Source organism: Lissotriton helveticus, chromosome 7 (genome assembly GCF_964261635.1).
Source record: "Lissotriton helveticus chromosome 7, aLisHel1.1, whole genome shotgun sequence".
Lineage (NCBI taxonomy): Eukaryota > Metazoa > Chordata > Amphibia > Caudata > Salamandridae > Lissotriton > Lissotriton helveticus.
Window position 1 is genome coordinate 1703126447 of NC_136068.1, and position 1153433 is coordinate 1704279879.

Sequence of the window (1153433 nt, forward strand, 5' to 3'; positions counted from 1 at the left end):
TTGGTATTCTTCAACATCGGCCAATCAATCAAACTGGTATTCTCCAACATAAACCAATCAATCAAACACGGTTTGTAAATGCGGCTATTCCAGTTCTTGGTGGAAAAGTAGGAGAAGGCTCTTCCTCAGTTCTTGTCTTGTGGAAGTGGGGGACGGTGGGTGGAGTTGAGGTGTCTGGTGGGGATATTGAATAAGAGATGGTGGTTCAGGTATGCTGGTCCTGTGTCACGGAGAGTGTTGCAGACATGTGTGAGGAGCTTGAAGGTTATCCATTTATTGGCTGGGAGCTAGTGGAGTTCTCAGAGGTGAACAGAGATGTTGCTGGGGTGAGAGATGTCGAGAACCAGTCTAGCTGCGGTATTTTGAACATTCTGAAGTTTTCTGAGGAGTTTCTGGGTGACACCAGCATAGAGTGCTTTGTCGTAGTCTAGTCTCCTGCTGAAGAGTGCATGGGTGACTTATTTTGGATTGAGTGGGGATCCATCTGAATGTCTTTTGAAGGAGGCAGACAATTTGGAATCATGATGAGGTGACAGAGTTGATGTGACGGTTAATTGCAAGTGTGGAGTCCAATATAGTGCTGAGGTTTCGTGCGTAGTCTGTGGGGGTGAAGAATGAAGAGCCACCTGGAATCATTCCATGCTCAAAGTCTAAGGATGAGGAATTCATTTTTGTCTGAATTCAGTTTAAAGCAGCTGCTCTTTATTCAGGTAGCGACAACCTTCATTCCTCTGTGGAAATTGTTTCTGGCAGTGGTTGGTTCGTTGAGGAGGGAGAGGATCTGTTGACTATAGTCAACATTGGAGATGATGCTGAGTCTGCAGTTCCTGATGATGGTCACAAGAGGGGCCATGCAGATGTTGAAGAGAGTGGAGCTCAGGGAGGAGCATATGCCAAAGGCAGAATTGAAAGTAGTCAAATCAACAATGTCCACAGATTGTCACAGCCATAATACTGTTTCTGATTCCTCAAAGACAAAAACATTGGCTCTATCTACAACAACTTGCATTTTGATATGCATGGGAGCTACAGAAGTGATAGAGTTCACTTCACAGATGAAAGTAACAAGGTGTTCTCAGCAGCTTGAACCTCTCGTCCTGCCTTATGTTAAGAGCCACCCTAATACCCCAAAATGTTGTCCATTTTCTTTCAAGAATTTATTTTAAAAAAGCATTACAAATGTGTGAAAATGATGCAAATACACAAAACAAAAGCAGACATTCAATAGAAACCAGCACATTCAATATGTATAACTATATAAGAGGTTGTTTACAGCGCACTGGGTACATCAGACTCTAAATTAATCTATAAGTACATGTATGAGTTTTTGAGTGTGCCAGTGAGTGGGTCGAAGAGTGTTTGTGGGGTTCTGTCAATAGGTACATAAGTTTAATAGTAGGTTTCTCAGACAGTCTGTGAGTGAGTTCATACATGTCTGGTTGGACAAGTGGCTGGGTAAATGAGTATCCGAGTGGGTCAGTGAGTGGTGCATAACTGTGGCTGAGTAAGTCTGTGAAGGTTCATGAGTTTCCGAGTGGGTCTCTGAGTGAGTGCATGAGTGTCTGGTTGGTTATGTGAGTGGGTGCATCTGTATCTGAGTAGGTCTGTGAGATTGTGAATGGTTGAGTGGGTCTCTATCGGGGTGTATGAGTGTCTGAATGGGTCAATAAGTGAGTGCTTGAGTGTCTGAGGGAATCTCTGAGTGGGTACATGAGTGTCTGAGTGAGCCTGTGTGTGGATCTTTAAGTGTCTCAGTGGGTCTGGGAGTGGGAGCATGAACTTTGGTGTTGATCTCTAAGTGAGTGTATGATTGTCTAAATGGGTCTGCGAGTGAGTGCATGAGTTTCTGAGAGTGTTTTTGAGTGAGTACATGAGTGTCCGAGTGGGTCTGAGAGTAGGTGCAGGCATGTATGAAAGAGTCTGTGAGTGAGTGCATGACTCTGAGTGGGTATGTGAGTGTGTAAATGAGTCGGGAACCTCTGCTTCCTGTCTTATTTGAAGCTGTCATTTATAAACAATTTAAAGTATCTCCTCTGAACCTCCCTAAATCTCCAAAATGGTATCCATTTTCTTTAAAAAAAATATTATTTTTTCAAAAAAGTTTTAACATGTGTTAATAAGTGGTAAATACTCAAAACAATAGCAGACATTCAATAGACATAGGCACATTCAAAATTCAAAACTATATTAGCGATTCTGGGCATAACACTAGGGGCATGACTGTTTGAGTGGATCTGTGAGCGGATACATAAGGGTTTGAGCGGGTCTGGGAGTGGATGCATGAGTAAATGTAAATGTAAATGTAAGGGACACTTCTATAGCGCACCTATCACTCCAAGGAGTATCTTGGCGCTCAGACAACCAGATGACACAGTTGAGGGAAAGAGATCAACTTAATGGAAACGCTTTACACTTTACACCAATGCTATGCAGGCCGTATCTGTAAGAGAGAACACCCAAGTTTTTAAAGCTTTCCTAAACTGAGTTTCATAGGACAGTGACCTAAGGTAAAGTGGAAGCTTATTCCAAGCACTATCACCCAGGATGAAAAGAGATTTTACTCCTTTGGTAGCCAGTCTGAATCTGGGGATTATTAGCAAGTTCTGGTTAGCAGACCTCAGGCAACGGGTAGGATGGTACAGTTTAAAGCCATTACACAAGTATTTAGGCCCTTGCTGTTGGAAGGCTCTAAATGTGATCAGCAAGATCTTAAATAGGATCCTTTTGCCAATTGGTAACCAATGCAGTGCCTTAAGCGCAGCTGATGCAGATGACTTACGGGGCCAACGTAGCACCAGCCGGGCAGCCGCATGTTGGACCATCTGTAGCTTATGGAGTACGGACTTATTGACTCCAGCATATAGGCTGTTACAGTAATCCAGCCTTGAGGTTATTAAGGCAACTGCGACTGACTTTCTTGCTGACAGAGGAAGAAGATCAAAAAACTTCCTCAGAGATTTAATTATGTGGAAACACATACCAGCTACGGCCACCGCTTGCTGTTTAAAGCACAGTTGGTCATCAAATTTAATGCCCAGGTTTCGAGCGGAAAAGATGGTATCGGGGGGGGGGGGCTTCAGCATCGTCCGGCCACCAGTTTTTCGGGGAAAACAGATTTTGATTTCCGAAAGGCAAGATCTCCGTCTTGCCGGAATTGCATTTTAGATGATTCTCAGTCATCCATTTGAATGTGGCTGTTAAGCAATTTTTCAGGTTTTCCTCCGCCCCAGACAGTTCCCCATCCAGTACCAGAATGAGCTGAGTGTCATCTGCATATGATATTGTACTGATATGAAATGATGCAATTAGCTCAATCAGGGGTACCATATATAGATTGAAAAGAACAGGGCTTAACCTCGAGCCCTGGGGGACCCCGGAGCTGATGACCTTAGCTTCCGACTGAAATTTGCCCAGTACTGTAATTTGGCGTCTGTTGTTTAAAAAGTTCCTAAGCCAACCCAAGACCGTCCCTCCTATTCCTGCGGCAGCCAACCGGTCCACTAAGATGTTGTGTGAGACCGTTACGAAGGCTGCCGACAGATCTAATAAAATCAAGACAGCCTTCTTTCCCTGGTCTATGGCTATTCGAAGGGTCTCTGCTGTGAACAGCAGGGCAGACTCGGTAGAATGTTTCGACCGAAACCCAGACTGGTTGGGATGTAAGATATTATTTTCCTCCAGAAAGCTCCTAAGTAGGCTGTTAACGAACTTTTCCACCAGTTTGAACACCAAAGGGAGCAGGGATATAGGTCGCATGTTAGAGAGGGTCGTTGGGTCAGCTAGGGCCTTTTTATGAAGGGGCTTAACTGCTGCAAGCTTCCATTCATTGGGAATTGTTGCTGTGGCTAGCGATGAATTTATGATGCTGTTAATGGTAGAATTAACAACCTCCACCGATGCCTGCAAAATCAAAGGGGGGCATGGGTCAAAAGGAGATCCAGATTTACTAGCCAGAATGGCTTTAAAGGACTCCTCAAGGGAGACAGGTGCAAAAGACTCGAGGCAAGGAATCCTCATTACTGTCTCAACTCCTTCAACCAGTTCTAGGTTGCCTGGAGTGTTTGAGTGGGTCTGTGAATGGGTGCATAAGTGCCTGATTGGGTTTTTGAGAGGGTACATGAATGTCTGAATATGTATGTAAATGGGTCTGAGTAGGTACATATATGGGTGCATGAGTGTCTGAGTGGGTCTGAGTAAGTACATGAGTGTCTGAGTGTGTCTGTGAGTGGGTGCATATACCTTTGAATGGGAGTGTAAGTGGGTGCATGAGTTTTTGAGAGAGTCTGTGAATGTGTACATGTACATTTGGGCGAGTCTCTGAGTGGTCAATGAGTATCAGAGTGGGTCTATAAATCAATGCATGAGTCTCTTTGTCACCCTGTGATTTGGCATTTAAATGTCTGAGGGCCCGATTCACAGAATTAACTTAAGATAAAATCCTAAACTTACTACCATTTTGGTATTCACAGAAGACACGTACTCATTTTGGTATTCACAGAAGGCACTTACTCATTTCGGTATTCACAGAAGTTAGAAGTCCTAACTTTAGGACTCCTAAATGCCTTCTGTGAATACCAAAAGTCTTAAAATTAGGATTTTTCTCAGTTTAGGAGTAGTAAAGTTAAGACTCCTAACTTTAGGACTCCTAAACTGAGGAAAATCCTAACCTTAAGACTTTCGGTATTCACAGAAGGCATTTAGGAGTCCTAAAGTTAGGACTCCTAACTTTAGGACTCGTGAACTGAGAAAAATCCTAACTTTAAGACTTTCTGTTTCTGTTTGAAATCTTTATTTCGACCAATAAGATCATAAAAGATATACACACATCACAATCACATAAAATTTGAACAATGCATTATACCAATAATTATAAAAATTGGTCTCTACAATATAAGTCATAATGATCTCAATGAGAGCTAAAACCAATTAGCAGCTACAATTTGTTAAAACGGAGTTAAAAATCCACGTCCAGCTTAAGGAAGCGTGAACGTGCGTGCCACATTGCCATTAGATACTTCGCCATTGCAAACACTATCTGTCGGGAAGGATCAGTCTTCAAGATTCTATACGCAGGTAAAAAATTTCTAAAACCCATCTTTTTAAGGAGGGGAATAAGCCAGTATTTCCTGATTTTTTGGTAGGGTTCGCAAAAAAATACCACATGTGAGTCATTTTCTTGGGGATGCGCGCATGCCCGGCAGCGCTCAGTGGTCGGGGGCGAAGACCATGAACTTGTAAATGACCTTAGAGGTAAAGTACCATACTGCCACTGCAGAAAGAGCTTCCTGGATAGCGCGGGAGTCATGCTATCCAAAACACATTCGAAAGAATAGTAGTCTTTGTTTTGGATGAATACGTTTGTCAGAGAGCACACCCGCGTCTCATTCACGGCAACATTAAGCTTTAGATCGTAATAAGCTTTTGATAGTTCTTTCCGTGAGATCCTGGTACTTGCATTTTCCGGATCAGTCCAGAGTTCTGATAAGCCAAGGGTCTCAAGTGACCTTTTTATATAGGTTAGCCATGGGATAGCACTTGCATTTGGTACATTTAGGAACTCCTGGAGGTCAGTCCTGTATTTGGTGAGTTCGTTACTGCTCCAGAGTCGTCGCCAGAAGGTTAGTGGCTTGAGTCCCAATTCATCTGCAATTGGCCTGATGTCCAGATCGAGTCTCAAAGGAAGCAGCGGCGTACTTGAGGGGAGAGCTACCATCTGCCTAATGAACTTGTTTTCTGTATACATCAGTTTTTGAGCAGTGGTGTGACCCCACAATTCGCCCCCGTATGTAACTGCCCCCCGGGCCTGTGATTTGTAAATTTGAATAACTGGACCCAGTATGTAGAGTTCTTCACTATCCTTGAGATACCACCCACTAGCTGCATAAGTTTCATGTTGGCTTTAATCTTGTGTGTTTCCCAGGTCATTTTCTCGTTTAGAGTTACCCCCAGGTACTCAAACGTGGACACCCTCTCTAAGCGGACTGAGCCAAGCTTAGGGGTAGAGCGTGTTGAGGGGGTGGGGTTTAAGATCATATATTTTGTTTTTAAGGCATTGATCTCGAGTCCCCTTTCCGTGCAGAATTCCAGAAAACCATCCAGTACCTTTTGGATTGCCATGGGGAATTTCGACAGCAGCAGGGTGTCGTCCGCAAACATAATAGCGGGCACCCTGCTGCCATCCAATTTAGGGTTACAAAAGGGGGTGGTGATGGACGGAGCAACTGAATCAATCAAACACTCACACCCAGTCAAAAGATCTGCCACCCCAGTTCAGACATGGCTATATGCAAATCAGTCTGACCCTGTGCCTCATGGGAACAGTCCAGCCCGAACTGCCAAGCCATGCCTTCCCTGGACCGGAAACAAGCTACCGAGGACCGGTTTCTGGCATTCAGCCGTCTTCAGCCCGGCTTGCTTGAATCCAGTGGCAAAGTGAGCAAGGGACTCATGTCTGAGCATACCCTGCCACACTTATGGCGGCCAAAAGCGGTACAAAAGGGGGTGGTGATGGACGGAGCATCTGAATTAATCAAACACTCACACCCAGTCAAAAGATCTGGGTTTGATCCATCACCGTTCTTCAGCCCACTCTGCCACCCCAGTTCAGACATGGCTATATGCAAATCAGTCTGACCCTGTGCCTCATGGGAACATTCCAGCCCGAACTGCCAAGCCATGCCTTCCCTGGACTGGAAACAAGCTACCGAGGACCGGTTTCTGGCATTCCAGCCGTCTTCAGCCCGGCTTGCTTGAATCCAGTGGCAAAGTGAGCAAGGGACTCCCGTCTGAGCATACCCTGCCACACTTATGGCGGCCAAAAGCGGTACAAAAGGGGGTGGTGATGGACGGAGCATCTGAATGAATCAAACACTCACACCCAGTCAAAAGATCTGGGTTTGATCCATCACCGTTCTTTAGCCCACTCTGCCACCCCAGTTCAGACATGGCTATATGCAAATCAGTCTGACCCTGTGCCTCATGGGAACAGTCCAGCCCGAAGTACCAAGCAATGCCTTCCCCGGACCGGAAACAAGCTACCGAGGACCGGTTTCTGGCATCCAATTTAGGGGCATCAATGTCACTAATCCTGGACAGGTGGGTGATTACCCCGTTCACAAAGAGGCAGAACAGGGTCGGTGCGAGCACACCTCTGTCAACAGGTAATCTGTCTGTAAGGTCCCCATTCCTGCCACACCTGACACGTGCAAAGTTATTCTGATGTAATTTAACTAGGATGGATAGGATACCTGCTGGGACACCCATATCTGCCAAGACGCTCCACAACTTTGATCTTGGCACCAAATTGAAGGTGGCTCGCAAGTCCACAAACACCATGTACAAGCTGCCGCCCTCGATTACTGCAGTCTTCCAGTAGATGAGGTTCAGACGAAATATCTGGTCGGTTGTAGATATCCCCCTTCTAAAACCGGCCTGGTATGGGGTCAGAATGTCGCATTCCTCCATCCAGCTCTGGAGCCGATCTAATATAAGCCTCCCAAAAAGCTTCTGGGACACGTCTATGAGGCTGATGGGCCTGTAATTGGCTGGGAGCAAAGGCGAGCCCCTCTTGAATATAGGGACAACCTCTGCTCCCAACCAAGTGCAAGGCACATCCATGCCCCTCAGAACTGCATTGAATAATACCAATAGGTATGGGGCCCATACATCAGGCTCCTGTTTAAACAGGTCACCTGGAAGGCCATCCAACCCCGGCGCTTTGCCCAGTGGTAGGCCCGCAATCGCTGATCTCACCTCCTTTTCTGTGAAGGGGTCCCCCTCTAATTGATTTATGACAGATGGGGATGAATAACATTTGGCCCCATTTTCCTGTGTGTAGAGGGACTGGAAGTGTTCCTGCCATACGCTTGGTGCGATATTGGGTTCTATTGCAGGTACTAGGTCTTCAGACCCCGTGTTAACAATGTGCCAGAACTTTCGGGAATCCCTGACGGCTAGGGAGGTAGAAAGTTCCTCCCATTTATTCTGATCCCACTCCATCTTAGCACTGTTGACCATTTTCTTGTATGCCCGTCTTCTAGTCTGTATCTCTAGTCTACTTTTGCCTTCTTTAATAGAAGAGAGAAGATCCCCCTTTGCCTTGTGACATGTGGCATTGTACCATGTCAAGCGATGGTAGGCTGCACCTCTGCTATGCACCTTGGAAAAGAGATCTATCGCCAAGGTCCTAACAAGTTCCTCATGTACCAGCCCCAGTAGTTTGTGAGTTTCCCGTGAACCTGGTTCCACACTGAGGAGACTGACTTTTTCTAGTATTGGGATTATTCTCGTGTAAAGGCTGGATAGTTTTTCCCTGCTAGTAGCCAGTTTTTCCCACCTTACTCTCTTTCTATTGTTCTCAAGGAGGAGACGTGGGTTTGGATTCACCACCACCATAGCATGGTCCCTACCCTCCTTGCCAGGGACGGCGTAGTCCAATTCTAGGGCATTATGGTCACTGTCAGTTCTGGCTAGCACCCTAAAATCAATAATGTGCTGCCACGAGGACAGTTGGACTAAGACGTAGTCTATTCTTGACTCCCTGCCCACTCTATTGAGAGTATATTTGCTGGGGTTGTCAGATTTAGTGCGGCCGTTTCACGCCCTGAGTCCATGTTTGAGGGTTAGGGCGGTAATCTGTAGGGCAAGTGGGGTCCATGCTCTAGGGGGGGAGCTGTCGTTGGAGGAACTAACCATCTAGCATCCTCTTCTAGTGAGGACCCATCCAGGAGGCCAGCAAGAGGCTCAAAGTGTGAATTAAAATCCCCCCCACCACGATTGGGATCCCCGTGGGTAATTCATTAAGGAAAGCTGAGAGTTCCTCAATGGTAGTCGATTCTCGTGCTATGTTTACAGGTCTAGAGTAAACATTTATCAAGACGAGTCTACAGGAATTTGTCTAGTCAAGCTGCACAGCTAATATGTCTTGCGTGATCAGCGGGAGCCGTGTGGCCCTGCATCCCAAGTGAGTTGCCACCCATACTGCAAGGCCACCAGAAGGACGTCCCCTACCCCCCCATAACGCAGGGATATAAAATGTTGCATAACCAAGGGGAGAATACTCTTCCCTCGCCCAGGTTTCTTGGAAGAGACATATGTCTTTGGAATCAATGAAGGATATCCAGTCCAATTGGTCCCATTTATTTCCCAGGCCTGCCACATTCCATGAAATAATTTTCAGGTAGGGCGGCCTGGGATTTACGGGTGATGTTGGAGAGGGGGCATGGTCATTTATGATACCCATGGGCGTTGTTGCTGAGGTCAGTAGTCCTTGTGCTTCTCCTGGTTCCCTATTACTATTGGGATGCCTAATAATAGTTTTGTTTGCATCCCTGCTATGATTTATTTCTTCATTCTGCCTGGACTCTGTCATTGCTTCATTTATAAAACTACAGGGTATGGTGATTCCCTCGAGACCCTCTCTATGGCAATGGTGGTACTCCTTGCCATGGTGCCTTGCCTGTCAATCCACCATTTCTAGTTTGCTATATCTATTGAATGTGGGAAAATAAGTCAGGTGGTGGACTCTAGGACGGTATTCTCCTCTGTTTCTTCCACCCCAGCCACCTCCCCTACCATGATAAGTTTCCCAACCCTCCTCCTCCAAGGTTGGTGTGAAAATTGCTTGTTTTTGGATTTTGGGGTAGTTAAAATTTGCTCTCTCACTAAGATCCCACCCGCCCCCCTCTCTGAAATGCTACCCCATCTCTCCGCATCCCTTTCGTAGTTCGATGGGGGATAAAAGAAGGAAAGGGGAAATGACTTGATGTTGCTCCCTTGATCGTCCGAGTACCATCCGCAAATATAGGAGGCGGTCTTGGGGTCTCTAAAATTAATCAGGACACAATCTCCATGGATGGTTTTCTTTGAACTACCTACCCATGGAACCCTTCTAACCATCAGGACATCACTAGTTATACCTTGCGGTAAAGGTCAGTACATTGATAACCAACTAATCACCTTGTTCTTCAAGGAAGCTGTTGATTCCTTGGAGGTGGTTTTCAACTGAGGAACCCCTACTAAAATCACTGTACAGGGGCTCGCCTCAGGAGGTAAGTACACGGCTCTAAACTTCTTGGTATTCCCAGGTGCCTCAACTATTGATGGTATTGATTTGTGTGATTTGTGTGACTCAGTTGGAGCTTGGGTATTATCCTTAGTATGGTTAGGGTTAGTCTGGGGGGGATTCGGTAGTTGTTGATTAGTGGGTGGATTGGGATTGTCCTTCTTTGCCTTTGGTTGGTTGGTCGTGCTTGGGGGGGGGGTTGATTTGGCCTTTTGCACCAGAGGGACTGCCCTATTATCCTTTATTGAGTTTGTTGGGGATCCCTTTTACTCTTTGGCTCTGTGCCCCCTCTGCCACCCCCACTGTCTATCTTTAGACTGTCGGCTACCTGGACAGTCGATTTTTCTATAGATACTAGCCTAGCTTCCATCTTTATTAACCGTGCTTCTAGAGGGCTTAGTAGGGATCTCATGAGAGCACCTATGTCTGCTAGCGTGATGTCCTCACTAGAGGTATCAAGGAGGTGCGTATTGTTGTGTTCTGTTCCCTCTACAAGCAATACCTCAGAAGATATTATCTCGGTTGCGTTAGTTGGTTTGTTTTTTGTATTGAATGAGCCAGGTCTATTGGCCTCGGGGATAGGGTTTAGCTTGGTAGTTTTTGTCTTCCTTTTCCTTTTGTTTTGGACATCTGTTTTCCTTTTGGGAATAGCTCCTTCCCTTGCCCCCTGCAAAGGGTTATTAGATATACCTTTGTCAATGATTACATCTGGAACGAGGGCTACAGTGGTAGGTGGGATGGAATGTGGTTGACTAGGCGGCAGATTTAACATGCTCATATCAATATATTCGCTCAGGTCCTTTGCAATAGTAAATGAGGTAGAATTTAATGTATCTGGATTCATAGGAGAATTGACAACGCCCAATGTCTCATTATTAGGCTCAATATTTTCAATGTTTGGTGTATGATCAGCTCTATTGGCAGGGGACTTGGCATGTGCCAGAGGGCCCATGGAAGATCTCCTTGCCCAGTCTAGTTCTTGTGAAATTTGCCTCTCTAGGACCGTGATTTCATCGATCAATTGTGAGCCGGCTTTAGCAAAATAGTTTTCCAGCGTACCTTTACCAGCACCCGCTGCAGCAAAGCTGCTTTTACTCTGTGTTTCTCTTGTAGTCATCTTGGTGCGGAGTTTGGTCCAATCTTTGTAAGAAGGTGTGCTAGATACACAGTAGAGCCAAAGCAAGGGGGGTGGCCCGGTCCCGGGCTCTCCCATCCTCTAATGGCCTCAAACGGCCCGCCCTTTGCCCGGGCTTCGCTCCGTGCTCCGTCCCGCGTCGTGGATGGAGCTGGCTAGTTTTATTCCTCCAAGGCAGGTGGGCGTAGCCGCTGCGGGAAGAGGCTGCAGGTGTGTCCTGTCCCTGCCTCGCAGTCCCGCAGCGGTGCAAACAGGAACAGCGGCACGCCCGTGGAGCGGGGTCCGCGCCTGCCTAAATCCGGTGATTAGCCTCCAGCAGTGATCAGGAATCAGCTCGGTGAACAAGGAGCAGTGAGTGGCACCCGCGAACCGGGTGCCCTGAAAAGTTATAGGCAGCCAGGCAGGAGGGCGTAGCCGCTGCGGGAAGAGGCTGCATGTGTGTCCTGTCCCTGCCTCGCAGTCCCGCATCGGTGAAAACAGGAACAGTGGCACGCCCGTGGAGCGGGGTCCGCGCCTGCCTAAATCCGGTGATTAGCCTCCAGCAGTGATCAGGAATCAGCCCGGTGAACAAGGAGCAGTGAGTGGCACCCGCGAAGCGGGTGCCGCGAAAAGTTATAGGCAGCCAGGCAGGAGGGCGTAGCCGCTGCGGGAAGAGGCTGCAGGTGTGTCCTGTCCCTGCCTCGCAGTCACGCAGCGGTGCAAACAGGAACAGCGGCACGCCCGTGGAGCGGGGTCCGCGCCTGCCTAAATCCGGTGATTAGCCTCCAGCAGTGATCAGGAATCAGGAATCAGCCCGGTGAACAAGGAGCAGTGAGTAAACTTTGAGTACCCAATGCATTTCGGCACACTAAGTTACCTTCATCAGGGGTTCCTTAATATGCAAAAACTTCTGGTGCTTTGTGGCAACTCTATGCTTGTAGGCTGTAACCTGTGAGCAATTTAGAAATTAAACCGCGGCTTGCAGGTTGGTGACCTCATTTCCCTCAAGTCCCGTTTCCCTCAAGTCCCGTTTCTAACAGCTACAGCGGAATTCTGCGAGCGTCCTCTGTAACGCCGCCGGTCACTCGCTGAACATTGCACCATTCGATGTTGGTACTCAAAGTTTGTGGTTTCTTTTGCAACAGAAGAATATAAGATGATGAAATGTAATATACATACAATGATGCACTTATTCAATGTGTAATTATAAGTTTATCATGATAAATTGTGAAATGTCATGATATATATGAATTAAATTTTGTTAAATGATATAAATCAATCATTGTTGTTGCGTGCTGTAGTCCTACCCGCCATAGCTTGGGGTCAGGTAACATTGCTCCAAAGATACTGGCACGTCAAAAACTGTTTTTCTATGGAGACATAGTCCTAACTACAACTACCTACTGCCGACTGCCAGTAGGTAATAGATATCTGCTCAGTGCATTCATTCATGCACCCAGAAATATAGCCAGAACACCAAGGTCAAGTCATAAAACAAAAGGTTGGCCTAAACAAATATGCAGAGAGTTCCAAGAGACTTCAGCTGCAAAAGAACTAGAACAATAAGCAGCTTCCTGCCAGTCTTTGCTGAATTGATCCCTGACTAGGTCTACTCCGCCACACCCAGATGGCAGTGAGGAGTGGCAGTAGTCATGACAGTATTGGATCAGGGATCATATTTGACCCTACTGAAATACTCCAAATACTGTATGTGTTCAAACCTTCATGACAGGATGTTTTCACACCTGGCACCATCTCTGATGACTAGAACTTAAATGCAGTAAAAACAATGTTATCGGATTATGAACATTGTTCGGTGTTTAAAAGTGAAAATATGTAGAGGGTCTCTTCTAATTATGATGAAATATATTGTTTTAACCAATAGGCACTTCTTTACTTAAGAAAAGTGAGTACTCATCGGGCAGAATTTAAATTCACACAATGGGAGCATTGCTCTACACTGCCTCTGGGTATTCCAAACACATACATGCAAAAGTTTTATACATTTCGAGCCAAAATCCTATTGACCCACTGTCCTATTATTATGAACTATTCCCTTCCCAAGCCCCCTTTATTGTTACTGAAGAAGACACTGCACATGCCGTGTCATGGACACGAGATGATATTTGTCTGTACACACGTCACCTTTTCGTGGCAAAGACATAACATTACCCACGACATGCACAAGGTTCAGGCCCAACATAGCGTCCAAGCTAACAAGCCAAGGCGGGTAAGCCTCACGCGCTGACCCCTGACCTAAAACTGCACTTCCCCGCTAGCAATACTTGGGGGTTCCACACGTATCCAACCTGTGGCATAGCCAGACCTCAACCGCAAAGGCCGCAGACCAACTTTGCCAAAAATATGCGTCTGCTACTATACCACAGTGAGCTATACTGATATACACCACTTTCACACTGAATTGACATAGCAAGCATAAAGCTAACGATATGTTTATTGCTGATACTCCGGATGTTAAATACTTCATGCAGCTTTTGAATCTCTGTAGGAACTTGGACAATGGCTACAATGATGTCGATGCTAAATTGGAACTGCAATGTTTTTATTTTTTTTATTTAACAACAAAAAAAGCAAAACCATAGACCTGTTGCTTACCGTGCTATGTATAAGAAGATGTGTATATGCTTCCCTGAGCTCCGCCGCTGGACCCCCGGGTTACCGGCTGAATGGCTGTGTCATCTAGATAATTTCTCACTTGTTTACCTTTTTCCGCGGCCAGCCCTTGTGGGCTGTCAAGGCTGTATACAATATGATGACGAATATGTGTACAATAAAGGTCTTTAAAAACCAAGCTAAGAAAACTATGCTAACTAACAAAACATTGGTATATTCAGCATCCTTTATTTCTTAGCTGTTGACACAGGGGTTTAGCTTCTGGAAAGACAATATCGATTTATTACCAATTTGCAAAATTAGGCTTTGTTTAGAGCTTGTTTGATACTGTGTCAGATGATGTTTCTCAACAAAGCAAGCCTGGCCAAGTTGAACGATTTGATTACACAAAGAAATTCTCATATTTGTATGTGTAGATAATTAGATGCAGTTTTTATATTACATAGAGAATGTGCTAAATAAGATGCATAATAATGATACATATATTTTTCTTTGCATTACAGTTACGGGGTTGGATAGTGTGGTCAATAGACAGCAATGACTGTCAAGGGCGTTTTATGAACAACAAGGATGGTTTTTCTATCAACAGACCTGATCCGCGTGATGCGCAGACACAACACTCTTGTGTGGTAACAACTTACACTGTGGGAAGGTTATGCCTAGATTGGTTACAACATTCCACACTGAATGAAGTGAAAACACATTTACCTCTCTTTTCTGATGACATGGATTTTCAGGATTTTTTGTTATGTCCTAGGAAGCCACTTTACACACATTTCTTTTATGCAATGTAGAATGAAGTCTCAAAGGTTTCATAGCAAGAGATTGCTGAAATGGAGCTGGTGGTGGTGCTATCTGTGCCACATCCCTTGGAACTGGTTGAATAGCAATGTCAGATTCCTCTGTCTCACCTTCCACCATGACTACCTTGTCATCGTCATCCTCCTCTTTATCCCCTTACATAAGTCTAAGTCTTTCTGGAAGTTTTCTTTTGCCGTGCTTCTTCTGTTGTCTGCTGGTCACTGTATGGATCCACTGCATGTCCCTATCATCATCATCAGAAGTGGTGCTTGGAGTAGATGGTGCTGTAGTACCCTTCCTTTTTCTTGCTGTAGATGTGGGAGCCAATGATTATAAAAGAGGAGGTTCAACTTCTTTTTTTTAGTTTTTTTTAACATATTTTATATAGCGCGAACTCGACCCAAAGGTATTGGAGCGCTTTACATGAGCACTGTATTTACATTACACATTCAGGCACGGGGAGATTAAGTGATTTGCCCAGAATCACAGGATATGGACGCGACCTTGAGGCTCGAACACTGGTTTCCGGCACCAGCGTTGGTGGTCCTGTTCTCCTCCAATATCAGACTAATCCATTGCTGGCTGCGGCTGCTTTCCACTCTGCTGTGTTTCCTGAAAAGATTGTGTACAATGTTGTGAAAGGGACAAATCCAATTCAACATCTCTACTCGTCGACATGATTGCACTGGCTGCCTCACTGACAGACATGGTCCTCGGCTTAGGGTGGGGTGATGGTGCTGTTGATGGAGGGTGCGGCAGGCACAACTTTCCTGAAAAAGGTTGCAGTCGGCACACCAGTGTTGGAAATCTGCTTCTTCTGCTCCCCACTAGCCACTTCCTTGACAGCATCTTTCATGGGGCCTTCTTGAACCTGTCAGTTGGCAGTGGCACTTAGCTTCACAACAAGCTGAAGAGATGACCGTGTTGCAGTCAGTCACACATCATGTCTTGCAGAGGCCTTCTGCCTGGTAAAACTGAGGATCATGTCTACTCTTGTGAACCTAAGAGCAAACAAGAAAGAAAAACATCAGTGAAATATGACTTTGTTGCAGTTCAAGTACTAAAGCAAACAAACAATATCATTTAGTGTGGTTACTTAAGTTTGTATAAATAATTACATATAGTATACAATGTTCATACCTAAAGTGGAAAACGACACAAACATAAACTTTCATGGTGACTAGACACTCAGGAAGGATTAGAAAGAGCAACAACAACAAAAGAGTACAGCTGCAACAGTTTGATTTATGTGCAATGCCGGACGTAGGATGTTTCACGAGGTGCAGCTAATAAATGCATTGACAAATGAAGAATCCTTACACAATGATTGCTGCTGGGCACCTATAGCAGACATGGGGTTGATTCACAAATGACCGATGCTATGAAAACGTAAACAAAATCTTTATAAAAGTATCAATATAAAAAATACAACTATTACAACTAAAATGTAAAAAAAGTTGAATTAACAACATTATCAATAAGTGACATTACCCTCAAGTATATCATTCACTTTTATTTATTAAACTGCTATCTCATCAATGCAAGCATATGGCAAAGGCCACCCTGGCTTTACATGCAAAATGGCTTCCAGCCATTGCCACATAGTGATCAACAGCAACAACAATACAGAGCAAAAAGGTAAGGGAAATAAAGAGAAGACAATAAGGTCTTCGGTAATAGCACACCAGCTACCTATAGAAAATGGCCACCGACCAACCACATGGTGAACCAGCAAGAAAGGAGGCATGGCCACAACATAATAATAGAAGAGCAGCACAGTGAAAGCCTATGGCAAAAGCACACTGGAAAATGGCCAACAGCCACATGGCCAAACAGTAAGCAAGGAGGCATGCGGAACAAAGAGAAGATATGCAGGCCTATTAGGAAAGCAGTAGCTAACTGGCTGGCTACAAAAAAATGACCAGCCACATGGTCAAACTTCAACAACCAGCGAAAAGGCATTGCCACAAACAAAGAAGACTTACAGGCCTATGGGGAAAGTAATTGTGTGCGTTATAAGTCTATTATAACATAACATAACAAAAACAAAAATTAACAGGGCTAAAAATGTTTGCAACATCACACATCTTCCAAAAGCTATTGCTTGCATTTTGTATTTTAATCCTATTCCATCAATGGCCTCAATGATGTTTTAAATCATCAGACACCACAGAAACAGTTGTTTCATGCACCCATGAATAGTACAGGGCCTACTGGCTGGAAGGCTCATTTGCAAACTAGGCCACATAGGATCATATGTAGATAGGTGTTTTGCGATCGCAAACACTGCAATTTGCAGAATCCATGGTGTATGCAATCGCAAAAGTGAGTGTTCCGATGTAGGCAAGTATGTGGCCTTGCAAAAATGCGAATCACAGACTTAGAGATTAGCAATTTTGCATGGCATGGAATCTGCGAATAAAATTGCGAATTCGCAACGTGCGTTTCAGTATTTGTGAAAATCTCAAATATTCTTCAAGTAAAATGCGCATTCGCAACTTGAGATGTAGCAAAAATTCGCGATTAGCGATTTCACGAAATTCGCTAATTTGCTCTTCTCAAATACCACCAAACTCTGAACAGGTGGTAACCAGGTGCAACATATTTAAACAGGCCCACAATGCCACTGGGGCTTCTCACAATGGCTGGCCTGTATGTGAAAGCCAGGAGGCTGCATATCCGAGAGGCTGAACAGGGAAGGAGACACCAGGAGAAGATCTACAGAGCACGCATCACCCTTTTCCAGCGGACCAAGGAGGACATCCATGTGCACTACAGGCTGTACCCAGACAGTATCCTGGAGTTGATAGAGGAGCTGACACCCATACTTGAGCACCCCACATACAGGGCACTCACCATTCCCACCCACATACAGGTTTTGTGCTCACTACACCGCCTAGCATCAGGGAGTTTTCAGGGGTAATAGCCACAGCAGGAGGGGTCTCCCAGAGTGCACTAACGCGTTTTTTCCATGCTTTCCTTGATGCTATGATTCAGAGGATGCATCACCACATACAATTCCCAAACACACAGCAGGCACTTGACCAGACCAAACAAGATTTGTACCAAATTGTAGAATTTCCCCATGTGATTGGGTACGTAGACGGAACCCATGTCGCACTGTCACCCCCATTACACAATGAGTATGTGTTTAGAAACAGAAAATCCTATCATATCTTAAACATCCAGGTAGGCTGAAATGCTAAACATGTAATCACAGATATTGTAGCAAAATTCCCAGGAAGCACACATGATTCCTTCATTTTCCGACACTGAGGTTTACATCGCAGACTCACCAATGGTGAGTTTGGAGGGGGATACCTGCTAGGTAATTGCATGGCACAAACACACACAAGTAGGAAAGGTATGAACTGGCAGGACAGTACTTAACATCAACCTACTTTTGCCCTGCCAGTGGCACTGCAAATGCTATGCGTGACTACATCCTCACACCCTACCTCAATCCAGCCACAGCAGCAGAGTGGAGGTACAACAGTGTCCAGAGAGCCACAAGATGCACCATTGAGTGGACCTATGTAATCCTTGAATGCCATTTCCGGTGCCTCCATAAGAGTGGAGGTACCCCACAGTATTGCCCTGAGACGTGTTGCAAAATTGTGGTGGCCTGCGCAATGCTACACAACATCGCTACCAAAAAGGGCACCCCAGTGGATCTGACAGATGCAGACACATCAGATGAGGAGGATCCAGCTCCCCAATGCAGAAGTGCAGGTGGAGCTGGGGCAGCTGCCGGGCACCTGAGATGTGATGACATCACACAGAACTACTTCTAGGTGAGAAATGAGGAAACAATGCCAAATGATGATGCTCAATAAATATTTTCATTCCCGTAACAGCAGGATTAATATTGTCACACAGAGTGACTGAAATGTTGTTTATTGCACAAGTTGAGGTCACAGTGCTGTCATTGTTAAGAGTCACTTAGTCCATATGGCATGTGTTGCCTCACACATTGCCATGAGTGTATGCTGCTCCTTCATCTCCTGTGTGCACGCCCTGTTGCCCCTCGTACGGGCAGTGCACTGGCCTCACTGGTGTTTTCCCCTGCTCTGCCCTGTCGGCCACTCCGGTGTCTTTCTGCATGAAGTGGAGGAGTTATGCTGCTCCTGCTTGATTGTTCATCAGTGTCCAAGCTGCCCAGTGTACCTATGCCACCAGTGGCTACAGCACGCATTTGGTCAACCGCATGTGTGAGCTGCACCAGGCACCTACCAACATTCTGGCAGCACTGTGCCATTTTGTGCTGCATGCTCACAGATCTCCTAGCTAGCAGGGATACGGCAGTGGACTGGCGGTTCACAGCCATAGTGTAGAGGTCCATCCGGGTGTGTAGGCTTTGTTTTTCCCTGCGCCTGGCCAGCCTCTCTCTCCTGATCTCCCTACAAAGTGCTTCCAATGCTCCAGTCGTGGTATTCACACTGAGCCGCAAGACATATGATGGTTGTGTGTGGCAAGTTTGTGCTGTATTGATCGGATGCCTTTACCTTGCAGGCGCTGTGCTCGTAACATGCTGCCCTCCAGGCATGCAAACACTGTGCCTGTTTCGGATCAGTCATTGTTGGTGGTGGCCGGTGCCCTGCGTCTTGCACCACTGCCATGTGGTGTTTGTACACTGGACTGTGGTGTGTTCTGCCTTGGTACTTGGCTTGGACCTGTCTGTGACTCCTCATCTACATCTGTGGTCTCTGCCTCCGTCAGTGGCAGTGGTGAGTCAATGTTGCACCATTTGGGTGGCGCTGGTTGTGTGTGTCTTGCAGCACCCTGCTCCTCCTGCCCTGCCACATCCCCTTTTTTTGGTGTCTCCACCCCTTCAGCTACTGTTTCCAGTGTTGTTGGTGGTGCTGTAAAATTAAATGCACACATTAGTTGTGTGTCATGTTAAATTTTTTGTTCTGCATTAAAGTTTGTTAAACAACTAATCACATGACTACTACTTGTCTGTTTTGCACATTGCAAGTATGACTTTACACTATGTACCCTTTCTATGTGTCACAGGACCAAGTATCAGTGCATGAGACTACATTTCGCATAATGCAATTCTGGGTGAGCTTGTAAACATGTACTGGAGTTGTACTCAGACATGGGTGTTTGGGGCTGTGAGTGGGATGGGTATGTGTTGGGGATATTGGCATGCATCTTACCTTGTCTGGTGTCTGTATTTTTGGAGCTGTCCAGATCAGCCACGCCAGTCACAGTCTCAGGCATAAGTGTGGCCTTCACCAACTCCTCCAGGGGCGTCGGCTCTGGTGCTGTTGAGGTCCCACCTCTAGTCGCTTTTGCCTCAGCTAATCTGGTGGCCACCCTCTCCTTGGACCTTTGCCTAATGTCATACCACCGCTTGCGTAAATCATCAATTGAGCGGTGGGTCACGCCAATCACATTAACTTTCTCCTGGATGTCATACCAGATTCTCCGCTTCCTTGCCTCTGGAACACGGAGCAAGCTCTTTCCAAAAAGGAGGTCATGTTGCCTCACTACCTCCTCTGTTAGCACCTCAAGCTCCCTCTCAGAAAACTTTTTGTTTTCTTTTTCTGCTGTGTTCTTCTGGCTGCTTCACAGCCCCAGAGACTCCATTTCACCTTCTTGCAAATGCAGAGTAAAAAGCACACTCCCTCCTCACAGTCTCTCAGGCGGCAACTGACTCAGACACAGGTGCTGGCAATCAGGTGCAGCATGGGCAGGCCCACTTCCTGGTTGTGATGTCATCATTCTGCACCTGAATTGCTATTTTCCGTTCATGCGATTCCTTATTAGCGATTTTGCTATTAAGGAATTGCTATTTGAGTAATTGCTATTTAATTCTGTGAATTTTTGGTAATCACTATTTTTTGGCGATTTTACACCTACATCGCGTTTTGCGATTCCAAAAATGCGATTCGCGGAACATCGCATTTTCCGAGTCGCAAAAAGTATTTTACCTCGTATGCCCTATAGTGAATTAATTAAATCAATCAACATGGAAAAGAACAAAGAAAATGAACTGAACAGTGCAACATTTTACCTTTACAAAAGAAGATAAGTTTAATGCACAAATAAACAAGGCCCCTCTAAAAATGTACGCCCAACCAAAATAAAATTTAAAAAATCAAATAAAAGTGCAAATAAATCCAGGTGCATGCTCCCAGTCAAACAAACAACATCCTTTTACACCAGTTTTTCAACTTACTTGTGATAGCTCAAAAGCAAAGTCCTTAAATCCAATGGTATATATGCAGCAGACAAAGAGAGTGAGCCTTCCAGCTCCAAATCCCAATGAAAAGTGACCAGGAGAGGGACAAAGCACTGGGAGAAGCCTGCTGGACAGGAACAAGAAGTTGGAGTCTCTGGGGCACTTCCTTCTGGTGAAAACACTTTCAATGGTCAGTTTGAGAAGAAAATCTATTCCAAATGCCTCTCTGCTGCATTCACAAGCAGGAAAGCTGCACAAATGCTTCGCTTGCAATCGGCTATAAGAATGCTTGATTGGTGTGGTTTCGCTGGAACTATCTAGCGGTGTGAGAAGTCTTGCGCGTTCTCACAAGCAGCCTGAGAGTCTTGGCGCTCACGGTTGAGCACTAAAATAAAACGTAAGCGTGTGAATGGAACAAAACTCCAGAATGCTGTGTTCCTGCGGGGAGTGCCAGAATTCCCCAAACTCTGCTAGCAGATCAGAGTTTCCCGCAGGGCTTAATTTGTACTGGAAGGGTACCCTTCCAGTTCAAAATACTATGCTTAGATATACATTAATCCAACTTGCTGCATGAATGCTAAGTCAAAAAGAAAGGAGAAATTACAAGATTTCTACTTTAACGCCTCCTTTTGGTGCTCAAACCTGTCTACTATTGTTTGTAGATGGGATTTTGCATCAAAAGGCATTGGTGGTTGCAAGGGAGCGCCCATGCATCACCCATGTAATGCCGCCTTGGTGCTCAGTAACACAAAGCAGTGCTACGTGATGCTTTGCGTAACTTTTTCGTTTACTTTCCAGCACAAAAAACATTTTTCTCTGGAAAGTAAATTAAGAAAAAAATGCATTTCGTTCTAGTTAGCATCACTTTTGTGACGCTAACTCAGGGCTACATGTTTGTATATCTACCCCATAATGTGCAAAATAATGATTGATTGGCATGAGGTCCGAGTTATTACCAATGGTTGATTTTAATACCAGAATTCCAGCCAAGAATTCCATCCACCAAGAATTCTATCCATCTCTTGTGGTTTTGTGCTACAAGTGAGCAGAACTGTGCAGATAAGGTGCATTTCTGCTCTCCCCCTTTGATGCAATGCAATCAACAACTCCCCTTGCTGTGTTGCATCAGACATTTGTAAATCTGGGCTTCAATGTGTTAGGGGTTGTCTAATTCCTGGCTTTTTGCAATGAGATAGCTGTGCATAGGAGATAGTACTCGAGAGTTTTTAATAGGCTGGATCACTAAACCATCACAGCAACTATATCTCATTTATTACACTGGTAATCATATTCATATGCATAATTTTATGAAAATAAAAAAATATATTGTGTTTTTGTTTTCCCTGTATGTTTATTAGTATCCTTCTACTATATATTATTGCTTAATTATTGTTAGTTAAACACCTATAAAGTTGTTTTATAAACAGATGCAACTAATTGATGTGACCAGATTGAGTTGCATTTCTAAATATAAGTTATTCCATTACTGTTTAATTGTTAATGGTGTATCACTGTGTTTATAGCCCAGGTTCTGCAGTGTAATTTGTGCAATCCCTCATTTTCCTCTTCTAGCTATAGAGTTTTAGCATTACATGTTTGTGTAACCACGTATATATATTTTTTGATATATTTTTCAATCCTGAATTGTGGTGTTTAAAATAAGATGTATTGGGTGAATAAATATTCTAAATATGTATTGTAGGATGTGGGATATGTAACCACATAGAAAGAGTGTGTAAAATGGTATTAGATATTGTTTATGGATCATAAAAATACATTGTATTGGCTCTGAAATTAAGATAGTGCTTTGAAGCAACTTTTTTCAAGTTTAAAATACATGCTTACAGACTCCCCACCCTCAAAAAAATAGCTGCATGTTTACTATTTGCTCCTTTGTGTCGACGGAGCCCTCTGTGAAAATTGCAATGCATTTCTTGGAATCGCAGCGACAGTGATTCCTTTAAAATGTAAGCGATATCCAGCAGGGGCAGCAGGTTTCTCTACATTTGGCAGACAGGGTACCCTCAAAATGACGGGTGCAAAGTATTCCACCATGATGATGGTAATTACTCAGCCCTCCTAATTTTAAATTGCCCCCTAATTAAGATGAACTCTTTGACCGTGTATACCCACTTGATGTATCCAAGCTGCACTCCAGTGTGGTCAGCCTGAAATTGAGCCTAGGTCCGGGTCAAAGGCTAACACAGACTGCATATTCACACTTTACTTTTACTCCTAAATCATCAGGAATTCATATCTTAGGTTCCCCTTATTATTTTTGTTTTGGTGTCAATCTGTTTATTAAATAAAGTTAAGTTGAGCCTGTCTGCTCTGGGCTGTCGCTATCAGGGGATGGAAGCTGGTTTAAATGAATGAAACCTGTGTCTTGACCTAACAAGTTAGTGACCTTACTACTTGCTGTTTTCTCATTTGTGGCAGGGGTATGATCCAGAACTTGTTTTTAGTCGTACCACTCAGCTCTAAAATTTGAAGTACAAAATGTCTAAACTAAATAGCACATTAACAGTAAATATTGTTTTTTGAGTTTTAACTGCCATATGGTTTTGAGTGGGTCCCTTTTTGACTTTAAGGTTTTCACCTTAAGTTTCAAGGGCATAGAGGTGAATCTGGCTACCCTTGCTAGTCTCACTGTGGTGGAGAAAAAGGCTAATTGCCAGTCAAGGAAGCTGAAAATGGGCCTAAATGAAAGGGAGACAGTTTACAAGAAAGGCCTGGAATGAGGCTCATCAAGCACAGATCACCTCTGAGGATACAACTAAAAAAGCTTCAGTTCAAGGAGAAGGGTTGTGTCCTTTTGCAGCATGACCTCATTGGAGAAAGAAGCTCACAAGCTGGAGTGGGTGGCAGTAGGGCTGAGAGAGAGCTGTAGCTAGTCACCCTATACTTAAAGGACAAACAATCAGTTTGTGGCCTGGAGAAGAAAAAGTTGGCTTCTGAGGCGACAAAAGCCAGAGAGCGGCCTATTAAGTCCCATGAAGATGATAACGGAGATGGTGAGGTGTCTATGGGGGGGTAGAGAACGGACCTGTCATTTGCCAAAGGATGTTGTGCCTAGCTATGTGGTGGGGAATGACATTGACACGTGTTTCACCTCCTTTGAGAGAGTGTTAAGAATGTGCAGAGTGGACACATAGCAATGAGGAGCATTGTTTTTGGGTTGGTCCCTACCCTGGGATGGATGCAGTCCTGATTCTAGAGGAAGAGGAGCGGAATCATACACACATGAGGGATAGCCAGTGCAATAGTTTGGCCTCACACCTGAGGAATATCGAGGAACATCTGAGACATATATCAATTTGTAATCTTGTGGTTCTCTTATGTAACTTAGTGGCATGTTCTTTGCTGACTTGCAGTGATGCTCTTCACGCATGCTTGTTTTCCACGATAATCCTCGCGTCATTCAAACCGGTAGTTCTAACTCACTAATATCTGAACTAAACCAAAAGGGCTAGCCCAAATGACCCTACTATACCTGGGCAAAGAAAACTAGATCAAAGGCACAATGGTATAGCATGGGGATTAATTATGCAGCCACAAGTCATCACAGTTAAATCACAAATTGATCACTGGTTAAACATATTTCCGTTACCAAATACATGTTTTATTACTAGCACAAGTTTAAGCTCAATAACTGGTACTCTTGGTATTGACAAATTCACATGTATGTACAATGACTCATACATGGCAACACATTTTTAACAAGTACCTGAACACAATCATTTATCTCGATTGTATGTTTATGAACAGGCAATTTAACATCTGAACATTAGACTAATGTCTTACATTTGCTTTGGATTTATGTGGCGGTCTTCAAAAAAATCAATCTACGGTCCACATATACGAGTTAGTCTTTTAGGGGGTTGACATTCGTTACGAAAAATTAGTTCCCACACTTTTAGTATGTGCCCAGACAAAATTCTAAGAAAATTTCACATTTCAAGAACTTCTCCAATAAAGGTGTTAAGGCATGAGGAGTTTCGGCTCTATAACATTTAGGCACGGTCAGGACAATGGTAAGCTAGAAGTACCTGTAAAGAAATGTACAGTCTGCAATTCAATATATGGTGCACTTTGTATAAAGATGCACCCCAACAGATACAACAATGTGAGAGTGACAAACAGCAATGTGCAAATATTTAGTCCAAATAAACTCATCTTGCCCTTATGTTGGGTCACTTACAAGGACAAATTGGCAATAAAGAACCACTTCCTAACAGTGGAATAACATGTGAGAGAAAAAGCATGTCACAGACTCCCATGTAGCTTACATTGGATACGTGTGGGAAATTTCGGCCATTAGTCACTAAACTGAATTATTAATACCATGTGACACATGGTACTACTCACAACTAACCCTGGGCGTGGTTCGCGAAGTAGCGCTATGCAAAGATACGCAAAGTGCACTTCGCACTACACGAGCTATGCGTAGCACTACCCGAACTGTTCGCGATGATTGCACAGTGCCGGATGCTTGTCCGCACTGTGCAATCATTGAAAACGGCATCTTGACAGTGTGAGATGTCTTTTACTGCCGGTCGAGTAGCTCAAGCTGCAGCTGTCTCAATGCGGACTGGTAGTTTGTCATCGCTAGCGGTCGCGAGCATACGTGACCACTCGCAAGGAGAAACCAGACCTCCCAGCTTTGAGAAGCTCGCCGGGAGGTTTATTTTCCACGATCGCGATCAGCAGCTTGATGTCGTGAAAGAGGAAAAAGTCTCGCCGGGATAACATTTTGCTTGCTCACGGTCGCCAACTTTACATTGAGGACCGCGAGCAAGCAAAAAATGACCACTGTACTACGATATGCTACGCGTGTTTGCACTGTGCTACGTGCAATTCGCATAGTGCGAAGTAGCGCAAACTTTGCAAACTACGCGAGCGTAGTGTAGTGCTTTTCCCAGGGTTACTCACAACTCCTCGCAAAAGTGCACTGTGTGTTGCAAAGGAATCTCAGGCGGGTGGGTCCATAAGTCACCCAGGGTCCTTGGAAGAACTGAGACAAATGGGCCCGCTGTAAAGTCCTTTGTAAAGAAGGCATCTCAGTGTGAGAGCGAATGTTACGCCCAAGAGGTACGAGACTCTGGTAAGGTGCCTAAAAGTAAGGACAAAGGAAACACTATAACAGGCTTATCTGTGCAACTATAATAAAAGTGAGTCCTAAGCACTTCCCAATATGGGACAAATGCCAAAACCTTGCCTGGGCACATATATGTCATCCCTATGAACTTACTTGAAAGTACTTTAGAAGAATCAGAACGAGAAAGTGAGTTTTCTTTTTAGTTGACATCCACTGCAAACTCTGTCATGTCAAGTATGGCTGGAACCTGAGACTCTCCCGTCTCCTATGTCGGCCATATTGTAAAAGACTACTTTATTCTATTAGGTGCATATCTAAAAACATTTTAGAACTTAGCAGAAGAACTGAATAATGAAAAAATAGGGTAAACTATTGCTCCTTATCAGCCACCGCAATATTGAACAAAAGTAAAACAGGCAAATAAATTTGTGCAAAACGGGTGGCCATTTTCAAGTGGACAGGCATCTAGACACGTATAGCAAACAAAGTGGACAAAGAAGTTAATCCCAAGCAAATCAAAACTAAAGGAGCATGACATTTCAATACATAGTATTCATCAGTATATTATCAGGTGTCACTGTCTATATGTTGACACTGCTTGATCCCAACTTCTCTGCTTCTATACATATATATGAAAACGTTCACATCAGTCATAGCCTTAAAATACTGCAATATTTACACAAGAGAATGACTGACACAAAATTCTTCCCAAATTAATACCCATAGTAATTTTGGCAATGCAATTCTCTCCATATAGAGGTAGAAATTGGTGAAACATAACATAATCACATCATGTACAGTATCAACATGGCAGCTTGGCATGACATCCATTGCAGAATACGTATGGCATATTTAAGCAAAATGGAGTGAGCACCATGAACTTCATAGAACTGTGTCTAAAAAAAGTCTACATCACATCTAGATCATTTAGGCCTCCTCTGGCAGTACTACATCTCCTAATCAGTATTGCTTCTGTCCTATTTATCATGGTCTCAGGGACAGGTACTTCACTGTTTTTTTGAACTACAAAGTGAACCATCCAGCTAGTGTTCTTTTTTTTATTGAATTAAATCTTTGTTGTGTTCAACAAGAGGTTCTCCTGCCAAAGAACACCTAATTCTAGATCTCTTTTGCTGTGCTCTAGCTTTCACTGTTTCAGTAGTTTGCCCTATGTATGTGTAATCACAAGGACATTGTATGCAGTACACAACATTTTTTGTGTTGCAATTAGAATTTTTCAATTGTTGATGTGTTTTCCTATTGATTACAATAGATTTAGAGTTGTTTGTAAACTGGCAAGCAGTGGAGTTATGACACGCATAGTGGCCAGTGACTGGTGGCATGGCTACCATTTCATGCAAATCGCTTTTTCTTTCTGTGGGTTGTGCAACTTTCACTAAATGATTATGCAGATTGTTAACTTTCCTAATGGAAAACAGAGGTTTGGGAATCTCTAAGGGGCTAAAGATTTTCTAATCTCTCTAAATTATATTTTTAACTTTATATGCTTACGGATTACATGTGAGAACACGTGAAAGGATCAGGCTATTCTCATGCTTTGGTGGTAAGAAGTGCTTCTCTTGGAGTAAACCATTAACTTTTGGATGCAGCTTCTATGAGTTTTTTGGGATACCCTCTATTAACGAGCTGGTCAATCAAGGTGTTGGCATTATAAAAATAGTCATCTCTCTGTGTGCACTTGCTCCGGATATGGAGACATTTTGTGTAAGGCAAATTTTCTCTCAACTTATGCAGAAGGCCTCTTGAAAAATGTAGGAATCGAGGAATATCATGTGGTATAGGTCTTGTATCTAAAATATCCTGTATGGCATGAGGCACCTCATATTGAGGGATGTTCGTATAAAGTGCCTGAATATCTAAGGTCACTAACATCTGCTTGGTTTCATCAAAGTGTAAGCCTTCTGTTTTGCTGATCACATCCATTTAATATTTGTTTATAGGCTTGTGTGTTTGCCATAAAAGGTTTGAGAAAAATGTCTACTTGACTACATAAATGAATTAACAGAAATAATTACTCTAGAAAAAGAAATAACAGGCAACCTCAATATCCGAGTGTTATACCTGTCAGCCCTAAGGTGGTCTTACCCTGTTTTTTTGCCCTTCTCGCCTCGTTTTTGCCACCATCGTTTTGTTAGACCTTGGTCTCTGGGCGCCTTACCACTGCCAAACAGTGCTGAAGAGCAGGTGCTCTCTCCGAAAAACATGGCTGCCACAGGCCCCTGCTATGCAGAGTGGCCATTGTACGCACACGCACCAGTAGTTAGGAGCAGGCTGGGACATCCTGATACTGTATCTCTGCTGTCTCGCCTTTTTGTCCCATAGACCAACATGTGGAAGCTCCTGGAACCTTCCAGCCCAGAGAGGAGTTTTGCTTTGCCGCCTTTGCCTCATTCACCTGACCTAGCGGTATAAGAGGAAAGAAGGGAAACCTGACTAGTCAGTTAGGGCACCACTGGACCTGGGTGAACCTCTGCTGGAGAATAGGCGGTTGGGCCTAGGTAGGAACCTACACTACTGAGACTGACTGAGCTTAGGCCCTGCTGTTCCCAAGACAGCTGAGGGACTCCACCTACCTGCTGACCTTGCCCAGTGAGGGGGAAACCCAGGGGACCAACTCCAGTGTGCTGCAGGGAACCATCCTGCCTTTTATGCCTGCCAACTCAATCCCCCCTTCTTTCCCCAAGAACCTGCAACTAAGACCTGCCGTCTATTCTTACCCCAAGATAAGCGCTGTGCCAACCAAGCGCTATGTTGAAGGAGTTGACTGCCTGCTGTGAGCACTGCTGATGGGGATCACAAGGTAATAAGCGCTGTGCCAACTAAGTGCTATCTTGATAGAACTGTGCCCCCCCCTGCGCGCTGTGACTTCCAAGTGCTTTACTGAAGGAACTGTGCCCCTTAAGCGCTAGACTGTAATAACCTGCTGCTGTCCTGCTACGCGCTGTGCCCTTAAAGGGCTAATTGCCTAGATCACCGCCGCAGCCCAGGACTTGAAGGAACTGCTGCTGTACCCCCCTGCATGTTATGACTCTTAAGCACTGTGTGCATCATCGCACTGCAGGCCCCTAATCCCCACCGCAGCCCTAGTGCCACATAAGAAGAACCACCTCTTGCCTCGCTGCGGCCCCAGAAGCCTGGGGAGGGCCGCCACGGTAGCAGGGACGGCTGAGCTGGGCCGGAGAAGGCAGCAAGGGCGGTGTCAGATGACTGAGGCGCCGGGTGCGTCATCTGCCGCGCCCCCTGGAAGCTGCTCTGCCATTGGACGAGGCGGCTACGCCCCGAAGGACGCGCTCCGATTGGCTGTGAGGCTGTGAAGCTCGAGGCCGGTCCAGGCATCAGTACGGGGGCTCCGAGAAGAGCGGGAGCCCCCCTGCCTCCCCCGGCCCGGTAGAGAGTGTGTGAAGACCCGGGGTTGAGGCACGGAGCAGCGAGGGACTGACCGAGGCCTAGAGCACCAGGTAACACCCCTGGGGGAGGGTAGAAAGGCTGGTGGGAGAGCAGGGCTGCAGAGGAGCCACAACAAATCAGAGTGGCAGCCCCGTGACCGCCCCTCCCCTCAGGAAACTGCAACCAGGCCCTGAAGGCCCCATCTAGCCCTCTTTTGGTCCTGTCAGGCCCTGGGGGCTAAAGTAAGTGTGGAACTGCCCAGGGTAATGCTGGACTGGGCATAGGACTGCCCTGGTTGATGACGTTCTGTACCCTGAAGTATCCCTTGTTCTATGTTCTGTTTAGAGTGCCTATACATAGGAAATGTTGTGCCTGATTCTTATATGATACGCAGGCCTAGGAAAGGTTTAGATGCTTTCTTCATGCTCCCAAAGTATTTCCCCACTGCGGGAGTACAGTGGGGAGGTTATCTGTATTACTGTTGCAGAAGAGATGTTGCCATTGATGGTCCTGAATAATGAAAGCGTTAATTTTGATGGGATTGATGTTTGAGGGATGATTACTCTATCTGCCTAGTATATAAGAAGGGTTACTTGCCTGAAGTAAAGAAAGTAGATAAAGAGACTTGGTTTAAACGACAACCTGGTGTGGTGTCATTCTACTGCGTGCGAGTTACTGTCTCAGTTCGAGTGTGTGCTGCACCACTGCTTTACACATTGCCTTTGGGTGCCTTCCTGCCTCGCACCAAGCTACCGTGTCAGAATTGGTGACCCCAGTTCTAACATTGGTGTTCAGCGGCAGGATAAGGACTTGTGGTTGTGCAGCACCCTCCATTGATTCAGTGTGCACCGCAATTGGACACCTATTGTAACGCAAGCCTAACAATTTTCCCTTCACTGCCTGATTGATTGTACAGGCTCCTGTGTTAAACCTGTTGCCTACTTCCTAGTGTTTTTTCCCTTAAGTTGTCTGGGGACCCACCTGTCAGGATGGAGTTCGAGCTGGCCAACCTAGAGATGTATACAGTGGGGCAGCTGAAGGAGTTCTGTCAGGGGATGGGGGTGTCCGTCAAGCGAGGCGCCAAGAGAGAGGAGCTTCAGAAAGCCTTGAGGGCATGGGTAATGGCCCACCCGGAGGGGAGAGTGGATGAGGGACAGGGGGAGCTGGGCGCTCAATGGGAGCTGGGCACTCCAGGAGAGCTAGACCTACTGCAAGTAGACATTAGTGACAATGTGTTTACAGGAAGACATTCCAGGGCAGGCAGTACTGTGTCAGGGAGTCGTGCATCGCCGGAAGAGTACGAGGACAGGAGGGAGGGGAGGCAATTGAGGCTAGAGCTTGCTAAAATGGAGAAGGAGAGAGAAAAAAAGAGGCTAGCCATGGAAGAGAAGACGCTTGCGCATTATCTACCTAAGGAGGTGGTGGCCAGTTTAAGTGTAAGGGGATGGCATAGATAAGTGGTTGGCGGCATATGAGGTGTCCTTGGTAGCCCATGGGGTGCCCAAGAGTTACTGGGGGGGTGGCCTGTATCGGTATATACCTCAGGTGGTAAGGGACACACTCTTGACTTTAGAAAAAGGAGATCAAACAAATTACCCTGTCATGAAGGAGGCTCTACTTAGAAAGTTTGGCCTCACTCCAGAGAAGTATCGCCAGCGATACTGCAACAGCCATAAGCTTCCCACACAGAACTGGGTGGATTTTTTTGATTTTGCTCACAAGGCATTAGAGGGTTGGGTGCATGGCAGCGAACTGAGTGACTATAAAGGGCGGTACAATCTGTCTTTAAGGGAGCACCTTCTTGATAAGTGTTTTCCAGAGCTGCGCCAACACCTGGTGGACCACAAGCTGACCGACCCTAAGGAGCTTGCAGAGGAGGCGGATACCTGGATTAACACTCGGGTGTCCCACAAGGGACCCGGGGGAGACACCCTGAAAGGTGGACAGGGTTTTCCTCAGAAGAGCGAGAGGGAGATAAAAAGGAATTCTTTAAAGGCCCCCAATATAGACCACCTGGGAAAGGGGTAGGTTCCCCACCCCAATCTGGATTCCAGAAACTTACCCTGACAAGAGTCAGTAGCCCAGAAATGTCTGGTGCTACGAGAGCGGGGAGGTTGGACACTACAAGGGGGATCCCCAGTGTGGCAAAAGGACCCCAGCCCCCTCAGGAGGTAAGAGCCCCAGGGTGGCTAGTGTAGTGCTGGGGGAGGAGTTGTCCCTAGATGAGGGGGGGTAAGTGGACAGGCTTGACCCTGGTTTCACTGGGGGATAGAGAGATAGTCCCAGAGACGCAGTTACCCTCGAATACTGCCAAGTACCGGCAGATGTACGGGTTAACGTGCACGAAGTGGAGGCTCTGAGGGACACGGGTGCCTGCATGACGATGATATTGAGACAGCTCGTGTCCCGGAGCAAGTGATCCCTGACATATTCCACCCAGTTGTGTTGGCTGACAACAGTGTGGGTCACTACCCTGTGGCCCAGGTTCCATTTGAGTGGGGAGGGGTCTCGGGTCAGTTATGAGTCGCTCTAAGCCCTGCCATGGCAGTTGAGTGTCTTCTCAGAACGATCTGGAGTATATCGCTTGGAACGAGGTGGAGTTCCAAGCCCACACCGAAATGCTGGGATTACCAGGATGGACTTGCGTGGTCACGTGGTCCATGACTGCCCGGCAAGGAACTCAACCCGGGTTGGACCCTGGAACAATGAGCGATCAGAGCTTGCTCTCCTTATGGTGATGGATGGAAGCGAAGAGGACGAGAGCAAGCCCCTCCTGGATCTTCTGGTGGCCCAAGAGAAGGATGGATCGGTGGAGGGAGTGGTCCTCTCTCCATTCTTGACCCCTGAGCAACAGAGGGACTGCCGCCAGGTATTGGAGCAGTGCTACTCGTTTTTCTCCCTCACTCCTGGCATCACGCATCTGTGTACCCATGACGTGGACACAGGGGACAACCCACCCGTGAGAACCAAGTCTTACCGGCTGTTCGACAAGATCAATACCAGCATCCAGAGTGAGGTGGCAAGATGGTGGAGCTGGGGGTGATTGAGCCCTCCAGCAGCCCTAGGGCTAGGCGGTGGTGTTGATGTCAAAAGCAGCCCCACCGGGCACCACACCAGAACTTCGGTTGAGTGTGCTCTACTGTGGCTTGAACTCCGTGACCAAGACGGATGCTAACCCAATCCCTCGGGCGGATGAGCTTATCGACTGACTGGGAGCTGCTCGGTATCTGAGTACCATCAACCTGACGTCAGGATATTGGCAGATTGCCATGGCGGACGGAGCAAAGGAGAAGACTGCATTCTCCACCCATGAGGGCCACTTTCAAATCCGTGTGATGCCTTTCAGGCTAAAGGATGCTCCGGCCAATTTCCAGCGGTTGGTCAACCAGGTGCTGTCTGGCCTAGAGGCCCTCTCAGCTGCCTACCTGGATGACATAGCTGTCTTCAGCAGCAGCTGGGAGGACCATATGGAGCATCTCCAGGAGGTGCTACAGGTTCTACAGCGGGCAGGCCTAACCACAAGGCTAACAAGTGCCAGATTGGACAGGGAGTCCCCCAAAACCCAAACTGAGGTACAGGCTTTCCTCGGCCTCACAGGTTACTGCCGCTTGTTTGTCGAGGGCTATGGAACCATCGTAGCCCCCCTGACTGAATTGACCTCCAAAAAGCAACCACGTAAAGTCCTCTGGACAGCTGCCTGTCAAGAAGCGTTTGACTCCCTTAAGCATGAAATGTGCACCACTCCGGTTCTTAAGACTCCAGACTTCGACAAGGAATTCATTGTGCAGCCAGACGCCTCCGAGCATGGCATTGGAGCTGTGCTCTCCCAACTCAATGAGGAAGGCCAAGACCAGCCAGTGGCCTTCATCTCTAGAAGGCTACTCCCCAGGGAACAGCTGTGGGGTACGATAGAACGAGAAGCCTTTGCCGTGGTCTGGGCCCTGAAGAAGCTGAGGCCATAACTATTTGGCTCTCACTTCCTTATTCAGACTGACCATCGACCCCTTTGCTGGCTCATGCAGATGAGAGGCAAAACCCCCAAATTGTTAAGGTGGTCAATTCCCTCCAGGGTATAGACTTTAGGGTGGAACATCGACCCGGAGTAGACCACGCCAACTCTGACGGTCTCTTTTAGTTTTTCCACCTTAGTGATGAGAACTCCCTAGAGGTTGGGTAGCTCTCCCCACTTTCGGCTGGGGGGATGCATGTTAGACCTGTCAGCCCTAGGGTGGTCTTATCCCATTTGTTTTGCCCTTCTCGCCTCATTTTTGCCACCATCTTTTGGTTGGACCTAGGTCTCTGGGCGCCTTACCACTGCCAAAAAGTGCTGAGGTGCAGGTGCTCTCTCCAAATAACAAGGCTGCCACAGGCCCCTGCTACTGAGGAATGGCCATTGTACACACATGCACCAGTAGTTAGGAGCAGGCTGGGACATCCTGATACTGTATCTCTGCCGTCCCGCCTTTTTATCCCATAAACGAACACGTGGAAGCTCCTGGAACCTTTCAGCCCAGGGAGGAGTTATTATTTGCCGCCTTTACAGGAGGGTCACCTGACCTAGGGGTATAAGAGGAAAGGAGCGAAACCTGATGAGTCAGTTGGGGCACCACTGGACCTGGGGGAACCTCTGCCTGAGTATAATCTGTTGGGCCTAGGGGGAACCTACACTACTCGGACTGACTGAGCTTTGGCCCTGCTGTTCCCAAGATAGCTGAGGGACTCCACCTGCCTGCTGACCTTGCCCAGTGTAGGGGAAACTCAGGGGACCAACGCCAGTGTGCTGCAGGGAACTATCCTGCCTTTTATGCCTGCCAACTCAACCCCCCCTTCTTCTCCCAAGAACCTGCAACTAAGACCTGTCGTCTATTTTTCCCCCAAAGATAAGTGCTGTGCCAACTAAGCGCTATGTTAAAGGAGTTGAATGCCTGCTGAGAGCACTGCTGTTGGGGATCATGAGGTAATAACTGCTGTGCCAACCAAGCGCTATCTTGATAGAACTGTGCCCCCCCTGCGCACTGTGACTTCCAAGTGCTTTACTGGAGGAACTGTGCCCCTTAAGCGCCAGACTGTATGTGATCCCCAGTTGCAGAAAGTGCCAGGACAAGGATGGAGTTATGCTTATTTTTTTATTATAGTAAAGCTATAATTCAAAATTATGTGGAGTTCCAAAAGAAAAGTACAAAAGAAAAAAAGGGCTTTATGAGGACAGTTCAGTACGTACAGTCCAGTCTGTACACCTCAGGAAAGGCTGTGTTAGAGCTTCTTCCACCAGGAATGAAGGGTTGGTTATCTCACTTCTTTCCCTATTTGGTAAGACAACCAGGTTGAGAAGGTCTTGTACAGCGCTGTTATCATCAGGAACAACAAAAACAATGGCCTGGTCAGTAACGGGGTTCTGCAGTAGGGACTCTACCACCATCACCGACACCCCAAACACAAGTGGCCAGAATGAGAAAAGGAAGTTTGGTGCTCAGGGTGAAAAAAAGGGGGGGTGATATAGAGTGAAGGGGTTGTAGCCGAGTGCTATTTACACTCCTGACCTCCACCAACCCATCGTTTAGAAACTAAAAAAAGGTACTTGCCTAAGGCTACGACCCTCCTGGGCTATGGCTGTTGGAGCCTAGCCGTCCTCCTCCTCTTCCTCGGGTCGGCCTGACTCTTGTGCGTTGCCACTAGGCGGTACTCCTGTGGGGCTCTCGCTCGCCTCGGCGTCTTCTTGCTGGTCCGTTCTCCTGCTGGGCTCACTGAGTCTGTGGTCCTCTTGGTCCGCGTTGAACACCACCCTGGGTCCTGTGTCTGTCTCTTGTTTCCTAGCCTGCTGGATCACCACGGCTTCTTCTGAAAAGACTAGACCTCCTGTGTCCTTTTCCAGCGGTCTAGTCACTGGCGCCATCTTGGAAGTCCCCCTCGCGTACAGCGCGGGACTACATTGCTCTCCTTCCAGGCATGGACGTTCGGGCAATGTGTTTGATGGATAACGGGAGAGAAAATCCACCTTCCCTAGGGCTCGTCCGGGGGCATGAATGGTCTGAAAAGAAAAAGGTTGTAAGGAGAGGAACCACCGGGGTATCTTAGGGTTGGTGTCCTTGTGAGTGGCAAGCCAGGTAAGAGGGGCGTGGTCGGTAACCAAAAAGGAAGGACGTCCTAACAGATAATATTGCAGGGCTCCCATGGCCCACTTGATCGCCATGCATTCTTTTTCCATTGTGGAATAATGGGTCTCTCGTTGGAGTAGTTTACGACTGAGCTATAGTAGGGGTCGTAACTCGCCCTTTTGATCGGGTTGGGAGAGGATCGCCCCTAGTCCGCAATCAGAAGTGTCCTTTTGTAGGACAAAGGGTCTTTCGAAATTGGGACACATTAAAACCGGAGCTTGATATAACAAGGTTTGTTTTTAATGTCTGAAAGCTGCTTTCTTGGCGATCTGTCCATTCTACTCTGTTATTGGGGTATCTATGTGCTCGGAGGTCACTTAGGGGACAAGCTAAGGATGCAAAGTTTGGAATAAAACATTGGTAATAACCAACTAGTCTGAGGAAAACTCGTATGTCTTTTTTAGTGGTTGACCGAGGTATATTCTGTATCGCTTCTAGCTTACTGCGTTGGGGCTGTATGGTTCCATTTTGGATGGAATACCCTAAATATTCTATGTGATTAGTTCCTAGGGTGGTCTTCTTGGGATTGAGGTTTAAACCCACTTGTTGAAGGGATGAGAAGATGCACCTAAGATGGTCTATGTGTGTCTCCCAGTCAGGGCTGTACACTACAATGTCATCCAAGTAAGCTACCGCATATTTGTGATGGGCTCGTAGAATGATGTCCATTAACCTCTGAAAGGTTGCGGGTGCTCCGTGCAGTCCAATGGGTATGACCTTAAAGTGGTATAGCCCGGAGGGAGTGGAGATAGCTGTTTTCTCTCTGGCATCGGGATGGAGGGGAATCTGCCAATAGCCCTTTGCCAGATCTATTGTGGAATTCACACGGGCTCCTCCAAGTCTTTTCACAAGCTCATCAACTCTTGGCATGGGATAACTGTCAAACTTGGAATGTGCATTGAGTTGGCGGAAGTCGATGCAAAACCTTAGATTACCGTCCGGCTTGGGCACCAATACTACTGGGGAACACTCGTTGCTTTGGGAGGGTTCTATAATATCTGCCTGTAACATTGAGTCTATTTCTTGCTCCACAGCCTGTCGTCTGGCGGCTGGTATGAAGTAAGGCCTTAACTTTATAACTGTCCCTGCTTTGGTTCTTATGTTATGGTGGACCAGAGTTGTTCTCCCCGGAGTGCTGGAGCACACGCCTGGAAAACTATCCAACACGTTAAACAATTGTGTCTTTTCTTATGTAGTGAGCATTTCCCCTACATTGGGCTGTTCTACCAACAAGGAAGTTGAGGGATAATCAGGTATCTCTAGGGTCCTTGTACAAGTGATGTGGTTTACTGACGCCACAGTGTTTCTGACCTGAGGGGGTGGGTCCTCCCACTTCTTTAGCAAGTTGATATGGTATACCTGCTCTCTGGCTCTGGTTCTGGGTATAGCCACTCTATACGTGACAGGGATAACCTGACTGGTGATGGTATAGTGTGACCTTGCCACATTGCTAATGATTTCTTTTCTGAGGTCGGCATCAATATAAGTACTTTATCTCTGACCTTCAGTTTGCGGACTTGTGCTTTCCTGTCATAAACTGTTTTTTGTTGGCGTTGGGCTTTTTCAAGATTTTGGTGTACCTCCTCCCAGAGGGATGTTAGGGTTTTCTTTAGAGCTGTGGAATATGTCAACATAGGTCGTCCTTCCTCTTCTTCCTCAGTCCATTGTTCCACTGTCATGTCTAGGAGGATACAGGGTTTACGGCCAAAGACAAGCTCGAAGGGACTGAACCTGGTTGATGACTGTTCATGGGAGATTTCGATCGCAGTCCTTCCCTGAATCCGTGATGCACTTTCTGAGAATGGTCTTTATGGTTCGATTATATCGTTCTACCAAACCGTCCGTCTGGGGATGGTAGACAGCGGTACGGAGTTGGTGAATACCCAGTAAGGTACAGGCTTCTCTCATCAATCTAGACATAAAGGGGGTTACCTTGTCGGTTAGGATTTCTAAGGGTAATCCTACCCTTGAAAAAATAAGGAATCATTGCTTGGGCAACTACCGCGGTGCTCATGCTTGTTAATGGTATCGCTTCGGGGTATCGGGTGGCATAATCAACCAATACGAGAATATATCTGTGTCTACGGGATGAGGGCAAAACAGGGCCAACCAAGTCCATGCCTACCCGTGTAAAGGGTACATCGATTATAAGTATGGGTCTTAACGGGGCTTTTTTATCCGTAGACGGATTAACTAGCTGACACCTGGGACAGAATGCACAAAAACTAGCGACTTCCCTATAAACACCAGGCCAGTAGAACTTCTCTAATAAATACTGCAGTGAGTGTTCTTGTCCGTAGTGACCACCCCCAACCTGACTATGTGCTATGTGCAGAGCTTGTTCTCTGAAAGGAAGGGGAACTAGTAGTTGTTCCTTACGTGAATTGGAAGCCCCACAGACCTGATAAAGAAACCCCTTTTTAACAAGAGGGTAGGGTCCTACCTGGTTAGGTTCCTCTTTGTGGGCTTGACTCCAGGCCTGAGTTAGAGTGCTGTCGTCTCGTTGAGCCGTCCTGAAACTACGGGCCGGCCAGTCGCTTTCTTCTGGGAAGGAAAGGAGACAGGTAACAGGGGAACACAAAGAATTTGCATAAGCCGCTCACTCCCTCCTTTTTTCTGATCTGGACTTGGGGACCTTGGTTTTGCTTTGCGGTAATTCTGAGGTGGCAAAGGGGGCTTCTTGTAGCCACTCTGTCTCAGGGGGTTTTCTAGACACTTTGGCCAGGTACTCGTCAAAGTGGGGCAGGTCTATTCCTAATATGATCTTCTCGGGAAGAGTTGGGACTATGCCGACCTGTCGTATCTTGGGGTCTCCGTCGATGTCCATGAGGACATTGGCTACAGGGTACAATCGTACGTCCCCATGAACACAAGACACTTGTATTTGGGCTTCGCTTTTATTATGACTCATAGGAACTAGCTATTGTGATATTATTGTATGGTGACACCCGCTATCTGAAAGAGCATCAACAGACCGACCGTTTAGACCAATGGTTTTTCTATAACAGTGTTCATTCCTCCTGTAGCTAGCACCCTTCCCCGGGTCCAACCGACCGCCATGGGCTCTGTCGTTTCACTTTTAACTGGGCAATTTTTAGCTATGTGTCCCCAATCCAGACACCTAAAACACTGAGTTCTAATGTAGGGGGTAGGGGATGTGTCGGCGCTCACATCAGGCCTTTCCCTACACTGGCACTTCTACTCTCAGTCTGTTTCTAGGATGTTTTGGGGGATAGGGATGAAGGGGTTTTCACATGTTGGGTTTTAAAGTCCGGGGATCGATGATAGGCACAGGCCAGGTCAACCGCCATTTGTACGGTAAAGTGTGGATGTTGTCTCAACCAAGATCTGGTGTTGGCAGGAAGGGCCTCTAGGTTTTGTTCTCAATATACTTTTTCCGAGACCGACTCCATGGTGGAGTGGCTGGGCTGTAACCACCTTTCTCCCACGTCTCTAACCCGGCAATAAATTGCTCTCGGGTTGTCACCTGCCACCCACTTTTCTTTGCGGAACTTCGACCTGTAATATTCCGTGTAATAGCCCAGCCTTTCAAGGATTGCTTTCTTTATTTCGGGGTAGGGTGTGAGGCCAGAGGGGTCGGTGGCCTGATAGGCAGCTTGTAGTTCCCCAGATAAAAGTGGGGCTATGTATTGACCCCATCGCTCGGGAGGCCAGCTTGCAGTTGTAGCCACCCTCTCGAAATTCATGAAAAAGTAATTGAGATCCTCCCCTTCTTGGTATTTCTGGAGGACGGAACTAGGTATATTATGATGGACCCTGGCTGTGGATATGGCATTAGTGAGCCTTAGGAGGGCTGTGTCCTGGACTTGTTGGTTAGATACTAATAGCGCAGCTTGCGCTTTCAAGGTTGAGTGAAAAGCTTCTCTCTCCTTTTGGGCTTCTTGGGCTTGGCGTCCCATAACCAAATGCAGGTGTCTCTGTCCCTTGGCTAACTGGGTGTTCATATATTCCATGGTGACGGGTTGGGTCATTTTACTCAATGACGCAATCCCACTTCTGACACCACTGTGATCCCCAGCTGCAGACAAGGATAGAGTTATGCTTATTTTTTTATTATAGTAATGCTATCATTCAAAATTATGTGGAGTTCTGAAAGAAAATTACAAAAGAGAAAAGGGCTTTTTGAGGACAGTTCAGTCCGTACAGTCCAGTCTGTACACCACAGGGTAGGCTGTGTTAGAGCTTCTTCCACCAGGAATGAAGGGTTGGTTATCTCTCTTGTCTCCCAATTTGGCAGGACATCCAGGTTGAGGAGGTCTCGTACAGCGCTGTTATCCTCAGGAACATCAAAAACAATGGCCTGATCAGTAACAGGGTCCTGCACTAGGTACTCTACTACCACCACCGACACCCCAAAAACCAGTGGCCAGAACAAGGAAGTTTGGTGCTCAGGCTGAAAAAAAAGGGAGGGGGGTGATGTAGAGTGAAGGGGTTGTAGCCGGGTGCTATTTACACTCCTGACCTCCACCAACCCATCTTGAGGAAACTAAAAAAGGTACTTGCCTAAGGCCACAACCGTGGCTGTTGGAGCCTTGCCACCCTCCTCGCCTTCCTCGGGTCGGCCTGACTCTTGAGCGTTGCCACTAGACGGTTCTCCTGTGGGGCTCTCGCTTGCCTAGGCATCTTCTTACTGGTTCGGTCTCCTGCTGGGCTCACCGAGTGTGGTCCTCTCGGTCCGCGTTGAACGCCTCCCTGGGTCCTGTGCCCATCTCTTGGTTCCCAGCTGCTGGATCACCACGGCTTCCTCCAGAAAGACTAGACCGCCTGTGTCCTTTTCCGGTGGCTAGTCGCGGGCGCCATCTTGGAAGTCTCGCTCGCAAAGGGCGCGGGACTCAACTGTAATAAACTGCTGCTCTCCGGCTAAGCACTGTGTCCTTAAAGTGCTAATTGCCTAGATCACCGCCGCAGCCCAGGACTTGAAGGAACTGCTGCTGAACCCCCCTGCATGTTATGACTCTTAAGCGCTCTTGCCCTCTGTGCCCCCCCTGCTCCCTGCTTCCCCCCGCTGCTCCCCACGGCCCGGCCCCTTTTTCCTTCTGTGCCCTGTGCCCTCGCCCATTGGCCGCCCCGCTCCCACCTCCCTGCTGCTCCTCCCTCCCACTTGGCCTCCTATGGAGGGCGCCAGCAGTGAGTTTGACCTGACCTCTAGTCACTCCCCATGCTGCACGGCCCCTCTTGGTTGCCCGTGACTGCCCCACTGCTGCTGCTGCCAAGGGTTCACCGCTGGTGTGCCCTGGGACCTGCTCGTTGGTTCTGTATCGTTTTTCTTCCCCATACCTGACTGTTTATTTTGTATTGTATTCCTCTGTTTGCCGTTCTTCCCCATACCTGACTGTTTATTTTGCATTTTTGTTCCTCTGTTTGCCGTTCCTTGCGCCCTTGCCCTCTGTGCCCCCCGCTCCCTGCTTCACGCTGCTGCGCCCTGCGGCCCCACCCCCTTTTTCCTTCTTTGCCCTGTGCCTTCGCCCATTGGCCGCCCCGCTCCCGCCTCCCAGCTGCTCCTCCCTCCCACTTCGCCTCTTATGGAGGGCGCCGCGCGGAAGCGCAGCGGGCGCGCGCAGTGGGCTCGCCGCTGGCGTGCCAAAGGCAAGCCTGTCTGCGTCTGTCCGCGCCTGGACCGCGCCCAGTGCCAGAACACCTGGACCCCGCACCCCCCGCAACACCAGACTGCACTACGACTCCAGCACCCTCCATGCACTCAACACCGGACGAGACCACCCCTGCTACAGGGCCACCCCGAAGCGCACACAAGAACTCTTCACCTGCCGGAACTGCAGCATCCGGCCCGCCAAACCATCAACCAGAGAACCCAACCACCTCCGCTGCATCCTCCTCAACACCCACTCCCCTCACAAGCACGCCATCGAACTCTGGGACCTCCTGGACTCCACCCCACCCGACGTCCTAACGGAGACCTGGCTGGCACCAGACATCACCATAGCCATCCCACAGGGCTACAAGATCTCCCCCAGAGACCGCGCCAATGGAGTTGGAGGGGGAATCGCAATCATTCACAAGGACACCCTCAGAGTTTCGACCAACACCGACGACACCCTCACCACCGCCGAGCACATGCACTTCCAGATCCACACCAACCCCAACACCACCCTCCAAGGAACACTCGTCTACAGACCACCCGGACCACGACCACAATTCTGCGACACCATCGCCGACCTCGTCAGCACCCACGCCCTCGCTTCCATGGACTACACCCTCCTCGGGGACCTGAACTTCCACCTCGAGAACAACAACGCCCTGATCGACAACCTCGCAAACCTCGGACTCAAACAGCTCGTGATGACACACACTCACGCCGCTGGACACACGCTGGACCCCATCTTCTCCACAAGCCCCCACGTCTCCTTCAACCACACCACCGAACCCCACTGGACCGACCACAGATGCGTCCACTTCACCTTCAGGAAACCCACCACACACCACCGCACCCAACAGCTACCACATCACTGCTGGGGCAAGATCACCAAGGACCAACTGACTACCACCCTCGCCCTGAAACCACCCGCCGACCCCACCGACCCAGACTCCACCGCGACCAACCTCAATCAATGGATCAACGACTACGCCAACACCCTCGCCCCTCTCAAGACCTCCACAACCAACCACACCAACAAGAAAGCCGCCTGGTTCACCGAAGACCTCCGGATCTCCAAGCGCACCTGTCGGAAGCTGGAGAAGAAATGGCTCCACGACCGGACACCAGACAGCCACACAGCCCACAAAAGCGCCACCTGCAGACACCACCAACTCATCAGGACTGCCAAGAGGACCGCCTTCAAGAACCGCTTAGACAACAACGCCCACAACTCCAAAGAGCTGTTCAGCATCGTGAAAGAACTCTCCAACCCCAGCTCCAACACCAAAGACATCGCACCATCGCAAGACTTGTGCGACTCCCTGGCCACCTTCTTTCACCACAAGATCGCCGACATCCACTACAGCTTCAACTCCGACACCCCCACACCCACCACCGAGACCACCACCCCTGCGATCACCAACCGCACCAGCCACCTGACCGCCTGGTCCCACGTCAGCGACGAAGACACCACCAAAACCATGAACTCCATCCACTCCGGATCCCCATCCGACCCCTGCCCTCACCACATCTTCAACAAAGCCAGCACAGAGAGGAGGAGCTTCGCGAGCATCCGAGATGGCCGTGTGAGCACAGAGCTCCCAAGACCCTCGCCGCCCTTCGCACATATCCTGAAAGATATCCTGAATCTGAATACGGGCTGTTGGAGATGAACTTTGGCTGACACTACTACTCTTTCGAAAATTTAATTTGGACTTCGGGAACCGCAGCCACGTTGATCTGAACTTTTGAGGCCCACCCCATGGCGAAGCCGGGGGCTCAAAAAGCCAGGACGCCGTGAAGTAGTTGAATAATAACGGCCCGAGGGGTTTCCCCCTGACAGCCTCTATTCAACTTTCAGTTTTGTTTCTTGGGTCCGGGCTCTATCAGATCGCAAGACGGCTCCGGTCTACCCGAGGTCCGGCTTGGCTCTGCCTATCCGCCGTGTGCCAACGTCTGCAAGTGCTTCGTATTGAGCCAAGTCGGCATTTATACCACTTTAGCCCACTTTTGAAGACTCTGTGGCCTGATCGCAAACTGCCATTTTCACTAGGTCTCGCGGGCCCCTTCGGGGCACTTTTTCCAATATGGCCACCAGACCCAACAACGAGAAGCGGAAAACTAAGACGCCTCTCCGAGGGGGGACCGACCCAAACTAACATTATGGATCGCTACACTCAGCCTAAGGGATCCCCGGGTGGTACCAGCCGTACTCCTGAAGACCCCAAGGAAGACCCAGCTGCGCCTTCCGAATTGACCCTCCAGGATATCATGGGCACCATTGCCTGCATGAAGGCTTCCATCGGCCAGCAGTACGAGGCCCTTGCTCTCAAGATTGACACAGTGGCCGTCGATGTCACCCTGATCAGAGCTGACTTGGCAAAAACCAACGAAAAGGTCAAGTCGTTGGATGTAAAGACCTCCAGCTTTACAACCGATGTCTCAGACATACAGATTGAAATCGGTAATCTGCGCTCTTCCAACGACCTCATGGCCCACCGGCTGGAGGATTTTGAAAATAGGGCCCGGCGTACCAATATACGCATTATTGGTGTCCCTGAAACCCCCGAAAATTCTGCAACAGATCTCCTGGTGGAAGACCTTGTTTTAAACCATCTCGCCCCTACCGGACTTAGCAAATTCTTTGCAGTAGAGCGTGCCCACCGAGTTCCGGGTGGGAAACCAAAGCCGGGTGCTCCTCCGAGGCCTATCATCGCCAGGCTCTTTCACTTTAGGGACAGAGACGCTATCCTGCAGGCCTCACGGGTGGGCGGCCCTGTAAAGTTCGAAAATACATCAGTGAGCTATTACCCGGACTTTACCCAGCTTGTCCAAAGGCAGAGGATGGGGTTTCAGGGAGTGAAGCGAAGACTGCGAGATGTGGGCCTGAAATATGCCATGCTGTTTCCAACAAGGCTTCATGTCAAATATGAGGACCGAACATTTTTCTTCGACCGTCCTGAAAGTGTTAGTGACTGGCTGGATTCTTTACCTAAACGGAACGATCGAACTAAGCACCCTGGTGGTGCCGAGGGTGGTGTGACCAAGAGTGGCACTGTGGTACCCGATGTCCGAACACTTCAATTATCTCATAGCTGAGTTCGATGATTCTCACACTACTGTGTTTCATGGATGTTGGCCCGAGGGTGGCGGGGGAAATGAGACTCTTTCCTCCTCCGGGTTTCTTTGTGTAGACTAGTTTAATGTCAGGGCGACAGGCACACTGCAAGTTGGGGTGGCTTTTGAGTCGTACGCAGGGGTGCAGGGTGGGGGGTGTTGTAACGGGTTCAAGTTGGGGGGCGGTGGGGGGGTGTTTGTGTATTTGTTATTGATGGAGCGGGTTAATGAACAATATTTTGTTCAGGCTTGTGAAGTCAGACTTCCATAATGTTTAATAAAAACTAATATGTTTGCTGCATGTTATTAAATCAACCTAGAATACACTGTGCAACATGAACATATGGGACTAACATTATGCTTATTTGTGCAGAATGCAAAAGAAATAATACAATAATTATTGTCTATTGTCTTTGTCATATACTAACTGCTGCTGTCAAAAATAATAGCATGTGCTTTAGATGTGCTTTTGCCTTGTCTTTCCATTAACAAATGCAGTTCCAGATCGGATTGGTATATCAAAGGTAATATATGCTGCTTAAATGTGCTTTTGCAAGGTAACATAGTTAATGGGTTAACATTTAGCAAAGGGGGTGGGTAACAGAACAAATGCCAATTCTTTAATTAATTGATGTTTTGTGTTTGTTTAAATAATAGTTTTCCAAATGAAGCTTAGAGTTGGCTGCAGAAAAATAATGCATTTTAAAAAGTGACGCAAGAAAAAGTGGCGCAGAAAATTGACGCTTTCTGAAAAGAGGCCTGCTGATGTAAAGCCACAAGAGAAAACTTATTTTGAAAAAGCTGAGAAGCCTATAAACTCTTATTGTGAAAAGTTTTGAAAAGAACTGCCAAAAGGCGACCCTGTGGAGAGGCTTGCTATTGTGCCACGGGAAGCTCAGAATGGACAGGCTCAAGGTTGGGAGGAAGAGCCGCGGCATTTTTGTGCATTACATGAATATCTTTGCTACAAAATGTAGCAGCCTAAGGAAGTGTCGCCAGGACTCTGTGCATGAACAATGGGTTAGTGAAAAAGCCCGGACCTGAGATGGAAGATGTCACAATTTACTGTGGCATGAGGTGGTTCAGCCAATGGGGAGCCAGAATTCAGCTGTTGGAATGTGAAAATAGTTAGTTTAGCCTTAGTTTTAGGGTATAAGAATTGGCTCAAGGAGCAGACTATTTTTCTACGCTTCTTGATTCCAGAGGGACGTGTTCTGCTGATGGATGAGTGCACGTAAGGAAGGGAGACTTTAAAAAGACTTTGTTTTCAGGCGATGAGGGTAGAGGCAGGGAATTAGTTAGGGTTTGGAAATGCTTATTTTCACTTATTTCTGTTAATGAATAATATTTCTTGAATTAAGCTCTCTTTATAAATGCTGAATATGTTTGAATAAACTTACTAAATGACAAGCTGGTCTTGTTTATTGTGGATAGTTTAAACAACATATATAGATCTAATTGCCTCATGATTCAGTCGCTCTGTTGTTGATATGGGCCTGGTATTGTATGGTAAGTTTGGTGGTAGTAGGTAGAGTCATTTATGCAGAATTTTGGTAGGAGCGCTAGAACAGTTTTTGGTAGCATTCGTACGGTTTATATGTTGTTTTTGACATACATGCTACATACATGATACATATATGTTGGTATATTCATAGTATCAATGTTTAACATATGTTGAGTTTTTTATTTTGTCATACTGTTATATGTAGTTGTAAGGGTTTTTCCAGCAGTGTGAAAAATTCCTGTTTTGCCATGGCAAGAGTAGTGTGACGCTGTTGTCAGGACGCTGTTATCAGGTTACACAGTTCATTTGTTCTGCTTCAAAAGGTGATATCGCCGCATATCATCGTGTTGTGGACGTACAACACAAGTTTAGGGTTTTTAGGTGTGTTAGGTTAAATGCGTAGTGAGGATTGTCTATGAAATCGTAGCTTTTGAGTATAGGGACTAGGTGCCTGCTTTAAAACTCACTGTGAAAAGAGTAATAGATTTATCCAAGCTTGTGTGAAGGGTAAGCGTTGTTTTCTCTTCTAAGGTTAGAGTCCTAAGGAAGAAAAATAAGCGTTGTTTTCTTACTGGCAAAAGAGTTTTTTTTTCTAAGGTTAGAGTCCTAGGGAAGAAAATAAGTATGCATGAGTAGGGATTTTCTTCAGTATATATGTATGTGTAAATGTGTTAAGAAAATATCCTGGGGAAGTAGCGTCGTCTATTCCAAATGAATGTAATTCTGCATGTCTGAAAATACTGTCCTTTTTAGGGAAGCAGGCAAGTGGTTTGTTTTGTGTAGTCACTAATTGTCCCAAAAGTAATTGTGAAGCATTTTGAAGCTTTCGGGTAAAGTCTGCGCTATTTAAATTGTATAATAAGTGTTCTGCGTTATTTAGATCGTATGAAAAGCATTACAATCGTCTTTTGTGAAGGAGGGGGGCTGTTTTGAGGAGTGAGCGCGAGAAGGAGAGAGCTTGAAGCCGCAGCGGCTGTGTATGTCATAGCCACCGCGCTCTGATTGGCTGAGGCGTCCGAAGCATCACAGCAAAGCCGTGCTGTGATTCGCTGAAAGCGTTTCAGTGTTTTAGAGTGGTCGTGCAGTGATTGGCTGATGCACGTTACCACTGCCTGCCGAATTGTTTACATTTACAAGTGTCCCCGCTTTGGTTTTCTTTCTTGCTGCAGCCGCGCAATTTACACGTTTCTAATTGACTTTTTTCCGTTGTAAGTGTGATTATTTGAGAGTGAACACGAGAGCAGTCCCAAGCTTCTGTCTGCGTGAGAAGATTATTTCGAGCTTCAGCACGAGTCAGGTTTCCATTATCTTGGTAGGAGGCTCATGGGAGTAAACATTCTGAATCTTCGGTGCGAGCTATTTATCTCGAACTTCACTGCGTGGCAGAATAGCATTCTTACTGTATTTTGCCAAGGGGATGACGTCTATTTCATTGTGAGACTGCAAGCGTGTAACATCTTCATTATCTCTGTGGGAGGCTAATGTCAGTCAACCATTACATCAATGATAAATTAAGAGCGTAATTGAATTCAAGGCTAGTTCAAAGCCGATGGACAAAGGGGGAGGACGGAGGATCCTGTGAGTCTTCCCCACAGCTGATATTTTGTGTGTGTGCAAATAAGCATTTTTAAACAACCATTCAATTGCAGGTGTTTCCACTCCTGCCAGTCTAAGTATTTTCATCGCTGCTTTTCGCAAAGCACATTTTCCTGCCTCAATTAAAACGTGAATGCAGGTAAATTAAAAGATATAATAATTTAAGCAGGAAGTTCTGTTTATAGTGCAAAGTATAACATCACATGACTTTGTTGAATAATTAATAATATGTATTGATTAGCAGATACTATAAGGCCAATAAAGTGAACATATTTTTTTTATTGTGATTAAGTTTAATAAAGGTAAATATTTTAAAACATGGATAACTATTATCTAAAGAAAGAGAAAATGTTTTCCTGGTATCAGAAAATGAAAAATGTATTTGATGAAAGGTTGTTGCTACATTTGAGAACAAATTAATGAATAAACAGGCGAATAATAAAGTAACCAATAAGCATAAAGAAGATACTGTTAAGAAAGATGCAGCTTTAAAAGACATATATTTTGTAAGAACACCACCTCCCTCAAAAGAAATAATTTTTTAATGAAAATTTGATTCCCAAATCAGCGAATCAAATTAATAAACCTGTCAGAGTAGAATTTATTGATCAGTGTAGAGATGATGTTGTAAATACAGACCAGGACAGAAATTCAAGCAGACCCCTAGAACAGATTAATGTAACCCCAAGAGTTTCAGTTCAGTATGATGAGATGCCTGGTACTTCTGGAATTAATATTCCTGATTATGTAAATTCTACAAATGATTTAATTGAACAGTTAATCAGAAACATGGAAGCATTGACGGTTCCTGGGACAATTGAACCTGTACTCTCTGTGCTTAAAAAAGATGAAACTAGTTCCACAGCTTTAATGGTCCCATTAAATTCTCAGTCAGTAATGACTCCAACTCAGCAAAAGAGAGTAGTAACTCCAGTTACTAGAGTTACCACAGCTAGTGAAGATTCTGATGTTGACCTGATAGACCTGATTGCCCATGTAAAAGATTTAATTTGGACTTTGAGAAAATGGGGTAATCTGAATAAATGGAAAACAAAATGGACGATGAAAAAGGAGAAGGAAAAAGCAAATTTAGCTTTCGTAAGAGAGTGTAAAAATCCACAGATGCAGAATGAGATGAATCAGCAGCAACAGCTACTGAATCAACAGCTACAAATTCAGCGACAGGTGGAGATTCAGCAGAATCAGATACCTCCGCCGCTCCCTCTCTCAAGTGACAGCAGTCCTGTAAATCTGTTAGAAAAGACTTGTTGTGTAAATTGAACTGTACAATCTATAATTCACCAGATGAAATTGAATTTCAAACTCAAGAAGAGGATGGCCTTTACAAGTTGACAATGTCAATGATTGAAGCAGAAGAAAGTAAATTATTTCCTGCTTTTGACAAAAACAATTTGCCTAAAGAATTAAAAGAGACAGTCAATGTTAAAATTTGGGATTTGACAGGAAGTGAAATGGGTTTGATGAAAAATGTTGATCCAGTGAAAATCACAGTGAAACAAGGAGTAGATTTTCCAAACATTCCTCAGTACAAAATGAAGGAAGAAACAATTGAGGGTGTCATTCCTGTAATTGACAAATTCATTCAGCAAGGTGTTATGAAAGAGATTGAGAGCAGCCCATGTATTTTCACCAATTATGGGTATTAGAAAGCCAGATGAAACGTACAGAATAGTACAGGACCTGAGAAAGTTTAACGAGATAGTTATCCCTTGTTGTCCTATTGTGCCAAACCCAGCAGTGATCCTTTGTCAGATACCACATGATGTTGAGTGGTATTCGGTAATAAATCTATGTAATGCCTTCTTTACTGTCCCAATGCACCCAGAGAGTCAACCAATTTTTGCTTTCAGGTTCCAAGCGCGGGGACACACTGTACCTAGTGTAACCAGGCGCTATATAAAAGGCGTTTATTATTATTATTATTATTAAGAGAGAATTTAAGCATGGTGTTGCCTTCCTCAAGAGTTCACTCAAAGTCCTTCTATTTCTAATGAATTGCTGAAAAAGACCTTAGAAGATTTAGAATTACTTGGTAAATCAAAATTGGTCCAGTGTATAGATAATTTGCTTGTAGCAACTGTGTAACAGATACCATAACACTTTTGAATCATTTGGCAGAAGAGGGTCACAAAGTGTCACCTACAAAATTGCAGTTTTGTAAAAAAGAGGTTAAATACCTTGGACATAGAATTGCAAAAGGAACCAGACAGGTAACTATTGAGAGAATTAAAATGACACAAAAACAGGTAAGAATGTTCCTGGGCATGGTTGGTTATTGTTGTCAATGGATTAGTGGTATCTCAGTAATTGCAAAGCCATTGCAGAGATTGACAAAAGCAGATGTAAAAAACCCAATTGTCCTGACAGAAATTGAGCTTGAAGCCTTTGAGCAATTAAAAAAGAATTTGTGTGAAGCTCCTGTTCTGGGTATTCCAGACTTCGACAAAGAATTTGAGCTTTACTGCAGTGAAAGGGAGGATTGTGCATTATCGGTTCTAATTCAGAAACATGATAAGTTAAAAAAGCCAATAGCTTACCTTTCAGCTGTTCTTGATCCTGTTGCAAAAGCTTTGCCAGGTTGCTTAAAAGCAGTGGCTGCAACAAGTGTAAGCCTTGAGCTGAGTGAAGGAATTATAATGGGGTTTCCTGTAAAAGTATATATGTACCTCATTCAGTTGAAATCCTTCTTCCCAGAAGCAATACACAATACTTGACAAGTGATAGGATGACCAAATATGAAAATACATCTCTGGGATCAGATAATGTCTCGATAGCAAGGTGTGTGAACATAAATCCTTCCACATTATTGCTTGATGGAACTGTTACTGAAGTCAAAAATGAAGCTGACATTGACCATGAGTGTCAGGATGTATTAGATTTTTGCACAACGCCCAGACAAGACATTAGGGATGTTCTTTTACCAGAATCAGACTATGTGCTATTTGTGAATGGTGAGAGGGTTGAAATCAATCGGGAAAAATTTAATGAACATGTTTCAAGCATTCTCATACTAATCTTTTTAATTCAGACATGGCAAGAATTAAACCAATTACAAGATAAGGCATATGGTGAGGAGAAAATTGAATGGCTGAGACAAGGCTGTAAACAAAGAGAAGGTGATAAGATTTGGGTTTACAAAGATGACAGATTGGTCATGCCAAACAGCATCATTTCAGATATGGCTCGAATGTATCATGGGGAGGGTCATGTAGATCAAGATGACATAATGAAAATGTTCCGAAAGACATGGTACAATCCGAAGTTCAGGTTAGATGCGGAGTCACTTTGTCAAAGATGTCTAACATGCCAGAAAGACAATCCAGGTGAAAAGACAGTTGAGAGTTTGGGAACCATAGGCCGGGAGGGTGGTCCATTTACAAGTATTCAAATAGATTTTATTGAAATGCCCCAACATAACAAATTGAGATATGTCCTAGTTATCATTTGTTTATTTTCAAAATGGGTAGAAGCTTTTCCAACAAGAAAGAATGACACAACTACTGTGGCAAAGTTGCTTTTGCGTGAATTCATTCCATGTTATGGCTTTCCAGTGACTGTAGAAACAAACAATTGAATACAAATTGAAAATGAATTAATGCAGATGGTTTGTGAAGCATTTGGTATCAAACAAAAACTGCATTGTGCATTCAGACCGAAAGCATCAGGAGTTGTTGATCAAGTAAATAACACTATCAAGAATAGACTCACAAAAATGTGTGAAACAACAGGTATGAAGTGGGCAGAAGCCTTACCACTTGTGTTGAGTACTCTAAGAAACATACCCGACAAGACAGGTCTGAGCCCTCAAGAAAAATTGATGGGAAGGATCATGAGGCAAGATTTTGTTCCAGCAAACAAGTTACTAAGTATAAATGACAGTGTTATTTTAAACTTCTGCAAAAACTTATCTGATGTGGAAACTACTGTATTCAATCAAGTGGGAACTGAAGTGATCACAAAGGATAGAGAACAAGGACATGATCTAATCCCAGGTGATTGGGTCAAAACAATAGTGTACAGAAGAGGAAACGGTCTACTACCCAGGTGGCAAAAAGCAAGACAAGTGATATTTGTCACAACAAATGCAGTGATGTGTAAGGGTTTGAAGAGGTGGATTGACGCAAGCCATACCATTCGTGTACCTCCACCTGGAAATCCTGACGAAGAAGGTGATACTACCACTGATTCAGATTCTGAAGAAGAGCCTGAGAGAAATCCAGATTCTGAAGATCGACAGGAAAGTCGACATCTGGAGAGTTCTGATGAAGATCAAGCATCAAATGAAAAGGATTTAGACATTGTTGTTGTTGATTCAGAAAATGATGAAGATGTTCTAGAAAAAAGAACTGAAAAAGAAACTGTGTCAGAAGAGATTCAAGATCAGGAGAGTATTGAAAAGCAGATTGGAAGCTCTGAATGCAGGAACAGAAATTCTGAAACTGGGAAGCTAGAAGTAATTACAGAAGAAGAAGACGAATTACCAAGTACCAGCTACAGAGATGTTGTTCCTAACGGAGTGAAGCTGCTGAGTAAAGAAATTCCTAGATATAGTATTGAAGTCTCTGAAACTGACTCGGATGAGAGCGATGAAGAGTCTGAAATAAGGAAATTCAGAAAAAGGGCTTGGAAAGCTGCAAGCAATAAAATTGAACCTAAGAAGAAACTCTTTAAAAAAAAAGGAGATATCTGGCCAAAAGAAGATCTGAAATTCAAGTTAGTGAAAAGATCAAAAGAAGAAAATAGTGACAATGATTAAGATTCGCTTTCTTTAGTTGAGGTTTATTTTTGGCATAAGGCTGAAGAAATTGTGTTAGGTGACACAGGGTTGAAGAAATTGTGTTAGCTGGAGAAACACATTCAAGTGACGCAAGGTCGAAGAAAAGCTGTTAGAGGGTTACTAAAAAAAAAAACAAACAATTAAAAGGGGAGATTTTAGTTTAATTAATTACTTACAAATACATTATTTACAATTTTACAATTTTAAATTTTTGTTTCGATTTTTCAATTTTTCATGTTTCTAAAAATGCCTAGTTCTGACACTTCAAGGTGTTCCATTCTAAGAAGATGTTGCAAAATGTCTTCTATTTGTGTGATTCTAAGGTGGATATAGTAATGTTGCTATTCACATAGATGATTCTGTTAGTGGTAAATTCTGTATTAGAAGAGATAACACACTGTATGAATATTTATTTTGTTGGTGCAAGTCAAAATGTAGATACCTATAAATTCATTGGGGGTTTGGGACTCAAAGGTGGAAAGGATCCAACTTAGCTGAATAAAGAAAGGGAAAAGGAAATAGAATTAGAAGAATTTTATAGGACTCAATATGAGAGTTGCAGAAATATAGATGTAATTAGAGTTTAAATACTAATCTTGAGTAAGCCTGAAACATGTTCAATAGATAAAATTTGTGACATTTTTTAGGAGGTGTTTGCTGATTTTTAAAATCACCAGATGAGGGAGTTGATGGAGCGGGTTAATGAACAATATTTTGTTCAGGCTTGTGAAGTCAGACATCCATAATGTTTAAGAAAAACTAATATGTTTGCTGCATGTTATTAAATCAACCTAGAATAAACTGTGCAACATGAACATATGGCATAGGAGATGATGGCCCACATCGCTAGGCGCAGCCCCGGAACCCACAGACCACGCACGCAACCAGGGGGTCATCCTCGACTCCACCCTTTCCATGACCAGGCAAGTCAACGCCGTCTCCGCGTCCGGCTTCAACACCCTCCGAATGCTCTGCAGGATCTTCAAATGGATCCCCCCGACATGAGAAAAACCGTCACCCAGGCCCTCATCACCAGCAGACTCGACTATGGGAACGCCCTCTACTCAGGAACAACAGCCAAGCTCCTAAGACGACTACAACAAATCCACAACGCCTCGGGACGACTGATCCTCGATGTTCCCCGATGCAGCCACATTACACCCCACCTGAGAGGCTTGCACTGGCTCCCCGTCAACAAGAGGATCACCTTCAAGCTGCTCATCCACGCACACAAAGCCCCACACAACACCGCACCAGCATACCTCAACAACCGACTCAGCTTCCACACCCCCACCCGAATCCTCCACTCAGCCAACCTCGCCCACACCACACTTCCTCGCATCCGGAAAGCCACAGCCGGCGGCAGATCCTTCTCCTACCGCTCAACCAAGACCGGAACACTCTCCCCACCAGCCTACGGCAGACCCAGGACCTGCTGGCCTTCAGAAGACTTCTTAAGAACTGACTCTTCGATCAGTAGCAGCCCCCCCAGCACCTTGAGACCCTCACGGGTATGTAGCGCGCTTTAGAAATGCTTTGATTGATTGATTGATTGATTGATTGATTGAAGTGCTATGTGCATCATTGCGCTGCAGGCCCCTAATCGTACCTGTGGACTAGCGCTGTGCTTGTGGGAGCGCTAATTGCTGAGGATCATTGCTGCGGCCCGGGCGCCGGGAAATCTGAGGCGCTGCTTGTGCCTGGAGCTCGGGTGTGCCTTTGGTTGGGGCGCTGCTACTAAACGCTCCTTGGGCCCGAAAATCACCACAGCGGCCCCGGCGCCACGTAAGAAGAACCACCTCTTGCCCCGAAGTCTTTGCCGTGGCCCCAGAAGCCTGGGGAGGGCTGCCACGGTAGTGAGGGAGGCCGCCCTGGGCCAGAGAAGGTCGGCGTCACATGGCTGGGGCGCCGGCTGCGTCATTGGCCGTGCCCTCTGGAAGCCATGCTGCCATTGGACGTGCTCCGATTGGCTGTGAGGCTGGGAAGCTAGAGGCCGCTCTAGGTGCGGGGCTCCGAGAAGAGCGGGAGCCCACCTGCCTCTCCCGGCCTGGCCGAGAGTGTGTGAAGAGCTGGGGTAGAGGCACTGAGCAGCGTGGTCCTGACAGAGGCTAGAGCACCAGGTAACAGGCTGGTGGGAGAGTGGGCTGCCATGAAGCCACATCGAGTCCTACTGCTAGACTGAGCATAGAACTGCCTGGTTGATGACGTTCTGTACTCTGAAGTAACCCTTGTTCTATGTTCTGTTTAGAGTGCCCATACATAGGAAATGTTGTGCCTGGTGCTTATATGATACTCAGGCCTAGGAAATGTTTTGATTCTTTCTTCATGTTCCTAACGTGTTTCCCCACTGCGGAAGTACAGTGGGGAGGTTATCTGATTTACTGTTGCAGAAGAGATGTTGCCCATGATGTCCCTGAATACTGAAAGCAATACTTTTGATGGGATTGATGTTTGAGGGAGGATTACTCTATATGCCTAGTATATAAGAAGTGATACTTGCCCGAACTAAGGAAAGTAGATAAAGAGACTTGGTTTAAACGACAACCTGGTCTGGTGTTGATGGAGCAAGGTTTCACATATTCCAAAACTTGCTCGTATTCAGCCCTCTCTAAATAACTTATAAAATATTAATCAACATGTTTTGTTTACTAATACTTACATTTCATGACATTTCTAGGATCTAGGGGAGGGTTTCAATGTGCTTTTACTAACAGTAACTCTAATGCATTAAAATGACTGCCGAAAACGCTGGAAACCTTCTGCGCATGCGTCTGTCACATCTACGTGGCATGACGTACCTCTCTGCTTGGTGGGAAAACTTTGCTTGTCCGCACTAATGCCAGAAATGGCTGCTTTAAATTTCACATGCTAGTGCTTATGCTGCAGCTTGTACTAAACTTGCTCATTCTGCTTAATCATTAATGCTCGAGTTAAAATAAAGTAATGGGGATAGAGTAAAGATACGTGGTATACAGTGCATTCATTTATTTCTGTATTCTAAAATGTTTCTTTTTGATTTTGCTACTAGCTCGTACTTTGGGCCTGATCACTGACACATCTTCCATCTTGGATGATTCTGCACATGCGTACTCTGACTCTGAATTTGCTGAAGCAGTGCATTGAACCCATGCCAACCCACTTCTTACCTACGATGTGCCTGGGAACCTGCTCATCTGACCTCTAGAAAGGAAGCTACCAAATACAGTGTATTCAAAATGTGTACCAATATTGGTGGATGGAATAAAATCATGGAAAATAAATTTGTGGGTGGCATTATTCAATCAGTATAATTTGAATTGAAATTACATCATCTTAGTATGGTGTGATGACCTCTCCTTGTCTTTCCAACCAATCACTGAAGGGGAACACATAGATTTGTAACATTTAGGGGTGGCCCTTGTAATGGTATAACTAATAACTAAGGTAGGCTCAGATAGAGAAATTGTCAGACTTGTTTGAATAGCTGACCTGTCACTGACCCAACGTACTCAATAGGCGAACAAGAGGTGCTGGTGGAGTACTCTGTCAGAAGAATCGATTACCCAATTGGGGTACTAATTGGCTTTTCCCAAAGAGAGGGGTGTGACGCTGGCGTTGCACTTAGCTGAGGTCATCTGTCTTGATCTGCGCCTGTCTTTTCCCGTGGGCACCTGATTAGTCGGGAGCCTGGTCCTGGTCCTGGTCCAGAATTTGCCCCAGCCCGTGGCCAGGATTGGTCATTGCACCATTATAGATAAATATATTCTAGGTAGTATGTCCTTGTGCTGCTTCCCTATCTCACCCTTCCCAGGTACCAATGTTTAAAGGAGTTACTGTGATTTCTTACAAACTTTATGTCCTGCTGGTTATATTTTTTCTTGTAAAATTTATTGTCATGAGATTGTGGCCCTTTTCATTTGACTCAGAAAATCTCTCATAGATAAAGGTTCTAAAACTTTCCCCGAGTCTGTGGTTATTATAAGTAAGGTAAATGTGTTTAAATATTACCTGTTTATGCTAACTCTATGATCCAAAGGACTTATAGTAAAGTGACAAGGATTGGTAAGTCATGGTTTACAGGTAGAAGTCCTGAATCGGACCTCTGGACAAACTGATAGAGTGAATAAATTAGTAAATTATTTAGGCAGGATTACTAGTTCAAAGTCTGAATGCTGTATGGACCCAAGGTGAGTATGGTAAAACTGAGCTAGTTGGTCTCTGCGCACTCTATCAGTATACTTTTCTTGGTAGCAGTAGTATGGTTAGGGATTAGTTAACAATAGGTAGTTAGTGTGTATCGACTATTGAATATTGATTGTTTATTAAATTTTTATGTACTAGCCAATATTCGCTCGTATTGTTAAATGTTGTCTGGAATATCCCGGTATAAAGGAAGAGGGTGGTAAATAGAAGCCACACTGCAGTGAGGTTACTTGCCTTGAGGAATTGGTGCATAAAGTTAGGTTAAACTTGAAGCACTTGTTAGGGTTTATTTTTTCCATAAGTATAATTGTGAGAGTAATTGGTAGCAAAGAATTTCGCTGATGAAACTTTGGTTTTATATCACCTAGAAAGGGTAAATCTGAAGGAGTAGCAGGTTCTTTTTGTTTAAGTGAAGAGTAAACAGAAGGTTGTTTTACTCGCAGTGTGTGAAGAGTAGACGGAATTAGGTTTACTCGTTGTGAGCTAAATTATCTTTCCTTTGAGTTTAGTCCATCAGGCACAGTAGCGAATGTTTCATGCTGGTAATTAATGAAATGTGTAATTGAAATTTGAAAAGAAATTGTATTATAGTATTACCTTGCAAAAGAGGGAGTCAGTCGCGGGTGCTGCACTGACGTCATAGAGAGCCGTGCTGGGATTGGTAGAAACAGCAGCTGTGTAGTCGTGAGAAAATTTTAAAGGAAGGGTGAGTGCAGAGAGTGAGATTTCACGTCACAGAAAAGCCGCTCAATCATAGGTTAATGCTGTTTGTAGGTCTAAACCACATTGGTCAAAAAAAATTAAGAAATGCGCTGGTATTGGTGAATTATTTCTGCAAAATAAACAAACTGAGTTAAATTAAATGTATTGACATTTCGCGCAAAATTAAATAGCGGTATTTGTGGAATTTAGACCCAGCAGTTATAGGAAACCGTCCTGATGGAAAATATTTAGGATTTGCAAGAGAACAACAAATTAGAGGGAGACCTTATATCATGTACGGAGAAAAGAGAAAGATGCCGCTTTTAAAAAGAATAAAGAATTATTTAAAAAAAGACAAAGTTATTAAAACTAGAGAAGGGATTATTATTCCACCACCAAATACGCCTGCATCATACACATGTCTGTGGTTAGAGAACTGGATAGAGTACACTAAGGAAGACAGTATTTTGGTATTTCGAGAATATGGTACCTTTAATGGTAACATTTTGAATAACTTGAGAAATCGTATGAATAAATTAGATCCCAGATCAAGATTAACGCAATATGAAGCTCAGGAAGAATGGGAGACAGAGGCATTAGAGTGTGACAGGTCCAGAGTGACAGCATCAGGAAGTACAGATATAGTATAAACGAAAAATGTAATGACTATTTATTAGATGACTTGTTAATGAAAAATCTGCCACCTTATCGAAAAGAAACTCAGAGAGTTACTCCTAGTGCTCTGTTTTTACACCCACCTTTAGTTCCGCAAGTTACACGAAACCCCATTAGAAAAGGTACTTCAAGAGAGAGATAAGGAAGCATAGTGAATTAATACAGAAAATCTCCCAATTAAATACAAGTCCTGAAGCCCTAAACAATACCGGTAATAAGAGGTCCCGTAGTTCCTTTGTATGGAGATAAGCAAGTTAATCCTAAAACTCCCGTTCTGACTACACCCATAAGTCAGCCACGAAAAGAAACCCTAATAGTTGATGATCATGCAAGGGAATGTGAGTCGGTAATTTCCTTAATGGATTTACCTATAAGAGAACCAGTAAGTGACTCAAACAGAAAAATTACGCCCCCATGTTCAAAAGAGGTACAGATTGAAACATCCTCAGGAACGAGTCATGCAACTATAGTGAGTCCGTAAGAACTTTATTTATTTATTTATTTATTTATTAAGTTTATAAAGCGCAACAGCTACCCGTGAGGGTTTCCTGGCGCTGAAAGACAAATGCAGCAAAACACAACCCAGAAAAGTTATTGGTCAAAAAGCCAGGTTTTCACGGCTCTGCGAAAGCGAATGTGGCAGTTCTCCATCCTGATATCCAAGGGAAGTGAGTTCCAAAGTCTGGGTCCCAAGTTTGCGAAGGAACCACCGCCCATTCTCGAGAGTCTAAACTTAGGTACACAGAATAGATTTTGAGATGAGGAACGGAGTGAAGGGGCAGGGGTGTAGGGTGTGACAAGGGCCTGAAGATACAAGGGAGTTACTCCAGTCTTGATCTTGTGCATAAAGCTCAAAGCCTTGAACTTTACACAATTATCAAAACGGAGCCAGTGGAGCTCCCTAAGGCATTCAGTAATATGGTCTTGTTTCCGGCAACCACAGAGAATCCGTGCAGCAGCGTTTTGGACCAATTGGAGACGGCGTGTGACCGCCTTGGTGGACCCCAGATAGAGCACGTTGCCGTAGTCCAGCCTAGAGGTCACCAAAGCACTCACCACGAATCTCTGGGTGTTAGAAGGTAGTATCCAAAAGATTTTTCTCAGCCACCGCAAAATGGTGAAGCAGGTGGCTGATACTTTGTTGGCCTGATCTTTCATAGATAAACCCCTATCAATAATCACCCCAAGATTTCGCACTCGTTCTGACGGGGTAGGTAAGGAACCCATGGCAGATGGCCAGTGCCTCGAGCTCCAAAGGTCAGGTTTGTTTCCGAGAACCAGGACCTCGGTCTTTCCGCCATTTAATTTGAGCAGGTTACGATTCATCCAGCAGGATATTTCGCTGAGACCTGTTTGCAGAGGGGAAGAGGAGAATCAGCTTGGGTTAAAGAAAATATAATTTGGGAGTCGTCTGCATAAGTGAATAAGTTCAATCCAGAGCGTTGCGCAATGTGGGCCAAGGGAGTAACATAAAGATTAAAAAGAAGGGGACTAAGGATTGAACCCTGGGGCACACCGTGCGGGGTAAGTATTAGAAGTAGACGTATGAGAAAAGATTTGGAAGGTATGGTCCGTCAGGAAGGATGTAAGCCAGTCCAGGGCTTTTTCGCCGATGCCAATGGAAGCCAGGGGCCTCATTCATGAGGCTGTCCTTCACTTTTACGCCGCCGGTGCGTCACTTTTTGTGACGCACCAGTGGTGTAAAAAATGCGCCTTGTTGTGCCATATTTATAAAGTGACGCATCTAGGTAGATGCGTCACTTTGTAAACCCCTGCGCCACATTATACCTGCGGCAGGTATAATGTATGCAAGGGGGGCGTATTGACGCAAGGAAGGGTCGTAGATGTGACGCAGTGAAATCTATGAGATTTCACTGCGTCACTTTTAGGACGCTGTTGCGTCAAAATCTTGCGCCTGCTTCACAGCAGGCGTAAGACTGACGCAAACCCTTTCACATGGGGCTTGCCCCATGTGAAAGGATGCATTGCTGGAGTTGCGTCACTTTTGTGACACACTCCAGCAATGCGTCACTTTTGCGTTTACAGATACGTCAGAAATACTGAAGTATCTGTAACTCCTTGCGACATGATGCGTCATACATTAAATATCACGCATCAGGAATGTCGCAAGGAGTGCGCACTGAGAAGTGACGCATCGCTGCTTTCACGCAGCGATGCGTCATTTCTCATAAATGAGGCCCCCGGTAACTGAGAAGGATACTGTGCGATACAGTATCAAAGGCTGCACTGAGGTCGAGTAGTATCAGTGCAGCCGTTTCACCTCGATCCAATAGAAGGCGAAGATTTTCTGTAACGCCGAGGAGGGTGGTTTTTGTAGAGAAACCCGGATGGAAACCGGACTGGGAAGGATGTGGAAGAGAGTTTGTTGCCACAAATTGTGACAAATGCAAATGGATATGCCTTTCTAGGATTTTGGAGAATGCCGGTGTTAGAAGCGGCTGTCTCTAGTTGGCAGAGGTATACACTTCTGACAAATAGGGACACACCTTTTCTAGTCAGGGCAAGGGGAACACACACTTAGATAACCCCTGCTCACCCCCTTGGTAGCTTGGCAAAGCAGACAGGCTTATCTCAGAGGCAGTGCGTTAAGCATTTATGACCACATACAGTAATAAAGTGAATACACTACAAATGGACACGACACAGTAGTATTATAAAAATAAGGATTTTTATATAAGGCTTAGCACAAGACCAAATAACGACAAAAATATACCACAGTCTTAATAAATACTCTTGGAAAGAAAAATAATAGTTCAAGGGTAGTTTCTTCTTAGCACAAAGTCTTTAGTATCAAAAGCAACTCTTCTTCTTTAAATCAAAGTTCTTGGCAACAATGTAACCCACACGGGAGTCACACGACGTCGAGGCAAAGTTAATCCAAAGGTCCGGCGTCGACCGCGAGGAGCGCTACGTCGAGCCCGGAGTCGCACAGACCCCAACAACACAGTACCTTGGAAAAGTGAAGCACTCGATGATCAGCGGCGTCGAGATGTCCGGCGTCGCGTCTTCGGCGTCGATCGGGCCTCGGAGTCGGGGCGATCTGCAGCGGCGTCGACCAAAATCAGGCAGGAGCAGCGCTCACGAGGTGAAGCAGGATACAGCGTCGTCGATGATGTCGATGTTGCAAGAGTGAGCAGCGCTCACGGCGTCGAGAGGGCTCGATGTTGATGCGATCAGCAGCGGCGTCGACACAGGGTCACTTGGAGCTGGAGCCGAACTCACTACTCACTGGCGTTGCTACTGGCGTCGATCGGGCCCGGCGGCCGGCATCGAAGGTGCGGGACACTGGAGCCGTTACTCACGATGTCGAGCTGGATTCGGCGACGTCCGTCGGCGTCGAGATTGCTGGATTCTTCAGAGGGGCTGGATTTCAGGTTCCAGCAACAAGCACTTTCAGCAAACAAATGAAGTCCTTTGACCCTGTGACTTCAACAGGAGGCTGGCACTTCTTCCAGCCCTTGGAGATTTTCCTAGCAAGCTTGAGAGTACACACTCAGTTCCTCTCTCCTGGTTCCTTGGCAAAAATAAAGAAGCAACTGCAGGATTCCCCCAACAAACAGCACTCTGGCAGAAGGGGTAGGCAGTCCTTGGATCAGCAGGCTTCTTGTCCTTGGTTCAGGTTTCCTTGTCAGAAGTGATCTAAATTCTTGGTTCAGGGGTCCTTCTCTTATACCCCTTTTTGGCTTTGATCCCTTTGTCCATGCAGGGGAATTTCCCCCCATCCTGGGTTTGTTGTGGGTGTTGCCAGGCCTAGGCACCTGGCCTATTCACTGTGCAGGGCAGAGTCTTCAGCCGCCCAGCAGGAGCGGAGCCAGCATTGTCACTGGCAGGGGCAGGGCCATCAGCTGCCCGGCAGGAGGTGGGGCCAGGAAAGTCCCTGGCAGGCACAGAGTCATCAGTCGCCTGGCAGGGGGGCGGAGCCAGCATTGTATCAGACAGGGCAAGCTATCAGGAGCTACTCTTCCCCTACTCTCAATGCAAATGCCCCACTTATCCCACACTGACTCATTCAGACCTCTGGAGCCACCCAGCTCCTGTCACACGCACACCAGAACCAGCAGAGACCGGTAGACAGTTAGACAAGAAAATAGCTACTTTCTAAAAGTGCTATTTCCAAACACAGAGTCCAAAAACCATCCACACAAATGGATGCGTTATTAAACCCTGAGTTCAGGGATACCAAACTCGACATTGCACCATGCTCCCCGGGCCCGCTAGGATTATAGCATTAATAATCCTGGCAGCCCATTCTAACTGATGGAGAGCAGGTTACCTTACAATAGTGAAAAACGAATATGGCTGTAATTCACTATCAGGACATGCCAACCTTGTCAGGCTTGTCCTACCTTATGCTTACAATGCACCCTGCCCTTGGGCCTACCATAGGGGTGACTAACATGAAGTTAAGGGAAGGTTTAGGGACTGGCAAGTAGGTGTACTTGCGCAGTCCTCGTGACAGTCAGACTGCACGTGGTCTAGCAATGGTAGACCTTCAGACATACTTTTACTAGGCCGCTCTTGTGGGTGGCACAACATGTGCTGCAAGCCCACTAGCAGCATTTGTATTTACAAGCCCTGGCACTCCTGGTGCACTATACTAGGGACTGACAGTAAACCAAATAAGCCAATCATGGAATTCAATCAATACAGCAATTTCACATAGGGAGCACTTGCACTGTGGCACTGATCAGCAGTGGCACAGTGCCCAAAGCATATACCAGCAAAAACATCGTAAACAGAGGAGGCAAACAGAAAAAATGGAGGAGAGACTCATGCCAATGATGTCAGGTCTAACACGTGTCCCCTCCAGCCGAAATGTGGGGAGAACTACCCTTACCCTAGGGAGTCCTCATCACTAAGGCGGAAAAATCTGGACAGACCATCAGCATTGGCGTGATCTGTGCCAGGGCGGTGTTCCACCGTGAAGTCCATCCCCTGTAGGGAAATGGACCACCTCAACAGCTTTGGATTCTCACCCCTCATCTGCATCAACCATCTGAGGGGCCTGTGGTCTGTCTGAACCCGGAAGTGAGTCCCAAACAGGTAGGGTCTTAGCTTCTTCAGCGCCCAGACCACAGCAAATGCTTCTCTTTCTATCGCACTCCACCTCTGTTCCCTGGGAAGTAACCTCCTGCTGATGAAGGCTACAGGTAAGTCTCGGCCCTCTTCATTCACCTGAGCTAGAACAGCCCCCACGCCATGCTCTGAAGCGTCCGTCTGGACAACAAATTCTTTAGAAAAGTCGGGTGCCTGGAGTATGGGTGCTGTGCACATTGCAGTTTTCAGGGTGTCAAAGGCCGTCTGACAGGTGTCAGTCCAGATCACAAGTCGTGGCTGCTTCCTGGAAGTCAGCGAAGTCAAGGGGTGCACATTGTTACCATAATCCTTGACGAACCTCCTGTAATAACCCGTGAGACCCAAGAAGGCTCTCACCTGAGTCTGGGTTTTGGGCGGTGCCCATGCCAGGATGGTATCAATCTTGGGTTGCAGGGGGGCCACCTTGCCGCTCCCTACTTGGTGCCCCAAGTACACCACTGAACCCTGCCCAATCTGGCACTTACTGGCTTTGATTGTGAGGCCTGCTCTGCGCAGGGCCAACAACACTTCCTGGAGGTGGCGCAAGTGTTCCTCCCAGCTGGCGCTGAACACTGCGATGTCGTCCAGGTAGGCGGCACTGAAATCCTCCAGTCCAGCCAAGACCTGGTTGACCAACCTCTGGAAGGTGGCAGGGGCATTTTTCATCCCAAAGTGCATAACCCGGAACTGGTAGTGCCCATCTGGTGTGGAGAATGCTGACCTCTCTTTTGCCCCATCAGTCAAGGCGATCTGCCAGTACCCAGACGTTAGATCAAACGTACTAAGGTACCGGGCAGCCCCTAACTGATCTATGATCTCATCAGCTCTGGGGATGGGGTGCGCGTCAGTCTTGGTGACTGAATTGAGTCCTCGGTAATCCACACAGAACCGAAGTTCTGGTGAAGCACCAGGCGCTGCAGCCTTTGGGACCAAGACCACGGGGCTGGCCCAAGGACTGCTAGAGGACTCAACCACCCCTAGGGCAAAGATTTTGGAGACCTCCTCCTTGATGTATGCTCTGACCTTGTCAGTCACTCTGTAAGCCTTGTGCTTCACAGGAGTGCTGTCCCCGGTGTCCACATCATGGACACACCACTGAGTAACACCGGGAATCAAGGAAAACAGATCAGGGAATTGTCCCAACAATTGGCGACAATCCTGCTGCTGTTCAGGGGTCAGTGTGTCAGAGAGGACAACACCATCCACTGACCCATCTTGCTCTTTTGCATACAGGAGGTCAGGAAGAGGCTCACTCTCCTCCTCCCTTCCAGCATCTGTAGCTAGGAGCATGCCCACTTCGGACCTTTCTAAGTGGGGCTTCAAACGGTTGACATGCAGGACCCGCAAGGGGTTCCTGGGAGACTTTAAGTCCACCATGTAGGTGACATCGCTCTTTTTCTCCACAACCTTAAATGGTCCAGTCCATCTGTCCTTGAGCGCACAAGGTTCCACAGGGGACATGACCCAAACTTTCTGTCCAGGCTGAAGCTCCACCAGAGTGGCCTTCTGGTCATACCACCGCTTCATCTCTTCCTGGCTGGCCTCCAGATTTGCCTGAGCAAGCTCTCTGAAGCGCCTAGTCTGGTTCCTAAAGGCCAGCATGTAACTGTATACATCCTGGGGAGGTTTCCTGGGAGATTGCTCCCAGCCTTCTTTGACCAGACTCAAAGGTCCTCTTACCGGGTGTCCATACAAAAGCTCAAAGGGGCTGAACCCTAGAGACTTCTGTGGCACCTCACGGTAAGCAAACAACAGGCATGGCAAGAGGACGTCCCATTTACGCCTCATTGGTTCTTCAAGACCCATAATCATGCCTTTAAGGGTATGGTTGAATCTTTCAACCAACCCATTACCTTGAGGGTGGTTAGGAGTGGTGAACTTGTAGGTTACCCCACACTCCTTCCACAGAGACTTCATATAGTTGGAAATGAAGTTGGTGCCCCGGTCTGACACCACCTCTCTGGGGAACCCCATTCGGGAGAAAACACCCATCAGTGCCCGTCCCACCACGGGGACCGTCACTGTTCTGAGAGGGATGGCTTCCGGGTACCGTGTGGCATGGTCCACCAAGACCAGGATGAACCTGTTGCCCAGGGCTGTCTTGGTGTCCAGTGGCCCAACAATGTCAATCCCCACCCGGTCAAAGGGGGTACTGACCACGGGAAAAGGTTGGAGGGGAGCCTTCTGCTTCCGCCCGCTTTTCCCACTTGCCTGGCAAGTTTGACAGGTCTTGCAATGGATATCTGTATCCCTTCTCATCTGAGGCCAATAAAAATGGGTGACCAGCCTGTCATAGGTCTTGTCCTGCCCCAGATGTCCAGCTAACGGAACGTCATGAGCCAAACCCAGTAGGAAGGCTCTGAAGCGCTGGGGTACCACCAGCACACGGGCTGACCCAGGCTCAGCAGCCTTAGGCTCGCTATACAGGAGATCGTTCTCCCAGTAAACAAAATGTGACCCTGACTGATCACCTGAGGTTTGGGCTGAGGCCTGCTGCCTCATACCCACAAGAGAAGGGCACACTTTTTGTTCTGCACAAAATTCTTCCCTGGAGGGACCACCATCCTGCTGCCAGTGGGTCAGCTCAGGCAGGTCTCCCAGTTCAGCAACTTGTTCACCGGTAGATTCCAGGGCATACCCCTCAAGGTCTGCCTCCTCCTGGACCACGGGAACTATGGAGGATGGTTTCCCGCGCCTCCTGCCTCTTCTCTTCACAGCTGGGTCCTGGGCCATACTTTCAGGCTCCAGAACCCCATCAACACCCTTACTTGCTGTCATCGATCGAGTGGTTGCACACACCCACTCTGGCACACCCAACATTTTCAAATGTGTCTCCCTCTCCACCTTAGCCCAAGGGGAGTCTTCTAAATCATTGCCCAGGAGACAATCAACAGGCATGGCGGGCCTCACAGCAACCTGAAGAGTACCTGAAATTCCCCCCCATTCAAAGGGAACCTGAGCTACCTCACAAGCTCTCTGGGAGTTGTCAGCAGCTATCACAGGGTAGAATGCGTGGGGAACAACCTGCTCTCTGGACACCAAGTGACACTTGACAGCTGTCACACTCGCTCCGGTGTCTCTGAGAGCTTCCACTCTATGGCCATTAATGGTCACCCACTGCCTATATTTCTTAGTGTTACTAGGCAGAGGGGGTGGAGTGACCATTTCCATGTCTCCTAAAGAGACCAGGGACATCTCTGCGGGACCCTCCCCACCATGGGCAACCATCTCCTCCCCTCCCAGGGCTACACTCGCCAACTGACGGCGGTGCAGTAGAGTTCTTCAAGGGACACTGAGGATCATAAAAACGGTGTCCCACCTGCTTACAAGCGAAGCAGGTCATTGGGCCCCTACGAACAGGTTTACCTGTCGGGGCCTCTGATTTCTTATCTGGGGGAGGCTGGGAACCCTTCCCTTGGTTCCCTTGGGGATTACTTTGGGGCCCTTTCTGGAACTCCCTCCGTTTGCCCTTGTCCCCCCCACTCTTCTGCTGGGGACCCTGCCCACCTTTGGCTGAGTCTCCCACTGGACCCTTGTGGACCCTGGTACTGACCCAGCGGTCCGCCTCCTCAGCAAGTTTTCTAGGGTTAGATATCTTGCTATCAATAAGGTGCTGGCGCAGCTCTGGAAAACAGTTATTAGACAAGTGCTCCCAAGCAAACAAATCATAAAGAGCATCATAACTTTCCACTTTGCTGCCCTTTACCCAACCATCCATGGCTCTGCAAAAAAATGACACATATTCAACCCACGTGGTACCAGGCAACTTCTTACATTCTCTAAAGGCCTGTCTGTACTTTTCTGGGGTTAGGCCATACCTTAACATTAAAGCATCTTTCATATGAGTATAAGACATCCTATCCTCAACAGGCATGTCTAACAGGGTATCTCTTCCCTCATTCACAAAGCGACCCCACAACCCCGCTCCCCAATCCTTCTCAGGGACCCGGTGGGCCAACAATGCTAACTCATATGCTTTAAACCATTGACCAATATCTTCATTCTTCTGAAAATCTTTGATCACATCTTTGGGAAAATAAAACCTACTTTCTGCAGGCACAGATGGGATGCTGCCACCAGAGGGATTCAATTCTAACTCTTTAGCTTTGAGCTCCAACTCCCTTAACCTGGTATCACGCTCCAAAGCTAACTTCTCTCTTTCAAACTCCAACCTTTTGATCTCCAGATCAGCTTCTCTCCTGCCTCTTGCATTCTCTATCTCCAACTGCCCATCTATCTTAAGTTTTGCCATTTCCATGTTGTATGCTCGCTCCTTCGCCCTTTCTTCTCTTTCTTCAGGAGAAAGACCTTTGGAGGAAACACTGCTGCCTGGCGGAGATGTAGGCCCATTCACTGGCACTTCCTCCTCCCTTTCCGCAAGTGGTACCACCACCACATTAGCGGGATCTCTGGCTTCTAACCAGGCCTGCAATGCTTTGAGATATTCTGGTTTGTTTTTGTAGCCTGTGGTAGGAACTTTAAATTGCTTGCAAAAGGAGTTCAGATCCTGTAACTTGTAATCCTTTATCTTGCTCCTATCAAACTCCTCCACAACAACAACAGGGGCAGTGACTCCGGCATCACTCATGGTCAAAACTGGCAGTTTTCAAAAATCAAGCTTCAGGAAATTGGAGAACAAAAATAGGATATCTAACCAAAACAGATTGTGGCTGCGCTATGGTCTGCTTTCACTATGTAGCGCACACTAATCACTGCACATGGGTCACAAATGCAAAGTTCAAATCCTCACCGCTGACCCACCAATGTTAGAAGCGGCTGTCTCTAGTTGGCAGAGGTATACACTTCTGACAAATAGGGACACACCTTTTCTAGTCAGGGCAAGGGGATCACACACTTAGATAACCCCTGCTCACCCCCTTGGTAGCTTGGCAAAGAAGACAGGCTTATCTCAGAGGCAGTGCGTTAAGCATTTATGACCACATACAGTAATAAAGTGAATACACTACAAATGGACACGACACAGTAGTATTATAAAAATAAGGATTTTTATATAAGGCTTAGCACAAGACCAAATAACGACAAAAATATACCACAGTCTTAATAAATACTCTTGGAAGGAAAAATAATAGTTCAAGCGTAGTTTCTTCTTAGCACAAAGTCTTTAGTATCAAAAGCAACTCTTCTTCTTTAAATCAAGGTTCTTGGCAACAATGTAACCCACACGGGAGTCACACGACGTCGAGGCAAAGTTAATCCAAAGGTTCGGCGTCGACCGCGAGGAGCGCTACGTCGAGCCCGGAGTCGCACAGACCCCAACAACACAGTACCTTGGAAAAGTGAAGCACTCGATGATCAGCGGCGTCGAGATGTCCGGCGTCGCGTCTTCGGCGTCGATCGGGCCTCGGAGTCGGGGCGATCTGCAACGGCGTCGACCGAAGTCAGGCAGGAGCAGCGCTCACGAGGTGAAGCAGGATACAGCGTCGTCGATGATGTCGATGTTGCAAGAGTGAGCAGCGCTCACGGCGTCGAGAGGGCTCGATGTTGATGCGATCAGCAGCGGCGTCGACACAGGGTCACTTGGAGCTGGAGCCGAACTCACTACTCACTGGCGTTGCTACTGGCGTCGATCGGGCCCGGCGGCCGGCGTCGAAGGTGCGGAACACTGGAGCCATTACTCACGATGTCGAGCTGGATTCGGCGACGTCCGTCGGCGTCGAGATTGCTGGATTCTTCAGAGGGGCTGGATTTCAGGTTCCAGCAACAAGCACTTTCAGCAAACAAATGAAGTCCTTTGACCCTGTGACTTCAACAGGAGGCTGGCACTTCTTCCAGCCCTTGGAGATTTTCTTAGCAAGCTTCAGAGTACACACTCAGTTCCTCTCTCCTGGTTCGTTGGCAAAAATAAAGAAGCAACTGCAGGATTCCCCCAACAAACAGCACTCTGGCAGAAGGGGTAGGCAGTCCTTGGATCAGCAGGCTTCTTGTCCTTGGTTCAGGTTTCCTTGTCAGAAGTGATCTAAATTCTTGGTTCAGGGGTCCTTCTCTTATACCCCTTTTTGGCTTTGATCCCTTTGTCCATGCAGGGGAATTTCCCCCCATCCTGGGTTTGTTGTGGGTGTTGCCAGGCCTAGGCACCTGGCCTATTCACTGTGCAGGGCAGAGTCTTCAGCCGCCCAGCAGGAGCGGAGCCAGCATTGTCACTGGCAGGGGCAGGGCCACCAGCTGCCCGGCAGGAGGTGGGGCCAGGAAAGTCCCTGGCAGGCACAGAGTCATCAGTCGCATGGCAGGGGGGCGGAGCCAGCATTGTATCAGGCAGGGCAGGCTATCAGGAGCTACTCTTCCCCTACTCTCAATGCAAATGCCCCACTCATCCCACACTGACTCATTCAGACCTCTGGAGCCACCCAGCTCCTGTCACATGCACACCAGAACCAGCAGAGACCGGTAGACAGTTAGACAAGAAAATAGCTACTTTCTAAAAGTGCTATTTCCAAACACAGAGTCCAAAAACCATCCACACAAATGGATGCGTTATTAAACCCTGAGTTCAGGGATACCAAACTCGACATTGCACCATGCTCCCCGGGCCCGCTAGGATTATAGCATTAATAATCCTGGCAGCCCATTCTAACTGATGGAGAGCAGGTTACCTTACAATAGTGAAAAACGAATATGGCTGTAATTCACTATCAGGACATGCCAACCTTGTCAGGCTTGTCCTACCTTATGCTTACAATGCACCCTGCCCTTGGGCCTACCATAGGGGTGACTAACATGAAGTTAAGGGAAGGTTTAGGGACTGGCAAGTAGGTGTACTTGCGCAGTCCTCGTGACAGTCAGACTGCACGTGGTCTAGCAATGGTAGACCTTCAGACATACTTTAACTAGGCCGCTCTTGTGGGTGGCACAACATGTGCTGCAAGCCCACTAGAAGCATTTGTATTTACAAGCCCTGGCACTCCTGGTGCACTATACTAGGGACTGACAGTAAACCAAATAAGCCAAACATGGAATTCAATCAATACAGCAATTTCACATAGGGAGCACTTGCACTGTGGCACTGATCAGCAGTGGCACAGTGCCCAAAGCATATACCAGCAAAAACATCATAAACAGAGGAGGCAAACAGAAAAAATGGAGGAGAGACTCATGCCAATGATGTCAGGTCTAACAGCCGGTAGTAACGAAATGGGGCGGAAATTAGAGGCAACATTTGGGTCCGCAGTAGGTTTTTTCAATAGCAGGGTGACCATTGCGTGCTTCCAGCAACTAGGGACAATAGCCGAGCTAAGTGAATGGTTAAGCAGAGTGCAGATCGTGGAGAGTTGGGGGAAATCCAAGAAGCGTAATATCGAAACGGGCAGAGGGTCAATCGGAGAACCTGACCTTGCTCAGGATCTCCAGGAGGGTTGAAGGGCAGAGATCCGGCCAGGACAGAAGTAAAGCCGAGGGCAGTGCCGAGGAGTCAGCGCCCTTCCCCGTAATAAGGGGTGAGTTCGTCAAGGCATTGCTGTCGCCTCAGGCAGAAATGTCCTGATAAATATTCTCGATTTTAGAGATAAAATACTGGGCGAGTTCGACGCATTAGGTGCTAGATAGAGGGGGAAGTGCAGCAGTGGTCTGTGAACCAGCAAGGTCTCTAACCACGCTAAACAATACTTTAGATTTATTGATAGCTTCGGTGATTATTCTATTTACATGAATAGCCCTTGTATGGGCACACGCCTTGTGGTAGTGCTTCAGCTCCGTTTTGTAGATAAGACCGGCTGAGATGGAATAATCCCTTCTCCAAGCACGTTCCAATTTTTTACATCGGGATTTGTGAATGCGAAGTGTCTCATTATACCAAGGGGCAGGTGACTTGTGAATAGTAATTTTCTTATGGACAGAAGGGAGGCAAATGTTAATGGCTTCAAGGAGCCAAGAACTTGCGGAGCTGGCCACAGCTTCCATGTCACCCAGACCTAATAGATTAGTTGGCACAAGGTCGGCCAAGGCTTTGTTAAAAGCGACAGTGTCAAGCTTTTTCCAGTCTCTCTTCCTAATATTCTCAGAAGGTTTGTGGTTAAGTAGTACTTCTTTACTCACAACAGTAAATGTATGAGATGGTGGTCAGACCAAAAAACCGGCAGCGCCGGAAGGCAATCTACTCGAGGAATGTTGGAAAAGATAGGGTCTAAAAGATGCCTACCCTTATGGGTGGGGCCCTTATTATGTAAGATGAGATTCATAGAAGCGAGGTCAGCAATAAGATTGCCGGCCACGCTATCCTTAGGGTCCTCTAAATGAACATTCAAATCGCCGACAACCAGAAAGTTACTGGACGATGTAAGAACTGATGCTATGTATTCTGAGAGTTGAACCTGCCAGGAATTCACAGGGCCCGGGGGACGATACACTAGTAATCCCGTGAGAGTGGTTTTAGGGTTGAGGGCAAGCTTAAAATGCACTGCCTCGCAGCTGCCTAAAGTGACCAGGTCAGATTGACATTGGTACTTGTTCGTAAATATAATTGCCACACCACCCCCTACTTTCTTAGGACGGTCACTCCTAACAATAGCATACTCAACAGGCAGAGCGTCGGCAATATCTGGGCCGGAACTATCATGAAGCCATGTTTCGTGATGAAGAGCGGGTCCGGAGCTTCATCAATTAAAAGGTCGAAAATCTCGTGTTTGTGCTCGGGCAGTGACCGACAATTCATACTAAGAAACGTATGGCTCGGGAGAGAAGGAATAGCAGTCCGTAGTGCTAGGCTGTTGCATAGCTGCGGGACATCAAAAAAAAAGAACAATGAGGGCAGCATTGTGGGAACTGTTCAAGCATATCAAAAGTAGCAGCTGTGTGATCTCTCATGGGTCTCAAAGCTAGCAGTTGTTTGGCACCATAAATAAATAATGGCCGCGAAGTTTGGCTAGGGGATATGGCCCCTGGGCCCGTGTGGGCGCGGACAGGCACAGATGGGCACGCCTTTGGCGCACCTTCGACACGCCATCGGCGCGCCCGCTGCGCGGACGGGAAATGACACATATTTATACAGGAAGAGGGACAGATGGACTCGAAACAGAGAGAAGCCTAAATCGCAACCGAAGGTATTGGACATATTTAAATTAAGGGTGTAATTAGAGGAAATGCTGCGGGAAATGTGGGATTGGACAGACTGAATTCATTTGATGAAGATTAATTATTATTTTCATGCAGAAGTATTACTCCCAATACGAAAATATATCTTGAAAAACTAAGAATTTGGCTTTGGAAATCGGAATTGACATTGGCAAATCAAAGTTATTGCAGAAACCATATAGAGCTGAATTTACTGACAAAGATTAGGAAAACATAAATGTGTCAGGTCGTAAATTGCAGATAAAAGAATTGTTGTCAATGTTGCAAAAATGGGGAGCTCTAGACAAATGGAAAGTTAGATGGACAAAGAAAAAGGAAGAGTCACAGGAAAAACAAATGACTTCTGAATACTTACTAAAAGAAGCAGAAAAAGTTGAAAGGTTGTGTCCGATGAGAGAAGTGCCAGGAGGAAGTTATGTACATGTCCCATGGTCCCGACAGGATATTTAATCATTTACTAATGATTTCCCAAAGCTGAGAGAAAAAGAAAAACCTGTAGAATGGTACTGACAAGTTGAAAGGTTTGTGAAGGTGTCGAAAGTATTGTTAAAAGATTTAGATAGTTTATTTGACATTGTTGTTCCAGCTGATTTGTGGTCTGAGTGCAAAATCACTGTAGATTGGCCTAGTGAGGAATACCCTAGAGACCAAAAGACAGGAGCTCCTTCTGCGGAGGTAATGAAGAAATATAATCAGGTGATAACTTATTTAAAAGGGAAAATCCCCCCCAAAGTAACTGATTGGACTCAAATTGACAGAAATACCCAAAATAAAGATGAATCTGTGCATGCATATTATGAACACCTCTTGCAGGTATTTAAACAGTATAGTGGTTTAGAAAACATTGATAATAAGGACATGACACATTTTGTGGATCATTATAGAGAGTTCTTTTTGAAGGAGATGTAGATTCTTGTGGTTCATTGGACGTGGAGGATTCGAAGGAGGAGTCTCCACGAACTCCAATGAATGTCCGAACTGGACTAGCTGGAGGACCCAGCGATCTGTTGTAATCTGCTGCCAATTGTGGAGGAAAAATGAGATTTTTCCTCCAACTGCGTAAGGTGGAGAAGAAATGGAGGCCTGCGGTATAAAGAGGTCATTGCCTTCTGGCTGTGTCTTTCTTCCCTCCGCGTCCATGAAAGGAAGATTTGTTGTATGATGACTGATTTTGATGCTGCTGTCTTTGTTGGTACTGGGGTTTGTACTGCTGGTTTGAGTTGTACGATGTTTTGTACCCCTGATAGCCACCTCGTAAAGGTTGTCCTCTTCCTCTGGAGCCCCGAAAGGAAGTATTTCTGAACTGAAGAATACCTAGGGCTTTCGCGGTCTCAGTATCTCTTTTGATACCCTGCAGCATGTGGTCTATGTCTTTTCCAAACAGTAGCTGGCCATCGAACGGCATGTCCAATATCTTGGCCCGCACTTCCAGTCGGAAAGATGTGGCCTTTAACCATCATTGGCGTCTTAGGACCGCCACCCCTGCCAATTCCTGAATCCTGTGGAGGCGATATCCATTACCACGTTGATCATTTCAGAGGCTGAACGTTCGCCCTCAAGAAGGATCTTTCTTGCTTCCTCTTTTTGGTCTTCTGGGATAGTACTCAAATATGGGTCAATATCCTCCCACATTTGGCGGTTGTAGCGCCCTAACAGGGCTAAGGAGTTAGCTGCTCGTACAGTGAAGGCCGACATGGATGAAAATCTTTTGCCAATGTTATCTAGTTTACGACCCTCTTTATCTGGTGGCGCAGTCAACGTTGCCGATGGATTACTAGATTTATGTTGCACCGCTTTGGTAATAACCGAGTCTGGTTTTGTGTGTCCTGTAAGGCATGCAGGAGCTGTGTCAGGAGCCTTATACTTTTTGTCGAGCCTGGGTATGACTGGAGGCAGAGATGAAGGATTCTTCATTATTTTCACTCCCTGATCCCAAATATACTCAATAATGGGAATGGATCTCACCGCTCTTTGAAATGGCTCTTTAAAGTCATACAAGAAACAATCTTGAGGTTGCGTGGTCATTTGGATTTTAAATCTTGTAGCAGCCCTTTCTAGAATGTTGTGAAACCCTCCGATGTCTTCCGGAGGGGACTCTGCTTGTGCTTGGTCAGGGGAAGCCGGAGCTGGAATAACGTATTCATTCCATTCGTCTTCCTGCAGTTCTCCTTCCTCCTGCTGTTTGTCCTTGCCCTGTGCTCCACCTTCCTTCTCTTCATCAGAAGACTGTAAAGGTGGCAAATAAGCAGTGTCCGGTGGAATGACCAGCGGAGCTAGCCTGGGGCGAGGAGGTGGGGTAGGTATCACAAACGGCGGTTGCTGTCCTGCAGGAGGAGGTGGATTGGTAGGAAAACCGCTGCTTATAATCCGCAATGAGAAATTGCAAATCCGACACTATGGATACTGTGAGACACACCATAGGTTGTGAAGGTGGAGGTGGAGTAGAGTGATACTCCTCCTGGAAATCCATGCCTTCCTGATCCAGGTCTTCACACTCTGAACTTTCATGGATTTTAATATTAAGTTCTGATGGGTTGGTAGCAGTCTAAAACAGTTTGGACACCGGATTTCAGGAGGGAAGTGGTAAGAAAAATACAGTAACACCACAGTTTCTTTTGCAGGATACATTTTTTGAATTTGAAGATTTATGGTGCCTGAGAGGAGGGGAAGAGGATTGTGTACTTGGCGCATCCTTGCCGGTAGATCCGTCAGGTCCATACATTGAAGGAAAAGTGGAGGGAAATGATGTTACCTTTCTGTTGGACACTGGTGCTACCCGTTCTACTGTGAGAACAGCAGACATCCCAAACCTACCCCTCTCGGGAGAAGTGATCCAAGTAGGGGCGTTTCTAATAAACAAATTAGGGCCCCTGTCACAGAACCTATGGAAGTTTGTATTGGCAACTTCCGAGAAATGCACATATTTGTAGTGTGCGAATCTAGCCCTGTAAACTTGCTATGAAGAGATTTACTGTGCAAAATGAACTGCACAATCTTTTTTACATTAAATGGTGTTGAAATTCAGACTTCAAAACAGTAGAGGAAGTGTAGAGGTAATGATAGAATCACCCTCCTCGTAGAATTGCATAAACAAAAGGATTCTATCAATGTGAGTTGTGGCTATTTATATTGATTTTTATTATTTTTCGCGTATAGTGTGAAACTAGGCTCTCTCTTAACTCTGGAAAGATGAGAGCACTGCGTGCTTTTTAAAATACCCCTCACACACTAAAAAGTCCTTTAGTGTCATGCTTCATCATGGGGGTCTTCCTGTCCCTCTATCGGGGCGGGGCGTGCTACGACCAACGAACTACGCGGGAGCACTGATATAAGTGACTGAAGGCTATGTGTAGGTGCGGGTGGTGTCAGTGAAGTGTAGGGACCTAATAAGTGAGTGCAAGATAAGTTAAAAAATTAAAAATTCCCTGGCTAGTAGAAAAAATACATTTTATTCGCTTCTCTAGCTGGGAACGTTAAGAAGGGGGTTTTGAGGTAGAGCAATTAGCTAACTACCAGGTCGACATGTTTCGTAAGCAGTCCCCTACTGCTTACTCATCAGGGCCTTCAAGTGGTCCCTACTACACGTTGCTCGGTCTAAGGGTAGTAAGCCTAGAGTCCTATAAACAGGTAGCAAAAATCGGCTACTTGTTTGTGCTTCTGGGCATGAGCTGGCCTGTATGAAGCGTGGTGAGGTCCACCAAATAATTGTCAAAAATGACCTGTTGTGGTCTCTGTAAAGGAAGATAGGAAAAAAGAGAGAGAAAAGGAAACAAAACATGAATATGTACGTATCCGGTTGCTTTCATGTGGCACAAACACATCAATGATACTTTAATGATGGTGACCACTCGTTGGTGAAGCGTGTCTGATGCGCTTCATAGATAGACAAACGGGTTAATTATAACTCCTTCGGATGGTTCATAGGCCACACGTGTATTATACGGCCCTATTAGTATAAGGGCAGAATTTTCTCATTCAACACACACCAATAACTCAATGCATCTAACAAACACCTGGGTAGGGGAGAGGAAACCCAATACATACATTTAAAAACAAATAATGGTTTTTTGAAAGTTTTTTTAAAAAGAGAGAGAAGGGGAAAAAAGGAACACTATCAAAGTTGGTAAATCATAGTAGCGTTGTTATACATACTAGTTTGACCAATGTTCAATGCCCCATGAGCTTGCAGTCGGAGGGTATTTACTGCGGTAATCTGTAAAACAAAACCGCAGCCTCTCGTCAATTACGAGTCTGGTCCGTAGTCTTTTAAACCCCGTGTACCAAGTTATTAGAGACTCGTGCCCAGAGTCTACTACTTACGTTGACCGCATAAGTGCAATGCCTTATTCCTACCCTCGTGCTGCTCCGAGGATGACTGGTGTGCGGCGTTTGACATCTTAAATACCCATTCATTTAGCATTGTCATCACAGTTTGTTCGTGCCGGCAAACACTAGTGTGTAAACAAAAATGGCCGCCGCTCGTGGGACAACTGCTAGGCAACCCGTGATCGTGGGCGGAAGTCTTTTTACCATTACTTTAATAATCGTAAATGAACTGTATTGAGAAAGGTTCGAACCTAATGTTAATTTAGTTAAGGTTCATATGTTACATGACGGGTAATGCTGGATTCATATTTAGATGGATGTTACAAGGTTAAAAAAGTCGTTTACGAAGCCGTGCACTGCAGTCGTGGTTGGGGTAATATTCACAGTATCTATATTCAAGGGGACAGATTGGCATATACAGTTACAGTTGAAGCGCATCAGACACGCTTCACCAACGAGTGGTCACCAGAAATAGCACGTTTGGATGAACAAGGCATTCTAGAATAAATAATGAGCAGTCCTTGTAACTCGATTATAATTGGCATAAAGAAACCAAACGGGAAGTACAGAGTGGTCCAAGACCTCCGTAAAATTAATAAGATCGTCGTCTCATGTTGCCCAGTATTACCAAATCCAGCTGTGATTCTGTATCAAATACCATGGGGAGCTGGATGGTTCACTGTAATTGATTCATGCCATGCTTTGTTTTCCATCCCGCTGCATCCAGATAGCAAGTTTTTATTCTCGTTCAAATTTGACGACCATGTTTACGTTTGGAATCGTGCCCCTCAGGGATACACAGAAAGTCCATCCATTCATTAATCAGATTCTGAAAAAGTGTCTTGAATCACTGGTGCTGCCCGGAAAATCTGTCCTGGTGCAGTAAATTAATGACCTATTGTTGGCATCGAGAACAAGAAATGACTGTGTGATCGATTCCATTGCATTACTGAACCATTTAGCAAAAAGTGGACATAAGGTATCTCCAGAGAAATTGCAATACTGTACCACCTCAGTAAAGTATCTGGGACATCAGATAGAATGAGGGGTCAGGAGAGTGACATCTGAACAAATCAAAATAATTCAGAACATGAAATTACCCCAAACTCAGAAAGAAATCATAATGTTTCTCGGAGTTGTAGGTTGCTACAGGCAGTGGATTGTGGGATTTGCAGTACTTGCAAAACCACTGATTCAAACGACAAAGAAACGAGCAAGAGACCCAGTCGAGTGGAATGATGAAAGCATGACAGCATTCCTGAAACTGCGTAACTGCCTGTGGGAAGCTAAAGCAGTAGGGATGCCAGATTATTCAAAAGAGTTTGCACTATTTTGTGACACGAGAGACAATTGTGCACTTTCATTCCTAACCCAGACCCATGGGTTAATGCAACAACCTGTGGCATATTGTTCTGCAATGTTGGACCCAGTAGCATCTGCACTGCCAGGTTGTCTGGGACATCCTTTAACAGTGTATGTTCCACATCCAGTCATGATTCTGTTAACCAGAACACGCACTCAGCACCTAACACCTAGTTGGATGACTAAGTATGAAAGAATTATCCTTGGCTAAGAGAATGTGACAATAGTGAGATACACTATTTTAAAGCCAGCAACCTTGTTGCCCAACTCTCACTTTGAGGAAATTAGAGAGGAAGTCGAACATGATTGTATTGACTTAACTGAGTTCAGTACTAAACGCCGATATACAGGAATAGCTTTTAAAAGAACCAGAGCATGAATTATTTATAGACGACTCATGTATGCGCCATGAGGAAGGAGGACTAAGTGTTGCTTTTGCTGTGTGTACCTTATCAAACATATTCGAAGCATCCTATTTACCAGGAGTCAAGTCTGCACAAGTAGCCAAATTGATTGCTTTAATAAAAGCATGCAAAATTTGCAAGACCTGTGCAGGACCAGACAGGATTAATCAAAAGGATTCAGGACGAAGAAAGATTTCCAGGCCCAACAAAGTCATATCCTGAATTAGGTCAGATTAGGATAGAAGGATCAGTACAGGCAAAATAGTCAACTGCAATAAGCCCTGAGGTGGGTGAGTTAAAGAGGAAACCTGAAGTTGACAAAAATCAAGTTGTGCCACAACTTAAAGAAAACAAAAGAACACTTGAAGAATCAGAAAGCACAGTGCCAGTCAAAAGACTAAGAAAAGGTGATGAATGGCCTGGTTTTTAAAAGACTGAAATATCGCCTATTGACAATAGATGAAGAACCTGAACAGGTGAACGAAGTGACAAGTCAATCTGAATCATCCACCAGCAATCAAAGAAGGAGGAGTCCACGCCTGAAAAAGCTGAATAATAAATTCAAAGTCCCTATATGGACATATATCATCCTTGAAGAATTCGTAAATCTAGACATCAGTGATGACAGTAATGAAGAATTGATTGCTGATCAAGATATTGAAGCAGTCAGACCAACTTGAGGTAAAACACAGGAATATTCTGTGAAAATTCGCAAAGAGGGGTTAAGCCTCCTTATTCAATATGGCTGATAAAAGAGTTACTGGAAACCCGAAAATAAGTTGTATGAAGACATGCTGTAGGATATGCATATGTAGTGTATTGATAGTACTTATAGTATGGCTAGGACTGACAATAGCAATAATGTACTTGATGGCTGCTAAGCAAAACAACACTAGTATACATGGAAATATAGTGTACCACAGACAAGATAGAGTAGATGTAGAAGCACCAGATGAGATAGAATTACATCACATTAGAAATAGAAACGAAACTGAAATTAAGGTATTTGTTAGTATATTAGTACGTTATGTAGAGACTATGCAAATTAGTGATTGTTATGTCTGTATGAAACTACCTACTTCTGTAGCTGAAGGTGTTACATACCATAATTTACCATTTGACCTATGGAATTTCCTGTAGTATATTAACTAGTTTATTTTATAAAACTGGAAGGTTGCAGTATGATTATTCTAACATAGATGTTATTTTTTCTGAAATTACTATACGTAGAAAAATGAATCCTGTCCTTAGTGCTAAAGATGTGCAATTCTTTGGTGAATTTTTCCTAACAATGAAAGAGATAGATATAGCTAATGCACATAAAGAGAATCTAACATGTAGTTTACACGAAGAAGTAAAGGTATTTTTAAACTTAGTAGAGAAAAGGAGACAGGATTTCCATAGAAAAACCACTGAAACGAAACCCCAGATACCCAAATGGGCTGAAAGGGAAGAATTTATGGAAACTGGCAAACCTCATGCTGCTATGTATTTGGACTTGGAAAAGATGGGGAAAATCTGTCACCATAGAAATAAAACTGAGTATAACAATGTATTTAGGTTCCAGTGAATGTGAACACAAGTTCCTCATAATTGGGGGTTGGGGACTAAAAGGGGGAACTGATCCGGTATTTCCTGGAGTTTATTATATCTGTGGGAATAAAGCTTACTTTAAGCTGCCTGACCATTGGTATGGGAGTTGCTATTTCGGAATAGTATTCCCAATAGTATACCATGTATAAAGAATTACTGGAAGCAATAAACACAAGAATGAACTTACACGTTATAAGAGAGCTAGTTTTGCAGAAATTGTAGGTGATATATTTAGTGCATTGATACCTTCAGTGGGAGTGGTTCTGAATACTCAAAGAATTTGCAAATTGTCTACAGTGGTGGATCTCTTATCGACTGACACTGCTGGAGGATTCTTATTGATCAATACCGAATTGGTTGCGATCAGATCAATGGTTTTACAAAATCGACTTCCTCTTGATATATTATTAGCAAACGAGGGCGGAGTCTGTAGAATTCTAAAAGCACAACATTGTTGCACTTACATACCAGATAAAAGTGTTGACATTGGAAGGTATGTAAGGAACATAACTCATTTGAAAGAAGAACTGAAACCACTGGAAGTTGATAGTGCATGGTTAAGACTTACTGATGGTCTCTCTTCTATTGGTACTTGGATTTCTAATGTAGATAGAAGTATTGTAGGTAAAGTACTGATGCCAATAATGGGAATATCACTAATAATATTAGTGATAATGATTTGGTGTGAATGCTGCAGACATAAAAAAAGGTACACTATTAATGAGTAAACAAAGAAAGGCAAACTTGATGAAATTCAAATGGAAGAGTGAAAGGGAGACATATATAAAAGAATGAAAGTTTATCAGAATCATGGTAAAAAGAAAACTCCCAAAGTAATTGAAGAGATTGAACTGGGAGAATGTTAAAGTTGGCATCTGGTTCCATAATTTGTGATGATATAAAATATCATCAAAGAGTAGATAGATGGAGCAAGGTTTCACATATTCCGAAACGTGCTTGTATTCAGCCCTCTCTAAATAACTTATAAAATATTAATCAACATGTTTTGTTTACTAATATTTACATTTCACGACATTTCTCGTATCTAGGGGAAGCTTTTCAATGTGCTTTTACTAACAGTAACTCTGATGCATTAAAATGGCCACCGAAAATGCAGGAAACCTTCTGCGCATGCGTCTATCACATCTACGTGGCATGACGTACCTCTCTGCTTGGTGGGAAAACTTTGCTTCTGCACACTAATGCCAGAAATGGCAGCTATAAATTTCACATGCTAATGCTCATGCTGCAGCTTGTACTAAACTAGCTTGTTCTGCTTATTCATTAATGCTTAAGTTAAAATAAAGTAATGGGGATAGAGTAGAGATAAATGGTATACAGTCCATTCATTTATTTCTGTATTTTAAAATGTTTCTATTTGATTTTGCTACTAGCTCGTACTTTGGGCCTGATCACGACACATCTTTCATCTTAGATGATTCTGCACATGCGTACTTTGACTCTGAATTTGCTGAAGCACTGGCATTGAACCCCTGTGTAGTAATCTCAGGAAACTGGATTAAATATAAGATTTGAGCTTTATTCAAGTAGTACTACACAGCTCATCATCTGCAGGTCACATCTGTCCACAGTCCGTTGATTCTCAGCCTTGAATCATAACATTCCACCATGTACTAGAAGCAATGACATCACAAATACAGTGGCAGGTGTGTGACAGCTGTAGATAAGTATCTGAATAAAGATAGAATATAACATACCTCCCTTTCTTCAAAAAGCAATAATATGAAACTGGAGAAAAACATAACATGAAAAGATAAACATAGTAAGAATGTAATATGAAAAAACATCATGGAACAAATTACATATGAGGAACAAAGTATAAAATTACAATAACATTTTCTTTCTTCAAATCACAAAACAAGAACGAGCTTTCTAGGATACAATACTTTTACTCACAAAATCTTTTGGGAGTAATTGAAACTCTAGTGCTCTTTCTCCTTTGGGGAAAACGTGGAAGTGAAGAATCCATGTTAATACCCTGTCCACTTGTACTCTGATCACAAGATAAAGAACACTGTTTTGTTTTAGCTATTTTAGAAAGATTCCACCAGCAACCACCCTCTACCTGCACAGCGTTGTTACCAATTCTAGTGACCTTAATGTGTTCACTAAATTTACTCTTTCCCTTTTTTGTATGTATAGAACTTCTTACTCTAACAAAATCACCAACACATAACGAAACCATCTTAACACCCTTTTTCTTGTCAAACCATTTTTCTCCTTCTCTTCTGTGACTTCTGAATTCACTTTAACAGTCTCTAAAATAAATTCAATGTTAACCAAAGGCTCAACCCACTTGCACATCCATCCAGGTCGAAAACTGGTATTCGCTTTCATTCCCCTCAAGACTTCAAAAGGTGAGACTTTAGTGGGAGAATGAGGTGTAGTTCTATAGAACCACAACATGCTTTCAAGAGATGCAAGAACATCACGCCTGCCTTTACTTGCCCACTTGACTCAATCACCTATGACTCTGTTCATTCTCTCCACTAGACCATTGGTCTGTGGATAATAAAGTGAGCTTTTAAGATGTTTCACACCACTAGATTTGATAAAAGTTTGAAATTCCTCGCTCAAGAACTGAATACCATTGTCTGAAACAAAAAATTGCCGAAATCCTTCCCTCAAAAACACCTCCTTGAGAAACTTGATAACACTAGAAGAACTAGCTTCCCTGACGACCTTAACCTCTGGCCACTTGGATGTATAATCCATCAACACCAGCACAAACTTCATTCCCAGAGGTAAAACTTTATAGGGACCCATGATATCAACTACTACCTTGACCCATGGTCTAGATGGACACTAAGGGGGTCATTAGGATGGTGGATTTCCCGCATCCTCCTGGCCGGCGGAAGCCACCGCCGTCCCGGAGGATGCGGGAAAACCGCCGCGGATGCTGGCAAGACCCACCGCCAAATTAGGATGGCTGGTGGGTCTTAGGATCTGTCCACCGCTTTTCCACCGCGGTCGCATTCCGACCGCGGCGGAAAAGCATTAACATGGCTGGCGGTGTCTATCAGACACCGCCAGCCATATTAGGATGGAGTAAAAAGTATGCTTTTCCACGGCGGCTTTTCCGCCGTGGAAAAGCATTTGGACCTTCACTTTGGGGGCCCGTTGCGGGCCCCCTGGGTGAAGGGGTGTTGGGGGGTGCACATGGAGGGTACCTATGGTACCCCCCTGCATTTGCGTGAACAAAGCGGCAGGCACCGCGCGGTGCCTGCCGCTTTGTGCACGCAAATGCCGTGCATGCATTTTTAACATTGCGGCGGGTGCAGCTTGAAGCTGTACCCGCCGCAATGTTAAACATAGAGGATGTGACCGCCACCTTGGCGGTCAAATCCTAATCTGTATGGAGGGACCGCCGCTGTCCCTGCGGATGGTCCCTCCTACTCTATGGTGGCCGACGGACTCTGGTCCGTCCGCCATCATAATCGGCCCCTCAATGGGAGATAAAGGCGGAACCAAAACTTTAAGTGTTTTCTCTGAAGAACTACACACAGGACAATGTTCTACCATAATCTTGATCTCATTGTCCATACTGGGCCACCAAAAATCTTGATGCACACATCGTGTGGTTATTGAAATACCTAAATGTCCGTCACGGGGCTCCTTGACAATGGTAGGCCTAATAGAGTGAGGTGGAATAAACTTTTCACATCTCATAATTAAGCCATCCTCAATTGAAATTACTGATTCCACTTTCCAATTTGGTTGTAACTCAGGGGGCAAAGATCTCTCTTTGGGCCAACCATTTTTGACTAACTAATAAACTTCCTTTAAAACTCTATCTTTCCCAAGAGATGTTCTCCAATATTCCTCAGAGCCAACTGCTAAGACAGGAATATCTATGGATGCCACAAAGCAATCTTCCTCATCCTCATCACTAAGATCTTGAAAACTTGTTCCTTCACTCAGATCACTACTTTGAGGATTACGTGATAAAAAAATCAGCCCTGATATTCTTTCCACCAGCAATGTGAGATACTTCGAATTGATACTGGAGCAGCTTACTGACCATCCTGGTAATTCTAGGTGTACAACATTTACTTGGACCAGAAGACAAAATTGAGACCAGGGGCTTATGACCCGTCAGTAAATTAAAATGCCATCCCCAAATATATGGACGATACTAATCAATGGCCCAGAGACAGGCTAACAATTATTTGTCGATTATAGAATATTGAGTTTCAGCACTTCTAAGAACCCTCGATGCAAATGCAACTGTGTATTCCTTCTCGCCAGTCCTTTGTGTAAGGATAGCTCCTAACCCAACTTTGCTAGCATCGACAGTGATAAAACAAGGCAACTCTGGATCAAATGCTGTAAGTGCCTCACTTTTCTTAAGGGCATCTTTAACTTCCAAAAATGCACAATCACATTCCATTGACCAAGAGAATTTGGTAGCAATCTTAAGTAAATTGCTAATGGGTCTAACCATAGATGCCTAGTTTGGTACAAACCTTGAATAGTATTCCAACAACCCCAAAAGTGATTTAACTCCGGTCTTGTCTTTAGGTACAGGTGCATTTAAAATTGCATCAATCAAGCCCTGCCTTGGCTTGATGCCTTCTTGAGATAACTGGTGTCCAAGATACTCTATCTAATTACATGCAAACTTGCACTTTTCAGTCTTAAGTACCACTCCATTTTTCTTGAATAATTCAAAAACATTCCTGATAATGCTTTCATGTGTAACCTCATCTTTAGCATAGATCAGCATGTCATCCTGAAAAACAAGGACACCTTCAACATTCTTCAACAAATTCTGCATAACCCTCTGAAGTACCGACGCCGCAGAGGCTAACCCGATCGGCATCCTCTTTTAGCGGAAGGTTCCACGCGGAGATACAAAAGCCGTCAAGGAACATGAGTCCGGATGAAGTTCTATCTGGTGGTATACGCTAGCCAAGTCTAACTTTGTGAATATTTTTGCCCCCTTAATACTCGTAAACAAATCTGTGATTTTTGGTAAGGGATGTGAATCAATCCAGATTTCTTTATTTAAAGATCTTAGATCCACACACACTCTTAGTTTGCCATCACGTTTCCTTGCAACGACCAAGGAGGACAACCATAGAGACGAGTCAGTAGGTTTTATGATTCCCTTCTCACATAAAGACGAAAGTTCTTTGTTGAGGTCCTCCCTAACACTAAAGGGGACACTACTAAGTTTGTGTTTGACAGGGGTTGTACCTTCTTTGATAATGATTTAATGTTTAAAACCAGTATTCTTTCCCAAGCTATTACTGAAAACAGACGGAAACTCGTTAATTCATTTGGTACTTTCTTCACAATTGACAAGCAAAACTTGTTCTTTGGTGCCAGGTTTTAATTGCTTGCCAAATAAGCCCTGATGGAACCACCCTAGTATATTAAGTCCGTTGACAGCTACATAGATTTTACTTCTGATTTTCCTTCCCTTGAAAACTAGGTAGTCTTCATTGAACCCTAATAACTGAATTTTCCGTCCCTCATATGAGACTGGTGAACTGTCAGGAGGAAACAAATCTCTCTCTCCCCATGTCTCATGGAAGAGTTTTTGCGTTATCATGGTAATTCTGGCCCCTGAATCTACTAATAAATTAAGTTTATTTTCCCCAACCAGTATCTCAACAATAGGATCAACACAAGATGAGGGGTCACCAGTAAGTGGTATTGAAGACATGTTTGGGTCCAATTGATCTTGCACAACAGAAATGATATCATCTGCTTCTGAATCATCGTCGGATTCTAATACACATGCTACAGTTTTCTTTTGGAATTTTCTCTTTAGACAAACAGTGGTAAAGTATCCAACCTTTTTACAAAAGTTACATGTAGCATTCAGCACTGGAACTTTTGACCCCTTATCATGACTGGAACTACCACAACGTAAGCAAACATTGCTGCGTACAGAATTATCATTCGTAAGCCTAGTACAATAACTGTTACTATTTTTCATGTGTTTGTTCTTTGACTTCTTTGGTGGACCAAAAAATTAACACATTCCAACGGTTTATCTTCAAGTTCTTTAAGAGAGATGTGCGATGTCTCAATGCTCTTGGCTACCTTAATGGTCTCATCAAGTAAAGGGTTGTCCATGGAAAGTAGCTTCTGCCTGATTTGTTTATCTTTGCAATGCCCAACAAATTGATCACGAATTAGCTGCTCAGTAAAATGTTCAAATAAACAGACAGAGGCCAATTTCCTAAGAACTGATATATACGCATCAACATCCTCCTTTTCTGATTGTTTTCTCTTAAATAATTTGTGCCTAAGTACAATTAGATTAGGCTGTTTATCGAAACGGATTTTAACTTTGATATTCATCCATTTCTTCATCAGCACTAGGAGGATCTGGTAAATGTTTGAAGATTGATCTCCCTTCGAATCCTAAGGAGTGTAGTAAAAGGCATTTTTTCCTTTCCGGTCGATACTTCAAAGCACCCATGGCACCAAGATAGGTCTCGAAGGCATTGAACCATACATCCCATATCACAGGGGGATCTCCTGGAGTATCTAGAAACGCAGGAGGAACATTAATAGATTGTAGACCAGACACAGTGATGATTGATGATAAAGAGAACCAAAAAAAAATAAGAAAATAAGCATGTTACAAATTGATGAAAAGTAGTAAGTCGCAAAAATAATGAAGTGTACGAATCACAGAAACAGAGCAATCACAACTCTGAAAATAAGGTGAGTAAATAGCCGTTGAGTATGTAAAAGTCAATTGTAAATACATAAATGTAAATATTTAAAATGCAGTTAATTCCTATTTAATGAGGTTTTGACAAACAGAAAATGAAAAGCAGCTCCTTTGTTGTAAAAAAATATTACTTCAATAAGGTTTCCAGATGGCTATTATGACATCTTGAAGAAATCCAAGTGAGTAGAATGATGCATTCTCTGCAAAATTAGCATTATGATGCTGTAGAATGTTGCACTTGAACAGAACAAAACTTGACCACTGTGACGTAGTCTGACCACTGTGACATCGAGATAATAAGAAGAAGCGTGGTTTGCAAAAGCAGTCTTGAAAAATGTAGCAGAGGCTGGATGGCAACGTTACAAACGTGGTTTGTAAAGATACAGCACCGAAAACGTTGAGAATAGCAATAAAAAAATACGTGGTTGGCAACGTTGATAATGACATAGTGGTTGGCGAGACTAAGGAGCATGCGTGCTAATGACGTTGTGGTTGGCAAGAATGAGGAGCTTGCGCGAGAAACAAAGATTCAAAACTCGCGATATCTCTCAACTGTTTCCCTCGATAGAAGCAAAGTGCACAAATTACAAAGTACGCGACTGAAGCGCGTGAAACCACACAGTTAGTCAAGTAAGTATATTAAAATTCTATTAAAATAATACGTGTTCCGTTCCAACCATAAACACTTGTATCCGATAAGTTGTAAGAAAAAAATACATTGGCAAAACTGGATCTGGGGACCTCAACAGCCGCAGTGTTACGATGCGATTTAAAAACACAAACGCTGATTTAGAGGGCCAAAATCGCGGAAGTCCGCCATAAATCAAATACATGCTCTTAACTTACATTGGCTTTGAAGATGTTAACTCCATAAGTTCCGACTGTAAGAGAAGTAATTTGACATGAAGAAATATTAGATTGTAAAATAGAAAAAAAACGATACTGACTTATCTCAGGATTGTTGCGCTGTCCCAAAATGTTCTTTGATGAAATTGTAATCCAAGACTGTAGTCCAAGGGGATGTATGACGTTACAATGCATAATTTTACAACGCATACCTAAACAACAAAATTTTTACAACGCAAACACTATTACAACACATGTATTTACAACGCATGTTTTTACAACGCAGGTACCTTTACAACGCATACCATTACAACGTAAGTATTGGTAAGTATATATTCATTTTTTAATTGTAAATTAATTGAAATTAATATAATTTAATGTAATGTAATTTAATGTAATTTAATTTCATTTAATTAATTTAATTTAAATTTCATTTTACTTTATTTTTACCCTGTACCCCTGTACCCCAAAACCCCAAAACTGACCCTGAACCCTAAAAATACCCTTTTACCCAAAAACCCCAAACTGACCCTGAACCCTAAAAATGCCCCTTTACCCAAAAACCCAAAACTGACCCTGAACCCTAAAAATAACCCTTTACCCAAAAACCCAAAACTGACCCTGAACGCTAAAAATAACCCTTTACCCAAAAACTCAAAACTGACCCTGAACCCTAAAAATACCCCTTTACCCAAAAACCCAAAACTGACCCTGAACCCTAAAAATACCCCTTTACCCAAAAATCTAAAACTGACCCTGAACCCTAAAAATACCCCTTTACCCAAAAACCCCAAACTGACCCTGAACCCTAAAAATACCCCTTTACCCTTTACCCAAAAACCTAAAACTGACCCCGAACCCTAAAAATACCCCTTTACCCAAAAACCCAAAACTGACCCTGAACCCTAAAAATACCCCTTTAAAAAACCCAAACATATAACATTTTAAATATAATTTTATACTTACCAATATTTACGTTGTAATGGTATGCGTTGTAAGGTACCTACGTTGTAAAAACATGCGTTGTAAATACATGCGTTGTAATAGTTTTTGCGTTGTAAAAGTTTCGTTGTAATGGTAGTGCGTTGTAAAAGTTGCGTTATAAAGGTTGTATACCTCTTGATTTGATGAATTAAGACATTTTCTCCAAAGTGTTGAAAAACGTGATGCTTTGTTGCGTGAGTTCAGCTGCATTGGTCCTCGTCGCCAAATGTTGCAGTAATCTCAGGAAACTGGATTAAGTATAAGATTTGAGCTTTATTCAAGTAGTACTACAAAGCTCATCATCTGCTGATCACATCTGTCCACAGTCCGTTGATTCTCAGCATTGAATCATAACATTCCACCATGGACTAGAAGCAATGACATCACAAATACAGTGTCAGGTGTGTGACAGCTGTAGATAAGTATCTGAATACAAATAGAATATAACAACCTGCCAACGCATTTCTTACCCACGGTGTGCCGCAGTACCTGCTCATCTGACTTCTAGAAAGGAAGCTACCAAATACAATATATTCAAAATGTGTACCAATATTGTTGGGCGGAATAAAATCATGGGAAAATAAAATTGTAAGTGGGGATTCAATCAATATAATTTGAATTGAAATTACATCATCTTAGTATGGCGAGATGACCTCTCCTTGTCTTTCCAACAAATCACTGAAGGGGACACATAGATTTGCAACATTAGGGGTGGTACATTGCCCTCAAAATGGTATAACTAAGGTAGGCTCAGTTAGAGAAATTGTCCGACTTGTCCGAATAGCTGACCTGTCACTGACCCAACGCACTCAATAAGCGATAAAGAGCAGAGGTGCTGGCGGAGCACTCTGTCAGAAGAATCGATTACCCAATCAGTGTACTAATTGGCTTTACCTAGAGAGAGGGGTGTGAAGCTGGCGTTGCACTTAAATTAGGTCACCTGTTCTGATCTGCCCCTGTCTTTTCCTGTGGGCACCTGATTAGTCGGGAGCCTGGTCCTGGTCCGAAATTTGCCCCAGCCTGTGGCCTGGATTGGTCAATAAATATAATCTTTGTGGAATGTCCTTGTGCTATTTCCCTTGCTCACCCTTCCCAGGTACCAATGTTTAAAGGAGTTACTGTGATTTCGTACAAACTTTATGTCCTGCTGGGTATATTTTTGCTTGTAAAATTTATGGTCATGAGATAGAGGCCCTTTTCATTTGACTCAGAAAATCTCCCATTGATAAAGGTTTTAAAACTTTCCCAGAGTCTGTGGTTATTATAAGTAAAGTACATGTGTTTAAATATTACCTGTTTATGCTAACTCTCTGATCCACAACACTTATATTAAAGTGACACGGATTGGTAAGTCATGCTTTACAGGTATAAGTCCTAAATTGGACTTCTGGACAAACTGATAGAGTGAATAAATTAGTAAATTGGTTAGGCAGGATTATTAGTTCAAAGTGTGAATGTTGTATGGGCCAAAGGTGAGTATGGTAAAACTGAGCTAGTTGGTCTCTGCGCGCTCTATGAGTGTCATTCTATTGCGTGCAAGTTACTGTCTCAGTGCAAGTGGGTGCTGCACAACTGCTTTACACATTGCCTTCGGGTGCCTTCCTGCCTCGCGCCAAGCTACCGTGTCGGAATTGGTGACCCCAGTTCTAACACCGAGACACTAAACAGCTCTTTGAATGAGTGAAAAAACAATAACTGAGTTTTAAACACATACACTTAATCATAAAACTACAAAAGTCTTGTGTGATATTAAGAATTTTAGACTTGGGAACGTTTACCCATTTTTTGAAGCAAGACCATTACAAGAATAATAACTCCAGTAATCTTACATCAGTGCTGATCATGGAAAAGATTCATCACTTTCTCAGACACATCTGCTGAGTGAAGCCAAGAAATACAGACACCTTTTAATCCTAACTTCCGATGCTTAGGGGCACAAACCTTTGTAGGCAGAGACAGCTGCAGGGGTAGTGGCTGTTGCTGGGGTGACCACCCCAAGATCAAGGGGAATTCAAGACCAGGAGGAGAGCGTGTAGACGCTAACTCACCCAGTATCAACACTGACTGAACCTATCCCAATATATAACCTCCCATCCTAAATAATCACAGATATTGAGAAACAAGTACCTAACCAAGTTTAATCATTTGTACCAGTGAGCTTACAAGATCCTGTTGAAACTAAAACTGAAGCACTAAAATTCTTACGCAAAATAAGGCTGATGGCATTTTTTTCTGAAGAGACTAGCAATGGGCAAACTAATAGGAGTGGGCTGAAGAATAAGTGTTCATTCTGCCCTGAGAGCATCAATATTCCCACAGAGGTTCTTGTCTTTGAGGAAACAGTTATTAGCGCGTTAGATCATCTCAACATGTACAGCACATTTTTTACACAAAATTGTTGTAAGGGCAATATGGAAGCATTGCACAATCAACTAAAACGAGGAAATAGTCATCAACCCAGCAGACAAAGGGGGTGGGATAGTTGTATGTGGTGGCGCATTTTATGATCAAGAGGTAATGGAGCAACTTAAGAACTCTACTCACCACCGTGTCATACACGAAGATAACTCTAAAATTATATCTCACCTCCCAAGAGCTAAAAGAAGGGTGGATCGTTAAAAAAGTATTTCTTAACAGATAAGTTGGTAGGACTTTACTTATATATGTCATACTGTAGATACACAAGAAACAAATACCCCCCTCCCCCGGGAAACCTATCATATCTGCATGTGGCTCAATACCAGAACAATTGACCCAGTATGTACACATTTTTCACAGACATTTTGTGGCAAACACTTAAGCCTCCATAAAAGATTCAATGGATGTGATCAAAACAAGTGACAGGCTTAACTTGATGAAACTAAGCAGATGTTAGTGACCTTTGACATTGAGGCACTTTATACAAATATCCCAATAGCTCTGTAAGAGCAGGCTTATGACACAAACCTTCTGGAACTCCAAACATTCACCACACTCCCTGCATTGTACCTGTAAAACTGAACGATACACAACATAGAAGTGGAGAAGTGTGGCTCACTGGTTAGAGCGGCAGACTCTGAAGCAGAGATCAGGCCCGGGACCAGGGTTTAAGTCCCGACGCAGCAGGGTCTTGGGCTCAATGTCCGCGGACTCGATAATTCTCGCATCAGCGCCTACTCTAATCATGGGTCCCATGCTGCAACTCTGGGCAATAGCTTGCTTAATCTCCACAACGGCCCCTACAACACTGGGATGCCTGGCTTCACCTTGGGGGTGCCCAGGAGAGGCATCTCACAGGGAGAGCCAGGAAGGGTTCCACAGCGTTATACAGCGCCGGGACGCCCCATTGGGGCAGCTGTGCGCTTTACAAAATACACTACATTTACATAACACACATAGGGGCATATGTACAAGCCCCTATCACCCCAGGAATGTCACTTTTTGTGATGGTACTGTACCGATGGGGGCTTTGCCTTATTTAAAAAGCAGCATTAAGCCACATAACATGGCTTAACACTACCTTGTAAATAAGGCCCCCTTTACCGCTATTCTTAGTGTGAAAGGGGAGGGCAATGGGTGTTGTGGTGGGTGTTTCACAGCATTTCTTCTGTTATTCTTCCCATTGTGACTACTTTAGACACCTGGAAAATTAACATCTGGCTGTCAATTTGGAATTGTTGACCTTCTTACAACAAGAAACTCAATACAAATCCTTTGCCAGTGCCATATGATCTGAAGTTTGTGTTTTCATCCACTCTACCTGTTTTAATACTTTACACAGCAGCTTCACGCATGAATTTTATTTGCGCTTAAATATATTTTACTCCTGACTACTAAACAACAACGTAAGCAAAGATTTCATTTTATGGTTGTGGGAATAAAATAGGATCTCAGGGTCTAACTGCTTACTTTCTTTTCTTCATATTTTGGTTACTCTTTAGTTATGTTCCAGACTACATATAATATATTCAAAGAATCACATCAGATCTATGATGATTTTATAGATAGCTAATTAAAGATATTGGACAGTTGGATGAAGGGCATTACAGTGGAGACTTGTGATGGGCTATGCAATTTGATTACAAAAGAACCAATTTTGAATAATTGTCACTTAGAGTTACGTCAGCATCCAGTGTATTTGAAATTGCACCTAGACAGCTTGGTAAGGCAGCTGGTGGATGGGTCCAAACTAAGGATTCAATAAAGTCACAAGAGAAAGATGGAAGATGGAAGATGGAACTAGGATAAAAATAAGTTCTTCCAATGTCCCCAAAAGTCTATCAACAAGGCGGAATCACACATCTTTTCTAAATCGTGATGGGGTGTGTACAAGAGGATGCCTCTAAGGTTGTGATATACCTGGACTTCAACAAGCCCATGCACAGCAAGGGAGACTGTTCCAAGAAGTGTTGCAGAGGCACTTTATATAAACATCCCTCAAGTTGAGGCACTTCATGTCATTCAGGATACTTGAGATACAGACCCTAACCACATGCTATCCCAACTAGGCCTGGGTGGAGTTTGCGAAGTTACTGAAAAACTCAGCAAGATTGCGGGATGTTAAGCAACTTGGTAAATTGACCCAACATGCAGTCGTTGCTCATTAAATATTTCACAGTCAATAAGAGCTATTTACACCACCTTTTGCCAGTAGATGGTGCAATTCAGCTAAAAAAGAATCAGAAATACATTATTCTTAAAAGCGATAGTCTGCATATATTCCCAATCAAAATTACATGAATAAAGTCATCATGTCATTGTTTACTAACCTGATTGCACTTTTTACATAGTTGCATCTGTATTTGCCTCAAAGTCATTTGATATGAAAACAAACAGGGAAGGGACTCGCAGGGAGTTGGAGGGCCTGCTTGTTAAACCGCCACAGCTTCCTTAGCCAAAGAACGGATGTCATGCCAATGGCGTGCCAACAATGAGCTGCCAATCAGGCAAGGCTGGCATTCATGTTGACTTGCTAAATCATGTAAAGAGGCATGCTTTACTAAATGAAGTGGCGAGGGCCTGTAAACACGGCACAGAGTAATATTATCCCAATAGCTCTGTAAGAGCAGGCTTATGAAACAAACCTTCTGGAACTACAAACATTCACCACACTCCCTGCATTGCACCTGTTAAACTGAACGATACACAACATAACACACATGGGGCATATGTACAAGACCCTATCACCACAGGAATGTCACTTTTTGTGATGGTACTGTACCGATGGGGGCTTTGCCTTATTTAAAAAGCAGCTTTAAGCCACGTAACATGGCTTAACCCTACCTTGTAAATAAGGCCCCCTTTACCTCTATTCTTAGTGTGAAAGGGGAGGGCAATGGGTGTTGTGGTGGGCGTTTCACAGCATTTCTTCTGTTATTCTTCCCATTGTGACTACTTTAGACACCTGGAAAATTAACATCTGGCTGTCAATTTGGAATTGTTGACCTTCTTACAACAAGAAACTCAATACCGATCCTTTGCCAGTGCCATATGATCTGAAGTTTGTGTTTTCACCCACTCTACCTGTTTTAATACTTTACACAGCAGCTTCAGGCATGAATTTTAATTTGCTTAAATATATTTTACTCCTGACTACTCAACAACAACGTAAGCAAATATTTCATGTTATGGTTGTGGGAATAAAATAGGATCTCAGGGTCTAACTGCTTACTTTCTTTTTTTTATATTTTGGTTACTCTTTAGGTATGTTCCAGACTAAATAGAATATATTCAAAGAATCACAGCAGATCTATGATGATTTATAGATAGCTAATTAAAGATATTGGACAGTTGGATGAAGGGCATTACAGTGGAGACTTGTGATGGGCTATGCAATTTGATTACGAAGGAACCAATTTTGAATAATTGTCACTTAGAGTTACGTCAGCATCCAGTGTATTTGAAATTGCACCTGGACAGCTTGGTAAGGCAGCTGATGGATGGGTCCAAACTAAGGATTCTATAAAGTCACAAGGGAAAGATGGAAGATGGAAGATGGAACTAGGATAAAAAGAAGTTCTTACAATGTCCCCAAAAGTCTATCCACAAGGCGGAATCACACATCTTTTCTAAATCTTGATGGGGTGTGTACAAGAGGATGCCACTAAGGTTGTGATATACCTGGACTTCAACAAGCACATGCACAGCAGGGGAGACTAGACTGGTCCAGGAAGTGCTGCAGAGGTGGGATTGGCAGTGTATAAATTAGGTTGGAATTTGCCCAAGTGGAACCCAGGAGATGGACTGAAGCCACTTTAGTTTCCTTGGATAGAGGGCTTGTTGAAAGCATGACTGCAATGCCAGCATGGTGGAGAAAATAGTCAAGTATCAAAGGAACAGAGGCTGAGGGATACAGGAACCAGCTTGACCACAGTGGTGGACATGCAGGTGTCCTAAGAGGAGATCATCCCAGATGTTATCTATAGTCAACACTGACAATGGGGTGAGGTTGCACCCTCTGGCAATAGCCAACTTTTAGTGGGGCGAGGGGTTTCATGGCCCTAAAAAGGAACTGTGAGGCCTTTCATTCCACAGGAATGTCTATTGGATAAAGATTGGTGAACCTCTGCGTGGGCAAAATTGGAAGGGAGGACCCATGTTGAAATGTTGGATCTGGTTTAGTGAGTGTGAGTGGTTGCTTGGGCCCAAACAGCCCACCAGGGAATCCAAGGGAGCCTGGAGTCTTGAACGAAGGTCCAGGTTTCCATAGTCAAGTAAAAAGGCAAGGGGTATCAGAGAGGCTGACCCCCAAGGTGCAGATCTTGAGCCTAAATTGGAAGAAGGCTCTATCCTAGTACTGGTAAAATTACCAGCGTTACATGTCGCAGGAAGACAATCCTAGAAGGAGTATTCGCAAGTGCAGTGACAAACTCTTGAAGGACATTTGCACCAGGCTGATTTCAAGAAAAGATGATTCCTGTAAACCCACCAGATCTATTAGAAAAAGGGTGTCCTTTACAGTAAAGCTAATAACTCAGAACCTGGGCAGCAAGGAGATTGATAAATAATTGAAAATCTACAGAGCAGCAGCAAAATCGAGTCGAGAAGCAGCACTTTCTGGTGTGCCATGTAGTGCCTTGTGCACTGATTTTGTCAGCATGGAAGGAGTTCTTGGTGCCAAAAATCAGCACGAGGTACCTAATTCTGCCAATTTGGAGAACTGTGGACTCTCATGGATTTTTTTGTAACTTCACAGAATTCCATGGCTGAATTCCATGAGTTACCCTTCCCCCTAGTTATGATCTATTATGATGACATCTTGATTTTGTATCCATCCTCAGACCAGCATATTTACGATGTTTGACAAGTCTTGTCTCATCTGAGAGCAACAATTTTGACATATAAACTTGTAAAAGTACATTTTAGAATCTACCTCTGGCTTTTCTGTGGAACCATGTAAAATGAATGCAGTCACAGATTGACCACTGTCATCTTTATTTGAGGAAGTACAGTGTTTTCTTGGCTTCACAAATTCCTATCAGAAATGTATTCAGGAGTGTTCTGCCTACACTCTTTCCATCACCATTATTTATTGAAAAAAATGTGTCATAATCTGAGGTCGATGTGTAGGTCAATCACACATTTGAAGCTTTTACAAATTATTTTGTTTCTGCTCCTATTTTGCAATATCCTAATTCCATGCTTCCTTTTTGTAGTTGAGACAGCTACATTACATGAAGCTCCAAGAGCAGCTTTGCCTCAACAGCAGGACGATAGTATTACACTCCTGTGAAAATAACCTTTTCTGTTCTTGAGAAAGAGTGCTGACCTTGAAAGAAGGTTGTACCTAATGGAGGTATCTGTTTTGGGAGCTAGACGTTAATGTGAAATCAGTACCAATCATAGAAACCTACAAGTATTGCAGAAATTGCAATGTCAAAACCGTCACCAAGCAATAATGAAAAGATTTTTTCACTGTTTTACTTTTGAATAATTTTTATTTCTGGTAGTACAAACAGCCTAATAGACACCTTATCTAGTCGATATCCAGAGTCCGATGATTCAAGCATCAAGCCCTTTTCTAAGTTGGGTTAGGAAGAGTGCCAAAACATTGATGTTTTGGCACTCACAGAAACCTGGTTGGGGGATACTTCCATCCCAGATATTGTGGCAGCCCTGCCTAGGGACTTTGATGAGGTTTGGCACAATAGGCCAGTGGACTCGAGGGGAGGGGGAGTAGCGGTCTTGTTTAAAAAGAGCCTTATGGTTACGAAAATACTTGTGGAAAACTGTGACAGTGCAGACGTTTTGCGAATAAAAATGTCCTTGAAATCTTCCTGTATTATACTGATGGTAGTGTATCGCCCCCCTAGATCCACCCTTGACTTTAATGATGGTTTTTAGGAGCTGATGACTGACCTATGTTCCAGATATAAACACCTCTTAGTAGTGGGGGATTTTAACTATAACTGGGATAAGATGCCAAGAGAGCCTGCGGAATCTCTATTTGAGTCGAATATGAGCTCTATGGACATGCTGCAACTGGTGAATAGCCCTACCCACAATAAAGGCCATATTTTAGACCTAATTTGGTCTTCACAACCGTGGGCACAGATAACTGAAGTTAGCCCATGTGCCTGGTCGGATCACTCCCTGTTAAGATGTTGGGTCCCTAGTGATTGCCCACTCTTGCGGCCTCCACCTTTGTGGAGGAAGGTTGGTCTGTGGAAAAACGTTGTGGCAGACTCCTTAGTAACTCGGCTCCATTCTATTCCTGTCCCTGTGTGGTGTGATGATAACCTGGACCATAAAGTGCGGCCCTACTCTCCCGGCTACAACAGGCCATTGATTCACTGGCACCTGAACAGACAGAAAGGGTTAGAGACAAAGGGAAAGTGGCTCCATGGTTTTATGAGACACTAAGGGAAAAAAGCAACTCCCCCGCCAAGCCGAGAGGAGATAGAGACTTAATTATGACCCAACAGAATTAAAAACCTATAAAGCCCTCCTTGCTACGTATAAATTAGCTATCCTAGGGAAGAAGGCGGCATTTCACGAAGCAAGGATTATGTCGGCTGGAAACAAACAAAAATATATTTTTGCCATTCTAAAGGAACTGGGCCAAAAAGGGGAAAAAATCCCCACAATTGCTCTCCCGACCTGCGATAATTTCCAGTTGTTTTTTTCTTCAAAAGGTGTGTGATATTATTTCAGAAATTACCCTTAACCCCATTGACTCCAGCACTCTGGAGCAGACTAGTCCTCTGTGCCCCAGCAGCCAGCTGGCTAGTTTCCCAAAGTTTGACTCTGCCACTCTGGCTGCAATAGCAAAACAGATTAAATCAGGCTCTCGAATTGACCCTTGTCCCCCGGGGCTTTTCCAAATGGCTCTGCTGGGTCTGGAAAGGCAGGCCCTGACACTACTAAATGAGTCTTTAGACCAGGGATTCTTACCAACCAACCTGAAGAAAGCTAGGGTCGGCCCCCTACTGAAAAAAACGGGGGCAGACACAGCAGCTTTAAAAAACTATAGGCCCATTTCTCAGCTCCCCTTTCTAGCTAAAATATTGGAACAACACGTCTTGAAATCACTTGAAAAATATTTAGACGATCACCATCTGCTCCCTTCTAGACAGGCGGGCTTCAGGACACACCATAGCACAGAATTGGTGATGGTGTCTGTCTTGGATGAGCTCAGAATTAGGGCCGATAAAATAAAACACCCGAGTGCTCTGATTTTATTAGATCTGTCAGCTGCATTCGACACGGTCAGCTTTAACACTCTGCTGAACCGTTTGTCGAACCTGGGCATAAAGGGACAAGCACTTCAATGGTTAAGATCTTTCCTGACTGATCGCACTCTGAGAGTTCAAATGGGGGAGCTGTTGTCGGCCTTGGGCTTCCTGTCCTGTGGAGTCCCCCAGGGTTCTGCATTGTCCCCACTTCTCTCTTTAATATCTATTTGCAGACCTTGGTGGAGGCTCTCACATGCAGAGATTGCCAGGTATTCAACTATGCTGATGACACCCAACTCCTGGTCCGACTTGACAACTCCAGTCAGGCTCAAGAATCAGTGAAAAATGTACTCAGGGTCACTGTTAACTGGATGGCAGCCAATCCTTTGAAGGTCAACCCGGATAAAACTGTGGTGCTTATTATTCCAGCTCAAAACAGCCCTTGGTGTGATGTTTTTTGGCCTCCGGAATTAGGATTGGCGCCAACTCCAGTGCTAGTAGTAAAAAGCCTGAGCCTTAAAATTGACTCGGATTTGTCTATGACCTGCCAGGTTTCTTCAGTTGTAGGTATCTGCATGGGCTTACTTAGGCAATTACAGACACTTGTCCCTCTCCTCCCTACTTCTGTACTACAATCACTTGTTTCCGCCACCGTCATCTCCCGGCTGGATTACGGGAATGCCCTTTATTTGGGCATCCCACAGAAGCTTCTAAGGAGACTGCAAGTGGTACAAAACATTGTGGCTAGGCAAATTTTTAGTCTCCCTAGGAGAACGCGAGCCACTCCTCTACTATACAAATTGCACTGGCTGCCCATAGAACAGCACCAACAAGGCCATTTATGGGGATGCGCCAATATACATAAAGGATAGAGTGCAAAGGTATGTTCCCGGCCGGGCTTTGCGCTCATCTGAGGCCTGCAGACTAGCCTCGTTCAGGTACAAACTTAAGACTAAAGAGGGCAGAGCATTCTCGGTTCTCCTTCCACAGATCTGGAATGATCTACTGGAGAACATGCACAAGGAATCGTCCCTGCTCCCCTTCTAAAGACCCACCTGTTTAGAGAGACATTGACATCTCTTTAAGCTCCGCCAATGCAGCTATGCTAGTGACCTGCTCTTTCTCTGAAGCGCTTAGAGACCAGTGGTGATTTGCGCTATATAAAAATAAAATAACATAACATAACATAACATTTCACATATCTACACAGATACTATCCAACCATTCACATACCTATGGAGATACTTTCACACCCTCTTACGTAAATATACATATACCCTTATGAACATTCATACACCTGTAGTTAGATAGTTACACTCTTTCAGATACTCATATATAGCTTTTCTCTCCTATTGACATAGTTATAGAGACTGGGACACCCATTTACATACTGATAGAGTGACTTTCTCCTACCCATTAGAAATACTATAATACCCATTCACATACAGATAGAATGACTTAGACATCCTTTCCCATACCTCTATAGAGACTCATATCGTCTCACATACTGACACTTATACCCATTGAGATATGCATACTGAGATTTACACACCCTAGGACATACTCTCATATATTCATATACTGACTCATATGCATTTACATATGTATCTGTACACTCCCACTCAGATATCCATTCTTTGACTGTCAGACCCTGTCACTTATCTATACAGACACTGCCACAACTGTTCATATAACTACAGACTAGATACTCACACTCTGTATTCATACATACAGCATTATAAATATTCATATAGCTATACATAGACTCAGACATCCTTTTATATAGTCATACAGATTTCCTTGATTTTGATTCATGTACTTATACAGAGAGTAATACCTATTGACATAGTCATAGAGAGACTTTTATTTCTGTAATTTTTTTATTAAAGATTATATTTACATGGAGCATACATATACATGGGAAAAAGAAAACGAAAGAAAAAAAAACGCCCAGGGGTTCTTCTTGGTCACAGTCTTTCTTGGCGTTAGTCCGTTCGGTCGCATTTCCTCCTCATTGTTGGTCCGTTTGTTCCCCCATCCCTCCTCGTTCCGATGGTTGTCGCTGTTACATCCTTCCCCCGACCGTGCGTCTCCATTGTCGTCCAAGCCACGCCTATTTTATTTTATTTTCAAGAGATTTGTATAGCGCTGGCTAGACCCGGAGGTATCAGAGCGCTTTACATGTGCATCAGATCATAGTTACAGGTTACATCATAACTAAGGTTACATAGTTCTTAGAGCATGGCCACATAGTTGCTGGTAAGGTCGAGATAAAAAATAAGCACAAATACGTAAGGGAAAAAGAAGGCAAGGTGAGAGATTCAGGGGAGGGGGTGTTGGAGCAAGGGAAGTAGACAGATAATAAAGGCGGGAAAGAGGAGGGGAAGGGTGACGGGTACACAAACCGGTAGACGAGTCAAGGCAAACGTCCAAAGTCCAGTAAGCTGTGATCCCAGGGGAAGTGGTATCACTTCCCTATCTCTTTTGCGAGAGGCTCCCTTTGCGCAGTGGACTCTCTCAGAGAGGTCTCTGAGACTCCAAGGCCTACATACTGGATCCTTCCCCAGAAAGGGGAGAGGGAGTGCTTTGGCAAGGGGTGCCATACCATACCTCAAGTGTGAGTGGCTCCCTTGGTGCAGTGGACTCACTCAGCGGGTTCGCTGAGACTCCAGAGTATAAATATTGGATCTTTCCCCAACAAGGGGAGAAGGAGTGCTTAGTCAAAGGGCACAAAGGACAGGGGGTAGGCAGAGTAGCAGGCAAGGGGAGAGAATTTGGGGGAGAGGGGATAGGAGCTAGGGACGAGACAATGAGGAGAGACGAAAAGAAGTCTGTCTAAAGACCGACTGGGTAGGTGACGACCAAGGAGGGAATCCACAGCCCATCTCCCCTACAGCTAAACTAAGTAGCTCCATCGGGCGTCAGACAAAATAGTTCAGTCTGACTGAACAGTGACTCTGACATCCTGCCACATATCTATAGACAGACGGTCACACTCTGTCAGGCATCTATACATAGACTGTCACAGCCTTTCACATACCCACAAAGGTACACAGAAAGTGACAAAACCTTTCACACACCCATAGATAAACTGTCACAGTCTGCTACATACCCTTGTAGATAGTGTGATAATCATCCCTAAATATATATATTCACTGAAAAACCATAGGTTTCAGGGACATTACAAAACCATAGAAATGACCCCGTTATAGTTAGTTCAGCTAGCTATAACTAACCACTCCGCAATGCACTGCTGATGACGTCACTTATTACATCATTCATGACTCGGTCTGGGACATCACTGAGGTTTTTTAAAAGCTAATTTCTAACTATAACGTGCCTGAAACCTATGTTTTTTTAATGAATTTTAATGTTTTTTGAAATGCTAATTTGTAACTATGCCTACACAGTTAGGAAATGTGAAGAAAGAGGAAGAAAAGTGCAGGAAGGAGCAAAAGATGTGCTGAAAGAACCAACAGAGGAGCAGAAAGTCCTCCTGTGCCCCCAACTTTTTAGTGACAGGTACTGGTGGTAACTGACTCTGACTGACCAGGACCGGAGCCAGTGCTATGCTGAAAGACACTTAGAATACAGTGAAAACACCTACATACACTAGGGAACACTATGTGTTGGGGTACCCCTGTAATTAGCATAGCCTCCTCTGTATTTGCCATGAGCCAGTGCCTGGGTTATTACATGAGTACATGGGTAGTGACTGGATGATTAGAGTGCTGCAAAGACAGTGCATGGTGATTTTATAACTGCTGGGTTTTGGCGGAACGATTGCATAAGTACATGATGCTGGATGGCTGATTTGAGGAGTGCATGGGTCGTGACAGAGGGATTTCTGGAGTGCATGGGTACAACCTGTGTAATTGGAGGAGTGAGTTAGTACTTTGTAGGTGGTTAGAGGTCTGCATGGGTAGTGCACAGGGGATTGTAGCAGTGCATGTGTTAGTGCCTGGGTCACTCCATGAGTACATGGGTAGATTAAAGTTCTGCAAGGAGAGTGCATGGCGAATGTATATGTGCCTGGGTTTTGGGGCAGTGATTGGATTTGTACATGGTGTTCGCTGGATGATTGGAGGAGTGCATGGGTAGTGACAGGGCAATGGCTGGACTGCATTGGTACTGCTAAGGGTATTGTAGCAGTGCGTGAGTTAGAGCATGGGTCTTGCATGAGTGCATGGATAGAGTGCTGCAAGGAGAGTGCATGGTGAATCTATAAGTGCTTAGTTTTTGGTGGAGTGATTGCATAAGTACACACATGTCACATCAGGCCCCTGCCCCTTCCTTCACACTGTGCAAATGCCCCCCCTGGTGGGTTTTAATTAGGGGGATTAATTCCCCTTGAATCCTAAGGGTCTCCGGGCGCCAACAAGCCGAGAGGTGGTCCAAGGCCACACCCCTTTTTACACCTCTCTGCAACGCAACTCTGTTGCGCTTACTGGAGGTATCTGGTGGGCTAGTTGGCCCCCAGGGACCCTCAGGATTCAAGGGAACTTAATTCCCCAACTTAAAACGCGCCACAGGGCACGTTTGCACACTTGTCACATCAGGCCACGCCCGCTCCCTTCACCACTGTGCAAACGCACCCCCTGGTGCATTGTAAATTGGGGGATTAAGTCCCCCTCAGAACTAGCCCACCAGTACCTCCAGTAAGTACCAGAGAGCTGCATTGCAGAGTGGTGTAAAAAGGGGGCATGGCCTCTAAACAAATCTCTGCAACGCAGATCTCTGGCCCGTACTGGAGGTATCTGGTGGGCTAGTTGACCCCCAGGGACCCTCAGGATTCAAGGGGACTTCTTCCCCAAACTTAAAACGGACCACGGGGTGCGTTTGCACAGTGTTGCAGGGAGGGGTTGGGGCCTGAACTGACAAGTGTGCAAATGCACCCTGTGGCGCATCATTGTTGGTCTTTTAGACAAAAAGTTATCTACAACCTCCAAACGATGGTCATGGTTAATGCAGGTATATATACTTGTTATATTCAAGACCATCAATTTATATTCAACTTTCCACTGCCATCTAGGATCAGAATCTAAACCTATGAGTACCCTGAAAGAAATTACTGTGTTTTTCCCATGCGGGAAGTCTAATGTGTCCATGTGGACTGAGACACATTGGAAGCATCATTCACCCTGTCATAGTACCCATTTTAGAGCACAGAGGGGCAATTACGAAAAACAATGCTTCATATCCCGTAGCAAGGCACTTTTTGGAAAAACATTGCAGTGATAGGGACCTCTTACGCTACTTTGGAATTGACTATGTGCCACCAAATATAAGAGGGGGTGATAGAGTGATGAGACTAAGAAGGATATAGGTACATAATAGATTTACAGACTAAAATCCCGAATGGGATGAATAGTGGTGAGGAGCTGATGGTGCACCTAGGGGATCGAAGATAATTCAAAATGAGTATGAACCACTGATGAAATATGAACTGTATGAGTTTTCTCCCACTTTCTGAATCATGTTTTTAAATATGTTCCTGTGTCTTGAGAGCTTTTTAACTATTATTGACAACTATTACTTTTGCTGATACAAAGCTTTATAAATTTGACATTTTGCAGATTGTTTCCAAAGCCAGTATATGGCGTGATATTTTTTTATGATTGCGAGATAGGAGTAACTTGTATGCTGTCATTGTGATGTATAAAGGCTCAGTTGCAGTGCAATATCGGAAATGTTGATGTAATCACTTGATTTAAACAGCTTAAATGAAGAGAAAAACCAGAAAACTCGATGTTATCATATGTGTCTGTTAGCAATATGGTGAAGGTATATGTACCAAGATGGCGCTGACTGTGGCGAATAGAATTAACATCATAGGTAGCCTGTTTTTGTTGATTACATCGTAACATGTCATGTGACCATTGTTGCTCTTTTAAGATTGCACTGCTTTTTGAAGTGCTGGTCAACATCAGAGTAAGGCCTATTTCGGAACTCATCATGTTTGCTCCCAATAAATATTGACGGAGATTGATAAAGAACCCCGATGAGTGCTTCTTTCTTGGATGGGATTTTCAGGAAAACTGAGCGGTTATTCATATATATATATATATAATCATCGAAACGTTCAACATAATTCCAAATGAGTACAATTAATTTTCGTGAACCCCTCGCCAACAGAGCAACATGGTTAATTAGTGCAATGTGCAACTGGTCGACTAGAATAGCATTGGCCATGAATTTGAAAATGAGGATGAATTGCCCATTCAGGGCTAAATTGTAAATACGGTGTATATATTGTGTAAATATCTGACTAATCAATCCGTAAATTTGCTTAATGTTTATCGAGTATTGACCAGTTTGAACATTGTTTTGGAATGCAGTTTTATCATTATGATTTTGAGTATTTTCACCATTCAAAGATGGCGCTCATGAATTGGAGAGAACTGTCCATTGTTTGTTTCAATGGAACCGCCTTGCCGTCGCCAGCTGACACTGACGAAGGCAAGTGCTGAAACGCGTCTGTTTGGATCATTTTTTGCGCAATAAACTTATAACTGAGTTTAGTCTGCTGCGAGTGCTGTTTCTTTGGCCCTAGGGGCTGCGGAGCTCTGAATTTATTAAACGGCACGCCGCCGTTTGTCACGGCACCCACTCGGCTGAGTGCGATCTCCAGAAGGCGAGGTTGGAGCAGTGAAAACGAGAAAGGGAGAACGCACCGCCAGGAGAAGTCGGCATTGCCCGAACCAGTCTCGAGGAGCACGGACTGCAGCAGCGGTTAATCCGTGCGACGAAGACGGAATGAGCGAGGTAGGAGATACCCGACTTTCTCTTAAATCTTACTGGCACGAGTGAAGCAGAAAGCGCAAGCGAGTGGAGACAACATATCACCGTAATCAAATGTTCAGCGACACAGCGCGCCGGGAGGCGGCAAGTGGCATTTTTGGAGGGCGACCGGGGCCACAGGCACGGGGCCCTACACAGGCTATTGACACAGCCCAAGCAACACTTAAAGGCAAATACCACCTACTTGAAAGACTATACGAGAGAGAAACTAGAAAGTGGTGGGAGGCCACATCGCTGCAACATTATGTGGAGGTAAAGCGAGTCCCACGCGGTCTCCGTATCTACACGATTCCAGCTTATGAGAATCCAGACCCTGAACTATTAAGTCAATGGGCGGAATACACGGCACACTCCTCCGAAGGCATGTTGCTACTGTTGATTAAGTTTGCCTGGAAAGATAGAGAGAGGGCCTTACAGGATATCGACACACTGGAAAAGGAGATCGTGGAGCTGACCGATCAGGAGCAACTGGACAAAGAGAAAGAGTCTATGAAAAAGAGACTTACTGGCTACGAAAAAAAGATACAATTGAGAAAACAACAGAAGTTCGAACGCGATGCTCACGATTATGAACAAGGAAGGGTACTAACCTTTGCACGCAAATACGACGCGCCGCAACGGGATCTGAGAGCAAGGCGACAAAAACCACAGGAGCCCAGAGATACCTCAGAATCCGAAGCCACAAGTGCGGAACAGTCGCAAGAAGAGGCGACAAATACTGGCCAAATAACTGGGCCAAGATGCGAGCCACCTTCTTTTCGCGAGGAATGCGATCTAATCCGCCAGAACTGGCTGAGGGATGGAAAAAAGCGCCCCCCGGATCAATCTACAGCCACAGGCGGAGACGCATCACGAGGCGCGGGGGGAGGAAACAGAGGGAGAGGCATCAGAAAGGTGAATACCAGGAAGGCCAACACCAAGAGGAACTAAGGGAGAACTTGAATGTGATCAATCTCACACAACGCACCCTGACAGCGAGCGAAGAAAGCGTCCTAAAGTTAGGGCTTACATTCTGTCCAACGGGGCGCTATGAATATGCACAGACCCGCATTGATCTGTTCCTATTTACTCGAAAATTAAAACTCTGGAAGTATTTCAAACAAAAAGCATTGAGGGAGGACACTTCAACTCCATTGATGGTGAACGGTACAGCCCGACCAGATCCGACTGAGATGAGTATCAGTGATCTTGAAGGTATGGCAGTATTGGAAGACTTATTAGAAGAAAGTGGTTCCCAGAGTGTTCCACATATGGATGCAATCGAGAGGGGCTCCTCTATAGGCATAACTCAAATAGGTGAACGAAGCACGTTCAAACCTACCTCACGTTTTCTCCCACAAACACCAACTGATGCGGTGGATATTTTTTCGGAAGCAGTCAGTCAAGACTTACAAATTTTGTCTAAATCTGAAGAAGAACAAAAGGGGAATATTAAGTGGAATCTCTCGTTCCAGCAGAGAGAAGCCATTTCTAACCTTGAACGAGACGATTCAATAGTAATAAAGCCTTCGGATAAGGGCAGAAACGTCGTTATCCAGAGCCGTGAAAACTATTGTAAGGAAGTCCTACGTCAACTCCAAGACCGAAATAACTATGTGCCAGCAACCGAAAAAGAATACCTGGAAAGCATCCAGAACTATCATTCCCTTGTTGAGAACTGGTATGGGAAAGGAATACTCGGAAGGGAAGAGTACCTCTTCTTGCAGAATAAGCAGCCAAGACTACCCAGTTTTTATCACCTCCCAAAGATACACAAGAACGCCACGCAACCACCAGGGAGACCGATTGTGTCATCCATTGGAAGATTGACAGAGAACATGTCGAAATTCATCGATTCTTTTTTGGCTCCATGGGTAGCTCAGTTGAGCTCATACACAAAGGACACTAAGGACTTCCTTAGACAGATACAGGATGTGGAGTGGGAGGATGATTCGGTGATGATAACAATGGATATTTCTAGTCTCTATACGAGCATCAGTCACCATGATGGAATTGCAGCTGTTAGAACTTTTCTGAACCTACGACCCGCCCGCTATTTGGAACATAGCAGAATGATTTTAGACTTTATGTCTTTCTGCCTAAATAACAACATTTTTGTCTTTCAGAATCAACGGTGTAGACAAATTAGGGGGACTGCGATGGGCACCTGCTTCGCCCCCAGCTATGCGAATTTATTCGTGGGCTGGTGGGAGAAGCAGGTGGCCTGGGCAGACGACAAAACTCACTGGGTCGACAGGGTAATATGCTGGAGAAGGTATATTGATGACCTTTTCCTTATTTGGAGAGGGTCAGAATCGTCAGCATTGGAATATATCAGGGTCCTTAACCAGAATAAATTAAACCTGCAATTTACGTACCACATGAGTAAGACTGAGGTTAGCTTTTTAGATTTAAGAGTCTTTGTGGACTCTGGCACTATTCAAACTGCTCTCTTTAGAAAAGAGACAGCAGGAAATTCGGTCCTCCATGGACGGAGCAGCCATCCAGCCTCCCTAGTCAAAAGTATCCCCTACGGGGAATTGTTGAGGATCAAGCGCAACAGTTCCCTGGAGAAAGACTTCACGGAAGCCGCATGCAGAAGCACAAAACGCTTCAAAGCACGCGGCTATTCGGGAACTACACTCCAACAAGCTGAAGAAAAGGTGAAAGCCATTGATATGAAAACCCTGCTATCTGAGAAAAGTACTGTAACTACAAAAGGTGGAAATGGCATCATCAGGATGATTACGAACTATTCGGTGGCAGCGAATAGAGTTCGAGCGATCATGTCTAAAAACTGGGGAATCCTTAAATCTGATCCTGTAATAGGAAGAGATTTACAAAAATACCCCAAGATAACCTTCAGAAAAATCAGATCGTTGAAAGACAGGCTGGTTTCAAGTCACCTCTCAAGAGAGAAACCCAGAGGAGATCTCCGTGCCATGCATGGGTCATACCCATGTGGGAAATGCAAGGCATGTAGTAACAGCCAGAGGGTACTAGACTATCATGTGCCACAAAAAAACTCTAAAATTAAGATCAGCAAGTTTATTACCTGTTCAACCACATATGTGGTTTACTGCCTAATGTGCCCCTGCGGGCTCCGGTACGTGGGGAGCACCATTAAAGCAGTTAAGTTACGGGTCCTGGAGCATCAACGGGCCATTGCCAACAAGGATGAGAGCTATCCGATGGCCCGGCATTTTGCATCTCATCATAAGAGTGACAGGACATTGCTGAGTTTCTTCGGCCTAGATTGTGTCCCGTTAGACATAAGGGGTGGGGACCTGAAACTGAAGCTTAGGAGATTGGAGTCCAGATATATTGTAGATCTCCAAACGAAGTCACCTGGAGGTCTCAATTCAGGGGAGGAACTCCTATCACACCTTTAAGTAATAGCAATTGAACAGTATATGGGCTTCACAGTGTCAGTGCCTGAGAATTTATTGTTTTGTTTGTATGATTAGTTGAGTAACTTCTGTTGGTGTCTGGGCGTTTACCTTAAGATGAACTGAGGATATGACTTTTTATTTATTCAATATTGTGGTGCACACGTTATGGAAATATAACAATCGAAAAATATTGTATGGGCCATTCAGGCCGTAATCATCGAAACGTTCAACATAATTCCAAATGAGTACAATTAATTTTCGTGAACCCCTCGCCAACAGAGCAACATGGTTAATTAGTGCAATGTGCAACTGGTCGACTAGAATAGCATTGGCCATGAATTTGAAAAAGAGGATGAATTGCCCATTCAGGGCTAAATTGTAAATACGGTGTATATATTGTGTAAATATCTGACTAATCAATCCGTAAATTTGCTTAATGTTTATCGAGTATTGACCAGCTTGAACATTGTTTTGGAATGCAGTTTTATCATTATGATTTTGAGTATTTTCACCATTCAAAGATGGCGCTCATGAATTGAGAGAACTGTCCATTGTTTGTTTCAATGGAAATGCCTTATTTTACTTCCGCCTTGCCGTCGCCAGCTGACACTGACGAAGGCAAGTGCTGAAACGCGTCTGTTTGGATCATTTTTTGCGCAATAAACTTATAACTGAGTTTAGTCTGCTGCGAGTGCTGTTTCTTTGGCCCTAGGGGCTGCGGAGCTCTGAATATATATATATATATATATATATATATATATATATATATATATATATATATATTACCTACTGGCGGTCGCCAGTAGGTATATATAGTTAGGATTTTTTCTCTATGGGATTTTTGAAAATTCTATGTCTAATAACTTTGGCGTTTGTGGACGGAATTGGCTGAAATTTTCAGGAAAATTGAACATTTTGTTTCTGAGCAGCCTCTGAAAATTTGGGGGGGGTTCGTCAAGGGGGGGCCGAGAAAAAAGGGGGGTCCCAAAACATGTTTTTAACATTGAGTTTTCCATAGGGCGGTTGGCCTCACTTTTAGCCCGAACGGCTGAATGGATTTGCACGAAACTTGGCAAAATTGTAGGGACTGGTAGCCCGATGTGCCTTTGCTAGGTCTCAATATATGTGCTCCAGTGGTTTTGAGAAATTAACGTTCAAAAAAAGATATATATCTGTAACAGCGGACCAGGCAGCGCTCCGGTTCGCTGACTTTACGCGTTACGGAGCTTTGTGAAGCGAAGCTGATTGGTTCTCCGGCGTCTGTAAACATTCCAAACAGTCCGTAGCGGCCGCCATCTTGTCTCTCGGTAGGATCGAGAGACAAGAGGAGGCCAAAGCGAAGGGGCAAATGACCATAAGGGGGCATAGTAGATCCTCCCTGACCCTCTAGGTTTGATGTGGAGGTTTTAAAAGGGCCCCGCGGGGCAAAAAAAAATAAAATAATAATAATCGAACGGCTGAATGGATTTGCACGAAACTTGGCAAAATTGTAGGGACTGGTAGCCCGATGTGCCTTTGCTAGGTCTCAATATATGTGCTCCAGTGTATTTTGAGAAATTAACGTTCAAAAAAAGATATATATCTGTAACAGCGCTCCGCTTCGCGGAGATAAAATTATCTCTGTATTACCTAGCTGTTGCTAACACCAGTTAGCGACCGCTAGTAGGAGATAGCGACCATCTTGGGCCCCACTTTGCATGTCAGTGATATTTATCACTAATGACATGCAAAGTGGGCATGCCAAGATATTAGCGACTTGAAACAGTCGCTAACATCGCTATCTCCTATTACCAACTTTTGGAGATATTCGCGCTAAGCGCGAATATCTCCAAAAGCTACCACCTGCCCTGAGCAGTTCTTAGCCATGTTATCCAATGGGAGGTGGATAACATGGCTAAGAGCATTAGCTCGGTAATGCATGAATATCGCTGAGTTTTCAGCGATATTAATGCATTGCGGTCGTTTTTTATGGCATTTGCGATAAACCTTGATAATAGCAAGGTTTATCTGCGATAATTTCTGACGATGCTTAGCGGTAAAAAATTCATTGCTAAGCATCGTTAGGGATAAATATCGCTTAACTTTGGTATTATGCCCCAACGCCTGTTAACGTTCGATTCGAAGGAAATCAGGAAGTATTGAAAAACATTGTCTGCGCCATCTTGCCTTTTTTCAAATGCCACACTTTTGTCGTGCACGGCAGTCGTTTTAGATGCCTTGACCAGACCCACTCTCTGCACGCTGTCGATCCTTAGCATGGCTCCCCACCCTCGCAAGCATCTCCCCCAGGCACTGGTCACCCTCGTTCTCTGTCTTATGCATGGGCAATAAACCTCCTCCCATCTGCGCTGCTCTTCCCTGAGAATCACACCCTGTGCCCGCCCGACACCTCCCTTTCGCCCTATTCACTACCGCACCCTCTGACACTCCTTTTTCTCTGTGTCCGATTGTCCAGGCCGGTCCTAGGCTATCAGCTAGCCCTGCAGATGTAGTTTATGGCCCCAGCTGTAAAGAATCACCCCTCTTCAAAGGAGTTATAGTAGATCAAGGCCCACACTCGATGAGATCCGTCACAGCACACGCGTTCCTACTATCTGAAAACCATCCTGTATTGTGATTGGGGAGGGGACCGAGCCTGAAGCGGAAGATTCCAGGGATGACTCTTTGTACATCAAAGTTTTTACAATTATGTGTCACATTAAAAATATATAGCACTCCAACAAAGTAGTAAGATTATAAAACTTTAATAACTTATAAATATATACAACAAAACAAAAACAGTAAAAACATATAAACATTTTTAGGGAAAAACAACGAAGTAGCGGTCGGCTGTGCGAATAGTCCCAACGCAGCACAACGTCCAGATTTCTGGACGGCACCCAGGTGATGTTGCCTGGGTGCCGCACTGATTTCGGCATCCGGCGTGGGGCGTCGCGGGGGGTGGGTCATCAGTAGCAAACTGTTGTGCGAATAGTTCCAAGGCAGCAGAACGATGGCACCAAGGTGATGTCCAGTAAGTTGCCGCACTGGTTTTGGTATCCTACAATGCTGCTCCGAATAACGGCGTGGGGCGCCCCGGGGGGGGGGAGGCGGCGTGAACGGGCCTCTCCAGGTGGAGTCTCGTCTGTTGTAGTGGGGCGCCCCTTTACCGTTTCAGTTGCCATTCCGTCCGCTTTTGGTCCACTGTGTCAAAAGCCGCAATTCAGCTGAGTTGCGCCCACTCTTGCGGTGCAGCGATAGGCGGCTGCCACAGGACTCTCAAAATGGCAGCAGGCTCTTTTCTTTTTGGCCTGGTCCACTGAAATGGCCCTGGGACACCTTGGAAATCGGACGCTTGTCTGCTAGGTCTTGGACCCCATTCTCGAAAGCGTCCCCTCCGCCTTGAGGATTCAACAAAAGTTTTGGGGGCCCCCGACTCCTGCAGGCTTCTGGTGGGGAGCGGCTGCCATGATTGCTCGCGGAATAACCACGACGGAGCCACGAGATGGTGGTGCTTTCATGCTGACGCCAGCTTCAGTCTGAAACATCCAGAAACAAGGTGGGGCTTTCATCGTTTGGGAAAAAAAAAAGTTTTCATCCAATGAAAAGTGTTATTTTTAGGTCATATGATCAAGCCTTCCATCATTAGGAAACCAAAAGTAAAATGAACCAATGAAAAGTTTTATAAACAAGTCACATGACCTGTTATGCGGCATGGGGTATAAAATGCAGAGAAAATACGTTGGCACGTGAGGCGGCGTCAGTAGCGGACCGATGTGCGAATAGGCCGAAGGCAACACAACGCGCCAAGATCCGGATGGCACCGAGGTGGTGTCCAGCAAGTTGCAGCACTGGTGTGGCCATCCTACAATGCTGAAAGTCGGCGTGGGGCGCCCAGTTGGCCTGTGAGTTCGCGTCAGTAGTGGACCGATGTGCGAATAGGCCGAAGGCAGCACAACGCGCCAAGATCCGGATGGCACCGAGGTGGTGTCTAGTAAGTTGCCGCACTGGTGTGGCCATCCTACAATGTTGAAAGTCGGCGTGGGGCGCCCCGTTGGCCTGTGAGATGGCGTCAGTAGCGGACCGATGTGCGAATGGGGCCAAAGGCAGCGCAACAATATTTTCGGAATAGAAGACACCACAAGGCGCTGAGATGCCAACATCCGGATGGCACCGAGGTGGTGTCTAGCAAGTTGTGGCACTGGTGTGGCCATCCTACAATGGTTAAAGTCGGCGTGGGGTGCCCTGTTGGCCTGTGAGATGGTGTCAGTAGCGGACCGATGTGCGAATGGGGCCAAAGGCAGCGCAACAATATTTTCTGACTAGAAGACACCACAAGGCGCTGAGATGCCAAGATCCGGATGGCACCGAGGTGATGTCTAGCAAGTTGCTGTACTGGTGTGGCCATCCTACAATGCTGAAACTCGGCGTGGGGCGCCCCATTAGCCTGTGAGATGGCGTCAGTAGCAGACCGATGTGCGAATGGGGCCAAAGGCAGCGCAACAATATTTTCTGAATAGAAGACACCACAAGGCGCTGAGATGCCAAGATCCGGATGGCACCGAGGTGGTGTCTAGTAAGGTGCACTGGTGTGGCCATCCTACAATGCTGAAAGTCGGCGTGGGGCGCCCCGTTGGCCTGTGAGATGGCGGCAGTAGCGGACCGATGTGCGAATGGGGCCAAAGGCAGCGCAACAATATTTTTGGAATAGAAGACACCACAAGGCGCTGAGATTGGGTTAGCACCGAGGTGGTGTCTAGCAAGCTATGCAGCTGAGTTGCGTGCGCACTTGCGGCGAATAGGTCAAAGGCAGAACAACAATGTTTTCTGAATAGAAGACACCACAAGGCGCTGAGATTCGGTTACCACCGAGGTGGTGTCTAGCAAGTTTCTGCACTGGTGTGGCCATCCTACAATACTGCTCCGAATAACGGCGTGGGGTGCCCGAAGGGGGGGGGGGAGGCGGCGTGAACGGGCCTTCCTAGGTGGAGGCTCGTCTGCTGTAGTGGGGCGCCCCTTTACCGTTTCAGTTGCCATTCAGCTGAGTTTTGGCCGCTCTTGATGCTACAGCGACAGGCGGCTGCAACAGGACTCTCAAAATGGCGGCCTGTTTTTTGGATTTGGGCCTGGTCCACTAAAATGGCCCTGGGACACCTTAGAACTCGGACGCTCGATTTTTTTTTCCTTTCCTCTACATGCAAAAAAAGGTAAATGCCCGGTACGTTATACGCTTCATCTGCCACGATGTACTCTCCAGAGGAACCGAAAAAAAATATAGTTATGGTAACTATACCATGCATCGTCATATGGAGAGGTGGCACCAATTAATTATAGTGCTGCATAAAAGAGAGATTTGGAGGAGAACCCCCGACCTGCCAGTACATTCATCAAAGAAGTGGCACTGACAGCATCAGAGGCAAGGGAAACGGTCCCAAATATTTAGAAGAACTTTGGAAAGATTAAAATGACATGTTTAGATTGTGGCAAATTAATTTCATGTGGACAGATGAGTGTTACTCTATAAATACAGCATATGAACATCATCATAGTCGATGGTTGGTAGAGACATTTTGACTATATCCTGGACCTGCCCGTCCTCGCCCAAAATGGCGCCGGAATAAATGGGACTCGTAACTCCTTGTTGTGTACTGGTTGCAGAACCTTGAAATCACGAGATACGTATGCAGTTTTGAAGCACATGGCGGGCGGGGACGAGAATTGATTGATTATTTCGACATCCCTATTGATATTAAGTTCTGATGTGTTATTGATTACTGTACTATTGAAAGTTCGAATTAACGTCACGCATGGTACTTGCCCGCAAATGTATATCTAGATAATTTTATTGTAACTGGCCCTGTCGTATTTTAATTATAAAATGTACGTCCACCGATTCCGCAACTGTTAGACACCTTAGTTCTTGCAACCTAATGGCCCGCCCGTTACGTTCCTCTACAGTGTAAATGTCTACTCATCATATACGATTACAGTTTGCTCCGTGGCCGGCCCACGTGGTTATAGGCTCGTATTTGTATAATGAAATTTTCACAATAAAGGTTTTTAAAAGAAAACATGGTAGTAGTATATACATTGGTAAAGTTTTTAATAATAGTCACTGTTTTAGAATCATTAAAAGGCAAGTGAAATAAAGCAGACCAATTACATGAAGGGTAAAAGGTATAATACGCAGGAACGCAGTAAAGATAAATGGTCAAGGGCTGTTGTGTTTTCTACTCCTGCAACATAAAGTGATCGATAAGAATCTCATATTCAGGCGTATCGGCGACTAAGACAGCAGGTCGACCCTCTTTTGCTCAACGGCTCCGTCATGGGACGAAGAAACGCCCTTTTTCTCGAAAAAAGAATATATTTTACTTGCAGGACAGTTGTAAATTTTCCGGGAAAGTACATTAGCCTGGAACATTATAACATATATTTAAGAAAAAATAATGTTCGGAAGTAATAAAAGGCGTAATTTTTAGGTCATATGACCAAGCCTTTCATCATTAGAATAAGAAAAGTAAAATGAACCAATGAAAAGTTTTATTAACAAGTCACATGACCTGTTATGCTTACGTTACGCGCTGTGCGTCGCGCCCCGGAAGACTTCCGGATGCGCTAACGCGGCGCGTCATATGACGCATTACGCGACAACGCAGGTCCAGAATATAGTCAAAATGTCTCCACCAACCAGCGGTCGGAACACAACCCCTTTCAGCAGGCTAAATAGTTCTGTTAAATGACAACAGAAGGGACAGGCAACAAGAACCATCAGTCAAAGAGGGGAGGGCTAGTTCTTCTCTACCGGGTTACATTGGGGCGCTACCGGAACTGATCGAATTGGTAGTCTACAGTGTTTCTGGATGTTTCAGACTGAAGCTGGCGTTAGCATGAGAGCACCACCATTTCGTAGCTCCGTCGTGGTCATTCCGCGAGCAATCATGGCAGCCGCTCTTTATCGTTATTTTGGGCGGGGTGGGTGGCGGAGCCGAGCTGTATTGCAGCCATCATGGTGTGGAGTTCAGTTCATCTCACTAGTTTCGTATTTGTCATGAGGGGTTGTTCTTAATGTTTCTATTTTAGCGAGGTCAAAAAGAGATCCCATTAGTGGCCTACTGATTTTGCTCGATTCCTTTTGTTTTTTTACACGATTTTTCGTTATCTGCAAAGACTAAACAGAGTATTGCGACTCTGTGTTTGTTTGTAAATAGAGAATGAACCAAAGAGAACCAATTCTAAAACAGTAAATGCTTGGATAACAATCAATCAAATGGAGAGAGAAGCAGGCACGACGTATTACAACGGGGGCAAAGGCCTGCGTTAACTACCTTTCACTATCTGCAAAGAGAGAGTACTCCTAATAGAAATGAGGGGGGGGCAGCATTCAAAGCAGATCAGTGTGCATAAACACGAAAATGTTTTTACTTACCACGTACTTGACATTCAACAGCTTATGATATTTGCTATTAAAAAACCATTGAAATTCACTGAAAAAACCATAGGTTATAGACCATATATAGTTAGGAATTAGCATTTACAAAACCTTGAAAATTCACTGAAAAAACCATAGGTTATAGACCATATATAGTTAGGAATTAGCATTTACAAAACCTTGAAAATTCACTGAAAAAAACATAGGTTATAGACCATATATCGTTAGGAATTAGCATTTAAAAAACCTTATTTTACCCACACAAAACCATTGAAATTCCATATATAGTTAGTTGCACTAACTATATATCGCGCACCCGCAATCCACTGCTGATGATGTCACATATTACATCATTCATGACATGGTCAGTGACATCACTGATGACATCACTGATGACATCTCAAATGACATCACTGATGACATCACTGATGACATCTCATTTGACATCAATGACCACATCACTGATGATATCATTCATGTGACAATACAATGCATCTCCTCACATTTTAATATAACCTCTGTTTCACCCAGTGTTAAATACAGAGTATAATTTTTGAAACCATTGACACACCAATACTAGTTACTACATACGCACTCACTGATTCCTACGTCTACACACACCTTCACTCATTCACCCATACAATCATTCATACATACAATCACTCATCTTTACAACACTATCATATGCACTCATACACCTATACAGACACTCACAGTCTGCCACTCATCCATGGAGTTACTCACACACCTAGTCAGTCCTGTAAAGAATCAATGGCACTTCCATTTTCTTGTCTATACAGTTAAACATAGAGCACCTTACATTTTCAAACATATACTAACACATACTTACCTTCTTATACAATCATTGATACAAGTACACATTGATCTGCACAGAGTCATACACCTCCCAGCCAGCCACACACACACTCAGTCTCTCATACAAATACTTGGGCAATCAATCAATAACCCATATAGTTACTCATATAGCTACTGATCAACACATGCAGCAGTTTATAGAACAACAGACATAATGATGCACAAATTAAGACAGTTTAGTCACTAACCCATGCACTCAGTGAGACACATTTAATCACTCAGTCATACAGTCAGTCATGCACCTACCAAATCCTTCGTCCAGACACTTACACATCCACTCATTCTTCAATATGTAAGACATATTTAAACTTTACAGAAACAAAAAATCACTGGATGTTGTTATCAGTTATGTCATCAGTTATGTCAGCGCTCTGTAAAAGCGAAGCTGATTGGCTCTCCGGTGTCTGTCAACATTCTAAACAGTCCGGAGCGGCCACCATCTTGTCTCTCGGTAGGATCCAGAGACAAGAGGAGGCCAAAACAAAGGGGGAAATGACCATAAGGGGGTATAGTAGATCCTCCCTGACCTCCTAGGTTTGATGTGGAGGCTTTAAAAGGGCCCCGCGGGGCAAAAAAAACAAAAAAAACGTTTTTTTTGCGTGGGGAGCGCCCGGTACGCTTTTGTGCAATGGGCGGTGGTAATCTAAATGATGAGGGGGGGCAGCGTTCAAAGCACATCAGCGTGCATAAACACAAAAATGTTTTTATCTACCACGTACTTGACTTATCTTTCTGAGATGCAGTCCCTTGTGTTTCGGCAATGGTAGTCTGTTCATTACATAGATTGCCCGTAGGCGGTAGTACAGACCGCGCGTAGGAAAGGGTCAAAAGCCAGGGGTATAGGAGTATGTAACAAGCGAGCCATTTAATTGAAAAAAGTAAACGTGACAAACGGTTGCAGGATCAGTGAAGGTTGATTTTATAATTGAAAGTATATAGGGTTGTCCGTATTCCTAGTCAGTACCCTTCCCTGCCCGCAATGTGCATAAAGACCGCATACATCCCCCATAACGTCAAGGCTAAGTAACTAGAACGTCATAAGGAGTTGCAATTCGCTCCCATACTGGCGCCATTTTGGTCGAGGTCAGGCAGGACCAGAGTATAGTTCAATGTGTCCAATAAGTAGCGGCAGGACCAGAATCCCTTTCGGCAGTTCTGGCTTCGTCATTACGAGCACTAAAAAACAAGACATTCTGGGCAATACCACCCTTGACGCAGCCCTTTATGCTACAAGATGGTGTCTTCCATTCAGAAATATTGTTGGCAGCATTTAGAAAGGAAAGAAACGGCCGTTCTCCTAGTGAGTCTCACATTGTTACATTTATGAAGAAAAAGCCTGAAGAATGTACAAACTGAAAACCAGTTTTTGTCTGCATAGCTTCAGCAGCAACACTTGAGTTAGCTTTGTGTGAAGCCGCCATCTTGATGCAATCAATACCGTCCCCCTGCACACATTCAGGGACCAGGCCGCATTGCGAGGGCACCGCAGGACGTGTCTTCAGGTCAAACGGATTGTGGGACAAGGTCCAGAAGACAAGAGTCACCACAAGGCTAAAAGTCCCGCCGGACCCCGGGAGCCGGCCGCCTATGTCGGGGGCGATCTCAGGCCACACCAGGGCAACAAGACTTGGAGAGGGTGCAGGAGCCAAGCGACCCTTCTCAGTCCGCGCCACCACACTGCCCCTCGTGGGCCTCCATCTAGCGGCTCATGGAGGCACCGCAGGCAGCGGTTCTTCAGATCAGTGGCTCTCACCGGCAAGGCTCCCCTCCGTTAGCAGCGATCGTTGGGGCTGTGGTTGCGGCCGGAGGCCCCGCCTAGTCAACGCCCTGGCTTCTCCATGTCGTAGGTCGCAAGAGTGGGCGCAACTCTGCTGGCTGAGCGAGGAATACCGTCCCCCTACACACATTCAGGGGCCAGGCCACATTGCCAGGGCACCGCAGGACGTGTCTTCAGGTCAAACGGATTGTGGGACAAGGTGCAGAATAGAAGAGCCACCAAAAGGCAAAAAGTTCCGCCTGACCCCGGAAGTTACATTTATGAAGAATGTTGAAGAGTAGTATGTTGAAAATCTAAAGCCATCGTTCTATAAACTCTCAACCAGCCTTGGATGGAAAAATCCTGAAGAATGTACAAACTGAAAACCAGTTTTTGTCTGTATAGCATCAGCAGCAACACTTGAGTCAGCTTTGTGTGAAGCTGCCATCTTGATCCAATCAATACCGTCCCCCTGCACACATTCAGGGACCAGGACGTGTCTTCAGGTCAAACGGATTGTGGGACAAGGTGCAGAATAGAAGAGCCACCAAAAGGCAAAAAGTTCCGCCGGACCCCGGGACCCAACATCCAGGACTTATGCCATTTGTGCAAGGCAGTGACATCGAAGCATCTCAGGGACCAAGCAACATACCATATCCAGAGTCCTTCCTACAGCCTCTGTCTTCCTTCTTACCTAGTTATGGTTTTTTCACTCCCACTCCAGGCTTTTAGTCTGTGGATGGAAAACCACGAACCTACACTCACCTATGAAAATCTTACTATTGATGCTTGACTGAGGCCAAGGAGAACAGAGTGCATGTCTGTGTAAGGTGATGTACCTCTGGGGAGATGATGTTACGTTTAAACGTAGCCCCTGAGTGCTTAGTTCGCTTCTGTTCTCTGTCACTGTTTTTGATTTTGAGCCACAAATACAAAGGCTTGTTGTTGCTTGTGAATCCCCAAGTGTATATTTGCTCATACTGATCCATAACGCCCCGGCCTCTCCATGTCGTAGGCCGCAAGAGTGGGCGAAACTCAGCTAGCCGAGCGAGACTTGGGGAGGGCGCAGGAGCCAAGCGCCCCATCCCAGTCCGCGCTACCACACCGTCCCTCGGGGGCCTCCGTTAAGCTGTTCAGGGAGGCACCGCAGGCAGCGGTTCTTCTGATCAGTGGCTCTCACCGGCAAGGCTCCCCTCCGTCAGCAGCGATCGTTGGCGCTGTGGTTGCGGCCGGAGGACCCGCCTAGTCAACGCCCCGGCCTCTCCATGTCGTAGGTCGCAAGAGTGGGCGAAACTCAGCTGGCCGAGCGAGACTTGGGGAGGGCGCAGGAGCCAAGCGACCCTTCTCAGTCCGCGCCACCACACCGCCCTGCGTGGGCCTCCGTCTAGCGGCTCATGGAGGCACCGCAGGCAGCGGTTCTTCAGATCAGTGGCTCTCACCGGCAAGGCTTCCTCCGTCAGCAGTCATCGTTGGCGCTGTGGTTGCGGCCGGAGGTCCCGCCTAGTCAATGCCTCGGCCTCTCCATGTCGTAGGCCGCAAGAGTGGTCGGAACTCAGCTGGCCGAGCGAGACTTGGGGACGGGGCAGGAGCCAAGCGCCCCCTCCCAGTCCGCGCCACCACACCGCCCCTCGGGGGCCTCCGTCAAGCGGTTCTGTGAGGCACCGCAGGCAGCGGTTCTTCAGATCACAACAGAGTCTCATGCTCGATCGATTGAGCTGGCCGAATCAGGCAACATGAAGGTGGGGAGGGGGGGCACCTCTTGCTCAACCACCACCTGAGGAGGTGTGGTTTAGTTCTAAACCAATGAAAAGTGTTACTTTTAGGTCACATGACCTAGCCTTACATCATTAGGAAACCAAAAGTGAAATGAACCAATGAAAAGTTTTATTAACAAGTCACATGACCTGTTATGCTTACGTTACGCGCTTCGCGCCGCGCCCCGGATCGCTTCCGGGAAGCTGCGCTTCGCGCCTCGCTTCGCGCACCGGATGCGCTAACGCGGCGCGTCATATGACGCATTACGCGACAACGCGATACTACAGTGTTTCTGGATGTTTCAGACTGAAGCTGGCGTCAGCATGAGAGCACCCCGTGGCTAAGTCGTGGCCATTCCCCGAGCAATCATGGCAGTCGCTCCCCACCGGAAGTCTGCGGGAGTCGGGGGCCCCGGTGACTCTTGTAGAATCTTCAAGGCTGAGGGGACGCTTTTGGGAATGGGGCCCATGCCATAGCAGTCAAGCGTCCGAGTTCCAGGGTTGCCCAGAGCCATCCTTGCAGGCCAGGCCCAAGTCTGTGGAGCCGACCGCCATTTCGTGAGCTCCGTGGCAGCCGCCTGTCGCTGTACCGCAAGAGTGGGTGCAATTCAGCCGGATGGCGGGTGAGACGATGTAATAGCAAGAGGAGGCGCAAATCAGCTGGCCGAGCGAGGCCCTGTGCCGCAAGAGCGGGCGCAATTCAGCTGGCCGAGTGAAACGCTGGGGTGCAGCTGAGAAACCTCCACCTGGGGAGGTGGGGGAGGCTCGTTCGCGCCGCCTCTCCCTTCCAGTGCACCCCACGCCGTCTCCTGGCGCAGGTATATGTGATGGTCGGACCAGGGCACCGCAGGACGTGTCTTCAGGTCAAACGGATTGTGGGACAAGGTCCAGAATGGAAGAGTCACCAAAAGGCTAAAAGTTCCGCCGGACCCCGGGAGCCGGCCGCCTATGTCGAGTGAAGCGCTGGGGTGCAGCTGAGAAACCTCCACCTGGGAGGTGGGGGAGGCTCATTCGCGCCGCCTCTCCCTTCCAGTGCACCCCACGCCATCTCCTGGCGCAGGTATATGTGATGGTCGGACCAGGGCACCGCAGGACGTGTCTTCAGGTCAAACGGATTGTGGGGCAAGGTCCAGAATGGAAGAGTCACCAAAAGGCAAAAAGTTCCGCCTGACCCCGGGAGCCGGCCGCTTATGTCGGGGGCGATCTCAGGCCACACCAGGGCAACAAGACTTGGGGAGGGGGCAGGAGCCAATTGTCCCCTTCGAGTCCGCGCCACCACACTGCCCCTCGGGGGCCTCCGTCAAGCGGCTCAGGGAGGCACCGCAGGCAGCGGTTCTTCAGATCAGTGGTCTCACCGGCAAGGCTCCCCTCCGTCACCCGCGAACGTTGGCGCTGTGGTTGCGGCCGGAAAACCGCCTAGTCAACGCCCCGGCCTCTCCATCTCGTAGGCCGCAGAGTAGTTGGGGAGAAATACCGGGAGAGGCGGCATGCATTTGGACCGATGTTGCAGCAGGCTGCCATGTAAATAGTTATTTAATAAAACATTTTACCCTGTTACTTTGCTGGTGTGTTGTATATATGTATAATATTTGCATAGGGTTTGTCGTTATTTTGGGCGGGGTGGGCGGCGGAGCCGAGCTGTCTTGCAGCCATCATGGCGTTGAGCTCGGTTCCTCTCACTAGTTTCATATTTCTCATGAGGGGTTGTTCCTAATGTTTCTATTTTAGCGAGGTCAAAAAGAGATCCCATCAGTGGTCTACTGATTTTGCTTGATTCCTTTTGTTTTTTCTAACGATTCTTCACTATCTGCAAAGACTAAACAGAGTATTGCGACTCTGTGCTTGTTTATAAATAGAGAATGAACCAAAGAGAACCAATTCCAAAACAGGAAATGCTTGGATAACAATCAATCAAATGGAGAGGGAAGCAGGCACGACGGATTACAACGGGGGCAAAGGCCTGCGTTACCTACCCTTCACTATCTGCAAAGAGAGAATACTCCTAAAAGAAAAGAGGGGGGGGGCAGCGTTCAAAGCACATCAGCGTGCATAAACACGAAAATGTTTTTACCTACCACGTACTTGACATTTTAAAGATTTTGATATTTGCTATTAAAAAACCATTGAAATTCACTGAAAAAATCATAGGTTATAGACTATATATAGTTAGGAATTAGCATTTAAAAAACCTTATTTTACTCACACAAAACCATTGAAATTCCATATATAGTTAGTTGCACTAACTATATATCACGCATCCGCAATCCACTGCTGATGATGTCACATATTACATCATTCATGACATGGTCAGTGACATCACTGATGACATCACTGATGACATCTCAAATGACATCACTGATGACATCACTGATGACAACATCCAGTGACTGTATGTTTCTGTAAAGTTAAAATATGTTTTACATATTGAAGAATGAGTAGATGTATAAGTGTCTGAATGAAGGTTTTAGTAGGTGCGTGGTTGACTGTATGAGTGAGTGATTAAATGCGTCTTACTGAATGCATAGGTTAGTGACTAAACTGTGTGAAAGTTTGCATCAGTATGTCTGTTGTTGTGCAAGCTGCTGCATGTGTTGATCAGTAGCTATATGAGTGGCTATATGGGTTATTGATTGGTTGCCCAAGTATTTGTATGGGAGACTGAGTGTGTGTGTGGCTGGTTGGGAGGTGTGTGACTCTGTGCAGATCAATGTGTACTTGTATCAGTGATTGTATAAGAGAGTAATTATGTGTTAGTATATGTTTGAAAATGTAAGGTGCTCTATGTTTAACTGTATAGATTAGAAAATGGAGGTGTGATTGATTCTTTGCATGACTGACTAGGTGTGTGGGTAACTCCATGGATGAGCAACAGAGTGTAAATGTCTGTATAGGTGTATGAGTGCATATGATAGTGTTGTAAAGATGAGTGATTGTATGTATGAATGATTGTATGGGTGAATGAGTGAATGTGTGTGTAGACGTAGGAATCAGTGAGTGCGTATGTAGTAACTAGTATTGGTGTGTCAATGGTTTCAAAAATTATACTCTGTATTTAACACTGGTTGTAACAGAGGTTATATTAAAATGTGAGGAGATGCATTGTATTGTCACATGAATGATATCATCAGTGATGTGGTCATTGATGTCAAATGAGATGTCATCAGGGATGTCATCAGTGATGTCATTTGAGATGTCATCAGTGATGTCACTGACCATGTCATGAATGATGTAATATGTGACATCATCAGCAGTGGATTGCGGATGCGCGATATATAGTTAGTGCAACTAACTATATATGGAATTTCAATGATTTTGTGTGAGTAAAATAAGGTTTTTTAAATGCTAATTCCTAACTATATATAGTCTATAACCTATGGTTTTTTCAGTGAATATATATATATATATATATATATTCATTGAAAAAGCCATAGGTTTCACACATGTTATAGTTAGCTGGACATTTCACTCATACAAAACCTTTGAAATTCCCCCGTTATAGTTAGTTTAGCTAACTATAACTCCCGCACCCGCAATGCACGGCTGATGACGTCACATATGACATCACTGATGAGATCATCTGGTGAATGTGTGTCTTTCTGAAAAATAAATATTTGTATATTTTTTATATATGTATATCTAGCAGTCGATGGAAGAATAAATGGGTAAATAAGTGTCTAAATGGATGTTTTTTTTGTAAAATTGATTGTATAACTGACTTATTAAGTGTATCTTAGAGAATACATGTATTAACGAATAATGTTTAAATATTTAAATATCTGTATGTATGTATGTATGTATAGATATTCTTATATAGCGCATTTGCTGTCACCCAAATGGGCATCCTGGCGCTTAGACAATCATGACATACAAGGTATTACCAGCATCCAAAAAATCTATTGCAACATCCTGGGGAATAAGTGGGTCTTCAAGTTTTTCTTAAAAGAAGGGAGATCTGCCATACCCCTCAGGTCCAAAGGAAGAGAGTTCCACAGTTTCTCTGCGGTGAACCTGAAAGCCCGACCTCCCATCCGGGAGCGTCTGATCTTAGGTACTGATACCAGATAGGCTGAGCTGACCGAAGTGGCCTGCCCAGGGTATACCAGGAGAAGAGATTCTGCAGTGGGAGTGGGCCTTGACCATGAAGAGCCCTAAATACCAAACACAGGGCCTTAAAGTCGATTCGCTGCGAGATTGGCAGCCAATGCAGGTCCCTGAGAGCCTCGACAGAGGAGTCCAAACGGCGGCGCGACAGTGCCAGTTTTGCGGCAAAATTCTGCACACGCTGCAGTTTCCCCAGTAAGGTGGCAGGCGCCCCCAGAAGCAGTGCGTTGCAATAGTCGAGACGACTTAAAATAATGCTCCGCACTACCTCTGGCCTGTGAAGGGAGCAAGGGTAGGATCTTACGCAGCGAGCAGAGCAGTGCCATACAGGTGGCTACCGTTTTGTTCACCGCTACGTCTAGTTGCAGATTGGAACTGAACATCACACCCAGATTCCGTACTGATTTAACAGAGGAATCAGTCCCTTGGAAATCAGGGGGCCAGAAATCCAATGGGAGAGGCCTAGGGGTACGGTCCATTGAGCAATGTAGCACCTCAGTTTTCATGCTGTTAACTTGCAAGGAGTTGTTACCTAGCCATGCTGCCGTGGTGCTCATGCATTGATGGAAAACCTCCTGGGATACCGCCTTATTGCCTTCAAACGAGAAGACAAGCTGGGTGTCATCTGCGTAGTTGGTGACTGTTATGCCAAAAGATGTTATCAACCAGATCAGGGGACGGAGGTAGAGATTAAATAAGATGGGACTGATGGAAGACCCCTGTGGTACACCCTGCCCCACCTTCCTGATGTTAGATTTGAAAGGTGGCAGGGATACCACCTGGTACCTATGATCAAGATATGATACCAGCCACTGTAGGGCCAACCCAGAAACTCCAACCTCCGCCAACCTCCTGATCAAGATTGCATGGCTAACCGTGTCGAACGCGGCCGACATGTCAAGCAGCACTAAAAAGGCCGCTTGACCCTGGTCGGCCCGCGTCCGAAGGTCATCAAGAACAGTCACCAAAGCCGACTCCGTCCCGTGTGCTGGCCTGAAGCCAAACTGGACCATATCCAAGCACTCGGTGGACTCGAGAAAGTTGGAGAGATGCCTTGTGGCCAGTTTCTCCAGGATTTTAACTGGAAAAGGCAACAGGGAGATCGGCCTGTAGTTTGCTGGGCACGTAGGGTCCAGATTTTCTTTTTTCAGCAGTGGGGAAACCACTGCCAATTTCCAGCAGTCCGGCACTCGTGCGGAACCCAAGGACTGGCAGCAGATCGAAAAAAGTGGGGGGAACAACTCGGCACGAAACATCTTCCAAAACTTCGGTGGAAGCGGATCAGATGGAGATCCGGAAGACAACCCGTCCACCAGAGCACAGAATTCCTCAAAAGATGGTAGTGGAAAATTGTTCAGCCCTGTAGATGTGGCGCTCACCTTGCTGATCTCGCTCAAAGAGGAACTGTCCGCCATCTTATCAGTGGACGGAGCAAGATTATTTAAGATAGAAGCAATTTTGTCCTCAAAGGCGTGTGCCAGCGAGTCGCAAAGATCCTGAGAGGCCGGTATGACGTTTTTAGTACAGGCTGGGTGGGATAAATCCTTCATGATTCTAAAAAGAGCCTGTGATTTGTTCGCCGCCGCCTTCAACGAATCCTTTAAAAACCGACACTTAGCCCGCTTGATCTGAACTTTATAGTTTGCCAGTGTCTGCCTGAAGGGGACACGTAGCGGTTCTAAGTACTGTCTCCTCCATGCTCTCTCAGCCTGTTTACACTGCAACTTAAGCTGCCGGAGTTCTTCAGTATACCAAGGCATCACAAGATGAGTCCTAGCTCTGATGGTACGCATTGGAGCCAAGGAGTCAAGGGAAGATAGAATTCGCTGACGAAAAATCTCATAGCTCACGTCCACATTAGTTCCCAAAGTGAAGCCGTCCGGCAGCAATGTGGGCAATGTAGAGCTTGCGAGAATTCTGGACCATTGTCTACCCCTCCTAGTGCCACCCGTCCTGCCCTTCTTCGTAGCGGCGGCTATACATGAAAGAGAGAAGAGGACCAGAGCGTGGTCCGTCCAGCACTGAGGCAGAACGGTTTTCAGGGTCACTAAGCGTGCATCAGCAAAGAGCAAGTCCAGGATGTGACCCTTGGAGTGGGTCTGGGTGAGTACAAGCTGTTGCAACTCAATATTACAACAGGCTTGAATCAGCTCTACAAAGGCGGAGTTCGTTGGTCCTTCAGGCCAGAGGTTAAAATCCCCTAGCACCATCAGCTTCATGTGGGAGTGGGAGAGATCATAAATTAAGTCAATGAGCTCTGAGACCGTCGATAGCGAGCTAGCCGGGGGTCTATCACATAGCAGCCCAGTATATAATACTCCTCCATGGTCTCTAATAGAGAAACCCAGCAATTCACATCCAGAGATGACCTTGATTTGGAGCTGAGAGAGATCCAGCGTCTCCCTGAATATGAGGCCAATTCCACCTCCTCTGGCTCCCACCCGTGGATTGTGAATACATTTAAAACCGGGCGGACAGGCTATTCCCAAATCCACCGAGCTGGTCGAGGTAGTCCACGTCTCGGTCATAAAGAGTACATCAAGACCGTGACAGTCTATCAGCAACGCAATTTCCTCTCAATGCTTGATAAGAGACCTCACGTTCAACAGGCCACAGGCCAGAACATCAGAGTGCCTGTCAGTGGGATTCTGCTCGCAAAGTGAAAGAGTGCCGGGATTCACACGCAGTAGTTCGTCGCGGGAGTAAGAGAGTGCAACTCGTTGAAGTGGGACAGAGGTTCCGGTGCCCGGCGCGTCCTGTGCGCGAACGGGCGCAAACTGCTGATGACGTCACTTATTACATCATTCATGACTCGGTCTGGGACATCACTGAGGTTTTTTAAAAGCTAATTTCTAACTATAACGTGCTTGAAACCTATGTTTTTTCAATGAATTTCAATGTTTTTTGAAATGCTAATTTCCAACTATAACATGCCTGAAACCTATGTTTTTTTCAGTGAATTTCAATGGTTTTTTAAATGCTAATTTGTAACTATGCCTACACAGTTAGGAAATGTGAAGAAAGAGGAAGAAAAGTGCAGGAAGGAGCAAAAGATGTGCTGAACGAACCAACAGAGGAGCAGAAAGTCCTCCTGTGCCCCCAACTTTTTAGTGACAGGTACTGGTGGTAACTGACTCTGACTGACCAGGACCGGAGCCAGTGCTATGCTGAAAGACACTTAGAATACAGTGAAAACACCTACATACACTAGGGAACACTATGTGTTGGGGTACCCCTGTAATTAGCATAGCCTCCTCTGTATTTGCCATGAGCCAGTGCCTGGGTTATTACATGAGTACATGGGTAGTGACTGGATGATTAGAGTGCTGCAAGGACAGTGCATGGTGATTTTATAACTGCTGGGTTTTGGCGGAATGATTGCATAAGTACATGATGCTGGATGGCTGATTTGAGGAGTGCATGGGTCGTGACAGAGGGATTTCTGGAGTGCATGGGTACAACCTGTGTAATTGGAGGAGTGAGTTAGTACTTTGTAGGTGTTTAGAGGTCTGCATGGGTAGTGCACAGGGGATTGTAGCAGTGCATGTGTTAGTGCCTGGGTCACTCCATGAGTACATGGGTAGATTAAAGTTCTGCAAGGAGAGTGCATGGTGAATGTATATGTGCCTGGGTTTTGGGGCAGTGATTGGATTTGTACATGGTGTTCGCTGGGTGATTGGAGGAGTGCATGGGTAGTGACAGGGCAATGGCTGGACTGCATTGGTACTGCTAAGGGTATTGTAGCAGTGCGTGAGTTATAGCATGGGTCTTGCATGAGAGCATGGATAGTGACGGGATGATTAGAGTGCTGCAAGGAGAGTGCATGGTGAATCTATAAGTGCTTAGTTTTTGGTGGAGTGATTGCATAAGTACACACATGTCACATCAGGCCCCTGCCCCTTCCTTCACACTGTGCAAATGCCCCCCCTGGTGGGTTTTAATTTGGGGGATTAATTCCCCTTGAATCCTAAGGGTCTCCAGGCGCCAACAAGCCGAGAGGTGGTCCAAGGCCACACCCCTTTTTACACCTCTCTGCAACGCAACTCTGTTGCGCTTACTGGAGGTTTCTGGTGGGCTAGTTGGCCCCCAGGGACCCTCAGGATTCAAGGGGACTTAATTCCCCAACTTAAAACGCGCCACAGGGCACGTTTGCACACTTGTCACATCAGGCCACGCCCGCTCCCTTCACCACTGTGCAAACGCACCCCCTGGTGCATTGTAAATTGGGGGATTAAGTCCCCCTCAGAACTAGCCCACCAGCTACCTCCAGTAAGTACCAGAGAGCTGCATTGCAGAGTGGTGTAAAAAGGGGGCATGGCCTCTAAACAACTCTCTGCAACGCAGATCCCTGGCCCGTACTGGAGGTATCTGGTGGGCTAGTTGACCCCCAGGGACCCTCAGGATTCAAGGGGGCTTCATCCCCAAACTTAAAATGGGCCACGGGGTGCGTTTGCACAATGTTGCAGGGAGGGGTTGGGGCCTTAACTGACAAGTGTGCAAATGCACCCTGTGGCGCATCATTGTTGGTCTTTTAGACAAAAAGTTATCTACAACCTCCAACCGATGGTCATGGTTAATGCAGGTATAGATACTTGTTATATTCAAGACCATCAATTTATATTCAACTTTCCACTGCCATCTAGGATCAGAATCTAAACCTATGAGTACCCTGAAAGAAATTACTGTGTTTTTCCCATGCGGGAAGTCTAATGTGTCCATGTGGACTGAGATACATTGGAAGCATCATTCACCCTGTCATAGTACCCATTTTAGAGCACAGAGGGGCAATTACGAAAAACAATGCTTCATATCCCGTAGCAAGGCACTTTTTGGAAAAACATTGCAGTGATAGGGACCTCTTACGCTACTTTGGAATTGACTATGTGCCACCAAATATAAGAGGTGGTGATAGAGTGATGAGACTAAGAAGGATATAGGTACATAATAGATTTACAGACTAAAATCCCGAATGGGATGAATAGTGGTGAGGAGCTGATGGTGCACCTAGGGGATCGAAGATAATTCAAAATGAGTATGAACCACTGATGAAATATGAACTGTATCAGTTTTCTCCCACTTTCTGAATCATGTTTTTAAATATGTTCCTGTGTCTTGAGAGCTTTTTAACTAATATTGACAACTATTACTTTTGCTGATACAAAGCTTTATAAATTTGACATTTCGCAGATTGTTTCCAAAGCCAGTATATGGCGTGATATTTTTTTATGATTGCGAGATAGGAGTAACTTGTATGCTGTCATTGTGATGTATAAAGGCTCAGTTGCAGTGCAATATCGGAAATGTTGATGTAATCACTTGATTTAAACAGCTTAAATGAAGAGAAAAACCAGAAAACTCAATGTTATCATATGTGTCTGTTAGCAATATGTTGAAGGTATATGTACCAAGATGGCGCTGACTGTGGCGAATAGAATTAACATCATAGGTAGCCTGTTTTTGTTGATTACATCGTAACATGTCATGTGACCATTGTTGCTCTTTAAAGATTGCACTGCTTTTTGAAGTGCTGGTCAAACATCAGAGTAAGGCCTATTTCGGAACTCATCATGTTTGCTCCCAATAAACATTGATGGAGATTGATAAAGAACCCCCATGAGTGCTTCTTACTTGGATGGGATTATCAGGAAAACTGAGCGGTTATTCATATATATATATATTCACTGAAAAAACCATAGGTTATAGACCATATATAGTTAGGAATTAGCATTTACAAAACCTTGAAAATTCACTGAAAAAACCATAGGTTATAGACCATATATAGTTAGGAATTAGCATTTAAAAAACCTTATTTTACTCACACAAAACCATTGAAATTCCATATATAGTTAGTTGCACTAACTATATATCGCGCACCCGCAATCCACTGCTGATGATGTCACATATTACATCATTCATGACATGGTCAGTGACATCACTGATGACATCACTGATGACATCTCAAATGACATCACGGATGACATCACTGATGACATCATCCAGTGACTGTGTGTTTCTGTAAAGTTAAAATATGTCTTACATATTGAAGAATGAGTGGAAGTATAAGTGTCTGGACGAAGGATTTAGTAGGTGCATGACTGAATGTATGAGTGAGTGATTAAATGTGTCTCACTGAGTGCATGGGTTAGTGACTAAACTGTCTTAATTTGTGCATCATTATGTCTGTTGTTCTGTAAACTGCTGCATGTGTTGATCAGTAGCTATATCAGTAACTATATGGGTTATTGATTGATTGCCCAAGTATTTGCATGGGAGACTGAGTGTGTGTGTGGCTGGCTGGGAGGTGTGTGACTCTGTGCAGATCAATGTGTACTTGTATCAATGATTGTATAAGAGACTAAGTATGTGTTAGTATATGGTTGAAAACGTAAGGTGCTCTATGTTTAACTGTATAGATTAGAAAATGGAAGTGTGATTGATTCTTTACAGGACTGACTAGGTGTGTGAGTAACTCCATGGATGAGTGGCAGAGTGTGAGTGTCTGTATAGGTGTATGAGTGCATATGATAGTGTTGTAAAGATGATTGATTGTATGTATGAATGATTGTACGGGTGAATGAGTGAATGTGTGTGTAGACGTAGGAATCAGTGAGTGCGTATGTAGTAACTAGTATTGGTGTGTCAATGGTTTCAAAAATTATACTCTGTATTTAACACTGAGTGTAACAGAGGTTATATTAAAATGTGAGGAGATGCATTGTATTGTCACATGAATGATATCATCAGTGATGTGGTCATTGATGTAAAATGAGATGTCATCAGTGATGTCATCCGTGATGTCATTTGAGATGTCATCAGTGATGTCATCAGTGATGTCACTGACCATGTCATGAATGATGTAATATGTGACATCATCAGCAGTGGATTGCGGGTGCGCGATATATAGTTAGTGCAACTAACTATATATGGAATTTCAATGGTTTTGTGTGAGTAAAATAAGGTTTTTTAAATGCTAATTCCTAACTATATATGGTCTATAACCTATGGTTTTTTCAGTGAATTTTCAAGGTTTTGTAAATGCTAATTCCTAACTATATATGGTCTATAACCTATGGTTTTTTCAGTGAATTTCAATGGTTTTTTTAATAGCAAATATCATAAGCTGTCGAATGTCAAGTACGTGGTAAGTGAAAACATTTTCGTGTTTATGCACACTGATCTGCTTTGAATGGTGCCCCCCCCCCTCATTTCTATTAGGAGTACTCTCTCTTTGCACATAGTGAAGGGTAGTTAACGCAGGCCTTTGCCCCCGTTGTAATACGTCGTGCCTGCTTCTCTCTCCATTTGATTGATTGTTATCCAAGTATTTACTGTTTTAGAATTGGTTCTCTTTGGTTCATTCTCTATTTACAAACAAACACAGAGTCGCAATACTCTGTTTAGTCTTCGCAGATAACGAAAAATCGTGTAAAAAAAAAAGAAAAGGAATCGAGCAAAATCAGTAGGCCACTAATGGGATCTCTTTTTGACCTCGCTAAAATAGAAACATTAGGAACAACCCCTCATGACAAATACAAAACTAGTGAGATGAACTGAACTCCACACAATGATGGCTGCAAAACAGCTTGGCTCCGCCACCCACCCCGCCCAAAATAACGATAAAGAGCGGCTGCCATGATTGGTTGCGGAATGGCCACGACGGAGCTACGAAATGGTGCTGCTCTCATGCTAACCCCAGCTTCAGTCTGAATATCCAGAAACACTGTAGACTACCAATTCGATCAGTTCCGGTAGCGCCCCAATGTAACCCGGTAGAGAAGAACTAGCCCTCCCCTCTTTGACTGATGGTTCTTGTTGCCTGTCCCTTCTGTTGTCATTTAACAGAACTATTTAGCCTGCTGAAAGGGGTTGTGTTCCAACCGCTGGTTGGTGGAGACATTTTGACTATATTCCGGACCTGCGTTGTCGCGTAATGCGTCATATGACGCGCCGCGTTAGCGCATCCGGAAGTCATCCGGGGCGCGCAGCGCGTAACGTAAGCATAACAAGTCATGTGACTTGTTAATAAAACTTTTCATTGGTTCATTTTACTTTTCTTATTCTAATGATGAAAGGCTTGGTCATATGACCTAAAAATTACGCTTTTTATTACTTCCGAACATTATTTTTTCTTAAATATATGTTATAATGTTCCAGGCTAATGTACTTTCCCGGAAAATTTACAACTGTCCTGCAAATAAAATATATTCTTTTTTCGAGAAAAAGAGCGTTTCTTCGTCCCATGACGGAGCCGTTGAGCAAAAGAGGGTCGACCTGCTGTCTTAGTCGCCGATACGCCTGAATATGAGATTCTTATCGATCACTTTATGTTGCAGGAGTAGAAAACACAACAGCCCTTGACCATTTATCTTTACTGCGTTCCTTCGAATAATACCATTTACCCTTCATGTAATTGGTCTGCTTTATTTCACTTGCCTTTTACTGATTCTAAAACAGTGACTATTATTAAAAACTTTACCAATGTATATACTACTACCATGTTTTCTTTTAAAAACCTTTATTGTGAAATTTTCATTATACAAATACGAGCCTATAACCACGTGGGCCGGCCACGGAGCAAACTGTAATCGTATATGATGAGTAGACATTTACACTGTAGAGGAACGTAACGGGCGGGCCATTAGGTTGCAAGAACTAAGGTGTCTAACAGTTACGGAATCGGTGGACGTACATTTTATAATTAAAATACGACAGGGCCAGTTACAATAAAATTATCTAGATATACATTTGCGGGCAAGTACCATGGGTGACGTTAATTCGAACTTTCAATAGTACAGTAATCAATAACACATCAGAACTTAATATCAATAGGGATGTCGAAATATTCAATCAATTCTCGTCCCCGCCCGCCATGTGCTTCAAAACTGCATACGTATCTCGTGATTTCAAGGTTCTGCAACCAGTACACAACAAGGAGTTACGAGTCCCATTTATTCCGGCGCCATTTTGGGCGAGAACGGGCAGGTCCAGGATATAGTCAAAATGTCTCTACCAACCATCGACTATGATGATGTTCATATGCTGTATTTATTAGAGTAACACTCATCTGTCCACATGAAATTAATTTGCCACAATCTAAACATGTCATTTTAATCTTTCCAAAGTTCTTCTAAATATTTGGGACCGTTTCCCTTGCCTCTGATGCTGTCAGTGCCACTTCTTTGATAAATGTACTAGCAGGTCAGGGGTTCTCCTCCAAATCTCTCTTTTATGCAGCACTATAATTAATTGGTGCCACCTCTCCATATGACGATGCATGGTATAGTTACCATAACTATATTTTTTTTTGGTTCCACTGGAGAGTTCATCGTGGCAGATGAAGCGTGTAACGTACCGGGCATTTACCTTTTTTTGCATGTACAGGAAAGGAAAAAAAAAATCGAGCGTCCGAGTTCTAAGGTGTCCCAGGGCCATTTTAGTGGACCAGGCCCAAATCCAAAGAACAGGCCGCCATTTTGAGAGTCCTGTTGCAGCCGCCTGTCGCTGTAGCATCAAGAGCAGCCGAAACTCAGCTGAATGGCAACTGAAACGGTAAAGGGGCGCCCCACTACAGCAGACGAGCCTCCACCTAGGAAGGCCCGTTCACGCCGCCTCCCCCCCCCCCCTTCGGGCACCCCACGCCGTTATTCGGAGCAGTATTGTAGGATGGCCTCACCAGTGCGGCAACTTGCTAGACATCACCTCGGTGGTAACGGAATCTCAACGCCTTGTGGTGTCTTCTATTCAGAAAACATTGTTATGCTGCCTTCGACCTATTCGCCGCAAGTGCGCACACAACTCAACTGCATAGCTTGCTAGACACCACCTCGGTGCCATCCGGATCTTGGAATCTCAGCGCCTTTTGGTGTCTTCTCTTCAGAAAATATTGTTGCGCTGCCTTTGGCCCCATTCGCACATCGGTCCGCTACTGACGCCATCTCACAGGCTAATGAGGCGCCCCACGCTGACTTTCAGCATTGTAGGATGGCCACACCAGTGCACCTTACTAGACACCACCTCGGTGCCATCCGGATCTTGGAATCTCAGCGCCTTTTGGTGTCTTCTCTTCAGAAAATATTGTTGCGCTGCCTTTGGCCCCATTCGCACATCGGTCCGCTACTGACGCCATCTCACAGGCTAATGGGGCGCCCCACGCCGACTTTCAGCATTGTAGGATGACCACACCAGTACAGCAACTTGCTAGACATCACCTCGGTGCCATCCGGATCTCGGCGCCCCACTGCAGATGAAGTGCCTCTCAACTATGAAACCACCACGGTGACATCCGGATCTTGGCGCGTTGTGCTGCCTTCGGCCTATTCGCACATCGGTCCGCTACTGACGCCATCTCACAGGCTAATGGGGCGCCCCACGCCGACTTTCAGCATTGTAGGATGACCACACCAGTACAGCAACTTGCTAGACATCACCTCGGTGCCATCCGGATCTTGGCATCTCAACGCCTAGTGGTATCTTCCATAAAGAAAATATTGTTGCGCTGCCTTTGACCCCATTCGCACATCGGTCCGCAACTTAGACATCACCTCGGTGCCATCCGGATCTTGGCACCTCAGCGCCTTGTGGTGTCAGTCAGAAAATATTGTTGCGCTGCATTTGGCCCCATTCGCACATCAGTCCGCTACTGACATCATCTCACAGGCCAACAGGGCGCCCCACGCCGACTTTTACCATTGTAGGATGGCCACACCAGTGCCACAACTTGCTAGACACCACCTCGGTGCCATCCGGATCTTGGCATCTCAGCGCCTTGTGGTGTCTTCTATTCCGAAAATATTGTTGCGCTGCCTTTGGCCCCATTCGCACATCGGTCCGCTACTGCCGCCATCTCACAGGCCAACGGGGCGCCCCACGCCGACTTTCAACATTGTAGGATGGCCACACCAGTGCGGCAACTTACTAGACACCACCTCGGTGCCATCCGGATCTTGGCGCGTTGTGCTGCCTTCGGCCTATTCGCACATCGGTTCGCTACTGACGCAAACTCACAGGCCAACGGGGCGCCCCACGCCGACTTTCAGCATTGTAGGATGGCCACACCAGTGCTGCAACTTGCTGGACACCACCTCGGTGCCATCCGGATCTTGGCGCGTTGTATTGCCTTCGGCCTATTCGCACATCGGTCCGCTACTGACGCCGCCTCACGTGCCAACGTATTTTCTCCGCATTTTATACCCTATGCCGCATAACAGGTCATGTGACTTGTTTATAAAACTTTTCATTGGTTCATTTTACTTTTGGTTTCCTAATGATGGAAGGCTTGATAACATGACCTAAAAACAACACTTTTCATTGGATGAAAACTTTTTTTTTTTCCCAAACGATGAAAGCCCCACCTTGTTTCTGGATGTTTCAGACTGAAGCTGGCTTCAGCATGAGAGCACCACCATCTCGTAGCTCCGTCGTGGTCATTCCGCGAGCAATCATGGCAACCGCTCCCCACCAGAAGCCTACAGGAGTCGGGGGCCCCCAAAACTTTTGATAAATCCTCAAGGCGGAGGGGACGCTTTCGAGAATGGGGTCCAAGACCTAGCAGACAAGCGTCCGATTTCCAAGGTGTCCCAGGGCCATTTCAGTGGACCAGGCCCAAAAAGGAAAGAGCCTGCCGCCATTTTGAGAGTCCTGTGACAGCCGCCTATCACTGCACCGCAAGAGTGGGCGCAACTCAGCTGAATTGCGGCTTTTGACACAGTGGACCAAAAACGGACGGAATGGCAACTGAAACGGTAAAGGGGCGCCCCACTACAACAGATGACACTCCACCTGGAGAGGCCCGTTCACGCCGCCTCCCCCGGGGCGCCCCACGCCGTTATTCGGAGCAGCATTGTAGGATACCAAAACCAGTGCGCCAACTTACTGGACATCACCTTGGTGCCATCGTTCTGCTGCCTTGGAACTATTCGCACAACAGTTTGCTACTGATGACCCACCCCCCGCGACGCCCCACGCCAGAAATCTGGACGTTGTGCTGCGTTGGGACTATTCGCACAGCCGACCGCTACTTCGTTGTTTTTCCCTAAAAATGTTTATATGTTATTACTGTTTTTGTTTTCTTGTATATATTTATAAGTTATTAAAGTTTTATAATCTTACTACTTTGTTGGAGTGCTATATATTTTTAATGTGACACATAATTGTAAAAACTTTGATGTACAAAGAGTCATCCCTGGAATCTTCCGCTTCAGGCTCGGTCCCCTCCCCAATCACAATACAGGATGGTTTTCAGATAATAGGAACGCGTCTGCTGTGACGGATCTCATCGAGTGTGGGCCTTGATCTACTATAACTCCTTTGAAGAGGGGTGATTCTTTACAGCTGGGGCCATAAACTACATCTGCAGGGCTAGCTGATACCCTAGGACCGGCCTGGACAATCGGACACAGAGGAAAAGGAGTGTCAGAGGGTGCGGTAGTGAATAGGGCGAAAGGGAGGTGTCGGGCGGGCAGAGGGTGTGATTCTCAGGGAAGAGCAGCGCAGATGGGTGGTGGTTTATTACCCATGCATAAGACAGAGAGCGGGGGTGACCACTGCCTGGGGGAGATGCTTGCGAGGGTGGGGAGTCATGCTAAGGATCGACAGCGTGCACAGAGTGGGTCTGGTCAAGGCATCTAAAATGACTGCAGTGCACGACAAAAGTGTGGCATTTGAAAAAAGGCAAGATGGCGCAGACAATGTTTTTCAACACTTCCTGATTTCCTTCGAATCGAACGTTAACAGACGTTGGGGCATATTACCAAAGTTAAGCGATATTTATCCCTAACGATGCTTACCAACGATTTTTTTACCGCTAAGCATCGTCAGAAATTATCGCAGATAAACCTTGCTATTATCAAGGTTTATCGCAAATACGATAAAAAACGACCGCAATGCATTAATATCGCTGAAAACTCAGCGATATTCATGCATTACCGAGCTAATGCTCTTAGCCATGTTATCCACCTCCCATTGGATAACATGCATTAGAACTGCTCAGGGCAGGTGCTAGCTTTTGGAGATATTCGCGCTTATCGCGAATATTTCCAGAAGTTGATAATAGGAGATAGCGATGTTAGCGACTGTTTCCAGTCGCTAACATCTTGGCATGCCCACTTTGCATGTCATTAGTGATAAATATCACTCACATGCTAAGTGGGGCCCAAGATGGTCGCTATCTCCTACTAGCCGTCGCTAACTGGTGTTAGCAACAGCTAGGTAATACAGATATAATTTTATCTCCGCGAAGCGGAGCGCTGTTAGAGATATATATCTTTTTTTGAACGTTAATTTCTCAAAATCCACTGGAGCACATATATTGAGACCTAGCAAAGGCACATCGGACTACCAGTCCCTACAATTTTGCCAAGTTTCGTGCAAATCCATTCAGCCGTTCGATTATTATTATTTTATTTTTTTTTGCCTCGCGGGGCCCTTTTAAAACCTCCACATCAAACCTAAGAGGTCAAGGAGGATCTACTATGCCCCCTTATGGTCATTTGCCCCTTCGCTTTGGCCTCCTCTTGTCTCTCGATCCTACCGAGAGACAAGATGGCGGCCGCTACGGACTGTTTGGAATGTTTACAAACGCCGGAGAACCAATCAGCTTCGCAAACCTCCGTTACGCGAAGCGGAGCGCTGTTACAGATATATATCTTTTTTTGAACGTTAATTTCTCAAAATCCACTGGAGCACATATATTGAGACCTAGCAAAGGCACATCAGGCTACCAGTCCCTAATATTTTACCAAGTTTCGTGCAAATCCATTCAGCCGTTCGATTATTATTATTTTTTTTTTTTGCCCCGCGGGGCCCTTTTAAAACCTCCACATCAAACCTAGGGGATCAGCGAGGATCTACTATGCCCCCTTATGGTCATTTGCCCCTTCGCTTTGGCCTCCTCTTGTCTCTCGATCCTACCGAGAGACAAGATGGCGGCTGCTACGGACTGTTTGGAATGTTTACAGACGCCGGAGAACCAATCAGCTTCGCTTCACAAAGCTCCGTTGCGCGAAAAGTACGCGAACTGGAGCGCTGCCCGGTCCGCTGTTACAGATATATATCTTTTTTTGAACGTTAATTTCTCAAAATCCACTGAAGCACATATATTGAGACCTACAAAAGGCACATCGGGCTACCAGTCCCTACAATTTTGCCAAGTTTCGTGCAAATCCATTCAGCCGTTCGGGCTAAAAGTGAGGCCAACCGCCCTATGGAAAACTCAATGTCAAAAACATGTTTTGGGACCCCCCTTTTTTCTCGGCCCCCCCTTGACAAACCCCCCCCAAATTTTCAAGGGCTGCTCAGAAACAAAATGTGGCATTTTCCTGAAAATTTCAGCCAATTCCGTCCACAAACGCCAAAGTTATTAGACATAGAATTTTCAAAAATCCCATAGAGAAAAAATCCTAACTATATATACCTACTGGCGACCGCCAGTAGGTAATATATATTCATTGAAAAAGCCATAGGTTTCACACATGTTATAGTTAGCTGGACATTTCACTCATACAAAACCTTTGAAATTCCCCCGTTATAGTTAGTTTAGCTAACTATAACTCCCGCACCCGCAATGCACGGCTGATGACGTCACATATGACATCACTGATGAGATCATCTGGTGCATGTGTGTCTTTCTGAAAAATAAATATTTGTATATTTTTTATATATGTATATCTAGCAGTCGATGGAAGAATAAATGGGTAAATAAGTGTCTAAATGGATGGTTTTGTTGTAAAATTGATTGTATAACTGACTTATTAAGTGTATCTTAGAGAATACATGTATTAACGAATAATGTTTAAATATTTAAATATCTGTATGTATGTATGTATGTATAGATATTCTTATATAGCGCATTTGCTGTCAGCCAAACGGGCATCCTGGCGCTTAGACAATCATGACATACAAGGTATTACCAGCATCCAAAAAATCTATTGCAACATCCTGGGGAATAAGTGGGTCTTCAAGTTTTTCTTAAAAGAAGGGAGATCTGCCATACCCCTCAGGTCCAAAGGAAGAGAGTTCCACAGTTTCGCTGCGGTGAACCTGAAAGCCCGACCTCCCATCCGGGAGCGTCTGATCTTAGGTATTGATACCAGATAGGCTGAGGCTGACCGAAGTGGCCTGCTCGGGGTATACCAGGAGAAGAGATTCTGCAGTGGGAGTGGGCCTTGACCCTGAAGAGCCCTAAATACCAAACACAGGGCCTTAAAGTCGATTCGCCGCGAGATTGGCAGCCAATGCAGGTCCCTGAGAGCCTCGACAGAGGAGTCCAAACGGCGGCACGACAGTGCCAGTTTTGCGGCAAAATTCTGCACACGCTGCAGTTTCCCCAGTAAGGTGGCAGGCGCCCCCAGAAGCAGTGCGTTGCAATAGTCGAGACGACTTAAAATAATGCTCCGCACTACCTCTGGCCTGTGAAGGGAGCAAGGGTAGGATCTTACGCAGCGAGCAGAGCAGTGCCATACAGGTGGCTACCGTTTTGTTCACCGCTATGTCTAGTTGCAGATTGGAACTGAACATCACACCCAGATTCCGTACTGATTTAACAGAGGAATCAGTCCCTTGGAAATCAGGGGGCCAGAAATCCTATGGGAGAGGCCTAGGGGTACGGTCCATTGAGCAATGTAGCACCTCAGTTTTCATGCTGTTAACTTGCAAGGAGTTGTTACCTAGCCATGCTGCCGTGGTGCTCATGCATTGATGGAAAACCTCCTGGGATACCGCCTTATTGCCTTCAAACGAGAAGACAAGCTGGGTGTCATCTGCGTAGTTGGTGACTGTTATGCCAAAAGATGTTATCAACGAGATCAGGGGACGGAGGTAGAGATTAAATAAGATGGGACTGATGGAAGACCCCTGTGGTACACCCTGCCCCACCTTCCTGATGTTAGATTTGAAAGGTGGCAGGGATACCACCTGGTACCTATGATCAAGATATGATACCAGCCACTGTAGGGCCAACTCAGAAACTCCAACCTCCGCCAACCTCCTGATCAAGATTGCATGGCTAACCGTGTCGAACGCGGCCGACATGTCAAGCAGCACTAAAAAGGCCGCTTGACCCTGGTCGGCCCGCGTCCGAAGGTCATCAAGAACAGTCACCAAAGCCGACTCCTTCCCGTGTGCTGGCCTGAAGCCAAACTGGACCATATCCAAGCACTCGGTGGAGTCGAGAAAGTTGTAGAGATGCCTTGTGGCCAGTTTCTCCAGGATTTTAACTGGAAAAGGCAACAGGGAGATCGGCCTGTAGTTTGCTGGGCACGTAGGGTCCAGATTTTCTTTTTTCAGCAGTGGGGAAACCACTGCCAATTTCCAGCAGTCCGGCACTCGTGCGGAACCCAAGGACTGGCAGCAGATCGAAAAAAGTGGGGGGAACAACTCGGCACGAAACATCTTCCAAAACTTCGGTGGAAGCGGATCAGATGGAGATCCGGAAGACAACCCGTCCGCCAGAGCACAGAATTCCTCAAAAGATGGTAGTGGAAAATTGTTCAGCCCTGTAGATGTGGCGCTCACCTTGCTGATCTCGCTCAAAGAGGAACTGTCCGCCATCTTATCAATGGACGGAGCAAGATTATTTAAGATAGAAGCAATTTTGTCCTCAAAGGCTTGTGCCAGGGAGTCGCAAAGATCCTGAGAGGCCGGTATGACGTTTTTAGTACAGGCTGGGTGGGCTAAATCCTTCACGATTCTAAAAAGAGCCTGTGATTTGTTCGCCGCCGCCTTCAACGAATCCTCTAAAAACCGACACTTAGCCCGCTTGATCTGAACTTTATAGTTTGCCAGTGTCTGCCTGAAGAGGACACGTTGCGGTTCTAAGTACTGTCTCCTCCATGCTCTCTCAGCCTGTTTACACTGAAACTTAAGCTGCCGGAGTTCTTCAGTATACCAAGGCATCACAAGATGAGTCCTAGCTCTGATGGTACGCATTGGAGCCAAGGAGTCAAGGGAAGATAGAATTCGTTGACGAAAAATCTCATAGCTCACGTCCACATTAGTTCCCAAAGTGAAGCCGTCCGGCAGCAATGTGAGCAATGTAGAGCTTGCGAGAATTCTGGACCATTGTCTACCCCTCCTAGTGCCACCCGTCCTGCCCTTCTTCGTAGCGGCGGCTATACATGAAAGAGAGAAGAGGACCAGAGCGTGGTCCGTCCAGCACTGAGGCAGAACGGTTTTCAGGGTCACTAAGCGTGCATCAGCAAAGAGCAAGTCCAGGATGTGACCCTTGGAGTGGGTCTGGGTGAGTACAAGCTGTTGCAACTCAATATTACAACAGGCTTGAATCAGCTCTACAAAGGCGGAGTTCGTTGGTCCTTCAGGCCAGAGGTTAAAATCCCCTAGCACCATCAGCTTCATGTGGGAGTGGGAGAGATCATAAATTAAGTCAATGAGCTCTGAGACCGTCGATAGCGAGCTAGCCGGGGGTCTATAACTTAGCAACCCAGTATATAATACTCCTCCATGGTCTCTAATAGAGAAACCCAGCAATTCACATCCAGAGATGACCTTGATTTGGAGCTGAGAGAGATCCAGCGTCTCCCTGAATATGAGGCCAATTCCACCTCCTCTGGCTCCCACCCGTGGATTGTGAATACATTTAAAACCGGGCGGACAGGCTATTCCCAATTCCACCGAGCTGGTCGAGGTAGTCCACGTCTCAGTCATAAAGAGTACATCAAGACCGTGACAGTCTATCAGCAACGCAATTTCCTCGCAATGCTTGATAAGAGTCCTCACGTTCAACAGGCCACAGGCCAGAACATCAGAGTGCCTGTCAGTGGGATTCTGCTCGCCAAGTGAAAGAGTGCCGGGATTCACACGCAGTAGTTCGTCGCGGGAGTAAGAGAGTGCTACTCGGTGAAGTGGGACAGAGGTTCCGGTGCCCGGCGCGTCCTGTGCGCGAACGGGCGCAAACGGGCTTACCTCTGGCGCACCTCCGGCGCTCCGCTGGCGCACCCGCTGCGCGCCGACGCTGCGCGCTATGGGAACAGCCATTTTTATGGCCGAAAACGCGGGAGCCCTGCAAAGCTAACAACTGGCCCCCCAACCAAGATGGCGCCTGCTGTTCGGCGCTCCCTGGTTCCCTCACCTAAGATGGCGGTATCACTCACCGTAACGCGATGTCCCGAGAGCGAAATGCCCTGAAGCGCTCTAATCCCACAAAGAGCGGGTGAGGACACAATTTAAATGCAGGTGAGACCTATGTTTCTAATGTAATCCCCCAATGTGAGGCCGAGGAGAGTATAGCACCTAGCACCATAGTCTTCAGCGCGAGCGCGCAAAGGAGCAGGTCATTTTAAAATAGTGAAAATAGTTAAAAGCAAATAGGCAGTGCAACAGCAGGTTCCTTCAGCGCACGATGGTCATGTAATCTGACCTGTCGGCAAGGAAGTTCCGCTTTTTAATCCCTTCCAGACGCGGGAGCCCTGCAAAGCTAATAAACTAGCCCCCCAACCAAGATGGTGCCTGCTGTTCGGCGCTCCCTGGTACCCTCACCTAAGATGGCGGTATCACTCACCGTAGTGCGATGTCCCGAGAGCGAAATGCCCTGAAGCGCTCTAATCCCACAAAGAGCGGGTGAGGACACAATTTAAATGCAGGTGAGACCTATGTTTCTAATGTAATCCCCCAATGTGAGGCCGAGGAGAGTATAGCGCCTAGCACCACAGTCTTCAGCGCGAGCGTGCAAAGGAGCAGGTAATTTTAAAATAGTGAAAATAGTTAAAAGCAAATAGGCAGTGCAACATCAGGTTCCTTCAGCGCACGATGGTCATGTAATCAGTGTCTCATTTTGTGTATGAGTGGCTGCATGAGTTGGTGAGTAGCTACATGAGTGTGTTTATGGGTTATTACTTTGTTGTTTGAGTATCAGTATGAGTGTCTATATAGTTCGGCGTATAGATGCATGAATGACTGACTCACTGTTTGCATGTGTTTTGAAGACAGCATGTGTGCAGGACTGTATGGGTGGATGAGTGTGTGTATGGATGTGTTAGTGAGTGAATGACTGTCCCAATAGTAGCTTTATGAGTAACTACATAGGTTTTAAACTAGTATATGTGAGTATTGATGTATATAAGTGACTATATGTGAGAGTGAGAGATTGGAAGAGTTCCTGTATAAATAAGTATGTGTTTCTATAAGTGATTCTTTAAGAGAGTAAGTATGTGTACGTTTCTGTAGAAGTGAGTGTAGTGGTGTGTGTTTACCTGTATATGCAAGTAAATGGATGTTTGATAGTTTATTTGCATGTGTGAGTATGTGTGTGAGAAACTCTATGGATGAGTATCAGTGTGTAACAGGATGTATAGGTGTATGAGTACATATAATGAGTGAGTACATGTATGAGTGACTGTATAGAACTGTTGGTGAATGAGTGGATGTGTATGTAGATGTTGGAATTACCTAATAGGTTGTTGTAACTGGTATTGGTATCTCCATTTTTATTTTTTTAATGTTGGTTTCTATTTTTGAATGTGTGCATCAAAGGTAATATTAGGGTGAGAGAAGGTCTGCCACTCTTTCACAAGGATGATGACATCAGTGATGTCATCAGTGATGTCATTTGAGATGTCATGAGTGATGTCATAATTGATGTAATATGCGATGTCATCAGCAGTGCATTGCGGGCGTGCAAGTTATAGTTAGCTGAACTAACAATAACGGGGGAATTTCAAAGGTTTTGTATGAGTGAAATGTCCAGTTAACTATAACATGTGTGAAACCTATGCTTTCTTCAGTGAAGTTGCAAGGATTTTTAAATGCTAATTCCTAACTATAACGTGTGTGAAACCTATGGTTTTTTCAGTGAATTTCAAAGGTTTTGTAAATGATAATTATTAAATGTATTAATTATTATATTTCTTTCTTTTTGTACTAATTTCTTACATTTTTCATTACAAATATTTATCTTTATTTTATTTTCAAATTTATATTTCACATTCTTAATGTAAAATAATAACAAAACTAAATTAAAAAATATTTTTTTATTGATTACATTTTTAAATAGTATATTAAAATTAAATTCTATATATTTCCTTTTTTATTGTTTTTTTTTGTAATCGTACTGTACGCGTACCGTGATCGCACCATACTTTGTACAGCAAATCATAATCGTAACGTCAAAGTGCATTCGTAACGTATGCGCGTCCCAGCGCATACGTTACGAATGCGCTTTGACGTTACGTTTCGCATCAACGCTTTCGTGTGACGTCATGCACGGCGCCCCATGCGCCTACGGCGCGAAAGTTTCTAATTGTTTAAAAACATATATTTATGTATTTAATGTACATACTAAGGGAAGACATTATATGGGATAATCATGAAAATAAGTTTTTTAACTTTTAATAAGCGTATATTACTTTTGAAAGCAATTACGAAATTCGCAACGGTACGTCGTACGTACTCGCAGCGTAAACGCACCGTAAATGCACCGTATGCAAAGCCATGTGACCATAAAAGGAAAGTTTTGATCAGTTCATAATACTTCCTATTTCAACTTTTGAACAACCTTCCCATTTTGATCATTCTACTTGGACTTTCTCAGGAGAAGCATCTATTCTGTGGAGCTGTAGTCCTTTAGAACCAAACTATCCAATGGCTGCTCTTTTTGAGACTTCATCAGAACATTCCTCTGAGGAAGAATTTGTTGCTGAGCAACCTCAGAAAAGGAGAAAAGAAGCTTTCATTTAGAAGTTTTTTACATATCCTGAGGGACAGAACAAAAATCAATTCACCGAAAGTAACTTGCAAGATCTGTGAGGTTACTCTTTCCAGGGTCGATCCCACTAAAAAGAACTCTTTTGGTACAGCCAGCATGGTTCGCCATGTCAAAAATTTGCATCCAAATAACTATGCAAGGATGGCAACACAAAGATTGCAGGAGAATCCTCAACCTGCAGTTCCTAGTACCTCAACTGCACCACCACCTCCTCCGAGCAGTCCGCATCCTAATATTTTGCCACAGTTTGCGGATCTGAAATTTCATTGTAAATATTGCAACGAATTACTTTGTTACGGTGAGCAGTCTATTGATCTCATTGTGAAGAGGAAAGAAGAGCACCGTTGTCCAAAACATAAATTTTTTAAAAACTTTTTTGTTCCTGTTCCACAGTTTTTTTGTTTCCAGTTAATTTATTTTGTTTTTTTAAAATAAAAACTTGTTGAAAAAATAAAAAAAAATAGAAAACTAAAAAGAAAAAAAAACAGTTCTTTAAAGAACTACCTTCACTGGTCAAAGAAAGAACTATATTTCTATGTTTCTAGCGCCTTGAGACCCTCCGGGTGAGTAGTGCGCTATATAAATGCTGTGATTGATTGATTGATTGATTATGTTAGTGTGTTGAAGTTCGTCAAAATGAATGTGTAGTTCATAAATGAATGAATGAATACATTAGTAGTATTTGGTGAATGTGAAAGTGCCAAGTGAGAGTGAAAGTGAGAGTGACTGGCTGAATGTATAGCAGCTTCACTTTTAGAACAGTATATACATAAGCACATACTGCTGAATGAATCACTACAACACTGAAACAGTAGTGTGAGAGTGTTTGGTGAAAGTCAAAGGATACAGACTGGGGAATAGAAGCTATAAAAGACAAGTTTACCGGTGCATAAAAAAATACATATGCAGTCTATAAGGGTTTGAAGCAGTCTATATCCTAAGGCCCACTTTGCACCATGAGTACTTGGGTAGTAGCTGAATTATTACAATTCTGGAAGCAGAGTGTCTCAAAGCATTATCATTATATAATAATAAATGTATTCTTGTGACATTTCATAATTTAATACAGCTTCTAAAATAATTTCATCTGGTATTTCATTTTCCTGGTTATCAATTTCAAAAGTCATCTGATGAATCTCAATCTCATCTAATGCTTCCACAAAAGCAACATCCAAGGTTTCATCAAGAAAATCACAGCTGATACCTCCAGCATTCATTTCTTCCACTTCATTAACGTTGCTTGTAAAAGATATGTTCATCTCTTCTACGACAGTGTTAGTATTTTCAAAATCGTGTTCCATATTGTTTTCTTGATTTTCCATTGTACATTTGTTATGCTGAGGTCCTTCTACAAAAACATAAACACTTTATGTTATCACTTTTCCTAATACAGAACACAAAACTATCTTTATCAACTAATTTGTCCTTTAAAAAATATAATATAAATACCATTCTCAACTACTTTATATCATTATATAATTATAATTATTTATATGAACGTTCAGTTTTAAAATTTCTTAAATGATCAAACCAGTCACTCCTTATCACTATCGGAAAAACCCCAGGCTATTATTATAAAATGCAGTACTAAAAAAAGTACAATATGTATATTCACCTTACCTGGTAAAAACTAGTACATGTGTTGTAGTAAAATGCAAACAATACTGGAACACTCAGTATATTTATATTTTAAGTTTTTCAAATGTATATAAACGATACAAACCATCTTTGAACACTTTATGTACTCCATCCATGTTATGGTATTTCACCTCTGTAGAAGCACACTCCATTGGCCACAGTTGTTTATACTTACCTCAAGCATAATAAATAATGATAATATTATATATTATAAAATTAGCATCTGTGGAAGACAAAAATAAAATACAGTTACAATATATCCTTTACAACACCAAATAATTTGTAAAACATTTCATTTGCCTTTTTTGCTGTTCTCAGAATATATTGAATTTCACTAGAAATACTGAGTTCAATAGTACTCATCACATAACAGTGGGCAAAAAATAGACAATCAATAAGATTATCTTAAAAAAACAATCAACATTCTCAATAACAATAGAAAAAATTGAAATAAAACATATGTTAAATATTTTCTTCAAACACCAATTTCTTACGTAACTATCAGATATCTCAAAGAATCTTAAAATAACAAAACACTATCATTAATTTTCAAACACTGTAAAGAAAGTTACTTTTAAATATATGCTGAGAAAATAGACAACAAATAGTCCTTAATAGTTTTATACACTTTTCCTCATGGCCAAATAGTATATCTCAAATTTTTAGTAAAGAACTTCCTCAATAGTAATCCTCAGCATCCGTCTCCCACCTTTCTGATTCAAAACCTCCGACATCATTTGCAAAGTCCCCCAGGGATCATCCCTCAACTTGACGCTATTCAACATCTACATGGCACCCTTACACAAGTGGCCCAGCATCACAACCTCAACATTATCTGCTAAGGCAAAGACACCCATCTCATCTTCTCCCTCACCAAGGAGCCACACACCACTGAAAGATGTAACCAAATGCGTAAGGATCAGCTCTCTAAATCTCAACTCGAACAAACACCTACAACGAGTCCAATGAATCCAAAACACCTCCTCCCGACTGATCACCAATGTCCCCGGCCACAGGCACATCCCCCACCACCTGGGAGACCTACACTGGCTGCACGTCAACAAGAGGATCACCTTCAAGCTGCTCACCCTCACTTACAAAATACTCTACAACACCAGTCCAACCAACCTTAACAGCAGTAATCCTGAAAGGCCAAATTTTGTTCTTAAAAGTTTGGCTTTAAAAATATTAGGAAAGAATTTGGTATCTCTTTAGGCAAACGTGGTTTAAAAACCAATTCACTATCATTACAATGTATCCAACCTTTCAGACATTTTAAATACACAGTGTAATGTCCAGATGTTGTAGAAGGTCCATCACGAAAAATAATTGCAACAGCTACAAAAGTTCTTCCTGATATTGATAATTGATCAGCTACAACATTTTTTATTAAAGTTTCCAATTTCCTTCCATCAGCTCTACAACGTTGCAGCATTAAAATTACATACTGTCCATATCTTTGTATAAATAATGTTGATGACATTTCTGAATTACATTGTCTACACTCCATGTTTTGACTTGCTCCTCTAATTAGATTGTTAAAAGACACTGATTCACAGTCAGGTAAAGTCAAATATATTAACCTTTCACTGTTAATGTTACTGCTACATGTTAACAAACAATTTTCACAGTTATATTCCCATTTATTAGAAAGGCCAAAACGATTTTCAATATCTATACCTTCATCTTCCAACACAACAAGCATATACATTAGAAATTCCTGACAATCTCGCTGAATATTCTGCATAAATTGAGTAGAACCAGAACATATGTCCAAAACATTTCGAATATCAGAAACACTTTCTATTTTACTTTTATCACTACTACATTTCTCATAAACAACAACAAACGGAATTTTTCTTTCCGATTTTCAACAAATTGTTGTTGCAAACTTTCAAGAAAAAAAACAACATGAACAACTACATTAGCATAGCAGTTGACACCAGAACTATTTTCAAACTGATAACCAACATTCTCTTCAACACTGTCATTTTTCTTTTTGCCTCCAATCACAATTTCATCTTGTTTTTTTCTTTCTCTACAGCTTCACTACAGATATTCTCAAATCTTCTTTTTCTACCTATCACACGCTTTTCAAATATTGGATATTGACATAGATTGGAGGCATATTCTCTTCTTAACCTATTATACTTTTTCACACAACTTGAATCTGCACTAATCTTTGTCTCATCAAAATCAATCAAGTACAATCCAGTTCTCACTCAAGCCAAGCAATATATGCCATACCCTCTTTAAACACAGTACTTCCAATATTCACTAAAGCACTATTTACACTTAAACCTTGAGATTTATGAATGTTCACCGCATAGGCCAAAGAAATTAGAAACTGTTTTCTGCGAACATACAAATATTTTACAGGCAAAAACCGAGCTGAACAACGACTAAATTGTTGTACTTCTTCAATTTCATCGAATTTGATTTTCAAAAATTCTATACCATCTCTTTTTACGTAATTAAAAAAATCAACTATTTTACCCATTGCTCCATTTACTAAACCTTTTTCCACATGCAAATTACGTCGTAAAATTAACCTACAGTTTACACATGCATATAAATTATTTTCTAAACCAGCAGTTTTACTTATCGATTTCTCTAAAGAATCCAATTTCCTCTTCAACTTTTCAGTCAAAATAATAGTGATTCCTTCATGTTCTATTTTATCAATAGCTTCCAATTTTATAATTTCTTCATTTTCCAACTTTAAAATTTCTTTATTGAATATAGAACATTCATGCAGTGTTGGCATTAAGCAGATTACAGATTTGTTTTCTGCAATTCTCAAGTATATTTTCTCTGGGACAATATTTTCATTTGGAAACAAATTAGAAAGTAATCTTCTCTGTAAAGCTTCTTTGCCATATGCAGTCACTTTTCCAATTCTTATTTCTTGAAGAATAGTTTGATATCAACATCATTTGCCTGCTGCATATGTGTAATAAGTTACTTATACTCAAAATATGACCAAATGTTTACATTTCCAATGCTCCCCTTAGACTTTCTGGTATCTTCATGTGCCAGTGTTTTAAACACTGGTTGTCTTTTTACAGGAGTAAGTTGTAGTAGATGTCCAAAAACTATGACGTGTTTTCCTCCAAATAATACGTCATACTCTGATTTAAGAATGTGCTGCATTCTTAAATGCACAAAGGCAAGCATTAAGTTTGATACCATGCTTACCTCATCAATAATGAGAAGTTTCATGTTCCTCAAGACTCTTGAAACTTCACAACAAGCTTCTCCAGATGGCTTGTGGTATTCTACTTTGTTTTTTCATGCTCTACTGGTAGCATTATTAAACAATGTTAAGTAATTCCTTTAATATTGTGGACTGATAATCCAGTTGGAGCAGTGACAACACAGGACAAATGCGGCTCAGTTGTTTTCTGTAAAAAAGTTGTGATTACTTTAATTAAAAAACTTTTGCCTGTTCCGGCTTGTCCACTCATGTACATTTGGATAGGTTCAAATGATGAGCAAGAGCACTCTTTCTTCTCCTGAAGTAATCCATGGTGAATCTGTTCTCTCACTTGCTCATATATATGTTTCTGCTCAACATTTAGTTGTTCTTCCAAGTTTCCTAAGTTTGTTACATCTCCTTTAGCTTGATACATTGCTGTTTCCACCTCTTCCACAGCAGTTGCTGCTTAATTTTGAACAATTGGTTCTCCTAGTGGGTCCTGACTCAATGGAGCAGAAGTTTGACTGAGAACTGTCTCTAGCAATCTCAGCTGCAATTGTAGCTTCTTGCTCAATTTTGTCATTCAACATTTTCACATAATTAGCAAAACTAGGACATTCTATAGTATCTTTACTTGCATTGAAGGAATCTTCATAGTTCTCAAAATCTCCAAGTAATTCCAATTCTGAACACCACGGCTTGAAAAGTTGCAAAAGAGCTAAGTAGTAAAATTCCCTTTTGTCAGGAGTTTCATAACTCAGTTTACGGTGATTAATCAAATGTCCTTTTCTTTGTTTCACCAAACATCCTTCAGAACCAACCACGGCATATATACCATTATTGATGTTTTCTGTAATATGCCGTTTAAAAATATAGTTTTGAAGTAGTTCATAGAGACACATCTTCTCAAGATGATGACTTCTATTTGGATAATATGTATCCAACATATTTGTTTTCACAATATCTGTACTTTCTGGCTCTTTTTCAGCTAAATATTCAATTTCTTGTACAGATTTAAGTACTCAATGTTGTGTTGCAGCAAGACCTAGACTCACCCAAATGATTCTTCTAAATTTGGAGTAAAGACTTGCAGATGATAAGCGATCTGACCATTCATATGCTCCAATTTCGCAATGAGATAACATCTTCAAACTGTAACTATATAATTTCTTACTTAGACTCTTCTCGTGGAAAATCTCTTCCCACATCTCCTTCAATTCTGTCTTTTCTGATTTTGTTATGTAGGATGTTACATATCGAGCAACAGCAATGGAATTGTCTGCAACATATTGAATATCCATGTTAGCATTCCACATGGACAAAATAACTGGGTTGTAGTCATTTATGTATTTTGACTCTTCATTTCTTTTTAAGTTGTAGGTATTTTTGGGAGACTTTCTTGTGATAGTATGTCGCAAAGATGACATAAAACAGTTCACTCTTCCTTTCGATATTACAGGACGCGGAAATCCTAAAACGACATTTGGTGTTGAACTTTTCCTTCGATTTGTACTTTCGGCAACAATATTTCCCATAACGATGGCTTTGGAATTGTAAGACTTGTTGTCTTAAGTCCTTATCTTGTGTACTTTTGGGTATTTCACATGTAGCATATTCTTCAATAAAAGACAACACAGTATCATCTGAGTCTGTTCTAAATTTGGGAGCATCTTTGATCCATATTAGCATATTTATGTGAGGAGCTCCTCTCGCTTGATACTCCTTTCTCCAAAAGAAATCCAGAACCTCTGAAGAGGAGGATTTTTTTTATTGTTGATAAAAGACATCATAGCTTTGAATCTATGATTGAAATACCTGCATACATTAACTGGATCCAAAGAGCACAATTCTCCAGGTGTCTTGTATTCAATATTTAGTATATTTGGATTTGCCTCTCAAAGAAATTGAAGTAAATCATCCCAAGCGTACTCAGAACAGCTTAGAGTAAGGAACCATGTAGGAGTTCCTAAGTTCCTTAGCATGCATTTCAGTTCTCCATGACGACAGTACCAGTACTCATTAGTACCACGCTGACATGCCATGAGATTAATCAGCTGAGATTCCAAAACATTATCTTTCTGCAGCACTTTATCCATAAATTCCTTTGCCGAAACATTTTGCAGATGCACACCTGTTTTCAATATATGGTTTACTGCATAAGAAAGTCCAGACAAATCACTCTCAAACAAAAGATGAAACAAATATGGAATACATTGTCGAAATCTTGGATCTTCTGCATCCAATCCTGATGTCCAGTATTCAGATGCAGGAATCTGCACAGGTTGGTCATCATATCGTCCTCCTTTTCCTGTGGGAAACAACTGAGGGAAACAACGAGCTTCCAAGCTTTTTTCCCATATACTAATGGGACTTCCCTTTGCTTCATTCATTTGGAATAACTCTATAGTATTCCCCATCACTTCGTCAGAATGAAGTGGATTAACACTGTAATGTTCATAGATTTCTTCAGTTCTGGACACATCCACTTTTTCAATTTGTCCAGATGGCCACTCACTATCTCCTTCTACAGTTATTTCTTCTTCTCTCACATACACGTTTTTATAATATTGATTATTTTTTACCAGATACAACGTTGCCTTTTTCACTTACCTAACATCCACTAATTCTTGCCAGATGTATTTACTCTTTGTAGGAACGCCATTAACAAGAATAACTAGAGGTTCATCTTCTACATTTTCTACACCAATTGTTTCAATATTTTTCTTTAAATCTAGAGGCAAATATACAACTCTTCCCTTTAATCTTCTCTGTAAATCTGAAGGAGGCAATTTCCCTGTCTTAGGCTCCATATGAACAATAGCCTGAAATGGATGCACACATTGAATAAGAATAGACTCATAGGTATTTAAATCCATCAGTTCGGAAGGAATACTTACCAACTCAAGATTAATATGTACAGCTCTAGCAGGCTCAGAACTTGAACTATGTTTCCATTCACCCAAAAAAACCTCTGAAAAATTACTTCTGTTAATTACTCTTCTCCACTTTCTTTTGGCCTTCATTAAATGGATTGGCTTATGTAAATGTAAATGTAGTTGAGCTTATATAGCGCACAGCTACCCGCAGTGGGTTTCCCGGCGCTTGCTTAGGGAACCCTTCCTGGTATTCCCCTGTGAGATAGCAGGGTATCCAGAAGGTGAAAGTCAGGCATCCCGCCGCGAGGGGCCTCTGTGGAGATTAAGCAAGCTATTGCCCAGAGTCGCAGAGTGTGAACCCGTGAGTCGAGGAGGCACCGGGGCGAGAATTATCGAGTCCGTGGAATTTTTTTAGCCCAAGACCCCGCCGAGGCGGGGAATTGAACCCTGGTCCAGGACCGATCTCAGCTTCCGGGTCTGCTGCCTCTAACCCCTGAGCCACACTTCTCCAGTGATCGAATTTTATTGATTACTGAAACAAATACATTTTTTTTCAATTCGAAAGCCTTCTCGGCTAGATTTCCTATAGTTTTCTTTGTCTTATAAAATGCTGTTTTTTAAAAAACATTCTTCACTTTCTCAATTAAATTCATCACAATTCTATTATAATTTTTTTTTTCCTAATTTCCTTAAATAGGTTTTTCCTCCTTTTACTATACACTGTTTTTGCAAAAGTTGATTTTCCATGATTATTCTCTTTATTCTTCTTTTTCTTTTTCGTTGCAGATATACTAATAACATTTTTCACTTTATCCACACTACTCTTACTCTTTAATATTTTCCTCAGAAAAGACTTCGTTCTCTTACCAGGACTTTTTTTCTTATTGTTAACACAGTGTTCTTCATGTAAATCATGTGGATGACTTCTCTTTAAATAATCACCTTCCTTTCCTCGTTTCCTCTTTTGAGCTTTCGTAGGCATGATGAATTTTTTCAGTGTTGATAAATAGAATCTATTATAAAAAATATATATACCATTACAAAAATAAATATATGAAATATACTACTATATTACTTACTAGCAGCCCGTCCCGATGTTGTCCGGGGCTGAAATAGAATGTGTGCAAAGGGTTGTAATAGTGAAGCAAAATTTATTGTAAGATCTCACGGTATACCACATTTTTAGTTTCAGTTCAATAGGGACGGAGAATAAATTGGTTTTCGACATTGCCAGACCTAGAGAGTGCGAGATATAAATGTCTGTGTAGTAAGTTGCTTATAGAATCCCTAAGAGCGTTCTGTCCCACGTTGTGTGGCTGTTTTAAATGTGTGTACGCTGAGACTGCAGTGTGTCACAGCGTGCTTGCAAGGCATGCGCGTGTGTGAACAATTATTTTGTGAAAGCTTTGTAATGTTCGCCGGTACGTTGATTGGCCTCAATTCCCGCTTGAGGGCTGTGGCAATTTGGTTAGTGGCAAATGCTAAGGCTGCCTGTTGTAAATCTGTGTACGCTGAGACTGCAATGCGTGACAGCGTGCTTGCGAGGCCTGCCCGTGCAATAAGCGAAGCTTGTGCTCCCCGCTGTTAGTGTGAGTGACTTGAGCCCCCGCCTGAGCACCGGAGCAGTATGCAAAGCTTTGTGATCCCCGCTGTTAGGCTGAGTGGCTTGAGCCCCCGCGTGAGCACCGTAGCAATGCTGCGGCCCGTGAAGCCTTGCCCATTGGTGTTTGGCCTCACCCCTCTTACAACGTCCACGAGGCGCGCCCCGTGAATGCGGTGCCATTCAGGTTTTGCCACCCCCCTCTGACAACGGCCAGGCCCCCAACGGAGTAATGTGAAGGTTTTTGTTTACAATGCTGTTTTCGCTTTTACCAGTAATGACGGGGAATGGCGCACCCCGTGCCCCGTGAAAGCTGCGCCTATTGGTGTTTGCTGTTTGTCCACACCCCTCTCACAACACCCAGGCCCACAAGGGAGTCCTGTGAAGGTTTGTTTGCCGCGCTCATCACTGACAGCACAACACCCATGCCCACAAGGGACTACTTTACCCCTAAGGTTCTTTTACCTTTGTAATGTATATGGTGGCCACTTGTATAGCCTATGTCCATCTGCTGCAACTGTCCTTTCCAATGCTGTATTGGGTGTTGTGATTGGTGCTGTACTTCTTGAGCTTACCTGTCTCAAAGGTTTGGTCTCTCTCTTTATAATAGCAGTATAGATAAGAAGAGAAGGAGGATTATAAGGACAAAGGTGGGACTGTGAAAATAGAAGGACTTACAACAAAAGAAGAAGGAGTATGAGACAAAGGAAAATATGAGGAGAAAGGGGAGTATAAGCAGAAACGACAATATAAAGAGAAAAAGGGAGTATGAACAGACTGGAAAGTATGAAGAGGTAAGAGGGAGCATGACGAGAAAGGTGGAAGTATTAGGAGAGAAGGAAGAGTATGACAAGAAAGAAAGAGACTGTGAGCAGAGAGGTGGCAGTATCAAAAGAGAGAGAAGTACTATAAAGAGAAAAGAAGCAATATGAAGAGTGAAAAGTGTATGAAGAAAGAGGCAGGAGTATGACAAGAGAAACAAATATTAAGAGAGACGTCAGTATGAAAAGACGGAAAGTATGAGGAAAGTGCTGCAGAGTGTTTTCAGGAAGTCAAGGAGGAGTAAGACGCGAGAGCAAGCACTATGAACAGAAAGAAGAAGTATAAACAGAGAGAACAGAACATGAAAATATAAAAGGAATATAAAGAGAAACAGGAAAATATGAACACAGAGAGAAGAAGTATAGGACAAAAGGGAATGTAACAAAAAGGCGGTAGTATGAGGAGACATGGAGAAGTAAGAGAAGTGAGAAAAAAATATGAAAACAGGAGGGAGTATAAGGACAGGGGGGACAATGAGGAGAGGAATGCGACAATAATAAAAGAGGGCAATATCAGTAGAGAGTGGAGAGTATAAGAAAAGTGAAAAAGTGTGAGCAGAGAGAGGGGAGTATGAGAAGAAAAAGAAAAGTATGAGAAAAGAATAGGGAGAAATGTGCAAAGAAGAGCGAAAATAAAAGGAATGAGAGAATATAAAAGAAGAGTATATATGAAGAAAGAGGAAAGAATATAAAGAGAGAGAGAGAAAAATGTGGAGAAAAGACAAATATAACAGAAGACTTAGGGCCAGATGTAGGTAAATATCATTTACCGATTCTAAAATACCGAATTTTACCGATTCTGTATTTAAGAATCGGTAAATGATATGTACCTAATGATTCAGTAAATTTTACCGAATCAGTAAAATTCAGTAAATGCCGATTCGGTATTCACGATTCGGTATTCCCCATTCATTCCTCTGGGCCTGGAGGCCCAGAGGAATGAATGATAATTACCAATTCGGTAAATACCGAATCGGTAATAGGGGGTAGACTTACAAGGGTGGCAGGGTGTCACATTGACACCCTGTTGCACCCCTATAGCGTGCATGGGTGCACATGTGGCACACATAGATGCCCTAAGGGCATGTATGTCTGCCACATGGCACAGTTAAAAAAAGCACAAAATTGCTTTTTTAAAGTTTTCGATATTTACCACCAACTTGTAGTTGGTGGTAAATAACGAATCCTCACAAGTGAAAAGCACTCACTTGAGGGCTTCCTACATTAAGGATTCAGTAATTTACCGAATCGGTATTTAAGAATTCGGTAATTTACTGATTCCTTAAATTACTGATTCGGTAAATTACCGAATCCTTAAATTACGCCTCTACAATGCCTAATACCGGTCGGTAACGGCCGAAATTGGGTAATTTCGGCCGTTACCGACCGGTATTAGGCTTCCTACATCTGGCCCTATGTGTATAAGGAGAGAGGGAGTACTATGAGGAGACAGTAAGAACTATGAGGACAGGGGTGAATATAAAGACAAGAAAGAATATAAAGAGTAGGGGAAGTATGCAAAAAGAGGAGCATGTATGAAGAGAAAATAAAAGTATAAGAAGAGAGGATAAGAAAAAGGATGTAGTATGATGAGAGAGGAAGGAGTAAGAGGAGAGAGGAGGGAGTATTACAAGAGAGTGTAGAAAATATGGAAAAAGGGGCGATTCCTTAATGTAGTGTGATATTAGACAAAAAAATATGAGACCATGCATTTTACTATTTACTACTGAAAAACGTTTAAGTCACTATACACATTCCATATATATAATTACTACATTTCAGTGAACAACCCTGACTCATTTTGCAAATACATTTGCAATTTACTACATTATTTCTGTCAACATTTCATCAAAACAACTAACACAATAAAACAATAAAACAACAAACATGCACAAGGGACTTGCAAATCTGACTAGAGTGTATACAGAGGTAGAGAAAGGAAAAAGAGGACAGAACAGGGAGTATCAACAGAAAAAGAAGTATAAAGAGAGAGGGAAGGAAATGAGGAGACAGAAGGAATATGAGCAGAGACAGTGAAATATAAACACAAAGAAGGGCAGTATGAAGACAGAGGAGAATATAACAAAAAGAGGTTAGTACCATGAGAACGGAAGGAGTAAGAGGAGAGAAGGGGGAGTATGACAAGAGAGGGTAGAAAATATGGAAAAAGGGGCAAATATAAATCCTTAATGTACACAGACCCACAGTGTGATATTAAACAAACAAATATAACACCATGCATTATACCAAAACACATTTACTACTGTAAAACGATTCAATAGGGGCAAATATAATTCCTTAATGTACACAGATGCACAGTGTAATAATACAGTGTGATATTACATATGCAATGTACAACATTACTTTTGCCAACATACCCTCAAAAAAGGTGACACAATAGAATAACAAAGACGCACAAGGGGCTTGTAAATCTGCCCCAGAATGTATGAAGGGAGAGAGGGAAGAGTAAGAGGAGAGAACAGGGAGTATGAAGAGAAAGATGAAGTATGAAGAGAGAGGGGAGAAAATGATCAGATAGAAGGCATATGAGGAGAGACAGAGGAATACAACAACAAGAAGTCAAAAAGGGCTTATAAATCTGCCAAAAGTGTATACAGCAGTGAATGTATACTGACTGCAAAATTGTAGATTTAGAACACAAACCTAATTCTAAACAACCAACACTATTAACTACTCAACAACTAAAAAAGTGACTGCACACATTCTACATTTTTTAGTACTGCACTTTATTGCACAAAGGTGACTCAATAAACAAATTACCTTAACAAATGATTTTATCATAATAGTAATCCAAATGCAGAGAATACATTACTCTTACTAAAAACAAAATGTACCATATATATTCCCTTACAATTTATCAACTCACCTTTGAAATTGATTTCTAGATTAAGACGAATGCCATTCACACAATAGATATTCTTATACAGAATCTCTCTAGTTCGTTGTTTGCAGCAGAACCAAGAAATGGTACATTTTCCCTCTCAATTTACAGTTCTATACCTGTAAATAACAAATCAAAATCCTTCACACATTAATTAAAAACCAAACACAAATTTCTATTGGTTCAACATTTCAAACATTTTCAACTGACATAACTTTCCACCCTACCCCTAACACATCATGCAAAAGTCAACTGTCAACAAAGGTCAAAAGTAAAGCACTCTATAAAGCACTGCTCCTCAACAAATTTACACTATGCATAAGCATTTACTTATAAGTACCAATAAAGACAAAAGTTCTCATTAGAACCAAGCAACATATAAACACATACATTTGATACATATCTGTAAAATATATAGTTTTTAATTGATTTTTCTTGCTTACGTACGGTTATGGAACGACTCAGAGAATTCGCACTGTACGTTGTCCGTATGTGCATGGTACGCGTATGGTAAATCTACCGTAAAAAAAAAGCCTCTAAAAATAGCCTCTATTACTAATTTTTTATGAACCCTGCGAACCCCATCCCCAGGGGCTCAAATATGGCATTGGGCACCATAGGGGGGAGCCCCAAAGCCCCCACGATCCCAGACAGCTCCGTGTGTCTTTCAGGAGCCGGAATTGCTTTTGGTCAGAGAGAGCAGCTTACATGCTGCTCTCTCTCATGAAAAGCAATCTGCTTTCATACTTAAAAGACAGAGTGGCCCTAGGGGGTCAGGAAGTCCTATAGCAAATAGCAAACTTTTTCTATCAATCTACACACTCAATCTACACACAAATACAAATAGATAACAAATCACATGTATTCCCACATTAAATCAAAATGAAACACACTTTTATATTGCTTGAACTTTTTAACCTTTTCCAACTGACAAAACGTTTAACCCTACCCCCATTCTTCCTTCTGCCTGTTACCATAGAAACACTTCAGGGAACACCTAACTGAGAACACAGGTGAAAAGTTCATCAAACAATGTTGCAAATCAAAACAGCAAGTGTGCTTGAGTTGTCAATATAGCAGTTTATCTAAAGTAACATTCTTTTCTATCACTTTTTCTTAACCAATACATTTCAGGCTTTTAAAAAACAGATAATTGCACCTTAGTTTTCTGTGTAAAAGTTTTTCAAACATCCAATCATTTGCTTTTTGCCAAAAGTACATTTTATCCACCATTTTAGAAAAATCTTATTTTTCAAACTGCCATTTCACTTACAGAGACCATCTGAGTGCATCTAAAGCTCTCTTCAAGATGCTTAAGGCATGGATTGTGGGATGCAGCTATATTTTCTGGAGCCAAAGGTACGCAGAACAGAAAAGACATCACAAAGACCTAGGTTTACCAAACGTAAACATTAAATGGATTGGACAGAGAGGGTTAAAGTGGCACCAATTGATGCCATTGGTGAAATCCATTTTGCATCTCCAACACCCTGACCTCATAATTGTGCAGTGTGGTGGCAATGACCTAGGCTCTTTGACAGGGGTAGGTCTGGAAATGCTTATGAAGGACACCTTTCGACAATTGATGACACTTTTCCCCAAAACTCTCTTTGTCTATTCTAATATATGCCAAAGGCAGAAATGGAAGTGGTCCAACCACCATTGTCCACAGATTGAGAAAGCTGGGAAACATGTGAATAAATCTGTTTCTGCCTTTCTCCGAGACTATAGAATGGGGTCCATCTACCACATTAATCTGCGTTACAATATGCATGACATCTATAGGAGAGACGGTGTACATTTTACAGATGAGGACAACAGAGTCGTCCTCTTGAACTTTAAACTCAGTATTGGTACTTACTTGTAGGTACTAAAATCTCCCGATAAACACAAGGGCTCTTTTTAGAGCCACCCAACATCTAAACACATACACTTCATAAATATCAGAAAAATGTTTTTCTTTTTCTTGCTTAGATACGCTTATGGGACGACTTCCAGACTTTGCACTGTACGTCATCCATACGTGCCCCGAATAAGAACACACTTTAATGCCAGACCCCATTTAATGAGTATCCAGGTTCTCAACCTCAACACGTCACAAATCATCTCTCATCACTTTATCTTCTTTTTTAGTGTATTGTATGAGATAGAGTGCGTGACCCTATGCACAGAGCAGTCGAAGGCTCTGGAGACTGCCACGCCTCAGGGTCAGCTCCTACAGTGTCCCGGAGCGGCGCGGCCCCTCTCCCAACATTTGAAAGCCCCGGGGGAGATGGTAATTTAATCGAGACTGAATACGTTCGTACAGGCCACTCTTAAGCTACCAGGAAACACACAACAACAGTATAAGGTCCATATTTCTATTGTACTAATTTCTTAGTTGCAGGTCTAGTTGTCGAATCAGCACCCACACTCCCTCATGGCGGATACACACCCACACCACACCCATCCAGCGAATTCGTCACTACACACGTGATCCTATGTATAAAAAAGACGGAGCGCAGGTGTAATACGCCATTTTTAGAGATGTTCCCAAAGTATTAAACAAGGGGCCCACTACTACATGCGTGGCCTCTTTGGTCACTGAGTTAGTAGTGCCGGAAGCACTGAGCCGGTGAAGAACCTGCGATGATGATGATGGGAACACAAGTATGTCGTTAGCCATACAGATATCAAGACTCGGCACCATATATGAGACTTCTTTGTTGGAGATCGGGAATACATCATGCATCTGGTGTCTTTTCCACAAAAAGGTGAGCATTGACGATTGAGTACGCATCGGAGGGAGTCAGGGTTGTAGCAGACTAGACACAAAGATGTGACTTAGTATTTTAGACGAACACACTCCTATATAGTGTATTCATTTACATGTATACATTTTTTTCCAATAGCAGGAACATTTTTATAATTGCTGAAATGTCTGGAATATTACCAATACAAATAGTTTGTAGAAATGTGAGAAGGAACATGCATAAAAGCGCGATGTTATCTAACTCCAAATTATTATGGTAACAATTACCCATCATAACATCATTCTTTTATTATCTTTTAGATGTAGAGTTTCAGGACGCATTATGTCCGGCACATGGTGAAAAACACCGGTCACAAAAAGGTGAGTTGCGAGTATTGTTTTCAGTCACCAGGGGCGGCTCAGGGCTCATGGCGGCCCTGGGCAGGGAGAGTAGGTAGGGGGCCCCAGAATAGGAGGTCCGGGCGGGGCAGAGCACGGAGCCAGTGAAGAGGGGAGGTGGGGGGTCAGGGTATTTGGAAGTGGAACTGAGCCGGAGTCACTCTCTTATTTATTCTCTCGTTTCATAACAAAATTATACAGGTTCTGTTTTACAATTTGACGAACCACACCTCAAAAAGAAACCTACAATGCTCTACATTTGTGTATTCTGCGATGATGCGTGGCCACTGTAACAACGACTGAGAAGTCTGCTTTGACACGTGCTACACCCTCTTTGAATGAAGGCAACGGCACAAGGTGAGCAAAGAAGCTTGTTTCCAAAACAACGACAAGTTATCTGTGAAAAGAGAGAATATGTAGCATGAAACAGCCGCGCAATACCCATGAGGCTAACATGGCTTCAGCCATCGTCTGTCTCTCTTCCACGTTTTAATGTCCTTTTATCTCTCTCTTTCTTCATGTCTCTCACATCGTTTTTTTTACAGTTATGGACTCTGCTGTCTCCACTGTGCCGTATAGAACCCTACCTGAGTTTAAGTGGTGAACTCTCTTAGCTACAGTGAAGCCTGCTTCAAGACGTAGAGCACCCTCTTTTAATCATGTCCATGGTACTAGGTGAGCAAAGAAACTTGTTTCCGAAACAACAACAAATTATCTGAGAAAGGAGAGATTCGATAGTGTGCAGCAGCTTGACTGTGTAGAAATGTATAATTACCTAGCAGTCACAACAGATCGGTTACCACAGTCAGAGGAACAGATCTACAAGCTGATTTTGCCACTTTTGTGTCACTTTTAACATGAGAAAAGTGGCGCAAAGAGCTTGTAAATCTGCGTCTAAATTTTCAAGAAAAACTCTCAAATCCAGACTCTGCGAGTCAATGAGGTGCAACAGTCTAGGTACGCAATATTAAGAACTCACATTAAAATTCACTTTTGACAGGAGTTTCGCAACTCAGTTTACGGTGATTAATAAATATCCTTTTCTGTGCTTCACCAAACATCCTTCAGAAGCAATCACGGCATATCGAGCAACAGCAATGGAATTGTCCGCAACGTATTGAATATACTATGACAAATACAACCAGAGTTCAATTGCAGTTGTGAACTCTGATGGCCGCAGTGTTTATACAAGGTAAGCACATCGGCCTAAATATACAATGCCTCCAATTAAATGCATTAGAAATAAATCGGCGTATTTACAATCCCGCTGTAACACTTTTGTGTCAGTAATGCAGTCGGCATTAAAGTTATAGGAAATGCTGTCTGCTTTCACATGTAAAAGCAAAGAAGTCTTCAAGTTTTGAATTCCACTGGCCGCAGTGTTTATACAACGGTAAGCACAGAGGCCTAAATCTACAATGCCTTCATTACAATGCATTAGAAATAAGTCGCCATATTTACAATCCCATTGTGTAACTTTTGTGTCAGTGACGCAGTAGGCACTTCCATATAGACACCACTTGACTTGTAATGCTTCAGCTCATTTACTCACATCTACTCACATCTACATAATTTTAAACTCTAATTTTCTTTTTTGTTTTGCAGATTACCAATCGTACGTCTTTTGGAGTCCATATCACAATTTGTTTATAATATTTTTTTTTAAGGCATTTTGCTCGTTGTTTATAATATTGTTATTATTAAGTTACGTTTACAGTTATTGTTGTTTTAATAAAAATTAATAAAAAATACTACATACTTCTTTTTTTTGGGGGTGATGGTCCACAATAATAATAATATTTATAATGTTGAAAGTAAGATGTTCAAGACTAGGATTGAAAAGTACTGACTGTACAATAAGTTATGTTTTCTCTGGATAGACTACAAGCCAAGGAAGCGATAGACATAAGGCAAGAACTGCAGGCCTAACAACTAGAACTAAAAAACAATGTCCCTACCCATAAACACGGCCACTTACTGGATCCCGTTTTCTGCAGTTGGAACGGAGTGAGGGTGAATCCGCCCTTACCTGTACCCTGGTCAGATCATTTTTTAATCCCATTTAAAATCCACCGTCCAGATACAGAAACCCACAGAGGGAATAAAAACAATTACCCACGACGCAAATGGAAGCACTTCTCACAAGACACCTTCAATCAACTATTAGAACAAGGCGGTCCACCGGGAGGCGCTGACTGTGAAAGCGCAAATAGAAAACTGGAGAGTCGTATTCTAAATGCCCTAGACGCGTCAGCCCCGATATGCTTATCAAAGATAGGAAGCAGAAGCAAAAAGACTGCCCCTTGGTTTACTCCCGAGCTGCAGGCTGCTAAATCAGAATGCAAAAAACTAGAGCGGAAATGGCGAACAGACTTTTGCCCTCAAACTAAAACTATATACAAGGAAGCACAGAGAAAATATCAAACTCAATTACGTAGAACTAAGGCCATGCACTATAAAAACCGCATCGAGGAGGCAGAAAATTCCTCGAGAGAGCTGTTTAAAATTTTTAAAGAGATCTCAGTGGTAGTAAATACCAACACACCAGTAAATGACTCAGTAGAAGAATGCAATAGAATAGCCAACTACTTTGCAGGAAAGGTTAAAGATATTTATGCGACCTTCTCGGGCAACACGTTATGTGGACGAGACTTTAAGGAAAAAGCTGGGGCAAGTGAGGTGGAGAACTGTCTAAGGGTTTTTTCGGTGCCCCCTCCAGAGATACTAAGCAACATCTGTCAGGGTATTAAATCCAGCTCCCCTCGGGACCCTGCACCACCGCGGGTGTTGGGGGAGAGCCTCACGGTGCTGGAACCTTATATCAGGCATGTGCTTCAGGTCTCATTTGCCTCCGGAACACTCCTGGATGACTGGAAAAAAGCGGTTGTTCTTCCCATTAAAAAGAAACCTAATATTAGTCTTGAAGTACTCGAAAACTTAAGACCGATCTCCCTACTACCGTATCTGGTCAAAGTGGCAGAGAAAGTGGCCAATATTCAACTAATGGCACACTTAGAGAAGAACAACCTTTTACACTCTTCTCAATCAGGCTTCCGAGCGGGCTTCTCTACGGAGACGGCCCTTTTGAGAGCGACAGAGACCCTGCGTCAAGGGGCAGATTCCGGACACACCATGGCACTGATAATGCTGGACCTCAGTGCGGCGTTTGACACTGTAGCTCATTCAATCTTGCTACAGTGTCTAAACAAAGCAGGTGTTACTGAGTCCGCGCTAAGTTGGCTGAAAGCATTTCTCACTGACCGTAGCTTCAAGGTCCAACGGGGCTCTTTTAAATCAGCAGCTATAGCGTTAGAACAAGGGTGCTTCAGGGCTTAGCCCTGAGCCCAAGTTTGTTTAATCTGTATATGGCCCCCTTGGCAGAAGTGGTGCAAGCGTATGGAGTGGAGTTAGTCTCCTACGCTGACGACACCCAACTGCTGATCTCCTTGTCCCAAGCTCCTTCTACAGCGGCATCTAACTTCAAGGCCTGCATGCAGGCCTTGGCAGGATGGATGAACTCTCACTGTCTAAAGCTTAACGGCTCCAAGACGGAGGTAATGATGATTGGAGGGAGTAACTCGAGCTGGACGGCGGACTGGTGGCCACCATGCCTGGGCCCCACGCCCATTCCCTGTAAGGAGGCAAAGAATCTGGGAATATGGGTTGATCCCAAACTATCGTATGAGGGCCATGTGCACCGACTAGTGGGAAAGTGTTTTGGGATACTAAAAACTCTCAACCACACCTTAGATTTACTCCCGCTAGAGGCCAGATGCACCATGATACAAGCACTGGTAACTTCCCGTATGGATTACGGAAATGTCCTGCTCTTAGGCACCACAGAAAAAAGCATGGGGCGTTTGCAAGTCCTTCAAAATACAGCCGCCCGCCTGGTGCTGAGACTCCTTAAAAGAGCAGCCTCTAAACCTGCTCTTGCGGCGCTACACTGGCTGCCGGTCAGAAAGAGGGTGTTGTATAAGGCGCTCCTAATATGCCACAGGATTCTATGGCACAAAGCACCATCCTATCTGCAAGACCTGGTACACATTTATGAGCCAAACAGAGCGCTACGCTCAGCAGGAGCGGGCTTACTGAAGATTCCACGCGTAAAAAGAGCAAAATTAGGAGGTCGCTCCTTCAGACTGGTAGCTGCTACCAACTGGAACAGACTCCCGATTAGCCTCAGACTGGAAGGATCTGAAGTCAAATTCAGAAAACTCTTAAAAACCCACCTGTACAATCCTTCATACATAGCTGGGCCGAGGAGTCTACCATTGACGGCGTAAGCTTTCTATCTCCACAGCGCGGGGACACGCCGAGATGGCGTCACCAGGCGCTCTATAAACATCTTTATTTTTTATTTTTTTATATTATTTACAATATAGAAAAGAAATCAAAGTAAAACGAAACAATGTGTACCACATTTACAAACCGCTTGCGACATTTTCCCGTGCAAACCTACTCCCCGACAAAATTAAGTGTGTGGGCCTCAAAAACGCCCTTCAAACCACGGAAACAATCACCCCACAAAGATTTCTATATAATATGAGAGGGTCTGCGTGGTGCTCCGCCCAGTGCCCTGGAGTCCACGACACCCAGACGCGGTTGCTGCACTGTCCATTGGGGGGAAACAGCCATTACAACGCGATCATAAGCATGCGTGATCGTTACCACAAAGCCATTAGCACGCATATGGCTTTACCACACATGCTTTTACAACTAGTAAACATTTACCATGCATGATAAAGGCATAATCATAATACTGGCTTTGTGGTGACGGACACGCGTTGTAATAGCTGTAGCTTACATGCTTCAAATTAGTTTTTAGGTATGCGTGTGACCAAGTCTGATAACATCGGAGGCCAAGGACAAACACCGTGGTGTCTGTGGCAGGAAATCTCATCGATCACAGAGAAGCTAGGCGGAGGTTAAAATGAAAGTAACAGGTTTAATTAAAATAGCGGAGGAAAACTACTAAAATGGCGGTGGACAGAATATGTAATCAACGTTTGGCGCCTTGGCAATACGTGTCATATAAATATAGATAGAATATGATTATTAATATATTACAAAAGTATAGCAGTGGATGACACACACGGCCCGGGAAAAGAAAGCAGCAAATGTAATACCTGAAATGAGGAGAGCTTTACTTGGCTAACTTGAAGAAAAAGAAAGAAACGTGGGTTTGGAAACGAGGCTGCGCATGCGTAGAGTACAACTGGTGCACAAAAACACTGAAAGTTTTACATACTTTCAAAGAAATATAGGCACCCCGAGACACTGCAGGATCCGGCCCTGGAAGGTGGGTAGCCCTAGGGCCATCAAGGGCTCCAGGAGGGGGGCAGTGTGACCCCCTCCCAACATTAAAAATCCCCGGAGGGTGCAGGTCCCCGGGGCTGGAAAGGTAATTTTACATATTACTGCCCCTGGAAGGTGGTGGTACCCGAGACGTGTACAGGGGAGAGGGGGGAGGAGCTTAAAACATTCTTTAAAAAAAAAAATATTTTAAAAAAGGCCCGAGGGGGTGCCGGTCCCCGGGGCTGCGGGGGGGGCGTGAGCCCCCTGCATAATTCAAAATAAAACCCCAGGGGTGGCTTTCCCCGGGTCTCGGGAGGCCTTTCAAGCCCCCCATTATGGGAAAAAATGCCCTCGGGATTTGGCACCCCAGGGGGCTTATTAAGAATATAAAGGACTTCTAGTTTTTTTTGTCCTTTTCCACCGTGTACGCGTATGATACACGTACCCCGCGATTTCTTATTTTAACAAAAAGTATATATTTGGGCCTAAAGATCCATGTGGGACCCCCTGAGCAGGCCTAGAGGGTCAGGATATTTCTACCCTGCCCCCTTTCCTTATTTTTCAACTTTGTTTTTCTGTTTTCTTGTGACTTGGTTCTACCGAGGCACAAGATGGCTGCCAACACTTCCTGGCTTGCAGTGTTGACAGACAATTGACATCCAATCAACATGCAGCTCGTGCTTGTAATTGTACGAATTTCCAAACACGTACAGTACTTCGTCTGTAGCCCTGGCTAAAGGTCCTTATGGAAAATTGCATGGGAAAAACACGTTTTGGGACCCACTTTTTTCTCGGCCCCCACTTGACAAATCACCCCCAAACTTTCAGGGAAGGAGCAGAGCAGAGCAGGCCATTTTCTTGGAAAATTTCGTCCACCAGCTCCAAAGTTATTCCAAATAGAATGTTGTGGATTTCCTATGGAAAGTAGGTCCTAACTATAACTACCACCTGTAAACTGGCAGAAAGGAAGTGGAGGAAATTTTACATGGAAGCGGATAAAATAGGCCTGAAAGTCGCCATGAGTAAATATAAAATTGAGATCTCCAAAGCAAGAGCAGAATACTATGTTAGCGCTATTCTGACTACACCTAAAAGTGGCAGAAGCATATTCAAAATAATGAATGGCATATCTAAATCATACTGACTTAAAAACAAGATCATCCGCCACACAAGTCTGGCTGTATTATTTGAGGACAAAATTAGTAAATTCATTGATGGGCTGGAAACGACATTTTGAGAATCTAAAAGAGGATGGCTTTAACATGTTAGCCTTGAGTGTGTGTCCTCAGGATCCCCTCTGGATCCATTACCGCACAGAGTGTGGGAAGAATTGAAGGAGCAAATATTCCCACAACTCTGAAAGATATCCTGCCAATCCTTGAATAGCGGAGTAGTACCATCACTCTGGAAACGGCTATAGTTACACCGCTTTTGAAGAAACTTACCTTGGACCCCATGTCCCCATATACCTACAGGCCTATATCCCTTTTACTTATCCAGTGAAAATAATAGAACGATTTGTCAGCAAAACACTCTCTCTCCAAACCAATCACAGGTTGGAAGATGAGCAGTTTGGCTTCCAACCGGGGTCATGGAACCAAAACTGCCCTACTAGCAGTCATGGTTGAACTTAGAATGCAGGTAGACAAAGGACAATCAATCAAACTGATCCAACTGGACATGTCTGCCGCATTCGACACAGGCAACCACAGAACATTTGTGAATACGCTTACCGCAATTGGAGTGGGAGGTATGGTAGCAAAGTGGTTCCAGTCCTACTTGTCTGATAGACAACAGGCTGTGGCCCAACCCCCCCTTCCAATCCAAACTTGGAAACATTAATTACGGTGTCTCTTAGGGATCAGCAATTTGTCCTATGTTGTCCATTATCTATATGAGCAAACTGACTGTAATCATCAAATCATATAAAGTCAATATAGTGAATGCACTGATGAGACACAACTTATTCTGTCACTGGAAGGGAATCAATCAATGTCACTCAACAGCTTCCACAAATGTATGCTAAGGCCTGCAGAATGGCTTAAAGACATTTCCCTGTGGTTTAATGATAGCAAAACGGAGATCCTATGTTGCATGTCAACAAAAATTCCTTTCTCCCTTTTGTCTAATTTATGGCCCATCCACACAGATAAGCCGTCAATACCCTCAGAAACAGTCAGTAATCTGGGTTTAGTTTTTGATGACAAACTCAGCCTAAAAGCCCAAGTGAACAAAGTGGCGGGAACTTGTGTTTTTCACATCAGAGTACTACGAAAGATTCTCCTATTGCGACCTGTTTCGATCAGATTCCTAGTAGTGACAAGTGTCACCCTGAGCCGATTAGATTACTGTAATGCTCTGCTATTAGTACCTCAAACCTCCTGATTACGAGACTGCAGAGAGTCCAAATAATAGCTACAATGCGGGCCTCAAAGAGACCATGTGGGTCATCGGCATCCATGCCCCTAAGTTCAAATTGCTCTGTATCATGTTTAAGGCACTACACGGTCTTGGGCCTATCCCTTTACAAAATAAATTTGAATGGTGTTCCCCGACTAACAGCCTACGATCTTCATCAGCCAACCTGGTAAGCAGGTCCAGGTTTAAAACAACTAGATTTGGAGGAAGAGCTTTCAGAACCAAAGCAGCCCAACTCTGGAATTTGCTCCTGTCAACCCTAAGACAGACAGAAGATCTACTAGAGTTCAGAAAGAGATTGAAAACATTCCTCTTTCCAAAGAAGTAAAGCAGATCACTTGATGATACTCAGCAATTGATACTTGTCTAGGAATATGTGTCAGTAGTCACAATCACATAATACAGCGCCAGGATATCAGTAGGGTGACAATGCGCTTTATACGTAGATGTAACATAACATAACTGTGAGTAGAAAAGTAGGGGGTAAGGTGCCAGGACTTTCAAATCCTGAGAAGATTCCCTTAGCCCTTTGCAAGCTTTACAGAGTGTCCTGCATGCCTTGGAGGGAATTAAATCCCCTGTTTCTTATCTATGAACTCAAGCTAACTCTCATCCTAAATGTGGCTCTGGTTGCCTTCACTTACCCCTGATAGTACTTCATATACTGCAATTTGTGTAGGAGTCCCTCCACCGCTGATAGAAGCAATTGAGAGCTGTCAAAGTCTCATTAATAAAGCAGTTGAATTTTGCATGAGGAACGCTAATCCCCCTTTTCCAATCTTTGGTAAAATACTCATGGTTTATGGTCATAAATCAGTGCGACTGCATTGTTTCAAATTTGAGAGATCCTGAATTTATATGGTGCATCGTATAAGGCGTGGTAGAGATAATAAGTCCATTGTCGACATTTGCTAAGTTAGAATGAGCTTCTCTGCGTTGAGGCTGCTTTTGCGCACAACACTGCAAGCATATATTTCGCAAGACTCTGTATGTGCACCATTCACATTAGAACTGTCTACTTTTCCTGTCCTCTGCTGTGCTCTGAGCTTTAGCCTGCACACAATGTACAAAGTCAATCAACAATACCCTTTGTTATTCTGTTCAGGTCAGCCCCTTGCACCTAGACATAACATACTGCCCACATCTGCACTACTGGAAATCATGCGCTTTAATATTGCAAGTACAACATGTTATGAGACACTTGGAGAGACACTTTTCCAGAGAGAAGAGCTGTGCTTGTCCTGGGATGTGAACATTTTATCTATGTTTTGAGGTATGGGGTCGCCTGATAAAGCCCAGAGGTCTTCTTTTTTATAATATACTATTACTTTGCATGGGGAGGGTGGTTAGGTCTTTTAGGGCCAGATGTAGGTAGCCAAATACCGGTCAGTAACGAACGAAATTCGGTAATTTCGGCCGTTACCGACCGGTATTTGGAAAATGAGATGTAGGAGTCAAAATACTACCGAAATGGTAAATAAGAGTCGGTAGTCTACCGAATCGGTGAATAAGAAATGGTAAAATATGACTATTGAGATGTTGGAAACCTAAAAAATACAGAATGTCATGAAAATCGGTATTTAAGAGTCAGTAAATACCATGGATTGAAAGCAGGTGGTAACCAGGTGCAGGCTATAAAATAAGGACCCAAAATGCAACACTGCTACTAGAATGGCGGCTTTCTATGTCATAGCAAGGTGGCTACGGCTACAGGCAGCAGGAGAGAGGGTATGGAGAAGGGAATAGCAAGTCTACAGGCAGAGGATAACACTCTTCCAACTGAATGAGCCACAGATACTGCAAAGGTACAGGCTACACCCCCAAACCATCCTGGACTTGATCAGGGACCTTCACCCACTCCTGGATCACCCAACACCAAGGGCGTACGCCATCCCACCCCATGTACAGGTGCTGTGTAGCCTACACCTGCTTGCCTCTGGGAGTTACGAGAGTGTGATTTCTGCGGAAGGTGGTGTGTCCCAGAGCTGCCTGTCCCATTTTTTCAGGAAGTTCCTTGAGGCCATGATGCAGAGAATGCTTCATTATATTAGGTTTCCTGACACACCTGTGGAACTTGCGAAAACCAAAGCAGATTTCCATCAACTGTCACACTTCCCTCACGTCATAGGCTGTATAGATGGCACCCACATCCCACTCTGCCCACCTGCAACCACAGAACACATTTACAGGAACCGGAAGTCAACGCACTCAATGAATGTGCAGGTGATATGCAAAGCTGGCAACATTATAACAGACATTGTGGCCAAATTCCCAGGGAGTACCCACGACTCGTACATCTTCCAGAACAGTGGGATATACACACGCCTTGTTGCTGGTGATTTTGGGGATGGATACCTACTAGGTAAATGACTGTGACACACCCTGATAGTCAATGCACATGAATCAATCATGAGTATGTAACTAATAGCACTCTCTTTTCCACGTAGAAGATAGTGCTTATGCTCTGTGCTCCTTTGTTCTCGCCCCCTACATGAATCCATCTACCAGGAGTGAGAGGCGTTACAATGTGGCACACAGAGCAACACACAGCGTTGTAGAACGCACATTTAGACTACTAAAAAGCCGGTTCCGTTGCCTCCATAAGAGTGGAGGTGCACAGCAGTACCCTCCAATTATCTGCTGCAAAATAATAGCGACCTGTGCCATGCTGCACAATCTTGCCACCAAGGAAGGCACAGAGGTGGGATTCACACATCATGAGGATATTGATGATGGAACAGAACAGGCTGTGCACTATGCAGCAGGAGCAGCACCAGCAACAGATGGGAGACTGAGATGGGCAGAGATCACACGCAGCTATTTCTAAGTAAGTAAGGACACACAGACAGGCTTAGTATTTGAAGTACGTAGTTTAATAGTCACTACGGCACTTTACTCATACCATACCATGGTACTACAATGTCTGTATTCCACACTGGGTGGTCACAGTTTACCTCACCGTGACCTGTCCTGTGGGTTGAGGGCAACATTAATGTTTGCGCCCACGCACTACAGTGCGGGATGCATGAGGCTGGGTGTCAACGGTTGCAGTGGTGCCTGGGTCTGTAGATTGGAGCCTGCTTCTCCTTTGAATGTCAGTAACAGGAGTGCTAGAGCCACTCCTGCTGGTGGAGTCTTCTGTGTCCCCAACACCTGTGTCTCCAGCAATGGCCGCCTGGTGTGTGAGCAAAAGCTCCATGGCAGAGGTGACTATACCCATCCCCTTTGAAAAATCCGTGCAGCAGTGCACAATTTCATCCTGCATGGCGACAGAGCACCGGTATTGGAGGGAGGTTGCTGTAGCAAGGCAGTTTATGGCTTTGGTCTGTTGCCGCATACACTGAGGATCCCTGCCCCTCTGGGAGTGGTCACTATCTAGTTTTTGGCAGAGAGCACTCATGCACTGTGTCATGCCCCTCATACCCTTTGCCATGGACTGCATGCACTCTGTCATCGAGCCAATCCCCAGGTCTATGTTGGACATCCTGCTATTTAAAGTGCGCACCTGTCTATGAAATGCTAAAATGCCCTTTGCTTGCAGGCACTGGACTTTGACCACGGTGGTCTCAAGCCCACAGAATACCCCCTCTCCATCATGGCCTTCGCCTCTCTCCCATTCCCTTCGACCTCGGACACCGGCACGCACAGCTCCAGATGAAGTTTGCTGCCCAGCGTTGTCAGCCAGAGATGGATTTGTTGGTGTTAGACCCTCAACATCTTCCTCATTTGATGTCTCCAGAATCCTGAGAGTGGGCACATCATGATTCCTTGGCCTTCCCAGCACAAGTGACTCTGCGGTTGGTGTGGGGGAAAGTGCAGGTGGTTCCAAATGTTGTGACCCAAACAGCAAAGGTGACAGAGGCTGTGGTGTGGTGGGTCGCTCCGGTGTAGTGGCTGCCTGCGCTGTGGGTGTGTTTTGCAGAAAAGTGCTTTCACCTGCTCTTTCTGGTGTTTTCTGATTCCTCTCCGTTGCCAGTGCCCTCTCCTGCATTTCCTGCGCTGTACTGCGCGATGACTCTCCTGTGGACAGATATGGACATTGGATCAGTGGTGTTGTTCACCTGTGTGTCATTATTAAATCACATTCCAATCACACAATTGCCTAGTCCTCAACAGCTTATGGATGTAGTGTGTGGCATGCCTTGCTGATTTCTATGTTGACTGCATTGATGTATTATGCTATGACTACGTCTCCCTTGATGCATTGCTGGAAATAGCTAAAACCAGTTCTGGAGTTTGATGCAGACACCCACATTGAGGAAGGGGGTCAGGGAAAAGGGTGGGGATTCATGTCCATGCATCTTACCTTGTTTTTTAGCAGCTCTAGCTGAGCTGTCAGCATCCCCAATCCCATGGATACTATCTGGCTCCAGGATGGATTTCACCAGCTGCTCCAGGTCTGTCAGTCTTGGTGCTCTGTTCCTCCCTCTACCTGTGGCTCCAGCTTCTTTCCTCTGTGCTGCAATTTTTTTTGTAATGATCCGCAGATCATACCACCTTTTTTTCAGGTCATCAATGTCCCTGTGTATGACCCCAATGGCATTGACCTTAGACTGAATCTCCAGCCAGGTGTTCCTTTTGACTGACTCAGCAACATGCAGAGACTGCTTGCCAAAGAGCTGGGAGTGGTGCTTGACGACCTCCTCAAACAACACCTGCAGTTCTGCTGGGTTGAATTTCATTTTCCTCTTGCGTTCAGCTCCATCCTTCTGGCCATACTGGGACTCCATTCTACAGCTCAGCTATGCTCATGGCAGCCTGCTCCTCTGTGTTTCCTCCAGCTCTCCAAACTGTTCAGTTGCTCTGCACCTGCATGGGTGTGGCCACTTCCAGGTACTAGGGAGGGGTAGTTGCATCTGATTTGTTGGTTCCTCTGTTGCTTTGTTGTGGGGTGTGGTGGGTGTTCCTGATTGGTTGAGAGGCTCCATTGTTTTTTTTGGATTTTCCGATTCTGTATTTTCCGAATCGGTGGTGTCATCAGTGATGTCATTTGAGATATCATCAGTGACGTCATCAGTGATGTCACTCACCATGTCATGAATGATGTAATATGTGACATCATCAGCAGTGGATTGTGGGTGCGCGAGTTATAGTTAGTACAACTAACTATAACGGGGCAATTTCAATGGTTTTTGTAAGAGTGAAATGTCCAACTAACTATAACACCCCTAAAATCTATGTTTATTTCAGTGAATTTCTAAGGTTTTTTAAATGCTAATTCCTAGCTATAACATGTCTGAAACCTATGGTTTTTTCAGTGAATTTCAAAGGTTTCTTAAAGGCTAATTCCTAACTATACCATGCCGGAAATCTATGTTTTTTTCAGGGAATTTCAAAGGTTTTTTAAATGATAATTTTTAAGTGTGATAGTAGTTATACCTAGTTTTTGTATTGATTTTCTACAGTTTATTTTAACTGTTTAGTTATAAATATATTATTCAATCAATAACATTATATATTTTCAAAAATTGCAAAAAAATGTTTAAAAAACAATTCAAACTGAAATATTGATTACTTTTTTTGTTTTCATTTTTTATTTGAATATATTTATATTATTTTCTGTTTTTTTAAATGTTCCCAATTTTTTTTCAGAGTCGCGCACTCAAAGCTTACTTATCACGGTGGGTGCGTGGATTCTAGACGCCATTTTAGAAAAGTCGTGAAGGATCCGCGTACGGTGTGCGACAGCTGCGTGTTTTTCAGTTGCGTCATATACATTTCTTATTACGTGATTTCAACGATTGGTATGCGCCCAGTCCGTGACTCCTGCTCCTGTGCATTCACGACACATGCCCATTACGGTACGAGATGCTTGCGCGGTGGCAGGTCCCACGTGACATCATATACATGCTGGGGCGCGCTGGGTGCGTGGCTCCTGCAAAAAAATGTATGTTCCAAAATGATATCTATGTGTGTTTAATATACATATTAGGGCAAGAGATTATCTACGGTATTCATAGAAGTAATATATTTGTACTTATAATAAACTTATATTATTTTAAAATATATTTTCCCTAAGTCAGGTGCGTACATCGTGAGCGCAGAGAATCTTGTCAGCAGAGCTGCTGTAGAGCCAGAGAAACCAGGTCAGCAGAGCCGTTGTAGAGCCAGAGAACAAGGTCAGCAGATCTGCTCTAGATCCTATGAAGCAGGTCAGCAGAGCTGCTCTAGAACCAGAAACCCAGGTCAGCAGAGCTGCTGTAGAGCCAGAGAAACCAGATCAGCGGAGCTGCTTCAGAGGGAGAGAACCAGGTCAGCAGAACTGCTTTAAAGCCAGACAACCAGGTCAGCAGAGCTGCTCTAGAGCCAGAGAACCATGTCAGCAGAGCTGCTATAAAGCCTTAGAACCAGGTCAGCAGATCTGCTCTAGAGGCAGAGAACCAGGTCAGCAAAGCTGCTTTAGAGCAATAGAACCATGTCAGCAGAGTTGCTTTAGAGCCAGAGAACCAGGTCAGCAGACCTGCTCTTGAGGCAGAGAACCAGGTCATCAGAGCTGCTTTAGAGAGAGAGAACCAGTTGAGCAGGGCTGCTTTAGAGCCAGTGAACTAGGTCAGCAGAGCTGCTCTAGAGCCAGAGAACCAGGTCAGCAGAGCTGCTTTAGAGCAATAGAACCAGGTCAGCAGAGTTGCTTTAGAGCCAGAAAACCAGGGCAGCCGACCTGCTCTTGAGGCAGAGAACCAGGTTAGCAGAGCTGCGTTAGAGAGAGAGAACCAGGTGAGCAGGGCTGCTTTAGAGCCAGAGAACCAGGTCAGCAGAGCAGCTCTGTGGGCAGAGAAACCAGGTTGGCAGAGCTGCTTTAGAGGGAGAGAGCCAGGTCAGCAGAGCTGCTTTAGAGCCAGAGAACCAGGTCAGCAGAGCTGCTCTAGAGCCAGAGAACCAGGTCAGCAGAGCTGGTTTAGAGCCATAGAACCAGGTCAGCAGAGCTGCTCTAGTGGCAGAGAACCAGGTCAGGAGAGCTGATTTAGAGGGAGAGAGCCTGGTCAGCACAGCTGCTTTAGAGCCAGAGAACCAGGTTAGAAGACCTGCTCTAGAGCCAGAGAACCAGGTCAGCAGAGCTGCTTTAGAGTCATACAACCAGGTCGGCAGATTCAGTCTCTTACCAGCAAAAAGGGCACTCATTTAATACACTGGGTTTTGTCCTCTCAACGAAGGAGCAAAGTTTTTGTGACGAGGAGTTTCTCGAAAGCTTACCGTCTGGATGACAAGGACGCTCCTCTCTGGTCTCGACTCTGAATTCGCCAATAAATGCGCCTGATAGAACCGGGTCCTGGCGGATTTTAGTTCAGCTAACTTGGTCACATGATGCGGACGGAATAAACAATCTCCGCATGGATTGCTGGGAAATGTAGTTTTCAATGAACCAACTTTATTGTAATGTTCCAAAATCCAGTTAAGAAATGCGTCTTTTGATGACTAGATACCCACGATACTCAAAAGGAACAATTCGCGAGAGTCCTATCATGCAATGTTATAACGACGGAAGTCCGCATGAGTTACTGACAAATATGAATACCATGTGCCGCATTTCGAGTCTGGTTCCTTGTGTAATCACGTCATATTTTTTGTTTTTATTTCTCTGTGTCTATATCTAAGGTCCAGTTAAAAAAGAATAATGCCTTGATGTTCGAACGTCGCACAGTTGAATGTAAAATCTTTTAAATCATAAAATTGCGCTTGCCAGATAGCGGATTGTCAAGCTATCTAGGGGACTGAAGCAGCCTATGAAGTCTTGAGGACAGATATTACTCAGGGTGTCCTTTGATATTGACGTAGTTGTTCATGGGGAATACTTTGTAGTTTTTTATGATTCTCATAATTTGTATAACTCAGAAATTTCATTTAATCCTGCTACTGCCGTATCAAATTTGACTATTAAAAGGCCTTCCCTTTTGAACAATTTTTGCTCTCTATCTCCTCCACGTATATCCATCTCTACATTGGAAATGACCGTCCATTTCATATCATTTTCCGTGTGTAATTTTCTAGTCAAATGATTAACGAGGGTTGCTGTCTCCACTTTTCTTCGGATTCGTGACTTGTGTTGGGTTATTCTTTGGCGTATCTCCTGACTTGTTTTCCCTATGTAGAGCATTCCACACAGGCAGGTGTTTCCGTAAACTACAAACTTAGTTTTGCAATTAGAAAAGGTGTCATATTTCCAATGCGTTCCTTTGTGGCTGAAAAGGGCGCCTTCGACAGTGCTTTCACAGCACGTGCAGGTTCCACATTTGTGGTGGCCTAAGACAGGGGCAAATCCCATGATTTGTCTTAGAGTAGCCTTAGGTTCTCTTTTCACCGCTGCCTTTACTATGTAATTGGATATACTGTTTTCCTTTTTAAAAGCGAAAAGCGGCATTGATTTAAAGCTTACATCCAGGGGTTTGATGAGATGCCAGCTTTGAGCTATGGTCTTTTTCAAAATATTAGAATCGGGGCAGAAAGTGGTAACACAAACTTGTCTACACAAAGTTTTCTTCTTTTTTCTTTCTAGCAAAGTATCCCTCGGGGTCCACCAGGCGCGTTTCAAAGCCCCTTTGACCAGTTTTTTAGGGTAACCTCATTCTTTCAATTAATGTGCTAGGTTGATGGCATGTGCGAAGTATTCTTCTTTGTGTGTACAGTTACGGCGTATTCTTAGAAACTGCCCATAAGGCAAATTCTCGCGTAAACTCCTCGGGTGATTACTGGTGAAAAGCAGTGATTTATTTCTATGTGTAGGCTTTTGTATAGTGTTGTTACTAAACCTTCATTTTCACTATAAACCTCCACATCCAGAAAAGGAATCCTACGGGAATATTGGGATATACTAAATTGTATATCAGGTATCCGTAAATTAAGCCAATTGAAGAAAGATTGTAGTAGTTCCATGCCTCCGGCAGAACTGCTTTAGAGCCAAGGGACCAGGTCAGCAGAGCTGCTCTGGCGCCAAAGAAGCCGGTCAGCAAAACTGCTTTAGAGCCATAGAACCGGGTCGGCAGAGTTGTTTTAGAGCCAGTGAACCAGGTTAGCATAGCTGTTGTAGAGCCAGAGAACCAGGTCAGCAGAGCTGCTCTAGAGCCAGAGAACCAGGTCAGGAGAGCTGCTGTAGAGCCAGAGACACCAGGTAAGCAGAGCTGCTTTAGAAGTAGAGAACCAGGTCAGCAGAGCTGCTTTAGAACCAGAGAACAGGCCATCAGAGCTGCTTTAGATTCAGAGAACCAGGTCAGCAGAGCTGCTCTAGAGCCAGAGAACCAGGTCAGGAGAGCTGCTGTAGAGCCAGAGAAACCAGGTCAGGAGAGCTGCTTTAGAGGGAGAGTACCAGGTCAGCATAGCTGCTTTGGAGCCAGAGAACCAGTTCAGCAGAGCTGCTTTAGATTCAGAGAACCAGGTCAGCAGAGCTGCTCTAGAGCCAGAGAACCAAGTCAGCAGAGCTGCTTTGGAGCCATAGAAATGGGTCAGCAGAGCTGTTTTAGAGCCAGAGAACCAGGTTAGCAGAGCTGTTTTAGAGCCATAGAATCAGGTCAGCAGAGCTGCTCTAGAGCCTAAGAACAAGGCCAGCAGACCTGCTCTAGAGCCAGAGAACCAGGTCAGCAGAGCTGCTGTAGAGACAGAGAAACCAGGCCAGCATAGCTGGTTTAGAGAGAGAGAACGAGGTCAGCAGAGATGCTTTAGAGGGAGAGAACCAGGTCAGCAGAGCTGCTTTAGAGCCAAGGGACCAAGTCAGCAGAGCTGCTCTAGAACCAAAGAAGCAGGTCAGCAAAACTGCTTTAGAGCCATAGAACCGGGTCACCAGAGCTGTTTTAGAGCCAACGAACCAGGTTAGCAAAGCTGTTGTAGAGCCAGAGAACCAGGTCAGCAGAGCTGCTCTAGTGCCTGAGAACTAGGTCAGCAGAGCTGCTCTAGAGCCAGAGAACCAAGTCAGCAGAGCTGCTGTAGAGCCAGAGAAACCCGGTCAGCAGAACTGCTTTAGAGGGAGAGAACCAGGTCAGCAGAGCTGCTTTAGATTCAGAGAACCAGGTCAGCAGAGCTGCTCTAGAGCCAGAGAACCAAGTCAGCAGAGCTGCTTTAGAGCCATAGAACCAGACCAGCAGAGCTGCTGTAGAGCCAGAGAAACCCGGTCAGCAGAGCTGCTTTAGAGCGTGAGAACCAGGTCAGCAGAGCTGCTTTAGAGGGAGAGAACCAGGTCAGCAGAGCTGCTTTGGAGTCAGGGGACCAGGTCAGCAGAGCTGCTCTAGAACCAAAGAAGCAGGTCAGCAAAACTGCTTTAGAGCCATAGAACCGGGTCAGCAGAGCTGTTTTAGAGCCAGATAGCCAGGTTAGCAGATCTGTTGTAGAGCCAGAGAACCAGGTCAGCATAGCTGCTGTAGAGCCAGAGAAACCAGGTCAGGAGAGCTGCTGTAGAGCCGGAGAAACCAGGTCACCAGAGCTGCTTTAGAGGTAGAGAACCAGGTCAGCAGAGCTGCTTTAGAACCAGAGAACCAGGTCATCAGAGCTGCTTTAGATTCATAGAACCAGGTCAGCAGAGCTGCTCTAGAGCCAGAGAACCAAGTCAGCAGGGCTGCTTTGGAGCCATGGAACCAAACTAGCAGCACTGCTTTAGAGCCAGAGAACCAGGTCTCTGAGCTGCTCTAGAGCATAAGAACCAGGTCAGCAGAGCTGCTCAAGAGCCAGAGAACCAGGTCAGTAGAGTTGCTGTAGAGCCAGATAAACCAGGTCAGTAGAGCTGTCTTAACGGGAGAGAACCAGGTCAGCAGAGCTGCTCTAGAGGGAAAGAACCAGGTCAGCAGAGCTGCTCTAGAGCCAGAGGACCATGTCAGCAGAACTGATTTAGAAGCATAGAACCGGGTCAGCAAAGCTGCTTTAGAGCCAGAGAACCAGGTCAGCAGAGCTGTTGTAGAGGCAGAGAACTGCCCAAGAACTAGGCCAGCAGAGCTGCTCTAGAGCCAGAGAACCAGGTCAGCAGACCTACTATAGAGCCAGAGAAACCAGGTCAGCGGAGCTGCTTTAGAGGGAGAGAACCAGGTCAGCAGAGCTGCTTTAGAGCCAGAGAACCAGGTCAGCGTACCTGCTTTAGAGCCAGAGAACCAGGTCAGCAGAGCTGCTCTAGTTGACACTGACTGACACTGACTGATTGACACTGACTGTCACTGATTGACTGACACTGACTGACACTGATTGACTGACACTGACTGACTGACACAGACTGACACTGATTGATTGACACTGACTGACTGATTGACACTGATTGACTGACACTGACTGACCAATACTGACTGACACTGATTGACTGACACTGACTGACACTGATTGACTGACACTGACTGACTGACACTGACTGACTGACACTGACTGACAACTCTCTACTACTCACTCTCTACTACTCTTTACTCTTCTCTCTGTACTACTCACTCTCTACTACTCACTCGCTCCTACTCTCTACTACTCACTTTCTACTACTCACTCTCTGCTACCCTCTACTACTCTCTACTAATACTCTCTACTACTCACTCTCTACTATCCTCTACTACTCACTCTCTACTACTCTCTACTACTCATTCTACTACTCACGCTCTACTACTCTGACTCTCTACTACTCCACTACTCTCTACTACTGACTCTTTACTTCTCACTCTCTACTACTCTCTATCTACTACTCACTCTCTACTACTCACTCTCTTCTACTCTCTACTCCTCACTCTCTACTACTCTACTACTCACTCTCTACTACTCTCTACTACTCACTCGCTACTACTCAGTTTCCACTACTCTCTACTACTTGATTTCTACTACTCTCTACTACTCACTCTCTACTACACTCTCTCTACTACTCACTTTCTACTACTCACTCTACTACTCACTATCTACTACTCACTCGCTACTACTTTTTACTAATCACTCTCTACTCACTCTCTACTACTCTCTACTATTCTTTCTCTGCTACTCACTCTCTACTACTTGGTCTCTACTACTCTCTACTACTCACTCTCTACTACTTACTCTCTGGTACCCTCTACTACTCACTCTCTAGTACTCTCTACTACTCACTCTTTACTACTCTCTACTACTCTCTACTACTCACTCTCTACTACTCACACTCTACTACACACTTTCTACTACTCTCTAATACTCACTTTGTACTACTCACTCTCTACTACTCACTCTACTACTCTCTCCCACTCACTCTCTGTTACTCTCTCTACCACTCTCTACTACTCTCTACTACTAACTCTCTATGCTCTATTACTCACTCTCAACTCGACCTCTCTATCTCTCACTACCTCTCTCTCTACTACTCTCTTCCTCTCTACCTCTCTACCTCTACATCTCTACAACTACCTCTCTACCTCTACACCTCTACCTCTATATCTCTACCTCTCTCTACATGCACACATATGCACAAAATATATATGCATATATATGCATACGCAATTATGTATATGTATGTGTATAAATATATACATACATATATAAAATGCATATCTATATAAATACAAATATAAATGCATGCATATATATATCCATATACATATATGCATACATATGCATTTTATGTACAAGACAGTTTGAAAGACACTAATACAAGCAAAGCTAAAAAGCCACCTAATTACAAACAGAATTGCTTTCACTTAAACAAGGGCAAGACCTTGTTGCATTTTCAATGCTTGTTTACTTTGGTCCCATCAAGAAGGCATTCAGATGTATCACACATTTGTCATAAATTCTGAATGTTAGCACTCTAGCTGCTCATTAGATCACTGTAGTATAGCAACTGCTCACCAGGGAAGTCTGCTGCTGGTATTCAAAGTGCATGTTTCAGTCTGCATGTCAGAATTTTTCAATAGAAATAGAAGAGGATTTGAGAAGTCAAAATGTGGCCTAATTTTTCTTACTGCAGCACTATTCATAATTTCTATGGCAAATTGAACCCCCTCATTTTGTTCCTTTGCAAAATAAATGTTTTAAGTGTTACCACTTTATTCCAATCAAGATGGCCACAGGTGTGGCATACGTTTGTCATACGTAAGACTGTTAGCGCTCTAGTTGTTCTTTAGAACACTCTGGGACATTCTGTCATTGGGCTATACTTGGGATACATCTGGGTGATATGTGTACTACATTTGGGCTCTTTTGTCTCTGGTGGCAATATTTGTTATGAAGTTTCCTAATTTCCTCATTTACTACAGTCTCCTCAGTAGGAAGTACTTTCAATTGTTTACATTGATTCCATCAAGAAGGCATTCAGATGTGTCATACTTTTGCCATCAATTCAGAATTTTAGCACTCTAGTTCCTTACTAGATCACTGTAGTAAAGCTACTGCTCACCAGGGAAGTCTGCTGCTGGTATTGAAAGTGCATGTTTCTGTCTGCATGTCAGAATTTTTTTAATGAAATAGAAGAGGATTTGATAAGTCACTCAAAATATGCCCTAATTTTCTTTCAGTAGCACTTATCATACTTTCCATTGCAAAATGAACCCCCTCATTTTGCTCCCTTTAAAAGCGCCTACTGCTCTGTTCGTACTGTTCATGTAAACAGACAAGTTCTGCGGTGGTGCTCGTCCGTGACCGGGCAGGTCACATTAAATGGAAAGAAAGATTTGCGCCTAGGTGGACTCGCACTCGCTAAGAGGTATCCGCTCATCAATGCAGGCAGTTTTGCAAAACACCCAGCCCTTCACTTCTCCTGCCGCTCGACGCGTTTCAGGCTTGGACGCCCTTCCTCATGAGCAGGCTGCGTTCCAATGAAGGCAAACGAGGCACTACCAGTAAATCCCCTCTTTTATTTCCTTCATACGGCATCTCATAGCCACACAAAGCATTATGGCACTGGTAGTGTGAAGTACAACCCACGTGGGTCGCCGCCCCCACTGAAACAAACACAATTTTTTCAAAGGGAAATTCAAGTGTCCTTTCTCACCACCTGCATAATATTAAAAGCACCTCCTGCTCCGTTCGTACTGTTCATGTAAACAGCACCAGCCACGCTACAAGTTCTACGGTGGTGTTCGTCCGTGACCGGGCAGGCCACATTAAATTGAAAGAAAGAGTTGCCCCTAGGTGGACTCGCACTCGCAAAGAGGTATTCGCTCATCAATGCAGGCAGTTTCGCAAAACACCCAGCCCTTCACTTCTCCTACTGCTCTACATGTTTAGGGCTTGGACGCCCTTCCTCATGAGCAGGCTGTGTTCCAATGAAGGCAAACGAGGCACTGTCAGTATATCCCCTCTTTTATTTCCATCATACGGCATCTCATAGCCACACAAAGCATTATGGGACTGGTAGTGTGAAGTATATAAATAGAGAGAGAGAGTGAGTGTTACAACAGTTGGAGTAGGTATATGTAAGATATTAATGTTGTTTATTTGTTTTGTTGAATACATTTTTTGTTGTTGTTTATATTTTGGTCTCATTGTCACTTGTTTTCGTCAATTATTCTCACTCCTTTTAGTGTTTACAGTATTTTATGATTGTATATTGTATAATTTAATAATTTTACCTTTCCAGGCACACCCTGATATATACAATCAAACACCGGGTTAGACAGTACTGTATACACTAACACACCCCACTACTCAAAATACCATGAACACACACTCATGCATTCATTCACATATTTATCCACGCATATTCATAAACAAATTAATTTGTTTAGTAATACATTTACACACTCATTCATACACACCCTGACACACTCTATTATTGACTGATTCAAACATTACAGGCCGATTGCCCCCGCCAGGCTGGCGGTAGCCACCGCCAGCCATGCGGGGGCAATCTGCCCGACATCCACACTCGTTTTCCCCCCTGCCATATTAGTATGGCGGGGGGACCTTTCCGTACGCTGATTTTCCGCCCCGGTCGCCTTGCGGCCAGGGCGGAAAAGGAATAATATGGTGGCGGTGTCTATCAGACACCGCCAGCCATATTATGTTGGGCATTTTCCAAGGCATGTGGAGACTCCCTGCGGAACGGGCCCCTGGGAGTCCGGGGGGTGGGGGGTGCACATAGGAGGTACCTATGTTACCCCCGCATTTCAAGGTGCAACATGGCAGGCATCGCGCGATGCCTGTCATGTTGTGCTTTGAAATGAACAACGTGCATTTTTACCATTGCGGCGGCCGGCGCTTTCTGCACTGCCCGCCTCAATGGTAAAAATACAGGTTGCAAAAGCAAAAACAACAGTTGATGGACAGAATGCAGAACAATGTCATACATTCACCCCAGTACAGATATCTGTGCCTAAATCCATCGTTTTTTTGCACTCCACACCTCCCCAGTTCAGACATGGCCATATGCAAATCAGCCTTGATCCTGTGCCTCATGGGAACAGTCCAGCCGAACTGCCAAGACATGTATTACCTGGACCGGAATCAAGCATCCTAGGACCGGTTTCTGGCTCTCAGCCGTCTTCAGCCAGGATAGCTTGACTCCAGTGGTGAGTAGAGCATGGGACACACCTCTGAGCATACCCATCCCACTCGGGGTGACAAATGCAAAAACAACAGTTGATGGACAGAATGCAAAACAATGTCATACATTCACCCCAGTACAGAGATCTGGGTCTAAATCCATCTGTGTTTTGTACTCCACACCACCCCAGTTCAGACATGGCCATATGCAAATCAGCCTTGACCCTGTGCCTCATGGGAACAGTCCAGCCCGAACTGCCAAGACATATCTTTCCCTGACCGGAATCAAGCAGCTTAGGAGCGGTTTCTGGCTATCAGCCGTCTTCAGCCAGGATAGCTTGACTCCAGTGGTGTGGAGAGCATGGGACTCACGTCTGAGCATACCCATCCCACTCGGGGTGACAAATGCAAAAACAATAGTTGATGGACAGAATGCAGAACAATGTCATACATTCACCCCAGTACAGAGATCTGGGCCTAAGTCCATCGTTTTTTTTGCACTCCACACCATCCCAGTTCAGACATGGCCATATGCAAATCAGCCTTGACCCTGTGCCTCATGGGAACAGTCCACCCCGAACTGCCAAGACATGTCTTTCCTGGACCGGAATCAAGCATCCTAGGACCGGTTTGTCATATAGATATTGCTTACCTATATACTGTGTTAAGTTGGCATGAGCTTATTAAAATGTTTAAACACCATTTTTCATTTTGCTGCTTCTGCACACAACACATAATTGTTGATTTAGCTTTCAGCCCAGAAGAGCGTTGTGATTTACTGAGAATAATATGTTATTGCTCTGATATCAAATTTGCTTAGAGAACAATGTCTGTACAGTGAGTGCTGAAGCCTCCAAGGATAACTGAACAAAGTGTTGTTGTGAGGTCTGATCTTTGCACCTTCATAGACATAACATAGATGCAGCTGCTGCCAAAATCTGGCTTCATGAGCGTTTTATATATTGCTTGGTTTAGAGCACAGAAAACACTTGATGGTGCTTCGCATGCAGAGAGCTGGCGGAAGATGATGTGATCCTCTGCCACTGAAATCTTGAGGTATGGGGTCGCCCTGCTAAAACCCAAAAGAGACCTTCTTAGATATAATATAATATCCCAGATAGGGAGGGTGAGAATTAGGTGTTGTTAACTCCTATTCATTTCAGCATTTTAGCATGTTGTCACCATTTGCATTCTGTGGACTAGTACCTATGCTGCTAACTTTGCTTCTTATAATATGTTTGCTTGTATTATCTAAGATACTGCGTTTGAGAACACTGCATTAGTAAATAAATATTTCAAATGCGCATGTGTCCTCTTTTACTCCTCGTTCTGGTTTGTAATGATTGTATAACGAAAGAGTGTTCATGTGTTCCACGTGACCTGAGGTATTCTAAGTTCATGTTCTGGTTTGTCTAAGCATTGGGAATCTGTAAGGACCAATGAGACACTGTAGCTAGCTCGGTAAGGGGATTCTGGGTACTAAGATGAGTTTTGGGACACGCTAATTCGCTGAGGTTCCAGGTCTCTATGCACAGTTCTGTGGGAGAACAGGATCCTTGCTACATGGCGCCCATACGTTGGTGGTCTTATATCATAACACTCGAGTAGTATATCATTCAATCCTTAACCCCTTCGCTGTCGTTTCCGGAAAACGGTGGGGTCGGAAAAACCTACCTATTTACGTGATAGGTCTTTTCAAGTTTGAATCTTTCTAAAACGGTTTCCTTGAATTACTACCCAGTTGTGCTACAAAGTTTCCTTTGGTTTTCTACGTTCCTGTGCGGTCATGGCCAATCCCGTGGGTATTCCGCAGCATAGTCGCATTGCGGTGCGCGATCATTTGCGGGCTTACAATGTACCCTTGAAGGGCTTGGCTGTGATAGTGGTGGTGAGTGCGGATGCAGCTTACCCGTACGAACTGTTTTATTCGTGGGTGACGTTTCCGGCGGTGGACGCTAATTCTGGTGTGTTCCACACATACACTCCCGCTGTTGTACTTCTTGAATACACTCCGTACAGAGCACAGGAAGTACCTATTGATGTTTGGCAGCATCGAGTTTGGTTTGATGGCGCCCTACCCCATTCTTTGACCGCTCCGAGGTTAGGTCCTTTGTCCATTCCAGGCGCGAATTGGCCTGTTTTGGCTGGGTTTACTCCTCATCCTCCACACAGCAATTGTAACGTAGCTGAACTTTGTAGACTACATGTAGTCTCTATTGCCGTGATTAGAGCCTTAGTGCACTACATTGGCCGTAATCTTCCGGGTGGGCCCCGGGGGGTGCGGCGCTTCCGGCCGGACAGGGTGGTTTGAAACTCAGTCCTGTAATGGTCAATGCTGTAATGGGCAAGCATCCCCAGGATAAGGATGATTTTCCTTTCTGGCTTGCCGAGAAATTTGACAAGCTGGAAGCTGTATTTCCTAATACGACTCCTGGTGAAAAGCACAGGATTCTGACACTTAGTTTGCCAAAAGATTTGGCCTCTGAATTCGTTGACTGTGAGACCTGGGGTAAGACGTTTGCGGCGGTCTATGCGCGGAGTTACGGCACCCCGTCGATGGCTGTTCTGCCTACGGTCCTTAAACGTGTTCAAGATGAACACGGACCGGAGTCTGCGGTTGAGTTGGGTATGCGCCTGTGTGGCACCTTTGAAGTGGTTTGCGATCTAATCCCTGCTAATGTCAAGGGGGATGCAGTGAACTTTCAGTTAGCTAATGCTTTGGCTGCAATTCCCGAGGCCGAGAAACCTCGACAGTTAGCGAGGATTATTGTGGCGGCTTATAAAACCGTGGGCCGCAATAGTAAGGGACTCAAGACTTTTTCTGTCAAAGAGAAAAAGCAACCCCAAGGGCAGGCTTCGGAAACAGAAGCTCAGCCCAAGTCCAAGAAACAGAATTGGCCTAAGAAACAAAAACAGGGAAAGCAACAACAACAAACACAGGTTTCTCGCCCTGCGTCACCGTTGCCTGCGCAAACCGAACGTGTATATGACTTGCGCGATCGCGCGACGATTAAAACTCCTGATCGATTTCAGGCTTCTGATCAATGCTCTCCTCGTTCCTTTAAAGACTCATCGGCCTCGACGACCGGTGGTGGAGGGGGCGGCAGGGGTCGGGGTGGTCAGCAAGGACGTGACCAGGCCCGCCCGACGACGGTGCAGGAAAGCAGGACGGCTCGACGCCGAAGAGACCGCAGTTTGCCAAGAAGAAAGTCGCGGCTTTAACAGCGCATAGATATGCCACAGATTGTGAGAACGCGGCTTCGTGATCTGACATGGGCTCTGACCTTGCTGGACAGCGCGGCGGAGATTACCATTGTGCGAGAAGCACTGCGTCCACAACTGAAGGTGACAGCGACTGACCGTTATGTTGTAATTGAAATAGCTGACACTAGGTTTGCTCCCCCTGATAGACTTTATGAAATTGTCCTGTTAATCGAGGGTGACATACAGCGTACCATAGTAGGGGTATTTTGGGAAAATCTTTCGTCTACATATGACATTTTGCTTTCGGAGGCTGACTGGCCCCCACCTTTTGTTCTGGCAGCTCCACGAGGGGAGGAGGTGATCCTCCCCAGTTTCGCGCACACAGTCTCGAAGGAGCATGCGCTGAATTTTGCAGAAGAGTGGGCTAAGGCTCTAGCGCTGGCTCTGTACCGTACACATTGTGGTTGGGATAAACTTTCCCCAAACCACGAGATACCTTTGCGGTCTCAGCCACAGCCTCAACCTCAATATCCCATTCGGCGTGAAGCCAAGGCTTCCGTCGCGGCGATCCTTGAACAATTGGAATATCAAGGAGTGATTGAAACGTGTGTGTCACCAATGAATAACCCTCTTTTTACTGTAAACAAGCCAGACGGTTCATATCGTTTGATGTTAGATTACCGGCATTTGAACTCGCATTGCCGTACCTGTGCAGTACAGAATACTCATGGCTCTGCCTTAGTGGATAGTCTTGTGCGTAAGCGTTTTAAGACCACGCTAGACATATCCAATGGTTTTTATGCCCATCGATTGAATGGTCTAAGTTCCCAATGGACCTCCTTTACTTGCGGCGGTGTCCAAAAACAATTTCGGCGTTTACCTATGGGCTATAAGAATAGTCCTGGGGTTTTTACTGCCCGCATAGTCTCTCTTCTGGAGAGAGTCGACCCAGATGCTTGCTCGCATGTGGATGATATTAATCTCACAGACGACGAACTTTGGGAGCATCTGTGTCGTGTTGACCGATTAATTTGTAGCTTTGCAGACATGGGTCACAAATTTAATTTTGTAAAATCGCACATTGCAGAATACACAGTGTTGTTCCCGGGCTACGAGCTCAACAATAAAGGTAGAGGTTTAGTTCCTCACTTCTTGGACAAATGCGCAAAACTGCGCGCTCCGACAACATTGAGAAAATTACAGTCTTTGCTGGGTTTTTTGAATTTCGGAAGGACATACATTCCGGAATATGCCCAGCGTATCAAGCCTTTGTATGCTTTGATACAACCACATTTTTCCAAATCATGCTGGCTGCCAGAGCACTCTGCTATTTTGCAATCTTTGCAGGCAGATCTGCTCGCTTCTAAATACTTACTGACTTGTGATAACCACACCAACCTGGTGATAAGAATCATCCCTGGGACGGTGGGTTTCACGTACCTTACTTTTAATGAAGGAGACACAGTGCCTATTGCTTACAAGTCACACTTGTACACTTCGGCTGAAATGCGTTTTTCCACTGTGAAGAAAGTTTTGACTGCTGTGCAGATGGCGATTCTGAAAGAACGCGCCCTGTCACAGGGGAAACGCATGTTGGTTGTAACACCTTGTCCTGCTTTGGAAGCAGTTACGAAAGCCAGTGTACCAAATTCAAAGCTTTGCACCCTCGGTGGATTCAATGGGCGGCTTCGGATGTCACATTTGTGTTTGACGCATCCCTACGGTTACAGGAGTATTTACAGTATGAATTCGTTCATCCAGCTCCGTTAGCTATGCGACCTTTAGAGGATTTCCAATGCATCATTTACACTGATGGTTCGGCGCAGGTTGCGCATGGCTCTAGACACGCCTAGGTTTCCGCATGCGCCATTGTGGTCGGTGCCATGGTGAACGATGAGTTCAAGTCCAAAGTCGTGCACACGCAGACTCTCGGGGACTGCACCGCACAATTAGCGGAGCTTCGTGCTCTGATGCTTGCGTTGGAGTACGCAGATCCTAGTGTGACGACTCTTATTGTGAGTGATTCCTATTACTGTGTCCAGTCTTACAATGAGAACTTGTTCTTTTGGATTCAGAATAACTTTTGTGATTCCTAGGGTAGCACAATAAAACATAAAATGATCTGGGTGCGAGTGGCTGAGCTTAAAGAGCAGTTGCCACTTGTTTTTGTGATTCATACTCTCGGCCATCAGCATGTCGGAGTCCATGCTGTAGGTAACTCGCTTGCTGATGAAGCAGCGAATTCAGCGGTATCTACATGTTTAGTTGCAGCAGTTACACGGTCCAAAAGTAAGATTGATGATGAGATCTTGGCGGCGCTTGCTGCCACTGAGAAGGGAGGTAAATATCCTGCGGGGTTCCCTTTGAAGTACACATACCACTTAAGTCCCGATAAGGTTCCTTATGTGAAAATTCCTGAAGTTGGGGACCGGTTGATTCCCAACTCGGACCGCAGAGCTACGTTGATTACAGCGGCGCATGAAGGTGTGGCGTCTGCGCATGCAGGCATCTCGGCCACTGTAACTCAATTACAACAACGTTTCTGGTGGCGGGGACTGTACAAACAGACGCACGATTATGTCCTTCAATGTGACATTTGCCAGCAGATTAAACCTTCGACTGCTGCGCGTCCGCCACAGACACAGTTGTACATATCTAATAAACCACTAGGTTGTGTTTATTTAGATCTCTGCGGACCTTTTTCTTCTGATACTGCGTATAAGTACATCTTAGTAGCAGTTGATTCATGCACACGCTTTGTGTGGGTCTGGCCCCATCGCAGCGCTGATTCACGGACTGTCATAAGAGATTTGCGTGTCTTTGTAGGGATTTTTGCCTGTGGCACCTTCCATTCGGATCAGGGTCCTGCTTTCGCCTCTAAGGGGTATAAGGATGCTATGATGTCGTTGGGGATCCAAGTCAAGTTTTTGTCTCCCTACACACCTGAGGGTAATAGTGTAGTGGAACAAATGAACCGTGATTTAAAACAATCTTTGACAGCACGAGTTATAGGCACTGGCAGAAACTGGCTGGCCCACCTCAATAGCGTGCAGCGTGCTCTTAATAATCTCCCTAGAAGGTCTCTGGGTGGGCGTACCCCATACGAAATGCTCTTTGGTATCAAGATGTACGTCCCGGACCATGACGGTCTAGACTGCGTGGCTAGCGCCACAGCCTTTGACGTAGATGAACATTGCAATGTTTTACAGGATCTACAAAAGACCAGAGACAGTCTTGCAAAGGAACATTTGCCCTCCACCTCGGATGATGTGTTGCAGATCCCGGTAGTTGGCTGGCTAACCCAAGTTGGAGAACTGGTTCGAGAGAAGATCGATAACAAGAAAGAGTTTGGTCCTTCCTATCGAGCTCCGGTTCCCGTGCTTGGAGTGAAGGGCACAAGAACAGTAATTTTACCACCACTTCCAGGTCGTAAGGAAAACAGGTTTATCTCAATTGACAATGTCAAGATACACAGAGTGGCCGATTATTCTTAGTATGACACGGGTGGTCTCCTGTCCTTCGATTGTGAAAAATTCTGTTTTGGGCACTACTTCTAATGTTGAGCCAGAGGTGGCCCTCGAGATGCCTGCAGTTTCCAGTCATTTATTAAGTACTTTGCCTGGTACACATGTTGACGAAATTGATTATACTTACCCAACTGACTTATCTATGCCTGATATGCAAACACGTTTGGCCACGGAATCCAGGTTTTCATTTGACACTATTTCTCAACACTCGAAAAAGCCCTCACGTGTTGCAGTTTATGCCAGTTTGTTTAGAAAACATTTTTTGATCCCCCCCTGGACATATATTTGGCTGGTACTTTTTTCAATTTACCTTTTTATGTCAATTGGTTTTGTGTTTTATTTTTTTCGAATTGTCGATGGACACTATGTCGAGGAGAGAACATGCATTCGACATCTTAATGGGACTTTGGCCCCCCTTTCCTCGTCGCATTCAGCACACAGACTGAGGAGAGACTTGACTTTTGTTAACATCACTGCTTGGCCTGTTCTTGATGGGATTGTGTGGGATGCAGTTAAATTTCAAATCCATGGCCCCACTGAGGTGGTTAATGTCCCTAATGTGCTCCGAGTTAATATGGGTGATGTGGTTAAACAAAACATACGTTCTGATGTTTGGGATATTCAGGCCGTAGAAGCATTATTTTCAGATTTAAAATATTATGCTGCTTTTGATGCTGAGGATTTGTAATTAGATTCTGCTAATTATGGAGAATTGTTTTGTTTCCAACATTTTGGCAACCATTATCTGCATAAAACAAGTTCCAGGAGGAGTAAATTATACCCAGTGGGAGCATTGCCCAGCTCCTATACAAGGCAGTTCGAGTACTTTTTTGAAGAAGTACACTTATTTTGCTGACTTTAATCTGTCCAATCCCGAGTCTTTTTATTTTAAAATGACACTGAAGTCCATGTCCAAGGTTAGACTATATTCGAAGTCCTTTCTAGACAAGCTGGCAATAGAAGGCTACGAGCTATGGAACGAAACTATTGACCTTAAATCAGTTTGGGGTTCTAAAAGTTGGCAGGTACAAGGCACTGAGGCTTTGCACCGCGCATGTCTCATCCCAAATCATATGTTGTTTTTGAATTCTAGAATTTCACAAACAACATGCTTTGGATTGGCTACTTCTAAAAAATTAAACACACCTACCGTCCCTGATCTAGATGAATATTCTGGATGGAATAATATTACACAGTTTTCCATTAGGGAATTGAAAGCGCTTTTGCAAAATTCTTCCTTTAACATATCCAGATTGGATCCAAAAGGTTGGCTGATGTGGCACAAAACGTCTGATTCATGCCAGCGTCGTTTTCTGGGTTTAGCTGATGGATTTACACAGGTCCGACCTGATCCCCGTTTTGATTCTGACCATTCTGTCACCACTTATTCAGTAGGAAAATTATGTCAGAATTGGCTGAAACATTCTACCTTGGCTGCGGTGAAGTTGCATCTATCAAAGTTAACCGAGGATGTAGATTTAAACAATTTCATAAAAGGCCCGGCTAGTGCTAGATCTAAAAGATGGGTATATGTGATTTACAATGAAATCTGGAAAACATCACAAATTGAGGCTCCTACACGCCTTAGAGCTATTGATCAGGCTAATTTAGAAAAAGTGCTAGCAGTGGTAGATAATAGTATTAACTTGCTTTCTTCCCGCATTTACACGTTAAATAATATTGTGTCTTCTGTTGTGGATATTGTGCAAGATGAAGTGTCTGTGTTATACCATGGTCAAAATCAATTGCGATCTATTATGCAATTTGCGTGGACCCTGCAGACGCTTAAGGCTTGGAAGGTTCCTTGGAGTCACATGAACGTGTCTTCTCTCTTTGCACCTTTTAATTTGACTGACAAGCAGCGCTTGCTATCGATGCGAGATGCATCTTTTTCCGTGTTACACATTGAAAAATTGGAGTCCTTACCGTTCTCTGTGGCAGAGGCCACTACAGCAACGTGGCTTATCCACGGATTAATCACTTTACCTTTTGCCCTGTATAAATTTACAAATTGCATGCGCTATATTGCGATAGGCAGATATGAACTGCTAGGTACGTCATTCTCAATGAGGCGTGGTCACTTCTGTTCACTTACAGATGTATGAGAGACGGGAATGAAGTTTATCTGAATGGGGAGGAGTGCACGGAAACACCGGATCACTCATTAGTATGTAGACACATACAATTACACGGTTCTTGTAACCAGGACCGGCCCAATTTAGCCTGTGTTTTGAAAGGTACTCCGGTTCCCGCAATCATACCCACTTTCACATTACTGGCAAACTGCAGTTATTTACTTTTGAAGAACGAGGACTGTTGTGGGTTAATTAGAGGTATCGCTTATGTGGTTATAGTATCGGAACGTGTTGTGTGTTGCAAAAACGTTCTGTACCCTCCTACACATGGGAATTCAGATGTTTCCATCTGGCCGCGAATCCCAACCTTGAAAGCGGAGTTCAATGGTATGAGTAGAATAAGAGCCCTTTTGTCTCAAAAAGAAGTGGCCCTGAGTTCAGCTTATGAAACATTCGTCCTTCACGCCGCTAACACCCGCACAGAGGTGCAGGCGCTATTGAATACTGACTTACCATTACATTTCAGCGAGCTGGTTCATTCAATCTTTAATGCCTCTTCCACGTTTGGCCTCGCACACTTTTTAAAAATAGTTAGCCGTGTTCTCGTGACTTCTTTCGAGAAGATATTTGGAGTCATTCCTGCTTTCTTTCATTCTATATTTTCAAGCCTTTTTGGAGGTTTTCCTGTTTTGCTGGCGCTGGATGCAGGCGTTCTGGTGCTATTTTGTTTTATTCAAAATGGATGCCCATCCTCTGTTAGACGCAGCACAGCCCCATCTGGCACTGTTTCGCAACAGAATGCTTGCATACTATGGCACGCTGCCGCTTGCGACCTTTTTTACATGTGTCCAGCCTGTATTTCATTGCCTGAGCTGCGATTTCGACTGGGCCCTTGATTTGTGTCTCTGCAAGACGGTGTCTCCTGACGTCGATTTTAATCATCTGATGAGTCCGGTAGTTACTCACTAGTTGGTTTGTTCTGGCGAAAGGATTATGGCCTTGGCAGCGATACATGGACTAATGGGTCATTGGAACATACTCACGGCAGCGCAGGACTTACTGGCACAAAGCTATATTGAAAACCGTGCCGAGTTGATGGAGGAGCATGTATGTTCTTTCCCACTATTGAATTGGATGGCTGATCTGTTTTCGGATGATGACAGTGACTTCATGCTTGAGGCTGTTGCTGCATATTTTGCATATTCGGTCATGTCCTAATGACTTTCTTAGCTTCTGATGAAGACACAGTTCTTGGTTAAAAAAAAATGTGGGTCACATTATATATACATTTTACATGAACCAGACTTATTGACTTGAGTAAAAATGAATAAGCAAGTTGAATTTTTAAATTGGCTTATAGAGAATTGTTTTCTCCCATTTTTTGAAATTTGATCAGGCTCATCACTCTTGAACTCTGCTTTCATATTGTGCCCCAAGCCTTATCTTATCTTATCTTATCTTATCTTATCTTATTTTATCTGTGCTCAGATCATGGGGGGATGTCATATAGATATTGCTTACCTATATACCGTGTTAAGTTGGCATGAGCTTATTAAAATGTTTAAACGCCATTTTTCCTTTTGCTGCTTCTGCACACGACACATAATTGTTGATTTAGCTTTCAGCCCAGAAGAGTGTTGTGATTTACTGAGAATAATATGTTATTGCTCTGATATCAACTTTGCTTAGAGAACTATGTCTGTACAGTGAGTGCTGAAGCCTCCAAGGATAACTGAACACAGTGTTGTTGTGAGGTCTGATCTTCGCACCTTCATAGACATAACATAGAAGCAGCTGCTGCCAAAATTTGGCTTCACGCGCGTTTTATATATTGCTTGGTTTAGAGCACAGAAAACACTTGATGGTGCTTCGCATGCAGAGAGCTGCCGGAAGATGATGTGATCCTCTGCCACTGAAATCTTGAGGTATGGGGTCGCCCTGCTAAAACCCAAAAGAGACCTTCTTAGATATAATATAATATCCCAGATAGGGAGGGTGAGAATTAGGTGTTGTTAACTCCTATTCATTTCAGCATTTTAGCATGTTGTCACCATTTGCATTCTATGGACTAGTAACTATGCTGCTAACTTTGCTTCTTATAATATGTTTGCTTGTATTATCTAAGATACTGTGTTTGAGAACACTGCATTAGTAAATAAATATTTCAAATGCGCACGTGTCCTCTTTTACTCCTCGTTCTGGTTTGTAATGATTGTATAACGAAAGAGTGTTCATGTGTTCCACGTGACCTGAGGTATTCTAAGTTCATGTTCTGGTTTGTCTAAGCATTGGGAATCTGTAAGGACCAATGAGACACTGTAGCTAGCTCGGTAAGGGGATTCTGGGTACTAAGGTGAGTTTTGGGACACCCTAATTCGCTGAGGTTCCAGGTCTCTATGCACAGTTCTGTGGGAGAACAGGATCCTTGCTACAGGTTTCTGGCTATCAGCCATCTTCAGCCAGGATAGCTTGACTTCAGTGGTTTGGAGAGCATGGGACTCACGTCTGAGCATACCCATCCCACTCGGGGTGATAAATGCAAAAAGAACAGTCGATGGACAGAATGCAGAACAATGTCATACATTCACCCCAGTACAGAGATCTGGGCCTAAATCCATCGTTTTTTTACACTCCACACCACCCCAGTTCAGACATGGCCATATGCAAATCAGCCTTGACCCTGTGCCTCATGGGAACAGTTCAGCCCGGACTGCCAAGACATGTCTTTCCTGGACCGGAATCAAGCATCCTAGGACCGGTTTCTGGCTTTCAGCCGTCTTCAGCCAGGATAGCTTGACTCCAGTGGTGTGGAGAGCATGGGACTCACGTCTGAGCATACCCATGCCAAAAATACAGGTTGCGCGGGCGGTCCCGTTTTGTACTGGGATAGCGGGCGGACTAAGTCTGCCCACCATCCTAATGGACCCCTAAGATTCTGATTATGACTTTTGGTGGATCAGTGGTGTAGTGAAGTCATCCGCTCTTGCAAAGGTTGCTAACCCCCGACTCACCAGATTATGACCAACTATGTGGTCTGACTGGGTGGTTGTCGCTCCCAGGGCAATGCCTCGTTCACAGGTTTTTGTGCCTTTGAAAGAGGCACTGCAATGGGAATGAGAAAAGGGTTACTGCATGGCATGGACTCGAAAACCCATGCCCTGCATGAATCTGGGCGCATGCACACGGGGGGCACATGTTGTGCCCCCCTTATGCATCTCCATGCTGGGAAGCACATAGGGACCTTGTAGGGCCCTATCCCACAACACACTAATCAACAGGCACCACCAGATCAGAATCCAAGGATCACCCCTCAAGTGAATCGTCATACCTCACAGAAAATCATCTTCCCAACCTACTCCTCATTACCTAAGAACATCACCTGTTTGTACCACAAATCTCATCCCTCAATCTAAACCTCTTCAACACATACATGGCCACCCCTGCCAACATTCCAACTTTAGCAAAAGCCACTGACTCAACATCATCTCCTCTGTCAACAACACCAAACTCATCCTCTTTCACTAACAATCCAAGAACCATCAAAGACAAGTTCCAAAGATGCATAAAAGATATTGCCGATTCGAGGAACAACAACTGACTCGAACTCTACACCGACAAGACAGAAAACTTCTCCATGAAAAATGCAAGGACACCCACTGGAACAATGTATGGTGGCCCCTAGAGCTGGGCCCAAGCCTGATACCCACCAAACACGCCTGCAACCTAGGCATTATCCTCAGCAGTCAGCTATCCATGAAGAAGCAAGTCAGCCCCCTCTGCACGGCCTGCTTCCTTATGCTCCGTATGTTTGAGAAGGTTTTCCGATCAACACCAGGTAAATTGTTACACAGGCTCTCATCACTAGCAGACTCAACTACCGTAAATCCCTCTACATAGAAATGAAAGCCCAACTCATGAAAAAGCACCAGAAAAGGCATGGTTCATCCTCGAACTCCCAAGAAAGACACACATAACCTTCAGCTCAGGAAACTCCACTGGCTACCAGTCATGAAGAGATGCCAGTACAAGCTACTCACCCATGCATGCAAGGCACTATACAATGAAGGACCTGCGTACCTCAACCAATGCATGACCTTTCAGCAGCCCACCAGAAAACTAAGTTTGGATTTCTCATCCTAGCTGCCACCTGTTGCATCTTCTGGACAAAAATCAGATATCACTCCTAAATGGTGGCCAAGACCTGGAACAACCTCCTCCTACATCTCCTTGAAGGGTCATGTAGGACCAGTGATAAGTCCCTATTTGGGTGTAAAGGGAAAAGGTCTTCCCTGGACCAGATCTGCGACTGGGGGTGAGTGGTTGAAAATGTTCAGCACTCCGTCCATCGTCTTGTTGTTTTTGCTATGTTTGTCCTAAGCGGCCAAGGTTATGCCAAGAAGTGGGCCACTTGCTCGCTGTGCCACAGGATTCAAGACAGCCTGGCTGATGAGCGGCAATACCCCAAAACCTATCCCAAGAGGCTTGTTTCTGGTCCAGGATGACCTCGCCTGGCTGTTTGGTATGGAGTTTTCCCATGAGAAACAGGGTCAAGACTGATTTGCATATGGCTGGTTGCAAACTTTTGTGGCATAGTGAACACAAAAATTATATATTAAACCCAGATCTGTGACTGGGGTGAGTGGTTGAAAAGTGTCATCACTCTGTCCATCCTCTTGTTGTGTTTACTATGTTTGCCCTAAGTGGCCAAGGGTATGCCAAGACATAGGTCCCTTGCTCGCTGTGCCACTCGATTCAAGCTACGTGATGAGTGGTAATACCCCAAAACCGGTCCCAGGGTGCTTGTTTCGGTCCAGGGAGGTCCTTGCCTGGCGATTCAGGCTGGACTGTTCCCATGAGGAACAGGCTCGACTGATTTGCATATGGCTGGGTCCAAACTGATGTGGCATAGTGTGCAAAAGAATGATGGATTAAACCCAGATCAGTGGCTGGGGGTAAGTCTTTGAAAAGTTTCTTCACTCCATCCATCATTTTGCTGTGTTTGCTAACATTGGTTGTATTCTACAGATAGCTGCATCGACATATGGATGTAACAATGAAAACATTTGTATCACGCATGTTTGGGCCCAGCACCTAAATGCCAAGGCAGTGTGATAGTGTACTCATGAAATGTTCAGTACCTGCAAGGTTGGTACTTCCAAGAAAGTAGCCCAAGTGTCACAAATACAAATGTGTGTCAAAAGTTGATCTGGCAAAGGGAAGGCAACTTTAGGAAGGGATTGTGTACATGTAAGAAGTCCTACTTGGCACATAATACCCACTTCTCGTACGTATGTCTGTTTACGAAGCTATCAAAAGAAAACTACTTATATATTAGCATATGTAAAGGAAAATTTAAAATTGTATATAATGATCGCCTTTTAATTTCATTAAAATCAGGTACAAAAAAATTTGTAGATGTCCACAGGTGATGTTCTCAGAAGCAAACCTCGGAGCAGGTTGATGTAGCAAGTATGTTCCCATCCAAACCCCACAGCAGTTGCTGAGGGAGTAAATACAGCTACCTGCTATTCCATTGAAACAGAGCTTGGATCTAAACCACTTGGTGCAGAGGCAACCCATGGGAGGTCATAGAACGCAGCCAGGAGCTAAGGTATTTGCAGGGGAGAGTTGTACAGATGTACCTTCAGCGGGTCCTCCAGCAAGTATATGTCTGAAGGTTCACCCCAAGCACAGGTCCAAGGCACACTCGTAAGTGCACAAGAGGCAGCCAAACACAGGCTGTACGCAATGGAGCCAGACAGAAGCTAATGCTCATACTATTCTGGAAGCAAAGGTATGCCACAGAAATGCACCATGCATTCACTGCTCAACAGGACATGAGACAGTGCTAAATCCATTTGATCTCGACCTAGGACATTCATTGCAGAGCAAAAATATTAAAAGCAGTATCCCTCCAACTAGGATCAGGTTCAGCTGAATACCTCTAAAAATGCTTTGAGGACAGAGTGGCTGAAGGATGGAAATTCTGAACACCGTCTGGAAGGCGTTAACCAACCCAGAGCCTATGCTCTTGAAAAACCTTGCAATTCCAGTCATACTAGCTATTTTAGAAATATGATGAGCCAGCTCCCCAAAGTGCTGTGCAAAGTTAGTATGGAGAAGCACCTGTATCTCTGAAGAGGAATGCGCCACCTGAAGATCAAACATCTCCTTGTCCAAAGTTAAGGCAGCATTTCTTTAAAACAATAAGGCTTTCAGTTTGCTCAGGGCATCAAAGAGCATGGTGGTAATATTAATGGAAGGCCACAGTGTATTCTCCCTAACTACACTGACAGGTGGAAACAGGATGTGTGCAACATGTTACAAACGAAGATACAGTCACCACAGCGGCAACTCCAGGCTTCATTCCACAGCAGCTCTGATTGTTCAATATCAGGTAACTCCCATTCAAGAGCAGCAGGAAAGTCAGATGAATCGCAGCCTCCAGAGGCCTTTAAAAAATGCAAGAAAGATTTGTCACTGAAATGTCCTCACCTAGAAAAATGTTGGTGTCCTTGTTCCTACACCAGAATGTGAAAGGAAGTTCCCATTGTTCATGCATGTACCCTTCATCCAACACTTCATATCTGCCTACTTGATGGTGTCCTAGGCAGTGCTGAAAGTGAAAGGTCAAGATTGGCAGAGTAATGTACCCATGGATTATCTAATCTGAGGATGCTATTCCTGCAAATATAAAAGGTATTTTATCTAACCACTCAATGTGTAACATCTTTCCGTTCAATTGCTATCTATTGTTCCGAGAGAGGATAGGGTGAAAACAGCTTTGTCATGTTAATGTGCTGCCAGGGCACTTAGCCAGAATGTAACATTTGCAGTGTCCAGCCCAACATTAGAACTGCCTTAAGTTGGGACTGCCAATTCAGTAACACAGACAAGTCTTGCTGAAGCACATCTATTGTGGATGAGTCAATATTACCTAAAGAGTAAATTCTAGATGACATGGTAGGAATACCAATGTCTACTACTGCCAGAGCCTGTTCTAAATTGGCCCTGTCAATCTCATGCATCCTTTCAGCAGCTTCTTGTTTAGATATTTTCCATATCTCGTTATAGACAGCACATAGGAAATGTTTTGGACGTGGTTTCCGAGGACCAACTAGAAAATCTCATAACGTCATGACATCAGATAAAAGGGACAGGTGCTGTTATATATGGGACAGTGTTGAAGTTTTAAGCCAATCAAGGCACAACTTCTCAACACTGTACGTAATTACCATCCCTGAATGTTCACTCTGCACAGATAGCATGCGGCCAGGCCCATTATCTTTAAATTCCTTGATGTTACCCAGGCATTTATCTTGACATTTTTTAGTGAATAGTGACCACAATAATGATCCCATCCAGTTGGTATCCAATGAGTTATGTCTACTCTTACTAAGTCTGGGCTGTGAACTCCGCTCCGCTCGTGTAGGTTGCTAACATTTCCGCACATCGTGCTTAAAGACTTTTTTCCTCCCTTTCGTTCGTAAACGTCATCTTGGCGAGCACGAGTGATAAAAATCCACCTCCTGACCAGGTTTTTCCTCATTTGCGATCGTCAACATCAAGTTGCCAAGCGCGAGTGTGAGAAAACAACCTTCCGGTAAGATTTCTTAACGAAGGCGGTCAGAATGCTAATCTCATTGAGAAACTGCCGCTTGTACTGAAAAAGCTGTTGTTCGATAAAAAATCTACTCGAGTGACAGAAACGAAGCAGCGCTGGCTTGCTCTGAACAGGGTGCTGTTTCTAAAGATAGCATAGTACAGACAAGCACCTGCAACTGAAAATTGTCGCGAACAGCATTTATCCAATGCACTCTGCTTCTTGTGGAGCCCCACGTAGTGGGCGGAGTGCTTATTGCACTTCATGGTGTTCCCCGTAGCAGAACTCTGTGAACTCCTCCCATGCTTAACTCTTAAGCAGCATAGTGTCTATAGTGTATTCATCATATGGTGTTGTTTGCTGCCAGTTGTCAAATCATGTAAGAGTGGGAACCCATGGTGTGTTGAACTCTTTCATCTTTGCTAGGACAAGAAAGGTAGTCTGTTGCACTGTTTTGTTCAGGAAAATCCTCTGTTGGGATATTAGGCAGGCCCTAACCAAAGCCTCAGTTCCCTTGACCTGTCAATCTTTAGTCCTTCAGATAGATTTAACATCTACCTTATTCCTCCGAAAGTCGAAACCTTGTACAGAGAGCTGGGAAAGAAATGAAGCAGAGTATATCAGCGAACACATTTTTCTCTGCAGGCGATGGTGCAATCCAATAAAAAAATATGGCTGGATCAGCTAAGTCATAACCAAAAAATTATCAAACTTCTGTGCAAACCTTTTTAACTACCCTTTGGTGGTGTAGGGCTATGCTCCAGTTGAGTCAAGTTAAAAACCCCACAATGTGTATGTGCCTTGTATAGAAAATGATTACCGTAATGTTGATAACAGACCATCTCATCAGAATTAGCTGCACCATTATATAACTCATTAGAATAAAACACAGTTGAATGTTCTAGATCTGCTAACATTTCATGTACAGTGTTAATGTCTCAATTGTCAAAAATAGTGCTAGGGTTGATAATGTCAGTTAAGGACATTTTAACAAATATGGCATTTGTAACAATTCAGTGGGACCATACGCATCTTGCCATACAATACCATACACATCCGGTACAGCTGAAATGTTCACCAAGGACAGGTATCTTTGTTTATGGTGTGATGATGTACGTGGTTTTATGACCAAGCTAACCATGTTTACTAGAGGGTGTTCAGGGACAGTCAGGAGAAGGAAGAGTACAGTCACAAAACCAAATCGGAGAATTAGGAAAAGCAATACAATTGTAATCCACAGGTGTACCCATGGAGGAAGAAAGCATGTTCTTTCCATTTAGCAATAGAAAACAAGCACTTCAGGTCAAATGGGTGGGGTGGTGGGGCTGAATGCAACTCTGAAACATTAGAAGAGAAGTTATCAAAGTCGATGTAGTATCCAGATGTTGTCAAGTTTATCTTTGGCAGCTCATCAGGTTGTGTTGAACTTGATGTTGATCCTATCTGTGCTACATAAACGTACACCTTGTTTTTTCCAGATTCTGAATTGAAATCTGAGTTTCTGTACTTCTAGATTGCCCAGTTGTGGTTGTTTTTTAAACAGGTATGAGACATATTTAATTGTTTTTCATTGTTGTCTCATGTTGAAGAGATCAGGCTTCTTTGCAATTAAGGCTTCTATCCGAACCTCCTGCATGGCAGAGAAAGGAGATTGGTAGCTACTTAGGAGTTCACACAGCCCACATTTGAGAACTGACCACATATTTTGGTTTGATCAGATCAATCGAGACAAACCTCTCTGCGTTCAGCAAGGGGTGGATGAAGTACAGTTTGTATACCTTCAGCAGCCAGGACATGCACAGGTGTTCTGTAAGATTAACCAAACCTTTTTTTTATCCACCACCTTTCCCCAGCCTGATCTCTGGGATCCAGCTGGTTCTTGCCGGAATGACCTTCACTTGTCCAGTGGCGGTGCGTTTTACTTGGACATTGCTCTGTTCGTTACAGACAATCTGGACAAATTAAGTTGTAGTGTTAGAACCTCGCGCCAAGAAGGTGGTCAAATTTCTGCTGCCTAGCAAAATATTTTGGCAGAAAGATTCATTAGAGATATCTAATGTTGTTTTGTATTTCTCCAGTACGATTTTTTTCATTAGTGCAGAATTATGTGCATTTTGCACTGAAAACGTTTGAGTAGTTTTGCTCAAATGTCTATAATCTAATACTTGACGTTATGATTGATTCAGTTTCATAACTGCAAACAACAGATTATTCATTGATGAGGTGCAACTTTAAATCACACTTGTTGTTCTAGGATTTCCATAACTTGTTTTGCTTCCGTTTTTATTGGGTATTGTCTTTGAGGTTGTGGGTTGTCCTCAATGGTATATCATGATAAAATGAACAATCAGCCCATCACACATGGTTGTGGTATAATGCAGGAGCTAGCACTAAAGCCCACTCCCTGGTGTATGTATGTTTAACTGGTCCTTTAACAAGGTCGGAGAAAACCAGTAAAATTACAGTTTCTCCTATTGGGCAATCCATTATGAATTCAGGTGGCCAGTCTTTCTTGGTCATGATGGAGCAGATTTCATCTGAAGTCAGGCATTTTTTATTTATGTGATTCAGACAGACTGCATTTAAAACGGACACGCACATTTTAGTGCAGGTTAAAAACATAGCGTATGACAAATATGAAAGTGAGGCCTAGTCAGTCTGAAATGCTTGTGCTAAATTAACATGTGTTTTGGCAGTGTAGAGAAAAGTGGCCTTTTTGGCTTTGAAGATTAATATAATGTGTTTCTCTCTTCCCAGCTCATCCTTGTAATCTAGATTCACTATTTCTGTCTTAAGAGACTTTAGCTTGTGCATATTTGAAAAGAAATATATATATATATATATATATTCACTGAAAAAACCATAGGTTATACACCATATATAGTTAGGAATTAGCATTTAAAAAACCTTATTTTACTCACACAAAACCATTGAAATTCCATATATAGTTAGTTGCACTAACTATATATCGCGCACCCGCAATCCACTGCTGATCATGTCACATATTACATCATTCATGACATGGTCAGTGACATCACTGATGACATCACTGATGACATCTCAAATGACATCACTGATGAGATCACTGATGACATCTCATTTGACATCAATGACCACATCACTGATGATATCATTCATGTGACAATACAATGCATCTCCTCACGTTTTAATATAACCTCTGTTTCACCCAGTGTTAAATACAGAGTATAATTTTTGAAACCATTGACACACCAATACTAGTTACTACATACGTACTCACTGATTCCTACGTCTACACACACATTCACTCATTCACCCATACATTCATTCATACATACAATCACTCATCTTTACAACACTATCATATGCACTCATACACCTATACAGACACTTACACTCTGCCACTCATCCATGGAGTTACTCACACACCTAGTCAGTCCTGTAAAGAATCAATCACACTTCCATTTTCTTGTCTATACAGTTAAACATAGAGCACCTTACATTTTCAAACATATACTAACACATACTTACTTTCTTATACAATCATTGATACAAGTACACATTGATCTGCACAGAGTCACACACCTCCCAGCCAGCCACACACACACTCAGTCTCCTATACAAATACTTGGACAATCAATCAATAACCCATATAGTTAATCATATAGCTACTGATCAACACATGCAGCAGTTTACAGAACAACAGACATAATGATGCACAAATTAAGACAGTTTAGTCACTAACCCATGCACTCAGTGAGACACATTTAATCACTCACTCATACATTCAGTCATGCACCTACTAAATCCTTCGTCCAGACACTTATACATCTACTCATTCTTCAATATGTAAAACATATTTAAACTTTACAGAAACACACAGTCACTGGATGATGTCATCAGTGATGTCATCAGTGATGTCACTGACCATGTCATGAATGATGTAATATGTGACATGATCAGCAGTGGATTGCGGGTGCGCGATATATAGTTAGTGCAACTAACTATATATGGAATTTCAATGGTTTTGTGTGAGTAAAATAAGGTTTTTTAAATGCTAACTCCTAACTATATATGGTGTATAACCTATGGTTTTTTCAGTGAATTTTCAAGGTTTTGTAAATGCTAATTCCTAACTATATATGGTCTATAACCTATGGTTTTTTCAGTGAATTTCAATGGTTTTTTAATAGCAAATATCATAAGCTGTCGAATGTCAAGTACGTGGTAAGTAAAAACATTTTCGTGTTTATGCACACTGATCTGCTTTGAATGATGCCCCCCACCCCTCATTTCTATTAGGAGTACTCTCTCTTTGCAGATAGTGAAGGGTAGTTAACGCAGCCCTTTGCCCCCTTTGTAATCCGTCGTGCCTGCTTCTCTCTCCATTTGATTGATTGTTCTCTTTGGTTCATTCTCTATTTACAAACAAGCACAGAGTCGCAATACTCTGTTTAGTCTTTGCAGATAGCGAAAAATCGTGTAAAAAAACAAAAGGAATCGAGCAAAATCAGTAGGCCACTAATGGGATCTCTTTTTGACCTCGCTAAAATAGAAACATTAGGAACAACCTGTTGAAAATAGCAATGCGTATGTACATAAGCGGCGTTCATTTGTGTTCACAGTGCCCCTTGTTGATTGTTTCAATCGAGCATTGAATTGTTCGAAGTTAATTCTCTTAAGGATCTTCTCTACCTGCAAACGAGGAAGAATAGGAATATTCTCTCTCCCTTTGCAGATAGTGAAGGGTAGGTAACGCAAGCCTTTAACACGTCGTACCTATTTCATTCCTCATTGATTGATTGATTGTCCGAACATTGACTGTTTGGGAATTAGTTCTTTTTAGAGGTATTCCCTGTTTGCAAATAAACGTAGGAAAATCTTTGCAAGTAGTGAAAGGGTACGTAATGCGGACCTTTCTCCCCCGTTGTAATCTGTCATGCCTATCTACTCCCCACTGATTGATGCACCTTTTTCACCCGGACCATTTACTAGAGATACGTCATCTGGCCCGACCAGAGAGCACCCCTAGTGAAAAGGACATATGCAATAATAACGAAGTGATCACTGTATCCTGTTAACAGAAACTTTACCATGAAACAACCTGGAAAGAAAAAAATAGTAAAACGAAAATCAGTAGGCCACTGATGAACATGAACTTTTATTAAACAACGAACAAAGAAACGATAACATAACGTAATGATAAAACCTATTAATGTCCTAGAAACAAGAAAACGTTAAAATATGCCAGTGGTGAGAGACCAGAAAAACAGTAAGAGAAACCAAATCACCCCTCGCTGTCCCACCGCCTGCCACGCCAAAAAAATCGATAGACTAGGGAAAATGCAAGTCAGTAGAACATCCGCCCCCACTCTGGAAACTTCCAAGGTGGGGCAGGGTTCCGGCTACGCCCAGCCGGGAGCAGCCCATATAAGGCAGGTCCTGCTGCCACGCCTCGGCCAGGAGATCCTAACGTAGGGTGTAGCCGGAGGAGAGGCCGAGGCCAGCGGGACCCGGCTAGGGGATTGCCTTTACAACGCTGAACAGTTGCAGGGGGGGGGAATGTCTCCTCGACCCTCCCGTCTCTCTTCCAGTCCGGCCGCGGTGGCCCTTGAGAGTTGCAGGTAGTCCCGCCAAATGCTCTTCCGGTCCGGCCACCAACGGTCGGGGGGCCGAGGCCGACGGGATCCGGCTGCAGCCGATAAACCAAGAAACCCCTTCATGGGGCCAGAGCCAGGGGCGTCCGGCCGACATCCACCGGAAGCCCGGCCCGAAGACGGACGGGACACTTCTTTCTTTTATAATGGCTGCGACAACACTGGGGGGGGATGTCTTGCACATGCCTCCGACCCCCCCCTCCCCTCGTCCTCATCGCCTGGTCCGGCCATAACAAATCTCAAGCGAGACGCCGTGGGGTGCACTGGGAGGGAGAGACGGTGCGAACAGGCCTCTCCTGCCTCCCCAGGTGGAGGCTTCCCAGCTGCACCCTCAGCGCTCCAGGCGCCCGGAAAAGGGTTCTTCCACTGTGGCCATGCTGCAACGTCTCGCCCGGCAGGGTGGAGCCCGTCCGCTCATGTGACCCCGCGATCGCCGGTAGCTGCCGAACTCTCAAAATGGCGGTCGACCTGGCAAGAGCGGGCCCAGCATAAAGAAATGGCCCTGTCACTGGTTGACTCCACCACCGTAGTCCTCCACGACCTTGAAGATTCTAGAGGAGCCGCGGGAGTCTCCGACCCCCGATGGGGAATGACTGCCATGATCGCCCGTGGAGTGACGAAACTGTATCCGCGGGACGTCGGCGCTCCCATGCTGGCGCCAGCCTCACTTTGAATTACTAGAATCCTGCAGACCTCACTTCCGGTGAAAGCACAGTGTGACCCGGTAGGAAAAATTATTGCACCCCCTCCCCTTTTTGACTGATAGTTCAAACCACCGATCCTTTCCTTTGCCCTTTTAACGGAACTTTGGACTGCCTCCCCCTCTTTTACATTTTCTAGAGAAAACAAAACATTAACCACTACATTAGCATAGCAGTTGACACCAGAACTGTTTTCAAATTGAAAACCAACAACATCTTCAACAGAATCCTTTTTGTTTCTGCTGTGACCCTGCTACAGCACAGGCATTGTCCCCAGCAGTAATTCTGCAATGCCGGTAAGAATAGCTGTGGTGCCTACTGGACTCACTCACCCCCGCGGCGCCCCACGCCGTTTTTTGCTAGGCGGCAACTTACTAGACATCACTTTCGTGCCATCTAGATTTCAGCGCGTTCTGCTGCCTTGGAACTATTCGCACAACAGACCGCTACTGACAAGAATATTTCATTATTGGTGCTGTCAATTTCAATAAATCTATTGGATAATTCAAAAGAAATTGCCACGGTCTCTTCGTTGTTTAAATGTTTTTACTGTTTTTGTTTTCTTGTATATATTTATATGTTATTAAAGTTTTATATTCCTACTACTTTGTTGGAGTGCTATATATTTTTAATGTGACACATAATTGTAAAAACTTTGATGTACAAAGAGTCATTCCTGGAATCTTCCGCTTCAGGCTCGGTCCCCTCCCCAATCACAATACAGGATGGTTTTCAGATAGTAGGAACACGTGTGGTGTGACGGATCTCATCGGGTGTGGGCCTTGATCTACTATAACTCCTTTGAAGAGGGGTGATTCTTTACAGCTGGGGCCATAAACTACATCTGCAGGGCTAGCTGATAGCCTGGACAATCGGACACAGAGAAAGAGGAGTGTCAGAGGGTGCGGTAGTGAATAGGGCGAAAGGGAGGTGTCGGGCGGGCACAGAGTGTGATTTTCAGGGAAGAGCAGCGCAGATGGGGGGAGGTTTATTGCCCATGCATAAGACAGAGAGCGGTGGTGACCAGTGCCTAGGGAAGATGCTTGCGTGGGTGAGGAGCCATGCTACGAATCGACAGCGTGCAGAGAGTGGGTCTGGTCAAGACATCTAAAATGGCTGCCGTGCACGACAAAAGTGTGGCATTTCAAAAAAGGCAAGATGGCGCAGACAATGTTTTTCAACACTTCCTCATTTCCTTCTAATCGAACGTTAACAGACGTTGGGGCATATTACCAAAGTTAAGCGATATTTATCGCTAACGATGCTTACCAACCAATTTTTTACCACTAAGCATCGTCAGAAATTATCGAAGATAAACCTTGCTATTATCAAGTTTTATCGCAAATGCGATAATAAACGCCCGCAATGCATGAATATCGCTAAAAACTCAGCGATATTCATGCATTACCGAGCTAATGCTCTTAGCCATGTTATCCACCTCCCATTGGATAACATGGCTAAGAACTGCTCAGGGCAGGTTTTACTTTTTGGAGATATTCGCGCTTAGCGCGAATATCTCCAAAAGTTGGTAATAGGAGATAGATATCTTGCATGTTGTAATGCAAGTTATTGTGGTATATGGAACTCATACCATAATCTCTCAGGAAAGCAGAAACTGATCCTTTTGGGACCGCCTAAAAAGGCCTAGGGGGTGAGGAGTACTCTACTTTGCCCCCTTTTCACGTTCCGAACTATTTTATTTTACTCTCTTCTGTAATTACACAAAATAGCAGCGATAAGATGCATCGGAGACACACAGTGAGAGAAAGGAGGCCGGAGATGAAGAAGAGATGTCAAATACACATTGGAGATAATATAGTGGCAGAAGGGAAGTAAATATGAGTAAACTTACCATGTAACATAAAAATGTTGCACTCTATACTATAAGTCTCATTTTATACTACAATCACTTCGCTACAACCTCATAAATTAAAAATAAAAATGAATAATGTCTCAAACAATTTTTGATTTCTAAATATAAATTTATTCTTCAGAATTTTCTAAATTTGAAAGAACTAGTAACATGTCCTCATCAGCAATGTCCTCATTAAAAGTCTCCAATGATGATTCTTGTAACTCTATGGTCTCCAAACACTCGATAAATTCGCCATCAAGAGATTGATCAAAAAAATCATTCAAGTCATCTCCTCCTTGTGACAATATTTCATTATTGGTGCTGTCAATTTCAATCAATGTAGTGGAATCATTCAAGTCATCTCCTCCTTGTGACAATATTTCATTATTGGTGCTGTCCATTTCAATCAATCTAATGGAATCATACAAGTCATCTCCTCCTTGTGACAATATTTCATTATTGGTGCTCTCAATTTCAATCAATGTAGTGGAATCATTCAAGTCATCTCCTTGTGACAATATTTCATTCTTGGTGCTGTCCATTTCAATCAATCTAATGGAATCATACAAGTCATGTCCTCCTTGTGACAATATTTCATTATTGGTGCTCTCAATTTCAATCAATGTAGTGGACAATTCAAAAGAAATTGCCACGGTCTCTTCATTGTGAGCCATTTTATTTTGAAATTGCTTGCTGTAAATTGCAGAAAAAAATAATCACTTTCATTTATCGTTTTTAGTAATACATAATATAAAACTAACTTTATCAAGTATTTAGTATAACAGAAGGACTGCAAATAAATAACAGAAAACATTTTTCAAATTATCTTCAAGTGTACAACATAGTTCCCCTTACAAATTAACAACTCACCTTTTTAAAAGTAGCAGAAGTGTTAGTACTGTGTAAATCAAACACCAGAAATTCACCACCAAAAATTCCTCACAAATGTACCTCAGACAGTAGTATCACAAAATGGCTGTGGTTTCCTCTCATTTGACATATATACATAACCAATTAACTTTCATCACACACAAATACAAAACCAAAGTAACATTTTAATTGGTTCTAAATTTCAACACTTTCAAATGTGTTTTCCCCATGCAATTTTCCATAGGACATTTACATACGTCTACAGCCTGAATGGCTGAACGGAATTACACCAAACTTGGCAAAATGGTACATCAAACCTAAGAGGTCAGGAAGGATCTACTATGCCCCCTTATGGTCATTTCCCCCTTCGCTTTGGCCTCCTCTTGTCTCTCAATCCTACCGAGAGACAAGATGGCGGCCGCTACGGACTGTTTGGAATGTTGACAGACGCCGGAGAACCAATCAGCTTCGCAAAGCTCCGTAACGCGAAAAGTACGCGAAGCGGAGCGCTGTTACAGATATATATCTTTTTTTGAACGTTAATTTCTCAAAATCCACTGGAGCACATATATTGAGACCTAGCAAAGGCACATCGGGCTACCAGTCCCTAATATTTTGCCAAGTTTCGTGCAAATCCATTCAGCCGTTCGATTATTATTATTTTGTTTTTTTTTTGCCCCGCGGGGCCCTTTTAAAACCTCCACATCAAACGTAGGGGGTCAGCGAGGATCTACTATTCCCCCTTATGGTCATTTGCCCCTTCGCTTTGGCCTCCTCTTGTCTCTCGATCCTACCGAGAGACAAGATGGCGGCCGCTACGGACTGTTTGGAATGTTGACAGACGCCGGAGAACCAATCAGCTTCGCTTCACAAAGCTCCGTTGCGCGAAAAGTACGCGTCCTGGAGCGCTGCCCGGTCCGCTGTTACAGATATATATCTTTTTTTAAACGTTAATTTCTCAAAATCCACTGTAGCACATATATTGAGACCTACAAAAGGCACATCGGGCTACCAGTCCCTACAATTTTGCCAAGTTTCGTGCAAATCCATTCACCCGTTCGGGCTAAAAGTGAGGCCAACCGCCCTATGGAAAACTCAATGTTAAAAACATGTTTTGGGACCCCCCTTTTTTCTCAGCCCCCCCTTGACGAACCCCCCCCAAATTTTCAAGGACTGCTCAGAAACAAAATGTTCCATTTTCCAGAAAATTTCAGCCAATTCCGTCCACAAACGCCAAAGTTATTAGACATAGAATTTTCAAAAAACCCATAGAGAAAAAATCCTAACTATATATACCTACTGGCGACCGCCAGTAGGTTATATATATATATATATATATATATATATATATATATATATATGTATATATATATATATATATATATATATATATATATATATAACCTACTGGCGGTCGCCAGTAGGTAGTTATAGTTAGGATTTTTTTTAATGCAAAATCTCAACATTCTATTGTGAATAACTTTGGCGTCGGTTGACGAACCTGCCTGAAAATGTCCTCAAATTTGCCTCGTCGAGCTCCGGTCCTTCCCTGAAAGTTTGGGGGGGATTCGTGAAGTGGGGGCCGAGATAAAAGGGGGGTTCCAAAACGTGTTTTCCCCATGTTAATTTCCTTAGGGCGGTCGAACTCACTTTTAGCCCGAACGGCTGAATGGATTTCCACCAAATCTGGCAAAATTGTAGGGACTGGTACCCCAATGTGCCTTTGCTATGTCTCAAGATATATGCTCCATTGGTTTTTACGAAAATTAACTTTGAAAAAATGTATATTGGGCTACATTGGGCTGTATATATGTTAGAGCCCAAATGTAGCCCAATGTAGCCCAATGTAGCCCAAAGATGGCCACCAGAGACTTAAAATATACTGTGCAACTTTTTTATGTTACATAGTAATTTTGCTCATAGTTACTTCCTATCTCCCACTATATTATCTCCAATGTGTATTTAACATCTCTTTATCATCTCCTGCCTCCATGTTGTTTATGCTTTCCTTACAGACTATGGTATGAATTCCATATACCACAATAACTTCTGTAACAACATGCAAGATATCTACAAAGGAGACGGGTTTTAGTAGTGAAAATGAATGCTTGTAAATAGGATCTGTGCTCGGTTCATAAAATATTATTTAAAAAACGATTTTAGGGCAAATTAATGGCTTTCAGTAGTGAAAATGAATGCTTGTACATAGGACCTGTGTTCTGTTCCTAAAATGATAATTGAAAAACGATTTTAGTGCAAATCAATGGGTTTCAGTAGTGAAAATTGACAGATTCTTTAACAGTCACATGACCCGACGCGCTTACGCTACGCGCCCCGGGGCGCGCCCGCAGTCGCGCTCCGGGGCGTGCCTGGGGGTGCGTAGCGTAAGTGCGCCAGGACGTTGCGCGATCGTATGCGCTCGCGTGCTTCCGGGTGCGCTTACGCTGTGCGTCATATGACGCATCACGCGTCTACGCGACACGTCACGATGTTGTTTTCGTTCTTGGGAATATCGCTAGCGGGACGCTCACCGGTACGCGCCCCAGAGCGCCCGGGGTCAAAAAAATTTAACATATTTATACAATATAAAATTCGTTTTAAAATTTTTTACTTTCATACCTATAAAGATTTGCTATTAAAAAACCATTGAAATTCACTGAAAAAACATAGGTTTCACACCAGTTATAGTTAGGAATTTGCATTAAAAAAACCTATTAAATTCACTGAAAAAACCATAGGCTTCACACCAGTTATAGTTAGCAGGAAGTTTTACTCGCATAAAACCATTGAAATTCCCACGTTATAGTTAGTTGGACTCACTATAACTTGCGCGTGCAATGCACTGCTGATGACGTCACATATTACATCACTCATGACATGGTCAGTGACATCACCCATGACATCACTGATGACACCATCCTTGTGACAGAGTGACAGACCTCCTTTCACTGTAATGTAACCCTTGAAAAATAGAAACTACAATTTTCAAAACAATGTAGATACCCATACCAGTTACAACAACCAAATCAATAATTCCAGCATCTATATACACATCCACTCATTCACCAACAGTTCTATATAGTCACTCATACATATACTCACTCATGATATTTAGTGATACACCTATACATCCTGTTACACACCGACAGTCACCCAAAAGTTACTCACAAACATACTCACACATACAAATAAACTATTGAACATCTATTTATTTGCATATACAGCTACACACACACTACCACTTTACTTCTAAGGAAACTTACACATACTTACTCTCTTAAACAATCACTTATAGAAACATATACTAATTTAAACAGGAACTCTTACAATCCCTCACTTATATACATCAATATTCACATATACTAGATTAAAACATATATAGTTATTGATAAAGACACTAGTGAGACAGTCATTCACTCACTAACATATACACACTCATCCACCCATACAGTCCTGCACATATACTGTCTTCAAAACACATACAAACACAGAATCAGTCACTCATTCATCTATGTGCTAAGTAATACCCCCACCAAACCATATAGACACTCATACTGATATTAAAAAAACATCTAATAACCCATATACATACACATGTAGCTACTCACCAACCCATGCAGCCACTTATACACAAAGTGAAACACTAATACATATATTTAAATATTTAAATATTACTCACTATTATTTATTTTTCAGAAAGACACACATTCACTGGATGGTGTCATCAGTGATGTCATGAGTGATGTCACTGACCATGTCATGAGTGATGTAATATGTGACGTCATCAGCAGTGCATTGCACGCGCAAGTTATAGTGAGTCCAACTAACTATAACGTGGGAATTTCAATGGTTTTATGTGAGTAAAACTTCCAGCTAACTATAACTGGTGTGAAACCTGTGATTTTTTCAGTGAATATATATATATAGATATATATATATATAGATATATATATATATATATCTATTACCTACTGGCGGTCGCCAGTAGGTATATATAGTTAGGATTTTTTCTCTATGGGATTTTTGAAAATTCTATGTCTAATAACTTTGGCGTTTGTGGACGGAATTGGCTGAAATTTTCAGGAAAATGGAACATTTTGTTTCTGAGCAGCCCCTGAAAATTTGGGGGGTTTCGTCAAGGGGGGGCCGAGAAAAAAGGGGGGTCCCAAAACATGTTTTTAACATTGAGTTTTCCATAGGGCGGTTGGCCTCACTTTTAGCCCGAACGGCTGAATGGATTTGCACGAAACTTGGCAAAATTGTAGGGACTGGTAGCCCGATGTGCCTTTTGTAGGTCTCAATATATGTGCTCCAGTGGATTTTGAGAAATTAACGTTCAAAAAAAGATATATATCTGTAACAGCGGACCGGGCAGCGCTCCGGTTCGCGGACTTTTCGCGTTACGGAGCTTTGTGAAGCGAAGCTGATTGGTTCTCCGGCGTCTGTAAACATTCCAAACAGTCCGTAGCGGCCGCCATCTTGTCTCTCGGTAGGATCGAGAGACAAGAGGAGGCCAAAGCGAAGGGGCAAATGACCATAAGGGGGCATAGTAGATCCTCCCTGACCCCCTAGGTTTGATGTGGAGGTTTTAAAAGGGCCCCGCGGGGCAAAAAAAAATAAAAATAATAATAATCGAACGGCTGAATGGATTTGCACGAAACTTGGGGAAATTGTAGGTACTGGTAGCCCGATGTGCCTTTGCTAGGCCTCAATATATGTGCTCCAGTGGATTTTGAGAAATTAACGTTCAAAAAAAGATATATATCTGTAACAGCGCTCCGCTTCGCGTACTTTTTGCGTTACGGAGCTTTGCGAAGCTGATTGGTTCTTCGGCGTCTGTAAACATTGCAAACAGTCCGTAGCGGCCGCCATCTTGTCTCTCGGTAGGATCGAGAGAGAAGAGGAGGCCAAAGCGAAGGGGCAAATGACCATAAGGGGGCATAGTAGGTCCTCCCTGACCCCCTAGGTTTGATGTGGAGGCTTTAAAAGGGCCTCGCAGGGCAAAAAAAATATATATTTTTTTTTAGTTCTTTTGCGTGGGGAGCGCCCGGTTCGCGAACCGGGAAGCGTTCTGGGGAGCGTACTTTCTTGAAAAGTAGTGAAAAAAGTTAGAGTAAAATAATAATTGTGAGTGATCAGATGTAGGGTAGCTCTGAGAAGAGCTTTTGGGTTTATGGTACATTTAGGTACTTATAAGTAGGTACCAATGCACAGTCTTAAATTCAGAATGAAAATTCTGTTGCCCTCATCTGAGAAGTGAACTCCATCTCCTCTGTAGATATCTTGCATGTAGTAACGCAAGTTATTGTTGTACAAGGAGCCCATTCCATGGTCTCTCATGTAAGCTGAAACAGATTTGTTTACATGCTTCCTCGACTTCTCAATTTGTGGACAAAATTGGTTTGACCACCTCCATTTCTGTCTTTGGCATATATTTGAATATACCAAGGCAGTCTGAGGAAAAAGTGCCATCAATTGCTCAAAGGTGTCCTTTAAAAGCATTTCCAGACCTACCCCAGTCAAAGTGCCCAAGTCATTACCTCCACAGTGCACAATTAACAGGTCAGGTTTTGGCAAATGCATAAAGGTTTTCACCAATGGTATCAATTGGTGACATTTTAATCCTCTGTGGCCAAACCACTTAATTTCCACATCTTGTAAATTGAGGTTAGGTAAATTCCTGTTTTCAGCGTACCTCTGAGCCCAATAGATGTAACTATGTCCAACAATCCAGACAGAAAACATGGCGGGAGAAGGTTCTGCTGCAGTCAGATGAAGTGTGGCAATGAAATGGCAGTTGAAAAAATAAGAGTTTAAAATGAAAAAAACTGTGGAGTTTCTGTGTTAATGAAGCAGTAACAGTGATTGGTGGATTTTGATTGCTGAAAACAGAAAGTTAGGGTGCATGGATGAGTTCGTTGAAAGATGTATTTTGAGTGGCGAAGAAAAAATCATTAAATGGAAGAATGCACTGGATATGCAGGTGCACTGAGAGTTCAAAGTTCAATTGCAACATTGTTGTGTGAACTTGCAAACACCAGAGGTCTTGCAAGAGGTGGTTGCTATGCAAGGGCAGGGGGGGAAGGGTTTTGATTTGAAAAAAAGTGAGGGAAGAGTTTTGATTGGGTGACATGAGAGATATGTGTGAAGAATTACAGCATTTCTGTGCTTTTGATAGCTGCAGACTCTGGAGTGCATACCTTTTGCTCTGCTGAAGACAAATTGGTGTGTTTCTGAGACTGTTTTGAAACTCAAAGTATTTGCTAAGGTGAGAAAAGATTTCTTTAATTTAGATAGAAAATAGTGTGCTTTAAGGAGAAAATTATGAAGAAAGTTGTGTTTTTCAAATGTTGCTTTGTCTCAAGTGTTTTACAATAGATTTTGTTTCTTTGAGAAATTGTAATTGGAGAAAATGTGAAGTATTAGTACTGACAGGGTTTTTATCTGCATAGGAGCTGTGGAGTGTTTTCAAATTATGACTTGTAAATCGTTTTTGAGGAAAAGGAATGGTTTTAATATTTATGACAAGGACATAATGGTGTATGCTTCTTTATAAGGCAATTGAGTGTCTCTGATGTTATTTTTCCCATTTTAATGTAAGACGTTTCCCTGTGGAGCAAATTGCTTGTAAATATGCTCCCACCTGTGCATGGCAAATTTAGATTTTGAATGTTTGCGTTACATAGGCATGTTAAAGGTGACCGAAACATGCTGCAAAGGCAATCAAAAAACGCTTTCATGTGTCCTAAGGACATTTTAAGTCATTTCCCCATGTGGAGTGTTTTTAAATTATGACTTGAAAATCGTTTTTGGGGAAAATGAATGCTTTTAAAATTTATGACAAGGACATAATGGTGTATGCTTCTTTATAAGGCATTTCAGTGTCTCTGATGTTATTTTTGCAATATTAAATTAAAAGTCCTTTCTCCGTGGAGCAAATTCCTTGTAAATATGCTCCCACCTGTGCATGGTAAATTTAGATTTTGACTGTTTGAGTTACTTAGCCATGTTAAAAGTGACCCCAAAAAGTTGCAAAGGCTTTAAAAAACATTTTCATGTGTCTTGAGGACATTTTAAGTCATTTCCCCGTGGGCAGTGTTTTCAAATTATGAGTTGAAAATCGTTTTTGAGGTAAAGGAATGTTTTCAAAATTTATGTGCGCCATATGCCCCCAAATTTCTTTTTCAGGGGTGCAGCAGGGTGTTCTTGAGACACCCCTGCACCCTCGGAAAAATTCGTAATTTGCGATGAGCTAATTGCTAATCGCAAATTGCACGTTCATTCCTATGGGCCTCCTGCTCCATGGAAATGAATGGGTAATTTGTAATTAGCAAATAGCTCATCGCAAACTAGGAATGGTAAAGAATCGCTATTTATTCCTTAAAGTTCGCTATTTAGGAAATGTAAAAAACTTTGATGATACATATGGCGGTTCATCTCTAACAAGATAAGAAGCTTAGGGATAGATTTATGATGACTGGCGTATCATCAGGGATGTGCCAGTCATCCAATCGCGGGCCGTGGAGGGAGTTACGGTGGGGCAGGGAGGCGGGGAGGGGGAGGGGCAGGGTGGAGGGACCTAAAAACTGGCATATGGATAATTGCAGGTAAGTACACAATTTAATTATTCAAACGAAATTCGTAGCGCGCACAGCATCCCATTTTGCGATGCAGTGCGCGCTACGAAATTCGTTTGAATAATTAAATTGTGTACTTACCTGCAATTATCCATATGCCAGTTTTTAGGTCCCTCCACCCTGCCCCTCCCCCTTCCCGCCTCCCTGCCCCACCATAACTTCCTCCACAGCCCGCGGCTGCAGTCATCCTGTGCCGCTGTTCCGCCACCCATGGTGTGCTGCATTTACAATGCGGCGCATCATGGGGCAAAAACAGCATAGATGCGTGACGCATCTGTGCCGTAAAGGTGGCGCATTGCTGGAGTTGTATCGCAAGTGTGATGAAGCTCCAGCAAGGCTCAGGGGTGCCCCTGTCGCAGGGTTTCTGTTCTCACACAGAACTGTGCACAGAGGATTGGAACCTCGGCGAATTAGGGTGCCCCAAAACTCACCTTAGTACCCAAAAACCCCTTAGCAAGCTAGCTACAGTGTCACATTGGATATAACAAACTCTCAATGTTTAGACAATCCAGAATATGAACTTACAGTACCTCAGGATACGTGGAACTCATGAACACTCGGTCGTTATATATTCATTACAAACCAGAACATGGAGTTAAGAAGAACACATGTGTATTTGAAATGTTTATTTACTAATGCCGTCTTCTCAGGCGTAGTATCTTAGATAATACAAGTACACATCTTCGTCGCCATTGTAATAATGTGAGAACGTACGTCTTTAAATGCTTTTTAGTTATCTTTATTCCGGAGCGCCGGGGCTAAGCTGTTGCTCAACGGTCGGCGCCAAGCAAACAATATGGCCGCCTTTCGCTTTCTGTTTCTCCAAATCCTGTTCCTGTGCAGGAACACTAGAACGCTACCACAATTATCAGTAGCAAAATTACCAGCATAGTTACTAGTACATAAAAAGCGAATGGTGACAGTATGTTAACATGCTGTAAATGAATAAGAGTTAGCAACACTTATATCTCACCCTGCCTAATACACATATTATATTATTTGCTAAGAAGGTCTCTTTGGGTTAGTTTAGGGCGTGCCTATACTTTAGTGTCCTAGATTTGAAGGAATCACATCAGCATACACCAGCTCTCTCTTCATGTGAACCGCATCAAGTGTTGTGTATGTGTGTGTTCGGCAAAGCAATATAAAACCCGCCTCATGCCCAGAATTGGCAGAAGCTGCACTTATGTTATGACTATGAAGTCGTGGAGATCAGACCTCATAACAATTCTGTATCGTGTTGTTCTTGAAACTTCAGCACTCGCTGTACAGATATAGTTTAAGAAGCAAAGCAGATAGTAGAGCAATAACATATTATTCTCATGTAAACCATGATGAACTACTAGGTTGAAAGCTAAAGCAACAACTAAGTGTCATGTGCAGAAGTTGCAAAAAAGGAAAAATGGCGTTTAAACCGGTAATGAGCACATGCTAACTTAACACGGTGTAAAGATATCCAGGATCTACATGACACCCCTCCATGATCCGGAAACGAACAAAATAAGGTAATAGAAGTGCCATCTCATGAGAGCAGATTGCAACTTTATATGTGCACGGTCCGCAAGGTAAAACATTAAAAACTAGCAAAATTTAATGCTAAGAAAAAATAAAACAGTCAACTAGTTTATCGAGGCTTAAGCCAATAGGCAAGCTAAATAATAAAAACTTGACAAATAAGTCAATGAATTGTCAATGAAATGCTAGTACTCAGCATATCAAACATGAAAAAGGTCTATGACATAATTGTGTATGCAAAATAAGCTGCAACAGCCTCCAATAGGAAGTCACCGTCTTCATCCGAAAAGAGTTCAGCCATCCAATTTAAAAGCGGAAAAGAACATACGTGCTCTCCCAGCACCGGATCCTCTATCACCATCAGAGGACAGCTCGGTGGGTTTTCAAGAAAGCTCTGTTTCAAGAAAGACTGTGTTGCCGCCAGTAAATTCCAGGGACCAATTAGTCCATGCATCAATGCCACAGCCATAATCCTTTCGCCAGGACAAACCAACTCGTGAGCAATGATAGGACTCATCAGCTGATTAAAGTCGACGTCAGGAGAAACCGGTCCGCAGAGACACAAATTAATGGCCCAATCGAAATCACAGGTCAGGCAGTGAAATACAGGCTGGACACAGGTGAAGTAGGAGAATCGAAAAGATAATCCATATGCCGTGCTTAATATCGCCAACGGCATTGTGCCATAATATTCAAGCATGCGATTGCGGAACAGCGTTAGCAGCTGCAGGGCGGGACCTTGCACAGGAGGGACATCCATATTTAAAAATGTAAAAAAGCACAAGAGCGTCCGGTGCTAATGCAAGTAAAACTGGGAATCCACCAAACAAAGTGGAAAAAATAGAATGAAAGAAAGCAGGGATGACTCCAAAGATTTTCTCAAATGAAGTCACGAGACCACTGCTAACAACTTTAAAAAAATGCGCCAGGGCCTTTGTGGAGGACACGTTAAAGATAGTCCGAACCATCTCGCTGAAATGCAAAGGCGAATCAGTATTTAAAAGGGTCTGCACCTCTGTACGGGTGTTCGCTATGTGAAGCACGAAAGTTTCACGGGCCGAACTCAAGGCCACCTCTGTCTGAGACAAAAGAGCCCTTATTCTTGCCATGCCGTTGAAATCTGCTCCCAAGGTTGGTATTTGTGGCCAGATTGAAAACTCCCTATGTTCATGTGTGGGAGGAAATAGAACATTTCTGCAGCAAATAACCCGTTCACTTACTGTTACGATAAAAGGAATACTTTTAATTAACCCAGAACAATCTTCATTATTGAGCATCAAATAACTACCATTTTCCAACAACTTGAACGTGGGGATGATAGCAGGAACTGGCGTGCCTTGCAACACGCAAGCCATATTTGGTCGGTCTTTGTTGCATGAACCGTGTAACTGTATGTGCGTACACATTAGTGAATGATCTGGCGTCTCAGTGCATTCCTCTCCATTCAGATAAACTTCTTGATCATCTTTGAAACATCTGTATGTGTATGGAAGCGACCAGACCTCATGAAGAAAACCACTACCTAAAGGTTCATAACGACCTATTGGTATATATTTCATACAATTTGAAAACTTATATAAAGCAAAAGGCAGCGTTATTAAACCGTGGATAAGGCACGTTGCCAAAGCAGCCAACCTTTTGGATTTATACTGGAAATGTTAAAGGAAGAATTACGGAGTAGGGCCTGTAAATCACTAATGGACAACCGAGTAAAATGACTCGTTTTTAGTAATACATAATATAAAACTAACTTTATCAAGTATTTAGTATAACAGAAGGACTGCAAATAAATAACAGAAAACATTTTTCAAATTATCTTCAAGTGTACAACATAGTTCCCCTTACAAATTAACAACTCACCTTTTTAAAAGTAGCAGAAGTGTTAGTACTGTGTAAATCAAACACCAGAAATTCACCACCAAAAATTCCTCACAAATGTACCTCAGACAGTAGTATCACAAAATGGCTGTGGTTTCCTCTCATTTGACATATATACATAACCAATTAACTTTCATCACACACAAATACAAAACCAAAGTAACATTTTAATTGGTTCTAAATTTCAACACTTTCAAATGTGTTTTCCCCATGCAATTTTCCATAGGACATTTACATACGTCTACAGCCTGAATGGCTGAACGGAATTACACCAAACTTGGCAAAATGGTACATCAAACCTAAGAGGTCAGGAAGGATCTACTATGCCCCCTTATGGTCATTTCCCCCTTCGCTTTGGCCTCCTCTTGTCTCTCAATCCTACCGAGAGACAAGATGGCGGCCGCTACGGACTGTTTGGAATGTTGACAGACGCCGGAGAACCAATCAGCTTCGCAAAGCTCCGTAACGCGAAAAGTACGCGAAGCGGAGCGCTGTTACAGATATATATCTTTTTTTGAACGTTAATTTCTCAAAATCCACTGGAGCACATATATTGAGACCTAGCAAAGGCACATCGGGCTACCAGTCCCTAATATTTTGCCAAGTTTCGTGCAAATCCATTCAGCCGTTCGATTATTATTATTTTGTTTTTTTTTTGCCCCGCGGGGACCTTTTAAAACCTCCACATCAAACGTAGGGGGTCAGCGAGGATCTACTATTCCCCCTTATGGTCATTTGCCCCTTCGCTTTGGCCTCCTCTTGTCTCTCGATCCTACCGAGAGACAAGATGGCGGCCGCTACGGACTGTTTGGAATGTTGACAGACGCCGGAGAACCAATCAGCTTCGCTTCACAAAGCTCCGTTGCGCGAAAAGTACGCGTCCTGGAGCGCTGCCCGGTCCGCTGTTACAGATATATATCTTTTTTTAAACGTTAATTTCTCAAAATCCACTGTAGCACATATATTGAGACCTACAAAAGGCACATCGGGCTACCAGTCCCTACAATTTTGCCAAGTTTCGTGCAAATCCATTCACCCGTTCGGGCTAAAAGTGAGGCCAACCGCCCTATGGAAAACTCAATGTTAAAAACACGTTTTGGGACCCCCCTTTTTTCTCAGCCCCCCCTTGACGAACCCCCCCCAAATTTTCAAGGACTGCTCAGAAACAAAATGTTCCATTTTCCTGAAAATTTCAGCCAATTCCGTCCACAAACGCCAAAGTTATTAGACATAGAATTTTCAAAAAACCCATAGAGAAAAAATCCTAACTATATATACCTACTGGCGACCGCCAGTAGGTTATATATATATATATATATATATATATATATATATATATATATATATATATATATATATATATATATATATATATATATATATATATAACCTACTGGCGGTCGCCAGTAGGTAGTTATAGTTAGGATTTTTTTTAATGCAAAATCTCAACATTCTATTGTGAATAACTTTGGCGTCGGTTGACGAACCTGCCTGAAAATGTCCTCAAATTTGCCTCGTCGAGCTCCGGTCCTTCCCTGAAAGTTTGGGGGGGATTCGTGAAGTGGGGGCCGAGATAAAAGGGGGGTTCCAAAACGTGTTTTCCCCATGTTAATTTCCTTAGGGCGGTCGAACTCACTTTTAGCCCGAACGGCTGAATGGATTTCCACCAAATCTGGCAAAATTGTAGGGACTGGTACCCCAATGTGCCTTTGCTATGTCTCAAGATATATGCTCCATTGGTTTTTACGAAAATTAACTTTGAAAAAATGTATATTGGGCTACATTGGGCTGTATATATGTTAGAGCCCAAATGTAGCCCAATGTAGCCCAATGTAGCCCAAAGATGGCCACCAGAGACTTAAAATATACTGTGCAACTTTTTTATGTTACATAGTAATTTTGCTCATAGTTACTTCCTATCTCCCACTATATTATCTCCAATGTGTATTTAACATCTCTTTATCATCTCCTGCCTCCATGTTGTTTATGCTTTCCTTACAGACTATGGTATGAATTCCATATACCACAATAACTTCTGTAACAACATGCAAGATATCTACAAAGGAGACGGGTTTTAGTAGTGAAAATGAATGCTTGTAAATAGGATCTGTGCTCGGTTCATAAAATATTATTTAAAAAACGATTTTAGGGCAAATTAATGGCTTTCAGTAGTGAAAATGAATGCTTGTACATAGGACCTGTGTTCTGTTCCTAAAATGATAATTGAAAAACGATTTTAGTGCAAATCAATGGGTTTCAGTAGTGAAAATTGACAGATTCTTTAACAGTCACATGACCCGACGCGCTTACGCTACGCGCCCCGGGGCGCGCCCGCAGTCACGCTCCGGGGCGTGCCTGGGGGTGCGTAGCGTAAGTGCGCCAGGACGTTGCGCGATCGTATGCGCTCGCGTGCTTCCGGGTGCGCTTACGCTGTGCGTCATATGACGCATCACGCGTCTACGCGACACGTCACGATGTTGTTTTCGTTCGTGGGAATATCGCTAGCGGGACGCTCACCGGTACGCGCCCCAGAGCGCCCGGGGTCAAAAAAATGTAACATATTTATACAATATAAAATTCGTTTTAAAATTTTTTACTTTCATACCTATAAAGATTTGCTATTAAAAAACCATTGAAATTCACTGAAAAAACATAGGTTTCACACCAGTTATAGTTAGGAATTTGCATTAAAAAAACCTATTAAATTCACTGAAAAAACCATAGGCTTCACACCAGTTATAGTTAGCAGGAAGTTTTACTCGCATAAAACCATTGAAATTCCCACGTTATAGTTAGTTGGACTCACTATAACTTGCGCGTGCAATGCACTGCTGATGACGTCACATATTACATCACTCATGACATGGTCAGTGACATCACCCATGACATCACTGATGACTCCATCCAGTGAATGTGTGTCTTTCTGAAAAATAAATAATAGTGAGTAATATTTAAATAAAAATTCTTTAATCACCAAACCCCCCTAACCCCCTTACAGACGCGTTTCGCCTTCACAGGCTTCGTCAGTGTAACACTACTGTGTGGTAAGAATCACCATTTTAAAGACCTGGGTTATCCACCTACTTCATCAACATAGATAAAGGACATCTTTTTGTAAAAGCATTGTGGTCGCCATTTTGTAGTGTGCAAATAGTATTACTTTGCTTGCTCTATCATGGTGATTAGTATAAAAAAAGTGCATAGTGCTCAATTTAAAAACAAGTAACATTATTTCAATGAATCAATACTTTTTTTACATTCATTCAGTTCATGCAGTAACTAGGATTGGGATACATTTTGGGTGTTTTTTTTAATAAAAAATAAAAAACCAATTTTCCCCCCAAGTCATCCTTTTTGTATTATTTCGCCCTGAATGGGCGTTCAGTTAAACAGTGCAGAATCAACAGTGCAAACCCAAAATTACAAGGCATTGGATGTCAAAAATGGAAGGAAGTACAGCTGTTCTTCAGTTCTAATTCTATGATTATGGTTTCCTTCCCCTTACTGACTCCATCATGCTCACAAGTGAACCCAAAGTTCTTCATTGTTGTTCAAACCCCAGGGAGCTATCGTTTTTAAATTAATGATGTGTTTTGATTCTAAGATGCGTAGGGCTTTTTCCCTATCACCTCCCCGTTCTGATTTGGGGACCTGATCCATGCAATAGTAGCTTAATTTCTCCCACTTGCTCTGATGGTGTGAGGCAAAGTGGCGCGCTACCGGGTACGCTTTGTCCTTATTGGTAATAGCCCGCATATGTTCGAGGACCCTGAGTTTAGCGGGTTTGATGGTACTACCAATATATCGTAGTTTGCACGGACAGGTTAGACAGTACACCGTATACTCCGAGTTGCAGTTCAGCAACTGTTTTATTTTCAAATTGGGTTTGTTCTCGCCTGTGCGATTTGGGTATTCAGATGTTTTTTCACTAAATTTGCATGCCTTGCATTTTAAACAAGGGAAGAACCCCACCACTTTTGAAATCTGGACAGGTTTAATCACTGGTTTAAAGTGGCTGTGGACCAGATGATCCGCCAAAGACGGACATCTTTTGTATGTGATTAACGGTCTTGGCGGCAGATTCCCCTTGAGGATTCTGTCAGAGGTTAGTAAATGCCAGTGTTTACGAAAAATATTCGTTATTTCGCCTGATTTTGTATTGAATTCCGTAATCATACGGATCTCGTCAGGTGCCTCAGTTTTTAATTTAGGAACTAGGAGATCCCTCCTGTTAGCTGTAGAGGCTTTCACACTGGCCTGGGACAGGATATTCCTATTGTATCCCCTCTCCTCAAATCTGTTTTTCGCCTCAGCAGCAGCAAGAGCATAGTCTTGAGTAAGAGAACAATTTCTCTTAAGGCGTAAGAATTCGCCATATGGTACATTTTTTATTAAGCTTTTTGGATGGTATGACTTAGCATGCAAGACTGCATTCCCTGCAGTGGGCTTTCTGTACAATCTGGTGTTTAAGATGTTATTATGTACAAATACCTCCAGATCTAAATAGTTAATACAGTTGGTGCTGATGGTGCTAGTAAACTTTAAATTAAGCGTATTAGTATTTAGGTGGGAAATGTACTCTTCTGCTGATTGGCGATCTCCCTGCCAGATTATAAAGAGGTCGTCGATATACCTCGTCCACATAAGTATCTTATCCGTCCACTGCCGATTTGAGTCGTTCCAGGCTTCGTGCTTCTCCCACCAACCTACGAAGAGATTCGCATAGCTGGGGGAGAAGCACGAACCCATGGAAGTACCTCTTTTTTGATTATACAGTGTCCCGTCAAACAGAAAGATGTTGTTATACAGGCAAAACCTGATCATGGACAATATCATTGCACTGTGGGTGCCAAAATGCTCCTGTTTGGTGTCCAGAAACCATTTAACAGCACACAGACCCTGTTCGTGATTAATACAGGTATAAAGATTAACCACATCCAGTGTGATCAACAACATTCCTGATTCCCAAGTGACATTGTCCATGATATTTAAAAAGTCTTGAGTGTCCTTCAAATAAGATGGAAGGCTTCTTACAAAAGGTGACAGATAGGAGTCCACAAATCTGGAAGTATTTTCTAGCAGGCTTCCTATGGAGGACACTATTGGACGCCCAGGAGGTCTTTTGGCATGTTTGTGCACCTTTGGTAGGTGGTAGAACGTTGGTACTATAGGTGCATCACATTTCAAAAAGAGGTATTCGTCCATTGATAGCATTCCCTCTTTTTGCCAGTCATCTAGCATCTTATGAAACGTTATAATGCTCTTGTTGTATTCCATTCTCGATATCGGAATGTAACATTCTTTGTCCTTTAATTGTCTGTGCGCTTCCGTTAGATAATGCTCTCGGTCAAATATCACGATGTTACCACCTTTATCGGATGGTTTAATTTCAATTGAAGTGTCCTCTTTTAGAGATCTAATAGCTTGCCATTCTTTTTTCGTTATATTTGATCTTTCATGGTTTACCTTATTTTTTGTTCCAGAAGCCATTTTATCAAGATCCTCTAGTACAGCTTTGTTGAAGAGATCAATTGCATCAAAGTTAGTGATGGGTAATTTTTTTGATTTATTTTTCAGGTGACTAGGGTCACGTTTTTGTACAATGCCATAGATAGATATATATATATATAGATATATATATATATATCTATTACCTACTGGCGGTCGCCAGTAGGTATATATAGTTAGGATTTTTTCTCTATGGGATTTTTGAAAATTCTATGTCTAATAACTTTGGCGTTTGTGGACGGAATTGGCTGAAATTTTCAGGAAAATGGAACATTTTGTTTCTGAGCAGCCCCTGAAAATTTGGGGGGGTTCGTCAAGGGGGGGCCGAGAAAAAAGGGGGGTCCCAAAACATGTTTTTAACATTGAGTTTTCCATAGGGCGGTTGGCCTCACTTTTAGCCCGAACGGCTGAATGGATTTGCACGAAACTTGGCAAAATTGTAGGGACTGGTAGCCCGATGTGCCTTTTGTAGGTCTCAATATATGTGCTCCAGTGGATTTTGAGAAATTAACGTTCAAAAAAAGATATATATCTGTAACAGCGGACCGGGCAGCGCTCCGGTTCGCGGACTTTTCGCGTTACGGAGCTTTGTGAAGCGAAGCTGATTGGTTCTCCGGCGTCTGTAAACATTCCAAACAGTCCGTAGCGGCCGCCATCTTGTCTCTCGGTAGGATCGAGAGACAAGAGGAGGCCAAAGCGAAGGGGCAAATGACCATAAGGGGGCATAGTAGATCCTCCCTGACCCCCTAGGTTTGATGTGGAGGTTTTAAAAGGGCCCCGCGGGGCAAAAAAAAATAAAATTAATAATAATCGAACGGCTGAATGGATTTGCACGAAACTTGGGGAAATTGTAGGTACTGGTAGCCCGATGTGCCTTTGCTAGGTCTCAATATATGTGCTCCAGTGGATTTTGAGAAATTAACGTTCAAAAAAAGATATATATCTGTAACAGCGCTCCGCTTTGCGTACTTTTTGCGTTACGGAGCTTTGCGAAGCTGATTGGTTCTTCGGCGTCTGTAAACATTGCAAACAGTCCGTAGCGGCCGCCATCTTGTCTCTCGGTAGGATCGAGAGAGAAGAGGAGGCCAAAGCGAAGGGGCAAATGACCATAAGGGGGCATAGTAGGTCCTCCCTGACCCCCTAGGTTTGATGTGGAGGCTTTAAAAGGGCCTCGCAGGGCAAAAAAAAAAAATATATTTTTTTAGTTCTTTTGCGTGGGGAGCGCCCGGTTCGCGAACCGGGAAGCGTTCTGGGGAGCGTACTTTCTTGAAAAGTAGTGAAAAAAGTTAGAGTAAAATAATAATTGTGAGTGATCAGATGTAGGGTAGCTCTGAGAAGAGCTTTTGGGTTTATGGTACATTTAGGTACTTATAAGTAGGTACCAATGCACAGTCTTAAATTCAGAATGAAAATTCTGTTGCCCTCATCTGAGAAGTGAACTCCATCTCCTCTGTAGATATCTTGCATGTAGTAACGCAAGTTATTGTTGTACAAGGAGCCCATTCCATGGTCTCTCATGTAAGCTGAAACAGATTTGTTTACATGCTTCCTCGACTTCTCAATTTGTGGACAAAATTGGTTCGACCACCTCCATTTCTGTCTTTGGCATATATTTGAATATACCAAGGCATATACCAAGGCAGTCTGAGGAAAAAGTGCCATCAATTGCTCAAAGGTGTCCTTTAAAAGCATTTCCAGACGTACCCCAGTCAAAGTGCCCAAGTCATTACCTCCACAGTGCACAATTAACAGGTCAGGTTTTGGCAAATGCATAAAGGTTTTCACCAATGGTATCAATTGGTGACATTTTAATCCTCTGTGGCCAAACCACTTAATTTCCACATCTTGTAAATTGAGGTTAGGTAAATTCCTGTTTTCAGCGTACCTCTGAGCCCAATAGATGTAACTATGTCCAACAATCCAGACAGAAAACATGGCGGGAGAAGGTTCTGCTGCAGTCAGATGAAGTGTGGCAATGAAATGGCAGTTGAAAAAATAAGAGTTTAAAATGAAAAAAACTGTGGAGTTTCTGTGTTAATGAAGCAGTAACAGTGATTGGTGGATTTTGATTGCTGAAAACAGAAAGTTAGGGTGCATGGATGAGTTCGTTGAAAGATGTATTTTGAGTGGCGAAGAAAAAATCATTAAATGGAAGAATGCACTGGATATGCAGGTGCACTGAGAGTTCAAAGTTCAATTGCAACATTGTTGTGTGAACTTGCAAACACCAGAGGTCTTGCAAGAGGTGGTTGCTATGCAAGGGCAGGGGGGGAAGGGTTTTGATTTGAAAAAAAGTGAGGGAAGAGTTTTGATTGGGTGACATGAGAGATATGTGTGAAGAATTACAGCATTTCTGTGCTTTTGATAGCTGCAGACTCTGGAGTGCATACCTTTTGCTCTGCTGAAGACAAATTGGTGTGTTTCTGAGACTGTTTTGAAACTCAAAGTATTTGCTAAGGTGAGAAAAGATTTCTTTAATTTAGATAGAAAATAGTGTGCTTTAAGGAGAAAATTATGAAGAAAGTTGTGTTTTTCAAATGTTGCTTTGTCTCAAGTGTTTTACAATAGATTTTGTTTCTTTGAGAAATTGTAATTGGAGAAAATGTGAAGTATTAGTACTGACAGGGTTTTTATCTGCATAGGAGCTGTGGAGTGTTTTCAAATTATGACTTGTAAATCGTTTTTGAGGAAAAGGAATGGTTTTAATATTTATGACAAGGACATAATGGTGTATGCTTCTTTATAAGGCAATTGAGTGTCTCTGATGTTATTTTTCCCATTTTAATGTAAGACGTTTCCCTGTGGAGCAAATTGCTTGTAAATATGCTCCCACCTGTGCATGGCAAATTTAGATTTTGAATGTTTGCGTTACATAGGCATGTTAAAGGTGACCGAAACATGCTGCAAAGGCAATCAAAAAACGCTTTCATGTGTCCTAAGGACATTTTAAGTCATTTCCCCATGTGGAGTGTTTTTAAATTATGACTTGAAAATCGTTTTTGGGGAAAATGAATGCTTTTAAAATTTATGACAAGGACATAATGGTGTATGCTTCTTTATAAGGCATTTCAGTGTCTCTGATGTTATTTTTGCAATATTAAATTAAAAGTCCTTTCTCCGTGGAGCAAATTCCTTGTAAATATGCTCCCACCTGTGCATGGTAAATTTAGATTTTGACTGTTTGAGTTACTTAGCCATGTTAAAAGTGACCCCAAAAAGTTGCAAAGGCTTTAAAAAACATTTTCATGTGTCTTGAGGACATTTTAAGTCATTTCCCCGTGGGCAGTGTTTTCAAATTATGAGTTGAAAATCGTTTTTGAGGTAAAGGAATGTTTTCAAAATTTATGTGCGCCATATGCCCCCAAATTTCTTTTTCAGGGGTGCAGCAGGGTGTTCTTGAGACACCCCTGCACCCTCGGAAAAATTCGTAATTTGCGATGAGCTAATTGCTAATCGCAAATTGCACGTTCATTCCTATGGGCCTCCTGCTCCATGGAAATGAATGGGTAATTTGTAATTAGCAAATAGCTCATCGCAAACTAGGAATGGTAAAGAATCGCTATTTATTCCTTAAAGTTCGCTATTTAGGAAATGTAAAAAACTTTGATGATACATATGGCGGTTCATCTCTAACAAGATAAGAAGCTTAGGGATAGATTTATGATGACTGGCGTATCATCAGGGATGTGCCAGTCATCCAATCGCGGGCCGTGGAGGGAGTTACGGTGGGGCAGGGAGGCGGGGAGGGGGAGGGGCAGGGTGGAGGGACCTAAAAACTGGCATATGGATAATTGCAGGTAAGTACACAATTTAATTATTCAAACGAAATTCGTAGCGCGCACAGCATCCCATTTTGCGATGCAGTGCGCGCTACGAAATTCGTTTGAATAATTAAATTGTGTACTTACCTGCAATTATCCATATGCCAGTTTTTAGGTCCCTCCACCCTGCCCCTCCCCCTTCCCGCCTCCCTGCCCCACCATAACTTCCTCCACAGCCCGCGGCTGCAGTCATCCTGTGCCGCTGTTCCGCCACCCATGGTGTGCTGCATTTACAATGCGGCGCATCATGGGGCAAAAACAGCATAGATGCGTGACGCATCTGTGCCGTAAAGGTGGCGCATTGCTGGAGTTGTATCGCAAGTGTGATGAAGCTCCAGCAAGGCTCAGGGGTGCCCCTGTCGCAGGGTTTCTGTTCTCACACAGAACTGTGCACAGAGGATTGGAACCTCGGCGAATTAGGGTGCCCCAAAACTCACCTTAGTACCCAAAAACCCCTTAGCAAGCTAGCTACAGTGTCACATTGGATATAACAAACTCTCAATGTTTAGACAATCCAGAATATGAACTTACAGTACCTCAGGATACGTGGAACTCATGAACACTCGGTCGTTATATATTCATTACAAACCAGAACATGGAGTTAAGAAGAACACATGTGTATTTGAAATGTTTATTTACTAATGCCGTCTTCTCAGGCGTAGTATCTTAGATAATACAAGTACACATCTTCGTCGCCATTGTAATAATGTGAGAACGTACGTCTTTAAATGCTTTTTAGTTATCTTTATTCCGGAGCGCCGGGGCTAAGCTGTTGCTCAACGGTCGGCGCCAAGCAAACAATATGGCCGCCTTTCGCTTTCTGTTTCTCCAAATCCTGTTCCTGTGCAGGAACACTAGAACGCTACCACAATTATCAGTAGCAAAATTACCAGCATAGTTACTAGTACATAAAAAGCGAATGGTGACAGTATGTTAACATGCTGTAAATGAATAAGAGTTAGCAACACTTATATCTCACCCTGCCTAATACACATATTATATTATTTGCTAAGAAGGTCTCTTTGGGTTAGTTTAGGGCGTGCCTATACTTTAGTGTCCTAGATTTGAAGGAATCACATCAGCATACACCAGCTCTCTCTTCATGTGAACCGCATCAAGTGTTGTGTATGTGTGTGTTCGGCAAAGCAATATAAAACCCGCCTCATGCCCAGAATTGGCAGAAGCTGCACTTATGTTATGACTATGAAGTCGTGGAGATCAGACCTCATAACAATTCTGTATCGTGTTGTTCTTGAAACTTCAGCACTCGCTGTACAGATATAGTTTAAGAAGCAAAGCAGATAGTAGAGCAATAACATATTATTCTCATGTAAACCATGATGAACTACTAGGTTGAAAGCTAAAGCAACAACTAAGTGTCATGTGCAGAAGTTGCAAAAAAGGAAAAATGGCGTTTAAACCGGTAATGAGCACATGCTAACTTAACACGGTGTAAAGATATCCAGGATCTACATGACACCCCTCCATGATCCGGAAACGAACAAAATAAGGTAATAGAAGTGCCATCTCATGAGAGCAGATTGCAACTTTATATGTGCACGGTCCGCAAGGTAAAACATTAAAAACTAGCAAAATTTAATGCTAAGAAAAAATAAAACAGTCAACTAGTTTATCGAGGCTTAAGCCAATAGGCAAGCTAAATAATAAAAACTTGACAAATAAGTCAATGAATTGTCAATGAAATGCTAGTACTCAGCATATCAAACATGAAAAAGGTCTATGACATAATTGTGTATGCAAAATAAGCTGCAACAGCCTCCAATAGGAAGTCACCGTCTTCATCCGAAAAGAGTTCAGCCATCCAATTTAAAAGCGGAAAAGAACATACGTGCTCTCCCAGCACCGGATCCTCTATCACCATCAGAGGACAGCTCGGTGGGTTTTCAAGAAAGCTCTGTTTCAAGAAAGACTGTGTTGCCGCCAGTAAATTCCAGGGACCAATTAGTCCATGCATCAATGCCACAGCCATAATCCTTTCGCCAGGACAAACCAACTCGTGAGCAATGATAGGACTCATCAGCTGATTAAAGTCGACGTCAGGAGAAACCGGTCCGCAGAGACACAAATTAATGGCCCAATCGAAATCACAGGTCAGGCAGTGAAATACAGGCTGGACACAGGTGAAGTAGGAGAATCGAAAAGATAATCCATATGCCGTGCTTAATATCGCCAACGGCATTGTGCCATAATATTCAAGCATGCGATTGCGGAACAGCGTTAGCAGCTGCAGGGCGGGACCTTGCACAGGAGGGACATCCATATTTAAAAATGTAAAAAAGCACAAGAGCGTCCGGTGCTAATGCAAGTAAAACTGGGAATCCACCAAACAAAGTGGAAAAAATAGAATGAAAGAAAGCAGGGATGACTCCAAAGATTTTCTCAAATGAAGTCACGAGACCACTGCTAACAACTTTAAAAAAATGCGCCAGGGCCTTTGTGGAGGACACGTTAAAGATAGTCCGAACCATCTCGCTGAAATGCAAAGGCGAATCAGTATTTAAAAGGGTCTGCACCTCTGTACGGGTGTTCGCTATGTGAAGCACGAAAGTTTCACGGGCCGAACTCAAGGCCACCTCTGTCTGAGACAAAAGAGCCCTTATTCTTGCCATGCCGTTGAAATCTGCTCCCAAGGTTGGTATTTGTGGCCAGATTGAAAACTCCCTATGTTCATGTGTGGGAGGAAATAGAACATTTCTGCAGCAAATAACCCGTTCACTTACTGTTACGATAAAAGGAATACTTTTAATTAACCCAGAACAATCTTCATTATTGAGCATCAAATAACTACCATTTTCCAACAACTTGAACGTGGGGATGATAGCAGGAACTGGCGTGCCTTGCAACACGCAAGCCATATTTGGTCGGTCTTTGTTGCATGAACCGTGTAACTGTATGTGCGTACACATTAGTGAATGATCTGGCGTCTCAGTGCATTCCTCTCCATTCAGATAAACTTCTTGATCATCTTTGAAACATCTGTATGTGTATGGAAGCGACCAGACCTCATGAAGAAAACCACTACCTAAAGGTTCATAACGACCTATTGGTATATATTTCATACAATTTGAAAACTTATATAAAGCAAAAGGCAGCGTTATTAAACCGTGGATAAGGCACGTTGCCAAAGCAGCCAACCTTTTGGATTTATACTGGAAATGTTAAAGGAAGAATTACGGAGTAGGGCCTGTAAATCACTAATGGACAACCGAGTAAAATGACTCGTTTTTAGTAATACATAATATAAAACTAACTTTATCAAGTATTTAGTATAACAGAAGGACTGCAAATAAATAACAGAAAACATTTTTCAAATTATCTTCAAGTGTACAACATAGTTCCCCTTACAAATTAACAACTCACCTTTTTAAAAGTAGCAGAAGTGTTAGTACTGTGTAAATCAAACACCAGAAATTCACCACCAAAAATTCCTCACAAATGTACCTCAGACAGTAGTATCACAAAATGGCTGTGGTTTCCTCTCATTTGACATATATACATAACCAATTAACTTTCATCACACACAAATACAAAACCAAAGTAACATTTTAATTGGTTCTAAATTTCAACACTTTCAAATGTGTTTTCCCCATGCAATTTTCCATAGGACATTTACATACGTCTACAGCCTGAATGGCTGAACGGAATTACACCAAACTTGGCAAAATGGTACATCAAACCTAAGAGGTCAGGAAGGATCTACTATGCCCCCTTATGGTCATTTCCCCCTTCGCTTTGGCCTCCTCTTGTCTCTCAATCCTACCGAGAGACAAGATGGCGGCCGCTACGGACTGTTTGGAATGTTGACAGACGCCGGAGAACCAATCAGCTTCGCAAAGCTCCGTAACGCGAAAAGTACGCGAAGCGGAGCGCTGTTACAGATATATATCTTTTTTTGAACGTTAATTTCTCAAAATCCACTGGAGCACATATATTGAGACCTAGCAAAGGCACATCGGGCTACCAGTCCCTAATATTTTGCCAAGTTTCGTGCAAATCCATTCAGCCGTTCGATTATTATTATTTTGTTTTTTTTTTGCCCCGCGGGGACCTTTTAAAACCTCCACATCAAACGTAGGGGGTCACCGAGGATCTACTATTCCCCCTTATGGTCATTTGCCCCTTCGCTTTGGCCTCCTCTTGTCTCTCGATCCTACCGAGAGACAAGATGGCGGCCGCTACGGACTGTTTGGAATGTTGACAGACGCCGGAGAACCAATCAGCTTCGCTTCACAAAGCTCCGTTGCGCGAAAAGTACGCGTCCTGGAGCGCTGCCCGGTCCGCTGTTACAGATATATATCTTTTTTTAAACGTTAATTTCTCAAAATCCACTGTAGCACATATATTGAGACCTACAAAAGGCACATCGGGCTACCAGTCCCTACAATTTTGCCAAGTTTCGTGCAAATCCATTCACCCGTTCGGGCTAAAAGTGAGGCCAACCGCCCTATGGAAAACTCAATGTTAAAAACACGTTTTGGGACCCCCCTTTTTTCTCAGCCCCCCCTTGACGAACCCCCCCCAAATTTTCAAGGACTGCTCAGAAACAAAATGTTCCATTTTCCTGAAAATTTCAGCCAATTCCGTCCACAAACGCCAAAGTTATTAGACATAGAATTTTCAAAAAACCCATAGAGAAAAAATCCTAACTATATATACCTACTGGCGACCGCCAGTAGGTTATATATATATATATATATATATATATATATATATATATATATATATATATATATATATATATATATATATATATATATATATATAACCTACTGGCGGTCGCCAGTAGGTAGTTATAGTTAGGATTTTTTTTAATGCAAAATCTCAACATTCTATTGTGAATAACTTTGGCGTCGGTTGACGAACCTGCCTGAAAATGTCCTCAAATTTGCCTCGTCGAGCTCCGGTCCTTCCCTGAAAGTTTGGGGGGGATTCGTGAAGTGGGGGCCGAGATAAAAGGGGGGTTCCAAAACGTGTTTTCCCCATGTTAATTTCCTTAGGGCGGTCGAACTCACTTTTAGCCCGAACGGCTGAATGGATTTCCACCAAATCTGGCAAAATTGTAGGGACTGGTACCCCAATGTGCCTTTGCTATGTCTCAAGATATATGCTCCATTGGTTTTTACGAAAATTAACTTTGAAAAAATGTATATTGGGCTACATTGGGCTGTATATATGTTAGAGCCCAAATGTAGCCCAATGTAGCCCAATGTAGCCCAAAGATGGCCACCAGAGACTTAAAATATACTGTGCAACTTTTTTATGTTACATAGTAATTTTGCTCATAGTTACTTCCTATCTCCCACTATATTATCTCCAATGTGTATTTAACATCTCTTTATCATCTCCTGCCTCCATGTTGTTTATGCTTTCCTTACAGACTATGGTATGAATTCCATATACCACAATAACTTCTGTAACAACATGCAAGATATCTACAAAGGAGACGGGTTTTAGTAGTGAAAATGAATGCTTGTAAATAGGATCTGTGCTCGGTTCATAAAATATTATTTAAAAAACGATTTTAGGGCAAATTAATGGCTTTCAGTAGTGAAAATGAATGCTTGTACATAGGACCTGTGTTCTGTTCCTAAAATGATAATTGAAAAACGATTTTAGTGCAAATCAATGGGTTTCAGTAGTGAAAATTGACAGATTCTTTAACAGTCACATGACCCGACGCGCTTACGCTACGCGCCCCGGGGCGCGCCCGCAGTCACGCTCCGGGGCGTGCCTGGGGGTGCGTAGCGTAAGTGCGCCAGGACGTTGCGCGATCGTATGCGCTCGCGTGCTTCCGGGTGCGCTTACGCTGTGCGTCATATGACGCATCACGCGTCTACGCGACACGTCACGATGTTGTTTTCGTTCGTGGGAATATCGCTAGCGGGACGCTCACCGGTACGCGCCCCAGAGCGCCCGGGGTCAAAAAAATGTAACATATTTATACAATATAAAATTCGTTTTAAAATTTTTTACTTTCATACCTATAAAGATTTGCTATTAAAAAACCATTGAAATTCACTGAAAAAACATAGGTTTCACACCAGTTATAGTTAGGAATTTGCATTAAAAAAACCTATTAAATTCACTGAAAAAACCATAGGCTTCACACCAGTTATAGTTAGCAGGAAGTTTTACTCGCATAAAACCATTGAAATTCCCACGTTATAGTTAGTTGGACTCACTATAACTTGCGCGTGCAATGCACTGCTGATGACGTCACATATTACATCACTCATGACATGGTCAGTGACATCACCCATGACATCACTGATGACTCCATCCAGTGAATGTGTGTCTTTCTGAAAAATAAATAATAGTGAGTAATATTTAAATAAAAATTCTTTAATCACCAAACCCCCCTAACCCCCTTACAGACGCGTTTCGCCTTCACAGGCTTCGTCAGTGTAACACTACTGTGTGGTAAGAATCACCATTTTAAAGACCTGGGTTATCCACCTACTTCATCAACATAGATAAAGGACATCTTTTTGTAAAAGCATTGTGGTCGCCATTTTGTAGTGTGCAAATAGTATTACTTTGCTTGCTCTATCATGGTGATTAGTATAAAAAAAGTGCATAGTGCTCAATTTAAAAACAAGTAACATTATTTCAATGAATCAATACTTTTTTTACATTCATTCAGTTCATGCAGTAACTAGGATTGGGATACATTTTGGGTGTTTTTTTTAATAAAAAATAAAAAACCAATTTTCCCCCCAAGTCATCCTTTTTGTATTATTTCGCCCTGAATGGGCGTTCAGTTAAACAGTGCAGAATCAACAGTGCAAACCCAAAATTACAAGGCATTGGATGTCAAAAATGGAAGGAAGTACAGCTGTTCTTCAGTTCTAATTCTATGATTATGGTTTCCTTCCCCTTACTGACTCCATCATGCTCACAAGTGAACCCAAAGTTCTTCATTGTTGTTCAAACCCCAGGGAGCTATCGTTTTTAAATTAATGATGTGTTTTGATTCTAAGATGCGTAGGGCTTTTTCCCTATCACCTCCCCGTTCTGATTTGGGGACCTGATCCATGCAATAGTAGCTTAATTTCTCCCACTTGCTCTGATGGTGTGAGGCAAAGTGGCGCGCTACCGGGTACGCTTTGTCCTTATTGGTAATAGCCCGCATATGTTCGAGGACCCTGAGTTTAGCGGGTTTGATGGTACTACCAATATATCGTAGTTTGCACGGACAGGTTAGACAGTACACCGTATACTCCGAGTTGCAGTTCAGCAACTGTTTTATTTTCAAATTGGGTTTGTTCTCGCCTGTGCGATTTGGGTATTCAGATGTTTTTTCACTAAATTTGCATGCCTTGCATTTTAAACAAGGGAAGAACCCCACCACTTTTGAAATCTGGACAGGTTTAATCACTGGTTTAAAGTGGCTGTGGACCAGATGATCCGCCAAAGACGGACATCTTTTGTATGTGATTAACGGTCTTGGCGGCAGATTCCCCTTGAGGATTCTGTCAGAGGTTAGTAAATGCCAGTGTTTACGAAAAATATTCGTTATTTCGCCTGATTTTGTATTGAATTCCGTAATCATACGGATCTCGTCAGGTGCCTCAGTTTTTAATTTAGGAACTAGGAGATCCCTCCTGTTAGCTGTAGAGGCTTTCACACTGGCCTGGGACAGGATATTCCTATTGTATCCCCTCTCCTCAAATCTGTTTTTCGCCTCAGCAGCAGCAAGAGCATAGTCTTGAGTAAGAGAACAATTTCTCTTAAGGCGTAAGAATTCGCCATATGGTACATTTTTTATTAAGCTTTTTGGATGGTATGACTTAGCATGCAAGACTGCATTCCCTGCAGTGGGCTTTCTGTACAATCTGGTGTTTAAGATGTTATTATGTACAAATACCTCCAGATCTAAATAGTTAATACAGTTGGTGCTGATGGTGCTAGTAAACTTTAAATTAAGCGTATTAGTATTTAGGTGGGAAATGTACTCTTCTGCTGATTGGCGATCTCCCTGCCAGATTATAAAGAGGTCGTCGATATACCTCGTCCACATAAGTATCTTATCCGTCCACTGCCGATTTGAGTCGTTCCAGGCTTCGTGCTTCTCCCACCAACCTACGAAGAGATTCGCATAGCTGGGGGAGAAGCACGAACCCATGGAAGTACCTCTTTTTTGATTATACAGTGTCCCGTCAAACAGAAAGATGTTGTTATACAGGCAAAACCTGATCATGGACAATATCATTGCACTGTGGGTGCCAAAATGCTCCTGTTTGGTGTCCAGAAACCATTTAACAGCACACAGACCCTGTTCGTGATTAATACAGGTATAAAGATTAACCACATCCAGTGTGATCAACAACATTCCTGATTCCCAAGTGACATTGTCCATGATATTTAAAAAGTCTTGAGTGTCCTTCAAATAAGATGGAAGGCTTCTTACAAAAGGTGACAGATAGGAGTCCACAAATCTGGAAGTATTTTCTAGCAGGCTTCCTATGGAGGACACTATTGGACGCCCAGGAGGTCTTTTGGCATGTTTGTGCACCTTTGGTAGGTGGTAGAACGTTGGTACTATAGGTGCATCACATTTCAAAAAGAGGTATTCGTCCATTGATAGCATTCCCTCTTTTTGCCAGTCATCTAGCATCTTATGAAACGTTATAATGCTCTTGTTGTATTCCATTCTCGATATCGGAATGTAACATTCTTTGTCCTTTAATTGTCTGTGCGCTTCCGTTAGATAATGCTCTCGGTCAAATATCACGATGTTACCACCTTTATCGGATGGTTTAATTTCAATTGAAGTGTCCTCTTTTAGAGATCTAATAGCTTGCCATTCTTTTTTCGTTATATTTGATCTTTCATGGTTTACCTTATTTTTTGTTCCAGAAGCCATTTTATCAAGATCCTCTAGTACAGCTTTGTTGAAGAGATCAATTGCATCAAAGTTAGTGATGGGTAATTTTTTTGATTTATTTTTCAGGTGACTAGGGTCACGTTTTTGTACAATGCCATAGATAGATATATATATATATAGATATATATATATATATCTATTACCTACTGGCGGTCGCCAGTAGGTATATATAGTTAGGATTTTTTCTCTATGGGATTTTTGAAAATTCTATGTCTAATAACTTTGGCGTTTGTGGACGGAATTGGCTGAAATTTTCAGGAAAATGGAACATTTTGTTTCTGAGCAGCCCCTGAAAATTTGGGGGGGTTCGTCAAGGGGGGGCCGAGAAAAAAGGGGGGTCCCAAAACATGTTTTTAACATTGAGTTTTCCATAGGGCGGTTGGCCTCACTTTTAGCCCGAACGGCTGAATGGATTTGCACGAAACTTGGCAAAATTGTAGGGACTGGTAGCCCGATGTGCCTTTTGTAGGTCTCAATATATGTGCTCCAGTGGATTTTGAGAAATTAACGTTCAAAAAAAGATATATATCTGTAACAGCGGACCGGGCAGCGCTCCGGTTCGCGGACTTTTCGCGTTACGGAGCTTTGTGAAGCGAAGCTGATTGGTTCTCCGGCGTCTGTAAACATTCCAAACAGTCCGTAGCGGCCGCCATCTTGTCTCTCGGTAGGATCGAGAGACAAGAGGAGGCCAAAGCGAAGGGGCAAATGACCATAAGGGGGCATAGTAGATCCTCCCTGACCCCCTAGGTTTGATGTGGAGGTTTTAAAAGGGCCCCGCGGGGCAAAAAAAAATAAAATTAATAATAATCGAACGGCTGAATGGATTTGCACGAAACTTGGGGAAATTGTAGGTACTGGTAGCCCGATGTGCCTTTGCTAGGTCTCAATATATGTGCTCCAGTGGATTTTGAGAAATTAACGTTCAAAAAAAGATATATATCTGTAACAGCGCTCCGCTTTGCGTACTTTTTGCGTTACGGAGCTTTGCGAAGCTGATTGGTTCTTCGGCGTCTGTAAACATTGCAAACAGTCCGTAGCGGCCGCCATCTTGTCTCTCGGTAGGATCGAGAGAGAAGAGGAGGCCAAAGCGAAGGGGCAAATGACCATAAGGGGGCATAGTAGGTCCTCCCTGACCCCCTAGGTTTGATGTGGAGGCTTTAAAAGGGCCTCGCAGGGCAAAAAAAAAAAATATATTTTTTTAGTTCTTTTGCGTGGGGAGCGCCCGGTTCGCGAACCGGGAAGCGTTCTGGGGAGCGTACTTTCTTGAAAAGTAGTGAAAAAAGTTAGAGTAAAATAATAATTGTGAGTGATCAGATGTAGGGTAGCTCTGAGAAGAGCTTTTGGGTTTATGATACATTTAGGTACTTATAAGTAGGTACCAATGCACAGTCTTAAATTCAGAATGAAAATTCTGTTGCCCTCATCTGAGAAGTGAACTCCATCTCCTCTGTAGATATCTTGCATGTAGTAACGCAAGTTATTGTTGTACAAGGAGCCCATTCCATGGTCTCTCATGTAAGCTGAAACAGATTTGTTTACATGCTTCCTCGACTTCTCAATTTGTGGACAAAATTGGTTCGACCACCTCCATTTCTGTCTTTGGCATATATTTGAATATACCAAGGCATATACCAAGGCAGTCTGAGGAAAAAGTGCCATCAATTGCTCAAAGGTGTCCTTTAAAAGCATTTCCAGACGTACCCCAGTCAAAGTGCCCAAGTCATTACCTCCACAGTGCACAATTAACAGGTCAGGTTTTGGCAAATGCATAAAGGTTTTCACCAATGGTATCAATTGGTGACATTTTAATCCTCTGTGGCCAAACCACTTAATTTCCACATCTTGTAAATTGAGGTTAGGTAAATTCCTGTTTTCAGCGTACCTCTGAGCCCAATAGATGTAACTATGTCCAACAATCCAGACAGAAAACATGGCGGGAGAAGGTTCTGCTGCAGTCAGATGAAGTTTGCCAATGAAATGGCAGTTGAAAAAATAAGAGTTTAAAATGAAAAAAACTGTGGAGTTTCTGTGTTAATGAAGCAGTAACAGTGATTGGTGGATTTTGATTGCTGAAAACAGAAAGTTAGGGTGCATGGATGAGTTCGTTGAAAGATGTATTTTGAGTGGCGAAGAAAAAATCATTAAATGGAAGAATGCACTGGATATGCAGGTGCACTGAGAGTTCAAAGTTCAATTGCAACATTGTTGTGTGAACTTGCAAACACCAGAGGTCTTGCAAGAGGTGGTTGCTATGCAAGGGCAGGGGGGGAAGGGTTTTGATTTGAAAAAAGTGAGTGAAGAGTTTTGATTGGGTGACATGAGAGATATGTGTGAAGAATTACAGCATTTCTGTGCTTTTGATAGCTGCAGACTCTGGAGTGCATACCTTTTGCTCTGCTGAAGACAAATTGGTGTGTTTCTGAGACTGTTTTGAAACTCAAAGTATTTGCTAAGGTGAGAAAAGATTTCTTTAATTTAGATAGAAAATAGTGTGCTTTAAGGAGAAAATTATGAAGAAAGTTGTGTTTTTCAAATGTTGCTTTGTCTCAAGTGTTTTACAATAGATTTTGTTTCTTTGAGAAATTGTAATTGGAGAAAATGTGAAGTATTAGTACTGACAGGGTTTTTATCTGCATAGGAGCTGTGGAGTGTTTTCAAATTATGACTTGTAAATCGTTTTTGAGGAAAAGGAATGGTTTTAATATTTATGACAAGGACATAATGGTGTATGCTTCTTTATAAGGCAATTGAGTGTCTCTGATGTTATTTTTCCCATTTTAATGTAAGACGTTTCCCTGTGGAGCAAATTGCTTGTAAATATGCTCCCACCTGTGCATGGCAAATTTAGATTTTGAATGTTTGCGTTACATAGGCATGTTAAAGGTGACCGAAACATGCTGCAAAGGCAATCAAAAAACGCTTTCATGTGTCCTAAGGACATTTTAAGTCATTTCCCCATGTGGAGTGTTTTTAAATTATGACTTGAAAATCGTTTTTGGGGAAAATGAATGCTTTTAAAATTTATGACAAGGACATAATGGTGTATGCTTCTTTATAAGGCATTTCAGTGTCTCTGATGTTATTTTTGCAATATTAAATTAAAAGTCCTTTCTCCGTGGAGCAAATTCCTTGTAAATATGCTCCCACCTGTGCATGGTAAATTTAGATTTTGACTGTTTGAGTTACTTAGCCATGTTAAAAGTGACCCCAAAAAGTTGCAAAGGCTTTAAAAAACATTTTCATGTGTCTTGAGGACATTTTAAGTCATTTCCCCGTGGGCAGTGTTTTCAAATTATGAGTTGAAAATCGTTTTTGAGGTAAAGGAATGTTTTCAAAATTTATGTGCGCCATATGCCCCCAAATTTCTTTTTCAGGGGTGCAGCAGGGTGTTCTTGAGACACCCCTGCACCCTCGGAAAAATTTGTAATTTGCGATGAGCTAATTGCTAATCGCAAATTGCACGTTCATTCCTATGGGCCTCCTGCTCCATGGAAATGAATGGGTAATTTGTAATTAGCAAATAGCTCATCGCAAACTAGGAATGGTAAAGAATCGCTATTTATTCCTTAAAGTTCGCTATTTAGGAAATGTAAAAAACTTTGATGATACATATGGCGGTTCATCTCTAACAAGATAAGAAGCTTAGGGATAGATTTATGATGACTGGCGTATCATCAGGGATGTGCCAGTCATCCAATCGCGGGCCGTGGAGGGAGTTACGGTGGGGCAGGGAGGCGGGGAGGGGGAGGGGCAGGGTGGAGGGACCTAAAAACTGGCATATGGATAGTTGCAGGTAAGTACACAATTTAATTATTCAAACGAAATTCGTAGCGCGCACAGCATCCCATTTTGCGATGCAGTGCGCGCTACGAAATTCGTTTGAATAATTAAATTGTGTACTTACCTGCAATTATCCATATGCCAGTTTTTAGGTCCCTCCACCCTGCCCCTCCCCCTTCCCGCCTCCCTGCCCCACCGTAACTTCCTCCACAGCCCGCGGCTGCAGTCATCCTGTGCCGCTGTTCCGCCACCCATGGTGTGCTGCATTTACAATGCGGCGCATCATGGGGCAAAAACAGCATAGATGCGTGACGCATCTGTGCCGTAAAGGTGGCGCATTGCTGGAGTTGTATCGCAAGTGTGATGAAGCTCCAGCAAGGCTCAGGGGTGCCCCTGTCGCAGGGTTTCTGTTCTCACACAGAACTGTGCACAGAGGATTGGAACCTCGGCGAATTAGGGTGCCCCAAAACTCACCTTAGTACCCAAAAACCCCTTAGCAAGCTAGCTACAGTGTCACATTGGATATAACAAACTCTCAATGTTTAGACAATCCAGAATATGAACTTACAGTACCTCAGGATACGTGGAACTCATGAACACTCGGTCGTTATATATTCATTACAAACCAGAACATGGAGTTAAGAAGAACACATGTGTATTTGAAATGTTTATTTACTAATGCCGTCTTCTCAGGCGTAGTATCTTAGATAATACAAGTACACATCTTCGTCGCCATTGTAATAATGTGAGAACGTACGTCTTTAAATGCTTTTTAGTTATCTTTATTCCGGAGCGCCGGGGCTAAGCTGTTGCTCAACGGTCGGCGCCAAGCAAACAATATGGCCGCCTTTCGCTTTCTGTTTCTCCAAATCCTGTTCCTGTGCAGGAACACTAGAACGCTACCACAATTATCAGTAGCAAAATTACCAGCATAGTTACTAGTACATAAAAAGCGAATGGTGACAGTATGTTAACATGCTGTAAATGAATAAGAGTTAGCAACACTTATATCTCACCCTGCCTAATACACATATTATATTATTTGCTAAGAAGGTCTCTTTGGGTTAGTTTAGGGCGTGCCTATACTTTAGTGTCCTAGATTTGAAGGAATCACATCAGCATACACCAGCTCTCTCTTCATGTGAACCGCATCAAGTGTTGTGTATGTGTGTGTTCGGCAAAGCAATATAAAACCCGCCTCATGCCCAGAATTGGCAGAAGCTGCACTTATGTTATGACTATGAAGTCGTGGAGATCAGACCTCATAACAATTCTGTATCGTGTTGTTCTTGAAACTTCAGCACTCGCTGTACAGATATAGTTTAAGAAGCAAAGCAGATAGTAGAGCAATAACATATTATTCTCATGTAAACCATGATGAACTACTAGGTTGAAAGCTAAAGCAACAACTAAGTGTCATGTGCAGAAGTTGCAAAAAAGGAAAAATGGCGTTTAAACCGGTAATGAGCACATGCTAACTTAACACGGTGTAAAGATATCCAGGATCTACATGACACCCCTCCATGATCCGGAAACGAACAAAATAAGGTAATAGAAGTGCCATCTCATGAGAGCAGATTGCAACTTTATATGTGCACGGTCCGCAAGGTAAAACATTAAAAACTAGCAAAATTTAATGCTAAAAACAGTCAACTAGTTTATCGAGGCTTAAGCCAATAGGCAAGCTAAATAATAAAAACTTGACAAATAAGTCAATGAATTGTCAATGAAATGCTAGTACTCAGCATATCAAACATGAAAAAGGTCTATGACATAATTGTGTATGCAAAATAAGCTGCAACAGCCTCCAATAGGAAGTCACCGTCTTCATCCGAAAAGAGTTCAGCCATCCAATTTAAAAGCGGAAAAGAACATACGTGCTCTCCCAGCACCGGATCCTCTATCACCATCAGAGGACAGCTCGGTGGGTTTTCAAGAAAGCTCTGTTTCAAGAAAGACTGTGTTGCCGCCAGTAAATTCCAGGGACCAATTAGTCCATGCATCAATGCCACAGCCATAATCCTTTCGCCAGGACAAACCAACTCGTGAGCAATGATAGGACTCATCAGCTGATTAAAGTCGACGTCAGGAGAAACCGGTCCGCAGAGACACAAATTAATGGCCCAATCGAAATCACAGGTCAGGCAGTGAAATACAGGCTGGACACAGGTGAAGTAGGAGAATCGAAAAGATAATCCATATGCCGTGCTTAATATCGCCAACGGCATTGTGCCATAATATTCAAGCATGCGATTGCGGAACAGCGTTAGCAGCTGCAGGGCGGGACCTTGCACAGGAGGGACATCCATATTTAAAAATGTAAAAAAGCACAAGAGCGTCCGGTGCTAATGCAAGTAAAACTGGGAATCCACCAAACAAAGTGGAAAAAATAGAATGAAAGAAAGCAGGGATGACTCCAAAGATTTTCTCAAATGAAGTCACGAGACCACTGCTAACAACTTTAAAAAAATGCGCCAGGGCCTTTGTGGAGGACACGTTAAAGATAGTCCGAACCATCTCGCTGAAATGCAAAGGCGAATCAGTATTTAAAAGGGTCTGCACCTCTGTACGGGTGTTCGCTATGTGAAGCACGAAAGTTTCACGGGCCGAACTCAAGGCCACCTCTGTCTGAGACAAAAGAGCCCTTATTCTTGCCATGCCGTTGAAATCTGCTCCCAAGGTTGGTATTTGTGGCCAGATTGAAAACTCCCTATGTTCATGTGTGGGAGGAAATAGAACATTTCTGCAGCAAATAACCCGTTCACTTACTGTTACGATAAAAGGAATACTTTTAATTAACCCAGAACAATCTTCATTATTGAGCATCAAATAACTACCATTTTCCAACAACTTGAACGTGGGGATGATAGCAGGAACTGGCGTGCCTTGCAACACGCAAGCCATATTTGGTCGGTCTTTGTTGCATGAACCGTGTAACTGTATGTGCGTACACATTAGTGAATGATCTGGCGTCTCAGTGCATTCCTCTCCATTCAGATAAACTTCTTGATCATCTTTGAAACATCTGTATGTGTATGGAAGCGACCAGACCTCATGAAGAAAACCACTACCTAAAGGTTCATAACGACCTATTGGTATATATTTCATACAATTTGAAAACTTATATAAAGCAAAAGGCAGCGTTATTAAACCGTGGATAAGGCACGTTGCCAAAGCAGCCAACCTTTTGGATTTATACTGGAAATGTTAAAGGAAGAATTACGGAGTAGGGCCTGTAAATCACTAATGGACAACCGAGTAAAATGACTCCAACCATCATATTCCTCTAACTCCGGGATAGTAGGGGTGTTTAATTTTTTAGAAGTAGCCAATCCAAAGCATTTGGTCTGGGAAATTGTTTCATTCACAAACAACATATGATTTGGGATGAGACATGCACGGTGCAAAGCCTCAGTGCCTTGTACCTGCCAGGTTCGTGAACCCCAAACTGATGTAGATCCTGGATATCTTTACACTGTGTTAAGTTAGCATGGGCTCATTACCGGTTTAAATGCCATTTTTCCTTTTTTGCAACTTCTGCACACGACACTTAGTTGTTGCTTTAGCTTTCAGTCTACCTGCGTCAAGATCTATACCTGCTTCAAGCAGGCGCAGGGTTTTGACGCAGCTTTGTCCTATCTGATTGTAAATGCGGCAAACCATGGGTGGCAGAGCAGCGGTGCACGTTAACTGGTGCATCCCTGGGGATGTGCTAGTTAACATAAATCTGCCCCTTTTATTATTAATTATGTGCAGGGGACACAGAGTCAGTGAGGTTTATCCAAGGTTAAGAAGAGATGAGTCCTGTTCACTGAAAAATTGGACATAGGCTTCACCTCCTCACAGCCGCGGGCCGTGGAGGGAGTTACGGTGGGGCAGGGAGGCAGGGAGGGGGAGGGGCAGGGTGGAGGGACCTAAAAACTGGCATATGGATAATTGCAGGTAAGTACACAATTTAATTATTCAAACGAAATTCGTAGCGCGCACAGCATCGCATTTTGCGATGCAGTGCGCGCTACGAAATTCGTTTGAATAATTAAATTGTGTACTTATCTGCAATTATCCATATGCCAGTTTTTAGGTCCCTCCACCCTGCCCCTCCCCCTTCCCGCCTCCCTGCCCCACCGTAACTTCCTCCACAGCCCGCGGCTGCCTCCTCAGCATCGCTGGACATGGTTAAATAATAGCTGCAAAATGTTACTCTTGTTAAACAATTTTACTATTATAATCTATGAGATTTGTCTCTTACTCTGCAACATCTCATTGTTGTTATCTTTCTTTAAAGATAAAGACAACATCAACATGAGCGACAATCAGCAATTAATTGATTTCGACCTCATCATTGAACTCGTAATTGAAACATCAGTGGATGTTGATCCTTTGGATGATTTAAATCCTGAGGATGAAGAAGAACGTGATGAGGATGCAGATTTGTCAGAATTGTATGACATAGGATGGGAAGCTGACGTGCTTGAGCCTATGGAACTATAAACATTTATTTTATAAATTTATAATAAATAAAAAGTAAAAATGTAAACCGTTTAATTTAAAGATAAAGACACCTTCAAAAACAGGTTATGTGTAGTGTCTTCAATAAAATATTAAAATATGCTCATAAAATTAGATCAGATTCACATATAAAACAGCACAGGTAAAATGAATATAAATTCCATTTCTTTTCTGCTATTTCTGTATTCTAAATTTGCCATGAACAAAAAAATCTTCTATGTAAAAATGTTAAGTAATGTGTTAAGTTTTTGATGACTGTTATTGATTTACTGTTGGGTAATAGTGGTTAATAACATTTTTTATTATATTTTACCACAGATTCAACTGCAGATAATTTCAAGATTTCAGCATGCCAACCAAAGAAAGAGTGAGAAAGGCTGCAAAACGTCAAAGACAGCAGGTGAATGAAAAAAAGCAGCAGTCCTCTAACAAAAAGATTTGTCAAGTCACCAAGAAAGCACCGGGTAAGAGTACAAAAACATTCATAAGAAATATCTGTGGTAAAAAAAATATTACTACAGAAAATGTTTCAGTCCAGAAAAGGAGAAGCAATTCAAACGGAAAGGAAAGGCCAATGAAAAATGTTACTGCTAGAGTAAGAGATAACTCTATGCATGAAAGTAGAAAGAAACAACAGTTTAGGGACATTCGTAAACGAATGTTCCGCAACAGGATAATTGGCAATTTGTTAAAAAATATTAAGAAAGGTCAACAGAAAGTGGTTTTTTATAAGAGAAAAAAAATAGTTGAGAAAGTTATTGATCAGGCATTTGAAATTAAACGTAAGTTATTTATTTTGACAATCAATAGAATTAGGAAGCTAAACAAGGCAATTTATGATTTCAAAAGAAATAGTAGATGGAAGAGAATAGTTAATCGTAGTAATTTTTGTGAAGTTTTTTCTGGAGAATGGATGCATAGTTCAAGCTCTGAGGCATTTTTTAATGAGGAGAGTTATTTCCAGGATAATGATTTGGTGCATGCAGTTGACACCAGTGGTCGAGCTTATGAAGTGAAAGATGGTTGTCCAGTTGAAAAAGAAAAACTTGTGACAACAGAGATAGAAGAGTTGTTAGGTAATGAGGTTTTAGGGAGACGTCCTAAGGGTCCTGTGTACACCTGGAAGTGTAGTAGTATTTGCAGTGTACGACAGGATTCCATCAATTTGCTTTGTGATTTTATACGGTCATTTAATAAGAAAAGTTTGAAGCAGAAAATGAAGTTGTTGCAAGAATTAGATCCTTGCAGAGTGAGAGAAGTGATAGGTTTGCATGGTCATTCACTGGCTTGTCTTTCCAGGAGAGTATGCCAGAGTGTTTTTCATCATTTCAGGATGCTAGCAGTGCATCATAATAAAGTGAGGAAATTAGTTAGAATGTTGTATTATGCTAAGAGTCCAGCAATTATGCTTAAACAATTATGCGCTGCTCTTTTGCATGGTTCTGAAATAGATGTGAAGAATATATGTGAAGAAATTGAGTTTTGTTACTTTGGAAGTAAAGAGGAGAATGTTGAAATTGACCAAGAAGAAGAGAGTAATGTGGAAGATAGTGTACAGGTTTCCAGTACAGATAATTTCCAGAGGGAAATTGCGACGTTTGAGGTGAAATCAAGTGAGAGGCCAAATTTCACTTGTGTGTGTTGTCGACGCACTTATTATAAGAATCAGACTAAGTTAGTGGATTTATATGCAAAAAGTGAAAGGGAAAATAATAGTGAATGGAAGGATTTTACAACATACTTGATGGTAGAAAATTGTTTTGATTTGGGATTGGATCAACGTGTGTGTACTTATTGTTGTAACAAATTAAATCAAAACCAGATGCCTGCTAGAGCAGTTCATAATAATCTGGAATTGGTTGAGATTCCTTCTGAATTGAAGGATTTAAATACTTATGAATCTATTTTGATTCAAAGTATCCATCCCTTTCAGGCTATTGTAAGAATGTAGCCAAAGACAGGGAAATTGCCCCCATCAGATTTACAGAGAGGATTAAAGGGAAGAGTTGTTTATTTGCCTCTAGATTTCAAGAAAAACATTAACACAATTGGAGTAGAAAAAGTGGAAGAGGAACCTCTGGTTATCTTAGTTAATGGGGTTCCGACAAAGAATAAGAAAATATGGCAAGATTTAGTAGATGTTAGGAAAGTCAAAAGGGCAACATTGTATTTGAAAAAAAATAATAAATACTATAAAAATGTATATGTTGCAGAAGAGGAAGTAAGTGAGGAAGAGGATAGCGATTTGTGTGCTGGTCAAATTGAGAAAGTAGAACCCTGTACTAGTGAAGAAATATATGAACATTATAGTGTTCATCCTTTGCATTCCAAGGAAGTCATGGGGAATGCTATTGAGTTGTTTCAAATGAAACAAGCCAAAGGGAGTCCCATTAGTGTTTGGGAGGAAAGTTTGGAATCTCGGTGTTTCCCACAGCTTTTTCCAACAGGTCAGGGAGGAAGATATGATGAGCGACCTCATCAAATTCCTGCTTCTGAATACCGGACTTTGCGATTGTATGCAGGAGATGCTAGGTTTCGACAATGCATTCCTTATTTGTTTCATCTCCTGTTTGAAAGCGATCTGTCTGGACTGTCATATGCAGTGAACCACATCTTGAAAAGTGGTATACACATGCAAAACATCTCGGCAAGTGACTTTATGGATAAAGTCAATGTTCAAGACAGTATTTTGGATTCTCACCTGATTAATCTCATGGCGTGTCAGCGTGGTACTAATGAGTACTGGTACCGTCGTCATGGTGATTTAAAATGTATGCTGAGGAACTTAGGAACTCCCACATGGTTCCTCTCTCTGAGCTGTGCTGAGTATGGCTGGGAAGACTTACTTGAATTTCTACGAGAGGCAAATGCTAACGTAGAAAACATCGAATTCAAGACACCCGGAGAACTGTGCTCTTTGGATCCAGTCAATGTATGTAGGTACTTCAATCATAGATTTGAAGGTATGATGTCTTTCATCATGAATAAGAAGAATCCACCTCTTGGAGAGGTGTTGGATTTCTTCTGGAGAAAGGAGTACCAAGCAAGAGGTGCTCCTCATATACATATGTTGCTGTGGATCAAGGATGCACCTAAATTTGGAACGGATCCAGAAGACTCAGTGATGAGTTTCATAGAACAGTATTCTACGTGTGCTGTTCCAAACGCAAAGGAGAAAAAAGCCTAAGAGAAAAAGTTCTACGTTTCCAAAGCCATCGATGTGGAAAGTACTGTCGTCGTAAATTCCGAAACAAAGACAAGTTCTACACCAAATGTCGTTTCGGCTTTCCACGACCGGTGATTTCTAAAGGAAGAGTGAACAGTTTGATGTCTTCGCTGCGACATAATGTGATGAAGAAATCACCTAAAAACACATACAATTTGAAGAGGAACGAAGAGTCTAAGTACATCAACGACGACAACCCGGTGATTTTGTCCATGTGGAATGCTAACATGGATATACAGTTTGTGGCTGATAACTGTATGGCTGTGGCTCGGTATGTGACATCTTACATCACCAAAAAAGAGAAGACAGAATTGAAGGATATGTGGGAGGACATTTCCCATGAAAAGAGCCTCAGCAAGAAGTTGTACAGTTTCAGTCTGAAGATGTTGTCGCATCGAGAAATCGGAGCTTACGAATGTTCTGACCGGTTGTCTTCAGCAAGTCTCTATGCCAAGTCCAGGAGTATCGTTTGGGCGAGTCTTGGTCTTGCTGCAACGCGTAATCGAGTTCTCAAACCTGTGCGGGAAATTGAGTATTTGGCGGAAAAGGAGCCAAACAGTACTGACATTTTGAAGAGCAACATGTTGGATACATATTATCCAAATCGAAGCAGTCACCTCGAGAATGTTTGTCTGTATGAGGTTCTGCAAAATTACATATTCAAGAGGAACATCAAAGAAGATACTGAGAAAGGAGTGTATGCTGTAATAGGAAGTGAGGGATGTCTGGTGAAGCAAAGAAAATGCCACTTGATAAACCATCGAAAATTGAGTGGCGAATCTCCTGAAAAAAAGGAGTTTTTCTATTTAGCACTTTTGCTACTTTTTAAGCCTTGGCGTGCAGAAGAGGAACTGCTTGGAGATTTCCTCTGTTATGAAGACTCTTTCAATGCTGCCAAGGAGACCATAGAATGTCCTGCTTTTCCCAAATATGTAGAAATGTTGAATGTGGAAATTGAGCAGGAAGCAACGATTGCAGTGGAGATTGCCAGAGACAGTTCTCAGGACAGTCAGAGTTCTGCTTCATTGAGTCAGGATCCACTAGGAGGACCTGTTATCGAAAATGAAGCTGCCACTGCTATGAATGAAGTGGAAAGAGCAATGGCACATGCTCAGGAGGATGCGTTTAACTTAGAAGAGTTGGAAAGACAACTCAACGTTGAGCAGAGGAAAATATATGACGAAGTTACCATGCAAATTGATCATGGATTAAGTCATGACAAGAAAGAGTGCTCATGTACGTCGTTGAAGCCTGTTCGACTGTACGTGAGTGGAGAAGCGGGAACTGGAAAAAGTTTCCTTATTAAAGCAATTTCATGTTATTTGCAGGAAAGGACAGAGTCATCGCTGTCTTGTGTTGTCACCGCTCCAACTGGACTGGCAGCACATAACATTAAAGGGATTACTTTACATCGTTTACTGATGCTGCCAGTGGAGCATGACAACAAATTACAATATCACAAGCTATCGGGAGATGCTTGTTTTGAAGTTTCAAGAGTCTTGAGGAAAATGAAACTTCTTATCATTGACGAAGTAAGCATGGTTTCCAATGTCATGCTTGCCTTTGTGCATTTGAGAATGCAAGAAGTTCTCAAAACAGAGTATGATGTGTTATTTGGTGGCAAACACATCATTGTTTTCGGAGATCTTCTGCAGCTGACACCAGTGAAAGGGCAACCTGTGTTCAAAATGCTCACGCATGAAGATACCAGGAAGTGCCTAGGGAGCATTGGCAACGTCAATATATGGTTAAACTTCAATTATGCTGAACTGCATGAAAATATGCGTCAGGCGAAGGATGAAGTTTACAAGACTATTCTACAAGATGTTAGAATTGGAAAAGTGACCGAGCATGGGAAAGAAGCTTTACATGCACGATTACTGACAAATTTATATCCAGACCAAGATGTTGTGCCTGAGAATATTTTTCAGAAAATTACTGAGAAGAAATCTGGAATATGTTTGATGCCAACTCTTGCAGAATGTGCCAAATTCAACAACAAAATGTTGCATTTAGAAAAGCAAGAGATTGTGAAACTGGAAGCTATTGACAGAGTAGAGCATATGGGATCAACAATTATTTTGTCTGAGAATCTGAAAACAAAATTGGATTCATTAGAGAAGAGTATATCTAAAACTGCAGGTTTTGAAAAGACTCTGAATGTGTGCTTGAACTGCCGTATAATTTTAAGAAGGAATTTACATGTTGAAAGAGGTCTGGTAAATGGATCAATGGGTAATGTTGTTGATTTTATGAAATACAGAAATAGATATGGAATTGAATTTTTAAAAATTAAATTTGATGGCATTGAGGAAGTACAGCTAATTGGTCGTTGTTCTGCTAGATTTTTGCTTGTAAAAGACTTATATGTTCGTCGTAAGCAGTTTCCTGTTTGCTTGGCATATGCGGTGACAATCCATAAATCGCAAGGTTTAAGTGTAGACAGTGCATTGGTGAATATTGGCAGTTCTGTGTTCAAGGAGGGTATGGCATATGTGGCATTGTCACGAATTAGAACTTTATCGGGATTGTACTTGATTGAGTGTGATGTCACAAACATTTGTGCCGATCTAGATTGTGTTAAGGAATACAATAGGTTAAGAAGAGAGTATGCGCCACATTTGGCTCAGTATCCTTTGTTTGAGAAACGTGTGGTAGGCCGGAAACAAAGAAATGTGACCAATATTGCGGAGGTTGTAGCAAAAAGACGAAAAGTCGATGAACCTGAAATTATAAGCAGAAACAAAAAGGATTCTGTTGAAGATGTTGTTGGTTTTCAATTTGAAAACAGTTCTGGTGTCAACTGCTATGCTAATGTAGTGGTTAATGTTTTGTTTTCTCTAGAAAATGTAAAAGAAGAGATTGTGGTCAATTCTGATCAAAGATTTTGCAGTTTGTTAAATTCTGTGTTAGAGAAATGTAGCACTGATAGAACAAACATAGAAAGTGTGTCTGAAATTCGAAATCTGTTAGACAGATGTTCAGGCCAAACACAATTCTCTCAAAATAGTCAGCAAGATTGTCAGGAGTTTTTAATGTATATGCTTGATGTATTGCATGATGAAGGTGTAGATGTAGATCACCTGTTTGGGCTTTCTTATCAATGGCAGCATGACTGCGGGAACTGTAGGGTATCAAGTACTACTAGTGTAGACTCAGAAAGATTTATATATTTAACTTTGCCAGACAGTAAATCAGTCTCTTTTAATAAGCTAGTAAAAGGAGCTGATCACAACATGGAGTGTTGCCAATGTAAATCTGAAATGATGTCCACATTATTTATACGAACATATGGCCAGTATGTCATTTTAATGTTCCAACGATGTAGGCCTGATGGAACAAAATTGACAACTTTAATTAAAAATTTTGTGGCTTCACAGTTGTCAATATCAGGAAGGACTTTTGTAACTGTAGCAATTATATATCATGACGGTCCTTCAATAACATCAGGATATTACACAGCTTATTTAAAGTCTAGAAATGGCTGGTCATTCTGCAATGATTCTGTTTTAATTTTCAAAAAAAAATTGCCGTATGACCTTAAAAACTCTTACCTGGTGTTTTTAAAACCAAAATTTTAGGGAAAGAATCTCGGGATGTGCTCTGAGGAATTTCAAGAAGTTCTAATGGCTCCTACACGATTTGGCCTTGAGGATAAGTGTAGTACAGAGACATAACTTCTTACCATAACACTGGACGTCATGGAGAAATACGTGCACTTTGAATGAGTTCAGAAAAACTGTTTCTTTTTATAAGCTAATTGAAGCAGCCAATCAAAACATGGAGTAGAGGGAATGTTAGTCTGCAATGCTGTCTACTGTTTTACATTGCTTTGTGATTAAAAGTGATGTAGAGAATTAAATAATTGTAGTAGTCATAAAGGTAGTGTAAGTCTGCTTCATAGTAAGCAGTATCAGTGTCATAGGAAATGTAGAACATGATTGAGCAAGAAGGGGAAGATATTACTAGTCCAGGATTGTGAAAATGATCTTGAACATTTTAATTGTGAAAGTTGCGGAAATACAACATGACGGGATTGGCTTACAAGAATTCTAAGAGTTATAAATGGCTCAGACACGATTTGGCCTTGTGGAAACGTGTGGTAGAGAGCGAGAAGTCATTTATTGTATGTAACATGTTTTTGAAAACAATGGAGGTTTTCTTTCAGAAAGTGGCGGGTTGAAAGTAATAACAGCACAACAGAGTGTAAGCTGTTCATAGGACATCCTTCGCCGTCATGGAAAGTAAGTTAACTTTAAGGAGTTCTGAATTCTGATTTGTTTTGTTGTATGGGTTTTTTAAACACAATCATTTTGATTGTGTTTTTTTTCCCCGCTGTTATATGATGAATACCTTCAAGTCACTGTTTTCAGTGAAATTTGATACATTCTGAGAACAGCAAAAATAAACCATTTAATATGTATAATTAATTCTGTTCTGTTTGCATTTATGATGTACATGTAGAACTGTGTAGGAGGCATGGAGAAGGTGAGGCTTCTGTAATTGTCAAAGTTGTTGCATACAGTGCTCATATTCTACGTACTCTTTCATATGATAGACTACATTTCCACAATGAGATACCTAAGCACAGGAAACACAGGTGATATGATTGTGGAATGAGGAAAAAAAATTGCACGTTTTTCAATTATATTACCTGTGTTTCTTAACATTACACATCACATTGTGTAGATGAGGTTTAGGCCTGTTCCTGGAGACAGAGGAGGTCTAACATTTGTCCAAGAGTGCAGTCGACATGACACACTTGGTTGGTAGGCCTGCACATGTATTTTCTTCTCTGTATTCTTCAATAAGTGTAAATTTGATCTGCAACCCTGAGTAGGCCTCACCTTAAACAAACCTCTGGATAGGCCACTCCTTATTGTCATCCTGAATCAATTATTTAACATGTTAGGGACAGATTTATGATAGGTGTATGCCTCTTTTGCGCCACTGTGCGTCACTTTTGTGACGCAGTCGCGGTTGAAAAGATTTGGTATGAGGCGACAAAATTATAAAATGATGAATCTAGGCAGATGTGTCATGCTGTAAAAAAACAATGCCACATGAAACCGATGCAGCAGTCATGCAAAAGATGCACAATGTTGCAAGATAGGACTCACTTCATCTGCATCAAGATACTATTAGTTTAAAATGTATATTTTTAGGACCGTGTAGGGGCATGGAGAAGCAGAGGCTTCTGTAAGTGTCAAAGTTCTTGAAAAACTATTTGTCCTTCAATCTTTTCCCTTGTTTTTTCTAATTTATTAAAAACATGTTTTAATATTTTTCAAATGTTTGTTCTCTCTTTCACAGATTTTTTAGTATAAAAAGAACAAATGAGTAACTTAACGACAATTATAAGGTAAATGTTTTGTACTCTTTTTGTTATATTTCTATCACATTTAACTTCTATTAGTTCCACTGCTTTATTTCTTTAAGAATCACTTTCCTGCCTTTGCTACTTCGCTCATTCCTTTGTCTATTACTTAATTACTCTACTCCTTCACTAATTTTCTTAGTCCCTCTCTTCTCATACTTCTTCACTCTTGGTCACTCACTCTGTCTCTATTACTTTCACTGTTTCTGACTGATCTAAAATTTTTTTTTTAAAAAGAACAGTAAGTATAAGGGAAGGAAACAGACAGTTATGTTAAAAGAAAGACAGCTATAGGGAGTAAACTAGGGATACTGTTACCCGCAATCCTCTGCTGATGATGTCACTGACCATGTCATGAATGATGTAATATGTGACATCATCAGCAGTGGATTACGGGTAATAGTATCTCTAGTTTACTCCCCTATAGCTGTCTTTCTTTTAACATAACTGTCTGTTTCCTTCCCTTACACTTACTGTTCTTTTTTTTTTTTTAAATAGTTTTGGTTCGCTCCCGGTTCGCGTACCGGCGAGCGAACTGGGAAGCGAACTAAGAGAAATAGAGGTTGGCAGAGTTCCAAATATTCTACCAATTTTTTAATAACGGGGAGGTAGTTCTGAAAAGAACTTTTTTTTTAATTGTTTTTGTTGTTTTATATTTTTTTTATTTTTTTCTGAACATTTTTTTACTTTTTTTGAATTTTTCTGAACGGTTTTATATTTTTTTTGGTTTTTTTGGGGGGGGGGGAACGAAAACGATTCATTGTAAAGGGCTCAACAGGAGCAACAAAAAAAAAGAATTTATTGTTTGCGGCGTTTCGGACAAATTGGAAGATGATTGTCAATAGCTCTGTTGATCAGAGTGATGCTACTTTCTCTGTAGCAAATGAATCCATTGCAAAGTACGCAGACTTGTTTTACTTCCCCAAATCTCAGTTGTATATTTGGCACCATCTCCCTGCCCTCTGGTCCCGTCACTTCGGGTACAACAGATCTTCTGGCCATAATAGGGGGATTATCTAGTTCGTTACGAAACTGTGCAGCACTGTAGTTGTTAGGATGCCACCTAGTCATATGGCGATGCATTGTGTAGTTTCCGTAACTGTATTTCTTCTCGGTCCCTCTGGACAGTCTATCTTGACATATAAGGCAAGTTACGTATCTTGCATTTACTTTTTTCTCGCCTTTGGGAAATTAAAAAAATTGCCAAATGAAATTTTCTTTCCGGTGAGACCTCCTGGGCTCCTCAGGCAAAAACTGCCTCTCTTCCTGCTCTTCCTCCTCTTCCTCTTCTTCCTCTTCTTGCTGAATTATAACTTCAGCAGGTGGTCCTCTCTTCCTTGGATGTGGTGGAGGTGGTGGGGAAGCACCAGCTGAAGCTACTAAAGAAGCCATTGCTCACTGGTAACAAAGGGTCTTTCTCTCACAAAGATGAAAGTCAGAGTGAGGAAAGAAGGAGGGGTTTTCATCATTTGGGAAAAACAATAGTTCTCAACCAATGAAAAGTGTTAATTTTACATTACATGACCTAGTGTTACATCATTAGGAAACCAAAAGTGAAATGAGCCAATGAAAAGTGTTATTACCAAGTCACATGACCTGCTGTGTTTACGTTACGCGCTTTGCGCCGCCTCCCGGTTTGCTTCCGGGAACCTGCGCTTCGCGCCTCGCTTCGCGTACCACTTCGCTAACGTAGCACGTCATATGACGTATCACGCGACAACGTGAAACGTCATGCGGACGCGAGGCGTCACGATGTTTTCTAACGCAGCAGTTGCGTTAAAGGAACGTTTACCGGTTTGCGGACTATTTCGCGGCATCAAGGCCAGCTAACGGGAAGCTTCCCGATTCGCGAAGCGGGAGGGAAGAACAAAAAAATATTTAAATTTTTTTTTATTAATAAACATATAAAATATATTTTTGGATTTAAAGAAGAATAAATTTTACAGCTACAGATATTAGCTTTTAAAAAACCAATGAAATTCACTGAAAAAACCATAGGTTATAGACCATATATAGTTAGGAATTAGCATTTACAAAACCTTGAAAATTCACTGAAAAAACCATAGGTTATAGACCATATATAGTTAGGAATTAGCATTTAAAAAACCTTATTTTACTCACACAAAACCATTGAAATTCCATATATAGTTAGTTGCACTAACTATATATCGCGCACCCGCAATCCACTGCTGATGATGTCACATATTACATCATTCATGACATGGTCAGTGACATCACTGATGACATCACTGATGACATCTCAAATGACATCACTGATGACATCACTGATGACATCTCATTTGACATCATTCTTGTGCTAATACGATAAACCTCTTCAGACTCTAATAAAACCTTAGATACACTCAGTGTATACAGACACTCACACACTGTCACTCATCCATGGAGTTACTCACACACCTAGTCAGTCATGCAAAGAATCAATCACACCTCCATTTCCTCAACTATACAGTTATACACACCTTACTTATTCAAACATATACTAACACATATGTACTCTCTTATACAATCCCTGATACAAGTTCACAATGATCCATACAGCCACTCACACATTCAGTGGCTCTCATGCACAGTTATTTATATATGCCAACTCTCACATGTACTGTGTTTTACATATGTACTTACTATGACATGTAGCATTGACATATCCATTCACTCATCAATACACTCATGCACACAGTCAACCGCCCATGTAGCTGTTTCCACATGCACTCTTGAACTCATACACCTAGTGAATCAACTGCTCACACATCTATGCACAGAGTCACACACCTCCCAGCCACCCCCACACAAACTCAATCTCCCATACAAATACTTGGGCAACCAATCAATAACATATATAGCCTCTCGTATAGCTAATGATCCACACATGCAGCAGTTTACATCACAACAGACATACTGAAGCAAACATTCAGACAGTTTAGTCACTAACCCATGCATTTAGTACGACACATTTATTCACTCACTCATACAGTCAGTCACGCACCTACTAAATCCTTCATCCAGACACTTATACATCCACTCATTCTTCAATATATCTAACATATTTAAACTTTACAGAAACACACAGTCACTGGATGATGTCATCAGTGATGTCATCAGTGATGTCATCAGTGATGTCATTTGAGATGTCATCAGTGATGTCATCAGTGATGTCACTGACCATGTCATGAATGATGTAATATGTGACATCATCAGCAGTGGATTGCGGGTGCGCGATATATAGTTAGTGCAACTAACTATATATGGAATTTCAATGGTTTTGTGTGAGTAAAATAAGGTTTTTTAAATGCTAATTCCTAACTATATATGGTCTATAACCTATGGTTTTTTCAGTGAATTTTCAAGGTTTTGTAAATGCTAATTCCTAACTATATATGGTCTATAACCTATGTTTTTTTCAGTGAATATATATATATATAGATATATTCACTCCACCACACATCAAAGATTTTTGATGAAAACGGGACACCCAGAGCTGCAGTGTACAAAAATTTATTCAGCAGATGAGGAAAGTACCGCGACGTGTTTCGCCATTACGGCTTGGTCACGCTCGTCTCATGGCGTTCATCACCGTTATTTAAACTCCACCCTAGTGCAAATAAACAGTATACCCTATGGGGAACTATTACGAGCAAGACGCAATTGCAGTGGTAATGTTGCATATCAGGAGGAAGAGAATATCATGTGTGAAAGATTCCGAAGCAGGGGTTACAAGCAAAAAGTAATCAACGCTGCAAAAGACCGAGTAGCTCTGAAAAAAAGAGAAGAACTACTAAATCCTCAGATCAATATGGAGGAAACAGAGAAAGTGAGATTTATCACCACATATTCGGAACAAGCTCACAGTGTGCGTAAGACCCTTCAAAAACATTGGCATGTCCTACAAACGGATGCACATTTGAAAAAATATCTTTCAGACAATCCACAAATAACTTTTAGAAAAGGAAAATCATTAAGAGACGAACTCAGTCACAATTATGTGACCTCCAAAATGGAGTCCAAAAAAAGTGATGTGGGCTTCAGGTGCTGTAGAAAATGCAAAGCCTGCAAATTTAGCAAAGATTGCAAAACACTGTGTGTGCCAAATAGCAAAAGAATATTTACAATCCGCAAACACCTGACTTGTAACACCACCTACAGCATATACATCTTGATATGTCCATGCAACAAATGGTATGTGGGCAGTACCAAACATACGGCAAAGAAAAGGGTACTTGAACATCTTCGAGCCATACATAACAACAACAAACTTTACCCTGTTGCCAGACATTTTTCGGAAATGCATATGCAAAATGAACAATTGGTGCAACTGGTTGTCATAGACAGTGTAGATTTGGGACCAAGGGGTGGCAATCAAGAACTGTCCCTTAGAAAACTTGAGTCTAAATATATTGTGGATTTTGAATGTTTAATTCCAAAAGGTTTAAATGTGACTGAAGAACTGGCAATCCAGTTATATGAGTAATTATTGTTGCAAACTGATATCCGCGGTTTCCTTGTTTTTAATGTAATTCATTTTATTTTCAGAAATTCACACATCACGTGGTGGCGGCACTATATGGATTGTGATTCAATTGAACTGCATTTATTTGGAACCAATGGAACAACGTATTCAGAGCTGAATATTTGAATATTGACTTTGGCTGTGAGACTTTAAAGTACTGTAAATTTATATGTTGAAACTCGTTTGCCCACATGGGCTCTACGGTCTTACAGCATTTCTGCTCGTGTGCCCACTAGGGCGGTATGACTGGGCTACTGATTTAGGCCGGCATAGATGAAATACATGGTTTCCATGGCTACATACCAACATAAGCTTGCAGACGTATGGCTGACATGCTATGTAAATAAATTATGACGTCGCGGTAGGCGGACCATTTATGATACAGTCCGTGATTGGATAATATATTCAGGATCCAGGTTTAATACGGCTTGGGTTCATTGTACATACAAACGGAATAATGTACAATATAGAAGGGTACAAAATGGTACATTGTAAACGATACAATATATACCTGCAATGTTTTGGTCACCTATTGTAAATAATAGAATAGCATGTCAATGTAGGATTTAATTCTTATTTAAGAACTGAACACGGGTCCATACTGTATAATGCAAGTGAAAACATTAACCATTACATGAACACAATGGTATGTTGCATGTTACAAGATGGCCGCCACCATTTCACGAGATGTTAATTATTTGCACTAGGGTGGTGTTTAAATAACGGTGATGAACGCCATGAGACGAGCGTGACCAAGCCGTAATGGCGAAACGCGTCGCGGTACTTTCCTCATCTGCTGAATACATTTTTGTACACTGCAGCTCTGGGTGTCCCGTTTTCATCAAAAATCTTTGATGTGTGGTGGAGTGAATTGATACAGCCAGCTGGTGGCTGCAACGGGACCGCCCACGCCAGCTTTTCTCCGAACCAGCGGTGGTGGGGAGAATATATATATATATATATATATATATATATATATATATATATATATATATATATATATATATATATATATATATACACCAGTTTATAACACCTATTTTGTGTGAATAAACAAATGCACCAAACACTACACATGGAGCTATATGTATTTTTTTTGCATGAAAAGCTATCTAAAATATTAAAGCATAGGTATGAATTAACTGTGTGCGCTGTATTAACTGTGTGCACTGTATTAATTGTATACGCTTTTAAAATGTACACTAATGCATAATCATGTTATGTTATATATTGCACATTTTTGCATGTTGTACATAACCAATCATAAAAGCTGCTTTAAACTAATAGCTTGGCTAGGTAAACATTTACAAGAGGCCTTAGTATGAGGGAGGGAGACATAATGGCTGATTTACATGAAATTAATATTCTCTTTTGTGTTTGCCTACAATTAAATGGCTGCCTGTGAATCCATCAAGGCTGTGACTTGCATTAAAGATAGAGAGCATGGGCAGACTGTGCCAGCTTTCCTCAAGACATGAAGGAGTCAAGGCCACTGTGAACTGTACATTCTTGTGATTGTGCCAATGTACCAGTTAGCTAAAGTATCCGTCCAGCATGGGCTGTGACAGGAAGGGAGGAAAATATAGAAACATTTTTCCTAGTAAATGTTGCTAAATATATAAAATATATTCATCATTTGTGCTTCTTTTGTTAAAACTGGTATGCTCTAGAATTTTCAATGAGGCAGGATAGTGAGACCTCATGCCATCATTGGCTGACCAATCAGGTACAAGTTTTTCAGAAGATGCAACATTTTTGTGTAGTCTGACAAGAATTAGAGTATAAATAATGACCTTTTTGGAGGCGTGGTTGGCTTCTAGCTCATTTTGGCTTTGGCCTAGGCTCAGCTTCATTCATATGGGTTAGGTACGAGAGTGAAGCTGATTAGGATAGAATTAGATGCTAAGATTGTAAGTTTATGCTTTGACTAATTAATTAGGTCTGAAAAGATTCATTTGTCTTATGAATTTATTTCTCTTGATCGGAGATATTTGCAAACTATTTAATTATTGATTAGCCTTGCAAGACAATTTTTTCTTAGAAACTCTTTAAGAGTTTTGACTGATATTTTACGCCACATTTTCTTTTCTACATGTGAAGCTTATATGCAGACTGTAATATGTTTTGTATTAATACTATTTTTCCTGTTTTCCAAATTCTCTAACCTGATTGATATTTTACTAATGAATTAAGGGTCAGAGAAAAATTAACTATTGACTAGAAAATAAAACCCTTTAAAATACTCAACAACTCTCTTTATTTGCTTAAATAATTTATTTATTTATTTATTTATAGGTTTGTACCGCGCTAGGAATCGACTCCCGAAGGAGTATCTCTGCGCCTGTGACCTAAGGAGCGTTTTCTGCGAGTCCAGAGGAAATGTTTTATACTTGAAACAAAAAGGTCTTAAGTTGTTTCCTGAAACTCAGATGTTCTGTACATTTCCTAAGTGCCAGAGGTAATCCATTCCACAAAGTCTGGCCGGCTACGCATAGAGCCCTGCCACCCTGCCTTACTTTTTTAACAGCTGGCACTGTTAGAAGCAGCTGGTTGCTGGATCTGAAAGATCGCACCGGAATGTACGGTACAAATTTGTCTGTCCAATGTGTTGGCCCTAATTCATTTAAGCTCTTGTGGATATGGCAACAGATTTTAAATATCACCCTTTTCCGAATGGGGAGCCAGTGTAATTTAGCCAGGAGAGGTTTAGATGGAGGGGTATTTAGAACCAGCCTTGCTGCTGTGTTCTGCACAACCTGGAGTTTAGCTTTCACTCCCTCGTTGGCTGACAGGAGGAGCCAATTACAATAGTCTAAACGACTAAGGATCAGGGCCTGCACCAACGTTTTTCTGGTGACATCCGGTAGTAAGGGAAAAACTTTACGTAGAAGGCCGATCACATGAAAACAAGTGCCCACCACTGAATTGGCATGTTGCTTCAAGGAGAGATCTCGATCTAGGCGCACCCCCAAGTTTTTCACGACCAGTTTGGGTTCAGGTACTGGCCCAAGATCCTGGGGCCACCAATCTGGGGTCCATAAGATCTTAGCTTCTCCAAGCAGCAGGACCTCAGTCTTCCCCACATTGCATTGAAGGCAGTTTGATGACATCCATTTGGCTACTGCCTTCATGCCTTTGGAGAAAGAGACCTTCATTTCGTTCGTGAGATGCTTGAAAGGATATAGTAGCTGGGTATCATCCGCGTAAGATACGGGGATGAAACCAAACTCTCGCAGGATGCTTGCCAGGGGGGCCACGTAGATGTTAAAAAGAGTCGGGCTCAAACATGAGTCCTGTGGCACTCCCTTGACAATCTCCATTTCAGCTGAACGAAACGTACCCATGCTAACCGTCTGGGTCCGGTTGGATAGAAAGCTTTTCAGCCATGCTAAAGCCGTGTTCTTCAGCCCAATGTCAGCAGATCATTCGAGTAAGATACTGTGAGAGACACTATCGAACGCTGCTGACAGATCTAACAGCACCAGAACAACGGAAAAGCCTCTATCTTGATATCTATGGAGATCATCTGTTACTGATAGTAACGCGGTCTCCGTGCCATGTTTAGGCCTGAAGCCAAACTGGGAATGATCCAAGCAGTTGGTCTGCTCCAGAAAATTAGATAAGTGCATATTTACATGTTTTTCAACTAATTTTCCCATAAAAGGGAGTGGAGATATCGGTCTTGGATTAGACTGATCTGTCCATGGGATGGTAGAATTTTTCCTGATCGGTCTGATCGATGTTCTCTTCCATTCTCTAGGCACCTGACCATTTGTCAGTGAAAGATTCACAATTCTCTGGATGCCTGGGCTCAGTATATCCCCAACAATTGGCATTATTCTTGCTGGAATAATGTCCAATGGGCTTCCACTTTTAATTTGATTGATGTAGCCATCTACCTCATCTAAAGATATTGGAGGGAATGTGCTAAGAAAACTTGAGGGAGAGTTAGTTGGAATATGTGGCATTTCCACTCCTCCTGTGGCGGATAAATTAGCATTAGTAATGTTATTATAGATCCTGTCGATCTTGGTGGTAAAAAACTGTGCTACTTCGTCACATAATTGCTGTGACGTCAGCTCAGGACTCTCCCAGGCTGTTGGCTTAACAAAGGACTGTAGGACTTGGTACAGCACTCTAGGGGCATTTCCTGCAGATGATAGGAGGGACGCAATGTGAGTCTTGCGTGCCGATCGAATGGCCTTATGGTAAATGGAAAGCGCCGACCAGTAAAGGTTCCTGTCATCTTCTTTGTGAGATGTTCTCCATACCTTTTCCAATTTCCTTGCTGCCCGTTTTAAAGAATGTAAATGCTCCGAAAACCACACTTCCTGCTTCTGAGCTGGGCGAGTTTTGAAGGTTTTCATTGGGGCAATTTTATCCACTGCTGTCTGTATAGGTTGGTCAAATTTGGCTAGGGCATTGTCCACTCCATCCGTGGAGCATACAGCTGGCTCAATGAACCCTTGCTGGAAGTTATCCAAGTTAATCTTGTGCCATGGTCTCCGTGTGATGGGTAGTGTCATTATTGGTTTTTGGGGTTTCTCTGGCCTAGAGGTATGAAACTCCATTATGTAGTGATCTGTCCAACTCACTTGTATGGGGGGAGAACAGTTAATAGCATGTGGTGTAGTCGAAAAGATAAGGTCCAGGGTATGCCCTGCCAAATGCGTTGGTCCGCTATTAATCTGTGTAAGACCCAATAGCGCCAAGTCAGACAGCAGGGATTGTGCCTCTACACATTCTGTAATTTCACTGTGGACATTAAAATCACCAAGGAGTAAAAAATTACTTCCGGGGTTAACATGGCTGGCCAGCACTTCCAGCAGTGTGGTGGAGAAGTTGGCACATGAGCCCGGAGGGCGATAGACTAGTGCCCCTTTCCGACTCATAGTACGTGAAGTTTCAATCTTAAAAATTAATATTTCCAGCTCAGGAGTGCTCCGTTCCTCTAGAATGGATAGTCGTATCTCATTTTTATACACAATAGCGATGCCTCCACCCGCTTTAACTGGACGATCTAGTCTGACTATATGATAGTCCTGTGGGATCCCTAAGGTGATGGCTGGGACCGTGTGGGGCTTTAGCCATGTTTCGGTGAGAAAACATAGGTCTGGTTGTGTAGATGAGATAAGCTCCCAAACTTCTGCATGGTGTTTGGGCAATGATCTAATATTACACAATATATTCCTGTAACCTAGTCTTGGTTCAGGCTCTGTCTTCCCTACAATAGAAAGACCATGTCCGTGATCTTTGTCCTCGACATTAGCCTGAAATTGGCAAGTGCGACAGGAAAACGGGCCTACTGGGGGATATCCCACCTCCCCTGAACATCCCAACTGTGCGGGCGTCCACATGCTAAATAATTCTCGTGATGAGTAGCTTACCCGAAGGGTGGTGGGCGTATCATGAATACCGCTTATAAGGGGCATGGCCCCTGGTCCCGCCCAGTCGCGGACGGGCGCAGACGGGCTACTCTTTGGCTCCTCTTAGGCGCCTTCTTAGGCACACCCCTGCGCGCGACCGCTGCGCGCTCGATGGGGATGGAGGGCTTTATAGCCCTTACTGTTGTGTGAACTAGAGCGCTAACCGCTCGTGAGGCGGAAGTGTCTCTGGCTCTGCCAGTCCGCCCTCCGCTCAACGGTGTTAATCACCGAGTCGGACCGAGCCGTGCAGGCGAGTGATCGAGCACAGAGCGTCCCTGAGGGTCAGTGTAAACAAAGGTATTAAATCACCCTAAAACGCATTAAACCTACAATTTTACTATTATTATAAGATATCCGTTTTATGAAATTTTAAATGTCGCTTTACAGTAAGTAAAAATATTTCCTCGAGATTTTACTGAATCAAACGCTGGCTAGCATCAAAGCGAATCGGGGGGAGACTCTGCCACCGTCCACCCCTTACCGCCCTTACCTAATAAATAATAACTGCATTTTTGACTTTTAATGATCAAGTCAAGTCATGTCAAGGAAGCTTTATTCGACAATTGTCATAAAAGCAGAATACATAAATGTTATCGTAAAAGAAAATTAAAAATAATTTTTTGGGCACACATAATAAATAGATTTATAATATTATACAGTATAAAATTACATATTTTTTAAAAAGAAATTGCAGTGACAATAATTTCACGATATATATGATTCCTAATATGTTACAAAGCCATAATTAAAAAACAATTCTTTCCAAATCAACCACTAATCATTTTACTCCTAAGAGTCCAGGACCACCCTAGATACTTTGCCACTGAAATATAAAGCAGAGGATTGGTACCTGTACAGATGATTCTGACTGCTACTATTCCACTCCTGGTGCCTAATAGCTTGCACATTGGTCGCAGCCATGCCCTACGCGGGGCTAAGTATGCTGGGCACCCAAATTGCATGTGAGTAACTGATTCCGTAGTAGCTGGACAAAAGGGACAAGTTTCCTATCCGCCATTAGACCATCTTGATGTAAATGCTCTAATTGGCAAACTTCCAATTCTAAGCTGAAAATAGAGCTTTCTATCAAGTGGCTTGGTAATGTCGTCCCAGTATTCTTCTAGGGCGGTCACATCTTTAAAATCAATAAAGATCCCTGTGATCGAAAGTGGGGCACTTACCCTAAAAGTTTAAATGCTACCATCTCCCAGTATTTGTTCTTGAGTACCTTTTTGGATGGAAACCTAGCACTAAGAGGAACCTCCCATAGCCCATACATTCCTAATTCTCCAAGAATCCCCCTAATACCAGATAACCATTTAATTTTATGAAAGGAGTCACACTTGATAATATCCATAAGGCCTGTGGCAAATATTCTTAATTCAGGAGTTGTCAACAAGCGCCTCCAGTATAATACCAGACGCAAATTAGCAATAGATTTAATTGGCCTCATTCCTAAATCATACAAAACTGGACACATGGGAGTACTCTGGGGTAAGTTAATAAGATTGCAAAGGAACTTGTTCTCAGATACAGTCATTTTTGTTAGATTCTCAAATCCCCAAATCTCTACACCATAGAGGGCTTAACTAACTACTGTTCATGATCATTTAAAGTCTCCTGAAGGTAATACCTTCGGTCAAGGGCCCAACACCTTTTCAGCGGTAAATTAGAGGTAGCATGAGGGTTTTGCATTGAGAAATTACCAGATGACATTACCGCTGCATCAGTTTCTGGTAGCAGAGGATAGTCATTATTGATTAGTTTGGTGATTAAGCAAATAAAGAGAGTTGTTGAGTATTTTAAAGGGTTTTATTTTCTAGTCAATAGTTAATTTTTCTTTGACCCTTTATTCTTTAGTAAAATATCAATCAGGTTACAGAATTTGGAAAACAGGAAAAATAGCATTAATACAAAACATATTTCACCATCAACTATTCAACTAATGGATCATTGACCTTAAGAGGGAAGTAAAATAATTGCCCAAGTTAGATAAATGTCCAAGTCCTGTTTCCTGAATCCAATGCTCAGAAACTGAAGACTGGCAAAGCAGTACTGGAAGGTTATGCAATAAGGTGATTGCTGGAGTGGTGTGAGTATCAATAGGGTTGTGAAATGTTGTTAATGTGCTAGGATGTATTTTTTGAAGTGTTGAAAATAGTAAGGATTTTGACTGTTGGTGAAATTTTGCTCATTTTGAGTTGATAGTTTTATTGATTATATTGGTAATTTCATAGGACATAATTTTTTGATTATTGATTACATGTTTTAACTCTTCATGTTAAGTAAGTTAGTGTCTCGTTCTATGTTGTCTGGACATGCAGGTATACACACCTGTGGAATCTCGGGAAGGAATAGCGGGTGGTAAATGGAAGCCACACTGCTCTGATTTTACTCGTCTCTTGGAATAACACTAAGAAGCTAGGTAGGGCTGATAGTGTTAAATTAGGGACTATTTTCTGCATAAAAGTGTGAGTGGTTGATAGCAAAGAGTTCGCTGGTGAAACTTTGGTGTGATATCACCTAGAAAGGGTTACACTGAAGGAGTAGCAGGTTCTTCTGAGCTTGATTGACAGCAAAAGTGTTCGCTGGTGAAACTTTGGTCTTACATAACCTAGAAAGGGTAAAACTGAAGGAGTTCTTCTGAGCTTGAGTGAAAGGTAAGTGGAAGGGATTTACCTGTAGTGTTTGAAGAGTAAACGGAAGCTCTTACTTTGTGAAGAGTAAGCGGAATGTGTTACTCGCAGTGAAAATAAATCTATCCTTTATTTAGCACAACAGACAGAGTAGAGAATGTTTTTATGTTGTTACTAACAGAATTATTGATTAAGAATACTCAGAAAAATATTGCAGTAATATTTTGAGGAGGGTCAGATGTAGGAGTAAAACTGACTGAAACTGAGACTGACAGCATCGGAGAAAAGAAATTGTATTGAACTATTGCAAAAATATAAATGTTTGAAGGTTTAAAGAAACTGTTGGAGAGTGAAATGAAAAAAAAAATCATTCTTTATTGGTGATGCTCCTGAAGGAACACCTGGCCAGTTTATGTCTACCAATTTGGGACACAATACATGTATGTGAGTTCACCAATGGTGCAAGATTACTGAAAAAGAGGGTGCTTTGAGGTTTCCAAAAGGTGGTATTTTTGAATGGCATATTACTGACAAATTAAGGGAAGTGTTATGTGAAATAAAGACACCATCTAAAGCTGCACATTTTGAGGCCTTAACCCTATGGGAAAAGACAGCAAGAGAGAAAGCAAGTGAGGATAAAAAGGTAAAGCACCAGATGCAGGAGAAGGGAATTAATGATGATAAAGAGCTTCAAGTAAATAATGATTCAGGTGATGAAATAATGGATGCATTGTTAAGTGAGTGTCCACCACTTTATGTGGTTCCCATTAAAAATACTGAAAATAGTGTACCTGTAAGTACTACAGTGGCTACTGCTTCTGTTGTACAGAGAGAAAAACAGATTGAGAGAAATGTGCAGACATTTTATATTGACCCATTACTTGTTGATTCAGTACTGACAGTGATACCTCCAGGTGTTACTGCTTCAAATGTGCCTGATTCAGTCAAAGAATTGCAAACTGCAGATGCACAGATAATGCCTTGAAAAATTATGACTGTCCCAATTAATATGGTCCCTACTCAAAAGGTTCAAAGAGCTGCAGAAGGAGTGATTATGACAGGGTTTATTTCAGAAACTCAGAATTCAAAGACTATTGAACAGAAATTACCCCAAGCACTGAAAGGGGAGGGAGAAATGGTCTTTACAACATCTGCAACCCAGAATAAAATGAATGTAAACGAAACTGGGACTTTTCAACCCTGCTTTGAGGAAGCAGCAGTGATAAAAAATATAGAGAACATGAGAGAACATATTAACACAGGCCCTGAAAAAGAGAAACAGCTTAGTGTTACAAATTCAGCATTTCAACATGAAGAAATTAACAGTCTCTGCTATTTAAATTATGAAAATGTGAACCAGTGTCAGGAAAAAGAATTAATTTCCCTGAGTATGGAAACAGCTGCATATGCATTAACTATGTATAATGGACTGACGAATGTGGCTCAAAATTATGAAATTGATGTTTCAGGAAGAATTCTATTTCTGAAAAGTTTAAGGGTACATATGGATGATGAAGCAAATGGGAAAATGTGTTCTTCAAGAATACAATTGCACATTGCAGAAATAATAAAATATATTTTCAAATGCAATGGGTTTGAGAAATTAGGAGACAAATGGGCAAGAAAACATGAGAAGAAAAAGAAACCACAAGACCTAGCAAGGAAACTGGATAATTAAAAGAAGCCTCCAGATCTAGTTGGGAAAAATAATAAGTAGAATGAGGGAGAAGCTTCTGCTTACTCATTGAGAGAAAAGGTGGGAGAAATGTATGTGCATATGCCACAGAATAAAATTGAATTTGCAGCATTTCTGAATATAATCCCACAATTGAGAGACAAACTTATGCTGTGGTACCCACAAGTTGATGGATTTGATGAAATTTTAAAAGAGCTGTGTATTAATTTGGAAATGTTACATTGCCATGCAAACTGAATTGTAGTTTGAATCTAAAGTTGTTGTTCAAAGCCCAGGTGAGGAGACAGTGAAAAGGGTTTGCATGATTGCACCATTATTTTCTGATGTTATGCAGAAAAATATAGAAGTGATTACTTTCCTGAAGGGCAGAGTGCCAGCAAAGGATGTTGATTGGGTACAAATTAAAAAAACACAGGATGGAAGGAAAGCTGTTTTGGTATGTGCAGATTTAGGTATGGATGTTGTACTGCTGGAAAATGCGTTTTTTTGCCATCTTTATAACAGATTTGAGCATTGGACGAAGAAAAATAACTTTAAAAATAATGCACAAAAACATGGAGAAATGCAGATGCAAAATATGCCAGCTAAGCAAATGCAAATGTCAGTTCAGAAACAGGTACCTATGGCAGGAATTTCTCAAGCACAGATGGTCCCACACAATATGGAAAATGCTAACATTTATTTAAATAAGTTGTCCAGAGCAAATGGGAATTATTTCCAGAGACAAAATCAGAACCCAGTTCAACAGGTTACTGTGTTTGCAAATGAGAGTTGTAACCCTCACAATTCAGAATTTACCAAATCCATTGTGAAGGCAGTGGAAAATCCAGATTTAGTTGCAGGAGTTTTAAACAAAGAAATTACAAACCCAGTTTAAGAAAATTTGCACCAAAAGTAGGCCAATTTGAAGAAAGTTGCTAAACTGTTGTCTGTGACTCAGGCCTAGTAGGAAAACAATTATTTTGCAAATTAAACAGCACATATTACTGTACACCAGATAATGTTAATTTTCAGATTCCTGATGAGGATGTCCATTTTAAAATGGCCCAACAAGAGACAGCTGTAGCATTATTTTCAGAAAAGACAGTTGACAAATTACCTTCTGCTTTGGAAAAAATAATAAACACAGAAATAAGAGAGTTCACAGAGAAGGATGCCACATTAATAACATGTGCAGAACATGTCCTATTAAAATTAGAAACAGATGACATGTATTCAGGAACACCATCAGTTGCAGGAATTTGAACAATAAAAGGATTTTTGATGGAATTGAATAGAAGTTTGTGCAACTTTCTGATCACAGGTTCACAGAAAATAAATGAAAAGAACAGAATAGTGCAGGAGATTAAAAGCATAATTTTTCCATGTTGTCCCGTGGTACCGAATCCAGCCAATATATTTTTTCACATTCCATTTGCTGAAGAATGGCTTACTTTTATTGATTTTTGCAAAGTTCATGTCACAGTACCATTGGATGAGAATAGTCAGGAGTACAGTAAAAAAAAGATGAATACCTAGGACACATAATTGGAAAGGGAGGTAGAAAAGTGTCGCCAGAGAGGGTGGAAATAATTCACAAGAAAAATCCACCTCAAATTCTGAAAGAAGTCACGTAATTTTCGGGAATGGTTAGCTGCTGTGCAGAGTGGTTACTAAACCTTTCCCTAGTGGCTAAGCCTTTGCTGAGGCTGACACACAAGTATGTGTCTGATCCGCTTCCATTGGACAACAACTGCACAAAAGCATTCCTAGAGTTGAAAGAGAAAGAATGTCGCGCCCCAGCACTAGGAATGAAAGTTTATTTGAAAGAAAATACACCAATTTGCAATGAGAGGGAGAGCTGTGCTCTCTCTTTGCCTATTCAAAAAGATGAATGTTTTCAAGGGTCTTTGATGTATTTCTCAATGACCTTTGACTCTAACTTCACAGAAATGTCAGCAAATTAATTGGTTTGTGATGAAAATGAATATGAGTGTCTAAGTATCATGAAAATATGCATAAAGCCAAATTCAGACATTAAGGATGAACGTCTGAGTCAGTCCAACAATGTCCATTTTGTAGATGGCCCATACTTGAAAGGTAACAATGACACATTAAAAACAATGAGCACAGCATGTGTCATTGTTAAAAGGTAACAATGACACATGCTGTGCTCCTTATGCATTATGTTGTCAAAGCTTCATGGATTTTAGTAGTTACCTCAGCCCAAAATTCGAAATTGATCACCCTTACCATAAACTGCAGTATATCTGCTCAATTGGGAGCGACTGTTGTCATGGGAGAGAGAAATGCTAATTCAGTTAAAAGAGGCTCAAGAAAATGTTTCAGAAGCAGAACAACAGGGTTGTATCCAAACTGTTTTTGAGAAAAGTTACAACTGCAAAGTGTCATTGCAAAAACTGATGACCAGGTATAGATTGCCAGTTTCTCTGAAATCATAATGGGGTCTCAAAGATAATGAGTGCAGAACAACAGATTGGACAAGAAATGGAGTGTGACTATCTGCCTGAAGTGTCAAGCATAATAAAGCAAAACAATGGCAGCACAGAGTTACCTTTTGCAAAAGACTGTGTTTCAGCATCACCAAAGTGGCTTGAAAATACATATGCAAATGCAGTTGTGGAAAACACTGATGAGAACAATGGCCATTGCTGAGTAGGTCTGGTTGATGTACAGTGTGCAGTTTCTCACCAGTATGCAGCTGCTACACAAGATCTGCATGATGGATGGTGCAAGGGATTTGATCTGAGAGATGCTGTGGTAGAACATCTGAATCTGATGAAAGTGAAAATAAGAGTGAAAGGTCTAGGTTGAAAAAAGTTCAAAAGATTGATGGTGCTCGGTCAGAGTTTCTCAGCACCTAAGTAGTCTAATTTGCATGGTTAAAGTACAGAATGTCACACTGTATGAGCCATTCTGATGGCAAGCTGATGACAAAGGGCAAGGAAATGCAGAAACTGTCCTGTAGAATTTTCCTTTTATTATTTTAGTTACTTTGTTTAGAGAAGACTAACTTTTCCAAGAAGCTACTTACAGAACTCTGCACTAAAACATTTGAGCTTGGCTATATATGATCTGACTACAGAGGACTTGTGTTTGCCTTAGAAATAGAAGTACAATTGTTATATGCTTAGCTTTTGCAATAAAAATGTCACCTGTGAAATTAGATAGGTGTGATGATGTATAAATCATTTTATTATGACTGACAGAATTATTTTTAGAGCGCTCTTATGCCGAGGCGTCTTGGCGCTGTGAGACAGAAGCAGGTAGAGAGGAAGGTTTAAGGCATCGTAAAGAGCCAGGTCTTCAGTGCCCTTCTAAAACTAGCTCTGTTGTTTTCCGAGCGCAGTGTGATAGGCCTGCTGTTCCATAGCTTAGGGGCTAGGAAGGAAAAGGATCTTCCTCCCCACCGGGCTCTCTTTATTCTTGGTGATTGGAGTAGATGTTGGCTGCAGGATCTTAAGGCGCGTGAGGGCACATAGCGGGGGAGGAGGTTGGTAAGCTCCTCAGATGTGTTCCCATACAGTGATTTATGGACCAGACACAGGGCCTTAAATTGGATCCTGCGCCTTACAGAGAGCCAGTGCAATTCCCGTATGGCTTTGGAGGTGGGTTCTCTTTTTGGGAGGTTAAGTAACACTCTTGCCGCAGTGTTTTGAATGGACTGGAGCCTTGCAAGCCATTTTGCACCTGCCCCCAGGTAAAGAGCTTTGCAATAATCTACTCTAGACATAACTAAAGCTCCCACCACAGTTTTCCTAAGGAGGAGCGGAATGTAGGGTAGGATTTTCCGGAGTACCTTCATTAAGTAAAAGCATGCCGAGGTGACCTGACTGATGTGTGCTGAGCAGGTGAGATCTTTATCTATTATAAAACCTAGATTTCTGACCTGATTTGTTGGAACCGGGCAGCTGCCTGCTTCTGGAGGCCACCATTGGTGACTCCATATGGAAGGTTTTTGGATAAATTCGATCACTTCAGTCTTTTCAGTGTTAAGCTTTAAGAAGTGATCGTTCATCCAGTTCTTTACGTCCGACAGACAACTTCTGAAATTGGCAGCCGTGGCCTCTACCGACTGAAGTAATGACACCACTAATTGAGTATCGTCGGCGTAAGACACTAAACGCAAGCCATGGGATTTTATTAGTGAAGCCAGGGGAGTGACGTATAGATTGAATAAGGTCGGTGATAGAGCCGAACCCTGCGGGACGCCACATGGAAGATGGAATTATGCTGACTGGAGGCCTCCCCAGTGGATCAGATGTACACGAGACTCTAGGAAGGACTCAAAAAGCGCTAAGGCGGTGTCCCTAATGCCCAGCGCCCTGAGTCTATTAATTAGGACACCATGGTTAATGGTGTCAAATGCCGCTGTTAGATCAAGTAAGATCAAAGCGGCTCTACCCCCATCGTCCATGGTCCTGCGAATGTCCTCTGTGGCCATGATCAGAGCGGATTCAGTAGAGTGGCAAGCCCTAAAGCCATGTTGAGTTACATCTAGGAGGTGATTGTTTTCTAGGTGTTTGGTTAACTCCTGATTCATTGCTCTCTCCAGCATTTTGGCCGGAAGGGGGAGACAGGATATTGGCCGATAGTTCTTGGATTCTGTTGGATCCAATGTCTCCTTTTTAAGAATAGGCCTGATACATGCTTTTTTCCAGCTTCCGGGGAAACAGCCGGAACTTAGGACGGTGTTCAGAAGCGGGGTAAGAACAGGACTGATGGTTTCTGGGACCTGATGCAGTATAAAGGGGGGACAGGGGTCCAATGGTGATCCCGAATTGGTCTGCAAAAGCAGAGTGGCCACCTGAGAGTCACTTAATGGTGCAAATTGCGTAAAGTTGGAAATATAAGGTACCAAATCAGTTGAATGTGGGTTAACCACTCTAGTTTGTGAAGAGTGGAGACCATCATAGACTGCCTGAATCTTTTGCTGGAAAAAGTGTGCTATATTTTCCACAAAATCCTGGTCGGGTACGAAGACAGTGTCCTTGGGAGTTTTGGCAAGGTGTGTGACTGTCTTAAACAGTTCTTTAGAGGAATTTGATGATTCTAGGATTTTTTTAGAACAAAAGGCCGTCTTCGCTTGAACTATCGCTATCTTGTATTCCTGTAGTACAGCTGTGTACTCTTTCCTGGTATGTGGACTGTAGTCAGCACGCCATACTCTTTCCTGGCGCCGGCATTTCAATTTGATTAATTTCACCTCTGGGGTGTACCATTGTGAGGTGGCCGAGCGTTTCCTAGGCTTCTTAGTCTCCTCCGGGACTAGCTCATTCACCGCATGGCTAATCGATAGGTTAAAAATGTCAGCTCCTTTATTACTATCACAATTCTCAACTGAAGGAAGATCTCTTAGTAAAGTGTTGGAAAGTTGGGTGGCTATGAGCTTTTTCCATGGGCGGATTTTTATAGGAAGAGAGAAGTCTCTCCGCCTGATGTTTGCAAGGGTTATTTTAAGATTGAAATGAATACCTGCGTGATTGGACCATGGAACTGGGGTAACTGAGGTAACCTTTAAGTGTTTGCTGTTGGTAAAAACCGTGTCGAGCATGTGGCCTGCTATATGAGTGGGCCCCACGACCACTTGGCTCAGCCCAAAACTAGAGAAATTTTCTATTAAAGTGGATGTTTCCACCGAATTGTTCTCATCAAGGTGGAAGTTGAAATCGCCAAGTACCGTGAATGTGGATTGGTCTAGGGTAGATTCCAGATACGTTAATAGGGCACTCATAAAGGGACCTCTAGGCCCTGGGGGTCTGTATAAAAGAAGACCGGTGAATATTGTTTGGTTCTTTAGATTGACAGTAAAAGAAAAGGACTCCGCCTCCAGTCCCTCTTGCGGGAGAATGCTAACTTTAAAATACGAGCGATGAATAATAGCTATTCCCCTGCCCGTGGAACCCGATCTATCCGCATGTACCACAGAATATTCCGCAGGTACAGCGGAGTTCCAGTCAGGCCCAGACCCTTCAGAGGCCCAGGTTTCCGTTAGGAAAGCTAAATCTGCCTTACTATTAGTTACTAGTGCTTCTATTTCGTGTTTATGTTTGGGCATTGATCTTACATTTATTAGGATGTTTTTCAAAGTCCTCTTGTCACCGTCGGGCCTGTTATTGATACCTTGAATCTGACTATGGGGCCTGTTAGCCATTGAGTTCAGACTATACAAGCTACCGGGGTTACATGATGAGTTTTGTTGTAGCTCGAAACCGCATGTGGATCACTTGCGGTGTTCCAACTTGCCATTATCATGCAGTAATAACTCATGGGGGCAAGTGCCAGGCCTTAGGGAGGAAAGTGTCTCGGAAGAATATGAGTTTACCGGGAAACGAGCAGGGATTTGGGCATTGAGCGCTGGTCCGGCACGGACGGGTGCAGATGGGCTAAATAGGCTCGTAGGGCTCGTATTGAGCAACCCAGTTATCCCTCCGCTTCAAACGGGACTTCCCGCGGCGGAACAGGGATTTGGGTGTCAGGTAGGAAAATGTACAATTCTTTAGTCAATTGTGCGAGAAATACGTTCGGGTTACAGCCAGCTAAGTGACATAACAATTCCTATTAATAATGCCAGCATGTCCAAGTTAAAAGTAGTACAAAGTAAAACGTTGCAATCACGATTTTACATAAAAAAGATTCACAATCTTTAGAAAAGCGCTGGCCGCTCTGCTTACTTCCGTCTTAGTGATTTGAATCATCAGAAGGGTGGATTGATGGAGCAGATTTAATCTGGAGTCAGGCATTGTTTGTTTCTTTGCTTCAGACAGACTGCATTTAAAATTGACACACACATTTTGGTGCAAGTTAAAAACATAGCACATGAAATATTTGTGAAGCCTAGTCAGTCTGAAATGCTTGTGCTGAATTAACATGTGTTCTTGCAGTGTAGAGAAAAGTGGCTTTTTTAGCTTTGAAGATTAATAGAATTAATAGATCAAGTTATAGAGCTTTCAGTCAATCGATATTGCTAGTATGCAAGGCTGCTTAAATCCGACATGCACCAGAGGAGAATAGGGGGCACATGGGGTTGGGAAAAGGAAAGGAGGTCTAGGTCTATGTCTGTAACTCCAGCAAAACGGATAGCTAGGTATGGGGTTAGTGGGGATAGTGAGCTTAAGGCCTTAATCAGAAGAATCTGAGTAGGACTCTACCCTCCCCCTCCCTGTTTGAGGTAAGACCTGTGAATTTCCTGTATCTATCTATGATAAGTAAGGGTCACTGTGTAGATATAGGCGCATGATAAGTTAGCCACTGCCCATTACCACAGTATACATCACATGCTCAGACCTGTGTCTGAGCGCCCCAGTGAGGTGAAAGGGAGTGTTAGGGTGGGGAGGGTGGGTGGGAAGGGTGGTGGGTGTGGGGGTGGGGGTAGGGATCGAGGTGGGGAGGAGGGTTCAATAAAGGTGGTAAAAAAGATTAAAAAGTTTCACTATACCAGGTATAAAGTTTTGGTCAGAGGGATACTTGGAAATTGTATAAGGTGTCTGAAAAGGAGAGAAAATATGTTAGAGTTTAAATTACAAACACGCAATGGGGAGATTTAGTATCTGCTCTGTTAATGTCGGGGGTCTGAATGACTGGGGTAAAAGACAGAGGGTGGGTCAATACATTAGATCCAGCCAAATTGATGTACTCTGTCTACAAGAGACCCATCTACCATGGGCCAAGAAACATCTGTTAAATATAAGAGGTTACTAGCTCTTGGCTAGCTCCTCTCAAACCTCCAATATTAGAGGAGTTGCTATACTGGCTAAACTGAGTTTGGGGTGGAGTAGACAACACCTGGCAGATGTTCATGGTCGCTGGGCAGTGGTTGAAATGGAGCTGGGATTTACATTATATACCATATATGGATCAAACCACAATGATCCTGAAATTTTTGATGGTCTCGAGATTGAATTGTTGAAGTGGCCCTCCCCTCTTGTAGTCTGTGGGGTTTTTAATATCTCTGCGGATTTTGCAGAATCAGGGATAAATATCGCATATCATGGATGGAAGCCCAGGGTATTTCGCGCTATAACCGCATTAATTAAAACTCATGGGCTGCTGGATGTCTGGGGCGAGAAGGAGCCTAATAACCCTGGATATACATATTTTACCTGTCCTGCTAAAAAGTGTTCTAAACTAGATTATTTCCTTGCATCTGTTTTGGAGGCAAATAGGGGAGAAATTAAGAAGGTACCAAAAGTAATCTCTGACCATAACCCACTGATACTGCAATACCATATTGACACCCTGATTAGACCATCATCAAGGTGGACTTTTGAAAGAAAGTTACTAGCTGACAGTAAATTTGTCGACCACCTAAAGAATTGGGCCCAAAACATCTTCGATATCAATCGCTATAGTACATCTAGTAACATGGTATGGGACTCATTTAAAGCGGCCTTAAGAGGGGAGGTTATTCGTTTTTCTGCCAGGCTTAGGAGGGAAATCAAGCTCCATAATGAGAATCTCCTGGCTCAATTAGCAGATGCAGAAGAACTATTGGTCAGAGCTATAGTCAGGGGGCGGGAGATCACAGAAACGCAACAGAAAGTTATGGTTATTAAAGCAGAGATAAATCAGTTGATAGCCCAAAGAGCGGCCAATCAATATCAAACAGATAGGGGCTCATTGTACGAAACTGGGGAGCAGGCGGATACATTATTGGCTCTCAGAATTAAACAAAATATCATTAAAAACATTTGTGAGGGAACCCAGAATTACTCTGAGCCAGAAGAGATCCGAGAAATCAGGTACTGTATGAAGAAGAGACCAGGTCGGATTTCTCTAATACCAGCTGGGATGATTTGGGGCCGAAACGGACCTCACAGGATAGACTTGGGTTAGAGGAAGAGATATTAAGGGAGGAAGTAATCGAGGCTATAAGGGACCTAGCATTAGGAAAAGCCGTAGGACCAGGCGGCATTCCGTTGGAAGTCTATAAATATCTACAAGATATTATAGTTCCCTTACTAATAGATCTATTTAATGGGATAGTTTATACTATGAATATCCCTAATTCATGGAAGGAAACAGACATTGTGGTATTCCATAAAAAAGGTAAACCTAAGAATGAACCCAGAGCCTATCGACCAATGTCCCTCATAAATTCTGATACGAAGATCTACGCCAAAGTTCTGGCTAATAGATTGTGGAGGGTCATCGCCTGTCTGGAGTCCCCTTGGCAGCATGGGTTTATCCCGGATTGGGGAACAACGGCCCATGTGAGATGGGAATAATTCTATTTGATATCCATGCTGCCGAGGGGGATTGGATGGCGATGATCCTCTGGCGGTTTTTATGGGGGATATTTGTACGAAGGGGTTTTGGTCCTAAAATAATCAGTGCAGTCAAAGCGATATATCGCAAACCCAGGGCCCGGATCCAGATGATGGGGGAAGTTCGGAAGAGATTTTAATAACTCGTGGGACCCGACAGGGGTGCCCCTGCTCCCCAATACTTTTTGCCCTCTATATAGACCCCATGATTCATAGAGTTTTATGATGTGAGGCAATTAATCCAGGAGTATGCAGGGGAGAAGAGACAAAAATGTTGGCATATGCCGATGATTTGGCTGTAATAACTCCTAATCCAGAAACGGCAATAATAGCTTCTACGGACATGGCTAGGGACTTTGGCAATTACTCCGGCTACCGCCTTAATGAAAATAAGACGCAAATAGTATGCACTAGTAATGTGGTAAGAAAGGATCGTAGGTGGGTCGACTCAGCAATCTAACTTGGGATCAGGATAACCCCGGCAGTCAATTCAATAATTGAAGAGAATTATGCTCCATGGGTTGCCTCCATTATTCAGGAGTTAAAAAGAATAGATACTATTCATCTTTCTTGAATTGGGCGAGCAAATGTATTGAAGATGACTATGCTACCAAAAATTCTCTACCTTTTTCGCTCATTTCCGCTTCTGGTTGGTGAGGGGTGGATAAAAAGTATAGTAGCAGTATTCTCAAATTTTCTATGGTCCTATGGCAAAATTAGAAGGTCCCTAACATACTTATCACTTCCGCAAGAGAGGGGTGGCTTGGCAGCCCCTAATATCAGATTTTACCAATGGGCATGCCTAATGAGCCAGATGGTTATATTATTTGATACCTCTCCTAACCACACTCAGCCCTTAGATCCCCCGCTCTATTTTCGAACTACTAGAGGGTGGGGATGCTCAAAGGCTGCTGTTACGTCGAACAGAAAGAGGGTATTATAATAGAACTAAATATAAAATTATGGATGGTATTTGGAAAATTTGGAAGGCTATCCAGAAGGCATTAATAATTCCTAAAAAAAACTATTATACACCATTATGGGACTCTAAAGTTTTTCCTCAATTTAGCAGAGATAGGATGGGGGCTGTATGGGAACAACAAGGAATCGAAACAATGGGGGACATCTTTAGTAAGAGCACAGGGAAACTACTCATTTTAACTGATATTCAAGCTAAATTTGGTATTTCTTCTAGCCATGCGTTTAAGTACCTCCAGATTCACCAAATAATCTATGGGACCTCTGAAAAACAATTCACCCTGGTTCACGCCAGAGTTGAAGCAAACAAAATACTCCACTTGGTAGGCAGAACGGAAATGGCGACGCACAAAAAGTGCTCAAGACAGGGAATTATATAAAACTGCACATAGGCAGTATATGAAGGACATTGCAGAGGCAAAAAAGTCTACCTAGGCAACAGGATTACTCTTGCAACCAACTCACAAAGATAACTCTTTAACATTGTTAAGGAATTCACTACTCTTTCAGGAACGCAGCAGGCGCCCCCCGATACCAAGGACTGGGTGGAATCTGTAGCCTCCTACTTTCATGAGAAAGTTAATGACATTCATAAACGGTTCCCTCAGTCAACGACAAAAGGTGAAACCACCACCCCTTACGTTAATAGGCAAAACGTCCTTAATAATCACTCTGCCACGCTAAAACAGTTTTCACCCTTGTCAGAAAAAGAGGTGAACCAAATCTTGTTGAAAATGAAATCTGGAGCACCGGGAGATCCTGCCTCTCCGTAAGTTATATCTAAAATCTCCCCTGTTCTGATCCCCATCCTAACTAACAGTTTTAATCAATCGCTACAGCACTGTGCTGTCCCCGATCACTGGAAGGAAGCAGTAATCAGGCCTATCTTAAAGAAACCCACGGCTGACCCGGATCAACTTGTAAACTACAGACCCATTTCCCTTTTACCACTCTTTGGGAAAGTCATGGAGGCTCTAATTAATAAACAGCTCATCGCCCACCTGGAGTCCAACAAACTCCTCGACCCATCTCAATCCGGCTTCAGGGCGTTCCAAGGCACTGAAACGGCCCTGCTGGAGATCGTGGACAATATAAGACTGACTATGGACTAAAAAAAGTCCGCTATACTGATCCTGCTTGACCTGTCTGCGGCCTTCGACACCATCTCGCATTGTGTTCTGCTAGTGCGTCTTGCCGAGGTTGGTGTCGAAGGCGCCGCACTCCAATGGCTGTCAAGCTACCTTGGCAACAGACAATCCAGGGTCCAATTAGGCTCCCGCCGTTCCATTTTCTACGAAAATGACAAAGGTGTCCCTCAGGGATCCATTTTGAGCCCGACCCTCTTTTTTTTTTTTTTTTAATTATTTTTATTGTTGCAGCAAATTAACATACGTAGCAGTTCAAGCATTAAGAGATGTGGCGTCAACATTCCGCCATGATCTATTAGAATCGCAACATTTTCTTTTTTTTGTAATATTGAACCAAAAACAACATTCAGGTGCACAGCTTGGTCTCATAGAGGCATGTTAAGTATACTTCAGCTTACTAGTTGTGTCAGGCCAACGGGCCAGACTTTACCATCCACAGGTAATCTCACCATCTTCTACGCCAGAAGGGCGAGGGAGGACCGAAGCAACCCGTACCCATGCCATCCCGCCCCACCCGCAGTCCCATTTTACTCTACATCCTCCTCTCCCTCTGAGCTATCTACGTCATCTTCTTCTGGTAGTGGTTCACAAGGCTCCCCTCTGTATACGTTCCATGGCAGCCATATTTTGTTCCATTTGCGTGGATTGGCCCTCTGCTGATATACCGCCCGCTCCACCATCATGAGCATATCCATATTCCTGCACCACTGTGTCAAAGTCGGTGTTTCTGATGCCCCCCACCTTTGCGCTATATCTCGCTTCGCTAACATCATCCCTATGACCACCCATTTCCGCCCATGCGGTGTCAGGTTGGTCGGGCCCCACACATTTAACACACAAATTCTAGGGTCAGGAGTGAACGGGAGCTGTAGCGTCTGGGCGATCGTGCGTGCCACTCGCCTCCAGTAGTCTGCAATGTTCGGACAGGACCAAAGGGTGTGGAACAGCGTCCCCTCCTCCCCACAGTTTCGCAAACAATACGGGTGATCTGCCCTTTGGAATTTGTGTAGGGTGGTGCGTGTGTAGTATACTCGGTGCAGTATTTTGAACTGCACCAAACGGAATCTTGCTGAAATTCCCGCTTCTTTAGGCGATGCCAGTGCGGCATTCCATTCTGACTCATCCAGCTCACCAACATCCCCTTCCCATTTCCCTTTCAATATCTGTAATGGGTCAGGCAAGTTATTCACTAATTTGCGATACGTTAAGGATGTAGCGCTAGCTTCCATGTAATCAGTGAGTAGTCGGTCCTCTAGGGGGGCCGATTCCAGGACCTGAGTACCCGGTGTCAGTGCACCCAGTAAAGCATGTCTAATCTGTATGTATCGATATGTCTCAGTGGTGTTCAGCTCATACTGTTCTCTCAGAGTGTCAAACGGAATCACCCCATCTCTTGTCCACAGATCACCCACCGTGGAAATCCCTATAGTGTCCAAGTGGTCAAAGCCTTTGCTACGTCTCAGGTTTCCCAGCGACCTAGAATCTCACAAGGGTGTGAGCCGTGTAATCACCCCCCCCCACTTCAGACGGGATTGAGCTCTATGCCACAACGTTACAGTGTGCTTAGTCGGGCCGATCGGTTTTGCCGTTAGTCCTTTGTTATAAAGCGGGGCCAGAAGTGTATTAGTGCCAAGCTGCCGTCTATCCGCTAAGTACGCCGGGTCCTCCTGCGGTGCATGCAACCACTGGTTAATCACCTTTAGGTGGGCCGCCCAATAGTACAATTCCAGGTTTGGGAGTGCAATCCCCCCACTGTACCAATCCCTAATCAGTTTCACATGTGCTACCCTCGCCGGACCACTTCCCCACAACAGTCCTGACAGTTGCCCTGTTATCTGTTTGAAAAAGGAAGGCGGTACCAGCGCCGGTGTATTTTCCAAAACATAAAGGAACCGGGGCAGCGTCATCATTTTGAAAAGCGCCGCTCTGCCCAATAACGTCAGCGGGAGCGTCTTCCAGTGGCGCACGTCCGCTTTCAATCTGTCGAGCAGCGGTCTCAGATTCATATCCTGAAAGGTCACATGATCTCGCGTGATCTGAATCCCTAAGTATCTAAAGGAAACGGCTTCTACCATCAAGGGGCAATCTACCTCCAGACGTGGCGGGGTCCCATGCAGCATATAGAGCACCGATTTCATCCAGTTAATCTTGTAACCCGAGGCAACACCCTGCCGCTCACACAATGCCAGTAATATTGGAATCCCCTCTGCCGGGTTCGTTAGGTATATTAGCATATCATCAGCATATAAGGACACTCTGGCTTCCCAGCCATTACCCCAGTTAATGCCCCGCAGCAGTGGCGTGGTCCTAATGATAGTTGCCAATGGCTCCAATACCAGTGCAAACAGTAGCGGTGAGAGCGGGCAGCCTTGTCTCGTGCCCCTTGCTAATGAGATGACTCTCGAGATGTGTCCGTTCGCAGTCACCCGCGCCACAGGAGACTCATACAGTAGGTTGATCCACCCTATGAATTTCGGGCCGAAGCCCATATGGTGTAGGACTGCAAAGAGGTATCGCCACTCTACCAAGTCGAACGCCATTGTGGCGTCCAGTGAGAGGATCGCTGCATCGGTTGTTAACAACGGAGCTCTAGCCATAACACCATGCAGGCGCCTGAGATTCAGCGCCGTACTTCTGTGCGGCATGAATCCCGATTGGTCCGGATGAATGAGGTGACTAAGGTGAGGCAACAGCCTATTGGCTAATAATTTCGCCAGAATTTTGCTTTCGGCATTGAGGAGGGAAATCGGCCGATAGGAGCCGCAGTCTTCAGGGGGCTTGCCAGGTTTCGGGATCGCCACAATGGTGGCCATGCATTGATCAGGAGGCAGGCGTCCTCGTTCTAAGCTGTCTACGTACATATTGAGTAGCGGCGTTGCGAGCGTTTCCGACATGGTTTTGTACCATTCAATCGGGATTCCGTTGGGGCCCATGGCTTTTCCTGGATGTAGTGCTGCGATAGCCGATTGTACCTCCTCAGCTGTCAAATCTGATTCTAGGTCTTCAACCTTGTCCTGCGACAGGGTGCGGGTGGGCACTCCCACGAGCGCCACCTCCGCCATTTCCTGGGTAACCTCTATGTCTGAGGTATACACCGCCTGGAAGTGATCAGCCAGGAGTTCGACTATCCGGGCGGGCGGGTGTGCATTGCCCCCGCAGAGTCTTTCAGTTGTAAGATAGTCCTCTGTCCCTCTCGTTTTTTCTGTAGCCAGGCTAGGAGCTTACTTGCTTTATCCCCTACATCGTATACCCTATTCGCAGAGGCAGTTATGTTTTCGACCACTCTACGGCGTAGAAGATCAGTATGACGTTGCTGACACAGCCGTAGTGCGTGGAGCATGTCTCCGGTCGGGTCAGCCATATGAACTTCATTAGCCTTGGCGAGTCTGTCCTCTAGGTCTAGTAGTTCCATTTCCTGGGAGCGCTTATAACTCGTTATAGTGGAGATGGCTTGGCCTCGGAGGACCGTTTTATAAGCTTCCCATAGGACCGATGGGGATGAGACCGAGCCATCGTTCTCTGTGAGGTAACACCTTGTCGCTGATTTAAGAGCTTTGGTCACCTGTGGGACCCTAAGGTAGCCCGGGAATATCGGGTATATGCGCTCTCGGGACCGTTCCGGGTTGGAGAGGGTCAGCGTCAACGGGGAATGGTCCGAGACACCCCTCGGTTTGATTTGTACATCATCGACAGTGAGCAGCCCGTGCCCCGGTGCAAGGAAATAATCGATCCGTGACAGACTGTCGTGGACCGCTGAGTGGTAAGTGTAGTGATGGTCAGTCGGGTGTAGGCGCCTCCAAAGGTCTATCAGGCCCTGCGCTTCTAGGAAGTCATTTAGCCGGGAGGGCCCTGGAGCCTGTGTTCGTACCGGGAACCTATCTAGTGTATTGTGTGCCACTGCATTAAAGTCCCCCCCTACAATAAGGTCTCCTTCCGGGAGTTCTAACAGAAATTTTCCCAATTCTGGGAGAACTATCGCGTGCAGCGCCGGCGGAATGTACACCGAAACTATATTCAGCTGTCTCCCTTCCCATTGCCCGAGTGCTGCTGCGAAGCGCCCCTGTGTGTCTACCTTCGTGGATTGGAGTATAAATCTGGAGGAGTGGTGCATTAGTATTCCTGTCCCACGGGACCCCCTCGTGAATTCCGAATGGGCGATCATACGGTAGCCTTTCCTGTCTAAGGCGTGTGTGGCTGTGCCTGTGAGGTGTGTCTCCTGCAGCAGGACCAGGGCCGGGTTGAACCTCTTTATACTGTGTAGCACCAGACCTCGTTTGACCTTGTCCCCCAGACCTCTCACGTTCCAGGACATCATTTGCAGAGGTGTCATTCGCCCTGTCCCGAGGTCCCCCCTCCCCGTGTCATTCCGTGTATTGTGTGTCATTGCTTCTGTGGTTGAGAAAATCTATGTACCATAGAAAGTTCGATCTAATATCTCGACATGAGCCCGCTACATTTAGTGTGTGTGCCTTGTGGTTCCAATCTACACCTGTAAAACAACTCAAAACAATCAAACACCCCCCCTTCCCAACTCCCCCCCTCCCTGCCCCCCTGCTAGACGGACCCAGAACTGCCCGCCCCCCCAACTTAGCAGAGTGCCTGATCCAAACCCCAAACACAGTACTTGCTCGTCGGGGTGAGGGACTCTCCGGAGTCGGCGGCCTCCCTCCATGTCCACGGAGGACCTCCGCCCGGTGTCCTTGACGGCCCGCCCGGCCAATGTTACACTTGTTCTAGTCTAGTAAGCCCGGGAATTCATTGTTCGTCGTTGTTCTCAGTTTCGTGGGCCTCGCTCAGTGGGGAGTGTGGATCCACGTCTCCTCCGGACACGTGGGAGCTTGATCGGGATCCATTAGTACGGTATTTGTTCGGTGGTGTGGAGCGGCGAGGCAATCCTGTTTGTCTCCACCCTTCCAGCCAGTCGTGTGCAGCCTCCGGAGTGTCGAAGAACCACGTTTTGCTGTCAGCCACTACTCTCAACTTGGCTGGGAAGAGCATGGCATAGGGAAGTTCTCTCGCCCTTAGTTCCTTCTTGACTTCAAAGAATGTTCTCCTCCTACGTGCGACCTCTGCCGTGTAGTCCGTAAAGAACGCGACGGTGGAATTTTGAATCTTGACTGGGGGTGAATTCCTTGCCGCTTGCAAGATTGCATCTCTGTCTCTAAAATTGAAGAGGCGCGCTACGATCGGCCGCGGTGCTACTCCTTGCTTCAGACGCCCCCCCGGGACTCGATGTGCTCTTTCCACCGAGAAAAAGGCGGATAGCCCCCTGGGTTTGAGTTCTTGTTCGATCAGTTTTTCCACATAGAGGTCCATCGCTCTCGTGTCCTCCGACTCCGGAACCCCTATAATGCGGATGTTGTTCCGCCTCGAGCGTCCCTCCTGCTCGTCCAGCTTTGCTCGTAGGTCTTTGTTTTCGTTTGAGATTCGTTCAACATTAATCTGGAGCTCCGAGACATCCTCCACCAAAGATTTGGTCACCACTTCCATCGAGGAAACTTTTTCCGACATCTTCAAACGGGACTTCCCGCGGCGGAACAGGGATTTGGGTGTCAGGTAGGAAAACGTACAATTCTTTAGTCAATTGTGCGAGAAATACGTTCGGGTTACAGCCAGCTAAGTGACATAACAATTCCTATTAATAATGCCAGCATGTGCAAGTTAAAAGTAGTACAAAGTAAAATGTTGCAATCACGATTTTACATAAAAAAGATTCACAATTTTTAGAAAAGCGCTGGCCGCTCTGCTTACTTCCGTCTTAGTCCCGAGCCGTCAGCCTAGTGCTGTCTAAATAGGCTCGTAGGGCTCGTAGGGCGGAAGTCGCGACTGCTAGAGCGCGTCCCACCAGTCACGCCACACCTAAGATGGCGGCTATGTGACCAGATAGAGTATTGAGCAACCCAGTTATCCCTCCGCTTCAAACGGGACTTCCCGCGGCGGAACAGGGATTTGGGTGTCAGGTAGGAAAATGTACAATTCTTTAGTCAATTGTGCGAGAAATGCGTTCGGGTTACAGCCAGCTAAGTGACATAACAATTCCTATTAATAATGCCAGCATGTCCAAGTTAAAAGTAGTACAAAGTAAAACGTTGCAATCACGATTTTACATAAAAAAGATTCACAATCTTTAGAAAAGCGCTGGCCGCTCTGCTTACTTCCGTCTTAGTGATTTGAATCATCAGAAGGGTGGATTGATGGAGCAGATTTAATCTGGAGTCAGGCATTGTTTGTTTCTTTGCTTCAGACAGACTGCATTTAAAATTGACACACACATTTTGGTGCAAGTTAAAAACATAGCACATGAAAAATTTGTGAAGCCTAGTCAGTCTGAAATGCTTGTGCTGAATTAACATGTGTTTTTGCAGTGTAGAGAAAAGTGGCTTTTTTAGCTTTGAAGATTAATAGAATTAATAGATCAAGTTATAGAGCTTTCAGTCAATCGATATTGCTAGTATGCAAGGCTGCTTAAATCCGACATGCACCAGAGGAGAATAGGGGGCACATGGGGTTGGGAAAAGGAAAGGAGGTCTAGGTCTATGTCTGTAACTCCAGCAAAACGGATAGCTAGGTATGGGGTTAGTGGGGATAGTGAGCTTAAGGCCTTAATCAGAAGAATCTGAGTAGGACTCTACCCTCCCCCTCCCTGTTTGAGGTAAGACCTGTGAATTTCCTGTATCTATCTATGATAAGTAAGGGTCACTGTGTAGATATAGGCGCATGATAAGTTAGCCACTGCCAATTACCACAGTATACATCACATGCTCAGACCTGTGTCTGAGCCCCCCAGTGAGGTGAAAGGGAGTGTTAGGGTGGGGAGGGTGGGTGGGAAGGGTGGTGGGTGTGGGGGTGGGGGTAGGGATCGAGGTGGGGAGGAGGGTTCAATAAAGGTGGTAAAAAAGATTAAAAAGTTTCACTATACCAGGTATAAAGTTTTGGTCAGAGGGATACTTGGAAATTGTATAAGGTGTCTGAAAAGGAGAGAAAATATGTTAGAGTTTAAATTACAAACACGCAATGGGGAGATTTAGTATCTGCTCTGTTAATGTCGGGGGTCTGAATGACTGGGGTAAAAGACAGAGGGTGGGTCAATACATTAGATCCAGCCAAATTGATGTACTCTGTCTACAAGAGACCCATCTACCATGGGCCAAGAAACATCTGTTAAATATAAGAGGTTACTAGCTCTTGGCTAGCTCCTCTCAAACCTCCAATATTAGAGGAGTTGCTATACTGGCTAAACTGAGTTTGGGGTAGAGTAGACAACACCTGGCAGATGTTCATGGTCGCTGGGCAGTGGTTGAAATGGAGCTGGGATTTACATGATGTACCATATATGGATCAAACCACAATGATCCTGAAATTTTTGATGGTCTCGAGATTGAATTGTTGAAGTGGCCCTCCCCTCTTGTAGTCTGTGGGGTTTTTAATATCTCTGCGGATTTTGCAGAATCAGGGATAAATATCGCATATCATGGATGGAAGCCCAGGGTATTTCGCGCTATAACCGCATTAATTAAAACTCATGGGCTGCTGGATGTCTGGGGCGAGAAGGAGCCTAATAACCCTGGATATACATATTTTACCTGTCCTGCTAAAAAGTGTTCTAAACTAGATTATTTCCTTGCATCTGTTTTGGAGGCAAATAGGGGAGAAATTAAGAAGGTACCAAAAGTAATCTCTGACCATAACCCACTGATACTGCAATACCATATTGACACCCTGATTAGACCATCATCAAGGTGGACTTTTGAAAGAAAGTTACTAGCTGACAGTAAATTTGTCGACCACCTAAAGAATTGGGCCCAAAACATCTTCGATATCAATCGCTATAGTACATCTAGTAACATGGTATGGGACTCATTTAAAGCGGCCTTAAGAGGGGAGGTTATTCGTTTTTCTGCCAGGCTTAGGAGGGAAATCAAGCTCCATAATGAGAATCTCCTGGCTCAATTAGCAGATGCAGAAGAACTATTGGTCAGAGCTATAGTCAGGTGGCGGGAGATCACAGAAACGCAACAGAAAGTTATGGTTATTAAAGCAGAGATAAATCAGTTGATAGCCCAAAGAGCGGCCAATCAATATCAAACAGATAGGGGCTCATTGTACGAAACTGGGGAGCAGGCGGATACATTATTGGCTCTCAGAATTAAACAAAATATCATTAAAAACATTTGTGAGGGAACCCAGAATTACTCTGAGCCAGAAGAGATCCGAGAAATCAGGTACTGTATGAAGAAGAGACCAGGTCGGATTTCTCTAATACCAGCTGGGATGATTTGGGGCCGAAACGGACCTCACAGGATAGACTTGGGTTAGAGGAAGAGATATTAAGGGAGGAAGTAATCGAGGCTATAAGGGACCTAGCATTAGGAAAAGCCGTAGGACCAGGCGGCATTCCGTTGGAAGTCTATAAATATCTACAAGATATTATAGTTCCCTTACTAATAGATCTATTTAATGGGATAGTTTATACTATGAATATCCCTAATTCATGGAAGGAAACAGACATTGTGGTATTCCATAAAAAAGGTAAACCTAAGAATGAACCCAGAGCCTATCGACCAATGTCCCTCATAAATTCTGATACGAAGATCTACGCCAAAGTTCTGGCTAATAGATTGTGGAGGGTCATCGCCTGTCTGGAGTCCCCTTGGCAGCATGGGTTTATCCCGGATTGGGGAACAACGGCCCATGTGAGATGGGAATCATTCTATTTGATATCCATGCTGCCGAGGGGGATTGGATGGCGATGATCCTCTGGCGGTTTTTATGGGGGATATTTGTACGAAGGGGTTTTGGTCCTAAAATAATCAGTGCAGTCAAAGCGATATATCGCAAACCCAGGGCCCGGATCCAGATGATGGGGGAAGTTCGGAAGAGATTTTAATAACTCGTGGGACCCGACAGGGGTGCCCCTGCTCCCCAATACTTTTTGCCCTCTATATAGACCCCATGATTCATAGAGTTTTATGATGTGAGGCAATTAATCCAGGAGTATGCAGGGGAGAAGAGACAAAAATGTTGGCATATGCCGATGATTTGGCTGTAATAACTCCTAATCCAGAAACGGCAATAATAGCTTCTACGGACATGGCTAGGGACTTTGGCAATTACTCCGGCTACCGCCTTAATGAAAATAAGACGCAAATAGTATGCACTAGTAATGTGGTAAGAAAGGATCGTAGGTGGGTCGACTCAGCAATCTAACTTGGGATCAGGATAACCCCGGCAGTCAATTCAATAATTGAAGAGAATTATGCTCCATGGGTTGCCTCCATTACGCAGGAGTTAAAAAGAATAGATACTATTCATCTTTCTTGAATTGGGCGAGCAAATGTATTGAAGATGACTATGCTACCAAAAATTCTCTACCTTTTTCGCTCATTTCCGCTTCTGGTTGGTGAGGGGTGGATAAAAAGTATAGTAGCAGTATTCTCAAATTTTCTATGGTCCTATGGCAAAATTAGAAGGTCCCTAACATACTTATCACTTCCGCAAGAGAGGGGTGGCTTGGCAGCCCCTAATATCAGATTTTACCAATGGGCATGCCTAATGAGCCAGATGGTTATATTATTTGATACCTCTCCTAACCACACTCAGCCCTTAGATCCCCCGCTCTATTTTCGAACTACTAGAGGGTGGGGATGCTCAAAGGCTGCTGTTACGTTGAACAGAAAGAGGGTATTATAATAGAACTAAATATAAAATTATGGATGGTATTTGGAAAATTTGGAAGGCTATCCAGAAGGCATTAATAATTCCTAAAAAAAACTATTATACACCATTATGGGACTCTAAAGTTTTTCCTCAATTTAGCAGAGATAGGATGGGGGCTGTATGGGAACAACAAGGAATCGAAACAATGGGGGACATCTTTAGTAAGAGCACAGGGAAACTACTCATTTTAACTGATATTCAAGCTAAATTTGGTATTTCTTCTAGCCATGCGTTTAAGTACCTCCAGATTCACCAAATAATCTATGGGACCTCCGAAAAACAATTCACCCTGGTTCACGCCAGAGTTGAAGCAAACAAAATACTCCACTTGGTAGGCAGAACGGAAATGGCGACGCACAAAAAGTGCTCAAGACAGGGAATTATATAAAACTGCACATAGGCAGTATATGAAGGACATTGCAGAGGCAAAAAAGTCTACCTAGGCAACAGGATTACTCTTGCAACCAACTCACAAAGATAACTCTTTAACATTGTTAACCGCATGCGTGCGGGCGGAATTCCGCTCGCACGCTGAGATTTTGTAAAGCGCATGTTACATGACGAGCTGGGCTCGTCATGAGCGTGCGAGGAGGCTACCTCATGACGAGCCCAGCTCGTCATGAGCGTGGAAGGGGTTAAGGAATTCACTACTCTTTCAGGAACGCAGCAGGCGCCCCCCGATACCAAGGACTGGGTGGAATCTGTAGCCTCCTACTTTCATGAGAAAGTTAATGACATTCATAAACGGTTCCCTCAGTCAATGACAAAAGGTGAAACCACCACCCCTTACGTTAATAGGCAAAACATCCTTAATAATCACTCTGCCACGCTAAAACAGTTTTCACCCTTGTCAGAAAAAGAGGTGAACCAAATCTTGTTGAAAATGAAATCTGGAGCACCGGGAGATCCTGCCTCTCCGTAAGTTATATCTAAAATCTCCCCTGTTCTGATCCCCATCCTAACTAACAGTTTTAATCAATCGCTACAGCACTGTGCTGTCCCCGATCACTGGAAGGAAGCAGTAATCAGGCCTATCTTAAAGAAACCCACGGCTGACCCGGATCAACTTGTAAACTACAGACCCATTTCCCTTTTACCACTCTTTGGGAAAGTCATGGAGGCTCTAATTAATAAACAGCTCATCGCCCACCTGGAGTCCAACAAACTCCTCGACCCATCTCAATCCGGCTTCAGGGCGTTCCAAGGCACTGAAACGGCCCTGCTGGAGATCGTGGACAATATAAGACTGACTTTGGACAAAAAAAGTCAGCTATACTGATCCTGCTTGACCTGTCTGCGGCCTTCGACACCATCTCGCATTGTGTTCTGCTAGTGCGTCTTGCCGAGGTTGGTGTCGAAGGCGCCGCACTCCAATGGCTGTCAAGCTACCTTGGCAACAGACAATCCAGGGTCCAATTAGGCTCCCGCCGTTCCATTTTCTACGAAAATGACAAAGGTGTCCCTCAGGGATCCATTTTGAGCCCGACCCTCTTTTTTTTAAAATTATTTTTATTGTTGCAGCAAATTAACATACGTAGCAGTTCAAGCATTAAGAGATGCGGCGTCAACATTCCGCCATGATCTATTAGAATCGCAACATTTTCTTTTTTTTGTAATATTGAACCAAAAACAACATTCAGGTGCACAGCTTGGTCTCATAGAGGCATGTTAAGTATACTTCAGCTTACTAGTTGTGTCAGGCCAACGGGCCAGACTTTACCATCCACAGGTAATCTCACCATCTTCTACGCCAGAAGGGCGAGGGAGGACCGAAGCAACCCGTACCCATGCCATCCCGCCCCACCCGCAGTCCCATTTTACTCTACATCCTCCTCTCCCTCTGAACTATCTACGTCATCTTCTTCTGGTAGTGGTTCACAAGGCTCCCCTCTGTATACGTTCCATGGCAGCCATATTTTGTTCCATTTGCGTGGATTGGCCCTCTGCTGATATACCGCCCGCTCCACCATCATGAGCATATCCATATTCCTGCACCACTGTGTCAAAGTCTGTGTTTCTGATGCCCCCCACCTTTGCGCTATATCTCGCTTCGCTAACATCATCCCTATGACCACCCATTTCCGCCCATGCGGTGTCAGGTCGGTCGGGCCCCACACATTTAACACACAAATTCTAGGGTCAGGAGTGAACGGGAGCTGTAGCGTCTGGGCGATCGTGCGTGCCACTCGCCTCCAGTAGTCTGCAATGTTCGGACAGGACCAAAGGGTGTGGAACAGCGTCCCCTCCTCCCCACAATTTCGCAAACAATACGGGTGATCTGCCCTTTGGAATTTGTGTAGGGTGGTGCGTGTGTAGTATACTCGGTGCAGTATTTTGAACTGCACCAAACGGAATCTTGCTGAAATTCCCGCTTCTTTAAGCGATGCCAGTGCGGCATTCCATTCTGCCTCATCCAGCTCACCAACATCCCCTTCCCATTTCCCTTTCAATATCTGTAATGGGTCAGGCAAGTTATTCACTAATTTGCGATACGTTAAGGATGTAGCGCTAGCTTCCATGTAATCAGTGAGTAGTCGGTCCTCTAGGGGGGCCGATTCCGGGACCTGAGTACCCGGTGTCAGTGCACCCAGTAAAGCATGTCTAATCTGTATGTATCGATATGTCTCAGTGGTGTTCAGCTCATACTGTTCTCTCAGAGTGTCAAACGGAATCACCCCATCTCTTGTCCACAGATCACCCACCGTGGAAATCCCTATAGTGTCCCAGTGGTCAAAGCCTTTGCTACGTCTCAGGTTTCCCAGCGACCTAGAATCTCACAAGGGTGTGAGCCGTGTAATCACCCCCCCCCACTTCAGACGGGATTGAGCTCTATGCCACAACGTTACAGTGTGCTTAGTCGGGCCGATCAGTTTTGCCGTTAGTCCTTTGTTATAAAGCGGGGCCAGAAGTGTATTAGTGCCAAGCTGCCGTCTATCCGCTAAGTACGCCGGGTCCTCCTGCGGTGCATGCAACCACTGGTTAATCACCTTGAGGTGGGCCGCCCAATAGTACAATTCCAGGTTTGGGAGTGCAATCCCCCCACTGTACCAATCCCTAATCAGTTTCACATGTGCTACCCTCGCCGGACCACTTCCCCACAACAGTCCTGACAGTTGCCCTGTTATCTGTTTGAAAAAGGAAGGCGGTACCAGCGCCGGTGTATTTTCCAAAACATAAAGGAACCGGGGCAGCGCCATCATTTTGAAAAGCGCCGCTCTGCCCAATAACGTCAGCGGGAGCGTCTTCCAGTGGCGCACGTCCGCTTTCAATCTGTCGAGCAGCGGTCTCAGATTCATATCCTGAAAGGTCACATGATCTCGCGTGATCTGAATCCCTAAGTATCTAAAGGAAACGGCTTCTACCATCAAGGGGCAATCTACCTCCAGACGTGGCGGGGTCCCATGCAGCATATAGAGCACCGATTTCATCCAGTTAATCTTGTAACCCGAGGCAACACCCTGCCGCTCACACAATGCCAGTAATATTGGAATCCCCTCTGCCGGGTTCGTTAGGTATATTAGCATATCATCAGCATATAAGGACACTCTGGCTTCCCAGCCATCACCCCAGTTAATGCCCCGCAGCAGTGGCGTGGTCCTAATGATAGTTGCCAATGGCTCCAATACCAGTGCAAACAGTAGCGGTGAGAGCGGGCAGCCTTGTCTCGTGCCCCTTGCTAATGAGATGACTCTCGAGATGTGTCCGTTCGCAGTCACCCGCGCCACAGGAGACTCATACAGTAGCTTGATCCACCCTATGAATTTCGGGCCGAAGCCCATATGGTGTAGGACTGCAAAGAGGTATCGCCACTCTACCAAGTCGAACGCCATTGTGGCGTCCAGTGAGAGGATCGCTGCATCGGTTGTTAACAACGGAGCTCTCGCCATAACACCATGCAGGCGCCTGAGATTCAGCGCCGTACTTCTGTGCGGCATGAATCCCGATTGGTCCGGATGAATGAGGTGACTAAGGTGAGGCAACAGCCTATTGGCTAATAATTTCGCCAGAATTTTGCTTTCGGCATTGAGGAGGGAAATCGGCCGATAGGAGCCGCAGTCTTCAGGGGGCTTGCCAGGTTTCGGGATCGCCACAATGGTGGCCATGCATTGATCAGGAGGCAGGCGTCCTCGTTCTGAGCTGTCTACGTACATATTGAGTAGCGGCGTTGCGAGCGTTTCCGACATGGTTTTGTACCATTCAATCGGGATTCCGTTGGGGCCCATGGCTTTTCCTGGATGTAGTGCTGCGATAGCCGATTGTACCTCCTCAGCTGTCAAATCTGATTCTAGGTCTTCAACCTTGTCCTGCGACAGGGTGCGGGTGGGCACTCCCACGAGCGCCACCTCCGCCCTTTCCTGGGTAACCTCTATGTCTGAGGTATACACCGCCTGGAAGTGATCAGCCAGGAGTTCGACTATCCGGGCGGGCGGGTGTGCATTGCCCCCGCAGAGTCTTTCAGTTGTTAGATAGTCCTCTGTCCCTCTCGTTTTTTCTCTAGCCAGGCTAGGAGCTTACTTGCTTTATCCCCTACATCGTATACCCTATTCGCAGAGGCAGTTATGTTTTCGACCACTCTACGGCGTAGAAGATCAGTATGACGTTGCTGACACAGCCGTAGTGCGTGGAGCGTGTCTCCGGTCGGGTCAGCCATATGAACTTCATTAGCTTTGGCGAGTCTGTCCTCTAGGTCTAGTAGTTCCATTTTCTGGGAGCGCTTATAACTCGTTATAGTGGAGATGGCTTGGCCTCGGAGGACCGTTTTATAAGCTTCCCATAGGACCGATGGGGATGAGACCGAGCCATCGTTCTCTGTGAGGTAACACCTTGTCGCTGATTTAAGAGCTTTGGTCACCTGTGGGACCCTAAGGTAGCCCGGGAATATCGGGTATATGCGCTCTCGGGACCGTTCCGGGTTGGAGAGGGTCAGCGTCAACGGGGAATGGTCTGAGACACCCCTCGGTTTGATTTGTACATCATCGACAGTGAGCAGCCCGTGCCCCGGTGCAAGGAAATAATCGATCCGTGACAGACTGTCGTGGACCGCTGAATGGTAAGTGTAGTGATGGTCAGTCGGGTGTAGGCGCCTCCAAAGGTCTATCAGGCCCTGCGCTTCTAGGAAGTCATTTAGCCGGGAGGGCCCTGGAGCCTGTTTTCGTACCGGGAACCTATCTAGTGTATTGTGTGCCACTGCATTAAAGTCCCCCCCTACAATAAGGTCTCCTTCCGGGAGTTCTAACAGAAATTTTCCCAATTCTGGGAGAACTATCGCGTGCAGCGCCGGCGGAATGTACACCGAAACTATATTCAGCTGTCTCCCTTCCCATTGCCCGAGTGCTGCTGCGAAGCGCCCCTGTGTGTCTACCTTCGTGGATTGGAGTATAAATCTGGAGGAGTGGTGCATTAGTATTCCTGTCCCACGGGACCCCCTCGTGAATTCCGAATGGGCGATCATACGGTAGCCTTTCCTGTCTAAGGCGTGTGTGGCTGTGCCTGTGAGGTGTGTCTCCTGCAGCAGGACCAGGGCCGGGTTGAACCTCTTTATACTGTGTAGCACCAGACCTCGTTTGACCTTGTCCCCCAGACCTCTCACGTTCCAGGACATCATTTGCAGAGGTGTCATTCGCCCTGTCCCGAGGTCCCCCCTCCCCGTGTCATTCCGTGTATTGTGTGTCATTGCTTCTGTGGTTGAGAAAATCTATGTACCATAGAAAGTTCGATCTAATATCTCGACATGAGCCCGCTACATTTAGTGTGTGTGCCTTGTGGTTCCAATCTACACCTGTAAAACAACTCAAAACAATCAAACACCCCCCTTCCCAACTCCCCCCTCCCTGCCCCCCTGCTAGACCGACCTAGAACTGCCCGCCCCCCCAACTTAGCAGAGTGCCTGATCCAAACCCCAAACACAGTACTTGCTCGTCGGGGTGAGGGACTCTCCGGAGTCGGCGGCCTCCCTCCATGTCCACGGAGGACCTCCGCCCGGTGTCCTTGACGGCCCGCCCGGCCAATGTTACACTTGTTCTAGTCTAGTAAGCCCGGGAATTCATTGTTCGTCGTTGTTCTCAGTTTCGTGGGCCTCGCTCAGTGGGGAGTGTGGATCCACGTCTCCTCCGGACACGTGGGAGCTTGATCGGGATCCATTAGTACGGTATTTGTTCGGTGGTGTGGAGCGGCGAGGCAATCCTGTTTGTCTCCACCCTTCCAGCCAGTCGTGTGCAGCCTCCGGAGTGTCGAAGAACCACGTTTTGCTGTCAGCCACTACTCTCAACTTGGCTGGGAAGAGCATGGCATAGGGAAGTTCTCTCGCCCTTAGTTCCTTCTTGACTTCAAAGAATGTTCTCCTCCTACGTGCGACCTCTGCCGTGTAGTCCGTAAAGAACGCGACGGTGGAATTTTGAATCTTGACTGGGGGTGAATTCCTTGCCGCTTGCAAGATTGCATCTCTGTCTCTAAAATTGAAGAGGCGCGCTACGATCGGCCGCGGTGCTACTCCTTGCTTCGGACGCCCCCCCGGGACTCGATGTGCTCTTTCCACCGAGAAAAAGGCGGATAGCCCCCTGGGTTTGAGTTCTTGTTCGATCAGTTTTTCCACATAGAGGTCCATCGCTCTCGTGTCCTCCGACTCCCGAACCCCTATAATGCGGATGTTGTTCCGCCTCGAGCGTCCCTCCTGCTCGTCCAGCTTTGCTCGTAGGTCTTTGTTTTCGTTTGAGATTCGTTCAACATTAATCTGGAGCTCCGAGACATCCTCCACCAAAGATTTGGTCACCACTTCCATCGAGGAAACTTTTTTCGACATCTTGTGGAAGTCGGCTCTTATCAGTATTATTTCTGTCGAGATCGATCCCACCGTAGCCTGTACTTGCGTCAGGGCTCGCATGACGTCTTCAAGGGTCGCTTTTTTTCCTCCCGCTGGGTCGGTCGTCTTGCTTGCCTGCGCTTTAGCGTCTGGTGGGGAAGTGGACGTTTTGTCATATGCGTACCTCTCGAGTCGTGCCTGCGCATTTCCACCCTTCGGTCCCTTGCCCGCCATGGCAGTTGTGGTTGCACTACAGTGATCGCAGTGAGCAGGGTTTTCTGGGGGCTAAGACCCTCCTGAAGGAGCCCCGTTAGAGGCCTGCCGCCGCTTCAGCAGTCTCTGGAGGCGGTTGGGCTGAAGGAGCTATGGTCGGCGTCTTCGTCCCTTGGTCCGCCGATGAGACCAGCGGGTTAGTCCGAGTCGCCGCGTGGTCCGTAGGGCCCGTAGACCCTCCTCACCGAAGGAGTGGAGATATCCGGTGGTCAGGGCGGCGCGTGAGTCTGATGTCCCGGGGGGGCCCGAACTGGCCCTCTCGTGGCCTCCGTATGTGTGGTGCAGACCCTGATGTCACCAGGACCCAGCCGGGTATGATTCAGCTGCACCCAGGGGAGCGCCTACCGACCTGTAGAGCATAGGGGATACCTCGGTGCCCACTGCGGAACAGGATCCTCCCTTGTAGCGTCGGGGGTCGAGCTGCGTCGCACCCCAGCAGTCGAATTGAGGACCTCGAGCACCGAGGATGTGGTGTGGGTGCCCAGGCTGATCGGAGCCGAAACGCAGGTTGCGCGGCTTTCCTCACGGTGTGGTCGCGCTCCGGTGCGTTAATGGCCGCCCTCGTATCTCTCCCTGAGGAGCTGGCGCCCCCCGCGCCAGGCCTTTCGCAGGCCGAGCGACGGCTGTTGCAGTTCTCGGCGTGGCAGACTCTGTACCTCCGCAAGGTCGGGCCCCGGTTCCTCCGGTGATCAGGAGTCAAGATGGCGGCCCCGGGCCCGACACGGGTCCGGCCGCCTCCGCGTAGAGGCCCGGAGTGTTCCCCGCACCCACCGGGCAGCAGTCGGTGTCGGCCGGTCTCTCACCCGCAGGTCACAGAGGCGCCGGTGGTCGAGCTGGGTCGCGAGCCCCTCTCATCACCGGCGCTTCGTTGCTAGCGCCCGCTTCCGGTTCCTCCACGCCCAGTCCGGAGCACTTCCTGTCGGCTCTGTCACGCCAGGCGGGTCCCTGGCTCCTGTCTCCCTCTAAGGCCAGAGCGGGCGATACGGGTAACTTCACTTCCCGCAGTCGGATTTTCGATCTGGTTGCCGTCGGGCGCGCCGCCCGGCCCCGGGCTTCAGTCCCAGCCCGCAGGGTGAAATTCTGTTGCGGATTACTGGTCAGATTGGTCTGGAGGCCGCTTCAACCGCGGAGCTCGCCCTCTAAGCTGCCACCATCTTAGGCTGCTAGCCAGGTAGTGAGCCCGACCCTCTTTAACATTTATGTTTCCCCCTTGGCGAAGATCATCAGAGAATATGGGTTTGGAACTGTATCCTATGCTGACGATACCCAAATCCTCGTCACTATCAACCAAAACCCTGATGATATAAAATGTAGGTTCAAAAACTGTATGATCAGTATACAAGAATGGATGACCAGAAATTACCTTATGATGAACGCTGGAAAGACTGAGGTCATGCTTTTCGGTAAAGCTAACCAAATTTGGTCATCAGACTGGTGGCCAGTCTTCCTCAGTCCCTGCCCAGCCCCCAAGCCCTTTGTCAGGAATCTTGGAGTAATATTAGACGATAAGTTGACCATGTCCGAACATATCAGGAAACCAGTGGGATATAGCTATGGCCAGATGCGAAGTCTGAGGAAGATCTTTAAATGGATCCCACTCTCAGCACGCTTGCCCCTGCTACAGGGACTCATTGTTAACAGGATGGACTATGGAAATGCTCTTTTTTCAGCCATCAACCTAACACTACTGAATCCACTACAGGTCCTCCAAAACACTGCTGCCAGGCTAGTACTAGATCTACCCCCTCGGACCCCTTCAGCAGCCTGTCTCAGGACTCTGCACTGGCTCCCCATACAAATAAGTTTAAAGTTCAAACTCTGCTGCCTAGTCCATAAGGCTGTAAATGGTTATGGACCTGTCTATCTCGAACATAAGCTCAAGGCCCACGTCCCAAGCAGGACGCTACGCTCTTTCAGCAAAGCCCTTCTCTCCGTACCCAGAGTTCGAACAGTTAGAAACGGAGATAGAGCCTTCAGTAAAACTGCCCCAAAAGCATGGAATTCCCTCCCCATTCAGTTGAGGTTAGAGCCCGATCACATGAAATTCCGAAAACAACTAAAAACCTGGCTCTTCTAGCCAGCTGAGCCTCCCTGCTTCCTGGACCAGTTGGTCATACGGATCCTCTCTGCCTGCCAGCGCTCTGAGACCTTCGGGTGATTTATGCGCGATACAAATGAAATAAAATGGAAAAAAATGGAAATGGATGAGACCATGTATCCATCTAGGCGGGAGAATTTAAATAATTGAGTATCTGCTGGGAGGCATAACTCGGACTAACATAATTTATAAGCCCTAACAGACTCAATAATAGACAATATGGATAAAGTTGAATCATCATAGTGGGAGAGGTGTGGCGCCGCGGCCAGGGAGACTGACGCTGGAATCTGGGGATCAGGGTTCGATCCCCGGCGGCAGGTTAGCCCAGCACCATGCGACTCTGGGCAATAGCTTGCTTAATCTTCCCGACGGCCCCCAGCGCCTAGAGACCCTAACGGGTGATTGTGCGCTAAACAAATGTGGATTATTATTATCATGGATGACGAAATTAGGGGACCCTAATTTTGACTTAGATAAGGCTCTCCAGCTAGCGAATAAAGTGTTTCGTTCTACCAACTTAAGGGCACAACAATATAAAGTCCTCTTTAATTTGTATTTTACCCAGGCAAAGCTCTTTAAATGGGGTAAAAAGGAGGACGATAAATGTCCAAGATGCCAAGAGGGACCCGCCGACCTAATTCATATGTTCTCTCAATGTAAAAAAATGAGGGGAATCTGTGCAGAGATCGAGAAGTTTCTGGGGCTGCTAGATATTCATGGTAATCTATCCCCTACACTTATGATATCTGGTCTTGGTAATAATCTTGATCTAGAATGGGACAAGGAGGCCTTCTTATTTATATGTGTAGCAGTCTTTCGGATCCTGGTGGCAGCAGGATGGAAGTATAATACTGCACCTACTTTTCAAATGTGGCTAGCTAGGTTGCTAGGCATTCACCAGATTGAAGCTGCTCTCTATAAAAGAAGGGGAAGAAAGATGAAGGAGTGGGGCTTTTGCGTCTGGGCTCCCCCCGCTTTGTGGAGACAAATCCGTTGAAAGGTTATTAATGTGTTTGTGTATATATATGATTTTTTCCTCCAAGACCTATCTTATCTTTTATCCTCATACTAAGTGATTATGAATTGTATTTTTTTTTTTTATTCCTCGATTTCTAATCAATTTACTCTGATACTCCTTGGTTGAAATGTTCTTTTTTCTTTTATGAACTAGTCGAGTTAATGTATTGTACCAGGTAAAATGAAAATAAAAATGTAATAAAAAAAAAAAAGAAGATTAATAGAATGTGTTTCCCTCTTCCCAGCTCATCCTTGTAATATAAACTCACTATTTCTGTCTTAAGAGACTTTGGCTTGTTGCATATTTGAAAAAAATATATCTATATATACATCAGTTTATAACACCTCTTTTTCTAATGTGTGTGAATTAACAAATGGACCAAACACTACACATGGGGCTAAATGTTTTTTTTGCATGAAAAGCTATCTAAAATATTAAAGCATGTGTATGGATTAACTGTGTGCGCTGTATTAATTGTGTGCGCTGTATTATCTTTGTGCGGTTTTAAAATGTACACTAATGCATAATAATGTTATGTTATACAGTGCACCAATCATAAAAGCTGCTTTAAACTAATAGCTTGGCTAGGTAAACATTTATAAGGGTTATTAATATGAGGGAGGGAAACATACTGGCTGAGTTACATGAAATTAATATTCTCTTTTGTGTTTGTTTTTTGTTTTGGCGCTACAAGTACATGGCTGCCTGTGAATCCAGCAAGGCTGTGACTTGCATTAAAAGAAGAGTGCATGCGCAGACTGTGTCAGCTTTCCTCAAGACATGAAGGAGTCAAGGCCACTGTGAACTGAACATTCTTGTGATTGTGCCAATGTACCACTTAGCTAAAGTATCCTTCCAGCCTGTGCTGTGACAGGAAGGGAGGAAAAGATAGGAACATTTTTCCTAGTAAATGTTGCTAAACATATAAAATGTATTCATCATTTGTGCTTCTTTTGTTAAATCTGGTATGCTCTAGAATTTTCAATGAGCCAGGATAGTGAGACCTCATGCCTTCATTGGGTGACCAATCAGGTACAAGTTTTTCAGAAGATGCAACATTTTTGTGTAGTCTGCCAAGAATTAGAGTATAAATATTGACCTTTTTGGAGGCGTGGTTGGTTTCTAGCTCATTTTGGCTTTGGCTTAGGCTCAGCTTCATTCATATGGGTAAGGTATGAGAAACGTCGTGGGAGAAGATCGATGAGGCTAAAGATTGCGTCCATGGAAAGGGGAGGGTTTCCCTTGCTGATGTTTTTTAGAGAGTCCTGGCACGTCACATATTAGGCACGGCAGGCCACATTCCTCTGTGGTCTATGAAGGGCGGGCTGTCTCACTCAGTATTAGATGCTAAAATAAAGTTTATGCTTTGACTAATTAATTAGGTCTAAAAAGATTATTTGTCATGCATTTATTTCTCTTTATGGGAGATTTTTACAAACTATTTAATTATTTATTAGCCTCGCAAGACTATTTTTTCTTAGAATCTCTTTAAGAGTTTTAAGTGCTATTTTGTGCCAGATTTTCTTTTCTACATGTGATGCTTATATGCAGACTGTATTATGTTTTCCAAATTCTGTAACCTGACTGATATTTTACTAATGAATAAATGGTCAGAGAAAAATTAACTTTTGACTAGAAAAAAAACCCCTTTAAAATACTCAACAACTCTCTTTATTTGCTTAAATATTAATTGCATTTTTGACTGTTCATGATCATTTCTAGCCTCCTGAAGGTAATACATGGTGTCAAGGGCCCACCACCTTTTCAGCAGTAAATTAGAGGTAGCATGAGGGTTTTGAATTGAGAAATTACCAGAAGAAATTATCGGTGCATCAGTCAGCAAGATGTTATAACGCTGAGTGAGTTCCTCCGTAAGGAGGATATTAATAAAGCTAGGAATGTCACCCTCCAAACATTGTTGGACTTTGTACAACTGATGCGGCACGTTCATTTACCCTGGTATCAGATGCTTCCACCATGATAAACTCACTCTGTGCACACCCACCAGACAATCCATCGGGTTCTGGCACACAATTATGACTTCTGCCACGCTTTCAAGAATTGTCAATGACCTTTCCCAGTTCAGACGAAAAGTCCTCAAAATACAGGGCATGCCCTTTAGACTGGCTACCTCCTTTTTTTCAAATTAAGGTTTTGATATTGTAGGTTTATCTTCTTGTTTAATCATGTATTCAGATGAGCATTGTGAGACCTTCCTTTGTTTTGAGTGCTTTTCTGATCTTTGCTCTGCTCGCCTTCCTCTCTTCGAACGTCTATCGGATGTACCATGAAAGGAACATGAGGAATGTGTATCAGTATCCTGACCTATGAGGTGGTTTTACATTATCATGGTTGGGTAAATGTAATGTTTTTTTGGTAGATTGCTGAGAAGGAGACCCACCCTGTGACTTTGTTTTTCCCTTGTTTTTCTTGTTGTCCCACTTCTTCTTTGTGGAAGTGTCAGGTGCTTGATTTTCACCATTTCTCTTTACCTGTGGTTTTCCTGGTCTCGTTCCTAAATTATCTCTACCCAGTGAAGCATAGGTTTCTTAAAAGCTTTTAGGCAATTCGCGTTCCTGTTGTGCAGGAGCCAAATCCCTTAGGGGTTAGCATATAGCTAACAAGTCTCCTTCTTCTTTAATGTTACTCAACATTATCGTGAATACTGCGGCAAAATTGGACTTCAGTTTCATACTTAAGTACAGGTCAGGTACCTCACTGTGCTCATTCTGTACCTGTTTTAAAACTTCAGGTAAAACTTCCAGAGAAGGGATACCATACATTCTGGTATATACTGCTAAGGCTGTAGCCCAAGTAGGACCATCTTCAACTGGGAAAGCCATCCCCAATGGCAAGCACATTGTTAGTATCCTATGCTTTTGCTGTGGGCCCATATGGGGAAATACTGCTTCAAGCTGTTTTTTGTGTGACCCAAAATGGAATTAATTCCCTTTTGGTGTTTTTTATCCCCATTACTACATTCAATACTTGTGGACTAATGTCTGGTGTAGCTAACTGTAGTTGTACAGTTTCAACAGTCCACAAAAGAACAAGTATTAATGTTTGTATTACAAATTAAGTAGATCTTCTGATTATTTATACTGGATTATTGTATAATAACCGCAGTTGGCCTGTGGTCAGATGTTCAACACTGGGATGCAGTGTGTAACTGGCTAGGACTGACTATTTCACCCCTTCATTACTGAATGGGCTCAGTCTTACATCTTCTATACTACAGGGAAGGGTGCCTTTAAACTAATGTGTATGTTCTTGGTAAGTTAAAAAAAATTCTATTTCCTTCATTTTCGGTATATGTGTCAGGCGTTCACCTTCAACATATTCGGGAAATAGCTGTGTAGCATCATCTACCACAGGGAATTTAACCCAAGAGTAAAATACCTCTGTCCTAAATGCTTTGTGTGTCTCTACCACAAAAGCAACCCCTCACTCTTAGAGATGAGGTCATGTTGCAGTAGTTTTCAAGTGACTGCATGTCCGCAGTTCTTAAAATATTTTGTGCCATGGTATTTAAGAAATGGATTGCAATATTTGTCTAACACAGTGTGAACAATATCCTCTTAAGGTTGAATTTACCAACAGCCAATAAATAGTGTATACCTACTCAGCCGAGGGGAGCTTTCCTTGCCACCACGTATGTATCCAGTTTAAAAGGTGTATAAGGATCTCTGAGGAAGTATGATTGAGCTACTCAGTTGATCCATACATTGGCAGGACCGTGTTGCGTAGTTTACACTAATCCATAGGAACTACATGTTTGCAGATGACATAAACTTAGGATGGTGTGGGCTGATTAAATGCCACCAGTATCCCACCTACCTGGATAGCCAGCAAACGGTTCTAGCAACCACTGAACATGATAACCCTGTTCCCTCGGGAACCATGGTGATGTACTTAGAACTTTTCGCTCAGTTACTCGTGCTCTCTTTTGCTCAAAGAAATTGGGTTAAGAGTGTAATCAGGCTACACAGCCACCACGCAGAGGAATCGATTGTAGGCTGTTTCCTGATCACCAGAGCATCTGTGTTGTCAGCATTTAATTACAGCCAACTGGTATCCATCCATGCTGCAAGGTATACCAGACAGGATTTGAATTTCGCTGTGGCACTGCCAGCATCATGTGCCAAAGTGATGATCAGCTGACTGTCACCAGCATATGACATTATCCTCATTCCATGGTGTTCAATTACCTGTGCGAGGGCACGTAAATACAGGTTAAGCAGGCTGGGACTCAAAGTAGATTCCTGGGGCACTCTCTGCTAAAAAAATGTAAATGTAAATGTAAATTGATACTTGTATAGCGCACTACTCACCCGCAAGGGTCTCAAGGCGCTTGTACGAATACCGCTGTGGAACCCATCCTGGCTTTCCCTGTGAGGTGTCCACTCCTGGGCACCCCCAAGGTGGAGGCCAGGCATCCTTAGCGTTGTGGGGGCCATTGTGGAGATTAAGCAAGCTATTGCCCAGAGTTGCAGATTGGAATAGGCACCGAGGTGAGAATTATCAGGTCGGTCGAATTTTTTAGCTCAAGACCCGCCGAGGCAGGGAGTTGAACCCTGGTCCCAGGCTAGACCTCCGCATCAGGGTCTGCCACTCTAACCATTGAGCCACACTTCTCCACATAAAGGGACAATATCTGAGGTGTAAGGCTTCTGGAACACCTGTAAAGAGGGCTTGTGTAAGAGATCAGCAAGCCTATCAAAAGCTCCTCCCCTTATGCTCTGTGACCACAGCCATTCTAGCAGCAAACGGTGTAAAACTGTGTCAAACACTGCACTTGGGTCTAGCATGACAAGTGCAGCAGTTTTTCCTTCATCATCCAATCTTCATGGCATCTCAGGAGCTAGAAGGAGGTCGTATTCTGTGCTATACTGTGGCCTGAAACCTGATTGTGTCTCATGGAGGAGTCTGTTCTCGTAAATGAACTTAATTTGTTGAGAATTTACATGCTTTTCAGCAGTTTTCGCAAACAAAGGAAGCTGAGAAATAGATCAAAAAGTTTCCAGTTTCAAAGCGTCCAGAGAAGGTTTCTTGAGAAGGGGAACAACCATAGCATGCTTCCACTTCACTAGTTTAGACTGTGGGGATAACATCACGCTGCAGCAGGAAGCTGAGTTACCTCTTTTGGGATCTGTTTTAATAATAATTTCACCGTGAAACAGTTAGTTCTGTTTTTTTTTTAAATCGAATTTGCTCACTTCATAATAGTTGCCAAGCCACATACTTGTTATGTTATGTTATGTTATTTAAATTTTTAATGCACACAGCTGCTCCAGCGAAGGAGCGTCCTGGCGCAGAGAAAGGCGGACATAACACAACACTAAAACCAGCAAAAAAGCAGGAATACTTAAAAGATAGAATTAAAACAAATAGGTTTTCAGAGCCCTACGAAAAGATAAAAGGTCATCCAAGAGACGGATTTCCAAGGGGAGTGCATTCCAAAGAATCGCAGCTTTCACCCGAAAGGAGCGCCCACCCATCCGGCAGAGCCTGAAGCGGGGGACGACCACAAGGGATTGACCAAGAGATCTGAGTGAACGGGTGGGAACGTAGGGAGAGATAAGTTTATTGAGAATCTCTGGAGCCGACTCTCGAAGGATTTTAAAAACCAAGCTAAGGGCCTTGAAATGAATTCTCTTTTTGATCGGTAGCCAATGCAAGGACTGCAGAGTGTTAGAAGTAGGACAAGTCCGTGGCAAACCGACCACCGCCCTAGCTGCTGCGTTCTGTACCCGTTGTAGACGAAGGATCTCAGCTTGGTTCGCTCCTAAAAGGAGTGAGCTAGCGTAGTCCAACCGGGAGATGATCATTGCTTGGATGACCAGCTGTCTTGTTGGAGCATCAAAAAATTTAAGCAGAGGTCTTAACCCGCGTAATACCCCAAAGCAGCAAGCCGCCACTCTCTTGGTATGGGTCACAAAGCTCAAAGTGTGGTCGAGCCATACTCCCAAATTCCTGAGCTCCAAGACTGGTGCCGGGGCCGGCCCCAGCTCAGGTGGCCACCATCTGTCCCCCCAATGGTCCGCATCCCTTCCACTTGCACCATAAAATAATTATTTACTCACCTGCTGCTCGAGCGGGGCAAAACAACATTCTTTGTGGGCAGTAGCGCCATCTTGGGTGAGGGAGACACTGTCCTGTCTTCCTTAGCGCCATTTTGTGAGTCGCTCTAGGTGCTGGGCAGGGCTGTCTGGCTGTTTGACTGCATAAATACGGGGAAATGCTAGCGCGCAGCCTTAGACTGTGGGGATAGCATCACGCTGCAGCAGGAAGCTGAGTTACCTCGTTTGGGATCTGTTTTTAGTAATAATTTCACTGTGAAACAGTTATTCTGGTTTTTTTTAAATCGAATTTGCTCACTTCATAATATTTAGCAAGCCACATACTTGCACCATAAAAGAATTATTTACTCACCCGCTGCTCGAGCGGGGAAAAACAACATTATTTGTGGGCAGTAGCGCCATCTTGGGTGAGGGAGACACTGTCCTACCTTCCTTAGCGCCATTTTGTGAGTCGCTCTAGGTGCTGGGCAGGGCTCTCTGGTTGTTTGAATGTATAAATATGGGGAAATGCTAGCGCGCAGCCTTAGACTGTGGGGATACCATCACGCTGCAGCAGGAAGCTGAGTTACCTCGTTTGGGATCTGTTTTTAATAATAATTTCACCGTGAAACAGTTAGTTCTGTTTTTTTAAAAATCGAATTTGCTCAGTTCATAATATTTGCCACGCCACATACTTGCACCACAAAATAATTATTTACTCACCCGCTGCTCGAGCGGGGCAAAACAACATTCTTTGTGGGCAGCAGCGCCATCTTGGGTGAGGGAGACACTGTCCTGCCTTCCTTAGCGCCATTTTGTGAGTCGCTCTAGGTTCTGGGCAGGGCTCTCTGACTGTTTGACTGCATAAATACGGGGAAATGGTAGCGCGCAGCGTACGTGCGAAGCGGGCATGCCGATGGCGCACTGGAGGCGCGCCAGAGGCAAGCCCGTCTGCGCCCGTCCGCGCCCAGGACGCGCTTAGCGCCAACCATGCTGTCCGTTTGGATGCAGTTCAGGGACGCCTGGTCTATGATAGGGATCAACTTCTTAATTTGGGTAAGTCACATAGCAAGGCAATATACCATGCAGGTTATGAGCTATCGGAGGGAAAGTTTCTAATTTGCGGACTGATCAATAAGTGACTTAGCTGACCGGACCGGCAGGCACGCACAACTTTGGACTCGAATCACTGAGGGCTTGAATTTACAGCGAGAGATTGATTCCCGCCCTGCCGCTTGGAACGTCCCGCGGCTTGTCTCCTTTCAAACGCGCACATTCAAGTGCAGCCTTCCACAACAAAAAATATACAAAAAAGAGCACGAAAAAGAGAATGGGAGTCTGAATCGAATAACATAGATCGCCTAGGGCGCCCCGGATCCCGGCATCCCTGACACTGCATTCAGAACAACTGAGTGGTTCTTTCTACTTCTCTCCACGCAGCCACTGTGTAGGCTGAGAAGGTACATCTTTACCCAGTCCTCGTCCTGAGGAGAACCTAGACTTAATAAGGTTCGAAACGCGTTGACCCCCAGCCTGTGTCAAGAACAAAGGGTGCAGCTAGGGATATACTTATACCACTTACGTGGGCCCTATCTGCAATTTCTTACAAATCATTACTCACAGGTGTTGTGTGACAGGCAGGCTATTCCATCTCAGTTCCGCCTTGCTCACAGGTTTTGTTACCAAAGGACTGGTTTATTCCTTTCATGAATTGCTAAGAATGTGTTCAAATTGCAATTAATGTGTTATTGAATTTAGTGTACAGACTACAGTTGGTGTCACTATAAGATTTTGATTATATGTTTTCCTTAAGTGTATGTTTCCTTTATTGTCATATAGTTGTATATACTTGTATATATTCTTCCACGTTTTTGCACTAACTGTTATGATGGAGTGTCTATTTGATGTCATGTGTTTTTTATGTAATAATACAAAATTATTCTGAAAATGTACTAAATTTGTTGGGTAATATTTAATCCCTTGGCTACACGGCATGCTTTGGCTGTGTGGTTCCAAATTCTATCATTAATAATCCTGATCAGCCAATTTGTTTTTAACAGAGACATGGATCACCACCGAATCAATGGTGGAAATAGGGCTAGCTTGCCCTAATGGATATAAAATTATTCATAAACCAAGAACTACAGGCAGAGGGGGAGGCGTGGGAATAATTTTTAAGGAGGAACTAAACCTTACGTCCATATCGGTAGAGATAGTAGAGAGGATAGAAACTATGGGCTTTACGCTGCAGACACCTGGGGGTAACCTATTGTCAGGATTGCTATGCTACAGACCCCCTGGCAGCAATACGCCATATCATAACCTCCTAGCTATCATTACCAACCTAACCTTGACACACACTAGGATGATTATACTGGGAGATTTCAATCTTAGAGAGGAGGGGAATCCTAGTAACCATCTGAGAGACCTAAATCACACATGTGCTAACCTGAATCTTGTACAGCTAGTGGAACGGGCCACGCATCAAGGGGGCCACATTCTAAACTTAATGTTTGCTAATCAGGACTCCTCCAAGATATGGAGCAAAAGCTCTTTTTAAAATCATCAAAGACCTGTCTGCTCCGACATGTCTAAATAATAAGGTAGCAGCATCACAACAATTATGTGATGATATTTCTCATTATTTTCAGGATAAAATTATAAAAATTGTTAACACTCTTCATCCTAATAATGAAGGCCTTGATGACTTAGAACTACCGGGGGAAGAAGATCCTCTTCAGCAAGCAGCCCTGGATGATTTCCCGGCTCTTACTGCTGATGTTTTTAACAGTTTGGCGCACAGTGTCACATCGGGATCTCCCCTTGATCCCCTCCCCCCGAAAGTCTGGAAGACTTTTGGCAAAGAAACCCTCCCGTGGCTGAGGCAGATTTGTAATCAATCACTGTTGGAAGGAACTGTCCCGGACTGCTGGAAACAGGCGGTGGTGACCCAGCTGATTAAGAAACCTACCCTCGATCCATCAGTCCTGGCCAGTTTCAGACCAATTTCTCTTTTGCCCTATCCGGGCAAACTCCTGGAGAAGGCGGTCATTGGGACACTGTCGTGTTTTCTGGAAGAAAATCTATTGCTTGACAAAGACCAATTTGGGTTTCGACCAGGCCATGGGATTGAGACGGCACTTGTCACCATGATGGATAACCTGCGATGGCGTACCGACAACGGGAATGTCACAGTTTTAGTGCTTCTCGATATGTCGGCAGCATTCGACACGGTAAACCACTGTATCCTAGTGGAGAGACTTAGGAGGCTGGGGCTGAAGGGGCGAGCACTGCAATGGATCCAGTCTTACTTGACGGGGAGACAGCAGGTTGTGTCCTTAGCACCATTTTCCTCTAGTAAATCGCCGGTAATATATGGAGTGCCGCAGGGCTCTGCGATCAGCCCCATTTTGTTTAATATATATCTGCAGCCCTTGCTTCTTATTATTAAATCTTTTGGAGTTAGCCTAGTTAACTATGCTGATGATACTCAGTTGGTGTTCTCCTTAGAAGGTGAACACGCAATCTCCCTGGATACCTTCCAGCAGTGCATGCAATGCACGGCTGGCTGGCTCAGGAGAAATTCCCTTCAGTTTAATAGCGGAAAGACCGAGGTGCTGTATTGCTCCTCCGCAAGGATACCTAAACCTTTACCTTGTGAACTCAAACTCACTCCTGAGGAGGGACCTATAGCGCCGGTCAAGAAGGTACGCAACCTGGGGGTTTGGATCGATGATAACCTCCAGATGGAGTCTCATGCAAATAAGACTGCTAATGTATGCTTTTCCTTGATACGGCTGCTGCGAAAAATACTACCGCTACTACCAATGGACTCTCGCCCGGAGGTGGTAAGAAGCACAGTATTAAGCAGGCTGGATTATTGTAACTCTCTCTACTCGGGAGCCCCACGTTACATCATCCAGGGCTTGCAGAGAGTACAGTCTGCAGTGGCGAAATTGGCACTCAATAGGTCGCGCAGTTCATCTTCCACCTTGGCTCTTAGAGAACTACATTGGCTGCCTATTAGGGAAAGGATACATTTTAAGTCCTTATATCTGATTTTCAGAGCAATACACAAACTGGGACCTATTCCCATGCAGGAAAAATTTAGGTGGTATCAACCCAAGCGGAATCTTATCTCCTCGAGTGCCGGCCTTTTGTCGGTCTCCAGGTTTAAACGGGCCAGGGCTGTAGGGAGGGCATTCAATGTGGTGGGCTCCCACCTCTGGAATGAACTCCCTCTGAACCTAAGACAACAGACACCCTGACTGAATTCCGTAAGAGCCTGAAAACTTGGCTCTTTCCAAAATCTTAGCCTTCCGTCTTCAATATACTCGGCCTGACCTCTTTTCCATCAAGGTTTCCTTTTCAGTCAAAAGCGACAGGATACCCGTAGGGTGACAGTCAGCGCTATAAAAGTACTAAATTCATTCATTCATTCAAGTTGACCTGCTTCGAAGGATAGATTAAGCATATTACATAATGTAGGGGGCAAATGAAGTGAACCCATACTCAAGAATAGCCAGGGACGCAGAGTCTAATGGGGAACCAGATTTAGTTTTGGCAGCTGAGAGGCAAATTGTTTCCTTTTTCCACAGCAATATTCTCTTAAGTAAAAGAGCCTACCCGTAAGGAAAGGAGAGTCATTCTCGAGGAAAAGTGTCTATGACCCTTAGCACTCTCAAGAAAGGAGGTATAAAGTGACGATGTTTTATCAGGGAAAAAAATTTGCAATCTGATAGTAGTATCTCTAACCGCGGACACTGCGTCCAAAGATGTGAGAGATTTAACAATTCTAAAAAATCTTGTGGGGGAAGTTATTGGCCTCATTTAGTTTCTGTGTAACAAATTGGGTCCAAGCTAGCCTAACCCGCTCATGATATTCCTTCAGTTCTTGTTAGTAGATGCGTTTGCCTAAGGTGCAGTACCTCTTGCTTCATTTTCATTCTAAACCCTTACATGATTTTTTTTATCTGTAGAAGGTCCTGCGTGAACCATGCGGCAACAGGTCTGGAGCTAGAAATGTGCATTTTCCATGGCGCTAAACAATCTAAAGCCTCCACGATCCAGGCTGGGGATGGTTTCGGCAAAGGATACGTATCAAGAATCTGAAAAGGGATGAGAGACTGGTCAGACCAGGCAATAGGAACCAGGGGAACTACTTTGACTAGGAATGAATTGAAACAAATTGGGTCAAGAATATGCCCCTGGTATGAGTGGATTTCTGTATTAGCTGTAGAAATTGAAGCATCTTTAAGTCCTCCATCAGGCTTGTGGCTATATGAGATGTCAGATCATCAAAGTGAAGATTAACATCCACTAAGATCAGAAAGTTAGAATGCTGCAAAGCATATGCAGGGATGATATCTAGTAAAGCTGTTGTGAAAGAAGTAGAAGACCTAGGGGCCAGTAGATCAGGAAACCATTAAAGGAGCAGCGGGCCATTAGTGAGATTGAAAAGAAGGCAGCTTCAGATCTACATATCTGTGCTTCCAAGAGACTGCAGCTCAGATGTTGTTTATATATCACCCAACACTGATTCGTTTTTATATCACCGGCAGACCGCCTTCCCTCCTCTTTGGTCTGTCCAGTCTTAACAATGCATAGCTTATAGGAATAGCCTCTGAAATGACAGGAGGAGACTGGGCTTGTAGCCACGTTTCCACCAGGAAAACTGCAATGGTCAGCAACTTCAAGTTTATATTAGGGAAGGGAACAACTGTTGAACAAGAAACATAGGGCAATCTCCGGGTTGCTACAGAATCCCTCCCACCTATCTGAAAGCTTAGGGGGACAGCACAAAGGAACAGCCCTGAAGCATGCAGTCCGACATATGCCCACATTTACCGAATGGTGGCAGGTAGCTTTAATCCCAGTGTCCAAAGATCGTAAGGTGGCCGATGCATACTGCACGACATCGGAACCAAAACCGGCCTTCGGCGCACCGGTCCGCTGCTATATAGCCAGCAAGACTACAGCATTAGAAACTTAAGATGGAGGCCCCACTCTTACTAGAAGTATCATGGTTCAAACGCAGTGTAAACTGACAAGCGTGCCAACAAGCAGGCACTAGTTACCCTAAGTCTTGTTCCCCCCTGGTAATGCAGCCTCAAATTAAGCGATTAAGTAGAACGTTATGCACGTATTACAAATTCAAATTGAAACACATCTAAAAATCATCACCTCAGGTTACGAGATTTCGTAATAAGACCCATGAACACACTTGTCCTGAAGCAGTAGGATGTAATATAAAACCCATTTGTATCACACACAAGGACCTTGAACCCAATGCCAAGTCAGTGTGATATTGTTCTCATGAAGTGTTCCATGTCAGCAAGGTGGGTGTTTCCAAGAAACTAGTCTAAGTGTCCCAAATAAAAATGTGTGTCAATGGATGTGGCAAAGAGAAGGCATCTTTAGGAAAGGATTGTGGACATTTCAGAATGGTACTAGTTCCTACCGGGCCTAACTCAGGCACATGACATTTCAGCAGAGTTTTGAATTCGCAACAAGTTTGTGCTGTGCAAACACCATCTTTTCCTCCCGCTATCAAGTGTGATCTTTGACTCATGTTTGGGGGTTCGTCAGCAAGGCAGTGTCTATCAATTCCTTACTACATGTTACTTGGCCACAAGTATGCAACACAAATCATTCTCTCTTAAATGGCTTGTACCCACTTCAACAGCCTATTACAACTTTAAGCTTCATCTGCCGAGTCTTAACAACAACAATTGAAGAAACAAGTGCTTGTGGATGAACTCAAAGTACTTTTGTTTAGTACTCTTGGTAATTTAAGGTTGAGAACCTGTGATAGCAGGTTAAAGTTCAGTTACCCATTCCTGTACATTGTACAGGAATGGGTAACTGAACTTTAACCTGCTATCATAGTGGTGTTTTATTGTCAGAGCTCAATTATTATTTTGTAAAACCTGGAACCTTTTCATTAGCTTATATGTTTACACAGTTGATATTAAAGAGACAAAAAGAGGGATCCTGACTGCAGCTCTTTCCTGTAGCCCTTGTTGCGTTTTGATTGCCAGTCACTATTGAGGTGATATTTTTTTTCATCATTGTCATAGCAAGTGGATTATTTTATTCTATATCTTCAAAACCTTCAGAGAAGATCAGAATTAGCTTCCTGGTGAACCTTCCTTTATGCTTGGATATTTGTGTTTGCCACTTAATGAATTGTTATGTAATCTTGCAGGAAATGCTTAATAAGGAGCCCCCTAGCTAATCCCCGAAAAAACAGAGACAACTGAGAGTGAAAATGTGTGCCCTAAAAAAGGTGATGTTGGAATACTATATTAAGTATAGAGAAATACACTTTTGCCTAAAGGGAAATATGAATCCTTTGCATACCTTATTTATATTGTTGTAACTGGTCTGCCATGTAATTGCATTTAATAGCAATAAAGCTGAATCTTTAGGTCTGAGTATAGTTCATGGGAAAGAGAGGGAGAGAGAAAGAGAGAGCGAAAGAGAGAGAGAGAGAGAGAGAGAGAGAGAGAGAGCGAAAGAGAGAGAGAGAACAAGACCAATGAAGGGCTGCAACAAGACCAGTTGAATTTGTGTAGGACAGGAACAATTAATTTGTTAAATCAAGACCTAAAGATGGCTACACCAAGACATGTAGATGGCAGTAACAAGATTTACTGACTGTTGTAATAAGACATGGGACCACTGGAATAAGACATATGGAGGACGGAGTAATACCAATTCAAACGTGGTCAGTCTATCACTGCTGATTGCCAATTCCTCCTTCGCCTTCAATTACCTCACTGTTTCTAATCTTTAATTTTTTTATCTAAAAGCCTCAAGCATCTATATTCAATCACCTTTCTCATAACGCTCCTTTCCAGCCTACGAACGACACTAAAAACTAGCGTTCACAAACGTCACCCCTCTGAAATGCTTTGCATACATGTCTTTGATTTGATCGAACATGTCCACGTTCGGCAAGTTTTCATTCTCCTTGACTTCTCTGCCCCATTTTACTCAGGAAAGTATATCACCACCACCCTGATCCTTGCCTCCCTGGATGTAAGCCAATAGATCGGAGCCAGGGAGCAAAAGGAGCCAATACTTCTTTTGAAGAGACTGCAAGTAATAGCAATACCTGTAACTGGCATTTACCACAACATCATAACTTTTGCTCAATTAAATGAATGCAAATGCCTTGCATACTCTCTCCATTAAGAACAGGACAACTCTGTAAATGGCCTAGGATCCCTGGATTATTATTATTACTTATTGATCAACCAATAGCATGATCATAACATCGTACAATCTCAAATACACACATGATCACACAATACATAAAACATGTCTTAAAATGATGATTTAAAACCTTGCTTAAGTCAACTGTCGATTAGACTTAAAATGACAATTTTACAATTCTTAAAAATAGGGATACATATATTAAAAAACATATATTAAAACCAGTCTAGACCCATCACTTATTGCAACAAAGCTTTCGATCTGTGCCACCATGCATATAGCAGGTATCTAGTTATGGCAAAGACAAGCCACTTTGTGGTGTCTGACCAAAATATGTGTAGTGCTTGAGATGGAAAGCAGTCGACAGGCTGTGATAATCCATGTTTTCCTTATGCTTCCATACACAGGACACAAGGAAATGAAATGCTCTATTGTTACATGCGCTGTCTGACAGGATGGGCACACAGGAGAAATTGAAGCATTTGCCCAGCTGTTTTTCCATGCATTTAGTGGAAGAGTCCCTAGCCTGAACTGAATGTAAAGTGCTCGTGCCTGGGGTGGTTCAATTGCTGCATCTGAGGAATCTGAGCTACATGTTTTATTCTTCTGCCCTGGATACCAGGTTGCAAGGCGGTGCTGGCTCACACAACTTTGCCGGAACTTAGGGTTTGTGCAATGCAGGGAGGCTTGTAAGAGTTTTAAAGTATGATACCTCCATGCCGATTGTTTTTTCTGTTTCCCGATTCTTAAATGCAATGTGGCGGCGGAGGTGGGCCTTTTTAGAAAAGGAAAAACAAGCAAAACTCAGAGTGCAATACCAACACAAGTGACCAGTCCATTTCTCACTCACTGCCTTAAAGGGATACGGTTATTTTTAATGTTTTTGTATTGAATGTAGATAGATTTTGTAGTTTTAAAATTATTTATTGAACTATTCCTGTTATCCCGTATGCTTGAGTTTAATTATATCAAATGAACTGTTCTGCTATTAGAATTTTTGCTTATGCATGGCACTCATGTCCTTTACTATGGCTACATATCTCTGTACTGTTTTGATGAAATTAATATGTTTTACCTTCTGGCAACTAATTGTATTCAGAATGTATCCTTTTGTGTGCTTGCCTTGTTCTATATCATTCTGTCAGTTCTTTTATATTTGTATTCTTTTAAAGGTCCTACCGACCGAAATAAAGCTGTTTGAACTGAACTGGCTCAATTTCATCCATATACATGTAAAAGTTAAGACAGCTTTTTACATTTAAAAATTGCAGGGTTAAAGTGCCACGTGCTACAGTATCATTACAGGAGAAGTTTATAAAATCCCAATATCTCTTCTTTAACCAAGGGGGCATTCTTTTTGTAATAGAGCAAGGGGCCCCCCACATCATATGCAAACCCAGATGATACAACTAGTTCCTGATCCTATTAAACTACAGCAGTTCACCTTTCAGACTTTGGAGAGTTAATAATTCCACCACTGCCTCTTTTACAGGGATCTCCATATTGTTGTTCCACATTCTAACCCAAAACATCAATGCTTTGAGGACAGCAAAGTGAGATGTATTTGATCCCTAAATGAAGCGTAATGGCAAAATTGGTGTGTTGATTGGGACGTTGAGTGTTTCCCTTAAACATGTATTTTCCAATACCTCTAACTGTTTCATGTTCTCCAAGCCCCACAATTCAGCTCCTTTGGCCCTGTGTATTTCTAATGTGGTAGAGATTGGGCGAAAGGTTGAGCATCTTAACCTCCTTGCTATTGCGCAGTACACTTGTTGTTCCACCTAACTTTAGAGTAATTATCATGGTGTAGACCAATAGCTGGAGTAAGTCACTTGGGAGATCTTGTTACCAGAGTGTAGCCCACAGCTGTTGCAATCAATGGAGCCAAAGGCTGTTTTAAGGTCACCGAATACAACACATAAGTGAGCCTTATCTTATCTTATCTTAAGTGACATTCATAAAGCGCACTGACACCATAAGTTTCCTGGCGCTAGAGTACAGAGTGCATGGAATGTAAAGAGGCAGGCTAACCGGTTTGGGTGAAAAGACGAGTTTTAAGAAGTTTCCTAAAATTAAATGGAGAACAGCTAGACTTAAAAGACAGGGGAAGAGAATTCCATAGTCTGGGGGCCAGGTGGGCAAATCTGCGGCCACCAAACTTATTTGTTTTGATTTTGGGGGCGACCAGCAGGTGGAGGTGAGCCGACCGGAGATTGCGTGCTAGTCGGTGCTGCGCGATCAGTGTTTTGAGGAAAGCAGGGCTGGTGCAGTGAAGAGACTTGAAGGCTGACCTTTTTTCAACTGGCAGCCAATGCAATTTGCGCAGCAGGGGTTTTGCAGACTGCCACTTAGGTGTTTTGTGGATGAGTCTAGCGGCCTGGTTCTGCACGGTTTGAAGACGGCGGAGCAGAGTTTGTGGGAGTCCATGATATAAAGAGTTCAAAAAGTCGAGGCGGGATAGTACCAGGGAGATAACAACCTGGACCAGAGCCGCATGCGGTAGTAGATGGGCTACATTTCGAATTTTACGAAGCTGGAACATGCATGCGGAAATCACAGCCCCTACTTGAGCCTTAAGAGAGAGCTCAGCGTCAATGACCACCCCTAGACTCTTCACCGATCTGACAGGGGCGGGAGGGGGACCCAACTCGTTGGGCCAGAACTGGGGACCCCAGTGTACTAGACTGTTCCCCGGGAGAAGAAGCTCCGTTTTTCCGGGATTTCATTTCACTTGATTGTTGTTCATCCACTGCTGGATGAGGATCATGACTGTATGGAAGCTGTTGGCGGCATCAGGAGAATCAAGGGGGAATATGATCTGCAAATCACCAGCGTAATTAAACACTGTGATGTCCCACCTCCTGAGCGAGTGAATCAGTGGCCGGAGGTATAGGTTGAACAGGAGGGGAGAGAGGGATGAGCCATGAGGGACTCCACAAGTCGTGGGAGTCTTGGCCGCCATATAAGGGCCCAGACGCATGGCTTGTGTTCTGCCGACGAGGAAAGACTCAATCCACTCGAGGGCAGGGCCCTGGATGCCGGCCTGTCCGACACGGTGGAGAAGGATGTCATGGTCCACCGTGTTGAACGCAGCCGACAGATCCAGAAGCACGAGGGCCAGGGGAGTCCCTTCATCAACATTCCTCCTCAGGGCGTCCAATATTGCCAAGATGACGGCCTTGGTGGAGTGGGCCGGCCTGAAGCCGGCCTGATTAGGCTCAAGATAGCAGGAGCTCAATCAATCAATCAATCAAGCATTTATATAGCGCACTACTCACCCAGAGGGTCTCAAGGCGCTCGGGGAGGGGGAGCCGCTACTGCTCAAACAGCCAGGTCTTGAGCTGCTTCCTGAAGGCGAGGTGGTCCTGGGTCAGGCGGAGGTGGGTCGGGAGGGAGTTCCATGTCTTGGCGGCGAGGTAGGAGAAGGACCGTCCCCCTGTGGTGGATCTTCGGATGCGGGGGACGGCGGCGAGGGCGTGGCCGGTCGATCGAAGCTGGCGTTTGGGAGCGTAGAAGATGAGGCGGCTGTTGAGGTATCCTGGTCCTTGGTTGTGTAGGGCTTTGTGAGCGTGGGTGAGGAGACGGAAGGTGATTCTCTTGTTGACCGGGAGCCAGTGCAGGTCTCTCAGGTGTTCGGAGATGTGGCTGCGACGGGGGATGTCCAGGATGAGTCGTGCTGAGGCGTTCTGGATCCGTTGAAGTCTTTTCTGGAGTTTGGCGGTGGTTCCTGCGTAGAGGGAGTTGCCGTAGTCCAGACGGCTGGTGACGAGGGCCTGGGTGACCGTCTTCCTGGTCTCGGTGGGGATCCACCGGAAGATCTTACGTAGCATGCGCAGGATGTTGAAGCACGACGAGGAGACGGCGTTGACTTGTCTGGTCATGGAGAGGGAGGAGTCCAGGATGAAGCCTAGGTTGCGTGCGTGGTCTGTTGGTTTGGTTGCGCTGCCTAGGGCGGGGGGCCACCAGGAGTCGTCCCAGGCGGAGGGTGAGGATCCCAGGATGAGGACTTCTGTCTTGTCTGAGTTCAGTTTCAGGTGACTGTTCTTCATCCATTCGGCTACCTCTTTCATCCCTTCGTGAAGGTTGGCTCTGGCAGTGGCGGGGTCGTTGGTGAGGGAGAGGATCAGCTGGGTGTCGTCGGCGTAGGAGATGATGTTGAGGTTGTGCTGGCGTGCGATGTCTGCGAGGGGGCTCATGTAGACGTTGAAGAGGGTTGGACTGAGCGAGGAGCCTTGCAGAACGCCACAGATGACTTCGGTAGCTTCAGATCTGAACGGGGGAGGCGAACTCTCTGTGTCCTTCCAGCTCTCGACAAAGTTTGAGAGGCACCTTTCCAGATCTTTACTTCCAAATAAGCAGCAAGAATCTAAACACTTGGTTTAGGGTGCTCGTAGATGACCTAAAGCCTGCCTGCAGGTGGGAAATAGTGTCATTCTCCTGCATCCAACTTTGAAGACGTAGGAGAATTACTTTACAGAAAACATTTTGGGAAAGGTCTATAAGACTTATCGGTCTGTAGTTTGGGGGATCCCCTTTCTCTCCTTTTATAAAAACTGGAATTATTTCAGCTCTTTTCCAGGTTGGAGGGATATTCCTGCCACGTTGAATAGCTTAAAAAATAATCTTCCCAAACATGTGGCTGTTTATAGTAATCCTCTTCACTGACCTGCTTAGTTGAGCCCTCAGAAAGCAGATGCCAGAATAATTGACTATCTTTCTGCCTTGAGGCCTTGGCCAATATACACCAGTTATCAGCCTCCCAACTCTTGTTTGCTCTTGCCTGGGCCCTCTTGTACGTCATTCTTCTGTTCCTAACGTCCTCTTGCACTCCCTGCTTTACTGTCACCATTATATTAGCCTTTTCAAGTCTACAGTCCTCATTATACCATGGGGTAGTGTTTCATTTAAAACTAACTGATTTACTAAAATGATGTTTAATGCTATTGGACAATTTATGATAGCCAGCTAAAATAAAATTCTCTTCCTTTTCATCTAAATCACTAAAGACCATAAGAGTATGAACCACCTCTTCATATATTTTTGTGAGTATTTTCCTGTCTGCTATTATCCTGGGCCATTTAAATCTTCTGTTATATTTTGTGGTTACAATTGGAGCTGTATTTTGAGGAGTTTGATTGTCAAAGATTGGGAGGACAGTTAACTCCAGAAAGACGGCCTTGTGGTCACTATCATCATGGTTTTGGATGGTCATATCCTTAACATATAGCCACATGTCATGGTCCACCAGGATGTCGTCTAGCCTGCTTTTAGTACTCCCCCTCCTAAAAGTAAACTTGGCTGTCTCATCAGATGGTGTCTACCCATTGCAGGCTCGCACCCCGTGAACTACGGTTAGACGCAATACCTGCAGCCCAGCTTTAGAATGTCTTTTAATGGAAGAAGTCTGTAGCTTGTTAAAGTTTGCTCCTCTTCCTGTACTAGCTCTTGCACATAATCTACCGGCTCATAAATCGTGTTGAAATCACCAGCAAGAATATTATGAGGCCCTCCAATACAAATCTCTAGATAGTTACCTAGTGCTGGTATGGTTTCAGAGTGCTTACAGTGGCTGCTAAACCTGTTGTAGATTTTAAACAATCTAATTTTGACATTTCTTTTTGGCTATATCAGATAAATGAAACACACGAAAGATACCGAAGGTCTGTCGTTAATCCAAAACTCAATGCAGTGCCTGATAAGTGTTCTACAGAGGTAACTGGAACCAGAAAATTCTTATACTACAGGAGACACACAGAAGAAGAAGTGAATACAGAAATATAGTTCAAAGTAAGAACTCAGTCCAGAAAGAGATTATGAACCCATAGAAAAGTACCCATCAGCCCACTCAATAGTGGAACTTCGTCATCTGGGATTTTTCGTTTGAGAAATTGGTGTCCAACATGCCCTTCCTCAGATGATATAATCGGTAGCAATCTTTTTTGTATTATTTTTTCAAACCCATTCAATAGGAGCTTGACATCTTGCGGGGATAAGGTTGAGGTAGGAAATGGCTCATGGGGGACATTTGAATTTATAGGTGATGCTACAGTAGAACTATTACTATCCCCAGTAGGAGCCTGTCTAGCTTTTCTCTTTGATCTGGTGTTGGCTACTAGTGGAGGCTCTGGATGCTTTTGCTCCCTCTTCCTTTTAGCTGGAGGACAGGGTACTGGAGATGCTTGAAGTCTACAGTGAGACCGCTCAGGGCTAGCTAGATCCTGTACAGATTGGTTGAGAGCATTACACTCTTGGTCCATACCCTTTGTCTGAATACTTATGGCGCTTCCTGGTTGATACATATAGCGGGAACACCCTCTATGGATAGAGGGCTTTGGACTACCAGTATTTCTTTATCTATAGCTTTTGCAGCTAGCTTTAGGACGCAGTCAAGGCTTAAATTCTGTAGGGGCTAAGGTGTATTCTCCCTTTCCCCCATCCGTTTAACTTTTGCAATAGTCCAGGATAACTCGATTCAAAATAGAACAGAGAAAAAGAAGGAACAAGAATGCAAAAGTCTGACGTGCTTACTTCATGAAGCCCCCTCCCCTCCAAGTCTCACTAGTTCAGGCGATCCAATTTCGGGAAATGATGTGCAGAAAAATGAGATCAGAAAGCAGAGGCAAGAGAATAGGCCCAGCCTTTTCCGGGCTTTGACAGGCACACCCGCACATGTCCGGCGCTGCAGGAGCTCTGCAGAGGTTTTAAAGCGCCTCAAGGCGCACAAATGCAGGCGTCACTGGCAACGTGCCATGAAGGAGCCTGGGACCTGGAGTCCTGTCCCGCTCCCAGCGTGGTGACCAGAGTGACACTGCGGGAACCCAGCAGAGGTTGTTTGAAGTTGGTTCACTCCTGCATTGCTCTTATTTGTTGGCTTCTCATTGGTTGGCACTCCTGAGACGTCACTTCTTTTTTTTGCTCAGGAGCACCGGCGAACTACAGTTTAGCTATGCTATAAGTGTACATCTGTCTACTTTGTATCCAGTTTTGAAAACCTCTCATAATTTGCATGAAGTTATCTCCATTTAATGAGCTTATCAATGTATGTGCCTGACACAAATTGAATTTGAAATCATTAAACAAGAAATGCTTCCTTTTGACACAGTGACCCCCTAACAAAGGGTCAATAGACCCAAAATGCATTGTTTTTTTTTATTGAAAAGATCAGGAAAAACTATGTTTGATTCTGAATGTCATGAATGTGAAACTACAACATTGTCATGATATAAACGAGATTTCAAGTTAGAAAGAACACGCAGTTTTTTTCCTTTGATTTACAGTTTACCTGTTTTTGAAAGAAACGCTTCTGTTCTATGTTTGTATAGTCAAGATTCAGGTTGAATCTATTTACAATTCAAATTGTGCACAATGCAGCCCTAGGGCACTGACATGCACATAGCATCTACAACATTCATTCTGGCATTTTTTGTCAAGCCAATACACCACATAATTCCACACCACACCACATAATGTAACTCAACAGCACAATTACACACTTATAGCTTCCCAATTGCTGTCAATCCTGAAGAAGTCATTAAAGAAATTGGGCAAAAACCCTTTCAATTTTGGTACCCACTCATTCCGCATTGGTGCGGCTTCAGAAGCGGCCAGGTGGGGATTTTCAATCATTGATGTTAAGAAACTGTGGGGTTGGTCTTCAAACTGTTGTTTACGTTATATTAGAGGGTTAGATTCCGAAGTTAAAGACCAAGCATATTAATTGTTGTTTCTTTTCAGGTTCGGTGACGGGTTTATCATTGTCACAACACCAAGTTTGAATAATTGGACATTCATTCGTTAAGTGGGCTGAAAACCAAGCAGAGAAGAGACATTTCGGGAAAAATGTGGGTTTTAGTTCTCAAGAGGTGTCTGTGTCATGGTCAGAGAAAAGTGGCATGAAGTGGGATCAGCTAATGCCTGTGATGAGTGACCCCCGGATTGCAATATGGACGCCAGCATCTTGGTGGAACGAAAGTATCGTGGAGCATTAACACATACAATTTCAAGACCGATCCGGGCCAATACATTCTTTTGTCTTATGTAACAATTACGGTTGGGAGATTTTTCCTGCTCACTCACCCATACTGGCGTCCCCATCTATAGTTTCTTTTGAATAGCTCGCAATTTTGAGTCTTGGGAGGTGATTGCCTCAATGTGAACTAGCATACTATACCGGGTTGGAATCATCATCGGCTTGGGGATGTCAATAACTTGGAATTCAGTCATAGAGCCCTGAAGAGAACACTGTTTCTCTGAGGAAACACATGCCGGCTGACTCTGTGTCCTTTTGTGTGATGAACAAATAAAGAAATCAAAGAACTTCTATGATGGATTGGTTCCATTTGCTTTTACAATGCATCAACCGGATGTATTACAATCTATTTGAGTGCCCAGGACTTTTGCTAGATGTACTTGTGTTTGGATTTTCCTACACTGATTAATGGCTTGTAGGGTCTCCCCTTTCCAGTCAGCACCAGAACATATTATTGTCATCCACACACTATTACGTGAATATTCAAAGAGCGCCATTACTTCCTGTCCACAAAAACCCTGTCCTCATTGCCTTTGATGAGTGAGCTGTCTTTAAAGAATAAACTTGGTCATATTGATCCACCTAGGGGAGATTAACTTAGTGCAGTTACAAGGTCCGGGGTTATTTATAGAAATAAAAACAGATTCAGAACTTTTAGTAAAGAACTAGTCCAAAGCCCAACTATTCTTAACGACATTAATGGCACACAGAATACGGAGGGGGCAGAGAGATTTACTGCCGTGGAAAGAGCGAGAAGAAAAGTGAACAGAGTTGTACATCATTTTTGTGATATTAACAGAATATATTGGTTAACTTACGGCCAACCCCCAAAGAAGACTACCAATATTTTAGGCATGATGCTGTGCATTTGTCCTTTATTGGCAATTAAATTTATATCTTGCACATAAAACAGATGATTCTAAAATTCTGAAACTAAAAACATTGTGTTGAGAACATGCTGTTGGCACGACAGCATTGTTGTTATATTCAATAGATACATAAAGGTTTTCAGTATCTAATAGTTTTTGATTCCTTTTTCCATCTATCTCCCCTCCCCCCTTTTCACTATCATTGATTATTTAACATATTAATTTTATTTACGCAAGTCCATTGCCGGCTTATTCCATTTTGCTAGGAGATGTGGTAGAATCTTTGTACATATAAAATATATTATATCATCTGTTTCCCGGCAGTGTGTGTATATGTGTATATATAGCACTTGGCTAATGACCTGTTTGGCGACAGTGGTGGTATTTTAATTAGCTGATGACAAACGTCCAGACAAATAAAGCAATATCCTTATCAAGGGGGGAAACAGCAAAAACTCCTGGGTCAGGGTTTTTCCTGGTGGCAGAGTTGGAGGAGATCAAGGCAGGTGGAAGGGTTAGGGACATTAGGAATAGCTTCGGACAGAGGGAAGCAAGGGAGCGAGGTTGGAGGCATGAGGTAGGCAGGATATGTAGATGGGGGTTGGGGAGGAGGATTAGGCCGAACAATGTTGGGTAAGTTTGTTGTTGGGGGTGATAGATTGGAATATGTATTAGTGAGGCCTGATTTGTATATTAATAAGTATTGATTTGCTTACCAGTCCAATAAAGTGGCCTTTACCCCACTTTGGCCTGAGGACGTGCCAATTGCCTGATGAATCTTTTTGAAAGCTTCAAAGCAGCATCGTTTCTTTGGTCCACTTGCTGTAATTCTATGGCAGGACGGAGGCTCAGATTATGCTTCTCTATTTCTTTACTACTCCAAAGAGCAGTCAATTAGAACACAGTAAAATAGACAAAACACATAAACATACTACATGTCCCATGAGGCTTTGAACCACGCCTACAACAACAACCAATGAACAGAGTCCGAATTATACAAATTAACAAGGCACCTACTTGACTACCTCTTACTTTGCTGTTCTGCAGTCAAGATAAGTGCTTTGTTAATTTGCCTTCATTAATTGCAGTGTTATTTTTAATGAGTTTTGAATCTAATGTGATGGAGTATGTTTAATATATATCACACTACTTTTTAATTTGATTGAATATAGTTATTTTAGCTAAATATGTACCAATTTGGTGTTTGGGGACCTCACGCTGTGTGGCTCACGTTCTTCTCACGTTACCTCACGCAGTGTGTGTTGCGCTGTCTGATTGTCTGTAAGCCCATTTTAACTTTCAGTCTGAGTTGTTTTTGTGATTTATTGCCCTCGTTTTCTGTCTGCTTGCCGGGCATCTTATTCCCACGCTCTGCGAGCTGAGAATGGTACCGGCGCGAGGCGGGCAAATTCAAAGGGGCTCTGCAGGTTACCCCCACGCGCTGGCTAAGCCTTCCCCGGGCTGAATAATTGTGGGTGGCAGCAGTGAGTTAGAGCCGGTATCCGGCCTGGTACATGATTACTTTGAATAGCGCTTGATATATTTGCATATTTGAGCTCTTCTTAAGAGGCTGCTTTCCAATTTGATAATTTGTAGAAGCCCTGCCTTAGGCTGGTAGGGTTCTTACCCTTCATTACCCTTCATTAGTCCTATCTAGAGAGGCTTTTTTACGTACTCTTTGCTCTCACTGCTCCAGCAATATGGCTCCCAACAGACACCCTTTCTCTGAGAGAGTTAGGGTTGGAAAATAATTCGATTTTCTCCCTGGAGAGTGTAGAACGGCATATTCTGATATTCACTGCATGATGTCAGACTCTGAGGTCCCTGAGGAGTAAATGGCTGCCTATAGTCCCGATGAGGACGATTACTATGATGATTTATTTATTTATTAAGCGATTTGTATTGCGCATACTCAACCCGAAGGTGTCAAGGCGCCTATCCAAAAAAGATCAGCAAATTACAACAGCACTGCTACACGTAGGCACGCACAAAGAGATGAGTCTTTAGGGCAGATCTAAAGGCTTGAAGAGTGGGGAGAGACCTTACCTCAAGAGGGAGAGCATTCCACCATTTAGGGGCCAGATTGGAAAAGGCCTTGCCACCCCATCTGGTCTTCCGGACACGAGGAACGGAGAGGAGGAGTCTACTAGAGGAACGAAGGTTCCTACCGGGATTATAGCGGGACAGGATGCATCCAATCCCAGTGGGGCTGGTTTTAGCTAAGGCCTTATAAACCATGCACATGGACTTGAAGAGGATGCGGTCCGCAACGGGGAGCCAGTGCAGCTGCTTCCGAGCAGCGGTGGCAGAGGCACGTTGGGGTAGATCGAGAACAAATCTGGCCGCTGCGTTCTGAACCACCTGCAAGCGCTGCAGCTGGCACTTGTTAAGTCCAGCATACAGCGCATTGCAATAGTCCAGACGCGAGCCCAGCAGGGCAACAGCCAGTTGCTTTCTTGCCTGTAAGGACAGGTAGTGCCTGATTTTCCTAAGGATGTGGATGATCCCCCAGCAGGTCGATACAGTCCTGTTGACCTGTTGGCACATGCTAAGGATAGGATCTATCATGACCCCCAGGTTTTTAGCTGAGGATGTAGGATCCGGGCAGGCACCCAAAGAGTCCGGCCACCATTCGGCGGACCAAATGTCCTCCCTCCCTCCAAACACCATCACCTCAGTCTTCTCCCCGTTCAGTTTCAATGAATTATGAATCATCCATTGGCCGACTGCCTCCATACAAGATCTAAAGTTGGCGGCAGTCGACGTAACTGATTGGGAGAGAGAGACGAGGATCTGGGTGTCGTCCGCATAGGAGACTACCTCCATCCCATAAGATCTAATAAGTCTGGCAAGGGGGGTCACATAGATATTGAAAAGGGTAGGACTAAGCGCTGACCCTTGAGGGACCCCACAATGCACAGACAAGGATGGAGATAGGAACTGACCCAGCATCACCCTTTGCTCTCTATGATCGAGAAAAGAGGAAAGGAGTCCCAGGGCCGCCCCCCGCACTCCGATATCCCTCAGTCGAGATGTTAAGACTGAGGGAGAAAGGGTATCGAAAGCAGCCGTGAGATCAAGGAGGATCAGGAGGGAGGTCTGTCCCCCGTCAACCCGCGTGCGGATGTTATCAAGCACTATGGTGAGGGCAGACTCGGTGCTGTGTTCCCTCCTGAATCCATGCTGGGAAAGATCCAGGCATCCGGGGTTCTCCACAAATGAAGCAAGATGTTTATTTAGGTGGGCTTCTAACATCTTTGCGGGAGCCGGGAGCAGAGAAATGGGGCGAAAGTTTTTTAAAACCCCAGGGTCAAGAGATGACTTCTTGAGCAGAGGTTTTACCACAGCATTTTTCCACTGCTGGGGAAAAACGCCCTCCTCCATCGCCCTGTTCATGATGTCAACCAGAGGGGGAAGGAGGGATTCTCTGCACTGCTTTAGGATCTTTAGCGGACATACATCTAGCGGAGATCCAGATTTGGTTTTGGCAAGGAGGATCTCAAGATCTTGGTAGGAGAGAGGGGGAAAAAATTCAAGACTCATGGGCCGAGGAGAGACGGCGCCGTTAGAATCCAAAATGGCGGGCACCGAGGGCATAGTGGTGGAGGATTTTAGGGATTCCAAAGCACTATGAATGTCCAGTATTTTGGACTGAAAGAAAGAGGCAATTTCGTTGCAGAGCCCCTGGGAGGCAACCACGGGGTCTGGGGTCTGGAGAGAAGTGAGGGAATCAACGATTCTGAAGAGCTCTTTGGGAGACGAAAGTGAGGAAGTGAGGGCCGTGAAGTAGTCCTGTTTGGTCTTGATCACTTCCAGTTTGTATTTTTTGAGCAAGATCTTATGTGCTTCTCTGTCCTTGAGATTCCAGCTAGAGTGCCATAAGCGCTCTTGTCTCCTTACTTGTTGTCTAAAAAGCCTTAATTGTTCGGAGAACCAGGGAGCTGAGGGTCTTTTCCTGGCTGTATAGCAGGACCTAGCAGGAGCCAGAAGATCCAAGGCCTCCGAAATGGTCTTTTCATATTGTGAGACCGCTGATGAAACGTCATGTTCCTGAGCAGTAGACAGTCTAGGTATCCACGGATGGAAAGAATCTTCCTTAATGTTTTTAAGGTTCCTACGTACTTCCACCGTCCCTGGAGACCTTCCAACTATATTCTGGGTCGGATAAGTCAGACCAAAGGAAACGGCCAGATGATCCGACCAAGAAAGATGGAGGGAGTTGGTAACTGTCAGCCTTTGATCATTAGAGAAAATACCATCGAGCGTATGTCCGGCTCGATGAGTAGGTCCTTTCACCAATTGGGTGAGTCCACATGCCGACATAGCTTCCAGAAGGGAGATGGTGTCATTTGCCTCCAGCAACTCTAGGTGAAAATTAAAATCACCTAGAATCGTGAGATCTTGGCGACCAAAATAAGGTTCCAAGATCTGAAGCAATTTCAGCCTAAAATCCGCTCTAGGGCCAGGGGGCCGATAGAGCAGAATCCCATTGAACACAGGATTAGAGTGATCGGACAGTGAGAAGTTTAGTGCTTGGAGCGCATCCTTGGGGTCAACGAGAGGTGTAATGTGACAGTGAAACCTGTCCTTATACAGGATAGCCAGGCCACCACCAACTCGGCCTATTCTGTCCTGTCGTGCTAGGCAATAGCCCTCTGGGATTGCTTCCACAAGATCAGGGCCAGAGGAATCTTTAGCCCAAGTCTCAGTAACGAAAACCCATGAGGGGTTCCTTTCTGAGACAAACTCTTTAAAAACAATATTGTTTTTAACGAGAGAGCGAGCGTTAATAAGAAAGCCGTGGTCGCTCGACATATTGGGCCCCACCGAAGAACAGAGCTCCCAGGGGGAAGGGGGGGAGAGAGGATTAAAGCTGATGACCAGTTGAAATAGGGCTCTAGCTAGTCCTCGTGACTGCTAGAGCGCGGGAGTGTCCAGCGTCTCCCTACCCCACCCAAGATGGCGCTCACCAAATGTGGAGCGCGAGGGACCGGCCCGCCAAAGAGGCAGTGAGGAGACAGAATAATTGCAGGTAATGCGGCCGGGGATTTAAAAACAGGGGAGAATGGTGAAGAAAGCAATTAAATAAAATAGCACAAAACGGGGCAGTTAAAAAGTGTCTGAGACGAGCCTAGCTGTCGCAATGCTAGTAGGAGCAAGGAGAGCCTACCTCCTGTTCTATTTATGCACAGATCCCGGCGTCGGTCTCTAGCCAGTCCTCGTGACTGCTAGAGCGCGGGAGTGTCCAGCGTCTCCCTACCCCACCCAAGATGGCGCTCACCAAATGTGGAGCGCGAGGGACCGGCCCGCCAAAGAGGCAGTGAGGAGACAGATTAATTGCAGGAATGCGGCCGGGGATTTAAAAACAGGGGAGAACGGTGAAGAAAGCAATTAAATAAAATAGCACAAAACGGGTCAGTTAAAAAGTGTCTGAGACGAGCCAAGCTGTCGCAATGCTAGTAGGCACTCCCCAGTGGCATGACCACGTTGAAGTTCTTTTATCGGTAGCTGCCTATTTTATCCAGCCGGCTTGGGCTCCATCCACCCGCAAATTATATTCTGCATCATGGAAACGATGGGTGGGTTTGTAACTTCAATGACAGGTGGATCCCGAACAATCAGATTTAAAAGATATTCTTAATTTCTTGTCAGAATGTGCAGGTCAGGGTTTGTCCCATTGGACAGTGAATAAGGTCAGATCTGCGCTCTCAGCAGGGCATGATTATATTGATGGGAAACCTGTGTGTGATCACCCTTTAGTGTACAAACCTTTGAAAGGTATTAGAGTGTCTCGGCCACCAAAACCCAGATACACTTCTTTATGGGATGTTTCTAAGGTTTTGAGCTTATTGGAAGCATGGCCGGACAATAAATATTTGCCATTGACGCAGTTATCAGCTAAGCTTACTTTGTTATTGTCCCTCATTTGATGTCGCAGAGTGTCAGATGTTCATGCTCTTGATCTGGCTGGCAGGATTTTTTCTCTCCAGGGTGTTTCATTTGTCATTTCCAGGAGGACGAAAACTATGTCACATTCAGTTGAGTATCCTGCTTTTCCTCACAACGAAAAGTTATGTGTTTTGAGATGTTTAAAGATGTATGAGAAACGTACTTTGAGTCACAGGGACGATCAATTAGGGCCCTTCCTTTTAGCTATTCAGAAACCCTTCAAACCTGTTTCGTCGGCTACAGTGGTACGATGGGTTAGATGGGTTATGGTAGAAGCTGGTATCGATGTTGTTGTGTTTGGTGCTCATTCTGCCAGAGGAGCTATGGTGTCTAAAGCTTTTATTATGGGTTCTCGTCTAGAACACATTCTAAAAGCTGCGGATTGGTCCTCCGATTCTGTATTTAAAGTGTTAAATTATAATCCGATACCTCATGTTTCCTCTGTTGTTGTTGGTCAGCTTTGAACCAGCATAATCTGAGCCTCCGGTCCTGCCATATAATACAAGATTTTCCAGAATTTGTGACAAGAATTTTTGATTCTATTAAGGATAAGGAAGCGAGGATTATCCCACCTGTTGGGACAGGTAAGAGTTTCACTGTCAAGTGAATTATTATGCATAAATTGTATGTTTTTCCCTCCCTGTTATTATAGGGTGTTTTGTGCTTTAGTGCTCAAACTTTTTTCAGATTTTCAGGTGTGGATTCGAAACAGATTTAATTCTGTTTTGGGCAGGAGTAGGAGGTCTTCGCCTTGGATGCCGACTTCTTGTTGACGCCTTCCTGAGGATGCTCTCGGTTGAGAGACTGGACTGTTATTTATGTATTTAACATTGGACTTTTTCATATGTATTTTGCAAAGAAAGAGGCAGTCAATTGGTGCCTTGTTAATTTGTATACTTTAGACTCTGTTCATTGGTTGTTGATGGAGGCGTGGTTCAAAGCCTCAAGGGACATGTAGTATGTTTATGTGTTTTTTTCTATTTTGATATGTTCTAATTGGCAGCTGTTTGGAGTAGTAAAGAAATAGAGAAGCATAATCCTCAACTCTGTGTCCTTAACAGGATCAAATATTCTTGTTGCGAATGCTGGAAAATGTTATATTCCTCACCCTAACCAAGCAGGCATCTCTCACATGTCAAAATGTATGTTCTGCACAGATAGCTGCATCAAATAAGAAATGTTGATAACACATTTTATTATGGGATTAGTTTGCTATACTATATACCCTGCGGAGAGCACAGATAAAAGATTTGACATTCTTGCCTTGCATCTTGCCACACATGTACCTGATGGAAGTAACCGGCATATTACCATAGAGCCCTGGTGAACTAATGTGACAATACAGAACTCTTTTCCGTTCTTTACACCGCAAATGGCAGCTTTTCTATGGAAAAAACGGTTTTGTGTCAAATTTGTATTATGAATAGCACTGTGGTTTACAGTGAAAAGACGGTGGGAGAGGGGTGCTGCTCTATCATTGTGATTGACAACGGTAAGAACCAATGTAATGTAACTAGTGTCTGCGCTATATAATACTGAAAAACAAGTTACCTTGAAGTTATATCAAAAGCAGTGACGGGCAGAGTTAAGGTTTTTTTCCCTCCACCCGAGGGTAAAAATGGACAGCCCGATAAGGGCTCGACCGCTGAAACCACTGTGATTGTGAGGCAAACTGTTTGCATTCCCAGTGCAAGCATCCTGGTGAACGCAACACCTTCAAGCGTGAGTCTACTTCCTGTCCCAGCTAAGGGTCTGCTGTTTTTAATTGCTATACTAGCGTCACTAAATCCGTGGCCAGAAAAAAGTGACAAACTTCCAAAAGTTTACAAGGTCCTAAACCTCAATGGAATAGTGGGGTTCCAGTTCTTCAAAGGTAACTTGAAACTCTTTGTATGCTTGGGCTTAAAACTTTTGCTTTAATATTCATTTTTATTCAGCCGTGGCTTACGCCCGGCGGATATAACCGCGCCTCCGTGATTCTCCGGAGCGGACGGGGCCGAGGACGGGTCTGCACATCCAAGGAGCTTTTAGTTTACTTATCATGAACCATGAGCTCGCCGTGAGTCAAGTACAGCTGCTCTTTGCCCTCCTGAAGGTCCGTCGACGTTTCTGTGGAGCTGGAAAGCACTGATGCGGCAGCCTGGGAGCCGCGCCCGCCATCTTGCCTCATATGCGGAGGTAATCGCGAATTCCAGCGTGACCCTCTACAAGGTGTTTTCGCCGTTATTGTGGCTTGGGTGAGGTGCGTAACACTTCGCTTTCACCTCAGCTTTGTTTTCCTCACGCATTTTCACTTTCCAACGGCTGATTCCAGTCGCGGATTTTTGCGCGACTTCTGTCATGGTGTTGAGGCTGCAACCACGATAATTTTGGACACTGTGGCTCCTCCCCTCTGCTTTTTCCTCATCCTTGCTTCACACCTTTCGGCCCACATTGCCTTAAAACAGTCGCTTCCAGCTACAGATTTCTGTGCGACATTCAGCATGATGCTTGCCCTGCAAAAATGATACTCTTAAGTGTTTTACATATTATGGGATTCTGCCATTTCCTCACAGCCGCCGACAGAGCCTTCTCCTATGTGGTATCTACTTCGACTCACCTGCTGTACTCTGCCTCAGCACTACTCCGGGCTGTTTAATCAATTCTCTTTTTTTTTTTTTTTGGAACTTCGTTTTCATGTGGCTTGACTCTAACATATGGGCATTATTGTTCTTCTGTGACTGTTACTGGCTCAGGCAATGACTTCTCTCTTCATGGAGTTCACTGACACAACATCTTTCGTCATGATACGTCTATAGGTTACTGCTTTTTACCCTTGTCACCTAGGTCTCTTTCAACGACATTATAGAATTAATCCTCAGCTGTTTTTTTCTTTCTCTTCTCAGCCTGAAGTGACTTTCTTCCATTTGTTAAATTCATTATAATCTGTGCAGATTATTATGTCATTTGGTGGTGAATTCACCAACTTCCTACACCTTACAGATGTTGCTTTTTTTCCTATGACATGTTGATGGTTTCTATTGTGGAAATGACAATCTGTTTTTCACGTTTTTTATTCTCCACATTGTTTTGTTAAATATTACAGTTATATAACCTCTTTATGGGTAAACAGCTAAATGCTTTATCTAAAGCTAAACCCCCATTGAGTAAGTTTATGCTCCAGACCAGCTCACGTTACCAGTGCTTAGCAATGTAGGACTCTGCCAGTACCTCATCTAAATCTTCAATAATATCTACAACCTCAGCACTGGCTGCTTCTGCTAAGACTACCAAATCGCCCTCCAAAAGACTGAAAAAAGACCCTCCGTCGCCTACGAAACTAAATTCTTCAGTTACTATGGACTTGCTGTTGGAAGAGATTCGAGCTTTGAGACCGTTTATTGAAGAGACCAACTCAGCAATTCAAACTCTCACTGATAAAAGGTCTAATATGGAAGAACGCGTCGTTACTTTGGAGCGGTCTGTAGATAATCTTTCTTCTTCTGCAACCAAAATTGAGTCTTTGTCTTCCCAGGTGTTATTGCTTCACAGGCAAGTGGAACATTTGGAAAATAGAAGCAGAAGGAATAACCTGCGCATTTACAGTCTGCCCGAGCAAACAGAAGGTTCAGATCCTATCACCTTCTTTATATTATTTCTTCCGCAACTTCTCAAGCTTCCGGAGGATATCAGTCTTAACATTCAGAGGGCTCATCGTCTCGGTTCCAGATCATCCGCATCTTCATCGTCTTCTAATAGAAGGCCAAGAGGAGTGATAATATACTTCCTGGAATATACTGACTTGATGCGAGTCCTCTCTGCGGCTAGAGCACTCAACAGAATAACTTGGTCTGGTAACTCTTTGTTTTTCACGCAGGATTATGCCAAGTCAACAGCAGACCGTCGCAAGGAATTCTGGTCATTACGACCCCAGTTGCGTTCGATAGGAGCACGCTATGGGTTGTTTCATCCTTGCCTTTTTAAGGTCATCATAAATAACAAAACCAACACTTATGAAGATCCTTTGCAGCTTAAGAGTTTCCTTTACTCATTTCAGTCCTAACCTATGGAAACGGCTTCAACATCACACTCCAAATGACTGTCCTTGTTTTTATTCAGGGCTTATAAGTTTTTGTTTCCTTAAAGTTTGCATGATGGTTATAAATTGTATACGATGTACTGAGTTTCACATTACTCAGTAATTCTTCTTCAGTCCGTTGTTTACTGTTTAGTGTACATTCCCATCTGTTGTATATTTTCATATTCATAAAGTGTACTTATTTTATTTATTTATGTATTTACTTTTCTCTTCACATATTACCTCAACGTTCCTCATCCTTGCTCTCATGTTCTTGTTACCTGCTGGTTGGTTGCGTGCCTTTTCCTCTGTCCCTCCTCCTGAGTCCTGAGAGCGTCATCATTCGTTGTGGCCTTCCATCCTCCCACCCCTCGTATGTCTTGGATTTGTTGTAAATCTTTTGTTTTTTCATCCTATCTCTCTTTCCACTTCTTGCTCTTTTTTTCTTTGCTACCCCTTTCTTCCCCTTGGTTTCTCTTCTTGGTTATCTTAAACTTCTTTATCATCTTCTCCTCTTTTTCTATTCTGTCTTATGTAATTTTCACACATTACTCCCTTTTTCTTTCTCTCTTCTCTTCTTTAACAGCCTTATCTCTTTTCATATTTTATTGGTTCACAGTTCAAAATGGTTCTTATTGTTCAAAATGTGGTATATCTATGCATGCATCAATGTTCTACAGTTTTCTTATATGCCTTTAAGAGTTGTTTCTTGGAATGTCAGAGGTTTACATTCACCCATTAAACGGCAAAGAGTTTTAGCGCACTTATCTAAACTAGGTGCAGACATTGCATGTGTACAGGTGTCTCATCTAACATCTGAGGAATCTGTTAAGTTACGGAGGAGCTGGCTGCAAGAAGTGTTTTTCTCTCCAGGGGATGGCAAGCGGAATGGTATCCTTATTCTTTTTCGTAAGTCCCTTCCCATTAAGATACTCTCCCATTCCTCAGACCCTAATGGAAGATGAGTAATTGTCAAATTTTTGGCAGATATCGTCCCTCTTTCCCTACTGAATGTATATGCGCCTACAACGGGTGATCCCTCTTTTTGGTCCTCTTTGACTACTCTTATCACACAACATTATGATGATAATTTTATTTTAGCAGGTGGCTGTAATGAAGTTTTTGACCCTTTCCTTGACCGTCAGTCCTCATCTTCATTTATTCCCCATAGGTCTCATAAACATTTCACACAAACTATGAAACAACACAAACTGATTGATGCTTGGCGACTTCCAAATCCTACGGTGAGAGAATACTCTTTTTACGCTCCATTACACCAAACCCAATCCAGATTAGTCTATATTTTTATTCCTCACAATGTTGTTCAGTCACTTGTGAATGCGGACATAGGCTACATTCTAATATTCGACCATGCACCAATCTCTATGCAACTTGACGTCCTGAGTCCACCCAAACCTAATCGTAAATGGCGTTTCAATAACTCTTTGCTTTTGGATACCGTCTTCATATCCTCATTCACTTCTTTTTTCCATGAGTTTTTCTTTTTTAATCATACAGATCGAGGCCTTTGACTGTTGTGTGGCGGCCTTCTCTTCCACCCCTAACGATCTTTCTCTACTGATGAGGGAAGTTATCCCGAAACCCGAGACATGTCTCGGGCGATATCCTAAAACCCGGGACATGTATCGGGTCTAGAGATTCATCAGTCCAACAAGTACCGACTTGCACCCACCTGGGTGATCCACTAAAGAACTACAAGTACCAGAGTCCCGAGGGGCGATCCAGAGGAGGGGCTAGCGGTGTGCGCTCCATTGATGACTAAACACAATATGGCTCCCTTGAGCTTTGGGCCGACGGGCTCTTGGACGACGCACCTGCGTGCCGGTTCTGGCATCGAGGCCTTTGACTGTTGTGTGGCGGCCTTCTCTTCCACCCCTAACGATCTTTCTCTACTGATGAGGGAAGTTATCCCGAAACCCGAGACATGTCTCGGGCGATATCCTAAAACCCGGGACATGTATCGGGTCTAGAGATTCATCAGTCCAACAAGTACCGACTTGCACCCACCTGGGTGATCCACTAAAGAACTACAAGTACCAGAGTCCCGAGGGGCGATCTGGAGGAGGGGCTAGCGGTGTGCGCTCCATTGATGACTAAACACAATATGGCTCCCTTGAGCTTTGGGCCGACGGGCTCTTGGACGACGCACCTGCGTGCCGGTTCTGGCATCGAGGCCTTTGACTGTTGTGTGGCGGCCTTCTCTTCCACCCCTAACGATCTTTCTCTACTGATGAGGGAAGTTATCCCGAAACCCGAGACATGTCTCGGGCGATATCCTAAAACCCGGGACATGTATCGGGTCTAGAGATTCATCAGTCCAACAAGTACCGACTTGCACCCACCTGGGTGATCCACTAAAGAACTACAAGTACCAGAGTCCTGAGGGGCGATCCGGAGGAGGGGCTAGCGGTGTGCGCTCCATTGATGACTAAACACAATATGGCTCCCTTGAGCTTTGGGCCGACGGGCTCTTGGACGACGCACCTGCGTGCCGGTTCTGGCATCGAGGCCTTTGACTGTTGTGTGGCAGCCTTCTCTTCCACCCCTAACGATCTTTCTCTACTGATGAGGGAAGTTATCCCGAAACCCGAGACATGTCTCGGGCGATATCCTAAAACCCGGGACATGTATCGGGTCTAGAGATTCATCAGTCCAACAAGTACCGACTTGCACCCACCTGGGTGATCCACTAAAGAACTACAAGTACCAGAGTCCTGAGGGGCGATCCGGAGGAGGGGCTAGCGGTGTGCGCTCCATTGATGACTAAACACAATATGGCTCCCTTGAGCTTTGGGCCGACGGGCTCTTGGACGACGCACCTGCGTGCCGGTTCTGGCATCGAGGCCTTTGACTGTTGTGTGGCGGCCTTCTCTTCCACCCCTAAGGATCTTTCTCTACTGATGAGGGACGTTATCCCGAAACCCGAGACATGTCTCGGGCAATATCCTAAAACCCGGGACATGTATCGGGTCTAGAGATTCATCAGTCCAACAAGTACCGACTTGCACCCACCTGGGTGATCCACTAAAGAACTACAAGTACCAGAGTCCCGAGGGGCGATCCGGAGGAGGGGCTAGCGGTGTGCGCTCCATTGATGACTAAACAGAATATGGCTCCCTTGAGTTTGGGCCGACGGGCTCTTGGACGACGCACCTGCGTGCCGGTTCTGGCATCGAGGCCTTTGACTGTTGAGTGGCGGCCTTCTCTTCCACCCCTAACGATCTTTCTCTACTGATGAGGGAAGTTATCCCGAAACCCGAGACATGTCTCGGGTGATATCCTAAAACCCGGGACATGTATCGGGTCTAGAGATTCATCAGTCCAACAAGTACCGACTTGCACCCACCTGGGTGATCCACTAAAGAGCTACAAGTACCAGAGTCCCGAGGGGCGATCCGGAGGAGGGGCTAGCGGTGTGCGCTCCATTGATGACTAATCATACAGATACTATATCCTTTCCTGTAATCTGGGATGCATTTAAAGCCTCAGCTAGGGATTTCATTATCAGATATGTTTCTAATAAAAGACGAAAGGCACGACAAAATACCCACGCTCTTTTAACTAACATTAAGGCATTGGAACACTCCTTTTATTCTTCCAAATCCAAGGAATGTTTGTCAGATCTACTCAAAAACAGCAAATAAGCATCGCTGAACATTATCCAGGGATTCTTTACAACCTAGCCTTTTATATATATATGGTGCTTTGAAAAACACATAAATAAAAGGCATTATCATTTACAATGCCAATAGCTTAAAATTTCCCAATTGTGAGAACTATTGCATTGCAAATGCTAGTTTTAACTAGCCAAAATATAGGAACTGAAGATGTGGCTAAAGCAAACAGTCATGGCCATCTCTGAAGTGGATGAAGGAGAAATATACCACCATAGAGGCACGTCATGAACTGGAAGAGGTTCTCTCAGTGTTCGGTGTCTTCTTTCAGTTTTGTCTTGCCATGAATGCTGGTCCTCTTTCTCTTTCTTATGAGTATTTGCATCATCCTTGTTCTTCTTTAGTCTGTGTTTTTTTGAGTCTGTCCTTCGCAGGAGGTTGCAAAGTCAGACTACACAAAGGCAATGATGATGATGTACGTCTCTGGGCTGAGGCTCACAAAGAAGAGGAACAGAGAAGGGACGCCTCCATGATTTCACCATATTGCCCTGCAACGCTGATTGAGTGGGGTGGCTCTCCCTGCTGTATATGGCTTTCATTGGTGACAGATCTCAACAGTGAATAATACCACAACTTTGATGAGATGATCTGGGAATCCCCAGACAGTGAATGCCTCAAAGGTGAATGTTGTGATGAAATGTGCCTTAAAAAGATGTCATTATCACAAACCGCAATTTACTCATAGTTGGGGATTTTGCTGCTAGCGCTGATAGAAACTTCCAAATTAAACCAACCAACTGGTTAAAATGGCTTCTAAGTGCCTAGTACTTTATAACCTTAAATGTCCGAACGGCCCATAATCAAGTTTTTTTTTCCAACCAGTCTTCTTGCTTGTCGGAGTAGTTTCCTGGCTTGGGCAAGATATTTTACACCTCGACAAGACAGAATGATTGATGAGCCCTCCATCCATCTGATCACAGCTTGTCTGCATGTGCGAATATGTAGCTCATTAAAAATCGGTTTTAAAGAAGATTTCCTTAGTTCCTTCACAGCTGGACACACACACAACAGATATAATAATGTTCCGTTTGAATAACCACATAGTCGACAGTTCTCTAATTGATAGTTACGTTTTCAAGATGGCATTAAGTCCTTCTAGTCATGGATTCCCAGCCGATAGTAAATGAAGCTCTTTTTTATCTGGGAGCTGAAATGGGCTGCTAGGTATGCTTGGGGTTTTGTATGAGTATAGGAATTTATTATTGTCCATGCATGGCTTCCTTTGGACACAATGTTTTTGTCTTCCAAGATTGATTTCTTCTTGGCAGACAGATTACTGACTTTATTAAATGTAGACTTCTCTGCCATGCTCTCCCATACTACTTGGGTTTCAAGCTCCAACAGTGATTTCCTCAAATATGCTCCCCAAGATGTAGGTACTTCTTGCACCATTTGTGCTTTTATCTCATCCCATATTCCATATGGGAGGAAGCAAGAACTGTGTTGGACCAGGGTGGAAAGGTTGCCATCATTCTATTAGATCTGAGTGCTGCGTTCGACACAGTCAACCATGTCACGCTTTTACAACGCTTGGCGGACATGGGTGTGTCGGACGCAGCCCTAGAATGGCTGACATTCTTCCTGGCTGACCGTTTCTTTCAGGTCTTCGAGGGCGAGGTGGCATCCCCTAAACACCCTCTCAGATGTGGGGTTCCTCAGGGCTCCTCCCTGAGCCCCACTCTGTTTAACGCCTACATGGAACCCCTAGACAGGATAGTCCATCCCTTCGGTGTGCGTATCGTCACCTACGCAGACGATACCCAACTGGTGGTCTCCTTAGACCACCAGGAGGGATCGTCTAGCACCCTAGGTTCCTGTCTGGAGGCTGTTTCCAGATGGATGCAATCCTCTTGCCTAAAACTTAACGGGGAGAAGACAGATGTCATCCTGTTAGGTAATCCCTCCCCCTCGGGCTTTGCATCCTCCTGGCCCCCATGTTTAGGCCCGCCCCCTATTCCCAAATCCCAAATAAAAAGCTTAGGGATCTGGCTTGACACCGACCGGAACTTCTCGGTCCAAGCTACGAAGACCGCGGCTACCTGTTTTGGGTTGATGAGGATGCTAAGGAGGGTACTCCCTCTGCTCCCATTTCAGGCAAGGAGGATCCTGGTCCAGGCTCTAATACTATCCCGCCTGGACTATGGGAATGTCCTCTACATGGGAGCCCCTGCGTACACCATTCAGAGGCTCCAAGTCACACAAAACAGTGCGGCCCGCCTACTTTACAACCTTCCCCGATGGCAGTCAGCAAGGAATGCTTTAAGGGAACTTCACTGGCTTCCTATAGCTGCAAGAATACAATTTAAGGCCATGTGTATATTACACAAGGCCTTCCATCGCACTGGCCCCACAATTCTTCAGTCCCTGGTTACTCCCTATGTTCCATCTCGTTCCCTTCATTCCTGTTCCCTCCAGTTGGCTACTCCCATCAGAGTCAGGAAAGCACGCTGGGGTGGCCGCTCCTTTTCACATACTGCGGCAAAACTTTGGAACATTCTCCCTCTACCCCTTCGGGAAACTGTAAACCATCTCTCCTTCAGGAAAACCCTGAAAACACACTTGTATGCTACACTCTGCTGACCTGCCTTGAGCCCTCGCTAACTAAGTTCCTGTCATAAGCGCTACGAGACCTCCGGGTAGTTAGCGCTATACAAGTGCTGTTTCATTCATTCATTCATCTACTTATCCAAACTTTTTGGATCTGCAAACGGAATTGTTTGGTTTTTTTAGGAAGATTAGGCTTCATGCTTTCTTTGAGCACAAACCGGCTCAACCTAGAACAGCTGCCACTCCTTTCAGACCACCATCCACCTTCTCTCCATCCTCTAACATGATTCCTAAAGAAATACCTACATTTGAAAAAGTGATCCTCAAGGAAACCCTTCAATTGGCCAAATCCCATTTATTCATCCCATATAATATTTCCTTGGATGAAAAATTTGCAATTACAACCCTCCGAGATAACAACCATCTAGTTATAAAGCCAGCCGACAAGGGCGGTGGGATTGTCCTACAGGGAGCCAACGACTATAAAACTGAAATCTTACGACAGCTCTCTAACACAGATCATTATTGTAGGTTGCCAACTAATCCTACTAAAGAACTACAGAAACTGATTAGACAAACCACACAGGAGGGCTTTGAAATGGGGTTCTTAAGTAAACACGAACTCAACTTCCTTAATGTGACAAACCCTAGAACTCCTGTAATCTACATACTACCGAAAATTCATAAGAGGCTTGATTCTCCACCTGGACGACCGATAGTTTCTGGGTGTGGTTCTATACTGGAACCACTCGGTCATTACGTCAATTTCTTTCTCAAAGACTTTGTGCCTGAAACATGCTGTTTTGTCCAAGACAGTATGTTTATGATTAATTTAAATGAAAATCACCCCTTTGACCCTTCTAAAGAGACTCTATGTACATTGGACGTAGAGTCTCTTTATACCAACATTCCCCAGCGAGAATCGCTTTTTGTCATGAAAACCATACTGAACAACAGACCACGTCCCCATACAGTACCAACTCTGTTCATTTTCCAACTGCTTGAAATTTGCTTAACACAAAACCTTTTTACATTTGATTCCCAATATTATGAACAAGTGAGGGGTACCTCAATGGGAGCCATTTTTGCTCCAACCCAGGCAATCCTCTATATGGATTGGCTCGAGTGCAACACCATACTTCTCCCCAGCAATCCCTTCCACCAAGGCATCTCAAAGTGGAAACGCTATATAGATGATATTTTCCTCATCTTGGAAGGCCCTCTTGAAAGTTTAGATCCCTTCATCCATTGGCTTAACAACAACTGTAGTGGCCTGAACTTCACCCTCTCATATAGCAAAATCAGTATACCTTTTCTTGACCTATGCATTCAACATAAAGATGGTCTTCTATACACCTCTCTCTTTCGCAAACCGAAAAATACTTTGCTTAGCTACCAACGCTGTCACCCCAGGGCTCTTAGAGATAGCCTACCCTACTCTCAATTCCTCAGACTGAGAAGGAATTGCTTCCAAAAAATTGACTACTTTACAGAAGCAAATACCTTATCTGAGAAATTACAACATAGGGGCTACCCTCGCCGATTGGTTAAAAATGCAATGAAAAGGGCATGGTACTGCCCTCGAGAAACACTGTCTGTTAGAACCTAAACCCAAGAAATCTACAGAAAAACTGGCATGTGTTACCACGTTCTCCTCGATCTCTAACAAAGTGCGCAAGTCAATCAAAAAGAATTGGCACATCCTTAACTCAGGGTCATTGGACTTAGAAACACCTCTATTTGCATTCAAGAAAAATAAGAGCTTAAGGGATCAACTTGTTAGGGCTGCGTTACCAGCAACAACAACCATAAATACAACTCTGAATGACCACTGGTCCCTTCCTCCTGTTAAGGGACACCACAAATGTGGTTCTTGTATTGTATGTGTATCATGTATTGAGGGTAAGGAATTTGTCTTCGAGAATGTAAAAAATGAGCACAAAACCTTCACGAATTGTAATAGCTGTAATGTGATCTATGCTATTTTCTGCCCCTGCAATAAGATCTACGTGGGGCAGACTACACAGAAAATAAAACTCCGGATTTCTCAGAATCGCAGCAGGATTCGCTGCAAAACAGCAAATTCACCCCTTGTCGAACATTTTACTGAGAAAGGACACAATGAGGATGATGTGCGCTGGACAGTGATTAATCAGGTCATCCTCCCTCCGAGAGGGGGTGACCTTGCAAGACTGCTTAACAAGGAGGAGCTTAAATGGATCCTGAGAACGGACAGCTTAAATACTGGACTGAACCTTCAAGAAGACTGGACTACTTTGGTCTAATCGGTGCCTCCATTACATAGTGGTTTTCACTATGTTTCTAGTGATCCTGGACTGTACTTTATTACCCTGATACCATATGAATGTCTCTCCTTGGTGTCTTACCGTGTATATAATTGTCACCCATTCTTATTGTGTTAGTCACATCACTAATCACCTCACGGGCACCACAATTGTAACCCTGTCATCACGCTCCACCCGATTCTATATCACCCCCTCCACTCCAATATGGCCGCTCTTACTTCGCGCGCTCCCAGCGCTCCCTCTTCTCTTTCCATTGAGCCTCCGCATTCTGACCAATAAGAGCGCGTCTCGCTCAGGCAGTAGCACAACGCTGATCGCATTGCCGAGCGGGCCGTACTACCGACTGATCCGGTGAGTCCTTTTCCTGTAAGCTGACCCCCTCAGACTCCCAGTTACCTCTCTCCCGTCCCCACCGTCTTCAAACACCCTGTCCTTCCAACCCACAGGTACCCCGAGCACGAGCATATGACCTGAACCCCCGACTCTGCTTGTCCGATCCTGTATCTGGTAAGATCCTCTGCAACCCCTTTCACACACGGGTCTGCCGTTTTCTTCAGTTCCTTCTCCAATTTTCCCTGTTACTGCCCCTAGGTGACTGCTTCCACCGAGCAGATCTCAAGCCTTCAATTCACTTGGTGAGATCTTCACTACACCGCGCCGTTTTTTTTATTTTTTGTATCTTTCATTCAATTTCAACCAACTGTTCGTCACTGCGCCTTCAATTTTAACCACTGCGCCTTGATTTTAATAACTAAATGTTCACTGTACGCGAATGCTCCATTCCAATAGCCCGCCGATTTCACTTGGCATGCTCACTGCAGACCTGACTGAGCGGCTGCCGCAACTTATCCAACCTGAAGGGCAGCCATTGTAACTAGCATAGTACCAGCCACGTTAACTCCACACCCACGTGGAGTGGACTCTTCCAGGTCACCCAATCACGACAGGAGGTTCCTACCCACAGGAACTACCTATTATCAGGGTATTCAATCACAATTGCCACATCTCTGCCTCATCACAGTCCTTGGCCAAATGAGTATATCCCCATACTCACTTTGTTCAGCTACTTTCTAGTGGCACTGCAGAGCACAACTTGTCACCTTGTGATCTAAGAAAACCTACCAAGTTTATAAATGCCTTGAACTTTCCCCCTTTTTTCTCTTTTTTTCCTTTTTAGGTTTTAAGAGGCTTGTAATTATTAGGCACATATCTTATGTCCTGATGATGATCCCTTTGATTTAAAAGTGGGATCGAAACGCCGTTGACCAATTGTGTGCCTTATACTATGTGTATATTGTGTACCTTGTTGATGTAATGGCACATTTCAAAGTATCTGTTCATATCAAAATTTGAAGAACAACTCAGCTTTTTTGCCTAAAAGCCTTTTTCTTTTCACTTTGAATTTCCTGTTCACTTTGAATGTACTAAAGTGTTTGTGTTTAAATGAGGTACAGGCTTGTGCCCCACAACGTGAGACTGTCAAAGGATATTCTCTCTTTATTTTGTTGCTTTATTTAAATATATTTTGACCACTGTCCTGCTGGACAAGTCATTCTAATACAGAGTCCATTGTGTCTGTATTCATTACTAAAGCTTTACTGTGTGTTGCATGGGACCATTGTTGTTTTCATAATAATTTATCTCATCCCAGCATAGGTTATTCAGTGTGCCCGGCTCTGATGATCGAATTTTATGGCAGAGATTCGCAAAAGAATTCATGCTCCGGAACCTCTGATTTTGAAGACCAAATTCCAGCTGTACCCGTGCTGGGGAATGTTAAAGACGGCTTAGTATAGCTTGGTCTGGAGCTTGTTCAATAACTCTGCCTCTTGGCCATGCCATGTGTCTAAACCATAAGACAGAGTAGGTAACATTTGTGCTGCTATCACTTTTAGGAGGTGAGTATAAGCCGGACAGCTACATTTTTTATTCAGCAGTTGAAGAGCAAAAATCTAGGATTGGGCTTTAGCACTTAGATCCTGTTTGTGGTCCTTGTATGTGGTACTGGCCCCAGTTTTATACCTAGATATTTATAGGAGGCTTGTTCTTCCACTTGATCTCCCTTGACATACCATTTAAACTTATTATTGTTGGGGTCGACTAGGTGCACCACCTTTTTTTTCTTTTTATTCAACTCTAGATTTTCCTGGTCCAGATAAAGTACTAAGCTGTTCATTGCTCTTTGCAGCCCAATCGGACTCTGACTTAGCACTGCGATGTCGCCGCATATTGTAAAAACAGTATAGACTCTTTGGGCAACATTGGTGGATGGCTCTTTGCTGATTACATATGCTCGTTATGTCTGCTAAGAACAAATTGAACAAGCTCGTGCCAGGACGCAGTCTTGTTTTAAGCCGCGCTGAGTGTTTATTCTTGCGGATACTCTACTTCCGTCGACTTGTTTCACTCTGGTCCAAGTTTCCGTGTAGAGGGCAATCATGCGTCCAATAAATTGATCGGTAGCCCCCAGGTTTTTAATTTATTCCAAAGTCAAGTTCTAGTATCTCTATCGTACGCGGCTTTCAGGTCGACTAAACATGCAAATTATTTTGGCTTCCTTTTTCGTGCTTTCTCGCTCAAAAGAGCCAGAGTTATCAAATTTGAAGTTGTTCCCATTCCTGACCTGAAACCTGTTTGAAACTTTGGGATTATATTCTTCTCATTCATCCATTCTTGAAGGTGAATATGTAGACATGATGCGTATAATTTGTCTTCTACGTCAATCAGAGATATCAGTCGATAATTTTCTGGCTCGCTATGAATGCTATGAATGCCATTTTTAAATATTGGGTGGATTATATTCCCTCTTCAGCAACTTGGAACGATATTCTGACTGTAAATATAGTTTAAAAGGGGTGTGAAATAGTTTGCCCAAAACTCAGGTGCCCCCTCCGTCCTTAATTTTTTTATTATTCCTTTCAATTGTTTTGTATTGGTGTTGACGAGATTTTATAATATGCTACTACTCTACGCTACTACTCTAGCATTTGTTGAGAATGGCCTTCCTGTGGTTGGGGACTAAGATGTTCTCCTCCTGGTTCTTTTAAGACCGTGGCTGCATTAAAATGGTTCTAGTCCAATTTATTGTACATCTTTGAATACATTTAATCCACGTATCTTCTCCTATTCTGTTGTTTTGGTGGAGTCTTGAGCTCTTTGTCAGATTATTAATTATTTCCCAGAATTCCCTGCTTGTTGGCAGTTTGCTTGCCCATAGTAGTTTATTCCAAATGGATTCTTTATACTCTCTTTTTAACCACCCCTTAAATTTTTCTTGTATTGTTTCTGCATTTCCTGTAGTTTGCCGTTATCAGATTTTTTTCCAGTTTTTGCACGGAGGTGCACCTGTCTGGCAATGCTCCTTTTAAGATCTTGCAGTTGGTTGTTAAACCATGGCTCCTTCCTGGCATCTTTCTTCATTTGGCGTCCTGGAATTGCTGGAAATTTATGAATGAGAAACTGCCCCAAAAGGTCCCAATTATTTAACGCTATTTCTTTGTGTGTTGCTAGCGTCGTCACGCAATCTTCGATTGTTTCCATTATTATGTTTGTGTCTTGTCCTCGCCACTTCAGTTTCTTCAGATTATATTTCTCTGGAAATTGTGCCAGAGCCTTTAATATTTGTGTTTGAGCTAAAGTGATGTTAATTTTCATTATCTGTGGAAAATTATCGCTTTCTGGCCGTGGGCAAATTTGGAAGCAATTTATCCTAGGAAAGAGATTGTTACTGACAAAGGTAAATTCAATAATTGATTGACTCTTTCCACTCAGAAACGTGGTGGCTGCTGGTCTATCTCCAGTTGCATTACCGTTCAAGGTGATTAAACCTAGAGCTTCCAGATCTTGGGTTGTTGATGTAATTCCTGGGGTATCCCTCCTCTTACTTCTGAATGGTTTACAGTTTATGAAATTACTAATAAAATCTCCCGAAATTATCAGATTACTGTGCTTGTGGGTTTTTTGAAACACCTTGATCAAGTTTACCAGTGTCAGAAATATCACCTTCTGTAGCTTTCTGTCCGGATGAATGTATACATTAACTATTATTAATTGCCTGTTTAACCTATTGGTATGGTGTTTACCAGTCAATTTTAACACTTGCAGCCAGTTTTCTCCCACATCTAGTTCTTCTGTGGACCAGTCATATTTTACTGTTACAAAATATGATAAACCTCACCTTGGATGCCCGAACTTCGAGAATTGTTCTGCTAAAATGTAATGTCCTGTGTAACTAGTAATTGGTACCGGTTTCATATTCCATGTCTCTTGGAGCAGTATTAAATCTTGATTTTGTATAAACAACAGGGTTTCATGATCCTGACCCATTGCTCCAAAATCCATGGACGCTCCAAGAGCAAATCTTTATCAATTCTGGATGTTCTTCTACTGAACCTTGGTTGGGCCTTACTGTATTCTTTACTGCATTTCCCTTGTTCCTGTCTTGGTTCTCTTTCATTATATTTTCGGGGTCGCTTCTTGGGTTTTCGCTAGGTACGGTGTTTACTTAGAACCGTTGGAACCCAGGACCAATCTTGACTGGTGCTTAACTGCTGGTCAAGGCATGATGTTTCCTTTTTCTGTGTTGAATTATTTTCCATCGTTTTCTAGGAATTTCTAGCGCTGCGTAGACAAGATTTTTGACCTTTCCCAGGTGACTGCCCTGTTTTTAATGATGCCAAATTTTTTAAGGGGGGTAAGGATAATTCGATTGCTTATAAAGTCTTAGAGTTATTCCCCAGGCTTCAAATTGTTCCTTTGTTGCATAGATCCTATTTAAGAGATCCTTGGAATTCCAGATTGTCAAAGTCTCTTCTATATCCATGGGGGAGGCCGTTGGTCGACATTCTACCACTAATAGAAGGCGTGATGTTCTCCCCTTTAATTTTGGTATCTCAAATAAATAACAATAACAGATACCCTCGGTCCAAAGTGTCTTCTCTTCCTTTTGTGCAACATTCTGGTGCAAATATCAATTTTAAGGGAGTCTCTGTTTTGTTAGTTAGGGACTGTGTACTAACCTCTTTAACCTGCTGTTGAGTGATTTGTGACTTATTTGGGATTCTTGGCCTACATGTTCTTCTCGGGCCCTTTCTTGTGGTGATGCCCTGAGGATTGCTTCCATTGTTCGTGTTTCCCGATTCCCAGATTTTTTCTGTGTTGTTGTCCATGGCGTCTCTGTTGTTTGTTCGGATGTATGACGGTACAACGCGTGCTTTTACGACTCGTACCGTTACCACGCAGGTTTTACAACGCAAGTCGTTATAACGACTTGCGTTGGGGGGCGCTGGATAGTGAATAGTTTAATTTACTATTCCAACTCCAGTCCCCGTGGATAGTTGGGAAGGAGTTGGATAGTAAATTTAACTATTCCCTATCCTACAGAGCCCTCCAGCGCAAGTCGTTGTAACGTATTGCGTTGTAAAACCTGCATGGTAATGGTACCGCGTTGTAAAAGTTTCGTGGTAAAGGATATTTCCCCTTTGTTCTATTGATGGAAACATACAGGCACAGCCTTTATTATTTAGGGTGATTATTAGTGGAATTAAATTGTTTTGTAACTTATTATTTATTTGGGTCTCTTTTGGTTGATCTGACAAAGCAAACTTGCAGGAGCGACCCTCCATATTTCTAGTGACTGTAATCGGGGTTTGTCTAATATAATCCTTGTTTTTTGTTTTGTTAGGAGATTTTGTCGCTGATCTTTTTTCAACTCTTTCCACCAAGTTTTTAACGCTTATATCTTGTACCAATTTTTCTTGGCTTTGGTCTCTGCTGCTTTGGGGTGTTAGTTCCATATGGGCCCGTGAATTTACTACTACTTCTTCTACGTTGTTGCTCGATTGTTTTTGCTCTAGATTCTCCTTCTTAGAGCCTATCTTTTGAGCCCCTTTGAGGACTTTTTGTTTTTTGGTTTAGTTGGTGTATTCCTGATTTGCTTTCTCTTAAACGCTTGAAGCATTTATAATCGGCAGAGGATATGTTTTGATTAGTTTGTTTGGGTCCACTGCCATGTTTAATAATATTGTCAAGATTTGATTGGTAAAAATGGGGTGGATTTTCCCTGACCCTGTGATGGTGCAAATGATTTGCTTTGATCTGGCTTTCCTTGCACGTTTTCTTAGTCTTTTGGTCAGTTTCCCGGTCTGGGAGAGGTGAGTGGAAGATGATTTTTCCTCTATAAGGTTCACCCCTACGCCTTGTTTTTACTCTTCCTCTCCTTCCCCTTTAGTATTACCCTTGGTTGCTGTAATCTCTATTGATGTCTTCAGGGACTATACTTTGGCTTCATTTTCAGCTATCGTTTGAGGTCCTTCCCTTGATTCAGCTTTATGTGTTAGCTGCACTGCCCCTAATATATCTGTGAGTGTGAGTATTTCTGGTAGCTTGGCCAGTTTATCGATGATTGTACCACAGCCACATGTGGCCTTCAGTTTGAATTCTGAGCGTCCCCTGCCATTGAGTAACCTCATAATTGTGTCCAATTTAACATTTATACCAGATATATATTCTGCAATTAAGCTAATGAGGTCTTTCTACACCTCCCATTTTTATCAGACTGGAAATTTAGAGCCCTTGTTGCTTAGTCCAGTGCGCTTAGTAAGGATTTGCTCCATGGGGCGGTTGGTATCTCCTGGGTTGGTTTTCCTGGTGACACCGACTGTGACTCAATCCTATTTACTGATAAAATTGTTATAGGAGATGACGGGCATATGGATTTGGTTTCTATTTCGAAGCTTCCTTCTTTTGTCGTTTCCCCTGTTCTGGTATTTCTAGGAGTCTGGTTTAGGGGAGTAGAGGCTACCCTCCCTTCTCGACCTGATTTCCATTCCTTTGAAGAGGTATTTAATGGGAGTTTCCCTTCCTTAGATGGGAAGGTTGTATCTGGTTTTATTGTATTAATTTCAAAATTTTTAAGGAGATTGGCATCGGAGGAAAAAGAGAAGGAGCAACTCCAAACTTCGACCATGTTGGCTACCTGGCTTCTAGGTTTTTATGGCAGATCTTCAGTTGCAGTATTCTTATTATTTGTTTGTGGGGTTGCTACTGTATTGTAGTTATTTCTCGGGGGGATTCGTTCATATGGACTTGTGCTATTGCAGTTAACTACCTGCTTGCTGCAATTATCCCCGGTGGGCTTGGTTCTCTAGTAGAACTTTGCTTTGAGCTGCCTTGGGGGAAATAAAACTCATGTTAATGCAGATGGACATGTCCTGTTGTTCTGACCCCCCTGGGGTATAATGGCCTTGTATTTCAGATTTGTTTGGCATTATCGGACTGATCAGACCTGGTATCTCTTTTGCTGGAGCATAGATTGCGTCCATTGGGTCCTTTAGGAAGAAGAATTTCTGTATTACATTTTTATTGCAAAAATTGAAAAGTGTAGGTTCTGGTGTTGGTGGTGCAACTAGCTTTTCACTCGACTCCGGTATCTTCCTTTTTTTACTTGAAGGAGGTGTTTGAGCCATTAAGGCGGTATTTTTATTTTTATTTTTCCTTGTTGCCACCTGGCGGATTTTTCCTGATCTCATCTTCCCCGGTATATATTTATTTGGTATTTGTTATCTCTTCTTTAAATATTTTTTTTGGGGTAGTATATTTGAGGGTCTTTATATCCTCAACTTCAATTTGCGTTGCTGTACTGTTGCCGTTTCTGACCGACCTTTCTGTTGTTCTCTGGAGCCCAGCTCGGACTTTAAACTAGAGCTGGTGTTTTAAGATAATCCTCTTTTACTTTTCTCGTGGCTACAGCGTCTCTTGTGCAACTAGAATACCTGGAGTTGCCTTGAAGCAGATAAAAAAGCTAAAGAAGCTGAGCTAGGTAACTAAGCTCAAAGTTTTCCAGTGCCGCTGAAGATCGGCCACAGATGTTAAGGAGAGCTGGTAATGAAGAAATTTGAGTGGGGAAGAGGAATGAAGGAATGAACACGTGACTGGCGAACAGCAAGCTGTGAACTGGGCTGGCTGGCAGCTGGACTGGAGAAGGGCCTAGCGGGTGGGGACTGGAGGGCGAGAAGCACCAACAAGTAGGAAAACTGAAAAGAACTGAGAGCAGGGCTTTCTGACAAATGGCTAGCTGCTCCCAACTTAGTTGGGCCGCTTCTGTGGACTCGCTGGGCTCTCACTCAGAAGCCACCAATAGTGGCTGCCACGCTCTCTTGTTTGCTATGACTACTTCTCCCTTGCTTGTTCTTAACCGGTCTCTCTGCTTCTTCTCCACAGCAGGAGGCCCAAGCAGCAATGCGGCCCCATCCTCGCTCACACTGGCCGCTTGCCAGGATGAAGGGTGCAGGTTGCACTAAAGCTGGGGGAGGCCGCGGAGCCGCAGGCCGAAATGAAGGTAAAGTCCGCAAAGATGTAATATATAGCAGCAAGGGGAAAGGCAGCTTCCTCCTCCTCGCTTTGCAGAAGGCGATAAAGGGTGCAGTCTGCACTCAAGCCGCGGGGACCGCGGGAGCCGTGAAGCCTCAGGCCTAGATGCAAGGTGCCGAGATGAAGGGTGCAGTCTGCACTGACACTGCGGGGGCTGTGGAGCTGCGGGCCGCAGGCCGAGATAAAAGGTGCAGCACGCAAAGATGTAATAAAAAGTTGCGGGGGAAAGGCAGCGTCCTTCTCCTTGCTCTGCAGCTGGCGAATGGTTTGGCAGTCTGGCGGAAAACCTGGAGAAGACAGCCTCTGATGAATAGATGGGTGGATGGGCCCTGAGGCGGATGTGAGAAGAGGAAAAACACGTCTTCCAATTGGAGCTTGTGTACCGCCTAAATTGCATTGTCTTACATTGCATTGTCTTACCATAATGTGTCTGCCCCCTCTGTACCTGAGCCACCAGTAAAGCATCTCAAGACAGAATGAGAGACAAAAAGATAGTGCTGAAGCTGAAGAGGGATGGGGATGGGTTTTTGTTCGTCCTTCTATGATTTATTTTCCTACCTCAATAGTAACATCTCTAGACAAGAACAGTTGTTGAACCAATGAGAAGGCTAAGGACTGTTCAGCTCATAAGAAAAACAAATAGAAAGGTATCTACCTAAGCAAAAATTAAATCACTGTGAAGGCAAAAAGCTCCACTAGAACTATAGATCTTTTTAGAAACTAGAGGAAACAAGTTGCCTCGTGGTTCTGAGGTTCTTGAATTTCGACTCCATTTTACATTCAACTCCATTTTGTGTTGCCTTTACACAGGCTGCATGATTCACGAAGTGTCTCTGCCCTTTTGGACTGCAACGTGTTGAAAACCCCCTCTGTCCTTGTCTTGAAACACATCTCAGACACCAGCCGGCCTATACGAATCCTTGTCTGGACCACCTAATCCCTGTATCAACTATCTGTTAGCCTTTAGCATTCTTCTCGTGCTGTATCTTATCTTTTGGCCTTCGCTATTCTCTTCCTGTGTTTTCCTATTCCACAACCTTTCCTTTGAAGCATACAGACATGTCCCGCCATTACTGATTGACCTATAGGTGGTGTAATTGATTGACTTATCGGGTTGGGCAAAAGCACGACTCAAGGGGGATGTTCTGGTTACATGATGCCTTGTTTTGAATGTTTTCCTATTCGCTAATATTTGGCAGATCTTGTATGCCCATATTAGGTATTTTGCATGCTTGCAAAAGCTAGGACTGCCCCTTACTTTTATGCTGAGTTTGTAACCCTAAGCATATATAAGGCCTCTGTTTTCTGTACTCCTCAGACTGCCTCATTCAGTTGCTAAGGCTTCTGTGTGACGTTGTCTCACTTATTTAAATGTAATAAAGATGTCTTTTCATATTTAAGCTTCTGTGCCAACTTCTTTGTTATCAAGTTTTTGTGAGACCGCTGAGAATGAAGATTTCATTTTTTCAAATGGCGCCCAACGTTGGGCTTCATCAGAGAAGTGACTTTCTGAGGGAGTTATCTTGTCAGGAGACTGAAATCTACTGAGGAGGACAGGACGGGACTCTACTACTCTGTGCACGGAGATTCTGGGGATTCTTTGTCTCTGCATCCCAGCATATTTCTGATCTTCCTGATTTTGATCCTCCACGTGATGTGACTCCTGACTGAGAACCTTTTTGGCGTGAGTATTAAAAAAAAAAAAAAAAAGACCGTTAGGTCATTTAGAACTTGGCAGTTAGAATTTGGACAACCTTTTGATTGGTAAGAGTAAGGTAGTTTTAGTAACCCTTACTGTAGCTTTGGAATTTGTGTTGGCCAACTTTGGATATGTATTTGATATGCAAATTGCAATTTGTGTAGGTAGGTAATGAGGAGATTTTTCACTGTCTGATTTTGTTGAACGGTGCACGTACGAAGAGTACCTTAAGCACTACTTTGAATATAATATTTGCATAATTCTGCAAATATTTTTGGCATGCCTGTTTTCAAGCTCACATCGAAGAATGCGTTGCCTTTTTGAGAGGTACCATAGTGTGATGTGAAGTAAATTAGCCGGCTCCCCTAGAGGGAATAAAAAAATATTTCTTCCTTGGTGATTTTGTATCCCCAGGAAATTATATGACATAATACAAAACAAGGATCCTTTGTTCTGCGCAATTTAATGAATGAAGATATGCAGAGCGATTTTTGGTGTTCTGCCAGCCAAAGCTAGTTAATTGAGTGTGTTTTGGCTTCTTGGATATACAGCAGTCTGTTTTTGCAGTCTTTTGGAACATTATTGAGAAGCGTTTCTTGTAAATATGACTTACAACTAGTATTTACAAATGGTTTGGTTTAAGTACAGTCTGTGGGCTGTCCTTTGTTTTAGTCCTAAGTGTTGATATGTGGGTTAAATGTGTGTTTAAATGTCTATGTGGTTTTCCCATTAGTGCAACTTCTGGAAGTACATAGCGATGGCGCTATTTATGAAATGCATTGCTAAAGCGCGCCGTATTGTGTGTCCTGAGTGTTTGTCCCCTTTCTGTTTATGTCTAAAATGAGCTCAAATGTGTGTTTGTGTTTTTTTTATGTTTTCAGTCTATTAAGCAAAATATCTAAATGCTTAAAAAAATAAACTTAAAATTCACATTCAATAGGAATAAAAAGGCCCTCAAAAACGAATGGTGTGTTTTGTAGAAACACAAACTTATAGCAGTTTTTACTTACATACATTGTATTAGATATTAACAAGCAAACACTTCAGCTGAAGTACATTTTTGCTGAACTCAAACGCATATTATAGAACACGCATTGATATGTCTTCGTTTGAAAAAGACTGCCACCGTGCTCATGTTACAAACTCTGCGAGACAAGCTAAATAAACAGGAGTATTTACTCAGCCAGGACTTTGCCCTTAGCTAAACACAGGTGAATCTTTGCATTTCAGAATAGTGTTTTAAAAAGGTTACAAACTAAGGTTCATTATTTTGTATTACAGAAAGACATATCAATTAAGGGTTTCCTCTCTTTAAGCATTTTTGTAAGCATATTCTTGGTTCTGTTGCTAAATAAAAATTGTCCTTTTTAGAAAGAAATACATGTGGCGCAAAATGTTGTCATGTTTCAAGTTAGGCTTCTGTGCTTAGGCTTATAAATGAATGCGTCTAAAATGATAGGCAAGGGATGCAGCTTGCTTTTATATGTGGTATTATCAAACATGATTGGGTTTATTAAAAATAATTATTAATTATGAAAAATAATTATTAAAAATAAGTGCTTCTAAATTCATTTTTTACTATTCATAAATCTTAATGCTCAGACTGTGACCTCCTAGCATTATAATTTATTTTAAGTTGTGTTGCACTGCATAATAAGGACATTAGCATATGGAATTTCACTTAGCGCAGGCGTAAAAAACTCATTTTTCTAAGGATTTACATGAGATATGTCTAATGTCCAATCTTTGTAATCTGTCAAGAACATTCTGAGGATGATTAATATGTAACATAATTATAGGATATTTATTTTTAAGTGCCCCAAGACTATTCAAACAGCATTCTTGCCTTATAAAATAGCTTTAAAGTGCCTTAGGCTTCAGTAAATGCATACATTTAGGTATAATACAAATTTGCAGGTTGTTCCCATTTGGGGTTGCTTTTAATGGCTCAGTGAGCCAATGTGCCTGGTGAGAACATAATAACATAACATACCAGCTTTACAACAAATGTTTGCTACTACCCTATGCAATGGTACTCATTTCAGCAACCTTAAATGGATGAACGTCTCAGTAGGTCCAGCTACAGTTAAAACCTTCAACCCTGATAATGCGAATTATTCACAGTAAATGTTTTAGTAATCTAAGAATGAATAAATTGTAGCCCCTAACAGGAGTAATATATATATCATGTGTTTTTAAATAGGGTTGATTATTGCAGGTTAGAAAGTGTTGGGAAGGCTTTTTGTCTTTGTCAGCCTCAGAGTGAGGAAGAGGGAGGGCGCTGCGGAGCCCGCAAGGCAGATTTTGACCTTAAGGTCAGTAAGGTGGGAGTTAGGAGTGAGTGTAAACCGATGGAGAAATCATTGCTTGGAAAAGCAGGGCCTCAAAGGTGGTTTGCGCATGGACACGCAGAATGTCTGTGAAAGAGTTTTATTTTTGGAAAGTCAAAATTAAGGTGGTTTAGCATGTTTTCAAAAGATGGTTGGTTACAGTTGATATGTTGTGTGTTGTGTGCAGTGTCAGCAGTATGTTGAAAAAAAATGTGTTTTTTTATTATGAAAAGAAATGTTTGTGCGTTTTACATACTTTTGCATTTTATCCTTTTATGAATTGTTCCTGCTGGTCCTGTGTGTCAGAAGCGACACAGTAAGTTGTATTTGACAGCCAAATCTCCACTAACTGGTGATCTGCTGTCAAAAGGAGGGTGAGGATTTTAAACCTGACAAATTAAGCAGGCCTGAATATTGGGTTTTGGGCTGCAGGTTCACAGTGCATAAAGTACATGACATTGTGTTGTGCGTCACCGCTCATTTATATATGCTATTGTTTTGTCTATGCTTTTTGTGCTCGATATATAGCAAGTATATCTGATGGCTTGACATGTGCGTTTTATTTTTTTTTTAATGTTTTTGTTTTATGTTGCTACTTTTGATACTAATACAAGTTTACCTGTGTTGTGAAGGGATATACATGACGATGCATATCGCTGCACAACAGTTGGGTAGATTTGCTCTGAAACTAAATTTCACAGATATGATATTTTCATGCTGTGAACAAGACAGACAACACTTCATCAGTGTATGTCAAATTTGGCTATAATGGTATTTGAAGAAAAATAAAAGAGATATACAGGATCAAAGTGTTTCACCTGCTGTTAGTCACGTTACTGCCCCCTTCCCTTAAGGAACAGGCAGCCCTAGATTTATGTATCCTGTTTGGACATAAGGATACATTATAGATCTGTGACTCTTGTACATGGTGACCTAATTTCTATATTACATTAGTCAGTTTTGTTCTGCTTCCTAAGTAATGTAGGGCTTTGTACCATAAAGGAAACAAGGTTTCATTTTTCCCTGAAGAAGGAACTGGAACATTAGCTGAGGTTACCGTATATGGTTTAGCGGCCAGTGGTAGAGCTAACATTTGTGAACTATTTTTGATTTTTGTGTATCACCCATACTCTTGGTATTATGTCACATGCTTGACTATCACCCAAGTAATTTCTTGTTCTTCCTATAGATTTTTCTTTTTCTCCCCTGACCGATGTCGCATCGTGCCTAGTTATTGGGGATTTTAGCTGTGTCCTAGTTCCATTTCCCTTTTCCCTTTTCCATATTCCTTTCACCAGTCAGCCCTTTTATTATTATTGGTGTATTGTTCAGGTTCACACTTCCAGACTGCAGTAATGTACCAGAGACCCCCATATTATGTATAATTCCCTTTTGTATAACCAGACTGGTGTTTAACAATTTTGTTTAGGCCTACTTCGCTGTTTTCCAGTCTGACTGTCAGGGTAGTGATGGACTGGTTAACTGACTCAATACTATAGTAAGACAAGTTTTCCACCTCAATAGGAGATACCTTACATTCTTTTTGGAGGGCAAGATGGCCGCTGACAGCCCGTAAGGAGAAGTCGCACTCCCTTCTCTCCCACGAGGATACTGGCGTTTTTTTTTACAACGCGCAACTGTGGCACACTGAGGCTTAAAGACATGCTTGTCTAAGGAGATGGAGACAGAGACAGAGTAACGAAATTATTGAATAAAGTAGAATGAAGATCTGAGAGCCGAGATATCATCGTGACACGAGAAGTATGCTCTGGAGCTTTGAACCGTATCTACTCTTCCAAAACGCTGTGGGCTCTACATCAGTTATTGCTTGGGTCTCCGCTACAGCTACAGCTAAAAAAAGACTGAGTCACATCTCACAGTTCCTCGGATTAATTGCTAACAGGGGCAGAGTCTGCTGGTGCAATCTGAGCGGGTCGAGGAGTGTGATGGCCCCGATGGCCCCGAAAGCTCAGAAGGTCACGAAACAAATTAAAAATCAGAGAGAAGAAATGGAGAAAGCGGCATTAAGTGATATAGGGGCTCCGGCGGCTAATTTGCGGACGAAAATACACTCCCGGAGCCTGGTGGAGAGAACAGCCTTGAAGGACGTTCTGCGGGATACTGAGGCTGCTAAAGTTACGAGCTGCATCGCTAAGACGCAAGAAAGGGAAAAGAAAGATAAACAAAAGGAAAAAGGGGCGACCGCCAGGAAAACCCACATGAATGCAAGAATGGTGACCAGACAGCTTTGATGCAGCCTACCTTGCTGGAGGCGTTTTCACCTGTGAACGCAGCGAAGGCTACCGCGAATGTGAGCTCTCTCCCCCCGTCTGCCGCCCCCTTGACACCGGAACCAGCTGATCAACGAGGTGATGCTGTACGGACTTCGGAAACACAGGGGAATGAATCGGGCAGGGAGCAGCGGAGTGAGCAGGCTCTCATGGAGAACACAGAGGAAACGCCGAAGAACAACAAGGAAAGTTTGGCGGCTGCTGCCGAGGCAAGTACTGAGGCAAGCAATGCGCGGTCACCAAAGGGAAATCAACAGGTTGATTTATTTGACATTATTGAACCCCCCCACCTCAAGCTTTCACTTCAGGCAATGCAAGGGCAGCCTAGCTGTAGCGGAACACAGCATCCAGAAAGAGGGGACGTGGGGAACGTGGGGAACATGGAGAAGGCTGTATCAAGTAAGCCAGTAACTGATGTGGGGGTTGGGGGTGCAGAAATGCCAACCCAGGAAAATATTGGGGACCCAGTTAATACCCTGCATTTAGAGGAGCAAGCTGTAGGGGGAGAGGAGGTGGATTTGATTAAGGATTTTCAGATCAATGGGACTTTGCCAGACTTTAGCACACAAATCGGATATATTGCTTTGCCTCCTGGGTCACCCAGCGATGACTGCTTCTACTCCTTGAACGAGGGCGAGGGGGAAGAGGAGGGGTCCGACACGGGTTCTGAGACAAATTCAGGAACAGGCTTAATATCTACAGATGACGAAAGTGAACTGGCTTCTTCCAGATGGGACTCGGATACTTCAGAGTTTGAAGGGGACACAGTTCAAAAACCCTCCCCCCACCGTAAGTCAAAGGTTCTAGTACGTAGGAGTAGATCAAAAGTGGCCATAAGTCCCCCGCAGGCGGAAGTGGTAAAGAGGTTAGACTGGGATTACTCTGCTACCTCTCAGCTATACCAGGAAGGGAGGGGGTCTATACCACCCCAAGAGCGCTCACACGGTGAAGATCAAGCTCAAAGTCAGGCCTCGGGGTTTGACTTGCTTTTTTCTACCTTAAAACAGATGCAGGGGGAGGCCAGATCGGAGAGTCGAAGAGCAAGGCAGGAGAGCAAGAAGATACAGGAATCCCTGCGGTAGATGAATAAGCTGTATTCGGACTTGTTGGGCAGGGTCACAGAGGTGGAAGAAAGAACTGGGAATCTGGAGGAGGAGGTTGGCAAATGGCAAGAGTTTAAGCAGGATCAGGAGAAGACCACATCAGATGTACTATGGAAACTCGAGGATTTCGAGAACAGACAACGAAGGAACAATATAAGACTCCTTGGCGTGGCAGAGGGGAAGGAAGGGCAGGATGTAAGGGCCTTTGTAATTGAATTACTGAGAGGGGCATTACCCGACATAACAGGGTGGAATTGGGAAGTTGAAGTTCAGCGGGCACACAGATTTCCGTTTGCTCAGACCAAGGGTAATACCTCAGGCAAACCAAGAGCAATATTGATTTATGTAGGTAATTATCTTTTGAGAGAGGAAATTATGGCAAAAGCAAAACCACAGGCCAAATGTCACTATAAGGGTGTAGAATTCTTTGCAAGACCCGATTTCTGCCATACCACAGTGGAAAGGAGATGGCGGATGAGGGAGTTGATAGCTCCATTTCGTAATCTAGGGTGTGAGGCATACCTAATGTTCCCCAGCCGACTTAAAATTATCAGGAATGGGCAGTTTAAGATATTTTATTCCGAGATCAAGGCTCGAGAATATCTTGCATGGTTAAAAGAAAATGGAGTACGGCCAGACACGATGGCTTTAGTGGCTCAAGGTACTCGAAAGTCTCGGCACTAGATGTAAGATAGGGTTAGATGTTGATCTAAGTAAAGTTGATAAGGAAACATGGTGTGCCAGTAATATCATGTGGGAGAGAGAGGGGGGGCGAGTAATCTGGGGGCACAGCTGTCACGCATAGGTCTCATGGACCTACTTGCCTGTAGGGGGGGAGGGCACCTCAGGGAGGGCTTTCAGGGGAGGGGGAGGGGATTAGGGGTGGGCACAGGGCACAGCACGTGGACACAATACACAAAATCAAAAAGAAAAAAGGGAGAATTGGATGTTTGCACTAAGCAGCCTCAGAATGAATCTTCTATGAATGAAACTTGCAGCTGTAAGTGGTTAGGGCAGCCACCGGACGTTTTTTAATGGGTACCCGGATATTATCTTGGAATGTATGCAGGCTAAATGACAGGCAGAAAAAACAAAAAGTCTCCATCTTATTAAAAAAAATGAGGGTGGATTTTCTACTGTTACAGGAAACGCACATTATGACAACTGAAATATATTTGCTAGAGCAGCTAGGGTTTTCAGTCTTAGCCTTTTCAAAGCAGGGCTCGAGAAATAGGGGGGGTGGCCATACTATCAAGACGTAGGGATATCCAGATAAGGAAAAAAATGGAAGATATATGGGGGAGGTGGGCTTTGGTAGAATGTTTGGTTGGGGGAGAATGGATAACTTTTGGATCAGTGTATGGATCTACGGGGGATGACCCAGAGATTTTTGAGTTACTTGATGTTGAGCTGGCTACTTGGGCCCCTCGAATAGTGCTTGCAGGGGATTTTAATATTGATGGGGCGGGGGGGTTGGGATTGGGGTCAGGAGCTCATTCTTTTTATCAAGGGAGGAAAAGGAGGGTCTTTCGAGCACTGGATAATCTAGTCAGGAATAATGCCCTAATAGATGTTTGGGATAGATTTAAGCCAGGAGAAAAGGGATATACATATTTCTCTGCACCCCATAGGGTGAGTGTAACACTAGATTACTTTTTGGTTACTAACGCGTCCCTGCCTGCAGCTCAAATAGAGAGACTACCACGCTTGCTATCGGATCACAATTCCCTAGTCTTAACCTTGGATATATCACCCACCAATGGCGAGAGGAGAGTATGGACTTTCGAGAGAGGACTTATGGAGGATGAGAAATATATACAATACATGACCCAGTGGATTGAGGGATTCTTGGAGATTAATAGGGGTACCGCAGCAGTAGGGATTGTATGGGACAGCTTTAAGGCAGGGATACGGGGGGGAAACTTTGAGTTATAGCGCAAACAGACGGAAGACAGATCATCAGAGAAATTTGGCATTAAAAAGGGAGATGATTCTGGCTGAGGGTGAGCTAAGTGATGCCGCAGCGGCAGGTAGATCAGTGGAGTCGGCACTTATTAGATTAGCTAAGCTAAGAATGGAAATAGAAGAGGACTTAGCAATTAGAGCAGCTAAAATCTATACAGCAAATAGAGAAAAGTGTCATGAGGTTAGCGAAACGGTGGGCCGTACCCTAGCGGTTCGGGCAAGACAAAAGGCCGCGGCAGGAGAGGTAAGGGAGATCAAGGATAGGGCAGGGAATTTAATCACAGATGTACAAGGGGTTAGGGAAGTGTTTAGACAATTCTATATAGAGGTATATGATGAACAGCAAGCGAAGGACCCTGGGGAAATGACAGTCTACTTGAATAATATACCTGTGGTGGGTATGGAAGAGCAAGAACGGCAGAGGCTGGATACTCCCCTAGACTCAGAGGAGATAAAAGCGGCAATGATGAGTCTCCCATCTGGGAAGGCAGCGGGTCTGGACCAGATACCACTGGAGTTTTACAAGGTTTTTTGGAGAGTTTTGAGCGAAGATTTGATAAATGTAGTACGAAAAGCATAGCTGGGGGAGGCTGTGCCAAGTTCCTTGGCCGGGGCGGAAATTGTCATTATCTTAAAGAAGGGGAAGCCATCTAATGAACCGGGCTCCTATAGGCCCATAACCCTCATGAATGCTGACACAAAGATTTATTCAAAGGCTTTTGCAATAAGATTTGCAAGTGTTATAGGAGCATTAGTTAGCGGTAATCAGCATGGCTTCATTCCAGGGCGTGGAACTACTCACCACAGCCGAAAGCTTATTACGTTATTTGACACCATGGAAGTAACAGGGGACCTGATGGCGGCAATGTTTTTAGACGACGAGAAAGCGTTCGATCGGGTCTCCTGGGATTATCTATGGTGTGTTTGAATTAGGGCAGGGTTTGGCGAGGGTTTTGTTAATGCAATAAGAGCACTATATAGGGACCCGGTTGCATCCGTTAGGGTAAATGCAGGTTTGACTTCACCAGTCCAGGTTAAAAGGGGAACAAGGCAGGGGTGCCCATGCTCCCCTTTGCTTCTTGCAATGTATTTGGATCCATTTATTCGAAGGATGGCAATGAATGTAAGCATACCTCCGTTAAGAACATATAGAGGGGAGTGCAAGATACTTGCATATGCCGATGATGTGGCGGTTTTAACATCAAACCCCACGGAGGCTATCGTACAGGTTGAATTGGAGGCAAAAAGATTTGGCAAGGTGTCAGGATACTCCTTAAATACCTCCAAAACGCAAATAATTAAGAATAAGAATATGGTGTGTCAGGATCATTGGGTGGTCCGGGAAGGTACGTACCTAGGGATTATAGTTACATCAGAGTTAGATAAGATAGTAGAAGTGAACATCACCCCTATTATAAACAAAGTAAGAAGAGATCTGAATTGGCTCTATAATCTGCACTTATCATTACTTGGGCGAACAAATATAATAAAGATGTTGGTTTTACCAAAGTTTTTGTATATATTTCGGGCAATCCAATTGTTATTTAAAAATATCTGGTTTAAGAATATAGAGGGTATGATTAATAGATTTATATGGTCGAAAGGGAAAACTAGGAGGGCAATGCGATATATGGCACTACCAAGAGAACTAGGGGGCTGGGCAGTACCAGATCTGAAACTTTATTATTGGGCAGCTGGTCTGCAGTATATGGTTGGTCTGATGGGAGGGGCGGAGGCAGAAGGGGAGGATGATCTAGGAACTGTAGCAATGTATGCCCTGCTGATGGAAGGAGAGGCGAAAAATGTGATGTTGAGACAATTTGACTCAAGCTACTTTACAAGGACGCGTTTCAAGACGAGAATGGCTGTGTATAGTGTCTGAAGGCTTTTAGCAAGAAATATGGCTTAGGCAGATATAATAGATATACCAGAATGATTGATAAGGGGAGACAAGCCAGCACTTACCTGCAAGACGCCTGTAAGACGCCGCCACCGCCAAGAGTCATTCCAAGGCAGTCAGGAAGCCCTGAAAGCACGCCGCCACCGCCAAGAGTCAACTAACAGCAGACTCCACGCGCCGCCGCTCCGGGACTACAATTCCCGGCAGCCTACGCGGCGGCGCGCGTTCTGACAACGCGAGGGCGCCGGGAGGCGCACTTAAGCGGCGCAGACACCGGCAGAGCGGGGGAGACAAGCCAGCACTTACCTGCAAGACGCCTGTAAGACGCCGCCACCGCCAAGAGTCATTCCAAGGCAGTCAGGAAGCCCTGAAAGCACGCCGCCACCGCCAAGAGTCAACTAACAGCAGACTCCACGCGCCGCCGCTCCGGGACTACAATTCCCGGCAGCCTACGCGGCGGCGCGCGTTCTGACAACGCGAGGGCGCCAGGAGGCGCACTTAAGCGGCGCAGACACCGGCGGAGCGGGGGAGACAAGCCAGCACTTACCTGCAAGACGCCTGTAAGACGCCGCCACCGCCAAGAGTCATTCCAAGGCAGTCAGGAAGCCCTGAAAGCACGCCGCCACCGCCAAGAGTCAACTAACAGCAGACTCCACGCGCCGCCGCTCCGGGACTACAATTCCCGGCAGCCTACGCGGCGGCGCGCGTTCTGACAACGCGAGGGCGCCAGGAGGCGCACTTAAGCGGCGCAGATACCTGCTCCGCGGGACGCGAGCGGGACGCCCGGGGCTAAGCCCGGGCAAAGGGCGGGCCCTCTACGGCCCTCATCGGCAAGAAGAGGCAAGGCAGGGCCAGAAACTCTACAGGACTCATACGCAAGTAAGCTACATTGTCGCAAACATTACAAATATTAAGTATTTTATTATTCAAAAGTAGGCTGTGAGTACATTGAAAATTATGCCTGCTAAAGTGAAGGAAGCCCCACAGAACACCCTTGATAATTATCTTGTCCAGACAGTTAGGAAAATAAACACGCAAAGGAGAGACTCTCTTGGGTTAAGTCAATCCCCAGACCTTCGCTGTTTGTCCCCGACTGCTTCTACTATGATTGATGACACTATTCTGCAGGAAACTAGTCAGGAGAATGTAACTGGCGGCCCCATTCTCCTAGATTTAAGTAGTGCACCTGATAATGCAGTCCCGGCTATTGAGACCTCCAATATACAGGTCGAGGGTGGTTCTGACATTGACTCTGATCAAGAGAGACATGTACGAGTTGCACCTGAGGAGATGACACCAAAAGGGCGTGCAACAAGGCCAAGACGTTTATGCACCAAGAATCCCCTAAGTTGAGTGGCCCACGCATAGGGGCAAGAAAGAAAAGGGTTACTACCCCAAAGATAAAACAAGCAAACGTCGTGGAGGACAATCAGAGTCATACCTCCGAGGATGCCTTCTTTGAAAGGATTGCTGACTTTCTTGAACAAAAAATTAATGCCATTGTTAAACCCTTAATATCTAAATTAGATAAATTGCATGCAGAGGTTAAGAGGTTGGGTGGTCTAAACACTCAGGTCGTAGATGGGGTAGAAAATATCACCAAGATAGTCACAAACTTGCCCAATAATATAGGGGGAGATGTGATTAGTGAAGTCTTCTGTGATAATGAAGGGACTCAGTTACCTGTTGAAAATTTATTGCCCAGCCATTAATACCTCTGACTACCATCACTGAGGGCCCTCTTCTAGTTAACATCCCAACAGATGATCTCCCTTCTGCCAGACCACCCCCAGCAACTACCCACACTACGGCCCCCCTCCAATTTCTAGTCGAGGCCACTCCAGTGGTCCTGGTGCTAGCAAATGTACCCCCCTTGGAAGGGGGAACAGTGGAAAGCCCTACCTCCCTTACAAGCAAGGCTCTGCACTGGCTAACCAGTAACATGCGGTTAGCCCCAGGGGGCAAACATCAACGGCAAATGTTATTACGTCCGCGACCAGGGTCCCCTGGCTGGGAAACCGGCCGAAAAAGTTTAAAGGGGACTGTGTGGCAGTGACCCTTTCGAATCAAGATGTTCTCCCTAACATACTGGCCAATGTATTCCCCCCCCAACGCAGACAAGGCACTGTTGTTCCTCTAACCCTGAAGTTTTTCTATGGGGAGCAACAAAATGTCACTTATCCAAGGACTCCTGCGCTGGGGTGGGATAGATCCTGGGATTTTAACCCCAGACGGGGGCAGGATATAAGGCATAACTCAGTGGCTCATTATCCCCTTTTACCACAGCAAAACTCTTTTGTTGAACCTCTCCAGTTATTTAACCGCTATGCCCCATTGTCCTTCATGGATCAGAATGATTGACTCGCCCCTACAGAAGATACCAGTAATGAGGGTTCTTTACCTGCCCCTGCACTCCTAGACCAAAAAATCACAGGTAGCAGGGTTTGTAGTATCTTGAGCTGGAATGTCGCTGGTATTAGTTCTAAAATTAGTAATAAGAACTGGTTGAAAATTGTTAGATCAAACGACATTCTTGTATTCCAGGAGACTTGGGAGACGTCCGACGGATTTGCTCTAGACGGCTTTTCCCATTTCTCTGTACCTGCTGTATCTAGCACATCCGGAAGGGCAAAGGGAGGCTTGGCTATATATATTTCCTTAGATGTTCAAGGGAAGCCAAGACAGATTAAAACTAACTCAACAAATATATTAGCGGTTGAATTAACAACATTTAACTCATAGCCTATTTTATTAGTTAATTTTTATAATTCCCCTGTCAGTCAAATGTTCAACGAGCATTTGGTAACTCTAGAGGATTTCTTGTCTACCCACAGCGAGAATAGTGCTCACGGCTTTGATGTGATTCTCATGGGGGATTACAATATCCACCCATGCAACATGGATTGCCGCGAGGAATATGAGGATTTTCCCCCCTTCCCCTGTATTCCGCACTTTGAACACTCATCGCGTGGAGAGGCTTTGGAATCACTCTTAGCAACTTTTAACCTTTATGAATTTTCCAGTAGCAATAGAGGCTTGAGGTTACCAACATTTGTGGGTAACAACTCTGGCACAATAGTAGATTATATTTTTTTGTCGCCTAGTATTTTGCCTGAGGTTTCATCCTATAAGGTAGAAACCTCAGTTTTCAGTGATCACAACCCAGTAATTTTAGAGATTTTATCCCAGGGAGTTCTGGGAAAGAGAGAGGCTGCAGTTTTATGTGCAACTAACCTAGTCCTGGGAGATCAGAATCGTAGGCTGAAGTGGGACCAAGTCACCCCAATTACCTTTATACAGGACACTTTGTCCAAAGTTGAGGGTGAGGTTGCAATCTGCCTGGATAATAATAACCTGCCTATTACCCTGATAGAAGCATTTAACACCATCTGCAGCCAGGTTAATCTAGATCTGACTGTAAGGAAAAAGACCCGGATATGTAGGGGCAAAAAATGGTTTGATTCAGATTGTTCAAAGGCCCACTCAACCCTCCTGAAGGCTTTAAAAATTGTGCCAAGAGATAAAGCACAGATAGCGTCGCTAAGGAAAAATTATAATGACGCTATCAGGAAGAGAAAAACAGAGATTAAAAAGGAGGCCTGGAACGACTTGTTGTCGCCCGACATACAGAGAGACAGTTTAAAATTCTGGGCAATAATAAATCATCCTTTTTTTGTGGATATTGACAAGCAGAGAGCAGATTGCATCATACCGGACGAACAGTGGGTCACACACTTCAGTAAAATTTATAGTTGTCCTGATAACATCCCAGGATGTGGATCACAATCCACACAAGCAGCACCTCTTATTTCCCCTTTTAGCATAGAAGAGGTAAAAAAAGCGATCAGCGACACACATTCTAAAAAGGCTCCGGGCCCCGATGGGGTTCCCGCAGACTTTTTTAAGAGTGCTCCTGAACTAAGTGCCAAAATTCTTACTAACATCTTTAATGCCACAAGAGACTTTGTTTTCCCTATTAGCTGGTCAAAGTCTACCATTATACCGATTTTTAAAAAGGGTCAAAGAACAGATCCAGCCTGTTATAGGCCAATTTCCCTATTATCGATTCTAGTATTAAGATTTTGGGAAGAGTTCTTTTAGGAAGACTGACCCAGTTTTTAGAAGGGAAAGGCATCCTTTCGAATGCACAATATGGCTTCAGAGCCAAAAGAGGAACCTTAGATCAGTGTTTAAATCTAGAACTGATCATAAGCAAGTATGTAACTGCCAAGGGGGGCTCTCTGTACATGGCCTTTATGGACCTCTCCTCAGCTTTTGACTTGGTCAACAGGGCTAAGCTGTGGGAGGTCCTTTTGGCCATGGGCATTGATGCCCCCCTGGTGGGGTACCTGGCAGAGTTACACAGAGACCTCAAGACGTCGGTCAGAGTGACCAGGGAAGGAAGATGCACCTGCCACTTTGAATCAGGGAGAGGGGTTAGGCAAGGATGTATCCTTGCACCCCTTCTCTTTACACTCTATATAAATGGTCTGGAGGCAGTCTTGGCAGTGTCCCATATTGACATTCCGCGCGCAGGAGAGACAAAGATACCTGTCCTCCTGTACGCGGATGACGCTGTCCTCTTAGCACGCTCTGGAGTGGCATTGAATAAACTCCTCTCAGCCTTTGGGGATTTCATGTCCTCGCTGGACATGAAAACTAACGTAGAAAAATCCCACATAATGATAGCAGGAGCCGCAGGCAGGAAAAGAAAAACTAAAACTTTCCTTTGTGCTGGGAAGGAAGTTAGAAGAGTCCCATCTTTCCCCTACCTAGGCGTGATCTTTGATGAAAAAGGCAAGTGGGGCCCCCAGCTTTTGGCTAAAAGCAACGCAGTAGCAAGAGCGGCTGCTGGGCTGCTTGGGTTCGCTAAAAAGCTTGGTGCTCGCCCCATGGAAAGCATTATAAAGGTCTATAAATCCCAATGTTTGTCGGTCGCTCAATACGGCTCTGTTATCTGGGGGCATACTAATCACGAGCATGACAAAATCCAGAAAGTAGAAAACAAATTCTTGAGAACCCTGCTTTCTGTCCCCCAGTCGACCTCTACATATATAATACATACAGAGCTTGGTCTGGGCTATATTACCGACATTCTGAAGGCAGCCCCAGTTATTGGATGGTTGAAAGTGTGGCTCAATCAGGAGCTTACTCTAAACCACCACATTTTTAAAGATTGTTTAGCCTTGGACAAAGCACATAACATTCCATGGTTAAAATACGTTAAGACGCAGTTTACTCTAGTTGGCCGATCTGAACTTTTTTCCTCCCCACATTTGATAAATTCGGAAGACGTAAAGATAGTCAAAAATCTTTTGACTGACTGTTATGTCTTGGAGAGGGAAGCCACAGAGTTGAACAAACCTACGGTTAGGAAACATTGCATGATAAAATCTGTCCTAGGTATGGAACCATATCTTTTTTCGGTACATAAACCATACCACCGTTTCCTCCTAACAAGATTTCGTCTTGATTTAATTCCTTTTATTCTGGGCAATTTTAAAAAATGGACTAGACCTGAAAATGCTGACCCATGTGATTGCGATCAATTTTCTATTCAAGACACGACCCATTTTATCCTGTTCTGCGGTCACTACAAAGAGAGTAGGAAAAAATTCTTGCTGCCTATATTGTGCAATATGGGTTTTACACAGGTAAAACCAGCTATGCTGTTTCTGCAACTTTTATCTAATCTAAAAGTGGCATTTCATGTTGCTAGTTTTTTGGTTGCCGGTGCACGTATAAATAAGCATCGTTTTAGTATTGGGCACTTTGTCCCTGATTAATGTTTACCCTCTATATTTTATCGATTTTACATTTTTAAAGATTATTGTATAATTTATTCTGTAATTTATTCTGTATAATGTGTTTTTAGGGTTTTTTAAACAAACTTTTGATTTATATTGTTATGTGTCATGATGAAATGTTCCCGTGTATTGCTCGTTCTTTTATGATTTTAAATAATCGAATAAAGAAATTTGACTGACTGAGATATAATAGATATACCAGAATGATTGATAATCCAGCATTCCCTCGAGATATTTTTTCAGATGCAATATTTAAAGAATGGGCTAGAAAAGGAATTACAAAGATTGGGGATGTTATGGGGACACAGGGTTTTCTATAGTTCTCTGAGATCCAGCTAAAGTATGGGGTGGATACAAGGCAGTTTTTTAAGTATCTGCAAGTAAGAAGTTTTTCGGGCCAATAAAATAGGGGGCCTATGGGGTTTGCAAAAAATGCTGTAATGGAGGTGGCACAGAGTGGAATAAGCTGTACTATTAAGCGCTTTTATTATGAGTTAATTGAAACTAAGCAGGATGATTTGGAGAAATGGGCGGATTGCTGGTCATGCAAGCTGGAGGTAGAAAGGGGATGTTTTAAGGCCTCATTAGAAATGGGCATGAATGTTTTGTGCTCTGCAGCCCTTCAGGTGCAGCATTACAAAACATTGTATCGGCTATACTACACTCCAGCGAAGATAGCGCAATGGGGGGAGTATCGGGGATTAACTGCCCTAGATGTGGAAGCTTGCAGGCGGATATTATTCATATGTTTTCAACATGTCCACATCTCTGTACGATCTTGAAAGGGATTGAGACATTTTTGCAGAGGGAACTAGCCATACCACTTAACTTAACGCCTTCAATAATTATGTTGGGCGTGAATCCAGACGGTACCCTGAGTGAAGATGGGTACTTTGTCTTTGTGGCTATGGCAGTACTAAGATTGTGTATAGCTACGGCGTGGCTCGACCCAGCGCCACCGATGTATCAGCAGTGGTTAGCCAGGATACTTAGAATATATAGTCTGGAAAAAGCAATTTACGCTAGAAAGGGAAGGAGGGGGAGGAGGCTTGGATTAAAAATTTGGGAACCAATAACAAGGTGGAAGGATGAGAATGATGATAATGATGATAATGTTATTTAGTTTTCTATCCTTTTTCTCCCTTTTATCTTTTTTTTATTCTTTTTTTTTAGGAGAAGGTAGCAGTGTTTGTACTATAATAATTGAAGCAGAATATATATCAAAATCTGCCATGTGTTGTTTAATTTGTTTTTTTTCCCTGGCTGTCAATGTCACTGTATTTGTTCTTTTTTTTCATGGTGTTGTATGAATAAGTAATTTCTTCTTTGCTATTGATGTGCCCTTTACCCTGAAAAAATTGGGGGAAAAATCTCAATTAAAAAAAAAAAGGAGATACCTTACATTTATTTTTTGAACATGACAAATTTTCAATGACTATTTTAATTTGGATTTTTACCCTTTTGTTCCTGCTTCTTTAATTTTCGGTGGGATCAGATGTGTTCTAAATCATGGAAATACCAGGACTCTCTAGTTCCTGTCTTTTGTTTCCACATTTTGATCATTAGCCTTTGTATTGCATAGTGCACTTGATGCACAGTTATTAAAAGGGAGGTATCTACATGTCCCTGATAATCTGTATTATGCGATTTCGCTTTTGAGATGATCGAGGTAAGGAATTTAGGAACACCTATATGTAATCATTGAGAGACCAAATGTGTTTACCCCATTAGACGATGTCACCATGTGTGAGGACATCCATTCAGATAGAATTCCCATGTCGCTATCTACCCTTAGATGGTAGAGGATATGCTCTCACATGGAAAACCAATTGAAGAGGCCAGAGGCACTGTTTTGCCTACTGCTTTTGTCTTTGTATTGCCTTTGAGAATGACAGTGTATTCTAGACCAGAATTGTCCCATGGCGTATGGCCACTCCTTTGAAGATTGCAGGCCACCTGCTTGCAGTCCCCTTGTTATACAATGAACTGTTTTTGTACTTAATTGAAGGAAACTAACAACTGTGTCACATTTCCTACGTCACTAGTCCCAGCACCAAGAAAGTAGCAAGGCTGGACAGCGATGGCCAGCGCGCCATCAATGGTATCTCTAAAGCATCGAACTTGCTCCATCAGACGGCATTGGACATCACAGAACCAGAATTTCAGTGCAAAAGAGCAAAATAGAAGGATTCCTTTTGTTTTGAGGCTTCAGTTTTCCACCTGTCATGTGCTGGTAACCTCTGACGGTGTGCAGTCCCTTGAGCCCCTTGGCCTGAGTTTTGGCCACACCTTTGCTCCAACGGAAGTGCAGTGCACCGGAGGATCCAAGATTGGCAAAAGGCACTACATTATGGTGCCCATGAAAGAGCAGCCTGAGCGTCCTCTGACACTGAATAATGAGTGTTGGAGCTTGAGAATGTAGACCTGGGTCTGCACAAGATGATCTGTGCCCATGATCAATGAAAAGCACACTATCTGCAGTGTCTGCCACAGAGGAGAGACACTGGTGCACTGCATTGAGACATTGAGACTTTCGAATGAGCTGTGAATGTTTGCCAGGAGGGCACTCAAACGGATACTGAGAAGCACTATTTTCATGGAAGGCCTGAATCAAGAGGACCAATGAGAAAACAATGGGAGCAGATTTGATGGACAATAGAAGCCTGCCAGAGAGGCTTGAATGGACTCTGGGCATAGTTGTGGTTGCAAGTGGTTTCCATGCGATTGCATAAAATGGGTGTTAGGAGACTGATTCTTATTGTTTTGCTGGCATTGTTTTAAAGTAGTATTCTGTTTAGTAAAAGCAGAATAAAGTCCATTCTCTGTGGAAAAGTATCCCTTTTCATCTGAGAGCATTGATAAGGATCGCCACTGTTTCACCTGAATATATAATAAGTTTCTGAAATACATACGAGCCCTAAAAAGGTTACTAGATAATTTTAGGATTTGCTTTTGCTTAGGGTTGTGAAAAATGATAATTTTGTTTGTAATAGTGGTCATTACTTTCTCCTGTTGTCTATATGTTAATTAAGACCCAGGGCCCTGTTCTCTTTGTATTCCTGCTCATACCCTTAATGAAATGTTTAGAATGGAAAATGCTTGCCTAGCAATGAATTAGGATTTGCCTGTGTAATGGCAAAAGGAGGGTCTGAGGTTCTTTAATTTCGACTTCATTTTACATTCAACTCCCTTTTGTGTTGCCTTTACACAGGCTGCATGATTCACGAAGTGTCTCTGCCCTTTTAGACTGCAACGTGTTGAAAACCCCATCTGTCCTTGTCTTGAAACCCATCTCAGACACCAGCCGGCCTAAACTAATCCTTGTCTGTACCACCTAATCCCTGTATCAACTATCTGTTAGCCTTTAGCATTCTTCTCGTGCTGTAACTTATCTTTTGGCCTTCGCTATTCTCTCCCTGTGTTTTCCTATTCCACAACCTTTCCTTTGAAGCATACAGACATGTCCTGCCATTACTGATTGACCTATAGGTGGTGTAATTGATTGACTTATCGGGTTGGGCAAAAGCACGACTCAAGGGGGATGTTCTGGTTACATGATGCCTTGTTTTGAATGTTTTCCTATTCGCTAATATTTGGCAGATCTTTTATGCCCATATTAGGTATTTTGCATGCTTGCAAAAGCTAGGACTGCCCCTTACTTTTATGCGGAGTTTGTAACCCTAAGCATATATATGGCCTCTGTTTTCTGTACTCCTCAGACTGCCTCATTCAGTTGCTACGGCTTCTGTGTGACGTAGTCTCACTTGTTTAAGTTTAATAAAGATGTCTTTTCATATTTCAGCTTCTGTGCCAACTTCTTTGTTATCAAGTATTAGTTAGACCCCTGAGAATGAAGATTTAATTTCTTCAGCATAGCTGACATTCATCTGGAATTCTGAAAACTTCAGTGCATAGTACAGTGTACGTTGAAGTATGCGATTTGTATTTAAAATAGTGGAGAACAGTGGTGTTTTTAGCCAAATGTACTTTGCATCCATCTTCGCTATTGAATGCACTATTTTAAATAAATAATTATGAAAGATTAGAAAATGTTAACATCAGCAGTTAGCATTTTTTCAAATGAGTAAGTATTCTACGGACCTTGGATGTGCATTGAGATAGTCTACTGTCAATGGATTCTGAGAGACTATCTTTGACAGGGAACTAGAAGTGCAGGTAAGCAATCCTTCTGACTGGTGGTAACTGTCCAAGCAAAACCTTACACTTAGGATACATATGCGTGTACAACAGGCACACATGCCATGCAAGTGCCCTCACAAGAACTGTGCGACTCGCTAGCCATCATGTTCCATGGCAAGATCGCTGACATCCACAACAGCTTCAACACCACAACCACCCCAACTACACCAGACTCCACCTCCCCCGCAAACACCACCAGCACCAACCGACTGACCTCCTGGTCCAACGTCAACGACGACGAGACACGCAAGGTCATGAACTCCATCCACTCAGGATCTCCGTCAGACCCGTGCCTACACCACATATTCAACAAAGCGGACGCAGTTATCCCCCCCTAACTATAGAAGGTCATCAACATCTCCTTCGATACAGCGACATTCCCGGAAAGCTGGAAGCACGCCAAAATCAACGCCCTCCTCAAGAAGCCCAAGGCGGACCCCAATGACCTCAAGAATTTCCGGCCGGTCTCCCTGCTCCCGTTCCCGGCGAAGGTCATCGAGAAAATCATCAACATACAATTGACCCACCACCTCGATGACAACAACATCTTGGACCCGTCCCAGTACGGATTCAGACGAAACCACAGCACAGAGTCACCACTCATCGCCACCACAGACGACATCAGGTGCCAACTAGACAAGGGCGAAACATCAGCCCTCATCCTCCTGGACCTGTCAGCCACCTTCGATACGGTCTGCCATCGTACCCTAAAGACACGCCTCCAAGAAGCCGGAATCCAAGAGAAGGCCCTCGACTGGACCACTTCCTTCCTCTCCGGCAGAACCCAGAGCGTCCGCCTCTCACCCTTCCAATCCAAAGCCACTTACATCATCGGCGGCATCGCCCAGGGCTCATCCCTCAGCCCGACGCTGTTCAACGTCTACATGGACCCCCTCGCACAAGTGGTCGGCCATCATGACCTCAACATCATCTCCTACGCCGACGACACCCAGCTCATCCTCTCCCTCACCAAGGACCCACACACCCCCAAAACCAACCTCCCTGAGGGATTGAAGGCTGTCGCCGACTGGATGAGGAGCAGCTGTCTGAAGCTGAATTTGGACAAGACGGAGGTCCTCATCCTCGGACCCACCCCCTCTGCCTGGGACGACTCCTGGTGGCTGACCACACTGGGAACAGCACCAACACCCACCAACCAGGCACGCAACCTAGGAGTCATCCTCAACTCCTCCCTCTCCATGTCTAAACAGGTCAGCGCCGTCTCCTCCTCCTGCTACAACACCCTCCACATGCTACACAGGATCTACAAGTGGATCCCGACCGAAACAAGAAGAATGGTCACACATGCCCTTGTCATCAGCAGACTGGACTACGGCAACACACTCTATGCAGGAATCCCAGCCAAACACCTACGACGACTACAATGCATCCAAAACGCCTCCACCCGATTGATCCTCAACGTCCCCCGCCGCAGCCACATCACCCCCCACATGAGAGACCAACACTGGCTCCCCGTCAACAAGAGGATCACCTTCAAGCTCCTCACCCACGCACACAAATCACTCCACAATGCCGGACCAGCCTATCTGAACAGCAGACTCAGCTTCTACACCCCTACCCGCCAGCTCCGCTCCACCAGCCTTGCCCTCGCCGCAGTCCCCCGCATCCAATGAATGACCTCCGGTGGCAGATCCTTCTCCTACCTCACCGCCAAGACCTGGAACACCCTCCCTGCCCACCTACGGCAGACCCAAGACCTACTCGCCTTCAGAAGACTCCTCAAGACCTGGCTCTTCGAGCAGTAGCGGCACCCCCTCCCCTCAGTGCCCGGAGACCCTCACGGGTAAGTAGCGCGTTTTACAAGTACTCTGATTGATTGAGTTCTCAATTATTTAGCACACTGCAAAACACCCCACATATCTTGTGCCAATGTTATTTGTGCTGGGGTGTTCTAGTAACCATTAATAATGCATTGGCCTAAGTGGTCCTCAATATTAAACATGGGGATTTATTTGGTTCAGTAAACGTTTATAAAAAATTAACAAACGGAAACTTGCATATGAGAATATATTTTCTCTGCTTTCATTTAATCTCTGGAAAATATTCTACTAGGGTAGTGTGTCTGACACGATTCACCAAAAAGTATAGAACATAGCTTAGAAACCAAGTAAAAAATACTGCAACATGTATTTACACAATCCTGTGCCAAAAGAGTTTATTTGAAGTGGACATTCAGGGAAAATAATACATACATACATTGCCCTTCAAATTAGAAGAATACAGACAGTTTATTCCCATTTAGAGGATGTCTTCAAAAGATTGTGCTGCTTGCTTAACTGGAAGGAACGTACTTCTTGCTCCAGATGTATAACCTTTCACCAAAAAGAGGTGTTGAGCGAAGAAATCGGTGAGTTAGACATAAGAACTAAAGAAGCTACTGCACCCAAACCATCATAACTGGACCAAGTTAATGTAAAATCCTTCAGAAGCCAAAAAGTCAATTCTAGGAGCTGAAAAGAAAAAGAGTGAAAAGAAAAGATAAGTGTTATTCTTTTCCACACAACTATGCTACCATCCATTTCCCTACCACTCTATGACATTTACATGCATTGTTTGTCATATGAACGAACATATGTAGAAGTAACTCTCTGTCACATATTGATCGAAAATTGGTAATAGTACCACTATATATATATATATATATATATATATATATATATATATATATATATATATATATATATTGCTTCATGCAGCAGGCGCTTTGGCTGGCAAAAAATGAAAGGCACACACGGAGTAGATTATAAAGCTTAGAGATGGTTTATTCGGTGCATAAGTCTTCTCCCCCCTGTCGACAGACGTGTTTTGCCTCGCAGCTTTTTCAATGTCGACTACCAATGTGTAACACAACCATTTTAAACCCACCATATGTTGTCATAGCCATGAAAACAAAAGATGGACATTTCACCAGCCTCCATGATGTAAGTTTTACGGTGGCCATCTTATAGTGGGTTAATGTAATACAAACAACATATTGAATTCGTTTTTAAAGTGCAAGTGCTAAAAACAAAACTAAAATTTAAACCAAAATTAAGAAATTAAAAGCAATTTCATTAACAGGCATGTTTTTATATTCCAAAAATTCATTACTTGCAATACATGTTGCCTGTTATAATTTTTAACCACAATAGTGACAGAGCAAAACCTGGACAGTATCCACATAATTCGTAAATAAAGATAGATTTCTCTGTCACAGAACCTGTTGCGGTAGCAAAATTGTGCCCTGGATGGGCTTGCTATTTCATCTATGTCTAGAGGAACTTACTGCTAATAGAGAGTCTCCTTTTGATTTTTTCATATAAAGCAGCAGTTTGTTTCATAAAGGATTTGGGGGAATAGAAAGGATCTATGTATTTTTATGTATATTTATACTACGTCCTTATTTTTACAATGCAGCTGTGTCTATCTTCTTAATATAGCCTAACCACTCCTTACTCGAGGTGAGTCCAAAGTTCTTCATCATTATTGGGTCCAGCCGGACTCATACTTTGGAGCTCTATAATGTAACGAGACTCTTTAGCTCTGAGTTTTTTCAACCTGTCTCCACCCCTTTTATGCTTATCTACCCCGTCGATACAATAATACTGTAACAGATCCCTGTTACTTTGATGGTACAGTTCAAAATGTCTTGCGACGGGGTAGGTTGGGTCCTTGGTTGAAATGGCCCGCATGTGTTCTAATATTCGTTTTTTAGTGGGGTTCTTTGTGCTGCCAATATATCTTTTTTTACATGGACAGATGAGACGGAGTTACAATTATAAAACTTTTCAATTGTTCTTACTGGCCTAGGGTCCCCCGGCCTACCTTCGAAAGTGGTGATTTTTTTACTAAATTTACAGGCTTTGCATTTCCGACAAGGAAAGACGCCATGTATCCCCAGTTTATTATGTGTTGTATTGGGTTTAGTAAAGTGGCTGTGTATTAAATGGTCTCCGATTGAAGGACATCTTTTATACGTGATAGGAGGGCGTTGTGGAATATGGTCTTTCAGTATATTGCCAGTTTGGAGGATGTGCCAATCCTTTTTGAAAATTTGAAGTATTTGGGCAGATTTGTTATTGTACATAGTAATCATTCGTACAATATTCTCCTCAGTGTTAGTTGTTTTATTTTTGGAGGACAGTAATGTTTTCCTCTCAATATTCTGCACCTTTAATTCAGCAGTTTTTAAATGTCCTTCCCTATATCCTCTGTCTTTAAAGCGTGTCATTGCATCGTTTTTAGCACTTGTATAGCTTTCCTCAGTGGTACAGTTGTGCTTTAAGCGCAAAGGTTCCCCATAGGGTATGCTTTTTATCAGGCCGGTTGGATGATGACTGCCTGCGTGCAAAACTGCATTGCCCGCAGTCGGTTTTCTGAAAAGACGGATTAGTAAGACATTGTTTTCAATGTAGACCTGTAGGTCCAGATAATTGACCGTACTATTGCTGATATTCCCTGTAAAAATCAGGTTTAAGTCGTTAATATTTAAAGATGCGATATACTCCTCCGCCGAGGGTCGATCGCCTCTCCATATAATAAACAGGTCGTCAATATATCGCGACCAAAGCACGATCCTATCCAACCAATGGTCATTGGTCTCCCTCCAGGCTACGTGCTTCTCCCACCAGCCGACGAAAAGGTTCGCGTAGCTGGGGGCGAAGCACGTACCCATCGCTGTACCCCGATTTTGTAGATACAGTTGTCCACCAAATATAAAGATGTTGTTATGGAGACAATATGAGACCATATCTAACAGCATTTCATTGTGTTGTGTACATTTTGGATGTTTCTGGCCTAAAAAACATCTTATTGCTGTTACACCATTTGATTGACTAATACAGGTGTATAAGCTTGTGATGTCCAAGGTTATAAGCAATACATTCTCTTCCCATCTAATCCCTTCTATATGTCTGAGAAAATCCTGTGTGTCCTGTATATACGACATCAGGTTTCTCACAAAAGGAGATAGGAATGAGTCCACATAAATCGCCGTGTTCTCCAAGAGGCTGTTGATTGAAGCCACAATAGGTCTTCCCGGTGGATTTTTGTAGTGTTTATCAATTTTTGGCAAGTGGTAGAATGTTGGTAAAGTAGGTTCTTCGCAAAGCAGAAAAAGGTACTCGTCATTATTTAGCATACCTTCCTCTTTCCATTGTCCCATTAATTGATGGTAATTGGTTATACTTTCCACATATATGTTTCGGTGGATTTGGGTGTAACATTCAACATCTCCCAGTTGCCGCATTTCTTCTCTTTGGTAATGTTCTTTATTAAAAATCACCATGTTTCCACCTTTGTCTGATGGTTTGATCTCTATGGTTTTGTCGTTTTTTAGTGGTTTGCAGAGCTTCCCAATACTTCCGTGGGATGTTGCAATGTTCAATTCCTTTATTTGTGTGTTTGGCCAGATTTTTTAAGTCAGCGATAACAGCTTCATTAAAAACGTCTATAGCATCAACAGATGTAAGATGTAAAAAAAAAAAAAATATATATATATATATATATATATATATATATATATATATATAATATATATATATATATATATATATATATATATATATATATATATATATATATATATCAAAGAAGAAACAAACAATACTCACGGAAGAGAGGAGAAAATACATGTTTAATGTCACAACGAAACAGCTTTCTCAATGTTTAGCTGGGGTGCACCATTAAATTAATTATAAAGCATATCTGATTGGTTCAGTGTCAAATGATATTACAAGTCAAAATAAAATGAAAAAGAGACAATTCATGCATAAAACTGCTCATTGTGGCCTCCATCTTATAGTAGGGAAACCTGATGCATCTATGATATACTTTACAACACAAATAGAATTGTATTCAATATTCAGTGTTAACGCACGATGTTAAATGTCAAAGTTGCATCAAATTTACACATTTTATTCAATGTCTTTATATACGTAAGGCATTGATTAAAACATATTGATAAGCTAATTCCCTATTTCCCAATTACTCCAAAAAAGCATGCATTTATGCCACAAAATGGGAACGTTAAGTCTCCTGTCTCTCAATGATTGTAGAATACATAATTGTAAAAGTACTATTCACATTCTCTCCATTTTAAAGTGTTATCTGCATGAGCATCTTACCCATAGATCCACAATTGAGCCCATAATTAGCGGTTCAAGGGGAATGAGGGACACTCGTATAAGTGTATCATGGCCACATCACACATGCACTGTATGCACCATTAATAAATTATACCCAGGACTGTGCTATTCCTCGCATAATTTTTCATGAGCGTTTCCAGAGACGTATGCATCCAGTCACTGATATACTCAGAGGTTAATGCACCCACTCATAATCCTACTCAGAGACTTATAACCCCTTTCACAGAACTGCTCAGACACCCACGCTCTCAGTCATTGACCACTAAGACACTCATGCACACACTCACAGATCTATAAGTGGGTGGAACAGCCTATGAATATTAAGACTGCATCAGGTGTTAGATTGAAACCTAGACAGTTGGTCCAGTATATATAAGAACCTGCTGCTAATAGATTAGAACTGGGAAAGTACATAGAATGCGGATCCAGTCTACATAGCCTTGACATCAGGGACATGAATTTGTGATCTCTTGTTTACATTTATGAAGCTATAAACGGATATTATAGATCAGCCATTGGCTGCAGGTTTCTGCAATTTGCATCACGGACTATTTTAGGAGTGTGATCAGAAGTTAATTTCAAGGACTGCTTCTTTTTCCCGTGCCTTTAGAATCCTCTCTTGTCACTGCAACATCTGCACTAATATTTCATTGCACCTCCTAGTGAATTTAATAAACGTTATTTTGCCTATTTAAAAAATACTTATACATGTAATAAAAAGACATGAGACGCTGTTGAGGCCACCAGTCTTATATATTGTGATTTTGTGAATATTTAATACTTAGAACTTTTTGACAAAAAATGATGTCCTCAGATGAACTCTCCCAGACAGTTTTTAAATGATTCCTCCGTGTGATAACGTTTTTGTATTACAAACACCACCACATCAATTAAGGTGCAATCTTGGACACTTTACTCGTAAACAAATATCCATTGCTTTTTTTTGTAAAGTGTGGCAACTGTAGTTGGACAAAGGCATCATATTAATCTGCTGCTACAAGAATAAAAACGGAAAGAACACGGAAAATAAATATTTCACCTTCAAACAAATGATTATAAAATGCTGCTTCAAAAACAGAAAGTACACTGGAAATAAACACCATTCCACAGTCATAAAAATGAACCAGAGACTTTTTCCTGTCCCCCCCAGGCCCCACCCACATTGCTCAACCAAGGAAACAGATCAGAATCTGTGTGTGTGTCTTTGCGTGCAAGATAGTTTCAATGTATGTCTGCAGCTGAAAAGCCAAGGCATGGGGGATGAGGAGGGGGCCTACCTAATTATTCCTGGAAGCTTCGAGTTGCCTTGGAAATGAGCCGGGAAGGAGATCCTAATGCAGAGAGAGTAGTGAGCCACGAAGATGAGTTTGAAAAAAGAACACGAGGTGAAAGCAGCCAGGGTCAAGAAAGGCAACTGGATCCAGTGAAAGGCAGCAGTGACGGCGCAGAACTCCGTGGAAATACAGCCTGCATTACGAAGGTGCTGGTCCATCTTTATTGACAAAGTTTGCGGGCATTTCCTGATGTGCATGCTGCAGTCTCTCTGATTGGAGGACAGGCATTGATGACGTAGCCACATTTTGATTGGTTTATTTTGCCCTGTCCTGCAATCAGAGAGGCTCCAGAGATGCTATTATTTCGAATCCAAAACGAAACGTAAATGTTTTGGATTCGAGGCAGCAGTGAGGCAGGTGAATGTGTGACCCCCTTCCAATGACTCCACGCCCCCCCTGAGTGTCGCGCCCCATAGATTGAAGACCTATGCCCTAAAGTCAGGAGACCAACCCACAAACATACTTAGCACCAATCTAAGCATCCAGTTAGGATTGGAGGGTAGTTCAATGGCTTATAATAATAATGATAATAATATTAACAATACTGAAACTTGTAAAGCGCAAACAGCTACCTCAATCAGAGGTGTCCTGGCACTACGCGCATAGATGTCCAAGCACTACTCCCAAGCCTGGTCAGGCCTGAAGAGCCATGTCTTCAACGCTTTTCTGAAGAAGGTCTCTGAATCATCTAGGCAGAGGTTACCAGGCAGGGCGCTCCACCGTTTGCCCGTCCTCACTGAGTATGCCCTACCACCCAGCCGGGCTTTTGCAAAGAGGGGGATGCATAGCAGATTTTGTGAGTTTGACCGCTGAGACCGATTTTGCTTATAGCCACATAGCCTAAGTTTGAGGTATCCGGGGCACTTTTCCTTTAGGGCCCGGTAGGCCATGGCCTTGAATTCAATTCTTTTGGCTAATTGGGAGCCAGTGAAGTTCAAGTAAATGCGGAGAGACATGGTGCCGAAAAGGTGTGTGTCTGATCAGTCTTGCAGCCATATTCTGCACCATCTGGAGGCTTTAAATAGAATATTTAGGAAGGCCAAGATGTAGACCATTTGCGTAGTCCAGTCTCAATGTCACTGTGGCATGGACTACGGATGTGCGGCAGTCTTCTGGCAGGAAATATAAAAACTTCCAAAGGTTTCTCAAATTGCAAAAACAAGTAGCAGAGACCTGCTGAATTGGAGCTGAAAAGGAACGATCTAGGCTTTGATTCAAATGGCTGTAGGGCGACTCCCTGAGTGCAACCTCTCAGATATGATTTGAGCCATGCCAGCACCTTCCCTCCAATGCCCAAGTCCCTTAATCTCTGAACCAACATGGCATGATCAAGTGTATCAAATGCCGCAGACAGATCCAGGAGCACCAGCAACGCTGATGCCCCTGAATCGAGCGACCCTCTCACCGCCAGGAGAGCAGTCTCGGTGCTGAAACCCGCCCGGAATCTAGATTGTGTGTCATGCAGAGAGCCCTGGCTCTCAAAAAAGTTAGTCAGTTGGTGCTGGACTAACTTCTCTAACATTTTTCCCGGCGTGGGCAGCAATGAAATTGGCCTGAAATTATTGAGATCTCTGGGGTCCCCATTCGTTTTTTTTCTCAGAGGGAAAAATGCCGGATTCAAGGGAAGTGTTCCAGATATGAGATAGCACATAAATAAGAGAATGAGACAACACTTTCAAAAGTTTAGGCGGACATGGATCCTCTGGGGAACCTGATCTGCATTTTTGAATTTCTGCCAATGCATATTGCTGCGAAATTGGCATGTAGTTTGTAAGCGAGGGATCTGCCGCAGCTCCCGACAGCCTATCTAATTTCTATGTTGCCACTGGCGTTGCGAAGTAATCGTAAACCTTCAAAATTTTATTATCATAGAAACTTTTCACACAAAGCAGGGGAAGCTTGTAATTTGGTCTCTAATGCAATAGGTTTAAAAAAGGTTTAAACCACCTTAAAAACCTCTCTACTAGAGGGAACTGCCTTGTGAATACTAGTGACTATATAATTCCTCCTGCATACTTTTATCAGCTTATGTAGTTCTTTCAGTGCATTTTTATAAATTACATTTGCCAGTTCACAGTAGCTCACTCTCCACTGGTGTTCCAGGCGTTTGCACCTGCTTTTAACTTCTCTAAGCGAGTCAGAGAACAAAGGTGCAGAGGGGGAATGTATAAGAGACTTCGCAACTCTAGCTAGAGCAATGGACTCCACAGTCGCGGAGATCAATGGTTTTACAGCTAGGGCATCTGCATTGGGTCTGAAGGTAGAGGTGGATCATTTTCCTGTAGAATCGGACTTAGAGATGCTGCGGGCAAGTTTTTCCAATTTTGTTTTATAATGGAGCGCTTACCCTGAGTTCTGCCAGATTAATGAAAAAAGGAATCAAACAGTGATCCGACCAAACCAGTGGACAGGGAGTCTCCATATCTATAGAAGCGATATTAGAAAAAACAAAATCTAGGGTATGGCCTGCTTTGTGCCTAGGGGATGATACAAGCTGCATAAGGTTAGCCCCTGCCAAGGAAGAGACCAGCTGAGCTGCTTGTCATTCACGTGCAGATTAAAATCGCCATGGGCCATAAAATTAGCATATACTAGCGATTTTTGAACAATAAAATTACAGAGATCCTGGCATACTTTGCTGCACAATCAGGCGGTCTATAAAAAGATTTTGTCTATCTAGATAAACTAAGAATCCCTCTTACGTACTGAAAATACTAAAACATAGCTAGCAGGAATCATTTTCCGGTGCCTCACTAGATCACGACTAGTGGAGTATGGTGATCATACCCCTATGGTAAATTTGCAGGGACTCTGAAAACCATTAATGACAGAGTATGTGTAATTGTTTCCAAGTTAACTATCAATGAAGTTCTTCCAAAACCATGTAAGAGAGAAGACAACTAAAGTGCACCAGCACAATGTGTCGTCAACTTTCACTAATAACGAAAGAGGAAAAGGATAATTTCTGAACTCACACCAATAGAAGGAGGAAAACCCCACAGCCTGCCTAATACCCAGATGAGTGTTATGGTCCCTCAAGTAGTTGATCCATCCCATGGTCATGAAAACCATGAACTAAATACTGCAAACATTTTCCAATTGTGCAGAAGAAACACAGAAAACGGAAGAGCATAGAAGGCTCCAAAGGGAATCACACATCGAATGACCATATTGCAACAACAATTATTTTTAATGCTGTGCACATGTACACTCTGTCTACGAGTAACTCCACACTTACTTATTATTGAGGAACTACTGAGTCAAAAGAGAGTCACTAATAGGGAAACACAGCACCCTCATCGGGATCTTTTGTATGTCACCTATAATTACCCTAAACCAAAAATTAGCATCCTGCATGCACTGCAAAGCTCCCTCTTACATAACACCTGGTACATACGTATGCCCTCAGTGGCTCCCGAGCATCAGCATGGTCATGTTACATTTGTTTACTGATCCCACATGTGGTAAGTGCAGATAGGCTTTACATGTCCAAAGCGGTAGCCCCCAAAAAAGCCCAGTGCCTCATTCACCTTTACTGATGGGTTTGAGGTTCTAGCTTGTTGGGCTGGATAAGGGTCAAGATCCAGCCCAACAAGCTAGAACCTCAAAGGGTAGTTGTAAACTTAGCCCAACAGGACACCAACCTAGCAGTGTCATACCTCTTCGCTGAACCTAACAATATTCAAATTGAGCTGGACAGGATGCATAGAAAGGGCACTATAAGGGAGGATACTGTTTGGCCTCACAACTTCCCAGAGAATAGATTCTTGGCGATAGCAAAACCCCCAACTCAATGCACAAACACATCCTCTCCTGCATCCATCTGTGGACCAAGGGTGACCCTTAGTGTATCTGAGGTGGTCTTCTTAACGGATCACTGACTAAATATCGAGGGACAAAATATAGACTACCCAAAATATAGATTCCAAAATATGGACAGACAAAATATCGAATTCCTATCTACAAACAGGTAAGTACCAAAATATCGAACCCAAAATATAATTTCAAAATATATACTTTGTAAAAATATCGAATTTCTTAAAAATAATGTAAAATTAAAAAAATATTAAAAATAAATAGCAAAAATATACTTAAAAATACTTAAATTACCTTAAAAGTATTAAATAATTAATTTAACTTATAAAAAAAAAACATACAATCATATATGTTAAAACATATATATATATATATTAACATAATATTAATAAAAAATACACAATATTATTACCGTAGGATAGCGGGAGTGTAAAAATTACTATTCCCACTCCTGGAAGTGCAACAGTAAGGAAAGCGTTGGATAGCGTAGGGGTAAAAATTACTATTCCCACTCCATGAGAGTGCAACAGTAGGGAAAGCGTTGGATAGCGCAGGGGTAAAAATTACTATTCCCACTCCAGAGAGTGCAACAGTAGGGAAAGCGTTGGATAGCGTAGGGATAAAAATTTCTATTCCCACTCCAAAGAGTGCAACAGTAGGGAAAGCGTTGGATAGCGTAGGGGTAAAATTTACAATTCCCACTCCAGAGAGTGCAACAGTAGGGAAAGCGTTGGATAGCGTAGGTGTAAAAATTACTATTCGCACTCCAGAGAGTGCAACAGTAGGGAAAGCGTTGGATAGCGTAGGGGTAACAATTACTATTCCCACTCCAGTGAGTGCAACAGTAAGGAATGCGTTGGATAGCGTAGGGGTAAAATTACTATTCCCACTCCAGAGAGTGCAACAGTAGGGAAGGGGTTGGATAGCGGAAGGGTAAAAATTACTATTTCCACTCCAGAGAGTGCAACAGTAGGAAAAGCGTTGGATAGCGTAGGGGTAAAAATTACTATTCCCACTCCAGAGAGTGCAACATTAGGGAAAGCGTTGGATAGCGTAGGGGTAAAAATTACTATTCCCACTCTAGAGAGTGCAACAGTAGGGAAGGAGTTGGATAGCGTAGGGGTAAAAATTACTATTCCCACTCCAGAGAGTGCAACAGTAGGGAAAGCGTTGGATAGCGTAGGGGTAAAAATTACTATTCCCACTCCAGTGAGTGCAACAGTAGGGAAAGCTTTGGATAGCATAGGGGTAAATTTTACTATTCCCACTCTACTGAAAATAAATGAATATCATTCACATAATTATCAATTAATCAATTAATAAAAATTAATTACCAATTAAGAATTAATTAAATACCAATTAAAAATGAATTAACAATTTATTCAAAATAAATAACAACAAATAAATTAACATATTTAATTAATTATAATTAAATTACTTCCCACCCTATTCCCCTATAAACCCACAACCCGCTACAGAATCTTTTTTTATTTTATTCACATAATTATCAATTAATCAATTAATAAAAATGTATTATCAATTAAGAATTAATTAATTACCAATTAAAAATTAATTAACAATGTATACAAAATAAATACCAATAAATAAATGTACATATTTAATTAATTATAATTAAATTACTTCCCACCCTATTCCCCTATAAACCCACAACCCGCTACAGAAAATAAACTAATATTATTCACATAATTATCAATTAAAAAAAATAATTATCAATTAAGAATTAATTAATTACCAATTAAAAATTAATTAACAATGTATTCAAAATAAATACCAATAAAGTAATTAACATATTTAATTAATTATAGTTAAATTACTTCCCAGCCTATTCCCCTATAAACCCACAACCCGCTACAGAATTAAATTACGCAAAAATTAAATAACATAATTACTTCCAATAAATTACAAAAAATATACACTTTTCACACATACTAACATACAAAACACTTAAAAAACTCGATATTGTTAAAAATTCGATATTTTTAATAACCTATATTATGTACTTCGATATTTTGACTTTCTATATTTATAAAATCGATATTACATTACTTACCTTAAAAATGATAATTTTTGAAGTCTATATTCTGTCCATTCGATATTTTGTCCATTCTATATTTTGGAATCGATATTTGTGTTAGTCTATATTTTGGAATCAATATTTTGACCATATACCCTTCTGAACAACAAACGGTCTCCCAACAATGGGGCACATATGCAATGAGGCACCTCCACTCTTATGGATTTCTACTAGGGGTATAAGTACAGGACCCCTGACAACAGAAAATTAGATCATCCTGAAATCAAAAAGGAACCTCTGCCAAGGAGAAAGCTGAAACTGAAGAAGGAAGACTGTCCTGATGTTGCTCAGATGGACTGACCTGTTGTTGCTTTGCTGCCAGGGAAAGGGGAAGGACTTTGCTTTGTGCTGTGTCCCCTTGCTTGAAGGAATCTCCAAGGGCCTGAGAGAGGGCTGGCTCCCTGTTAGGAAGTCCAAGGAACAAAAGGACTTCACCCCCAGCTTCCCTGAACTTCACTGAGAGAGTTCTGTCCTTTCTGGAGTGCGTGGCCCATGTGTGGTGCCTCTAGAAGTGGTACCTGTGTTGGGAAGCTGGAAACCAAGCTTTTAAAGACTCTCTGCAAGTTTTGTCGCATCGCTCACTTGCAGAGCGCATCCCCGACAGTGCGAGGAAATTCCCACCACTACGAAGGTCGAGATCGTCGCAGCGCATGTTGCCGCTGCCAGAGCCGTCGCATCCTTCATTAGCGGGATGCACCAGACCGGTGCGGAAGGATTACCATCGATGCGCGTGTCGTCGCAGAGCCTTTCGTCGCTGGGTGAGATCGCCGCACCGCTTGCTTGCGGACCGCATAACGTTGTTGCGAGTGTCCTCGCAGAAGCCATCACATCGAGGAGCTGCGAAAGAGAGATCTCCACTGGTCCGCGCATCGTCGCCCCTGAGATCGTCGCAACTCCAAAGATCATCTTATCGTGCCTTTGCGAGAGAAAAATTCCTACGGAACCTACGCACCGGAATCCATACAAGTCTGCCTTCCTCCCCATACAGACCGGATTAGTCGCAACACGCCAGCTGCTGCAGCAGGGTTGTTGCATCCCCTCCCCAGGGTTTCAGAAGCAACGCATCACTTGTTTTCCACCGCACCCGCCTCTGCTTTGGAACTTTGTCGCATTTAAAAGGTATAGTTGGCTAAACGTGACGCAACTGTGAACTTTTCACGCAACTGTTGATTATTTTATCGCAACCTTAAGAACTCTTTTGCAACCATATTCTTGAACTGTGTATGTTGGATTTTTGTCGTTTTGGTCTTGTGTCGTGTAGATTAAATACTTTAATTTTTATAAACTGTTGTGGAGTCAGTTTGTGGTGTTTTCACTGTGTTACTGTGAGTGTTGGTACAAATACTTTACACATTACCTTTGATAAGCCTGACTGCTTGTGCCAAGCTACCAAGGGGGTGAGCAGACGTTATCTAAAGAGTGTTGCCTCCTTACCCTGACTGGAAGCAAGGGTCCCTATTTGGACAGTGGTACCTACCTCTGCCAACTAGAGACCCCCATTTCTAACAGATCTTCACATCCAAAACTGTTGATACATCTCTAACTTTTTATCTAAGGGTAAAGACCTTCATGTCCAAGCAAAGTCCCTCTTTAAACTGTAAGGGGCATATTAACAACGGCCAGCGCTAATCATCGCTGGCCGTGCTTAGCGATAATTACATTATCGCAGGCTATCTCTGGTATTTATCGCCCTGGTAGCGCGTAATTAACAACGCGTTACTCCAGGGCGATAAAAATTCCAGAGATAGTGAGGTTATTTCCCTTTTACAGGGAACATCGCTGGTTTTTCAGCGATGTTACCAGCAAAAGGGCGATAACCTTGCTGATACGACCCACTGGGTCGTATCAGCATAATCCACCCCTATGTTAGGGATGGCTAAGTCAGGATTTTAGCAGACATTAGATTTTGGCGAAAACTACAGTTTTCGCCGAAATCTAATGTGTGCTAAAATCACGTGGGCTGCCTTGTAAATATCAGCGATATTTGCAAGGTAGTCCATCTGGGGTACGCCCAGTGACGCCCACTTTGCATCTCATTAGAGATGTAAAGGGAGGCATTGGGAAAAAGGGTGCTAACATGCGATTATGCATGTTTGCACCCTCTTGTAAATAGGGCACTGGTTTTATCTCCGCTTTTTTGGCTTTGTAAGCCAAAAAAGCGGAGTTAAAGACCTTGGAAATATGCCCCTTATTTCTGGAACACTACAGAATACATTTCGAGCAAACCAACAAAAGCACAATCCTTGAGTAAGCATCTCAATTTGCGTCAAGCTTGGTGTAATTCCATTCAGCTGTTTTTTCTGTATCAGTGAGTAATTGTTCCTATAAGCGTTTTCAGAACTCTCCTTTGCAAAACCTTACCCTAAAGAAACAAAGTGGTTTTTGTGTATAGGTTTTGAGTCATTTCATCAAACAGCACTAAAGTAATTAAGAAAACAAAAATATCTTTCCTTTTCAAACTCAGTCCAAACAGTAACCACACTGACACTGCCACCTCAAGTGTAATGTGAGTTTTATAGTCCAAGAAAAAAAATTGAGAATTGTGGGGAAGACTTATGAACATTTCACACAGTGCAGCAGAGCAAGCCACCTCAAAGCACCACATTGCATGACAGGAAAAGTGCAGGAATGCCTTGTATTAAAGTCAGTACAGCACATTTGTGCCCTTGCTCATGCACTGGCGAACAATGGGCTGCCTAGCGCTAATGCAGGCAACCTTGCACTGTGGTGAAAGGGTGCCTGCACTGCATGCAGGATTTTCTTTTGTGCAGGAAGGTGACCTTCCTGTATGAAACAACCATGAGAAGTATATTCCTCTTTCTATGTGTGGCGCAGAATGCAGCACACATAGAAAGAGGAAGAAATGAGGAGAAATAGAGATAATTTACCTTATTACTCCTCCCCTGGAAGGTGTAAGATTTATTTGCATTCTCAGGATTACAAGTTCTTGGAAATATGGGAATGCATCGAAAACCATGAGAGTCTCATGGGAATACCCACAACACGGACATGGAACACCTGCCCAGGGATTTGCGCTGCGTTGTGATACTCCGGATTTATGAATCCACTCAGAGCCACGCAAAGTGGCTTCTGCATGGCTTCATAAATCTGATTTACAGGTTTGCGTCACGCATGTACCACATTGTGTGGTGCAAACGCAATGCAAGTTTCTCATAAATATGCCCCGAGTAGGCTAACTTACTCATCGAAAGTAGGAAGCTTATCTCTGTACCCCTTTCGTGAGCCTTTAATTTAATGTGGATCCATTGGATCTCAAGTTGGAGTTTGATCAGCCCATGTGAAAAATGATATCCCATGCTCCCTTTTCATGATAAGGATTAGAGAGGTTTACTTTGTGGGTCTTTGTCTTGCCCCTTGGAGCTCACATGCACACACACTCATGCACAAACTGCTACATTTACATATATACACTAAACTACACACATATAACATCTCATCTCAACCTCACTATTTTACAGACAGGCAAGTGCTTCATTCTTCAAAATTCTAAGCCAAATTTTAAGAAAATACATTTATATAATAAATTCATGACTTTAATGACACAAATTGCTTTAGGGTGGGACTTACCATGGTGTTAGCTCTTCCGCCATCCAGGAAATCATTGCATCTGTAACTGCACTGGCTATATTTCCATTTGCAAGCTTCAAATCATCAACTTTGTCTCCATTGAAGTTTCCACAGGCTCCACACAAGCTGTTAGCCATATCTGGAGTGACTGACACTGTGACTGACCCACTCATGCTGAACTGAATTGTGATCTTAGATGCAAATTTAAGCACCACAGCAATATCGTTAATATCAATCGACAAGAGTTCTGATATTTGTGCTGGGAAGCTGACCTTACGTCCATTTAGCTGAAATCATGAAAGGATTCTGTTAGCTTGCAGCAGATAAACCTCGATGAAGCATGTAAAGCTTAGTGCATTTAAGAATGGAAGTGTCTGCTTGTGTTTGCACTTCTTGAACAACATAAAGGAAAATCTAGTAATAGATAAGTAACAGTTAGTGGACGATGACATTTTACATTTCTAGGGGAGGAGGCTTTAGTCCATAAGTGATCACTAAAGTTATGCTTTTACTTCACTCAGTTGTGAAGAAGCCTACTAGCCCACATGCAGACTTTACGGTTCTTCAAAGATGAGCTATGTAGAACTTCATATAGTGCCTGAGGGAGTTATGAGGTCATAAGCTTCGATGTAGACACACACATTTGTACAGATTCAGAGACTATATCAAGCCAATTGGAAGCAATATCTTTGGAAAGACTCTCCAAAGTTCAAGTATATATTACCCAATTAGCTTTATCACAAATAGGATTTGGTTCTTATATTTCTCCAAAGGAAGTTTAATTTACTCCAATTCACTGCACAAAAAATCCAGGAGCCAACATGTCTTTCACAAAAATTGTGCTTTATCAGGGCTGTAAATTTCACAGAGAAAACATTGATAAATCTTTACCTAAGGTTGAGTCATGAGTGAATAAAAGTTTTTAGAACATCCGTTATTATACAAGATTAACAACTACAATACAGTGCATTGACACATTGAATATTAAATATTTGGTATAAAGCTAATTCATTCTTGAAACCATATTTCTTTGGTCAACAACAGCGCACTAACATTAAACGCATATGTACAACTTATCAATCAATCAATCAATCAATCAATCAGCGATTTGTGAAGCACACTACTCACCTGTGAGGGTCTCAAGGCGCTGACGAGGGATATCAGGCAGCTCTGCATTATACGAAAAGCCAGGACTTGAGGCTCTTCCTGAATGCTTGCAATGTGGGGGTTCATCTGATGTTGAGGGAGAGTTTGTTCCAGGTCTTGGCCTTGATGTAGGAGAAGGCACTTCCACCCATTCTGGCTCCCCAGAGGCATATGATTTCAGCCAGGGTGAGGTCGGCAGAGCGGAGGTTACAGACATTATTGCAAATTCATTGTATGAGAGGCGTGTAGTGTATTGATGGTAATTACCTCTTCCTGTTGTTTTCAGTGCATTGCGTCTTCGCAAAATCCGAGGCCATGGTCCTGTGCACATCTACCTAGTAGACTCAGAGGGTCTCCATTTAATGCTGTGCCCCACAGTTGCTGACCGGAATGAGTAGAGCAAGTCTCTCTTTACTTATTTTGTCCTAACCCCTCTTCTCCCAAGGGCTGCTCTTTGTTTAGGGAGAAGCGATTCCTTGAATGGGTCAAGCCCTTCAAAGAAAGCAGGTCCAGCATCAGTTCCATAATTGCCTCTACAGTTGGAATCAGGTGAGTGCATGAGAGAAGGCCAAGCCCCACTAGGTCCCATTGCGCTAACGATATGGACAACAAGTTGCACAACCAGGACATGGCGCAGGCCCTGTCTGAGGACGCCAGAGTGTTTCTGAGCTAGTAAGGGACCCACAGTAACATCTTGATGGTTGAGAGAGCCCCTTGGGTGGGTCCTAATAGAAAAGCACTTCAGGGAGATTGTGTTGCAGTGACTTTCGAGGACCCTCGCACTGTTGAGCACATATGCATGGGGAAACCTGGAACCAATGGTACTGCGATCGTGGCTAAATCGCTGTCCTATTTTTATATGCCCGGGGAGCAGTTGGACAATGGCTGGAGCTGGCTGAGGGATAATAACTATACCCGGGGAGGGAGGAGGCATGAGGTGCGTAGGGACTTGAACAGGTTCATCCCAGGTGGTGGGGTAGTAGAAGGATGGAATTTGTCACAGCGCAGAGGTGGTTGGCCTACGCATGGAGGTAGTCTGCGTAGCGAGGAATGGTATGGCCCCCAGTTCACCCAACCTCCCATTCCCTGTTACAATAGGTAGAGTGCACTGGAGGCTGTTGATTGACTTACGGAACCCCCGGGAATATCTTGCCCTCTTATAGCCTTAACCGAAACTGCAGAAAACCAAACTAGTAACTTACAGAGCTTAAACCTAGACTGTGGCAACCCAATGCCCACCTTTTTGGTAACCAGGGATGATAACCACAAAGTACAGGGCAACGATTGTTCCTTATGTGAGAGAAGAATAGAGGTAGATTGTATTACACCTCAGGATACAGGTAATGCTGGGATCGAGGAGCTCATAGTTCCCGCCAGTCCCAACACTCCAATCTCCACAGTTGGTCATGGGATTGAACCGGTCACATTACTCATCAATGGTAAAAGTAGAGACTTGAGCGTTGTTTCTTGGAATGTCGCAGGTCTCGGGAATAAAACAACCCTCCCCGATTGGAACGAACTGATATGACCTGTGTAGCTTCCAAGAGACATGGTGCTTGGAACCAGTATATAAGCCCGGCTATTCCACTTTCCATGTCCCTGCAACTCCCTCTAGAAGGGGTCGCCCATCTGGAGGTCTGCTTGTCTGGGTTAAAATCTCATTAAACTGTAAGATCTCCTACTCCCCTAACATCTCCCATGACATGATGAGGTTAACAATTCGGATTCCCCAAGCCACAGAGACTCTGGAAGTCTTTAACATCTATGCTAGAGGTATACCGGGGGGGGGTAAATCTCCAACCATAGCTCTACTTGCAGACTTACTCTGTAACTGTTCCCTGGGTACACTGCCGTTAATAGCTGGTGACTTCAACTGCACATTTGAGCCGTTGGCTGTCGACAGCGTGGCAGGTCTACTGGAGGAAGATGCGAGATGGGGAATCCCGCAATTGACGACCGCGCCGATTAAAAAGTGGACATCTATCACTATCCAAATAAATGCCTTGGTGTTGGAACATGCTTTGGTAGCAGTGAACGGACGCACTCCGTCTGACTTCTCCGGAGCGTGTACCTACAATAGAGTTAGTTGCCCCAGTAGAATTGACTACATTCTGGTAGATAGGAGACTGTGGAAACATGTGTTGGATATGGTGGTTATCCCTTCTATCCAAAGTGACCACAACCCCCTATCTCTTAGCCTGTGCAATCTGATAAATGTGGGGAACCCCCCGTCCAGCAATAGACTAACAATGGCGACAAGAGAAATAGTACCTTCGAACTGCAAAAGGTTCATTAAATGGCACAAATTTGCCATCAATGAGCAAAAGATCAATGCCCTGGGGGAAATCGTTAAAGATCAGACGGAGATGCTTTCTACACTCTGTGCCGATGATCCCGGCTCCGCCCAGGTCAATATGGTCTATGAGGAGACAATAGATAGGATGGCGGCCCTCTTCCATGACGGACGTGGGACAAGCCGGCTGCAACGTAGGAAGCCTGCCGCCAGGTGGTATACCCACGATTGCAGGGAAGCTAAGTCTAATTTGATCTGTGCTATCAAAACCCGAGATCCAACTGAGGTTCGCCTAGCCCGTGCCGTGTACAGGCACGCACTTATAGTGGCAAAGAGGGCTTGGGATGATTCCCACTGGGAAGAGTTAAAATTGGCTAGCCAGAATAGGAATGGGGAACGATTCTCAGGTCTAGTGAGAAATAATAATGATGATGGAACAGACCAACCACCTAACCACATCACGGATGGGGAATGGTTCGACCACTTCAGGAAACTGTATGCTGGGGTAGGGGCCCCCGAGAATACCGAAGCGACAGCTGAATGCACACTACCCCACCATGGTATACCCCCATTCATGGATCGAATAGGGCAGAGGGAGGTAGAATTTGCATCAGTAAAATCGTCCAAGGCAAGGCACCGGGCCAGGATGGCATCCCTGCCGATCTGTTCCGTGCCAGCCCCAAGCAATGGTCCAAATTCTTCTCCTTTTTGATCAATGCCCTTCTCCTAGGGTCTCGCGTCCCAAACTCATGGAAGGGAGCAGAAGTGATCCCTATATATAAGAAGGGGCCAAGGGGTGACCCTGCCAACTATTGTCCGATCAGCCTGATCGACGCTGGTCAGAAGGTGGTTGGCAGAGTCCTCCTCGAAAGGATCCTCTCCTGGGCAGAGGAGAACAACATTATCTCCCCCTTCCAGGCGGGGTTTAGGGCCTGTACAAGTACTGTAGACCAGGCTTTCAGGCTGTTACTACTGCATTGGAAGATAATCTCGATTAGCAAGGGTGGTCTGTACCTGGCCTTCATTGATCTGAAGACTGCGTTCGATCTGGTCCCCCGAGGGCGGCTGTGGGCGGTCCTTCACGAGATGGGGTTCTCTCTGCCCATCCTGCACCTGCTGGCCCGAATGCACGATGGAACTTACGCACGCATTCGGTGGGGCACGAAGGAGCAGTTAACAGAAAAAGTTCCGGTGAACAGAGGCGTCCGGCAAGGATGTGTTCTGGCGCCGACCCTCTTTTCCCTATTTGTTAATGGGGTGGTTTCTTTTCTAACTGACATTGATGCTGACGCCCCTAGTCTGGCTGGTGTGAAGGTCGCCGCCATGCTCTTTGCCGACGACACGTTTCCAAAACGCCCATGGGGCTTCAAAAACTGCTGGACCGGTTTTGTGTCTTCTGTAACTTAAGGGGCTTGGTTATCAATACTTCCAAAACAAAGCTCCTTTATTTCAATCCCAGTAGAAAAGCTAATCGTACGCTTACTCCCAATGAAGAGCCGCTAGAGCGGGTCAAAACGTTAGATTATCTTGGGATTAGGATATCCGACCAACTCAAGTGGAAACCCCACATTGAAAAAATGGCCCTAAACCACAAACGGGTCGTGGGCGCCATAAGGAGGGAGCATAGATCCTCAGTTTCAAGACCTATAGCCCCTGCCTTAGAGATCTATTCAGCAAAAGCAGTAGGCAGTGCACTGTACGGGGCAGAGCTCTGGGGCTTTAGTAATGTTGATCTGCTAGTAATGGCTGAAAACCAATTCTATAAGGAGCTGTTGTCCATCCCCAGGAGTTCCCCTAGCAAGCCCATTCAATACGATCTTGGACGCAGATCTATCAAAGATTTTATAATTCTGCGTCCGCTTCTTTATTGGGCTCGCCTGTGGCGTACACCAGAGCTAGAGAGCTACGCAGACGGCCTCAAAGAAATCATGAGCTTGCAGGGGTCACATAAAATAGCCTGGCTTTCTAAAATAAAGGAACTTCTGTTGGCCATTGGCCTTTGGGTGGCATGGGAGTCCAGTGCTTCATTGTCCAAACTAGAAGTCAAGCGGGCTTATTGGCGGTGGGTCGACGCCCAGGAATCTAGAACGGATAACTTGGGCAGACTCACCGATGAGTTTCAACTGCACAAACTGTACCCTCACTTGAACCCTACATGGACTTTATTAGAAAACCCAAAGATAGGGCATTATATGTACAGTTTAGAAAAGGAACCCTACCAGTCCGTGAACGCACCTCTAAATGGAAACCCCCCCCACCAGACGCATGCCACCTGTCCGCACTGCAGCACCGAACTGGAAACTATCCCACATGTTTTCTTTGTCTGCAGTGCCTATAATAAGCCTAGATCCAAATGGCTAAAACCTGTCTGTCGCCTTCTTGAGACCAGAGGCTATGCCCCAGCCTTAAGAATTTTACAATCTGACCCTAACACAGTACTGGCGTGCGGGGTAGCCAAATTCCTTAGTTGGGCGTGGGTGATCAGATGTAAAGCTATGTGACGAATCCTCTTCTAGGCAATTCTTGGTTCCTTATTTCTTTTAAACTCAAAGCTGTAAATTGTTTAATACTGTTTTAAACTGTCTTTTTAACTATTTATTAAGTGTTTTTTAATAATATGAATTGTATATTAATTTTCATGTGCTTTTAAGATATTATTATATCGAAATAAAGCTTTGTACCTAGTAAGGGACTTGGAAGATGGTCAGCAGGAGCTTGAGTCCATGCAACAGGAAATTGTGTTGCTAAAGGATTAACTGGTTTGATGCTGCCCTCATCACCAACTGTGGTTCTTTGAGGGATGGGCTCTGGGGGGTTCCCAATAGTGAATGTCCTGTCTTGCAGCCCTCACACTTTGGTGATTTGAGAATTCAAGCAAATGCTCCTGCTAATGGAAATGCTAATCCTGCTCATGTCACGGTGACTACTCCAGTACCAGTGTCTTTGGCCCCACCTCAATGGTTTGTATCATTATTATTATTATTTTTATTATTATTACTATAAATATTTTGTAAAGAGCATGGAGGCCTAATTAAAGATTTCCCAGCACTCAGCTCAATACAGTAGTGGGTTGATTTAGGAACAATCTCAGAAATAAAAAGCCATTCGGAAGGATCAGAGGATGAGAACAGCCAAGGTTTTAACAATTTGACAAACAGGGAGAGTGAACAACATTCTCTCAGTGTCAGGGGTGGCTCATGTTTTGGTCCCAGAAAAGGGAAAACTCTGCCTCCTTAATGAGATTTCCTAATTTAAGGAATTACAGCCAGACTAAGATGGCTAGAGCACAACAAATGGCCAGGTTTGCAGTGAGAAACCAAAGATCTAAGGTAATCAAGACCAGTGTATGCCATTTAGCACAACACCTTCAAATGCACCTGCCCTTCCGTGGGAATCTACATTAAGTTCCTGACCATATTGGCAGTTGAGGTAACCTAAGGAGGGTGAAGCAAGAGGCATGCAGCTACATTTTGTACAATTTGGAGGTATATAATATTCCCATTGTTTAGCCTAGAAATAACCAGGGCTAGGACTATGGTTCTCTGGGCAGACATATGAAGGCATTGAAGGTTCTTTCAGAGCTGTTTCAAGATCCTAAAGCATGTAGCTGCCACCTTATTAATCTGTTGGCTCACGATAAGTTTGGGGGCGGCATAGGTGTAGGCCACATCTGAGTTACCCAGGGATTGGAGAGATTGCCCACTAACTAACTAAGACCTCCAGCTTGTCTCTGTTCAGTTTGAGTTAGCACAGGGAGTTTGTCATTACGAACTCTACAGCACCATAATGGCTACACTTAAAACTGAGAAGTTTAGTATCAAACTTATCAGGACATTAAACCCATACTGATGCTAGTGTGGGATTTAATGAAAAGTGCACACAGAGGGCATCTTAGAGATGCCTCCTGAAAACTAACCTACTACTAGTGTCCAGGCTGAGTGGCTGCTTTCAGCTGCCACCACCAGACATGTTTCTGGACCGCTGGGCCGAGAGCCTGCTGCTCTCTGGGGTCTGAAACAATGCACATCCTGGGACGAGGTGCCAAGCCTCCTCCCCCAGGATTAGCGGGGTTCATGAAGGGGAAGCTTGAAAGGCTTACCGCCTTTTTGAGCTTCCCCAGGCCACTTGCTGCTCTCAGCAACTGGTCCACATTGGTTCTGATCCCCACGGTGGGCCGGAGAACAGGCGGGAAAAACAAGTGAGGAAGACAGGTGTGCCCACCTCTGCCAACTCCATCCCTCAGTTGGGGGCGGCGAGGTGAAGCACAACTCTCAGTCCACGCCATCTTGAAGATGGGGGGACTCAGCCAACCAGGGACAGGCACAGGACCCCCTCCCACTGGAGGGTGCCACAATAGAGGGTGTACCCACCCTAGGGAAGGGACTCATCGTTCCCTGCCTTTTACCTACCTGCACCCCTGTACCTTGCTTCCTCAGACAAGACAAAACTACAAGAAGAAGAAGAAGGACAGAACAGCCATGCAGCAGCTAACAAGAGGATGACGCCCACTAACTTGGCCCCAGCCCTACCGGCCTGTCTCCCCCTCGAACCTGCTCCTGCAAAATACTGGTATGTCCTGCAGCCAGCAACCTCAAAAACCCTGGAAGGACCTGCCTGCTTTCAACTACAAAGACTTTGTTTCCTGTGAACACTGGACTTGCCCCACTCTGCACCCGCCGACCACGGCCCGAACTTGAGTGGGCAAACATCACAAGCAGGTCACCCTGGTGATCCTGACCCAAGATCCGGTGACCCCTGACCTACTTCAAGCCTCCATCTGAAGCCTGCAGCTGAGATCCAGAAGGTCCCCCCAACCGCGACCGAGAGCTGGTTAGAAGATCCAACCACAAAAGTCATCCCTGAACCTGACACCCCACAGCCTTGTGTGCCCAAACCAATGGTGCCTAACCAACTCCTATCTTCTTAACTTACCTCTCGAAGTGGTGGTCACACCCAGAAGACATTCGTCCCCAAGCCTGTAGTGCCTTTGCAAACCGGAGGTCCCCCATTGAAACTAACAGGGTGCCCTGTGTTGAAACAGCACTCTCCACCCAGTTGCCCTAGTGCCATTGAGAATGTAATGAGAGTGCATCCTTAACACTGGGGGAACCCTTGTTCTAACCCCAGAAGCTCAACTATAAAGACCGATTACCTACCTGATAACCGTGAACTTCATTTCTCTTCGTAAGAACCTATTGACTGGTTTTGTCAAGTGTGGAGCTGATTTGTATGGAAACCTAAAAAATAACGATTGTGCAAAACTGACTTTACCTACCTTTTCTCTAGGAAATGTCCCAGTGTGAAATCTAGGCAGATTACACTGAGTAGAAAAAGTAATTTAAAAAGTAATCTCAAAAGTAACGTAAAAGTAACTTACCTGTCATTTTTACTAACCATGGGCGAATTTTGCTTATTCGCGATTCGCAAATTTTCGTATTCACGAATTCGAAATCCGCAAAATTCGCGAACTTTCGCGAATTTGCGGATTTTTTTGGTGTTTGCAAGGGTTTCTGCCAATTCGCGAGGGTTTTTTACCAGTTCGCAAACGCGAACTTACTTGTTGGGTCACAACGGTCGCGACCATGTTGTTTCTACTTCTGGTACATCACAGCACCCTCCGTTTCACCACTGCCACCCTCTGGTTCACCCATGCCACCCTCTGGTACATCACTGCCACCCTCGGGTTCATCACTGTAGATTATGGGGGGAAAAGCACACCTGCCCTGCCTCAACTGACATGAATTAATTTGGGGCTGATTATTGTGTCACTGAATTTGAGCTGGCACCTGCTTCCTTAGCTGTAAGTGCTTCCTGATTAATGATGAGCTTGAACTTTTGCACCTGCTAAGTGCTTTCTGTTTTGCAAATTTCGTTCGCACACCTGCCCTGCCTCAACTGACATGAATGAATTAGGGGCTGATTATTGTGTCACTGAATTTGAACTTCCAGTCTGGCACCTGCTTCCTTATCTGTAATTGCTTTCCGTTGCAGTGTAATTTTTTTTAACAGGACCTTTGTGGCATACTTGTAGCTATTCTCTGAGCCTGCTGTGAGGGTCAGAGAAGGGTCATAGAATAGTTGCAAGTAGGCAACTGAACTCTGGAGGGGCCCCTCAGGAAGCACTACAGGGAATGGTTACTGATGATGAGCTTGAACTTTTGCACCTGCTGAGTGCTTTCAGTTTTGCAAAAATCGTTTTTCTGCAATTTCGCGGGATTCGCGGGGCGCGAATTTGCGCGAGATCGAATTCGGAAGCCTAAAATTAGTGTGAATATGCGATTTGTTTTTTTGCGGGGTGTTAGTTCGCGTGGTTTTTTGTGTTTTCGCGAGCCGCTTGTAGCGCAACGACGCAAAGTTACCCTAGCGGTCGTACATGGGCGCGGCCATCTTGTTTGCGTGACGTATTTCCGTTTCCGGGCGCTATGTGTAATCTTGCGAAGTGTGCGGCTCGCTAGTACAAGTTCGCGTGTGATCGCGGGGGAAATCTCGCGCAAACTTACCCACACGGTCGTGAACGGGCGCGGCCATCTTGTTTTTCATTCATTGCTATGGTTCTGGGCATGCTTTCTGTATCCTCTCTCAATCTCTGCCATCCTTTGCTTGTTTGAAGTTTTTTTTGATCTATTTTACTTATTATCTATCTCTCTATTTTTCTAGCTCTATATTTTTGTGTTTTCTGCTACTTTTGGTTAATTTTAAACTAATTTTTTTAACTCTTTTCTTTTTTTCTTCCCTATTCTATTTCTTATTTATTATTTACCTTCCTTTCTGCCCAGACCATGGCAAAGGGAGCCAGGAAGCAGCCTGAGAAGGGGAAGGGTGCCGCAACCCGTGCCCGGCTCCCGTGCGGGCGTTTGAGGGGGGAGCTAGTGATGCCACGGGAGATCTTTAGCGCGGAGGAGGTGGCCGCACTAGTGTACTATGTACAGCGCCGCCTCCCCAGGACCATCACGGCAGGCAGCAAGATCACAAGCGGCTACGGGCTCCGGGACCACCGGAAGCGGTGGGAGAAGGTGTGCCGGGCCATGTATGAACACTCTCGGGTCCGGCGTACCTACAACCAGGCCACCCACCGTTGGATGGATCTCCTGGACCGGGAACGCGACCTGCTCGACCTGCTCGGCGTCGAGATCCCCGGGCTTGGTGAGTAGTAGTAGCTATTTCATCACTACTCTGTTTTTCTCCTGCTCTGTGTGTTATTATATTGCAAATGTTCGTTTTTTACCAAGAGCAATAATGCTGCCGATTACATTGTAGGTAAATTATATTTCAAAATCTCCTGTGCATTTCAGGTGCACTGCTCTCCTTCTCAGTAGCGTTGCTACTATGCTTATTTGTTTTCGATTTTGTTTTCATTTCATTTGCCTGAGAATTTATGTATGAGTGTAGTTTACAGAACTGCACAATGCTAGACACTAAGGGGCAGATTTGCAATTACCGGCGCATCCCTGTAAAGTAGCAGGGATGCGCCAGTAATTGTGCGCCACGCCACCACCATCCATGGTGCGCCGTATTTACAATGCGGCGCACCATGGGCCCAAAACGTCACCGAAGCGTTACGCATCTGTGCCGTAAAGGCGGCGCATTGCTGGAGTTGCGTCGCAACGATGGCGCAGCTCCAGCAATGCTCTGGGGTGCCCTATCTCCCCAATGCTGCGTCAAGCCGTAAGTCTGCTTCAAGCAGGCGCAGGGTTTGAGTGACGCATCATTGTCCTAAAAGTGACTGATTGAAATCTTGTAGATTTCCCTCAGCCACTTTTAGGATGCGTTCCTGCGCAGGAACGCCCTCCCTTGCGCCTGAACGCCCCCTGATGGTGCAGGGCTTTACAACGTGATGCATCTCCCATATGCGTCACATTGTTAATATACGCTGCACCATGGCGCCTTTTTTGTTCTGCCGCTGCGTCACAAAAGTCACACAACAACAGAGCAAAAGGGGCTTGTAAATCTGCCCCTACAGACTCAAGTCCAGTCCTTCCTTTGTACACCTGGCAATAAGAAGAAATAGTGGTGGTGGATTGATAGTTTGAGTATTTTAATGACTGGTTAATGTAGTAGGAAACTTTTTAGTGTTGTCACTGATCTGCAAAAATATTTTGCTATTGTTCTTATGAAATGTTTGATTTGGTTGACAACAATCATCCATGTTTTCGGGTCTTTCTTTCTTTCATGTTGTACATCAGCTCCCAAATTAACAAGAAGGGGAGAGCCAGTTTACAGGTGGATTCATACCCCCTGGTCAGTATTTTTTAAAACAAAAGGAACCCACTTAAGGGAGGGTTTCCCTAGCATTGGTTGGGAACACCCTGTGTTGTAAAATACCCTCACACACCAAAAGGACCCTTGGTGTCATGCTTCATCATTGGGGTCTTTGCACCCCTCTACGGGATGCGGCGTGCTATGACCTACGACTACGCGGGAGCACTTAATCAAGACTATGCGTGGTGTATGTGAAGGTATGATATGTGAGTGGTGAGGTTATAAACCGCGAGTGAAGTTTAAAAAGGGTCTGGCTCGTGGGGAAAAAAAGAATTTTAATCTGCCCCCGAGCTGGCTCCATTAAAAATGTGCAGTAACCGGAGGTTTTAAGTGCAGGGCTATGTGCACTACCTTCCTTGTGTGTGTGTCGACATGTTTCGAAACTGAGCTTCTTCTTCAGGACAGGGTACACAAATCCCCACCTTGTTCACGTATTTCTACTTAAAACATGAAGAATATTTACAAAAGTGAAATATAAGTGCAGGACATGTTATGTACCTACAGGTTGATATAAAGTCTCTAAATTCGACCTGTAAAGGACAACATTTTTTTTCTGGTGGTCCATTCCTTTTGAACAAAAAACCGTAGGCGCAGTGACCTGTGGAGAAACAGAATGTGTGGGCTCCGATCACTAGACAGTAAAAGTCAAACTACTTGTGAATTCGTGCCTGGCGTGAAAAAAGGGACAAGTACAAGACACACATAACACTTAACATAAAACACACTCTCTAAGAAACGAGTTCTTTATCCAGTTTCATCTATGGTGGTGATAATGCTCTGGATTTTAATTGCAAAGAGAGTAAATGGGGAGAAAGCAAAGGAAATGAGAATGGCATACTGTAATGATTCACTTCCAATGCTTCATGAGCCTGTGGAAGGTAGGGGATTACGTGCTGATTCGCTACCTGAAAGAAGAAATACATTCAGACAGTTGATGCTTTTCTGGTACTTACATTCAGGTATCGTCGTTTTACCTTGATCCCATTACATACTCACGAAGGTCTAGGAGACACTGCTGCCTGACTGCCCCATACGCGGCTCCGCTGAGAGTGCGCGGGTTGATGTTCTTGTGCCGTTTTTATACTAGCGTTAATTGGTTAATTGGGGTCTGTTAACAAACCGTACATTAAAGAAGTAAAACCTATACAATGGCTGTAGGGATGAATTTATAAGCAGAGATCAAAGAAATGCAGAGTCACACTCATAGAACTTCACAGCAATAACATTACTTAAAAGATAATTAGAAAAGAACGGATACTGTATCTGTATGTTGTTGTAGTTGTCCTGTTGAATTTGGGAAGTTGCATGCATCCAACCATTCCTCTTATTAGCGGGACTCCTCCATTCCATCTGACGCTCCGTCCATCAGTGTTGGTGACCAGAAGACACCCTGTCCACTGCCTGCTTGGCGGATGCTGAATTGCGGCTCGCAAATGTGAAGCCTGACTTCATCCTTTTTTTCCCATTGCACAGGCTGAAACCCGGCCTGTAATTATTGATGGAAAAACAGGATGTGATATTAGAACACCACTGACAAATAAATATAAGGTATGTATGCTGTGGAGTGCAAAAAGTCACACTTTGAGTTTCCTAATAGACAGTACAATATTTTTGAAAGTGCGTACTCTGTCTGAGTCTCCTTTTGAAGGATAAATAAGTATGGGCGAATTAATTTAGCGGATCTTTCCCCTCAAGCTAGGTGTACTGTAAACTGTGTTTTAGAACAAAATTAGACCTTCCCAGCAGTGCTCCCAGACCCTTACTAAACCCAGTCGCAAAAATGTACAAGACCCCCAATCAGATCTCAAAAAACGAGGCCTAGTAGAAAATGGTGACAAAACGTACTTTGAAAGTAAAGTAGGCCCAAATCCCCCCTTACACACCATGGATTGTATTCAAACCACTTGCAAGCAAGCAAAAGTATCCAAACCCAGCATTGCTCCAAGACTCGCAAACCCCCCCACAAACACCAGGAACCCCCACAAACAGCCCCCCAAAAACCATAGAGGGAGCGAAATCTCAGAAAATGCAAAAACTTTTTTCCCAGGGATTGTCTCCAAAACACTTTCTTTCGGGTGTTAGACCTTCCCAGCAATGGCCCCAGAACTGTCAACCCTGGCGAAAACAAGTTTAACACCCCCAACAAGCCAAAAGGCAAAACCCGGGAAAAGCCACACTTAGAAAACTTTGGGCCTACCTGGAATGCAGTCCAAATGCGCTCTGCAGCTAGGCCCCAACTCCCCTTTTCCACCATGGATTCAACATTAGAATGTGCCAGCAGTGCTCCCAGACCCCAAAACCCACCCCCAACAACCTAAAAGCCCCCCAAACAGCACCCCAAAGACAGGCAAGTGATCAAAAGCGCAAAAACTTTTTCTGCCCTGATTTTCTCCAAACCACTTATAGCCAGTATTACACCTTCCAAGCAAGGCCCCCAGACCCGTGAACCCGGGCAAAAACAAGTTTCACCCCCCCAAAAAGCCGAAAAGCAAAACCGGGAAAAGCCACACTTAGGAAACTTTGGGCCTACCTAGAATGCAGTACAAATGAGCTCTGCAGCTAGGCCCTAACTCCCCTTTTCCACCATGGATTTCCTGAAAAACAAATGCAATCAACATTAGACTGTGCCAGCAGTGCTCCCAGATCCCAAAACCCACTCTCAAAAACCTGGAAGCCCCCCAAACAGCACCGCAAAGACAGGCAAGTGAGCAAAAACGCAAAAACTTTTTCACCATGGATTTGGTCCAAAACACTTGATTCCGATATTAGACCTTCCGCGCTATGCCCCCAGACCCCTGCAGCCACCCGCAAAAAAGCAGAACACCCCCAAACAGGCAAAAAGCAAAAATGGGCCTACCTTCAATTCTGTCCAAATGCGTTGTGCAGCTAGGCCCTAACTCCCCTTTTCCACCATGGATTTCCTGAAAAACAAATGCATTCAACATTAGACTGTGCCAGCAGTGCTCCCAGACCCCAAAACCCACCCACAAAAACCTGGAAGCCCCCCAAACAGCACCCCAAAGACAGGCAAGTGAGCAAAAACGCAAACACTTTTTCACCATGGATTTGGTCCAAAACACTTGATTCCGATATTAGACCTTCTAAGCTATGCCCCCAGACCCCTGCAGCCACCTGCAAAAAAGCAGAACACCCCCAAACAGGCAAAAAGCAAAAATGGGCCTATCTTCAATTCTGTCCAAATGCGCTGTGCAGCTAGGCCCTAACTCCCCTTTTCCACCATGGATTTCCTGAAAAACAAATGCAATCAACATTAGACTGTGGTAGCAGTGCTCTCAGACCCCAAAACCCACCCCCAACAACCTAAAAGCCCCCCAAACAGCACCCCAAAGACAGGCAAGTGATCAAAAGCGCAAAAACTTTTTCTGCTCAGATTTTCTCCAAACCACTTTTATCCGGTACTTTTAAAGCATGGTGGATGGCGGAACCTTGAAACCAATGCACCTGATACAAAAATTTGCCACTTTTGTGAAAGAATTCCCCTTATCTAAACCCTTAGGTGGGGATCATGTGCACACCGATACGACACCCGCCAACACAATGCCAGTTCAGAAAAGAACTACAACATGAGTTAATTAGAAGCACAGGTGCACCATAGAATGAACAGGTTTTCAATAATCACTTAGCAAATATAAATGTCCAGAAAGTCCGTTTTGTTTAGATGATTTATTTTTCAATAAAGTGAAAATAGGACAGCCGACGCGTTTCGTCCCTGCCGGGACTTCTTCAGGGCTGTGTTTACAAAAGACAAAAAATATAAACATACAATTAAAAGATGGTACATTGCAACACCCAGCTGAGTATACAATGGTCCCATGCATTAAAAAAAGTGAATCTACACTAAAAAGTGAATCTACACTTATAAGACAAATACCTTAACATTGCTACATTCCTGGAGTTTAACCAGTAATCGATACCCCAAGTTAACATTATATAAAAAGAAGACATATATTTTTTGAAAATCCATTGGGAACTCTTAGTTGAAGGGTGAAAATATACAGTTACAATGTATGATATATCATAATATACATTTTGTTCACGGATGTGGCCTAAACATCTCTTCACATGTGAGGAGAAAGTACAAAGTCTGGTAATCTGAGTACCTCTGGGCACCTAAAGAAAATGGGGCCCAAGGTCGAAAACGTGCACCTTTATCCGGTATTAGACCTTCACAGCAATGCCCTAGACCCGTCAACTCACCCGCAAAGAAGTAGAACACCCCCACAAGTGCAGAGTCTTTCTTCATTGGGCGTAATCCAGCCATCTGCTTTGAGTGAAATAGGAGTCTGGAGGAGGAGGATAGAGGAGCATGTTTTTGTGAACTTGTGAACCTGAGGAATGCAGACGGCGGCACCTTCAAATCAATAAGCAAATAAGTGAAGACAGTTCTGCTGATGGGCTTGTTTTTGTGATTAGGTGATTAAAGTTTTTTTTATATAGATTTTGCAAAACAAAGAAAGACAGACACACAGGAATAAAAGTGAATAAGGACGAAAAAGAAAGTTAGTGATTCATTGACTCATTTTCAGGGCTCGGTGTCAGGGAAGAAGAGCTCATCCTCAAACTCTGCGAATTCAGACGGGAGTAGGTCAGTTAACAGAGAAGAACTTCCCTCATCTAAGTTGGTGTCCTCCTTGTCTTCTTCCTGCGTGCATTCTCGTATTTTGTAATCTGGTGGTATGAAGTGCTGATTCATCTTGATCATTGTTAACCTCTCCACATTTTTGGGAGAGAGGCGGGTCCTTTTGGAAGTTACAATGCCACCAGCAGCACTGAAAACACATTCAGAAGACACACTTGCGAGTGGGCAAGACAAGTAATTTATAGCCAGGTTGGTGATCTCTGGCCACACATCTCTTTTCCCATGCCAATACGCCAATGGGTCATGATGAACATAGACCTCTGTTGAGTCATTCAGATAGGCCTGCACCATCGACTCAAGGTTCTCCAGGGTTCCTCCACTTTGCTTACTTTTTTCTGGGACCTTTTGAGAAGCAAACCCAAGCTGAGTTAGCCAATCCTCTTCTTCACACAATATTACTGTTGTGTCTGGTGCAGATGATATGGTTCCTGTCACTTCTGTCACAGCCACAGATGCAGAAATGGATTTTTTTTACTCCGGATGGCCTGCTGATGCTGATGTACTGCCTTTTCCCTCAATTTCCTGCTATTCTCTTTCAAACCGAGTGGCTGACACAGCTAGCCAATGTTTGTACTTTGTAACATCTGCGTCATCAAAAGGAAAGAATACTCTGCCTGCCACTGCCTTTTTGTACCGTGGATCCAGAATAGTAGCAGAAATGTAATGCTGTTCTGTGTGGACCTTTTGAAGACGTTCATCGCGAAGTTGGCGCTGTAATATCTTCTCCGCCAACTCAAATGCTTCTTGCTTTCCATCTTTTTGAAACGTAGAAGACACCGCCTTCAGTTGGTGCTCTAGCATGCGCAACAATGGGATAGCTTTTCCCAAATTACAGTCCTCCCTGCTGACTGCACGTGTGAAGACCTCAAAAGGACGAAGCATGTCTGTCAGGCTTTTAACTAGCTCCCATTGCTCCACCTGTATCCTCAGGTCTATCATAGGTGTACCCAGTTTAAAGAAATACTGATCGACTACCGCATACTGCTCATACAGACGCTCAAGCATGTAGAAGGTTGAGTTCCAACGTGTTACCACCTCCTGGATGAGTGCTTTCACTGGCACTTTACGTTCATGTTGCAGGCACCTCAGCTGCTTCCGGGCCTTAAAAGAATGGTTGAAATGTGTGCACATTCTTCGGCAGGTGGTCAGTAACTCGTAGACTGGACTTTCTTCACTCAAGAATTTTTTAACAACCAGGTTTATACAGTGCGCCAAACACGGCACTCTGAAATAGTTACCCTTATCCATGGCCTTAACTACATTGGCGCCATTATCCGTGGAAACATAACCAATCATGCGTTTTCTTGGGGACAGCCATTGAAAGATGTGGTAAATAAATAAATTACCGGTACTATTTTTCTATGCATTTAAAGGGAAAAGGATAGCTCAATAAATAAGAGGCAGAGTCCGTGGTATCTGAGTCATACGGGCTTTAATCAGGATGGCTCGAGCCAATGGACCATCGGGTTCCATCACCTGCTAAGGTTCAGGAAGGGACAGACACAGGAAAAGAGGGGACAGGCTGCTATTTCATTAACATCATACAATATATATAGTAAAACAGTACAATTGCATTGAATACAGTAGGCGTAACAAGTGACAAACGAAAGATAAGAACATATGAGCGTAAAAAGAAGGCGTGCACAGGGCGTGCACGGAAACATGTGATGTAAACGTCACAGAAGTGTCATAAGTGGGTGGATACATGGAGGGGGCTACATGGGCAGCTGGAACCTTTAACCTACTGGTGCGCGCAAACGGGCCATGACGTGTAACTGGGGAGAGCTGGGGGCTCTGACTTCTAGCACTAGAAGAGGAGACTAAAGTCTGGGATGTCAGAACGACCTGTACCTATAGCATATCTGATATCTTGTGTTTGGAGAACATGTTGCTTGATTCTAAAAGTCATCAGGGCAAAGGCTACTTGTCACTAAGGCTAGTGCATGCATATATCTCTTCATGTATTGCGTGTGCTATGGATCTTCTATGGATACTAATTCAGTAATTCTCTTGCATGGAGACAGGAAGACTAGACCATAGATGAAGATGTTTATGCGGTTCGTTAGCTAGGAATGTGAAACCGGGGAGCTGAACTGATAACTGTAAGCATAACATATTGTTGGCAGACAGGCAGGCAGAGCCAGGCCGGGCACCGCGCTGCTTGGCAGGATGTAAGTGAAGGGTCAGGGATGCGGGCGGGGCTGCATCTCTCCTCGGAGTGGTTCAGGAGACTTGAGGCATGAATCTGGTGTCCGGGCCCTGTGAGGCCTAGAAACGGGTGCAACTCGATGATTTAACGTGCACAATGTAAAGACGTTGGCAACATAGGCCTAAAAGCCTAATTCACGTTGCCTTCACGGAGGACTGGATAACTGACATACTAACGTTGGACACAACTGTAATTGCGTCTTGATTCGGTCATAGGGGGAAATATGCATATCGATCATGCACATATAACATATGATGGAGAACACGTAGGGACACATGACAGGGCAAAATTCGATTTTCCTCATTCCCTCCTTGTTCCCTACGTTCCCTTCAGGAAACATCAATATTCATAAGACCATCTATCTGTTCATACAGCATCATTTGCTCGTCTCTTATTTTTTGGGAATGGGACTTTGGACTTGGAATACAAGAGGTAGCGCACAAGCCGCAAATCGCAGGGCCACATTGTAAACAGAGACAACAACTGAATACGATCATTACTACTATTCCCAGGAATGACAGTACTTTCCATCCCCAGGCAGATATTATACTCCAGAGCCAACCGGACCATGTCCAGGTGCCTGGATTCTGGTGTAGCTGATGGGCTATTTTATGAAGTCTAGTTATTGCTGAATATACAGACGGTGCGTTATTAGGAATGAAAACGCAACAACTAGATCCGATGACTCTACAAGCTCCGCCCCTATCGGCCAGTATGACGTCAAGAACAAGGCGGTTCTGAAGAACAACAAATCTCATAGCAGACTGCTCTTCTGTCAAGTTACCTAGAGCGGAAGTAGTCTCATTCACTACGGCTTCAAGGGTTCTGGTTAACCTACGTATTAATTTACTATTCTGGATAGGTCCTATGAAGAAAAAGAAACCTTTATTGAAATCTGTATACTGTTCTAATGCAGTTTCAGTTTGATCGACAATTGGGGACTCGATCTCCCTTCTATGTCTGACGTGTACTAGATGTGTATTTCTATGATAATCGGATGGGGCTAGAAAAACTGGTGGCAGTAGGAAGGCAATGTAACATGTTCCATCCCAATCTAGGGGCAGACGTACATATGCGGTCTGACCACATATAAAATATGAATGACGTGAGGCTTTGAAAGTAGATTTCCCACTGTCACTATACTCGACCATAGTATGACAATCACTGTGTCCTAGATGTACCGAACCATTCTTTCTGACACATAATTCGCCTTTCACTGGTAGAACTGTAATAGCAGGCAAGTCTGGATTGGTCTCGGACTGAACATTCAAAACCATGAGGTTAGAGGAAAAATTACCTAGATCATATACTTCATTTTCTAGATCTAACCCTGTCCTATGGGAAAGACCTTCCTTGTCTGGGAAACATGTTCTATTCAGAAGGGACTTATCGTTTAAGGATAATGTTAACGTAAACCATGCTCCACACGAACCATTGTGTGAAAACGGATAGGGAAAGAGTGGCAGAACTCCCTTCGGTGTCTGGAAAGGGGGGAGTCGACCACACACCCAACAATTAGTGGCATTGCTGGTCTGGTGTGAATAGTGTAACATACGAATAAAAGTATTGTTGCGCATTGCAAGTCGATAAGATAACTCGTGAGGGGGTAGTTCACTAAATGTGTGCTCTACTGTATCATTAGAAGAAAAATGTACATGCGGACCAAGAGGAGGAAAAAATACATGTAAAACGTAACTTATACATGTGATCGTAAGACTCAGAAATAACATAAGCAATAATGTAACAACACATCTGCTTCGCAGACTTTTACAGTATCTCATTTTCTTGGAATTTCGTCTATCTCTCTCACTATGTGGGTCTATCTCATACATGTCAGGAACCTGTCTAACCGCTTCACCCGAGAGGGACTTAAACAATTAAACGCTGTCTGACTTACTAGACCTTAACTTGAGTTTATACTCCTGCTGCAGAGTTTTCTCTAACAGGGGGAGTTTAGAGTCAGTATCGGGGCAGTCCTTGAAAAAAGTCTTTGGACACAGTCCATGGAAACGCTTGATGTGACTGGAATGGAGCCAGCCTTTTCTTCCTTCTAGCTTTACGGCAGTCCTTGTGGTCATCAGAACGAGTTTCGGCTCCTTCCAGCGGGGCTCCAGAGGGCTTGAACGATCGAAATTCCGGACCAAAACAAGATCTCCAGGAACGACCTCATGCGGTTTCACCTGGGTGTTGTCTGGAAAGGCAGCCGCGACCTGTGAACGACAAGAGAGTAGTGCAGACATCAAGGAAGCTAGGTAATCTGTCAGCATATTACTGTCAACATCGGTGATTTTACGTGGCATAGGTGTACCCCACATGTTTGGGGGATGACCAAACACTACTTCAAACGGTGACAGACCAGAACGGGAGTGAGCGACCATTCTCATGTAGAATAGGGCAACCGGCAGGGCTACCATCCAATCTACACCTTTCTCTGTACAGACCTTCGCAATTCGTATTTTCAGAGTTTGATTGTGTCTCTCGACGAGGCCAGCTGCCTCGGGATGTCGTACACAATGGAACTTCCACTGGTACCCTAACAGAAGTGATACTTGTTTCATGAGTTCAGACGAGAATGGCTGTCCGTTATCTGAATACACGACTCTGGGCAAACCATAACGTGGGAAAAACTCACGAACCAACTGCCTGGCAGTGGTCGCGGCAGTGTAATCTGGGACTGGATATGCTTCTGTCCATCTGGACAAAGCGCATACAACTACGAGGACATACTTGAATCCTCGACATCGATCCATCTGGATATAATCCATCTGGAGGACTTCAAAAGGGTGGTCAGGAGGATGGAATCCACCTTGTTCCACCGGAACACCTTTACCTGGATTAAACTGACAACAGATCATGCAGGTACGCACTTTCTGCTTCGCTGCTGCTCGTAAATGCTTGTTAAACCAGAGGTTCTGAATGCTGTCTAACATAGCTTTTTCTCCTAAATGTGCTGGACTATGTGCTGTATTAATAATGACTTGAAATGTGGAAAAGTAAATTCTGCCATGTTCTGTGTCCCTACGCGTCCTCCATCATATGTTATGTGTGCATGATTAATATGCATATGTATTCCCCATGTTCGATTAAAGACGCAATTATAGTTGTGTCCACCTCTAGTATGCCAGTTTCCAGTTCTCGTGAATACTACGAATATCAGGCCTATGTAAAGTTACGTTGCCACGTTTCCCAGTGTGCACGTTATTTCATTGTAAAGTCCCCGTTTCTAGGCCTCAAAAGGGCCTGGACACCAGATTTCAGCTTCTGTCTCCTGAGCCCTCGCTGAGGAGCGATACGGCCCCCACCTGTGTTCCTGACCCTTCACTTACTTCCTGCCTCACAGTGCCCGGTTCAGCCTGGCTCTGTCTCTGAGTCTGCCAAGAGTATGTTATGATTCCAGTTATCAGTTCAGCCCTCCTTCTCTGCATTCCTAAACTACTGAACTGCATCAATAGTTTCCGTCATTGTCTAGCCTTTACGTCTCCATGTAAGAGAAATACTGTATTAAATGGTCCTTTAATATTCTTCATCACGCACTACATGTAGAATAATGCATGCTCCAGTCTTAGAGTCTGTTAGCCTTTACCCTGATAACTTTTGGATTCTATCAACATGTTCTCTAAACATCAGATATTAGATACTGTTTAGGTACATGTCGCCCTGACTCTCCAGACTTCAGTCTCTGCTCCTAGCACAGAGTTCATAGCCCCCAGCTTCTCCTAGTAACACGTCATTGCCAGTTTGCGCGCACCACCAGGTTAGAGGTCCCGGCTCCTTAGGTAGCCCCCTCCATGTCTCCACCCCATTCATGACATATTCTGTTACGTTTACATCACATGTCTATGTATACGCCTCTGTTACACCTACTTTCACCCTTATCTTTCGCGACTGCTATTAACCACACCCACTGCTCCGCCCATTATATTCACTGTAATGCAACTGTTTTAGTATATATGTTCGTGTACTGTTATTAAATGTTACGCCAGTCCCTTCCCCAGGCAGCTGCCATCCTATTCCTGTGCAGGTTGTCCTGTTCCTGTCCTTTATGCTGTATTAAACCTGCAAACTCCTACTACCTCGAATCTTGACTCTTATTTATTGAGCTATCTGTTATAACTATGCCTAGACAAAAATAGATCCGGTATTATTTATTTATATACCACAGAACCATAGAGTCGGGGAGAAACCATGTGGCTTTTCCCTTCGTCAACCATCCCTGATCTGTCTGGACCCCTCCTTGTTCAGACCATTTCTTGATTTCGTCTGGGGTAGCATGTGTCTGTATGTCTAGTACATCTTGTGTCGGATCCTAACTGTCATACAAGTCGTCTGAACTGGAACATCTGTCTTTGTCGTGTTAACTGGAATGTTTGGAGTCTGAGCTGTAAGCTTGGCTGTTCGATCTGCTAGATCGTTACCGTGGGAAATGGCGTCAGTGGCTTTCGTATGTGCTTTGCACTTCATAATGGCAATAGCTGTCGGTAAATGTATGGCTTCTAACAGAGCTTGAATGAGGGGGCCATGCTGAATCTTGGCTCCATGAGAGGTCAGGAAACCTCTTTCTTGCCAGAGGACTCCAAAGTCGTGAACGACTCCGAATGCATAACGTGAATCTGTATATATGTTTACTTTCAGGTTCTTGGCTCGTATGCAGGCTTGGGTCAGAGCAATGAGCTCTGCTGCTTGAGCAGACAGGGTGTCAATACGATGTGTCTCTATAACTTCAGTTTCAGTAGTCACTGCATACGCGGCTACTAACTCTCCTGTACTTGTTCTCATACATGAACCATCCACATAAAGTGTCAGGTCTGGGTCAGGTAATGCAATATCCGTCAAGTCTTGTCTTGGCTTTGTCATGGTGTTAATAACTTCCACACAGTCATGTGTGGCAGGATTTGATGTAATCGAGGGTAACAGTGTAGCAGGATTTAAAATGTTGCAGCGTCTGATTTCTATGTGTGGCTGAAACAGTGTCAGTTCATATCCTGTCAATCGTGCAATTGTCAAGTGCTGAGTCTGTGTTCGGTTTAAAAGAACTTCCACGGAGTGTGGAACCTGTACTGTCAGGGAGTGTCCTAACACTATGGAATCACTTTGTCTGATAGCTAGAGCTGTGGCGGCAACTGACTTGAGGCACGCAGGCAAAGCCTGGGCTACTGGATCTAATGTGCTAGAAAAATAAGCACAAGGCTTGTGTTGACCTGCTTGATCTTGTGTGAGAACAGATAATGCTGTACCATCACGTTCAGTGACAAAAAGCGTAAAAGGTTTACTGTAGTTTGGTGTCGCTAATACAGGTGCATTACATAAAGCTTTCTTTAACTCATTGAAAACAAGTGTATGTTCCTGGGTCCAAGGGAGGACAGTCGATGTCGCTGCCTCCTGTGTTGTCAATTGTATCAGTGGCTTGGCTAGATATGCGTACTGAGGGATCCATTGTCTGCAGTAAGAAGTGAGGCCTATAAAAGCTCGTACCTCCTTTTGTGTCTTGGGCTGTGGAAGACGTGCAATTAACTGGATACGGTCAGGTGTCAACTGTCTACCCCTCTTGGACAGCAAGTGTCCAAGGTATACCACTTGCTGGACACAGAATTGCAGTTTCGAAGGGGACACCTTGTGCCCCATTTCTGCCAGAAAATACAAGACGGTCAGTGACGCACGTTCGCAGTCACGTTCTGTACGGGCTGTGACCAATAGATCATCAACATACTGGAGCAGGGCAGTGTCAGTTGGCATGTGAATACTATCTAGTTGTCTTTTAAGTGCTTGACTGTAAATACTAGGACTTTCTGTGAAACCTTGAGGTGCACGTGTGAATTTATAGCTTCTTCCATTTAAACAGAAACCGAAAAGGAACTGGCTGTCTGGATGAATGGGGACACTAAAGAAAGCGTTCTTGAGATCGATAACAGTAAAGAACGTAGCTTCGGAATCAATGGCAGTCAATAGGGAAGAGATATCTGGAACCACTGGGTACTGGGGTATGATACATCTGTTTAGCTCTCGAAGGTCAATCACTAGTCGATAAACTGGAGGTGCATTTGGGTCAGTACGTTTAAGAATCGGAATGATAGGAGAATTGCATACGTTGGAGTCAGTTTCTACAACTACTCCTTGAGCAATGAGCTCGTCAATGATTTTCGATAAGGCTGCTACAGCCTCGGAGGGTAACTTGTATTGTCGAATTCGTGGCAACACAACTCCTTGTTTCAGAGTGACACGATATGGTGTAATATGCATACAACCTACATCAGTTGGACCTTGCGCCCATAAATGCTGTGGTACATTCAATAATCTTGGATCAAAATCTCGTAACACATACTGTCCTTTAAAATCACGTAAAAACAATCTCACTCCTTCCGGAGAACAGCAAATAACTGCACCTAACTCTTTCAATGTTTTAATACCCAGTAAGTTTTCAGGACATGATTTCGTAAGTAACAAGTCTGTAGTTCGGGACAATGGACCAACTTCTAGGGAAACTGGTTTCGATATTTCGTTAACAATAGGCTTTCCTGAAAATCCCAGGGAAACATTTCTTGAGCCTGAGAGGGGAGCCCCTGGAACCTCGTCATGACTGATGGTAGTCCTACTTGCCCCTGTATCAATCAGAAACTTTCTGTCTTTCCCTAATACTTGACTGTGTACATAGGGACCTTCTTGATCTACAGGAACCTCGATGAGAGGCAAGCCAACCTCCCTCTCTAGGCTGTTTCATGAATACTGCTGATATTCTGGGTAATCTGACTGTGCGTACTGGTACATCTGTTGTGTAACGTGTTGTGTGGCAGCTATAGGCTGCGGTACTGTAACTGTCTGTTGTGCGTTCTGCGGTGGTTGTGAATTCTGCTGAACATGTTCCTGTCTAGGAGGACGCGGTCTCTCTTTCGTCTTACCTGTAGCTATGTTGTGTTTCAGAACTGTACATTCGTTTATATAATGACCTGGCTGTTTACAGTAATTGCATGTCCCTTTAACGGGAGCTGCAGAATGACTGGTCTGATTCGTACCCCTCTTCTGACTATCTGTTGGAACAGACTGTGCCACTAGTACTTTCATTTTCATAGCTTTCATACGTCTCCTTTCGTGTTCTTGCTCTTCTCTGATTCGATTCTGGTGATACTGTAACATCTGTAGCATTTGAGACGGGGTATTAGCTTGCCATGTACTCTCGACCTTTAATACTCGATTTTTAACTTGTGGTAAAGAATTTTCAACTAGTTTGGTAACAAAGAGATGTGGATACGACTCACTATTTGTTTTCAAACCGCTATTTATAATAAAACATTTCTCAAATCTAGAATAAAAATCACTAGTGTCTTCGTCTTGTTTCTGTTTACAGGCTGAGATGGCATCCCAGTCTTCCTTTTTCGTGGCTAGTAATCTTGGCAAGACTTGAATTAACAGTTCGGGCAACTCTTTGGCTTTATTCCCGAGACCAGTACCTGGAACTCGTGTGTTATCTTCGTTCTCTAACGCTGTCCAGTCAATCTTTTTCTCTCCCACCTCCCATTCTTTCTCTTTGAGTTTTTCATATATGCCCGCAGGCAGCAGGACCTTTAACATTTTGATGATATCAGGATACGTGTATTCTCCCATACGGAGCATGTCTTTTAATTCACGGTGGAACCCTGCTGGATCTTTATCATGACAGGGCACTAACTTTTTCATTTCTAGTAGTTCTATTTTCGTTATAGGGGTGTAAACAAATACTCGTTCGAGTGTACCATCCGTTACCTTTACAGGATGGACTTCTCGCAAGGGATTCTGTCTGTCTATGTAAAATGTCTTTCTTACTGGGGGTGGTACAGGAACAAAATGTGGAGTCAGGAACGTTCTGTATTTGTGACGTTGTTCTAAAATGACATTAATCAAATCAGTACCTAGACCTTTCCATCGGTTTAGGAGTAACTCGTCCAGTACATTATGTAAGGGACCTGGATCAGAATGCTGACTCTCGTACAATGTAATGAGGTGCTGGATCATATACATACCCACCAGTCGTTGTTGGTCTGGAGATAGTTTCAGAAACGATTTGGCCACTACTTCGTCTGAAAACGTACTAGAATTACTAGTCCATTGAACTGCTGATCGAGCTAGTTCTTGTTCATGCATGGTACTAAGCTCACTGTAACCTATTCGTAGTTTCAATACTTTATCGGTAGCCTGGAATAATTGTTCAAGAGAACACTGTTCTGGTACTGGAGGAGGAAAAACTTTCTTGTAGTCTAGGCGTGTGTGTCTATCGGAAGGTCTCGTCCTACCTACATACGCTATTCTGTCTGGGTTCTCGTTGTCTACATCTTCGTCTGAAGAGTCATTCTCTTTCTCGGCTACTCTACTTGCTTTCTCCCTCTCGTGTATGCTTATAATTTCTTTACGAATCTTTCTGTACATAGTTTCTATACTATTTTGTGTCTTGTGTTTTCCGTCTGCTATATTGTCGCTCCATCTTGTCAGGACCTTCATCTCGTCTTTGTCTTTACCAGGCTGGTCTTGTTCTCTTATTAAACAATTTATTAAAAACTGCAAAATCATGCCTTGAATCTCGACTTTCCTATGTACCATAGCTTCGTGAATACTTTCTGGTTTCTCCCCTGTTCGGATGAAATGATATATTCTGTCTAAATGTTCCTTCATATCTGGCATGGTAATCAAAAAGTTCGCAACTCGTCGTAAACGTACGGAGTATAATATCATGTGATCTTCGCCTGGCACTAGATCATATCTACAATCAGTAAGGTACTTCTTGAGAGCTTCGTATGTAGCCACCTTTGGCGTGCGCTGTAATGCTGCGTCTCTCAGCGTCATTCGTTTTACTTGAGGCGGGGTGATAGGAATACCTCCCCCTGCTCCTCCTGAACTGGAATCGGCAACTAATACTGAATGTGCAGCTACTGTTAATGTAACTGGAAAAGTAGGAGTACGTAATGTGGGTTGGTCCTGGGGTACTGGCGGATTAAAAGGATTCCCGGGACCAACAGCTGGAGGCACAGTAATTACATTATTAACAGGGTGCTGAGGTTGAACAGGCGGAATAGGATTCGAATTTGCATATTCTGGGACAGTGTCGTCTAAATAGGAAGAAAGGAAGATTTCAGCTGCGGTCGGTTTATGACGTAGCTTCGTCGGAACTAATGGTGGCGGTAAATTACAGGGTGCTTCCGGGGTCGCCTTAGGCAGGCCCTCGGCGAGAAGGGGATACATACCTTTAATAAGGGCATTTCTTTGTCTATTTAACTGTTCTGCTCTAACGCGTTCACCTTCTTCTAGTAATTCCCTTTCTTGGGCTTTTTCTGATGCTTCCCTACTTAATTCTGCTTTTCTGAATTCTTTTTCTGTTCTTTTATGCGATTCTTTACGCCACAATTCTATGGCATCTTTCGGGGATTGTCTGGCTTTCTTTTTCCATAATGCTTCCTCTACTCTCATGATGCACTCAGCATCCCAAGTTCCTGAAACAGGCCATCTATATTTCTCTTCGAGATCCTTGGTGTAGTCCACCCATAAATCTAGATACAGTATGGCATCTAAGCCATGCTTATGATACATAAAATGTCCAGGACTGTCCCTAGGAGGGACAGGAACTGATTCTTCGAGTAATGCTTTTCTAGTTCCTATCTGACGTAGCTTTGAAAACAGAGGCATATTTGAACATACTTGAACTTGAACACAATACACAATGAACACAGTAATAAATAGCAAACAAATCACTCATACCACGACATCAAAAACACATTGATAACAATTCGAACAGAATACATTGAAAACACAATACTTCGAAAACAGAATACTGGAACTTCTCGAGAAACTATACCAGAGAACAGACTTACTAGAATTACTGGATGCACTGCTAAAACAGTACAGAACATACCGGTCTCATAAAGAGACACGTCATACCGTATCCACCTAGGTGGACACGTCGGACCGGATCTGTGTACCCAAACCCGTCGGACCGGGCACAAATTAATGAACCCGTCTAGATACGTTCCCAGCAACGGTACTCACCGGGAAGCAAAACTGAAGGCCTCGGACTGGACTGGACTGTACTGCTACGACGTCTGGTTACTGCTACGCACTACGCATGCGCCTCGGGCTTCGGAAACAGGTGGGCCTCCGGATACCTCGGACCTTGCTCTCTCGGCTTGGGCTCTGGTCGGGACGATCCGCCTTCCTCACCGCCTCGTCTGGATGCCGGACCGCAGTCTCCGTCTCCTCCGTGGGCCTGAGGGAGACTTGAAGCAGAAATATCTGCACGTGCACAGTAGAGGTCCGTCACGGCTGTAGAAGGGTCAGGGGGCCTGCGTTACATCGCCGGCGCGTGGGGAAGGGGCTCGTCCCTATTCGGGCGCCATTATGTGGTAAATAAATAAATTACCGGTACTATTTTTCTATGCATTTAAAGGGAAAAGGATAGCTCAATAAATAAGAGGCAGAGTCCGTGGTATCTGAGTCATACGGGCTTTAATCAGGATGGCTCGAGCCAATGGACCATCGGGTTCCATCACCTGCTAAGGTTCAGGAAGGGACAGACACAGGAAAAGAGGGGACAGGCTGCTATTTCATTAACATCATACAATATATATAGTAAAACAGTACAATTGCATTGAATACAGTAGGCGTAACAAGTGACAAACGAAAGATAAGAACATATGAGCGTAAAAAGAAGGCGTGCACAGGGCGTGCACGGAAACATGTGATGTAAACATCACAGAAGTGTCATAAGTGGGTGGATACATGGAGGGGGCTACATGGGCAGCTGGAACCTTTAACCTACTGGTGCGCGCAAACGGGCCATGACGTGTAACTGGGGAGAGCTGGGGGCTCTGACTTCTAGCACTAGAAGAGGAGACTAAAGTCTGGGATGTCAGAACGACCTGTACCTATAGCATATCTGATATCTTGTGTTTGGAGAACATGTTGCTTGATTCTAAAAGTCATCAGGGCAAAGGCTACTTGTCACTAAGGCTAGTGCATGCATATATCTCTTCATGTATTGCGTGTGCTATGGATCTTCTATGGATACTAATTCAGTAATTCTCTTGCATGGAGACAGGAAGACTAGACTATAGATGAAGATGTTTATGCGGTTCGTTAGCTAGGAATGTGAAACCGGGGAGCTGAACTGATAACTGTAAGCATAACATATTGTTGGCAGACAGGCAGGCAGAGCCAGGCCGGGCACCGCGCTGCTTGGCAGGATGTAAGTGAAGGGTCAGGGATGCGGGCGGGGCTGCATCTCTCCTCGGAGTGGTTCAGGAGACTTGAGGCATGAATCTGGTGTCCGGGCCCTGTGAGGCCTAGAAACGGGTGCAACTCGATGATTTAACGTGCACAATGTAAAGACGTTGGCAACATAGGCCTAAAAGCCTAATTAACGTTGCCTTCACGGAGGACTGGATAACTGACATACTAACGTTGGACACAACTGTAATTGCGTCTTGATTCGGTCATAGGGGGAAATATGCATATCGATCATGCACATATAACATATGATGGGGAACACGTAGGGACACATGACAGGGCAAAATTCGATTTTCCTCAAAGACCTTTGTGTTAAACTCATGCAAAATGTTTTCTCCTGTATGATTTTTCTCCATGGCAAACATGGCTAGTGTTGCATGTTTCCGAGCAGCTTTATACACTTTGTCTGTGTCAACACCTGCATTTAGCTTTGCTTGAACCCCTGAAAAAGAGACCCAGTGTGCAATGATGCACATGTAATCAAGGGCTTGGCAATTGGTTCACATGTCTGTTGTCAGATGTATAGTGTGAACAGCACTCTTCTGCAAAGCTGCCCCAATCCCCTCCAGCACATCTTCATGTAGTGCTGGAACCGCAACTCTGGCAAAATAGAACCTGCTAGGAACCTTCCATTTAGGGCAGAGCGTTGCCACCATTTCAAGAAAACCCACCCCTTCCACAAAAGAAAAAGGGAGAAGGTCCAGCGCTAGCATTTTAGCCAGCTTAGTGTTATACAGACGCGCCATTGGGTGGTTGCGTTGAAATGGCGCATCTGAAAACAACATGCTTCTAATGGTGGGCTGGACCATTTTATGGGATGATGATGACTTCTTCGACCCAGTTACGCTCAGTGATGATGAACTTTTTCGCATTGGTGTCTCACTCTCTTCCACACTCTTAGTGTGGCTCATATATCTTGCAGGGGGTGTGCTGCTGACAGGGGTACTGGGTGTAACTGAAGAAATGTTTGACGCTTCTTCCTCCTCGTCATCATCAGATGAAACATCAACGGATACAATTTGCTGACTTGCAATTCGGGCTGCCTTGATATCCCTTAGGTGCGCATGCCATTTGACAGTGTGCTGTCTCTCAAGATGACCTCTCTGGCCTCCGGTACCATAGTTGGTACCAAGCTTACCACGACTAACTCGAACCTTACAAATGGTACAAATGGCTATGTTTTCCCTTGTTGGGCTAACACTAAAGAAGTCCCAAACTACAGACTTCAAATGTCTGTGGGGGGTGGAGGAGGCAATACTGGGAATGCTAATGCCAGAAGAAGTGGAGGTTGTGTGTTGCCGAAATTTACTATGTTGTGCACTTACAGCACCACTAATTGAGGAAATGGAGGTCGAGGTGGATGGAGGTCCCTTCTGGCGAGAAAATATGGAAGCTGTAGGTGGTGGTGTACTAGTTAACTGCATTGGTGGTGGTCCCATTGACACGTCGCCAACATCACGCTCAGCAGCATTTCGGGATAGGGTAAAAATGTCTGTTTGCTGCATGCCCGCTGAGGCTGGAGTGACGTCTATGATGACTGCGTCGTCGTCGTGAGAGTCTTCATCAGCAGAAGTATACGCCACTTCTTGTTCAGCGTCATCATCACATTCCATAACTATGAGACTTTCGGGGACCTTCCTTTTACGCTTAGCTACCTTTGTCAGATCATGGTGTGCCTCACTCTCAGACGGTACTGGTGGTTCCCAATTTTCATCCATATCATCAGAAGGAAGGGGGCTTGAAGAAGATGTAGACACCATCCTTGATCTTTTCCTTGCTGGGGATCTGGAAGACAATGAATCATCAGGAGGAGTGGCTTCCTCAGATGATACCTCGGCTTGAATTTCGATTTCCTGATGTGCCCCTACTTCGGGAGGAACAACTATTGTGGGCACTTGTGACGCTCCATGCACCTCTGCTTGCGCCTCTCCTTGCGCCGCCTCTCCTTCCACATGTACTTGGGCTTGTACTTGCACATGTGGTTTTTGTTGCGGCTGTGGTTGTTGAACACTCGTCAGATGAGTTACAACAGCCTGTGTTGATTGAGGGATGCTGCTACTTTCTTGCGATGAGCCAACATCACTGGTCGATGGTGATTGAACAACTATACTGGCTGCCTCTGCAGCACTCAAGGGCTTGGACCTAAGTTGGCGTGGTGGTGGTGGCACTGAGCCCAATGGAGTGGAGGTGCTGCTCCCAGCTTGGTCCCCAGCAGACCCCACTGCTGCTGCAGGCGTACTTTTTTTTTCCCCAAAAAATGTGGCGGTCGGCACACCAGTCTCCTTGGTAAGTATCGCCACTTGCTTCTTCTGCTCCTTACTGGCAACTTTCTCTTTCTTGCTAGAGGAGCTATGGGCAACTTTGTTTTGGGGCCATCTTCTTCAGATGTCAGAACAGCAGGCCGCAGTTGCACAAGTTGCAGAGTTGTCTGTGGCCACACGTGACGTTGTGCTGCACACACCGCAGCAGGACTTGTTCCTGGCACTGATGAGGAACGATGAGGCTGATGATTCATCTTTCTGCACCTAAAAGCAAACGAAGCCAGAGGAACATCAGTTAAATAAATGTTGCATATGTAGCGCTTCAATTAATAGTTTGCAAGTAAGCATTTTTAGTATACCCACCCCCCAAAATGGAAAGACCAATAAAATGCACCACTGACAGAGTACCCCTGGGCATAATGAATGAAAGCATGGCAGACTGGGTGCAGGCCTATGGCACAAAGCACACTGCCTGGCTTCAAAATGGTCCCTTGACCCCCACCACATGGCCAGGCCCTGCCTGTACCAGTCCTCAAAATGGCCCCCACCCACATGGCCATGCCCCATCAACACCCCAAAAAATCAAAAAAACACAAAAAAATCACCACAATCCAATGCCATCCATGCCCTCCATGATGTTTACATTAAAGAGACCCCACAGAAAGACTCAGTCCATGCACCACTGAGTACCCCTGGGCAAAAGGCCCCAACAACAGCCAAAAAATCGAAAAACACACAAAAATCACCACAATCCAATGCCATCCATGCCCTCAATCATGTTGAAATTCAAGACACCCCACAGAAAGACTCGGTCCATGCACCACTGAGTACCCCCGGGCATAATGGATGAAAGCATGGCAGACTGGGTGCAGGCCTATGGCACAGCAAAGCACACTGCCTGGCTTCAAAATGGCCCTAGACCCCCACCCACATGGCCAGGTCCTGCCTGGACCAGGTCTCAAAATGGCCCCCACCCACATGGACAGGCCCCAACACCACCCCCAAAAATCGAAAAACACATAAAAATCACCACAACCCAATGCCATCCATGCCCTCAATGATGTTTACATTCAAGACACCCCACAGAAAGACTAGGCCCATGCACCACTGAGTACCCCTGGGCATAATGGATGAAAGCATGGCAGACTGGGTGCAGGCCTATGGCACAACAAAGCACACTGCCTGGCTTCAAAATGGCCCCTAGACCCCCACCACATGGCCAGACCCTGCCTGTACCAGTCCTCAAAATGACCCCCACCCACATGGCCATGCCCCATCAACACCCCAAAAAATCGAAAAACACCCCACAATCACCACAATCCAATGCCATCCATGCCCTCCATGATGATTACATTAAAGAGACCCCACAGAAAGACTCAGGCCATGCACCACTGAGTACCCCTGGGCAAAAGGCCCCAACAACAGCCAAAAAATCGAAAAAACACACAAAAATCACCACAATCCAATGCCATCCATGCCCTCCAATATGTTTACATTAAAGAGACTCGACAGAAAGACTCAGTCCATGCACCATTGATTACTACTGGGCAAAAGGCCCCAACAACAGCCAAAAAATCGAAAAACACACAAAAATCGCCACAATCCACTGCCATCCATGCCCTCCATGATGTTTACATTAAAGAGACCCCACAGAAAGACTCAGTCCATGCACCACTGAGTACCCCTGGGCAAAAGGCCCCAACAACAGCCAAAAAATCAAAAAACACACAAAAATCACCACAATCGAATGCCATCCATGCCCTCAATCATGTTGAAATTCAACAAAACAGTTGTATCATGCACACATAACTAACCCTGGTCCTACTGGATACTGTGGCTACCCACATTATATTTTATTTAATGTTCTGAAAAAGTTCCAAAATTGTAGTTGCAGCAACTGTAATGCCCCAAACAAACTTACTTGTGAAATTTCTAATCCAAAAGTGATCCAAAGAAAGTCAAAAAGGCCTCAAATCCAAATATCCAGCAACATCCACAAAAAGTAATACTTCCAGGTCAAGATCCAAATCAAAGTGACCAGGACATGAACAAAGCACTGGGAGGAGCTTGCTGGACAGTAACAGGAAGTTGGAGACTGTGGGGCACTTCCTTCCTCCCACTCCCCCCAAAATGGACTCCTTGCAAAAAAAAGTGCAGGCAAATGTCAACCTGAGGAGTTATTCTGATAAAAATCATCATTTTCAGAAGGTTTATGCTGCCTGCTGGTGGATTTCTTGTGCTGAATTGCAAATTGTGCAATTTCGCAAACGCAAGATTGTTGCTGCCCGCCGCATCTACGTGTTCGCAATTGTTTACTCCCGCGATGCGTGATCATGGGCCTTTATGTCGTACTCGCGTTGACAAACTCTCGTTGTGCAAGGTGGCAAGCCGCGATGACGTAATCGCGGTCGACAAACTCCCGCGGGGTCCTGGAGCAAGATCCAAAATGGCGCAGCACACGCAAACATAGAGAAAAACAACTCTTCAAACGCTGAATGATGGTAAGTGACCGCCGCGCTCCGCAATATTGTATTTGTCAAGCGCGACCAAGCAAAAAATCCGCTGCGTGCGAATTTGCGAATTATCGGCAAATTCCCAAGAATTCGCGGATCGCGAATTTGCAGAAAATCCGCAAATTCCGCGAGCGGAACGGATTTTACGCTCATACTTAATTTTTACTGCACAATCAACACAAAATATATGTACAGCATTCCACAGTATTGCATTACCAGTAATTCAAACTGTAACCATTTCAATGTGCATTTGCAACTGCATTCCAAATTGTATATTTTCTGCAACGTATTTATCAACTTACCTGTGCTAGGCTTCCTTGGTTCTAGGCAATAAAATAACTATAGGAATATTTTTATACAAAAACATTTGGCTTGGAGAGTATGAATTCATTTGCTGACTGAGTGTGTAGAACAAATGCTTAATACTGTCCTCTGATACTGCCTTACTGCTCGACCACACTATCACAAATAGTGAGGTGCTATCTAACGTTACCTCTGCCTACCTTGGGGTTCCACTGCACTCTGTGCACACTATACCTCACTTTGGCATAGTATATACAGAGCCAGCTTCCTACATATAGTCTTTGGAGGAGAGTTGTATGGTTTACAGTGTCAAGTGTTGCACTGAGATTTAACAAAATCAGTGTAGTGGCTCCACCATTATGCAACTGATACCTCAGGAACAAGTAACACTGAGAAGAGATGATTAGGTGTTATGATCAGCTTGAAACTTAGATTGAGAGGGGTGGGGCAGGCTGCTGAGTTCTGTGTACCCCGTGAGTTGATGTTTTACATGTTTCTCCAACACTTTTGTGAAAACAGGAAGCAGAGATATGGGTCTATAGTTGGACCAAGTAAGTGGGTCCAGATTTGATTTTTCAACACAGCATAGATCAAGGCCATTTTCCACGCTTTAGGGACAATGCCCTCCAACAGAGATGAGTTCAGGGCTTTGGTCAACTGCATCAAAACAGGATGGAAGAGCCTGCCAAGCACCTTCAGTAGGCAAGGATCCAATGTCAATCCTAATTTAATGGACTCCATGGTACAGATCCTCAGGCTGAAACCTATGCATCAGACTGTTCCTAATAAAGAGTGTACTTGTATAGTCAGAATGATCTGCCATTAAAATTGGCAATTTCCTTGGGCTACATTGTGAGATGGAGATGACTGGTGGAATACTGGTAGGGTCAAAGAGGTTTTGACTAAATTAAAAAGAGTTTAAGGGCAATTTTGGGTTGCCTCAATTAGTTTCATATAAAATTAAACTTTAGCCTCGTTGCAGGTTTTTTGGTAGTGCCTTAAGGTGTTTTAAACGTTTTTCTTGTCCTCCTTACTATGGGACGTGCACCATACTCTAATTACTTTGCTTTTTCTATTACTATACAAATACTCATTGCACCATGGAGTGGGTGGTTTTGGGGGATAGTCATACGTTTCATGCCTTCTGGAGTCAGTGCTAGTCACATTTCCTTTATAAACTAGCAGCCTCTCCCTCTGATTCTGCCAGAATTGCCTTTATCATATCATATCTTGGGGGGACAGCTGCCAGCTGGGCTATTCCACTTATCGAAACACACCATCCAGTTTTCCATGATTTTGAAAGGTTTAGAGAAATTATGTTTCATCCCTTTGCTAAGCACACCTTTGTCCAGTCCAGTGATAAAGAGTTGTTAAACCTAAGTCAGGGAAAGAAGGATCTCCTTACTTATATTTCTGCCTTTAGTAAATGTATTAAGGGTATCCATTGACCTGAGGAAAAAAAAAGTCCCTCTTTTATAGAGGGCTGAGGGATGACTTAAATAATTCCCTGGCGCACATTGTAGATTTACCCTCAGATTGTTCTGAGTTCATTGATTTATTTGTCAGACTTGACCATTGGTTAAATGAATGAAAATAAAACCGTTCTTAGGGAAACGCAGGCTGCTGATTGTGCAGTCAGAGTGGAAAGAGACTGAGAAGCAAATTTAAAAGACCCCATTGCAACAACAACATCAATTTCCATGATGTTGTGGTGTCAAGAGGGGCTTCCCTTTTTTTACAAGGCAGAGTTAAGCCACTTAATGTGTCTTAACACTGCCTTGTAAATAAGACACCCTTTCACGCTATACTTAGCATGAAAGAGGAGGGCAATGGGTGTTTCTTTGGGCATTCCACCGCCACACCCATTGATTCTGATGCTGCTACATATTTACAAGGGCTGAGTAAATATTGGGCCGCGCAAAATTAAGATTAGGGAAAACATGATCCTACCCTGGATTAACGAGGAAGGGGGGTGAAGCTTTTGGGTGTGGGCAGAAAAATAAAAAAGCCATCATGAGGATATTTGAAATTCAAAAAATAAATGTTACAAGTATTTCAGATTTTGTTAGCCTAATATGGAAGTATAAGATAACAATAGTAAAATGGAATCAATAAAATGTTTAGCATGGAATGTGGCTGGTCTGAATAATAAGAATAAGATCAGAGGAACTCAGGATGTATAATCCACAGATAGTACTACTCTCAGAAACACACATTTCATACAAAGATAGAGGATTACTAAAACAATTAGGGTATGATATCGTCATTAGCTCGATCAAAATGTCTCAATCAGAGGGGTCGCTATCCTAAAACATAAACAATTTAAGGGAGAAACAATTAAAGTGCATGCAGATAAAGGAGGAAGATGGGCTATAGCTCAGTTAGCGGTAGGGGAGTTTAAATATGTTTTTTGTGTCATATATGGCCCGAATATTGATGATTCATCTGTCATAGATCGGGTAAATATAGAGCTGTTAAATTGGGAAGGAGAACATGTGGTAATGGGCAATTTCAACTGTATTATGAATTATGAGATTGATACCACTAGACGATGGGCTATTTCAAGAATGTGCAAGACTAGAGCAGCCATTATAGAACTGGGACCATTACATGGTTTAAAAGAAGTTTGGTGAGTACTGCATCCAAATATAGCAGGCTATACTTTTTACTCAGCTGCACATAATTTATGTTCCCGTATAGATATGGCTTGGGCCACTGAAAGGATTACAGAAACCGGCACAATAGATATCCGCCCAAGGGTCACTTCTGACCATAATCCTCTACTCATGACATTTAAAACACCAAATAAAAACAGAACATTAAGGTCTTTCTCATTCCCCCGCTATTTATTTTCAGGCAAGGAGTATATAACTCAGATGAAGAAATACATTAAAGAGTTTCTCTAGATAAACATAGATACTGCATCATCGATAATAGTGTGGGATACACTCAAAGCTAGTCTTAGTAGATTTTCACAGCAATACATCTTGAAACAGAATGGGGAATTTAAAAAGGAAAGAGAAAAGACAATTTGAAATATTCTCAGGGTAGAGAATCAGCAACCAGAAGCACTACTCACCGGCTCATTAAGAGCAGAAGAATTCGGGTATAAGTTAATTGATTTGAAATCCGCACTGAAACAGAGACTTAGGGATAAAAGTATAGCTAAATAAAAAAAATACAAACTATCTCAATATGAGGGTGGAGAAAAATAGGGAAGATCTTAGCATTTAGGGTCGTAGACGATAAAGCTAAGACTTTCATAAAAGCAATCCGAGGGCCTGATAATGTGGTTTATGAAAATTCAAAACAGATATTGGAGCAATTTGCTTACTACTACTCGAAATTATACACTCCAGAGTAATCGAACGGATTTGGCTGATATAGATAGCTATTTACAATCTAGTTTAGTTAAAAGAATGGGAGATGAAGCATCTGACTCATTATTGGCAGATGTAACATTAACAGAGATTAAGGTGGCTATAGACACCCTGCCTACAGGTAAAGCTTCAGGAGAAGATTCAATACCTCTCGAATTGTACAGAATCTGTAAGGGTGAACTTATTCCACTTTTCAATCAAGTAAATATCTCTATAGGGGCAGGAGGTAGTGCCCCAGCCTCATGGAATATTACACAGATTGTTTTTTTCAAGAAAAAACAAACCAGTGATAGAATGTGGCTCATATAGGCCAATATCGCTTATAAATACCGACGCTAACATGTTTGCTAAAATACTGGCGAGCAGGCTTGCTTTCAATATGCCTGATTTAGTGTCTCCTCAACAACATGGCTTTATTCAGGGCAGAGACACTACCGCTCACGTAAATATGGCCATAACAGCATTTGATGTTGCAAGGACAAAATCCACCCCACTCGGTATGATCCTACTTGATGCTGAGAAAGCTTTTGACCGAGTGGGGTGGGATTTTCTCTGGGCTACATTGTCTGCTTTTGGTATTAAGGGAAGGTTTATGGAATGATTTAGAGCTTTATTTGATCACCCTACTGCAAAAATTCTAAATGCTGGCTTGCAATCTGCTTTTTTTCCAATCTTACGCATCACCCGTCAAGGGTGTCCTTTATCACCTTTACTGTTTGCTCTATCAATAGAGCTATTCATTCTTGCTCTGCAAAATCAGCCCCGAATAAGCCTGTTTATAAGTCGAGCGTATAATCTCAAAGTCACAGCATATGCAGATGACATCGCTGTATATTCTGTTGACGCAGCTGAAGCTCTGAAAGGGATAGATGATGAGGCTGATAAGTTTGGCACAATTTCTGGCTATAAATTAAATACGAACAAAACCCAAGTCATAATAAATTATAAACCTACAACTCCACTACAGGGAATCTGCAGTGTTGTTACTTATCTGGAAGTCAGAGTCTCAGCTAAAACACAGAATATTGTAACATTAAATTACGAGACATTATCGAAAGAAACTGCTAAATCACTCAAGAATTGGCACAAAGTACCAATGGGCATTATCGGACGAATAAATATAATAAAAATGAAAATCCTCCCTAATTTTTTTTATTAAAAATAGACCCATTCCTTTACGAGTGAATAATCTTTTCTTTAAACGATTGGATGGAGTCTGTAGTAGTTTTATATGGGGGCACAAGAAAGCGAGATGAGCTATTGATCTCATAAAACTTCCATTTAATCAAGGGGGGCTCAATTTTCCTGATTTCAAATTTTACTTTTGGGCAGCTTTTTTGTATCGTCTTCATAGCTTAATGAATCCTGCGGGGAATACTTTCTTTTTTCATAAATTTATGTTAGGAGAAGAGCATAATATGTTTCTTTGTAGAACAAATGACCCGAATTACTACAAGCGAGTCAAAAAAAAGACTGATTATTTGGCGGGCAATTATGGCTAAATGTAACACATCTTTTTATCATACTAAACTCCCTTTATGGAATAATCCTGGGTTTCCAGAAATATTTCATGGGGGGGCTGTAAGACGATGGGCTAACAGTGGGATTAAATGCTTAGGAGATTTGTACGGTCATAATGGCTTCATCACATTTGAAAACTTGAAGGTGTTATATAATATATCAGAAAATATGCAATTCCAGTATTATCAAATCCGAGATTATTTCATACGTACTTGGAAATTGTTTAACGTGCTGGATTCTGATATATGGGATTTTTTTTATGGGGCTAACTGCAGATTTTTTATTAGCACAGGGTACAAAAACTTCAACACCTATAAAGTAGATGACTGTGCTAGACTTTCAGACCAGTGGAGCCAAAGTATGGGGATACCAATTTCGGCTGATACTATCTCACAGGCTCTAGACAGTATTAGAAGGTCCATACATTCATCTAATCTGCAGCTTCAACAGTATAAAACGATATGCTTATTATACTAAACACCTGAAAGAATATCCAAATGGGCATCTAACAACTAAGCTTGCGATCGAACAAAATGCCCTAAGTGCGATCTAGTAGCAGCAGATTTAAAACATATGTTTCTCTTATGTCCTAAGCTATCAGCATTCTGGCAAAAGGTGGGTCAAATAATGTCCCAGAAATTAGGGAGTGTAATAAAGCTATCAGTAATTGATGTAATGATGAGTGGACAGAATATAAGATCCAACCAATCGGACTTAATCACTATCTTAATAGTCTGTACTAGACTTACTGTAGCTCAGGTTTGGATTTCATGTGACTCACCATTAGTTTTAGATTGGTAGGGACTAGTAAAAGAAATATATGATATGGAATATGCTCTAACTAAAGGGAGAAGTATTCGCTCAGTTGGAAAATGTAATAAAACTTGGGGGTCATTGTTTCAAGACTAAAGATACATTGCGGTATGATTTTGTATAAAATGTATTATGCCTAGTTACTTCCGTTATCATTTAATTCATTTTTCTGTTGTTTACAAAAGAAAATAATTATTCAATTTTTTCCCCTTGTAATGTATACTCATGTTGCCAAATAAAAAATATATTAAAAAAAAGGAAATTATTTTAATTTCTCCTAGTTTTTGCTGTTTTCATGTGTGCTGAGTTGTGCAGCGCACATGGAAACAGCAAATTACCAATGATTGTTTATGTGAAGGAACGTGTCCCTTCCTCCACACGATCATTAAAAAACAGCGTTTTGCATTTTCCACGTGTGCTGCATTAAGCAGCACACATAGAATTTACAAAACGCCATTTAACACATGAACACTCACTCCCCTCAACGCAGGCACCCTTGCACCATAGTTCAAGGGTGCCTGCGTTGACGCTAGGTAGCTAAATGGAGCCCCAGTGCAGGGGATACGCAGGGGGTAAAGCAGAGCTCCTCTATATTCTTGTAAATATGGTGCAGCCCTGCGTTTCTGAAGTGAATGAGCATGCTGTTAGCCTTCTAGGCGTTCTTTGTAAATATGCCCCTAAGTCTAAGAGTTAGGACAGTTCAGAACCTATGCAGAATGGGGGCTTATAAAAATAATAATGTAGAAATAAATGTAACCTGTGTTGTATTGTGGTAAAGCAGGACATTTTGCACAAGAATGCTCTACCAGACCCATTGGAACTAGGAAGACTAGTGCCTTGATATCAGACTTGGTACAGGAAAACGAGAGAGCCCAGCTGACAAAGGGGTCAATCATTTGGATGAACGATTCCCCATTACCTGGCTTGAACTTCACCTAAGGTTTGACAACACCTAACAATTTCAGTCACCTCTATCATTTCATCCCAACAGAAGCAAGTCATGCCCATGCTCGTAGATTCCAGAGCTACCGGAAATTTCTTTGGCTTAGGCTTGGCCAGTTCTTTACACTTTCCAAGTGTTAGGAAAAAGGTACAAGAGCATGATAGAGCAGTGGATGGCTCAGAGCTCTCCTTTGGGATGTTCATTTAACAAACTATTAGTGTTTGAGAATGGGTATACAAAGACTTTCATCTTTGTTCTTATTGATATACCTACCTTTGGCGCTATTTTATTGATCCCTTGGCTTCAGTTGCATAACCCTTTTATTGATTGGTCCCTCCACCTAGTCACCTTGGGGTCCCATTACTGTAAAACCAATTGCTATAGATAAGCACATCCCTTGACTTGTGCAGTCTTAGAACCAGGGTCCTTGAAACAGCTTCCTTCAGGAACTTTGAGTGTCGTATCGACTTGATTCTGGCACTGCGCTACTCTGCAGTCGCTGTTTTGCTCTTTCGAAGCCTAAAGAAACACCTAGGTGACATGCTTTAGACAACATTCCACTTCTCCAACATCATAGGTGCGCATCTTTGTTTCGAAGAGGGATGGCAATTTACAGGTGTGCGTCAACAATTGGGCCTAAAACAAGGTAACCGTTAAGAATAGGTATCCATTGCACTGATCCCAGGCATGGTGGATCAGGTGCTGAACTCCACTGTGTACACTAATATGCATTTGCTTGGTGCTTACCACCTCGTCTGAGTCAAAAAAGGTGACAAGTGTAAGACCATCTAAGTTCAGGCTTTTTGAATGAACAGTCATGCCTTTTGGGTTGTATAATGCTCCAAAGGCTTTCCAGTACTTCAACTGAGGTTCTGCGAGATTTGCTGGATGTTTCTGTGGTCTTATACATTGATGACATCATGCTCTATTCACAAAACATGACTAAAATCGAAAATATGTCAGGAAAGTCTTGCAATGATTTTAAGAACATGCTCTTTTTTGCCAAGTTCAACATTCCATACAGAGTCTATTGAGTTTTTGGCATATGTCTTGTCTCCAGAAGGGGTTACCATATCTTAAGACAGCTGGGTAAACAGCTGGGTTAGAGAGGTTTAAAATATGCCTGTGTGGCTGGCTAGCGCAAGATGGTCCACCAAAAAGACATGCACACTTTAAACTGAAATTGCCCTGTTCGATCTGCTCTTGCCAGTCAGCAGCAGCCCTGTTCCCATCCTGACAATCTGTTTGGGACGGGGTAAAAAAAGTGGTAATGAATTAACTTCATTACCATTTTATTTTTCTCTCCTGGGGCATTTCAATGATGCGACGCTCCTCCACTCTAGCAGAGGAGCCACCCCTAACTATGGGCAACAGCAGTATATGCTTCTTCATATTCAAAGAACAGGTACAGAGCAGACCACAGAGAGTAAAGGAAGCTTCTAAGCAAAGTAGAACAGATAATGAATAGAAATAGCAGCTTTCTTACATACAAATGTGCTGCAGGATAGGCAGTGGAATCAAATAAACTTCCACACACAAGCACACGCCCACACACACAGGCAGTATAGCCATCAGCCATTCAGGCATTACATAAATTGAAGAGATGCAGCCTTGGCAGTGGCAGTGCAGGCGCTTCTCCCTCGCCCCCCACTCTAAGGTAAAACATTATCATCAGCGGCAAATAGAGAGTATCTCTGATTGCCGCTGATGAGAGAAACAGTGGAAGCAGAAAAAAACAAGCATTTGCAGTGCAATCGGTCTCGCCTTTGGGACCTACATGTATTTAGCTATGCAGCACATCAGCCTGGGTGCTGAAACATCTACTGTTCTTTAACATGGAGGGAAAGTAAGCAGCAAACTGCATGACAAACCAGGTATGGGAACACATGGAGCGAAATATTGCCTTTCAGTGGGAAATGGTATAGTCCAAAGCTCTGTTTTTAATATAAAAGGAGTGCCTTCGGTGGTCATATCACTTAAAATACAAGATTTGAAAAAAATATAATTGTCTACCGGTGCTCATGGAAGACAATTTCTATAGACTAGAATCTAGAGGAGGGTAAAGTGATTCTTGTATTTTACTGAAATCGGTTGGTCGTTTTCTATCAAGAAAGTTATATAGACGCAGTTGCCAGAAAAAAAAAAATCTTCCAGCAGAGAGTAATTCTGGTATTTTACTAACTTCTGCTGGTCGTTTTCTGTCACGTCAGTTAAATAGAGGCAGTTGACAGGAACAAAAGTCCCTAAGGAGAAGCAGACAAGTCATAGGGCTGATCTCCAGAGCCCACAAAGTACAATAAAGTATATACAAGAGGTCTTGAATACTTGGCCTAAAACCAGAAACTAATGGCGGGAATAGGTAAGTGAGCAACTAACCAGTCTTCAAGATCAGCTTGTCACTAAGAGTAAAGTGTTGTAAATTTAAAGTCATAACATTGAATCACTAAGAAAATAACAAAGATCTCAATGTATTTGTACGCACTGGAAGAGGCAATCAACACAACACATTATGTCTTTCCATCAACAGGAGGAGATTCCCAAAAGTCAAAGGAGTACAGTAGTTCTGGTGTGTAGGGAAACAAACATGTCTAAATTCCAGAATACAGAAAAAAAGTAGGCAGAGGAAAAAGATGAATGGGCATGATCCCAAGCAGCATCTGTGAAACAAGAACATGCGTATCTTCCAAGTCTACAACTTTAAACAAGCTCTTGTGTGTTTTCAGGATGGCTGTCCGACCCCATTCCTTCCCACATCACCTTTTATCAAACTGAGTTACTGCCCCCCCCCCCCCCCCCCCCCACAGTCCACGAGTTCTGCAGCTCACTCTTCCACGCTGCAGGAGCTCTTGGTTCTTGTCATGAAGTGAAATGAGAGAGGGCATCAACAATAAGACATGAACCAATCACAGAGAAGAGTGGTCTAGTCTCACTAATAATACTGGAAGTGAGCCACACCGGGGCAATTTCCAGTCAGGAAATGGAGTTCAGAGATTTCTGTTGTAATCCAAAAATGATGACCAATTTGGAGTGGAACTGATTATGTGGTGAGACAGTTGCGAAGAAGAACAACGGAGTGAATATTGGGGGCAGAAGTGTGGTGTGGACTGTTGGTACTCCAATGAGGACTTTGCCTGTCCAGTTTTCTGCTCTGTCCCTGTGTGTATGGGAGGTGACCACTTATGCAGGAGGTAGATCATCTAATCACTCTCCCATCACACAAATAGAATCAGTGTCTAAGATCAGCACCAGAAACAAGCACATCTCCCTAACTTTTATTGACCAAGAAAGAGCCACAATTTGATGTTCTGGCATCACCACCAGGAGCACTTAGTAAGACAAACAAGTGATGGTTAGAGTACATGAAGTAATCCTAGCCACTGGTAATTACTTAAGCAGAATTTAAGTTCATGTCTTCCCTACTATGCCGCTCCAGGAAAGATTCTCATATGCAAATCACCGTTTGTGTGCTCCAGTAGGAATATGCCAGTCTGATATGCATTAGTAGGACCCCTCCAGCTAGAATACAAGCAACATTTCAAACACTGGGTTGTTTGTTTAATGTTCAAGCAAGCAACAGCCGCAATCCCTGGCAGGGTGAAACAGAAAAGTTACTAAATTAACCTGTGTTCAACCCTCTGATAGCTTGGCACAAAGCAGTCAGGCTTAACTTGTAGGCAATTCGTAAAGTGTTTATGCAGCACACAACCAGTATTAATGTAAAAATACAAAACAAGAAAAATTCCACACCAACTGAAAAAAGTAGAGTACATTTTTTTGTTTGGAGTTTTTTTTTCTGTAGCACAAACTTTACCCTAGGTATCGGGTATCAGAGCGCTCTACATGAGGACCAGTTGCGTTACATAAGGACACGTTCAATTTTGCTTTTGTCAGGCACAGGGAGATTATGTGATTTGCCCAAAATCACAGGATGTTGAGTGTCCTTGCCAACACTCAAACCTGGTTCCCCCAATTTGAGGTTGACTGCCCTAGCCGTTAGACTACATCCCCTTTTATGGAACTATTCTGTTTATTGAGCCTAGTGATTGTAGTCCCCAACTATTCACCTACAACCAGTGGCCAGCAGCAAAATAAAATATGATCCAATGAAAACGACTGATTGCCTACAACCCTTGGTCTAGCAGAGTTATTCAGGCAAGAATAACATAAAAACTGTATTAAAATAAACATTCCATAACCATCCCCCAACCAACCCCGCTTCCTCCGTACTAAGTATTTCTAGGTTATGTCATGGGATGCAAAGCCAATTAAAAAATGAATGGGATATCCATGCAGTCATAAGCAGCCAATAATCAATATTAGGAAACTTATGAGGAGCCAGATGAAGTAATCGCAGGTAGGAGGGGCATGTCAGTTCCATAAATTCAGAGGATAAAATGTGGATGAAGAGGGCCCATCTGTCTGCATAGTGAGTAGATTTGGGGTCTAGTGCTAAGGACAGTTTCTCCATCCCCAAGATAAACCATAGTTTGTGTATCCAAGAAGTATGGTCAGGTATTTTATGTGTTCCCCAAAGGGACAGTATCACTTGGTGAGCAGCGCCATTTGTCTACCCTGGTTGGAACATAGGGAATAAGTCTGAGGGTTCAGGATTCCTAAGATAGGGTATCACAGAAACCTAGAGATAGAGGTATGAAAAGCGGAGATGATATCAGAAAGGATTTGGTCCCAGCATCTGGTAAGTTGCCATAGAGATGCAAGTGAGTCCTTGGATTTCCGCATCCTTGCCACCATTACACAGAGTGCCCCAAATTCCATTTGTGGGTTCGTACTGGTGTCAGATACCGATAGGAGACAATCTTAAAAGCAGTTTTAGTACTGGCCATATTGTGTTCTGTGTGGCGAGCTCTATAAAAAATGTCTTCTCATTCTTTAGTGGTAAGAGCCGGGCCAAGTTCTGTCTCCCAGCGACTCTGACCCTTAGTTTTTACGGGGGCAGTTTCTCTGGCAAACAAGGTGTGTAGGTCAGATATAAGATGTTTTCTACATGTTGTAAGCAGTAACCATTTCTCAAATGGGGTCTGAGAACACCCTACTCCCGTCCTGAATCCCTGGGTGGTCACCCAGTGCCAAAGCTCTAAATAATGAATATGCTCCGTTGCCGTTAGTCAATAGTCAGCTTGTGACTGGTCACAGGGAATTAGCCCATTCCAGTAAAAAAGAGATCCTATTCTTTTGTAGCCTGCTTCCTGCCTCCATCTAAACATCTCCGGTGCCAGCCTTCGAGGGTAATCATGGTTTGCTAAGATCGGCGTCATCAGAGATGGGAACGTTGTAAGGCCAGATCATACCGCCATTGTATTGTTGAGCTGATTATTTGTGAGGAACATAAGCCGTAGGCTCTATGCTTACATGGTAACCAGACCTCTTTCCAGATGCTGGAGCCCACAACAGCTTGGTACATAAAGGACCAATGGTTGTACAAAAGTGAAGGGTTCCATTCCACCAAAAAATTAAGTTGCATCGCTTGAAAATAGCAGAGCACTGTAGGTGAGAGCAATGCCTACATCCTTTTTTTGACAATATAGTATGTTTTGAAAGAGGCAAGGTCTTTTGCTATCCCATAAACATGTATTTATCTGTAGTTGCTATGAACACAAGGCCTTTGGAGGGGGGGTCAGTGAGAGCGCCTGGAACACATAGAAAATATGAAGGAGTATAGACATTTTTGATGCTGATATGTGTCCAGTTCAAGACAGACAGCACCATCTCCATGCGTCCAGCCCCCCACATGTTTGAAAAATGACAGCACAATAGTTATAGGTCAGAGTCGTGGAGAGAAACTTGGCAAGTTTGATTCCGAGATAGTAAATGGAGTCCTTTGCCCATTCAAAGAGGAATTGAGCATGCAGAAATGATGGAGAAGTTCAAAATCTGCAATTTCTGTATATTTAGTTTAAAACCCGAGAGTGTGCTGGATAGTTGCAGTTGGGAGACAGGCGCATGGAGTGAGGATATGAGGTTGGTTATAGACAAGATGACCTCATCTGCATAAATGCTAATGAGATGTTGGTCTCCCCCAAATGCCACACTAGCGAAGTCGGGGTTATCCTGAAACTGCTGTGCCAAGAGATGTATATTTAAGGTGAAGAGAAGAGGAAACAGAGGGCACCCCTGTCATGTGCTCCGAGATATTGGAAAGGTGGGGGAAGAAAGATCATTGACCCTCAATGATGCCCTCGGTTCTCTGTTGATGTAGCTGATCCAGCTGCAAAATTTGTTTCCAAAGCCAAACCTGAGTAAGGTCGCGAACAGTGCTCATCTTTGAAACCTGTAGATTTTGACCAGAATGTGGAGAAGGTGCTTGGTATTATCAGCACTTTGGCATGCTGGAATAAATCCGGACTGGTCCGGCTCTATCCAATATGGCATAAGTGGGTTCAGGCAGTGCGCTAAGATACAAGTGATCAATTTAACATAAATATTAAACAAACAAATGGTTCTATAGGTCCCGCATAGAGTGGGGTCCTAACCAGGGTTTGTTATATTTATTTATTTATATATTTTAGAGTTTTATTGAGCAGGATCGTGACCTGTTAGGGTATCAGAGTGCTTTACAAGGCTATCAAATTATTTACAAAGAGTAGGAATAGGCGATCATGAGTTTACTTGAGGGAGATAGACAAACATTAGCAGGAGCAGGGGCAGACTGCACAGCACTATCTGCTGTCCCTTAAAGTGAGATGCAAAATGAATAGCAGCAACAATGATAGAAAAATCGCATAAGTTGCATCTATGAAATCAGGACCGGCTTACATGGGTAGAGAGTAAGAAAAGAGCAATAGCATATTGTTAGGCCACTGAGCTGTATATGCACTGAAAGTGTTTATGGAAGGAATTTGCCCATTAGGAAAGTCTAAGCTTCCTTTTTGAATCTTGACAGAGAAGTATTTCTTCTGATGTTAGGCGGCAGCAAGTTCCAGATTCTTGGTGTGGCCTCAGAGAAAGCTCTGTTCTATGTTTTCTTCTTCCGAACGTGTGGTGAATTTCAGCACATAATCCCTGGCAGTCTGGGAGTGCATGCCTCCTCTGGTAGCCACAATTTTCTGAGCAAGATACGCTTGAAAATTAGAGCGTAACGCTTTGTGTGTGATACACGCCAATTTGAGTTGGATTCTAGCTTCGTGAGAAAACCAGTTCAGCACCTTCAGGTGCAGTGAGATATGGTCGAATTTGTTTGAGCCTGTTAAAAGTCTTGCAGCTGCTAGGGGAGCCATTGAGATGCTGGGTAGGCCGGAGAGTGTTGAGCATCCGTATTTGTTCCTAGTGATAACTAATGCCAGTACCGCGGGCAGGGAGGGTGACAGTCAGGGGATGTCCCTTGGGATGTCCCTTGGCATGTCAACGCAGTCTACAGTTACATCAGAAGAGTGACAAGCTGCAAAACCCCCACACAAACAGCAGGCATGCAGGATATGAGCAGAGGAGCGCTACCAAGTTTGGGGTTGCTCAGTGCATGGTCTCCAATAAAGAGCTCTTACTCACCATACGTTTTGTGGCAGCGATGACGCAGAGGGGCCCGCATCCATAATCAGGGAGTAGACAACGGGACCCAGTTAAAGACCACAGCTCCCTGTTAAAAACATTGACAGCACAGTAGGGGCTGCCGAAGCATCACAACCACAAAATCCCTGCTGGATCCACCAGTCAGGTGCTCTGAGAATTAGGAGTGGATGTCAGGTGTGTGGCAGGCCCAAGAGAGTAGGACAGCAGCTGAGGCCATGCAGGGGCCAGGCAGACCACTGCCAAGAATACAGGAGGGATCGACAAGCTAGACCTTTCGCTGGATGAGCACAGGAGGTCTATGTTGAGTTGGAGGTGAGCCCCATCTAGCACCCGGGAGGTGAGAACCTTTAACGTCTAAGGTGCTCAGAGAAATGGGGGGCCCCCAGAATGTCAGCAGACCCCTGGTAAGTTCCTTTAATTGCCACTGTTCATGGGGAGAGGCCTGCTAAGGGCGCGCAGTCCTCTTTTCACTTCACTTTGATAACTTTATTTCGGTCAAAGACCATAAACGTGAAATAAAATATATGTACAAGCAGGATAATAAAACATAAATACTTCAGAATTAAAAAGTTATTGACCGTTGGTTATCAAAGGAATAGTAAAGCATAAAAGCAGTAGTCCATTATTCCTTATGGATAAATGCAGTTCTTCTCCGCCACATGCCGAATAAAAACCGGGAAACGCCAAAAACAATGAGAGGGGCAGTGTCATAAGTTAGGACTCTACAAGCATGTACACAATGTCTAAAACCCAAGTTTTTGCATAATGGGATAATCCAGCACTTCCGAATTTCACTGTTTGCTGGGCAAAAAAAGAGGATATGTATAATGTCTTCCCTGGCATGATTACAGGCAGGGCAATTAGCCTTCATCGTTTTTGCCCATCTGGATGTGAATGCCCCAACCGGTAAGGAGCCGTGCCTCAATTGAATATATAGTTTTCTTGCCAGTGGAGGCTGCACCAGGTCCAGAAACGCCTCCATCCAGTATTCAACTTTTGCTATGAGGAACTCAGTGGACAATCTGCCCAGGGAAGTAGAACAGTGTAGCAGTTTGATGTTATGGGATTTTACAGCTGCCACCAGTACAGTCCTCTGCATCCTCATACAGCTGTCCTCCGGTGTATCCCAAAGTTGGGGAAGACCAATTTTGTAAAGGAGAGTCTTAACGTGTACCAACCAAGGTATATTCTTGTTCTTTAGCTGCCCCCAAATAGTATTGAATTCTGCTCTAGACGGTTCAAGCTCCGGCACAGACCAGAGCCTTCTCCAATAGAGCAGAGGTCGAGCTGCCACCAGATCAGTAATAGGTTCCAGACCCAGGTCCAAGCGTAATGGTAGCAGGGGCGTGCTTTGTGGAAGACCAAACAGATGTCGCATGAAAGAGTGCTTGACTTTCATTAGATTACATGCATTGGTGTGTCCCCAGAGTTCAGCAGCATATAAGGCTGCAGACCTGACCTGTGTTTTGTATATCTCTAGGGCAGAGGTAGCCGGTTTAAAGGTTAAGGCACTATGGAATCTGCCTACGCCACCCATAATCTGTGCAAGTCTCAAGGAGGATTTAGAGACTTGTTGGTCCCATGTAAAATGTTCAGTCAAAGTCACCCCCAGATATATAAAGGTCTTAACTCGCTCAAGTGGGGTTCCATTCAATGTGGGGTTTGGGCGGGTGTGCCTCGGGGGGTTGAAGATCATAAACTTGGTTATCTCCAAGTTGATCTCCAGACCCCGCGAGGCGCAGAAGGAAACAAACCCGTCCAAAACCCGCTGGATGCCCGATGATGTCCGCGACAACAACAAAGTGGAGCATCATTATCCCTGACACAATTGAGTCTATCTATCAGGCCATTGACATATAAGCTAAAGAGAGTAGGGGCCAGTACGCAACCCTCTCACTATTGCGAGACAGGATCCAGGTCCAGGGCCCAAGACCTCCGGCAGTCTACACTCGTGCAGGGGGTCTGGGGCCATGGGAAGCTCAGGAGCTTGGCTAGAGCTATAGTTTTGACAGGGGGAAATCCCTGCACCCGGGGCCCCCAGCAGTCGACACTCGTGCGGGAGGTCCCGGGCCGTGCTAGTGCAGGAAATCGAAATCCCGGAGCCCAAGGCCCCCGGCAGTCGGCTCTCATGCAGGGGGTCTGGGGCAACCGGAATCTCGGAAGCCTGGTTAAAGCCAAGATTTTGACAGGGAGAAGACCCAGTGCCCCGGGCCCCCAGCAATCGACACTCATGCGGGAGGTCCCGGGCCGTGCGGGCACGTGGAACCAAACTCCCAGACCCCGGGGCCCCCGGCAGTCGGTTCTCGTGCCGGAGGTCCCGTGGCGCACAGGCCCGAGGCTCCGAAACCAGTTCTGCCAGCCCCTCCTGGGGCTGACACCCAATTTCCTCCAACTCAGGGCTTGTATAGAGTGACTTAAAGTGTGCCTCCTACACTATAGGGGCAATATTCGAGACCCCAGTGTCTCTCTCACCTGTCACTGAAGAAGTAGCAATTAGCCAAAAGGTCTTAGAATCTTTTAGGAGTAGTGCCTGTCTCAACTCTTCCCACCTAGATTCCTCCCACTCACTCTTTGCTCTAATGAGCACCTTCTTATACAGCAGTCTAGTTGTTCTAATTTTAAGGATATCCTTAGATTTAATTGCCTTGAGTAGGTCTTTCTTTGAGTTTTTACATGCGTGGTTGTGCCAGGGATGTGTTTTATTCCGGCGCAACTTAGTCCCACTAACCGGATAGAATACATCCCCTAGACTCTCAACTAACTTTCTGTGGGTCCCTATAGTCTGCCCATGGGAGGTGGAATGTCCCATATCGCTTATCAGTGGAACAGCTATCTGGTAGATTTTTGCGAGACGAGTAGGAGAGTCTAGGCAAGAAGGCCATTTGACTCTTCTCCTATTGTTAGATATAATATGTGATGGGACTATCGGAGTGGAATTAGAGTCAGGGTTAGTTAGTCCAAATGCACCCGGTTTAAGCGTTAGGACCAGCGCATTGTGGTCACTATCGTGCCTTACGACAACCCCGAAGTCTTTAAACTTGCCCCAATGTTTGGCTTCCAGCATGAGATAGTCAATGGTGGAAGTTCGATTTGTCCTATTATATGTGGGCAGGCCGGAACATTCGTTATTGCCCCTTCCATTGCATGCCCGCAGAGACATTGCAAGGGTCAAGGCCTTGATTTGTAGTACTAACGGGGTCCAGGCCTTAACCGGGGCAATTCTTGGGGCTGGCATTTGCCATAGCAAATCGACTTCATCCTCCTCGCACAACTTGGATCCACCCAATGGTTCGAACTGACAATTCAGATCGCCACCAAGAATGATCGGAGCTGCGGGGTCAAGTGTCTGAAGGAAATGGTCGAGTGCTTGAATAGTACTCGATTCTTTCCCGTTCACGGTAGGCCTAGAGTAGATATTAATAATAGCCAATGTAGATCTACTAACAGATGTTAGCAAAACACATTGGATATCTGGCGAGTTTGTGTCCACCTGTACAGCCTGCATGCCCAAGTGTAAGCCTACCCATATGGCAAGGCCACCCGAAGGGCGGCCTTTACAACCTGAGACTGCAGGGATGTCATAGGTAGCAAAACCCGGGACTGTCACTCGCCTCGAGGGACAAGGTTTCTTGCATCAAGCAAATGTCATGAGTGGTCATAAAGGAGGACCAGTCTGGTACGAGTAGCTTGCTCTTTAGGCCTGCTTAATTCCACGAGAGTATTTTTATTCTACCTTCCATAGCCTTAACTTTATCCTTCTCCCCCCCATGTTCTCTTAGTAATACCTGGTCCAGGCTCTGTTCAACCCTTGTCTCCTCCCTCTTTGAGGCATAAGGGCAGAGGATCTCATAACTATCAGAGGATAGTGACTTTTCCTATGTTGTGACACCTTCCTCTGGGTTACCCTCATTATGTTCTCGTGGGGGTGTACATGACTGAGTGAGTCAGTCCACCTCCTCGAGGACGCTAAACCTATTCCAATGGGGTTGTATCGGGTAGAATGGGGTGTGTGGAAGAAAACCCTCCCCAAATGGCTGCCAGTGGTGAATCCCGTTCGGGTGGGAGAGGGGATTTCTGGTATACTGTGGACTCCTATTGTGAGACGATTTGTGGATTGGGATAGGGTAGAAATAGGACAAGTGCAAAGGGAATGTTTGGGACTCTCTGTGGGAAGGAGTTCTACAGATGTGATCAACAGCAGAGGAGTCCCTAAAATTAATTGTTACAACATCCCCTACCACTGTTTTAGGGCCCCTTCCAATCCAGTCTACTCTTCTCACTGCCAATATGTGACCTGAAATGTTAGGAGGTAAGGGTCTATTTAGAGTCAGCCACTGTATGCACTTATTATGTAGGTCTACCTCCTGTTCTCTCTTCCCCTCACTAAGGGGTGGAACACCCACTAGGGCCAGTACAAATGGTTGTGCTTCTGGAGGCAGATTTATTGTCGGCAATCGTTTAAAGGTTGCCTTTGGTGGGGGAGGTCTTGATATTGATATTGATATTGAGATGTATTTATAAAGCGCTCGTTCGCCCGGGGGCTTCATGGCGCTATAGACAGGGACACAACGCATCAGTCACAGGAAGCAAAAAGGAACTCATCAAAACGCTTGAGAAAAGAGCCATGTTTTGAGGGAGTGTCTGAAACTAAGGATGTTTCCGCACATTTTAAGGTGAAGAGGAAGGGAATTCCAGAAGGCAGCTGCAAGGTGGTCAAAGCAGCTGCCTCCAAGACGCTTCCTTTTATAAGTAGGGACAGTCAGAAGATGTTTGTGCATGGAGCGAAGATTCCTAGGGGGGTCATATTTTTTAAACAGATCTCTGATGAATAGGGGGCCTGATTGTTGTAGGGACTTAAATAAAATACAACCAGTCTTAAAAGCCACCCGTTGTTCAACAGGCAGCCAATGTAGTTGTTTTAGGCCCAGTCTGACAGACTGCCTCTTAGGTAGATTCAGAATGAGTCTGGCTGCCTGATTCTGAATCAGCTGGAGGCGCTTTAACTCGCCGATCGGGAGCCCAAGATAGAGACTGTTGGAGAAATCCAATCTGGACAGAACCAAGGAGATAACAATCTGTGTGAGCGCCTCCAAAGAGAAGAAACGAGCAATTTTCTTAATTTTCTGCAGCTGAAATAGACTGGAGGACACCACTGCGCTGACCTGCCTTTTCAGAGACAGATCTTCGCTAAGGAAGATTCCTAGGCTCTTAACTGAGGACGATTTAGATGGGGGGGCTCCCATGCTGGACGGCCAAAAGCCAGGGTTCCAGCTGAGTACACTCTGCCCAGGCAAGACCAACTCAGTCTTGCCTGGGTTGAGCTTCAGGTGATTGCAGCTCATCCAACTCAGGATGTGAGACATGGTGTTTTGAAACACTACCACTGAGTCCTCGGTGTTTAAGGGAAAGATGAGCTGCAAATCATCTGCGTAATTGAAGATGGTAACTCTGGTATCCCTGAGGGAGTACAGCAGGGGGCGTAGGTAAAGATTAAAAAGCAAAGGTGACAGGGAGGAGCCCTGAGGGACTCCACAGGTGGTAGGGATAGTGGGGGCCGTGAAGGGGCCCAGTCTCACGGATTGGGTGCGGCCAGTAATAAATGAGCGAATCCAGCTCAGCGCAGGACCCCTAAGGCCGGCCTGTTCGACACGGTTGACCAAGATGGTATAGTCAACCGTGTCGAATGCCGCTGATAGATCTAATAATACCAGCGCCTGATGGATCCCCTTGTCTGCATTCCGCCTCAAAGTATTCTGAACTGAGACGATGACTGCTTCAGTGGAATGAAGAGGACGGAAGCCAGCCTGGTTAGGCGCAAGGAACTGTGATTCTTCCAAGAATTGGGATGAAGGTACTACTTTTTTTGGTGCCGTATTTTTACCCTCCTTGGGATGTTGACTAGATTTAACAGTTTGGCCTGCTGCGGGAGATCTGGTAAGACCTGGTTGTTTGGCTACAGGTGTAGGAGGGGGTACGAGGTTTAAGGATTTAGCGGCAGTACTTGCCGGTCCTGGTTTTCTATTTGATACTACTGGAACAGTGGATTTAGCTACCTCAAGACAGGGTACCTTTGTAGAGTCACCGACTGGAGCAGGGGTTAACGAGTTACCTTGGGAGTTATGTGGCTTAGTTGTCCCCAAAGTCTTATTGTTTACCATGGAAGATAATCTATCAAGTTTTGAAACCAGAGGTTTAATGTGGGAAGCAATTATTTGCTCTAAACTGTTCTGGAGATCCGTCACCATATTGGTGACCCAGCAGGGTATCCCTGTAGTTGGGTGCCGGGGATGGTCAAATGGGGTTACCAAGTTATGATTGGGCTGTTTCTTTGTACCTAGATTTTTAGGAAGACTATCCTTTTTTGTCTTAGAGCCCACCCTACCAGGTTTTGATTTTGCCACAGGGGGAGGGGAAGTCAAGATACAGGGTTGATCGTCATTGTTAATAGAGGTCTCAACTAAAGCCAATGATAAATCATCAGCTACTGAGGTGTCAGCCGGAATCTGTGCACAGGGCAGCTCGGCAAAGGTGGATGTTAAATAAGAGTCCAGGATCGTGGGATCAATGGCAATAGCCGAGCAATCTTCGCCATGGTCTTTAGAGCTTATTGTGGGTGGGAAGGATAATCTTCTTTCGGTATTTTCAATTGCATTGGCAACCACCCCTATGGTCTGATGTAGCATTTTATCAATTGCCGTCAGTGTTGGGAGGGACTGCGGCATTGTGGCCTGAAGTCTAGTATTTGGACGTGAAGCAGATGGTTTAGTTTTCTTGCCCTGGATACTCGTATTTGCTGTGGGTTGCCTCGTTAGTTAACAGCAAGGTATGGGGAAAGGTATAAAAGACACGATAAGTCCAGCACAGGAATAGATTATCGCTCGCACTCTTAAGGGGGGCAGCTAGCACAATGGCCCGCAAACGAAAGGGAAACGCGGAAAACAGTACCTTGTGGAAGAGTGCCGGATACTTTCAGGATTAAGTACCACTGAAAAGGGGGGTGGCCCGTCCCATTCCCAGTCTTCCACGGACGGCCTGGACCGACCGCCCTTGTCCCGGGCTTCTCCCGGCTGACCCGCGCGCGACCTCGCGAGGTGAGGGACCAGGCGTGGTTAAATGCGCCTCCTGGCGTGCGATGATTGTCTTCCTGGCACAAAGGATCCTGGGTGATGGAGTCCCCAGCGGTGCCGGCGGAGCCAAGCCCGGCCGGACACCAGCAGCAAGTCTCAGGTAGGACTCGGGGGCGGGGGGGCGGAGCAAAGCCCGGCCGCGACGGCAGCTGCAGCGGGAGAGTCACCAGCTCGCCTCAACCCCCAGCTCGCCTCGAGCCTCGAGCCCCAGCCACAATCCACGTAGCACCCAACAACGTCAGCGTCTCCCACGGGGCTCAGCACCAGGCGTGGTTAAATGCACCTCCTGGCGCGCAATGATTGTCTTCCTGGCGCAAAGGATCCTGGGTGATGGAGTCCCCCTGCGGTGCCGGCGGAGCCAAGCCCGGCCGGACACCAGCAGCAAGTCTCAGGTAGGACTCGGGGGAGGGGGGGCGGAGCAAAGCCCGGCCGCGACGGCTACTGCAGCGGGAGAGTCACCAGCTCGCCTCAACCCCCAGCTCGCCTCGAGCCTCGAGCCCCAGCCACAATCCTCTTTTGAGGGCCTCTGTCTAGATGTTGGGGAGTCCCCTGATGTCAACAGGTCCACAAATGCAGTGCAGCTGCCATGCAGGAACCCCACTTGTGCAGGAACATGGAAAAGACTGAGATAGGCCACCATACCTCAGTACTGCCTGACCTCGCAACATAGCTGCCCAGTGTGTCAAGTGAGAAGCAGAAAAATGCCGGCTTCATCCCATCAAGTCCACACTTCCCTCTCCTCTAGCCTTCGGGTCCCACCGCTACATCACATAAGGGGAGAAGTGAGGGGTAAAACTCTGTTGGGTGACATTGTCTGCTCAGCCAGGGAGCTGTGTACTGGCATCCAGGGCTGCTCCATCCACAGCAGCCCAAGGGCAAAGCACATCCCCTCCAGCTAAGCCAGGGCACAATAGCAAACAGCTCCGGCTCATCCCTTCTGCTGCAATGGTGGCCAACAACACAGTCCAGCCAGGGGCAGTGTCATGGGGTCAGCATCCAGCAGATGCCATGTAAGGCCCGAGGGGCAAACACCAAGTCACTGTATATCAGCCCACTCGGGTGGTTACCACTTTGCTATCAGGTGCTGCCATGCTCCTGTTTGGCCACTTTCTCACCTCTGCTTCACATGGCCAGGGAGGTCCGTCTCTGGTTTCGAGATGGACTCTAGTGATCCTCATTCCTGGAGATCGAAGGTACAAAGCAGAGATGGCAGGAAGGGTCCTGTGTAAGGCTACTGAAGTGGCGGGGAAGGAGTGCCTGGCAAACACGTCTCACTGTTCCGCCATTTCAGCCAAGCCCGATAGAGTACATTTTAATTAATTATTCAACACAAAATTTACAAAAATCAAATCAGTAGAACAAGAGTTATCAATTTTTAAAGTTGAAGGCAAAAACTACTGCCTAAAACATCAAAGCGTCAACCACAAACATTTAGTTGTGCAACACATGATCAAAATTAAAGAAATGGCTGACTGTTATGGATAGTCAGTTGGATACAAAAATGGGATTTGACCCAATTTGCTACCTACCTTCAGTCTTAGAATACATTTCAGAGAAAATTGTTCTGAGAAGGGATGGTTTAGTAGGTCAAGGCTGCAGATGGTGTCCGGGGCAGAGGGTAGCCGCTAGTCTAAGTAACGGTGAAGAGTCCTACATTCGGACTACAGCCAACAAGAGTTCCAGGAGGCCAGTTATTCCTTTGGCAATGGACCGCTGAACAGAATTTTCTGCAATGGAGAAGAACATAGCAGGAGCTGCCGTGAGGTCAGGTCCACCGGGGATGCACCTTGGATGGCTATATGAGCAGATTGGTCCCAGTCTTCTCTTGGTTCTTAGAGTAGTTTTTTACCAAAAATAAAGTCCCATGTTTTTGATTTTGGTTATCTGGGCAACTTTTCCACCACCGCCAAGGGTCTAAGGCAGGAGGTGCACCACTTGGAGGTGTGTACTCACTCAGGCTGCCTTCAGGCACTTGTTCAAAATGGTGGTAGCCTTTTATGTTCCTGAGTTTCTAATCAGGAGGTCAGCCAACTATCCCTTGCAGCCACTCTGGTAGTCCTGGGTTCAAGTGAGAAAATAGGGCTCAAGCAGTAGAGCAGGCCTCATAGGGTTCAAGACAGGCCCCAGGTAGTGAAGCAGTCCTTCCATGAGCAGTAAAGCAGTCTTGTAGAGTACACAGTAAGCCACAGCAGCAGGGAGTCCTCTGAGAGTCCTTCCACTGGTTCAGAAAGTGAACTGAAGAGTAGTTCTGAGGGTCCCATGTTTATAGCTGGAGTCCTTTGTTTGAAGGCAGAGCACAACCTATTCAGTTACCTGTGGGGCTTTGCCCTGCTGCGTCCCCTCCATCCTGCCAGTTGATGGCCTATCCAGGCACACCTATGTCTCCTATTGTACGGCTGTCTGGAAGGGATAAACAAAGTCCAACTGCCTACTAAACCCAGACATGTAACCCAGGAACAGGCAGCAGTAACCAGATAGGGCAGGAAAATGGCAACTTTCTAAAAGTGACAATTTCTAAATTGTAACCTAAAATCCAACTTTACCATTAAAGACCATTTTTTATTACAATTTTCAGACACTAAACACAAAATACAGACCTGATCCCAATCAAAAGTTAGCACCTATTACAATTAATAAGGCAAGCTGATGTATTGTTATCCTATGAGAGAGGTAGGTCTCAAAGTAGTGAAAAACTAAGTAAGGAGTTCTTCACTACCAGGACACGTAAAACTTAAAAGTACACGTCCAATCTTTTAATGAAAATGTACCCTGCCCTTTGGGCTACCTTAGGAATGACTTATATGCTATACAAAAGGAGGTTATGTTCCCAATTTGACATGGCAGTTCAAATTGCATTCAGGCTGCAATAGCAGTCCTGGGACACGTTTTAAGGGTCTACTTAAGTGGGTGGCACAATAAATGCTACAGGCACACGAGTAGCATTTAATATACAGGCCCTGGGTATAAGGTTTTCCACTGTACAAGAGACCTGTAAGTATATTAAATCAGGTGTAATACAATTTTACCATGTTTAAGGTAGAGATCACAGGCACATTAGCAATGGTTAGCAGAGGAAAGGTGCATAGACTCCAGGAGCCAACAAAAACGAATTTCAGCTAAAAGTGGAGAGCAAAGTTAAAAGGTTTGGGAGGAGATCCATCTAAGGCTGACAGGTCTAACACAACTCCAGACTGATTTTTGGACTAGTCACACAAACAGAATCAGTGTCCAGGAATGGCACCATAGTCAAATGCAGCTCAGTACTGACTAGTGCACAGGGCAGTGTCAAGATATGATCACTCCATCTTCATTGCAAGACATCCGCTATGATAAAAGTACTGCCCGAGTGTCTCTTAATGCAGAGTGTATCTCAAATTCCTTAGGGTGCCACACCTTATATGACGCTGCGCACTGGAATTATGCTGCAGTCTCAAATTTCACCACCACGTGTCCGCAGTTACAGCCACTTGGAGGGCCACTGTGTGGTGTGGTGCATCAAAGTGGTGTCTTTATGGCAAACTCCAAAACCTTGCTACTCATCCTTGCAAACTGTTGCAAACAGCCAACGTGCTGTCGCTCACAGTGTGAAACATTGTAATATGGCTTTTTCTATATATTTTTAACAGTGGCAGAAAGTAAGGTGACTCCAGGGTGGTCATCTCCTGCCAATCTCTCTGCAGGGTAACTGTGGGTAGATCCAGAATATGAATGACAGTCCCAAGAGGCAATGGCGAAAGGGAGCTAAGCTAAACCCCCTCTATAAGCTATTGCTGTCGGAAAGCAAAATCTGATGGGTGGTTTCCCTATTAAACCATAGACAGCATTTCATCTGCTGAGAACCTCTGGATGTTGCACAATCTAGCCTGTGAGTACGGTTGATGCGGATTCTGGCTAAATAGATATCTGTGGGCCCTTTCAATATCATTATCAGTATCAACAACTGACCATTCAGATGACGAATTTGAAGGGGAACACCTAGCACACCTCTGAGTTTTTTGCACCCATCCTTTCTCTAATGCCCAGGGGTCTTTGCATTGTCAATGATCCAAGTCTTCCATTTTATAGTCATTGTCCCCTATTTTGTCTGTGATCGGTTATTCACAGCTGCGTTTTTTTGTGGAAACTCCTCACTGACAGCCACAAAAACCTTCTACTTCTCTATTTCTTCTTGTATGTATCATATATGGTGATCTTATTCAACTAGGGTGCCCTGCATCTGCGTGCTGCCATTTGACATCAGCTCAAATGTAGCTTTTTTTTGCTTCCTATGGAGCAATAACAAGTCATAAAGAGCCTCCACAGGGTAAGCTGTCACCCTCACCCTGTTGACAAATCCTGCTGGAGCCTAGTGACAGTCCCTGTGGCAAAGCCCCACGCTCGTTGAACCACAGACTGACATTTCGATTCCTGCTCTTAGGACGAGATCAACTTGCTACCCCTTTTTCCACAAGTGGTCACTCTTTGGTCGGCATCTTTGTTACTAGACGGTATGTGTGACATTAGACGAGAGAGGGTGTTTGTGACAATTCTCTTGTCTGACCACTTCTATTTGAACTGAATTAAGAGAGCAGATATATGATACACTGCAAACTTCCAAGCACACTGAACATCTCAAAAACCAGCTCTGGTTGTTTGCAGTAACACAATTAAGACTTCACTGTATGCCTGCGTTTTATCTTACTTTTATATACCTTCACTGATAAAAAGATCATTTTCAACTCTGATGTTAATGGATAAACCATGGATAGGGACAGCTTATTCATCGTTAGTCATGGGTGACCAGGGATAGCTGTGTTACTGACAAGCACCTGCCTGGAAAAGCACAGTAGTCTTTGTTCAAGGATTCAGAACTTGAAGGTATCAGTGGCCATTTTGGATGGTTAGCCAAAGTCACACTTCTCCATGACAAATTTGGAGAAGAATGAGAAGAGAAAAGGGTGAGTTGAGAGGAGACATTAATCTTTGGGAAAGTAGAAAAAGTACAGGAGGTGGCTGGATAAAAAGAAAGAAGATAGGAGCATTGGAGAGAATAATCATGGGCAGTGTGTGAAGTGGGAGAAGTCATAAAACTTGAGATCAGAGCAGAAGGAAGCAAAGATAAGGGAAAGGGGATCCAAGTAGATCCGTAGAGTTTCCTAATGTCAGCAGTGACAGTGGCGGTAGCTGGAGCAACAAGGGGGAACAAAAGAGCTTCACCATATCATTTGCAACAAGTCTAACACAAGGGAAGGTGTTGTGGAAGTGACGTCATATGAGAAGAAAGCAGAAGATGCTAGATAAATGCTAGGTAGGGTCCAAACAAGTATTAGGTAAGTTGTCCGTCCATGAAAGCTGATAGGTAGGACATGTACTTACCCAAGCCCTCTTGCTCGCAGACATCATTACGATTTTATCCTGGAAAATGATATGGACACGTGCTGCCAAGTTTGCAGCCCCTGCACTGCAGATCTGGAAATCCACCACTACTCGGAACCAGACTGTGGATGCGTCATCGCAGAGTGAGGTCACCTCATAAGCCCCGTTGAGTGACATCAGAATTGCTGACATGCCATCGAAGGAGCTGAACTGGACCCCTGGGTCCATGGTGCATGTCCCTTCGTTGGGGAAGCATCCTCGCACCCCTCGTCTGACCGTGCACAGCTCATTCGTTCCACAAGAGAGCTCCTCACAGAGTACCCCTCCGAATGCTCTGCATGTGCATTTCTGGCTGCAGTCATTTGAGACAATTACTTTGTTCACCTGGAAGAGACAACAGTACAATGTCAGAACACACTCGTTTGGGCTCCATTGTCCCACTTCCTTATATTGAGATTAATGTAATGCACTGCACATCTATGTAAAATAAGAGAGGCTTGTATTGGCCCCCCTCCAGCAATTGGCTTGCCTCTGCATCATCCCCTCTAAAGACAACCTACCCATTTCAGATCAGCCCCGTTGGCATTCCATTTCAATTGCCTTGATCGCCATCAAGAAAACAGCTATAAAATCCCACAAAGTAGAAAGCACCTTGCCCAGTCAAAACTTCAACAAAACGCCACATGTTCTGCGGATTACTTTAGGATGTGATCTGCTTGCATTTTCACATGGCTAGAAAATGTATTTGGAGCATTTTAACAAGACTGGTGGATTACCTGAGGGCTCTTCGTTTGATAAACTCGCACTTGTACTCGCATGTCAGCCTTTAAAAGCCTCAGAGAACTTAACAAGGTAAACATTTCATCATTCCATCAACATTTATTTTATTTTTATTTTTTTTTAAAGTATTTATTGAGCGCGCTGCCACCGGTTGGTTTCCTGGCGCTAAAGTAGACAGAGAACAAATCCTGAAGGCGGGAAGGGAAGGCGATCACAACTTGTGGTGCAAACACAGCCATATTTACAAGAGTAGTGGCAGAGTGAGGTGTTAGCCTTCCTGGCTTAACGTCTCACTCCACCAGTTCAGAAATGCAGGGTTGCCATGGCCGGACTGGAAACCGAAACCGAAACCGAAACCGGCCTTGGCAAACTGCTCGGCCGGGCCCCCCTGGGGAGTGGGAGGTGCAGCCTAGCGGTTTTCTAGGGCCTGTTTCGGCCACTTTTGTTACAGGGGCCGATTTCTTCCGACCCCTGGTAACAAAAACGGCCCCCATGAGCTCGAAACCAATCCTCACCCTGGCGGCCCACGGGGAAACGCCAGGTGCCCGCTACGGCCAGTCCGGCCCTGACGGCTGCACCCTATTTACAATAACATGGTGCAGCCCTGTGTTTCTCCCTGCGCTGACGCTTTACTTAGCAGTCTGGCGCCAATGCAGCCACCCTTGCACCATAGTGGAAGGATGCCTGCATGCAAGGGAACAGATTTTATGTGCCAAAAGGCCCCCCTTCCTGCACATAAACAATCTTTAAATGCAGTTTTGTAACTTCGTTGGGTGCGGCTTAATGCAAAACAGCATTTAAAAAAAAAAATTGTTTATGTGCATGAAGGGGGACCTTCCTGTACATAAACAATCATTGGCCTTTTGCTGTTTTCATGTTTGCTGCACCACACAGTACACATGAAAACAGCAAAAGCGATGAGAAATGAAACACTGGGAGTCTGAACAGAAGATATATTGGACCTTCAGCTTTGAGGGAAACAAGGGTTCTCTGCCCATATGCTGACACTGGGTTTCTGGAATGAAGAACACATAGAATCTTACAGTGCTAAAAGAAACAGGGCATTGTCAGCTCATACGGTGACACTGGGGCTCTGAACTAAAGATACACAGGACCTTACAGCACGGAGGGAAATAGGGAGTTGTCAGCTCATACGCTGACACTGAGGTGGCAAACAGAAGATACACAGGACCTTACATCGCTGAGGGACACAGGGGGTTGTCAGCTTATATGCTGACTCCAAGAGGTGGTGATGGACGGAGCATCTGAACCAATCAAACACTCACACCCAGTCAACAGATCTGGGTTTAATCCATCACCATTCTTTAGCCCACTCTGCCACCCCAGTTCAGACATGACCATATGCAAATCCGTCTGACCCTGTGCCTCATGGGAACAGTCCAGCCCGGTCCAGGGAAGGCATGGCTTGGCAGTTCGGGCTGGACTGTTCCCATTAGGCACAGAGTCAGACTGATTTGCATATGGCCATGTCTGAACTGGGGTGGCAGAGTGGGCTAAAGAACGGTGATGGATTAAACCCAGATCGGTTGACTGGGTGTGAGTGTTTGATTGGTTCAGATGCTCCGTCCATCCCCACCCTCTTTTGTACCACACATATGCAGGCACTGATAGGGCCAAGGGTGCTGAGAGACAGAGGAGGCCATTGGCTCTGAAGCGAACACAGAGTTGATAGAAAGGAAAACATTTAGAACTCTACAGTGCTAAGGCAAAGTGGAGGCAGTAGGCCCTTATGCAGATATTGGGTTTCTGGAATGGAAAACCTTCGTAATCTTGCTGTTTTGAGGAAAAGGGGAGGCTTTCCAACCTTATGCAGACACTGGAGTTCAGGAACAGAAAACATTTAGAATCTTACATACCTGAAGGAAAGGATGACTCGCCCGCCCATGTATAGACACCAGGGTTCTGAGTCAGAATCTATATAAGACAACTACAGTGCTGAGGGAAAGGAGAGGCTGGTGGCCTTTATGCAGACACTAAGGTTCTTGATTCGAAGACTTATAGAACCTTATAATTCTGATAGAAAAGGGAGGACGATACCCTACATGCTGACACTAGGGGGCAGATGTATCAGAATTGCATTTTGCGAGTCCTTAAATTTTACTGATTCGCCATTAAGGACTCTCAAAATGCAATGTATGTAGGTTTCGCAATTAAAATAGCGATTCATATGCATTCTTTATTTGGGACTCACAAATTGCGAATTACTAATAAGGAATGGCTTCCCATTCATTTCTATGGGCCAAGAGGCCCAAAGAAATGAATGCGAATTGCATGCGTAATTTGGGAGTACTCAACAGACACTCGCAAATTACGCATTCATTTTTCAAGGGTGCCAAAAGGACACCCTGTTGCACCACTGAAATATGCATGTGTGCACATGTGGCGCACATATATGCCCTGAGGACATGTATATGTGCCACATTGCACTTAGAAAACGTGTATTTTTCTAGGAAATTGCAAATTACCACCAACTTGAAGTTGGTAATTTGTGATTCCTTAAGGCCAGATCCCAAATTGTGGGTGCTTTAAAAAATTCATTTAAGGAATCACAATTTGCGATTCCTTAAATACATTCTAAAAATAGGGAATTGGAAATTTGGCGATTCCGTATTTTGCGATGGCCTTTTGCGATGATACATCCCAAAAGGCTTTTTCCCATTCGCAAATAGGCCGATTATGCGAATCGCCCGTTTGCTAATGGGAAAAGCCTTGCTACATCTGGCCCTAGGTTTCTGGGGGTAGAAGGCATGGAACCTTACAGTTTGGAAAGAAAGTTGAGGGTGCCAGGCAATATGCAGGCACTTAGGGTCTGCAAGCAAGGCATAGAGAACCCTGCTGTGCTGAGCATAAGCGTATGCTGACAGCCCTATTGCAAAAACTGGGGTTCTGCATTGAAAGACATATAGAAACTCACAGTGCTACAGCACAGAGCAGGGCATCAGTTCATAGGAGGGTATATTGGACCTCAGAGCAATGATGGCAAGAGGACATCAGGGTTCTGTAGTGGAAGATGAATAGATACATACATCTTTAATTCGGCACAATAGTTTATGTTTAAAGATTCACTTTTTGAATGCCGGAGGTGCTGAATATAAGGGCCATGTAGTCTTGATTCCACCACACGCCTCTTTTATCCACCATTAGACACTCCCTGTCCCTTTATATCAGTGATTCAAGTTCTTTTTTTATCCCCTATTTCTTTCTTTATTTGTTACTATTTTTCTGTCTTTCTTTCCCTCCTGCATCCCCTTTTGTGTTTTTTTCCTCTCTTTCTCAGCCAATGTCTGATAAATAAAAATAAGTGCATGTTCCCTAAAATTAGTGCCCGTTGTTTCCACTTGCAACCACTGGTTCAAAGGTTCAAGTATTGAGGGTGATAGTCACCCAATCTTACTCTACTAAAAAGATAAGCACGATCCCAGCACACTGGCACTGTCACAGAGAAGCTTAGACAGTATTTGCTGCAATGGCCTCAGGCTTAAAACCTTCTCCTACAACCTCATGAGTGAAGGTGTTCTCCTAGGACAGAGAGCAGTGCAACATAGTTAGGAAATGTCTAACGCAAATGTATGCATGTAGGAAAGTGGATTATTAGTAGTTGGGATATTCAGTTTCAGCTAGTTATAAGATCATAATCACTAACAGGTCCAGTCAAGTGTCAATAAATGTATCCTTGCTCAACCCTTGTTAGCTTGGCAAACAAGCAGTCTGGATTAAGTAAGAATATAGGTATGTGTAAAGCATTTAGGAGCACCAAAACAATAAATAAATAAAGGATACAAAACAATAAAAATCCAACACCAATTACCAACACCATAGAACATTTTTATCTTTAAAATTATACCCAAATGTCAAAAATCCAACGAAGGGACATGGAGATATGTCTTTTTAAAGATTAAATCAAAAACTGTGCATTTTAGTTTCCAAAAGTTTAAAGCCCCACTGGCAGCAATCCGTTCATGCTGAAGTGGAACAAAGTAAACGTTTTAGGCCCATCACGATGGAGCCTGGGTCCGATAGGCTAAGTGCCAGGTCTCGGTCTAAAGTTCACCTTCAGACTAAGTGCCTATTGTAGATCTTGGATGATGGGTTACTCCGTCCCAACGTTGACGGATATCCCATCCACCAAAATGTAAATCCTATAGGATATAATGGGATTTATATTTCAGCGGATGGGCTCTCCATCACTGTTGTGCCAAGATCTAAATCAGAACTTTAACCTTTTTCTTGGAGTTTTTTTCTCATCAATGGGCTCTTTGGCGGGTCATCAGGCTTCTTGGATGCAAAAATCAATTCGGTTCGGTGGCCTGCTGCTGCACGATGCATTGGTGAGCCTCTTGAATTATTTGCGCTTCATGTCGAAGGCAATGAGCTCCAGAGCTTTCAGCAGGTCAAACAGTGTGGTCAGGCTAATTCGTGAATCGATGCCCGCAGATTGACTCTCGACGTTGAGCCAGTCTCCTCCTGGAGATTTTCTGCAAAACTTTGCACAAAGTTTCTTTCTTTGAGAATATTGTAGTTTCTTGGTGGGGAAAATAAGTGTCCAGTAGCTCAGTTCAAGAGTTTTGAAACTCTGGAATACCTGTTGGGGCCAGGGCTCAATTTCGCACAATGCACAGGCCAGGACAAATCCAGTTGCAATTGGTCTGCTCGGGTGATCTTCTCTTTGTGCTTGCAGTTGACTTCTTCCAGCTGTGTTGTACATGTTGCTGATCAAGGAGTCCACACCTTTTCCTTTGGCTCAGGCACAGTCCATTCTTTTTGGAGCCTTAAGAGAGCAGCAATCCCAGTCCTTTTGAGCGCAAGCCTCCTGTGACTAAGGGTCCAGCAAGGCAGTCCTTTTTCTTCTTTTGCTCTAGGCGGAGTTCTGAAGAGCTTGGGCAGCTCTCCCATATTTATCCTCAAATTTGGGCTGCCAAAAGGGGGGTACCCTAACCAATAGGTTTAAAGTTACCTACCTCGGCTATGAACACTTCCTAAAAACTGTGGCATATTTTTTGACCCAGAATGCACTGTTGTCACAAAAATCAAAATGTAGAAATGTGTGTTATGTAATCCAACTCAAAGGTGTGGCTAACAACTCCTAGGTTCTCCTGACTTTGAAGGCCAGCTTATCTCCTGTCTCCTTCCCCTCCCTGGCTTCTTCAGGAAGCAAACCTCCTTCTAAATATGGCTGTATTGTTTCAGTCTCAGACCTCTTCACACCTACTGGAGGGGCAGCTTGGCTCAGTCTGTCGAAGGCTGACCAATCAGAAGAGGCTGCTAAAGGGAGGCTTTCAGTAACCTCAGAATAGTACATTTGACTTCTGTCTGTAATTGTTATAATAAATCCAACCTTGGAAAGGAATTGGATTTATTATACCCATTATTTTGAAACTTTGAATGATATTGCCAGATGGTACCCAAGCAAAGATAAACATTATTAAATGTAATAAGCCTTCTAATGCTAGTCTATTGAACTAGCATCACCACAATATGGAAAAACAACATTGAATGTTGTCCATACCAGGACATTTAAAATATATTTTATAGTGTCCCTGGTTTTCATAACAATGCACCCTATCCTTGGCACACCTATGGCAGACAATAGGAGTGACATATATGGTGTAAAGTAGTTTTGTAGGTACTTTTAATTCCAAAATCAGATTTGGGCATATTTGTATTTCACAACCAGCCTGCAAGGCAAACCTGGTTCTAAAATGACACCTGGCACCACAGCAGTTCACACCTAAGTGCATTAAATACATTGCGGTGTCTAAACTTACATGCCCTATTATATATCATGGACTTACAGGTAGGTTGTCTTGGCCAATTAGAATTATACCACTTACCATATACCTTTAGGGGACAAGGCACTGGCCCTGGGCCTGGTTAACCGAGCCCAGGGCACTTTCAGAGTCAGTAATCTCCAGCATTAGTTGCAAAAAATTGGGATTGACCAGGGCAACAAGGGCAACTTTCCTACTTGCCCCTCAAGCTCAAAGGTGATGGACAACTAGCCTACACCCTGGCAATCCTCTTCATCTAAGAGGAAAAACCTTAAAAGGCCATCTGCATTGGCATGGGGGGTCCCAGGTCTGTGATCCACTGTGAGGTCCATAGTCTGTAGGGAAATGGACCACCTTTACACTTTTGGGGTCTCCCACCCTCGTCTGAATTAGCCATCCAAGCGGCCTGAGGTCAGTTTGAACATGAGAGCACCAAATAGATATGGCCTCAGCTTCTTCAGGGAACAGACAACAGCAAAGGCTTCCCTCCCAATGGTACTTCATCTTTGCTCTCTGCTGCCTGCCAATTGGTTGATCTTGACCCTCTTCATTTACATGTGCCAGTACTACACAAATCCCTTGCTCTGAAGCATCTCTCTGAACAATAAACTCTGCATTGTAGTCAGGGAGCAATAGGACTTGAGCTGAATACATAGCCTCCTTCAGAGTTTTAATGGCTTCTGACACTCTTGAGTCAAAATTACCTTTTTGGGTTGCTTCTTTTAGGTAAGTAGTATCAGGAGAGACACAAATAGTCCCATAGTTCCTCATAAACCTCATGTAGTACCCAGTCAGGCCAAGAAAGGCCTTGAACTGTGTCTGGGTGTTAGGACCATTCTAATCCAGGATGGTGTAGATCTTGGGCTGGAGAGGTTGTACATTGCCTCCATCTACAAGGTGGCCTGAGTACACTACTGAACCTTTCTCTGTCTGCTTGCCTTGATAGTCTGACCTGCCTGCTACAGGGCCTGAAGCACTTCCCTCAGATGGACCAGGTGGTGTTCTTAGGTGGAACTGACTACAGGTATATCATACAGATAAGCTGAACTGAACGTTTCTGACCCCAAAGGGCATCACCTTTAACTAAAAGTTGCCCTCTCTGGTGGAAAATGCTGACCTCTCCTGTGCACGTGGGCTTAGAGCAATCTGCCAGTAACCTGAGGTAAACTCAAATGTATGCAGGTACTTTGTGGCCCCCTACCTTTCAATGAATTAATCAGCTCTCGGTTAAGGGAGGAGTGCTGGTCTTGGTGACTCCGGTCACCTCTGTATTCCAAACAAAGCCTCAATTCTTTCTTTCCCCCTTGAGGATTAGGCTTTGGCACCTATTCCACCGAACTGGCTAATGGAATGTCAGAGAGCTCAATTACCTGTAACTCTAGTACATTGGCTACTTCAGCCTTCGTGCTGCTTTTTACCTGGTTAGACAACCTGTACTGTCTGCATAGGTAGCCTGGAGAAATATACCAGGTAGGATCTGCTCTAAGGAAACCAGTTTGTCCAATACCATTGCCACACTGGCTCCTGTATCCCTCAGAGCCTCAAGCTCAGTCCGGTTGATCTTACACCTTTGCATGTACTTTTCCATGCTTGGAGGTAAGGGTTCCATGGTTGCAGCTTAAACCCCCCATGTATGCTAAGGTCACCTTTGAATACACTTTCCCCATCTCTGGGCATACCTCCACCCCACGCCTACACTAGCAATCACCTTGTACTGACCACCAGTGGGGGGCTTCTGTGGCAAAACTGTATTTCCCCTTTTGTGTCCTTACTGCAAACAATCATAACACAACTTCACACTTGTAGGGTCACACTTTCTTCCCTGATACCCTAAGTGGATTCGTTCAGGGAATTTCTACCTTGGGCTGTTTTTTTGGTGACCTTTTGAAGATTCCTTTTGGTTTTTATCTTTCATTACTGGGGGGTTGCCCTTGAGAGGGGACATAGCCTCCTTTCTTCCGATCACATTCCTGGTTGTTCTTGGTCATCCTGCTGTGAACCTACTATCTCAGTTCCATGGGACTAAACAGTTTAGAGTCAACTCAATACTGGTCCAACCTCTCTGAAAGGCAGTTAGCCAATATGTGTCCCTTTAGGAGCAAACTGTACAGCCCTCATAGTTATCTACCTTATTTACAGCCCTCCAGTGCCTTGACAGATAGATCTAAAAAGTCAATCCAGAACGCCTCAGCACGACTGATCCTAGACGTCCCCCGACGCAGCCACATCACACCCCACCTGAGAGGCCTGCACTGGCTCCCCGTCAACAAGAGGATCACCTTCAAACTCCTAATCCACGCACACAAAGCCCTACACAACGCTGGACCAGCTTACCTCAATGACTGACTCAGCTTCTACACCCCCACCCGCAGCCTCCGCTCTGCCAACTTCACCCTCGCCACAGTTCCACGCATCTGAAAATCCACAGCCGGCGGCAGATCCTTCTCCTACCTTGCCGCCAAGACATGGAACACTCTCCCCACCGACATACGGCAGACCCAGGACCTACTGGCTTTCAGAAGACTCCTCAAGACCTGGCTCTTCGATCAGTAGCGCCCCCCTCCCCTCAGCGCCTTGAGACCCTCACGGGTATGTAGAGCGCTTTACAAATGTAATGATTGATTGGGTACTGACTTTCTGGGTGTCCCTAAACTTCATTTTGTACTGCTCAGGGGTGAGACCAGATCTTCTGATCAAGCTCTGCTTCATATGGGGATATTATTCAGCTTCTTCTCGCTCTTGGGACAAGAGCCATTCTCTCACTGCTCCTGGAATCAGTTTCCACAGGGGAGAACTTCAGTACTGAGAGCTCACCCGCCTCATCTTAAGGGCCGTCCAAAAATCTGTAAGCTATTTGTCTATGTCGTTACCCTGCTAGTAATTAGAGACAATCCCCATGGGTAGTATTGGGTCACACCCATTACCCCTGGAGACTTCTGTTTCCTGCCACAATCTTCTTCTCTACAACCCCTTGGGATTTTCAGCTTCTCACGTGCCATTTGTTCTTGGGTAGGAACACCTTTTCTGCGTCTAGGGCTATATAAGCCAGCTGTGCCGCAAGGTCTCTTTCTCTGAGGCACAAATCTGGCTCACCTCCAGAGGATTCTATTCCCCCACTAGCTCTCAACATGGCGCTGATCACTTTGAGTGCAAAAAGGTGTTCTGCTTCCTCATCACTAAAGTCTATAGAGTCTTCCTCCCCCTGTCTTTCTAACTCTGGAGCTTCCTCTATGTTAGAGTGTTGATCCTTTAGCTGGGCTTCTTTCCAGGCCATTAGGGCCTTTATCAGCACTGTATTCCTGACATTAGAGGCCAATGGAAATCCAGTAGAGTAGCCCTACACAGGTCACTAAGCTCTGCTACTTGGAGAGTCAGTAGGCTAGCTAGATCAACCTCCATGATATCCCTTGAAATTAAAAACAAAAATTTTGCAAAAATGTAGGTTAGAGTCATTTAGAATTTTTATAGAAAATGAGTCCTTTATTAGTCTAATTTGAGGGTTTTAGGATGTGGCCGATGGGGTGCAGGCGGGGGCAGGAGACATGACCTTCTTTGAGGTGGGTCCTGCTTTACAGGAATTGAGGGTGTGGTCATGGAGTGCACCATTTTGACCCCCCATTTCTCCCAAGACCCCATCCTCCTGAGCACAGGTGATGCCTTGGACCCTCTGCTTGAGACAACTGCCTCATCTGGGCCACAGTGTGGCCTGGGGCTGGTTGACACGCCGCAGTCCAGCTACATGTGCCAAAGGAGGTGAGACTTCTGCACTGACCTAGTTACCTCCGACAAGACAGGAGTGAGAGGTGCTGGCAAGGAGGTGGCAGGCCCCCGGGGTGATCATGACACAAACGGCTTGAGAGTCAGACCTCGGAGGCTGCCGCTAGTTTCTTATTGTGAGGGGAACTTTTTCCCTTAGTCCCCCCTCCTGAGCACAGGTGCTGCTGTGGACTCCTCCTGTAGTGAGGTTATGGGATTAACTGCAGATATTGTTAAGTTAGCATTAGTTCGTATATGCTTGGCAGCCATTTTGCCAATTTTGCACGCATTGCCACATGACTTTATTCTCGTGAATAGTCTGCTGGTGCCTTTTCACATGAGAACTGTCTGCCTTTCACACATTCAGTTGTACACTGCGCTCCTCGTCTGCACAGCGTGTTCAAGGTTGAAAAACAATGTATGCTGATGATTCACTTTGGTCAGTCCCACGTCCATAGACACAACATAGAATACAGCTGCACTACTGAATGTCGAGTGCTTTTAATATGGCATTTCATGCATGAAAAGGCACTTGGAGAGATTCATTCCAACAAAGGAAATCTGTGCTTGTCCTGGAATGTAATTCCCTGCATTTAAACTTGGAGGTATCGGGTCCCCCTGACAAAGCCTAGAGGTCTTCTATAATTATAATAAACTCGCTCATAGCACGGGGAGGGTGGTAACACTTTGTAGTCCTGTTTCCACTATCATTATAATATGATTTCCCCTTTTGTGCTTTATGGAATTGTGACCATGCTGATTATATTGATTTTTTTAAAAATCTTTATTTGTCTGTTCCAAAACAAAAAAATAATACAACTTGACATTCAGCACATAAATGACAAATATTACGTTGCAAATTGTCACATGTAAAAACGTAATAGAGCCAAATCACATTGATACTAAAATATGGGAAAAGGAATCATACGACTATGCAGTGTATAATCCTAGAAATCAAGGCGTTGCTACAGTCATCAAGAGTGAGATCCCTACAAGCGACATTTTAGAAACAACATCCACTATGACAAACCTGCCATCCTTGTCTGCGATACACTGCGTTAGAGCAAAGGGGACACGTTTATGAATACATATTGCAACCCCTCTGGAATATGTGCTGTAGCAGGAGAAGTATCGATGAGTTCCCCAGCTTCTGGCAACCTGTGCGGTATTTGCAGGGGACAGATGCGTTTCTTGGAAAAAAACTATATCAATCCTGTGTCTGGAAATATAATTGAGGACCTGTTTACATTTCTTAGATGTTATTCAGCCCACGAACATTCCAGGACATTATCGATAGCTCAGAAGGTCCGAGTTGCAATCCTAACTTGGCCATGAGGTAATGCTAGCATAAAATGAATTAAACAGTGAATAGCTTGTTTCCCATTCTAAGAATTGACAAATATGGCAACATGTGAGAATAAGTCTATACCTCTCCAAACCCCCCCACCACCCCACTCCCATCCTCTTATGAACCTTCAAGAGGAAAACCCCGTACCCTATCACAAGAAGACCAAACGTTGCACATGTTGTACTATCATTGCACACGCTATAGAGTCCTGCAAAAACAAAGAAGGTAATGGCATGTGCCATGGGGTGCGGCAACGCCACGACACTCGGGGGAACCAACCAATTAAATATGAATGAACCTTTGGTGAATACTATCTAATAGGACACAAATCAGTCGACACTGAAATCATGTGAGTACATCAACCTGGGCCATCGCCCGAAAATAGTTCAACGCTGTGCTGGGAGTCACTCCGTCCTGGAGAAGGCGCTCTGGAATCGTTGTTGGATTGGGAACCCTGCTTTTTATAGGTCCGACAAAACTCCTGTGCTTCCAAATATGCGGACTCAGCCGGCTACCTCGACCTTAAGGCGCGCCGGGTACAGCATCCCGTATTTGAGGCCAAGATTCCTCAGGGTGGCCTTAACTCCTGTAAACTTTCGTCGCGCTTCTTGTACCATGAAGGTGAAATCCGGATAGAAGGAGAGAGCGTTACCTTGCCATTTTATCTCACCTTTATCACGGGCAGCTCGAAGAGCTGAATCTCGGTCTCTAAAGTTCATGATCCTGGCGATTATGTGATGCGGTGGGAGACCCGGCCGGGGCCGAGGACCCAGTGAGCGGTGGGCACGCTCAACCACGAACCCCTGGGTGAATGTTTCCCTTCCGAACAAGATAATGAGCAGAGTCTCGACAAACTCGTCCATTCTGCCAGTCTGGGTCGTCTCCGTAATTCCCAAAATACAAACATTATTGCGTCGTCCGCGCGCCTCAAGGTCCTCGTTTTTAATGGCCACACCCTTTAGGATTTTCTCGACATGTTCGAGACGCTTTAATGACTTATTGGCTGCATCTTCCACATCGGCGACCCGAGATTCCACGACGTCGAGACGATGGTCGTGGGCTTGGACTTTGGACCCCATGTCCGCCAGTTTCTGCTCCAAGGTGTCAAATCTACTATCTAGCGCTTTGAAGCCTGCCCGCACTTCGCCCATCGTGGCCGTTACCAGAGAGGTGGAGTCTGCTTAAGCGGGGGGGCCTCCGCGCCGGACGAGGATCCAGGGGGGGCATCGGTAGCAAGCAGGGGGGTCTTGTCGAAGCTCAGCTTCCTCTGGTTCAGGTCTCTTTTCCCCATGGCGGCTCATGTATCGATGGGAATGGTAAGATGGACCAGAGAGCACACTCTTTCAGGCGCTGGTCAGGCAGAGAACAATGCAGGCAGAGCGATGGCGGGCAAAAGTGAGTAGGGATCCCTTCCACTGGTCTACTGACCAGCCCTATGACAGCTTGGAGGGTTCAAGCAGGGCATCTCAGTATAGGGCTCAGGGGAGCAACAAGCCCCACACCTGTTGTGGAACACGGTCAGTCCACACACGTGGCAGGGTATGGCACCGAGGAATGTGAGAGTCAATAGTGGGCCCCTGACACAACTGGGAAGCGGGGAGCCCAGCGCCTCTCAACTGCCTCAGGCAGTGGGTCCAGACTCCTGCCCCTAGAAGGGATGCCCGCTTATCTTGTGGCGGAAATTGTGGTTTGGGCCGTGTAATTAGGCCCGCAGTGCTGCTTCGAGCATCACAATCAGCGCCAGCGTGGAGGCTCAGAGGGATGGCGGGGCCACCTGGGCCGGTGCGGCGCACACCCCAAAGGCACCCGGTCCAGCCCGCTAGTCCTCCCGCCGTGCCCGGGACACCCGCGCCAACACCCCAAGCCCAACTGGGTAGTCCACAAATCGAGCCCCCGGCTCCGGCCTACTTACCCGGCCCGCAGACCAAGGCGCCCACCAGAGCCGGGAGTCTAAAGCCGCCCCCCCTATTCAGGCCCGGGGAGCAGGCGAGCGGGCCCCCAGCGCCCGAGAGAACCCAAGGTCAGCCAGAGAATCCCCGGCGTAGCACTCACCTTCCGGCCGTGTGCAGGCAGGGAGAGCGCTAGGGGGGTGGCGCTCGATCTCCTCCGCCGATGTCGACTCTCCGGACGCCTCTGGGCCTGGCACAAACGTCGGATGACAGCGAATCGCTGCAGCTGTAGGATGGGGTGAATTTGCGGGGATTAGGTTAAAGTATCACCACAGGATGGACAGGATTGGTCTCCCGAGCGCCGGAGCTTTAATCGGAGGCGGCCATCTTAGTCTCCTCCGTGGCCACGCCCCATGCTGATTATATTGTTATTATGCATTTTGCTGCTAGTATTGGCTTGTGTACTGCATTATAGAGCACGTTAGTTAAAATAAACATTGTAAACTATACCGTGTCTCTGTTTACTCATGTTGTGGACAAGTATGAGTGTTTGAACGAAAGAGTGTTTTTCTTCCCGCGATTTCTGAGAGGGTTGCAGTGATATGTTCTAGGATGTCTAATCATTGGTAGCTTTGCTGTAGTACAGAGAACAAATGAGACACTATAGCTAGTCGGAGTGGGGTTCTGGGCACTGAGGTGGGTTTTCTGGTACACCACTAAACACTGAGGTCCTGGTTTCCTGTGCATAGTTCTGTGTATGCGCAGAATCCCTGAAACACTCCACTGGGGGCCACTATTTCTGGTTGGCCCGTGGTGCAGCCTGGGCTCATGCGCTGAGGGAGATGAAACTCGACCCCTGTATCAGCCCCTTTGCCTCCCACAAGACACAGGCAGCATATAGTGGTAAAGATGTTGCAGGCCCCGGGGTGAACTGTGATCCAAATAAATCGGGCAGTGATTCTCAGAGGCCATCTCTATTGACTGATGGTGTGGTGAGTTTTGGTTTTTCCCTCATCCTCCTTCTGTGCCTAATTCTTGGTGTCTTAGTATAGCCCTTCCAGTGTGTTGGCATATGACCCCATTGGGAGATCATGCTGGTAGAGGGTATTCCAGTGGTAGAGGTGGCCAGGCCAGTGCTTGGTGTAGTTTGCAGCAATGTGCCCCACCCCCGCTCTGCTCCTGGACCTCTTGGCTTTTCTCTTGGGCCTTCCTAGAAAGTCTGATATTGTCGCATATGAAGAATTCCTTGGGTTGTGACTGCTTGTGCTGCGTCCTATGCTAGGTCACTGCGGGGGTAAGGCGGGTCAGTTGTGGTGATGCATTCTGCAGTGGCAGGGCTGCTGTGGCCACTGCTGCCCTCATCATCATGGCAAAAGACAAGGCCTCCTCAGCACCAAACAAAGCTCTCTAGGCAAAGACATCCAACTCTGGGCCCTCCTCTGTCTCTGTGGCATGCAGACAGAATGTCAGAATCCAGACAATGCTGCACCCCTGTCAGCTATTACTCAGTCGCTAGTTAAGCTAGAGGCTAAATTGTAGCAGTGGGCACCAATGTTAACTTGCTCTGCCAATCAATCAATCAATCAATCAGGGGTTTATGAAGCGCACTACTCACCCATGAGGGTCTCAAGACGCTTAGGGAATCTTAGGAAAGATGATCTTAGGAAAGATGTCAAGTGCATTGTGGAAGCCAAAATGAGGGTCTCTGGTGTGGAAGACTCAGCTAATACCTTATAACAGAGGGTGACAAAACTTACTGCTGTGACCAGTGAGCTGACGGCGAGAGTAGAGGATGAGGAGGGCTGGGCTCATTGTAAAAACATGAGGGTTGTGGGCTTCCCTGCTTCCCTGTGGAGTGTGAGGGACCAATGGTATGTTCAATTATGCCCTCGGAGGCCCTGTCTTCCCGCTTCATCATCGAGCTGGCTTAAAGAGCGTTAGAGTGGCACTCTCTTTCCCCGGCTTGTCCCCAGCCTGTTATTGCAAAGCTCTTAAATGATATGACAGGGACATTATCCTCAAACATGCCCTGCTCCAAGATAAAATTACGGACCATTCTTAAACCATCAGGATCTTCCCAGAATACACCGGGATAGTGCAGCAGATTATCCTTCCTAACAGCAAAACAATGCCTCTGTGAGCTCTATATTCAGCACATGGCAGTTCTAAAACATGCTAGAATGGTGAGTGCAGATTTTTCACTACTTAAGGAGACCCACCTCCTTGGTAGCAAGGTCCCAGTTTGGCACAAGTAATTTTTTTTACTCTGGGTTCACTAGGGGATCCAGGGCTGAAAGCATTCTGATAAAAAATAATGTTTCATTCCAGCATTTTAAAAAGTGGGTGGACCAGCAGGGTGGATAATATAGGCGTACCAGGAGTGCAATATAGAAAATCTCTCACATTTCATAGAATATACACCCTCCCCCCTCATCCAGTCTTTTGTAGACCTGATAACAAGATTATGGGGCGAACTTCCCAGTTGGGTCATAATATTGGGGGGTAAATAAAATGACATCATGGACTACTCACTAAACCAGTGGTGCCCGCATGGGCCGCCCACGGAGAATGGGAAAACCCACCTGGCTACTTTGGCAACTGCTTTGGGTCTGGTTGATGTCTGGAGGACGTATCATTGTTCCAGAGGGGTTATACATTGTTCTTCACCTGGAGGATTTTCTTTTACCACATTGACACCATGTCCTGGGACAGGAAAGTTCCGAACACTTCTCAGTGGCCATTTAACTCCCGTTAAGCTGTCGATGCCCGGCTTTCTGCTGGCACCTTTTACATTAAAATTTACAAACACCAGAATATTGATTTCACATAGAGCCCTCCTTTGAGGAATATTTTGCACATAACGTTGGCTCAGTGACATACCATGCAACTCCATAGGAGGTTTTGAAGCCTACACTGCAGGGGGTTATTCTAGAGGGGAGCAGCAGCATGAGGCACAGGACTCGGTGGTTCTTGAATCCCGAATGATGGATCTGGATGCATAGAGTGGCCCGGATGATGGGCAGATCATGTGTACACAATTGGGTCTTCTACCACAACAATATCAGCAGACTTTGCTGGGAGAAGCCAAACAGTCCTGGCAGGGGCCAAGAACCGGATATATCAAAAGGAAGATAAGTTGAGTAAAATGCTACATAGAGTATGCCAAGGTACTTATTGTTCATCCTCTATCCCTCCTATTGAGCCTGTCAGGCACATTACTCACTGATCCCAGAGCGATAGCTTGCAGTTTTGCTTCCCATTTTGAAGGCGTGTACACTTAAAAGTAGGTTGTGTCCCGGAAGCAGATAGTAGACTTTGTGCAAGGGGGAACATCGTTTACAACTAAACTTTTACCACGCACTACCGTTACAACGCAGGAATTACAACAAAAGTCGTTACAACAACTTTCGCTGGAGGGCGCTGTTGGATAGGGAATAGTTTAATTTTCTATCCAACACCTTCCCTACTATCCACGGGGACTGGAGTTGGAATAGGAAATTAAACTATTCCACTATCCAGCGCCCCCCAACGCAAGTCGTTGTAACGACTTGCGTTCTAATACCTGCGTTGTAAAGGCATGCGTGGTAAAAACATGCGTTGAAACGTCATACAACCTTGTGCAAGCCTTTCTCTTTAAATCCCTCTTGTCTGTAGACTTTGACTTTCTCGAGGGTAAGCTTACTGTGGAGTAACGTTCGTCGGCCCTGGTGGTGCTGCGTCCAGGAAGGTGGTGGACAAGTGATCTAATAATTAGACTTGCTATCTCTCTTATTGCTAGAATATGGGTGGGCGGTAGGGTGGGACTGAGCGTGCAGGTATTTACTTTTGTTAAGGCCTTTCTTCCTTATTTTTTTTTTATGTATGGCAGCCTCCCAGGCCATGTGCACATTTTCAATTTCAAAATCAATAAACTTTGTTTAAAAAAATTATATTAGTCCACAATAAAAATCTAATTTTCTTTTTGCAGACTGTCAATTTAGAGGATTTCTAATTGTCCCACTCAAATATGGAGTGGTGTTACTAAATACAAATTCTGGAACCCACCACGGTGCACTAAAAGTAGGAAAGTGGATTACTTGTAGGTACTCACCTTCAGCTAGTACTAATACCACTATCACTAATAGGTTCAGTCATGTCTCAACAAATTAATCCTTGCTCAACCCCAACTTGCCAAAAAAGCAGTCAGGTTTCACTTAGGAGAAAGGGATGTGTAAAGTATTTATTATCACCAAATCAGTAAATAAGTAAAAGACATACAACAATACAAATCCAACACCAATGCATAATATTAGATAGTAAAATTATCTTTAAAATTAGAACAAAATGACAAACATCCAATAAACCAAACCGGATATATGAATGTTTAACATAAATTGTGCATTCTAGCTCCAACAAGCTTAATGCTCCACTCACGGCGATATAGTTGGGCTGCTGCCAGAAAAAGTTAAAGTTTTAGGCTGATAGCAATGGAGCATGGGTCAGATAGGCTCAGCGCTAGGTCCTGGTCAAAAGTTTACTTTCAAACTTGGGGCCTGATTACAATCTTGGGGGACAGGTTACTCCATGAAAAAGGTGATGAATATTTCATCCAATGAAATGTAAATCCCATAGGATATAATGATATTTATATGTCAGTGGGCAGGACATCCGTATCTGTTGTGACGGAGTTATCTGTTTGCCAAGATCATAATAAGGCCCTTAGTTTTTACTTAGAGCTTATCTTTTGTCAATGGGCTTATTGGCAGTCCTCTGTCATCTCTTATCCAAAGTTTGATTTAAACATGGTGGCCTGCTGGAGAGTGATATCTGTGTGAGTATCTGGAAGCCTTTGTCCTCGAAGTCGATGGTAAGGAGCTCCAAAGCTTAAAGTGAGAAAAACCAGCACAGTCAAGCTAAGTCTTGAGTCGATGATGGCAGCTTGACTTTCAATGTCGAGTCGGCCTCTTCCTGTAGCTTTTCTACAAAACGTTTCTTTTTTTGCAGATCGTGCAGTGTCTTGGTTCCTGTGGGGTAAATAATTGTCTACTACTAAATCCAAGAGGTCAGAGGCACTGGATTGTCTCAGGGGGCTAGGACTCAATTTCCTACAATGCAACCACAACAAATCTAGTTCCAACTGGTCAGATGGGGTGATCCTATTTCCGGATTTGCAGGTGACTGCTTCCAGCTCAGTTGCACCTGTTTCTGATCAGGGAGTCTACTCCCTTACTTTTGGGTCAGACACAATGGTGTCTTTGTGAAGCCTTGAGAGTGCAGCAGGTGCAGTTCTTTTGAGTGGAAGCCTTCTGTGGTGCAGTCCAAGACTCCAGCAGGACAGTCCTTCTTCTTCTTTTGTTCCAAGCAGTGTTCTGAAGAACTCCTGCAGCTCTCCCATATTTATCCTACATTCTGGGCTACCAAGAGGGTAGGACAATGCAACCAATATGGGTAAAGTTACCTCCCTCTGCTATGACCACTTTCTGCAAAGTGTGGCATATTTGTGACCCACAATGCACAGTTTTCATTAAAATCAAAATTAGAATATCTGTCCTTCATGTGTGTGTCTGTATAATCTAACCCAAAGGTGTGATTAGCAACTCACTACACTCACCTTCCAGTGCCTGCCCTAAACTAATTAGGGGGTCTCGGTCCTGTGGTATCTGTTCCCTTGCCTTTGAAGTCCAGCACCATTCATCCCGCTAGCTTCTCCAGAAAGCAAGTCCCCTCCCACCAAATACCTATATTGTTCCAGCCCCAGGTCTCCTCACTCCTTCTCAGGGTTGTAGCTTAGCTCAGGCTGCTGCAGGGCTGCTTTAGGTGACCTCAGGCTAGTAAGCTCTAAAACTACATTCCTGTAATTGTTATACTAAATCCGATGTTGGCAAGTTGTCGTATTTATTGTAGCAATCATTTTGATACTTTGAATGAATTTGCTATATAGCACCCAATATAGCCTTTATTAAGGTCAATAGATCCTTCCCATGCTCGCCTATGGGGCTAGCAGTATTGCAATAGAGAAATGTTTTTTCATGTGTGTTCTCTATCAGGACATATAAAACTTATTTCAAATAGTCTCTGATTTTCATAACAATGCACCCTACAATTTATTTCCAAAGTCAAATGTAGACATAGTATTATTTTAAAACCAGCCTGCAAGGCAGGCCTGGCTCTAAAATGACACCAAACACCACAGTAGTGCACACCTAGGTGCATTAAGGCCACTGGGGTCTCTAACCTACATGCTGTGCCCTATACTAGGGACTTACAGGTAGGTTGTCTTGGCCAATTAGAATTACACCAATTACCGTATACCTTTAAAGGACAGAGCACTGACCCAGGGCCAAATTAGCAGAGCCCATTGCACTTTCATAGTCAGTAACCACCAGCATCTGTCAATCAAAAATGGGGTGATAAGGGGAAAAAGCCGGACTTTCCTACAATGCATGAGTAAGTTTACCAGATGACTCCATGTCCTGGATTTACCTTTTACAAAATCATAGTAATATAATATATGTAATCCTGCTGATTTAGAGAATACAAATTGATGAATGAACGAGGCTGCCAAATGACAGTCAAAACTGCAGCATTATGACCTTGGTAACATATGTTTTAGAGGTGGATGTGCCACTCAAAGCTCAAGCCAAGCTCGAATCAAATGCTTAGCTTTCTCTCAGACCAGAGTCCTCTGGCAACCTCAAGCCCAAAACTAGATGAGTTTTCATAGAAGGGGATGTGGCCTGGTGGCTAAAATCTTGTTAACCCAAGCAAAAGTCTGTGCGCTGACAAAAAGAACAGGTAAAGTAGTTTGTATCTGAAGTGCTCTTCTGTCCTTGGGCAAGGTTTCTGGTATTTAAAAGTGCCAAAATAAAATGTGGATATTCCCTGTCTCTAAAACTCTAATCTCATTCTCGAAGACCTACGGTCAAAGCATTAACCTTTGGGGGCAGAAAGAGAAACCAATATAGTGATTGAATTGCAGGGTGTGAAACAGAAATATATGGGATGCTTCCCTACTTGGACAAATTGTGTAATCCTAGGCAAATATTTTATTTCACCGAGCACACATTTTATTTTATTATCACATATGGGAGTCAGGTATACTATATTCATGAAAATTAACTTGCCTCTTATTTTACTAAAAACAATTTGCATGAGAATTTGCATTTCTCAGTTCTTGTGTAAAAACTCCCACTTTTAATTAATACTTTAATAAATGCTTTTTTAGGAACAGAGAGATCAATGGATCGGTTGTGACCAGGATTAGAGGCCTGGCAGCTCCAATCAGTGGGGCACATCTTCAAGTGATCTCTGGTGCCAGGTTCAGCACTTACCTTTAAATACCTTCCGTTGTACACGCAGCCACAGTCGTTCATGGGCACGCAACTGTTCCCATCAAAAAAGAAGCCATCATCACATTCACATCCCTCAAAACACCCTTTGGTGCACGTGGACCCTCCAGCAAGAAGAGCGCAGCTGAGGGAACAAGTCGACGTGCAGAGCAAGTAACGGCTCCTGGGACCACAGGTAAACGCTGCAGGGCAAAACGAAAATAAAATGGAAAATAATTGTTACCAGCCTTCTGCAAAACCATATCGGGTCATACTTCTTCAGAATATCTTTTTCTGAATTATTATTAAAATCACAGACACCTGCCCCTGTTATTGACGTGCGTCACCTGATACAACAAAGATATATCCATCCGTTAAATTCTTAAAGGAACAGGCATTGACAAATACCAATACGTCAGCTAGTCGATGCCAGTTTTCTGGCTCGATCAATGCTTGACGTTTTTTGGTTATATTTTTGGAAAACCTTTTTGTTGGGGAGCTTCTAGGCACCCTATCAGCATTTTTTTTAAATGACCTAAAGTAAAAATATACTGTTGATCATAAAAAGCACACATTGCCACAGTAGTCCTCAGCACTGAAAGAAACTGCTTTGAATGTGGGTGAGCTGCTTCTGAAAGGGCAGAGTTTTGTCCCTTATAATGAAGTTAGCCAATGGCTGAAGGTAACTGATCCACTGCCTCATGCGGTATGGTGTAATGGGCAGAAGAAAAGGCATTGGCAAAACCAATAGGTCTAACCTTTGTAATATCTATTGTTTTTTTGGAGTGGAGTGGCACAGAGTAGAGAGGCATTGAGTGGAGTGGCAGAGAACGGATTGGCATCAAATGGAGAGGAGTGGTAGTGAGTAGAGTGGATTTGAGTGAAGTATTATTGAGTGGAGGATATTGGAGTTGAGTGGAGTGGCAAAGTAGAGTTGCATGGATTGGAGTGGCACTAAGTCTAGTAGCACTGAGCAAAGTGCCATTGAGTGAAGTGGCATTGAATGGAGTGGCACTGTGAGGCGTGGCATTGAAGAAAGTGGCAATTAGTGGAGCAGCAATGAGCAGAGAGGCATTGAGTGGAGTTCAGTGGCACTGAGTGGAGTGGTACTGAATGTAGTGTAGAGGAGTGACATTGAGTGGCATTGAGTGTAGTGAAGTGACATTGAATGGAGTGGAGTGGCATTGAGTTGAGTGACTTCGAGTGAAGTGGCATTGAGTGGAGTGGCATGAAGTTTAGTGGAGTGGCACTGAGCGCAATGGAGTAGAGTGGAGTAGTGTCAATTGAAGTGGCCCTAATTGGAGTGGAGTGTTGTGGAGTAGAGCTGAGTTAAGTGAAGTGGTGTTGTGTGGAGTTGCGTGAAATGAGTTGGGTGGCATTGAGTGGGGTGGAGGGAAGCAGCATTGGGAGCCAGGTTTGAATGTTGAGTATTGGGGCACTGAGTCGAGTGGAATTGTGTCGAATGGAAAGTCGTGTGAGTTGCCACTGATTTGCCCTACAGTGCTTTAAAGCCTTTTGCTATTCAGATCCAATAATAATGCAATATGTTACCAATTATCTTGACCTACCTCTGTGCAAACAAGTGATGCCTATGATCTTTTTATGATTTTTTTTAAAGATGGAGCACTCAGGTAATTCCTGAGTAATTACTTTTCTGGGGTGGGAAGCACTCCAATTTTCAAAAAGTAGTGAATTGTTGATTTGCTATGGATCTCAACATTTCATTAAATAGTGAAGATGGTCGTAAAATGCAGGTATATTTGTGTAGAGATTGCAGTTTACGAATAAAGGCGTTTTAGACTGGGAGGGACTAGTAGGCACTGGAGAAAAATATTGTATTGTAATATTTATTTAGCGCTTGCTTTCCCTACGTGGGGCACTGAAGTGCCTGCCTACATGGATAGCACTCTAGGAGGAATATTTACAAGTAGCCTCCTTGGCTTAACGCCGTGCTCTTCCACTTCTGAAACGCAAGGCCACACCATATTTACAAGAATGTGGTGCATCCTTGAGTTTCTCTCTGCGATGGTGCTAAATTTAGGAACTTAGCGCCAACGCAGGTACCCTTTCACCATAGTGCAAGGGTGTCTGAGTGCAGGGGAGGATTGTTTGTGTGTAGGAAGGTGTGCCTACCTGCACATAAACAATCCTAAAATGCTATTCTGTCACTTTCATGTGTGCTGCTTCATGCATGTGCCAAAATGGAATTATTATATATTTTTTTAAAGATTGTTTATGTATAGGAAGGGACACCTTCCTGTACATAACCAAACAATGGCATTTTGCCTTTTCCATGTGTGCTGTACAAGGCAGCACACATGTAAAAAGCTAAAACGGGGAGAAATAATGCATTTCTCCCTGTTTCGCCAACTTAAGACCAGGATTAACCTGGTCTTAATTTTGGTGCTGCCTCCTATGTGCGCCACTTTTTTACATAGGGGGCAGCATCTAAATGGTTGGGTGTTGCGGTGTACAAGGCAGCGGTAAGCCACGTTACGCTGCCTTTCACATAGGGCGCAGCCCCTATCGCCACCACAACGTCGGTGAAAGTGATGTTGTTGTGGCGATAGGGACATGCACATATGCCCCCGCACTGTGTAGGATGTGTGGTTGAAAGAATGCTCTGTTTGTTTTGATCCTATGTTGGAAGTGTTTCACGTGGTGCATGGTAACCACAGAGGTGCGATTATCGTGATATGGAATGTACTGCTTAGCAGCGTGATGAACAAAGTAATGTGAAAGAGATGTGCACAGTTTAAGGTTTTTTAGTAAGCTGGTATTTTTTCTTAGCTTTGCAGGTCCCTCCATGGCATTTCACTTAACTAGTTACTGCATTCACTACTCAGAATGCAATAGTTTTTTCAAAAGGATAAGAAAGGCCTGGTGAGCAAAACACTCACATTGCGGAGGTTTTTTGAGAGGGGCTGGGATGGGGGCGCGCCGTTTGTAAGGATCCAGAAATGTTTAGGCTAATTCTTTTGTTTACCAGCCTTCCACATAACTATTTACTTGAAAATGTTAAAAAATTTAGGAATTGGCACCTAAGCAAAAATGTGTTTCCTTTCACTCCACCTGTTTTGGAAAGCTTAGAAGAGACAGGTTTCAGGAATGGACATATTTGGTTTGAGCCGTTTCCAGGAAACAACACTCCACATATTTAATGACACATTAAGATGTGCTCTCTCGCTTAGTCTGATCTGATAGGAACTGAGAATAATGCACCTGATGGTGTTACGAGATATAACCTTATGGAGAGCTATGAAAATACAACTGCTTTCTGTGTGTTAATACATGTTGCAGCCTTGTGTTTCTCCCTCGCTCTAGAACAATAACACCCATGGTTTCGATTTCAAGGAGACTCAAATCAAGATGGCAGCTTATGCTGATGGTGTTTGTTATTTCTCTCACGACCGCAATCCTCTCTCCCGGCTTTTTTGGAAGAAGTTGATTCTTTTGCGTCCATCTCGGGTTATAAACGGAACAAAGACAAATGCGAAATTCTACCTTTAACAAACCCAAGTATATTAAATATTAGGTCTACAATTTACTCCCTCTATTTCAGGAACAATATCACATTGTATGGATAATTGTACACAGAGATTGTCCTCTTTAACCTCGAAGTGGCACCCTCTATATCATATAGTGGGGACGTCTGGACACCATTAAGATGATGCTTTCACCTATAATTATTCATGCGATCTCTAATATCCCCCTTTCTATTCCCTCTACTTTTTATAGGAAATGCAACTCTATCTTATCATCTTTTTTATGGAGCAATAAAAAATCACGAATGTCCATCTCAAAATTTAGCCGACCAAATTCAGAGGGTGGGGTTAATTTCCCTGATTTCCCCACTTATCATAAATCTTTTCTACTTCGCCAAGCTTTGAGGTGGCTCTTTGAGTCTCTTGTGGATTGCCCTCTTTGGGCTAGTCTTAAACAATCTTTCATATCCCCCTTTTCGTTTCAAGAAGATTTGTCTTTCACGTGTAAGCTGCAATCCTTACCCACTCCTATAATTAAGCATACTTCCAAACTCATAGTACCTATCTCTTCCTCAGCACCTATGGATTGGAACTCTTTTCTCAATTCCACCATATTGAACAACACCCGCATATTAATACGCAATAAACCTACATATTGGAAATCTTGGAGAAAATGAGGTCTAATTTGAATACGTCAATTATATGTCCAGCATAATATCATGTCTTTCCTGCATGCTAGTAGTTCCTTTGACTTGCCCCCCTCTTTCCTCTCCAAATATTCCCTTTTAGCCCAAGCCATTCAGAATGCACGTACCCTTTACACAATCTTACTTCCCTCCGTTGACCATATGATTACCCCTGTTAATAAACTTCATGCTCTTCTAATGAATAAATCTAGGGCTTCTCTCATATATAATTATTTCCGTACTTCGTCCGCTCCGAGAAAGAAGACTAAAGTAGAGCTCTCTTGGGAAAGAGATTTAGAAGTCTATTGGTCCATAGAGTTATGGAATAGGAATTTGGCTCAAAATCAGAAAATCCTCTAGAGCAGCGAACACCACACAGACACTCTTTTTTATATGTAATAGACTCCTACTCTCCCCACTTATTCTAAATGCAAGACATGCAAATCTCTTAGACTTTTGTTGGACTTGTTCAGCGCCACATGCTGACCTATATCATTTACTTTTTACATGTACACCTGTTCGAATCTTTTGGGCAAAGGTATAGTCTCAAATTAACTTGATCTTTGACTCTGATTACCCTTTTTCCGCTTCTCATGTCTTCTTAGTGAGTTTATCCCCTATTTGGACGGACTGTGAAGTCAATGTAAAGATAATAGACTTGTTGCTAGCAGTTGCCTTTCAGCAAATAACCAAGAATTTGAAAAATTCCACCAAATTGTCCTATCAAGCATGGTGGTATGCTGTCTGTTACAATAACAACTTTTGTATATCCAATACATATTGCATCGAAACGTTCAGATTTAAGGTTACCTGTTACATTCTTTATCGATGCTAGTGCCCGGCGCCCTCTGTCTTTGAATCCCTTACAACAAGAAGTGTCTAAACCTCCAAGACTTCCCTCATATCAATATTTATTGTAAAGTCATGTCAATTTTTATTACAATCTTGGCATAAATTGTGATAATTCCTTATTTACCGACTTTCTGTATATCATTGTTATTCTCCTTTGTATGCTATGCTAAACTGTCTTATACATTTATTTACTTTGTTTCTCAACTTTAGGTGACTTTATTCTATGTAATTTTCCATTTGTTTTGATAGCTCATTTTTCTTTTTTTAATAAACTCACTCTTTAACTTAAAAAAATACATGTTGCACACATTTTACTCCCTAGTGTGCAAACTAGTTGACTCATTAATTGAGAAAAGAGAAGGAAACAGGAGGGTGGAGAAACGGTGAAAGAATAAGAAAGGTTGGGGAAGGGATTTGGGAGACCGGATTGAGGGGAAATGAAGGACAGGGGAGAGTGATGTAGGAGGAAGCTAGAGAAATATTTAGTGGGGAGAGATGCTTAGAGAGACACTGGAGATAATAAGAAGGTGGAGGGAGGTGGAAGGAGAGAAGGGGGAAATAGGGATTGGGTGCCCCCTAAGACGTGATATATTTGGTGTGAAACATTTGCTCAAGAGATGAAAGTGATGCGCTCGACTAAGGCACTTAAAGGCGCCCATGTCTTGTTGGTGATTGAGTTTCAGGGTCGAAGAAGCTGACGACGATGAAGGTTGTGTATGGCGGATAAAGCATGTGCGGTGTATTCTAAGGAGTGAAGGAACTCTGTTTTAATCTTTATCTCTGTTTTAACGATTTTAATAAAAAGACATGTATAATTTCTACTATTTACCTATTTTTGCTGTACTAGTTTGAGTAGGCAACTCAATTCCCTTGTGCTGAATTAAATTGGGGACTATATGGCCTGGTGTTTGAAAGAGAGTGGTGCTGAGTATTGAGGTAACTAAAGGAAGACTTGTTTTTTACGTGTAGGAAAAGGAGACGAAAAGGCAAATGGGTTCAGGAAAGGATAAACAGAGGTTTCACATCAGTTGGGGATAAAGAAAATCGAGGCAGTGGCAGCACTAAAAGAAGATACCAAACTCCTGCAAAGAAACTTGAAAGGTAAATAGGTGAAACAAAGTAAAATGTTTTTGCCTATAACAAAGGATTTAAAAAGCAGCCCATTTTCTCCACAACTTGATGCAAATGATCGGATGTTCTCAAATCCTACGTTTCTGAGTTAATTGCTCTAGTCCTAACATGCGTGGAAACTGAATTTGTGGTAGAAGAACACAGCCAGTAATGCAGTGCCCAAGCAAATGAGCATGTTCAAGCGACATCGCAAGATCTAAAAACAAGGAAGTGGCCGAACAGACAGAAGAACTTGACGACGACAAATGGATAACCTGGGGAAAGGCAGTTTACAGCCGCCTTCTGAGCCAGCGGCAACTTCCTGCCTTCTTTTCAGACAGCGAGCGCCCAAAGGTTCATGTTGTGACGCTATACACGCATCTTCGTTTACTCGGGCATTTTGAGACAAAGAGAGAACAGGTCATAGCAAAAGCCTGAGCTAGACTGGAGGAGCAAACTTTGGAATACATATCCGGAGTAGTGTGGCTGCAAAAAGGACATGCCCGAAACCACCTGCTCTATAAATTCTTGTTTTATATTAATACAAATTTTGAAACATACAAACAGGAGGAGGGGGCGTAGCGAACTGTGAAGGAACTGTGGCCGACCAAAACAGACCATTAGTGAAATACCCATAGGGTGGGAACACACACAGGAGTCCAATATGGGCAAACACCAACAGCATGCTAGCATTTCTGAATGCCACAGATACCAACCAATGGCAATTGGTGGGTGTGCAAAAAGCGCACAGAAGAGATTACAACAGGTCTTGCAGGGCTCTACCTAAAAATGTGAATGGCAAAACAGGCCAATGGATGAAGAGGGCTGGCTGCATCCCCATAAGAAGAGCCCATGGAATTATGCAGCAGAGAAGGTCCAAATTATGTGATAAGACTGACTAAATTATGTAGCAATGAAAGAAACATTACATAGCTGAATGTGGCAAATATTTTACTGGGAAAAGCTTTTGCCTCTTAATACCAGTTTAAACCCAAATACAGCAATAGGCATCAGAAAGGTGTCCAGTTCACCTTTGTGAAGGGCCTTTCACTCCACAGCAACAAGCTTATGCATTTGTATTAAAATGTAATTCATTTGAGATAGAAACAATTTCTTTCATAAAATCTACCGATTATCCATCAGATGGTGGTGTATGTGTGAAAACATAAGTGTGCAAAAAAACTGTCGCCATGAAATCGCATAATTTTAATGATTCTGTTTATAAATACGTTTACTCTACATATAGCTCAAGCAATATTAAATGATTTTGGCTAACACTAGACCTAACAAGAATGTTTTCAATTATTTTTCAATGCTAGTTATAAAAAGCCCGATAGTTGTTGAAAGGTCGGGTCAGTTCTTAGACTTTCTTGGGGTTTAAAACCTGATGAAAACACAGTTGAAAGTTAACTTTTTTCAAATAAAATTAGGAAACCTAGATCGTGTGATGCTCAGTTTAGATAGATTTGGGTGTACCTTCTCATCAAAATATATTGTATGAGTCTGAGAAGTATACAACTGAACAGAATCTAATATTAATTTAATAAATACAGTTTACCAAATGTAAAGTGACAATGTAAAAGCCATGCTATTTACTTGTTTCTAACTGGAATCAGACTCTTTTTATTGTTATCTCCTACCAAGTTTAGTCATCTTCGGTATGACACGAGCGAAGAACTTTTGATTTTTTTTAAATCTAGGAGATTGCATTGCTTTTGCAACCCATTGCGACGCGAACCTCAAGATGTGATTTATCATGCCATGCAAGGCTCCATTGCGTGGCCCTGGGTTGCTTTATAAATCTGAAGTAACACAACACTGTGCAAATCACTGCTTTGCATTACTCTACCCCAGGTAGGTGTTCCAGTGGTGGTACATGGGTGTTCCCATGCAAAACCCTTAGATTTTGATGCATTCTGCAGCACACATAGAAAAAGGAAAATGCTTAACCGCATGCGTGCGGGCGGAATTCCGCTCGCACGCTGAGATTTGCGGTATCGCATGTTACGTGACGAGCTGGGCTCGTCATGAGCGTAGCAGGAGGCTACCTCATGACGAGCCCAGCTCGTCATGAGCGTCGAAGGGGTTAAAGAAAAAGGAAAATTCTTGAGGGGATGGTTTTAGTGCAGGAAGGAGCCTCTTCCTGAACAAAAACAATCCTGCATGCAACACAGGCACCTTTGCACCATGGTGCAAGAGTGCTTGTGTTGGTGCTTGGCAGCACTTTGTGTGCCAGAGCTGGGAAAAGGCACTGATGAGCCGTACTTTGTTAAATACAGCACAGCACATTCCTGCCCTTTCCCTATCTCGCAGAGAAGCACAGGTTATGTGTCACATCTTTATAAATATGGCCATAGATGTAAATCATACTTACTTAAAGGGGCTTTCAGCTAGCTGAGTTATCCATTGGGCTTTTAGTGTATCATTCACTTTTTGCTTCTGCCCATCACAGACTACAGCATGGAGCAGTGGGTAAGCACACTACAGCCACTGGATAACTTCACTTTGAGTGACTGCATTTTGCTCTATACCAAGGAGCACATCCGCACACAATGTTGTTCTCTTCAGTACGAGTGTTTATATTTGTACTTTATTAATTTGGTGCTAACGTTGTGTTGATAAGTCTGATGAAATAGTGGGAGGCTTTCTACTAGCTCAACATGTTGATCACAGGGCACATTCCTGTTTTGTCAGTTCTTGTCTTCCAGTGATGGCACTGTACATTCCTTTAGGGTGACAACCAAATTGTGTCAATTTATTTTTGTTGTAATGTAATTGTTAGAAATTGGAATCTCTAGTTGGCAGAGGTAGGTACCTTTGTCCAAATGGGGACCCTTCCTTCTAGTCAACGTAAGGCGTATACACACTTCAGATAACACGCGCTCACCCCCTTGGTAGCTTGACATGAGCAGACAGACTCATCTCAAAAGCAATGTGTAAAGTATTTGTACCAACACTCACAATAGCACAGTGATAACATCATAAATGGACATCAGACTGGTTTAGAAAAAAAATAAAGTATATTTATCTAAACTTAAAAAGACTAAAACAACAAAAATCCAACATACAAGTATTGAGAAAAGCGATTTTTAAAAGGTTTTAGTAACTGAGTCCATAGAAACTATGGATGCGTGATTTGTTGGCAAAATACCTGTCGTCACCAAGGCAAACAGCCGGAGCGATGGGAAGCGTCAAAAAACAAATAAATGCGTCAATTTGAAAAATTCCTGAGACCTACGGGGACGCGATAAGTCTGCTGGACACAGGGAAGCGGTGCGTTGGGTCCGGTCGGTAAGGGGAAGCGATGCTTCGATTCTCAGATGACTCTGATCTGTGGAATATGCATCGGGGAAACTTGCTGCACAGGGAGGATGCGTTGAAATCCTGAATGCGTTGGTAAATAATGCTGCGAGTGGCACTGCGCGAATTTCTTCAGCAGCGATACCTCGATGGGTTGATTCTTGCAGTGACGACTGGTGCTGCGTCGGTTTCAGCAGTGGGGCGGTGGTGCAGGGAGATTCTTTTCACACCAAGGCGTTTAGTTGGAAAAACTGTCGCAAGAAGAGCGATGCATCGATTTTCTTGTTGTTGCGTTGCTTTCCGTCTCTCAGCAGCACGAAACAACCTCCAGAGGCCCCACACTATCACTGGCACTTCTAGGCAGGTCAGAACTCCCAGCAAGGAACTTCAGGGGATCTGGGGGTGAAGCTTTTGTCATTTTCCACAGTGGTGGCCTGCAAACCTGTGGGGTTTTGCTGCAACTCTATTTCAACCACAAGTTGGACCACATATGGGTCCTTTTCCACCTCCCCAGAATCAGCAAAACTTTAAAAATCAGCCTTTTTTAGTGTCTGGCTGCGGGCGCTCCAGAGGAAGACGGAGAAATCCACATGCATTGTACACTGGATCCCCCCACCATCCCCAATGGGACTCGGAGCAACAAAAATAAATCTCTGCAGCAGCCAGGGACTGGCACAGAGACGATCTAGTTGTCAATTTGAGTTTCCGGACAGTGACCCCTGAGGAACAACTAGTACTTAACAGAGGTTTAAGATGTGTCTCTACCTGTAGAGGGGATCCTTTTCTCACACGATGTGAACTTGCAATTTTTTTCGCAAGATACGGCTACATTTCATGTTGAAAGATAAAGAAACAGGAACTTCCACGGATTGTGAGGATAAGAACACTGGCCTGAAGAAACTGTAGACTTTTAACCCCCCTGCACATCTAGTTCCTGCACAATTTCAAACATCACCCTAAGTCACTCCGGTATAACCCACCGTATGGCCAACTTCTCTGGGTACGCGGAAACTGTTCAACCAAAGACAAGTTTGATTATTATGCCCTAGCTCTATTGGCACAGTTAAGAGCGAGGAAATACCGAAAGAAATGAATATGGCATTCCCTCAAACGAGCTGCTGATAACAACAGAGAGGCTCTTCTTGATTCACCAGTACCCAAACCTCCTATAAATCGGATCACGTTTGTCAATACCTTCAGCTCCTTATCAAGCAAGATCCAAAAGAGTGTACGCAAACACTGGCGTATATTGAATATCAGCAAGGTGCCGATCCCTCTACTACTTTTATCTTTCAAGAGAAGCACAAATCTACATGACCAACTGATTCACACTAGACCCAAGGCAAAAACTACACTGATTGTAGGGACTCTGTGGAATCTACCGGCAGTCCGAGGGCACTTTCCCTGTGGATCCTGTGCTGCCTGCCCTCAGACACAACAGTCCACATCAATTGACATTGGGACCAACAGGCACTGGATGCAGAATAGATTCACTAACTGCAATAGTGAAAAAATTATCTATCTTATCATTTGCCCCTGTAAAGACCAGTATGCGGGCATGACCACCCAAAAGGCCAAACCAGGGTCTCAGAACACAAAAGCACCATTAGATGTAAAAAAAAACTGGCCACAAGACTTGCAAGACACTTTTTGGATGCTAACCATCAAGCAGACGAATTCAAGTGGACAATCTTGGAACAACCATTCATTCCACCACACATTACTGATATCTCAAAATACTTTATTCATAGGGAACAGAAATGGGTTTTCACTCTACAAAGTGACAGACAAGGACTCAATGATGAGATACCTTGGGTCTCTTTGTGATACAGTAATTCCATCAAATTGTAAACTCATCAATCTGACTAAACAATGACGTGATTCATTCTCTTGCTATCTTTGATTGTGTGCGTACTCACATGAGTAATGACTCAGTCTCTATTTTACTCAGAAGAGGAGAGTATAATTATTCAACCACCATTACATATTAACAAGACTCAATCTCCTTGTAAAACATACAGAGTTATGAACAGTGTCATGTTATCTTTTATTTTGATCATGAGATTCCATGCACTATCTATCTTTATTTTGATCATGAGATTCCATGCACTATCTATCTATATATACCTGCCTCTGAGACAGGGAAATGTAGTCGGTTGGATTACCTAACATAAGAAAATATGGATGAATGTCATCTCCCATGCATATCTGACCTTCTGATACTACAATTCCCAGCATGCACGTTAGATGTACGCAGCCTCACAACTGTGGTCGCTTTGACATAGCTCGATTTTTATGAGATTCTATTACAGAACCAGCCGCTTCGGATTATGCTTCTCTATTATTTACTGCAAAATCACAGCAGCCAATAAAAACATACAATTAGTTTACATTAACTACATTGCCCATGATGCTTTCTCATAAGCCACGCCTCCACAGCCCATAAGAGCTGTTTGCACAGTCCCATAATCCTCTTTCTTTGCTGCTCACAGCAAGAGCTAAGTGCACCTTATCATTCTCATTATATATGCTTTGTTTTGTGACTATGTAAATTGCTGACTATTATTCGCTTATGCGCGATAGTGTAATGGGTTGATTGCCTTCCTTTGGAGCAGGAGATTTTCTGAGCTTAGTTGTTTTGGTGCTTCTTTGCCTTTCGCTTGGGCGCGACTTCACTCTCGGTCGCATACTTGAGAGCGGTCACTGACCTTTAACTTGACATTTCTTTGATCTGCACTGTGAGCCATTTTTCCTCTGCAGTTTGTCCCCCATTGTGACGCTTCTCGCACTGGCATTTGGGCTTCCCTCATCCCCCTCTCACGCTGTATTTGCTGGGTAGCTCTCGGCATACAAGCACCTCCCAAGCGCGTGCATTTGGGCTCCATTTGGGCTCCTTTTGGGTTCGCGTTGGGCTACGCACGCCAGTGCCGATTTTCGAACGCATTTCCTGCACTTCACCGGAGAAACCGCCTCTGCTGCAGGATCGCCTAATTGGCTGCAATAATCATTGCCAAAGCGGAGTGAGCACACGCTCCTGGTATTATTTGCTTATATTTGGCATAGGTCACTGACCTTCTGATTACAGCTTTGCTGAGGGGGTTTGAACTCTACTGAGTATCTCTGTTTGTTTGTTCCTAGTGTGCTAGTGGGCTGACCACCCTGTACTCCTCCTAATGAGTATTCATAAACTGTTGGACCCTACCTTTTGTGGGCCATTGAAGATTGGGTTAGATACCCTAATGAGGATGAGGAGGATGTTTATGATGGGCAGACTAAGACTGTCATGGAGGATCAACTGGTTGAGGCTCTGGACGCTTCAGTCCAATCCTCAGTTAACAAAGCCATCGAGAATATGGTTCCTCAGACCGTTCATCAAGCATTGCCAGCTGCGCTAAGACCTATTAAAAGGCAGCTGGAGAGCTTCGCAAAGTGCCATGGTTACGGCAAGGAGATGCCAAAAGTGAGACCTGAAGCTTCGGCTTCTGTTCAGTGCACAGATGCAGGGCGGAAATGACCACATGCGCAAGCCCTGTGTGCACTGCCTAACAGTGCAGCAAGAGAACACTTTTCTGCAGGTGGCAAGGCAAAGAGCAAACAAAGGGTGCACGTAGACATTGACACCACCTCTACTGGCACAGACACTGACACGTCTGAGGAGCAAGCTCCTCCACAGAAAAGAGTGAAAACATCTACTCCGTTGGTTTCTGAATTTCCCAATACACTGTTCACGTTTGATCCCACTGACATTATGCGTCCTCGGACTGGACTCCACCTCCTGAAGTTTCGGACTCCCTGAACGAAAATCTCAGGAAAAGTTTCCCTAAGGAGGTGCGTAACTGACTTCGGTCATAATGTCCTCGACCGGACAAACCCGACAAAGTCGCGGAGACTCCGGAACTGATGTGAGCCTTCTCAACTTTTTAAAGAAATTCACCAGGGACCCGAAGAGGGGCATAGACCGCGCTTGGCGTGGATGCCAAGACAAGCTATTGGAGGTCGTGGGTCCTTTGGCGAAAATACTGGAGATGGCACTTGTGGCCAAGGACACTTCTACCCCTGTTGACCCAGACATCCTCGCGGGCTGGACCCAACGGGCAATATGTCTTTGGGGGAATGCCAATTGCGTGTTTTTGGCTGAAAGGTGCAAGCTGCTCCTAATGCGAATGGATAACAACCTCACAGAGCTCTAACGCTGAGCTCGGGCCCTTGGCCGATGGAAATCTCTTTGCAGATCGGTTAGTGAAAGACATGTCTAAATACGTCGGAACATTTATGTCGCTCGACAGGGCGCAGTCCAGAGTCAAAAGAGTGTTCCAGCAAGGAGTTTTTAACAGGGCCGGACGTTGCAGGGGCCGCTTGTCAGGCCGCAACTTCAACCCAGGCTCCCAAAGAGTCGACTTTGGTCGCAGCAGAGGAGAGTGGGATTCGACGCGTGGAGGCACTTTCTACCCCTCTTGTCGCAGGTTCAATCGATGTCGATTCCAGAGCGGAGTCAATAGAGCAGGCTTTTAAGCCCAACATTCTTCAGGTGAGAGTAGCGGACCAATCTCTTCTACCTTTGGGGGGTCGCACACAGCATTTTCTTCAGAACTGGCAGAAACAGACTTAGGATGCATGGGTGTTACAGTCAATCATGGATTTTCACTTAGAGTTCTACTCCCAACCGTTTCAACACGAGTTTCCCGCACAACTCCATTTTTCCCTACAAGAATGCAGTTTTATAGACAAAGAAATCGCAGACTTGCTGCAAAAACACGCGATATCTCCATGCAACGAGGGACCTCACGGTTTTTGCAGCAACATTTTTCTAGTGCAGAAGGAGGGAGGCTTGTTCTGAACCGGAGGGATTTCAACCAGTTTCTTACTTATAATCACTTCTAGATGGAAGGGATCCATCTATTAGCAGACCTGTTGCAGGAAGGGGATTGGCTAGTCAGGTTGGACCTTAAAGACGCTTATCTCTCCATACGTGTCTTTCCTCCTCATGGGAGCTTCCTACAATTCCGGTGGAACGATCAGTGGTACGAATATTTGGCCCTTCCTTTCGGGCTCTCATCAGCTCCCTGGTGTTTCACCAAGGTGATGAAGCCGGTTGTAGCAAACCTACGGGAACGAGGTGTGCGGCTAATCATGTATCTGGACAACATTTTGCTTATGGCTCAGAATCCGGTTATCCTACTACAACACCGGCAGCTCACGACCGCAGAGCTTGGGGTATGTGATCAATCATCCCAAATCAGTTCTTTCCCCGACGCGGATGATAGACTTCCTCGGCTTCACAATAGATTTGCTGGCAGCTCAGTTATGTCTGCCTCGACAAAGTTAAAGGATCTCAAGAAGGAGATACTAGCATTACTCAGCAGGTGTCTTCAGTCTCCCCTGACTGCTGACCTTGGAAGGGGGCTCACTCGCTGCATCTTGTGCACTGCTGTTCTCCCTCCCGCCGCCGCAGCCAGACATCTCGCGGCCGCCATGTGGAGGGAGACTACACTCCCCAGCCTGCACTGCTTCCAGCCGGAAGCCGACGCCGTTGTTCCCGCGCCCGGAGGCGCTTGAAATTACCAGTAGCCCCGGTGGAGCGGGGTGTCTTCAGTCTCCCCTGACTGCAGTCCTTGGAAGGGGGCTCACTCGCTGCATCTTGTGCTCTGCTGTTCTCCGTCCTGCCGCAGCAGACAGATATCTCATGGCCGCCGTGCGGAGGGAGACTACACTCCCCAGCCTGCATTGCTTCTAGCCGGAAGCCGACGCCGTTGTTCCCGCGCCCGGAGGCGCTTGAAATTACCGGCAGCCCCCGCGTCACAGGACGCGAGCGGGACGCCGGGCGAAGCCCGGGCAAAGGGCGGGCCCTTTTAGGCCCTCAGAGGCCAGAAAAGGCTGGGCTGGGCCACCCCCCTAAGTCACTGTAATAGGTGATAGGTAATAGGTGGGGCTGACCTACTAATACTCATAATGGTGAAACGTAATATCAACAATGTGGCCCAAGCATCTGAGAGACCCTTAGTTTCTCCACCCTCTCTGGAAAGCATGTTGGAAAACGCTTTCAACATGGTAACAAACGAAATTGCGAATACCGAGAGGAGAATGTCAATGGGTCTCGCAAGTGTTCTTCCTGAGACACCATTGGCAAACCCCAATAATACCCTCCCGCTTTCACCCGTGGTTACAGTCATGAAACCTCTACCAGCTAGTTCTCTGGAACCACCGCCAGGGGGGAGCAGTTCCACTATTATTATTGAGTCCTTACCAGATCCAGTTGTCCCCCTGACCCCAAGTAACAAGCCTGGAGGTGAGAAAAGAAAAAGAGGCGTCTCCAAATCAACGGTTAATAAGAGGAAGCAACCTGTCCGCATAAAGAGTCAGCCAACTCCACAGAGTATGTGGTCCAAAGGGAACACAGAACTACCGGGGAGCTGCGCTGACACGACCGAGTCTACATCACATGGTGACGTGGTTCTTGTTGCATCCCCAACAACCCCTGTAAACGATGGCCACACCTCTACTTGCACATAGACTGAGTCACTACTCGACAGCATCAGCCAACCAAAGACTAATGGGAATCTCATTGAGACTATCGTAGACACTATTTTTAAACAAATGGAAAGTCAAATGATCAAGCAATTTAATATTATTTTTAAAAGATTAGATAGGCTGGAAAACCTTGTAAAAAAGGAAGACGCAAAAAAGAAGGGGCTGATTAGTCTTGACCTATTGAGGGGAGAGCGTCTAGTGAAAGACATAGAGTCTGCCTGTAAAGTTAACAGGGGTGCAGGGCCCAAGACTCCAAGCAGTAGCTTATCTACACCTACGACTGCTGCTACTACTGCTGCACCTAGGAGTAATACTGCGGGGAAAATCCCAACTGTCACGAAACCACAACACACCTCGGTCATGGCAGCTGGACCCTCCAGTACTACCAGTACGGTTAGTGGCTTGTTAAAGGATGTCCCCACTCCTACTATCTCCAAATCAGGGGCATTAACTACCACTGCCCCTGATAAGGGGCACGCTGCGATAACAAGGCCCACAAAATCCCTGGAACCTGCCCTGCACTTACCACCGGATGCATGCCCATATGTCTTAGTTTTAGCAGGCGCCTCACCGCTTAAAGAAGGCCAAGGTGAGCCTTGGGTCCAGTTAAATAACAAATGTATGGGCTGGCTGTGCAAACATAAAGGGGTAGGCCATGACATTTCTAACGAAATGTTGTCAGTACGCCGAGTAAGTTGGGTTGGTCCCTTATTTAAGAACATTAACGGCGACTGCATTGTGATTAATTTCCGCCACCCTGGTACAGCCAAATACATATTCAACAACAATAATATGTACCCTGGCCCATCAACTATCATAACTCCACTTCCATTAGGCTATTTTTATAGGCCCCCCCCCCGCGATCATTTAATCAAGCCCCACCACTTTATCCTTTGTCTAATAGATTTAGCCTTTTATCTGAGATGAGCAGTTTTGAATGACCATTATCATCTATCCTCCTGGGTACAACACCTAATGACCAGCCGTATATAATTGATTCCATAGCTGAAACGCCAATTTGCCCTAACGCAATGGTGCCCAATGATTTAGGAGTACCCGTATTACCAACCACACATTTAACATTTTCCCAGGACATCAATACCCCAACAACCTCTGATGATCTGACCATATTGAGTTGGAACATCGCTGGTCTTAACGCTAAAACACAAATTAAGGAGTGGACAGAGTGGGCTATTAATTTCGATGTCCTGATGTTTCAGGAGACTTAGTGTACTAGCCCCCTACTTCAAGAAGGGTACAGCTGTTATAATCAGATTGTATCTGTCCCGGCCATGGGCCGTCCAAGTGGGGGACTATCCATTTGGGCCAAGATCACGGCAGGAGTCAAAATTGAAACATTACCTGTTAATGACAAGAGCTTTCAGGTGTTGATACATATTAGTAGGATAAAACTATGTCTAATCAGTTTTTATAATAACGATTTCACAACCCATCCCAACGCCAAATTTATAAGATTATTCGATTTTATTGACGAAATTGTTGAGGGACACAAATATGGTAATTTTGACGGCATTTGTATAGGGGGCGAACTTAATGCCCATATTTACCCAAGAACCCATATCTGTAAAAGAGGATAGAACTGCTTGACCATTTAGCCTCACGTGATTTAGTTAACGCTATGGAGAAGGCAAATATCAACGGGACCGATGAACCTGTGGCCACTTATGGAGGGCGAGGGTGCTTAAGCACAATAAACTATGTATTCATATACTCTCTTTTAGGAGATCTCCTATTAAAGGCCAAGGTTGTTAATGTTCCTTACAGTGATCACTATCCGATTTTAATTATATTCAAATCCATCAAAAAACAGGGGAACAAGAGAGAAATTGGGGCACAAAATTTAGCGACATCCACAGACAAACTCAGGGTGGTCTGGAGGGGGGTCGATAATAAGGGAGTCTTAACTCGCACCATTAAAAAGCACCCCCAATTAGTGTCAGTCTGTTTATCCACCGATAGTCCGGAACATTTCATCATCGAGGCCTTTACGGGCCTCTGTAAGGCTTTAAAAATGGAGATTTCCAAACCAGCTCGAACCACCAATCATATTCAACCGAGGTGGTTCGACTCCTTATGCTCTAAAGCCAACCGGGAACTAAGGGCTGCCCTCACAGCGGACCCACGAGATCAGTCTGCTGTGAGGAGACTGAGGGCTAGTTATAAGCATACTCTTAAAATACGATCAGAGGAGCTACTAAGAGAGCATTGGGACTCTCTCGTGCGTTTTGCGTCTCTGAGGGACGTTACTGGGTTTTGGAGCGAAGTTAAGAGTTTAAGATCACTAAGAACTAATATCACCCCCATAAATTGTAATATACCAGGGGATGTGTGGGTGGAACACTTCTCGAAAATTTATGAGGCCCCTCTTAACCCCTTGGGCATTGCACCTCCATCAATTATATTGAATATTACTTTAACGGAGGTGGAAGATGCCATTTTTGAAAGCGCAGGGAACAAAGCTCTTGGGCCCAACGGCCTATCCATTGATCAAATCAAATCGGAACCAGACTTCTGGGCTCCATTATTGTGTAACATCTTTAACCATTTATCCCACACCCCACCCCCAGTAACTTGGTCAAATAGTACCATCGTGCCTATTTTTAAAAAAGGCAATAGATCGGACCCTGCCTGCTATCGTCCAATATCTTTAATAGACAACACCCTGAAGATTTTAGGTAGGGTCCTTTTTAACAGGATCAGAGTTTGGGCAGAAGATAACTCCATCTTACACCCATGCCAGCTAGGCTTTAGAAGCCACGTGGGCACCGTGGAACAATGTCTAAACTTAAATCTACTAATGGCTAAGTACACTATTGCAAAAAAATCCCCTCTTTATTTAGGTTTTATGGATTTAAGTTCTGCTTTTGATTTTGTTAACCGCCCCCGCTTATGGTCAGTTTTGTTGAATTATGGTTTAGACGAATCTTTGGTTTATTTTTTGGCCCACTTGCACAGTGATTTGAGAGCCCGCGTCCGTTTGAATACCCTCGGTGAAGTCTCCAGTGATATTTTTATTGGCAGGGGGGTCAGACAGGGTTGTGTTCTGGCCCCCCTGCTTTTTATCTTGTATATAAATGAATTAAGCAGTTTTGTGTGTAAACTAACAACTGATGTCCCGCAAGTCAATGGTAGACCACTTCCCTCCCTTCTTTATGCGGATGGCGCGGTACTCATGGCCCGCACACCTAATGCATTGCGAATTTTAATTTCAGGCTTTGTTACATATATGGCAGACCTTGGCCTCTGCACACATTTTAACAAATCATTTATAATGTGCTGTGGCCCAAAAAGCCATAGGATTCATCACATTTTGACAGGGAACAATGTCTTAAAAAGCACAAGCACTTTCCCATACCTAGGCCTGTTGTTCGCTGACTCCGGCTCATGGCAACCTCATGTTGCCCTGGGGAGAAATGAACTGGGCAAAGCTATAAATTCTGTAACCTCTCTTCGCCAACCCCTACACGCTGAGGTCATTACATCATTGTTACAAATTTATAAGACCCAATGCCTACCCACAGGAACCTATGGCGCTGAGGTGTGCGGTTACATGAATTGCACCAATATACAGACGATGGAGAATAGGTTCTGTAGGAAGATTTTGGGGGGGTTATTTCTGCCCCAACTTTTGTGTGCCACCGAGAATTGAGCCTTAAGTATACAGAGGACTTTATAAGATCTAGACCCGCTCTGTTTTGGTTGAAAATATGGTTGAACCCAGCTGTGTCACTGACCCGTGACATCATTATGGATTGTCTAAAATGTGATCGGGCCAGTCACATACCATGGCTCGGGCGGTGGAAAAAAGTCTAGTGAGTGTGGAGCAGGGGCATTTATTTACATCTCCCCACACAATAGACTGCACACACAAGAACTTAGTAAAACAGGCTCTGTACAATCTTTATAACAGCGAGAGGGAAAAGAAAGAGTTTGTAAAACCGGCCACTATAAGGTACTTAACTCTCTTGGTATCTTGTGATAGGCCTTTTGACTTGCCCGAAGGCTACCTGTGTAGAAAGATGAGCAAATGGAACAGGAGCCTGCTGTTTCGGTTCAGGAATGGGAGCATTAAAAACCTATTATGCCTCCCAATAGGTTTTAACAGAAATTTAGAAAACCTAAACTGTCCCTGTAACCATGGCGGGAAACAATGCCTTTTACATTTTATGCTTTTTTGTGGTTTTTATGTAAAATATACTAAACATTTTTTAATGCCATATTTTCGTAAGACTGCTCAGCCTGATTTTAACCTAGCCTTTGGTGATTTACTGAGGTTGAGCTCTGATGAAGTAATTTTTAGAGTCAGTTGTTTTCTCAAAGCCGCCGTCCGCTCAAGAGTGTCATTGAACATGGCCTGAAAAGGTTTGCACTTCATTTGCTTAGTTTGCACATTGCTCATATTGCACAAGTATCTGCCCTTTGCACATATTATAGACATTAATTTTTGAACAGTTTTTAATTGTTGTGTATTCCATTGTGTGCCCTAAAATTTACTGATATTTTTATCCATGCCGATAATTGTAAACAATACATCATGCTGAATTATGTGATTTTAGTATGTGATTTTATTAGTTCTTTTTAAACAAAAAGACTGTGGTACTATGTGTTTTGGATGATTGTTGTGATTTTATGTACTTTTATGGATGTTATCTAAATCCGAATAAAGATCTTTGACTGACTGACTACTCAGCAAACAGATGGTCTCGCTCAGAGCCATTGCCAGATTAGTGGGAATATTGGCCTCCTCGATTCAGGCCATATTTCCAGGCACTCTTCACTACAGGGCCCTACAACGGCTAAAGATGCAACATCTCCAGAAGGGCTTGTCCTACACAGACTCCATTCTGTTGACTCAGCTTCAATGGTGGCTGGGCCACGTGGATGAGTGGAACGGCAGGGCGATATTTGGATCGCAACCAGAGCTAGTTATCGAGTCCGACGCCAGCCGCTGGGGCTGGAAAGCGTGTTGCGGAGACATCTCCACAGGCGGAAGATGGTCCCCGCAAGAGTTGTCACTACACATCAATTCCCCGAGCTCCTTGCGGGTTCTTTCGCAATTCGGAAGCTATCCCCGAAGCTGACATCTTGCTGCATCCTTCTCCACATGGACAATGTGTCAGCGGTGAGTTATATCAACAAGTTGGGAGGCACAAGGTTGTCTCTTCTTGTCAAGATAGCCAAGGGTTTTTGGCATTATTGCCTCAATCACCATATCTGGTGATTGCGGAGTACATCCCGGGCCAGTCCAATCAAGTGGCGGACTGGAATTCCAGACATCTCAGGGATAACAGCGACTGGAAGTTGCTCCCCAAAGTATTTCAGTGGCTTCAGAGCATTTGGGGCCCATTTCAGATTGACTTGTTTGCCTCCAGGCTCACTTGTCAAATTCCTCAGTTCTTCAGCAGGAGGTCAGATCGGATGGCAATGGCGACCGATGCGTTCCTTCAGGATTGGTTGGGCGCACTTCAGTACGCTTTTCCCCATTCCTCCTGATTCCCAGGGTGATGACACAGGTAATCAAACAACGGGCAGAGATAGTCCTAGTGACACCGTGGTGGACGTCTCAACCTTGGTTCCCAATGTTTGGTAAAGTGGAGTTGAGACCTTCCCAGTTTGCTCCCCATTTCAACAGTGTTGCTCCTGGGCCCTCTCAAGAAGCAACATCCAATGATTCTGGAGGGACGCCTCACGCTGATGGCATGGAGGCTTTCCGGCAACATGGGCACATGCCAGGAGTTTCAGACAAAGCTTCTAAATTCATCAGGCAGGCTTGGGCCCCTCAACTCGGAAACGTTACTCCTCGGTCTGGGAAAGCTGGGTGGATTGATGCCTGGAATGGCATTTGGATCCCGTGGGGGCAGAGTTACCCCAAGTGTTAAATTTTCTCTCGGATAAAGCTTATCGCTCGGTCAATAATTTCAGATCGGCCATTTCAGCGGGTCATGACCTGGTTGACGGAAAACCGGTTGGCATGCATTTGGTGGTATGCAAGCTTCTTAAAGGCATGCAAGTCGCCAACCCACCTAAACCCAAGCATACGGGGTTGTGGGATGTTTCCTTAGTCATTCCCTCATTCAATCACTGGCCTGCTAACAATCTCCTTTCTAGTTAACAGTTATCAGCCAAACTGGCTATGTTGTTATGCCTTTCTGCGTGTAGGCGTTCCTCGGATGTAAGAGCTCTCGACATTACAGTTAGAGTATTTACTCCAGAGGGAGTTTCTTTTACTATTACTGGACGCACTAAGACTCTTTCACGTAATATTGACTACATTGATTTTCCTGACAATGATAATTTATATGTGGTACAATGTTTAAAAGTCTATGAGGAATGTAAAAGTTCACTGATTGCCTTACAGAAACCATTTAAGCCAGTGGCGGCAGCCACTATTGCCAGATGGCTTCGATATATCATGCAAGAAAGCAGGTATTGACCTCCAAAGATTTGGAGCACATGCTGTCAGGGGCGCTATGGCCTCCAAGTCATATATGTTGGGTTCTAACATTCGAGAAATCATGCGTTGTGCTGATTGGTCTTCAGAATCAACATTCAAAACGTTTTATTACTAGCCGGTGGGAGATGTTACATCAGTGGTTTTTGGCAAGCGTTAAACTAGCATAATCTGAAGCCTCCGGACCTGTAATTGAATCAAAAATTTGCTAGCATTCGCGCAGAGAATTTTAATTTTATTAAGGACACGGAGGCGAGGATTATCCCACCCGGCTTTATCAGATAGTACTAAAGCTTACCCGCCCATGAATAATGTTATAACATGGTGTTGTAACTTATCACTTGGTTCCTCCCACTTCTCCATTTCCCCCCTCGCCTCCTTCCCACTTGGTATGGCCCGTGCTGTCACCTGAAGGCAGCAGTAGAATGTTGGTTTGCTACGATCCTGTCAAGCAGGGAGCACCTATGTTGAATTGAACTGATTAAACGTTCTGGAACCTTACAACGTGTGGACATCATTACTACATTTTTGGCGACGAAGGAAACGGAGCTGAGCCAGGGTCAGTGTGGTGCTCTCCCCTGGAATTGTGTGAGCTTGAACGAGGAATAAGAAAATATTAAGAAATGAATTGATGATTTACCTTGGGCGTTCGTGTGAAAATGAAATAGTAAAGAGAAGTAAGATCCAAGTATATGAGCTCTGGAAAAGGCGAAAGCTCGTGAGGTGAGCAGTTTAAGCTTAGTGAGGAGAGCTGAGCGGAGCGGGGAACGTATGTTTAATCGTTGACACCGTGTTTTGAAGTTTATAAAATGAGCCTTGGTGACTGAGTTGAAAAGTGAGCGAGGCAAGGGTACGAAGTGTTCTCTGTTCCCGCAAGTGATTTTGAGGTGAATCAACGCAATCAGCGTTCGAAGTGAAACTCTCTTCAGTTCATCAAAGCGCAGCCAAAGTTCCGTCATTATTCATAAAATTCTCCTCAAATCTACAGCGCAAACCCGATACCAAACTGGATAATGCATTGCCGCCGTGTGGCCATTTTAAGCATGAAAGCGCATGAAAATCTCCAGTAAGAATAGTGCAGCGCATGACAATTCAACCGTGTTACGGGAACGTGAGGCACAATTAGAGTGGCGGTTTCCCTCGTTGGTGTAACATGCCGGAAGGAAAGAAGTGTAACTCTCCTCAGTGTTATGCGTAGGAATGTAACTACACCGTAGTAGTAAAGCAGCATCAAAGAGTTTCGACTGAAGGGAATAAGAAGACCCGGAGCTTACGCACACGAGTTTCTGCAAAAGGCTTATGGGTGAGTCTTTGTGGCTGGGAGGAGGAGAAGTGAGCGGGGCAGGGAGCGATCTATTCTCTGAAACCGCATTTTGAATTTATGTGAAGCACGGCTGAGCGCGAGGGGGAGCAACTCTATGGAGAATTGAAAGATCACAAAGGCTGATTCGAATTGAAAATAAACAAGAGCAGAAGCAGCCAGGCGCATAGGAGAGCGTGTGGTGGTAAAGAGACTTTGAGTATTCAACATTAAAACACGCAGCGCAAGGTCAATGCTCATGGAACAATTACATTAAAAGCTGTGCATAATTGGTATCATAGCAGATGTTTTCCCTCTGAGATTTTAACTGAACAAGAGCGCGAATGTGCTTATTAAGAAAATAATAGAGGCTTCAAATAAATAACGCGACGAAGTGGAGCAACAAAAAAAAAAAGACATTAAAGTGTAATATTCGAAACTAAGGGAAGGAAAGGTGGAAGGTGACACTTTAAGCGTTTCAATTTAGTTTCCCCTCAGATCTCCAGCGTTCAGTCAAGAGCAAACGTCATAATGTAATTGCGTCTAAAGGCCATTTTGAGTGAGGAAGACACCGAGCAGGTTTGCAAATTAAACATGCGTGTTATGTCCTTAAGGGAATCTAATCCTAAATTGCACCAGTCGAGTGTATAAAGATTAAAAGGATATACAGGAATGAGTAAAAGTGAACTGTAGTTACAAGGTGAATAAAAGGTAGGAATTTCTGGAAACAAGTATATTTTGTCAAACTTCAAAGGAAAAGGGAATAATACAGGAAGTATAGGTAACCAAGCAACATAATATTGGTCTATCTTTGGAAATAGAATTTTTTTTTTTTGGGTTATCAGAAGTTTCGGAAGTAATTTGGTGAGGAGGAATCTTTTAGAGCTACTTAAGGTGAATGATAACTGTGCTCCAGAGAAATCACGCCATCGCGCTGGGTGGAATTGTGAGAATTTAGCTTACCTACTCTCTTCACCTATTGCGTGCATCGCTAATAACATAGTACCGTAAGAAACTTACTGATTGTGTTCTATAAATCTGGTTTTATAGCAAAATTAACATGGATATAAACAAAAGGTATAATTTATCACCACCGGAGCCATTTTTTGAAAGGGATGGTATTACTACAACTACAAGGGAAGAGTGGAAGGAATATTTTCGCAATTTTGTAGCAATAATAGAAAATGAGGAACAACCATTACTTCCAAATGAAAAGGTGGAAAAATTGTTGAATAGATTAGGTGCAGGAGGGGAAGAAGTCTACATTGAAAAGAAGGACCAGGAGGGAGCTGGAAGGAATGTTTGTGAAGAAGTTATGGAAAATACAGTGGATCATTATATGCAAGTGATGTCTCGTGATGTACAAAGATACGAAGTTATCAGGGATGACAAGGATGACAAAGTGGGGATGAACATGAGTAAAGTTAACCCTGTGTGTACTATCAACTTAGGAGGAAGTGAAATTGATATAGTCGCTGATTCTGTGTCACCTTATTCTACGGTGAGCACGAGTTTGTGGAAAAGTAAGTTAGCTGAAGCATTTGGATTTGAACTCAAAGAGACCAACATATCCCTTAAAACGTACATAGGTGATGACATTAACATAATATGGGGCAAAGAGTTGGAATTGAGATACAAGAAAAGAAGTACAAGGAAAACGATTTACATCACAGAAAATAAACCCTCCGATCTCGGAGAGGTGGAACAAAAGAAATTAAGAATAATGATATACCTAGAAAGTAATGAACACAGGAGTGATCTGGCGAGAAACAACAGTACACAAATAGCCTGGTTTGAGCGGTTAAACGAAAGGATACCACCATATAAGGTCGAGGTGGCATGGAAAGGAACTGCTTGGAGAGTGGAATGGGAAAAAAATGTGGTTATGGACAAACTCAAAGTAAAACATGGTACATATAAAGGACTAGAAAGGAGAAAGAATACAAGCAAGGAATCTGTGAAGGGAAAAAGTGAAGAAGTTAGGAAAAAAAAAATGAATTTGTTAGAAAAGGAAAATGTATGGTAACTCCAACTAAAGGAGTAAAGGAGGAAAAGTGTAATCCTATTCGACACAATTTTTGGAGAGAGTGGCATGAAATTATATGGAATGAGCCCATGTCCAGAGGTTCAGGTTCTGAGTATGGAAAGAGATCCGAAGTGGGAGGATGGTCAAGACCAGACAACGATGATGAAAAGGTGAATGAGGCCTGTAGTGTTACAAGGCGCAGACGCAGTGCGGTCTGGTCCAGGAAACTACCCAAGGAAAAGATCTTAAAGTTATTATCACTTAACTGGATGGAGGTGATGATACGAGGGAGAGAAGTCTGGAGCACAATAGTAAAAGAGTTCCCTGGGGTCTGGGAAGATTATGAGGAGACAGTGGAGGAGGGTAAAGAGGCTCACTATCAGGTTCAATGCCCACTCCTCGAAGTAAACTTATGAACTGACTGGTGGCTGACTGGTATAGCGGAAAAGCAGGAGTTCTAGGGATCAGTTGACCCTGCAGCATCCGCCTGGGCAGTCCATGTTTCCACGTTGGATTAAGGCCAGGACTTTGGGTTGGCCATCACAGAACTAATAACTCTCGTTGACAGTAATACCACCTGTGAAATTTGAACTGAGGATAACTAGAAGTCTGACTTTGGGTTGGCCATCACAGAACTAATAACCCTTGTTGACAGTAATACCACCTGTGAAATTTTAACTGAGTATAACTAGAAGTCAGAAGTGTTGGCCTCTTAGGCGATGACAATGGGGTAGTGATCTCTCACCAGTGTCCACATTATTTCCTTGAGGACAGACACTTGTATTATTAGGAGCATGATGACTTACAGTTACTTGTTAAGAATTTAGGGGCTCGGGGTGGACTGGAAGTTGGGGTGTCCAGCCCACGCATTACCCTTCACTATCGGATATAACCGGGAGAGTAAGGGGATTCAGAGTCACTTACCGGTTGGTAGGAACGGGGGGGGCAGAGAAGATAATGTCTCAGGCAACCTCCCTCCCGTCTCTGTATTTCTCCACCCCGTCCTTACATAGACAGTTTTTCTTGTTTAAAGTGTCTCTCTGCCAGCTTTGGTAGAGGCCATGGATTCATCCTTCTAGATTGACCCAGGTGCTTACCGGGGCTAAGGTCTTCTGTGCAGGACCCTCTGTTATGCTTGTAAGCGCATTTGTAGTTATCTCTTCCCTCTATGCTCATTTGTCTTTCTCTCTCTTACTCTCTCTCTTTCTCTCTTTCTCTCTTTCTCTCCCTTTTCCCCGCTCCTTCCTTTTCTCCACCCCGCTCCTATTTACATTTGTCCCCTGGTGGTCTCCCTAGGGAGGATGATGTGTTGTAACTTATCACTTGGTTCCTCCCACTTCTCCCTTTTCCCCCCTCGCCTCCTTCCCATTTGGTATGGCCCATGCTGTCACCTGAAGGCAGCAGTAGAATGTTGGTTTGTTACGATCCTGTCAAGCAGGGAGCACCTATGTTGAATTGAACTGATTAAACGTTCTGGAACCTTACAACGTGTGGACATCATTACTTGGTTTTTGTTATACAGTGGTTACAGGTTTTTCATTTTCCTTTGTTTCAGGATCGGATAAGAAGTCTGATTGGAAGATGGATGCTCTCAAGAGTTTATGTTCAAAGGATTCTTGGTTTTCTTCCACGTTGGAGGATGTAATGGACCTGTTCACGTTATTCTTGGACGTATGTTCCCTGCAATAAAAGAGGATAATGGGACTGTGCTGACGGCTCTTATGGGCTGTGGAGGCGTGGCTTATGAGAAAGCATCATGGGCAATGTAGTTAATGTAAACTAATGGTATGTTTTTATTGGCTACTGTGATTTTGCAGTAAAGAATAGAAAAGCATAGTCCTTAATAGAATTGAAAATTCTTGGCGCGAATGCTAGCAAATGTTTGATTCTTAAACCAGTATTTCCGAGATTTGTAATCATTAGCAAGAGCTTTATAGCAATGTAACAAGTTCTGTGTTGTATCTGGTATTTACCAGGGAGACTACAATTCCCATTCAGATGACTCAGGACGCCTGATACGTAATCACGTGACAGGCGCCGTACACGGAAGTATTGTAGGGGTCCACGTGAGGCTAGCGCCGATACCTCCCCTACAGCTCTGCACAAGCCAGAGGTACCGATGGTCAGATAAGCGAGACAGCGAGGTGTCCCTCAAAAATCTGTTCGCTAAGTACTGTATGCATGGAATGAGAGCTTAGCCCGCTCTCAGTTAGAAATGTGGTGCACTGAATGAAAGAGGTTATAACAGCCTGCACGCTCGCAGTTAGAGACGTGGCGCGCATTGCGAATACAAGTTATAGCAGACTGTGTTTCCGGCAATAACGCTTTGGCATTACCTTTATATTAGAGAGCTTGTGTACATCTTAATACTTGGTCAAAATATTGCATATGTTAACATTTGAGCAATACTGGTATTACTGAGGCTAGCACACTTATAGTTGGATACGAGGCTTGCTAAGTGACAGGACTAGTATAAACCTGAAAGAACATCCGGCATCTGCATGCCCGATGTTTCTGCATGGATATACTATTTTCTTAGTTCAACTCAGAGCTCTAAACATTTGGATAGAGCTCAGTCCCTTCTTACCCTTGAGTCACATACTCTTGCCTGTTGATATGTCTGATATATAATATTACCAGGGTTTAGTTTGATGCTGTTTTTGTACTTGTCTGGAGCAATGTGTAGTTGTGACATGGTTTTAATTCATTTTACTACAGAGAACCTGGGATGGTTAAACCCAGGAGGCATATGAGTATGATGGGACTCAGAACATTTTTTTTCCCTGTTTTATTTTCTCTACAGAGTGGGGCCTCATTTCCCTGAGCAGTTGCCAGGTGAGGTGGGGTGTCCTCCTCACAGTGTACGGGTAAGACACACTTGACTTTCCAAGTAACTAGATGATAATTGGAATGTCACTAGTATATGAGATATACCCAGAGTTACGTGGCTTTGTAGGTATGTGACCAATTATTTCTCCTTCTCCAGATGCTAACAGAATTCCCTATACAGATGAGGACATAAAAACCTACTGATACAGGTTACATTGTTGTAATTGTTTCAACCTTGTTTTTATTATTTGTTTTTTCACTGATGGCATAATTTACACAGAAGCAATATATGTTTTGAACAGTCCTGAAGAAAGCCTAGGATTAATCTAATCCAAGTGGCTGAACATATAGACATACCTTTCAATACGGACTGTTATTATGTTAAAACTGTTGTTGCACTGTTTTTAATATGGGCACTAGGAGATACCTATTAAAGTTTTTTCTCCTTCTGTTCATTTTTAATTCACTTTTCCCACTTATGTGCACTGCTTCCATCACTCCTTAACAAAACACCTCTTCACATCTAGCAGATCGGATAAGAGCGCGCGATCGCGCAATTAGAGTTAGTAAAAACATCCATGAGCTCCCCTTCTTATTGTAAGGGTTATAGCCCTTGGCGCCACTAGCATGTCGCTTGGAGGAGAGCCAGATGATGAAACATGTCACCTTGGTGAGTGATAGGAATCCGTCCTCCTGAAAGTATTGCCCAGACCTAAGTACTGGTCATTCATTATAGTGTCACGTCTTGCTAAGCTTAGTGTAGTTCTGAATTTGAATAGACCCGTGGATACTTTAGTCATGCCAGGGTTTAGCCTCCTGGTAGAAAAATGATCAACCTCCGGTTCTGCTTCTGTGTATGCAGGGCGTGCATGCGAGTGAGAGTGATGCTGAGCGAGATTGTTGAGTGGGTTGTTTGAACTGGGAAGCCGGCGATTAATGAAGATGTAATTTCTGTTTTTTAGTATGTGCTCGATGAAGAGCATTTTTAACTGCACTCTTGTATTTCATGCTGGTATGCATTTTAATTGAGGACCAGAGTTATATTGTTAAACAAATTTAGTCTGTGTGTCCTGCTTGTATTACTTTATTGATTATTTTCAGTGCTCTTGTATGTCGTGCTGAAATAGACACTTAGCATTTATATTACAAAGTTCAACTCTGCTGTTTATTCCTATTTCCTGAATGTCTAAATCTCTATCTGCTCTGCGTATATATCTCTGTGGCTGTGGATCTATCTCTCTATCTATCTATCTATCTATCTATCTATCTATCTATCTATCTATCTATCTATCTATCTATCTATCTATCTATCTATCTATCTATCTATCTATCTATCTATCTATCTATCTATCTATCTATCTATCTATCTATCTATCTATCTATCTATCTATCTATCTACTTGTCTCTTGGTCTACCTACCTTGCTGTCTATCTGTCTACCTGTCTCCCTGTCTGCTCTTTGTGTTTTTCTATTACCTATCTGTATGTCTAACTCTCTATCTGCTCTTTTGTAGTGCCAGCGGCTCTCCCATATATTGAGACCAAGTGATGACCTTTGACTACCATTGTTTTAATTGAATTTAAGCATTTTACTTCACTTTGCACTTGCTTTTTGTGTCTCCTTGTAACTCCAAATGTTTGCATGTTACAGCCTTGCCTGGAACAGAACATGTGGGATCTGTGTTTACAAGCATGAGTGAGAAAAGGTCTTTAACCCCTTCCATGCTCATGACGAGCTCAGCTCGTCATGAGGCACACTGGAGCTGTGCTTATGACGAGCTGAGCTGGTCAAGCATTAAGGGGATTACGGATTTCCAGCACAGGAGGGGAAAATCCATAGCAGACAAGGTGTTAATGTACTTGGAGTGCAGTGTTATAGACAGTGGTGTCCAAATGTGCTTTGTGTTGTACATTGGGAAAGTAAGCATGCAGGGCTATAGGCAGCAGTACACAAATGTGCATTATGGTGTACAATGGGAAGTTTTATGACATTTTTACTATTGGCTTTCACATGCTCTAATGCCATCTTGAATTCGGACTCCTTCTAGCTTTAACTTTGCACACACAAGCAGGCCCCCAGATCACTCATTTTGTTTAGGCTATTCACTTTCAATATTATTTTCTGTACTTTTGTTTTCTCTACTTTCTCAAGCTTCAATAAGGTAAGGGGTTGGAACCTGTGGGAATGCAGAAGAATACTTAAGAATTTCTTTGCCTTTGGAATGATTTTGGGGGATCGGCCAACTCCAGTAAGTTTCCTTGGAACAGAGGAGGTCTTCTTGGAAACTTCTAGTGCATTAAGTTTATGAAACCGGGTTCTGTTCACTTGGAAAGGGGGATTTTGTTTTGACCTGAAAGGACAGATGTGTCTTTTTCAGTGTAGCAGTTCCCGGCTTGCTGAGTCTCTTGACCGCAGCTATGTTTCACCCAGTCTGGTGTGTGCTAAGATGAAGTTATTGCAAACAGTGATGTATTTTCTCAGACTATTAGCATTGTGGTGTGCGAGTGTGTCTGTGTGCACATTCCAATCTCTAGTGGTTTAATCATCTGATGTATTCAGTGTATATATCTTTTTATCTTTTCATGCTTTCCTTTGATACCCTGTGTCTGACTACTTGTATTTAACAGTGACTATTTCTTGCAGTGATATTATCGTTATTATCTGCTTGCATTTTATCCCAGGCTTTTAACAGATGCATTTGCTTACTTGTAAGTGTGTTAATATTGCTTGCACACACACACACACACACACAAACACACATATATACAGTGGCATAGGGTTTCATTTGACATCTGGGAAAGCCTTTCTGTTAGAGAGTGTTGCACAAATAAATCCTTACGCTTTATTCTGAAAACTGTCTTTTGTGCCTCAGCTTATGAGAGTGAAGGTCCTTTCAAGGTGTTTTGTTGCTTTGCCGTGTCTGGGTCTCCATGGGAAAGTGCTGTCATTATATTATTTGGGAGTGCAAAGCAACACATCTGTCTAACTCTGTCTAGTCTGTCTGTCTAAAACTCTGTCTGCTCTGTCAAACTCTTTGTCTGATTTATATATCTACCTATCTATCTACCTATCTAGCTATCTATCTATCTACACATCTATATTTGCAAACCTGTCTACATATCTATATATCTTGCCAACTATCTCTATCTCAGCAATCTTGATGATGTATGGAAATCAAGCTGTTTGTCTGTCTGTCTGTTTGTCTGTCAGTCTATCCATCTATCTCTGGATGGCTATCTCTCTATACAACCCTCTCTATCTGTCTTTACAAACCTCAAATGTTTCCTAACTTTTTAATGATTCTGTTCTATGTGTAATAAAGATTTATAAAAATTTAGAAGAAAAGCCATGAGCAAAGAGGCTGGCCCAGAATCCAATGGCAGACCAATTGGTTTTTTTTAGGTCTGGTGTTATCCAAGACCTTATAATTTTATAAAATTATGTGTGTAACATAGTTATATAGTATTTCAGCCACACCTCATCTATTGGTCTTTTTCCGTGTCGTACACATTTTTCTTCCTCCACCTCCAGCATGCATCTTGGCCGACTCCTCCGTGAGTTATGACATGCTGCCTTTTTAAAAAGAGAACTTCCACACACAAACTAGTTTTCTTCGGTGCAAGGGACTACTACAGTAATTAGTAATGTGCGCTTTTTGCAGACCAAGAAATGTTTTGGCCTTCAAACTTTTTTTTAAGTGATGGGGGCCTCACCAGCTTATCAAAGAATAAAAGGTGTTGCAAATGACACGACATAAAAAAAAATTGCTTAAGTGAAAACGTTGGCAACCTGCACCAGATCTTTTGGCTCTGCAATGCTTGTTTTTATTTTAACTCATTATGCCCTTTTTCCGTTGGGCTTCTAATGCCATTATGGTATACTCACGTTCAGAGATGTTGCCATGTGTTCGATATCCTCTTTTATGTGCTACCATTAATACCAAGAGAATATTTGGGACTTGACTTCACCAGCAATTTCAGTCTGCCACTTTGGGCTTCACCACAAGGTGCAGCAATCTACTTGATGAGGAAAGAGCAAATTTTGGTGACAGTCACCAGAATCTGCCCTGGGCTCTGCCACTGCTACTCCTGTAACAATTTATCTTTGTTCAAAACAACGTTTATCATGTCTCTGTGTAGTTTTTACAACTTTTCAGGGTTCTAGGCTTTTTTTTTTACTTATCTACATTTTCATTTTGTTAAAACCACATAACACTCTGTCAGAAGCGGCAATAGATAAATACATCTTCATGCTCCCAATCATTTAGCAGGTTTTTACTCCTCTTATAGATAACTTACGGCAGAATGTGGCGGTCCGCCATGGTGCAATGGTAATCCCCGCAGCTTGGCATGCCGCTGCATACGCCTGGAGGCTCTTACAAAGCATGTCTCCTACTCCTACTAAGCCCACAGAACACAAGTCGTATGTGCAGTGGTTGTAGTAGTCAAAGGGGCTCACTGTATTGTGGCAGTTTTTGAAAGGTCCATTTGTGTCGGTGATCATCCCACAGGAATTCAAGGCCATGTACGGTGCTATCTGGGTTGGGCCACAAATTGGACAAGAGCCCCCACAGCCATCTCTGCACATGGCTCCGAAAATCGGTACTTTCCACTCGGCGCCGAAAACATTCACATCTGTGGTAATCTGTTTATCTGGCAGCTGGAACTCATCTCCGGTATTTCCATTGAAGTTGCCACACAGACCTCCTAGTTTCCCCTTGTAGGTGCTCGGGACGCTGATCATCACATAATAGACAGTGTCGTAAAGTACGGTCAGACCAAAATCAGTCTGGAGAACAATGTGTATGCCCTCCTGGTTGATCCATATTGTGCCGTCATTGAGGGTTAGTGGTAAATTGTTCATTTCTCCGTCGACCTGTCAATAAAGAAAACAAACAGTGATGAAGGGTTAGAAAACTGGACCTGCCTTGTCACTTTTGTCTCATCAGTGTGCAGTCTGTGTGATGACAAGTGGAGTTCTTGACATCATGCATAGTGTGCACCGCACAGCTTCTGACACTCATTTTGAAGGGTTGGTAGTAGTGCGCGGCACTTTTGGCAGCTTGCCTACTTCTGACCAGGGTACACTTTGCATGAACATTGAGCCCCCCCCCTCCCTCCAGTGTTTTGAGGTGGCTCAACCAGACATGGTGGCAGAACAGCCAATTTAGAGAGATTTTTCCACCTCAGTGTATACTGAACTTGCCTCAAAGAACAACTTCCATCGTGCTGAATCATCAGGAAAAGGTATGTATGGTGTCCCTAAGAATACAAGGTGCAACCCCCTGCGAGTAAGGGAGACTGCTAGGGAGGTGTTAATAATGAGGTCCCGACACAAATGTAAAAATATCACTACTTCCCAGGTAGAGATCATAAAACAGTCACACTTTCAACCACTCACTACCTTTTCAGGGATTGGCAGTCTACAGCCATGGGGTAAAATCCCCTGTTACCCTAAGTAACAGTAACAGTAACAGTAACAGTGACAGCCATGTAAATAAAATTGTAGGGAAGTGCTTTGGGATCATGAAAACTCTCAACCGTACCCTGGACCTCCTCCCCTTGGAGGCCAGGCGCACCATGACTCAGGCCCTAGTAACCTCTCGCATGGACTATGGCAATGTACTTCTTCTTGGTACTTCGGAAAAGAACGTCAGGAGATTGCAGGTGCTACAAAACTCAGCAGCACGGCTAGTATTGAGACTACCCAGAAGAGTTGCTTCTAAGCCCACCTTGGCAACCCTTCACTGGCTGCCTATTAGAAAGAGAATTCTTTTTAAAGCACTTCTTTTTTGCTATAGAATTATCTCTCATAAAGCACCGTCCTACTTGTCTGACCTAGCTGTTCCGTACGAGCCTAACAGAGCACTTCGCTCGATGGGAAAGGGCCTCCTCATGATCCCCCGTATAAAAAAATCCAGAATGGGAGGTCGGTCTTTCCGTTCCCTGGCAGCAATCAAATGGAACACCCTTCCCATCAATATTAGGCTAGCAAATAATGAAGCCACTTTCAGAAAACTACTACAAACGTATCTATTTGCCCTTTAGGCTCTTCCCCTCCTTTGATCTCTGACCTTTTTCCTCAGCGCGGGGATACGCCGGGAGGCGTCACCAGGCGCTTTATAAAAAAAAAAAAAAAAGTAAATTCAAAATTACTCAATGTGTTTAATATAGCCGCATTGTAGTTCTCGAGCACCATGGTACAATCTTTAGACCAATCTTTTGCGACATTGAGGTGGCATGAAATAGACTGAGAGGTCACTTGCATCTGACAGGTATACTTAAGAGGATCTCGCTCCTCATGGGCAAGCTTGGCGTTGAGAGTATACAGTATGTCCTCAAGGGAGTGTGACAACAGACAAAACGCAAGGCATTTCTACTGGAAAGTAACTTTTTCTTCTGTTTATAACAACATGATGCTCTCGCAGTCCTATTGTTGAAACATGACATTTTTTGCAGTTGGAATACTGAAGCATTGTGCTCATAAATACAACCATTAACATCAGGCCTGATGTCGTCTTTCATTGTTGGAATTGTACCCTGTTTGAAGTCAGGGGAAACCCCGCCAAGCATGCCAGGTCTAACATCCCCCTTCGAAATTACTATTCATAATCATCATCTTTTAAATGAATCCCCTCCTAAAGGTCTGGGTTAATGAATGTAAATGAGGCTGGCATTAAGTCTATCTTTTTGTTCATAGGGGATGCCCACTAGCGGTTTGGGCTGAACTTACACATTTTTATGGTAGTTTTAATGCTAATGTGCATATGATTGGTCCATGTCTTTAACATCACAGGCGAACTAAAACATGGAAAGGTGCCTTATAAGCTTACTTTGATGCTGTTGCAGACTCACCTTGACTTTCCACTGTATCCCTCTTTCGATGATGATAGTATACCCATATACATACACAGCCACCATCCTGGTAACAGCCACATTGCCGCTACCAAAGCTTTCATTTTCGGCTACAACTGAGAATGCCCGCAGTCTTGAGTCTTCTTCGGTTAGTTTGGTCAGTATGTATGTGCAGGTGCCTTGGAAGTCAAAGGACAGGTTATCAAATGAAATGAGGTGAGGATCACCGGATGCAACGCATTTTCCAAAGCTGATTGGTTGACATCCCTGGATGCCGTTCACCACCTTGCACTGTTCATTGGCATCACAGAGGACATTAATGCAGGTCACAACTCCATTTTCACCGCACGTGCAGCGATCCTTGCATAAACTGCTTGGATAGAACTCTTGCCCCCTCTTGTAATACTGTTCATTGTACACACACCCACATTGTGCGATTGGCACACATTTGTCTCCACTCAAGATGAAGCCATTGTTGCAAAAGCATCCTTCTGTACAGGGTGCATCGCAGCCTACTGGAGCGGCAAGACCATAGCAGGTGACAGGGCATCCATTACCACATAACTCGTAGTGCATATTCACGGGGCAAGAAGGAGCTGAGAGGAAAAAAAACATGGTGTAAAACAATTGCAAAAAAGTAATAAAATGTTGTGAGCACTCAGAGAAAAAGCAACATGTACTATCGAGTACATCTGTAAGCAGAAATAAGATGTAAGTAGTACATTGAGAAAAGATATTAACATACAATCAGCACATTGAGAAAAGATAATGCCATGTAAAAACATCAGTAAAAAGTAAGATTATGAAGTAAGAACTTTTTTAGAAAGTTATTACATGTTTTAAGTATGTGGAGAAAAGGAAGTATGCATACGTATATGTGTCAGTAAAATACATTATTAAGCACATTGATAAAAGATCCTCTTAAATTGTGAGTGCATGGACAAAAAGTAAAAACGTTGAAGTATATTGAGAAAATACGTTATATTTAGTAAATGCGTTGAGAAAATGAAGCTCTAGTACACCGCTGAAAATAAATCACGTAAATAGACACAAAGAATAATGTGCTTAAGTTCAGAAAACAATGACATGGTGTAAGTATGTTGTGAAAAAGTAATATTATTCTGTGGATACATTAAGAACAAGTAACACGATGTAAACACACTGAGAGAAAACATTAATATCTTGTAATTACATAGAAACATTGCGACTGTGCTGTAAGTACATGGAGACAGTAGGAAAGCATGTTGTAACTTCACAGAGGACAAGCATATGCAATGCAAAAGGTCTCGCATTAGGAAAATTTGATCTATTGGTATTGTAAATGGCAATTTTTTTTATTTCTGTGTTGGTTTTGAAAATAGCTAAATTAATAGCCTTGTCATTTACAATGCCAATAGTTTTAACTTTCGCAAATGTGACACCTATAGCATTTGTAATGCAATATGTGTTGTTTTTACGTGACTTAGATGTATTGCTATTACAAATAACAATGGCTTTTACATTTTTTAAATAATACTTAAATAAAAGTTATACTAATTTATAATAGCAATAGCTTAAACTTTTGTAAATAACGTTTGTGAAGATTGTGTTCAGTGTATTTTATTGTGACCAAAATCCAAGATGAGAAGTGAAATTTTAACATCTTTCTGTGACATTTGTAATAAAGCTTGAAACATTGAGAGAACATATTTGAACCAGCTGTTGTTGAATGGTTGCACAGATTGATGCTGTAATGTTGTGGTGGCGACGAGTGATGCTGTGGCGTGAAGTGATGCTGTGGTAGCGCATAGTGATGTTGTGGGCCCCTGGGTGATGCTGTGGTGGTGCTGAGTGGTGCTGAGTGATGCTGAGTGGTGCTGAGTGATGCTGTGGTGGTGCTGAGTGGTGCTGTGATTGTGCTGAGTGATGCTGTGGTGGAGCTGAGTGGTGCTGTGGTGGTGCTGTGGTGGTGCTGAGTGATAATGTGGTGGTGCTGAGTGGTGCTGAGTGACGCTGTGGTGGTGCTGAGTGGTGCTGTGGTGGTGCTGAATGATAATGTGGTGGTGCTGAGTGCTAATGTGGTGGTGCTGAGTGAAAATGTGGTGGTGCTTAGTGATGCTGGGGTAGCACTGAGTGATAATGTGGTGGTGCTGAGTGACAATGTTTGTACGGAGCAACAATTATAAGGTAGTGAGAGAGACAAGAAAAATACTAGCTATTTACAGTGAAAGGTACAGACCTAGTAGATTAATAAGTAGAGTAAGCAGGAGGTACTGCAGCACATGTCTGTGAGCGACGAGCAGCGGCGTACACCAAGAAATTTTAAATTGTGCTTACAAGTATTTTTTAAACATACTATAGTGTAACATTTATGACATCTTTGTTATCACCAAAAATGTCCCTTACCTGAGTCACCAGCAATGAACAGTCGCTTTTGTAAAACCAACCTCATCCAACGGTAAAAAAAGGAAATATTTTGCTTTAGTAGTATGCAGGTTTAAAGAGGAACCGGAGTCGAAAATTCCCAAAAGAGTAAACACAAAGTTGGCAATGAAATAGAGTCACTAGCAATGAACTGGCGCTTTTGTAAATCCTACGGTTAGAACAAGACTCAGAGATTGAGTTGTTTTTTTGATGGAGTGAGATGAAGCCAATCCAAAGTTAAGGGATAAAATTGGAAAGAAGAGTCATCAGGACCAAGGAGAAGGATCTCAATTAGAAGCAGGGCCTTGGAATAGGACCTCTTTCTTTGGACCACTGAACCAGGGCTAATGAAGCAGTATCCATCTTATAGCTTAGGTGTGGTATTGTGCAATCTACTAGTTGCCTCCTGTACCAGGGCTTTGTCTCTGGAACCTTCCCTAAAAGGTTTAGAGCCCGAGGCAGATTGACCCAAGACTGGTTAAGAATATGACAAACATGAGGCTGAAGAATGGCTCAAGCGGAATTCATTGGTACTGTTGAGGTACTGAAGAGGATGATTGTTGTGAAAAATAAAATTAATTTGCTGCATATTTTGGGATGGATCGCTAGTGTCAGAGATGCAGGATTGAGTGTAAGCATACAGCAACTGCAGTGGGTGAGGTAATTTGTGTTTTTTACACCAACCAAACTGCTTTATTTCCAGTATTGCCACGGAGATCGTTCTGTAAGTTGCAATTTTAATGACCTATTTTTGAGAGTATTGGACAATTTGACCTTCTGTATCATTAAATGAACAATGTGGGCAACGCTGCTTGTGTACCATTTTATATTTGGTCTAGGAGATGCAAAGGTGTGCACTTGGGATGTGGTGAAATTTAAGGCTGGAAACGTTTTGCATGAGAGCATCAGCATTGATGGTATTTTCCTCTTGGCCCACGGTGAGGCGGGCCTCACAGAGTTAGGGTTGGCCTCATTGCAGCGTGCAGCATGAATGTTGAAAACGAGGACATGGACAGACCATGCGAAGAGCTGCCAGTCCCAGAGGCGAAGATTGGGTATCTTGAATTCTGCGATGTCAGGGCCCTTCCACTTCACTGGTGAAAGTATTGACCACTTGAGTAAATCTAAAGGTGCTGTCATATCTTTGTTTGCCTCTTGTGTGTCAGGTCAGGTGATGAGTTTGCTGAGCAGGGACAGCAGAATGAGATCATCTGCTAGGCTGCCAGGGTTAGAGGTAAAAGGTTAATGCGTTTTCGTTGAAGGATTATAGACTGACTTACAGGTGACAGATTTTACCAGAAGACGTCATGTAAACTGTGCATCATCTTTCAGCCGAACTGGGTAAGATTAAGCTTTTTTTCTATATTTTTTTAGGAGGATATTCTGGTTAAAAAGTGGTAGCGCTGAGAGTACAGAACCAGATGTGGTTAGCTAGGAGTCATTGTGGAGTAAATAGCTAAAGCTGCTATTATAGTTAAGGTTGTGAATCCTTGTGACATGTTGGCAAAACCCATACAGTGAAGAGTCCACCTCTGATGAAAAGCTGAGAATTGCATGTGATAAGCGCTGTCAATGGTAGATTCAGCAAACATTGAGCAGGAGCATGTGAGACTGTGGGTCGAACAAATGAGTATTCTGCTGGGATTGTTGTGCCTACTCCAAGCTTTGTGACCACTTGTGGAAATGGGAGCGCAATTTCCCTCTCATGGTAAATAGGTCACAACCCTTTTGATTAGGCATTTGTCAGGTTTTCTTGTGCTATCTACTGGCAAAGAGAGAGATGTGTGAGTGTATGGGGGAAGGGAGGTGCGCGTGGCTGCAGCGAGAATATGCCATGGGCGCATGGTGTTGAGCAGGTGTGATTTGATGGTGAGATGCTTAGTGGGTCAGACAATGGTGATTTCTGGACTTTTTTGCATGACTGTCCATACCTGGAATTGGAAGCTATGTCTCTTGTTTTGGTTGGTGACTTGATGTTTGTGAAGTGGAGATGCGCTCCCCTGGGTTTGCAGAGTTTAAGATAAGGTTTGAAGTTGATGGTGACCTGCAGAAACACAGCCTCACACTCCTTGTACTACACAGGGTTGAACAAAGTACACAGGGTTCCCCATAATGCTTGGTGATATTAATAAACAAAAGCAGCAAGGTCACTGCCCCGCCCGAGAACAGTTGTAATTCAAGGCGCGTGAACTCGCGTTCCGTGGCTGCCTTACACGGCGCGCGCTCTCTGTGAGGGTGACAACGTTCAACTGGCATGCGCGGTAAAGCCACGTGCTCGAGTCAGAGCCGGTGGGGTGGGCGGATGGAACGCTGCTGCTGGTGGATCCCATTGAGAGGCAGCGGCTGGAGACGGAGCCCGTGCGAAAAGCGGCGTAGCCCAGGATCCCCGCACAGTATCACAACCCGCCGCTCGCACCCTAAAGGCCAAGGGATAGCCACCGCGGCCTCGAACTGGGCTATACCAGTGCCCCACTATCAGGGGATACCATTCCTATAGGCTGTGCTCGGCAGGCCAGTATGGACGTAGGGGCGACAGGCAGCCCGGCATAGACGCCACACAGCGGGAGCTCAGCGTCCTGAGCAGAGCTCCCACCGGGGGAGGGCGGAGGCAGCCGCGCTCAGTATGTCTTCGTCCCTGGGGGCCAACTGGTTAAGGGCCCGCACCCGGCCCCCGAGATCCCTGACCTGAGCCACCTGACCGAGGAGGAGCGCAACATCATCATGGCAGTCATGGACCGGCAGAAGCAGGATGAGGAGAAAGAAGAGGCGATGCTCAGGTAAGCGCCCCCAGCACCGGTGTGTGTGCGTGTGAACAGGGGAATTCTTGTATGGAAGGTGGAAGCTATCGGAGTGCCTTTTTGGGATGCTTTGGGGGCGCCATATCGATGGTATTATATAGCTGCTGGGCAGGCATCTAGGAAGCTCTACCTCCTGCACTTCTAGTCCTTCAGGGGAGTGGAGAATAGAGGGTACAGATTGGACCGAACCACCGCGAGACACTGAGCGAGAGAGCAGCGGCGCGCACACTCGGAGGCAGTCCCCACTGGGTCGGCAGCAGCGGCGCGCACACAGAAAGGAACCCAACGCCAGGAGGGGCGGAGCGCACGCACACACGCGGTGCCCAGCGCCGAGATAGGACATAGGAAAAATCCTTTTTCTTGGCTCATTTTCAGGACCAAGTTAAACTATTGCACTGCTTCACCCTGAGGAAGACAACCAACGCTTGGGACTTGAGCAGGCAGGGCACTTTGCAAGGGCAGATGGGAGGGCACTATTAAGTTCACAGTAGAGCTCTTTGGAAAAGATGAAAAGTTGACTTAATTCAACGGAAGGGGGTATAGAAGGGAACTTTAGAAGTGAGGTGAGGTAAGGAGGGGAGTGTGTGCGTACGTGTGTGCATGCAGGAGTGTGGCTGTGCGCGTGATTGAGAGAGGCGCTGTGTGAATGTGGGACAGGATATGTGCACGGCGCCGGGCTGGACGTGCGCGTCCACAGAACCAAATTGATGCGCGTGCCCCAGTTTGTCTCCCTTGAGAGGCATCTCGGCAGCAATAGGTCTCGAGGGTGAGACCTAAAAAGGTACCAAACACAAGTAAAAGGATAATACAGCAGTGAATGTTAAACACTCCAACCACAAGAACACACAGGGAAGGCACTTCCAAAGTCAAGGAGAATAGAATTTTCAGTAAGGAGCTTCTGGCATTGGAGCCTGGTATTGGAGCCCCTGGTATTGGAGCCCCTGGCATTGGAGCCCTTGGTATTGAAGCCCCTGGTATTAGAGGCGTCACTAGGGTTTGTGTCACCCAGTGCGGTAACTCATGGTGTCACCCGTGGGGTCCGCACCACTGCACCCTCCTAGTGACGCCACTGCTGCTTGCTACCCACTCTGTGCTCTTATGCATATTTCTCCCTTTTTTTGCACTTTCCCACTGATGACATTTCTTTCACCCTGTCAGGGTGAGCTTATGCCCTGTGCACATGGTACATTTCCTGGTCTTCTGACACACACCGGTTCTGCTGCCCTTATATGCAATTTTTTTCTGCCTTCCCTGTAACCTTCTGCTGGAAGGTCTCCCTCAGTGGTGAAGAGTGTGGCACTGTGTGTAGGGTTGCGTGTAGCCCCGTTCAGGGTGGTGGTGTTGTCCATTCCCCTCTGCGGCCTGCTGTCTGGCTGCCAGGCCCAGAGCCTGGAGTTTTCCTTTCCAGGTCACGGGGAGGAGGGGCGAGGGAGGCAGGCAGGCAGGAAGGATGATGACCTGGCTTGAAGGGAAGTGGGCCTGTGTCGGCTGGGAGAAGCCCTCTGCCCGCCGGCCCCAGAAGGATGGAATGATGAGACTGCCCGAGCGGGGATCGAACTTCAGGTAACAACATCCGAGGGACAACTTTACAACTCATGAGACAACTTACTTCAATGAGGAACCATTAAACCCGCTAGCACAACTTCTCTCATTTACAGCACTTAGAAACGGCTGAGGTATGTCCTGTGGCGCTACACCTACTGCTACCTGGATGATAACGAGTGCCCCCTCCTGGTATTTCACATGGGGCTTATACCAACCTAACGAGTGTAATGTACATGACTACATGGCACTTACACTTTTTCCATTGGTGTAATTCAAATCGAGGGGCTAATAGCGCCAAATGTACCTGTGCTTAATATATCGACCTTGGAAGGATTAATGCCCGAGACGGCTCAGTTTAGGCCGATCTCTGGCTCACTCAGGTGAGAGTTTACGTGACTCGCCTTGTGGGCTTGATGACCCAGAGCCCGCTCGCCCCTCCCAGATGCGTTTTGAAATGCCCAGACCCAGAACTCAGGGTTTATTTCTACACGCAATGAACATTTTCAAATCAAAGCAAGTTCCCCAAAGTCAACCTTTTAACCGAGGAGAACATGTTACACACCAGGCAACTGTGCAACGAGGGTCCGTAGTGTTCAGCCATTAGCACCGCCCTCAGGGCAGCACTGACGGGAAGTGCAGGAGCAAAACACTTCACACCTGCAGGGGCTGACTGTTCACACTGCCCCTCTAACACCCCGAGGGCCGCAGTGCACGGAGGGACAGGGTCGACAAACCCCTGCATGCAGACCAGTGCACGGAGGGGCAGGAACACGACTGTCACCCCACACACACCACCTAGGACAGCAGTGCACAGAGAGTAGAAACACAACTGTGCATGCAGAGCAGCAGTGCACAGAGAGGTACGAAGAAGATAGTGCATACGGGACAGGACAGTACACAAATGGGTTCTGCCTACTGTGGTCACAGGACAGTCGTGCATAGTGGAACAGGCACACTGTGCATAATGGTCAGGAATGCTACAGCGATATACAGACTTTGCACACCATGAGAGTAGTGTAGAGTAGGGCCCCCTGCCAACAGGTGTGCGTGGGAGCCACCCATCCACAAATGTGAGGGGAGTACGCAGCTCTAATGACGAAAGTAAACATGGCTGAGACAAGCAGACGACGGCCGGGGGCTGTGTGCGAGGGCGCTTGGCAGTTTATATCTCAGGGGGAATTGATAGGGGTGCGTGCGTGTGGGGTCCGCTGCTTGGGGGAGTCAGGGGGTGCGTGTGAGGGTCAGCTGCACGGACAGGTGTCTTACCTGCAGGACATTGTGATTCCGATCTTGGTGGCCGTCACGTTGGTGGTCACCGGGTCAAAGTGCCCTATTGATGCCATGCTGTCCCTGCCTGGGCTCTGGGCACGGGGCTCTCCCGTGCAGGCTGGTCCACGGGCGGGGCGGGGGTCCCATTATTTTGCATTTTGGTGTCACCCGGTCTGCGCAGGCTGTGATGAGAGGTGTTTCCAGCTGCACGCATGCTCCCGGAGCCACACACGTCATCCGGCCTCCCATTGGTGGATCTCACAGAGCGAGCTGGGTTTGTAGTCTGCCCCTTGGTTCGGTCCCCCACTCCCCAAGGGGAGGGGGATAGTGGCTGGACCGGGGGTCTCAGTGGAGGCCACCCCCGGGAAGTGGAGCCCGAGCACCAAGAATTGGCGGGAGATAAGGGAAGCAAAGGCAGGGAAGGAAAAAGAGCGGGCCCACCAGGCAATCGGGCTGGGCCAGCTAAGCCATAAATCCAGGGTAGGAATGTGGTAGGGAGATAAGGGGTATTTAAGGGTGGGCACCGGGCACAAGGCCCTCTTTCTCCGGGGAATCTTGGCAGGAGAAGAAAGGCAGCGTCGACAGAGTGCGAGGTGAGGTGGGGGGGTGTGGGCTGGGGGAGCTGCAGGGTAGTTGGTATAGCAGATAACGGGTGGGTGAGGGACACAGGCAGCGCTCGTAGATGGTGCAATGCAAGTAGATGTAGGAGTGGGTGGGACAGCAAGAATCTATGGCGGAGGAAGGTATAGGAAAGTGTTCGTCACCCCCCACAATTTCAGCCAATCATAGACGGCGCAAGGAGTGTCGGAGGATAGGGGGGGCAGCTGGGGTCCTTGGTGCTGGCTTCACTGGCTCGGGACCGTGGGGGTCGGGCCTGGGCTAGCTTGGGGTTGATTATGGGCAGAGTAGGGGCAAGGGGTCTTGTGCCGCACGCAGGCAAGGACATCGCTGGGTGGTAAGTAATTGTGAAAGTTATCGTATAAAGGGAAGGATGAGACGGTGTCTTGCGGGAAGTGGCGAGCGTCGGAATGGGATTGTTGTCAACTGACCATGGTGTATACCAGAGGCGCAACTAGAGCCAAATTTCGGGGGGAGGGGGGCTAAGAAAAAATTGGGGGAGGGGGCTGAAACTTCAATCAGTAGGCAGATTGGAGCTGCAGGGCCTCCAACAAGGGGTGAAAAAACAGCAATGCCTAATTAACATTCAAATGGTCTTTTAAAGACCTGTGAAACGTTCGGGTGCGGCTCTGTGTGTGCCCGGGATCTGTCTCATCCCGGGCTGCCACACACGACGGGAGGCTCTGAAGCCCGGTGAGTCCAATGGGTGTTGCACGCCTGGTGTATACACAAGACTAAAGAAGGATCATGCCTCCGATACAAAGAGAACAGAAGGGGGATATTACATGTGTAGCAACATCATATTGTTGGAGGTCACTCATTGGTGAAGAGGTACGCAAGGTATACTGCAGGGATTAGGCATATATTTGGGGGTACAGAGCTGGTTGGGGCTCCCAGCAGAGGCGACAAGTAAATGGAGCTATTAAGGCATTGAATGTCATTAGGAGCGGTCCCAGTGAACTGTACGGGTGGTTAGGCTTGGGGGATAGCACGGTGTAAAAGAGAAACTGTGGTAGAAGGAAAGGGCGCCAAAGGGATTGGGGGGATGGGGCACCAACGCAGGCAGCCCGGCGTAAGGGGTAAGTGGCAGGAAAAAGGGGTCGGCATTGGAAACGAATTGGTAAGACAAGGGTAACAGGGAGGGGGCATCAGCTGCGGGGTGCGAAGGTCAGGGGGCTCTGCTGGGAAGGAGGGGGGCTCGGGGAGGGACGAAGGGGTGGGGGGGCAGGACGGGCGGCGATACAGAAGGAATGGAGGAAAGAGGGGATATTACATGCAGAGCCCATCATGTCGTGTGGATGGCACTAGACGGTGAATAAGCACTAAAGGCATAATGGAATTAAGGCTGGATTGTGGATTAACGGACGGGTTGGCTATGAAGGGCGCACAGCAGAGGGCAAGAGGGAAAGTTCATGTTGCAGAGACTAGAAGACAGTAATTGAGCCGGGATGCGTAAAACGTCATTAGGCGCGGTCATTGGTGGATCTCGCAGAGCGAGCTGGGTTTGTAGTCTGCTCTTCTCATGCACCTGCCCTGGTCTCTGCGGCAGCGTGCGCTATGCGCACGCTCTGATGAGTAGTGTTTCGAGCTGTGCGCATTCGTCCTCGGTCGGTGACGTCATGCGGCCTCCCATTGGCGGATCTCGCAGAGCGAGCGGTGGGTTTGGAGTCTGCTCTGCTCGTGCACCTGCTGCGGTCTCTGCACAAAGCTCGCGTTTCACCCCCCACGGTACCCCCCGAGGAATCATGGCCCAGCCCGGTGCAGAGAAGGTGAGTGATGGTGGCAGTGAGGGGCACGAGCTGCAGGCGAGAGAAGGGGTCGAGGCTACAGGTGGGGGCATTCATGGCTGCGTGAGGAGCTCTGGGGGGGCAGAGAGGAGCTGTGGGGTGCGTGAGGGTATCTGGGGGAACAGAGTAGACCTGTGGGGTGCGTGAGGGACTCTGGGGGAGCAGAGAAGACCTGTGGGGTGCGTGAGGGACTCTGGGGGAGCAGAGAAGACCTGTAGGGTGCATGAGGGGCGTGCACGGCCCCGGGCTGGACGTGCTCATCCACAAACCAGTATCCCCACGCGTGCCCCGGTCTGTCTCCCTTGAGAGGCATCTCGGTGACAATAGGTCTCGAGATTGAGACCTAAAAAAGGGTGTTCTGCACAGCTGTATGACCCCTTTGGCGGTTGCTGGCAACCGGGAGGATAGGTTCTTGGGCATTGCAGTTACGGCTTCTAGGCAAATTTGTAAGCATCAATGAGCTTTTGGCAGTTGCGCACTTCAAGACGATCAAGTTTACGCTTCAACAGCAAATTAGCTCCTCTTCTCTAACGTCAGCACCACCAATTCTTGGACTAGATTGGAAGCTGCCAAATGACACAGTAGTGCTCGTACTTGCAATGTCTTGGTTTATTTTACATACGAACTGGTCAGAGAGACCAAGGGAATCTCTCCCATCTAGGTTGGCTCCTACCTTCAATATCTAGGACAATCAACTTTCCCTGGGTGTTCCTCATGGAAGCAGGAGCAGGTAAGCTTCAAGGCATGAGGCAGATCCTCCATCAGAAAGTGCAGATTTCATGTGATCTACTCTTACCTCTGGGAGACTGGCTGTCATGAAAACAGCAGCCCTGGCCACAAAGAAGCCCTTGCAACACTTTTTGGAGCACACTCCTCCTTCGAACTGGAATATAAGGAGGAGGGTTATCCCATGTTTGCACACCCTTTCCAGACAGCATATGTGGATCAACAGGCAGCTTTAGAACTGGATTGGGTGGTTCATTTTCAACTGTCATTTTATAACTGTTCCTCAGGCTCAGTCTTTGGGCAAGGTAATGCAGGTAGCAATGAGGGTGGCTCCAAGCCGAAGTATCCTAAACAAGTGGACAACAGAGTGAGAGCTCTGCACCCAGCTGCCATCAGTCTCCCTGAAGCAGTAATCAAAAAGGAGAAGAGGACATGTCCTGCCTAGAGAATACCTCACCTTCAACAACAGAAACTTCAGATCCACCTCCTCACCTCAACAAAATGGCGGTGCTCAGACAGAACTAATCAGCAGCCTTTTGCTAACAAGGTACTCACTGTATTTCTAAAGCTAGCCATATTCGCATCTTCTTCATTTTAGCGTCTGGATCTAAAATCCAGCCACAGGAAAGAATGCAATACACTTCCACTGTCTGGGGAAGCAATGTTGATCTTCCATCTTGTGAAATACTAAACCAGGGGTATCCAAGATCGATCCATCTGGTCTTAGTATTCAGACTAACAAAACACAGAGCCATCCTACTATACATGTCCTACACACTCACTGCATGTACACGCATGACATATGATGTCAGAGCAATGTTCTTGGTATCAAGCAACAGAGGAACTTTACATGAAAGGAGCCAGTAGGTGACTTTTCTTGACAAAGGTCTATTCACACTACTGCTTCCCAAAAAAAGAGTACGTTGCCACCCCCAATTAAAGGATTGCACCCAGGGCATGGAAAGCACTCCAATACCCACTATGAGGACACACTTAGTATGCCAACCCCAGGTCACGGAATTGGTTCTGGACCTCACAATACCAGGGATAGGCCTAGACCTCTGCGCAAGCGAAAGATTAACATGGCGCCAAAAAAAAGTCAAGATATCATTTTCACATATAGTTGGGTAATCGTGGCAGATATATATGTTGGTTGCCATGTATGGAACATTCATGCCCAACAGCCACTATCAAATGCCTTAATTGGACACAGGCAGGGCAGAGCTAGGATGGAAATAGCTCGGTTTTGAGAAGCTTTCTGAAATGCAGGTGGTAGTGCATTTCCAAATTAGACAGGGTAGTTTATTCCAGTAGTAATAGAATGTTCTACCGCCTAACATGTTTTTTCAAGTCAAGAAATAGCAAGGAGAGCTTTAACCATAGATCTTAAATGTCTACTCGGCTGGTATGGAATATATTTTTCAGCCAAGTATCTGGAACCTTTGCCGTTCACTGATTTATGCACTAAAGAGCAGATCTTGAAAATGATTCTAATGTGGATTGGAAGCCATAGAGCGATCGTAGAAGGGGAGAGAAGGCTGATCCAGCCGGCATAATATGAATCAGGTGAGCTGCTGTGTTCCGGACTGCCTGAAGTTAGGCAAGTAGAGACTCCTTTGCAGCAGCTAGGAGGGCATTGCAATAGTCCAGGCAGCTTATCACTAGTGCTTGCACTAGGGTTTTGCGAATCACGAGTGGAAGTTGTAGAAAGACTCATCATATGAAAGCAGGTGCCAGTGGTAACCACTACCTGATCTACCTGGTCCAAGTGTACAGTTTTTTATTGTAGATTTTGGGGTAGGTGCTCTGCCTAAATCTGTTGGCCAACGATCCGGGGACCAGAGCAGTTGGGCTCTATCACAAAACATGATCTTGGTTTTACTAACATTTAATTGAAGAAAGTTCCCAGTCAAACTTGGGTGTCATCCACATATGCTATAGGTGTGAATACATGGGATCTGATTGTTGTAGCAAAGGGGCTACATAGATATTAACTGATGTGGGGCTATGACATGGTCCATCCGACACCCACTTGTTGAGCTCTAGGCTGCATGATTTAAGTGGACCTAGGTTGATGGTCTGGGTTCTTTGCGCTAGGAAGCTCATGAACCATTGCAGAGCTGTACCCTGAATACCTGTCTCCTCAAATCTTTGGAGTAGTCTAGGACATCTAGTAGTCTAGAACACCTAGCTTCCAACAGCCTGCATACAGAATTCTACCACCGCTCACCTAACTCAGCAATGATCTTTAAAATTAAAATAGCAATAGCACACTGGCGGACTAATGGAAGTGAAGGGCACCCAGCTGCTACAGGCCTACACAGCTTAGACTGTGGGGATAACATCACGCTGCAGTAGGAAGCTGAGTTTCCTCGTTGGGATCTGTTATTAATAATAATTTCGCCGTGAAACAGTTAGCTCTGTTTTTTTTTAAATTTAATTTGCATACTTCATATTATTTGCCAAGCCACATACTTGCACCATAAAAGAATTATTTACTCACCCGCTACTCGAGCGGGAAAAAACAACATCCTTTGTGGGCAGTAGCGCCATCTTGGATTGGGGAGACACTTTCCTGCTTTCCTCAGCGCCATCTTTCAGCGCCATCGTGCATGCAATGCACGGCTGGCTGGCTCAGGAGAAATTCCCTTCAATTTAATAGCGGAAAGACCGAGGTGCTGTATTGCTCCTCCGCAAGGATACCTAAGCCTCTACCTTGTGAACTCAAACTCAGTCCTTATGTCTGATTTTCAAAGCAGTGCACAAACTGGGACCTATTCCTATGAAGGAAAAATGTAGGTGGTACCAACCCAAGCGGAATCTTCGCTGTTCGAGTACCGGCCTTTTGTCGGTCTCGCGGTTTAAATGGGCCAGGGCTGGAGGGAGGGCATTCAATGTGGTGGGTGCCCGCCTCTGGAATGAACTCCCCTGAACCTGAGACAAGCAGACACCCTGACTGAATTCCAAAATCTTAGCTTTCCGCCTTCAATATACTCGGCCTGACCTCTTTTCCATCAAGGTTCCCCTTTCAGTCAAAAGCGCCAGGATACCCATAGGGTGACAGTCAGCGCTATAAAAGTACTAAATTCATTCATTCCTTCATTCATTTATTCACCTGGCAGCTGAACCAATCTTTGTAAAATCTATGAAATTCCTTATGATGGTCCTGGAGTGGGAACCATTTAGTGGGTCACACTTGCTTCTAATTGCACTCTAATGTTTACTGGTCAACTGTTTGTCCCTTTTTTGATGTGCTAGCATTGAAGTGGTCATTGGGTTGGACAACTTATGAAGTGTGATATAGAAAAAAACAACCCAGGAGTTTGTAGTAACCCCAGAGGCACCAAATTATGGCAAATACATGAAGCACAGGGATGATATCCCTTGGACAATACTAATTTTACACTCAATTTACTTTATTTGAGAAAAATGTGGTGCTTCTGAATAAAAAAAATAGGCTTTTTTGGTAATGGTCAACCAAGGAAGGGTTTTTTTCTCATCACAACTCTAGGTCAGGTTTAAATTGTGGACCAATCATGCGTAGGGTGTGAAAGGTCTCTGTTAAATGAAACATGAGAAATTCAGGTGAAACTTACTGCACAATGAAGGTGTTCTCCACTCTTGTATCTGAATGCCAGCGTCTTGACATGCTGTCACATATGCAGCAATGGCGCTGCAAGAAACTGTGAAGTGGCCTTTGTACACACAGGCGTCAAAGAGACAGTTGATGAAGAAGGGTTCCGGGCTAATGGTTATATAGCAGCTACTGAATGGCCCATTAGCTTTGTTGATAATTCCACAATACGCTTCACTCGCGTAGACTTGCTTCTGAGCCTCAGTGCACAATGGGCAATTCCCAGTGCATTCTGGTGTACACCCAGGTACTTCTCTGATCCTCCAGCTGTTAGCAAAGTCAACAACACTGGCAGCTGTGCCCCCGTTCATCATGGTCAGGTCATCACTGCTAACTTGGTTGTAATTTCCACACAGACCACCGACCGCATTGGCATACGTGCTGGGCAGAGTGACTGTAACATAGTTGTTCCAGTCAAATGTAATTTTGATATCAAAATCCGTCTTAATGGTTGCACGTCCCCCGCTGCTGAAAACCAGGATTTTGTTGGTTTGGTAGTACGCTGGTAGTGCGGTGAGAATGCCATTCACCTGTAGCAGGAAGAAAAGAGATTACTTTCAGGGTTCTCAGGGTTCCGGTACCTACAGCAAAATACAAATCATGCACTTGGAGCAGCACATTTACATTATAATATAGATTAACTGTGTAAATCTGTTCTGTTAATAAGTGGCTTAACATTTATAAGGAAACTGCATTTTATGTAACCAGGTATAATCATTAGTTTCACGGTAAATTGACACATAGCAAATGTATTTTCTTAAGTTATCTCGAGTGAAATTAGGCTTCAAAAGACTTTCTATGTTAAAGGAAATTGTTCGTGCTTTTCTGGTTCCTAGAGCAAGGTAAGATAAAACAGGCAGTTCTGCTGGCCCATTAGTGTCAGGCAGTTAACACTACAATGGATTTATTTGGAAGTATCTTTAGAAAGAATGTTCTAACTACTTGCCAGATGTCTAATCAGGACATCGAGAAACCAATTCAAAGCACAACCGTCTCTATATTATTTAAAGAAAGAAATTAATCAATGCAACTGGGTGTGTTTTTTAATTCATTATATTTCGTTCGTAGAATGATGGCTTCATTCGGGGTTCAAAACACAGAGATACTTCAAAAGCAATGGTAACAGAACTGACAAATCCATGGGAGTTAGGTGTGGCTAGTTATCAATGCACAACAACCCATTCCACAGAGAGGATTATGGCGAATACAGTGGTCCTTGTGACCACTGTACTCATGCTGCCTGTCTGACCACCACCACCACGGCGCCGGGATCCAGGATCCTACAGCAAAGATGGTACAGAGAGGGGCCTGACTATGATGGTGGTGACGATGTAGGCACTGTAGAGCATATTACGTCACCCGCCCATCCTGGATTAAACTCGGAAATCGGTGGACAGCACCTGGGCTTGGCAGTCTTCCTGGGACCAGATGGGTGGCTTTCACAGGTGAGGACCTCCAAACTCGTAATATGGCCCAGAGTATACAGTATGGAGACTGTCCTAAACATAGGAACTAAATACCCAGATTAAATCTTAACAGAATCTGAAAGGAAAATCGGTTAGGGCATCAACGTTTCGGTCTATTCTGATGTAAATCTATGAGGCCATCTTCAGAACAGGGTGTTACATGTGACGATCCAAGACCCCTTCATCCAAGAGTCAAAACAGTTGAAAAGAAAGAATTCCCGCAGATAAGTTGCGGAATTTGTATGCAGAGAGTTGGTGGCATTTTATAACAGAAACAAATTTGGTAAGAAAACGGTATCTGAGGAGGGATTTGAGGAGGCAATGCCACAGCAACCATCAGCCGTCTCCGTATGTGTTCCACAGAGTGTTGGAAGCCAACTGGTTGTGGAGACCAGCCTATTTCTCCTAAATCGGTGGACAGCACCAGGGCCACTTCTGACAATAGAATACTACACGCCAAAAGTCACTACCACAGAAGCTCATATGGAGCATCCCTTTTGGTATTCTCCGAAGAGCCAGGCAGAATTGCAGTACATCCTAAGCCTATAGGGAAGAGGAAGAGAGAAAATACAAACAGAGGTAAGGCAAGGGGTTATCCCTCCAGGTTACTTAAGACAGCTAGTACCAAGGCAGCCAAGCTCCCCAACAAAACCTATTGATTTAAATGCAGAGGGCTAATTACTTAGGCAAGAAAGTAAGGATGTTTACAACTTTCAATTCTGACTCTCCCATCATCAGATAGAAGCTTAAGAGACATTGCCACTTGGTGAAGAATGATCCTATTATAGGGAACCAGATAACTCTCATCCCCAGGTAACATATCGCAAGGCTAGATCCTTGAAGGATATGGTGGTAAAGAGCTACATGGGCACGAGCATACCAGAGACAGGTGGTTGCAAGAACAACAAGGCTTCCATAAATGAGGACACATCACAGCTTGCAGAACAAGTAAGAAGTTTAAAATGTACACACTGCCCACTGGTAAGACTGAGCACATTGGTAAATTTATCAATTGCAACAGTGACTATTGTGCTTATGTCTTGGTGTGCCCATGTGGTGGCATGTACATGGGCAGCACTATTTTTCCAGTCAAAAAAGCACCCTTGAGCATCTAAGAGCAATCATGAATGGGGACCCCAACTACCCAGTGGCTAGGCATTGCCATTGGCATCCGGTCACTCTGACTTTTTTTTTGTTTTGCAAAGAACGCAGTGACACCAAGAGGGGGCAACAGCGAGAGGAAGTTGAGTATTCTGGACTTGAAATACATTATTCTCCTCGATAGCAAATCCCTGAGAGGCTTGAACAATGATGAAGAACCGTTTGTGCATATTGGATGAGTATCAGACCATGTTCCTGTCTTATCCTGAAACCCTAAACCCTACCACTTTCCACCTATATCTGTGTTTACTGTTTTCTGGTTCAGAATTCTCTCTTTCGCTCAGAGTGTCTCCAGTCAAAGCCTTCAAAGAAGTATTCCCCTTTTCTTTGAAATTAGTCCCAATCACCAGAAGCTACCATCCTTGCACCATGTGGAAGTTTTATGCTTTGAATTCTTGCACTGCATTTTGTTTTATGGACAAGCAGTGACAGTGCATTATGTTGATGTATTCTGTCTCTTAACAGATGGGTACTGGCTGTATAATATAATATGCCGCAAAAAATAGTATTTTATTTTAAGATGTGTTTTTATGTATGTATAATTTCATAGAATGGGTCGGGTTACACCAGCAATTTGGGTGGTCTTTGAGACTTTCACCTTGTGATTTACTTCATAGAATGTTTGTTCAAATGACCTTGACTGTGGATAAGCAATGTCAATAAAAGAGGCACCACCCAGGTACGATAAACACTGGCAACAGTTTGCCTCCATCACAGGGAAGAAATGTATGTTGGCAAGGCATTTGATTTTATATAAATTTTGTGGGGCTGGGGTCAAGAGTAGCAGCACATATTTTTGTGACCAATTCCTTGTGCGGGAACACTGTTCATGAGATGAGTTGTAATTTTTCAACAGAGATTGAGTGAGCTCCTATTTTGTTGTTTTTTACACTATGATGAATTTATTTGAATGTCACATAATAATGCAACTTTTTAGTGCTTGCCAGTCACCATTTACAATTATAATGTGTTGAGATGTATTTACAGTATGACATTATCGTTTTTCCTATATTAATCTGCCTTAATTGACATCTACTGTAGTCTGTGCTCCCTATCCATTAATGCACCCACCTGAGTTGTCCCTGTTTTGTGTTTATGTATTATTTTTTGCAATTAGGCGAAGTATTCAAAAGAGCAAATCAGACTTTGATAAAGACTATTTGATCGAACGCGTTGCCCATCATAAAATGACACATTTACAAGCCTGGAGTGTGAGTGCTTTGTGTTATAGATTTAGGGAGAAAATTTTCCTCTCCCTCCATATATGTGATCATGTGATCAAGGCCGCGTTTTGACAGCTAAAACGCGTCATTGCAGGCACTAGCCTGATACAGAGTATGTGCTATTGGCACTATTAAAGCACTTTATTGAAGACTATTTCTTCTCCGTGTGTGTGGTGAGTACCTGGAAGACATCATCAGCAACAAAGTGGGCCAGGATTGTGACTGTTCATGTATATATTCAGTGAAAAAAACATTGGTTTCAAGCATGTTATAGTTAATTGGGCATTTTACTCATACAAAACCATAGAAATTCCCCTGTTATAATTAGTTCAGCTAACTATAACTCACGCCCCCGCAATGCACTGCTGATGATGTCACATATTACATCATTCATGACATGGTCATTGACATCACTGATGACATCACTGATGACATCTCAGGTGACATCACTGATGACATCATCCAGTAAATGTGGTTTTGTTTAAAATTTAAATATGTATTATATATATACCAAGCTGTTTTTAAGAATGAGTGGATGTATAAGTGTCTGGATGGAGGATTTAGTAGGTGTGTCACTAACTGTTTTAGTGAGTGATTAAATGTGTCTCACTAAATACATGGGTTAGTGACTAAACTGTGTGAATGTCTCTATCAATCTGTTGTTGTGTGAGCTGCTGCATCCGTTTTTAAGTAGCTACATGAGTGTTTATATGGGTTATTGATTAGTTGCCTGAGTATTTGTATGGGAGACTGAGTCTGTGTGTGGTTGGGTGGGGGGGGTGGCTCTGTGCATCGTTGTGTGAGTTGTTGATTGACTGGGTGTATGAGTTTAAGAGTGCATGTGGAAACAGTTGTATGGGTGGGTGAGTGTGTGTTTGGGTGTGTTGGTAAGTGAATGGATGTCACAGTGGTACATGTCCAACTAAGTACATATGTAAAAGGCAGTGTATGTGAGAGTTGGTGTATACAAATTATTATATGTAAGAGTCAGTGATTGTAAGAGTGGCTATATGGATGAGTGTGCACTTATATCAGTGGTTGTATAAGAGAGTAATAGTGTATAACTGTATAGGCCAGTAAAGGAAAGTGTGATTGATGCTTTGCCTGACTCACTAGGTGTGTGAGTAACTGTGGAGGAGTGCTGGTGTATGAGTGTCTGTGTAGGTGTGTGAGTGCATATGATAGTGTTGTATTGATGATTGACTGCATGTATGAGTGATTGTATGGATGAATGAGTGGATGTATGTGTTGACCTAAAAATCAGTGACTAGATATTTAGTAACTGGTATTGGTGTGTCTATGGTATAAAAAATGGTATTCTGTATTTTGGAGACGGTGTATCAAAGGTTATATTAGGGTGTGAGAAGGTGCATCAGATTTTTACATGGATGATGTCATCAGTGATGTCATCAGTGATGTCATTTGAGATGTCATCATTGATGTCATCAGTGACATCACTGACCATGTCATGAATGATGTCATATGTGACGTAATCAGTAGTGCATTGCGGGGCACGAGTTATAGTTAGCGGAATTAAATATAACAGGGGAATTTCTATGGTTTTATATCAGTAAAATGTCCAACTAACTATAATGTGCCTGAAACCTATGTTTTTTTCAGTGAATTTTTAGGGTTTTTTAAATACTAATTTCTAACTATAAATTCAGTGAATTTTAAAGGTTTTTAAATGCTAATTTCTAACCATAACGTGCCTAAACACATGTTTTTTTCAGTGAATTTCTAGGGTTTTTTAAATGCTAATTTCTAACTATATTGTGCCTGAAACCTACATGTTTCAACAATATATTTCATACATGTTTCATCTTTTGCTCGAGTCGCGTTTACAGATGACGCAGTCCACTAGGCAACAGACATTGCTCCCAGTGCGGCCCGCCCGGACCACGTATCATCGCTAGCTCTGCAAACGCTGAATACTTCTGATGCCCCTACCTCAGTGCACCACAACTCACGCACCCTTTATGATAGAATCTTTTCTGCATGATTTCAGATCTGCTGCCCCTACCTCAGTGCACCACAACTCATGGACCCTTTACGATAGAATCTTCTCTGTATTATTTCACATCTGGTGCCTCTACCTTACTGCAGCACACGTCATAGACGCTTTATGTTTAAAGCATTTTATTAGAAAGGTACAGCTCATATAGAAAGCAATTTACAAACATGCAATGGGTGCTGTAAGAGGCAACTCAAGATCAGAAATGCTAAAGACCCAGCCCCAGGGCTGTTTTAATGTCCTGCTCTTCGCACAGAGGCATATACAAGGAAAGATTAGAAAAAAAGAGAACAAGAAAAAAGCAGTGCCCTATGGGCTTGTACCTCTATTAATAGAACAACATGCCCCAACAAACTTCCCCCTCCCCACCCTCCCTGTCCAGTGCCGTGTAGCATGAAAGCAATCAACCATCCTTCTTCTCACCCACCCCGCATACGCCCGTGAGTCCCCGGCAGTCCTGTCCCAAACGAAACCATGCCTCACAAAGGGGGTGTAAGCCGCAGTAACCTGAGGTACCTCGGGCATGTGATTTCGGTGAATTCTGAGGCCAGCAGTGAGTGAAAGGGTTGCCACAGTTCCTCAAAACCAGTCACATCTCCTGCTAGCGTAAGAGACATTTTTTCCATCCCCAGAACATGCCACAACCTGTGCAGCCAACCCGTGCGTGAGGGAGTGGTTGTTGTGCGCCAATGAATCAGTATGTTTTGTACCGCAGAACCTAGCATAATGGCAATCTGCCTCCCCCTCTTAGATTTTAGTGGATACATTAAGTCATTTGGCAGACCCAGTAGGGTATACGCTGGAAAACGGGGCAGTGCAATCTCGAAGCATTCATCAATCTCGTCTATCACTGTCGACCAATAGGCTTGCAGTACTGGGCAGTCCCAGAGGATGTGTGTCAGCGTGCCAACCTGCCCGCATTCTCGCCAGCATCTGTCACTAAGAAGCCTGTTCATTTCGTGTAGCCTTTCTGGGGTGTGATACCAGTAGGTGGATATTTTTGTGAAGGTTTCTGTGAGGCCCATGTGGTAGGCTGAGTGTCGTGCTCTGTATGAAATACGTTCCCATTCTTTAAGGCTAAGCGTTCTCCCCAGTTCTCTATTCCATCGCTCCCTACCGGGAATATAGAAGTGGGAAGACGGGAGCTGAAGCAGTTTGTATAGGTCAGTGATAAGTTTGGAGTCTGAGGTGCGGGTGATTAGCCATCGCTCATATGGGAGGAGCCTCCTGTCAGCAGATTCCCTCACACTCGGCTGCAAGGCCCAGTGCCGTACCTGCCAGTATCTCATGCGGTCTGATTCGGTTAACTGATAAGAAGCTTTAAAGCTGTGAAAGGGGATAACTCCATCCGCCGCGTACATATGGAAGAGTGCCCTACAGCCCTTGTCCCTCCAATGTGAGAAGGCCCCTTGTTCCATCCCCGGTGTGAAGTCGGGATTGTCTACAATTGGTGTGAAAGGCGAGGGAAACGTGGTGAGGTCAAATGTGCGATTCGTGGCGTCCCATACTTTCAATGGGACCCGCGTTATGTAAGAAGCATAGAGATTCGAGGGGCGGTGTGGGCGGCGGAGGAAGGGTATTTCTTGTAAAGGGCGTCCGGCCACCGCCTGATCCTGGAAGAGCCAGTGTTTATCGGACTCCCACCTGCTCCATTCCACCAGATATCTTAATTGGGCCGCCTGGAAATATTTGCGGAGGTCGGGAACTCCCAGTCCTCCAGTTTCCGGTGTCAATGTCGTGAGAGTGCGGCGCATTCGGGGTTTACGGCCTTGCCACACAAATCGGGACACGTCAGTTTGCATTTGTGGAATCCAGCCCGTAGGTGGTTGCAAGGGCAGTGCCCGGAATAGATACAGAATTTGGGGTAAGACCGTCATTTTGATCGCCGCCACTCTACCAAGCCAGGAAAGCGTGCCTTTGTTCCATCTCCCTAGTTCGTCTCTCACCTTTTTGCCAACCGCCCCATAGTTAAGGGAAACCATCGCCTGCAGCGTGGGAGCTAACGTAATCCCTAGATATTGTACCTGATCCTTCGACCACCGCAATGGGAAGAGCCTTTGGAGGTCGTTCCTCGTCGACAGAGTCAAGGAGAGGTCCAGGGCTGTGGATTTCTCCACATTCATCCGAAAGCCGGCTACTGTCTCAAAAGCTTTGAGTTCCGCCATACAGGCGGGTAGGGCCTGCCTCGGGTTTTCCAGCGCGAAAATAACGTCGTCTGCGTAAAGGCTTATTACATGGGTGAAACCCCCCATTCGTACTCCGGTCACGGCCACGTTTTGCCGCACTCGCTGGGCAAAGGGCTCCATGTAGAGCGCGAAGAGAAGGGGGGAGAGGGGACAACCCTGTCTCGTGCCGCGTTCGATATCAAACCGTCGCGAGCCGCAGCCATTCACGCGCACCGCAGCAGAGGGGGATTTGTAGCAATTAAAGACCATGGTTCGGAATTTTTCCCCCATCCCCAGCTTCGCCATGACTCGTTCGAGGTAGGGCCAGTGCACCCGGTCGAATGCCTTTTCCGCATCGACTGAGAGGAGCATACGTTCCCCTGGAATACGTGAGGCCTTTTCCAAGACGTGAACAACACGTTTAGTGTTGTCCACAGTCTGCCGTCCAGGCACGAAACCGGCCTGATCCGGTTCAATGAGGCCAGGGAGGTGCTGCGCCAGTCTCGCCGCAAGAATTCCAGTGTAGAGTTTCAGGTCTAAATTTAGTAAGGAGATTGGCCTGTACGAGCCGCACTGCTTCCTGTCCTTCCCTGGCTTGGGAATGACAGACACTGTCGCTAGTAGCAGATCCGGAGAGATAGCTCCAGGGTCAGAGAAGGAGTTGAATAGTGCGGCCAAGATAGGGCTTAGCGTCCCGCAGAACGTTCTATAAAAGAGGGCTGTATAGCCATCTGGGCCAGGGGCCTTCCCTAGTTTGAGCCTCGAGATCGCCGCCATCACCTCCTCGACCTTAATCTCTCTTTCTAGATAAGCCGCCTGCTCATGGGTCAGTGACGGTAGGGCCACCGAATCCAGGTAATCCTCCGCGTCTTCCATATTGGCGGCGTCCGCTCTATATAGATCAGCATAGAAGCGGCGAAAGGTCTCGGCAATTTCAGCGTCACCCGTGATCCCCTGTCCCGCAATTCCTGCCAGTTCCTTCACCTGGCGACTCTGATGGGCCACTCTCAGCTTGGCTGCCAGCAGGCGGCCACATCGGTCCCCCCCAGTATAATATGCGTGTTTGAGGCGCAATGCTGCATATTCCGCCCTATCAAGGTCCAATGAGGACAAGAGTTTCCTCGTAGCTTTCAGCTGTTTCCAGACTCTTGGAGCCCCAGTGCGGCGATGCACAGTCTCTAATTCCCTGACTTTCTGGGTGAGTTCGTCCCGTTTCCGTTTCCTCTCACGGTTATCTGCCGCTGAGATCGCAATAAAGTCTCCCCGTAGCACTGCCTTGAGAGCCCCCCACTGAGTCGACAGGGAAGTATCAGCGTTGGAGTTGTGCAGCTGATAGTCCTTGATCGAATCAGTAATGCTTTGCACCACTTCCCTCCTATGTAGGAGGGTGTCCCGGAGCCTCCAAACCCCCCTCCGGGCTGAGCTCGGTTGGAGATGCAGGGTCCCCGAGACCGGTGCATGATCCGACAGAGATAAAACACCCATTTCCGAGGCCGTGGCAAGGTCACGAACAGGGCCAGAGACCAGTAGATAATCAAGTCTGGCATAAGTTTTGTGGGCATGCGAATAATAGGAGAAATCCGTGTCAGTAGGGTGGAGTTCGCGCCAGAGATCATGCAGATCGGATTCAACTAACTGAGCCTTGATTGCTTGTGAGAGTTCCCCAGTCTGTGGGTATCGCTGCGCTGATCTATCTTTCGCGGAGTCAAAGACCAAATTAATGTCCCCCCCTAGCATAATGTGCGTGTCCGGTGAAGCCGTGACCTCCTCTAGAGCCCCGCGTAAAAATCTATCTTGCTGTTCATTCGGGGCGTAAACGGTGCCTACAGTGAACGTGAGAGTACCCACTTTAAGTCTGTAGGCAAGAAGCCTACCTTTTTGTTCTACAAATTTGTGCAGCACCTCCCCTTTAAACGATTTGGACAGAAGAATAGCCACCCCCGCAGTTTTAGTCGTATTGGAGGAAAAGAACTGTGTAGGGAAATGAAGGGACCTCATTCTGTGGCAATCATTAGCTAACAAGTGGGTCTCCTGGAGCAGACAGATGTCCGCCCGAGAGTTTTCTAATAAAGATAGGATGGCCCTCCTTTTCGTGGGGTTGTTTAACCCCTTGACATTCAGGGTCAGTATCTTCAATTCTGCCATGGATGGATTGGATGATTCTGCTTATGTGTGCGAACCAGAGCGTGTGAGAACAGGACGATCGCCAAGCATATACGAATATCTACACTAGCATTCACAAATACCGTAGAAGCACTGGACAAGGTAACTTCCAACTCTCCCTCCCCAACTTCCCCCATCCCCAACTTTAAACAACCCTTCCCCCCCATTACTCTCAACACCCACCATAACTCCCCCAGATCCCTTCCCACCCTCCTCAGCAGCACCCCCCGGGTCATTCTGCCCCCCGCACCCGTACACCCAAAACTACTTGAAATAGTCCCGGACAAGCCCAAACGGACCAGTCCGTGGAATGTTACCTTAGTGGACGTTCAGCCACACGTAGTCAAACCTTCACCCCCCCCATCAATCAAAGCCCGCCATGGAAATACTGCTACTGTGAGTTCCCCCCGGAACGTAGTTAAGCGGTCAGTGCCACCTCTGATGAACCTTCTAGCACCGTGGACGCAGTCCGGACCGCCGCTTCTTGTTCCGCTCTAATCGTTGGAGACCCTGGCCTCCGTGCTGGGTCCGCTGTCCTTCTCCTCCTGCTCGTGGCTCGACGCCAGCCATCGTCAGGTGTGCGCCTCCTTCTAGGCGTCTGGGAGTCCGCCTCCTCTGTGGTGATGCTCAAGATTTCGCAGGCATCCTGGAGGTTCCGCACATGGTGCGTCTCTCCCCGCCACTTAAAGATAATACGAAAAGGGTGCCCCCATGAGTAGGGTGTCTCATGCTGTTGAAGAAAGTCTGTCACAATCCTGAACGACTTGCGCTTCTGCAGCGTGATCGTGGACAGGTCCTGATATAAGGCGACTGGGTGATCCCGGAAAGTGAGAGAGCGTGCCTTTCGAGCCTCTGCCATGATCTTTTCTTTCAGCGGGAAGTCCGGGAGGAACGCTAAGATGTCTGGAGGGGGGCCATTAGCTCGTCTGGCGGGACCCACCCTGTGCGCTCTGTCAATTCTAATGGGGAAGTCATCCCCCTCTCCCAGGACCATGCGGAAGAGTTCTTGCAAGTATTGAACAATGTCTGGGTTCTCTTCCGAGGATGGTACACCCCGGACTCTAATGTTATTTCTTCGTGACCTGTTTTCTAGGTCTTCGTTGTGCAATTGTAGGTCTAGGTGTTGTTCCCGAAGGGTCAGAACTTCCTGCTGGAGAAGAGTTATCTCTTCGGCTTGCCTGTGCGTGGAGGTCTCCACAGTTTCCACTCTCTCGCCTAGGCCCTCCACCTCCCTTCGGACCTCACGCACCTCACCCGCTACTTCTTGTTTGAGGGCTTGGAAGTCTTCCCTCAGCGTCCCAAAGAGAGATTCCAAAAAGGATCTAGTTACCGGGGGTTCTGCTGCTGCACCAGACTGCGAGCTCCCAGCTGCCCCAGGCGAGGAAGAAGCCCTGTCCCCCTTGGTCTGCTGTTTGTTGAGCATCTCCGGGAGTGTGCGGTCGGTGCGATCATTGCGTTTCCCTCCTCTCTGGCCCGCCATGATCAGGCCTCCTCGCCAGTCTGTGCCTTCCTGCACGTGGAATCCGGGCCTCAGGGAGCCTGGTCCCAGCTCGGTGCCGGCGACGATGCGCGTCTGCTCAAAAGAACCCCACCGGTCCCGGTCAGAAGCTCTTCCTCAGGCTGAAGAGGGGGTGTGCCGCAGCCGTCCCCACGAGGGTCCCGTAGCTGCCGTTCCGGCCCAGGAGGAGCCGTCCTCGACCCCAGTCGTTACGTCCCTCGATACTGTGGGCTCCGGTCGCACATTCCAGTCCACCTCTGGCTGTTCTAGGTGTCCGTGCAGCTCAAGGATCTCCCAGGGGCAACCCAGCCCGAGCTCCCCGGGCCTCGCGGGTGCTCCGTAGTGCGTGCACAAGGTAGCCGAGGCAACGGGGGCGCCGCCCGTCAGGGGGGGTGACCGTGTTCCGTCGGTGGCAGACCACCTCTGTTAGGGAGCCACCCCGTCGGGCACCGCCTCAGGACCTATCTGCGGCCCTGCGGACCACGTAGCCCCCCCCACTGTCCAGCCAGTACCTCGGTGTGCGGTGTACTCCAGGACCCAGCCGGCGATGCAGATGCTCCAGGCGCTCTACGCGATCTTCCACTCCACTGGGCCGCCCCACCGCCAACAGCGTGCTGCACGGTACGCAGTTCAAGCACCATGGGCCACGAGGGCGCTGTAACGCCCGGGCGGAGTGTCGCCGGTGTTCCTGGGGCGCCGTGTGCCTGGGGGGTGAGTATGGAGCGCCGGTAGCAGCCCGCTTCCACTAGGGGGCCGCGCCGCTAAGGGCCGTGCACGGACTCACCCGCTGCCCAGCTAGGCCTCCAGGCCGGGCGCTTGCGTTGTTCCGTCCCCGGTCCCCTCAGCACCTCGGGGCTTGTAGACCTCCAGGTCCCGGCTGAGAAAGCGTCTGGGCCAGGCGCACTGCTTACCGCATCGACGGTGGTGTCCGCCGGACAGCTTGGGCGGCCCGCCCCGGGCAGCCGGCTCACTGTGCAGTCTGTGGCCCTCCAGCGGCCCCGGGCAGGGGTCCATCAACGTCGCTTGCCGCCATCTTAGGGCGCTGGGGGGCAGCGGATTCCTCCCGGGCACCTCACCGCTCCGCCCCGCGACGCTCAGCTGTGCAGCCTGTAGGAGCCAGGGAGCCTCACCCACGCCTGGGCAGTCCGACGCCTTGCTGTTCCGTCCGGGCCGGGGCACTGTAGCAGCCTTGGTTCTAGCCGATCCCGGGCACGGCTCCGGGAACACGGTAAATCGAGCACCAAATCGTGCGCTGGAGGCTACAATCAAACCGTCGCTCGTTCCTCTATCAGCGGAGCAAGTCTGCGCAGCTCCGGGGGGAATACGCTGCCGAGTTAAGGGCTCGGGCCTCCGATGGGGTCGGGAGCTCTAGTCGACACGTCCTTCTACCCCGCCATCTTGGCCACGCCCCCATAGACGCTTTATGATTGAATTCCTGTGTATGATCCGATGACTACTGTTGTACTTGTTACCAGCACCAACGATTCCCGGAGGGCTGGCTTAAACTCACCCCACACGCATCCAGCACAGACGTCACTGGACATGTGACCCTGGTAATAAAAAGGAGTTGAACGCTTGCGCCCGTACCCAGTTCCACTATCTATCTGTGTCCGTGTGTTCATTATGTAGGCAACATGCTGCCCCTAGGCCCTACAACATTACATATTGCTCTGGACAGTGTATGCAACCATCTTACCTTTTTTTAAGCTTTCCATAGCCCAAAGCCATCCGAAAAGTAGCCCAAACTAGCCCAATATTGCTACTTCAGGGAAGGAGGGGCAGGGACAGCGTCAAGCAGGCTGTGAATGCATTGGAATTGATGTTGCAGCAGGATGCCAAGTAAATATTTGTCTAATAAAGCGCTTTAACATACTACTTTGCTGGAGCTCTGTATTTATCTTTATAATCTGGCAACTAGCACTAACTAAAATGTTACCACACGATCTGCAAAATATAGCCCAGTTGTGCATGATCTAGCCCAATCTGGCAACACTGATGCCACAGCCACTCCCTCACAGCTGGTATACACCCACACCACACCCATCCAACACAGGCGTCACAGGACATGTGACCCTACTAATATAAAAAATAGACGCACGTGCTCTAGGCCATTTTAAAGTTTAGAGTGCGTGGTCTCACTTCTCACTGAGTTAGTAGCACCGCAAGCACTGAGCGGGTGTACAACATTGCGATGATGATAGGTGCACTAGTATATCCTCTGCCATGGCGATATCAAGACTCGGGGCCAGATGTAGGTAAATGGCATTTACCGATTCGTAAATACCGAATTTTACCGATTCGGTATTTACAAATTGGTAAATGCCATGTAGGTAAATATTCGGTAACAATTACCGAATCCTTAAGATTCGGTAATTACCGAATCGGTATTTACCGATTCGGTAATTGCCATTGATTCCTATGGGCCTTGAGGTTCATAGGAATCAATGGCAATTACCGAATCGGTAAATACTGATTCGGTAAAATTACCGAATAGTCAAGGGTGGCAGGATGTCACTTTGACACCCTGTTGCACCCCTGATTCAGGCTTGTGTGCCATGTGACACACATACATGCCCTAAGGGCATGTATGTATGTGTGTCACATGGCACAGGTGTACATGCACAGATTTGCATATACACAGGTATTCGTTATTTACCACCAACTAGTAGTTGGTGGTAAATAACGAATCCTTAAGGCCCTGTGGCACTGTTTTCAGTGCCACCTACATCTCAAATTACCGATTCGGTAAATTTACTGAATCAGTAATTTATAGAATCGGTAAATGTACCGATTCGGTAAATTTACCGAATCGGTAATTTTTAAGGCTCCCTACATCTAAAACTCCAAATACCGGTCGGTAACGGCCGAAATCGGCCGTTACCGACCGGTATTTGGTCACCTACATCTGGCCCTCAGTTCCCAATGCGAGACCTATTACCTTGCAGAATGGAGCTGCATGATGTGCAGGGTGCCGTGACCACGATAAAGTGAGCAGTGAGGCCTGGGTGCACAGTGACGGGCAGATACATCTGGGCGGCGGGAGTGGATGGGGTGCAGCAGCCTGGATGCAGAAAGGCTGCACAGCGATTCAGGTGTACGCAGTGGTATATACCCTTTGTTTTTGCATTTTAAACAAGTTTTCCAATAGCAGGACAGTTGTTAGAGTTGGCAAAATGTCAGTCGGTCCCACATCTGTAGCAAAGTAGTTGAGTATTTCTTTTTGCATACTTTGTATCTTTAAATTTACCATAAATTTTTGACAAACTTTTCTTTCTCTGTTTTTTTTAAGGAGGTAAGGTGTGTATGGAGCATTGAAGCATGCAGACAAGAGCGTGACATTTCTCTCACAGCTCATGGCTGCCTCACGTTGCTTTGGGAATGTTATGTTTTGAATGTGAGAAGGTTGGGAGGTAGAAGTTAACAGGGGTTCAGTCATTCTTGCTTTAAACTTGCTGCTTACAAGACATGTTCTGAGGATTAAACCACATCAAGAGAATTACCGTCTCTGTCTTTTCATTCCTGCAAACTGGTCTTTCCTACAATTACTAATTCTGTACTATCTTTGAGATACGGTAGCTTGAGGGTACACTATGTCCCGGTACACACCGGTGACACAAAGGTGAGCTGCGAAGATTTTCTCCAGTGTCACTCTCTCACTCTTTCTCTCTCTCTCTCTCTCTCTCTCTCTCTCTCTCTCTCTCTCTCTCTCTCACTCTCTCTCTCTTCCTCTCTCTTTTGATGGACGCATGACGCACAATCTTATCTTGCTTTTTATCTAACTGGCTCTGACTCACAAATTGAAGTCCCACCCAACACCACCAGAGCTGAGCACATGTAGAACCTGCGATGATGCGTGTCCATCATGGCAATTAGCACCCAGTTTGAATTGTGAGCTCCGTTGACTAAGTGTATGGAACGGCTGAGGAGGTTGCTTCGGCACGTGGTCAACTCTCTTCGACACATGCCGGTGGCGGAAGGTGAGCAGAGAGGCTTGTTTGCGTAGCAGCAGACAATCACCTCCGGCCAGTGGGAGTGGATGGGTTGCAGCAGCCTCGATGCGCAGCGGCAGGCAGTCAGCTCCGGATAGTTGGAGTGCATGGGGTGTAGCAGCCTGGGTGTGCAGCGAATGTTATACACCTCTGGTCAGTGCAAGTGTATGGGCTACAGCAGACTGGGGACCATAATATCAAGAACGGCTATAACATTATCACTGTTTTAGCGGCAGGAAACTGCCGCTAAAGAAGTGATAAGTGGCTTGACAATATGCCCTTGAGAATTCCCATAGAAGCCCAGGTTCTGGTGTAAAGGACATCAAACCTGGACTTCTATTGGAATTCACAAGGCCATATTATCAAGCCCATTATCGTAGCTTTTGCAGCAGTTTCCTGCCGCTAAAGCGGCGATAATGTTATCGCAGTTCTTGATAATATAGCCCTGGGTGCGCAGCGGCTGTTAGACACTTATGGACAGTGGAAGTGGATGGGATGCAGCAGCCTGGGTGCACAGAGCCTAAACAGAGAATTGAGTGTGTGCAGTTGTATATAGTCTGCAATTACTAATTCTATACTATCTTTCAGATAACTAAAGTTTAGGGTGCAATATGTCCTGGCACGTGGTTGGAGACACACCAGTGGCACAAAGGTGAGTTGCGAATATTTTCTCCAGTGTCAACACTCCCTCTCCATCTTTTTTTTTCTTTCTCTCCTCCTCTCACACTTTCTCTCTTTCTCTCTCTTCCTCTCTCTCACACTGTTTGTCTCTCTTTTCCTCTCTCTCACACTGTTTCTTTCTCTCTTCCTTGTATCTCACTCTTTCTTTCTTTCTTTCTTAATCTTCCTCTCTTCCTCTCTCTCACTCTTTCTCTCTCTCTCTTCCACTCTCTCAGTCTTTCTCCCTCTCTGTTCCTCTTACTCTCTTTCTCTCTCTCTCACTGTTTTACTCTTTCTCTCTTCTTCTCTTTCACACTTTCTCTCTCTCTTCCTCTCTTTCTCTCTCTCGCTTCCTCTCTCTCGCTCTACTCTCTCACACTGTTTCTCTCTTTCTTGTATATCTCTCTTTCTCTCTCCCACTCTTTCTCTGTCTTCCTCTCTGTCTTCCTCTTTCTTTCTGTCTTCCTCTCTCTCATTCTCTTTTGCTCTCTCTCTACCTCTCTCTCACTCTTTCTCTCTCTTCCTTTCTCTCACACTATTTCTCTCTTTCTATCTTCCTTGTATCTCACTCTTCCTCTCTCCTTTGCTGGACGCATAACACACCATCTTATTTTCTTTTTGTCTTGCAGTCTGTGCTTCACAAATTGTCGAGGGATGAGACCCAATGGTTGTACCTAGTTTTATTTGTTGTTGTTTTCTTTTAATAAAATATTTTATATACATAGTTTTTTTTTTGTTTTTTGTTTTAATAAAATGTTTTATATGTAAATCCATGCATGACTAATATTCTTATTTGTCCAACCTCACAAGAATCTTTTTTACTAAAACTGCAACACCAGCCGATTTGTTAGGCGCCACATTTGAAAACGTTCCTGTCACATTTGTTTTTGGGGGTGAGCAGGAATGGTGGACAAGAAGCTGCTGCTTGGGGATGTCAGAGTAATGTTGGGTATCCGACCTGCATCATCGTTGCCTCCATTGCATCTCTTCTCAGAGAGCTGCAAGCCGGCGGGCTGGCTCATTAAAATGCGAACCCCAGAAGTCGCACCGGAAGAGCTGCAAGCCCACCAGTGATTCGCAGAGGGAGAAGGTTGTTGATGGTATGCTAGTGATGTGGGAAAAGGGTGCGTTACCTACTGATGTGGGGAGAGGCAGCGTGAAAGGGGTATCTCTCACAGACAGAGCTCCGGTATGTTTTCAGAAATGCCTCGGACAGATGCCAGCTGACGGACTGAATAACAAAATGCTCATATAGTGAGACTTATGAACAGTTTGTACCCAGGTTCGCAGAGTGATAACTGCAGCCCTTACACTCGACTCACAGAGGCAGAACTACGAGCTGTCCGCTCCCAAAGGAACAACAGCGTAGTAGCTCGCAGAGGTACAGGCACAGCAGCGTACTAGCTCGCAAAGGTAGACAGCTGTGAGCTGACGGACTGGCTTAGTTCTAAAGGCATACCTCTAAAGTGGTGATGTTGGGCACAGGGAGCGTGAAAGGGTTATCTTCCTACTAGTGCCCTGCAGTGGAAGTCGTGCTGCCTGGTGCTCACCTGTATCTCCTTTATTGTTAATAAATCTTAAGCCTTCACTGCCTCCAAATCATCATTACACAGAGCGCCGCTATATTAAATTGACCCAGGAACCTTTCTTTTATATTTTCACTCAATGCAAGGCACAAGATGGCTTCCTGGTTTCAACTGTTAGCAGCCAATCAGAGGACACTTCCTGCTTTGAAGAGTTAGCAGCCAATCAGAGGCAAGGTCGTGCTCGGGAGTAAGGCACCGACCAGATATATATATATGTTTTCCCTTTAATATCTCAAACACTACTGAACGGATTTACACCATTTCAACAAAACCGGGATTCTGGACCAAGACCTTTCTCCCTGCCAAATTTTGGCGTACATTCTGTTCAGCAGTTTGACCTGTAGCCTTGTCTAAATTTTCCAATGGAAAATCCATTGAGAAAACACGTTTTCAACCCCCCTTTTTTCTCAGCTCCCCCTTGACCAGTCACCCCTAAATTTTCAAGATAGAAGCTGAGCAAAAAAGAGAAACTTTTTTAAAAATGTCGTAAAGAATCGTCAAATGACGCCAAAGTTATAAGCAGATGAAGAGCTCCAGGAGGGGGGCTGTGCAAACTCCCTCCCAACATGAGTGAAACCCCGAGACTGCTACTATTTTTTAAGAAATGCCCCCGGGACCTACCCACCCCTGGGTCTCATTAAAATAAAACACGGGAACCCGCAACCCCAGCGTGAATTACCTTGATTTTTTTTTGTTTGTACATTTTTTAGGGCGGCCCTGGGGCTCCTTCTGGGACCCCCTGACCAGGCCTAGTCAGTCAGGGTGTTTCTACTCTGCCCCCTTCTCTTCTGTTCTACCTTTGTTTCTCTGTTTTCTAGCGACTTGCTTCTACTGAGCCACAAGATGGCTGCCAACATTTCCTAGTTTTAAGTTTTAGAAGCCAATCACAATGAAGCTCGTGCACAGGACTTAGGCTCCACCCAGCTATTGAAATTTTATTTTTTTTAATTTCTCAGCAACTACTGAACGGATTTACACCATTTGAAAAAAAAGGTTGCTTTGTGATCCACGCACTACCTTTGTGCCAAATTTGGGGTAATTCCGTTCTGTAGTTTCAGCTGTAGCCTTGCACAAAGTTTCCTATGGGAAATTGGGTTTGTTACTCTTATTTTTTTAATTTCTCAAAAACTGCTCAACGGATTTGCAACATTTAAAAAAAAAGGTCGCTTTCTGAAACAAGCTCTACCTTTCTTCCAAAGTTGGGGTAGGAGCTGACCTAAAAAGAGCAACTTTTTGAAAAATGGCATAGAGATTCGTTAAACGATGCCAATCAATCAATCACGGTATTTGTAAAGCAAGCTACTCACCCGGGAGGGTCTCAAGGCGCTAGGGGAGAGGGGTATGTTACTGCTCGAACAGCCAGGTCTTGAGCTGCTTCCTGAAGGAGAGATGGTCTTGGGTTCGCCGAAGGTGGGTGGGGAGGGAGTTCCAAGTCTTGGCTGCCAGGTAGGAGAAGGATCTTCCTCTGGCGGTGGCTCTGCGGATGCGTGGTACGGTGGCGAGGGCGTGGCTGGTTGATCGTAGCTGGCGGGTGGGCGTGTAGAAGGTCATGCGTCGTTGAGGTACTTGGGGCCCAGGTCGTGGAGAGCCTTGTGTGTGTGGGTGAGGAGTCCGAACGTGATTCTCCTGCTGATGGGGAGCCAGTGCAGGTCTCTCAGGTGTCCGGTGATGTGGCTGTGTCGAGGGATGTCCAGGATGAGTCGCGCGGAGGCGTTCTGGGTGCGTTGGAGTCTTTTTTGAAGTTTGGCTGTGGTTCCGGCGTAGAGGGTGTTCCCGTAGTCCAGTCGGCTGGTGACGAGTGCCTGGGTGACGGTCTTCCTGGTTTCAGTGGGGATCCATCTGAAGATCTTGCGGAGCATGCGCAGGGTGTTGAAGCATGAAGATGAGACGGCGTTGACTTGTCTGGTCATCGACGGGGAGGAGTCCAGGATGAAGCCCAGGTTGCGTGCGTGGTCCGTTGGTTTGGGAGCGGTGCCCAGGGCCGGGGGCCACCAGGAGTCGTCCCAGGCGGAGGGTGATGATCCCAGGATGAGGACTTCCGTCTTGTCTGAGTTCAGTTTAAGGCGGCTGTTCCACATCCAGTCGGCGACATCTTTCATCCCTTCATGTAGGTTGGCTCTGGCAGTGGTGGGGTCGTTGGTGAGGGAGAGGATCAGCTGGGTGTCGTCGGCGTAGGAGATGATGTTGAGGTTGTGTTGGCGTTCGATGGCTGCGAGGGGGCTCATGTGGGTTGGACTGAGTGAAGATCCTTGTGGTACGCCGAGATGACTTCGGTGGCCTCGGATATGAACGGAGGGAGGCGGACTCTCTGGGTTCTTCCGGCGAGGAACGAGATGATCCACTCCAGTGCTTTCTCTCGGATTCCGATGTTGCTGAGGCGCTTCACTAGGGTGTGGTGGCAGACAGTGTCGAACGCCGCTGAGAGGTCCAGGAGGATGAGGGCCGCTGTTTCCCCATTGTCGATCAGGGTTCTGATGTCATCGGTGGCAGCGATTAGGGCGGTCTCGGTGCTGTGGTTGGCCCGGAACCCGGACTGCGAGGGGTCGAGGGATCCGTTTGTCTCGAGGAAGGCGGCAAGCTGTCTGTTGACGGTCTTCTCGATGACTTTGGCCAGAAAAGGAAGGAGCGAGATGGGACGGTTGTTCTTGAGGTCGGTGGGGTCCACCGTTGGTTTCTTCAGGAGGGCGGTCAGCTCGGCGTGCTTCCAGCTCTCGGGAAGGTGGCGGTGTGGAAGGAGGAGTTGATGATGTCTCGGAGATGGGGTGCGATGATGGCGTCGGCTTTGTTGAAGACGTGGTGTGGGCATGGGTCGGTTGGTGATCTGGAGTGGATGGAGTTCATGGTGCGGGTGGTGTCTTCGGTGCTGATCGGGGTCCAGTTGCAGAGGGTGGTGGTGGCGGGCGTTGGTTCGGTGGTAGGGTGCGTGGTCTGTGCGTCGAAGCTGTTGTGTATGCCGGCGATCTTGCGGTGGAAGAACGAGGCGAGTGAGTTGCAGAGGTCTTGCGAGGGAGTGATGTCGTTGTTTCCGGCGCTGGGGTTGGAGAATTCTTTGACGATGCTGAAGAGTTCCTTGCTGTCGTGGGCGTTGTTGTCCAGTCGTTCTTTGAGTGCCGTCTTCTTGGTGGCGCAGATCAGCTGATGGTGTTTGCGGGTGGCGTGCTTGAGGGCGGTCCTGTTGTCTGTAGTCTGGTCGAGCCGCCAGGCTTTCTCGAGGGTGCGGCAGTTCTTCTTGGATTCCTTGAGTTTGTCGGTGAACCAGGGGGTTTTCTTGCTGCCGGGTCTGCTGGGAGGGTTCTTTAGTGGTGTGAGGTAATCGGCGCAGGCGGTCAGCCACTTGGTGAGGTTGCTGGCTGCTTCGTTGGGGTCCGTTGTGCTGGTGGGAGTGTTCTGGTTGAGGGAGGCGGTGAGCTGCTCGGCGGTGATCTTGCTCCAGCTTCGGCGGGGAACCTGTTGCGGGTGGTGGTGGGTCGTAGTTCTTCTGAAGCTGAAGTGGACGCAGCTGTGGTCGGTCCAGTGGAGTCCGGTGGCGTGGCTGAAGGAGATGTGCTTGCTGGATGAGAAGACGGGGTCAAGCACGTGGCCGGCCTAGTGGGTGGGGGTGTTCACCAGTTGCTTGAGTCAGAGGTTGGCGAGGTTGTCCAGCAGGGCGGTGGTGTTTCTGTCGTTGTTGTTCTCCAGGTGGAAGTTGAGGTCCCCTAGGAGGATGTAGTCGGCGGAGGGAAGGGCGTGCGGGCTGATGAAGTCTGAGATGTCTTCGCTGAATTGTGTGCGTGGTCCCGGTGGTCGGTAGATGAGGGTGCCTCGGAGGGCCGTCTTGGGGTCAGTGTGTATCTGGAAGTGCAGGTGTTCGGCGGCGGTGAAGGTTTCGTCGGAGTTAGTCTAGATGCGGATGGTGTTCTTGTGTACGATGGCGATGCCTCCTCCCGTCTGGTTGACGCGGTCCTTCAGGGTGATCTTGTATCCGTCCGGGATGGCTATGGCGATGTTGGGCGCTGAGGAGGCGTTCATCCAGGTTTCGGTGAGGAAGGAGACGTCCAGTGCTGTCGCGTCGAGCAGGTCCCAGATTTCCACGGCGTGCCTGTGGACGGAGCGGGTGTTGAGCAGGATGCACTTCAGGTGGTTGCTGCTGGTGCTCGACTTGGCGGGGGTGGTGCAGGTCTGGTAGCAGGTGAATCGGCAGGCTTGGCAGGCGAAGGGTCCGTGGGTGCGTCTCGGGGTTGCTCGGTAGCAGGCAGGGTTCCGGCCGGCATTGAGTGCATTGAGAGTGGCGGCGTCGTAGGTCTGTCGGGTAATCTTGCATCGGCGGCGGGGGCCAGGGGTCCTGGCACTGGGCGCGGTCCAGGCGCGGACGGGCGCAGACGGGCTTGCCTTTGGCGCTCCTTCAGCGCACAATCAGCGCACGCGTGGACTCTGCCATAAATGGAGAGTGGGGGGCGGAGCGAGGGAGGGGCAACTGGGAGGCGGGAGCGGGGCGGCGAATGGGGAACGGGGCAGAGGAAGGGGGTGGGGCCGCAGGGGAGCAGCGGTGGGGGTCTGGAAGGCGGGAAAGAGCGCGGAGGAGGCGGCGAGGGGGAAGGCCTGAGGGCGGGGTCCCTGGAGGCAATCAGCGGCGGCAGCAAGCAGGAGCAACGGTGGAAGCCAGCACACGGGGGCCGTGCGGTAGGTGGAGCGACCTGGAAGGGTCACAGCTCACCACAGTGCGGTCCCAGCTATATGTGGACACCTGGGAGGGAGGAGCAGCTGGGAGGCGGGAGCGGGGCGGCGAATGGGGAACGGGGCAGAGGAAGGGGGTGGGGCCGCAGGGGAGCAGCGGCGGGGGTCTGGAAGGTGGGAAAGAGCGCGGAGGAGGCGGCGAGGGGGCAGGCCTAAGGGCGGGGTCCCTGGAGGCAATCAGCGGCGGCAGCAAGCAGGAGCAGCGGTGGAGGCCAGCACACGGGGGGCGTGCGGTAGGTGGAGCGACCTGGAAGGGTCAAAGTTATAAGTAAATCAAAAAATGCTTTTCCTATGGAAACTAGGTTGTAACTATAACTACCTACTGGCGACCACCAGTAGGTAATATATACATATGTATATATTAATATATACACACACACACATAAATATATACATATATATATAATTTTTCTCACTCAATTTGTTAATGCTCTCTTCTTTGTAGCATGGAAAAAAATGTATAATTTATTTACAATACTAAAACAGTAATTGTAAGAGTAAAAACTTTCCTGTACTATATTAGAGATTATGATTTTTGTACTGACCCTGCATTGGGAGACTAGTAATGTGAATAGTACATAACAATTGAAATCACATTACTTTGGAAACCACTTTGAAAATGACTGACAAAATATAAAGTTTAAAATGATTTATAGTTAGGTCTACATCTAAAGAACATTTATATCTTAAAAGAAAAACAATAAAAACATCCCTGAAAACTGAGGGTACAGCTGTTAGGTGTACATTTAAAGTAAGGCCTTATTTACAAGAAAGTAACGCAGCACGGTGCAGCAACCCATCAGGCTGCACTTCGTTACTTTCAAAGCAAAGAGATGCGTCACATTTATAATACCATGACGTTTCCCTGAGCTCTCCCCTGAACAGTCGCACAATTGGCATCCATGTGCTAATGCAGACACTCTTACACCATGTATCAAGGGTGCCTACATTGTGGGGATAATTGTTTTTCTCTTTCTATGTGTGCTGCAGAATTAGTAGTGGTGCCTCCCATGTAGACCCCCAGGAGATATATGTGGGGATAGAGGGTCAGCTGGAAGGTAGGAACTGCATCTTTCTGTCAAGTTATGTCCCACCACCTCAACTTCCTGTAATGCTGTGCTCTCTTGCATCCCTCCTGTTGGGTGTTCCACAAGGCGTCACCGTGGGAGAGGATTTTAATGCTATCTCAGGGATGGATGCCTCTGGCCCACCACGGCTGGGATGCCTGGCACGCTCCTATCAGCTGTCAGTCTGGGCAGATTCCATGGGCCACCATGGTTGCGTGGAGTATGGGGCATCCCCATGACATTGCCTATACTCACACTTCGTTGACCCATAAACTATGTCACATTCTGACATGCTATGGTTCCAAGCTGTGAAGGTCTGCTGGGAGTCAGGGATTGAGGCCCTGCACTAGGGGATCTCAAACCATGCCCCCCTTCTGCTCCACTTTGATTGTCCCGGTGCTGTGCCACATCCGATGTGGCGTGTCAATGCTTGGTACCTTACTGATTAAAGTTGTTCCAAATATATTAAGTCGAGGATACGCTCCTAGTTTGAGATCAATTGGTGCATTGTGGAATTTGCTGGTACCTTGTGGGCGGCCAGCATGCCTGGCCATTGGCACAGATCCCCACTCTAGAACGGTGGTTGCAGCAGTGGCCCTCTACATATTTTGACCATCAGTTAGCTTTGACATGCACTTGCATGCAGCAATTCTCACTGGAAGAAGCCCAACAGTGTTTGAGGGTGTCGACCCAGAGGGCTTATGAACTTGGGGACAAGTCAGGGAACTTGGTTGGCCACCATAGAGTGTGCCTCTAAGTTGGTACCCCTCATCAGGGGCACTGGTGGGAGCTTGCATGAGTGGGCCCTTGAGACTTCACTGGTCTTTGTAGACTGTTACTGCACTCTGTACAAGTGTTGGTCTAGGCCTCCTGTGAGGTTGCACATCATGTTCTTTGTGACATTCCGCTACCCTCTGTTCCCCTGTTGTTGGCCTAGGATCTTGAGCAACCTCTTACTGTTGAGGAAATCAGGGAAGCAAGATTTGGCCCCAGGCAAGACTTGCAGCCCTGTCGGCTTCCCTGTCAAATGTTATCGGAAATTCCAGAGCATTCTGCTTCCTCATCTGTTGGAAATGTACAACAAGGCTGTGGGATTGGGAGCCTACCCTTTAGAGTATAGATGTACTGTGTATAGGCCTATTTCTCCTATTAACCTGGAAATTAAGGAGTTGGCAAAGTTTTGGCTAACCGACTTGCACCCTGCCTTGTCCTATCTGATCCATCCAGATTAATGTGGCTTTATGCAAGCCTGCAGTACCTGCCATTGCAAATGGAGTGTCCATGTGGCCCTCTCCCGAGCACATTGTCTTCGGGGCTCTTCGGCTCTACTCCTAGTGTAAGGCTCTTGACACAATTGACTGGTCTTCCTTGATTGCTTTGTTTTCGTACCCTTATTGGCCTTTTAAACACTCGGCTGACTGTCCAGGATCTGGTCAATGGATTTATTGCCACCCACTTCCCTGTCTGTAGTTTTGCCTGGCAAGGAGTACCCTCCCCCCCCTTTTTTTTTGCCCTTGGCACGCCTGATTTGGTTTGACCCTTGGGTGCAGGGGTGGCCAATGGGATTGCATTTTATGTGGACAACATTTTGCTTTTCTTAGCAAATCGGCCAACATCATGCTCTAGGTGTCTAGAAATCCTTGCAATCTTTTTCGGAGCCCTCAGATCTCTAGGTGAATAAATCCAAATCCCTTCTGGTTCCCATTTCCTGCGACTCAAGTGTTTGCTCTTGGCGCACGGTGATCCAAATGCGTCAGCTCTCTTTTCACTATCTAGGTATCTATCTTGCACACCTACCGGACCTTGTGTGGAAGTTAATCTGACCCTCCTGGCCACCAGAATGCATGTCTTCGGAAGGGTGGCTACTTTTTAAAGTGATGATTTTACCTCTCTTTCTTTTTGTCTTCTCGAACTTTCCTCATCCAATTCCCAGGTTATGTTATGTTATGTTATCAGGAGTTTTATTGAGCGCTCAGCTACTCAAGCAGAGTGTCCCGGCGCTATCAGACCATACACAGCAAAACCCCAGCAGTGGAAGAGGATTACTGACAGAACAACCATGTCTTGAGCTCTTTCCTAAAGGACACTAAATTCTCACTCTTTCTTAAAGACAGTGGCAGGACATTCCAGGCCCGCGGCGCAAGATATTTAAAAGACCGACCCCCAATCCGGGCACGCCTAATTACCGGGATCGTGGCCAGTGAAAATGATGCCGAACGTAAGGCTCTGGGCCGGTGGTGAAAGCCAATTCTCTTCCTCAAATAGAGTGCGCCGGTGCCATGGAGAGCCTTAAACGCGGTGGTGAGAGCCTTAAACTTGATGCGTTTCCGGATTGGCAACCAGTGAAGAGACTTCAACAGTCCTGCGGCATGGGAGCTACGGCCGAGGCCAAAGATTGCCCGTGCAGCCGAGTTCTGCACTACCTGCAAGCCTGATAGAAGGTACTCAGGCAGGCCAAGGTAGAGTACATTAGCGTAGTCCAGCCTTGATCCGACCAAGGCTTGCACCGTGATTTTACTGTGGGCAATAGAGAGGAAAGGGAGGAATTTCCTTAGCATTTTTAGTATCCCAAAACACTGTCCAACCAGACCCAGAATCTGTGGTTTAAGCGAGAGACAATTGTCCATCTTGACTCCAAGATTCTTAGCCGCCATGGTATCAGCAGTGGGTGGATACATACCTGCTGGCCACCAGGACTTCCAACCGGGGTCCGGAGGACAACCAAAGAAAAGGACCTCAGATTTGTCTGAGTTGCATTTCAGCTGGTTAAGTTGGAACCAGGCAAAAACTGCACCCAGACAGCACTTAATGCTATCACCATCAAAGTCTGAGTTCCCTCCGTAGGTGAAGAGAAGCTGGGTGTCATCGGCGTAAGAGACAATCTGGGCGCCAAATGACTCTGCCAGTGCCGCGAGAGGGGACATATAGATGTTAAAAAGAGTGGGGCTCAGAATCGACCCCTGGGGGACTCCCATCTCCAAAGGCGACACTGCAGCAGAGTACGGAGGAGCCCAGACTGTCTGTTGTCGGTTGGAAAGAAAAGACTCAAACCATCTGAACACCGTTACCCGGACACCAATCTCCGAGAGTCTTGCCAGTAGGCGGTCATGGGGAACGGTGTCAAATGCCACCGAAAGATCTAACAGCACCAGCAGTGCTTTCCCTCCGTTGTCCTGGACTTCCTTGATGGCCTCTGACACCTCCAACAGTGCTGTTTCAGTGCAGAATCCCATGTGACTCTACAAAGTCCGAAAGGACGGACTGCACATGCTTTTCCGCCACCTTTGCCAGGACCAGGAGCAACGAAATAGGCCGATAATTGGCGTGGCTACTAGGGTCGAGAGACGGCTTTTTTAAGAGAGGGAGAACCAACGCCTGTTTCCATGCCTGAGGCACTACCCCTGTTTCTAAAGAACAATTTAAGATCGGATTGATAATGGGGTTGACGACATAAGCCATTTTGGCTAGAAACTTGGCGGGACAGGGGTCCAGCGGGGAGCCAGATCTTATTTTAGATAAAATTTCCAGTGAGGTTTGAGGCTCAATTGGATGAAAATTCGACAGATTGGGCTTGTCCTGCGGCCAACACAGAAGAGAGTGGCCCTGGGTTAAACACTCCCCCTATCACTGCAGATGGAAAATTTGCCTGGATGCTTTTGATCTTATTAGCAAAAAAGCTTGCCAGTTGGGTAACCCAGGCAGGGGCGTAACAAAGGCCCCCGCAGTCCCCGCATTGCGGGGGGGCCCTGGAGCTCTGGGGGCCCCTCAGCACACAGTAGTCACTGAATTGATCTGTACTCTATCAAATAAATAGTTAAATAAAACAAACAACTTTTTTTATAAACTACAACTTGAAATCATGCAGTAGTCATTGAGAGGAGGGTCCGCGGCGCGCACAGTGCTGGGACGTCATGTAGACGTAGTTTAAATGTTACGCCCCACACACTCCAGTCCAATCAAAAATAAAAGAAATACTGCGCAGCTTCTTGCAGCCTGATTCATGAAGCGAAATAGCGCCCGCAATGGCTGCGAAAACGCAATTGCGGGTGCAAAACACGGAATCGGCATTCAAGTACGAAATAGCGAAATCGCTAAAAAATAATAGCGAGCGGAATAGCGATTACGCTGTAATAGTCGCAGACTCCGGGAAGTCGAGCATTAGCGATACTGAAATAGCGACCAACCACGGAATCTGCGAATTGAATAGCGAAACGCAATATTGTCTCAATCGGCATTCATGAAAGAAATACATTAGCGAAAAAGCGCTAAATCGCACGTTTGCGCGGCGCAATTTAAGGACAGCTCAAAGCAGGTGGTAACCATAAAAGCCATGATTAACCAAAATTTGAAAAACTGTTAGCCAATCACCAACAGGTCCAGGCCTGACCAATCACACATAAGGACATTCAGCAGCAGCAATAGGCGTTCCACAATGCCTGGGATGTACATGGTGGTGAGGCGGCGAAGGCTACAGCGAGCAGCACGGAGGAGACGCATGAGGCAGGCAAGGATTTACCGGCAGCGGGTCACCTTGCTGGGGCAAACCAGAGAACAGATTCATGCTAAATACAGGCTGAATGGGGAAATGATCACCTGGCTGATACAAGAACTCGACCCCATCATGCAGCACCCAACAAGGCGAAACAATTCTGTGCCCACACATGTGCAGGTATTGTGCAGCCTGCACCTCCTGGCATCCGGCAGTTTCCAGGGCATAGTAGCCGCTGCTGGGGGGATATCCCAGCCCACCATGTCACGCTGCCTCCACACTTTTGTTGACGCCATGCTCAGCCAGCTCCACCGGCACATCACATTTCCCACGAGCCAACAGGATTTGGACCTCACAAAACTACAATTTTATAATGTTGCCCATTTTCCCCATGTCCTTGGCTGCATAGACTGTACCCACGTCGCCATCTGCCCACCAGCTGGCACGGAGTACATGTACCGCAACAGGAAGTCGTACCACTCCCTCAACATACAGATGGTCTGCAATGCCAAGACCATCATCTCTGACATTGTGGTCCAGTACCCAGGGAGTACCCATGACTCCTTTATCTTCAGGCACAGCGGACTCCATACACGACTGATCAGGGGAGAGTTTGGGGAAGGACACCTACTTGGTAAGTACACTTTGTCGACAATGTCACATTGCCATGAAGTAACTGCGCTGCACAGGCAATCAACATCTGCTCCTCTCATTCAGGTGACAGTGGCTACGCCCTACGGGAATACCTCCTGACCCCTTACCTCAACCCTGCCACACCTCAGCAACGCCGCTACAATGTTGCGCACATCCGGACAAGGAACTGTATTGAAAGGACATTTGGCCTGCTCAAGAGCAGGTTCCGTATACTGCACAAGACAGGTGGGGCCATGTATTACAGTCCTGCAGCGTGCTGCCGCATTGTGGCTGTCTGTGCAATGCTTCATAACATTGCAACCAAGCGCCGGATACCAGTTGACATCTCAGGCAGTGAATCTGAGTGGGACGACCGGCCACCAGCACATGCGCACCATGCACGCGGGGAGAACCCAGATGAAGGCCACAGACGTCGCAACCACATCACAGCTAACAATTTCTAGCCCACCCCCTTCCCCCACCCCAAATATCACAATTGCATGCAAACTGTAATGATCACACAAGGCGTACGTGTGCAGCAAAATAAATGTATTTGTTTGAATCACAAAAAAAAAGGGTCATGGTAACAACTATTTACAAAATGCAGTATTCATGCATACTGCATGAGACGGTTCATGGCAGGCTTAGTTTCAGCCTGCGCCTGTGTCCCTGACACAATGTCATTGGCCCCTTTGGCGCACAATTCCCAGGCGCCTGTGAGGCTCTTCCTCATCCTGGGCAGCTGTACCAGGCGTAGCCCTGGTGCTGCGCCTAGGTGGGGGGGCCTGCGTGGCAGAGTGGCTGCTGACACTGGAGGCACCCTCACTCGCATCATCTCCCCCCACAATGGCCGGTAGCACAGGTGCGTGCAGTGCGGTGACGGCGGTGGTCAAGTGCTCCAGCACCCGGGTAATGTCCTCGCAGCACTGGACCAGTTGGTGCTGCTGGGTCAACGAGCGCCGCGCAAGCTGGGTGGTGGCATTTGCCGAGACATAATTGGAGCGACTATAGGTGGACAGCCGGCTCAGCAGTTGGTGGTGTCGCCTGCTTGCAACACTGCGGTGCTTCACCAGCGCTGCAGTGTTGTCCTCCATAGCCGCCGTCATGCGGTTCATGGCCGCCGTCATGCGGTCCATCCTCTCGCCGACTCCCGCCACATTGCGGCCTATCTTATGCAGCTGGAGCTGGATGGCTCCTTGCTGCTGGGACTGGCGCTGGTGTATGCGGAGCATGCGCCGCTCCACGCTCATGCAGGCATGGAGATGCCCATTGCCCCGCCTGCTGTTGGGCCGCTGTGTAGCGGATGTGGCTGGCCCAGATCTTATTGGACGTGCTGCAGGTGTTGTAGCAGCTGGTGTTGCAGGTGCGGCAGGCACTGGAGGCACATTGGTGGGGTGCCTGGCTCTGGCAGCCGGTGGGTCTGCAGATGTTGCAGCAGCAGAGGCGGGGGGCCTGGCCTTGGCAGCCGGTGGGCCTGCAGATGTTGCAGCAGCAGAGGCGGGGGGCCTGGCCTTGGCAGCCGGTGGGTCTGCAGATGTTGCAGCAGCAGAGGCGGGGGGCCTGGCCTTGGCAGCCGGTGGGCCTGCAGATGTTGCAGCAGCAGAGGCGGGGGGCCTGGCCTTGGCAGCCGGTGGGCCTGCAGATGTTGCAGCAGCAGAGGCGGGGGGCCTGGCCTTGGCAGCCGGTGGGCCTGCAGATGTTGCAGCAGCAGAGGCGGGGGGCCTGGCCTTGGCAGCCGGTGGGCCTGCAGGTGTTGCAGCAGGTGAGGTGGGGGGCCTGGCTGCTGGTGTTGGCGCTGCCGCAGGGGCTGGTGGCTGGGTATCAGGTAGGGATTCCTCCTCCTGGGCCTCCTCATCGATCAGCAGCCTCTCGCTGTCACTGCTATCACCCGCACCTGTGAGGGTAAGTGGATACTCATTAGGTGCATGTGACTGTCAGACGTGCAGATGTTACATGCATGCTGGGTGTCATTCCCTGGGTGGCTGTGTATTTGCGCACTTTGGAACCTTTCTGGCCGCATTGTGGTACTACTACATTGTGGACATACTACGTCTCCCACAATGCTTCAGGGCATTTCCTGATGCACAACATAGGCATGACTAAGGGCCAATGAGTGAGCCTATTTGGTCAGGGGCGGTCATAGGGGACAGGGTCGCAGTCGAATGCCACTTACCTTGGGTGTCTTGGGTGGGGCGGGAGGAGTCCAGAGGGGTCACGCCAACACACGCCTCCCTCTCCAAGGTGTCCTCTACCTGGTCCTCCAGGGGGGTGTTGGGTGGGACAGTCGGTCCACCACCTCCGGTGCCTGATGCCTCACCAAGGCGCTCCGCCACCCTCTCCTTGGCACGCCCCCGGAGGTCGTACCACCGCTTTTTAAGCTCCTCCAGAGACCTGTCCGCAACGCCAACAGAGTTGACGCTGGAGGCAATCCCCACCCAGATCCTCCTCTTCTCCTGCTCTGGGACCCTCCGGGAGTTGGCACCAAACAGCTGGTCGTGGTTGGCCACCACCCCTTCTATGAGGTTCTCCAGCTCCTGTTCGGAGAATTTCAGTTTGCGCTTGCGGCCAGCGCTGTTGCTGGGGCCTGGCTGGGGTTCGTCCGACATGGCGGTCGCTATTTCGGCGGGGTCGGGAGTCGCTAACGGCGGTTTAGCGGCAGCTTTCGGTCGTGAACACTCGACTGATAGCGTCACTGTGTTGTTTGGGGGTGGGATTTGGCTGCTTCCTGGTTGTGATGTCATCACGGTGCTCGAAATGCGTCTTCCCGTTTTCCAGATCCCGCGAGATTGCGACTCGCATTCCCGATCGCACGGGATTGCGAGTCGCTATCCCGTGCGATCGGGATTGCGAGTCGCTATCCCGTGCGATCGGGATTGCGAGTCGCTATCCCGATCGCAGGTAGCCGGAAATAGCGATTTTTCTGCGTTTTTTGTAGGTCGCTAACGCCTTTAGCGCCCGCGTGCGACTCGCTATTTTTTCCCCGAAAAGTACATGAATGCCGTTTTGCGTTTCCTCAATAGCGAGTCGCTATTAATCGCTATTAGGGACACGCAAAATGGCCCATACATGAATCAGGCTGTTAGTCTTCAGCCTGGTCTAGAATGTTCATGCGCAGCCGGTGGTACTGAGACGGTGAGTGAGGCCACAGTTAAAATTGCATTCCTGGTACTTAAAAGGGTCTTCCAGGCTACGATTTCAAAATATCCTCACCAAATCATCCACCTGTTGTGTGTGTCCCGTCCCGTGTCCTTGCTGCTTCCCTGGCGACTTTGCTGCAGGCTGAGCGAGCCAGCTACCCTAAGACACTGCATGATTAATGGTTGCAACATTTCACACGGTGCAGAAACTCTCACTGCCACATACAAGTTTACAGTGGGCTTTGCAGGCTCTTTCCCGTGGAATGCGACTTAGAAAGAACGCTCACAACCCCCGGGGTCTGACTCTTATGACCTCGACCTAGTGCAATGCACGTACACTACATAATTGTCCACACTATACTTACTGCCTGTCTGCACTTTCAGTACAGCCTTATTGCTTTCTCCACACTTCCTGCTGTGCACTCTGCACCACCTTCGTGCACGATACTTGTTTGCATAAGCAAACTGTGAACCGACAAAGAAGCTATAGCGCTTAGCGCGTAGGCGCTCAAATAATGTTTGGGCTCAGATACCTAAGATTGGGCTTAATTTGTATAAAAAGAATAAAGAACAGAAACACATAATTGACTAAAGAAGCTAGTGACCGGGCTAGAGTAGTTTTGTAAGAGCCCGCCACCAGCATAGCTCTCAAATGTGAAGTTACTGAAAACCAACCGCTGCCTTTTTCACCACCCAATACTTATGTCTCTTGATTTCACTCGTGCAGCTTCCTTTTCTCTTTCACCATTTGTAACTGTTATCCCATCTTTTCTTTCTCCGTTTCGATTTCCTGCCTTTCTCTTGTTGACTCTGGATCTAAGTCTGGTGATAAAAAGTAATTGCCATGCCCCAAAATTAAGTCCAGGAGCCCACCTCATTCTACTTCTGAAACAAATTATGCCCTGGTTTTTGAGCTCCTGTAGGCTGGCTATTCTGTCATCCGTCTTACTGCAGCCGCACCCAGTACTTCACAGGTCTTTTAAAGACCGTTTACTTGTTAAAGAGGCTATGTTGTTTTCACCCCTTCTGAAAGCCCCTGCATCTCCACTCTGCCTGTTGATGGAAGAATTAGCACCCCCCTAAAATTTTTATTAACCCCCCCCTTGTTATACACTACTGTTAGTATTAAAAGCAAGTAAGCATTGGCAAAGCGATATCACCTACGTGAGCTGTTGGCTTTGTCAATCTGTTAGTGATATCGCGATGCTACGCTGTGTTGCATGCCTGAAATTGAAAAAAGAAAAGCTCTATGAAGAAGCCGTTAATGTCCTCGTCATAGGACATTTTTGCATAATAGCAAGGTGGGGTCAAGCAGTAACCATAGGGATGAGGGAAAGAAACAACAACAGGAGGGATGGAGGAAGGTATTGATCTATATACATATATATATATTACCTACTGGCGGTCGCCAGTAGGTATATATAGTTAGGACCTAGTTACCATAGGAAATTCCGAAAATTCTATTGGGAATAACTTTGGCGCCGATTGAGGGATCGGCCTGTAATTTTCCTTAAATTTGCCTCGCTGCGCTCCGCTCCTTCCCTGTATCTATATGCACTCAACATTCTATTGGGAATAACTTTGGCGCCGATTGAGGAATCTGCGTGTAATTTTCCAGAATTTTGGCCAGCTCCGCTCCGCTCCTTCCCTGAAAGTTTCGGTGGGATTCGTCAAGCGGGGGCCGAAAGGGGTGTCCCAAAACGTGTTTTCCTATGTTAATTTCCATAGGGACCTTTAGACACGGCTACAGCCCGAAGGGCTGAATGGAATTACACCAAACTTGGCAAAATGGTAGGGCCTGGTATGCACATGTGCCTTTGCTATGTTTGGTGAAAATCCCTCCAGTAGTTTTTGAGAAAATTGAATCTGAAATTTTTTAAATGGCATTGTGTATGGGACCTTTAGACACGGCTACAGCCCGAACGGCTGAACGGAATTACACCAAACTTGGCAAAATGGTAGGGACAGGTATGCAGTAGTGCCTTTTCTATATTTGGTGAAAATCCCTCCAGTAGTTGTTGAGAAAATTGAATTTGAGCAAATTATATATCTATATGCGCTCACCGTACGCGCACCGTGCTCGTATGTTACGCGTACCGTACGCGTTCGTGCGCGTACCCTTACGTGTGCGAGCAAGTTTCTGATTGGCTGGCAATCGACATTCCAAACTGTCCAAACCAGGAAGTGTTGGCCACCATCTTGTTTTTCAGGAGAACTGAGGCACAAGAGAGCCCAAAACAAGAGTGGAAAACACGAAAAGGGGGCAGGGTACAGACCCCCCAACCCTCTAGCCCTTCTCAGGGGGTCCCAGAAGGACCCCCAAGGGCAAAAAAAAAGAAAAAATCGAGGGGTGCGCACACCGTACGCGTACGGTAAGCGTACCGTGCGCATACCCCGCGATTTAAAAAAAAATAATAATTTTTTTTTGCACTTGGTGGTCCTTCTGGGACTCCCTGAGAAGGGCTAGGGGGTCAGGGGGTCTCTACATTGCCCCCTTTTCACGTTCTCCACTCTTGTTTTGTGCTCTCTTGTGCCTCACTTCTCCTGAGAAACAAGATGGCTGCTCAGGTGGTTCCAGAAGGATAATAACATATCCGTTAATAGCATTTACAAAACCTTTGAAATTTATTGAAAAAAAATATAGGTTTCACGCCTGATATAGTTAGGAATTAGCATTTAAAAAACCTTGCAAATTCACTAACAAAAACAGAGGTTTCAGGCCTTCTATAGTTAGAAATTAGCATTTAAAAAACCTTGCAAATGCACTTAAAAAACCATAGGTTTCAGGCCTTATATAGTATTATAGTTAGGAATTAGCATTTAAAAAACCTTGCAAATTCACTAAAAAAACCATAGGTTTCAGGCCTTATATAGTTAGGAATTAGCATTTTAAAAACCTTGCAAATTCACTTAAAAAACCATAGGTTTCAGGCCTTATATAGTTAGGAATTAGCATTTAAAAAACCATTGAAATCGCTCCTGTATAGTTAGTTGTACTAACTATATTTCGCGCACCCGCAATCCACTTCTGATGATGTCACATATTATATCATTCATGACATGGTCACTGACATCACTGATGACATCACTGATGACATCTCAAATGACATCACTGATGACATCACTGATGACAACAAAATGCCTTGCAAGCGACAGCTCATGCACTGTATCAGGTGATGCCTAGAGAAGGGGGCAGAAATAAGGTAGAGCTGCCACTGAAAATGAAAGCGTTTATTCTCTGAAACCCCTCTATAGTAAATCCTCTGGAAGAGGTTTTCAGAGTCCCTTTTTTTGTCAATGTAGGTTCTTTTCCCAAAGATCCTGACCTAGCCCCATTCCCCCTTGGCTTGGGTTTCAATTTGTGATTTATATGGTCATTTTGGTCAAAGGCACAGTTGATTGGGAATGGTTGTCACACTACATTGTACACAGTGCTGAGACTGCTACGGGTATTCAGTTTTAACATCTGCAGTATTTCCAGTCATGACCCTACAAGCTTTACAATGGTTAATTTATCCCCACATTTCTCCAAAAATAAGATGACTGATACTAACCAAGCAATGTTTTGTGAAAAGCTGCACTCCTCGAATATGGGCCACTATACTGAGCATTCACACAGCCTCCCACATCACCTCATTACTAAAATACATATGTCTTTTTGGGATTAACTGCTCGTGAGCTCTGTGTCCCAGGTAATCTTCAAGCGCCTTTGGGGTGCAAACATGAGTAATTTTTAGCTGAAGCAAACACAGCCAGGTGGCATCAATTCAAATGCTCCTCCACCCGCCTTTCTTCTTTCTGATCTGTTTCTTTCCGAACTTGGGCCTGTTCCCTGTATTCTTTACTTTCACTTTTTTCTCTATTTATGAATTCGTTTTTCCCCATCCCTGTGTTTTTTTAAACTTGTGTTTGTCTTTCCTCCATTATTTATCTTTCCTCCTTGTGTTTTTTCTCACTGGCTCCATTCTTTGCAGTGCTCTCTTCTTCAGATTTCACTTGTTACATTATTATTTCCAAAGGCTTTCTGCATGTGTATTTATTTAGATTCAGGTTTATTTACACCCACTGATGCCTCTTTTCACTTGCCAAGGAGGTGTGGTTATGCTTTGTGTGTGCGGGACACTGCTGTCTGCTGCACACTGGGAGCCTTTATTATTTTTCACATTTGCCCATGTAAATGATTTGCTTGGCCAGCATGGCTATATTGATGGGATGTTTGCGGTGTACTTGTGGCTTACCTAAACTAGAGTTCTTGTTGCTCGTTGTAGTATTGTGTCTGCCTCAATTAGCTTTGCACATAGTAAAGAGGACCACATAATACAGTGTGAGCAGCATCCCTGCATCTGTAATCATTCCAACCAGCTGTGAGGACAGAGTTTAGTCTAAGAAACAATCTGGAGTGGCACCCTGTACCATGCAACTTTGCGAGTTCCCTCTATACTTAGGATGATTGTGTTACTGGCCCACATTCATATTTGGCTGCCAGTAGCGGGTTTGCGGACCATGCTGCACAATAACCACATGAGGTACACGTGCAGGCATGTATCTCCAAATATTTCACACCACAATGTGGGTAAACAGTGGCCTCAGAGCAGTGCTTAATTTGTAAAAAAATAAGTGCTAGGGCCCTCGTCAGGAGGTAACTACAGCTTGCAACACCTATTTCCCTGTCTAGTGCTGAAAATGCCAGTACCAACATACCTACTAACCACCACACTCCTACAAGTGTGACATTTCAGAATATTCCATGCCCCAGTGCTGTAAGAATGGCTTGGGTGGCAAGGATTAGTCATTTTTACTGTTTATTATTATTATTATTATTATTATTATTATTAAAGGCTTTTATAGCGCGCTCTATTACTAAAAAATAGTATCCTGGCGCGGTAAAGGCTGAGCAGCGGGGAGTGAAGACAGATAGCAGAGATTATAGTGCAAAAGAAAACTTATAGTGTGGCGTTAAAAAGGTGAGTCTTTAATCCTTTCTTAAAAGCACTGATAGTGGGTGCAGTTTTAATATGAAGGGGAAGAGCATTCCAGGCTTTTGCGGCTCTAACTGAAATGGATTGGCCGCCCAGTCTGCAATAGTTAAATTTAGGGACGGACATTTGGCACAGACTGGCCGATCGAAGGGGGCGGTTGGGAACATAAAGAGAAAACCTTTTTCTCAAGTAGACTGGGCCTGTTTGATGGATAGCACGGTAGGAGAGCACTAGAATTTTAAACAAAATCCTGTGGGCAACTGGGAGCCAATGAAGAACACGGAGTAGGGGGCGAGCACTGGAGCGCCTAGGTGTATTAAACAGGAGTCTAGCAGCGGCATTTTGTATGACCTGAAGGTGATGGATCAAATATGCCGGCAGTCCGCAGAACAGTCCATTCGCATGGTCCAACCTAGAGAGTATCAGGGCGCGAATGACAGTCTCTTTGGCCTCTTTCGGGAGGAGAGGGAAAAACCTGCGTAAAGTTTTCAGGGTGGAGAAGCAGACCCCAGTAAGTTTATTTAAATGGTCTTCAAATGTAAGGTTCTTTCCGAACCAGACTCCTAAGTTTTTTACGGGGCCACAGAAGACCACTAAAATTATCAGGGAAGGAGCCATACAGCATGATCTCAGATTTACTTTAATTGCACTTTAGCTGGGCACGTGCTAGCCATTGAAAGACAGAAGATAAGCAGAATTGGGCCGCCGACGTATCTAAGTTATCTTTTGACCAGGTAAACAAAAGTTGTGTGTCGTCGGCATAGGCCATAATTTTTGCCCCTAACTGTTCAGCGAGGTAAATCAAAGGGGTAAGGTAAATATTAAAAAGCAGAGGGCTTAAAGTAGAACCCTGAGGGACGCCTGCAGAGAGTAATTTAAGGGAGGCATCCAAACTTGTTGCGTACGATTAGTTAAGAATGAAGTCAACCAGTCAAGTGCAGGGCCAGTGATGCCTATAGCGGCTAGTCTAGAGAGTAAAAGAGAGTGAGGTACCGTATCGAAGGCAGCAGAGAGGTCTAGTAAAATCAGAGCCGCTCTGCCACCTTAGTCTAAACACTCTCGGATAGCCTCAGATATTTCGACTAGAGCCGTCTCGGTGCTATAGGCAGCCCTGAAACCGGATTGAGCTGGATGAAGGGCCTCCGTGGTTTCAACAAACTTATCCAGTTGATTAAAGGCAATCTTTTCGCACATTTTTGCAAGAGCTGGCAGCAATGATATTGGAATTGGAAGGGGTGGCAGGATCTAGTCCAGTTTTTTTCAGGAGTGGGAGCAGTTTAGCTTGCTTCCAGCAGGCTGGAACGGTTGCAGTGTGAAACGAAAGGTTAATGATCTGAGTAACCTCGTTTCCAACTGTTTCCGCTAAACCCGCAAATACTCTAGCCGGACAAGGGTCAGAGGGGGATCCTGATTTTAAGGCTGCAATAGTAGCAACAATGTCAGGATTCAGTAGCGGAGCAAAATTAACAAATTGCTCAGTAAGTAGTGGCATTACAGGGAGAGAGGCTGCCAAGGACGATGAGAAACCATTACTAGTAGTTTGCAGATCATCCTGAATCTTAACAATTTTTTCAACAAAAAATACAGAGAGTTCTTCACACCATTTCTCCGATGAGGGCAGCAAAGGTTGTGTCGCACAGGGAGATACAAAACTTTTTACAATAGTAAAGATTTCCTTGCTGTTGTTATTAGCTTTATTGATTTGGCCAGCATAGTAACTGCTTTTGGCAGATCTGATGGCTGCGTAATACTTTTTTTGCGCAACCCACAGATCCTTCTTAGCCTCAGGGAGATAAGCTTGTCTCCACATCCTCTCCAGCTTCTTACAGCCTGATTTAAGATCGCGGCGAGCGTGAGAGAACCAGGGTTTGGAAGGGGTAGAACGGAGTCTACAAACCCGGCTGTTATTAGTTGAGGCAATAGTCGCGTTCTCAACCCATAGGTTAAATGAACTGGCTGCCGCCTCAATTTCAAGAGGAAGTAATGGGCGAGAGGCGGCTAGGCAGTCTGATAGGGTATTTAGGTTGATCTTCTGTGTATGAGCAGTTTGGGGGTGGATCTCAGCAGAAGTAGATAAAGACCAGGAAAACCTGATAAGCTTATGGTCTGACCAGGTTACTGGCTCAGGGTAGGCCATGTCGATGTCGAAATTCGAACATACCAAATCCAGGACATGTCCTCCCAGGTGAGTTGGAGCAGCCATCCATTGTTTTAGCTGGGCCATAGAGAGAGCTTCGTAGAGGCGAACAGCCTCCGGCGAGTCCGAGCTATCAACATGAATATTAAAGTCCCCCAGGAGGAGATATCTGGAGTATCTTAGAGTCCGAGGGACTATAACCTCTTCCAAGGCTCCCATGAAGTTACCAACATAGCCTGGAGGCCGGTAGACCAGCGTGCCACCTATGGAAGAGTGAGGATTGAATATTAGAGAAAAATGGAGCACCTCGGCTTCGGTCAGCTGCTCTTGAGGGTCATGTGAAAAGGCCCACTGTTCTCTATAAACAGCAGCGATCCCACCTCCTCTACCCAGAGGGCGGTCAGATCTGAAAATCTTAAAGCCCCGCGGGATAGCAAGTTCGACAGAAGGGGCACATGTTTCATTAAGCCAAGTTTCTGTAATAAAAAGTAAATCCAGCTGATTTTCACTCAGCAGTTCGAAAATATCTGCTGCATGTTTGACCAATGACCTAGCATTAATCAAACCAGCTTTGACGAGTGAAAGATCAGCGGGACTTGAAATAGGATAGTTAAGAATGGGTTGAAAACGAAATTTACACGTATGGCAGACCCGGGATGCACTGTTTGCCACTTCCCATGAAGCGTTGCACATACAGGTCCTGGCTTTCAGTGTCATAAGGTACTCACGAGAATACCGCGTGGAGGTGTTATAGGGCCGCCGTGAAACATCGGCAGAGTGGCTGGCCCTAGGCCCGTCCGGGACACGGACGGGCACAGACGGGCCCTCCTTTGGCGCTCCTTCGGCGCGTAGTCGGCGCGCCCGCTGCGCGTGGCCGCTGCGCGTCTTGAAGTGCATGTTTATTTGTAGCCCAAGCCCCTCCCTCCGCTGGACCGCTAACTCTGGTCCAGCCGGGTCCGAGCCTCACTCAAGATGGCGCCCGTCTAGCCCTCCACAACAATCGGCACCTGGAAGCCGCGGTGGAATGGGGCACAGGGGGACCAAATCTCAAGCGCAATGGTAGGTAAAAGTTTTAAAAGGTATTTAAAAGGCACAAAAGTTATTACACAACAATTAGTAAAATCAATTGCAAGTAATACAGTGATGACTCGGTAATACGGTGGGATACAGAAAAGAGCAGAGGAGAACCCTCGCAATCTGCTCGCCTTCACTAAGCGGGATATCGAGGTGCTGCCACCACCTCAAACAAACGCCCAGACCCACCGACACCAAATCTATTTGTAGCCCAAGCCCCTCCCTCCGCTGGACCGCTAACTCGGGTCCAGCTGGGTCCGAGCCTCACTCAAGATGGCGCCCGTCTAGCCCTCCACAACAATCGGCACCTGGAAGCCGCGGTGGAACGGGGCACAGGGGGACCAAATCTCAAGCGCAATGGTAGGTAAAAAGTTTTAAAAGGTATTTAAAAGGCACTAAAGATATTACACAACAATTAGTAAAATCAATTGCAAGTAATACAGTGATGACTCGGTAATACGGTGGGATACAGAAAAGAGCAGAGGAGAACCCTCGCAATCTGCTCGCCTTCACTAAGCGGGATATCGAGGTGCTGCCACCACCTCAAACAAACGCCCAGACTCACCGACACCAAATCTATTTGTAGCCCAAGCCCCTCCCTCCGCTGGACCGCTAACTCGGGTCCAGCCGGGTCCGAGCCTCACTCAAGATGGCGCCCGTCTAGCCCTCCACAACAATCGGCACCTGGAAGCCGCGGTGGAACGGGGCACAGGGGGACCAAATCTCAAGCGCAATGGTAGGTAAAAAGTTTTAAAAGGTATTTAAAAGGCACAAAAGTTATTACACAACAATTAGTAAAATCAATTGCAAGTAATACAGTGATGACTCGGTAATACGGTGGGATACAGAAAAGAGCAGAGGAGAACCCTCGCAATCTGCTCGCCTTCACTAAGCGGGATATCGAGGTGCTGCCACCACCTCAAACAAACGCCCAGACCCACCGACACCAAATCTATTTGTAGCCCAAGCCCCTCCCTCCGCTGGACCGCTAACTCGGGTCCAGCCGGGTCCGAGCCTCACTCAAGATGGCGCCCATCTAGCCCTCCACAACAATCGGCACCTGGAAGCCGCGTTGGAACGGGGCACAGGGGGACCAAATCTCAAGCGCATTGGTAGGTAAAACGTTTTAAAAGGTATTTAAAAGGCACAAAAGTTATTACACAACAATTAGTAAAATCAATTGCAAGTAATACAGTGATGACTCGGTAATACGGTGGGATACAGAAAAGAGCAGAAGAGAACCCTCGCAATCTGCTCGCCTTCACTAAGCGGGATATCGAGGTGCTGCCACCACCTCAAACAAACGCTCATTAAATGAATAGACAACTGTTGTTGTCAGCATCTCTAAATTCGATATACAGCACCACCATGTGTCACCATAAAAAGTTTGTGCCTTTATGATGAAATAAAAAGGGCGTGGTTTGACTAGACGGGTTTGATGTTTATGCTGCTAAATGTGTTATTGCTTTACAAGTCACTTTGAAATATTTGTGCCTTCATGCACAAACAAAAGACAAATTAGTTTGACAAAATAGTTTTTTTTTTATGCTGCTGCCCGCTATATTTGTTATTGTGTTACCAGTCACTTTGACATATTTGCACCTTCATGCACAAACTGAAGGGGCATTGGTTGACTAACCTTGTTTGATTTTTGTATCCTGCTGCCTGCTGTACTTGTTACTGTTTTACCAGTCACTTTGAAATGTGTGTGCCTTCAAAAAGGGAATTGTTTGCCTAAACTGGTTTGATTATTGGTGCTGTACTTGTCAGTTGCTTTGATATATGTGTGCCTTTATGCACAAACCAAAGGGAGAATTGTAAGACTAACCTGGCTTTATTTTGTACTCCTGGACTTTTTTCTTTATCGTGCACTATAAAAGTATTTTAACCTTGATGCAAGAAGAAAGGGGAATTGTTTTACAAAACATGCTTGATTTTTTTGTATATTGCTGGACTGTGATTGTTTTATTATGCACTTTGAAAGTATTTGCACTTTTTCCTTTGCTTTACCAACTGCAGTTTGTATAGATTCTGTAATTTGGTACTTGGTGATATGGTTTGTTTTAATTCTACATGTTGTGCTATTTATGGTGTTGATTGCACCTGTTTGTAATGCGTAGACCTTAAATCTTGTAATTAGCATTGTTTACAAACTGAAAAACATCTGCATCAATGTTCTGAAGCATCCAAGCAGTTTTTATCCCCAGCCTTTTGCCTGCCTGTTTTTGTCCGCTTACTCATAAAGACATGATGGTAGAAATTGAAATTGCTTCCTCTGTTCACGTTATTACTATGCACAACACTTGACAGTCACAAGTGTGTGGCCTGCAGACAATTCATGTTTATTTCTCTTGGAGTTGGCAGGATACTGTTTTATAGCTTTGGTACTCCTGTATACTGTCAATTGAGTCTGGGAAATTGCAGGTTTAGGTTAGACTTTCAAAGTTTCAAGTTTGCCCATCAATATAAGTTCTAATTCAGATCCTTCATGGTTGTTCTTTGTTCTTTAGCGATAGGCGGTTCCTGAGACAAAAGGATCGCTCCTTGGCATTGCTTGGATTGCTGTCTCAGCTAAATAATCTGCTATTTGCAATGTCACAAATAGCGAAGGTTATATGTTGAGTGTTTCCCACTTTCTTAATAAAACTTTGATCAAGACAATCTAGAAGCATTTCATCAAATGTTAGAGGTTTCAAATCAAAATATATCAGATTTCTGGGCGGTCTTGGGCAAAGTGATAGGTGGTGGGCCGAGCTTCTGGTGGGGGCCCCCTCTATATACTTTGCAGGGGGGCCCCTCAAGTTTCGTTACGCAACTGAACCCAGGGTTCCGAAAAGGAACACTTAGGAGTGATGGAGGCCGGCAATGTGAATTCCTTCACCACCAAGAAGATTTCTTTACTGGTATTAGTGGCCTCCTCAATCCTCCTGGCAAAGTAGGCTTTCTTTTCCAAGTAGATTTCCTTGTGATAAGCCTTAGTGCAACACCTATAGGCCTCCTTCAGTGATTCCAGATACTTTGATCGCCATGCTCTTTCGGCCTTCTTACAAAGCCTACGACTGGTATTAAGCGCTGGTGTAAACCACGGTGCCGAGGCACGAGAAGAGTTCTTCAGTGCCCGCTCAGGTGGCGCCAACTCCCTCAGGCAATGCCAGGTTTGGAAGAGGGCAAGATCCTCCTCTATGTCGCCCATTAACTAGCAGGGGTGATTCGATACTTTTCAATCATGTCCGGTGACACTCTATGGAAGGCGCGGGTTGTCTGAGGCTGACGCCCATTGTCTCTGATGGTAGAGCTAGTTTTGTACTGAATATCAAAGGTCACCAGCATAGGGTCAGACCACAGCACTGGTTGAGGGGGGGCAACTACAATATGAGTAGTAGAAAAGATTTGGTCCAGCGTATGCCCCTAATTGTGGGTGGGGGACACCAGATAGGGCAGTAGGCCCAGGGGTTTGCTGGAGTCTAAAAACTTGATGGTGTCCGCAGCATCTGCTACATCAAAGTGGATGTTAAAATTGCCTAGGAGTACGCAGTGTTTAAACTGCACACTCATTGCCGAAATCACTGAGTAAAGTCCTTCATGAAAGGACCCTATGGGACCCGGGGGTTTGTAGACCAGCAGTCCCGCACAGGATTGGGCGGGTGAAAGTGTCAGACAGAATCCCAGCGCTTCAGCCCTGTGAATGTCCTCCGTTGGTACAATGGAACATTCAAAGCGTCTGTCTTTCACCAGTGCCACTCCCTCGCCTTTGCCCGTGCCCCGGTCTTTCCTCAGCATAAAATAGTTAGGGGGCAGGGCGTTGGCGATATCCGGCCCTGATGCCTCGCCGAGCCATGTTTCCGTCAGGAAAAGGCAAGCAGGTTTGGAATCAGATAGCAAGTTGAACAGGTCCTGAGCATGTTTGCTCACAGACCGAGTGTTCAGAAGGAAACAGCTGAAAGTGCGTTCAGATGGACCCGGCCCATACGTTGGAGCACCAACGTGCCCCAGCTCCACGGGGTCCCTTACCGGCAAAGCTTCACTCAATGACCATCCACATACGGCACAGTGAAACATGCCATTAAAACAGTGACCCTGAACTGAGCAGCCTCTATTGCTGAGCCATCTCAAGCTCAGGAGATGCGCTGAGGAGTACCTGCATGTTAGTCTCTGGGGCTGCGTCAGGAAGTCGCCTGCCCGTCCGCCCCCGTCCCCCTCCGGGACGCTGATGGGCGCAGAAGGGCTTTCCTTAGGCGCTCCTTTGGCGCGGGTAAGGCGCGTCCGCTGCGCGGGGCCATCCCCGTCTGAATTTAAAGTCCCGCCCGTGAGGCAGCAAGCCTAGTCTGCCGACTAGCAAGCCTGCCTCACCCAAGATGGCCGCCGGACTAGTGCGCAGCCTCCCCGTCGCTCAGTGCCCCTCAGCTCGTAGTCAGCTGAGAGGGGGGTGCCCAGATCTAACACTGCAAAAGGGAGGCCAGTAAGAGCGGCGCGATAGTCAAGGGTGACAGGTAGGTGCTCGTCTGCCCCCAAAGAAGGAGTTAAAACAGAGTCCTCATGCCAGTAAAAACACAGAACAGAGAGAGATCTCCCGGCTTTTCGCCTCAGGAGAGAGAAAAAGGCAGAGAGCAATACACTTTAGAATAATGGCACGGGCCAAATAAACAGTGCAATGCAATTTAAAACACAGAGCAAATTACAATGTGAATTTTTTAAAAAGCTCAATTCGTGCAGCTCGCTCCGCCAGGCATCCGCCACAGGAGTCGCGCTGTAGCAGGTCTGACCAGAACCCAGTAGGGAAGCTAAATTAATAGTCCCGCCCGTGAGGCAGCAAGCCTAGTCTGCCGACTAGCAAGCCTGCCTCACCCAAGATGGCCGCCGGACTAGTGCGCAGCCTCCCCGTCCCTCAGTGCCCCTCAGCTCATAGTCAGCTGAGAGGGGGGCGCCCAGATCTAACACGGCAAAAGGGAGGCCAGGAAGAGCGGCGCGATAGTCAAGGGTGACAGGTAGGTGCTCGTCTGCCCCCAAAGAAGGAGTTAAAACAGAGTCCTTTCTCTCCTGTTGATTCTTGGGGGGTTAAAACAGAGTCCTCATGCCAGTGAAAACACAGAACAGAGAGAGACCAGGTACTGGTGCCAAACCCTTACCTCTATGCTCCTTTAGGCGAATAGTCTCTACTGTGTGGCCCTGGTTTACTGCTGACAATACCCCTAAGATGGAGGGGTAGATATTGCTGATTGGTAGTGTTACTACCTAGTCATGAAGCTGGCGGTGATTAACAATAGTTTCAACAGGGTTGCGATGACCAGACTTATCACATGAAACTGACCTTGTTGGCCTTGATGGGATCTTGGGCCCACTCTATGTGGCCCGATACATTGCTACCTTCCAGAGACAACTCAGGTGGCACTGTTGTGCTCCCAGGCAGTACTTAGCTCTACGGCTGGCATTGTAGGCTTAGTGGATGATTCCCCAACGGCAGGGGATATTACTGCACCACACTACAAGGTTGGAGGGTTTTGTGAGGTGGGATAGGATAGGCATCACTTCTCTTGGGCGTGTTTGAGTGGGCACTCGAAAACTTGCATTAGGGGACCTGCAGGGGCAGTATCTATTTTCTCATACCAAGTTCCACAAATACATGCACTTGCAGCAAGTGAGGACCCTTGAAAATTACAACAACACAATCCATTCAACATAATAATGACAGTGGCACTCTTTGTGGATTGATTATATAGGTTGGGTTAGCTTACAGGCAGTCCAGGTGTACACAGTCAATTCCTTGAAAAGCCAACACCCATCCTGAGAAAGCTAAAGCTGTCCTGTTGGTGTTCAGCCCTAACACACTTAGATTCTTTACAGCTCGTTCATTTAAAGTGGGTCAGCAATCACAAATAAGGCCTGGCCCTGGAAAAGGACTGCTTATAAAACCCTTTTGGCCTTACTCCTCCCATCCTGACACCCAGGACAATAAAACAGAAAGCTGACTACCCCTCTCCACCTGCAGAGGCTCCATGTGCTCAGCTACCATCCTTGGCAAGGAGCAACTCTAGGATGCTGTCCCTTCTATGTCACCCTGTGTACAACACGGTCAACTATTGTTGGGAATTTCTTTACTGATTAAATGATGAGGCCAGCATAGGTCTGCACAGCGAATGGAATCGCTTCTGAGTGCTGAACTGAAGGGTTGGGAACTCTTTACAGAACTTTGTGGAGTCCTGCCAGTTTCGAAACACTCAACAGTTTGGGCAGATAATGGAACTGAAGAATTCTGCCAATGTTCATACAACGTTGGTCAAGCCAAAAATCCAGGAGTACAATAATTGTATGCTTTCTTTCTGAATTGATAATGTGGTCCAAAGAACAACTACCCTATACTAATAATGCAAGCAGGGCAGGCATTCCCATGCAAAAGACCACATAGACGTGGTGCAGTGAAATTTTCAAACTTTCACTACCTCACTCTGCCACTTGACTGTGTCAAAATCCCTATGCCTGCTCAGACCAGGCTTAAGGATCAATGCAGGACTTTTACAACGGAACTTGTCTATGTGTTCTGACGACCAACTCCAGCAGTGCATCACATTTGCACCAACAGAAGCGTCAGAATTTCTGATGCATCTCTTAATCCTTGCTCCATGGAGCCTCGTATTGTAAATATACTGCATCCATGGTGTCACAAGGGCATTTGACACAGGTACAGGGAAACTGATGCATCAATGCTTTTGCGTCAGTTTCTTGGAAATGAGGCACTAGGCGCTGAGAGAAGGGAGCACGGTAGGGATTGTGCCTGCCTGTGTGAGTGCAGATTAGCAGTTTGCGAGTGCCAAATGATCAGTGTGCGAGTGTAAAGTAATCTGTGTGTCCACACAAGTGGGTTTTAGCAGATGTGCCCATGTGTGTCCAGATTGAGCAGCATGCCTGTGTGAGTGTTGGGGGGAGGTGTATTTATAATAGTGAAGAATGAGAGTTGTGTGTGAGTTTAGGTTCAGCGAAATTAATGTATGAGTGCAATGTGAGATGTTCTCTTGTGTGAATGCACTATATTAAAGTGAGACCTATTGGCATTGCCAGTGCTTGTTTTTCTTGTTGATGGATAGTCGAATCCAATCTAGCAATTACATCAATAAATAAGATTTGATGGCGGCCCCCTCCCCCACTATGATAACTATTTCTGCACTACTGACTTTGGGGAATATGGTTGCCCTAAAAAACAAATTTGTCTCAAGTTGGTATTGCCTCTGTTTAATGCAGTCTATTATGAAAAATAAGTGTTTCTTAATCCCTCACATGGACGATACTCTTCTAATGTTTAGGACTTCAATGTAGATGACTGTAATACAAAAAAGATTTAAAGTAGCTTGCTCCCACTATTTCATTTATCACATGATGAATTTGAGTGATAAGTGCTTTACTGTTTGGACAGGATAAAGTTGCATCGCATCCACAGACACCTGGGGCAGATTTACAAGACCCTTGCACCACTTTTGCGTCATTTTTCCCATGTTAAAAATGGCGCAAAAGTGGCGCAGCGGGCTTGTAAATCTGCCCCCAAGTGCCTTAGCAGTCCACTAGCTGGTTACTGTTTGATTAGGTTATATACATACCAAGGCTTTGAAAGGAAAGTCTCTGCTGAGGGTTATGGTTAAGCCGTAGGCCTCCAGTGTCACCACTTTGGTGTATGAAACTGTCTTGCTTCCTCGGTTGTCATTCTGAACTGTGACTGTGAAGGCAGTGAAAGAGGGATCCGTGGAGACGAGGCCAACCAGCTGATAGACGCAGGTGCCCATGAAATCGTATCTACGTCCATCCAAGGTGGTGTAGTGAGGACCTCCACTGCCGGTGCAGGTGGAGTAGCTGACTGGGAAGCAGCCTCGAACTCCATTGACCAGCATGCATTTTTCGGTGACTTTGCATTGGGTATTCCTGCAGACCACCATGCCAAGGGTTGGGTCACACTTACAGCGCACTTGGCAGTTGGTATCTAACCAGAATTCCTCATTTGGTTTGTAGTAGATGCCATTGGAAGTGCAGCCGCAGCTTCCCACAAGCACACATTTGTCGACATTAAGAACATAGCCATCATTACACTGGCAGGTCTCAACACAGGGTCTGGTGCAGGTGGCAGGGGCAGCTCTGTCAGAGCAGCTGGCTGGACAAGCGTTCCCGCAGGCCTCATAGTGACTGTTCTCACCACAGGGAAGTGCTAGAATGGAAACATATATATGTTAGTTCACCACAAATGTAATTCACTGCACTATAATCAGAAAACATATATAATTTCTATGCAAATAGTAGGCCTTTGTGATGACATTTCACACTAATATAATATTTAACAATAGAAGGGCCTGGAAAGCAATAGTCACTGACGAATCTGAGTGGTTATGAAACCTCACTAAATACTGAGATAACTTTGCACATTTATTAAATACAAGCTTCTGCATTGATGAGACAGCCTCATGTGCCAATGCACGTGACTTGACATTTATCAGTGATTGAAGGAGCTGGACTGCTGTACAGCATGAACACCATTTTGCACCTATGATATCTCCAAGACCTTTGGTTTTGAATAAATATATTTCAATTGCAATCCTCGTGGTGCACTGTTTCCAGTACCATGCTTCCCATTACGTGCAACACTTGCTGAAGGAACCTAGATCTAACTAAGGGCTAGATGCACTATTTATTTGTTAAAAATGTGTTACCAGTAAACAATTTCAAGAACTGGCCTATGTACTAATAGGTCCGTACATAAAATTCTGCATCATAATTGGTTTAAATCCGACGTACCTCATGTATATTAGTGAGGTAATGGGCACTTTTTAACTCACTACGAATGGAGGTCATTACACGGATGGTAGCCCGCTGGGGTTTGTAGACCACCATGCCTGTGATTATCTGTCAATAAAGTAGCATTTCTGTTAGAAATTGCAGCCTATTTCCCTGAAGGAAACCAGGCTGCATTCAAAAAGATAAGCTGACTTTTATTTTTAGTTATTATTATTATTATTATTATTATTATTAAAGGCTTTTGTAGCGTGCTCTATTACTAAAAAAATAGTATTCTGGCGCGGTGAAGGCTGAGCAGAAAAGGGAGAGGACAAACATCAGGAACAGAATGAAAAGAAAAATTAAACTGTGGCGTTAATAAGGTGAGTCTTTAGTCCTTTCTTAAAAGCACTGAGAGTAGATGCAGTTTTTATATGAAGGGGGAGAGCATTCCAGGCTTTAGTTTGTTTGAGAGTTTGCAGCTGGTCCCATGGAACACTGCCTACTCCCAAACAAACGTGTTTTTTTTTCTTTTTCACTACGAAGTAAGGGAAGCCCTTTCCCTTCTGCAAATTGATTACCACTCCAACGTGGGTGTATGTATTGTTTCAATTATTTGACTGCTAGTTGGGCCTTAAACTATTGATACATATGGATAGGAATTCCTGTTTGGTAGTGATGCCTGAAAGACACCAGTTCTTAATAGCGATTCCTTATACATTGCTAAACCCACTTTGCGATTCAGTAGAAAATTACTAATCACTAAAGTGGGTTTAGTACATTGCCTAATTTTTAGGTTTTAGATTTTTGATCCTGACACCCTCCTGCCCTCATGTGCGCTCTGGCAGTTTGTTTGCTCCTCTACCCCCTATCCCACGGTTGCTAACCCTTAGTTTGGGCTGCAGGTTAGGGATGTTGAGCGTGCCGTTTTTTCAAGCCACCAGGCTGAACTTTTCATGTCCCAAAAATGTATTTCTTTCAGCCTAAATTGCCAATCTCTCCCTAAAGACCAGCTGCACTTATTTAATTTTCTTTTTGCAGTTAGTCCCGATTCTGTATTTCTTACAGAAACTTGGCTGCATGAAGGTTCCCTACCTGATATTATTTCAGCACTTACCGCTAAACTTCTCCCTGATGGGGTGAAATAGACCTCAAAGAATTGGTGGAGGTATTGTCACTGAAAATACCATCCCCATGGGTACCATAGTGATTGATTTTCAGCACTTCCTGACTTATTTGCTACACATATTCTGCGGTCAGCCAATTTTACTTTGCGGGGTGATATCAATAGCCACCTTGAGGATGCTAATAATAGAATAGCATCAGCTTTCATCAATTATCTAGGGACTCTCAATCTCGCTCTTCTCATCTCTGCATCCTCTCATATTGCAGGCCACCTTTTGGAACCCATTTCCTCTAACTTAAAAGCCTTGACTGTTGCTCCTACTCTTCAATTCTGTTGGTTGGATCAATTTGCAGTGTTTTTCAGAATTAGGGTCTACTCCGTCTCCTTCTCTTGGCCTGTTCTGAAACCTACAACCAGGAACTGTTCCAAACTTAACACGTTTGAGTAAAATGAGCTGCTTCTTAATATAATGCCCGCCCTTATCTCTCAATCCAACCCTGACCAAATCTCTGTGCACTAGTGGCTTTCTGAGGACACAGAGCCCAATTAACTTAAGACAAAATCCTAAACTTACTACCATTTTGGTATTCACAGACGGCACTTACTCATTTTGGTATTCACAGGAGCCGCTTACTCATTTCGGTATTCACAGAAGTTAGGAGTTCTAACTTTAGGACTACTAAATGACTTCTGTGAATACCGAAAGTCTTAAATTTAGGATTTCCTGTCTTGGCCTCGAGTTAGACACCCCGCAAGGGATGTTAGACCACTGCTAGCTGGAGTATCTGCATGCAGGAACCTCAGCGTCTCATGTCAGTGTGTCAGCAGGGAAGTCCTGATCTCCTCTCCTTTTCCCAGCAAGATGTGATGTTTAAATATCCAAAGGTCTCCCCGGGGGTTTGACCTTGCTGTGCCACTTATCGGACTGAGGATGAAGTTGGGAATAAACTTTATACATAGTTATTAGACATGAGATGGTAGTCCTGCTGAGTTTCCAAGAATCTTCATGCATAATGTATGGGGCTTTAACAAGGAAAAATCCAGCGTTCTGTTTTCAGTGTCGTTTTTAGGTAAAAGGTTAGTCACTAAGACTAAGAACTGTAATGTGTGTAATGTAGGGAAGAATATAGGTGAAATGTTAGGATATTACCTGAGCCTATATGGAATAGAAGACTACATAGAATGTGTTTCGGGATATTTCTAGTGCGGACTGGGTTTTTTTTGCACTTAAATGTGATACCAAACTTTTCCTGCCTTATGGTTTTGCAAATTTTGCAGCTAAAGCCCTTTATCCTTTTTGTACCATCCTCAGAGAGACACAGGATTTTGGCACAATTCTATATCCATGTTATGCGTCTTGATTCCAGATATAAATGCTGTCATGTAAGTCCATGGAAACACACGGAAAACTAAGTAATAATTAGTGTGTTAACGTAAACTACAATTCCCATGATTCTGGTGTTGTTGCTTCCTTTCTTCCTACCCAACCTTTCATTGCATAAGACGATTTCTCGGTGGTCAGTTATATGCAGATCATTATTTAACTGCGGGAGGAACCGGAGCTGTATGTACCGACTGCGGTGGGGTAAGGATGGTATTGCACCGTTCTGTGAATTTCCTAAAGACTTGTGCGCACGTGAGCGCTTACTGTGTTTGGAGATCAGCTGATCTTGTGAATGGCCTAAAGACTTGTGTGCTAGTAAGCGCTTACCTTGTTTGTAGATTAGCGGATCTCATTTGATGCTATTGTTGTTCCCCACTGAGGGCCTGACTCAGAAGGTGTCGCTGCACCTTTTTGGATTAAGGAGTAGGACATGCCCGGCGTCCTGTGTTTAAGGATCGGGTGATCTCTCTTTATAGTAGACCGAGGTGCTTCAAAAGTTAAAACCCAGAACAGGAGTTTCGGCTGAGACTCAATTTACAGGAAAAGTCTCTATTGGTTGTCCATTCAGAAACTTCTTAAATAGTAAATAACCTTCTGATGAAGGCTTGTCAGTGATACAAGATTACATGGATCCAAGAAGAAGTGATAACATATTAGAAATACTCATTGTCAGTCTCATGTTGCAATTTAACAGGGGGGCATTGTTAGACCTGGCATCTTTGGCGTGGTTTCCCCTGTATTTTTGCCTCTACCTCCTGTATGCTGTGTTGGATTTCGTTTTTGCTGGTTTAGATGCTTTGGGCACTTTGCCACTGCTGATCAGTGTCAAAGTGCAAGTGCTCCCTGTGCAAATTGTTATTGTAATTGGTTATCCATGATTGGCATATTTGTATCACCAAGAAGTTCCTAGTAAAGTGCACTGAGTGTTCCATGGCTGGTGATACAAATGCTACTAGTGGACCCACAGCACTGATTGTGCCACCCACATGAGTAGCCCTAATATGGTGTCGCAGGCCTGCCACCGCAGTGCCTGTGTGCAGTCTGTGAACTGCCATGTCAACCTGGTTGGTGTCCCCACTGACCAGGTCTAACCCTTCCCTTTCTGTACACATTGGTCACCCCAATGGAAGGCCCAAGGTGCCCCCTTGGGCAGGGTGCAGTGTATGTGAAAGGTAGAGCATGTACTAGTGCAGGTGACACGCTCTGGTAGTGAAGTACAGCCATTTTAATTTTTCACTATTGTAAGGCTATCTTGCCCATAGGCTATCATGGGGAATGCTGGCTACAGTGGTTACCTGCATATCTTCCATTAGGAGCAAGAAAGGACATAAAAGTCTGGTATCCCTGAACTCAGAATTTAATAACACATCTTTTAGGAATGGTGTTTTTTAAATCCTGTGTTTGAGAATAGCACTTTTAGAAAGTGGCTGTTCTCTTGTCTGACCTTTCTGTGTGCCTTGGCCTGTTTGTAAAATGACTGTCTGGTTTGTGAGTGGCAGGGGCAGGGTGGCTCCTAGAGGCTGAGTGGGCCAAGCCTGGGCTGAATAGCTCCATCTGCATCTAGAGTGGTGGGAGGGGATAGCACCTGGACCTGAATAGGGCTGTGCCTGCCTTCCATAATGCTGGCTCCACCTCCTGCTGAGCGACTGACGACCCTGCCCTTCTCTCTGAAAGGAAAGGAGAAGCCAGGAAAACAAAGTGCTCAAGTAACACCCAGAACTGGTTCAGACCGGGCTCAGAGCCCTCATGCACAAAGGGAATAAACAGCTAGATTCATCATTGTCCCGTTTTGCGAGTCCTTAATAGCGATTATTAAGGAATCGCCATTAAGGACTTGCAAAACGGGATTCATGTAGGAATCGCTAAATAAATTGCGATTCCTACACATTCCTTATTTGCGATTAGCAAATTGCTAATCGCAAATAAGGAATAACTCCCCATTCATTCCTATGGGCCTAAAGGCCCATAGGAATGAATGGGGAGTTATTCCTTATTTGCGATTAGCAATTTGCTAATCGCATATAAGGATGCGATTTTAAGGGTGCCAGGGGTGTCCAAAGGACACCCTGTAGCACCCCTGAAATGAAAATGTAGACTGATGTTGCGCACACACATGTCCAAAGGACATGTGTGTGTGTAACATACAACTGAGAAAAATGCACAAAAGTGCATTTTTCTCAGTTTTCGCTATTTACCACAAAGTCAGACTTCGCGGTAAATAGCGGCCAAAAATAGTGATTTCGCAATTTTTAAATGCTTCTTGAATTGCATTTAAGGAATCTCTAATTGAGATTCCTTAAATGCAATTATTCGCAAATATGCGATTTCTACAATTGCGATTTTTGCATTTGGGATGATGAATCCCAAATGCAAAAATAGCGCTCGCAAAGGGCCAGATTCTCAGAATCTGGCCCTTTGCGAGCCGTTTTCGGCTTGATGAATCTGGCTGACAGACTTTTAGGGGTATAAGTACAGGACCCTAGACTACAGAAAATTAGATCATCCTGGAATCAAGAAGGAACCTCTGCCAAGGAGAAAGCTGGAAGAGTGAAGAAGAAGGACTGTTCTGCTGTGTGTTTTGTGGGCTGACCTGCAGTTGCTTTGCTGCCAAGGAAAGGGGAAGGACTTTGCTTTGTGCTGTGTCCCCTTGCTTGAAGAGATCTCCAAGGGCCTGAGTTGAGCTGGCTCCCTGTTAAGAAGTCTCAGGAACAAAAGGACTTCACCCCCAGCTTCCCTGAACTCTATCGAGAGAGTTCTGTCCTTCCTAGAGCGCTTGGGCCAGTTGTGGTGCCTCTGGAAGTTGTACCTGTGTTGGGGAAGCTGGAAAAGAAGATACTAAATCATTTCTGCAAATTTTCATGCATCGCTCACTTGCAGAGCGCATCCCCATCAGTGTGAGGAAATTCCCGCCGCCGTAAAGAACGAGATCATCGCAGTGCCTGTTGCCGCTGCAAGAACCGACGCGTCCTTCGCTTGCGGAACGCATCGCTCTGGTGCGGGAAAAGTACCATCGCTGCGAGTATCGTCGCAGAGCCTGTCATCACTGGGTGAGATCGGCGCACTGCCCGCTTGCGGACCACATCACGTCGCTGCAAGAGTTGTCGCAGAGCCATCACATCGAGGGGCCGCGAGAGGAGAAGATTGACGCTGCGCCCCGCTTCGCTGCCGCACCTGAGATCGTCGCCGTCCCGAAGATCGTCACATCGTACCTTTGCGAGACGCTTCCTACGAAACCTGTGCACCGGAATCCATACAAGGTATCGCATCCCTTCCCATACAGACCGGAGTCATCGCAACATGCCCGCTGCGTCCAGCTGGGTTGTCGCATCGCCTCCCCAGGGTCTCAGGAGTGACGCATTGCTTATTTTTCAACGCTACAGTTTTCACTTGGAACTTTTTGTTGCATCTAAAGGTACAAGAATATTTTAACGCAACCTTAAGAACTCTTTTGAAACCATATTATATTCTTGAACGGTGTATGTTGGATTTTTGTTGTTTTCGTCTTGTGTAGTTTAGATTAAATACCTTTATTTTTCTAAACTGTTCTGGAGTCAGTTTGTGGTGTTTTCGCTGTGTTACTGTGAGTGTTTGTACAAATACTTTACACATTGCCTTTGATAAGCTTGACTGCTCGTGCCAAGATACCAAGGGGGTGAGCAGGGGTTATCTAGAGAGTGTATCCTTCTTACCCTGACTAGAAGCAAGGGTCCCTATATGGACAGTGTTACCTACCTCTGCCAACTAGAGACCCCCAGATCTAACAGGCATGATGCAAGAGGAATCCTTCTCTTCTCCTGTGATATTGGGTAGAGTTGATTCATGAGTAGGTATGACTGTACCTGATGGCTCAATGAAGGAAGTAATACAATGTGTTCTACATATTGAGAAAGTGGTAAATATCACATGATTCCCACTCCTTTGTCCCCGAGAATTCTGATGCAACAGCCGAATACTCACCACTCCACCATGATATACCCCCATTCATGGACCGAATAGGGTAGAGGGAGGTAGAATCTGCAATCAGTAAAATCGTCCAAGGCAAGGCACCCGGCCAGGATGGCATTCCTGCCGATCTGTTCCGTGCCAGCCCTAAGCAATGGTCCAAATTCTTTTCCTTTTTGACCAATGCCCTCCTCCTAGGGTCTCCAGTCCCAAACTCCTGGAAGGGAGCAGAAGTGATCCCTATATATAAGAAGGGGCCAAGGGGTGACCCTGCCAACTATCGGCCGATCAGCCTGATCGACGCTGGTCAGAAGGTGGTTGGCAGAGTCCTCCTTGAAAGGATCCTATCCTGGGCAGAGGAGAATAACATTATCTCCCTCTTCCAGGCGGGGTTTAGGGCCTGTACAAGTACTGTTGACCAGGCTTTCAGACTGTTACTACTGCATTGGAAGACAGTCTCGATTAGCAAGGGTGGTCTGTACCTGGCCTTCATCGATTTGAAGACCGCGTTCGATCTGGTCCCCCGAGGGCGGCTGTGGGCGGTCCTTCACGAGATGGGGTTCCCTCCGCCCATCCTGCACCTGCTGGCCCGCATGCATGATGGAACCTACGCACGCATTCGGTGGGGCACGAAGGAGCAGTTAACAGAAAAAATTCCGGTTAACAGAGGTGTCCGCAAAGGATGTGTTCTGGCGCCGACCCTCTTTTCCCTATTTGTTAATGGGGTGGTTTCTTTTTTAACTGACATCGATGCTGACGCCCCTAGTCTGGCTGGTGTGAAGGTCCCCGCCATGCTCTTTGCCGACGACACGTTATTAGTTTCCAAAACGCCCATGGGGCTCCAAAAATTGCTAGACCGATTTTGTGACTTCTGTAAATTAAGGGGCTTGGTCATCAATACTTCCAAAACAAAGCTCCTTTATTTCAATCCCAGCAGAAAAGCTAATTGCACGCTCACCCTCAACAAAGAGCCGCTAGAGCTGGTCAAAACGTTCGAATATCTTGGGATTAGGATATCCGACCAACTCAAGTGGAAACCCCACATTGAAAAAATGGCCCTAAACCACAAACGGGTCGTGGGCCCCATAAGCAGGGAGCATAGATCTTCAGTTTCTAGAACTATAGCCCCTGCCCTAGAGATCTATTCAGCAAAAGCAGTAGGCAGTGCACTGTACGGGGCAGAGCTCTGGGGTTTTAGTAATGTTGACCTGCTAGTAATGGCTGAAAACCAATTTTATGAAGAGCTGTTGTCGTTCCCCAGGAGTTCCCCTAGCAAGCCCATTCAATATGATCTTGGACGCAGATCTATCAAAGACCTTATAATTCTGCGTCCGCTTCTTTATTGGGCTCGCCTGTGGCGTACACCAGAGCTAGAGAGCTATGCAGACGGCCTCAAAGAAATCATGAGCTTGCAGGGGTCACACAAAATAGCCTGGCTTTTCAAAATAATGGAACTCCTGTTGGCCATCGGCCTTTGGGTGGCATGGGAATCCGGTGCTTCATTGTCCAAACTAGAAGTCAAGCGGGCTTACTGGCGGCGGGTCGACGCCCAGGAATCTAGAGAGGATAACTTGGGCAGGCTCACCGATGAGTTTCGACTGCACAAAACTGTTCCCTTACTTGAACCCTACATGGACTTTATTAGAAAACCAAAAGATAGGGCATTGTATGTACAGTTTAGAATAGGAACCCTACCAGTCCATGAACGCACCTCTAAATGGAAACCCCCTTACCAGACGCCTGCCACCTGTCCGCACTGCAGCACCGAACTGGAAACTATTCCACATGTTTTCTTTGTCTGCAGTGCCTACAATAAGCCCAGATCCAAATGGTTAAAACCTGTTTGTCTCCTTCTTGAGACCTGATGTTATGCCCCAGCTTTAAGAATTTTGCAATCTGATCCTAACACAGTACTGGCGTGTGGGGTTGCCAAATTCCTTAGTTGGGCGTGGGTGATCAGATGTAAAGCTATGTGACGAACCCTCTTTCAGGCAATCCTTGGCTTCTTGTTTCTTTTAAATTCAAAGCTGTAAATTGTTTAATACTGTTTTAAACTGTCTTTTTAACTATTTATTGAGTGTTTTTTAATAATATGAATTGTATTTAACTGTCATGTGCTTTTAAGATATTATTATATCGAAATAAAGCTTTGTACTCACTCCTTTGTATTTTCACAGGAATAAACTAATTCAACTATGTGTAATAGGGTAACAGATTTATGTTTCATTGCCCTTGAGAAGAACTCCTGGATTTGAGATTCTTAAATTATTTTACAGGTTTTGAGTCACATACATATATATAAGCAAGATGCCATGTCAATGGTAGTGTTGTGGTTAAGCAGTGAAACTAATAATTGTATGGTATTCTCTTTAGGTTTTCCTCCCAGCAGATCCCTTCCTTTCCGTCCCTCGCTTGATCCAATCAACATTATGTTTTATTGCAATCAGAATTTGATACAATCAAGAGGTGTACTTATGTTTGAGCATCGAATCAACCTTGAGGTATCTTCCCAGTAACATCCTACAAGTCTGTATAGATATGGGTTTGCGTCAAAGTCCATGAGTAGATGCATGGGAATACGCATAGAATACCATCTAGAAAGGCAGCACAATATGTTGCATAATTTATTTTTCATGGAGCAACGTAAATATCCATTACCGTTGCTTTTTAAATACAGAAAAAGATTTTGCATCAGAGGAGCATTAAAATAGTAACATACATTTGACACCAAACCTTTGTGAATCTGGACCTATATTTTGTTCTTCTTGGCCCTGATTACACGTTGGATGGGAAAACCATACATGTGGTAAATGCATGCATTAAATTCCATGGAAATGAGAGGTTTGTGTGGTTTTAGGAAAACAGCCTTTACATCGGATGGGTTACAACGCATGCCATTACACCGAATGCCGTTACAACGCAAAAGGCTGGTTGCAGAGGGTAGAAGGTGCTGGATTTAACTCCAACACCTTCCCTATCGTTGCACACACTGGAGTTGAAATAGTAAATTATACTATTCCAACTTCCAGCGCACCCCAACAGCAAGTCAGGGTAAAGGTACGCGTTGTAACAGCATGAGGGGTAATAGCATGCGTTGTAACATCATACAACTGTGGTTTTATAACTGAATTAATTGGTCCCACACAGTAATTCCTTAGTTCAAGTGATTTCACTCATAATTGGATGACAATTAAGTTGATTTACCACATTAACAGTAAATTCACATGCAAATGTATTGTTACCTTAGTGTATTTCAACTTGTAATCACTGGGGCTTACTTCATTGTGGCTGGTGAAATTAACATTTATACTATGTAGATCGCCTCTACTGACTATAACTACAATAGTTTATCCTCCTTCAGTGACCCAAACTCCCAATGGTCATCCAGACACCCCTTAAGGAATAAAACATAGTACAAAATATCCTTGAACAAACCTACTCCTACACTGACACAAAACAAAATACTGTTTCTGACAAAACCTACAGCCCACATGATAGTCTTCCCCTCCTATCCACATGCTGGTCCAGTCAAGCTAAACCAAAACAGCAACACACAAACTAAATGTCCACAAAAGGATTTTAATAGGCATGATTCACATGAGACTTGTGATTACTTGCTTCACACTCACTACTGACCAGCATACAAATGTCATAGCCACTGCCAAACACAGGAAACAATATGAAAACTGCAAGCCATACTCTCCATCTGTCCCTCCTACAAGCATTCTCGTTCCAAGACATCTCTCAACACACTACTGAGGAGTATAACTTGTGTAAAAACCCTAAAACATCAGACTATTGCTCAACAAGTATTATCTGCAATTCACTGACATACCAAAATGCTCCATGATCACAGATCCCGAAACATATCCATAATCGCCTGAGCTCAATGTCCTAAACACAAAGGGCCTGATTTAGATTTCGGAGGACAGGTTACTCACAACAGGGACGGATATCCCTTTTGCCGAAATATACATCACATAGGATATCATGGGGTTTATATTTCGGTGGATCGGATATCCATCACTGTTGTGCCGGAGTAACCCATCTGCCAAGAGCTAAATCAGGATCAAAGTATAATCTTCCCAAGCCACCTAAAAATAAACTCTTTCTCTAAGCGCAGGGACCAGTCTCATTCACATTGTACCAAAGTTGCAATCCTGAACTGCAGGTTTTTCAGTCTCTAATGCCATTTTCCTATTTGCCCTCTGCCATGATTGTGATTTGGACAGATTCTAGCAATCTGACAGGGCCCGAAGGACTGTACTGATTTGGTCAGTGAATGGACTGATGTTTTAGCTTTCTGTGGGACAATTTTATGATTGGGTGTGCTGGTTATTGATTTCCTTTTTATCATAAACATTGCTACAGCAGCCCCTAATGCATGCAGTCGGTGGTGTAGCAAATTAAAGGGAGCAGAGGCATTTTTATCCTGGTCGTGTCTGACTATCCGCCACCCCGCTCTTCGCTCTTAAAGGCCATTGCGGGCAGAAACTGCAGGGACCACCATGGGTGGCAAAAGTTCTAGCTACGTCACTACATGCAGTCTCCCATATCCTAATCCTAATTTGCAAATGAAATTCACTTTTTTTTAGTTATCTAATTCCATAATAGGGGCCCTTTTATTTGGTTGCACAGGTCCATTTTCTTCCCCAGTCCAACCCTGGAGCTATTTAACTCAGATAATCTTGGTTCTCATCATCCTCCATACCACTATTTGACCTTATTCAGCCACTCGGATAAAGCGTCCTCCACTTCACCACAAAAGAAAAATAGGAAGGTGAAGCGGGGTGGGGAGTCACTCAAAGACTCACTTGAATGCAAACTGATTAATTCAATAATTGGGTCCTCTTTCAAATGTTTCAATGTGCCGATTACAGCCATGACAAGTAAACCACTGAGAACAAAAATCTTATATCACTCACCTGGCAGCAAAATAAAGATGGTTTCATTGATGGAAACACTCATCATCTAATTTCCTCTTGTGTTCCTGTTGTCCCAAAACATTTCAACCACCACTAGACAAAAGATAATGGAATCCACACATACCTGCTCAAATACTTCCTAAAGAATATCATATCTCTTCTCATATGCTTCCTAGCTGACTTTCTCTACCCACAGTAAGAACTCTATATTCAGCATGGTTGTTTGTAAAGCATGAAACAATACATACAAATGTATAAACACTTTAAGTTAGGTTGATTAAACCAATGCTTCATTCTCGTTAAAAATACAGACCTTAATGTACCTAACACCTTATTTACCAGAGACGGAAAATGTAAAAGCTAAAGGCCTCAAACACATTCAAATTAAGCATTGGCAAAGCCAGCAGGTCTGGCTTTATTTGCTAACACATGCATAGCATGCACCATGGACGACATACTCATATGATTAGTGGGGATCCCCTCTCCCTATTTTCTGTCCATTTTCTAATATACTAATACTGAATAATAAACAATTACTTACTATTTGTATAGTAGACGAAATGCTGACCCTCTCTGCGAGTGAGGAGCAGACACTCTGAGGCAGTGAAGTCTGTCTGGTAGCTAGCACATGCGCATAAAGTTGCTTGAACCTGCTATCAAGCACAAAATTCTTGGATGGTGTAATTTAGAATTCAGTACTTCATTGGCTCCCTTCTGATAACGGACAGGACTGTAATTAGTAGAGGTGGTCCCGGGTATTTCAAGCATGAGCACTACACTGTCCACCTGCCCCCCTAAACTGGTCCAGCTTGTATTCCTAGTTGAAGAGAATGGGGTAAAAATAAAGCCAACGCTGCTTGTTGCTGAACAGAACATCAGCATATCCGTCAACATGGAGGGGACACTTGGGGCCTCATTTACAATGGGTGCCATAGAGTGGCACTGCAAGCCCCTTGGCTAAGGCACTTTCAAAGCACAGGGATGTGCCATAGCTACAAGGATATGACTGATCCCTTTGCTCTCGCCTGCGCTGGTGCACAATTTGCTGCCACGGGCCAACGCAGGTACCCTTGCACCATGGTGCAAGAATGCATGCATCACGGGGACTGTTGTTTATGTGCAGGAAGGTGTTCCTTCCTGCACATATACAATCTGAAATGGCGTTTCTCAACTTCTATGTGTGCTGCATTTGAACACATCGACCTTGCAAAAGATAATTTTTTCATGATTGTTTATGTGCAGGAAGGGACACTATCATGCACATACACAATCACCAGAGATGATTTCCTCATTATATGCGTGCTCAAGAGGAAACAAATGAGGTGGAATGAATACATTTCTCCTTGTTGCGCCTCCCTACACCATCCCCAGGCAGGAGTAGCATTCAGACGCATTTCCAGGTTTACGTTCTCTTAAATCTGGAAATGTGTCAGGTTCCATTGGCATTGTTTTAAAACACTCACAACAACACCCATGGAACACCCCTTTCACGCAAAGTGCTATGTGTAAAAGGACAGCAAAAGCCAAGCAGGATGGCTTTTTTTGTCATTGTAAATATAGGGTAGCAAAATGCGCTTCAGGTGCTTCACGAAAAGTGATGGACTGGTGGCACAAGGGAACTGTAAATAAGTCCCATAGTATTTGCACTGGGTATGACAAATTGTTGACCCGAGTATGTTGGAGATCATTATTGGCATATGGTGAGGGGGTGGCCCACACAGCAACATTTTAAAAGAAATAGAATCGATTCCTTGGGCTTTTCAGGCTTAATGAGAACTGAAAGTGCCTAAGTAGCCTTTTAGAGCGTATCACTTTTTAGCAAATTTAAGTGAAAACTGTGATTTAAAATGCACTATTTGACCCGATTGGTTTCAAAATTGTCTCAAGGAGAGTAGACCCAAAGAGCCACCCTAGAAGCCAGGTTCTCTCGTTCCAATCACTGGTTAAAATCTGGAGCAAGTAGCAAGCCCCACTACTCTCAAAGATGACCAATCGCCACTGGCATACAGTCCAGTTTATTTTGGTGTTTTCAGTTGAAGCAATTAGGAATTCATACTCTTTATAATTTCTGGATTTTGCTTTGTGTCTTGTGAGAAAGTGGATTATTAGTTAAATTCCAAACTCTTCAAGCAATGATGAAACTAGTACTTACTAGGTCCAGCTAGGTCTCGAATACCTTAAAATTGAGCAGCACCCTTGGTAGATCTTGTACTGTGCAGACAGGCTTAACATAGTATCAATGTACCAAAACAGCGAAAAGTAGAAAATACACAACAATATAACTCTAGAGTAAATCTTAATGAGCAAATAGACACCAAAACAAAGAAAATCTGAGGTGGGAAAGAAGAGACATGATGTTTGTAAAGTTTTAAATGATTCTAGTGCCAAAAAGTGCAAAGCACCAGCTGCAGGCATCTGGTCACGGTAGACCGGGTCAAAATCAAAAGATAAGGCAGACCGCATTGGAGTGCAGGTCAGAGCCAGGGAGCAGTTTTGTCCCAATGGAAAGTTTACTTTCAAAAGCAGTCTTTTTTTCTGGTGAAAAGTCCTCATTCAGACCCCCATGGATGTGGTTGCAGGTGAGATCTAATTAGGGGCCCATCAATGGTGGCCAGCTGAAGCATAGGTCTTAAGTGGAAGTCTCAAATCAGACAGAAAGTTTGAGGCTCTCAACATCGAAGTCAGAAAAACAGTGGTAATTATCAAAGTTTCCAAAGTTGGACCCTAGGAAGGCGTGATTGCATTGGCATTGAGTCCTTTACATTTGAAATATAGAATGAAGAGACATATAAAGCACACATCTACTCCAAGGAGTGTCCCTGCGCTAAAGGGCAAACAGACCAGCTAACACACACCTCACAGTCACACAGGGAAGGGCCAGGATTTCAATGTCCTACGGAATGCAGTCTCGAGGGGAATCTGACATAAATTGCATAAGAGTTTGTTCCAGGCTTTAGCTGCCAGAAAGGAAAATACTTTCCTTCCCCTGTGGACCTGTCTGAAGCCAGGAATCGATAGAAGAAAGGCAGAGGAGAAAGGCATCATTCTAGAAGGACGTTACTGAGCAAATTACTTCATCAGATAATCCAGACCGGCTAAATACACTGCCCTATGCATCAGAACCAGGGTTTTGAATAATATACATTTTCTGATGGGCAGCCTCATGATCTCATTTTTTTGGCCTTAGGACTATGTGCACCACTGCAGACCAGTGCTAAAGTTTTTGTACTCCCTCCTCTAATGGCAACAGTGGTTTACACCCAATTAGGACATTTAATTTACTTATAAGTACCTAACATTGTGGTACTACATGTCCCCAGGGCCTGTAAATTAAATGCAAGTAGAGATCTTGTAACACTGATTATTCCACCCAATTAAGTAGCCTTTAAACATGTCTCAGATCTGCCACTGGAGCCGGTGTGTGCAGTTTGAAACTGCTATTTCGACCTTGGGAAAAAACCTTTTGACACGCCCAAACGTAAACTTTTTTTTCAATAGAAGAACGTCACCCTTAGGGTATGCCCTGGACAGCCAAGAGGGCAGAGTGCACTGTATTTAAAATGTTGCACACGTACCTTTAGGTAGTGAAAAACTCTTAAATTTGTTTTTCACTACTGCAGGGCCTACCTCTCCCTTAAGTTAACATAAGAGTTACCTTATCACACTTAATAAGCTATCATTCCAAATGGGAGCAGGTGCCCAGATCATGTGTGGTGTCTTTGGAGTTGTAAGGAAAAATCCTCTGTCATTGTAGAGTCGGATTTTACATTACAAAGTTAAAAATACTACTTTCAGAAAGTTGCCATTTACCGGCTTTAGCCGTTTAGTGTCTGTAGCTTGTCTCTGGGTCTTATGTAGGGGTGAGCGGAACTTGTGGAGTTTTACTCTGTGAAATTCCACAGAGTTACATAAAAACTCCACTGAATTCCGATGAGTTGCCCCTACCCTTTTCTCCCTCCCAGGCAGAGAAGCTGCATATGTATACAACATACCTTCTGCATGACCTGATTTCAACCCTGTCTTTGTGTTTAGCAACGTTTGGGGGGATAATTAGAAGAACTTATTACAAGGCAATGAAAAAGTAACTGCTAATGAGGCAAAGTAGAAACAAGAACTCTTCAACATTCTTTCCTGTGCCGTAGGGAGCTGATCTAAGGGGTAGGCCTCTTCCAATGATAGCCACCCAGCCTGCATCTTAAGTAATGAGTATGCTAACTCCAGTTCTCATGTTGAGTCCCTAGTCCAGCGTCCTTAGTAAAGACACGCATCATGTGATCTGTATAATTAGCAAAAGCTATGAGGCATCAACGGCGAGCAGTAAGACATAGGTGCAAACTAACTCGCCCCTCGGTCCACTTTCAGTTTCTCGATTGCCATGATAGTTGAACAAGGATGTCCTTCTCCAAAGAACTTAATGATGGGTCCGCTCATATGTGTTGGGGTTGTAACAGAAGCATGGTGCTACATTTCCTTGATGTGACTGCAGCAAAGACAGAAACAACACACAAACATGCCCCTTTGACGGTAATAAACACTCACAGGCCAACATTCTGCCATGTATTTACGAGTGAAGCATCCATAGTTCAAATGGCACTAGGTTATCACGGTGGTAGTCTATGCTAACGCAGAGTTGGACGTAGCGACTTGCCTCTTTACTGTAGACATTAGTGCAAAAACTGTGTCAGAGAATGCAGCAACAAACCAATTATTATGTTTTGCTGCACAGCACAGTTACCTTTCCTGCTCAGAAGGCAATATCATGTTTTTGTGATACATCACATATCGCTTCATGTAAAATAGTACCACTTTTTTAATCTCGGAAGGAAAATCATTTGTAATGGTGTTTGCTGCACATGTCATCTAATATGGAGCCCTCCTGCCACTCTCTGCTGGGAACACATTCTGCTGACATCATCTGTGATCTGCAGATCAGGAGCTTGATTCACCATTAGAGGCTCATACTTGTGCTTGGACAGGCAGAAGTAAAGCACGAAGCACGAAATTAAACATTTTTATTAGCACGCATTCAGGCTGTGACAGATACTGGACGTGACAGGTGGCCTTGTAATGGTATTATTCCAAAGCATAAACTCTCAGATAACACTTACTTGTGGAGGTGGAGACTTGATCTTCTACCTCCTACTTGTGCGTGGGCCTTTTCTTTTTCATTAATAGCCCACCACATGTTGCCTCTCTCCTTGTACCCTCACAGACTCCATCTCCACCCATGTTCTCTATTTTCTATTCTTGTCTCCACACCTCTTCCCTCCACCTGTTCTCCTATGCTTCACTCCCTTCTCCTCCTCCTTTGTCTCCCCATCCGCTTTTTCCTCTCAGCCCTCTATTGTCAACTCTCACCCTCCCTTTCATTCTGTTCCTTCTCTCCCCTGGTCATCTCCACCACTCCTTCTCTTAGTCTCTCAGCCACCCCGTCTTCTCTCCCTCTAACATTTGTCTCACCCCTAGGGGCTCCTCCATTCTCCCTAACCCTCCATCTTGTGCCAGGAGGGATGTCCGTGAAGGATGCAGAAAGCACGCTCAGATAATGTCAACATATTACAGACTAAGTGACTATTCAGTCTTCATCATTTCTAATGAAAGTACCGAGACTCTGTGTCTCTCTAAAGGGCGCCAAGAGCCACATGCAGAAGTTAAAGCTTCCGGTCACAGTTACTTGTCAAACAGGCATGGGAGCATCCAACTTTGCAGCAGTGTGTATTTCGATGTGATTAATGATGCGCCTGCAGATTAATGAGCTAGAGCTGAGTTAATGGCTTGGAATGAAATGCCAGTTTGATGTGCCTGGCTACAGTCTACTCTATGCTGCGAGGACCTGTCCTCCCAGGTAACAGTAGATGGTCACCATATATCAGAAGTTGCTGCAGAAAAGACACTTCTGTAGTGCATGCAGCGCACCAGTCTCTTATCATTTCCACCGGCATTCACTGTGCTCACGCTTTGAACCAAGGGTGAGCCGGGTGCAGATAAACTGTGCCATGCTGTGGTGGCAGAGTTTTTTGTAAACTCGTGGAGTGGGAAGGCTCTGTGAACTTCACCAGTAGACCAGAGTTTACCACCGATTTTAAGTCACATGACTTGGTATAGTTGACAGTTGGGCTGTGTGTATTCCTTCATGACAGCCACAAAATAGAGAGCTTAGGTGTACCTGGGTGGGCCTTCACTGGCAAGATGAGACAGCGGAGTTGGGCACAGCTGTACTTACACTTAAATAGGCTGAAGGACCAAGATAGTCATCTTTGGGAAGTACCAGCAAAAGAAAACAGCTCAATGGCTCCTAGGCGACCTGCAAATAACAACATGCACTAGTTACAACTACCTTGGCGTCAGACAATCAGAAGGGGCAAAACCAGCAGCCCACCTAAAACACCTAAGAAGTAAGGGGGCCGGCATAATTTACAGGTCGAAATGCCTAAACCAGTGACTTCACAGTCTGACTGCAGAACCCATCCTGAAAGTTCTTAGAGCAAAACTTGTTCCCTCTCTTAATTACAGTCAACTAGTATTTCCCAGCACATTCAACAACTACCTAATGAACCTCTGAATCTCTGCTTACATGTAGGTCCGAACACTCCCCCGGCAGGCCAGGAGAGCCAGAGTGAGACTGGAGCTGGGATTTGCCGGCCCGGATATTATGTGCTCAGGGGACATAATAAAATACTGCATTAGTACTTTGCATGCCTCAGCACCTTCACTGAAAGCTTACATTAAAACAGTATTTGAAGAGGATGGTTCCCCTTGGGATGTACAGTTGGCAGCAGCCACAGCTTGGAAAAAGACAGTGAGTGCACAAGTTAAGAAAATATCATTTGAAAGGGACCTGGAAAGTTTACACTGCCAACCCAATCTTTCTACACTTGATGCCTCTTATATCCTGGGAAAACCTCAGCCATACTTTGAGCAAGCCTTGACTGTCCTAGCCAGGAAAAGAATCACCTACATGAGACTTCTTGAACTGCCTAATGTGGACTTCAATCCATCCTGGGCTCAGCAAGACAACTCACCAACTTGTTGTCTATGTAGCTACCAACGTGAATCTTAGCTTCACATGCTGTGCTGCTGCCCAAAGATGACAAGAGAGTGGCATTGCCTGGTACTCACAATTTGCAGGGCTCATGGCTTTAGACACTGCAGAGAAGCCTCAAACCTGTGCTTCTCCTCCAACATAGCACAAATTGTGGCCCGACCACGAAAATTCGTAGGTTCAAATCGGGCTTCACTGACACATACCATTAATGTCACAAGCTGCAACTAGTTGGACACCAAGCTTTAATGACAATGTCCAAACAGCTTACAAAGCAAAATAACAGTCCCATGCCCACAACAAAATGCGAGTTCTGCCTCGGATTTCTCTCAACACAAATCCCAGGCACATAAGGAGAAAAAAACGATTAAGACTAGAGGACTAAACAAGCATGTCAGACAAGTCAACCCATGTATCCTGCACCAAAACAAGGAAAAACATGTTGTTTTAAATGTTTAGTCATAACCAATGCTGGGGCAGCTGACATAAAGGTTTTTGTAACTTTGTAAATGAACATTATTTTTTAGGGCAAAGGGCCCACCTAAAGGACGTGTACACTGGGTTCTCAGAAGTAGGTGCGATCCTTACGCAACATCACTTTAGTTCTAGTTCGTAGTGTTGCTTTTACGATTTTATAGTTTTTAGTAAACTTATTTACCCTAGTAGGAGTGTGCATGGCGTTTATGTATTTAGAACTTTGTTTCTTTTTCCTTACTTCTCCACACATGGAAAATGTAGTATATTGTAGTGATTTCAATTAAATGAACAATAAAGACTGTCTTGACTAGGCTGTGTTCTGCATCCATATAAAGGTCTGCATACCCCCTGTAGGTAATTTGGACAGAAGACAGAGAAAGCAGGATGCATGGGAAGTCAAAGGAAAACCGCTATACAATTTTCACACTTCAAAGGAAGGGCCATGAATAAATACTTTACCCTAGAAACCAATTCTTCAGACCTCTAGACCTATTAATACTCAACATGGACAAAGGACTGCTGTGCTGCTGAAAGGTCATCTACTCTGAAGGAACTATTGTCCTGCTGTGCTGACAGGCTGCCAGAGTGAGAAGGACTGGGCCTGCATCTATTTAGTCTAGTCTACTTAGTCTAGTTGGCTGGACTCCTTACTTGACCCCCAGAGACAGAAGGGTCCAAAGGTCTTAAACAAAGCCCCTGTACTGTGCCATCTATGACTCTTACCAGGCCAACTGGAAGCCCCCCCCCCCGTCCTGGACCCATGGAAGTGGGGCTGAATGCGCTCTGCTAGTGCATCTGTGGACCCAGCAGAATGGGCACATCTCCTCAAACCTGAGTGGAACTGAAGCACTGTCCCTGCTGCACGGGTTCTCTTGGTGCAAAGGACTCTGCATCAACCTAGCAACCCACATCATAACCACCACCTGAGCTACTAGTTCCCAATGCAGGTCCTTGTGGTGCAAATCTCTAGTGACAGCAGCCTCGATGATGATGAAGATTCTCGTATTGTGGCCTAAACGCTCTCTGGAACCAAGGCATTACCTCAACAGAGCAAAATGTTTCTGACACAAGACTTTGCATTGCAAACCCTTGTTGTTGGGATCCTACCCATGAAGCAGGACCTCACATTGCAGGTCCTCGGCTCCTCGGAACTGACGCATCTTTTTGGCTGCACAATACAGCCACAGCACGGGACCTCGTAACACTCTTCAAACAGGATCTAAGGTACTCTGTACAGTGGACCTAACTGGGTCTATGTAGCCAACCCGCACGCCATCACGGTCACCTCAACTTGCAACTTTGTTCTGTTCTTTTCAACCACTAATCTACAGTTTCAACGTTATGCTTTTTAGTGCTATTTTGACTGAAATCTTTGAATATGCATATCTCCTGTCCTACTAATTGGATTTTTGTTAGTTTGTTTTATTTACTAAAGAATAATAAATGTTTCTAAATCTGGTGTGGGATCCTTTTGTGGTGTGTGTTCACTTGTGTTACTGTTTGAAGTGTTGCACAAATACTTTACACACTGCCTCTAGGTTAAGCCTGACTGCTCTGTGCCTAACTACCAGGGGGTTGAGCTCAGGTTAACTTGGAGTTTGCTTGTGACTCACCTGACAAGGATTGTGATTTCTGCTTGTGTAGGGTTTTACCCCGCCCCCCAACCTGCAGCCCTGTTTCTTACATCCAGTGATTAAGAATTTCTTAAAGGTTCTTGGGAATTTGAATATGGTATTCTTTACCAAGACAGGCCCTCCTTTTAGAACAAATGAGTACAGCTGATTTTCTTGGTGTGTTGCATTTTTTGTAGTAGATTTTATTTATGCCTCTAGTTGAAGTGAACTTCAGGCTTTGAGTCATTACGAATTGTCAATGTTTTTCCATTTAAAAAAAATTGTCTTTACAAACTCATACTTCATTTCTTCCCAAAAGTCTTCATGATTTTCACATCAATCAGGCTATTTCCTGGCCTGCTGTATTCTGAATTCTAGGATCCCCAAGTCATTACAAACCCTTGATGTCAAGAGGGTTTTACAGATGTATCTAAAGAAAGACTAATGTGGATTATAAAGTCATTCATCTTTTATAAATTATGGTATTGTCCGGACAGGCCTAACTTTATCTAAAGAGGCAATAGCCAGGGGGTTACTTTCTTGCATTATCTTGTATTAAAAGGCTAACACAATTTTACTTGGAAAGCTCAGGGACCATTCTACAGTGGGTAAGGCAGCTACTTTTGCTTTAACGAAAACATTCCCCATTCCTGGGATTTGTAATTCTGATACATACTGGTCAGTCCTTACCTTTGCCATGCATTATTTTTATTTTTAGCCTGCCTCCCTGCTGCTATTCCGTTCTGGCCCTTACCTGCACTGTAATTCGTGTAAACACCACCGCTGTTGGGCGGATCCGGGTTACCGGGAGGGTCTGGGTTGAGCGCCATTTTGGATAGGGAAGTAGTGCGAGCGCCATCTTTGAGCGTCCAGGTCACCTGGGACGCCGAGACGACGCTATTTAGGGCGAGCCAGCTGCAAGGTGAGCCTGCTTAGGGTTCCTGAGGCCGAGATCTCTCTTTGCTCCTCGCTGTTGACCGCGCTGGTCGCGCGCTTGTTTGCTCCTGCTTTTTAAATACCTTCGTTTTTTGGACTTTGTTAGTTTTATTTTTAGCCTGCCTCCCTGCTGCTATTCCGTTCTGGCCCTTACCTGCACTGTAATTCGTGTAAACACCACCGCTGTTGGGCGGATCCGGGTTACCGGGAGGGTCTGGGTTGAGCGCCATTTTGGATAGGGAAGTAGTGCGAGCGCCATCTTTGAGCGTCCAGGTCACCTGGGACGCCGAGACGACGCTATTTAGGGCGAGCCAGACTAGCGCAGCGGTGACGCGCAGCGGTGCGCCTTCCCTGCGCCTGAGTTGTGCCAGAGTCCTGCCCGTCTGCGCTCGTCAGCGTCTCGGAGGCGTGCGAGGCGGGACTCTGGATACCCGGGTTAGTAATCTAGGATGATTACCTACAGTGCTGCCGCTTTATTTGCGCTACGCCCACTTGGGTTGGACTGCAAATTTCTTTTCCCCGGCGGTCGTCAACTGGGTAAAGGATGTTCTGTGTGTGATTGGCGTCCTTTATCTTTACCAACTCGTATTACACCTTCTCCCCTCGTAGAATGTCATTGCGCCCTACTGAATACTAGATCTTTGGCGCGTCATTCGGTGGAGATTTGGGATCTCCTTGCACCTTCTAAAATTTCCTGTCTTTTTCTGACAGAGACTTGGTTGGGGGCGGGCTCAGAACCGGACATTGCTAGTGCCCTTCCCCCCAACTACACTATTTTAAGGAAGGACAGAACGGGAGGTCGAGGTGGTGGAGTTGCCCTGATTGTCGACAAGTCCTTGGGTTGTTCCTCTTTCCCTGTGGATAATGTCGCCGGATGTGAAGCCCTTGGTTTTATTCTTCATCTGTCAGCTTCACAGACCTGTACAGGGATTCTTGTTTACAGACCACCAGGGCCTTTCGGCTCGTTTTTCGAGGACCTGCAGTCAGCTCTGTCAGTACCTTGCATGCGCTCTGCGCATTGTGTGCTGCTAGGCGACTTAAATTTGCACATGGACTCAACAACTGATGCCGAAGCGTCCAAACTACGGGATATTACCGCGATGCTAGGGCTTGCCCCTTTTATTGATAGTCCCACCCATGTTAAAGGTCATACGCTTGACCTAATTTTCTCTACGGTGCCGATTAAGGTGTCCCTCCCGCTCCCGGTTCTATGGTCTGATCACTTTTTAATAAATTTAGTTTTACTATCTGAGTGCCAGACTAGCCATAGAACTCTCAAGGATGGGTGTCGTCAATCAAGAGCCTTTCACCTAGTGAAAGCTGATATGCTCACTGATGCACTCTGTCAACATCCTTGTACTATGACAGGGAATCTAGAAGCCGACCTGTCGTCAGTTCAAAACTGGCTTCAGGCAAGATTTGAGGAGCTTGCCCCTCGGAAGCCAGCGAGGATAGCTCCCTGCCAGGATTCTGCTCCTTGGTTTACCTCCACTTTACGGAAAATGCGCCAAGACTGTAAAAAGGCGGAAAGACTCTGGCGGCGCAAGTACGATCCTGTGGAGAAAATCAAGTACAGGGATGCTATAAAACTATATCATAAACAGATTGCTGAAGCCAAAAAGATCCATTTTGAGCATAGAATAGATCAAGCAGATAATACGAGCCGGGAACTATTCAGAATTGTGAAGGAATTCGTGGATCCTGCTGCTGGCGCCCGCGTACACTCCCATATGGAGGAGTGGATCAGGCAGCTTGCTGACTTCTTTGTTGCTAAGATCTTAAAGATTCAGGACTCATTTCCCGGGGTAGAGCCTTTGAAGGATGATGTGGCCTTGGGGTGTGATCAGAAGCTCCTGTCATCTGGAGAGGCAGAGTCCGGGCCCACTCTATCGGCTTTTCCTCTGTTGTCTTGTGAAACCTCGCTTGAGCTGCTCTCTCGGTTGAAATCGGGTTCCCCTTTGGATGCGTGCCCGGCTAAATGCCTGGGCAATGTGGCTTCAGCTGTAAACAGCCTGCAGAACCCCCTGCTTAATATGTCTCTGAGCTCCGGGGTGGTTCCTAGAGAATGGAAGCATGCTCTTATTCTCCCGCTGATCAAAAAACCCTTGCTTGACCCCTTGCAGCTGGCCAACTATAGACCAATCTCCCTCCTCCCTGCTCTGGCGAAGGTGGCGGAGAAGCATGTCTAGCACACTCTTACCACCTTTATCGAGAACAACGAACTGCTGCATGACTCCCAATCTGGCTTCCGTGCCAATTATAGCACGGAGACAGCTCTTGTGGAGGTGACCGACGCCATCAGGGAGACGCTTGATCATGGGGGAAAGGCTATATTGGTCCTGCTGGACCTGTCGGCGGCATTCGACACCGTCCCACACGCAGGTCTCCTTTTAAGACTCAGTGAGATAGGACTGCGAGGGACGGTGTTGGATTGGTTTCAATCTTTCTTAGCCGACCGGCGACAGGTGATCTGGGCTCCACCGTTCTCCGCGGAAATGCCTTCGCTAGAGGTGGGGGTGCCTCAAGGGTCTATCTTGAGCCCCACCATTTTTAACATCTACATGGCCCCTTTGGCGAAGGTCGCGGAGGCATTTGGAGCCCGGGTCATCTCATACGCTGATGACACCCAGCTCCTGTTTACTTGCAGGAAGGGAGAGGTTTTTGACGGCGGTAGAATTAAAGACTGTCTGAGTGCAGTCTTTGCGTGGTTTCAGCACCAGAGCCTGAAATGCAACTCGGATAAGTCCGAGCTGCTCTTTTTTGGTTGTGCCCCTGACCCTGCTTGGAAGTCGTGGTGGCCCCCGGACATGTTTCCACCTGAGAAACCTTCCTCACAAGTAAAAAATCTTGGAGTTGTGTTTGACGACAATCTTTCCTTTCGTCCACACATTACGGGATTAGCGGGGAAATGCTTCGGCATCCTCAAGATGCTGAGGAAATTTCTCCCACTGCTCTCCCTACAATACCGTAAGAACATTGTTCAAGCGCTTGTGGGATCGCGTCTGGACTATGCAAACGCACTTTTTGCAGGACTGCCTAAATATCTTGTGTCCAGATTGCAAACTGTCCAAAATTCGGCGGCCAGAGCAATTTTCGGCCTACCGAGGAGAGTCAGCGCCTCCTTGCTGCGGGTCAGGTTGCATTGGCTACCAATGCCTAGCAGAATCAGGTTCAAAATTCTCACGCTGGCGTTTAAAGCCCTCCACTCTACTGGCCCCGACTACCTCAGGAAGCGTATTGCTTTCTATGTTCCACGGAGGAAACTGAGATCAGCTGATCTGGCTAAAGTGGAGGTGCCAGTGGTCAAACGAGTGCGGATGGGAGGTCGGTCTTTTCAGTACATGGCAGCCCGATTCTGGAATGAGCTCCCTCTTTTTCTACGCAAGGCTAATAACCTTCTGGCCTTCAGGAGGGAGTTGAAGACCGTCCTCTTTTCTGTATAACCAGTGCGCCTATAGTGTGTCCGCTTCTGGGTTTTTTGGGTTCTATTCAGGCCTCTTTGCTAAAGCGCCGGGACACCCTTTTGGGGTAGCCGTGCGCTCAAAAAGTGCGGCTGTAACATAACATAACACATTATATTTGGACACGTACCCATAGACAGAAAGGCTGGCTGGTGAGACTTCTCTTCATAATTTATCGGCTTAAAGAGGATATACGGAATGGATTACATTTTAGGTTTGAGGTGGCTTGCTGGTGTACTACTATGTATGTATGTCAGAAACTTTTCATAGCAAAAAGGAAAGTGTTTTACTTGTAACACTAGTCATTCAACATGGATGTTCTTTCTGAACTCATGAACACCCAACCCACCTCTTTGTTTTCAGGGCCACTATTTTTTAACCGGATACTGATTATCTGCATTTACCTTTTTTTTCTTTAAAAAATTGATTGCCCAAATGACAAAATAATGGGCAACATTCAGCCTTCCAAGGTTCTAAAATAGTAGGGAACATTTTTATTCTGCGTTAGTTGTACATGGGGGGCTATTCCAGCTTTTTTTTTATATATAGTAGAATGTTCTCTAAATGTTGCATGGCTGCTCCAAAGGAGCTTACAACACTGCTACAGCAAAAATAAAAGAACCAGTAGTTAAAAGAATCAGGTTTTCATCAGTTCCTTACACTTCTCAAATCAATGACAAAATAGTAACTTAAGAGGAAGGGAGGTCTAGCATGTGATTCGTATAAAGACAGAAGAACAACCCCCTATCTGTGCCTATTTATATGGGGGATCACAAATAATTTATGGCTCGCTGATCACAACATCGTTCTGGACAATAGGGATGGAACAGGTCACTAAGAAATTGAGGTCAAGACTCTGTCATATCCTTATACATGCAACAAACAACCTTAAATGTGTTTCTCTTATAAACCAGGAGCCAATGAAGTATGGAGATACAGCAAGACCTATTCAAATTTTGGAATATGACAGAGCAGGCGAGTCACTGCATTCTGTGCAATCTGGAGTTGTCTCACAGCAGACTTGGTAGCTCCTAAATGTGAGAAATTACCATAATCAAGGCATGAAGTAATTAAGGCAAGCATGATGGTCAGTTCTTGCCAGAGACAAATTCCCATGGTGAAGACCCATCACTACAAGTGAATAATATTGCAATTTATTGCTATTAACTTCAAATGTTCATACCTTACAGATATATAGTGCCAAGGAAAACATGTGTGGAGATGAGAATAGTAAATCCGTGGGTACTTTTATATTTATATATATATATATATATATATATATATCGCCAGTAGGCATATATAGTTAGGACCTAGTTACCATAGTAAATCCCCAACATTCTATTGGGAATAATTTTGGCCCTGATTGAGGAATCTGCATGTAATTTTCCTTAAATTTGCTCATCTATGCTCCGCTCCTTTACTGAAAGTTTCGGGGGATTCATCAAGCAGGGGCCGAGAAAAAGGGGGGGGGGTCCCAAAACGTCTTTTCCCCATGTTAATTTCCATAGGGACCTTTAGACACGGCTACAGCCCGAACGGCCGAATGGAATTACACCAAACTTGGCAAAATGGTAGGGCCTGGTATGCACATGTGCCTTTGCTATGTTTGGTGAAAATCCCTCCAGTAGTTCTTGAGAAAATTTAATTTGAAATGTTTCAAATGGCATTTTCTATGGGACCTTTAGACACGGCTACAGCCCGAACGGCTGAACGGAATTACACCAAACTTGGCAAAATGGTAGGGACAGGTATGCAGTAGTGCCTTTTCTTTATTTGGTGAAAATCCCTCCAGTAGTTGTTGAGAAAATTGAATTTGAGCAAAATATATATCTATATGCGCTCACCGTACGCGCCCCGTACGCGTAAGGTACGCGCACCGTACGCGTACGTGCGCGTACCCTTACGTGCGCGAGCAAGTTTCAGATTGGCTGGCAGTCGACTGTCAACATTCCAAACTGTCCAAACCAGGAAGTGTTGGCCACCATCTTGTTTTTCAGGAGAACTGAGGCACAAGAGAGCCCAAAACAAGAGTGGAAAAGACGAAAAGGGGGCAGGGTAGAGACCCCCCAACCCTCTAGCCGTTCTCAGGGGGTCCCAGAAGGAACCCCAAGGGCAAAAAAAAAAAAATCGAAAAAATTCAAAAAAATTGAGGGGTACGCACACCGTACGCGTGTGGTACGCGACCGTGCGCGTACCCCGCGATTTAAAAAAATAAAATATTTTTTTTTTGCACTTGGTGGTCTTTCTGGGACCCCCTGAGAAGGGCTAGGAGGTCAGGGGGTCTCTACCCTGCCCCCTTTTCGCGTTTTCCACTCTTGTTTTGTGCTCTCTTGTGCATCACTTCTCCTGAGAAACAAGATGGCTGCTCAGGTGGTCCCAGAAGGATAATAACATATATAAACGTTATCCGCTAATAGAATTAGCATTTACAAAACCTTTGAAATTTATTGAAAAAAAATATAGGTTTCACGCCTGATATAGTTAGGAATTAGCATTTAAAAAACCTTGCAAATTCACTGAAAAAACCATAGGTTTCAGGCCTTATATAGTTAGGAATTAGCATTTAAAAAACCTTGCAAATTCACTTAAAAAACCATAGGTCTCAGGCCTTATAGAGTATTATAGTTAGTAATTAGCATTTAAAAAACCTTGCAAATTCACTTAAAATACCATAGGATTCAGGCCTTATATAGTTAGGAATTAGCATTTTAAAAACCTTGCAAATTCATTAAAAAAACCATATGTTTCAGGCCTTATATAGTTAGGAATTAGCATTTAAAAAACCATTGAAATTGCTCCTATATAGTTAGTTGTACTAACTATATTTCGCACACCCGCAATCCACTGCTGATGATGTCACATATTACATCATTCATGACATGGTCAGTGACATCACTGATGACATCTCAAATGACATCACTGATGACATCACTGATGACATCTCATTTGACATCACTGATCACATCACTGATGATATCATTCATGTGATAATACGATGCACCTCCTCACACTCTAATATAACCTTTGATACACCCAGTATTAAATACAGACTACCATTCTTGAAACCATTGACACACCAATACCAGTTACTACATAAGCACTCGCTAATTCCTAGGTCTACACACACATTCACTCATTCACCCATATAATCACTCATACATACAGTCACTCATCAATACAACACTATCATATGCACTCATGCACCTATACAGACCCTCACACACTGCCACTCATCCATGGAGTTACTCACACACCTAGTCAGTCATGCAAACAATCAATCACACTTCCATTTCCTCACCTATACAGTTATACACACAACACCTTACTTATTCAAACATATACTAACACATACTTACTCTCTTATACAATCACTGATACAAGTACACAATGATCCCTACAGCCACTCGCACATTCACTGGCTCTCATGTATAGTCATTTATATATGCCAACTCTCACATGCACTGTGTTTTACATATGTACTTACTTGGATAAGTAGCACTGAGATATCCATTCACTCACCAACACACCCATGCACACAGTCAACCGCCCATATAGCTGTTTCCACATGCACTCTTGAACTCATACACCTAGTGAATCAACTGTTCACACATCTATGCACATAGTCACACACCTCCCATCCACCCACACACACACTCAGTCTCCCATTCAAATACTTGGGCAACCAATCAATAACCCATATAGCCACTCATAAAGCTACTGATCAACACATGCAGCAGCTTACACAACAACAGACATACTGATGCACACATTCAGACAGTTTAGTCACTAACCCATGCATTTAGTAAGACATGTAATCACTCACTCATACAGTCAGTCACGCACCTACTAAATCCTTCATCCAGACACTTATACATCCACTCATTCTTCAATATGTAAAACATATTTAAACTTTACAGAAACACACAGTCACTGGATGATGTCATCAGTGATGTCATCAGTGATGTCAAATGAGATGTCATCAGTGATGTCATCAGTGATGTCTTTTGAGATGTCATCAGTGATGTCATCAGTGATGTCACTGACCATGTCATGAATGATGTAATATGTGACATCATCAGCAGTGGATTGCGGGTGCGTGAAATGTAGTTAGTACAACTAACTATATAGGAGCAATTTCAATGTTTTTTTAAATGCTAATTCCTAACTATATAAGGCCTGAAACCTATGTTTTTTTAAGTGAATATATATATATATATATATTCACTTAAAAAAACATAGGTTTCAGGCCTTATATAATTAGGGCCAAATAATTAGGGGGTGGGTAAGGATATTATAAAGAGACCCCTATGGGGCCAAAATGAAGAATTAGTTATAGGCCCAGGGAACCTACCCCCTGATGAAATAATGAAAAAAGGTGAGTTTTTTAAAATCTAAAACGGGCAGGGAAACAGATAAAAAAAATTCTGCTGCAGGGAGAGAGCAGCATTAGGAGCTCCTTTCTCTGGATGGGAGCAATGTCAGCTTCCTCTGCATGTGGGAAGCTGACTATGGTTGAGGATGCCTTGGGGCTCCCCCCACAACCCCCATGACTATATGGTGGTGCCCTCGGTTAGTCCCAGGACACCCACCTTTAACAGTTTATGGCCCTAGGGGGAAATTTTATTTAAATAAGTGGCCTGGGGGATTTTGTCCTTGGGGACGATAAAGACTTGAGGAGGGGGGACAGCATCTTTGTCCCCTCTATCTTTAGAAATGGGCCTGGGGGATGGGTCCTCAGGACCTTACGACTATCGGTACAGGGGGCCATGCAGCCCTCTCCCCTTTCAACATATATACACAGCCCTGGGTAATGGGGTTTCCAAGGCTTAAAGAGGCTCGGGAAGGGAGTCGCACAACACCCTTCTCCTTTTAAGTCATATGTACAGACCAAAAGGATGAGGTCCCCAGGGCCTAAAGAGGCTCGGGAAGGGAGGCTGTGCGCCCCCCACTCCCTGTATATTGAGTAATGTCCTTAGAGGATGGGGTCCCCAGGGCCTACCAAGACTTGGGAAGAGGGGCTGCGTGGTCCCACTCCCATTTATTTGAAGAAGTGGCCCTAGGTGATGGGGACTGCAGGGCCTAATATGGCTTGGGGAGGGGGCCAAGCGGCCGTCCTCCCCTAAATTAAGTAGAGCTCACTATAGCTTGTGCCCCGCCAAGCACTGCTTATGGCCTCACATATTACATTACTCATATGCTCTATGACATCATTTATGACATGATTGACAACATCTTAAATAACATCATTGATGACATAATTAATGACATCATCAAATGGGTGTGTAGTTTGATTTATAGTTAACCTACTGGCACATAACTACCATGGTACTTCTTTATCTGATTGTGTCCATCCTGCGTCCAGCTAATTGTTGTAAGTGTTTACAAACCGCATGTGCTCATAATACCTCATAGCTGTTGATATGTATTGAAGACATTACAAATGTTTGCTTTGAAGAGTAACCCTGTTTGAAGGTGACAGTTGACAAATTGTGTTCAGCACGTTTCACACAACTTTTTAGGCTCTGTAGAAGAAAGTCTGTAATAAGGCGAAGAATTTACATACAACATACTAAGTATTTTAAGCAGCCTTGCGTTATCAGACAGAATTGTCTCAGTATCACAATTTCCATGCAACATTAAAGACTGTGTACACCGGGTATTAAGCTATGCACATGTGCTTGTTTGCTTCTCCCCAGTATGAATGGAAGGGTATTATAATATTTATTGCCTTCATACATTGCTTATTATGAACAAATAGTGTATTTGTGGCCAAATCTTGCATAGAGTGTACACTGTTCTTAAGTGATACTTTTTAATATTCAAATGTATTTCTCATGAGAGACTGCAGGCTCCGCTCTTACCAAACTGTGGTGAGAGGGTATCCACTGTGTGGGGTGAACAGGATCACACTCCACTGTGACATGGCCTTAATAACTAAAGCCCTTAGGATGGGACAGAATGCTACATAGGAGGGTGAGCGCAGGAGATCCCTTGGGTCCAGAGTGTTACGGTCTGCGGTCTCTGCTGCTGCGCCTATGTGTGTGCTCGCCTTCGCTCCTTGATGTGACACATACACTCTCACCACAGTTTGGTTAGAGCGGAGCCCGCAGTCTCACTTAGGTCCTGATGAATGCCGCGGACCCTACTGGACCACCTGGCAGAAACATGTTGACCCTCTGACATCGGTGGGGGGACAATTACTTCGCCAACACACCAATCACCCTTTTTTAAAACACCATATAGATGGCAGCAATATTAATTTAAACTTGACATCTGTAATGGCATTTTAACTCACTTTCCTCTGTAAGTGCCCTCACTTAGTTTAGAAGTGCATCCCTGTCGTCAGGTGCATGCCCACCCTCTACCAATTTTTAGAGGGCGAGGACTGGTCTATGATGAAGCATGACACCAGGTGGTGTGTGAGACCAGTCCTTCACTTTTTGTGAGATGCCTGCACTTACGAACTAGGAAACATTTGCACTTAGATCCTCCCACTGGGTGCAGCCCTGTTGTGTACAGAGTAAACTCTCTCCATAGAGTGCATACTGTTTACATTACCCACTTCTCAACTCATATAAACTTTTTTTTTTTTTTAAGACCTTTATTCGCAGTAATAGGATAAACATGCGTGGGCCTACAACCAATCAGGCCGGCCACAAGTCAAAGACGATCAAAGGCCAACATAAACGTGACAGGGCCAGTTGGCAGGCCGGCAAACATATTGAAACAATACTCGGAATAGGATAAGCGACATTAACGGCCCAATATCAGGATCAATGAGGTCCATTTTATAATAAGGGGACAACACTCATGGCAGACTCATAAATACGGGAAAAACCAATAGACAGGAATACACCCGTGCCAAAACGGGAAGAGAGGGGGGGGGAGGAGGATGTAAAGACACGAGTCAATCGCAGCACAAAACAAACGCAAAATACAGTGGATAAGCATACAAGTACTACCAACATCGCATGCCCCCCACCCAATAACACGCTAACAAAGGCAAGGGGAGCGGATAGACTGCACGAACGGAACCTATTTCTCTCCATACGAGCCTGGGAAAAAGGGGGGGGGAGGAAGGGGGGGGGTAAAGGGAAGAGGGGAGGGAAAAGGGGAAAAATAGTGGGGAAACAGGGGGAGGAAACCAAGAAGGGCAAAGGCTGGGGAAGGAAAAAGGGGGGAGAACAAAGAAAGGAAATATAAAAGGAGAAACACAATCGTGCAAGATGGGCGCCACCCCGGGCCAGGCATCCCGCGGCTAATAGTACAGAAGAAAGTGGAAAGCTGGCGAGAAGAAGGGTATGGCGGTCGTGGCAGAGCATCAAAACAATAAAAGTGGCATAGCAACAGACCCCAACCCATTCATGCCAGAGAAGCGAGGACAGAAGCGGCACCGCTATAAAGGAATAGAAAAGGGCCATAGAACCAAAAAGAAAACATCCGAAAGACCCCGCCCACCCATCCCACCCCGCATCCCTGCAGAAGGCTACGGCCTGTCGCCCTAATCCGAAACCCGAAATACAGGAAAGAAAGAAAGTAGAATAAGGAGACAAAAAAGAGGAGGAAAGGGAATATAAGACAAAAAAATAAAGTATGAGGGAGGAGCCAGAGGGTATGAACAAACACATTCGGCTACGACCCTCCCCCGACCAACAAATGAATAAGTATCCAATCAGTACTACACCTTCACATACAGCAGAAACCCGCAGGGAGGGGGAGGAGGGGGAGATTGTAACGGTCCACAGTGTCGGGAGTACAAGCATCAGTGCAACGGGCAGGGAACCCAGCAAACTATCATATTGTGCAACTCACCCCCAACCCTTCCTAACCACGAAACCAACCCAATAAAGGATAATATGGAGCGAACCACCCAACACAGAATAATCGTAATGTTGACCAGAGTCACGGCAGTGATGTGGGTTAGGGAGAGCCACCATGCGGGGGGAATACAAAAAGTCAATAAAGCAAGTCAATTGTAGCAACAACGACAGGGCAGGCAAAAGCAAGCCGGAGTCCAGGTGCGCAGTCCGACAATACAAAGGTACCCCTCCAGGACAATAGTTCGAATCCACCGGAGCGGAAGCAAACAGCGGCCCACCATGATCCCTAGTTGTCCGGGAAGGAGCAGATCTCAGCGTCGTGTGGAAGTCCTCGAAGTCCAGGCGGTGAGAAAGCAGAGGTCCAAAAGCCACCGGCCCAGCAAGCAGCCGAAAAACAACAGCAGCAACTCCCGGCGCAGCCGAAGGGGGCGAAGCAATGGAGGCATCAGAACGGCAGGGGTGCATGAAGGAGTGGCGACCCAAAATGGCGGCGGGTCGCATGGGGTCGGTGGAAGCACCGGGGGCCAAGACAGCGTACAGGGACATCAAGGCGTCCAGGACATCTCCAGGCGTGGGCTCTCGAGTACACGCCCAGGTCTCCGCACAGTCCGGCCAGCAAGGAGCGTCGATGCAGAGCGGATCATCCCCCACGTTATTGGTAGCCATCTTGTGAGTTCCGCCGCCCCACACTCCACCGTGGGCCCCCAAACAGTTCCCAAATGTAGGACTTTACAAACCTCCGGAGGCTCCCAACAACGGTCTCACCGGCACGGAACGGACAGGCGCCTGATGGGGGGGGCCCCCTCCAAACAGCGGTAGGCCCCACAGGCGAGGGCCAGGCGCGGGGTCCAGGGCTGCCGAACAGGACAAAGGCGAAGGGACCCCTTCACACAGTCAGCCCCCAACACATCTCGTCCCCCTCCGGCCGCACAGTCCAGAAATCGGGGCCGGTTCAGGATCGCCGGGGCATATACACAACGGTTCCCACCAGTGGCTCACTCTCGCGGCCGGGGCCGGCAATCTCTGCACCGCCGGTCGGATCCCACAGGCGAGGTCCCGGTCTCGAACGCCTGGAGGCCCCAATCACACCGATGGCACAGCTGCGGACCCACAGCACGCAGGAGCCTCCGGACCAGACGGTGAGTGAGAGTGGGTCTTTAAATTCCAAAATCTGTAGTGAAGTATCGTCACAGTACAGGATATATTGCAGGATATTCGAGGTTAGCCGGAGGGCCGACGGAGCCGAGCTAAAAGGCGGCCATCACGCTCGCGAGCTGAACTCATATAAACTTGATTTCTCAATGTAGGTTCAGTGGGTGTCAGTGGTTTGATACAGATAAAAGCTGTCCATAATAGGGCATTCTATTTGAAGCAGAAATTCAGTACTTTTAGGTGAATGGCTTTCTTAGAACAGTTGTATACATATTGAATGCCGTATGCTATGAGGGTTCAATATATATACCTGTGGTTTACGGTTAATGTGAAATTGTCTACCAATCAAGTGTATGGAATAGGCTCAATGTTGCACATATCTCATGCTTTCTACACCTCAGGTAGTTGCATCTGTGATGGCATTAACAATGCCCCATGTTCTTATGTGCTTTTTGGTTCTTGACTTACTTTCAAGGCTCTAACGCCATACAAATTTATAGAGCAACATGTGTACAAACGAAGCTTGTATGATGTCCTTATCTATGTTATCCCTAATGTCACTTAAGATTACACTAGTGATGTAGTAAATGATGTCAAAGAACATGTCATAAATGATGTAACATATAAGGTCATAAGCACTGCATTGCGGGGGCACAAATTAAAGTTAGCTCTGCTAAGTATAACTGGTGAATTTCTGTGATTTATTTCAAAACATAAAAAAGTTAATGTTGTCACTGTGCAATTCACGTAACTGCTTTCTCATACAGCTCCCAATAGCCTGCCCTGATGGGTTGTAGGTGTCTTGCTGTGTCAGACTAGTATCCCCTCAGTGAGAAATATATTTCAAAGCGAATGTTGAAGCTGCCGGCCTGACTGTGCAGGTTGTAGGCGACAAAGCTGTGTAACCTATACTTGCCATAATAAAGGTTTAAAAAAAAAAAAAAAAAAACTATAACGTTACATTAACCTCTGTTTTTCTCAGCGAATACATATCTAATTTACCTTCATGATACTGTGATAGTTGATATTCTGGATACAATATTTTGGCATTACAATATTTAAAACTCAGTACTGTGGCAGATTAACCCACTCCGTGTCATTTACTTAATGAAAAAAAGGCTTTTCTCTGTGATTCCACGACTACATGAAAAATAATAGTGTTTTTATTTCATCACACCAGTGACTAGTTCATCAGCCTCCTTTAAGAATCAGTAGGCTGAGTTTTTTTTCATTTTTAAAGTTTATATACTCATACTCATATTTTCTCTTGCTAAAAAAAATTAAAAAGATGATGCTTGATCTAGGTCAAACAACTTCTGGTAACCGACCAATCTTCCTCCTTACAGCTGCATCTAAATCTTTGAAACTTTGAACCACCAGAGAATTTCAGAAAGCTATCACTGATACAGCTTTCTGAATGACTATCAGAACCGGCCCTATTAGGTACGAGCATAAGTCTTTAAGGACCTCAAGATAGAGGAGAGGGATAGACAGCAGCATTTTCAATCTTTTGGACCATTTTCATTTTCCCGGCAGCATTTTACATAGTTGCCATTCACTGAACAGTGGCCTTTGACTCTATTGCCTCATATCTATGTAGTGCCTCCCTCTCCTCTGCATTGTTTAATTTGTATGTTTGGTTTCTGGTGATCAGATTACTTTGTAATCCAGATGAAGACATGCAGGTCGCCCACAGTTTTACATATTGGCCTTACGTAATTCCATGCACTGACTGAAGGTTGCCATGCTTAGCCTTTTGCCTCACCTGGGAGATTGTTCTATCCATATTGCCTTACAATTTAATAAGCAGCCACTCACAAAGAACTTGGTGATGTCTCTCAACAATTGGCTTCTACCTGTTTTCTTAATACACTGTTGAAGATGTTTTGGCAACTAGGAGCTAGATGTATGAAGGTATTTTGGAAATTGTGTGGGTTTGTAAACACAATGGGCCAGATGTACGACCCTATTTTGCATGCGCGTGAACAGGTGTGTGACCCGTTTGTGCATGTAAAATAGAAATGGGTCATGTACTAACCCCATTTAGCAAGTCGCAATTTTTTTGCAACTTGCTAAATAGAATTAGGAACTCTATATAAGGAAGGGGCATTCCAAGGGGGTCCCTTCCTAATAGTGAGTCAGACCCCTAAGACTATTTTGCGACCGCAATTGCGGTTGCAAAACAGCCGCAGTTTACCACCATTCCCAGAAGGGTGGTAAAGCACTCGCAAAAGGAAAGGTGTCTCCAGGGGACCAATTCACCTTTGTGAATGCAGGGGAAATAGTGGTCCCGGGGACCACTACCTGCCCTAAAAAGAGAATCAAAATGTTTTATTTTTATTTTTTAAATGCATCCTGTTATCCTTTAAGGAAAATGGGCTGCATTAAAAAACCTGCTTTATTTAAAAGCAGTCCCAGACATCCATTCCCATTTATTTGAAGAATTCGTCCAAACTTGTCAAAAGTTACTGAAAACGCCGTGAGACACAGGATAAGGCCTTTTGTAAAGGTTGACCTTTCTACTGCTTTTGCTATATTTGGGTGTTGAACCGGTACTAATGAGTTACGATCTAAGTCCCAGAGAGTGCTAACAATGGTAGGAAGTGGTGGAGGTCAGCGTAAGTTTAGAGATGGACGCCTTCTCCCAGCAGGCACATGCGTCTTTGCTACACCTCTGCACTATGTGCCTAAAGCACCCTCCGTCAGACAGCTGAAGAAATTAAGGCTCAGAGTAAGAGTGGTATGGCTCAGACATGGCGTAACGGCCAGAGCAGCCAACTTTGAAGCTGGGTAACCAGGTTTGAGTCTGGTGTCAGCTCAACATCCTGCGTGGTCAAATTACTTAATCTCCCCATGCCTGTCAAAAAAATTCATGTGTCATTGTGTAATGTAACTGGTGCTCAAATAAAGTGCACCAATACCTTCAAGTCCATTGTGCAGTCTAAATAAAACTAGAGTGAAACATTGCCCATAGGGAAGTGCGCAACCGTGCAACCTTTAGTAAATGTAAGCACTATCCTTCAATGTATGTGTGATGTTGATCCTTATAAATAAAAACAGGACCGGAGGGGTTTGCCTAGGTGAGACCGATTGTGGTATCCCGGCAGCAAATCTACCAGGATATTGTACCCCTACCGATTCCATGGGGCACAGTTAGGCCTTTTTTTATGACCACATGATTAAGTTTGGTTGCGTAGGTACCAGATGCATGCCTCATTTATTTGCAGCATTGAATTAATTATTATTATCAGTTTGTATTTAATAGCTTATTAGTCTTTGGATAAGGAGTGACGAACACAGGGCTGGTCCCTGTGTAGCCCTGAGGAAGTGCTAGGGGGACGCACGAAACATGTTGGCAGACAGGAGTTGTTAGGTACACCTAAACCCATCACAATTTAGGTATCCTACCATTTCTACGCCATTTTTAGCTTTACCACCTAGGAGCCAGAATAAAGTATTTGCAACTCACTAGGCAGGTCATTTTAACTAATCACATAAACTCCACTCCTTCACATCACATTCTTTGCACCACACATAGTCTTTTGTAAGTGCTCCTACGTAATTCCGCAAGTCGCAGCACGCCCCAGTCCGTAGAGGGCTGGGATGGCCCCTATGATGAAGCATGTCACCGTGGGGCAACCCTGGTGAGTGAGGGGACACCTAAAAAAGGAATATTTTTTTTCAATTTTTTTCCTTTTTGTCTTTCTTGGATCTATTGACACTATTCCAGCACCATTGTGTGCTTTGGGAATAGAGTCATAGACTACGGCTGGGTTCTTGATCTCTGTCCCCAGAGATCTTGTGTGACTTATTAATACTAGGAGGGTGAGCCCTAGCCTTTCTCCCTCTACCTCCCTTTTTGTTAATGTGGTGAAAATGATATAACACTTTATATAAATAAAGAAAGAAAGAAAGACTACTACAGAAGTACGTGTTATCATGCACAGATCAAGTTCAGATTCAAGAACCTGAGTTGAGTGAATCAAGTGGAAAAGAAAATGATTCAGAGGCTGGTGAATCGTTAAAAAGTGGGATAAGGTTTGTGAAAAATAATCTTTGAAAACGAGTAGATTTAGAAGAATTAACAGATTAAGGTTTTTATCATTGTAAAGTTCAAAAGTTGACTTTAGACGAATTGGTATTTTTGAATTTGATGCCAGAAAATAAGCTAGTTGTGCATTTGAAAAATTGGAAAGAATGGCTAAAGAAATGAGTATGAATTGGGCTAAAACTAGAATTAGAGGAGCGAGCATGTTGGTGCATTCCCATCATGCACCACTGAGACTCCCCCCTGTGAGATCCACTCCACTGAACCTTAAGAACCGTATGGCAGTCTGTGTGCCATTCTGAGGTTGTATCGAGTGCTACACCATATCACAGCTTTGCAGGATTGCCGGCGTTGATCCAGGTGATCAGTGAGGTCTTAGAGGATACAGAGGCCGATATTGGCCATTAATAATAATCCAGGTATGGCGGGGGAGGCTTTGTTTGTCATGCTTGAAGGCTACTGAGCAGAGAGACGGGTGCCTTGGATGAGATTGCTGCCGGACGGGGCATAAGAGCTTCAGGGGCACAGAGGTATTGTGCGGAGTACTGCATTTACTACAGGCTGGAACGGTTGTTGGTTGCATCTTCGAAACAGCATTCCTTTTTTGACACTCAGAGCTCTACCCATATCTATTTTTATTCTGCTCGTATTTCTCCTTTGTTTATTTCTCCATTTAATGCCTCATAGCGGCAAGTACAGCAGCAGAAACGTTCAGGCTATTGGAGCCTTCTCTTTTTATGAAGTTGACCTCTGCGGTACGCTGGCTTCAGGTACAACTCGACTCATGAAGCCTAATTCACATAGAGGGTTCCCTTCCAGCAGGCTGGTACTGCCAATGGAGGAGCCTTCAGGGAATTCTGTACTTGGATAGGTTGATGCGATTTGTGAGCCTTTGAGCTTAGGAGCGGCAAAAACTGCACCACATAGTGCTACCTTGAATGAACTATAGGGGGCCCTCTCTTCCATAGAACGGGTGACACAAGACTCTATGCACACTGATCTATCTTGATACTCCAGACTCAGTCATCAACAGGAGGGACTCTAGCATCTCCAGTGTATAACTATCCATTATTTAAGCCTCCTCAACAATGACAGATTAGGAAATCATACATCACAATTAGGGGTCAGTGAGTGCCTACTCGCCCTATTAGATATTTTGGGGTATTTGTAACTTCTAATATCTTCGATCTCTATGCCTTAAATTACGATGCAACGTTGTGTAAAGTTGAGAGATTGTTAGAGCGTTGCCATTTTCTACCCTTGTCAATTATAGGTCGAGTTGCCTTAATTCAGATGTCGATCCATCCTTTATTTCTATTCTCTAACATTCCGATTAAGCTCAGTGAGAACTATTTTAAGGAGATTGATTGCTTAATTGGAAACATTTTATGGAAAAACAGAGTCCACGTATCAGTTCGACCATCATTCAATTAAGTAAAGAGCAGGTGGGTTTGGCCCTATCTGATTTTTATCTTTATTATCAGGATGCCTGTATTGACTATCATGCTTGTGTATATGCTGATCCGTTCGCTCCCAATAATTTATTTTTGAGAGCAATGATTAAAGAGTTAGGACTTCAGTTTTTGTTTTATGAAAACTTGTAAATGCCCCCAAAAACTAGGTATAACATTTTTAAAGAAATGATTTTGCGAAAAAATGAAATTGGTGTAAAACAAAATATACCCGATTGCCACACATTTTTTTGTGCATGATTGTAGCAGTCTGGGGCTAAAGTTCCCAGAATCTTTGATTACACTTTGGAATAGACATGGGTGTAGCATATTATCACATTCTATGATTTGTTTGGGTTGGTATTTCTTTGATGACTGATTACTCTCAAATTGTAAAGCGCTCTGATATCCTTCGGCATCATGTTCGCGCTATATAAAACTTTATATAAAAAAATATAAAATAACAAATGGCAACATGCCTAATTACTATTCACTAGGCAGGTTGTTATGAAGCTCCTTTGAATTGTGATTTTGTGAACTAACCCAACGCTTCTAATTGTTAACAACAATTTATTTCGCCCTTTCTCAAGTGTGACATATAATAAAAGATGTTGTTACTTACGACATCCAACTGGGGTTCTCCAGTCATAGATTATAATCCCTTCTTTCCTGCAGGTGATTGCGTACACATTGAGGGCTTGGCATAAGAACTGCTTGGCACCTCCATTGATGCAGACATCATAGAGGCAGCCATCGAAGAAGCTGTCATACTTGACCTTGACATGGCACTCGCGGAAAGCACCATCAATGATCTTGCTGATGATACCGCAAAATTGCTCGCTTCCATACAGCGCCCTCTTGCTGTCATCGCAGGTGGGGCATACCCCTTTACACTCATGGAAACAGAAGGGGTCTCGATCTGGGACTTGCCAGCTCTTGGCCCAGTCTATGATGGATGTGACTGTGGTGCCATCCGGAGTCTGCTTATCATCCCCAGGGATCTGGTTAAAGTTCCCACACAGGCCACAAGTGGCTCCATAGTAACTGCTTGGAATGGTTATTATTAAATACCAGTTCCACTCATAGGACACCTGGAGACCGAAATCTGTCTGCAGAAGGGCCGCACCCCCACTTTGTACCACTTGTATCTGCCCATTGTTCAGTGTAACAGGCAGATTGGCGATCACGTCGTTTATCTAAAGACAGAAGAAAGAAAGAAGGAAAGAATGAGGAACAATGTAAGTTATCCACAGGTTGAACATATCTCCATACACCAAGCATAGATTTAAAGACGTGACTATGTGACATCAAAAGATTGTTAAGTGACATCTTCATGCAATACCTTGTCAAAGTGTAATCTTCAGGAATACTACATCAGAGCGTAACCACCACGACAAAAGACAATGTATAAAGAGTCACCATTCCTAAATCTCTAACCTACAGCACTTGCAAAACCTGTTACTTTAGCCCTTGCTGTAAAACGTATCCAGCACTCCCCCCCAAATGTAAAACCTCACCTTTAATCCTATTCATCCCATGCTACCTTCCCTCCCCTCCTATTCTTTGTCTTGAGATGACTCGCTCTGGCGATACATAAGGACTGAAAGTAGATAGCAATAAACTGCTATTAGACCCTTCGTGGAGCTTGAGAGAGACTGATCCTGAGCGTCTTCCAGAGGTGAACATCTGATGGAAGTCTGGACACTTTAGATAGTTGAGCATCCGTTGATGGTTGATTCCACACAGAATATGACTTAAATATGAGGAGGGTGATCTCAGGACATGTAGGCTCTGTGGCATTCTGGAGGACTTGTCCCTTGTCCATGATTGGACAGATAGCACTGGTGAGGATCATGTTCCTCCCAAGGTGCCTGTATACATTACTCAACACAATGTGTCCCCTACAATTAAATATATTTTGAGAGCTTTACAAATTATTTGGTTCTTTGGGTTGGGCTGAAATTCCCTTGGATAATGGGGGTCTGAGACTACCTGGCTCAAATACACCACTCGACACACTAATTTGACCTGAATGGGTGACGAGTAAACTTACCTGAGCAGCGCCGCAGCTTGACCGATATCCTTGTCCACGCCGCCACCGCCGAGAGTCATCTTGCCAGCATTTGGGACACGCCGCCGCTCCGGGACTACGAATCCCGGCAGCCTACGCGGCGGCGCGCGCTCTGACACCGCGAGGGCGCCAGGGGAGGTGCTCTAAAGCGGCCAGGACCGGCGGAGCCTCTGGGGACGAGTAAACTTACCTGAGCAGCGCCGCAGCTTGACCGATATCCTTGTCCACGCCGCCACCGCCGAGAGTCATCTTGCCAGCATTTGGGACGCGCCGCCGCTCCGGGACTACGAATCCCGGCAGCCTACGCGGCGGCGCGCGCTCTGACACCGCGAGGGCACCAGGGGAGGTGCTCTAAAGCGGCCAGGACCGGCGGAGCCTCTGGGGACGAGTAAACTTACCTGAGCAGCGCCGCAGCTTGACCGATATCCTTGTCCACGCCGCCACCGCCGAGAGTATTCTTGCCAGCATTTGGGACGCGCCGCCGCTCCGGGACTACGAATCCCGGCAGCCTACGCGGCGGCGCGCGCTCTGACACCGCGAGGGCGCCAGGGGAGGTGCTCTAAAGTGGCCAGGACCGGCGGAGCCTCTGGGGACGAGTAAACTTACCTGAGCAGGCCGCAGCTTGACCGATATCCTTGTCCACGCCGCCACCGCCGAGAGTCATCTTGCCAGCATTTGGGACGCGCCGCCGCTCCGGGACTACGAATCCCGGCAGCCTACGCGGCGGCGCGCGCTCTGACACCGCGAGGGCGCCAGGGGAGGTGCTCTAAAGCGGCCAGGACCAGCTACGCGGGACGCGAGCGGGACGCCCGGGGCTAAGCCCGGGCAAAGGGCGGGCCCTCTACGGCCCTCAACGGCACGAAAAGGCCAGGCTAGGCCCTCCTCCTGTAATGTAATCTACTCCCTGGCACCGACAAGGTACTGTGCACAGTCTGTTTATCTAGCACGCAACACAGCGTGTATTAGTTTAGTCTGATATCCTGCTGTCGTTGACTGATAATCGCGTTGCCAGCCCCACTATCACCAATATTTGTATAGGAAGCTTTCTGACCCCTTTCTCGCTAGTCATTTGAGCCCTGGATATCCTTCGACAGACTGCAGCTACCATGGGGAAGAAATTGGTACCTGCCCCCATAGAGTCACTCAATACCTTAGACTCCTACTTGGTTCAAGTAGTAAGTAAAATTAACACCGAGAGAAGGCAATCCTTAGGCTTGAGCCAGTCACCTATTCTGCCTACCGAGAGCCTCTCCCCAAGTATTCCAAGCTCAGCTACATTGGATGCCATGCCTGACAACCCCTCTACAAATCTTATACACTCCTCCCAACCTAATGGTTTAGCAGCCGATGACTCCGACCCACTAATTAATTTAATTGATCTTTCAGAAAATTTCGCCTCCGATTCCAACACCCAGGCTGACATAGTGGTTGAAGTTCCATCACCCCCGCAGCCTGCTACACGGGCGGTTAGAGCCTGTAGGAAATACACAGCTAAACGAGGAGGGAAACAGCAAAGCAGGAAAAAGCCCGCCACACCCCCGTCACGCTGTGAAGCGAAAAATGGTGACTTTGACATCGATGTAGAGCCAAGACGCAGACTTGATGATGACCTATTTAACAGGATCCAAGATATGATAGACATTAAAATCAGGACTATCATTAAGCCTCTTATTGGGAAATTGGACAAACTTACTTCGGAAGTTAAAAAGCTGGGAGGGGTACAGATTAAATTGGTAGAAGAAGTGGAGAATTTAGCTTCTCTTGTTATTGATAAGGGAGCAAAGGATGTGGTGGCCGTTTCTAATGAAAGCATTTCATTACCTATTTTACAAGAGTTGCCGCCACCCTCTCCTCCTACCTTTCCATCCCAACCACCTCTATCTGCTTCTAGGCAAGATACAGAAGCCGCAGACCCTCCCATTAGCATGACTGCTGTTGATGCTGTTGTGCAACCTGAGGTGGTTTCAGCCCAATTTATCTTGGAAGCCTCACCAGTGGTCCTCGTATTGGCCAACGTCCCTGTCTTAGCACAAGATAAAATAGAGTCAAATCAGGGTCTGAAAGATAAAGCGTTACATTGGCTTTCCAGTAATATGTATATGGCACACCAAGGGTTTGATAAATTGGCTGGGGATATAATCATGACCAGAAGAGTCCCTTGGATTGGGAGTAACCCTAAAAAGTTTAAGGGGGATTGTGTTATTTTAAATTTTGCCAACGCGGATGTCTTGCCAGACATCTTGGCTAATATTTTTCCACCTCAGCGACGCAGTGGCACCATAGTCCCGCTTACCCTTAAATTTTTCTATAGTAAATCTCAGCTGGTCACTACTCGCAGTATCTCGAACCAAACGAGACCTTCCAAGCACATTAACTGGGGAGGGGATATTAGACCTCGACACACTAATGGCCACTTTCAATTTACAACTAACACAGATCTAGGTAGATTTAATTACCTGAATGAGCAACACACCAGGCCTACCATGCTATGCGAACCAAGCATGGCCAGCTGGGGTAATAATCACCTGGGTGGTAATCATCGTGGCCAGGGGGACAGGTTTATTTTCCCGATGATTAATGACCAGCTTAGGTTACGCCCAACCACACCACAACCCATATGGAATATGCCAGCGCTTGGCCAGGGCCAACTAGCTACCCCGCTTGGGTGGGGATTCGGTACCAGAAATAGGTTTGGCCCTTTATCAGATCTAAATACTTGCGATTGACTTACTGAGGGAGGAGATTTAGATGTTCAAACCTCAATTAGTATAAACACACAAAGTCCGTTGCAAGGGGTAGTCAAAGAGGGCGTCCCAATGCCATGTATAGTAGACGGGGTGGGGGAGGGGCCCAGGGAACCCAGACCACCTACCGATTCCTGTAAAATAATAAGCTGGAACATTGCAGGTATAAATACGAAACGTCAGGACAATGCTTGGTTGAGTTTTATAGCAAAGAATCATATCATTGCCCTGCAAGAAACTTGGGACACATCCGCCAATCTCTGGTGGGATGGGTTCACTAGTTTCACCAAACCTGCAGTACCCAGCAGAGCGGGTAGAGCTAAAGGAGGCTTGGTCATTTTATTTTCTTTAGCCCTGAAAGGCAGATATAGGCAGATTAGTACTGACTCTGATAACATCTTAATGGTCCAAAGGGTGATTAATAACACCAGTAGGATCCTATACGTTAATTTTTATAATTCTGGGAATAGCGACTACAGAGGGCGCAATATCGCTAACCTAGACAGCTTTTTATATTCAGCATCTCAGAATATCGAGCTCGCTTTTGAATTAATTTTATTAGGCGATTTTAATATTCATTTATGTAACCTAGCATGTAAGGGAGGGGGAGCTAGCGAGGTGGATGACGGAGATCCAAAGGGCCCTCACTTTGAACACTCTGCAGAGGGGCAGGAGCTAGAAGAACTGCTTGCTAATTATGATCTGTACGAACCCGATGGGGGTCCAAGAATGCCTACCTTTCTTGGTACTGAGCAAGGTACAGTGATTGACTATATATTTGTCTCACAAGGCATCCTAGGACGGTTCAAGGATTATCGCACAGTAGTAAGCCACCATAGCGACCATAACCCCGTACTACTTGAAGTGGCCTGGGGAGCCCTGATGGGGGCATCCCCAATAACAGCAATTCCTGCACAACCTCTGAGGGTCACTGACAATAACAGACGAGTGAAGTGGGCCAAAGTGATCCCAGAAAACTTTTACGTGCTAAACTTCCCAAAAATCAAAGACAAGGTTGATCTCTGTAAAAATCCGGGTGCCCAAGGGAAGGAAATAATCGCAGCATATGAGGCATTATGTGCCCAGGTGTCAAAGGACCTCTTGGCAAAACCCATTAAGGGTACAACAGGAACAAAGCGTTGGTTTGACTCCGTATGTTCGTCAGCTCACAGAGAACTGTTGGCAGCCTTAAAAAAAGTGCCTAGGGCTAGAGACGATATTTCAAGATTAAGGAGAATATACAAGGAAGCCATAAAGAATCGTAAGGACACTATTAAACGCGAGGCCTGGGATAATCTCCTTTCAGCGGCAGTGCTGAAGGACAGTAGGAGATTTTGGGAGATCATCAAACAACCTTTTTTCTCCGATGACAAAAATGCACCCATGGACTGCGTAATTACTGATGAAAAATGGTTGTCTCACTTTAAAAACGTATATGGGGGCGTGGTAGAAGGAAACAACGCGGCCCCATTGCCCAGCACCAAGGCAAAACCCATCATTTTTAACCCAGAGGAAGTGAAAAATGCCCTCTTGTCAACCACAAAACTGAAGGCTCCAGGCCCTGATGGAGTGCCCGCCGACTTTTTTATGTATTCTCCAAATCTGTGGGCGGAGGTTTTGACAAACGTGTTCAATGCAGTGAGAGGCAATAAAGCCCCTGCCTCGTGGGCCATATCCACTATTGTACCCATCTTCAAAAACAAAGGCCAGCGGGATGATCCCGCGTGTTATAGACCTATATCTCTCCTGGATTCAACTATTAAAATTTTGGGCAGAGTATTGTTATCCAGATTGAGGGAGAACGTCGATGGTTGTGGAGGGCTGTCCGAACTTCAATATGGCTTCAGAGAGAAAAAAGGGACCATTGAACAATGTATTAACCTGCATTTACTCATCTCCAAATACACTGTGGCCAAGGAGGGTTCTGTGTTCCTTGCTTTTATGGACCTCTCTTCGGCCTTCGACCTGGTTAATAGGTCAAAATTGTGGTCGATTTTGGTGAAATTGGGCATTGATGAAGCCCTGGTTGGGTTTATGGCGTCTATGCATCAGGAGCTTTTTGCAGCAGTTAGAGTGTCAAACCAAGGCAGATGCACCCCATTGTTTAAATCTGTAAAGGGGGTACGGCAAGGTTGTATCTTAGCCCCCTTGCTTTTCACCATCTATATTAATGGTTTGGGAGAACATCTGCAGCGCTTGGAAGCGGACGTTCCGCGTGCAGGAGGTACCGCAATTCCGGCACTCCTGTATGCGGACGATGCCGTGTTAATCGCTCGCACTGGCGTTGGCCTCCAGCTCTTGTTGGATGCCTTTGGCTCTTATATGGAGAACTTGGACCTTAAAGTCAATGCCACTAAGTCACACACGATGGTATTGGGGCGCGGATGCACTAAAAAAACACAAAAATCATTCTTTTGCAGAGGGGTCCCTGTCTCTAGGGTGGCCACATTCCCCTATTTGGGGGTTTTGTTTGATCAGAAAGGTTCGTGGGGCCCACAGATAAGTGCAAAGAGGTTGGCTGTCATCAGATCTTCCTCAGCGCTCCTGGGTTTTGCTGGCAAGTTAGGAGCCAGGCCCATGGAAGCTCTTTTAAAAATCTATAAGAGCAAGCCCGTTGCTATTGCATCATACGGGTCACCTTTGTGGGGGTATGTAAACCTTGACCCTATTCAGAGGGCTGAAAATAGATTCATTAGATCTCTGCTCTCTGTCCCGCAGTCAACCCCAACCTATTCTATCCATAAAGAGGTGGGCATACCCTATCTGTCAGACACCCTGAGCCTAGCACCCTTGACATTGTGGTTGAAAATATGGCTGAACGAGGACCTCCCCTTAAATCACACAATTTTTCATGATGTCCTAGCACTTGATAAACATAGTAGTATTCCCTGGTTGGCGTACATAGCTAAATCGTTTTTAGAACTAGGTCGCCCTGAATTGTTCTCATTGCCAGAGAAAATCAAGGCTGAAGACTTAGACCTTATAAAAAAGTCTTTTAAGGAAAGGAAGGAAGCGTGCCGTGAGGCCCATGAATTGCTTAAACCAGCAGTAAGGGCCCATAGCCTTCTGGTCAGTACACCCTCGCTCGCACCGTACCTTAGCTTCGTCACCCTCCCTTACCATAGGTTTTTATTAACTAAGCTTAGATTTAACCTACTACATTCTTGCCTAGGTTCTCTTTCGAGCTGGCAGAAACCAGATTTAGCTCCCCCCTGCCGCTGCGATCACTTTTCTGTATTTTGATTTTAAAAAAACTGTTTTCTTTTTGACATCAAATGTAAATATTTTATATATGTAGATAGCTTGTCTTAAAAGTGCAGCCTGTCCGCTGCTTTTTATGGATGTATTTTATGTGATGTATTGTGTTCAATTCTTTGCATGACTTGTAAAAGTCGAATAAAGATATTCTGACTGACTGACTGACTGACCTGAATGGTAACTGGGTGAAGGTATTATTTGTGGAAACCCACCCCAAACAGGTTCTAATGGATGGGACGGACACCCTCATATCTGATCAGACTAGCAGCAACAAATGGGAAATTGTAATTACAGTGGTTTTGAGAAGACCCCCTACAACAGTAATATTTAATTATGGGTCTTAAACCACTTGAAAAATTGACAGAAGATCTATCTAATTGGGCTTAAATGATAACAAAACTGATACAGATACCAAAAATAGTCTGCCTTGAATCTTGAATTAGAGGACAATACTGGAGTAAAGATGCATGACATGGGAGGTGATGGTTATGAAAGACATGCATGAAATGCAATGGGGATAGCATACATCCATATATATGTGTTGAGCAGTGGTGCATTGATAGTTATAGGCTATGTCTTCCTTTTTGTGTTTGTTTATGTTTAAATATTTTAAAAATGCTGCTACTATTCCAGCTAAATGGCACAGACGCCTTGAAAGTTTGATTGACAAGCAACCATTTCCCACTTGCTAAAGTGATAAAATAGTGCTGCACCAGTTTTTTAGTGATTCAAGAAATCAGCTCAAAACTGGGGCAGAGGCCATATCTTAAATTTGCTCTTGAATGCTCATTTTGGATGTTACATCCCATCAAAGCAATATGTCTGACAAATTTGAGATTACTCTTCCATAGGTTTTGAGCGTGGCCCTTTCTGCAGGGTGATCCCCAGATTGTTTTGCCTTCTTTCTCCTATTTTTGGGTGAATTTTTTATGTTGGCCCAGAACTCTGCACACTTTACTGCTGCTAATCGGTGCTCACATGCTTGAATTCTCTCCCTACAACCTGTAAGATTGGCCTATAGTCGATTGCCATATTAAATTTACTTTTAAGTCCCAAGTAAAGTAGCACTACTAGTGTTCAAGTTCAAATAACTTTATTCGATTGTTAGCATTACAATCATAAAAGCACAATTCATAAGCATACAATTAAAAAACAAGTGATCCATTCCATTTGTGAAACGAGAGATTATATAAACAGTATAAAACAAGAGTAACAGACAGAATATACACTTTAAAAATATAAATAGTTTTAACAAAGATAAAAAGTTAGCATTATGCCTAACAACAGCAGCATAGTTATCCCTCCATACTTTTCCTGAATGTAATTGCTAATTTCAGAAAACTGCATACAAATAAAGTGCAGTCACAATTCAGGAGGTGAAGGTAATAAAGTGCTGGTTTAATCTGTGCAAATTTCAGTTGTTTGAGGCGTGGTTTTAAGTATAGCTTCCGGGGTACTATGTAATAAGGACAAATAAATAAAAAGTGCGCCAGATCTTGCGGAGACTTTCCGTCGCAGCCGCAAGCTGGCAACACTTGACCTCGATGGGCCCCACTCGGTACCGCCAGTAAAAGATGAAACAAATCAAAACGGAACCTTGTTAATAAATAACGTTCATAGCCAGTCATGGGCCATGATAAGTATGGTTCCATTTGTAGACAGGTTTTGAGTAGTGCGTGTTTTCTAACACTGTCTTTCTGTAGCTCGGCCTCTTCCCGGGCTAAGTACCTGGTTGTCATGAATGTATTTTTCACAAAGGTGACATCCAATTTAGTGGTAGAGTCTGGGGTTAAAAACAAATCAGACCGTCCTATTTCAGTAAAACAATCACTAATGTACTTCAGCCACGGAACCTTAAACCTACCCTCCCATGTTAGGGCTTCTTTTAATATATCATGGGTAAGAGGTATATCAAAAAGGACCCCGAGGTATGAGAAGGTTCTGGTGGTTGGAATTTTTTCCCCATTTATATTAAAAAGGTTGGATTTTCGTGACCCCAGGCCTGTCTTCATAACATAAGACTTAGAGTTGTTAATACTTAAGCCTCGATACTCCATGAAATCAAAAAAAGAATTTAAAAGTGTCTGGAGGCCGATTGCTGTCCTTGAAATAAGGACTGCATCGTCCGCGTAGAGCAGAACTGGAACGCCTTTCCGTCCTACGTAGGGGTAATCTGCTCCGGTTTTTAGCAGGTATTCCTCTAACTCGTTAATATACAAGTTAAAAAGGAATGGGGCTAGGATACACCCCTGTCGAACACCCCGATTAATTCTGATATCCCCCGTCACTTTCAGATCTTGGGTGTATCGAACGTTAGCTCTTGTGTCGGAGTGCAGGTCAGCCAGTAAATTAATTAAATTCTGCTCTACACCCATCTTTAACATGGTGTCCCATAACTTGCCTCTGTCCACACAGTCGAATGCGGACGATAAGTCCATAAAAGCCATGTGGACTGTTCCCTGCCGGGCCATGGTATATTTACCTATAATAAAATACAGGTTCAGGCACTGGGTAACTGTCGAGTGACCAGGTCTGAAGCCGTATTGTATTGGGGATATAACATTGTTCTCATTTGCCCATGCAGTTAATCTATTCAAGATTACAACCCCTACCACTTTGGCTACAGAGTTAATTAGAGATATTGGCCTGTAGCATGACGGACTTCTACGATCACCCTTTTTAAACACGGGCACTATAGTCGATACCCCCCACCACTTTGGGCATCCAGAGGCCGCAGCTGCATTTACTACAGCAGTAAGGACAGGGGCCAATAATGAGATACAAGATTTAAAAAGGTCCGGAGGCAAGCCATCCGGGCCAGGGGCCTTATTGCTAGTTATCCCTTGAATGCCCTTCTCTACTTCATTGACTGAAAAGCACAAAAAATTCTCCATAGGAGGCGAAGGGCCGTGTTCTGCCTGCTGCTCATTGCTTTTAAAAATTGCACTAAAATGAATAACCCAATCCTCCTCTGGGATGTTAGTGCCAAGTGCGATGTCACTGAGATCGTCAAACAAAGGTTTATTGATAATTTCCCAGAATTTACTACTGTTACTCAGGACTAATGGGTCAAGCAAAGACTCCCAGGTACGCGCCTTAATTTCTTTTTTCCGTTTGGAAAGTGATTTCTTATAAATCAATTGCAGGATTTTGATTTGGCCTGAATCTCTGGGTTTAGTTTTTAGCGCTTTTCTCAAATCTCTGCTTGCCTTAGAACAAGAATGGTCAAACCATTTAGGGGTACTTCTGGTTTGTCCTTTCACTGGGACTGTTAACATAGATCCTACTGATGACACCACAACCTCAAAAACAGCTAGTGTTTGCTCTGGGGATGTGGCTGGTGACACACAAACCGCAAGTTCCTCACCACATGACCTATTAATTACGGTATACAGGTTTTCAAAATTTACCGTTGACCATTTCAATCGACGTTTACCATTTATACATTTCAAGGTTCCCCGGCCTTCACAGTTCAATCGCCGTACAAAAACTCCACCACCCAGTCTAATGGTTATGGGATTATGATCACTATAGATGTTTGTTTTAATAGTGAATCTAGAGGCCTGATTGGCGAGATCAGCAGATAGTAATATGTGATCTATAAAGGACCCATGGCCTGAACCTTTAAATGTAGTGATATCAAAAACCTTGGACTCCGGCACCATAGACATGGCTACAGTGAAGTTGTTTTCATTCACCAAATCGTTGAGACAAGTTCCACGCCTAGAGTGATCAAAATGAAAACCATTCACACTATTACAGCCCAAAGTTCCCATGGGGGTAACTCCTGGGTTACCACACGGGTGAACATTAAAATAACCTGCAATCAATAAATCTCGTGACAGAGTGCCTGCTCTCAGCATCTCATTCAAAAGCAGTATATTACATTCCCCTTGACTATTTATAGCGTTGTAAAAATTAATTAAAGTCAAGGCATATTTACCTCTCTTTAATTCCAGCACTTGAATATTCCGATTTTCCGCCTGATTGGCGAGATCAGCAGATAGTAATATGTGATCTATAAAGGACCCATGGCCTGAACCTTTAAATGTAGTGATATCAAAAACCTTGGACTCCGGCACCATAGACATGGCTACAGTGAAGTTGTTTTCATTCACCAAATCGTTGAGACAAGTTCCACGCCTAGAGTGATCAAAATGAAAACCATTCACACTATTACAGCCCAAAGATCCCATGGGGGTAACTCCTGGGTTACCACACGGGTGAACATTAAAATCACCTGCAATCAATAAATCTCGTGACAGAGTGCCTGCTCTCAGCATCTCATTCAAAAGCAGTATATTACATTCCCCTTGACTATTTATAGCGTTGTAAAAATTAATTAAAGTCAAGGCATATTTACCTCTCTTTAATTCCAGCACTTGAATATTCCGATTTTCATGGTAACAATTGCTTACTTGGCAGGTAAGTGCCAGGTTAATAAAGATAGCCAGGCCCCCCTTTGCTCTTCCACTGATTGAGGGAGCTGCTGGCCTCAAAAAACTTTGATAGCCCTCAATAAAAGCATTATTATCTTCCATCCATGTCTCTTGGAGGCATATGACTGCGTGTTTCTTAACAAATGCCAGCCAGACAGGGTCACATATTTTATCAGCCAAACCCGCTATATTCCACAAGACTAAACTCGCATTACAAACGTCAACAGGTTCTGTTCCAATGACAGACTCTGTGATTATAGGTTCTGATGACGATCGATTAAGTTGTTCTGCGTGAGTGCCTCCCTGAGTTTCAACTGTAGAAGGGTTAGGTTCTTCATGGATTGGAAGAGGGCTAAAAGCCTTGGGCAAAACATGCGATGTACTAGTGTGCTCATATAATGTGGGGCTATCCGTTAGAAGATCTATATCTGGCTCTACCTGTCTATTGGTATCTAATTCAACAGCTGGAAAGGGAACAGTTATTGCTTGTATGGCCCTAATTTCCCCATGTACTAGTTTGCTTTGCATATGACCAGTATGTATTAGTGTGGTCGGAGCAACATATAGTCAGTCGACCCCCTCCAGACCACTCTGATCATAGAAAGCGTCAAACCTATTTGAAATTGGTACATTATAGTGGATATTAGGATATGTTAAATGAGAGTGATCACGGTGGTGATACATCTCGTGTGAGGCCTCCCGTCTCTCATGATAAATTGCTGGGTGGTTAGCCTGTCTGGTCTCCCAGGATATATCTCTCCCATACTGTCTTTGATCTCCTACGGTATAGTGTCCACGATTCCTTGGAGTTACTCCATCATGATATTGATTAAAATTATCATAAGTTTTCTCCTGCTCTAGTGTGGGGTATGGGTACATTTTGCCTGGACTGTGAACACTTGAAGGATAGAAGTAACTTAGATCCATAGTACGGATCAAACTGCTAATCGGGCCATCCTTCCAACTAATAATATGCCTTACCACACGATTATCCTTGAAGTTGACAACAATGCAATCACCCTCAGTGGATTTAAATCTGTGCCCCACCCAGTCCACCCTCCTAACATTTGTTATTTTGCCACTTATGTGAGGAGGGATTGGTCTATGGGTGGTTAGCCAGTGACTCACTTTGTTTTTCAAATCCCCATAGCTCTCAACCTTACCATCTTCTAATTGCGGTACACCAATCATTACTATGGTGTATAAGTGGGATTCAGGGGGGAGATTAATATGGGTGAGTTTTTTTGGTTGTTTCAGCTTTGGTGTTTGCGCTAATCGTGTATTTATGGCTGTATTTTGTGTTGGTATTGGCCTTTGAGGCTCAACCTGATCATCAAGTGAATCAGGGGATAAACCTTCCGTGGCCCATTCACTCTCATCGTTTCCAGTTGTGGAACCATCTGGGATGGTGGGCAGAATCGGAGCTAGGACCGTTTGGATATTTACACATACAGACGGGATTGAGATGTTATGGTCTGTAGCACCCAGGGAAGGAGTGAGTAACGAATTAGAGCTATCACTATGGGTGTTTTTCTTATCTCGTGTCTTTTTAGTGTTAGTTTGCTTATGAGTGCTGTTAACCTGCAAGGGACTAACCTTCGGTATGGGTACACTAAGAATTTTTAACATGCTCGTAGTGTAATCTTTTTGAGACTTTTCAAACTTCACTAAGGTTTGCTCTATACTAGTGATTCTTTCACTTATAGGCTGCAAAAGAGATCTGACTAGATGTTCCAGTTCTGTGAGATATAAATTATCTGGTGTACTTACCCTTTCAGTCTGGCTTGTCTGGTCTATAAAGGTTTTAATGTACTCTGGATGTACTTCATGAGGCAGTGATAATACACCCTGTTTAGATGACATTACGGTCAGATTAGATGTTTTATTAGTTGGTTTGGCCAATCTAAAGTTTGCCCAAACATCCTTTACTGATGGTTTGTGATTACCTAAAGGTCGGTATGTTTTCCTCACTATCGATTTAGTTTTTTTGCTATATCGTCGCTTCGTCTTTTTTGGGGAAGATGGTTTATCTGCTGCTACTATATTTGCTAGAGGTGAACTTCCAACGAGTTCATCCCCTGACCTTGGGGAGTTTGATGACATAACTCCCGAATGAGGTGAGCACGGATTTTCCCCAGAATTAAAAATTAACACAGGACTACCTTCTATGCTATTTAGTGGTATAGGGGAGGCTAATAATGCATTTTTCCTACTACTTTGACCACTAGGCAACCCAGTAAAGGATTGCAATAAAAGTGACTCCTCCAAGTTGATAGAAGAATCTGCAGTATTATTATTATCAGTAGTATGCAATGAAAGATTGAGAAAACACATATTTGGTGTCAATGAAAGATGCCTCTCGGTATTTTGTATAGCATCTGCTACTATACCTATAGTCTTTTGTAGCATTAAGTCAATGACTGTAATAGTCGGTAGAGGTGTAGATGGAACAGTCTTATTTCTAGTCGACGATCTTGTAGCCACAGGAGTCTTTCTGACTTTAGTCATCATGTAGAAAGTATCCAAAAAGACAAATAATGTACTGAACACTTATTTTGAGCTTAACTTTGCAGTTATAACAAGACAGACGGGCGATAATTGGGCCAGATATAACACTGTCACCTCGTGCTATATCCCAGGATAATGGCGATGAAAGGGGGGTGGCCCGTCCCATCTCCCTCTGTCCCCTGAGGGCCACAGAGGGCTCGCCCTTTGCCCGGGCTTAGCCCCGGGCGCTCCCGCGCGCTCCCGCGACACGGTGGTGACGCGCTCTTTATGCGCCGCCTGGCGCGATGTCAGCGCCGTCTCCCGCCGCAAAGCAGGGCGGGAAACATAGTCCTGTGCCCCCCTCCGCTCGGCGGCCGCTTCAGGATGACGGTTGCGGCGGCGGGAGGGGGACTAAGACCAGCAGGCACCAGGGTCCACAGGGAGCAGCGTTGGCGAGGTAGGCTCTCGCAAATTCGAAGGTCCTGGGTATTATATTAGGCAGAGTATCCACAGGGTTTGCACAGCGTCACCCGCTCCACCGGGGTGATGCGCTCTTTATGCGCCGCCTGGCGCGATGTCAGCGCCGTCTCCCGCCGCAAAGCAGGGCGGGAAACGTAGTCCTGTGCCCCCCTCCGCTCGGCAGCCGCTTCAGGATGACGGTTGCGGCGGCGGGAGGGGGACTAAGACCAGCAGGCACCAGGGTCCACAGGGAGCAGCGTTGGCGAGGTAGGCTCTCGCAAATTCGAAGGTCCTGGGTATTATATTAGGCAGAGTATCCACAGGGTTTGCACAGCGTCACCCTGTGCCCGAGGCCTCTACTTTTAGTGCTACTAGTGGGCCTTCCAGCACGGATTGTGCAGCCCACTAAAGTAGCCCTTTGAACATGCTTCTGGTCTGCAAGTGCAGAGCCTGTCTGTGCACGTTTACGCTTCTATGTCGATCTGTCAAAAATAACTTTTTGTCAGGCCCAAACCTTACTTTTTAATACACATGTCACCCTCGGGGCAGGGTGTGTTGTATTAAAAAAGTTGGACATCTACTTCGCTACTGCAACGCCTCCCATAGAAAAACATTGGAATTACCTTATTACATTATATAAGTGTAATTTTCGAATGGAAAGAGATGAACAGTTCTTAATTGGTGTCTCTGGAATCAAAATTTGAGATCCTGACGTAATGAAATCAGATTTTAAATTGCAATTCTAAAAGTGCCACATTTATAAGGTTTAAGACACACATATGATGGACGGAATGCAGTACAAATCAAAACATTCACTCCCAATCAAGAGATCTGGGTTAAATCCATCGTTCTTTTGCTCACCATGCCATCCCAGTTCAGACCAGGCTACATGCAAATCCGTCTTGACCCTGCGCCTCAAGAGAACAATCCAGCTCGAACTGCCAGGCCAGTTCCTACCTAGACTGCAAACAAGCATCCAGGGACTGGTTTCAGGGTTTCACCCCTCATCAGCTAGGCTAGCTTGAATGCAGTAGCACAGTGATCCTGGGACCCACGTCTGGGCACACCCAGTCCACTTAGGTCGAGAAAGCATTAGGCGTATGAATGAAGGACGGAAAGCAGAACAAATCAATACATTCACCAACAGTCAAGAGATCGTGACCCCTTGTTCGGCCCAGAAGTGTGGCTGGGGTTGAGATAGAAATTGCAGTGGGCAGGAATAAGTCCCATCTGGGTCCTCAAGTGATGTGTGTACCTGGTTCAGGCAGGTGGGAGGTCTAAGAGAAACAAGCTCATCTCAATTCCAGCTACACAATCAGGCATCCTTCTTTTGGACAGCATAACTGGCCCTGGCCACGATCCAGACACGGACGGGCACAGAAGACTTGCCTTTGGCGCGCAGCCGGCACACCCGCTGCGCTCGTCCACTGCGCGTCGCCGACAATGGGACTGATATAGTAAGAAACCAGAGTCTATGGCGGGAGACTACAGCGTCTCACTACCAAGATTGCGGCCCAGAATGGCACACCAGAAGTGAGGTAAAACGGAAGATCTATCCCTGAGGAAAGGAAACTCCCTCCACTCAATCAGCAGATAATCTGCTGCGGTGGACCAGGCAGTGACCTGATAAGTAAAAAGAATGGGCCACGAAAAGTAAGCACAGATTGCCAAATCTTAAATCCTCTCGCCAGATGCACTAACTTCTAGCTGATTGTTTGCTGTGCGTCGGCGCCATTGGTATTGAGAAAGTCAGGAACCAGAGTCTATGGCGGGAGACTAGAGCATCTCACTACGAAGAAGACGTCCCGGAATGGCACACTGGAAGGCAGGGAAAACAAATTATCTTCCCCCTAGGTAAGGAAACTCCCTCCACTCAATCATCAGACAATCTGCTGCTGTAGACCAGGGAGCGACATGAAATGTAAAAAGAATGCCCCACATTGACAAATGGTTTCAAACTTCTGAGGTGGCTTTATAGATGAGGAGGATTTGGGGGGCTGGTCTATCAAAACAAATTCCTAGCAAGGGGAGGGATCCCCTATAGTCCCTAGAGGAGGGGGACAGGATGAGGTATCTGCCCATAAAGGAAGCTCTCCTCAGAAAATAGGCCTTACCCCACAGAAATACAGGCAGAAGATCAGTGACAGTCAGAAACGGTTCCTGAAGTCCTGGGTAGATTTTGTGCATTCCTTTTGCAAGGCTTTTTTTACTGCAGGATTATCATGACAATATGTTACAGCTTAAGCACAGGTTACATAATCCATTTTATATTACAACATACATTTGAATAGCACTTATTGCGATCATAAGATTTCTCATTGTACGCTATGAAACTAGTAACAAGGCACATCAGTAGGAGGTTATATATCACTAGTTTTTTTCGTTTACAACAAAACTATAATTACAGTTTGCCATTTGACATGTAAAACCACATATATCACCGAAACATAAAGGATTAGCAAATACTAGGCAGCGTTTATTTAATAAGTTTTGGTATTTCACTTGGTATCCTATGGAGTTGCGGTGCAGCAGTTTATTCAAGGACAATGTATCATCCTATGTATCAAGTATATATCACATTAGGTGAATGATGGTGTGATAGGCCTCGCTCCCTGGCAGAACTCTCTTATGGGAGCTGATATGTCAGTGGCTCCCACTGCGGGCAGATGACATATATCTCGCAGCTTTCCTAAGTAGCGAAGCCCGCTCATCAGATGTGGCACGCTATATATTTGATGTTTGGACATCTGAGGTAGCATAATTACCTCCTTGTCGCACATTCTGGGTGCCTGGTTGCAAGAAGGAGCCTATTTCCCCACCTACCTGACTTTGTGGTTGTAATTCGGTTAGCAGCAGCCCCAATGTTTCCAAATCGCGTTCGGCATTCTCTTCTGAGCAGACTATCTGTAGTCATTTCTCTTTCGCCACCCCCCATTCCTGCATGTCAGCCAATCCACTAGTGTAATGTAGGCAAAGTGATCTGCGCCCAATGTATTGCAATATGCTGTCTGGCAAGTATCAGCACTAAGTGTGTAAACATGTGCCGTATTTTATTATTCATCTTTTGGGTGGGGAGGACACCCAAGAGGCAATGCCTGATGGTGCTTTCAACATAGATGCCTGTCATTTCTCTGTCTCTAGTACCCCCATCCAGTATTTTTAAAGCCTAGGACAATCCCATGATATGTTTATAAAGGCAGCTGGCTCCATGCCGCAGCATGGGCAATCTGTGGAGTGTGCCATATTATTGCGTACCAGCCTGTGGGGTATCAGATAAGTGCGGTGTAGATAGTTAAGTTGTATGAGCTTGAAATTGGCATTGCTGGTCACAAGTTCCACTGTCTGTGAGCGGCCTTGGCAGGTCTGTTGACCATTTACCCAGGAGCTAGCCGACATCTACTTTCAGATAAGGTTTGAGTGCCCAAAATAGGATTGAAATTAAGCCCCTGAGTGTTCCTGGGTAAGGCACTGGATGGTTGGGTGAAGGGCAGCAAGGTGAATGATTACAAATGGCTGTATGACCTGTTTGAAAAAGAGCACATGTTCATTAATTGGGCCAATACTTGATTGATAGTAAGCTCACTGACCCCAGGGAGCTTGCTAAAGAAGCAGAGCACAGGTTCAGCACCAAGGTCAATCTGAAGGTACCTACAAGTGACATTAAAAAGTGTGGTTGAGGTTTCCCCTAGCAGAGAAAAGGGGAGGCCTAGGGGACACAGACAGGTACCAGAGTAAAGGGGTAGGAAAGGGTTCCCATACCCAGTGTGAGAAACATGGTGGAGGTCCTGATCAAGGACTCCCCATTTTCAAGCCACTGCTTTGATTGTTCTCAGCTCTGATATTCTGTCTGAAGATACCACCCACGAGTGTGACCTTGGAGCTAGGTATTCCCCAGGGGTAGGTCATAGACCCTGCCACGATCCCCCTTAGCTAAGGGACAGACTCAGAGGTTGAGCCGGTGATCCCTGAGGTTGGGGTGCCACTTCCATTGAGTGAAAGGGGGCCCCAGTCACTGCTCTGGGGGACACCAGGGCTAGTCAGACCATGATAGTGGAAAGGCTGGTTTCTCCAGAGCTGTACACCAGCCATGTGTATAAGTAACTCAGGCCCAGGGGTATGACTTTTTCTGCCCTATGGCTCTGGTATCCCTGGAGTGGGGTGGGAGAGTGACCCATAAAATGGTCATAGTTAGTCCCCAGATACCCAAAGACTATATTCTGGGGAATGAATTGCCCCCTGTGTCAGGAGAATTGGGAGGGGCAGCGGCACAGGGAACACTGACAGTTCTGTTTTCTGGGGGTATGAATTCCAAGAGGAGGGTATGGGAGCCCATATGAAGATGAGGTGAGGAAGGACACACCTCTGTCACCTGTTCAGCAGCTCTCAAGAACAGAAGGTGCCAAACCTGGGTAATATTTTGTTATGTGCCCCAATGTACTCCAATCTAAGCCTAGGTAGCTACACGACGATCATGGAAACTAGCCTTATTTATTATGCATGAGGATTCTTAAGAAAAGTCCCTGCACATGACGTACATAACAGCATGAACATATTTTTTGTAAAAGTCATGGACATCTTCATCTTAGGGTGAAAACTACTTTGCATAATCGCAGGTATTGTTCAAGCTCATTTGCTTAATCATATTCACAACACTTTGAATATGTAAAGAACCCCAAAGCTATCTTTTTAGTATGAAAGAACCATGCCAAGACTAGATAGGCAGAGGAGACGCTTCACTAGACATTGAGGTCCCAGCCTGCAGAAGCTCTAGCAAGCAGTGGTCTGGCATCCCTTGTGGGGTGACCAACTCGAGATCAAGACTGGGCCTTCTTTCTCTCCCATCAGGTATTGGGGTTGTCTCTTTCCGAGGAGATTTTTGGCTCCACACCAACATACATGCTAGGTACATTGAGGTAGGGCTAGCATTGTTGGAGTACACTTGATTACTATCATGTATCTATATGCCTGCATATATTCACTGTTTTAACACAATGGTAGAATTCTACCTTTTATCTACTCTGTTGGCGCTTGTAACCTTATACATCTGTTTCTGTCTAATGATTGTCGCAGCGAACATGTTTTATACTAGAAGGACGCTGATTGAATAAAGGCTTATTGAAAACGTCCCCATTGTTTATTCTGTGTATCTCTCTGTGACCAAGTAAGCATGCGTGACTGAGCAAAAAGTAGTGTACTGATTCCACGATCCCTGAAGGATCAATGTTTGTCATGTTTGACAGTTGCCAGAAAATATTCGCTCCTTAATAAGGTTAGGGGGCTTAAGATGGCACTATGAGCTAGCTGGTGTAAAGACTAACATATGGTTTGGGGATGTCTGGAATCAGTCTGGTCACCTATCCTGTAGTTTATGTCATCTAAATGCACATGTCCTATGTATTATTAGGAACTACATGACATGGTGCTGGTTTGGTGCTTATTTATTAGTCAAATCTGAGTAGTTCAGTTGTGTTTTCTCAGAGTCCCCTACTAACATTTAACAAGAGATGTCTGGAGTGGGAGGAGAAAAATCTGCCACAGCTGAGTAGGTACATCCTATGTATTGGCAGTAGATTTGACCTCTCATCAATAGGTGGGACGGTTACCTTTGTCATTGAGACACAAGAGGCATTCAGTACAAAAGTATTCTATTTTTGAATCAAATTCTAACCTGCAGATCCTCGCACACATGTGTTTAATACTTACGTTCCAGATAAAACACCTGAAGGATACTCTCTATACGAGGGCATAGAAGTCCTGTTAACTTACCAGGAACACATTAATTGGTTTAAAGGCACCCTCCCCCAAGCCACAACAAATGTGAGACTTGGTCTGCTCAGCAGAGAAGGATCGACCTGGCCATTCCAAGCTGCTTACACACTGCATCCAGAGATAGATACATTGCCAGCAGCTGAATTATGTACACTTTACAAAGAGATTGTAAAACTATAAAATATCTTACGCAGTTTGTATTACAAACACCTACAATTCAACCTTCAAGGGTCACTCAAGCTGGTGAACCACAAGGGACTGCAACAAAAATTCAACCACAAACACAGAATTGGATAATGGGACCAATGCCCACCAGCCATGAATGAGCAGATGCCATTCTGGATAGCTCAGAAACTAGCACAGCTTGAAGCAGTAATTCCCTACATAAGCCCATAAGAAAAACACAGAATACTAACAATTCACTTGCTAATCGGGATAGCTCCCCCGATTGAGGACTGTACCACTTTTCTCACAAGTTTATACCGGAACTCCTGGTACCCCCCTCAATAGCAGTCATACCAGAAGTTTTGAAACAAATGCAGAAAGAGTATGGGGCAGAACCTGCCCTAGACTTAGGGATGAAATTGCAATTTTGCCTAGATAGCCACCATAAAAGGGGAGGCGGCAGCAGTGGCTATAGGGCAATAACTGAGGGAAGTCACGCCTTGCACAACAGGAGCGAGAAATGCCTAACATTATAAAAAAAACTATGCTTCACATGGTAGAGATAGTTTGGGAGCTAGACCACAAGCAGCAAGCAATCCTGAGAAGGATAACTCAAAGCAAGCACCCGATCCTTCTGAAAAGAAATGGGATAATATACAAACAAACAATAAAAGCTGAATGCATTATAATCACAGGGTGGGTCTCCTCAGCAGGATCCCTCTGATAGAAAATGCAACCTCAGACACCGTGATAATATCAAAAAAACATGACAGGTATCAGGATACTGATACACGTTCCTCTCGTTCTTTTCAGGGTACATCAAAAAATTTGGAGAGGCAAGGTCGGTCAGAACACAGACCAGAAGAGCGAGTCAAGCCAATCGACAAACATCACACTTCAGACTATATTATTATACAAGAGTATAAACCAAAAAGTAAACCTCGGTTTAAAAAGAAGAGTGCAGCTGGCCTTAAAATATGAAAAGCCCTAGCTACTGAGGACTCTACTACTGAACGGGGAAATGGAGGGGGACATACCCAGGAAAGTGAAATGTCTCTTCTGGGAGAACCTGACATATGGATACAATATCCTTTTGGCTGAAAAAGATTGGCTGCCTGAGTTGGTCATGGAGTGGTCAAAGGAGGAAGAGGTAATTTTCCCCACTTTCTCCGGCCTCGTTCTAGAGTCACTAAATCATACATACTCGCAGGAGTGGGCTTAGCGTTTGCTCCCGAACTTTACTGCAATCATGTAGGGTGGGTTGCTGAGTCACCTCAACATGAAATCCCAGTTAAAAATACTTCTACACCACAGAGGCTGTACCCATTATAACATGACGCAAAGAAACAAGTCAAGTAGATCTTAGATCAACTTGAATACCAAGGTGTGATTGAGAATTGCACCTCTTCCATGAATAATCCTTCATTTCCTATAATGAAACCTGATTTTTCATACTGTCTAGTTTTAGACTACAGGCATTTGAACAAATGCACAAAGGCATTTGCAGTACAAAATGCACAAAGTTGCCCTTTAATGAATAACATTGTGCAGAAGAAATGCAAAACAACACTAGATGCCACAAACCTGAGCCGAGTTGATTTTATCAGAGTAGAACGTAGCTGAAGTAGACCGGCAAGCTTTATGATATTCTTTCAGAGCTAATCTGTACATAAGTTTGTCTTCCTCATCATAGGATTTTCGCTAAATCCTTTCCAGATGCTTTAAGCGATATTTGACCCCCAAAGAGTGTCATTGAACTATGACACTGGAGGATGCAGCCTGGACTGAGTGATAAGTTTAGCCGCCAGAACCCAATCTAGGGAACCTCAATTCCACTTATCAACCTTAGACAGATACAAGATGACTGAGGGCTCAAACTGGGTAACGTGTCTTGTAGGGAGGAATTAAAGGTAGAGAATTCGAGCTTGGGCACATTCTTTGAAAGAATAGTAGTACACAAGTACATTGTATTTACCAGAGAAGACATTGTAATTGAAATTGGTACATCAAAATGCCTGGAGTAGAGGAGTTGGACAATTTACAACAAGAGAAAAGGGGGCCCATCAGATACCCAGCACTGTGTGTAGGGGCAGTGTTCAACATAGCATTTAAAGCTCTGAGATTCTCTGTCGGAGAGGAGGCAGAAAATCAAATAGAATCCTGGAAAATCTTCTAGTACATTAAAGTTAGCACATTTGAGAATATAATGAGAAAGGCCATCCGGTAGCTGGGTGCTTCAAATACCAGCATATCCCAGGGGGGCGATAAACATGGTGCTTGACAGAGTGAAATTATGGGAGAGGCAGAGAGAGAAAAATAAGGCCTCACAATCTGGGATAGAAAGATCTTGTGTCTTACACTGAAAATGCTGTCTTAAAAACAATTGCAATGCCACCCCTTCTTTTATCCAGGCAACACAGTCTAACCATACAATGGTTTGGGGGGCAGTGCCCCTATTATATCCGGGGTAGTGGCCTCATGGCACCAGGTTTTTGTTAAATACACTGCATCAGGCAGATTCTGTAGATGAAAATTAAAAAGGTCTAATTGATGTTTGGCCAACGAGCAGCAATGAATCTTATAAAAGTGAAAATTAGTGAGTTTAGAATTGGATGAATCAGGGGCCAACACAATGGGGACTTTAGGGTTGGGGACATCTAGACATAAACCAGATCCTGCAGTATTATCATGTGGAGGGATCTGAAAGGTATAGCAGTTACACCTCATGGTACTAGTAGCGAGCTCCATAAATAGCATGGCAGAGCGTTTTAGCTCAATAGATGAATAAACAACTATATTTAGGTTAAAAGAAACGGCATTTGTTTTACCTGGGTTGATTCAGGTGCAGACGGGCACAGACGCTCTTGTCTTTGGCGCACCAGTGGCATGTCTGCGCTACTGTCAAACTTAAATAATGCCGGGAACAGTGAAAGAATGATCCATTAAGCTAAAGTGCTAACCGCTCCATGAAGCAGGCCTACCAGAATGGCTGCTTTGCATTATTAAAACATTGTTAAAAAAACAGTACTAATTAAACAACCCAAAATGTAGGACTTCTACCCCCACTAATGAATTCTAAGAGATCGCGATGGCCAAACAACAAAGATTTTGAAGGAAGGCAGTGCAGAGAGACAGGCGGGCAACTAGAGCCAAATTTCGGGGGGGGGGGCTTAAAAATATTTCGGCCGGGGCTAATTCTTTCAACCTTAGACAGAGTGGCTGTAAGAAGGGGTGAACACACAACGAAAGCCTCATTTACAAGTAAATGGTCTTTTAAAGACCTGTTAAGTACTCGGGTGCGGCCCGCAAAGCTGTCTCAGCCCGGGCTGACACACACGACGGGGGCTCAAGCCCCGTGAGCCCAATAAGTGTTGCGCGCCTGCCGAGAGACACCTTACACTATGTCAGTTCTCGCCGCGTCATAGCCACACTTAAATATTAGCGGGAGCAGTGAAAGAATGTCTAAAAAGCTAGAGCACTAACTGCCCTGTGAAGCAGGACAAGCAACGCCAAACACATCATCTTACGACTGTTTTACTATGCAATTTATTGAGAGGTTGTAAAATAAAAATCCAGTTAGTTCCAAGGTGGATGAGGAAGAAATGCAGATGGTTGTGTGTAAGAATCTAAAGGAAAGCAAAAGATGTGTCACAGGAAATAGAGTATAAGGTGAAGAAAGAAACAAACTGCAAGGACACTGATGTTGACTAGATGGTTCACATCAAGTCACCACAGAATACAGTGTGGCCTGAATCTATCAGGTTAGTAGTAGTCAAGCGCAGTAAGTGTAGAGGATGGCAAGGTATGGACTTTATGGAGATTAGTAAATTGTATTAATGTTCCTTAACTGCCTTTAACTGCTTAGAAGAAGGGAGATGTTTGTGTGGAAGCAAAAAGGTAGTTCAGTTTGTTTTTTAGACCCAGGGGAGCAAGAAGTGAGTTCAAATATCAGAAACTGTAATAGGAAAACATTTGACAGCAATTGACTATATTTGAGGTTGGGGGCGAGATACTAGGAGCAGTGTAAGGAGGAGTTGTGGTCCAATTAAAAGGAATGAAAATGATCATTACATCACAAAGATAGGATGTAGAAGATAATGGGCACCTCCCAAGTTAAATTATTTTATATTGGGGAATATTTTATCTTGAATGTTTTAGTCTCATTGTATGGCCTTTTTGAAATTGGTTACAGTGTGGATGAAACTAGTTGGTTTGCCTAACTTGAAGAGGTGTGAGGTGTGGATCTGGGAATTTAGTGTGGATACATGGTTCATGGTGTGGATGTAGTTCTTGAATAGGGGAATGTCATCCTTATGTGTGGTATGTATATGTTTAACCTGGAGCTGGAGTTGGAAGTTGGCCTTCATTAGTTATGCTTCCCACTTGTACTGTTCTTGTTTAATGCCTCTAATGTGAGTTGGTCATTTTCTTTCTCACTACTACAGTAAACACAAAGAGCAAGATCAGGTCTTCTGTAAGTGTATTACCCAATAAAAATTCACAACAGACAACTTGTTAGATGACAGATCTGCTTATACAAAAGAGCTCTGTCAAACATTAAACACTCATGGCCCAATATTATATCCACACCACAACACAATATCACAGAAGTAAAACCAAACAGAAAGCATACAATACAATTACAAATATGATCTATTTTTGGATCACTCACCCTTATTTTTCCAATTTCACCCTTGTAGATGGATATCTTGTAGCCGTACACATAGATGTTAACCAGTCGCACATACGAGACAGCCTGGTTCCCCCGGTTGTCGTTCTTCTCATCGATGGTGAAGGGGACGAGCGTAGGGTCAGTACCACAGTACTTAGACATGGTGTAGGAACATGTGCCCTGGAATTCATACGTGTACCCATCATAGATACTGTAGTGTGGGTCTCCCCATCCCCAGCATTTGCCAAAATAGTCTGGCACACACACTGTGTTTCCATCTTTGATTTTGCAGGTCTCTTTTGTTCGACATCTCACGGATTTGCAAGGGTCTGTAAGAGAGAGTAAAAATGTGCAGTTTAGAAATTAAATTGTGCTACAGCTTATGCAATCTAGCCAGAAAGATGATGTCTGCACCACATTCTGTGCTTAAGTTGTCAGTGGTGTAGTTAAGGTGTAATAGCACAATAGCTCCATAATACCTGAGTTGCTGATACAATAACAGTAATAGCTATAATCTGTGTGCAATGGGCTCCTCAGACGCTTTGTACCCTGGTGCCTCTGCACCTGCTGCACTATTAATACCTATGCCCCTGGAAAGTATCATTCTTCCCAAGAAGATGAGTGGCTAAATCAATTGTTACAACTGTTTTGCTCCAAGGAATGTATGAAGTTACAACGCATGCCATTATTACGCATGCTGTTACAACAGATACCTTCACCCGATTTGCTGTCGGGGTGCGCTGGAAGTTGGAATAGTATAATTTACTATTCCAACTCCGATGTGTGCAACAGTAGGGAAGGTGTTTGAGTTAATTCCAACACCTTCTACCCCTGCAACAAACCTTTCGCATTGTAACGAAGTGCTGTAATGGCATGCGTTGTAACGCTTACATTGTAAAGGCTGTTTCCCCTCTCCATTCAAGGGTGGAAAGCCCCAAGATGGAAGGGCATGTGTACATGAACTGGCAAAGTGCGGTGTTACGCTAAAATTGGTAATGCCAGGATCTGTCAGTTTCTAAACACAGGGATGCACTGTATTTACACCAATATGGTGCACTCCTGCTTTTCCTCTACATTGGCACTAAAGAAACTGCCTAGCGCCAGCACAGGCACCCTAATGCTTTGCTAGGGTGACTATGCTACAGGGGTGATTGTTTATGTACAGGAAGGTGTCCCTTCCTGCACAAAAAAAATCCTCCCCTCAGTGCAGACACCCTTGAAAAATGGCTCTATGGTGCCCGTACTAGGGGTAACGCAGGGATGAACTGTATTTTTGTAAATACAGCGCATCCCTGCATTCCGAAACTGACATAGCGCGGTGTTACCAATTGTGGCGTAACACTGCGCTCTGTCAGTTTCTTGTACATATGCCCCTAAGTCATGAGCCTCTCCAGCTCTAAATGGAACATTTGAGACGAAACAGTCGTAACAACTGATTAACAACTAATCTTCTTGAAAAGAATGATAAATCCCATTGACGTATGTATCAATAGTGCACATTCCTTCCCTTTTTAATTTGATGGACTGCAGCGCAGCAGGAAGGCTTGATGCACTGCTGTGTGTCAAGATATTGTAAATGAGGCCCCAGGTATTTCCTGGTCTTATTTTTGACACTGCCCCATACTTTGTAAATAAGGGACAACATCAAAAACCAATGGGTGTTGCGCAGAACGCCCACTGCAACACCCATTGCCCGCCTCTTTCATGCTAAGTGCTACATGAATAGGTGCATCATTTTCAAGGCGGCGTGAAGCCACATTAAGTGGCCTGACGCCACCTCCGAAATAACGCGAAGGACTTAACGCCACCAGAACGCCGCAAAAAGCGGAGCTCTAGAGGCGTTCTGGTAGGGTTAACTCAGGCCCCGGAACACAGTTCTCAAAGGGAATTTTTGCATTTCTGAAAAGCTATAAAGGTTTTGAACAGTCTCTGTTTACTGGATTTATTTTCCAGAGAACAGGCTTAAAGGCGGTGGTGTTTATTAGAAGGCAACTCGTGAAGTCATCCAACACTTGAATTCATTACCTTTTGCAGTGCTCCGTTATCCTTTCTCCTCTCTAATGAGTAAAACATGTACGTGGTCTTCAAAAGCAGTTCTGGAAAGCAACACAATACAGATAGAAAGACCGAGTGCGTGCCACCGGGAGAACAATTCCCACACAAACCATTAGGAAAAAACAGAAAGTGCTTGTCCTGAAACAAGTGCCTAGAGAGATACAGCCATCCCAGGACCGATGTCCTACGCCAAGGGTGCTCCCGAGGACATACGTGCTAGGGTATGCGATTAACATTATTGTGTCAGAAGATATGTTTGTATGAAATAATGTATCCAATGAGATAAAAAGTACTTTCATTCACCGCCAAGACAGCCAATACTTCCCTGATGTGAGCTCACTGAGAACCATGCTGAGAGCCTGTTTAGATCGCCTCAAACCTGTTTGCCATTTTCTGCCCCTCCCCCTTTTGCCAAATGGCGCAGAAAAATGTCACAGCACCAGCTATTTGAACGTAATGCGCGTTTCTTTCTACTCACAAAAAATCCATTCTGCAACTTTAATTTTTTTGTATATAGTAAAGAGTACTTGCACAATGGCATTAACACAATAAAAGAAAATGAACACATAGTTGAATAAAGACATTATTTTAAGGGAACTGTGCTCATTCTAATACTACGTAATGTAGATCTCAATTTCAAGATGATTGGTACTGTCTAGAGCCATCAGTACAGCATGTGATTCTTTTTTTCTGATACACCCTGTGCAGAGGTGATGATGAATCGAGATTTGCAAAGCGAGCAGCTAATGTGAGTGTCCCTGCACTAAGCTCACATGTAAGGGAAAGTGAGCTTTGAGAGAAGAGCCATGTTTTCACCCTATTTATGACTCCAAGGCAGCAACCAACATTTCTCGCCATATATAGTGCAAGAGATACGTTTATGGCTTGATGTAAAAATGTATAAAAGACTAATGCAAACCCAATGAAAATTGAGACATTCTTCAAATCTCTTGCCTGTAATTGTTCCCCCGGCCATATTGTTTGATTGGCAAAAAATTTCTTGGGATACTTAATGGAACTCTGTGTGGTAGGAAATGTGTGGCTTCCTGCAGATTCCATGGGCCTTATTTATGAAGGCCTTGCGCCGCCGGTGCGTCACTTTTAACATGGGAAAAAGTGACGCACCGGTGGCACAAGGCCTTCATAAATAAGGCCCCATGTCTTTTCCTCACAGAAATGCTAGGACATTGATTCATGTTGGGCAATGTTTGAGCCTTGCAGGGGATTGTGGGTAAAAAAAGAGAACCAATTAAAACCACACAAGTCCTCACCCTAGACTCTCTAGTGTGTCTAGCTTTCAAAAATGTGCTACTTTGGTATGTTCCCCTAGTTGACGGCTGAGCTGGAGCCAAAAATCTACAGCTAGTCACTTTATAAAAATGCATGCATAATTCTGAGTGAAATATGATGTCTTCTAGGCCACATTTTGGGGTGTTTTGTGTTGCAGTCGCAAGGCCCAACCACACAAGTGAGGTATGATTTTTATCAGGAGACATGTGGGAATATGGAATAGTAGAACATTTGTTATTACCAAGGGAATAGCTCTAAGTTTGTACCTTTGAAATGTACACAATTGTGTAACACAGAAGACATTTTCCAAAATGCCCTATAAAACACATGCCAGTATGGGTATCCATAAATTCAGATATGTACAAACAATCCCTGCTCCTAAAGTTAATATGCGGTGTACGTTTCAGAATTCAGAAATACAGGGATTTCTTCATAGCCTTTTTTGATGCTTTATAATTTACCATATAAATTGCAGCTCCGTTGTTGGCTGTTTGTAACTCAGGCCCTCGAAGAACCTACAAACCAACTCTACATATCCTAGGAAGAAGAAGTGTGCAGTAGATGTAACAGTATATTGTTTTAAAAAATCTGTCATAGTAAGAAGAAGTTACAGATGAAAATGTGGACACAAATGGTTGTTTATTTTAACTCAATTTCAATATTTATTTCAACTGTTACTTTTTATAGAAAAACCTTGAAGGATCCATACAAATGGCCCCTTGCTGAACTCTTTTGTCTACTTTTTAGAAAGTATATCTTTCCAGGATCCACCATGGGTTTTACACTTGGAGTTTGAAAGCACAAAAAATAGTAGAAAAAATAGTAGAAATTGTCTCTCTACCAGTAAAATTCCAAAAAAGTGCCTCCAGGTCCATGAAAGCTGAGAAGATGGTGATTTTATCACCCATTGTTGATTTGCAGGAAAATAAAAGAGACGCAACACTTTTTTCCCATTTTTCCTAAAAAGAACAAAATGTAGCTATATTTGGCAAATTTCCCCTTCCTGGGGAATCCACATACTCTGGGTACCTTTAGACTTACCAGGATGTTGGAAAAAAAAGATGAAAATGTGTCATAGATACCATATGTGGAAAAAAAGTTAGGGACCTCTAAGCATGAACTACCTCAAATATCGAAAAAAGGCCTTAGAGCAGAGGGGGGGAGGGGAGGCCTGACAGCAAAGGTGTTAAAAACCAAGGGGCATATTTACAATGAATTGGGGCAGCATGTCGCAATTTTCTGTGCTGAGCTGCGTCATTTAAAAAAATGCAGGGATGCACCATTTTACAAGAATATGGTGCACCTCGGTGCTCTTCCCTTTGCTGGTTTTAAAACAGCAGTCATGAGCCAACGCTGACCCTCTTGCGCCATGGTACAAGTGTGCCTGAGTTGCAGGGTTCAATGTTGTTGTTCAGAAAGGAACGCCTTCCTGCACATAAATAATCGTCATTGGCATTTTGTTCCTTCTATGAGTGATGCAAAATGAGGCACACATAGAAAGAGCATACAACGAGGAGAAATGAAAGTATTTCACCTTGTTGCACCACTCTTATTCTGTGGGGGCGTTAGTCTTTGCCACTGCCTCAGATGTAAATCTGGAGCAGTGTCGAAAAGCAATGGGTGTAGCATCCGCATGCCAACAGCATCATCCCTTGCACACCCCTTTGCCACAGAAAACTGCATTGAGGAGGACCATATTTACAAGGCAGCGTTAAGACACACAAAGGGGCTTAGCATGACCGGTAAATATGTAGCAAGACACAGCACCTGAGTGTCACAAAAATAACCTTGTAAAAATGCCCCAAAGTTTTTCTCATTTTAGCTCACACTTGACACTTTTCTCTTTGTTACAGCAAAAACTACTGACTGGGTTTACAATCAACTTGAACGTAACATTTAAAGTGAATGTGTTCTTTTAAAGGATTGATTTGAATCTGTTTGGTACTTTTTTCGAGACAATTGAAAGGATATTGTTTCATGTGCCAGTACATTTAGAACTGTTTCATGAGTTTTCACAAATTTAGACAGAGACTAGCATTTGTAGCTTAAACTTGGTATTTTGAAATGCATGCAGATCTATTCGGAGGGGTACAGTCAAACTGTAGCACTGTGTAATGAATGTACATGGACCTTGGCACACATTTACTACAGTTGTATGACAGTGGCATGCTTATCTGAACCACACATACCTCTATAGGCAACCTACCCATAAAATGCGTCTAAACCACACAATACTTTACCACATATGCCTTTAACGTGCAATATCGTTGTAAAGGCATGTTTGGTAAAGGTACATCCATGGTAAAGATTACCACAACCCCGACCCCCATTCCCTGCACTAAGCCCTAAAATCACATCCCCATACCTCACCCCCCCTGCTCTGGTGCCTAAAACCCTGTACCCTACCAAAAGGTACCCCAGTCTCGCCACCCTGAGCTCTAAAACGTACCCCATGCTGTCCTTAAAACTACCCCTATCCCTTTCACTGCCCTAACGCCTAAAGCCCTACCCCCATTAATTAAACCACCTCAACACCATTTGCCCTGAGCCGTAAAATCGACTCCCACCCCTAAACCCCCCTTACCCTGAGCAGTTCTTAAATCTACCACAACACCCTGCCCCTAGCCTGAACCCCAAAGCCTTGCCCCCTCCCAAAAACGACCCCACCCCCCGACCCTGAGCCCTAAAACCGACCCCCAACCTTTAAAACCACCCACCCTTGGGGGCGTGGCTTAGGTGCCGCGCAAGATGGCCGGCTAGGTGCTGAGCTCCGCCGCACCTAAGTACCTCAAGACGACTTTCCCGATGTGAACGGGACGTTTCCTGCGCCTCTTTGCCGGTTTCTGATTCCGGACCTCACAGGGAACAAATGGAGCGGCTTTGCAGTTTTCGGAGTGCCGCCGGCATCTCAATATGCGACGTGGAGGTCGCGCCTGACTGACCCGCCATTACCGCCATTACCGGCACCTCTCACGCTGTTGGACCTCCGCCTCCGCCTCCTGGAACTGAACTGACAGGGTACGTTTATTCTACAGTGCCCTGTCCTGCACCGGAGAGCTTTGGGGTGAGCAACCGGAGTTTTCACATTTTTCCTCTGCATTTCTGTTGCTCTGAGGAACCGCTGCTCGATAGCTGCGTCATGGCGCCGCCTGCGCATGTGTAATTCTTTCTTCAGTGCTATGAGCTTTCCTGGCTTGTGACTCCTTTACCTTATGGACAGTGCTTAGTGCCACTTGAAATGCACTACTAATAAATAAATGTTGCAAGCTGCCAAGCCTCAGGAGACTCGTACTGAATAATTAGTCCTGTCACACTTGGATAACTCAAGTTGTTGCACCTTGATGCTCTCTATGTTTAGTGTATGCCCTGCCAGATTTCATGAGATGCACGGTCCCTGTGGCATGCCGGAGGTGTTCTGAGACTCCTGATGGGCAAATGATTACTATTGCCATTCTCCATGTGACCTGGGGTATTGTGCCTTCAACATGCTCTTTTTAATCTGCGCGCACGGCCACCCCTTTTTACCAGTGTCACAGCTTTTTTAGAAGCTACTGCATACAACAGCTCCTTGACTATTGAGACTTTATATTGTGTCTACAGTTCATATAATTCTGAAGTCCCATGCATTCCAATCTACAACGCATGAGCATATGTATCGTCTTCATCTCTTCACACTAAGGATATAAATGACTTATTTTTCTCTTTTAAATTGGTGAAGCCCTGCGCTTTCTCCTAGCCTCACTTCGTTATTCATGTTCTTACTTTTCAACAATTTGAAGGTTCTACACACTGACCTTTTTCTTCCTGTTGGAGCTAGTCAAAAATATATTTAAGTGTGATACATTTCTGGAACTCCTTGCAGTATAATATATTGACCTAATTGCTCTAGAATGACTCTCTGAGACACATTTACTCTAATTATTGCAGCTTTTGCCTTCTGCACATTTTTGATTACTTCTCAGAGCATTGTGATTTGTGATTTGTCAATGGATTAGAGTGCACACTTTCAGTGGTGAGGTTATACAAACCTAAGTTTGTTTTTACTCCCTCTATCATTACTCCTGTGAGCTCTTCAACTGCAATAGCTACACCTGTTCAACCTGCCATGATGGCGACTTCTTCTTCTCAACGCTCCCCTTCGGGACATTCGTCGTCCAATAGATCCTCACCTCCTGCTGCACCCGGCAAACGACCTAAACAAGATTCTCCCACACCAGATAACTCCTCTTCTTCATCCTCCATTGATCAAATCTTGGAAGAAATCCGTGCAATGCGTCCGTTCATTGAGGAGACAAGCAAGGATATGCAACTTTTAAAAGATAAATGGGAGACCATGGATGCCCGACTATCCTCAGTTGAACAACAGATCCCTGAAGTTCAATCCAACACGCACCGCATTGCAACATTGGAAAAAACTGTACTCTCTTTACAGCATCACACGGAAGATTTGGAAAATCGCAACAGAAGAAATAACCTTCGTATTTATGGTTTGCCGGAGAATCTTGAGGGTGATGATCCACTGAATTTCTTTACTTCCTTCTTCCCGAAGCTTCTAGATATGCCCCCTTCTACATCCATCAGTATTCAAAGAGCTCATAGACTGGGAGCACGAACTACTTCATCTACAAAACCTAGTGGTGTTATTATCCTCTTTTTCAAGTTCACAGATCTTCTCTCAATTCTTTCGGCGGCAAGGGCCAAGAGACAAATATCCTGGCTTGGTCAACGAGTCTACCTGTCTCAAGATGTTTCTAATGCTACTGCCTCCAGGCGTAAGGAGTTTCTAGCTCTCCGCCCTTCTTTGCGCTCCTTGGAGCACGATATGGCTTGTTCCATCCTTTACCTTCCGAGTTACTCATCGGAATAAGACATGGTCATTTCAAGACCCTGGTGAATTACGAAACTTCATCCTTCTGCAGAATGAGGAGGGAATGGAGGCCTCTCCTTCAAACAGTGGCTGAAATGTTAATGTTATTGTTGTATTTTTTGTAATCATCTTTACTTGTTTTCATTCCTATGTTCCTGCTCGAAGTCCCTTATTGTCGCTTGGTCTTCTTCTTTTTCTTGTATCTCCTCGAACCATGTTCTTAACTGGTCTTCTTATTTTCGAATTTTTGTATATTTATATTTTGTCTTTCGTTATATGATGTTTGTCATAGTCTCCATGGTGTATTAATTATTTTCTTTCTTACCCTATGCAGATATATATCGGTTGTTTCCCTTCATCATCATGTTCCACCCTTTGTAAGTTGTGAGGTCTCGGTGCGGTTATGCTTCTGTTCCTAGTCTACCCGTCTTGTAACGCATCACCACTTCCCCACCTCCCTTTGTGTATCTTCCCCTTCAGGTATGTCTCTTACAGTCATCCTTACGGATATGTACTGTCTTCTATGCCTTTTTTCTTTTCTTTCTTTTCCTTCCTTTGCTCACCCTTTTTCCTTTCCCTTCTCTTATGCGGACCCTCTTCCCTTTCCCTCACTCTTTCTCCTTTCATTTCCCTTTTCTCTTCTTTTTTCCCTTATTCTTCCTACTACTATTTTCATGGTTAGCTTATTTCCTAATGATTTACTGTTTGGCGTATTACTTGTACAGTATGCTTTTGCACTTTTCAAGTTTGAACAGTTAAAATGTTTTGATCTTCAGAGTTGTTTCATGGAATGTGAAAGGATTTAACCATCCTATTAAGCGGCAGAGAGTACTTTCACACCTCGCCTCTTATGATCCTGATATTGTTCTCATTCAGGAAACTCACCTTTCAGATGTTGAATCTTTGAAACTTAAAAGATTATGGGTTGGCACTGTTTTATTTTCTCCGGCCTCTCATAAAAAGAATGGTGTTGCTATTTTGATCCATAAACGTCTCAAATGTAAAGTAATTCTTGAGGAAAAGGATGATGAAGGTCGTTGGATTTTATCCAAATTACTTATTAATGCCATCCCAATCACTTTGTTTAATGTTTATGGCCCTACAGGTTTTGACTCCTCTTTTTGGCCCTTAATTACTGCTAAATGTATCCAACATAAAGATGATTCCTTCCTATTAGGGGGAGATTGTAATCAGATTATTGACCCCTTTTTGGATCGTAAATCCTCGGTTCGTTTCACCCCTCACAAACCCCATAAGCAATTTCTTGACACTATTACACAGGTTCATGTCGTGGATTCATGGAGGCTCACCCATCCGGACACTGTTGATTTTTCTTTTTTCTCCCCCCCACATGCTTCTTTCTCTCGTTTAGACTATATTTTTCTTTCTTCATCTTTATCTCAAACTCTTTTATCTTCCTCTATTGAACCTATTGTCATCTCTGATCATGCTCCTATTATCACTGATTTTGACCTTCTTCCTCCTCTTCCTAAATCTTCTCGTTGGCGCTTTAATTCTTCTCTCCTTACTGACCCCCTTTTCTCTTCTTCCTTTCGTTCTTTCACCTCTGAATTTTTTCAATTTAACTCAAATCCTGATACTTCTCCTCATGTTCTTTGGGATTCTTTTTAGGCCACAGCCCGCGGGTTTATTATCGATTTCGTTTAAAAAAAAAAAAAAAGTTTCTTCAAAAACGTAAGGTTGCTCTTGCACATATTAAATCATTAGAACATCAATTTTATACTTCCTCTCCTAGCCATATGTCCCCTGCACTTCTCCAAGCCAAAATTGTGTTTAATGAGCTCACTACAGATTCAGCCTCTTCTTTTCTTCTTCGAGGTAGTGCAAAGTTCTATGGGGGCCGTAACAAATCGGGCAAACTACTTGCTAATTATCTAAAGTCGCGTAAAGAACGTACCCTCATAGACTCCATCTATTCCCCTTCTAATGTCCTTCTACACACAGATAAAGAAATTTTGGAACAATTTCAATCATTTTATGAGTCTTTATATTCTCCTGAAAACCCTCCTACCCCAGACCTCCTCCAAACATATTTTGAGAATTTACCTAAACGAGATGTCTCCCAACTTAATTTCTCGAGCAATGATACCGATCTTACCCTTTCTGAATTGTCCACTGCTTTGTCTTCTCTAACCAAGGGCAAGACTCCAGGACCTGATGGATTCCCAGTTGAATTTTATTTACACTTTTCCGATCTCCTTTTACCCAAACTTCTCTCTCTCTTTCAGTCCTTTTGTTCCGCTGGTCTGGCTCAAGGCTCATTTCAAGATGCAACCATTTGCCTCATTCCTAAAGAGGGGCGGGATCCCAAATTTTGTAAGAATTATCGGCCAATATCTCTAGTTAATGTAGATTATAAACTTTTCGCAAAATTGTTAGCTCTTCGTCTCGATCCACTCATGCCACATCTCATTGGAAAAGAGCAATGTGGTTTTGTCAAGGGCCGTCTTACGTCAGACAATTCCAGACTTCTTCTCAATGTTTTAAGCAAGGCCCCCTCTCTTTCTATTCCACTTGCAGCCATTTCGGTTGATGCTGAAAAAGCCTTTGATCGTGTTGATTGGTCCTTTTTAATGGCTTCACTGAAATGGCATGGCTTTGGCCCTAAATTTATATCCTATATTTCTTTAATTTATTCTATGCCCAAAGCGTCAGTTCTCGTCAATGGTCAACTTACCTCCCCTTTTACTCTTCGACGTGGAGTCCGTCAGGGTTGTCCTCTTTCCCCTCTTCTCTTTATTTTGGCACTTGAACCCTTTATATCTTCTATTCGTAACAATCCTTCCATTTCTGGGTTTCCGTATGGAGATCACCAGCTTAAACTTTCTGCCTATGCGGATGACATCCTTCTATTCATTTCAGATCCAGTTACCTCTGTTCCTTCCTTATTAGCTGAATTTGAGAAATTCTCCCTGGTTTCAGGGTACAAGATCAATTCAGATAAAACGGAGATTCTCCCTATAACTAAATTCTGTCTTCCACATCTCTTTGCTTCCACTGGCTTTGCTTGGAATAATAAGCAAATAAAATATCTTGGTGTTCTCTTTTCTAACTCGATCTCATCTTCTGTCCGACTTAACATGAATGGAGTTATCTCTAGCATTGATTCTCTTCTCTCTTCTTGGAATCCCTTATACCTTTCTTGGTGGGGTCGTCTTGACTCTGTTAAGATGATGGTTGCCCCGATCTTAACTTACTTATTCTCCATGCTCCCGGTCCATATTCCTGCTCTTTATTTCCGCCGTATTGATTCAGTTTTGTCTAAGTTTCTCTGGAAGCAGAAGAAAGCGCGTATATCTCTCTCAGCTCTTCGTAACTCTAAATCAAATGGAGGGGTTAACTTTCCAGATTTCCGACTTTATCATAAGTCCTTTTCTCTCCGTCAAGCTTCTCGCTGGTTATCACAGGACATATCCCCTCTTTCTCCACTTTGGCTTTCTGTGGAGCATGACTTATTACTCCCTCACTCTTTTCAGGATGTAATTCACTTTACTGCTAAAGCTCCATGTCTTAATCCTCCACTATTTAAACACACGTCTTCTCTTTTACGGCCCCTGGTATCCACAGTTTCTGTTTCTTGTGAATCCTTTTTAATGTCGCCCATTTGGTATAATTCCCTCATTCTAATACGAAATAGACCAGTCGCCTGGACTACATGGAGATCGAAGGGAATCATTTGGGTTCACCATCTCTTTGATGGTTCAACTCCTTGTTCCTTTCCCCAATTTCAATCCCAATTTCACTGTCCTACCTCGTTTGCGAAGAAATATTACCTCCTGATGGAAACCATCCTAGACCGATACTACTCTCTCACATCAGATATATCACCTCCATCTTTTTCCTCCCTAATTACTATTCTCTCTACTATTCCTAAGGCTTCTCTTATCTATCGATATTTCTCAGCTCCTGATCCTGCTCGTCCTAAATCAAAGCTAGAACTTTCTTGGGAAAATGATTTAGGTTGCTCATGGCCGATTCCTCTTTGGTATAAACTTTGGGCTAAATCTTTGAAGACTTCCCGTACTGCATCTCTCACTCAGTCCTTATTCTTCTTTTATCACAGACTCTATCTTTCTCCCCTTTCTCTTTCTCGTTTTCTTCCTTCTCATTCTCCCAATTGCTGGACCTGTAATGCTCCCAATACTGATCTCTTTCATCTGTTCTTTCTCTGTCCTTCAGTCCGACTTTTCTGGACGCAGAATTGGTCTCGCATTTCCCATATTTTTAACTTATCTACTCCTTTCTCTGCCTCTTTGGTGTTTTTGGGTAGCCTTTCAGAATCTCTTGATCTTTCCCCGCAATCACATGGTATTTTCGACCTTATGATAGCACTTGCACTCCAACACATTGCTTCCAATTGGAAGTCTTTGTCCAATCTATCCTTAACTTGTTGGTGGAACCTACTATGTCATTCCCATAGACTGGATGTGGCTTTTGCATCCTCCTGCAATCCTTTTCGCAATGTTGAATTATATTGGTTACCTCTTACCTTATATTTAGATCAATCCGCCAACAAGAATTATATCCCAATCTCTTCAGACAATTTCAAGCCTCCCTGAACACTTTCTACTCCTGCTTGTTGTTCCATGCTTTAGATTTCACTAATGTAGTTTTTTCTCCTTCATGTTTTTATAAAGTTCTTATCTAACATATCTTCTAGATATTTGTGCATTTACTGTACTTGTTGCCACCAATCATTATGCTTTCTTTATTTTATTCTTTGATTGTATTAACATGATTTTTATTCCCCTCCCTTCCCTTCTTTTCCCTTCCCCTCCTTAAAATTTTTTAAAATGCTTTTTTTTTTTTTCATTGTGACATCAGCGAACTGTGTTCTATCCTTCCCATGTATTCCCCACCTCTCATTTTGTTGTGCTGATGTTACCTTCTTGTATTAACAATTTTATTTCAATAAAGCTTTCAAACACAAAAAAAAAAACCACCCACCCAACCAGGCCCAAGACCGACTTACCTGAAAGGTTTCAGAGCTTCCTGTTATGATGCTTCTTCTTCTCCCCGCCCATCGAAACACTAGACCGCTATCTGTCTTAACCATGCATATGCGTGGTTAGGGCAGATGCGTGGTTCAGGCAAACATGGTTACATTACGGTGAAACAGCACGCGTGGCTCAGTCCATGTTGTAAAGGTAATTTCCCAATTAATATGCTTAGAATTCACTTAGTATGTCTATGCCTGCAGAACCATCAAAGAGCTACATCATTAACGTGACCAAAAACATTTTCACTGGCACTGTTGAATACTTTTGCATGACTCTGGCAGGATTTTAGCTAGTTGAGTCTGTTGCTTGATTTTCCGTTTTCATACAGATTTGAAAAGGGTGTGGAGGTGGGGAATTATTTGATTTGTTAATAACTTTTTCACTATTTTATAGATCTACTTGACATTCACATTTCTCTTGATATTTGTATTTTCATGGAAATCTGTTAACGTATAGGAGACAGGGGTTCATAAATGTGTTCAATAACTTATCATTTTGCAGCTGTTTAATGAATTTAAAGGACAAATCAACAAAAAAGAACATAAGGGTAGTGTTTACCTTTGTTGACACATCCTCTGACACCATCTTGGATAATGCACTGCTCATCAATGGTGCAGCTGAGACTACCACAGGACAGGCCACCAACAGCACTGCAAGTGCAGACCACCGTACAGTCACTGGACACAACCTTTTCACCAGGCTGTTAAATAGTTAAGCACAAACATTACAATGCTGTAATTTTTTCCCAAGAACAGTTACTCTAAGAAACATCTCCTTTTTTTAAAGTAATGACAATGGTTATTTGTATATAGCACAATCACCAGTTTGTTGGATCTGTATACTGTTAGGAAGCAGAAGATACAGTCTTTCATTATGAAAACATACTCAGAATTAAGCTTTGAAGAGAAAGGTTTAATTAGGAGGGGAATAAGATAGCATGAAAAATGTAAAGGGAGTATATTAAAAAAATGTTATGGCAGAAACCAATCGACAGATTCTCAGCAATACTTTAATGTTTTTCAACTGTCAGGTTCTCCTAACTATAGACTTGCTACACTTGGGAAGTGTTAATTGAAAATGATAAGTAATTCTTTCTTTTACTTAAATATCTACTCATTGGCCCTGTTTTAATTTTTCAGTTATTTTGAGGTGAACCTATCCAAAAAGCCTAAATATTTGAAGAATAGTTGGTCATAAAACATAACTTTTTATTCTTCAGTTCCCCTTCACTCTGAACACCATCTCAAAATGTAGAAAATGGTATAGGTCTGGAACATTTTGTGGTGATTGGTCAAAGGCACAAAGGTGGGATAACTGCATTCAGTCTTGTGATTTTACCAAATGCTGTTTAAAAAAACAAGAGTTCTTTGACTATACGTGCAATTTCTCAATATCTTCAGACAGATCCCTTGATGTGATTGTATTTCTTCTGGGTCATTTTCAGTTTCAAGTGGAGACTTGTTTCAAAATGTATCAAAAAAAGCAGTTTCATCTCCCATCACATCGGCCCCCCTTCCTCATCTATAACTCCCCGGACTCGATAAAGAAGGAGTGCTGTAGAGCTGCACTAGGAACTATTTGCATCGTGACCACCCGTGCCACCTGTGCTCGTTAACCCAGACCACCCCATCGTTGCACCTGAAACATCCATCAGCCTAGCAGCAGCATTGTGACACCGCCAAACCTTTTGTCGCCAGCATCCTCCTCACCACCTGGCTTAAGGTGAGCTCCCTTCTTCCTATAACATAGACCAAGAATGGTTTCTTGACCTTTTATTGTTAGCAGTAATGATTGCCCAACCAATAGATAAATGTCTAGAATGTGGCTCTTAACAATAATATTAGTTGTATTTAATATACCCAGTATACTTAGTGGACTTGGAAACAGTCAGCAAGGAACATTAACCCTCTGGACTATGTTCATGGTATTGGCACATGAGAGCTAGAAGTTACACACCTAAGCTTCGAAGCATACCTGTTAACACACTGGGCTATTATATTTGTGTAAGGACCTGAAGGTTACACACACAGCTCACCAGCAGGCATGTTGCTTCACTTCAATTCCTTTCCCTTTCATGCTATTAGTCACCACAATATGCACATTTTTCTATTTAGATGTTTATCTCCTAAGGTTTGCCCTTGTTAAAATATGGAGGGATTTTCTTGATTGTATACTTGTTGCTGCTTGCATATTAAAGACCAGAGCAAATGGGGTTTTCTCCAATTGATACTAAATACTTTTGCACCATGACATCCAGGAGGGGAAGGATTTTGGACACACTAATGACTATTTTAACTAATGACTGAGCTGAAATATTCTTAGCACAATAAGGTCGTAGCCCTCTTTTTAACTATTGTTTAGAAATGTTTAAGTACGTTTTGTGTTATTTATGTTGCTTTCCAATGAAAAAATAAAAAATATGGGAAATATAAAAAGAGCTGACTTTATTTATTTAGGTCACAAAGATGGTTCAGTATAAACTATCTTGCATTGTTAAAGCACCTGCTGCAGAGATCTTAGTTTGACCAGCAAATTTCAGAGCATAATTATAATGGCAAGATAACTCTGATAGTTAATGTACTTACTGGTCGTTTGCAGCCTGTGTTCAGTCTAGTCACAGTTTTCGTTCATCATAAAGTATCATAAAGGTTTAATTTGCTTGCTGCAAAGCACATCTTGGGACATGCCTATTACAGATATTTAGTTATTTGTAGATAGGTGAGTAGGATGTTATGTCACAGAGATCTTTTTATTTCATGCAGTACATAGGTTACAATCCTTCGACTATAAAACAGCGAGTTGTGAACCGCCATCAAAGCACTGCATGCAAACTGTAAGAGATGAATTCCAAAAGTAATTTCTTTTTCATTCATTCCCATTCTGAGGTTGCTAAAAACTGTTCCTTTGGGTAGCAATTCATTCTTATTAATATATACACCCCAGCCACTGTGTTACATTTTCAATCCTGAGTTTGTGATTTTCCACACTAGGCATTCGTAACATACAATTCCTACTAATACACCTTGTATCCCTCATTGCCCTATGCAACATTTCAATACATGAATATACATGTGTATGCATCATTGTCTCTGTACAATACATGTGTGTTGTTATTGTAAAGTGCTATGCCACCCTACTGTAGGTTGCCAACAAACACATTATATATATATTACCTACTGGCGGTCGCCAGTAGGTATATATAGTTAGGATTTTTTCTCTATGGGATTTTTGAAAATTCTATGTCTAATAACTTTGGCGTTTGTGGACGGAATTGGCTGAAATTTTCAGAAAAATTGAACATTTTGTTTCTGAGCAGCCCCTGAAAATTTGGGGGGGTTTCGTCAAGGGGGGGCCGAGAAAAAAGGGGGGTCCCAAAACGTGTTTTTAACATTGAGTTTTCCATAGGGCGGTTGGCCTCACTTTTAGCCCGAACGGCTGAATGGATTTGCACGAAACTTGGCAAAATTGTAGGGACTGGTAGCCCGATGTGCCTTTTGTAGGTCTCAATATATGTGCTCCAGTGGATTTTGAGAAATTAACGTTCAAAAAAAGATATATATCTGTAACAGCGGACCGGGCAGCGCTCCGGTTCGCGGACTTTTCGCGTTACGGAGCTTTGTGAAGCGAAGCTGATTGGTTCTCCGGCGTCTGTAAACATTCCAAACAGTCCGTAGCGGCCGCCATCTTGTCTCTCGGTAGGATCGAGAGACAAGAGGAGGCCAAAGCGAAGGGGCAAATGACCATAAGGGGGCATAGTAGATCCTCCCTGACCCCCTAGGTTTGATGTGGAGGTTTTAAAAGGGCCCCGCGGGGCAAAAAAATATAGTTAGGTTTTTTTCTCTATGGGATTTTTTAAAATTCTATGTCTAATAACTTTGGCGTTTGTGGACGGAATTGGCTGAAATTTTCAGGAAAATGGAACATTTTGTTTCTGAGCAGCCCCTAAAAATTTGGGGGGGTTTCGTCAAGGGGGGCCGAGAAAAAAGGGGGTTCCCAAAACATGTTTTTAACATTGAGTTTTCCATAGGGCGGTTGGCCTCACTTTTAGCCCGAACGGCTGAATGGATTTGCACGAAACTTGGCAAAATTGTAGGGACTGGTAGCCCGATGTGCCTTTGTACGTCTCAATATATGTGCTCCAGTGGATTTTGAGAAATTAACGTTCAAAAAAAGATATATATCTGTAACAGCGGACCGGGCAGCGCTCCGGTTCGCGGACTTTTCGCGTTACGGAGCTTTGTGAAGCGAAGCTGATTGGTTCTCCGGCGTCTGTAAACATTCCAAACAGTCCGTAGCGGCCGCCATCTTGTCTCTCGGTAGGATCGAGAGACAAGAGGAGGCCAAAGCGAAGGGGCAAATGACCATAAGGGGGCATAGTAGATCCTCCCTGACCCCCTAGGTTTGATGTGGAGGCTTTAAAAGGGCCCCGCGGGGCAAAAAAAAATAAAAATAATAATAATCGAACGGCTGAATGGATTTGCACGAAACTTGGGGAAATTGTAGGGACTGGTAGCCCGATGTGCCTTTTGTAGGTCTCAATATATGTGCTCCAGTGGATTTTGAGAAATTAACGTTCAAAAAAAGATATATATCTGTAACAGCGGACCGGGCAGCGCTCCGGTTCGCGGACTTTTCGCGTTACGGAGCTTTGTGAAGCGAAGCTGATTGGTTCTCCGGCGTCTGTAAACATTCCAAACAGTCCGTAGCGGCCGCCATCTTGTCTCTCGGTAGGATCGAGAGACAAGAGGAGGCCAAAGCGAAGGGGCAAATGACCATAAGGGGGCATAGTAGATCCTCCCTGACCCCCTAGGTTTGATGTGGAGGTTTTAAAAGGGCCCCGCGGGGCAAAAAAATATAGTTAGGATTTTTTCTCTATGGGATTTTTTAAAATTCTATGTCTAATAACTTTGGCGTTTGTGGACGGAATTGGCTGAAATTTTCAGGAAAATGGAACATTTTGTTTCTGAGCAGCCCCTAAAAATTTGGGGGGGTTTCGTCAAGGGGGGCCGAGAAAAAAGGGGGTTCCCAAAACATGTTTTTAACATTGAGTTTTCCATAGGGCGGTTGGCCTCACTTTTAGCCCGAACGGCTGAATGGATTTGCACGAAACTTGGCAAAATTGTAGGGACTGGTAGCCCGATGTGCCTTTTGTACGTCTCAATATATGTGCTCCAGTGGATTTTGAGAAATTAACGTTCAAAAAAAGATATATATCTGTAACAGCGGACCGGGCAGCGCTCCGGTTCGCGGACTTTTCGCGTTACGGAGCTTTGTGAAGCGAAGCTGATTGGTTCTCCGGCGTCTGTAAACATTCCAAACAGTCCGTAGCGGCCGCCATCTTGTCTCTCGGTAGGATCGAGAGACAAGAGGAGGCCAAAGCGAAGGGGCAAATGACCATAAGGGGGCATAGTAGATCCTCCCTGACCCCCTAGGTTTGATGTGGAGGCTTTAAAAGGGCCCCGCGGGGCAAAAAAAAATAAAAATAATAATAATCGAACGGCTGAATGGATTTGCACGAAACTTGGGGAAATTGTAGGTACTGGTAGCCCGATGTGCCTTTGCTAGGTCTCAATATATGTGCTCCAGTGGATTTTGAGAAATTAACGTTCAAAAAAAGATATATATCTGTAACAGCGCTCCGGTTTGCGGACTTTTCGCGTTACGGAGCTTTGTGAAGCGAAGCTGATTGGTTCTCCGGCGTCTGTAAACATTCCAAACAGTCCGTAGCGGCCGCCATCTTGTCTCTCGGTAGGATCGAGAGACAAGAGGAGGCCAAACCGAAGGGGCAAATGACCATAAGGGGGCATAGTAGATCCTCCCTGACCCCCTAGGTTTGATGTGGAGGCTTTAAAAGGGCCTCGCAGGGCAAAAAAAAAAATACAGTTTTTTTAGTTCTTTTGCGTGGGGAGCGCCCGGTTCGCGAACCGGGAAGTGTTCTGGGGAGCGTACTTTCTTGAAAATTAGTGAAAAAAGTTAGAGTAAAATAATAATTGTGAGTGATCAGATGTAGGGTAGCTCTGAGAAGAGCTTTTGGGTTTATGGTACATTTAGGTACTTATAAGTAGGTACCAATGCACAGTCTTAAATTCAGAATGAAAATTCTGTTGCCCTCATCTGAGAAGTGAACTCCATCTCCTCTGTAGATATCTTGCATGTAGTAACGCAAGTTATTGTTGTACAAGGAGCCCATTCCATGGTCTCTCATGTAAGCTGAAACAGATTTGTTTACATGCTTCCTCGACTTCTCAATTTGTGGACAAAATTGGTTCGACCACCTCCATTTCTGTCTTTGGCATATATTTGAATATACCAAGGCAGTCTGAGGAAAAAGTGCCATCAATTGCTCAAAGGTGTCCTTTAAAAGCATTTCCAGACGTACCCCAGTCAAAGTGCCCAAGTCATTACCTCCACAGTGCACAATTAACAGGTCAGGTTTTGGCAAATGCATAAAGGTTTTCACCAATGGTATCAATTGGTGACATTTTAATCCTCTGTGGCCAAACCACTTAATTTTCACATCTTGTAAATTGAGGTTAGGTAAATTCCTGTTTTCAGCGTACCTCTGAGCCCAATAGATGTAACTATGTCCAACAATCCAGACAGAAAACATGGCGAGAGAAGGTTCTGCTGCAGTCAGATGAAGTGTGGCAATGAAGTGGCAGTTGAAAAAATAAGAGTTTAAAATGAAAAAAACTGTGGAGTTTCTGTGTTAATGAAGCAGTAACAGTGATTGGTGGATTTTGATTGCTGAAAACAGAAAGTTAGGGTGCATGGATGAGTTCGTTGAAAGATGTATTTTGAGTGGCGAAGAAAAAATCATTAAATGGAAGAATGCACTGGATATGCAGGTGCACTGAGAGTTCAGAGTTCAATTGCAACATTGTTGTGTGAACTTGCAAACACCAGAGGTCTTGCAAGAGGTGGTTGCTATGCAAAAAAGCAGAGAGGGCAGAGGGGGGAATGGTTTTGATTTGAAAAAAAGTGAGGGAAGAGTTTTGATTGGGTGACATGAGAGATATGTGTGAAGAATTACAGCATTTCTGTGCTTTTGATAGCTGCAAGACAAATTGGTGTGTTTCTGAGACTGTTTTGAAACTCAAAGTATTTGCTAAGGTGAGAAAAGATTTCTTTAATTTAGATAGAAAATAGTGTGCTTTAAGGAGAAAATTATGAAGAAAGTTGTGTTTTTCAAATGTTGCTTTGTCTCAAGTGTTTTACAAATAGATTTTGTTTCTTTGAGAAATTGTAATTGGAGAAAATGTGAAGTATTAGTACTGACAGGGTTTTTATGTGCATAGGAGCTGTGGAGTGTTTTCAAATTATGATTTGTAAATCGTTTTTGAGGAAAAGGAATGGTTTTAATACTTATGACAAGGACATAATGGTGTATGCTTCTTTATAAGGCAATTGAGTGTCTCTGATGTTATTTTTCCCATTTTAATGTAAGACGTTTCCCTGTGGAGCAAATTGCTTGTAAATATGCTCCCACCTGTCCATGGCAAATTTAGATTTTGAATGTTTGCGTTACATAGGCATGTTAAAGGTGACCGAAACATGCTGCAAAGGCAATCAAAAAACGCTTTCATGTGTCTTAAGGACATTTTAAGTCATTTCCCCATGTGGAGTGTTTTTAAATTATGACTTGAAAATCGTTTTTGGGGAAAATGAATGCTTTTAAAATTTATGACAAGGACATAATGGTGTATGCTTCTTTATAAGGCATTTCAGTGTCTCTGATGTTATTTTTGCAATATTAAATTAAAAGACCTTTCTCCGTGGAGCAAATTCCTTGTAAATATGCTCCCACCTGTGCATGGTAAATTTAGATTTTGACTGTTTGAGTTACTTAGCCATGTTAAAAGTGACCCAAAAAAGTTGCAAAGGCTTTAAAAAAACATTTTCATGTGTCTTGAGGACATTTTAAGTCATTTCCCCGTGGGCAGTGTTTTCAAATTATGAGTTGAAAATCGTTTTTGAGGTAAAGGAATGTTTTCAAAATTTATGTGCGCCATATGCCCCCAAATTTCTTTTTCAGGGGTGCAGCAGGGTGTTCTTGAGAAACCCCTGCACCCTCGAAAAAATTCGTAATTTGCGATGAGCTAATTGCTAATCGCAAATTGCACGTTCATTCCTATGGGCCTCCTGCTCCATGGAAATGAATGGGTAATTTGTAATTAGCAAATAGCTCATCGCAAACTAGGAATGGTAAAGAATCGCTATTTATTCCTTAAAGTTCGCTATTTAGGAAATGTAAAAAACTTTGATGATACATATGGCGGTTCATCTCTAACAAGATAAGAAGCTTAGGGATAGATTTATGATGACTGGCGTATCATCAGGGATGTGCCAGTCATCCAATCGCGGGCCGTGGAGGGAGTTACGGTGGGGCAGGGAGGCGGGGAGGGGGAGGGGCAGGGTGGAGGGACCTAAAAACTGGCATATGGATAATTGCAGGTAAGTACACAATTTAATTATTCAAACGAAATTCGTAGCGCGCACAGCATCCCATTTTGCGATGCAGTGCGCGCTACGAAATTCGTTTGAATAATTAAATTGTGTACTTACCTGCAATTATCCATATGCCAGTTTTTAGGTCCCTCCACCCTGCCCCTCCCCCTTCCCGCCTCCCTGCCCCACCGTAACTTCCTCCACGGCCCGCGGCTGCAGTCATCCTGTGCCGCTGTTCCGCCACCCATGGTGTGCTGCATTTACAATGCGGCGCATCATGGGGCAAAAACAGCATAGATGCGTGACGCATCTGTGCCGTAAAGGTGGCGCATTGCTGGAGTTGTATCGCAAGTGTGATGAAGCTCCAGCAAGGCTCAGGGGTGCCCCTGTCGCAGGGTTTCTGTTCTCACACAGAACTGTGCACAGAGGATTGGAACCTCGGCGAATTAGGGTTCCCCAAAACTCACCTTAGTTACGAAAAACCCCTTAGCAAGCTAGCTACAGTGTCACATTGGATATAACAAACTCTCAATGTTTAGACAATCCAGAATATGAACTTACAGTACCTCAGGATACGTGGAACTCATGAACACTCGGTCGTTATATATTCATTACAAACCAGAACATGGAGTTAAGAAGAACACATGTGTATTTGAAATGTTTATTTACTAATGCCGTCTTCTCAGGCGTAGTATCTTAGATAATACAAGTACACATCTTCGTCGCCATTGTAATAATGTGAGAACGTACGTCTTTAAATGTTTTTTAGTTATCTTTATTCCGGAGCGCCGGGGCTAAGCTGTTGCTCAACGGTCGGCGCCAAGCAAACAATATGGCCGCCTTCCGCTTTCTGTTTCCCCAAATCCTGTTCCTGTGCAGGAACACTAGAACGCTACCACAATTATCAGTAGCAAAATTACCAGCATAGTTACTAGTACATAAAAAGCGAATGGTGACAGTATGTTTACATGCTGTAAATGAATAAGAGTTAGCAACACTTATATCTCACCCTGCCTAATACACATATTATATTATTTGCTAAGAAGGTCTCTTTGGGTTAGTTTAGGGCGTGCCTATACTTTAGTGTCCTAGATTTGAAGGAATCACATCAGCATACACCAGCTCTCTCTTCATGTGAACCGCATCAAGTGTTGTGTATGTGTGTGTTCGGTAGAGCAATATAAAACCCGCCTCATGCCCAGAATTGGCAGAAGCTGCACTTATGTTATGACTATGAAGTCGTGGAGATCAGACCTCATAACAATTCTGTATCGTGTTGTTCTTGAAACTTCAGCACTCGCTGTACAGATATAATTTAAGAAGCAAAGCAGATAGTAGAGCAATAACATATTATTGTCATGTAAACCATGATGAACTACTAGGTTGAAAGCTAAAGCAACAACTAAGTGTCGTGTGCAGAAGTTGCAAAAAAGGAAAAATGGCGTTTAAACCGGTAATGAGCCCATGTTAACTTAACACAGTGTAAAGATATCCAGGATCTACATGACACCCCTCCATGATCCGGAAACAAACAAAATAAGGTAATAGAAGTGCCATCTCATGAGAGCAGATTGCAACTTTATATGTGCACGGTCCGCAAGGTAAAACATTAAAAACTAGCAAAATGTAATGCTAAGAAAAAATAAAACAGTCAACTAGTTTATCGAGGCTTAAGCCAATAGGCAAGCTAAATAATAAAAACTTGACAAATAAGTCAATGAATTGTCAATGAAATGCTAGTACTCAGCATATCAAACATGAAAAAGGTCTATGACATAATTGTGTATGCAAAATAAGCTGCAACAGCCTCCAATAGGAAGTCACCGTCTTCATCCAAAAAGAGTTCAGCCATCCAATTTAAAAGCGGAAAAGAACATACGTGCTCTCCCAGCACCGGATCCTCTATCACCATCAGAGGACAGCTCGGTGGGTTTTCAAGAAAGCTCTGTTCCAAGAAAGACTGTGTTGCCGCCAGTAAATTCCAGGGACCAATTAGTTCATGCATCAATGCCACAGCCATAATCCTTTCGCCAGGACAAACCAACTCGTGAGCAATGATAGGACTCATCAGCTGATTAAAGTCGACGTCAGGAGAAACCGGTCCGCAGAGACACAAATTAATGGCCCAATCGAAATCACAGGTCAGGCAGTGAAATACAGGCTGGACACAGGTGAAGTAGGAGAATCGAAAAGATAATCCATATGCCGTGCTTAATATCGCCAACGGCATTGTGCCATAATATTCAAGCATGCGATTGCGGAACAGCGTTAGCAGCTGCAGGGCGGGACCTTGCACAGGAGGGACATCCATATTTAAAAATGTAAAAAAGCACAAGAGCGTCCGGTGCTAATGCAAGTAAAACTGGGAATCCACCAAACAAAGTGGAAAAAATAGAATGAAAGAAAGCAGGGATGACTCCAAAGATTTTCTCAAATGAAGTCACGAGACCACTGCTAACAACTTTAAAAAAATGCGCCAGGGCCTTTGTGGAGGACGCGTTAAAGATAGTCCGAACCATCTCGCTGAAATGCAAAGGCGAATCAGTATTTAAAAGGGCCTGCACCTCTGTACGGGTGTTCGCTATGTGAAGCACGAAAGTTTCACGGGCCGAACTCAAGGCCACCTCTCTCTGAGACAAAAGAGCCCTTATTCTTGCCATGCCGTTGAAATCTGCTCCCAAGGTTGGTATTTGTGGCCAGATTGAAAACTCCCTATGTTCATGTGTGGGAGGAAATAGAACATTTCTGCAGCAAATAACCCGTTCACTTACTGTTACGATAAAAGGAATACTTTTAATTAACCCAGAACAATCTTCATTATTGAGCATCAAATAACTACCATTTTCCAACAACTTGAACGTGGGGATGATAGCAGGAACTGGCGTGCCTTGCAACACGCAAGCTATATTTGGTCGGTCTTTGTTGCATGAACCGTGTAACTGTATGTGCGTACACATTAGTGAATGATCTGGCGTCTCAGTGCATTCCTCTCCATTCAGATAAACTTCTTGATCATCTTTGAAACATCTGTATGTGTATGGAAGCGACCAGACCTCATGAAGAAAACCACTACCTAAAGGTTCATAACGACCTATTGGTATATATTTCATACAATTTGAAAACTTATATAAAGCAAAAGGCAGCGTTATTAAACCGTGGATAAGGCACGTTGCCAAAGCAGCCAACCTTTTGGATTTATACTGGAAATGTTAAAGGAAGAATTACGGAGTAGGGCCTGTAAATCACTAATGGACAACCGAGTAAAATGACTCCAACCATCATATTCCTCTAACTCCAGGATAGTAGGGGTGTTTAATTTTTTAGAAGTAGCCAATCCAAAGCATTTGGTCTGGGAAATTGTTTCATTCACAAACAACATATGATTTGGGATGAGACATGCACGGTGCAAAGCCTCAGTGCCTTGTACCTGCCAGGTTCGTGAACCCCAAACTGATGTAGATCCTGGATATCTTTACACTGTGTTAAGTTAGCATGGGCTCATTACCGGTTTAAACGCCATTTTTCCTTTTTTGCAACTTCTGCACACGACACTTAGTTGTTGCTTTAGCTTTCAGTCTACCTGCGTCAAGATCTATGCCTGCTTCAAGCAGGCGCAGGGTTTTGACGCAGCTTTGTCCTATCTGATTGTAAATGCGGCACACCATGGGTGGCAGAGCAGCGGTGCACGTTAACTGGTGCATCCCTGGGGATGTGCTAGTTAACATAAATCTGCCCCTTTTATTATTAATTATGTGCAGGGGACACAGAGTCAGTGAGGTTTATCCAAGGTTAAGAAGAGATGAGTCCTGTTCACTGAAAAATTGGACATAGGCTTCACCTCCTCACAGCCGCGGGCCGTGGAGGGAGTTACGGTGGGGCAGGGAGGCGGGGAGGGGGAGGGGCAGGGTGGAGGGACCTAAAAACTGGCATATGGATAATTGCAGGTAAGTACACAATTTAATTATTCAAACGAAATTCGCAGCGCGCACAGCATCGCATTTTGCGATGCAGTGCGCGCTACGAAATTCGTTTGAATAATTAAATTGTGTACTTATCTGCAATTATCCATATGCCAGTTTTTAGGTCCCTCCACCCTGCCCCTCCCCCTTCCCGCCTCCCTGGCCCCACCGTAACTTCCTCCACAGCCCGCGGCTGCCTCCTCAGCATCGCTGGACATGGTTAAATAATAGCTGCAAAATGTTACTCTTGTTAAACAATTTTACTATTATAATCTCTGAGATTTGTCTCTTACTCTGCAACATCTCATTGTTGTTATCTTTCTTTAAAGATAAAGACAACATCAACATGAGCGACAATCAGCAATTAATTGATTTCGACCTCATCATTGAACTCGTAATTGAAACATCAGTGGATGTTGATCCTTTGGATGATTTAGATCCTGAGGATGAAGAAGAACGTGATGAGGATGCAGATTTGTCAGAATTGTATGACATAGGATGGGAAGCTGACGTGCTTGAGCCTATGGAACTATAAACATTTATTTTATAAATTTATAATAAATAAAAAGTAAAAATGTAAACCGTTTAATTTAAAAATAAAGACACCTTCAAAAACAGGTTATGTGTAGTGTCTTCAATAAAATATTAAAATATGCTCATAAAATTAGATCAGATTCACATATAAAACAGCACGGTAAAATGAATATAAATTCCATTTCTTTTCTGCTATTTCTGTATTCTAAATTTGCCATGCACAAAAAAATCTTCTATGTAAAAATGTTAAGTAATGTGTTAAGTTTTTGATGACTGTTATTGATTTACTGTTGGGTAATAGTGGTTAATAACATTTTTTATTATATTTTACCACAGATTCAACTGCAGATCATTTCAAGATTTCAGCATGCCAACCAAAGAAAGAGTGAGAAAGGCTGCAAAACGTCAAAGACAGCAGGTGAATGAAAAAAAGCAGCAGTCCTCTAACAAAAAGATTTGTCAAGTCACCAAGAAAGCACCGGGTAAGAGTACAAAAACATTCATAAGAAATATCTGTGGTAAAAAAAAAATTACTACAGAAAATGTTTCAGTCCAGAAAAGGAGAAGCAATTCAAACGGAAAGGAAAGGCCAATGAAAAATGTTACTGCTAGAGTAAGAGATAACTCTATGCATGAAAGTAGAAGGAAACAACAGTTTAGGGACATTCGTAAACGAATGTTCCGCAACAGGATAATTGGCAATTTGTTAAAAAATATTAAGAAAGGTCAACAGAAAGTGTTTTTTTATAAGAGAAAAAAAATAGTTGAGAAAGTGATTGATCAGGCATTTGAAATTAAACGTAAGGTATTTATTTTGACAATCAATAGAATTAGGAAGCTAAACAAGGCAATTTATGATTTCAAAAGAAATAGTAGATGGAAGAGAATAGTTAATCGTAGTAATTTTTGTGACGTTTTTTCTGGAGAATGGATGCATAGTTCAAGCTCTGAGGCATTTTTTAATGAGGAGAGTTATTTCCAGGATAATGATTTGGTGCATGCAGTTGACACCAGTGGTCGAGCTTATGAAGTGAAAGATGGTTCTCCAGTTGAAAAAGAAAAACTTGTGACAACAGAGATAGAAGAGGTGTTAGGTAATGAGGTTTTAGGGAGACGTCCTAAGGGTCCTGTGTACACCTGGAAGTGTAGTAGTATTTGCAGTGTACAACAGGATTCCATCAATTTGCTTTGTGATTTTATACGGTCATTTAATAAGAAAAGTTTGAAGCAGAAAATGAAGTTGTTGCAAGAATTAGATCCTTGCAGAGTGAGAGAAGTGATAGGTTTGCATGGTCATTCACTGGCTTGTCTTTCCAGGAGAGTATGCCAGAGTGTTTTTCATCATTTCAGGATGCTAGCAGTGCATCATAATAAAGTGAGGAAATTAGTTAGAATGTTGTATTATGCTAAGAGTCCAGCAATTATGCTTAAACAATTATGCGCTGCTCTTTTGCATGGTTCTGAAGTAGATGTGAAGAATATATGTGAAGAAATTGAGTTTTGTTACTTTGGAAGTAAAGAGGAGAATGTTGAAATTGACCAAGAAGAAGAGAGTAATGTGGAAGATAGTGTACAGGTTTCCAGTACAGATAATTTCCAGAGGGAAATTGCGACGTTTGAGGTGAAATCAAGTGAGAGGCCAAATTTCAGTTGTGTGTGTTGTCGACGCACTTATTATAAGAATCAGACTAAGTTAGTGGATTTATATGCAATAGTGAAAGGGAAAATAATAGTGAATGGAAGGATTTTACAACATACTTGATGGTAGAAAATTGTTTTGATTTGGGATTGGATCAACGTGTGTGTACTTATTGTTGTAACAAATTAAATCAAAACCAGATGCCTGCTAGAGCAGTTCATAATAATCTGGAATTGGTTGAGATTCCTTCTGAATTGAAGGATTTAAATACTTATGAATCTATTTTGATTCAAAGTATCCATCCCTTTCAGGCTATTGTAAGAATGGAGCCAAAGACAGGGAAATTGCCTCCATCAGATTTACAGAGAGGATTAAAGGGAAGAGTTGTTTATTTGCCTCTAGATTTCAAGAAAAACATTAACACAATTGGAGTAGAAAAAGTGGAAGAGGAACCTCTGGTTATCTTAGTTAATGGGGTTCCGACAAAGAATAAGAAAATATGGCAAGATTTAGTAGATGTTAGGAAAGTCAAAAGGGTAACATTGTATTTGAAAAAAATAATAAATACTATAAAAATGTATATGTTGCAGAAGAGGAAGTAAGTGAGGAAGAGGATAGCGATTTGTGTGCTGGTCAAATTGAGAAAGTAGAACCCTGTACTAGTGAAGAAATATATGAACATTATAGTGTTCATCCTTTGCATTCCAAGGAAGTCATGGGGAATGCTATTGAGTTGTTTCAAATGAAACAAGCCAAAGGGAGTCCCATTAGTGTTTGGGAGGAAAGTTTGGAAGCTCGGTGTTTCCCACAGCTTTTTCCAACAGGTCAGGGAGGAAGATATGATGAGCGACCTCATCAAATTCCTGCTTCTGAATACCGGACTTTGCGATTGTATGCAGGAGATGCTAGGTTTCGACAATGCATTCCTTATTTGTTTCATCTCCTGTTTGAAAGCGATCTGTCTGGACTGTCATATGCAGTGAACCACATTTTGAAAAGTGGTATACACATGCAAAACATCTCGGCAAGTGACTTTATGGATAAAGTCAATGTCCAAGACAGTATTTTGGATTCTCACCTGATTAATCTCATGGCGTGTCAGCGTGGTACTAATGAGTACTGGTACCGTCGTCATGGTGATTTAAAATGTATGCTGAGGAACTTAGGAACTCCCACATGGTTCCTCACTCTGAGCTGTGCCGAGTATGGCTGGGAAGACTTACTTGAATTTCTACGAGAGGCAAATGCTAACGTTGAAAACATCGAATTCAAGACACCCGGAGAACTGTGCTCTTTGGATCCAGTCAATGTATGTAGGTACTTTAATCATAGATTTGAAGGTATGATGTCTTTCATCATGAATAAGAAGAATCCACTTCTTGGAGAGGTGTTGGATTTCTTCTGGAGAAAGGAGTACCAAGCAAGAGGTGCTCCTCATATACATATGTTGCTGTGGATCAAGGATGCACCTAAATTTGGAACGGATCCAGAAGACTCAGTGATGAGTTTCATAGAACAGTATTCTACGTGTGCTGTTCCAAACGCAAAGGAGAAAAAAAGCCTAAGAGAAAAAGTTCTACGTTTCCAAAGCCATCCATGTGGAAAGTACTGTCGTCGTAAATTCCGAAACAAAGACAAGTTCTACACCAAATGTCGTTTCGGCTTTCCACGACCGGTGATTTCTAAAGGAAGAGTGAACAGTTTGATGTCTTCGCTGCGACATAATGTGATGAAGAAATCACCTAAAAACACATACAATTTGAAGAGGAACGAAGAGTCTAAGTACATCAACGACTACAACCCGGTGATTTTGTCCATGTGGAATGCTAACATGGATATACAGTTTGTGGCTGATAACTGTATGGCTGTGGCTCGGTATGTGACATCTTACATCACCAAAAAAGAGAAGACAGAATTGAAGGATATGTGGGAGGACATTTCCCATGAAAAGAGCCTCAGCAAGAAGTTGTACAGTTTCAGTCTGAAGATGTTGTCGCATCGAGAAATCGGAGCTTACGAATGTTCTGACCGGTTGTCTTCAGCAAGTCTCTATGCCAAGTCCAGGAGTATCGTTTGGGCGAGTCTTGGTCTTGCTGCAACGCGTAATCGAGTTCTCAAACCTGTGCGGAAAATTGAGTATTTGGCGGAAAAGGAGCCAAACAGTACCGACATTTTGAAGAGCAACATGTTGGATACATATTATCCAAATCGAAGCAGTCACCTCGAGAATGTTTGTCTGTATGAGGTTCTGCAAAATTACATATTCAAGAGGAACATCAAAGAAGATACTGAGAAAGGAGTGTATGCTGTGATAGGAAGTGAGGGATGTCTGGTGAAGCAAAGAAAATGCCACTTGATAAACCATCGAAAATTGAGTGGCGAATCTCCTGAAAAAAAGGAGTTTTTCTATTTAGCACTTTTGCAACTTTTTAAGCCTTGGCGTGCAGAAGAGGAACTGCTTGGAGATTTCCTCTGTTATGAAGACTCTTTCAATGCTGCCAAGGAGACCATAGAATGTCCTGTTTTTCCCAAATATGTAGAAATGTTGAATGTGGAAATTGAGCAGGAAGCAACAATTGCAGCGGAGATTGCCAGAGACAGTTCTCAGGACAGTCAGAGTTCTGCTTCATTGAGTCAGGATCCACTAGGAGGACCTGTTATCGAAAATGAAGCTGCCACTGCTATGAATGAAGTGGAAAGAGCAATGGCACATGCTCAGGAGGATGCGGTTAACTTAGAAGAGTTGGAAAGACAACTCAACGTTGAGCAGAGGAAAATATATGACGAAGTTACCATGCAAATTGATCATGGATTAAGTCATGACAAGAAAGAGTGCTCATGTACGTCGTTGAAGCCTGTTCGACTGTACGTGAGTGGAGAAGCGGGAACTGGAAAAAGTTTCCTTATTAAAGCAATTTCATGTTATTTGCAGGAAAGGACAGAGTCATCGCTGTCTTGTATTGTCACCGCTCCAACTGGACTGGCAGCACATAACATTAAAGGGATTACTTTACATCGTTTACTGATGCTGCCAGTGGAGCATGACAACAAATTACAATATCACAAGCTATCGGGAGATGCTTGTTTTGAAGTTTCAAGAGTCTTGAGGAAAATGAAACTTCTTATCATTGACGAAGTAAGCATGGTTTCCAATGTCATGCTTGCCTTTGTGCATTTGAGAATGCAAGAAGTTCTCAAAACAGAGTATGATGTGTTATTTGGTGGCAAACACATCATTGTTTTCGGAGATCTTCTGCAGCTGACACCAGTGAAAGGGCAACCTGTGTTCAAAATGCTCACGCATGAAGATACCAGGAAGTGCCTAGGGAGCATTGGCAACGTCAATATATGGTTAAACTTCAATTATGCTGAACTGCATGAAAATATGTGTCAGGCGAAGGATGAAGTTTACAAGACTATTCTACAAGATGTTAGAATTGGAAAAGTGACCGAGCATGGGAAAGAAGCTTTACATGCACGATTACTGACACATTTATATCCAGACCAAGATGTTGTGCCTGAGAATATTTTTCAGAAAATTACTGAGAAGAAATCTGGAATATGTTTGATACCAACTCTTGCAGAATGTGCCAAATTCAACAACAAAATGTTGCATTTAGAAAAGCAAGAGATTGTGAAACTGGAAGCTATTGACAGAGTAGAGCATATGGGATCAACAATTATTTTGTCTGAGAATCTGAAAACAAAATTGGATTCATTAGAGAAGAGTATATCTAAAACCGCAGGTTTTGAAAAGACTCTGAATGTGTGCTTGAACTGCCGTATAATTTTAAGAAGGAATTTACATGTTGAAAGAGGTCTGGTAAATGGATCAATGGGTAATGTTGTTGATTTTGTGAAATACAGAAATAGAGATGGAATTGAATTGAATTTTTAAAAATTAAATTTGATGGCATTGAGGAAGTACAGCTAATTGGTCGTTGTTCTGCTAGATTTTTGCTTGTAAAAGACTTATATGTTCGTCGTAAGCAGTTTCCTGTTTGCTTGGCATATGCGGTGACAATCCATAAATCGCAAGGTTTAAGTGTAGACAGTGCATTGGTGAATATTGGCAGTTCTGTGTTCAAGGAGGGTATGGCATATGTGGCAATGTCACGAGTTAGAACTTTATCGGGATTGTACTTGATTGAGTGTGATGTCACAAACATTTGTGCCGATCTAGATTGTGTTAAGGAATACAATAGGTTAAGAAGAGAGTATGCGCCACATTTGCCTCAGTATCCTTTGTTTGAGAAACGTGTGGTAGGCCGGAAACAAAGAAATGTGACCAATATTGGGGAGGTTGTAGCAAAAAGACGAAAAGTCGATGAACCTGAAATTATAAGCAGAAACAAAAAGGATTCTGTTGAAGATGTTGTTGGTTTTCAATTTGAAAACAGTTCTGGTGTCAACTGCTATGCTAATGTAGTGGTTAATGTTTTGTTTTCTCTAGAAAATGTAAAAGAAGAGATTGTGGTCAATTCTGATCAAAGATTTTTCAGTTTGTTAAATTCTGTGTTAGAGAAATGTAGCACTGATAGAACAAACATAGAAAGTGTGTCTGAAATTCGAAATCTGTTAGACAGATGTTCAGGCCAAACACAATTCTCTCAAAATAGTCAGCAAGATTGTCAGGAGTTTTTAATGTATATGCTTGATATATTGCATGATGAAGGTGTAGATGTAGATCACCTGTTTGGGCTTTCTTATCAATGGCAGCATGACTGCGAGAACTGTAGGGTATCAAGTACTACTAGTGTAGACTCAGAAAGATTTATATATTTAACTTTGCCAGACAGTAAATCAGTCTCTTTTAATAAGCTAGTAAAAGGAGCTGATCACAACATGGAGTGTAGCCAATGTAAATCTGAAATGATGTCCACATTATTTATACAAACATATGGCCAGTATGTCATTTTAATGTTCCAACGATGTGGGCCTGATGGAACAAAATTGACAACTTTAATTAAAAATGTTGTGGCTTCACAGTTGTCAATATCAGGAAGGACTTTTGTAACTGTAGCAATTATATATCATGACGGTCCTTCAATAACATCAGGACATTACACAGCTTATTTAAAGTCTAGAAATGGCTGGTCATTCTGCAATGATTCTGTTTTAATTTTCAAAAAAAAATTGCCGTATGACCTTAAAAACTCTTACCTGGTGTTTTTAAAACCAAAATTTTAGGGAAAGAATCTCAGGATGTGGTCTGAGGAATTTCAAGAAGTTCTAATGGCTCCTATACGATTTGGCCTTGAGGATAAGTGTAGTACAGAGACATAACTTCTTACCATAACACTGGACGTCATGGAGAAATACGTGCACTTTGAATGAGTTCAGAAAAACTGTTTCTTTTTATAAGCTAATTGAAGCAGCCAATCAAAACATGGAGTAGAGGGAATGTAAGTCTGCAATGCTGTCTACTGTTTTACATTGCTTTGTGATTAAAAGTGATGTAGAGAATTAAATAATTGTAGTAGTCATAAAGGTAGTGTAAGTCTGCTTATAGTAAGCAGTATCAGTGTCATAGGAAATGTAGAACATGAGTGAGCAAGAAGGGGAAGATATTACTAGTCCAGGATTGTGAAAATGATCTTGAACATTTTAATTGTGAAAGTTGCGGAAATACAACATGACGGGATTGGCTTACAAGAATTCTAAGAGTTATAAATGGCTCAGACACGATTTGGCCTTGTGGAAACGTGTGGTAGAGAGCGAGAAGTCATTTATTGTATGTAACATGTTTTTGAAAACAATGGAGGTTTTCTTTCAGAAAGTGGCGGGTTGAAAGTAATAACAGCACAACAGAGTGTAAGCTGTTCATAGGACATCCTTCGCCGTCATGGAAAGTAAGTTAACTTTAAGGAGTTCTGAATTCTGATTTGTTATGTTGTATGTGTTTTTTAAACACAATCATTTTGATTGTGTTTTTTTTTCCCCGCTGTTATATGATGAATACCTTCAAGTCACTGTTTTTAGTGAAATTTGATACATTCTGAGAACAGCAAAAATAAACCATTTAATATGTATAATTAATTCTGTTCTGTTTGCATTTATGATGTACATGTAGAACTGTGTAGGAGGCATGGAAAAGGTGAGGCTTCTGTAAGTGTCAAAGTTGTTGCATACAGTGCTCATATTCTACGTAGTCTTTCATATGATAGACTACATTTCCACAATGAGATACCTAAGCAAAGGAAACACAGGTGATATGATTGTGGAATGAGGAAAAAAAATTGCACGTTTTTCAATTATATTACCTGTGTTTCTTAACATTACACATCACATTGTGTAGATGAGGTTTAGGCCTGTTCCTGGAGACAGAGGAGGTCTAACATTTGTCCAAGATTGCAGTCGACATGACACACTTGGTTGGTAGGCCTGCACATGTATTTTCTTCTCTGTATTCTTCAATAAGTGTAAATTTGATCTGCAACCCTGAGTAGGCCTCACCTTAAACAAACCTCTGGATAGGCCACACCTTATTGTCATCCTGAATCAATTATTTAACATGTTAGGGACAGATTTATGATAGGTGTATGCCTCTTTTGCGCCACTGTGCGTCACTTTTGTGACGCAGTCGCGGTTGAAAAGATTTGGTATGAGGCGACAAAATTATAAAATGATGAATCTAGGCAGATGTGTCATGCTGTAAAAAAACAATGCCACATGAAACCGATGCAGCAGTCATGCAAAAGATGCACAATGTTGCAAGATAGGACTCACTTCATCTGCATCAAGATACTATTAGTTTAAAATGTATATTTTTAGGACTGTGTAGGGGCATGGAGAAGCAGAGGCTTCTGTAAGTGTCAAAGTTCTTGAAAAACTATTTGTCCTTCAATCTTTTCCCTTGTTTTTTCTAATTTATTAAAAACATGTTTTAATATTTTTCAAATGTTTGTTCTCTCTTTCACAGATTTTTTAGTATAAAAAGAACAAATGAGTAACTTAACGACAATTATAAGGTAAATGTTTTGTACTCTTTTTGTTATATTTCTATCACATATAACTTCTATTAGTTCCACTGCTTTATTTCTTTAAGAATCACTTTCCTGCCTTTGCTACTTCGCTCATTCCTTTGTCTATTACTTAATTACTCTACTCCTTCACTATTTTTCTTAGTCCCTCTCTTCTCATACTTCTTCACTCTTGGTCACTCACTCTGTCTCTATTACTTTCACTGTTTCTGACTGATCTAAATTTTTTTTTAAAAAGAACAGTAAGTATAAGGGAAGGAAACAGACAGTTATGTTAAAAGAAAGACAGCTATAGGGAGTAAACTAGGGATACTGTTACCCGCAATCCTCTGCTGATGATGTCACTGACCATGTCATGAATGATGTAATATGTGACATCATCAGCAGTGGATTACGGGTAATAGTATCTCTAGTTTACTCCCCTATAGCTGTCTTTCTTTTAACATAACTGTCTGTTTCCTTCCCTTATACTTACTGTTCTTTTTTAAAAAAAAAAAAATTTTGGTTTGCTCCCGGTTCGCGTACCGGCGAGCGAACTGGGAAGCGAACTAAGAGAAATAGAGGTTGGCAGAGTTCCAAATATTCTACCAATTTTTTAATAACGGGGAGGTAGTTCTGAAAATAACTTTTTTTTTATTGTTTTTGTTGTTTTATATTTTTTTTATTTGTTTCTGAACATTTTTTTACTTTTTTTGAATTTTTCTAAACGGTTTTATATTTTTTTTTGTTTTTTTGGGGGTGGGGAACGAAAACGATTCATTGTAAAGGGCTCAACAGGAGCAACAAAAAGAAAAGAATTTATTGTTTGCGGCGTTTTGGACAAATTGGAAGATGATTGTCAATAGCTCTGTTGATCAGAGTGATGCTACTTTCTCTGTAGCAAATGAATCCATTGCAAAGTACGCAGACTTGTTTTACTTCCCCAAATCTCAGTTGTATATTTGGCACCATCTCCCTGCCCTCTGGTCCCGTCACTTCGGGTACAACAGATCTTCTGGCCATAATAGGGGGATTATCTAGTTCGTTACGAAACTGTGCAGCACTGTAGTTGTTAGGATGCCACCTAGTCATATTGTGTAGTTTCCGTAACTGTATTTCTTCTCGGTCCCTCTGGACAGTCTATCTTGACATATAAGGCAAGTTACGTATCTTGCATTTACTTTTTTCTCGCCTTTGGGAAATTTAAAAAATTGCCAAATGAAGTTTTCTTTCCGGTGAGACCTCCTGGGCTCCTCAGGCAAAAACTGCCTCTCTTCCTGCTCTTCCTCCTCTTCCTCTTCTTCCTCTTCTTCCTCCTCTTGCTGAATGATAACTTCAGCAGGTGGTCCTCTCTTCCTTGGAGGTGGTGGAGGTGGTGGGGAAGCACCAGCTGAAGCTACTAAAGAAGCCATTGCTCACTGGTAACAAAGGGTCTTTCTCTCACAAAGATGAAAGTCAGAGTGAGGAAAGAAGGAGGGGTTTTCATCATTTGGGAAAAACAATAGTTCTCAACCAATGAAAAGTGTTAATTTTACATTACATGACCTAGTGTTACATCATTAGGAAACCAAAAGTGAAATGAACCAATGAAAAGTGTTATTACCAAGTCACATGACCTGCTGTGTTTACGTTACGCGCTTTGCGCCGCCTCCCGGTTTGCTTCTGGGAACCTGCGCTTCGCGCCTCGCTTCGCGTACCAGTTCGCTAACGTAGCACGTCATATGACGTATCACGCGACAACGTGAAACGTCATGCGGACGCGAGGCGTCACAATGTTTTCTAACGCGGCAGTTGCGTTAAAGGAACGTTTACCGGTTTGCAGACTATTTCGCGGCATCAAGGTCAGCTAACGGGAAGCTTCCCGATTCGCGAAGCGGCAGGGAAGAAAAAAAAATATTTAAAAAAAAAATTATTAATAAACATATAAAATATATTTTTGGATTTAAAGAAGAATACATTTTACAGCTACAGATATTAGCTTTTAAAAAACCAATGAAATTCACTGAAAAAACCATAGGTTATAGACCATATATAGTTAGGAATTAGCATTTACAAAACCTTGAAAATTCACTGAAAAAACCATAGGTTATAGACCATATATAGTTAGGAATTAGCATTTAAAAAACCCTATTTTACTCACACAAAACCATTGAAATTCCATATATAGTTAGTTGCACTAACTATATATCGCGCACCCGCAATCCACTGCTGATGATGTCACATATTACATCATTCATGACATGGTCAGTGACATCACTGATGACATCACTGATGACATCTCAAATGACATCAATGATGACATCACTGATGACATCTCATTTGACATCATTCTTGTGCTAATACGATAAACCTCTTCAGACTCTAATAAAACCTTAGATACACTCAGTGTATACAGACACTCACACACTGTTACTCATCCATGGAGTTACTCACACACCTAGTCAGTCATGCAAAGAATCAATCACACCTCTATTTCCTCAACTATACAGTTATACACACCTTACTTATTCAAACATATACTAACACATATTTACTCTCTTATACAATCCCTGATACAAGTTCACAATGATCCATACAGCCACTCACACATTCAGTGGCTCTCATGCACAGTTATTTATATATGCCAACTCTCACATGTACTGTGTTTTACATATGTACTTACTATGACATGTAGCATTGACATATCCATTCACTCATCAATACACTCATGCACACAGTCAACCGCCCATGTAGCTGTTTCCACATGCACTCTTGAACTCATACACCTAGTGAATCAACTGCTCACACATCTATGCACAGAGTCACACACCTCCCAGCCACCCCCACACAAACTCAATCTCCCATACAAATACTTGGGCAACCAATCAATAACATATGTAGCCTCTCGTATAGCTAATGATCCACACATGCAGCAGTTTACATCACAACAGACATACTGAAGCAAACATTCAGACAGTTTAGTCACTAACCCATGCATTTAGTACGACACATTTATTCACTCACTCATACAGTCAGTCACACACCTACTAAATCCTTCATCGAGACACTTATACATCCACTCATTCTTCAATATATCTAACATATTTAAACTTTACAGAAACACACAGTCACTGGATGATGTCATCAGTGATGTCATCAGTGATGTCATCAGTGATGTCACTGACCATGTCATGAATGATGTAATATGTGACATCATCAGCAGTGGATTGCGGGTGCGCGATATATAGTTAGTGCAACTAACTATATATGGAATTTCAATGGTTTTGTGTGAGTAAAATAAGGTTTTGTAAATGCTAATTCCTAACGATATATGGTCTATAACCTATGGTTTTTTCAGTGAATTTTAAAGGTTTTGTAAATGCTAATTCCTAACTATATATGGTCTATAACCTATGGTTTTTTCAGTGAATATATATATACATATACATTACCTACTGGCGGTCGCCAGTAGGTATATATAGTTAGGATTTTTTCTCTATGGGTTTTTTGAAAATTCTATGTCTAATAACTTTGGCGTTTGTGGACGGAATTGGCTGAAATTTTCAGGAAAATGGCACATTTTGTTTCTGAGCAGCCTTTAAAAATTTGGGGGGGGTTCGTCAAGGGGGGGCCGAGAAAAAAGGGGGGTCCCAAAACGCGTTTTTCCCATGTTAATTTCCATAGGGCGGTTGGCCTCACTTTTAGCCCGAACGGCTGAATGGATTTGCACGAAACTTGGCAAAATTGTAGGGACTGGTAGCCCGATGTGCCTTTTGTAGGTCTCAATATATGTGCTCCAGTGGATTTTGAGAAATTAACGTTTAAAAAAAGATATATATCTGTAAGCGCGGACCAGGCAGCGGTCTGGTTCGCGGACTTTTCGCGCAACGGAGCTTTGTGAAGCGAAGCTGATTGGTTCTCCGGCGTCTGTCAACATTCCAAACAGTCCGTAGCGGCCGCCATCTTGTCTCTCGGTAGGATCGAGAGACAAGAGGAGGCGAAAGCGAAGGGGCAAATGACCATAAGGGGGAATAGTAGATCCTCGCTGACCCCCTAGGTTTGATGTGGAGGTTTTAAAAGGGCCCCGCGGGGCAAAAAAAAAATAATAATAATAATCGAACGGCTGAATGGATTTGCACGAAACTTGGCAAAATTGTAGGGACTGGTAGCCCGATGTGCCTTTGCTAGGTCTCAATATATGTGCTCCAGTGGATTTTGAGAAATTAACGTTCAAAAAAAGATATATATCTGTAACAGCGCTCCGCTTCGCGTACTTTTCGCGTTACGGAGGTTTGCGAAGCTGATTGGTTTTTCGGCGTCTGTAAACATTCCAAACAGTCCGTAGCGGCCGCCATCTTGTCTCTCGGTAGGATCGAGAGACAAGAGGAGGCCAAAGCGAAGGGGCAAATGACCATAAGGGGGCATAGTAGATCGTCCCTGACCCCCTAGGTTTGATGTGGAGGCTTTGAAAGGTTCTCGCAGGGCAAAAAAATATATACCGTTTTTTTAGTTTTTTTGCGTGGAGTGCGCTCGGTTCGCGAACCGGGAAGCGTTCTGGGGAGCGTACTTTCTTGAAAATTAGTGAAAAAAGTTAGAGTACAATAATAATTGTGAGTGATCAGATGTAGGGTAGCTCTGAGAAGAGCTTTTGGGTTTATGGTACATTTAGGTACTTATAAGTAGGTACCAATGCACATTCTTAAATTCAGAGTGAAAACTCTGTTGCCCTCATCTGAGAAGTGAACTCCATCTCCTCTGTAGATATCTTGCATGTAGTAACGCAAGTTATTGTTGTACAGGGAGCCCATTCCATGGTCTCTCATGTAAGCTGAAACAGATTTGTTTACATGCTTCCTCGATTTCTCAATTTGTGGACAAAATTGGTTCGACCACCTCCATTTCTGTCTTTGGCATATATTTGAATATACCAAGGCAGTCTGAGGAAAAAGTGCCATCAATTGCTCAAAGGTGTCCTTTAAAAGCATTTCCAGACCTACCCCAGTCAAAGTGCCCAAATCATTACCTCCACAGTGCACAATTAACAGGTCAGGTTTTGGCAAATGCATAAAGGTTTTCACCAATGGTATCAATTGGTGACATTTTAATCCTCTGTGGCCAAACCACTTAATTTCCACATCTTGTAAATTGAGGTTAGGTAAATTCCTGTTTTCAGCGTACCTTTGAGCCCAATAGATGTAGCTATGTCCAACAATCCAGACAGAAAACATGGCGAGAGAAGGTTCTCCTGCAGTCAGATGAAGTGTGGCAATGAAATGGCAGTTGAAAAAATGAGAGTGTAAAATGAAAAAAACTGAGGAGTTTCTGTGTTAATGAAGCAGTAAGAGTGATTGGTGGATTTTGATTGCTGAAAACAGAAAGTTAGTGTGCATGGATGAGTTCGTTGAAAGATGTATTTTGAGTGGCGAAGAAAAAATCATTAAATGAAAGAATGCTTTGGATATGCAGGTGCACTGAGAGTTCAGAGTTCAATTGCAACATTGTTGTGTGAGAGGTCTTGCAAGAGGTGGTTGCTATGCAGAAAAAGCAGAGAGGGGGCAGAGGGGGGAAGGGTTTTGCTTTGAAAAAAAGTGAGGGAAGAGTTTTGATTGGGTGACATGAGAGATCTGTGTGAGGAATTACAGCATTTCTGTGCTTTTGATAGCTGCAGACTCTGGAGTGCATACCTTTTGCTCTGCTGAAGACAAATTGGTGTGTTTCTGAGACTGTTTTGAAACTCAAAGTACTTGCTAAGGTGAGAAAAAATTTCTTTAATTTAGATAGAAAATAGTGTGCTTTAAGGAGAAAATTATGAAGAAAGTTGTGTTTTTCAAATGTTGCTTTGTCTCAAGTGTTTCACAAATAGATTTTGTTTGTTTGAGAAATTGTAATTGGAGAAAATGTGAAGTATTAGTACTGACAGGGCTTTTATGTGCATAGGAGCTGTGGAGTGTTTTCAAATTATGACTTGTAAATCGTTTTTGAGAAAAAGCAATGGTTTTAATATTGATGAGAAGGACATAATGGTGTCTGCTTCTTTATAAGGTAATTGAGAGTCTTTCCCATTTCAATGTAAGAAGTTTGTCTGTGGAGCAAATTGCTTGTAAATATGCTCCCACCTGTGCATGGCAAATTTAGATTTTGAATGTTTCCGTTACATAGGCATGTTAAAGGTGACTGAAACATGCTGCAAAGGCAATCAAAAAATGCTTTTATGTGTCTTAAGGACATTTTAAGTCATTTCCCCATGTGCAGTGTTTTCAAATTATGAGTTGAAAATCGTTTTTGAGGTAAAGGAATGTTTTCAAAATTTATGTGCGCCATATGACCCCAAATTTTTTTTTCAGGGGTGCAGCAGGGTGTTCTTGAGATACCCCTGCACCGTCGGAAAAATTCGTAATTTGCGATGAGGTAATTGCTAATCGCAAATTGCACCTTCATTCCTATGGGCCTCCTGCTGCATGGAAATGAATGGGTAATCTTGCTGAAATGCAAAGTCGAATCTGTATTTAAAAGGGTCTGCACCTCTGTACGGGTGTTCGCTATGTGAAGCACGAAAGTTTCACGGGCCGAACTCAAGGCCACCTCTCTCTGAGACAAAAGAGCTCTTATTCTTGCCATGCTGTTGAAATGTGCTCCCAAGGTTGGTATTTGTGGCCAGATTGAAAACTCCCTATGTTCATGTGTGGGAGGAAATAGAACATTTCTGCAGCAAATAACCCGTTCATTTACTGTTACGATAAAATGAATACTTTTAATTAACCCAGAACAATCTTCATTATTGAGCATCAAATAACTACCATTTTCCAAGAACTTGAACGTGGGGATGATAGCAGGAACTGGCGTGCCTTGCAACACGCAAGCCATATTTGGTCGGTGTTTGTTGCATGAACCGTGTAACTGTCTGTGCCTACACATTAGTGAATGATCTGGCGTCTCAGTGCATTCCTCTCCATTCAGATAAAGTTCTTGATCATCTTTGAAAATCTGTATGTGTATGGAAGCGACCAGACTTGATGAAGAAAACCACTACCTAAAGGTTAATAACGACCTATTGGTATATATTTCATACAATTTGAAAACTTATATAAAGCAAAAGGCAGCGTTATTAAACCGTGGATAAGGCACGTTGCCAAAGCAGTCAACCTTTTGGATTTATACTGCAAATGTTAAAGGAAGAATTACGGAGTAGGGCCTGTAAATCTTTAATAGACAACGAGTAAAATTACTCCAACCATCGTATTCCTCTAACTCCGGGATAGTAGGGGTGTTTAATTTTTTAGAAGTAGCCAATCCAAAGCATTTGGTCTGGGAAATTGTTTCATTCACAAACAACATATGTTTTGGGATGAGACATGCACGGTGGAAAGCCTCAGTGCCTTGTACCTGCCAGGTTCGTGAACCCCAAACTGATGTAGATCCTGGATATTTTTACTCTGTATTACGTTAGCATGGTCTCATTACTGGTTTAAACGCCATTTTTCCTTTTTTGTAACTTCTGCACACGACACTTAGTTGTTGCTTTAGCTTTCAGCCTACCTGCGTCAAGATCTATGCCTGCTTCAAGCAGGCGCAGGGTTTTGATGTAGCTTTGTCCTATCTGATTGTAAATGCGGCACACCGTGGGTGGCAGAGCAGCGGTGCACGTTAACTGGTGCATCCCTGGGGATGTGCTAGTTAATATAAATCTGTCCCTTTACATTTAATTATGTGCAGGGGACACAGAGTAGGTGAGGTTTATCCAAGGTTAAGAAGAGATGAGTCCTGTTCAGTGAAAAATTGGAGATAGGCTTCAGTATATTATATACTTAAGTAGTGTGTTAAGTTTTTGATGACTGTTATTAATTTACTGTTGGGTAATAGTGGTTAATAACATTTTTTATTATATTTTACCACAGATTCAACTGCACATTATTTCAAGATTTTAGGATGCCTAGCAAAGAAAGAGTAAGAAAGGCTGGAAAACGTCAAAGACAGCAGGAGCATGGAATATTGCAGCAGTCCTCTAACAAAAAGATTTGTCAAGTCACCAAGAAAGCACCGGGTAAGAGTCGAAAAACAGTCATAAGAAATATGTGTACTAAAAAAAATATTACTACAGAAAATGTTTCACTCCAGAAAAGGAGACCGAATTCAAATGGTAAGGAAAGGCCAATGAGAAATGTTACTGCTAGAGTAAGAGATAACTCTATGCATGAAAGTAGAAGGAAACAACAGTTTAGGGATATTCGTAAACGAATGTTCCGCAACAGGATAATTGGGAATTTGTTAAAAAATATTAAGAAAGGTCAGCAGAAAGTGGTTTTTTATAAGAGAAAAAAAATAGTTGAGAAAGTTATTGATCAGGCATTTGAATTTAAACGTAAGTTATTTATTTTGACAATCAATAGAATTAGGAAGCTAAACAAGGTAATTTATGATTTCAAAAGAAATAGTAGATGGAAGAGAATAGTTAATCGTAGTAATTTTTGTGAAGTTTTTTCTGGAGAATGGATGCATAGTTCAAGCTCTGAGGCATTTTTTAATGAGGAGAGTTATTTCCAGGATAATGATTTGGTGCATGCAGTTGACACCAGTGGTCGAGCTTATGAAGTGAAAGATGGTTGTCCAGTTGAAAAAGAAAAACTTGTGAGAACAGAGATAGAAGAGGTGTTAGGTAATGAGGTTTTAGGGAGACGTCCTAAGGGTCCTGTGTACACCTGGAAGTGTAGTAGTATTTGCAGTGTATGACAGGATTCCATCAATTTGCTTTGTGATTTTATACGGTCATTTAGTAAGAAAAGTTTGAAGCAGAAAATGAAGTTGTTGCAAGAATTAGATCCTTGCAGAGTGAGAGAAGTGATAGGTTTGCATGGTCATTCACTGGCTTGTCTTTCCAGGAGAGTATGCCAGAGTGTTTTTCATCATTTCAGGATGCTAGCAGTGCATCATAACAAAGTGAGGAAGTTAGTTAGAATGTTGTATTATGCTAAGAGTCCAGCAATTATGCTTAAACAATTATGCGCTGCTCTTTTGCATGGTTCTGAAATAGATGTGAAAAATATATGTGAAGAAATTGAGTTTTGTTACTTTGGAAGTAAAGAGGAGAATGTTGAAATTGACCAAGAAGAAGAGAGTAATGTGGAAGATAGTGTACAGGTTTTCAGTACAGATAATTTCCAGAGGGAAATTGCGACGTTTGAGGTGAAATCAAGTGAGAGGCCAAATTTCACTTGTGTGTGTTGTCGACGCACTTATTATAAGAATCAGACTAAGTTAGTGGATTTATATGGAAAAAGTGAAAGGGAAAATAATAGTGAATGGAAGGATTTTACAACATACTTGATGGTAGAAAATTGTTTTGATTTGGGATTGGATCAACGTGTGTGTACTTATTGTTGTAACAAATTAAATCAAAACCAGATGCCTGCTAGAGCAGTTCATAATAATCTGGAATTGGTTGAAATTCCTTCTGAATTGAAGGATTTAAATACTTATGAATCTATTTTGATTCAAAGTATCCATCCCTTTCAGGCTATTGTAAGAATGGAGCCAAAGACAGGGAAATTGCCTCCATCAGATTTACAGAGAGGATTAAAGGGAAGAGTTGTTTATTTGCCTCTAGATTTGAAGAAAAACATTAACACAATTGGAGTAGAAAAAGTGGAAGAGGAACCTCTGGTTATCTTAGTTAATGGGGTTCCGACAAAGAATAAGAAAATATGGCAAGATTTAGTAGATGTTAGGAAAGTCAAAAGGGCAACATTGTATTTGAAAAAATATAATAAATACTATAAAAATGTATATGTTGCAGAAGAGGAAGTAAGTGAGGAAGAGGATAGCGATTTGTGTGCTGGTCAAATTGAGAAAGTAGAACCCTGTACTAGTGAAGAAATATATGAACATTATAGTGTTCATCCTTTGCATTCCAAGGAAGTCATGGGGAATGCTATTGAGTTGTTTCAAATGAAACAAGCGAAAGGGAGTCCCATTAGTGTTTGGGAGGAAAGTTTGGAAGCTCGGTGTTTCCCACAGCTTTTTCCAACAGGTCAGGGAGGAAGATATGATGAGCGACCTCATCAAATTCCTGCTTCTGAATACCGGACTTTGCGATTGTATGCAGGAGATCCTAGGTTTCGACAATGCATTCCTTATTTGTTTCATCTCCTGTTTGAAAGCGATCTGTCTGGACTGTCATATGCAGTGAACCACATCTTGAAAAGTGGTATACACATGCAAAACATCTCGGCAAGTGACTTTATGGATAAAGTCAATGTCCAAGACAGCATTTTGGATTCTCACCTGATTAATCTCATGGCGTGTCAGCGTGGTACTAATGAGTACTGGTACCGTCGTCATGGTGATTTAAAATGTATGCTGAGGAACTTAGGAACTCCCACATGGTTCCTCACTTTGAGCTGTGCTGAGTATGGCTGGGAAGACTTACTTGAATTTCTACGAGAGGCAAATGCTAACGTAGAAAACATCGAATTCAAGACACCCGGAGAACTGTGCTCTTTGGATCCAGTCAATGTATGTAGGTACTTCAATCATAGATTTGAAGGTATGATGTCTTTCATCATGAATAAGAAGAATCCACCTCTTGGAGAGGTGTTGGATTTCTTCTGGAGGAAGGAGTACCAAGCAAGAGGTGCTCCTCATATACATATGTTGCTGTGGATCAAGGATGCACCTAAATTTGGAACGGATGCAGACGACTCAGTGATGAGTTTCATAGAACAGTATTCTACGTGTGCTGTTCCAAACGCAAAGGAGAAAAAAAGCCTAAGAGAAAAAGTTCTACGTTTCCAAAGCCATCGATGTGGAAAGTACTGTCGTCGTAAATTCCGGAACAAAGACAAGTTCTACACCAAATGTCGTTTCGGCTTTCCACGATCGGTGATTTCTAAAGGAAGAGTGAACAGTTTGATGTCTTCGCTGCGACATAATGTGATGAAGAAATCACCTAAAAACACATACAATTTGAAGAGGAACGAAGAGTCTAAGTACATCAACGACTACAACCCGGTGATTTTGTCCATGTGGAATGCTAACATGGATATACAGTTTGTGGCTGATAACTGTATGGCTGTGGCTAGGTATGTGACATCTTACATCACCAAAAAAGAGAAGACAGAATTGAAGGATATGTGGGAGGACATTTCCCATGAAAAGAGCCTCAGCAAGAAGTTGTACAGTTTCAGTCTGAAGATGTTGTCGCATCGAGAAATCGGAGCTTACGAATGTTCTGACCGGTTGTCTTCAGCAAGTCTCTATGCCAAGTCCAGGAGTATCGTTTGGGCGAGTGTTGGTCTTGCTGCAACGCGTAATCGAGTTCTGAAACCTGTGCGGGAAATTGAGTATTTGGCGGAAAAGGAGCCAAACAGTACCGACATTTTGAAGAGCAACATGTTGGATACATATTATCCAAATCGAAGCAGTCACCTCGAGAATGTTTGTCTGTATGAGGTTCTGCAAAATTACATATTCAAGAGGAACATCAAAGAAGATACTGAGAAAGGAGTGTATGCTGTAATAGGAAGTGAGGGATGTCTGGTCAAGCAAAGAAAATGCCACTTGATAAACCATCGAAAATTGAGTGGCGAATCTCCTGAAAAAAAGGAGTTTTTCTATTTAGCACTTTTGCAACTTTTTAAGCCTTGGCGTGCAGAAGAGGAACTGCTTGGAGATTTCCTCTGTTACGAAGACTCTTTCAATGCTGCCAAGGAGACCATAGAATGTCCTGCTTTTCCCAAATATGTAGAAATGTTGAATGTGGAAATTGAGCAGGAAGCAACGATTGCAGCCGAGATTGCCAGAGACAGTTCTCAGGACAGTCAGAGTTCTGCTTCATTGAGTCAGGATCCACTAGGAGGACCTCTTATCGAAAATGAAGCTGCCACTGCTATGAATGAAGTGGAAAGAGCCATGGCACATGCTCAGGAGGATGCGGTTAACTTAGAAGAGTTGGAAAGACAACTCAACGTTGAGCAGAGGAAAATATATGACGAACTTACCATGCAAATTGATCATGGATTAAGTCATGATAAGAAAGAGTGCTCATGTACGTCGTTGAAGCCTGTCCGACTGTACGTGAGTGGAGAAGCGGGAACTGGAAAAAGTTTCCTTATTAAAGCAATTTCATGTTATTTGCAGGAAAGGACAGAGTCATCGCTGTCTTGTGTTGTCACCGCTCCAACTGGACTGGCAGCACATAACATTAAAGGGATTACTTTACATCGTTTACTGATGCTGCCAGTGGAGCATGACAACAAATTAGAATATCACAAGCTATCTGGAGATGCTTGTTTTGAAGTTTCAAGAGTCTTGAGGAAAATGAAACTTCTTATCATTGACGAAGTAAGCATGGTTTCCAATGTTATGCTTGCCTTTGTGCATTTGAGAATGCAAGAAGTTCTCAAAACAGAGTATGATGTGTTATTTGGTGGCAAACACATCATTGTTTTTGGAGATCTTCTGCAGCTGACACCAGTGAAAGGGCAACCTGTGTTCAAAATGCTCACGCATGAAGATACCAGGAAGTGCTTAGGGAGTATTGGCAACGTCAATATATGGTTAAACTTCAATTATGCTGAACTGCATGAAAATATGCGTCAGGCAAAGGATGAAGTTTACAAGACTATTCTACAAGATGTTAGAATTGGAAAAGTGACCGAGCATGGGAAAGAAGCTTTACATGCACGATTACTGACAAATTTATATCCAGACGAAGATGTTGTGCCTGAGAATATTTTTCAGAAAGTTACTGAGAAAAAATCTGGAATATGTTTGATGCCAACTCTTGCAGAATGTGCCAAATTCAACAACAAAATGTTGCATTTAGAAAAGCAAGAGATTGTGAAATTGGAAGCTATTGACAGAGTAGAGCATATGGGATCAACAATTATTTTGTCTGAGAATCTGAAAACAAAATTGGATTCATTAGAGAAGAGTATATCTAAAACTGCGGGTTTTGAAAAGACTCTGAATGTGTGCTTGAACTGCCGTATAATTTTAAGAAGGAATTTACATGTTGAAAGAGGTCTGGTAAATGGATCAATGGGTAATGTTGTTGATTTTGTGAAATACAGAAATAGAGATGGAATTGAATTTTTAAAAATTAAATTTGATGGCATTGAGGAAGTACAGCTAATTGCTCGTTGTTCTGCTAGATTTTTGCTTGTAAAAGACTTATATGTTCGTCGTAAGCAGTTTCCTGTTTGCTTGGCATATGCGGTGACAATCCATAAATCGCAAGGTTTAAGTGTAGACTGTGCATTGGTGAATATTGGCAGTTCTGTGTTCAAGGAGGGTATGGCATATGTGGCATTGTCACGAGTTAGGACTTTATCGGGATTGTATTTGATTGAGTGTGATGTCACAAACATTTGTGCGGATCTAGATTGTGTTAAGGAATACAATAGGTTGAGAAGAGAGTATGCGCCACATTTGCCTCAGTATCCTTTGTTTGAGAAACGTGTGGTAGGCCGGAAACGAAGAAATGTGACCAATACTGGGGAGGTTGTAGCAAAAAGACGAAAAGTTGATGAACCTGAAATTATAAGCAGAAACAAAAAGGATTCTGTTGAAGATGTTGTTGGTTTTCAATTTGAAAACAGTTCTGGTGTCAACTGCTATGCTAATGTAGTGGTTAATGTTGTCTTTTCTCTAGAAACTTTAAAAGAACAGATTGTGGTCAATTCGGATCAAAGATTTTGCAGTTTGTTAAATTCTGTGTTAGAGAAATGTAGCACTGATAGAACAAACATAGAAAGTGTGTCTGAAATTCGAAATCTGTTAGACAGATGTTCAGGCCAAACACAATTCTCTCAAAATAGTCAGCAAGATTGTCAGGAGTTTTTAATGTATATGCTTGATGTATTGCATGATGAAGGTGTAGATGTAGATCACCTGTTTGGGCTTTCTTATCAATGGCAGCATGACTGCGAGAACTGTAGGGTATCAGCTACTACTAGTGTAGACTCAGAAAGATTTATATATTTAACTTTGCCAGACAGTAAATCAGTCTCTTTTAATAAGCTAGTAAAAGCAGCTGATCACAACATGGAGTGTAGCCAATGTAAATCTGAAATGATGTCCACTTTATTTATACGAACATATGGCCAGTATGTCATTTTAATGTTCCAACGATGTAGGCCTGATGGAACAAAATTGACAACTTTAATTAAAAATTTTGTGGCTTCACAGTTGTCAATATCAGGAAGGACTTTTGTAACTGTAGCAATTATATATCATGATGGTCCTTCAATAACATCAGGACATTATACAGCTTATTTAAAGTGTAGAAATGGCTGGTCATTCTGCAATGATTCTGTTTTAATTTTCAAAAAAAAATTGCCTTTTGACCTTAAAAACTCTTACCTGGTGTTTTTAAAACCAAAATTTTAGGGAAAGAATCTCGGGATGTGCTCTGAGGAATTTCAAGAAGTTCTTATGGCTCCTACACTATTTGGCCTTGAGGATAAGTGTAGTACAGAGACATAACTTCTAACCATAAGACTGGACGTCATGGAAAAATAACTGCAATTTGAATGAGTTCAGAAAAACTATTTCTTTTTATAAGCTAATTGAAGCAGCGAATCAAAACATGGAGTAGAGGGAATGTAAGTCTGCAATGCTGTCTACTGTTTTACATTGCTTTGTGATTAAAAGTGATGTAGAGAATTAAATAATTGTACTAGTCATAAAGGTAGTGTAAGTCTGCTTCATAGTAAGCAGTATCAGTGTGATAGGAAATGTAGAACATGATTGAGCAAGAAGGGGAAGATATTACTAGTCCAGGATTGTGTAAATGATCTTCAACATTTTAATTCTGAAAGTTGCGGAAATGCGAAAAGACGGGATTGGCTTACAAGAAATCCAAGAGTTATACATGGCTCTGACACGATTTGGCCTTGTGGAATCGTGTGGTAGAGAGCGAGAAGTCATTTATTGTATGTAACATGTTTTTGAAAACGATGGAGGTTTTCTTTCAGAAAGTGGCGGGTTGAAAGTAATAACAGCACAACAGAGTGTAAGCTGTTCATAGGACATCCTTGGCCGTCATGGAAAGTAAGTTAACTTTAAGGAGTTCTGAATTCTGATTTGTAATGTATGGGTTTTTTAAACACAATCATTTTGATTGTGTTTTTTTTTCCCCGCTGTTATATGATGAATACCTTCAAGTCACTGTTTTAGTGAAATTTGATACATTCTGAGAACAGCAAAAATAAACCATTTAACATGTATAATTAATTCTGTTCTGTTTGCATTTATGATGTACATGTAGAACTGTGTAGGAGGCATGGAGAAGGTGAGGCTTCTGTCAGTGTCAAAGTTGTTGCATACAGTGCTCATATTCTACGTAGTCTTTTATATTTCATTACTTTCACTGTTTCTGACAGATCTAAAAAAAATTTTTTTAAAAGAACAGTAAGTATAAGGGAAGGAAACAGACAGTTATGTTAAAAGAAACACAGCTATAGGGAATAAACTAGGGATACTGTTACCCGCAATCCTCTGCTGATGATGTCACTGAGCATGTCATGAATGATGTAATATGTGACATCATCAGCAGTGGATTACGGGTAATAGTATCTCTAGTTTACTCCCCTATAGCTGTCTTTCTTTTAACATAACTGTCTGTTTCCTTCCCTTATACTTACTGTTCTTTTTTATAAAAAAAATTTTTTGGTTCGCTTCCGGTTCGCGTACCGGGGAGCGAACTGGGAAGCGAACTAAGAGAAATAGAGGTTGGCACAGTTGCAAATATTGTACCAATTTTTTTATAACGGGGAGGTAGTTCTGAAAAGAACTTTTTTTTAAATTGTTTTTGTTGTTTTATATTTTTTTTATTATTTTTCTGAACATTTTTTTTACTTTTTTTGAATTTTTCTGAACAGTTTTATATTTTTTTTGGTTTTTTTTCGGAGGGGGCAACGAAAACGATTCATTGTAAAGGGCTCAACAGGAGGAAGAAAACAAAAAAAAGAATTTATTGTTTGGTGAGTTTCGGACAAACATGAGCATGATTGTTAATAGCTCTGTTGATCAGAGTGATGCTACTTTCTGCGTAGCAAATGATTCCACTGCAATGTACGCAGACTTGTTTTACTTCACGAAATCTCGTTTGTATATTTGGCACCATCTCCCTGCCCTCTGGTCCCGTTACTTCCGGTACAACAGATCTTCTGGCCATAATAGGGAGATTATCTAGGTCGTCCTGTTCCTCTTCTTCCTCTTCTTGCTGAATTATAACTTTAGCAGGTGGTCCACTCTTCCTTGGATGTGGTGGAGGTGGTGGGGAAGCACCAGCTGAAGCTAGTAAAGAAGCCATTGCTCACTGGTAACAAAGGGTCTTTCTCTCACAATGATGAAAGTCAGAGTGAGGAAAGAAGGAGGGATTTTCACCATTTGGGAAAAAAAATAGTTCTCAACCAATGAAAAGTGTTCATTTTAGATCATATGACCTAGTCTTACATCATTAGGAAACCGAAAGTGAAATGAACCAATGAAAAGTGTTATTACCAAGTCACATGACCTGCTGTGTTTACGTTACGCGCTTTGCAGGGCCTCCCGGTTTGCTTCCAGAAACCTGTGCTTTGCGACTCGGTAAGCGTACGAGTTCGCTAACGTAGCACGTCATATGACGTATCACGCGACAACGCGAAACGTCATGCGGACGGGAGGCGTCACGATGTTGTTTTCTAACGCGGCAGTTGCGGTAAAGAAACGTTTACCGGCTCGCGGTCTATTTCGCGGCATCAAGGTCAGCTAACGGGAAGCTTCCCGATTCGCGAAGCGGGAACGAAGAAAAAAAAATATTAAAAAAAAAAAATTATTCATAAACATATAAAACATATTTTTGGATTTAAAGAAGAATACATTTTACAGCTACAGATATTAGCTGTTAAAAAACCAATGAAATTCACTGAAAAAACCATAGGTTATAGACCATATATAGTTAGGAATTAGCATTTACAAAACCTTGAAAATTCACTGAAAAAACCATAGGTTATAGACCATATATAGTTAGGAATTAGCATTTAAAAAACCTTATTTTACTCACACAAAACCATTGAAATTCCATATATAGTTAGTTGCACTAACTATATATCGCGCACCCGTAATCCACTGCTGATGATGTCACATATTACATCATTCATGACATGGTCAGTGACATCACTGATGACATCACTGATGACATCTCAAATGACATCACTGATGATATCTCATTTGACATCAATGGTCACATCAATGATGATATCATTAATGTGACAATACAATGCATCTCCTCACACTTTAATATAACCTCTGTTACACCCAGTGTTAAATACAGAGTATAATTTTTGAAACCATTGACACACCAATACTAGTTACTACATACCCACTCACTGATTCCTACGTCTACACACACATTCACTCATTCACCCATACAATCATTCATACATACAATCACTCATCTTTACAACACTATCATATGCACTCATACACCTATACAGACACTCACACTCTGTCACTCATCCATGGAGTTACTCACACACCTAGTCAGTCCTGTAAAGAATCAATCACAGTTCCATTTTCTAATCTACACAGTTAAACATAGAGTACCTTACATTTTAAAACATATACTAACACATACTTACTCTCTTATAGAATCACTGATACAAGTACACATTGATCTGCACAGAGTCACACACCTCCCAGCCAGTCATACACACACTCAGTCTCCCATACAAATACTTGTGCAACCAATCAATAACCCATATAGCTACTTATATAGCTACTGATCAACACATGCAGCAGCTTGCACAACAACAGACATGCTGATGCACACTTTCAGACAGTTTAGTCACTAACCCGTGCATTTAGTAAGACGCATTTAATCACTCACTCATACAGTCAATCACGCACCTACTAAAACCTTCATTGAGACACTTATACATCCACTCATTCTTCAATATGTAAAACATATTTAAACTTTACAGAAACACATAATCACTGGATGTTGTCATCAGTGATGTCATTTGAGATGTCATCAGTGATGTCATCAGTGATGTCACTGACCATGTCATGAATGATGTAATATGTGACATCATCAGCAGTGGATTACGGGTGCGCGATATATAGTTAGTGCAACTAACTATATATGGAATTTCAATGGTTTTGTGTGAGTAAAATAAGGTTTTTTAAATGCTAATTCCTAACTATATATGGTCTATAACCTATGGTTTTTTCAGTGAATTTTCAAGGTTTTGTAAATGCTAATTCCTAACTATATATGGTCTATAACCTATGGTTTTTTCAGTGAATATATATATATATATATATATTCACTGAAAAAACCATAGGTTATAGACCATAAAATTCACTGAAAAAACCATAGGTTATAGACCATATATCGTTAGGAATTAGCATTTACAAAACCTTATTTTACTCACACAAAACCATTGAAATTCCATATATAGTTAGTTGCACTAACTATATATCGCGCACCCGCAATCCACTGCTGATGATGTCACATATTACATCATTCATGACATGGTCAGTGACATCACTGATGACATCACTGATGACATCTCAAATGACATCACTGATGACATCATCCAGTGACTGTGTGTTTCTGTAAAGTTTAAATATGTTTTACATATTGAAGAATGAGTAGATGTAAAAGTGTCTGGATGAAGCATTTAGTAGGTGGGTGACTGACTGTATGAGTGAGTGATTAAATGTGTCTCACTGAGTGCATGGGTTAGTGACTAAACTGTCTTAATTTGTGCATTATTATGTCTGTTGTTCTGTAAACTGCTGCATGTGTTGATCAGTAGCTATATGAGTAACTATATGGGTTATTAATTGATTGTCCAAGTATTTGTATGGGAGACTGAGTGTATGTGTGGCTGGCTGGGAGATGTGTGACTCTGTGCAGATCAATGTGTACTTGTATCAATGATTGTATAAGAGAGTAAGTATGTGTTAGTATATGTTTGAAAATGTAAGGTACTCTATGTTTAACTGTATAGATTAGAAAATGGAAGTGTGATTGATTCTTTACAGGACTGACTAGGTGTGTGAGTAACTCCATGGATGAGTGGCAGAGTGTGAGTGTCTGTATAGGTGTATGAGTGCATATGATAGTGTTGTAAAGATGAGTGAGTGTATGTATGAATGATTGTATGGGTGAATGAGTGAATGTGTGTGTAGACGTAGGAATCAGTGAGTGCGTATGTAGTAACTAGTATTGGTGTGTCAATGGTTTCAAAAATTATACTCTGTATTTAACACTGGGTGTAACAGAGGTTATATTAAAGTGTGAGGAGATGCATTGTATTGTCACATTAATGATATCATCATTGATGTGACCATTGATGTCAAATGAGATATCATCAGTGATGTCATCAGTGATGTCATTTGAGATGTCATCAGTGATGTCATCAGTGATGTCACTGACCATGTCATGAATGATGTAATATGTGACATCATCAGCAGTGGATTGCGGGTGCACGATATATAGTTAGTGCAACTAACTATATATGGAATTTCAATGGTTTTGTGTGAGTAAAATAAGGTTTTGTAAATGCTAATTCCTAACGATATATGGTCTATAACCTATGGTTTTTTCAGTGAATTTCAATGGTTTTTTAATAGCAAATATCATAAGCTGTCGAATGTCAAGTACGTGGTAAGTAAAAACATTTTCGTGTTTATGCACACTGATCTGCTTTGAATGCTGCCCCCCACCCCTCATTTCTATTAGGAGTACTCTCTCTTTGCAGATAGTGAAGGGTAGTTAACGCAGGCCTTTGCCCCCGTTGTAATCCGTCGTGCCTGCTTCTCTCTCCATTTGATTGATTGTTCTCTTTGGTTCATTCTCTATTTACAAACAAGCACAGAGTCGCAATACTCTGTTTAGTCTTTGCAGATAGCGAAAAATCGTGTAAAAAAACAAAAGGAATCGAGCAAAATCAGTAGGCCAATAATGGGATCTCTTTTTGACCTCGCTAAAATAGAAACATTAAGAACAACCTGTTGAAAATAGCAATGTGTATGTACATAAGCGGCGTCCATTTGTGTTCACAGTACCCCTTGTTGATTGTTTGAATCGAGCATTGAATTGTTCGAAGTTGGTTCTCTTAAGGATCTTCTCTGCCTGCAAACGAGGAAGAATAGGAATATTCTCTCTCCCTTTGCAGATAGTGAAGGGTAGGTAACGCAAACCTTTAACACATCGTGCCTATTTCGTTCCTCATTGATTGATTGTTTGCCCAAACATTGACTGTTTGGGAATTGGTTCTTTTTGGAGGTATTCCCTGTTTGCAAATATACGTAGGAAAATCTTTGCAAGTAGTGAAAGGGTAGGTAATGCAGACCTTTCTCCCCCGTTGTAATCTGTCATGCCTATCTACTCCCCACTGATTGATGCACCTGTTTCACCCGGACCATTTACTAGAGATACGTCATCTGGCCCGACCAGAGAGCACCCCTAGTGAAAAGGACATATGCAATAATAACGAAGTGATCACTGTATCCTGTTAACAGAAACTTTAGCATGAAACAACCTGGAAAGAAAAGAATAGGAAAACGAAAATCAGTAGGCCACTGATGAACTTTTTATTAAATAACAAACAAAGAAACGATAACAATACGTAATGATAAAACCTATTATTGTCCTAGAAACAAGAAACGTTAGAAGTAAGCCTGTAATAAGAAACTTGAAAACATCGCCCCTCACTGCCCCAAAACCTGTCTGTCCCACCGCCTGCCACGGCCAAATAACGGCAAACTGGGAAAGATAGAAGTCAGCAGACATCCGCCCCATTCTAGAAACTTCCAAAGGGCAACAGGTTTTCTGCTACGCCGAGCCGGAAGCAACACATATAAGACGGGTCCTGCTGCCACGCCTCGGCCAGGAGATCATCACGTAGGGTGTAGCCGGAGGAGAGGCCGAGGCCAGCGGGACCCGGCCAGGGGGATTGACAACGCTGGAGAGTTGCAGGGGGGGGAATGTCCGTGTCCTCGACCCTCCCCTCTCTCTCCCAGTCCGGCCGCGGTGGCCCTTGACAGTTGCAGGTAGTCCCGCCACATTCTCTACCGGTCCGGCCACCACTGGCCGGGGCCGATGGGATCCGGCTGCAGCCGATAAACCAAGGAACCCGTTCATGGGGCCAGAGCAAGGGGCGTCCGGCCGACATCCACCGGAAGCCCGGCCCGAAGACGGACGGGACATTTCTTCTTTCTTCAATAATGGCTTTGACAACACTGGGGGGATGTCTTGCACATGCCTCCGACCCCCCCCCCTCGTCCTCATCGCCTGGTCCGGCCATAACAAATCTCAAGCGAGACGCCGTGGGGTGCACTGGGAGGGAGAGACGTTGCGAACAGGCCTCTCCCACCTCCCCAGTAGAGGCTTCCCACCTGCACCCTCAGCGCTCCAGGCGCCCGGAAAAGGGTTCTTCCACTGTGGCGATGCTGCAATGTCTCGCCCGGCAGGGTGGAGCCCGTCCGCTCATTTGACCCCGCGATCGCCAGTAGCTACCGAACTCTCAAAATGGCGGTCGACCTGGCAAGAGCGGGCCCAGCATAAAGAAATGGCCCGGTCACTGGTTGACTCCACCACCGTAGTCCTCCACGACCTTGAAGATTCTAGAGGAGCCGCGGGAGTCTCCAACTCCCGCAGACACCCCCGATGGGGAATGACTGCCATGATCGCCCGTGGAGTGACGAAACTGTATCCGCGGGACGTCGGCGCTCCCATGCTGGCGCCAGCCTCACTTTGAATGACTAGAATCCTGCAGACCTCAGTTCCGGTGAAAGCACAGTGTGACCCGGTAGGAAAAATTGTTGCACCCCCTCCCCTTTTTGACTGATAGTTCAAACCACCGATCCTTTCCTTTGCCCTTTTACCAGAACTTTGGACTGCCTCCCCCTCTTTTACATTTTCTAGAGAAAACAAAACATTAACCACTACATTAGCATAGCAGTTGACACCAGAACTGTTTTCAAATTGAAAACCAACAACATCTTCAACAGAATCCTTTTTGTTTCTGCTGTGACCCTGCTACAGCACAGGCATTGTCCCCAGCAGTAATTCTGCAATGCCGGTAAGTATAGCTGTGGTGCCTACTGGACTCACTCACCCCCGCGGCGCCCCACGCCGTTATTTGCTGGGCGGCAACTTACTAGACATCACCTTCGTGACATCCAGATTTCAGCGCTTTCTGCTGCCTTGGAACTATTCGCACAACAGACCGCTACTGACAATCCACCCCCCGGGACGCCCCACGCCGGATACCCAAATCAGTGCGGCACCCAGGCAACATCTTCTGAATTTTCATAATTTGAAAGAACTAGTAACATGTCCTCATCAGGAATTTCCTCATGAAAAGTCTGCAATGATGATTCTTGTAACTCTATGGTCTCCAAACATTCAATAAATTCGCCATCAAGAGATTGATCAAAAAAATCATTCAAGTCATCTCCTCCTTGTGAGAATATTTCATTATTGGTGCTGTCAATTTCAATAAATGTATTGGATAATTCAAAAGAAATTGCCACGGTCTCTTCGTTGTTTAAATGTTTTTACTGTTTTTGTTTTGTTGTATATATTTATAAGTTATTACAGTTTTATAATCCTACTACTTTGTTGGAGTGCTATATATTTTTAATGTGACACATAAATGTAAAAACTTTGATGTACAAAGAGTCATCCCTGGAATCTTCCGCTTCAGGCTCGGTCCCCTCCCCAATCACAATACAGGATGGTTTTCAGATAGTAGGAACACGTGTGGTGTGACGGATCTCATCGGGTGTGGGCCTTGATCTACTATAACTCCTTTGAAGAGGGGTGATTCTTTACAGCTGGGGCCATAAACTACATCTGCAGGGCTAGCTGATAGCCTGGACAATCGGACACAGAGGAAGAGGAGTGTCAGAGGGTGCGGTAGTGAATAGGGCGAAAGGGAGGTGTCGGGCGGGCACAGAGTGTGATTCTCAGGGAAGAGCAGCGCAGATGGGGGGAGGTTTATTGCCCATGCATAAGACAGAGAGCGGGGGTGACCAGTGCCTGGGGAAGATGCTTGCGAGGGTGGGGAGCCATGCTACGAATCGACAGCGTGCAGAGAGTGGGTCTGGTCAAGGCATCTAAAATGGCTGCCGTGCACGACAAAAGTGTGGCATTTCAAAAAAGGCAAGATGGCGCAAACAATGTTTTTCAACACTTCCTCATTTCCTTCGAATCGAACGTTAACAGACGTTGGTGCATATTACCAAAGTTAAGCGATATTTATCGCTAACGATGCTTACCAACGAATTTTTTACCGCTAAGCATCGTCAGAAATTATCGAAGATAAACCTTGCTATTATCAAGGTTTATCGCAAATGCAATAAAAAACGGCCGCAATGCATGAATATCGCTAAAAAGTCAGCGATATTCATGCATTACCGAGCTAATGCTCTTAGCCATGTTATCCACCTCCCATTGGATAACATGGCTAAGAACTGCTCAGGGCAGGTGTTAGTTTTTGGAGATATTCGCGCTTAGCGCGAATATCTCCAAAAGTTGGTAATAGGAGATAGATATCTTGCATGTTGTAATGCAAGTTATTGTGGTATATGGAACTCATACCATAATCTCTCAGGAAAGCAGAAACTGATCCTTTTGGGACCGCCTGAGAAGGCCTAGGGGGTGAGGGGTACTCTACTTTGCCCCCTTTTCACGTTCCGAACTATTTTATTTTACTCTCTTCTGTAATTACACAAAATAGCAGCGATAAGATGCATCAGAGACACACAGTGAGAGAAAGGAGGCCGGAGATGAAGAAGAGATGTCAAATACACATTGGAGATAATATAGTGGGAGAAGGGAAGTATATATGAGTAAACTTACCATGTAACATAAAAATGTTGCACTCTATACTATAAGTCTCATTTTATACTACAATCACTTCGCTACAACCTTATAAATTAAAAATAAAAATGAATAATGTCTCAAACAATTTTTGATTTCTAAATATAAATTTATTTTTCTGAATTTTCTAAATTTGAAAGAACTAGTAACATGTCCTCATCAGGAATTTCCTCTTCAATCATCTCATCTGGAATCTCCTCATTAAAAGTCTGCAATGATGATTCTTGTAACTCTATGGTCTCCAAACATTCGATAAATTCGCCATCAACAGATTGATCAAAAAAATCATTCAAGTCATCTCCTCCTTGTGACAATATTTCATTATTGGTGCTGTCAATTTCAATCAATGTAGTGGATAATTCAAAAGAAATTGCCACGGTCTCTTCATTGTGAGCCATTTTATTTTCAAATTGCTTGCTGTAAATTGCAGAAAAAAATAATCACTTTCATTTATCGTTTTTAGTAATACATAATATAAAACTAACTTTATCAAGTATTTAGTATAACAGAAGGACTGCAAATAAATAACAGAAAACATTTTTCAAATTATCTTCAAGTGTACAACATAGTTCCCCTTACAAATTAACAACTCACCTTTTTAAAAGTAGGAGAAGTGTTAGTACTGTGTAAATCAAACACCAGAAATTGACCACCAAAAATTCCTCACAAATGTACCTCAGACAGTAGTATCACAAAATGGCTGTGGTTTCCTCTCATTTGAGATATATACATAACCAATTAACTTTCATCACACACAAATACAAAACCAAAGTAACATTTTAATTGGTTCTAAATTTCAACACTTTCAAATGTGTTTTCCCCATGCAATTTTCCATAGGACATTTACATACGTCTACAGCCTGAATGGCTGAACGGAATTACACCAAACTTGGCAAAATGGTACATCAAACCTAAGAGGTCAGGGAGGATCTACTATGCCCCCTTATGGTCATTTGCCCCTTCGCTTTGGCCTCCTCTTGTCTCTCGATCCTACCGAGAGACAAGATGGCGGCCGCTACGGACTGTTTGGAATGTTTACAGACGCCGGAGAACCAATCAGCTTCGCAAAGCTCCGTAACGCGAAAAGTACGCGAAGCGGAGCGCTGTTACAGATATATATCTTTTTTTGAACGTTAATTTCTCAAAATCCACTGGAGCACATATATTGAGACCTAGCAAAGGCACATCGGGCTACCAGTCCCTAATATTTTGCCAAGTTTCGTGCAAATCCATTCAGCCGTTCGATTATTATTATTATTTATTTTTTTTGCCCCGCGGGGCCCTTTTAAAACCTCCACATCAAACCTAGGGGGTCAGCGAGGATCTACTATGCCCCCTTATGGTCATTTGCCCCTTCGCTTTGGCCTCCTCTTGTCTCTCGATCCTACCGAGAGACAAGATGGCGGCCGCTACGGACTGTTTGGAATGTTCACAGACGCCGGAGAACCAATCAGCTTCGCTTCACAAAGCTCCGTACCGCGAAAAGTCCGCGAACCGGAGTGCTGCCAGGTCCGCTGTTACAGATATATATCTTTTTTTGAACGTTAATTTCTCAAAATACACTGAAGCACATATATTGAGACCTAGCAAAGGCACATCGGGCTACCAGTCCCTACAATTTTGCCAAGTTTTGTGGAAATCCATTCAGCCGTTCGGGCTAAAAGTGAGGCCAACCGCCCTATGGAAAACTCAATGTTAAAAACACGTTTTGGGACCCCCCTTTTTTCTCGGCCCCCCCTTGACGAACCCCCCCAAATTTCCAGGGGCTGCTCAGAAACAAAATGTTCCATTTTCCAGAAAATTTCAGCCAATTCCGTCCACAAACGCCAAAGTTATTAGACATAGAATTTTCAAAAATCCCATAGAGAAAAAACCTAACTATATATACCTACTGGCGACCGCCAGTAGGTAATATATATATATAGAGAGAGAGAGAGAGAGAGAGAGAGAGAGAGAGAGAGAGAGAGAGAGAGAGAGAAGAGAGAGAGAGAGAGACAGATTTAGATATGACTACAGAACCTCATTGTGTATCATTGAAACTAAATGATATGCCTCATCGTTCCTCCCCCAAGCTTCTCACTCTGGTTGCGCCAGTGGCTAATTAGGTATATAGAGTAATAATGAAACATACATTGTAGTATTTTCCATCCTTGAAGCAGCCACAATTCTCCATGGAAACACATCCTTTGCCATCGAAGACGTATCCATCATCACATTCACAGCCCTCCATGCAAGATGTTGGGCACGGAGCTGGATTTGTGATTCCGGCGCAAGATGTGGAGCAGATGTCTGCACATACAGAATAATGGCTGTTTGGTGGACAGCTGAGGGCTGGAGGAAGAAATAAGAAAAACCTATGATTCATGGGTATCTGGCAAGGAGAGAAAACAGAGGATTGACATGGAGGTAAAAGAAATCATTATTTTAAATAGGAAGATCAATAATTTTTCTGCCAATTACTGATGTCCAGAGGAACTCACTCCTCATCTCAAGTAATACATTACTGCAGATAACTAGGAGTAAAACTTAACCCTGAACTTTCTTTCTAACCAGAAATTCCTTCAGTCACAGGCATCTGTATTTTAATGCTGAGCGGACTCAGAAAGTTTGCTACTATCCTGCAAGTCAGTAGCGCATGTTCTCATTACCTCATGGATTGACTTTGCAAACAGCTTCTACCTTGGCCTACTAAATTATCCTATCATCCGCCTATAGACAATACAGAACGCAGCTGGCCTAATGGAGCTTACATGCACATGACAGCTCACTTCAAGCAACTGCACTGGCTCCCAGAGGCAAACAACCGATTGTTTTCACAGGGCTTTCTCTGGGCTAGGCCCGAAGTATATCACAGCTAGATTTAAATAATACATCACCAAAGATGCTTGAGATCCTCCCCTTAAGCCTCCTCCAAATCTCCAGTTTCAAGAAGGTTAGAAGGGGTGGCATGTCTTTCAGCTATCTGGCAGCAAAAGCATGGAATGCGCTCCCAGCCCCTCCCTGTTCCATTAATACAGAGTCTGTTTAGGAAGCAACTCAAAACATGCCTCTTCACCAACAATTAAGAGTCAGCAATATGGCTAAAAGTTTTGGGTTTTGCCTGGACACACTTACTGGGTGGCTGTTTTATAAATTCCAGTCATTCATTCATACTCAAGCCAATGGGGTGTAGAGTTTTGGAGGGACTGGGTGATTTCAAACATCGAGTGCCATTTCACTCTGTGTACCATGGCAAACTGGCCAGCCTATGTGAAAATCAAGTACTCTACCCCTAGCAGAAAGATTGTAGTAGAAAATGCCACACCCCAGCTAGTATAAAATAGTTTTTGTGGGGCCCGGTTCAAAATTCTGAAGCAAGGCCCTGCATAGAAGGAAGACCTGTTTAAAGTTTTGATGCACATGTCCCTTAGGGAAAGAGAATGCCCGGCAGATCGAGCATCGGGAGCCTATAAGTGACATCAGCTGTTATAGCCTCTTCTCATTATTGAACAGTGCTGCTATACTATAAAATCAATAAATAAATTAAGCACACCTGAGTACCGGGCCATCAAAGAGCGTGGGGGTTGGGGAATAATGACATCCTCCTGGCGTCATGGCGAAGGGATGGAGACAAAGAAATTAGATGGTAAATGAGATAAAGAGCAAGAACTGAAGTGCTCTAGAGGAAACCCTCTGATTTTGCAGGAGGTGCTAAATCTGGAGGATTATACAATGGTGAGAGGGTTGTGCTAGCTCCAATTTAGATTTAGTGCAGGGACCCTGAAATATTCCCTCTGCTCCCTGCGAGGTTACTAGCGCAGCCTGAGTTCACCAGTTTGCCTGTGTAACAATGTATCTAAGCAGAATATGATTCGTTTTACATTCTTTTGTGGGTACTACCAATTATTTTTGAGAATGGTTTTAGTAGCTTTTTTAAGGCTCAGGAATTATAGTAAATGCCAACAGAACACACTTTTAGGGTATGCAAGATTTAACCGACAATGAAACCTGCTGTTGCGTAAATTTGTTTCTTAAGGCGGCCATACGTTTAACCCCTTCTATGCTGATGACGGCCCCCGGCCGACATGCAACACGGTGGGCGTGTGCTGATGACGGCTGGGGGCCGTCATGTACCCGCCCACTTCGAAAAACGCTGACAGGCGCAGAACCGCGGCCGCGCCCAAGGGGTTAAGAAGCACTATGCACTTTGATTAACGTCTTACTACTTTTTCAGACTATTTATCCATGTATGTCACGTTTTTACTCAAGTTCTATGTGATACAAGTTGGCTGCAGTTAATTTTCACTTTTTACTTCTTTGTATGCATTTTAAATTGTTTTTATGTCGGGTCTCCCTGCCGAAAAAAGATGCTGTGATTTGATTCGATTTTAGTTATCAACTGTTGCTATGTCATAGCAGTGGATTATGAGATTCAGAAACTGAAATAAACAATGGAAACCTAGATATGGGAGACAGGGCAAAAAGGAGCATTGAAATACATCCAGTTTGACAGTTTAGTATGATGGCACTATAAAAGACTATGTAGGTCGCCAATTACCGGTCGGTAACGGCCGATTTTGGCTGTTACCCACCGGTATTTGGGAATGGACATGTAGGCTGCATTTATTTACAGAATCGGTATATTTACCGATTCGGTAAATGTAACGATTCTGTAAAATACCGAATCGGTAAATATACCGAATCGGTAAATACAGATGTAGGTGGCACTGGAAACAGTGCCACAGGCCATTACCGATTCGTTATTTACCATGTAATACTATTACATGGTAAATAACGAATTCCAGTGTACATGCACATCTGTGCATGTACACCTGTGCCATGTGGAACATGGCACACAAGCCAGTAACAGGGGTGCAACAGGGTGTCAAAGTGACACCCTGTCCCCCTTGTAAAATCGGTAATTCGGTAATTACCGAATCGGTATTTGCTATTGAATCCTATGGGCTTCAAGGCCCATAGGAATCAATGGCAAATACCGATTCGGTAATTACCGAATCGGTAATTACTGAATGTTACCGATTCGGTATTTTTACTGAATTTTTTACCTACATAGCAATTACCGAATAGTAAATACCGAATCAGTAAAATTCGGTATTTACCATTCGGTAATTTGCTATTACCTACATCTAGGCCCAAGTTAATTAACCGGACACGAGCAAGAAGTTAAACACAAATAAATATTGATGACGTAAGAGTAACTTCTTGACAATTTAGAGTCAGCAAAGAAAATATTGATACCCAGATGAAAGAAATTATATTTAAGTTTGAAAAAGGGAGGGGAAAATGCTGTCTAGATCGGAAGGTATGGTGTTTACGTATACTTACGGCAGAAGGAAGCACTTCTCCAGGGCTGGATAGTGATGCCAGCAGCCTGGCATGCAGCCACATAACTTTGGATGCTGTGACACAGGATGTTCAGATCGCCATTGCCCGCACATAGGTCAAAGAGGCAGTTGTTGTAGTATAAATCCGTGATGATGATGCCGTAGCAGGCGCTTAGAGGACCGCCGGCTTGCTTTAAGAAACCACAGTAGTTGACCTGCTTGAAGACATTCATCTGTGAATCCGGACAGACAGGGCAGGCATTGCCATTTCCGCCACAGCCTTCATTGCAGCTGACACCTGTAATATTGACTCGCCATCCGGTGCCAAACTTGGTGGCATCTGAAGCCAGAGTCTTGTCGGGCAGCATGAACTCATCTTTCGTGTCCCCGTTATAATTACCGCACAAGCCTTCGAGTTGGCCTTTGTAGTTGCCAGGGACAGTGACCACAACGTGGTAAACCAGGTCATAGCTGACCACTAGGGCGAAGTCGGTTTGCACAATGATTCGGATCCCTTGCTGATAGACTCTAATTTGTCCTTCCTTCAAGGTCAGTGGGATATTATTGTTGATTCCGTTCACCTATCAAAAAGTAAAATGTGACGTTATTAGCTCTTGTATTATTACACTTGAGATTGCTTGTCATCTCACCTGTTAGTCGGCAGTACATGAGAAGCACGCCCACTGTAAACATTTTGCAGAAACTGTTATATCTAAGTTATTTACAAGTACCACAGGACGTTTTTCTTTATCTTTTTTTTCCTTGTTAGATTTAGTGCAATTAACAGACTAAAGACACAGATTCTGAACTCTGGGTCACATTATCAAGAATTCACACAGCACAGACACCTTCCTGGCTGCACTGCACGAAAGGGCAGACATATGACAGATTTAACATTATACAGGCCATTCTTGTCCTTTCCATGAACTGGCTCACTTTTGACTGCCAACTGCCAATGCACGCACCCTTTCAACATGGTGCAAGGAGAACTGCGTTGTAAGCAGTTGGGGCAGGAAGGGACAATTTCCTGCACAAAAACAATCCTCTGAGGCATTTTCTTCTTTGGTTGCTGCAGAATGAGGAGGAATAAAGATACTTCTCTGTGTTACACCTCACCTGGAGAGGCATAGCAGTTGATGCATTCCCAGGCCCACCAGTAATGGTAAATCTGGGAATGCACCAAAATCAGTGGGTTGATGGGTGGGAACACCCACACTCCACCCATGGAACGCCTCCTTGGGGCAGAGTAATTCAATGCAGCAATTTGCGCTGAGTTGCATTATTCTAGATTCATCAAGCCACGCAGAGCCTTGTGTGGCTAGCTGAATCTAACTTAATAGTAGCATTTCCCTTGAGCCCCAAGTGTGGCACAAGCGCAACACGACTGCATGATCAATATGTCCCTCTATGTCGAGAGAGTAACACTATGAAATTAGGGTCTGCAAGGTAATTTGATTTTAAGGTTCAGTGATACCCCAGTGTACAAGGCCATTAAAAAGTGTGTTCAAGAGATGCTGTTTCGTGTTTATTTCTATAGCAGTGTTTAAGCAAGAAATTATCAGCAGTGGAATGACTGAAATGGTAAACACAAGCACTCGCACATATGCATGTTTCGTAGCTCTAGAAATCAGGGGCCAGATTGACTTTTCTTTCACACAATGCTGCAAGGCAACTTGCTATGCTGTGTTTTGTGAAAGATGGAGAACAGAAATTCATCAGTTATATTATGATATAGTGCAATACCGCTTTTTCTCAGTGCTGGTACGCTGTCCACTTTGTAGTGCAAACGCACCCTGGGCCAAGAATGCCTGTGTTAAGGACAGGATTGTTTTTTTGCAGGAAAGGACGCTATCCTGTACAAAATCAATCCGTAGTCAGGGGTGGCCTTAGGCATGTGCAAGCTGTGCACCTGCACAGGGCCACCAAACCCCAGGGGCCATCACACCAATATATATCCTTAATATAATAATCCTCTGAGGATGGATACATATTTGCGTGGTGGCCCCTGGCAGGGATTTGGCGGCCTCCAGCTCTGATCCCACCCGCGCCTCTTCACTCGCTTCCCTCCCCCCTCCCCCGCCCGGACCCCCTCTTCCGGGGCCCCCTACCTACGCTCCCTGCCCAGGGCCGCCATGAGCCTAGAGCCGCCCCTGCCGTAGTAGGCATATTCCTCTTTCTATGAGTGCTGCCGAATACAGCACACATAGAAAGAGGAAGTAATGAGGAGAAAATGAAGATGTTTCAGGTAGGTGCACCGTTTGGATGTCAACCCAGTTTTACAAATCTTTGGGGTTCTAACAAAATACAGGTGTTGGTGCATAGGACACACTCCCATGCTCTAATCATGTAACACCTACCTGACACAAAGTAATGTGCAGCATTGTGTTACTATGTGCTTACTAAACCATTCAGAATCACGCAAATGGACTGTACAAAGCTTCGATAATACCAAAATAGATTTTACACTGGGTCTGTGCCACAAAAGTGTGAAACACAAATTGCAAAACCTGAGCCCAAATATCACGGCAAGAAATTTGAAAGTAGGTGATATAAGAAGCTCATGAACGTTATGATTCAATTGACTGCTGGTGGCTTTCTAGAAGCTGAGTAAAGTCGCAGGGACTTCCATCTCAGGTCTCTGGGTTGCAACTGACAGAAACCTTGCGCAAGTGTGACCAGTTTCCTATTTGTTTCCAATAAAACTGTGACTGCCTTTTGACCATAATTACAGTATAATCCTTATCTACACTGTAGCGAGCAAGAAAAGCTTCAACAAATCTAGGAAGGAAAACTAGTCAAGGGCAACATTGCTGATTTTAGAATCAGTACACCAGGGTGCTAGACCAGGTTTCCCCAATTTTCACAATATGTGATACGGGGGTAATTTACATCATGTCTCTCTGGTACTTTTAGCATATCTGCAAGCCAGTGGCAGTGCTTGGAAGCAGGCCTAGTATAAATGTGATGTACCCTGTGCAATGTGTGGTCTCCGACTAGCAGGACATATTTAGTCCGTGCAGCATGCTACAACTACATTTCATCATCGTTCTTCATACTGTCCTATATTGGCCTAAAACATTTTGTACGATCAGTGCCTTCAGTTCAATTCTAAGCAATGCTAAACCAAATCTGAATTTAGGAGACACTTCTTACCATCTTGAGAGAGGGGAGCAACTTCAGACTAGAAGGGGCAGATTCACTAGGTTTTGGCAGTACGCAGCACAGCAACCAAAGATATGGCTTATTTTTTCCTTCAAATGGAGGAAGGACCTTCGCACTCCAGGTTGTTCTGTGTCCTCAAAGGTAGAAATAAAAGTTGGTGCTAATTGGTTGTCGCCCTGAGTTTGGGGAATGGAGTGAAGAAGTATTATTTGCGCAGCTCCCAGCAGGGGAGAGTGTCCCCAATTGCACTCTTTATTTTTTTTTCCAATAAACTTTAAACCATTTGTAAATATTTTCCAAGGGTTAATTTTTAATCATCTTCTTTCATTTAGGGCACATACTTTCATCAGTGATTTTCACTATATTCCTTGATTTTTTGCCCAATGCATTTCGGGCCTAGCCCTTCATCAGGGAATTCATCTGCGCAAATCATTCTTATTTTTTCCTTCCCCAGCGCTGGAGCACTTTAGACTGACATGTGCCAACGCATACACTCTTGCATCTGAGTGTATGGATGTGTGCGTTTTTCGAAGAATAGGTTTTGAAATTGAAATGAAATTAAAATATTTATAAAGCGCACATATACCAAGCGGTTTCTTGGCGCTAGGGATGCAGCCATAGGACAGTGGGAGGAACAAACTAGTAGTGTGGGAAGGCTTGGGAAAAGCGGAAAGTTTTCAAAGCTTTCCGAAACTCCAAATAGTGGGGGGAGGACCTGATGAGAGGAGGGAGGGAATTCCAGAAAGTCGGTGCTAGCGTTGAAAATGTAACGCCTCCTGACCTCTTCTTCTTGAAACGAGGGACAACCAAGAGGGATTGTGAAGAGGAGCGCAACTCTCTACTAGGAAGGTAGGCCTTGATCTCAGAAGAAATAAAGCTGGGGGCTGTCCCCGCCCTGGCCTTGAAGGTGATACAGCCCATCTTAAACAGGGCATGTTCCCGGATAGGCAACCAATGCAGAGCTTTGAGCAGCAGGGTGACATGATGAGACTTGGACAAGTTGTAAGCAAGTCGGGCTGCCTGGTTCTGCACCGGTTGAAGTCTCAGAAGATAGTATGCGGGGACACCGGTATACAGGACATTGCCGTAGTCTAAACGGGAGATCACCATTGCAGACAGAATACGTTTGAGTGCACAAAAGGAGAAAAAACGTGACACCTTTCGAATAGTGCGGAGAGTGAGGAAACACGAGGAAACAACTGAACTAATCTGAGAGTGCAAGGTGAGGTGAGCATTAAGTTTTATCCCTAAAGTTTTGACCGAAAAAGAGGGGGTGGGGGAGAACCCAGGGAAGGAGGCCAAAACAAAGAATTCCAGGGACTGGAGGAGCCACCCATCAACACCAACTCGGTTTTGTCGGGGTTAAGTTTCAGATGATTGAAGCTCATCCAGTCCCTGATAAAAAACATACCAGAATGAAAATTGTGAGTGGATTCTGGAGAGGAGGATAAATTAAAGACAAGCTGGAGGTCATCAGCGTAGTTGTAGATAGTAACTTCCATCTACTGAAGTGCCAAAATAAGAGGGGAAATGTACAAATTAAACAGCAGAGGGGACAAGGAAGATCCTTGCGGGACTCCGCAGTGAACCTTTTGAGAGGGTGCAGAAAAATTAGCCAGGTGGACGGCCTGAGTGCGGTCCCTCAGAAAGGATGCCAGCCAAACCAAGGCGGTCCCCCTGATGCCAGCCGCCTCGACACGGGAAAGGAGGATGGAATGGTCCACCGTGTCGAAGGCGGCTTACAGATCAAGGAGAACCAGAGCTTGGGGCTGGTTGGTGTCCATGCCCTCTCTGAGGTTATCCATCACAGAGAGGACCACGGACTCCGTGGAATGCGCCGGGCGAAAACCAGCCTGGTGGGAGGCTAGACAGTCATTCTCCTCCACAAAGACGCTAAGTGTTCTGGTAATATGACGTTCCAGTATTTTGCCTAGGAAAGAGAGAAGAGAGATGGGACGATAGTTTGCAAGTGAGGATGGATCTGCACCGTTTTTTTTTAAAATGGGAATGATAATAGCAGATTTGTGAGACTGAGGGACAATGCCATGGGCGAGGGAGTTATTGAGGAAATTGAGCGGAGGGGAGGGACAGGCCAGATAGATTTGTTTTGTATTGGAAGGAGACCCTCAATTTACGGCAACCATTCTTTTTACCTTTCCCACCTTGTATGTGCACTGTACAGTGCAGCACATATATAAATTTGGAAAAATGTGAAGACTTACAAAATCGCTCCAATGTTACGCTTGGCTCAAGGAGGCATAATTCTTTTGCCACTAAACCCTGTTTTGAATTGTTAGTAGATATGGGTTTGTGTCTAATTATATGGGTGGTTGCAGGGAACACCCATGTTCTACCGACAGTAAACCAACTTTACACGAAGTAGCGCAAAGTACTGCATACTTTATGGCAATTTTCCTATGCAAATCATGATTTATGTTGGAAAGTAATTCCCAACTCAACATTTTGTGCCATGTTTGGGTCTTTGTTTTAGTGCAAAGCTACCACAAAGTGGAAGTACCTCCAGGCCCACATGGCTACCTTGCTACAGAGAATTCAGTCACTCACTCTAGGTAACAGTATCAGAACAACTATATTAATTTGTTCTTCCGCAGTTGCTTTCTATGGTCACTGATTACATCCCTATCATTGAAGGGTTGTATTTATTTTTACTGTTTTTACTTCTGTGTATAATTTGTCTGCTATCATGAAAACTCACACTCTACATCCATAAAAAAAAAGTTGCAGTAATGATAGAATTCCACGAAAATCTCTTTAAATTCTTAAAAGGAAAATCTGTTAAAATCCAACAATCCATAGAAGAGTAACATACCAAAACTCTCTAGCTGCTTCACACTTCTGAATGAACAATAAATCTGCTAATAACTCCAGAACTGAAGGCTTCAAAATATTTAACATTAGCATCCTCTATTAAATAATGTCTGATCAGTCGTGCCCGACAACATTGATCTGTTCAACTCACCAGTCAAACATAGTTGAGTTCCAACTGAAAACCTACAGCTTATTCTATAGACCCATGGACCAAGTTTGTCATTTACAATGTGCACTGCTTAGTAAGATATTGGAGGCAAACTTAATACAACAATTCTGCAAGTTTATAGAAGCATACTACATCCTTGAGTGGGGATCTGATTTTCCAGGGACACTAGGACACAAAAACCACATTGGAATGCATCAGAGGAAACTTCCTATTATTGATCAGCTCTAATTCGCCTCTAGTATATCTTGGTATTGTACAGCATTGTTAATCCCATCATAATTCAAAGACAGGGAATGTGGACCAGGATTACTTTCTCTGCCTTCCTCTGAGTCAAACATTGTTAGATATATTGATCCCTGAGCTCTGTCTTTACTCTATATTTACATGCAGGCACTTAGAGGAGTCATTTTCCACTTCCAGTTGCATTTTCAAATGTACATTGATTACAGCTAAATTTACATCTGAAGTAAAAATAAGCAGAATTTTCGTTCTAAGATTGATAATTGCCAGATGTTATACTGCCTAAAGAAACATTTGCACTAAAAAGGTTCTAAAACTAAAGTCATGAACACAGGAAATCATGCCATTGGTAAACTCCTGTTCGAATGGCCACAAGACACGCGCTAATCCTCCACTCCTGAGAAGAGTGTACACAGTCTGTTTGTGTGTGACATGATTACAAGCTATAGTATTGGTTGAACTAGTTGATCTAGCAGATCCAGTTGATGAGACCGAGAAGGATGCTCTTGGTATTCAACTAAACAATACAGTCAAAACTACCTAAGGCTTGTACTCTCAGCGCTAGACTATGGTAATGGAGTGTACAATGATATTCCAAAAAAAGAATTAGGCAAACTCCAGGGAATGCAAAACTGAGACCTAAATCTCCGTTCAAGTCTAAGGAAAATCTAAGGAAAACCAGTTCAGTCACTACAAATAATTACATGCAAAGTACTGTGCACCTCTGAACATTGACCTCTTCCTGCACACCACAATGTTAGGGAACCAGCCTAGTTGATACTTCCGAACTCACAATGGAAAACCACAAGGTAAAGCAAAACAGTGAGAAAGTTCATGGTCAGTGCCGTCTTAACAAATGAGTACGCTGGGCAGTTGTCCAGGAGCCTCACGAGCGTAGGGGCCCCATGGAGAAAATAATTTAACACTCATTTTCCGTTAAACATTTTTATTTCTGTGAGTGGTTGTGCAGGCAGGGCTCTGCTTTGCCAAAGAGGGTCTATAATGATATTAAGACAGTCCTGTTCTTGGCACTGCTCCATGAAGCATTTCAGATTCTCTCCTGTGAGCCTGGCACAATGCAATATCCATTAAAACACTGCAGGCAGAACTTTTTGAACAAAACATGCAATCCACAAGCAGAATCTTTCTGAACCACTCACTTTCTCATTTGGGAGACATACCTTCCTCTTCTCCTAGCAAAAAATGTCATCCCAAGCTCTTTCCAGCCCCATCTCAATTATTAATCCTTAATGTCTGTTCCATATAGACCCTGCTGTTCTAGCCTACCCTACATGTGGTGTCAGGTGATTTTGTCAACATTTGGGTGCATTGTGAGCAAAACAAATAAATGAATACATAATATAAAGGTAAAACACCAGTAGTTTTTCAGGTCAGTATAAAAGATCAATAATTAAGTGCAAGTGTCAATAGCCTGTGGAGGTCAAACTTGTGGAGGGGCGGGGCAGTTGTATGTTTCAACCCCATGGATATTGGAATATGAGGTACACCAAATTGCTTATATGTAGCGCTGCATGCTGAACTTACTAAGGTTTTAAGGACGGTAAATGTGTTAATATTACCCAGTTTATTGGTACTTAGTTTATCCAACTTGACCTAATGCAGAACTTGCAGATCACAGTAAACGTCAGCAACAGGGTTAAATGATATGAATGACTGACTGAGTTAGGGTTAGTTTAGAACTTTGCAACAACTAACACATTGTCAGATCATGACCTTGGCTTACCCTGACAACTCCTTTCTTGTTCTGCAGGAGCATAATGTTGTATCCATAGACGTCAACCATTACCATCTTAGTCACCGACACTTTCCCATTTCCATACTTTTCATTCTCCACACTGATGGTGAAGGCGACCAGCGCATTTATAAGGGAGATGGTTCTTGACAGTGTGTATGTGCAGGTACCTTGAAAATCAAAGGGCAGCCCATCGAAAGTGCGACAATGAGGATCACCTGCTGCCCAGCACTGGGCCGAACCAATGGGCTGACACTTCAGGATGCCGTTGATTATCTTACACTCCTCATTGGCTTTGCAAGAAAATGCTTTGCAAACTATGAGTCCGCCTCCCATACAGGTGCACTGATTGGAACACAGGCCATTGGGGTAGAAGACCTCTCCAGGCTTGTAGTAGATGCCGTTGTATTCACACCCACACTGGGAGATGGGAACACACTGGCTACCGCTGAGTACAAAACCTTCGTCACATACACAGCCTTCCTTGCAATTTGCATTGCATTCCACTGAGCGAGTTAAGGTGTAGCAGGTGGTGGGGCAGCCACTGGGACATGTTTCATAGTGACTATTAGCTCCACAGGATGGGCCTGAAATTAAGAGAGAGTAAAAATTCAATTAGCAAAGATTTGCTCATGAAACAGAGTCCACTTTCTTTATGATATTTCTCCATGGTTGTGTCTGTAGTGTGACGTATAAGAGAGTGGATAGTTCACACATGGCTTAACAAATTCAGCTTTTTCCAAACATTTTGGAAAAAATGGTTACGTTTTGGTGATCCAGAACCCAACAAACAATACATGTTATGTGCTAATTGTGTTACATAGAAAAGAATAGTTTGCTATCCCTGCTCCATTGATGGAAACCCATATGGAGCCCCAGTGCTTCTGTTAGGCAATGTTCTGTTGCAATCTCATTAAACACAGAGTCCCCCATTGATTTTCTTTGCTTCGATCTCTCATGTCCTTAACACACATATTTTCTTGTACATCCCCCTGCATTTTCAGAATCTATATGAAGATCTTACAGATACATCACATATCTAAGCATCACATAATATACCATTCTCTTGAAGATGATAAAAACATTCAGTTAAGGTCCTCAGTTTTTAATCTAGTTTCAATGATATGGAACCCTATATGAACCAAAACTGGTTCAAGCTTAATAACAGTAAACCTAAGGCAATGCTGCTGGAAGTACGCACAGACTTGATAGACAGCTGCCCCTCTCCCCAGTCTCTGTATACAGAAAAGGGTGCACAATACATTAATTTATTGTTATATCCTCTATCTAGAGGTGGATAAACTAGGACTGATTATAAACGTAGCATACCATGGACTAATTGCACACAAATGTATAGAAAGTCCTGAGGAAACTCTCCCCCATCCTTTCATTCTCCACTATGGGAACAGTGGTATCCACCATGATCCTAGCCCGCCTTGATTATGACAATTCACTTTATATTGGACTGCCGGACTCCTTACTGAGCAGATTACAAATTGTAATAAACGATGCCGCCAGACTCATCTTCAAACTCATGAGGCACACGCGAGCATCACCCCTCCTTCAACGCCTTCACTGGCTACCGCTCAAACAAAGAGCTAAATTTAAAGGCCTCTGCATAGCTCACAAAGCTATTTGCGGTCAAGCCCCTGTATATATTAAACAACGCCTTCAGAAATATACACCCACTCGCTCTTTCAGATCCTCTATGGACTGCCTCTTAAAAAACCCTCATTTCAACTATGTTACCAAAGGAGGACAAGCCTTCTCTAGCTCCATACCCACTCTTTGGAACAAATTGCCGAGACACCTCTGTAAGGAACGTCGCCTTCTACCCTTCAGGAAACAATTAAAAACCATTCTGTTCACAGAGGCTTGGACACAATCGCCCTGCTAATTTCCTGGAATCACTGCCTCAGCGCTTAGAGACCTTCTGGTATTAAGCGCTTAACAAATACAAATTAACATAACATAACTCTTACCGCAATCAGACGGGCCCTTCACTGGCTGCAGATGGAAGCAAAGATTCAGGTTAAGTTCCAGTGTGAGCTGCCCAAATCCAATCATGTTTTTTGACTACTAACAAAAAGACCTCCTGATATATTCTTTATTCTTCCAAATAGAATCTTTCAATGTTCTACCTTTGGTGGTAGGTGGTAGCAGTTCCTAATTCGTGTTGTGAAAACAAAGAGTGCTGGTGCCTAAGGGTCTGCTCAGAAGCTAGCGGCTTGTGCAATTAAACTCAAGAGGACCGAATAGCATGGCTGGTAGTCTACAATCCACTTCCAGACACTCCCTGCTTCTTTATCTCACTCCTTTAGATTTCTACTATCTCCTGTGACAGGTTAGCTGTCTTTTGCTTCCTCGGTCTTCCCCATTTGTTTATTTTCCCTCTCCTGCACTTGGTAAATATGTGATATGGTGAAATAGGTGCAGGTGCCCACTACTGTCAACCACTGGATCAAATTAAGCACTAGGTGGTAGGTGATTTGACCTCCACAGAACCTTGACTCTGGAAATTTTGTCTAAAAATATTGTTCCCGTAATCACCACTATCCTTCAGGCAACCTTAAACATGGACCAGTGATTACAGACATTTTCATGAGGCCCTTTGGCTTTCGGACATCACATTTTGTGATGCTCAAGTAGTACAAACCTTGAAATCTAATCTATGAGGCCATGCAAAGCTACTGTGCTTGGTTTTGAATGGCCTAATAGATATGGAGTAAGGCAATGCAGCACAAATCGCTGTGTTGCCTTACTCTGCGCTCGGGTGGCATTCCATGTGCATTGCCGCGGGTGTTCCCATGCAACATCCTTGGATTTTGATGCTTTCCCAGATTTACAATACCTTGAAAACCTGTAGAAGGGCCAAAATCTTATGCCTTCCAAGGTGAGGAGTATAGAGTAGAAATAACGTGATTTCTCCTCGATTATTCCACTTACCATATGTGCGACATTCAGCAGCACTCATAGAAAGAGGAAAACGCCTCCTAAGAAGGATTGTTTCTGTGTAGGAAGGTGACCTTTCATGCACAAAACTAATCCTGCTGACAATACAGGCACCTTTTGCACTGTGGTGCAAGGGCAGGACCGGACTGGTCGTAGCGGGCACCAGGCAATCCCCCGGTGCCCAGCACTGGTGGGGGCCGATTTCGTTACAGGGCCTTTTTTGCAGCATAGTTGCAATATCTGGCCTGTAACAAAATCGTCCGTCAACCGACCCTGGCAAAGAGCTCAGCAGCGCCCGTCGCTGCTGACCCTGAGGGGGTGGGAGGGGCAGCCGAGCACTTTGCCAGGGCCGGTTTTGGTTCCTAGTCCAGCCCTGTGGAAGGGTGCCTACATTGACGCTAGGCTGCTGAAACTGCACCAGCGCTGGGGGGAAGGACAGGAATGCACTATATTAGAGAAATACAGTGCATTCCTGCTCTTTCACTTTGACATGCTGTCATACATCAAAATCCCATAAATGAGGCACCAGGTGTTCTAAAGTAATGATCATTACTCAGTTTAACTACACCTGAAGACCCTGGCTACAGCATCTTCTTTTACTGAATATACCAGTGGCACAAAATGTCTTCAGTGTAACACTTTGGATAACCCAAATTACTCTCTATATTCTAATGTAGATAGACCTTGTTTGCTCTGTGCAAGAAGCACAGGATTTTAGAGTGAGATAGGTTGGAAACGAATAATTGTTGTATGTTAGAATAATATTAATGCACCTATTCTTTAAGTGGAATGTGGAGAATGTTAACATTAGCAATAGCTATGTGTAAGAACAATTTCAAGATTAGAGTAATGACTTTATGACATTACTTTGTCTACCAGTAAATGTTTTATGTGCAAATTGTACTATATTCTGTGTGTTTTACACTACTTGAAATATATTCATATCTTAAATAGAGAACAAGAGTGACAGCAGGTTACATTAACTTCGAACTGCACAGCAAAATATTATTAGATGGGCTTCTCCAGAACAAGAGAAATCATCAAAAGTGAGAGGTCAACTATGCCTCTTTTACAAGAGGTAGTTTGTGTGGTGTATCCACTCTCGCTGCTCCAATGCTTATCAAAATCTAAGCCGTTTTGTTAATTCCACCCTTCCCACCTACTTCACAGTGTTGCTGTAATTATGCACTCTCCAGAACAGGAAGTTGTGATTACTGCCATTCCCTAAGGAGCTGGATATCAAGACAACACTCTAAGATGACTCAGCATATATTTCAGTAATGTGGACGGTAAGTGATACACTTAAAATCTGTGAATCCTCCATCAAAATCATGAATGATGGTCAAAGAGTGATTTGGAGTATTCTGTGGTGCAATTTTTTTTGTGGAAATGTGTATTTATGTGCATTCTCACCCAGTACATTAACATCATTTTACTCTAACCCAGTGTCTACCTTCGAAAGGTTATCCAAACTACCTTTCTTTAAATTGTGAATATACTCACTGCAGAAAGTGGCAGAACGCCAATCGTATACTTTAATCCCAGCATCCTGGCAAGCAGCAGCATAGCTAGCGATGACCTGGCATATGATGTCCTGGCGCCCTTTGTAGAAGCAAGCGTCGTACACACAGTCTTTGAAAGCGCCCTCTGGGTCAATGACAGCATGGCACTCCCGGAATGGGCCATTAGGATCCACCAGGACAAAGCAGTCTTTTTTCTTCTCTCTCTGCTCTTTCTCCATCGATGGCAGATCAGGACAGTCAGCCTTGTCAGCTTCTGAGCAGCCAGGGACATCCCTGACCCTCCAGCTCTTCCCAAAGACTGTTGCATCTGTTGTTAAGATGTTGTCCTTCGTGGTCAGCTCCTTGCTTTTGTCTCCCTCGAAGTCACCACAGAGACCGCACACGGCACCCGCGTACGTGCTTGGGATTTTGACTGAAACGTAGGACTGCCAGTCGTAGGTGACGAGTAGACCGAAGCTGGTTTGCACGTAGCAATGATATCCTTGCTTATAAATTGAGAGCTTCCCATTATCAGCACTGTAGGGCAGGTTGATTAACAAACCATTCAGCTGGAAAAAGAACACAGAATAGATACATTACTATTAGCATCTATTCCAAGTACAGTAGCAGTTACATACTCAGGCAGGTCAGGGTGTATTTGTCCAGTCAGGGAGGGCTAACACTCTCCTGCCCAGGGCCGAACGGGCAACAGCAACCAGCCCTGGCAGATGTCGGCCCGACTGCACCGCTTCCGCTTTTGTTACAGGGGGCCGATATTTCAGCAATGCTGCAAAACTGCCCCCTCTCACAAAACAGGCCTCCACGGACACAAACCTCCCCACTTCCAGGGAACTGCTGGGTGCTCCTACGGCCAGTCCGGCCCTGCTCCTGCCCTCTACCTCCACATAAAGGCATTATGGGATAGCCAACCATACGGAACAGAACCCATTCTTCCCTTTCCATTCCAGAGTTTCTTTGCACCTTAAGGGGGATTCTCACTAGTAACTCTTGCCATGGGTGCACCTGCATCTGTCTACCACATTGCTGCCCCTAGAACTGCCTTTTCCACCTGCATCTGTCTTATTGTACCAAAGTTTAAAGAAGTTTTCTCAATATCCGAATAGGCATTAGCAAAAAATAAATGATGCTCTTAGAATGTGGTTAGATAGCGTGTTTTTCATGGGACTACTTAGGTGGCAGTCCCTGGGGTTGCGGGGGCCATGGCCCCCAACATCTCATTCAATAGTTTGCCTTGGGGAGGTGCCAGTCCCTGGGTGTGCATGGGGGGCTGGAGCCCCCCAAGCATTACTATTTCCTTATGGCCCTGAGATCTGTCAGTCTTGGAATCTGCAGAGGGAGGCTGCAGGGCCTCCCATGCATTATTTTCTATGTATTTCTGTGTCTCGGTTAGGTGGTGAGCCCCGGTACAGCAGGGGAGCCATGAGGCTCCCCTTAAATAATTATATGACTGCCCACTTTGAATAGCCTGAGGGGAGGGGCCCTGTGCTACCCCATCTATATTTCCATTATGCCCCGGGGACATGGCTGATTTAAAATATAGCGCAGGAGCCTACGTTTGTTTTTAGTTTTTTTTATTTCAGCAGGAGTAACAGATCCAGCGCATCTCCCACCAAAATTACTTTTAAAAAAATGCTATTTTGGCCCTGGGATCCCCCGTGCCCCCACAAAGGCCTAGGGGTTCAGGGTGTTTCTACCCTGCCACCTTTACTTTTCTTTTTTTGTTGTTTTTACTTATGTCTCTGTTCTTCACAATATGGCTGCCAGCACTTCCTGGTTTGAAGTCTTGGCAGCTAATCTGACCTCAGGCAGGAGATCGGGAGGAGTCCCTTACGGAACCAAGAGCTATCTTTCTGCCAAATTTGGTGTAAGTCCAATCTGCAATTCGGGCTGCAACTGAGTCTAAAGTTTCCTACAGAAATTAACATGGAGAAAACGTGTTTTGGGACTTTTTCTTGTCCCTTGCCCTTTTTCTAGGCCGCTGCTTTACAGATCAGCGCACAATTTTCAAGACCTCTATTTAAGTGGCAGGCAAATTCATTTTGAAAATTTTGAGAGGATTCATCAAACAACACCAACATTTTTGGCATATGAAAGTCCTCTCTTCCTATGGAAACTACATCCTAACTATAACTAACTACTGTCCATCAGCAGTAGATAATACATATATTATATTGCACTCTGTAGTTATAGTTAGGACCTAGTTATAAGAGGGGAAGTGTTTTTTCATTTGGTAATGACTTTGGTGATGGCTGAAAAACTTCATAAATGTTCCTAAAAAATAATTCATCCAACTCAGCTCCATCCTGGAAATTTCAAGTAGGACCAAGTCCAAAAACACAATTTATCCTTTCATATATAAATTGAATAGTGATACCGCAAAAATGACCAAACCGATTACACCAAATTTGGCAGAAAGCTGGATATTAGTAAAAAAAAAGGCTCTCTTTGTTGTGATTTGGGGTAACTCCATTCAGTAGTATTTGAGATATTTGGGGTAAAACACTTTGCATGTCTGGGTGGTTCGGTTTGTAGGAGGCCCATAAGAGATCTGTGATCATGCAACTTGAAATAGGCTAGAGATCAAATTGAATGGTGGGGCTTCTGTTCCCATTGGCTGTCTCACTACCATGGGAGTGAAAAGCTGATTGATTGGCCGCAACATGAACAGAAAGGTTGCAGCCTCCATTTCAGAACACAAGACTCAGTGCCTATGTCCTGAAAAAATAAATAAATATGAGGGAGGAGGGTAAAGGTATACCCCCTGATTTAAATGTGATTTTATTTTTAGATTTCCACTATTGTATGGGTGCACGGTGGAAGGCAGTGAGTACCCCTGGGCTTCAGTTGGAGTCCCTCAGGAGCACTGGGGGGGAGAGTGGAGGGTCATACTGGTTACTGCAAGGCACTCCGGGGTTAAAAAAAATTAAAAAGAAAAACTGGGGTTGAGCATCTGTGGTGGGTTCCACAACGAGGCAGTTGGCCATGGGGCATTTGGTCACGCACAGCGAGCATTAGCTGCCTGCAGCCAATCCCAAACCACAGAGTGCCAAAGGCCAAGTCTGGGGAGGTAGATAGCTACTCTTGGAGAGCTAAAGTCAGAGCATGGCCGCAAGCCAGACTCTGCTCCCAACTACACACTGCATATGATCAAAGGCTGTGCACTGTGGGGGTTGGCTGCCTGCAGGTAGTCAATCACAGGGCCTCGTCTTCAGCAGTGCATGGCGTGGGTTTGTCGTTATGTATGATGATAACATTTTGCTTTACATTAAATAAAAACATAGAAATTTACTGGACTAAATAATGACTAAAGTGATATATATAGTTAGGTGAAAATGCCAGTTTAAATTTAAAATAAAAATAACACTGACATTTAACAGTTATAGGTATTTTAAGAAATTATATAACTTGCACCCTCATCATGCACTTCTTATGACCCCACATATTATAACAGTCATTGCATGTCTATTGACATCATTGATAGCATCACTGTGAACTGACAGCATTGATGACAATAGTGTTCTTGACATGGGCACGACGTATCGTTACTTGAAATAACTATACCTATTGAAATTCTGTGTTTTTTGTATTAAATCATTGTATTTAAGCTGACAGCTTCACCTACCTATAGCATCACTTTAACTTTTAGTTGTTTCAGTAATATTTTCTTTTTTTTGCGAAGTGAGATAATATTATCATACCTAATTAAAGGTCCATTTAAACGTTGTTTTTGTCAGTGAATATATATATTGTCTGCTGGTGGTAGCCAGCCGGAGATTATAGTTAGGACCTGGTTTCCATAGGCAAAGAGTATTTTAACTTGCTTATTTTATATCTTTGGCACTGTTTGATGAATCTTCACAAAATATTCCCCTCAAAAAGTGTGCTGCTGCATCCTATTGTATATGTAATGTGTCAGGGGGGTCTGTCCAGCAAGGGCAGAGAAATATGGGGCGGGGTCAAAACATTTGCATTTCCTGTGTTCAGTCCCATTGAGGTTTTAGACAAGACAACAGCCCGAACCACTGAACTGAATTACACAAAATTTGGCAGAAAGCTAGATCTAGGTCTAGAAAGTGATATTTTTGTGTTTTGGTGTAAATTTGTTCAGTAGTTTTTTTGAGATATTGAAGAAAACCCAAATTTGGATATCTAATGTTGTTAGTACTTTATGAATATTCCTGATATAGTGCAGAGATGTCTTTGGCTGCTAACACTTCAACCAGGAAGTTTGAGGAGTCATCTTGGGACTCAGCCTCAGCCGCTTCCCTCGTAAAAATAAAGAAAAGGGTGCAGGATATAAATACCCTGACCCCCTAGCCCTGATGCTTGAGTTCTCCAAGGAACCCACCAGGATTAAAATAGTCTCTTTAAAAAAAAAATTGCTGCAGTGAAATTGTGAGTTTTGTGAATTTGAGGCAAAAATTTAAATAAAATCAAGCTCCGTCTCCTGCGTTTGGTTAAAGATTAGGCCTCAGGTGGCCAGGTTCTGTGGACATTGCATATATATTAAACCTTGAAGGGGTCTGCAAGCAGCCCACCTCCTCAGACTCTTTTGAGCCCCTGGGACCACCACCTTCCCAGGACTTTAGGTAAATAATTGAGGAGGTCAATGCAGAACACCCTTGTTGTGCTGTTAAGAGCCCGCAGAACCACCACCTCACTGGGCATTAACAGAAAATTGGAGGGGACCACGTAGACCACCTCCTTGTGGCCTTAAGAGCCCCAGGGATCACCACCTCCCTGGGCTTGATTGAAATGAAAAAAAACAAGGGGGATACCACTTCCCAAGGCTTTGGTAAATTTTTAGAAGGAGTGGGCATGAGCGACCCCCTCCTGGGACATTCTTGGCCCTGGGGACCACCACCTTCCTGGGGTAGCCCCCTCAAAGAGAAAGGAAGGGGGCTATGTGGCCCCCCTCCTAGAACCATTAATGGCCCTAGCGAGATGCCCACCTTGGGAGATAGCAGTTTTCTCTCTCTTGGCAGGAGAATTGAAAGGTCCCATCAAGTGAAAGCAAAAAATAGTGCCACACCCTGTGGGTGGGCACAGGAAAACTGCTCCCACTTGCTGGTAGAGGAGTTTTTATGTTTCCCTGTCTGCTGTCAAGTGGGCAGGAAAATATATGACAGAATTGCCCCCCACATGCTTTGCACATCATTTTATGCTTCTGGGTATGTGTGTGAGTATTATTGCTCCTGCTGGAAGTTGAGAGTGAGCAGGGACCGTGGGGGCAATGAGGATCCCCCGTGATGCCCAACCTAGCAGATTGGGTCTCCTGGGTGGACTCCAGGGAATCCGGGTGCAAGTGGCCAGGCCTCAGGGGATGGGGTCCGTGAGGCGGAATTGTCCCGGGGCTGAGGGCGATGTGACTTCCACTTCCCCATGAACAGACAAGTGGGTTTCTACTCCTGTCCTGGTGGGAGCACAATCCATGATTCTCCCTTTAAATTAATAGGAGTTTGCAAATGTACTAAAGACTTGGAAGCTCTGCCTGTTTGGACACATTAATCTACCTTAGTAGTATGAAAAGGTCTTCCCACCTCTTGCCATGATGATGGACAGCTTAACAAAAACCCCCCAGCATGTTTCCATACAATTTTGTTGGCATGTTCTTTATGTCCAGGAATATGAGGACATCTCCACCAAATAAAGAACCACTTACTTTGTATAGTTAAGGGGAAGAACCCATGTTTGTTGTAGATTTACCTCTCTGTTGTCTTGTTGTTTTCTCTATGGAAGGATTCATATTATCACAGATTTCTGGATAAAGAGTAGACGCATGAGGAACTAAATTGCCAAAATGCACACAAGGTCACTGGAAACATTTCTTAGTGGTCCATTATGCAGCTGTAGCATAGAATAAACCCTAGGGGGCTTATTCACAAACCATTTGCACAGCCGGTGTGCCACTTTTAAGATTGGAAAAAGTGGCACACTGGCGGCGCAAGGAGCTTGTAAATAAGTCCCTAGACATTTACCCAACAAGGTAGCACTTACCAATTAACCAGTAGAAAGTACTCCAGTTGGGTTGGCATTTTGCCTAAAACTGTGAACTCTAGTTGGATAAACAGACATGTGGGGTTTTGTTCTGGCCCTGATGCTCATTTCACAGAAATCAAACCTTAACAGGAAGCACTTACACATATAAACATAGACGGTGCCCCAGTTGACTCACACAGCTCACACAGTCACACAAGCCTTCACAGATCCACATCGGCACTCACACACTCACATAGGTACTCACAGACCCAACCACAAACCCACACAGGAACTCACAGACCTACACAGGCACTCACTCATCCACACAGGCACTCATATGCCCACTTAAAGACATAATCACACACCCACTAAGACACTCACAGACCCATCCAGCCACTCACACACCCAGTCACCGTCCCATACAACTCACATACCCACTCTCAGACCTATACAACTAGTCACACATCTACTCACAGACCCATACAGCCATTCACACACCAACCAAAACACTCACATACTCCCAAAGACTCATATAGCTACTCACACAACCAGCACTCACTGACCTACACAGTCACTCACACACCCACTCTCAAAGGTGAAAGATTATAATTAAGAAAAAAAATAAAAACATTCACTGAACAAATAGTTATGATATAACATTTAAAAAACATAGCAATTCACTGAAAAAACTGAGGTTATAGAGATGCTATAGATCGGAAACAGAATTATGAAAAAAAACTAAAAATTAAGTGAATTAAACAAAGGTTACATGGACAAATATAGTTAGGAAAAAACATTAAAAACCCCTAGAAATTCACAGAAAAAAACGAAAAGTTACAGGGATAATATAGTTAGGCTCAGCAATGCTCTTGCACAAAACCAGTGAAAAACAGCAATTGTAGTGGTCTAAGGTAACTATACTTTATGCCCCGGCAATGCACTGCTTATGACCTTTTACATTACATCATTCATGACATGGTCAGTGACATCACTGATGGGTGTGTGAGTAGCTATATGGGTGAGTGTATGGTTATTCGAGCGGCTGTATGGGTAAGTGATTGGTTGTATGAATTTTTTTGTGGGTACGTGGGTAGTTGTGTGAGTGGCTGTACAAGTAAGTGAGTGGGAGTGTGAGCCTCTAAGGAGGAGTAAGTGGGTACACTAGTATACTGGTATGGATTTGTGAATGAGTATTTTAGTGGTTGTGTATGTGTGTCAGTGGGTGTACAAGAGGTTCGATGGGGTGTGAGCAGTTCAGTGATGTCATTTGAGATGACATTAGTGATGTCATCAGTGATGTCACTGACCATGTCATGAGTGATGTAATATGTGAGGTCATAAACAGTGCATTGCGGGGGTGTAACTTATAGTTAACTCAGGCAACTATAACTGCTAATTTTCATTGGATTTGTACAAGTGAAATATGAGCCTAACTTTAATGCCCCTGTAAGTCTTGTATTGTGTTTTTATCTAGGAACCTAACTCAATATTTCTATTTTATGCCTTTGTGCGGTTATAATCAACAATATCCCCATGAACGCATAAGAATCAAATCCATATTAGGTCGTAGCCCATGCAGTCACATTCAGCAAAGCTACTTCCCCGGACTCCTAGAAAGCACAACGAGTTCTCTAAACAAACCAAACCTCCAGCAACCTGGGAAATCCCCGTTTGCTTTTGTTTTGATTTCATCCTAGAACTCCTGCGAAGCACGGCAAGAACGGCCAGTTCTTAGTGACATCTTTATTGACGTCTTATGTCCAAACCTTACGTCAAACCCGGCACCTTTCAGGTATAAATATACCAACGTGGCCTTAAGCAAACACACGGTGGTGGTTTTGGAGCAGAGCAGTTATCTACTTGTCAGAGAGCCCAGCTGATGCGAGAGCCCACGGACGCTGCCCCTCCTCTTTGACGCGCTGAGAAAGACGCTGTCTTTTTCTCCAGCCGAGAAAATCCAGCTCCGGCGTTTCCAGCCTACTCTTGCGGGTTGCTGGGATATCGAGTCCTGACAGAGAGATACCAGACCTCCTGCTTTCTAATACCAAGGTACGGAACTGACTAAACCCTTAAAGAGAATTCTTGATTCTGATTCTTGGCAAAACAAACTTAACTTAAACTGCTACTTACTTACTCCTTCCTACGTATTAGGCTTAGGTCAGGTACACCGGGGTAGGCGTATTTTAGAAGCACCAGTTGAGTACGTTAGTCAATGTATATATGTATGTATAGATTTTATCCATTTTAAGTGTCTTATGGCTAAGAAACCATATCAATGCTTTTACAGTATTATTTCATAATACTCCTTTTACTGTACGCACTTTACTTTACATTAAGTATTGCAATTGTGGCAATTCATTTCTCTTGCATGAGAAGGAAGACTGCTCAATAAATTATACCTTTTATTGAAAACGCCCGTCTCTCTCTCTTCTCTGCACTCTGGTGAAACTAAGTACGCACAATTGACTGAGTGAAATAGCTGTCTATTGTTTTCACACGACTCTAGAGATACACTCTTATTCTGAGGGAGCAAAGTTGTCATGTTATATGGTGTTCCAAACACGAACAGGAGAATCTTCTTAATAGCAGATGTACACATGGGATTGGGTCTAAGGCACCAAGGGATCAAGGAATCACTGAAAGAATTACAATCAGAATACTGCTGGCCGGGGATGAGCGTGCAATATTATAAATTTGCAATGAACTGCCAAGACTGCAACAGAGATCGCAGTGGCAAACCGACCGGAGTGTTGCCATGCCCCTTGATGTAGTTAGCGTAAGTCTATCTACACGTAAAATCCGGCAACCCATGAATTTCTTTTTAAGACTAATATTCACTTAAAAATACAGGCCCCAGCACTCGGCTGACGCCAGAACTGTTATAAAAGATTTGCGAGTCTTTATCGGCATATACGCAATTGGCATGCTACATTCTGACCAGGGTCCTGCTTTTAGCTCTCGAGCTTATAAGGAGGCCATGACCAGCATGGGCATTGCATTGCGGTACTCTTGTCCCTTCCATCCTGAGGGAAATTGGATTGTGGAAAGAAAAAACCAGGACATAAAGCAATCTATAACGGCAAGGGTATTAGGTTCGGGTGATGGGTGGGTCCAACATTTAACAAGTGTCCAACGTAGTCTTAACAATCTGCCAAGAAATTCTATAAAAGGTTTCAGTCCGTACGAACTATTGTTCGGTACTAGAATGCATATTCAGGACTTAGATAGTCAGATTTCAGTGGTAGAAATGCTTTGATATCAAAGATCGTTTGGCTGTTTTACAGGAATTAAATGAAACAAGAAAAGCCCTGAGCAACATAAAGTTAAAGCAACAGCCGACAGCCACTGAAGATACACCACCTGTCCCAGCAAGGCCTGTCTGGATTCCAAAGATTGGGGATCTGGTCAGAGAAAAGATCGCGGTGAAGAAGGAATTTGGGCCTTCTTACAGAAAAGCAGTACCTGTCTTAGCTGTCAACAGAACAAGATCAGTTGTACTACCGCCCCTTGCTGGTAAAAAGGAGAACCGAGTTGTACCCATCGACCTGGTAAAACCACAATCATGTGGCCAATAATAAGTAGTAGGCCCAGTGGTCCCCCAAGAAGTATCAGAATACCAAAATTTGCTACAATCCAAGAGGTTCAAACTGAGAGACTAATCACATTTGATAAACCTGCAGTGAATAAAAAAGGACTATGCAACAATGCCATGGAACTTGTGCCTCTTGAAACCCAAATCACAACAGTTCGTCAAGAAACACCTTTCTACAACGATGTAGCCTCAGACTATGCTAATGAAAGAAAAAAGTATAAAGCAAATGAAAATTCCGAAGCAATTCCAACAATTGACAGAACTGCATCTGGCTACTTCATCAATTTTGATAACTTTTCTGAAGATCCAAGCGAACCTGAAAAAAACGCCAGCAACAAAAAGTTTTAAAGACAAAGTAACTGAACTCTTTCATCAACTCAAAGAATCATATCTGGATGCACCATTGATTGAATATTGGATTGTATTAGGCGTACTTATACTCCTTCTCGGTCTAATCTTGGTACTAAATTTAGGAACATTTATTACAGTACAATGGACACAGCAAGCCAGAACATCAACTTGGTCCTAAAGCCACACAAATCATCTCACATCGAGAAACGAGAACTTTCATCAGTGAATGTCACAGACATTCCAATACCCGGCGGGGTAGCTTGGGACAAAACGGATTACGAAATCTATGGCCCGGTTTAACTCTTGAAATATCCACATCAGTTCAAGGTTTCATTAAGTGACTTTGTAAAACTAAGTACATTCTCTGATGATTGGGACTTTGAAAGTATAAATAATATGATGTCTGATTTAGTGATGTCAGCAAAATGTACAGAACATGATTACTTACAGGGTTCATCGAATTATGAACAGATGTACTGCTACAATCACTACGCACATCACTACTTGCATAAATCTGCACAACCTAGAAATGTTTTTAACTATAATCAATGGGAACATTGTGCAACTCCACCCAAAAGCAGTTCGAAGACATTTTATGAGAAATTCCCATACTTCTCAGGGTTTAACACAAGTGATGCAGAAACGTTTTATTTTAAACTGTCAGAAAAGACAGGGATAAAAACAATGTTGACAAATACTAAATTGATTTATTCAGAAACATTTTATGAAAAAATGATTACATTTGGTTTTGATTACTGGAAAAACAACATTGAAACGAAAACTATCTGGGGTTCAAAAGATTGGCAGGTACAAGGTTTAGAAGCATTATCTAGAGCCTGCATGATCCCAGAACAAATAATATTCTTGAATGACATCATTCAACAGACTACTTGTCTTGGCCTAGCTAAGATTAAAGACTTAAACAAACCGTCTATTCCAAAGCCAATACCTGACTATAATAGCACTACAGACGTTGAGATAGACGTATCCCATATTTTACACCAAAACAGAACACATCCTGATTGGAAAAAATGGTTGATCTGGCCCACAGACACTAATAACTGTCAAGATAGATTCCTGAACAAACAACAGGGATTCAAAATTACCAGACCAGACCCTAGATACTCCCAGAGACAACATCCAGGTATAGTTACAACATACAGTGTGGGGAAACTATGCCTTGAGTGGCTAGAGAAATCCACACTGGCTGAAATTAAGCAACACTTGACTTTACTTACAGACGGTGCAGACTTGCGTGATTTCATAATGGGACCACGCAAACAGTGTCAAAAACGTTTCATAGCGTCCGGTATATACGCTGCGTACAACGAAGCTTGGAAAGTAATGCAAATTGAAACGGCAGAAAAAATACGAGAAATTTATCGTATTCATTTGGAAAAATCACTTTCTGTTGTGGACAAAGGGTTAATGACTCTGTCCTCCAGAATATATTCACTGGACAGTATTGTATCATCTGCTATCGATATAATAGATCAGGACTTACTAATGTTACAACACGGTCAGTCCCAATTACGTTCTATTGTACAGCTTGGCTGGACGTTGCAAAATCTGCGTTCGGGCTATGTGCCTTGGCGTTTAATCAACACAACGTCATTATTCTCTATCTTTAACCTTACTGATAAACAAATCAGTTTGGCACAAAAAGGCGCAGACTATACGATTCTGAGCATTGAAAAACTTGAGAGATTACCGTTGACAATGTCAGAAAGACCTGTCATTGAATGGATAATACACGGAATATTCACAATTCCGATAACAACTTTTCAATTTAAAATTTGCCAGGAGTATATACCAGCAGGCCAGTATGAAAGGTTGGGTAAAGGGTATATTAAGTCATCATGGAAATTACCTTACATACACATGTTATAGTGACAAAAAACAGAATGTATTTCTTAGTGGTAACAATTGTAAACGATCACTGAGCGGTATACTTCTGTGCCAAGGTATTAACTTGCATGGGGCCTGTGAGGGGACTTCAAATAACCTTTCATGCCACTAGCACGGCATACCTGCCACACAAATAGAGCCATTCTTTAGACAACTTTCTAACGGGAGTTACGTTCTAATAACGGACCACAGCTGTTGTGGCATGGTGCCAGGGAAAGCCTAATCGTAAGTGTTAGTTCCATGGTCACTTGCTGTATGCAAGTATTGTATCCAAACGGCTCTCCTGATACGGAGACGACGATTTGGCCTTCTTTGAATATCTCTTCTATACGAATTGATACTTTAAGCAGAATGAAGTCTGTTCTTTTACAGACAACCGTGCCTTTTACGTCATCAAAAGAAACTTATGATCTGCAAGTTGCAAGGACAACAGCATAGATACATACACTTTTATCAACTAATTGCCCCGTGAATTTCGTAGAAATGCTAAGCCAAATCCTAAACATGTCAGATACCAGTGGCATCGCAAATGGATTTAGGTCAATTTTTTCGGGACTGTTGACTCCCTTCGAATCAGTCCTGGGCATCTTTCCCAATTTTGTCCATTCTGTCTTTGGCGGTCTACCACTACTTTTGAGACTCGTAGCAGGAATTTTATTTTTGATCCTTCTGCTCCGATATGGCAAGCCAAGTCGCAGACAAAACTCCAGCAACGATGGAAGAAACGATCCTAGCTATACGCTATCGGGACCGCATAACTAAAGTCCTTGGATTAGCCCGGCTAAGAGATCTGAATATGACCTGGTTTCTTTCATTCAGACCAATCTTGCAAAATTGCATCTTACCTGTGCTTCGATGTATGCTATGTGGAGAAGAATGCGTGTTGGACACCTGTCTTACACTACAATCAGCAGTACCAATGGATATCGATACTTTGCTAAGTCCTGTAACGGCTCATGCATCGTGTTGTCCCCAGCGGTTACCAATCCTGATGACGGCATTTGTTGAGACTTCACCCCTACGATTAGGTGGGAGTGAAGTACGAGATGAGAGCAACATCACCCAGGTACGACCTTCTGTGAGCATTGCTGATCCAAACATCGATGATAGCGATCACGCGGAAAACTGCACTGTTTCGGCATTTTCAAACTTAGTCGAAATTTCACCTGAAGCTGTAGACTACTTTTTTGCACATCTGTCTGAAATGATGTTCTCCCCTAAACAGAGAGAATACATTTTTAAGCAACGAGCACACAGCGTTCCTCTGAACTCTGAATTCGGCCTTCGGCTTTGATAAACAAAAGCTACTAAAAATATCTGGAACTATTTTTTCCCTGAAAAACGAAAAAAAAAAAATCTTCACTTCCCGATTCCAAAATATTTACCTTTTTCTTGGCACTTGTACTCTGCTTAAAGTAGAACTATTCTTAAAGAACAGAGCTTCTATTTTTAGTAACCCTAGAGACAATATATTACCTCAGCCTCTAGCACATTTACAGTAATTGTATTTATATGTGATGGAATGGTCTCGACCTTTTTTTCTGTATTAAGAGCCATTTCATGTGTCAATTCCGCAAATCGTTCAGCCAATATATATATATGCATCCTTTTTATCTGAATGATTACACTGCTTGATAAGCGTACAGTACCTATAATCTATTTTCGTGTATTTCGCATACACCATTTTCAAATGCAATAAATGTATTTTGGGGTGGGTGGAATACACATGCACCTTTAAATGTTTACTATTGCTTAGTTTTAGTAATGACAGACATTAGATCGTGGAGTGGGTATTGTGTTTTTATCTAGGAACCTAACTCAATATTTCTATTTTATGCCTTTGTGCGGTTATAATCAATAATATCCCCATGAATGCATAAGAATCAAATCCATATTAAGTCGTAGCCCATGCAGTCACATTCAGCAAAGCTACTTCCCCGGACTCCTAGAAAGCACAACGAGTTCTCTAAACAAACCAAACCTCCAGCAACCTGGGAAATCCCTGTTTACTTTTGTTTTGATTTCATCCTAGAACTCCTGCGAAGCACGGCAAGAACGGCCAGTTCTTAGTGACATCTTTATTGATGTCTTATGTCCAAACCTTACGTCAAACCCGGCACCTTTCAGGTATAAATATACCAACGCTGCCTTAAGCAAACACAAGGTGGTGGTTTTGGAGCAGAGCAGTTATCTACTTGCCCGAGAGTCCAGCTGATGCAAGAGCCCACGGACGCTGCCCCTCCTCTTTGACGCGCTGAGAAAGATGTCGTCTTTTTCTCCAGCCGAGAAAATCCAGCTCCGGCGTTTCCAGCCTACCCTTGCAGGTTGCTGGGATATCGAGTCCTGACAGAGAGATACCAGACCTCCTGCTTTCTAATACCAAGGTACGGAACTGACTAAACCCTTAAAGAGAATTCTTGATTCAGATTCTTGTCAAAACAAACTTAACTTAAACTGCTACTTACTTACTCCTTCCCACATATTAGGCTTAGGTCAGGTACACCGGGGTAGGCGTATTTTAGAAGCACCAGTTGAGTATGTTAGTCAATGTATATATGTATGTATAGATTTTATCCATTTTAAGTCTCTTATGGCTAAGAAACCACATCAATGCTTTTACAGTATTATTTCATAATACTCTTTTTACTGTACGCACTTTACATTACATTAAGTATTGCAATTGTGGCAATTCATTTCTCTTGCATGAGAAGGAAGACTGCTCAATAAATTATACCTTTTATTGAAAACGCCCGTCTCTCTCTCTTCTCTGCACTCTGGTGAAACTAAGTACGCACAATTGACTGAGTGAAATAGCTGTCTATTGTTTTCACACGACTCTAGAGATACACTCTTATTCTGAGGGAGCAAAGTTGTCATGTCATATGATTGTCAGAAGCTAATCCCTTCTTGTCTATTAAGGGAGGTTAACCTCCTCCTCGTTTATTCGAGAAAGTTTCTAGTGACCTCTGAGCTAGCTGGCAAAACTTAAGTCTAATATAGTCAGTAGAGACCTAGTCGACCTCAGTCCTACGTCTACACTGCTGAATATATTATTCCAATGCGCAGAGCCCATTGGGAATATAGGAACTACACTACACTTGGTTTCTTTACTGAATTTCCAATGGTTTTAATGCAATTTCCTAGCAATAACGTCCCAGTAACCTTTGGATATTTCAGTGCGGCCTCAGCGCTCGCTGACGCTCCCACTGTTATAAAAGATATGCGAGTCTTTATCGGCGCAAAAGCAATTGGCACGCTGCATTGTGACCAGGGTCCTGCGTTTAGCTCTCGAGCTTACAAAGAGGCCATGGCCAGTTTGGGTGATGCATTGCGGTATTCTAGTCCATTCCATACTGAGGGAAATTCGATTGTGGAAAGAAAAACCCAGGACCAAAAGCAATCTATAACAGCAAGGGTATTAGGTTTGGGTGACGGGTGGGTCAAACATCTAATAAGTGTCCAACGTAGTCTTAATAACTTGCCAAGAAGTACTCTAGGGGGTATCACTCCATATGAGGTCCTCTTTGGGACAAGAATGTTGGTCTCGGACCTTGAATGTCACACATCAGTGGTGGAGCAAAAGAATTTTGATATCAACGATCGTTTGGCTGTTTTACAAGACTAAAATAAAATAAGAACAAAACAAAGCAACATGCTCCTGAAGCCAACCACCACTGGGGAAAAACTAACTGTCCCAGCAAGGCCCTGTCTGGATCCCAAAGCTTGGTGATAAAGTCAGAGATAAGATCGCGGACAAGAAGGAAGTTGGGGCTTCTTACAGACAACCAGTCCTGTCCTAGCAATCCACGGATCAAGAACAGTACTACTGCTGCCCCTTGCTGGTAAAAAGGAGAACAGGTTTGTGTCTATCGACCTGATCAAACCACACTATGTGGCCGATACTAAGCAGTAGGCCAAGTGGACTCCGACCAAGTAGCAGATGCATTCCTCTAGCTACAATATAGGAGGTTCAAACTGAGAGACTCATCACCTTTGAAGAATCTGCAGTGAGAAAAGAAGGACTATGCAACAAAGCAATGGAACTTGTACCTCTTGAGACCCAAATAACAGTTCGTCATGAAATACCCGTCTACAATGAAGTAACAAGTGATCAAGTGGTTCCAGCGATTTCAACGAATCCTGATGCAATACCAACCATTGACACAACTGCCTCTGGCTATTTCATTAACTTTGATACGTTTTTCTGAGGATCTCAGTGAACCTGAAACGACACCAGCAAAAAATCTTTCAAAGAATAAGCAACTGTCTTTTTTCATCACCTGGAAAAGACTTATCTGGCTTCACCATGGCTTGAACTTTGGATTGTGTTGGGAATATTTTTTCTTCTACTTTGGTTAGCTCTGGTAATAACTCTGGGTATGCTGATAAATGGATGATATGTCAAAATGGACACAGCAAGTAAGAACGTCAACTTACTCCTCAACCCACACAAATCATCACTTCATGAAAAAAGAGACTTGTCAGCGGTGAACATCACAGAAGTTCCTGTACCTGATGGTATAGATTGGATCAAAACAGAATATGAAATTTTTGGCACATCAGAGCTGTTTAAGATTCCACACCAGTTCAAAATTTCATTAAGTGACTTTGTTTCATCTAGTACCTTTTCTGATGATTGGGACTTCGAGACTGTTAATAATATGATGTCAGACCTAGAAATGTCTGTAGTATTCACAAATCATGAATATTTAGAAGGTTCTTCAAACTATGAAAAAATGTATTGTTATAACCATTATGGTCATCATTTCTTGCATAAAACTGCACCACCTAGAAATGTATATATGTATAAACAATGAGAACATTGTCCTACGCCACCAAAGAGTAGCTCAAAAACATTTGTGAATAAGTTTCCATATTTTTCAGGGTTCAATGTATCCAATCCAGGATCACTTTATTTTAGAAATGTAAACAAAACAGGACTGAAAAGTATGTTAACAAACACCAAACAGATTTATTCTGCAGCCTTTTTTGCCCAACTGTCTAGACTAGGTTTCGACTTTTGGAAAGACAATATTGAGACAAAAACTGTCTCAAAAGATTGGCAGGTGGAGGGGATAGAAGCTATGTTTAGAGCCTATAACATCCCTGAGCAAATGATGTTTTTGAATTACACTGTTCAATAGACTTCTTGCCTTGGGTTAGCCAAGATCAAAGACATGAACAACCCGTCCATACCTACACCTATACCTGAGAAGGATAACACTTCAGAGGGAGAGGTCGACGTACATACTATTTTGCTTCACAGCAGAACAGATCCAGATTGGAAAAAATGGTTGATCTGGCCTACGAACACAAACAACTGTCAAGATAGATTCCTGAACAAAACACAAGGGTTTAAAATCAATAGGCCAGACCCAAGATATGTTCAAGGACAGCATCCTGGAATAGTAACAACATACGGCGTTGGGAAACTCTGCCCTGATTGGCTACAAAGATCTACACTTAAGGATGTAGAGCAACACTTATCTTTACTTAAAGATGGCACAGATCTTAGGGAATTCTTGCTAGGACCAAGAAAACGCGTCAAAAACATTTCATTTATGCCAGTATATATGCTGCATATAATGAACTATGGAAGATTACACAAGCAGAGACTGCAGAACGAATACGAGTAATTGATCGCATTCATTTAGAGAAATCTCTCTCTGTAGTTGACAATAGGTTAACAACTCTGTCGTCCAGAAGATATTCATTGGACAGCATAGTATCTTCTGCCATAGACATCATGGAACAAGACTTGGGGCCAGATGTAGGTGACGTCGGTAACGGTCGAAATTCCCGAATTTCGGCCGTTACCGACCGTATTGGGCATTTGGGATGTAGGTGGCCTAAATTGCAAATTCTGTAAATTACCGAATGAGTGCTGTTCCCATTTTAGGATTCGTTATTTACCACCAACTATAAGTTGGTGGTAAATAAGGAATACCTTTTAAAATGCAAATTTGTGCATTTTCAACTGTGCCATGTGGCAGACATACATGCCCTTAGGGCATGTATGTGTGCCACATCTGCACACAAGCATGATTCAGGGGTGCAACAGGGTGTCAAAGTGACACTCTGGCACCCTTGAATGTTTCCCCCATTTTACTGAATCAGTATTTACCGATTCGGTAATTGCCATTCATTCCTATGGGCCTACCGAATCGGTAAAATTAGGTATTTAAGAATAGGTACATTGGGATTACCTACATCTGGCCTATAGTCTTGCTGCAACATGGTCAGTGACAACTACTTTCTATCATGCTATTAGGCTGGACGTTACATAACCTTTGTTCAGGCTATGTGCCTTGGCGTTTAATCAATACCACAACACTGTTTTCAGAATTTAATCTCAGTGATAAACAGATCAAACTGGCACAAAGGGGAACAGACTATATGGTGCTGAGCAATGAAAAACTGGAAAGATTGCCATTTATGGTAGCAGAAAAACCAGCTACTGAATGGATAATACATGGAACAATCACTCTGCCTGTTACAATTTTTCATTTTCAGTATTGCCTAAAACACATACCAGCAGGCACATCTGAAAGGTTGGGTAAAGAATACATCAAGACATCCTGGGATTTACCATACCACACAGATGTTGGAGTGGGGGACGTGAAGTGTTTCTTAGCGGTTCAAACTGTGAAAACGCACTAAGAGGTTCTCTCCTTCATCAGGGTATTAATTTACACGGGCCTGCAATGGTTCCTCTAACAACTTATCCTGTCACCTGCAAGGTTCACCAGCTGTAGTGAATGATCCAATTCATGGACAACTTTCGAATGGGAGTTACCTTATGTTGAACGATCACAGCTGCTGTGGCACGTTGCCTGGTATACCATATCTAGTAACTGTGTCGTCCAGGGTCACTTGCTGTATGCAAGTATTGTTTCCACAAACTAACTTAGACAGGGAGTCGCTTTTATGGCACTGATCATCTCTTCTATATGAATTGATACTCTAAGCAGTATGAAAGCCCTTCTTTTGCAAAAAACTGTGCCACTGACCTTGGCCAAAGAGACCTATGATCTACAAGTCGCAAGGACTTCTGCCCTTTTGAATAGAAACTGCCCTATACATTTCTCAGAAATGTTAAGTCGTATCTTAAACATGTCTGATACAAGCGGTATTGTACATCTATTTAGGAATGTGTGTTCAGGACTGTTAGCACCTTTTCAAGCAGTCCTCAGGATATTTCCAAACTTCGTGCACTCTGTGTTTGGCGGACTGCCCCTCCTTTTGGGACTCGTTGCAGAGATACTTTTTTTGCTCCTTCTGCTACGATATGTCAAGCCAAATCACCAGTGCCACTCCAAGCACCATAGAGAGAGCTCTATTGGAGATAAAGTGTTGCAAGCGCATCGTCCACATTTTGGGGTTACCTCATCTGTGAGAATTAAATTCCACATGGTTTCTGTCATTCAGACCAATCTGGCAAGATTGCATCTTACATGTTCTACGCTGCCTGCTATGTGGAGAAGAATGCGTGCTAGACATCTATCTAACACTCCCATCAGTCATGCCAACGGATGTTACCACTTTGCTTGAACCGGTTACAGCCCATGCTCTGTGTTGTCCCCAGCAGCTACCAATTCTGATGATGGCATTCATTGAGATCCCACAGACGCAAAATGCTGATGCTGAGGTATGAGAGGAAACTTCAGGCGCGCAGGTACCATCCGATCCGAACATTGCTGCTGTGAGCAATGCTGAAGGTGATGCTTCACATCTATGTGCGGTTAACCTTCTAAACGAGGTAATCCAACTTTCTCATACAATGATCGACGATTTTTCGTCTACAGACATAGAAGATTTCATGTTTTCTCAAAACCCTAACACTGACTTTTGATTTTGGAACACAGTGTTCTGAGATGCTCGTTTTATGTAATCTGACATGAAATGGTTTTGGCCCTTTGTCTTCTGTATTTAGGAGCCATTTCATAAATGTATATTTTATGATTCATTCAATTTGCATTTCAAATGTCTACATTTGATTAGAATGAAACATTGTTTTACTGTGTACAGCACCAATGCAATAGTTTGATACATTATATAAAATGTGTTGAAACATGCTTTTAGCACTTCATGTGTAGATATGTTTTAGATATGTTTAGACATGTTTAGTCGTACATACGAAAGTTGAGTGGGTGTTGTGTTCGATTTTAGATCCCGTATGCATTTCCCGATTCATGCCCTTCTATAAGTCACATTGCCCTTATATAGGCATAGAAATCCAGTCCCATGCTACCCAAATACAAGCATGGCTACTTACATCCGTTCATCCATGTCACAACCAGTATTAGGAAAACCAGACTCTTAAGCTGTTTGGCCTTTCCCCAGCTTGAATATTGATTTATCCAAGAACACATTTAATATGCATGAACATCTATTCCTTAGGGGTTCATTCATGACGTTCATGTGCCTGACTTTTACGTCAATACTGGCATTCCTAAACACCTTCAAGATATAAATATACCTTCACTTGCTATGGCAAAGCAGGGAGTGGTTCGGTGCAGTTCGACTACCTACTTCATGACGCAGCTCGCTACAGCAAGTGCCGAAGGAAGCCAACTCCCCAGCTGACGCACTGACCAGAACCTGTCATCCTCCTGCCGAGAATCTAGCTCCAGTGTTTCTGACTCCCTTTGCGGGGTGAATTTGAGTCCCTGGAAAGAGATACCAACCTCTCTCATTCTAAGGTATGGAGCTGATTAGAACCTAGAGAAACCTTTGGCAATTCTTGGCAAAACTAAACTATAGCTAAAGACAGCACCTACTTCTTCCCTCGTACTAGACCTAGGTTAGATACACAGGGGTAGGCGTATTTTAGAAGCATCAGTTGAGTATTTTAGCCTGTGTTATTTATGTATGTATTTTTATATATGTCATAGCAACAGACAGTGCTATTACAGTATTATTTTATATTACTGTTTACGCTGTACGCATTATACTTCGCATTCTGTCTAACGATTGTAGCAGTTCACCTCTCTTGCATGAGAAAGAAGACTGTTCAATGAACCCTTTTTATTGAAACACCTGTCTCTCTGTTTCTGTGCAACTCTGTAGAAACGAAGCATGCCCTATTGACTGAGTGAAATAATTATCTATTGTTTCCACGACTCTGAAGATATTATTCCTGTTCTAGGGAAAACAAAGTTGTCATGTTTATGCGGTTGTCAGAAACTAATCCCTTCTCGTTTATTCACGAAAGTTTCTAGTGACCTTTAAATGTAAATGTAAATTGATACTTGTATAGCGCACTACTCACCCGCAAGGGTCTCAAGGCGCTTGTACGAATACCGCTGTGGAACCCATCCTGGCTTTCCCTGTGAGGTGTCCACTCCTGGGCACCCCCAAGGTGGAGGCCAGGCATCCTTAGCGTTGTGGGGGCCGTTGTGGAGATTAAGCAAGCTATTGCCCAGAGTTGCAGAGTGGGACTCCATGATTGGAATAGGCACCGAGGCGAGAATTATCAGGTCCGTGGAATTTTTGAGCCCAAGACCCGCCGAGGCGGGGAATTGAACCCTGGTCCCGGGCTAGATCTCTGCATCAGGGTCTGCCGCTCTAACCATTGAGCCACACTTCTCCACACTTCTCCACCTCTGGGTTAGCTGGCACACACAAACTTAAGTTTAATGTACTCGATAGAGACATACTGACCTCAGTCCTAAGTCAAATCTATAGTGTATATTATTCCAATGAGCAGAGCCTATTGGGAATATAAGAACTACACTACAGTATTGTCCATGTATCCTACTGGCTATCATATACTGCTTTTATATAATGTTACTACGCATTTTTGTTTACTATTTATTTTACACTTCTTTTATATTCTGATACTATGTAAAGCACACTGATACCTTTGGTTCAAGTTTGTGCTATACAAAAGTTGATGAATAAAATAAATACATAAAAGACATAAGTGGGCCGGGAAGTAATACCTTGATCCCATAGTTCTGGTGGTGTGTACCCGCCTTGTGTTTTGATTTTATTGTTGCTTTAAATTTGTGAAGGATCAGCAAATCTGGTGCACAATATTTAAAAAAAAAACAGCCTGGCAGCTTCCTAGAATTGTTTATCTTTAGGGGGAGGTGAGGATGTGTGAACACACTCCCAGGGCTGATGTTGGCTCCATGGACCCCATCTCCTGTGGCCCAGTGCAATTTCCTTTTGGGAGGGGGGCATGGAACTCCTCTCCACAGGCTAATTCTAGCCACAGACACCTGTTTGAATTCTCCCACAGGAGAGGCCGTCCACACTTCTTAAGAGGGAAGGGGAAATGCTGCCCCACTCCCCTGGCCGTATTCAGGCCTGGGGGACTCCATCTCCCTAGCCCCCACATGTTTAAAAGGTGAGAGGGCATGTGGCACCCCTCCTCTGGCCTAATTTGGCCCTGTTGACCCCTTCCCCAGGGACTACCTTCATGTTTTAAGGGGGGGGTGCAAAATCAGGAAAAAGGGAGGGAGACCGTAGTATAGTGGCTGAAACATGTTGGCGAATATTTTAGGGTCACAAGACCATAACATTCTGAACACCCCACAAATATTTCTTTAACCCGGACCGTATCAGACCACATATAAAGCGATATCTTGGTCTAGGTAAGGTACTTCTATTTATTTGCCCAGTAACAATATTAATCCCTGGAATTCGGTTGAACCCATCCTGGCTTGTAGGGGCCATGGTGGACTCAATAATGAAGCATGACAATATTAGAGTGTGAGAGGGTCATAATTAGAAGAATGAAGTTCCCCTGATTCATTAGGAAATGGCCAGGCCCCCTTGAGGGACAATATCATCATTTTCTTTCTTGTCCCATTCTATTTTTTTCAGCATTTCTTTAGGGGCTCGTCCAGAGTCCCACAATTGCTGCCAGCACTTCCCTGGTTGAATAGTGCAGCCAATCAGATCTCATCATGAGCTTTGTCGGACCCACGGAGAATTCAGTTCAGGGGTACAAGCAGTGGTAGTAAGAAATTGTATGGGAACCTTTCTAAACAGCAGCTGAAGTGAATGTTGTACTAGTTTTGGAAATTTTGCGGGTACTCGAGTTATAATGAATTTATCTGGTTTTGTACACATGACATGTCAGCCTAACTGTAAGGTTCCTGTAACCTTTGATTTTTCAGAGAATTTCTAAGGTTTTTTTAACTGCTAATTCCTAACTATGACGTCCCATTGACATTTTTTTCAGTGATTATATATATATTCACTGAAAAAACCATAGGTTTCAGGGACGTTATAGTTAGAAATTAGCATTTAAAAAACCCATAGAAATTCACTGATAAAACCATAGGTTTTCAGGGACATTATAGTTAGTTTGACATTTTACTCGTACAAAACCTGAGAAATTCTGCCGTCATAGTTAGTTGAGCTAACTATAACTCGCGCCCCCGCAATGTACTGCTGGTGACGTCACATATTACATCATTCATGACATGTCCAGTGACATCACTGAAGACATCTCAAATGACATCACTGATGATATCACTGATGACATCATCCAAGTGATATTCTATGCACCTCCTCACACCCTAATATAACCTTTGATACACCCACTCTAAAATACAGACTACCATTTTCTAAACCATAGACACACCAATACCAGTTACTACATACCCACTCACTAATTCCTAGGTCTACACGTGTCCACTCATTCACCCATACTGTCACTCATACATGCAGTCACTTATCAATACAGTACTATCATTTGCACTCATACACGTATACAGACACGCACACATCATCACCCATAGAGTTACTCACACATCCAGTCTTGCAAAAAATCAATCACACTCCCATTTACTCACCTATACAGTTATAAACACACCAGCTCACTTATTCATACAGATACTAACACATACTTACTCTCTTATACAATCACTGCTACAAGCACACACTCATCCATACAGCCAGTCTCACAATCACTCACTCTCACATATGTTGATTTATTTACCCAAACACTCACATATGCTGCATTTAACATGTATAGTTACTTACACCTGTACCACTGAGACAATCATTCACTTACCAACACACCCATACACACACTCACCAACCCCTACAGCCCTTCACAGATGCACTCTTAAACCCATACACCCACTGAATTACCCACTATGCACAGTCTCATTCCCCCACCCCCCCATACAGATACTAAGGCACCCATACATATACTCAGACAACCAATCAATAACCCAAATAGACACACATGTAGTAACTCACCAAATCATGCAGCCGCTTATACAACAACTAACAGACCTATACAGACATTCACACAGTTTAGTAATTAACCCATGCATTCAGTAAAACATGTTTAATCACCCACTTATACAGTCAGTCACACACCTAATGAATCATCAATTCAGACAGCCATACACCCACTCAGTCTTCAATACACCTTGGCCTATATATATATATATATATATATATATGAGTGAACAAAGTTCCCAGCGCTATGAGTGAGCACTCGACAGTTCCCAGCCCTCCGGCAGTATAATGCAGCCTGCTTCTCTGCTCTGAAATCATTAATTTAAGCCAACGCGTTTCACAGCACTCAGCCACTTCTTCATGGGCTGCTCCAAGCACAAAATGAGGCACGCATTTGTTACCATTTCCGGCTTCTTTATTTGATTTGCATGCTTGCCCTTAAGGGGCGTGTGCTAACAAGCAAGTTCGTTATGATGCATGCTGGACTGATTAGTTCCCAAATGCGAGCACATCATAGTGTGTTTGTTCTTTAAAGCACAATTTTTCAAACCTTGAGTAGGTGTCAGGGCGTTGTAGCAGGCTTAATCCGCATATCGGGTCCTGTGCTGTCTTGATCTCGAAAGGTTCGCAATCACAGCCTCTTTCAACTGGATCGGCACTTTCCTGTCCAGCTGAAGATGGTGCTCACTCCACGGCAGGGATGCCGTGTGAAAGATGAGTGAACAAAGTTCCCAGCGCTATGAGTGAGCACTCGACAGTTCCCAGCCCTCCGGCAGTATAATGCAGCCTGCTTCTCTGCTCTGAAATCATTAATTTAAGCCAACGCGTTTCACAGCACTCAGCCGCTTCTTCATGGGCTGCTCCAAGCACAAAATGAGGCACGCATTTGTTACCATTTCCGGCTTCTTTATTTGATTTGCATGCTTGCCCTTAAGGGGCGTGTGCTAACAAGCAAGTTCGTTATGATGCATGCTGGACTGATTAGTTCCCAAATGCGAGCACATCACAGTGTGTTTGTTCTTTAAAGCACAATTTTTCAAACCTTGAGTAGGTGTCAGGGCGTTGTAGCAGGCTTAATCCGCATATCGGGTCCTGTGCTGTCTTGATCTCGAAAGGTTCGCAATCACAGCCTCTTTCAACTGGATCGGCACTTTCCTGTCCAGCTGAAGATGGTGCTCACTCCACGGCAGGGATGCCGTGTGAAAGATGAGTGAACAAAGTTCCCAGCGCTATGAGTGAGCACTCGACAGTTCCCAGCCCTCCGGCAGTATAATGCAGCCTGCTTCTCTGCTCTGAAATCATTAATTTAAGCCAACGCGTTTCACAGCACAGCATCCCTGCCGTGGAGTGAGCACCATCTTCAGCTGGACAGGAAAGTGCCGATCCAGTTGAAAGAGGCTGTGATTGCGAACCTTTCGAGATCAAGACAGCACAGGACCCGATATGCGGATTAAGCCTGCTACAACGCCCTGACACCTACTCAAGGTTTGAAAAATTGTGCTTTAAAGAACAAACACACTGTGATGTGCTCGCATTTGGGAACTAATCAGTCCAGCATGCATCATAACGAACTTGCTTGTTAGCACACGCCCCTTAAGGGCAAGCATGCAAATCAAATAAAGAAGCCGGAAATGGTAACAAATGCGTGCCTCATTTTGTGCTTGGAGCAGCCCATGAAGAAGCGGCTGAGTGCTGTGAAACGCGTTGGCTTAAATTAATGATTTCAGAGCAGAGAAGCAGGCTGCATTATACTGCCGGAGGGCTGGGAACTGTCGAGTGCTCACTCATAGCGCTGGGAACTTTGTTCACTCATCTTTCACACGGCATCCCTGCCGTGGAGTGAGCACCATCTTCAGCTGGACAGGAAAGTGCCGATCCAGTTGAAAGAGGCTGTGATTGCGAACCTTTCGAGATCAAGACAGCACAGGACCCGATATGCGGATTAAGCCTGCTACAACGCCCTGACACCTACTCAAGGTTTGAAAAATTGTGCTTTAAAGAACAAACACACTGTGATGTGCTCGCATTTGGGAACTAATCAGTCCAGCATGCATCATAACGAACTTGCTTGTTAGCACACGCCCCTTAAGGGCAAGCATGCAAATCAAATAAAGAAGCTGGAAATGGTAACAAATGGGTGCCTCATTTTGTGCTTGGAGCAGCCCATGAAGAAGCGGCTGAGTGCTGTGAAACGCGTTGGCTTAAATTAATGATTTCAGAGCAGAGAAGCAGGCTGCATTATACTGCCGGAGGGCTGGGAACTGTCGAGTGCTCACTCATAGCGCTGGGAACTTTGTTCACTCATCTTTCACACGGCATCCCTGCCGTGGAGTGAGCACCATCTTCAGCTGGACAGGAAAGTGCCGATCCAGTTGAAAGAGGCTGTGATTGCGAACCTTTCGAGATCAAGACAGCACAGGACCCGATATGCGGATTAAGCCTGCTACAACGCCCTGACACCTACTCAAGGTTTGAAAAATTGTGCTTTAAAGAACAAACACACTGTGATGTGCTCGCATTTGGGAACTAATCAGTCCAGCATGCATCATAACGAACTTGCTTGTTAGCACACGCCCCTTAAGGGCAAGCATGCAAATCAAATAAAGAAGCCGGAAATGGTAACAAATGCGTGCCTCATTTTGTGCTTGGAGCAGCCCATGAAGAAGCGGCTGAGTGCTGTGAAACGCGTTGGCTTAAATTAATGATTTCAGAGCAGAGAAGCAGGCTGCATTATACTGCCGGAGGGCTGGGAACTGTCGAGTGCTCACTCATAGCGCTGGGAACTTTGTTCACTCATCTTTCACACGGCATCCCTGCCGTGGAGTGAGCACCATCTTCAGCTGGACAGGAAAGTGCCGATCCAGTTGAAAGAGGCTGTGATTGCGAACCTTTCGAGATCAAGACAGCACAGGACCCGATATGCGGATTAAGCCTGCTACAACGCCCTGACACCTACTCAAGGTTTGAAAAATTGTACTTTAAAGAACAAACACACTGTGATGTGCTCGCATTTGGGAACTAATCAGTCCAGCATGCATCATAACGAACTTGCTTGTTAGCACACGCCCCTTAAGGGCAAGCATGCAGATCAAATAAAGAAGCCGGAAATGGTAACAAATGCGTGCCTCATTTTGTGCTTGGAGCAGCCCATGAAGAAGCGGCTGAGTGCTGTGAAACGCGTTGGCTTAAATTAATGATTTCAGAGCAGAGAAGCAGGCTGCATTATACTGCCGGAGGGCTGGGAACTGTCGAGTGCTCACTCATAGCGCCGGGAACTTTGTTCACTCATCTTTCACACGGCATCCCTGCCGTGGAGTGAGCACCATCTTCAGCTGGACAGGAAAGTGCCGATCCAGTTGAAAGAGGCTGTGATTGCGAACCTTTCGAGATCAAGACAGCACAGGACCCGATATGCGGATTAAGCCTGCTACAACGCCCTGACACCTACTCAAGGTTTGAAAAATTGTGCTTTAAAGAACAAACACACTGTGATGTGCTCGCATTTAGGAACTAATAAGTCCAGCATGCATCATAACGAACTTGCTTGTTAGCACACGCCCCTTAAGGGCAAGCATGCAAATCAAATAAAGAAGCCGGAAATGGTAACAAATGCGTGCCTCATTTTGTGCTTGGAGCAGCCCATGAAGAAGCGGCTGAGTGCTGTGAAACGCGTTGGCTTAAATTAATGATTTCAGAGCAGAGAAGCAGGCTGCATTATACTGCCGGAGGGCTGGGAACTGTCGAGTGCTCACTCATAGCGCTGGTAACTTTGTTCACTCATATATATATATATATATATATATATATATATATATTACCTACTGGCGGTCGCCAGTAGGTAGTTAGAGTTAGGACCTAGTTTCCATAGGAAATCCGCAACATTCTATTTGGATTAACTTTGGCCCCGGTGGACGAATCTTTGTGAATTTCTCAAAGAAGATGGCTCGGTCCGCAGCGCTCCTTCCCTGAAAGTTTCGGGGGGATTCATCAAGTGGGGGCTGAGATAAAAGGGGGGTCCCAAAACGTGTTTTCCCCATGTTATTTTCCATAGGACGTTTAGACACGGGTACAGCTCCAATGGCTGAATGGATTTATAAGAAATTTGGCAAAAGGGTATAGTCCGGCTCGCAGATTACGCTTTTCTTTGAATGGTGTAAATCCGTTCAGTAGTTGCTGAGAAAATCAAAGTTGAATTCAATTATATATATGTAAGCGCGAACGGGTGCGCGCACTAATGCGGCTGTGCGCGAGCGGATTTTTGATTTGCTGTTTGACGTCTGTTAACATTCGATTCGGAGGAAATCAGGAGGATCTTAAGAAAACGCTGCTCCTGAGGCGGAAAGCCGGGAGAGCGCACCGATTTCTTCTTTCATTCCGGCAAAAACTCAAAACACATCTCTTTCCCAAATACTAACCCCCCCTGCTCAAACCTCAGCAGCCCTTTCTTATTCAGCGCCTTGATATCCCCTGGGATGAATGCTGCGCTCTACAAATACCACAAATAAATAGGTGTCAACCGTCATTTTGTTAGTGCGAGTGAATATATTGTACAGAACAAAGGGTTGGAACATGGAAAGGGGACAAGGTACAGATTTTGTGGCCGCGTAGGTTTTCTCAGGGGGTACAGTAAGGACCCTGAACGTGAAAATATAATTTTTTTCTTTGATAAAAAGTTGCGGGGTGCGCGCACTCGGTCGCGCACACTTATTTACAAGACTGTGAAAAACTATCGTGTAGAGCATGGAAAGGGAGCAGGGTGGAGAGTGTTTGATCTGGTAGGTTTCCTCAGGGGTTTATTAAGGTCGCAGAAAGTCTAAAAGTAGCTTTTTTTTGTAAAAATGTTGCAGAGTGCGCGCACCCGGTCGCGCACGAGAAACAAAAATAAAAGGAAAGATGGAGATAAATCACAAGTTTGAGTGTTTAGATAAAAGGTGGCTCTTAAAAGAGCCCTTGTGTTAATTAAGTTTTATCTGCACTTATAAGTAAGTACCACTGCAGAGTCTCATGTTACAGAGGAAGATTCTATTTCCCTCATCCGTGAAATGAACACCATCTCTCCTATAGATGCCTTGCATGTTGTAACGCAAGTTGTTGTGGTATATAGAACCCATGCTATATTCTCTGAGGAAAGCAGAAACAGATTTATTTACATGTTTCCTTGCTTTCTCAATCTGTGGACAATGTTGATTGGACCAATTCCATTTCTGTCTTTGGCATATATTGGAATACACCAAGACAGTCCGAGGAAAAAGTGTCATCAATTGCCGAAAGGTGTGCTTTAGAAGAATTTCCAGACCTACCCCAGTCAATGTGCCTAGATCGTTCCCACCACAGTGCACAATTATAAGGTCAGGTTCTGGAAGATGCATAAAAGTTTTCACCAATGGTATCAATTGGTGACATCTCAATCCTCTCTGGCCAATCCACGTAATCTGCACATTTGGTAAATCAAGGTTGGAAATTCGTCTGTTTGCTGCATATTTTTCACTCCAGTGAATATAGCTGTGCCCTAAAAGCCAAACCTTCATTTTCAAGGCAGATGTAGTAGTACTCCGATGGGTTCTGGAAGTCGAATGGTAGTTAAAAGCTGAAAGTCCGGATAAAAAAGTGGATGAGGCTTGGTGTGGTTGAAAAACTAAAAATAATTGGTTGATTGTAATACCTCAAGATTGAAGACTACGTTGCATGTTAATGTTTTTGTAGCACGAAAAGTACTATTGGCTGTGAAAAAAAATGAAATGTAACAAAGCAGTGGATAGGCAGGTGTTTTTGGAGGGAAATCAGCCTTCTTAGTTTGATGTAGAATGTTGAGATATGAACTTTTGACCTGTGCCTTCAGCCAGGTGCAGAATGAGGTGTTACCATGGTAACACCCAGAGAAGGCAGAGGGTGAAGGGTGACCTTTATGTGACTTTGAAAATATTGACAGGTGCAACCAACTGAAATGTTAATTTGATTTTAAAATTGTGTGGGAACAAATATGATTGGTTGAAGAGACATATATCAATCTGTATTGAGAGGATATCTGTGCCATTGAATTTTGGTTGCAGTGATAGAAGCATTACTGAGAGTTCCGTGAGACGAATATCTGTTTTGTGACTGTCACAGTTCTATATCTTATAAAGCATTGGTAAAGGTGAGTCTTTAACTGTTTCCTTTGTGATGTACTGTAAAATGTGGTTTCGTCACTATAATTGTTTATTTCCTTCACAGTCTCTGAGTAACCTCATTTTTGACTATGACAATGTCTTGTATTTTAAAAACTATTCTTCCATTTCGTTTCATCACTCTTTAACGACATTATTGGTTTGCAATTACTAGTTTAAAATTTTGAATAATAAATTTCATCAAGCTGAATGGTCTTCAGTCATGTTCTTATGTAATCTCTTACTGTTAGTTCTTTTAATTCACTGTCAGTCAGAGACGAAACTGGAACGAAATTTCGGGGGGGGGGTAAATAAAAAAATGTTAGGCGGAAATGAATGTTTAATTAGTAGGCAGAGTAAAACTACAGGGGCTCTTAGAAGGGGTAAAACAACTGCAAGGCCTAATTAACATTCAAATGGTTCTTTATAGAGATGTGAAACGTTCAGGTGCGGCTGTGTGTGTATCTCAAATCTATGTTACCTTGGGCTGTCACACAAGATGGGAGGGGGAGGGGCCTGAGGTCCTGTGAATTTAATGGGGGTTGCGCGCCTTTTCTTCATATTCTTTCAAGTGTAAATTATAGTTTTGCATACATTTTTGGTGTACTGAAAAAAATGGGATATAAAATATGTTTAAAATAGACAGTAATTATTTGTGTGATTTTGAAGCGTTTCAATATAATCTGAGAAGTTGGTTTCGAGATCAAAAAATGGTATTAGCAGAGAGACAGATAATGCAGGTAGAGAGAGAAATGGTACATTACATGTGATACCATCGTCAAAAAGTGCTGATGCTTAAGGTATTCATAAACTTTCTGTCAGACGACAGAATTACAGTGTGGTTTGTGGCCGCGGGCTGCACTGGTGGGGATGGGGTGAGAGGGTGAGGGCGCCGAATAAAATAAAATAAAAACTTGTGTCCATGAGGTTGTGTAGAGGTTCGTGTAGTACATGCCTTCATACATTGTGGTAGCAGACCGAGTGTACATAGATCTGTCTTCCTCCTGCTGTCTGACTCTATCTTTATCTCCCTCCTGCTTTCCGTCTCTGTTGTGCTGTGTTATCTTACTGTGTGTGTGTCTGTCTGTGTCTGCCTTCAGTCCGGGCTGAGGCAGTTTGCTCTGCAGGCACATACAGATAGTCTCATGAAAGTACTTGGCAGGTGTTCAAAAGACTAGTTATATAATAGAGATGCTTTTTTGAAGCGCTAGTGAATCTCTACTTTCACAATTACCGCTCGCTCAGCTCCACAGAGCAGAGGGTTTGTCGTATTTCACTTCTTAGTCCGTTTGCTTTTCCACTCTGTTCTCTGGTGGGTGACGGAGAAGTGTTTGTTACAGTGCAGATGAAAGGGTGATAAGTAGTGAAATACGACATAGCGTCTGGTCTGTAGAAGCGGGGGAGCAGTGATTATCAGTGTGAGTGAAGCGCAACTGCGGCGGTGCTTGGTAACAGTAATAAATTACTTTCTTACCAGAGGTACGATTGTTTGCATGGTCCGCGACCTGCTAAGACAGCCTTGACGGCCCATCACAGGCCTGTGGGTTGTAGTATGAGTAATTCAGGTCGACAAAAGGAAACATGAACTTAGTACAGCTGAGGTTACGTGAAACACATGAATACACTTTCAGTATATAATAATTTCAGTTGAGAATATGGATTAAAAGAGAGAACGTGTATATTTGAAATGTTTATTCAGTAATGCAATGCTTTCAAGCGAAGTTTCTTATCAAATACGAGTAAAGATATTGTAAGAAACAAAGTAATCGGCATAGTCACTAGTCCATACAATACAAACGGTTCAAGCATAGTATGATGTAAAATGAATACGGTTTAGCAAAACTTATTCTACACCGTTCTGAGGAAATATATTAAATTTTATTAAATCTAAGAAGGTGTTTTGACTTTTACTTCAGCAACCATACTTGAAAATGCTACTGGTTAGACATCACCTCATTAACAATTAGCTCTCTGCATCCGAAGCACTATCAACTTTGTGTTATGCTATTGTGTAAGGAAATAAAAAACGCGCCAAAAGCGACAAGTTGGTTGGAGCTGAATGTATGTTATATGTTGGAACGTTCGAAAATCAGTGTTGAGAATAACTACTGTATTGACATATCTTTTGAAGGTTTCACTACTCGATGTGAGATACAGCTCGAAAAGCAAGGCTGATATTAGTGTAACAACATATTTTTCTCGTATGAATCGAAAATATTTCAGTAGATAGAAAACTAAAGCAGCAGATGTGTGTCAGACGCAAATAAGCAGCAGAAAGGGAAAATGGCGTTTAAACTTGTAAAAAAGTCATGCTAACTTTACACATGAATCAGGGCACATGTAGCATATATTACCCTGCTTTGCTCCGAGTACGTTTCAAATAAGATAAGATAAGATAAGCAACTGAATTGTTGAAATTAGAGTTCAATGAAAAGTTTACTTTGAAATCGAGTAGGTGAGGGAAAAAAATGTAGTCCACATAAAACACGAAAATCTGACCAGCATGAAATTGTAATGTCCACTGTTAGTAAAGCCAATAGGTCTGTTCATATAAAGAAAGAAGTCTAAGAAAACGTGAAAAAGATAGGGAGGGCAAAAAAAAAATTAGACGTCAATGGCTTGCATAAGAGTCATCCAACAACTGAGTAGGCGAAATAAGCAGCTACCGCTTGTAAAAGGAAGTCACTGTTATCATCCAAAAAAAAGTCAGCCATTCAATTGAAAAGAGTAAAAGAACATACATGCTCTTCAATTGCTGGAGCCTCTAGTACCATCAGAGGACAACTCGGTGACTTTTCTATGTAGCTGTGTGCCAAAAAATCGTGCGCCGCTGCGAATATATTCCAATGACCCAGAACTCCATGTATCGCTGCAAAGGCCATAATCCCTCCGTCGGAACAAAGCTGTTCATGATCAATTAACGGATTCATGAGATGACTGTAATTCACTTCAGGAGATACCAAGTTGCAGAGACATAAGCCCAGGGCCCACATGAAATCACAGCTCAGGCAATGAAATACAGGCTGCACACAGGTGAAATAGGAAAATCGAAATGATAATCCATATGATGCACTCAAAGTCGCAAGTGGCAGGATGCCATAGTACTCAAGCATCCTCTGGCGAAACAGTTCTAAGTGCTCCGGCTCATTTGCGAACACAGGACGGACATCCATTTTGTAATAAAGAAAATAGGAACAGAAAAGCAGCTGCTACTGGTAGTAGAACTGGAAGTCCACAAAAATAGGTCGGCGACTATGGAGTGAAGAGTAGCAGACTGACTTCAAATTATTTTCTGGCAAAGAAGTCACTAAACCATTGCTTAGTAGTTATAAAAAAAATAGGCCTGCCCTGAAGTGGAGGATGTGTTAAAGATTATGGGAGTCACCTCAGCAAATTGTAAAGGAAGGTCACTATTTCATAAGGTATGGACTTCTCTGTGAATGATAGCTAAGTGAAAGAGATATGTTTGTGAACAGATGCTAGGGTAACTTGTTTTTGTCACAATAAGGCTGTTGTTCATGTCTTGTGATTGAACTTTCAATTCAAGGCCGGAATTCGCGGGCAGATGGAAACATCAAGGTTCCCATGCGGGGGTGGATAAACTACATTCTTAACGGGAAGCATATGCAGAGTGACTATTACAGCGTAAGCTTTGTCGTTTAAAAACTCAAAACAATTCTCATTGCGTGAAAAAAAATAACCACTGTTGAACAATAAGGTAAAAGTCGGCATTATAGGAGGCACTGGTGTATCTTTGAAAACACATGCAACATTACAGCTGTTCTAGTTAAATCAGTCATGCAATTGGAAGTGCCTGGATGTGAACGACTAATCCCATGTTTCAGTACACTCATCTCTATACAGATATAGTGGCAGATTAACATGCTCTGTGCGCACTTTTGCGTCTGTTTTCCCATGTTAAAAGTGACGCTAAAGTGGCGTAAGGGGATTGTAAATCTGCCCGATATTTTTTTGTCGCCTGTAAGGCATTTGTAAGTGAAAGGGAGTGACTTAGTTTTATGCCAGTAGGAGGTACTGGGCCACTTGTATCTATTTATGTGAAAAAAAATTATGGAATTTAACCACTGAAAAAACGCGAAAGATAGACTAATTAATTCGTGAATTAGCCATGTTGCAGCTGCGGCTTCTGATACTACAAAGGGAAAAGTGTCTAGGCGTTGAATGTGGAACACCAAAAAAGAAGCGTGTGTCATGGAAAGCGAACGTGGTTTGAAAGTGAAATGTAAAGGTCTAAAGAGAGAGGCAACATTAAGATAGTTTTAGAGCTTTAACTTGGCCGGGTCTCTTCGGGTCTGAGCATAGGCAGTTTCTTAAAGGCAGGCTCACTGTCTATCGGCCTCCACTTTTGAGCCCTGGCATAGGCAGACTGAGAGGTCATAATTTATGTTTATTTAACTTGTTCAGCTATGAATCTGTGTCAAAGGCAATAGTCCTCTGTTGCTGTAGGTATGATGTTACCTGCTATAGCATACCAACATGCAATGATATGGAGGGCAACATTTACAGTGTGGTTTGGGGCCGAGGGCTGCACTGGTGGGTGAGAGGTCAGAGGGGAAAGGGTTGGGGTTAAAGGGAAACAAAGAGTTGTGACTATGAGGTTATGCAGAAGTTCCTGCAACAGATACGTTCATGCACTAAGTTGGTGGAGTCAGCATACATATATCTGTGTTGCTGCTTTCCTTTTCTCAACATACTGTTTTTGTGGTGCTTCCTTCATATATTTTAGCCTGTCTGGCTCGCCTCTGTATCTCTGTCTATTGTGCAGTTTTTCTCCATGTTGCCTACCCTCTGATTTCTACCGTTCCTGTCTCTCATACATTTTCTCTCTATGCAGTTCTTGTTCTCTCTCACTCTGTGTCCTATTCTTTCTGTTTGTCTTGCTCTCCCTCTCTTTGTTGTCCTGTTTACTATTTTGTTTCCCTTCTGTCATTCTTTTGCTTCCTGGCCTGAATCCACTCTTGCCTTCCCTCTCCCTTGTGATATCTCTCTCCTTCCCGTGCTCGTTTTGTATCTTTCTCTGTCTCCTGCTCTCAGTCTTCCTCCTGCATTGTCTCCATGGTGGTGTATATCTTTCTCCCTCCTAATTACCCCCCCTTCTCTCCATCTCTCTCTCCCTTGTGCTCTGCTTGTCCATCTCTGTGTTCCTTCTGCTCTCTCTCTTCCTATTGTACTGTTTGCCTGCTGTCCTCTCTGTCCCTGTGCCTCCTGTCGTTTGTCTCCTTTGTGCCCTGTCTGTTCTTTCTACTCTGTGACTTCCTGTCCATGTTCATCTTTTTCTTTATTGTACCTTCCCTGTCTTTCTTGACTTTTCTCTGCTCCTGTTATTTTTCTGTCTCTCCATTTGTGCTTTGAATGCTGGTCTGTCTCTGCATGTTCCTCTGCCTGCTACTGTCTCTCTCTCTCCTGTGGTCTGTATCCCTCCTGTCCCGTGTCTCTTTTCTACTCTACATCTGTCTCCATCTCTGTCATTAGTTTTGTGCAACTAGTGATTGTCAAAATGTAGGAAAGAAAATAAATCACTATAATTAGCAGAATCTAAATATAAAACTTGAAAGCAAATTATTCACCCAAAATTATATAAAAAGAGGCTTTAATCACAGTGTGATGTTGGTGTTCCATGGTGATTTATTTTGGCAAGTAAAATGGGTAACAGATATTCTAAGTAAGATTGTCTAGCAGTGCAAATCATAAATATTACATGTAGTATCCTGGAAATGTGTGGGAGATTACACTGTAAATGAAGTTTGATTTAAAATAAATCTGGGTGAAAAATTTGGTTATTTGATGTGTTTAAAAAACAATTATTGAACTTAGTTAGGCATTAGGATATCTAATGGTAGAGAATCTTAGGGAATATATCTGTTAGGCTTGTTGTTTGCTACAATGGGTGTATGTTGTGTAATAAATATGTCTGTAATATGTTAACTAAATTTCAGTATTTCTCTTTTTTATAGTGTTTGGTGCTGAACAGCAACAACCTGCCTTCTACTTGGTAGACTTTTCAAGAATCACATTCTTTTTTTCAGGTGAGTTGGTATTTTTTAAAGGCACTTTTTTTGGGTGCAGATTAAAATAATAATCAAGAATTTTTAGAATGTTTGCAAAGTTTCTCTTTTGCTGGATGATTTTATCTTCTATGTTTGCCATGTCTGTATCTCCTTGCACTAGATATGTATTTTGACATAATTTTCCACTGTCTGTTGACACTATCTTTTTATGGGCCTGGTCCATGTGTTCTTTTGGATGCAGTTCTGGTTCATCTATCCGTTGACTATAAGAGTTTGCTGTTTCCGTGGATTAATTCTTGCTAAGTCTTCATTATTTCTCTAACTCATGCTGTATTATCTGTGTGCAGTCTTTTTCTTCATTTACAGAGGTGTATTATCATATGGCTGTTGGTATGATGGGCATCTTTTCTGCATATCTGTGACTGAACTATCTGTCTGCACCCTTTTATATACATTTGCAGAGGTTCATTATGATGTGGTTCCTCATGGTTACCATGAAATTTTGTACATGCTATGAAATTCACATGCTGAGTATGCTGTTGAAACATAAAAGCAATTGTCTCTGTGGGAAGTAGTAATCTGTTAAGTGAATGTTATGATTTGTACATTGTGAGCCTCCCGTTCACACTGTATATAGTTTGAATAGCAGTTTGTAGTGGTGAACTTAGAAAATGGATCCCTAAAAATCAATTATAAAGTCTATCAACAGTTGTAATATCCAGAAAACCTAAAAATAAATTTCACTGTAAGATGTCTTTTTACAGCACTAATTATTTAAAAAAAAAAAAAGGAATAGTGTTAATATCTAGGCTCATAGTGTCAATTTGTTTTCAAACAAGAGGAAGGTGCTATCTAAATCTATGTAGTTAAAGAGTTACAATGTATAAAAATGTATGTAGTTTAAAAATTAGTAAAGGTAGTTTTAAGTTATCTATTGATGAAAAAGATATAATTTAGTCTTTATATTTTTTTAAAAGGATACAGAAGACAGAAAAAAAGATTACAAAAATTGAGAATTACTCCGAGAAAAGGGAATTACATTTTGAATTCGCCAATGAACTAATGGAGGAATTACTAGATGCAGTGTTTGAGGAGGAAATTGAAAGCAAAAATGAGGACTTTATGAACAATACATTGGACAGTGCTTATTTAGAAATAGTGGAAGGGGAAGAGCAAAATTTGGAGGATGACAATTTTCAATACGATGAAGTACCTGATGAGATTATGCTGCAAGTTCTTTTAGAATATGAACTTGGAAATAAATAAAATTATTTCGGATACTAAAGCATTCTTGAAGACAGTTTTTTTGTACTATTCGTCGTTTATCTGCATTCTGAGAGTGAGAATAAATGATTTCATGAAGAGTATAAGAGATTATAGTCAAAAAAATTAAAAGCACTAGGATGATCTACAGTGCTTGAAAAACAGTGTACTGTTTGTATGCCTGAAAAATTAGAATCAGAAAATACGTCTATAATGCTGACACAGCTATGGACTGTCATAAATTTAGAACCAACATTCAGTACAGGATTTCCTCCTCTGTTCAGAGACTGTTTCTTTGTGTTTATTGTAGTTATAAAATGAACCAGTGGTTATAATTTGTATGTTATATGCTAATAGAGGTCTATAATATTTGCTATCTTTTTTCTTAACAGATTGTCATTTTTATCAGAAACATAAATCAGTATGCCGACCAGAAATGAAAAAAGAAAGCTGTATAAACGGACATACCATTTGAAGAAAAAAGAATTAGAAGAATTATCTAATCAGCAAAGGACGGATAAAAAGAAGAGTGCTCCTAGTAAGAAAAGCAAGGATTTCCTAAAAAAGTTATGTCAAAGGAAAAGTACATTGGATAATCTTCAAAAGGAAAAACAGTTATCAGTATCTACAAGGAGAAATGCTAGAAAAAAGCAGCGGTGATGAAAATATATACACTAAAAGACGTACTAATCAGTTTGCGGGCATCAGGAAGCGTATGTTTTATAACAGAGTAGTTTCGAATTTATTAAAAAAGGAAAAAGGAAAAAGTTTCTAAAAGGAAAACTGCTTTTTATAAGAAGAAAAAATATATAGAAAATGTTGTTGAGCGCGCGTTTGAGACAAAAAAAAATATTTATTTTAGTAATCAATAGAATAACGACACTGAATAAGGCAATCAGAGTTTTAAAAACTAAGAGTAAATGGAAGAGACACATAAATAGAAGTAATTTTTGTAAAGTGTTCTCTGGGAAATGGTACCATACTTCAACTTCTGAGCCATTTTTTAATGAAGAGAGTTACTTTCAAAGTAACGATTTGTTGCATGCAGTTGACACCAGTGGTCGAGCATATGAGGTGAAGGATGGTTGTGCTATTGAGAAAGAGAAAATTGTGGTTAGAAATGCAGAAGAGGTGATTGCTGGAGAAGTTTTAGAGGGACATCCTAATGTTCCTGTTTACAGTTGGAATTGTAGTAGTATTTGCAGTGTACGACAGGATTCAATTGATTTCTTTCGCAATTTCTTACGTAAGTACACTAAGGAAAGTCTTTTAAAAAATTGTAATGTTGCAAGAATTAGACCATTGCAGAGTGAGAGAAAAAATAGGTCTGCAAGGCCATTCTATGGCTTGTCTTTCTAAAATAATATGCCAGAGTGTGTTTCATCACTTCAGGATGTTAGCAGTGCATCATACAAAAATGAGAAAATTAGTGAGAAAGTTGTATAATGCAAAAAGTACAGCACTTAAACTTAAACAGTTAAATAGTGCTCTTTTGAATGGATGTGAATTAGATGTTAAGAAGATTTGTGCAGAAATTGAGGTAAGTTATTTTGGTCCAGATGAAGACAATGCAGAAACTGATATAGTTATAGAAGGAAATGTGTTAGAAAATGTCGGACATTTTAATACTGAAAATTTTGAACAGGAAATAACAAAGTTTAAGGTGATTGCAGGTGAAAAACAAAATGTTCCTTGTGTGTGTTGTCGACGCATTCATTACAAAAGTCAAACTAGGTTAGTTGATTTATATTTAAAAAGTGAAGATGAAAATAATAGCCAGTGGAAAGATTTTGCGACTTATTTGTTGGTAGAAAACTATTTTGATTTTGGTTTTCAGCAACGTATTTGTAAGTATTGTTATACTAAATTAAATGACAATAAAATGCCTGCTAGAGCTGTACATAATAATCTTGAGTTGATAAATATTCCATCGGAACTGATGGATTTAAATACTTATGAGACTATTCTGATTCAATGTGTACATCCTTTTCAGGCTATTGTTCGTATGGAGCCTAAGACTGGCAAAATAAATCCTTCAGATTTACAAAGAGGATTAAAGGGTAGAGTTGTATATTTGCCACTTGATTTAAAAAAAATATGGAGACAATTGGTGTTGAAAATGTAGAAGAGGAACCTCTAGTTATTCTAGTTAATGGTGTACCTACAAAGAGTAAGAAAATCTGGCAAGATTTAGTGGATGTTAGAAAAGTCAAAAAGGCAACGTTGTATTTAGTCAAAAACAATAAATACTATAAAAATGTATACGTAGAAGAAGAGGAAGTAAGTGAAGAAGAGGACAACGATTTGTCTATTGGACAAATTGAAAAAGTCGACTTATCCAGAAGTGAAGAAATTTATGAACATTACAGTGTTCATCCACTGCATTCTAAAGAAGCAATAGGGAATGCTATTGAATTATTTCAGATGAAAAAAGCAAAAGGAAGTCCTGTTAGTGTATGGGAAGAAAGTTTGGAAGGTCGTTGTTTCCCACAGTTATTCCCTACAGGTGAAGGTACACGATATGATGATCGACCTATGCAGATTCCTGCATCTGAGTACCGGACAAGAAGATTATATGCCGAAGATTCGAGATTTTTGTTTCATCTTCTGTTTGAGAGTGACTTATCTGGTCTTTCCTATGCAGTAAACCATATCTTAAAAAGTGGAGTGCATCTGCAAAATGTTTCAGCAAAGGAATTTATGGATAAAGTGCAACAGAAAGACAGTGTTTTGGATTCACACCTAATTAATTTAATGGCATGTCAGCGTGGTACTAATGAGTATTGGTACCGTCGTCATGGAGATTTGAAATGCATGCTTAGAAACTTAGGAGCACCTACATGGTTTTTAACTCCAAGCTGTGCAGAGTATGCTTGGGAAGATTTACTTGAATTTCTTCGGGAGGCGAATGCAAACATGGAAAATATAAACTACAAGACACCTGGAGAACTGTGTTCGTTGGATCCGGTTAATGTTTGCAGATATTTTATTCATAGATTTGAAGCTATGATGTCTTTTATTACAAACAAGAAAAATCCACCTCTTGGTGAAGTTCTGGATTTCTTTTGGAGAAAAGAGTATCAAGCACGAGGTGCTCCTCATATTCATATGCTATTATGGATCAAGGATGCTCCCAAATTTGGAACAGACTCGGATGAGACTGTACTGTCTTTTATTGAACAATATGCCACTTGTGACATACCTAATAGTACAACTGATAAGGACTTAAGAGGAAAAGTGTTACGCTTTCAAAGCCATCATTGTGGAAAATATTGTCGGCGAAAATTCAAAACAAAGAATAAATTCTACACCAAATGTCGTTTTGGATTTGCACGACCAGTACTTTCAAAAGGAAGAGTCAACAATTTCATGTCATCTTTGTGACATAACATCACAAGAAGGTTACCTAAAAATACCTACAATTTAAGAAGAGGTGAAGAGTCCAAATATTTAAATGACTATAACCCAGTCATTTTGTCCATGTGGAATGCTAACATGGATATACAATATGTTGGAGACAACTCTATTGCTGTGGCTCGATATGTAACGTCTTACATCACCAAATCTGAAAAGACGGAACTGAAGGAGATGTGGGAAGGCATTTCTCATGAAAAGAGCCTAAGCAAGAAATTGTATACGTACAGTTTGAAGATGTTATCTCATCGAGAAATTGGAGCATATGAATGTTGTGATCGCTTATCATCAGCAAGTCTTTATGCAAAATCAAGAACTATCCTGTGGGTGAGCTTGGGTCTTGCAGGAACACGAAACCGTGTTCTGAAACCTGTGCAAGAAATTGAATATTTAGCACAGAAAGAACCAAACAGTACAGACATTCTGAAAACAAATATGTTGGATACATACTATCCAAATAGAAGTACTCTGCTTGAAAACATTTGTCTGTATGAAATACTTCAAAACTACAGTTTTAAAAGGAATATTACAGAGAATATTGATAAAGGTATACACGCTGTAATTGGACATGAAGGATGTTTGGTCAAGCAAAGAAAAGGACACTTGATTAATCACCGAAAACTGAGTTGCGAAACACCTGATAAAAGAGAATTTTACTATTTAGCTCTTTTGCAACTCTTTAAACCATGGCGTACAGAAGAGGAACTACTTGGTGACTTTGATAGTTATGAAGATTCATTTAACGCGTCTAAAAGTAGTATAGAATGTCCTGTTTTCAGTAATTATCTCCACATGTTGAATGACGAAATAGAGCAAGAAGCAACAATTGCAGCGGAGATTGCTAGAGACAGTTCACAAGATAGTCAAAGTTCGGCTTCATTAAGTCAAGATCCACTGGGACAACCAATTATCCAAAATGAAGCAACCACTGCCATGGATGAGGTGGAAAGAGCAATGCAGCAAGGTCAAGAGGAAGTAATAAACTTAGAAGAATTGGAGAAGCAACTTAATCTTGAGCAAAGACAGATATATGATGAAGTGACAGAGCACATTGAGCATGGCTTTCATCATGAAAAAAAGAATGCTCATGTATGTCATTTGAAAATATTCGACTATATGTAAGTGGACAAGCTGGAACTGGTAAAAGTTTCCCAATTAAAGGAATTACTACATATCTACAGCAAAGAACTCAGTCAACACTGTCTTGTGCTGTTACTGCTCCAACTGGATTGACAGCACATAATATTAAAGGTATTACTTTACATCGTTTACTGATGCTGCCAGTTGAACATGAAAATAAATTACAATATCACAAGCTGTCTGGAGAAGCTTGTTATGAAGTTTGTAGAGTCCTTAAAAAAATGAAACTTCTGATTATTGATGAGGTAAGCATGGTATCCAATTTAATGCTTGCTTTTGTGCATTTAAGAATGCAGCAGAAACTTAAGACAGAGTATGATGTGTTATTTGGAGGCAAACGTGTCATAGTTTTTGGAGATCTACTGCAGCTAACTCCTGTGAAAGGACAACCTGTATTTGAAACTGTTATGCATGAAGAGACCAGAAAGTGCCAGGGCAGTATTGGAAATGTTAATATATGGTCACATTTCAAATATACTGAACTGATTCAAAATATGTGACAGGCAAAGGATACTAAATATGGAAATATTCTTCAAGATATAAGGATTGGAAAACTAACTGAAGATGCAAAAGAAACTCTACAAACACGATTACTTTCCAAGTTGTTTCCTAATGAAGATAATGTACCTGAGAAAATATATAGTAAAGAGGTAGCAGATAAGTCAGTCATATGCTTGATGCCAACTCTCAAAGAATGTTCGGTTTTCAATGAAAAAATGTTGAAGTTAGAAAATCAAGAAATTAAGAAACTGGAAGCTAAAGATAGAATAGAGCATGAAGGAAGTACTATTGTTTTGTCTGAAAAGTTGAAGTTAAAATTGGATTCTCTTCAGAAATCTATATCTAAAACTGCTGGTTTAGAAAAGAATCTGTATGTATGTTTAAATTGTGGGATTATTTTACGGAGAAATTTACATGTAGAAAGAGGTTTGGTGAATGGAGCAATGGGTAATGTTGTTGGTTTTGTAAATTACCCAAGTAGAGATGAGATTGAATTTTTAAGAATCAAATTTGATGGAATTGAGGAAGTTCAACAATTCAGTCACTGTTCAACTCGTTTTTTGCTTGTGAAAGACTTATATGTCCGTCGGAAGCAATTTCCAATTTGTTTGGCATATTCAGTGACTATTCACAAATCTCAAGGTTTAAGTGTAGATTCTGCTTTGGTAAATATTGGAAGCACTGTATTCAAAGAGGGTATGGCGTATGTTGCTTTATCTCGAGTTAGAACTTTATGTGGACTTTATCTAATTGATTTTGATGAGACAAAGATTAGTGCAGATTTAAATTGTGTGAAGGAGTATAATAGGTTAAGAAGAGAATATGCTCCAAGTTTACCTCAATATCCTTTAATTCAAAAGTGTATGGTTGGTGAGAAAAGGAGAAATCAGAAAAATTTTACTGAAGTAGTAGAGAAACGAAGAAAAAAGATGTAGCTGTCATTGCTAGCAGTAAGAAAAAGGTTAGTATTGAAGAGATTGTTGGATTTAAATTTGAAAACAGGTCTGGTGTCAACTGTTATGCAAATGTAGTGGTTAATGTTGTTTTTTTTCTAAAACATTTACAGCAACATATTGTACAAAATCGGGAGCAAACATTTTGTTGTTCATTAAATTCTGTCTTTGAAAAATGTAGCAGTGGTAATAATGAAGTAGCAAGTGTTTCAGAACTATGTAATGTTTTAGACATATGTGCAGGACTAACTCAATTTTCTCAGAATATTCAGCAAGATTGTCAGGAATTTATTATGTATATGCTTACAGTTTTGGAAAATAAAGGTGTAGATATTGATAGTCTTTTTGGCCTTTCTTATAAATGGGAACATAACTGCGATAATTGTTCATTTTCAAGTAGTACTGATATACACACTGAAAGATTTATATATTTAACATTACCAGACTGTAAAGCAGTGTCTTTTAATAAACTAGTTAAAGATGCGCATCAGAACATGGTCTGCTCTCAATGTAACTCTGAAATGTTATCAACATTATTTATCCGCAGATCTGGACAGTATGTAATTTTAATGTTTCAACGATGCAGAGCTGATGGGAGTGAATTGTCAACTTTAATTAAAAATGTTGTGGCTTCTCAAATATCTATTTCTAGAAGAACATTTGTAACTGTGGCCATTATTTTTCATAAAGGGCCTTCAACATCATCAGGACATTACACAGCTTATTTGAAGTCTCCAACAGGCTGGACGCTCTGTAATGATAGTCAATTGACTTTTAAGAAACGTTTGCCTTTTGACTTAACTAATTCTTATCTGCTATTTTTGCAACCCAAATTTCAGTAAAATTACTTAGTGTAGGAAGATTAATACTGTGAAGATATGAAACTCTGTTGTTTAGAAATATCATGTGACTGAGGGTGTGCAAATCTAGAAATGGAACTTGTATTTGTCATAGTGATAGTATCAGGTACAAGTTTACTTAATGTTTGATGGTATAGAACACATTGGAAATTTTATTCGAAAGGTTGAGAAAAGAATGGATAAGTCTATGATTAAATAATTTGAGAAAATAACTACTTAACTCATACTATTTGGCCACGCGGGAAAGTATGAGAGAACAAAATGTGTATTTGAGATAAATGTTTTTAGAATATACTTGGACGGAAGTTTGTTGAGAGGTATTTAAAAAATAACGAGTTAACTCATACTATTTGGCCACGCGGAAAAGTATGAGACAAGAAAATGTGTACTTGAGATAAATGTTTTAAGAACATACTTGCACGGAACTTTGTTGAGAGGTATTTAAAAATAAGTGGTATGGTTTAATTAGTTTGTAACTGTGGAAGATGTACTGTGCTTACTCAAGAAATTGCGAATTAGAGAAAAACATTTAAGACATGTTTTTTTAAGGTATTTATATTATGTATAGAGATCTTGTACGGGTTTTTTAAACACAATCACTTAGATTGTGGGTTTTTTTCCCCGCTGTTACATGATGATTACTATTGAAATCACTGTTTATAGTGAAAATCAATATATTCTGAGGACAGCAAAAATAAACCATGTAATATGTTGTCTAAGTTACTTTGTTACATTGGATTTAGAAATATGTATTATAACAGATTTGTTTATTGTCTTCCACAGATATTACATTTATAAGGTAAGTACAACTAATAACATCCGAGTGTTTCCTCTCCCTCTCTCTTATCCTTATTCCTTTCATCACCTTTCTTTGTCACTCCTGTTCAGTCACGCTTATTCCCTTTAACTCATCCACATTTTGCGTTGTTTAATTTTCTATCCTGTTTCTCTTACATCTTTTCTATCACTATCGCGGACATCCACAACAGCTTCAGCACTCAACCGACGCACGCCACGACCGAACCACCGCCCCCCACCACCACCCTCCGTGCCTGGACCCCGATCAGCACCGAAGACACCATCCGCACGATGAACTCCATCCACTCCGGATCTCCAACAGACCCCTGCCCTCACCACGTCTTCAACAAGGCCGACGCTGTCATCGCACCCCACCTGCGGGACATCATCAACACCTCCTTCGACACCGCCACCTTCCCGGAGAGCTGGAAGCACGCCGAACTCAGCGCCCTACTCAAGAAACCATCAGCCGACCCCACCGACCTCAAGAACTACCGCCCCATCTCAGTGCTCCCGTTTCCAGCAAAAGTCATCGAGAAGACCGTCAACAAGAAACTGTCCGCCTTCCTCGAGACGAACGGTTCCCTCGACCTCTCGCAGTCTGGCTTCCGGGCCAACCACAGCACCGAGACCGCCCTGATCGCAGCCACCGATGACATCCGAGCCCTGCTCGACAATGGAGAAACAGCGGCCCTCATCCTCCTAGACCTCTCCGCAGCCTTTGACACTGTCTGCCACCATACCCTAGTACAGCGCCTCAGCAACGTCGGAATCCAGGAGAAGGCACTGGAGTGGATCATCTCCTTCCTCGCCGGAAGGACACAGAGAGTCCGCCTCCCCCCGTTCAGATCGGAGGCCACCAAAGTCATCTGCGGCGTTCCTCAAGGCTCCTCGCTCAGCCCAACACTCTTCAACGTCTACATGAGCCCCCTCGCAGCCATCGCACGCCAGCACAACCTCAACATCATCTCCTACGCCGACGACACCCAGCTGATCCTCTCCCTCACCAACGACCCCACCACCGCCAGAGCCAACCTGCACGAAGGGATGACAGACGTAGCCAAATGGATGTCGAACAGCTGCCTGAAACTGAACTCGGACAAGACGGAAGTCCTCATTCTGGGACCCTCACCCTCCGCCTGGGACGACTCCTGGTGGCCCCCCGCCCTGGGCAGCGCACCCAAACCAACAGACCACGCATGCAACCTGGGCTTCATCCTGGACTCCTCCCTCTCCATGACCAGACAAGTCAATGCCGTCTCCTCGTCGTGCTTCAATATCCTACGCATGCTACGCAAGATCTTCCGATGGATCCCCTCCGAGACCAGGAAGACGGTCACCCAGGCCCTCGTCACCAGCCGTCTGGACTACGGCAACTCCCTCTACGCCGGAACCACCGCCAAACTCCAGAAGAGACTCCAGCAGATCCAGAACACCTCAGCACGACTCATCCTGGACATCCCCCGCCGCAGCCACATCTCCGGACACCTGAGAGACCTGCACTGGCTCCCGGTCAACAAGAGAATCACCTTCCGGCTCCTCACCCACGCACACAAAGCCCTACACAACCAAGGCCCAGGATTCCTCAACAGCCGCCTCAACTTCTACGCTCCCAAACGCCAGCTTCGATCGACCAGCCACGCCCTCGCCGCCGTCCCCCACATTCGAAGAGCCACCACAGGAGGAAGGTCCTTCTCCTACCTGGCCGCCAAGACTTGGAACTCCCTTCCGACCCACCTCCGCCTGACCCAAGACCACCTCGCCTTCAGGAAGCAGCTCAAGACCTGGCTGTTCGAGCAGTAGCGGACCCCCTCCCCCCCAGCACCTTGAGACCCTCCGGGTGAGTAGTGCGCTATATAAATGCTTTGATTGATTGATTGATTGATTATTTCATTCAGTCTATCTATCTCTCTAGCTTGTTACTTCTGTTGTCTCATGGTGACTCATCTTTATTAACCATGTATCACCTTTGTTTCTTGAATGTTAATTCCTTTCTCTTACTGTACCTTAATATTTGTTCCCTTACTCTGCTTTCATTAATTATGCTCAATTCCTAAACTTAAATCTATAGTTCACTTCCCTTACCCTACTTCATTTCTATTTATCTGTTTCTTATGATCCTTGTCTGTTTCTACCCCGTTCATCTTCTGTTACTCACCTTTTTTCACTCTGTTTCTCTTACTGTTCTTCCTTTATTTTATCTATCTCTTTAAGACATTCCTGTACTCTTAGTCCGTTTCTTTAAGAGACTGTTTATTTTGTGTACTAACACTGATCATACTCTCATTTTCTCTGTCACTTTACTTTCGTTTAGACAGTCATTCCTTCAGTGCTATTATCTCTTTCAATTAATTATCTTACTCATTGATTTATATACTACACATTCTGTCTCTGTCTCTCACTCTCCCTCAGTCTTTTCTTCTTTCACTTTCTGTTTTATTCACTTCTACTTTGTTTTGTTTTATGAAATGTACATTATAACCTTATTTTTACTTTTCTTCCACAGATTCTTTGTTTTTTAAAGAAATTTACTTTTACTTTGTTACTATTTCTTAGGTAAGTATACAAAATAAAAAAACTTTTCCATCACTGTGTTATTTCTTTGTCTATCCTAGTCATACCACTGTCATGTTTTATATGAGCAGTTGCACGCAGGATTGGCTGCACTGTCACCCCTGATTTTATGAAATCAGCAACATTTCACTGAGTCAGTTTACCAACGCTCATATATGAAAACATTGGAGGTAAATGATGTGTGTTAAAGAACTTTGGGGCATATTATCAAGGGGGTTTATCTCCGCTTTTTTGGCTTTAAAAAACAAAAAAACAGAGATAAAATTTTCTCGCTATTGCCTAGGTGTTGGAAACACCAGTTAGCGACATCTAGTAGGAGATAGCGACCATCTTGGCTCTCACTTTGCTTGTCAGTGATATTTATCAGTAATGACATGGAAAGTGGGCGTGCCAAGATGTTAGTGACTGGAAACAGTCGGTAAGATTGCTATCTCCAATTACCCACTTTTGGAGATATCTGCGCTAAGCGTGAATATCTCCAAAAGATAACACCTGCCTCTGAGCACTTCTTAGCTATGTTACTCAATGGTAGGTGGATAACATGACTAAGAGCAGTAGCTCGATAATGCATGCATATCGCTGACTTTATAGCAATAATCATGCATTTCGACTGATTTTTATTGGTTAGCACAGTGGTTCCCAAACTTTTTTAACCTGTGGCTCCCTTGACCTAATCGGCAGTTGGCCGTGGCTCCCCACCATTTTTTTTACCGGTGGATGGGTGGTATGTACCTCCTGTTATCTTCCTTAAAGTAATTGGGAGCCATTCTTTCACTTATCCAACCATCTGTTCACGCATTCTGCCTTCCGCTGTCTCATCCATCCACCCTTTCACTTCACTCATCTATCCATCCTTTTGTCCATATAACCCCATTCAGTAACTTATCAATGCTTACATTCACCGTTTCACTGATCCATGCATTCAACATTTCAGTTATTAATTAATCCATCCACCCATTCAGTTGCCCATCATCTACCCTTTCATTCATCCATTCATCTATCATTTCACACACCCATCCACTAATTCACTCACTCATCAGGTGCCCTTTCACTCTTCTTTCCATCCTTTAACACACCCATCCATCCTTTTACCCATCCATCCACCGTTCGTCCCATACATCCATCTATTTACCTTTTCTCTCATCCATACTTCCACTTATTCGCTTATGTATCCATCCTTTCTTTTGTTATCTATCCATTCGCCTTTTATTCATCCATTAATCCTTTCAGTAATTCATCCCACCATTCGGACATTCCATACTTATTTACTCACCCACCTTTCCACATTATGAGCTGAGCCTTTGTCTGCAGAGTTGCAGGGAGAAGGGGCCTATCAAGAATGAACTACAGCAAGGGGTGGGGTGCGGTGGGGCAGAGTTCACTATGCCCCTGCACATAGGCAGACTGAAAACGTAGAAGTCATGAGTCACACATGATGTACAGTGCCAGGATGTGAGGTTAATGTTAAATGGTGTTGTTTCTAGGGCTTTAAGAGGTGTTTAAAAAATGGGGGGGTATCTTCAAAGGGGGTATTGGATGTAATTCAGAGGGCAGTTTAAAACACGTAGGCTAAAAATCTGCGCTCAGCATAGTGTTGCGCCCGACTATTGTTATGTTGTTTCTGTCATTCAATGCAGATATATAATATAGCAAGTATTTTTTCACCAACAACAAGCCATGACTATTGGCTTTGTCAATAGTTGCTAGTTTCTTAAAATAAAAAAGCAGCAACCATGGCATTGTTGAATATAATATTGTAAATACTTATATTCAAGAATGATGAGACAGTGAGTGAAAGAACATTAACCTGTTCTTTTAAACTTATTTCACAGGCTTCTTTAAATGAAGTGTTCTCTAACATTGTAGCGTGGGCGTTTTACTTTTTTATACCTAACACAATCCCTTCTGTACGCTGAGGCAGGAGCAGCGCCACATGCTTGAACACCCTTGACTGCCCCATTCTCATTTAGTAAGTGGCAATGAGCCCCATACAGAATTTCAATGGATGGGAGGGGCTGCTCCTGTGCTCCTGGAGCAGTGCGAGGCCGTTCCAGCAGCGGGAGTGAGGCCTCTCACAGGGGAGCAGCCCTTCTCCCTGTGATGGCCACAATTACAGATAACGGGGTAGGGACGTCCGTGGAATTTATGGACGGTTGGTCAGTCTAGTGTGCGCGGCGCCCTTGGCACCTCATTACGGCGCCCTGGGGAGCTGCGGTGCACAGTTTGGGAACCACAAGCTTAGGAGATAAACCTTGATAATAGCAAGACTCCTAAGTGATAAAAATCGCTGCAGCTCGGCGACAAAAATATCGGCGCTAAACCAACATAGTGATAATTATCGCTAGTTGTTCGTAATATTCCCTGAAGATCGCACATTTGAGTTTCGCCGGCTATCGCCAGAATTTTCCGCGATGTTAGTGCGTTATTATCAATGCGAACACATATGTGATAGTAAAACCTGTAACAGCCAGCGGCAGTTAACATTACCGTGTGAAAACAAGCGTTGTTTTCACGCACTAATGTGTGACTTGTAATTAGGGGAGGGGGTGGATTCAGTTTTATTTTCCACACCCCCATGTTAACGCTGCCGAATGCTTGATAAGAGCAGGCCTTGGCAGTCGTACAATAAACAAGTTTATTCCAACTCTTTTTCTCGCAACGCCTGTGTTCGTGATAGGGTCTTTTCCCCTCCAACCAGATTTTGCATGTGGTTTGATGTACGCCCACTTTGCATGTCATTAAGTTTCTGTGCGGCAGACATGCAAAGTGGTCTTACGGCAGGCGTTGTAATGACGTTTTCAATAAGGTGCTGGGGAATATTTACAAGGATACGGAAAAGATTATCGCCGCTTTTATCGGAAACTAGCGAAAACGGCCTTGATAATATGCTCTATGAATTGCAATCCAACGTAATGTTAGATATAAAGACATGTAACATAGCTTTGGATTGGAATTCATAGAACTTATTATGAAGGCCATTATCGTCGCTTTATCGGAAGTGTCCTGCCGATAAAAGCGACGATAACGTATCACGTCTTCTTCATAATATGCTCCAAGTATCGCCGCTTTTTTTAATAATTGTGCTGAGAAAGCGGCGATACTTTAGTTTGTGAATAGAGCTCTTTTTGGTGCAATGAGTTAGTTCTGAAAAGAACTTTTTTTTTGTAGTTTTCTATTTTATTTTTTTTTTACAAGTTTTATATTGTTTTTGATTTTCTAAACTGGAGCCGAAATTTTGGACTGTAAAACTGTGAAACAGGAACAAAATAAATTGAAAAAAAATCATCTCCTGTCGGAGCATTGATGTTCATTAATTCTTTTTTCAATAAGAGTAAGGCTCTGCTCTCCGTACGCAATCATTTCTGAACACAAGTTGCATTTCATATGCACTGATGACAAATATGGTCTCAAGTCCAACTGTGCAGTCGAATGAGATGTAGGTCGTCTTCCAGATGAAGTGCTGGCCACAGCTGGTGGTAGTTGTGTTGCCAGAGCTCTTGTAGATGCCTGTGTAAATTGCACAGGATGCACTTATCTCACGTGTCTCATCATCGTATGTATCGAAAAGGAATACTTTTTCAAAGGATTTCCTCTTGAAAGAACGGCGTCACATATTGTGCAAGTAACTTTCGGGGCATTAACTTTTTTTTGTTCCTTAGGATAAGTAAAGAATTGCCAGATGAAAGTTTCCTTCCTTTTTGTTAAACGCAGTCGATAATTTTCCTCAGATTCAGAAGATGAATTCTGTGCGGTAGACATTTCACCAAACTCTTCGCAAAGATGTAAAAGGTTCTTCTTCTTTCAGAGTAAAAAAGATAGTGAGGGAAGTGGGTGGGATTCTGGAAAATTCCAGAACAGAAACTACTATGAACCAATAGGAAGTGTTGTTTTCGGGTCACATGACTTGACATGCGCGCATTAGGACGTGTACACGGAGACGTGTACGCGGTGACAGTAGCTGGTCACGTACGTCATTTGGAAGTATCGGTCTCATTTAATTAAGTTTCACAACGTGAAAAGGAGGAAAGGTAGAGACTCCGTGATCTTGTACACCTTCACAGGGGGCCCCAAGAAGAATATTGATGAACTATAAAACCTTTTTTATTCTTAAAAAAATACCGGGGTGCGCGCACCCGGTCGCGCACGAAAGTTTAAAAAGTCGTTCTGCTCCATTTACTGACAAGTTTCAAAACGTTAAAAAGAAGGCAAGGTACAGAGTCCCTAATCCTCTAGAGCTTTACAACGAGTCCCTACACAACTCCGCCAGTCAAGAAAACTTTTCTTTCGGATAAAAACATTTGCCGAAATGCATTGATAAAACTATAGGTTACACCCACGATATAGTTAACAATTAACATTTAAAAAACCTTTGAAATTCACTGAAAAAACCATAGGTTTTAAACACATTATAGTTAGGAAGTAGCATTTAAAAAACCTATGAAATTCACTGAAAAAACCATAGGTTTTACACACGTTATAGTTAGGAAATAGCATTTACAAAACCTATGAAATTCACTGAAAAAACCATAGGTTTGACACATGTTATGGTTAGCTGCACATTTCACTCATATAAAACCATTGAAATTCCCCCGTTATAGTTACTTCAGCTAACTATAACTCGCGCGCCCGCAATGCACTGCTGATGACTTCACATATGTACTACCCACACACAGTTATTAACCCATACAGTCTAGGACATATGCTGCCTACAACACATAGAAACAGTATGTCACTCATTCATGCATGTATGCACTATGTAAGATCTCCTAATGTAACATATTAACACTTAGACACTCAGACACTCTAACTAACAATGAAACAAACAATAACCTATATAGACATACTGTATCATTCATATAGCTACTCACCAACACATGCAGTCACTTACACAGAAACTGACAGACTGACACGGATATGTATATATTTAACCATTACTCACTAACCCATGTACTCATTAAGATATACTTAATCAGTCCGTTATACAATCTTTTTTTCATCAAAAAGCAGCCATTTATACACTTATATACTCAATTCTTCTTCCACCAACCTTCAGATATACATATATAACATATATTTAATTTTCAGAACTAACCCATTCACTAGATGATGTCATGAGTGATGTCATGAGTGATGTCACTGACCATGTCATGAGTGATGTAATATGTGACGTCATCAGCAGTGCATTGCGGGTGCGCGAGTTATAGTTAGCTGAAGTAACTATAACGGGGGAATTTCAATGGTTTTATATGAGTGAAATGTGCAGCTAACTATAACATGTGTAAAACCTATGGTTTTTTCAGTGAATATAAAACATATTTAAACTTTACAGAAACACACAGTCCCTGGATGATGTTATCAGTGATGTCATTTGAGATGTCATCAGTGAAGTCATCAGGGATCTCACTGACCATGTCATGAATGATGTAATAAGTGATGTCATCAGCAATGCATTGCGGGGACGCGAGTATTAGTTAGCTCAACTAACTATAACGGCCAAATTTCTCAGGTTTTGTACGAGTAAAATGTCAAACTAACTATGATGTCCCTGAAAACCTATGTTTTTTTCAGTGAATTTCTATGGGTTTTTTAAATGCTAATTTTCTAACTATAACTTCATGATCGTAATTGCCCACTGGGGCAGGATTGATACTTACATGTCCTGTGCATTTACACATCGGATACAATTTACCACTGTGTCAAAATGGCCGCCATAGAATTCATTTGCAGGAATAATTCATTGAAATAGATAATTCATAGGGGACTGGTTTGTATTATGTTTGTATATGGTTTTTAGTCAAAAATATTGGCTATATGAACTGTATAATAGTGATAATACGAAGCTTATTATGTAAACCATTGATGAACAACAATGTTAAAATGTCCGCCACATTGCACACGGCGGTAATCACTTTGTACGGGTGAATTCCTTCTTCTATGTTAATATAAGAAGCATTTAAAATGGAAATGAAAATTCTGTTTATTTATGACCGTGAGCAAGGCATAAAGAACATGGATTAAATAATTAATATAATGCTTTTAATTAATAAACTACAGTAAATACATTTCCATATTGCATTGCAGTTTATATTTACTAAAAAAATATATTTTTGCCTATTTTTGGTGAATATTTATACAAACAATATGTTTGACAAAATATTTTTGTGTTGTCATTATACGTTCAACATATTATGTCAGTGATTCAGTCATATACTTCCTAAACCATGCATTTAATATCATTTATATTGCATACACTAGTATGATAGTCAATAATTAATTTAGAGTTTACTAGGCAAACTTTGCATTATACTAGCTTGCCATCCTTCAGTGGTTTGCTTCTGCACAACAAGTAGTGAATTCTTCTAATCATTTCTATTTTGATTCCTCGCTGAGTATTCTCAGTTTGCAGAATTTACATATTTGAGCTTATCTGAGACAATTTGTGGAAGATCAAAGGTCTACGGTAACCACTGGAGCTTAGTAGGACAGCAGTCACCATGGCATTTGATATTTAGGATGGAATCTTAGCTAAGGAGGTTATTGGTTCTGTTGCAGTGATAATTGTTTGGGTGTATGTCTTCTTGTTAAAAAATGACTATATAGAATGCTAGCTCTCACTTTGCTTTCCTTCTATCTTATCAGATAGAAGGAAGAATGTATCGACGAAAGTCCAATTTCTTCTCCAGGATGGTTACTCTCCTATTTTGGATGGATTTAAATGTTTTTTTGGGCTCAGCATAGATTTCCAAAATGTCTCTTGCTTTGCAACATTTAGTTCTCCACAATGTCCATTAGGTGAAAATCGACATTTTCATTTGTAAAATATGTAGGATTTTATTCCCTCCATATGGAGACCCACCTCTCCCTATTACCTCATGGAACATGGTGGAGGGCCCATCCCTTTCTTATCCCTATTACAGGTGCGGAAAAGTATATGATTCTAGAATATGCAGAATACTTGTACCCTGAAAGGTATGCTTTGGTGACTTTTCACTACACATTGAAGAACCATTCTCTGTTACATTCCTTTCGCAATCCTGTCCTGCAGTGAAGCAGAACATGTCATTGCACTAGCAGATATTTCGTAAGTGAAATTTGTGATTATGCAGTTAGACAAATCAGAACATAACACTTACCATCCGAGATATCCTAGTTAGCAAAACTATTTATGAATCAGACTACTGTCTTTCGAAAATGTCAGTTATGGGCGAGTCACATGATATATAAGTCTTTCATAATTGCGCATTTTTCTGTTCACATTTTTATTAAATATCAAATTATAAGACAACTTATAAAGTGAGTATAAATGCCTCCGGAAAAAGTTCTTAGAGGTCTTTCCTCATTTGGGTCCATTATTTCTGTATAATGAAATAGAAAGGAATACCTCCACCGTTTAATCGAACTGGAAATGTAATCATAGCATGCTTAATGATAAATGATAAAGTGATTTTTTTCAAAACTCTATTATGAAAAGCCTCGTAAGTTTGTATATACATACCATGACCTTGTTTGGATATTCCTTGCTGATGATGATATCAAAGTTATAAACAATAACTTCTACAAGGGATGCGTATGATACAACTTTGCTGCCTCGGTTATCATTCTTGATATAAACCAAAAAATCCACCAAATCATCGCTCTTCTTACACAGTCCTGCAAGCTGGTAGACACAAGTACCCATAAAGTTGTATCGCACACCATCAAAGGTAACACAGTGTGGGTCACCAGAGGCTGTGCAGGTGCCATAACTTAAGGGATAGCAGTTCCGGATGCCTTTGACCACATCACATTTTTCGGTTGATTTGCAATTTGTGTCTTTGCATTCCACTATGTTGGTCTGTGGATTGCATGTACACAGTTTCGTACACTTATCATTGCCCCAGAACTTCTGACCTGGGGAATATTGGCGCCCTTCAAAGACACAGCCGCAGGTGTTCTTGGCAATGCACTTGCCATCCTTCAGCACAAAGCCTGGATTACACTGGCAGGAGTCCACACAAGGCTCTGAACATGTAGCAGGAAGGGCAGCATCATTGCAGGTGGCAGGGCATCCACTGCCGCACGGTACAAACTGACTGTTTACGGGGCACTGGACAGCTGAAAACATTCAGGAAGAAGGAAAGGGGCATGTCAGCATCTTAACTGCATCAAGATAGTACATTTCCAATACATGTAAACATATGAACAAAGTTTTTGTGAAAGAATGCTTAGATATATCTCTGGTGCAAACCACATTCAAATATGCATATTACAGGTTGTACAATCAGAGCTGCCATACATGCATACATTACATCTGCATTATTGCGTATCAGTTCGCCTCCATAAAATTTACTTTAAACACCATATGTGACACAAGTCTCCATACGTAGACACTATCTAACGAACTATGGGACCTTTTTAGAGTTCCATGGACAGGATAACCCAGACAAATGTGGTAGATGTCTCATCCACCATAATACAAGTGCCATAGTCTATAGTACATTTGCAATATGGTGACCAGACAGCCACCACATTTGTGATTCAGTGTCTTTTCCAACAAACTCTAAATAAGCCCCACTGATTTATTGATGGTGATGGTCGTCCTAGTAACTTGAAAACCATGGAGCTGCCTCAGGCGACCATGCAGTCCCGAGAAAAATAAAACAAATAGGAACTTCTACCCATTGAGACCTGGCCTCACATCCCCCATATGCAATGCTTAGTCTTGATGCTACTTCCAGATGGAAAAAATGTTGAGGCTTGGTCCACATGACCATAAATGAAAGATGCCAAAGAAATTTCTACCAATAGATATTATGGACTTCGATCAAGTTTTCCAATATTGGCCTCGATAGGCTATCCCCTGGGTTTCCCACTACCATTCTCACTCCACTTATTAGTTCCACATTTTCTAGAGGGTAGGATCTACCAATTGGTTATTCAATAACAAGATGTGCGTGCATTACAATCCTGAATTTATAAAAGCCCTTAGTTTCTGAAGGCCTTAGGGGCCTATAGTAATGAACTCCCTCTCTTCTTTTGTCCTTCACACCCTGCAATGATACAGACTATTTTAAAACAATGTGCTTATGTCTAAACCTCTAGCATTCTAAGGAACTTTAACAACCTTCCAGAAATAGAGAGGGTTTTTAAGGCCACTTTTCTTCATTCCTCCTGTCTGACTATCACTTCATGAGCAGTCTATTGATTTCCATAGTAAACGTGCACTTCTTAGAATTCATGTGGGTTTGCTGTTGGTACGTTTTCAAGTTTTCAGATACCTCACAGTCACATCAGAATCCTTCAGTTTTTTCAGACATGCTGCACATTTTCACAGCCCTACGGGTGTGACCACCTTAGCTCGGCATAGAGATTGGTGGTCTTCCCCCTCATGACTAGCAGAAATGTCACAGATAGCTGAATGTCCATAAGTGATGACCCATCATAGAGTGGGTTTGGGGTCTTCTGTTTCACTGACCCCATCCCACTACCTTGACATACCCACAAGGTCAGCCAGTGGCCGAAGGCGGCAGTCCCATTCCTCTAGGAAAAACTGAGGCTGCCCTCCTGCCCCCAATATCAACAGACTTACCCAATACGTTTTTTAATGTTTGGTGTATGCATGCATGTGTGTATGTATAAATGTTCGTGTATTTGTTCGTGAGTGCTATGAATGGGTGTGAACATGTGTTTTTGCTTGTGAATGGTGGGTGTATGTGTGTGCTTGTGAATGGTTGGGTATGAGTGAGTGCCCATGTATTTGTATTTGTATTTGTATTTGTATTTGTATTTGTATTTGTATGGAATATTTCTAAAGCGCTAACTGTCGCTCCGAAAGGAGCATCCTGGCGCTACACAGGTGTACAAACCAAATAACAAGGTCTAAATGGCGGCCATTACATAGCCGTCTGGCAGACCAAAAATCCACGTTTTTAAATGCTTCCTGAAAGCAGTTTGCTGTACCTGAAGTCTAAGGCTGAGGGGCATAGCGTTCCAGGCCTTAGAGGCCAGGACTGTAAGGGTCTTTCCTCCTTTGGTTTTTAGATTAAATCTGGGGAAATTGATTAGATGACCACCGGACGACCTCAAACTTCTCAGGGGGTCATATCGGATGAAACGTTTCGTAAGGTAACTTGGGCCTGTCTTACTGAGGGATCTAAAAGCAATTTGCAAGATCTTAAACAGAATCCTTTTATGTAGGGGTAACCAGTGAAGGGTCTGGAGAGCAGCAGAGGCAGAAGATCTTCTAGACGATTTAAGAACCAATCTTGCTGTAGCATGTTGCACGTTTTGCAGTTTTTTTAACGTAGGTTTTTTAACTCCAGCCATTAAGCCATTACAATAATCTAGTCGTGATAATATCAAGGCCACTGCAACCGACTTTCTAGAGTCCGTAGGCAGGAAGTCGAAAAACTTCTTAAGCGATTTGATAAGACTAAAACAGCTTCCTGCAGTATTCCTAACATGTTGATCAAATAAGACTCCTAAATTTCTTGCAGTTTCCACTGAGTGAGGCGGAGCAGGGGAATCTTCAGGCCACCAATCCTTTGGGCAGAAAGAAGCCTCCTTGCCCAAAGGTAAAATCTCAGTTTTATTAGCATTGCATCTTAGATGATTATTTGCCATCCAGCGGAATACATCCGTCAAACAGATCTTAAAATTATGTTCTGCATTGATGGAATTTTTATCCAATGAGACCACAAGTTGAGTGTCGTCGGCATATCATGTTACTAATATGCCGTATGACTCTATCAATGCAAGAAGGGGAGCCATATAAATGTTAAATAATAACGGGCTCAAAGTTGACCCCTGCGGGACTCCAGATGAGACACCTTTTTCGTTAGAAAGAAAAGGGCCCAAAGAGACCATTTGAGTTCTATTGGTCAGGAAGGACACTATCCAAGCCAGAGCAACGTCCGTTATACCTAAGCCTATCAGTCTGCTGATCAGGATATCATGAGAGATGGTGTCAAATGCTGCTGTGAGGTCCAGCAAGATCAAGACAGCTTTTTTCCCATCGTCCTGCAGGAATTTAACAGAATCAGTGAGCTCAATGAGCGCTGTTTCTGTAGTTTCTGGGTCGTAAGCCTGACTGTTGGGGGTGTAAGATGTTATTGGTATCTACAAAATCCTTTAATTCCTGATACACTATCTGCTCTGTCAATTTCCCTAGGACTGGAAGAAGAGATATTGGGCGAAGGTTGGACAAGTCTGTGGTGGGTTTATTGCATTTCTTCATTAGTGGTTTAACGATTGCTTTTTTCCATTCACGTGGAACCACTCCTGAGATCAATGATGCGTTTACAATAGCGTTAATCGAGGGATTAACGATATCAATTAACTGATGGAGAATCTGGGGAGGGCACGAATCAGAAGGTGCTCCTGACTTACAAGCCAAGATGAATTCCCTAGTTTGAATAAGGGAGGCTGGATGAAAAGCACTCAAAATATGAGTGGTATTGTCCGACCTCCCTAGATGACTAAAGGGGGGCGGAGAGGAAAGGTCAGAAAAATCCCTCTGTATGAGCACGATCTTCTCCTCAAAGAAATCCGCAATTTGATTGCAGAATGCTTCGGAAGGAGGAATTATCGGTTGGAGAGCTTTGGGATGCGTAAAAGATTTGACTATGGAGAAGACCGTTTTCTGTTTTTGCTGAGCCTCGTCAATGGCCTTGGTGTAATAATTTCTTTTGGTCAATTTAATGTTGGCAAGATAAGATTTTCTTTGTTGGACATAGGCTATTTTGGTTGAGTGGTCATAGGATTTCCTCCATTTCCGTTCCTTTTTTCTACATAGTAGGTGACTTTCTACCAATGTCTGTGAGAACCAGGGGGCTTTCGGTTTTGACCTTGCACCCTTATATTGGCGTAGTTTGGGCGGATCACATTCTGTAATAACTTTATGCATCCAGGAGTGGAAACTTATGGAATCTTGAGTCACATCTCCCGACGCACTGGGAGCTTGCAACTGTTGTGGATAGTTCTCCTTTATAACTTCTGCATCCTTCTTCCAATTAATATTGGTAGTCAACTGATAATTAGCCCTGGGAGTTTTTGTCTGATGTAAAAGGCAGATATTAAACGGAATCAGACTATGATCTGTCCAAATTTGAGGGATAGGGCTAAGAGTGGATAATGCCGGGAAATTGGAACAGACGCCGTCTAATATGTGACCTGCCGAATGTGTGGGAAGATCAACCAATTGTTGCAAGCCGAAAATATCCAAGATCTGATATAGGTTAATGTTGTATCTTAATAATGGTGTGTTTCTCCTTTAATATGTTAATGTCTCATGCCTGCTTACTGGATTCTGGAATGTAGAATCCAGGTGGCAGAGAGACGGGTCTTGGATACTGAAGGAGTTGGTCCTTGATGCCTGTGGGGTTGATCTCATGAATAAACCTACTTCTTCTCTACCCTTCGTGTACCTCCAGTCATTTCAGTGGCCACGAGGATGGGATCAAGAATCTACATTGGATTATCTGGAGATACATTTATGAAGCATCTGTGAAAAAAATGTTTTCTCTTCTCGGAAACCTCAACCCCCGGGCTGATATTTCATCAACAAGGTACTCTTGGATTATAAATGACTCCTGAGTAAACTCTACTATCCATTTTCATTTGGATGTTATTTGTGTGCTGCTTTTGAATGCCACGCGTTTTGAACAAAGGTCGTCTTTGAATGAAGCAACATTTTTTGTTGACTTCGTTTTTTTGTTGCAACTTTGATGACTGATTATCGTTTTGTTGTTGGTGATTGCTGCGTGATGATCCTGTGAAGCCCATGTGTGAAACCATCAAAACAGTACATTCGTGAGTATCGTCACTGCAACTGTTCAAGCGGTTTACTTACGGTTCAGGTGTGTTGTCTTTCAAAAGACTGCGCGCTCACTGCTGCTCACCGAAGACTGCGCGCTCACTGTGCTCACCGCGCTCTATTTCACCCGCGCCTTCCTCCTTGCACGCATCCGACGTAGAATACGTCACAGCGCATCCTGACGCCGGCGGCCATCTTTCATCTCCATAGCAACCGCTAACAGGCAGCCTACCGCGGAGACACCGTTTCTTCCTTGAAGTGGAAGCGGTACTTCGTTTTTGACACTTTGGCATTGAAATCGACAACGAGTAAGGACATCAAACTATGAGTAAGAACTTATAACAAGCAGTATTTTAACAATTTTCACAGAGGACAAATTTGAAGGGAGAGTTTACAAGAAAACTGAGACCTTGCATGTATATTAGCTATTCTGAAGTGTGCTTATCATCTCTCTAGCTACATTTGGAGGAAGAATTCACAAGAAATTTGAAACCTGACATTTTATTTGTTATTCTAAAGTGTTCTTATCTACTCACAGCTTACCTTATTTTCATTGATATTTATAATGGATGTCAACTCTTCTGTTACTGCTCCTCCTAAATTTCTTCAAAATCCTGGTTCACCTTCCATGAATTGGGAGGATTGGTCTGAATCGTTTGAAACTTATTTAGAAGCTATAGGGGGGATGTGTTTTTATCATCTAGAAAATTAGCTCTACTCAAACACAATTTAGGTGTGGAAGGAAGAAAGGTTCTAAAAACCTTACCGGTAATTAATCGTGTTGTATCCACTGTTGTTGACACCATAGATGAAAGTAGTGAAACTAGTTCCAACGATGCATCTATAGATGTTTATTCTGAAGCTTTAAAAGCATTAGAAGAGAATTATGGGAAAAAACTAGCATTGTAGTAGAAAGGCATACATTTTTCTCCAGGGCACAATTACAAGGAGAAAATGTTCAACAGTATGTAGCTTGTTTAAGGTCGTTAGCCATAACTTGCAAGTTCAAGGACTTACATGAAGAAATAATTCGAGACCAATTTATAAATAGAGTCAGAAACATAAAAATTCAAGAGCGTTTACTTGAGCTTAAAAATCCTTCATTACAGAAAACTTTAGACACCGCTAGAAAAATGGAAAACACGTCTCATTATGTCAAAGAGTTAAGTTCTTCACAACTGAAAGATTGTGAGGGATCCAATAGCGTCAGTGTTATAAACCACAGCAAAATGAAAAATGATTCTAAATCTGATCAAAAAGACACAAAAGTAAATTTCTCAAAAAAATAGGAGTAATTTTGGCAGGCGAGTTTGTTTCAGATGTGGCAGTCAGAAACATACTGCTGACTTCATCAAATGTCCTGCTATTAAAATTACTTGTAGCAAATGCAAGAATAATTGGTCATTTTGCAAAGTGGTGCCGCACTGGCGATAATAGTAATTGGAAACGTTCTGTGAATTTTATTGAACTGCAAGATGAAAGTGAAGATGATGATAATGCAAATAGTGAGATTGAAGTAATGGTTATACATGATGATTCTGTTTATGAAATCTCTGATGATTATCAACCTCCCAAGTGTATTGTGAGGATAAATGATGATGACATGGCTCTGTGGGCAGATTCATGTTCGCCGTATACCATTATAGATAAATATATGTGGGAAAATGGCAGTAAACCAGCTCTAATTTATTCGCTTGTGTCTCCTATTGTGGCGTAAAACTACCTATGATGGGGTATTATGATGCTCGGTTGTCATTCAAGGGAAGATCCTGTTTAAGTCCTGTATATGTAGTTGAACAAGGACGTGCCTTATTGGGGTGGAAGGATGCAAAGAAAATGGGTTTAATATTAGATCCCAACCATCCTGATCAAGTGCTATTATCCCAAGATTATGTAGATCAGGTTTTGGTGACTGAGGAAAATCATTTTTCCAAATGGGAATCTGTTTTTCCAAAACTATTTAGCAAAAATCTAGGGTGTTTAGTTAAGTTTGAACACAGGATCATTCTTAAGTCTGACAACAAACCCGTTGTTCACAAGGTGAGGAACGTGCCATTTGCTTTACGAGGCCCATTGAAGGATGAGTTAAGTAGACTGTGTGAGGCTAATGTGATTGAGCCTATTGAAGCATCTGATTGGCTTAGTCCTATAGTTTTAGCTCGTAAACCCAATGGAAAAATTAGGATGTGTGTGGACCTGAGAGATTTAAACAACAATATCTGGGTTGATCGTTATCCTCTGCCACACATTAATGAAATGATATCTAGCATAAAGGATGCAATGTATTTTTCCTCTATCGATTTGTCCAATGCGTATCATCAGATTAAATTACACGAGGATTCTAAACATCTAACATCTTTCATTACTCCCGAAGGTGCCTTTCAGTATCTAAGGATGCCGTTTGGTTTGGCTTCTGCATCTTCAGTGTTCCAAAGAGTTATGTGCAACATCTTAAAAAATGAGGAACATGTAAGAATTTTTCAGGATGACGTTTTGATTTGGGGTAATGATTCAGATTCTCATGATAAGAACTTACATAGTGTTCTTAGTAAACTGCAGGATGCTGGATTGACTGTGTGTGGTGAAAAATGTAAGTTTGGGGTAAAAGAAATCGACTATTTAGGTCACACTATATCTAATGAAGGAGTTAAACCGAAATTGAAGTTATTGGATGCCATAGAGAAAGCTCCGCATCCGATCAATAAAGAGCAACTTCGGTCCTTTTTGGGACTTGCGGAATATTATTCCAAGTTTGTGCCTAATTTCGCTGACAAGGTGCATGAGTTAAGGTTATTGATGAAGAAGGGAGTGTCATTTATTTGGTCTACTCTGTGTCAACTGGCTTTCGAAAACATCAAAAAAGATATTACTAAAGCTGTGGCTTTGAAGGCGTTCGATCCGTGTCATATTTCGATTATTGTGGTTGATTCTAGTGCGTATGGTTTGGGTGCTGTTCTTATGCAAAGAGACAATGAAGCTGTTGAGAGAATAATTGCTTTCGCTTCCCGCACCCTTAAAGGAGCTGAACCTTCGTATTCTGTAATTGAAAAGGAAGCTTTAGCATGTTGGTGGGGAGTAGATCATTTTAAGACATTTATTTGGGGTACAGCATTTGAGTTATGGACTGATCATAGACCCTTAATTGATATCTTTACAACCAAGGGTGCTTCAAAAGCCACGCCTAGGATTGCAAAATGGTCTTACAGACTGCAGGGATACAATTTCAAGATAAAGTATGTACCAGGTCATAAGAATATCAATGCTGACTGTCTTTCACGACTTCCTTTGAATAGTGGTGCTGTTAGTGTAGATGATGACAAGGATGAGTGGTTAGTTGCCAACATTGAGGATTCATGCAACAATGCTATAAAAGAACAGGAGTGGATAGGAGCTGTAGCCACGGATGACGTTTTGCAGCAGATAATCGACAAGTTGCAAAAAGGTGTGGATCCATCCTCGTTAAATAAGACAGATTTGGCTGATTACAAGATGGTATGGGGAGAGTTATCTATGGTTGGTGGCATTCTTAGGAGAGGTGATAGGTTAGTAGTGCCTTCTTCTCTTAAGGAGAAGATGTTAAATTTAATGCATGAAGGGCATAGTGGCATTACCAGCATGAAAAGGAGGGCCAGGAATGATTTTTGGTGGATAGGAATGGACAAAGACATAGAAAGATGTGTCAGGAGTTGTGTGGCGTGTATGTGTAGTGACAAATCTCACAAAGCACAAGAAACCACTATTTCTGCAACATCTTTTCCTGATAAGCCGTGGGATAAGGTTGCCATGGACATTTGTGGTCCTTTCCATGTGAAGGGAATTGAAGATAAATACGCCATTGTTTTAGTTGATTTTCATTCCAAATGGCCTGAAGTGGCTTTTGTGAAAGACATTAAGGCTTCCAATATAATTGATTTTTGTGAGGAGATTTTTCGGAGGGAAGGATATCCCAGTGTGATTCTGTCTGACAATGGTCCACAATTTATAGCAAGTGAATTTGCTGATTATCTCAAAATGGTGGGTATCAAACATAACACTACTTCGGTTTATAACCCAAGGGAGAATGGTTTGGTAGAAAGGTTTAACCGAGTTCTGAAGGAATGTATTCAGCTTGCTAACAACAATGGGGACAACTGCAGAAATGCTGTCAAAAACATGTTATGGTCGTATAGGAACACTCCACACACTGCTACTGGGGTATCTCCTTTTGTCCTTTTAAAGGGACATGAGGCAGGTTCCAAAGTGAAACCCAAGTGGATGTTGAAGAATCATGTTGGGACTGTAAAGGATGACACAAAAATTTCTGATAAAGTGCAAGAGTACCAAGAAAAGTATGTTCGTGACCATAATGTCAGGGTAAAAACATCATTGAAACCTTATAATTGTGGTGATTGGGTACGCACGCGATGTATGGAGAACAGGAAACCTGGTTCTTCCAGATGGTCTAAACCCAAACAAATTATTTATACAGTGGGAAATTTAGTCAAACTGGATGATGGGAAAAAATGGAATACAAGGAGTGTAACGAAATGCAATGATCTGGAGTGCAAATTTCTTACTGCTCAGAAATGTATCAATGTAGCATCTGATTCTGCAAAATCTTCAAACTTCAGTGCTGATGTAAAGGGGAGATGTGTTCGTCATAAAGCTAAACCGGTTTGGATGAAGGATTATGAGTGTTGACTCTTTTGTTTTTTTTAGGTATTTCTTCAAATGTATGTTTTAGTTTCTACTTATTTAGGTTTCTCTTTTTATTGTTCATTTTCTGTTTGTTATCATTTAGGAAGGGGGATATGTTGTATCTTAATAATGGTGTGTTTCTCCTTTAATATGTTAATGTCTCATGCCTGCTTACTGGATTCTGGAATGTAGAATCCAGGTGGCAGAGAGACGGGTCTTGAATACTGAAGGAGTTGGTCCTTGATGCCTGTGGGGTTGATCTCATGAATAAACCTACTTCTTCTCTACCCTTCGTGTACCTCCAGTCATTTCAGTTAATAGATTGTAGATGTAGATGGGTAAGTGTGAGTGTGTTTGTGGGGATGGTCCACCTGCCCCCTGCTTGAATTACTGGCAACTGTTCCCCTTTTAGCATTAAAAAATGTTTCCAAATCCTCTCCTCTGTTCCACATTGCATCTTTTTATAGCATGTGGACCTGTAGACCATACTAAGGATGAAGAACTCTTTTTAACAGAAGGTAATTTTGTCTTGCTTTGTGGGTAAAATACTATTCACTATTTTTATTGAGCTTACTCAATTTGCATAGCTGTTCATTCTGGTTTTTCAATAACTTTGTTAGTAGTTAAGGGCGGGGGGCACTTCTCAAAGGTAATTTATATTATGGGTATGGTAAAGGTGTAACTTTACTCTTACTGTGTCCTTTGCTTGAATGAAACACTACATTTTATGTGCACATACATTTAGTCATCCAGGAAAACACTAACCTAAATATTCCTTTACCTTATGCCCTTTTTCCCATAAAAAAAGTCCTGAAGATGCCTATCTAATTACTGCTGAAAAGCAGCCCAGACATTACAGTCAAAACAAGGAAATAGAGGTCTCTACTCACGGCATCCTGCTATGGTTCGCCACTCGTAGATCTTCACATTTTTCCTCAGGCAAGTATCAGCATATGTTTTCAGAGCGTCGCATAAAATTTGCTTGAATCCGTCGTTCATGCACATATCATAGACACAGTTGTCCATGTAGATTTTGGGGTCAATTAAAGGATGGCAGTCTCTGAAAGGTCCAGTCGCCAAAGTGATAAGTCCACAGAAACCCTGGTCTTCAAACTTTTTCACCAGGTCTGCACTGCAGGTCTTGCAGACGCCATTGCAATCGTGCCAACAGAAATGGTCGCCATCTTCTACCTTCCAGCTTGCCCCAAAGTCAACTGGATTCAGAGCCAACCCCCCTGAGGGCTTCATGAAGTCATCACTGGGGTTGCCATTGTAGTTGCCACACAACCCACAAATATTTTCAAAGAAGCTGCTTGAGATTTCGACCTTTAGAAAGGAGTTAAAGTCATAGTACACTCTGAGAGTGAAATCGGTTTGAATGAGGATGAGTCCTCCGGACTGATAAAGCCGTAGTTTTCCATCATTCAGGATAACAGGAAGACTTAACTTGTCATTGTTCACCTACGAAAGCAAGTCCTGGGTATTAGCATAATATGCATGATCAAAATGCCCTTCATGTTCTATAACAATCCAACATTATCATTTTCAAGTGCCATTTTCTGTTCTGTGAATTTAATAATACTATAACCACATTATTGTCATTAGCTCCTTTCATTGGTACCTCTGTTTTAAATGTTAGCACTACGCCTGCTCGTCATCATCTGACTTGTCCATTCGGAGGTCTTCAATTTAGTCTCAGTGTATGTTTTTTCATGAGTGTAATCACACGTAAGATCCTATTAATTGATTTCCAATATTTTATGTAGTTCCTGGTTTAGCTGTTTGAGTATACTTTTGTATACTTTTCATTCACAGTAGAATTTTTCGAGCATAAAATGTTCGCAGTATCTTTGATACTGTATGCATACGGATGTGTTATTCAATGTGCTAGCAATTCAATTCAATTCATAAAGCTTTATTCGGAACATTAAAAAACATGTCCATAAAAGCACATACAGTTGCAGAACAAACATTTCATTAAAAGAAAACACATAATACATATATTATCCTGAGGGGGGTGGAATAAATATTTAAAATGGTTAAAAACACATACTTTTCCTGGCGCTAATTGCTTTAAGCAAAAATATAGCAGTAAAAAAAGCAAATGTCCGGGTGATGTAGATTAAAAAGCAGTTTCATAGAGTCCGTAATTGTTCTCACTCCAAATCTTTTCAACATCGGCTTTAGGAAGAGTTTCCGTAGTTCACTATACAGTTCGCATGATAAAAGAAAGTGCTTCGTGCTCTGTTCCGTCTTATTATCACATGCACAGGGTCCATTAGGGCGCATTTTAATATTAGGACATGCAACAAGATAATGTACTGTTCCCATCCTCATTCTGGTCAGTACAAACTGGTGCGAAACTCTGGTTACATGTGACAAATACGGATGAAATCCAGTAAAATCATTCATGCTATTGTACAGTATACATGTGGATAGTTTAGAATCCTTCAAAGATTGCCTATCATTGCAATAGTTCAGAAAAGTTATTTTCATATTTAATTTGGAGATATCCAAGGTACTGTATGGATCATTGATCACATTAAGCCCAAAAACCTTTTGGGAACATTCAAAAATGTATTTAATCCAAGGGATCTTTAAATGCTGATCTAAGGAAAGGCAATCCTCAATAATAGCTCTGTTCAATGAGGTGCCATCACTCAGCCAGATAGTGCGCCATAATAATAGGGGTCTTAACATGATCATATCACTTAGTGTTTGAATCCCTAATTCCTTATGAACCAAGGTGTTGGAGGTAGATTTGGGTAAACATAGGAGCCTTTTCAGGAAATTGTTCTCCTCCACCTGAAGGCTCCCCGCTGGTGACACACCCCATACACCAGCCCCATAAAGGGCTGTAGAAAGACATCTAGCTTGATAGATTTTTAGCATGTCTTTAATTCGTCTACTCCCCAACTTCTTGGCAAAAACAAAGACCCCATTAGCACTCCTAATCATCTTTGTTTTAACAACTTTGTGTTCAGTATCCCAGCTACCGTTTTTTGAAAAAGTAATTCCCAAATAACAGAAGTTTTCAACTATTTGGACCAGTTCACCATCAATAAAATAATGGGATTTGCCTTTCGTTTTAGCTCGTCCAGGCCCACACTCCATCACATATGTTTTTGATTTATTAATCACCAGTTTCCTGTTTTGGATGAACTGCACAAAGCAGTCCATCAGACGTTGAAGACCCAGGGGAGTCCTGGACAGTAGCACGGCGTCATCCGCATAGAGTAACACAGGGATATTTAAATTGTTAACTCTAGGGGCATCCGCCGTGACTGTCTGCAGGGCAGAATCTACCTCATTTATGAAGAGGGTAAAAAGCAGGGGTGCTAAAACACACCCCTGTCTAATTCCCCTCCCGATCCTGAACTTGGTTGTACACTCCCCATTAGATCATTTGAACACTGGTGCTGAGCTTTTCATACAGGCAGGCCAGGAAATATATTATACCTTCAGGAGCCCCCATTTCTAACAGTTTGGTCCATAATATAGCATGGTCTACCAAATTGAAAGCGCTGCTTAGATCAGCAAAACATAAATAAAGCGACCCTTTTTTGGCCTGTGTATATTTCCCTACCAGGAGCTCTAGATTCAGACACTGCTCAATGGTGCCACGTCCTTTTCTGAATCCAAACTGGCAGTTAGTTAAGATCTCATTAGTTTCTGCCCATTCCTCTAGTCTTACTAAAAGGACCCGACTCATAATTTTGACAGATGAGTCCAGTAAGGATATTGGTCGATAATTTTTGCCGTCGCCTCGGTCACCTTTCTTATAAATAGGGACGATTATTGATTCTTCCCAGGTAGACGGTATTTTACAGCAAATAGCTGCATTGAAGGTTTTAGCCAACAATGGGCCCCAAATCTCCGGAGCGGTCTTATACACGTCTATGGGTACGCCATCAGGTCCCTGGGCCTTCCCTCCCTTACTGGCTCTTATGCTAACCATAACCTCATCTATAGAGATATTCAAGGCTATGATGGGCCACCCTTCTCCATTGGAAACCGGTCTATTACTCGAGTCAAAAATAATGGAGAAATGTTGGATCCAAGATTCCATACTCACATTTGATGTGAGTTCCGGTACCCTTTCATCTTTTAGGAATGGGCTATTCACCGTAGACTAAAACAGAGTACAATTCTTCAAATCTGCTGCTTGTGTAACGTTGTCCCACGCTTCCTGCTGTAATTCAGTTTTTCTGCGTTTAAGGATCAGATTATAATCCTGCCTAAGTTGGATCACCAGACCCTTATCTCTTGGTTTAACTGCTAAAGCCTCTTTAAGATCCCTCCGGGCAATAGAGCAAGCATGATCAAACCATCCTCTTTTATATCTACTCTTGTGCCCAACCTCTTTGGTAAACTTCTTATTGATGGTTGAATTAATTCTATCGAAGTGGTCAATACTAGCAGCCGAGGTTTCATCCTGTTCTAAAATTGCCGTGATTTCCATCAGACAACTAGAAATGATGGAATCAGATGTTATGTCCGCTTTTTCTCCCTTCTACCTCAACCTATACCCATTCTGCCTATGGGGTTCGATATTAACAATACTGCCCTGTTCACGTATACAGACATTATTCCATATTATTACTTTGGTAGTTAAACAGTTATGATCACTTAACATAACATCAACCACCTTGGGCACTGAACATAACGGGATAAGTGTTGAAGACATGCATATAAAATCAATAATAGTGTTAGCGCCCTTTCCTTTAAAAGTCGGTATATTTTCACCCGCATCGTTTGTAGCATTTTCCATAATTTCCATATCATAATCAATCAGAAAGTTATTCAGGGTCTCTCAGTAGGTGTGATGGGGGAAATGAACATCAGCATCCCCCAAGCGGTTGTACACACCGCATAACTTCTGAGATGATAATGGACATACTGAGACATTAAAATACCCCACAAAAATAAATTCAAAAACTCCATTAAAATTTTTAACACAATTATTCAATGCCCTGTCTAATTCATTAATTGCAACGTATCTAGTGCCATCAAATATATTATTGTAGAAATTAATCAAAAGTATATTTCTACCCGCTTCTTGTGTTAGCCATAAAATTTGTGAATGAGCCCCCACTTTTATATACTTTTTCACCAGGATAGGTAATTTGACTGAAATCAACACCAACAACCCTCCTTTAGCTCTACCATGGGTTGAGGCCAATGCAGGAAGTTCATAGGATACAAAACCATCAATGCCATTAAAGTTTTTACACCACGTTTCCTGAAGGCAAAGAATATCAAATAAGTTCACAAAATCTTTCCATCCTAGCATATCTTCCTTGGCCACTAAGCCTGCAATATTCCAGCTGGCAATATAGCAAGTTACACTATCACTCTCATGGCTGACAATAGGCGGTTCATCTCTATGTATGGGCATGTTATTTTCTTTGTTAAAAAGCTCTATGTTATACATTGGTTTTGAGACTTCTCCCCTATCAGCATACAATCTACAATCACATTATCGTCCAATTCATTTACAGACATAATTTCTTCTCCATAATTGATACAATTTGCATCACCCCGAGAAAAGTCAATCTCATGTCAATCATTTTGATCTAAAAAACTCAATGACTGATACCTGTTCTGGATAGGGACTTGATAGATCATCTCACTAACAGGCAAAGGGGTACTACCATAGGTTATAAATGGGTTGGGGGTATGTGTTATGAATTTATTCCCGCCTGTCACAGGATTCACTGTATGCATCGGCGGGGTAAATGTACCGTCCTGAAAACCAGGGCAGACATTAGACAACACTGATCTATTTACAAAAGATGGATAAGTAAAATTGCTCGTAACCCCCACTCCACAATTAACAGAATGCGGCCTGCTAAGGTGATTGTAGAAATAGCCCAGTGGTCTGGCAACTACATCTGTCTCTGCCTGAGTGATTGAGGCTGCTCTAAGCAAAACAGTCGCAACATGTTGCGGGTGCTTAAAATTAATAATCACACAGTCACCCCCACATGTCTTTTTGGTGTTACCAATCCAGTTGACTCTTCTGATAGAGATAATTTGATCAGAGTAGCCAACTGGATAACCACAGTGGCGGTTTAGCCAGGAGATTGTTTTATTCTTTAAAGATTCCGCTGACTCTTGAGTAGTAGGGACCTGGGTTATGATCGGGACATTAGTTAGGACCACAACGTAGGGTACACAATCGGGTGGGAGGTCTACTGGATGCCTACAAATCCGCATGGGTACCCCGTTAGTTCCCCCTGAGGCAGCAGGTAAAGTTAATACCTGGTACTGGGGCTTTCTTAGGAACTGATATAGGTCTAACATCATTCTGTAAAGTATCCAACGTTGTGCTTATTGACCCAGCAATTTGTTGCCTTAAAGGTCTGCCTACCTCCTGGGCCATAGTAGGTGTTGGTACAGGTACAGGTGCAGGTAGCTCTTTAGGTAATTGTTCCCTGATGTTAGTGGGGGGGGGCATTGTTTATAGGTCGTGGTTGTGACTGCACCCTATCCTTTGTAGAGACAGAGGTTAAGCACGCTGGTATTTTAATATCTAGTATACATTTTTCCAGTTTTCCAGCATGCTGGTCCACCACAGCTCTTAGTCTTACTATTTCCGCCCGCAGATCATCAATTTTGGTTAACAAGGGCTCTACCACCATATTAAATTTACTATTGATAGTACTTACTAGCAAGTCAATTTGATCGGGCTTAATGGAAACAAAATTGTCATTTACTAATGACCCTATTTCCTCAGCGCTTTCCTTGTGTATGGCATCTTTTTTATTCTTTCTAGTAGAGTGATTACCCCGCTTAGGTACCGTTTTCCTACAGGCTCGCATGAATTTAGTAGCCCTAACGGAATGCTGGGGTGTACCCCCAGGATTCTCACATGGGTCATCTTCCACCCTTATCGAATTGTCTGGAGCCATAGTTAAATCAACATTATCACCAATATTATCATGCTCCACTGCAATGTATGTTTCATTGGCGATAATATCAGCATTATTAGGATCCGCAGATGAAATCAGTGGGAGGTCTGAAACAGTACTTTTCCCCAGAGATTTCCTTCTGTCACTATTGATTCTGGAAACTACTTTCAACAAATAGTTGTCCGGTAAAGTTGTTTGGACTGACATTATGGGGTTAATCAGAGGTCTCAAATGATTATTTGTTTATAAAACGAGTTATTTCCACAATTGTTCACCTACAAGTACTCACAGGTAGAACCAAAAGGGGGTGGCCCTGCCCGGCCTCCTCTGGCCCCTGACGGCCACAGACGGCCCCGCCCTTGTCCCGGGCTTCTCGCGGGGCGAGAGGGGAGGTCAGCCTTTTACTGGCGCCTCCGGGCGCTCTTGGCGCGTCACGGTCGCGCTGCCGCCCCAGAGGCTGCTGGGGAGTGTAGTCCGTCCGGTCTGCCTCCCGGCGTCTTGCTGCCTGCCGCCGTTCCCCTCACGGCTCTGCCCGATGGCGAGATGTCAGATAAGCCTCTGGTGTCCCCCCCTGGGCTCCCGGGGGGTCAGCCTTTTACTGGCGCCTCCGGGCGCTCTTGGCGCGTCACGGTCGCGCTGCCGCCCCAGAGGCTGCTGGGGAGTGTAGTCCGTCCGGTCTGCCTCCCGGCGTCTTGCTGCCTGCCGCCGTTCCCCTCACGGCTCTGCCCGATGGCGAGATGTCAGGTAAGCCTCTGGTGTCCCCCCCTGGGCTCCCGGGGGGTCAGCCTTTTACTGGCGCCTCCGGGCGCTCTTGGCGCGTCACGGTCGCGCTGCCGCCCCAGAGGCTGCTGGGGAGTGGAGTCCGTCCGGTCTGCCTCCCGGCGTCTTGCTGCCTGCCGCCGTTCCCCTCACGGCTCTGCCCGATGGCGAGATGTCAGGTAAGCCTCTTGTGCTAGCAATGTTCACTACTTGTCTTTAGAAAGTGTAAGGAAAATATCTTCTTGAGTAGGTATCTTCCTTTTAATGTATACATATTGGGGCACCTAATGTATGCTTTCCACGCAAACTATAGAGTTACCGGTTTTTGCACAATATTCATAACGTGCAATTTTCTCAAACCCTATGTGCATCAAGCTTAGATTTTTTTTAGGAGTTACCCTAAACATTCACAAATCAAACACGTATTAAGAACAGCTTCCTGGAGCTCAATCATTCAATTATGATCCACGTGTGTGGCTTTACACAATTTACACAATTTATTTGTTGGTGGATGGACACATTTCACATATTACATTATACATCGCACAGCTGGTGGTGAAATCTGAAAGACAGTATCTGTAGGGGCAGTTAAGCTGATTGGTTGTTTAGGGAAACTGTATTTTGTGCATGAACACCTTGGATTTTGTGCCTTTTACTGTATCCTATAATTTACTGATTTACCAGTAGCAAAGTGCATGTGTACTCCCTTTAAACATAGTTAAACTTGACTTAATCCTAATTTGAACTTTTAACTTATCTATACATCCCTATTATACTGTGTAAAACGTTTACACATGCCATGGAAAATAAAAGTGAATTGTAGTACATATTGTGCTATATACTGCAGTCACCGTGGAAACATGGCTTCAGGCCTACCAATGTAGCCTGATTGAAGCAATGTAAAATATCAAGTTGTCAAAATGAACCCTTTTGACAGGTAAAAACCTTTCTCTTAAATATTAATAAATCACCACTAAGTGGGCCCCTTTGTAGTCCTCAAAGCCTTGCAGGCAGGGCGCATGGCATTTAAATGTAGGACATATGGAAATGTAATATTAACATTTCCTTACAGTGACTTGTAGACAAATACTATTTTCACTGTAGGAAGGCTGGCTGGCCTATAAAGAAACAATGGATATCAAATTCTAATACTGTATTTTAGGAATACGACTTGCTAAAAAAAATAATTATACAGCTATTTTTATTAGTTATTAAGAATCCAATTCAATGATGAAGTTTAAAAAAAAAAGAAAATATTAATTAAGGAAAAATCACTGTAGGAATGTTACCTTTTTGCTACCTACATTTTTAGGAGACTAATTTGCAATGGCTCTCCAACTTCTCCCATCCAGTGGTTAGCCTTTAAATAGTTGTGAAAATCTGCGAAATTTCTCACAGGAGCCACACAATAGGTAACTGTCATTGACAGGCCAACCTAAATGGGCATGAATGACGCCTTTCAGATCAGCTGAAAGGGGGTGGCTGTAGTTCTTCTTTTGACAGCATAGTATTAAATTGTTCTTGACATATCTACTGGATTTATATGTACCACTTGAGATACACTTTAAAGAGAGAGAATAGATGTGATGACAATTTATGTGGATACATTGTCTACTTGCAGAATGACTTTGCCTTTGTCCTGACAGATATCTATTTCTGGGTTTGTTGCGTGTACAGCACCTGCTCCAAACCGGAATTTATTGTGAGATTAAGAAGGCACTAGGATTAACACAATAAACTACCAATTGACAGCCCCAGTCCTCAGAGCCCAAGGTTGATGAGGATGAAGACATTTGCCATCTTGAAATGCCCTGTAGCATGGTATATGGGGCATGTTTGCAGTAAGGCAGACAGGAATTACTGCAGAAGTCGGTAGGTCAGAACCTGGTGACAATTATGCAACTGATTGCGGAGGGACTAGAGTAAATGTGGCACCTCCAGGCACCCACTTCTGAGCACTTTCTGGACATAAGGATCAACAAAAGATGCCTGGGCTTGCTATCTGTGACCACAGAGAAGTGCTGAAAAAATTAAACTGCTCTCTCTTATTCCCAGGACATACAAGTGGACCCAATAGGTCAGTTGGCTGACCTTCTGTATAAGCTACAGGGCCATACCAAGCTGCAAGAGGCCTTTTTTCTGTAGCACCTAGCTAACAACTGGGCAGAAGTAGACCTCTGCCTAACACCCTGTAAGGCTTTAAGTACCTCACCCTGGATGTGTACTCCTATGTTTAGTTGGGACTTGAAAGATTTAACCAGAAGAAGCCTATGCCTAAGTTTACTGTGACCATTAGGAGTGCTTCTTGCTTTGTGTTTTTTGGGGCTATTTCTACTTAAAACTTTAAAATATCGCATCTGCAGTTCCTCTCTTTGGAGGATTGTCGTGTTTGCATCACTTTGTTTACAATATTTTACTCTATTATTCTAACTCAGTTTGTGAATTTTGACTTTGTCACTGCATATCTACATTACACATTATCTCTCTGCTCTGTGCTAAATCTACCAGTGGGCTAAAAAGGAAAAACGTAGAGGAATCAATATCTACATACACAATTCTTGCAAATTCATTAAAGTTACAAGTGCAGTAGCATCCAGTGAGAGATTCCTCAGCCAGGTTATCAGTGCAAAAGGCCTCAGGAAATTCGCATACCACGGGCTCACAGAGTGGGTCCTCCCAATTAGAAGCCCAATGAAAGTCTTACAGCCTGATTCATGTACGGGCCGTTTTGCGTGTCCCTAATAGCGATTCATAGCGACTCGCTATAGAGGAAACGCAAAACGGCATTCATGTACTTTTCGGGGAAAAAATAGCGACTCGCACGCGGGCGCTAAAGCCGTTAGCGACCAACTAAAAACGCAGAAAAATCGCTATTCCCGGCTACCTGCGATCGTGATTGCGAGTCGCAATCCCGTGCGATCGGGATTGCGAGTCGCAATCCCGTGCGATCGTGATTGCGAGTCGCATTCTCGCGCGATCGGGAAAACGGGAAGACGCATTCCGAGCACCGTGATGACATCACATCCAGGAAGCAGGCAGTTCCCACCCCCAAACACCACAGTGACGCTATCCTACGAGTGAGCACGTCGGAAAGCAGACGCCTAACCAGCGATAGCGACTCCAGAAACGCCTGAAATAGCGACCGCCATGTCTGAGGAACCTGTCCCTGGCCCCAGCAACAGCGCAGGACGAAAGCGCAAGCTCAAGTTCTCAGAGCAGGAGCTCGAGAACCTAATTGAAGGGGTGGTGGCCAACCATGACCGGCTCTTTGGTACCAACTCCAGAAAGGTCCCAGAGCAGGACAAGCGGAGGATCTGGCTGGGTATAGCCGCCAGCGTGAACTCGGTGGGTGTGGCCGATAGGTCCTTGGAGGAGCTAAAGAAGCGCTGGTACGACCTCTGAGGTCGTGCCAAGGAGAGGGTGGCGGAGCGCCTTGGTGAGGCATCGGGCACTGGAGGTGGCGGACCGACAGTCCCACCCAACACACCCCTGGAGGACCAGGTTGAGAACACCTTGGAGAGGGAGGCGTGCGTTGGCGTGACCCCTCTGGACTCCTCCCGCCCCACCCAAGACACCCAAGGTAAGTGGCATGCGACTGCGACCCTGTCCCCTATGACCGTCCCTGACCAAATAGGCTCACTCATTGGCCCTTAGTCATGCCTATGTTGTGCATCAGGAAATGCCCTGAAGCATTGTGGGAGATGTAGTATGTCCACAATGTAGTAGTACCACAATGCAGCCAGAAAGGTTCCAAAGTACGCAAATCCACAGCCATCCAGGGAATGTCACCCAGCATGCATGTAACATCTGCACGTCTGACAGTCACATGCAACTAATGAGTATCCACTTACCCTCACAGGTGGCGCAGATAGCAGCGACAGCGAGAGGCTGCAGATTGATGAGGAGGCCCAGGAGGAGGACTCACAACCCGAAACACAGGCACCAGCCCCTGCCGCTGCACCAACACCAGCAGCCAGGCCCCCCACCATACCTGCTCCTGCATCTGCCGCTGCACCAACACCAGCAGCCAGGCCCCCCACCGTTGTGGCCCCTGCAACTAGCATCCCACCGGCAGCCAAGGCCAGGCCCCCACCGTAGCTGCATCTGGATCTGCCGCACCACCCGCAGCCAAGGCCAGGCCCCCCACCGTAGCTGCATCTAGATCTGCCGCACCACCCGCAGCCAAGGCCAGGCCCCCCACCGTACCTGCTCCTGCATCTGCCGGCCCACCGGCAGCCAGAGCCAGGCACCCCACCAATGTGCCTCCAGTTCCTGCCGCACCAGCAACACCTGCTGCGACACCACCTGCAGCTCGTGCAACGAGATCTGGGCCTGCGACAGCGGCAACACAGCGGCCGATCAGCAGGAGGGGCAATGGGCATCTCCATGCCTGTATGAGCGTCGAGCGGCGCATGCTCAGAATCCACCAGCGCCAGTCGCAGCAGCAAGGAGCCATCCAGCTCCAGCTGCACAAAATTGGCCGCAATGTGGCGGGAGTTGGAGACAGGATGGACCGCATGACGGCGGCCATGTGCCGCATGACAGCAGCCATGGAGGATAACACTGCTGCGCTCATCAAGCACCGCAGTGTAGCAAGCAGGCGCCACCACCAGCTAATGAGCCGGCTGTCGTCCTATAGTAGGTCGAATTATGTGGCAGCAAATGCCACCACCCAGTTGTCGCGGTGCTCTCTCACCCAGCAGCACCAACTGGTCCAGTGCTGCGAGGACATAACACGGGTCCTGGAGCACCTAACCACCGCCGTGACGGCACTTCACACACCTGTGCTACCGGCCACTGTAGGGGGAGACGATGCCAGTGAGGGTGCCTCCAGCGTGAGCAGCCAATCTGCCACGCAGGTCCCGCCACCTAGGCGCAGCACCAGGGCAACGCCTGGTACAGCTGCCCAGGATGAGGATGAGCCTCACAGGCGCCTGGGCATTACGCGCCGGAGGCGCCTTTGACACTGTCTGAGGGACACTGCCACAGGCTGACGCTAAGCCTGCCAAGAACCTTCTTCACACTGCAGTATGCAGGAATACTGTAATTTGTAAATAGTTGAAACCATAACCTTTTTCTTGTGAATGAAACAAATACATTTATTTTGCTGCACACATTAGCCTTGTGTAATCATTACATTTTGCATGCAATTGTGATATGTGGGTTGGGGGAAGAGGGTGGGCTAGAAATTGTTCGCTGTGATGTGGTTGCGACGTCTGTGGCCTTCAGCTGGGTTCTCCCCGCGTGCATGGTGCGCATGTGCTGGTGGCCGGTCGTCCCCCTCAGATTCACTGCCTGGGATGTCAACAGGTATCCGGCGCTTGGTTGCAATGTTATGAAGCATTGCACAGACAGCCACAATGCGGCAGCACGCTGCAGGACTGTAATACATCGCCCCACCTGTCTTGTGCAGAATACGGAACCTGCTCTTGAGCAGGCCAAATGTCCTTTCTATACAGTTCCTTGTCCGGATGTGCGCAACATTGTAGCGCCGTTGCTGTGGTGTGGCAGGGTTGAGGTAAGGGGTCAGGAGGTATTCCCGTAGGGCGTAGCCACTGTCACCTGAATGAGAGGAGCAGATGTTGATTGCCTGTGCAGCGCAGTTACTTCATAGCAATGTGACATTGTCGACAAAGTGTACTTACCAAGTAGGTGTCCTTCCCCAAACTCTCCCCTGAGCAGTCGTGTGTGGAGTCCGCTGTGCCTGAAGATAAAGGAGTCATGGGTACTCCCTGGGTACTGGGCCACAATGTCAGTGATGATGGTCTTGGCATTGCAGACCATCTGTATGTTGAGGGAGTGGTAGGACTTCCTGTTGCGGTACATATACTCCGTGGCAGCTGGTGGGCAGATGGCGACGTGGGTACAGTCTATGCAGCCGAGGACATGGGGAAAATGGGCGACATTGTAAAATTGTAGTTTTGTCAGGTCCAATTCCTGTTGGCTCGTGGGAAATGTGATGTGGCGGTGGAGCTGGCTGAGCATGGCGTCAACAAAAGTGTGGAGGCAGCGTGACATGGTGGGCTGGGATATCCCCCCAGCAGCGGCTACTATGCCCTGGAAACTGCCGGAGGCCAGGAGGTGCAGGCTGCACAATACCTGCACATGTGTGGGCACAGAATTGTTTCGCCTTGTTGGGTGCTGCATGATGGGGTCGAGTTCTTGTATCAGCCAGGTGATCATTTCCCCATTCAGCCTGTATTTAGCATAAATCTGTTCTCTGGTTTGGCCCAGCAAGGTGACCCGCTGCCGGTAAATCCTTTCCTGCCTCATGCGTCTCCTCCGTGCTGCTCGCTGTAGCCTTCGCCGCCTCACCACCATGTACATCCCTGGCATTGTGGAACGCCTAATGCTGCTGCTGAATGTCCTTATGTGTGATTGGTCAGGCCTGGACCTGTTGGTGATTGGCCAACAGTTTTTCAAATTTTACTTAATCATGGCTTTTATGGTTACCACCTGCTTTGAGTTGTCCTTAAATTGCGCCGCGCAAACGTGCGAATTCGCGCTTTTTCACTATTGTATATTTTTCATGAATGCCGATTGAGACAATATTGCGTTTCGCTATTCATTTCGCAGATTCCGTGGTTGGTCGCTATTTCCGTATCGCTAATGCTCGACTACCCGGAGTCTGCGACTATTATAGCGTAATCGCTATTTAAATCGCTATTCTGTGTTTGCGAATTCGCTATTTCGTACTTGAATGCCGATTCCGTGTTTTGCACCCGCAATTGCATTTTCGCAGCCATTGCGGGCGCTATTTCGCTTCATGAATCAGGCTGTTAGTGATATAATTGCTAAATTAAGATCACATCAAAGATGAAGGAAGAAATACTAAAAGCTGTGAGACGACAGGATGCTGTTTGTCTTGGTGGACTGCACTATGAAACTTTATCAGGATAAATCCAAGGCTACCCTAGGCAGGAAGAGAGATCAAACTAAAATCATGGCTGAACTTAGAAACAGACAGAACAGAAATGGTGGGCATTCTTGTTTGACTTAATATGAGCCATCAAGGGCAAGATACACACCATCAGATCAATGGAGAAAGGCAAGGCGTGCTTGAGTCTGCTAATGGGATACATCCCATAACCGACTCAAAGAGTCACTGAAGGCCCTACATGAGATGCCAGGTGCTAAAGTGAACATAGCATGATTTGTCTTTTTGTTAGTGGTGCTGTGCTTCTAAGTGAATGGCGAAGGATAGATGAAGTTGACCATCAAGTTGTTTTCACTGGAATAATAATTGTTTTATATCCATAGGTAAACAGTTGTTTTGTCATTCTTTACTCAGGCAACAATTGGGGAAAGAAGGGAGATATCACATCTTACATTAGAGATAATACATGCCCACCAAGCACAGGGAACCAACATTTGTTAGGACACCACGCTAGAGGCTCAGTATTGTTCTGCTTCTACCCATGGGTTAGGCTACTGTCATGGAACGTGCGTGGTCTAAATATCCTGGTTAAAAAAATGAAAAATGTGGAAAGTAATAATGAGGAAACCACCTAACATGGTATGCATTCAAGAAAAGACCCTTCTCTTGAAAGATACCCAAGTAATGTTACACAGAACCTACTCTGCGCAATATCTCACAATATCAAAGTGCAGAAATGTACGTGGATTTATGTTAGCCGTCCATAGATTTAGCCCATGGATGTGTCCAAAACAAGCTTAGATGTATGCGAGTGGTAGATACATAACAATCAAAGGCAAACTAAGATCACAGAAAGTAACTATAATGGTATCTTATGAACCAAATGTACAGCAGGAACCTAATTTGTTTCAAGTCCTAGATATCATCAATGACAGGGCCCAGACACAAGTGATGTTGGTAGGAGATTTCAATTGTACCCCAAATAAAGAGCTAGACAGAGCAGAGGGATGTCCATGGTCCTCAAATGGCATATAACAGAGGTGGAACTGGTGGACACTTGGTGGGAGACAAAACCACCGACGCAGTATTCCTTCTTCTCAAATAGCCACAGATCCTGTTCTAGGATAGATTTGGTCTGGGTCTTGAGCACACTGCTAACTCTAGCACTTGATTTTGAGATACACTTCTTAGGCATTTCAGACTACATGCCCATAATATGGGATGGATTTCACCTGAGGTGAAACATGTAGATCTAGGAAAACATGGAGGTTTGATCTATGATCCTGAAAGATTATATGAAAAGGAGAGAAAAGATAAAATCCATGAATACATTAAGTTGAATCAGATAGGGACATCCCCACCTAAAGTTATTAGGGATGCCTTCAAGGCACTGCTCCAGGGTATGGTGATTTATATTAGAGTGCACCTGTGTCACAGCTGGCCACTATCCAAAACCAAATCACATGAGCATCCAAGGGACACATACGAACAATAAAGTGAAAACAAAACCCTCTACTCGATGAAGGAAGTGACTATACTAAGGAGACAACTTGACCTATTGTTTACAAAATGCTCAGAAATAGCACTTTTGCACTTCCTAAACACAATCCTAAACTTGAAAATGTACTGGCGGCCAGGATGAAAGACTCTAAAACCATAAATAGAATAGCAAATGTACTACTAAAGATTTGAACCCTCTCCAAAACACAAACAGCTAAACAGGACACATTTCAGGCCTTCTACACAGATATATGTAGTAGTCAACACCCAGAGATCCAGATTATTTCAGATTTGCTGGAGACTATGTAACTCCCTGCTCTGCCACAGTGAACAAAAGATAACCTGCAGTGGGAGATCTTGGTAGAAAAAGTAGGATTAGCTATTTGAAACCTACCATCCAACAGATTGCCAAGGCTCGATGGTTTTACAAACATCTTCTACAGAAGATTCCTCTCAATGTTGGCCCCACACTTAACTGCTCTCTACAGCTTGTTATATGAATCAGCAGGGTTATGAGGGTACTGGAGGAAACAGATGTAATCTGAATATATAAATTGTGAAACCAGAGAAGTGCTGGTGTTACAGACCTATATAATTGAATAACACGACATTAAGATAAATATGAAAGTGCAGGCCAGCAGACTGGAGGGATGTTTGACATACTTGGTGAGCAATGACCAGTTGAGGTTGATCAGAAATAGACAGATGATTGACAATTTTAGGTGCAGTCTATATCTCATTACAAAATGCAACAGGGGATCCATCCCCATACTTGCACTTATAGTAGTTGCAGAAAAGCTCTTTCAGTGTGAATAGTGTGCATTTCTAAAACAGGCCATGGAGAAAGCCCGATTTGGCCCCTACATGCAGAGCTTTATTTGTTCAGGATACATGAGCTCCTCAGTGCTACTAGTAGTCAACAGTGAAAAACAGGAGAGTTTCCGACTCTTTAGAGGCAAGAGCCAGGGGTGCCCACTCTCCATATTATTCTTTGCTCTATTGATCTAATCCATAGGCCAATTGATTAGACAATCCTCAGAGGTGCATAGAATAGATTTTAGTGGACTCTTGCATAACATAATCTTATTTGACAATGATATCCTGCGGCAGTGGCGGCTCATCCACTAAGGCGGAGGAGTGTTGCCGCACTACTCCACAACAGCAAAAGAAAAAAATAATAATAAATAATGTTATTATCATTTTATCTTGTCATCCAGCTGCAGCAGCTTTCATGAGGGGAGGAGTGGTACAACCGTGTTAACTGCACAATGACTGCTTGGCCTGCCCTCTCGGACTGCCCAAAACGCAATTTCCCTTTTCTCTATGCAGGCTGCAATACAGCCTTCATGGTGAAACATAACCACCCCTCCAGCCCCTGGCTGAGCTGCGTGTCTCGGCACTCAGACCAATCACAATGCTGTATTGCAGCGTTGGGATCAGTCAGGGGAGCCTGGCTGTGCTTCTTGTTCCTCCGGTTGGTCGCAGGAGAGTAGGAGAAGAGATGCAGGGTCCGGCGGCAAGTTTCAGTTTGTTTTTTGTTTTATTTTGTTTGCCAGACACGCACTCCCACCTGCGTGGGCAGGCCCCACTACCCACCCATGAGCAGTGCCAGTCACCACCGTCCTGCTGACAGTAACAAATCCCAAATGTACCGATACCAATTAGACAGTGTTTTAGCAATGTATCCAGCTTTCATTTTTTCAAGTTGGAGAAGAGGAGTGTACAACTTTCCCCATCAATCAGAAGTAAACTTGAGTCCTTGTCTTGCTTTAAATAGGCAATAGGCAGTATCAAAAACTTAGGTATCCACATAACTTCAACATTACAGGAACTCCATTGGTCTAACTACCTGGGCATCACAACAGAAATTAGAAATTATCTGTATAGTCAAGGCTCCCCATTTATCTTTTTCATTGACAGAATAGTGGTCTTGACAATGAATACTCTCCCTAGATTATAGTATGTCTTTAAAGTCCCGTCAGTGTCGATTTCTGAACAAGAGCTAGCACATTTGCAATATTCCTGTGATAAATGTGTGTGGTAAAATAGAAAGCCACTAGTCAATTCAAGTCAAGATCTGCTTTATTCGATTTAAAATGTTAAAATCATAAAAACACATTACATTACGATAAGCGAGATTATATCAATTCATATCAATAAAATTTGACGAGTCTATATTTAAAATAACATCTGTTAAAAATTACAAAAAGAAGAAATGTAAACTGATTTCATGGCGCAGCCATGACAAACAAAACAAGCATTTGCTACGCAATAGGTCTCGCATGAGGAAAGTTTGAGCTATTGGCATTGTAAATGACAAATCTTGTATTTATGTGTTGGCTTTGAAAATAGCAAAATTAATAGCTTTGTCATTTACAATGCCAATAGTTTTAACTTTCGCAAATGTGACACCTATAGCATTTGTAATGCAATATGTGTTGTATTTACGTGACTTAGATGTATTGATATTACAAATAACTATAGCTATAATACTTAAATAAAAGTTATTGTAATTTATAATGGCAATTGCTTAAACTTTTGTAAATAACTTTTGTGAAGATTATGTTCACTGTATTTTATTGTGACGAAAATCCAAGAACAGAAGTGAAATATTAACATCTTTTTGTGACATTTGTAATAAAGCTTGAAACATTGAGAGAACATATTTAAACCAGTTGTTGTTAAATGGTTGCACAGATTGATGCTGTGGTGGCGCTGAGTGATGTTGTGGTGGCGACGAGTGATGCTGTGGCATTCAGTGATGCTGTGGTAGCGCATAGTGATGTTGTGGTGCCCCTAAGTGATGTTGTGGTGGTGCTGAGTGATGCTGTGGTGAAGCGATAGATAGATAGAGTGAGTGCGATAGATAGATAGAGTGAGGGCGATAGATAGATAGAGGGAGAGCAATAGATAGATAGAGGGAGGGCAATAGATAGATAGAGGGAGGGCGATAGATAGACAGATAGATAGATAGATAGATAGATAGATAGATAGATAGATAGATAGATAGATAGATAGATAGATAGATAGATAGATAGATAGATAGATAGATAGATAGATAGATAGATAGATAGATAGAGTGATGCGATAGATAGATAGATAGATAGATAGATAGATAGATAGATAGATAGATAGATAGATAGATAGATAGATAGATAGATAGATAGATAGATAGATAGATAGATAGATAGATAGATAGATAGATAGATAGATAGATAGATAGATAGACAGACAGACAGACAGACGGATAGATAGATAGATAGACAGACAGACAGACAGACAGACAGACAGACAGACAGACAGACAGATAGATAGATAGATAGATAGATAGATAGATAGATAGATAGATAGATAGATAGATAGATAGATAGATAGATAGATAGATAGATAGATAGATAGATAGATAGATAGATAGATAGATAGATAGATAGATAGATAGATAGATAGATAGATAGATAGAGTGGGTGCGATAGATAGACAGATAGTGTGAGGGCGATCAATAGATAGATAAATACAGTGATGGCGATAGACGGAGTGAGTGCGATAGATAGACAGATACAGTAAGATGATAGATAGACAGATAGTTAGAGTGAGGGCAATAGATAGATAGAGTGAGGGCGATAGAGTGAGGGCGATAGATAGATAGATAGAGTGAGGGCAATAGATAGATAGATAGATAGATAGATAGATAGATAGATAGATAGATAGATAGATAGATAGATAGATAGAAAGATAGATAGATAGATAGATAGATAGATAGATAGATAGATAGATAGATAGATAGATAGATAGATAGATAGATAGATAGATAGATAGATAGATAGATAGATAGATAGATAGATAGAAAGATAGATAGATAGATAGATAGATAGATAGATAGATAGATAGATAGATAGATAGATAGATAGATAGATAGATAGATAGATAGATAGATAGATAGATAGATAGATAGATAGATAGATAGATAGATAGATAGATAGATAGATAGATAGATAGATAGATAGATAGATAGATAGATAGATAGATAGATAGATAGATCGATAGATAGAGTGAGGGCAATAGATAGATAGAGTGAGGGCAATAGAGTGAGGGCAATAGATAGAGTGAAGGCAATAGATAGGGTGAAGGCGATAGATAGAGTGAGGGCGATAGAGTGAGGGCGATAGATAGACAGGTAGTGTGAGGGCGATCAAGAGATAGATAGAGTGATGGCGATAGATATAGTGAGTGTGATAGATAGACAGACAGAGTAAGATGAGAGATAGACAGATAGATAGAGTGAGGGTGATAGATAGATAGAGTGAGGGCGATAGAGTGTGTCTAGAATCTTTGTTGGACGCTGGGACTGCTCCGTACTCACCTGAAACTTTTGCAGATTTTGGGGCTGTACTTTGCCAAACACCAACAGATCGCGGGACTGCGAGGACCAGCGTGCTTTGCGGCTTGTCATCTGCCGCAGCTGGGGCCTCTTCCCGCCCCAAACTCTCTGCAGTAGATAACGACTCACGGCCCCGCTCCACGGGAGCCGCTCGCAGTTGTAGCCTTTGGGTGTCTAGAATCTTTGTTGGACCCTGGGACTGCTACGTACTCACCTGGAACTTTTGCCGATTTTGGGGCTGTACTTTGCCAAACACCAACAGATCGCGGGACTGCGAGGACCAGCGTGCTTTGCGGCTTGTCATCTGCCGCTGCTGGGGCCTCTTCCCGCCCCCACCTGTCTGCAGTAGATATCGACTCACGGCCCCCGCTCCGCGGGATCCGCTCGCAGTCGTAGCCTTTGGTTGTCTAGAATCTTTGTTGGACGCTGGGACTGCTCCGTACTCACCTGGAACTTTTGCCGATTTTGGGGCTGTACTTTGCCAAACACCAACAGATCGCGGAACTGCGAGGACCAGCGTGCTTTGCGGCTTGTCATCTGCCGCAGCTGGGGCCTCTTCCCGGCCCAAACTCTCTGCAGTAGATAACGACTCGCGGCCCCCGCTCCACGGGAGCCGCTCGCAGTTGTAGCCTTTGGGTGTCTAGAATCTTTGTTGGACCCTGGGACTGCTCCGTACTCACCTGGAACTTTTGTCGATTTTGGGGCTGTACTTTGCCAAACACCAACAAATCGCGGGACTGCGAGGACCAGCGTGCTTTGCGGCTTGTCATCTGCCGCTGCTGCGGCCTCTTCCCACCCCCACCTGTCTGCAGTAGATATCGGCTCGCGTCCCCTGCTCCGCGGGAGCCTCTCGCAGTCGTAGCCTTTGGGTGTCTAGAATCTTTGTTGAACGCTGGGACTGCTCCGTAATCACCTGGAACTTTTGCCGATTTTGAGGCTGTACTTTGCCAAACACCAACAGATAGCGGGACTGCAAGGACCAGCGTGCTTTGCAGCTTGTCATCTGCCGCAGCTGGGGCCTCTTCCTGCCCCCACCTCTCTGCAGTAGATAACGACTCGCGGCCCCCGCTCCGCGGGAGCCGTTCGCAGTCGTAGCCTTTGGGTGTCTAGAATCTTTGTTGGACGCTGGGACTGCTCCGTACTCACCTGGAACTTTTGCCGATTTTAGGGCTGTACTTTGCCAAACACCAACAGATCGCTGGACTGCGAGGACCAGCGTGCTTTGCGGCTTGTCAACTGCCGCAGCTGGGGCCTCTTCCCGCCCCCACCTCTCTGCAGTAGAAAACGACTCGCGGCCCCCGCTCCGTGGGAGCCGCTCGCAGTCGTAGCCTTTGGGTGTCTAGAATCTTTGTTGGACGCTGGGACTGCTCCGTACTCACCGGGAACTTTTGCCAATTTTGGGACTGTACTTTGCCAAACACCAACAGATCGCGGGACTGTGAGGACCAGCGTGCTCTGTGGCTTGTCATCTGCCGCAGCTGGGCCCTCTTCCCGCCCCCACCTCTCTGCAGTAGATAACGACTCGCGTCCCCGCTCCACGGGAGCCGCTCGCAGTTGTAGCTTTTGGGTGTCTAGAATCTTTGTTGGACCCTGGGACAGCTCTGTACTCACCATGAACTTTTGCCGATTTTGGGGCTGTACTTTGCCAAACACCAACAGATCGCGGGACTGCGAGGACCAGCGTGCTTTGCGGCTTGTCATCTGCCGCTGCTGCGGCCTCTTCCCACCCCCACCTGTCTGCAGTAGATATCGACTCGCGTCCCCCGCTCCGCGGGAGCCTCTCGCTGTCGTAGCCTTTGGGTGTCTAGAATCTTTGTTGGACGCTGGGACTGCTCCGTAATCACCTGGAACTTTTGCCGATTTTGAGGCTGTACTTTGCCAAACACCAACAGATAGCGGGACTGCAAGGACCAGCGTGCTTTGCAGCTTGTCATCTGCCGCAGCTGGGGCCTCTTCCTGCCCCCACCTCTCTGCAGTAGATAACGACTCGCGGCCCCCGCTCCGCGGGAGCCGTTCGCAGTCGTAGCCTTTGGGTGTCTAGAATCTTTGTTGGATGCTGGGACTGCTCCGTACTCACCTGGAACTTTTGCCGATTTTGGGGCTGTACTTTGCCAAACACCAACAGATCGCAGGACTGCGAGGACCAGCGTGCTTTGCGGCTTGTCATCTGCCGCAGCTGGGGCCTCTTCCCGCCCCCACCTCTCTGCAGTAGATAACGATTCGCGGCCCCCGCTCCGTGGGAGCCACTCGCAGTCGTAGCCTTTGGGTGTCTAGAATCTTTGTTGGACACTGGGACTGCTCCGTACTCACCGGGAACTTTTGCCAATTTTGGGACTGTACTTTGCCAAACACCAACAGATCGTGGGACTGTGAGGACCAGCGTGCTTTGTGGCTTGTCATCTGCCGCAGTTGGGCCCTCTTCCCGCCCCCACCTCTCTGCAGTAGATAACGACACAAGGCCCCCGCTCCGCGGGAGCCGCTCGCAGTCGTAGCCTTTGGGTGTCTAGAATCTTTTTTGGACGCTGGGACTGCTCCCTACTCACCTGGAACTTTTGCCGATTTTGGGGCTGTACTTTGCCAAACACCAACACATCGCGGGACTGCGAGGACCAGCGTGCTTTGCGGCTTGTCATCTGCCGCAGCTGGGGCCTCTTCCTGCCCCCACCTCTCTGCAGGAGATAAGGACTCGCGTCCCCGCTCCACGGGAGCCGCTCGCAGTTGTAGCTTTTGGGTGTCTAGAATCTTTGTTGGACCCTGGGACAGCTCTGTACTCACCATGAACTTTTGCCGATTTTGGGGCTGTACTTTGCCAAACACCAACAGATCGCGGGACTGCGAGGACCAGCGTGCTTTGCGGCTTGTCATCTGCCGCAGCTGGGGCCTCTTCCCGCCCCAAACTCTCTGCAGTAGATAACGACTCACGGCCCCCGCTCCACGGGAGCCGCTCGCAGTTGTAGCCTTTGGGTGTCTAGAATCTTTGTTGGACCCTGGGACTGCTACGTACTCACCTGGAACTTTTGCCGATTTTGGGGCTGTACTTTGCCAAACACCAACAGATCGCGGGACTGCGAGGACCAGCGTGCTTTGCGGCTTGTCATCTGCCGCTGCTGGGGCCTCTTCCCGCCCCCACCTGTCTGCAGTAGATATCGACTCGCGGCCCCCGCTCCGCGGGATCCGCTCGCAGTCGTAGCCTTTGGTTGTCTAGAAACTTTGTTGGACGCTGGGACTGCTCCGTACTCACCTGGAACTTTTGCCGATTTTGGGGCTGTACTTTGCCAAACACCAACAGATCGCGGGACTGCGAGGACCAGCGTGTTTTGCGGCTTGTCATCTGCCGCAGCTGGGGCCTCTTGCCGCCCCAAACTCTCTGCAGTAGATAACGACTCACGGCCCCCGCTTCACGGGAGCCGCTCGCAGTTGTAGCCTTTGGGTGTCTAGAATCTTTGTTGGACCCTGGGACTGCTACGTACTCACCTGGAACTTTTGCCGATTTTGGGGCTGTACTTTGCCAAACACCAACAGATCGCGGGACTGCGAGGACCAGCGTGCTTTGCGGCTTGTCATCTGCCGCTGCTGCGGCCTCTTCCCGCCCCCACCTGTCTGCAGTAGATATCGACTCGCGTCCCCCGCTCCGTGGGAGCCGCTCGCAGTCGTAGCCTTTGGGTGTCTAGAATCTTTGTTGGACGCTGGGACGGCTCCGTAATCACCTGGAACTTTTGCCGATTTTGGGGCTGTACTTTGCCAAACACCAACAGATCGCGGGACTGCAAGGACCAGCGTGCTTTGCGGCTTGTCATCTGCCGCAGCTGGGGCCTCTTCCTGCCCCCACCTCTCTGCAGTAGATAACGACTCGCGGCCCCCGCTCCGCGGGAGCCGTTCGCAGTCGTAGCCTTTGGATGTCTAGAATCTTTGTTGGACGCTGGGACTGCTCCGTACTCACCTGGAACTTTTGCCGATTTTGGGGCTGTACTTTGCCAAACACCAACAGATCGCGGCACTGCGAGGACCAGCGTGCTTTGCGGCTTGTCATCTGCCGCAGCTGGGGCCTCTTCCCGCCCCCACCTCTCTGCAGTAGATAACGACTCGCGGCCCCCGCTCCACGGGAGCCGCTCGCAGTCGTAGCCTTTGGGTGTCTAGAATCTTTGTTGGACGCTGGGACTGCTCCTTACTCACCGGGAACTTTTGCCAATTTTGGGACTGTACTTTGCCAAACACCAACAGATCGCGGGACTGTGAGGACCAGCGTGCTTTGCGGCTTGTTATCTGCTGCTGCTGGGGACTCTTCTCGCCCCCACCTGTCTGCAGTAGATATCGACTCGCGGCCCCCGCTCTGCGGGATCCGCACGCAGTCGTAGCCTTTGGTTGTCTAGAATCTTTGTTGGACGCTGGGACTGCTCCTTACTCACCTGGAACTTTTGCCGATTTTGGGGCTGTACTTTGCCAAACACCAACAGATCGCGGGACTGCGAGGACCAGCGTGCTTTGCGGCTTGTCATCTGCCGCAGCTGGGGCCTCTTCCCGCCCCAAACTCTCTGCAGTAGATAACGAGTCACGGCCCCCGCTCCACGGGAGCCGTTCGCAGTGGTAGCCTTTGGGTGTCTAGAATCTTTGTTGGACGCTGGGACTGCTCCGTACTCACCTGGAACTTTTGCCGATTTTGGGGCTGTACTTTGCCAAACACCAACAGATCGCGGGACTGTGAGGACCAGCGTGCTTTGCGGCTTGTCATCTGCCGCAGCTGGGCCCTCTTCCCGCCCCCACCTCTCTGCAGTAGATAACGACACACGGCCCCCGCTCCACGGGAGCCGCTCGCAGTCGTAGCCTTTGGGTGTCTAGAATCTTTTTTGGACGCTGGGACTGCTCCCTACTCACCTGGAACTTTTGCCAATTTTGGGGCTGTACTTTGCCAAACACCAACACATCGCGGGACTGCGAGGACCAGCGTGCTTTGCGGCTTGTCATCTGCCGCAGCTGGGGCCTCTTCCTGCCCCCACCTTTCTGCAGTAGATAAGGACTCCCATCCCCGCTCCACGGGAGCCGCTCGCAGTTGTAGCCTTTGGGTGTCTAGAATCTTTGTTGGACCCTGGGACAGCTCTGTACTCACCATGAACTTTTGCCGATTTTGGGGCTGTACTTTGCCAAACACCAACAGATCGCGGGACTGCGAGGACCAGCGTGCTTTGCGGCTTGTCATCTGCCGCAGCTGGGGCCTCTTCGTGCCCCCACCTCTCTGCAGTAGATAACGACTAACGGCCCCCGCTCCGCGGGAGGCGCTCGCAGTCGTAGCCTTTGGGTGTCTAGAATCTTTGTTGGACGCTGGGATTGCTCCGTACTCACCTGGAACTTTTGCCGATTTTGGGGCTGTACTTTGCCAAACACCAACAGATCGCGGGACTGCGAGGACCATCGTGCTTTGCGGCTTGTCATCTGCCGTAGCTGGGGCCTCTTCCCGCCCCCCACCTCTCTGCAGTAGATAACGACTCGCGTCCCCACTCCACGGGAGCCGCTCGCAGTTGTAGCCTTTGGGTGTCTAGAATCTTTGTTGGACCCTGGGATTGCTCCGTACTCACCTGAAACATTTTCCAATTTTGGGGCTGTACTTTGCCAAACACCAACAGATCGCGGGACTGTGAGGACCAGCGTGCTTTGCGGCTTGTCATCTGCGGCAGCTGGGGCCTCTTCCCGCCCCCACCTCTCTGCAGTAGATAACGACTCGCGGCCCACGCTCTGCGGGAGACCTTCGCAGTCGTAGCCTTTGGGTGTCTAGAATCTATGTTGGACGCTGGGACTGCACCGTACTCACCGGGAACTTTTGCCAATTTTGGGACTGTACTTTGCCAAACACCAACAGATCGCAGGACTGCGAGGACCAACGTGCTTTGCGACTTATCATCTGCCGCAGCTGGGGCCTCTTCCCGCCCCCACCTCTCTGCAGTAGATAACGACTCACGGCCCCCGCTCCGCGGCAGCCGCTCGCAGTCGTAGCCTTCGGGTGTCTAGAATCTTTGTTGGACGCTGGGACTGCTCTGTACTCATCTGGAACTTTTGCTGATTTTGAGGCTGTACTTTGCCAAACACCAACAGATCGCGGGACTGCGAGGACCAGCATGCTTTGCGGTTTGTTATCTGCCGCAGCTGGGGCCTCTTCCTGCCCCCCACCTCTCTGCAGTATATAACGACTCGCGGCCCTCACTCCACGGGAGCCGCTCGCAGTCATAGCCTTTGGGTGTCTAGAATCTTTGTTGGACGCTGGGACTGCTCCGTACTCACCTGGAACTTTTGCCGATTTCGGGGCTTTACTTTGCCAAACACCAACAGATCGCGGGACTGCGAGGACCAGCGTGCTTTGCGGCTTGTCATCTGCGTCAGCTGGGGCCTCTTCCCGCCCCAAACTCTCTGCAGTAGATAACGACTCACGGCCCCCGCTCCACGGGAGCCGCTCACAGTTGTATCCTTTGGGTGTCTAGAATCTTTGTTGTACCCTGGGACTGCTACGTACTCACCGGGAACTTTTGCCGATTTTGGGGCTGTACTTTGCCAAACACCAACAGATCGCGGGACTGCGAGGACCAGCATGCTTTGCGGCTTGTCATCTGCCGCTGCTTGGGCCTCTCTGCAGTAGATAACGACTCGCGTCCCCGTTCCACGGGAGCCGCTCGCAGTTGTAGCCTTTGGGTGTCTAGAATCTTTGTTGGACGCTGGGACTGCTCCGTACTCACCTGGAACTTTTGCCGATTTTGGGGCTGTACTTTGCCAAACGCCAACAGATCGTGGGACTGCGAGGACCAGCGTGCTTTGCGGCGTGTCATCTGCCCCAGCTGGGGCCTCTTCCCACCCCCACCTCTCTGCAGTAGATAGCGACTCGCGGCCCCCGCTCCGCGGGAGCCGTTCGCAGTCATAGCCTTTGGGTGTCTAGAATCTTTGTTGGACGCTGGGACTGCTCTGTACTCAACTGGAACTATGGGACTTACCAGCAGTACAGGGCCATTTCCCCTGCGGTACCTGTAGTGCCTGTCCTCAGACCTATAAAACCAACAGCGTTGACATAGGCACAGGCAAACCATGGGCTTTGAGAAAACATACTAATTGTAACACTGAACAGGTGATCTACATGATTACCTGTCCATGTTCATTACGATACATCGGACATACTACTCGAAAAATCAAAATAAGAATAAGTGAACACAAAAGTACGATTCGCTGCCAGAAACAATCAACTCGATTGACCACACACTTTTTGAACCTTAAACACAAAGCTGAGGAATTGAGATGGGTGATACTTGAACATCCTTTCATTCCCCCACATATCAGTGATGTGTCAAGATTTCTCTTCATTAAAGAGCAAAAATTGATTTTTAGAGTTAAAAGTGATGTGCAGGGATTGAACGATGACATTCCATGGTCATCCCTCTAAAACCTCTGTGACTCCCAAGATGGCATAGGCTCCTGTGACTCCCAAGACACAGGAGACTCAATACCATGCTATATTCCAAGATTCCAAGCTATACCATGCTATATTCCAAGTTCAAATATTGACTAGCAACAGCAAATGTACGCTACACGACACATTGTTTTTGTGTTTATTAATTTTTTTCGACACACCAATCATTTTGGCTTCCAATTCCTTTATTTTAAGGACTCAGTAAAGGAACACACTAGAATCATCAGGATATTTCCTTAGATAATGTGTCCGTATTTTGAATGATTATGCCTACCTGTTGTTTGATATATAAGTATACACAACATCAGGTAAAAATCAAAAAACATAACACACAGCCTCGCGCGTATATTTATACCAAAGTTATGTATTGTGCATTACAGCCCAGCTAGTGTCTCTGCTTAAAGAACATACAATACATCAGGCCAACAAATCATTAACACGCCGCATCGCGCATGCGTTTACACCAAGACGCGATGCAGCCGCTTCTTTGTATTGCGCATGCGCGTCTCGGTGTACGCGAGCCGGCGGCGAGCAGTGGCATTTACCTGCGCACGCGCGCTCATATAACAGTCAGGTGGACGCGCGTGTGCAGAAGAGCAGTGTTCCCTTCACGCGATTGCAACACGCTTAAATTAAAGATCAAATAAGCCAATTATCCAATCAAACAGGGTATAAATAACCTGCGGCCGCCCTCCGTCTTACCTCCACTTCCTCTCGGACGCCAGAGAGGGGTAACCGACGGAGAGGTAGGTCACAGGTTTCATAGCTCCCTTTCTTGGTTAGGTTTCGACAGACTTTTTCGTTTTGAAACCCCTCCATGGTATATTTAAAATTTGTACACTTTTTTAGACCTCTAAATAGAAAGCAAATAGCTCGTTTTCTGTGTCAGTCCTTTGTTTTTTCAGCCTTTGCTTTGGCACACAGCCTTTTTTCCCACTGCCTAACAGCTAGGTTTTGTATACATATTGTGCAAGATTTAAAATTGGTAAATCAAGTGGGGACGAGGTTTCTCATTTCCCTTCTCTGTATTTTTAATTTGCACAATAGAGCGGTGCCTCAATTTTCCCGAGCAGGACGCCGGGCGAGGTGAGGTTTACTACCCACACAAAGTTGGGTAAGTACTATTATATAAAAAATATTTCAAAAATTGTTTCACTCTATAAACCACTAGCTATATTTAAGTAAATAGGCTAGAAAAGTGTTTATACATACCCCAATGTGTAGGATCCATCCTTGGGGTTTATCAAAGAGTTAGTATTACTCCCCTTTTTGTTCTGGGCACGTGTTGTTTGGCAAACATAGAGATTTCTATTGACTATAATCTGTATGTGGTTCTCTACTATGTTTCTTTATAGGTAAGGATCGCATTATCCTAACATCCCTGGAAACATTGGGGCTCCAAGGTCCGGGTAGGATGTTCTTTTTCCTTGTTACATGTAATCACTTTTCACATGTAACTCCCTGTGCAGTAGTATTTTCATCTTATTTAAGGTCCTGAAGAAAGCCGGATAAAATTCCTTTGGCTGAAACATGTCGACCGTCTTGCACAGCCTTACTCAGTAGTCATATTTTCAGACTACTAGGCGTTATTTTTATGGTTGATACCAGAACAATACTCATTAAACATACTTTTTGCCCTGGTAATCAATTTTAATTCACACTTTTTCACCAACACTGCACCCTATCAGCAACCCAGTGAGAATAAGCTTTGGATGGAGAAAACTACTGGTATCCACAACTATACCGTCATATGATGGTCAGGATGTTGTCTGGATCCATATCCCATCTCACATGAGGACACTCCGCCATTTTGGGTGGTCTGATGAGAATTTCTCAACCACCGATTATTCTCCTAGGTCAGCTTTTGTCTTGATTTCTTAGTTTGCCATTCGCTCTGTCCTGAGACATACTCACATATTCTTATCCTATGACCCAGATATTCCGCATTGTTGTATACAGTTGAAATTTAGGCCTTGGAATATCGGGGTCGGTAAAAATAGGCCTTTCTGACCCTCTTCATTTTGTGTGTTTTGGTACTGCTCCGTACTCACCTGGAACTTTTGCCGATTTTGGGGCTGTACTTTGCCAAACGCCAACAGATCGTGGGACTGCGAGGACCAGCGTGCTTTGCGGCGTGTCATCTGCCCCAGCTGGGGCCTCTTCCCACCCCCACCTCTCTGCAGTAGATAACGACACGCGGCCCCCGCTCCGCGGGAGCCATTCGCAGTCATAGCCTTTGGGTGTCTAGAATCTTTGTTGGACGCTGGGACTGCTCTGTACTCAACTGGAACTTTTGCCAATTTTGGGGCTGTACTTTGCCAAACACCAACAGATCGCGGGACTGCGAGGACCAGCGTGCTTTGCGGCTTGTCATCTGCCGCAGCTGGGGCCTCTTCCTGCCCCCCACCTCTCTGCAGTATATAATGAGTCGAGGCCCTCGCTCCATGGGAGCCGCTCGCAGTCATAGCCTTTGGGTGTCTAGAATCTTTGTTGGACACTGGGACTGCTCCGTACTCACCTGGAACTTTTGCCGATTTTGGGGCTGTACTTTGCCAAACACCAACAGATCGCGGGACTGCGAGGACCAGCGTGCTTTGCGGCCTGTCATCTGCCGCAGCTGGGGCCTCTTCCCGCCCCCACCTGTCTGCAGTAGATAACGACTCGTGGTCCCCGCTCCGCGGGAGCCGCTCGCAGTCGTAGTCTTTGGGTGTCTAGAATCTTTGTTTGCGCTGGGACTGCTCCGTACTCACCTGGAACTTTTGCCGATTTTGGGGCTGTACTTTGCCAAACACCAACAGATCGCGGGACTGCGAGGACCAGCGTGCTTTGCGGCTTGTCATCTGCCGCAGCTGGGGCCTCTTCCCGCCCCCCACCTCTCTGCAGTAGATAACGACTCGTGTCCCCACTCCACGGGAGCCGCTCGCAGTTGTAGCCTTTGGGTTTCTAGAATCTTTGTTGGACCCTCGGACTGCTCCGTACTCACCTGGAACATTTTCCGATGTTGGGGCTGTACTTTGCCAAACACCAACAGACCGCGGGACTGTGAGGACCAGCGTGCTTTGCGGCTTGTCATCTGCGGCAGCTGGGGCCTCTACCCGCCCCCACCTCTCTGCAGTAGATAACGACTCGCGTCCCCGCTCCACGGGAGCCGCTCGCAGTTGTAGCCTTTGGGTGTCTAGAATCTTTGTTGGACTCTGGGACTGCTCCGTACTCACCTGAAACTTTTGCCGATTTTGGGGCTGTACTTTGCCAAACACCAACAGATCGCGGGACAGTCAGGACCAGCGTGCTTTGCGGCTTGTCATCTGCCGCAGCTGGGGCCTCTTCCTGCCCCCCACCTCTCTGCAGTATATAACGACTCGCAGCCCTCGCTCCACGGGAGCCATTCGCAGTCATAGCCTTTGGGTGTCTAGAATCTTTGTTGGACGCTGGGACTGCTCTTTACTCAACTGGAACTTTTGCCGATTTTGGGGCTGTACTTTGCCAAACACCAACAGATCGCGGGACTGCGAGGACCAGCGTGCTTTACGGCTTGTCATCTGCCGCAGCTGGGGCCTCTTCCTGCCCCCCACCTCTCTGCAGTATATAACGAGTCGAGGCCCTCGCTCCAAGGGAGCCGCTCACAGTTGTAGCCTTTGGGTGTCTAGAATCTTTGTTGGACCCTGGGACTGCTCCGTACTCACCTGGAACATTTTCCAATTTTGGGGCTGTACTTTGCCAAACACCAACAGATCGCTGTACTGTGAGGACCAGCGTGCTTTGCGGCTTGTCATCTGCGGCAGCTGGGGCCTATTCCCGCCCCCACCTCTCTGCAGTAGATAACGACTCGCGGCCCACGCTCCGCGGGAGACCTTCGCAGTCGTAATCTTTGGGTGTCTAGAATCTATGTTGGACGCTGGGACTGCACCGTACTCACCGGGAACTTTTGCCAATTTTGGGACTGTACTTTGCCAAACACCAACAGATCACAGGACTGTGAGGACCAGCGTGCTTTGCGGCTTGTCATCTGCCGCAGCTGGGGCCTCTTCCCGCCCCCACCTCTCTGCAGTAGATAACGACTCACGGCCCCCGCTCCGCGGGAGCCGCTCGCTGTCGTAGCCTTTGGGTGTCTAGAATCTTTGTTGGACACTGGGACTGCTCCGTACTCACCTGGAACTTTTGCCGATTTTGGGGCTGCACTTTGCCAAACACCAACAGATCGCGGGACTGCGAGGACCAGCGTGCTTTGCGGCTTGTCATCTGCCGCAGCTGGGGCCTCTTCCCGCCCCCACCTCTCTGCAGTAGATAACGACTAGCGTCCCCACTCCACGGGAGCCGCTCGCAGTTGTAGCCTTTGGATGTCTAGAATCTTTGTTGGACCCTGGGACTGCTCCGTACTCACCTGGAACTTTTGCCGATTTTGGGGCTATACTTTGCCAAACGCCAACAGATCGCGGGACTGCGAGGACCCGCGTGCTTTGCGGCGTGTCATCTGCCCCAGCTGGGGCCTCTTCCCACCCCCTCCTCTCTGCAGTAGATAACGAATCGCGGCCCCCGCTCCGCGGGAGCCGTTCGCAGTCATAGCCTTTGGGTGTCTAGAATCTTTGTTGGACGCTGGGACTGCTCTGTACTCACCTGGAACTTTTGCCGATTTTGGGGCTGTACTTTGCCAAACACCAACAGATCGCAGGACTGCGAGGACCAGCGTGCTTTGCGGCTTGTCATCTGCCGCAGCTGGGGCCTCTTCCCGCCCCCACCTCACTGCAGTAGATAACGACTCGCGTCCCCGCTCCACGGGAGCCGCTCGCAGTCGTAGACTTTGGGTGTCTAGAATCTTTGTTGGACGCTGGGACTGCTCTGTACTCACCTGGAACTTTTGCCGATTTTGGGGCTGTACTTTGCCAAACACCATCACATTGCGGGACTGCGAGCACCAGTGTGCTTTGCGGCTTGTCATCTGCCGCAGCTGGGGCCTCTTCCTGCCCCCACCTCTCTGCAGTAGATAACGACTCGCGTCCCCGCTCCGCGGGAGCCGCACGCAGTCGTAGCCTTTGGGTGTCTAGAATCTTTGTTGGACCCTGGGACTGCTCCGTACTCACCTGGAACTTTTGCCGATTTTGGGGCTGTACTTTGCCAAACGCCAACAGATCACGGGACTGCGAGGACCAGCGTGCTTTGCGGCGTGTCATCTGCCCCAGCTGGGGCCTCTCCCCACCCCCACCTCTCTGCAGTAGATAACGACTCGCGGCCCCCGCTCCGCGGGAGCCGTTCGCAGTCATAGCCTTTGGGTGTCTAGAATCTTTGTTGGACGCTGGGACTACTCTGTACTCACCTGGAACTTTTGCCGATTTCGGGGCTGTACTTTGCCAAACACCAACAGATCGCAGGACTGCGAGGACCAGCGTGCTTTGCGGCTTGTCATATGCCGCAGCTGGGGCCTCTTCCTGCCCCCCACCTCTCTGCAGTATATAACGACTCGCGGCCCTCGCTCCACGGGAGCCGCTCGCAGTCATAGCCTTTGGGTGTCTAGAATCTTTGCTGGACGCTGGGACTGCTCCGTACTCACCTGGAACTTTTGCCGATTTTGGGGCTGTACTTTGCCAAACACCAACAGATCGCGGGACTGCGAGGACCAGCAAGCTTTGCGGCTTGTCATCTGCCGCAGCTGGGGCCTCTTCCCACCCCCACCTCTCTGCAGTAGATAACGAATCATGGCCCCCGCTCCGTGGGAGCCGTTCGCAGTCATTGCCTTTGGGTGTCTAGAATCTTTGTTGGACGCTGGGACTGCTCCGTACTCACCTGGAACTTTTGCAGATTTTGGGGCTGTACTTTGCCAAACACCAACAGATCGTGGGACTACGAGGACCAGCGTGCTTTGCGGCTTGTCATCTGCCGCTGCTGGGGCCTCTTCCCGCCCCCACCTGTCTGCTGTAGATATCAACTCGCGGCCCCCGCTCCGCGGGAGCCGCACGCAGTCGTAGCCTTTGGTTGTCTAGAATCTTTGTTGGACGCTGGGACTGCTCCGTACTCACCTGGAACTTTTGCCGATTTTGGGGCTGTACTTTGCCAAACACCAACAGATTTCGGGACTGCGAGGACCAGCGTGCTTTGCGGCTTGTCATCTGCCGCAGCTGGGGCCTCTTCCCGCCCCAAACTCTCTGCAGTAGATAATGACTCACGGCCCCCGCTCCACGGGAGCCGCTCGCAGTTGTAGCTTTTGGGTGTCTAGAATCTTTGTTGGACCCTGGGACTGCTCCGTACTCACCTGGAACTTTTTCCGATTTTGGGGCTGTACTTTGCCAAACACCAACAGATCGCGGGACTGTGAGGACCAGCGTGCTTTGTGGCTTGTCATCTGCCACTGCTGGGGCCTCTTCCCGCCCCCCACCTGTCTGCAGTAGATATCGACTCGCGGCCCCCGCTCCGCGGGAGCCGCTCGCAGTCGTAGCCTTTGGGTGTCTAGAATCTTTGTTGGACGCTGGGACTGCTCCGTATTCACCTGGAACTTTTGCCGATTTTGGGGATGTACTTTGCCAAACACCAACAGATCGCGGGACTGCAAGGACCAGCGTGCTTTGCGGCTTGTCATCTGCCGCAGCTGGGACTTCTTCCCGCCCCCACCTCTCTGCAGTAGATAACGACTCGAGGCCGCCGCTCTGCAGGAGCCGCTCGCAGTCGTAGCATTTGGGTGTCTAGAATCTTTGTTGGACGCTGGGACTGCTCCGTACTCACCGGGAACTTTTGCCAATTTTGGGACTCTACTTTGCCAAACACCAACAGATCGCGGGACTGTGAGGACCAGCGTGCTTTGCGGCTTGTCATCTGCCGCAGCTGGGGCCTCTTCCTGCCCCCACCTCTCTGCAGTAGATAACAACTCACATCCACCTCTCCGCTGGAGACGCTCGCAGTCGTAGCCTTCGGGTGTCTAGAATCTTTGCTGGATGCTGGGACTGCTCTGTACTCACCTGGAACTTTTGCTGATTTTGGGGCTGTACTTTGCCAAACACCAACACATCGCGGGACAGCGAGCACCAGCGTGCTTTGCGGCTTGTCATCTGCCGCAGCTGGGGCCTCTTCCTGCCCCCACCTCTCTGCAGTAGATAACGACTTGTGTCCCCGCTCCATGGGAGCCGCTCGCAGTTGTAGCCTTTGGGTGTCTAGAATCTTTGTTGGACCCTGGGACTGCTCCGTACTCACCTGGAACTTTTGCCTATTTTGGGGCTGTACTTTGCCAAACACCAACAGATCGCGGAACTGCGAGGACCAGCGTGCTTTGGGGCTTGTCATCTGCCGCAGCTGGGGCCTCTTCCTGCCCCCACCTCTCTGCAGTAGATAACGACTCGCGGCCCCCGCTCCGTGGGAGCCGCTCGCAGTCGTAGCCTTTGGGTGTCTAGAATCTTTGTTGGACGCTGGGACTGCTCCGTACTCACCTGGAACTTTTGCCGATTTTGGGGCTGTACTGTGCCAAACACCAACAGATTGCGGGACTGCGAGGACCAGCGTGCTTTGCGGCTTGTCATATGCCGCAGCTGGGGCCTCTTCCTGCCCCCCACCTCTCTGCAGTATATAACGACTCGCGGCCCTCGCTCCACGGGAGCCGCTCGCAGTCATAGCCTTTGGGTGTCTAGAATCTTTGTTGGACGCTGGGACTGCTCCGTACTCACCGGGAACTTTTGCCAATTTTGGGACTGTACTTTGCCAAACACCAACAGATCGCGGGACTGCGAGGACCAGCAAGCTTTGCGGCTTGTCATCTGCCGCAGCTGGGGCCTCTTCCCGCCCCCACCTCTCTGCAGTTGATAACGACTCGCGTCCCGCTCCACGGGAGCCGCTCGCAGTCGTATCCTTTGGGTGTCTAGAATCTTTGTTGGACGCTGGGACTGCTCCGTACTCACCTGGAACTTTTGCCGATTTTGGGGCTGTACTTTGCCAAACACCATCACATCGCGGGACTGCGAGCACCAGCGTGCTTTGCGGCTTGTCATCTGCCGCAGCTGGGGGCTCTTCCTGCCCCCACCTCTCTGCAGTAGATAACGACTCGCGTCCCCGCTCCACGGGAGCCGCTCGCAGTTGTAGCCTTTGGGTGTCTAGAATCTTTGTTGGACCCTGGGACTGCTCCGTACTCACCTGGAACTTTTGCCAATTTTGGGGCTGTACTTTGCCAAACACCAACAGATCGCGGGACTGCGAGGACCAGCAAGCTTTGCGGCTTGTCATCTCCCGCAGCTTGGGCCTCTTCCCGCCCCCACCTCTCTGCAGTAGATAATGACTCGCGTCCCCGCTCCACGGGAGCCGCTCGCAGTTGTAGCCTTTGGGTGTCTAGAATCTTTGTTGGACGCTGGGACTGCTCCGTACTCACCTGGAACTTTTGCCGATTTTGGGGCTGTACTTTGCCAAACACCAACAGATCGCGGGACTGCGAGGACCAGCGTGCTTTGCAGCTTGTCATATGCCGCAGCTGGGGCCTCTTCCTGCCCCCCACCTCTCTGCAGTATATAACGACTCGCGGCCCTCGCTCCACGGGAGCCGCTCGCAGTCATAGCCTTTGGGTGTCTAGAATCTTTGTTGGACGCTGGGACTGCTCCGTACTCACCGGGAACTTTTGCCAATTTTGGGACTGTACTTTGCCAAACACCAACAGATCGCGGGACTGCGAGGACCAGCAAGCTTTGCGGCTTGTCATCTGCCTCAGCTGGGGCCTCTTCCCGCCCCCACCTCTCTGCAGTAGATAACTACTCGCGTCCCCGCTCCACGGGAGCCGCTCGCAGTCGTAGCCTTTGGGTGTCTAGAATCTTTGTTGGACGCTGGGACTGCTCTGTACTCACCTGGAACTTTTGCCGATTTTGGGGCTGTACTTTGCCAAACACCATCACATCGCGGGACTGCGAGCACCAGCGTGCTTTGTGGCTTGTCATCTGCTGCAGCTGGGGCCTCTTCCTGCCCCCACCTCTCTGCAGTAGATAACGACTCGCGTCCCCGCTCCACGGGAGCCGCTCGCAGTTGTAGCCTTTGGGTGTCTATAATCTTTGTTGGACCCTGGGACTGCTCCGTACTCACCTGGAACTTTTGCCGATTTTGGGGCTGTACTTTGCCAAACACCAACAGATCGCGGGACTGCGAGGACCAGCAAGCTTTGCGGCTTGTCATCTGCCGCAGCTGGGGCCTCTTCCCGCCCCCACCTCTCTGCAGTAGATAACGACTCGCCTCCCCGCTCCACGGGAGCCGCTCGCAGTTGTAGCCTTTGGGTGTCTAGAATCTTTGTTGGACCCTGGGACTGCTCCGTACTCACCTGAAACTTTTGCCGATTTAGGGGCTGTACTTTGCCAAACGCCAACAGATCGCGGGACTGCGAGGACCAGCGTGCTTTGCGGCTTGTCATCTGCCGCAGCTGGGGCCTCTTCCTGCCCCCACCTCTCTGCAGTAAATAACGACTCGCGGCCCTCGCTCCACGGGAGCCGCTCGCAGTCATAGCCTTTGGGTGTCTAGAATCTTTGTTGGACGCTGGGACTGCTCCGTACTCACCTGGAACTTTTGCCGATTTCGGGGCTGTACTTTGCAAAACACCAACAGATTGCGGGACTGCGAGGACCAGCGTGCTTTGCGGCTTGTCATCTGCCGCAGCTGGGGCCTCTTCCCGCCCCCACCTCTCTGCAGTAGATAACGACTCGCGGCCCCCGCTCCGTGGGAGCTGCTCACAGTCGTAGCCTTTGGGTGTCTAGAATCTTTGTTGGACGCTGGGACTGCTCCGTACTCACCGGGAACTTTTGCCAATTTTGGGACTGTACTTTGCCAAACACCAACAGATCGCAGGACTGGGAGGACCAGCGTGCTTTGCGGCTTGTCATCTGCCGCAGCTGGGGCCTCTTCCCGCCCCCACCTCTCTGCAGTAGATAACGACTCACGGCCCCCGCTCCGCGAGAGCCGCTCACAGTCGTAGCCTTTGGGTGTCTAGAATCTTTGTTGGACGCTGGGACTGCTAATTACTCACCTGGAACTTTTGCCGATTTTGGGGCTGCACTTTGCCAAACACCAACAGATCGCGGGACTGCGAGGACCAGCGTGCTTTGCGGCTTGTCATCTGCCGCAGCTGGGGCCTCTTCCCGCCCCCACCTCTCTGCAGTAGATAACGACTCGCGTCCCCGCTCCACGGGAGCCGATCGCAGTTGTAGCCTTTGGGTGTCCAGAATCTTTGTTGGACCCTGGGACTGCTCCGTACTCACCTGGACCTTTTGCCGATTTTGGGGCTGTACTTTGCCAAACGCCAACAGATCGCGGGACTGCGAGGACCAGCGTGCTTTGCGGCGTGTCATCGGCCCCAGCTGGGGCCTCTTCCCACCCCCACCTCTCTGCAGTAGATAACGACTCGCGGCCCCCGCTCAGCGGGAGCCGTTCGCAGTCATAGCCTTTGGGTGTCTAGAATCTTTGTTGGACGCGGGGACTGCTCCGTACTCACCTGGAACTTTTGCCTATTTTGGGGCTGTACTTTGCCAAACACCAACAGAACGCGGGACTGCGAGGACCAGCGTGCTTTGCGGCTTGTCATCTGCCGCAGCTGGGGCCTCTTCCTGCCCCCCACCTCTGCAGTATATAACGACTCGCGGCCCTCGCTCCACGGGAGCCGCTCGCCGTCATAGCCTTTGGGTGTCTAGAATCTTTGCTGGACGCTGGGACTGCTCCGTACTCCCCTGGAACTTTTGCCGATTTTGGGGCTGTACTTTGCCAAACACCAACAGATCGCGGGACTGCGAGGACCAGCGTGCTTTGCGGCTTGTCATCTGCCGCAGCTGGGGCCTCTTCCCGCCCCAAACTCTCTGCAGTAGATAACGACTCACGGCCCCCGCTCCACGGGAGCCGCTCGCAGTTGTAGCCTTTGGGTGTCTAGAATCTTTGTTGGACCCTGGGACTGCTACGTACTCACCTGGAACTTTTGCCGATTTTGGCGCTGTACTTTGCCAAACACCAACAGATCGCAGGACTGCGAGGACCAGCGTGCTTTGCAGCTTGTCATCTGCCGCTGCTGGGGCCTCTTCCCGCCCCCACCTGTCTGCAGTAGATATCAACTCGCGGCCCCCGCTCCATGGGAGCCGCACGCAGTCGTAGCCTTTGGTTGTCTAGAATCTTTGTTGGACGCTGGGACTGCTCTGTACTCACCTGGAACTTTTGACGATTTTGGGGCTGTACTTTGCCAAACACCAACAGATCGCGGGACTGCGAGGACCAGCGTGCTTTGCGGCTTGTCATCTGTCGCAGCTGGGGTCTCTTCCCGCCCCAAACTCTCTGCAGTAGATAACGACTCACGGCCCCCGCTCCACGGGAGCCGCTCGCAGTTGTAGCCTTTGGGTGTCTAGAATCTTTGTTGGACCCTGGGACTGCTCCGTACTCACTTGGAACTTTTGCCGATTTTGGGGCTTTACTTTGCCAAACACCAACAAATCGCGGGACTGCGAGGACCAGCGTGCTTTGCGGCTTGTCATCTGCCGCTGATGGGGCCTCTTCCCGCCCCCACCTGTCTGCAGTAGATATCGACTTGCCGCCCCCGCTCCGCGGGAGCCGCTCGCAGTCGTAGCCTTTGGGTGTCTAGAATCTTTGTTGGACGCTGGGACTGCTCCGTATTCACCTGGAACTTTTGCCGATTTTGGGGGTGTACTTTGCCAAACACCAACAGATCGCTTGACTGCAAGGACCAGCGTGCTTTGCGGCCTGTCATCTGCCACAGCTGGGGCTTCTTCCCGCCCCCACCTCTCTGCAGTAGATAAAGACTCGCGGCCCCCGCTCCGCGGGAGCCGTTCGCAGTCGTAGCCTTTGGGTGTCTAGAATCTTTGTTGGACGCTGGGACTGCTCCGTACTCAACTGGAATTTTTGCCGATTTTGGGGCTGTACATTGCCAAACACCAACAGATCGCGGGACTGCGAGGACCAGCGTGCTTTGCGGCTTGTCATCTGCTGCAGCTGGGGCCTCTTCCCGCCCCCACCTCTCTGCAGTAGATAACGACTCGAGGCCCCCGCTCTGCGGGAGCCGCTCGCAGTCGTAGCCTTTGGGTGTCTAGAATCTTTGTTGGACGCTGGGACTGCTCCGTACTCACCGGGAACTTTTGCCAATTTTGGGACTGTACTTTGCCAAACACCAACAGATCGCGGGACTGTGAGGACCTGCGTGCTTTGCGGCTTGTCATCTGCTGCAGCTGGGGCCTCTTCCGGCCCCCACCTCTCTGCAGTAGATAACGACTCACATCCCCCGCTCCGCTGGAGCCGCTCGTAGTCGTAGCCTTTGGGTGTCTAGAATCTTTGTTGGACGGTGGGACTGCTCTGTACTCACCTGGAACTTTTGCCGATTTTGAGGCTGTACTTTGCCAAACACCAACAGATTGCGGGACTGTGAGGACCAGCATGCTTTGCGGCTTGTCATCTGCTGCAGCTGGGGCCTCTTCCCGCCCCCACCTCTCTGCAGTAGATAACGACTCACATCCCCCGCTCCGCTGGAGCCGCTCGCAGTCATAGCCTTTGGGTGTCTAGAATCTTTGTTGGACGGTGGGACTGCTCTGTACTCACCTGGAACTTTTGCCGATTTTGGGACTGTACTTTGCCAAACACCAACAGATCGCGGGACTGCGAGCACCAGCGTGCTTTGCGGCTTGTCATCTGCCGCAGCTGGGGCCTCTTCCTGCCCCCACCTCTCTGCAGTAGATAACGACTCGCGTCCCCGCTCCACGGGAGCTGCTCGCAGTTGTAGCCTTTGGGTGTCTAGAATCTTTGTTGGACCCTGGGACTTCTCCGTACTCACCTGGAACTTTTGCCGATTTTGGGGCTGTACTTTGCCAAACACCAACAGATCGCGGGACTGCGAGGACCAGCGTGCTTTGCGGCTTGTCATCTGCCGCAGCTGGGGCCTCTTCCTGCCCCCACCTCTCTGCAGTAGATAACGACTCGCGGCCCCCGCTCCATGGGAGCCGCTCGCAGTCGTAGCCTTTGGGTGTCTAGAATCTTTGTTGGATGCTGGGACTGCTCCGTACTCACCGGGAACTTTTGCCAATTTTGGGACTGTACTTTGCCAAACACCAACAGATCGCGGGACTGTGAGGACCAGCGTGCTTTGCGGCTTGTCATCTGCCGCAGCTGGGGCCTCTTCCCGCCCCCACCTCTCTGCAGTAGATAACGACTCGCGTCCCCGCTCCACGGGAGCTGCTCGCAGTTGTAGCCTTTGGGTGTCTAGAATCTTTGTTGGACCCTGGGACTTCTCCGTACTCACCTGGAACTTTTGCCGATTTTGGGGCTGTACTTTGCCAAACACCAACAGATCGCGGGACTGCGAGGACCAGCGTGCTTTGCGGCTTGTCATCTGCCGCAGCTGGGGCCTCTTCCTGCCCCCACCTCTCTGCAGTAGATAACGACTCGCGGCCCCCGCTCCATGGGAGCCGCTCGCAGTCGTAGCCTTTGGGTGTCTAGAATCTTTGTTGGACGCTGGGACTGCTCCGTACTCACCTGGAACTTTTGTCGATTTTGGGGCTGTACTTTGCCAAACACCAACAGATCGCGGGACTGCGAGGACCAGCGTGCTTTGCAGCTTGTCATATGCCGCAGCTGGGGCCTCTTCCTGCCCCCCACCTCTCTGCAGTATATAACGACTCGTGGCCCTCGCTCCATGGGAGCCGCTCACAGGCATAGCCTTTGGGTGTCTAGAATCTTTGTTGGATGCTGGGACTGCTCCGTACTCACCGGGAACTTTTGCCAATTTTGGGACTGTACTTTGCCAAACACCAACAGATCGCGGGACTGTGAGGACCAGCGTGCTTTGCGGCTTGTCATCTGCCGCAGCTGAGGCCTCTTCCCGCCCCCACCTCTCTGCAGTAGATAACGACTCACATCCCCCGCTCTGCTGGAGCAGCTCGCAGTCGTAGCCTTTGGGTGTCTAGAATCTTTGTTGGACGCTGGGACTGCTCTGTACTCACCTGGAAATTTGCAGATTTTGGGGCTGTACTTTGCCAAACACCAACACATCGCGGGACTGCGAGCACCAGCGTGCTTTGCGGCTTGTCATCTGCCGCAGCAGGGGCCTCTTCCTGCCCCCACCTCTCTGCAGTAGATAACGACTCGCGGCCCCCGCTCCGTGGGAGCCGCTCGCAGTCGTAGCCTTTGGGTGTCTAGAATCTTTGTTGGACGCTGGGACTGCTCCGTACTCACTTGGAACTTTTGCCGATTTTGGGGCTGTACTTTGCCAAACACCAACAGATCGCGGGACTGCGAGGACCAGCGTGCTTTGCGGCTTGTCATCTGCCGCAGCTGGGGCCTCTTCCTGCCCCCACCTCTCTGCAGTAGATAACGACTCGCGGCCCCCGCTCCGTGGGAGCCGCTCGCAGTCGTAGCCTTTGGGTGTCTAGAATCTTTGTTGGACGCTGGGACTGCTCCGTACTCACTTGGAACTTTTGCCGATTTTGGGGCTGTACTTTGCCAAACACCAACAGATCACGGGACTGCGACGACCAGCGTGCTTTGCGGCTTGTCATCTGCCGCAGCTGGGGCCTCTTCCCGCCCCACACCTCTCTGCAGTAGATAACGACTCGCGTCCCCACTCCACGGGAGCCGCTCGCAGTTGTAGCCTTTGGGTGTCTAGAATCTTTGTTGGACCCTGGGACTGCTCCGTACTCACCTGGAACTTTTTCCGATTTTGGGGTCGTACTTTGTCAAACACCAACAGATCGCGGGACTGTGAGGACCAGCGTGCTTTGCGGCTTGTCATCTGCGGCAGCTGGGGCCTCTTCCCGCCCCCACCTCTCTACAGTAGATAACGACTCGCGGCTCACGCTCTGCGGGAGCCGCTCGCAGTCGTAGCCTTTGGGTGTCTAGAATCTTTGTTGGACCCTGGGACTGCTTTGTACTCACCTGGAACTTTTTCCGATTTTGGGGCTGTACTTTGCCAACCACCAACAGATCGCGGGACTGTGAGGACCAGCGTGCTTTGCGGCTTGTCATCTGCGGCAGCTGGGGCCTCTTCCCGCCCCCACCTCTCTACAGTAGATAACGACTCGCGGCCCACGCTCTGCGGGAGCCGCTCGCAGTCGTAGCCTTTGGGTGTCTAGAATCTTTGTTGGACACTGGGACTGCTACGTACTCACCTGGAACTTTTGCTGATTTTGGGGCTGTACTTTGCCAAACACCAACAGATCGCGGGACTGCGAGGACCAGCATGCTTTGCGGCTTGTCATCTGCTACAGCTGGGGCCTCTTCCCGCCCCCACCTCTCTGCAGTAGATAACGACTCGCGGCCCCCGCTCTGCGGGAGCTGCTCGCAGTCATAGCCTTTGGGTGTCTAGAATCTTTGTTGGACGCTGGGACTGCACCGTACTCACCGGGAACTTTTGCCAATTTTGGGACTGTACTTTGCCAAACACCAACAGATCGCAGGACTGGGAGGACCAGCGTGCTTTGCGGCTTGTCATCTGCCGCAGCTGGGGCCTCTTCCCGCCCCCACCTCTCTGCAGTAGATAACGACTCACGGCCCCCGCTCCGCGGGAGACGCTCGCAGTCGTAGCCTTTGGGTGTCTAGAATCTTTGTTGGACGCTGGGACTGCTAATTACTCACCTGGAACTTTTGCCGATTTTGGGGCTGCACTTTGCCAAACACCAACAGATCGCGGGACTGCAAAGACCAGCGTGCTTTGCGGCTTGACATCTGCCGCAGCTGGGGCCTCTTCCCGCCCCCACCTCTCTGCAGTAGATAACGACTCGCGTCCCCGCTCCACGGGAGCCGCTCGCAGTTGTAGCCTTTGGGTGTCTAGAATCTTTGTTGGACCCTGGGACTGCTCCGTACTCACCTGGAACTTTTGCCGATTTTGGGGCTGTACTTTGCCAAACGCCAACAGATCGCGGGACTGCGAGGACCAGCGTGCTTTGCGGCATGTCATCGGCCCCAGCTGGGGCCTCTTCCCACCCCCACCTCTCTGCAGTAGATAACGACTCACGGCCCCCGCTCCGCGGGAGCCGTTCGCAGTCATAGCCTTTGGGTGTCTAGAATCTTTGTTGGACGCGGGGACTGCTCCGTACTCACCTGGAACTTTTGCCGATTTTGGGTCTGTACTTTGCCAAACACCAACAGATCGCGGGACTGCGAGGACCAGCGTGCTTTGCGGCTTGTCATCTGCCGCAGCTGGGGCCTCTTCCCGCCCCCACCTCTCTGCAGTAGATAACGACTCGCGTCCCCGCTCCACGGGAGCCGATCGCAGTTGTAGCCTTTCGGTGTCTAGAACCTTTGTTGGACCCTGGGACTGCTCCGTACTCACCTGGAACTTTTGCCGATTTTGGGGCTGTACTTTGCCAAACGCCAACAGATCGCGGGACTGCGAGGACCAGCGTGCTTTGCGGCGTGTCATCGGCCCCAGCTGGGGCCTCTTCCCACCCCCACCTCTCAGCAGTAGATAACGACTCGCGGCCCCCGCTCCGCGGGAGCCGTTCGCAGTCATAGCCTTTGGGTGTCTAGAATCTTTGTTGGACGCGGGGACTGCTCCGTACTCAAAAGGAAATATAACAAAAGGGGGGAGAGAGAGAAAAGTGGATCCAGTCTCCCTAGGCATCATGAATAAACAAATTAAAATCCACTTAGAGGGTGGCAGTGGTCCCTAAAGTGATGGGGAGCACACAGTGTTGTTTAAATGCCCCTCACACACCAACAGGCCCCTTGGTGTCATGCTTCATCATCGGGGCCTTCGCACCCCTCTACGGGATGCGGCGTGCTGCGACAGACGACTACGTAGGAGCACTTGGTAGTGAACTATGTGAGGGTGTATAGTGGAGGGTGTGAGTGAGGTGAGGTGAAAAAGGTGAATAAAAAATACCTGGCACATAGGAAACAAATATTTATTCTGTCCTCGGCTGGTATTAATAAAATGGTGCAGAATCTGGTTGAAAAAATACGTACTAGGGTATATCAACCATTAATAGTGTCAACATGTTTCGGAGCACAAGGCTCCTTCTTCAGGACGAGGATATGCACTATTATCCTCACCTTACTCACATGAAATGTAAAAGTGTTCAAAAAAGTAAAATTAATGAAAAATCAATGTGTAATGTACCTATCAATGTTTTATGAAAAGGTATGTTCGTTGCGCCCAATTGGCGTTTGAAAAACTTATGTTCAAAAACTCGGAAGGCCTCATGAGCCTAAGCGTAGTATTGGGGGTATCCCTCTTCGTTGCCCAGTAAACAACGGTGACTGCATGGATCGATCGCCTGCCTTCCCCTCAACGTTTCACCGGTGATGGGGCCTCTTCCCGCCCCCAACTGTCTACAGTAGATATCGACTTGCGGCCCCCGCTCCGCAGTAGCAGCTCGCAGTCGTAGCCTTTGGGTGTCTAGAATCTTTGTTGGACGCTGGGACTGCTCCGTATTCACCTGGAACTTTTGCCGATTTTGGGGGTGTACTTTGCCAAACACCAACAGATCACGGGACTGCAAGGACCAGCGTGCTTTGCGGCTTGTCATCTGCCGCAGCTGGGGCTTCTTCCTGCCCCCACCTCTCTGCAGTAGATAACGACTTGCGTCCCCGCTCCACGGGAGCCGCTCGCAGTTGTAGCCTTTGAGTGTCTAGAATCTTTGTTGGGCCCTGGGACTGCTCCGTACTCACCTGGAACTTTTGCCGATTTTGGGGCTGTACTTTGCCAAACACCAACAGATCGCGGGACTGCGAGGACCAGCGTGCTCTGCGGCTTGTCATCTGCCGCAGCTGGGGCCTCTTCCTGCCCCCACCTCTCTGCAGTAGATAACGACTCGCGGCCCCCGCTCCGTGGGAGCCGCTCGCAGTCTTAGCCTTTGGGTGTCTAGAATATTTGTTGGACGCTGGGACTGCTCCGTACTCACTTGGAACTTTTGCCAATTTTGGGGCTGTACTTTGCCAAACACCAACAGATCGCGGGACTGCGAGGACCAGCGTGCTTTGCGGCTTGTCATCTGCCGCAGCTGGGGCCTCTTCCCGCCCCCCACCTCTCTGCAGTAGATAACGACTCGCGTCCCCACTCCACGGGAGCCGCTCGCAGTTGTAGCCTTTGGGTGTCTAGAATCTTTGTTGGACCCTGGGACTGCTCCGTACTCACCTGGAACTTTTTCCGATTTTGGGGCTGTACTTTGCCAAACACCAACAGATCGCGGAACTGTGAGGACCAGCGTGCTTTGCGGCTTGTCATCTGCGCAGCTGGGGCCTCTTCCCGCCCCCACCTCTCTACAGTAGATAACGACTCGCGGCCCACGCTCTGCGGGAGCCGTTCGCAGTCATAGCCTTTGGGTGTCTAGAATCTTTGTTGGACGCTGGGACTACTCCGTACTCACCTGGAACTTTTGCCGATTTCGGGGCTGTACTTTGCCAAACACCAACAGATCGCGGTACTGCGAGGACCAGTGTGCTTTGCGGCTTGTCATATGCCGCAGCTGGGGCCTCTTCCTGCCCCCCACCTCTCTGCAGTATATAACGACGCGGCCCCCGCTCCACGGGAGCCGCTCGCAGTCATAGCCTTTGGGTGTCTAGAATCTTTGTTGGACGCTGGGACTGCTCCGTACTCACCTGGAACTTTTGCCGATTTCGGGGCTGTACTTTGCCAAACACCAACAGATCGCGGGACTGCGAGGACCAGCGTGCTTTGCGGCTTGTCATCTGCCGCAGCTGGGGCCTCTTCCCGCCCCAAACTCTCTGCAGTAGATAACGACTCACGGCCCCCGCTCTGCGGGAGCCGCACGCAGTCGTAGCCTTTGGTTGTCTAGAATCTTTGTTGGACCCTGGGACTGCTCCGTACTCACCTGGAACTTTTGCCGATTTTGGGGCTGTACTTTGCCAAACACCAACAGATCGCGGGACTGCGAGGACCAGCGTGCTTTGCGGCTTGTCATCTGCCGCAGCTGGGACCTCTTCCCGCCCCAAACTCTCTGCAGTAGATAACGACTCACGGCCCCCGCTCCACGGGAGCCGCTTGCAGTTGTAGCCTTTGGGTGTCTAGAATCTTTGTTGGACGCTGGTACTGCTCCGTATTCACCTGGAACTTTTGCCGATTTTGGGGCTGTACTTTGCCATACACCAACAGATCGCGGGACTGCGAGGACCAGCGTGCTTTGCGGCTTGTCATCTGCCGCTGCTAGGGCCTCTTCCCGCCCCCACCTGTCTGCAGTAGATATCGACTCGTGGCCCCCGCTCTGCGGGAGCCGCACGCAGTCGTAGCCTTTGGTTGTCTAGAATCTTTGTTGGACCCTGGGACTGCTCCGTACTCACCTGGAACTTTTGCCGATTTTGGGGCTGTACTTTGCCAAACACCAACAGATCGCGGGACTGCGAGGACCAGCGTGCTTTGCGGCTTGTCATCTGCCACAGCTGGGACCTCTTCCCGCCCCAAACTCTCTGCAGTAGATAACGACTCACGGCCCCCGCTCCACGGGAGCCGCTTGCAGTTGTAGCCTTTGGGTGTCTAGAATCTTTGTTGGACGCTGGTACTGCTCCGTATTCACCTGGAACTTTTGCCGATTTTGGGGCTGTACTTTGCCAAACACCAACAGATCGTGGGACTGCAAGGACCAGCGTGCTTTGCGGCTTGTCATCTGCCGCAGCTGGGGCCTCTTCCCGCCCCCACCTCTCTGCAGTAGATAACGACTCGCGGCCCCCGCTCCGCGGGAGCCGTTCGCAGTCGTAGCCTTTGGGTGTCTAGAATCTTTGTTGGACGCTGGAACTGCTCCGTACTCACCTGGAACTTTTGCCGATTTTGGGGCTGTACTTTGCCAAACACCAACAGATCGCGGGACTGCGAGGACAAGCAAGCTTTGCGGCTTGTCATCTGCCGCAGCTGGGGCCTCTTCCCGCCCCCACCTCTCTGCAGTAGATAACGACTCGCGGCCCCCGCTCCGTGGGAGCCGCTCGCAGTCGTAGCCTTTGGGTGTCTAGAATCTTTGTTGGACGCTGGGACTGCTCCGTACTCACCTGGAACTTTTGCCGATTTTGGGGCCGTACATTTCTAAACACCAACAGATCGCGGGACTGCGAGGACCAGCGTGCTTTGCGGCTTGTCATCTGCTGCAGCTGGGGCCTCTTCCCGCCCCCAACTCTCTGCAGTAGATAACGACTCGTGGCCCCCGCTCTGCGGGAGCCGCTCGCAGTCGTAGCCTTTGGGTGTCTAGAATCTTTGTTGGACGCTGGGACTGCTCTGTACTCACCGGGAACTTTTTCCAATTTTGGGACTGTACTTTGCCAAACACCAACACATCGCGGGACTGCGAGGACCAGCGTGCTTTGCGGCTTGTCATCTGCCGCAGCTGGGGCCTCTTCCCGCCCCCACCTGTCTGCAGTAGATAACGACTCGCTCCCCCGCTCCACGGGAGCCGCTCGCAGTTGTAGCCTTTGGGTGTCTAGAATCTTTGTTGGACCCTGGGACTGCTCCGTACTCACCTGGAACTTTTGCCGATTTTGGGGCTGTACTTTGCCAAACACCAACAGATCGCGGGACTGCGAGGACCAGTGTGCTTTGCGGCTTGTCATCTGCCGCAGCTGGGGCCTCTTCCTGCCCCCACCTCTCTGCAGTAGATAACGACTCGCGGTTCCCCCGCTCCGCGGGAGCCGCTCGCAGTCGTTGCCTTTGGGTGTCTAGAATCTTTGTTTGACGCTGGGACTGCTCCGTACTCACCTGGAACTTTTGCCGATTTTGGGGCTGTACTTTGCCAAACACCAACAGATCGTGGGACTGTGAGGACCAGCGTGCTTTGCGGCTTGTCATCTGCGGCAGCTGGAGCCTCTTCCCGCCCCCACCTCTCTGCAGTAGATAACGACACGCGGCCCACGCTCCGCGGGAGCCGCTCGCAGCCGTAGCCTTTGGGTGTCTAGAATCTTTGTTGGACGCTGGGACTGCTACGTACTCACCGGGAACTTTTGCCAATTTTGGGACTGTACTTTGCCAAGCACCAACAGATCGCAGGACTGCGAGGACCAGCGTGCTTTGCGGCTTGTCATCTGCTACAGCTGGGGCCACTTCCCGCCCCCACCTCTCTGCAGTAGATATCGACTCGCGGCCCCCGCTCCGCGGGAGCCGCTCGCAGTCGTAGCCTTTGGGTGTCTAGAATCTTTGTTGGACGCTGGGACTGCTCCGTATTCACCTGGAACTTTTGCCGATTTTGGGGATGTACTTTGCCAAACACCAACAGATCGCGGGACTGCAAGGACCAGCGTGCTTTGCGGCTTGTCATCTGCCACAGCTGGGGCTTCTTCCCGCCCCCACCTCTCTGCAGTAGATAAAGACTCGCGGCCCCCGCACCGCAGGAGCCATTCGCAGTCGTAGCCTTTGGGTGTCTAGAATCTTTGTTGGACGCTGGGACTGCTCTGTACTCACCTGGAACTTTTGCCGATTTTGGGGCTGTACATTGCCAAACACCAACAGATCGCGGGACTGCGAGGACCAGCGTGCTTTGGGGCTTGTCATCTGCTGCAGCTGGGGCCTCTTCCCGCCCCCACCTCTCTGCAGTAGATAACGACTTGAGGCCCCCGCTCTGCGGGAGCCGCTCGCAGTCGTAGCCTATGGGTGTCTAGAATCATTGTTGGACGCTGGGACTGCTCCGTACTCACCGGGAACTTTTCCCAATTTTGGGACTGTACTTTGCCAAACACCAACAGATCGCAGGACTGTGAGGACCAGCGTGCTTTGCGGCTTGTCATCTGCCGCAGCTGGGGCCTCTTCCCGCCCCCACCTCTCTGCAGTAGATAACGACTCACATCCCCCTCTCCGCTGGAGCCGCTCGCAGTCGTAGCCTTTGGGTGTCTAGAATCTTTGTTGGACGCTGGGACTGCTCTGTACTCACCTGGAACTTTTGCCGATTTTGGGGCTGTACTTTGCCAAACACCAACACATCGCGGGACAGCGAGCACCAGCGTGCTTTGCGGCTTGTCATCTGCCGCGGCTGGGGCCTCTTTCTGCCCCCACCTCTCAGCAGTAGATAAAGACTCGCGTCCCCGCTCCACGGGAGCCGCTTGCAGTTGTAGCCTTTGAGTGTCTAGAATCTTTGTTGGACCCTGGGACTGCTCCGTACTCACCTGGAACTTTTGCCGATTTTGGGGCTGTACTTTGCCAAACACCAACAGATCGCGGGACTGCGAGCACCAGCGTGCTTTGCGGCTTGTCATCTGCCGCAGCTGGGGCCTCTTCCTGCCCCCACCTCTCTGCAGTAGATAACGACTCGCGTCCCCGCTCCACGGGAGCCGCTCGCAGTTGTAGCCTTGGGTGTCTAGAATCTTTGTTGGACGCTGGGACTGCTCCGTACTCACCTGGAACTTTTGCCGATTTTGGGGCTGTACTTTGCCAAACACCAACAGATCGCGGGACTGCGAGGACCAGCAAGCTTTGCGGCTTGTCATCTGCCACAGCTGGGGCCTCTTCCCGCCCCCACCTCTCTGCAGTAGATAACGACTCACGGCCCCCGCTCAGCGGGAGTCGTTCGCAGTCATAGCCTTTGGGTGTCTAGAATCTTTGTTGGACGCTGGGACTGCTCGGTACTCACCTGGAACTTTTGCCGATTTTGGGGCTGTACTTTGCCAAACACCAACAGATCGCGGGACAGCCAGGACCAGCGTGCTTTGCGGCTTGTCATCTGCTGCAGCTGGGGCCTCTTCCTGCCCCCCACCTCTCTGCAGTATATAACGACTCGCGGCCCTCGCTCCACGGGAGCCGCTCGCAGTCATAGCCTTTGGGTGTCTAGAATCTTTGTTGGACGCTGGGACTGCTCCGTACTCACCTGGAACTTTTGCCGATTTCGGGGCTGTACTTTGCAAAACAACAACAGATCGCGGGACTGCGAGGACCAGCGTGCTTTGCGGCTTGTCATCTGCCGCAGCTGGGGCCTCTTCCCACCCCAAACTCTCTGCAGTAGTTAACGACTCACGGCCCCCGCTCCACGGGAGCAGCTCGCAGTTGTAGCCTTTGGGTGTCTAGAATCTTTGTTGGACCCTGGGACTGCTACGTACTCACCTGGAACTTTTGCCGATTTTGGGGCTGTACTTTGTCAAACACCAACAGATTGCGGGACTGCGAGGACCAGCGTGCTTTGCGGCTTGTCATCTGCCGCAGCTGGGGCCTCTTCCCGCCCCCACCTCTCTGCAGTAGATAACGACTCGCTGCCCCCGCTCCGTGGGAGCCGCTCGCAGTCGTAGCCTTTGGGTGTCTAGAATCTTTGTTGGACGCTGGGACTGCTCCGTACTCACCTGGAACTTTTGCCGATTTTGGGGCTGTACATTGCCAAACACCAACAGATCGCGGGACTGATAGGACCAGCGTGCTTTGCGGCTTGTCATCTGCTACAGCTGGGGCCTCTTCCCGCCCCCCACCTACCTGCAGTAGATAACGACTCGCGTCCCCACTCCACGGGAGCCGCTCACAGTTGTAGCCTTTGGGTGTCTAGAATCTTTGTTGGACCCTGGGACTGCTCCGTACTCACCTGGAACATTTTCCGATTTTGGGGCTGTACTTTGCCAAACACCAACAGATCGCGGGACTGATAGGACCAGCGTGCTTTGCGGCTTGTCATCTGCTACAGCTGGGGCCTCTTCCCGCCCCCCACCTACCTGCAGTAGATAACGACTCGCGTCCCCACTCCACGGGAGCCGCTCACAGTTGTAGCCTTTGGGTGTCTAGAATCTTTGTTGGACCCTGGGACTGCTCCGTACTCACCTGGAACATTTTCCGATTTTGGGGCTGTACTTTGCCAAACACCAACAGATCGTTGGACTGTGAAGACCAGCGTGCTTTGCGGCTTGTCATCTGCGGCAGCTGGGGCCTCTTCCCGCCTCCACCTCTCTGCAGTAGATAACGACTCGTGGCCCACGCTCCGCGGAAGCCGCTCGCAGTCGTAGCCTTTGGGTGTCTGGAATCTTTGTTGGACGCTGGGACTGCACCGTACTCACCGGGAACTTTTGCCAATTTTGGGACTGTACTTTGCCAAACACCAACAGATCGCAGGACTGCGAGGACCAGCGTGCTTTGCGGCTTGTCATCTGCCGCAGCTGGGGCCTCTTCCCGCCCCCACCGCTCTGCAGTAGATAACGACTCACGGCCCCCGCTCCGCGGGAGCCGCTCGCAGTCGTAGCCTTTGGGTGTCTAGAATCTTTGTTGGACGCTGTGACTGCTAATTACTCACCTGGAACTTATGCCGATTTTGGGGCTGCACTTTGCCAAACACCAACAGATCGCGGGACTGCGAGGACCAGCGTGCTTTGCGGCTTGTCATCTGCCGCAGCTGGGGCCTCTTCCCGCCCCCACCTCTCTGCAGTAGATAACGACTCGCGTCCCCGCTCCACGGGAGCCGCTCGCAGTTGTAGCCTTTGGGTGTCTAGAATCTTTGTTGGAACCTGGGACTGCTCCGTACTCACCTGGAACTTTTACCGATTTTGGGGCTGTACTTTGCCAAACACCAACAGATCGCGGGACTGCGAGGACCAGCGTGCTTTGCGTCTTGTCATCTGCCGCAGCTGGGGCCTCTTCCCGCCCCAAACTCTCTGCAGTAGATAACGACTCACGGCCCCCGCTCCATGGGAGCCGCTCGCAGTTGTAGCCTTTGGGTGTCTAGAATCTTTGTTGGACCCTGGGACTGCTACGTACTCACCTGGAACTTTTGCCGATTTTGGGGCTGTACTTTGCCAAACACCAACAGATCGCGGGACTGCGAGGACCAGAGTGCTTTGCGGCTTGTCATCTGCCGCTGCTGGGGCCTCTTCCCGCCCCCACCTGTCTGCAGTAGATATCAACTCGCGGCCCCCGCTCCGCGGGAGCCGCACGCAGTCGTAGCCTTTGGTTGTCTAGAATCTTTGTTGGACGCTGGGACTGCTCCGTACTCACCTGGAACTTTTGCCGATTTTGGGGCTGTACTTTGCCAAATACCAACAGATCGCGGGACTGCGAGGACCAGCGTGCTTTGCGGCTTGTCATCTGCCGCAGCTGGGGCCTCTTCCTGCCCCAAACTCTCTGCAGTAGATAACGACTCACGGCCCCCGCTCCATGGGAGCCGCTCGCAGTTGTAGCCTTTGGGTGTCTAGAATCTTTGTTGGACCCTGGGACTGCTCTGTACTCACTTGGAACTTTTGCCGATTTTGGGGCTGTACTTTGCCAAACACCAACAGATCGCGGGACTGCGAGGACCAGCGTGCTTTGCGGCTTGTCATCTGCCGCTGCTGGGGCCTCTTCCCGCCCCCACCTCTCTGCAGTAGATAAAGACTCGCGGCCCCCGCTCCGCGGGAGCCGTTCGCAGTCGTAGCCTTTGGGTGTCTAGAATCTTTGTTGGACGCTGGGACTGCTCCGTACTCACCTGGAACTTTTGCCGATTTTGGGGCTGTACATTACCAAACACCAACAGATCGCGGGACTGCGAGGACCAGCGTGCTTTGCGGCTTGTCATCTGCTGCAGCTGGGGCCTCTTCCCGCCCCCACCTCTCTGCAGTAGATAACGACTCGAGGCCCCCGCTCTGCGGGAGCCGCTCGCAGTCGTAGCCTTTGAGTGTCTAGAATCTTTGTTGGACGCTGGGACTGCTCCGTACTCACCGGGAACTTTTGCCAATTTTGGGACTGTACTTTGCCAAACACCAACAGATCGCGGGACTGTGAGGACTAGCGCGCTTTGCGGCTTGTCATCTGCCGCAGCTGGGGCCTCTTCCCGCCCCCACCTCTCTGCAGTAGATAACGACTCACATCCCCCACTCCGCTGGAGCCGCTCGCAGTCGTAGCCTTTGGGTGTCTAGAATCTTTGTTGGACGCTGGGACTGCTCTTCACTCACCTGGAACTTTTGCCGATTTTGGGGCTGTACTTTGCCAAACAACAACGCATCGCGGGACTGCGAGCACCAGCGTGCTTTGCGGCTTGTCATCTGCCGCAGCTGGGGCCTCTTCCTGCCCCCACCTCTCTGCAGTAGATAACGACTCGCGTCCCCACTCCACGGGAGCGGCTCGCAGTTGTAGCCTTTGGGTGTCTAGAATCTTTGTTGGACCCTGGGACTGCTCCGTACTTACCTGGAACTTTTGCCGATTTTGGGGCTGTACTTTGCCAAACACCAACAGATCGCGGGACTGCGAGGACCAGCGTGCTTTGCGGCTTGTCATCTGCCGCAGCTGGGGCCTCTTCCTGCCCCCACCTCTCTGCAGTAGATAACGACTCGCGGCCCCCGCTCCGTGGGAGCCGCTCGCAGTCGTAGCCTTTGGGTGTCAAGAATCTTTGTTGGACGCTGGGACTGCTTCGTACTCACCTGGAACTTTTGCCGATTTTGGGGCTGTACTTTGCCAAACACCAACAGATCGCGGGACTGAGAGGACCAGCGTGCTTTGCGGCTTGTCATATGCCGCAGCTGGGGCCTCTTCCTGCCCCCCACCTCTCTGCAGTATATAACGACTCGCGGCCCTCGCTCCACGGGAGCCGCTCGCAGGCATAGCCTTTGGGTGTCTAGAATCTTTGTTGGACGCTGGGACTGCTCCGTACTCACCGGGAACTTTTGCCAATTTTGGGACTGTACTTTGCCAAACACCAACAGATCGCGGGACTGTGAGGACCAGCGTGCTTTGCGGCTTGTCATCTGCCGCAGCTGGGGCCTATTCCCACGCCCACCTCTCTGCAGTAGATAACGACTCACATCCCCCGCTCCGCTGGAGCCGCTCGCAGTCGTAGCCTTTGGGTGTCTAGAATCTTTGTTGGACGCTGGGACTGCTCTGTACTCACCTGGAACTTTTGCCGATTTTGGGGCTGTACTTTGCCAAACACCAACACATCGCGGGACTGCGAGCACCAGCGTGCTTTGCGGCTTGTCATCTGCCCGCAGCTGGGGCCTCTTCCTGCCCCACCTCTCTGCAGTAGATAACGACTCGCGTCCCCGCTCCATGGGAGCCGCTCGCAGTTGTAGCCTTTGGGTGTCTAGAATCTTTGTTGGACCCTGGGACTGCTCCGTACTCACCTGGAACTTTTGCCGATTTTGGGGCTGTACTTTGCCAAACACCAACAGATCGCGGGACTGCGAGGACCAGCGTGCTTTGCGGGTTGTCATCTGCCGCAGCTGGGGCCTCTTCCTGCCCCCACCTCTCTGCAGTAGATAATGACTCGCAGCCCCCGCTCAGAGGGAGCCGCTCACAGTCGTAGCCTTTGGGTGTCTAGAATCTTTGTTGGACGCTGGGACTGCTCCGTACTCACCTGGAACTTTTGCCGATTTTGGGGCTGTACTTTGCCAAACACCAACAGATCGCGGGACTGCGAGGACCAGCGTGCTATGCGGCTTGTCATCTGCCGCAGCTGGGGCCTCTTCCCGCCCCCCACCTCTCTGCAGTAGATAACGACTCGCGTCCCCACTCCACGGGAGCCGCTCGCAGTTTTAGCCTTTGGGTGTCTAGAATCTTTGTTGGACCCTGGAACTGCTCCGTACTCACCTGGAACTTTTTCCGATTTTGGGGCTGTACTTTGCCAAACACCAACAGATCGCGGGACTGCGAGGACCAGCGTGCTTTGTGGCTTGTCATCTGCCGCTGCTGGGGCCTCTTCCCGCCCCCACCTGTCTGCAGTAGATATCGACTCGCGGCCCCCGCTCCGCGGGAGCCGCACGCAGTCGTAGCCTTTGGGTGTCTAGAATCTTTGTTGGACCCTGGGATTGCTCCGTACTCACCTGGAACTTTTGCCGATTTTGGGGCTGTACTTTGCCAAACGCCAACAGATCGCGGGACTGCGAGGACCAGCGTGCTTTGCGGCGTGTCATCTGCTCCAGCTGGGGCCTCTCCCCACCCCCACCTCTCTGCAGTAGATAACGACTCGCGGCCCCCGCTCCGCGGGAGCCGTTCGCAGTCATAGCCTTTGGGTGTCTAGAATCTTTGTTGGACGCTGGGACTACTCCGTACTCACCTGGAACTTTTGCCGATTTCGGGGCTGTACTTTGCCAAACACCAACAGATCGCAGGACTGCGAGGACCAGCGTGCTTTGCGGCTTGTCATATGCCGCAGCTGGGGCCTCTTCCTGCCCCCCACCTCTATGCAGTATATAACGACTCGCGGCCCTCGCTCCACGGGAGCCGCTCGCAGTCATAGCCTTTGGGTGTCTAGAATCTTTGTTGGACGTTGGGACTGCTCCGTACTCACCTGGAACTTTTGCCGATTTCGGGGCTGTACTTTGCCAAACACCAACAGATCACGGGACTGCGAGGACCAGCGTGCTTTGCGGTTTGTCATCTGCCGCAGCTGGGGCCTCTTCCCGCCCCAAACTCTCTGCAGTAGATAACGACTCACGGCCCCCGCTCCACTGGAGCCGCTCGCAGTTGTAGCCTTTGGGTGTCTAGAATCTTTGTTGGACCCTGGGACTGCTCCGTACTCACCTGGAACTTTTGCCGATTTTGGGGCTGTACTTTGCCAAACACCAACAGACCGCGGGACTGCGAGGACCAGCGTGCTTTGCGGCTTGTCATCTGCCGCAGCTGGGGCCTCTTCCCGCCCCCACCTCTCTGCAGTAGATAACGACTCGCGGCCCCCGCTCCGTGGGAGCCGCTCGCAGTCGTAGCCTTTGGGTGTCTAGAATCTTTGTTGGACGCTGGGACTGCTCCGTACTCACCTGGAACTTTTGCCGATTTTGGGGCTGTACATTGCTAAACACCAACAGATCGCGGGACTGGGAGGACCAGCGTGCTTTGCGGCTTGTCATCTGCTGCAGCTGGGGCCTCTTCCCGCCCCCAACTCTCTGCAGTATATAACGACTCGCGGCCCCCGCTCTGCGGGAGCCGCTTGCAGTCGTAGCCTTTGGGTGTCTAGAATCTTTGTTGGACGCTGGGACTGCTCCGTACTCACCGGGATTTTTTGCCAATTTTGGGACTGTACTTTGCCAAACACCAACAGATCGCGGGACTGCAAGGACCAGCGTGCTTTGCGGCTTGTCATCTGCCGCAGCTGGGGCCTCTTCCCGCCCCCACCTCTCTGCAGTAGATAACGACTCGCGTCCCCGCTCCACGGGAGCCGCTCGCAGTTGTAGCCTTTGGGTGTCTAGAATCTTTGTTGGAACCTGGGACTGCTCCGTACTCACCTGGAACTTTTACCGATTTTGGGGCTGTACTTTGCCAAACACCAACAGATCGCGGGACTGCGAGGACCAGCGTGCTTTGCGTCTTGTCATCTGCCGCAGCTGGGGCCTCTTCCCGCCCCAAACTCTCTGCAGTAGATAACGACTCACGGCCCCCGCTCCATGGGAGCCGCTCGCAGTTGTAGCCTTTGGGTGTCTAGAATCTTTGTTGGACCCTGGGACTGCTACGTACTCACCTGGAACTTTTGCCGATTTTGGGGCTGTACTTTGCCAAACACCAACAGATCGCGGGACTGCGAGGACCAGAGTGCTTTGCGGCTTGTCATCTGCCGCTGCTGGGGCCTCTTCCCGCCCCCACCTGTCTGCAGTAGATATCAACTCGCGGCCCCCGCTCCGCGGGAGCCGCACGCAGTCGTAGCCTTTGGTTGTCTAGAATCTTTGTTGGACGCTGGGACTGCTCCGTACTCACCTGGAACTTTTGCCGATTTTGGGGCTGTACTTTGCCAAATACCAACAGATCGCGGGACTGCGAGGACCAGCGTGCTTTGCGGCTTGTCATCTGCCGCAGCTGGGGCCTCTTCCTGCCCCAAACTCTCTGCAGTAGATAACGACTCACGGCCCCCGCTCCATGGGAGCCGCTCGCAGTTGTAGCCTTTGGGTGTCTAGAATCTTTGTTGGACCCTGGGACTGCTCTGTACTCACTTGGAACTTTTGCCGATTTTGGGGCTGTACTTTGCCAAACACCAACAGATCGCGGGACTGCGAGGACCAGCGTGCTTTGCGGCTTGTCATCTGCCGCTGCTGGGGCCTCTTCCCGCCCCCACCTCTCTGCAGTAGATAAAGACTCGCGGCCCCCGCTCCGCGGGAGCCGTTCGCAGTCGTAGCCTTTGGGTGTCTAGAATCTTTGTTGGACGCTGGGACTGCTCCGTACTCACCTGGAACTTTTGCCGATTTTGGGGCTGTACATTACCAAACACCAACAGATCGCGGGACTGCGAGGACCAGCGTGCTTTGCGGCTTGTCATCTGCTGCAGCTGGGGCCTCTTCCCGCCCCCACCTCTCTGCAGTAGATAACGACTCGAGGCCCCCGCTCTGCGGGAGCCGCTCGCAGTCGTAGCCTTTGAGTGTCTAGAATCTTTGTTGGACGCTGGGACTGCTCCGTACTCACCGGGAACTTTTGCCAATTTTGGGACTGTACTTTGCCAAACACCAACAGATCGCGGGACTGTGAGGACTAGCGCGCTTTGCGGCTTGTCATCTGCCGCAGCTGGGGCCTCTTCCCGCCCCCACCTCTCTGCAGTAGATAACGACTCACATCCCCCACTCCGCTGGAGCCGCTCGCAGTCGTAGCCTTTGGGTGTCTAGAATCTTTGTTGGACGCTGGGACTGCTCTTCACTCACCTGGAACTTTTGCCGATTTTGGGGCTGTACTTTGCCAAACAACAACGCATCGCGGGACTGCGAGCACCAGCGTGCTTTGCGGCTTGTCATCTGCCGCAGCTGGGGCCTCTTCCTGCCCCCACCTCTCTGCAGTAGATAACGACTCGCGTCCCCACTCCACGGGAGCGGCTCGCAGTTGTAGCCTTTGGGTGTCTAGAATCTTTGTTGGACCCTGGGACTGCTGCGTACTTACCTGGAACTTTTGCCGATTTTGGGGCTGTACTTTGCCAAACACCAACAGATCGCGGGACTGCGAGGACCAGCGTGCTTTGCGGCTTGTCATCTGCCGCAGCTGGGGCCTCTTCCTGCCCCCACCTCTCTGCAGTAGATAACGACTCGCGGCCCCCGCTCCGTGGGAGCCGCTCGCAGTCGTAGCCTTTGGGTGTCAAGAATCTTTGTTGGACGCTGGGACTGCTTCGTACTCACCTGGAACTTTTGCCGATTTTGGGGCTGTACTTTGCCAAACACCAACAGATCGCGGGACTGAGAGGACCAGCGTGCTTTGCGGCTTGTCATATGCCTCAGCTGGGGCCTCTTCCTGCCCCCCACCTCTCTGCAGTATATAACGACTCGCGGCCCTCGCTCCACGGGAGCCGCTCGCAGGCATAGCCTTTGGGTGTCTAGAATCTTTGTTGGACGCTGGGACTGCTCCGTACTCACCGGGAACTTTTGCCAATTTTGGGACTGTACTTTGCCAAACACCAACAGATCGCGGGACTGTGAGGACCAGCGTGCTTTGCGGCTTGTCATCTGCCGCAGCTGGGGCCTATTCCCACGCCCACCTCTCTGCAGTAGATAACGACTCACATCCCCCGCTCCGCTGGAGCCGCTCGCAGTCGTAGCCTTTGGGTGTCTAGAATCTTTGTTGGACGCTGGGACTGCTCTGTACTCACCTGGAACTTTTGCCGATTTTGGGGCTGTACTTTGCCAAACACCAACACATCGCGGGACTGCGAGCACCAGCGTGCTTTGCGGCTTGTCATCTGCCCGCAGCTGGGGCCTCTTCCTGCCCCACCTCTCTGCAGTAGATAACGACTCGCGTCCCCGCTCCATGGGAGCCGCTCGCAGTTGTAGCCTTTGGGTGTCTAGAATCTTTGTTGGACCCTGGGACTGCTCCGTACTCACCTGGAACTTTTGCCGATTTTGGGGCTGTACTTTGCCAAACACCAACAGATCGCGGGACTGCGAGGACCAGCGTGCTTTGCGGGTTGTCATCTGCCGCAGCTGGGGCCTCTTCCTGCCCCCACCTCTCTGCAGTAGATAATGACTCGCAGCCCCCGCTCAGAGGGAGCCGCTCACAGTCGTAGCCTTTGGGTGTCTAGAATCTTTGTTGGACGCTGGGACTGCTCCGTACTCACCTGGAACTTTTGCCGATTTTGGGGCTGTACTTTGCCAAACACCAACAGATCGCGGGACTGCGAGGACCAGCGTGCTATGCGGCTTGTCATCTGCCGCAGCTGGGGCCTCTTCCCGCCCCCCACCTCTCTGCAGTAGATAACGACTCGCGTCCCCACTCCACGGGAGCCGCTCGCAGTTTTAGCCTTTGGGTGTCTAGAATCTTTGTTGGACCCTGGAACTGCTCCGTACTCACCTGGAACTTTTTCCGATTTTGGGGCTGTACTTTGCCAAACACCAACAGATCGCGGGACTGCGAGGACCAGCGTGCTTTGTGGCTTGTCATCTGCCGCTGCTGGGGCCTCTTGCCGCCCCCACCTGTCTGCAGTAGATATCGACTCGCGGCCCCCGCTCCGCGGGAGCCGCACGCAGTCGTAGCCTTTGGGTGTCTAGAATCTTTGTTGGACCCTGGGATTGCTCCGTACTCACCTGGAACTTTTGCCGATTTTGGGGCTGTACTTTGCCAAACGCCAACAGATCGCGGGACTGCGAGGACCAGCGTGCTTTGCGGCGTGTCATCTGCCCCAGCTGGGGCCTCTCCCCACCCCCACCTCTCTGCAGTAGATAACGACTCGCGGCCCCCGCTCCGCGGGAGCCGTTCGCAGTCATAGCCTTTGGGTGTCTAGAATCTTTGTTGGACGCTGGGACTACTCCGTACTCACCTGGAACTTTTGCCGATTTCGGGGCTGTACTTTGCCAAACACCAACAGATCGCAGGACTGCGAGGACCAGCGTGCTTTGCGGCTTGTCATATGCCGCAGCTGGGGCCTCTTCCTGCCCCCCACCTCTATGCAGTATATAACGACTCGCGGCCCTCGCTCCACGGGAGCCGCTCGCAGTCATAGCCTTTGGGTGTCTAGAATCTTTGTTGGACGCTGGGACTGCTCCGTACTCACCTGGAACTTTTGCCGATTTCGGGGCTGTACTTTGCCAAACACCAACAGATCACGGGACTGCGAGGACCAGCGTGCTTTGCGGTTTGTCATCTGCCGCAGCTGGGGCCTCTTCCCGCCCCAAACTCTCTGCAGTAGATAACGACTCACGGCCCCCGCTCCACTGGAGCCGCTCGCAGTTGTAGCCTTTGGGTGTCTAGAATCTTTGTTGGACCCTGGGTCTGCTCCGTACTCACCTGGAACTTTTGCCGATTTTGGGGCTGTACTTTGCCAAACACCAACAGACCGCGGGACTGCGAGGACCAGCGTGCTTTGCGGCTTGTCATCTGCCGCAGCTGGGGCCTCTTCCCGCCCCCACCTCTCTGCAGTAGATAACGACTCGCGGCCCCCGCTCCGTGGGAGCCGCTCGCAGTCGTAGCCTTTGGGTGTCTAGAATCTTTGTTGGACGCTGGGACTGCTCCGTACTCACCTGGAACTTTTGCCGATTTTGGGGCTGTACATTGCTAAACACCAACAGATCGCGGGACTGCGAGGACCAGCGTGCTTTGCGGCTTGTCATCTGCTGCAGCTGGGGCCTCTTCCCGCCCCCAACTCTCTGCAGTATATAACGACTCGCGGCCCCCGCTCTGCGGGAGCCGCTTGCAGTCGTAGCCTTTGGGTGTCTAGAATCTTTGTTGGACGCTGGGACTGCTCCGTACTCACCGGGATTTTTTGCCAATTTTGGGACTGTACTTTGCCAAACACCAACAGATCGCGGGACTGCAAGGACCAGCGTGCTTTGCGGCTTGTCATCTGCCGCAGCTGGGGCCTCTTCCCGCCCCCACCTCTCTGCAGTAGATAACGACTCGCGGCCCCGCTCCGTGGGAGCCGCTCGCAGTCGTAGCCTTTGGGTGTCTAGAATCTTTGTTGGACGCTGGGACTGCTCCGTACTCACCTTGAACTTTTGCCGATTTTGGGGCTGTACATTGCTAAACACCAACAGATCGCGGGACTGCGAGGACCAGCGTGCTTTGCGGCTTGTCATCTGCTGCAGCTGGGGCCTCTTCCCGCCCCCAACTCTCTGCAGTAGATAACGACTCGCGGCCCCCGCTCTGCGCGAGCCGCTCGCAATCGTAGCCTTTGGGTGTCTAGAATCTTTGTTGGACGCTGGGACTGCTCCGTACTCACCGGGAACTTTTGCCAATTTTGGGAGTGTACTTTGCCAAACACCAACACATCGCGGGACTGCGAGGACCAGCGTGCTTTGCGGCTTGTCATCTGCCGCAGCTGGGGCCTCTTCCTGCCCCCACCTCTCTGCAGTAGATAATGACTCGCGTCCCCGCTCCACGGGAGCCGCTCGCAGTTGTAGCCTTTGGGTGTCTAGAATCTTTGTGGATTCAGAAAAGGGGGTGGTGATGAACAGAGTGCCTGAATTAAGCAGACCACTCTTACCCAGTCCAAAGATCAGGGCTTGATCCATCACCGTTTTTTAGCTCACTGCACCATCCCAGCTCAGAACTTGGCTATATGCAAATTAGTCTGTTCCTGTCCCAGTGCATGATGGGAACAGGGCAAACCAAACTACCAAGCCAATTCTTATACTGGGAAGGAAACAAGCTTCCTTCCACACATCTGAGAATCTTTGTTGGACCCTAGGACTGCTCCGTACTCACCTGGAACTTATGCCGATTTTGGGGCTGTACTTTGCCAAACACCAACAGATCGCGGGACTGCAAGGACCAGCGTGCTTTGCGGCTTGTCATCTGCCGCAGCTGGGGCCTCTTCCCGCCCCCACCTCTCTGCAGTAGATATCGACTCGCGGCCCCCGCTCCGCGGGAGCCGCTCGCAGTCGTAGCCTTTGGGTGTCTAGAATCTTTGTTGGACGCTGGGACTGCTCCGTATTCACCTGGAACTTTTGCCGATTTTGGGGCTGTACTTTGCCAAACACCAACAGATCGCGGGACTGCAAGGACCAGCGTGCTTTGCGGCTTGTCATCTGCCGCAGCTGGGGCCTCTTCCCGCCCCCACCTCTCTGCAGTAGATAATGACTCGCGGCCCCCGCTCCGCGGGAGCCGTTCGCAGTCGTAGCATTTGGGTGTCTAGAATCTTTGTTGGACACTGGAACTGCTCCGTACTCACCTGGAACTTTTGCCGATTTTGGGGCTGTACTTTGCCAAACACCAACAGGTCGCGGGACTGCGAGGACCAGCGTGCTTTGCGGCTTGTCATCTGCCGCAGCTGGGGCCTCTTCCTGCCCCAAACTCTCTGCAGTAGTTAACGACTCACGGCCCCCGCTCCACGGGAGCAGCTCGCAGTTGTAGCCTTTGGGTGTCTAGAATCTTTGTTGGACCCTGGGACTGCTACGTACTCACCTGGAACTTTTGCCGATTTTGGGGCTGTACTTTGTCAAACACCAACAGATTGCGGGACTGCGAGGACCAGCGTGCTTTGCGGCTTGTCATCTGCCGCAGCTGGGGCCTCTTCCCGCCCCCACCTCTCTGCAGTAGATAACGACTCGCAGCCCCCGCTCCGTGGGAGCCGCTCGCAGTCGTAGCCTTTGGGTGTCTAGAATCTTTGTTGGACGCTGGGACTGCTCCGTACTCACCTGGAACTTTTGCCGATTTTGGGGCTGTACATTGCCAAACACCAACAGATCGCGGGACTGATAGGACCAGCGTGCTTTGCGGCTTGTCATCTGCTACAGCTGGGGCCTCTTCCCGCCCCCCACCTACCTGCAGTAGATAACGACTCGCGTCCCCACTCCACGGGAGCCGCTCACAGTTGTAGCCTTTGGGTGTCTAGAATCTTTGTTGGACCCTGGGACTGCTCCGTACTCACCTGGAACATTTTCCGATTTTGGGGCTGTACTTTGCCAAACACCAACAGATCGCGGGACTGTGAGGACCAGCGTGCTTTGCGGCTTGTCATCTGCGGCAGCTGGGGCCTCTTCCCGCCCCCACCTCTCTGCAGTAGATAACGACTCGTGGCCCACGCTCCGCGGAAGCCGCTCGCAGTCGTAGCCTTTGGGTGTCTGGAATCTTTGTTGGACGCTGGGACTGCACCGTACTCACCGGGAACTTTTGCCAATTTTGGGACTGTACTTTGCCAAACACCAACAGATCGCAGGACTGCGAGGACCAGCGTGCTTTGCGGCTTGTCATCTGCCGCAGCTGGGGCCTCTTCCCGCCCCCACCGCTCTGCAGTAGATAACGACTCACGGCCCCCGCTCCGCGGGAGCCGCTCGCAGTCGTAGCCTTTGGGTGTCTAGAATCTTTGTTGGACGCTGGGACTGCTCCGTATTCACCTGGAACTTTTGCCGATTTTGGGGCTGTACTTTGCCAAACACCAACAGATCGCGGGACTGCAAGGACCAGCGTGCTTTGCGGCTTGTCATCTGCCGCAGCTGGGGCCTCTTCCCGCCCCCACCTCTCTGCAGTAGATAATGACTCGCGGCCCCCGCTCCGCGGGAGCCGTTCGCAGTCGTAGCATTTGGGTGTCTAGAATCTTTGTTGGACACTGGAACTGCTCCGTACTCACCTGGAACTTTTGCCGATTTTGGGGCTGTACTTTGCCAAACACCAACAGGTCGCGGGACTGCGAGGACCAGCGTGCTTTGCGGCTTGTCATCTGCCGCAGCTGGGGCCTCTTCCTGCCCCAAACTCTCTGCAGTAGTTAACGACTCACGGCCCCCGCTCCACGGGAGCAGCTCGCAGTTGTAGCCTTTGGGTGTCTAGAATCTTTGTTGGACCCTGGGACTGCTACGTACTCACCTGGAACTTTTGCCGATTTTGGGGCTGTACTTTGTCAAACACCAACAGATTGCGGGACTGCGAGGACCAGCGTGCTTTGCGGCTTGTCATCTGCCGCAGCTGGGGCCTCTTCCCGCCCCCACCTCTCTGCAGTAGATAACGACTCGCAGCCCCCGCTCCGTGGGAGCCGCTCGCAGTCGTAGCCTTTGGGTGTCTAGAATCTTTGTTGGACGCTGGGACTGCTCCGTACTCACCTGGAACTTTTGCCGATTTTGGGGCTGTACATTGCCAAACACCAACAGATCGCGGGACTGATAGGACCAGCGTGCTTTGCGGCTTGTCATCTGCTACAGCTGGGGCCTCTTCCCGCCCCCCACCTACCTGCAGTAGATAACGACTCGCGTCCCCACTCCACGGGAGCCGCTCACAGTTGTAGCCTTTGGGTGTCTAGAATCTTTGTTGGACCCTGGGACTGCTCCGTACTCACCTGGAACATTTTCCGATTTTGGGGCTGTACTTTGCCAAACACCAACAGATCGCGGGACTGTGAGGACCAGCGTGCTTTGCGGCTTGTCATCTGCGGCAGCTGGGGCCTCTTCCCGCCCCCACCTCTCTGCAGTAGATAACGACTCGTGGCCCACGCTCCGCGGAAGCCGCTCGCAGTCGTAGCCTTTGGGTGTCTGGAATCTTTGTTGGACGCTGGGACTGCACCGTACTCACCGGGAACTTTTGCCAATTTTGGGACTGTACTTTGCCAAACACCAACAGATCGCAGGACTGCGAGGACCAGCGTGCTTTGCGGCTTGTCATCTGCCGCAGCTGGGGCCTCTTCCCGCCCCCACCGCTCTGCAGTAGATAACGACTCACGGCCCCCGCTCCGCGGGAGCCGCTCGCAGTCGTAGCCTTTGGGTGTCTAGAATCTTTGTTGGACGCTGGGACTGCTAATTACTCACCTGGAACTTTTGCCGATTTTGGGGATGTACTTTGCCAAACACCAACAGATCGCGGGACTGCGAGGACCAGCGTGCTTTGCGTCTTGTCATCTGCCGCAGCTGGGGCCTCTTCCCGCCCCAAACTCTCTGCAGTAGATAACGACACACGGCCCCCGCTCCATGGGAGCCGCTCGCAGTTGTAGCCTTTGGGTGTCTAGAATCTTTGTTGGACCCTGGAACTTTTGCCGATTTTGGGGCTGTACTTTGCCAAACACCAACAGATCGCGGGACTGCGAGGACCAGAGTGCTTTGCGGCTTGTCATCTGCCGCTGCTGGGGCCTCTTCCCGCCCCCACCTGTCTGCAGTAGATATCAACTCGCGGCCCCCGCTCCGCGGGAGCCGCACGCAGTCGTAGCCTTTGGTTGTCTAGAATCTTTGTTGGACGCTGGGACTGCTCCGTACTCACCTGGATTTTTTGCCGATTTTGGGGCTGTACTTTGCCAAATACCAACAGATCGCGGGACTGCGAGGACCAGCGTGCTTTGCGGCTTGTCATCTGCCGCAGCTGGGGCCTCTTCCTGCCCCAAACTCTCTGCAGTAGATAACGACTCACGGCCCCCGCTCCATGGGAGCCGCTCGCAGTTGTAGCCTTTGGGTGTCTAGAATCTTTGTTGGACCCTGGGACTGCTCTGTACTCACTTGGAACTTTTGCCGATTTTGGGGCTGTACTTTGCCAAACACCAACAGATCGCGGGACTGCGAGGACCAGCGTGCTTTGCGGCTTGTCATCTGCCGCTGCTGGGGCCTCTTCCCGCCCCCACCTCTCTGCAGTAGATAAAGACTCGCGGCCCCCGCTCCACGGGAGCGGCTCGCAGTTGTAGCCTTTGGGTGTCTAGAATCTTTGTTGGACCCTGGGACTGCTCCGTACTTACCTGGAACTTTTGCCGATTTTGGGGCTGTACTTTGCCAAACACCAACAGATCGCGGGACTGCGAGGACCAGCGTGCTTTGCGGCTTGTCATCTGCCGCAGCTGGGGCCTCTTCCTGCCCCCACCTCTCTGCAGTAGATAACGACTCGCGGCCCCCGCTCCGTGGGAGCCGCTCGCAGTCGTAGCCTTTGGGTGTCTAGAATCTTTGTTGGACGCTGGGACTGCTCCGTACTCACCGGGAACGTTTGCCAATTTTGGGACTGTACTTTGCCAAACACCAACAGATCGCGGGACTGTGAGGACCAGCGTGCTTTGCGGCTTGTCATCTGCCGCAGCTGGGGCCTCTTCCCACCCCCACCTCTCTGCAGTAGATAACGACTCACATCCCCCGCTCCGCTGGAGCCGCTCGCAGTCGTAGCCTTTGGGTGTCTAGAATCTTTGTTGGACGCTGGGACTGCTCTGTACTCACCTGGAACTTTTGCTGATTTTGGGGCTGTACTTTGCCAAACACCAACACATCGCGGGACTGCGAGCACCAGCGTGCTTTGCGGCTTGTCATCTGCCCGCAGCTGGGGCCTCTTCCTGCCCCACCTCTCTGCAGTAGATAACGACTCGCGTCCCCGCTCCATGGGAGCCGCTCGCAGTTGTAGCCTTTGGGTGTCTAGAATCTTTGTTGGACCCTGGGACTGCTCCGTACTCACCTGGAACTTTTGCCAATTTTGGGGCTGTACTTTGCCAAACACCAACAGATCGCGGGACTGCGAGGACCAGCGTGCTTTGCGGGTTGTCATCTGCCGCAGCTGGGGCCTCTTCCTGCCCCCACCTCTCTGCAGTAGATAATGACTCGCAGCCCCCGCTCAGAGGGAGCCGCTCACAGTCGTAGCCTTTGGGTGTCTAGAATCTTTGTTGGACGCTGGAACTGCTCCGTACTCACCTGGACCTTTTGCCGATTTTGGGGCTGTACTTTGCCAAACACCAACAGATCGCGGGACTGCGAGGACCAGCGTGCTATGCGGCTTGTCATCTGCCGCAGCTGGGGCCTCTTCCCGCCCCCCACCTCTCTGCAGTAGATAACGACTCGCGTCCCCACTCCACGGGAGCCGCTCGCAGTTTTAGCCTTTGGGTGTCTAGAATCTTTGTTGGACCCTGGAACTGCTCCGTACTCACCTGGAACTTTTTCCGATTTTGGGGCTGTACTTTGCCAAACACCAACAGATCGCGGGACTGCGAGGACCAGCGTGCTTTGTGGCTTGTCATCTGCCGCTGCTGGGGCCTCTTCCCGCCCCCACCTGTCTGCAGTAGATATCGACTCGCGGCCCCCCCTCCGCGGGAGCCGCACGCAGTCGTAGCCTTTGGGTGTCTAGAATCTTTGTTGGACCCTGGGACTGCTCCGTACTCACCTGGAACTTTTGCCGATTTTGGGGCTGTACTTTGCCAAACGCCAACAGATCGCGGGACTGCGAGGACCAGCGTGCTTTGCGGCGTGTCATCTGCCCCAGCTGGGGCCTCTCCCCACCCCCACCTCTCTGCAGTAGATAACGACTCGCGGCCCCCGCTCCACGGGAGCCGTTCGCAGTCATAGCCTTTGGGTGTCTAGAATCTTTGTTGGATGCTGGGACTACTCCGTACTCACCTGGAACTTTTGCCGATTTCGGGGCTGTACTTTGCCAAACACCAACAGATCGCAGGACTGCGAGGACCAGCGTGCTTTGCGGCTTGTCATATGCCGCAGCTGGGGCCTCTTCCTGCCCCCCACCTCTCTGCAGTATATAACGACTCGCGGCCCTCGCTCCACGGGAGCCGCTCGCAGTCATAGCCTTTGGGTGTCTAGAATCTTTGTTGGACGCTGGGACTGCTCCGTACTCACCTGGAACTTTTGCCGATTTCGGGGCTGTACTTTGCCAAACACCAACAGATCACGGGACTGCGAGGACCAGCGTGCTTTGCGATTTGTCATCTGCCGCAGCTGGGGCCTCTTCCCGCCCCAAACTCTCTGCAGTAGATAACGACTCACGGCCCCCGCTCCACGGGAGCCGCTCGCAGTTGTAGCCTTTGGGTGTCTAGAATCTTTGTTGGACCCTGGGACTGCTCCGTACTCACCTGGAACTTTTGCCGATTTTGGGGCTGTACTTTGCCAAACACCAACAGACCGCGGGACTGCGAGGACCAGCGTGCTTTGCGGCTTGTCATCTGCCGCAGCTGGGGCCTCTTCCTGCCCCCACCTCTCTGCAGTAGATAACGACTCGCGGCCCACGCTCAGTGGGAGCCGCTCGCAGTCGTAGCCTTTGGGTGTCTAGAATCTTTGTTGGACGCTGGGACTGCTCCGTACTCACCTGGAACTTTTGTCGATTTTGGGGCTGTACATTGCTAAACACCAACAGATCGCGGGACTGCGAGGACCAGCGTGCTTTGCGGCTTGTCATCTGCTGCAGCTGGGGCCTCTTCCCGCCCCCAACTCTTTGCAGTATATAACGACTCGCGGCCCCCGCTCTGCGGGAGCCGCTTGCAGTCGTAGCCTTTGGGTGTCTAGAATCTTTGTTGGACGCTGGGACTGCTCCGTACTCACCGGGATTTTTTGCCAATTTTGGGACTGTACTTTGCCAAACACCAACACATTGCGGGACTGCGAGGACCAGCGTGCTTTGCGGCTTGTCATCTGCCGCAGCTGGGGCCTCTTCCTGCCCCCACCTCTCTGCAGTAGATAATGACTCGCGTCCCCGCCCCACGGGAGCCGCTCGCAGTTGTAGTCTTTGGGTCTCTAGAATCTTTGTTGGACCCTGGGACTGCTCCGTACTCACCTGGAACTTTTGCCGATTTTGGGGCTGTACTTTGCCAAACACCAACAGATCGCGGGACTGCAAGGACCAGCGTGCTTTGCGGCTTGTCATCTGCCGCAGCTGGGGCCTCTTCCCGCCCCCACCTCTCTGCAGTAGATAACGACTCGCGGCCCCGCTCCGTGGGAGCCGCTCGCAGTCGTAGCCTTTGGGTGTCTAGAATCTTTGTTGGACGCTGGGACTGCTCCGTACTCACCTTGAACTTTTGCCGATTTTGGGGCTGTACATTGCTAAACACCAACAGATCGCGGGACTGCGAGGACCAGCGTGCTTTGCGGCTTGTCATCTGCTCCAGCTGGGGCCTCTTCCCGCCCCCAACTCTCTGCAGTAGATAACGACTCGCGGCCCCCGCTCTGCGCGAGCCGCTCGCAGTCGTAGCCTTTGGGTGTCTAGAATCTTTGTTGGACGCTGGGACTGCTCCGTACTCACCGGGAACTTTTGCCAATTTTGGGACTGTACTTTGCCAAACACCAACACATCGCGGGACTGCGAGAACCAGCGTGCTTTGAGGCTTGTCATCTGCCGCAGCTGGGGCCTCTTCCTGCCCCCACCTCTCTGCAGTAGATAATGACTCGCGTCCCCGGTCCACGGGAGCCGCTCGCAGTTGTAGCCTTTGGGTGTCTAGAATCTTTGTGGATTCAGAAAAGGGGGTGGTGATGAACAGAGTGCCTGAATTAAGCAGACCACTCTTACCCAGTCCAAAGATCAGGGCTTGATCCATCACCGTTTTTTAGCTCACTGCACCATCCCAGCTCAGAACTTGGCTATATGCAAATTAGTCTGTTCCTGTCCCAGTGCATGATGGGAACAGGGCAAACCAAACTACCAAGCCAATTCTTATACTGGGAAGGAAACAAGCTTCCGGGGACCGGTTTCTGCCATTTCAGGCGTCGTCGGCCCGGCTTGCTTGAATCCTGATGGTGCAATGAGCAAGGGACTCACATCTGAGTATACCCTTCCACGCTTATGGTGGACAAAATTATTCAGAAAAGGGGGTGGTGATGAACAGAGTGCCTGAATTAAGCAGACCACTCTTACCCAGTCCAAAGATCAGGGCTTGATCCATCACCGTTTTTTAGCTCACTGCACCATCCCAGCTCAGAACTTGGCTATATGCAAATTAGTCTGTTCCTGTCCCAGTGCATGATGGGAACAGGGCAAACCAAACTACCAAGCCAATTCTTATACTGGGAAGGAAACAAGCTTCCGGGGACCGGTTTCTGCCATTTCAGGCGTCGTCGGCCCGGCTTGCTTGAATCCTGATGGTGCAATGAGCAAGGGACTCACATCTGAGTATACCCTTCCACGCTTATGGTGGACAAAATGATTCGGAAAAGGGGGTGGTGATGAACAGAGTGCCTGAATTAAGCAGACCACTCTTACCCAGTCCAAAGATCAGGGCTTGATCCATCACCGTTTTTTAGCTCACTGCACCATCCCAGCTCAGAACTTGACTATATGCAAATTAGTCTGTTCCTGTCCCAGTGCATGATGGGAACAGGGCAAACCAAACTACCAAGCCAATTCTTATACTGGGAAGGAAACAAGCTTCCGGAGACCGGTTTCTGCCATTTCAGGCGTCGTCGGCCCGGCTTGCTTGAATCCTGATGGTGCAATGAGCAAGGGACTCACATCTGAGAATCTTTGTTGGACCCTAGGACTGCTCCGTACTCACCTGGAACTTTTGCCGATTTTGGGGCTGTACTTTGCCAAACACCAACAGATCGCGGGACTGCAAGGACCAGCGTGCTTTGCGGCTTGTCATCTGCCGCAGCTGGGGCCTCTTCCCGCCCCCACCTCTCTGCAGTAGATATCGACTCGCGGCCCCCGCTCCGCGGGAGCCGCTCGCAGTCGTAGCCTTTGGGTGTCTAGAATCTTTGTTGGACGCTGGGACTGCTCCGTATTCACCTGGAACTTTTGCCGATTTTGGGGCTGTACTTTGCCAAACACCAACAGATCGCGGGACTGCAAGGACCAGCGTGCTTTGCGGCTTGTCATCTGCCGCAGCTGGGGCCTCTTCCCGCCCCCACCTCTCTGCAGTAGATAATGACTCGCGGCCCCCGCTCCGCGGGAGCCGTTCGCAGTCGTAGCCTTTGGGTGTCTAGAATCTTTGTTGGACACTGGAACTGCTCCGTACTCACCTGGAACTTTTGCCGATTTTGGGGCTGTACTTTGCCAAACACCAACAGGTCGCGGGACTGCGAGGACAAGCGTGCTTTGCGGCTTGTGATCTGCCGCAGCTGGGGCCTCTTCCCGCCCCCACCTCTCTGCAGTAGATAACGACTCGCGGCCCCCGCTCTGCGGGAGCCGCTCGCAGTTGTAGCCTTTGGGTGTCTAGAATCTTTGTTGGACGCTGGGACTGCTCCGTACTCACCGGAAACTTTTGCCAATTTTGGGACTGTACTTTGCCAAACACCAACACATCGCGGGACTGCGAGGACCAGCGTGCTTTGCGGCTTGTCATCTGCTGCAGCTGGGGCCTCTTCCTGCCCCCACCTCTCTGCAGTAGATAATGACTCGCGTCCCCGCTCCACGGGAGCCGCTCGCAGTTGTAGCCTTTGGGTGTCTAGAATCTTTGTTGGACGCTGGGACTGCTCCGTACTCACCGGAAACTTTTGCCAATTTTGGGACTGTACTTTGCCAAACACCAACACATCGCGGGACTGCAAGGACCAGCGTGCTTTGCGGCTTGTCATCTGCCGCAGCTGGGGCCTCTTCCCGCCCCCACCTCTCTGCAGTAGATATCGACTCGCGGCCCCCACTCCGCGGGAGCCGCTCGCAGTCGTAGCCTTTGGGTGTCTAGAATCTTTGTTGGACGCTGGGACTGCTCCGTATTCACCTGGAACTTTTGCCGATTTTGGGGCTGTACTTTGCCAAACACCAACAGATCACGGGACTGCGAGGACCAGCGTGCTTTGCGGTTTGTCATCTGCCGCAGCTGGGGCCTCTTCCCGCCCCAAACTCTCTGCAGTAGATAACGACTCACGGCCCCCGCTCCACGGGAGCCGCTCGCAGTTGTAGCCTTTGGGTGTCTAGAATCTTTGTTGGACCCTGGGACTGCTCCGTACTCACCTGGAACTTTTGCCGATTTTGGGGCTGTACTTTGCCAAACACCAACAGACCGCGGGACTGCGAGGACCAGCGTGCTTTGCGGCTTGTCATCTGCCGCAGCTGGGGCCTCTTCCCGCCCCCACCTCTCTGCAGTAGATAACGACTCGCGGCCCACGCTCAGTGGGAGCCGCTCGCAGTCGTAGCCTTTGGGTGTCTAGAATCTTTGTTGGACGCTGGGACTGCTCCGTACTCACCGGGATTTTTTGCCAATTTTGGGACTGTACTTTGCCAAACACCAACACATTGCGGGACTGCGAGGACCAGCGTGCTTTGCGGCTTGTCATCTGCCGCAGCTGGGGCCTCTTCCTGCCCCCACCTCTCTGCAGTAGATAATGACTCGCGTTCCCGCCCCACGGGAGCCGCTCGCAGTTGTAGTCTTTGGGTCTCTAGAATCTTTGTTGGACCCTGGGACTGCTCCGTACTCACCTGGAACTTTTGCCGATTTTGGGGCTGTACTTTGCCAAACACCAACACATCGCGGGACTGCAAGGACCAGCGTGCTTTGCGGCTTGTCATCTGCCTCAGCTGGGGCCTCTTCCCGCCCCCACCTCTCTGCAGTAGATAACGACTCGCGGCCCCGCTCCGTGGGAGCCGCTCGCAGTCGTAGCCTTTGGGTGTCTAGAATCTTTGTTGGACGCTGGGACTGCTCCGTACTCACCTTGAACTTTTGCCGATTTTGGGGCTGTACATTGCTAAACACCAACAGATCGCGGGACTGCGAGGACCAGCGTGCTTTGCGGCTTGTCATCTGCTGCAGCTGGGGCCTCTTCCCGCCCCCAACTCTCTGCAGTAGATAACGACTCGCAGCCCCCGCTCTGCGCGAGCCGCTCGCAGTCGTAGCCTTTGGGTGTCTAGAATCTTTGTTGGACGCTGGGACTGCTCCGTACTCACCGGGAACTTTTGCCAATTTTGGGACTGTACTTTGCCAAACACCAACACATCGCGGGACTGCGAGGACCAGCGTGCTTTGCGGCTTGTCATCTGCCGCAGCTGGGGCCTCTTCCTGCCCCCACCTCTCTGCAGTAGATAATGACTCGCGTCCCCGCTCCACGGGAGCCGCTCGCAGTTGTAGCCTTTGGGTGTCTAGAATCTTTGTGGATTCAGAAAAGGGGGTGGTGATGAACAGAGTGCCTGAATTAAGCAGACCACTCTTACCCAGTCCAAAGATCAGGGCTTGATCCATCACCATTTTTTAGCTCACTGCACCATCCCAGCTCAGAACTTGGCTATATGCAAATTAGTCTGTTCCTGTCCCAGTGCATGATGGGAACAGGGCAAACCAAACTACCAAGCCAATTCTTATACTGGGAAGGAAACAAGCTTCCGGGGACCGGTTTCTGCCATTTCAGGCGTCGTCGGCCCGGCTTGCTTGAATCCTGATGGTGCAATGAGCAAGGGACTCACATCTGAGTATACCCTTCCACGCTTATGGTGGACAAAATTATTCAGAAAAGGGGGTGGTGATGAACAGAGTGCCTGAATTAAGCAGACCACTCTTACCCAGTCCAAAGATCAGGGCTTGATCCATCACCGTTTTTTAGCTCACTGCACCATCCCAGCTCAGAACTTGGCTATATGCAAATTAGTCTGTTCCTGTCCCAGTGCATGATGGGAACAGGGCAAACCAAACTACCAAGCCAATTCTTATACTGGGAAGGAAACAAGCTTCCGGGGACCGGTTTCTGCCATTTCAGGCGTCGTCGGCCCGGCTTGCTTGAATCCTGATGGTGCAATGAGCAAGGGACTCACATCTGAGTATACCCTTCCACGCTTATGGTGGACAAAATGATTCGGAAAAGGGGGTGGTGATGAACAGAGTGCCTGAATTAAGCAGACCACTCTTACCCAGTCCAAAGATCAGGGCTTGATCCATCACCGTTTTTTAGCTCACTGCACCATCCCAGCTCAGAACTTGACTATATGCAAATTAGTCTGTTCCTGTCCCAGTGCATGATGGGAACAGGGCAAACCAAACTACCAAGCCAATTCTTATACTGGGAAGGAAACAAGCTTCCGGAGACCGGTTTCTGCCATTTCAGGCGTCGTCGGCCCGGCTTGCTTGAATCCTGATGGTGCAATGAGCAAGGGACTCACATCTGAGAATCTTTGTTGGACCCTAGGACTGCTCCGTACTCACCTGGAACTTTTGCCGATTTTGGGGCTGTACTTTGCCAAACACCAACAGATCGCGGGACTGCAAGGACCAGCGTGCTTTGCGGCTTGTCATCTGCCGCAGCTGGGGCCTCTTCCCGCCCCCACCTCTCTGCAGTAGATATCGACTCGCGGCCCCCGCTCCGCGGGAGCCGCTCGCAGTCGTAGCCTTTGGGTGTCTAGAATCTTTGTTGGACGCTGGGACTGCTCCGTATTCACCTGGAACTTTTGCCGATTTTGGGGCTGTACTTTGCCAAACACCAACAGATCGCGGGACTGCAAGGACCAGCGTGCTTTGCGGCTTGTCATCTGCCGCAGCTGGGGCCTCTTCCCGCCCCCACCTCTCTGCAGTAGATAATGACTCGCGGCCCCCGCTCCGCGGGAGCCGTTCGCAGTCGTAGCCTTTGGGTGTCTAGAATCTTTGTTGGACACTGGAACTGCTCCGTACTCACCTGGAACTTTTGCCGATTTTGGGGCTGTACTTTGCCAAACACCAACAGGTCGCGGGACTGCGAGGACCAGCGTGCTTTGCGGCTTGTGATCTGCCGCAGCTGGGGCCTCTTCCCGCCCCCACCTCTCTGCAGTAGATAACGACTCGCGGCCCCCGCTCTGCGGGAGCCGCTCGCAGTTGTAGCCTTTGGGTGTCTAGAATCTTTGTTGGACGCTGGGACTGCTCCGTACTCACCGGAAACTTTTGCCAATTTTGGGACTGTACTTTGCCAAACACCAACACATCGCGGGACTGCGAGGACCAGCGTGCTTTGCGGCTTGTCATCTGCTGCAGCTGGGGCCTCTTCCTGCCCCCACCTCTCTGCAGTAGATAATGACTCGCGTCCCCGCTCCACGGGAGCCGCTCGCAGTTGTAGCCTTTGGGTGTCTAGAATCTTTGTTGGACGCTGGGACTGCTCCGTACTCACCGGAAACTTTTGCCAATTTTGGGACTGTACTTTGCCAAACACCAACACATCGCGGGACTGCAAGGACCAGCGTGCTTTGCGGCTTGTCATCTGCCGCAGCTGGGGCCTCTTCCCGCCCCCACCTCTCTGCAGTAGATATCGACTCGCGGCCCCCACTCCGCGGGAGCCGCTCGCAGTCGTAGCCTTTGGGTGTCTAGAATCTTTGTTGGACGCTGGGACTGCTCCGTATTCACCTGGAACTTTTGCCGATTTTGGGGCTGTACTTTGCCAAACACCAACAGATCGTGGGACTGCAAGGACCAGCGTGCTTTGCGGCTTGTCATCTGCCGCAGCTGGGGCCTCTTCCCGCCCCCACCTCTCTGCAGTAGATAATGACTCGCGGCCCCCGCTCCGCGGGAGCCATTCGCAGTCGTAGCCTTTGGGTGTCTAGAATCTTTGTTGGACGCTGGAACTGCTCCGTACTCACCTGGAACTTTTGCCGATTTTGGGGCTGTACTTTGCCAAACACCAACAGGTCGCGGGACTGCGAGGACCAGCGTGCTTTGCGGCTTGTGATCTGCCGCAGCTGGGGCCTCTTCCCGCCCCCACCTCTCTGCAGTAGATAACGACTCGCGGCCCCCGCTCCGTGGGAGCCGCTCGCAGTCGTAGCCTTTGGGTGTCTAGAATCTTTGTTGGACGCTGGGACTGCTCCGTACTCATCTGGAACTTTTGCCGATTTTGGGGCCGTACATTGCTAAACACCAACAGATCGTGGGACTGCGAGGACCAGCGTGCTTTGCGGCTTGTCATCCGCTGCAGCTGGGGCCTCTTCCTGCCCCCAACTCTCTGCAGTAGATAACGACTCGCGGCCCCCGCTCTGCGGGAGCCGCTCGCAGTCGTAGCCTTTGGGTGTCTAGAATCTTTGTTGGACGCTGGAACTGCTCCGTACTCACCGGGAACTTTTGCCAATTTTGGGACTGTACTTTGCCAAACACCAACACATCGCGGGACTGCGAGGACCAGCGTGCTTTGCGGCTTGTCATCTGCCGCAGCTTGGGCCTCTTCCTGCCCCCACCTCTCTGCAGTAGATAACGACTCGCGTCCCCGCTCCACGGGAGCCGCTCGCAGTTGTAGCCTTTGGGTGTCTAGAATCTTTGTTGGACCCTGGGACTGCTCCGTACTCACCTGGAACTTTTGCCGATTTTGGGGCTGTACTTTGCCAAACACCAACAGATCGCGGGACTGCAAGGACCAGCGTGCTTTGCGGCTTGTCATTTGCCGCAGCTGGGGCCTCTTCCCGCCCCCACCTCTCTGCAGTAGATAACGACTCGCGGCCCCCGCTCCGTGGGAGCCGCTCGCAGTCGTAGCCTTTGGGTGTCTAGAATCTTTGTTGGACGCTGGGACTGCTCCGTACTCACCTGGAACTTTTGCCGATTTTGGGGCTGTACATTGCTAAACACCAACAGATCGCGGGACTGCGAGGACCAGCGTGCATTGCGGCTTGTCATCTGCTGCAGCTGGGGCCTCTTCCTGCCCCCAACTCTCTGCAGTAGATAACGACTCGCGGCCCCCGCTCTGCGGGAGCCGCTCGCAGTTGTAGCCTTTGGGTGTCTAGAATCTTTGTTGGACGCTGGGACTGCTCCGTACTCACCGGAAACTTTTGGCAATTTTGGGACTGTACTTTGCCAAACACCAACACATCGCGGGACTGCGAGGACCAGCGTGCTTTGCGGCTTGTCATCTGCTGCAGCTGGGGCCTGTTCCTGCCCCCACCTCTCTGCAGTAGATAATGACTCGCGTCCCCGCTCCACGGGACCCGCTCGCAGTTGTAGCCTTTGGGTGTCTAGAATCTTTGTTGGACCCTGGGACTGCTCCGTACTCACCTGGAACTTTTGCCGATTTTGGGGCTGTACTTTGCCAAACACCAACAGATCGCGGCACTGCAAGGACCAGCGTGCTTTGCGGCTTGTCATCTGCCACAGCTGGGACCTCTTCCCGCCCCCACCTCTCTGCAGTAGATAACGACTCGCGGCCCCCGCTCCGCGGGAGCCGTTCGCAGTCGTAGCCTTTGGGTGTCTAGAATCTTTGTTGGACGCTGGAACTGCTCCGTACTCACCTGGAACTTTTGCCGATTTTGGGGCAGTACTTTGCCAAACACCAACAGATCGCGGGACAGCAAGGACCAGTGTGCTTTGCGGCTTGTCATCTGCCGCTGCTGGGGCCTCTTCCCGCCCCCACCTGTCTGCAGTAGATATCGACTCGCGGCCCCCGCTCCGCGTGAGACGCACGCAGTCGTAGCCTTTGGTTGTCTAGAATCTTTGTTGGACGCTGGGACTGCTCCGTACTCACCTGGAACTTTTGCCGATTTTGGGGCTGTACTTTGCCAAACACCAACAGATCGCGGGACTGCGAGGACCAGCGTGCTTTGCGGCTTGTCATCTGCCGCAGCTGGAACCTCTTCCCGCCCCAAATTATCTGCAGTAGATACCGATTCACGGCCCCCGCTCCACGTGAGCCGCTTGCAGTTGTAGCCTTTGGGTGTCTAGAATCTTTGTTGGACCCTGGGACTGCTCCGAACTCACCTGGAACTTTTGCCGAATTTGGGGCTGTACTTTGCCAAACACCAACAGATCGCGGGACTGCAAGGACCAGCGTGCTTTGCGGCTTGTCATCTGCCGCAGCTGGGGCCTCTTCCCGCCCCCACCTCTCTGCAGTAGATAACGACTCGCGGCCCCCGCTCCGCGGGAGACGTTCGCAGTCGTAGCCTTTGGGTGTCTAGAATCTTTGTTGGACGCTGGAACTGCTCCGTACTCACCTGGAACTTTTGCCGATTTTGGGGCTGTACTTTGCCAAACACCAACAGATCGCGGGACTGCGAGGACCAGCGTGCTTTGCGGCTTGTGATCTGCCGCAGCTGGGGCCTCTTCCCGCCCCCACCTCTCTGCAGTAGATAACGACTCGCGGCCCCCGCTCCGTGGGAGCCGCTCGCAGTCGTAGCCTTTGGGTGTCTAGAATCTTTGTTGGACGCTGGGACTGCTCCGTACTCATCTGGAACTTTTGCCGATTTTGGGGCTGTACATTGCTAAACACCAACAGATCGCGGGACTGCGAGGACCAGCGTGCTTTGCGGCTTGTCATCTGCTGCAGCTGGGGCCTCTTCCTGTCCCAACTCTCTGCAGTAGATAACGACTCGCGTCCCCCGCTCTGCGGGACCCGCTCGCAGTCGTAGCCTTTGGGTGTCTAGAATCTTTGTTGGACACTGGGACTGCTCTGTACTCACCGGGAACTTTTGCCAATTTTGGGACTGTACTTTGCCAAACACCAACACATCGCGGGACTGCGAGGACCAGCGTGCTTGGCGGCTTGTCATCTGCCGCAGCTGGGGCCTCTTCCTGCCCACACCTCTCTGCAGTAGATAACGACTCGCGTCCCCACTCCACGGGAGCCGCTCGCAGTTGTAGCCTTTGGGTGTCTAGAATCTTTGTTGGACCCTGGGACTGCTCCGTACTCACCGCGAACTTTTGCCGATTTTGGGGCTATACTTTGCCAAACACCAACAGATCGCGGGACTGCGAGGACCAGCGTGCTTTACGGCTTGTCATCTGCCGCAGCTGGGGCCTCTTCCTGCCCCAACTCCTCTGCAGTAGATAACGACTCGCGGCCCCCGCTCCGCGGGAGCCGCTCGCAGTCGTAGCCTTTGGGTGTCTAGAATCTTTGTTGGACGCTGGGACTGCTCCGTACTCACCTGGAACTTTTGCCGATTTTGGGGCTGTACTTTGCCAAACACCAACAGATCGCGGGACTGTGAGGACCAGAGTGCTTTGCGGCTTGTCATCTGCCGCAGCTGGGGCCACTTCCCGCCCCACCTCTCTGCAGTAGATAACGACTCACGGCCCCCGCTCCGCGGGAGCCGCTCGCAGTTGTAGCCTTTGGGTGTCTAGAATCTTTGTTGGATGCTGGGACTGCTCCGTACTCACCTGAAACTTTTTCCGATTTTGGGGCTGCACTTTGCCAAACACCAACAGATCGCGGGACTGCGAGGACCAGCGTGCTTTGCAGCTTGTCATCTGCCTCAGCTGGGACCTCTTCCTGCCCCAAACTCTCTGCAGTAGATAACGACTCACGGCCCCCGCTCCACGGGAGCCGCTCGCAGTCGTAGCCTTTGGTTGTCTAGAATCTTTGTTGGACGCTGGGACTGCTCCGTACTCACCTGGAACTTTTGCCAATTTTGGGGCTGTACATTGCTAAACACCAACAGCTCGCGGGACTGCGAGGACCAGCGTGCTTTGCAGCTTGTCATCTGCTGCAGCTGGGGCCTCTTCCCGACCCCAACTCTCTGCAGTAGATAACGACTCGCGGCCCCCGCTCTGCGGGAGCCGCTCGCAGTCGTAGCCTTTGGGTGTCTAGAATCTTTGTTGGAGGCTGGGACTGCTCCGTACTCACCGGGATTTGTTGCCAATTTTGGGACTGTACTTTGCCAAACACCAACACATCGCGGGACTGCGAGGACCAGCGTGCTTTGCGGCTTGTCATCTGCCGCAGCTGGGGCCTCTTCCTGCCCCCACCTCTCTGCAGTAGATAATGACTCGCGTCCCCGCTCCACGGGAGCCGCTCGCAGTTGTAGCCTTTGGGTGTCTAGAATCTTTGTTGGACCCTGGGACTGCTCCGTACTCACCTGGAACTTTTGCCGATTTTGGGACTGTACTTTGCCAAACACCAACAGATTGCGGGACTGCAAGGACCAGCGTGCTTTGCGGCTTGTCATCTGCCGCAGCTGGGGCCTTTTCCCGCCCCCACCTCTCTGCAGTAGATAACGACTCGCGGCCCCCGCTCGTGGGAGCCGCTCACAGTCGTAGCCTTTGGGTGTCTAGAATCTCTGTTGGACGCTGGGACTGCTCCGTACTCACCTGGAACTTTTGCCGATTTTGGGGCTGTACATTGCTAAACACCAACAGATCGCGGGACTGCGAGGACCAGCGTGCTTTGCGGCTTGTCATCTGCTGAAGCTGGGGCCTCTTCCCGCCCCCAACTCTCTGCAGTAGATAACGACTCGCGGCGCCCGCTCTGCGGGAGCCGCTCGCAGTCGTAGCCTTTGGGTGTCTAGAATCTTTGTTGGACGCTGGGACTGCTCCGTACTCACCGGGAACTTTTGCCAATTTTGGGACTGTACTTTGCCAAACACCAACACATCGCGGGACTGCGAGGACCAGCGTGCTTTGCGGCTTGTCATCTGCCGCAGCTGGGGCCTCTTCCTGCCCCCACCTCTCTGCAGTAGATAATGACTCGCGTCCCCGCTCCACTGGAGCCGCTCGCAGTTGTAGCCTTTGGGTGTCTAGAATCTTTGTTGGACCCTGGGACTGCTCCGTACTCACCTGGAACTTTTGCCAATTTTGGGGCTGTACTTTGCCAAACACCAACAGATCGCGGGACTGCAAGGACCAGCGTGCTTTGCGGCTTGTCATCTGCCGCAGCTGGGGCCTCTTCCTGCCCCCACCTCTCTGCAGTAGATAACGACTCGCGGCACCCGCTCCGCGGGAGCCGTTCGCAGTCGTAGCCTTTGGGTGTCTAGAATCTTTGTTGGACGCTGGAACTGCTCCGTACTCACCTGGAACTTTTGCCGATTTTGGGGCAGTACTTTGCCAAACACCAACAGATCGCGGGACTGCGAGGACCAGCGTGTTTTGCGGCTTGTCATCTGCCGCTGCTGGGGCCTCTTCCCGCCCCCACCTGTCTGCAGTAGATATCGACTCGCGGCCCCCGCTCCGCGGGAGCCGCACGCAGTCGTAGCCTTTGGTTGTCTAGAATCTTTGTTGGACGCTGGGACTGCTCCGTACTCACCTGGAACTTTTGCCGATTTTGGGGCTGTACTTTGCCAAACACCAACAGATCGCGGGACTGCAAGGACCAGCGTGCTTTGCGTCTTGTCATCTGCCGCAGCTGGGACCTCTTCCCGCCCCAAATTCTCTGCAGTAGATAACGACTCACGGCCCCCGCTCCACGGGAGCCGCTTGCAGTTGTAGCCTTTGGGTGTCTAGAATCTTTGTTGGACCCTGGGACTGCTCCGAACTCACCTGGAACTTTTGCCGAATTTGGGGCTGTACTTTGCCAAACACCAACAGATCGCGGGACTGCGAGGACCAGCGTGCTTTGCGGCTTGTCATCTGCCGCTGCTGGGGCCTCTTCCCGCCCCCACCTGTCTGCAGTAGATATCGACTCGCGGCCCCCGCTCCGCGGGAGCCGCTCGCAGTCGTAGCCTTTGGGTGTCTAGAATCTTTGTTGGACGCTGGGACTGCTCCGTATTCACCTGGAACTTTTGCCGATTTTGGGGCTGTACTTTGCCAAACACCAACAGATCGCGGGACTGCAAGGACCAGCGTGCTTTGTGGCTTGTCATCTGCCGCAGCTGGGGCCTCTTCCCGCCCCCACCTCTCTGCAGTAGATAACGACTCTCAGCCCCCGCTCCGCGGGAGCCATTCGCAGTCATAGCCTTTGGGTGTCTAGAATCTTTGTTGGACGCTGGAACTGCTCCGTACTCACCTGGAACTTTTGCCAATTTTGGGGCTGTACTTTGCCAAACACCAACACATCGCGGGACTGCGAGGACCAGCGTGCTTTGCGGCTTGTGATCTGCCGCAGCTGGGGCCTCTTCCCGCCCCCACTTCTCTGCAGTAGATAACGACTCGCGGCCCCCGCTCCGTGGGAGCCGCTCGCAGTCGTAGCCTTTGGGTGTCTAGAATCTTTGTTGGACGCTGGGACTGCTCCGTACTCATCTGAAACTTTTGCCGATTTTGGGGCTGTACATTGCTAAACACCAACAGATCGCGGGACTGCGAGGACCAGCGTGCTTTGCGGCTTGTCATCTGCTGCAGCTGGGGCCTCTTCCTGCCCCCAACTCTCTGCAGTAGATAACGACTCGCGGCCCCGCTCTGCGGGAGCCGCTCGCAGTCGTAGCCTTTGGGTGTCTAGAATCTTTGTTGGACGCTGGGACTGCTCGTACTCACCGGGAACTTTTGCCAATTTTGGGACTGTACTTTGCCAAACACCAACACATCGCGGGACTGCGAGGACCAGCGTGCTTTGCGGCTTGTCATCTGCCGCAGCTGGGGCCTCTTCCTGCCCCCACCTCTCTGCAGTAGATAACGACTCGCGTCCCCGCTCCACGGGAGCCGCTCGCAGTTGTAGCCTTTGGGTGTCTAGAATCTTTGTTGGACCCTGGGACTGCTCCGTACTCACCTGGAACTTTTGCCGATTTTGGGGCTATACTTTGCCAAACACCAACAGATCACGGGACTGCGAGGACCAGCGCGCTTTGCGGCTTGTCATCTGCCGCAGCTGGGGCCTCTTCCTGCCCCCACCTCTCTGCAGTAGATAACGACTCGCGGCCCCCGCTCCGCGGGAGCCGCTCGCAGTCGTAGCCTTTGGGTGTCTAGAATCTTTGTTGGACGCTGGGACTGCTCCGTACTCACCTGGAACTTTTGCCGATTTTGGGGCTGTACTTTGCCAAACACCAACAGATCGCGGGACTGTGAGGACCAGCGTGCTTTGCCGCTTGTCATCTGCCGCAGCTGGGGCCACTTCCCCCCCACCTCTCTGCAGTAGATAACGACTCACGGCCCCTGCTCCGCGGGAGCCGCTCGCAGTTGTAGCCTTTGGGTGTCTAGAATCTTTGTTGGACGCTGGGACTGCTCCGTACTCACCTGAAACTTTTGCCGATTTTGGGGCTGCACTTTGCCAAACACCAACAGATCGCGGGACTGCGAGGACCAGCGTGTTTTGCGGCTTGTCATCTGCCGCTGCTGGGGCCTCTTCCCGCCCCCACCTGTCTGCAGTAGATATCGACTCGCGGCCCCCGCTCCGCGGGAGCCGCACGCAGTCGTAGCCTTTGGGTGTCTAGAATCTTTGTTGGACGCTGGGACTGCTCCGTACTCACCTGGAACTTTTGCCGATTTTGGGGCTGTACTTTGCCAAACACCAACAGATCGCGGGACTGTGAGGACCAGCGTGCTTTGCGGCTTGTCATCTGCCGCAGCTGGGGCCACTTCCCGCCCCACCTCTCTGCAGTAGATAACGACTCACGGCCCCCGCTCCGCGGGAGCCGCTCGCAGTTGTAGCCTTTGGGTGTCTAGAATCTTTGTTGGATGCTGGGACTGCTCCGTACTCACCTGAAACTTTTTCCGATTTTGGGGCTGCACTTTGCCAAACACCAACAGATCGCGGGACTGCGAGGACCAGCGTGCTTTGCAGCTTGTCATCTGCCTCAGCTGGGACCTCTTCCTGCCCCCACCTCTCTGCAGTAGATAACGACTCGCGGCACCCGCTCCGCGGGAGCCGTTCGCAGTCGTAGCCTTTGGGTGTCTAGAATCTTTGTTGGACGCTGGAACTGCTCCGTACTCACCTGGAACTTTTGCCGATTTTGGGGCAGTACTTTGCCAAACACCAACAGATCGCGGGACTGCGAGGACCAGCGTGTTTTGCGGCTTGTCATCTGCCGCTGCTGGGGCCTCTTCCCGCCCCCACCTGTCTGCAGTAGATATCGACTCGCGGCCCCCGCTCCGCGGGAGCCGCACGCAGTCGTAGCCTTTGGTTGTCTAGAATCTTTGTTGGACGCTGGGACTGCTCCGTACTCACCTGGAACTTTTGCCGATTTTGGGGCTGTACTTTGCCAAACACCAACAGATCGCGGGACTGCAAGGACCAGCGTGCTTTGCGTCTTGTCATCTGCCGCAGCTGGGACCTCTTCCCGCCCCAAATTCTCTGCAGTAGATAACGACTCACGGCCCCCGCTCCACGGGAGCCGCTTGCAGTTGTAGCCTTTGGGTGTCTAGAATCTTTGTTGGACCCTGGGACTGCTCCGAACTCACCTGGAACTTTTGCCGAATTTGGGGCTGTACTTTGCCAAACACCAACAGATCGCGGGACTGCGAGGACCAGCGTGCTTTGCGGCTTGTCATCTGCCGCTGCTGGGACCTCTTCCCGCCCCCACCTGTCTGCAGTAGATATCGACTCGCGGCCCCCGCTCCGCGGGAGCCGCTCGCAGTCGTAGCCTTTGGGTGTCTAGAATCTTTGTTGGACGCTGGGACTGCTCCGTATTCACCTGGAACTTTTGCCGATTTTGGGGCTGTACTTTGCCAAACACCAACAGATCGCGGGACTGCAAGGACCAGCGTGCTTTGTGGCTTGTCATCTGCCGCAGCTGGGGCCTCTTCCCGCCCCCACCTCTCTGCAGTAGATAACGACTCTCGGCCCCCGCTCCGCGGGAGCCGTTCGCAGTCATAGCCTTTGGGTGTCTAGAATCTTTGTTGGACGCTGGAACTGCTCCGTACTCACCTGGAACTTTTGCCAATTTTGGGGCTGTACTTTGCCAAACACCAACACATCGCGGGACTGCGAGGACCAGCGTGCTTTGCGGCTTGTGATCTGCCGCAGCTGGGGCCTCTTCCCGCCCCCACTTCTCTGCAGTAGATAACGACTCGCGGCCCCCGCTCCGTGGGAGCCGCTCGCAGTCGTAGCCTTTGGGTGTCTAGAATCTTTGTTGGACGCTGGGACTGCTCCGTACTCATCTGAAACTTTTGCCGATTTTGGGGCTGTACATTGCTAAACACCAACAGATCGCGGGACTGCGAGGACCAGCGTGCTTTGCGGCTTGTCATCTGCTGCAGCTGGGGCCTCTTCCTGCCCCCAACTCTCTGCAGTAGATAACGACTCGCGGCCCCGCTCTGCGGGAGCCGCTCGCAGTCGTAGCCTTTGGGTGTCTAGAATCTTTGTTGGACGCTGGGACTGCTCGTACTCACCGGGAACTTTTGCCAATTTTGGGACTGTACTTTGCCAAACACCAACACATCGCGGGACTGCGAGGACCAGCGTGCTTTGCGGCTTGTCATCTGCCGCAGCTGGGGCCTCTTCCTGCCCCCACCTCTCTGCAGTAGATAACGACTCGCGTCCCCGCTCCACGGGAGCCGCTCGCAGTTGTAGCCTTTGGGTGTCTAGAATCTTTGTTGGACCCTGGGACTGCTCCGTACTCACCTGGAACTTTTGCCGATTTTGGGGCTATACTTTGCCAAACACCAACAGATCACGGGACTGCGAGGACCAGCGCGCTTTGCGGCTTGTCATCTGCCGCAGCTGGGGCCTCTTCCTGCCCCCACCTCTCTGCAGTAGATATCGACTCGCGGCCCCCGCTCCGCGGGAGCCGCTCGCAGTCGTAGCCTTTGGGTGTCTAGAATCTTTGTTGGACGCTGGGACTGCTCCGTACTCACCTGGAACTTTTGCCGATTTTGGGGCTGTACTTTGCCAAACACCAACAGATCGCGGGACTGTGAGGACCAGCGTGCTTTGCCGCTTGTCATCTGCCGCAGCTGGGGCCACTTCCCCCCCCACCTCTCTGCAGTAGATAACGACTCACGGCCCCTGCTCCGCGGGAGCCGCTCGCAGTTGTAGCCTTTGGGTGTCTAGAATCTTTGTTGGACGCTGGGACTGCTCCGTACTCACCTGAAACTTTTGCCGATTTTGGGGCTGCACTTTGCCAAACACCAACAGATCGCGGGACTGCGAGGACCAGCGTGTTTTGCGGCTTGTCATCTGCCGCTGCTGGGGCCTCTTCCCGCCCCCACCTGTCTGCAGTAGATATCGACTCGCGGCCCCCGCTCCGCGGGAGCCGCACGCAGTCGTAGCCTTTGGGTGTCTAGAATCTTTGTTGGACGCTGGGACTGCTCCGTACTCACCTGGAACTTTTGCCGATTTTGGGGCTGTACTTTGCCAAACACCAACAGATCGCGGGACTGTGAGGACCAGCGTGCTTTGCGGCTTGTCATCTGCGGCAGCTGGGGCCACTTCCCGCCCCACCTCTCTGCAGTAGATAACGACTCACGGCCCCCGCTCCGCGGGAGCCGCTCGCAGTTGTAGCCTTTGGGTGTCTAGAATCTTTGTTGGATGCTGGGACTGCTCCGTACTCACCTGAAACTTTTTCCGATTTTGGGGCTGCACTTTGCCAAACACCAACAGATCGCGGGACTGCGAGGACCAGCGTGTTTTGCGGCTTGTCATCTGCCGCAGCTGGAACCTCTTCCCGCCCCAAATTCTCTGCAGTAGATAACGATTCACGGCCCCCGCTCCACGTGAGCCGCTTGCAGTTGTAGCCTTTGGGTGTCTAGAATCTTTGTTGGACCCTGGGACTGCTCCGAACTCACCTGGAACTTTTGCCGAATTTGGGGCTGTACTTTGCCAAACACCAACAGATCGCGGGACTGCAAGGACCAGCGTGCTTTGCGGCTTGTCATCTGCCGCAGCTGGGGCCTCTTCCCGCCCCCACCTCTCTGCAGTAGATAACGACTCGCGGCCCCCGCTCCGCGGGAGACGTTCGCAGTCGTAGCCTTTGGGTGTCTAGAATCTTTGTTGGACGCTGGAACTGCTCCGTACTCACCTGGAACTTTTGCCGATTTTGGGGCTGTACTTTGCCAAACACCAACAGATCGCGGGACTGCGAGGACCAGCGTGCTTTGCGGCTTGTGATCTGCCGCAGCTGGGGCCTCTTCCCGCCCCCACCTCTCTGCAGTAGATAACGACTCGCGGCCCCCGCTCCGTGGGAGCCGCTCGCAGTCGTAGCCTTTGGGTGTCTAGAATCTTTGTTGGACGCTGGGACTGCTCCGTACTCATCTGGAACTTTTGCCGATTTTGGGGCTGTACATTGCTAAACACCAACAGATCGCGGGACTGCGAGGACCAGCGTGCTTTGCGGCTTGTCATCTGCTGCAGCTGGGGCCTCTTCCTGTCCCAACTCTCTGCAGTAGATAACGACTCGCGTCCCCCGCTCTGCGGGACCCGCTCGCAGTCGTAGCCTTTGGGTGTCTAGAATCTTTGTTGGACACTGGGACTGCTCTGTACTCACCGGGAACTTTTGCCAATTTTGGGACTGTACTTTGCCAAACACCAACACATCGCGGGACTGCGAGGACCAGCGTGCTTGGCGGCTTGTCATCTGCCGCAGCTGGGGCCTCTTCCTGCCCCCACCTCTCTGCAGTAGATAACGACTCGCGTCCCCACTCCACGGGAGCCGCTCGCAGTTGTAGCCTTTGGGTGTCTAGAATCTTTGTTGGACCCTGGGACTGCTCCGTACTCACCGCGAACTTTTGCCGATTTTGGGGCTATACTTTGCCAAACACCAACAGATCGCGGGACTGCGAGGACCAGCGTGCTTTACGGCTTGTCATCTGCCGCAGCTGGGGCCTCTTCCTGCCCCAACTCCTCTGCAGTAGATAACGACTCGCGGCCCCCGCTCCGCGGGAGCCGCTCGCAGTCGTAGCCTTTGGGTGTCTAGAATCTTTGTTGGACGCTGGGACTGCTCCGTACTCACCTGGAACTTTTGCCGATTTTGGGGCTGTACTTTGCCAAACACCAACAGATCGCGGGACTGTGAGGACCAGAGTGCTTTGCGGCTTGTCATCTGCCGCAGCTGGGGCCACTTCCCGCCCCACCTCTCTGCAGTAGATAACGACTCACGGCCCCCGCTCCGCGGGAGCCGCTCGCAGTTGTAGCCTTTGGGTGTCTAGAATCTTTGTTGGATGCTGGGACTGCTCCGTACTCACCTGAAACTTTTTCCGATTTTGGGGCTGCACTTTGCCAAACACCAACAGATCGCGGGACTGCGAGGACCAGCGTGCTTTGCAGCTTGTCATCTGCCTCAGCTGGGACCTCTTCCTGCCCCAAACTCTCTGCAGTAGATAACGACTCACGGCCCCCGCTCCACGGGAGCCGCTCGCAGTCGTAGCCTTTGGTTGTCTAGAATCTTTGTTGGACGCTGGGACTGCTCCGTACTCACCTGGAACTTTTGCCAATTTTGGGGCTGTACATTGCTAAACACCAACAGCTCGCGGGACTGCGAGGACCAGCGTGCTTTGCAGCTTGTCATCTGCTGCAGCTGGGGCCTCTTCCCGACCCCAACTCTCTGCAGTAGATAACGACTCGCGGCCCCCGCTCTGCGGGAGCCGCTCGCAGTCGTAGCCTTTGGGTGTCTAGAATCTTTGTTGGAGGCTGGGACTGCTCCGTACTCACCGGGATTTGTTGCCAATTTTGGGACTGTACTTTGCCAAACACCAACACATCGCGGGACTGCGAGGACCAGCGTGCTTTGCGGCTTGTCATCTGCCGCAGCTGGGGCCTCTTCCTGCCCCCACCTCTCTGCAGTAGATAATGACTCGCGTCCCCGCTCCACGGGAGCCGCTCGCAGTTGTAGCCTTTGGGTGTCTAGAATCTTTGTTGGACCCTGGGACTGCTCCGTACTCACCTGGAACTTTTGCCGATTTTGGGGCTGTACTTTGCCAAACACCAACAGATTGCGGGACTGCAAGGACCAGCGTGCTTTGCGGCTTGTCATCTGCCGCAGCTGGGGCCTTTTCCCGCCCCCACCTCTCTGCAGTAGATAACGACTCGCGGCCCCCGCTCGTGGGAGCCGCTCACAGTCGTAGCCTTTGGGTGTCTAGAATCTCTGTTGGACGCTGGGACTGCTCCGTACTCACCTGGAACTTTTGCCGATTTTGGGGCTGTACATTGCTAAACACCAACAGATCGCGGGACTGCGAGGACCAGCGTGCTTTGCGGCTTGTCATCTGCTGAAGCTGGGGCCTCTTCCCGCCCCCAACTCTCTGCAGTAGATAACGACTCGCGGCGCCCGCTCTGCGGGAGCCGCTCGCAGTCGTAGCCTTTGGGTGTCTAGAATCTTTGTTGGACGCTGGGACTGCTCCGTACTCACCGGGAACTTTTGCCAATTTTGGGACTGTACTTTGCCAAACACCAACACATCGCGGGACTGCGAGGACCAGCGTGCTTTGCGGCTTGTCATCTGCCGCAGCTGGGGCCTCTTCCTGCCCCCACGTCTCTGCAGTAGATAATGACTCGCGTCCCCGCTCCACTGGAGCCGCTCGCAGTTGTAGCCTTTGGGTGTCTAGAATCTTTGTTGGACCCTGGGACTGCTCCGTACTCACCTGGAACTTTTACCAATTTTGGGGCTGTACTTTGCCAAACACCAACAGATCGCGGGACTGCGAGGACCAGCGTGTTTTGCGGCTTGTCATCTGCCGCTGCTGGGGCCTCTTCCCGCCCCCACCTGTCTGCAGTAGATATCGACTCGCGGCCCCCGCTCCGCGGGAGCCGCACGCAGTCGTAGCCTTTGGTTGTCTAGAATCTTTGTTGGACGCTGGGACTGCTCCGTACTCACCTGGAACTTTTGCCGATTTTGGGGCTGTACTTTGCCAAACACCAACAGATCGCGGGACTGCAAGGACCAGCGTGCTTTGCGTCTTGTCATCTGCCGCAGCTGGGACCTCTTCCCGCCCCAAATTCTCTGCAGTAGATAACGACTCACGGCCCCCGCTCCACGGGAGCCGCTTGCAGTTGTAGCCTTTGGGTGTCTAGAATCTTTGTTGGACCCTGGGACTGCTCCGAACTCACCTGGAACTTTTGCCGAATTTGGGGCTGTACTTTGCCAAACACCAACAGATCGCGGGACTGCGAGGACCAGCGTGCTTTGCGGCTTGTCATCTGCCGCTGCTGGGGCCTCTTCCCGCCCCCACCTGTCTGCAGTAGATATCGACTCGCGGCCCCCGCTCCGCGGGAGCCGCTCGCAGTCGTAGCCTTTGGGTGTCTAGAATCTTTGTTGGACGCTGGGACTGCTCCGTATTCACCTGGAACTTTTGCCGATTTTGGGGCTGTACTTTGCCAAACACCAACAGATCGCGGGACTGCAAGGACCAGCGTGCTTTGTGGCTTGTCATCTGCCGCAGCTGGGGCCTCTTCCCGCCCCCACCTCTCTGCAGTAGATAACGACTCTCGGCCCCCGCTCCGCGGGAGCCGTTCGCAGTCATAGCCTTTGGGTGTCTAGAATCTTTGTTGGACGCTGGAACTGCTCCGTACTCACCTGGAACTTTTGCCAATTTTGGGGCTGTACTTTGCCAAACACCAACACATCGCGGGACTGCGAGGACCAGCGTGCTTTGCGGCTTGTGATCTGCCGCAGCTGGGGCCTCTTCCCGCCCCCACTTCTCTGCAGTAGATAACGACTCGCGGCCCCCGCTCCGTGGGAGCCGCTCGCAGTCGTAGCCTTTGGGTGTCTAGAATCTTTGTTGGACGCTGGGACTGCTCCGTACTCATCTGAAACTTTTGCCGATTTTGGGGCTGTACATTGCTAAACACCAACAGATCGCGGGACTGCGAGGACCAGCGTGCTTTGCGGCTTGTCATCTGCTGCAGCTGGGGCCTCTTCCTGCCCCCAACTCTCTGCAGTAGATAACGACTCGCGGCCCCGCTCTGCGGGAGCCGCTCGCAGTCGTAGCCTTTGGGTGTCTAGAATCTTTGTTGGACGCTGGGACTGCTCGTACTCACCGGGAACTTTTGCCAATTTTGGGACTGTACTTTGCCAAACACCAACACATCGCGGGACTGCGAGGACCAGCGTGCTTTGCGGCTTGTCATCTGCCGCAGCTGGGGCCTCTTCCTGCCCCCACCTCTCTGCAGTAGATAACGACTCGCGTCCCCGCTCCACGGGAGCCGCTCGCAGTTGTAGCCTTTGGGTGTCTAGAATCTTTGTTGGACCCTGGGACTGCTCCGTACTCACCTGGAACTTTTGCCGATTTTGGGGCTATACTTTGCCAAACACCAACAGATCACGGGACTGCGAGGACCAGCGCGCTTTGCGGCTTGTCATCTGCCGCAGCTGGGGCCTCTTCCTGCCCCCACCTCTCTGCAGTAGATAACGACTCGCGGCCCCCGCTCCGCGGGAGCCGCTCGCAGTCGTAGCCTTTGGGTGTCTAGAATCTTTGTTGGACGCTGGGACTGCTCCGTACTCACCTGGAACTTTTGCCGATTTTGGGGCTGTACTTTGCCAAACACCAACAGATCGCGGGACTGTGAGGACCAGCGTGCTTTGCCGCTTGTCATCTGCCGCAGCTGGGGCCACTTCCCCCCCCACCTCTCTGCAGTAGATAACGACTCACGGCCCCTGCTCCGCGGGAGCCGCTCGCAGTTGTAGCCTTTGGGTGTCTAGAATCTTTGTTGGACGCTGGGACTGCTCCGTACTCACCTGAAACTTTTGCCGATTTTGGGGCTGCACTTTGCCAAACACCAACAGATCGCGGGACTGCGAGGACCAGCGTGTTTTGCGGCTTGTCATCTGCCGCTGCTGGGGCCTCTTCCCGCCCCCACCTGTCTGCAGTAGATATCGACTCGCGGCCCCCGCTCCGCGGGAGCCGCACGCAGTCGTAGCCTTTGGGTGTCTAGAATCTTTGTTGGACGCTGGGACTGCTCCGTACTCACCTGGAACTTTTGCCGATTTTGGGGCTGTACTTTGCCAAACACCAACAGATCGCGGGACTGTGAGGACCAGCGTGCTTTGCGGCTTGTCATCTGCCGCAGCTGGGGCCACTTCCCGCCCCACCTCTCTGCAGTAGATAACGACTCACGGCCCCCGCTCCGCGGGAGCCGCTCGCAGTTGTAGCCTTTGGGTGTCTAGAATCTTTGTTGGATGCTGGGACTGCTCCGTACTCACCTGAAACTTTTTCCGATTTTGGGGCTGCACTTTGCCAAACACCAACAGATCGCGGGACTGCGAGGACCAGCGTGCTTTGCAGCTTGTCATCTGCCTCAGCTGGGACCTCTTCCTGCCCCCACCTCTCTGCAGTAGATAACGACTCGCGGCACCCGCTCCGCGGGAGCCGTTCGCAGTCGTAGCCTTTGGGTGTCTAGAATCTTTGTTGGACGCTGGAACTGCTCCGTACTCACCTGGAACTTTTGCCGATTTTGGGGCAGTACTTTGCCAAACACCAACAGATCGCGGGACTGCGAGGACCAGCGTGCTTTGCGTCTTGTCATCTGCCGCAGCTGGGACCTCTTCCCGCCCCAAATTCTCTGCAGTAGATAACGACTCACGGCCCCCGCTCCACGGGAGCCGCTTGCAGTTGTAGCCTTTGGGTGTCTAGAATCTTTGTTGGACCCTGGGACTGCTCCGAACTCACCTGGAACTTTTGCCGAATTTGGGGCTGTACTTTGCCAAACACCAACAGATCGCGGGACTGCGAGGACCAGCGTGCTTTGCGGCTTGTCATCTGCCGCTGCTGGGGCCTCTTCCCGCCCCCACCTGTCTGCAGTAGATATCGACTCGCGGCCCCCGCTCCGCGGGAGCCGCTCGCAGTCGTAGCCTTTGGGTGTCTAGAATCTTTGTTGGACGCTGGGACTGCTCCGTATTCACCTGGAACTTTTGCCGATTTTGGGGCTGTACTTTGCCAAACACCAACAGATCGCGGGACTGCAAGGACCAGCGTGCTTTGTGGCTTGTCATCTGCCGCAGCTGGGGCCTCTTCCCGCCCCCACCTCTCTGCAGTAGATAACGACTCTCGGCCCCCGCTCCGCGGGAGCCGTTCGCAGTCATAGCCTTTGGGTGTCTAGAATCTTTGTTGGACGCTGGAACTGCTCCGTACTCACCTGGAACTTTTGCCAATTTTGGGGCTGTACTTTGCCAAACACCAACACATCGCGGGACTGCGAGGACCAGCGTGCTTTGCGGCTTGTGATCTGCCGCAGCTGGGGCCTCTTCCCGCCCCCACTTCTCTGCAGTAGATAACGACTCGCGGCCCCCGCTCCGTGGGAGCCGCTCGCAGTCGTAGCCTTTGGGTGTCTAGAATCTTTGTTGGACGCTGGGACTGCTCCGTACTCATCTGAAACTTTTGCCGATTTTGGGGCTGTACATTGCTAAACACCAACAGATCGCGGGACTGCGAGGACCAGCGTGCTTTGCGGCTTGTCATCTGCTGCAGCTGGGGCCTCTTCCTGCCCCCAACTCTCTGCAGTAGATAACGACTCGCGGCCCCGCTCTGCGGGAGCCGCTCGCAGTCGTAGCCTTTGGGTGTCTAGAATCTTTGTTGGACGCTGGGACTGCTCGTACTCACCGGGAACTTTTGCCAATTTTGGGACTGTACTTTGCCAAACACCAACACATCGCGGGACTGCGAGGACCAGCGTGCTTTGCGGCTTGTCATCTGCCGCAGCTGGGGCCTCTTCCTGCCCCCACCTCTCTGCAGTAGATAACGACTCGCGTCCCCGCTCCACGGGAGCCGCTCGCAGTTGTAGCCTTTGGGTGTCTAGAATCTTTGTTGGACCCTGGGACTGCTCCGTACTCACCTGGAACTTTTGCCGATTTTGGGGCTATACTTTGCCAAACACCAACAGATCACGGGACTGCGAGGACCAGCGCGCTTTGCGGCTTGTCATCTGCCGCAGCTGGGGCCTCTTCCTGCCCCCACCTCTCTGCAGTAGATAACGACTCGCGGCCCCCGCTCCGCGGGAGCCGCTCGCAGTCGTAGCCTTTGGGTGTCTAGAATCTTTGTTGGACGCTGGGACTGCTCCGTACTCACCTGGAACTTTTGCCGATTTTGGGGCTGTACTTTGCCAAACACCAACAGATCGCGGGACTGTGAGGACCAGCGTGCTTTGCCGCTTGTCATCTGCCGCAGCTGGGGCCACTTCCCCCCCACCTCTCTGCAGTAGATAACGACTCACGGCCCCTGCTCCGCGGGAGCCGCTCGCAGTTGTAGCCTTTGGGTGTCTAGAATCTTTGTTGGACGCTGGGACTGCTCCGTACTCACCTGAAACTTTTGCCGATTTTGGGGCTGCACTTTGCCAAACACCAACAGATCGCGGGACTGCGAGGACCAGCGTGTTTTGCGGCTTGTCATCTGCCGCTGCTGGGGCCTCTTCCCGCCCCCACCTGTCTGCAGTAGATATCGAATCGCGGCCCCCGCTCCACGGGAGCCGCACGCAGTCGTAGCCTTTGGGTGTCTAGAATCTTTGTTGGACGCTGGGACTGCTCCGTACTCACCTGGAACTTTTGCCGATTTTGGGGCTGTACTTTGCCAAACACCAACAGATCGCGGGACTGTGAGGACCAGCGTGCTTTGCGGCTTGTCATCTGCGGCAGCTGGGGCCACTTCCCGCCCCACCTCTCTGCAGTAGATAACGACTCACGGCCCCCGCTCCGCGGGAGCCGCTCGCAGTTGTAGCCTTTGGGTGTCTAGAATCTTTGTTGGATGCTGGGACTGCTCCGTACTCACCTGAAACTTTTTCCGATTTTGGGGCTGCACTTTGCCAAACACCAACAGATCGCGGGACTGCGAGGACCAGCGTGCTTTGCAGCTTGTCATCTGCCTCAGCTGGGACCTCTTCCTGCCCCCACCTCTCTGCAGTAGATAACGACTCGCGGCACCCGCTCCGCGGGAGCCGTTCGCAGTCGTAGCCTTTGGGTGTCTAGAATCTTTGTTGGACGCTGGAACTGCTCCGTACTCACCTGGAACTTTTGCCGATTTTGGGGCAGTACTTTGCCAAACACCAACAGATCGCGGGACTGCGAGGACCAGCGTGTTTTGCGGCTTGTCATCTGCCGCTGCTGGGGCCTCTTCCCGCCCCCACCTGTCTGCAGTAGATATCGACTCGCGGCCCCCGCTCCGCGGGAGCCGCACGCAGTCGTAGCCTTTGGTTGTCTAGAATCTTTGTTGGACGCTGGGACTGCTCCGTACTCACCTGGAACTTTTGCCGATTTTGGGGCTGTACTTTGCCAAACACCAACAGATCGCGGGACTGCAAGGACCAGCGTGCTTTGCGTCTTGTCATCTGCCGCAGCTGGGACCTCTTTCCGCCCCAAATTCTCTGCAGTAGATAACGACTCACGGCCCCCGCTCCACGGGAGCCGCTTGCAGTTGTAGCCTTTGGGTGTCTAGAATCTTTGTTGGACCCTGGGACTGCTCCGAACTCACCTGGAACTTTTGCCGAATTTGGGGCTGTACTTTGCCAAACACCAACAGATCGCGGGACTGCGAGGACCAGCGTACTTTGCGGCTTGTCATCTGCCGCTGCTGGGGCCTCTTCCCGCCCCCACCTGTCTGCAGTAGATATCGACTCGCGGCCCCCGCTCCGCGGGAGCCGCTCGCAGTCGTAGCCTTTGGGTGTCTAGAATCTTTGTTGGACGCTGGGACTGCTCCGTATTCACCTGGAACTTTTGCCGATTTTGGGGCTGTACTTTGCCAAACACCAACAGATCGCGGGACTGCAAGGACCAGCGTGCTTTGCGGCTTGTCATCTGCCGCAGCTGGGGCCTCTTCCCGCCCCCACCTCTCTGCAGTAGATAACGACTCTCGGCCCCCGCTCCGCGGGAGCCGTTCGCAGTCATAGCCTTTGGGTGTCTAGAATCTTTGTTGGACGCTGGAACTGCTCCGTACTCACCTGGAACTTTTGCCGATTTTGGGGCAGTACTTTGCCAAACACCAACAGATCGCGGGACTGCGAGGACCAGCGTGTTTTGCGGCTTGTCATCTGCCGCTGCTGGGGCCTCTTCCCGCCCCCACCTGTCTGCAGTAGATATCGACTCGCGGCCCCCGCTCCGCGGGAGCCGCACGCAGTCGTAGCCTTTGGTTGTCTAGAATCTTTGTTGGACGCTGGGACTGCTCCGTACTCACCTGGAACTTTTGCCGATTTTGGGGCTGTACTTTGCCAAACACCAACAGATCGCGGGACTGCAAGGACCAGCGTGCTTTGCGTCTTGTCATCTGCCGCAGCTGGGACCTCTTTCCGCCCCAAATTCTCTGCAGTAGATAACGACTCACGGCCCCCGCTCCACGGGAGCCGCTTGCAGTTGTAGCCTTTGGGTGTCTAGAAACTTTGTTGGACCCTGGGACTGCTCCGAACTCACCTGGAACTTTTGCCGAATTTGGGGCTGTACTTTGCCAAACACCAACAGATCGCGGGACTGCGAGGACCAGCGTGCTTTGCGGCTTGTCATCTGCCGCTGCTGGGGCCTCTTCCCGCCCCCACCTGTCTGCAGTAGATATCGACTCGCGGCCCCCGCTCCGCGGGAGCCGCTCGCAGTCGTAGCCTTTGGGTGTCTAGAATCTTTGTTGGACGCTGGGACTGCTCCGTATTCACCTGGAACTTTTGCCGATTTTGGGGCTGTACTTTGCCAAACACCAACAGATCGCGGGACTGCAAGGACCAGCGTGCTTTGTGGCTTGTCATCTGCCGCAGCTGGGGCCTCTTCCCGCCCCCACCTCTCTGCAGTAGATAACGACTCTCGGCCCCCGCTCCGCGGGAGCCGTTCGCAGTCATAGCCTTTGGGTGTCTAGAATCTTTGTTGGACGCTGGAACTGCTCCGTACTCACCTGGAACTTTTGCCAATTTTGGGGCTGTACTTTGCCAAACACCAACACATCGCGGGACTGCGAGGACCAGCGTGCTTTGCGGCTTGTGATCTGCCGCAGCTGGGGCCTCTTCCCGCCCCCACTTCTCTGCAGTAGATAACGACTCGCGGCCCCCGCTCCGTGGGAGCCGCTCGCAGTCGTAGCCTTTGGGTGTCTAGAATCTTTGTTGGACGCTGGGACTGCTCCGTACTCATCTGAAACTTTTGCCGATTTTGGGGCTGTACATTGCTAAACACCAACAGATCGCGGGACTGCGAGGACCAGCGTGCTTTGCGGCTTGTCATCTGCTGCAGCTGGGGCCTCTTCCTGCCCCCAACTCTCTGCAGTAGATAACGACTCGCGGCCCCGCTCTGCGGGAGCCGCTCGCAGTCGTAGCCTTTGGGTGTCTAGAATCTTTGTTGGACGCTGGGACTGCTCGTACTCACCGGGAACTTTTGCCAATTTTGGGACTGTACTTTGCCAAACACCAACACATCGCGGGACTGCGAGGACCAGCGTGCTTTGCGGCTTGTCATCTGCCGCAGCTGGGGCCTCTTCCTGCCCCCACCTCTCTGCAGTAGATAACGACTCGCGTCCCCGCTCCACGGGAGCCGCTCGCAGTTGTAGCCTTTGGGTGTCTAGAATCTTTGTTGGACCCTGGGACTGCTCCGTACTCACCTGGAACTTTTGCCGATTTTGGGGCTATACTTTGCCAAACACCAACAGATCACGGGACTGCGAGGACCAGCGCGCTTTGCGGCTTGTCATCTGCCGCAGCTGGGGCCTCTTCCTGCCCCCACCTCTCTGCAGTAGATAACGACTCGCGGCCCCCGCTCCACGGGAGCCGCTCGCAGTCGTAGCCTTTGGGTGTCTAGAATCTTTGTTGGACGCTGGGACTGCTCCGTACTCACCTGGAACTTTTGCCGATTTTGGGGCTGTACTTTGCCAAACACCAACAGATCGCGGGACTGTGAGGACCAGCGTGCTTTGCCGCTTGTCATCTGCCGCAGCTGGGGCCACTTCCCCCCCCACCTCTCTGCAGTAGATAACGACTCACGGCCCCCGCTCCGCGGGAGCCGCTCGCAGTTGTAGCCTTTGGGTGTCTAGAATCTTTGTTGGACGCTGGGACTGCTCCGTACTCACCTGAAACTTTTGCCGATTTTGGGGCTGCACTTTGCCAAACACCAACAGATCGCGGGACTGCGAGGACCAGCGTGCTTTGCGGCTTGTCATCTGCCGCAGCTGTGGCCTCTTCCCGCCCCCACCTCTCTGCAGTAGATAACGACTCGCGTCCCCGCTCCACGGGAGCCGCTCGCAGTTGTAGCCTTTGGGTGTCTAGAATCTTTGTTGGACCCTGGGACTGCTCCGTACTCACCTGGAACTTTTGACGATTTTGGGGCTGTACTTTGCCAAACGCCAACAGATCGCGGGACTGCGAGGACCAGCGTGCTTTGCGGTGTGTCATCTGCCCCAACTGGGGCCTCTTCCCACCCCCACCTCTCTGCAGTAGATAACGACTCGCGGCCCCCGCTCTGCGGGAGCCGTTCGCAGTCATAGCCTTTGGGTTGCTAGAATCTTTGTTGGATGCTGGGACTGCTCCATACTCACCTGGAACTTTTGCCGATTTTGGGGCTGTACTTTGCCAAACACCAACAGATCGCAGGACTGCGAGGACCAGCGTGCTCTGCGGCTTGTCATCTGCCGCAGCTGGGGCCTCTTCCTTCCCCCCACCTCTCTGCAGTATATAACGACTCGCGGCCCTCGCTCCACGGGAGCCGCTCGCAGTCATAGCCTTTGGGTGTCTAGAATCTTTGTTGGATGCTGGGACTGCTCCGTACTCACCTGGAACTTTTGCCGATTTCGGGGCTGTACTTTGCCAAACACCAACAGATCGCGGGACCGCGAGGACCAGCGTGCTTTGCTGCTTGTCATCTGCCTCAGCTGGGGCCTCTTCCCGCCCCCACCTCTCTGCAGTAGATAACGACTCGCAGCCCCCACTCCGCGAGTGCCGCTCACAGTCGTAGCCTTTGGGTGTCTAGAATCTTTGTTGGTCACTGGGATTGCTCCGTACTCACCTGGAACTTTTGCCGACTTTGGGGCTGTACTTTGCCAAACACCAACAGATCGCGGGACTGCGAGGACCAGCGTGCTTTGTGGCTTGTCATCTGCCGCAGCTGGGGCTTCTTCCTGCCTCCATCCCCCCTACTTAGTCACGCCCATATCCGCGGGACGTGCGCGTGCGCGCGCCAGGCCAAGGGCGGGCCCGTTCTAGCCCGTTACAGACCGAGCAAGACCGGACCTGGTCACCTTTCTTGGTTCCTGAGTGATTGAGGTCGTGTCTTTAAGGCTCTTATCAAGCACCGGGCGCAGCATCACTTCAGATCCAGGACTATGATGGGCCGAGAGACTAGAAGCAAAGCTCTATCACCAAGCACAATGGTGGCAGTTACATTGGACAATTACCTGGTTAGAGCAAATTCCCTTTTATCTAATGATATAATTATTTTAGAACAACGACTTTCCCAGGGTATTGATAATGCCAAAAGATCCTCGCTGGGCCATATAGCTAATGCCAAAACTCCTGAAAGGTGTGTGGGTTCCCCTGTTGTTCCCTCAAATAGCAATGACCAACTAAGATCAACTGTCTTGCTAGAGCCCAGGAGTAGCCCTGGAACGTATAGAGATTCTTTTCAGGAAGCTATTCGAATGCCTTCTGTCAGTGATAGTATGATATCTGTTAGTAGGCCTGACTCTAACATCTTTCAGCTTCAAGGAAATTGGGAGGGGGCTGTTCCAAAAAGAAAACGGTGGCCACAGATAGGGGGTGGAAAAAAGGTGAGGTTAGACAAATGTCCCTCTTATAATGATCCCAAAGGTCATACAAAAGGTAGTGAGGTCCCTCCAGCAGTCAGTGGTACTATTAATTCTCCTCCCCCAAGTCCCCAGTAGTGCAGTCTATTACATCTAGTTCTGGGGATATAATACAGGCCCGGGAAGATCATCTGATTTCTAGCCTAGGTAGTATCTTGAAATCCTTGCTTGACCCCTTGGTTGTTAGACTTGACCATATTGACCTCAGGTTGGAAAAAATAGAAAAAGCCACTGGGGCTATAGTGGATCACTTGAAATTACCAGGAACTATGCAGGGGAAGTCTGATGCTAATGTGGTGGGGTGTACCCTTAGCCAATATTCCCTTTACAGCAAATCTCCCTGCCCCAGTCATTCCTCCACTGGTAGCACAGAGTGCCCATACTACCCTCCCTGTTAGCCCTTCCAGGATGGCCAAAAAGCCTAACGAGAATGATCAGCGAAAAAACCTGGAGGGCAATAGATTGCGAATGAAAAAGGTAGTAAATCTACCCCCAGAGCCAGCTCCTCTTGTAGTGGTCTTAACTGGCGTACCCGAGCTTAGCAATTAAGCAGTAGAATCATTTGCCTCTCTTAAAAACAAAGCTGCAAACTGGCTGAACAAATATAGACCCCTTCCCCCTCACATTTCTAGTGAAATTCTAATGGTTACAAGGATTTCTTGGGTGGGATATACTAGTAAAAGTATCAGTGGCGATTGTATCCTGGTTAATTTTAGGAACCCCGGGACAGTCTCGCATATCTGTAACTGGCCGGGTAGTGAGGTAGATACCGTAATCCAGACTTTCCCACTCTCCTTCTTCTACCCCCCGCATACTATTTGATCTGAATTAGGATCAGAAGATGGCTGGACAAGGGTGGGATCTAGGGGGCAGACCAGAGGGTCCAGGACAAATCTCAATGATATCCATATGCCCACCCAATATCTTCACAACAATAGGTACAGCTGCTTGGACCAGGTAGACTGACTACAGTATAAATATGGAGCCGTATATCAAGTTGGGGGGACTGAGGGCACGATCATAATTTAACCCCTTCGGGAGGGATAGCTACAGACATAAAAGAGCGTAGGACGCAGGAAGCTGAGAGGGTGAAGAGCAACTATCTAGGGACATCAGCGGGTGTTCCACCTGGCCCTAATACCTGTGATAATCAAGTTAAGGATCCAGGTAATTTCTATACTTTGGGAACCCTAACTCTTAGTATAGAACCCAGCTTGCCAACCCCAAGAACTATAACTGATGGTAGCTCACTGAAAATATTGTCCTGGAACCTGGCATGTCTATGTAATAGAATGGCCTGTCCTGAGTGGGGCTCTTTTATAGATAAGAATGATGTATGCCTCTTCCAGGAAACCTGGGCAAGGGAGGAACAATTGCGGAGTGGTTTTGCTTCATTCTCAGTCCCTGCAAGGTGGGGGGGGGAAGGGTAGACCGTCGGGGGTCTAACAATTTGGGTGGGATCCCATTTGGACTGCAATGCCAGGGTCATAAACACTACAACGGAGGACGTCCAGTGTGTGGTCCTAGAGTGGCCGAATGCTTCTAGGCTTGCCTTGGTTAATATCTACTCTAGACCTGTGAGTATCACATGTGAGTCTAGAACTATTGAGGAGCTCTCCTCTTTTTTAAATGTGATTCCCAAGGGTACCACGTTTTTGGTAGGGGGAGATTTCAACTCTCATTTCGAGCCACTTTTGGGTTTGATGGATGGTGTAAACCTGGAGGAGGACGACCACTGGAAAATACCTCCGCTTAACCATTCAATTAGGGCCTGCAATGGTCGTGTAAAATCAGACATCCCCTCAAAATGTACCTTTAATAAGACTGGTCAGGAGTCACGGTTGGATTATATATTTGTTGAAAGCTGCGCTTGGCACAAGGTCCTTGATTTTAGGGTGGAAACTAGGGGCGCAAGTGATCATAATGCGCTGATTTTAGACTTTTTATCCCCTGGCATCCCCAAAGACGCCTGTAAGTCTGACAGTGGCCTAGATGATAGGGCGCTTCTATCCAACAACAGGCGCAGGGTTAGATGGGACAACCTTGTAACACACCCAGAGCTAGTGGCGGAGTTATACGCTCGGGCAATTCCGGTATTGGAAGCGGTTGGCGCCTTAATTCCGCAGCATCCCTCACCTGAAGTATATCTAAAACTTGGGGATCTTAACAAGGAATTAGCTAATACCCTAGCAGAGGTCCTTAACCCCCCAGGGTCAATAGGGAGAAGGGCAGGCAATAGACCTACATGGTACAATACTGCCTGTAGAAAGGCGAAAGTAGAACTCCTCCAGGTCCTGAAGCAAAATAATAATAGGGCACTGATAAAAGAAAGGATATCAAAATATAGGCACTTAATACATCATGCTAAGGTCAAGTGGGATAACCATAATTGGGCCAATTTAACGTCTGCTCTTAAAACAAGAGATGCACTGAAGTTTTGGTTAATTGTTAATATGGGGTCGGCCGACCCAGTACCGGAAGTAGCACCTAATATTGCTGCGGATGTGTGGGAAGATCATTTTCGCACCCTCTATGGAGGGGAGAATTCTACCAATGACATGGAACAAGGGGGATTAGTGCCCAGCTCTATTGCTCAAATTGATGTGGTAGAGTTTACTGAGGGAGAGGTCCGCGTTGCTATTTTCAAACTTGCAGCCGGCAAAGCACCAGGGTTGGGTAAACTCCCAGGCGACCTCTTCAAGTATGAACCCATGGTTTGCGCCCCTTATTTAACGGTTTTATTTAATGCAATCCAAAGGGGTATGGCGGTCCCCAGTACTTGGCTGGGTGCTGAGATAGTCCCTATCTTCAAGAAGTGTTCTTCTCTACTCCCAGCCAACTACAGGCCTGTCAGCTCATTGATGTGCCGCAAAAGATCTTCGCAAGGCTGATTTTAGACCACTTTTTAGAATGGACGGATGAGTTTTCCATCTTAAGCCCTTATCAGGCAGGGTTCAGGAAAAATTTATCCACTACGGATCAGATTTTCCGCCTGACCCTGCTTTTTTGGAAAACCGACAAGATTGAGGGCGGTTCACTATATACTGTCTTTGTGGACCTTCGTGCGGCCTTCGATCTGGTTCCCCGCGGGAAATTATGGACTGTGCTTCTAGAACTGGGCATTCCTTTCCCCCTTCTGAACATGATAATCCGACTCCATAGGGAGAACTTCGCACAGGTCAGGTGTGGGAAAAATGGTGCTTTGTCAGCTAGATTACCCGTTGGCAGGGGGGTGAGACAGGGGTGTGTCTTGGCACCCACCCTGTTTTGCCTTTATGTCAATGGGGTAATCACACACCTGAATGCGGTACCCAATAGCGATGCTCCAAAACTCGCTGGGACGTCGCCTTCCTGACAGAGACCTGTTTGACATCGACAAAGCCATCCCGGATGGCTGCAAGATCACCCGCAGGAACCGCACCAACGGAGCTGGAGGAGGAATATCCATCATCCATAAGTCTACCCGCAAGGTTTCGACCAACTCCTAAGACCCCCGCAACACCGCCGAACACCTGCACTCCTGCACTTCCAGATCCACACCGATCCCAACACCACCCTCAGATGGATCACTGAAAGAATATCGACGGACAGAATATCGACCATCAAAAATATCGTTGAGAAAATATCGACAGTCAAAATATCGAGTTTCTATCTACAAACAGGTAAGTACAAAAATATCGAGTTAAAAATATCGTTTACAAAAATATAGTTGTAAAAAATATCGTATTTACTAAAAACAGTGTTAAATTAAATTAATATTAATAATTAATTACTAAAATATACTTAAAATTACTTAAATTAACTTATAATAATTAAATAATTAATGAAAGTTAAATAAATATTTTTTTATTTCATATTTATTAAAACATATATATATAGTAACAAAATATAATAAAATAATACCCAAAAACTGAAAACTGACCCTGAACCCTAAAAATACCCCTTTACCCAAAAACCCCAAACTGACCCTGAACCCTAAAAATACCCCTTTACCCAAAAACTGAAAACTGACCCTGAACCCTAAAAATACCCCTTTACCCAAAAACTGAAAACTGACCCTGAACCCTAAAAATACCCCTTTACCCAAAAACTGAAAACTGACCCTGAACCCTAAAAATACCCCTTTACCCAAAAACTGAAAACTGACACGAAACCCTAAAAATACCCCTTTACCCAAAAACTGAAAACTGACCCTGAACCCTAAAAATACCCCTTTACCCAAAAACTGAAAACTGACCCTGAACCCTAAAAATACCCCTTTACCCAAAAACCCAAAACTGACCCTGAACCCTAAAAATACCCCTTTACCCAAAAACCCCAAACTGACCCTGAACCCTAAAAATAAAAACCAATTTTTTAACTATCTATATTATATACTTACATATTTTCACTTTCTATATTATTTACAGTCGATATTACTTCACTTACCTTAAAAACGATATTTTGACTGTCGATATTCTGTCCTGTCGATATTTTGTCCAAACGATATTTTAAACTCGATATTATGTCCAAACGATATTTTGGAGTCGATATTATGTCTGTGTACCCCCTCAGATGAACTCTGATCTACAGATCCCCGGACCCCGGCCACAGTTCAGCGACTCCATCGCTGACTTCGTCAGTACACACACCCTCGCCTCCACGGACTACATCCTCCTAGGAGATCTGAACTTCCACCTCAAGAACAACAATGACACCAACACAACCACCCTTATCGAAAACCACGCCAACCTCGGACTCAGACAGCACGTGACAACGCCCAATCTACTCCGCTGGCCACACACTTGATCCCATCTTCTCCACAAGCGCCCACGTCTCATTCAGCCACACCTCCGAACTCCACTGGACCGACCACCTCTGCATTCACTTCACCTTCCCGAAACCCGTCACGCACCACCGCACCCAACAGATGCCCCGCCGCTGTTGGAGCAAAGTCACCAAAGACCAGCTAACCACCACCCTCGCCCGGACCCCACCTGCCGAGCCAACGCACCACGACGCCGCCACCAGAAACCTCAGATGCTGGATCGACAACTGGGCCAACACCCTCGACCTGATCAAGAATCCCTCCAACAGACACACCAATAGGAACGCCAGCTGGTTCACCGTGGACCTCCAGACCTACAAACAAAACTGCCGAAATTTTGAGGAGAAATGGCGCCATGAACAGACCCTGGAGAACCATGTAGCCCACAAGAACACATTGCGCCAACACCATAACCTCATCAGATCCATCAAAAAAAACTCCTTCAAGGACCGCCTCAACAACAACGCACACAACAGTAAAGAGCTCTTCAAGATTGGGAAGGAACTCTCCAAACCTAGCTCCAACAACAGCAACATCCCACCATCGCAAGACCTGTGCAACTCCCTTGCTCCCTTCTTCCACCGCAAGATCACAGACATCAATGACAGCTTCGACAACCAGACCACCACGCCAGCCAATGACACCTCGGACCCGACGGTCACCACCCGCAGCAACCCCCTGCTCACCTGGACCAACATCAACAATGACGACACCATCAAAATCATGAGCACCATCCACTCCGGCTCACCGTCAGACCCACACCCCCACCACATCTTCAAAAAAGCCAGCGCCACCATCGCACCCCACCTCCGCAAGGCCATCAACATCTCATTCGAGACCGCAACCTTCCTAGAGAGCTGGAAGCATGCCAAAATCAACGCCTTGCTCAAAAAACCCAAAAAACCCAAGGCAGACCCGAGGGACCTCAAGAACTTCTGGCCCATCTCCCTGCTCCCGGCGAAGGTAATCGAGAAAACTGTCAACAAACGGCTGAACCACTACTTCGAGGAGAACAACATCCTGGACCTGTCCCAGTCTGGGTTCTGCAGCAAAAACAGCACCGAAACAGCTCTCATTGCCACCACCGATGACATCAGGGCCCTGCTGGACAGCAGCAAGACCGCAGCCCTCATCCTCCTGGACCTCTCAACCACTTTCGACACGTCTGCCACCACACCCTATGCCCCCGCCTCCACAACGCAGGAGTCCGAGGCAAAGCACTGGACTGGACCTCCTCCTTTCTCTCCGACAGAACACAGAGCGTCCGCCTCCCCCCTTCCGATCCAAAGCCTCCAAGTTCATATGCGGCGTACCCCAAGGATCATCCCTCAGCCTGACCCTGTCTAACATCTACATGGCCCGCTCGCACGTGTGGCCAGACTGCACAACCTCAACATCATCTCCTATGCCGATGACACACAGCTGATCCTCTCCCTGACCAAGGACCCTCGGACAGCCAAAACCAACCTCCATGAAGGAATGAAAGCCGTCGCCGAATGCCTGAAACTAAACTCGGACAAGACTGAGGTCCTTATTTTTGGCCCCACCCCCTCAGCCTGGGACGACTCCTGGTCTGTCCTGGGAGCAGCACCGACACCTACCGACCATGCACACAACCTGGGATTCATCCTCGATTCAACACTCTCCATGACCAAGCAAGTCAACGCCATCTCATCCTCCTGTTTCAACACCCTCCGCATGCTCTGAAAGATCTACAGGTGGATCCCCACTGGTACAAGAGAAACAGTCACCCAGGCCCTCGTCAGCAGCAGGCTAGACTACGAAAACACCCTCTACGCGGGTGCCCCGGCCAAACTACTGAAACGGCTGCAACGCATACAGAACGCATCCGCATGCCTGATCCTCGACGTCCCTTGTAACAGCAACATCACACCCCACATGAGAGACCTGTACTGGCCTCCCGTCAACAAGAGGATCACCTTCAAGCTCCTCACCCACGCACAAAAAGCACTCCACAACACCGGACCAATATACCTCAACTGACGACTCACCTTCTACACCCTGAACCACCAACTCCGCTCCGCCAACCTCGCCCTTGCCACCATCCCCCACATCCGAAGACCCACCACCGGCAGCAGATCGTTCTCCTACCTCGCCGCCAAGTCCTGGAACACACTCCCCATCCTCCTACGGCAGACCGAAGACCTACTAACCTTCAGGAAACTACACAAGACCTGGCTCTTCGAGCAGTAGCAGCACCCCCCAAAACAGGTTAAGGCCCTTACGGGTGAGTAGCAAATGCCTGATTGATTGATTGAAAGAGGAATAAATGTAAATTGATATTTGTATAGTGCACTACTCACCCGCACCAACACTTGGTGGCAGCCTTTATGCTGGTCAGTAGTCATGCTGGGGTAAATAATTACTACTGCCACTGATCCATCATTCTCCTTGGAGTCTGAGAGTTCATGGAAAGTTTCACTCTCCACCTCCGCTTCTCCATCTGTCACCAACAGCATGGACAGCATGGAGAGTACATACCTCCAAGCATAGACAGCATGGAGAGTTCAGACCACTAAAAAGTGGGGTTTGAGGTGATTGAAATGGAGCAACCTCTTGGGTTGCCTAAGGGTCTTAAGGTCCAACACTTTGTTCATCAGACTCAGAGGTCCTCTGACTGGGTGTACATTCAGAAGCTCGAAGTGGCTGAAGCCAACTCCCTTCTGTGGCACCTCTCTGTATTCAAACATAAGGCATGGCAAGAGGAAGTCCTACTTACACTTCAAGGCCCCAGGTAGGCCTCTATTGATGCCCTTCATGGTCTTGTTGAATCTATAAATAAGCCCATTTGTTTGGAGAGGGTAGGTAGTGAGTCGTAGTTTACCACAAAGCCCTTCCACATTTACTGCATATAATCAGACGTATAGTTGGTGCCTTTGTAAAATACAATTTCCTTGGGGAAACCCACTTGAGTAAAAATCCCCATCAGAGCCTTCACCACTGCAGGTGCAGTGATGGTTTTTGGAGGGATTGCCTAGAAGCATTGATGGAGCAAGGATTCGCATATTACGCGACTTGCTTGAATTCATGAACCTCGAGTAATATGTAACAAAGTAATCCAACCTGTTTGTCTTACTAATATTGCACTTTTACACTACACCGGGTGTCCCAGAGACGCTTGCCTATGTGTACTAAACAGTAATAACGCTGGCTACTTAAAATGGCCGCTGCTTGGCGGGAAATTGTTCTGCGCATGCGTCGGTCATAGTCATGTGATGTGACGCACTTGCAGTTCTGGTGGGAAATGTTTGCTCATGTGCAATACAGCTAAAATGGCCGCTTTGTCTCTCATATGCTCGGTGCTTGCAAAGCTGCTCTCGCAAAGTCGTTTGTTCCGCATTTACCCTAATGCTATAGATATTATAAAATAAGGGGTATAGAGTAGCTATTCCTGGTATACAGTGTATTCATTTATTTCTGTGTTTTAATTTATTTTCGCTTACTTTTCATGTACTGCGGTCTTGAGGGTTTGCGAGACCCACATGAATCCATCTTGAAAATCTCTACTACGCATGTCACCCTGGCAGAGAGAAGACAACCTTGAACAGTGGAACTCACCCAGCTGGCAGCCACAGTCAAGATGCTCCTGAGAAAGTGACCTGCGACCCAGCAGGATGGAGCTGAACTGTATTGCAAATGATACATTTGTAATATTTCCATTGTATTCTGTAGAGCATGTCATGGGAACCCCAAATTCAATAGGAGGTCCCAAAAACATGCAAATATGGTATTGTAGAAGTTTGTTCTGATTGGTGTGTTGACCTATCCTACTTAGGGACCAATCGAAATTGGGGATTCTGTCACACTTGCAACATTTGGGGGGTGGTACATTGACCCGAAAACAGTATAACTAGCCTAGGTTTAGCTAGAGAATTTGTCCGACTTGTCCGAATAGCTGACCTGTGACTGACCCAACGCACTCAATAGGTGACTTGATACAGAGGGCTGCGGAGCACTCTGTCCGGAATTTCCATAGACTCACAGGGTTTTGCTAAAGAAACCCTAAGTGCTGGCGGAGCACTTTGCTGGGGAGTTCGATAACCCAATCGGGGTTCTGGCCGATAGCTGCAGAGAGGGTGGAGCGCAGGCGTTGCTTCCAAACTGCGGGTACTGGTCGTGCCTTGATGGTCCTGTCCTGATCCTAATCTGGGTTTCCTGTCCTGTCCTGGGGTGTCCATTCTGCACCTGCTGTCCCATTGATGACTGTCCTTACTTGGGGTTTTTCCTGACCTTGACTGATCCGTGGCCAGGGTTGGTCTTCACACCATTCTAGGTAATTATATTGCTGAAAACTCTATACTGCACCTTCCATTTTTCTGTCTTTTGCTTTAATAAAGACATACCTTTGCGCATAGTTGATTTTCCATGCTTTCGCAAAACTACTGAATGAAAAGCTCATACGTTATTACTGTTTTTCTAGCATGGCCCTATGTTACCCTTCCTTTAAGCACTTTTCTACAGATTTTATGAAATAATAGATGTGGTTTATAATTTCTCCCTTTTGTGACCTGAATCGATGTTCTTAGAATAATAACGTGTTCCATTTTTTTACCTTCCCTATAGGTATATAGTATTCCAGAGTTTTTCAAATAAACTAAAGCTCTTCTCCCTACCCATATATCAGGGGTATTTTTCCCATATCGACCTCTAGCGCATTCTTAAAATTTCCGAAATTAAGTTACTTCATTTAAATCCAAACTCTGAATTTCCTGACTAGCATGTTTCTTGTTCTTACTCTTCCGTAAACTCATAAATGATCAGCTTAATTTACTTCTTGTATGGTTATGTGCTCTTCATTATTTTGGTTATTGATTGTCTATTGGTTGTAAACTTGATGCTTTCCGAATCTGAAATTTAGATAAAATCTTTAAAACTTCCCAGTAGTCTGTGGTCATTTTATGAAACTACAAAAGAATATATGTTGGTATTTTCTTCGGTTTGTATCTATCTTCACAGCTAGCTCCCTGATTCATCGTAGTCATTAGGTACCCGTGACGGTGGATTGGTAAGTCGGGTACAAGAGAAATATATAGGAAGGAACTAGGGTTACTGGTAGCAGAGTGTAAGGTCACCTGATTAATGTATAAGATAATTTGAAGTTTATGGGCCCGATATATATGTGGTGAAATTGTTGGTCGGGTGACCTGCGCGCTCTATCAGTAATTTTCTGGTAGCAGAGGGAATGGTTAGGGACTAGTTAAAATTAGGTAGGACTAGTTAAGATAAGTAGGTAGGTTGGATGCTGCTATAAAGATTTTGCTGCAAAAATTGTGAATATTTTTACTTCTGAAATTGATCGATCACGTGAAATGTTTTTGCTTTAAAAATTATGAAATGTTTTAAATTGTTTTTCTTATTGTTATATTGATTTATGTATTAACCCACTCGTTAGTAATTGTTTAGTGTTTGTCTGGAATCCCCGGGGAATTGAATAGCGGGTGGTGAAGAGAATCCACACCGTGGTGAGGTCACTTACTAGAGGAAAATTAGTGCAGGTTAGGCAGAACTGGAAGCACTAATTAGGGTTTTCTGAATATATGTTTGAATAAATGATAGCAACGAGTTCGCTGGCAAAACTTCTATTGTGATATAACCTAGTAAGGGTCACGCCGGAAGGAGTAGCAGGTTCGTCGAAGCTTGGGTGTTACTAAAGGGGTTCGCTAGTGAAACTTTAGACTTAGTATATATCCCGAAAAGAAGTGGATGAGTCAAAGAAGTAGCAGGTTCCTTAATGCTTGAGTGAAGGGTAGGCAGAAGGGTTCTACTCGTAGTAATTGAAAGTAAATGGAAGTAGTTTACTTGCAGTGAAAGTATCTTTTCTTTCTAGACACTCGAGTACAGTGGCGAATGTGTTTATGTTGTTAAATAACTAAAGCACTTGCACTTTAAAAGAGAAATCAAGTTTCCGTTACCTTGTAAAGGAGGGAGTCAGTTGCGGAGCTGCTCTGACGTCACTCTGTGCCGCGCTGGCATTGGTCGAAACAGCGGGTGTGTAGCGGAGCTGAAATTGTAAAGGAGGGGTGAGTGCCGAAGCGTGAGAACCTGTCTCGCGAAATGCCGCGCACCCATTGGTCGAGATTATTTGAAACCGTGCACTTGATTGGTTGCACGAAAATAAAAGACGCAATTAGATTGGAAGTGATTTTGTAAACAAAGTCGCTTGTGGGAAGTTATATGTGGCATACGTATAGGCCAGTGACTAGACCTGATCCAAGACATTTAGGGTTTGAAAACGATCAGTGGAAAGCTCATAAAACAGACATTATATACGGAAATAAGAGAAAATTGTCCCTTGTGACTAAAGTGAAGAATTATTTCAAAAAGGACAAACCTATCAAAACTAGAGAAGGTGTTGTCATTCCGCCACCTAATACTCCCGCATCGTTCATGATGTTTGATAAAGGGTATCATTCGTGTGTGTGGTTGGAAAATTGGGCGGAGTACACAAAGGATGACGGAATTTTGGCTTTTCTGTTAGAAGGTTCCTTTAATGGCAGGATTTTATTTAATTTGAGAACCCAAATGAATGATTTACATCCCAGACCTAGATTAACGCAGTACGAAGCATTAGAGGAATGGGAGATCGAGGCTTTTGATAGAGAGAAGCCCCGATTGGACAAAGGGTTAACAAAATGTTATCCGAAATTAAAGCAAGAAACCCGAGATAAAAAAATGAAACAGTGGAGACAGAATATGATTGTAGAAGGACTGTTTCCAATGATGGCAATGGGTGGTCCTGCAGGAGAGAAAAAGACAGAAAAGTGCAAACATTGGTTGTCCGATGGGGATTCGGATGATGACTTATTAGATGACATGTTTATGAAAAATCCGCCTCCTTATAATGAAGGGCCTAGATCGTCTAGTGTAGAGGATACTTCCCAACGATCCCCGTGTCAGGAAGGGAATAGATCTGTAAACACCGGAGATAGCTGTCATATACCTTCTTATAGCGAGGGCTTAGGACTCATAGGTACCGGAGACACCTGTCTAAGACCACCATATAGTGGAGAATCAAGATATTCAGGTGAAAGAGACTTTGGTCCCAGACCTCCTTATGAGGAAGGACCAAGATCAGTAAACACAGGAAGCTGTTTCCCAAAACCTAATTATGGTGAAGGTCCAAGTATGACGCATCCGACTGCCCCAACATTAAGCCCGCAAATAGTACCTGAAATAAGCTTGGAAAGAATGCTGCAGGAAAAGGAGCGAGAAGATCTAGCCCAACAAAGAACCGAAATTATTCAGAAAATGTCCCAGTTAAATACAAGCCCCGAAGCCTTGACAATCCCAGTAACTATTGGACCAGTTGTTCCTTTGTATGGGGATAGACAAGGGAGTCCAAAGACTCCGATCATTTCCCCAACTGTAGTGCAGCCAGGAAAAGAGCCCTTGATTGTAGATGATCAGACGAGTGAATGTGAATCGGAAGCTTCATTAATGGATTTGCCGATTAGGAACACGGGAAGGAGTTTGCAGAAAAGACATAATCCTTTCAATACGAGAGAGATTCAAATGGAATGGACTTCAGGTACCAAGAGTGTCACATTGGTGACTCCTGAAGAGATTGAGAGATGGAGTAGAAAATTAGAGAGACAGACTCCTCAGACAAAACCATTAGATATTTACAAATTGAGAATTGAAATGGAAGAACTGACGGCCGGAAATGTGGGGTTGGACAGATTAAATACCTATTCCGAGGAAGAGCTACTGTTTATCGGCAAGAGTCTTACCCATAATACCAGAGTGCTCCATGAGAAATTAACAGACATTGCAGCTAGTATGGTAATAGATATTTTAAAATCAAAGCCATTGCAAAAACCGTATAGAGCTGACTTCTCAGACAAGGATCAGGAAAATATGAACGTGTCAGGGAAAAAGGTGCAGATCAAAGAATTGTTGACCGTGTTGCAAAAATGGGGAGATGTAGAAAAGTGGAAAGCCAGATGGGCAAAGAAGAAGGAAGAAGTTAGATCCAAACAAACGACTTCCGAGTTTGCTTTAAGGGAAGCTGACAAGCCAGAACAGCTATACCCCATGCGAGAAGTGCCAGGTGGAAAGTATGTACACGTTGCATGGTCCCGACAGGATATTGTGTCCTTTACAAATGATTTCCCTAAATTGTGAGAGAAGCCTGTAGATTGGTACCGACAGGTTGAGAGGTTCGTGAAAGTACAAAAATGCCTGTGGAAAGACCTGGATGGGTTTTTCGACATGGTTGTTCCCGTAGATTTGTGGACAGATTGTAAAATTGCCATTGGTTGGCCTAGTGAGGAATACGCGAGGGATCCTGTTTCAGGAGCACCTTCCGATGAGGTAATGAAAAAATACCAGCAAGTGATGTTACACTTGAAGGGAAAGGTGCCTGCAAAGGAAACTGATTGGACCAAAATAGATAGAACTACACAGGAAAGAGATGAGACTGTGCATTCCTTTTATGAAAGACAAATACAGGTGTTTAAAACATACAGCGGTATAGATAACATCGAGATGAAGGATATGACCCACTTCATTTACAGGTTTGTAAACGGTTTAAGACCTGAAATTTGTCAATGGATCAAAGATAATAAAATCTGTTGGCAGTCTAAGAAAATGAATGAGGTCTTACGGTACGCAAAGTACTGTGAAGACGAGATGGCTGATAAGCGAAAGGCTCTGAGAGAAAAGGTGATGTGGGCACAAGTAAAACTAGCGGAACAGCAGGAAAAGCAATTAGGTAAAATGAATAAGAATTTCCAAAATCAAGGTTCTGGGGGTGGAGGGAAGCCCAGAGTAAAAATGAGTCGAGAGGAAGCCAAAAACAAATTCCCCTGTCACCAGTGCGGAGAAATAGGGCACTGGAGAGACGAGTGTCCATATGCACAAGATAATAACCACCAAACCCCTGATTTAAATCCACAGACGCAGAATGAAAAACCAAGAAAGACCCAGCAACAGGTAAAGGCAAGGCAGTTGCCTCGAGCACCTAAACCGAATTATAAGGGGAAGACACCGCAAGGTGAAGACATAGAAATTCGGGGAGGAAAGGAGGATAGAAATGCAGCAACTTCGCAATTTTTATTGAATGACACTTTCCTCTGTGATGAACCTTACTGACGGTGCCTGAGAGGGGAGGACGAGGAGTGCGTACTTGGTGCCTCCTTGCCGTTAGACCAGTCAGGGCCATACATTGAAGGAAAGGTTGAAGGAAATGATGTCACCTTTCTGTTGGACACTGGTGCTACCCGTTCTACTGTGAGAACAGCAGACGTTCCAAACCTACCCCTCTCGGGAGAAGCAAGAAGTAGTAGGTGTATCTAATCAATTGATTAGTACCCCCGTTACTGAACCCATGGAAATTACAATAGGGAATTTCAAAGAAATGCATAGATTTGTTCTCTGTGATACCAGTCCTGTAAACTTATTAGGACGTGATTTGTTGTGTAAAATGAACTGCACTATATTTTGCACACCAAAAGGCGTCGAAATTGAAACCCCAGACGAAGATGGAATATACAAATTAATGTTAATCAGACCTGACTCAGAAATTAAACCACTGACTATACAAGACTTACCTGAAGAACTCCAACAGACAGTAAAACCAGAAGTATGGGACTTTACTGGAAGGGATGTAGGCTTGATGGCAAATGTTGACCCAATCAAAATAGCCATGAAAGAAAATGCAGTTTACCCCAATACCAAGCCTTACAAGATGAGTGCAGAAGTAAGAGCAGGAGTTGCCATTGAAAAAAAAAGATTGCTAGAAGCCAACATCATTCAAGAAGTGATCAGTAGCCCATGTAACTCACCCATAATTGGAATCAAGAAACCTAGTGGTAAGTACAGAGTAGTGCAGGACCTGAGAAAGGTAACCAAAATTGTTGTTCCTTGCTGTCCTATTGTTCCGAACCCTGCAGTGATCCTGTATCAAATTCCCTGGGATGCTGAGTGGTTCACCATGATTGACCTATGTCACGCATTCTTTTCGATCCCATTGCATACAAACAGCAAATTTCTCTTCTCATTTGCATTCGACAGTCACGTGTTCGTTTGGAATCGCGTCCCCCAGGGGTACACAGAAAGCCCCTCAATCTTCAATCAGATTCTGAAAAAGTGCCTTGAATCCCTAGTCTTACCTAGAAATTCAGTTCTGGTACAATATATAAACGACCTCTTGGTGGCGTCTAAGAGCCGGAAAGACTGTGTTGTTGACACTATTGCCTTGTTGAACCATTTAGGTGAGGGAGGACATAAAGTATCACCTGACAAACTACAGTTCTGTACCAATTCAGTAAAATATCTGGAGCACCAGATAGAGAAGGGCATCAGGAAAGTTACTTCAGAAAGAATCAGAATAATTTGAAACATGCAATTACCAAATACTCAGAAAGAAGTCAGAATGTTCCTTGGAGTCGTAGGTTATTGCAGGAAATGGATTGTGGGATTTGCAGTCCTAGCAAAACCATTAATCAAAATGACAAAGAAAGGAGCAAAGGATCCAGTGGAATGGGATGAGGAGAGCTTGACAGCCTTTACAAAATTACGAGAATGTCTGTGTACAGCTCCAGCATTGGGAATGCCGGACTACTCAAAGGAGTTTGCACTGTTTTGTGACACAAGAGATAATTGTGCACTGTCTGTCCTAACCCAAGAACATGGGTTAACTAGACGTCCAGTAGCATATTTTTCTGCTACTTTGGATCCAGTGGCTGCTGGATTACCTGGATGTCTGAAAGCAGTAGCTGCGACTTGCATGAGTCTTGAACAGAGTGAATCCATTGTTATGGGACATCCTGTAACCGTGTATGTCCCGCATGCAGTTGTGATTTTACTAAGCAGAACCAAAACCCAGTATCTCACTCCTAGTCGGCTGACTAAGTATGAGAGGATCCTTGTAGGTGCTGCAAATGTAGTCATTACTGGGTGTAACATACTGAATCCAGCAACTTTATTACCCGAATCACTGATTGCAGAAGCAAAAGGAGAGGTCAAGCATGACTGCATTGACCTAACTGAGTTTAGTACTAAACCACGCCCAGATATCAAGGAAATGCCCCTGCCTGTAGAAGATTATGAGTTGTTTGTGGATGGCTCATGTCTGAGACATGAAACTGCAGGCCTAAGTGCTGCTCATGCTGTAGTCACGGTATCACGCACTATAGAAGCATCTTGTCTATTTGGAGTAAAGTCTGCACAAGTAGCCAAATTGGTTGCATTTGCAAGAGCCTGTAAAATTGGGAAAAATAAAAGAGTAACCGTATATACTGACAGTCAATACGGTTATGGAGTTGTGCATGACTTCGGCCAGTTGTGGCTGCAAAGGGAGTTTCTGACATCTTCAGGTACTCCTATCAGAAATGGAAAAGTTGTACAAGAATTACTGGATGCAATCCAGTTACCAAAAGAATTGGCAGTGGTCAAGTGTGCTGCTCACAAATCTTGCACTGACCATGTGACAGTAGGAAATCGATATGCTGACGAAGTGGCCCAACATTGTGCCAGACATCGAATGTCTGTAAATATAAAATTGGGGGGATATGGAAACAGCTGCCAACTTATGGTGTTTGAGGATGTGCCTCCATGGGAGGAATTGAGAGATTGGCAGTATGCTGCATCACCAAAGGAAAAGGAAAAATGGAGAAAGCTTGGTTGTCGACAGAGAAGCGAGGATGGTATCATTGTGGGCCGTGATAGTATGCCTGTGCTGCCTAGACGCTTGCTTGCTTCAATGGTTAGACTGATACATGGAGATACACACATTGGTAGGGATGCCATGATTCGTGTTTTTCAACAAACATGGTACAACCCGAAATTCAGGAAGGTAGCAGAGTCACTCTGCCAGAGGTGCTTAACATGTCAGCAGTTCAACGCTGGAAAGAGAACGGTAGTTGAGATGGGCAAAATTGGGAAGTCAGGGGGTTCCTTTGTAAGATTACAGATTGACTTCATTCAATTGCCCCTGTGTAAAGGAATGAGATATGTCCTCCTCATTGTCTGCCTGTTTTCAAAATGGGTGGAAGCTTACCCAGCCAAAAAGAATGACGCCATCACGGTAGCTAAGTTGTTACTGCGAGAACTAATACCTAGGTACGGGGTTCCGATCACAATTGAATCAGATAGAGGTGGGCATTTCCAGAATGAAGTAATTGATCAGCTCTGTAAAGCTTTCAAGATTACCCAAAAGCTGCACTGTGCATACCGTCCAGAGGCTTCTGGAGTGGTGGAACAAGTAAATGGCACTATCAAGTCGAGATTAGGGAAGATGTGTGAATCAACTGGCATGAACTGGATGGAGGCTTTACCTCTTGTTTTGATGGGAATCCGAAGTATTCCAGACCGAAAAACAGGCCTGAGTCCCCATGAAATCCTGATGGGAAGAGTGATGAGACAGGCATGGGTACCAGGACACAAGCTGATAAGCATTACTGATGATTTGGTACTTGAATACTGCAAACAACTGGGTGACCAAGTGCGTTCTATCTCTCGCCAGATTGGGGAAGATGCCATCGCCAGTCCAACAACTCCAGTCCATAAATTGGTTCCAGGCGATTGGGTTGTACTCAGGAAACATACTCGTTCAAATTGCCTTGCACCGAAGTGGGGAAAACAGCGCCAAGTGATACTGGTGACCACGACAGCGGTGAAGTGTGCCGGTGTGCCGAAGTGGATCCATGCCAGCCACACCAAGAAGGTGATCGAAGACAAGAAAACTGACGCTGAAGGTTGTCCAGCTGAGGGGTCTCCAGACGTTGGTCCTGAAGTAGGTGATGATGAACAACCGAGCACCAGTCAAGATGAGTGGATACCCATAATCGACCTGACTGATGACCCAATCAGAACAAGAAGTCAGACCTACGCAGACAGAGAGTGGAATAGTGAGGAAGAGACAGGAATAGAAGAAGACAATCAGATTATCGAAATCCATGTAAAATCTGAAGAAGAAGAAGATCAGATAAGGACAGAACAAGTGATCGACACACCTCCAAGAACTCCTGAAGTTGAAAAGGGACAGACACAAATTAGGACGAAAATTCAAGCGGAAGAAAATCAAAGGTTCGAAGGGCTTGAACAGGATCAGATAGAACTAGACGAATGTGTTCAGTACACAGAAACTGAAACGCCCAAAAGTCAAATCCAGTCTACACCTGAAGAAGGCCAGCTTAGGAACCAGGCAGAAGAAACAGATACAAGACCTGGGACTAGTCAGACAGGAAGGGAAAAGAAGAAGCAGAAGTGCCACAGCCAAATGAAAATAAAAGAGCCTTAGAAGAAAGCCAAACAACAGCGCCAGTTAAAAGACTCAAGAAAAAGAAAAATACTGAACCAAGGTTCATTAAAAGACTGAGACTGAGACTCAAAACAGTAGAAGAAAAACTCGAGCAAAGAAGACAAAGTTCCCGTATAGCAAAGCAAACTGGAGAGAGCTCCAAACGAAGGAGTGACCGAATAAAAAGACTGAACGAAAATTATCGAGATCCTGAGTGGACTTACTTGGTGTTGGAGGAATTTGAGGATCTTGATATAACTGACGAAAGTGACGAAGAACAGACAGCTGATCAGTCTGCCGAAGAAGACGAACCAACCTGAAGTTGCTCAGTGTAAGCTATCTGTGCAAAGTAACAAAGAGGGGTTGAAAAAGCTTCTTTTGAGCAGAAATGTCTGATTCAAATGTGAATGGAAGACCTAGACGAAATTGCTGTAAAACATGCTGTAAAGTATGTATATGTAGTGTAGCATTAGTGTTAATATTATGGATAGGACTAACAATTACTATTCCTTATATGATGAGCAAAAGTACTATTACTGACACCACCGAGACTGTGACGAAAAATGCAGGAGAAACGACATCACAAAGTGTAGAAGGACATGAGAAAGCACTTAGCATTAGACAAACGAAATCGGACTTAGAAGCATCAGATGAGGAAGGACTACATTATCATGGAATCAAGAACCAGACTCATTTAAATGTATTTACTAACCTTTTAGTGCATTATGTAGAAACCATGGAAATAGAAGACTGTTACGTTTGCATAAAGCTACCTACTTCTGTAGCTGAGGGAGTGACCTATCATCACTTGCCCCTAACATATGGAATTTCTTGTAGTATTTTAGCTAGCTTATTTTACAAAAGAGGACCGTTACAGTACTATTACTCTAACTCAGACGTGATATTTTCTGAACTTCCCATACGTGGAAATCTGAACCCTGTACATACAAAAAGTGATGTGACACGTTATATGGGAGAATATTTTCTGACTATAGGTACTATAGATTTAGGTGAAGCACACAGAGATAACTTGACCTGTTCATTGCATGAACAAGAGAAAGTGTTCTTAAACATGGCAGAGAAAAGAAGAGAAAGTTTCCAAAGAAAAGCGAATGATAAAAGGCAGAAAACTCCTAAGTGGGCTGAAAACATGGAAAGCACCTCAAATGGTGGGGTTAGTCCTGCTTTGTTGCTGGATTTTGAGAGAAAAGGGAAGTTTTGTCTTCACCGAGAAAAGACTAGTTATTATAATAACATTTTCATTGGTTCCAGTCAATGTGAACACAATTACAAGGTAATTGGAGGTTGAGGTTTCAAAAATGGGTCAGAACCTGTGTTTCCCGGAATCTATTACATATGTGGAAACAAGGCTTATTTTAAATTGCCGGATCACTGGTATGGAAGCTGCTATTTTGGAATTGTCTTCCCGAAAATATACCATGTGAATGAAATTGCTGGAAGCAATGAAAACACTAACAGTTTAGTGTGTGGTAAAAGAGAAAGTGTAGGTGAAATAATGGGTAGTATTTTTAGTGCATTGATACCTGCAGTAGGAGTGGTTCTGAACACACACAGAATTTGCAAATTGTCAACTATAGTGGGTAGGTTGTCTACTGACACTGCTAGTGGATTTCTGATGGTCAATACCGAAATGGTTGCGATCAGATATATGGTTTTACAGAACAGACTTGCTCTTGACATCTTATTAGCAAAAGAGGGCGGAGTCTGCCGGATGTTGAAAGCGCAACATTGTTGCACTTACATACCGGATAAAAGTGTGCAAATAAAAACGTATGTAAGGAACATTACAAATTTGGAAAAGGAACTCAAACCACTGGAGGTTGATAGTGCCTGGAAGAGACTCACTGATGGTCTCTCCTCTGTAGGTCATTGGTTTTCTAGTTTAGGTAAAGGTTTGTTATACAAGGTACTGATGCCAATTGCAGTAGTAGGTTCTATCATATTCCTTATATTTGTCTGTTGCAAATGTCGCAAACACCAAAAGAAGTATACTGTGAATAAAAGCGGTGTGAAACGGAGTATGGATGAACTTGAATTAGAGGAACTGAATAATCAGATTTATAAAAGGGTGAAGAATTCACACCCTAACAAAGAAACAAAAGAGAAACTGAATAAAATGTTGGAAGAGATTGAAATGAACAGAGTGTGAAAAAGTTGGCATCTGATTCCATTTATTTTGTGATGATAGTAAATATCATCAAAGAGGGGATTGATGGAGCAAGGATTCGCATATTACGCGACTTGCTTGAATTCATGAACCTCGAGTAATATGTAACAAAGTAATCCAACCTGTTAGTCTTACTAATATTGCACTTTTACACTACACCGGGTGTCCCACAGACGCTTGCCTATGTGTACTAAACAGTAATAACGCTGGCTACTTAAAATGGCCGCTGCTTGGCGGGAAATTGTTCTGCGCATTCGTCGGTCATTGTCATGTGATGTGACGCACTTGCAGTTCTGGTGGGAAATGTTTGCTCATGCGCAATACAGCTAAAATGGCCGCTTTGTCTTCTCATATGCTCCGTGCTTGCAAAGCTGCTCTCGCAAAGTCGTTTGTTCCGCATTTACCCTAATGCTATAGATATTATAAAATAAGGGGTATAGAGTAGCTATTCCTGGTATACAGTGTATTCATTTATTTCTGTGTTTTAATTTATTTTCGCTTACTTTTCATGTACTGCGGTCTTGAGGGTTTGCGAGACCCACATGAATCCATCTTGAAAATCTCTACTGCGCATGTCACCCTGGCAGAGAGAAGACAACCTTGAACAGTGGAACTCACCCAGCTGGCAGCCACAGTCAAGATGCTCCTGAGAAAGTGACCTGCGACCCAGCAGGCTGGAGCTGAGCTGTATTGCAAATTATACATTTGTAATATTTCCATTGTATTCTGTAGAGCATGTCATGGGAACCCCAAATTCAATAGGCGGTCCCAAAAACATGCAAATATGGTATTGTAGAAGTTTGTTTTGATTGGTGTGTTGACCTATCCTACTTAGGGACCAATCGAAATTGGGGATTCTGACACTTGCAACATTTGGGGGGTGGTACACTGACCCGAAAACAGTATAACTAGCCTAGGTTTAGCTAGAGAATTTGTCCGACTTGTCCGAATAGCTGACATGTGACTGACCCAACGCACTCAATAGGTGACTTGATACAGAGGGCTGCGGAGCACTCTGTCCGAAATTTCCATAGACTCACAGGGTTTTGCTAAAGAAACCCTAAGTGCTGGCGGAGCACTTTGCTGGGGAGTTCGATAACCCAATCGGGGTTCTGGCCGATAGCTGCAGAGAGGGTGGAGCGCAGGCGTTGCTTCCAAACTGCGGGTGCTGGTCGTGCCTTGATGGTTCTGTCCTGATCCTAATCTGGGTTTCCTGTCCTGTCCTGGGGTGTCCATTCTGCACCTGCTGTCCCATTGATGACTGTCCTTCCTTGGGGTTTTTCCTGTCCTTGACTGATCCGTGGCCAGGGTTGGTCTTCACACCATTCTAGGTAATTATAGTGCTGAAAACTCTATACTGCACCTTCCATTTTTCTGTCTTTTGCTTTAATAAAGACATACCTTTGCGCATAGTTGATTTTCCATGCTTACGCAAAACTACTGAATGAAAAGCTCATACGTTATTACTGTTTTTCTAGCATGGTCCTATGTTACCCTTCCTTTAAGCACTTTTCTACAGATTTTATGAAATAATAGATGTGATTTATAATTTCTCCCTTTTGTCAACTGAATCGATGTTCTTAGAATAATAGCGTGTTCCATTTTTTTACCTTCCCTATAGGTATATAGTATTCCAGAGTTTTTCAAATAAACTAAAGCTCTTCTCCCTACCCATATATCAGGGGTATTTTTCCCATATCGACCTCTAGCGCATTCTTAAAATTTCCGAAATTAAGTTACTTCATTTAAATCCAAACTCTGAATTTCCTGACTAGCATGTTTCTTGTTCTTACTCTTCCGTAAACTCATAAATGATCAGCTTAATTTACTTCTTGTATGGTTATGTGCTCTTCATTATTTTGGTTATTGATTGTCTATTGGTTGTAAACTTGATGCTTTCCGAATCTGAAATTTAGATAAAATCTTTAAAACTTCCCAGTAGTCTGTGGTCATTTTATGAAAATACAAAAGAATATATGTTGGTATTTTCTTGGGTTTGTATCTTTCTCCACAGCTAGCTCCCTGATTCATCGTGGTCATTAGGTACCCGTGACGGTGGATTGGTAAGTCGGGTACAAGAGAAATATATAGGAAGGAACTAGGGTTACTGGTAGCAGAGTGTAAGGTCACCTGATTAATGTATAAGATAATTTGAAGTTTATGGGCCCGATATATATGTGGTGAAATTGTTGGTCGGGTGACCTGCGCGCTCTATCAGCATGATCAATTAGAACCAGGAAAAATCTGTTACCTGAAGTAGTCTGGGGATCCATAGGCTCAACAGTCTTGATTCCCAACCTCTCAAATGGGGTGCCAACAAAAAACAAGGGATTTAGGGCAGCTTTAAGATTCTGTCCTATCTCCCCACTGTTCTGGCAGGTCACACAACTCCTACAGTATGCATCTGAGGAAGCCTAGATCCTAGACCCAAAAAAGTGAGTAACAAGATTACATAGTTTTGTCTTGGCCCAGGTGACCTGCAAGGGGAATTCCGTGAGCCTGTACCAGTAGGAAGGCCCCGTCGCATTGGGGTCCACCAGGGTCCTTGTTATCCCATCCACAGGAGCCTTAGGCTCACTGTAAAGTTGGTTGTCCTCATTGTAAATGTGATGACTCTGAGAGGTTTCACCTGCTGCTTGGACTTTGGCCTGTTTACTCAGTTCCGAAAGGGTGGGCACTCATTTTGTACCTTACAGAACTTCTCAGTGGGTCTTCCTTCCACATGTCATCCGCCAAGTTCTGGTAGGTCATCAAGGGGGCAACGCCCTCTGCAAAGGGCTCTGGAGCAGCCATCGCAGGTGGCACATCCACCTCACTAGGAAGACCACACCCTCTGCCTTTAACCCTTCATAGAAGTTGCCTGGGCAATCGTTTGAGGCTCCAGCCCTTCTGGACTCCCTTTCTGGGCAGCCATGGACCTTCTGGTAGCACAGACCCACTTAAGTAACCCAAACACACAAAAGCCTGGAGCTCTACTCCCTTCCAGGTTGTGTGCTCAAGGTTATTACGAAGCAAACAGCCCACAGGCATGGCAGGGCTCACGTTAACCTTCACAAGACATTACCCCCCCCCAACTCAAATGGGCAAGGGACAGTGACTCTCTCTGTTGTCAGCCAACACAACCTAGTAAAGTGCATGGGAAATGACCTGATTTGGGGCCACCAGCTGACTCCATACCATAGGCATGCTGGCACCTATATCCTTTGGAGCCTCAGCACCTTGCCCATTGATGGTAACCCATTGCCTATACGTAGTAGTATTAGAGGTCACATGGATCTTAGAAATCATATCACTGTCACCAGGGAGACTTATGTAATCCCCACTGCCCCCCCCCCTTCAGCCTGGACAAACACCTCTGCAAGCACTATGCTGGTCACCCCTGAAATCTTTCCTCTAGTGGGAGGGTGTGTTCTTTTTTGGGATATGGGATCCTCTTTGTAGTGTCTATACTTACTGCACTCATAGCTCTTGAGAGTTCTGGGATGGAGGGTTGATTTTCTTCTGGTGACCATTTTGGGAATGAGAACCAGACCCTTTCCCATGTGAGTTGTTTTGGTGGTCTTTAGAGAACACTGTCTTTTTACCCCCCCCCCCTTCTTCTGGTGAGAAACCTGACCACCCCTTTGGGAGTACCCCCTAACCCCCATGTACTGTCTTGGACACTCTGATGCTGACCCTGATGTCCTCCTCCTCAGCAAGCCTCCTAGGGTCATAAAGCTTACTATCTATCAAGGGTTGGTGCAACTCTTTAAAACAAAGCTTAAGCATGTACTCCTTCAAAATCAAGTTGTACAGCCATAATCTCATATAGTCAGCTTTCCCTCACCCTGCCCTTCAGTGTCTTCCTAGCAATGACTAAATAGTACACCCAGATATGTGATGTGATCTTGTGACAGGCCCTGAACCTTTGTTGGTATTTCTCAGGTGTCAGCCTACACTTGTTGAAGATTATGACCTTCATGGCAGTGTAGCATGTCTAGTCTCCCACATCTAGTGTGAGAAGTGGATCCCTTCCCAGTGTGGGCATGTATCCCCAAAAACTACCACCCCAGGATTTATCTGGGACCTTGTGCATTCTTAGAGCAACTCATAAGCTACACACCATTTGTCCATCATGGCCCTGTTCACCATGAGTTCTGGCGCTGTCCTGACCTTAAGATATCACCCTGCAGCATGTCTCCCACTGCAGAAATACCTTTCATTGTAGGTACCAATGCCTCCCACTTAGCGTCAGCCTGCTCCCAGACCAGTATCCGTAATAATAGGAGAGTTTAAGGCATTGTTAAGGTTTTACACAGGCCTTATGGCAGGCTGAGAAAGGTTTGAAAGGCTACCTGTGTGGATTGCACAATCAGTGCGGCAGGCCCACTAGTAGCATTTAGGTTACAGACCCTGGGTATATGGTATACCACTTTACAAGGGGCTTATAAGTAAACTAAATATGTCAATTGTTTATACAACAATGATATCCCGTGTAGGGCAAAAGCATATGCACTGGTCAGCAGGGAAAAGTGCTTAGAATCCTAGGGCCAAAAAGAAGATACCGTAAAATAGGACTTAAGCAGCCAAAACGTTTTGGGGAAAACTGCCCTGATGACGACAGGTCTAACAATCGCCAATAAGAAAGGGTATATAGGTCAGGCAAGATAGTCCTGTCACCTTAAGTTAGCAAAGGGCACAGGATATTTACATCTTCTGCCCAAGTTCTACAGAGCAGAGGGTGCAAAAAACTCAGTGGACTCAATATATTCTTCCATGCTAAAGTGTAATTCTTAATAGGGAAGACCTGCTGTGAAATGTAGTTGCAGGGTTTGATTTTCCTTCGAACCTTGCTTGTGCTTTTTCAAGTCAATAACTAAGCAACAAGCAAATAAATATTCATGCTTCACTGGGAATTGAGAAGTATTTGTTAAAAAGCTCCAAATAGGGCACTCAGATCAATTAAAATACGCAATGCTGCATTGGATGATACAGGCTTATCGTTGAAGATGCCACAGCAAGGCAGCTGGGTCCAAACTGAAGACTGTGATTTGGAGCTCCATGCATACAAGGTCACAGGCAATGGCTCCTTTGCTGCTCACACTACAATACATGGTCACAAGCTGGTATTCTTTTCTGGAAGTATAGTTTTGAGGAGCAAACCAGATATTTCCTGAAATCAATATACAGCAAGCTGGACTCATTTACAGACAATTGTACTTTTTTACGGTAGTCTTCAACAAGAAATATGTCACTAACTTATGAATAATTTTGTTTTAAGACATTGCAGATATTATCTTTCGAACCTTAAAATAAGTATAGGCCTATCCTGCCAATTTACTAAGGTTTACATCAATTCCTAATTTGTAAATTAGTAAGTGCCACGGTGCTTATTAGGAGGCCACTTCAGCTTGTATCGCTCATTGTCCCTGCCAGTGCTTCCAATGACAGTACCAACACAACTACAAATGATGGCTCTCCTACAAGTGTGGCAAGTTAGACTATTCTAGGTAACCAAAATATATAAATAGAGTGGGTAGTATTTATTATTGATGCTTAATGTATATGACATTATGTAAGACTGCTGTTAGGCTCAACTTAACATTAGGCACACTGCTCCACCATGTGGTGGGCTGTCATTAGTGCTGGTTCTGAGCATAGGAAAGCACCAGATCAAATTAAGTACTGGTTTACACCTGTTTATGATTGACTTTCTGGTTTTATGTCAATGTTTGACTACTGTCCATCAGAAGCAATGGATGTTACTGACGATCCTTTAGGATTATTATTTTAAACAATGGAAAAAACTGAATATATTGTAAGCCCAAACACTTTATGCCAACAGCTTCATCACTAAACCATAATATGTTCTTCAACATATCCACACTGTTTCAAAATACATTAAAATGTATTCCTTAGATCCTTACCCTGACTTGTCCATATTCAAATCTTATTAGGGAGATTATGTAGTTGTAGACTTTGATTGTTACAAAGCTGACATAGGATACTCTTGTATTTCCTCTGTTCTCATTTTTAGCCTCGATATTGAATACTGGCAGAGTGTTGTCCACACCGCATGTTTTGGCGATGGTGTAGGTGCAAGTGCCCTGGAAGTCGTAGTTGAAACCATCAAATGTATGATAATGTGCGAATCCACTCCCCCAGCATACAGATTGTGACTGTGGGACACACACTGGGCTGCCACTGATGAGCTGGCATGTTTCCTTCTTCCGGCAGGACACTGAGCTGCACAATGGGTAGTACAATTGCCCTGTAACCATAGAAGAAGATGTGAATCAGCATATGAATATTTTATAAGTTACAGAAAATAACGTAGCCATTTAGTTACCAATACATGTAGGGTCCCTTTGCAAAGTTATTTGAGAGTTAAGTACAAGGCCAGCACATGAATAAATGCATTTAAAAGAGTGAATCTGTTTTCCTTATTGAAGGAATTGGGAGGGTAAGGAGCTGTCCTCACAACTGAGGTTCTCTCTCAGTGTTTGGGATGTGGGTGTTTCAGGGAGTGTACTTGAGAAATAGTAAACACTCAGCAACGCTCAAGTTTATCAGTATTCTTCAAGTATTATCCTAAATATATATTTATTTTGGTAAACAGATCGACATTTGATAGTGTTAGAGGAATAGAGGTTTTCCCCACAGTAAAAAAAAGCTACATTAAGTAAGTCAGAGGTCTTGCCAATGAACACATTACCCACAGTCCACTTAACATAACCCTGGTAACCCAAATATTTATCTTTCTTATTTTTTAGCACTCCAGAATCCTGCCCTCTGGTCTGAGATGATTTCCTATTATGCAAAAAACTTTATATTTCTTCTTCAAACCTGTTCCCACCAATAACTCACTAAAGCTTCCACTCACATTTTAGGACATTTGCTTGACTGAGTTTTCCCTCTTGAGACAAGTTTCTCCTCATGTGATCTTCTTCAGTTGTTGGTCAGAAAACCATTGATTCAAATTCCATTCCGCCCATACTTCTCCTGCACTTGTGTATTAAACCTGCAGATGCGAACATGTGATTGCAGGGAAATTTCACCTGTATCTATTTGTTCTGACATAGAAAATTCCTTGATACTTGGCTTCATAGATGGAGATCCCTCTCAAAATTAAGAGGCATATTATGTCTAGATTTCAAACACATTTAACTTCTTATCCCTTCTTGCCAAGGCATTGAGAAGAAAATGCAGCTACTATCTAAACAAAAAAACAAATATAAAAACTCCCCAATGTCCAATAAATGCTCACTCCTAAAACTGATTTACCACACTTAGGGCCAGATGTAGGTAGGCTTTTACCGGGTGGTAACGGCCGAATTCGGCCGTTACCACCCGGTAAAAGCAATTTGACATGTAGGTCCCTGTAATTTACAGACTCGGTAAATTTACCGATAGGTAAATTTACCGAGTATGTAAAATACCGAGTCGGTAACATTACGGATTCCGGTAAATTGGTATGTAGGTGGGACTCTTCTGAGTCCCACAAGCAGTACAAAATCGGTATTTTACCATCAAATAATACTTGATGGTAAAATACCGATTCTGGTGTACATGCACATGTGTGCATGCACACCTATGCCATATGACAGGCAGACCTGCCCTTAGGGCAGGTATGCCTGCCACATGGCACCCGAGCCTCTTTTGGGGGTGCCAGAGGGTGTCAAAGTGACACCCCCTGCACCCTTGTGACAGTCGGTATTTTCCGATGCGGTAAATACCGACCGGTAAATGCCCAATCAATCCTATGGGCTTCAAAGCCCATAGGAATGCATGGGCATTAACTGGTCGGTATTTACCGCATCGGAAATTACCGACTGTTTCCGATTCGGTAATTGCACATCTGCAATTACCTACATCTCGGTATTTTTATTTTCCGACCTCTGAAATACCGAGTCGGTATGACTCGGTATTTAAGAGGTCGGAAAATAAAATTTACCTACATCTGGCCCTTAATATTTATTTTACTACTCTAACAACACAATAATATTCCCTTTATGAAGAACTTGCTTATTTGATTTCAAAATTTGGCGACATTATAAAAATGATTTCCGATGATTTCATCTTTCTCAGTCTCAACCTCATGCTGCTTCTCTCACTCACATTGTTGAATTCGTACAAGCTTCTTAACAACATATTCCAAGTTCCCCCTTGGCCCAGAGCTAGTTTGTATTCTACCACCCTAAAACTATTGTACAGCTACCTATATCTGATATTCTAAATTCATCCTTTGACTCAATGAATGCACCCTCCTTATAAGCAGGGCACTGTAATCAATTTGCTGAAAAAGGCAAATGTAGAACCCTCTAGTTTAGCAATCAGTTGATTACTCTTGCGGTAGCGAAAATATTACAACTTTGTGTCTCCAAGCAGCAATGCACCTTTCAGATTCCTGGTGCCCAAGCCGACACTCATTGTGCTTAGCTGTATATTGTAAATAGCTGAGCGCTATAACTCACAATGTGTTATATGATCTTTACAAATGTAAATATTTTATTGTGGGCGACTTAAAATTGTGACCCTGATTGTATTTGAAAATTAATGTGCAAATTGAGGCTTTGATTTGCCTATATGTTTCACTTATATTCTGATACTTACTCTCTTCTCCTTGATGCATTTTCTCCCCTACCTGCTTTCCTCTACTCTTTTTCTGCCATGTTTATGGTTTATGATTTTGTGGACCACTGGATATATGCTAGTGGTCTTCTCTTTGTGTTCATTGCTTAGTCCGACAAATACCCACTCTCAGGTCAGGCATCTGGAATTAAGTATATGCCGGTGGTTCCTTTTAAGGCGTTGGGTTAAATTTATGCCAGTAATTTAATGAATGCTGGAACGATTAAGACAATATATTCTATTATAATCGGTACGCATTCAGCGCGACTTTTACTATTCAAAGATGGCGGCCGTTTATGAGACGACCATCGTCCTACGTTTATTTCAATCAGACTCTGTGGCGCGAACGGGTACTTAAATGCCATGTAACAAGAACACGGCTGATGACGAATACAGAACCCACCTGACGGTGTAGGGAGTACTCTCCCAGGTAGGTCTCTAAGTGTGTTGTGTATGGGTGGGCTTGCGATACGTGTGGCGTGAATACTTGCCGACTCGTGTTTGAGGGATTGTACATAGTGTCGGATTTGTGCCGCACTGTGATACAGATACAGATCACCGTACTGTTTTTTCTCTGGCTCACATGTTTGTGAACCTAGTATTATATGATGCATCTGTTTGAGCGCGTAGACGGTAACATCATTCAATAGTAATATGAACGCGGTACCCATGAGATGTTTTAAGTGGGTTGACTTATGGTACTGTGTAACGTTAAGAACTTGTCGACTTTCATCTGAAATATCGAATTTAATATATAATGTCGGACGTATGCTGCATTGTGGCCCATATATACATTATTGTTCCGGGCCATTTCGGCTCACATGTTCATGAATTTAATATCATGCGACGTATCTGTTAGAGCACATACATTTTAGAACTTATTGATACTGGGGTGCTTCGAGCATTAATTCTAATGAATTGGGTTATGGGTTAACCATACCTTGGTCGCCTCAGAGTGTATTTTAATTAATCAGTATGCCCAATTATTTTGTTAACTAATACCATTATATATGTTTATAATTTAGCCGGTTTTGAAATCCTTTAATTATGTGCTTCTATGCGATATGTAGATCACAAACAGATTTATAGAATTATTGAGAATCTCGATGTTCTCTTGTCAGATTTTTACAGGATTACATAATTTTAGTATTCATAGCTGTTATTACATGACATGTGATTTTAACATGCTATAGTGAGCCTTCAGAAAATATACTGGTTCACGTTTTTATTGCAGAAAACAACCTATTTATCATTCTACAAGAAGAACTCTATGATAAGGAATGGATAGAGGTAACTCTTCGAACTTACCTAATAGTGACAGTTTTTATTTAATTAATTCTTTGATAAATTTATAGTGTATTGACTACATGACAAGTTAGGGACTGCGATTGTGTGTATGGATAGCCTATAAGGGTATGGTTGAAGTAGCTTAATTTAAACTGTTTGGTAAATTTGGGTTCTAATTAATTCTCTGCCTTTGATTCAGTTCGAAATCCTTACTTGAGAAATTACTGACCTCTGGAACTGGCGCATATATTTTGAGACGTATTACCTTTATGGTGAGTTAACTGCTTGATTTTGTTTAGAATACTTTTGTAGGAGGCTGCCAATTATAATTGGAATTGTTCGTTGCGGTCTTTTCTTGCCACTATTAAGCCACATTAAGGTTCATTCTTTTCACTTGGGGGATATATCAAATTTGGTTTCTCTTAAGTTTGGTGTCTATTCTATGCACCCCTACACTACTCCCTGCTTTCTTTCTTTCCTTGTTCTCCTTATGCCTGCTTCTTATGAATTCTGACAATTATATTATACTTGGTATTGTGTTTTGTTCTTTCTAGTGTAAATCACACTAGTAATTCTCATGTGACTTTTTCCGCTATGCACAATTTTCGGGTTTTCTGATCTTTAAACTTTGGCCTTTAGGTGGAGTGTCCACCGACTGGTGACGGTGTGGTTTAGAATTTAAAAGCACTGCTTATATTATGTACCTTTTTCATTTCATTGTAGCCCTGAAGAAGTCATTTGGGTGATTGTGCCCCATGACGAAACACGTGTTGGCATTGGTTTTTCTATTGGCTACGTTTTATATGAATTTGATGAACTTTGAAGAATGATGAAGAATTCTCAGATGTATGACGAGAAAAGAAAAAGAAAAGAAAAAGAATTAACTCATTGGACTTTGAAAGAATATTGATTTAAATGTGGACATCTTTTCTCTTGAGAACATAAGAAATTTGCTTGTGCTCGGGAACTACTTGTTTTTTGTCATTGAATTCTCTGTCTGTTCAGAGGATTCCCTTTGGGGACGCTGGTGGCCGCTTTCCCCCTGTTCCCTTGAGCCACTTTACCTGGAGAACACTATACTAGTTGTTATTGCGCAAGTAGTGCCCAGCCACCTTTTGCTTTGTCTTGTCAACACTCATTGTGGTTCTTGTCCTAAATAACCACAGAGCTTGTCATTATGGCTGCTGGACATGTTTTGTGCATGGCATTATACATCATCAGTGTAAATGCCTCGATTCTAGAAGAGCTGTCAGAGGCGTCTGATACCTTTGGTCATGCTTGGCTACTTAAAATTCAGAAATCTGGTATTGGTGGCACTCAAGAAGTATTGTTCTTCTCCATCGGAAGAAAAAAAAGTATTAATCAGGGCTCTTTTTCATCTTCTCTCACTAAAATTCCTTTCTGAATCTGCACCACATCAATGTACACAGCCTCTTGCAACTCTCACCCAATAGCAGGGCCTCAAATTCTACTCAGACTATATCATTACATCATCACACAGAATTTGTTTAGGATGTTTCTCAGACAACAATTGTATAGAATGCTGTTGTTTCGAGGTCTGGGTGCAGATGGGCTGAACCTGAATACAGAGTCAATTTACATTGTGGGAACTAGCTGGATTGTAGGCCTATGGTGCACCTCATTCTGGCCATCTGTCCTTCCCTCTTGTGCACAGCCTTCATCAAAGGTCGAAGCTCTGATTCTACTGACTAGATTTTTGTCATTTTGGTCTTGTAATATTTATTAAAATACGTTCTATGGATTCACAGAGGCTGGAGGAGGAGTACCTAAGCCCACTTCCAATGGTCCAAGACTAGGGTGGCACCACTTGGCAGGGTATACTCACAGATGGCCCAGGCAGCAGGCCAAAACAGCAGTAGCAGCAGTTCTATAAGAACAGCAGTCCCCCTGAGAAGCAGTCATTGTTGCAGCACAGCAGTCTTTCATCCTAGTAGAGTATCCACAGGTCCAGAAGTGTACTGAAGTGATGGTGTTGGAGGTCTAGTATTTAGAACCAGTTTTGCCTGTGAAGTGCGGAGAAGCTTCTAGAGGAATGCCTTTGAAGAACTCAGGTACCCTGCCTTCATGGCACTGGCCCCATACTAACTACATGGGGTAGGCAGCCCTTTGTGTGGAGACAGGACACAGCCTATTGAAGTGTAAGTGGGGCATCCAGTTATACCTCAGATCCCCATTGTGTGGGGCTGTCTAGGAGGATAACGCAAAGACCAACTGTCACCCATACCTAGTCACTTGACCCTAAGTCTGAAGGTACCAAATGGTTAACGCAAACAAATGCCATCTTTCTATAGAATGCACACGCTGACCCCACCGATTCGGGATTACGAGCGGCACTCAAAGGTGTGCCCGAGTGCCTACATCTACGAGCTACTAAGGAGTGACAATCTAGGAAATAGGTATCTGACAGGAAGTTTAAAAGTCAGAAGGGTATGGGTGCAATTGGACTGTTTGTTGAGCATCGGCTAAAACCTAGCCAGGCTTTCTTCAATTAAGCTTTGGGTCCTGTTGAGAACTCCCTACCAAGTAGGAGTTTGAAACGCGTAGACCAGTGTTTGTTGAGTCATAAGATTTTCAAATTCACAACATCGCTCCAAACTTAAGGCAATTAGACAAATTCAATGTCTATGGTTGTTGTATAAAATTGTAATTAATATTCAATTGTAAATATGGTGTGTTAGTGGTGTATGTGGATGTCAAGTGGCTGAATGTTTGTTTTGTTGAGCGACTGTGAGTAATGAATGATTGTGAATATGTATAATTCAATGTTTTATCAAAATGTTGTTATTTTTGTATTGTAGATGTTGAAAATGTAAATTTGGTGAAATGTAACCAACAAAAGTATTCAAAGTAAAAATAAAACAAGTGATTGACTCAGAGTGATGTGCAAGTCTCACATCCACATTGAGTTTAATTCAAATGTGTAGTTGAAAAAGAAGGATTGAAAAGAACAGTATTGGCAATTGTACAATTTTCTATCTTTCTAAAAGTGTCATTTATAGAATTGTACTTTTAAATTTGATTTAAAATTACAATTCCAGAGATACCAAACATTAACTAGGTATGTTATTTTTTGTTATGTTATTTTATTTTTATATAGTATAGAGCAAATCACCACTCTAAGCGCTTCTAGAGAAAGAACAGGTCACTGGTGTAAGAAGGTCTAGTGGCAGCGGAGGCGGCACTTAAACCGATGTCAGTGTCTCTCTAAACAGGTACCTATTCCCATTTGAAACTTACTCTGAAAAAATGTAACTGTAATAAGGTAACTCGAAGTTAGTGTATGAGAGAGGTAGGCCTTGCAGCAGTGAAAAAAAAATGTGTCATGTAGATCTCAGATTTTAAATACTTTGTCCAGGGCCTAATCTAGGGTTGACTTATATGCATTTAAAAAGAAGGTTTTGACCTGGCAAAACATTTCTTTTGCAAGGTCGAAATGTTAGCTCCAAAATTGCACACCAATGGGCTGAAATGGCAGATGTGAGAGATATTTAAACTGCTACTTAAGTGGGTGGAAAAATCAGTGCTGCAGGCTCACTAGAAGCAATTAATTTACAGGCCCGAGCACCTGTAGTGACACTTTATTTGGGACTTACAAGTATATGCAAATAGGTGATAAGGAAATATAACATGCTCTAGGGAGTGAGCATAATCGCTTTAGCAAGGGTTAGCAGAGTACTAAGGCCAGAAAAAATGAAGTCAATGAAACAGGAGGCCTGAAGGCAAACTTTTGAGAGGAAACTTGGCCAAGGATGTCAGGACTAACAGCTATCTCTACAGTAGCTCTGAAAACATAGCTTCAGGACTATATAGTGCAGCCTGACTGATGCAGTGTTAAGCTTGCAGTGAGAACTTGCAAAGGACCCATTTTTATAGGCAAATATTGCATATTGAATAATACTAAGTCACCAGTGTATATGCTCTGTAGCCCATGGCATTTATATTTGGGACATGTAGGAAATGTATTTCATCATGTTCCTACAGTGACAAGGCCCCAGAAGCTATTTTCATTCTGGCAGATTCGCTGTCTCATGTAGAAAACCAGATTGCAGATTCAAATAGCAATACAATATTTCGGGAACAAGATCACCCAAACAAAAAGTTAAAAAATCTCTATTTTTAATAGTTATTAAATGTCCAATTCAAAGATAAAGTCAAACGTATGGAATACATTTTTTTTAAGTTACCTTTTCCCTGCCTGAGACTTCAGGAAGTTAAATAGCATCAGACACTGGCAATTGGTCAGTCTGTACATGGGTTGAATGAGGTGGGACTGGGGAGTAAACTTATTACAGGAGCTATACAGTAGGTCATTCTATTGACAGGCTGACCTGAATGGGCATGGATAGCTCCTCTGACCTCAGCAAATTATTAAGGGTAGTGGCTATGGGCATCCTGTTGGTACAACAGTGTCCAGTCCTGCCTGACAGGTCTGTCTGAGCCACAAATAAAACATTTGGGCACGTGAAAGGGGTGAAACAGGACCTGATACAAAAATTGCGTATCTTCAATTTTTTCACCTAGGGGCTCTGCTTTATTTTATCATCCGTCTGGTCTCCTGCTTTTATGTGGGTCCAGGGCCTCTTTCAAACTGGACTATATTGTTAAATGTTGAATGTGACTAGGATTTCCATTGTGTACTCTCATATACACTCTCAGAGCCCATCTTTAGTGGTTCTGATGATCTCAGCCCTCCTGAGATTGCCGTGAAGCAAGCCATTTTGGGCCTGTTTGCAGTAAGGCCAACACGAACTATAGAAAAGGTTGATAGGGTTTACCAGACCAGGGAATATTTACTGCATTGGGCACATGGAGACTAGGAGTGTCTTAGGTTGTCCCCTTCAAAAGATGGCGAACCCTTCTCTGAGGAGACACCTGCTTCTCAAAGACTACAGCAGGGCCAGGCCCCTGGGGGTACCACCAGTCATGGAATCAGCGTTCTAGTAACTTACATGATTCCAGCCACTGTGGTCATAACCCCCAGCTGCACAGACGTTAGCTTCTTTGACCCTGAGGTGGTGAACAAGAGAGAGCAACAGCGAACAGATGAGGTAGTAGTGATGTCCAGAGAAGGGGAGCTGGCAGCCCTGAATGACCACGGCGGGAACAGGGGGGCACTTGCGGAGATATCCTGAGAGTCAGGAGCTGTTGGCAGGAGATTACTGCCGTGTAGAGTGGAGGCATGGCGAGGCACGAGAGACAGCGGATGCCAACACAACAGGAAGAAAGGTGTGGAAAGAGACTGCCACGTCTCAATGGAGAGCCCTGGCCTCAGGCAAGTGACCTCAAAGGGGGAAGAGAGAATGTCATGGTGGGCAATTACTCAGGAGTCAATACTTGGGTTCTAAACAGATCCAGTCCCTCACAGTATTGATTCCTTTCTCACCTGCACAACTCGTCTATAGAAACTTCATCCTTATGTCATGAATAGTTTCTTCGGGCACTGAATTTTCAAGTATAAAATACTCATCTGATACTAAGCAGAGTGGTAGAGAGGGTTTTAGAGAAACAATATAGACCAGATAACTAAAGTCTATGTCCCTTTTTCTCCGAGAGTATCCTCCACCTATAAATCCAGAAGAGAGAGAGAAGAATTTAGTTGAGAAAAAGAGGAGATTTACCAGAATCACCATAATTCTGCCCTGTTGGCATATTACCAAACATTATATCCATACAAAGAGTTATAGCATCTAGAGTTGTCTCCAATCCATCTTCCTGTTGCACCTTCAAAGCTGGATCTTCATCCAATCTTCCTCTGAATACCAGCTGGACTTGTGGAAGATCAAAAGAGGATGGCACCTGCTGTCACTAACTTTAGAGGAGCTCTGACAGACTGGACCTGCTCCCTCACACAGTGTGGAAATCGAAAATAATTGCTGTATGCGTGAGCTGAAGCCATCTTGTTTGCAGCATCCATTTTGTTTGCCTTCTGATTCTGCCATCTTTTCTATGCTGCTTGAGTCATTAACCTTAGTTAACTCCTTCTGTACTGAGCCAGAGCAATGTATGAGCTCAGAATGGCCTGTAATTGCTAGAATGCACCTGTTTGAGAATGTAACTGTCTATCATATCCTACTGATGTAAGCAGTTCTGATTCCGCTCCCACTTTGTTGACTAAGTGATATTCATATGCCCATGTTTTTCAGTATCCATTCCTGTGTAGGCATTTACCTTCTATTAGTAAGTACATGCTTACCAGTGCACAAAACTCTGTATAAAAGCACCATGGTCTGTGTGTTCAAGCCACTACCTCCCGGAACACTTGAGGGTGTTGTATGGACGTGGTCGCACTGATGAGTGAGTGAACTTGTTATTTTTAATTCCAGCTTCAGTGCCAATATCTTCTTTGTAAGTCTAAGGACCCGTGGACAAACTTAAGGGTAAACCCTGCACCGGTGTGCCCCCTGAAAAGGAGTATGGCACCTGATTCCTGGGGCTCATCGGAGACGCGGCCGTCCGAAGGAGTGGTCTTTACGGAGGAATGGAATCTTACTGAGGTGACATCCTGCACGAGGATACCTTTTGTCGTTGCAGACCGAAGTGCTTTTCCAGTATTCCCGAATTGACGCTCCAAGTGGTGGCCGGTCCAGACTGAGATGTTCTTTGGCGCAAGTCTTGCAGTGACCATTAGGTCAACCAAGAGATTGGCAGTTGGAGGTTGGAGACTTTTGTTTTTTTAAGGTCGCTGAAGCAACACTCTTGTTTTTGGATTTGCTTGGCCAAGATTCTGATTTTGTTTGTTTGTTTATTGCAATATATAAAGTCAGGTAATGTGGAGATTTGTCTCAACTTTGATATATCTGGGATAAGTTATATTTTACTTCAATTTGGTAGCATGCATGCTCCTAGCACACTTTGTAGGTTGTGTTGCTGTCTTGGTTGTACCAAAATGGATTTAGAATGTAGTCAGCCGGCTCTCCTAGAGGGGACACCTATTAGGTACGTGAATATTAAATACGGTCTTCCATAATGTACAGTACACTGTGGAACAAATATACAAAAAGGATCCTGATCTACAATGGCCAGTAAATGGGTCATTTGATTTTTAAAAGATTCAGTATGTTGAGCAGTGTCTGTTTAAATGAAAGAGTCGACAAGATATGTTTGATTGTGTACGAATGTGAAAGAAAGAAGTACATGAGAGAGTGAGAAAAGAAGAAGCTAAAGCAGAAAAAGAACAGAGAAAAACAATTCATGAAAAAGCATTAAAATTGAAAAATAAGTAGATGAAGGAAATAAATGAAAATGAAGATAGGGAGCATCGTTTAGAGGTATCTGGCCAGCACACTATTAGGTGCCCCATTTATACCATACTTAATAGACCTCAGGATGATTTCAACCTGTTAGATAGACCACCACCCCCGTATTAATTAAGCATGGGCGTAAAATCCGCTCCGCTCGCGGATTTTTCGGATTTTCGGCAAATCCGCAATCCGCGAACGCTCGCGAATTTGTCGAAAATCCGTGAATCCGCTCGCGGCGGATTTTTTGCTTGGTTGCGGCGCGCGGCGTGGTGCACGGCGTTCACTTTCCGTCATTTTAGCGTTTGCCGAGTTGTTTTTCTTTGCGAGTGACGCGCCATTTTAGATCTTGCTGCGTGTTCCCGCGGGAGTTTGTCGCCCGCGAATACGTACTCGCGGCTTGCCACCTTGCACAGCACACCTCGCGAGAGTTCGCAATTGCGAACATGTAGTTGCGGCGGAAAGGAACAATCTCGCACTTGCGAAATAGAGATTTTGCAATTTCGCACAAGAAAATCACCAGCAAACAGGATAAACCTTCAGAAAATTATGATTTTTATCAGAATCACTCCTCAGGTTGACATTTGCATGGCCTTTTTTTTTGCAAGGAGTCCATTTTGGGGGGGGGGGGGAGGAAGGAAGTGCCCCACAGTCTCCAACTTCCTGTTCCTGTCCAGCAGGCTCCTCCCAGTGCTTTGTCCATCTCCTGGTCACTTTCATTTGGATCTGGAGCTGGAAGGATTACTTTTTGTGGGTGCTGCTGGATATTTGGATTTGAGGCCTTTTTGACTGTCTTTGGATCACTTTTGGATTAGAAATCAACTTTCACAAGTAAGTTTGTTTGGGGCATTACAGTTGCTGCAAGTACAATTTTGGAACTTTTTCAGAAAATTAAATAAATTATATTGTGGGTAGCCACAGTATCCAGTAGGACCAGGGTTGGTTATGGGTGCATGATACAACTGTTTTGTTGAATTTAAACACCATTGAGGCCATGGATGGGCTGGGATTGTGCAGATTTTATTGTTTTTTGTCGTTTTTTTGGGCCTGCTGGTGTGGCCCTTTGCCCAGGGGTGGTGAGTGTTGCATGGGCCTAGTCTTTCTGTGGGGTGTCTTCTTGAATTTAAACATAATTGAGGCCATGGATGGGCTGGGATTGTGCTTATTTTATTGTTTTTTGTCGTTTTTGGGGGGCTGCTGGTGTGGCCTTTTGCTTGCCCAGGGGTGGTGGTGGTGCATGGACTGAGTGTGCCTGTGGTGTTGTCTCACTCTCTTTGATGTAAACATCATGGATGGCATTGGATTGTGGTGATTTCTGGCTGTTTTTCTGTTTTTTGGGGGTGTACTGTTGATGTGGTCTGGCCATGTGGGTGGTGGTGGTGGCCATCTTGAGTGCTGGCTGGTACAGGCAACATGTGCTTGGGGTGTAAGGGGGCCATTTTGAGGAGAGGCAGTGTCTGAGGCCTGCACTTATTTTGCCTACTTTTCATCCCTTATGCCCAGGGATAGTGAGTGTTGCATGGGCCTAGTGTTTCTGTGGGGTGTCTTCTTGAATTTAAACATAATTGAGGCCATGGATGGGCTGGGATTGTGCTTATTTTATTGTTTTTTGTCGTTTTTGGGGGGCTGCTGGTGTGGCCTTTTGCTTGCCCAGGGGTGGTGGTGGTGCATGGACTGAGTGTGCCTGTGGTGTTGTCTCACTCTCTTTGATGTAAACATCATGGATGGCATTGGATTGTGGTGATTTCTGGCTGTTTTTCTGTTTTTTGGGGGTGTACTGTTGATGTGGTCTGGCCATGTGGGTGGTGGTGGTGGCCATCTTGAGTGCTGGCTGGTACAGGCAACATGTGCTTGGGGTGTAAGGGGGCCATTTTGAGGAGAGGCAGTGTCTGAGGCCTGCACTTATTTTGCCTACTTTTCATCCCTTATGCCCAGGGGTAGTGAGTGTTGCATGGGCCTAGTGTTTCTGAGGGGTGTCTTCTTGAATTTAAACACCATTGAGGCCATGGATGGGCTGGGATTGTGCAGATTTTATTGTTTTTTGTCGTTTTTTTGGGCCTGCTGGTGTGGCCCTTTGCCCAGGGGTGGTGAGTGTTGCATGGGCCTAGTCTTTCTGTGGGGTGTCTTCTTGAATTTAAACACCATTGAGGCCATGGATGGGCTGGGATTGTGCAGATTTTATTGTTTTTTGTCGTTTTTTTGGGCCTGCTGGTGTGGCCCTTTGCCCAGGGGTGGTGAGTGTTGCATGGGCCTAGTCTTTCTGTGGGGTGTCTTCTTGAATTTAAACACCATTGAGGCCATGGATGGGCTGGGATTGTGCAGATTTTATTGTTTTTTGTCGTTTTTTTGGGCCTGCTGGTGTGGCCCTTTGCCCAGGGGTGGTGAGTGTTGCATGGACTGAGTGTGCCTGTGGTGTTGTCTCACTCTTTTTGATGTAAACATCATGGATGGCATTGGATTGTGGTGATTTCTGGCTGTTTTTCTGTTTTTTGGGGGTGTACTGTTGATGTGGACTGGCCATGTGGGTGGTGGTGGTGGCCATCTTGAGTGCTGGCTGGTACAGGCAACATGTGCTTGGGGTGTAAGGGGGCCATTTTGAGGAGAGGCAGTGTCTGAGGCCTGCACTTATTTTGCCTACTTTTCATCCCTTATGCCCAGGGGTAGTGAGTGTTGCATGGGCCTAGTGTTTCTGAGGGGTGTCTTCTTGAATTTAAACACCATTGAGGTCATGGATGGACTGGGAATGTGCAGATTTTATTGGTTTTTGTCGTTTTTTTGGGCCTGCTGGTGTGGCCCTTTGCCCAGGGGTGGTGAGTGTTGCATGGGCCTAGTCTTTCTGTGGGGTGTCTTCTTGAATTTAAACACCATTGAGGCCATGGATGGGCTGGGATTGTGCAGATTTTATTGTTTTTTGTCGTTTTTTTGGGCCTGCTGGTGTGGCCCTTTGCCCAGGGGTGGTGAGTGTTGCATGGGCCTAGTCTTTCTGTGGGGTGTCTTCTTGAATTTAAACATAATTGAGGCCATGGATGGGCTGGGATTGTGCTTATTTTATTGTTTTTTGTCGTTTTTGGGGGGCTGCTGGTGTGGCCTTTTGCTTGCCCAGGGGTGGTGGTGGTGCATGGACTGAGTGTGCCTGTGGTGTTGTCTCACTCTCTTTGATGTAAACATCATGGATGGCATTGGATTGTGGTGATTTCTGGCTGTTTTTCTGTTTTTTGGGGGTGTACTGTTGATGTGGACGGGCCATGTGGGTGGTGGTGGTGGCCATCTTGAGTGCTGGCTGGTACAGGCAGCAACATGTGCTTGGGGTGTAAGGGGGCCATTTTGAGGAGAGGCAGTGTCTGAGGCCTGCACTTATTTTGCCTACTTTTCATCCCTTATGCCCAGGGGTAGTGAGTGTTGCATGGGCCTAGTGTTTCTGAGGGGTGTCTTCTTGAATTTAAACACCATTGAGGTCATGGATGGACTGGGAATGTGCAGATTTTATTGGTTTTTGTCGTTTTTTTGGGCCTGCTGGTGTGGCCCTTTGCCCAGGGGTGGTGAGTGTTGCATGGGCCTAGTCTTTCTGTGGGGTGTCTTCTTGAATTTAAACACCATTGAGGCCATGGATGGGCTGGGATTGTGCAGATTTTATTGTTTTTTTGTCGTTTTTTTGGGCCTGCTGGTGTGGCCCTTTGCCCAGGGGTGGTGAGTGTTGCATGGGCCTAGTCTTTCTGTGGGGTGTCTTCTTGAATTTAAACATAATTGAGGCCATGGATGGGCTGGGATTGTGCTTATTTTATTTTTTTTTTGTCGTTTTTGGGGGGCTGCTGGTGTGGCCTTTTGCTTGCCCAGGGGTGGTGGTGGTGCATGGACTGAGTGTGCCTGTGGTGTTGTCTCACTCTCTTTGATGTAAACATCATGGATGGCATTGGATTGTGGTGATTTCTGGCTGTTTTTCTGTTTTTTGGGGGTGTACTGTTGATGTGGACTGGCCATGTGGGTGGTGGTGGTGGCCATCTTGAGTGCTGGCTGGTACAGGCAGCAACATGTGCTTGGGGTGTAAGGGGGCCATTTTGAGGAGAGGCAGTGTCTGAGGCCTGCACTTATTTTGCCTACTTTTCATCCCTTATGCCCAGGGGTAGTGAGTGTTGCATACTTGCATGTCCCTAGTCTTTCTGTGGGGTGTCTTCAATGTAAACATCATGGATGGCATGGGATTGTGCTCATTTTTCTGTGTTTTGTCGATTTTTTGGGGTGTATAACTGAACTGATGTTCCTCTGTCTTCCATTGCTTTTAGGTGCACAAGAAGACTCAATAGAACCACCAGTGCCAGGAAGAAGTCCTGCAGCGGTGTGTGCAGCATAACGTCACGCGACGTCACGTCTGGACACAGAACCCTCTGCAACTCGTGCAACTGCTGCCTGCTGACCTGCTCTGAAGAAGATGGCCCCAAAAAAAGTAACCCGTAGCTCCTCTAGCAAGAAAGGTGCCAGTAAGGAGCAGAAGAAGCAAGTTACCAAGGACACTGGTGTGCCGCCCGCCCCTTTTTTTGTGAGTAAAAAAAAAAGTATGCCTGCAGCAGCTGCAGCGGGATCTGCTGGGGACCAAGCTGGCAGCAGCACCCCCGCTCCATTGGGCTCAGTGCCACCACCACCACCACGCCAACTTAAGTCCAAGCCCTTGAGTGCTGCAGAGGCAGCCAGTATACTTCTTCAATCACCATCGACCAGTGATGTTGGCTCATCGCAAGAAAGCAGCAGCAATGTCCCTCAATCAACACAGGTTGTTGTAGCTCATCTGACGAGTGTTGAACAACCACAGCGGCAACAACAATCACATGTGCAAGTACAAGCCCAAGTACATGTGGAAGGAGAGGCAGCGCAAGGAGATGCGCATGCAGAGGTGCATGGAGGGTCACAACAAGTGCCCACAATAGTTGTTCCTCCCGAAGTAGGGGCACATCAGGAAATCGACAATCAAGGCGAGGTATCATTTGAGGAAGCCACTCCTCCTGATGATCCTTCATTGTCTTCCACAACCCTAGCAAGGAAGAGATCAAGGGTGGTGTCTACATCCTCTTCAAGCACACCTCCTTCTGATGATACGGATCAAACTTGGGAACCAGCACCACAGCCGTCTGAGAGTGAGGCACACCATGATCCAACAAAGGTACTTAAGCGTAAAAGGAAGCTCGTCCAAAGTCTCAGACTTATGGAGTGTGATGAGGCTCAACAAGAAGTGGCGGATACTGCTGCTGATGAAGACTCTGCCAACGACGACCCAGTCATCATAAAGGTCACTGCAGCCCCAGCGGGCATGCAGCAAACAGACATTTTGACCCTAGCCCGAAGAGCTGCTGCGCGTGATGATGATGATGATGATGTTGTCGATGAGGAGGCAGTGGAAACACCACAATCATTGGAGTTAAGTAGTACACCAACTCGTCCCGCTTCCATATTTCTTTCTGGCAAGAAGAGACCTGCGTCAACCTCGACCTTAATTAGTGGCGGTGAAAGTGGAAAACGTACAAAAGTTGGCCAATCCAGATCCTCCACTTCATCTGGCATTAGCTTCATGACCACCACCACCACCAGTATCGCCGCCTCCTCCAGGTCCCACAGACACTTCAAGTCCCCAGTTTGGGACTTCTTTACTGTTTGTCCCAAAAATCCAAGGTTTGCCATTTGTACCCTTTGTAAGCTTGCAGTTAGTCGTGGTAAGCCAGGTAGCAACTATGGTACCGGCGGCCAGAGTGGTCATCTTGACAGAAAGCACGGTGTCCAATGGTTTGCGCACCTAGCTGCGATCAAGAAAGGCCAAAATCAAGGAAACGTTGATGTTTCATCTGATGTTGACGAGCAGGAAGAAGACGTGTCAAACACTTCCCTTACACCCAGTACCCCTCTCAGCAGCACACCCAATGTGAGGCACACTAAGAGTGTTGGAGCGAGTGAGACACCAACGCACAAAAGTTCACCAGCGAGCAAAATTGGGTCAACGAAGTCATTATCAGCCCGTAAATGCTTGGTCCAGGCCAACATTAGAACAATGCTTACTTCAGACGTGCCATATGAACGCAACCACCCACTGACGCGTCTGTATAACACTAAGCTGGCTAAAATGCTAGCTGTGGACCTTCTACCTTTTTCTTTTGTAGAAGCGGTAGGTTTTCTTGAATTAGTTGCAACGCTCTGCCCTAAATGGAAGGTTCCGAGCCGGTTCTATTTTGCCAGAGTTGCGGTTCCAGCACTACATGAAGATGTGCTGCAGGCGATTGGGGCAGCTTTGCAGAAGAGTGCTGTTCACACAATACATCTGACAACAGACATGTGGACCAGTGGCCCAGGCGATGATTACATGTGCATCACTGCACACTGGGTCTCTTTTTCAGGTGTTATAGCAAAGCTAAACGCAGGTGTTGACCCGGACCAAGTTTTCAAAGCTGCTCGGAAACATGCAACACTAGCCATGTTTGCCTTGGAGAAAAGTCACACAGCAGAAAACCTTTTGGAAGAGTTTGACAAAAAGGTGTTGTCAATGCTATCCCCCCTAAAACGCAAGATTGGTTATGTTTCCACGGATAATGGCGCCAATGTAGTTAAGGCCATGTCACAGGGTCACCATGTTAGAGTGCCGTGTTTGGCGCACTGTATCAACCTGGTAGTTCAAAAATTCTTGAGTGATAAAGAGAGTCCAGCGTTCGAGGTAATGGCCACCTGCCGCAAAATGTGCAACCATTTCAGCCATTCTTTTAAGGCCTGGAAGCATCTGCGGAGACTGCTACTTCAACGTGGAATGCCAGTGAAAGCACTCATCCAGGAGGTGGCAACACGTTGGAACTCAACCTTCTACATGCTTGAGCGTCTGCATGAGCAGTATACGGTACTCGATCACTATTTCTTGACAGAGGCTACATCTCAGAAGGAGGACCTGCGGATGAGTAAGGCGCAATGGGCCATAGTTAAAAGCCTGACAGACATGCTTCGTCCTTTTGAGTTCTTCACGCGTGCAGTCAGCCAGGAGGACTGTAATTTGGGAAAAGCTATCCCATTGTTGTGCATACTGGAGCACCAACTGATGGCGGTTTCTTCTGAGTTTGAAAAAGATGAAAAAAAAAAAAACCATTTCATTTTGTCTGAGAAATTATTACATCGCCTACGTGGTGATGAACGTCTTAAAAACATCAACTCAGATCAGCATTACATTTGTGCTACTATTCTGGATCCACGCTACAAAAAGGCGCTGGCAGACAACGCATTCTTTCCTTTCGCTGATGCAGATGTTCAAAAGTACAAACATTGGTTAGCCTGGTCAGCCAAGAGGTTTGAAAAAGAACGGCAGGTTATTGAAGGAGAAGCCAGTACATCAGCATCAGCATCAGCAGGCCATCCGCAGTCACAAGAATCCACTTCTGCACCTGTGGCTGGGGCACAAGTGACCTCTCAGCCGTTAAAGACACCGGCAACTGGATCATCTGCACCACACACAATGACAACACTAACAGTGGCTGGGGAGGAGGATTGGCTAAGTTTGATGGGGTATGGTTCTCTAAAAAATGTCACAGGCACAGCAAAAAGTAAGCAAAGTGGAGGAACAGTTGATGACCTTGAGTCGATGGTGCAGGACTATCTGAATGACTCAACAGTGGTCTTTCTTAATGAGGAGCCATTGCAGTATTGGCATGGCAAAAAACAATTGTGGCCACAGCTCTACAACCTGGCTATAAACTATTTGTCTTGCCCACTCGCAAGTGTGTCTTCTGAACGTGTTTTCAGTGCTGCTGGTGGCATTGTAACTGCCAAACGGAGCCGCCTATCGCCCAAAAATGTGGAGCGGCTGACAATGATCAAGATGAATCAGCACCTCATACCACCAGATTACAAAGTGCGAGAAAGCACGCCACATGAAGACGATGAGGACAGCAACGTAGATGAGGGGATTTTTTCTCTGTTCGGTGCCACTGACCTCATCCAGCCTGAATTCGCAGAGTATGATGACGAAATCTTGTTCTTATTCCCTGACACCGAGCCCTGAAAATGAGACAATCAATCAAGAACTTTCTTTTTCGTCCTTATTCACTTTTATTCCTGTGTGCTTTGTGTCTCTCTTTCTTTGTTTTGCACAGTTAATTTAATTCAAACTTTAATCACCTAATCCCAAAAAGAAGACCATCATCAGAACTGTCTTCACTTGTTTGCTTATTGATTTGAAGGTGCCGCAGTCTACATTCCTCAGGTTCACAAGTTCTGAAGAACATGCTCCTCTATCCTCCTCCTCCAGACTGCGATTTCCCTCCAAGCAGAGTGCTGGATTACGCACAATGAAGAAAGACTCAGCACTTGTGGGGGTGTTGTACTTCTTTGCGGGTGAGTTGACGGTTTTGGGCCCATTGCTGTGAAGCTCTAATAATGGACAAAAGTGTTTTTGACCAAATATGAGGTGAAAATTTCTTGCCGTTTTTGCTGACTTGCTTGCCTTTGAGGTGCTCTTTGGCGGGGTTCCGGGGGTTTGTGTGTAATTTTTGGTGTCTGTCGAAGCACTGCTGCGACAGTCTAATCTTGATTGCATTTGCTTTTCAGGAAATCCGTGGTGGAAAACAGGAGTTATGATGATTGATGATGACCTAGCTGCACAGCGCGTTACTTTGGACCGAAGGCCGAGAGATATTGTAAGTATGAGATTTAGCTTTTTCGCTGTTTGGGGGTGTTGTCGGGTGTTTTTTTGCGGGTGGGTTGGCGCCGGCGGGTCTTGCCTGGGGCATTCCTGGGAAGGTCTAATACCGGATACAAGTATTTTGGACAAAATCCATAAGGAACAGCCTTTTTTTTGCCATTTCTTCAGACATCTTGCTCAATGTAGCTTTTGGGGGGCTTCCTGCTGTTCGTGGGTGGGTTGCGGCCGGGGTCTCTGTCGAAGCACTGCTGCGACAGTCTAATCTTGATTGCATTTGCTTTTCAGGAAATCCGTGGTGGAAAACAGGAGTTATGATGATTGATGATGATGACGACCTAGCTGCACAGCGCCGCGTTTGGACCGAAGGCCGAGAGACATTGTAAGTATGAGATTTAGCTTTTTCGCTGTTTGGTGGTGTTGTGTCGCGTGTTTTTTTGCGGGTGGGTTGGCGCCGGCGGGTCTTGCCTGGGGCTTTCCTGGGAAGGTCTAATACCGGATACAAGTGTTTTGGACAAAATCCATAAGGAACAGCCTTTTTTTTGCCATTTCTTCAGACATCTTGCTCAATGTAGCGTTTTGGGGGGCTTCCTGCTGTTCGTGGGTGGGTTGCGGCCGGGGTCTCTGTCGAAGCACTGCTGCGACAGTCTAATCTTGATTGCATTTGCTTTTCAGGAAATCCGTGGTGGAAAACAGGAGTTATGATGATTGATGATGATGATGACGACCTAGCTGCACAGCGCCGCGTTTGGACCGAAGGCCGAGAGACATTGTAAGTATGAGATTTAGCTTTTTCGCTGTTTGGTGGTGTTGTGTCGGGTGTTTTTTTGCGGGTGGGTTGGCGGGTCTTGCCTGGGGCATTCCTGGGAAGGTCTAATACCGGCTAGAAGTTAGTTGGACAAAATCCATAAGGAAACACCAGTTTTGGCACTTTGTAAGTTAGGGTTCGTTAGGGTTAGCCCTAGCAGCAGGATTGCATGTGTTTAGGGGGGTTCTATTGCAACGCGGTTCTGTTGTTGTAGAGCACTGTTGGAGCGATGCTGGCTATGGATACTTTTGCTTGCAGGCAAGTGGTTTGAATACAATCCACGGTCTGTATTTGGGTCTACTGTTACTTTCAAAGTACGTTTTGTAACCATTTTTCTGCTAGGCATCATCAAAGTGTGACTTTTTGAACCACACAGCGTACATACCTTTTATTTATTTATCAGTGGTATTGTAATAGCACTTCCTGTTTTCCGTTCAATAATTACAGGCCGGGTTTCAGTCAACATCCGCCAGGCAGGCAGTGGACAGGGTGTCTCTTCTGTCAGTGGTCACCACCACATTGATGGACGAAGCGTCAGCTGGAATGGAGGAGTGCCGCCAATAAGAGGAATTGTTTGCTGCATGCAACTTACTTACCAATTTCAACAGGACAACTCCAACAACATACGCAATACAGATACAGTATCCATTGTTGTCTTTTATTCTATGAGTGTGACTGCATGTGCTTACCTTTACTTTGTAACCAAAGATTGTCTGTAAACTCTGTATCTTCAATTATTGTTTGTCCATGCTCTGCTTTTTTTTTCTTCTCTCAACAAAACCTACCCAAAAAGAAACCCCCATTCCCATCCATTTTACAAACCCTAACCCTCTTCCCCCGGGCTGTGTTGTTTTGCTTGATGTCTGACTAAAATGACATCAATAATTCCACACACTTGCTGGGGAGGATAAGGTGATAGCAGCAACAGGCTGGTGAAGGAATACGAGGATATCTTCTAGACTTACTCAGCTTCAGTACTATATCTTCTAGTAGTAGTAGCCAATGTCAAATAAATTCAACGCAAGTACTAGTTATACTTGCAATACTTTACCATTTGTTAGGCTACATTATGGCACTGTTCTAGTGTACTGTCACCTGCTATTTTCTCGATCGTACCGTAACCGTTGTAATGCTACAGTAAGGAGTACAAACAAGGTTTCGTTTTCTTTTTTTCCATAGGCATGCAACTGCCACTGTGTCACACCACTAGTAACACCGCAATGAGGAAATGTCACCCGCCCAGGAATGACAACGTTAATCCCCATTTCACCTGGAGCCAGCCCTGGGCCTAGCCCTAATTTCTAACACAAATTACAGGTAAGATAAGCGTTTGGTGGGAGGTAGTATAATGGAGTATTATTTCGGAGTAGACAAGAGTTTGACGGTTGTACTACTAAAGTCCTACGACTGTTCAGGAAAACAAAGTTACTGTTACACCCCCGCCCCCCACCCACCAGACTGAAAAGCAGTAAAAAACAGGTATGGTCAGATAAAGTAGTTGAAAAATATATTTATTTATCCCTAACAAAATAATCTCCCTCACCCACCCTAACCCCAACGATTGTCTCTGAAACGTCCCAAAACGATCCCAACTCCCAAATCCCACCCCCCAAAAGTCTATAAAAAAAGGGCAAGGGACACTCCACTACTGGAGGGTGCTGGTGCTGGTGCATGATGCGGCATGGGCATCATACTCCTTGCGGAGGGTGGCAAGCTCGGAGCGGAGGCCCTTAACCAAGGTCTTATACCTCAGGACCTCCTGCTCCAGGTTGGACATGCGGACTCGTAGGCGGTGTTGGCGTTCCTTGCAGCTCCTGTGGGGGGCAGCTGGTGTTTCCGGTGCTTGGCGGTGGCGGTCGGCTTTCTTAGCCCGGCTCGGTCCCGCTGGTTTAGTCACGGAGGAGGATGCAGTCGAAGATGTTGCCCCGCTCGACTGCGTGTCCTCCTCCTCCTCCAGGGCCACCAGCCGCCGATACTCGGCGACTGTGGCCTCCAGCCTCCGTTGCCGGGCCAATCTAGCCTGCTCCCTCCTTGTTGTTGATTTGGAAGAAGGAGCAACTATATGAAGAAAGAAAGACATAGTCTGTAACCAATGCTCCTTATTAATAACACAAAGTGATTGAGCCGAAAGTTGGGTCACAGAGTACAAGTAGCAAATTGAAAGCACAGTACATAACTATTGAGGACAGTATCTATGTAACCCTCCCACTTCTGCATCCTTGCTCTAACAGTAGTGGTAGTTTAATGAACTAATTCTACGACCACTATGGACTTCCATTACAGTCGACTATGACAGTACACCAGTCTTATTCTTCTTCTTCTCTCTTGTTTAGGGAAATGGGTACGTTATCTTATGCAAGCCGGCAGAATGACATGGACACAGCACAGTGAAGTTGCACCCGAGAAAAAAAGTTGCACACCATGATGATGGAGACAGACTTGCGTTACTGTACCGGTCCAGTACATGCAGGTGGTGAAGCTATTACTTTTCTATTACGGGTGGCACTGAGAATACTCTGTTACAAGGGCTACTGCTTAATTAATTTACCTTTCACCCTACAGTGCAAATGAGTACTAGAAAAGGAAACTGAAGAAGCTAACTAATTTGATTATCTATCACTTCACATGGGACGTATTTAATGACAGATGAGATGACTTTAGGTGCTTTGCTTAATATTGAGTGAACACAGTGATACACCCACACATGAATGACGTACTACAAGTAAACTAAAGTTATTAAGAGAGGTACGGAGTGTCCACCGTAATAACCAGATATATGCTGTGAATGCAAACGCAATACAAAGTACTGCTACTATTCATGGAAGTATTGGACACATTTACAATTTCTTTTCCTTGCCTTCCCTGCACTGGGACGGACGTGCGGGTGCGGTGGTACATGCTCTTCAAGGTAACACTTACTTCACCTGGCGACCATCTACTCTCTCTAGATACACATTTGCTATGTAAGAGTCAGAGAATACCATGCTCCAGGCATCCATTCATTCAAAGTATACGCACACATACAGTTTCTGTTTCACCCACCCAGGCTGCTGTCCTTCCACCCATCCTTGCTTCATCATTGACCCAGCCATGCACCATACCATATTCTTTCCTTCCCAGCCACCTCTGGGTCCAAGCAAACACATATCGTTCTTCTTTGCCAGCCATCATACAAGTTCGCGTCCCACTTACTTACACCCTTCTTTCGCTTTTCGTTCATCCCATCCATCACGTTCGTCTAAGAACTTATTGGGATTCTTCTCACCAAAAACTTCACAGCTAAGTCGAAGTACATTTCGAGGAGGCTACTACCTGGTTGATTTGTAATTGTAATACACCCGTGCAGAAAGCACACTATGCAGTCTTCAATCTCAATAAGTAAGGAATATATAGCTTACCTGTTTCCGCCACCACCGTTTGATCCCCCACAGGAACGGCCACCAGCTCTTCTACCGCCGCATCCTCCCCAGAGGCCTCCGAGTCCAAGTCCAACACATCAGCCACCTCCGCGCTGGCCCCGTCACCAGATGTTACACCTACAAAGTACATTTAAGAAAGTTAGAATACACCACTCACTACTATATAATATTTGGTCTAGGAGAAATGTTAAAAAAACAGAATACAATGTAATAATTTGTGACTGTCTACTCCATAGTAAAAATGTCCCATTTTCCAGGGAAGGCTGTTGTCTTGCTGCACTTTTATGCACAACTGATGAATGCTTGCTTTTGATTTTTAACACGCACCACTTTTTCTCCTAACAGACAGAAGCTTGACTCCTGAGTCCTAAGAACACGACCAGGATCAAGTTCAAAGTAGGTGAGAGTTCGGCTCGACCACAAGAAATGTGTCCAATTAATCGTCAGCACTAACCACTTTTCCGTTTACAGTTAAATAGTTTTATGACAAAGTAGATTTCAATAAATGTGTTTACTTTTAATAAAGCTTTTACACTTAAATAGACTCTGTGGTTTTTGTTCCTCTAGACTAGAGTGGATGAGCTAAAGGTTTTGGAATTTTTGCAAGCATGAGTGCCTCTGACACTTCTTGACTGTGCTGTGACTCCGTACTACTCTCTTGTCCTGCGTACGATAATCTAGAGATCATTGGGGATCTATAATCGGTGACTTCGGGAGCTGAATGACTCTGCCACACTATCTAGTCAGTAAGGAGACAGTGCATAGAGGTATTGCTGAATATAATGGGAGTCCAATGGAATTGCCAAATGTCCAATCTTAGTTAGCTACACAGACAGACTAATAAGAATAGTCTAGTAATACCACAGGGAGTCATCATATTCGAGGCAGGATAAGAATTTATATCCAGTCTACAAGAAGATCAAAGACGATTTAGAAAAAATCGAATGAGGAACGCTAGGAAAAAATAGGTACTGTTTAGTAAAATGTAAACTTACTGGGGCCAGCAAAGGAGCCCTCGCCTGCCCGATCCTGGCCTGCATCCTCAGCACCCTCCTCCTGTGTCCTCTTGCCCTTGGGGGGAGCTGATGTACAACATGAAAGAAAGAAAAACCATAAAACATGGATGAGATTTTTCAACCAAATCAAACATTTCAAAAGAACAATAACAACATATTTTGGAAAAATAGCAAATAGATAGACAACTATTCCACGGGATCTATCTCATGTGGTATACTACGTTATTCGTATTGCCTGATTTGCGGAACGTTGACTTAGAAAGTTCCTATGTAACTCAATAAACAGACTACTAAAGAGGTTTGCCTAGGCCTGGCACTGCAGGCAGTAGTGCACAACACGTGACAGACAAAGTCCATCCTGCTTGCAGATCAGTGAATACTCAAACTATCAATCCACCCGCCACCACCGCCACTATTTCTTCTGATAGCCATGTGACTGTCTAAAGGAAGGACACTGGACTTCAGTCTGTTGGGGCTGATTTATAAGTCCCTTGCGGAAGTTGCGACTGATTTTCCTCCATTGTTGCGTGCCTTTTCTGACGCAGCGGCAGAACAAAAGACTCGCCATGGTGTTGGTGCGGCGTATATATTAAAAAAAAAAACACATATGGGCATATGGGCGATGCATCACGTTGTAAAGCCCTGCGCCATCAGGGGGCGTTCCGGCGCAAGGGAGGGCGTACCTGCGCAGGAACGAATCCTAAAAGTGGCTGAGGGAAATCTACAAGATGTCAATCAGTCATTTTTATGACAATGATGCATGACTCAAACCCTGCGCGCTTGAAGCCGACGTACGGCTTGATGCAGCATTGGGGAGATAGGGTACCCCAGAGCATTGCTGGAGCTGCGCCATCGTTGGCACGCAACTCCAGCAATGCGCTGCCTTTACGGCACAGATGCGTAAGGCTTCTGTGACGTTTTGGGCCAATGGGTGGTGGTGGCATGGCACACAATTACTGCCGCATCCCTGCTACTTTGCAGGGATGCGCCGGTAATTGAAAATATGACCCTTACTGTCTAGCATTACGCAGTTCTTTTCTTTACAGTACACTGATACATAATTTCTCAGGCCAATGAAATGCTTCTGAACACAACATACAAAACAAAGAAGCATAGTAGCAAGCAAGGCTACTGAGAAGGAGAGCAGTGCACCTGAAAATGAAATGCATAGAAGATTTTGAAATATAATTTACCTCAATGTAATCGGCAGCATTATTGCTCTTGGTAAAGAACAAAGATTTGCAAATAACAGAGCAGGATAAAACAGAGTAGTAAATGTACTACTACTACTACTCACCAAGCCCGGGGACCTCTACGCCGAGCGCGTCCAGCAAGTCCCGCTCCCGGTCCATGACATCGGTCCAGCGGTGGGTGGCCTGGTTATATGTGCGCCGGACCCCAGAGATCTTGTACATGGCCCGGCACACCTTCTCCCACCGCTGGCGGCGCTCCCGGATGCCATAGCCGGTCGCGATCTTGCCGCCTCCCAGGATCGTCTTGGGGAGGCGGCGCTGGACATGGAAGATCAGTGCCGCCACTTCCTCCGCGCTAAAGATCTCCCTCGGGACCACTTGCTCCCCCCTTAAACGCCCGCACGGGAGCCGGGCACGGGGTGCGGGACCCTTCCCCTTCTCAGGGTGCTTCCCGGCTCCCTTTACCATGGTCTGGGCAGAAATAAACTTAAATGATAAAGAAGAAATAGAATAGTGAAGAAGAAAATAAAAGAGTTTAAAAAAGTAGTTTAAAAGTAACTAAAAGCTGCAGAAAACACAAAAATATAGAGCTAGAAAAATAGAGGGTTAGATAATAAGTAAAATTAGATCAAAAAAACTTCAAACAAGCAAAGGATGGCAGAGATTGAGAGAGGATAGAGAAAGCATGCCCAGAACCATAGCAATGAATGAGAAACAAGATGGCCGCGCCCGTTCACGACCGCGTGGGTAAGTTCGCGCGAGATTTTCCTTGCGAGTACGCGCGAACTTGTACTCGCGAGCAGCACACTTTGCGAGATTACACATAGCGGGCGGAAACGGAATTACGTCACGCCAACAAGATGGCCGCGCCCGTGTACGACCGATAGGGTAACTTGGCAAACGAATAGCTAGAAGCGCCTCGCGAACACGCGCAAGATCACGCGAACATACACGTCGCAACAAAAACAATTTTGTATTCGCACGTATTCGCGGCTTCCGAAATCGATCTCGCACGGATTCGCGCCCCAAATAACGCGCGAAATTGCAAAAAAAACGATTTTAGCTAAAATGAAAGCAATGAGCAGGTGCAAAAGTTCAAACTTAACATTAGTAACATTCAAGGTAGTGCTTCCTGATGGGCCCCTCCAGAGTTTGCAACAATTCTATGACCCTGCTATGACCCAAACAGCAGGCTCATAGAATAGCACCATAAAGGTCCTGTAAAAAAAAAATTTCACTGCAACAAAAAGCAAATTACAGATAAGGAAGGAAGCAGGTGCCAGCCAGACTGGAACTTTCAAAATTACTGACACATTAATGAAACACAAATTAATTGATGGCAGTTGAAGAAGGGCAGGTGTGCTAGCTTTTTTCAACCACCATAATCTACAGTAATAAATAAACCTAATAGGTGCCTGTGAGGATGTACTAGAGGGTGGCATGGGTGTCCCAGAGGGTGGCAGTGGTGAAACAGAGGGTGCTGTGAACCTGTGATGATAAACCAGACGTAGAAACAACATAGTCGCGGCCGTTGCAAGCCGAAAAGTAAGTTCGCAATTGCGAACTTGTCCCAAAATCGGCGCGAACACGCGCCAACACAAAAAACGGAAAAATCCGCAAGTCCGCTAGAGTTCGCGGATCTTCGCGGATTGCGAATCCGTAAATACGCAAGTTCGCGGATTGCCAATCCGCAAAATCCGCCCATGCTTAGTATTAATTCACTGGTGCCCCTGAGAATGAAGTTTCTGATGAAGAGCATTTATCTTCAGAAGAAAAAGATGAAGATAAACAAGACAGGCGGAAGACTCGTTCTACTTTAACTACTGAATGCATGGCTACTCTTAGATCCGCTGCTCGTAAAGCAGCTTGTGGGAGTGCCTCCACCCTAGAACTCATAGCAATGGTTCAGCAGTGGATAGCTTTAGAGAAGTTAAATTTCGTAGAGATGTTTACTTGGTAAGTATTACTCAGTTTTAGACACCATTCTGATGATTTAGAGCCCTCTGATATAAATTATAATTATAAACAATTAAGTGATGGCACCTTTCTTCCTTCACAGGTGCCTGATCTAATTAGGCGAGTGGTTAAATTGCGCACTGAGATGTCCCATCTGCAAGAGGAGAAAAAAAGCAGCTGGTAAAACTACAACTGAACAAACAGTTCAGACCCCGGAGTGACAAGAGGGAGCTACGGGGACGGATATTAGTGATATTGAAGTTACTATGAAACCCATGCATGAGGCAGCACCTCTGTATGTTCACCCAAAGGGAACGGGAATGAATGATGGTAAAGTTTCAGATGATCCAAAGGGATATTTTATGAAGAAGTGGAAGGATCTATTAGCTTCTGTACTATGACTCTGCCAGATATTGACATGTTTTTTGGACTTATTTTTCCCACTGATATGTGGATATCAATTCGTAAGGTAGGTGATGATGTAGCCTATGGTGATACTTGGGTGCATTTAGAGCAAATAGATGCAGCTAGAGAGCCTGCGCAGAAACCACAACAAGAGAGATCAGATCTTCCCAAATCTATTGTGATTAAACTGAAAACTCTTATACCCCCTAAGAAAATAGATTGGACTACATTAGCGTTTTTTAAACAGAAAGCGGATGAGTCAGTTTCTGATTTCTTTGCACGATTTGAAGAGAAATTCCATGATTTTAGTGGGCAGTCATTGACAGATGACACGGGTAAGCATCTGTTCGTCGACTAATTTGTCGCTAACATGTTGCCAGAAATAGCTAAACGCCTAAAGGCCAGCATGGACCACATATTCCCCAGTCTCCCTTTTGACTATGGCTCAGTATTATAAGCGACAGGAATTGGAAGCAAAAGGCAAGGAGGATAAAAAGGTTATGGATCTAAAAACGAAAGTTATGTTGGCTCAAGTCTATGGTCCTTCATTTAAAGGTGGTGGTTGAGGTGGATATGTGATATATCGCCCTGGTGTACCCCCTTTCCCTCAAGCAAATTTGTCTTCTGATCAGTGTGCTTATTGTAAAGAAATTTGACATTAGCGTGCTGCGTGCCCCCTTTTGCAAGACCAGCAGTATCAGCGGGGAAGAGGAAGTATGAAAAGCCGCCCAGGGAACACAGGAAATGTGTAATACCCGAATTGAGGCAGTTGAACACAATCCAAATTCTTTTAATAACTTTGATAGACAAAACCAATATCAAATGTCTGATTATTCGGCTGCTGGTCCTAAGGATTCTGATTATGCATAAGAATGCCTAGGATGGAGTAAGAAACCGATTGAGGTCCCAGTAGATCAGAGGGGTCCGTATGTCGATGCAAACATCTTGGGTTCTACTGATCAGTTTCTGGTTGATGCAGGAGCTACTCGTAGTGCTCTGTCTAATCAATTGGTTGCTGTGGCACCCCTGTCTGGCACATTTGATGGGAAAACTACACTTAGCCCACTGTCAAAGCCACTTGCATTTAGTCTTGATAAATTCACTGCAACATTTCCATTTCTGCTTTCCCACTCACACACCGGATAGCATTGTGGGTATCGATATGCTTAAACATTTTCGTGCTACAATAAGTTGTTTCCCAGAGTGTGCGCATGTTATTTTAAACAATAAATATCAAATGGTTGAGAGGTCTTGTCTTAATAAAGAGGATATTGCTTTGGTTCCGTTACCTAGTAGCTTGTGGGCTACATCAGATACCGATGTGGGACAAATGGTTATCCCACTAGTACATATTCAAGTAAAGGAAGGTGCTTCTTTGCCTCGACTGCCCCAATTTAAAATATCTTGGGAAGGCGAAGAAGCATTGATACACATTGTAAAGGATTTGATTAAGGTGGGGGTTGTGGAAGTAGTCCCTTGCAATAACTATAATAGCCCTATTCTTCTATTTTGAAAAAAGACACTGATTGTAAAATTTATAGATTCATCATTGACTTGCGAGAGGTCAACAAGATTGTTGTGCCCCCATATCCGGTAGTGTCTGACATCATGACACTTCTTACTATGGCTCCTCCTACTGCAACTACATCAGTGTGAACGATTTGAAAAATGCATTTTTCTCAATACCGATTCATCCTGACAGCCGGTATTTGTTTGGCTTCACTTTGAATAATCGATCATTCAGATTTTGTAGAGCTCCACAGGGTATACAGAGAGTCCTAGCATTTATAGCCAGGCATTGAAAAGGCAGCTGGATTCTTTTCCTGTGCCAAAAGGGGTGGCTCTTATTTAATATGTCGATGACATCTTGTTGGCTGCTGATACCCCATAAAAGTGTAAAGAAGGAGCACAGGGCCATATTATCAAGAAAGGGAGATACATTATTGCTGCTTTTATCGGCAGGAAACTGCGGCTAATGCAGCGATAATGGGCTTGATAATATGCCCTTGTGAATTCCCATAGAAGCCTAGGTTCTGGTGTTAACCTGGGCTTCTATGGGAATTCACAAGGTCATATTATCAAGCCCATTATCGCTGATTTAGTGGCAGTTTCCTGCCGATAAAAGCAGCGATAATGTATCGCCGTTTCTTGATAATATGCCCATTGTTATTGCTATTATTCCTTGCCTCTCATCATCACAAACTCTCTCAGGACAAAATGCAATATTGTAGACAGTAGGTTACCTATTTAGGTCACCTTCTGTCTAAGGAGCACTTACAATAGATCGCATTTAAGCTATTTTAGACACTCCTGTGCCCTGTAGTCAGAAGGATGTGTGTGCACTGATTGGCCTTACTTCTTTCTGTAGGCAGTGGATCTCTAGCTTTTCTCAAATTGTTAAACCCTTAATGGCCCTTTTGACCAAAGACACTCCAATGCCCCTCCCATGGACTACTGCATGCCAGCATGCTTTCCAACAGTTGTGTCAAGCTCTTTGTTCTGCACCAGTATTAGGAACTCCAGACTACAATAAAGTTTTCATGCTCTATGTACATGAGAGGGACGGCTGTGCTCACTCAGTTTTAACACAGGCACACAGTGATAAGCAGCGTCCTTGTGCATATTTCTCAGCTGTCCTTGATCCAGTCGCCTGAGCGCTGCCTGGGTATTTTCGAGCGGTGGCAGCGACAGCTGTGTCCATACGTCAATGTGAGGGAATAGTCTTGTCACACAGATTGCTTGTGCTAGTACCCCATTCTGTTGAGGCTCTTTTAAATCAAACGAAAACACAACATTTGACTAGTGCCCGCTTGACAGGATATGAATTGACACTTATGGCTCCTCATATCACACTGAAAAGATGCTTGACTCTGAATCCTGCTACATTATTGCCATTTCCAGCCACTCAGTCTCAGTCACAAGAGTTACATGATTGTATATCCCTTACTGAAGAACAAACAAAGGGTCGTGTTGACCTACAAGATTCGCCCCTTTCTAGTGTTGCTGGGGAACTGTGGGTTGATAGGTCCTGCTTGAAGCTGCCTGATGGCATGACTTCTGCTGCCTATGCAATCACAACACTTCAGACAATAGTTGAGACAGCTTGTATCCCACAGAAGTCAGCTCAGGCAGCTAAGTTTATACCACTGAGAAGAGCATGTGAGCTTAGTACAGATCTACTCGTTAACATCTACACCAATACCCAATATGCTTTTGGAGTGGCTAATGATTTTGGGCAACTCTGGAAGAAAAGAGGCGTTCTTACTTCACATGGGACGCAAATAGTGCATGGGAAATTAGTACACAACCTCCTTACTGCCTTGACGTATCCTAAGAAAGTGCCAATTGTTAAGTGTAGCGCACACAAGAAAGTGACTGATAAAATAGGAAAAGGCAATGCCTTTGCGGATCACACAGCTCGTGAGAATGCAATGCAGTGAAGTACTACACCCATGTATGTAGTAAGGTCACAGGCTGAGCGCTGGCATTATGCCAGGTAAGAGGTGCTGGATATGCAACAATCTGCTTCTGTTGAGGAATTACCAAATGGTCTAAGGGGGGAACATTGGATGATGAGGGCTGTTGGAGGAATAAAGAAATGACAAAATGGAAGTTACCCACAGTCTGTTTACATCCTATGATTCACATGACACATGGGCTGGCACATGTTGGAGCTTCCTCAATTGCAAAGCTACTCCTGCAAGTTTGGGATCATCCAGATATTGCCGGTACAGCTAAAAAGATAGTCCAGTTTTGTCTGGTCTGTCTCCAATATAATCCTTGAAAGGGAACATGAACTCCAGCAGGAGGGTTTGCCATACCTACGGCACCTTTTGAGGTCCTGCAAATGGAATACATACAGTTTGAGTGTTGTAATAACCTAAAGTATGTCTTGGTAGTGGTTTGCACCTTTGGTAAATGGGTGGAGGCATATGCTACGAAAGATAATACAGCTCTTAGTACAGCACAGGTGCTCCGAAAGGAGTTTTTCCCCACATTCGGCATTTGTCGAGTATTGTGGATTGACAGCAGACCCCATTTCATTGGGCAAGTTGTTGATTACCTCATGAAAGGGCTAGGAATTAAACATAAGTTTCATGCTGCTTTTCACCCACAATTTTCAACCCTCAAACTAAAATTGGCCAAAATACAGGCTTTCACTTCTTTGAAATGGCCTGATGCACTGCCTGCTATCTATTGGATTGGTACCAAATACACGATATGGCCTCACACGGTATGAGGTGGTTTTTGGAAGGCCAATGAATATTTGGGGGATTCCTAAGCCACGCCCTATACTTGATGTACCGTATGTATTGATGGACTACTATTTGTCTCAGTTGACTGACAGTTTGTCTTCTATTTATCAACAGGTTTGAGAGACTCTTTCAAACAGGTCGCAGGGTGAGGGCCATAATCTACGGCCTTGGGACTTTGTCCGAACAAATTCCTTACAGCGTACCAGCTCCTTAGAGCCTCGTTGGCGTGGCCCTGAGCAGGTGCTTTTGGCTACCAGGACTGCAGTTCGAGTGACTAACCAGAAGAACTGGGTCCACGCAACCCATTGTCGGAAGGTGTTGCAGGACCTAGTGAGCCCAGCTGTGTTGGCAGCTCATCGCAACATCGTGGACACAGAGAAAGGACAAGCCACGTCACCTGAAGGACCTGAGGAAGTCTTCCTGGACCACACGATCACTGGTACATCTCGATATCAGCTGTGACCCTGGAAGAGAGACACTTTGTTGCTGAAAAAGACTGTTTGAGCCACTGTCCTGGGTAGTGAAAGACTGTGTTACAAAGGGGGATACTCTTTTAGTGGCTACCAGTCTCAACCTCAACGAAGAAACCAATGCTTGCCCAGGACCTGAGGGCACCATCTGGTCCATTGTTCAACGGCAAGATGAACATGGCTGCGGAGAAGAAATCAACTACTGAAAGAATCTGTGATCGACCAAGAAATTAGTGAGTTAATGATGATTGATGTCCGTGGTATCTTCCATGCTCCTTCTAAATCATGGAGATGTCTTCAACTAATGCTAAAAGGGCCGTCTGTGGAAATAAAAAATAATTACGGTTAGCATGAGCTGAAGCCATCTTGTTTGCAACATCCATTTTGTTGGCCTTGGGATTCTGCCGTCTTCACTGTTGCCTGCTTTTCTATTCTGCATGAGTTATCAACCTTAGTTAATTCCTTCTGTACCGAGCAAGAGCAATGTATAAGCTCAGAAAGGAATGTAGTTGCTAGAATGCACCTAGTTGAGAATGTAACTGTCTATCATATCCTACTGATGTAAGCAGTTCTGTTTTCCCTTCAACTTTGCTGAGTAAGTGATCTTCATCCGCCTGTGTTTGTCAGTATCTATTCCAGTGTAGGCCTGTACCTTCTATTTGTAACTACATGCTTACAAGTGCAGAAACCTCTGTATAAAAGCACCATGATCTGTGTATTCAAGGTACTACCTCCTGGAACACTTGAGGGTGTTGTATGGATGTGGTCTCACTCATGAGTGAATAAACTTCTTATTTTGAATTACAACTTCAGTGCCAAGCTCTTCCTTTTTAGTCTAAGGACCCGAGGACAAACTTAAGGGTGAACCCTGCAACGTGTGACCCTGAAAAGGCACATTTCCACAACAGGACACAGAAAGGGGTTGGATAAAAGCCTGTTAACCAACTAACAAAGCATGTTCTTTAAATGCCACGGTGATCAGAAACAACTGGACCTGGATTTAACGTTGCTGTTAACTTCTATCTGACACTCGGAGAGTGTTTGATAACTTTTCCTCCAAAGCTTCATTGGGACCTGTGGGCAAAAGTATCCTATGGGCAGTTCCGTAGCATTGGATTGAAAGTCACCTTCATCTCGCTTAAGGCTCCCAGCACCTCAGAAACAAATACTAAGGGCTAGATGTATATGTTGGCAGAGAGGAAACTATGTTGCAATGGCCACAGAGTTCCCTCCCAGCCAACATGGTGGTTCGCTGATTTAAATATGGACAGACCATAGTTTGACAACGGAGACAACCCTGTCTTAGCCATGGTCAAACTCCTCCGATGACCCGAAGAAGTAAGGGTCATCGAAGATTTGGCTCTGTGTCTGGGCACTTAATTTAGATGGTTGAACTTATAGCTATTTTTCAATGCCCATTGCTGCCAGGAGAAACCTGGTGGTAGGGGTAAATGAGCAGTGCACAAGGCAGGGTACATTGTTGTTTTTATTTTCTAAAAGATAATCCCTCATTTGGATTTTCTTTTTGAAAAAATAAAATGTGTATGATTGACGTATGGCTCACAGAGCTTTCCATTAAGCTTACAATGCATCGGCCATGACAGAGGTTCTTGTCAATGCTTGAAATGTCTGCTGGGCAAGCAAACATTTCAAAATTTGGCAGGTGGCACCTCTGTTAGGATGATGGAGGAATTTTAAAAAGCTCCAGCATTCCAGCAGGACCATCCTGGTTCTAGTGCCCAGCCTTGTGTTCCATAGAGACTGCTACAATTTAGGTGGCAGACAGCTCAGGAATGATTATTCTTCTCAAAGATTGGCAAAGTCCCTGTCTGTTTTGGGCTTAGAAGAGATATCAATATTTTTTTTCAAAAAAAGTGGAAAGGTTTCGATCTGAAATAGGACTTAGATCTGTTTTAAAACTTTGAGACTTCCAAACTTCCACCAGGATAAATTCACTTGGTGTATCGCACCAGAGCTACATCGCGGTTTGCCTCAATTAATGCATAGGTCTACCACGACCACTGAGTATCACTGCTGCTATTTGCTTTAAAAACTTCAAAAACACATATCACCAGTTCCCTTTATTAGATTTTTGTTGTTTCAGTCTTATTTTACTCATAATTCAGTGTAAAGGTTTTGTGTTTTATGGGACTTTTTCTACTGTGTAATGCTTAAATACATTACGCACTGGCTTTGGTTTACACCGCCCTGCCTTGGCTCACGTGGCCAAGGATTTAAAATTGTTTTATTTAATTTAATTTCTGTGACACCTAGGAGGTGGTGCCACTATCGTTTGACATGGACACATGTGCACCCTAAATAAAAATTGTTTACAATCAGTCAATTTGCTTATTTTGTAATTTCTGTCTCCTGGGTCTACATAGATTCATACAATTTACGCCAACTTAGTTGACTAAAGACATGTGCTAAAATGTACTTTAAAAATGTGTTTGCACTGTCTACCATGCTCTATGAGTCTTCAATTTGAGATGCATCTCTACCTATCTTGCTACTTACACTTCTGTGAAATCACTTGCCAGATTTCCTTTTGATCTTGTTGACATGTTTTCCCATCCATTTCACAAAGCCATTTTACCAGAGAATGTGCTCACTATACATAATCATACAGTCATCCGACTAATGTATGACATACACACATCATTTAAGATAAGTGAATGTAGTCTAACAGCCAGAGTTGCTGACTATGGATTTGGAAAACTAGGTTTGAGACCAAGGGTAGGCTCAACATGCTTTGATTCTGTGCTAAGTACCTAACCTCCTCTGTTTGGTATAACATTAATCTGACTTTGTGTAATGTAATCTGGTGATCATGTAAAGAGCTCTAATGTCCCTGGGCCATGTTTGTGCTATATAAAACTGCAAAATATATCTGTATTTTAAATTGCACTACAAGGCATTGTTTTAACACAAAAATGGATGAGGCCTTACCCCACGCTTTGCTTCAGAAAGAGTTTTTAACATTTGCTAAAATTACTGGTATAAACAGCAACATTTTTCAGAAGCCTTGTGATCTTAGAGAACAAATGCCATAAGCGAGCACCCCACTCTGAAAAGTGTCCCAGCTCCAGAGTTCAGTGTAGGGTACAATCTACCACTTTTATGTCTGATAAACACATATTAAGAGCATAGTCACTGTTGTGACATTTACAAACAATTGTTGTTAGAGAGAAACACACAACTTTGTACATCTTTTCTTGCGCCAGATGTACAACGTTTTTTAGCGTTCGCAAACAGGTTTTAGACCCATTTGCGCTTGCCAAAAACCTTGGGCCCATGTACAAAACCTATTTTGCGACTCGCTAATCAATTAGCGACTCGCAAAATACGTTTTGCGACTCGCTATTAGGAAGGGGCGCTCCCTTTCTAAAAGCGACTCATGAGCCATGTATGAATGTTTTGCGACAGCTATTGTGGTCGCAAAACACTCCCAAGGTACCACCTGCTTCCCCTTTGCAAATGGATGCTAAAATATTTTTTTAGGGCAGGCAGTGGTCCCAGGGACCACGTCCTGCCCTTAAAAAATAAAACATAATCATTTCATTTTTTTAAATGCATCCCGTATTCCTTTCAGGAAAACGGGTTGCATTGGTGGTCTGCTGAGCACAGCGGGCCACCATCCCTGGGAGTGCCAGCTATTCCCAATGGGTACCCAAAATGCGAGTGCCTCAATAAAATTAATGATGCAGGCGTTTTGCGACCCCATTGGGAATCGCAATAGGTCTCTGACACTGTTGTACCCAGTAAATTGCGACTCGCAATTTGCGACTCACAATCAACAATCTAGCCCTATGTTATTTTAGTGATTCACAGCAATCTGAACGCATCTCTACTATTACATAACAAAACAGCCACCAGCAAGTGCGTTGAAGCTAGATCACTAAGTGGCTTGCACAGTTTGTCATTCTAAAAACTGGGTCGTGTTTCTCTAAAGTTCGGGAAGCGTAGATATAAAGTTCACTGGGGTAAACTTCTATACACATTTCAAGCCTGCCACATTGTAAAGATCAGTGTAATGTTTGAAACTGACAAAGAACCATTGCTGAAGATGTGATGATAAAGGACTCAGGGGCATATTAGCAAGAATCTCGTTAAAATGATCGCCGTTTTAGCGGCAGGAAACTGCCGCTAAAACGACGATAATGGGCTTGCTAATATGCGTTATAGAATTCCAATAGAAGCCCATGTTAGATGTGCAGGACATCTAACCGGGGCTTCTATTGGAATTCTATAACGCATATCAGCAAGCCCATTATCGCTGTTTTAGCGGCAGTTTCCTGCCGCTAAAACGGCGATCATTTTAACAAGGTTCTTGCTAATATGCCCCTAAGAGTTGTCCTTCCATGACCCCCAGGAGGTGCTAGTTGGGAGCGATGAGGGCCACTAACAGAGCGCCTCGCCAATTGTGGAGAGCCAGCAGGGTCTGCCAGTGTCCCTTGGGCATCAGTTCATCAATCGTGGTAGGGCTGGGATTGTTTAAGGAAACTTTCCATTATAATGACTCAACAGGTGGGTAACACAGGACCCTGCTGTACATTCGGCCCCAGGGGCTCCAAAATCCAGGTGCCCCCAAACAATCAGATGGCTCCCATTGAAACCAAGGCTAGTGAATGTCTGAGAGATTCAGGGTCCCTCATCGCATTCTGCGGAGGTCCCCATCATTGTGAGTCCTGACACTATGACTCACACCTTGTATGATTCAAAAGTACACCCTAGGATATATACGTACTGCATCAGTTGTGCTGTCTTTGCTAAACTCATAGATAGATCCCGATACATATATATACTGATGCAATATACATTTTTCTCTTCACACGGATATGCCTATTATCTCAGGTGTATACTAGCGTACACACTCAGTTATGCGCTCCTTGACACACAGATATTTTCACTGCTTTCCCATATGCACCGTCATGTGCACTTGGATATCCTTGGTTGCTCAGACATACACCAAGGTAGGCCGTCCCTGAGATACCCAGCCATGCTTGATAGATAGTGTAAAAACCCTCTGCAATACATACCTGGTGTGCAGATACCCGCCGATCCATACCCGTTCAATGTCACCAATCCAAAAGAAAGGAGCTCGAATGGAGACGTGCCCTCGATCAAGTTCATGCCAAATGTTCGGATAAAACGAAAGTAACCCCAGGAATAATCTGTGCCCAACATTGGAACCCAAATCACACCGATGAGTGGCGCTTTGTTCAAAGTCATTCCCGTTGTTGCTGACGTGAGGGCCACCAGGATGACGTAGTTCTCAAATTTTTCATGACCGTATGTGTAGTAGGACGTGCAGTAGCTGGCGACATCAGGTATGTTTATAAAGAAGGGGTCGAATGTGTACATAAACGTGCCGGTGTAGAACAGAATGACCTGGACACCTTCGGTGGCTGTGATGGAGAGAGGACTCGATATTGTCACCTCATGCTTTAGCACCTGACCAGCAACCAGGTCGAATGAGTTTTGAAGGATTCCTGCTCCCACGACCACACGTGTGTTTTTGTAGGCTGCGATGTAGACAAAGTCAGATTTCTGCTGGTAGATGACTGCGGGCACAATAAACGTTTTACCCCAGCTGCTGGTGGGCCGCAGCTGCTCATACACATGGTCGCCGTCTCTGCTGTTTTCAATTGCAAACGAGTGTCCGGTCAGCACACCTGAAGGTTTTGAGGACACGATCCTGGTGCCGGACAGGTCATCCAGGGCCTGGATCTGGACGGCCTGCAGAGGCATCAGGGTCACTGTCAAGATGCTTCCCCTCGCGTAGGGCAAGCCCTGGAACATGACGGTACCTTTCAGGTACATGGTGATGGTGTTGGTTTCTTCGTTGGTGAAGACACAGAACTCTTGCACGCCTCCTGGTGCTTCATTCGGTGGCGTCACAATATAGTACTCTGTGCCCCAATCTTCTACTGGGTACACGACGGAGGTGTCAGAGGAGTACTGCTTATAGTTGAGTGAAACCACAGAGATATCTTTGTTTGCCCTGATTGTGATTACTTTGTTGAATATGCCTGTCCCAGCCATGTCCACAAAGCTCACCTCGGAGCTCAGCACGTACAGCCTCGTCTTTTCCTTATCCAATGAAAAGGATCTAATGAAGGACGTCTTCTGGACTGTCACAGTGACCTGTGTCGAGGCAGAGTAGCTCTGGATGAGAACTGATAAGTCTGCATTAACCCAAGACCCTTTGTTATTCTCCATGAATACTGTGACGAAGTATGTCCCCAGAGGGCCCGTTGAACAAGGACCTGTGGAACACAAGAACAGAGCCAATCAATATACAGCCACTGCAGGGAAATTACCATTGATCTGCAGGCAGATTTCTGGCCAAATGCATCATTGAACAGTCACCCTGTGCATTGCACATTCTCTAAAAACTCATTGCACCACTGCTAATATCCTGCCATATGATGGCAAAGGTTGGCAATGCCCAGCTGAAACCTGAGTGACTCTGTCAGCCCTGGTCCTATAACCAATAGCCAAAAGCATACTGCCTTGTAGGCCCAACACAGACATTATCATTAGAAGCTCCAGCAGGACTAGTTCAGTTGGGGGAGGAGCAAGACTGGCTGAAAGTCGCCCTCATGACCTGGATACAGTTAGCAGCTATAAGAATGGTAGACCTCACTTCAATGCACACAGTCGCTTTCTGCCATTATCATCCGTGTTTGCAGCAAACCAAATACTGGTAATGACACGTTTCTGAAAGGTGCAAAAATCCTACTTAATACATCTAACCTGCTGTGATTTAGGTGGGGAGAAAAGTTTCCAGTCTTATCGGAGAAGGCAGCGCCGCCATCTTCCACAGGAGGAAGCCCAGTGTTCAGTTTCGGTTTTACTCTATTGTAAAGTTCATACAAGCTTTGACAACACCCTTCTGAACACCTGACCCAGAATTATTGCCTTTGCATTGCTTGATCACAGCAGAAATATGTCTGACACGGATGCAGTTGCAGAAAATCAACTCTTTCTAAAACATTTATCCATTAGTTTCTTACTGTTAAAACAAGCCAAAAGGTCTGAAATAAATGTAGTTGAGCTTATATAGCGCACAGCTACCCGCAGTGGGTTTCCCGGCGCTTGCTTAGGGAACCCGTCCTGGTATTCCCCTGTGAGATATCAGGGTATCCACAAGGTGAAAGTCAGGCATCCCGCCGCGAGGGGCCGTTGTGGAGATTAAGCAAGCTATTGCCCAGAGTCGCAGAGTGTGAACCCGAGAGTCGAGGAGGCACCGGGGCGAGAATTATCGAGTCCGTGGAATTTTTAGCCCAAGACCCGCCGAGGCGGGGAATTGAACCCTGGTCCTGGACCGATCTCAGCTTCCGGGTCTGCTGCCTCTAACCCCTGAGCCACACGTCTCCAAATACGAGACCTATTAGCACTACCACTCCAAGGCAGGCCCTGCATTTCAGACCTTTTGACATTTCTTTTTGGCTTTGCTGTGCAGCATCAACAATAAGCATTTATTGCTGTGCAGCATTGGGAAAAAAAAGAATTGAAAAATAAGTGATAATGCACGTAAGGAAGCTTCTTCATTTCCATTTCGTAGGCGTGTGCATTCTTAATGACGCCTCCACATACATGATTCACTACATATGTGTGCACATGGACCATATGGTCAGGAACTGGGACTGATGTGTCATCTGGTACTTGCAATGCATGATGAGTTCTGCCAGATGTACATTAGAATGTATTCTGGGTTTCGTAGAGAGATGCTCAGTTACGATTCATACCTCTTTAAGTATAACATTAGGAGTGCTACAGGTGATATATAATTTACTGGAATTCTGCAGCTATTTGTGAGACTGTTAAGGTTTGATTTCAGTAGTAGAACTGCAGGAGATTACTGAGTTTGGTTCCAAATTTGTAAAATATGAAGTGCAGGTGCTCAAATGTTTGTCGGAGGCCTACTTTTCTCTGGCTCCACCCACTTCCTCCACTGGCTCCACCCACTTACTATATTAGCTCCACCCACATCTTCAAAGGGTCAGAGCCAGGGCAGTAATAATAATAACTCTTTTTCATAACCCGGCTGCACCCTTCCATGTGAATATACTGTGAACTGTGGTGCACAGCCCCTCATAGTAGGCTGCCAGGCCTCCCTCATCATACCAGGTGAGGCAACAGAGTTTTTGTTGAGGGTCAAATAATCCTGGAGTCCCTGAGCCAGTCCCTGTGGGAAACACCGTTCTGTGAGGTGCCACGCGTTGAACCTCCACACTGGGCTAGGTCCCACACTCTGAGAGCCAAAGTGTAGCATAACTGGGGTGTGGTCAGAGATACACCTGGGCACAATGAGGGAACCAGACAATTGAGTCAGATCAGTAGCAGGGAGTAACAGTAGGCCAATTTGGGATCGTATCTTGTGTGTTGCCAACAGGTGAGTGTAAAACCGGTCATGGTGATTCCCTAGGGTAATTTTAGTATTACATCTCACACATGGTTCTGGCTGGAGGGGGGCGAATATACGCTCTAAAGGGATGGATTGGGCAACCTTCAAAAGGGTACCCTCTACCACCACATATCTACCCAGGGAATCTTTCGTCACTTGTCGTACCACCAGGGGGTAGGTTATGTACTCATCCTGTGGAGGTGTAATACAGTGGGCTGAAACAAGTCCACCTGACCAAAGGGTTGAATCATTCCTCTGCACTTTTAATTAAGCCCATCAGGGGACAGGAGTAGAGTTTATTAGGGCACCATAGAGGTCTTTTTAGTTGTTCTGCGTCTCTGTACATAGCACTGCAAGGTTATTTTATCCACTTTTTCCAAATATTTCCCCCACACCACATGGCCTTGTTTGATATAGGGCTCCACCACACACAGACACTTCTGGAGCCCCCATGCCTAGCAGGGCTGTAGCCGACCCCCAAGAGGCGGGAGGAGGATCCTATGTTAAAGCCTGCCACCAGGCTGGTGGGAGGGGCTACCATCTTTAAAAGAAGACTGTTTTTAGCTCATGAAGCCCACTTATCCATTCAGTAATTTACAACCCACCCTGTGCAGAGGGTACTCGCTGTCCCCATGGCCCTTGGAGAGTAACCCTGAGTTTACCCCAATAAACCCCTTGCAGTAGTTTAGTAATGTGAGACCACAACTGAAGGACACGCCTTTCAGCAGATAACAGGTCTCACTCATTTCTTTCGGTAACACACCATCACACCATCACTTAGACATGACGTCATTGACTTACGATGTCACACCTGTATTCAGTGAACATACTTCAAGGTGTCATGCTATGAAAACCTGCACATAGACAGGGGCTTCCAAAGCTCCCCTAAAACATTCTAGAAGCTTCCTTCTTTAGCATCAATAAATGGACATTTTACAATCTGCTGATGATGCCAGCTGCACGAAAGACTGCATGAAAGGGTGTTCATGAGCAGAGGGCTATGGTGGTGTGAGGGCTTTGGGTGCGTGAGGGTCGGGGAAAGAAGGGGGCTTGCGAGAGAAGCGTGTTTGTTTCCAGCTTGGAGATGTTCACCTCGCAGTAGAAATGTTATGAGTTTTATGCACAAGAGCGTCAAGAGCTGAACGAGCGTGTAGGCTGAACCCCTTTCTAGAAGTGTCCTAGCCCAAGAGGCCATTGATTGGATGGGCAAAGAGTATGTTACTCGCTTGTCTACTGCCATGTGCCTCATAGAGAGATCCCTGGTTGGCATCACTCTCACCCCTTGGAGGTGAATTCTTGACAGAGAGGCCAGTAGTGGAATGGGCAGTAGGTCTTAAGTGCCCAGTGCTTCAAGAGAGCAGTGGCCACGTTCTTTCACCGCAAGATCGCCGATATCCACAACAGCTTCAATGCCCAGACTCCGCCCCCAGCCATCGAACCAACACCCCCTACAACCACCCTCAGCGCTTGGACTCCCATCAGCACCGAAGACACCGCCCACGCTATGAACACCATCCACTCCGGCTCTCCTTCCGACACATGCCCTCACCACATCTTCAAAAAAGTCGACACCATCATCACTCCCCACCTGCGAAACATCATAAACACCTCCCTTGCGTCTGCCACCTTCCCAGAGAGCTGGAAGCACACAGAGATAAACGCCCTATTGAAGAAACCCACAGTGGACCCTAAAGACCTAAAACATTTCTCCCCGATCTCTCTTCTTCCCTTCCCGGCGAAAGTGATCAAGAAGATCGTCAATAAACAGCTGACCGCATTCCCCGAGGCCAATGGATCCCTCGACCCATCCCAGTCCGGATTTTGAGCCAACCACAGCACCGAGACCGCCCTCATCGCAGCCACCGACGACATCAGGACCCTACTCGACAATGGGGAAACCACTGCCCTCATCCTCCTAGACCTCTCAGCCGCCTTTGATACAGTCTGCCATCGCACCCTAATAACCCGCCTCCACAACACCGGGATCCAAGGTAAAGCCCTGGACTGGATCACCTCATTCCTCTCTGACAGAACTCAGAGAGTCCGCCTCCCTCCCTTCTGCTCCGCAGCCACTGAGATCATCTGTGGCGTACCCCAAGACTCATGGTTCTGCCTGACCCTCTTCAATATCTACATGAGCCCCCTCGCCACCATCGCACGCAAACACAACCTCAACATCATCTCATACGCGGACGACACCCAGCTGATACTCTCCCTCACCAAAGACCCAGCCACCTCCAAGCTAAACCTCCAGGAAGGAAGGAAAAACGTCGCTGAATGGATGAAACTCAGCCATCTGAAACTGAACTCAGACAAGACGGAGGTCCTCATCCTCGGACCATCCCCATCTACCTGGGACGACTCCTGGTGGCTCACAGAACTGGGCACCGCAACAACACCCACTGACCATGCACACAACCTGGGATTCATCCTGGACTCCACTCTCACGATGGCCAAGCAAGTCAACGCCAACTCATTGTCATGCTTCAACACCCTGCGCATGCTCCGTAAGATCTTCAGGTGGATCCCTACCGGAACTAGAAAGACGGTCACCCAGGCCCTCGTCACCAGCCGACTAGACTGCGGGAACGCCCTATACGCAGGAACCACAGTCAAACTTCAGAACAGACTCCAACGCATACAGAATGCATCCGCACGACTTATCCTTGACATCCCTCGCCACAGCCACATATCAGCCCACCTGAGAAACCTGCACTGGCTCCCCGTCAACAAAAGGATCACGTTCAGGCTCCTCAACCATGCACACAAAGCACTCCACGACATAGTTCCCAAATACCTCAACAACCGCCTCACGTTCTACACTCCAACACGCAAACTCCGCTCCACCAGCCTTGCCCACGCCACCATCCCACGGATCCGCAGAACCACTGCCGGAGGAAGATCATTCTCCTACGTGGCCGCCAAGACGTGGAACTCCCTCCCCGCCCACCTTCGACTGACCCTGGACCACCTCACATTCAGGAAACACCTCAAGACCTGGCTCTTCGAGCAGTAGCGGCACTCCCCCCCCCCCCCCCCCCCAGCGCCTTGAGACCCTCACCGGTGAGTAGCGCGCTCTACAAGTGTATTGATTGATTGAGTGGCTCCCTGGTTGCGTGCGCGTGTAGTGTCAGGCCCCAGGTTGATACGCAATAGGATGACTACACTTCTGGAGCCTTTGGTGTTTTGCTGCTCCTGCATGCCTTACCTGCGCAGCTTTATTTATTTTTTAAATCACGCCACCTACCCCAGGCCATCATGACCAGACCAATTAACATAATGATAAAAAAAACAGTAATCACCGTCACCGCCTGCCAGGCCCTACCTCACCAGCTCAGCTTTATTTATAGGCCGCCGGCCAGGCGGCCTACCCCAGGCCATGCCTCGCTTGCCCTCACCTGGTGAGCAGAACTATGCAGCAGTAGTCTGTCTAGCCAACCTCAATGTCGTCCAACCAGGTCCGACTCCCGCTACTTTGAACGGGGGCGTTGAAGTAGTTCATCAACCACCAGTGGATACTCGGTGGTCGGTGAGGTGCGGCTGTGCGGGCATGCCATGGCAAACTTAAAGCAGCGAATGCACGTGCATTCAAATCTGCGCACACGTCGCTGCCTCTGCAGAAGAAGACCAGCCCAGGCAAAGGCGCCCTGCCCATCTCAGTGTCCCACCCACTTGGCCGGCAACACTGATCCGCGGACGGAAGTATTGCAGTGAAAGAGTGAGGAGAAATTGAGAGTCTGAGTCAGACAGTCACGTCACGTCGTCACCTTCCCTGGTAGTTAGTAAAGTCCTGCTTTCAGCAGGATCCCTTGACTTTATGGGACCCTGTCCCATAAAATACATTCTGCCACGAGCATCCACCAGAGGCCTTATACACAGACAGGTTACACAACTGCTGCAGGATATCACAAAGCAATAAAAATTCACACCAACCTCTGGTAAGCCCCACTTCTCCGTATCTTTTGAGTGGTTTGTGGAGCTACTCATCAACTAGAGGAGTCTTGCACCCCCAGGGGGAGGACCGGCTCTTCAGTCCTCCTAGCATGTAGGGGTTCACACTGGTCAAGCGGTGAGAGTATTCCATAGTCTTCAATAAAAGCACAGACAGTACTTTGGTTTTGTGGTAGTTTCATGGTCCCAATGGGCCTGTTTTGTTGCTCATTATGGCAGGGTGTGATTCCCTTTTGGGCCCACTCTCTGCTGTGGCTCTTCTCTGCCCTTGTATATAAAATGTATGTTTTCAAACTGGTTTGCTTAGTACACTAGAGCTAGATGTTCAGTCTGGTAGTATAAACATCTAATGCAAAAATGAAGGTAACATTGCAATAGAAAGTATGCATCCAAAAAATCTAAACAAATCTGTATATTGATCTCAGGTGAAGAGATCTGCTTTCACTGATAAAGCCCACTATAATTATTATGTGCATTTTTTTGAAATGGTGGAAGTTAAATAGTAGGTGTCCCATGGGTTAATATTTCATGTTCCTATTTGTGATTTTGGTTCTGGGGTGAAAACCTCTGTTCAGGGTTTTCACCCCAGAACCAAAATCAGTCTGGTGCATTTGTCACCGCGAACAGTGACTTATTTATAATTAAAAATTAGCACTGCATTTTTTATAACTCCCCCTAACAGTGATATAGTTGGTAAACAAAAACTTTTTCGCAATACAGTGGAACAAGGAATACATTAGTAAATGTTTGCTGGACTGTGATAGGAAACAAGATAAATGTTCCTATTGGAATCACAAAAGAAACACATTTGTATTTGCTTACTGAACTGTGAAAAAGAGCAGTAGCAGCACCCCCTCTCCCCTCAGCGCCTTGGGACCCTCACGGGTAAGTAGCACGCTTTACAAGTACTCTGATTGATTGAATAATACAAATAATGCCGTTTTTATGAGAATGTCAAAAGAAACAAATATTTTGTAGTTACTCACTTACCTTTATATAACAATAAATTAATAATGCACTGTTGGAACGGGAAATTACTTGCTAATTGTGTCTTACTCATTGTTTTAAAACGGAACATTCTGCGCGGGTTTCATCCACCCCATATAAGTTATAGTTTTCTCTTTTTCTGGTCACTCCCTGCAAAGCTGGCGATTCTCATCCCTTTAAAAAGAGATGTTCCACACATTGACAGACATGATGTCATTCTCGTTGCAGAGCACCTTCGGAGCACGCTGCCCTTACACTTTCTCCAGAGGAATTATTCAGCCATCAAACTTACATTAGAATTCCTGCAAGGACAGCTGTGTTGTTAAAAGCCGGGTTGATTTACACTAAACGAAGCCCGGGGTTTAAGCTGTCCCAGAATCCAATGCTCTACTGAGTTATGCCATACCGTAGTTACAAAGACATACAAAAGAAATAAAAGAAACTGACAGACTTCGTAAGAAGAAGATTCATGGTGCCAATAAACTATTAAACATTTACTTGCCCGAGGCAGCCAGGCCTGTGACACCTGCCAGTATCTATTTATTCTAAAGTTATTTGCAGGAGTGTTTATGTGCTTGGAACCATTTACCAATGGTGCACTGAATGAGCGTGACTGTAGACCCGGCCCTGATACTTAGGTGCCGGTGCTAAGCACCGGCAAGCTCCGGCTCAAATTAAGCCCTGCCTGGAACAGATAAGTTACTGCGATCAAAGTTTGGTTCTGGTGCTGAAATAACAGGATCGCTGTTATCAGAGTTGAATCCATCACTGATACAGCATGTAAACCACAGTCTGGGTTTGGGGCTCTAACTATATACTATGCTCATGGTTGTGTTCTGAGACATGCTTTACAGTGCTACTTTAGTGGGTGGAAACAAGGGGGGCTGCAGCCCACTATTAGCATTTAATTTACAGGCCCTGGGTACATGTCGGTCGATAGATATGCTATTCACTTATAAATAAATGAAATGTGTATACCTATGTTACTACGTTTTTAGAAGGGAGAGCCCAAATACTATACCACTGATTAGCCGAAGTAAAGTTTGCAGATTCCTAAAAGCCCACAAACACGGGTTCAGTAAAAGAAGTAAACAAAATTGGAGGACCCTGTAGAAAGGGATTGGCCCAACCAGAAGTATGACCAAGTTCTAACAGAAGTGAACACATACAAACACAAACACCTTAATGGTGCTATATTATGAAATATCTGAATATATCTCCAAGCACAAGCTCACAACACCAGACAAAGACAATTCTTGAATGCCTATTGTTGGGAATTGTTAGTGTTGCAGGACAGGGTAAAGAGAACTGTTTGTTTATTCTGTGAACTGTATGGCCTTTCAAATAAAGGAATAAAATGTACTTTGCCTCAGTAAGTGAAATCTCATTTTAATGTGCACACGTTACAGTGTCTGAACTGTTGAATATAATTCCATAAGCAAGTTATAACATTGGCATAGGAGGTTATTTATTGCAATGCAATTGGAATTTATATGCCAATCAGGCAAATTAGAGAATAGAATGATATTTAAAATGTATGCAAAAAGGTTTATGTTAACCATAACCACATCTGTATCACTTAGACCCTATGGGCCTTATTCATTGGATTTTGCCATAGGGCAGCGCTGTGGGGCTCCCTGCTGCGCTGCCCTACAGCAAAAGGAAAGGGCAGGAATGCTCTGTATCTATCTGATATGGCACACTGCTGTAATTGTCCCCTGCGCAGGCTCACAATGGGCTGTCGTGCGCCAAGGCAGGCACCTTTGCAGCATGGTGTAAGGGTGCCTGCATTATGGGCATGATTGATTTTGTGCAGGAAGGGACTCTTCCTGCACAAAATCAATCCATTCAGGCGCTTTCATTTGGCTATGTGTGCTACAGAATGCAGCAGACATAGAAAAATGAAAGGAGGAGGAGAAATGTTTTCATTTCTCTTTGTTGAGCCTCCCTAACACCACCCCTAGGGCGGCGTTAGGTTCTGGCGCATTCGCAGGTTTACAATGACTTGTAAATCTGGGAATGTGTCAGGTTCCATGGGTGTTGCGTGGGAGCACCTACAACACATACAAACATGAACACCTTAATGGTGCTATATTATGAAATATTTGAATATGTCTCCAAGCACAAGCTCACAACACCAGACAAAGACAATTCTTGAATGCTTATTGTAGGGAATTGTTAGTGTTGCAGGACAGGGTAAAGAGAACTGTTTGTTTATTCTCTGCACTGTGTGGCCTTTCAAATAAAGGAATAAAATGTACTTTGCCTAAGTAAGTGAAATCTAATTTTAACGTGCACACGTTACAGTGCCTGAACTGTTGAATATAATTCTATAAGCAAGTCATTACATTGGCATAGGAGGTTATTTAATGCAATGAAATTGGAATTTATATGCCAATCAGGTAAATTAGAGAATGGAATGATATTTAAAATGTATGCAAAAAGGGTGTTGCGTGGGAGCACCCACAACAACACCAACGGAACGCCCCTTTCACAACGTTTTCTGCATAAAAAGGGGCACATATTTATAAGGCCATGAAAAGCCATGTAAAGTGGCTTTAAGTGGCCATATAGATATGCAGTGGCACATTGAGCCACTAGAACGTCAAAATAGTGACATTCCGGGGGTGCACAAGTGCTGATAGATCCTCATAAATCAGACCCTATGTACATAAAGATTTACAAAAAGCCCTACTTTGGTGAATTTATGAAATTAACATTGGATCTGTAGGGTTGTAGACAATATGTAATCCTGGAGAATGAATATCCCTATAAGTGGGAGGGTGTTCATCCAGGTACCCCCAAGAAAAACCGTTAAATAAAATGAAAATGGATAGTTCCTAAACTCATATGCCAAATCTCACAGTGTCAGTAAATTAGAAACTTGTAAACAATAAGAAAATCAAAACATACTAATGAACCCATGTAACCAACTTTCAATACTCAAACTGAAAGCAATAAAAGCTTGCAAAGAAACAGAGTAGCAACGTTACCATGATTTTGTAAGTAAAGTAATGCAGGACAGCAGAGAAACAAATTCTTCTATAGGGATAGAAAAAACATCCAACAACTTTACCATGTGCCTGCCAAGTCAAAGGCTACCAAAACAGCTAAAGCCAGAGTAAACGTAAACAGAAGAGTAAAAATAAGCACAGTTGTTAAAAATGGCATGGTACAAATGACATCCTATCAAGTTCATTGTAAAAATAACATCCAAGCAAACTAAGTCGATGGAGTGTACTTACCGCCCACATTATGTATCACCCGCCCAATGTAAAAACGGGTGTATCATAGTTTTACCTCGGCGAGGCTACTATATGCCTCCAACGTGCGTCCAATGCTTCGATGGTCCGATGGATTAAAGGCTGTCAAAGAATTGGCGATGTGTTTGCCCAATTTGGATAAGTGGACATTTAGGGGCTAACCCTAGTAGTGAGGGGCAGTAAAAGCAAATTAAATGCCCCCTCTCTATGGGACATGACTTCCATGTTGAAAGGGGCATAATTATTTTCATTTTCAAAAAGGGATTTTCCTATTGAAAATAAAAAAAATCAGTTTGATCCAGGGCTTCGTCATTTTGATGGAGCCCTGCACAAAAATTCAAAAAGTATTGACAGGAACTGTTGTGACAATGATTCATGGCATTACTTTAGGAAATGACTGCCTGCTTGGCAGTCATTTCACATTTGGTAAGCGAAAGTGCAGTCAAGGGGACAAAGTGAATTACTCCATCACCCTGACAGCAATACCTTTGTCGGACAAAATATAAATTGATCCCCAAGTCAGAGTTGGGAATCCATTTTATTTCAAGTGTATCCATTTTGTGAGACTCAATAGAAGCAAACCTGTAGAAGGTCCACAGGCAGTCGGCCTGTAAGTAAACTTGAACTGTCTGTACTTTGGCTGTAACCGCAAGGCCATGAGCAATTAGCAAGTCACAAGTGTACATGACAAGCTGCTGCTATGCTTCTCCTGCTAATTGCATAAGTAAATGACCATATATAGCTAAGGCAAAGTGCCAGCAATTGATTGGACAGAAATTGTGTAAATTCTTCTTTGCTGATGCACTGGATAGTCTCATCGATAAACAATGTGGACATTCCACCTTCCGCAATTCTGTATTATGAGATGTTATTACTGTGATTGGTTGTTCTCTTAATACTTGTGTAACCTTTGTATTCTCTAGTCAGCAACTCATCATGTACGCTGAAGAAATCACCTTTTCTGTACCATGATTGGAACTGTATTAATATGCCTTTTGTGGTTTACATGTATTAAATAATCCTAGAAAGGTTTGAAAATTGGATATGATGCTTTGCTCATGTTCCCATAATTCACGTATTAAGCTTGATTTGATTTGATTTGTGCATTTATAAAGTGCACAAATGCCCATGGACGTCAAGGTGCTGATACCAGAGAGTCAAGGAAAGTGGCGGTGTAGCTCTAGATCAAATAGTAGCTGGCAAAGAGCAAAGTTGTTTGCACTTTCCTGCAATACAGCAGCTTAGGGCTATTCTTTATGCCAACTGAGAGCAAGTTCCATGTCTTGACTGTCCCTTATTGACAGCTACTTCTGCTCCAGCGAACTTTCATGAAACTAGGCATATGTAGAAGTTTACTATGTGTAGATCTTAGAATTCTGGAAGACACGTACCAGTTCAGCTGTGTCTTCAAGAATTGAGGACCGGCCAGTGCAGTGCTTTGAATGCTAGGCATTGGGATTTAAATGTGATCCCCTAGTCCATTGGGAGCCCATTGGGAGCCAGGGCTTTTAGACAGTGGGAGAAAGGCTTGGACCTAGGAATATCCAATAGTAATCTAGCTGCCGCGTTTTGAAGATGCTTCAATCTCAGTAGATGCTGTGACTGGATACCCATGTATAAAAAGCACACGGACTCCGCTTAACCACCTATGCGGATGACACCCAATTGGTGCTGGCGGTTCATAAGGATGGACCAGCCGTGGCCGCAAGATTTCAGGAGGGGATGTTGGCCATCGGCTCATGGATGTCAAGCAACTTCTTAAAGTTAAATTCGGACAAGACCGAGGTGATGACCTTTGGCAACCTCTCACCGGAATGGTCTTCCATCTGGTGTCCCAGTGAAATGGGCCCACCTCCCACTCCGATTGCCAAGGTCAGAAACCTCGGTATCATGTTCGATGAGAGGTTGCTGTTTAAACACCACGTGAATTTGGTGGTCTCATTGTCCTTCTACACTCTAAAAAAGATCAAAAGCGGTTGCCATATCTCTCTTCAGGGGCGGGGAAAACTTTAATCACCACTCTCGTATTCTCTAAATTGGATTACGGCAAGGCCCTCTTCCTAGGCACGCAAGAACAGACCCTAACTAAACTACAATCGGTGCAAAATGCAGCGGCCAGAATTTTGTTAGACATTCCCAGCCGCCGCCCCACCTCCCTGGCCATACGTCACCTGCATTGGCTTAGAGTCAGCAGCCGGATAAAGTTTAAGGCACTATGTATTGCTTATAAGGCCATCCATGACTCAGGACCCAGGTTCCTCAAAGATGCCTTTCGGATCTATGCTCCTCAAAGACACCTTCGTTCGGCGTGCACCCACCTCCTCTCTGTCCCATGCACCAGAACCACTAGCTGGGGAGACAGACGCTTTTTAGTGGCAACCCCCAGACTATGGAACTCTCTCCCTTTGTTCATCAAAACCAGGCCTACTCTTATCATCTTCCGCAAACTCTTGAAAACCTAGTTATTTAATCAATGATTCATCCGGTAGCTCTCCGCCCCAGGCAGCCTGATATGCGCCGAGACACCCTCGGGTAGTTGTGCAGCAGTAAAAATCTCAAAAACATAAACATAAACATGTACAAAGCGTTACCATAGTCCAGTCTGGACATGGATAATGCTGTAACCAGTGTTTTTTGGGAATCTGGCAGGATAAAAGGGCGAATTTTCCTTATTAATTTTATAGGCAGCCAGTGCTTATACATATTTTGTTGTGTTCTATGGGGTCGTAACTTGCTCTCCACTGCCTTGCTATCCTTCTATCCTTAATTTGTCAGAGAACCATGGTTCTGATGGATTTTTCCTCCAGGAAAGAAAGGTCTTCACCGGGGTTGAAGGTTTGACTGCGGATTTAATCCAGGTGGAAAGCCAGTGGGCAGCAGTGTTAGCGTCAATGGTAAGGTCTCGCTTTGTTGAGGATAGGGACGATTGTAGAGTACAGGGGTTGATATTCCCCCAATACCGACCTTTATCTGAGACCACAGGGTTAGAAGGTCTCGAGATGTGCTGATCTGTACTTAATGTGAACATTTGTGGTCTGACCATGGTACGGGCAGCACTTCAGAGGCCTAAAGAATGGATTAGGCATGAACAAGACATCTAGGCTGTGCCCTGCGACATGTGTATTGTGCTCGATGATCTGTGTCAGGGAGAAACGAGCCATGGTATCAACTAGTGAGGTTGTGTCGTGGTCCTCCAGTTTTTCTAAATGATAGTTAAAATCTACTAATAATGGTAAATCAGATACGTCGATACTAGATTCTAAAACATGGCAAATGGCATTCACAAAGGTGGTTCTTGCCCTTGGAGGCCTAGATAAAAGAAGACCCATAAGTGTATAGTTTTTACTTAGTATAATCTGAAAGCAAAGTGTTTCACACTCTGGGGAGCTTCCCGCTGTGGATCCTGAAACTTGCAGATTGTCTCTAAAGATAATTGCTAGTCCCTCCCCGCTTGTCTGTTCGGTCAGCTCTAAGAATAGAATATCCTCGGGGGATTGCTAGGGCCAGATCGGGTCAGCGGATTCATCCGCCCAAGTTTCAGTAACAAATGCCAGGTCGAGCTTATATGAGCCCAGCATCTCTGCGAATTCTGTATTTTATTTTGCCAGGGACCGTACATTTATAAGCATGCCCTGGATCACCTTTTAGGCTCCTTGTTGTGTTTATTTGTACTGGGTGGTAGCAACTTTGTTTCTGACCTTATTAAAGCTCAGGTTCATTTTACACTGGTGGCATAGCCTGGGCTCACTTGTAGATCCAATAAGGGGAAGGTAGAGTATCGGTCTGCTTTATCAAGGGTGAATAGTTACTTCCCGAAGTATTTGATGATGGAATTTACTTCTGGGTGTAAAAGGGCAGGGGTTGTGGCACTGGGTGCGATCCAGGTGCAGACGGGCTTGCCTTTGGTGCACCTGTGGCACGTCTGTTCCGGCATCAAGCTAAGTAGGTGTTTGCCGTAGGAAACTAGCCCACACACCACCCAGAAGTGAGGGAGAAACGATGACCAATTAGAACACGCCCTCTGCTCAAACAGCACTAGCCGTGGCGGAATATGGCGGAATCCGGGACACCGAATCTCTACTGATAAGTTGCACAGTATTGTAAAGAGTATAAAAGTATCAGTAATAGGCAGAAAGTAAAAACATGCAGAAAGATAAGCAAGTGAGTAAAACATAAAAAAGCATCTCATTAAAATATCAAAACTGCAAAGGATGCTCTTTTTAAAAAAAAGTGCAGCAGCAACCTTACAGATCCTATACATTTTGAGAATTGTCTGTGTTTCTTTAATTGAATTTCTACAAGAGCATTTGTCATACAGGCAAGTCTGTTCAATTTAACAAAACACCATTAGTCTTTAACCAGATCTACAAAATCGTAATGGGCCACAAGTAACAGTGGATCTTCATCAAAAGTGGATAATGCCCAATATATGATATAAAAAACATGAAAGTGGCCATTTACACGGACGTTGGTGAAATAGTAAAATATTCTCTGCTATTTATCCAGGGGCTGGCAAAATAGTACATAATTTCTGCTGTTTAGCTGGCCACAGGATAAATAGTGGCAATGGTGTTCAATTTGACCAGTGGCCAGATAAATAGTGTGAATAAGGTCTTTATTTATCCAGTCATGAAGTAGGAAGAAAAAACATGCAATATCAGGCTGGTGGTCATCTTGTAATGTGGGATGCAACATGTTTGAGACAGTTGAAAGTAAGTGCATATACAAATATACTCTAGGTTGTACAAAGGTTTGTACTGTAAACAGACAAAAAACGGTCAAATCAATTTTGAATAAAAACATTATTGTTATTTGAATATTTAAAAGAATGTAGGAATTAAACTTCTGTTTGGTGGCACACAGATATTTTTCACTGTAATTTAAGAGTATTTGACTGTCTGCAAAGAATAATGAGCATTGTTTGAAAGCAGGTTACATAAATGTTTCATGCATTCATGGGAATTCATTGTCTTTTTTAATATTCATGATCCTCTTTTTGGTGTTTGTTGAAGGCTGGGCTCTTTTTGGCCTTTTTATGAACGGTCTATAAGGGTCAGATTCAGGGGCGTTCTAAACCAGGGCGACAAAAGGAAAAAATGATACAGGGGGACCCCCAGTAAAGGGAACTAGGAGGACCAGTGCAAGAGAGATGAAGGCCAGTACTAGGAGGCCCATGATATAGTAAACAAGGGTCAGATGGACAGGAGCAAGGTAAAACAGGCAAACCAGGTACCAAGAGGACTAGATTCAGGCAGGTGGACCGTGGGATTAAGAGGTCTAGGGAAACCAGGGCCAGAGGGACAAGTGATAGAAGACTCGATACATGAGGACCAAACACAGTAGGAGCACAACAAAGACCCGGACTGCATGGATCAGGGGAACTAGGAGCAGAAAGATTAGGAACAGGAAAACCAGGTGATTAGATAAAGTGGCGATCAGGTCCCCAATGACTGTTGGATGGGAATTAGAGCGAGGGGGTAAAAAGGTCCAGGACCAGGAGCCTGTGAAACAGGAGACTCAGAATACAAAGGACTAGGTCCAGAAGTACCTAGGAATGACAATCAGAAAGAAGAAAGTACAGAGTGAGGAGGGTTTAAGGCTAGCATTAATCAGATGTCATGGAACATCAACACCAGGAAAAGCTTGAATGATCTGTGTTGGTCTGGGACAAATTATCGTAGAACCATGTGGGCAAGGAGCAGGAGGATTAGGGCAAGGAGAATCAGGACCAGATTAAAGAGGACTGCGAAGATCAGGACTTGGAATGCAATGGCAAATAGTACCACAATGGTCAGGATAGGGACCAGGAAGACTGAGGGGATCAATAACAAGGGGACCCAGAAGCCTAAAGCAAGGAAAACTGGGAGAACTAAAAGGATAATGACCAGGAGGGACTGAAAGCAGGTCTAAGAGGGCCATAAAGATCAGGATCTAGAGAACCATGAAATGGATTTCCAAGCACGACAGGGCTAAGGGACTAAACAGTGGTGGCCAGGAGAACCTGGGCCCAAATTGCCAGCCTCAGGAGGACCCAAAAAAGGAAAACTTGGATCAAAAGGGCAAAGTATCAATGCACCAGTACCAGTAGAACTTAAAGGACAAGGAACAGAACCAGTAGGGCATGGACAAACCAAACCAGGGGAGCAACAACTGAGGTGGCCAGGAACAGAAAGGCCAGATGGATCAAGATCCTAGGAGGCTTAGGGTGAGAAGAACCAGGGCAAAGATACCAGGGTCAAAAGGACCAGAAACAAACAGTGAAGTGGGCCAAGACTGGGGGAACCAACAAGTGCCAGAATGGAAAAAATGAAATGTTTTTCTTAGGCACAATAGGACAAGAAGGACCAGGATGACCATGACGAAGGAGACCAAGGCTAGGATGGTGGATGAACCAAGTTCAAGAGAACTAGGCCCAGGACAAGCCCATTTAGAGGGAACCAGGACCAAGAGGATTAAGTCCAATGGCCACATAATCTCGAGAAGGACAAGAAAAAACAAAACTAGCTTGGCCATGGCAAGAGTGATAAGGAGGTGAGACAAGGGGCACATGCAACCAGAGCAGGAACGAAAAGTTATAAAACAACCAGGAACAAATGGACAGGAGAGACCAAGGGGACAAGACTGTGGAGGAAAAGGAGAATCAGGAAAATCAGGGAGATCAGGACCGGGATGACCACACCCTGGATGTCCAGGTCATCGGAGAAATAATATGGCCAGGAAGAGGATGAATAGGATGACCAGAGCAAGGAGGAACATGATCAGTTGGAGTAGTGTAGAAAAACGAGGGGAAAAGACTGAAGGATCAGGGCCAAATCCTGGAAGACTGGGGAGATTTGGAGAATGAAGCTTATGGTCAATAGGACCAGGGGACCAGTATGAACAAAGTAGATGAGGGGGCCAGTACCAGGGATACGAGTAGGACCTGAGCTAAGAGGACAAGGACCAGAGCAAGTAGGATTTGAAGGAAATGGTTAGCAATAAGAGGATCCAGAACAGACGTTGGAGTGCCAGGGAGGCCATGCCCCAAAGTACAGTGTAGAGCAGAAACACTAGGACCTGAGGGTGGCAGGACTAGGGTGAGGAAAATCAGGAAGACTACAATTTTGAGAGCCAACAAGACTATGGGAACTGGACCTAGATGTCCAGGACCAAAATGTTGAGACTCTGAAGAGCTCAGAGTAAAGGACTCAGGACCAAGAGACATCAGTCTATTGGGTGCAGTGCAGGAAAGACCATGAGGATGGGGAACAGGGCCAGGAGGATCAGGATGATCTAAAGCACGAAGGCAAGGGTAAAAAGGTAAGGCCTAAAAGCACCAGGACAAGTCACACCAGGTGGAATGAGGGGACCAGCAAAACAGGACCTGATATATTAGGAATCGGATAAGCAGGATGAGAAGGATCAGAATGACCAGGTCAAGGGAATGAGTATCAAGAGGATGAGACCGGAAGAGCTAGAAGAAGGGGGGCCAGGAAGGACCAAAATAACCAGGAAGCCCAGAATCAGGAGGAATTGGCATGCAAAGACCCAAACAAGGAAGTTCCGAAACAAAATGGTCAGGTCTCATGGGAACAAAACTAGGAATAGAACAAAAACTATCAGGACCAGGAATAGGAAGACCAGAGCTAGGAAAACCGGACTGAGAGTGAGGAAGTATAGGAGAACAGAACCTGGAGAATCGGAAGGAGAAGGCCAGATAATCAAAGACAGCAAGTATTACTAGGGGGGCCACAGCAAGGAGAAATGGTAGATCAAATCACAGAGGACTAGGGGTATCAGTATCAGGGCAAGGAAGACCAGTACATAGAGGAAAAGGAGGACCGGGATAAAGATGGCCACAATGACAGGATCGAGGATGACCAAGCAGGGTCGCTAAGAACAGGATGACCTGAACATGGAGAATCTTGACTAAGTGGGCAAACTAATGCAGAATCAGGATGACAAGGAGCAGAAGGGAAAGGGTCAACAGCATCATGACAAATTGGAGTAGAACAAGGAGGACTAGTTAGGGCAGGAGCATCCGGACTAAGGCCAATATTATCAGGGACCAGATTTGAGTTAGGAGATGAATGATCAGCACCAAGACCAGGGCTAGAAGGACCAGAAGGGGCACAATCGAGGCGACCAGGACCAGAAGTATCAAGCTGAGCATGAGGACTAGTAACAAGGGTATCAGGATAAGATTAGACAGGATCAGGGGGACACGGACAACCTGACCAATGGGACCATACCAGGACCACAATGAACAGTTCTGTTGTGGGGCATGACAGGACCCGCTTTTAGTATCTATTACTGCTTTACGCTTTAGCTTGACATCTGTTTCCATTGGTGACTTTTTACATGTTTTACACTTACACAATATTGTACTGAGAAGCAATTCTTCATGCAGCACATTTTTTTAATAAGCACTATTATCATGTTGTTTGTTTACTTTGGCCAAGGCTAGGCACATAAAATGTAACACCCTCACATTTGGTTGTCAGGGTGGAGACAGCTCGAATGCTTCAGACACTTGTATCAGCTCTGCACCTTTGACACACTGCAATTGGAAAAGGGCTTTCATTATATAAATGGCCACTGCATTATATTTTGCAGAGGAGCAGTTCTGTTCGTATTAGCCTGGATTGTGACAAAGAGGAAGTCCTGCTGACTCTGATATCTATCTGCAAAGCACGATAACCTGTTTGACACAAGCCGGTTTCCTGATGCAGCACACCCCGGTATGGGGGTTAGGCTATTGCAAGGGATCTGGCAGAGGGCACTCACATTATGCTCTCAATAGTATAGGTAGTGTTTGGTTGGGGTATACTAGTATAAACATATAATGATGTAGTGTTATAATTGTTGATCTGTTTAATTTTTCACCATTCTTTTTTTTTTTTTTAATATCTCTATTGAGATGTTACGATGAATGAGGTATAGAGCGAGAATCAGCACATATATAATACAGTTACACAATCAGAATGAATACATTAACAACACTAAATAACACATATTAAAAGGCAGATAGCTGTTAAAAATTCGTAGCAGGACAAATCAATAAATATGCACATGGGAGCAGCTTATCTCTGTACATATTTCCCCTTAAATTTTTCCTCGGCGTCTAGATTCCCTCCATTTCCTGAGGGGGGCCCAGATATTTCTGCCCATTTCCCGTGTTTTCTTTCCCTTAAAATCATACAAGCACTCCTCAATATTGTGCATTCCTAAAAGCCTAGTGAGCCACAGCTGAAATGTGGGTGCTGTACTATCCTTCCAACCAGCAGAGATTAGTATGCGCAGTACAGCTACTGAGATAAAAACAAGGGCTTCCGAACCCCCTTCTGCCTTCTGCTTACCGTCAGTACCAAATAAAACCACAGTAGGGGATAGAACGATGTTTTGTTCTAGCAGCCCCTCCAAAAACATCTGTATCTCCCTAAGGACTGGAGCCAACTTCGGGCAGTGGTAAAACATATGAAGTAGATCTGCTGGACTCATGTTACACCTAGGGCAGCTGTCATTATCTCTTATGCCCCAACTAAGCAGTTTGGCGGAGGTAAAGTACAGATTAAAAAGGGTTTTGTAGTGCTGAGCCCTCAGATTTCAGGACCAAAAGAGTTTTTTGTTCAGAACTAAGGCAAGATCTAAGTCCACATCTGGATCGCCAATTTTCTGAGCCAAGGTAGTTTCCGTTTTTATCATATCGTCCTCAAGCTCTTGTTGTAGGTAGTTATACCCTATTCTGATTTTCCTACCCCCCTTTCTCAGGTAGTCAACTATTGGATTCATCAGAGAAGGAGAGATCCTAGACCTAATTGAGCGAAGTGTTGGAACAATTTGCCCATATAATAGCCACTGACTTACTGGGATACCAAATTTCTGTTGCAGTGTATCAAAACCCAGAATATCATTGCCTTCCATAACATCCCCCAGGCGCTTTACACCCAGCTCCTTCCAAAGTATACTGTTTCTATTTTGACCTAAGTGAGAAAAGAGGTTAGAGTTCCAAAGGTCGATATTACAATTAATTTTTGGGATGTTCAAAAATTTCATTACAGACTTCCAAGTCCCCCATGCCCCCATCAGGGTCTTATATCTAGCTCTCTTGTAATACCTGCGGTCAACTTCACACATTAATAAACCCACAGCCTTCCTTCCCAATAAGAGCTCAAAGATGGAGGGAAGTACAAGGTTAACAGGCTGGGATTCTAATACTGCAGGATCATACTGAAACAGTATATTCATTTGTACCAATAAGCACGTCCAGTAATACAGCCTGAGATTAGGCATCGCCAAGCCACCCCTCACCAGTGGTAGTGACATACGAGCAATCGATCGTCTCGTTTTCCCATATTGCCAAATGAATCGAGTGAATACTGCTTCTATTTTCCTGATCATCCCCTCTTCTAATAACAAAGGAATAGCGCGAAGCAGATAGAGGAGCTTAAGGAACATAGTCATTTTAAGCACATTTACCCTGCCTATCAGTGATAAATGTAGCACATCAATCCTTTTCAGCTCCTTTTCAATTAAATCAATCAGGGGTAAATAATTATCTGCGATAATCTTATCTACATTGGCGTTCACCCTTACATCCAAATACACTGCTGACTCCACATATCTTTGGTCTACCTTAATGATGTTATTCGTACAGATTATCTGTGTTTTTTCCTCATTCAGACGATAGCCTAAACGTCCACCAAAGATCTTAGCCAATTGAGATAGCTTAACCATTGCTTGTTGATGATCCGTTGTTATAATTGCCAGGTCGTCGGCATACGCCAACAGTTTAGTAGTATAACCATTAAGCATTACTGGGGTAATCTTTTCAGAAGCTAAGATTTTCTGAATGAGAGGATCAATATACAATGAAAACAAGATCGGGGAACAAGGGCAGCCTTGTCGAGTACCCCTTTCCTCCGATCGTTGACCCATGACCGTAACCCTCGCCACCGGGTCCCTGTACATCGCCTTGATAGCTCTCATACTCTTGTTCCCAAAACCTCTTCCGGCTCGAATGCTTTCTCCGCGTCGAGGAGAATCATGTCCATATCTCCACCCCTGGCAGCATGGGCATCAAATAAAGTAATAGCACGGCTTGTATGGTCCTTAGTGCCTCTACCTGGCACAAACCCATGCTGCCAAGGGGAGACGAGTCGGCCAATGATCCACCCCAATCTCTTCGCCCATATCTTGGACTATAATTTTGTGTCCGCATTAATACGCGAAATCGGACGGTATGAGCCTGGGTTAGTTTTGGTTTTACCCTTTTTGTGGAATATGACAATATTTGTCTCCTTCCAGGAATCTGGAATTAGACCTGTACATATTATGCCATAAATAGATCCAAGAGAATTGGGGCAATGTCTTCCTCTAAGCATTTATATACCTCTAGGGGAATTCCGTCGGGGCCTGCAGCCTTACCAGCTGCTAATTCCCGCAGCGCCATTCTTATCTCGGTCAGGGTCAGGTCACGTTCCAGAAGTCCCCTACTACATTCATCCAGTACAGGACCATCATCATCCAATTCTAGGCTTTGAGCATTCGTCCCACCCTCCTCATCATACAGTTTTTGATAAAAAGTTTGAAAAACTCTTAATATATCTTTTGGCTCAGTATATTCGATGCCGTCTTTATGTATGCTAGCGATCGAGTTTTTGGACCTCTCCTGCCTGATCCGGAGTGCCAATGTCCTTCCTGCCTGCTCACCCATCTCGTAGCGTTTTGCCCTAGAGGACTGATATTCTCTGGTCTCCTTCTGTGTCACTACTCCCTGAAGGTCTGCTTTGATAGTGAACTAGTACAAAACAAGACCTAGACTGTTTAAGCACTCAAAAAATTCACCCTTATTTAGGATATTTAGTTTGTTGCATTCTATTTGCAAACCATACTCCCCTTTTAGGCGTTAATGGGGTAGTCGATATACCTTAGGGTAGTGCTATATTTAAACCATTGCCTGATTCTCTAAAAAACTAAGATACGTGTCTCGGCAGGGGGTCGTCAGCCGTGTCTCAGCCCCTGCTGAGACACGGCTGACGATCTTCCACCATTCCGTAAACTGAAGGGGAAGAGTGAATAATCGACCTATGGCGATTTTTTCATGTACTATGATCAACGACCTCGTCCCCCCGGCTGGTAGGAGCACCTATGGCCAGATGAGGTTGTGAAGACGTTTGGGTCCATGTGCAGTGGCTTTAATATACATGACGCCCTGATGAAATTGCCTAAAATTCAAAGGGCAATGAAACATGTCGGCAAGTAAAGTACGAGTGGTTAAATAGGTGATAACCACGACTACTTTTTCTTTTTTACCTTTCCATACCCAACACAAGAGACAGAATAAAATTGCATATCTGTGTTGGAGTGTGAGTATTTTAACGTGTTGATTGACACTGTACTGGTCACTTTCTTTCTTTATTTACGTTCACTGCATCTTTTCACAAACCTTTTGTGTTTCTGGACACTATTTTTTCTTTTTGAGCTTGATGGTACCAATGATGAGAACAGGGCTATCCTGGCGAGTACCAGTCCGGTTCCCGTTTGGTGGTGCGCCCGTGAGGTGCCATCTCGCTCTTGCACACTTTTTTTCGGTTTAGCACTATATATGTTGGACACGAGATTAGGTGTGGTCTGAATGGTCTCACAACTGTATCTTAGTTTTTTTGAGAATCAGGCAATGGTTTCAATATAGCACTACCCTAAGGTATATCTCCTACCCCATTAACGCTTAAAAGGGGAGTATGGTTTGCAAATAGAATGCAACAAACGAAATATCCTAAATAAGGGTGAATTTTTTGAGTGCTTAAACAGTCCAGGTCTTGTTTTGTACTAGTTGCAGATTGAGTGGAGGGCGACCTATGACTAGCTATACCCTCTAAGCTCCTTCTTGTTTTGACTGCTTTGATAGTGGCCATTCTGTTTAAACTTGCCTGACCATCGACCCCCTGCCCAATTTCCTTGATATGCTGTTCTTCTGCCACTGCCAACTCCCTAATCAAAGTCTCAACCTTCCTCTTATCCTCCTTCCTCAATCTAGCTGAGCAGCTTATTGTTTCACTCCTTAAAGAGGCCTTGAAGGCTTCCCAAACTCCGTTATGGGACGTACTGTAGCGGTTTGCCTCGTAAAACTCCTTTGCCCATTGTCTGAGATGTCCAACAAACCTGTCATCCGAAAGAAGCTTTCTTTCAAATGACCAGCTTGTTTGTTTCCTCTCAACCTTATCTACTTCACAGGTTAAGATCTACGGGTTATGATCTGAAATCGATGTAGGTAGCTTAATGATACTTACTTTGCTAAGTTTCTCCCGATGATACTAGAAAATAGTCCAGCTTAGAATATTTCTGACATGGGTAAGAAAAATATGTAAAACCCTGGTCAATAGGTTCCTTAGCATTCCAGACATCCTTCAACCCATGTGATCCTATGAGTGAGACCAAAGCCCTGAGCACCCTGGGTTTACGCTCTGAATAGCTACCTATCTTATTCCAGTCAACTGAAATATTCAGGTACCCACACATGATAATCGGTGTTGGCCAATCTGCCAACTCTCCCTCTAATAGATCAAACACATCCGGATCATCATGGTTTGAACCGTACACTATACACATCGTATACCCCAGAGTCAGCTAGGCTATCACCCACCTCCCTGAACTATCAACCTTGGATCTCTTGGCCCCACCTAGAGTTTGTTTAGCCAGAATGGCGACCCCCCTAACTGATGAGGTTTGCGAGGAACAGGCCAGTAACTCATAGCCCCCAATGTTCAGTAGATTTCTTTTTGCCCAGGGAAGATGGGTCTCTTGCAGACACAAAATATCGATATTGTTAGAGACAGAGACCAGAGCAAGGAGCATGTAGAAGACTGTAACTAGGAAGACTAGAAGCACCAGATCTTGGAGAATCAGTACAACAGGAGTATGTGGAGAAGAACCCTGCAGACTAGCAGTACCAGGAGGAGGGTCAGTAGTACCAGGATAAGGAGGTGAAGGAAGGGCTATTACAAGAATGGGACAGGAGCAGGGCCAGGATGTCAAAGGTCTGGCAGTACTAGAACCAGGAACGCTCAGTTCAGGAAACAAGTATCAGGGTCAATAGAACGAAGTAGAAAAGTGCCAAGATTTAGCTCAGTATGTACAAAAACAAACCGGGAAAGGCAGAACTTAGAACAGGATCAGCTTGAGAAACCGACACCAGATGTCACAGAATGACCTGGTGGAGGATGAGGTATCTGGAGGACACCTGTGTGATTTTAAACTCCTATTATCCCTATTAGGACATTAGTATTATGACATCCCTTTTGTAAATGTTCTTTATCCATGCTTCCTATGCTGTCAACCCCCAGAAAACTACACCTAGTTTAGCTCATGTATAGAAATGATAAGCATTTGCTAAAAAATCACAGACCGCAAAGAAAATAAAAAGCCTGTACTGTTACATTCAGAACTCTAAATGACAGCAGATGCTGTCTGATGCTGGCACAGTAGTCTGAGGGTGGATCTGGTGGCAGAGCAATTGAAACTTTGCCTAGGGCTCTAAAGGTGAATGGGTGAAAAGGAATATGGTCTATGAAGAATGGCAGAAAGGGTTTGAGAAACTCATATGGCTTAAGTCCACAAAAATGTTGAATGGCTAACAAAAGGATCAAAGAACGCTGGCAGTCACTAAATGTGAACTCAGGATTTTAAGAAGGAGCAGATGAACAGGAGAGGCGGCAAGGGAGGCTCCAGATAGATTGTCACTAATTGCCTAAAGATGTATTTTTAATAACAATGGGCTCTGATTTCCAGCTGTGATAGACCTAGGGACCAAGGCTATCAGTGATAGTTTTAGCCCCGGACTAGTGGTCTGATGGAGAGTAAACACTGCTTTCTTAGACTGTGAAAGAACATTAACCACACCGCTGGGGTTGGAGGGTGGTGAAACCCCAAACATAGAATTGAGGGAGAATGGATAAAAGGCTACCCACAGAAGGTCTGTGAGGTTCTTGCTAGCAAAGAGTTGCTGATTAGTTCTTCATGGAAATGAGTGTAGTTCATAGGTTTCTCCTGTTAAGGGTGAGATGCTTACCAAGCAGAGATGCCAGTTTGTCTATGCCTGATGAGTACTCACAATGGCTAAAGACAATGGGGTATTACAATTTCACACTTCATTGTGTCCTTGTTTTGGATGCTGCTTGGAGTCATCACTACTGCTATTTCTGTGAGAGCCATCATTTGAAATGATCAATCTGTAGGTCACAAGAATGGAGGTAACAAAATGTCTCTGTTTATCCAGCGTCTTATTTCTTACAATATGTATTATAACTGCAATGAATAGAATATCTCTGTGAGTTTCTTTTTGAGTGTGTCTTTGATGCCTATAAGTCTGTTTCAATAACATTCAGAACAATTAATTATAGTCCCATTCTTTTGCTCATGGATCCACAATGGAATACTTCCTATGGAAGCCTCTCAGCATAGGGGTTATAAGAAGATAGTCTTTACACTGTCCACCTTAATGTGGGTAGAATACGGCTATACGGAAGAGAATTATTGACCATGACATCCTTGGAGGAAACGTCTAGCATGAGAGAGCTAGTACAATTTGTTTTTACAAAAGAACGTCCCTCTGTGGAAATTTCTTTTTTGAACAACATAAAACAAAGGTTTGTGGCTAGCCAGTCATTATTTCTCACTGTATTGTCCATCAAACTCTTCTGACATAGACAGGAACTGCCATAAGAGCAGTTCCTATCAATGTAGAGAACTGTTTAAAGGCCCAGCTGACACCTCTAAATTTGTTGGGCATAGGTCCCTCTGGATATTGAAGGTATTGTTCTCCGCCATACTGAAGGAGTGCACACCATACATAAAACTCTAAATCAGGGCAACTGTTTTTCTTAATTCTACCATGAGATTGTAATTTAGCTTCTCAATTAAACTGTATTGATGACTATGTATGTGGCCCTATAAAAAAAATCTATTTTGATAAGCTCACCCTAAATATCAGATGGAATTATGTCACAGGGAAACACCATTTTCTAGGCAGACCTTTGCTTATGTAATTCTTTTCAGGTCTTTTAACCTAATTTGTTTAATTGAACGGAACCAGAATAATTAATTCCTGAATGCAATGGTTTGCTGCAGAAAAGGTGTTCTGAAAACATTTTTTTAGAAATCCTATACCTCGCCCTGGAATATGCCATTGACTTTGGGATAGGAGCAAATACAGAGATGTAGAAGAGTTAACAGCTGAAATGAATCTTACAAAGGTTTTACTCATCTATATTATTACCCACCTATGAAGGTAAATTTAAAGATGTAGGAGCATATGTGAAGCATGAGACAAACTCCATAGGGGCCTCCCAAGTTACAGTGTATTGAGCCATGGTGCAATGGAGTGGATTCGGTGCCATGTCTTGCAAAATAACTTGGAAGCATTTAAATATTTGTGAACTTTAGGCCTATAAGTAAGTGGCGGGTGTAACTTCTATCATTTTCTGAAGTATGATTTTACATAATTATAATTACATTAAGTGGAATTATGTGAGAAACATAGGTCTGCATTTAGAGTCATTTCAATAGTGAAAAATACACCGTCACAATCAAAGTGATCATGCTCACTAAATTTGTTGTTCCTTTGCTCCTGCAGTATGATTTTTGCCCCAAATTATGATGTAGGGATTCACGCCTCCCAGGGATTTAGAACATCCCTCGCCTTTTTACCACTTCAGTATAAATGTAATATTGTCACTGATGGTTCAGCTAAACCTGCTATTGATTCTAAGCAGCAATACTCAGCAGCTTGTACTGTTGTTGTTGGTGTTATGTTGGACGGTGTATTCCAACCTCAACTAACTCACACATAGCCCTTAGGTGACTGCACTGAGTTGTTGGCTGAACTAAAAGCTTTATTCTTGCACTTGAACATTTGGATGCTGAATACCCCACTCTAATTGTGTGCGATTTGTATTACTATGTACAGTCCTTTAATGATAATTTACATCATTGGCAACAAAATTGATTCAAAGAGCCAAAGGTTATAACAGTCCAGCATGAAAATGCTTTGTGTTAAAGTGACATCAAATTTAGGTTGCCACACACTCATGTAATCATACATTGTGCTATCATCATGTGGGAGAACACACTGTAGGGAATTTCTTGGCTGATAAAGCTGCCAAATTTTATGTTGCCACATCTACAGTGCCAGCAATTGTACGCTATAAATCTCATATAGATACCGATATCTTGGCTGCCGTAAATGCAATTAAAAATAGCCCCCGTTTGCCTAAGGGTTTTCCTATATTAAATATACGTATCATCTAAATGACCAGAATGTTCCTTTTGTAAAAAATGTCTGTGGTTGGCTAGCATTTGATACCCAACCAAGACTACAGACTTGCTTTACTAGTAGGGGAATATTAAGGTGTGGCAACATTATTGTAGGCAGGGCTTATATGTCCTGTGTTTTGACATCTGACTACAAATTAAATGGCCCACTTTAGCTCATCCACTGCAAACACACCTATTAATTTCCGATCAGCCTTTTGGCTGTGATTATTTTGATTATTTTGATCAACTGATTTTGGGCACTGCCTTCAAAGTTATTTTAGTTGCAGTTGATTTTTGCTCTAGGTTCCTCTGGGTTTGGCCACAGCATTTGGCTGATGCTCGAACTGGTGAACAGTCTAAATATCGAATTTTGAATATTGAGTTGCCAAAATATTGAATTTTAAATATAGAGTTGCCAAAATATCGGTTTACAAAAATATAGTGGTGCAGAATATCGAAATGCACGTAAGAAATATCATTTTTAATAATATCGAAGTTAGTAATATAGAAAATCATAATATAGTTGTTAAAAATATCATTTTTGTGTGTGTTTTAAGTGTTAGTATATGTGTTAAAAGTATATATTATGTTTGTAATGTATGTTGGAATTTTTTTAAAGTAATTAATTTTATGGTAACTTATTTTTGCGTATTTTAGTTCCGTACCGGGATGTGGGATTATACGGTAATAGGGTGGGTAATGTAATTATAATATATTAATTAAGATTTTATTCGAATTAATTAATTTTATGTTAATTACTTTTTGTGTAGTGTTATTCAGTAGCGGGTTTTGGGTTTATATGGGAATACGTTGTGAAATAATTCAATGTAAATTAATTGAGTTAATTATTTAATTAATAAAGAGTTATAATTTGATTAATAATAAATAATAATGTATTGGTAATTTTGTTCATTAGGTAAAATATTATTAAATAGTTATTAATTTGATATTACATATTAATAATTAGGTTGTTAATATATTAAAAGTGTACTTTTTTAGGAAATGAAATGAAAAATTATATTTATATAGCGCATACATACCCGAAGGCCTCGCAGCGCTTTGTGGAGAGGATTGTGGGTTTATGAGGGAATAGGGTGGGAAGTAATTTAATTGTAATAAAGTAATTACATTTTATGTATTGATATTGATAATTAATTTATTGTTAATTATTAATTGGTATTACTTTTCATAAATTAATTAATTGATACTTATGTTAATTGTATTAATTATTAATTGGTAATACATTTTTTATATTGATTATTTAGTGGTATTGATAATTAATTTATTGTTAATCAATTATTAATTGGTGATTCATTTATATTAGTAGATTAATTGATAATTGTATTAATTATGTGAGATTTTATGTGGAGTGGGTAGTGTGTTTATTGGGGAATAGTGTGGGAAGTAATTTAATGTTATTAAAGTTATTATTAATTTTTATTTATTGGTATTTTTAATAAATGTATTGTTAATGTACGATAATCCATTATTTAATTACAAAAATGTTTTGATTTATAAGTATGCTATTTTTAACCCTTACGCTATCCAACGATTTCCCTATTGTTGCACTCATTGGAGTGGGAATAGAAATGTTTACCCACCCGCTATCCAACACTTTCCCTAGTGTTGCACTCACTGGAGTGGGAATAATAATTTTTGTCCACCCGCTATCCAACACTTTCCCTACTGTTGCACTGTTTGGAGTGGGAATAGTAATTTTTACCCACCCGCTAGCCAACACGTTCTCTACTGTTGCACTGTTTGATTTGGGAAAAGCAATTTTTACCCACCCGCTATCCAACACTTTCCCTACTGTTGCACTCATTGCAGTGGGAATAGTGATTTTTACCCACCCGCTATCTAACACTTCCCCTACTGTTGCACTTTATGGAGTTGGAATAGAAATGATAACCCCTACGCTATCTAACACTTTCCCTACTGTTGCACTCATTGGAGTGGAAATAGTAATTTTTACTCACCTGCTATCCAACACTTTCCCTAGTGTTGCACTCACTGGAGTGGGAATAGTAATTTTTACCCACCCCCTATCCAACACTTTTCCTACTGTTGCACTGTTTGGCGTAGGAATAGTAATTTTATCCCCTACGTTATGCAAAGTTTTCACTATTATTATATTTAATGTACTGTAAAATATGAATTCTTTTTTTATGTTTTAAATTACTATATATCATTTATTTTTATATTTATATTATAGGTTTATTTATATATATATATATATATATATATATATATATATATATATATATATATATATATATATATATATATATATATACATATATATATACATTCACAGAAAAAACCATAGGTTTCACACCAGTTATAGTTAGGAATTAGCATTAAAAAAACCTATTAAATTCACTGAAAAAACCATAGGTTTGACACCAGTTATAGTTAGCCTGAAATTTTACTGACATAAAACCATTGAAATTCCCACGTTATAGTTAGTTGGACTCACTATAACTTGGTGTTTTTTTTAAAAACATACATTAAGACACTTATTTAAACATTTATTCCTCCATCGACCTTTACATATACATATATAAAACATATTTGTTTTTCAGAAAGACACACATTCACTGGATGGTGTCATCAGTGATGTCATGAGTGATGTCACTGACCATGTCATGAGTGATGTAATATGGGACGTCATCAGCAGTGCATTGCAGGCGCGCAAGTTATAGTGAGTCCAACTAACTATAACGTGGGAATTTCAATGGTTTTATGTCAGTAAAATTTCCAGCTAACTATAACTGGTGTCAAACCTATGGTTTTTTCAGTGAATTTAATAGGTTTTTTAAATGCTAATTCCTAACTATAACTGGTGTGAAACGTATGGTTTTTTCTGTGAATTTCATAGGTTTTGTAAATGCTAATTCCTAACTATATATAGGGCCTCAAACCTATGGTTTTTTCAGTGAATTTGAAAGGTTTTTTAATAGCAAATTTCTATTGCTATCAAATATAATATTTTTTATAATGAATCCTATATTGTATATTTATGTAATACTATTTTTTTTATGTATATTCTTCATTTTTTTTTTTTTGCCCTGGAGCTCTCCCGGTGCACGTACCGGTGTGCGCACCGGAAAGCGCAGTCTTGCGGCGCGCCCCGGTGCGCGTACCGGTGAGCGTCCTGTTTGCGCTATTGCCGCGAACGAAAACATCATTGTGACGTATCGAGTAGCCGCGTCCGCGCAATACGCACAGCGTAAGCGCACCCGGAAGCACCCGAGCGCATACGATCGTGCTATGTAAGCGCACCCCGGGGTGCGTAGCGTAAGCGCGTCGGGTCATGTGACCTGAAAATAACACTTTTCATTGGTTCAGAACAATTTTTTTTTCCAAATGATAAAAGCCCCCACCTTTTTTCCTTATTCTCACTTTGTTCTTTGACTGAGGAAGACCTGTTTGTGAGAAATAACTACAGTAGCAGCAGCAGCAGGAGCATCTCAACCACCACCACCACCACCACCACCACAAGGACCACCACAACACCACAGTGGTGGAGAAGAAGAAGAGGAGGAAGAGGAGGAGGAGGAGGAGAGGCGGTTCTTGCCTGAAGAAAATACCCCCTATAAGCCAAAGGAGCACATTGTCTGGGAGTTTTTTAAAATCCCAAGGGGCCTAAAGAAAGTATAATGCTCCCAAAGTTACATGTCTGATCTGTGGCACTGTACTTTCCAGGGGGAACCCTGCCAAAAAGTATTCTTTTGGCAACAATACCATGATTCGCCACATGCAACGCCGGCACCCAAACAACGATGCTGCGGCAGAGGTCAGAGAACTGACCAGAAACACTCCCCAATCTTCTCCCAGCACCTCCCAAAGTAAACAACCCACTCCATCGGGTCCAGAGACAAGGGAGATGGTCCCAAATTTTTTTTTTTGCTCCAGTTGAGCCGTTTACAATTCCCTGTTTTTTGTTTGTCCCCATAAAAATTACAAAAAAAATATAAAATTGTTCATAAAAGCCAAAAAAAGTAAAAAATTTTCAAAAAAACAATAAAAAAATATAAAACAAAAAGAATAAAAAAACAGTTCTTTTTAGAACCACCTCCAATTTATAAAAAAATGCTTCATTTTTTAAAAACTCTGTCATTCTTTTTTCCCCATGGTACGCAAATCAAAAAAAAATATTATTTTTTTTGCCCCGCGGTGCCATTTTATGGCCCCCACATTAAACCCTTTTGGTCATTTCTCCCTTTATTTTTGCCACCTCTTGTGTCTCGATCCTACCGAGACACAAGATGGCGGCCGCTCCGGACTGTTTGGAATGTTGACAGACACCCGAGAGCCAATCAGCTTTCCGCTCGCGAACTCGCGTAGCGCGCTGAAGCGCGCCCCGGTGCGCGTACCGGGGCACGCTTATAGATATATATATTTTTTTTAACCTAAATTACTCAAAATCCACTGGAGCACATATCTTGAGACATAGCAAAGGCACATCGGGCTACCAGTCCCTACAGTTTTGCCAAGTTTGGTGGAAATCCATACAGCCGTTCGGGCTAAAAGTGAGTCCAACCGCCCTATGGAAATTAACATGGGGAAATTACGTTTTGGGACCCCCCTTTTTTCTCGGCTCCCGCTTGACGAATCCCCCCAAACTTTCAGGATAGGGGCGGAGCGAAGCGAGGCGACTTTGAGGAAAATTACAGGCAGATCCCTCAATCGACGCCAAAGTTATTCCCAATAGAATGTTGCGGAATATATATATATTCCAGGAACTTCGTCTAGATATCCACTGCCACAGGACAAAAAGAACGAACCGGACCCATTCAGGTAGATTTGCTGAATTTTATTTAGTGCATCCCTCTGTCCGCCATGACGCGTTTCGGGCCCTGGAGCCCTTGATCACATGACATGGTCAACCTATCATCGTGATTTAAAGTGCAAACATGGAACATCTGACCACGGGCCTGTAGAGATAAACAACAGACTTCCGCCTAATCCCCAATAGTTGAACAAATCGGCGAGTTGATGTTTCTTCATGATAATTACCAGCAATATTTCTGTATTATATACATTACATCCTTCTCACTTTGTTACTACACCCCTTGTAACCCCAGGACTACAAAACATCTTTTGTATGTGCTTTGATTGGAGTCCTCAGCACTGTGCTTCATTAATGTGCAAATTTCGCAATTTAAATAAATAAATAGATATCTAATAAAACCAATACAGATTTATAATACATTAAATGTAAAATCCTGGTTCGATATTTTTTATAAAAATGAATATAAATATACGTTTTTTATTTATTCGTGCAAATATGCTGAGTATGTGCAACATTGGCAATTAAATTTGTGCAAAATAAGCGATTTTCTGATAAAAATGGTTTCAGTAGAGGTGAGTTATATGTTGCCCAAGTGGGCTTAGATAATATTAGGATAACTGCGTCTACACTTCCCTCGTAGTCTGGTCAGCCCCTTATGCATATTCCTAGGAGTTTAAACTTTGCCAGGAAGTGAAAAGTGACCTCAAATTTGTGACTTCACCCTGTATGTAAGCTACGTTTAAAATTCATAACTAACTTAAAAATCAATCTTATGTTTTGATAACCCCCTCATATTTTATCATGTTATTGCCGTATGGCATTGATCTTGCAGATATGCTCCTTCTAGTATCTAATTTCATATGCTTGTGTGCAGGTTCTCTGTGGCGTTGAGACCATTCGGCGTCTTAGTGTTCAGCTCAAGGATGTATTTGGTTTCCAGTAACCTCAAGCGAGCCTCTCTGTCACCTCCTCTACGGAGCGGCGGTACCCTGTCAATGGCATGGTAACTGAGGCAACCCAGATCACCGTCGTGGCATGAGTTGATGTGTCTCGCCACCGGATAGGACTCATCCCTATTGCTGACTGCCCACATGTGCTGGAGTATGCGCTTGTGGACCTGTAGCTTGGTACTACCCACATACCGCAGGCCACACGCACACTCCAGCACATACACGACGAAATCAGATTTGCATGTTATCTTCTTAGTGATGCGGTTTGGCACCTCAGTAAATGGGGTCATGTAAGTTGTCCTATTCTTCCCCATAGTGCATGCTTTGCATATGGCGCACTTGATGAATATATATATATATATATATATATTCACTGAAAAAACCATAGGTTATAGACCATATATAGTTAGGAATTAGCATTTACAAAACCTTGAAAATTCACTGAAAAAACCATAGGTTATAGACCATATATAGTTAGGAATTAGCATTTAAAAAACCTTATTTTACTCACACAAAACCATTGAAATTCCATATATAGTTAGTTGCACTAACTATATATCGCGCACCCGCAATCCACTGCTGATGATGTCACATATTACATCATTCATGACATGGTCAGTGACATCACTGATGACATCACTGATGACATCTCAAATGGCACCGCGGGGCAAAAAAAATAATATTTTTTTTTGATTTGCGTACCATGGGGAAAAAAGAATGACAGAGTTTTTAAAAAATGAAGCATTTTTTTATAAATTGGAGGTGGTTCTAAAAAGAACTGTTTTTTTATTCTTTTTGTTTTATATTTTTTTATTGTTTTTTTGAACATTTTTTACTTTTTTTGGCTTTTATGAACAATTTTATATTTTTTTTGTAATTTTTATGGGGACAAACAAAAAACAGGGAATTGTAAACGGCTCAACTGGAGCAAAAAAAAAAATTGGGACCATCTCCCTTGTCTCTGGACCCGATGGAGTGGGTTGTTTACTTTGGGAGGTGCTGGGAGAAGATTGGGGAGTGTTTCTGGTCAGTTCTCTGACCTCTGCCGCAGCATCGTTGTTTGGGTGCCGGCGTTGCATGTGGCGAATCATGGTATTGTTGCCAAAAGAATACTTTTTGGCAGGGTTCCCCCTGGAAAGTACAGTGCCACAGATCAGACATGTAACTTTGGGAGCATTAACTTTCTTTAGGCCCCTTGGGATTTTAAAAAACTCCCAGACAATGTGCTCCTTTGGCTTATAGGGGGTATTTTCTTCAGGCAAGAACCGCCTCTCCTCCTCCTCCTCCTCTTCCTCCTCTTCTTCTTCTCCACCACTGTGGTGTTGTGGTGGTCCTTGTGGTGGTGGTGGTGGTGGTGGTGGTTGAGATGCTCCTGCTGCTGCTGCTACTGTAGTTATTTCTCACAAACAGGTCTTCCTCAGTCAAAGAACAAAGTGAGAATAAGGAAAAAAGGTGGGGGCTTTTATCATTTGGAAAAAAAAATTGTTCTGAACCAATGAAAAGTGTTATTTTCAGGTCACATGACCCGACGCGCTTACGCTACGCACCCCGGGGTGCGCTTACATAGCACGATCGTATGCGCTCGGGTGCTTCCGGGTGCGCTTACGCTGTGCGTATTGCGCGGACGCGGCTACTCGATACGTCACAATGATGTTTTCGTTCGCGGCAATAGCGCAAACAGGACGCTCACTGGTACGCGCACCGGGGCGCGCCGCAAGACTGCGCTTTCCGGTGCGCACACCGGTACGTGCACCGGGAGAGCTCCAGGGCAAAAAAAAAAAAATTAAGAATATACATAAAAAAATAGTATTACATAAATATACAATATAGGATTCATTATAAAAAATATTATATTTGATAGCAATAGAAATTTGCTATTAAAAAACCTTTCAAATTCACTGAAAAAACCATAGGTTTGAGGCCCTATATATAGTTAGGAATTAGCATTTACAAAACCTATGAAATTCACAGTAAAAACCATACGTTTCACACCAGTTATAGTTAGGAATTAGCATTTAAAAAACCTATTAAATTCACTGAAAAAACCATAGGTTTGACAGCAGTTATAGTTAGCTGGAAATTTTACTGACATAAAACCATTGAAATTCCCACGTTATAGTTAGTTGGACTCACTATAACTTGCGCGCCTGCAATGCACTGCTGATGACGTCCCATATTACATCACTCATGACATGGTCAGTGACATCACTCATGACATCACTGATGACACCATCCAGTGAATGTGTGTCTTTCTGAAAAACAAATATGTTTTATATATGTATATGTAAAGGTCGATGGAGGAATAAATGTTTAAATAAGTGTCTTAATGTATGTTTTTAAAAAAAACACCAAGTTATAGTGAGTCCAACTAACTATAACGTGGGAATTTCAATGGTTTTATGTCAGTAAAATTTCCAGCTAACTATAACTGGTGTCAAACCTATGTTTTTTTCAGTGAATTTAATAGGTTTTTTAAATGCTAATTCCTAACTATAACTGGTGTGAAACCTATGTTTTTTTCTGTGAATGTATATATATATGTATATATATATATATATATAAATATATATATATATATATAAATAAACCTATAATATAAATATAAAAATAAATGATATATAGTAAGTTAAAATATAAAAAAAAGAATTCATATTTTACAGTACATTAAATATAATAATAGTGAAAACTTTGCATAACGTAGGGGATAAAATTACTATTCCTACGCCAAACAGTGCAACAGTAGGAAAAGTGTTGGATAGGGGGTGGGTAAAAATTACTATTCCCACTCCAGTGAGTGCAACACTAGGGAAAGTGTTGGATAGCAGGTGAGTAAAAATTACTATTTCCACTCCAATGAGTGCAACAGTAGGGAAAGTGTTAGATAGCGTAGGGGTTATCATTTCTATTCCAACTCCATAAAGTGCAACAGTAGGGGAAGTGTTAGATAGCGGGTGGGTAAAAATCACTATTCCCACTGCAATGAGTGCAACAGTAGGGAAAGTGTTGGATAGCGGGTGGGTAAAAATTGCTTTTCCCAAATCAAACAGTGCAACAGTAGAGAACGTGTTGGCTAGCGGGTGGGTAAAAATTACTATTCCCACTCCAAACAGTGCAACAGTAGGGAAAGTGTTGGATAGCGGGTGGACAAAAATTATTATTCCCACTCCAGTGAGTGCAACACTAGGGAAAGTGTTGGATAGCGGGTGGGTAAACATTTCTATTCCCACTCCAATGAGTGCAACAATAGGGAAATCGTTGGATAGCGTAAGGGTTAAAAATAGCATACTTATAAATCAAAACATTTTTGTAATTAAATAATGGATTATCGTACATTAACAATACATTTATTAAAAATACCAATAAATAAAAATTAATAATAACTTTAATAACATTAAATTACTTCCCACACTATTCCCCAATAAACACACTACCCACTCCACATAAAATCTCACATAATTAATACAATTATCAATTAATCTACTAATATAAATGAATCACCAATTAATAATTGATTAACAATAAATTAATTATCAATACCACTAAATAATCAATATAAAAAATGTATTACCAATTAATAATTAATACAATTAACATAAGTATCAATTAATTAATTTATGAAAAGTAATACCAATTAATAATTAACAATAAATTAATTATCAATATCAATACATAAAATGTAATTACTTTATTACAATTAAATTACTTCCCACCCTATTCCCTCATAAACCCACAATCCTCTCCACAAAGCGCTGCGAGGCCTTCGGGTATGTATGCGCTATATAAATATAATTTTTCATTTCATTTCCTAAAAAAGTACACTTTTAATATATTAACAACCTAATTATTAATATGTAATATCAAATTAATAACTATTTAATAATATTTTACCTAATGAACAAAATTACCAATACATTATTATTTATTATTAATCAAATTATAACTCTTTATTAATTAAATAATGAACTCCATTAATTTACATTAAATTATTTCACAACTTATTCCCATATAAACCCAAAACCCGCTACTGAATAACACTACACAAAAAGTAATTAACATAAAATTAATTAATTCGAATAAAATCTTAATTAATATATTATAATTACATTACCCACCCTATTACCGTATAATCCCACATCCCGGTACGGAACTAAAATACGCAAAAATAAGTTACCATAAAATTAATTACTTTAAAAAAATTCCAACATACATTACAAACATAATATATACTTTTAACACATATACTAACACTTAAAACACACACAAAAATGATATTTTTAACAACTATATTATGATTTTCTATATTACTAACTTCGATATTATTAAAAATGATATTTCTTACCTGCATTTCGATATTCTGCACCACTATATTTTTGTAAACCGATATTTTGGCAACTCTATATTTAAAATTCAATATTTTGGCAACTCAATATTCAAAATTCGATATTTAGACTGTTCACCAGTTCGAGCATCAGCCAAATGCTGTGGCCAAACCCAGAGGAACCTAGAGCAAAAATCAACTGCAACTAAAATAACTTTGAAGGCAGTGCCCAAAATCAGTTGATCAAAATAATCAAAATAATCACAGCCAAAAGGCTGATCGGAAATTAATAGGTGTGTTTGCAGTGGATGAGCTAAAGTGGGCCATTTAATTTGTAGTCAGATGTCAAAACACAGGACATATAAGCCCTGCCTACAATAATGTTGCCACACCTTAATATTCCCCTACTAGTAAAGCAAGTCTGTAGTCTTGGTTGGGTATCAAATGCTAGCCAACCACAGACATTTTTTACAAAAGGAACATTCTGGTCATTTAGATGATACGTATATTTAATATAGGAAAACCCTTAGGCAAACGGGGGCTATTTTTAATTGCATTTACGGCAGCCAAGATATCGGTATCTATATGAGATTTATAGCGTACAATTGCTGGCACTGTAGATGTGGCAACATAAAATTTGGCAGCTTTATCAGCCAAGAAATTCCCTACAGTGTGTTCTCCCACATGATGATAGCACAATGTATGATTACATGAGTGTGTGGCAACCTAAATTTGATGTCACTTTAACACAAAGCATTTTCATGCTGGACTGTTATAACCTTTGGCTCTTTGAATCAATTTTGTTGCCAATGATGTAAATTATCATTAAAGGACTGTACATAGTAATACAAATCGCACACAATTAGAGTGGGGTATTCAGCATCCAAATGTTCAAGTGCAAGAATAAAGCTTTTAGTTCAGCCAACAACTCAGTGCAGTCACCTAAGGGCTATGTGTGAGTTAGTTGAGGTTGGAATACACCGTCCAACATAACACCAACAACAACAGTACAAGCTGCTGAGTATTGCTGCTTAGAATCAATAGCAGGTTTAGCTGAACCATCAGTGACAATATTACATTTATACTGAAGTGGTAAAAAGGCGAGGGATGTTCTAAATCCCTGGGAGGCGTGAATCCCTACATCATAATTTGGGGCAAAAATCATACTGCAGGAGCAAAGGAACAACAAATTTAGTGAGCATGATCACTTTGATTGTGACGGTGTATTTTTCACTATTGAAATGACTCTAAATGCAGACCTATGTTTCTCACATAATTCCACTTAATGTAATTATAATTATGTAAAATCATACTTCAGAAAATGATAGAAGTTACACCCGCCACTTACTTATAGGCCTAAAGTTCACAAATATTTAAATGCTTCCAAGTTATTTTGCAAGACATGGCACCGAATCCACTCCATTGCACCATGGCTCAATACACTGTAACTTGGGAGGCCCCTATGGAGTTTGTCTCATGCTTCACATATGCTCCTACATCTTTAAATTTACCTTCATAGGTGGGTAATAATATAGATGAGTAAAACCTTTGTAAGATTCATTTCAGCTGTTAACTTTTCTACATCTCTGTATTTGCTCCTATCCCAAAGTCAATGGCATATTCCAGGGCGAGGTATAGGATTTCTAAAAAAATGTTTTCAGAACACCTTTTCTGCAGCAAACCATTGCATTCAGGAATTAATAATTCTGGTTCAGTTCAATTAAACAAATTAGGTTAAAAGACCTGAAAAGAATTACATAAGCAAAGGTCTGCCTAGAAAATGGTGTTTCCCTGTGACATAATTCCATCTGATATTTAGGGTGAGCTTATCAAAATAGATTTTTTTTATAGGGCCACATACATAGTCATCAATACAGTTTAATTGAGAAGCTAAATTACAATCTCATGGTAGAATTAAGAAAAACAGTTTCCCTGATTTAGAGTTTTATGTATGGTGTGCACTCCTTCAGTATGGCGGAGAACAATACCTTCAATATCCAGAGGGACCTATGCCCAACAAATTTAGAGGTGTCAGCTGGGCCTTTAAACAGTTCTCTACATTGATAGGAACTGCTCTTATGGCAGTTCCTGTCTATGTCAGAAGAGTTTGATGGACAATACAGTGAGAAATAATGACTGGCTAGCCACAAACCTTTGTTTTATGTTGTTCAAAAAAGAAATTTCCACAGAGGGACGTTCTTTTGTAAAAACAAATTGTACTAGCTCTCTCATGCTAGACGTTTCCTCCAAGGATGTCATGGTCAATAATTCTCTTCCGTATAGCCGTATTCTACCCACATTAAGGTGGACAGTGTAAAGACTATCTTCTTATAACCCCTATGCTGAGAGGCTTCCATAGGAAGTATTCCATTGTGGATCCATGAGCAAAAGAATGGGACTATAATTAATTGTTCTGAATGTTATTGAAACAGACTTATAGGCATCAAAGACACACTCAAAAAGAAACTCACAGAGATATTCTATTCATTGCAGTTATAATACATATTGTAAGAAATAAGACGCTGGATAAACAGAGACATTTTGTTACCTCCATTCTTGTGACCTACAGATTGATCATTTCAAATGATGGCTCTCACAGAAATAGCAGTAGTGATGACTCCAAGCAGCATCCAAAACAAGGACACAATGAAGTGTGAAATTGTAATACCCCATTGTCTTTAGCCATTGTGAGTACTCATCAGGCATAGACAAACTGGCATCTCTGCTTGGTAAGCATCTCACCCTTAACAGGAGAAACCTATGAACTACACTCATTTCCATGAAGAACTAATCAGCAACTCTTTGCTAGCAAGAACCTCACAGACCTTCTGTGGGTAGCCTTTTATCCATTCTCCCTCAATTCTATGTTTGGGGTTTCACCACCCTCCAACCCCAGCGGTGTGGTTAATGTTCTTTCACAGTCTAAGAAAGCAGTATTTACTCTCCATCAGACCACTAGTCCGGGGCTAAAACTATCACTGATAGCCTTGGTCCCTAGGTCTATCACAGCTGGAAATCAGAGCCCATTGTTATTAAAAATACATCTTTAGGCAATTAGTGACAATCTATCTGGAGCCTCCCTTGCCGCCTCTCCTGTTCATCTGCTCCTTCTTAAAATCCTGAGTTCACATTTAGTGACTGCCAGCGTTCTTTGATCCTTTTGTTAGCCATTCAACATTTTTGTGGACTTAAGCCATATGAGTTTCTCAAACCCTTTCTGCCATTCTTCATAGACCATATTCCTTTTCACCCATTCACCTTTAGAGCCCTAGGCAAAGTTTCAATTGCTCTGCCACCAGATCCACCCTCAGACTACTGTGCCAGCATCAGACAGCATCTGCTGTCATTTAGAGTTCTGAATGTAACAGTACAGGCTTTTTATTTTCTTTGCGGTCTGTGATTTTTTAGCAAATGCTTATCATTTCTATACATGAGCTAAACTAGGTGTAGTTTTCTGGGGGTTGACAGCATAGGAAGCATGGATAAAGAACATTTACAAAAGGGATGTCCTAATACTAATGTCCTAATAGGGATAATAGGAGTTTAAAATCACACAGGTGTCCTCCAGATACCTCATCCTCCACCAGGTCATATTTAAAAATGTAAAAAAAGCACAAGAGCGTCCGCTGGTAATGCAAGTAAAAATGGGAATCCACGAAGCAGAGTGGAAAAAATAGAATGAAAGAAAGCAGGGATGACTCCAAAGATTTTCTCAAATGAAGTCACGAGACCACTGGTAACAACTTTAAAAAAGTGCGCCAGGGCCTTTGTGGAGGACGCGTTAAAGATAGTCCGAACCATCTTGCTGAAATGGAAAGGCAAATCTGTATTGAAAAGGGTCTGCACCTCTGTACGGGTGTTCGCTATGTGAAGCACGAAAGTTTCACGGGCCGAACTCAAGGCCACCTCTCTCTGAGACAAAAGAGCTCTTATTCTTGCCATGCCGTTGAAATGTGCTCCCAAGGTTGGTATTTGTGGTGAGATTGAAAACTCCCTATGTTCATGTGTGGGAGGAAATAGAACATTTCTGCAGCAAATAACCCGTTCACTTACTGTTACGATAAAAGGAATACTTTTAATTAACCCAGAATAATCTTCATTATTGAGCATCAAATAACTACCATTTTCCAACAACTTGAACATGGGGATGATAGCAGGAACTGGCGTGCCTTGCAACACGCAAGCCATATTTGGTCGGTGTTTGTTGCATGAACCGTGTAACTGTATGTGCCTACACATTAGTGAATGATCTGGCGTCTCAGTGCATTCCTCTCCATTCAGATAAACTTCTTGATCATCTTTGAAACATCTGTATGTGTATGGAAGCGACCAGACCTCATGAAGAAAAGCACTACCTAAAGGTTCATAACAACCTATTGGTATATATTTCATACAATTTGAAAACTTATATAAAGCAAAAGGCAGCGTTATTAAACCGTGGATAAGGCACGTTGCCAAAAAACCCGCAATCCTCTGCTGATGATGTCACTGAGCATGTCATGAATGATGTAATATGTGACATCATCAGCAGTGGATTACGGGTAATAGTATCTCTAGTTTACTCCCCTATAGCTGTCTTTCTTTTAACATAAGTGTCTGTTTCCTTCCCTTATACTTACTGTTCTTTTTTTAAAAAAAATTTTTTGGTTCACTTCCGGTTCGCGTACCGGCGAGCGAACTGGGAAGCGAACTACGAGAAATAGAGGTTGGCACAGTTCCAAATATTGTACCAATTTTTTAATAACGGGGAGGTAGTTCTGAAAAGAACTTTTTTTTTAATTGTTTTTGTTGTTTTATATTTTTTTTATTATTTTTCTGAACATTTTTTTACTTTTTTTGAATTTTTCTGAACAGTTTTATATTTTTTGGGGTTTTTCTTGGAGGGGGCAATGAAAACAATTCATTGTAAAGGGCTCAACAGGAGCAACAAAATAAAAAAAAAGTATTTATTATTTGGGGCGTTTCGTACAAACTTGCATATGATTGTCAATAGCTCTGTTGATCAGAGTGATGCTACTTTCTCTGTAGCAAATGAATCCATTGCAATGTACGCAGACTTGTTTTACTTCACCAAATCTCATTTGTATATTTGGCACCATCTCCCTGCCCTCTGGTCCCGTTACTTCCGGTACAACAGATCTTCTGGCCATAATAGGGAGATTATCTAGGTCGTTCCGAAACTGTGCAGCACTGTAGTTGTTAGGATGCCACCTAGTCATATGGCGATGCATTGTGTAGTTTCCGAAACTGTATTTTTTGTCGGTCCCTCTGGACAGTCTATCTTGACATATAAGGCAAGTTACGTATCTTGCATTTACTTTTTTCTGACCTTTGGGAATTTTAAAAAATTGCCAAATGAAGTTTTCTTTCCGGTGAGACGTCCTGGGCTCCTCAGGCAAAAACTGCCTCTCTTCGTGCTCGTCGTCCTGTTCCTCTTCTTCCTCTTCTTGTTGAATTATAACTTGAGCAGGTGGTCCACTCTTCCTTGGATGTGGTGGAGGTGGTGGGGAAGCACCAGCTGAAGCTACTAAAGAAGCCATTGCTCACTGGTAACAAAGGGTCTTTCTCTCACAATGATGAAAGTCAGAGTGAGGAAAGAAGGAGGGATTTTCATCATTTGGGAAAAACAAGAGTTCTCAACCAATGAAAAGTGTTCATTTTAGATTATATGACCTAGTCTTACATCATTAGGAAACCAAAAGTGAAATGAACCAATGAAAAGTGTTATTACCAAGTCACATGACCTGCTGTGTTTACGTTAAGCGCTTTGCAGGGCCTCCCGGTTTGCTTCCAGAAACCTGCGCTTTGCGACTCGCTTCGCGTACCAGTTCGCTAACGTAGCACGTCATATGACGTATCACGCGACAACGTGAAACGTCATGCGGACGGGAGGCGTCACGATGTTGTTTTCTAACGCGGCAGTTGCGGTAAAGAAACGTTTACCGGCTCGCGGTCTATTTCGCGGCATCAAGGTCAGCTAACGGGAAGCTTCCCGATTCGCGAAGCGGGAACGAAGAAAAAAAAATATTAAAAAAAAAAATTATTCATAAACATATAAAATATATTTTTGGATTTAAAGAAGAATACATTTTACAGCTACAGATATTAGCTGTTAAAAAACCAATGAAATTCACTGAAAAAACCATAGGTTATAGACCATATATAGTTAGGAATTAGCATTTACAAAACCTTGAAAATTCACTGAAAAAACCATAGGTTATAGACCATATATAGTTAGGAATTAGCATTTAAAAAACCTTATTTTACTCAAACAAAACCATTGAAATTCCATATATAGTTAGTTGCACTAACTATATATCGCGCACCCGCAATCTTCTTTAAATCCAAAAATATATTTTATATGTTTATGAATAATTTTTTTTTTAAATATTTTTTTTTCTTCGTTCCCGCTTCGCGAATCGGGAAGCTTCCCCTTAGCTGACCTTGATGCCGCGAAATAGACCGCGAGCCGGTAAACGTTTCTTTACCGCAACTGCCGCGTTAGAAAACAACATCGTGACGCCTCCCGTCCGCATGACGTTTCACGTTGTCGCGTGATACGTCATATGACGTGCTACGTTAGCGAACTGGTACGCGAAGCGAGTCGCAAAGCGCAGGTTTCTGGAAGCAAACCGGGAGGCCCTGCAAAGCGCTTAACGTAAACACAGCAGGTCATGTGACTTGGTAATAACACTTTTCATTGGTTCATTTCACTTTTGGTTTCCTAATGATGTAAGACTAGGTCATATAATCTAAAATGAACACTTTTCATTGGTTGAGAACTCTTGTTTTTCCCAAATGATGAAAATCCCTCCTTCTTTCCTCACTCTGACTTTCATCATTGTGAGAGAAAGACCCTTTGTTACCAGTGAGCAATGGCTTCTTTAGTAGCTTCAGCTGGTGCTTCCCCACCACCTCCACCACATCCAAGGAAGAGTGGACCACCTGCTCAAGTTATAATTCAACAAGAAGAGCAAGAAGAGGAACAGGACGACGAGCACGAAGAGAGGCAGTTTTTGCCTGAGGAGCCCAGGACGTCTCACCGGAAAGAAAACTTCATTTGGGAATTTTTTAAAATTCCCAAAGGTCAGAAAAAAGTAAATGCAAGATACGTAACTTGCCTTATATGTCAAGATAGACTGTCCAGAGGGACCGACAAAAAATACAGTTTCGGAAACTACACAATGCATCGCCATATGACTAGGTGGCATCCTAACAACTACAGTGCTGCACAGTTTCGGAACGACCTAGATAATCTCCCTATTATGGCCAGAAGATCTGTTGTACCGGAAGTAACGGGACCAGAGGGCAGGGAGATGGTGCCAAATATACAAATGAGATTTGGTGAAGTAAAACAAGTCTGCGTACATTGCAATGGATTCATTTGCTACAGAGAAAGTAGCATCACTCTGATCAACAGAGCTATTGACAATCATATGCAAGTTTGTACGAAACGCCCCAAATAATAAATACTTTTTTTTTATTTTGTTGCTCCTGTTGAGCCCTTTACAATGAATCGTTTTCATTGCCCCCTCCAAGAAAACCCCCAAAAAATATAAAACTGTTCAGAAAAATTCAAAAAAAGTAAAAAAATGTTCAGAAAAATAATTAAAAAAATATAAAACAACAAAAACAATAAAAAAAAAGTTCTTTTCAGAACTACCTCCCCGTTATTAAAAAATTGGTACAATATTTGGAACTGTGCCAACCTCTATTTCTCGTAGTTCGCTTCCCAGTTCGCTCGCCGGTACGCGAACCGGAAGTGAACCAAAAATCTTTTTTAAAAAAAAGAACAGTAAGTATAAGGGAAGGAAACAGACACTTATGTTAAAAGAAAGACAGCTATAGGGGAGTAAACTAGAGATACTATTACCCGTAATCCACTGCTGATGATGTCACATATTACATCATTCATGACATGCTCAGTGACATCATCAGCAGAGGATTGCGGGTTTTTTGGCAACGTGCCTTATCCACGGTTTAATAACGCTGCCTTTTGCTTTATATAAGTTTTCAAATTGTATGAAATATATACCAATAGGTTGTTATGAACCTTTAGGTAGTGCTTTTCTTCATGAGGTCTGGTCGCTTCCATACACATACAGATGTTTCAAAGATGATCAAGAAGTTTATCTGAATGGAGAGGAATGCACTGAGACGCCAGATCATTCACTAATGTGTAGGCACATACAGTTACACGGTTCATGCAACAAACACCGACCAAATATGGCTTGCGTGTTGCAAGGCACGCCAGTTCCTGCTATCATCCCCATGTTCAAGTTGTTGGAAAATGGTAGTTATTTGATGCTCAATAATGAAGATTGTTCTGGGTTAATTAAAAGTATTCCTTTTATCGTAACAGTAAGTGAACGGGTTATTTGCTGCAGAAATGTTCTATTTCCTCCCACACATGAACATAGGGAGTTTTCAATCTCGCCACAAATACCAACCTTGGGAGCACATTGCAACGGCATGGCAAGAATAAGAGCTCTTTTGTCTCAGAGAGAGGTGGCCTTGAGTTCGGCCCGTGAAACTTTCGTGCTTCACATAGCGAACACCCGTACAGAGGTGCAGACCCTTTTCAATACAGATTTGCCTTTCCATTTCAGCAAGATGGTTCGGACTATCTTTAACACGTCCTCCACAAAGGCCCTGGCGCACTTTTTTAAAGTTGTTACCAGTGGTCTCGTGACTTCATTTGAGAAAATCTTTGGAGTCATCCCTGCTTTTTTTCATTCTATTTTTTCCACTCTGCTTCGTGGATTCCCATTTTTACTTGCATTACCAGCGGACGCTCTTGTGCTTTTTTACATTTTTAAATATGGATGTCCCTCCTGTGCAAGCTCCCGCCCTGCAGCTGCTGACACTGTTCCGCAATCGCATGCTAGAATATTATGGCACAATGCCGTTGGCGATATTAAGCACGGCATATGGATTATCTTTTCGATTCTCCTACTTCACCTGTGTCCAGCCTGTATTTCACTGCCTGACCTGTGATTTCGATTGGGCCATTGATTTGTGTCTCTGCGGACCGGTTTCTCCTGACGTTGACTTTAATCAGCTGATGACTCCTATCATTACTCACGAGTTGGTTTGTCCTGGCGAAAGGATTATGGCTGTGGCATTGATGCATGGACTAATTGGTCCCTGGAATTTACTGGCGGCAACACAGTCTTTCTTGGAACAGAGCTTTCTTGAAAACCCACCGAGCTGTCCTCTGATGGTGATAGAGGATCCGGTGCTGGGAGAGCACGTATGTTCTTTTCCGCTTTTAAATTGGATGGCTGAACTCTTTTCGGATGAAGACGGTGACTTCCTATTGGAGGCTGTTGCAGCTTATTTTGCATACACAGTTATGTCATAGACCTTTTTCATGTTTGATATGCTGACTACTAGCATTTCATTGACAATTCATTGACTTATTTGTCAAGTTTTTATTATTTAGCTTGCCTATTGGCTTAACACTCGATAAAGTACTTGGCTGTTTTTTTTTTCTTTAGCATTAAATTTTCCTAGTTTTTAATGTTTTACCTTGCGGACCGTCCACATATAAAGTTGCAATCTGCTCTCATGAGATGGCACTTCTATTATCTTATTCAGTTCGTTTCCGGATCATGGGGAGGTGTCATCTAGGTCCTGGATATCTTTACACCGTGTTAAGTTAGCATGGGCTCATTACCGGTTTAAACGCCATTTTTCCTTTTTTGCAACTTCTGCACACGACACTTAGTTGTTGCTTTAGCTTTCAACCTAGTAGTTCATCGTGGTTTACATGAGAATAATATGTTATTGCTCTACTATCTGCTTTGCTTGTTAAACTATATCTGTACAGCGAGTGCTGAAGTTTCAAGAACAACACGATACAGAATTGTTATGAGGTCTGATCTCCACGACTTCATACTCATAACATAAGTGCAGCTTCTGCCAATTCTGGGCATGAGGCTGGTTTTATATTGCTTTGCCGAACACACATACACAACAGTTGATGCGGTTCACATGAAGAGAGAGCTGGTGTATGCTGATGTGATTCCTTCAAATCTAAGACACTAAAGTATGGGCACGCCCTAAACCAACACAAACAGACCTTCTTAGCAAATAATATAATATGTGTATTAGGGAGGGTGAGATATAAGCAGCCGCGGGCCGTGGAGGGAGTTACGGTGGGGCAGGGAGGCGGGGAGGGGGAGGGGCAGGGTGGAGCCCTCTCCACCCTGCCCCTCCCCCTCCCCGCCTCCCTGCCCCACCGTAACTCCCTCCACGGCCCGTGGCTGCTTATAAGTGTTGCTAACTCTTATTCATTTACAGCATGTTAACATACTGTCACCATTCGCTTTTTATGTACTAGTAACTATGCTGGTAATTTTGCTACTGATAATATGTGTACTTGTATTATCTAAGATACTACGCCTGAGAAGACGGCATTAGTAAATAAACATTTCAAATACACATGTGTTCTTCTTAACTCCATGTTCTGGTTTCTAAAAAATATATAACGACCGACTGTTCATGAGTTCCACGTATCCTGAGGTACTATAAGTTCATATTCTGGATTGTCTAAACATTGAGAGTTTGTTATATCCAATATGACACTGTACCTAGCTTGCTAAGGGGTTTTTGATTACTAAGGTGAGTTTTGGGACACCCTAATTCGCCGAGGTTCCAATCCTCTGTCCACAGTTCTGTGTGAGAACAGAAACCCTGCGACAGGGGCACCCCCGACCCTTGCTGGAGCTTCATCACACTTGCGATACAACTCCAGCAATGCGCCACCTTTACGGCACAGATACATCACGCATCTGTGCTGTTTTTGCCCCATGATGCGCCGCATTGTAAATGCAGCACACCATAGGTGACGGAACAGCGGCACAGAATGACTAACACATCCCTGGTGATGCGCCAGTCATCATAAATCTATCCCTATGCTTCTTATCTTGTTAGAGATGAACCGCCATATGTATCATCAAAGTTTTTTGCATTTCCTAAATCGCGAACTTTAAGGAATAAATAGCGATTCTTTACCATTCCTAGTTTGCGATGAGCTATTTGCTAATTACAAATTACCCATTCATTTCCTTCATTTCCATAGGTCGGTTGGACTCACTTTTAGCTCGAACGGCTGAATGGATTTCCACGAAACTTGGCAAAATTGTAGGGACTGGTAGCCCGATGTGCCTTTGCTATGTCTCAAGATATATGCTCCAGTGGTTTTTACGAAAATTAACTTTGAAAAATATATATTGGGCTACATTGGCCTATATATATGTTGGAGCCCAAATGTAGCCCAATGTAGCCCAATGAAGCCCAATGAAGCCCAATGTAGCCCAATGTAGCCCAAAGATGGCCGCCAGAGACAAAAAAAACAAATGTAGCCCAAATATCAGCCAGATGTAGCCCAACTATAGCCCAGTGACAGAATGACCAATCAGCTTCGCAAACCTCCGTTACGCGAAGCGGAGCGCTGTTACAGATATATATCTTTTTTTGAACGTTAATTTCTCAAAATCCACTGGAGCACATATATTGAGACCTAGCAAAGGCACATCGGGCTACCAGTCCCTAATATTTTACCAAGTTTCGTGCAAATCCATTCAGCCGTTCGATTATTATTATTATTTTTTTTTTTTGCCCCGCGGGGCCCTTTTAAAACCTCCACATCAAACCTAGGGGGTCAGCGAGGATCTACTATGCCCCCTTATGGTCATTTGCCCCTTCGCTTTGGCCTCCTCTTGTCTCTCGATCCTACCGAGAGACAAGATGGCGGCCGCTACGGACTGTTTGGAATGTTTACAGACGCCGGAGAACCAATCAGCTTCGCTTCACAAAGCTCCGTTGCGCGAAAAGTACGCGTACTGGAGCGCTGCCCGGTCCGCTGTTACAGATATATATCTTTTTTTAAACGTTAATTTCTCAAAATCCACTGTAGCACATATATTGAGACCTACAAAAGGCACATCGGGCTACCAGTCCCTACAATTTTGCCAAGTTTCGTGCAAATCCATTCAGCCGTTCGGGCTAAAAGTGAGGCCAACCGCCCTATGGAAAACTCAATGTTAAAAACACGTTTTGGGACCCCCCTTTTTTCTCTGCCCCCCCTTGACGAACCCCCCCCAAATTTTCAAGGGCTGCTCAGAAACAAAATGTGCCATTTTCCTGAAAGTTTCAGCCAATTCCGTCCACAAACGCCAAAGTTATTAGACATAGAATTTTCAAAAATCCCATAGAGAAAAAATCCTAACTATATATACCTACTGGCGACCGCCAGTAGGTAATATATATATATCCAAGTACCAGCGTTTCTTCTCCATGTGCTAGGAATCCTCCACAGATCACGCAGACACGGACCAATTGAGGTGCTAATCTCTTTTATTCAGTGCATGTTAGCCGCATGACGTTTCGGCTCCGAGGAGCCTTATTCACATGACAGTGTTCACAATAATGAAAAGTTCTTTTAAAGCGCCAGTGATTGGTGTAAACTTGGTCACATGTGGGGGCTAAGTATAGACATGGTAAAAATACTAAGGTTTCCACAAAGTTCATATCATCGTTTCAGTTACAATGTCCATTTCACTTTTTTACTTTGCAATACCTTTTAAGTATCCACTCAAGTTAAAATTTAAATAGAAGCTGAATTTTCACATATTTAAATATACATTGATCATAACAATGTCAGTTTAAATGGTGTGATGTTATTAATAAATATAATCAATGATACTATATCTAAAAGTACTTCATAATATATAGATCTAAAGTGCTAGTGCCAAAGTGCTAGTGCCTAATTCAATGTGCAAACTATGCATTTGTGCAAATTACAATTCTCTAGGATATGATATTCCTATTGTATTAATTGTGCAAATAGCGCATAAATGTAAACATAGCTTTATGAAGTATCACACCTCTAATCACCGAACATTTGATTATCTTAAATAATACCAATTTGATCCTACCACAGTTACTTCTCTATGTACATGATTAAATCAGCTATATTCTATCATGGTCTGGTGATAACCTAGAATTTGTTTTGTATCATTTGAACAACCTTAGAATTACCAAACGTGTGGTGTTATAGTGAATAAAAATAATAATAAATTTGTAACGCATATTCTGAATATCAACTATTTGGGTGTTAGGACCCATTAGGTTTAATCAGATATTGTGTTCCCTTATGGTGTGTTTAAATTGTCTAATCAGATAGCAGCAGTCATAACACAACTACAACCTATATTCATATTTTATTACTTACTACTTCCTGTCGTGATATAGCCCAGCCGGGTATAATATCAAGTTTGGGAACTGATTTATGGTGAGATAGTACATGATAACCAACCGGCTTATGGCAGACATGTGTACATGTCTTCTGTAATATTTAATCCTGCAGGTGCCTTAGTGTCAAGTAAGAGGATATACCTAGTTTCTAATCTTCTTAGTCTAGCCTCTCTGTCACCACCTCGTCTGCTGGCATTGATCGTGTCTATCACATAATATTTGAGCGAGTTATTGTTGCTCTGGTGGTGATCACGAAAGTGTCTAGCTACAGGATAAGTATTATCCCCATTGGTAATGGCCCTCAAGTGTTGAAGTATACGTTGGTGCACAGGGAGTTTCGTGCTCCCAACGTATTTCAGAGGACATGGACACTGCAGAACATAAATGGCGTATTCAGTTTTGCAGGTTAAAACCTGTGATATTTGGTGTTGTATCTCGCTGAAACCGTCCATGTATGATTTGGTGTTGACTCCATGACTGCAAGCTTTGCAAGTCTTGCATTTGAAGAACCCCTTGTTAGTCTGCCACCAGGTACTTTTCATGACAGGTTCAGGATTGGTGTCTACTATTTGGTCTCTTAGGGAGGGTGCCCTGCTATATGTTAAAGACACTCTCTTTGGCAACCCTTCACCAATAATGGGGTCACTTCTGACTAAGGGCCAGTGTTTGTTGACAATTCTATAGATATCCCGATATTGTCTACTGAAGCCGGTGATGATTCTAAAATTGGCTGCTTCTCCTGTGTCACATGTTCCCGCTTTTGTCTTGCTAGGGACCCCTCTAGGAGTTCATCCCTGGTTATTGTCATGGATTTTGCTTTGGCTTTTTCAATTATCTGAACAGAATAGCCTCTTTCAAGGAAACGCTCCTTGCTCTCCAGTTGGGCTTTTTTTAGTTCTGCAGGATTGCTACATACACGCCTCATCCTAAGCATCTCTCCATAAGGGATACTTGATATAAGGTGCATAGGATGTGCGCTGGCCGCTTGTAAACTGCTGTTCCCAGCAGTAGATTTGGGGAAAATTCTAGATTCCAGTTGGTTATTTTCAATATACAGCTCCGTGTCCAAAAAAGTGACTGAATCCTGACTAAGTGTGGCAGTAAATTTAAGATTTAATTCATTTTGATTGATGTTATCAATGAAAGTCAATGCATCTTCTTTACTGCCCCTCCAAATAATCAACAAATCGTCTATAAAACGATACCAGGCAATCACATTATTATCAATGACCTGTTGATGTGTGGTCCTGAGTACCTGCTCCTCCCAAACTCCCATGTGCAAACATGCGAAGCTCGGGGAGAAGCTGGCTCCCATCGCCACTCCCTGTAGTTGCCGGTACAACAAATTACTGTACATGAAAATGTTACTCCTCAAACAAAAATCCAACATGTCCAACAACATCAAATTATGTGCATCAAACACTGCCGATCGTCTAGACAGGTAATATTTCACTGCTGTCAATATATATATATATATATATATGTCATGAGTGATGTCACTGACCATGTCATGAAAGATGTAATATGTGATGTCATCAGCAGTGCATTGCGGTCGCGCGAGTTATAGTTAGCTGAACTAACTATAACGGGGGAATTTTAAAGGTTTTGTATGAGTAAAATGAACAGCTAAATATCATTTTTAAAATGCTAATTCCTAACTATAACGTGGGTGAAACCTATGGTTTTTTCAGTGAATTTGCAAGGTTTTTTAAATGCTAATTCCTAACTATAACGTGGCTGAAACCTATGGTTTTTTCAGTGAATTTCAAAGGTTTTTTAAATGGTAATACCTAACTATAACGTGGCTGAAACCTATGGTTTTTTCAGTGAATTTCAATGGTTTTCTAAATGATAATTTTCAAATGTATTAATTGTTATATTTTTTATACTGATTTACTACATTATTTTAAATTATTTATTTTTAGATATTTTATTTTTTAAATTACATTACATATTTTTAAATGCTAATTGAAAAAAAAATGTTTTTACACCTCTCTGCAACGCAGCCCCCTGGCGCGTTTGCAGAGGGGGAACTAATTCCCCTTGCATACTGGGGGTCCCTGGGGGCCAACTAGCCCACCTGGAACATCCAGTATGCGCCAGGGGGCTGCATTGCAGAGAGGTGTAATGAGGCCGCACCCTTTTTTACACCTCTCTGCAACGCAGCCCCTGGGCGCGTTTGCAGAGGGGGAACTAATTCCCCTTGCATACTAAGGGTACCTGGGGGTCAACTAGCCCACCTGAAACCTCCAGTATGCGCCAGGGGGCTGCATTGCAGAGAGGTGTACTGAGGCTATGCCCCTTTTTACACCTCTCTGCAACGCAGCCCCCTGGAGCATTTGCAGAGGGGGAACTAATTCACCTTGCATACTGGGGGTCCCTGGGGGCCAAATAGCCCACCAGGAGCCTCCAGTATGTGCCAGGGGGCTGCGTTGCTTTGCCCCGGGGGGCAGCAGTCCCCGGGGCATGGTGGGGGGGATTGGGGGCCCCCCACACTTCTTTATCACTATGCCCCCACGATTTGGTCCCCCCGGGGGGCAATTTGAAAAAAACAGACCAGGTTTTTAAAAAAAAAAATTGGGCCTTGGGGGTCCTTGTGGGACCCCCTGAGCAGGCCTAGGGGGTCAGGGTGCTTCTACCCTGCCCCCTTTTTGAGTTCTACACATTTGTTTTTCTGCTTTCTTGTGCCTCAGTCTACCGAGGCACAAGATGGCTGCCAACAATATCTGTTTTAGAGTGTTGACAGACAGTGGCAGCCAATCAGCATGCAGCTCGTGCAGGGGAAGGTACGCGTACCGTGTGCATACCGTACGCGTATGGTACGCGTACGGTACGTGTACCGTGTGCGCTTATAGATAGATATATTTTTTTTCTTTCGATTTTCTCAGGAACTGCTGGAGGGATTTACACCATTTAAGCAAAAGCATGATCTGCGAATCAGACTCTACCATTTTGCCAAATTTCTTGTAATTCCGTTAAGCCGTTCGGGCTGTAGCCGTGTCTAATCGTCCTATGGAAAATAACATGGGGAAAACACGTTTTGGGACCCCCTTTTTTCTCAACCCCCACTTGACTAATCCCCCCAAAACTTTCAGGGGAGTCGAGCGGAGCGAGCCATCGTCTTTGAGAAATTCACGAAGATTCATTAACCGGCGCCAAAGTTATTCGCAATAGAATGTTGCGGATTTCCTCTGGAAACTAGGTCCTAACTATACCTACCTACTGGCGACCTCCAGTAGGTAATATATATATATATATATATATATATATATATATATATATATATATATATATTCACTGAAAAAACCATAGGTTATAGACCATATATAGTTAGGAATTAGCATTTACAAAACCTTGAAAATTCACTGAAAAAACCATAGGTTATAGACCATATATAGTTAGGAATTAGCATTTACAAAACCTTATTTTACTCACACAAAACCATTGAAATTCCATATATAGTTAGTTGCACTAACTATATATCGCGCACCCGCAATCCACTGCTGATGATGTCACATATTACATCATTCATGACATGGTCAGTGACATCACTGATGACATCACTGATGACATCTCAAATGACATCACTGATGACATCACTGATAACAACATCCAGTGATTTTTTGTTTCTATAAAGTTTAAATATGTCTTACATATTGAAGAATGAGTGGATGTGTAAGTGTCTGGACGAAGGATTTAGTAGGTGCATGACTGACTGTATGAGTGAGTGATTAAATATGTCTCACTGACTGCATGGGTTAGTGACTAAACTGTCTTAATTTGTGCATCATTATGTCTGTTGTTCTGTAAACTGCTGCATGTGTTGATCAGTAGCTATATGAGTAACTATATGGGTTATTGATTGATTGCCCAAGTATTTGTATGGGAGACTGAGTGTGTGTGTGGCTAGCTGGGAGGTGTGTGACTCAGTGCAGATCAATCTGTACTTGTATCAATGATTGTATAAGAAGGTAAGTATGTGTTAGTATATGTTTGAAAATGTAAGGTGCTCTATGTTTAACTGTATAGACAAGAAAATGGAAGTGTCATTGATTCTTTACAGGACTGACTAGGTGTGTGAGTAACTCCATGGATGAGTGGCAGACTGTGAGTGTCTGTATAGGTGTATGAGTGCATATGATAGTGTTGTAAAGATGAGTGATTGTATGTATGAATGATTGTATGGGTGAATGAGTGAAGGTGTGTGTAGACGTAGCAATCAGTGAGTGCGTATGTAGTAACTAGTATTGGTGTGTCAATGGTTTCAAAAATTATACTCTCTTTTTAACACTGGGTGAAACAGAGGTTATATTAAAATGTGAGGAGATGCATTGTATTGTCACATGAATGATATCATCAGTGATGTGGTCATTGATGTCAAATGAGATGTCATCAGTGATGTCATCAGTGATGTCATTTGAGATGTCATCAGTGATGTCATCAGTGATGTCACTGACCATGTCATGAATGATGTAATATGTGACATCATCAGCAGTGGATTGCGGGTGCGCGATATATAGTTAGTGCAACTAACTATATATGGAATTTCAATGGTTTTGTGTGAGTAAAATAAGGTTTTGTAAATGCTAATTCCTAACTATATATGGTCTATAACCTATGGTTTTTTCAGTGAATTTTCAAGGTTTTGTAAATGCTAATTCCTAACTATATATGGTCTATAACCTATGGTTTTTTCAGTGAATTTCATTGGTTTTTTAACAGCTAATATCTGTAGCTGTAAAATTTATTCTTCTTTAAATCCAAAAATATATTTTATATGTTTATGAATAATTATTTTTTTAAATATTTTTTTTTCTTCGTTCCCGCTTCGCGAATCGGGAACCTTACAGTAAAAAAATGTTCAGAAAAATAAAAAAAAAAGTTCTTTTCAGAACTACCTCCCCGTTATTAAAAAATTGGTACAATATTTGGAACTGTGCCAACCTCTATTTCTCTTAGTTCGCTTCCTAGTTCGCTCGCTGGTACGCGAACTGGAAGCGAACCAAAAACAGTAAGTATAAGGGAAGGAAACACACACTTATGTTAAAAGAAAGACAGCTATAGGGGAGTAAACTAGAGATACTATTACCCATAATCCACTACTGATGATGTCACATATTACATCATTCATGACATGCTCAGTGACATCATCAGCAGAGGATTGCGGGTTTTTTGGCAACATGCCTTATCCACGGTTTAATAACGCTGCCTTTTGCTTTATATAAGTTTTCAAATTGTATGAAATATATACCAATAGGTCTTTATGAACCTTTAGGTAGTGCTTTTGTTCATGAGGTCTGGTCGCTTCCATACACATACAGATGTTTCAAAGATGATCAAGAAGTTTATCTGAATGGAGAGGAATGCACTGAGACGCCAGATCATTCACTAATGTGTAGGCACATACAGTTACACGATTCATGCAACAAACACCGACCAAATATGGCTTGCGTGTTGCAAGGCACGCCAGTTCCTGCTATCATCCCCACGTTCAAGTTGTTGGAAAATGGTAGTTATTTGATGCTCAATAATGAAGATTGTTCTGAGTTAATTAAAAGTATTCCTTTTATCGTAACAGTAAGTGAACGGGTTATTTGCTGCAGAAATGTTCTATTTCCTCCCACACATGAACATAGGGAGTTTTCAATCTGGCCACAAATACCAACCTTGGGACACGTTTCAACGGCATGACAAGAATAAGAGCTCTTTTGTCTCAGAGAGAGGTGGCCTTGAGTTCGGCCCGTGAAACTTTCGTACTTCACATAGCGAACACCCGTACACAGGTTTGCCTTTCAATTTCAGCAACATGTTTCCGACTATCTTTAACGCATCCTCCACAAAATCCCTGGCACACTTTTTTAAAGTTGTTACCAGTGGTCTCGTGACTTCATTTGAGAAAATCTTTGGAGTCATCCCTGCTCCCTTTCATTCCATTTTCTCCACTCTGGTTCGTGGATTGCATTTTTACTTGCATTACCAGCGGACGCTCTTGTGCTTTTTTACATTTTTAAATATGGATGTCCCTCCTATGCAACCTCCGACCCTGCAGCTGCTGACACTGTTCCGCAATCGCATGCTAGAATATTATGGCACAATGCCGTTGGCGATATTAAGCACGGCATATGGATTATCTTTTCGGTTCTCCTACTTCACCTGTGTCCAGCCTGTATTTCACTGCCTGACCTGTGATTTCGATTGGGCCATTGATTTGTGTCTCTGCGGACCGGTTTCTCCTGACGTCGACTTTAATCAGCTGATGACTCCTATCATTACTCACGAGTTGATTTGTCCTGGCGAAAGGATTATGGCTGTGGCATTGATGCATGGACTACTTGGTCCCTGGAATTTACTGGCGGCAGCACAGTCTTTCTTGGAACACAGCTTTCTTGAAAACCCACCGAGCTGTCCTCTGATGGTGATAGAGGATCCGGTGCTGGGAGAGCACGTATGTTCTTTTCCGCTTTTAAATTGGATGGCTGAACTGTTTTCGGATGAAGACGGTGACTTCCTATTGGAGGCTCTTGCAGCTTATTTTGCATACACAGTTATGTCATAGACCTTTTTCATGTTTCATATGCTGAGTACTAGCATTTCATTGACAATTCATTGACTTAATTGTCAAGTTTTTATTATTTACCTTGCCTATTGGCTTAAGACTCGATAAAGTACTTGGCTGTTTTATTTTTCTTTAGCATTGAATTTTCCTAGTTTTTAATGCTTTACCTTGCGGACCGTCCACATATAAACTTGCAATCTGCTCTCATGAGATGGCACTTCTATTATCTTATTCAGTTCGTTTCCGGATCATGAGGAGGTGTCATCTAGGTCCTGGATATCTTTACACCGTGTTAAGTTAGCATGGGCTCATTACCGGTTTAAACGCCATTTTTCCTTTTTTGCAACTTCTGCACACGACATTTAGTTGTTGCTTTAGCTTTCCACCTAGTAGTTCATCGTGGTTTACATGAGAATAATATGTTATTGGTCTACTATCTGCTTTACTTGTTAAACTATATCTGTACAGCGAGTGCTAAAGTTTCAAGAACAACACGATACAGAATTGTTATGAGGTCTGATCTCCACGACTTCATACTCATAACATAAGTGCAACTTCTGCCAATTCTGGGCATGAGGCGGGTTTTATATTGCTTTGCCGAACACACATACACAACAGTTGATGCGGTTCACATGAAGAGAGAGCTGGTGTATGCTGATGTGATTCCTTCAAATCTAAGACACTAAAGTATGGGCACGCCCTAAACCAACACAAAGAGACCTTCTTAGCAAATAATATAATATGTGTATTAGGGAGGGTGAGATATAAGCAGCCGCGGGCCGTGGAGGGAGTTACGGTGAGGCAGGGAGGCGGGGAGGGGGAGAAGCAGGGTGGAGCCCTCTCTACCTTGCCCCTCCCCCTCCCCGCCTCCCTGCCCCACCGTAACTCCCTCCACGGCCCGCGGCTGCTTATAAGTGTTGCTAACTCTTATTCATTTACAGCATGTTAACATACTGTCACCATTCGCTTTTTATGTACTAGTAACTATGCTGGTAATTTTGCTACTGATAATATGTGTACTTGTATTCTCCACCCTGCTTCTCCCCCTCCCCGCCTCCCTGCCTCACCGTAACTCCCTCCACGGCCCGCGGCTGCTTATAAGTGTTGCTAACTCTTATTCATTTACAGCATGTTAACATACTATCACCATTCACTTTTTATGTACTAGTAACTATGCGGGAAATTTTGCTACTGATAATATGTGTACTTTTATTATCTAAGGTACTACGCCTGAGAAGACGGCATTAGTAAATAAACATTTCAAATACACATGTGTTCTTCTTAACTCCATGTTCTGGTTTCTAAGAAATATATAACGACCGACTGTTCATGAGTTCCACGTATCCTGAGGTACTATAAGTTCATATTCTGGATTGTCTAAACATTGAGAGTTTGTTATATCCAATGTGACACTGTACCTAGCTTGCTAAATAGTTTTTGATTACTAACGTGAGTTTTGGGACACCCTAATTCGCCGAGGTTCCAATCCTCTGTCCACAGTTCTGTGTGAGAACAGAAACCCTGCGACAGGGGCACCCCCGACCCTTGCTGGAGCTTCATCACACTTGCGATACAACTCCAGCAATGCGCCACCTTTACGGCACAGATACATCACGCATCTGTGCTGTTTTTGCCCCGTGATGCGCCGCATTGTAAATGCAGCACACCATAGGTGACAGAACAGCGGCACAGAATGACTAACACATCCCTGGTGATGCGCCAGTCATCATAAATCTATCCCTATGCTTCTTATCTTGTTAGAGATGAACCGCCATATGTATCATCAAAGTTATTTGCATTTCCTAAATAGCGAACTTTAAGGAATAAATAGCGATTCTTTACCATTCCTAGTTTGCGATGAGCTATTTGCTAATTAGCCGAATGTAGCCCAATGAAGCCCAATGTAGCCCAATGTAGCCCAAAGATGGCCGCCAGACACACAAAAAAACAAATGTAGCCCAAATATCAGCCAGATGTAGCCCAACTATAGCCCAGTGACAGAATGACCAATCAGCTTCGCAAACCTCCGTTACGCGAAGCGGAGCGCTGTTACAGATATATATCTTTTTTTGAACGTTAATTTCTCAAAATCCACTGGAGCACATATATTGAGACCTAGCAAAGGCACATCGGGCTACCAGTCCCTAATATTTTGCCAAGTTTCGTGCAAATCCATTCAGCCGTTCAATTATTATTTTTATTATTTTTTTTTGCCCCGCGGGGCCCTTTTAAAACCTCCACATCAAACCTAGGGGGTCAGCGAGGATCTACTATGCCCCCTTATAGTTATTTCCCCCTTTGTTTTGACCTCCTCTTGTCTCTCGATCCTACCGAGAGACAAGATGGCGGCCGCTACGGACTGTTTGGAATGTTGACAGACGCCGGAGAACCAATCAGCTTCGCTTCACAAAGCTCCGTTGCGCGAAAAGTCCGCGAACCAGAGCGCTAACCGGTCCGCTGTTACAGATATATATCTTTTTTTAAACGTTAATTTCTCAAAATCCACTGGAGCACATATATTGAGACCTACAAAAGGCACATCGGGCTACCAGTCCCTACAATTTTGCCAAGTTTCGTGCAAATCCATTCAGCCGTTCGGGCTAAAAGTGAGGCCAACCGCCCTATGGAAAACTCAATGTTAAAAACACGTTTTGGGACCCCCCTTTTTTCTCGGCCCCCACTGGACGAACCCCCCCCCAAATTTTCAAGGGCTGCTCAGAAACAAAATGTGCCATTTTCCTGAAAATTTCAGCCAATTCCGTCCACAAACGCCAAAGTTATTAGACATAGAATTTTCAAAAAACCCATAGAGAAAAAATCCTAACTATATATACCTACTGGCGACTGCCAGTAGGTAATATATATATATATATATATATATATATATGTATATCAAACAAAGGCGGTTCCTTTTCCTCGGCAACGGGCGCTGCAAAGACGGGTGTGTTGCCCTCGCGGTCCAACCTCACCGCATTTCAATGTCCACAAAACCTCCGCAACGGAAGTAACAGGGCCGCACACCAAACAGAAGTTTTGTTGAATGTTTAAAAAACAATTGTTCACGAGCATTGATTAGCTGTGAACAAGATATTAAGAGATACCGGAACGCGTGGGCTTTGCTTTATGCTGTGCTAGCTAACTATAACTACCTACTGACGGTCGCCAGTAGGTAGTTATAGTTAGGAGTTTTTTTCAATGCAAAATCTCAAAATTCTATTGTGAATAACTTTGGCGCCGGTTGACGAATCTGCCTGAAAATGTTCTCAAATTTGCCTCGCAGAGCTCCGGTCCTTCCCTGAAAGTTTGGGGGGGATTCGTCAAGCGGGGGCTGAGATAAAAGGGGGGTCCCAAAACGTGTTTTCCCCATGTTAATTTCCATAGGGCGGTCAAACTCACTTTTAGCCTGAACGGCTGAATGGATTTCCACCAAACTTGGCAAAATTGTAGGGACTGGTAGCCCGATGTGCCTTTGCTATGTCTTAAGATATGTGCTCCAGTGGATCTTGAGTAATTTAGGTTCAAAAAAATATATATATCTATAGCCGCACTGGGGAGCGCACCGGGCGCGCCACGCGACTTGCGTACGGAAAGCTGATTGGCTCACGGGTGTCTGTAAACATTCAAAACAGTCCGCAGCGGCCGCCATCTTGTGTCTCGGTAGGATCGAGACACAAGAGGTGGCAAAAAAAAGGGGGAAATGACCATAAGGGGGCAGAGTAGACCCCCCCTGACAACCTAGGGTTTTTTTTAAATTTGCGCGGGGGGAGCGCCTGATACGCGCACCGGGGAGCGGACCGGGGAGCGTACCATGGGGAAAAAAGAATGATAGAGTATTCAAAAAATGTAGCCTTTTTTTATAAATTGGAGGTAGTTCTAAAAAGAACTGTTTTTTTTCTTCTTTTTGTTGTTATATATTTTTTGTGTTTTTTGAACATTTTGTACTTTTTTTGGCTTTTATGAACTATTTTATATTTTTTTTGTTATTTTTATGGGGAGAAACGAAAAAACAGGGAATTCTAAAGGGCTCAACAGGAGCAAAAAAAAAAAGCGGAAAAAATTAATGTTTCCTTGGGCACTTGTGGTTATCCCAAGCACGGTTAATAAGTGTGATGCATTGCTCTCCATAGCATATTGTTTGTCCACAAAATTTACAAACCATTTTTAAATTGGAAAACTTTGTTTGTATGGTGGAGCACATCTCCCTAACTTCCGGTCCCGATGGGGTGGAAACATTAGTTTGGGAGGTGCTGGCAGAAGATTGGACAGGGTTTCTGGCCTGTTCCCTGACCTCTGCCCTAGCATAGTTATTTGGATGCCTCCGTAGCATATGTCTGATCATCGTGTGGTTGCCGAAGGAGTATTTTTTGTTGGGATTCCCCCTTGACCGCTCCTGATGACATATTAAGCAGGTTGCCTTAGGCGCATTTACTTTTTTTTTGTCGTTGGGGATTGAAAAAAATTGCCAGATGATGTGCTCTTTAGGCTTGTAGGTAATATTGTCCTCTCGGACGAATCTCCTCTCCTCCTCCTCCTCATCCTCCTCCTCTTCTTGATCTCCCCCACTGTGAAGTTGTGGTGGTCCTTGTGGTGGTGGTGGTGGTGGTGGTCCAGAAGATCCAGCAGCTGCAGCTAATGTAGCCATTTTCTACTGAAATAACTGCAGGTCTACCTCTCTCAAAGCACAAAGTTAGAATGAGGAAAAAAGGTGGGGTCTTTCATCATTTGGAAAAGAAAACTGTTCTGAACCAATGAAAAGTGTTATTTTCAGGTCACAAGACCAGGGGTTTCATCATTATGAAACCAAAACTGTTATGAACCAATAAAAAGTGTTATTTTCAGGTCACATGACCCGATGCGCGTACGCTACACGCCCGGGGCGCGCCCCGGGGCGCGTTGCGTCAGCGCATCAGATGCTTATGTTGTGCGATCGTATTCGCTCGAGTGCTTCCGGGTGCGCTTACGCCGTGCGTATCACGCGGACGCGGCTACGCGATACGTCACGATCATGTTTTCGTTCGCGACATTGGCGCTAACGGGATGCTTCCCGGTTCACGCACCGGGGCGCTTCAAAAGACTGCGCTTTCCGGGGCGCTCACCGGGGCACGCACCGGGAGCGCTCAAGGGCAAAAAAAAAAAAAATATACATTTAAAAATTTTTTTTAAATAGAAATATAAGATAGATATAGACATTTGCTATTAACAAAATTTTGAAAATCAAAGAAAAAAACATAGCTTTGGGGCCTTATCTATAGTTAGGAATTAGCATTTAAAAAACCTATGAAATTCACTGAAAAAACCATAGGTTTCACACCAGTTATAGTTAGGAATTAGCATTTAAAAAACCTATTACATTCACTGAAAAAAACATAGGTTTCACACCAGTTATAGTTAGCTGGACATTTTACTGACATAAAACCATTGAAATTCCCACGTTATAGTTAGTTGGACTCACTATAACTTGCGCGCCTGCAATGCACTGCTGATGACGTCACATATTACATCACTCATGACATAGTCAGTGACATCACTCATGACATCACTGATGACACCATCCTTGTGACACAGTGACAGACCTCCTTTCACTGTAATGTAACCCTTGAAACACATATTCAAAAATAGAAACTAACATTTTCAAAAAAATGGAGATACCCATACCAGTTACAACAACCAATTCAGTAATTCCACCATCTATATACACATCCTCTCATTCAGCAACAGTTCTATATAGTCACTCATACATATACTCACTCATCATATGTAGTGATACACATATACATCCTGTTACACACCGACAGTCATCCAAAAGTTACTCACACACATACTCACACATGCAAATAAACTATTGAACATCCATTTATTTGAATATACAGCTATACACACACTAGCACATTACTTCTAAGAAAACTTACACATACTTACTCTCTTAAACAATCACTTATAGAAACACATACTTATTTAAACAGGAACTCTTTCAATCTCTCACTCTCACATATACTCACGTATATACATCAATACTCACATATACTAGATTAAAACATATGTAGTTACTGATAAAGACACTAGTGAGACAGTCATTCACTCACTAACACACACATATACACACACATCCACCCATACAGTCCTGCACATATGCTGTCTTCAAAACACATACAAACATATATAAGAAACATATTTATTATTCAGAAAGACACACATTCACTGGATGGTGTCATCAGTGATGTCATGAGTGATGTCACTGACCATGTCATGAGTGATGTAATATGTGACGTCATCAGCAGTGCATTGCAGGCGCGCAAGTTATAGTGAGTCCAACTAACTATAACGTGGGAATTTCAATGGTGTTATGCCAGTAAAATTTCCAGCTAACTATAACTGGTGTGAAACCTATGGTTTTTTCAGTGAATTTAATAGGTTTTTTAAATGCTAATTCCTACCTATAACTGGTGTGAAACCTATGGTTTTTTAAGGGAATATATATATATATATAAAATTTAAATGTACGTTTATTTTTTTAGATAACATTTTCTATTTATTAATTTTGACCTTTTTTAACTCATTTTGAGTATATTTTACTTAAATATATTTATTATTTAATTAATGTTATATTTCTTTTAAGACATTTAAAAAATTCAATATTTTAGTATTCTATATTTTTAATATCGATATTTTTTATTCAATATTTTTGCACCTACCTGTTTGTAGATAGGGAGTCGATATTCTGTCATTCTACATTTTTACCTCGATATTCTGGTAAGTCGATATTCTTGTTTTCTATATTCTGTCAGTGATCCACTCAAACTCTTATTAAAGACTTGTATGTCTTTTTGGTACATCTGCATGTTGTCCATTCCATTCAGATCAGGGCCCAGATTTTACTTCCAAAGGATACTGGTATTACATGGTAACGCAGGGTGTACAGGTGCATTATTGTTCCCAATACAGGCCAGAGGGCAATTCTGTTGTGGAAAAAATTAACCATGACTTAAAGCGGTCCTTGACCGCTAGAGTATTACGCACTGTACGTAGTTGGACCAGTCACCTATATGGGGTTCAACTGGCTCTTAATAATCTCTCTAACGATCTCTGGGTGGGCGTACCCCATATGAAGTACTTTTTGGCATCAACATGTATGATCCTGACCCTGACGTTCCAGACATGGTGGCAGACTCCACAACCTTTGATGTAGATAATTGTTATGCTGTCTTACAGGATCTACAAAAGTTCAGTGATGCCCACTCCAGTCAGTAGTTTGAAATGTCAACCGAGTGCTATTGTGCTACCAGCCCCTTATGGCTGGCTTCCAAAAATTTGAGCTCTGATTCAAGAAAAGGTGTTGCTTAAAAAAGAATGTTGACCATAATACTTACCACCGGTGCCTCTCCTTGGCGTTGAAGGCACAAGGACTGTAATGCTGCCACCTGTTCCTGGATCTCAAGACAAATGCTTCATTTCCATTGAATATGTCAGACTTAACCATGTGGCTGATTCTAAATAACAGGCCTCATGATGGTCATACTACTACAAAAGACAATCCTCAACAGTTAGTCAGCACCATCAAAGCTGCTACTCCCAAGCTGGGGGGTGGAGGAGTTTGGAGACTCAGTCCACAACAGGCAACACAATCGAAATAAGTGCTGTCTTTAAAACCACATACCCTGCAGCAGATGTGATTTATACTGATCCACCATCAGTGGATTCACTTCTTTTGTTTTTTTCAAGTCCTACTGTTGAACAGGAGACTCTCACTTTTCAATTGAGTGCCACTGGGTATTATATAGATGAAGGTGATTTTTCTTCTGTTTTACACACGCCTCCAGCACAGATCTGTGTCTTCTGATCATGGTTTAAATACACTTATCTATTCCTAACTAAAATATATATATATATATATATTTAGAGCACACTTTTTTATGTTCCTGTTTATGTGGATTGGATTTGTGACTATTCTTTCCTGCTGATAAATGACCATTACCTCCCGGAATGTTCTGCTATGGAACTGGTCAATGGGATTTTGGCCCTTCATTCTTCCTTCCATAAAATAAAGAGAGACGTGTCCCTCTTGAACATTTCAGCCATTCCAGTAACTGATGGAATCTCTTTTGATATATTCGTTCCTACGGAGATCCTGCAGATACTATATGTGTTTAAAGTTTCTATGAGAAATGTACCATTACCTGGGTTCCTGAAACTGTAAATTATATGCTCTTGGAGCTGGAATAGTATACTGTTTTTCAGTTGGAGGACCTGTACCTAACTCTGCTATCTATGCTGACATGTTCTGTTATTACCATTACAGAGATAATTTTCTTCACAGAGCCTGTAGTCAACGTCCACTTTTTGATCACACCCAATAAGAATATTGCCCATGTGACCCACAAGGGAGCTCTAAAACATACAATGACAAATGTACATATGTTTCAGAATATGATACTTCAGATCCTGTATGATATTATTTCAAATTAGTCCCTACCCCACCGAAAAAATATATGCTTACACAAGCTGAGCTAAGATATCCAGCTTCATTTGTTAAATAATTAGCCGTTAAAGGTTATGTTTATTGGAAAGACACAATCATTTTGAAATCAATTTCTGGAACCAAACCATGGAAGGTTCAGGGGACGGAAACCTTGTTTTGAACAAGTTTATTTCCAACACAAATTATTTTTATGAATGATACTTTTTAACAGCTTGCATGCCTGGGACTAGCAAAAATAATATTCCCTTCATTTCTCGTTTTGATAATTGCCAACACTTGAAAAATTATACTTAAAAACAACGTAATAGCCTGGTGCAGAATGGTACATTTAATTCCACACTTTCACATACTCACTGGTGGTTGTTGTCGCTCGTGGCTGTCATGCTTGTTTTCTTAAATTCAAAAACTAGGTTTAAATCTAAAAGGCAGGACTCCTGATATTCTCAATCTCAACATTCACATATGGTTACCACCTATTCAGTGGGGAAAGTATGTCAACAATGAGTGCAGTGAAACAATATCTTTCTCTCCTATCCCAAGAAATGTATTTGTCAGATTTCTTATAGGACCCTAAATCTCCATGTTCTAAAAGATGCATTTATGCTACATATAATAAAATGTGGAAATTGTCACAAATGGAAGCTTTGAGACAAATTGATTAGGTCAATTTGAATAAGTGCTTGCTGTTGTTGCTAATAGTATTAATACGTTTCAATCTCCTAGTAACAGTCTGAATTTCATTGGGTCATCAGTTATTGATACTATGCAAAGTGACAAATCAACATTGCATCATGGACAAAGTCAGCTTACATTTATCATGCAGTTTAGCTGGACTCTTCACACCCTTGAGAATGGGTGAGTACAATGGCACTGTCTGAACTCCAGTAGCTTAATTTTGCCTTTTAATTTAATATGTAAACAGCAACTGATGGCAATGAATGATGCAACCTATACAGTGCTAAATTTGGAAATGCCCATTTACCATAGCCAAAACATCTTCAGCTGTATGGTTAATACACAGGGTAATATTTTTGCCTATTGCAACGTTTCAATTCACAGCTTGCATGAAACATTTCCCTATCCGTAGATATGAACCCCTAGGAGACAGCTTTATTCATGAATTGTGGTCCCTTCCTTTCTCTTACCATTAAAAGAATGCCTATAAAGAAGTTGTGTAAGTAATGTGTCTATAGCAAATTTGGTTTGCTATCTAAAAGTAATACCAACTACCTCTGTATTCCCACTCCTGACTACCCTCTCTAATTGAAGCTATTAATTGTGTATGTCATAGATATACCTACCCAAAAAAAGATGTTATGAGTTAGGGCAGGTATATCAGACTTTTAAAGATGCTGTTTCTCAAAAGGCCCCATTTACAGGTTAGCATACGAGGGTGAATAATGTCCTCTTATTGCCAACCCATTGTCTGACGATACCATTGCTGGCCATGGCAGAAGACAATGTTTTCCAAAAGCAATAGAATCATGTTGATTGATATGTTAGTATGTTCCATTAGTGTGGCTTTGCTGTTTCCAAAAAAACATTTCATAGCCAAAATCCTTTTTGTCCTTAGGGATACAGGTGTTTAGGAAATTTGCATCCAAAGTGGCAAATGACAATTCAGGTGTCCATTCCACATCTGCCAATTTATTTAATAAGTTTTGTGTATCTTGTAGATACGAGGGAAGGTTGATAACAATTGGCTGTAAAAAATGTTTGATAAAGTCAGACAATTTTTCGGTGGGTGAGTTGATGCCAGAAATTATGTGGCACCAAGGAGGAAAGGTTCCAGGCTTATGAATCCTAAGTAAAATATACGGACATGGGGGCGTAGGAAATCCATGTAGAAGAAATCTATATTCCATATCTGTCAAAAGACAATAAACATGCCACTTTTTAACAGTGGTAGTGACTACCTTGATTAGCTCCAGTAATGGATTGTCAGGGACTTTATTATTAGGCAACAGCATCACTCAGATGTCCATTTATTTCAGCTACATAGTTGGCTCTACTCATAATCACTAAATGTTCTCCTTTGTCAGCCACCTTTATGATAACACTAGAATCAGATGCTAGGGAACTGAGAGCTGAGGGATGGGAGACAACCAAGACCTTACTTAATGGAGCTTGTCGCTGATCGATCTCTCTCGCCCACCAACATCTTAGTTGGAGACTTCCACCTCCTCCCAATTCTATGCACTCTCAGGTAACCCACCTGAACTCCTTTCTAATTAAGAATGGCAATACAATTCTGCACAAGTCAGACCTATTCAACAGTATGTACACTTGACTTTTTAATGGCTATGGAAGGTTCCTTGCTGATTGAAAACTTACAACAAGTCAAACTGTTGTATCAGAACCAGGTTCAGTTTACCCAGATTTTGTACCGTACCTAAACAAAGGCCAAGTCTACAAACTAAAAATGTGGAACATAGACACAAAGGAGTCCATTAGTATTGCGGGTGGATCGCCATTGCCCGTATGGCGTTGGAGATCCACCCGCGAAAAACCTCCGCCCTCTCTCCATTTACCCCCCGCCACATTATCATGGTGGGGGGGACCCCGGCGGACGGAAAGACCGTCCACCGGTTTTCCGCCTGGTCGCAGAGTCGACCGGGCGGAAAAGGTGCTAACATGGTGGCAGTGTCTGGGAGACACCGCCATCCATATTAGCATGTCTGCTGTGTTGTGCCTTTCCGTGGCGGCGTTGTCGCCACAGAAAGGCACGCGGTTTTCGCAATTGTGTGTACGTGGCTCTCTTTGGACAATACATTGTTTCAGAAAAACTTTACTTTGTCACACTGGCGACAAGGAAAATTAACAAAAGATTATTATTTTGTAGAGCAGCGCTTCAACATCAAGGTGAGCTTCTTCCCTGCTGCGAGCTCTATGGTCTGAGCTTCCACGGGCTGGAGTTTTATTTTCTTTATGTGCGTGCAGTTCAAATGGTAAAAGTGTAGAAGGCGCGGGCGCGTGCCTGATTTTCATGTTGTACAAGTGTCCGCTAGCTCCATTCTTTCATCGTAATGCTTTGCGCACTCACACAGTGGAAACGCGCTCTATTTTCTAATTTCTGCAGAACATTGATGCTCCACAATGTCTTCGGGGGACATCTTCAGGTCTGGTTTTTAGCTCTTCCACAGCTCTGGTGTCTAATCATATTGCCCCTAATATGCACGCAGTAGAAATGAGCACAATTTATCATGGAAAGTCGACGTTCTATGATTTCTGTGGGGGCCGTCTTTGGGAGAGACTCTATGATATTTATACCTATTCAGAACATTGGGATTGTTTAGATTTTTGAGGAACTGTATGCCGTGTTATACATTCATTGATTTTAACTGAAGTATACACCAATTTTGGATGTAGTTTAATTAAACTTTTGCATACATGATGATTTTTCGTTATGGGCACACCTTTTAAAACTCTATAATGTCAATATGTGTTTCTGATAGGTGTGTACAATAATCATTTCTTTTCAGGTACGGAATTGAGGGGCAAATTACCAACAACTAGCGAAAATTATCGCTAAATAGGCTTAGCAACAATTTTTCTATTGCCAAGCATCGCCGGATTTTATCGCTGAGATAACGTGCTATTAGCAACGTTAATCTCAAAAGTGATAAAATACCTGCCGATAGCGGCAAAATGTGTGAATATCGCTGAGAATACAGTGATATTCACGCATTAGCGACTAAATGTTCTTAGCCATGTTATCCACCTACCATTGGATAACATTCCTAAAAACTGACTCATCGGACCCGTCTGGGTGTCGTTTCCGGCTCCAGTTTTTCACGGAGGCTTTGAAGGAAATTAATTTTCTTTTGAGTTGTAATTCGATTTGTTTGGCACGCCTCGCCTCCATAGTCACCTCGGAAGCAGTCCCCCGGTCATGGACCTACTTCGTTCCTACATTGAGATTGAATCTCCTAACCCCTATTGATGATTAAAGACGCAAGCTTTCTTCCTTGATTAGTTCTTGAATTTGAAGACGTGCCCTAGGATTCCAAACCTGGACTCTGCCAACTTACTTGAAAGAGCACAGCACCCCATCTATGTAACCATTGTCCTGATGATGACCTCAAGTCGTAGAGGTTGAAACGCTGTCGACCTTGCAACGCCATTTGCGGCTCTCTTTTTTGGTTAAATTGCAAATAATAAATAGAATCTGTATATAATTGTAAATATTGTATTTTGACCCTTATATACTATTTGTTTATCTTGCGCCGCCTCACGTTGTCATATAATCACTTGTGTCACTGCACTGTTTATTCACTCTCACTTTGTCAGTACACTCTTGGTTGTTTTTGGTTACTACAATTTATTTGTTCTTGTGCTTTTTACATGCAAATAACAACCCTGTATTATCCTTTGGTCTCCCTTGTTCCTTTTTCCTGGTGCTATGTGATTTACTCACTTTTGATTTGCCTTTTCAAAATATACTCCTGTTGAGACATTGTATTATTGCTATTATTACTACCCAGTCTCAACTGGGTTAACGGGTTTACTCCTGTTGCATAATTTTTTTAAGAACTGGTCAGGGCAGGTGTTAGTATTTGCAGATATTCACGCTTAGCGCGAATATTTCCATCGCTACGCCTGCCTTGCTAATAGGCGATAGCGATGTCAGCGACTGCTTTCAGTCGCTAACAGGTTGGGTACGCCCACTTGGCATGTCATTAGCGATAAATATCGCTGACATGCAAAGCAGGCCCCAAACCGCTCGCTATCGCCTACAAGCTGTAGCTAACTTATGTTAGAGACAGCTTGCTAATAGGGAAATAGAATTTTCGTCACTTAGCGGCGCGAAAATTGCCTATCGCCCCCTTGATAATATGCCCCTGAATTCCAGAATAAGTGTTGCAATTACTTTGTTTTGGGCATGGGAGGGGTGGGGAAGGGGGGGTGGGGGGGTTTGTGGTCGTTTTTTTGTATGGTTTCCAGGAAGATTTATTGTCATGGAGAAGATGCAGATTGTTTCTGCTCCACAATTTTTATTGGTTTGCACAGGAGAACCAAATATTAAATGGGGCAAATGGAAGATCGTTTTTGAAATATACCTCAGGGTCTGCAGTACTTCATTTAGTTCCAAAGAAATACTGTGCTGTTACTGCATTGCATAGGTCATAAAGGACATAAGGGCTTCGATCACCTTCCTGACAACATTTCTGATGAGGACTCAAAGCATTTAAATGAATATGAGTCATGTATAAGAGATTTCGACACATCCTATTAACCCAAAGTCAGCTCCATTTTAGAAAGGTGCCATTTTGGTAGACAGGTACAGAGAGAAGAAGAATCAGTGTCACTGATTTAAGAAAACTTGCCTCAACCTGTACATTCTCAGGTTCTGTTGAGAAATTAATCACTTCATGTTAGGCTGTATTATTGATAAAGTTTGAGATGAGATATGGTAAAGACACGAGCTATCATTCGCTATAGTTAATTATTACCTAGAAACTAGAACACTCTATTAGATGTGTGGAGGTAATCAAGAAACATTCTGAAAAAGAAGAGAAAAAATCAACACCATTAAACAGAATAGTACTCACAGGAGAGAAGGCAAAATGTGCAGACAAATGCTTTCGTTGTGGAAGTCATTTGGCTTTTCCCAAAGAGTTTTACAGGTTGATGATGAGATAACGATAAGTCATACTGATAAAGTGTTGGTGGAAATGGGAACTGACAAAAGTTTTGTTTGATTCAGGGGGAAAGAGGCAACTGATTTCTAAACTATTTTGCTTAAAAAAAATAAAGAAAAAGTAAAACACGCAAAACCAGTGATAGAACTGTATTCTTATGGTAGTTAACCAATAAAACCTGAAGGATATTTTGTGGAGCTAATTGAATATAAGGGTAGATTTGTGTCTGGAAAGGTATATATTTCTTCAAGGGGAGACTGTATTTTGAATAGCTTCCATCAAAGATAACTTGAAATTTATGTTGTATCTAGTGATTCATTTGTAAAACAGTAAGTGCCAAGGCTCACATCAGGAGGACATGGCAGCTTACACCATCCAATGCCCCCACCAGCACAGCCAATTGAAGTACCAACACAGCTATAAGCCATCACACCCCTACAAGTGTGACAATGCATACTATCCAAGGCCCCCAAGGCTATATGAATGGCTTGGTGGCAAATATTAGTGATTGTGAATGTAGTTTAAATTAATAAACAGCTGTTGCTGTGTTCATACCCAAAGTTCACAGACTGTACCGGCACCAAGGACAGCTAACCACCTGCTCAAATTAACCACTGTTTGGATCCCCAGACAGATTTAAGAGCACAGCTTTTATGGCCTCTTGGTGTCCAGGGATGCCTATTGAAACTGAGAGATTTGCAAAGGGCTGTGTTCAATGTGTGAGGAGCAAAAAAGGTTTGAAATTGTGCATCCAACCCATGCCAGTGATAAATTAGCCTTTGCATCCACTGGACGAGGTAGTTCTTGATATTGTGGGCCCTTTTTTAAATAAAGGGGCTGCTACCCATGTAAATGTGCTAGTGGATGTGATTTATTAGATGGCCAAAGGTATCTTTCTCTAGTGGCACAGAAACTAAGCATGAGGTGGAGTTTTTGAAAGAACTGATTAGGAAGGAAGGCATACCAGATATTTTACTTATGGATAATGGTGTTTAGTTAGTTTGGAAAAAAGAAGGAAGAATTACTTCAATTTAATGGTATAAAACAAAAAAGTGTGCATTGTATCACCTGGAAACCAATGGGATCATAGAAAGGGTTAATAAAGTTTTGAAACACTCAAAAGAGCAATGGAATAGAGTGGAAAAAGAAAGTGAGGAAAAGAGTTGATGTGTATCAGTTGACAACACATTCCAATACTGGTACTTTTATATTTTTCAGGTGAAGAAAGCTGAGCAGTTTAATTTTCCCTGCTTGGGAGAAGGCTAAATGTCAGAGTGATGACAAGGAGGAAAAGGGGAATTGGAGAGAGAGAGAGAGATGGGTGAATAAGGCTAATAAGACGAAGAATAAGTTTGATGTTTGAAAGGCAGTTTACATGATATAACACACCAAACCATCATGTAGCATAACATGACATAACAAGGTTACAAATGTGGTTGTGGGTGACTTGGTGAAAATTAAAAATAAAGTTGTTTAAAGACATCAGATTCACATATGTGGAATCTCAACACAGTGGTGGTGCTTAAACAAGGATCAGAAATGAGGGTATGTGGTAAAGAAAAGTGAAAGAGCGATGTGAGGGATGATGTGAGAGGAGATGGACCAAAAACGTCATCATTGTTGATGAAAGGTGCGAGAATTTCAGATCCATCCTTAATTTGAAGAATTCACTCAAAGCATATGTAAAGACATTTTTCTCTGTGTTTTGAAAATAATTGGGATGTTTAAGAGGTTATGTTCATCAAATTAAATTGAGGAATGGTGTTCAAGCTGTATTCATATGTTGGTACATGAGAGCATGTTGGTGAAGTTGGAGAGGTTAAAATGTGAGGGAATTATAGAAGAAGTTAAAGAGAGAGAGTGGTGAGCCTCTGTAGTGGCTGCCCAAAAAGCTAATTTATGTATTTATTTATTACATTTATATCGCGCATTATCACAGATTGGTCTCTAAGCGCTTGTACTTGGGAAACTAATGGGGAACTAAGGTTGTGCATGGATCTACAAACCTTAATGAGAGTGTTATAGTTGACAAATACCCCATTCCCAGCATTGCACATATGTTAACATCATTACATCGAGCTAAAATTTTTCTTCAATTGATCTTGCCTCAGTGTACCACCAGGTACAACTGAAGGAGTCTTCAACATTTTTGAAGGCCTTTATTACACCATTTAGTACTTTCATATATAAGAGAATTACATTTGGTTTAGGATCAGAAACTTCTTTTTTTAAGATAGTGGAGAGAGTTTTGAAAGGTTTAGCGGGAATAACAATTTAGCAAGATGATGTTTGATTTTTGGTAAAGAATTTTGTACCATGATGAACTTTTACGTGGAATACATAGAAAGTTGTATGGAGTTAAATTAACGATTAAAAGGTAGACATGCAAATTCAGGAGAAAGTTGATTCAATACTTGGGTCATGAGATCTCTGAGAAAGGGTTTAAACCAAAGCCAGGACTGGTGGATAGTGTTTAGCATTTATCTGTGCCAATTAGCAAGGAAGAATTGGTATATTTCCTGGGTATGGCATTGTAGTATACCAAATGTATTCAAAACGTTGTGTAGGAAAGCAGACAAATGAGGAGTCTGGTAGAAAAAAAAGGTTGCAGAATTTGAATAGAGTGAAGATTGTGAAAGTGAGTTTAATAGTATAAAGTCAGATTTGGAAGTGTTACCTAATTTATGAAGTTTTAATCTATGCCAAGAATGCAAGTTAATCACTGATACCAGTCTCAAAGGTTTGGGTGCCATATTCATATAGAGAGAATGGATGTTTAAAAAGACCATAATGTTCACCTTGCATAGTTTAAAAGAACCAGCATCTCAGTATTCTGTGATAGAAAGGGAGCCCTGGGCCATATTTTGGCAGTGAGGAGATTAAGGAGATTGTTTGCAATAAGGGGATTGAGGACCTCTTAAAGAGATTTTTTGCAAGAAAATGCTGGATACTGTTTCAAGCAGGGTCACAAAAGGGGTAACAGTGTTGCAAGTTTACAGATTTGACATGCTTTAATTTCCAAAGGGCTAAAAATGGGATTGATGAAAATGGTGAGGATAAGAAGGAGGAAGATTATTTAAGGGTATGTGAGGGAGGACATGGTGTGATCTCAGAAGAGAGCAGAAAGACTATACTTCTAGTGATGAGGCCAGACAAGGTATTTTTAAACTGTTAAATAGAGGGTGGAAAAATAAGACTGAGTCTGATAAGAAGTGTTGGAAATATTGTGGTGTAAAGTAGGAATTCTCTGAAGATGCTGAAGATGAGCTGTTGTTTAGAGATATGATATAGATTTGCCCTGTTTCATTAAGGACAGAGCTATTAAAACTGGCTAAGGAAGGTCACCAAGGGATACCTAAAACTGAAGAGAGATTAAGCTTGCCATACTGGTGGCCAGTGACTAGAAATTACAGACTTTGTTTAATGTGTGGTAAGTGAGAAAGGTTTGAAATTGCACACTCAGCCCATGACAGTGAGAAATGTGCCTTTGCATGCTTTGCAGGAGGTAGTTCTTGATATGTTGGTCCCTGTTTTTCATAATGGGGTGCTGCCTATGTATTTATGCTTGTGGATATGTTTTCTAGATGTCCCAAGGTACATTTCTCCAGTGGCACAGACATTAAGCACCCTGTAGAAATGTATGAAGAAAATCATAAGTCAAGAAAATATACCAGAAGTTTTATTTAGGGACTATAGTGTTTAGGTAGCTTTGAACGAGATGGAAAATGTATTTAATTCAATCGTATGAAAGACAGAATTGTGCTTTGTATCATACAAAAGCCAATTGGATATTAGAAAACTTTAATAGAGTTTTGAAAGGTTGCAAAGAGTAATTGAATAAAATGGAAAGAGGAAGTGAGGAAAATAGTGGATGTACATCGGTTTACAGCACATTCCAGCAATGGTAAAGTACCTTGTGAATTGTTCAGGTGAAAAAAACGTAATTGTTTAATTTTCTCTGCATTGGTGAAGGCTAAATATATATGTGATGAAGAGGAGGAAATAGGGAATTGGAGTGAGAGAGTAATGAAGAAGGCAAATGGAGTCAGGATGGCTGTACCTTGCTCCCCTTGAACAATAAATCTTCCTCAGGATATCACACAAGTTTCTTCTACTTATTAAAAGGAGGGAATTGCTCACTCTAACTCAGAAGAGAAGTGTACTTTGCACATGCTTGATGTCCGAGGAATTGTAATTTAAAATAGTTTGTGACCACTAAATGGATCGTTGGCATGTATTACATCCACTTACTGATTCAGTAAGAGGTTTAATGAATGGCTAAATGGGTTTACAGATGCATTACGAATCTGTATTTGGAAGGGGCGGGTTTATGGCATAATGCAATGTATCAATATTATGCAACCAAAATCTGTTCTTAAAGCAATTAAAAACTATAGCCGTCTGAGTTAGTATACTAATCCCTTTTGAATTTAATAGAATAGTTTGTTAGGAGTCTGTTTGGGAGTGGTCAATGCCAACTTTTAAACAATTTTGTGTTTAAAACATATGTATATATATATATATATATATATGTATGTATGTATGTATGTATGTATGTATGTATATATATATATATATATATATATATATATATACATATATATATATATATATATATATATATATATATATATATATATATATATATATATATATATATATATATATATATATTCATTCACTGAAAAAACATAGGTTTCAGGGATGGGCAGGACCCAGGACCCTAGGCTTCCTCCCCATCAGGCTCCGGTGAACAATAGGAAGTGAGGTTACTTACTCTCTACCAGCCTGTTATGCAGGACGGAAGCTGGGTTCACTTTCCACCAGGCACAGAGGAGAAGGAGTGTTGCTGGGAGTGTGTCTCTGTCAGGAGCTGGGAGTCATTCTTCAGCAACGTGCGGGGAGAGAAGGACCAGGGTTACCTCACCAGCAGGACCGCCCCCAAACACCGCACACCTTGACCCACATCTCCCGGACGACACTTTCTGGCATTGGATCGGGATTGCCACCAGGGCACAGGGATCTGCAGAACGGGCAGAGCTGGCGCCAGGACCCTGCTCTCTACCCGACCCATGGATCTGAGCTCGAACCTCTGGCAGGATTGGCCCAGGACATCTGGCTGCTGATTTCACATCTCTTGTTTTTTTTTAAATGTGCTGTGGGGGGACACTCCAGGACACACCTCAAGATGCTGCCTGCCTCCCTCGTCTTCCTGCTGCCCATGATGATGGGTGAGTGCCAGTCAGAGACTCGCACGGGTGGTGGGGGCCTGAGGTGTGCTCCCGGTCCCTAAGAAGTTAGTGCTGACAGACAGTAGCCTGCTACCTTGTTATCCCACCTCGAAGCATTCATCAGGGGCACATATGCGATGTAATGTCAGCCAGAGGCAGGGATCCTGCAGCAGCGAAACTTCTGTCATCTCTCGGTTCCATCCCGCCCCGTGCATAGACACTAGAGCTGGGTGCAGGGAGTGATGAGGCGTGCAAGAGTGAGAAACACAGGGCAGATAGCATGACAGAGAGGGGAAAAGTCAAAGAGAAGCAAAGGCACAGGCCCGTGTATGGTGAGGGGTGGGCCTGTGCCTTTGTCCCGGCGCGAGCAATGTCAGCAGCAGAAGGTTCCAGGCTATAGCAGCTGACCTAACAAAGGAGCACCCGCCCAGCCTTTGGCGGTTAAATCTCGGGGTCTGCATCAAAAGCTGAGAGGAGGAGCGCAGCTGTCTCACTGGTATGTAAAAAGCAAAACTCTTTTGTAGGTAGAGGGGACCAAGACCATAAAGGGCCTCATAGATGCTCACTTATCTTTACTTATAAATAATAATAATAATAATAATAATAATAATAATAATAATAATAATAATAATAATAATAATAATAATAAAACTTGTAAAGCGCACTACTTACCCATGAGGGTCTCAAGGCACTGAGGGGGGTTGGAGGGGGGGTGCTGCTACTGCTCGAAGAGCCAGGTCTTGAGGGGCTGTCTGAAGGTGAGCAGGTCTTGGGTCCGCTTCAGATGGGTGGGGAGGGTGTTCCAGGTCCTGGCGGCGAGGAAGGAGAAAGATCTGCCGCCGGAGGTTGTTCATTGGATGCCCGGGACGGCGGCAAGGGCGAGGCTGGTGGAGCGGAGCTGGCGGGCGGGGGTGTAGAAGAAGTTGAGTCTGTTGTTCAGGTAAGCTGGTCCGGTGTTGTGGGGTGCTTTGTGTTTGTGGGTGAGGAGCTTGAAGGTGATCCTCTTGTTGACGGGGAGCCAGTGCAGGTCTCTTAGGTGGGGGGTGATGTGGCTGTGGCGGGGGACGTTGAGGATCAGTGGGCGGAGGCTTTTAGGATGCGTGGAAGTCGTCGCAGGTGTTTGGCAGGGATTCCTGCATAGAGTGCGTTGCTGTTGTCCAGCCTGCTGCTGACGAGGGCTTGGGTCACCATTCTTCTGGTTTCGGTCAGGATCCACTTGTAGATCCAATGAAGCATGTGGAGGGTGTTTTAGCAGGAGGAGGAGATGGCGTTGACCTGCTTTGACATGGAGAGGGAGAAGTCGAGGATGAATCCTAGGTTGCGTGCGTGGTCCGTGGGTGTCGGAGCTGTTCCCAGTGAGGTTGGCCACCAGGAGTTGTCCCACGCAGAGGGGGTGGGGGTGGGGCTGAGGATGAGGACTTCCGTTTTGTTCAAGTTCAGCTTAGGACGGCTTTTCCTCATCCACTCGGTGACGGCCTTCATTCCCTCATGGAGGTTGGTTTTGGCGGTGTGTGGATCCTTGGTGAGGGAAAGGATGAGCTGGGTGTTGTCGATGTAGGAGATGATGTTAAGGTCGTGTTGGCGAGCTACTTGTGCAAGGGGGACCATGTAGACGTTGAACAGGGTCGGGCTGAGGGATGAGCCCTGGAGTACGCCGCACAAGATGTCAGTGGCTTCGGAGCGGAAGGGTGGAAGGCGAACTCGTTGGGTGCTGCCAGAGAGGAAGGACGTGGTCCAGTCCAGGGCCTTCCTCTGGATTCTGGCTTCCCCGAGGCGTGTTCTTAGTGTGCGGTGGCAGACCGTGTCGAAGGCGGCTGACAGGTCCAGGAGGATGAGGGCTGAGGTTTCGCCGCTGTCTAGTTGGCACCTGATGTCGTCTGTGGCGGCGATGAGGTCTGTTTCGGTGCTGTGGTTTCGTCTGAATCCGGTCTAGGATGTTCTTGTCCTCAAGGTGGCGGGTCAGCTGTATGTTGGCGATTTTCTCGATGACCTTCACCGGGAAGGGGAGCAGGGAGATGGGCCGGAAGTTCTTGAGGTCTTTGAAATCCGCCTTGCGCTTTTTGAGGAGGGGGTTGATTTCGCGTGCTTCCAGCTCTCCGGGAATGTCGCTGTGTTGAAGGAGATGTTGATGCCCTCTGAAGTTGGGGTGCGATCGTTGCGTCTGCTTTGTTGAAAACGTGGTGTGGGCAGGGGTCTGACGGAGATCTTGAGTGGATAGAGTTCATAACCTTGCGTGTCTCATTGTCGTTCACGTGGGACCAGGAGGTCAGCTGGATGGTGCAGGTGGCATTTGGGGAGGGGTCTGTCGCGGTCGGGTGGATGAGGTGTTGAGGCTGTCGTGGATGTCGGCAATCTTGCGATGGAGGAAGGTGGCCAGTGAGTCGCACAGATCTTGCGAGGGCAAGATGTCGTTGGTGTTGGCCGCTGGGGTTGGAGAGTTCCTTCACTATGTTGAAGAGCTCTTGCTGTTGCGTGCAATGTTGTCTAGGCGGGCTTTGAAGGAAGATCTCTTGGCCTTTCTGATGAGGTGGTGATGTCTGCGGATGGCGTCCTTGTGGGCTGTGTGGTTGTCTGGTGTGCGGTTGTGGAGCCATTTCCTCTCCAGCTTCCGGCACGTGCGTTTGGAGGTTTGGAGTTCTTCAGTGAACCAGGCGGCTTTCTTGCTGGAGTGGTTGATGGGGGGTTTCTTGAGCGGGGCGAGGGTGTTGGCCCAGTTGTCGATCCACTGTCTGAAATTTCAGGTGCCGGCGTCTGTGTCGTTGGGGTTGGCGGGCGGGTTCTGGACGAGGGTGGAGGTCAGCTGGTCTTCGGTGACTTTGCCCCAGCAGCGGCGAGTCAGCTGTTGTGTGCGGTGGTGCGTGGTTGGTTTCTTGAAGGTAAAGTGGATGCAGCGGTGGTCAGTCCAGTGGAGTTCGGTGGTGTGGTCGAAGGCGACATGGGTGCCTGTGGAGAAGACGGGGTCGAGTGTGTTGCCGGCTACGTGGGTAGGTTTGGTGATGAGTTTTCAGAGGCCGAGGTTGGCGAGGTTGTCTATCAGGGTGGCGGATTTGGTGTTGTTGTTGTTTTCGAGGTGGAAGTTGAGGTCCCCGAGTTGGATGTAGTCCGTTGAGGCCAGGGCGTGGGTGCTGGCGAGGTCGGAGATGGAGTCTCTGAAGAGGGCTCGGGGTCCGGGAAGTCTGTAGAAGAGTGTTCCTCTGAGGGTGGTGTTGGGGTGGGTGTGGATCCGGAAGTGGAGGTGTTCGGTGGAGTTGATGGAGTCGTCCGCGAGGGTGTGGACCTGGAGGGTGGACTTGTAGATGATGGCTCTTCCTCCTCCGATTCCATTGGTGGGGTCTCTGTGAGAGGTCTTGTAGTCGTCCGGGATGGCTATGGCGCGATGTCCGGTGCCGAGGAGCTATTCCACCAGGTCTCGGTCAGGAAGGCAACGTCTGGGGCGGAGGTCTCGAACAGGTCCCAGATCTCAACTGCATGTTTGTGTGAGGAGCGGGTGTTGAGGAGTATGCATCCGGTCCTTGGAGGTTTGGTGGTTCTGTCGCAGGTGAAGATGCAGGTGTGGCAGCAGAAAGGTCCTTGGGTGCGTTTCGGGGCGGCCTGCAACCAGCGGTGGTCTTGGCCGGTGTTGAGAGCGTGGAAAACTGCTGGAATGAATACGAATTTGCGTGCAAACTGTGAGGAGTGCGATCCGTTTTTCCCGGGAGACCGGGAGCAATTGGTTATTATATGTATATATATATATTCACTGAAAAAACCATAGGTTTCAGGCAAGTTATAGTTAGAAATTAGAATTTAAAAAACATTTGAAATTTACTGAACAAACCATAGGTTTCAGGTACGTTATAGTTAGAAATTAGCATTTAAAAAAATCTTAGAAATTCACTGAAAAAACCCCAAGTTTCAGGGACATTATAGTTAATTGGACATTTCACTCATACAAAACCAGAGAAGTTCGGCCGTTATAGTTAGTAGAGCTAACTATAACTTGCGCTCACGCAATGTACTGCTGATGACGTCACATATTACATCACTCATGACATGGTCAGTGACATCACTCATGACATCTCAAATGACATCACTGATGACATCTTCCAGTGACTGTGTGATCTGTAAAGTTTAAATATGTTTAATATATATAGGAAAAGGCATATTGAAGAATGAGTGGGTGTACAAGTGGCTGAATGGATGATTTAGTAGGTGCGTGACTGACTCTATAAGTGAGTGAATAAACGTATCTTACTAACTGCATGGGTTAGTGACTAAAGTGTGTGAATGTCTGTATCGGTCTGTCTGTTGGTGTGTAAGCGGCTGCATGGGTTTGCGAATAGCTACATGAGTGTCCATATGAGTTATTGATTGGTTGTCTGAGTATCTGTATGGGTACCTGAGTGTTTGTGTGGGTGGTGTGTTTTTGACTCTGAGTGGGTGATTCACTGGGTGCATGGTTTCAAGAGCGCATCTGTGATGGACTGTATGTGTGGGTGAGTGTGTGTATGGGTGTGTTAGTGAGTGAATGTATATCTCAGTGGTACATGTGTGAGTAACTACATATGTGAAAGGCAGTATATATGTGTGTTAGAGTATATAAATGGCTATAAATGAGAGTGTGTGATTGTGAGAGTGGGTATATTGATGAATGTGTGCTTGTATCAGTGATTGTATATGAGCGTAAGAATGTGCTAGTGTTTGTATGAGTAAGTGAGCTGGTGTGTGTATAACTGTGTAGGTGGGTGTATCAAAAGTTATATTAGGGTGTGAGAAAATGCATGAAATTATCACATGGATGATGTCATCAGTGATGTCATTTGAGATGTCATCAGTGATGTCATGAGTGATGTCACTGACCATGTCATGAGTGATGTAATATGTGACGTCAACAGCAGTGCATTGCGGGGGTGCGAGTTATAGTTAGCTGAACTAACTATATCAGGGGAATTTCTATGGTTTTGTACGAGTGAAATGTCCAACTAACTATAACGCCCCTGAAATCTATGTTTTTTCAGTGAATATATATATATATATATATATATATATATATATATATATATATATATATATATATATATATATATATATATTTATTTATTATTGGTGAGCAACATAAACATTGGACTGCATCGAACTTGTCTTCTAGTCCGTTGTACCACATTTCCCATAATGCAATATATTTAATCAGGTAAGTTCGAAAATTTGTAATTTTCATTATTCCTCTTTTTGCAATTTACAATACTGAAGCAGTCCCCATAATCTGTCCTTAGTGGCATTGCTCGTTCTGTGTTTGCCATGATGGAAAAATGTACAAGTCTCAAAAGCAGCCTCCCATCGCACTCCACCGAGGAGTTCAATGCTCCTCTAGCGTCCTTTACTCGCCTCCACGTGCAATTCGCAGTATCAGGCCATTCCTTCTTCATTGCTGTGGGGCGAGCGTATCATCCCCCCACATTAGATGCTTCCACAAGTCTCTGTGAGAAGGGGGGCTCCGACCCTGACAGGGTGGTCCCAACAACACAGGCGCATAGTCTCTCCTGCATCATCAACTTTAGGAACAATAGAAACGTAGAGTCCTGAGTGCGCAGGAAATGCTGCTTTTATTAGTAACACACGACATACGAAAATTAAATATAATACCCAAGTTTGCATGTATTTATTTAATTTGCGCAAAAATTAACTTTCCTCACGTAAGTGAAATGTAACAGGCTATATGTTTTGAGAAAGTATTTGGAGTCACTTGGCCAAAATGAAGTACAAACAATGATGGTGTGATTACCAACACACTAAATATGTGGAGTAACATATTGCGGTTTTTAAACACTTACAGATTATTTTACAATTAAATATTATTGCTTAAATGTGGCGCAATGATTTGCTCTCATAAACTTGTGCAAAGAATGATTTATGTACATGAATGTTGGAAGTCTGTTTTCCAGCTCCATGGATGGTTGGGAGGACTATGGTCCTTCCTTTATTTCTTGTAAATACACTTTTTAATGGTGGATTTGTTACTTGCAAAATTGGCCTGTAAAGAAGAGCTTCTGCTCGAAACGCGTCGCCATTAACTAAAGATCACTTGAGAACACGAACCCTGGTGTGCGAGTCCTTTTTCTGTAAGCAGATCTGCCTGTGGAATTTCTATACGTATATATATATATTGTGTGAGCAAGAGCATGGCTGTGCTCGAAACGCGTCGCAGCAGAGCGGGGGAGTAAATAAATACCTTTCTGCCTGGTTCCTTGTGCTCCGCGTCCTTCATTTCCCCAGAAGTGGTCGTGTGGAGGATTGTTGCTGTGATATATATATATATATATATATATATATATATTCACTGAAAAAACCATAGGTTATACACCATATATAGTTAGGAATTAGCATTTAAAAAACCTTATTTTACTCACACAAAACCATTGAAATTCCATATATAGTTAGTTGTACTAACTATATATCGCGCACCCGCAATCCACTGCTGATCATGTCACATATTACATCATTCATGACATGGTCAGTGACATCACTGATGACATCACTGATGACATCTCAAATGACATCACTGATGACATCACTGATGACAGCATCCAGTGACTGTATGTTTCTGTAAAGTTAAAATATGTCTTACATATTGAAGAATGAGTGGAGGTATAAGTGTCTGGATGAAGGATTTAGTAGGTGCATGACTGACTGTATGAGTGAGTGATTAAATGTGTCTCACTGAGTGCATGGGTTAGTGACTAAACTGTCTTAATTTGTGCATCATTATGTCTGTTGTTCTGTAAACTGCTGCATTTGTTGATCAGTAGCTATATGAGTAACTATATGGGTTATTGATTGGTTGCCCAAGTATTTGTATGGGAGACTGAGTGTGTGTGTGGGTGGCTGGGAGGTGTATGACTCTGTGCATAGATGTGTGAGCAGTTGATTCACTAGATGTATGGGTTCAAAAGTGCATGTGGAAACAGCTGTATGGGCGGTTGACTGTGTGCATGAGTGTATTGGTGAGTGAATGGATATCTCAGTGCTACATGTCAAAGTAAGTACATATGTAAAACACAGTACATGTGAGAGTTGACATATATAAATAACTGTGCATAAGAGCCAGTGAATGTGTGAGTGGCTGTATGGATCATTGTGAACTTGTATCAGGGATTGTATAAGAGAGTAAATATGTGTTAGTATATGTTTGAATAAGTAAGGTGTGTATAACTGTATAGTTGAGGAAATGGAGGTGTGATTGATTCTTTGCATGACTGACTAGGTGTGTGAGTAACTCCATGGATGAGGGACAGTCTGTGAGTGTCTGTTTACACTGAGTGTATCTAAAGTTATATTAGAGTCTGAAGAGGTTCATCGTATTATCACATGAATGATGTCATCAGTGATGTGATCAGTAATGTCAAATGAGATGTCATCAGTGATGTCATCAGTGATGTCATTTGAGATGTCATCAGTGATGTCATCAGTGATGTCACTGACCATGTCATGAATGATGTAATATGTGACATGATCAGCAGTGGATTGCGGGTGCGCGATATATAGTTAGTACAACTAACTATATATGGAATTTCAATGGTTTTGTGTGAGTAAAATAAGGTTTTTTAAATGCTAATTCCTAACTATATATGGTGTATAACCTATGGTTTTTTCAGTGAATTTTCAAGGTTTTGTAAATGCTAATTCCTAACTATATATGGTCTATAACCTATGGTTTTTTCAATGAATTTCATTGGTTTTTTAAAAGCTAATATCTATAGCTGTAAAATTTATTCTTCTTTAAATCCAAAAATATATTTTATATGTTTATTAATAATTTTTTTAAAATATTTTTTTTGTTTCGCTCCCGGTCCGCGAACCGGGAAGCTTCCCGTTAGCTCAATTTGATTCCGCGATCCGGTCCGCGAACCGGTAAGAAATCAACATAGTGACGGTATCGCGTTGCCGCGTAATGCGTCTTATGACGTACTGCGTTAGCGCACCCGGAAGTGCCCCGGGGCGCGGACCGAGGCGCGAAACGCAACTCCCCGGAAGCGATCCGCGGCGCGAAAGCGCGACGTATCACGTTGCCGCGAAATGCGTCTTGTGACGTATCGCGTTAGCGCACCCGGAAGTGTCCCGGGGCGCGGACCGAGGCGTGAAGCGCAGCGAACCGGAAGCTAACCGGGGAGCGTTCCGCAGCGCGTAACATGAGCGTTAGAGGTCATGTGACTTGTTAATAAAACTTTTCATTGGTTCATTTCACTTTTAGTTTCATAATTATGGAAGGCTAGGTCAGGTGACCTAAAAATAACACTTTTCATTGGTTGAGAAGTATTGTTTTTTCCAAATGATGAAAACCACTCCTTCTTTCCTCACTCTGACTTTCATTATTGTGAGAGGAAGACCTATTTTGCTTCTTGGAAGACCTATTTTGCTTGTGTGAAAATGGCTTCATTGATTGCTGCAGCTGGTGCACCCCCACCACCACCTCCACCTCCTCATGGGAAGAGAGGACCACCTCCCCAGGTGGTTACCAACACTGAGGAGGAAGATGAAGAAATGGATGAGGAGGGAGAACAACCACAATTCCTGGAAGAGTTGCCCCGGGTTTCAAGAAAGAAAGCCAGTTTCATCTGGCAGTTTTTTTCCATCCCTCCTGGCCAAAAAAAGGTCAATGCCAGGTACGCAACATGCCTCATATGCAAGGAACAATTGTCCAGAGGGACGGACAAAAAAATACAGTTATGGTAATCACACCATGCATAGGCACATGACGAGGAAACATCCCCTAAATTACAGCCGGGCGGAATTAAGGGATATGATGGACAATCCTAGACCAACTCCTGTGGCGAGACCAACAACATCGGTTTCTTTAACACCAGAGGAGGCACGGGAAACTGTGCCAAATATCCAACCAAATTTTGGGCATATGATACATTTATGTATGCGCTGTCGTGCATTATTAGCTTGTGGCAACATGAGCATCAATGCACTCAACCTTGCATATGAACACCATGATTGCCCTAACCGCCCCCAGTAATTTTTTTTTGCTCCTGTTGAGCCCTTTTCAACGCCTGTTTTTTGTTGTTTCCCCCCCCCAAAAAAACCAAAAAAAATATAAAATCGTTCAAAAAATACAAAAAAAACAAAAAATGTTCAAAAAATACAAAAAAAATATAAAACAAAAATATAAAAAAAAAAGTTCTTTTCAGAACTACCTTCCCTTTCAAAAAAAATTGATACAATGTTTAGCACTCTGGCAAGCTCTATTTCTTTTGGTTCGCTCCCGGGTTAGCTTCCCGGTACGCGGACCGGGAGCTAACCAAAAAAAAAAAAAAAAGTGTAAGTATAAGGAAAGTAAACAGAGAGTGATGTTAAAAGAAAGACAGCTATAGGGAGTAAAGAAGAGATACTGTTTAATAGATCTATTTACCGAAGAAAAGACAGAAGAGGGTATAATTGTGAAAAACAAAATAGATAACGAAGTGAAAGAAAAACAAGCATTGGCATAGCCAATAGGTCTCGCCTTTGGGACCTTCTAAGTATTTAGTTATGCAGCATAATATCCTTGGTGCAGCAACATCAACTGTTGCATGGCTAAACACATATAAGGTCCCAAAGGCGAGACCTATTGTCTATGCCAATGCTTGTTTCTTAAGTAGAATTGCAATACGTCTGACTCTTCCATGTGAAAAGATCTTATCTTGTGCTCTAAAGATTGCTAAAGTCTCGACAGAGAACAGGCTAGGCTGTAAGTAGGGTAAATTGCGCTTGGTGATCTGTTTGAGGGAGCGTCTGCTTTGCCTGGTGTCTTTGGAGAGCAATTTTGATTGTTATACTGGACAATATAGCCCTAATGTAAATAACATAGGGGCATATTATCAACATAGGCAATAAAAGTTTTGCAGCTTTTATCGGCAGAAATGTGTCGCTAAAGCTGCTTTTGCGGCAGAAAACTGCCGCTAAAGCCGCTTTTGCACCAGTTTTCTGCCAATAAAAAGAGCAATAATTTTATTGGCTGTATTCATAATATGCCACTTAGTGTGCTTCAACTACACAGAGAAAGCATTATGAACAAATAGTGATACAGTGATCAGTCAAAGACACTAAGAGTAATAGAGACGGAGTGAGTGAACAAGAGTGAGGAACTATGAGAAGAGAGGGACTGAGAAAAAGAGTGGAAGGAGTTGAGTAAGTAGGTAATAGAGAAAGGAATGAGGGAAGTAGCAAAGGCAGGAAACTGAGGATTAAAGAAATGAAGCTGTGGAACTAATAGTAGTTCAATGTGATAGAAATGTAACGAAAAGAGTACAAAATATTTACCTTATAATTGTCGTTAAATTACTCACTTTTTGTTTTTATACTTTCAATCTGTGAAAGAGAGAACAAACATTTGAAAAATATAAAAACATGTATTAAAAAATTACAAAAGACAAGGGCAAAGATTGAAGGACAAACAGTTTTTCAACAACTTTGACACTTACAGAAGCTACACAGTCCTAAAGATATACATTTTAAACTAACACTATCTTGATGCAGATGAAGTGAGGCCTATCTTAAAACATGGTGCATATTTTGCATTGCTGTTGTTTCAGAAAAGTGTTGCAAGACACTAACATTTTAAATAATTGCTTCAGGATGCCAATAAGATGTCTACTATCCAGAGTTTTGTTTCAGGTGAGGCCTACTCAGGGTTGCAGATGAAATTTCGAGTTGTTGAAGAGAATAGAGGACATAATACATGTGAAGGTCTACCAATGAAGTGAGTCATGTCCCCTGCAATCTTCAACAAAGTCCAAACCTCCTATGTTTCCCTGGACAGACCTAAACTTGATCTGCACAATGTGATTCGTAATGATAGGAAACACAGGTGATGTAATTGAAATACATGCAATTTATTTTGCTCATTTCACAATCACATCACTTGTGTTTCCTTTGCTTAGGTATCTCATTGTGCAGATGTAGTCTAGCATATGAAAGAATACGCAGAAGTGCAGCACTGCATGCAACAACTTTGACACTTACAGAAGCCTCACCTTCTCCATGCCTCCTACACAGTTCTACATATACATCATAAATGCAAACAGTACAGAATTAATTATACATGTTAAATGGTTTATTTTTGCTGTTCTCAGAATGTATCAAAATTCACTAAAAACAGTGACTTGAAGGTATTCATCATGTAACAGCGGGGAAAAAAAAACACAATCAAAATGATTGTGTTTAAAAAACCCATACAACATCAGAAATCAAAATTCAGAACTCCTTAAAGTTAACTTACTTTCCATGACGTCCAAGGATGTCCTATGAACAGCTTACACTCTGTTGTGCTGTTATTACTTTCAGCCCGCCACTTTCTGAAAGAAAATCTCCATCGTTTTTAAAAACATGTTACATACAATAAATGACTTCTTGCTCTCTACCACAAGATTCCACAAGGCCAAATCTTGTCAGAGCCATGTATAACTCTTGGATTTCTTGTTAGCCAATCCCGTCTTTTCGCATTTCCGCAACTTTCAGAATTAAAATGTTGAAGATCATTTTCACAATCCTGGAATAGTAATATCTTCCCCTTCTTGCTCAGTCATGTTCTACATTTCCTATGACACTGATACTGCTTACTATGAAGCAGACTTACACTAACTCTATGACTACTACAATTATTTAATTCTCTACATCACTTTTAATCACAAAGCAATGTAAAACAGTAGACAGCATTGCAGACTTACATTCCCTCTACTCCATGTTTTGATTGGCTGCTTCAATTAGCTTATAAAAAGAAACAGTTTTTCTGAACTCATTCAAAGTGCACTTATTTCTCCATGATGTCCAGTCTTATGGTTAGAAGTTATGTCTCTGAACTACACTTATCCTCAAGGCCAAATAGTGTAGGAGCCATTAGAACTTCTTGAAATTCCACAGAGCACATCCCGAGATTATTTCCCTAAAATTTTGGTTTTAAAAACACCAGGTAAGAGTTTTTAAGGTCATACGGCAATTTTTTTGTGAAAATTAAAACAGAATCATTGCAGAATGACCAGCCATTTCTAGACTTTAAATAAGCTGTGTAATGTCCTGATGTTATTGAAGGGCCGTCATGATATATAATTGCTGCAGTTACAAAAGTCCTTCCTGATATTGACAACTGCGAAGCTACAAAATTTTTAATTAAAGTTGTCAATTTTGTTCCATCAGGCCTACATCGTTGGAACATTAAAATGACGTACTGGCCATATGTTCATATAAATAATGTGGACGTCATTTAAGATTTACATTGGCTACACTCCATGTTGTGATCAGCTGCTTTTACTAGCTTATTAAAGGAGACTGATTTACTGTCTGGCAAAGTTAAATATATAAATCTTTCTGAGTCTACACTAGTAGTACTTGATACCATACAGTTCTCGCAGTCATGCTGCCATTGATAAGAAAGCCCAAACAGCTGATCTACATCTACACCTTCAGCATGTAATACATCAAGCATATACATTAAAAACTCCTGACAATCTTGCTGAATATTTTGAGAGAATTGTGTTTGGCCTGAACATCTGTCTAACAGATTTCGAATTTCAGACACACTTTCTATGTTTCTTCTATCAGTGGTACATTTCTCTAACACAGAATTTAACAAACTGCAAAATCTTTGATCAGAATTGACCACAATCTCTTCTTTTACATTTTTTAGAGAAAACAAAACATTAATCACTACATTAGCATAGCAGTTGACACCAGAACTGTTTTCAAACTGAAAACCAACAACATCTTCAACAGAATCCTTTTTGTTTCTGCTTGTAATTTTAGGTTCATTGACTTTTTGTCTTTTTGCTACAACCTCCCCAGTATTGTTCTCATTTCTTCGTTTCCGGCCTACCACACGTTTCTCAAACAAAGGATACTGAGGCAAATGTGGCACATACTCTCTTCTTAACCTATTGTATTCCTTAACACAATCTAGATCCGCACAAATGTTTGTGACATCACACTCAATCAAGTACAATCCCGATAAAGTTCTAACTCGTGACAATGCCACATATGCCATACCCTCCTTGAACACAGAACTGCCAATATTCACCAATGCACTGTCTACACTTAAACCTTGCGATTTATGGATTATCACTGCATATGCCAAGCAAACAGGAAACTGCTTACGGCGAACATATAAGTCTTTTACAAGCAAAAATCTAGCAGAACAACGAGCAATTAGCTGTACTTCCTCAATGCCATCAAATTTAATTTTTAAAAATTCAATTCCATCTCTATTTCTGTATTTTACAAAATCAACAACATTACCCATTGATCCATTTACCAGACCTCTTTCAACATGTAAATTCCTTCTTAAAATTATACGGCAGTTCAAGCACACATTCAGAGTCTTTTCAAAACCTGCAGTTTTAGATATACTCTTCTCTAATGAATCCAATTTTGTTTTCAGATTCTCAGACAAAATAATTGTTGATCCCATATGCTCTACTCTATCAATAGCTTCCAGTTTCACAATCTCTTGCTTTTCTAAATGCAACATTTTGTTGTTAAATTTGGCACATTCTGCAAGAGTTGGCATCAAACATATTCCAGATTTCTTCTCAGTAATTTTCTGAAAAATATTCTCAGGCACAACATCTTGTTCTGGATATAAATTTGACAGTAATCGTGCATGTAAAGCTTCTTTCCCATGCTCGGTCACTTTTCCAATTCTAACATCTTGTAGAATAGTCTTGTAAACTTCATCCTTCGTCTGACGCATATTTTCATGCAGTTCAGCATAATTGAAGTTTAACCATATATTGACGTTGCCAATGCTGCCTAGGCACTTCCTGGTATCTTCATGCGTGAGCATTTTGAACACAGGTTGCCCTTTCACTGGTGTCAGCTGCAGAAGATCTCCGAAAACAATGATGTGTTTGCCACCAAATAACACATCATACTCTGTTTTGAGAACTTCTTGCATTCTCAAATGCACAAAGGCAAGCATGACATTGGAAACCATGCTTACTTCGTCAATGATAAGAAGTTTCATTTTCCTCAAGATTCTTGAAACTTCAAAACAAGCATCTCCAGATAGCTTGTGATATTGTAATTTGTTGTCATGCTCCACTGGCAGCATCAGTAAACGATGTAAAGTAATCCCTTTAATATTATGTGCTGCCAGTCCAGTTGGAGCAGTGACAACACAAGACAGCGATGACTCTGTCCTTTCCTGCAAATAGCATGAAATTGCTTTAATGAGGAAACTTTTTCCAGTTCCCGCTTCTCCACTCACGCACAGTCGGACAGGCTTCAACGACGTACATGAGCACTCTTTCTTATCATGACTTAATCCATGATCAATTTGCATGGTAACTTCGTCATATATTTTCCTCTGCTCAACGTTGAGTTGTCTTTCCAACTCTTCTAAGTTAACCGCATCCTCTTGAGCATGTGCCATTGCTCTTTCCACTTCATTCATAGCAGTGGCAGCTTCATTTTCGATAACAGGTCCTCCTAGTGGATCCTGACTCAATGAAGCAGAACTCTGACTGTCCTGAGAACTGTCTCTGGCAATCTCGGCTGCAATCGTTGCTTCCTGCTCAATTTCCGCATTCAACATTTCTACATATTTGGGAAAAGCAGGACATTCTATGGTCTCCTTGGCGGCATTGAAAGAGTCTTCGTAACAGAGGAAATCTCCAAGCAGTTCCTCTTCTGCACGCCAAGGCTTGAAAAGTTGCAAAAGTGCTAAATAGAAAAACTCCTTTTTTTCAGGAGATTCGCCACTCAATTTTCGATGGTTTACCAAGTGGCATTTTCTTTGCTTGACCAGACATCCCTCACTTCCTATTACAGCATACACTCCTTTCTCAGTATCTTCTTTGATGTTCCTCTTGAATATGTAATTTTGCAGAACCTCATACAGACAAACATTCTCGAGGTGACTGCTTCGATTTGGATAATATGTATCCAACATGTTTGTCTTCAAAATGTCGGTACTGTTTGGCTCCTTTTCCGCCAAATACTCAATTTCCCGCACAGGTTTGAGAACTCGATTACGCGTTGCAGCAAGACCATGACTCGCCCAAACGATACTCCTGGACTTGGCATAGAGACTTGCTGAAGACAACCGGTCAGAACATTCGTACACTCCGATTTCTCGATGCGACAACATCTTCAGACTGAAACTGTACAACTTCTTGCTGAGGCTCTTTTCATGGGAAATGTCCTCCCACATATCCTTCAATTCTGTCTTCTCTTTTTTGGTGATGTAAGACGTCACATACCGAGCCACAGCCATACAGTTATCAGCCACAAACTGTATATCCATGTTAGTATTCCACATGGACAAAATCACCGGGTTGTAGTCGTTGATGTACTTGGACTCTTCGTTCCTCTTCAAATTGTAAGTGTTTTTAGGTGATTTCTTCATGACATTGTGTCGCAGCGAAGACATCAAACTGTTTACTCTTCCTTTAGAAATCACCGGTCGTGGAAAGCCGAAACGACATTTAGTGTAGAACTTGTCTTTGTTTCGGAATTTACGACGGCAGTACTTTCCACATCGATGGCTTTGGAAACGCAGAACTTTTTCTCTTAGGTTTTTCTTCTCCTTTGCGTTTGGAACAGCACACGTAGAATACTGTTGGATGAAACTCATCACTGAGTCTTCTGGATCCGTTCCAAATTTAGGTGCATCCTTGATCCACAGCAACATATGTATATGAGGAGCACCTCTTGCTTGGTACTCCTTTCTCCAGAAGAAATCCAACACCTCTCCAAGAGGTGGATTCTTCTTATTCATGATGAAAGACATCATAGCTTCAAATCTATGATTGAAATACCTACATACATTGACTGGATCCAAAGAGCACAGTTCTCCGGGTGTCTTGAATTCGATGTTATCTACGTTAGCATTTGCCTCTCGTAGAAATTCAAGTAAGTCTTCCCAGCCATACTCGGCACAGCTCAGAGTGAGGAACCATGTGGGAGTACCTAAGTTCCTCAGCATACATTTTAAATCACCATGACGACGGTACCAGTACTCATTAGTACCACGCTGACACGCCATGAGATTAATCAGGTGAGAATCCAAAATACTATCTTGGACATTGACTTTATCCATAAAGTCACTTGCCGAGATGTTTTGCATGTGTATACCACTTTTCAAGATGTGGTTCACTGCATATGACAGTCCAGACAGATCGCTTTCAAACAGGAGATGAAACAAATAAGGAATGCATTGTCGAAACCTAGCATCTCCTGCATACAATCGCAAAGTCCGGTATTCAGAAGCAGGAATTTGATGAGGTCGCTCATCATATCTTCCTCCCTGACCTGTTGGAAAAAGCTGTGGGAAACACCGAGCTTCCAAACTTTCCTCCCAAACACTAATGGGACTCCCTTTGGCTTGTTTCATTTGAAACAACTCAATAGCATTCCCCATGACTTCCTTGGAATGCAAAGGATGAACACTATAATGTTCATATATTTCTTCACTAGTAGAGGGTTCTACTTTCTCAATTTGACCAGCACACAAATCGCTATCCTCTTCCTCACTTACTTCCTCTTCTGCAACATATACATTCTTATAGTATTTATTATTTTTTTTCAAATACAATGTTGCCTTTTTGACTTTCCTAACATCTACTAAATCTTGCCATATTTTCTTATTCTTTGTCGGAACCCCATTAACTAAGATAACCAGAGGTTCCTCTTCCACTTTTTCTACTCCAATTGTGTTAATGTTTTTCTTCAAATCTAGAGGCAAATAAACAACTCTTCCCTTTAATCCTCTCTGTAAATCTGATGGAGGCAATTTCCCTGTCTTTGGCTCCATTCTTACAATAGCCTGAAAGGGATGGATACTTTGAATCAAAATAGATTCATAAGTATTTAAATCCTTCAATTCAGAAGGAATCTCAACCAATTCCAGATTATTATGAACTGCTCTAGCAGGCATCTGGTTTTGATTTAATTTGCAACAACAATAAGTACCCACACGTTGATCCAATCCCAAATCAAAACAATTTTCTACCATCAAGTATGTTGCAAAATCCTTCCATTCACTATTATTTTCCCTTTCACTTTTTGCATATAAATCCACTAACTTAGTCTGATTCTTATAATAAGTGCGTCGACAACACACACAAGTGAAATTAGGCCTCTCACTTGATTTCACCTCAAACGTCGCAATTTCCCTCTGGAAATTATCTGTACTGGAAACCTGTACACTATCTTCCACATGACCCTCTTCTTCTTGCTCAATTTCAACATTCTCCTCTTTACTTCCAAAGTAACAAAACTCAATTTCTTCACATATATTCTTCACATCTATTTCAGAACCATGCAAAAGAGCAGCGCATAATTGTTTCAGCATAATTGCTGGACTCTTAGCATAATACAACATTCTAACTAATTTCCTCACTTTGTTATGATGCACTGCTAGCATCCTGAAATGATGAAAAACACTCTGGCATACTCTCCTGGAAAGACAAGCCAGTGAATGACCATGCAAACCTGTCACTTCTCTTACTCTGCAAGGATCTAATTCTTGCAACAACATCATTTTCTGCTTCAAACTTTTTTTATTAAATGACCGTACAAAATCACAAAGCAAATTGATGGAATCCTGTCGCACACTGCAAATACTACTACACTTCCAGGTGTACACAGGACCCTTACCACGTCTTCCTAAAACCTCATTACCTAACACCTCTTCTGCCTCTGTTGTCACAAGTTTTTCTTTTTCAACTGGACAACCATCTTTCACTTCATAAGCACGACCACTGGTGTCAACTGCATGCACCAAATCATTATCCTGGAAATAACTCTCCTCATTAAAAAATGCCTCACAGCTTGAACTATGCATCCATTCTCCAGAAAAAACTTCACAAAAATTACTACGATTAACTATTCTCTTCCATCTACTATTTCTTTTGAAATCAAAAATTGCCTTGTTTAGCTTCCTAATTCTATTGATTATCAAAATAAATAACTTACGTTTAATTTCAAATGCCTGATCAATAACTTTCTCAATTTTTTTTTTCTCTTATAAAAAACTAGTTTCTGTTGACCTTTCTTAATATTTTTTAACAAATTGCCAATTATCCTGTTCCGGAACATTCGTTTACGAATCTCCCTAAACTGTTGTTTCCTTCTACTATCATGCACAGATTTATCTCTTGCTCTAGCAGTAACATTTTTCATTGTCCTTTCCTTTCCATTTGATTTCCTTCTCGTTTTATGGACTGAAACATTTTCTGTAGTAATATTTTTTTTACTACAAATATTTCTTATGAAATATTTAGAGCTCTTACCCGGTGCTTTCTTCGTGGCTTGAGAAATCTTTTTGTTAGAGGACTGCTGCGTTTTTTTTTTCACCTGCTGTCTTTGACGTTTTGCAGCCTTTATCTGTCTTTCTATTGTAGGCATGGTGAAATCTTGAAATGATCTGCAGTTGAATCTGTGGAAAAATATAATAAAAAATGTTATTAACCATTATTACCAAACAGTAAATCAGTAACAGTGATCAAAAACTTAACACACTACTTGACATTTTAATTAGAAGATTTTTTAGTCGTTGGCAAATTTACAATACAGAAATACCAGAAAAGAAATGACATTTATATTTATGTTACCTATGCTATTTTATATGTGAATCTGATCTAATTTTATGAGCATATTTTAATATTTTATTGAAGACACTACACATAACCTGTTTTTGAAGGTGTCTTTATTTTTAAATTAAACAGTTTACCTTTTTACTTTTTATTAATTATAAATTTTAAAAATAAATGTTTATATTTCCAAAGGCTCAAGCAGGTCAGCTTCCCATCCTATATCATATAGTTCGGACAAATCTGCATCCTCATCACGCTCTTCTTCATCCTCAGGATTTAAATCATCCAAAGGATCAACATCCACTGATGTTTCAATTACAAGTTCAATGATGAGGTCAAAATCAACTGATTGCAGATTGTCGCTCATGTTGAGGTTGTCTTTATCTTTAAAGAAAGATAACAACAATGAGATGTTGCAAGGTAAGAGACAAATCTCAGAGATTATAATAGTAAAATTGTTTAACAAGATTAACATTTTGCAGCTATTATTTAGCCATGTCCAGCGATGCTGAGCAGGTGAAGCCTATGTCTAATTTTTCACTGAACAGGACTCATCTCTTCTTAACCTTGGATAAGCCTCACCGACTCTGTGTCCCCTGCACATACTTAAATGTAAAGGGGCAGATTTATGTTAAATAGCACATCCCCAGGCATGCACCAGTTAACGTGCACCACTGCTCTGCCACCCATGGTGTGCCGCATTTACAATCAGATAGGAGAAAGCTGCGTCAAAACCCTGCGCCTGCTTGAAGCTGGCATAGGTCTTGACGCAGCATTGTGGAGATGGGGCACCCCTGAGCCTTGCTGGAGCTGCATCGCACTTGCAATACAACTCCAGCAATGCGCCACCTTTACGGCACAGATGCATCACACATCTGTGCCGTTTTTGCCCCATGCTGCGCCGCATTGTAAATGCAGCACACCATGGGTGGCGGAACAGCGGCGCAGGATGACTGGCACATCCCTGGTGATGCGCCAGTCATCATAAATCTATCCCTAACTTCTTATCTTGTTAGAGATGAACTGCCATATGTATCATCAAACTATTTTGCATTTCCTAAATAGCGAATTTTAAGGAATAAATAGCGATTCTTTACCATTCCTAATTTGCGATGAGCAAATTGCTAATTGCAAGTTACCCATTCATTTCCATGGGCTAGGAGGCTCATAGGAATGAAGGTTTAATTTGCGATTAGCAATTTGCTCATCACAAATTAGGAATTTTTCCAAGGGTGCAGGGGTGTCTCAAGAACACCCTGCTGCACCCCTGAAAAAGAAATTTGGGGGCATATGGCACACATACATGCCCTAAGGGCATGTGTTGGCGTCATATGGCACCTTTTGTTTTTTTGAAAAAAAGCTTTTTGAAAAGAATTCACAAATTACCACCAATTTACCACAATAGTTTCCAAATCCTTAATGTCATTTTTTACATAGTTTTTGTTTGATACATTGCATTTAAGTAGTCACAAAATTTGCAAATCCTTCAGTGCAATTGCAAAATAAGGAATAGCAAATTTTGCTACTCCTTATTTTGCATCAAACTTGTTTGATACATACCATTTGTCTAATTAACATTCGCAAAGGCCAAAATTCGTAGAATTTTGATCTTTGCGAATGCTAATTAGCTTGATACATATGGCCCCAAGTGAGGCCTGTCTTGCGACATGGTGCATCTTTTGCATCACTGCTGCATCGGTTTCATGTGGTACGTTTTTTTTACACCATGACATATCTGCCTAAATGCATCAATTTGTAATGTTGTCGCCTCATAGCAAATCTTTTTCACCGCCGCTGCATCAAAAAAGTGACGCACAGTGGCAGAAAAGAGGCATACACCTATCACAAATCTGTCCCTAGCATTTTAAATGATTAATCCAGGATGACAATAAGGTGTGGCCTATCCAAAGGTTTGTTTAAGGTGAGGCCTACTCAGGATTGCAGATTAAAGTTACGCTTGATGAAGAATACAGAGGAGATAATACATGTAAAGCTCTACCAATGAAGTAAGTGATGTCTACTTCATTGCGCCAGTCAGCATAAATGAATCCATAGGCTTCTTATCTTGTTAGACATCAACCGCCATATGTATCATATAACTATTTTGCATTTCCAAAAAAGCGAATTTTAAGGAATAAATAGCGATTCTTTACCATTCCAAATTTGCGATGAGAAAATTGCTAATTGCAAATTACCCATTCATTTCCATGGGCTAGGAGGCTCATATAAATGAAGGTGCAATTTGCGATTAACAATTTGCTCATCACAAATTAGGAATTTTTTCCAAAGGTGCAGGGGTGTCTCAAGAACACCCTGCTGCACCCCTAAAAAAGAAATTTGTGGGGAATATGGCGCACATAATTTTTAACAACATTCCTTTACCTCAAAAACGATTTTCAAATCATAACTTCAAAACACTACACATGGGAAAATTACTTAAAATGTCCTTAAGACACATAAAAGCGTTTTTTGATTGGCTTTCCTGCATGGTAGGGTCACTTTTAACATGGCTATGTAACACAAACATTCAAAAACAAAATTTTCCATGCACATGTGGGAGCATATTTACAAGCAATTTGCGCCACAGAGAAAGGTCTTACACTAAAATGAGAAAAATAACATCAGGGACAGTCAATTGCCTTATAAAGAAGCATACACCATTATGTCCTTGTCATGAATTTAAAAACAATTCCTTTTCCCCAAAAACGATTTTCAAATCATAATTTCAAAACACTGCACATGGGAAAATGACTTAAAATGTCATTAAAACACATGAAAGCGTTTTTTGATTGCCTTTCCAGCATGGTTGGGTCACTTTTAACATGGCTATGTAACACAAACATTCAAAATCAAAATTTTCCATGCACATGTGGGAGCATATTTACAAGCAATTTGCGCCACAGAGAAAGGTCTTACACTAAAATGAGAAAAATAACATCAGGGACAGTCAATTGCCTTATAAAGAAGCATACACCATTATGTCCTTGTCATGAATTTAAAAACAATTCCTTTTCCCCAAAAACGATTTTCAAATCATAATTTCAAAACACTGCACATGGGAAAATGACTTAAAATGTCATTAAAACACATGAAAGCATTTTTTGATTGCCTTTCCAGCATGGTTGGGTCACTTTTAACATGGCTATGTAACACAAACATTCAAAATCTAAATTTTCCATGCACATGTGGGATCATATTTACAAGCAATTTGCGCCACATAATTCATAATTTTCTCCTTAAAGCACACTATTCTCTATCTAAATTAAAGAAATATTTTCTCACCTTAGCAAATACTTTGAGTTTGAAAACAGTCTCAGAAACACACCAATTTGTCTTCAGCAGAGCAAAAGGTATGCACTCCAGAGTCTGCAGCTATCAAAAGCACAGAAATGCTGTAATTCTTCACACATATTTCTCATGTCACCCAATCAAAACTCTTCCCTCACTTTTTTTCAAATGAAAACCCTTCCCCCCTCTGCCCTTTCTGCCTATTTTGCATAGCAACCACCTCTTGGAAGACTTCTGGTGTTTGCAAGTTCACACAACTTTGTTGCAATTGAACTCTGAACTCTCAGTGCACCTGCATATCCAGTGCATTCTTTCATTTAATGATTTTTTATTGACCATTCAAAATACATCTTTCAAAGAACACATCCGTGCACCCTAACTTTCTGTTTTCATCAATCAAAATCCACCAATCACTGTTACTGCTTCATGAACACAGAAACTCCACAGTTTTTTTTTCATTTTACACTCTCATTTTTTCAACTGCCATTTCATTGCCACACTTCATCTGACTGCAGGAGAACCTTCTCTCACCATGTTTTCTGTCTGGATTGTTGGACATAGTTATATTCACTGGGCTCAAAGGTACGTTGAAAGCAGGAATTTACCTAACCTCAATTTACAAGATGTGGAAATTAAGTGGTTTGGCCACAGAGGATTAAAATGTCACCAATTGATACCATTGGTGAAAACCTTTATGCATTTGCCAAAACCTGACCTGTTATTTGTGCACTGTGGAGGTAATGACTTGGGCACTTTGACTGGTGTAGGTCTGGAAATGCTTTTAAAGGACACCTTTGAGCAATTAATGGCACTTTTTCCTCAGACTGCCTTGGTATATTCAAATATATGCCAAAGACAGAAATGGAGGTGGTCAAACCAATTTTGTCCACAAATTGAGAAGTCGAGGAAGCATGTAAACAAATCTGTTTCAGCTTACATGAGAGACCATGGAATGGGCTCCCTGTACAACAATAACTTGCGTTACTACATGCAAGATATCTACAGAGGAGATGGAGTTCACTTCTCAGATGAGGGCAACAGAATTTTCACTCTGAATTTAAGAATGTGCATTGGTACCTACTTATAAGTACCTAAATGTACCATAAACCCAAAAGCTCTTCTCAGAGCTACCCTACATCTGATCACTCACAATTATTATTTAACTCTAACATTTTTCACTAATTTTCAACAAAGTACGCTACCGGGGCCGCTACCCGGTACGCGAACCGGGAGCTAACCTCGCGAAATTTTTTTTAAAATGTTTTTTTTTCGCACATATAAGCCTCCTCAGCCACCCTCAGAAAACCTAGGGGGTCAAGATAACTCTACCGTGCCCCCTTCTACCCATTCTGAACATTATTTGCCCTCCATCTTGTATCTTAATTCGACCAAAACACAAAATGGTGGACTCCCGGAGCGCTTAAGGTTCGCGAACCGGGGCGCTCAACGGTTCGCGTACCGGGTCGCTCCCTGGGAAGCGCACCATCAAAAAAGGTGGGAAAGTAGTTCACAGAAAAGCCACTGGAGACAATTTCACCAAATATAGATTAGCTCATACTACATACCAATCCCTACCATTTTCACAAATTTGATTGGAATTCCATTTAGCCATTTAGCCCGTAGACCTCTCTAAATACCCTGAGGTAAATTACTTCACAAAACACATCTGAAGTGTTGGAATTGACAACCAATGAAAATGTTACTTTCATTTTCTACTTTTTTTACCTGACATTTGATTGGTTATGTACCTGAATATATATAAAGGAAGAGAGAGAAACACAGCCATTTTTGACTACTACTTCCTGAACTACATTGCAAGATCATTTTCACCCACAACTTAAACTTGATTTTAGAAGGTGAGATATTATTTTATAAATTTGAAAACATTTTCAGATAGTTATATACTATCCCTCTCTAAGAGTTAGACATTGAGAAAGGCTTCTTTATTATAATTATGGATTGATTTAGGTTTCTGTGGTATAATTATGAATTTACTTAGGCTTCTTCACAGGCACTTTTTAATAGTACTACTTCACGCCTGAAACCATACAGTGCCCATAGATTACTTCTCTGTTATAAAGTCACAAGTACCTGTCTGAACTTAAACCCAACAGTGCCCTATCTCTACTGATATATTTATTTTTTATGCAAATTACAGCAAGAAAATGGAAGGTGAGCAGAATGTTTCCTTTGAAATTGTTCTGGAGAACAACACAGAAAAAGATATTGAGGACAATGATGACTCTGATTTCATGGATGAATCACGGGACCATGAATTAGTTCAATGTGTAGAATCTGTGGATCATTTACTTCATTATGATGACGGTCAAATGTGGGAACTTATGTTCACTCAACAAGAGGACATATCGGACAGTCAAATGCTAGACGTACTAATACATTTTGAAAAACAATCCGAAAAATAAAATTGTATGTAATATTTAAAAATTGTTTGAGTCTTTAATCATTTTTATATGTAATTAATAAACTCGTTAAATGTTAGAAATGCTATTAAATTTTCAACCACAATCACAATAATAAATAATTGCTTAAAAAAGTTAAAAAAATAAAAAATAATCAACAAAACCAACAATCAATTAACATACTGCATTTGAAAAGTCTCTCATTCATTTTTCATTGCAGTACGCTGCCCAGAACGCTTCCCGGTTTGCGGACCGGGCGCTACCCACGAAAAAAAACAAAAAAAAAATATTATTTTTTTGCCCCGCGGGGCCCTTTTAAAGCCTCCACATTAAACCTAGGGGGTCACGGAGGATCTACTATGCCCCCTTATGGTTATTTCCCCCTTTGTTTTGGCCTCCTCTTGTCTCTCAATCCTACCGAGAGACAAGATGGCGGCCGCTCCGGACTGTTTAGAATGTTGACAGACACCGGAAAGCCAATCAGCTTCGCTACGCGAAGTTCTGGTACGCTCCCCGGTCCGCGAACCGGGGAGCTGCCCGGTCCGCTGTTACAGATATATATCTTTTTTTAAACGGTAATTTCTCAAAATCCACTGGAGCACATATATTGAGACCTACAAAAGGCACATCGGGCTACCAGTCCCTACAATTTTGCCAAGTTTCGTGCAAATCCATTCAGCCGTTCGGGCTAAAAATGAGGCTAACCGCCCTATGGAAAAATCAATGTTAAAAACACGTTTTGGGACCCCCCTTTTTTCTCAGCCCCCCCTGGACGAACCCCCCCCACATTTTCAGGGGCTGCTCAGAAACAAAATGTTCCATTTTCCAGAAAATTTCAGCCAATTCCGTCCACAAACGCCAAAGTTATTAGACATAGAATTTTCAAAAATCCCATAGGGAAAAAATCCTAACTATATATACCTACTGGCGACCGCCAGTAGGTAATATATATATATATATATATATATATATATATATATATATATATATATATGATGCTTTGTCTTATCATGTTGTTCTTTCCTTTTAAGAGTCCAGCACTCTACATTAATCACTTTATTCCTCGTAGTTACGTTCCCTATTTCGAGGTTGAGTCTGGGTCTGGATACTCTTATATTTACTTCCGTCCTCCTACCTTTACATTGAATACATACAGTACTTTTTGTATCATCTGTTTGTCATATATTTATTCCTCTATCGGTGTATTCTTAGCTATATATATGTGTATTTGGATATAATTTTATACAATTTTATACATGTACTGTAATATGAAAAGAGATTTATGTTAATGGTTCGTATTTATTCCTTGATATCTTTCTATTGACTGTATATTTATTGATGGGATGAATTTGTGATTATTTATCATATTTTATTCTTAGGTATATATGTATATATCTTATTGAATATGTATATATATTTTTCTATTACGATTCAGGTGTATTTATTGGGCTTCTAACAACTTTTTGATACTTTTATACTATTTATTGTTAAGAGATGATTTATATTCATGGATGATATGCAGTCTACTGATCTCAGGGATCTGAGAAGTTATTTATTTCATGATGTTTTTATCTCTTTTATGATGAATGGTATTGCACTTTATTTCTCGCACTCTTTGCACATATTTTACTCTCAATTGCAGCCACATGCATCATTGTAGGAATTTGCGATTCCTAAATTGCGAAAATTAAGGAATCGCAATTTAGGAATTGCAAATTCCCATGCATCAAGAAATTGCAAACGTTTTTGCGATTTCTTAATTTTCCTTACTTGCGATTCCTTAATTGCGAATCACAAATAAGGAATCGCTTTACATTGATTCCTTTGGGCCTAGAGCCCATAGGAATCAATGGGAAGGCATTCTCATTTTGCGAATTCGCAATTAAGGAATGGCAATATGAGAATGCAATTTCAAGGGTGCAGGGGGGGGTCCAAAGGACCCCCCCCTGCACCCCTGAAATGTCACGTAAGTACATTTTACTCACACACATGTCCCAAGGGCATGTGTGTGTGTAAAATGTAAGTTTCAGAAATGCATTTATTTGCATTTTTGAAACTTTTCACAAATTACCATGAAGGTGTACTTCATGGTAATTTTTCCCTTTAAAATTGCGAACTTGCAAATTGAAATTAATCATGCATAGCATTTAAGAAATCGCAAAATTTGCGATCTCTTAAATGCTATCGCAATTTGAGAAATCGCAAAAAATTGAGATTTCTTAAATTGCGATAAATGAAAAATGAATGATGCATCCCAAAAAGTGATTTTGGAATCGCAAACGGCCGAATTTTGCGATTCGCACCGTTTGCGATTCCAAAATCGCTTGATGCATGTGCCCCTTAGCACTTTACTATCTACTACTGTTTTAAGCTAGATTTGCACATATTGTGAAGCCTATGAATTACAACAGGCTTACTATAATGAGGCTGTATCAATTGGCACATTGTTTATATCTAAGGTATTTCGTATTATTGCCTCTGTATTTATACAGTTAATTTCTTTTGAGTTTTATGACGTATATATGTATACATATATCATCAATACCTTTGTAGGTTTTATGCCTAATATTTGGATTTATCCAGAAATACGATTTTGTGCTGATCATACTGCATTAACATTCAGTGGTAGTATTTTCTCACTGTTTACTTGTCACATGATACATGATGTCACTGTGAGGGGGTGTCCCTTTAACACTGTATAAAAAAAGCATTTCGTCTATCTTCATGTTGCAGCGTGATCAAGGGCATAACTTGCCAGAAACGCGTAGCTGATCTCTGTGGACATAATAAACTCACTTATGCTGATTCGTTGTGGTCCGTCTCCCTTGTTTGCTGGTGTGCGAGGCCGTGACCTGAGACGCCTAGAAATTTGAGGAGGAGCTACATTGGTATATATATATATGAAAGCTCGCGTGTAGAAACACAGGCCACACTCACGGGGATTCAGGTCAGAAGCTTTATTCTCCTAACAGCATGCTTGTATAGCTAGGAGACACAGGAAAAAAGTCCATAAAATGTCCTGATTCGTCTTGTGCATCCTGACGCGTTTCGAAGGCTCCAGCCTTCTTCTTCAGAGGACGACGAACTGATTGAGTGGATGGAGATTTACCAACAATATTTTGTGAGGTCATAAGCAGCAATGGGGCGCAAGTTATAGTGAGCTCAGGCAACTTTAACTGTTGAATTTCACTGGTTTTGTATAAGTGAAATCTGAACCTGACTATAACATCCCTGTAACCATTGATTTTTTCAGTGAATGTATACGTTTTTTGTATCTATTTCCGAACTATAACTCCCCTGTAACCTTTGGCTTTTTAAGTGAATATACAGTGTTACAGAAATGTTATTGACAGGCTTAGATTTCAATTGTACAAAACCAGTGAAATTCAGAGATTATAGTTACGTGAACTAACTATAACTTATGCCCCGTAGCGCACTGCTTATGACCTCACATATTACATCACTCATGACATGGTCAGTGATATCACTCATGACATCTCAAATTACATCACTGATGACATCATCAATTGGGTGTTACTGTTTTTAAGAGTTTAGGAGTGTTAAATATACATACTAACAGCACAAAAGTTACATTTGTATACTATTTGCACTACTACTGAGTGATACTACGGCTGTATGACTGCAGTTATCCTTGAGTGTATGGCTGTGTAAGTGGTCGTATGGGTGAGTGAGTGGGTGTGCCATGAGTGGGTATCCGAATGGCTATATCAGTGAGTGGCTGAATGTATAAATGGCTGTATGGGTGAGTGAGAGGCTATTTGAGAGGCTATTTTAAGTGAGTTGGTGTAAAAGTATTTGTATTGGAGAGAAAGTATCTGTATGAATGGCTGTATGGGCGAGTGAGCGGATGTATGAGTGCTTATATGTATGCCTGAATTTTTTATATAAGTGGTTGGGAGAGTGAATGTGTGAGTGCTTGTATTGGTGAGTGAGTGGCTGTATTGATGGACTGTATGGTTGTCTCAGTAGCTGGGCGGATGAATATGTCTGTGGGTGAGTAGCTGTATGGTTGAGTGTGTGGCTATCTGAGACGGCTGTGTGGGTGAGTGACTGGTTGCGTTAGTGACTTTGTGGGTGAGTGATGGTTGTGTGAGTGGCTGTATGAGTGAGTAAGTGTGTTTGTGAGTGGCCCTATGAAAGAGTGAATGGGTGTGCGAGCAGTGGTATGAGTCTGTGAATGGATATGTGAGTTGTTGTGTGGAAGTGGGTATACAAGAAATGGTATGGGAGTGTGAGTAGGTGTGTGAGTGGTTCCCTTGATGATGTAATCAGTGATGTCACATGAGATGTAATCAGTGATGTCACGAGTGATGTATATATATGAGGTCATAAGCAGTGCATTGCTTGAGCTTAATGTACAGTAAGCTCAGGTATCTATAACTGCTGAATTTCACTGGTTTTGTAAGAGTGAAATCTAAGCCTAACTATAACGTCCCTGTAACCTATGTTTTTTTCTGTGAATTTCCAAGGTTTTTTCAAATTCTATTTCCTAACTATAATGCCCCTGTAACCTTTGGCTTTTTAAATGAATTTCTATGTTTTTTTTAACTCATAGTCATGTTGGCAGAGTGGTGGAGACAAAGGGCGGGACCACAGACCAGCACTCAGGAATCCCACTGTAGGGGACTTACTGGGGGTAATAGGTGGGCTCCTTGGCCCCCAAGGTCCCTCAGTATCTAAGAGGACTTCATCCCCCAGCCAGTAAAGTGACAGGAGGTGCATTTTTAGTGTGGTGGAAAAAGACTCTTGACCTCTGACAACCTCTCAGTAATCCTAATATGTAGGAGTTACTGAGGTAACTGGAGGGGTAGTTGGCCCCCAAGGACCCTCTGGAGTAGTGTGCCAGGAGGTGCGTTTGCAAAGTGGTGGTAAAAGCAGACAGGCCTCCAGTGACTTGCTGTCCGGCTTTCGTTATTTAAACTTTAACATTTATATGGGGAGGCGATCCACTTGCAAGTGATTTTGAGGGTCTATAAGTCAAGTGTGAGTTGCTGTTTGAGAGTGTGAGTGGTTGTGTGGGTGTGTGAGTGTGTGAAAGCTGTGGGGGTCTGTGAGCCAGTATGTGGGTATGCAAGTGGTGTGAATCACTGTATGAGTCTGTGTGTTGGTGTGTAAGTGGTTTTATGAATATATGAGTGGATATTTGAGTGGCTGTGTGTGAGAGGGTGTATGGGTGGTTGTGTGGGTGTGTAAGTGGATGTGTGAATGAGTGTGTCAGTGGGTGTGGATCTATGAATGAGAGTATGTTTTTTTTTAAAACTTGCGTCTGAAGTAGGCCTGGGCGATGAACTTCGCTCATTTTGCAGAGTTTGCTGAGTTTTCTGCACTCCAGTCCGCAGAGCTTGCAGAATGCAGAAAACTCTGCTTCGTGATGTGCAGCAGAGTTTTTTCCCCATTCGCCATTGCAAAAAGTAAGTTCACGATCGCGAGCTGCCGCTCGGGTAGAATTTCTACCCGAGCTGCAGTAATACCAGCACCACTGCACTCGCAGAGTTTTTTTGTAACTTCACGGAGTTCCACGTAGGAAAACTCAGTGAACTATGCCCAGGCCTAGTCTGGACCCCCTGATGCTCCTCGAATCCACCTGAATCCTTGAGGATCCAGGGAGGATCTGGGGAAGATCTGCAAATCGTGTCATAGTAAACAAAAAAGGGTTTTTGATCAATTCCTTACCCATGAAGGGTCCCTCACAGACCCCTCTGTTAGTCCCCTGGAATCATGGTATATCTACCCTGACCCCTTCTATTTTTTTACTTCATTTTCCCCACATGGAACTGAGTCCTGAGGGAAAAAATGGCAGCACAACCTTCTGCTCAGGTTTCGACTGGCTGATCTCAACATTGCTGGTGGCACACATATTCATCAATCCAAAAAGGACCTGAGGAGAATCCGTTAAGTATCAGTGTAGGATCCACGCCCTTACAGACAACTGAAAGTGTCTCTAAATAACTCCACAACTACTGAACAGATTTACATCAAATCATGAAAAGTCATTTCCCTGGACCAAGATCTAAATTCCTGCCACATTTGGTGTAATTCCATTCAGCAGTTCGGACTGTAGCGTGTCTAAAGTTCCTATGGGAACTAAAAATGGGGAAAATAAGTTTTGTGACCCTCCCTTTTTCTTGGCCCCTTCTTGATGGATCAACCCAAATCTTTAAAGACAGCAGCTGAATTGAGCTTCAAACTAGTTTTAGAACGCCCTAAAATGCTGCCCACTGCTGCGATTCAGATCCCCCCTGTGCCTAAGAAGGGGGAGGGCGGTGTCCTAAGAAAACTCCTTACCAGAATCAAGCTTTAAATAAAAAAAAACACTGAAGCACTGGCCAACCATCTGTCTGCTCTTCCTGCAGACCATGTATCTCAGATGTATTTGGTACAGACACTTAGGGACAAGGTTAGGCTTACATTTAGCACCATTAATGAGCAATTAGAAACAATTGAGAATAGTGTTTTAACTCGCTTGGGCATGTTAGGGAAGTGCCATGCACCCCCTGCATGTCTTTCCCAAGCTAGGGAAAATAAAACTCCAACTCAACTTTCTTCACTGCCCAGCACTTCCCAGACTGTCCAACGTGATCACCTCCTATTACCCTTAGCTTCAATAGGGGATTGGGCTAGGACTACTCTGCCCTCTAGCATTGACCAATGAAGTCACAGTCCCAAACTTTTTCCTACCTGCTTCAACAATCCTGACCTGTTGTAGGAACCCCTCGTCCACAATGTATAATATATTCTTCCTAACTCAATTGTATCTAATTAAACCATTGCTGACTCACCGCATTCTTTTGGATGTATGTCGTTACTACGCATGCTTTTACAACGCATGCCTTTACCACACAAGTTTTACAACGCAAGTCGTTACAACGACTTGCGTTGGGGGCGCTGGATAGTGAATAGTTTAATTTACTATTCCAACTCCAGTCCCCGTGGATAGTAGGGAAGGTTTTGGATAGTAAATTAAACTATTCCCTATCCTACAGCGCCCCCCAGCGCAAGTCGTTGTAACGACTTGCGTTGTAAAAGTTGCATGGTAAAGGTACTGCGTGGTAAAAGTTGCTTTGTAAACGCTGTTCCCCCATTCTTTTCCTATTTCAAAATTGTAACATATGGAGCTTTCGCTGGCTGCCACTCTTTATGTGGTAATTTTAGCTAATGTCCCCCTGCGTAACCTCTGCCCATGAATCATGGGATTCACTTAGGAATAAATGCCTAAATTGGTTGGATGTGAGGGCATGGCTAGTGGGGCATTTGTTGCAGACCTAAAAATGATTAGGATAGTTAAATAGTGGGTTTGGGAAGCAAAACACTGGAGGGAGATTGTGTTGTGCTCTCATTCATATTCCCCAATCTAGTCAAACTTATATTAAAGAGAGCTAGCTCCCCATCATTTACTGCAAAGTCGATTGCAGTCTTACCTCTTGACTTCTTTTACCAGCCTCCCACCCCTTCCTTAGCTTTTCATCAACCAGTATATCCCCATCGGGCGCAACAACTCCACCACCATTTCCAACCAAAACTTCTACTGGTTTGACTGCCTTTCCACGCTAAGTGGTGTGGATTGACTGAAGACTTCTACTAATCCAAATGAGGGTATTCAGTGTGGATTTTTCATTTTCTTGGAGCACGAGTCGGATGCCTGTTCAGATACAGTGGAGGGATGTGAGTCCCCCGAGCCTTGTATAGATAAGGATCTCATAGTTTCGCAGCCACCCCTTGCTCAGGTCATCATTCCTGTGGCAGCTAATACAGTTCTATTTTGGAATGTTGCTGGATTGTGCCACAAATGCACAACTGCTGAGTGGATTGACTTTGCATCCAAGTTTCACATTCTTTGTCTACAGGAGACGTGGTCTGCCGATCCAATCCATCTTACGGTTTCAAAACATATCGCTGTCCAGCAATTCTGTTCATTCGTGGGAGACCCAAGCGGGGCTTGTGTATCTACGTGTCAAACATGTTGGCCCCTTTGAATATCGCAGTTACCGCAATCGGAGTGTTTTACCACATTATCACTCTCTGGATTACACATCATACTACCCAGGCCATCGTACATTTTTACAATAATGCTTGCACGCGGGATATTTTTACAGTACTCCATCAGTTAGACTTTGATTTAAAGTCAGCTTTCTCCACCGGATATAGGGACCCAATTATTTTATGGGGCGGCAACTTCAATATGCGTCTTTGCCTGCAGCCTTCCAATAGGATCTGTGGGAGGGCAGCTCCTGATAATTGGGATATCACTTATTTCTTCCACTCAGAGTATAATTTGTGTATTTGCAACAAACTTACCAGAACACCAGTTGTAGTCAGGAGTAATTAGATAGACAGGGGCAAGTATAGATTTATGGATTTTGTTATTGTTCCCTCAGCATTATGCAGAGCTGTTTTTAGATTTTGTTATCCATGATACTGCAAACACTTTCCTCAAAGTGCTGTTCTGAATATTAACCTCCACACACAACGGGAGAACATAAATAGAGTTTCTAAAGTGGAGAACATTGATATCGCCTGTCGCGATGCGTACTATTTTAGATGGTCTTTGGTAACACCTTCCATTTTTCAAAAAAAGTTCATTTCCAAACAGAGGGTGGCTTTCAACAAGTGTTTAGACAAGACTACAGTGGCTCACGACTTTTTTATGGCCTTTGATTTGATTAAAAAAGGCATTAGAGAAGGGCATGCAGCCATCCGGAACAAACAAGGTTTAGGGCACAGTGACTGGTTTGATTCAGCTTGCACAAAAGCCCTCAGTAACTTCAAATTTGCACTAGTCAAACAACCCAGGTTTATTCAGGAGGTCCGGGAGTGTAGACATGCATATAAGCTCACTATTAAACAACGGAAAAAAGTCTGAAGGAAGAGTCCTGAAACCAACAACTTGAGGCTAGCTTGACAAATGATAACATAACTTTCTTGTGCATTATTAAATATTCTTTTTTTTAATATTCCTGACCGTCCCTGATTAGAGATTGCCATTAACTCATTTTACTAATCTGCATTGATTCCAAGAAGTGACCGCTATTTCCTTTCCCAGTATAGCCTCTATGAGTGTTCCTGCTCCTATTTTATCCCTGACTGACCAGAATTATCTTGACTTTTTCTTAGACAAAGTAGTTCAGGCCCTGAAAGCAAATAAAGGTGGTAAAGGCCAGGGCCCTGTTGGGAACCCTGTTGATTTGTTTAAATCTAATATGGGGCCCCATTCTAACCTTGCTCTTCAGAGCCTGTCGTAATGAAAGATTTCTATCCACTTGGCCTAAGTCTCTCATCTTTCCCATATTTAAGAAGGGTGACCATAAAAGTCCAGCACAATACATTCCTATTTCTCTGCTAGATTCTCTAGTTAAGGTGCTGGACGTATCCTTCTACGCCGACTGCAGGACTGGAAACAATCCAATAATATTATCTTGGGTATGCAGTATGGATTTAGGCCAGGATTGTGGACCTCAGAACAGGCCCTTAATCTGAATGTATTTATTGGGAAATACATGAACATCAAAGGAGGTAGTTTGTTTTTAGTATTTGTAGATTTAACTACTGTCTTTGATTTTGTGGCACTTGACAAACCATGGTCAAACATGGTTACTATAGGCATAGATTGCACTATTGTGAACTTTCTCATATATTTGTATGCTCTATGCTAGGGTAAAGTACGTTATGGCCTTAACGGCAATTGTACCCAGTCATTTAAATTAACATCAGTAAAACTTGTGCAATGAAACTTGGAAAAAGGGCTACATGTTGTCGCGATATTCCTATCGAGTGCTCTACATTCTCCTATTTAGGCATTTCATTCAATCAAGATGAGAACTGGATGTGTGCAATTAAATCAAGTAGACTCCAACTTGTCAAAACCCTTATGGCCTTGCTGAATTTTGCCACAGAATTAGGCATTAAACACCTGAGGGAATTGATGACTATCTATAAGGCAAAATGCAGATCTACTGCCACGTACGGGTCTGAGCTTTGGGGATATATGAATGCTAATATACTTCAACTAGCAGAAAACACATTTCTAAGGAATCTCCTTGCTCTCCTGAAAAGCAATTCAACCTTTGTGTGCCACTCTGAACTAGGAGTTCCTCATTTAGCAGAAGTGATAAAGATCCATCCAGTCTTACTCTTGCATAAAATCTGGTCCTTTGATCACACTACGCTTAATCGCTTTATCATTGAGGACTGTCTTAGATCTACATCTGCACTTAAAATCCCCTGGCTCAAATTTGTGCATAATTTTCTAACAGACATTGGCACCCTTAGTTTTTTTTACCATCCTGAGCTCTTGATTACCATCCAAAGAAATGCTCTTAAATTGAAATGCCTATCACTACTTGAGGAATCGAGGCCATCCACAGATATTATGAAATCCTCTGTTTTGAAGAAACAGATGATTCTGACTATCCACAATATGCAATTCTATTGAGCTAACGTGTACAATTTTTGGAATAGATTTGTGTTGAGCCAGTTTCAGCTTGATATCTTCCATCATCGAACCAGCTTTTCCACTGTGAATAACTGGTCGCTTGACCAGGTGAAGCGCCCATGCGACGATATTTTCACGCAGAGTACCATGCATATTGTCTTTTTTTTGTAAATATTATTCTGGCATGAGAAAGCACCTTATTAAACCTCTATTATTACAACTAAGTTTTGCACAATGTTGACCAACTTTTATGTATTTGCAATCGCTCCAGAACATGTATATATGTGCTGTATTGTCTCGGTTTTTATTGGCTGGTATAAATTGTAGGAAGCAGCTGTAGGAACATTATTGATTATATAGGGGAAGGAAGCTTTAATTGTGTTTGCTTTTAGCTTTGTGCTTTTTATCTATTTACCAGATCTTTTTATCTTGATACTGTTATATTTTGTAGCTTTTATGATTCACTATGTGATTTCGAATAAAGCTTATCCTAACTACATATGTAATAAGCGAGCAATAAACTACCTTTGAAACAATCTTCAGGGCTGTTGTGTGGTCTGTACCTGCTCCTTTCTGTGTCGGGATCCAGAGCTGATTTGTAGGAGTTTGGAACGGATATATATATATAAAAACAATATATATATATTCACTGAAAAAACCATAGGTTTCACACCAGTTATAGTTAGGAATTAGCATTAACCAAGTTAGCTGGAAGTTTTACTCGCATAAAACCATTGAAATTCCCACGTTATAGTTAGTTAGACTCACTATAACTTGCACGTGCAATGCACTGCTGATGACGTCACATATTACATCACTCATGACATGGTCAGTGACATCACTCATGACATCACTGATGACACCATCCAGTGAATGTGTGTCTTTCTGAAAAAATAATATTAATGAGTAATATTTAAATATTTAAATATATGTATTAGTTTTTTTAGTATCAGTATGAGTGTCTGTATGGTTTGGTGGGGGTATTACTTAGCACATAGATGCATCAATGACTGTCTCACTGTTTGTATGTGTTTTGTGATTTGTAGGAGTTTGGAACGGATATATATATAAAAACAATATATATATATTCACTGAAAAAACCATAGGTTTCACACCAGTTATAGTTAGGAATTAGCATTAACCAAGTTAGCTGGAAGTTTTACTCGCATAAAACCATTGAAATTCCCACGTTATAGTTAGTTAGACTCACTATAACTTGCACGTGCAATGCACTGCTGATGACGTCACATATTACATCACTCATGACATGGTCAGTGACATCACTCATGACATCACTGATGACACCATCCAGTGAATGTGTGTCTTTCTGAAAAAATAATATTAATGAGTAATATTTAAATATTTAAATATATGTATTAGTTTTTTTAGTATCAGTATGAGTGTCTGTATGGTTTGGTGGGGGTATTACTTAGCACATAGATGCATCAATGACTGTCTCACTGTTTGTATGTGTTTTGAAGACAGCATATGTGCAGGACTGAATGGGTGCATGAGTGTGTATATGTGTGTGTTAGTGAGTGAATGACTGTCTCACTAGTGTCTTTATCAGTAACTACATATGTTTTAATCTAGTATATGTGAATAATGATGTATATAAGTGAGTATATGTGAGAGTGAGGGATTGTAAGAGTTCCTGTTTAAATTAGTATGTGTTTCTATAAGTGATTGTTTAAGAGAGTAAGTATGTGTTATTTACCTTTGAAGTAAGGTGATAGTGTGTGTATAGCTGAATATGCAAATAAATGGATGTTCAACAGTTTATTTGCATGTGTGAGTATGTGTGTGAGTAACATTTGGATGACTGTCGGTGTGTAACAGGATGTATAGGTGTATCACTACATATGATGAGTGAGTATATGTATGAGTGACTATATAGAACTGTTGGTGAATTAGTGCATGTGTATATAGATGGTGGAATTATTGAGTTGGTTGTTGTAAGTGGTATGGGTATCTCCATTTTTTCAATATTTTAGTTTCTATTTTTCAATATTTATTTCAAGGGTTACATTACAGTGAAAGGAGGTCTGTCACTCTGTCACAAGGATGATGTCATCAGTGATGTCATGAGTGATGTCACTGACCATGTCATGAGTGATGTAATATGTGACGTCATCAGCATTGCACTGCATTGCACGCGCAAGTTATAGTGAGTCCAACTAACTATAACGTGGGAATTTCAATGGTTTTATGCGAGTAAAACTTGCCGGCTAACTATTTTTAATGCTCATTCCTAAATATAACTGGTGTGAAACCTATGGTGTTTTTCAGTGAATTTCAATGGTTTTTTAATAGCAAATCTTTATAGGTATAGAAAGTAAAACATTTTAAAACAAATGTTATATAGTACAATTATGTAAAAAAAAATTTTAATTATTTTTTTTACCCCGGGGCGCTCCTGGGGCACGTACCGGTGAACGCACGGGTAAGCGCAATATTACAGCGCGCCCCAGGGCGCGTACCGGTGAGCGTCCCGGTAGCACTATTCCCGCGAACGAAAACAACATCGTGACGTATCGCGTAGACGCGTGATGCGTCATATGACGCACAGCGTATGCGCACCCAGAAGCACGCGAGCGCATACGATCGCGCAACGTCTTGACGCGCTTACGCAACGCGCCCGCGGGCGCGTCCCGGAGCGCGACTACGGTCACGCCCCGGGGCGCGTAGCGTAAGAGCGTCGGGTCATGTGACCTGAAAATAACACTTTCTATTGGTGCAGAACAGTTTTGGTTTCCAAATGAGTAAAGCCCGGGTCATGTGACCTGAAAATAACACTTCTCATAGGTTCAGGACAGGTTTTTTTTTCCAAATGATGAAAGACCCCACCTTTTTTCCTTATTCTGTCTTTGTCCTTTGACTGAGGAAGACCTGTTTCAGCAATACAGAGAACTATTTTGTACTTTCAAATGGCTACTGTAGCAGCAACAGCTGGAGCATCTGCACCGCCACCACCACCACAACCACCAAGAGGACCACCACAACAGTACATTGGTGGTCAAGAAGAGGAGGAGGAGGAAGAGGAACAGGAAGAGGAGGAGGGGAGAAGATGGCTGCCTGAAGAAAATACCCCATACCAGCCAAGGCCACACATTGTATGGGAGTTTTTTTCAATCCCAGAGGGCAAGAAAAAAGTTAATGCGGCCAAGGTAACTTGTCGAATCTGTGGCATGAAACTCTCAAGGGGCAACCCAAACAAAAAATATTCCTTTGGTAATAATACCATGATTCGACATATGACCCGCAAGCATCCTAACAACTATTCTGCTGCAGAGACCAGGGAACTGGCCAGTAACCTCCCCCAGTATTCAAGGACCACCTCCAAAAGAAAGCAACCCACTCCATCGGGACCAGAAACAACGGAGATGATGCCTTGTATTCAACAACGATTTGCAGATTTTAGAATCACATGTATTGAATGTGGCAAGCTCATCGCCTATGGTGAAAAGAGCGTAAAGCTCGTCGTCCTGGCTGGTGACAATCACAATTGCCCAAAAAAAAGTAAATTTTTCCGTTTTTTGTTTTTTGCTCCAGTTGAGCCATTTTCAATTCCCTTTTTTTTGTTTCTCCCCATAAAAAAATAAAAAAAAAAGTAAAACTGTTTTGAAAAGCCCAAAAAAGTACAAAATGTTCAAAAAAACATTAAAAAAAATATAAAACAACAAAATGAAGAAAAAAACAGTTCTTTTTAGAAATACCTCCAATTTATAAAAAAAGCTAAATTTTTTAAAAACTCTGTCATTCTTTTTCCCCCATGGTACGCTCCCCGGTACGCTCCCCGGTGCGCGTACCGGGCGCTCCCCCCCGCGCAAATCGAGAAAAAAAATTGTTTTGTCCCGCGGGACCCTTTTATGGCCCCCACATCAAACCTAGGGGTCAGGGGGGGTGTACCCTGCCCCCTTTTGGTCATTTCCCCCTTTGTTTTTTGCCACCTCTTGTGTCTCGATCCTACCGAGACACAAGATGGCGGCCGCTGCGGACTGTTTCGAATGTTTACAGACACCCGAGAGCCAATCAGCTTTCCGTGCGCAAGTCGTGTAGCGCGCCCCCTGCGCTCCCCGGTGCGCGTACCGGGGCGTGGCTATAGATATATATATTTTTATATACCCAAATTACTCAAAATCCTCTGGAGCACATATCTTGAGACATAGCAAAGGCACATCGGGCTACCAGTCCCTACAATTTTGCCAAGTTTGGTGAAAATCCATTCAGCCGTTCGAGCTAAAAGTGAGTCCGACCGCCCTTTGGAAATTAACATGGCGAAAACACGTTTTGGGACCCCCTTTTATCTCGGCCCCCAATTGACGAATCCCCCCCAAACTTTCAGGGACGGAGCGGAGAGCCGCGAGGCAAATTTGACGAAAATTACAGGCAGATTCCTCAACCGGCGCCAAAGTTATTCCCAATAGAATGTTGCGATTTCCCTATGGAAAACAATCCTAACTATAACTACCTACTGGCGACCGCCAGTAGGTAATATATATATATATATATATATATTCACTGAAAAAACCATAGGTTATAGACCATATATAGTTAGGAATTAGCATTTACAAAACCTTATTTTACTCACACAAAACCATTGAAATTCCATATATAGTTAGTTGCACTAACTATATATCGCGCACCCGCAATCCACTGCTGATGATGTCACATATTACATCATTCATGACATGGTCAGTGACATCACTGATGACATCACTGATGACATCTCAAATGACATCACTGATGACATCACTGACGACATCTCAAATGACATCACTGATAACATCTCAAATGGCATCACTGATGACATCACTGATGACATCTCAAATGACATCACTGATGACATCACTGATGACATCATCCAGTGACTGTGTGTTTCTGTAAAGTTAAAATGTGTCTTACATATTGAAGAATGAGTGGAAGTATAAGTGTCTGGACAAAGGATTTAGTAGGTGCATGACTGAATGTATGAGTGAGTGATTAAATGTGTCTCACTGAGTGCATGGGTTAGTGACTAAACTATCTTAATTTGAGCATCATTATGTCTGTTGTTCTGTAAACTGCTGCATGTGTTGATCAGTAGCTATATGATTAACTATATGGGTTACTGATTGATTGTCCAAGTATTTGTATGGGAGACTGAGTGTGTGTGTGGCTGGCTGGCTGGGAGGTGTGTGACTCTGTGCAGATCAATGTGTACTTGTATCAATGATTCTATAAGAAGGTAAGTATGTGTTAGTATATGTTTGAAAATGTAAGGTGCTCTATGTTTAACTGTATAGACAAGAAAATGGAAGTGTCATTGATTCTTTAACAGGACTGACTACGTGTGTGAGTAACTCCATGGATGAGTGGCAGACTGTGAGTGTCTGTATAGGTGTATGAGTGCATATGATAGTGTTGCAAAGATGAGTGATTGTATGTATGAATGATTGTATGGGTGAATGAGTGAATGTGTGTGTAGACATAGGAATCAGTGAGTGCGTATGTAGTAACTAGTATTGGTGTGTCAATGGTTTCAAAAATTATACTCTGTATTTAACACTGGGTGAAACAGAGGTTATATTAAAATGTGAGGAGATGCATTGTATTGTCACATGAATGATATCATCAGTGATGTGGTCATTGATGTCAAATCAGATGTCATCAGTGATGTCATCAGTGATGTCATTTGAGATGTCATCAGTGATGTCATCAGTGATGTCACTGACCATGTCATGAATGATGTAATATGTGACATCATCAGCAGTGGATTGCGGGTGCGCGATATATAGTTAGTGCAACTAACTATATATGGAATTTCAATGGTTTTGTGTGAGTAAAATAAGGTTTTGTAAATGCTAATTCCTAACTATATATGGTCTATAACCTATGGTTTTTTCAGTGAATTTTCAAGGTTTTGTAAATGCTAATTCCTAACTATATATGGTCTATAACCTATGGTTTTTTCAGTGAATTTCATTGGTTTTTTAACAGCTAATATCTGTAGCTGTAAAATGTATTCTTCTTTAAATCCAAAAATATATTTTATATGTTTATGAATAATTTTTTTTTTAAATATTTTTTTTTCTTCGTTCCCGCTTCGCGAATCGGGAAGCTTCCCGTTAGCTGACCTTGATGCCGCGAAATAGACCGCGAGCCGGTAAACGTTTCTTTACCGCAACTGCCGCGTTAGAAAACAACATCGTGACGCCTCCCGTCCGCATGACGTTTCACGTTGTCGCGTGATACGTCATATGACGTGCTACGTTAGCGAACTGGTACGCGAAGCGAGTCGCAAAGCGCAGGTTTCTGGAAGCAAACCGGGAGGCCCTGCAAAGCGCTTAACGTAAACACAGCAGGTCATGTGACTTGGTAATAACACTTTTCATTGGTTCATTTCACTTTTGGTTTCCTAATGATGTAAGACTAGGTCATATAATCTAAAATGAACACTTTTCATTGGTTGAGAACTCTTGTTTTTCCCAAATGATGAAAATCCCTCCTTCTTTCCTCACTCTGACTTTCATCATTGTGAGAGAAAGACCCTTTGTGATCACTGAGCAATGGCTTCTTTAGTAGCTTCAGCTGGTGCTTCCCCACCACCTCCACCACATCCAAGGAAGAGTGGACCACCTGCTCAAGTTATAATTCAACAAGAAGAGGAAGAAGAGGAACAGAACGACGAGCACGAAGAGAGGCAGTTTTTGCCTGAGGAGCCCAGGACGTCTCACCGGAAAGAAAACTTCATTTGGCAATTTTTTTAAATTCCCAAAGGTCAGAAAAAAGTAAATGCAAGATACGTAACTTGCCTTATATGTCAAGATAGACTGTCCAGAGGGACCGAGAAAAAATACAGTTTCGGAAACTACACAATGCATCGCCATATGACTAGGTGGCATCCTAACAACTACAGTGCTGCACAGTTTCGGAACGACCTAGATAATCTCCCTATTATGGCCAGAAGATCTGTTGTACCGGAAGTAACGGGACCAGAGGGCAGGGAGATGGTGCCAAATATACAAATGAGATTTGGTGAAGTAAAACACATCTGCGTATATTGCGATGGATTCATTTGCTACGGAGAAAGAAGCATCACTCTGATCAACAGAGCTATTGACTATCATATGCAAGTTTGTACGAAACGCCCAAAATAATAAATACTTTTTTTTTTGTTTTGTTGCTCCTGTTGAGCCCTTTACAATGAATCGTTTTCATTGCCCCCTCCAAGAAAACCCCCAAAAAATATAAAACTGTTCAGAAAAATTCAAAAAAAGTAAAAAAATGTTCCGAAAAATAATAAAAAAATATAAAACAACAAAAACAATTAAAAAAAAAGTTCCTTTCAGAACTACCTCCCCGTTATTAAAAAATTGGTACAATATTTGGAACTGTGCCAACCTCTATTTCTCTTAGTTCGCTTCCCAGTTCGCTCGCCGGTACGCGAACCGGAAGCGAACCAAAAACAGTAAGTATAAGGGAAGGAAACAGACACTTATGTTAAAAGAAAGACAGCTATAGGGGAGTAAACTAGAGATACTATTACCCGTAATCCACTGCTGATGATGTCACATATTACATCATTCATGACATGCTCAGTGACATCATCAGCAGAGGATTGCGGGTTTTTTGGCAACGTGCCTTATCCACGGTTTAATAACGCTGCCTTTTGCTTTATATAAGTTTTCAAATTGTATGAAATATATACCAATAGGTCGTTATGAACCTTTAGGTAGTGCTTTTCTTCATGAGGTCTGGTCGCTTCCATACACATACAGATGTTTCAAAGATGATCAAGAAGTTTATCTGAATGGAGAGGAATGCACTGAGACGCCAGATCATTCACTAATGTGTAGGCACATACAGTTACACGGTTCATGCAACAAACACCGACCAAATATGGCTTGCGTGTTGTAAGGCACGCCAGTTCCTGCTATCATCCCCACGTTCAAGTTGTTGGAAAATGGTAGTTATTTGATGCTCAATAATGAAGATTGTTCTGGGTTAATTAAAAGTATTCCTTTTATCGTAACAGTAAGTGAACGGGTTATTTGCTGCAGAAATGTTCTATTTCCTCCCACACATGAACATAGGGAGTTTTCAATCTCGCCACAAATACCAACCTTGGGAGCAGATTTCAACGGCATGGCAAGAATAAGAGCTCTTTTGTCTCAGAGAGAGGTGGCTTTGAGTTCGGCCCGTGAAACTTTCGTGCTTCACATAGCGAACACCCGTACAGAGGTGCAGACCCTTTTCAATTCAGATTTGCCTTTCCATTTCAGCAAGATGGTTCGGACTATCTTTAACGCATCCTCCACAAAGGCCCTGGCGCACTTTTTTAAAGTTGTTACCAGTGGTCTTGTGACTTCATTTGAGAAAATCTTTGGAGTCATCCCTGCTTTCTTTCATTCTATTTTTTCCACTCTGCTTCGTGGATTGCCATTTTTACTTGCATTACCAGCGGACGCTCTTGTGCTTTTTTACATTTTTAAATATGGATGTCCCTCCTATGCAACCTCCCGCCCTGCAGCTGCTGACACTGTTCCGCAATCGCATGCTAGAATATTATGGCACAATGCCGTTGGCGATATTAAGCACGGCATATGGATTATCTTTTCGATTCTCCTACTTCACCTGTGTCCAGCCTGTATTTCACTGCCTGACCTGTGATTTCGATTGGGCCATTGATTTGTGTCTCTGCGGACCGGTTTCTCCTGACGTCGACTTTAATCAGCTGATGACTCCTATCATTACTCACGAGTTGGTTTGTCCTGGCGAAAGGATTATGGCCGTGGCATTGATGCATGGACTAATTGGTCCCTGGAATTTACTGGCGGCAACACAGTCTTTCTTGGAACAGAGCTTTCTTGAAAACCCACCGAGCTGTCCTCTGATGGTGATAGAGGATCCGGTGCTGGGAGAGCACGTATGTTCTTTTCCGCTTTTAAATTGGATGGCTGAACTCTTTTCGGATGAAGACGGTGACTTCCTATTGGAGGCTGTTGCAGCTTATTTTGCATACACAGTTATGTCATAGACCTTTTTCATTTTTGATATGCTGAGTACTAGCATTTCATTGACAATTCATTGACTTATTTGTCAAGTTTTTATTATTTAGCTTGCCTATTGGCTTAAGACTCGATAAAGTACTTGGCTGTTTTATTTTTCTTTAGCATTAAATTTTCCTAGTTTTTAATATTTTACCTTGCGGACCGTCCACATATAAAGTTGCAATCTGCTCTCATGAGATGGCACTTCTATTATCTTATTCAGTTCGTTTCCGGATCATGGGGAGGTGTCATCTAGGTCCTGGATATCTTTACACCGTGTTAAGTTAGCATGGGCTCATTACCGGTTTAAACGCCATTTTTCCTTTTTTGCTACTTCTGCACACGACACTTAGTTGTTGCTTTAGCTTTCAACCTAATAGTTCATCGTGATTTACATGAGAATAATATGTTATTGCTCTACTATCTGCTTTACTTGTTAAACTATATCTGTACAGCGAGTGCTGAAGTTTCAAGAACAACACGATACAGAATTGTTATGAGGTCTGATCTCCACGACTTCATACTCATAACATAAGTGCAGCTTCTGCCAATTCTGGGCATGAGGCGGGTTTTATATTGCTTTGCCGAACACACATACACAACACTTGATGCGGTTCACATGAAGAGAGAGCTGGTGTATGCTGATGTGATTCCTTCAAATCTAAGACACTAAAGTATGGGCACGCCCTAAACCAACACAAAGAGACCTTCTTAGCAAATAATATAATATGTGTATTAGGGAGGGTGAGATATAAGCAGCCGCGGGCCGTGGAGGGAGTTACGATGGGGCAGGGAGGCGGGGAGGGGGAGGGGCAGGGTGGAGCCCTCTCCACCCCGCCCCTCCCCCTCCCCGCCTCCCTGCCCCACCGTAACTCCCTCCACGGCCCGCGGCTGCTTATAAGTGTTGCTAACTCTTATTCATTTACAGCATGTTAACATACTGTCACCATTCGCTTTTTATGTACTAGTAACTATGCTGGTAATTTTGCTACTGATAATATGTGTACTTGTATTATCTAAGATACTACGCCTGAGAAGACGGCATTAGTAAATAAACATTTCAAATACACATGTGTTCTTCTTAACTCCATGTTCTGGTTTCTAAGAAATATATAACGACCGACTGTTCATGAGTTCCACGTATCCTGAGGTACTATAAGTTCATATTCTGGATTGTCTAAACATTGAGAGTTTGTTATATCCAATGTGACACTGTACCTAGCTTGCTAAGGGGTTTTTGAGTACTAAGGTGAGTTTTGGGGCACCCTAATTCGCCGAGGTTCCAATCCTCTGTCCACAGTTCTGTGTGAGAACAGAAACCCTGCGACAGGGGCACCCCCGACCCTTCCTGGAGCTTCATCACACTTGCGATACAACTCCAGCAATGCGCCACCTTTACGGCACAGTTACATCACGCATCTGTGCTGTTTTTGCCCCATGATGCGCCGCATTGTAAATGCAGCACACCATAGGTGACGGAACAGCGGCACAGAATGACTAACACATCCCTGGTGATGCGCCAGTCATCATAAATCTATCCCTATGCTTCTTATCTTGTTCGAGATGAACCGCCATATGTATCATCAAAGTTTTTTGCATTTCCTAAATAGCGAACTTTAAGGAATAAATAGCGATTCTTTACCATTCCTAGTTTGCGATTAGCTATTTGCTAATTACAAATTACCCATTCATTTCCTTCATTTCCATAGGGCGGTTGGACTCACTTTTAGCTCGAACGGCTGAATAGATTTCCACGAAACTTGGCCAAATTGTAGGGACTGGTAGCCCGATGTGCCTTTGCTATGTCTCAAGATATATGCTCCAGTGGTTTTTACGAAAATTAACTTTGAAAAATATATATTTGGCTACATTGGCCTATATATATGTTGGAGCCCAAATGTAGCCCAATGTAGCCCAATGAAGCCCAATGAAGCCCAATGTAGCCCAATGTAGCCCAAAGATGGCCGCCAGAGACAAAAAAAACAAATGTAGCCCAAATATCAGCCAGATGTAGCCCAACTATAGCCCAGTGACAGAATGACCAATCAGCTTCGCAAACCTCCGTTACGCGAAGCGGAGCGCTGTTACAGATATATATCTTTTTTTGAACGTTAATTTCTCAAAATCCACTAGAGCACATATATTGAGACCTAGCAAAGGCACATCGGGCTACCAGTCCCTAATATTTTACCAAGTTTCGTGCAAATCCATTCAGCCGTTCGATTATTATTATTATTTATTTTTTTTGCCCCGCGGGGCCCTTTTAAAACCTCCACATCAAACCTAGGGGGTCAGCGAGGATCTACTATTCCCCCTTATGGTCATTTGCCCCTTCGCTTTGGCCTCCTCTTGTCTCTCGATCCTACCGAGAGACAAGATGGCGGCCGCTACGGACTGTTTGGAATGTTGACAGACGCCGGAGAACCAATCAGCTTCGCTTCACAAAGCTCCGTTGCGCGAAAAGTACGCGTCCTGGAGCGCTGCCCGGTCCGCTGTTACAGATATATATCTTTTTTTAAACGTTAATTTCTCAAAATCCACTGTAGCACATATATTGAGACCTACAAAAGGCACATCGGGCTACCAGTCCCTACAATTTTGCCAAGTTTCGTGCAAATCCATTCAGCCGTTCGGGCTAAAAGTGAGGCCAACCGCCCTATGGAAAACTCAATGTTAAAAACACGTTTTGGGACCCCCCTTTTTTCTCGGCCCCCCCTTGACGAACCCCCCCCAAATTTTCAAGGGCTGCTCAGAAACAAAATGTGCCATTTTCCTGAAAATTTCAGCCAATTCCGTCCACAATCTCCAAAGTTATTAGACATAGAATTTTCAAAAATCCCATAGAGAAAAAATCCTAACTATATATACCTACTGGCGACCGCCAGTAGGTAATATATATATATATATATATATATATATATATATATATATATATATATATATATCACAAGCAAAGGAGAGGGCTCCCGAAACGCGTTGATCTGTGTCTGCTTGCCACATTACCTATCTGAAGGTTAAAATATAATAAAAAGTGTAAAAGAACTGGAATACGCGAGTTCGTCCTATTATTCACTCTGTGAAGGGTGAATTGTGCTGACATTGAAAGCGGCGTGGTTCCGCCGCAAGGAAAACGAACCGACGTGAGAGTGCTGTAATTACCTGGCAACGAGGAACCAAGAGAAGGGATAAATATATATATATATTTATATAGCAATTTAGAAGAAATGCGCCACACCCCCAGATCCATTGAAACAATCTTTTAATCTTGATACTGTTATATTTTGTAGCTTTTCACTATGTGATTTCGAATAAAGCTTATCCTGACTATATATATATATTACCTACTGGCGGTCGCCAGTAGGTAGTTATAGTTAGGATTTTTTTCAATGCAAAATCTCAAAATTCTATTGTGAATAACGGTTGACGAATCTGCCTGAAAATGTCCTCAAATTTGCCTCGCGGAGCTCCGGTCCTTCCCTGAAAGTTTGGGGGGGATTCGTCAAGCGGGGGCCGAGATAAAAGGGGGTTCCCAAAACGTGTTTTTCCCATGTTAATTTCCATAGTGCGGTCAAACTCACTTTTAGCCTGAACGGCTGAATGGATTTCCGCCAAACTTGGCAAAACTGTAGGGACTGGTTGCCCGATGTGCCTTTGCTATGTCTCAAGATATGTGCTCCAGTGGATTTTGAGTAATTTAGGTTCAAAAATATATATATATCTATAAGCGCGCCGCGGTACGTGCACCGGGGAGCGCACCGGGCGCGCTACGTGACTTGCGCACGGAAAGCTGATTGGCTCACGGGTGTCTGTAAACATTCGAAACAGTCCGGAGCGGCCGCCATCTTGTGTCTCGGTAGGATCGAGACACAAGAGGTGGCAAAAAACAAAGGGGGAAATGACCAAAAGGGGGCAGGGTACACCCCCCCTGACCCTCTAGGTTTGATGTGGGGGCCATAAAATGGTCCCGCAGGACAAAAACAAATTTTATTTTTTTTCGATTTGCGCGGGGGAAGCGCCCGGTACGCGCACCGGGGAGTGTACTGGGGAGCGTACCATGGGGAAAAATGAAGCCTTTTTTTATAAATTGGAGGTAGTTCTAAAAAGAACTGTTTTTTTTCTTCTTTTATATATTTTTTAATGTTTTTTTGAACATGTACTTTTTTTGGCTTTTTAAAACAGTTTTATATTTTTTTTTTATTTTTTATGGGGAGAAACAAAAAAAAGGGAATTGAAAATGGCTCAACTGGAGCAAAAAACAAAAAACGGAAACAATTAGGGTTTTTTGGGGCAATTGTGATTGTCACCAGCAAGGACGATGAGCTTTACGCTCTTTTCCCCATAGGAGATCAGCTTGCCACAATAAATGCATGTAACTCTAAAATCTTCAAATCGTTGTTGAATACAAGGCATCGTCTCTGTTGTTTCTGGTCCCGATGGAGTGGGTTGCTTTCTTTTGGAGGTGGTCCTTGAAGACTGGGGGAGGTTACTGGCCAGTTCCCTTAACTCTGCATTTGAATAGTTGTTAGGATGCCTGCGTGTCATATGCCTAATCATGGTATTGTTACCAAATGAATATTTTTTGTTTGGGTTGCCCCTTGAGAGTTCCATGCCTCAGATTAGGCAAGTTACCTTGGGCGCATTCACTTTTTTCTTGCCCTCTGGGATTGAAAAAAACTCCCATACAATGTGTGGCCTTGGCTTGTTTGGGGTATTCTCTTCAGGCAGCCATCTTCTCCCCTCCTCCTCTTCCTCTTCCTCCTCCTCCTCTTCTTCACCACCAATGTACTGTTGTGGTGGTCCTCTTGGTGGTTGAGGGGGTGGTGGTGGTGCAGATGCTCCAGCTGCTGCTGCTACAGTAGCCATTTGAAAGTACAAAATAGTTCTCTGTATTGCTGAAACAGGTCTTCCTCAGTCAAAGGACAAAGTCAGAATAAGGAAAAAAGGTGGGGTCTTTCATCATTTGGAAAACAGAACTGTTCTGGACCAATGAAAAGTGTTATTTTCAAGTCACATGATCCGGGCTTCCATCATTTGGAAACCAAAACTGATCTGCACCAATGAAAAGTGTTATTTTCAGATCACATGACCCGACGCGCTTACGCTACGCGCCCCGGGGTGCGCCCGTAGTCGCGCTCCGGGGCGCGCCCGGGGGTGCGTAGCATAAGCGCGCCAGGACGTTGCGCGATTGTATGCGCTCGCGTGCTTCTGGGTGCGCTTACGCTGTGCGTCATTTGACGCATCACGCGTCTACGCGATACGTCACGATGTTGTTTTCGTTCGCGGGAATTGCGCTCCCGGGAAGCTAACCGGTACGCGCGCTGGGGCGCGCCGTGATATTGCGCTTACCCGTGCGTTCACCAATACGCGCCCCGGGAGCGCCCCGGGGTAAAAAAGAAAAAAAAAGAAAAAAATTTAACATAATTATACAATCTAAAATTCGTTTTACATTCTTTTACTTTCTATACCTATAAAGATTTGCTATTAAAAAACCTTTGAAATTCACTGAAAAAACCATAGGTTTCACACCAGTTATAGTTAGGAATTAGCATTAAAAAACCTATTAAATTCACTGAAAAAACCATAGTTTTCACACCAGTTATAGTTAGCTGGAAGTTTTACTCAAATAAAACCATTGAAATTCCCACGTTATAGTTAGTTGGACTCACTATAACTTGCGCGTGCAATGCACTGCTGATGACGTCACATATTACATCACTCACGACATGGTCAGTGACATCACTCATGACATCACTGATGGCAACATCCTTGTGACAGAGTGACAGACCTCCTTTCACTGTAATGTAACCCTTGAAACACATATTCAAAAATACAAAACTAAAATTGTCAAAACAATGCAGATACCCATACCAGTTACAATAACCAAATCAATAATTCCAGCATCTATATACACATCCACTCATTCACCAACAGTTCTATATAGTCACTCATACATATACTCACTCATGATATGTAGTCATACACCTATACATCCTGTTACACACCGACAGTCACCCAAAAGTTACTCACACACATAATCACACATGCAAATAAACTATTGAACATCCATTTATTTGCATATACAGCTATACACACACTACCACCTTACTTCTAAGTAAACTTACACATACTTACTCTCTTAAACAATCACTTATAGAAACACATACTTATTTAAACAGGAACTCTTACAATCTCTCACTCTCACATATACTCACTTATATATATCAATACTCACATATACTAGAATAAAACATATGTAGTTACTGATAAAGACACTAGTGAGACAGTCATTCACTCACTAACACACACATATACACACTCATGCACCCATTCAGTCCTGCACATATGCTGTCTTCAAAACACATACAAACAGTGAGACAGTCATTGATGCATCTATGTGCTAAGTAATACCCCCACCAAACCATACAGACACTCATACTGATACTAAAAAAAATCTAATAACCCATATACACACACATGTAGCTACTCACCAACCCATGCAGCCACTTATACACAAAGAGAAACACTGATACATATATTTAAATATTTAAACATTACTCGCTAATATATGTATTCACTAAGATACATTTAATAAGCCAGTTAACCAATCAATTTTTTTTTAAAACATCCTTTTATACACTTATTTAAACATTTATTCTTCCATCGACCTTTACATATACATATATAAAACATATTTATTTTTCAGAAAGACACACATTCACTGGATGGTGTCATCGGTGATGTCATGAGTGATGTCACTGACCATGTCATGAGTGATGTAATATGTGACGTCATCAGCAGTGCATTGCACGCGCAAGTTATAGTGAGTCCAACTAACTATAACGTGGGAATTTGAATGGTTTTATGCGAGTAAAACTTCCAGCTAACTATAACTGGTGTGAAACCTATGGTTTTTTCAGTCAATATATATATATATATATATATATATATTTTATATAGAAATTTTGAAGAAATGCGCCACACTCACAGTTCCATTGAAACAATCTTTTAATCAAAGCACCAGCTTCATTACAGCTTTATATCAGAGCACCCTGACACGTTTCGACTTCCATCTTTCTCAAATGGAAATTGCTCTCAGCTGTTTGCCTGTCGTGCTTTTTATGTTTTACAGAGAAATTAAGTTTTTCATATGGTATATATTGAGAACTAAAAATTCTATATAATATTTTCTGCTGAGTGCTCAATTTGAGGATACATTTCTAGTCCCTTGGTCTTATTTTGCATTTCCATGAATTCTCCTTTTAGGTCGATATTTAAAATATGTGTGTGTTTCTGCAACATGCCGACTCCTAGGCCCTTTCTTTCCACATGGTCCCGGCCCACATCGGTGCCTTGAAACCAAAGGTCTTTGCCTCACATTTGCTTTTCAATGAGGCTGTGCTTTTAAACGAAGATACACCAGGTGGAATCCGAAGTATTAGACACACTGATCTTGATGTCTCGAAATGCGGAGTGCTTTCCGCAGGAGATTAGCATCTCCTCTTCAGCTTTGTAAGTATTTATGCATGGGGCTCTACTGTCAGTTGAAATGTTTGATGCAAAGTGGACAAACAAGTGACTAGAAATTTATGTTTAAATTGAGCACTCAGCAGAAATTTATATACAGAAGTATTAGTTCTCAATATATGCCATGACAAGAACTGCATTTCCCACAATGCGCTACACAAGATAAAAAGCACAACATTAAAAGCAATTACCATTGGAGAAAGACGGAAGTTGAAATGCTCTGATGTAAAGCTCTGACATAAAACTGTAAATGAAGCCAGTGTTTTGATTAAAAGAGTGCTTCAACAAAACTCCTAGGAGTGCGGCATTTCTTCTTCATTGCTAGTTATGTTATGAGGGCTGTGTGGTCTCTACCCCTACATGCCAAACATATATCTGGGCGGAGCCTAATGACAAATCTCATTGTGAGATCTGATTGGCTGTCAGAACTTCAACCAAGAAGTGTTGGCAGCCATCTTGGGACCAATATACATGATAGCACCTCATTAACACCTTGGCTGCTAGAGGTTTTCCCCCCCAGTGCTGGACTCGCAGATTTACCATTGTTCATGACGAGCTCAGCTCGTCATAAGCACAGCTCAACCGTGCCTCATGACGAGCTGAGCTCGTCATGAGCATTGAAGGGGTTAAAAAGCACTGCAGTTAATAGAAGGTTTTAAGACTTTAGTTACATTATAAATCATTTGTTGATGGTACCATACTCATTTTAGGAATTGTGGTGTATTCTAAGGTGATTTTACCATGTGAAAAAGCCTTCTGCTGGGATATCATGAATCATGTGTGAGAGAAAACTATTTTCTCATGCTTGTCCCATAGAGGTTTGGAAGGTGCTCCAGAAGCTAAAATTAGAGCATATTTTCTGTAAATTCACATTATCTTTCTCAGTCCTGTGATAATGAATTCTGACATTCTCAGTAAAACATGTAGGGCAGAGACTGTCAGTTGATTCCTTTGTGTTCTACTGCAGCTACCCAGGTTGTTCTAAAGAACAACTAGAGCGCTAAAAGCTTTACTATTGACAAAATTATGGCACACCTGAAGCATCTTGATTGAAATAAACCGGTAACACATAAAACATTTGGGTTAAAAAGGAACAAAATAAGGGGGTTTATTTTGTCATATAAATTATGGTTAGTGCTGTAGAAAGAAAAATAAGGGCATGTTTAAGAAAGATCTCAAATCCTCTTCGATTTAATTTGAAAATTCTGACATGCAGACTGAACAATCACTTTCAATACCAGCAGTAGACTTCCAGTTAACTCGCTGGTGAGCACTACCCCCTACACTACACCAACACCACTGGACTACACTAAACGCTAAAATACTACCCCCTACAGTAGACAAACAGCACTGTGCTTCTCTGAACCCTAAAACACTACCCCCAGCATGACTCCCTATACTACAAAACACCACTGCACTACCCTAAATCTACCCCCAGCACTACCCCCTACACTACCCAAACACCACTGCGCTACACTAAACCCTAAAACACTACCCCCTACATTACACAAAAATCACTGCACTACCCTTAACCCTAAAACACTACCCATCACGACCCCCTACACTACACAAACACCACTGCACTACGCTAAACCCCAAAACACTAGCCCCTAAACTACACAGTTACCACAGCACTACCCTAAACCATAAATCACTACACCCAGAATGACCCCCTACACTACACAAACACCACTGTACTACCCTAAACCCTAAAACACGACCCCACACAAACCCATAAACACTACGCAAACACCAGTGCACTACCCATAAAAGCTAAATCTAACCCCAGCACGACCCCCTACACCACCCAAACAGCACTGCACTACCCTAAACCCTAAAACACTACCCCAGCACGACCCCCTACACTACCCAAACACCACTGCGCTACCCTAAACCCTACATTTACCCCCAGCATGAACCCCTACACTACCCAAACACCACTGCAGTATCATAACCCCTAAAACACTACCCCATACACTACACAAACACCACTGCATTACCCTAAACCCTAAAATACTACCCCTAGCACGACGCCCAACACTACACAAATACCACTGCACTACCCTAAACCCTAAATCTACCCCAAGCATAACCCCCTACACTACCCAAACACCACTGCACTACCCTAAAACACTACCCCAGCACGACCCCCTACACTACACAAGCCCCACTGCACTACCTTATACTCTAAATCTACCCCCAGCACGACCCCCTACACTACATAAACACGATTGCACTACACTACACCCTAAAACACAACTCCCAGGTGACCATTACATTACACAAACACAACTGTACTTCACTAAACCCTAAAACACTACCCCCTGCAAAACCCCTTACACTATCAAAAGACCACTGCACTACCCTAAACCCTAAAACACTACCCCCAGCTCGACCTCCTACACTACACAAACAACACTGTACTACCCTAAACCCTAAAACATTACCCCTGCACGAACCCGCAAACACTGCACAAACAACATTGCACTACCCTAAACCTTAAATCATCCCCCAGCACGAACCCCTACACTACCCAAACACCCCTGCACTACCATAAACCTTAAAACACTACCACATACACTACACAAACACCACTGTACTACCCTAAACCCTAAAACACTACCCCAGCATGACCCCCTACACTACCCAAACACCATTGCGCTACCCTAAACCTTAAATCTACCCCAGCATGACCCCTTACACTACCCAAACACCACTGTACTACCCTAAAAGACTACCTCAGCACAACCCCCTACACTACACAAACACCAACGCACTACCCTAAACTCTAAATCTACCCCCAGCACGACCCCCTACACTACATAAAAACCACTGCACTACCCTAAACACTAAATCTACACCCAGCACGACCCCCTACACTACACAAACAGCATTGCACTACCCTAAACCACAACCCCCAGCACCACCCCAACACTACACAAACACCATTGCACTACCCTAAACCCTAACACACAACCCCCAGCACAACCCCTACATTACACAAACACCACTGCACTTCCCCAACCCTAAAAAACTATCCCCAGCAAGACCCCCACCCGACCCAAACACCACTGCACTACCCTAAACCCTAAAACACTACCCCCAGCATGACCCCCTACACTACACAAACAACACTGTACTACCCTAAACCCTAAAACACTACCCCTAGCACGACCTCATACACTACACAAACACCCCTGCACTACCCTAAACCCTAAATCTACCCCCAGCACGACCACCTATACTACCTATTCATCACTGCGCTACCCTAAACCCTAAAACACTACCCCAGCATGACCCCCTACACTACCCAAACACCATTGCGCTACTCTAAACCTTAAATCTACCCCAGCATGACCCCTTACACTACCCAAACACCACTGTACTACCCTAAAAGACTACTTCAGCACAACCCCCTACACTACACAAACACCACCGCGCTGCCCTAAACTCTAAATCTACCCCCAGCACGACCCCCTACACTACATAAAAACTACTGCACTACCCTAAACACTAAATCTACCCCCCAGCACGACCCCCTACACCACACAAACACCATTGCACTACCCTAAACCACAAACCCCAGCACCACCCCAACTCTACACAAACACCATTGCACTACCCTAAACTCTAAAACACAACCCCCGGCACGACCCCTACATTACACAAACACCACTGCACTTCCCAAAACCCTAAAACACTATCCCCAGCAAGACCCCCACCCCACCCAAACACCACTGCACTACCCTAAACCCTAAAACACTACCCCCAGCATGACCCCCTACACTACACAAACAACACTGTACTACCCTCAACCCTAAAACACTACCCCAGCACGACCGCATACACTATACAAACACCCCTGCACTACCCTAAACCCTAAATCTACCCCCAGCACGACCACCTATACTACCCATTCATCACTGCACTACCATAAACCCTAAAACACTACCCCAGCACATCCCCCTACACTACCCAAAGACCACTGCGCTACCCTAAACCCTAAAACACTACCCCCGGCATGACCCCCTACACTACCCATGCTTCCGGGTGCGCTTACGCTGTGCGTCATATGACGCATCACGCGTCTACGCTAAGCATGGGCGGATTTTGCGGATTGGCAATCCGCGAACTTGCGTATTTACGGATTCGCAATCCGCGAAGATCCGCGAACTCTAGCGGACTTGCGGATTTTTCCGTTTTTTGTGTTGGTGCGTGTTCGCGCCGATTTTGGGACAAGTTCGCAATTGCGAACTTACTTTTCGGCTTGCAACGGCCGCGACTATGTTGTTTCTACGTCTGGTTTATCATCACAGGTTCACAGCACCCTCTGTTTCACCACTGCCACCCTCTGGGACACCCATGCCACCCTCTAGTACATCCTCACAGGCACCTATTAGGTTTATTTATTACTGTAGATTATGGTGGTTGAAAAAAGCTAGCACACCTGCCCTTCTTCAACTGCCATCAATTAATTTGTGTTTCATTAATGTGTCAGTAATTTTGAAAGTTCCAGTCTGGCTGGCACCTGCTTCCTTCCTTATCTGTAATTTGCTTTTTGTTGCAGTGAAATTTTTTTTTTACAGGACCTTTATGGTGCTATTCTATGAGCCTGCTGTTTGGGTCATAGCAGGGTCATAGAATTGTTGCAAACTCTGGAGGGGCCCATCAGGAAGCACTACCTTGAATGTTACTAATGTTAAGTTTGAACTTTTGCACCTGCTCATTGCTTTCATTTTAGCTAAAATCGTTTTTTTTGCAATTTCGCGCGTTATTTGGGGCGCGAATCCGTGCGAGATCGATTTCGGAAGCCGCGAATACGTGCGAATACAAAATTGTTTTTGTTGCGACGTGTATGTTCGCGTGATCTTGCGCGTGTTCGCGAGGCGCTTCTAGCTATTCGTTTGCCAAGTTACCCTATCGGTCGTACACGGGCGCGGCCATCTTGTTGGCGTGACGTAATTCCGTTTCCGCCCGCTATGTGTAATCTCGCAAAGTGTGCTGCTCGCGAGTACAAGTTCGCGCGTACTCGCAAGGAAAATCTCGCGCGAACTTACCCACGCGGTCGTGAACGGGCGCGGCCATCTTGTTTCTCATTCATTGCTATGGTTCTGGGCATGCTTTCTCTATCCTCTCTCAATCTCTGCCATCCTTTGCTTGTTTGAAGTTTTTTTGATCTAATTTTACTTATTATCTAACCCTCTATTTTTCTAGCTCTATATTTTTGTGTTTTCTGCAGCTTTTAGTTACTTTTAAACTACTTTTTTAAACTCTTTTATTTTCTTCTTCACTATTCTATTTCTTCTTTATCATTTAAGTTTATTTCTGCCCAGACCATGGTAAAGGGAGCCGGGAAGCACCCTGAGAAGGGGAAGGGTCCCGCACCCCGTGCCCGGCTCCCGTGCGGGCGTTTAAGGGGGGAGCAAGTGGTCCCGAGGGAGATCTTTAGCGCGGAGGAAGTGGCGGCACTGATCTTCCATGTCCAGCGCCGCCTCCCCAAGACGATCCTGGGAGGCGGCAAGATCGCGACCGGCTATGGCATCCGGGAGCGCCGCCAGCGGTGGGAGAAGGTGTGCCGGGCCATGTACAAGATCTCTGGGGTCCGGCGCACATATAACCAGGCCACCCACCGCTGGACCGATGTCATGGACCGGGAGCGGGACTTGCTGGACGCGCTCGGCGTAGAGGTCCCCGGGCTTGGTGAGTAGTAGTAGTAGTACATTTACTACTCTGTTTTATCCTGCTCTGTTATTTGCAAATCTTTGTTCTTTACCAAGAGCAATAATGCTGCCGATTACATTGAGGTAAATTATATTTCAAAATCTTCTATGCATTTCATTTTCAGGTGCACTGCTCTCCTTCTCAGTAGCCTTGCTTGCTACTATGCTTCTTTGTTTTGTATGTTGTGTTCAGAAGCATTTCATTGGCCTGAGAAATTATGTATCAGTGTACTGTAAAGAAAAGAACTGCGTAATGCTAGACAGTAAGGGTCATATTTTCAATTACCGGCGCATCCCTGCAAAGTAGCAGGGATGCGGCAGTAATTGTGTGCCATGCCACCACCACCCATTGGCCCAAAACGTCACAGAAGCCTTACGCATCTGTGCCGTAAAGGCAGCGCATTGCTGGAGTTGCGTGCCAACGATGGCGCAGCTCCAGCAATGCTCTGGGGTACCCTATCTCCCCAATGCTGCATCAAGCCGTACGTCGGCTTCAAGCGCGCAGGGTTTGAGTCATGCATCATTGTCATAAAAATGACTGATTGACATCTTGTAGATTTCCCTCAGCCACTTTTAGGATTCGTTCCTGCGCAGGTACGCCCTCCCTTGCGCCGGAACGCCCCCTGATGGCGCAGGGCTTTACAACGTGATGCATCGCCCATATGCCCATATGTGTTTTTTTTTTTAATATATACGCCGCACCAACACCATGGCGAGTCTTTTGTTCTGCCGCTGCGTCAGAAAAGGCACGCAACAATGGAGGAAAATCAGTCGCAACTTCCGCAAGGGACTTATAAATCAGCCCCAACAGACTGAAGTCCAGTGTCCTTCCTTTAGACAGTCACATGGCTATCAGAAGAAATAGTGGCGGTGGTGGCGGGTGGATTGATAGTTTGAGTATTCACTGATCTGCAAGCAGGATGGACTTTGTCTGTCACGTGTTGTGCACTACTGCCTGCAGTGCCAGGCCTAGGCAAACCTCTTTAGTAGTCTGTTTATTGAGTTACATAGGAACTTTCTAAGTCAACGTTCCGCAAATCAGGCAATACGAATAACGTAGTATACCACATGAGATAGATCCCGTGGAATAGTTGTCTATCTATTTGCTATTTTTCCAAAATATGTTGTTATTGTTCTTTTGAAATGTTTGATTTGGTTGAAAAATCTCATCCATGTTTTATGGTTTTTCTTTCTTTCATGTTGTACATCAGCTCCCCCCAAGGGCAAGAGGACACAGGAGGAGGGTGCTGAGGATGCAGGCCAGGATCGGGCAGGCGAGGGCTCCTTTGCTGGCCCCAGTAAGTTTACATTTTACTAAACAGTACCTATTTTTTCCTAGCGTTCCTCATTCGATTTTTTCTAAATCGTCTTTGATCTTCTTGTAGACTGGATATAAATTCTTATCCTGCCTCGAATATGATGACTCCCTGTGGTATTACTAGACTATTCTTATTAGTCTGTCTGTGTAGCTAACTAAGATTGGACATTTGGCAATTCCATTGGACTCCCATTATATTCAGCAATACCTCTATGCACTGTCTCCTTACTGACTAGATAGTGTGGCAGAGTCATTCAGCTCCCGAAGTCACCGATTATAGATCCCCAATGATCTCTAGATTATCGTACGCAGGACAAGAGAGTAGTACGGAGTCACAGCACAGTCAAGAAGTGTCAGAGGCACTCATGCTTGCAAAAATTCCAAAACCTTTAGCTCATCCACTCTAGTCTAGAGGAACAAAAACCACAGAGTCTATTTAAGTGTAAAAGCTTTATTAAAAGTAAACACATTTATTGAAATCTACTTTGTCATAAAACTATTTAACTGTAAACGGAAAAGTGGTTAGTGCTGACGATTAATTGGACACATTTCTTGTGGTCGAGCCGAACTCTCACCTACTTTGAACTTGATCCTGGTCGTGTTCTTAGGACTCAGGAGTCAAGCTTCTGTCTGTTAGGAGAAAAAGTGGTGCGTGTTAAAAATCAAAAGCAAGCATTCATCAGTTGTGCATAAAAGTGCAGCAAGACAACAGCCTTCCCTGGAAAATGGGACATTTTTACTATGGAGTAGACAGTCACAAATTATTACATTGTATTCTGTTTTTTTAACATTTCTCCTAGACCAAATATTATATAGTAGTGAGTGGTGTATTCTAACTTTCTTAAATGTACTTTGTAGGTGTAACATCTGGTGACGGGGCCAGCGCGGAGGTGGCTGATGTGTTGGACTTGGACTCGGAGGCCTCTGGGGAGGATGCGGCGGTAGAAGAGCTGGTGGCCGTTCCTGTGGGGGATCAAACGGTGGTGGCGGAAACAGGTAAGCTATATATTCCTTACTTATTGAGATTGAAGACTGCATAGTGTGCTTTCTGCACGGGTGTATTACAATTACAAATCAACCAGGTAGTAGCCTCCTCGAAATGTACTTCGACTTAGCTGTGAAGTTTTTGGTGAGAAGAATCCCAATAAGTTCTTAGACGAACGTGATGGATGGGATGAACGAAAAGCGAAAGAAGGGTGTAAGTAAGTGGGACGCGAACTTGTATGATGGCTGGCAAAGAAGAACGATATGTGTTTGCTTGGACCCAGAGGTGGCTGGGAAGGAAAGAATATGGTATGGTGCATGGCTGGGTCAATGATGAAGCAAGGATGGGTGGAAGGACAGCAGCCTGGGTGGGTGAAACAGAAACTGTATGTGTGCGTATACTTTGAATGAATGGATGCCTGGAGCATGGTATTCTCTGACTCTTACATAGCAAATGTGTATCTAGAGAGAGTAGATGGTCGCCAGGTGAAGTAAGTGTTACCTTGAAGAGCATGTACCACCGCACCCGCACGTCCGTCCCAGTGCAGGGAAGGCAAGGAAAAGAAATTGTAAATGTGTCCAATACTTCCATGAATAGTAGCAGTACTTTGTATTGCGTTTGCATTCACAGCATATATCTGGTTATTACGGTGGACACTCCGTACCTCTCTTAATAACTTTAGTTTACTTGTAGTACGTCATTCATGTGTGGGTGTATCACTGTGTTCACTCAATATTAAGCAAAGCACCTAAAGTCATCTCATCTGTCATTAAATACGTCCCATGTGAAGTGATAGATAATCAAATTAGTTAGCTTCTTCAGTTTCCTTTTCTAGTACTCATTTGCACTGTAGGGTGAAAGGTAAATTAATTAAGCAGTAGCCCTTGTAACAGAGTATTCTCAGTGCCACCCGTAATAGAAAAGTAATAGCTTCACCACCTGCATGTACTGGACCGGTACAGTAACGCAAGTCTGTCTCCATCATCATGGTGTGCAACTTTTTTTCTCGGGTGCAACTTCACTGTGCTGTGTCCATGTCATTCTGCCGGCTTGCATAAGATAACGTACCCATTTCCCTAAACAAGAGAGAAGAAGAAGAATAAGACTGGTGTACTGTCATAGTCGACTGTAATGGAAGTCCATAGTGGTCGTAGAATTAGTTCATTAAACTACCACTACTGTTAGAGCAAGGATGCAGAAGTGGGAGGGTTACATAGATACTGTCCTCAATAGTTATGTACTGTGCTTTCAATTTGCTACTTGTACTCTGTGACCCAACTTTCGGCTCAATCACTTTGTGTTATTAATAAGGAGCATTGGTTACAGACTATGTCTTTCTTTCTTCATATAGTTGCTCCTTCTTCCAAATCAACAACAAGGAGGGAGCAGGCTAGATTGGCCCGGCAACGGAGGCTGGAGGCCACAGTCGCCGAGTATCGGCGGCTGGTGGCCCTGGAGGAGGAGGAGGACACGCAGTCGAGCGGGGCAACATCTTCGACTGCATCCTCCTCCGTGACTAAACCAGCGGGACCGAGCCGGGCTAAGAAAGCCGACCGCCACCGCCAAGCACCGGAAACACCAGCTGCCCCCCACAGGAGCTGCAAGGAACGCCAACACCGCCTACGAGTCCGCATGTCCAACCTGGAGCAGGAGGTCCTGAGGTATAAGACCTTGGTTAAGGGCCTCCGCTCCGAGCTTGCCACCCTCCGCAAGGAGTATGATGCCCATGCCGCATCATGCACCAGCACCAGCACCCTCCAGTAGTGGAGTGTCCCTTGCCCTTTTTTTATAGACTTTTGGGGGGTGGGATTTGGGAGTTGGGATCGTTTTGGGACGTTTCAGAGACAATCGTTGGGGTTAGGGTGGGTGAGGGAGATTATTTTGTTAGGGATAAATAAATATATTTTTCAACTACTTTATCTGACCATACCTGTTTTTTACTGCTTTTCAGTCTGGTGGGTGGGGGGCGGGGGTGTAACAGTAACTTTGTTTTCCTGAACAGTCGTAGGACTTTAGTAGTACAACCGTCAAACTCTTGTCTACTCCGAAATAATACTCCATTATACTACCTCCCACCAAACGCTTATCTTACCTGTAATTTGTGTTAGAAATTAGGGCTAGGCCCAGGGCTGGCTCCAGGTGAAATGGGGATTAACGTTGTCATTCCTGGGCGGGTGACATTTCCTCATTGCGGTGTTACTAGTGGTGTGACACAGTGGCAGTTGCATGCCTATGGAAAAAAAGAAAACGAAACCTTGTTTGTACTCCTTACTGTAGCATTACAACGGTTACGGTACGATCGAGAAAATAGCAGGTGACAGTACACTAGAACAGTGCCATAATGTAGCCTAACAAATGGTAAAGTATTGCAAGTATAACTAGTACTTGCGTTGAATTTATTTGACATTGGCTACTACTACTAGAAGATATAGTACTGAAGCTGAGTAAGTCTAGAAGATATCCTCGTATTCCTTCACCAGCCTGTTGCTGCTATCACCTTATCCTCCCCAGCAAGTGTGTGGAATTATTGATGTCATTTTAGTCAGACATCAAGCAAAACAACACAGCCCGGGGGAAGAGGGTTAGGGTTTGTAAAATGGATGGGAATGGGGGTTTCTTTTTGGGTAGGTTTTGTTGAGAGAAGAAAAAAAAAGCAGAGCATGGACAAACAATAATTGAAGATACAGAGTTTACAGACAATCTTTGGTTACAAAGTAAAGGTAAGCACATGCAGTCACACTCATAGAATAAAAGACAACAATGGATACTGTATCTGTATTGCGTATGTTGTTGGAGTTGTCCTGTTGAAATTGGTAAGTAAGTTGCATGCAGCAAACAATTCCTCTTATTGGCGGCACTCCTCCATTCCAGCTGACGCTTCGTCCATCAATGTGGTGGTGACCACTGACAGAAGAGACACCCTGTCCACTGCCTGCCTGGCGGATGTTGACTGAAACCCGGCCTGTAATTATTGAACGGAAAACAGGAAGTGCTATTACAATACCACTGATAAATAAATAAAAGGTATGTACGCTGTGTGGTTCAAAAAGTCACACTTTGATGATGCCTAGCAGAAAAATGGTTACAAAACGTACTTTGAAAGTAACAGTAGACCCAAATACAGACCGTGGATTGTATTCAAACCACTTGCCTGCAAGCAAAAGTATCCATAGCCAGCATCGCTCCAACAGTGCTCTACAACAACAGAACCGCGTTGCAATAGAACCCCCCTAAACACATGCAATCCTGCTGCTAGGGCTAACCCTAACGAACCCTAACTTACAAAGTGCCAAAACTGGTGTTTCCTTATGGATTTTGTCCAACTAACTTCTAGCCGGTATTAGACCTTCCCAGGAATGCCCCAGGCAAGACCCGCCAACCCACCCGCAAAAAAACACCCGACACAACACCACCAAACAGCGAAAAAGCTAAATCTCATACTTACAATGTCTCTCGGCCTTCGGTCCAAACGCGGCGCTGTGCAGCTAGGTCGTCATCATCATCATCAATCATCATAACTCCTGTTTTCCACCACGGATTTCCTGAAAAGCAAATGCAATCAAGATTAGACTGTCGCAGCAGTGCTTCGACAGAGACCCCGGCCGCAACCCACCCACGAACAGCAGGAAGCCCCCCAAAACGCTACATTGAGCAAGATGTCTGAAGAAATGGCAAAAAAAAGGCTGTTCCTTATGGATTTTGTCCAAAACACTTGTATCCGGTATTAGACCTTCCCAGGAAAGCCCCAGGCAAGACCCGCCGGCGCCAACCCACCCGCAAAAAAACACGCGACACAACACCACCAAACAGCGAAAAAGCTAAATCTCATACTTACAATGTCTCTCGGCCTTCGGTCCAAACGCGGCGCTGTGCAGCTAGGTCGTCATCATCATCAATCATCATAACTCCTGTTTTCCACCACGGATTTCCTGAAAAGCAAATGCAATCAAGATTAGACTGTCGCAGCAGTGCTTCGACAGAGACCCCGGCCGCAACCCACCCACGAACAGCAGGAAGCCCCCCAAAAGCTACATTGAGCAAGATGTCTGAAGAAATGGCAAAAAAAAGGCTGTTCCTTATGGATTTTGTCCAAAATACTTGTATCCGGTATTAGACCTTCCCAGGAATGCCCCAGGCAAGACCCGCCGGCGCCAACCCACCCGCAAAAAAACACCCGACAACACCCCCAAACAGCGAAAAAGCTAAATCTCATACTTACAATATCTCTCGGCCTTCGGTCCAAAGTAACGCGCTGTGCAGCTAGGTCATCATCAATCATCATAACTCCTGTTTTCCACCACGGATTTCCTGAAAAGCAAATGCAATCAAGATTAGACTGTCGCAGCAGTGCTTCGACAGACACCAAAAATTACACACAAACCCCCGGAACCCCGCCAAAGAGCACCTCAAAGGCAAGCAAGTCAGCAAAAACGGCAAGAAATTTTCACCTCATATTTGGTCAAAAACACTTTTGTCCATTATTAGAGCTTCACAGCAATGGGCCCAAAACCGTCAACTCACCCGCAAAGAAGTACAACACCCCCACAAGTGCTGAGTCTTTCTTCATTGTGCATAATCCAGCACTCTGCTTGGAGGGAAATCGCAGTCTGGAGGAGGAGGATAGAGGAGCATGTTCTTCAGAACTTGTGAACCTGAGGAATGTAGACTGCGGCACCTTCAAATCAATAAGCAAACAAGTGAAGACAGTTCTGATGATGGTCTTCTTTTTGGGATTAGGTGATTAAAGTTTGAATTAAATTAACTGTGCAAAACAAAGAAAGAGAGACACAAAGCACACAGGAATAAAAGTGAATAAGGACGAAAAAGAAAGTTCTTGATTGATTGTCTCATTTTCAGGGCTCGGTGTCAGGGAATAAGAACAAGATTTCGTCATCATACTCTGCGAATTCAGGCTGGATGAGGTCAGTGGCACCGAACAGAGAAAAAATCCCCTCATCTACGTTGCTGTCCTCATCGTCTTCATGTGGCGTGCTTTCTCGCACTTTGTAATCTGGTGGTATGAGGTGCTGATTCATCTTGATCATTGTCAGCCGCTCCACATTTTTGGGCGATAGGCGGCTCCGTTTGGCAGTTACAATGCCACCAGCAGCACTGAAAACACGTTCAGAAGACACACTTGCGAGTGGGCAAGACAAATAGTTTATAGCCAGGTTGTAGAGCTGTGGCCACAATTGTTTTTTGCCATGCCAATACTGCAATGGCTCCTCATTAAGAAAGACCACTGTTGAGTCATTCAGATAGTCCTGCACCATCGACTCAAGGTCATCAACTGTTCCTCCACTTTGCTTACTTTTTGCTGTGCCTGTGACATTTTTTAGAGAACCATACCCCATCAAACTTAGCCAATCCTCCTCCCCAGCCACTGTTAGTGTTGTCATTGTGTGTGGTGCAGATGATCCAGTTGCCGGTGTCTTTAACGGCTGAGAGGTCACTTGTGCCCCAGCCACAGGTGCAGAAGTGGATTCTTGTGACTGCGGATGGCCTGCTGATGCTGATGCTGATGTACTGGCTTCTCCTTCAATAACCTGCCGTTCTTTTTCAAACCTCTTGGCTGACCAGGCTAACCAATGTTTGTACTTTTGAACATCTGCATCAGCGAAAGGAAAGAATGCGTTGTCTGCCAGCGCCTTTTTGTAGCGTGGATCCAGAATAGTAGCACAAATGTAATGCTGATCTGAGTTGATGTTTTTAAGACGTTCATCACCACGTAGGCGATGTAATAATTTCTCAGACAAAATGAAATGGTTTTTTTTTTTTTCATCTTTTTCAAACTCAGAAGAAACCGCCATCAGTTGGTGCTCCAGTATGCACAACAATGGGATAGCTTTTCCCAAATTACAGTCCTCCTGGCTGACTGCACGCGTGAAGAACTCAAAAGGACGAAGCATGTCTGTCAGGCTTTTAACTATGGCCCATTGCGCCTTACTCATCCGCAGGTCCTCCTTCTGAGATGTAGCCTCTGTCAAGAAATAGTGATCGAGTACCGTATACTGCTCATGCAGACGCTCAAGCATGTAGAAGGTTGAGTTCCAACGTGTTGCCACCTCCTGGATGAGTGCTTTCACTGGCATTCCACGTTGAAGTAGCAGTCTCCGCAGATGCTTCCGGGCCTTAAAAGAATGGCTGAAATGGTTGCACATTTTGCGGCAGGTGGCCATTACCTCGAACGCTGGACTCTCTTTATCACTCAAGAATTTTTGAACTACCAGGTTGATACAGTGCGCCAAACACGGCACTCTAACATGGTGACCCTGTGACATGGCCTTAACTACATTGGCGCCATTATCCGTGGAAACATAACCAATCTTGCGTTTTAGGGGGGATAGCATTGACAACACCTTTTTGTCAAACTCTTCCAAAAGGTTTTCTGCTGTGTGACTTTTCTCCAAGGCAAACATGGCTAGTGTTGCATGTTTCCGAGCAGCTTTGAAAACTTGGTCCGGGTCAACACCTGCGTTTAGCTTTGCTATAACACCTGAAAAAGAGACCCAGTGTGCAGTGATGCACATGTAATCATCGCCTGGGCCACTGGTCCACATGTCTGTTGTCAGATGTATTGTGTGAACAGCACTCTTCTGCAAAGCTGCCCCAATCGCCTGCAGCACATCTTCATGTAGTGCTGGAACCGCAACTCTGGCAAAATAGAACCGGCTCGGAACCTTCCATTTAGGGCAGAGCGTTGCAACTAATTCAAGAAAACCTACCGCTTCTACAAAAGAAAAAGGTAGAAGGTCCACAGCTAGCATTTTAGCCAGCTTAGTGTTATACAGACGCGTCAGTGGGTGGTTGCGTTCATATGGCACGTCTGAAGTAAGCATTGTTCTAATGTTGGCCTGGACCAAGCATTTACGGGCTGATAATGACTTCGTTGACCCAATTTTGCTCGCTGGTGAACTTTTGTGCGTTGGTGTCTCACTCGCTCCAACACTCTTAGTGTGCCTCACATTGGGTGTGCTGCTGAGAGGGGTACTGGGTGTAAGGGAAGTGTTTGACACGTCTTCTTCCTGCTCGTCAACATCAGATGAAACATCAACGTTTCCTTGATTTTGGCCTTTCTTGATCGCAGCTAGGTGCGCAAACCATTGGACACCGTGCTTTCTGTCAAGATGACCACTCTGGCCGCCGGTACCATAGTTGCTACCTGGCTTACCACGACTAACTGCAAGCTTACAAAGGGTACAAATGGCAAACCTTGGATTTTTGGGACAAACAGTAAAGAAGTCCCAAACTGGGGACTTGAAGTGTCTGTGGGACCTGGAGGAGGCGGCGATACTGGTGGTGGTGGTGGTCATGAAGCTAATGCCAGATGAAGTGGAGGATCTGGATTGGCCAACTTTTGTACGTTTTCCACTTTCACCGCCACTAATTAAGGTCGAGGTTGACGCAGGTCTCTTCTTGCCAGAAAGAAATATGGAAGCGGGACGAGTTGGTGTACTACTTAACTCCAATGATTGTGGTGTTTCCACTGCCTCCTCATCGACAACATCATCATCATCATCATCACGCGCAGCAGCTCTTCGGGCTAGGGTCAAAATGTCTGTTTGCTGCATGCCCGCTGGGGCTGCAGTGACCTTTATGATGACTGGGTCGTCGTTGGCAGAGTCTTCATCAGCAGCAGTATCCGCCACTTCTTGTTGAGCCTCATCACACTCCATAAGTCTGAGACTTTGGACGAGCTTCCTTTTACGCTTAAGTACCTTTGTTGGATCATGGTGTGCCTCACTCTCAGACGGCTGTGGTGCTGGTTCCCAAGTTTGATCCGTATCATCAGAAGGAGGTGTGCTTGAAGAGGATGTAGACACCACCCTTGATCTCTTCCTTGCTAGGGTTGTGGAAGACAATGAAGGATCATCAGGAGGAGTGGCTTCCTCAAATGATACCTCGCCTTGATTGTCGATTTCCTGATGTGCCCCTACTTCGGGAGGAACAACTATTGTGGGCACTTGTTGTGACCCTCCATGCACCTCTGCATGCGCATCTCCTTGCGCTGCCTCTCCTTCCACATGTACTTGGGCTTGTACTTGCACATGTGATTGTTGTTGCCGCTGTGGTTGTTCAACACTCGTCAGATGAGCTACAACAACCTGTGTTGATTGAGGGACATTGCTGCTGCTTTCTTGCGATGAGCCAACATCACTGGTCGATGGTGATTGAAGAAGTATACTGGCTGCCTCTGCAGCACTCAAGGGCTTGGACTTAAGTTGGCGTGGTGGTGGTGGTGGCACTGAGCCCAATGGAGCGGGGGTGCTGCTGCCAGCTTGGTCCCCAGCAGATCCCGCTGCAGCTGCTGCAGGCATACTTTTTTTTTTACTCACAAAAAAAGGGGCGGGCGGCACACCAGTGTCCTTGGTAACTTGCTTCTTCTGCTCCTTACTGGCACCTTTCTTGCTAGAGGAGCTACGGGTTACTTTTTTTGGGGCCATCTTCTTCAGAGCAGGTCAGCAGGCAGCAGTTGCACGAGTTGCAGAGGGTTCTGTGTCCAGACGTGACGTCGCGTGACGTTATGCTGCACACACCGCTGCAGGACTTCTTCCTGGCACTGGTGGTTCTATTGAGTCTTCTTGTGCACCTAAAAGCAATGGAAGACAGAGGAACATCAGTTCAGTTATACACCCCAAAAAATCGACAAAACACAGAAAAATGAGCACAATCCCATGCCATCCATGATGTTTACATTGAAGACACCCCACAGAAAGACTAGGGACATGCAAGTATGCAACACTCACTACCCCTGGGCATAAGGGATGAAAAGTAGGCAAAATAAGTGCAGGCCTCAGACACTGCCTCTCCTCAAAATGGCCCCCTTACACCCCAAGCACATGTTGCTGCCTGTACCAGCCAGCACTCAAGATGGCCACCACCACCACCCACATGGCCAGTCCACATCAACAGTACACCCCCAAAAAACAGAAAAACAGCCAGAAATCACCACAATCCAATGCCATCCATGATGTTTACATCAAAGAGAGTGAGACAACACCACAGGCACACTCAGTCCATGCACCACCACCACCCCTGGGCAAGCAAAAGGCCACACCAGCAGCCCCCCAAAAACGACAAAAAATAAATAAAATAAGCACAATCCCAGCCCATCCATGGCCTCAATTATGTTTAAATTCAAGAAGACACCCCACAGAAAGACTAGGCCCATGCAACACTCACCACCCCTGGGCAAAGGGCCACACCAGCAGGCCCAAAAAAACGACAAAAAAACAATAAAATCTGCACAATCCCAGCCCATCCATGGCCTCAATGGTGTTTAAATTCAAGAAGACACCCCACAGAAAGACTAGGCCCATGCAACACTCACCACCCCTGGGCAAAGGGCCACACCAGCAGGCCCAAAAAAACGACAAAAACCAATAAAATCTGCACATTCCCAGTCCATCCATGACCTCAATGGTGTTTAAATTCAAGAAGACACCCCTCAGAAACACTAGGCCCATGCAACACTCACTACCCCTGGGCATAAGGGATGAAAAGTAGGCAAAATAAGTGCAGGCCTCAGACACTGCCTCTCCTCAAAATGGCCCCCTTACACCCCAAGCACATGTTGCCTGTACCAGCCAGCACTCAAGATGGCCACCACCACCACCCACATGGCCAGACCACATCAACAGTACACCCCCAAAAAACAGAAAAACAGCCAGAAATCACCACAATCCAATGCCATCCATGATGTTTACATCAAAGAGAGTGAGACAACACCACAGGCACACTCAGTCCATGCACCACCACCACCCCTGGGCAAGCAAAAGGCCACACCAGCAGCCCCCCAAAAACGACAAAAAACAATAAAATAAGCACAATCCCAGCCCATCCATGGCCTCAATTATGTTTAAATTCAAGAAGACACCCCACAGAAACACTAGGCCCATGCAACACTCACTACCCCTGGGCATAAGGGATGAAAAGTAGGCAAAATAAGTGCAGGCCTCAGACACTGCCTCTCCTCAAAATGGCCCCCTTACACCCCAAGCACATGTTGCCTGTACCAGCCAGCACTCAAGATGGCCACCACCACCACCCACATGGCCAGACCACATCAACAGTACACCCCCAAAAAACAGAAAAACAGCCAGAAATCACCACAATCCAATGCCATCCATGATGTTTACATCAAAGAGAGTGAGACAACACCACAGGCACACTCAGTCCATGCACCACCACCACCCCTGGGCAAGCAAAAGGCCACACCAGCAGCCCCCCAAAAACGACAAAAAACAATAAAATAAGCACAATCCCAGCCCATCCATGGCCTCAATTATGTTTAAATTCAAGAAGACACCCCACAGAAAGACTAGGCCCATGCAACACTCACCACCCCTGGGCAAAGGGCCACACCAGCAGGCCCAAAAAAACGACAAAAAACAATAAAATCTGCACAATCCCAGCCCATCCATGGCCTCAATGGTGTTTAAATTCAACAAAACAGTTGTATCATGCACCCATAACCAACCCTGGTCCTACTGGATACTGTGGCTACCCACAATATAATTTATTTAATTTTCTGAAAAAGTTCCAAAATTGTACTTGCAGCAACTGTAATGCCCCAAACAAACTTACTTGTGAAAGTTGATTTCTAATCCAAAAGTGATCCAAAGACAGTCAAAAAGGCCTCAAATCCAAATATCCAGCAGCACCCACAAAAAGTAATCCTTCCAGCTCCAGATCCAAATGAAAGTGACCAGGAGATGGACAAAGCACTGGGAGGAGCCTGCTGGACAGGAACAGGAAGTTGGAGACTGTGGGGCACTTCCTTCCTCCCCCCCCCCCAAAATGGACTCCTTGCAAAAAAAAAGGCCATGCAAATGTCAACCTGAGGAGTGATTCTGATAAAAATCATAATTTTCTGAAGGTTTATCCTGTTTGCTGGTGATTTTCTTGTGCGAAATTGCAAAATCTCTATTTCGCAAGTGCGAGATTGTTCCTTTCCGCCGCAACTACATGTTCGCAATTGCGAACTCTCGCGAGGTGTGCTGTGCAAGGTGGCAAGCCGCGAGTACGTATTCGCGGGCGACAAACTCCCGCGGGAACACGCAGCAAGATCTAAAATGGCGCGTCACTCGCAAAGAAAAACAACTCGGCAAACGCTAAAATGACGGAAAGTGAACGCCGTGCACCACGCCGCGCGCCGCAACCAAGCAAAAAATCCGCCGCGAGCGGATTCACGGATTTTCGACAAATTCGCGAGCGTTCGCGGATTGCGGATTTGCCGAAAATCCGAAAAATCCGCGAGCGGAGCGGATTTTACGCCCATGCTTAGTCTACGCGATACGTCACGATGTTGTTTTCGTTCGCGGGAATAGCGCTCCCGGGAAGCTCACCGGTACGCGCCCTGGGGCGCGCTGTAATATTGCGCTTACCCGTGTGTTCACCAGTACGCGCCCCGAGAGCGGGTAAAAAAAAAAAAAAATAATAATAATTTAACATAATTATACAACATAAAATTCGTTTTAACATTTTTCACTTTCTATACCTATAAAGATTTGCTATTAAAAACCCATTGAAATTCACTGAAAAAACCATAGGTTTCACACCGGTTATAGTTAGGAATTAGCATTTAAAAAACCTATTAAATTCACTGAAAAAACCATAGGTTTCACACCAGTTATAGTTAGCACACACATATACACACACATCCACCCATACAGTCCTGCACATATGCTGTCTTCAAAACACATACAAACATATATAAAACATATTTATTTTTCAGAAAGACACACATTCACTGGATGGTGTCATCAGGGATCTCATGAGTGATGTCACTGACCATGTCATGAGTGATGTAATATGTGACGTCATCAGCAGTGCATTGCACGCGCAAGTTATAGTGAGTCCAACTAACTATAACGTGGGAATTTCAATGGTTTTATGTCAGTAAAATTTCCAGCTAACTATAACTGGTGTGAAACCTATGTTTTTTTCAGTGAATACATATATATATATATATATATATATATATATATATTTATATATATATATATATATATATATATATGTATTCACTGAAAAAACCATAGGTTATAGACCATATATAGTTAGGAATTAGCATTTAGAAAACCTTATTTTACTCACACAAAACCATTGAAATTCCATATATAGTTAGTTGCACTAACTATATATCGCGCACCCGCAATCCACTGCTGATGATGTCACATATTACATCATTCATGACATGGTCAGTGACATCACTGATGACATCACTGATGACATCTCAAATGACATCACTGATGACATCACTGATGACATCTCATTTGACATCAATGACCACATCACTGATGATATCATTCATGTGACAATACAATGCATCTCCTCACATTTTAATATAACCTCTGTTACACCCAGTGTTAAATACAGAGTATAATTTTTGAAACCATTGACACACCAATACTAGTTACTACATACGCACTCACTGATTCCTACGTCTACACACACATTCACTCATTCACCCATACAATCATTCATACATACAATCACTCATCTTTACACTATCATATGCACTCATACACCTATACAGACACTCACACTCTGCCACTCATCCATGGAGTTACTCACACACCTAGTCAGTCCTGTAAAGAATCAATCACACTTCCATTTTCTAATCTATACAGTTAAACATAGAGCACCTTACATTTTCAAACATATACTAACACATACTTACTCTCTTATACAATCATTGATACAAGTACACATTGATCTGCACAGAGTCACACACCTCCCAGCCAGCCACACACACACTCAGTCTCCCATACAAATACTTGGACAATCAATCAGTAACCCATATAGTTAATCATATAGCTACTGATCAACACATGCAGCAGTTTACAGAACAACAGACATAATGATGCACAAATTAAGACAGTTTAGTCACTAACCCATGCACTCAGTGAGACACATTTAATCACTCACTCATACATTCAGTCATGCACCTACTAAATCCTTTGTCCAGACACTTATACTTCCACTCATTTGAGATGTCATCAGTGATGTCATCAGTGATGTCACTGACCATGTCATGAATGATGTAATATGTGACATCATCAGCAGTGGATTGCGGGTGCGCGATATATAGTTAGTGCAACTAACTATATATGGAATTTCAATGGTTTTGTGTGAGTAAAATAAGGTTTTCTAAATGCTAATTCCTAACTATATATGGTCTATAACCTATGGTTTTTTCAGTGAATTTTCAAGGTTTTGTAAATGCTAATTCCTAACTATATATGGTCTATAACCTATGGTTTTTTTCAGTGAATTTCATTGGTTTTTTAACAGCTAATATCTGTAGCTGTAAAATGTATTCTTCTTTAAATCCAAAAATATATTTTATGTTTATTAATAATTTTTTTTTTTAATATTTTTTTTTCTTCGCGAATCGGGAAGCTTCCCGTTAGCTGACCTTGATGCCGCGAAATAGACCGCGAGCCAGTAAACGTTCCTTTACCGCAACTGCCGCGTTAGAAAACAACATCGTGACGCCTCCCGTCCGCATGACGTTTCGCGTTGTCGCGTGATACGTCATATGACGTGCTACGTTAGCGAACTGGTACGCGAACCGAGGCGCAAAGCGCAGGTTTCTGGAAGCAAACCGGGAGGCGGCGCAAAGCGCGTAACGTAAACACAGCAGGTCATGTGACTTGGTAATAACACTTTTCATTGGTTCATTTCACTTTTGGTTTCCTAATGATGTAAGACTAGGTCATATAATCTAAAATGAACACTTTTCATTGGTTGAGAACTATTGTTTTTCCCAAATGATGAAAATCCCTCCTTCTTTCCTCACTCTGACTTTCATCATTGTGAGAGAAAGACCCTTTGTTACCAGTGAGCAATGGCTTCTTTAGTAGCTTCAGCTGGTGCTTCCCCACCACCTCCACCACATCCAAGGAAGAGAGGACCACCTGCTGAAGTTATAATTCAGCAAGAAGAGGAAGAAGAGGAAGAGGAGGAAGAGCACGAAGAGAGGCAGTTTTTGCCTGAGGAGCCCAGGACGTCTCACCGGAAAGAAAACTTCATTTGGCAATTTTTTAAAATTCCCAAAGGTCAGAAAAAAGTAAATGCAAGATACGTAACTTGCCTTATATGTCAAGATAGACTGTCCAGAGGGACCGAGAAAAAATACAGTTTCGGAAACTACACAATGCATCGCCATATGACTAGGTGGCATCCTAACAACTACAGTGCTGCACAGTTTCGTAACGACCTAGATAATCTCCCTATTATGGCCAGAAGATCTGTTGTACCGGAAGTAACGGGACCAGAGGGCAGGGAGATGGTGCCAAATATACAAATGAGATTTGGTGAAGTAAAACAAGTCTGTGTACATTGCAGTGGATTCATTTGCTACAGAGAAAGTAGCATCACTCTGATCAACAGAGCTATTGACAATCATATGCAAGTTTGTACGAAACGCCCCAAATAATAAATTCTTTTTTTTTTTGTTGCTCCTGTTGAGCCCTTTACAATGAATCGTTTTCGTCCCCCCCCCGAAAAAAAAACAAAAAAAATATAAAACCGTTCAGAAAAATTCAAAAAAAGTAAAAAAATGTTCAGAAAAATAATAAAAAAAATATAAAACAACAAAAACAATAAAAAAAGTTCTTTTCAGAACTACCTCCCCGTTATTAAAAAATTGGTACAATATTTGTAACTGTGCCAACCTCTATTTCTCTTAGTTCGCTTCCCAGTTCGCTCGCCGGTACGCAAACCGGGAGCGAACCCAAAAATTTTTTTTTTTTAAAAGAACAGTAAGTATAAGGGAAGGAAACAGACAGTTATGTTAAAAGAAAGACAGCTATAGGGGAGTAAACTAGAGATACTATTACCCGTAATCCACTGCTGATGATGTCACATATTACATCATTCATGACATGGTCAGTGACATCATCAGCAGAGGATTGCGGGTAACAGTATCCCTAGTTTACTCCCTATAGCTGTCTTTCTTTTAACATAACTGTCTGTTTCCTTCCCTTATACTTACTGTTCTTTTTAAAAAAAAAATTTTAGATCAGTCAGAAACAGTGAAAGTAATGAAATATAAAAGACTACGTAGAATATGAGCACTGTATGCAACAACTTTGACACTTACAGAAGCCTCACCTTCTCCATGCCTCCTACACAGTTCTACATGTACATCATAAATGCAAACAGAACAGAATTAATTATACATGTTAAATGGTTTATTTTTGCTGTTCTCAGAATGTATCAAATTTCACTAAAACAGTGACTTGAAGGTATTCATCATATAACAGCGGGGAAAAAAAAACACAATCAAAATGATTGTGTTTAAAAAACCCATACAACATAACAAATCAGAATTCAGAACTCCTTAAAGTTAACTTACTTTCCATGACGGCGAAGGATGTCCTATGAACAGCTTACACTCTGTTGTGCTGTTATTACTTTCAACCCGCCACTTTCTGAAAGAAAACCTCCATCGTTTTCAAAAACATGTTACATACAATAAATGACTTCTCGCTCTCTACCACACGTTTCCACAAGGCCAAATCGTGTCTGAGCCATTTATAACTCTTAGAATTCTTTTAAGCCAATCCCATCATGTTGTATTTCCGCAACTTTCACAATTAAAATGTTGAAGATCATTTTCACAATCCTGGACTAGTAATATCTTCCCCTTCTTGCTCAATCATGTTCTACATTTCCTATCACACTGATACTGCTTACTATGAAGCAGACTTACACTACCTTTATGACTAGTACAATTATTTAATTCTCTACATCACTTTTAATCACAAAGCAATGTAAAACAGTAGACAGCATTGCAGACTTACATTCCCTCTACTCCATGTTTTGATTGGCTGCTTCAATTAGCTCATAAAAAGAAACAGTTTTTCTGAACTCATTCAAAGTGCACGTATTTCTCCATGACGTCCAGTGTTATGGTAAGAAGTTATGTCTCTGTACTACACTTATCCTCAAGGCCAAATCGTGTAGGAGCCATTAGAACTTCTTGAAATTCCTCAGAGCACATCCCGAGATTCTTTCCCTAAAATTTTGGTTTTAAAAACACCAGGTAAGAGTTTTTAAGGTCATACGGCAATTTTTTTTTGAAAATTAAAACAGAATCATTGCAGAATGACCAGCCATTTCTACACTTTAAATAAGCTGTGTAATGTCCTGATGTTATTGAAGGACCATCATGATATATAATTGCTACAGTTACAAAAGTCCTTCCTGATATTGACAACTGTGAAGCCACAAAATTTTTAATTAAAGTTGTCAATTTTGTTCCATCAGGCCTACATCGTTGGAACATTAAAATGACATACTGGCCATATGTTCGTATAAATAATGTGGACATCATTTCAGATTTACATTGGCTACACTCCATGTTGTGATCAGCTGCTTTTACTAGCTTATTAAAAGAGACTGATTTACTGTCTGGCAAAGTTAAATATATAAATCTTTCTGAGTCTACACTAGTAGTACTTGATACCCTACAGTTCTCGCAGTCATGCTGCCATTGATAAGAAAGCCCAAACAGGTGATCTACATCTACACCTTCATCATGCAATACATCAAGCATATACATTAAAAACTCCTGACAATCTTGCTGACTATTTTGAGAGAATTGTGTTTGGCCTGAACATCTGTCTAACAGATTTCGAATTTCAGACACACTTTCTATGTTTGTTCTATCAGTGCTACATTTCTCTAACACAGAATTTAACAAACTGCAAAATCTTTGATCAGAATTGACCACAATCTCTTCGTTTACATTTTCTAGAGAAAACAAAACATTAACCACTACATTAGCATAGCAGTTGACACCAGAACTGTTTTCAAATTGAAAACCAACAACATCTTCAACAGAATCCTTTTTGTTTCTGCTTATAATTTCAGGTTCATCGACTTTTCGTCTTTTTGCTACAACCTCCCCAGTATTGGTCACATTTCTTCGTTTCCGGCCTACCACACGTTTCTCAAACAAAGGATACTGAGGCAAATGTGGCGCATACTCTCTTCTTAACCTATTGTATTCCTTAACACAATCTAGATCCGCACAAATGTTTGTGACATCACACTCAATCAAGTACAATCCCGATAAAGTTCTAACTCGTGACAATGCCACATATGCCATACCCTCCTTGAACACAGAACTGCCAATATTCACCAATGCACAGTCTACACTTAAACCTTGCGATTTATGGATTGTCACCGCATATGCCAAGCAAACAGGAAACTGCTTACGACGAACATATAAGTCTTTTACAAGCAAAAATCTAGCAGAACAACGACCAATTAGCTGTACTTCCTCAATGCCATCAAATTTAATTTTAAAAAATTCAATTCCATCTCTATTTCTGTATTTCACAAAATCAACAACATTACCCATTGATCCATTTACCAGACCTCTTTCAACATGTAAATTCCTTCTTAAAATTATACGGCAGTTCAAGCACACATTCAGAGTCTTTTCAAAACCTGCAGTTTTAGATATACTCTTCTCTAATGAATCCAATTTTGTTTTCAGATTCTCAGACAAAATAATTGTTGATCCCATATGCTCTACTCTGTCAATAGCTTCCAGTTTCACAATCTCTTGCTTTTCTAAATGCAACATTTTGTTGTTGAATTTGGCACATTCTGCAAGAGTTGGCATCAAACATATTCCAGATTTTTTCTCAGTAATTTTCTGAAAAATATTCTCAGGCACAACATCTTGGTCTGGATATAAATTTGTCAGTAATCGTGCATGTAAAGCTTCTTTCCCATGCTCGGTCACTTTTCCAATTCTAACATCTTGTAGAATAGTCTTGTAAACTTCATCCTTTGCCTGACGCATATTTTCATGCAGTTCAGCATAATTGAAGTTTAACCATATATTGACGTTGCCAATGCTCCCTAAGCACTTCCTGGTATCTTCATGCGTGAGCATTTTGAACACAGGTTGCCCTTTCACTGGTGTCAGCTGCAGATGATCTCCGAAAACAATGATGTGTTTGCCACCAAATAACACATCATACTCTGTTTTGAGAACTTCTTGCATTCTCAAATGCACAAAGGCAAGCATGATATTGGAAACCATGCTTACTTCGTCAATGATAAGAAGTTTCATTTTCCTCAAGACTCTTGAAACTTCAAAACAAGCATCTCCAGATAGCTTGTGATATTCTAATTTGTTGTCATGCTCCACTGGCAGCATCAGTAAACGATGTAAAGTAATCCCTTTAATGTTATGTGCTGCCAGTCCAGTTGGAGCGGTGACAACACAAGACAGCGATGACTCTGTCCTTTCCAGCAAATAACATGAAATTGCTTTAATAAGGAAACTTTTTCCAGTTCCCGCTTCTCCACTCACGTACAGTCGGACAGGCTTCAACGACGTACATGAGCACTCTTTCTTGTCATGACTTAATCCATGATCAATTTGCATGGTAAGTTCGTCATATATTTTCCTCTGCTCAACGTTGAGTTGTCTTTCCAACTCTTCTAAGTTAACCGCATCCTCCTGAGCATGTGCCATGGCTCTTTCCACTTCATTCATAGCAGTGGCAGCTTCATTTTCGATAACAGGTCCTCCTAGTGGATCCTGACTCAATGAAGCAGAACTCTGACTGTCCTGAGAACTGTCTCTGGCAATCTCGGCTGCAATCATTGCTTCCTGCTCAATTTCCACATTCAACATTTCTACATATTTGGGAAAAGCAGGACATTCTATGGTCTCCTTGGCAGCATTGAAAGAGTTTTCGTAACAGAGGAAATCTCCAAGCAGTTCCTCTTCTGCACGCCAAGGCTTAAAAAGTTGCAAAAGTGCTAAATAGAAAAACTCCTTTTTTTCAGGAGATTCGCCACTCAATTTTCGATGGTTTATCAAGTGGCATTTTCTTTGCTTGACCAGACATCCCTCACTTCCTATTACAGCATACACTCCTTTCTCAGTATCTTCTTTGATGTTCCTCTTGAATATGTAATTTTGCAGAACCTCATACAGACAAACATTCTCGAGGTGACTGCTTTGATTTGGATAATATGTATCCAACATGTTGGTCTTCAAAATGTCGGTACTGTTTGGCTCCTTTTCCGCCAAATACTCAATTTCCCGCACAGGTTTGAGAACTCGATTACGCGTTGCAGCAAGACCAACACTCGCCCAAACGATACTCCTGGACTTGGCATAGAGACTTGCTGAAGACAACCGGTCAGAACATTCGTAAGCTCCGATTTCTCGATGCGACAACATCTTCAGACTGAAACTGTACAACTTCTTGCTGAGGCTCTTTTCATGGGAAATGTCCTCCCACATATCCTTCAATTCTGTCTTCTCTTTTTTGGTGATGTAAGATGTCACATACCGAGCCACAGCCATACAGTTATCAGCCACAAACTGTATATCCATGTTAGCATTCCACATGGACAAAATCACCGGGTTGTAGTCGTTGATGTACTTAGACTCTTCGTTCCTCTTCAAATTGTATGTGTTTTTAGGTGATTTCTTCATCACATTATGTCGCAGCGAAGACATCAAACTGTTCACTCTTCCTTTAGAAATCACCGGTCGTGGAAAGCCAAAACGACATTTGGTGTAGAACTTGTCTTTGTTCCGGAATTTACGACGACAGTACTTTCCACATCGATGGCTTTGGAAACGTAGAACTTTTTCTCTTAGGCTTTTTTTCTCCTTTGCGTTTGGAACAGCACACGTAGAATACTGTTCTATGAAACTCATCACTGAGTCTTCTGCATCCGTTCCAAATTTAGGTGCATCCTTGATCCACAGCAACATATGTATATGAGGAGCACCTCTTGCTTGGTACTCCTTCCTCCAGAAGAAATCCAACACCTCTCCAAGAGGTGGATTCTTCTTATTCATGATGAAAGACATCATACCTTCAAATCTATGATTGAAGTACCTACAAACATTGACTGGATCCAAAGAGCACAGTTCTCCGGGTGTCTTGAATTCGATGTTTTCAACGTTAGCATTTGCCTCTCGCAGAAATTCAAGTGAGTCTTCCCAGCCATACTCAGCACAGCTCAGAGTGAGGAACCATGTGGGAGTTCCTAAGTTCCTCAGCATACATTTTAAATCACCATGACGACGGTACCAGTACTCATTAGTACCACGCTGACAGGCCATGAGATTAATCAGGTGAGAATCCAAAATACTGTCTTGGACATTGACTTTATCCATAAAGTCACTTGCCGAGATGTTTTACATGTGTATACCACTTTTCAAGATGTGGTTCACTGCATATGACAGTCCAGACAGATCGCTTTCAAACAGGAGATGAAACAAATAAGGAATGCATTGTCGAAACCTAGGATCTCCTGCATACAATCGCAAAGTCCGGTATTCAGAAGCAGGAATTTGATGAGGTCGCTCATCATATCTTCCTCCCTGACCTGTTGGAAAAAGCTGTGGGAAACACCGAGCTTCCAAACTTTCCTCCCAAACACTAATGGGACTCCCTTTCGCTTGTTTCATTTGAAACAACTCAATAGCATTCCCCATGACTTCCTTGGAATGCAAAGGATGAACACTATAATGTTCATATATTTCTTCACTAGTACAGGGTTCTACTTTCTCAATTTGACCAGCACACAAATCGCTATCCTCTTCCTCACTTACTTCCTCTTCTGCAACATATACATTTTTATAGTATTTATTATATTTTTTCAAATACAATGTTGCCCTTTTGACTTTCCTAACATCTACTAAATCTTGCCATATTTTCTTATTCTTTGTCGGAACCCCATTAACTAAGATAACAAGAGGTTCCTCTTCCACTTTTTCTACTCCAATTGTGTTAATGTTTTTCTTCAAATCTAGAGGCAAATAAACAACTCTTCCCTTTAATCCTCTCTGTAAATCTGATGGAGGCAATTTCCCTGTCTTTGGCTCCATTCTTACAATAGCCTGAAAGGGATGGATACTTTGAATCAAAATAGATTCATAAGTATTTAAATCCTTCAATTCAGAAGGAATCTCAACCAATTCCAGATTATTATGAACTGCTCTAGCAGGCATCTGGTTTTGATTTAATTTGTTACAACAATAAGTACACACACGTTGATCCAATCCCAAATCAAAACAATTTTCTACCATCAAGTATGTTGTAAAATCCTTCCATTCACTATTATTTTCCCTTTCACTTTTTCCATATAAATCCACTAACTTAGTCTGATTCTTATAATAAGTGCGTCGACAACACACACAAGTGAAATTTGGCCTCTCACTTGATTTCACCTCAAACGTCGCAATTTCCCTCTGGAAATTATCTGTACTGGAAACCTGTACACTATCTTCCACATTACTCTCTTCTTCTTGGTCAATTTCAACATTCTCCTCTTTACTTCCAAAGTAACAAAACTCAATTTCTTCACATATATTCTTCACATCTATTTCAGAACCATGCAAAAGAGCAGCGCATAATTGTTTAAGCATAATTGCTGGACTCTTAGCATAATACAACATTCTAACTAATTTCCTCACTTTATTATGATGCACTGCTAGCATCCTGAAATGATGAAAAACACTCTGGCATACTCTCCTGGAAAGACAAGCCAGTGAATGACCATGCAAACCTATCACTTCTCTCACTCTGCAAGGATCTAATTCTTGCAACAACTTCATTTTCTGCTTCAAATTTTTCTTATTAAATGACCGTATAAAATCACAAAGCAAATTGATGGAATCCTGTCGTACACTGCAAATACTACTACACTTCCAGGTGTACACAGGACCCTTAGGACGTCTCCCTAAAACATCATTACCTAACACCTCTTCTATCTCTGTTGTCACAAGTTTTTCTTTTTCAACTGGACAACCATCTTTCACTTCATAAGCTCGACCACTGGTGTCAACTGCATGCACCAAATCATTATCCTGGAAATAACTCTCCTCATTAAAAAATGCCTCAGAGCTTGAACTATGCATCCATTCTCCAGAAAAAACTTCACAAAAATTACTACGATTAACTATTCTCTTCCATCTACTATTTCTTTTGAAATCATAAATTGCCTTGTTTAGCTTCCTAATTCTATTGATTGTCAAAATAAATAACTTACGTTTAATTTCAAATGCCTGATCAATAACTTTCTCAACTATTTTTTTTCTCTTATAAAAAAACACTTTCTGTTGACCTTTCTTAATATTTTTTAACAAATTGCCAATTATCCTGTTGCGGAACATTCGTTTACGAATGTCCCTAAACTGTTGTTTCCTTCTACTTTCATGCATAGAGTTATCTCTTACTCTAGCAGTAACATTTTTCATTGGCCTTTCCTTACCGTTTGAATTGCTTCTCCTTTTCTGGACTGAAACATTTTCTGTAGTAATATTTTTTTTACTACAGATATTTCTTATGAATGTTTTTGTACTCTTACCCGGTGCTTTCTTGGTGACTTGACAAATCTTTTTGTTAGAGGACTGCTGCTTTTTTTCATTCACCTGCTGTCTTTGACGTTTTGCAGCCTTTCTCACTCTTTCTTTGGTTGGCATGCTGAAATCTTGAAATGATCTGCAGTTGAATCTGTGGTAAAATATAATAAAAAATGTTATTAACCACTATTACCCAACAGTAAATTAATAACAGTCATCAAAAACTTAACACACTACTTAACATTTTTACATAGAAGATTTTTTTGTACATGGCAAATTTAGAATACAGAAATAGCAGAAAAGAAATGGAATTTATATTCATTTTACCTGTGCTGTTTTATATATGAATCTGATCTAATTTTATGACCATATTTTAATATTTTATTGAAGACACTACACATAACCTGTTTTTGAAGGTGTCTTTATTTTTAAATTAAACGGTTTACATTTTTACTTTTTATTTATTATAAATTTATAAAATAAATGTTTATAGTTCCATAGGCTCAAGCACGTCAGCTTCCCATCCTATGTCATACAATTCTGACAAATCTGCATCCTCATCACGTTGTTCTTCATCCTCAGGATTGAAATCATCCAAGGGATCAACATCCACTGATGTTTCAATTACGAGTTCAATGATGAGGTCGAAATCAACTGATTGCTGATTGTCGCTCATGTTGATGTTGTCTTTATCTTTAAAGAAAGATAACAACAATGAGATGTTGCAGAGTAAGAGACAAATCTCAGAGATTATAATAGTAAAATTGTTTAACAAGAGTAACATTTTGCAGCTATTATTTAACCATGTCCAACGATGCTGAGGAGGCAGCCGCGGGCCGTTGAGGGAGTTACGGTGGAGCAGGGAGGCGGGAAGGGGAAGGGGCAGGGTGGAGGGACCTAAAAACTGGCATATGAATAATTGCAGGTAAGTACACAATTTAATTATTCAAACGAATTTCGTAGCGCGCACTGCATCGCAAAATGCGATGCTGTGCGCGCTACGAATTTCGTTTGTTACCAGTGGTCTCGTGACTTCGTTTGAGAAAATCTTTGGAGTCATCCCTGCTTTCTTTCATTCTATTTTTTCCACTGTGCTTGGTGGATTCCCATTTTTACTTGCATTAGCAGCGGACGCTCTTGTGCTTTTTTACATTTTTAAATATGGATGTCCCTCCTGTGCAAGCTCCCGCCCTGCAGCTTCTGACGCTGTTCCGCAATCGCATGCTTGAATATTATGGCACAATGCCGTTGGCGATATTAAGCACGGCATATGGATTATCTTTTCAATTCTCCTACTTCACCTGTGTCCAGCCTGTATTTCACTGCCTGACCTGTGATTTCGATTGGGCCATTGATTTGTGTCTCTGCGGACCGGTTTCTCCTGACGTCGACTTTAATCAGCTGATGAGTCCTATCATTGCTCACGAGTTGGTTTGTCCTGGCGAAAGGATTATGGCTGTGGCATTGATGCATGGACTAATTGGTCCCTGGAATTTACTGGTGGCAACACAGTCTTTCTTGGAACAGAGCTTTCTTGAAAACCCACCGAGCTGTCCTCTGATGGTGATAGAGGATCCGGTGCTGGGAGAGCACGTATGTTCTTTTCCGCTTTTAAATTGGATGGCTGAACTCTTTTCGGATGAAGACGGTGACTTCCTATTGGAGGCTGTTGCAGCTTATTTTGCATACACAGTTATGTCATAGACCTTTTTCATGTTTGATATGCTGAGTACTAGCATTTCATTGACAATTCATTGACTTATTTGTCAAGTTTTTATTATTTAGCTTGCCTATTGGCTTAAGTCTCGATAAAGTAGTTGGCTGTTTTATTTTTCTTTAGCATTAAATTTTCCTAGTTTTTAATGTTTTACCTTGCGGACCGTCCACATATAAAGTTGCAATCTGCTCTCATGAGATGGCACTTCTATTATCTTATTCAGTTCGTTTCCGGATGATGGGGAAGTGTCATCTAGATCCTGGATATCTTTACACCGTATTAAGTTAGCATGGGCTCATTACCGGTTTAAACGCCATTTTTCCTTTTTTGCAACTTCTGCAAACGACACTTAGTTGTTGCTTTAGCTTTCAACCTAGTAGTTCATCGTGGTTTACATGAGAATAATATGTTATTGCTCTACTATCTGCTTTGCTTGTTAAACTATATCTGTACAGCGAGTGCTGAAGTTTCAAGAACAACACGATACAGAATTGTTATGAGGTCTGATCTCCACGACTTCATACTCATAACATAAGTGCAGCTTCTGCCAATTCTGGGCATGAGGCGGGTTTTATATTGCTATGCCGAACACACATACACAACACTTGATGCGGTTCACATGAAGAGAGAGCTGGTGTATGCTGATGTGATTCCTTCAAATCTAAGACACTAAAGTATGGGCACGCCCTAAACCAACACAAAGAGACCTTCTTAGCAAATAATATAATATGTGTATTAGGGAGGGTGAGATATAAGCAGCCGCGGGCCGTGGAGGGAGTTACGGTGGGGCAGGGAGGCGGGGAGGGGGAGGGGCAGGGTGGAGAGGGCTAAAAAACGACACCTGGATAATTACAGCTAAGTAAACAATTTAAATAATAAAACGAATTTCGTAGCGCGCACTGCATCGCAAAATGCGATGCAGTGCGCGCTACGAAATTCGTTTTATTAATCAAATTGTTTACTTACCTGTAATTATCCAAAGTTTTTTGCATTTCCTAAATAGCGAACTTTAAGGAATAAATAGCGATTCTTTACCTTTCCTAGTTTGCGATGAGCTATTTGCTAATTACAAATTACCCATTCATTTCCATGGAACAGGAGGCCCATAGGAATGAAGGTGCAATTTGCGATTAGCAATTACCTCATCGCAAATTACGAATTTTTCCGAGGGTGCAGGGGTGTCTCAAGAACACCCTGCTGCACCCCTGAAAAAGAAATTTGGGGGCATATGGCGCACATAAATTTTGAAAACATTCCTTTACCAATTCCAAAAACGATTTTCAACTCATAATTCGAAAACACTGCCCACAGGGAAATGACTTAAAATGTCCTCAAGACACATGAAAGTGTTTTTTTAAAGCCTTTGCAACTTTTTTGGGTCACTTTTAACATGGCTATGTAACTCAAACAGTCAAAATCTAAATTTACCATGCACAGGTGGGAGCATATTTACAAGGAATTTGCTCCACGGGGAAAGGTCTTTTAATTTAATATTGGAAAAATAACATCAGAGACACTGAAATGCCTTATAAAGAAGCATACACCATTATGTCCTTGTCATACATTTTAAAAGCCTTCATTTTCCCCAAAAACGATTTTCAAGTCATAATTTAAAAACACTCCACATGGGTAAATGACTTAAAATGTCCTTAAGACACATGAATGCGTTTTTTGATTGCCTTTGCAGCATGTTTCGGTCACCTTTAACATGCCTATGTAACGCAAACATTCAAAATCTAAATTTGCCATGCACAGGTGGGAGCATATTTACAAGCAATTTGCTCCACAGAGAAACTTCTTACATTGAAATGGGAAAAATAACATCAGAGACTCTCAATTACCTTATAAAGAAGCATACACCATTATGTCCTTGTCATAAATATTAAAACCATTGCTTTTCCTCAAAAACGATTTACAAGTCATAATTTGAAAACACTCCACAGCTCCTATGCACATAAAAACCCTGTCAGTACTAATACTTCACATTTTCTCCAATTACAATTTCTCAAAGAAACAAAATCTATTTGTAAAACACTTGAGACAAACCAACATTTGAAAAACACAACTTTCTTCATAATTTTCTCCTTAAAGCACACTATTTTCTATCTAAATTAAAGAAATCTTTTCTCACCTTAGCAAATACTTTGAGTTTCAAAACAGTCTCAGAAACACACCAATTTGTCTTCAGCAGAGCAAAAGGTATGCACTCCAGAGTCTGCAGCTATCAAAAGCACAGAAATGCTGTAATTCTTCACACATATCTCTCATGTCACCCAATCAAAACTCTTCCCTCACTTTTTTTCAAATCAAAACCCTTCCCCTGCTTTTTCTGCATAGCAACCACCTCTTCCAAGACCTCTGGTATTTCCAAGTTCACACAACAATGTTGCAATTGAACTCTGAACTCTCAGTGCACCTGCATATCCAGTGCATACTTTCATTTAATGATTTTTTCTTCGCCACTCAAAATACATCTTTCAACGAACTCATCCATGCACCCTAACTTTCTGTTTTCAGCAATCAAAATCCACCAATCACGCTTACTGCTTCATTAACACAGAAACTCCTCAGTTTTTTTCATTTTACACTCTCATTTTTTCAACTGCCATTTCATTGCCACACTTCATCTGACTGCAGGAGAACCTTCTCTCGCCATGTTTTCTGTCTGGATTGTTGGACATAGTTACATCTATTGGGCTCAGAGGTACGCTGAAAACAGGAATTTACCTAACCTCAATTTACAAGATGTGGAAATTAAGTGGTTTGGCCACAGAGGATTAAAATGTCACCAATTGATACCATTGGTGAAAACCTTTATGCATTTGCCAAAACCTGACCTGTTAATTGTGCACTGTGGAGGTAATGATTTGGGCACTTTGACTGGGGTAGGTCTGGAAATGCTTTTAAAGGACACCTTTGAGCAATTGATGGCACTTTTTCCTCAGACTGCCTTGGTATATTCAAATATATGCCAAAGACAGAAATGGAGGTGGTCGAACCAATTTTGTCCACAAATTGAGAAATCGAGGAAGCATGTAAACAAATCTGTTTCAGCTTACATGAGAGACCATGGAATGGGCTCCCTGTACAACAATAACTTGCGTTACTACATGCAAGATATCTACAGAGGAGATGGAGTTCACTTCTCAGATGAGGGCAACAGAATTTTCACTCTGAATTTAAGACTGTGCATTGGTACCTACTTATAAGTACCTAAATGTACCAAAAACCCAAAAGCTCTTCTCAGAGCTACCCTACATCTGATCACTCACAATTATTATTTTACTCTAACTTTTTTCACTAATTTTCAAGAAAGTACGCTCCCCAGAACGCTTCCCGGTTCGCGGTCGCCAGTAGGTATATATAGTTAGGATTTTTTCTCTATGGGATTTTTGAAAATTCTATGTCTAATAACTTTGGCGTTTGTGGACGGAATTGGCTGACATTTTCTGGAAAATGGAACATTTTGTTTCTGAGCAGCCCCTGGGAATTTGGGGGGGGTTCGTCAAGGGGGGGCCGAGAAAAAAGGGGGGTCCCAAAACGTGTTTTTAACATTGAGTTTTCCATAGGGCGGTTGGCCTCACTTTTAGCCCGAACGGCTGAATGGATTTCCACAAAACTTGGCAAAATTGTAGGGACTGGTAGCCCGATGTGCCTTTGCTAGGTCTCAATATATGTGCTTCAGTGGATTTTGAGAAATTAACGTTCAAAAAAAGATATATATCTGTAACAGCGGACCGGGCAGCGCTCCGGTTCGTGGACTTTTCGCGGTACGGAGCTTTGTGAAGCGAAGCTGATTGGTTCTCCGGCGTCTGTGAACATTCCAAACAGTCCGTAGCGGCCGCCATCTTGTCTCTCGGTAGGATCGAGAGACAAGAGGAGGCCAAAGCGAAGGGGCAAATGACCATAAGGGGGCATAGTAGATCCTCGCTGACCCCCTAGGTTTGATGTGGAGGTTTTAAAAGGGCCCCGCGGGGCAAAAAAAAAAAAAAATAATAATAATCGAACGGCTGAATGGATTTGCACGAAACTTGGCAAAATATTAGGGACTGGTAGCCCGATGTGCCTTTGCTAGGTCTCAATATATGTGCTCCAGTGGATTTTGAGAAATTAACGTTCAAAAAAAGATATATATCTGTAACAGCGCTCCGCTTCGCGTACTTTTCGCGTTACGGAGCTTTGCGAAGCTGATTGGTTCTCCGGCGTCTGTAAACATTCCAAACAGTCCGTAGCGGCCGCCATCTTGTCTCTCGGTAGGATCGAGAGACAAGAGGAGGCCAAAGCGAAGGGGCAAATGACCATAAGGGGGCATAGTAGATCCTCCCTGACCTCTTAGGTTTGATGTACCATTTTGCCAAGTTTGGTGTAATTCCGTTCAGCCATTCAGGCTGTAGACGTATGTAAATGTCCTATGGAAAATTGCATGGGGAAAACACATTTGAAAGTGTTGAAATTTAGAACCAATTAAAATGTTACTTTGGTTTTGTATTTGTGTGTGATGAAAGTTAATTGGTTATGTATATATCTCAAATGAGAGGAAACCACAGCCATTTTGTGATACTACTGTCTGAGGTACATTTGTGAGGAATTTTTGGTGGTCAATTTTTGGTGTTTGATTTACACAGTACTAACACTTCTCCTACTTTTAAAAAGGTGAGTTGTTAATTTGTAAGGGGAACTATGTTGTACACTTGAAGATAATTTGAAAAATGTTTTCTGTTATTTATTTGCAGTCCTTCTGTTATACTAAATACTTGATAAAGTTAGTTTTATATTATGTATTACTAAAAACGATAAATGAAAGTGATTATTTTTTTCTGCAATTTACAGCAAGCAATTTCAAAATAAAATGGCTCACAATGAAGAGACCGTGGCAATTTCTTTTGAATTATCCACTACATTGATTGAAATTGACAGCACCAATAATGAAATATTGTCACAAGGAGGAGATGACATGAATGATTTTTTTGATCAATCTGTTGATGGCGAATTTATCGAATGTTTGGAGACCATAGAGTTACAAGAATCATCATTGCAGACTTTTAATGAGGAGATTCCAGATGAGATGATTGAAGAGGAAATTCCTGATGAGGACATGTTACTAGTTCTTTCAAATTTAGAAAATTCAGAAGAATAAATTTATATTTAGAAATCAAAAATTGTTTGAGACATTATTCATTTTTATTTTTAATTTATGAGGTTGTAGCGAAGTGATTGTAGTATAAAATGAGACTTATAGTATAGAGTGCAACATTTTTATGTTACATGGTAAGTTTACTCATATTTACTTCCCTTCTACCACTATATTATCTCCAATGTGTATTTGACATCTCTTCTTCATCTCCGGCCTCCTTTCTCTCACTGTGTGTCTCTGATGCATCTTATCGCTGCTATTTTGTGTAATTACAGAAGAGAGTAAAATAAAATAGTTCGGAACGTGAAAAGGGGGCAAAGTAGAGTACCCCTCACCCCCTAGGCCTTCTCAGGCGGTCCCAAAAGGATCAGTTTCTGCTTTCCTGAGAGATTATGGTATGAGTTCCATATACCACAATAACTTGCATTACAACATGCAAGATATATATCTCCTATTACCAACTTTTGGAGATATTCGCGCTAAGCGCGAATATCTCCAAAAACTAACACCTGCCCTGAGCAGTTCTTAGCCATGTTATCCAATGGGAGGTGGATAACATGGCTAAGAGCATTAGCTCGGTAATGCATGAATATCGCTGACTTTTTAGCGATATTCATGCATTGCGGCCGTTTTTTATCGCATTTGCGATAAACCTTGATAATAGCAAGGTTTATCTTCGATAATTTCTGACGATGCTTAGCGGTAAAAAATTCGTTGGTAAGCATCGTTAGCGATAAATATCGCTTAACTTTGGTAATATGCACCAACGTCTGTTAACGTTCGATTCGAAGGAAATGAGGAAGTGTTGAAAAACATTGTTTGCGCCATCTTGCCTTTTTTGAAATGCCACACTTTTGTCGTGCACGGCAGCCATTTTAGATGCCTTGACCAGACCCACTCTCTGCACGCTGTCGATTCGTAGCATGGCTCCCCACCCTCGCAAGCATCTTCCCCAGGCACTGGTCACCCCCGCTCTCTGTCTTATGCATGGGCAATAAACCTCCCCCCCATCTGCGCTGCTCTTCCCTGAGAATCACACTCTGTGCCCGCCCGACACCTCCCTTTCGCCCTATTCACTACCGCACCCTCTGACACTCCTCTTCCTCTGTGTCCGATTGTCCAGGCTATCAGCTAGCCCTGCAGATGTAGTTTATGGCCCCAGCTGTAAAGAATCACCCCTCTTCAAAGGAGTTATAGTAGATCAAGGCCCACACCCGATGAGATCCGTCACACCACACGTGTTCCTACTATCTGAAAACCATCCTGTATTGTGATTGGGGAGGGGACCGAGCCTGAAGCGGAAGATTCCAGGGATGACTCTTTGTACATCAAAGATTTTACATTTATGTGTCACATTAAAAATATATAGCACTCCAACAAAGTAGTAGGATTATAAAACTTTAATAACTTATAAATATATACAACAAAACAAAAACTGTAAAAACATTTAAACAACGAAGAGACCGTGGCAATTTCTTTTGAATTATTCAATACATTTATTGAAATTGACAGCACCAATAATGAAATATTCTCACAAGGAGGAGATGACTTGAATGATTTTTTTGATCAATCTCTTGATGGCGAATTTATCGAATGTTTGGAGACCATAGAGTTACAAGAATCATCATTGCAGACTTTTCATGAGGAAATTCCTGATGAGGACATGTTACTAGTTCTTTCAAATTATGAAAATTCAGAAGATGTTGCCTGGGTGCCGCACTGATTTGGGTATCCGGCGTGGGGCGTCCCGGGGGGTGGATTGTCAGTAGCGGTCTGTTGTGCGAATAGTTCCAAGGCAGCAGAAAGCGCTGAAATCTGGATGTCACGAAGGTGATGTCTAGAAAGTTGCCGCCCAGCAAATAACGGCGTGGGGCGCCGCGGGGTGAGTGAGTCCAGTAGGCACCACAAGCTATTCTTACCGGCATTGCAGAATTACTGCTGGGGACAATGCCTGTGCTGTAGCAGGGTCACAGCAGAAACAAAAAGGATTCTGTTGAAGATGTTGTTGGTTTTCAATTTGAAAACAGTTCTGGTGTCAACTGCTATGCTAATGTAGTGGTTAATGTTTTGTTTTCTCTAGAAAATGTAAAAGAGGGGGAGGCAGTCCAAAGTTCTGGTAAAAGGGCAAAGGAAAGGATCGGTGGTTTGAACTATCAGTCAAAAAGGGGAGGGGGTGCAACAATTTTTCCTACCGGGTCACAGTGTGCTTTCACCGGAACTGAGGTCTGCAGGATTCTAGTCATTCAAAGTGAGGCTGGCGCCAGCATGGGAGCGCCGACGTCCCGCGGATACAGTTTCGTCACTCCACGGGCGATCATGGCAGTCATTCCCCATCGGGGGTGTCTGCGGGGGTCGGAGACTCCCGCGGCTCCTCTAGAATCTTCAAGGTCGTGGAGGACTACGGTGGTGGAGTCAACCAGTGACCGGGCCATTTCTTTATGCTGGGCCCGCTTTTGCCAGGTCGACCGCCATTTTGAGAGTTCGGTAGCTACTGGCGATCGCGGGGTCAAATGAGCGGACGGGCTCCACCCTGCCGGGCGAGACGTTGCAGCATCGCCACAGTGGAAGAACCCTTTTCCGGGCGCCTGGAGCGCTGAGGGTGCAGGTGGGAAGCCTCCACTGGGGAGGCTGGAGAGGCTTGTTCGCACCGTCTCTCCCTCCCAGTGCACCCCACGGCGTCTCGCTTGAGATTTGTTATGGCCGGACCAGGCGATGAGGACGAGGGGGGGGGGTCGGAGGCATGTGCAAGACATCCCCCCCAGTGTTGTCAAAGCCATTATTGAAGAAAGAAGAAATGTCCCGTCCGTCTTCGGGCCGGGCTTCCGGTGGATGTCGGCCGGACGCCCCTTGCTCTGGCCCCATGAACGGGTTCCTTGGTTTATCGGCTGCAGCCGGATCCCATCGGCCCCGGCCGTTGGTGGCCGGACCGGTAGAGAATGTGGCGGGACTACCTGCAACTGTCAAGGGCCACCGCGGCCAGACTGGGAGAGAGAGGGGAGGGTCGAGGACACGGACATTCCCCCCCCTGCAACTCTCCAGCGTTGTCAATCCCCCTGGCCGGGTCCCGCTGGCCTCGGCCTCTCCTCCGGCTACACCCTACGTGATGATCTCCTGGCCGAGGCGTGGCAGCAGGACCCGCCTTATATGTGTTGCTTCCGGCTGGGCGTAGCCGAAACCTGTTGCCCTTTGGAAGTTTGTAGAATGGGGCGGATGTCTGCTGACTTCTATCTTTCCCAGTTTGCCGTTATTTGGCCGTGGCAGGCGGTGGGACAGACAGGTTTTGGGGCTGTGAGGGGCGATGTTTTCAGGTTTCTTATTACAGGCTTACTTCTAACGTTTCTTGTTTCTAGGACAATAATAGGTTTTATCATTACGTATTGTTATCGTTTCTTTGTTTGTTATTTAATAAAAAGTTCATCAGTGTCCTACTGATTTTCGTTTTCCTATTCTTTTCTTTCCAGGTTGTTTCATGCTAAAGTTTCTGTTAACAGGATACAGTGATCACTTCGTTATTATTGCATATGTCCTTTTCACTAGGGGGGCTCTCTGGTCGGGCCAGATGACGTATCTCTAGTAAATGGTCCGGGTGAAACAGGTGCATCAATCAGTGGGGAGTAGATAGGCATGACAGATTACAACGGGGGAGAAAGGTCCGCATTACCTACCCTTTCACTACTTGCAAAGATTTTCCTACGTATATTTGCAAACAGGGAATACCTCCAAAAAGAACCAATTCCCAAACAGTCAATGTTTGGGCAAACAATCAATCAATGAGGAACGAAATAGGCACGACGTGTTAAAGGTTTGCGTTACCTACCCTTCACTATCTGCAAAGGGAGAGAGAATATTCCTATTCTTCCTCGTTTGCAGGCAGAGAAGATCCTTAAGAGAACCAACTTCGAACAATTCAATGCTCGATTCAAACAATCAACAAGGGGTACTGTGAACACAAATGGACGCCGCTTATGTACATACACATTGCTATTTTCAACAGGTTGTTCTTAATGTTCTATTTTAGCGAGGTCAAAAAGAGATCCCATTAGTGGCCTACTGATTTTGCTCGATTCCTTTTGTTTTTTGACACGATTTTTCGCTATCTGCAAAGACTAAACAGAGTATTGCGACTCTGTGCTTGTTTGTAAATAGAGAATGAACCAAAGAGAACAATCAATCAAATGGAGAGAGAAGCAGGCACGACGGATTACAACGGGGGCAAAGGCCTGCGTTAACTACCCTTCACTATCTGCAAAGAGAGAGTACTCCTAATAGAAATGAGGGGTGGGGGGCAGCATTCAAAGCAGATCAGTGTGCATAAACACGAAAATGTTTTTACTTACCACGTACTTGACATTCGACAGCTTATGATATCTGCTATTAAAAAACCATTGAAATTCACTGAAAAAACCATAGGTTATAGACTATATATAGTTAGGAATTAGCATTTACAAAACCTTGAAAATTCACTGAAAAAACCATAGGTTATAGACCATATATCGTTAGGAATTAGCATTTACAAAACCTTATTTTACTCACACAAAACCATTGAAATTCCATATATAGTTAGTTGCACTAACTATATATCGCACACCCGCAATCCACTGCTGATGATGTCACATATTACACCATTCATGACATGGTCAGTGACATCACTGATGACATCACTGATGACATCTCAAATGACATCACTGATGACATCACTGATGATATCTCATTTGACATCAATGGTCACATCAATGATGATATCATTAATGTGACAATACAATGCATCTCCTCCCACTTTAATATAACCTCTGTTACACCCAGTGTTAAATACAGAGTATAATTTTTGAAACCATTGACACACCAATACTAGTTACTACATACGCACTCACTGATTCCTACATCTACACACACATTCACTCATTCACCCATACAATCATTCATACATACAATCACTCATCTTTACAACACTATCATATGCACTCATACACCTATACAGACACTCACACTCTGCAACTCATCCATGGAGTTGCTCACACACCTAGTCAGTCCTGTAAAGAATCAATCACACTTCCATTTTCTAATCTATACAGTTAAACATAGAGTACCTTACATTTTCAAACATATACTAACACATACTTACTCTCTTATACAATCATTGATACAAGTACACATTGATCTGCACAGAGTTGAAGGACTGGACTTTTAACAGTACCAGCGGTGCCAGGGAACAACACCTATAACCTTCATGGGATACCTGTTTCGGCGCACAAACTACAGAGACACGGGACACTTCCTTCGGCGTCAAAGATTCAAGGTTTATTACTGCAGGGAACACAGAAGTCACGACAAGTACAACACGTGCAACTTGGGGAGACTGCTTCAAATTGGTTCTGTGGATCGCTCCTTTTATACAAAATTAACTCATAGGACAACATGGTACACAAAAGTTTACAACCTGGTTCCCATAATTATCCCCCAGAGGGGTCGCTTTGGTCACTTTGGTACACATAAGGTCCGGAATATAAGTGCGGAAACATTTGGCGGTTCCCAACTGTAAAAACCCATCTTCCCAACATTAGTGAATTCTAATCGGCAGTAAAACAGATCGAAATAGGGACAAGGACAGGTGCAGAGGAAGATGGAGACAGTGGGGGATTGAAAAGAGTGTAAAAGGGGAGGTATCGGGAAACACGAGATACAGGCATCAAAGGGACGTGCCTAATGAGATGCACGGCTGAGACAATAAACCGGACGGCAAGATGAGCCTCGAGCGGGGCCATCTGCCTTACAGTATCATCCCCCTCATCGTAAAAGATATTTACAAAGTACATGTGTCTTCCACAAATATCCTGAGAGTCCCAGGGTGACGAAGCGGACAGTGTCCGTTCGCTGGCTACTTGAGGGCAAGAGACAAAATGGATGCCATATCTAAGATGGAACCCGTGGGTACAGATGAAAAACCCACATATCAAACGAACGGTTTAAGTTAGCACAGCGAAACTGCGCACACTTACTAAACTCGTCATTTGCGGTTCTTAGATACCAGACTCGACCATATTCGTGCGAGTCGAAAACATCACTTAAAATTGTCACGGAACCTCAGACGCTCCTTTTGCCCTCATGTAGGCAAGCACTAGTCGGAATCATATTCGATATTCATCAGACCCTCGAGATGTTGCTGTAGCATAGCTCTGTCCAACCGAGACCCTTTGGTAACAGGTGGCTGTCTCATACACGTTGTAGCACAGAGGCCACATAAGGCAGGACCGCACTGCACGCAAAGGCAACACGTGAACAGGAACACTACAACGACTCCAATGATCGTCAGAATTTTCCAACCCCAAGTCGACATCAGGCCCCAAAACCATCCAAGTAGCGTCCAATCCCCTACATCCACGTGTATGGATTCGGAGATCTTATGCAACTTCGAGATGGCTTGATAGACAGTCAGAGCGTTATCAGGAATGAAAATACAGCAGCTCGAATGGATCACCTTACATACCCCACCTCGATCTGCTAAGATCACATCTAAAACCATACGGTTTTGTAACGTCATAAGTCTATCCGCCTGAAGTTCTGTGGTGATATTACCAAGGGCACTGGCAGTAATATTAGCTGTCGATTCTACCACTCGAGTCAACTGTCTTAGGTTCCTACTATTAACCATAGGTCCCCAAAATGGGAGGAAACCCTTGAAAAAGTCTCCTGCCTCTTGACCGGCAGTATCCTCTTCGCTAATTACGCCCCTCACAACTCTAGTTTTGTGATAATCTGCATCTACAGTAAACGTCGGAGGCAACAAGTTTGCGATAAAACATGAGCCCATGAAGTCAGAGGGCAACCATGCATACGCACGATCATGACAAATAAAGTATGTACCCTTGGCAGCCAAAAACACAGGGGACGAGACCATTGGCAAAATATAATTTTCAGTGCAAGCACTCTCTCCAAGTCGGGCTTTCGATCTACGGCCGCGACCTATTAAACAAAAATTACCAATGTGGGGTACGACCCATATCGGAGGCAAGCTTTTAAGCTGTTTTTCACCAGTGAACACACTATATTCGCCTCTACTTAGGACCCTATAGGCTTGTACCTCTTCTTCAGGGATAAGCGAGGGATCATAGATATCGCTATCTAAATCCTCTATTGCTATAGACAAAGATTTTTGGTACGAGGTAGGACCAGAGTAAGGGGAACGTGGTTCTCGAATGGGGTGGAAACCCAGTGCGCTTTGAAACATTGTTTGAAATGCTCGAGCAGACCCTTGGGAGCTATACGGTAACACCAGATATGGAATTCCCTTATCCGTAGTATGTGGCATCAACCCACACACCCAACAATTAGTAGTGTTAACCACTAACTGATGCTGATGAAGGAGTTGAATAAAGGAATTGTTGCGGAATTCTGCACGTCTAGCCTGCTCGTGTTCAGGTAAGATGTGAAAAGAATGAGGAGAATCAGTGGAGATGAGTTTAAGGTCAGGGGTAGGAGTAGGTATAGTAGAAGGTAAGAAGTAAGACATTGTGTAATACACTCCACCCGCTAATAACGCAGAACCAGTCACAAACAGTACGAATATTTGGAACACAAAACATTTGGTACGACTGAGTTGCTGCAGCTTGAATCTTTGTGCTTGAGCTCTTTCCAAGTCCATCAGCTTTGAAAATGCCATTCCCTATGACCGTCCGCAACGTTTCTTGACGCACTTCGTTCTGTGTAGCAATAGTCAATTCCTAGGAGTTCCCAGGAATCGACGGTCTTTAACCTAGCGTCAAGACCTACTAACCAGGAGGAAGTACACGCGCGGCCCTACGGCCTTTATTTCACAAATATATATATATAAAAAAAACAAATGTCTCTCAGCTGTGGAAACAAAAAGTGTAAGGAACGAAGCTCAATGAATATATACAAAATAATTACAATAGTATGAGTGTTCAAACTGATCATGGAAAACGGGATAATGCACTTGTCAAGGGACAGAACGGGTTTTTTTATTAGTCTTTAGTGCTGGATCTCAAAAAATATCGGGTTTTCCCAGGACGTGTCTGTTCGTTGAACAAAAGATTCGTCGAAGGGACAACGCCCTGTTGATCAGCTGAATGTTCTGGTCTTGAGTTTTCTGATGACAAGTGTTCAATAATGCCTTTTTGCTGCACTGAGGATTCTCCGACAGGTTGTGCGTCGCTGAAAGGTACAAACGCCGGCAATCCTTCGGTTTCAGTTGATGCAATGCCTTTCCTTACCCACGAGTCTGCTGGTAACGGAATGGGGACTTTCTTGGTATGGGTGGCATGCACCCAATTCTTCCGCCCCTCGAGACGAACTGCAGTTCTCGTGGCAAGGAGGACCTGATAGGGTCCAGTGAACCTGGGATCCAAATTGTTCTTGCGCGAAAAATTTCGCGTTACCACCCAATCTCCGGGCTGGAGCTGGTGGCCTGGACCCTCCGTCTGCGTCGGCAATGCTTCGTGAACCTGTTGGTGAATTAACCTCAGTTTAGCAGTCAAGTCATAAAGATAATCGATTAACATTGGATACTCAAGTTCACAAAAGGCACCCGGTCTAGGGACCCCCCAAACATTGGCAGGACGACCGAACACTATTTCATAGGGACTGAGCCCTACTCGGGAGTGTACAGTTGCCCTTGTTGACAGTAATGCTAAGGGTAAAGCGTCGGGCCACGAAAGACCTGTCGTAGCCTGAATCTTTGCTAGTTTTAGTTTAAGGGTGCCATTGTACCCTTCAACCAAACCAGCTGACTGAGGATGATTGGCACTATGGAATTTTTGATTAATTCCGAGGCCCTTGCACACACTCTTCATCACACTCCCCACAAACTCACTTCCGTTGTCTGACCACACAATTCTAGGCATTCCATACCGAGGGAAGTACTCCTTCAGTAGGATTTTCGCAGTGGACAAAGCAGTATTGTCTTTGAGAGGATAGGCCTCAATCCATCGGGAGAATGCGCAAACAACAACTAAAACGTATTTTAGGTTATTGCATCGTTCCATATGGATGAAGTCCAATTGGATCACCTCAAAGGGGCATGAAGGGGGAGCAAAACTACCAGGAGGAGTTGGGGTTCCCTTACCAGGATTGTACAACATACATACCATACAATTCTTAACCAAGCGTTCAGCACATTTCGTAATACCATCATTCTTCCACACAGGAAACAGCAATTTACAGATACCTTTCGCGCTAATATGTGCTAACCCATGTGCCATAGTCACAATAGCCAGCACATACGCATCAGGCAACATCCATCTTTTCTGTTCCGATAAGTCAATCCAACAACCATTCGCATCCAACTTTCCCGTACTTTCTTTCCACTTCGCCTTTTCAGTCTCGGTGGCCTCATTCTGAATTGCTTTCACACTCTCGATAGTGTTTTCACACATACTTGATTCTGCAGGCCACCTAACCGAACTCGTCACATACATTCGAGTGCTAAGGTTCCGGGCAGTCTCCTTAGCAGTCTCATCCGCAAACGCATTTCCACGACCAACATCATCCGTTACTTTCTGATGTGCGCTACATTTGATTATGGCCACCTGTTTAGGCAATGTGAGTGCATCTAAAAGATCATTTACAAGCTGTCCATGTTGAATCTTCGTACCATGTGACGTAAGGAATCCTCTCTCTCTCCACAATCGTCCAAAACTATGTGCCACACCAAACGCATACTGGCTATCTGTAAACACATTCACCCGTTTATCTTTAGACAACACACACGCTCTCGTCAAAGCAATTAACTCAGCAGCCTGAGCCGAATTCTGACTTAATCTTGCACTTTCCACAATCGTTCTCAATGTAACTACAGCATACGCAGTCGTCACATCACCATTCGGCAACTTGAAACAAGAACCATCCACATACAAAGTACCATCGGGATTTGTCAATGGAGTATCTTTTAGGTCAATGCGACCCTTGGTTTCCTCTTCAGTTTTGAGATAGCAGTCATGTACTGCTTCACCACTTGATTCTGCGTCGATCGGCAGCAATGTTGCTGGATTCAACACATTACATCGTTTTATCCGTATATGACTGGCCAGCAATGTCAACTCATATCCAGACAATCTTGCACTTGTCAGATGTTGAGTTTTCGTTCGGTTCAATAGAGTGTCGACTGCATGCGGAACCATTACCGTGAGCATATTATCCATGACTAGACCTGCAGACTGTCGAATGGACGCCGCAGCTGCCGCTGTTGCCCTTAAGCAACTTGGCAAGGCTCTTGCTACTGGGTCTAAAGTCGAAGAAAAGTAGGCACATGGGCGTTGCTTACCACCAAAAGGTTGTGTCAAAACACTCAACGCGCAACCATCCCTCTCGTGAACGTATAGTGTAAACGGCTTACTGTAGTCAGGGGTACCCAACACAGGAGCCGAACACAGCGCATCACGCAATTCAGAAAAACTTTTCTGACATTCTTCAGACCAAGGTACTGGGGATGAAACATCCTTGCACGTAAGGGCTATCAATGGTTTCGCCAACAATGAAAAATTTGGAATCCATTGTCTGCAGTAGGACGTAATACCTAAAAAGGCGCGAACATCTCTTTGGGTTTTTGGCACAGTCATTCGGGAAATCGCTGCAATTCTCTCTGGGGTCAACCTTCTCCCTTCTCTTGACAATAAGTGACCTAGATAGGTAACTTCTTGACAACAATACTGTAGCTTTGAAGGTGATACCTTGTGGTGCAATTCATATAGATAGTGTAACAATGATACTGTAGCCGTTTTGCAAATAACATCTGTATCAGCTGCCACTAAAAGATCGTCAACGTATTGAATCAAAGCCGCACCCGTTGGTAATACAAAGGCGTCAAGTTGACCTTTAAGTGCTTGGCTGTAGATTGATGGACTTTCACAGTAGCCCTGTGGAGCGCGTTTTAGCCTAAAACTGCGACCTCCTAATGAGAATCCGAATAGGTCTCTGCTTTCCTCTGCAATCGGGATGCTAAAGAAAGCATTCTTTAAATCGATCACTGTGAACCAGGAGGCAGATGCCGGAATCATTGTTAATAAAGCCGTAATGTCAGGGACCACAGGAAATTGCGGAACCACTATTTTGTTTACCTCTCTCAAATCTATAACAAAACGATACACAGGAGGTTTAGTTGGGTCAGTTCGTTTCAGAATTGGCAATACAGGGCTATTACACACGTTTCCACGAGTTTCTTCAACAACACCTTTTCCAATGAGATCATGAACGATTGCTAACAGTGCTCGTTCGCCTTCAAGAGAAATACGATATTGAGGTAAACGCGGTAATCGCGCATTTGGTTTCAATTGAATCACATAGGGTGGAATGTCTAACAGGCCCACGTCATTGGGACCTGTGGCCCATAAGGACGCAGGGAGGGAACTCAATTCCGGTGGGAATTTATCAACCGATAAATACATGGGAGAGATCACTCTCCGTCCCAATGTAAGTTCCACTCCTTCGGGGGAACAATACAACGTTGCATATAATCGTTTCAACAAATCCAGGCCCAAAAGATTTTCACCACAACCTGTAGATAGAATCAGTGGAGCCGTTAGCTCACGAGGTCCAATCATAAGAGGCAAAGGGTTAGAGACTGGGTTACTAACAGGGGCGCCAGAGAATCCAACGGAAACATTCGTTAAGCCAGACAAAGGTGCGCCAGGGAGTTTTGAATGCATGATGGAACTTTTCGTCGCACCAGTGTCTAACAGAAAAGGCTCAACTACACCTGATGTAGCCACTGCAACGTAAGGCCCACTCTGATCGACCGGAACTGACACTACTCCCTCTCTTTGTCGTTGGCTGTCCTAGTAATGGTCATTTACAACAGTCTCGTGCCCTACGTAATAGTCATCCACATTATACTGTGCAGATCGAACTGACCCCGCATTTCGCTGGTCAAAACAATTATTTGCGTCTGATTGATTTTGATAACGATCACTCTGATTGTGGGATGAACCACGACCTCTACCACGTGGTGCCGGTTGGGGACCACCGCCACGATTTCCTCGTGTCGACACACCATTCAGACGGTCCCGTAAAGCAAGACAATCATATTTTAGGTGTCCCTCTTTCCTACAATATGCGCACTGATTATACCCAAGTGAAGATCTGTAATCAAAGTTGTCAGAGCGCGGCTGTGTTCTATCGAGCTGTGCTCGTGGTCGATACTGCTGTTGTGCATCATTTTGGTTTGATCGTGGAGGGTATGCTTGCTGCAACAAAACCTTCGTTTTGAGCTCCTTAGTTTTCTTTTCTACACGATCACTTTCTTCCTTTTCCCTATTCTCATAATACTGAGCCGTTGCTAGTATTTGCGCAGGGGTTGAAACTGCCCACGCACTTTCTGAATTCTTTAGTTTGTTGCTTAGTTCAGGCAACAAATTCGACACGAATTTGTCAACGAATAACCGCTGGCCTCCCTCAGCGCCCATGTCCTGGCCGCTGTGGTCGACAAACGCTTCCTCAAACCTTGTAAAGAAATCTGAGACACTCTCGTCTTTCTTTTGCTTACAAGCTGATAACTTATCCCAGTTCACCTTCATCGCTGGCATGAGAGTTTTCATGAGCGTAATGATTCTCTGAGGCAAATCCAAGATCAACTGTTCAGGTTTAGCCCCACTGACTTGTAATGCATCAGCTGCTAGCAGTGCAGCCCAATCACCCCCTAATTCAACTGCGTGATCGGCTTGACGAATTTTAGCCCAAACTGGTTGCGGTACAACATTGCCAAACAACATGTCGATGTCGGCAATATTCATAATAGAAGCTTCTATCAGTTGTGATAACTCCTTATAATAACCAGCCGGATTTTTACGCGGATCGGGTAAGGATTGCTTCACTTGCAAAACTTCCGATCGTTTCCATGGAAGATGTATCCACACCCTTCGAAAATGCGGTAGCACCACAGGGTTCGCATTAGGATCACCAGGCACCCACAGTGGCGGAACTTCTCTCATGGGATACTGACCAGGAACCGCTTTCCAGTTCTCAGTGGTATCATCTAATGTCACCCGAGAATGTGCTGTGGGTCTGAATGCTAATAAGCGTTCCACTGCACGTCGTACATCGTCTCCTATAATCATACCGTTCGAAAAGTGACTATGAAGTTCAATTATGTCGGACGGTACATCATCTACATCATTATTGTACCATTCTTCTCTCAAAAAGTTACACATTTCCACAAATACGAATCTCTGCGTAGGCTCATTAAACTGAGAAAACGTATCAAAGACTACACGTGGAGTGTAATTAGCAGGATGTCTTATCCACCTATGTGCCATTGTTACTAATGTCTCTTTCTCCCTACCACTAGGGATCTGACTCCGTCTCTGAGGAGTTTCAGATGAATCAGACGAAAATAACGGACCAGAAAGAGGTGAATAAAGGGTAGCAACAGAGTTAGGAACACGCTTACGAACAGAAGGGGAAAGAAAAACAGGGGCAACAACACTGGAGGTGAAGGAAGGCATAGTAGGAACGGACAAGATAGTCGGAGTAGCAGAAACAACAGTCTGCAAAGGTACAGGTACAGGAGCAGTAGAAACGAGGACAGGTGGTGGAACAAACGTAGGGTTAACAGCGGGCTGGCCCGCAGCCGCTGGAGCAACAAGAGGAACAACAGGAGGAGCTATAGGAGGAGCTACAGGAGCAGTAGCACCCTGTACATAAGGAGGTGGTGATTTCATCAAGTATGATAACAAGGAATCCTCCTTCAAATCTTCTTCTTTCTTTTCTAGATTATTCGGTAAGACTGGGTAACATTTATCTATTTTCATGTGATGCAATCTAGTAGCGATTTCCATATCTTTTTCTTCTTTGTCTTGTCTACATTCTTTTATAGCTTGCATTATCGGAACAAACTCTTGCTTTTTATCCTTTTTAAGTTGTTTGATTTCTTTCTGTTTGGCCTCTTTACGCCATATCCGAAAGGAATCAAACATAGCTGGCCTAGCTTTCTTTAAAAATAATTTAGCCTCAAGATTATCTAATATCGAAAGTTCAAAAGTTCCGTGTGGTGGCCATCTAAGGTCACCGTCTTTCTTTGTATAGCGGACCCAGTAATCATTATAGATTATAGGACCCACCCCATGTCGACTATATAGATCATGTATCGGAGTTCCAACTGGAGGTATCGGACACGAGTCCTCCAACCGGGAATCCATTGCGCAACATTTGAAAATACGAAACAAATCACTATGGCTAGGCATCGTGCACACTAACCTAGTATCAAACTTCAAGGATTACCGAAACAATGAAACCTTGTGTAAGTCAAAACCCTCGGTTTTTGGCAATTGCAACTGTCAAATAATACTAAGAACCAATACTAAGAACCACAAATGCAATGGAACCATGCAATACAACAAAGCCTTAAGGCTATCACAAAGCTCGGAGAGCTAACCACAAAGCCTGAGAAGGCTATTACAAAGCTCAGTGAGCTATTACCACAAAGCCTTAAAGGCTAACCACAAAGCTTTCAAAAGCTAGAACCACTACTAAGGACTGGGAGCGACCCACAAATACTTAACTCAGAACTTCAATGGCGTCACCAGGAAGGCCCGTCTATCGTCTCGCTTGTACATAAGGTCTACGCCGGGCGTCGAAGACAGGTCGACAGTCAGGGCATCGGTCCGTCGCAGCCGTCAGGAGGCGGGAATCTTCGCAGGGAAAAACTTCGGGCCACTTATTTCGATAACAGGATCGATGAAGCGGGGTGCACCTTCCCTCGGAGATTTCACACGAAGTTCCTCACGATCATCAGGCTTTGGACCGGACCGGTACCGCTGAAGTCGCCCCACGTTGGGCGCCAACTGAAGGACTGGACTTTTAACAGTACCAGCGGTGCCAGGGAACAACACCTATAACCTTCATGGGATACCTGTTTCGGCGCACAAACTACAGAGACACGGGACACTTCCTTCGGCGTCAAAGATTCAAGGTTTATTACTGCAGGGAACACAGAAGTCACGACAAGTACAACACGTGCAACTTGGGGAGACTGCTTCAAATTGGTTCTGTGGATCGCTCCTTTTATACAAAATTAACTCATAGGACAAAATGGTACACAAAAGTTTACAACCTGGTTCCCATAATTATCCCCCAGAGGGGTCGCTTTGGTCACTTTGGTACACATAAGGTCCGGAATATAAGTGCGGAAACATTTGGCGGTTCCCAACTGTAAAAACCCATCTTCCCAACATTAGTGAATTCTAATCGGCAGTAAAACAGATCGAAATAGGGACAAGGACAGGTGCAGAGGAAGATGGAGACAGTGGGGGATTGAAAAGAGTGTAAAAGGGGAGGTATCGGGAAACACGAGATACAGGCATCAAAGGGACGTGCCTAATGAGATGCACGGCTGAGACAATAAACCGGACGGCAAGATGAGCCTCGAGCGGGGCCATCTGCCTTACAGTATCATCCCCCTCATCGTAAAAGATATTTACAAAGTACATGTGTCTTCCACAAATATCCTGAGAGTCCCAGGGTGACGAAGCGGACAGTGTCCGTTCGCTGGCTACTTGAGGGCAAGAGACAAAATGGATGCCGTATCTAAGATGGAACCCGTGGGTACAGATGAAAAACCCACATATCAAACGAACGGTTTAAGTTAGCACAGCGAAACTGCGCACACTTACTAAACTCGTCATTTGCGGTTCTTAGATACCAGACTCGACCATATTCGTGCGAGTCGAAAACATCACTTAAAATTGTCACGGAACCTCAGAGTCACACATCTCCCAGCCAGCCACACATACACTCAGTCTCCCATACAAATACTTGGACAATCAATTAATAACCCATATAGTTACTCATATAGTTACTGATCAACACATGCAGCAGTTTACAGAACAACAGACATAATAATGCACAAATTAAGACAGTTTAGTCACTAACCCATGCACTCAGTGAGACACATTTAATCACTCACTCATACAGTCAGTCACCCACCTACTAAATGCTTCATCCAGACACTTATACATCTACTCATTCTTCAATATGTAAAACATATTTAAACTTTACAGAAACACACAGTCACTGGATGATGCCATCAGTGATGTCATCAGTGATGTCATTTGAGATGTCATCAGTGATGTCATCAGTGATGTCACTGACCATGTCATGAATGATGTAATATGTGACATCATCAGCAGTGGATTGCGGGTGCGCGATATATAGTTAGTGCAACTAACTATATATGGAATTTCAATGGTTTTGTGTGAGTAAAATAAGGTTTTGTAAATGCTAATTCCTAACGATATATGGTCTATAACCTATGGTTTTTTCAGTGAATTTTCAAGGTTTTGTAAATGCTAATTCCTAACTATATATGGTCTATAACCTATGGTTTTTTCAGTGAATATATATATATACATATATATACATATATGAATACATATATATATATATATTCACTGAAAAAACCATAGGTTATAGACCATATATAGTTAGGAATTAGCATTTACAAAACCTTGAAAATTCACTGAAAAAACCATAGGTTATAGACCATATATCGTTAGGAATTAGCATTTACAAAACCTTATTTTACTCACACAAAACCATTGAAATTCCATATATAGTTAGTTGCACTAACTATATATCGCGCACCCGCAATCCACTGCTGATGATGTCACATATTACATCATTCATGACATGGTCAGTGACATCACTGATGACATCACTGATGACATCTCAAATGACATCACTGATGACATGACTGATAACAACATCCAGTGATTTTTTGTTTCTGTAAAGTTTAAATATGTCTTACATATTGAAGATTGAGTGGATGTGTAAGTGTCTGGACGAAGGATTTAGTAGGTGCATGACTAACTGTATGAGTGAGTGATTAAATGTGTCTCACTGAGTGCATGGGTTAGTGACTAAACTGTCTTAATTTGTGCATCATTATGTCTGTTGTTCTGTAAACTGCTGCATGTGTTGATCAGTAGCTGTATGAGTAACTATATGGGTTATTGATTGATTGCCCAAGTATTTGTATGGGAGACTGAGTGTGTGTGTGGCTGGCTGGGAGGTGTGTGACTCTGTGCAGATCAATGTGTACTTGTATCAATGATTGTATAAGAAGGTAAGTATGTGTTAGTATATGTTTGAAAATGTAAGATGCTCTATGTTTAACTGTATAGACAAGAAAATGGAAGTGTCATTGATTCTTTACATGACTGACTAGGTGAGTGAGTAACTCCATGGATGAGTGGCAGACTGTGAGTGTCTGTATAGGTGTATGAGTGCATATGATAGTGTTGTAAAGATGAGTGATTGTATGTATGAATGATTGTATGGGTGAATGAGTGAAGGTGTGTGTAGACGTAGGAATCAGTGAGTGCGTATGTAGTAACTAGTATTGGTGTGTCAATGGTTTCAAAAATTATACTCTGTATTTAACACTGGGTGAAACAGAGGTTATATTAAAATGTGAGGAGATGCATTGTATTGTCACATGAATGATATCATCAGTGATGTGGTCATTGATGTCAAATGAGATGTCATCAGTGATGTCATCAGTGATGTCATTTGAGATGTCATCAGTGATGTCATCAGTGATGTCACTGACCATGTCATGAATGATGTAATATGTGACATCATCAGCAGTGGATTGCGGGTGCGCGATATATAGTTAGTGCAACTAACTATATATGGAATTTCAATGGTTTTGTGTGAGTAAAATAAGGTTTTGTAAATGCTAATTCCTAACGATATATGGTCTATAACCTATGGTTTTTTCAGTGAATTTTCAAGGTTTTGTAAATGCTAATTCCTAACTATATATGGTCTATAACCTATGGTTTTTTCAGTGAATTTTCAAGATTTTGTAAATGCTAATTCCTAACTATATATGGCCTATAACCTATGGTTTTTTCAGTGAATTTCAATGGTTTTTTAATAGCAAATATCATAAGCTGTCGAATGTCAAGTACGTGGTAAGTAAAAACATTTTCGTGTTTATGCACACTGATCTGCTTTGAATGGTGCCCCCCCCCTCATTTCTATTAGGAGTACTCTCTCTTTGCAGATAGTGAAAGGTAGTTAACGCAGGCCTTTGCCCCCGTTGTAATACGTCGTGCCTGCTTCTCTCTCCATTTGATTGATTGTTATCCAAGCATTTACTGTTTTAGAATTGGTTCTCTTTGGTTCATTCTCTATTTACAAACAAACACAGAGTCGCAATACTCTGTTTAGTCTTTGCAGATAACGAAAAATCGTGTAAAAAAAACAAAAGGAATCGAGCAAAATCAGTAGGCCACTAATGGGATCTCTTTTTGACCTCGCTAAAATAGAAACATTAGGAACAACCCCTCATGACAAATACGAAACTAGTGAGATGAACTGAACTCCACACAATGATGGCTGCAAAACAGCTCGGCTCCGCCACCCACCCCGCCCAAAATAACGATAAAGAGCGGCTGCCATGATTGGTTGCGGAATGGCCACGACGGAGCTACGAAATGGTGGTGCTCTCATGCTAACCCCAGCTTCAGTCTGAAACATCCAGAAACACTGTAGACTACCAATTCGATCAGTTCCGGTAGCGCCCCAATGTAACCCGGTAGAGAAGAACTAGCCCTCCCCTCTTTGACTGATGGTTCTTGTTGCCTGTCTCTTTTGTTGTCATTTAACAGAACTATTTAGCCTGCTGAAAGGGGTTGTGTTCCGACCGCTGGTTGGTGGAGACATTTTGACTATATTCTGGACCTGCGTTGTCGCGTAATGCGTCATATGACGCGCCGCGTTAGCGCATCCGGAAGTCATCCGGGGCGCGACGCGCAGCGCGTAACGTAAGCATAACAAGTCATGTGACTTGTTAATAAAACTTTTCATTGGTTCATTTTACTTTTCTTATTCTAATGATGAAAGGCTTGGTCATATGACCTAAAAATTACGCTTTTTATTACTTCCGAACATTATTTTTTCTTAAATATATGTTATAATGTTCCAGGCTAATGTACTTTCCCGGAAAATTTACAACTGTCCTGCAAGTAAAATATATTCTTTTTTCGAGAAAAAGAGTGTTTCTTCGTCCCATGACGGAGCCGTTGAGCAAAAGAGGGTCGACCTGCTGTCTTAGTCGCCGATACGCCTGAATATGAGATTCTTATCGATCACTTTATGTTGCAGGAGTAGAAAACACAACAGCCCTTGACCATTTATCTTTACTGCGTTCCTGCGTATTATACCTTTTACCCTTCATGTAATTGGTCTGCTTTATTTCACTTGCCTTTTAATGATTCTAAAACAGTGACTATTATTAAAAACTTTACCAATGTATATACTACTACCATGTTTTCTTTTAAAAACCTTTATTGTGAAAATTTCATTATACAAATACGAGCCTATAACCACGTGGGCTGGCCACGGAGCAAACTGTAATCGTATATGATGAGTAGACATTTACACTGTAGAGGAACGTAACGGGCGGGCCATTAGGTTGCAAGAACTAAGATGTCTAACAGTTGCGGAATTGGTGGACGTACATTTTATAATTAAAATACGACAGGGCCAGTTACAATAAAATTATCTAGATATACATTTGCGGGCAAGTACCATGGGTGACGTTAATTCGAACTTTCAATAGTACAGTAATCAATAACACATCAGAACTTATTATCAATAGGGATGTCGAAATATTCAATCAATTCTCGTCCCCGCCCGCCATGTGCTTCAAAACTGCATACCTATCTCGTGATTTCAAGGTTCTGCAACCAGTACACAACAAGGAGTTACGAGTCCCATTTATTCCGGCGCCATTTTGGGCGAGGACGGGCAGGTCCAGGATATAGTCAAAATGTCTCTACCAACCATCGACTATGATGATGTTCATATGCTGTATTTATTAGAGTAACACTCATCTGTCCACATGAAATTAATTTGCCACAATCTAAACATGTCATTTTAATCTTTCCAAAGTTCTTCTAAATATTTGGGACCGTTTCCCTTGCCTCTGATGCTGTCAGTGCCACTTCTTTGATGAATGTACTGGCAGGTCGGGGGTTCTCCTCCAAATCTCTCTTTTATGCAGCACTATAATTAATTGGTGCCACCTCTCCATATGACGATGCATGGTATAGTTACCATAACTATATTTTTTTTCGGTTCCTCTGGAGAGTACATCGTGGCAGATGAAGCGTGTAACGTACCGGGCATTTACCTTTTTTTGCATGTACAGGAAAGGAAAAAAAAATCGAGCGTCCGAGTTCTAAGGTGTCCCAGGGCCATTTTAGTGGACCAGGCCCAAATCCAAAGAACAGGCCTCCTTTTTGAGAGTCCGGTTGCAGCCGCCTGTCGCTGTAGCATCAAGAGCAGCCGAAACTCAGCTGAATGGCAACTGAAACGGTAAAGGGGCGCCCCACTACAGCAGACGAGCCTCCACCTAGGAAGGCCCGTTCACGCCGCCTCCCCCCCCCCCCTTCGGGCACCCCACGCCGTTATTCGGAGCAGTATTGTAGGATGGCCACACCAGTGCGGCAACTTGCTAGACATCACCTCGGTGGTAACCGAATCTCAGCGCCTTGTGGTGTCTTCTCTTCAGAAAATATTGTTGCGCTGCCTTTGGCCCCATTCGCACATCGGTCCGCTACTGACGCCATCTCACAGGCTAATGGGGCGCCCCACGCCGAGTTTCAGCATTGTAGGATGGCCACACCAGTACAGCAACTTGCTAGACATCACCTCGGTGCCATCCGGATCTTGGCATCTCAGCGCCTTGTGGTGTCTTCTAGTCAGAAAATATTGTTGCGCTGCCTTTGGCCCCATTCGCACATCGGTCCGCTACTCACACCATCTCACAGGCCAACAGGGCGCCCCACGCCGACTTTTACCATTGTAGGATGGCCACACCAGTGCCACAACTTGCTAGACACCACCTCGGTGCCATCCGGATCTTGGCATCTCAGCGCCTTGTGGTGTCTTCTATTCAGAAAATATTGTTGCGCTGCCTTTGGCCCCATTCGCACATCGGTCCGCTACTGACGCCATCTCACAGGCCAACGGGGCGCCCCACGCCGACTTTCAACATTGTAGGATGGCCACACCAGTGCGGCAACTTACTAGACACCACCTCGGTGCCATCCGGATCTTGGCGCGTTGTGCTGCCTTCGGCCTATTCGCACATCGGTCTGCTACTGACGCGAACTCACAGGCCAACGGGGTCCCCTACGCCGACTTTCAGCATTGTAGGATGGCCACACCAGTGCTGCAACTTGCTGGACACCACCTCGGTGCCATCCGGATCTTGGCGCGTTGTGTTGCCTTTGGCCTATTCGCACATCGGTCCGCTACTGACGCCGCCTCACGTGCCAACTTATTTTCTCCGCATTTTATACCCTATGCCGCATAACAGGTCATGTGACTTGTTTATAAAACTTTTCATTGGTTCATTTTACTTTTGGTTTCCTAATGATGGAAGGCTTGATCATATGACCAAAAAATAACACTTTTCATTGGATGAAACCTTTTTTTTTTTTTTCAAACGATGAAAGCCCCACCTTGTTTCTGGATGTTTCAGACTGAAGCTGGCGTCACCATGAAAGCACCACCATCTCGTGGCTCCGTCATGGTCATTCCGCGAGCAATCATGGCAGCCGCTCCCCACCAGAAGCCTGCAGGAGTCGGGGGCCCCCAAAACTTTTGATGAATCCTCAAGGCGGAGGGGACGCTTTCGAGAATGGGGTCCAAGACCTAGCAGACAAGCGTCCGATTTCCAAGGTGTCCCAGGGCCATTTCAGTGGACCAGGCCCAAAAAGGAAACAGCCTGCCGCCATTTTGAGAGTCCTGTGACAGCCGCCTATCGCTGCACCGCAAGAGTGGGCGCAACTCAGCTAAATTGCGGCTTTTGACACAGTGGACCAAAAGCGGACGGAATGGCAACTGAAACGGTAAAGGGGCGCCCCACTACAACAGACGAGACTCCACCTGGAGAGGCCCGTTCACGCCGCCTCCCCCCCCCCGGGGCGCCCCACGCCGTTATTCGGAGCAGCATTGTAGGATACCAAAACCAGTGCGGCAACTTACTGGACATCACCTTGGTGCCATCGTTCTGCTGCCTTGGAACTATTCGCACAACAGTTTGCTACTGATGACCCACCCCCCGCGACGCCCCACGCCGGATGCCGAAATCAGTGCGGCACCCAGGCAACATCACCTGGGTGCCGTCCAGAAATCTGGACGTTGTGCTGCGTTGGGACTATTCGCACAGCCGACCGCTACTTCGTTGTTTTTCCCTAAAAATGTTTATATGTTATTACTGTTTTTGTTTTGTTGTATATATTTATAAGTTATTAAAGTTTTATAATCTTACTACTTTGTTGGAGTGCTATATATTTTTAATGTGACACATAATTGTAAAAACTTTGATGTACAAAGAGTCATCCCTGGAATCTTCCGCTTCAGGCTCGGTCCCCTCCCCAATCACAATACAGGATGGTTTTCAGATAATAGGAACGCGTCTGCTGTGACGGGTCTCATCGAGTGTGGGCCTTGATCTACTATAACTCCTTTGAAGAGGGGTGATTCTTTACAGCTGGGGCCATAAACTACATCTGCAGGGCTAGCTGATACCCTAGGACCGGCCTGGACAATCGGACACAGAGGAAAAGGAGTGTCAGAGGGTGCGGTAGTGAATAGGGCGAAAGGGAGGTGTCGGGCGGGCACAGGGTGTGATTCTCAGGGAAGAGCAGCGCAGATGGGGGGTGGTTTATTACCCATGCATAAGACAGAGAGCGGGGGTGACCACTGCCTGGGGGAGATGCTTGCGAGGGTGGGGAGCCATGCTAAGGATCGACAGCGTGCAGAGAGTGGGTCTGGTCAAGGCATCTAAAATGACTGCCGTGCACGACAAAAGTGTGGCATTTGAAAAAAGGCAAGATGGCGCAGACAATGTTTTTCAACACTTCCTGATTTCCTTCGAATCGAACGTTAACAGACGTTGGGGCATATTACCAAAGTTAAGCGATATTTATCCCTAACGATGCTTAGCAACGAATTTTTTACCGCTAAGCATCGTCAGAAATTATCGCAGATAAACCTTGCTATTATCAAGGTTTATCGCAAATACGATAAAAAACGACCGCAATGCATTAATATCGCTGAAAACTCAGCGATATTCATGCATTACCGAGCTAATGCTCTTAGCCATGTTATCCACCTCCCATTGGATAACATGGCTAAGAACTGCTCAGGGCAGGTGGTAGCTTTTGGAGATATTCGCGCTTATCGCGAATATTTCCAAAAGTTGGTAATAGGAGATAGCGATGTTAGCGACTGTTTCCAGTCGCTAACATCTTGGCATGCCCACTTTGCATGTCATTAGTGATAAATATCACTCACATGCAAAGTGGGGCCCAAGATGGTCGCTATCTCCTACTAGCGGTCGCTAACTGGTGTTAGCAACAGCTAGGTAATACAGAGATAATTTTATCTCCGCGAAGCGGAGCGCTGTTACAGATATATATCTTTTTTTGAACGTTAATTTCTCAAAATCCACTGAAGCACATATATTGAGACCTAGCAAAGGCACATCGAGCTACCAGTCCCTACAATTTTGCCAAGTTTCGTGCAAATCCATTCAGCCGTTCGATTATTATTATTATTTATTTTTTTGCCCCGCGGGGCCCTTTTAAAACCTCCACATCAAACCTAAGAGGTCAAGGAGGATCTACTATGCCCCCTTATGGTCATTTGCCCCTTCGCTTTGGCCTCCTCTTGTCTCTCGATCCTACCGAGAGACAAGATGGCGGCCGCTACGGACTGTTTGCAATGTTTACAGACGCCGGAGAACCAATCAGCTTCGCAAAGCTCCGTAACGCGAAAAGTACGTGAAGCGGAGCGCTGTTACAGATATATATCTTTTTTTGAACGTTAATTTCTCAAAATCCACTGAAGCACATATATTGAGACCTAGCAAAGGCACATCGGGCTACCAGTCCCGACAATTTTGCCAAGTTTCGTGCAAATCCATTCAGCCGTTCGATTATTAATATTTTATTTTTTTTTGCCCCGCGGGGCCCTTTTAAAACCTCCACATCAAACCTAGAGGGTCAGGGAGGATCTACTATGCCCCCTTATGGTCATTTGCCCCTTCGCTTTGGCCTCCTCTTGTCTCTCGATCCTACCGAGAGACAAGATGGCGGCCGCTACGGACTGTTTGGAATGTTTACAGACGCCGGAGAACCAATCAGCTTCGCTTCACAAAGCTCCGTAACGCGTAAAGTCCGCGAACCGGAGCGCTGCCTGGTCCGCTGTTACAGATATATATCTTTTTTTGAACGTTAATTTCTCAAAATCCACTGAAGCACATATATTGAGACCTAGCAAAGGCACATCGGGCTACCAGTCCCTACAATTTTGCCAAGTTTCGTAGAAATCCATTCAGCCGTTCGGCCTAAAAGTGAGGCCAACCGCCCTATGGAAAACTCAATGTTAAAAACACGTTTTGGGACCCCCCTTTTTTCTCGGCCCCCCCTTGACGAACCCCCCCAAATTTCCAGGGGCTGCTCAGAAACAAAATGTGCCATTTTCCTGAAAATTTCAGCCAATTCCGTCCACAAACGCCAAAGTTATTAGACATAGAATTTTCAAAAAACCCATAGAGAAAAAATCCTAACTATATATACCTACTGGCGACCGCCAGTAGGTAATATATATATATATATATATAAATATATATATATATATATATATATGGTTCCATGTTAAAATATTGTTTACAAAAATATCGACTCCCTATATCTAAACAGGTAAGTACATAAATATCGACTCAAAAATATAGATGTAATAAATATAGATGTAAAAAATATCGACTTTAATAATTATTATAAATTAAATTAATGAATTAAAAAATATAACTAATATTAACAAAATACATTACATTACTTTTATTTTTTAACTATTTATAACAAATTAACTAAATGTAATCATTATAAACTTAATAAATGTGTACATATACATAAATTTAACACATAAAAATGTATAACAATAAAAATACATACATTTAATAAAAAGATGAAAACATTAATAGTTAAAACATTTGATAGCGAAGGGGTAAAAATTACTATTCCCACTCCAGTGAGTGCAACAGTAGGGAAAGCGCTGGATAGCATAGGGGTAAAAATTACTATTCCCACTCCAGAGGGTGCAACAGTAGGGAAAACATTGGATAGCGTAGGGGTAAAAATTACTATTCCCACTCCAAAGGGTGCAACAGTAGGGAAAGTGTTGGATAGCGTTTTTTAGGCAACTAAATAGTTTCATTGAATCTTCTCACGCCCTGCACCCGGCTCAATCGGGGTTCAGGGCTGCTTTCAGCACTGAGACGGCTCTGGTGGAAGTCTCAGAAGCTATCAGGGAGTGTCTCGACGGAGGCGGCAGAGCGGTCCTGGTTTTGTTGGACTTATCTGCCGCCTTTGATACGGTACCCCATGCCCAGTTGTTGACAAGGCTGGCAGAGGTGGGGCTGTCGGGCGCGGTTCTGGCCTGGCTGTCTTCGTTTCTGTCTGAGCGGTCGCAGCAGGTATGGATGCCCCCATTTGCTTCATCACCTAAGAAGCTCACCACCGGGGTACCACAGGGCTCAACGCTAAGCCCTCTGCTGTTCAACGTCTATATGACTCCGTTGATCTATCTGGCTGAGCAGTGGGGAGCCAAAATAATGTCATACGCCGATGACACGCAGTTGCTGTTTACCTGGCCTAAGGACTGCTTAGACGCTCGGGCCGTCTGTTCCTGTCTGACCAATGTCTTCCGATGGCTTGTCTCAGCTCAGCTAAAATGCAATGAGGACAAGTCAGAGCTATTATTTTATGGCAATTTTCCTGCCAATTTTAGGGATCTTATTTGGCCAACTGATTCTGCATGTCCTAGCTATCACGGAGGCCCGGCTAAAAACCTGGGGGTCTGGTTTGGACAGGATCTTAAGTTTGAAGCTCACCTAAAAAAACTTACTGCAACCTGTTTTGCGACCCTTAAGTCACTCAAGAGGTTCCTTCCAATTCTTCACAGGGAGGCGAAGGAGACTGTTTTGCGTGCTTTGATCCTGGCACGGCTCGACTATGCCAATGCTCTCTACAGTGGTCTCCCGAAATACCTTATAAATCGAATGCAGATCATTCAGAATGCGGCCGTGCGACTTCTGTTCCTCCTTCCACGAAGAACTAGTGCACGTGCCCATCTTCGTGAGCTCCACTGGCTCCCAGTGGCACATCGCATTCTGTTCAAATCATTGGTTCTGGCCTTTCGGGCCTTGCATCACCAAGGCCCACAATATTTGCACAAGAGGTTTACCTTTTACACGCCTCACCGTGCTCTTCGATCGGCCAATCTCCGTCTGATGTCTATGCCCAAGGTCAGATATGCAAGACTGGGTGGGCAGTCAATTTCTGTCCAAACAGCACGGTCTTGGAATGCCTTACAACTTTCTCTGAGAGCATCAACCACATTAGCGGGATTCAAGAAAGGGTTAAAAACCCATCTTTTTAATCTTAGTATGTAGTTCTCTGCTTCTTTCTTTCTGGATTTGGTCTGTTTAGTGCTTACATATCGCGCCAGGATACTCTGTAGTAGCAGAGCGCGTAATAAAATATTTTATAACATAACATAACATAACATAGCGTAGGGGTAAAAATTACTATTCCCACTCCAGTGAGTGCAACAGTAGGGAAAGTGCTGGATAGCGTAGGGGTAAAAATTACTATTCCCACTCCAAAGGGTGCAACAGTAGGGAAAGCGCTGGATAGCGTAGGGGTAAAAATTACTATTCCCACTCCAAAGAGTGCTACAGTGGGGAAAGCGTTGGATAGCGTAGGGGTAAAAATTACTATTCCCACTCCAAAGGGTGCACCAGTCGTGAAAGCGTTGGATAGCGTAGGGGTAAAAATTACTATTCCCACTCCAAAGGGTGCAACTGTAGGGAAAGCGTTGGATAGCGTAGGGGTAAAAATTACTATTCCCACTCCAAAGGGTGCAACTGTAGGGAAAGCGTTGGATAGCGTAGGGGTAAAAATTACTATTCCCACTCCAAAGGGTGCAACACTGGGAAAATCGTTGGATAGCGTACGGGTAAAAATTACTATTCCCACTCCAAAGGGTGCACCAGTAGGGAAAGAGTTGGATAGCGTAGGGGTAAAAATGACTATTCCCACTCCAAAGGATGCAACTGTAGGGAAAGCGTTGGATGGCGTAGGGGTAAAAATTACTATTCCCACTCCAGAGGGTGCAACAGTAGGGAAAGCACTGGATAGCGTAGGCATAAAAATTACTATTCCCACTCCACAGGGTACAACAGTAGGGAAAGCGCTGGAACTCAAAACCAAAAAAATAACCATCTATCAAATTTAGTATAAAATTTAATTTAGATTATAAATATATTTAATATATACATTTAATTATATTATTATTAACAAACACCTACACACCTAAAATTAATTACTCAATTACATTTACTAATTAATTAATGATTATTAATGTATTTTTAAATTATTTATTTAATTAATTAATTGACAGCTTTCACACCATATACACTTATAAACACCACAACACAAACTTAAATGTATTTACTCTTTTACAATTAAAAATTATTTAATTATAATTAATTTATAATTTATTTAATAATTATTCAATAAAAATGTAATTACTTCACAACATGTTCACTTATAAAGTCCACTACACACACCTAAAATTAATTAAACAATTAACATAATTAATTAACATAATTAGTTATCAATTAACTAATTGAAATTAATTAACAAATAATTATTAAACAATTTATATTAAATTAACACATTAATTAATCAATTAATGTAATATATTTAAATTACTTCCCACCCTATTCCCCTATAAACCCACAACCCGCTACGGAACTATTAATACAAAATTCAACATAAAATACATTAATAATTAATAAAATGCTACAACATATAATAAATTGACAAACAATACTCATTAAAACACTAAAATACTTATAATTATTAAAAAATCGATATTTCTGTTAACTATATTTTTGTAAACAATATTTATTACAATTATATTATTGTTATCGATATTACTTACCTGTCTGTCGATATTCTGGTCAAACTATATTTTTGTTATCGATATTTCTTCAATTCGATATTTCTGCGGGGATATTTATGTCAGACGATATTTCTCTGACGATATTCCTGCTCTGCACCTATATATATATATATATATATATATATATATATATATATATATATATATATATATATATATATATATATATATATATATATATATATATTACCTACTGGCGGTCGCCAGTAGGTATATATAGTTAGGATTTTTTCTCTATGGGTTTTTTGAAAATTCTATGTCTAATAACTTTGGCGTTTGTGGACGGAATCGGCTGAAATTTTCAGGAAAATGGCACATTTTGTTTCTGAGCAGCCCTTGAAAATTTGGGGGGGGTTCGTCCAGTGGGGGCCGAGAAAAAAGGGGGGTCCCAAAACGTGTTTTTAACATTGAGTTTTCCATAGGGCGGTTGGCCTCACTTTTAGCCCGAACGGCTGAATGGATTTGCACGAAACTTGGCAAAATTGTAGGGACTGGTAGCCCGATGTGCCTTTTGTAGGTCTCAATATATGTGCTCCAGTGGATTTTGAGAAATTAACGTTTAAAAAAAGATATATATCTGTAACAGCGGACCGGTTAGCGCTCTGGTTCGCGGACTTTTCGCGCAACGGAGCTTTGTGAAGCGAAGCTGATTGGTTCTCCGGCGTCTGTCAACATTCCAAACAGTCCGTAGCGGCCGCCATCTTGTCTCTCGGTAGGATCGAGAGACAAGAGGAGGTCAAAACAAAGGGGGAAATAACTATAAGGGGGCATAGTAGATCCTCGCTGACCCCCTAGGTTTGATGTGGAGGTTTTAAAAGGGCCCCGCGGGGCAAAAAAAAAACAAAATAATAATAATCGAACGGCTGAATGGATTTGCACGAAACTTGGCAAAATATTAGGGACTGGTAGCCCGATGTGCCTTTGCTAGGTCTCAATATATGTGCTCCAGTGGATTTTGAGAAATTAACGTTGAAAAAAAGATATATATCTGTAACAGCGCTCCGCTTCGCGTACTTTTCGCGTTACGGAGCTTTGCGAAGCTGATTGGTTCTCCGGCGTCTGTCAACATTCCAAACAGTCCGTAGCGGCCGCCATCTTGTCCCTCGGTAGGATTGAGAGACAAGAGGAGGCCAAAGCGAAGGGGGAAATGACCATAAGGGGGCATAGTAGATCCTTCCTGACCTCTTAGGTTTGATGTACCATTTTGCCAAGTTTGGTGTAATTCCGTTCAGCCATTCAGGCTGTAGACGTATGTAAATGTCCTATGGAAAATTGCATGGGGAAAACACATTTGAAAGTGTTGAAATTTAGAACCAATTAAAATGTTACTTTGGTTTTGTATTTGTGTGTGATGAAAGTTAATTGGTTATGTATATATGTCAAATGAGAGGAAACCACAGCCATTTTGTGATACTACTGTCTGAGGTACATTTGTGAGGAATTTTTGGTGGTGAATTTCTGGTGTTTGATTTACACAGTACTAACACTTCTGCTACTTTTAAAAAGGTGAGTTGTTAATTTGTAAGGGGAACTATGTTGTACACTTGAAGATAATTTGAAAAATGTTTTCTGTTATTTATTTGCAGTCCTTCTGTTATACTAAATACTTGATGAAGTTAGTTTTATATTATGTATTACTAAAAACGATAAATGAAAGTGATTATTTTTTTCTGCAATTTACAGCAAGCAATTTCAAAATAAAATGGCTCACAATGAAGAGACCGTGGCAATTTCTTTTGAATTGTCCACTACATTGATTGAAATTGAGAGCACCAATAATGAAATATTGTCACAAGGAGGACATGACTTGTATGATTCCATTAGATTGATTGAAATGGACAGCACCAAGAATGAAATATTGTCACAAGGAGATGACTTGAATGATTCCACTACATTGATTGAAATTGAGAGCACCAATAATGAAATATTGTCACAAGGAGGAGATGGCTTGTATGATTCCATTAGATTGATTGAAATGGACAGCACCAATAATGAAATATTGTCACAAGGAGGAGATGACTTGAATGATTCCACTACATTGATTGAAATTGAGAGCACCAATAATGAAATATTGTCACGAGGAGATGACTTGAATGATTCCACTACATTGATTGAAATGGACAGCACCAATAATGAAATATTGTCAGAAGGAGGAGATGACTTGAATGATTTTTTTGATCAATCTCTTGATGGCGAATTTATCGAGTGTTTGGAGACCATAGAGTTACAAGAATCATCATTGCAGACTTTTAATGAGGAGATTCCAGATGAGATGATTGAAGAGGAAATTACTGATGAGGACATGTTACTAGTTGTTTCAAATTTAGAAAATTCTGAAGAATAAATTTATATTTAGAAATCAAAAATTGTTTGAGACATTATTTATTTTTATTTTTAATTTATGAGGTTGTAGCGAAGTGATTGTAGTATAAAATGAGACTTATAGTATAGAGTGCAACATTTTTATGTTACATGGTAAGTTTACTCATATTTACTTCCCTTCTGCCACTATATTATCTCCAATGTGTATTTGACATGTCTTCTTCATCTCCGGCCTCCTTTCTCTCACTGTGTGTCTCCGATGCATCTTATCGCTGGTATTTTGTGTAATTACAGAAGAGAGTAAAATAAAATAGTTCGGAACGTGAAAAGGGGGCAAAGTAGAGTACTCCTCACCCCCTAGGCCTTTTTAGGCGGTCCCAAAAGGATCAGTTTCTGCTTTCCTGAGAGATTATGGTATGAGTTCCATATACCACAATAACTTGCATTACAACATGCAAGATATCTATCTCCTATTACCAACTTTTGGAGATATTCGCGCTAAGCGCGAATATCTCCAAAAAGTAACACCTGCCCTGAGCAGTTCTTAGCCATGTTATCCAATGGGAGGTGGATAACATGGCTAAGAGTATTAGCTCGGTAATGCATGAATATCGCTGAGTTTTTAGCGATATTCATGCATTGCGGCCGTTTATTATCGCATTTGCGATAAACCTTGATAATAGTAAGGTTTATCTTCGATAATTTCTGACGATGCTTAGTGGTAAAAAATTGGTTGGTAAGCATCGTTAGCGATAAATATCGCTTAACTTTGGTAATATGCCCCAACGTCTGTTAACGTTCGATTCGAAGGAAATGAGGAAGTGTTGAAAAACATTGTCTGCGCCATCTTGCCTTTTTTGAAATGCCACACTTTTGTCGTGCACGGCAGCCATTTTAGATGTCTTGACCAGACCCACTCTCTGCACGCTGTCGATTCGTAGCATGGCTCCTCACCCTCGTAAGCATCTCCCCCAGGCACTGGTCACCACCGCTCTCTGTCTTATGCATGGGCAATAAACCTTCCCCCATCTGCGCTGCTCTTCCCTGAGAATCACACTCTGTGCGCGCCCGACACCTCCCTTTCGCCCTATTCACTACCGCACCCTCTGACACTCCTCTTCCTCTGTGTCCGAATGTCCAGGCCGGTCCTAGGCTATCAGCTAGCCCTGCAGATGTAGTTTATGGCCCCAGCTGTAAAGAATCACCCCTCTTCAAAGGAGTTATAGTAGATCAAGGCCCACACCCGATGTGATCCGTCACAGCACACGCGTTCCTACTATCTGAAAACCATCCTGTATTGTGATTGGGGAGGGGACCGAGCCTGAAGCGGAAGATTCCAGGAATGACTCTTTGTACATCAAAGTTTTTACAATTATGTGTCACATTAAAAATATATAGCACTCCAACAAAGTAGTAGGAATATAAAACTTTAATAACATATAAATATATACAACAAAACAAAAACAGTAAAAACATTTAAACAACGAAGAGACCGTGGCAATTTCTTTTTAATTATCCAATAGATTTATTGAAATTGACAGCACCAATAATGAAATATTCTTGTCAGTAGCGGTCTGTTGTGCGAATAGTTCCAAGGCAGCAGAACGCGCTGAAATCTAGATGGCACGAAAGTGATGTCTAGTAAGTTGCCGCCCAGCAAAAAACGGCGTGGGGCGCCGCGGGGGTGAGTGAGTCCAGTAGGCACCACAGCTATTCTTACCGGCATTGCAGAATTACTGCTGGGGACAATGCCTGTGCTGTAGCAGGGTCACAGCAGAAACAAAAAGGATTCTGTTGAAGATGTTGTTGGTTTTCAATTTGAAAACAGTTCTGGTGTCAACTGCTATGCTAATGTAGTGGTTAATGTTTTGTTTTCTCTAGAAAATGTAAAAGAGGGGGAGGCAGTCCAAAGTTCCGTTAAAAGGGCAAAGGAAAGGATCGGTGGTTTGAACTATCAGTCAAAAAGGGGAGGGGGTGCAATAATTTTTCCTACCGGGTCACACTGTGCTTTCACCGGAAGTAAGGTCTGCAGGATTGTAGTAATTCAAAGTGAGGCTGGCGCCAGCATGGGAGCGCCGACGTCCCGCGGATACAGTTTCGTCACTCCACGGGCGATCATGGCAGTCATTCCCCATCGGGGGTCGGAGACTCCCGCGGCTCCTCTAGAATCTTCAAGGTCGTGGAGGACTACGGTGGTGGAGTCAACCAGTGACCGGGCCATTTCTTTATGTTGGGCCCGCTCTTGCCAGGTCGACCGCCATTTTGAGAGTTCGGCAGCTACTGGCGATCGCGGGGTCACATGAGCGGACGGGCTCCACCCTGCCGGGCGAGACGTTGCAGCATGGCCACAGTGGAAGAACCGTTATCTAGGTCGTTCCGAAACTGTGCAGCACTGTAGTTGTTAGGATGCCACCGCCTGGAGCGCTGAGGGTGCAGCTGGGAAGCCTCCACCTGGGGAGGCGGGAGAGGCCTGTTCGCACCGTCTCTCCCTCCCAGTGCACCCCACGGCGTCTCGCTTGAGATTTGTTATGGCCGGACCAGGCGATGAGGACGAGGGGGGGGTCGGAGGCATGTGCAAGACATCCCCCTCCAGTGTTGTCGCAGCCATTATAAAAGAAAGAAGTGTCCCGTCCGTCTTCGGGCCGGGCTTCCGGTGGATGTCGGCCGGACGCCCCTGGCTCTGGCCCCATGAACGGGTTTCTTGGTTTATCGGCTGCAGCCGGATCCCGTCGGCCTCGGCCCCCCGACCGTTGGTGGTCGGACCGGAAGAGCATGTGGCGGGACTACCTGCAACTCTCAAGGGCCACCGCGGCCGGACTGGGAGAGAGAGGGGAGGGTCGAGGAGACATTCCCCCCCCCTGCAACTGTTCAGCGTTATAAAGGCAATCCCCTGGCCGGGTCCCGCTGGTCTCGGCCTCTCCTCCGGCTACACCCTACGTTAGGATCTCCTGGCCGAGGCGTGGCAGCAGGACCTGCCTTATATGGGCTGCTCCCGGCTGGGCGTAGCCGGAACCCTGCCCCACCTTGGAAGTTTCCAGAGTGGGGGTGGATGTTCTACTGACTTGCATTTTCCCTAGTCTATCGATTTTTTTGGCGTGGCAGGCGGTGGGACAGCGAGGGGTGATTTGGTTTCTCTTACTGTTTTTCTGGTCTCTCACCACTGGCATATTTTAACGTTTTCTTGTTTCTAGGACATTAATAGGTTTTATCATTACGTTATGTTATCGTTTCTTTGTTCGTTGTTTAATAAAAGTTCATGTTCGTTTTCCTATTTTTTTCTTTCCAGGTTGTTTCATGGTAAAGTTTCTGTTAACAGGATACAGTGATCACTTCGTTATTATTGCATATGTCCTTTTCACTAGGGGTGCTCTCTGGTCGGGCCAGATGACGTATCTCTAGTAAATGGTCCGGGTGAAAAAGGTGCATCAATCAGTGGGGAGTAGATAGGCATGACAGATTACAACGGGGGAGAACGGTCCGCATTACGTACCCTTTCACTACTTGCAAAGATTTTCCTACGTTTATTTGCAAACAGGGAATACCTCCAAAAAGAACTAATTCCCAAACAGTCAATGTTCGGACAATCAATCAATCAATGAGGAATGAAATAGGTACGACGTGTTAAAGGCTTGCGTTACCTACCCTTCACTATCTGCAAAGGGAGATAGAATATTCCTATTCTTCCTCGTTTGCAGGTAGAGAAGATCGTTAAGAGAATTAACTTCGAACAATTCAATGCTCGATTGAAACAATCAACAAGGGGTACTGTGAACACAAATGAACGCCGCTTATATACATACGCATTGCTATTTTCAACAGGTTGTTCCTAATGTTTCTATTTTAGCGAGGTCAAAAGAGATCCCATTAGTGGCCTACTGATTTTGCTCGATTCCTTTTGTTTTTTTACACGATTTTTCGCTATCTGCAAAGACTAAACAGAGTATTGCGACTCTGTGCTTGTTTGTAAATAGAGAATGAACCAAAGAGAACAATCAATCAAATGGAGAGAGAAGCAGGCACGACGGATTACAAAGGGGGAAAGGGCTGCGTTAACTACCCTTCACTATCTGCAAAGAGAGAGTACTCCTAATAGAAATGAGGGGTGGGGGGCAGCAATCAAAGCAGATCAGTGTGCATAAACACGAAAAAAAAAATTCTTACCACGTACTTGACATTCGACAGCTTATGATATTTGCTATTAAAAAACCATTGAAATTCACTGAAAAAACCATAGGTTATAGACCATATATAGTTAGGAATTAGCATTTACAAAACCTTGAAAATTCACTGAAAAAACCATAGGTTATAGACCATATATAGTTAGGAATTAGCATTTAAAAAACCTTATTTTACTCACACAAAACCATTGAAATTCCATATATAGTTAGTTGCACTAACTATATATTGCGCACCCGCAATCCACTGCTGATGATGTCACATATTACATCATTCATGACATGGTCAGTGACATCACTGATGACATCACTGATGACATCTCAAATGACATCACTGATGACATCTCACTTGACATCAATGATCACATCACTGATGATATCATTCATGTGACAATACAATGCATCTCCTCACATTTTAATATAACCTCTGTTTCACCCAGTGTTAAAAACAGAGTATAATTTTTGAAACCATTGACACACCAATACTAGTTACTACATACGTACTCACTGATTCCTACGTCTACACACACATTCACTCATTCACCCATACAATCATTCATACATACAATCACTCATGTTTACAACACAATCATATGCACTCATACACCTATACAGACACTCACACTCTGCCACTCATCCATGGAGTTACTCACACACCTAGTCAGTCCTGTAAAGAATCAATCACACTTCCATTTTCTACTCTATACAGTTAAACATAGAGCACCTTACGTTTTCAACCATATACTAACACATACTTACTCTCTTATACAATCATTGATACAAGTACACATTGATCTGTACAGAGTCACACACCTCCCATCCAGCCACACACACACTCAGTCTCCCATGCAAATACTTGGGCAATCAATCAATAACCCATATAGTTACTCATATAGCTACTGATCAACACATGCAGCAGTTTACAGAACAACAGACATAATGATGCACAAATTAAGACAGTTTAGTCACTAACCCATGCACTCAGTGAGACACATTTAATCACTCACTCATACATTCAGTCATGCACCTACTAAATCCTTCGTCCAGACACTTATACATCCACTCATTCTTCAATATGTAAGACATATTTTAACTTTACAGAAACATAGTCACTGGATGTTGTCATCAGTGATGTCATCAGTGATGTCATTTGAGATGTCATCAGTGATGTCATCAGTGATGTCACTGACCATGTCATGAATGATGTAATATGTGACATCATCAGCAGTGGATTGCGGGTGCGCAATATATAGTTAGTGCAACTAACTATATATGGAATTTCAATGGTTTTGTGTGAGTAAAATAAGGTTTTTTAAATGCTAATTCCTAACTATATATGGTCTATAACCTATGGTTTTTTCAGTGAATATATATATATGCTAATTCCTAACTATATAAGACCTGAAAGCCCACCAGGAATCTCCAGTATGCGCCAGGGGACTGCATTGCAGAGAGGTGCAATGAAGCCAAGCCCCTTTTTACACCTCTCTGCAACGCAGCCCCCGTGCATGTTTGAAGGGGGGGAACTAATTCCCCTTGCATACTGGGGTCCCCTGGGGGCAACTAGCCCACCTGGAACCTCCAGTATGCGCCAGGGGGCTGCATTGCAGAGGTGTAATTAGGCTATGCCCCTTGTTACACCTCTCTGCAACGCAGCCCCCGTGCATGTTTGAAGAGGGGGAACTAATATGTGTGCGTGTGGAGAGAGGTAGAGAGGTAGAGGTAGAGAGGTAGAGAGGTAAGGACTAGTAGAGAGAGAAGTAGAGAGAGGTAGAGAGGTAGAGAGTAGAAAGTGAGTAATAGAGAGTTGAGAGTGAGTAATAGAGAGTAGAGAGCAGTAGAGAGAGTAGCAGAGAGTGAGTAGTAGAGAGTAGTAGAGTGAATAGTAGAGTGAGTAGTAAAGAGTAGTAGAGAGTGAGTAGTAGAGAGTGAGTAGTAGAGAGTGATTAGAAAGTAAGTAGTAGAGTGAGTAGTAGAGAGCAGTAGAGAGTGAGTAGTAGAGAGTAGTAAAGAGTGAGTAGTAGAGAGTAGTAGAGAGTGAGTAGTAGAGAGTAGTAGAGAGTGAGTAGCAGAAAGAGAGAATAGTAGAGAGTAGTAGAGAGTGAGTAGTAGAGAGTGGTAGAGAGAGAGTAGTAGCGAGTGAGTAGTAGAGAGTAGTAGAGCGTGAGTAGTAGAGTGAGTACTAGAGAGTGAGTAGTAGAGAGTAGTAGAGAGAGAGTAGTAGAGAGTGAGTAGTAGAGAGTAGTAGAGAGTAGTAGAGAGTGAGAAGTAGAGAGTGAGTAGTAGAGAGTGAGTAGTAAAGAGTGAGTAGTAGAGAGAGAGTAGTAGAGAGTGAGTAGAGAGTAGAGAGTAGTAGAGAGTGAGTAGTAGAGAGAGAGTAGTAGAGAGTAGTAGAGTAGCAGAGAATGAATAGTAGAGAGTGAGTATTAGAGAGTAGTGGAGTAGTGGAGTAGTAGAGAGTAAGTGGTAGAGAGTAGTGGAGAATATTCCAAAGTTTGGCACAGCACCACTTGCACAATAAGTCCAAACAAATAATATCACTTAGAGTCCTTATTGAAGCGCTGAATCTTGGTGTATATTCAGATGCTTTTATTTTCCTTAAGTTTATATACCACAGCCAGCCGACGCATTTCGTTCTGTACAACACAACTTCTTTAGGGCGTTCTTATTTCCTTCAAGTTATGTCGGTATCCTGTTGTCATATAACTAGATATTTCTTCCAAATGTTAGACGAGACGTAAGTACATTCTCATTCAAAGTGACTAGGTATCAATTTTACCCACACAATTCGGGCAGACTTGAGTAATTTATAGCATCCTCAAAGTCAGTCTTTCAAAATTTCCAAAGTATAGGACATGATAATCCAAATCCAAATGTTTCTCAAGAAAAGTCATTTTCAATCGTTCGGAATATCGGCGTTTGGGCAGATATGACCCAGGGACCCCCAGTATGCAAGGGAAATTAGTCCCCCCTCTGCAAACGCGCCAGTGACCTGCGTTGCAGAGAGGTGTAAAAAGGGGCATAGCCTCATTACACGTCTGTGCAATGCAGCCCCCTGGCACATACTGGAGGTTCCAGGTGGGCTAGTTGGCCCCCAGGGACCCCTAGTATGGAAGGGGAATTGGTTCCCCCTCTTCAAACATGCACGGGGGCTGCATTGCGGAAAGGTGTAAAAAAGGGGGTGGCCTCATTACACCTCTCTGCAATGCAGCCCCCTGGCGCATACTGGAGGCTCCTGGTGGGCTAGTTGGCCACCAGGGACCCCTAGTATGCAAGGGGAATTAGTTCCCCCTCTGCAAACGCGCCAGGGGGCTGCATTGCAGAGAGGTGTAATAATCTGCATATCTATATAAATACAAATATAAATGCATGCATACATATACATATATGCATACATATGCATGTTATTTACATGAAAGTTTTAAAAACACTAATAAAAGCAAAGCTAAAAAGCCACCTCATTACAAACAGAATGGCTTTAACTTAAACGAGGGCGAGATCTATTGCATTTTCAATGCTTGTTTACTTTCGTTCCATCAAGAAGGCATTCAGATGTGTCACACATTTGCCATACATTCTGAATGTTAGCACTCTAGTTGCTCATTAGATCACTGTAGTAAAGCTACTGCTCACCAGTGAAGTCTGCTGCTGGTATTCAAAGTGCATGTTTCAGTCTGCATGTCAGAATTTGTTTAATGAAATAGAAGAGGATTTGAGAAGTCACTTAAAATGTGCCCTAATTTTTCTTTCTGAAGCACTAATCATACTTTCTATGACAAAATGAACCCCCTCATTTTGTTCCCTTTTAAATTAAATGTTTTGAGACTTACCACTTCATTCCAATCAAGATGGCTTCTGGTGTGCCATACTTTTGTCATAAGTAAGACTGGTAGAGGTCTAGTTGTTCTTTAGAACACTCTAGGACATTCTGTCATTGGACTATACTTGGGCTACATCTGGGTGATATTTGGGCTACATTTGGGCTCTTTTGTCTCTGGTGGCCATCTTGGGAGACGGCATGTCAGAATTTTTTAATGAAATTGAAGAGGATTTGAAAAGTCACTCAAAATGTGCCCTAATTTTTCTTTCTGCAGCACTAATCATACTTTCTATGGCAAAACATACCCCCTCATTTTGTTCCTTTTTTTAAAATAAATGTTTTAAGAGTTACCACTTTATTCCAATCAAGATGGCTTCATGTGTGCCATACCTTTGTAATAAGTAGGACTGTTAGCGCTCTAGTTGTTCTTTAGAACACTCTGGGACATTCTGTCATTGGGCTATACTTGGGCTACATCTGGGTGATATTTGGGCTACATTTGGGCTCTTTTGTCTCTGGCGGCCATCTTGAGAGACTGCATGTCAGCATTTTTTAATGAAATAGAAGAGGATTTGAGAAGTCACTCAAAATGTGCCCTAATTTTTCTTTCTGCAGCACTAATCATACTTTCTATGGCAAAATATACCCCCTCGTTTTGTTCCTTTTTAAATTAAATGTTTTAAGAGTTACCACTTTATTCCAATCAAGATGGCTTCAGGTGTGCCATACCTTTTTAATAAGTAGGACTGTTAGCGCTCTAGTTGTTCTTTAGAACACTCTAGGAGGCTGCAGTAGAACACAAAGGAATCAACTGGCAGTCTCTGTCCTTGTTGTATGTACATGTTTTACTGAGAATGTCAGACTTCATTCTCACATAACTGAGAAAGATAATGTGATTTTACAGAAAATATGCTTTCAGTTTAGCTTATAGATCTTGATGAAGCGGACTTTAGAAATAAGTTTAGATTTTGTCTGCAGATTTAAACTCTCATAATTTATAATATATTAACGAGTGTTGCATGTTTTTGTGTTAATTCAACTTAGAGTAATGTGCACCTTCATGAACACGTGGGACTAATAATATGTGCTCTTGTTGTGTTTGTTTACGTTTTAAATAATATATTAACTTTGTCTTTTGTTTTGTCAACATTCACTGCGGCTGTTTAAATAATGGCATGAGCATATTCTTAAGTGTGCTTTTGTTTTCGTCGTGTTTGTTATGTGACAGTGATTTATTTGTCTCTCGTGCATAAAGCTAGGTAACATAGTTTATTGGGTTAATATTAGTAAAGGGGGTGGGTGACAGAATAATTATCATTTCTTGAATTAATCAATGTCTTGTGTTTCCTTGCATACTAGAGTCTCGGTAAAAAGGCCTGTGGCCTATTTCTAAAATGGATGTCCGAAGTCCTGTCGAGTTGGGCCTTGCACAGCAGAGAATGAAAGAAAAATATTTTCTTCATAATTCTTTGAAAAACACACGCGGAAGCGGAGCTGTGCTAACCGTTGAGATAATCATTGTATAACTTTCAATGCCAAGGACAGGACATAGCGGCGGAAAAGCTTGGGCAGAGGAAGCAACGAACTGTTTCATTTAATGTTGCAAGCCTCGGAAGAGCTTGTGACACACGTAGTCAAAAGACAATGCCGCTCTTAAGGAATATGGTGAAAGGTGAATGACTTCATGGACTGACATTTCGTGACCAATTACGTTTCGAGTTGGTCTTCTTTTAGTTAGTTTTAGATAGTGAAAAGGTATAAAAATTGCCCCCTTGGTAGGAGCTCTGTTGGCTCGTTCCTGTGCTCATGAGATGCTGTCGGACTTTTGACTCACGTAAGATCATTTCGAACTTTATGTTTTTCCCTTAGGTTTCTTTAGTTAAGTTAGGGAAATAGGGTCTAGGGAAGGAGTTCTTTATGTTTAAGCCTTTCTCACGCTGATTTGATTTAAATTGACAGTCTAATGTGCCTTTCTAATAAATAATGCTACTTAATAAAATGCTAATAAAGAATTAAACTCTTAAATGCTCTTTGCTCGATAAATAAAGTTAATAAAATAGATTTTGAAATGACAAGCTGGACTTGTTTGTTTCATTTGAGTTACCATTAGTTAATCCATTGCCTATGATTTTGAATTAATTAAATGTTTATGAAATTATATGATTAATTAGGTCATATGATTCAATTGGTCAATTCATGTCTCAGTCATTTATGGGCCTGGTGGTAGATTTACGAAAATGGTGAGTATTGGGGTGTAGAGTTGTACATATTGAGACTGAATTTCCGTTGGCCCGCTGGATCAAATCTCTGGTAGCAGAGTTCGGTTACTATGGTAACTGACATATTACATGGTAATTACATAGGATACATAGGATACATGTTTAACACATGTTAAGTTTTGTCTAGTTGTCATATGTTGTCGAAAGGTTTTTTTCCAGCAGAGAGAAAAATCCTGGTTGTGCCGGCAGAGTAGTGTGACAAGGTGAAGTTACACAGTTAATTTGTTCTGTTTTCAAGTTGGTGATACAGAAAATGTCACTTAAGTGTTGCGGACGTACAACACAAGTTTAGGGATTTTAGGTATGATAGGTTGTATGCATAGTGAGGTTTGCCTATGAAATCGTAGCTCTGAGTAGAGGGACTAAGAGCCCGTTTTAAAACTCGTTGCAAAAAGAGTAGTAGGATTTTTCCGTGCTTGTGTGAAGGGTAAGATAGCGTCGTCTTTTTTACTGGTGTTTGTGGATTTCTATTGGTTGGTTAGAGTCCTGCCAAAGATTTCATGTATACATGAATAGGGTTTTCCGTATGGATGCGTAAAACTGATTTTTGTGAAAATAGCGTCATCTATTTCACGAGAGTGAAATCTTGAATGTCTGGTTAAACTATCACTTTGTTTAGCGAAACAGACAAATGGTTTGTTTTTCTGTAGTTATTAACTAAAATCTATTGAAAAGGATTGTTTTAAAATGGCGCTGTGAAAATATTTTGTGAAGGAGGGGTGAGTTGCGAAACGGAGACAAGTGAGGCTGCAGCAGCAGTATACGTCACAGGGTTCGCGCTGAGATTGGTTGACATACGTCACAGCAAGCGTACTGATTGGCTCACGTGACCAAAATGAGCTGTTAGCTGATTGGTATATTCCGAAAACAGTATTCTAATTGGTTGAGCAAGGTAGCGACGTGGCTTAACCTGATTGGCTTGTTGGTGAGTTTCGCGCACGGATTGGCTAGAGTAGCGAAACAACAAGGAAATACTTACGATCTTTTCTAAATTACACGGAATAGTTTTTAAAACATGAGTTATTGGTATAAAGAAGAAAAGAAGCCTTCATGGTTTCAGAAAATTAAAAATGTATTCAATCCTGACAAGAAAATTGAAGCGCGTTGTGGAAAATTACTTCCTAAGTACAAAACACCCGCAGCATATATGGAAGGAGAATATGGTTATCATACGGTTATCTGGTTTGAAAATTGCAGTATACCAATAATGATGGCGTTTTAGCGTGACCAGAAGATGGATCATTTAATGTTAAAGTTTTAAGAAACTTAAGAGATAAAATGATGGCTCTTTCACCAAGACCCAGACCCACTCAATTTGAAGCTTTAGTTGAATGGGAAATTGAAATGATGGTGCTTGAACGACAAAATTGGGGAACATCGAGAGGTCCGAAAGTAGATATAAATAGGGAAACACATCAGGATAGAGTGCGTCGTTGGAGAAAAGGGTACATGCATGATGGTTTGTACCCAGTAAGAGAAATGATTGTTGAAACATCAGGTTAAAAGAATTCTCGAGAAAAAGATGATCTTGATGAAGAATTAGAGGATGCAGTTTTAGAAGAAATTCTTACTTATAATCGACCACCTTATCAACCAAGCTGTTCACAGTCTACCCCGAGAAGTTTTTCAGGAATTTCTCCTAGTGCACCTCCTAGAGAGATTGATGAAAATTCACCCAGATTTTTGAGGTTACCAGAAAGGGTAAGATCAAGAAGTAAAACAAATATTCCAAGAGAAAGTAGAAATTATCCTGAGATTTCAGATTGGAGAAATAATTTTCCGAAAAATGTCAAAAAGGCAGGGTTACCTGAAGATATTCCAAACATGTCAGAATATTTAAAAGCAAAGGGAGAATTAATTCAACAATTGACAAAAGGCATGGAAGCGGTAACAGTTCCAGTTACAATTGGTCCTGTTGTACCAGTTTTTGAACAAGCTGAAAACAGACATTCAGTTTTAACAAATCCATTAAATGCAGAAATTCAAAAAGTGGCTGAGAAATTTTATTCTGATTAACAGAAATCCATCGAGATAAAACAATGCCAAATTTAACTGTTAATCAAAGTTTGTCAAACGGTGTCACACCATCAGCTGCAGATTCTGATTCTGGATCTTTTGAAAAAATCACAACTAAAACAGATTTAACACAGATTACTCAACAAACTCCTGAGTCTAAACAACTTGATGTTGCAAAATTAAAAGCAGATTTAGAAGAATTAATCATTGGCACAATTGGTACTGACTGTTTGAAGCAATATCAGGATGATGAACTGTTGTTTATTTGCAAGAGCATTCAGTGGAGAACTAAAAATAAATATGAACAGTTTGAAGAAGTGGCTGCTGAATTAGAAATAGATTTGAGTCATCAGAAGCAATTGCAAAAACATTAAAGAGTGGATTTTTCAGAGAAGGATATTGAAAATCTCAATACCATAGGCAGGATAACTCATGTAAAAGAGTTAATTGTGTTTCTAAAAAGGTTAGGTGAACTAAGTAAATGGAGAGGTAAATGGACAAAGAAAAGAGAAGAGGAAAAGAGAGAAAGGGGAGATGTTTTTGGTGAATTTCCTATGAGAGGAATAGCTGGTGGAGGTTATGTTCATGTTCCATGGACAAGACAGGACATTCTACTTTTTACAAACGATTTCCCTCGGCTGAGAGAGAAACCAGTAGAATGGTATAGTCAGGTTGACAGGTTTATGAAGGTCTCAAAGGTTTTGTAGATTGATCGTGATGGTTTCTTTGACATTGTTGTCCCATCAGATCTTTGGACAGAATGTAAAATTTCTGTTGGTTGGCCCAAAGAGGAACCACCTCGTCATAAAATAACAGGTGCTCCTGCAGATGATGTCATGGATCTCTATGACAAAGTAATTGTCTGGCTGAAAAATAAAATTCCTGCAAAAGAAGTGGATTGGGTTAAAATAGACAGGAAAAATCAAGAGCTAAAAGGATCAGTTTATTTCTTTTATGAAATATTACTCCTGGTATTTAAACAATACAGTGGCTATGAAAAATTAAGTGAAAAGGACATGAGCCACTTCATTTATAGATTTGTTTATGGCCTGAAACCTGAAATTGGAGAAATGATCAGGAACGGAATTGTCGGATGGCAATCTCTTTCAGTTGATGATATCCTGAGGAAGGCAAAATACTGCAGTGATGAGATAGATGTGAAGCAAAAGAAACTCAAGGAGAAAGCAATGTGGACACACGTGAAGGTTGCTGAACAGCAGATAGCAACTTTAGAAAATAAACATTTTCAGCAAAATCCAGGAAAGTTTAAAGGGGAACTTTGTAAATAAGCCTAAATTTAATATAAACATTGAAGAGCTAAACCAAAAGCTACCATGTTTTAATTGCGGTGAAATTGGACACTGGAAGCGAGAGTGTAAAAATACGCCCAGAAATTAAAAAAATTCATCATTAAATCCACAGATGCAGAGTGAGATTAATCAGCAACAACAGCTACAGCGACAGTTAAATGAAATAAGTCAGCAGCAACAGCTACAGCGACAGTTAGTGAATCAGCAGAGCCAAACTCCACAGCCACCTCTGCCAAATAGTATGAATGCACAGAGATACAGTCCAGAGACGCGTTTCTGCAGAGCTGAACAGGTAAACAGATCACAAAAAGTAAATGTGTCAAATGTCTCTCAACAATTTTGGTTGAAAGAAAACGAGAGCAGTGATTCAGAGAATTACTCCTGACGGTGCCTGAGAGAGGAGGAAGAGTGTGTACTTGGAGACACTCTTGAGGTAGATCAGGCAGGTCCATTTGTAAATGGTAAAGTGAATGATAAAGATATCACTTTTCTTGTGGACACTGGTGCTACCCGTTCTACTGTTAGATCACTGGAAACTAAAAATCTTCCTCTCTCGGGTGAAACCATCCAGGTGGTTGGTGTAGCTAATCAACAGATAAAAACAGATTTGACAAAACCAGTTGATGTAGAAATTGGAAATTACAAAGACAAACACAGATTTGTTATCTGTAACAGCAGTCCCGTTAACCTATTAGGTCGTGATTTGTTGTGTAAGATGAATTGTAAAATATATTGCTCACCGGAAGGTATTGAGCTTCAGACTATAGAGGAAGATGGTCTGTATAAATTAACAATGCTAATGGTTGATGAAGAAAATAAAATGTTCCCTGCTTTTGATAAAAACAAAT

At 44.3% G+C, this 1153433-nt stretch overlaps 1 protein-coding gene across 1 annotated transcript; it reads right to left on the reverse strand.

Moving 5' to 3' along the window:
• Nucleotides 1-369473: 369473 nt before the first annotated feature.
• LOC144769650 (IgGFc-binding protein-like) lies at nt 369474-943181 on the reverse strand. The gene is made up of 19 exons (XM_078653825.1): nt 941999-943181; nt 903534-903877; nt 779003-779573; nt 768138-768736; nt 712908-713475; nt 708444-709039; nt 700301-700880; nt 697107-697306; nt 650132-650273; nt 636341-636669; nt 610899-611472; nt 569738-570336; nt 521960-522527; nt 507218-507813; nt 504662-505238; nt 471779-471978; nt 450907-451290; nt 389359-389645; nt 369474-369528 (listed from the first exon to the last, which is right to left on the reverse strand). The coding sequence occupies exons 1-19, from the start codon at nt 943179-943181 to the stop codon at nt 369474-369476; spliced, it is 8952 nt and encodes a 2983-aa protein (XP_078509951.1).
• Nucleotides 943182-1153433: the final 210252 nt, after the last annotated feature.

Coding starts and splice junctions, on each gene's coding strand:
- LOC144769650 (XM_078653825.1), bottom strand. CDS start 943,181: ATGGAGAATAACAAAGGGTCTTGGGTTAATGCAGACTTATCAGTTCTC. Junction 611,473..636,340: donor GTGAAATTGGAAAAATAAGG/GTGAGTGATCCA, acceptor TTCTGTCTTTAG/ATAAACGACGTGATCGCCAA. Junction 505,239..507,217: donor GGATACAGTGGAAAGTCAAG/GTGAGTCTGCAA, acceptor CTTTATTGACAG/GTCGACGGAGAAATGAACAA.